The following is a 1,153,433-nucleotide window of genomic DNA, read 5'->3' as shown; positions in this document are numbered from 1 at the left end:
ACCGCTGTGCACTGCCGATAGCAGACCAGAGGCCCTGCTGTGAGCAGAACCAGTGCCAGAGACCATCCCGTGGCAAGAGAACCACAGCCCAAACCTGACCAGATCTGTGACGAGGTCCATTCCCTTCCAAAACTAGGAGTGAGTATCTAGAAGTGTCCAGAACCCATCTCTTAGTTTTAAGTAATCTTATTCAAACCATTTCAACCTGTCCAGAACTGCATACAAATTGTGTGTCCATTCTGTGATTTCAAAGCTGCAAAAGTGTCATCTGTCATTCTGAAATCTTGACTTCATTTCCGAAAATCTACCTCCACAAAAACGTCTGTATCTTTTGAACCGTATGTCCTAGAAGCGAGAGTTAACTGTCATTTGAAAGCTAAAATCCTCAGCTTTTCAACAAACCTAACACGACCATATAGTTTCTCCGTAATCAGAAAAAGTGCCGCGAATTGCAATTTGGCTCAATTTCACCACTTGTACAAATAGCTGCTTCTTGCTTTCCACGGCTGAAATTCGTTTTCACTCTCATAATCATTCATGGATTATTGCTAGTGTTGACCGGAACTAATCCAAAGTAGCTGTCACCTACCCTGAATCTCCTATAGGGAATTAAAATAATTTTTAGCATATTTTTCTCTTCATTGCAATCACATTTTAAAGTATTTGGCCTGTGTTTTAAAATCATCCCTGTTTCTCTAAGCTTGCTGGGGGGAACGGGAACTGTACTGCTTCTGATTGTATTCCTGAAAACCTGTGTGCCCTCATTTCCATCCCTTCATATTGCATAGGGGGGGGTGAGTTGTCACAAGGGAAAAAGTGATCATATTATCGCTTGTTGAATCCATATCAAGTTTTATTTCTGTGCCTGCATTCTTTCCATCTTGCATTTCCTTGAACAGTAAAAGTATTCTCTGCTACTTTATCCTTCCTATTCCTACTCCTTTCTCATTAAAGAGTTGTCGCTATTGTAATATTACCCAATACTGATCACTGTTCGTATTCATAAGTGTGCTATCAAATATTAATTTATTTATAAAAGTGATATATATATATATATATATATATATATATATATATATATATATATATATATATATATATATATTTATATATAGTTACATTTTTCCAATAAACCTTTTAATTTGCAAAACAAACCTACTTCTTGGCTCAGTGAGGTCAGGGGGATTCAAAGAGAGGGGTGTTATATACGGGTTTATCATACAGATTTAAGAACTTGACATAAAAATATATGAATAAGGGCTTCCATTGGGCATCCCAGACTAGGCATTGACATAGTTGGAGTGCTTGATTGAAGTCACTTACATGAGAAACTTCTTCATTGCTTCTGACACAAACTGAACTCCGTTGTCTGAGACACGTTCCATTGGTACTCCTTCACTAAGAAACACTTTCTCTGAGAATTTTATCAACTCTCTAGCTGTGACCTCCTTGACCACTTCCCATTCTACCCATCTCGAATGATAATCAATTAGTACAAACAAAAACCTCAGACCCCCATCCCAAACCCCTTATGGGACCTACAATATCCACTGCCACTTTGGACCAAGGTTGAACAGGGACATGACTGGGAATCATAGGAGTTTCACGCACAACTCTGGTTTTGTCACTCATTTGACAACTCAAGCAGTCTTTCACCCACCTCTCAGCCATCTTGTCAATCTTCGGCCACCAATAATTCTGACAAAGTTTTCTTTTCATAGCTCCTTCCCCCGGGTGACCCTCATGAGCAAGTTCTATTAACTTTGATCTGACTGATTCCAGAGGAACAATACATCCCCTCTCCTAAGCTTGGATTCAAAAATATTCAATTCTTCCTTTATCTCCCACCACACATCAAAATTATTTTCCAAAGCTCTCTTTTCAGGCCATCCTTTCACCGTCCACTCCTTGACAAACTTGAGTCCCTGATCCGCCTCCTCACCTTGTTACCACTTTTCTTGACTGATCGCATCTATGACTTCTGCTACAACAGATTCTTCCTTTCCACTATCACCACCCACAACTTCTGTGTCTTCAATCGGCAACCTGCATAGGCAATCCGCTACCACATTTTTTTTCCAGGTAGAAAAATCATCACAAAATTTCACTGAAAACACCTTGGCACTTCTGAGAGTCGACAGAGTATCTCCAATATTTGGCAAGGGATGTTTGTCAACGATTATGTTGTTATTAACATCTCTCATGTCCACGCAAAGCCTTATATGTCCATTTGGTTTTGTGGCCAGCACTATAGTAGACAACCACTCCGAACTCTCACAATGCACTATGATCCCTTTCTGCAGCAGAGTCTCAATTTCTAATTTCAGTTTCTCTCTCAAATCGTGAGGTATTGGTCTCACTTTGTGCACTTTTGGCACCACTCCCGACCTCAGTCGAATTTCATGTTCAAACACTTTGAGCATTCCTAAATCTTCTCAGAACACAGCCGAAGACTCCTTCTCCCATTTGTCTTTTACTTCTGCATCTGTGACTGGCTCTTCTGCACTTGCTTGAATGCGAATGCCTTGTTTGCGTTGCTCATTCCAACCTAAAAGAGAAGAGCCCTCTTGCGTTACATATATTTCTGATTCACAACTTCTTCCTTTATATTTAATGCTTGCTTGAAACTTTCACAAGACTTCTATCTTCACCTTACCATACGCATATGGTTCAATATTGTGCCGTTTCAGTTCAGTGACATTGCCTTGTAAACATGCCTTGTAGGTTCTTCTAGACACTAGAGTCCATGGTGAGCAACTGTCAACTTTTAATGTAACCACTCTTCGATCAATCAAAAACACATCCATGGGAGAACTTCCTCTATTGGAGACCTCTGCTATCTCCAAGACATGTCTGGTTTGTACTTTCAGGACTGTGTTCGCTCTATCTTCCTGTTCCGGAACACTTGATCCATGTTCTATGTCTTATACTTGACCTACTTCATGACAGACCCTCGCGAAATGCCCCTTCTTCTTGCATTTCAGACAAAAAATATTTCTCGCTGGACAAAATGTGCTTGTTGAAATATGACGATTGCTGCCACATTTATAGCACTTGACTTCTTTATTCATATTCATTCTTCTGAACCCCCTCACGGTTGCCACTTCTCCTTCCTGCTTGTCCCCTTTCATAGTCGACATGTACTTATGTGTTTGTTCCATTCCTCTGGCAGTCTCTACTGCTACTTCTAAGGACACATCTTTAGTCAGCAGTCTTTCTTGAATCTTCATATTGTTAGTACAACATACTAACTGATCACGTATCAAATAGTCTGCTAATTGACCAAATTCGCATGTGTGGCTCAGGGACCTTAATGCAGCTATGAAATTCTCAACAGGTTCACAGGGATCTTGTATTCTCTGAAAAAACTTGTCTCTCTCAAATGTTATATTTTTCTTGGCTTCAAAATGAATTTCTAATTTCTTCTCAGCTAAGGTATACTGGTCAACTCCTTCAAGTGGGGGTAGCAGCAACCCATCATATACGCTTCGACCCTCTGTGCCCAGATTGTGCAGGAGTATTGCTTCTTTTCTTGCCACTGCAAATTTGTCCCTTCCAATCGCCACCAGTTAAGTGTCAAAAAGTTTTTTCCACCTGTCCCACCTTATTGGTGGAACACCTGGTTCCATAATAAAAGGTGGAGGCGGGGCCATACTAGCCACAGCCATCTTTAAGTTGTTCTGGTATTAGCGTCTGTTGTAATGCTCAAATATTAAATTCCACTCCCAGTTAATTTCAATTTAAGATACTATGTGCTCTTTCCTCCTCCTATGGTCTGACTATGCACATAAATCTCAGTCACTTGTGAGAAAAGCTTTCACTCTTGCACAGTTCCTATGCGTGTGCACATCACTTTTGTATGCTCTGGTACACTTCCCTCTCTGTATGTTCTTTCACTGGCACGAATATATCTGGAGACACTGTTTATTTCATATAGTTGTCTCCCTTCGATTGAAAGTCAATTGGGCTTGTATTCCTACACCCAAGGACGTGCTGAGGAAGGCGTGTCCAGCATCAGTGCTCTTCTGCCCATATACTGCTCTTGTGGGGGGAACCGCCCCTTCTTGGCCCCAGCTCCTCCCCACTCCCTTATGCCCCTCCTCACCTGGCGGACGTGTGAGCAAACGGGAAGTGGGCCAGTGTACTTCGGCATTGGAACAAGGAGTCTGCAGTGGGTCTGTGCGGTGCTTCTCCCTGCGCTCACAGCAGCGCCTCACACTGCGCCAGATGGGCAGGAGGGGCCGGAGCACACCGGTGGCCGCGGTTACAGCGTTGCTCAAGCGTCTCACTGCGGGGCTGCCTGCTGCCAGTGGCCCGTGTAAATCCTCGTTGTCAAAATGTAAATATGAGGCCGACAGAGGAAGTTCAAGGTAACTCATCAAGTTTAATACGGCAAGCCCGCCAAGGTACCCCTCATTCCTCTCCGCCACCAACTGTCCTCGCCTCATGCGAGTTCTCTTCCTCGAATCATCAAGAGGCAGAGACTCGCACGGCGGCGCGTGCACACCAGAAATACAATTCTCTACATGAAGCTAGGGTGTTAACACTATTTGCAATTTTAGCACTTGCACACGTATCTTTTCATATTTTGTTGGCGCCAATATGTATTCATTATTGGCTTTCCATCGTTAAAATAAACCTGTTTGTAGAAATGACTTGAAAAGTACATAAATCACTTACAAAACCTACCTGTCCTATATATATATATATATGTGCCAACCAGAGAAGACTTGTATAACAAGCTGCATGTAAGGTTACCTACATGTCGTTATTTTTGGCACAGGCATGCAGATTATTATGCAAATTTGAAGTTCTGAAAAAGTAAATCATTTGTGTGCTTGGCAACCAACATACCTCAATTAAATTAAGTTTAAGCTTTAAAAGTAGGGTCTAATGTGTGGCTACGTTTAACTGTGGTGCACAGCATCTAGTAGGCAACTAGGACTTTGCCTGGGTTTAGTATCAACATGCAAAATTTGCTGTTCTTGTCCCCCAGCATTCACGTTTCTTACTTCTTACTGTGCCCCCAGAGAGGTCCCCACAAGTCATGTTCACGTGTTTTCGGGAGTGCATAACTCATTAGTGCCTCACCACTCCTCTTCCCCCGAAATGTAAACTGACATAACTTTAGACACCATATGCACAGCACACTTTTTCTGTATACTTCGAAACTGTCGTAGCAGAACTGTACTGTGGAGGGCTCGCTCTATGGGCCGCATTCTGACAGCGAAGACAAGCATGTTCTTTATTTATCAAGTACAATGCACTAGTAATTAACCGTTTTAATTTCTAGCAATTTAACTTCATTTTCAGAATAGACTTTCGGAAACAGAAATAGTGTTTCTATCAGTGTGGTGTTCTGTTCACAGTGTCTTGCTCTCTCTTTTGGAACTTCCATTTCCCAGAATGCATCGGTTCAGTTAGTATTATGGCCGCCTTCTCTCACAGGGGCTTCTTTATGCGTTACTACTGTCACTGTTTCCCAGAATGCAGCATGAGGGCTCTTTCTCAATCTCCTTTGCACACTTTCTTACTTGGAATACATTGTCCAGGATGCCTTGCCAGTCTTAAATCATGCGTCATCAGTTAGTTCATGATGTGATCTGTGGTACCTTAAAGAGCAGAGTGTTATTTTTGTTCTTTAAAGTCAAACTTTCAAAACAAATGCACCACTTGCCGCAAGAGCGAGGCCATAACGCAAGATTACACTTAACTAAACGGTGGTATCCTGGGCATTGTAAGGCGTGAAGGGGACCACACATTTTTTACACTCCAGTTTAATATTGATACTTCTATATCATTACGGTAAGTGAGGAGTCTGAAAAAAGAGCAAAGTGAATTTGAGGGGTAGATTCACTTTATTGGGCTTAGGCCAGAAGGAAGAGTAACTACACCACTGGGTGCAGGCAGGCTGAGGTGTTATCAGACATCTTACAGAATTCAGAAGTGCTGCTCACTTCAAAGTGGAAGACTTAACAAGATAATGGCCATTAACAGACATGAGACCTGATGGGGTCGGGGTGGGGAGGTGAGGGAAGCCAAAGCTGTGCGAGCGTGAAAGAGGACGGCATGTGCCGCTGCTGCTCCCTGTGGCCATCAGCCACCACAGCCTCTCCAAGGGTGTCCAGGGTACCTGCTCAGACTCTCCAGGTGTTTCCAGGGTACCTGCTCCCCCGATCCAGGTGTTTCCAGGGTACCCGCTCAGCCTCTCCAGGTGTTTCCCGGGTACCTGCTCCCCCTCTCCAGGTGATTCCAGGGTACCTGCTCAGCCTCTCCAGGTGTTCCCAGGGTACCTGCTCAGCCTCTCCAGGCATTTCCAGGGTACCTTCTCAGACTCTCCAGGTGTGTCCAAGGTACCTGCTATCAGCCTTTCCAGGTGTTTCCAGGGTACCTGCTCCACCTCTCCCGGTGTTTCCAGGGTACCTGCTCAGCCTCTCTAGGTGTTTCCAGGGTACCTTCTCAGACTCTCCAGGTGTGTCCAAGGCACCTGCTATCAGCATCTCCAGGTGTATACAGGGGGCCTGTGCAGCCTCCCCAGGCGTGTCTAGGGTACCTGCTGAGCCTTTCCAGGTCTTTCCAGGGTACCTGCTATCAGAGTCTCCTGGTGTGTCCAGGGTACCTGCTCAGCCTTTCCAGGTGTTTCCACGTTACCTGCTATCAGCATATCCAGGTGTATCCAGGGTGCCTGCTCAGCCTCTCCAGGTGTTTCCACGGTCCCTGCCATTAGCATATCCAGGTGTATCCAGGGTACCTGCTCAGCCTCTCCAGATGTTTCCACGGTACCTGCTATCAGCATATCCAGGTGTATCAAGGGTACCTGCTCAGCCTCCCCAGGCATTTCCAGGGCACCTGCTGAGCCTCTGCAGGTCTTTCCAGGGTATCTGCTATCAGCGTCTCCAGGTGTGTCCAGGGTACCTGCTCAGCCTCTCTAGGTGTTTCCACGGTACCTGCTATCAGCATATCCAGGTGTATCCAGGGTACCTGCTCAGCCTCTCAAGGTGTTTCCAGGGTACCTGCTCAGCCTCTCCAGGTGTTTCCAAGGTACCTGCTCTGCCTCTCCAGGTGTTTCCAGGGTACCTGCTATCCGCATCTCCAGGTGTGTCCGGGGTCCTGCACAGCCTCTCCAGGTGTTTCCAGGGTACCTGCTCAACCTCTCCAGGTGTTTCCAAGGTACCTGCTCCACCTCTCCAGGTGTTTCCAGGGTACCTGCTATCATCGTCTCCAGGTGTATCCAGGGTACCTGCTCAGCCTCTCCAGGTGTTTCCAGGGTACCTGCTCAGCCTCTCCAGGTATGTTCGTGGGATGAATGGGACTGTGAAATTACGTAATCATGGACATCGGATTAGGTTTCTTGTAAGGGCCTACTTGTGTGTTTTATTAGCTGCATTCAAATAAGTCTAAACATCTATTGTCTTCTTTTATGATACATTATTTATATATTTTGCTGCCCATCTCATCTGTCAACACTCCCTTTTTCTCTGCCTCTTTCATCCACTTCCTGCTCTCCCATGTTGCTTCAGTCTCTCCGTGCCCCTCGCTCTCTGTCAAATAGCTCATTGGCTGACCCCCTGTTCTCAAAGCTCACCCTCACTATGGAGCCTTCCTGGTGCCCTCGCTCTCTGTTTGGTGTCCACCTCTTCACCTTCAGAGGTAAGGTGGTACCCTGATGTGTAGATCCTTGATGCACCTGTACATTTACATGTTTCTTTTGCACAGTATCATTAAGTGCCATTGTCTTCTTCTTGCGGGGTGTAGAACCCTTATGCCCTCAAATGCCAGGATGCAGCGCACCCTTCTGATCATTGCACCTTCCTGATCACTGCACCCTTCCTTTCACCATGAATCAGAGAACCATCATTTACATCAGAAACCTCACCTGCCCTCACTCCCCATGAAGAACAAGGACAGGGAGCTCAGACCCCTTGAGGATGCCATCCCATGCAAGACACTGTATGCGGTCCCCTATCTAACAGGGGCCATCCTATCAAAGACAGCGATTTACTAGAAGTGAGGCGTGGCACCTGATCCAGATTTTAAATTTGTCTCCTCCTCAAGGGCATAATTCAATTTTAGCACAGAGAGGACTTGTAGTAGCATTTCCATACAGTAAGGTAGAGGGCACATCTACAACAGGCTGGAATGAGCTGCACCTTGTCTACCAGTCACTGGGACCAGCCCCCAGTAAGATAACTCCGTATTTTCATATAAGCAAGCACCTTTTGCAGACATCTGTTTTAACCTGAAAGCTGTAAGAGAAATGGAAAGACAGAGACCGTGGGAAAGCTAGACGGGGAGAGGAAGCGAAAGGAAACAGTGAGGGGGGATGGTAGGTAAACACAAGGAGGAACGAAAGAGGCAGGGAGAGGGTGAGGGATAGCAATGTAGAGGTTAGAGGATGGAGGGGGGACAAGCCGCCTGGAGAAGAGAAAGAGTTTAGGTAAGTGGATTTGGAAAAAGAAATAAGGAAGAAATACTGAGGAAAGGATGGAGCGAGCAGGGGGATGATAAGAAGGGAGATTGCAGAAGAAGGACTGAAGGACATTGAGGAGTGTGAGCAGGAGACATGGACGGTGGAAAGGGAAGAGGAGTGAAAACGATTGCCATAGCATGAAAAATGAAAACTGTAAACCATACCACAAAACCCTGAACAAGAGCCTGAGAAGTGAATCACATTTAATCATGTCATACGAATAAAAGGTGTGTACCTTTTATTCAACATATTGGCATTATTGAGCTATACAAAACAGCACAAAATAACAGCAAAATAGAAGCAAGAAGAATAGTGTGGCGACCCTCCCATCAGCTGTTGCCTTTCTTTTCCACCCACTCCCCTTTCTTCTTTGAATCCCCCAGACACCTTACATCCACTCCTTATTACCACCATTCTATTTACCAGACTTCCAATACAGTACACACCATCCCACCATGTCATCTTGGCCTGGCTGGGAGAATAATGCATGATGCCTCCTCTCCTCTCTGAGGGCTGACCCCAGCACCTGTTTCATCTCGACTTCAGTCTGCTTCACCAATGGCTTCCATAACACTAGGGGCCTGGCATCTTGTGAAAACAGATCCCTCCTTCTGCCAGAGTACTGCAGGAAGGCATGGGACATTTTGTGGTGAAAGAATGTCATTTTGATGCACAAAAAGTGTATTTTTGCGGTATTTTCGCAGCACATTTTTTATTGAGTTGTGGGCGCTAGGTAGCACTACTATGCAGGAGAGAGACCTGGTTCAATCTCAATTGTAAATGTAACCAATATCTTTAGGGAGACATATACATTTGCCAACAAAATCTGCTACTTTGTTGAATATGAAGGGTCACTATTATTATGTAGTAGTTTATTTAACCATTAGTGTGACTTTTGTTTGGAATAGTATAAACTGCAGGCAGAATCTCTTCTAGCAGCACCTAATATTGGCAGGCAAGGCAAAGGGATATTGAATGATTTGCCCAGGATCACACACTTTGTTTATGCGGTGAAGCTGGAATTTGAGACAAGTCAAAAACTTGACCATGTATCTTCCCAGCTAAAGTTGGTACAAACATGTGTTCATTTTTGGATTTGAAAACCTAAAATAATGCTCCATTGTATACCGATAACTTTAAAATTGTGCAAGTCACATGACACACCTGCTTGACAATGTAAACATCATTGTAGAAACCTGTTGATTAAAGAAGAGTGTGGGGTCATTTGTTTTGAATCCTAAATTGCACAGAGGTGACCACTGCTGTTTGCACTTTTGGGCAAAAGGGCCCTTTGCTTCAGTAGTAATGGTTGCCACCAAATAGTGGAAAAGTAAATAGTAAAACACACGCATTAGGGTTAAGGAGTCAGTATATATGAACTAAAAAATTGCCACCCATGTATTGAAAATCAAAGGTCGGCACCCATTTGAGTAGTGAGAGTATTTTAAATATTGTGCAGAGCTGCAAGACCACATCATCTCTTTGTGCTGATCACCACTACAGAATACCTGAAGATCGGGTGGGAGACGCTGAAAACGTGAGGTTTAAGGAGGTCTCTCAAGTGGCGAAGGTTAGGTACATGCCTAATGATGGGGGCACTTTGATTCCACTTCATAGCACGATATCATTGGTGTATGACTTGACACCTGATGCGTGCACTTGCCCTTGCACCTCCCACCAGCTGGACGCACTTCTTATTATTGTTCTTATTTATTATTTTATTTATTTACTGTTTATCCTATGTACTGCACTTCCCCTCCACCTTCCCACTCGCACTTTTCCCCTTCCCCCTGCCCTGCACCTGCACAATCTCAATGTCACCTGGTCTAGTAAAATCGCTGTCTCTGTCTTCCCTATGTTCCCCTCCCCTGCCTCGTCACGCCTTGAAACACTTGTGTATAGGCGCATTATAAATATCATATCATATCATATTTATGGCGCGCATGCTCAACCCAATGAGGGCGTCTTGGTGCTATAGACAGACACCAGATGGGTACTGCTACACCACTCATTGGTACCATTTCATTGAGCTTGAAATGGCGGCAGGCTGAGTGGAACTTTCACTATGTGCGCCTGTGACCAGGTAGGCAGGCACACACAGATCCCTGCAGCAGATGCGTGTGTAGTTAGAGCCATAGACAGGGGTTAAGAAACAAGCAAATGACAAAACAACAAGGCCAAAAACGCAGAGTTTTTTATTTAAACTTTTTTGTACTTAAGGTTGGGAAAACCCACACAATCTACCCTGTTAGACCGAAGCTGGACAATTAATGCGCTGCTGTATCATCACACATGCCTCTTCTAGCAAAACGTGTACGGCTTGCCAGCCACAAAAAATGCTCACACATGTCCTCAATCAACTGGAAAACATGGACTAGTGTTAGGTAAGAATTGGTGCAGTCACACTGTGTGAGACTACACAAGACGTATCTGCTTGGTATTAGGTAACCCACCGTTTGGTGTAGGTCTGCACTACACAAGTTGGGGGTGTGGCTGAACACCCAGGCCTATCTCAAGAGGGGTAAATGTGAGCAGTAGAGCTGTACAGATCAAATTCATCAATACAAGTAACCAAGTAACACACTTAAGGTTTCAGAAATAAAGATTTATTTATTTAACATCAGTTTTAATAAAGCATTCTTTACAAAGGCAATTATTTGTAACAGTTCAAGTAAACTTTGGCATTACTTTTCAGAATCAATAAAACTGGTGAAAACTCTTTGGAAATGCTTAATACATTTCTCCTACACCCTGACGTGACTTCAATTACAAGGATAGTTTTTGCATTTATATATAACACCAATATACTTTGAAGACTCTCCTCATTCCGAATGCGGCGGTAAGGGGTTAACGGCACCGGTAAGGATGCCGGTGCCGTTAACCCCTTACCGCCGCATTCCGATGTCCTTTAGCGGGTCCCGCTAAGGGCGGCTGGTAAAACCAGCAGGAGCCGCTAAACGACCAGGGAGCTAAAAACGGCCCCGTTATTAACAGGCCCATTATTAGCTCCCTCCCCATTCCCATTGAGCCCTATGGGGGCTCGAATGGGAATGGGTATTTTGAATGAGGAATTACCGGGTCCTCCAAGGTTGGAATGACACAGTAATTCCTCATTCTAGGAATCCGGACCCGGTATGCATATGGGGGTAGCCATGGCACTATTAGCACCATGGCTACCTCCATACTCGTAATAAGGCCCTCTCTGAGTTTCAGAAAGGAAGGTTTAAGGAAAGTAAAAGGTCAGAACAGTTTCTACATAATTATGAGGACAACTGAATCCTCCAATGAAGACTAGGTAACCCTTTCCCAGCAGTAACAGTATTCAACAAGCCACAACCTATGGAGGGACAAGCAATGGCAAAGTGAATGGATTTAGAAGAGTGCCTTTAGGGAGCCAGGACAACCACAGTCATTTGGGCAAAGTCTAGAGTTCTGATGCACTTCTTGGGTAAAGTTTTTCACAAAGTCAGATTGTTAACAGAAAATCACTGAAGACACAAAAGCTGTTAGGCCTGTGCGAAGGGGAGTTGGAATCAACTCAGAAAGTTTACACAAGTGCAAGTCTCAAGTGAGAGAGCACGACTTAAGGCAAGAAGCCAAGTACCCCTAAGCCCAAACAGTACCTCTGGTTAGAAGAACGGTGGTCCAACTGGATTCCGTCTTGCTACAGCTATGCAGACCCTGGTCCCCGAGCCTCAGTCGTGGGGACAAGAGGGAGGACGTCAGGAGGGCTCCTGCAGCAGCACTTGACAGCTATGGGCTCTCTTCAATTCAGCGGCACTTCACGGTTTCAGCACCTCACAAACAGCACTGATGCAGATAGAAATATCTCTTTCCTTGCTCCCTTGGTCCTGGACTCTGGTGAGGGGACTCTTGATTGTGATTTCCTGCTTCTGGAGTGTCCCTAAGAGGCTCCTGAAGCTTTCGGACAGATTTCTTCCGCGGCAGACATTGCACTCGATTTTGGACACTCGACCCCAGGCATTGGGCTTCTGCAGCAATGGAGAGGCACAGCAAGTCGGGGATTGCGCCAAAGTGGAGTTCATCTCAGGGTTAGTTGGTCCCACTAACCCAAGGGGAGAAGTCGTTCCGTCCGGAGCTTCTCTGTCGATGTGATAACAGAGGTCAGCCCAGCAGCAGGGCTTCACCGGGCAATTGAAGGTCCAGGAGGTTGCAGTGACCTTCTCCTCACAGTTTCTTCTACAGATGTTTTTCCCGTGGTCGAATCTGCCTCCAGTGCCTAACCCTTTGTCTTTTAAGCAAGTTTTCCCATTCATGCACAGCCCAGGCTGTCAATCACACAGCAGGGTTGCTGTCCATTCAGGACAGCCAGCTGGCAAATCAGGACTGGTTTCATCAGGCACTCCTAGAGACAAAGGACAAGGGAGTTTTGGTACCCTCCCTCACATCCTGTCCTTCCAGACACACTGGAGCCAGTCGCGGGCTTCAGTACTGAAGCCTGCCAAAGGCAAAACACACAAGGGCTCAAACCTGTCTCAACGCACAGAGTAAAAGCCAAGAAAGGCCTTACAAACAGAAGATGGCAAAAAAAAGAAGACAGGGACCATTTTGAAAAAATTGACAACCATGGGTGCTGTACTGCAGCTGAGGTTTCAGCCTGCAGAAAAAAAAGTAGACTAGTATTAAAAAGTAAACCACTGCCGCCAGCCATTTAAGTAATGATGGAAACAAGAAATGTTACATGAGAAAGTAGGATAAAGGGCTTCTAAGTAACCCCACAGCACGCCACATAAGATGGTGTGTGCTGGACCTACAAAAGGAAAAAGGTACGTAAAATACAGTTCACCTTACTATCTTGGGAACAGTAGTTCACCCAAGCAAAGGTAGTTAAACCTTAAGAGAAATCCAAAGGACTTTGCAGTGACACTGCACTGAGGGTCCTGAGTGTCACTATTAAAAAAAGCAGATGCCTATGGAGTTTGTCAGACTCCAAAACAGTGAAAACATTAAATCCAAATCAGGGAAAAACACACAAGCGAGTGAGAAAAAGGTCCCACTCGCTCAGGAGTTAAAATTATAAAGTCCTAAATCCAGTAAAAGAGCTGGGGGTCTCAAAGGTGGGAGGAATTTACCAATGAAATGAAAATCCTCCCTAACAACTGTGCAAAAGAAGACTTGAGGAAAATGGAATATTGCCTGCGGCCGCCATGACTGAGAGAAAGAGTAATGCTGTTGAAATACAGATAACACTGTAGTTCTTACTTACATACATACCAATGTCTCTATTAAAATTACATTTAAAGATCTGACTGCTGTTTCAATTATGAGATTGGTTTAGGCAAACTGGTTCAGACTGACAAAATAGCTCTAATTTCGGGAAACTGTTACATGGAATTTAAAAGAAGAAATGATTCAATGAGCTGGGACACATTATGGGCTGCCTAGAAGGCCTACTCTGAGATTGGGATACAATTAGTGCAGAAACTCACATTCTCCCCTCTAGTTTTCAACACCACCATTCTGAGGTGGGTGGAAAATCTTGAGGGGAGATGTGGTGCTTTCCAGCTCTAAAAGCTGATACAATATGTATGGGGCCAGCGTGTGCACCCGTTACATTGCGAGCATTTCTAAAAAGTCTGCCACTTTTCTTATTCACAAAAGTGTCCTTGGCCCTTCAGTAAATGAGAAACGTCACGCTGCAGACTGAGAGATCCTTGAATTATTAACGAGAAAGTGTGCAGTAGATGTTAAAGATGCCTCAGAGTTGCCATATTTTAACTTCTTATTTTACCTGCAAAACGAGGGCTTTTGGTAGGAGAAGCCCACACAGTGCCAGCCCTGCATTGCTGATGGTAGCTACCACTACAGTGAAGCCTTATTTCAGGGGAATGCACAATTCAAGGATGTGATGCCAGGCCGCCACATTCTCATTTTGATAAAATATGGTGCTTAAGGAAAGTGTTCTTCCTTCATATAAGAACATGGCCCTCACAGATCTAAAGGTACCAGAGAATCTGCTAACATGCATTTATAACAAGACCTCAAGCACTAAAAGATGCAACCAAACTCAACAATTCTGCATGGAAAAGGAGTTAGGAAAGGATGGATACTGGCACCTATGCCTTTCTGATTGTATCTTAGACTTTAATTAAGTCAAACCGAAAGTGTACAAGATTAGTACTGTATCAGAGATGCAAAGGTAGCGAGTTCCAAAGATTAGGACCGTACACTGAGAACCGTCGATCCCCTTTAGAGGTACAGCATGACCGAGGGACGACAAGCAACCATTTGTCGGCTGATCTTAAAGATTGGTTAGACTGATACCAATTTAGTTTGTTGTCCAGATGGGAAGGTGCAAGGTTGTGCAAACACTTGAAATTAGTCACAGGATCTGAAACGTAACGGCAGATGGTGAGCAGGTGCAAGTGGATCTAGGTCACCTAGCCTAAGCCCCATCCACCCGCTGCCTTCCAGATTGCCGCTCTTTTCCCCACTTAGCAAGCCCAACCCCCTTCTTAGCCCCGACTCTTCCTTCCTGCTCTTAATTCTTAAATCAAGGGCGTCTCTAACCCGGGCGTCCGATCTGAAGGCCTGATGAAGAAAAGGGCAATTCCTGTTTGGACCTGTTCAGACCGGGAGGACCCAAGGCCCGACCCCCTGCTCAGACAGCAGGTAAGCATGCACCAATATGTGTTTACCCCCTCTATCCCTACAGGCCATCCCCACCCTCTCTGGTCCCCCTGTGATGTTTCCTTCCTTGTGCCCCCTCCCTTCTTGCACACATGTGTTGCCTGTTTTGCTTCATTCTTCTACCCTGCTCCCCCTCCAGCCTACTTCTGTAGGAGCCTTTCTGGCATACATTCTGGTTTCACCATCATCGTCTTGTGGTCAATGCTGGATTTTACTTTTATGGACTTCATTGATTCACAGTGGGTCACCCATTCTCAACTCTCATGCTGGACTTCCTTTGCATCTTGTACTCATGGTGGCCCTGAATCATGCTGTTCCCATTTTCATCTTGTATCCTGTCTGCAACATTATGTGTTACTAGTGACTTCTGCAATTGTATTTGCTCACCCCTCTTGCTTTCCGCTATTGTTGACTGCTAACTCTCTATTCTCTCCTCCTCTCTCTTTCTCCCTTTTCCAAACTCCTCCCCCCTCCACTTACTTTCTTCTATGCACTTACTCTATCAGAATTGTCCCTGGACCTAGTATGATAGCAACCTCATCTGTCTCCTCCCCCTCTCCTTAGTTGCCCCCCCAGCACTATCTGAAATGTCATCAGGCCTAGTACAATAGTCGCTTGTTCTGCTCCTCCCCTCCCTTTCTGCACCCCTCTCCCTCACCTTTTGTTTTTCTCCGGCTCTACCAGAAATGTCGTCAGGCCTGGTACGGTAGTCGCCTGTCTGTTTCCATTTCCTTCCCACTCTCCCCCTCCCTTCCTTATCTATGTCTTAGCTCTTACACTATCTGAAATGTCAGCAGGCCTAGTATGGTAGTTGCCTGTCTGTTTCCATTTCCGTCCCACTCTCCCCCTCCCTCCCTTATATATGTTTTAGCTCTTGCACTATCAAAATGTCATCAGGCCGAGCACGATAGTTAATTTCACATCCTTACTTTAAATGGCCTGTAAGAATGTTATTGTATTTTCCCTTGTTCCCTCCCTTGCCTTGAAGCGCTTTGAAACAAATTGTGTATAGGCGCTATACAAATAATCTATCATATCATATCAATTCTATGCAGAACAGGAAGCCAACGCAAGGGGCGTAAATCTGAAATATGTGTTATTTTAAAAGGCTTACAAATGAGCCAAACTGCTGTGTTTTGTGCTCTCTGCAGTCTGGACAAATGTTTTTCTGGACTGCCTTCAAGAAGACTATTGCTGTAGTGCAAATGTGAGTTGACACGAGTACCCGCTATTAGAGTGAGTGGTCATTTGCAAGAATAAAAGGAAGTGCCAGATGAAGAAGACGAAGAGAGTAGAAAAAGGACTGTACTGCCCAGGTTGGTTTGCCAAATGCAGCCCACATTCTTCAATGTGGAGACATAGGTCAAATTCACAAAGAGCTGTGTGTCATCAACATGTGAGTAAAAGTTGAAATGTCTAAAGGTGTCAGATAAAGGCTTTATGTACAGATTGAAGAGAAGTGGAAAACGTGCCGAACTACGATGAACACCACAGCATAATAAAAAGTAATGAGAGATGAATTCACCACACTGGACCTGTTCAAAAGGCTCAGTCAGAAATGAATTAAACCATTAGAAATCTTTATCTGAGACTCCACCAACTGATTTCAGACAGGAGAGTGGAATGTTTTGATCCACGGTGTCAAATGCTGTGGGGAGATCTAGCAGTACCACAAGGGAAAGTTCCCCTTTGTCTGCCCACTCAAGAAGACTGTCCCAGACTGCTAACAGTGCTGTTTCGGTCCCATGCTTAGGGGGAAATCCAGACTGAAAGGTGTCCAGAAGCAAGTGAAGCGCAACATGATCCTGGAGTTGGGTAGTCACGATTTTCTCCAGAATCTTTCCTGGCGATGATCGGCCCGCAACCTGATGATAACTCTGCAGAAATACTGAGGTCCCGATTAAGTTTTTTTAAAAGAGGGGACACTGTAGCTAGTTTAAGATCTGAAGGAACTACTCCCTGGGCAAATAAAGATGAATGAAGTGGTCATAAAGGTTGTCAGCGCCGCAGCAAGATGCCTGGCTGCACAGGCAGGCAGGACGAAGTGATTATCAATGGTGGGTTGTTCTGTTGCTGTTCTGATCTGTATGCTGATGACACATTGATCCTACATGGGAACACAATTAGATGAAAGCAGATTACAAAAGACACATTAGAAAACTTCACTAGCAACAACCTGATACTAAACCTGAGCAAGAGGAAGGTTGTACATTTTGGAAGCTAGCTAAAGAGAGAGCAGTCACTGATATGATTATGACCGTACCAAGCAATCAAGCATAACATTTGTGGCAAATGCTGGTAAGGTCCAAATGTAAAAATCCAAGTAAACAGAATGAAGATTGAAGGCACGTCCCTGAAGGCTCACACAACAGAGGGAATACAACCCGCTAGGGAAGAACGGCCCAAGTCGATCTTGTAAGGATAACATGTTTTAATCTCATACAAAGATGAGCGCAACAGCAAAGTACTCTGCTGCTAAGAGTGTTCTGCCAAAAAGAGGTACAATCAGAAACATGTAAAGGTACACAGTGTCAAATGACGCAACAACATACAGTAAAAACCTGCACGGCTAATTTTATGGGCCCTATAAAGGTGCTGCCTTTATCCATATTGCATGGCAGTTTATTGCTCCCAGTACAGTCTGTCTATCTTCCATCACGTGGTGCTGCGGGGCTCAGCTTCTTCTCACATTAAAAGTCATAAAAACGTGAGGTTCTAACCTTTACCCACACATTTCACCCACTCCCTCCACGCCATCCAGCTCCAAGGTCTCTGCCCTAATTCCAGCAACTCGCAATACAAATCACACGATTGTCGTTTCAACAATATGGCCTTTCCATCCTTTTTGAATATTTCAGGCCTTTTTACTTTGGGGTTGGTGTTCAAAGGGCACTTGGTGTCATGGAATTCAGGGATCTTAGGATTTAATCACTTATATGGGCTATGACATGTGGTCACTCAGGAATGGGCCGGATCATGCTTTGGACAACGTGAGACAACATGCACACTAGGCGACTGTCCCTGATCGTGGTCTTGCAGGGCACATTCCTCGTGGGTGAAATACACATCATTGCAACACTTTCAAGAACAATGAATAGATGGTGTGGTGGGTGAGGGTGTGAACTGTCCTCATGGGAGCTCAGGCATGACTGGAGATTTCTGTGGACTTGTGAATTTGGGCATAATGCATGTAATTCCGTATTCAACATGCACGCCTTCTCTTCTACCTATGATTATTAATAACTACATAAAATAACGATGCCGCCCGTGCCTTGGGTCACACCACATGGTTATACTATAATTGGTTATATTAGCATGGTGTCTTGCTGGATGGGAAGACGACCCTCTCACTGTCCCCTCTGCCCCCTGGCTCATCACAGTGCTTCAAATACATCTCACTTTACTTTAAAGCACTTAGGGGGTGGGGGGCTGCCCCCTTCCCAACATTCCCCCTTTAGTTACTTCTACAGTAACACATTCTGGAATAGTTCTGTGCTCCCGCACCCCAGTTTCTTCATCTACATATGGCTCATTCCCCTTTACTGGCACTCACACTCTGCAATCTGATTGCAAACTCCTACATGCATACTCCTCAGGTAACATCTTCACGATCGTTCCTAGAAACAATGGGGCCCATTTAAAATCCACAGTTAGCCTGTCACTGTCCTGTATTTCTCCCTCCTCCTTCATGCAAACATGCATGCCATCGACGGCTGCAATGATGTGAGATAATAATGTGTTTTCTACGACTTCTGGAGTAATGAATGTACAACAGAATCAACCAATTTTTTGCAAACCCCACCATCCATCTCTGTTAACATGTCCAACACATAGCGATGTTGCATTGTCATAAGTCTCAATGCCAGCAACCCCATCCTTATCACATTGAACCCATTGTCTAAGTCATTTGCGAGCTGGACCAGTTCCCACCTCACGATTTTCAGCCATTTGGCATTGGCTGAAACCTGCACTCCCAGCAACAGTAGAGGCAAGAAAAGATTCTGAACTGAAAAGCCTATATTCTTTTGGTATTTCAGTAAGTAATGCTGAAGTGTCTTTAGATATGTAATACAATCCTTTCATCCTATGTGGTTGCTGGAGCTGTCCCTTTCCTAATCGGATGTTGGGTTCTTGCATGTCCACCAAACTCTTATCTTCATTCTCCACTGCCAGGAAACTTGTTGGCCCCTCTGCAGGCAGTATTCCCTTCTTTAGGTGTTCTTCTGGGATTGCTAATAGAGCTGAATGCAATGTGGCCAGCGAACAAAAGCTCATCCATGACGCTGGAAGGTGCAAGAAAGCTTTCTGTCCACAGATCCAGTAGTAATCCATCAGTGCTGCCATTCATTTCTTCATATCTGTGATCAAGAGAGTTTTATTACAATGTTCATTTGTGCCGACAAAGACTATACCTTTGCAGAAACAGAGTCGATATTCTTCTTGCTTGTGCACTTGCACTGTCTTTTCCATCGCTGCAATCCACGTCAGCTTTGTGATATACTCAGTCGGGATTTGTACACAGAAGTTGACCACTCGTGATATCCTTTCCTTGCTATATGTTACCAGTCCTTCTGCAGAGCAAGGTAGTCTGCTATCCTGCCAGTTATTATTGACATACTTCCGCCCCTTCACCATCAGATAAGGTAACTCCACACACTTGATATCTCTTGGGTCTTTGGTACATTTTACAACATCTGGGCCCACCATTTGCAGTTCCACACTGTGTGCCTGCAATGTTTCCTTTATTCTGCATAGCGCAAGATGAACCGGGAATTGTGCCTCTATAATTGGGACTTTTTGTGGCACTAACACCTTTGGAGCCCCTGACGTGTGTGGAATGAGTGAACACAAATAACAGTTCCCATTCACAGCGTTTCTGCCAACACCACTCATATCATAGTACGATGAATTAGAGAAATCAGGGTGATGAATATCCGAAATCACATCAAAATGCAACCCGTGATACGTATCCTATTTTTGTTGTACTCCTCTCTTCATTCTTCTATACGCATCCTCAAGGATGGCTGCTTTAACAGAACTGTGAGACATTTTCAAAAGTAAGTTCATTCAGATAAAATCCATAAACCACAACACAAGCAATGCAACAGTACATAATACCTATACAGAATATATAAAATCACAATAAAAACATTTCATTATTAGCGACAATAGTATAACATAACAGATTAAAATTGGCCATCCACCAGATATTTCTTCTGTTCCATGCCTTTCTTAAAAAGTCCAAGCACCCCTATGCGACAACAATCAGTTCAGCATGTAGCAGAACAATCAGTGCAGGTCGACATTGATTAAAATTGCCTTTTCTCAGCAATGGGGTAATGGTCTTCTTTCTAATGTCTTCATAGAGTGGGCAGAATAAAATAAAATGCAGCAAATCTTTTTCAGTGTTGCAGCCAGGACAGGCTGTGGACTGCTCGTGGCCCGACCCGTAAGGATGATAAGTGCTGCTTATTGGGGAGGCTTGATGCTCAGCCAGTTTTTTATACTTAATGGCATAGTACAGTACAACAAACAGTCTTAATATGTGGTCCCAAAGAGAAAACATTTTAGCTCAATTCCATGGGCCTCATTACACGGTAGGCGGTGAGCCATGGCGCTATTAGCGCCATGGCTCATGCCGGTAAAATACCAGCACCGCCTTGGCGGAAAGGGGATTTACCGCCCCATTCCAAGGTTGGATGGGCGGTAAATCCCCTTTCCGCCATTGCCCTTCCCCATTCCCATTTCTGCCCCATAGGGCTCTATGGAAATGGGGAAGGCGCTAACTACGCCACCGCAATTTTGCGGTGCCGTAATTAGCTCTGAGGTCCCTTAGCGGGTTGGATTTTAACGCCTGCAAGAAGCAGGCGTTAAATCCTCCAACCCGCAAAGGGACCTCGTAGTACGGCGGTAAGGGTTAACGGTCACCGTTGCCATTAACGGTGACCGTTAACCCTTACCGCCATCCGTGTAATGAGGCCAGGTAAGCACCAACACTGGTGCTAAATGCATTTTCTCCATGTTTGTGCACAAGGGCAAAGTTTAGATAATCTGTCCTGGGAAAGTATTTGTGGGTTAGTAAAAAGGGTTGATGAAGAATACTGTCCTGTGTAGTGACCGCTCAAGTGCCTTCTGTACTCTTTCAGGTGCAGGAATAATGGACAAAGGAGTCAAATGCTTAATTTTTCTTTATTTTTTTCTTTATTATTATTTTATATATAGCGCCTTAATCCAAGGCACTTCACAGTTAACAAGAAAGACATCAAACATGGAACAGTAGAAGCAAACCAGTATACATGAATCAAGTCTTAAAATCAGTATTTAGAACAATTTGGAAGAAGAAAGAAGAGCAGAGGGGCGGTAAGGAGAAAAGAAAAGGAGAGAAAATGAGTGGTATCCGGGAGGGGAGTGAAGAAGTTCTTTCAATGAGGAGCGGAAGGAGGAATAGGTGGGGGATGAGCGGATAGAGAGAGGTAGGGAGTTCCAGTGTAAGGGGGCAAGGAGCTGAAAGAAGCAGAAACGAGAAGAGGCACATGGTGGTGGGGGACAGAAAGAAGAGATTAGCAGAACGAAGGGAGCGAGAGGGGTCGTAGAATGAGAGGAGAGACGAGAGGTAAGGAGGGGCAAGATTATGAAGAGATTTAAAGACAAGACAAAGGAAGTGACATTTAAGTTGGGAGTGGAAAGGAAGCATCCAAGGTAAGAAAGGGAGTTGGAGATAGAGTCATGGGGAGAGAGTATACAGAGTACGGATGGCAGAGTGATAAAGAGATTTGAAGGGGGCCAGATGGGAAGCGGGAAGACCGAGGAAAAGAGAAGAACAATAGAAAAGGCGAGAAACGATGAGGGAGGAAATTCAAAAATTGGTAGCCTGGAAGGTGAGAGAGGGACGGACTTTACCGATGTTAAAGAGATGATAGTAACATGCCCGAGAAGTGAGGGAGATATGATGAGAGAAGGAGAGGGAAGAGTCAAAGTAAATACCTAGATTATGAGGATGGTTGGAAATTGGAAGATTAGAAGGGGGAAAATGGATGGAAAGAGGGGGAGATCCGGAGGGTAGGGAGTTAGAAGGAAAGAACAAGACCTCAGTTTTGTCAGTGTTAAGAGAGAGATAATGAGATGACATCCAGTCTTTAATAGCAGTAAGACAGGGAGAGAGGTTGAGATGTAAGTCAGAGGTGAAGGAGGAAAAATAGAGGAACAGTTGGGTGTAATCAGACAGTGCTGTCAAGTTTGACTTTCAGTTACTGAACTGTGTGGATCCCAGGACTGACTGTGAATTGGTTTGGTAAAGCACATACAAAATGGAAGAAACAAGACATCTGTCCCCCAGTGCAATGCTCATAATCAGCAGATTGTCTCCACTGAAAGCTCTGGCATAATCCTTTCACACATTCATCATATCACGCCTCCAGACACACATGTTGTCAGAAAGATGTTGAAAGAGTCTCAAAAAATACATACACCCTCACCGCAAACCTCAAACTCTAACATGTGCCTTGACTCAGCAAGATATAGTAAAACCTATGGAGAAATAGTGGCTAAGCCCCATTTCTCAGAGCACCCTATATTGGAAATGTTGTCATCCTTATTTCCACCAGTGCCTCTACTTACACGATTCCTCAAGAAACCAATGATGCTCCTCAAATCTCAAGCATTAGGTAGGGCTCACACACGTTCTTCTTGTCTTGGGGTGCAGTGACGCAACAGCGAGTATCGCTCCTCCCTCCTTCCTGGACACATGGGCCGTTCTGGTTCTCTCTACCACTGCTGCACGTATAATGTGATAATAAAGACTGGGGCATCTTTCATTATCTTCTTTACTGTATTGGCTTCTGTTTATTTGCTGGAAAAAGGAGCTTGCTCTTCAGCCACCTAGTAGTGTTGACTGGGAACTCCATTGCACAAATGGCACTTTTGTTCAGCTGGTCTATATCCATGCAATGTCATTTTCTGAACATGAATTGTCTTTTTCTTTCCATTTAGGCAAATACTTCTTTAGAAAAACTACAAGTGTCTCTCTACAGATGGGAGACGACAACCTTACATCTTGGACAGAATTCATCCTGGTCGGGTTCTCTGACATTCCCCAGCTCTGTGTTCCCCTCCTTTTTACAGCTCTGATTATATACCTGGTAACCATTTCAGGTAACCTGCTGGTCATGTCTGTAATTTATTCTGATTCACATCTGCACACGCCCATGTACTTGTTCCTCACCAACCTGTCAACTGTTGACATCTGTTACACTTTTATTATGTTCCCGAAAATGCTGACCAGCTTCTTTATCCTGAACCCGCGGATCACTCTTCAGGAGTGCCTGGTGGAGGTGTTTTTTTTCATGGGAATGATTGCTACAGAATTCTCACTCCTGACCATCATGTCCTTTGATTGCTACGTTGCTATCTGCAATCCCTTTCACTACGTAATGATAATGAACAAGTCTGTGTGCATTCAGTTGTCCGCTGGAGCCTGGATCGGTAGCCTCTTAGTGGCTATATATAGGGGCCGATTCACGGAACAAACATGCGCCGAAAATCCCAGCGCAAGCTGGCGAAAGGTGGCGCAAGCGTGAGAAAGCAAGCGCATGCGCACGCGTGCGTTTCAAGGAAGGCGCTGCAAGTTTTTCCACTGGTTGTGCGCCAAATCCATGCGTGGCGCACACGGGCGCACATGTCATTGCAACAACCTAAACGCTGTGCGCGACGCGCACAGGGACAGCACACAACGTCCGCGGACGCACCAAAAAGGGGCGGGACACGGGGCGTAATGCACGGAATGGGGAACAACGCGTGAAAAAGAAGGCGTAACTGGGGAAGTACTGCAGGCAAACACACAGAACACCCACACGCACGCGAACAACTTGTATTCATGGATTTGAATACGGGAAACAAACGCACGCTAAAAGAGGTGCACAGGCGTCAACACGTCTGCCACAGGAAGGCAGGCGTAAGCGTCCCCGTGCACAGTATAAAAGCGCACACAAACAAACACGTACATACCGCTACAATGAATGCCCCATTTGTCGCAGCACTGATCGTGGGACACCGTAGAGGAGGAGAATAGCCAGGGCCTGCATCTTTTCCCCCCGGACTAGCCTTTTTGGGATGCCTGACAACCAGGTCTACGGCAGGTATAGGTTTCCACCTCGTATCATCCTAGACCTGGTCAGGGAGTGGGAAGATTACCTTACATCCCCCACCCTTTGCTCCCAAGCATTGACCCCCTTGGAGATGGTGCTCAATGTCCTGCATTTTTTGGTCACTGGGTCATTTCAGCAGACTACTGCCATAGTGGGGGGGTCTCACAGGCCACGCAGTCACGCTGCCTTTACCAGGTGTTGGCAATCATGACTGCACGCCCCTCAGTCCGCAGGCACATATGCATGCCCAGAACACCCGCAGAAAGGCAGGCCGTGGGGCCAGGACTTTTACAGGGTGGCACACTTCCCCAAAGTGCTCGGTGCCATAGATTGCACCCATGTGGCCCTACGTCCACCTAGGGCCACTGAGCACATTTACCGAAACCGCAAGCACTGGCATTCCATCAATGTGCAGGTGGTATGCAATGCAAGGGAATCATCACCCCTGTCTATGCAAACTACCCTGGCTCCACCCATGACAGTTTCATATACAGAATGTCCGCCCTGAGCCGGGCCCTGGAAGCTGGGAAGCATGGCGACACATGGCTCCTAGGTGAGTACAAATGCCTGTGCACATGCATGCATGTCACACACAGACAAATACACACACCCCAATAATCACAACCATTATCACCTCTCCAGGGGACAGTGCCTACTGTCTGAGCAATTACATGATGACGCCAATCCGGAACCCCACCGCACCACCCCAGGTAAGATACAATGCTGCCCATATTGCAACCAGGGCCATAGTGGAGCGCAAATTCGGAGTGCTCAAGTTACGCTTACGCTCCCTTGACCGCTCTGGCGGGCAGCTACTCTATGCACCCCCAGTAGTGTGCAGGATCATTGTGGCAGCATGTGTCCTGCACAATGTTGCAACACGGCAGGGCATACCGGTGGACATGGTGGTGCCCCCACATCCCCAACCACAGGCACAGGCGCTGCCCATGGGAGGGGATAGGGCACATGGCGAGGCAGCCCGGACCCAGCGCGTGGCCACATTTTTCACGTAAACTCCAACCCTGCGGAGTGCACACAGGCCTGGTACATACCAGGTGACAATCAATGATGACAAAGAGACAGTCAACTGTCACAACCTTACCACCCTGAGAATGTTGCCATGGAAGTGCCACATTGTGTGCATCCTCCCTCAGCTACTCAAACCTAACCAATCCTGTGTGACCAAAAGGTACACATGCAAGGTGTGTATCACACAGTCCTGCAAAACAGGCCATGGTAATCACTGGTATGTCACACAAAGCCACCAAAACCACAACATGACATGTCAAGCAATAGCAAAACACCAACACAGTAACAATAATGTACACATTGACATGTGAAAAATGCAAAGTGGCGTCAGACAATGATGCCTGACATGTAATCAGATGAAATGACTGACCAACAACCTCCCACACAAAGCAAGTCATACCCAAATGCATAACAACAGTTGTAGCTTGAACATAACAATGAATGCCTGTACACACGCACATTGTGCACGGCAAAATCAACACTGCATAATACGTGTGCTGTGTCCATCTCCTGCAACACACTGCTCAGCACACAGCATAGTGACCAGCCATTGTGTGTGACACACACCCTGAGCATCACATGAAAGCGACAAACTAAATAAAAAAACAAATCATGCATGTAGAGGATCCACAAATGGTGATAGATCATATGTTGCAGGGAACCACAACTATACCCTCACATCTGAAAGGTAAACAGAACCCATGAACAGCCATTGATCAGCTGAATACATCATGTACATACCACAATTACAATGTCAGTGTGCCCATCACACTGTGGGCAAGGCAACTGTCCAACAACAAAATACCCCCCCTCCCTCACATATCACCATGACCCACTGAATAACTGCGCATGGGGTATGTAGCCTTCATCCTTGAAGTTCACCTGGCCACAGGATCACCCTTCCCCTTTGTCTCCATCTTCCACCTTGTATGTAAAAAGTGTACAGCACCCTCAGAGGCCACCTTGACTTGCAAAAACACCAAATCAAAGAGAACTCAAAGCAGGCAAACACAGAAGCCAAGCAAAAAGCCTTCAGGCAGCAAATGACTTGAAGTAGCAGTACGTCACAAAGCCCAAGTACTAGCACAATGATGGAACAACCAAGGTTGCACAGTAAAACAATGTCACAACAGGATGTGTATCATGTGTGGTACATAATATAGAATGATGCACCACAAACTGATGTGTACTGTCACAGCTCCCGTGTACAGACACAGGAGTGGCATGAACCAACCACCCCCACCGTGGTCTGGGTGCCTGCAAGGTCAAACTCACACAGGCCTCCGAGACCCTGGTGGTGAAGGAGGGTCAGGGATATGCAGTCGGGACAGGCATTGGCATACTGGATAACCGGAATGAGGGGCAGGAGAGGGGAGTAGGATTGACACGGGAAAGTAGGGAATGTACAAAAACATAAGAATCACATTAACACATACACAATCAGACCAAACATGTACATCATGCACATAGTACCAAATTTCTCAAATTGAAGTCAAAGAGAAACCTATCTCTGGGGTGAGGCTGGCCTCCTGCCTGCACACTCTCAGGTCCGGTAACATGAGCAGTTCAATGCTGCAAAGAGAGCCAGAGTCACTAATCTGTGCGTGCCCATGACACACACACACACACCACCATGCATGCCCGAAAGTAACAAAATACTGTACAAACAAACTATCTGGTGTGGTGCTTCGTACCCATACTTAAGATTCCTCCCGTGATGGTTCATACACAGTCAATACAGTAAGTCATGCGCCGGTGGGTACGTGGCAAATGGAAGACCAATGTGTCAAGATTCACACAACATCCAATGTTCCCTGGGTAAGCAGCCAGATGCATTTAGCAAGGTATGACTTCAGTACAAGTCGTGTTCCAGCATAACCTAAATAAAGTAGGTAGTGCATGTGGCAATTTCAACCTGAAAATGAAATGCACTGCACACAAGTCTGTCCCTCGCTGTCTGTCCCTGTGAGCTGCTTCTTTCCCTGTCTTGGAATGCTACATGGCTAATACAACTGCCTCAATGGACCATGGTGGACCGGAGGATATGTGCCACTGCCCCTGCATGTGCCCCTGATAACTTTCCCATCAACTAGCCATTAGTCCACCAACGCATTTTAGCTGTACTGTGCGCTTCAACACCTATATCTGTCCAAGCTCACCGTCAGTGGTGCTACTTAGCATGCATGTGCAACTGGCCTAGTGGCCGGTTGGCTGCGGTGTGGCCCTCTTGTGCTGCTCACCTTGCCTGGAGTTCCTTGAAACACGTCAGCTTCTGTAGGATGTATGAGCGCAATCCCTGTGGCTCTGCCTGCGCACACATGTGCATGTCTGCACCACCAAACGTGGCTAGCTTCCAGACGTCCAATGGGCCATGTCTGCTGGGGAAGGTGGTCTGGAGGCTCACCCCCCTGCAGAAAGGGCAGAAAACACATGATTAATGCATGAAATCTCCCTGTGTTTGTCTCCTTAGGCATTTCATGACTGGACCATGTCAGAGACGGACATCAGAAATCACTCCATTAGTGCAATTTTCACAGGCAAAGTGTGTTAGCCACTGTCTACAGCATGAATTGCATCAGGCACATGTACAGCAAAGATAAGAAACATACTACACAATGTATAGCAATTGATGCACACATGAATCATGAAACCACCCATCTAGCAAAGGAAGAACTGTGGTCAATATCACCCCTATCATCCCCACTAGGGGTGTCAACACAAGTAGTACAGCAGCAGACATGCCACAGATATGACAGTCCAAAGCCCTTGAGTAATAGGCTGTAACACCGAACCATCCTTGCGAGCCCATGGATAAGGGAAGCAGGAGTAGCATAAGTGAGTCAGGACCCCAAGCTGCAAACACATACACGAGACAAGCTTGAAGGGACCAGCTGGAACAGACAGTGGATGCTTTCAAAAGCCACAAAGCACCACACTGTCACATGAAAGCACAATAGACAAGCAATTTTAAATTGTATTAACTAATTAGACTAACTATGAAAAACCTACATTACCTAATTAAACTAACTATCAAATTGAAAGTTAACTAACTAAACTAAAATAAAAATAAAAAATGGCCATATATGACCCGGGGGGGTGTGGGGGAAGCACCCAGGTGGGGGAGGTACAGGGTGCAGCTCAACACCCACATGCGATGATGTTGAGGAAAAAAAAAACTCCATGGGCTCAACGGCTGCACAGCCCGACCTATGTGGGAGATACCTCGTCGTCCGAGTCTGGCTCTTCCTGGAAAGGAGGATGTGGCACAGGAGCCTAACCAAGCCTAGCTGCAGCTTGCCCCTCATTGGAAGCAAGTCTGCCAGACGGGTGACCCTGGTTCTGTGTGGCGATGACACATAGGTCTGCATGCAGAACCCCCGTGATACGCGTGCTTCCTCTTGCAAGGTAACACTTGTAACACAGAGTTCTTCCTGCAAGGCCTGGCTGACAACTGATGCACCTCGCGGCAAGCACGTAGCTCAGCTAAGATGGTACACTGAAGCTGCTCAAACCTCTCCTCTGACCGCGCCCTCTGGGACATCAAGAGGACACACAGAGTGGACCTGAGGGACTCATACTCAGCCCTCAGGGCCTCCATGTGTGCCTCTCTGTGAGCTGCAATTGCTTCATGCAGAGACAACATTTCAGCCTGACGTGCCCTGTCTGAGGCCGCCATGCCCAGCCTGGGCGAGCGGCCGTGGACTGTGTTGCCTACTGCTGGAGAAGCACCTGCCCAGCAGGGGGGAGCACGGATTGGGCCACACGCTCCCTGCTCACAGCGATGTTCTCCATTGCTGCCCCCTGGCGTTCAGAATTGGCAGTCATGTCTTGCTCCCACTCAGTATACCGCGGTTGTGCGCGGCCACCGCGTTGCTGGGCTTGACACCTGCGGGACCCAAGGACCGGGTGTCCTTGTTGTGTTGGCACCGCCTGCGGCTGCACGAATACATGCCGTGTCGACCTGATGGACCAGTGACTGGTGTGGAGGGTGACCCTGCGTCCCAATCCATAACAGGCGGAGGTTCTGACCCCTCAGTGCAGGTGTCACGGACAGAGGAGTGCCCACATCAGAATCACTAACCCCTGACATATGGACCTGATGCACATCCAACTCGACATGGACGTCAGAGTGGTCATCAGGGCTGGACTCATTGCCAGCCAAAGACAACATGGACTGTAGCACATGTGGGTTTTCGTGGCCTACCACCCCACGACCCCCACATGTGCCGGATTGCTGTAGTGATAACAACCCTGTGCCTGGCATGACAACACCATCCTCTGGCTCCATTGAGTCATCATCTGAAAAGTAGAGAGAAAAAAGGTCACTACACATGTTAGAAGCACACAACACACACACACACACATACTTAGACATCACACAGACACCAAACACATCAAGCAGACATGTCACACACAAAAGAGAACCTGCCATGCATGCTGGGTCAACTTGACATTGCTTCTGTGATTAGGCATGTATAAGGGTGTTATATCGCTCAGATGTGGGTCGATGCAGTGCAGCAAATTTGTACGTTACTCACTATCTACATGTATAAGTACTTCATGATGTGTATCAGAAAATGTGAAGGCAGTGCAAGGTCAACTTCAGGCATCACGTGCAATGTGTATGCATTGGGTAGCATGGCTACAAGCAAACCACCCCTTCCCCCAAGTGAAAATGCAGGGATGCCTTGCATGGTATCAAAAGGATGACCATAGACCTGTGTATTGACAGACAGTGTTGACTAGCATCAATTGCATCATGTGAGTCAAGTAACAACACAGCAGATGATGATGGGACAGTAAGCAGGACACATGATGAAACTTCTGGAGTACACCCACGTGTGAAGAAGACACTACACCATTTGGACAGGGTCATTGGGCATGAAACAGGCTGAGGCCTGTGACCCACACAGACTGTCACACCCTAAACATGTGTGCGACGCAGGACTGAGCCACAGTGGCCATGGGAAGGCTGATGAAATGCCATGCAATGTAGGTCACCCTGGACACGTATTTTTATTTTACATTTATAAAGCGCTCACACAGCCCGCAGGCATCGAGGCGCTGGTACTACAATGATCATCCAGTTAAGGACACATAGGGGCATGTATGGAATGCACATGGAGCATGAATGGCCACTCATGTCCCTGCAGAGCATCTGACATCTGCACAGTCCAAGTGAGACACCCTGCATCAAGTACAAAGGATGTGCCACACAGCATATGTCTGGCAGGTTGGCTGGTGGAAGTTGGCATGTAGACAGGACGCATGAACAGGCAAGTACTTAACGGCAAAATTGATGCAGACCAGTGCAAAGGTGAAGTTGGGGTGCAGAGGGGGGGTGGAGGGGCAAGGGAGCATGCCTACATGGAGTACCTGCATGCAGGCAGAGGACACATGCATGTCAGTCATGCTATGACATAGTCCCAGGGCTGAGAGTAAGGTCACCCCAGGCTACATGCAGAAGGGCCAGTGAGCTGGAACATGGACCGGAGGGGCATCCTAGTGACCAGCATGTGAATAGGGTGCAATAGTGGTGATGCGGACAGTCCCCGTCTGCTCCACATGTCCACCATCCTGCAGAGCAGCCATGCATCAGTGAAGCATTGCATTACTTGCACATCAGAACCATGTACACATGACATGTAGTGGCAGTCATGCACAAATATCACACAAGTAAAACACACATGTCCTCAACAAACACACAGCAACACTCACTGGACTGGGCATCAAAGTCTGGCATCTCTCCCACTCCTTCGACCGATTCAGGTGGTATGAACTCCGCAACGAGTGACTCGTGCAGAGTGAGGTCTTCCTCCTCAGGTGCAGGCCCACTGCCAGTCACCAGAGTCAAGTTGTAATTTGAGGCACACTTAGCCTTAGCGCTGCATTTGAGGTCATTCCAACGCTTTTTGTACTCTAGCGCCGTGCACACCGCATGGCCGAATGCACTCACATGTTCCGGAACTTGCTTCAAGTGGGTATCACTGTGCGCAGCCCTAGTCTGACAATTAGTCCCACTAGCATGTCACAGCTGTGGTCCCACACGTAGTCCATGAGGAAGTCCAGTTCCTGGTTGCAGAAAGGCTTCTTCCCCGACATGCAGAAGGTCGTGGCTGTGTCTGGTGTCCCAGCCTGTGCTGCAGGTGCAACCTTCCTCCTCTTGGATTGTGGCGCAGACCCTGGCTGGCAAATGCCGCCCTGATCAGTATGGCCAGTGGCACCGGTGGATTGAGATTGAGCCAAGGGAGTGGCAGCTGGAGGGACGACCAAAGGCCTGACTTGCATCAGTGGCAGCTGGGTGCCCTGTAATGGACCCTGCGCAGCAACATCCGCTGTGGCAGGGTCATTGACCGCGACTGTCCTGGTTGGTAGACTCACAACCAGGGTGTTGTTGGCTGCATCTGCCCCTGCACTTGCCAACACCCGGCTGGTCGGGGCAGCAGATGACATTATTGCCCCAGGGACACGTGTCTCGGTCAGGGCAGCCCTGCGTGCACCTACGGTTTGCCTCCTGCCCTGTTGGAAATCTTCCAAGGACTCTTCAAGTGCCAACCCAGTCTGCGCTGTCAGACCCTGAGCCTGGGTGGTAGTGTCCACAGCTGCACCTGCAGCTACCACTTCCCTTGGGCCCGTGGCAGTCGATGAAACGGACTGCCGGGTCACATTGGCGCCAGTGCCAGATGAAGAAGCTGCATCTCCCGGAACCACAGGGGGTGGTGGCATGACTGCACTGACACATGACACAACATTGTGCACAAGTGGTGCAGCCCTGCCTCTTCCCACTCTGCAGCCACCGTGGACACCCTGGAGTCCCCCTACTCCCTGGTCACCCCAGCCACGTCCCTGACCACGCCCGCCGCGAGGAGTACACCCAGTTGAGGCGCCCCTCACCATTTGTGGCCTCCCAACCATGGCACAGATGGAGTAGTGCCGGCACAGATGGAGGAGTGCCAATGGGAGGTGTACACCACAATTGTCCTGGGCAATTGGGGGGAAGGGGGTGGGATGCAAGATGTTAACAGCACCCCTGCACCTGCAAGGCTGTATGTGACCCTGGTGATGAAGTTACGGGCCACGCAATGCTCAGGCACCCCAAAACTGCAGTAAAACTGCATGCAACTCCTGCAGCCTACGTGCGTGGAATTAACCTCCCGCAGTACGCGGTGGCACCCAGGAACACAAAAAAACATGTACGTGTGGGACAAGCAGGCTACTATGACCTCGAAAACAGGTATGCGATACACAGGGGCACCTGCAGTGGGAAAAATAGCATGCGTGACTCACCGTCAGACTAGCGCGATGATGAAAAACACGCGTAGCCAACACCCCCGCCAAAAGAAGAGATACGTCCTTGATCCGCTGTGAAGTTGTGATGGCGCGTGAAACAATATGAAGTAGAAACACAAACGTCGATCTCCACGAAAGGCACGTACAGCGAACTGCTGGCCCCGCTCACCTTTAATCCGTGCTGAGGGAAACACCCACGCGCATCACGTCACTTACACGCTTAGGCCCTTTTATCGAATTACACGCATTCACACACAGACGTGTGGTTTTTTCACGTGCTGATGCACCCGTGTTGAGGGAAACACCTGTGCGCGCTACGTCACAGACGCGCTTATGCGCTAAGAGCCTTTCCTCAAATTGCACACCTACGTGCACTTTTTCACGTGCCAAATCACTCTGTATCAAGCTGGCCACGTGAAAACACACGGAAGACCATGCTCATGCCCAAAAGACCATTTTCCTGCCCCCAAGAGCCCCGAGCACGCTCCCACCTGCCATATGCTTGATGCATGCCTGCTGCCCACGTGTCCTGCTATTTGGTGCCTGCACGTCAGCCATCTGCAGGGGTTCAGTTGCTGTGTCCACCCCTGCTGGAACAGAAGACTCCCGACTGGGATACTATCGATCCACAGCCCAGCCCCAGGACCCAGTTGCCCACCAACGCCTGCTTCGAGGGTCGCCATGTTGGGGCAAACACCATCTGAAACCACTGGCGACCCCCAGCCAGAGAGGCAGAGGGCCAGAAGCTTCAGTGAGAAGGAAGTTGGTGTCCTGGTGGAGCATGTCCTGGGGCATTATGATGCCCTCTTCCCACCATCGCGCGCCAACAAGGAAGGACGGAGGAGGATCTGGACGGACATCGTGGGTGCCATCAATGCGGAGGGGGTGGCAACCCGAGACCTGAAACACGTCCAGAAGCGCTGGGAGGACTACAAGTCCAGGACCCTCAGTAAGGCCCGGTGCCTCTTAGAGGCAGAAGATGCAGTGGGTGCCGGGGGCAGCTTACCAACCAGCAGATGAGGGTCCTGGAGCGCATTCGCCCAGTGCTTTGCCACCAGATCCTCAGGATGCAGGCCCGTCTGGAATCGAGCGGTAAGTGGCCATGCATTGCTGTGTGAAACAGGGCATGTTGCAGTGTGCTGGTAGTCAGCTACTTGCCTGTATGTGTAACATAGGCCATGTATGGATGTGTGTGCGCTGGGACATCATGGTAATGCATGTGAGACCTGTAATGCGTGAACCACGTGGATGGTGCATGTGTTCCAATGAGACATGGGGACCTGCATGCGGAATGCACACATGAATGCATGCCAGTCCCTGTTCTTGGACATCGGTGGGGAGTGAGAGATGGGTGCTGCTCAAATGTATATGTATGATGTGCATGTCTGTGTGTCTGCGAAGTGTGTGTGTGACTTTGAAACGCCATGGATGCATGACACATGTACGTGACGATGTGTAGATTCACTCATGCAGTCTGGTCACCGTTGTATCCACTGTGTCTGTGGTGTACGAGCCATGATGCATGACCCTCCGGTGATGTGTGTGCATGGGATCAGTATGAGCCATGATGCATGTGAGTTTGAAGGCAACATTTATGTCCATGGAGGGCCTTGTACATGGATGCTGATGTTGATTGCATGCGCCGTGCCTGTTTCTGCATGTGTGTTGCATGCTTGACCCATGTGTTCTGGAGGGACAGGATGGAAGTGACGTTTGACAGTGCCACTCATGTGTTATTGCTTCCTGTCTAGGGGACTATTGTACAGTGCCCTGATGCTTGTGTTCTATGTCTCCCTCTACGCAGCGTCAAGTGAAGAAGAGGGTGGAGATGGCGCTGTGGAGCCACGCGGCTGTGATGCCTCCACTGGTGGCGACGCAAGGCCCAGCCACCCTCCCAGGAATTGCCATCATCCGGGAGCGAGGGGACTGGTGCCGTGTCTGCCACTACGGCTGTAGCGGAAGGGCCGGGTGAGCCCCCACAGGGACTTGCAATGGCGGAAGACGGTGCGGAGACATCCAGGTTGGTGGTCTCCACACAGGAGGAGGAGCCCGCTACTGAGCCGCACATGGGGCCTGGTGGGGGTAGTACCACTGGTGCAAGTGGTGCAGTCCAGGGCCAGGGTCAGGAGGCAGCACAGGTCACCGCGGAGGGGCCTGTGCATGTCGCTGTCCCTTACCCTGTGACTGAACCACCATGCACCAGCAAGGATGCCCTGTCCCAGGCCCATCCGCAGGTATGGGGGAGGCCCACATCATCTGGCTCTCCACAAGGGGTCCCATGACCGTATGGGCTCCGTCCTGATTGGTGTTGTGTTGCACATGCGTGACGTGAAGTGCGTGGTTCCTGGGGGGAGCACGCACACCATCACAAAGAGCTGCTTGGCAACGTGGCACTGTTGGGAGGGGCCCTGGTCGGTGGGTTCCTACATGTGTCACGCACTCTGGTGGACCTCTCCTCCTCTGTGAAGACTATGCGCCAGTCGTTCTCCCTGCCGTCTTCCGGCCCAGATTCCACCAGCGCCCCCTGTGGACCTGGCCCAACCAGCACAGCCAGCTTGGTGGAGATCCCATCCCTGCCACAGTCGGGAGTCGGCGGTCCAGCAGAGGTGGATACGCCAACAACTGGAGACCAGCAGATGGAGGATGTGCAGGCATCATCGGACAGGGCACATGGACAGCAGCAGCAGCAGGCTCTAGGTGGGAGCCATGATGGCTTGGGACCATCAACATCAGAGGGGCAGGCATTAGCCAGAGGGCAGGAGAACCCTGGAATGGGAGTGTCTTCCGTGTGCCTGCGGTTGGGCCAGCGTATAGATGCGGAGCGGTGGCGGGCAGAAGAGGCGCGGCTCACCAGGGTCAGGGCGGAGTTCTCCATGCGTCAGGCATTGTGGCGGGCTGAGTGCCTCGAGGCAACTCGCAGGGAGTTGGAACAGGCCATGAGTGCATCCCTGCGAGACCTCGGGGCCAGGACACAGTCCCGCCTCCAGGAGATAGACATGGAGTTCGATGATGCCCTGGCCTGCAACATCACAGACTGAGCCGCAGGACTTGCCCGCCGCCATTGTATATAGTTAGTTAGTGATAGGTTTCCTTTCTTTTAATTTTTATTTTGGGACGCTTGGACAATGCCCCACGTTTTTGTATATAGTTGTAAATTAGGTAGGGTTTTGTATATGGGTTTCATTTCATTTGTTGGGCTCATGGACCCTTGTTGCAATATTTGTACATAGTTGGACAGTGGATTTTTTTTATTACATCATTTACCCTCACCATGGATCAATGGATTTTTTGGATTTTGGTTTCCTTTGGATTTACTTTGGTGGACAAGGATTTCTGACAAACTTTATTTTGGATTCATTTGGATTGTGGCATCATTATTATTTTTTTTGTTTTGGACATGCCTTTTTTCTGGTTTATGATTATTTACATGCTTTGAATCATTTTTATTATTTTTGTGCACAATATATTTTCATTTCTTACTTCCATGTGTGGTATTTGCTCTTTGGTTTACTGCATGTCACAATGTGGGTTTACACAATCACTCGCACCCAGTGTGTGTGTGTGTGACGGACATGTGTTGATGTGCATATTTAACTTTTGGTTAGTGATAAGTAATAGGCCTTTCAGTGTGGGGTGGATGGGAAACTTGATTGTGTCTAAAGATTGGGGTGGCGTGCAGTGGGATTTTGGTGGACATGAGGCCCATGAATGTGCATCTTCATGACATGTTGGATGGGGACATGAGTCGGGGCCTGACCCTCAATGCTGGGTGGGTGGGGGTGCTGGGGAACATGAGTCGGGGCCTGCTGGTAGGTGCCCGTCAATGCTGGGAGGATGGGGGTGCTGGGGGACATGAGTCGGGGCCTGCTGGCTGGTGCCCGTCAATGCTGGGTCGATGGGGTTGGCGCGCACCCCTGTAATACACGTACCCCGCTCACACAGGGCCAATCGCGGGTAAAACTTCCCGCGCACCCCCGAAATACACGTACCCTGCTCGCACAGGGCCAATCATGTGTGATTCTCCCCGCGCACCCCCATAATACACGTACTCGCTAGCACAGGGCCAATCGCGGGTAAAACTTCCCACGCACCCCCAAAATACATGTACCCTGCTCGCACATGGGCAATCACATGTGATTCTCCCTGCGCACCCCCGTAATACACGTACCCCGCTCGCACACGGCCAATCGCATGTGATTCTCGCTGCGCACCCCCGTAATACATGTACCCCGCTCACACAGGGCCAATCATGGGTAAAACTTCCTGCGCACCCCCGAAATACATGTACCCCGCTCGCACACGGCCAATTGCGTGTGATTCTCGCTGCGCACCCCCGAAATACATGTACCCCGCTCGCACATGGCCAATCGCATATGATTCTCCCCGCGCACCCCCGAAATACACATACCCCGCTTGCACAGGGCCAATCGCGGGTAAAGATTCCCGCGCACCCCGGAAATACACGTACCTCGCTCGCACAGGGCCAATCGTGTGTAAAACTGCCCGTGCAACCCCGAAATAGACGTACCCTGCTCGCACAGGGCCAATCACGTGTAAAAAGTCCTGCGCACCCCCGAAATACACGTACCCTGCTCGTACAGGGCCTATTGCGTGTAAAACTTCCCGTGCACCCCCAAAATACATGTACCCCGCTCACACAGGGCCTATCGCGTGTGAAACTTCCCACGCACCCCCGTAATACACGTACCCCACTCGCGCAGGGCCAATCGCTTGTGATTCTCCCCGCGCAGCGGGGTACGTGTATCCGGAGGGGTGCGCGGGGAGTTTTACAGGCGTATTCATGGTTGGGGGGGCTGTATGCTGGTCCATTGGCCTGTGTGCCATATACGGGATTTGTGCGCTGTTCATGGCGCACGGGGAGGGGTTGGGGGCGTAGCTGGCGCTGCTGCAGGTTCGCTGCGCCACTCTGCGCCACGACTGGTTATGGATGTTTAAATCCATAAATACGCTGTGCGCGGAAATGGATTTTGGCGCACGCGGCTTGCACAGACTGCCGCACGCACACACTGTGCGCCAGCCGCGTGTGCCACTTGTGCACTGAATTCTATGAATTACCGAATGTTATCCTATTTTCCAAATTTTCATTCTGTAAGTCTCGTGAAATCAACCACTGCTGAAGCTCTCTTGCACCAGCAGCCGCATCACTGAAATAATCACTATTGTTCTAGAGTCAATAGTTGTAACGTGTTCATGTGTCCAGGTCTTCTCTTCCTATGTCAAAATCATCTCTTCCATCCTCAAAATCCAGACCAGAACTCAGAGAAGTAAGGTGTTTTCCACATGTGCCTCTCACCTCACAGTAGTGGTCCTATTCTATGGCGTTCTCATCTTTGTCTACTTGCGACCAGCTTCGACGTACTCAGTGAGCCAGAGCAAAATATTCTCCTTATTCTACAGCGGGGTGCTCCCGATGTGTAACCCCATCATTTACACTCTTAAAAACAAAGAATTCAAAGGAATTCAAAGGAATTCAATTCAAAGGAATTCAAAGGAGCCTTGCAAAGGATAAAATGTAGGAAATGTTAGAGGCAACATCTACCACACAATGAGTTACAATGTGCAATGATTTTCCTTCTGTAGGTGGTCAATTGTTAAAAGAGAACCATGTGTAACCTTATAACACATTAGTACAGAAGCAACCTAACTATCTGATGACACAGTACTTCCGCAGCCAATTCTATACATGTCATCAATAAAATTGCTTTTTCCAACGCGGCACGCTTTAATTTCTCACAGCAATCTTGTTATCAGCCATTTTGTATACTGTCTGATTCAACAAGGTAATGTCTGCACAAAGGGGTTCAGAATTAATTTTATGTTGCAGCATTTAGTGTTAGCCTGATGTTAAGACTAAATTATATATTATCTACACAAACACTTTCGTGTGTCTGCTCCTAGTACCTTAGGGTCTTGAATAGAAAAAAGGGTGTATGACTGAGTGACCTCAAAGTCATTATCACAAGTACATGGAAGTGGTAGATACTAGTCTACGAGGCATAAAATAGCCATACAAATATATCCCAGGGACTTGTTTCTCAGAGCACTAGGAAGGGTCAACTAAACAAGGACTACAAGCCCAGAATGCCCCTCTTTCACAAAGGAGAAACCTAGAGAGATCTGGGATTCCCTTTTGGGTTAAGACCAGATAAATTGTTCACCACCCTGAAGAGGACAATTATGGAGGACCGGCACATGATATGATATATGATATGATAACGCGCCTGTACACAGGTGTTTCTAGGCGCGACAAGACAATGAAGGGGTACAAAGGGAGGACAAAACAATGATCTTACTAGGCCTTGTGTCAATCAGATTGCGCAAGTGCACGGAAGAGGGAAGGGGAGAAGTGACGGTGGGCGGAGAAGGAAGAAGTTCACTAAACACAGAGGGTGATGCAGACAGGTAGTACTGCCACCTCTAAAAATGAAACAGACTCTCCAAGATGTTAACTATCCTTGCTCAGGCTACAAAGAGCCTTGAGGAAAGAGAAGCTCATGTTTCTCTACAGATTAAATCCAGACAGGAAGACAGTCTTCTACAGCAAATAACTTCATTGAAATGAACAGAAGAAACACCAACACACACTAGCACCCTTGACGGATGCGTCAGCCTATCATGTTGCTCCAAATCCATGTTTAATTTAGCGATGCAAGCCTGGGTTCGGAGCAACCCGAGTGCTCTGTGCAGCCACTCTCCACCTCTGCCTCCGGCCCCATATCCAACCCCTCAACAACCTCCACTCCGCTCTCCTTACCTGCACAGGGCTCCTCCTCCTGGGCTGCACTGCCGGGCTTCCTGTTTATGCTATGTAAATGTAAGAGGGGTTCCGAGCGGAGCCACACCTTCCATTTCCATGGTAGACCTGACTCTGCCTGGCCGCTGCTGTGTATAGAGCAGCACAGAAGTTTTTTGTTTGTTTTTTAAATTGCTATTATCTCCTGGAGGGGTTGCTTTGCTCAGGCCTATAACGTGGGCACTGGGCCGTTACCACCTGCTGAAGGCCACCAAACTCTTTATTATTGCCGTGATAGAGCAGAACGAGTTTTCAGTCTCACAGTTCCAGAAAAAGGGTTTCATAATCCAAAAATTAACCTGCAGAGTTTACAAGACAGCCAGATTGGGCTCCTTGAAGTTAAAGTCCTGCAGCCAGAAGGGTAGAGTCAAAACAGCAGCAGCAATCAAGCTGCCCATAGCACTACAAAACAAACACATCCAAAATGGAAGCTGAACTACTTAAAAGTCAGAATAGCTGGAATCCAAGACTGCAAACTATAGAGCATCCCTGCCTTTAAGCATGCTCGGACTGGACAAGTGTCTTTTCCAGGCACTCAAGAAAAAGTTATTCAGTCCAAGCCAAATACAAGGGACAGCTTGCATGACAGTGTTTTGGAGTACATGCCTTGCACATTGCTTTTACACTTTTCTTTTTGCACCAAATCACCACAATAGAGTATAAGGTTTCCTAGGCTGATCAGTGAAGTGGTGCATCGTCCAGATTTTATTTTCCTGGAAGAAAGTACATGAGTATGGCAATGTCCTGAAAACAGCTAGAGTGTGCAAAACACAGTTTTTATATATTACTGACCCTGCCCTCCAATTATATGTTTGTAAACATTGTATTGCAATATGTTTTTTATACATCGTTAATTTTAGAAAATTACTGGGGCCAACATTATTTCTGCCTGATTGAAAGTTTGAAAACATATCACATTCAATAGTTACATGTGAACAAGATTGGTTTTCTTAAAATGCAACTGTCAACTAGAAATGTGGACGGCTTTCAAACAGTTATATTTGCCCTCTGCTTTCAGGAGTTGTATAACCTTTTAGATAAGGCAGACGTTGCTGATCTGCATACCATAATTCATATTTCTTCAGCAAATGAAGTTTAAAATGATCTTTTATTTTCTTTGAGAATGAACTTTCCTCTGGCCTTTTGTATACCACACATTTCACTCTGCACCATCTGATGAAAACATCTCTGTGTGTAATTTGTCTAATTACAGGCATTAACACTATTGTGTGTGTTTTTAGAACTGTACTACCATGGTGCTGAACTATGCTTTGCACTACAAGTTGTATTGCAAACCTATTGTACATGCTGCATCCAGAGTGGTTCCTATGCTTTAGGAATGCACAGTAGGAAACCTCCATGCCATGCATTAGAATTGTGATTGTTCCTAGTAAGTTTATGTCAGACAAGGAGGATTTGTATCAATGTTACATAGGCAAGTATTGACCCACCTGTACATTCCCAGAATCATTGTTTGTGTCTTATTTGTTTCATGGCCACCTACTTTAGTGGAGCTCAACAGTTCTTCTGAGCTCGGACGGTGGTTCCTTTTTGTATGCCTAGTTTTCTTTCCCAAACTGGTGACTTTGGACAAGGGCAGTGGATCATGAACAAAGACACGTTAATGGAACATGGACTCTTATGGGCAATGGAATTAGGCAGTTGGTGGTTTGCTCAGGATTCAGAACAACAGGAATCTTTGACACAATTTTGTTACATTACAGGATCTTTGGCTAAACACCAACACCAACAAGCACACACCATTTTCTTGTAACACTGGAAACCAAGAACTAGACAGGCTGCACAAAAAAAACCAGACACAATAATATCCACCACATGTTTTCACATTTATGCACTTCGGCGCTTTAATATTCATTCAATCAGAGAGAGAAAGAGTGCATATGTAGTCAATCAAACTATCTCGAATTTGGTAAAGTGTTGAGCATAGAAACATTGGAAATAAACGTTGAATGAATACATGACAAAAAACAGGAATACACTTTGCATTCGTTCAGTACAGCACTTAGAACCACTGGCTAGTACTTGCTATGAAAGTAATGCCGAAAAAGATTTAAAAACGAGTTCCTGTTCAGCTGCAGACTGTACACAGTACATTTATGTAATACTGATATCAACATTCTATGTACATCTTCATGCTGGATTCCTCCTGTGTTTTTATAAAAAGGTGGCACTATTAACCAATTAATGGATACTCAAAGTTTGTCGATGATAGGATGAAGGGTTGAGCTGGCCCAGTCAGGATTTGAATATACCATCCTGCCATCCTGCTCAATCGTCTCCGTGATAACCTGGGTATCACCGGTCAGGCCCTGGCGTGGCTGACTTCTTTCCTCTCTGATCGACCCTCTCTGGTTCAACTTGGGTCCTTCCTCTCCTCTATCTCTATCTCCACCTGTGGTGTTTTCCAGGGGTCTAACCTCTCTCCCTGGGTGTTTAACCAATAACTGGCACTTCTTGCCCACTGCATCGCTCTGCTCCAACTTCCAGTGCTATGCGGATGACATTCAGCTATTTTTCAGGCTACCCTCAGCCACCTCTTCTCCCTCTCTCATCTCTCACTGTCTGTTCACCATCCAGGAGTGGTGTGCCACCAATAATCTCTGCCTTAATGCCAGTAAGACTGAGATTCTCCTCATCGGCACACCTGCTCCCTCCTCTCCTGTCACTCTCTGACGGGCCTCTATTGGCCCTCTTCCTGCACCCACCTGTGAGGCTAAAAACCTCAGGGTCATCTTCGACTCCACACTCTCCTCACCTCCTCACATCTCTGACGTCTCTAAGAAATCACCACTACCATTGTCCACAAGGCCTTCTGGGGCCTGGGGCCTCAATACCTTCAACTCTCCCTTCTTGAGCTCTTCGCTCATCTGCCTCCAACTACCTCAGGGTCAGTCACTTCTCCAAGCAATGAGTTGGTGGTAGATCACTCTCTTCGGCTGGGTCCGCTCTCTGGAACAGCCTTCCTGCCTCACTGAAACTTGAGGAGAATCATCTCCAGTTCCGGAAGCACCTCAAAACCTTTCTCTTTGCTTCTGCTTTTTCTGAATTCCTGGCTGAAACTGCACTGGTTACCTGGCCACCCTCTGATCTCGGGCCCAAGTCCCCTCCACCGCCAGTCGCACACCTGCACTGTCTTCCTGGCAACCCCTGCACTCAGGACTGTCTCTGTATCCTTACAATCCCACTACCAGCACTTGACACCTGATGTCTGCACTTACCCTTGCACTTGGCTGTACCTTACTTATTGTTATTAGTCTATTATCTCATGTACTGCACTTTCCCTCCCCCTCTCCCTTGCACTTTCCCTCTTTCCCCTTCTCATGCACTTGCATGATCTGAACGGTACCTGGCCTAGTAGGATCGCTGTCTGTCTTACCTCTGTTATCCCTCCCTTGCCTCGTTGCGCATTGAAATACTTGTGAATAGGGTGTTATAAATGCCATATCATATCATATAATACCTTCCGAAGGCTAGACTCTTGTGGGAGGCCAGTGCTTAACAAGCTGAGTGTAGTATCTACACAAGTTATGTGGGGTACACAAGAGCAAATGCCCTAACAAAGTTCAACAGACTTGTGGAACAAAAATGAAGAGAAAGAGAGGGGTTCTCCCCCCATTAAATTATGCTACTTAGCTTTCATTTTAAAGACATTAAGAGGCTAATGGTACCACCAGTGTCACCCTGCTGAAGGATTATGGGTTTGAACATTGAAGTGGTTAGAGGAGGTATCACCTCCACTTGCAATGTGGGCAAATTTATTACCTACAGTAATTTCCCCTAACCCCACTTCCAGCACCCACTCACTCAACGCAAAGATGATGTTTTCTGTGTGGGGATTTGACACATAGAAAGTGAGATGCAGCCTACAAGGTGAACTCCAAAAATGCCATTGTGGTTGCTGCTCTCATAGATGAGGCCATATTCGGTGTGGGCATCGTAGCAGACAATGGGCCTCATTACAAGTTTGGCGGAAGCCATGCCGGTTAAACTGGCAGGCTGTTGCCAAACTTGCAATATTTTCCAACACCCGCGAATGGGCAATTACCGGGTCATTACGACCCAGCCGGACCCGGTAATTGCCCATTCGCGGGCTACGGATAAAAGATGCTCTCCTTTCCCATTCTGCCCCATAGGGCCAAATGGGAATGGGGAAGGCTGTTGCACCGGGATAATAACGGTGCCGGTGCAACCGACATGCTGTGCTCGGGGGTGCCGCTCTACCCTGGCGGGCGGAAAGGCACCCGCGATCATAATTTGTAGTTTGCCAGTCCAGGAAGTACGGTACCGGCATGCTTACCGGTACCGTACTTCCCAGACCGGCAAACTTGAAGTCAAGTAGTGGCCAAATGTTACATAACGCATTTAAGTGGGATCAGTACTGTAGGGGAGGACAGGCCTTAAAGGCCCCCCTCTCCTGCATCATTCTCCCCAGGTGAGGACCATGGCTCGCCGAGCGTCCCCCCATGCCACCCGGGCCCAGGTGGAGGAGGGCTTGCCCGCCGATGACATTGCCCCCACATATCCATCATACACTCACACTAACGTTTAGATAGGCCTAGAAGCCTTCTTGCCCAGCAAAGATGGCGTGAGTTCAGCGCGCTGTAGCGCGGCCCCCACCTTTGGAGGGCTTTCCAAGTATCCCTGCCGCCGTAGCCCTGGTAGATCCGCTGCGAGCGCGTTCCCATGAGAAAGTCGGGTATGAGCTAACCCGAGATGCTAACACTGTAACATTTTATCGTTCACAATGTAATATTGCACCCCGCATGACCTGGTCCGCGAGGCCGGGGTGACGGGGAAAAAGCTGAAGCATCACTATCTGAAGAAAGTAGAAAATAATTCAAGTATTGGTATTAACGAACTACCTCTGTTTAAACAGATTCTGTAAACTGTGAATCAACCATAAAGATGTAACGTTATATGATGTCACCCCAGGTCTGGACTAATGCTGCTATAACTACAGAGAAAGATGTCGACAAAACGTATAACCTTTATCTGTATAAGTGTTCTCTCAATTTTATGTAGAAACCTGAACTCGTATATGTTTTCTTAATCACCCCAAGCGGCGAGTATCAATCTCTGTAGGCCATAACCTAGAACTACCTCATGTAACGTCTAATGTACATAAAATAATCAAATACTGTAGTGAATATAATGTTAGGTAACGAAAAGGTACTCAGACTGAATATATTAACGAAATGTTTAATGAACTCGAAGTATATATGTATGGTATAGTAGTTTAAAGAAGACAAATGATATAAAAGTTTTGTATTCAAAATTAGGCAACACACGAGGAAAATACCTTTTGTGAATATATGCAAGGCCATTCTCCCTCCCGCCCTACGAAGCCTGCCAAGTAGAAAAAAGCTAAGGCCTGTGCCGTGCTCCCCCACCTCCCCCGGCCAAGCTGGAACTACTTCAGAGAGTCAGAGGCCCCAACACAGCATCCAAGGCCACCGGCCGCCACCTGCGTTATTTACAGCACGATAATAAACTTACGTTTGAATCCACTGATCTACCAGCACCCTCTCGTAAATCCCACAATCCCCCAGACCACCCCAAGGAGACCCCCGACAATGGGACAAGACACAGAGCCCCCTTCATAGTAGCTTCTAACGTAGTAATAAAACATGTACCACCCGGCACAAGCCCCCCAGAGCCCAGCCCCTCGACCTGAAATACCAGACGTCAGAACACCGGTAAATCCAACAGATGACCACCAGACCCCTCACAAGGTGCATTCCTCCTGTGTTGTATTGATTGAAAGATTTACTGTAGAAGTTAGATATGGGGTTTTAAGTAACTGCAATGTGCATGATCTAGGGCACCCAAGTCAGGGAAGGCATTCATCTTTGTCACAGGCTGCCCCAGCGTACCAACACCGCCCGGATGACCTCGAGCCGGCCTGCCAGGCCCAACCCAACCCACGAGGCTGACCAGTGACGACATCTCACCCGGACCAACCATGCTGCAGCAACACCTATAGTTAGTCGACGCCACCCAATCCCAATTAACTTGTGCCCCCTATAGTGTGTAGGTTCTGATGACGTTTTTTGTATTAGAAATACGCCTGCCTTTGCGATTGTCAGGCAGAGCGCTCTCGGAGGTTGCAGAGTTCTTTGCATGCCATATTCTTTGGATAAACTCCCACTTACGCTCACCCGCACTCTGTCTTGGCCTTATTCCCATTACGGGAGTGTCCATTATTGTCTCCCATTGCGGGGAGGATCGTGCTAACTTGGGGGCGCTTCCACTCAGTGGTGACCCCGACGTGATATTTCCAAATTTATTTTTCCTGAACTCCTTTTAACGACCCCCTTTTGGCACGAGAATCTCCGGTCAGAAAGGGAAACGCACGGTGGGCCGGCTCCGGGAAGCTACCCGCCAACGGCGACCGGCACGCTTAGAAGTGCGCACTCAAACTAGATGGGGTACGGGATCCCGGTTGCAAAATCCCCTTTGAGTACCGCTCGCCGGAGCCGGGGCTGACTGTTGAGCAGAAAGGCAACACCGCCTGGACGGACCCAGTTTCGGAGACTATCGGTTCAAGACGGGCACGTGAGTACCGAGTGCGAGCGATCATAAAGGGGGAGGGAGGGGAACTTGTGAATAGGAGAACGTGGGCAGGTAGGGGAGAGAATTACGGGAGTCTACTAAAGACAGGTCTTAAAACTTTCTTTATCTTTTCTTTGCATATGGCCATTAGGAGTAAGAAGTAAGTGAAGAGGTAGAAGTGACGGAAACCTAGCTCCGAGAGGGGGTGGAAGGCGGCGCCGCATAGTACTATCTAAACTAGTACTGGGAATATATGAAGAAGTAAAAAATAAGTTATTGGTGTCTGGCAAAGGGAGACACTTAGGATACTGTTAGTGATTGCTACTCTTTCTATTTCTTTTTTCCAGTCCACGGGGCAAGGGGTGAACGCGAAAAGGGTATAAGGTAAACATACTTGTAGAAGAACTATAAAATAGGGAGCACTTTTTTAGGAGTGGGATTAAGTAGTGGCACGTACAGACGTGAACACAGTAACCTTAGCAGAAAAACAGGGACAGCTGGCCAGGGAGGAAAGGGAGGAAAAAAGAAGAGGTGTGAGTGGGAAAGTATTGTGAGGGGTGCGCGCACCGTGCGAGTAGTGGAGACGAACGGTTGACCGCGAGGGGGTGCTAGAGAGTGTTGGCCATAACTAGTAGTTGATTGGTTGTAAGTGAAATTACATGAGAGTGTATGGGAATGGGAAGGGGATGAGTTGTGGTGAGTAAGAAAGGATTTGTGCAGTGAATAACTTTGGGTGATATCGTTGAGACGTCCGCTCTTGTCTGTGCCATAAAGATATACATACATATATCTACACCTAACTAAAAGTAAAGGAGGTGGACACGGTCGTTGCTAGTGATTTAGAATATGGGGGCAGAAACTCCCTTGTCGCATATTTGTAATAGCTTACCGGGGTACGCGGAACGAATAAATAAATATCACGACCAATGGGTAACTGAATTGAAAGGGGAGGGATTGCCCCAGATTTGGCCCGAGGGGGGATCTTTTGACAAAAGCGTTCTTGATATGGTGCGAACATGCATTCGCCTCAAGTATAAGGGAAAACAATGGCAAAACAGGAAGGAGATATTAGACCTCTGGAGATTGTTTGAGGAAGTACCCCCACCCAAAGATCCGGCACCAAATGTCGATCTGCCGCCCACAACAGACAACCCACTCATGATTCCAAGAGGGGAAAAGGACCAGTTAAATACAGAACAACCTACGGAGGTGATTAGCTTGTACCCAATATTGAACAAACCAGCCCCCGCAGCAGGATATAGCGACCCTACTTATGTGCCTCCCCCCACAACTGTTACACCACAGAGACCAACAGCCCCCCCGCCATACGAAAGCACTAGAGAGCGCGCCCAGGGAAGCACACAGAGGGTGAATATAGAAAAGCTAACGAGTGACTTAGAGTCGAGGCTTTCTGTGGCAAGGGATGAACTCTCAAGAATAAAAGACATATGTGAGCGCACAGCGTGCGCCCCTACACAATCAGGACGCACGTCTAGAGCGTCAAGCGAAAGTAGACAAATTGAGGAAGGATGGAAAAAGGGGGAAATACTGTTCAGAATTGAGGAAGAGCCGACACGAATAATAGAGGTAGGAGCAGTAGAAGGGAGCATTGGTGATGTATCACGAGAGAGAGGGATCAGAGAGGACTTGTTATGTGATGTCAGAGGAGGGTTGGATGAGAGTGATAGGTTGAGTATGGCAGTAGGAGGGGAAAGCGAGGAGGTGGACGGTGCATGTTCGCTAGGGACTATAGATGATGAATGGATGGGACGATTAAGAAATAGAGTGGGGAAGATGGCGTCATTGGAGTCAGCAGCGACTAAGGTAGGGGAGGGTGCAACTGCAAAAGGGAAGTTACAACTTCCGTTGATACACAGAGGGGGGGGGAGACCAAACTATATACCGTGGGCCCAGATGGACAAGGCTAATTTAATGAAATTATTGCCCCCGTTGTCAGGAGGGGCGAGCAAGTGGATATATGCATTTGAGAAACATACCGCCGGCATACCGTTGGCAGTAGGCGATGTGAAAAGCCTACTAGTATCCGCAGTAGGAGATCAAGCGGACAGAGTATGGGCTAAGGCTGGTTTCCCAGGCGTGGCGTTGAATTGTGATCGCCATGACGGGGCTTCTTTTAATACAGTGCGAGCAAGGGTGTGGGACGCACTGCGGGAGACGTTCCCAGATACCCCTGATTTACAGTCAGTAATGCAATGTACAATGAATGACGGGGAGGATGCTATGGATTACATTCTCCGGGTGCAGGAGATGTGGAGAGCGGAAACGGGCACGCCCTGGCATCAGTCAACGTCTCTGTTTCATGGAGACAGGAGAGAAACATGTGGGTATGGCAGTTGTACGATTAGAGGAAGATGAATACGAGAGACTAGTGCAACACCGCCTCCCATCACACTATTCAGCCCAAGCAGCAGAACTAATAGCGCTAATAGAAGCATTGCATGCCGCCAAGGGGTGCGCAGTGACAATATATACAGACTCAGCATACATGACAACAACAGTACACGGCGGGCTGGCACGGTGGGGGCGGAGAGGGTTTCGACGAGCAGATGGAACACCGGTTCAGCATGCAGAATTATTGAAAGAACTGATTGAGGCCCTGCAAGACCCCACGGCAGTAGCCATCGTAAAATGCCAAGCCCACACCACAAATACAGATTTTATATCTTTGGGGAACGCGGCAGCAGACGCCGCTGCCAAAGAAGCTTCATATTTGCAGAAAGGTGAAGTAGGAGAGTACATATTGCACCACACAACAAGCCAAGAGGTCCCCACAGGATACAACATGATGCCCACACAGGAAATAATAGAGCTGCAAGAGGGAGCTAGTGCAGAAGAAAAATTGCTGTGGACTAAGAGGGGATGCAGCAAATTGCCGACTGATTTATTGTGGCGACAAGAAAGTTCAGGAAAAGCGGTGATGCCAGTTACATTGTTAGAAATAGCGTTTCAACAACTACACTTTCCCGCACATAACGCAAAACAACACATAATGGCGGAGATACAAGAAGATTGGTTTGCACCTTGCCTCCAGGAACACATAACAAGGTTGGCATTGGAATGCACAACATGTCAAATTTATAACTCAGGTATGACATTGCGCACACTAAGAGGTACGATACCAAAACCAAATGGCCCATTCAGAGAGCTCCACATTGATTATGTAGACATGGGAGAAAGATGTAATGGGGCTCGCTACATGATTGTGGTTGTATGTCCATTTTCGAGGTGGGTGGAGGCAGGTCCCTGTGCGCGCCCTGATGCGAAGGGCGCCGCAAAGTTCCTAGTGTGGGAAGTATTCCCGCGCTGGGGAATTTGCGAAGTCATTCGCTCAGACAACGGCACACATTTTGTCAATGAACTATTCAAAGAAGTGACTACGTTATTGGGAATAAAGCACAAATTATGTTCGATTTATCATCCTCAAAGTAATGGCGTAGTGGAAAAGATGAACGGCCTGTTAAAAGGCAGATTGTCAAAATTATGTTTTTCCCTCAAAAAGACCTGGATGTACTGCCTACCTCTGGCCCTGTTCGAATTGCGCAATCAGCCAAGTAAAGACCACCATTTGTCCCCGCATGAGATCGTCACGGGAAGGAGAATGAACACAACACATTCACCTCTCCGTGAACGTTCTGATGCACACAGAAGCGCAGCGGTATTGGGAGAGGAGTTCACAAAGTACTTAAAAAAACTGACACGGGCAGCGCGCATAATAGCGAAGCAACTAGCCCCCCCCTCTACAAGAGAGGAGGGGAATACAACAGAATTAGTAACACTGCCTGACAAACCATTACAGCTAATGCCCGGTGACTTTATATATGTCAGAAGTTTTGTGCGAAGGTGGAATGCGCCACGTTTCCATGGCCCTTATGAGGTAGTGTTTTGCACGCCCACGGCAGTAAAGGTGAAGGGCCTAAAATACTGGGTGCATTTGACAGACGTGCGCAGAGCCTATAGCGCCGTGGAAGGTGAGGCGCAGGACGAGGCACAGGCAACAGCAGACAGTGGAGTTGTGCAGAATGAGTGAAGGTGATTTTCTGTATGTGCAGCGATTGACAATGAATGCAACTGATGACATGGCATTCGTACGAAAAAAAAAAAAAAAAAAAAAGAATATATTTTTGCTCTTTTAATTGAATGTTTTTTTGTTCTCTCATTTTTTGAAATTTCTCTTTCTTTTGAAGAAGTTTTTTCTATATAATATACAATGATCTAAAAGTATTGATTGTAAATACCCGTGTCTGTGGAAACAAACCCTTCCCCCACCCACGTCCATGTTTTATGAAAAAAAAAAAAAAAAAAAGAGCTTCCAACGTTGGAAATGTTTACATGCCTGTACTTAATGCACTTTTGTATCTCAAACAGGAATTACCATGGCATCTAATGGGCAGCCTGCAACTAATAGATTTGTTAGAATTAAAGAAATGTTAATAGATAGACTTACATATTCATATGAATGTGGATTGTCAATTTGTGTTATTGTGTTCTTCCTATCAATGTTTTGCCTGGTAACATATTGGTTTATAGCGTTCATCTCTATCGAGATGACCGAGGGGGGAGGGGGGAGTAACGTCACCCGAGCTCCTGGGAGCAATGCAACCACAAGTGTAAATTTTAAAGAAGGTGATTTTCTGGTGTGGGATGGATCACACTTTGTATGGGGTTATTACACTGAACCACCAACTGTCGCCCTGTCAGATTCAAGAGGTATACAAACAGAAATGGAAAATAACACAATGTCCATACCTGAACTATATAACAGCCCCAACACCCTCCCCACCCCATCAGAAGAAAGTGACTTGTTGTTTATTGAGGAAGATGGGAATATTATAACTATTAAAGAACATAAGGAAACATATCAGAAATTTGACAAGGGGGGTGGGAAGGAGGAAGGGGGGCCCATTTTTTCTTCTATCAAAAACAGCAGACGTAGGAGAAGCAAGGATAGTAGGTGGAGAAGAGAGACAAGCAGGAGGGGGTATAATGAGTACTATGGGTTAGGCTTAAACAAAATGGAAGATCCTCGGCACCCCCACCAAGCAAATAAATGGTATGCTGATATGAGTGCCACAGCCAAACAAACGACAAATGAGAGCTGTTATGTCTGCTCGATCATTCCCCATGCATCAGGCACACCTAAAGTGTTGTTGCCCAGAGAATTGCCCATTGTAGATGCCCAGTGTCTCCTTCATCTCATGCTATGCCGTATAAAAAACACCTTCCAGGCACACGACGTCACTTTCAAGATTATACAGACTGAAAAAACGTGCTACCCAAAAGCAGCTGGAGTGGTATGTCTCAAAGAACCATTTTTTGCGATACAAGGGACACTGTTTTCTGAAAACAAATGGAAAGATGAAGAAGTACTGTGCAAAGCGGAAGCACTGAGAGGTGTCCAACCAGCCAGACTGCGATGGATGGAAGAAACATGCACACCAGTATGGAAGGAGCACATTTCCAAACTGACATGGGTAACAGCAATGGAAAAACCCTTCAAGCTACAAAGTGAGATCAAGAACGAACTATGTTTTAAGGGAGAAGGAAAAGTGGCAATAGGGACGAATAAAAACTGCAACAAAACCCTCACCATCCCAGAGATGAGAAAAGGAACAGCCGCATTGATGGACACATACTGGGTATGTGGGAACCAGGCCTACTTGCACCTTCCCCAGGCATGGAGCGGCAGCTGCTCGATGGCCACTCTGCACTCGGCCCTAATGGTGATTCCAGAAAGCCACGTTGACGAAAATAAAAGGATGCCAGGGAACATGCACCAGGGTGTGGTTCCTCCCACTGCAAAATCACACCTCTATGTCCTGTCCTCCGGAGAGAAGGGAGAAGAGCTATCACGGAACAGACGGGCATCAAATTACATATCTCAAGCTTCGTCTGATTTATTGGCACAGATCCCAGACAGGTACCGGCTGTTCAGCTCTGTAGAAACATTCTTTGCCTCGCTAATTTCAAGTGTCCAAGCAAGGGCAAATGCAAAATGGCTCCAGATAACACGGTGGGAACTGATTCAGTTAGCCAATGACACTGAAGAAGGGTTTAACATAATAAAAGTAGAACTGCGAGCTCTACGCCTGATGACCATGCAGAACAGGTATGTTCTGGACCTACTGACAGCGATTGACGGAGGTGTTTGCCGAAAAATAGGAAGTGCCTGCTGCACTTTCGTACCTTCTGAAGACGCGGAAAATGGTTCCTTATCCCACGTGATCGAAGCAGTACATAATCTGGGAGAGAAGATGAAGATGGAAGGTGGGGCAGAAGCCAGCACGTGGTTCGACAATATCTTCTCCTGGGTTCCCTCTTGGCTTGGAATAACAATGAAATTTCTGGTACCAGCTGTGGTGTTCCTCCTCGTGGCGTTCTGCCTGTGCCAGTTGGGCCTCCGATGTTGTGCAAATGCGGTCCCTAACGGCGCAATGATGGTGGTGACAATGGGCAACTCTGGTGGTACAATGAGGGCAACACAAGAAGTATATGTGCAGACAGGGATAGATAACACCCCCCAGTACCGGTTAGTGCCTATGTACCGTGACAAGGACATAGTAGACAAGCTATGGCATACCACTATCAAGGAGCCCCGAAACGTGGAATTAGAATGGTACACAGAGGTCTGGGTAGATTTGGAGGAAAGTGGTGACTGTATATATTTAACGTGCACACCAGACGAATATGCTAGAAGAGGAGAGAGCTTAAGGGGGGTGTGTAGGGCATGGATGCCCATCAAGGGAACACCTGCATGGGATGACGCGATAGTAGAGGAACAAGAGTGCAGAAGGTTGGAAGACCTGAAGAATTTGTTACTTTAGTAACGAAAGGGGGGAAATGTAGGGGAGGACAGGCCTTAAAGGCCCCCCTCTCCTGCATCATTCTCCCCAGGTGAGGACCATGGCTCGCCGAGCGTCCCCCCATGCCACCCGGGCCCAGGTGGAGGAGGGCTTGCCCGCCGATGACATTGCCCCCACATATCCATCATACACTCACACTAACGTTTAGATAGGCCTAGAAGCCTTCTTGCCCAGCAAAGATGGCGTGAGTTCAGCGCGCTGTAGCGCGGCCCCCACCTTTGGAGGGCTTTCCAAGTATCCCTGCCGCCGTAGCCCTGGTAGATCCGCTGCGAGCGCGTTTCCATGAGAAAGTCGGGTATGAGCTAACCCGAGATGCTAACACTGTAACATTTTATCGTTCACAATGTAATATTGCACCCCGCATGACCTGGTCCGCGAGGCCGGGGTGACGGGGAAAAAGCTGAAGCATCACTATCTGAAGAAAGTAGAAAATAATTCAAGTATTGGTATTAACGAACTACCTCTGTTTAAACAGATTCTGTAAACTGTGAATCAACCATAAAGATGTAACGTTATATGATGTCACCCCAGGTCTGGACTAATGCTGCTATAACTACAGAGAAAGATGTCGACAAAACGTATAACCTTTATCTGTATAAGTGTTCTCTCAATTTTATGTAGAAACCTGAACTCGTATATGTTTTCTTAATCACCCCAACCGGCGAGTATCAATCTCTGTAGGCCATAACCTAGAACTACCTCATGTAACGTCTAATGTACATAAAATAATCAAATACTGTAGTGAATATAATGTTAGGTAACGAAAAGGTACTCAGACTGAATATATTAACGAAATGTTTAATGAACTCGAAGTATATATGTATGGTATAGTAGTTTAAAGAAGACAAATGATATAAAAGTTTTGTATTCAAAATTAGGCAACACACGAGGAAAATACCTTTTGTGAATATATGCAAGGCCATTCTCCCTCCCGCCCTACGAAGCCTGCCAAGTAGAAAAAAGCTAAGGCCTGTGCCGTGCTCCCCCACCTCCCCCGGCCAAGCTGGAACTACTTCAGAGAGTCAGAGGCCCCAACACAGCATCCAAGGCCACCGGCCGCCACCTGCGTTATTTACAGCACGATAATAAACTTACGTTTGAATCCACTGATCTACCAGCACCCTCTCGTAAATCCCACAATCCCCCAGACCACCCCAAGGAGACCCCCGACAATGGGACAAGACACAGAGCCCCCTTCATAGTAGCTTCTAACGTAGTAATAAAACATGTACCACCCGGCACAAGCCCCCCAGAGCCCAGCCCCTCGACCTGAAATACCAGACGTCAGAACACCGGTAAATCCAACAGATGACCACCAGACCCCTCACAAGGTGCATTCCTCCTGTGTTGTATTGATTGAAAGATTTACTGTAGAAGTTAGATATGGGGTTTTAAGTAACTGCAATGTGCATGATCTAGGGCACCTAAGTCAGGGAAGGCATTCATCTTTGTCACAGGCTGCCCCAGCGTACCAACACCGCCCGGATGACCTCGAGCCGGCCTGCCAGGCCCAACCCAACCCATGAGGCTGACCAGTGACGACATCTCACCCGGACCAACCATGCTGCAGCAACACCTATAGTTAGTCGACGCCACCCAATCCCAATTAACTTGTGCCCCCTATAGTGTGTAGGTTCTGATGACGTTTTTTGTATTAGAAATACGCCTGCCTTTGCGATTGTCAGGCAGAGCGCTCTCGGAGGTTGCAGAGTTCTTTGCATGCCATATTCTTTGGATAAACTCCCACTTACGCTCACCCGCACTCTGTCTTGGCCTTATTCCCATTACGGGAGTGTCCATTATTGTCTCCCATTGCGGGGAGGATCGTGCTAACTTGGGGGCGCTTCCACTCAGTACCAAGAGAAGGCCCCAGTTCCTGCCAATTCTCAAATGTTTTGGGACCACGACTCCATAAAAGGGGAAACAGATCTCGAGTTTTCATGACACTGCTGGTAGCATCACTGCTACCACACAATGGGTGAAGGAAGGACAGTATATTACAGGACAAAACAAGCCGGTAAGGGGGTTTGATGGTTTTAGCTACTTTCCCATGGTAATGTCAGACCTCAAACAGATGGGTGAAACTGCCCTACACTGCGTTGCAAATACTCCATATCAGTTGCGTGTCTGTTGGGTAATGACCTCCCTGACCCAGGCTTAGTTGAGGGAGTTACCGAGCCATGATTGTGGAAGCGCTTGAAGACCAAGTCCCTGAAGCACTTCATGCTGGAGTGTGCAAGTAGCCGGTATCACCAGTAACTCCCAGTCCTAACCTGAAGCTCCATGAGGCACCAACCACTCTGGGATTGGGCCATGTGGCCACTGATGTGTTTACGGATGTAGCACAGGATTCAGTGATCTCAGAGTTGCATAATGGCATAGAAAAGGCACCTGAGATAGTGGGCATGGTAGTTTCAGCCCTGAGGGGCCTGCCAGAACTGAGAGAGTTGTCCTGAGCTGGAGGTCAAGGTCAGGTTGACTTTTGCCCGGAACAGTGGACCTGTCCCACTCTGGCAGGCCTGTGGAAGCAGACAGGGAAACAGGTGCCGGATGAGAGCCCTGGCCTATTGCAACAAGAGGAGTAGGAAATGAGCGAGAGCCTTGGCCTATAACAAACCAGGAGCAGTGGCAAGGCAACAGCCCTGACATGTTCGTTGACAGTGGGGCCAAGAATTCTGATGCGGGTTACAGTGAAGCGTTGGTTGTGCACCCAGACCAAAGGAGATTCCAACTGGACATTGATCCTGGTGCACTTGTGGTCACTAATAGGTAACTGGGGCATCTGACAGCGTATTGGAAAATTCCTACACACCTCTGGTGCATTTTTAAATGGGAAAATCAGTGTACTCCTTCCCACCTTATCAAAGTACTGGCAAGAGAGGAGATTAAACCTAAGACCCTGCTAAATCCACTACCTGTGGTTATGATATGATATGATGTGGAATGTATAACGCACATTCAGATCACGCAAGGGCGGGGAAGATGGAAGGGGAAAAGTGCCAGGCGGAGGGGAAGGTAGAAGTGCAGTTAACTCACAAGTGCAGTCAGCGGGTGCCTCATAAGTGCAGAGAGAAGGGACTGTAGGGTTGCAGATAAAGAACCTTAAGTGCTGGAGAGCCCGGAGGCAGTACAAGGGCAACTGGACATGCAGGATCCAGGGCCCGGGTTCAGAGGGTGACCAGTGCGCAGAGCAGTCAGGTGCATAAGCAGGGGAGAGGAAGGCATATGATATGATATGATAGTTTATTTATATAGCGCCTATACACAATGTGTTTCAAAGCGCTTCAAGGCAAGGGAGGGAACAAGGGAAAATACAATGACATTCTTACAGGCCATGAACAGTAAGGATGTGAAATTTACTATCTTACTCGGCCTGACGACATTTCAAATAGTGCAAGAACTAAGACATAGATAAGGAAGGGAGGGGAGTGTGGGAAGGAAATGGAAACAGACAGGCGACTACCGTACTAGGCCTGACAACATTTCTGGTAGAGCTGGAGAAAAACAAAAGGTGAGGGACAGGGGTGCAGAAAGGGAGGGGAGGAACAAAACAAGTGACTATCGTACTAGGCCTGACAACGTTTCAGATAGTGCTGGAGGGAGGGGGGCGGATACAGTAAGGGGATGGGTGAGCGACAGACGAGGTGCTATCATACTAGGTCCAGGGACAATTCTGATAGAGTAAGGCGTAAAAGAAAGTAAGGGGAGGAGATAGGAAAAGGGAGAAATGGAGAGGAGGAGAGAACAGAGAGTAAGCAGTCAAAAAGAGTGGAGAAGCAAGAGGGGAGAGCGAATACAACTGCAGAAGTCAGTAGTAACAAATAATGTTGCAAGCCAGGATACAAGATGAAGATGGGAACAGCATGATTCAGGGTCACCATGAGTACAAGATGCAAAGGAAGTCCAGCATGAGAGTTCAGAAAGGGTAATGCACCGTGAATCAATGAAGTCCATAAAAGTAAAATCCAGCATTGGCCACAAGATGGTGATGGTGAGGCAGGGCTAAGAAGGTGGGTGGTGCTTAGGCCAGGTGACCTAGATCAACTTACACCTGCTCCCCAGCTGCAAATGAAAAGAGGCTGGAGGGCTCCTTAAGTAGGGAAAAGACCGGCAAACAGGAAGGCACCAGGTGGGCGGAGCTTGCTAAGTGGTGAAAAAGAGCGGCAACCAGGAAGGCACCAGGTGGGTGGGGCTTAGGCCAGGTGACCTAGATCCACTTACACCTGCTCCCCAGCTGCAAAGGAAAAGAGGCCAGAGGGCTCCTCAACTAGGGAAAAGAGCGGCAAGCAGGAAGGCAGAAGCGGGGCGGGTCTTGCTAAGTGGTGAAAAAGAGCGGCAACCAGGAAGGCACCAGGTGGGCGGGGCATAGGCCAGGTGACCTAGATCCACTTACACCTGCTCCCCAGCTGCAAAGGAAAAGAGGCCGGAGGGCTCCTTAAGTAGGGAAAAGAGCGGCAAGCAGGAAGGCACAGGTGGGCGGGGCTTTCTAAGTGGTGAAAAAGAGCAGCAACCAGGAAGGCACCAGGTGGGCGGGGCTTAGGCCAGGTGACCTAGATCCACTTACACCTGCTCCCCAGCTGCAAAGAAAAAGAGGCTGGGGCTCCTTAAGTAGGGAAAAGAGTGGCAAGCAGGAAGGCACCAGGTGGGCGGGGCTTGCTAAGTGGTGAAAAAGAGCAGCAACCAGGAAGGCACCAGGTGGGCAGGGCTTAGGCCAGGTTACCTAGATCCACTTACACCTGCTCCCCAGCTGCAAAGGAAAAGAGGCTGGAGGGCTCCTTAAGTAGGGAAAAGAGCGGCAAGCAGGAAGGCACCAGGTGGGCGGGGCTTGCTAAGTGTTGAAAAAGAGCGGCAACCAGGAAGGCACCAGGGGGGCGGGGCTAAGGCCAGGTGACCTAGATCCACTTACACCTGCTCCCCAGCTGCGGGAGAGAAAGAGAGAAAGCCGAAGTGCAATGGAAGGTCTTGAGTTGCTTCCAGAACCAGATGTGGTTCTGCTCAAGTTTGAGGAAAGCAGCGAGGCTGTTCCAGAGGGAGGCCCCAGCCGAGGAGATAGATCTGCCCCCAACTCTCTGCTTAGAGAACCGTCTGAAACGGAGGATGAGCAGAGTGCTTGAGATGGGAAATGTTTTGGAAGAGAAAGTGGGAGGGAGAGTGGTCCCAGGCCCCAGAAAGCCTTCTGGACAATGCAGAGGGTCTTGGACTTGATCCTTGCAGCTGCCAGGATCCAGAGGAGAGATTTCAGGGCTGGAGTGGTATGATCCCTGGGCCTGTGGCCAAGGACAAGTTTCACAATCCTGTTCTGGATTAGTTGTAAAGGGCGAAGAGTAGAGGCAGGCAGATTAAGAATGAGGCTTTTGCAGTAGAGAAGAAATATCATATCAGTCTTTGTCCTGTCCAGCGGCAATCCAGCACCAAAATGCTAGGCCATTCTCCTCTGAACAAGAGTACAAACAGCAACCCCATACACGTGTTTCAGCCTTGTGTGCATCATCAGTGAGATGGAGCTGTGTCTCTCTAAGAACAGTGAGCAAGGGGTCCACGTCTGGATCGCCCTGGTAACTTAGGGTGAGACCCAAAGTTAATTTATGCAAAACAAAGGGGGGTCTGGGAATCTCTCTACCAGCACAAACACAGCCCAATGACCTGTCCTTGGGAGAATAACCCCTGGGAGAGACTCTACCAAGTCTTTAGCTCACTGTCCCTTTCACAGAGAAGACATTTCCCCACATATCAGTCTGTATCCTGCCCAGGGGCAATCCAGCACCGAAATGTTAGGCAATTCTCCTCTGAACAAGAGTTCCAACAGAAACCCCATACACGTGTTTCAGCCTTGTTGGGCATCATTAGTGAGGTGGAGCTGTGTCTCTCTAAGAACAGTGAGCAAGGGGTCCACGTCTGGATCGCCCTGGTAACTTAGCGTGATACTCAAAGTTAATTTATGCAAAACAAAGGGGGGTCTGGGAATCTGTCTACCAGCATGAATACAGTCCAATGACCTGTTCTTGGGTGAATAACCCCTGGGATAGACTCTACCAAGTCTTTAGCTAACTGTCCCTTTCACAGAGAAGAAATTTCCCCGTGTAGCAGTCTTTGTCCTGCCCAGCGGCAATCCAGCACCGAAATGCTAGGCCATTCTCCTCTGAACAATTGTACCAACAGCAACCCCATACAGGTGTTTCAGCCTTGTTGGGCATAATCAGTGAGGTGGAGCTGTTTCTCTCTAAGAACAGTGAGCATGGGGTCCACCTCTGGATCGCCCTGGTAACTTAGGGTGAGACCCAAAGTTCATGTATGCAAAACAAAGGGGGGTCTGGGAATCTCTCTACCAGCACAAACACAGCCCAATTACCTGTTCTTGGGTGAATAACCCCTGGGAGAGACTCTACCAAGTCTTTAGCTCACTGTCCCTTTCACAGAGAAGAAATGTCCCTGCATATCAGTCTTTGTCCTGCCCAGGGGCAGTCCAGCACCGAAATGCTAGGCAATTCTCCTCTGAACAAGCTGATCCCGTTAAACCTGAACGACAAGAGGGATTAATGTGTCCAATAACATTTTACAGAATATGTCACACAATCCAAGCAAAGGAGGGTTCCACCAATGGGTCTGGAACTGGGTAAATGCATGCAACATCAGGGACATCCTAGTAAAATCATTACTAGTACAGAAAGACACAAACGTGGCACCTCCCTGTGCCTGAATTGCCCAAAATATGACAGTGCAAAACATGTGGCACACTGACCCATCCAAGAACCGGACCAGAGATTAAACTATGTGATTATGCAATGCATAGGAGTCCATGTGGGCCTCATTATAAGTTGCCCGGCACACAGTAAACATGCAGGTAATAATGTTTTACTGCACTTTTACCGGACCGGCCAACTACAACTTTGCCGGTAGGGATGGAGAATTGAGCTCCAGCTAAAAGCTAGAGGTTAACCTGACCCCTACCAGCAAAAAACTGCTGGTATTACTGGCACGATAATACCCTTGCCGGTGATACTGGCAAAATCCCCCCGTGGAGTCCTATTGGACTCCATGGAATGGGTATTTACCATTTAAGCCGACACTTGTAATCTGTCGGTAATACCAGCAGTCCAGGTAACGATATCAGCGTTTGCCGGTATCCCGCCGGAATTACTGGTCGGATACTGACACATTAGTAATGAGGGTCAATATGTTGTTTATTTAATCCAATATCTGTGTCCCTCGAATTTTCAGGTGTTACTGCAAGATCACCAGTGAGATGATCATGGAGCTCACATCTGGCATCAGAAGCTCATCAGGTTAATGCTCTGAAACACACTACTGTTCAACTGAAATATATTTTACTCAGACATTGAAATGTCGTTCACTTGGGGGGGAGCAGACATTAAGAGTGACCTTTTTGGATTTGGTCCCTTTGCTTCTTTGAGAGGAGGGGCACTCCCACAGCCAACATGCACAGAGGATTGTGTGGTCAGGATGGAGGGTCCTCATTGGTTGAATTTAAATTGGATGTGCAGGGTTGGCACACTTGAGAGATTGGTTTTGGGGACAAGAGTGGATGCTCTCCCTCAACTATTATCCAACCAGCAAGTGGCATAAGTGGCACTGGGGCCTCATTTGAGTGAAGAACACGTTTTAAGGGTTCCGCATGAGCAAGGCAATGGGAATGAAACATGTTGATGTTTGTCTTGCTTGGCTTTATGTTTTCAGAGACACTTGAAAAAGGGGTGGTCTTGGATGTGGAATTAAACATATCATGATCTGCAGCTCACAAAAATTGAATAAACATTGGAAGCAAGCTGTAAAACAAAATGGATTATTTATTTATTTGTTCATTTTAGTTGTACAATGTACAGTGCTTATGAGACGGGGAATACATCATTGCCAAAGAATGCCATTGATACATTGATTTCACAACTTGAGTCCCTAGCGCATGGTCACTCGAGGAGCACACACAAATGTGTTTTTGAAGTGAAAGTGCAGATGATTTCAATAATAAGCATCAAAGATGGAGAAACACACTTCGGTTAAAAGGCCTTTGCTTTTGGCCCACATATTCAAGTTCAGAGGCTGGAGAACTCTTGCTCAATTTCTGAATGAGCTTCAGGAAAGAGGACTATGGGTGTGAGTTACAATCAATTTCTCATTTAACTTAGTCAAGCATAGAACTAGAAGTTTCTGCGCAACTAGTTAGTAATTGGGGTAGATTAAATATGCTTTGACAAACTGAAAAATTGATCGAATGATTTTGAGACAGTCATAATGTGTAAGGAGTGCTAATTGAGGTATCCTTTGTCAGAAATGTGTAGGACAGAGTGGCTGGTCACATCCAGTAGGCCTGGAGTCAGGCTAAACAGAGACAGACATCCCATTGGTTTATCAGTTTTCCGCTGTAGAGTAGACAGGGAGTCATTTTCCACCTGGACTGCACTGGTCACGATGAACATTATCTGAGAGAGGTGAGGGTGACACTTATGACTCACTCCCATGTCGCAGCCTCAACAGTGTATATTTATTATGATCTCGTACTGATAACCTCGTCACTAGTGTTAACGGCAAATCAGCACACAAACACACATGATCGGCCATGACCTAATTGGCTGCTCTGTACGTTTATTAACATGTGCCTGTGAAAGAAAGCATAATAACATGTGTACATTCACCTGATCCCCAAATGTTAAACGCTTGTGATTTTCGAAGGACTTAACAGGCATGTGTTGAGCATTCAGTAGCCAGCAGAAAGCACTTTACATGCAGAGAGCACTTTACATGCAGAAAGTGATCACCATGGTGAATACACTTGCAAACCTGGTAAATAACTTGGGGAAGATTGTTGCTGGCCTGCTTTAATTCACGAAGCAGGTCTGAGCAGAATAAGAAATCACACTTCATGTTCCACATGTTAAAACACTATGCATCTGCTTGTGGGCCGCCGTAGTATCAACAAAGTAGTTCACCTCATTGATCTTCTCCAGAACCACATAGACTCCAGGCAACATATCTTGTAGTAGACTGTGTTTGCCAGTTTCAATAATCCAGACTATCTGTCCTGGAGAGTAGCTATGGACTTGACTTCTAGTCATGCTAGCATTTCATCAACTCCTGGGCCGGGCTTTCAGATTGTCTTTAGACCTGTCCATGTACTGTGAAAATCTGTATCTTAACCCAAGAACATAATCCACTATATTGTGGGAAAACAAACTGGGTTACACTCCCATTCTTCTTGCACCAGAATTAGGGGATCCCGCACAGGATGGGCAAATAGAAGAACACATACAATAAACTCTACTCTGTTCTGTGGCACTTATCTGTAGGTGACCATCAGGCTGAGTAGGAGAACATCCCATGTTCTCCTCGGGTGCTTTTACAAGTCACCTTTCTTGACTTGGACCGATTGGGGCCAGTCAAAATTAGCAGTCCACCTGCCTTAATCACTCCTAAGTGACCTGCCTAAGGAAAGTCAAAAGCCAAGAATAGGAGAACCCTCCTATGCCACTGGGGAACAACCAATCTCTGGTTGCCTCAGAATCTGTGGGCTCAATATACACAAGACCATTCCCCCAGTTAACCTTGAGCAATACAGGTTACTCATCAAAAGCCTGTTCCCCTGTCTGCTTCCCCAGACCTGCTGCAGCGCGACAGTCTCTCTGTGCCTTGCAAACAGTCAGCCTAACTTGGGGGTTTAGCCGAGGACAACTCACTAAGTTCTGGGAGGTCCACTTTGCCTGATGCTGTCTTGTCCTACATCTCAGGTTGCTTTGCTATGCAACTAGGCAACCCTGAGATCACTGAACCAAATGCTATCACAGAAGGCAGAATAATGGCACTGTCCCATATGAGCAGGTGCCTCAGTGGGATTGGGATCTGGACTAGGCACTACCGGAGTCTCATGCACTCTCCAGAAGGAAGAACCGCTGGGCCCATATTCTCAAGTGCTTCTCCTCTGGCTGTTTCCTTAGTCGTACATCTGGTGACAACTTTGGGATTAGAATGGTCTTTCCTAACAGACAATCCACTGGAATGGAGTCTGTTGCCGCTATGCATTTGTTGGAGGTTTCTCTCCTTCAGCAGGATTCTATCATTGCCAGTGGTCATTGGCTGGGACCATCAAACCCTCTGAGCTTTCAATCTGGGCTGGTGTCATAGAGTGCACCCTACATCCCCTTAAAGCGGCGTGATACCTTTCCCAGTCAGAGTAACAAGGACACATTGAGCCACTTCATGGCCTAGTGGAAATCCACTAGGAAGCCCACATGATGATGGCGTCTTCCATGATGGCAGCTCAGACTATTGCCTGTCTGGCTCTGCCCTTACAGACTGCATTGTCTTTCCTATCGATCATGTCCCCACATGGAAGACAGCCCATGTACACTGAGGGTGTTGATGTCTCAGTCTTAGAAGTACCATCACTCTTCTTTTCTGTGGGTGCTGATGAGCCATGTAGCTAAGATTTCCTATCGTATTTTTTGGGGTTTTTCTTTGAAGAAACCAAATAACCTTTGACCTTTATCAGAAGCTTTTTCTTCTAGTTTGGGTATACTCACATGAGCCTTTTTCTGGATACAAGTACTCTCCTACCTATCAGCTGCCTTTACACTCCCTAGTATCTGTGATATTTGTGTCCACTAGATATTGTTGTGATAATGCCTCACAAATGTCAATCCTTGTGTGCAACCACAATGATACATTCCCTCCAATCTGTCAAATGTGTTACAAGTGATGCACCCACACAGATACTTCAAGGGCAAATTAGTAAATGCTTCACACGTGTGGTTGTGTATTTTGGTGCTGCTTTAAAACTCTTATGTAGTGTACTCTGTTCTTTCAGAATCCTAATGATGGTGGCCTTCATATATTGGCCTCTCCTGAGGGGCTAACTGAATGATGATAACAGTATGCTGTGCCGGTAAGTAACTCATCAGAGCTGTACCCCACAATCCTTCTTCCACATCCTTTAGCTTGAAGGCTAACTCCAGGGCTACAAGCCAATTATAGTTGTTTTTCCCACCTCATCTGGCAGGACTAAGTCCTAGACGATGTGTCACCTAGCTTTTCCATGGGTGACACTGCTTGAAATTCTCCCCTCCCCTCTAGAAGTCTGTTTGCAGGACTCACTCTGGTCCTCAAGTTCTAACTTGTGCAGCATCGCTCAATCCTTCTGTTTCTGCCTCTCAATTATTTTCTTTTGTTGTGATGGGACCAAACTACTTTACTCTAGAAGGAGCCTTCTTGTCACCAGCTCTAGTGAGACTACCCTGGGACCTGGATGAGACATGGTACCTAAATGAAGCTCAGAACTTAACTAAGGCTTTTCATCTTGGGACACCATGCTACCCACAATTTGGGAAGAATGGGCCACATTCTAAGCTTGCTGTTATCCTGGCAGTAGATTCGCCAGGATTCCGGCAAATGTAGTTACCATTGCTGCTCGATTACAGGTGCCGGAGTGATGCTGTAAATCCCCATTCATGTAGTCTCAGAGAACTGCATGAGGGGATTTGCCATCATTACCGGAACCGGCAATACCATTGCTGACAATGAGGGATTTCTTGGCCGGTAGGCCACCTGGCTTACCTAGAGCTGGACCTCTCTGTGACTCCTTGGGCAATTCCTGCCTTTATTCCTGCTTTGAAACAGTTTTTGCTAATTTTATGAGTGCCTAACAAATGACCAATAAATTAAAAATAAAATAAAAAGGGGAGGTGGCAAACCTTTCCCATGGAAGGCAGTCTTTGCTAGGACCAAGCCCAACTGGCTTGCTTTGGTTGGGACTCAGCCCCATGCAGTGAACACACCAGAAGCCATCACCAGGAAGGTCACATGTAACCTGGCTAGTAATAAAACAACATCAATAGGTTTTGGCCACAATAATTTTGAAGTCTTAGAGAGCACCCTGTCATAAGCATACATGGCTTAATTTTATATGTGCCACCTACCAGCAGCTCCTGGGGCCCTCAATTACATAATTCAATTTAGGCTCAGGTTTGTCCATAATTAAAGGAATATCTTAACATGCAGGATGCTTGGTTGCAACAGTTGCTGGAAGGAATGCACATATCACTTTGGGAGCATCATTCTACCAAAACACAAGGCAGCTGCTGAGAGGTGTCAGTAGACACCTCAGCAAGGTCACATGCGTGAATGATGCTTTTCTACTATGGAACAATATGAAAGGAGGGGTCTGATTTGCAGACCTTGCATTCAGAGACAAAAAGCTACCTGTGTCATTTTATTAATACAGGTCAAAGAAGCTCAGGCTAGTCTTCTCTCAATAATGGTATTGAAGATGTCCACAAAGATGATGTGGCAGAGATCAGTATGCCAGAAGGGATCTCCCCTGAGAGGAAGTAGCTGGTGTCTGTTATCTGTGAAATGCAGAAGACTCAAGACGCCAGGTCTGGAGACAGACCAGGAAAAGGTGATCTGCAGATGGTCGACATTCTAACTGCACTTTCAAACTCTGATCAACTTTCTCATCTCAGAATCGTCCTATTCAACCTTCCAAACTTAGCAAATTAATTCACAGTAAGCATGCTGGAGGTAAGATGGGAGTAAATGACCATCCTGAAAAACAAAAATCTCTTTTGGAAGAGTTTGGTTTACATTTACTAAATGGGGAAAAGACATTCCTTATTATCCATGGGATGGACATTAAAGAAAACGAGATCATGGGATCTTTCTTGAAAACCTTCTAGTTCTAAGTATAAATGATTCACTGGTTAGTGCACATATTGAGGCGATCACATCTAAATGCAAACAGAAAACGGACAGAGTTGAACTGTGGGCCTTCATGTCCAAGGTTACCGTTGGACATTGAATTATCTGACAAATCACCTGCGCCAGCAAACTCCAAAAGGCTTTATGCCCATGTCAGTGGGGCGGAATGTGCTCAAACAATTGTGCAATCTAGACATAACTGACCAGTTAGAACCAGAACATGCACTGTTACAGGGACACATGATTGATAAATATGCATTGTTTCCAGGTGACTTCTCTTGCCAGCTTGTCTATCCAAGAAGACGTTTTCATACATGTTATGGACAACTGCATTTATTGAATGTGACTACTCATATTTTCCTGTTGCTGTAAAAGCGTACAATTGATTTTGGATACAAGACACACACTTCTTAAAGACTCACTGTAAGGTGCCTGCCAGATGCACATTTGCCCATTATCAAAGATGCTGAATTCTCAAAGGTTCGAGTCCCAGACTTAGATCATCTGGCAGCTGAAATAGGTGTACTCTTAAGCATCTGGCAGCTGAAATAGACGTTCTTTCAAAACAAGAAGTCTCCAATTAAAGACCAAAGAGTGAAGAGCGTGCCAGAAGCAGAACGCTTCAGGGCCTGAGAAGATGGGACTGTGTCTACACTGTCATCACTGGGCACATTGGGAACCCTTCTGCCTTCCATTCGCAATCTCCCACAATAGTGTGTTCTGAAACGTCAGAGACTGCCACGATTTTCAAATAAGGCCCATGCTCATTACTTTTCCCACTTTAACCCTGCCCATACAAACATTTTCAATGAGCGTTCACCAAGCATGTATTCAATGCAAGTTGAACACCACCATTACTCCCAGTGAAATTGTCAAACACGTTGAGCACTCACAGTTCAGCACTTTCACTAAACCAATGTTCAACAAACCCTCTGATGAGTTACTTACCGGCACAGCATACTGTTATCATCATTCAGTTAGCCCCTCAGGAGAGGCCCATATATGAAGGCCACCATCATTAGGGTTCTGAAAGAACAGAGTACACTACATAAGTGTTAAGTTGAGGACTTGAGCTTAGATTGAGCACTTACAAGGATTGCTTGGAGTTGAGCAATCTAATTTGCATGTGAAAATCTCAACCAGTGCTCAACTTCTGTTCAGTTGAGCAGTAGTTGAAAGCTCCTGGTTGAGTGCTCTATTGATTTTTTGATTGGGGTGGGCAAGGGGTTGTGAGTCAAGCAGTTAGAGTTCCAATATTTCATTTACTGAAATGCATATTAGCCCCACACCCATCTACAGCAATGAACATCTTGCATACATGTTGCTACTTGACACTTCATTTGCTCTCCTACTTCTTTCTTTTCTTTTTTACTTAATCAACACCCTCAGTGAACATCTCTTTCACTTTGAGATACTCCTCTTCAACTTGTATTCATGAACTAGATGCTTCTAGGAAATATTTTATCACAAGAGAGAAATAGACATGATAATCTATTGTACATGTGAGCAGGACATTATTTCCAAGGTAGCAGAACCATGCTCCCATTTGCCTCACAATAAAATGGTCAATTGATGCTTTAAAATATTATTTAAAGGGTCATCGATTCAGGTATATAACTGGCCATGCGACATGTACAATGTTAACGAAACATACAGATATATAGACCCATCTTAGAGGGTGGAACATTGGAAAGGAAAACTTGGGCCGATTGCTGATTTTTTGAGTCTTCACCCCTTTTCACACCCTGAAGAAAGGAAAGATTAAGGGAGTTTCTCGCACAGAGTTACAAAGCGAAGGACTGACGAATAAAAGGGCAATTCATGTTTGGACCTGTTCAGGCCAGGAGGACCCAAGGCCCGAAACCCTGCTCAGACAGCAGGCAATCTTGCACCAACATGTGTTTACACCCTCTGTCCCCACAGGCCATCCCCACCCCCTTTTGTCCCCCTGTGATGTTCCCTTGTGCCCCCTCCCTTCTCACACACAGGTGTTGCCTGTTTTGCTTGATTCTTCTACCCTGCTGGTTTCACCATCACCGTCTTGGGGCCAATGCTGGATTTGACTTTTATGGACTTCATTGATTCATGGTGCGTCGCCCTTTCTCAACTCTCATGCTGGATTTCCTACATCCTGTACTCATGGTGGCCCTGAATCATGCTGTTCCCATCTTCATCTTTGGACTAGGACTCACTGCGATAATACAAAAAGGCTTCTCTCCCCTCTGCAGCGCCGCACACACCGCGCTCATGGACCTCTCTCACTGTGCCTGAAAGCTTTGCAGCTCCATTCTCACGGATGAGCCGGAGGCAATTGAAACAAATACACAAATGTAACATTTTCAGTCTTCCTCTGAGATCACAGTCCCATGTGTGCACCGGCCTGGAACATGACTTTTAGTCCATCCATCTCCACAAACCTGCCGTGCCCTCTTACCCCCGCTGTTGGAAAATGACTGCCACTATAACCCTGTCTCCCGCAAAGTATTCTCTTGATGTACCAGGCATGTGACCCTGCTGTGAAGCCCACCCCAGTGTGCCCCCAACTGTCACAGTATATTGCACCCTATAACTAACAAATGTCAGAATGTCTTGTAGCCTCATTGATGCGCCTGGACCCACCCCACAGCCAATGTTATCTTACTGACCAAGACCCTAAGCTCGGTACTTCATATAAGTCCCAATGAATAATGCTGTGATTATATGGGCACGATTTATAGATTTATGATGATATACTCAAAGGAACTGTAGTGACTATTACTTAGTGCATGTCTAATGGTAGTATCTCACGTTAGCTTAGTTAGGGCCCCCCTACCTCACTGCGACCTTACACTCACCCCGTCATGAACACAGACAGATGGACCTTGTGACGCTCACCTTCCCGCCAACCAAGCAGCCAACCACGGAGGAGCAGCGCCTACATGCAACGATACATTCTGGTCTTGTGTCCAATCATAATGAACTTTTGTAACATTCATATCTGACATCACTGTTGACGTTTTTTACCCTTTTAATCAATTATAAGTGTGTTGTTTGCCAGAGCGCTCTCGGGCAGCAGAGTTCTCTGGATGCAAATTTTACATAAGCAAAACTTAACTCTCGCAGCCTGTTCTCTTAGTCTCATTCCCCATTGGGGTGTGTCACATTTATTGGTATTGCACGTGCAAGTCGGGGATTGGGCCTTTACAAGACCTAGAGGTGAGAGTCAAGGAGCTGGAAAGACAGAACGCTATGCTGGAAATACGTGCTGAGGATGCCGAAGCAGATCACGTAGGAACAACATACGTGTGCTTGGGGTACCAGAGGGAAATGAAGGTCCGGACCCAACCTCTTACGTTAAAAACCTATTACTACAAGAGATTGGCCCAGGTAAAGTGTTCCAGGGTTTTGCAGTTGAACGAGCCAACCGATCCCTCGAAAAAGAGGCAACTCCCTGGATCCCACCCTAGACCAGTGATTGCTAGGATCCTTAACTTCCGAGACAGGTAGGTAATCTTACGACACTCCAAGGAAGGGACAGCTGACAATATGACTGGCCTGCAGGGCATCACTCCAATCTTCCACACCTTGGAAGATGTGGGATACCTTTGTGCAGATGATTGAATCTACACTGAGCATATGCGTTGATCCTTATTGGACAAGAAAGCACGTCTGTAAGTTCCCTTGATTAGTGCTACTGGGTCTTAGACCACATGCCGCTACAAATACCTCTATACAATGGTGGTGAAATCCAGTTGCCCACTGTTGGTCTTACTCACCCGCTCACGAGTTGACACTGGGTACCGGCCTGTTGCTGGTCTGGCTAGCTGGTACAAAACGGCCTCTCCAGGCCCTGTTGGTACCGAAATGCCTGAACAAAGTGTTTTTTTTGGGCAATATTTTAAAGTTCTGTTGTTAATGTTACGTTTTTGTTTACTCCATGCAGTACGGCACACAGGGGTGGATGTCTGGGATAACTGGTGAACGCTGGGGTGGTTGTTTTGTGAAGTCTGGGATAACATTTTACACATTACAAACCATGCTTACAGACTCTTGGCTCTGTGGAGGTCAGGATTGAGTGGAAATTCGTCCTGAACAAGAAGGGGAGCCCCCTAGGACTTGTCGGCGCTCACCGACACATGGCAATACCATGGCTACACTTCACTTTATGGGGAGGTGTCTTTAACTGTGGCGAGATATAACACTCAACAGACCATTTCCCCCCATGACAACCACCCCAGCTACCACAGCGCTAAACTGAATTATGCAGTGCGGAACACATGGGCCTCACAATGTCGGATCAATCTCCCCTCATGGTTGATTGGAAATGTATTAGCTCCAGACCCCCTACATGGCACATGTCTACTCGTGCGTTGACCGACAAGTTTTTCAGGAGAGAGCTACTAACATCCTGGACTAACTTTTTTTATCTTAATGTCGGAAGCGTGGATAGCTAGGGCACCATCTGGGAAACAATGAAAGAAGTAACCAGAGGGGAGGCCATAGCAAGTGCCTGTGACATTCACCAACACTAAAGGAAGAGCTGGGGGCCATTGAGGAGAAGATTAAATTGCTAGAAGCCAAATACCAGAACTGTCAAGCGACAGAGGGTAAACCTGCTGAGATCCGTTCTGAGTGTCATGAGGCATGGGGGAGACTGTCTAAATTCGACTATGCCGCGAAGACGACTCGGGCCCACATGGAAGGATATAAACCTGGGAGACTATTGGCATGGTTCTGTAAACATAACCCCCAACCACGACGATTGTGGGGCTCTGTGGAGATCCCAACAGGTGTTCAATGATATCTTCACTACTTACTATATGCAATTGTACAGCCAGATAACATAGTTCCCCAAGAAGATGTAAGGGAAGCTCTCTCACTGATTTGGCTCCCGAGGCATGCTGCTGACCAGCAATCCTCCCACGATCAGCCCATCACTGTGGAAGAAGTAGGTGAAGCAATCACACCCCTTGCTACCTGTAAGATGCTGGGTAGTGATGGACTCCATCTGGAGTTCTACAAGTCATATGGCCCTACTCTAGCACCAATACTAAAGGTCTTGGAAGAGGCATTCGAGAAGGGCATAATACCGGCTAGCATGAGGGAGACCCTGGTGATACCCATTCCCAAACCTGGGAAACAAATGGACAGGTACGATTCTTATCGCCCTCTTGCGATGTTGAACTATAACGTCAAGATACTCAAAATGGTTCTGGTGGTGCACCTTCGCAAGTTCATTTACTCCCTGATACACATAGACCAAACTGGTTTTGTGCCGGGTCGCAGTACCACCCTAAACCTCTGCAGACTTCGCATATTCTTATGCAAACAAACTCTCGAGAGGAACGTTATGTGGTGGCATCCCTAGATGCCATCAAGGCTTTTGACTCAATAGTCTGGGAATGTTTGCTTGCCTCGCTGAGGAGTTTTTTGCTGGGAGAGAGCTTCATCAGATGGGTAGTGTTGTTGTACACCTCACCAACTGCATGAGTGAAATCTGGCTGCCAGATTTCTGGGGTATGGAACATATGCCGAGGGACCCGTCAGGGTTGCCCACTTTCACCCATGCTAAACATACTAGCTATGGAACCCCCATCAGCATTCTTGCACCAGGAATACGTGGACGCAGACATCATGGTCGATGGGTCCAGACACTTGATATCACTGTATGCAGATGATATTCTGCTCTAGCTATGTGAGCCGCACCACAATCCCCCCATGATCCTAGATGTGCTGGATAGAATTACGGAATTATCCGGGATCTACTACAATAGGCAGAAATCCTGTCTCTTCCATTTGAGCGGACTTGGCTGCCCTGCCTGCCTCGGGCCTCCTCTGAGTGATGTATTCTTTGGGAATACAGATCACCCATACAGTAGAGGACACACATAAACATAATACACTCAAAGTGGTGGGTGACCTCAAGAAATCCATGTCCTTCTGGTCTTGGTTGCCACTGTCGCTCATGGGCAGAATCGCCATAGTCATAGAGGTAGCCTTTTTTCCCCTTTGACACTCTTTGACCAGAGATTTTTTTGTGGGGCTCTGGTCATCACAGACTGTCCCTTGCTACTCTGTGCCTACCCTACAGAGACGGTGGGGCGAAGCTGCCAATGCTTGAGTGATATTATCTAGCTGCCCAATTGAACTTTGTCATGAAATGGCTATCGGATGGCCCTACATCAGAATCAGCACTGATCTGACACTTAGTGGCACCAGTGACTTTCGGAATGTTGCTTGACACTACTGCCTCTACTTGTCAGGCTAGTTAGGCGAGTTTGGTGTAGGACTCTGAAGGTGCTTAAAATGGGCCACCCTTACTTCCCTAATTTACCAATAGTGGATTATGTGTGTGCAAACAGAGAATACCTGTGTGCCTCTAGATGCTGGGAGGAATATGGCATGTACACCTGGGGGGACCTGTATGATAATGGTAGGTTCAAGGACCTGGCGGATTTGAATCTCCAGTTAGGCCTGCCCAAGGGATAGTTTTTAGGTACATGAAGGTGAGGGGGGTATCAACACTTAGATGGAGTGGGTTACCTGAGGAACCAGCAGAATCAACATTCCTGGCCCATGTCTACTCACTGGAAGATGGCTGAAGGCTGTAACGTGGTTATACAGCTGCTTACTGGATGGCTCCAGCATTAGAAACTCAGGTATGAGACTTAGATGGGAGACTGGCACCGCACTCACTGATAAGGAGTGGGAGCGTGTGCTAGGTTGCCCCAAAAACGTATCACGGAATGGTAGGTTCAGGCTGCTGCAGATTAATGTCCTTCACTATATGACCCCTAGCACGGTCACCAAATTCAACAAAAACACTCGGTCTGTCTGCCCCTGGTGCCACCAGGATAACACAGACCGTATACACATGTTCTGGAAATGCATGAAAGTACAGGCTTTATGGTCCCGAATCAAACTGCCTTGCAAAGGGGTGGCGGTGTCTAGAAATAACTGGACCCCGATGGAGTGCCTGTTGGGTAAATATTCCAGACAGGGCACACACAAGCATCTCATCAGATTTATGGACAGATTTATATTTGGAAAGAGGAGAATTGGCTTGTCTTGGAGATCCTCGAGAGGCCCCCAAATCAAATTGTGGTTGTATGACTTTGAAACCTGGTGTGAAGCTGAAACGAGAGCATGGGCCGGGTCATTGCACTCTCATGAGCGTATTCCAGCTGAAGCCTTTGTAGCCTGGAAATCACTAGTTCTCAGTATGTTTCATCCGTCAGATGATAAAGCGCCATGAACACCCCAGTTACCTATCGTCCGCTTGTGTTTGATTTTAAATAATAGTAGCCCCCTTCTCTCCTGACCCTACCCACACCTGGATGTGGGATCCTGTGCCTGATCACTCTATAGCGCCCAAAACACTGCGCTTCTTCTAGACCCCATGTCCCGAACCCGTACCCTATTAGGTGAATGACTCGCACGCCTTGATTACAGGTTCCAACAAACCACACTTCCTGCAAGCGAGGAACAGAACATCACACGTCAATTGCTACTTGGGTGCATTGCACGCGTGAAACTGTAACGCCCACCCGTGGAATTAGGGAGAGATTGTTGCTGAGGATAGCAGACTGTGGGTGCCAGGAGTGGGCACAGCCCTACATTAGATGTCCTCTTAGTCACAATGTTGGAGGTGGCCCGAAGGTGACTAAATACCAGCCTGACTTCCATATGGCAATCCAACGTTTTTTGCACTCTTGTCACCGAGCCATGATTCAGCCAATCAGTGAAGTATACACTATCAGAGGTCCAATCAGGCCCTAGCCAATGAGAAGGCCCACAATGTCTCCATCATTACTCCAATTAAAACCCAGAGGAAGGAGAAAAAAAGACGTGTGAGAAATTGGAGGCGGGTGTAGAGTGGGGGCCAGAAAACAGGAAGCAGTTAGAAAGTGGAAACAGGTAAAGGAACACAATGGAAGATGGTATGAAGAGGAGGAAGGCCCTCAAGGAGAAGTGATGGAAAAGGGTTGGGGGAAGGAATAGGGCTTAGTCGCTGATGGGAAAGCAATAGATGAAGTGGAGGAGAACGGCAGTGGAGGCGTGAGGAGAAGAAGGAAAGCCTAAAGAGGGTAATTTATTGGGAGGGAGTAGTGAAAAACAGATCAGGGGTGTTGCTAAGTACGAATGACTAGACCATGTGTATGGAAAGCCTGGTTAGCCTGTGTCTGGAAGCTGTTGGGATCCATGTTCATTCACCCCTTATCCTCCAGTAATAGACAGAAGGAAATATCTAGTAGCAATCAGGCTGGGCCTAGTGGGGTTGTTAAGACTTCCAGGGAGTCAGGAAGCAAATGTGCGGTGGTAGATAGAGATGTCCCTTGCGGGGGCTCATAATGATAGGCCTTATCAATAGACTCATGCCCAATGGGAATCTTAGGACATTTCTTCACAGACCCAAAATCGCCAGAGCTGGAGCGCTCATCAAGACCAGTGCTTGATGTTTTCATGCTCAGAACATTGATTCTGGCTTCAAGACTTGATTGGAATCTTCTGATCAATATAGCTTGACCTTAGAGAGCCTTTTTTAGAAAGTGACAGCATCTTTGTGAAATGTATCCACACTATTAGTTCTTTGCCCCTCCACACTTTTATCAGATGCATCCAAGCGCAGTTTACCCTTTTGCTCTTTTTCAGCAGATTTATGTGCAAATACATCTTTTTTTACACAATCCATGTGTTTCAAGACTTTTGGTCATATTCCTGGTTACGATTTTCAGGACCAAACTGAACTCTCATGAGCTTGCATATCTCGCAGTGTCATCATATGTGACAACAGATGCAGAACACTGTGTTTGCTGTCCCCCGCGGGCCAGCACCCTAAGCCACTGCACAATTCACCTAGCCAACTTTAACTTTTAATCATGAAGTTCTGGACGCTAAAACTTTTAATCATGGATTAACTCGAGCTGCAGTTAATGAAAACAACTTGTACTCAAGCATGTCCTCGAAATTCTCTCCTTGGCTGAAACTTTTAATAAGGCATGGGCTCCAGGTGCAGGTGATGTCTAAACCCTTTCCCAGGTCTTGGTCTCCTGCTGTTTATGGCTAACATTTGCATCGGGCAAAATCTGCAGGTGTTGGCTGGATGTGTCCTAAACCCCAGAGACGAAGCTCCCTAAATGATGTGTCCGCCGTCTCTATATTACCATGGCCGAAAGAAAGGCGGTCTCATAGAGCAGGACGTGCTCAATTTCATCTGAGCAGCTTCCTTCCTGTGCTGGGATCCTGATGTGAATTCTGATATCTAATATCCACCAATGCTGAGCGCTTTCTTATTAGGAGGTGAAGCTGCTGCTCTACCATCGCATGAGGCTCCTTGTGCTGTAAGTTATAACATGTTCAGACTGACCAATTACTGAGGTGAAGCAAATGTGTATTGTACTGGTTCTCCATCCATGGAGTAGTGGGGTGGGTATAATATGGCCCCCATCATGCATAACTTTGAATAGGAATAGACCCATGAACCCCAAGCCCTACATATCCTACCGACACACCACCCCGTCCCAATCTGGACCCTTGCTGTAAATCTTTCCTTGTATTTACAGGCTACTCACTGTAGGATAAATCTCGCCTTTAGTGAGCCTGTCTCCATCCATCATTGGTGTCTCTCCTCCTATGGTGCACTTCTCGCACTGCAGGTCTTTGTGCTACACCTTTCTTTTTAAGTAAATAGCAGAGGAATGATTTAGTTTTGATCTTTGTAATTCTTTAGCTCTCCTACATATTTCTCTGTTAGTTACAATTTTTCCAGAATGTTCTGTTTGAAGTTACATCTTCCAAGACAATGTGAAAGGCAAGGGGAAGGATTAAGGTTGTGGTGTTGAAAGCTGACACGTAGCTCAGTGGGTTAGCCTCCCTGTTGCTGTGATCAGTAGTAATACATGCCTACTACACTTTTTTCCATGAAACCTGACACAGCGATTCACACCAGTTATTACAACACAAAGGTAAGTTAATTTGCAGATTGGTCGATATTATGCCTTTCATATTTGCATGTGTGTGTTTTACACTTCTGACAGTGCTCTGCATGTTCCAGTTAAACAGCATATGATCTTACATGGTAGACAGAGCCTAATATGACAGAGATCTTATGTAAAACACACACACATCACAGCTCTGCATCCTACAGCTCCAGTCGGCTCAGCTGCTGCAGACACACACATGTAAAAAGGCATGGCCAGATGGCATGACACATGACCACTTAGTCTGTGGCACAGCCTTCCTATCACTCGTGAAGGTGGCAGTTGATGACCATTGTGGCTTTAGGACCTGCCTTTTAGCCAAGTGAGCTGGGTGGAAGTGATGCCGTGATGCCTTTGCAGAGGAAATAGCTCCAAGAAGCCAATTCGCAGGCACTTGACACATGAGTAATAACGTAACAGCTGCTGTACTTAACTGGTCTCTCAGAGCCATTGGTACCCGAATAACTGTAATAAGTAGATGCAAGAGATTCAGACCTGCCAGTGCTGCAGCTTCTACCCATGTGACCCTCCTCCGACACCTTCATTACAAGCCCTGGAGTGAGCGGCTTTGCATGCCTGACATTTTATAAACTGCCTATAAAAACTAAACAAATCACCTGTAGGTATTGAATTGATCTGATGCAGCACCAACATGCTGTGTGGACAGCGACGCTGCAGGAAACTCAGACAATAAAACGTAGCTTGGAGTAGTCACATGTCACTATGTGTAGAACACTGTCGAAGGACATGCCCTTTCACTGTCCTGCAGGCAACAGGGCTGACTTATCTGGGACCACCTGTTCACCAGAAGGTGATCAGGACATCATTATGTTCACATGGTTCTGCAATCACTGTGGCAATAGTTGAAGGCAGCTCATTATTCTGCAAATGAATGAAGTGCCTCGGTATGAGGCACTTAAAGATGAAAGTTAGAGTAGCCCTAAGAGTTCACTCTTCCATTATAACACTGGAAAGTCGGGGAGCCGCTGTAAACAGTGGGTCAGTGCAGGGCCTGGCAGCAGCTGAGCTAGGGATGAGTTGCAAGAATGAGGGTTGACGCTGGAGCTCCAGGGGTATTAGTCAGGGTGGTACAGTCTTGTTTTTAATGGTTGAACTGTTAATAATGGAACAGCAGCTACATAGAGCTATAGCTGGCCAATCAGATGGCTAGGAACGCAGGCTTGAACCGCCAGTACAAGCAGCATTCCAAGACGCCTGACGATCGGATCGCCCGCCGCACTCTTTCCCCCACACTCTGTTCCTTTTTTTTAATCCTTCCCCATTACCCTTTTTGGCGTTAACATACCCGATCCGGCGGGCCAGATCGGCGTTTTCGGCATGGGACCCGAGTTAAAGGCCCTAACCGAGCAAGGGTGTTTAAAGAGGGGCCCGGGATGATAACACCTAATCCGTACAGAGCTCCTCTTCCCTTTCCAATGGTGGCCTTCAAGACGTATGGAGAAGGAGCTGATGTGGTGGCGGTACTCGCCTCTGCTGAAAAAGGGTAATGGGGAAGGATTAAAAAAAAGGAACAGAGTGTGGGGGAAAGATGGCGGCGGGCGATCCGATCATCAGGCGTCTTGGAACATGGCTTGTACTGGCGGTTCAAGCCTGCGTTCCTAGCCATCTGATTGGCTGGGTCCCGCACCTGGGTGATAATGTAGATTCATGTGATGATGCAAGAAGAATCCAACGGGCGCTGCTGTAATTCTAATTCCATTAAGGCCCACTCTAAGGCACCGGACTGTTCACAAAGGTGGGACCTTGTAGAGGCAAAGACATGTGCAGGAATGTTGAGAAATGAGAGTTTAAGAAGAGTGAAAGTTATACTTAAGAGGTTTTCCTTTAAATGTGGTTCCTTTCATAGGGGGGTGAGGTTGTGCTGCTTCAGGGGGATTGGCGGGGGGCACTGTCTTTATCATATGAGCAAAGAGTCTTTCTTGTGGTATTGTGTAACACAACCCGTATCAGTCATCTTTTGTTGCTGGGTGCGGCTCCTTTGCTTCCCTTTGGTTGTGAAATGGTTTATTTCATGGAAGTTGTGGGGGGGAGTAGGGAAGTGTTCTTTCTTTTAATTGTGGTGTCTTTCCCCAAACAATTAAGTAAAAAAAAAACTGCAGACCCGCCAAATAACGGGCGGTGCATCCATAATGGCTGAGGGGGCGCTAACCCACGTAAGAACCATCCTATTATGGACGAGCTGCACGAGCCCAGAACTCCTGGGTTTCGCTTTGAAAGTTTAGTTCCCCGGCGCTTGCTCAGTGAGCGTTGCAATGCCAGGGAGGCGGCATTTTGCTTCACCAGCCTTGAATTCTCCATATGGGATGCCGGCTGGGGAACTGCACGTGTGTATGTATGTGTGATGTGACGCTCCTGCACCTCTCCAAACATAGAAACAGACATGGGTGCCATGTTGTCAGCGCTCCGGCTTCCTGGTTTCTGTTCTTGTGTGCGGGAGCCAGAGGTGCAGGATCTGGAACCGGGCTGAGGAAAATGTAAAATGATATTTTGTATGTGTATGCTTATATGTATGTTTGTGTGTATGCTTGTGTAAATGTAGATGGCTTTAACTGAATTTTAGGGGTTTTGTAGCGTTAACTTCTCACCTTAATGTCCCTGAAACATATGTTTTTTCCTTGAATTTCAAAGGTTTTGTTACAATGTATTTCTCACCTTAACGTCCCTGCAACTAATGTTTTTTCTTTGAATATCAAGTGTTGTGTTATTCCATAGATTTTTTCGGCACATGGCCAGTGGCCAATTCCTACGGCCGTGCCCACTGTAAATTTTAGAACACTACCAGGCCATTAGCCATGGACTTTGGCCATGGCCGGTGGGCACGGTCACTCTATATTTGAAAGTACTTACAACCCATCACTCAAAGACTTTCAACGACCTGTTTTGAAGGTGGTATTGTTATGTATACATTTTTGCTGGCTTTGAGAACTCCCAATGTGTTTAGGCAGTATGCTGTGACATTCAATTCTTTGCCAAGGATCACACTCTTTAGTTAAGCAGCGTGCTCCAAGCCACTTGTTTTATGGCCTGTCTCTTGGTAACTGTTGTGATATATCACATATCCCCAACTAACTGCATTTAAGCAGCACAGAAAAGGGTAACAAATGATTGGCTGCAGGAATAACCTATGCCCAGGTATCTCTGCCCCCTTAGCGAAAAATCAAGATCTGGCACCCATGAATATGCGCACAGTAAGTGAACATATATCTTAAAGTGAAATATACAAATGCAGTTCAATTGACCTTCTCCTTAGAATAAACTTGCAAGATAAAATAGCATTCGACTGTTAAAAACAAATGATGAACACTGGAAAAATAGCCTGAGAAAGGAAATGTTACAATAAATATGCTTGCAAAGTATAAAATGTGCTCACCTTTTTAAACCGACCAATCTGTCCAAAAAAGTTCTCTAGAAAACACAATGCTAATATGAAACAAGTGCTTGTGGTCTTGTGGGTAAGCATCTGCACTGGGCGCATGGCAACCTGAGACGAATCCTGGTAGCCAAATACTTTTTTTTAAAAAACTTTTTAAATTATTTTTAACAACACACCAAACAATACAATAACTAGGACTTCCATATTCAGGTCAAAAAGATATTATTACAGACTATGTTCTTCAGTACCGTTCCCTCCCTCCCCCCCAACTTGAGCCATAATGTCCGTATCATCGGCCTGTGCATCCTCAGGCGGGTCTATTATCCTCCTCTCATCCATATCATCATCACTGTGATCGGGCATGGAAGGGCCCACCATGTCGGCCACCAATTGCCTCCATTCGATTAAGGGTCCTATCTCCTCCTCACCACCCCTGCTGATTGCTTCGAACCAAACAGCCATTTCAGCCTCGGCCCACTTCAGGAGGTCAGCCCATCACAACTCCATCCTGGGCCTGCGAGCTGCCTTCCAGCACATAGCAATCCTCCTTTTGGACAGGATGTATGCCAGGTCCTTCATCTTGCTAATATGCCTCAAATGACGTGGCCTAGGGAAACCTCCTAGCATGCATGCCCAGGCCGACTACACCTCTGGCATAATGCCTTTTTCCGATAGGCGTATCTTTAATTCAGACCAAAATCTGCCCACCTCCGGACAACCTCAGAACATATGTAGCATCCCGGCTTCCTCATCCCCACACCTGGGGCATCTCTGAATCATCTGGCCCCCGAACCTAGCAATCTTACTAGGGGTAAAATATGCCCTGTGTGTGATGTATAATTGGACCTGTTGGAGCCTCGCATTTTGGGACACTTTCTTATGATATATCTGGGCTCTATCCCATCCGACATAGGCTCTCCCACCTCTTCTTCCCAGAGCTGTCTCAAAAGGGACACTTCCTTCCCCACCTTGGACCCCAGTAGCTCGTATATGCGGGATATCTCGTGCCCACCCTCCGAAATGTCATATATCATCTCCATGGTGGCATCCGGTTGTTCCGTGAGCACCACCGCCAGCCATTTTTCCCGCACCCGCTTAACAATCCTGGAGTGGGTTATATGTTGCCCTTTGTGCACCCCGGTGATCTCCACCAATTTCGGGAATTCTACCACCTCTCCTTCTTGCCATATGTCTCCCAGGGTGGCCAGGCACATCGGCTCCCAGTATTTACGGACCCCTTGTATCAATTGGGGATCCGCTCTGCATAGCGCCGCCAACGGCACCTGCATAGAGAACGGGGCCAGGTATCCCACCATCTGACATGCTCTATGCCAAACCTCCCAACCTAGCACCACAGCCGCGCCATCTCCAGTACCTTAGGCTTAGACAGCCACACCACCTCTCTAAGGAAGTAGGGAGACGGTTCCATGCACAACAGCCTGGTTTCCGCTGTTTCTTCCCCAGACAGCCACCTGGCCACATATTGCATTTGTCCCACTAGATAATATAACTCAAAATTTGGCAGGTTTATTCCCCCCAATCACACACATTTTGTAATTTCCAAAGAGCCACCCTGTTCCTAGAATTGTGCCATATAAAGCCCCTGCACAAGCTGTGGAGACCAGCGAAGAAGCACCTAGGGATCACATGCGGGATATTTACGAAGAAATGTAACAGTCTAGGCAGGACTACCATCTTGATTAGAGCCGCCCTCCCCATCATGGCCAGGGGAAGTCTGGACCAGAATCCCATGCTATTTTGGATACCTTCTACTGCCTTCATCGTGTTCTGTTTATGTTCTTTCGCTGTTGTATGGTATATGTCTATTCCGAGATAACGGAACGAGCCGGTCCGCCAGGGTATTGGCAATACCCGCAAACCCTCTGGTGGGACATGTCTGTATCTCCCCAGGGGGAACATGCTAGATCTTTGGGGTTTACCGCTATGCCAGAAAGGGCAGCATAACGATCCATCACCTCCAGGATATATTGTGTATTCTCTTATGGAAAGCGCAGATACAACAGCATGTCGTCAGCATATAATGAAATGAGATGCGGACCGCCCGTGGTGTGTATCCCAATTTCCCCGTATTGTTGTCTGAGACAGACAGCCAATGGCTCTAACGCTAATATGTACAACATGGGGAACCAGGGGCAGCCCTGTCTGGTGCCCTTGCTAAGTTCCCATTTGTCTGAGATCATGGCACCCGTTTTAACACTGGCAACTGGGGAGCTGTATACCATTGTAACCCACCTAAGGTACCCGGGACCCATACCATAGGCCTCCAGCATCGCCAACAGCCAGGGCCACCTCACCGAGTCAAAAGCCTTAACCGCATCTCGCTTCCGCGTCAATCGAGATGATCGCCAGCTCACCCTGGTCCTCCCCAGACTGATCAATAATATGATGCAGTCTCCTGTGGTTATCGGTTATATTCCTACCAGGGACGTAACCTGTCTGGTCTGGGTGTATCAGTTTGCCAACGACACGCTTAAGCCTGTTCGCCATAATTGCTGTAAGGATTTTGCTATCCTGGTTGAGCATCGATAGGGGTCTATATGACCCACAGTCTGTGCTTGGCTTTCCTGGCTTTAAAAGCAGAATGATTACCGCCTCTCGTAGGGACTTTGGCAACCCACCCTGCTCATATGCCTCATTAAACATTGTCAGCAATGGGGAAGTGGCTCTTGTTTGTAGGTTTTGTAGAATTTGCTTGGAAGCCCCTCTGACCCCGGAGCCCTACAGGTGGGCAGATGACGAATCACTAACTCAAGCTCTTTTATTGTGATTGGGGCATCTAGGTCTGCCTGTTCCAGGTCATCTAAGGTAGGCAGGCCTACGTCTCCTAGCGTATCCCGGATTTCGTGGTCTCCAGCTCCGCCTGGGTTCTCATAGAGTCCTTTGTAGTATCCTAGGAACTCATCATTCACTCCCTCCTGGGTGTTCAGGATCCGACCTCCCTCCCCACTAATTTCCCTGATCGCAGGCCTTGGTACCTCGCTCTTATATAGCCAGGCCAGCAACCTTTCAGGTTTGTCTCCTCCCGCATGCTGTCTCTCCACATATTTCTTGTAACTTAATTTACATAACCTGTCCCAATGTTCAACACTAGCTTGTTGGAGCTGTCTGTAACGCTCACCTGACTCCCACGGAGACGCTGACCAGGTCTGGACTGCTGCAGCCTCTTCTAAGGTGATGCGCAGAACTCGGAAGACCGACTGGACAGGACCCCCAAATCTCGCTTGTCTGACTCGCAGGAGAATCCTTCTGCAGATGGAGAAAGGGGATTAACTACCTGCGGAGTAGCGTGTCGGCCTCCCACTTCCCTCTTTCACTCTCCTCAGACTACCTCCGAAATTCCCCGTTAACTCTCACCTTAAGGTTTGAAAGGACGAGCTCTCCATCCTGCTTCTGGTGCAGGGGTGCGATTATATCCAGTTACTTCGCTGGTGTTCGGATTGGTGAGGATCCAAGCTTACTTGACTTTCCTAGCAAGGTGCCGTAAGTATACTGTTGTAAAAGTTCAAGAGTTGGCCTCCTTTTCTATTTGCCTTTATATTCAGTAGTCTGTCTCTTATCCCTTTTATCACAGGTGCTGAGTGAAGATTTTGCGTAGAGGAAACAATTTGCGGAAGGTAAACTCAGGTGAGTTTATGATGGGTGGTTCCTTTAATGTCCTTTTATTCACCCACTAATGCGTGTGTCTTTCTTCCCCATAGGGGCCGGGGTACGGTACTGCCGAAGAAGCGGCGCCAACCCGAGATGAGGAAAGATTCTCCCAACAATAATCAGGTAAGTCTTATGGCAAAAATCTGGCTTTCCTCAATATGTTCCTTTTGCTCACCTTTTGTTCTTCTCTTCCCCCTTAGGCGCAGGTATGCGGCGGATCGTGCAGATGGTCGCTAAGGAGCACGGAGATGCCTCGTGAACAGGTGAGTGGAACGTGGCGCTGCAGCGAGCAACGCGATGCGTCTTTAAAATAAATGTCTTCCCTTAGGATCGCCGGCGTGATGACTCCGGACTCCGGGTAGAAGCAGGTAATGTTCTTCTGTTCACCTTTTCCCTTCTCTTCTTTCCTTTCAGGTTTTCCAGGATGGAGGCGGGCGTGGCTGGAGTCAGGATGCAGGAGCAGACACGGTGAGCGTCCAGCTGCTAGGTGCAGAACAACGCGAAGCGTGAGCTGCTGTCTGGGCGTGGCTTAAATAGCCCCCAAAGTAGTTCCAAGTACGTATTCTTCCCCGGCCACGCCCGAGTGGCAAAATAGTCCCAGAGGTAAAATAGTCCCTTTCAGGCCTCAAAGAGGTCTGGATCTGGCAGGTAAGTTCACATAAACACTCCCTTTATGAGCATGGCGCCTATGGCGCCAGGACTGAGGTTCAAAATGAGCCTGGCGCCAAAGGCGCCAGGACAGTGTCCAAAGGGTCCCTAATAGGGGTTGCTGGCCTTTTCCCCAGGAACATGATGTCTGCTTCCGGGGACGCTGGTCCTGGACTGGTTCTCCGGGAGTAGGCATCATGACAGTGTCTCATCCTGACCCCGTCCTCCCTAGAGGTACCTCCCCAACGCATAATATCTTCCAGCTCTTCCTCCGTTTCCCACAGCTCTCTTTCGTTGCCCCCCTGGAGCCCTCTGGATTTCGACATAGCCGCCCCCGCACCACCACTTTAAATGCCTCTCACACAGTTCCCATGGATCGAACACTGCCAGTATTAATCTCAAAGTACTCTGTGATCTCCTCCCTTAAATCCTCCCTGAATCCCGAATCCTGCAGAGCCTCGGCTCTGAGCTTCCACGTTGGAATCCGCGCTCTAAGGGGTTGGTGTTGCCATTCCAGGACCAAAGGGGAGTGTTCCGAGAGAACCCTGGCCTTATATTCCGCGCCTCTCATCCCACTTACCAGATCTGAAGCGACAAACACATAGTCCAGTCTCGTGTGTAGATCATGTGGTGCCGCATAGTGCGAGTATTGCCTATCTACTGGGTGCAGCTGCCTCCAGACATCCACTAGATCAAAGTCTCTCTGGAGGGCCTTTAACATCTTTGCAGTGGGGTGGGTTTGTCTAGCCTGCTGTCTGATCTGTCCACCCTGGGATCCAGTACACAATTAAAGTCTCCTCCCCATAGGATCCCACCACCCAGTAGGGGGCTGATTTTGCCATATAGGGTCCTAAAGTAGGCTGCTGTATCCTGGTTGGGGGCATATACATTTACAATACTCACTTATCGGTTTTCTAGCATCCCCCTAACAACAATCAATCTGCCTTCTGGGTCTCCTGTGGACTGAAGCAATTGGAATGGTACTTGAGGTGCTATCCAGGTGATGACTCCTCTTGCGTAGGCTGAATATGTGGCACCCGCTACGCTCCCCCTCCACTTCCTCTTGACCACCTCCAACTTCTCCCAGGTAAGGTGGGTCTCTTGCAATAGTGCTATGTCGACCCTCATCCATTTCAGGTACATCATAACGCGCTTCAAGTAACTATTGAGGCCCCTAACGTTCCAGGTGACCACTCAAAGGCACCCCAACACCATAGATGTGATATCCTGCCCCCCTTCTCTGCCCTCCTTCCCGCCTGCTAAGATTCCCATGTTGGCTCGACACCCACCCGCCCCCAACAAACTACCCCCATTCCTATTCCCAACAACAAGCCCCCACACACCACCCTTTCTCTCCCCCCTCCCCACCCAACCCCAACAAATGGCCAGCTCCATCCCTGGATTGCAGGCTACCCCGCTTCTGGTCCTGCCTCGGTATGCCGAGGAGAATCCCAGCAGGGTGTCACCGGACTACCGGTAACCTAACTAAACTACTCTAAATGGGGGTTTGAGCACTAGCTCTGCGAGACTCCCTAACTAGGTTAAAAGTCTCAGTGCGCCTGTATCATGTCCCTTTCCAAACTGATCATGCCAGCCCATAAGCCACCTTTATTGCAAAAGTCAAGTCTCATAGTCTTAGGCTGTGGCACCCGTTAGTGCCCCTTTCATAGGTTACTTATCTCTTTCTTCTCCTTCCACCATCTGGATGCCCGTCTCCTGGGGACAGCTCTGCGTGTCGAGCCACCCCAAGCTTCTTCGGGAGTTTCGAAAAATAAGGTTCTGTTTTTATTATAATATGGCCGCCAGTGAACACGCGACTAAACATGGAGAAAGGACATTCTGTGATATCTGCTACCTTAGCAACAGATATAACAACAGAGAGGACGCATAATGGCGCCCCCTCGAGACTTGTAGCAACTCTGCGATCGTACGCGCTTATTCTGAACAGCAGGTAAGAGAGCATCTGACTTTTCACGTATCCGAAGTTTCATGCGATTTTCGCACACGCGAACGCACGTTTGTTACTTTCATAGACTCACTTGAACGCTTTAATATGTAATTTCGCACACGCGATTGTGCGCCTTCAGTATAGAATACGTGTCAATCCACCACTACGATTTCACGCGAAGATTCATGCATTTCTCGCGCACGCGAATGTGCGTTTCCTACCTGTATAGACTTACTTTAACGCTTTAACATGTAATATCGTGCACCCGATTGTGTGCCTCCAGTATAGAATACGTGTCAATCCACCATTACGATTTCACGCGTTTACACATTCACGCGTTTAGCTAAGATACAACCATTTATTGTCATCTACTAGTCTGTGCATGCGTATGAGCGCTTATTACTTACCGGTTGCTTTAATGTATTAGGATCCCGTCACTGTAATGATCACATATTTTTCGCACGCTTATGTGCGTGTCGTATACGGATCAGACCATCACCTCCATTTATGCGTGTATCTTTTCACGCGAAAGTGCTTTACGAGTATTCGTACGTGTAATACGCTTATCCATGTATAATTTCACACGCGAAAGTGCACCATGAGTTATTAGGAGTGCGAACAACTTTTTTACGTGTAGCTTTCACTTAACAAACTTTGATATTTAAGAATACGTGCTATTTGGAAACCGAATACTAAGAGCATCATTCACTACTTGAGTTTCATATTAGGGTAAGATAAGAGTTTGTTCATGATAAGATTTTTTACCTACAGGGATTTACCCCTTTGACATATGGAAGCTAATTTTTCACATTTTGTGACGGGGGCATCTTACATGACTACAAGGTAACATGCTTCTACATATATTCTGAGACATGAAAAACAATTTTTTGATTTGTAAATGCATCATGTATCAAAACTAACTAAGATTTTGCATCTATCTTTCTCCGAATCTCAACCCTGCTTTCTCCTACCCCTATTCCCCATCCATTTATTGTCTGTTTTTTTATTTCTAACATCCATGTACTTTTGTGTTTAACTTATTTTATCAAAAAAATGTTTTCTTTCAATGCATATTTAATCTTAATATCTACATCATTACTTTATTTTTGGATATATTCACATGTCTACCAATGTGACTATTTGTTTATGTTTCCATTTTTTGTCTTTTTTATGACTATATGATCTTAAGACTAATCAATAGCCCTGATTTGAAAAAGGTCCTTGGAGGACCGAAACACGTGTCATCAACTTTAAGAGCAATTTTTTCTGAGAAATAAAAATATTTTTCAAGAATCAGGCGCAGTCTCTTTCCAGGTCACTTATACTTTACACTGTTTTTATGGAACACCTTCAGCTTTGCCGTGTAAAGCAGCATATGCTTGTAGCCTGCTTCACGCAATCTTCTTTTCATGGCCCCAAAGTTCATGCGGCTACGTTGCACCAACAAGGTGTAATCTGGGTATGCGGTTATATTTGCTGTTCCTCTTTGTAATGTTCCACTCTTCCGGAAGTGTTCAAGGATTCTTTCTCGATCCCGATAGTTTAGGATCTTGGCGATCACCGGCCTAGGGGGATTGCCTGGCGGCGGCCTCCTCATTAGAGCCCTGTATGCCCTCTCCACCGCGAACCCCTGGCACAAAACCCCTCTGGTTACCTGCTGTAGCAGCATAGAATCAATGAACTCTGTAGGGTTAGGTCCCTCGGCCCCCCCCGGCAAGCCAAAAATGCAGATGTTATTCCATCAGGCACGTCCCTCCGCCTCCTCCGCTCTGCATTCTAGGTTACGCACGCGTTGCACTAGGGCGTGCAGGTCTGCTTTATGCATTGTACAGTTCGCTGTGTTTGGGCCCACCTCTTTTTCCAGGTTATCTGCGCGTTCTGCCAGCGACCTGACATCTTGTCGGAGTAGATTCACTTCCTCCTGCACTGCCCCGACTTTCAGCTCCAGTGCTACTTTCAATTCAGTCATAGCTAGACCCAGTTTGGTCTCCCAGGGTATTTTCAGATCTGAGATCGCCGCAAGGACCTCCTGATTGGTGCCCATTGGGGCTGTGTTCCCAGCGGGGGTTTTATCTTTACTCCTGGCTCCTTCCGGGCCTGGCGATGTTCTGGTGTACTCTTCCAGCGTGGCTGCTTACTTTTCGTTCTTGGTGGTTTGCTGGAAATGGGGCCGTGCCAAAGGATTATGGGCAAGCCTTCCCTCTCTCCAGCCCCGAAGGGATGAATCTGCTGTTGGCACCTGGTCCCTGGCGGGCCGCGCAAGGGGCGTCCAAGAGCCAATTGTTAGCCCCTGGCAATTGTGGACTGTGCCCTCCCACGTTACAATGCAGCTTCACTCCAATCTTGGCAGTGCGTGCCTGTACTGTGGGCCAGCTGGACTAGGCTCTGTGTCACACTGGCAGCGGGCTCGAGCAGGTCCACCGGCTCATCACATGTGACCATGTGTAGCTCATCCGCTGGCCATTATACCCGCATCTCCCCCATAGAGTGGGGGGGGTGTATTTTATCGTGGGGTCGCCAGACTTAGCTTGGATGTGGAAATGCTCGCGGTTGACAGATTTACCAGGCCACCTCCATGCCAGCCCCCAGGCCCTAATATGACTGCCAGCTTCGGGCACTGCCAGGCAGTTCTCATTCCAGGCCCAGTGCGGTTAGTATTGTACCGAGGCTCTCCAAGTGTGCCTCATTTCAGGCCGTGGGGGGTGGGGAGGTGGGGGGGCGTCTCAGGCCGCAAGGTTTATTAATGTACTGTATTTACTGTCAGTGTCACAGAGGCTGACCGGGCTCCACTTGTCTTTCTCAGTGTGCAGGCGGGCCTGCACGCTTCTCCACGGCCCCTCGTTGCCCCTCACCGCTGCCCTGTTTTCTCAGCTGGGAGCCTCGCGCGCTGCAAACATTTAAACAATGTATCACCGCTGAGGCTCCGGTACCGCGGCTGCTCTTTGAACTATATATAAATCCTTATAGAACTATGTTAGGCAAAAAGAGTACAATTATGACATTATTCCCCCCATCTTGACTGGGAGACTACAAATACCAGAATGCAGTTCAGCAAAAGACAAACAAATTGGTCTCTTAGTAATTCACAGACTGAAGTAGCACGGTTTAAGAAAAATAATATGGATGCTGTGTGTTTTCTGTGTTTTCAGTGTGTTATGGGATATTTCAAACTAAGAAAACACAAAACATCCGGGACTGTGGACTGTCTCCCATCCATACAGTAACCAGGACCGACCCTTCTTAATTTCCAAGCTAGAAAGTGGCCAGCCCCCTCAGGCCATGTTGCTCTAAGTGGTCTTGTAACTGTAGCTCATTTATTAGGCTACATGGCATGAAGGGGCTGGACCTGGTTAGTGTGTCGTTGGCCATGGCCAATGATTGTTCATGCCCGGCATCACTGTAGCTGTAAATATATCTTTTATTTTAAAAAAAAAAATTCTATAGTTAAACACTCTGCTATCTGTAGCCATAATATAGTAGTGAATATCGGAAAAACAGCCAGGAAAAACAACTCTTTTCCTGCTCCCCACACACCCATGATTATAGAAGCATGATTGAACATTCACTTGAGAGCATGGCCTTCCCTCGGCCCACATCAGCATAAAAGGCAAAGGAGGGATATCTCTTAGCTGTGTCTGCTTAATCTTTATGATTTGAATCAATGTTGGTTTGTAGACGTGTGGGGGCTGAATAGGTGGTGTAGTAACTACTCACCCCTATATTCCAGCAGAGAAGTCATTTTGTTGCACATCTTCACGTAGTATTAACACATAGTAGCAGTAACTCTGCTATTATCGATTGCCACCGGCTCAGCATGAGTGCAGCATTTAGATTTACAGGCTGGCTTTGCACGGAAATTCTGAGTTTGCTCAACATTCAGAATGAGAGTGGAAGAATGTGCGGGATTAACACTGCCAGCTATCAAGCAGATCTCCCCTTCTTGGTGGATCTGGTTTGTAGAACAGGAAAAGCATTTTTGATTTGACTATCGTGGTGCTCAGATACCGTCTGCTCTAGGTTCTTTTCCAGCAAGCTACAATGTACCTTCTGTATGATTCACCTTCCTATTCTTTTTCAAGTTCACGCTATCCAGTTGTTCAAATGTTCATACTCGTTATAATGAAAAATTATATATGCTCAAGAATTCTCCCCCCTCTTTATCTACCTGAATTCTTGTTACCCCATCTCCAGTTCTTCTGATCCTCTTTAATCATCAACCATTGCCCCTTGCTATATTATTTCTTTATCTTTTTCTCCATCGTGTTCCTCCTTTTCTTGTTCTCCTCGTTTTTCTCTTTCCCCTTATTTCCTGGTTCATGTTTCCTGTCTCACCTTCTGACACCTTTGATCATGTCCACAGTGTCTTGCCTGTTTATCTCTCTCGCTTTATCTCCTGTCAAAGAATTCACCCCTATTTCCCTACTGCCCTTTCATTGTGTGGGTATTTGTTCAATTCGTCAGTTACTGCCTGGGTGCTTCTCCTTTGTGATCATGCTTACTAGAGCGAGGTTCGGCATCTTGCCCCTAGCAGCATGTACCTGCAGAAGGAAAGGGGGAGGAAGTCCCCAGTGCCCATGTGGGGCTATAGAGAGCCTGGTTCCCTGTTCTGCCCCATTTATGCAGCACTTATGAAGACCGGGCTGATGGGCACCCATAGGGATAGGGCACTCAGACGCTACAGACCTACCCTTACTTTTCTACTTATGTGTTCTGGGGTGAAAGTTACATTCTCTCTGGGTTCTTATTTACACAGAGTGTGGCCACAAGGAAGGAGGGCTATTGAGATCTTAGAAGAATTATCCTGCTGTGGTATGGTTGAGCAGGGGAGGCTGGAGGAAATGCACTCCTTATGTACCAAATATTGATGCTTCAACGGGCCCTTAGAATTACATGATAGAGTAACCCTTATAAGGGTCAGAACGGTGCTTGGGGACGGACTAATTCACAGTGTGCTTTCTATTGGTAGTGTGTTTCTACTGTTTGAAGTATGGTTCATATTGGATCTGTTGCCAAGGATTCTATGACATTTGTCTTGATAGTTATAGTATGTGGTTTTAGATTAAGAAATTGTTTGTTTGTGTTTGCAAAACCTGTATGGGGTTTCCACCAAAATAAAGACATTGAATTGAATGTTTAGTAAGTCTAACATTCCCCCTGGTTTAAAAAATCAAGCAAATGCTTTTAATGCTAAATTTGCTGTTACATAATCTCTGAACATCTAAAAGCATTTGCACTAGGGCACACATGTAAAGACTGTTTGTGTACTATGTTTGCTGTGTTACATTAAAAGAAATGTGCCTATTGCATGTATAGTACAATAAACAGTCTGAATAATGTGTGAGCAAGTGAACACTTTGTTTGAGATAATTTAGATTGGGGAAAACCTGTGTGCACAATTCCATAAAGCCTAAGCAACAACATGATGGGAAATGCATTTGCTCTATTGTTTTTCCACAAGGTCAAGATTTGCATAACTTGACCCTTGAATGGTGTTGTAGCTCTTCCATTAGGTAGAGTCATGAATATCAATGCAATGCTGTTCAGTGCAGCGACACCTCCCATGATAACTGTAATCTCTCAGGTTCCGTGTGAAAGGAGACAGGCGACAAAGGCCTAATCTCACATTGCTGTAAAGGCTCTCCTTCAGGGACTGAAAAGCAAGGATTCCAAGAGAATCTCTGAAGAGATTTGGTAAAGCAGAGTCAAAAGGTAAGAAATGAGACATCTGTCTCCCAGTGCATGACTTATCATCAGCAGAATGTCTCCTGGGTCATCTCTGGCTTAGTCATTTCACATATGTATCCTCTGGGCACCAATGTTGTCAACAATTGTTTCAAAGAAATTTCCAAACAATCATTACTCTCCCAATATTAGATATTTTGCAAAACCTTTGATATGTTCAGAATCATTTCACTCAAGGCATGCTAGGAACCTGATCTGCAAATACAGTCAAACCCCAAGATTTTACTCGTTCTTGTGCCTTGACCCTGCAAGATATAATGAAACCTAGAGGAACATACTATCTCAGACTCACATCTCCCAGGACCCTACATTGGGTATCCTGGCAGTCTTGTCTCCACCAGTGCCAATCTTTATGCCATTCCACATGAAACCCAAACTGGACCTTTTCAGACAAGCTGATGGATAGTCCTCACACACTATCTTCAAGTCTTGGGGTGCTCAATGCCAAGTGTCTCCTTCCTCCGTCTTTGACACATGGGTCACCATGGATCGCTCTTCCACTGTTACACAATCTGATGTGTAGCAAGGGAACACTGAAGCCTCTTTCATGATCTTTTTTCAGGCATTTGCCTCTTTGCTGGAAAAACAGCCTGTTCTTCAGTTATTGGTTTCAGGCTGGCCACCTCGGGCTCCATGAGTACTAGGGGTTGGCAGATGATGTCATTGTAAGAGAGGGCAGCAAAAGATGATACTTTTATTCAACTGCTATATATTCATGCAAAGGTTTTTTCTGAACAAGAATTGTCTTTCTCTTTCTATTTAGGTAATTGCTGTAGAAAAGCAGAAGTTTCTCTTGGCAGATGGGAGACGACAACCTCACATCTTGGACAGAATTTATCCTGGTAGGGTTCTCTGACATTCCTCAGCTCCGTGTTCCCCTCCTTGTTTCAGCTCTGATTATATACCTGCTTACCATTTCAGGTAACCTTCTGGTCATGTCTGTGATTTACTCTGATTCACATCTGCACACGCCCATGTACTTCTTCCTCACCAACCTGTCAACTGTTGACATCTGTTACACTTCGATTATGTTTCCAAAAATGCTGACCAGCTTCTATACCCTGAACCCGCGGATCACTCTTCAGGAGTGCCTGGTGGAGGTGTTCTTTTTCATGGGAATGATTGCTACAGAATTCTTCCTACTGACCATCATGTCCTTTGATCGCTAAATTGCTATCTGCAATCCCTTTCGCTATGTAATGACAATGAACAAGTCTGTGTGTCTCCAGTTAGCCACGGCAGCCTGGATCAGTGGCCTCTTAGTACCTATATTTAATGTCATCCTATTGTCAAAATTCTCATTCTGTAAGTCTAATGAAATCAATCACTTCTTCTGTGACTTCACAGCCTTGCTGAAGCTCTCCTGCACCAGCACCACCTCCATTGAAATAATCACTATTACTCTCGGTGTAATAGTGGTAATGTGTTCATGTCTCCTGGTCCTCGCATCCTACGTCCAAATAATCTCTTCCATCCTCAAAATTCAGACAACAACTCAGAGAAGTAAGGCGTTTTCCACATGTGCCTCTCACCTCACAGTACTGGTCCTATTCTACGGAGTACTCATGTTTGTCTACTTAAGAACAGCCTCTACATACTCAGTGAGTCAGAGCAAAATATTCTCCTTATTCTACAGCGGGGTGCTCCCGATGTGTAACCCCATAATTTACACTCTTAAAAACAAAGAATTCAAAGGTGCTTTGCAAAGAAGAAAATGTAAGACGTTTTAGAATGAAAACCTACCCTATAATTAATTTCATTGTACAATGATCTTTCTTCTCTATGTTGCCAATTGCATGTATTATAATATGTATCTTTTAACGCAAAGGTGAGTTGTAGGCTATTTGAAAAAAATGTATTCGGCCTCAAGTGTGGGTGTCATATAAAAAGGAATATCCCAAGGAATTTCTGTGAACATCTTTCATGAAGTGTTTCAGGAGCAATCAAGCTAAGTAGAGGAGGCAAAGGAGGGAACAGGACAAACAAACGTACTAGGCCTCAGTAAAATCACGTCATGCAGGTGTACCGACGGAAATGCGGGGCTGGGGGGAAACAAAAAGGCCCACTCCAACAGGGCTCTGGGTTAAGTACAGGGAGGTTACCCCTCTCATGGAAGGTATGCTGAAATGCGGCAGTGCTGAACAATGTGAAGCGGCCCGGAGGCAAGTACAGAGACTGGAAGGGGTGGCCTGGGATGTGTTAGGCTCTGGAGGTGAACCAGGCGACCAGTCTGCAAAAAACTGAACAGAGTTAGGGAAGAGAAGGTGGAGGTAGGCAGGAGAGAAAAGAAAGGAGGTTAATAGGGGAGAGGGAGAGAGAGAGGAAGACAAGAGAAAGGTCTTGAGGAGTTTCTGGAACTTAAGGTGTTCTATCTCAAGACGGAGAGGCAGGGAGGCTGTTCCAGAGGGAGGCACCTGCAGAGGATAAACTCTGTTTGGAAAAACGGCTCACCCGCAAAGAGTTGGGGCAGGACCATAGTAAATCACATGAGGCGGAGTACACATTTTAGTCCTGGAGTTGCATGACGGGATGATTCAAAAACCTTACAGGTAGCCCCAAATAGAAATGTTTTCAGAAAATGCACCACACTTTGGGAATCATAAGCACCTCACTAGAGGCAAATGGGAACTGCCATTTTGGAGAAACAGGGGTGGTGTGAAATGCTCTATGTGTTAACTAAATGTACTTGTTCTGTGGAGTGAAGGCTGAGGGCACCTAATGAAGGGGAAACCTTCCACAATACCAGTCCATTTGAATGTGATCTACCAGATCAGATGATCTGGTCCAGGTTTTATGAAAATCAGCTCTATAACATAATGCGCGCATAGTTACTGATTCTCCAAAAATGTGAATTGCAGTCAGAAGTGTGAGTCGTGGTGACCACAGCTCTCTTCAGCTCCCCAGTAATGTAAGACAGGAAGGTCCTGTGACCCTTGACCCTCAGCAGTCCCTAAGTAAGGCTGCTCTGAACTGGCGTAGTGAGCTCCAGCCCCATCCCAGAGAGCCTGAAGCTCCTTGTTGGCAGAACCACAGTCTTAACATTAAAAAGCAAAGCTCTCCTTTCCCCCAGAGTCAATTTCATGAATGCTGCATTAATAGTGTTCATACTCTGCCTCATTATGAGTATGGTGGTAATTATGCATTTGTTTATGGAATTAGTATCAAATGTGTGTACTTTTACTGCCACTCAGTCCAGTGAATTTACCAGCAGATTGCAAGTGGTGCCGTTGCAGTGTTGATCCCAATTGTCCTTAGAACTCAACTGGAGTTTTTGCAGATTTAAATTTGCTGATTTTTGGATGTGGAGTGCAGGGTCTGAAAATCCCAAATGGAGAACAGTATGAAGCCCAGAGGCACCAGTCAGCGAGTATTGGGGAGCAAGAGGCTGGTATTTGGTGGTGGTGAGAGATGGGCAAGAGATGGAGAGTGCAGAAGCTGGACAGACAGACTAGGTTGTAATGGTGGAAACAGTGGTAAGCAGAAGAAAGTGGTGAGAGCTGAGAGAGTGAAGAAGGAGGTGGTGATACCCAGTGTGCGAAGGAGGTGGCAGCATCAAGAGGAAACTGTGGTTGTCAGGAGGAGGTGGTAAGAACAAGGATATTGGATAATGTGGTATTATCAGGTGGAGGGGAATGAGGTACTGAGGAGGTGAAGGTGCTAGCAGTTAGTGACAGTAATATCGAGGAGGTGGAGGTCGTAGATCAGGTGGCATAGATAGTACAGAGGAGAAGGTGGTAACAGCACTGATGGGATCTCATTCACAGATGAATGAGATAACATCAGGAGGGGAAGAGAGTGCAAGAGAGGAGACGGTTGTGAAGGTGGGGCTGAGGAGGTAAAGGAGAGCATTCCTGTAGTCAGACAGGGATTGTGATTACTCCCAGTGACATATCTGCTTTTGCGACTATGCCCCACCATTGAGTCCTGGTCTATCGGACCGCAGAATGTCAACAGCTAGTAGTTGTGACGAAGGGTTCCGGAAATCCTGAGAGTCTACAATGACAAAGGAACTGAAGGGGGTGTCGAAAGGATGGGAAAGGACATTGGAAGTGCAAGAGAGGTATGTGAGGCTGGCATAACTGGAAAGGACTGTGTGAACTTCTCACAGACAGCAAGGGTCCTTTCAGACAGAGGAGAAGCTCTTCTAACACGTTTTAGTTGTGGGAAAACCCGTTTTATACTCCAAGATGGAGATTTTCCTTTAACCTTTCTATCAAATAAAGGAACTTACCAATACTTCTTGCTCCCAGGAATCTTTGTGACAAGTTTCATTTAATGGTTAGTAGAATGCAGTGAAAAATGTGAATACATACAAAATGCCTATTCTCTTTCGTTAAAGGGAGAGATTCTGCATAGTAGGATTTCTTCCATCATTAGACATATGCAATTTGAAGTATGGGTGGGCCTCGGCTAGTCTTTGAAGAAGATGAGGCAAAGGAGAGCAGATTGACCAGGGGAGCATAGTTGCATAATTTATGAAGGAAGTGATGTTAATAGCCTATGGGATTATAGGATCTACTAAAGGAGAGAGAAATGCAAATGTTGATAACCAACCAGTCAAACGCTGTCCCTGCAAATCTTACCCTGCTTAGAAACATTGCCACTCCCTTCTTGTGCAGCCCCATGTCCCTCACCTGGAAACCAAGCATCTCAGCATGATGCCTGGAGGAAGTGAGCACACCAGACTCCAAGTGTTAGTCAAGACTAACCTAGAGCTGCAAAAAGTGACATATCAATAACTTTACTGAGGCAAGGATGCATTGTTCCTCCTGACATGTCATGCATCATATCATGATTCTGCATCCGCTGAGATCTTTCAAGCTATATAATGTGAGAAAGCTCCTTGAATTTCATAATGTCTATGGAATAGCTGCAGATACATTCACCATAGTAGCAAACACATAAGCTATCACTGAAAGCTAGAAATCTAGCCTGCTTATCCAACTACTCTATGTCCTATGTGTCCTTTGCACAACACATCTTTTGCAAAGACCTATTCACAAGTCCCCATTTGCACAACACACTTCCTCTGTTCTTTTCAGTGGTGTGCACTTTCACTATAATATGATATGATATGATATGATAAAAAAGTTATATTCAAACCTAAGTCCAAATCCCTCAACCTACGGATCACCAATGCCAACTCTAAATCTAAAGAAATGTTCTCCATTTTTAAAGATCTCATCACTCCCTTCTCCAGTCCAGACGAGATCATTAAAGACAACGGTTGGTGCTCCAGCATACAGGCAGCCTTCTTTAACAAAATCAAACCTCTCCAAGACAAAATACAAACACAACGCAAAGCACTACCTAAATCCAAGCCCGACCGTAATGCCATGCCTAAAAACACTCCTCACAATCCTTCCACCCCTCTCTTCTCCTTCAGAGACGTCTCGGAATTGGAAGTCTCCGATCTCCTACAGCATCTTAAACCTTCCACGTGTAAAGGAGACATTTGGCCACCTGCCATCATTAAATACGGCATTCATCAATGTCTCTTCCTCCACAGGAACTGCACCACTTAGCCTATAAGAAGCATTGGTCCGCCCGTTTCTAAAAGAAAAAAACTCCCTGGATCACTTCTGCCCCAACAACTACTGTCCCATGCCACTGTCCTATTCCTCCTTAAAATCTTAGATAAGCACTAGCTGGAATCTAACGCCATCCTAGGTAAAAGGCAATCAGGCAAAACAAATTACGGAGATAATGGACAATGGCAAACCAGCCCTCCTACTACTTCTGGATCTCTCGGCCGCGATTGATCTCGTTGATCACAAGATTATTACCTCCCATCTCTCCAATGGAGCTCACTTCTCCAAACAGGCCTCTGCATGGATAACATCCTTCCTAGAAGGCCGAGCCATGAAGGTTTACTCTGACCAGGCTAACGCAGCCCTTACCACCATCCACTGCGGAGTTCCCCAGGGATCCTGCACTGCGCCCACACTATACAATCTGTTTACAAAGCCACTCTTCGACAAACTCGACTCTCTGCATAGCTTACACTAACTATGCCGATGATACGCAGGTTCTCCTCCCTCTCACCGGATTTTATGACCAAGATGCAGCTGCCTTCCTTCAAATAGAAGCCACCATCCAAGCTTGGATGGTAGCCAACAGACTGTGCCTAAATGGGGACAAAACAGTGATCATCCTCCTAGGCCCTAAAGAAATACTGCCCACGCTCGACCAAAAATACTGCAATTTCACCATCGACAACAGCATCATCCTTGTCTCCTCCTCGGTAAAGACCCTTGGAGTCTTCCTAGACTCCACCTTAGAGATGACTCGACAGGTCAATGCCATTGCCTCCGCCTCCGCCCTACCACCAAACTAATAAAGGCCATAAAACCTTTCCTATCCAGCCAAAACTGCCTCTTCCTCGCCCAAGCCACTATTGGAGCCAAATTGGATTATTGTAATGCTCTCCTTGCAGGCACTTCGGCAAAAATCTAAACAGGCTCTAAATAGTACAAACTAACGTGCTCAGAGCAGCCCTTAGTATCCCCAAAACAGACCATGTCACGCAGGCTAGACGGGCTGCCCACTGGCTCCCGGTAAAGGAGAGGATCACTTTTAAGAAGACCCTCACCTTAACACACAAATGCCTCAGCCTAACTGTCACACCCTATCTATTTGAAACTATCACCAGAGACACCTCCTCTCGTCCCAGGAGAAGTCACAACGCCAACCAACTGCGCATACCTCCCATCAAAAGAGCCGAAGCAGGGGGAATCCGTTTTCAAGATTTAGCTCCCAAACTTTGGAATGCCTTGCCGAACGAACTCAGAGCTGAAAAACCCCCTCACAGCTTTTCTCAAAACCCTCAAGATAACACTCTTAAATTAACTTCTCCCCCGCCTCCCTCTACCTCTTCGCCTACCTTACTCTGCATGTTTTTGTCCCTCTACCATTGTTTCTTATCATACCTCACTGTCATGTAAATAAGTACTTTTCTCCTGTAACCAGCAACAATCTCTGTAACAAAGTATTTTTCTCCTGTAACCAGCAATAATCTCTGTAACACCACCATGATGCTTAAGGGCTGCTGCACGCTATATAAATGTTAATAAATACATAAAAAATGTTATTTATAACACGCTTAATACCCAGGGGTTTCTAAGCGCGGACCGGGATATCGAACCTGTGGTGCTCCGTGTCGTCTTGCTTCCAAGGCGAGCACGTTGCCCCTGAGCTATCCTCCCGAGAAGATCCAAGGAGATTCTTAAAATCCTACTTTTACTACTCCACATGCAGTCAGAGAAGACCCTCAGAACTCTCTTCATCCCCTCAAATGATTCTTCATGAAGCACCCTTGGTGAATATTCCTTGCCTGGCCTTTGTCCATTATTGGGTTCCTCAAATCCCCTTTCCATGCTGCTATCCAGGTAGTCGATCATGGTGTTTCCCCATTTAAGCCAATCTATGCACTTTGCATTCTATGTTGAACTGCTCTGTACTGTGCAGTATTTTTGTAAAGAATTATCACCAATGACAGTCATGCCTGTCCCTTTTTTCGGAATGCTAACCAAGGAAGATGTTCCATTTCTCAAGATGCACCAGGAAAGTCTGGGATTGAGTAAGTGCTTGACTAATCACATTCATCTACTACAGAACAAAGAAACCAGGTTCATTTTCCCATTCAAACTTTGGGAACATTGCTCCAGCCCCAGAAGCCTTATACTAGCAGCCAATTGACTCATAAATTATTATCAAGACAATTGGCCACAAAAAATATGTTCCAAAGTCCTGAAACAGACATGGCAGATGACCATTGGTGATCTATTGACCCTCATTTGCTCTCTTGTAGAATGAGTAATTCTCGGTGTACATGAACAAAGATGGTAGAGCTGTGGGGGTGCATCGGAAGCAGTGCTGCGGAGCAGGGCAAGCTGCTACGGGATTAGCTATCTGTTCTTATTCGTTGCCAGTACACAGTGAGATGGGATCAGATTCTAGGGTCCAGCATGGCTCCTATGAGGTGTGGTTGAGTACAGAAGAGGAATGTCTAGGGGTGTTTCTCAAGTGTGTTGATGCCTTTATGGTGTGTTCTTTCAAATGATTGCCCCTCTTCATCCAGGGCTTTTGATGACTTGATATGTCTGATCAGGCTCAACTTCTCATGCTGAGATGTCCTCATGGGGAAGCTACTAGCAACACAGAGGTGACCTCCATTGTATACAAAGCTACTGGGAGTAGGGGTTTGCTGGTGCATTATAAGGGATTTGGAACCCATTCAGGCAGGCGCTGTTCTGGTGAATCTTTTCTGGCATCTACATATCGATCTGCACATTTTTATAGTTCTGCCCTCTCTGTGTCCCACTCTCTGTTGGATAGGGCACCAGTGGGTTCCAAACCACTGTTTTGGAAGCTGCTTAAAGATAACTGTCTTCTCCACCCTTCTTTACCTAGGTAGGCTGGGCAGATGTCGCCAGAGCAGTTTGAGCCTTTCAGACATTGGATGGTGGTGAGCACCTCTGTCGGTGAGACAGGGGAAAGTGAAATAGTGGGATGGTGAGTATGGTGGTAGAGATGGACTCAAATGAGGCCGACAGCGAGGGCGGGAGGCTGGATTTTCTAGAGTGGTTTTGTCCCTTAGGTTGAGGGTTTTGGTTGCTAGGGCTGATGGAATGAGAGAGCATCAAGCTTTGTTTTTAGGGAAACTGTCAGTGGGGGGTTGGTCTTACAGGATGGATTTTGAAGAGCTCTCTTGTATTGGAGCTTGCTTCAGCAAATCTGACATTATAAATGCTGGCTTTAGTGGGCAGAATGGCTGTTTGTTAGGCACTAGCAGAGTGGTTAAAGGCTGCCTTACTGACGGGGTGTTTTTTTTTCTCCATATATGTTAGCGAGCATGTTTTTGTTTGTGGAGGGAGAATAGTTCATCTGTCCACCAGCTATGGAAGTTCCTTTTTTGCATGTTGTGGTTTTGAGGAGGGCCCAGCTGGTCTCGAGCGTTGAGGAGCGCAGTATTGTAGACAGAGAGGATGACTTCTGGGTTAGTGTTAGAGTGCAATGATTCAAGGGAGGCCAGGATGACGGGTTCCATTACTTCTTTAGTACATTTACGGGTGTGTCTAGCCATAACACGTTGGGGTTACATGTTTTGTGGGAGTCGAAGGGGGCGGTGGCCATGGTGAAGCAGATCAGTGAATGGTTGGTCCATGGTACAGGGTCGATGGAAGAGACTTGTCCAGACATGTTTGTGGAGAGTATCCAGTCAAGGATCCTTCCTTTGTCATGGATGGGGGTGAGGACGGCTTGGGAGAAATTCTTCTCGTCGAGAGCTGAGGTGAGGGCTGTTGCCTTCTGGTCCGCAAGGTCTTTGAAACCTAGGTTGAAGTCATCTAAGAGTAAAATGTTTGTTTTAGGAGAAGGGTGATGAGTAGAGTAACGTCTGCGTCAGGTGTGCCCATGTGGTTGGGTTGGTCGGTAGAGTAATAGAATGTTAATGGTGATCTGGAGGCTGGACTTGATTGTGGCTAGCAGATGTTTGGAGCCCGCCCAGTGTCTGGAAGGGGGAGGCTCTGATGAAGAGGTAGGATTTGGAGATGATGACGACTCTTCCTCCTTGCTTGCCCTCTCTGTCAGCTTGAATGTTTCCGTTATAGCCAATACATCAAGCTTATTATACAAAATGAGGTCATGGATGTCAGTGGCGTGGGCACAGATAGAGCAAGTGTTGGTAAGTGCACATGCAATGTGTTCTGTGCTCTTAATTGTGATGGACATGGGGTGCCAGGTGGGGGCTTGGATGATGACAGTTGCAGTGGGGGGATGGAGGAGTGCTTGGACGTAGCTGAGGTGCATGCAGTTGGTGTGAGGGGTGATGTTTTGGTACTCTCAGTTTGGGCCGGGTGGTAATATCTATTGGGAGGGTTTGGGGGTCAGTCAGACTGGAGCGAAGTCTAGGTAGATGTGCTGTGCCCAGGCAGGGTGCCATGTGGAGCTGTGAGAGGTGGGAAGTGGAGGCTGCAAGGGGGGGGGGGGGTATGAGGTGCATGGTGGTCACAGTACTACGGGTGTGTGGCAGCAATAAAGAGGGAGAGGGGAAGGCTTTCTGGTTGTGGCTGGAACTGCAGGTGGTGGTCTAGGCATAATGGATGGAATAGTTTTGATTGATCAAGATTGACTATGAGGTCTGAGGAGATAGGCGAAGGGGAGGTTTGGCGGTACTTTGGGATGGTTGTTTGACTTCTGTGTTGAGTAGGAGATCTGATCCAGATCAGGGCAGGCAGGAAGGGGGAAGGTGCGGAGAGCACTATGGGTCGAGGGGGCGTTGTGTTTGTAGGGGGTCTGTGAGGCCAGCAACGGGGAGCAGGGTTCTTGATGGCACAAGGAATGGGTGATGTACTGGCATCAGGCAAGGGGGAGGGAGGCAAATCATGGCAGGCCTCATAGAATACAATAGCATTAGGCATGGGGGCCCGAGGTGAAACATTGCAAGCATCCTGATCATGGCATACATTGGAACTGGACATGGAGACAGAGCACATATTATAGCAGGCACCATAGAATACATTTGAAATGGGCAAGGGGTCTGAGGTGAAACATTGCAGGAATTCTGAGCTTAGCATACATTTGAGCTGGGCTTGGGGGCAGAACATGTATCATAACCTACATCATTGAGTACATTTACATTGGGCAAGGGGGCTAGAGATGAAACATTGCAGGCCTTCTGAGTATAGCATGCATTTGAGCTGGGCATGTGTGCAGGACATATATTATAACATGCATTGTTGAGTACTTTTACATAACAGGCACCATAGAATACAACTGCACCGGTCATGGGGGCAGAATCCATGTAATTGCAAGCAGCATTGGCTTCGGTCACAATAGCATCTTGAGAGGTGTTCCTGGCAAGATGTGCGGAGTGAGTGTCAGACAATGGATTCAAAGGTAATAAGGTGTGAGCGCTAAGTGGAGCTGGGTCGGTAGGGCGGGTTTAGTCATTTGGTGTTCAGCGTTGTCTTGGAGAAGGGGCCTGTGGGAATGTATAGACTGGATGGTGTGTTGAGAGCGGTAGCTGACTGCAGATGCAGATGTAGGATAACACTCCTTTGCTTCTGGTGACTGGGAAAAAGTAAAAGCTGCGGGTGCAACCATGAGTTGCGGCCCTGCAGGAGTAGAGGTAAGCTGGCTGGCATAGGTCACGTGTTCTCCTCTCCCGATCGCTTTATTTCTGTCCCAGACTTTTCCCAGCTCTAAGTCTGGAGACGTTTTCTCCATGAAGTTGTGTTAGGTAACCAATGTGATGCCCTCTCATACGGTTGGGTTTTTAAGAATGGGATCATACGGTTTCCAAAAACATCGCTTTGGGGTTGCCAGTCCTATGGTCCTAATTGTGACATGAATGGGTGCGTGATATGACAGTACTCTAATGCCATTGCCTATCTCCATGTAGGGTACTAGGCTAGCTGATAGCAATAACATGTCTATCCGCTAGACACTGCAATGTACACGAAAGAAATGGGTTTAATCCCTTTTCCTTGGGTGAAAAAACCTCAATATTTCAATTCATGGCAAGTCCCTAAGAATCTTGGCCAAAGTACATCTCGGAGGGGCTTGGCAATTTGTCCACTCAGGAATCCGGGGGCATATTTAAATCCACCCCCCCCAAGATCACGTGGCCCTCGATGAATGATGCTCGTGGATGCAGTAGGTCTTGCAAGAAGTGGATCTGTTTCTCATTTGGTGCGTAAATCATCACGTTTCCGAAACCACTTGCCTTTTGCCATATAAATCTTACCCTTTGTCTCTGTGTAACCCAGATAGCTGGAACACTGACTCTTTATGAAAAAATATCGCTAGTTTCTGCTATGGGCCAGGCATTGAAGTGGGAGCGCCCTATCGCGTAGCCTGTGTTCGTCTTGTGTGGCCATATGAGTTTCTTGAAGCATAACTAGTCCTGCTTTTATATCTTGTAGGCGTCTGAAAATAGAAACTCTCTTACATGCCCCATTTAAACCCTGAACATTCCAAGCAAAAATTGATGTATTAATCAGATCCCATGCTCCATACCTCCCTCAATGTAAGGGAGAAAACGGTCACCGCTAGCCGGACTCCTCATCCTCTCTATTGTCCTATTACTGTACCTGCCATAATAATCAACATTTTAACAATAATAACTTTCAGCTTTTCAACTACCCTCCGACTCCCCCCACCATGAATCTCAGAATAACACATTTCTCCCTTCCTTGAATCTGGGAATAGGGTCTTGTTTCCATCTGTCCCCAACCTCCCGGTTCCCTCCACTTCCTCTCACAAATAGTCCCCTAATAGCTGCTTGTACACCGGCCACCAATGTGGCTATTGCTACTATCCCTTCCCCCACTATCCCACCTGCATCCACCAGAAAGTTTCTCTATAAACCGCGGTAACAGAACCTCCCTGTGCCTTTACTCCAAGAGGCCCAGTTCCTCTGCAACAACTTTGCATGCATCCAGCTCATCTGCATCCAAACCTCCAATACCCATATCTCTTGGAACCCTGGCACTTCTAATTGCTGGTTGCGCACATTGTCCTCTGCTTTGCTGATCCTCGGTGCAGCCTCCATGAATCTCGTATCCAGTAGAGATATTTTGGTGAGTAGTTCTGCCATACTATTCTGAATTTATTTAGTATCATCATTCAAAGTTGCTGCAGATCTTTTCTGGCCATTGGCATGTCTAGGTCTGCTTGTTCTCCTGGGTCATGGTGTACTTGTGACACAATTGGGACTTCACCCTTCTTAGACTTCTGCTTTGCCCCCAGCATTGTTAGCACATCTATCCCCCTCACTGGCTTATGCGTTGCTGCCATGATGCACTCCCAAATGGTATGTAACGGCACCTGTGCAACCCTCGCACACCTTGCCTAACAGTGTGTCAGCCGCTCAGTTGCTTAATCTGCTGGTTTAGCCAGAATGATGCCTTAAGCCATTGCCCCTCCATTTATTGCTGGACCACACTATGCCCGCACAGCCACACCACTCATCCCAACCATCCAATCTTACTCGCGCACATGAGGTGCTTGCCCAGTGCATGACTCATCTTTGTGTCTGCCTGGTGCCACGTCCTCTGTTTCACTATCCATGCATGAGATTCCTGTCCTGTCTAAGCAGGGTGACCCTCAGGGGGCATTCAACCTAGATAGGCCGACTCCCTGGGGTGACCGTCGGGTGCTGAAGGGTTTGTGCCATGGGTATCTTCTGGAGTGGAGCTGCTCCTTTCTTGTGCTTCTCATTCTGCGGCCCACTGTGGGGCTCTCCCACTCCTCCTGTGACCCGGCTCACTCCTCACCTCAGCCTGCAGTCACCACAATCAAGCCTCCTCTCTACACTCTTCTGCCGTGTTCATTTGGACTGCGTCCCTGGGAGCTCTATGCTTTTCTAATTTCGAAGTGTGCCACTGTGGTCAGGAAAATGCCATTGCGGCTGTCATCTTGGTACTGGTCTGTGTCCTGTCACACTTCCCCACAGATCTGCATGTGGTTGCTGTCCTATTCTACAGGGCAGAGATATGTGCACACCTCATTTGGAGTTCGGTGTGAGCCCATGTGAGCCCACCACCATGTTGCACCATTTAGGCATCAGTAGAGGGAAGAACGGAGCATCCTCCATTTGGCCATGCCCCACTAGCAGTACATTTCTAGCCGCTCTTCAAGAGTTTGATCCTGAGTTAAAACCTTTGCTGCTATTAGAGGACTGAGCTCTAAAGGAGGAATAGTAATTATAGTTGTGGGAGGGCTGTCTCTTTAAATGATTGTTATGGTAATACATGCACGAGTCTCTTTAGAACCTCGTGCATGTGTATTCCATTTGAGAGTGCCTCGCCAGTTGGTGCCTCCACTGTGACTACCCCGGGGGCCTCGAATAAAGCTCTTACTCACCTCCATTTAAGTGTGCCTCTTTATTACAATGGCGACGAGGCACCGTACCCCGAGGCCCCCGGGAGCGTATCATGCCACCTGACTGCGAGCACACCCCCCCCCCTTCCGCTGCCGCCGACTTCTGCTGACAGCTGACAGGCAGGCCGCTGCGGGCGCTGCCAAGAGAGGCCTCGACATCCTTTCCCCCCACCTTCAGTTCTACACTGTAAAGGGTGCCGCTCCTCCCCGCTGGGAGTTCAGAGCGGCGCACATTGCACTCCTGCCCTACTCCAAAAGTGCTTCAGACAGCAGGAGCTGTCCATCTATCAGGTCAGAGGAGGGGGGAGGACGAAGTAAAACTTACACTTTCCTTTCATTTGGCATTTTTTTGTGTAAAACGGACGAGGTGAAACGTGCGCTTTCCTTTTGGCTGGCATTTTATTTTTTGTTTTGTGTAAAACCCTCACCGCTGCCCTGAGCAGAACCCTGCATCATTTTCAAAAGCTGCTAGCTGTTGCCCAGCAACGCACACACAGCATTAGCAGTCTTCATTCTCTCAATGGCTACCCTGACCTTCCGGGACTGATTACTCACTATCTTGGTCCATTGTGACATCACAACTGAACATTCCATCAGGTCTTCCCCTAACCAGCCAACCTGCGCTCCCAGCCCATTGTGAGGTCACAATCTGTACTAAGGACCATCCATCACTGAAGCCTAAAGACTCTGCAGTACAGATACACCTGGGCATTCTCTGAATGGGGTCCCACCCTGCCATTCAAGCAATTCTATAAAGACTGTATCCCAGCGCCTCCTTGCTAACTGCCAACAGTACTGCAAACCTCTGCCTATCACTACAGCAACGGGTGCTACCCAACGCCATTCCTCACCACTTACAACCTAGAATCAGGCACACCACCATGCAGGGCGTTCCGCCTCCCACCAAGTTTCTTCCATGCCCTGGGAGCCCAACCTGCCCATGGGAACAATGGATCGATGGATTCCACGTCTACCTCAGAGCCATTGGGGGCAGCAAATTCAATGATGACCTCAAGGAGGCGACCCTTTTGAACTGTATAGGGGCAGAAGCACTGAGACTTTTCAGGACCCTTCCCGAACCAGGCAACATGGGAGGAGATGGCAACCGCAAGTTTGACATAGCATTGGCCAAACTCACCAGTCATTTTGGCAACAAGACCAACGTAGTACTAGAAAGATACAGGTTCTTTTCCAGAAAGCAGCTCAAAGGCGAGTCTATTGATTTATACATAGCGTCCCTCAGGGCGCTTATGTCAACCTGCAGTTTCACAGGTGTCTGTGATGAGTATTTGAGAGACCAATTGGTGCTGAATGTGGCTGATCCACGCATCCAACAAAAATTGTGGCAAACCAAAAATCCCACCCTGGACCAAGCCACGGAGATAGCAAGGAGCATGGAATTGGGAGATCGATGCATGAGGGAAAGACGTGACCACACGACCAGTGTGGAGATCAAATGTGTCAGCCCTGAGTCCGAGCCTTACGAGCCTCTAGTAGCAGCAGTAAGAAAGGCTCCGCCATCAAGGGGTTCGAAATTTGGCTCAAACAGAGCGAGACCATACAACTCCCAGAATCCAACACGCTGCCAGAGGTGCGGATGGTACAAGCATGCAAATCCTGATAAAGAATGCCCCGCCATCGCTATGGAGTGTTATAAGTGCAGCCAGATTGGACACTTTGCCAAAGTCTGCAAGAACACACGGGGAAAGACAACCAGATATGGCGATCTCACCAGGCGACCTTTCATCAGACCGTCCTCTGTGAGAGTCATTGAAAGCAACCAAGAGCACAATGACATGTTATCTATCAGTCCAATGCAACAAACGGTACAAATACTCACTGTAACATCCCAACAACAGAGCAACAGTCCCTGGGTCAAAATGCAAATCAACGGCATATCATTACCCGTAATGGTAGACACTGGCTCCCCCTACACCATCGTGGATCTCAAGACCTTTTTGAGTGTACTCTCTGGCAAGATACATGACCTGCAAAGAACTTGTGTAAGAGCTACCGGTTATGGAAAAACACCCATCGAGATAATGGGATATGTGTGGGTGAACCTCAAGTTCCATGACAGAGAAACATATTGCAAACTCTTTGTAGCCAAAGATGGCTCCTCCGTTGTGGGATGGGAAGAACAAGCCGCCCTTCGAGTAAGAATACACCCTGGAGAAGAAATCCCTGTGCTGAGTGTGCTCAACAATGATATGGACATCAAATCTAATCTAGCAAAACAATTCCCCAAGGTGTTCTGCGACAAGATTGGACTCCTAAAAGGTTTCCAACACAGAATAATCCTCAAAAGAGGTGCTGTCCCAGTGGCCCACCGAGTCCGCAGTATTCCCTTTGGAACAAAAGAGGCGTTGGAGAAAGAACTTAAGCGCCTCTGTGATGAAAATATCATACAGCCCATCGAGAGTTCAGAATGGCTTGCCCCTATTGTCTTAGTAAAAAAACCGGACAATTCCATAAGAATGTGCGTCGACTTGAGAGACCTAAACAAAAACATATGGGTTGACAGACACCCACTTCCCAATATATCTGAACTCCTATCGACCATGAAACCTGCAAAATACTTTACAACTCTGGACCTCTCCTCAGCCTATCACCAGATAGCTTTGGAAGAGAGCTCAAAGAACCTAACATCTTTTGTCACACCTCTCGGTGCATTCATGTTTAACAGAATGCCATTTGGACTCGCTTCAGCCGCAGCAGTCTTTCAGAGACTCATGTCAAATCTATTTGGAGGACTTGATGGCATACACTGCTTCCAAGATGATATCCTCATATCAGCCAGTACAGAAGAAGAGCACAACGCAAAACATGTGGGTGTCCTACAGGTCATACAAAAAAGTGGGCTCACACTCAAATTAGAGAAATGCAACATAAAGTGCGACCGAGTTTCATACCTGGGCCATTCCATTGACGCCAACGGCATCAGCCCCAAGAGGAAACTCATGGACACCATAATGAATATCGCTGAGCCTCAAAGTAAAGACCAATTAAGGAGTTTCCTCGGGATGACAGAATACTACTCCAAGTTTATAAACAACTATGCTGATAAGACCAAAAACATGAGGAACATCTTGAAGAAGGCAGCCAAATTCATATGGTCCACTGAATGCAAGAACAAATTCGAAGAAATCAAATTCCAAATTAAGCAAGCTCCAGCCTTAGGAATGTTCGATTGTAAAGCCAAAACCATCATATCCGTAGATGCAAGTAAAACCGGACTGGGTGGTATCCTGGAACAGCAACAAGATAAGAACATCGTGACGATCGCTTTCGCATCGAGAGTACTGAGGGGAGCCGAACTAAACTATTCCACCATTGAGAGAGAAGCTCTGGGTCTGAGGTGGATTCTTCAGCATTTCAGGAACCTAATTTGGGGCTTACCCGTCATACTGAAAACAGACCATAAACCTCTAGTAAATGTCCTTCAGTCCAAAACCCCTCACCTTATATCACCGAGAATAAGACGTTGGTTCCTCGACATCATGCAATACAACCTCCAACTATGCTATACTCCTGGTCCACAAAACCAAGTAGCAGATTGTCTTTCCAGATTATCGACCAACATCGACACTGAGATTGCATCTCCAGATGAAGACATCATAGCTGTCGTAAACCCTGCCATCTCGAGAGATGAATGGAAAATTAATGCCAATACTGATCCAGAACAGCGAGAAATCAGGGAAGCGATAGCTAATGACTGGGTGGAAACGGGAGAGGCTTTAACTACCTTCATTCCCTTCAAGGAAGAATTATCAATGGACGATGAGCATATCTTCAGAGGCGATCGAGTAATTCCACCCACCCAACTCAGAAAAAAAGTACTCCAACTGGCACACGAAGGTCACCTAGGAAGGAGCTTGACGAAAAACAAGTTGAGAAACAACTATTGGTGGCCAGGAATGTGGAAAGAAGCAGAAGAACTGGTCAAAAATTGCTCCACGTGTGCCATGAGTGACAAGTCCAAGATCTTAAGAAAGACCCCCTTACAGCCTATTGAACCTCCTAAACATGTGTGGTCTAAAGTGGCAATCGACATCATGGGTCCATTCGAGAACCTCGAAACAGTCAAAGTATATATCATAGTACTTGTCGATTACACCTCTAAATGGACAGAATGGGGAATAGCTGAGGACAATGTGACCTCAAAGAAGGTCACAGATTTCCTGACAGAGATCTTCAACAGGGAGGGAGACCCCAAGGAAGTGGTTTCGGACAACGGGTCTCAGTTCATGTCTATGGAATTTGGGGAATTCCTCAACAAAAGGTCCATCAGCCACATAACAACATCTTTGTACCATCCAATTTCCAACGGACTTGTGGAACGCATGAACAGGCTCGTGAAGAGCGTAGTTCAACTGGCCACGGCCAACAACCTCCCGTGGAGAGAAACCCTCAAAGAAGCTTTACATGCGTATAGAACAACCCCACATACCACCACAAACATAGAGCCCTTCACCCTCATGCGAGGTAGGGTTGCAACCAACCGATTTAGACCGGCGTGGATGTTCTTATACACGGGAGAAGCAAGGGTGAACATGGATCTACTTCAAAAGACAGTAAGAGAAAAACAAGCAAAATACAAAAGACAATACGACTCCAGACATGGAGTAAAAGAGATGATGGTTCGTGAAGGAGACTGGGTATGTGTCAAAGAACCGAAGAAAACTCTCAAGGGTGAATCCATCTTCAGACCTCCACAGAGAGTTGTGAGTTGTCATGGGAAGTCTGCCATCCTCGATGATGGAAAGAGATGGTCTGGAGATGATCTCATAAAAGTAACAAAAGACATCCAAAAGACCAGCATATCTAAGGACAACAGTCCTGACAGACCATCACAACACACCTCACATTCCCTAAGAGAATCCCTCCGTGAACATGTGGACAATGATAGACCTCACTCCATGCATCAAGGAGTCCCCACTGGAAGAATGTCCAGAAGGAACCGCAAAATCATCCAAAACTTCAACAATGACTATGTCTATTACTAATGTACCCCAGTTTACCCCTCTTCCCTCTGCCTCTCCCACTTGACCCCCCTTTTTTCCCCTTCACTTTCCTGTTCCCCCCCCCCTGTTTTTCTTTTTTCTTTTTGCCTCAAGTGGGGGAGATGTTATGGTAATACATGCACGAGTCTCTTTAGAACCTCGTGCATGTGTATTCCATTTGAGAGTGCCTCGCCAGTTGGTGCCTCCACTGTGACTACCCCGGGGGCCTCAAATAAAGCTCTTACTCACCTCCATTTAAGTGTGCCTCTTTATTACAATGATGTTTATCTTTTTGTGTATGCATCCTCATTAGTCTAGAATTGGATTCAGATTAGATTAGGGGGCTGGGCAAGGATATGTTAGGTTTTGAGTCCTGTTAATTCCAGGCTGTCGCATGTCCATTGTGTGGCCTTGTGTTGGGTCAGGCGGGGACATTAGTCATTTAGGATTCAGGAAAAAGAGTAATAATCTGTACATGTGGGCAGATCAGAATTTATCATGTATATGTGCAGGTCGTGCAGGATAGTCCAAATTATTTAATATATAGACAGGTCGGTAATGGGTGGTGCGCATTGATGGGTATATGGAGAGGTGTGTGCTGGGTGGTCAGCACATGATTGGCATTGGATCTGGAAATGAGGGTAGAGAGCTATTCACAGAGGTTTCTCTATGTGAAACCGCATGGGAAGTTGGTAAATGTGATGTAGCATTTGTTTTATCCTGTTTGGTCCTTATGTCCGTGGATGTGTTTGCATGTATCTAGTGCTTCTTGTCATAGTTAGGTCTTTAAGGTTCACAAATGCTCACAGATGCAGTGGGGTGTTGCATGAGGCTTAGAGGCAAGGTTTGCATTGAGGTCTATATTGGTCGGTTCAGGTGTTGTTTTAGCTTTTCACGGTTGCAGTGGGGTGCTGCAGGAGCCTTATGGCTGGAGCTTATGGCTGAGGTCTACACTGCATTTTTAGGTATGTTGATGGTCACGGTTGTGGTGAGCAGCTGAGACTAGAAATGTGGATTGGTTTACATAGATTGGTTGATATTTTAGTTGCATTTGGGAGCATAGTTTGCGTAGTTATATCTGTGGATGGCACAATATTGTGCCTAGTGGATAAGCGTTGACATGTTACATAGTGGCTTGAGTCTGTTTTGCTTTTGCTTTGTTGCACTCTTGCATGAGATTTGGTTTTATTGGTTTCACCATTCATGTGTTTAGGATTCTGACTGCACGCAATGTTGGTTTGCCTTTGTTAGCTCCTAGTGTCTCTTGGTTCCCTTGCATAGGTTAACATGGAGGCCACCTGTAAGCTTTGGAGGGGAATGTGGTGTGTTTGGTTGAGGGCGTTCATGCTGGTCATATTCCTCCTGGTGGTGTCATTTCTAGTTGTGCTTTGTGGCGTGTTGTTGTTGGTGTGCATTTGCCCTGTCACTGTGGAGATTGTTTATGTTGTAGGCAAATGTGTTGATAGTTTAAAAGAGGAAAAAGTGTTGTGGTTGCATGTCTCTTGAGGATTTCATTGTTGTGATGTCAGAGTGAAATGTATGACAGTGGAATTCTATGCTTGTATCTGAATTAATGTTCTAGGAGTGTCAGTTAGATTTGGGCCTAGTGTAGGGGAGGAATGGCCACGAGGCCCTCCTCACCTACAGCTCCCTCCCCAGGTGAGGACCATGGCTCGGTGGGAGCACCCTCATGCCACCCGGGCCCAGGTGGAGGAGGGTTCACCCGCCGACGACATTGCCCACACGCACCCTGTCCTTGCATTTACCGAAACTTAAGTTAGGCCTAGACGCCATCTTGCACAGCAAACATGGTGTGAGTTCAGCACACTGTAACGAGGCCCCCACCTTTGGAGGGCCTTTCATGCATCTCTGCCGCCTCAGCAGCCCTGGCAGATCCGCTGCGAGCGCGTTCCCATGAGAAAGTCGGAGATGAGCTAAACCCGAGATGCCAACACGGCAACATTATATTAGTAACAATGTGATATTGCACCCCGTATGACCCGGACCGCAAGGCCGGGGCAACGGGGAAAAAAGCTGAAGCATCACTATCTGAAGAAGGTAGAAAATAGTTCAAGTATTGGTATTAATGAACTACCTCTGTTTAAAATGTGAATGAACCATAAAAATGTAACGTTATATGATATCCCTCCAGGTCTGGACTAATGCTGCTATAACCACGGAGAAAGATGTTGACCAAACGTGTAACCTCTATTTGTAAAAGTGTTTTTCAATAGTATGTAGAAACTTGAACTCATATATGTTTTGAATCACCCAAAGCGGCGAGCATCAATCTCTGTAGGCCATAACCTAGATATCCCTCGTATAACGTCTAATGTACATACAATACGCACACAATGTAGTGAACATAATGTTAGGTAATGAAAAGGTACTGGAACCAACTGTATTAAAGAAATGTGTAACGAAAATGAAATATATATATATATATATATGTGTGTCTGAATAACGTTAAAATAAGGCAGAACAGTATAAAACTTCTGCATTCACTGATCAGCAACGCACGAGGAAAATACCTTTGTGAGTATATGCAAGGTCATTCCCTCTCCCACCCCACCAAGCCTGCCAGATGAAAAAGCTAAGACTTGTGCCGCGCTCCCTCACCTCCCCCAACCAAGCTGGCGTTACTTCAGAGAGTCAGAGGCCCCGGCGCCGCAACCAAGGCCACAGCCCGCCACCTGTGTTATTTACAGCACGGTAATAAACCCACGGATGAACCCACTGATCTACCAGCACCCTCTCATAAATCCCACGAACCCCCCAAGAATCCTGACCCCGTGTAAGGACGACCCCCATCATTGGGACAAGACACAGAGACCCATCTATATAATAACTTCTAACGCAGCAGACAGACATGTATCACTCGGCCCAGGTCCCAGAGCCCCGTCCCGTGACCTAAAATACCGGTCAATAAGACACAGGTAAATCTCACCCCAACCGACAACCACCAGACCTCTCACGAGGTGCATTCCTCATGTGTTGTGTTTATTTTATAAGATAAGCTGGTGAAGCGATTTATTAATGAACGTAAATGTCATTTTCTGAATAACTGCAGTGTGCATGGCCTAGGGCAAATGAGACAGGAAAGGTATTCGTCATTGTCACAGGCTGCCCCAGCACATCAACACCGCACGGATGACCTCAAGCCGGCCTGCCAGGCCCAACCCAACCCACGAGGCTGACCAGTGACGTCGTCCCGCCAAGACCAACCCCGCGGCAGCAACACCTATAGTTAGTCGACACCACCCAATCCCAATTGACTTGTGCCCCCTATAGTGTTTAGGTGTTGATGACGTTTTTGTATTAGAAATACGCCTGTCTTTGCTAATGTCAGGCAGAGCGCTCTCGTAGGTTGCAGAGTTCTTTGCATGCCTTATCCTTGGATAAACTCCCACTTACGCTCACCCGCACTCTGTCTTGGTCTTATTCCCACTACGGGAGAGTCCCTTATTGTCTCTCATTGCGGGGAGGATCGTGCTGAATTGGGGGCGCTTCCTTTCAGTGGTGACCCCGATAGCGTGATATCTCCAAACTATTTTTCCTAACTCCTTCTTAAACGACCCCCTTGTGGCACGAGAATCTCCGGTCGAGAAGGGATACGCACGGTGAGCCGTCTCCGGGAGGCCGCCCGCCAACGGCGACCGGCACAATAAGAAGTGCGCACTCAATGAGAAAGGGTACGGGATCCCGATTGGAAAAAAATCCCCTTTGAGTGCCGCTCGCCGGAGCCAGGGGCTGACCGTTGAGTTACCGGTGACGCCGCCTGGACGGACCCAGTTTCGGAGAGTATCGGTTCAAGACGGGCACGTGAGTACCGAGTGCGAGTGATCGTCAAGGGGAAAAGAAAGGGAATTGGGAATAACAGAACGGGGACAGGTAGAGGAGAAGAATATCGGGGGTCTACTACAGACGGGTCTTGAAATTTTCTTTATTCTTTCTTTTGCATATGGCCATTAGGAGTAAGAAATAAGTGACGTGGTAGAAGTGACGGAAACCTAGCTCCGAGAGGGGGTGGAAGGCGGCGCCGCATAGTACTATCTAGACTAGTACTGGGAATATATGAAGAAGTGAGAAATAAGTTATTGGTGTCTAGCAAAAGGAGACACCGGGAATATTTTTAGTGATTGTGCTCTCTCTCTCTATTTCTTCTTTTTCCATTTCCACGGGGTAGGGGGCGAAAATGAGAAGGGTATAAAGAAGTTAGAACATCTTAAAAAGTGGGGACTCAGCAGTGGCACGTACAGACGTGAACACAGTAACCGTAGCAGGAAAACAGGGACAGCTGGCTAGGGAGGAAAGGGAGGAGAAAGACAAAAGAGTGAGTGGAAAGCATTGTGAAGGGTGCGCGCACCGTACGAGTGTGAGAGACGAACGGGTGGCCGCGAGGTGGTGTCAGAGAGTGTGGCCATAACCAGTACTTGATCAATTACAAGTGAGATCACATAAGAGTGCCTGGGAATGGGAAGGAGATGAGATATGGTGAGTGAGAAGAGATTTGTGCAGTGAATAACGGTGGGTGATAATTTTAAGAGGTCCGCTCTTGTCTGTGCCATAAAGGAATACATACGCATATTTACAGCTAATAAAAAGTAACGGAAGCGAACGTGGTAGCGCTAGCGATTTAAAGGATGGGGGCTGAAACTCCCTTGTCACACATTCGCAAGAGCTTGCCGGGATATGCTGAACGCATAAATAAATATCATGATCAATGGTTAACAGAATTGAAAGGGGAGGGGTTGCCCCAGATTTGGCCAGAAGGAGGGTCTTTTGACAAAAGCGTTCTTGATATGGTATGTACATGTATTCGCCTCAAGTATAAGGGAAAACAATGGCAGAACAGGAAGGAGATATTAGATCTTTGGAGATTGTTTGAGGAAGTACCCCCACCCAAAGCTCCAGCTCCAAATATTGATTTACCCTCCACCACAGACAATCCACTAATGATCCCGCGAGAGGAAAAGGAACAGTTAAGTACAGAACAGCCTGCGGAAGTGGTTATGTTGTACCCAATATTACCTAAACCAGCCCCTGCAGCAGGATATAGCGACCCGATTTATGTGCCTCCCCCTTCAACCAGCACGCCACAAAGACCAACTGCACCCCCACCATACGAAAACACCAGAGAGCGCACCCAGGGAGGCACACAGAGAGTGGACATAGAGAAGTTAACGAGTGACTTAGAGTCGAGGCTTACAGTGGCACGAGATGAGCTCTCAAGAATAAAAGACATATGTGAACGCACAGCATGCGCCCCCACACAATCTGGACGCACGTCTAGAGCGTCGAGCGAAAGTAGACAAATTGAGGAAGGATGGAAAAAGGGGGAAATACTGTTCAGAATTGAGGAAGAACCGACCAGGATAATAGAAGTAGGGACAGCAGAAGGAAGCATTGGTGATGTCTCGCGAGAGAGAGGGATCAGAGAGGATTTGTTATGTGATGTCAGAGGAGGGGGGGATGAGAGTGATAGATTGAGCATGGCAGTAGGAGGAGAAGGCGAGGAGCTAGATGGTGCATGTTCACTGGGGACTATAGAAGATGAATGGATGGGACGACTAAGAAATAGGGTGGGGAAGATGGCGTCATTAGAGTCAGCAGTGACTAAGGAAAAGGAAGCTGCAACGGCAAAAGGGAAACTACAACTCCCATTACTCCACAGGGGGGGCGGGAGGCCGAACTATATACCGTGGGCTCAGATGGACAAGGCTAACTTAATGAAATTACTACCACAGCTGTCAGGAGGGGCAAGCAAGTGGATCTATGCATTTGAGAAACATACCGCGGGTATACCGCTGGCGGTAGGAGATGTGAAAAGCCTACTAGTGTCCGCAGTAGGGGATCAGGCAGACAGAGTGTGGGCTAAAGCGGGTTTTCCAGCTGTAACTTTAGAGTGTGATCGCCATGATGGGGCTTCTTTTAACACCGTGCGAGCAAGGGTGTGGGACGCACTGCGGGAAACCTTCCCGGATACCCCTGATTTGCAGTCAGTAATGCAATGTACCATGAATGATGGGGAGGACGCTATGGATTACATTCTCCGGGTGCAGGAGATGTGGAGAGCGGAAACGGGTACGCCCTGGCACCAATCCACGTCTCTATTTTACTTCATCATTAAAAGAGGGCTCCCAAAGGAAGTGCAAAAGGCACTAGATAAAATAGCAGGTGTTGAGGCAAAAGGCTGGCCGGAGATCCAAAGCATAATAGTACACCATTGTAAACGGATCAAAGAAAGAGAGAGGGAAGTAGCACAGAAAAGGTTGGCGGACAAGGCGAAGTTGGTGCAATCAAAATTGGTGAAGGTCGCAGCAGCGGTAGCGGGACTCCCACTCATACGGGAGGGAGAGGAAGGAGAGGAGGGGCAAATAGCAATACAAGGAAGAATAGCAGCGAATTGGGCAGGACAAGGGCAACGACAGTGGACAGAGCAGGAGCAGAACGGAGGTCCAACGTGGCAAGAGTGGGCCCCAAGAGGAGGAAGAGGTGGGTACAGGGGGCGAAGAGGAGGACAAGGGTATGGAGGAATGGGAGGAAATGGGTGGCAGGGTCCCAGAGGGCCACAGGGGAGTTGTTGGAATTGTGGGAGATGGGGGCATTACTCAAGGGAATGTAGGAGCAGACAAAACAACGGTTTCCAAGAGATAGAACAGTACGGACACCCCCATCCAGGAAGCCCCTACGGCCTCCCCATGGGACAATACCAGCAACCAGACAATGTAGTACAAAGGAGTAACGCACAACTACACGGACATCAATACCGAACACAAACCAGCCCACAGAATAATGACAATGTGCACTACACGCCTGGTAATACTTTCGCCACAGGAGCTAATGGGGCACCAGCCCCCGCACCTTACAGTGGAGTGTCAGTAGTTTCGGGGAACATTTTCGATCAAGGGGGGGCAATGAGACACCCCGCATAGGACAGCCCACAGAGAGCACTTGCGTGTCCAGTACTGTCTACGACCCACAATGCATCAGAGGAACCATTGATAGGAGCGCAGATAGGAGACAAGCAATTCATATTCATGGTGGATTCGGGAGCGGAGAAATCATGCATTAGAGAGGGCCGGTTCCCGTTATCTAATAGAACGTTAGAGACGCAGGGGTTCTCTGGGGCTGTAATTGAAGTTCCTTACACAGAGGTATTGGATGTGACAGTGGGGGGTAAAACAGTGAAAGCACCCTTACTGTACTATGAAAACTCTCCCATCAACTTACTGGGGAGAGATCTCTTGAGCAAACTAAACATGACCATATCATTCACAGGGAGCGGCATCGTATGTTCAACGCCAGGTATATGCCCCCTCCGTATATTAGCAGTAATACACGGCCACACAATAATAAAAGAGATCAGAGGGGTACCAAGAAATGAGGAGATGTTTGTTGAAGGCATGAGAACATTGGCTCTCATAGTACCAGAACTAAAAAGGGTGGAGTGGAGAATCCCAGCAGAATTCCTTTTTCGTCCCATAGCAAGCCCTGACACTGCTCTTGGGGAAGTACTATCGTTGGATTTGCATGCAATACATGTATCAGCAAACAGAATATGTGTGATTGGTATTGACATGGAAGGGTGTGAGTGGCGGACAGTATTGTGTACAAATGCAAATATCCCGCTGAGAGAGCTCTCGGACGAGGAGCTATTTTCTGACACTGAGGGAGATGGTGAAGTAGTGATGGAACTGGCAATGCCCTGCGACATTGTAGTTACAGCCAGACAAACTAAAGTTGAACTAATGGCGGTAGTAGGAGCACCGCATACATTTTTTGATGAAGACATGAGTTCAGTACCCGCTAACTTATGGACTAATGGCCCCCACGATGTAGGGTTGCTACATGAAGTCCAGCCTGTGGTGATAAAAGTAAAACAAGGAGCAATACTACCCCGGGTGAAACAATATCCACTGTCGCGAGAAGCAGAAGAAGGGATCAGAGAGACAATCGAAGCACTGCTAGCACAGGGTATAATAGTGCCCTCAAACTCCCCATGCAACACATGCATTTACCCAATCAAAAAAGCGAAGGGGGGTTCATGGAGGATGATACAAGATTTACGCCCATTGAACGATGTGGTAATGAAGGAGTTCCCTTTAGTCCCGAACCCGGCGACAATACTGTGCAACATTCCAAAAATAGCATCACACTTCACAGTAATTGACTTAAAAAATGCATTCTTTTCGATTCCCTTGGCAGAAGAGAGCAGGTACTTGACAGCATTTACATTGGGAGGAAGGAGGTTCGAACACTGCAGACTACCACAAGGATATTGCGAGAGCCCAAGCATATTTAACAGGGTACTACATGAAGATCTGGGGAATTTGTCTGTAGAAAGCACAGTGATTCAGTACGTTGATGATTTATTGGTTTGTGCACAGGCTGAGGAAGAATGCAGACAGGACTCGATAACACTCTTGACATTATTGGCAAATAAGGGGTACAAGGTGGACAAGGGGAAGTTACAATACTGTCTGACGGAGGTCCTATACTTGGGTCAGTTGATATCAAAGGATGGCAAGCGAATTATACCAGACAGGGCACAGGCGATTAGAACAATTGGGGAGCCCAAAACAGTAAAAGAGATGCAGAAATTTCTGGGTATGTGTAACTATTGCCGAGCATGGATATTGGACTATGCGGCGTACACAAGGCCCTTGCTACAGGCACTGAAAGAAGCACAACAAGAACACAAACACATAGAATGGACAGAGGTGATGAACACAGCATTTAACTCACTAAAAGAGCTGATATCAAGCGCTCCAGTACTAGCAAACCCAGATTATGGGCGCGAATTCTTCTTATTTTCACACTGCAAAGGAACATTGATGACAGCAGTACTGACACAGAAAACATCTTTAGGGCACAAACCACTCGCTTACTATAGCGGCACCCTAGACGCAGTAATGCAAGGTCATTTCGCGTGCGAGCAATCCCTAGCTGCAGCCGCGTTCGCAATTGAAAAAAGTGCCACGATAGTGATGGGCTGCCCGGTGACACTGTTTGTGGAACACTCACTTTTTGCAATATTAGAGCGAACAAAGAGCACATTGACAACACAACGCGCCACAGCATATGAGATAATACTGTCCAGCGCTAACATCCATATAGTAAGATGTAAAACAGTGAACCCAGCCACATTCATCACAGAGGAATGCACTGTAGAGGACATGCAAAACCACAACTGCGCCACGTACACAGGTGACGAAAGTAAGGATCCAGTAATTTTTGAAAATGCCCTGACCGAGGGTGAGGTGTATTTTGTGGACGGGTCAGCATCAATAGACATGGAGACAGGAGAAAAACATGTGGGTATGGCAGTGGTACGATTAGAGGAAGATGAATATGAGATACTAGTACAACACCGCCTCCCATCACACTATTCAGCGCAAGCAGCAGAACTAATAGCGCTAATAGAAGCATTGCATGCCGCCAAGGGGTGCGCAGTGACCATATATACAGACTCAGCATACATGACAACAACAGTTCACGGTGGGTTGGCCCGGTGGGGGCGGAGAGGGTTTCGGCGAGCAGACGGAACGCCAGTACAGCATGCAGAATTATTGAAAGAACTGATTGGGGCCCTGCAAGACCCCACGGCAGTGGCCATTGTAAAATGTCAAGCCCATACCACAAATACAGATTTTGTATCTTTGGGGAACGCGGCGGCAGACGCCGCTGCCAAAGCAGCTTCATATCTACAAAAAGGTGAAATAGGAGAGTACATGTTGCACCACACAGCAAGCCAAGAGGTCCCCACAGGATACAACATGATGTCCACACAGGAGATAATAGAGCTGCAAGAGGGAGCTAGTGCAGAGGAAAAATTGCTGTGGACTAAGAGAGGATGCAGCAAATCACCGACTGATTTATTGTGGCGACAAGAGAGTTCAGGAAAAGTGGTAATGCCAATCACGCTGTTAGAAATAGCATTTCAACAACTACACTTTCCTGCACACAACACAAAGAAACACATAATGGCAGAGATACAAGAAGATTGGTTTACACCTTGCCTCCAGGAACACGTCACAAGGTTAGCTCTAGAATGCACGACATGTCAAATTTACAACTCAGGTATGACATTGCGTACACTAAGGGGTACGATACCAAAACCAAGTGGCCCATTCAGAGAGCTCCACATTGATTATGTAGACATGGGAGAAAGGTGTAACGGGGCTCGATACATGATTGTGGTTGTATGTCCATTTTCGAGGTGGGTGGAGGCAGGCCCTTGTGCCCGCCCTGACGCGAAGGGCGCCGCGAAGTTCCTAGTGCGGGAAGTGTTTCCGCGCTGGGGAATTTGCGACGTTATTCGCTCAGATAACGGGACGCATTTTGTTAATGAACTCTTTAAAGAAGTGACTACATTATTGGGAATAAAGCACAAATTATGTTCGATTTATCATCCTCAAAGTAATGGCGTCGTAGAAAAGATAAACGGCCTGTTAAAAAGCAGATTATCAAAACTTTGTTTTTCCCTTAAAAAGACGTGGATGTACTGCCTGCCTTTGGCCTTGTTTGAACTACGAAACCAGCCAAGTAAGGATCACCATTTGTCCCCGCACGAGATCGTCACGGGAAGAAGAATGCACACAGCGCATTCGCCTCTCCGTGAGCGTTCTGATGCACACAGAAGCGCAGCTATATTGGGGGAGGAGTTCACAGAATACCTGCGAAAATTGACACGGGCAGCGCGCGTAATTTCAAAGCAACTAGCCCCCCCCTCGACAAGAGAGGAGGGGAACGCGACTGAACCAAACGGTTTGCCTGAAAAACCACTACAGCTAATGCCTGGTGACCTTATATATGTTAGAAGTTTTGTGCGGAGGTGGAACGCACCACGCTTCCATGGCCCCTATGAGGTAGTGTTTTGCACGCCTACAGCAGTAAAGGTTAAGGGCCTGCGATATTGGGTGCATTTGACAGATGTACGTAAAGCTTACAGCGCTGCGGAGAGTGAGGTGCAGGATGAGGCACAGGCAACAGCGGACGATGAAGTTGTGCGGAATGAATGATTGGAATTTTGTGTGCTTCATGAGATGAACAGTGAACACAATTAGCGCGCAACAAATGTCCTGGACTAAAACATGTACACATGTATATGTAAATTTTCTTTTTTACAATTTTTGAAAGTTTTGCGTGGGGTTCTTTTTTCCCTTCCTGTGCTCTTTAAGATGTTTTTTATTATTGTTGTTTTTAAAATGTCATGTTTTTTATTAGTTATATATATATATAGTAAGGTACGAATAATATTGACTGAAAGCTACCTTGTCTGTCAACAAACCCCCTTCCTCACCCAACCCTATATTTTATCACCGAAACGTTACAATGTGGAAATGCTTACATGTTTGTATTTAATGAACTTTTGTGTCTCAAACAGGATTTATCATGGCATCGAATGGGCAGCCTGCAACTAATAGATATGTTAGATTTAGAGAAATGTTAGTGGCTAGATTAACATATTCATTTGAATGTGGTTTATCAATGTGTGCTATCGTGTTCTTCATCTCAATGTTTTGTCTGGTGTTACACTGGATTATAGCGTTCATCTCTACCGAGATGAACGAGGGGGGAGGGGGGAACAACACCACCCTTGCTCCTGGAACGAAAACAATTCCGACTGTAGGTATCAAAGAAGGTGATTTCTTGATCTGGGATGGATCACACTTTGTGTGGGGATACTATACTACACCACCCACTGCTGTCCTCTCACAATGGAGAACCAAAAATGTAGATAATGACACAATGTCCCAACCTGGAACATACAACAACCACACGATCCCTCCCGCCCCAATGTCAAACAACGATCTCTTATTTATTAAGGAGGATGGAAAAGTGATTATGATGACAGAACACAAGTCCCTATATGAAGAATTAGAAAAGGGGGGTGGGAGGGAGGAAGGGGGGCCTGGTTCTTCACCTCCTATAACGAGAAGGTACAGAAGAAGGGAGAAAAGTAGGCGGAGAAGAGAGACTGGTGGAAAAGGGTATGATGAGTATTATGGGCTAGGGTTAGACAAAATGGAAGACCCACGACACCCTCACCAAGCAAATAAATGGTATGCAGATATGAGCACAACAGCTAAACAAACAACCAATGAGAGCTGTTATGTCTGCTCACTTATCCCCCATGCATCAGGCACACCTAAAGTATTGTTGCCACGAGAATTGCCCATTGTGGATGCCCAATGTCTCCTTCATCTCACGCTGTGTAGAATAAAGAACACTTTCCAAGCACACGATGTCTCTTTCAGAATGGTACAGAACAACAAAACGTGCTATTCGCAAGCGTCTGGAGTGATCTGCCTTAAAGAACCTTTCTTTGCAATACAAGGGACACTGTTTTCCGAGAACAAATGGAAAGACGAAGAAGTGCTGTGCAAGGCAGAAGCACTGAGGGGTGTCCAACCGGAAAAGTTGCGGTGGATGGAAAGAACGTGCTTGCCAATATGGAAAGAACACATCCCTAAATTAACATGGGTAACAGCGATGGAAAAACCCTTTAAGCTACAAAGTGAAATACAAAACGAACTATGTTTCAAGGGAGAAGGAAAAATGGCAATGGGAACGAATAAGAACTGTAACAAAACTCTCACCATCCCAGATATGAAAAAGGGAACAGCAGCACTAATGGACACCTACTGGGTATGCGGAAACAAGGCGTACCTGCACCTTCCCCAATCATGGAGTGGTAGCTGCTCAATGGCCACTTTGCATTCAACACTAATGGTGATTCCCGAAAGCCATATTGACAGAAGTAACATGATGAACGGAGGCCTGAACCAGAATGCAGCGTCTCCAACTACACAAGCGCACCTTTATGTCCTGTCCTCCGGAGGGAAAGGAGAAGAGCTCTCAAGGAACAAGCGAGCCTCGAACTACATATCACAAGCATCATCTGATTTATTGGCACAGATCCCAGACAAGTATCGCCTGTTCAGCTCCGTGGAAACATTCTTTGCTTCGCTAGTATCAAGTGTCCAAGCAAGGGCAAATGCAAAATGGCTCCAGATCACACGGTGGGAACTGATCCAGTTGGCCAATGACACTGAAGAAGGGTTTAACATAATAAAGGTGGAACTACGAGCTCTGCGATTAATGACCATGCAGAACAGGTATGTTCTAGACCTGTTAACAGCAATCGATGGAGGTGTTTGCCGAAAAATAGGAAGTGCATGCTGCACGTTCGTACCTTCCGAAGACGCAGAAAATGGGTCCCTGTCCCACGTTATTGAAGCAGTACATAACCTGGGCGAGAAGATGAAAATGGAAGGTGGAGCTGAGGATAGCTCGTGGTTCGACAATATCTTCTCTTGGGTTCCCTCATGGCTTGGAGTGACAATGAAGTTCCTGATACCAATAGTGGTGGTCGTCCTTGTGATGTTCTGCCTGTGCCAGGTGGGCCTCCGATGTTGTGCTAATGCAGTCCCAAACGGTGCAATGATGATGGTGACAATGGGCAACTCCGGTGGTACAATTAAAGCAACACAAGAAGTACATGTGCAGACAGGAACAGACAACACCCCCAGGTACCAGTTAGTGCCTATGTGCCGTGACAAGTACATAGTAGATAAGCTATGGCACACCACGATTAAAGAACCACGAGACGTAGAACTGGAATGGTATGAGGAGGTCTGGGTAGATCTGGAAGAGACTGGCGACTGTATATATTTGACATGTACACCAGACGAGTATGCTAGGAGAGGTGAGAGCTTAAGGGGGGTGTGCAGAGCATGGATGCCTATAAAAGGAACCCCTGCATGGGATGGTGCAGTGTTAGAGGAACAAGAATGTAGAAGATTAGAAGAGCTAAAGAAATTCGTTACTTTAAGTAACGAAAGGGGGGAAATGTAGGGGAGGAATGGCCACGAGGCCCTCCTCACCTACAGCTCCCTCCCCAGGTGAGGACCATGGCTCGGTGGGAGCACCCTCATGCCACCCGGGCCCAGGTGGAGGAGGGTTCACCCGCCGACGACATTGCCCACACGCACCCTGTCCTTGCATTTACCGAAACTTAAGTTAGGCCTAGACGCCATCTTGCACAGCAAACATGGTGTGAGTTCAGCACACTGTAACGAGGCCCCCACCTTTGGAGGGCCTTTCATGCATCTCTGCCGCCTCAGCAGCCCTGGCAGATCCGCTGCGAGCGCGTTCCCATGAGAAAGTCGGAGATGAGCTAAACCCGAGATGCCAACACGGCAACATTATATTAGTAACAATGTGATATTGCACCCCGTATGACCCGGACCGCAAGGCCGGGGCAACGGGGAAAAAAGCTGAAGCATCACTATCTGAAGAAGGTAGAAAATAGTTCAAGTATTGGTATTAATGAACTACCTCTGTTTAAAATGTGAATGAACCATAAAAATGTAACGTTATATGATATCCCTCCAGGTCTGGACTAATGCTGCTATAACCACGGAGAAAGATGTTGACCAAACGTGTAACCTCTATTTGTAAAAGTGTTTTTCAATAGTATGTAGAAACTTGAACTCATATATGTTTTGAATCACCCAAAGCGGCGAGCATCAATCTCTGTAGGCCATAACCTAGATATCCCTCGTATAACGTCTAATGTACATACAATACGCACACAATGTAGTGAACATAATGTTAGGTAATGAAAAGGTACTGGAACCAACTGTATTAAAGAAATGTGTAACGAAAATGAAATATATATATATATATATATGTGTGTCTGAATAACGTTAAAATAAGGCAGAACAGTATAAAACTTCTGCATTCACTGATCAGCAACGCACGAGGAAAATACCTTTGTGAGTATATGCAAGGTCATTCCCTCTCCCACCCCACCAAGCCTGCCAGATGAAAAAGCTAAGACTTGTGCCGCGCTCCCTCACCTCCCCCAACCAAGCTGGCGTTACTTCAGAGAGTCAGAGGCCCCGGCGCCGCAACCAAGGCCACAGCCCGCCACCTGTGTTATTTACAGCACGGTAATAAACCCACGGATGAACCCACTGATCTACCAGCACCCTCTCATAAATCCCACGAACCCCCCAAGAATCCTGACCCCGTGTAAGGACGACCCCCATCATTGGGACAAGACACAGAGACCCATCTATATAATAACTTCTAACGCAGCAGACAGACATGTATCACTCGGCCCAGGTCCCAGAGCCCCGTCCCGTGACCTAAAATACCGGTCAATAAGACACAGGTAAATCTCACCCCAACCGACAACCACCAGACCTCTCACGAGGTGCATTCCTCATGTGTTGTGTTTATTTTATAAGATAAGCTGGTGAAGCGATTTATTAATGAACGTAAATGTCATTTTCTGAATAACTGCAGTGTGCATGGCCTAGGGCAAATGAGACAGGAAAGGTATTCGTCATTGTCACAGGCTGCCCCAGCACATCAACACCGCACGGATGACCTCAAGCCGGCCTGCCAGGCCCAACCCAACCCACGAGGCTGACCAGTGACGTCGTCCCGCCAAGACCAACCCCGCGGCAGCAACACCTATAGTTAGTCGACACCACCCAATCCCAATTGACTTGTGCCCCCTATAGTGTTTAGGTGTTGATGACGTTTTTGTATTAGAAATACGCCTGTCTTTGCTAATGTCAGGCAGAGCGCTCTCGTAGGTTGCAGAGTTCTTTGCATGCCTTATCCTTGGATAAACTCCCACTTACGCTCACCCGCACTCTGTCTTGGTCTTATTCCCACTACGGGAGAGTCCCTTATTGTCTCTCATTGCGGGGAGGATCGTGCTGAATTGGGGGCGCTTCCTTTCACTAGCTAGAGCATGGATGTCCACCAGTCTGTCTGTATGTCTGTCTGAGTGTCTTTGTCCACTTCCCTGAAACTGTGGGCTTACTTTAAAGTGTATACCTTGAGTATGGTGTACAAATTATATTAAAACCACTTAAACAAGAAGCTTGTCTGGACCTGCGAGCAGAAGCTCACTCTCCCCCAGGCTGCCTCCAAGAACACCACCGAGACCCTCCAGCACAGCAGCCACAACCCCCACGGAGATGTGCAGGAGACTGCACGCTAGTTAAAGATGGCTACAGGCACCACGGCCCCAGAGAACTTGAATGTCAAGTCAGCATCTAACTGCCCCCAGCCCATACCCTGGTCTGTGGGAAACACATAGGTGCCCAGAAACATACACTATGGGTACAAGCTGTACCCCCAGCTATGGGTATCATAGGGGTATCCCATGGGCATTGTCCACAAAAGGAAACATGAATAGCTGCACTGCCAGAGGCCCAGACTGGTCCTCAGAGGCATAAAACATACAGGAAAAACACAGAGAAGTGGTAGGACGAGTTTTGGAGGCCATGTCCCTCCAAGAGGCATCACCAGCATTACAGTATTCATCAGGTTGATGTTCCTGTGAAATCTGTGTTAATGCCGCGCAAAGTCATTATGACGTGTGAAGTGAAGTCAAACAAAAATCCACTGAGCTCCACTCAGAATCACAATCACTGCTCTATGTATTGCTACCATTGCACTGTAACTATGTTTTAAGATTTCTTGTTTCTGTTGCGCCCGTCTACCTTAGGGCTTGGTGCGCATTACCAAACAAATAAATAAACACACAAACAAACAAACAGTCCTATCAGTTAGAGGTCTCTGCCCAGGCCAGAGACCATGTTTATGAAACCATGAATGGTCTTGCAAAAAGGTTTTGATTCGGTTAAAACAAATAAGAGTCTGGCTGATGAGTAGTCTGGTTTTGACAGAGGAGTGGGACCGTGGAGCAGGTTCTTAGCATTCGTTATTGGGCATAGGTGTCCAATTTATCTAGGCTTTATGGATCATGATAATAGTTTAAATTATCGAAATGGTTATCCACTCTAGATTTACCTAAACCATTCATTTCTATATTGGTGGCTCTCCATGAGAATTGAATTTCCAGAGTACATCTTGACCAGTCCGGGAATTAAGATACAGCCTTTACCCTGGGGCAGACAGGAGTGCATGCGTGGGGCAGACAAGAGTGCATGCGTGGGGCGGACTGGAGCGCGTGGGGCGGACTGGAGCGTGCGGGGTGGACTGGAGTGCATGAGTGCGTCGAGCGAACCGGTGTGTGTGGAGATTGAGATTGAGATGCATGGAGTGGATAGGAGTGCATGGAACAGACTGGAGCGCATAGAATTGTGTGACGTCTATAGTATGGTTTGGAATGCAGAGAACGTTTTGAACGAGCACATAACCCATCATATCACACCACCATGCTTACTCTCCACTCTACACCACCACTCAACTAGAACACAGAGATACTATGACACCATTCGGTATAACTGTTCTCATACCAACATCCGCCGCATACTCCACATCATTCTAAGTAAACACTGCTGGTTACACCCCCCCCCCAGCCAGGTGTTCTCCTCAGGCCTAACGCAGCCACACTCGGTCTGGATAAATCCTGCCAGAACGAACACATACTCCTGATCTCTCAACCACCACACTTACCGCTAAGAAGAAGCTATTACACGAATACCGCACCAGCTGCACACATACCCAGTGCTCACACGCACCTTTGACTCTCTCTACTGACCTGAACTTCGGTTCCCAAGGGCGTTCAACCTGCCAGCGCCTTCAGACCATACCAAAGATATATAAGGCGCTATATAAATGCAAAATAACATAACATAACATGAGTCAAGGGGTTAGGCATGGTTATATAATGTTATTTTATGATATGTCATTGGGCATTTGTATAGTGCCTTTTACCCAGTGGTATGATTCCAACGCACTGTGGGTTGTATGCCCTCAGGGACCGTAGTCCAGGTCAGTGGAGAGAGTAGTGTAGTAAATAGTGCTTGGATGCACTTGGTATGTGTGCAGCCTGGGCGGATTAAGTGTTGTATAGCTGCAATCTAGTGCTAGGCATGCAGCAGTGGTTGTGTGAGATCAGTAGGATGTGTGCAGTAAGGCCATTTGGACTTGGATAGCTGCATTCTGGTGGCAGGAGAGTTTGTCAATGGGATACTGTGTTCAGCTTGGCTGATTTTTGTGGGGTCTTTGTTCGAGACTGTTGAAGTGATGATGGAGGTCCATAATTAAGTGTGCAGCTATGCCGAATTGGTCAAGGAGTAAGGCTGTATTCTATTGTTTGTTTGCAGAGGAGAGAGTTAGCATATTGGTGAGTTTCAGTGTCTGTGTGGTTTGGAGGGTGACCATGTTCCTAATTACCTTCCCATGCCCATCAAGGTGACAGTATCTCCCTTTGGGGCAATTATGCTATGGTCATACCTGTGTCTTGTTGTGTCTGTAGTTGCTTATTGGAGTACCTCTGCATCCAGTTTCATTCCATCGGTCCTACTAGTACATCCTAAAAATCATGGCTGGTGCTTGTGAGCGCAGGCCAGCATCAGTGGCTATGGCCATCCCTGTGTCTTGCTGAGTCTGAAGTTGCTTGTTGGTGGAACCTTCTCAGTGTGCGGTTGCATCACGTTCTGTACTAATGGACGTACGAGTACATCCTAGAAATGGTGACTGCTACTCAGGTCTAACATCTGGCCAGGCATTAATTGGCTTTATGAATCATGGCCACTCCACCACCAGGATGGGCTGCCATGCGGTCAACGTGCACCAATACATAGCTGGGTGGCAGGGCTTGCACAATAGAAGGGCCCGATGCCTCACACAACCACGTCTTGGTAAGAAACAAGAAATCAGGTAAATGATGAGAAACTAAGTCATAGCATTCCATAGAATGTGCCACTAGCGAGCAACTATTTAGGTTTAATAAAGCCCATAGGCTGTAGAGTGTTCGGAGGAGTCAGGGACAGCACAGTGCTACGAAACAGAGCAGTACTTTCCACGACATTAAGTCCTAAAAGAGTATCGGGAAGGGTCTGCCCGTCCTGTAACATCCGTGCACGGTCAGGTACAGATGGGCTTGCACTAAGCATGCCTTTGGTGCTCTGACAGCGCGCCCTCTGCGCGGACGAGACTCACAGCACATTTAATGCCGGAAAAGTCTGGGAGTGAGCAGAAGAACGCCCACTATAACAATAGAAAGCGGACTGGCCGCAGCGTTAGTGTCAGGTAAATAAGGCACTTTGCTTAGAAAGTGCAAGTAATAAAAGCGCATATTACAATAAACACATTCATCCCCTCCACGCAGGAAGGGTAGAGGCTTTAAAGTGATTATGCCAGAGGAACAATCTCACCTCCTACTCTGTGTGTAGTTGAGATGCTGATTGACGGTAGGGGTGCGCATATGCAGTGTAGCAGGATGCAGCCAATGTTTACAGGGGTTCAACCGCAGATTTAACCGGGGACTGACTACAGTTGCGAGAAATGGTACGCATATTGTAGAAATTATGTTTTTCATTTAGCATGATTGGCCAGATGACTGCAGACACCCTGTATAATTGAACATTGTCCCTTTTTCCCACAGAACAAGAAGTCAGGGTTATATGTGAAAGCAATGAGGTGAGTCTTTATTTGATATTGCAGTTTGTTGGGGTTTACACAAGCATTGGGAAGCCATAGGATGTACGGGCAGGATTCTTAAAGGGTGCTATATGGTTTCACCTGCAGCATTTTAAAAGTGAACTGTTTCATTGTGACATGTTGATCATTACCATTTACCCCTTCTTCATAATGGGGCCTTCCATATAACGCGAGTTGTCCCCCTACCTTGCACACACATGCTCACCCTTCCTTTCCCCCATCCTGGTCCAGGAACAAACAGCCCACTTTTAAAGGGCCTCATCACGAATGTGGCGGTAACCCTTAAATGCGGCAGAAATGCTATTACCGCCTCATTTAAGGGTATGCCAAATCACAGGCTTAACAGAATAACCCCCAGCCATGAGCTGGGACAAAGCCGCTGTGATTTTGCCGATTTTCGGCACTATTACCACCGGCGGTAACAGCGCCGGCGGTAATAGTGCCGAACATTCCCCATTGGGAACAAAGGGGAATGGGAAATTCCTGAATGGGCCCAATGGGGAATGGGGACTTACTGTTTCGCCAAACCTGTGATCCGGACCTAATAGTGCCAGGGGGGTTTGGCGGTAGTGCTAATAGCCCCAGTGGTAATACCACCAGGTTTAGCGCCCAACTCGTGATGAGGGTCAAATAACTGCAGACTTCTTGAAAGAGTGCAAACTCACTTCAGCTAACAGTTTTTTTGCTGATGACCGACCAATCAGTTCAAGACGCAGGGCGAGGCTGTAGCTACTGGCCCACACCTTCTTTCCAGCACATAGAGCTGGTTCCAGCAAGCGAGGCACTGCTCTTTTGTCAAATTAATTCCTCTCTTTGCCAAAGGCTATGCATCCATTGGCTTCCCAGTAACCCCTTGTGTGCCTCAACAATGGTATTTCGAAGTAACTGCAGATATAAATGTATACCCAAACGTATATTTTCTATTGTATGCAGACCATATTAGTTAATTTTAGTCACTTGATTTCTCCTTTATGACATTTGACAAATCAAACAATTTTCAGCATTTAATTTCTATGCTGCCTGCATCCTCTCTTTTTAATAAATGAGCTCATTTTGTCAGTAGACATTTGCCTGGTGCTGGATGATTTGCATTGCATGATTACATTGAAGGTGCACTTATGGTATGAATGGAGCAGGCATAAGAAAACAAGGAACCGGAAGCATAACCACAGCTCAGAAAATGATGGTCTGGCACTTTGCATCAACCAAATGAGTTCTCACAGACTCTCGGTGCGATGCCATTTAACTTCTGCCTGATCTCAGAAGGTTCAGTAGAAGTGGAACTCAGCACACGATCTCCTGTTGATAGAAAGATTTTGGTGGGATCTGGAGTCCAATGTTGCGGAGGGGAAATGATGACACTGGCATATGCAATCTTGGTTTCCCTTCACGTGATCTCCTTGGTGACTGGACTGATGGGAAACGTGTTCATCCTCACTGTGAATTTCATTGAGAGGCTCCGAAGCAACAGCGATTTCGGCTCTTCTGAACTCATCCTCTGCAGTCTTGCTTTCTCTAACATTGGACATGTGTGTGTTTTCTTTGTACTACAAACCAGTCCGATGTTATTTCAAGCACTCTATTTACTGGACAGAGCTGTGAATGGATTCATTGTTACTCTGCTTTGGCTTCGCTGCTGTAGCGTCTGGTTTGCCACTTCTTTCTGCATATACTGCTGTGTGAAGATCGTGAGCTTCACGCACCCCTTCCTAGCCCGACTGGCGAAGATTTTCATGAATAATGTGTCCTGGCTGCTCCTGGTCTCTGTGTTTGTTTCATTGGCCACGTGCATCCCCATCGCCTTCGATTCTGATCTGCAACCAGCAGTCCAAGGTCTGAATGATATTTCAATAGACAAAAATTTGAATACCTCACTCAATGGTTCCACGACTGGTCCGAGTTTATTTAAAAGTTTTAAGAAAGAGTACACTGGGTATGTCATCAATTTATTGTTAGGGTTTGCAGTATTCATCTTCTCGACTTTGGCAATACTTATCACTCTCTTTAGGCACATGAAGCGGATGGGACAGCATGCACAGAACTTCAGGAACCCAAGCCTGGATGCTCACACGGGAGCAGTCAAAACAGTGGCCTCCCTACTTGCCCTCTATTCTACATTCTGCATAATGAACTGCATCAGATCTTTCCATGATTTCGCACCTAGCAGCTCACTGTACTTAGCGTGTCTCCTCATGTTTTCCTACTTCCCAGCCCTGAACTCCTTGATCTTAATCCTGAGGATCTCCAAACTGAAGAAGACACTAGTCAGGATCCTTCTATGTGCAGCTCGTTACAGAATGGGCACAGCTTGAAGCTCCTACTTCCCTGCCCAGAACTCCTTGATCTTAGACACTGGCTGGGATCTTTCCATGTGCAGCTCGTTGCAGAATGGGCACAGCTTGAAGCTCCTTCTTCCCAGCCCTGAACTCCTTGATTTTAATTCTTAGGATCTCCAAACTGAATAAAGCATTGGCTGGGATCCTTCAATGTGCAGCTCATTGCAGAATGGACACAGCTTGAAGCTCCTACTTCCCAGCCCTGAATCCGTGATGTTAATCCTGGGGATCTCCAAACTGAAGAAGACACTGGCCGGGATCCTTCCATGTGCAGCTCATTGCAGAACGGGGACAGCCTGAACTTCCTTTTCCCAGCCCTGAATCCGTGATCTTAAACCTGCGGATCTCCAAACTGAAGAAGACACTGGCTGGGATCCTTCCATGTGCAGCTCATTGCAGAATGGGGGGCACAATGAAGCTGCTCCTTCCCAGTTCTGAACTCTGTGATCTTAATCCTGAGGATATACAAACTGAAGAAAACACCGGTCAGGATCCTTCCATGTGCTGCTCGTTGCAGCAAGGGGACAGCTTGAAGCCTCTCCTTCCCGGTGCTCAACTCCTTGATCTTAATCCTGAGTATCTCCAAACTGAAGAAGACACTGGCCAGGATCGTTCCATGTGCAGCTCATTGCAGAATGGAGGCGGCTTGAAGCTCCTTTTTCCCAACTCTGAACTCCTTGATTTTAATCCTGAGGATCCCTAATCTCAAGTAGACATGGCCAGTATCATTCCATGTGTAGCTTGTTGCAGGATGAGGCCGCTGGTAGCTCCTACTTTCCAGCCCTGAACTCCTTCATCTTAATCCTGTGGATCTGCAAACTGAAGAAGACATTGTCCAGGTGTGTTCAATGTGCAGCTCATTACAGAATGGGGGTGGCTGGAAGCTCCTACTTCATAGCCCTGAAATCCTTCATGTTAATCCTGAGGATATCTAAACTGAAAAAAGCACTGGCCAGAATTGTTCCAAGTGCAAATCATTGTCGATTGGTGGTGGGGGCTCCATGAAGCTCCCACTTCCCAACTCGGAACTCTGTGACCTTAATCCAGAGGATCTCCAAACTGTAGAAGACACTGGCCAAGATCCTTCCATGTGCAGCTCGTTGCAGAATGGAGGTGGCTTGAAGCCCCTCCTTCCTGGCACTGAACTCCTTGATCTTAATCCTGAGCATCTACAAACTGAAGAAGACACTGGCCAGGATTGTTCCATGTGCAGCTTGCCGCAGAATGGGGGCAATTGGAAGCTCCTACTTCCTAGCTCTGAACTCCTTCATCTTAATCCTGAGGATCTCCAAATTTACGAAGACACTGGCTGGGATCCTTCCATGTGCAGCTCGTTGCACAGCTGTTTTAGGAGTAGGGGGGGGGACTGGTAAACTATTCCAAAATAAACCAGCAAATACTCACAGGAAATAGGTGTGGCTCTGTGGCCCACAATTTTTCACCAGACACGTTTGTGGTCATTGGTCAAGTCTTATTAATGAGTTTGTATTTGGAATGAGTTTTAGTTGGTTGCTAAAGTTAAAAGAACATTACATATTTTGACTCCCAAAAGCACATTAGAGCACTTTGTAGTTTAAAAGACCTATATTATTAAATGTTAAAAACGTATGTAAACCCCCACCTATTTCAGTGTTGGAGTTTTAATTATATTGAATGAAGGGGGATTAATATGTGAATGCTTTCAGTTCTGTTTTTATGTCTGCAGGTATTGTCTTCCTCTCGGGACCAAGGGGACTTGGTATGGCCCGCCAATGGGGGAAATAAAGTGTGCATGGGGTGATTTTGAGTAAAATCCTGTCAGCGGTCCCCTGCCCTGGGGACAGGTGGACAGGACCATGATTAAGATACAGCAGCAGCAAGCCGCCTAGCGAAGGAGAGAACGTTGCCCTGAAGAGCGTGTAGGGCATTGTGGCCCTCTGTGCTGACGAGGTTCCCAGAGCCTTCCTGGCCAGTTTGCACTCTCCCCTCCTCAGGGTAGATGAAGCGCCCGGCGTGGTAGTGTGAAAGCTCAGCTCGGGCTGACAGCTCCTGTGAGAGTGTGCCTCTTTTAGTAGCAGACAGATGGTACCAGATGCATGTCAACCTAACCCCATTTTCCTGAGAAAGGAGGTATGAGTGGAGAAAAAGCCTCCGTAGCTGGCTACTTAGTGCGACTCGTGACAAGTAGAAAAGTATTTTGCCTGGCCTTCACAATCTGTTCGGGCCAGGTTGTGTTTCCTGTCACTGCGATACTTCGGAGCGAAAATAGGGGAATATTCAAGTTAACTGGTTATTTCGTATACTATAGTTAAGTGGCCTGTTAGAGAAGAGGAGAGTTCAAGAGAGAGAGAAGGGGTAAGGTAGAAAACCTCCCAGATAGGGGGTCCTTCGTAGGAGTTTGTCTTACGTTTAAAACGGTACGTTGGGAGAGAAAGTGGTCTGTCAGTTTCTGTCAGAACTCTGAGCTTGCGTCAGGGTCCTCTGTCGGACATTGCATTTTAGTTCTTCTTTCCCCTTCCCTAATTGTTTTTTTTTCCAAAGCGGGGAGGTGGCCAATCGCGAGGGGATCTGTATGGTCGACTGGAGGGGAGTGCACACCTTATAAGAGGGCGTAAATGTTAGCCGGATGTCTTTGCGAAGGGGCACAAACTGTGAAAGTGTATTTATTTGCCTAATGTGTCAACCCACGCTCGTCAATGTACCTCATGACGTGAAAGATGGTTTAATTATCTAATGCGTCAATGCACGTTTGCTAAAGTAACCCAAGAAGTGAATGAGAGTTTACTTATCTAATGTGTCAACCCACGCTCGTCAATGTACCCCATGAAGTGAATGAGGGTGTATGATGATATGATATAATATGGCACTCATAACGCGCGTATATACAAGTGTTTCAAGTTGCGACGAGGCAAGGGAGTGGAAACAGAGGGAAGACAGAGACAGCGATCCTACTATGCCAGGTGACATTGAGATTGCGCAGGGGAAGGAGGAAGGGGAAAAGTGCAGAGGGAAAAGGGGGAGGGGCAGTGCAGTACATAGGATAACAGTAAGATAAATAAGACAATAATTAAAAGTGCAGCCAACAGGTGGCAAGTGCAAGGTCCGGTCAGATAGCACAGTGAGTAGAGCGCCCGCTTTGAGATCAGTGCAGAGCTTGTTGACACAGGTTCGAATCCCGGCAGGGCCAAACTCAGCCTTTCACCTTTCTGAGGTCAATAAATGAGCACAACACACCGTGGGTAATAATAAGCAGTGCTCAGATGCCTGAGGGTTTGTGGCACTATATAAAACCTAAATTATTATGAATTATTATCAAGGGTAAGTGTAGACATCAGGTGTCAAGTGCTAGTCGGGGCTGTAGGGATACAGAACTGTCCCAAGTGCAAGTGTTGTCAGACGGGGCAGTTCAGGTGTGCAACTGGCGGGGAGGAGAAGGTAGCCAGGAAACCAATGCAGTTTCAGTTTCAGCCAGGCATTCAGCAGGGGAGAGGAAGAGAGAAGGCAGAAGTAAAGTGGAAAGTCTTGTGGTGCTTCTGGAACCGGAGATGGTTCTCCCCAAGTTTCAGAGAGGCTCAGGAGGCTGTTCCAGAGGGAGGCCCAGTTTAATTATCTAATGTGTCAACACACGTATGCCAATGTGCTTCATGAAATGAAAGAGGGTTTCCTTACATTATGGGTCACCCCATGTTCGCCAATGTATCTCATGAAGTGAAAGAGGGTTTACTTATTTACGTGTCAACGCATGTTTGCCAATGTGCTTAATGAAGTGAAAGAGGGTTAAATTGTCTAATGTGTAAAACCATATTCACCAATGCCTCCCATGAAGTAAAGAGTGGTTATTCACCTATGTGAAAAGTCTTTCCAGCAAGTATCTCGCAAGTAGACAAAGGGTCTGCCAGGTACCATATGAGAGTAATCCCTCTTACCATTGTAACACTGGTGTGAAAGAGTTGTGGGGTTATCATAAGTGACATATATATAGCTCGCCAAACAGGCTGCTAACTTGTGCATAATTATTACTAGCATATGTTCTTATTGGCTGCACAGCAGTTTGTTACTGACCGTATGTGCTACAGAATGTGCTGGGGTGCTCCCACCTAAGGGAACCAGTTACGTGTTTATTCAAATGAGACTGTAGTTAAGTCATCATTGATCCCACTGTAAACAGTTTGTAGGGGGATCCGATTTTGAAGGGTATTGCTGTCCTCCAGTGTCATACTGGGGTAAATGAGAAGTATAACTCAATCAATCCAGATAATTGGAGCTAGATCTCTCTTGGCCTCAAAACGTAGTGTATACCTTGAGGAGGAATCTGCATGGAGTGTTAGCTCCATTGCTGTTTAACTTATATGTAAACTCATTATTTGCGAACTAAGGTCTGATACTCAAAAAAAAAACAGCAGGAAGGAATACGTGTGCATTGCCATATGTGGATGGTGTGCATTTAACAGTTCGTACTACAAGAGCTTTAAAGCTGTTGGTAATCAGGTTTGTTTAATTTATGGCTGCAAAGGATCCTTGTGCTAATATGAAAATAATCAAACATTATGTGGTTGGATGCTGCAGAGGTAGACTTAGGAGTTTAGGAGGGAGTACTTTGGAGTCAATCCTTCCTACTTATCTAGACAGATCTGTCCTAGTGGCTATCTATGGTGCAGATATGTAGGGCTATACAAGGCATAAAATAAGCAGTGTTTCATAGCAATTTGCTATGCAATTCTGTCAGTTTGCTAATCAAATGGACACATGTGTAGCAAAGACAGCTATTTAAGTTGCCCTCTTGAATGAAAGCACAGCTCGCCCTGCATTCCTCTCTTGCCCTCTGTGCTCTCTGCCCCCCCCACCTTCTCTGTTCACTTCAAAGCTTAATGGAGACAAAATGCAGCAGTAATCATCTCCTCCACGCTTAAGTGCCAAATCACCCCACTTAAAAAGGGCATGGCATCCGCAGGGGAGGCTTATTTAAGGTGCTGGATTGCCTCAAGTACGTCTGTGTCAGAGAACATAGGGAACATGGACCATCGCACCTGAGCAAGGGGAAGCTCAACAAGGGCCATATGGCAAGGTAACTGAGTTATCTACCTGTTTATATCAACCCGGATAGTAGTGATTTTAGTTACAAAAAAAGAGAGAAAGACACAGTGCCTTCTCGTGAGTGGACAAAGAATGAACGAGACTGAGAAGGACCTTAGGTATATTAAGGGCACCTTGGACCTAGTGAGTGAAAAAAAGATTTTTCTACATTTATAACTGCTTTGTGATAGGCAGTAAGAATGTGGCGAAAAGTAGATTTGGCATCAGAGGAGTAAGTGAAACTCCATTTTCTCTCAGCCTGTCAGAGAACCAAGGCTCCGGGGAACGAGTTCTGTGCTTACATAATCTGATGGGAACGAATCAGCAGTCACTTAAAACACAGCATTCAAAGTGGCCAAGGAGCAATCAGCTACCTACCCACAATGTGCTTTCAAGGAAGTAGTTATCTCAGGGTTAGACACCCTGTGCCAACTACGCTTAAGAATGGAGGGCTTTGCCAGGGGCAGAGAAGGTGCCCTGCGAAAAATAGAAAATGGGACCAGGAAGTGATCGGACCATATTACTGGACTAGGCGAGCCAGTGCAGATGCACGCAGCAGAGGAAAATATCAGGTCCAGGACATTACCCTTTTGGTGGGCTGGTTCAACCACCCACTGAGGAAGCCCTAGGTCAAGTATCAAGGCCCTAAAGTTTGCCACCGGCCCAGCAGTGGCAGAGTTTAACGGGAGATTAAAATTGACCACAATAAACAAGTCAGGATGTTTGATATGTAGTCCTAGCACCAGTGCTGGAAATTCTGCATAAAACATACTGTCGGCCCCAGGAGGCCAATAGACCACCAAAATTGTAAGTGTAGAAGTGGGAGCAACAGTAATGCGGGCTAATAAGCTTTCCATTTTAAGAGAATGCTTAGAAACTGTGGATATAACCATGTAATTGGCTTTATGAATCATGGCCACTCCACCACCAGGATGGGCTGTCATGCGGTCAACGTGCACTAGTACATAGTTGGAAGGCAAGGCTTGCACAATAGAAGGGCCCGATGCATCACCCAACCACGTCTCGGTAAGAAACATGAAATCAGGTAAATGATGAGAAACTAAGTCATAGCATTCCATAGAATGCGCCACTAGAGAGTGAGTATTTAGGAGCCCCCACTGCAGGTTAGCAGCCAATTTGTTTTTAAGAGATGTAGCGGGTTTAATAAAACCCATAGGCCATATGGGCCTCATCACGAGTTGGGCTGTAGCCCTTAAATGCGGCGGTAATGTTATTACCACCGCATTTAATGGCTGGCCCTATCATGAGTTGGGTGCTAAATCGGCTGCTTTACCTCCAGCTTTTTTCTGGAGGTGAAAATCCCTTTTTTCGGCAGTATTACAGCCAGCTGTATTAGCCCGCAGTATTAGCACCGAAAATTCTCCATTGGATCCAATGGACCCAATCAGGAATGGGGACTTACAGTTAAGGCCCAACCCGTGATCCGGTGGTAATACCAACGGACTGGTCGGTGCTAGCACTATTACAGTTGGTGGTATTACAGCCGGGAATACAGCCCAAACCGTTATGAGGCCCTATAGTTTTCGGAGGAGCCAGGGATGTTTTTCATTTAGCATGATTGGCCAGATGACTGCAGACACCCTGTATAATTGAACATTGTCCCTTTTTCCCACAGAACAAGAAGTCAGGGTTATATGTGAAAGCAATGGGGTGAGTCTTTATTTGATATTGCAGTTTGTTGGGGTTTACAACAAGCATTGGGAAGCCATAGGATGTACGGGCAGGATTCTTAAAGGGTGCTATATGGTTTCACCTGCAGCATTTTAAAAGTGAACTGTTTCATTGTGACATGTTGATCATTACCATTTCCCCCTTCTTCATAATGGGGCCTTCCATATAACGCGAGTTGTCACCCTACCTTGCACACACATGCTCACCCTTCCTTTCCCCCATCCTGATCCAGGAACAAACAGCCCACTTTTAAAGGGCCTCATCACGAATTTGGCGGTAACCCTTAAATGCGGCAGAAATGCTATTACCGCCTCATTTAAGGGTATGCCAAATCACAGGCTTAACGGAATAACCCTCAGCCATGAGCTGGGACAAAGCCGCTGTGATTTTGCCGATTTTCGGCACTATTACCACCGGCGGTAACAGCGCCGGCGGTAATAGTGCCGAACATTCCCCATTGGGAACAAAGGGGAATGGGAAATTCCTGAATGGGCCCAATGGGGAATGGGGACTTACTGTTTCGCCAAACCTGTGATCCGGACCTAATAGTGCCAGGGGGGTTTGGCGGTAGTCCTAATAGCCCCAGTGGTAATACCACCAGTTTTAGCGCCCAACTCGTGATGAGGGTCAAATAACTGCAGACTTCTTGAAAGAGTGCAAACTCACTTCAGCTAACAGTTTTTTGCTGATGACCGACCAATCAGTTCAAGACGCAGGGCGAGGCTGTAGCTACTGGCCCACACCTTCTTTCCAGCACATAAAGCTGGTCCCAGCAAGCGAGGGACTGCTCGTTTGTCAAATTCTTTCCTTTCATCACCAAAGTCTACGCATCCAGTGGCTTCCCAGTATCCTCTTGTGTGCCTCAACAATGTTATTTCGAAGTAAATGCAGATATAAATGTGTACCCAACGCATGGTTTCTATTGTTTGCAGACCATGTTAGTTCATTTTCAGTCACTCGACTTCTCCTTTATGACATTTGACAAATCAAACTATGACCAGCATTTATTGTCTATGCTTCCTGCATCCTCTCTTTTTAATAAATGAGCTCATTTCATCACTAGACATTTGCTTGGTGCTGGATGATTTGCATCGCATGATTGCATTGAAGGAGCAGACATAAGAAAACAGGGAACCGGATGCATGACCACAGCTCCGCAAGTGATTGTCTGGCACTTTGCATCAGCCAAATGAGTTCTCGCAGTCTCTCGGTGAGAAGGCATTTAACTTCTGCCTTATCTCAGAAAGTTCAGTAGCAGTGGAACTCAACACATGATCTCCTGTGGATAGAAAGATTTTGGTGGGATCTGGAGTCCAATGTTGCGAAGGGGAAATGATGACCCCAGCATATGCAATCCTTATTGCCCTTTACGTGATCTCCTTGTTGACTGGACTGATGGGAAATGCGTTCATCCTCACTGTGAATTTCATTGAAAGGCTCCGAAGCAACAGCAATTTCGGCTCATCTGAACTCATCCTCTGCAGTCTTGCTTTCTCTAACATTGGGCATATGTTTTTTTTCTTTGTACTACAAACCAGTCCGATGTTATTTCAAGCACTGTATTCACTGGACAGAGTTGTGAATGGATTAATTGTTACTCTGCTTTGGCTTCGCTGCTGTAGCGTCTGGTTTTCTACTTCTTTCTGCATATACTGCTGTGTGAAGATCGTGAGCTTCACGCACCCATTCCTAGTCCGAATGGTAAAGATTTTCATGAATAATGTGTCCTGGGTGCTCCTGGTCTCTGTGTTCATTTCATTGGCCACGTGGGTCCCCATCGCCTTCGATTCTGATCTGCAACCAGCAGTCCAAGGTCTGAATGATATTTCAATAGACAAAAATGTGAATGCCTCACTCAATGGTTCCACCACTGGTCTGAGATTATTTAATAGTTTTAAGAAAGATTACACTGGGTATGTCATCAATTTATTGTTAGGGTTTGCAGAATTCATCTTCTCGACTTTGGCAATCCTTATCACTCTCTTCAGGCACATGAAGCGGATGGGTCAGCATGCAGAGCACTTCAGGAACGCAAGCCTGGATGCTCACACAGGAGCAGTCAAAACAGTGGCCTACTTCCTTTCCCTCTACTCTACATTCTGCATAATGAACTGCATCAGATCTTTTCATAATTTTGCAACTAGCAGCCCACTGTACGTAGCGTGTCTTATCATGTTCTCCTACTTCCCAGCCCTGAACTCGTTGATCTTGATCCTGCGGATACCCAAACTGAAGAAAGCACTGGCCGGGATCCTTCCATGTGCAGCTCGTTGCAGAACGGGGACAACTTGCCCCTCCTTTTCCCAGCACTGAATCTGTGATCTTAAACCTGAGGATCTCCAAACTGAAGAAGACACTGGCCGGGATCCTTCCATATGCTGCTCATTGCAGAATGAGTCCGGCTGGTAGCTCCTACTTTAGAGCCCTGAACTCCTTCATCTTAATCCTATGGATCTCCAAACCGAAGAAGACATTGTCCAGGAGTGTTCAATGTGCAGCTCCTTGCAGAATGGGGGTGGCTGGAAGCTCCTACTTCCTAGCCCTGAAATCCTTCATGTTAATTCTGAGGATATCTAAACTGAAAAAAGCACTGGCCAGAATCATTCCATGTGCAGCTCGTTGCAGAATGGTGGTGGGGGCACCATGAAGCTCCTACTTCCCGACTTTGAACTCCGTGATCTTAATCCAGAGGATCTCCAAACTGAAGAAGACACTGGCCGAGATTCTTCTATGTGCAGCTCGTTGCAGGTGAGAGACAGCTTGAAGACCCTTCTTCCTGACACTGAACTCCTCGTATCTTAATCCTAAGGATCTACAAACTGAAGAAGACACTGGCCAGGATTGTTCCATGTGCAGCTTGCCGCAGAATGGGGGCAGTTGGAAGCTCCTACTTCCTAGCTCTGAACTCCTTCATCTTAATCCTGAGGATCCCCAAATTTACGAAGACACTGGCTGGGATCCTTCCATGTGCAGCTCGTTCACAGCTGTAGGTGTGACTCTGTGGCCCACGATTTTTCACTAGATACTTTTGTGGTTTTTGGTCAAGTCTTAAAATGAGTTTGTATTTGCAATGAGTTTTAGTTGGTTACTAAAGTTAAAAGAACATTACATATTTAGACTCCCAAAAGCACATTAGAACACTTTGTAGTTTAAAATACCCATATTATTAAATGTTAAAAACGCATGTAAACCCCCACCCATTTCAGTGTGGGAGGTTTATTTATATTAAATGAAGGGGGATTAATATGTGAATGCTTTCGGTTCTGTTTTTATGTCTGCAGGTATTGTCTTCCTCTTGGGACCCGGGGGACTTGGTACAGCCAGTCCCAGGGAGAACGAAAGTGTGCATGAGGTGATTTTGAGTAAAATCCTGTCACCAGTCCCCTGCCCTGGGGACAGGTGGAGAATACCATGATTAAGATATAGCGGCATCAAGCCACCTAGCGAGGGAGAGAACGTTGCCCTGAAGAGTACGTAGGCATCCTGGCCCTCCGTAGTGATGAGGTTCTCCAGATTCTTCCTGGCCGGTTTGCACTCTCCGCTCCTCACGGTAGATGAAGCGCCCGGCGTGGTTGTGTGACCGCTTAGCTCGGGCTGGCTGCTCTTGTGAGAGTGTGCCTCTTTTGGTAGCAGACAGACGGTACCAGACGCGAGCCAGCCTTTCCCCATTTTTCTGGGACAGGAGGTAGGAGTGGCAAACAAACCTCCAGAGCTGGCAATTTAGTGCGACCCGTGAGAAGTCGAAAAGTATTTTGCCTAGCCTTCACAATCTGTTCAGCCCAAGTTGTGTTTCCTATCACTGTGATACTTTTGAGCAAAAATAGAGGAATATTGAAGTTAAATGGTTATTGCATATACTATAGTTAAGTGGCCTGTTAGAGAAGGGGCGGCGAGAGAGAGAGAGAGAGAGAGAGAGAGAGAGAGAGAGAGAGAGAGAGAGAGAGAGAGAGAGAGAGAAAAGGGGTAAGGTAGAAAACCTCCCAGATAGGGGGTCTTTCGTAGGAGTTTGTCTTACGTTTAAATTGGGAGAGAAAGTGGCCTGTCTGTTTCTGTCAGAACTCTGACCTTGCGTCAGGGTCCTCTGTCGGACATTGCATTTTAGTTCTTCTTTCCTCTTCCCTATTTGTTTATTTTTCCAAAGCGGGGAGGTGGCCAATCGTGAGGGGCTCCGTATGGTCGACTGGAGGGGAGTGCACACCTTATAAGAGGGCGTAAATGTTAGCCGGCCGTCTTTGCGAAGGGGCACACACTGTGAAAGAGTATTTATTTGCCTAATGTGTCAACCCACGGTCGTCAATGTAACTCATGAAGTGAAAGATGGTTTAATTATCTAATGCATCAATGCACGTTAGATACAGTAACCCAAGAAGTGAATGAGAGTTTACTTATCTAATGTGTCAACCCACACTTGTCAGTGTACCCCATGAAGTGAATGAGGGTTTATGATGATATGATATGATATGGCATTCACAACGCACGTATATACAAGTGTTTCAAGTCGCGACGAGAGAAGGGTGTGGAAACAGAGGGAAGACAGAGACAGCGATCCTACTAGGCCAGGTGACATTGAGATTGCGCACGTGCAGGGGAGGTGGGGAAGGGGAAAGGTGCAGAGGGAAAAGGGACAGGGGCAGTGCAGTACATAGGATAACAGTAAGGAAAATAAGAGAATAATTAAAAGGGCGGCCAGCAGGTGCCAAGTGCAAGGGCCAGTCAGGTAGCACAGCGAGTAGAGGGCTCACTTTGAGATCAGTGCAGAGCCTTCTGATGCAGGTTTGAATCCTGGAAGGGCCAAACTCAGCCTTTCATCCTTCCAAGGTTGATAAATGAGCACCACATACTGTGGGTAATAATAAGCAGCGCTCAGATGCCTGAGGGTTTGTGGCACTATATAAAACCTTAATTATTATTAAGGGTAAGTGCAAACATCAGGTGTCAAGTGCTAGTCGGGGCTGTAGGGATAGAGAACAGTCCCCGCATGCAAGGGTTGCCAGGGGGGCAGTGCAGGTGTGGAAATGGTGGGGAGGGGACCTGGGCCTGAGATCAGAGGGTAGCCAGGCAACCAGTGCAGTTTCAGATTCAAACAGCAGATCAGCAGGGGAGAGGGGGAGAGAAAGCAGAAGCAAAGAAGAAGGTATTGAGGTGCTTCCAGACCCGGAGATGGTTCTCCTCAAGTTCCTGAGAGGCCCGAGACTGTTCCAGAGGGAGGTCCCAGTTTAATTATCTAATGTGTCAACGCACGTGTGCCAATGTGCTTCATGAACTGAAAGAGAGTTTACTTACCTTATGGGTCAACCCATGTTCGCCAATGTATCCCATGAAGTGAAGGAGGGTTTACTTATTTACGTGTCAACGCATGTTCGCCAATGTGCTTCATGAAGTGAAGGAGGGTTAAATTGTCTAATGTGTAAAACCATATTCACCAATGCCTCCCATGAAGTAAAGAGTGGTTATTCATCTATGTGAAAAGTCTTTCCAGCAAGTACCTCGCAAGTAGACAAAGGGTCTGCCAGGTACCATATGAGAGTAATCCCTCTTACCATTATAACACTGGTGTGAAAGAGATGTGGGGTTATCATTAGTGACATATATATCGCTCACCAAACAGGCTGCCAGTGAAAGTAAAGTATTCGTTTTCTAACTTGTGCATAATTATTACTAGCATATGTTCTCATTGGCTGCAAAGCAGTTGTTTACTTGCCATATGTGCTACAGAATGCGCCGGGGTGATCCCACCTAAAGGGAACCAGTTATGTGTTTATTCAAATGAGACTGTAGTTAAGTCATTATTGATCCCACTGTAAACAGTTTGAGTGGGACCCTATTTTGAAGGGTATTGCTGTCCTCCAGTGTCATACTGGGGTAAATGAGAAGTATAACTATTGGAGGCAAGTGTAAGAATGTGAAAATAAGAGACTGTTCCGCAATTATACTACAGGAGTTGGTAACTGCCATATATCTTGGGAAACCTGAGTTGCATATATAGTACTTTTAACTTATTATATAAAGAAGGAGTTGTACTCTATCCACATCTTATCAGGCTGTGACTGGTTATTTGACCTGGTGCAACTATGGGGCAGCTGGCCAGTGGTGCTGGACTGCCCATAAGCCAAGTATAGACCAACCCCACTGGGTTCACATTTGCACATGTGTGTGGTAAGGTGTAGTACCCCTCGCCCAGGACTCCTACAGGGAGCTACTCTTGCCACCCACCTCTTTCCTTGGGAGAACCACCTTACACGTAGTATTTACAAAAACGCCATATTCATAATTACATTATTTAAAAATTCAAATTCACAAGCAAATATTTAGAATCCTTTAGCACTTGTCCTACTGTGCACCCATTCTAGCAAAGGACACATTAATTCACGCCTGCTTAATGTCGGTGTTCTTTAGCCGCATTGCCAGTCCCATCGCCTGCAGTCAGGCATTAATCCAATATTAGCGAGTGTGTCCAGCAGGTGCAGTGTTAATACATTGTTTGTAGATGATGATATTCACACCCACAGGTTATATTATTCTATGTTGTGGCAGGTTGATAAGGGATAGTGATTGGCGGTCCTTGTGCATTGCGTTATCTGTTTTACTTGAGATGCACTGACCTTGTGTGTGGTGGTAGCATCCACTATGATGAGTGCTCTGAGTATAATGCAATCCCATTTCCTGCGTGGAAGCCCCAGATGGTGGCTTTCGATGCTAGGCGGTGGTCCACGCAGCGGACACAGGATTCCGTAGTTCTGGTGGTTTGTGTGACATTCTGGTAGGAGTAGTTCTGATGGCTTGCATGACAGGAGGTGGTCCAGTAGCTGGCACAGGGTTCCGGTAGGAGCAGTTCAGTTGGTTTGCATGACAGGAGGTGGTCCAGTAGCTGGCACAGGGTTCCGGTAGGAGCAGTTCAGATGGTTTGCGTGACAGGAGGTGGTCCAGCAGCTGACAAAGGATTCCCATAGGAGCAGTTCAGATGGTTTGCGTGACAGGAGGTGGTCCACGCAGTAGACACGTGGATTCCGGTAGGCGTAGTTTAAGCCAGGGCTTGCATAACCGCCAGCCATAAGTGGCCTTAAAAGAAGCTCTTTTATGTATTTATTTTATTTGGTGCTGCTCATCGCATCACATGTAAATAGGATGATTCAGGGCAATGGGGTTGAGCACAGGGTAAAGGGGGCGAAGATGCAGATTTGGTATGCACAGGTGGATTAAAATCACTGTTATACGTGATGCAGCACAGCCGCTGGAGGAACACCATTTTTATTTGATAATTATCAGAATTTAAGTCTGGAATGTTAAACAATCGTCAAGTCCTTGTCTGGTGGGTCTTAGAGTTGGAAACTTTATAATTTTTTGTTGAGCCTGAGTCAAGACCTTCCATGTGAGATGGGCATTTAAGCCTTGCCTAAAGTTCAAAGTAGTTGAGTTCTGCTCTTAGATGCATAGGACGGGTGTTCCACATTTCCGGGGCCCGGGTGACCAGATCTTTTCCTCCTGTTTTCTTCAGCCAGGTAGGTTGTAGGTTGGAGGAGTCAATTTGCTACACTCAAATGCAAGGTTCAGGATGACTGTATTTCCTGATGAGTTTAGTGATTTAACAGGGGCCCGAAATCAATTGTGGTTTTCATGGCAAATTAAAGCTCTTTAGGTTCAATGCGATATTCGATGGGGAGCCAGTTGAGATTAGGCAGGGTTCCCGAGGGATGGCCAAGTCTATTTAGACCCATGATCATGTGTATTCATGTATTTATATACAGGAGGAACAATAATCTTTTGATCACAAAAGAACTTCCAATAGATAAGAAATCAGATTTGATGGGAAGCAGCAAGTTTCTTATAATCGGGCGAGTTTGATGGACTTTCTGACCAGGTTATGGAGAGCAATAAATGGATCAGTCACCAGGGACAATACAAAAGTGGACATACATAGATGATGGACAATGAACATTGGACATTTCTAAGTGTGGGTAGTCGGTATGGCCAGCTGTGCTTGGGATGTGAGCATAATGGGTGAAATTCTAGAGTGGAGGCAGAGGAAGTGAGGAATAGAGGCAGGTTAGAGGAAAGGGAAAAATGTTACCTAGCAGACAGATGAGAGGTTTGTTAAGAGGGTAACCCAGAGGCGAGTAAGTAGGCATTTAGTTTGTTTTTGAGCAAATCCATGTGGACTGTTTCTCGGATGTCCGGGGGACGGGAATTTCATGCAAGTGGAGTAAAAAGAGAGAAAGAGTGGAAGCAAGAGGAAGCAGAGGGAGGGCATGGAGCCACAAGGGAAGTCGAGGAGGCAGAGCAGATATTATAAGTAGGCTTGTAGAGTTGAACAGAGGAGGACAGATACAGCAGTGCCTTACCTTTATGACATTTGACAAATCAACCATTTTCAGCATTTGTTATAGGTGCACTTAAGGTATGAATGGAGCCGACACAAGAAAACAAGGAACCGGATGCGTGAAAACAGCTCAGAAAGTGATGGGCTGGCACTTTGCATGAGCCAAATGAGTTCTCAGAGACTCTCAGTGCGATGCCTTTATCTTCTGCCTTATTTCAGAAAGTTCAGTAGCAGTGGAACTCAACACACAATCTCCTGTGGATAGAAAGATTTTGGTGGGATCTGGAGTCCAATTTGTGGAGTGGAAATGATGAACCCAGCATATGCAATACTCATTGCCCTTTACGTGATCTCCTTGGTGACTGAACTCATGGGAAATGTGTTCATCCTCACTGTGAATTTCATTGAAGGTCTCAGAAACAACAGTGATTTGGGCTCTTCTGAACTCATCCTCTGCAGTCTTGCTTTCTCTAACATTGGACATGTGTGTGTTTTCCTTGTACTACAAACCAGTCCGATGTTATTTCAAGCACTCTATTCACTGGACAGAGTTGTGAACGGATTCATTGTTACTCTGCTTTGGCTTCGCTGCTGTAGCGTCTGGTTTGCCACTTCTTTCTGCATATACTGCTGTGTGAAGATTACAAGCTTCAAGCACCCCTTCCTCGTCCGAATGGTGAAGACTTTCACGAATAATGTGTCCTTGCTGCTCCTGGTCTCTGCGTTCGTGTCATTGGTCACGTGTATCCCCATTGTCTTCGATTCTGATCTGCAACTAGCAGTCCAAGGTCTGAATGATATGTCAATAAATTTGTGAACCAGGAGAAGATATTTAATCTGGTCCTGTTTTGCATCATCAGACAACCCACCCATTGACGGTCCAAGCAATTAGGTGTGAAGTGGTTGAGTTCAAAGAGGGTTCTGGTAGTCAAGATACTGATCTTGTTGAGAGGACAGAAAGCATAGTTGGGAAGACCAAAGGGGACCCGGTCACAGTAGTCCAGTAGTCCAGTTTAGAGAAGGCAAGAGTGGTTAAGAGATCCTCGTGGTGTTGAAAGGAGCTGCTCTTCCACTTTTGGAGATGAAAGAAGAGAAGGTCTGTGAAGGGTAACAGATCACGTGAGGTTTGTAGCTTCGGAAGAGTAGGGGAGAGTATCAGATTGGAACTTCATAGGCAGAGGAAGAGATGAGAGCTTTTGGGAGGGAAGAAGAGCACCTCTGTTTTGGTAGAATTTAGCATTGGAGAGTGCAAAGCCATCCAATATTTAATGGCAGAGAGACAGTTGGACATTTTGATAGAGAGATCAGAAGAGAGTACAGGAAATGAGAAGAAGATTTTGGTGTTGTCCATGAAAAGTTGGTACGTGAAACTAAAGGAGGAGATTAGTGCCCCAAGAGCACATGTTTAGAGTGTAAAGTGGAGCAGACCCATGTGGTCAACTAAACAAGGCAGTTCGAGAAGCAAAGTAACCGCTGGAATTGTACAGTGCATCCCAGTTAGCTTTGTTATGTAGACATTCCATTGAGGAATGCTGGCAGCATTTTACATAGAACCATAAGATGTTACCTTGAGATAGAAATGTGAATAAAATGAGCTTTTCCCCCAAATTATGATAATTGTTCTTTTATAATGCACTTAATACCAGTGAGTGGTTTCTAAGCATGGGATGGGGATATGAACCTGTGTTGCACTGTGTTGTCTTGCTTCCAAGACAAACACGTTGCCCTTGAGCTATCCTTCCTCGACAAATCACAAATCTTTTTTAGTGTACTTTGTGCTATGCACATATGGCCCAATATGCACATAATTTCATGAATTGGCATTGGTTATTATTATTATTATTATTATTATTATTATTATTATTATTATTACTATTATTATTATTATTCTCTTTTTTTTAAGTGTTTATTGGCTAAACTTCAGTTGAACTTTAACAATACATTAAAAAAGAAGTAAGACACAATATTACGTAGAAAGAAAAATAACAATATACATCGAATTAGCAATCACTAGAAAAAGAAAGAAAATAAAAATGAACACCATTTCCAATATCAACATTTCAATGTAAAGCTCATACATCACCTCATTAAAAAATATAAAAGAACATTTTCCGGTAGCTTTCCAATCAATTGAATTTAAAAAGCCAACTATTGCAATACACAGTTTGTTTGTTTGTTTGTTTGTTTGTTTTATTATTTGTAATGCGCACCTAACCCGGAGGTAGCCGGGCGCAGGAACAGCAAGAGGATTGTATAACTTAAGTTACAAGAGATACTGTGGAGTCCAGCTATGGTTACAGCGCTCGACCCGACGGCAGAATGAGAACAGGTACAATGTCGTAATTACATGAAAAGTATAATATACATAATATACATAATTTACAAATTTGAAGCTGAAGGGTCGGTAGATGCCAATACATTTAGGGGCCGATTCATGGAACAAACGTGCACCGAAAATCTTCGCGCAAGCAGGCGCAAGCAGGCGCAAGCAGAAAAAAACAGGCGCACGCGCACGCTTGCGATTCATGGAAGTCCCTGCGCGTGTACACCTCGGGATGTGCGCCAAACCCGTGCATGGCGCACAAGTCACTGCAACATCCCGAAAGGCGTGCGATACGCGCACAGTGAAAGCGCACAACCTCGGCGCATACAAAGTGGGCGGGACACGGGGCGTAACACGCGGAATAGGGAACAACGCGCGAAAATAAGGGCGTAACTGGGGATGTACTGCAGGGAAGCAGACGGAACGCCCACACGCACTCGAACCACACGTATTCATGGAATCGAATAGGGCAAAGCCACGCACAAACAAAGACACGCACAAGCTGAAACACGTCCGCCACACAAAGGCAGACGGTAGAGTCCCAGCGCATCACAAAAGTGGCAACATACAGCAATTGGGCCTGTGCGAGCGGGGTACGTGTATTTCGGGGGCGCGCGGGAAGTTACACACGCGATTGAGCGGGGTACGTGTATTTCGGGGGTGCGCGGGAAGTTACACACGCGATTGAGCGGGGTACATGTATTTCGGGGGCGCGCGGGAAGTTACACACGCGATTGAGCGGGGTACGTGTATTTCGGGGGCGCGCGGGAAGTTACACACGCGATTGAGCGGGGTACGTGTATTTCGGGGGTGCACGGGAAGTTACACACGCGATTGAGCGGGGTACGTGTATTTCGGGGGCGCGCGGGAAGTCACACACGCGATCTCATCAGGGTACGTGTATTTCGGGGTGCGGGGGAAGTATCCCACGCAACATCAGCAGGGTACGTGTATTCCAGGGGTGCGCGGGAAGTTCCACACGCGATCTCATCAGGGTACGTGTATTACAGGGGTGCGCCGGGAGCAGCACACGTGAATTGCACGTGTGGGTCGTCCCAGGTGTTCCCTCTACACCCTCCACGGCCCCTGCAGGTGGCTCACACCACAGGGGCCTACCCAGCACATGTCCTGCAGGCACCCCATCCACCATGGCCATGCCCACCAGCCAACCCACATGTCAACTTACACTACTGCCCACCAACGCATGTCCCTCTGCACCCCCAGCCACCAGGGGCACCCACCACCAGGCCCCCACCCATGTCTCCCACCACCCCCACCCCCCCCAGTCACCAGGGGCAGTCTCCACCAGGCCCCCACCCATGTCCCCAGCACCCCCACCCCCCAGCCACCAGGGGCAGCCTCCACCAGGCCCCCACCCATGTCTCCCAGCACCCCCACCCCCCAGCAGTGCAGGGGCAGCCTCCACCAGGCCCCCACCCATGTCTCCCAGCACCCCCACCCCCCAGCCACCAGGGACAGCCTCCACCAGGCCCCCACCCATGTCTCCCACCACCCCCACCCCCCAGCAGTGCAGGGGCAGCCTCCACCAGGCCCCCACCCATGTCCAACTCATGTTCCCCACCACCCCCACCCCCCAGCACTGTGGGGCACCTGCCAGCAGGCCCCCATCCATGTCCAACTCATGTTCCCCACCACCCCCACACCCCAGCACTGTGGGGCACCTGCCAGCAGTCCCCCACCCATGTCCAACTCATGTTCCCCACCACCCCCACCCCCCAGCAGTGCAGGGGCACCCACCACCAGGCCCCCACCCATGTCTCCCAGCACCCCCACCCCCCAGCCACCAGGGGCACCCACCAGGGGCAGCCTCCACCAGGCCCCCACCCATGTCTCCCACCACCCCCACCCCTAGTCACCAGGGGCAGCCTCCACCAGGCCCCCACCCATGTCTCCCAGCACCCCCACCCCCCAGCCACCAGGGGCAGCCTCCACCAGACCCCCACCCATGTCTCCCAGCACCCCCACCCCCCAGCCACCAGGGGCAGCCTCCACCAGGCCCCCACCCATGTCTCCCAGCACCCCCACCCCCCAGCAGTGCAGGGGCAGCCTCCACCAGGCCACCACCCATGTCTCCCACCACCCCCACCCCCCAGCCACCAGGGGCAGCCTCCAGCAGGCCCCCACCCATGTCCAACTCATGTCTCCCAGCACCCCCCAGCCACCAGGGGCAGCCTCCACCAGGCCCCCACCCATGTCCAACTCATGTCTCCCACCACCCCCACCCCCCAGCAATGCAGGGGCAGCCTCCACCAGGCCCCCACCCATGTCCAACTCATGTCTCCCAGCACCCCCACCCACCAGCCTCCAGGGGCAGCCTCCACAAGGCCCCCACCCATGTCTCTAAGCACCCCCACCCCCCAGCAGTGCAGGGGCAGCCTCCACCAGGCCCCCACCCATGTCTCCCACCACCCTCACCCCCAGCCACCAGGGGCAGCCTCCAGCAGGCCCCCACCCATGTCCAACTCATGTCTCCCAGCACCCCCCAGCCACCAGGGGCAGCCTCCACCAGGCCCCCACCCATGTCCAACTCATGTCTCCCACCACCCCCACCCCCCAGCAATGCAGGGGCAGCCTCCACCAGGCCCCCACCCATGTCTCCCAGCACCCCCACCCCCCAGCAGTGCAGGGGCAGCCTCCACCAGGCCCCCACCCATGTCCAACTCATGTCTCCCAGCACCCCCACCCCCAGCCACGAGGGGGCAGCCTCCACCAGGCCCCCACCCATGTCCAACTCATGTCTCCCACCACCCCCACCCCCCAGCAGTGCAGGGGCACCCACCACCAGGCCCCCACCCATGTCTCCCAGCACCCCCACCCCCCAGCCACCAGGGGCACCCACCACCAGGCCCCCACCCATGTCTCCCAGCACCCCCACCCCCCAGCCACCAGGGGCAGCCTCCACCAGGCCCCCACCCATGTCTCCCAACACCCCCACCCCCCATTCACCAGGGGCAGCCTCCACCAGGCCCCCACCCATGTCTCCCAGCACCCCCACGCCCCAGCACTGTGGGGCACCCTCCACCAGGCCCCCACCCATGTCTCCCACCACCCCCACCCCCCAGCAGTGCAGGGGCACCCACCACCAGGCACCCACCCATGTCTCCCACCACCCCCACCCCCCAGCCACCAGGGGCAGCCTCCACCAGGCCCCCACCCATGTCCAACTCATGTTCCCCACCACCCCCACCCCCCAGCACTGTGGGGCACCTGCCAGCAGGCCCCCACCCATGTCCAACTCATGTTCCCCACCACCCCCACCCCCCAGCACTGTGGGGCACCTGCCAGCAGGCCCCCACCCATGTCCAACTCATGTTCCCCACCACCCCCACCCCCCAGCAGTGCAGGGGCACCCACCACCAGGCCCCCACCCATGTCTCCCAGCACCCCCACCCCCCAGCCACCAGGGGCACCCACCAGGGGCAGCCTCCACCAGGCCCCCACCCATTTCTCCCACCACCCCCAGCCCCCCAGTCACCAGGGGCAGCCTCCACCAGGCCCCCACCCATTTCTCCCACCACCCCCACCCCCCCAGTCACCAGGGGCAGCCTCCACCAGGCCCCCACCCATGTCTCCCAGCACCCCCACCCCCCAGCCACCAGGGGCAGCCTCCACCAGGCCCCCACCCATGTCTCCCAGCACCCCCACCCCCCAGCCACCAGGGGCAGCCTCCACCAGGCCCCCACCCATGTCTCCCAGCACCCCCACCCCCCAGCAGTGCAGGGGAAGCCTCCACCAGGCCCCCACCCATGTCTCCCACCACCCCCACCCCCCAGCCACCAGGGGCAGCCTCCACCAGGCCCCCACCCATGTCCAACTCATGTCTCCCAGCACCCCCACCCCCCAGCCACCAGGGGCAGCCTCCACCAGGCCCCCACCCATGTCTCCCAGCACCCCCACCCCCCAGCAATGCAGGGGCAGCCTCCACCAGGCCCCACCCATGTCTCCCACCACCCCCACCCCCAGCCACCAGGGGCAGCCTCCAGCAGGCCCCCACCCATGTCCAACTCATGTCTCCCAGCACCCCCACCCCCCAGCCACCAGGGGCAGCCTCCACCAGGCCCCCACCCATGTCCAACTCATGTCTCCCACCACCCCCACCCCCCAGCAATGCAGGGGCAGCCTCCACCAGGCCCCCACCCATGTCTCCCAGCACCCCCACCCCCCAGCAGTGCAGGGGCAGCCTCCACCAGGCCCCCACCCATGTCCAACTCATGTCTCCCAGCACCCCCACCCCCCAGCCACCAGGGGCAGCCTCCACCAGGCCCCCACCCATGTCCAACTCATGTCTCCCACCACCCCCACCCCCCAGCAGTGCAGGGGCACCCACCACCAGGCCCCCACCCATGTCTCCCAGCACCCCCACCCCCCAGCCACCAGGGGCACCCACCACCAGGCCCCCACCCATGTCTCCCAGCACCCCCACCCCCCAGCCACCACGGGCAGCTTCCACCAGGACCCACCCATGTCTCCCAACACCCCCACCCCCCCAGTCACCAGGGGCAGCCTCCACCAGGCCCCCACCCATGTCTCCCAGCACCCCCACCCCCCAGCACTGTGGAGCACCCTCCACCAGGCCCCCACCCATGTCTCCCACCACCCCCACCCCCCAGCAGTGCAGGGGCACCCACCACCAGGCCCCCACCCATGTCTCCCACCACCCCCACCCCCCAGCAGTGCAGGGGCAGCCTCCACCAGGCCCCCACCCATGTCCAACTCATGTCTCCCACCACCCCCACCCCCCAGCACTGTGGGGTACCTGCCAGCAGGCCCCCACCCATGTCCAACTCATGTTCCCCACCACCCCCACCCCCCAGCACTGTGGGGAACCTGCCAGCAGGCCCCCACCCATGTCCAACTCATGTTCCCCACCCCCCCCCACCCCCCAGCACTGTTGGGCACCTGCCAGTAGGCCCCCACCCATGTCCAACTCATGTTCCCCACCTCCCCCACCCCCCAGCACTGTGGGGCACCTGCCAGCAGGCCCCCACCCATGTCCAACTCATGTTTCCCACCACCCCCACCCCCCAGCACTGTGGGGCACCCTCCACCAGGCCCCCACCCATGTCTCCCACCACCCCCACTCCCCAGCAGTGCAGGGGCACCCACCACCAGGCCCCCACCCATGTCTCCCAGCACCCCCACCCCCCAGCAGTGTGGGGCACCTGCCAGCAGGCCCCCACCCATGTCCAACTCATGTTCCCCACCACCCCCACCCCCACCCCCCAGCACTGTGGGGCACCTGGCAGCAGGCCCCCACCCATGTCCAACTCATGTTCCCCACCACCCCCACCCCCCAGCACTGTGGGGCACCTGCCAGCAGGCCCCCACCCATGTCCAACTCATGTCTCCCACCACCCCCACCCCCCAGCACTGTGGGGCACCTGCCAGCAGGCCCCCACCCATGTCCAACTCATGTTCCCCACCACCCCCACCCCCCAGCACGATGGGGCACCTGCCAGCAGGCCCCCACCCATGTCCAACTCCTGTTCCCCACCGCCCCCACCCCCCAGCACTGTGGGGCACCCTCCACCAGGCCCCCACCCATGTCTCCCACCACCCCCACTCCCCAGCAGTGCAGGAGCACCCACCACCAGGCCCCCACCCATGTCTCCCAGCACCCTGGGGCACCTGCCAGCAGGCCCCCACCCATGTCCAACTCATGTTCCCCACCACACCCACCCCCCAGCACTGTGGGGCACCTGCCAGCAGGCCCCCACCCATGTCCAACTCATGTCCCCCACCACCCCCACCCCCCAGCACTGTGGGGCACCTGCCAGCAGGCCCCCACCCATGTCCAACTCATGATCCCCACCACCCCCACCCCCCAGCACTGTGGGGCACCTGCCAACAGGCCCCCACCCATGTCAAACTCATGTTCCCCACCACCCCCACCCCCCAGCACTGTGAGGCACCTGCCAGCAGGACCCCACCCATGTGCAACTCATGTTCCCCAGCCAACATGTCATCACAATCTAGATCCCTGGTCCCTATGGTCAGCCTCCAAATGCAAAACACCCACCCGAATATTGCATCCACACACTCATAATTTGCAATTACATCACAGAACACCAATTGCAAGTTCCGAAACAAACACATTTCCCTCACATACACCCAATGGGTGTCAGTGAATCTCAAAACACATATCATGAAATGCATGAAACCAATGAGATACCACACATTGAAGTTCACCAAAAAAAATATGTATTAAAGGAAACATAAATAGAATAGAAAATGAAGAAACAGAAATGTGAATGTACAAAAACTAAAAGAAGCATGTCTGTGAAAAAAGCAAAACCAAAAATAAAATTCCAAAGTAATGTTGTCCAAAGTCAATGTCCACAAAACAAAATCCAATGGGAAATAAAAAAGAAAGCCATTGCTCCATGGTTAAAAAGTGTAAAAAAAATACAATCCAACTGTGAACTATGTACATGGGAACAAGCCAGGGTCCATTATCCCAACAACATAAAGGAAACCTATCTAACTACACTAACTAATAAAATAAACTATATACAAAAATGTGGCCAATGTCCGAAAGGTCCAAATAAAATCAAAACAAAAATGAAACCTAACACTACCTACATAACTATGTACAAGGGCAGCGGGCTAGTTTCACGGCTCACTTGTGGATGTCCCGGGCCTGGGCATCATCGATCTCCTCCTCAATGTCCCGGAGGCGGTCCTCCTCCATGGCCCGAGGGTCCGCAGGGCCGTCGACGACTCCACCTCCAAACCCCTGCGGATTGCCTCGAGGCACTCAGCCCGCCTCAGGGCCCTCCGCATGGAGTTCTCCGCCCTGACCATTGTGAGCCGTGCCTCTTCCGCCCGCTGCTGCTCCGCATCTATGGCGTGGCCCAACCGCTGCCACACGGAAGACATTCTCTGTCCTGGGTCCTCCTGCCCTCCGGCCGATGCCTTCCCCTCCGATGTTGAAGGCCCCGAGCCTTCATGGCTCCCACCACGTTGCTGCTGCTGCTGTTCCTCTGCCCGTGCACTGCCTCCTGCTGCCTGCACATCCTCCGCCGGCTGGGGTGCAGTCGTAGATGTGGCCACCCCTGCTGGACGTCCGACTCCCGACTGTGGCAGGGATGCCTCCTCCACCAGCCTGGCCGCACCGTCAGAGGCAGCTCCACAGGGCACCCAGGTGACTGATGGGTGGGAAGATGGCACAGAGGACGACTGGCGCGTAGGGGGTCCAGTTGAGGAGGGGGTCGTAGCAAGCCCCATCAGACGGAGGAATCCGGCCTGGGTGACCTGTCCCAGCAGGCTGACGTGGTCAACGAGCCATTCGAGATGACGTGCAGTCTCTTCATGAAAAGACTGCAGGTCACCTCGCATGGCCCGTTGACGCAACGCCACACCAGCCAGGACAGGCTCAACCCGGACCTGGATAGCCACGTCCGCAGGCAGAGGAAGGCCAGTTGACGTGAGCTCATCCCCTGCCTGAAAACGGGTCTGGACGTAGGCATCCCTGCTGGTGCAAGATGATGCAGGGACAGGATCAGGGACAGGATTGCACACAGGCACCTCCGCGGCGGCCTGTGCTGCCTCCTGTCCCTGGTCCTGCACTGCACCACTAGCACCAGTGGGATCCCCACCTCCAGACCCCGTCTCTGGTGCTTGCACGGCCTCCTCCTCCACCAAACCCCCCACCAACCTGGATGACTCTGTGCCATCTTCCCCTGTTGGGCCCTTTGGGGTCCCAGCTGCCCCTTCTGCTGCCGAGGAGTCCAACTCCAACCTCCGCCTCTTGGACATCCCCCCGGCAGCTGCGGCCTGGGACGCGGTACCGGACTCCTCACTCCCCGACGAGATCACAACATGGGAGGGGAGCCGGGCCTTGCGTCTCCGGCTGGCGGTGGGATCCCCGCCGCTGTGCTCCACAGCACCTTCTCCGCCCTCTTCATCAGTTGACGCTGCAGACAGGGAGAAACAAAACACAGGCATCAGGGCACTGTACAATGGACACATACACACATGACAGTTGTACATGAGTGGCATTGGCAAACCTCAGACATGTCATCACAATCCCCAACACACATGTCATTACAACTCGCACACATGAGCCATACCACAGCCATATCGCAACTGCCACCACCATCCATACACATACAACAGCATGAGCAGCCAAAGGTGAGCCTGACATCACATGCAACACAGGAAGTGCACCACACATGTACACACACCACCACACTTGCATGCATGTGTACACCTCTGCCAAGTGTCGCAGTGTTCAGACGGGCATCCATGTCACATCTGCCAATCAGCTTCCACATACCGCTGTCACATGCATCCATGTTGCATCACTGTTGCACCCTTGTCAAATACACACACATGCACATGTACACAGTGCTGATACATGCAGCCAAAAACAACATACATGCGTGACATCACGGACATGTCTACTTACATACACATTCATCCAAACATGTGTGCCCACACAACTGCATTTGGCATGCAAGCCTACACACACAAGCACCATCCATGTCTCACACATTCCAGCCCTCGCATGTGTCAGTTCCACGGCCCTGTACACCCCCACCCATACTCGACCCCATACTAACAGATGTGCAACCTGCACACTACTGAATAATCACCACACGCACTGCTCACAATCAGGATGCATGTACACTCACCGCTCGACTCCAGACGGGTCTGCTTCTCAAGGACCTGGACGTGGAGCGCTGGGGATATGCGTTCCAGGACCCTCATCTGTTCTTCCGACAAGTGGCCCCGGCGCCCCTTGGCATCCGCTGCCTTCAAGAGGCGCCGGGCCTTGTTCAGGGTCCTGGACCTGAAGTCCTCCCAGCGCTTCTTGACATGTTGTAAGTCGCGGACTGCCACCCCCTCCGCGTTGATGGCAGTCACGATGTCAGTCCAGATCCGAGTCCGTCCTTCCTTGTCGGCGCGGGAACTTCCGAAGAGGGCATCATACTGCCCCAGGACTTGCTCCACCAGGACACCAACTTCGGTGGCACTGAAGCTGGTGCCCCTCTGCCTCTCTGGCCGGGGGTTGTCAGTGGTCCCAGATGGTGTTTGTCCCGACATGACAACCCCAGAGGCAGGAGTGGGTGGGCAACTGGGTCCTGGGGCTGGGCTGTGGAGCGATGGAATCCCAGTCGGGAGTCTTCGGTTCCAGCAGGGGTGGTCACAGCAACAGCACCCCTGGCTGATGTGCAGGCAGCAAATGGCAGGGCACGTGGGCAGCAGGCAGTCAGGCAGCAGCAGATGGCAGGTGGGAGCGTGCTCGGGGCTCTGGGGGGCAGTAGTTCAGCCTTCTGGGCAGGAGCGTGGTCTTCCGTGTGCTTACGCGTGGCCAGCTTGATACGGAGTGATTTGGCACGTGAAAAATCTGCACGTCAGCGTGTAATTCGAGGAAAGGCCCTTAGCGCGTATGCACGGCAGCACGCATATGCGATTTCATTGGACCAAAGGCCCTTAGCGCGTGAGCGCGTCTGTGACGTGACGCGCGTGGGTGTTTCCCTCATTGCACGTGATGACAGAACACACGTGGATTTCCACCAATCGCGTGTGAAAGTTCCCGGCACCCCTGAACACACGTACCCAGGCTAATCGCGTGTGGAACTTCCCGCGCACCCCGAAACACACGTACCCAGGCCAATCGCATGTACGCTCACTCCCCTCCGATCACATGCGATGACACTCGGACCTACAGTCTTACCACGTATCCGAATACGGGAAACCCGCGCACGGCAAAAGACGTGCACAGGCTCCAACGCGTTCGCCCACACGAAGGCAGGCGGAGCCGTCCCCGCGCACAGCATAAAAGTGCGCGCAAACAACAAACGCGTATATACAGCTACGATGAATGCCCCGTTTGTCGCTGCACTGATCGTGGGACACCGCAGGAGGAGGAGAATAGCCAGGGCACGCATTTTCGCACCACGGACAAGCCTTTTTGGGATGCCTGACGACCAGGTCTACGGCAGGTATAGGTTTCCACCCCATATCATCCTAGACCTGGTCAGGGAGTGGGAAGATGACCTCACATCCCCCACCCTTTGCTCCCAAGCATTGAGCCCCTTGGAGAAGCTGCTCAATGTCCTGCATTTTTTGGCCACTGGGTCATTTCAGCGGACCACTGCCATAGTGGGGGGGGTCTCACAGGCCACGCAGTCACACTGCCTACACCAGGTACTGGCAATCATGACAGCGCGCCCCTCAGTCCGCAGGCACATATACATGCCCAGAACACCCGCAGAAAGGCAAGCCGTTGTCCTGGATTTTTACAGGGTGGCACACTTCCCCAAAGTGCTCGGTGCCATAAATAGCACCCATGTGGCCCTACGTCCACCTAGGGCCATTGAGCACATCTACCGAAACCGCAAGCACTGGCATTCCATCAATGTACAGGTGGTATGTGATGCAAAGGGAATCATCACCTCTGTCTATGCAAACTACCCTGGCTCCACCCATGACAGTTTCATATACAGAATGTCCGCCCTGAGCCGGGCCCTGGAAGCTGGGCAGCATGGCGACACATGGCTCCTAGGTCAGTACAAATGCCCTTGCACATGCATGCAAGTCACACATAGACAAATATCCAAACCCTAATAATCTCAACTATTATCACCTCCCCAGGGGACAGTGCCTACCCTCTGAGCAACCACATGATGACGCCAATCCGGAACCCCACCACACCACCCCAGGTAAGATACAACGCCGCCCATATTGCAACCAGGGGCATAGTGGAGCGCACATTCGGAGTGCTCAAGTCACGTTTCCGCTCCCTTGACCGCTCTTGTGGGCAACTACTCTATGCACCACCAGTAGTGTGCAGGATCATTGTGGCAGCATGTGTCCTGCACAATGTTGCAACACGGCAGGGCGTCCCGGTGGACATGGTGGTGCCCCCACATCCCCAACCACAGGCACAGGCGCTGCCCATGGGAGGGGACAGGGCACGTGGCGAGGAAGCCCAGACCCAGCTTGTGGCCACATTTTTCACCTAAACTCCCACCCCTACGGAGGGCACACAGGCCTGGCACATACCAGGTGACAATCGATGATGACAAAGAGACAGTCAACTGTCACAACCCTACCACCCTGAGATAGTTGCCATGGAAGTGCCACATCGTCTGCATCCCTAGCTACTTAAACACAAGCTATCCTGTGTGGCCAAAAGGCACACATATGACATATGACATGATATGGGCCATACACAAGTATTCCAAGGCGCAATGAGGCAGGGAGGGGGGAACAAGGGAACACAGAGAACGGTACTACTAGGCCAGGTGTGATTGAGATCGTGCAAGTGCAGGGGTAGGGGGAATGGGAAAAGTGCAAGGGGAAGGGTGGGGGGGAGTCCAGTACAGGGGAAGTAGCCCAAAAAAATAATACATAGGTCGCCTGGTGGCAACTACAAAGGTAAGTGCAGACAAGTGCTGGGAAGGGAGGGCTGTAGGGATAGAGAGACAGTACTGCAGTGCAGGGGTTGCCTGGGAGGGAGTGCAAGTGGAGAGTGGCTGGACCAGGGACCGAGGTCGGTGAGAGTGGCCCAGTTGCAGCTCCTGTGCAGTTCCAGTGAAGAATTCTGCAAGGGAGAGGCAGAGAGTAAGCAGAAGCAAAGAGGAAGGTCTTGAGGTGCTTCCAGAACTGGAGATGGTTCCCCTCAAGTTCAAGTCAGGCCGGAAGTCTGTTCCAGGGGGAGGGCCCTGCTCCGGAGAGAAATCTACCCCCAGGTAGTTGCTCTGAGAAGCGGATGACCCGAACATGCAAGGTGTGCATCACAAACACCTGCAAAACAGGCCATGGCCATCACTGTCATGTCACTCAAACTCTCCCAAACATCAACATGACATGGCAAGCAATACCCATACACCAACGCAGTAACGATAAGGTACACATTGCCATGTCCTAAATGTACAGTGGCATCGGACACTGCTGCCTGACCCGGAATCAGATGAAATGACAGACCAACAAAATCTCCCACCCAAAATAAGTCATTTCCAAATGCATTACAACAGTCGTAGACGTAACATCACAATGAATGCCTGTCTACATGCACATTATGCATTGCAAAATCAACACTGCAGCTCATGTGTGCAGTGTCCTACTCCTGCATCACACTGCTCAGCGCACAGCACAGTGAACAGCCATTGTGTGTGATGCACACCCTGAGCATCACATCTAAGTGACAGACCACGTCAAACATCAAATTAGGCATGTACTGGATCCATGATCGGTCACAGAACATGTGCTGCCGGGACACAGTGGGCACCAGAAGGCAAACAGTGTACACGTGGATATGCAAGGGTGGGAGTACATGTAGTGCATCAGAGTGCAAGTGTGTGGTTCTGCAAGGACATGCACTCCACATATGCATGTGCACTCAAGTGACCATCAGTGTTCCCTACACATCACATGTGAACATCCACCATGTGTACACCCCAGCATGTCAAACCACAACTATCCCCTCGCACCTGAAAGGAAAACACAACACATGAACAGGCATTGATCAGCAGAACACAACATGTACATAGGATACCACCATTACTATGTCAGAGTTCCCATCACACTGCAGGGCAAGGCAACTATCAACAACAACCCCCCCCCCCTCACTCACAAATGACCATGACCCACTGAACAACTGCACCTGGGTCATGGAGCCTCCAAACCTCAATTCCACCTGGCCACAGGATTACCTTTACCCTTCGTCACCATCTCCCACCTTGTGTGTAAAAAGATGCCTGAACCCTCAGAATCCACACTCATTTCCAAAATCACAAAATCCAAGGCATAAAAACGAACCCAAACACCCTCCAGTAGATGACTTGACGTAGCAGTACCTCACAAAGGCCAAGTACTACCACAATGATGCAACAACCAAGGTAGCACAGCAAAACAATGTCACGACAGGATGTGAGACATGTGTGGTACATGACATAGGATGATGCACCATGAATGGATGTGTACTGTCACAGGTCCCCTGTACAGGCGCGGGAGTGTCACGAAACAACCACCCCCACCATGTCCCGGGTGCCTGCAAGGTCAAACTCACACAGGCCCCTGAGACCCTGGTGGGGAATGAGGTTCAGGGATATGCAGTCGGGACAGGTGTTGACACACTGGATGACTGGAATGAGTGGCAGGAGAGGGGAGGAGGAATGACACATGAAACTAGGGAATGCACGAAAATGTACAACCTGCATGAACACATACACAATCCAAACAAACTTGGACATCATTGTCATGGCCTTCTGTAGTCCAGGCTCAGGAGTGGTACGAACCAACCACCCCCTCTAGGGTTTTGGCGCCTGCAAGTTCGGGGCTTACACAGGCATCCGCAACCCCAGTGGGGAAAGAGGGTCAGGGAACGTTGCTTGGATAGGCACGGGAAGCAGGAACACCGGGTAGAGGGTAAAGGTTTCAAAATTGCATAGGATCATGGGTGATTAGGGAGAAAAAAACATACCAAATTGAACCACACATACATCCATGCATCAGTACACTCCCCAGCAAGCCTATGCAGAGCAGTTCATAAGAAAAACAACAAGACACTTAGTTCTGGTTTTGAGTGCTGGCCTCCTGCCTGCGCACTCTCAGGTCCGGTTACAGGAGCACTGCAATGCTGCAAAGAGAGCCACAGTCAACAACCTGTACGTGCCAATTACACAAAAACACAACACCAAACATGCCCCATAGCAACAAACTACTCTACAAACAGACAATCTGTGGTCGATGCTTCGTACCCATATATAACATCACCCCTGTGACGGGTCATACACAGTCAGTGCAGTAAGTCAGCCGCTGGTGGGTGCGTGGCAAATGGAACACCAATGTGTCACAATTCACACAACATGCAATGTTCCCTGGGTAAGCAGACAGACCCATATAGCAAGCCATGACTACAGAGCAAGTTGCGTACCACCATGACTGAAACAAAGTTGGCAGTGCATTTATCATGAAGTACGTGGAAAAGACATGCACTGAACCCTAGTATGTCCCTTGCTGTATGTCCCTGTGAGCTGCCCCTTTCCATGTCTCGGAAGGCTACATGGTTGATACAAGTGCCTCAATGGACCTTGGTGTACCGGAGGGTATGTGCCACTGCCGCTGCATGTGTCCCAGACAACCCTACTATCAACAGCCATCAGTCCACAAACACATCTGAGCTGCATTGTGGGCTTCAACACCAATATTCGTCTAAGCTCACCCTCAGTGCTGTGACTAAGCCTGCATGTGCAACTCGCCTGGTGCAAGCTTTGCTGTGTTGCGGCCCCCCTGTGATGCTCACCTTGCCTGGAGTTCCTTGGAACATGTCAGCAGTTCTAGGATGTGGGTCTGCAATCACTGTGCCTCTGCTTGTGCACACATGTGCATGTGGGCACCAACAAACAGGTCCAGAATTCCGTCGTCCAATGGGCCATGTCTGCTGGCAAAGGTGCTCTGGAGGCTCATCCCCCTGCAGAAAGGGCATGAAACACATGATTAATGCTTCAAAGTCATCTGTGTGTGTCTCATCAGGCATCTCATTACTTGACCATGTCAGAGAGTCACCTCACAAATCACACCATCAGTCCGTCTTTCACCTCCAAAGTGTGGAACACTATCTACAGCATGAATTGCAACAAGCACATGTACAGGAAAGATATGAAACATACTACACAATGCATAGCAATCAATGTCCACATTAATCATGACACACCCCATCTAGCAAAAGCTGAACAGTGGACAATGACACCTAAATCATCCCCACTAGGGGTGTCAACACAAGTCACACAGCACCAGACATGCCACAGATATGACAGTCCAAAGCCCTTGTGTAAAATGCTGTAACACCGAACCATCCTTGCGAGCCCATGGATAAGGGAGGCAGGAGTGGCATATGTGAGTCAAGGACCCCAAGCAGCAAACACATACACAAGACAACCTTGAAGGGCCCAGCTGGAACAGACAGTGGATGCCTTCAAAAGCCACAAAGCACCGCACCGTCACATGAAAGCACAATAGACTAGCAATTTTAAACTAACTCAACTATTAACTAATTACACTAACTATGGAAAACCTACATTACCTATTTAAACTAACTATCAAACAGAAACTTAACTAACTAAACTGAAAGAAAAATCAAAAATGGCCACATACGACCCAGGGGGAGGGGAGGCACCCAGGAGGGGGGAGGTACAGGGTGCTGCTCAACATCCACATGCGATGATGCTGAGCCAAAAAAAAAATCCTCCATGGGCTCAACGCCTGCAGAGCACGACCTATGTGGGAGATAGATGGTCGTCCGAGTCTGGCTCATCCTGGAAAGGAGGACGTGGCACAGTAGCCTGGCCACGCCTAGCCGCAGCTTGCCCCTCGTCGGGAGCAAGTCTGCCGGAATGGGTGAGCCTGGTTCTGTGTGGCGATGTGACGTAGGTCTGCATGCAGAACCTCACGTGATACACGTGCTTCCTCTTGCAAGGTAGCACGTGTAACATGGAGTTCCTCCTGCAAGGCCTGGCTGGACAACCGCTGCACCTCCCGGCAAGCCTGTAGCTCAGCCGAGATGGTACGCTCAAGCTGTGCAAACCTCTCCTCTGCCTGCTGCCTCTGGGACATCATAAGGACACCCAGAGTGGATCTGAGGGAAGCATACTCCTCCCTCAGGACATCCATGTGCGCCTCTGCGTGAGCAGCAATTGCTTGACGCAGAGACGACATTTCAGCCTGGCGTGCCCTGTCTGAGGCCGCCATGCCCAGCCTGAGCAAGCGGGCCGTGGACCGTGCCGCCTGCTGCTGGAGAAGCACCTGCCTAGCAGGGGGGAGCACAGATCGGGCCACACGCTCCATGCTCTCAGCGATGTTCTCCATTGCTGCCCCCTGCCGTTCGGAATTGGCAGTCATGTCTTGCTCCCACTCAGTCTACAGCGGTTGCGCGCGGCGACCGCGTTGCCGGGCTTGACCCCTGCGGGACCCAAGGACCGGGGGTCCTCGCTGTGTTGGCACCGCCTGCGGCTGCACGACTACATGCCCCCGTCGACGTGATGTCCCAGGCACATCAGTGACTGGTGTGGAGGGTGACCCTGCGTCCCGATCCACCACGGGCGGAGGAACCAAGACTGTCTGATCCCTCAGTGCAGGTGTCGCAGACAGAGGAGTGTCCACATCAGAATCACTCACCCCTGACACATGGACTTGATGCTCATCCAACTCAACATGGACGTCAGAGTCGTCATCAAGGCTGGACTCATAGGCAGCCAGAGACAAGATGGACTGCAGCACTTGGGGGTTTTCGTGGCCTACCACCCCACGACCCCCACTAGTGCCGGGTTGATGTGGTGTTACCAACCCTGTGTCTGGCATGACAACACCATCCTCTGCCTCCATTGCGTCATCACCTGAAAAATAGAGAGAAAAAGGTCAATACACATGTCAGAAGCACACGACACACACACACCGACAGCAAAGGCATCCGGCAGACATGTGACACACAACATATGACCTGGCATGCATGCTGGGTCTACTTTGAATAGCTTCTGTGATCAGACCTGTTGAAAGGTGGCAGTTTCCATGGAAGTGGGTCTATGCAGTGCAGAAAATGTGTACGCCACTCACTACCTACATGTACAAGCACTACATGGTGTGTGCCAGGAAATGTGAAGGCAGTGCAATGGCAAATTCAGACATCACGTGCATTGTGCATTCAATGTGTACCATGTCTAGAAGCCAAGCATCCCTCCACCCCAGTACCAAAGCAGGGATGCCTAGCATGGTATCAAAAGGCTGACCATACACCTGTGTATTGACAGGCAGTGTTGACTGGCATCAACAGCTTAATGTGATTCAAATTACAACACTGCAAATGATGCTGGGACAGTGGGCAGGACACATGATGGAAACTCCGGAGGCCGCCCACGTGTGAAGAAGACACAAGAGTTGGACAGAGTCATTGGCCATTGAACAGGCTGAGGCCTGTGAGCCACACAGATTGTCAGGGCCTAAACATGTGTGCAACGCAGGACTGAGCCACAGTTGACATGGGGAGGCCGATGAGATGGCAGGCAATGTATGTAACCAAGGACTCATATTACAGTGATCATCCAGTCAAGGACACATAGGGGCATGCGTGCAATGCACATGGAGCATGAATGGGCACTCATGTCCCTGCGGGACATCTGACCCATGCACAGTACAAGTGAGATACCCTGCATCGAGTACTAAGGCTGTACCACACGGCATATGTCTGGCAGTTTCTACGCTGGAAGTTAGCATCTACACAGGACACATGAACAAGAAACTACACATTGGCAAGATTGGAGCAGACCAGTGCAAAGGTGGAACTGGAGTGCAGAGTGGCGGAGGAGGGGCAAGGGAGCATGCCCACATGGAGTCCCGCATGCAGGCAGAGGAGACATGCATGACGGTAGCATTGCATTACTTACACATCAGAACCATGTACACGTCACATGTAGCAGCAATCATGCACAACACATCCCACAAGTGAAACACACACATCCTCAACAAACACGCATCAACACTCACTGGACTGGGCATCAAAGTCCAGCATCTCTCCCACTCCTTCGACCAATTCAGGTGGTATGAACTCCGCAACGAGAGCCTCATGCGGAGTGAGTTCTTCCTCCTCTGGTGCAGGCCCACCGCCAGTCACCAGAGTCAAGTTGTAATTTGAGGCACGCTTGGCCTTAGTGCTGGCGCTTGATGTCATTCCAATGCTTTTTGCACTCCTGCGCCGTGCGCACCTCATGGCCGAATGAACTGACATGTTCCGCAACATGCTTCCAGTGGGTGTCACGTTGGGCAGCCGTAGTCTGACTATTGGCACCCACTAGCATGTCACGGCTGTGGCCCCGCACGTAGTCCACGAGGAAGTCCAGTTCCTGCTTACAGAAAGGCTTCTTCCTCGACGTGCAGGAGGTCGTGGCTGTGTGTGGGGTCCCAGCCTGTGCTGCAGGTGCAACTTTCCTCCTCTTGGACTGTGGCGCAGACCCTGGCTGGCTAATGCCGCCCTGACCAGTATGGCCAGTGGGTTTGGTGGATTGAGCCAAGGGAGTGGCAGGTGGAGGGATGACCAAAGGCCTGACTTGTGTCAGTGGCAGCTGGGTGCCCACTAATGGACCCTGCGCAGCAACATCAGCTGTGGCAGGGTCATTGACCACAACGGTCCTGGTTGGCAGACTCACAACCGGGGTGCTGTTGGGTGCATCTGCCCCTGCACTTGCCAACACTCGGCTGTTAGGGGCAGCAGATGACATGACTGCCCCAGGGACACGTTTCTTGGTCTGAGCAGCCCGGCCTGCCCCTATGGTTTCCCCCCTGGCCTGTTGGAGATCTACCAAGTGCTCTTCAAGTGCCAACGCAGCCTGCGCTGGCAGACCCTGAGCCTGGGTGGTGGTGTCCACAGCTGCACCTGCAGCTACCACTACCCTTGGGCCTGTGGCAGTCGATGGAACGGACTGCCGGGTCATATGGGTGCCAGTGCCAGATGCAGGAGCTGCATCCCCCGGAACCACAGGGAGTGGTGGCATGGCTGCACCGACACATGGCACAACGTTGTGCTCAAGTGGCGCACCCCTGTCTCTTCCCCCTCTGTGGCTGCCCTGGACACCCTGGAGTCCCCCTACTCCCTGGTCACCACGGCCACGTCCCCGACCACGCCGGCCACGAGGAGTACGCCCAGCTGAGGCGCCCCTCACCTTTGGTGGCCTCCCAACCATGGCACAGATGTAGTAGTGCTGGCACAGATGGAGTGGTGCCAATGGGAGGTGTACACCACAATTGACCTGGGCAATTGGGGTGAAGGGGGTGGGAAGCAAGATGTTAACAGCCCCCCTGCACCTGCAAGGCTGTATGTGACCCCGGTGATGTGGTGAAGGGTCACGCAACGCTCAGGCACCCCAAAACTGCAGTAAAACCGTGCACGCAACCCTGCAGCCTACGTGCGTGGATTCAACCTCTCGCAGTACGCAGTGGCACCCAGTAACACGAATAACGCGTACGCGTGGGACACGCAGGCTACTATGACATCGAAAATGGGTGCGATACACAGGGGCACCCGCAGTGGGAAAAAGAGCGTGTGCGACTCACCGTCTGACTAGCGCGATGCAGAAAAACACGCGTAGTCAATACCCCCGCCAAAAGAAGAGATACGTCCTTGATAGCTGTGAAGTTGTGATGGCGCGCGAAACAACAGGAAGCAGCAACACACGTCGGTCTCCACGAAAGGCACGTACAGCGAACTGCGGGCCTGCTCACCTTTAACCCGTGCTGAGGGAAACACACGCGCGCGTCACGTCACTTACGCGCATGGGCCCTTTCCTCGTATTACACGCGGACGTGCAGTTTTTCACGCGCGCTTACGCGCATGGGCCCTTTTCTCGTATTACACGCGGACGTGCAGTTTTCCACGCGCGCTTACGCGCATGGGCCCTTTCCTCGTATTACACGTGGACGTGCAGTTTTCCACGCGCGCTTACGCGCATAGGCCCTTTCCTCGTATTACACGCGGACGTGCAGTTTTTCACGCGCGCTGAAATGCCCATGCACGTCTGTACGCGTCACGTCACAGGGGCGCTTGCGCTTGAGGGGCCTTCTGTCCAATGAAAATGCGTATGCGTGCAGACGCGCTTATGCGCTAAGGGCCTTTCCTCGAATTACACGCTGACGTGCAGATTTTTCACGTGCCAAATCACTCCGTATCAAGCTGGCCACGCGTAAGCACACGGAAGACCACGCTCCTGCCCAGAAGGCCGAACTACTGCCCCCCAGAGCCCCGAGCATGCTCCCACCTGCCATCTGCTGCTGCCTGACTGCCTGCTGCCCACGTGCCCTGCCATTTGCTGCCTGCACATCAGCCAGGGGTGCTGTTGCTGTGACCACCCCTGCTGGAACCGAAGACTCCCGACTGGGATTCCATCGCTCCACAGCCCAGCCCCAGGACCCAGTTGCCCACCCACTCCTGCCTCTGGGGTTGTCATGTCAGGGCAAACACCATCTGGGACCACTGACAACCCCCGGCCAGAGAGGCAGAGGGGCACCAGCTTCAGTGCCACCGAAGTTGGTGTCCTGGTGGAGCAAGTCCTGGGGCAGTATGATGCCCTCTTCGGAAGTTCCCGCGCCGACAAGGAAGGACGGACTCGGATCTTGACTGACATCGTGACTGACATCAACGCGGAAGGGGTGGCAGTCCGCGACTTACAACATGTCAAGAAGCGCTGGGAGGACTTCAGCTCCAGGACCCTGAACAAGGCCCGGTGCCTCTTGAAGGCAGCGGATGCCAAGGGGCGCCGGTTCCACTTGTCGGAAGAACAAATGAGGGTCCTGGAGCGCATATCCCCAGCGCTCCACGTCCAGGTCCTTGAGAAGCAGACCCGTCTGGAGTCGAGCGGTGAGTGTACATGCATCCTGATTGTGAGCAGTGCGTGTGGTGATTATTCAGTAGTGTGCAGGTTGCACATCTGTTTGTATGAGGTCGAGTATGGGTGGGGTGTACAGGGCCGTGGGGCTGACACATGCGAGGGCTGGAATGTGTGAGACATGGATGGTGCTTGTGTGTGTAGGCTTGCATGCCAAATGCAGTTGTGTGGGCACACATGTTTGGATGAATGTGTATGTAAGTAGACATGTCTGTGATGTCACGCATGTATGTTGTTTTTGGCTGCATGTATCAGCACTGTGTACATGTGCATGTGTGTGTATTTGACAAGGGTGCAACAGTGATGCAACATGGATGCATGTGACAGCGGTATGTGGAAGCCTGATTGGCAGATGTGACATGGATGCCCGTCTGAACACTGCGACACTTGGCAGAGGTGTACACATGCATGCAAGTGTGGTGGTGTGTGTACATGTGTGGTGCACTTCCTGTGTTGCATGTGATGTCTGGCTCACCTTTGGCTGCTCATGCTGTTGTATGTGTATGGATGGTGGTGGCAGTTGCGATATGGCTGTGGTATGGCTCATGTGTGCGAGTTGTAATGACATGTGTGTTGGGGATTGTGATGACATGTCTGAGATTTGCCAATGCCACTCATGTACAACTGTCATGTGTGTATGTGTCCATTGTACAGTGCCCTGATGCCTGTGTTTTGTTTCTCCCTGTCTGCGGCGTCAACTGATGAAGAGGGCGGAGAAGGTGCTGTGGAGCACAGCGGCTGGGATCCCACCGCCAGCCGGAGACGCAAGGCCCGGCTCCCCTCCCATGTTGTGATCTTGTCGGGGAGTGAGGAGTCCGGTGCCGCGTCCCAGGCCGCAGCTGCCGGGGGGAGGTCTAAGAGGCGGAGGTTGGAGTTGGACTCCTCGGCAGCAGAAGGGGCAGCTGGGACCCCACAGGGCCCAACAGGGGAAGATGGCACGGAGTCATCCAGGTTGGTGGGGGGTTTGATGGAGGAGGAGGCCGTGCAAGCACCAGAGACGGGGTCTGGAGGTGGGGATCCCACTGGTGCTAGTGGTGCAGTGCAGGACCAGGGACAGGAGGCAGCACAGGCCGCCGCGGAGGTGCCTGTGTGCAATCCTGTCCCTGATCCTGTCCTTGCATCATCTTGCACCAGCAGGGATGCCTACGTCCAGACCCGTTTTCAGGCAGGGGATGAGCTCACGTCAACTGGCCTTCCTCTGCCTGCGGACGTGGCTATCCAGGTCCGGGTTGAGCCTGTCCTGGCTGGTGTGGCGTTGCGTCAACGGGCCATGAGAGGTGACCTGCAGTCTTTTCATGAAGAGACTGCACGTTATCTCGAATGGCTCGTTGACCACGTCAGCCTGCTGGGACAGGTCACCCAGGCCGGATTCCTCCGTCTGATGGGGCTTGCTACGACCCCCTCCTCAACTGGACCCCCTACACGCCAGTCGTCCTCTGTGCCATCTTCCCACCCATCAGTCACCTGGGTGCCCTGTGGAGCTGCCTCTGACGGTGAGGCCTGGCTGGTGGAGGAGGCATCCCTGCCACAGTCGGGAGTCGGACGTCCAGCAGGGGTGGCCACATCTACGACTGCACCCCAGCCGGCGGAGGATGTGCAGGCAGCAGGAGGCAGTGCACGGGCAGAGGCACAGCAGCAGCAGCAACGTGGTGGGAGCCATGAAGGCTCGGGGCCTTCAACATCGGAGGGGCAGGCATCGGCCGGAGGGCAGGAGGACCCAGGACAGAGAGTGTCTTCCGTGTGGCAGTGGTTGGGCCACACCATAGATGCGGAGCGGCAGCGGGCGGAAGAGGCACGGCTCACAATGGTCAGGGCGGAGAACTCCATGCGGAGGGCCCTGAGGCGGGCCGAGTGCCTCGAGGCAATCCGCAGGGGTTTGGAGGTGGAGACGTAGACGGCCCTGCGGACCCTCAGGGCCATGGAGGAGGACCGCCTCCGGGACATTGAGGAGGAGTTCGATGATGCCCTGGCCCGGGACATCTACAAGTAAGCCGTGAAACTAGCCCGCTGCCCTTGTACATAGTTATGTAGGTAGTGTTAGGTTTCATTTTTGTTTTGATTTTATTTGGACCTTTCGGACATTGGCCACATTTTTGTATATAGTTTATTTTATTAGTTAGTGTAGTTAGATAGGTTTCCTTTATTTTGTTGGGATAATGGACCCTGGCTTGTTCCCATGTACATAGTTCACAGTTGGATTGTATTTTTTTTTCACTTTTTAACCATGGAGCAATGGCTTTCTTTTTTTATTTCCCATTGGATTTTGTTTTGTGGACATTGACTTTGGACAACATTACTTTGGAATTTTATTTTTGGTTTTGCTTTTTTTCACGGACATGCTTCTTTTAGTTTTTGTACATTCACATTTCTGTTTCTTCATTTTTTATTCTATTTATGTTTCCTTTAATACATATTTTTTTTGGTGAACTTCAATGTGTGGTATCTCATTGGTTTCATGCATTTCATGATATGTGTTTTGAGATTCACTGACACCCATTGGGTGTATGTGAGGGAAATGTGTTTGTTTCGGAACTTGCAATTGGTGTTCTGTGATGTAATTGCAAATTATGAGTGGGTGGATGCAATACTCGGGTGGGTGTTTTGCATTTGGAGGCTGACCATAGGGACCAGGGATCTAGATTGTGATGACATGTTGGCTGGGGAACATGAGTTGCACATGGGTCGGGGCCTGCTGGCAGGTGCCCCACAGTGCTGGGGGGTGGGGGTGGTGGGGAACATGAGTTGGACATGGGTGGGGGCCTGCTGGCAGGTGCCCCACAGTGCTGGGGGGTGGGGGTGGTGGGGAACATGAGTTGGACATGGGCGGGGGCCTGCTGGCAGGTGCCCCACAGTGCTGGGGGGTGGGGGTGGTGGGAGACATGAGTTTGACATGGGTGGGGGCCTGCTGGCAGGTGCCCCACAGTGCTGGGGGGTGGGGGTGCTGGGAGACATGGGTGGGGGCCTGGTGGAGGCTGCCCCTGGTGGCTGGGGGGTGGGGGTGGTGGGAGACATGGGTGGGGGCCTGGTGGAGGCTGCCCCTGCACTGCTGGGGGGTGGGGGTGGTGGGAGACATGGGTGGGGGCCTGGTGGTGGGTGCCCCTGCACTGCTGGGGGGTGGGGGTGGTGGGAGACATGGGTGGGGGCCTGGTGGAGGGTGCCCCACAGTGCTGGGGGTGGGGGTGCTGGGAGACATGGGTGGGGGCCTGGTGGAGGCTGCCCCTGGTGACTGGGGGGGTGGGGGGGTGGGAGACATTGGTGGGGGCCTGGTGGAGGCTGCCCCTGGTGGCTGGGGGGTGTGGGTGCTGGGAGACATGGGTGGGGGGCTGTTGGAGGCTGCCCCTGGTGGCTGGGGGGTGGGGGTGCTGGGAGACATGGGTGGGGGCCTGGTGGAGGCTGCCCCTGGTGACTGGGGGGTGGGGGTGGTGGGAGACATGGGTGGGGGCCTGGTGGTGGGTGCCCCTGGTGGGTGCCCCTGGTGGCTGGGGGGTGGGGGTGCTGGGAGACATGGGTGGGGGCCTGGTGGTGGGTGCCCCTGGTGGCTGGGGGGTGGGGGTGCTGGGAGACATGGGTGGGGGCCTGGTGGTGGGTGCCCTGCACTGCTGGGGGGTGGGGGTGCTGGGAGACATGGGTGGGGGCCTGCTGGCAGGTGCCCCACAGTGCTGGGGGGTGGGGGTGCTGGGAGACATGGGTGGGGGCCTGGTGGTGGGTGCCCCTGCACTGCTGGGGAGTGGGGGTGGTGGGAGACATGGGTGGGGGCCTGGTGGAGGGTGCCCCACAGTGCTGGGGGGTGGTGGGGAACATGAGTTGGACATGGGTGGGGGCCTGCTGGCAGGTGCCCCACAGTGCTGGGGGGTGGGGGTGGTGGGGAACATGAGTTGGACATGGGTGGGGGCCTGCTGGCAGTTGCCCCACAGTGCTGGGGGGTGGGGGTGGTGGGGAACATGAGTTGGACATGGGTGGGGGCCTGCTGGCAGGTGCCCCACAGTGCTGGGGGGTGGGGGTGGTGGGGAACATGAGTTGGACATGGGTGGGGGCCTGCTGGCAGGTGCCCCACAGTGCTGGGGGGTGGGGGTGGTGGGGAACATGAGTTGGAAATGGGTGGGGGCCTGCTGGCAGGTGCCCCACAGTGCTGGGGGGTGGGGGTGGCGGGAGACATGAGTTGGACATGGGTGGGGGCCTGGTGGAGGCTGCCCCTACACTGCTGGGGGATGGGGGTGCTGGGAGACATGGGTGGGGGCCTGGTGGTGGGTGCCCCTGGTGACTGGGGGCTGGGGGTGGTGGGAGACATGGGTGGGGGCCTGGCGGTGGGTGCCCATGCACTGCTGGGGGGTGGGGGTGCTGGGAGACATGGGTGGGGGCCTGGTGGAGGGTGCCCCTGGTGACTGGGGGTGCAGGGGGACATGCGTTGGTGGGCAGTAGTGCAAATTGACATGTGGGTTGGCTGGGGGTCATGGCCATGGTGGATGGTGTGCCTGCAGGACATGTGCAGGGTAGGCCCCTGTGGTGTGAGCCACCTGCAGGGGCCGTGGAGGGTGTAGAGGGAACACCTGGGAGGACCCACACGTGCAATTCACGTGTGGTGCTCCCCGCGCACCCCTGTAATACACGTACCCTGATGGAATTGCGTGTGGAACTTCCCGCGCACCCCCTGAAATACACGTACCCTGCTGAAATCGCGTGTGGCACTTCCCGCGCACCCCTGAGATACGCGTACCCTGCTCGCACGGGCCCAATCGTGTGTGGAAATTCCCGCGCACCCCTGAAATACACGTACCCTGCTGAAATCGCGTGTGGCACTTCCCGCGCACCCCTGAGATACGCGTACCCTGCAGAAATCGCGTGTGGAACTTCCCGCGCACCCCTGAAATACGCGTACCCTGCTCGCACGGGGCCAATCGCGTGAGGTACTTCCCGCGCACCCCAGTGATACACGTAGCCCGCTTGCCGTGCTGGTACAGGGTTAGCGCAGCCCTTTGCGCTGGATTGGGTATATTGATGGCTTTTCCCTGCGCGAGAGGCGTAACTGGCGCTGCTGCAGGGTCGCTGCGCCACTGTGCGCCACGGCTGGTTTTGGTGGCTGGAATCCATGAATACGCTGTGCGCGGAAATGGATTTTAGCGCACGCGGCTGGCGCAGGGATTCGCACGCGCACACTCTGCGCCAGCCGCGTGCGCCACTTGTGCGCTGAATTCTATGAATTACCCCCTAAATATCATGTTCCTTAATCCAATGAATAAGATTCGATCTGAATTGTAAGTAAGGCAAGACTTCCCTTAGGGATGGCGGTAGCGAGTTCCACTGTTGTGCTGCTTTGACAGAGAAGCTACTTCCCCCAGTGTTAGTACGTTTGAATCTGGGCACCAGTAGGAGGTTAGAGTTGGCTTTTCTGGAGGGGCGGCAGGATAGTTGTCTGGTGAATCTTGCTATGAGGTATTGAGGGGCAGAGTGGTGGAGACATTTGTGGGTCAAGGAGGCGGATTTAAGGAGGATCTTCTTTCGTAGAAAGCCAGTTAACGGATCTTCTGGTCTCAGAGATATGGGCTTTCTTTGGGAGACTTAAGGCTGCTCTTAATGCATTGTTTTGCAAGATTTGTATCTTGTCTGTAATGTATTTATTGCTACCTACGTATAAAGTGTTGCAATAGTCCAATTTGGACAGGATCAAGGATCTTGCTAGGGAAATACAGTTATTAGGGGAGAGGAAGGGTTTGGCTGATCTGATGAGTTTGCATGTATAGGAGGTAGCGGAAGCCATAGCATTTACTTGTTTTTTGAATGTTAGTGTGGAGTCTAGATAAAAACCCGAAGGTTTTGACCTCCTTAGCCACAGCGATAATATTGTTGTCTATTTCAAACGAGGTGTAGTTGTGGCCAAGTTTATTGAGATTAGCAGTAGTGCCCAGGATGAGGAGTTCCGTTTTGTCATCATTCAGGCATAGACCATGTGAAGCCATCCATGCCTGGATGATGAGGTATACTCCGTTTACAAAGGCCAAATCCTTGTCATAATCCCCCGTCAGCGGGATGAGGATCTGGGTATCATCGGCATAGTTTGTGTAGGTGATACCCAGACCATCAAGATCATCGAAAAGGGGCTTTGTGAAGATATTGTACAGAGTGGGAGAGACACATGAGCCCTGAGGCACCCCGCAGGTAATGGGCATTGGGTCTGCAGCTGCTAATTGGGAGAACACTTGCATTGTTCTGTTATTGAGAAAGGACTGTATCCAGTCAATAGCCTCTTATGAGAAGTGGGCTGCTGATTTTAAGTGATTGCATAGGATCCCATGGTCTACCAGATCGAAAGCGGCTGAAAGGTCGAGGAGCAGCAATAATGCTGTTTTGCCCTCATCTCTCAGCTCATCGATTTGTGCCTTAAGGTCTACAAGAGCAGTCTCAGTACCATGTTGAGGTCTGAAACCTGACTGTCAGATTCCTAGGAGGTGGTTGTGTTCGAGATAGTGTTGGATTTTCAGGTATGCTATTTTATCGAGGATTTTAAGTAGGAAAGGGACTGTGGTAATGGGGTGGTAATTAGTGGGAATGGATGGGTCTAGGTTTTGTTTTTTGAGGAGGGGGAGCACCCAAGATTGTTTAAGGTTATTGGGTATGGTGCCAGACGTGAAGGATGCATTTATAAGTTTAGTGATAAAAGGGAAGAGTTCACGAGCTGCATCTTTTATGAGTTGTGTGGGGCATAGGTCACCATGGCAATTTGAGGGTTTAAGGGTGAGGGGTGGTGAAGGTTTAAGGGTGATCTCTTCGTGCCACTCACACATACCTTCCGAATATATTCAGAGATTAAAAATGTCATTTTGTCTATATGTCACCAAAAACCATAAAAACGTCTGACGTGCAGTGACCAGGTTGTTACAGTGCAGAATCCGTTAATCCATTGTTTCAATGTTCCAATGTTTCAATCAAGTTGACTCATAACAGTGAGCAACACCAGTAAGATTAGAATGCTTCTGTAGTGGAGTCTGCGGTGCAGTGTTTTTTCCTTGTCTACTGCTGAGGGTGTGGCTCCTACCAGGACTGGACTTGCAAGGACATAAAAGCCCCAGTGTAGCCACGGCATGCGGCCTGGCAAAGTGGTGGCTAAGTGGAGTCTTTTGTCTTTGTTGTCTTGGGAGCTGTGGGAGCAGGCCAAACGAATGTTGGAATTTCTCCAGGGCTCTGGTGAGCAATTATCAACAAGGTGACTGCGGGGCTGGGTCCTTTGAGCCTGTTGCTACTTCTCACATAATAGAACTGCGCCGCAATAAATCTACGTTGAACGCAGCTCTGTGTTAATCACGTTTAAGCTAGTAAGTGTGGCTAAGTAGATCAGAACCTTTTCTTTCACTTTGGTTGTTGTGTGTGATTAACAAGTATATTGGGAGGTCCGCCTGTGCTTGCCTTTAGTATAAAAACCTGAGTTTGTCTTTCGTATAAAACCTTAAGGTTTCATGCAAATCCACACTGCGGAGTGCAAAAACCCGATCTACAGGAGAAGTTAACAAATCAACCCCAATCGCTAAAAGCAAGTTCAAATCAGACAAAGGGCCTCATCAGGACTTTGGCGGTAACCCTTAAATACGGCGGTCGCGCTATTACGGCCGGATTTAAGGGTCCGCCAAATCAGGACTTCGGCGGATTTCTCCCCAGCTCTTGGCTGGGGGGAAATCTGCCGAAAATCCGCGCTATTACCGCTGGCGGGATATCCGCCGGCGGTAAGAGCACAAATTTTCCCCATTGAGCCCAATGGGGAATGGGGCATTCCCGAATGGGCTCAATAGGGAATGGGGAATTACATTACCGCCAAACTTGTGATCCAGCGATATTAGCCAAAGTCGTGATCAGGCCCAAAGTAATGACAAATAGCATTATTAATAAAACTCAATCGGCGATTAAAGCATGAAACAAAGGGGCAAAGATGCAGCACTCCTCTGTGTCCTCTACTGATACATTAGGTCAGAAACCTTCTTATACAATCGACAACAACAATTCGCTATTGAAGTTAGCGGTGGGGCTGCAAAGAGCATCCCTTGGTGGAGTACAAAAGTTAACCACTGAAAATTCCTTGAATGATATATTCGATATGAACCTATCCAACTCATTTGGTTGCTCTTGTGTCATCATCGGGTTGCTAATTTCAGAAATTACGATTATGCTGATGGGGCGAAGTTAAACCCACAATCCAGATTTCGCTCAAAGAAGATAATCTGCTTCTTAAGGGAGATATTGAAGCTGCATTAATTGCGGAAGGGTCTAACGATGAGGGTAACACAGCAATTGCAAGAGGTGGTGTTTTGTGGACAGGGAATGGTTAAATTGGGGGGTGATTAGGAATAAATGACACATAATAGCGTAGTGGGAAATGCAATCAGCCAGGATTGTGGATGACTCACTGAGAGATATGGAGACACAAAGATGGCGTCTAAAAAGGGGCAAAGAAAACCAGCCCATGTAAAGGTAGAGGGGGAGGTGGTTGAGGAGCAAGGGGTACTATTGAGAATGTGGGGATCAACATGTAGTACTGTGAAAGGGCTGTTCCTGTATTGGGAAAAAAGCTGCCCATTTATACAGCCTTTATTCTGATTATTTGAAATGGAACCTTTCAGACAATGCTGGTGAAAAAGGCTCAAAATATGTGTGTGTTGTGAAAGACAAAGCATGGAAATAAGGTCTTAGCGGGAAAGTTGCATGTTACATTCACATCCATGGACAGGGGAGCTGAAGACTTTAGTCTATTAAAAAAAAGACAAATCATTAAACAAATTAGACATAAGCTGCATCAATGTCAAATCAGAATTAGCCAAGTTCACTTAGTCATAAAAGTGCAGTGCCTTCAGTGAATATTGAATTTGGTCACAAAATATTCTAGGTTTAAACTTGTGTATTCCACAAGGAAGCAGCTGCCATGAAATTAACTGAACTCTATTCACCAAGACATTTTGCAGTGGCGTAAGTGTACCGTAGCGCCGATCTGCCATTATTGCCTCTGTAAAAAAAGCTCTGGCTTTGAAAAAAAGGTAGCACCATTAGTGGGAGATGCAGATACGAACCCTTTGGTGTTTATGGGTGCAAATCGCAAGTGACCAGTTCCTGAGTGCAAGTCCACTTTTTACGTTTTTGGCGGAGAAACTTGAAAGTGTGTTGTTCTTAGGTAAGACCCACGATCGGATAGGCAGCAGTTGCGAAGGAGGAGTTATATGATGAGGGTGAAGCAGACAGCTTTTGCACAATTAGTAGATTAGACTTGGTAACACCGGCTGTAGAAGTGAGGCATGGATGAGGGGGTTATGATAGGAGGGAAAGATGAAGGAGGTGGTGTTGTGTTATACACCAGCAGTTGGATATTCTGAGATTTCAGATTTCAAGGAGTTAAGCATTGTACAAATTAACGCTGTGCATTCAAGACCAGTAGATGAGGCTACTGGTGACGAAAGAGGGTAGTTCTGCGAGTGAAGGAGGGACCATGATGAAGTATCAATGGCAAAATGAAGATATGTAAAGCCAAAGTAGGAGAGCAGATTGTCAAAGGAAGAGGAGTGCAGTATAAAGAGGAGGGGACCAAGGACCAATTCTTTTGGGCCTCGCAAAGGGAGTGGTGGCAGATATACTAGCTTACTAAGAGAAAGAGAATGTGCAATTGTTTAGGTGGGAAAGAGCCCAGTGAAGAGAGGGATGATGTAGAGTGTCAAAGGCAGCAAAGAGATCAAACAGGAAGGGGATGACAGATATATGACATAGGTGAGCCCTGGTGAGAAGGTTAGAGTCGTGGATAATATGATGGGGACACCACAAACAACCACTCTAACTCCATCTGCCAGTTCAACTGTATTTATGTTATAAGAGACAGACTGGTCGATGGAACTTCAGAATGTTTGAGCCAACCAGAGATTTCGTTTTTTTTGGAGCATGGGCCGTCCTTCTCTCTCTCGATGTCCCCGGCCTGTCTCTCCGTAGTAGGATTCGATAACACCTATCTGTCTTTTTATTGGTTTAGGCTATTGGTGTTTTCCCTGAGTTCATGGCTGCCTAACTCCCTAGAGATCTTCTAACTCTCCTTGACCTAATCCTGCTTAGTCTCCAAAGGGAGTTAGAGATGGTACCTGCTTCCACATGGTTCCACTGACTCATCACCCATGCACAGTTCCACCTGACCCTCTCCTACACTGGTTCCCAACATGTTCTCCTCCCCACAACTCTACTATTCCTCCAATGTCACACTCCGCCTCCTACCTCCACCCCTCCTCCTACTACTCGACTCCTACTAAACTCTCTCCTCACTCCCATGCACAAACACTCCACAGACCCCTCTCTCCAGTAACCTCCACACCGCTTCCTCACTCTTCTCATCTAGTCTCTTGGATGTCCTACTCCACCTTAGGTTGGAGGCCTACTCAAAAGAATCCATAGCATATTAAAAATAAACAGCCTTTTATAGTGCACCACACCCATTGTAGGGGAAGGCGTTCCTTAGCTGGCATGTGCTGTGTTATAAACCGTGACAACACACAACAGGAGGTTAGGAATTCCACAAATGTGGCGAGCAGTATAAAAGGAGCTTTTTGAATAGGGAGGTGGGCTATGTTTGGTAATCTTAAGTCAGCACACATCCTTACTTTATGTCTTCCTTGTAACCAGCTGCTCCTCAGCCAAATACATCTTCTAGGGTATCTTACATTTTAATTTGTATTATTATAGTTGCCTTTTAGCTCCAAAGAACTTTTACAACTGTACATTTATCTTTTTTCATATATTAAATGTAATGCCTGCAGGTCTACATTCTTAGCATTTACAAACATTACAAGGAAACCATATTGTCAGGGACACTATCAGATTCCCTGGAATGGAAATAGGCAATTTCTTTGTCCAATAAGTGCTTGCTGGTTTTTACAGTGGGAACTCGCTGTCCCTTTCCATTGTATAGTGCACTATGCCATTGTTGTGTTTCAGGCGGAAAGCACTGTTCTGTTCCTGGAGGACCTTTGGGCTTCTTTCTTGCGAGTAGTGCTTCCTTGTTTGTTTCTCGGGGCAGACACGGAAGACCACTCCGCCACGGAGAGTCACTGGAACAGCGCCTCGATCAGAAGGCTAGAGCTTCCCCTCATATTATGTTTATTTATTGAATTGTTTTTTTTATAACAGACTTAATACTTGGGCACAGATCCGGGATTCTCTGCGTGGTCGTGCTTCCAAAACCAGCAGTTGCCCCCGTGCTATCTTCCATGGAAATCATAGGAGTAATCTGTGTACAACCCCAGTAGGAACCTGAGTTATTGGTCGTAGGTAAATTCCCTGCCCTGTTCTGGTCACTGATCCTACACAAAGACCTCTACTAGTTTATGCATTCAAGTGCTTGTGGGTAAAGAAAGATTTTGACAAAGACAATTGACGCAGGTTAGGGAAAAACAGTTTAGTATGAAACACAAAATACATATTTGTTTGGTAACATCCAATTTGTCCGATGAAGTTTGGTAAGTATGGTGAGAGAGGTACTTGAGTCATGCTGCAACACGTGATGCAATACCTGGCACAACATGACCAAAGTATTAAAGTCTTTTATTTTTTGTTGGCAAAAAAAAGTTATTGCCCAAGCCAAGTCTGATAAGCAATGAGAGAAAGAGACTTCTTGTATGCTGGAATACACACTAATATACCTAGTACAACATGAGATTACAAAAACGGGACTATGACATAAATGCATGCCAGGAATGAAGTCTGTACTACAGTCAAATAACACCATCATTGAGAGAATAACATATAAGCAAAAGGCTATTTGAAGTTTATTAACCCGTCATTATACACGCTATAGTGCCTGCTGAGAAACAAGGCCAGTTCAAAGTTTAGTACTCCTGCACATGAGAAATGTTGCATTCTGTGACGAGCAGTTAAATATTCAAATCAAAGCGTCATGAACATTGAATGCAAGCCAAGAACAAAAGTCCAATATTTCCAGCCAAGTCTGATAAACACTGATAGAGGGGGAGTTGATGCTCAGATTACTTACTAGTAATCTTCATTACTCCTAGTCCTTCTCTTTCTCGTCCCAGCATTTATCAATGAGATGTCCCACCTCCACACAGGAACCCTCTTTCTATTTTTAATTCCTAAGGCCCGCATAACAGCCCACCTTCCGATAGACCCAACAGAACACTGCCCAATAGGCCCATTCAACACGGGGAAGAGAGAGGCGGGAAACTCGTGCTGGGACGCGGAAGAGAAGGACTAGCAGTAATGAAGGCAAAAGGACTTCAGAGCCTGAGCATGGCTTCCATGTCCACTCTTCCTCATCCCAGCACTTATCAATAAGGCGTGCCAAATCCAGAGAGAATGGGCCGAGCGCAAAGAAAAACACTGAAAGGGAAATGGACAATACAACCCGACCAACACCAATTTATTGAAATACACAAATCCAAACAGTAGCAACAAAGTATTTCACAAGAGCGCCAGTGCCACACTGAACACACCCGCCCCAAAAGCCCACCCGGCGGTGCAGATTCTAATGGTAATGGTTAATGAAAGTGTGTGGATCAGACCCGGTGGCGGCACAGCAAATGTCCGGGATAGGAACACTGCAAGCCTCAGCCCAGGACGCAGCCTTCCCCCTCGCGTACCTGCCCTGCATACGAGATGGAAAGGGAAACCCCACAGAAGAGTAAGCCAAAGTGATATCATCCTGGAGCCAACGGCTGATGGTGGGTACAGACGCCTTCCACCCCAGGACCGTCCCCCCAAAGGTAACAAAGAGACTAGGGGAGGAACGATAAGCCCTAGTGCGGTCCAAATAGAGCTGAACCGCTCACCTCACATCAAGAGCGGCCCAATGAACCTCCTCCGGAGAGGAAGGAGAGGGGAAAAAGGAAGGAAGAACAATCTCCTGGACAAGGTGAAACTTAGAACCCACCTTGGGAAGAAAAGACGGGTGCCACTTAAGAAACAAGGCATTGGGGGAAACCACCATGTAGGGCGCCTCACATTAGAGTGCACCAAGCTCCCCCAACTGCTACGACAAAGTGATATCCACCAGGAAATCCGCCTTCAACGTAAGGGCCCAAAGGGAAACTTCACACAAAGGCTCAAAAGGAGAAGAGAGCAGAGCCCGAAGAACCAGCGAGAGATCCCAGGAGGCAACCAAGGACAGGCAGAGTAAGAGAAAAACTCCAAAGAAGGCGACCCACCAATGAGTGACCACCCATAGCCGGTCCCCCAAAGGCCGAAATCACAGCCCACTGAGCCTTCAGGGTGGAGACAGAGAGACCCACATTAAACCCATCCTGAAAAAACTGGAGCACAGAATCCCCATAACCCAAGGAGGAGGAACTACCAAGACTCTGACACCAGGAAATGAAATGACCCTAGTGCCTTTCAGAGGCCCTCAAGGTAGAAGGACGCTGGCGCCTCGGAATGTGAGAAACCAGATTGTCAGAGAGACCCGCCCAGATACTGGGTGTGCCCTTTCAGTTTCCAAGCCCCCAGACCAATTTCATAGTACCCTCCACCCCTAAACGGTCCACCACTGCATCCAGATTCCCAGCAAGAGGCAACATGGAGGAGACAGCCAAGTCCAGGAGAAGGGGAAACCAGCACTTGCAAGTTCAAAGCGGAGCAACAAAGATCACCACCGTCTGAGAGTCCCAGATGCGCAGCAACACCTTTTGAATGAGAGGGAGGGGCGGGAAGGCATATAGGAGCCCCGAGAGCCACAGGAGGTCAGAGCATCCACCCCCCACAGAGAGGACCCAGGAAAAAAACTGGGGGACCTTCATAGACAGGGGAGAGGCAAACAAGTCCACCCAAAGAGTCCCCAGAACCCTGTAGACCCTCTGAAATACCACCTCCTGCTGAAACCACTCCCCAGAGGGGAACACACGGATGAGGCGATCCGCCACCACATTGTCCCAGCCCCAGATGTGACAAGCAGACAGCGACAGAAGATGAGAATCCGCCCAAGTACAGAGGAGAAGAGCAAGAGACCCCCCAAAGACCAAGACCGACAGCTCCCTTGGCGGTTGATACACGGTACAGTGGCAGTATTGTCTGAGTGGAGGAGACTAGCCACCCCACCAAAATCAGGCAAAAGGACTTCAGAGCCTTGAAGGCCGCCAGGAGCTCCCTCCAGTTGGAGGATGTGGGCGCGTCCTCCGGGACCACTTCTCCTGCAGCTCCCGACCCAGGGCCACCGCTCCACCCCACCAGGCTGGCGTCTGTGGTCACGATGATCGGGGAGGGTGGACAAAGCCAGAATCCCAACAACAGATTGGGCAGGTGGAGCCACCAACAAAGCTGGACTCTGAGCGAGCGACCCACAGGGATAGGAGCCTCGAAGTCCAGAAACAACTCCTTCCAGAACCTGTGGATATGGAGCAACAGGGGACGTAGATTAAGTCTTGCGCAGGGAACAATCAAGACTCACGCCGCCATGTACCCCTGAGCCTGAAGAAAGTCCCTGGACAGGGCTGACTCCCGAGCCAGAAGATGCACTAAGCAATCCTGCAGCATCTGAGCTCTGACAAGGGGAAGAAGAACATGCCTCCCTGAAGTCCAAAACCTTCCTCCAAAAATCTGAAGATCCTGTGAGGGCCGGAGATGGGACTTCTCTCAGTTTATGAGAAATCCCAGCAAGTTCAGCAGAGCACAAGTAGACTCCAGGTGTCACAGGAGAAGAACCCTCAACGTGCTTTCAGGAGACAGTTGTCAAGGTACAGTAATACTTGAATCCCCCAGAAGTGCAGTGCGGTGACAACAAGTCCCAGAACCTTGGTGAAGACCCGGGGAGCTGACCTCAGAACGAAGGGCAAGCTCCGGAACTGAAAATTATCCTTGCCCACCGCAAACCTGAGGAACATCTGATGGGTAGACCAAATAGGAACATGCAAGCTGGTGTCCTGAAGATCCAGGGAAACCAGGAAATCTGAGTCCTACACCAGAGGAGTGACCCGCTGAAGGCACTCCATTTTGAACCGCTGAGTCAGAATGTGCCAGTTCAAGACCTTGAGGTCTAAAATCAGACAGAAGGACCCCAAAGTCTTTGGTACCAGGAAGACAATGGAATAACACCCCAGACTCCTCTCCGATTGAGGCACCTGCCAAAGGACCCTCCTGGAGCGAAGTTCCCAGAGTGTCTGCTGCATCGCCAACCTCTTGACAGGGCACCTGTGAAGAGGCGTCTGGACCACACCAGATGGAACAGGAGAGGAGACCAATTCCAACTTGTACCCACTTTTCACCAGACGATTGACCCAAGCATCCCCCGAGAGCTGGGACCATTGCTTCCAAAAGAATGTCAGGTGGCCCCTGACAGGACTGGCATCAGGACTTCTGATGGTGAGGGGGTGAGTGGGGAGACCAGACCCGAGCGCCACTTCCACCCAGGCACAGGCTGAGGCTGACCCCAAGGGCAGGGGTGAGGCTGCTGGGGAGGGGCCGCTGGCCCCCACAGAGCCCCTGCAAGCCGGGGCAAATTTCATATGTAACTGACCAGCTTGTCTTTTCACCTTGAAGCTCTTATGGACCTTGTCCTCCAGGGAATCCCCAAACATCATCCGTCCATCAAAGGAAATGTCATGGCAGTAGACTTCTGTCGGCCATCCGTCTTTCAATCCCTGGTAAGAACGTGTCGACACCCCCCCCCACGATGAAACCCATGGACATGGCGGCTGCCTTCACACCATCATATGCCAAGTCTGACAAAAACTCCTCCTGAGACTTGACGGCCTACACAAGGGACACAGGATCCAAGCTCTCCCCTGCCACCTTCAGACTTCCAAGGGAAGCTTCTGCCGTGTATGAGGCATACATGGCAGCCCGTAAAGCCAGATGAGACCACCATAAGCCTTCCTCAATGAGGCATCCACCTTACGATCAGTGGGGTCCCAAAGAGAATTGTCCGGGGCCAAGGATGACCTCCCCACCAGACTGGGAATGATGTCATCCACCAGAACCACCTGTAGCAGGTCCGCCTCCTCACCTGCAACAGATACACCTTGGCCAAGAACCTGGGGTCCGCTGACTTGTCCGGATCAACCCGCTCCCTCAAAATCTCTGTCTTCATTTCCGAGAGAAGCAGAAGACACTTCTTAAGAGTGTGTTTAAACTGGGGTAGATGGGAACAAACCCCACCGCCAGAGCAGAAGGGGGCTCAGAGTCCTTTGTCCAGGTACTTGCCCTTGAATTCAGCAGACCTTGGGGAATCATCCAGACTGTAGGAAGAGCCGTCCGAGCATGAGGAAGAGGAAGGGGACACCCCCCTTCCACGATGAGGTTCAATCCCCTCCTCCTGCAGGGCTCTCTGAAAAAAAGCAGGAGCCGGTCCTCAGGCACCCTACACCCCCTCTGCCATTTAGGAGGAGGAGGGGAACAGGGAGAAGATGAATAGGAAGACAAAAGAGAGCGGGGTTCCACATGACACTTCCCCATGGTGCACAGCACCAATAACCAGAGCTGACCTGCAAGCAGATAGGAGCAGCCCCAGAGGAGGAATAAACAGAGCCAGGTGGCGGGAGGTGGAGGGGGCAGGCCTGAGAAATTAAAAAATGAGTTCCTGTGTGGAGGTGGGACACCTCATTGATAAGTGCTGGGACTAGGAAGAGTGACGTGGAGGTAATGCGTGCTTACACACTATCCAATACCTAGCGCAAAGCTCATAACAATTACAAGGAGGGGGCTTGAAAAAAGTGTGATACAATTTGGGAGAGGAGGTTTATTTGAAGTCTATTAGGCATTGAGGGATGAAAGTGTGATACAATCTGGGAACAAAGTCCATAAATTGCACTGATGTCGAAGTCAAATAATCATTTGAGAAACAAACAATGAGCATACTGAGAAAAAGATTATTTTTGAATTCTGATGATCAGGACAAGAGTAATGTTTAATGATTGCAGTAAAAGGAAGCTCATTCATAGTTTAAGCCGAATTGATAAAGCACACTATAGTACATGTTTGGAATCTATGCTTATTGAGGCAGCCAAGTGAATTAATACACAGTAGCAGCAAGACCTGAATGAAGAGTGTGTTCCACCAAATATGGCATTCCCACTATGGGTAGCAGGACACCCCTCAGGTGACAGTAGTAGTAGTTGCATATATAACGTTGGTCTATAGAAGAAAGGGATTACCTGTACTATGATCCCTGGTCCTTGAGAAAACAGCAGAAAAAGATGGGGTGGACCAGTAGATAAGGGATGACAAAACGAACTACCTCAACTAGTTTAGTAAATTATACAAAATGTATTAAATGAATCAATTACAAAAATAATCATACGTTGTATGTTACACCATACCTAATCATAAAAATGACACAATTTTACACAACTAAACGCATGCTCAAATACGGCCTGGAAATTAAAACATCATACTAATTGTCTCACCAAGAACGTTATCTACGTAATTATATGCCCCTGCCAACTTTTGTACATTGGCAAAACAACTAGGGAGACAAGACAACGCATATCCGAACATAGGAGCTGTATACGTAACAATGTTATAGACAAGCCTATGTTGGAGCATTTTACAAAACTCAAGCACAAGGATACAGATCTGAAATGGTTTATCCTCCAATCTGTCAAAACCAATATGAGGGGGGGAGACATGGCAACCATACTCCACTGCGTTGAACAGCGATGGATATATATCCTTGACACAGTACGGCGAGGCCTGAACGTTTCAGTTGAATTTAAGGCTCTGGTGACCAAGAGATAATGAAATTACAGTTGCCTAGAATGGATAATAGAACTACATTTGTCCAGGTTGGATAGTGACACTCTAGTGGGGCACTCACCTGACTAATGCATACTAGGCATTGACTATAGGAGTATACATTCAGATTTTTGTCTGTATTTATCACTGATACCTCCAGACTGATGGTGGATATATAGTGGAATCCATTTCTACACTATGTAGGAGTGTATACCTATATGTATGGGCCTGAAAACGGCTGACCTTGGCAATAGCCGATTATGTTGTGGTGTGTATGAGGGAGTAGATGTAACGGGTGGCGGTATGAGAACAGGAGTTTGGAAAACCTGTTGGTCATCAATACAATGAGTTGGGACATAATCATATCCAATGAGGAATGAGGTGATGTCCCCTGTGTTACGTATATTATACATTATGAGATCAGTGGTGATGATCACTTACATACGTGAAGAGGGGCGAATATGATATTTGGAATATCAAGTTCTATATTATCTCTCATCTGAGTATTTTGTATAATGAGGCAATACTAGAAAAATCTCTGAATACTCTGTCAGTACGTCGCTTAGTCGATGATGTGGGGCATGATGAGAACCACAGGATATTGCGCAGTATGGCACTTAGTTTGGGTTGTACCATTCAAATATGGCGGGCCGTATATCTAGGTCCAATGCCAAATAGGCCAAATGAGTCAATTTTTTATGCCTATAGCCCCAGCAGAAAGGAGGGCTGAATTGATATCTCGTTGATGGTTGTACGGGTGATGTGATGCCACTGTGACCAGTTAGACTGGTAAGTGGGGTCGTAACTTATAATGTATGAGAGCCATAATGCAAATGGAGAGACGTAGCAACTAAGGCGCATGATGGACATTATCGTCCACATAGAGATTAAGTGGGAAATAGATGTATAGATACTTGACCAGACACAAATCATAAATAGCCTGTGTGGCTAAGACTCACCGGGTCTAAACATATGTACCATTTATCCACATTACTTTTTTGTGATGCGGATGGGTTGGTGCATGTGTGTGCTATCATACTATCACAGGGCATTTATGCTGCAGTTTTTCCCTGTTCAAAGTGTTTATAGCAGGACGATTTTGACGAATCACGTTTAGATCCTGATGGCAATTTATTTGTTTTTGTTTTATTTTGAAACAGAGATATAGAATCAATAGGGAGAAGGAACACAAAGTAACCTATTCTATTAGCTAAATACGAGGGAAAGCGGAAACCATTTGGCTTAAGAACTACCCACCCGTGTGTCATCTCTAAGGGGGGGTAAGTCTCCATGTGAAGTGCATTTACTATGAGTTTGCGAGAAAATCCTGTGGCAAGATAATATAAACACAGAAATACATTTGAGTCTTTTATGATCTTAGGATACAGAAGCAGAGGCTGCATATATGTTATAGAAGGTTTCTGGAATACGAGTATCTAGAGAACACAATATTTTGTGACAGATGCACAGATTTTTGCTGTGGATCTATAAGTATACTCTGGAAATGATTAGTAACATAGGCCATAATGGTAAATAGGCCAGAGAATGAACAGGTTTTTTCTCTGTTATTGTGTCTCACAGGACCTGCTTGAACAGGATACTACTAGGTACCAGTGAGGGATTTAGTCCACTACATCTTTCTACATCTGCGAACTTGAAATACAGGGTGAGTAAGATGTTGTTCATTTACTTTGAGACTTGCTTGTGTGACAGTAATAGTTATTATAAAGAAATTGGGATGACATAAGACCATGAGAGGTTTTAGTGATACTATTGTATGTTTTTTATAGAATTGAATTGGCTTAGTCCAGTCCATGGAAGCCAAGACATCTCATCTTCGCTTTACGTCCTGAAGAAGGTCTTGAGAAGAGAGGGACAGGATTGGTTGTCCCATGACCGAAACACGTGTCGACTATATGAACTGTTTGGAAATTATAACAAACTATGAATGACAGCATTATTAAGGATAGGGTCAGAAATACATGTTATATAAGTACATGTTGAATATATGTGTACCTTTAAGCTGTGGTTACACTGTAAGATAGTAAGCTGTTGCTGTTTTATGACTGTATGTATGAATGAGGGACGGAGAGTAGTTGAGCATGAGTTTAGTTGTGTAGAAGTGTGACTATGAGGATTGTCTATGTCATTTTTATGATTAAGTATGTTTTAACATACAATGTATGATTATTTTGTAATTGATTGATTTAATACATTTTTTATAATGTACTAAACTAGTTGAGGTAGTTAGTCTTGTCATCTCTTATCTACTGGTCCACCCCATGTACAACGTCGGTCCAACCCTACATGGGCACCCATGACCTTCCATGTCCATGAAGCACAGGAGACCACTGTCCAGGCAAAGGAAACACATTCCCGAAGGTCAAGAATCACACCAGTAACTCATGATACTGGCTGGCTTTTGAACAACTACCCATGGGGCTTAAGCACCATTGGACCACAGAGCACATAACACGCCCCATGACACCACACCCTAATGCTACAAGAAGGTATCTGGACATGCTGCATGGCCCAGTTATGCAGTACCCATGAAGGGAATTGAGCACCTTTGGGGGCATAGGAAAACTTGCCACGGACATGTCCCCAATTCTGGCCAGTGCAGAGCCTGCAGGAGTCCCAACAACCCAGCCACAATCAACCACTGCACAGGACACAGGCACCCTACCTGCTCACAAAGCAGCATTCTATTTCTATCAGGCACCACACACGCCACCACTCCAGCTGACCCTGTGAGACAGATGTCCTTGGACTAATCCCCCCTGCATCTCGCCCATTCACACCAGTGCCTCCCCCTTGTCGGCTTGCTGTGCTCTTCATTGGCACCATCCTGTTGACTCTGAGTCCCCTCCTTAGGATGTGGAGGCACATGGAGGCCTGGCATCTGGCATAGGGGAAGGCACCACCATCAAGCTTCTGGCCCGATACAACAGTCATTATAGAGTTTCACTTCTTTAAACTTTGAACTACTTTTGGGAGATACCAATGTTCATGCAGATGACATTGTTTAGCTCCACTGCCCAAGTCCATTGTAATACCTACATCGAAAAGTCCCCCTACTTATTCCAGAGCAAATGTCAAATGCTGGGATCCGCAAAAGTCACTCCTAAACAGCATCACACAGAGCACATACAATCTAATCAAATCTGCAGTAAGGCTGACATCTTGTAATCTTTTCCAACATTACCTAAGGTGTCAGAAAGGGCCAATGACATGGACCCAGGATTATCATTCATATTACTGTGAAAACAACCCTTGAAGGTCCAAATTAGATTATCCGTCCTCTAACCTCCATCAGGTGTCCAACCAGGTGCATAGGTAATGTCCTATGCTGTTGAATGAGATGTAACACCCAAGCTGTACATCAGACACCACTAACTCCATAACATACACATCATGTGATAAGAGGGGACTGGTAAAATCATCCACCCACTCCTTTGGCATCCCAGATTTTAATATATAAGACGATCTACCGTCCACAATAAGGTTAGTCTCTGTATAAGCATTCTGAGTGGACCTTAGAGGATTTTTAATTGACTTCACGTCAGACGTCATAATGACTTTGCTCGGCATTAACACAGATTTCACAGGAACATAAACCTGATGAATACTGTAAAGCTGGTAGTGCCTTTTGGAGGGACATGCCTCCTAAACTCGCCCTACCACTTCTCTGTGTTTTTCCTGTATGGTGTATGCCTCTGAGGACCAATCTGGCAGTGCAGCTATTCATTTCTACTTTGGTGAACAACACCCATGGGATACCCCTATGGCACCCATAGGTGGGGATACAACTTGTACCCCTAGTGTATGTTTTTGGGCACCTGTGTATTGCCCACAGACCAGGGTATTGGCTGGTGGCAGCTACATGCTGACCTGACAGTGGCTCTTGGTGTCGTTCATTTGGGACACCCAGGCCCTGCCAGAGGAATCAATGGATTCCTAAAGAAAGACAAGATGGCCACTGTAACCTCTTTGTTTATGTTGCTTTTACATGGCGCTACTCAAACCCAGTTGAGAACTTTTTTGGGCCTCGCTGGGTACTACAGAAACTTCATGGCAGACTATGGTGCCATAGCTGCCCCTCTGACTGCTTTGAACTCACCCAAATAGACTGAGAAGGCTCATTGGAATGAAGGCTGTGGAAATGCATTTGACGGCTTGAAGGAAAGTCTGTGCAGGAAACCTGTATTGTGTGCCCCTGACTATAGAAAACCCTTTATAGTGCAAACTGTTGGCAGTGACAGAGGAAGTGGATCTGTTTTGTCTAAGTTGGATGACAAAGGGAGATAGAGCCCCCTATAATTTTCATCAGTAGGCAACTCAAGGGTAGAGAACATAGGTGGGCCACTGTTAAGAAGGAATGTTTTAGCATATTTTGGGCACTTAGGCGTTGGGTGGAAGGACCATATATGGCTCTGGGGCTGCCTCCTTTCAGACTCATTGCATCCTTCCCAGGGGTTGTGTGATGTCAGTACATCCCTGGGGTTGGACCTGTATGAATGGAGTTTGGAGTCAACTCACATTCTGTGTTATCGATGTCTGGTTTCGGTGTGTGTGCGTGAATGCAGTGTAGTTGGTGCTCACTCCAATCCACATTATGTGTTATGGGTGTCTGGTTGAATAGCCTGGATGCCTGTGAGCCTGATTGGATGATTGCTTGATTGCCTGCATGAATACCCTTGTGGCTGATTGGCTGACTGGGCCTGTCTCAGCATGAGTGAATGGGGGTACAAATGTGTATATGAAGGATCCCCGTAATCACCAAATTGTTCTTGACTGGAAAATGAAGCAGAAGTCAAAACCAGAGCCAGTATCCTGGTTCCAGTTGGAGGAAGAAGTCTATAGCTGCTTCTCTTCATGAAATCCACTGGCAATTGCTCTTGGTAAGAATCGTGGACAGAGTCAAGAGAGGACCTTGATAGGAGACCTCTTCCCGAGCTGCAAGGGATCATTGTGCAACCTGCTGCTCTTCGTCAGAAGTACCCTGGAAGCCAGTCCTGTGTGCTTGCCGTCCAGATAAGGGGTCTTCTTGAGTCCAGAAGAGCAGTGCCTGGACATCTCGTGCTCAAGAAGTCCAGTGGTGTCACCTAGGGTCCAGAGAAGCATTCCTGACTGCTGGAAGCCCGATTGCAGTGTAGCAGCCAGAGGAAGGGGTTACCTGGCATACTGCTGCTTGACACCCGGAGATGCAAATCTTCCAAACTGCTGAAGAATACCTCAAGGGACATCCTTGCCATCACCACTGATCATGTTTTCAAGCCGGAGAAGGTTCAGAGTCTCTGGGTGCAGATGAGTGTCCACCAGCGGGTTTCCCACTACCAGAATCCAACAAAGATGTCCCAAGGAACCAGACTTGGTGATGGTCTGTGGTCCAGTGCAGTGGTTGAGACCAGGGTACCAGAAGTCATCCAGGCATCTGTGCTGGGCTGCAGCACTGAAGATCCAAAAGACGGTGAGCCGGGAATTCCTGAAACCCAACACCTAATTCAGGCACTGCACCTGTCGTCGCTGAAAATCATCCAAGGTCCCAAATGGTCTTGTCTTCACCTGCCAAGCTTTTTCAGAGTCCACAGCAAGTTTTGCCTTTCCACAGTCAGAGAAATCCTTGTCCAATGGAGACCACAGCAAACACTGAAACAGCTGCCTTTCCAGCAGTGTTTGGATCCTTCTTATTTCTTGGCCTCTACATTCCAGTGATGTATTCTTTCAGAGGGGATCCATCCTCGAGTGGTCCCATTGAGTAAAGTCAAACTCTTCCACTTTTCCTGCCCAGGCACCAGAGGTACTCTGATGAGGAAGAGCATCTCAGGTACATTGGGGTGGTAGAACTTTTAAAAAGAAAGCAACGCATTAATGAACATTTTTGGACTGGGCTGTAAAAGATAAGATAATGGGGTCATTACGACCCTGGAGGTAGCCATGCCGCTATTTGCAGCATGGCTACCCCCATTCCGGGTACCGGGTCCGGGTTCCTGGAATTGGGAAATACCGGGCCATTCCGACCTTGGTGGTCCCAGTATTTCCCCATTCCAGGAACCCATCCCCATTCCCCTTCGAGCCCCTAAAGGGCTCAATGGGAATGGGGAGCATGCTAACAACGGGCCTGTTAATGACGGGCCCGTTGTTAGCATGCTGGACCACTCGCAGGACCCGCTAAGGACGCCAGGTAAAACCAGGCGTTCTTAGTGGGTCCCGCGAGCAGAACTCGTAAAGAGGCGGTAGTGAGTTAACGGGGCCGGCAGCTCTACCGGCCCCGTTAACCCCCTACTGCCTTCCTCATAATGAGGCCCAATGTACTCCCTAACGTTTCCACTACAGGTTGCCCAGGTGGGTGGATCCACACACAGAAGGGTCAACCTTTCCTAAAGAAAGCCCTCTGCCACTGTTCAATACTATCATAAAATAGTCCATAGGCGCCCCTCTGCAAGAACGAACACGGTCCATTGACCTGTCCTTTGGGAAGGTACTCACTCGAGAGTCTGCAGCCACACTTTAGCTCACTGTAACTTTCACAGATGGGAAATATCCATTTGCATATCAGTCTTTCTCCTGCCACATGGGCAGTACAGCACCGCAATGCTATGGCAATTCCCTTCTGAACAAGAGTATGAACAGCAACCCCAGACACGTGTTTCAGCCTTCCCTGATCTAGGCTGTTACACCCTTCTTAAGTATACACATGCCTATCTGAAAATGCCAGTAGTTGATGCATTTTTACTGAATTTAAGTGTAGTGTGGTACCACATAGACTACATATATTGTTGCAATTTTTAAATAGTGTTACCCAAGTACAAAGTGCATTATTTATCTGTATATGATTGGATAGCAACCTTATATATTATAAAGAAGCTGTGTCATCACCTAACATAGTGTGTGGACATTCCTTTGCTGGGTCTTTGGAGAAACACTACTGAACCAGCCTGCCTCACCTCTGGAAGTCTCAGCCTTGGGTGCTCGGCCAACATTACCAAATTAAGAGCCTTTTCTGGGGTGTTCTGTGCCTTTGTTCTACCATATGATATCGTATGATATGGCATTTATAACGCGCCTGTACACAAGTACAGGGGGCAGAGGTACAGATACCCCCTCCAGTCTTTGCAAATACATTACATAAATACATAGAGGCACAATGTGCCAATCATCCCAACCGCACCCCCCCGACTGAATTAGATCTTTGATTAAATTAAGGCTATTTTCTTGAAAATGTCATCATGGGTACTTTCTTCCCGTAAATATGTCACCATACCAGTTTGATCTTTCAGTAACACTTTGAAGCAATGTGGGTTCCTAGAGTCACAGAGCATGCTTGATCCAAGCTTATTTATTTTATGTATTTATTTAATTTGTTAAGCGCCCAGACCCGAAGGTATCATGCTGCTGGTACCAGTTACAAGAAAGAATAATCACAGTAGACGTTAGTTGGTGAAACAGAGTACATGTGTACATATTGTGATGATGAGTTCATGACAGAAGATCAGTGATACACACAGTTTCATTTGTAGTTATTGAAGAGCCAGGCTTTTAATAGCTTCCTAAAGGTTCGGTAGGAAGTCTAGTTTCTGATGGGTGGGGGCAGCGAGTTCCAGAGATTGGGGGCTGTGACCATGAAACTCGATCTTCCGGCTCATTATATGTTGATGAAGTTGGGGGTAAGTAGTGATAGGGAAGGGGGGGAATGAAGGTTTTTATGTGGAGGCGAGTGTTGAGGAAGGCAGGTTTTGTTTTGTGAATGCAGCAATGGGGAATTGTGAGGGTCTTGAACTCAATACATGCTTTGATGGGTAGCCAATGCACATCTCTTCTAGCTTGTGTGATGAAGTCTGTGCGCTTTAGACCCCAGGCAGCTCTGAGGGTGTTATTTTTTAGGAGTTGGAGTTTTGTATAGGTTGTTGACTCAAGTACCTGTGAATAGGGTGTTGCAGTAGTGTAATTTACTTCCTATGATCACTCTGGCAAGTGTGAGGCACTTGTCTGTTGGCAGGAATTTTCAGATGAGGTTGATGAGCTTGGTAATGTATGCAGTGGAGAAGGCGCGTGAGTTGATATGTTTGTGCATGCTGAGCTCTGTATCTAGGTAAACCGAGAGGGTTTTACATGACTTCATACCAGGATGGGGTTGCCATTGCTGGTGAAGGAGATGTATATAGCCCTAGTTTTTTCGGGCTGTGAAGGTAGTCAACAATGAGTAACTCAGTTTTGTCATCGTTAAGGCATAGTTGATGGTTGGTCATCCAATTTTGTATGATGCTGTATGTTTGATTGATCAAGATGGAGTCTGAGACTAGTTGCCTGTGAGGTGCAGGAGGATCTGGGAGTCATCAGCAAAGTTAGTTTAGGGGACATTCAATTAGTCTAGATGATCGAATAGGGGTTTGGTCTAAATCTTGTACAGTGTGGGAGAAATGGAGGATCCATGTGGAACACTGTGAGGGCATGGGATAGGATCAGAGGCTTCATCGCCAATGAAGACTCTGGAGGAATGATTGTTTAGGTAGTTTTCGGAGAGAAGTGGAGTTTTGTTCTGAGGTGTTCGCAGAGGATATTGTGGTTGAGGATGTCAAATGTGGCTGAGAGGTTGAGGAGGAAGAGTAGGTAAAGATTGCCTGAATTGCAGGTGCATTGGAGTTGAATTTTAAGGTCTAATAGGGCTGATTCGGTGCTGTGGTGGGGTCTAAAGCCTGAATGATCGGTATCAAGTAGGTTGTGGCGTTAAGGGTAGGATTTGATTTGAGTGTAAGCAGTGTTGTCCAGTATTGTTAGAAGGAATGGGACAGTTGTGATCGGTCGAATACAATATACAGAACACTTTCTGAGAAAAATTGGCTAAAAAGCCAGAGTGTTTGCAATTTTTTTGTAGTGTAACACCAATCCAATACATGCAAGTCACCAACAGTGCACGGGAACATTAATGCTTTGCTATTAAAAATTCAATGCCTCAATGAAAACATGTCCAACTGGCTGCACAATGTAGACCAGTGTAGACACGTAATATCAATACAGTAAAGCATGCCAGGCCACATTTAGACATACCTAGACTGGTTGCACCAAAATGCCAGTCGAAGCAATAACACTCATCAAGAAGAGAACACACATTCACGCTTGCGTCTCTGTGGACTTGTTAGGGAGGATTCTCAAAAAGGTGCTAATTCCCTTCACCTTAGAGACCCCCAGCCACTTTGCTGGATTTTGAGGACTTGATATGTTTTACCTGGAAAGAGTGTGAGCCTTTTTTCCCACTCTTCCCACCCTTTCACATGTTTTGATGTGTATTTTACTCTTGTGCTCTTTGATTGTGGCGTTTTAGATAACTCCATAGGCATCATCTTTTCATGCGTGTCACCAAACACCTTCAGTGCAGTGACACAGGGATGTCTTTTAGACTTCCCAAAGGTTTAAATACCTTCTCTGGGATATACTACTGTTTCCTGCAAGAGGCACGGAAACTGCTCTCCTGAACACCCATGAAGATCTGCTCTCTAACCTTGATTACAGCATTCCTTCTGTCCTCATCCTACTTGATATTTCCCCTGCTTTCGACACGGTCAACCATGCCATCCTGATCAATCGACTCCATGAGAACCTGGGCATCACCGATCAGGCCCTTAAGTGGCTGACCTCCTTCCTCTTGGACTGCCCCTCCCAGGTGCAACTTGGTCCCTTTCTTTCTGCCACGTCTCTCTATACCTGTGGCGTTCCCCACTGGGCTCCATCCTCTCACCATAGTTTTTCAACCTCCCTTTGGCCCCATTGGCCCACCTGATCTCTACCTTCTCTTCTTATGCGGATGACACTCAGCTTTTCTTCAGACTCCCCTCAGACTCCTCTCCTCTCCTCTCTCTCATTCCTGACTGTCTATCTGCAAATCAGGATTGGTGCGCCTCCAACAATCTCTCCCTTAATGCCAGTAGGATGGAGATCCTTCTAATTGGGACCCCTGCACCTACTTTCCCTCTCGCTCTCTGGCCGCCCACCTTGGGCCCTCTTCTTTCGCCTTCCTGCAAGGCAAAAAATGTTGTCATCTTTGACTCCCCTCTCTCTTTCTCTCCTCACATCTCAAACGTCGCCAAGAAGTCCCACTACCAGCTGCTCCTTCTCAAAGGGACTCTTCCCTTTATCACTTTCCCCCAGAAGCTCACTGTCTCCAGAGCACTTGTTCTCTCTAGGCTGGACTACTGCAACAGCCTCTTTCTCAACCTGCCTTCCTCTACTCTCCGCTCTCTGCTACTAATCCAGAACAGGGCCACAAGACTTATCCTTGGCCTCAAACCCAGGGATCATATCTCTCCAGCCCTGAAATCTCTCCATTGGCTCCAGGTTGCTGCAAGAGTCAAGTTCAAGACCCTTTGCATTGTCCGCAAGACTTGCTGGCGCTGGGGCCCACACTACATCCAACACTCTCTTCCAAAATACCTTCCTTCTCAAATCTTTCGCTCAGCTACCTCCAACTCTCTTAGGGTTAGACGTTTCTCCAGGCAGAGAGTGGGGGTTGGGGTAGATCTCTCTCCTCTGCAGGTACCTCCCTCTGGAAAGGCCTACCTGCCCCTCTCACACTTGAGCCGGACCACCTGAAGATCCAGAAGAAGCTCAAAACTTTCCTCTTCTCCTCTGCTTTCTCTCTCTCCCTTCCCTGCTGGCCTACCTGTCTGCTGTGCAGACTGGTTGCTTGGCTACCCTCAGAGTCTCACTGAGTCCAGACTCTTTCTTGATCAGTCACCCCTGCACTGCCTCTGGGCCTACCACGCATTTAGGGGCTGTAACTGTAACCCTACAGTCCCTTGTTCTCCTTGGACTATCCAGAGCTGCGCCGCCCTGGCTGCACTTACTCAGAGCATTGCTGCCCTGTTTTTCCCTCACCTCTCCCTTGCACTTCCCCCCTCCCTTTCCCCTTGCACTTCTCGTTCTCGCACCTGCATGATCTGAATGACACATGGCCTAGTAAGATCTTTTGTCTTGTCCTTCCCTCCCTTGGCTTGACGCGCCTAGAAACACGTGTTTACAGGCGCGTTATAAAGGACTTATATCATATCATGTTATCACATATGCCCAGAAAAATATCCAATGCCGCAGTAAGAAACGGCTAGTCTGGCAGTACCCAAATGCCAGTCTTGCCAGGTAATTACACTTAGCAGGACTGCTTTATCAGAAATGTCCAGTTATTAAAAAAAAGTCATACCAAACTGAGAAATGACTAGACTGGCTGCACCAAAACTAATACCACATATCATGCCTGCTTAGCCTGGACATGGACAACCATTATGATTTGTCGCACAATCCCGCCCCCCCAACACACATCCCCTCTCCCTCCTACCCCCACCCCAGCCTCCAAAATCAGCTCCATGGCCCAGAATTACCTCCACGTCCCTCTTCCTTGTCCTAGAGCTTACGTATGAGGCTCCTTGCCTCAAAGGTAAGTATTGGGGAGTGGAACTAGGAGTAATGAGGATTACAGGTAGCTAAGTCAGGCATTACCTCTATGTACTTCTACCACATCCTAGTACTTGCAGAGTGCCACATACACAAGTACTGGGACAGGGAAGAATAGTGGTAGGAGTAATTAAGATTACCATAAGTAATCAAGGCATTAAACACAAGTAGTGGTGCAACACCATTGAGTTGTCTGGGATTCAGCACCCCCCCCTGAAATGTTGGGCTATGTTGACTCGACCTGGCTGACCTTCAGAGCAGGTGCTGGACAGAACAGGATACAGAAGTTAAACTGCACCTGGGTTTTGCTGTTAACAAGAGCCCAGCATTTACTAACATAAAGCTTTTCACTGTTAATACCTGCATTCAAATGCCAAATTTTTTAGGCAATTGAAATTGTGATGTGGGTTTAGTACTTGCATGCCAGAGGAGTGATTGGAAGGGTAGAGAGGGAACAGGAGACCACTCATTCTTGCAGCAGTCCATAAGTGGGAGCTTTCAAACTTAAAGGAGAGAGTTAACTGCTTGTAACATTGAAGCTGCACTAGAATAGTCTCATTAAAATGCGTAAAGAAATCAGATGCCCGCACAAAAATAAGTTTGCCCCATTTGAAGGGTTAACTCCCACGAAATGTAGGTTTTATTGCACCCCTAAACGCAAGCACACACACCATTTACCATATACACACATGCACACCCAGCCATCCATACATTTAAGCGTGCACCCTTTCACCATACACTCACACACGCACACGTCATGGGGTTGAGGGGAGCCCTATTACTTCAAAAAGAAATTGTTTCTTTTTGAAGTCACTCTGACTTCATAAAGAAATTATTTCCTTAAGGACCGAACCATAACGGAAATAAAGTCTTTATGAATGCAGAATGACTTCAAAAATAAACTTTCTTTTTGAAGTCATAGGGCTACCCCCACCCCATGACATGGAGGCCTCCAGCCTAGGGTCTTCCATGGCATGGGCTGGGGGACTCCATCGCACTTCAAAAATAAAGTTTCATTTTGTATTCACCCTGCCTTCATAAAGAAATTCTTTCTGTTACAGAGTGAAATCAAAAAGAAAAAAAAATATTTTAAAAGATAAAATAATAATATTTGTCTTTTTTTTCCTCCAAGTGGTGCCCCCTCCCAGAACATGTGCTGGTGGTGCCCACTGCATGAGACCAGAGGAGAATGAGGAGTTGACAAAGTCCTCTATGGAAGGGGCAAGTGTTTCTGTGCAGAGTTTAATAGTGTGATCTGGACAGACGTCACCTCTGCAGTTGGTCGGTTTGATAGTTCTGATGATGTTAACTACATCATCTGAGGTGACTGAAAGGAAATGGAAGGCGGTGTTGGTGATGGGGTGGAGAGGGGTAGAGTGGGGTGACAAATGGGGGTGACAGTGACTTTCTTGGTGATGGTTTTCTCTCTTAGTTTCTGAGTTTTGTTAGAGAGAGTCGACTGAATAGAAGTACACCAGGCTTTGTTTTTGGGGAAGTGAGAAATAGGAGGTGCAGAGGTTTTGAGTTCTTTGAGAATTGTTAAATGCTCTCTGGCATTGTAACTGGCATTGATAGTTGTGAGGGCTGATTTGTAGACTTTAACTACCGTTATCGAGACAGCTTTGTTTTCTATGGAGGGTGATTTCTCCACAGGTGTTCGAGAGCCCATTTTTGTCTGCTGAGGGATTGGTGTTCCTCTTTTAAACAGTTGTTGTGGTGTAGTGGCTTACTAGGGTTTGAGGTTTTGTATGGGGCAAGCATATTGAGTGTCGGTAGTAAAGTGGCATTGTAGGTTTCTGCATGTGATTGTGAATTGGCTAGGTTGGTTGGTGGTATGTGATGTTTGGTTATAGTAGGGGCAAGCACAGTGTTGGTGAGTAACCTGGTGTCACATGCTGTAATGGTGACGGGAGTAGAGGTCTGACTGCTGGCTGTGTGGCTGAGAGAGATATTGAGTATGCTTTAATGGTGGTGCTTTTGCTTAGGTGTACGATCCAGTCGAGGGTGGATCCTTTTGCGTGAGTTGGTGAGTTAACCATCTGGCAGAAGTTCGTTTTTAAAAAGGTGGTGATAAGGGCAGTGGATAAGTTATAAATAGGATAATTAAACCTTAGCTTGAAGTCACCTAAGAATAGTATCACAGAACTACTCATGAACATATCTATGATATGATATGATATGGCATTTGTAACGCGCCTATATACAAGTGGTTCAAGGCACCGTGAGGCAAGGAAGGGGTAACAGAGTGAGGTTAGAGACAACAATCTTACTAGGCCAAGTGCAGGGGAGGGGTAGGGGAAAAGTGCCAGGGGAAAGGGCAGTGCTGTACATGAGATCAAATAGTAACAAGAAGTTTGGCCAGCAGGTGGCGGGTGCAAGGGTAAGTGCAGACAGAAGGTGTCCAAAAGTGCAGGTAGGGGGACTGTAGGGTTACAGATACAGATCCAAGTGCAAGGGTTGCTGGGAGGCAGTGCAGGTGTGCAACTGGGCGTACAGGGACCTGGGCCCGAATCAGAAGGTAGCCAGGTGTCCAGTGCAGTATCAGACAGGAAATCAGCAGGGAAGAGTAGAGAGAAGCCAGAAGCAAAGCAGAAGGTCTTGAGATGCTGCCAGAACCAGAGATGTTTCTAATCAGGTTTCAGATCGGCAGGGAGGCTATTCCAGAGGGAGGCCCCCGCCAAACAAAGAGATCTACCACCAACACTTTGCTTGGAGAAGTGACTGACCCTGAGGGAGTTGGAGGTGGAGGAGTGAAGAGCTCGAGTAGGAAGGTATTTGCGAAGAGAGAGTTAGAGGTATTGAGGACCCAGGCCCCAGAAAGAAGGCCTTGTGGACAATGCAGAGGGCTTTGAACTTAATCCTTGCAGCACTGTGAGCCAATGTAGAGATTTCAGTGCTGGAGAGATACAATGCCTGGGCTTGAGGCCAAGGATAAGTCTCGTAGTCCTGTTCTGGATGATTTGCAGAGGGCTGAGAGTAGAAGCAGGCAGATTTAAAAAAGATGCTGTTGCAGTAGTCCAGCCTAGAGAGAACCAGAGCTCTAGAGACAGTGAGCTTCTGGGGGAAGGAGAACAAAGGATGAATACCTCCGAGGAGGTGCAGTTGGTAGTTTGACTACTTAAAACATCAGACGTGTGAGGAGAAAAGGAGCTTGTGGAGTCGAAGATGACCCCAAGGTACTTAACCTTACATGTGGGAGAAGGAAGAGGGACAAGGGAGGCTGGCCAGAGAGTGACAGGAAAGGAGGGTGCAGGTGTGCCGATGAGGCAAATCTCTGTCTTACTGGCATTAAGTCAGAGATCGTTGGTGGCACACCACTCCTGGATAGCGGACAGACAGTCAGAGATGAGATAAAGGGGGAGAGATGGCAGAGTCTCATCTGCATAGCACTGAGAATTGGAGCAGAGATCAGCAATGCGATGGGCGAGAGGTGCCAGGTATTGGTTGAACAGCCAGGGAGAGAGTTTAGACCCTTGTGGAATACCAAAGGTAGAGAGTGAGATAGAGGAAAGGAAGGACCCAAGTTGGACCTGGGAAGGTCGATCAAAGAGGAACAAGGTCAGCCAGGCCAGGGCCGATCGGTGATAACCAGGTTATCATGGAGACGATTGAGCAGGATGGCATGGTTGACTGTGTCAAAGGCAGAATAGAGATCAAGTAAGATGCGAACAGAGGGAAGATTAGAATCAAGGTTAGAGAGGAGGTCTGTGCAGGTCTATGCTGGATACGAGATTTGTGGAGGCTGCAAAGAGGATCAGCAAGGCGAAGGACACTGTGAGTAACCAGCAACTAGAAGTGCTGGAACTCACAGAGGGAGTGGACAAGCTGGCGTTGTAATATGGGTCCATGCAACCCAAGCAGGTTGATTTGGGAAACAGATCCAGGCATAAAAACATCCGGATACAAGGGATTTCCAGGCAAAAGCCTGATGCTGAATTGGGGGACTTTTTGAAAGACCTAATCGGACACATACTGCACGTAACCGACGAGACAGAGATTAACCTGGATAGAACTCACTGCCCATTCTCAGCCATCCAACAACGTAATGATTGGAACCCAGATGTGTTATCCAAAATACATTTCTGCATGCTGAAGGAGAGGATAACAGTAAAGTCCAAACAACAACTAGAGATTTGATTCAAGATGCTCAAATACTGATCTTTCAAGACCTTGCGATGGGCAAACTGATTAAGCAGAATTCCATGCATGAGGTGACCACCTGGTGGCTCTAAGCTAAGAGGGTCCGATACTGATGGGGGTTCCCCTGCTCGCTACAGGTCACATATGAGGGTCTCGCTTGGTCCATCTCTGCTGTGGAGGAGGCAGACCCCCTCATACACAGGGAAGAGCAGAGCGTCCAGGCAAATCGCAAAGCTAAGACAGTGAAACCGTGGTCACACAAAAAGATTCCATCCACAGAAATGAAAAACTTGATGTGCAACAGAGGGCCCATGGAATGACAAGATGGTTATGGAAGGAGATCCAATCACTGGGTACACCAACGTTTGAGAATGCGGGGGCATGGACCTCAGGAACTGTTTGGACATAACAGCAGAGGGGAAGGGTGCAAGATCAAATGTCTGGGGTTCCAAGAGATATGGGTATTGGAGGTTGGGATGCAGATGAGCTGGATACATGGCAAAGTTGTTGCAGAGGAACTGGGCATCTTGGAGTACAAGCGCAGGGGTGTTCTGGTACTGCAGTTCATAGAGAACCTTCCGGTGAATGACATTGGTGGCTCTGGGGACATGCGGCTATTAGTGGACTATTTGCGATCAGGCAGTGGAAGGAAAAGGGAGGTCGGGGACAGGTGGAAACAAGACCCTTTCCTCACAGAGGAGGATGGGAGAAATGTGTTATTCAGAGAATCATTGCGGGGGCAGTGGGAGGGTAGTTGAAAAGTTGAAAGTTATTATTGTTAAAACAGTTGATGATTATGGCAGGCACGGTAATAGGACAATAGAGAGGATGAGGAGTCCGGCTAGCACTGACAGTTTTCTCCCTTACATCGAGGGAGCTATAGAACACAGGATTGGATTACTACATAAATATCCAAGATTAATATATTTGCTTGGAATGTCCAGGAATAAATGTGTCATATACGAGAGTTTCTGTATTCAGACGCCTACGAGATATAAAAGCAAAACTAGTAATGCTTCAAGAAAGACATATGGCCAGACAAGATGAACACAGGCTACGCGATAGAGCGTTCCCACTTCAATACCTGGCCCATAGTGTAAACTAGCTATATTGTTTCATAAAGAGTTGGTGTTCCAGCTATCTGGGTTACACAGTGATAAAGGGAGAAGATTTATAATCGTAAAAGGGAAGTGGTTTCGGAAACATGATGACATTCTGTTTGATTTATGCACCAAATAAGTAACAGATCTACGTCTTGTAAGACCTACTGCATACACCAGCATCATTCATAGAGGGCCACGTGATTTTGGGGGTGGGGACTTCAATATGCTCCCGGATCCCTCAGTGAACAATTTGTCAAGCACCTCCTGGATAGACTTTGGAAACGCATTAGGCTTGGCCAAGATTCTTAGGGGCTTGGCTTTAATTGAAATGTTGAGGTTTTTTCACTGAGCGAAAAGGGGTTACACCCATTTCTCAGGGAAGAGCAGAGCGTCCAGGCAAATCGCAAAGCTAAGACAGTGAAACCGTGGTCACACAAAAAGATTCCATCCACAGAAATGAAAAACTTGATGTGCAACAGAGGGCCCATGGAATGACAAGATGGTTATGGAAGGAGATCCAATCACTGGGTACACCAACGTTTGAGAATGCGGGGGCATGGACCTCAGGAACTGTTTGGACATAACAGCAGAGGGGAAGGGTGCAAGATCAAATGTCTGGGGTTCCAAGAGATATGGGTATTGGAGGTTGGGATGCAGATGAGCTGGATACATGGCAAAGTTGTTGCAGAGGAACTGGGCATCTTGGAGTACAAGCGCAGGGGTGTTCTGGTACTGCAGTTCATAGAGAACCTTCTGGTGAATGACATTGGTGGCTCTGGGGACATGCGGCTATTAGTGGACTATTTGCAATCAGGCAGTGGAAGGAAAAGGGAGGTCGGGGACAGGTGGAAACAAGACCCTTTCCTCACAGAGGAGGATGGGAGAAATGTGTTATTCAGAGAATCATTGCGGGGGCAGTGGGAGGGTAGTTGAAAAGTTGAAAGTTATTATTGTTAAAACAGTTGATGATTATGGCAGGCACGGTAATAGGACAATAGAGAGGATGAGGAGTCCGGCTAGCACTGACAGTTTTCTCCCTTACATCGAGGGAGCTATAGAACACAGGATTGGATTACTACATAAATATCCAAGATTAATATATTTGCTTGGAATGTCCAGGAATAAATGTGGCATATACGAGAGTTTCTGTATTCAGACGCCTATGAGATATAAAAGCAAAACTAGTAATGCTTCAAGAAAGACATATGGCCAGACAAGATGAACACAGGCTACGCGATAGAGCGTTCCCACTTCAATACCTGGCCCATAGTGTAAACTAGCTATATTGTTTCATAAAGAGTTGGTGTTCCAGCTATCTGGGTTACACAGTGATAAAGGGAGAAGATTTATAATCGTAAAAGGGAAGTGGTTTCGGAAACATGATGACATTCTGTTTGATTTATGCACCAAATAAGTAACAGATCTACGTCTTGTAAGACCTACTGCATACACCAGCATCATTCATAGAGGGCCACGTGATTTTGGGGGGTGGGGACTTCAATATGCTCCCGGATCCCTCAGTGAACAATTTGTCAAGCACCTCCTGGATAGACTTTGGAAACGCATTAGGCTTGGCCAAGATTCTTAGGGGCTTGGCTTTAATTGAAATGTTGAGGTTTTTTCACTGAGCGAAAAGGGGTTACACCCATTTCTCTCATGTACATTGCAGTGTCTCTCAGATAGACATGTTGTTGCTATCAGCTAGCTAGTACCCTACATGAAGAAAACAGGGATTGGCAATAGAGTACTGTCAGATCACGCACCCGTTGAGGTCACAATTAGGACAATAGGACTGGCAACCCCAAAGCGATGTTCTTGGAAACTGTATGATCACATTCTTAGAATCCCAACTGTATGAGAGGGCATCACATTGGTTACCTCATGCTACTTAATGGAGAACAAGTTGCCAGACATGGAGCTGGGAAAAGTCTGGGACGGAAATAAAGCGGTCGGGAGAGGAGAACACCCGACCTATTCCATCCAGCTTATCTCTACTACTGTACAGCCAAAACCCATGGTTGCACTCACTCCAGCTGCGGCTTTTACTTCTTCCCAGTGACCAGAAGCATCAGAGTGTTCTCCTATATCTGCAGTCAGCTACCGCTCTCAACACACCATCCAGTCTATACATTCCCACAGGCCGTTTTTCCAAGACAGCGCAGAAAACCAAATGACTAACCCCGCCCTACTGACCCAGCTCCACTAAGCGCTCACACCTTATCACCTTTGACTCCATTGTCTGAGACTCACTTCGTACATCTTGCCAGGAAAACCTCTCATGATGCTATTGTGACCGAAGCCAATGCTGCTTGAAATTACATGGATTCTGCCCCATGCCCGGTGCAGCTGTATTATATGGTGCCTGCCATGATGTTTCCTGCCCCCATGCCCAGCTCCATTGTACGCTATGCTCAGAATGCCTGCAATGTTTCACCTCTGGCCCCCTTGCCCAATGTAAAGGTACTCAACAATGCATCTTATGATATATGTCCTGCCCAGGTGCCCAGCTCAAATGTATACTATGCTCAGGACGCCTGCAACATTTCACCTTGGGCCGCCATGCCCAATGCTCTTGTACTCTATGAGGCCTGTCATGACTTGCCTCCCTCTCCCTTGCCTGATGCCAATACATCACCTATTCCCCCTACCATCAAGAACCCAGCCAACGCTACCTGTTCCTGACCTCACAGGCCCCCTACAAACACAATGCCCCCGGGACTGATAGTGCTCCCCGCACCATCCCGCTTCCTGCCTGCCCTGATCTGGATCAGATCACCTACTCAACACAGAAGTCAAACAACTGTTCCAAAGTACCGCCAAGTTGCCCCTTCACGTATCCCCACAGACCTCATAGTCAATCTTAACTTTCAACCAATCAAAACTATTCCATCCATTATTTCTAGACCACCACCTACAGTTCCAACCACAGCCCAAAAGCCTTCCTGCTCCCTCCATATTGCTGCCACATCCCCCTAGTATTGTAACTACCATGCACCTCATACCCCCACTGCATCCTCCACTTCCCACCTCTCAAAGCTGCACATGGCACCCTGACTGGGCACAGAATGCCCACTTAGACTTTGCTCCAGACTGACTGATCCCTCAACGCCCAGATCTATTACCACCACACCCATACTGACAGTACCAAAACACCAGCCCTCACACAACTACATGCATCTCAGCTACCGCCAAGCACACCTCCATCCTCCCAAAGCCACTGCCCCTGTCCAAGCCCCCACCTGGCACCCCATGTCCATCACAATTAAGAGCACAGAACACATTGCATGTGCACTCATCAACGCTCGCTATATCTGTGCCCACGCCACTGACATACATTACCTCATTTTTGATTAAAAAAAGCTTGACCTATTGGCTGTAACGGAAACCTGGCTCCACGAGGCAGTGCCCACTACCCCTTTCTCTAGCTCTACCCATGGGATACTCCATCGTACAAGCTGACAGAGAGGGCAGCCAAAGAAAAGGAGTGGTCATCATCTCCAAATCCTCCTTGACTGGATACTCTACACTAATATATCTGGCCAAGTCTCTTCCTTCGACCCTCTACCATGGACCGACCATTCGCTTATCTGCTTCACCATGGCCACTGCCCCCTTCAACTCCCAAAAAACAGGTGACCTCCACTTGTTACAGCTAGACACACCCGTAAACATACTAAAGAAGTAATTGAACCCGTCATCCAGGCCTCCCTCGACTCATTGCCCTCTAGCACTAGCCAGGAAGTCATCCTCTCAGCCTATAACACAGCGCTCCTTAACACTCCAGACCAGCTGGTCCCCTCAAAACCACTACATCTAAACAAGTAACTTACATAGCTGGTGCACAGATGAACTATTCTCCCCCTGCAAACAAAAACGAGGTCTCTAACATATATGGAGAAAAAAAAAACACCCCACCAGTCAGGCAGCCTTTAAACACTCTGCTAGGGACTACAAAACAGCCATTCTGACCACTAAAGCCAACATTTATAATGTCAGAATTACTGAAGTAAACGCCAGTACAAGAGAGCTCTTCGAAGTCCATAAAGATCCTGAAACACCAACACCCCGCCCCCACTGACACTGTCTCTAAAAGCAACACTTGAAGCTCTCTCATTCCGTCAGCCTAGCAACCAAAACCCTCAACCTCAGGGATAAAACCACTCTGAAAAAATCCAGCCTCTCGCCCTTGCGCTCAGCCTCCTTGGAATCCATCTCTTCCACCACACTCAACATCCCACTATTTTACTTTTCCCCCATCTCACCGACAGAGGTGCTCGCCACCATTCAACTCAAACTGCGCTGGCGGCAACTGCCCAGCCCACATAGCCAAATGTGTGCTGATCCCTTCACTCCCACCATTGCCAATTGCCATGAAGTCCAATATTGTGCCCAGCTCCATCAAAGAAGCCTTGGTCACACCACTCCTGAAGAAACCTTCCCTCAACCCCAGCCTTTGCACCGACTACCGCCCCATTACGACTGTACCCTTCCTCCTAAAAATGATGGACCGGACCACCTACTCACAGCTCCAATCTCACCTAGAACTCCATAATCTGCTGGGCACCGGCCAATCAGGTTTCAGACCCAGACACAGCACAGAATCCGCCCTTCTTGATGTAGAGATTCACCTCAATCTCATCAATGATGCTGGGGAGCTCACTATCCTCCTCCTCCTAGGCCTCTCGGCGGCTTTCAATCTTGTTGAACACATGATTCTATGCCAGCACCTCACTGCCTCCTTCAATCTCTCCCTCGAAGAGGCAAACTGGATCAAGTCCTTCCTGTCTGAACGATCCTCCAGGTTCTTTGTGGAATTTGGAAGCAGCGGATACCATACCTGTCTCCTACGGTGTCCCTCAAGGATCCTGCCTCTCGCCTACCCTGTATAACATGTATACCAAAACCCTCTTTGACCACCTGGACAGCCTCGGCATCCCATGCACTAACTCTTCTGATGACACACAGGTCATCATCAAACTCACTGGCAATTATGAACTAGACTCAAACAACATCAATCCCATCTACAGCACCATCCAGGCATGGATGGCAACTCACCACCTCTGTCTGAATGATGAGAAAACGCAGCTCCTTATCATGGATTCCTCACACCCCTCAAACACCGCGACTCGCTCTTTGCATCCTTCTGCATTTATGGGAACATGACCCCAGGGTACTCCCACATCAAAACCATTGAAGTCTACCTTGACACTGAACTAAACATGCAGAAACATGTCAAGTCAGTCGCCTCATCCGCCCCCTACTCGACCAAACTTAAATAATAATAACTTAATATTTGTGCTTATAATTCCCAAAGTGTGGTGCTTTTTCTGAAAACATTCCTACTTGGGGCTACCTGTAGGGTTTTTTAATCATCCCTTCACGCAACTCCAGGCCTTAAAAGTGTACCTCCCCTCTTATGTGCTTTACAATGGCCCTCCCCCAACTCTTTGGGGCTGAGCAGTTTTTCCAATCAAAGATTAGGGCTTAGATCTTTATCCTCTGCAGGTGACTCTTTCTGGAACAGCCTCTCTGCCCCTCTCTGTCTTGAGTCAGAGCTCTTTAAGTCCGGAAACTCCTCAAGACCTTTCTCTTCTCTACCCCTTTCTCTCTCCCTCTCCCCTGCTAACCTTCTTTCTTTTCTCTCTGGCCTCCCTCCTCCTTCTCTTCCCTAACTCTGTTCAGCTTTTTGCAGACTGGTCGCCTGGTTCACCTCCAGAGCCGCACAGGTCCCAGGTGCCCCAGCCAGTCTCTGCACTTGCCTCCAGGCCTCTGCCTTTTGTTCAGTACTACCGCACTTCAGCATACGTTCGATGAGAGGGGTAACCTCCCTATATTAAACCCAGAGCCCTTTTAGAGTGGGCATACTTGTTCCCCCTTCCGCCCCTCGCATTTCCATCTGTACACCTGCATGACCTGATTGTACTAAGTAGTTTGTTTATCCTGTTCCCCCTTTGTCTCCCCTCTCTTGCTTGATTGCACCTGAAACACTTCATGCAAGCTGTTGACAGAACTTCCTTGAGATACACCTGTTTATATGAGATCCACATTTGAGGCAGAATACATCTTTTAATTAGCCTACAAGTCCCCTTTGCCTTAAAAGATACATATTATAATAAATGTCTAGTCAAGTTCTTCTTGGAAACACTCCAGTTTCACTGTGACTCAATATAGTGTTGTTTCCAATGCATTTGACAACATACAGAAGACAGATCATTGTACAATGCAATTAATTATATGGTAGGTTTTCATTCAAAAACGTCTTACGTTTTCTTCTTTGCAAAGCACCTTTGAATTCTTTGTTTTTAAGAGTGTAAATTATGGGGTTACACATCGGGAGCACCCCGCTGTAGAATAAGGAGAATATTTTGCTCTGACTCACTGAGTATGTAGAGGCTGGTCTTAATTAGACAAACATGAGTACTCCGTAGAACAGGACCACTACTGTGAGGTGAGAGGCACATGTGGAAAACGCCTTACTTCTCTGAGTTGTTGTCTGACTTTTGAGAATGGAAGAGATGATTTGGACGTAGGATGCGAGGACCAAGAGACATGAACACATTACCACTATTACACCAAGAGTAATAATGATTATTTCAATGGAGGTGGTGCTGGTGCAGGAGAGTTTCAGTAGAGCTGTGAAGTCACAGAAGAAGGGATTGATTTCATGAGACTTACAGAATGAGAATTTTGACAATAGGATGAGGTTAAATATAGGCACTAAGAGGCCACCAATCCAGGCTCCCGTGGCTAACTGGAGACACACAGATTTATTCATTGTCATTACGTAGCGAAAGGGATTGCAGATATCAACGTAGCGATCAAAGGACATGATGGTCAAAAGGAAGAATTCTGTAGCAGCCATTCCCAGGAAAAAGAACACCTCCGCCAGGCACTCCCGAAGAGTGATCCGCGGGTTCAGGGTAAAGAAGCTGCTTAGCATTTTCTGGAACATAATAGAAGTGTAACCGATGTCAACAGTTGACAGGTTGGTGAGGAAGAAAAACGTGGGCGTGTGCAGATGGGAATCAGAGTAAATCACAGACATGACCAGAAGGTTACCTGAAATGGTAACCAGATATATCATCAGAGCTGCAACAAGGAGGGGAACACGGAGCTGGGGAATGTCAGAGAACCCTACCAGGATGAATTCTGTCCAAGATGTGAGGTTGTCGTCTCCCATCTGCCAAGAGAAACTTCTGCTTTTCTACAGCAATTACCTAAATAGAAAGAGAAAGACAATCCTTGTTCTGAAAAGACCTTTGCATCAATATATAGCAGTTGAATGAAAGTGTCATCTTTTGCTGCCCTTTCTTACAATGGCATCATCTTCCAACCACTAGTACTCATGTAGCCCAAGGTGGCCATTACTGAAGAAAGATAATGAAAGAGGCTTCAGTGTTCCCTTGCTACACATAAGATTGTGTAATAGTGGTACAACGATCCATAGTGACTCATGTGCCAGAGAGGGAGGAAGTAGACACTTGCCATTGAGCACCCCAAGACTTGAAGATAGTCTGTGAGGACTATCCATCAGCTTGTCAAAAAAGGTTCATTTTGGATTTCTTGTGGAATGGCAAAGGAATGGCACTGGTGGAGACAATACTGCCAGGATACCCAATGTAGGGTCCTGGTAGATTTGAGTCTGAGGTAGTATTTTTCTCTAGGAACCCTACCAGGGTGAATTCTGTCCAAGATGTGAGGTTGTCGTCTCCCATCTGCCAAGAGAAACTTCTGCTTTTCTACAGCAATTACCTAAATAGAAAGAGAAAGAAAATCCTTGTTCAGAAAAGACCTTTGCATGAATATATAGCAGTTGAATGAAAGTGTCATCTGTTGCTGCCCTATCTTACAATGACATCATCTGCCAACTCCTAGTACTCATGGAGCCCAAGGCTTAGGCTATAAGGAATTGAGCGCACAGGATATCCCCAATCTATATTATCTAAAACAAAGCGTTCACTTGCTCACAAATAATTGAGACTGTTTATTGTACTATACATGCAGTGGACACATTTCACTTAATGTTACACAACAAACATAGTACACAAACAGTCTTATGCATGTGTGCCCTAGTGCACATGCTTTTAGATGTTCAGATGTTATCTAACAGCAAATTCAGTGTTATTTTTTAAACCAGGGTGAATGTTAGACTTAGTAAACATTCAATTCAGTTTCTTTATTTTGGTTGAAACCCCCATAAAGTTTTGCAAACACAAACAAACAACCATAAACATGTCTTAATCTAAAACCACATACTATACATATCAAGACAAATGTCATAAAATCCTTAGAAACAGATGCAATTGGAAGAATACTTCCAGCAGTAGAAGAACACTACCAATAGAAAGCACACTGTGAATTAGTACACCCCAAGCACCGTTCAGACCCTTATAAGGGTTACTCTGTTATATAATTCTAAGGGCCAGTTGAAGCATCAATATTTGGTACATAATGATTGCCTTTCCTCCAGCCTCCCCTGCTCAACCATTACCCAGCAGGATCATTCTTCTAAGGTCTCAATAACCCTCCTTCTATGTGGTCACACTCTGTGTAAATAAGAACCCAGAGTGAATGTAACTTTCACCCCAGAACACATAAGTAGAAAAGTAAGGGCATGTCTGTAGTGTCTGAGTGCCCTCTCCCTATGTGTGCCTATCAGCCCGGTCTTCAGAAGAGCTGCATAAATGGGGCAGAACAGGGAACCAGGCTCTCTATAGCCCCCCCATGGGCACAGGGGACTTCCTCCCCATTTCCTTCTGCAGGTACCTGCTGCTAGGGGCAAGATGCCCAACCTCGCTCTAGTAAGCATGATCACAAAGGGGAAGCACCCAGGCAGTAACTGAGAAATTGAACAAATATCACCACAATGAAAGGGCAGTAGGGAGGTAAGGGTGAATTCTTTGACAGGAGAGAAAGAGAGAGAGATAAACAGGCAAGACACTGTGGACATGATCAAAGGTGTCAGAAGGAGAGACAGGAAACATGAACCAGGAAATAATGGGTAAGAGAGAAAAGAGGAGTGCATTTTCCAGAGAACAAGAAAAGGAGGAACACGATGGAGAACAAGATAAAGAAATAATGTAGCACAGGGGCAATGGTTGATGGACTAGAGATGGTGCAACAAGAATTCAAGTAGATAAAGAGGGGGGAGAATTCTTGAGCACATATCATTTTTCATTATATAGAGAATGAACATTTGGCCAAATGGATAGTGTGAATTTAAAACAGAAAAGGAAAGTGAATCATACAGAAGGTGCATTGTGGCTTCCTGGAAAAGCACTTAGAGCAGAATTTATCTGGGCACCAAGATAGTCAAATAAATGCTTTTCCTGCTCTACAAACCAGATCCACCAAGAAGGGAAGAGTTGTTTGATAGCTGTCAGTGTTAATCCCGCACATTCTTCCACTCTCATTCTGAATGTTGAGCAAACTCAGAATTTCCATGCAAACCCTGCCTGCAAAACTAAATGCTTCTCTCATGCCGAGCAGTGGCAATCCATACAAGTAGAGTTAACGCTTCTATGTGTTAATACTGTGTGCATTTGTGCAACAAAATTTCTATGTATATGGGTGAGTAGTTGCTAAACCACCTTCAGCCACGACACTTCTACACACCAACATTGATTCCAATCATAAAGGTTAAACAGACACAGCTAAGAGATATCCCTCCTTTGCTTTTATGCTGATGTGGGCCGATGGAAGGCCATGCTCTCAAGTGTTACTGTCCAAACTAAAGTGAATGTTCAATCATGCTTCTATAATCATGGGTGTGGGGAGCTGGCACAGAGGTTTTTTTCAGCTGTTTTTCTGATATTCGCTCTTATATTATAACTACAGATAGGGGGTTTAGCGATAGAAAACATTTTTTTTTAAATAAAAGCTTTATTTACAGCTACAGTGACGCCAGTGTGAAAAATCACTGGCCATGGCCAGCGACAGGCGGGTCTCCCATCGATGCAGTAACCAGGAACAGCCCCTTAATGCCATGTTGCCTAATAAACAAGCCCAAGTTAAAAGACCGCTTAGAGCAATGTAGGGGAGGACTGGCCGCGAGGCCCTCCTCACCTGCAGCCTTCTCCCCAGGTGAGGACCATGACTCGGTGGCCGTCCCCTCATGCCACCCGGGCCCAGGTGGAGGAGGGTTCACCCGCCGACGACATTGCCCACACGTATCCGTTCCCTGCAGATACCAAAATTCAGTTAGGCCTAGAAGCCATCTTGTCTAGCAAACATGGCGTGAGTTCAGCACACTGTAACGAGGCCCCCACCTTTGGAGGGCCTTTCATGCATCTCTGCCGCCGCAGTAGCCCTGGTAGATCCGCTGCGAGCGCGTTCCCATGAGAAAGTCGGGTATGAGCTAACCCGAGATGCTAACACTGTAACATTTTATCGTTCACAATGTAATATTGCACCCCGCACGACCTGGTCCGCGAGGCCGGGGTGACGGGAAAAAAGCTGAAGCATCACTATCTGAAGAAAGTAGAACATAATTCAAGTATTGGTATTAACGAACTACCTCTGTTTAAACAGATCCTGTAAACTGTGAATAAGCCATAAGGATGTAACGTTACATGATACCACCCCAGGTCTGGACTAGTGCTGCTATAACCACAGAGAAAGATGTCGACCAAATGTATAGCCTTTATCTGTATAAGTGTTCTTACAATTTTATGTAGAAACCTGAACTCATATATGTTTTCTTAATCACCTAAAGCAGCGAGCATCAATCTCTGTAGGCCATAACCTAGAACTACCTCGTGTAACGTCTAATGTACATAAAATAATCACACCATGTAGTAAATATAATGTTAGGTAATGAAAAGGTACTCGGACCGACTGTATTAAAGAAATGTGTAACGAAATTGAAATATATATGTGTGTTTAAATAACATCAAAATAAGGCGGAACATTATAAAAGTTCTGCATTCAAAAGTTAGCAACGCACGAGGAAAAAACCTTTGTGAATATATGCAAGGCCATTCTCCCTCCCACCCTACCAAGCCTGCCAGATAAAGAAGCTAAGGCATGTGCCGCGCTCCCTCACCTCCCCCAACCAAGCTGGAGCCGCTTCAGAGAGTCAGAGGCCCCGGTACCGCACCCAAGGCCACAGCCCGCCACCTGTGTTATTTACAGCACGGTAATAAACCCACGTTTGAATCTACTGATCTACCAGCACCCTCTCGTAAATCCCACAACCCCCCCTAGACCACCCCAAGAATCATGACCCCGTGCAAAGACGACCCCCATCACTGGGACAAGACACAGAGACCCATTTATATAATAACTTCTAACGCGGCAGACAGACATGTATCATTCGGCTCAGGCCCCAGAGCCCAGCCCCTCGACCTAAAATACCGGTCAATAGGACACAGGTAAATCTCACCCCAACCGACAACCACCGGACCTCTCCCGAGGTGCATTCCTCATGTGTTGCGTTTATTTTATAAGACAAACTGCTGAGCGATTTATTGATGAACTTAGATGTCGTTTCTTGAATAACTGCAGTGTGCATGGCCTAGGGCAAACGAGTCAGGAAAGGTATTCATCTTTGTCACAGGCTGCCCCAGCATACCAACACCGCTCGGATGACCTCAAGCTGGCCTGCCAGGCCCAACCCAACCCACGAGGCTGACCAGTGACGTCCTCACGCCAAGACCAACCACGCTGCAGCAACACCTATAGTTAGTCGACGCCACCCAATCCCAATTAACTTGTGCCCCCTATAGTGTGTAGGTTCTGATGACGTTTTTTGTATTAGAAATACGCCTGTCTTTGCTATTGTCAGACAGAGCGCTCTCGGAGGTTGCAGAGTTCTTTGCATGCCCTATTCTTTGGATAAACTCCCACTTACGCTCACCCGCACTCTGTCTTGGTCTTATTCCCACTACGGGAGAGTCCCTTATTATCTCTCATTGCGGGGAGGATCGTGCTGAAATTGGGGGCGCTTCCTTTCAGTGGTGACCCCGATAGCGTGATATCTCCAAATTATTTTTCCTAACTACTTTTTAACGACCCCCTTGTGGCACGAGAATCTCCGGTCGAGAAGGGATACGCACGGTGAGCCGGCTCCGGGAGGCTGCCCGCCAACGGCGACCGGCACAATAAGAAGTGCGCACTCAATGAGAAAGGGTACGGGATCCCGATTGGAAAAAAATCCCCTTTGAGTGCCGCTCGCCGGAGCCAGGGGCTGACCGTTGAGTCACCGGTGACACTGCCTGGACGGACCCAGTTTCGGAGACTATCGGTTCAAGACGGGCACGTGAGTACTGAGTGCGAGCGATCGTAAAGGGGAAGGGAGGGGAAATTGTGAACAGAAGAACGGGGACAGGTAGAGGAGAAGAATAACGGGGGTCTACTAAAGACGGGTCTTGAAACTTTCTTTATCTTTTCTTTGCATATGGCCATTAGGAGTAAGAAATAAGTGAAGTGGTAGAAGTGACGGAAACCTAGCTCCGAAAGGGGGTGGAAGGCGGCGCCGCATAGTGCTATCTAAACTAGTACTGGGAATATATGAAGAAGTAAGAAATAAGTTATTGGTGTCTGGCAAAGGGAGACACCGGGAATATTTTTTAGTGATTGCTACTCTCTCTATTTCTTTTTTCCATTCCACGGGGCAGGGGGAGAAAGCGAAAAGGGTATAAGGTAAATATACTTGTAGAAGAACTATAAAATAGGGAGCACATTTGTAGGAGTGGGGATTAAGTAGTGGCACGTACAGACGTGAACACAGTAACCTTAGCAGAAAAACAGGGACAGCTGGCCAGGGAGGAAAGGGAGGAAAAAAGACGAGGTGTGAGTGGAAAAGTATTGTGAAGGGTGCGCGCACCGTGTGAGTATTGGAGACGAACGGTTGACCGCGAGGTGGTGCCAGAGAGTGTTGGTCATAACTAGTAATTGATCAGTTGCAAGTGAAATCACATGAGAGTGTATGGGAATGGGAAGGAGATGAGCTATGGTGAGTGAGAAAGGATTTGCGCAGTGAATAAAGTTGGGTGATAATTTTTGAGACGTCCGCTCTTGTCTGTGCCATAAAGGTATACATACACATATCTACACCTAACTAAAAGTAAAAAAGGTGGACACGGCTGTGTTAGTGATTTAGAGTATGGGGGCCGAAACTCCCTTGTCACATATTTGTAAGAGCTTACCGGGATACGCTGAACGAATAAATAAATATCACGATCAATGGGTAACAGAATTGAAAGGGGAGGGTCTGCCCCAGATTTGGCCCGAGGGAGGGTCTTTTGACAAAAGCGTTCTTGATATGGTACGAGCATGCATTAGCCTCAAGTATAAGGGGAAACAATGGCAAAATAGGAAGGAGATATTAGACCTCTGGAGATTGTTTGAGGAAGTACCCCCACCCAAAGCTCCGGCACCAAATATTGATCTACCTTCCACCACAGATAATCCACTGATGATTCCAAGAGAGGAAAAGGAACAGCTAAGTACAGAACAACCTGCGGAGGTGATTAGTTTGTACCCGATATTACCTAAACCAGCCCCCGCAGCAGGATATAGCGACCCTACTTATGTGCCTCCCCCCACAACTGGTACACCACAAAGACCAACAGCCCCCCCGCCATACGAAAGCACCAGAGAGCGCGCCCAGGGAAGCACACAGAGGGTGGATATAGAGAAGCTAACGAGTGACTTAGAGTCGAGGCTTACTGTGGCAAGGGATGAACTCTCAAGAATAAAAGACATATGTGAGCGCACGGCGTGCGCCCCTACACAATCAGGACGCACGTCTAGAGCGTTGAGCGAAAGTAGACAAATTGAGGAAGGATGGAAAAAGGGGGAAATACTGTTCAGGATTGAGGAAGAGCCGACACGAATAATAGAGGTAGGAGCAGTAGAAGGGAGCATTGGTGATGTATCACGAGAGAGAGGGATCAGAGAGGACTTGTTATGTGATGTCAGAGGAGGGTTGGATGAGAGTGATAGGTTGAGTATGGCAGTAGGAGGGGAAAGCGAGGAGGTGGACGGTGCATGTTCGCTAGGGACTATAGACGACGAATGGATGGGACGACTAAGAAATAGGGTGGGGAAGATGGCGTCATTGGAGTCAGCAGCGACTAAGGAAAGGGAGGGTGCAACTGCAAAAGGGAAGTTACAACTTCCATTGATACACAGAGGGGGGGGGAGACCAAACTATATACCATGGGCTCAGATGGATAAGGCTAATTTAATGAAATTATTGCCCCAGCTGTCAGGAGGGGCGAGCAAGTGGATATATGCATTTGAGAAACATACCGCCGGCATACCGTTGGCAGTAGGCGATGAGAAAAGCCTACTAGTAACCGCAGTAGGAGATCAAGCGGACAGAGTATGGGCTAAGGCTGGTTTCCCGGCCGTGACGTTAGACTGTGATCGCCATGATGGGGCTTCCTTTAATACAGTACGAGCAAGGGTGTGGGACGCACTGCGGGAGACATTCCCAGATACCCCTGATTTACAGTCAGTAATGCAATGTACAATGAATGACGGGGAGGATGCTATGGATTACATTCTCCGGGTGCAGGAGATGTGGAGAGCGGAAACGGGCACGCCCTGGCACCAATCCACATCTCTATTTTATTTTATCATTAAGAGAGGGCTCCCAAAAGAGGTGCAGAAGGCACTCGATAAAATAGCGGGCGTTGAGGCAAAGGGGTGGCCAGAGATCCAAAGTATAATAGTGCACCATTGCAAAAGGATCAAAGAGAGAGAGAGGGAAGTAGCACAGAAAAGGTTGGCAGACGAGGCAAAGTTGGTACAATCAAAACTGGTGAAGGTTGCAGCAGCGGTAGCAGGGCTCCCACTCATGAGGGAGGGAGAGGAAGGAGAGGAGGGGCAAATAGCAATACAAGGAAGAATAGCGGCAAATTGGGCAGGACAAGGACAACGACAGTGGACTGAGCAGGAGCAGAACGGAGGTCCAACGTGGCAAGAGTGGGCCCCAAGAGGGGGAAGAGGTGGGTACAGGGGCCGAAGAGGAGGACAAGGGTATGGAGGAATGGGAGGAAATGGGTGGCAGGGTCCCAGAGGTCCACAGGGGAGCTGCTGGAATTGTGGGAGATGGGGGCACTACTCAAGAGAGTGCAGGAGCAGACAAAACAACGGGTTCCAGGAGACAGAGCAGTACGGTCACCCCCACCCAGGAAGCCCCTACGGCCTCCCCATGGGACAATACCAGCAACCAGAAAATGTAGGACAAAGAAGTAACGCACAACTACACGGACATCAGTACAGAACACAAAACCACCCACAGAATAATGACAATATGCAATACACGCCAGGTAACACTTTCGCCACAGTAGCTAATGGAGCGCCTGCCCCCGCACCTTACAGCGGGGTGTCAGTAGTTTCGGGGAACATTTTTGATCAAGGGGGGGCAATGAGACACCCCGCATAGGACAGCCCACAGAGAGCACTTGCGTGTCCAGTACTATCTACGACCCACAATGCATCAGAGGAACCATTGATAGGAGCGCAGATAGGAGACAAGCAGTTCATATTCATGGTGGATTCGGGAGCGGAGAAATCATGCATTAGAGAGGGCCGGTTCCCGTTATCTAATAGAACGTTAGAGACGCAGGGGTTCTCTGGGGCTGTAATTGAAGTTCCTTACACAGAGGCATTGGATGTGACAGTGGGGGGTAAAACAGTGAAAGCACCCTTACTGTACTATGAACACTCTCCCATTAATTTGCTGGGGAGAGATCTCTTAAGCAAACTAAATATGACAATATCATTCACAGGGAGCGGTATCGTATGTTCGACGCCAGGCATATGCCCCCTCCGCATATTAGCAGTAATACACGGCCACACAATCATGCAAGAGATCAGAGGGTTACCAAGAAACGAGGAGATGTTTGTTGAGGGCATGAGAACATTGGCTCTCATAGTACCAGAACTAAAAAGGATGGATTGGAGGATCCCAGCCGAATTCCTTTTCCGCCCCATAGCAAGCCCCGACACTGCTCCCGGGTCAGTGCTATCGTTGGATTTACACGCAGTACACGTGTCAGCAAACAGAATATGTGTGATTGGCGTTGACATGGAAGGATGTGAGTGGCGGACAGTACTGTGTACAAATGCAAATATCCCACTGAGGGAGCTCTCGGACGAGGAGCTATTTTCTGACACTGAGACAGATGGCGAAATAGTGATGGAACTAGCAATGCCGTGCGACATTGTAGTTACAGCCAGAAAAACTCAAGTTGAATTAATGGCAGTAGTAGGAGCACCACATGCATTTTTTGATGACGACATGAGGTTAGTACCCACTAACATATGGACAAATGGCCCCCATGATGTGGGGTTATTACATGGGGTTCAGCCTGTGGTAATAAAACTGAAACAGGGAGCAATTCTACCCCGGGTAAAACAATATCCATTGTCACGCGAAGCAGAAGAAGGGATCAGAGAGACACTAGATGCACTGCTAGCACAAGGAATAATACTGCCCTCAAACTCCCCATGCAACACATGCATTTACCCGATTAAAAAGGCGAAGGGAGGTTCATGGAGGATGATACAAGATTTACGCCCACTCAATGATGTGATTCAGAAGGAGTTCCCTTTAGTCCCGAACCCGGCGACAATACTGTGCAACATTCCGAAAACGGCATCCCACTTCACAGTTATTGACTTGAAAAATGCATTTTTCTCGATTCCCTTAGCAGAAGAGAGCAGGTACTTAACAGCGTTTACACTAGGGGGGAGGAGGTTCGAACACTGCAGACTACCACAAGGATATTGCGAGAGCCCAAGCATATTCAACAGGGTACTACATGAAGATCTGGGGAATTTGTCTGTAGAAAGCACAGTGATTCAGTACGTTGATGATTTATTGGTTTGTGCACAAACTGAGGAAGAGTGTAGAAAGGACTCAATAACACTCCTGACATTATTGGCCAATAAAGGGTACAAGGTGGACAAGGGGAAGTTACAATACTGTCTGACAGAGGTCCTATACTTGGGACAGCTGATATCAAAGGATGGCAAGCGGATCATACCAGACAGGGTACAGGCGATTAGAACAGTTGGGGAGCCCAAAACAGTAAAAGAGATGCAGAAATTTCTGGGTATGTGCAACTATTGCCGAGCATGGATATTGGATTATGCAGCGTACACAAGGCCCTTGTTACAGGCACTAAAAGAAGCACAGCAGGAAAACAAACACATAGAATGGACAGAAGAGATGAACACAGCATTTAACTCACTAAAAGAGCTGATATCAAGCGCTCCAGTACTGGCAAATCCAGATTATGGGCGCGAATTCTTCTTATTTTCACACTGCAAAGGAACACTGATGACAGCAGTACTGACACAAAAGACATCGTTAGGGCACAAACCACTGGCTTACTATAGTGGCACCCTAGACGCAGTAATGCAAGGTCATTTCGCGTGCGAGCAATCCCTAGCTGCAGCCGCGTTCGCGATTGAGAAAAGTGCCACGATAGTGATGGGCTGTCCTGTGACACTGTTTGTGGAACACTCACTCTTTGCAATATTAGAGCGATCAAAGAGCACATTGACGACACAACGCGCCACAGCATATGAAATAATACTGTCCAGCGCAAACATCCATATAGTAAGATGTAAAACAGTGAACCCGGCCACATTCATCACAGAGGCGTGCACCGTAGAGGACATGCAGAACCACAACTGCGCTACATACACAGGTGACGAAGGTCAGGATCAAGTGATTTTTGAGAATGCCCTGAACGAGGGAGAGGTGTATTTCGTGGACGGGTCAGCATCAATAGACATGGAGACAGGAGAGAAACATGTGGGTATGGCAGTTGTACGATTAGAGGAAGATGAATACGAGACACTAGTGCAACACCGCCTCCCATCACACTATTCAGCCCAAGCAGCAGAACTAATAGCGCTAATAGAAGCATTGCATGCCGCCAAGGGGTGCGCAGTGACAATATATACAGACTCAGCATACATGACAACAACAGTACACGGCGGGTTGGCACGGTGGGGGCGGAGAGGGTTTCGACGAGCAGATGGAACACCGGTTCAGCATGCAGAATTATTGAAAGAACTGATTGAGGCCCTGCAAGACCCCACGGCAGTGGCCATCGTAAAATGCCAAGCCCACACTACAAATACAGATTTTATATCTTTGGGGAACGCGGCAGCAGACGCCGCTGCCAAAGAAGCTTCGTATTTACAGAAAGGTGAAGTAGGAGAGTACATGTTGCACCACACAGCAAGCCAAGAGGTCCCCACAGGATACAACATGATGCCCACACAGGAAATAATAGAGCTGCAAGAGGGAGCTAGTGCAGAAGAAAAATTGCTGTGGACTAAGAGGGGATGCAGCAAATCGCCGACTGATTTATTGTGGCGACAAAAAAGTTCAGGAAAAGCGGTAATGCCAGTTACATTGTTAGAAATAGCATTTCAACAACTACACTTTCCCGCACATAACGCAAAGCAACACATAATGGCGGACATACAAGAAGATTGGTTTGCACCTTGCCTCCATGAACACATCACAAGGCTGGCTTTAGAATGCACGACATGTCAGATTTACAACTCAGGTATGACATTGCGCACACTGAGAGGAACGATACCAAAACCAAATGGCCCATTCAGAGAGCTCCACATTGATTATGTAGACATGGGAGAAAGATGTAACGGGGCTCGCTACATGATTGTGGTTGTATGTCCATTTTCGAGGTGGGTGGAGGCAGGCCCCTGTGCGCGCCCTGATGCGAAGGGCGCCGCGAAGTTCCTAGTGCGGGAAGTATTCCCGCGCTGGGGGATTTGCGAAGTTATTCGCTCAGACAACGGCACGCATTTTGTTAATGAACTATTCAAGGAAGTGACTACGCTATTGGGAATAAAGCACAAATTATGTTCGATTTATCATCCTCAAAGTAATGGCGTAGTGGAAAAGATGAACGGTCTGTTAAAAAGCAGATTGTCAAAACTGTGTTTTTCCCTTAAAAAGACCTGGATGTACTGCCTGCCTTTGGCCCTGTTTGAGTTACGAAATCAGCCAAGTAAAGACCACCATTTGTCCCCGCATGAGATCGTCACGGGAAGGAGAATGCACACAGCGCATTCGCCTCTCCGTGAACGTTCTGATGCACACAGAAGTGCAGCGATATTGGGAGAGGAGTTCACAGAGTACTTGAAAAAACTGACACGGGCAGCGCGCGTAATTGCGAAGCAACTAGCCCCCCCCTCTACAAGAGAGGAGGGGAACACAACAGAAACAGAGACACTGCCTGAAAAACCATTACAACTAATGCCTGGTGACCTTATATATGTCAGAAGTTTTGTGCGAAGGTGGAATGCGCCACGTTTCCATGGCCCTTATGAGGTAGTGTTTTGCACACCCACAGCAGTAAAGGTGAAGGGCCTACGATACTGGGTGCATTTGACAGACGTACGCAGAGCCTATAGCGCCGTGGAAGGTGAGGTGCAGGACGAGGCACAGGCAACTGCGGACAATGAAGTTGTGCAGAATGAATGATGGGAATTTTGTGTGCATTAAGTGATGAACATTGAACGCGACTGGCGCACGACAAGTGTACTGAAATAAATATGTATATATATATATATAATTTTTTACAACTTTTGAAGGTTTTTGTGGGTTTTTTTTTTGGTTTTGGAGAAGTTTTTTTCTCTCGACTTTCCTTTTTATATATGAAATAATGAACGGATAGTAATGATTGTAAAGTTACCTTGTCTGTGGACACACCCCCTCCCTCACCCACTCCCATACTTTGTCGAAACAATGTCACAACGTTAGAAATGTTTACATGCTTGTACTTAATGCACTTTTATGTTTCAAACAGGATTTACTATGGCATCGAATGGGCAGCCTGCAACTAATAGATTTGTTAGATTTAGAGAAATGTTAGTAGATAGATTGACATATTCATACGAATGTGGTTTATCAATGTGTGTTATTGTGTTCTTCATCTCAATATTTTGCCTGGTGACATATTGGTTCATAGCGTTCATCTCTATCGAGATGAACGAGGGGGGAGGGGGGAGTAACACCACCCTTGCCCCTGGCACGAATTCAATTACAAGTATGAATATTAGAGAAGGTGATTTTTTGGTCTGGGATGGATCAAACTTTGTATGGGGTTACTATACTGCACCACCCACTGCTACCCTGTCACAATCAAGAAATAAAGATATGGAAAATGACACAATGTCCCTACCTGAAATATATAACAGCCCCACTACCCTTCCCGCCCCGATACAGAACAGCGATTTGTTGTTTATTGAGGAAAATGGAAAAGTAATTACGATGACAGAACACAAGTTCCTATATGAGGAATTGGAAAAGGGGGGTGGGAATGAGAAAGGGGGGCCTATTATTTCACCTATCGAAACTAAAAGGTATAGGAGGGGGGAGAAAAGTAGGCGAAGAAGAGAGACAAGTAGGAGGGGGTATGATGAGTATTATGGGTTAGGATTAGACAAGATGGAAGACCCACGACACCCCCACCAAGCAAATAAATGGTATGCAGATATGAGTACAACAGCTAAACAGACAACCAATGAAAGCTGTTATGTCTGTTCGCTCATCCCCCATGCATCAGGCACACCCAAAGTGTTGTTGCCAAGAGAATTGCCCATTGTGGATGCCCAATGTCTCCTTCATCTCACGCTGTGTAGAATAAAGAACACCTTCCAAGCACACGATGTCTCTTTCAAAATGATACAGGACAACAAAACGTGCTATTCAAAAGCGTCTGGAGTGGTCTGTCTTAAAGAACCTTTCTTTGCAATACAAGGGACACTGTTTTCCGAAAACAAATGGAAAGATGAAGAAGTACTGTGCAAAGCGGAAGCACTGAAAGGTGTCCAACCAGACAAGCTGCGGTGGATGGAAAAAACGTGCTTACCAATATGGAAAGAACACATCTCTAAACTAACATGGGTAACAGCGATGGAGAAACCCTTCAAGCTACAAAGTGAAATACAAAACGAACTATGTTTTAAGGGAGAAGGAAAAGTGGCAATGGGAACGAATAAAAACTGTAACAAAACTCTCACCATCCCAGACATGAAAAAAGGAACAGCAGCACTAATGGACACATACTGGGTATGCGGGAATCAGGCTTACTTGCACCCTCCCCAGGCATGGAGTGGCAGCTGCTCAATGGCCACTTTGCATTCGGCCCTAATGGTGATTCCAGAAAGTCACGTCGACGAAAATAAAAGGACGCAAGGAAACGTGAACCAGGATGTGACTTCTCCCACTGCAAAAGCGCACCTCTATGTCCTGTCCTCCGGAGGGAAAGAAGAGGAGCTATCACGGAACAAGCGAGCATCGAACTACATATCACAAGCATCATCCGATTTATTGGCACAGATCCCAGACAGGTATCGCCTGTTCAGCTCCGTGGAAACATTTTTTGCCTCACTAGTTTCAAGTGTCCAAGCAAGAGCAAATGCAAAATGGCTCCAGATCACACGGTGGGAACTGATTCAGCTGGCCAATGACACTGAAGAAGGGTTCAACATAATAAAGGTGGAACTACGAGCTCTGCGACTAATGACCATGCAGAACAGGTATGTTCTGGACCTGTTAACAGCGATCGATGGAGGTGTTTGCCGAAAAATAGGAAGTGCGTGCTGCACGTTCGTACCTTCTGAAGACGCAGAAAATGGGTCCCTGTCCCACGTCATTGAAGCAGTACATAACCTGGGAGAGAAGATGAAGATGGAAGGTGGGGCTAAAGATAGCTCATGTTTCGACAATATCTTCTCCTGGGTTCCCTCATGGCTTGGAATGGCAATGAAGTTCTTGATACCAGTTGTGGTGGTCCTCCTCGTGGTGTTCTGCCTGTGCCAGGTGGGCCTCCGATGTTGTGCTAACGCAGTCCCTAATGGTGCAATGATGATGGTGACAATGGGCAACTCTGGTGGTACAATTAAGGCGACACAAGAAGTACATGTACAGACAGGAACAGATAACACTCCCAGGTACCAGTTAGTGCCTATGTACCGTGATAAGTACATAGTAGATAAACTATGGCACACCACTATCAAAGAACCACGAGACGTGGAACTGGAATGGTATGAGGAGGTCTGGGTAGACTTGGAAGAAACTGGTGACTGTATATATTTAACATGTACACCAGATGAGTATGCTAGAAGAGGTGAGAGCTTGAGGGGGGTATGCAGAGCCTGGATGCCTAGAAAAGGAACACCTGCATGGGATGACGCAGTGATAGAGGAGCAAGAATGTAGAAGATTAGAAGAGCTAAAGAATTCGTTACTTTAGTAACGAAAGGGGGGAAATGTAGGGGAGGACTGGCCGCGAGGCCCTCCTCACCTGCAGCCTTCTCCCCAGGTGAGGACCATGACTCGGTGGCCGTCCCCTCATGCCACCCGGGCCCAGGTGGAGGAGGGTTCACCCGCCGACGACATTGCCCACACGTATCCGTTCCCTGCAGATACCAAAATTCAGTTAGGCCTAGAAGCCATCTTGTCTAGCAAACATGGCGTGAGTTCAGCACACTGTAACGAGGCCCCCACCTTTGGAGGGCCTTTCATGCATCTCTGCCGCCGCAGTAGCCCTGGTAGATCCACTGCGAGCGCGTTCCCATGAGAAAGTCGGGTATGAGCTAACCCGAGATGCTAACACTGTAACATTTTATCGTTCACAATGTAATATTGCACCCCGCACGACCTGGTCCGCGAGGCCGGGGTGACGGGAAAAAAGCTGAAGCATCACTATCTGAAGAAAGTAGAAAATAATTCAAGTATTGGTATTAACGAACTACCTCTGTTTAAACAGATCCTGTAAACTGTGAATAAGCCATAAGGATGTAACGTTACATGATACCACCCCAGGTCTGGACTAGTGCTGCTATAACCACAGAGAAAGATGTCGACCAAATGTATAGCCTTTATCTGTATAAGTGTTCTTACAATTTTATGTAGAAACCTGAACTCATATATGTTTTCTTAATCACCTAAAGCAGCGAGCATCAATCTCTGTAGGCCATAACCTAGAACTACCTCGTGTAACGTCTAATGTACATAAAATAATCACACCATGTAGTAAATATAATGTTAGGTAATGAAAAGGTACTCGGACCGACTGTATTAAAGAAATGTGTAACGAAATTGAAATATATATGTGTGTTTAAATAACATCAAAATAAGGCGGAACATTATAAAAGTTCTGCATTCAAAAGTTAGCAACGCACGAGGAAAAAACCTTTGTGAATATATGCAAGGCCATTCTCCCTCCCACCCTACCAAGCCTGCCAGATAAAGAAGCTAAGGCATGTGCCGCGCTCCCTCACCTCCCCCAACCAAGCTGGAGCCGCTTCAGAGAGTCAGAGGCCCCGGTACCGCACCCAAGGCCACAGCCCGCCACCTGTGTTATTTACAGCACGGTAATAAACCCACGTTTGAATCTACTGATCTACCAGCACCCTCTCGTAAATCCCACAACCCCCCCTAGACCACCCCAAGAATCATGACCCCGTGCAAAGACGACCCCCATCACTGGGACAAGACACAGAGACCCATTTATATAATAACTTCTAACGCGGCAGACAGACATGTATCATTCGGCTCAGGCCCCAGAGCCCAGCCCCTCGACCTAAAATACCGGTCAATAGGACACAGGTAAATCTCACCCCAACCGACAACCACCGGACCTCTCCCGAGGTGCATTCCTCATGTGTTGCGTTTATTTTATAAGACAAACTGCTGAGCGATTTATTGATGAACTTAGATGTCGTTTCTTGAATAACTGCAGTGTGCATGGCCTAGGGCAAACGAGTCAGGAAAGGTATTCATCTTTGTCACAGGCTGCCCCAGCATACCAACACCGCTCGGATGACCTCAAGCTGGCCTGCCAGGCCCAACCCAACCCACGAGGCTGACCAGTGACGTCCTCACGCCAAGACCAACCACGCTGCAGCAACACCTATAGTTAGTCGACGCCACCCAATCCCAATTAACTTGTGCCCCCTATAGTGTGTAGGTTCTGATGACGTTTTTTGTATTAGAAATACGCCTGTCTTTGCTATTGTCAGACAGAGCGCTCTCGGAGGTTGCAGAGTTCTTTGCATGCCCTATTCTTTGGATAAACTCCCACTTACGCTCACCCGCACTCTGTCTTGGTCTTATTCCCACTACGGGAGAGTCCCTTATTGTCTCTCATTGCGGGGAGGATCGTGCTGAAATTGGGGGCGCTTCCTTTCAGCAACATGGCCTGAGGGGGCTGCCCCTTCCTAGCTTTGAAGCTAAGCAGGGTTGGTCCTGGTTACTGCATGGATGGGAGACATAGCATCTTTTATACTTCTCCAGCATATTTATTGGAACATTTCTTCTCTCGGGCTATTTTTCTGGAGTTCATTATTTGTTTTTAAGCGTCCATTACTATTTTGTCTTGCCAACTTTCTCCTAAGGGGAAGGTCAATTGAACTACATTTGTATATTTCACTTTAAGATTTATGTTCACTTACTGTGCGCATATTCATGGGTGCCAGATCTTGATTTTTCGCTAAGGGGGCAGAGGTACCTGGCCGTAGGTTATTCCTGCAGCCAATCATTTTTTACCCTTTTCTGTGCTGCTTAAATGCAGTTAGTTGGGGATGCGTGATGTATCACAACAGTTACCAAGAGACAGGCCATAACACAAGTGGCTTGTAGCTCGCTGCTTAAACAAAGAGTGTGATCCTTGCCAAATAATTGAATCTCACTGCATACTGCCTAGACACATTGTGAGTTCTCAAAGCCTGCAAACAGAACAATACCACGGTCAAAAGAGGTCAAAATCTGTTTGTGATTGATGAAAGTCTTTGAGTGATGGGTTGCAAGTGTTTTCAAATATAGAGTGAATGTGCCCACCTGCCATGGCCAAAGTCCATGGCTAATGTTCTGGTAGTGTTCTAACATATACAGTGGGCCACTGGCAATGTGCCGAAAAAATCTATGGAATAACAAAACACTTGATATTCAAAGAAAAAACATTTGTTGCAGGGACATTTAGATGAGACCTTAGCGCTACAAAACCCCTAAAATTCTGTTAAAGCCATCTAAACTGCGCGCCCCATAACCACAATGATGACATCAATGATGACAGGGAAAAGGTAGGGAACATAGATGGATGATGGAGGGCTACAGAACAGTACATTTTCCGGGGAATATGTATAGGGTATAAAACAAAGCAGGGTCTGGAAATATCTCTATCAGCACGAACACAGCCCAATGACGTGTTCTTGGGTAAATAACCCCTGGGAGAGACTCTACAGGGGCAGTCCAGCGCCAAAATGCTAGGCAATTCTCCTCTGAACAAGAGTACCAACAGTAACCCCACACACGTGTTTCAGCCTTGTTGGGCATCATCAGTGAGGTGAAACTGTTGCCTCTCTAAGAACAGTGAGCAAGGGGTCCACGTCTGGATTGCCCTGTTATCTTAGGGTGAAACCCAAAGTTAATGTATGCAAAACAAAGGGGGGTCTGGGAATCTCTCTAACAGCACAAATACATCCCAATGACCTGTTCTTGGGTGAATAACCCCTGGGAGAGACTCTACCAAGTCTTTAGCTCATTGTCCATTTCATAGAGAAGAAATGTCCCCGCATATCAGCCTTTGTCCTGCCCAGGGGCAGTCTAGCGCCGAAATGCTAGGCAATTCTCCTCTGAACAAGAGTACCAACAGTAAGCCCATACACGTGTTTCAGCCTTGTTGGGCATCATCAGTGAGACAAAACTATTGCTTCTCTAAGAACAGTGAGCAAGAGGTCCACGTCTGGATCGCCCTGTAAACTTAGGGTGAAACCCAATGTTAATTTATGCAAAACAAAGGGGGGGTCTGGGAATCTCTCTACCAGCACAAACACAGCCCGATGACCTGTTCTTGGGTGAATAACTCCTGGGAGAGACTCTACCAAGTCTTTAGCTCACTGTCCCTTTCACAGAGAAGAAATGTCCCCACATATCAGCCTTTGTCCTGCCCAGGGGCAGTCCAGCGCCGAAATCCGAGTCTTTAGCCAAGTCTGGCACTATATTGATTCTTCTTCACTAAAGACTTCTAAAACATTGTGCAAAGACTTTTCTTACCTGCAAGAAGTGCTTCAGCTACATAGACTTTTGCCTATTGACTTTGGCCTGGCTATTTCCACTGAAAGACTCTTCTCTCCTCTGACATTGGGGAGTGTTGAAAAGTATCTGTCTGCTTAAGAAATATTTGAGATCAGCCTTGTTTGTTCTAATAACCTTTTCTTAGACACATCTCAGTACAATTCTAAATGCTAACAGTAATATGATATGATACGATATGATATTTTATTTATATTGCTCTCATAAACAGGTGCTTCAGAGAGCGACCAGGCAAAGGGAGGGGAACAGGGGAGAGAACAAAAACAACTATCTTACTAGGCCCAGTGACCTTGAGAATCAGTCTATCAATGTCCACAGTGTCTTAACTATTGATGTCACCTGAGGGTGTAGGAAGAGTCTGTATGACATCCCAAATGGGTGTCTGCTGGTTTAGAGACCAAGAGTGTGTATTTTGGAGGTATTTGTGTGTTACTATTACATTGCTCCTTTCTAAACAAGGTGTTAGGCAGAATTATATGCAGTGCCCTTTGGGAACACCACACACAATTAGGACTACAAGTGACAGTACAAATTCACCTTTGGTACAAGCCTTTACTACACAGTAAAGTGGTAGCGATGGCTGAGCAGCCAGACTTATCTCAAGAGTAAAGTGAGCAGTATCAATAGTTACACAAAGGACAGCAATTACTATGATTCAAACAAACCCTGACTCAAGGTTTCTGAGTAAAAGAATATACATTTATGTGCACATGAGTTATTAAACATTTCACTATTATCCAGCAGTTACAAAATCATGTTACTAATACACTACACCGCACCCAATAGATTCTGGACAAGTTAGGCTCAAAATGAAGTGTGAGCAAAATGGCCCTCCAGTAATTTAAAAGGGAGGGAAAGACAAAGTAAGACAGAAAATGAGCAGCACCAACAAGTAAATAAGCAGGGCAATCTAGAAAAAGGAACTACTGTGAGGAAATCAAATTAAAGGGGCCTGACCCCAAGTCAATGGACCAAAGTCTTTGCAGAGGATCACACAGTTCAGAGTAGTTCACGGTTAAGTCTTTGTCAAGAGTTCAGGACGAAGTTGGTCAAACGAAAATATACTTCAAAGAATGGAGAAGGACAAGCCCTCGGATTGGCAAAAGATTTCACACACTTTCACAGCGGCTGGACGAAACAAACAACCGGGTTAGCACAGTACCTTTAAAGCAGAATAATGCTGTAGCTGAGGCAGACGTTCCTGGCAGGTCCTGCAGGCTCATGGTTCCTGAAGTGACGGTCAGACTGACAAGAAGGAGGAAGACTGGAGGGTCCTGCACTGCCCAGGGAAGAAACCATCAGCAGAGCAAAGCGATGAATAAAAGGTGTGTTCCTTAAAACGCAAGCAGGGTCCGTTTCTCCTGGCTATCCGGTTCACTGTAACTCGACCAGAGAAGGGAGGCCTGGCGAGCAGTTTGGAGAACTGGTTATTCCCACCAGCTCAAGAGGAGAAGATTCCTTGCAGATTTTCCCTGTCATCAAAGTTTGAAGATTCAGGCCCGCAGCAGGGCTTCACCGGGAGGTTCAGCCGTGGTAGAGGTCCTCTTCATTCAGCTTCTCGTTGGCTCTCTCGGTCCAGTGGCGACTTTGCCTTACCAGCCCCAGAGACCTGCTTTTTATGCAGTTTTCCTCCATTCACACACCCTGGCTGTCAATCAAACAGCAGGGTGGCTGTCCCGCTGGGAAAGTCACCACAGCCAATCATATCAGAGTGCAACATGGGTCTCCAAGGAGACCCTATGCAGGGAGTCCTAAACCCCTCCCTCACATCCCCCTCAGACAAACAGGCGCCTAAGGTGGGCTTCTGAGCAGAAGCCGGCGAAAGGACGGTGAACAAAGGAACCAAACCTTGTTTGGCGCGCAGAGTAAAACACGAGAAAGACTTTTACAAAAAGAAATGGCGAATAAAACCAGCCAGAACTGTATAACTACGTATATGGTCCATAGGGTTTAAGTTTGAGGCTACCAAGATATCCTAAAACAATACCAGTGCTATTTAAGATAACTGCGGTAGGAAAAATAGGTAGTTACCACTGCCACCAGCCAAGTCTTAATGAAAAGGGAACAAAACAATGTTCCAACAGAAACAGACAAAAAGGGATAAGTATTAACCCTTTCTAGAAGTCTATGTAAAATAGTTTGTACTGGGTCTGTGAGTTTTAAAAGAGACTAATAAAGTCAATGGCAACTTTAGATGCTCTGGGAGACTGTAGTCAGTCCCAGAAAATGGAGTCGGAGTTGGTAAGTCTAAAAAGACAACCCTTTGTCACTGCACTGAAGGTGCTGTGTAACACACAGTAAAAAGATGATGCCTATGGATTAGGTGAGGCTTCACAGTCTATGAACACAAGAAAATGTTAAACACACACAGCAAAACACATGTAAGAGTGGGAAAAAAGGATCACACTCTTACCAGGTGAAACAAATCCATGCTAGAAATCCAGAAAAGCTGCTGAGGGACTCAGTAGGTAAGGGAAATTAGTCATTCTGGAGAATTCTCCCTAACAGAAGGCTTATACAAATGAACGCTAAATAAATAAATAATTGTTTTATTAGGAAACCTTGAGTTTAAGTGTTTATTTGAATACTTGTCACTGTGAATCTTTGTGTAGCCACTCTATTGCTCACATTGACCCCTCTTGAGATAAGCCTGGCTGCTCTACCACACGACTAACCTGTGTAGTTCAGACGTATACCAAAGGTTGGGTCCTATTGCCAGGAGGCTAAGGTTGTTGTCGTGCTCCCTAAGGGCACTATCCCAAATCTTGACCTAACACACACCAATTGCCATTGGTATGGCCTTGAAGTGCTGTGAGGATGAACGCCCCTTTGACGACTGTAATCAGAGTTGAGAGGTAGTGAGAGGTAGTGAGAGGAGTTGTAAAATGCACGTGTGCATTTATAGCCCGATCAAATGTAGGTAGGGAATGGCTGGGTCCCATATTGTCAGGAATAATCTGTATGGAATTTACAATGCACACAACGAGTTGGGAAGGAATGGGATATACCCATGGTGTTAGACATATGTAAGGAGACAGGGGTAGCTGAGCAGCTGGGATTGATATTGGAGCAGGAGAAAGGGGTAGGGCCGGTCTTAGACCAGATTGCACCCTAGTCGTGTTACATCCTTGTCATCTCCATTTAGCTTCTAGCAAATCACCACAGATCACTTCAGCACATCCTCATACACTCTCTCATTACTATACACACTGAAAAGATATGAAAGGCTCATAACCATGGGTAATTGATCGGGGTAACTTGCATTACACCATTGTGACTACCCTGAATAGCGAGGCAAAGTCCCCTTTGATGTGAATTGCAAGCGATCACAGACATGTTTCAGCCATTTTATGCCTCATCTGTGTGGTGCAACTTGGTTCACAAGTCAAGGTAAGAGAGGGTTCTATTCATGGTCAATGCATACCCACAACTCTCCCTTAAAGAGCCATAATTCTGACACCAAAATACCAAAAACAGATGGATAGAAATTTGTGAAATAATGATAACCACTGGAAATTCCATTGTGTTTTAACTTGTATGTGCCGTTACAGAGCAGGACCTTCCATGTGCAAATTGGTCTTGATACTTCCCCCAATAGAAGCCGTCGCACCTCAAACTGCTGGCCCATGTGCTGATTAGAACCTGGATGTGGTTTAGTAGTTTGGGATGGATTGCCTTTTTTAGGGTGGGACCAATACTGATTTCCTTATGTTTTTCCTTCTTTGAAAGGCACAGCAGGCTTGCAACTATTAACTCAAAGTCTCTCCATAACAATTGCCATTGGTTATGATTAATTACAGAGTTTTCCACCCATCACTTGGTTAAGTTGCAAACCTTAGGCGACCCTCACAGAATGCCGTGCATGTCCTCATATTGTCCCAGGCATTCCCTTTTTTAACCTTCACAGCGCTCTCATTTAGCCCTGTGAAATGAGGGTTTTCTAAACCCTCATTTAACTTTTAGTGCAGCCACCTTTGTATAGCTTGTATCCAAACTTTACTTCTTGAGACACCCTCACATAGCCACTAGAAGCCCTTTGTGTGGTCTTTAGCATATCTCCACCCCACCAGCAGATCCTCATTTAGGCCCCAGCAGAATCCCTCCTCGCCCACATAAGTTCTTTCATTCATTTTACTGGTCTAGGGGAGCACTTGAAAACCTTGGAACTGGGAGCTGTATGAACAAACATCAATAGACGCGATTCCTGCCACCAGAGGTGGCCCCGGCACTCCCAGATCCGACATTTCCTGCCGAAGTCCTGCCTAGTCAGACACACAACGAATGTTACTTCAGGGTTTGTAACCCCAGCCTATACAGCTGCCCACCTGCCACTCTTCGTGGCGTTCCTCACTTCTTTATTTTAATGCAGTTTGAAAATGTTTGTCATGGCACATTTGAAAGAGTGCATGTAAAGTGCAGGAATGGACTGCAGTTTTTTTTTTCTATTTTTCTAAACGGTGATAGTGGTTAATGCAACGTTCTGCCCCTGCCAGTCATTTATGAGCAAGCTGCAAACATAGATGCCTCGCACATGCATCATTTCCGGTGCCTGCATCCGGTGATGATGATACGCATCCCATTTACCTGTCACGTACAGTCATATTAAATCTAAAGGTTTTCACCGAAAAGAAGCAACACTTTAAGTTGCCCTATAAATGGGAGAGGAAAGGACTTTTGTGGCTCTGAACGCTGACTTGCAATATTATGAAAATGCTCCATAAAGCACCTCTACAAAAAATCACGTTTTCTTTTCGAATAAACTTCAGGCTTCACTCTGTGCAGTGAGAGAAGCACCCATGGGTGAAGAACAGCTGAACTGAGAGAAATTAGTACCGCCCCGTGGCCCTGCTGAGAGGGGGTCTGACGGAGCAGTACTGGCCGGGGTGGAGTCCCAATGTAGTGGTGTTTCCTGGCTTTGCCAGAGCTGGCAGCGTGTTTTTAAATATCTCTAGCTAAGAGCGCTACCTGCAACTGAAATCATAGGGATAGTGCGAGCAGGGGGGATTCTGAACGCTACCTGCAACTGAAATCATAGGGATAGTGCGAGCAGGGGGGATTCTGAACGCTACCTGCAACTGGAATCATAGGATAGTGCAAGCAGGGGGGCTTGTGAGCGCTACCTGCAACTTTTTTTTTTTTTATTTATTTTGGTTGGCTAATTAATTAACCTTTCAAAACAAAGTTTTTATGTAATAAGACAATAAAACAAAAATACAACAACACATCATTTCTTACTTAACTCAACATATGTGGTCAAGGAAACAATTTAGGAAACAGCAGGTAAAAGACTTAAATAAAATGTGGTCTAGTATCATTGTCCTGGTTCTTTCACTAATCATTTAATTAGTTAGGAGTCAGAACAAGCTTACCGACAGATTTCAACTTTTTTAAAAATATTTTTTAAAAAAAGGAAAGAGAAGAGATTTCATAAGATCAAATATCCAATTCAACAATACGTCAAGTTATTTTCCAGGACACATTGCACACAATACTTTGTTTAGAAATTGCATAGTAGCGATTCTTACTGCGATCTTAGGAGTCGCGAATAGCTCATACCATAATTCATCATTTGAGCGTTTTATATAATGAGACCTTGTTAATTTGCTAATGATATCTTCTCTTTGCATTTTTAGGACAGCACACTCAATTAATAAGTGTTTCTTTGTTTCGTTGATTCTTACATCTTTACAAAATCGACAGTATGCTGATTCAACCCTAATAAGGCCTCTTCTCAACAAGATCTGTTTTGTTGGCCATAGATTTAGGCGAAACCTTATAATCTGATTTCTGAGATTGTATGAGGGGCATTTTAGTAGATAATCAGCAGCGTGATGACATTTTTTATGCCCAAAGAGCGCTATGTCAAAATCTTTAATTTTCAGACAGTTCTGTTGAGTTAAGTGCCAATCCAGGTGGTATAATTTGATTTTGGCTTTAGTTGGATTACTAAGTAAAAGGTCTAGTGAGATGTTTGCCTCAGACATGTCTGAAAGAACAGCCGCTCTCCATTTTGATGGGAATGGATGGTTAGATCGCAATAGATAGTCTGCCAGAACTTTGAGCAGATTATTACTAGCCAGACCCATTACACATTTTCGAAACAAACAGCATCTCTTCCACGATACTTGAACGTGCATTTATAAAGTTCCCAACTCAAAGCGAAGGAGCACAGTCAGGGTAGAGTTTGGGAGAATCAAGACTTTTTTCCAGAACCTTGCTTCAAATGTATTCCAGTAGCAGGCCTCTGAAGGTAACCAAGCTTCTGCCCCATAAGTGATAATGGGGATTACCTTTAGCTGGTAAAAAATGAGAATATGTTTACAAGAAAATTTGCCATACTTATATTGCAAAATCTTGGCCTGTGATATTAAAGTAGTCAGTTTGCCATTTAGACTGTTTTGTTGTGGTATGTTTGTAGGGGAATTACTAAATATGACAACCAGATATTTATATTCATTTACTAGTTTCAACTTTCCCTTTTCCAAAAACCATTCATAATGTATTCTTTGTCTTATTTTGGATCTCCCAAGCTCCATTACTTGTGTCTTCTCCAAGTTTAAAGTTAAATTATTATTCTTAGCAACATACTGATCCAACTTATTAAGCATATTCTGCAGGCCACTCGGCGTCTGCAAAATAAGCACCAGGTCATCTGCATACAGAAGCCATGCAATAGCCTGGTTTCCAAGTTTTGGTGCATCATTTAGTACTTCTAGAAATTCAATGCCCAAATCAAATATAAACAGAGTAAATAGAGTGGAAGCAAGTATGCAGCCTTGTTTCAGGCCGCGTTTGGTGTAGATTACTTCAGATAGCAACCCTTCCAAGTTCATTTTAACCTTCATTGAGGTATTAGAATGAAGCAAGTATATTATTGACACGAGTGAGGGAGGACAGCCAAATCTTATCAGTTATTCAAATAATAAACGATGATCTACAGAGTCAAATGCAACTCGAAAATCAACATAAGCTAAATAAAGGTGTTGGTTCTTCGTTGCGTAGGACTCTTTGATTGCATTAAGGGTCGTTATATTAACACTAGTGCCTAGACCTGCAACAAATCCAGTTTGGAATGGATCACAGCGATTTTCTTCTGACGCCCAGATGTTAAGATCTCTCAAGACAATTCTACTAAAGATCTTGCCAGGGGCATCAAGGAGGGAAATCTTGCAGGGTCCGTGCGATCACCTTTCTTATAAATTGGCACGGTTATGGCCTTGCACCAAGATGGCGGAACTGTTTGTTTAATTTGTATGGCTTGAAAGACTGCATATAGAATAGATGCCCATAACAATGGATTCTGTTTTAAAACAAAATTTGACAAACCGTCTGTAGAGCTGTGGTTTGGAACGTTGCTCACGCGCTGGTCTCGCGGACTCATGTTACGGGGGTAGGAGCCGCGTGACCAGTGTAGAGTGACGGTTGGAGATCGGCCTGAGCAGTGATGTTGGGCTCTGGGGAGCTCCGCTAATAAAGAACCAAACTTACCCACGGTGTCTGAGGATCCTTTCAAATGGCAACGAGGAGCGGGAGCGGAGCTCGCCACGGAGCTGCTGGAGTGGTTCAGTGACACAGACGTCAGTGTCGGAACTGCATTAAAGATAAATCCTGTGACTACGGATGATCGCGTAGCAGAGAGAGGAGTGGGGGAGGCTGCAAGGAAGCGGTCTCAGCAGCAGAGGGTGGCGCTGCGGGGAGACGGTCTCCGCGGCGGCTGCAGAAGGGCTGTCTCAGCAGCGTCATAGGAGCTGCAGTGGAGACGGCCTCTGCAGCGGAGGAGAAGCAGAACTCTTCATCCTAACCACCTCACCAGTAGAAACTGCTTGGTACTGAGGTTCCCAGTCCCCAGAAGACAAGAGGTGAGGAGGAGGAAGGAGGGGGAGAGGGGGCTGGGGACAACAGGAAGAAGAGGAGGCAAATATAAATACAGTGCCACCTGGTGGAACTTTTGAAAAGTGTAAATCAAATAAGCATAAGAAAAAAAAAAGGGACTGATTCTAAGGGAGTCAATTCATAAGGAGACAGTGATATTTGCGGGAATTTTGTCCTTAACAAGGAAGTGAAGTGACGCCCCATGATGGAAGCTGCATAAGAGCTGGTGTCAGGCTCAAGACTGTAAGGTACACAGAGAACACTTGTGGAAGACTTGGATAAGGTACAGAGAGGAGTTACATAATACATAGACAAACAGAAATATATGTAGTGACTATAATTAGTCTGAAGTGAAGAAAATATTGGGGAAATAAGAATACAGCCATTGTGCAACTGCGCATATAGAGCCAGGTGGAATATATTCAAATATAATACACAATTATGGCTGCGGCTAGTATGTCACCGCCACCCCCATTTCTGTCAGACCCCGGAACTCCGCCAATAAGATGGGACAGGTGGAAGAAATTGTTCGACACGTACCTGATTGCAATAGGGGGTGATAAGTTTGCAGCGGCGAGAAAAGAGGCTATCCTGCTCCATAATTTAGGAACAGAGGGCAGGAGTGTTTATGATGGATTGCCTAATCTTGTGCAGCAAGGCCAAGGTGAAATGGACCAATACTCAATGGCTGAGAAAAAGTTAGAACTCCATTTTGAAGCCAAGAAGAACGTAACGTTTGAAAGACATAGGTTCTTTCAGAGGGTACAAGATCCACAGGAACCCGTGGAGAATTTTATTGCGGCACTAAGGTCGTTGAGCCACACATGTGAATTTGGTTTACTCACAGACTCCCTTATAAGAGACCAATTGGTTAGATGCACAAATAATGTGAAAATACAGGAAAGGCTATTATCAAAGGATGCATCACTGGAATCAGCCATTGAAATAGCGAGAAGTATGGAACAAACTCATAAGTATATGTCCACCATGAAGGGAGACAAACGAGAAGGAGAAGTGGCTGCAGTAAAGAATTTCCGTAAGATTGTTACAAACAAGGAAATAAGATGTTACAAGTGTGGAAGTAACCGCCACATTTCCACAAGTATGTTTTGTCCTGCCAAGAATATAACGTGTTTGAAATGCAAGAAGAGAGGCCATTTTGCGAGAGTGTGTCGGGAGTCAGGTGTAGTGCAGAACATTGATGTGGGAGGAAAGGGGCCAGAACAAATAGAAGAACAAGAGTCGGAACTATGCAACCGGACAAAGCATGTGTTAGAAATTTCTGAGGTGTCAAGCCAAGGAGGTGCACCCACAGATGTAATCATGGTCAATGGAAAAGTGGTGACCATGAAGGTGGACAGTTGTTCACCGTGGACATTAATGTCAAGGGCAACTTTTATAAGTTGCATGCAGGGAGATGTGAAATTGTTGAAAGAACATAACATTGAACCTTATGCATATGGAAACGTGAAGATTGATATGGTAGGGATGTTTCAGGCCTTCATAAAGTATAAGGGTAGAAGCTGTGAAGCAGAAGTATATGTGACACAAGAAGGATCAACACTCCTAGGGTGGAGTGAGCAATGGAAATTAGGGATCAGGATCCAAGCGAATGCAGAGAGACCGATTGATGTGGCGGAAGTAAAGGACAAGTGGGAAAAGGAGTATCCCATGGTATTTAAGGATGAGTTGGGTATGTTGAAAGGGTTTGAGCACCAAATTCGGTTGAAGGCGGGCGCAAGTCCAAGGGTGCATAAGGTGAGGCCAGTACCCCATGAATTAAGTGAGAAACTGAAGGTGGAGGTGGAGTCATTGCTTCAAAGAGGAATAATAGAAAGAAGTGAAAGCTTGGAATGGTTGTCACCGGTGGTGGTAGCTGCAAAGGCGAGTGGAGACATCAGACTTTGTGTAGACTTGAGAGATCTTAACAGGAGCATCCTGGTGGATAGACATCCTTTACCGATAATTGGTGATAAGTTATCGGTGTTGAACAATGCCAAAGTATTTTCAGTAATTGATCTTTCTCAGGCGTATCATCAAATTCCATTGACGGAAGAGTGTCAACATTTAACAGCATTTATAACGATATTTGGAAAATATAAGTACTGTAGGATGCCATTTGGACTCGCTTCGGCGGCGGCGGTATTTCAAAGGGTGATGGAGACAGTACTGGATGGAGTGAAAAACATTATTGTGTTCCAAGATGATGTGTTGATATATGCTAGTTCCCCTAAAGAACATGATGAAGTGTTGAAACAGGTGTTGAACAGATTGGGGGAGGCGGGGCTGATGGTGAAAAGGAGTAAATGTAAGATATCAGTGAAAAGTGTGGAGTATCTAGGACATGAAATTGATGAGCAGGGAGTGAGACCAAAGAAGAATCTAGTGGAAGCTTTGAGGGATGCACCGGTGCCAAGGGATAAAGAACAGGCCAAATCGTTTTTAGGGTTGGCCGAGTATTATCACAGATTTGTGAAGGAATTTGCCAAAGTATCAATTCCTCTAAGAGTGTTACTTAAGAAAGGTGTGAGATTTGAGTGGTCAAAAGAATGTGAGGAGGCATTTGAGTGTATTAAGAAAGCAGTGAGTGAAGCACCATCTATAGGAAGATTTGACCCTAAGGATAGAAGTGTGTTGGTGGTGGATGCTAGTATGTTGGGATTGGGGGCAACGTTGGTGCATTATGACAAAGATAATACAGAAAGAGTTATTGCATTTGCGTCTAGGATGCTAAGAGGGGCGGAGTGCAAATATTCTGTCATTGAAAGGGAAACTTTAGCTATGTTCTGGGCGGTAAATCATTTTAGGTATTTCTTGTGGGGAAGAAGATTCGTGGTTAGGTCGGACCACAAACCCATGGTGCAGCTTTTTGAAAGTGGAAGGTGGGCGTTGGGTTCTCCAAGAATAAGCAGGTGGGGCTTAGGATTTCAGAGTTTTAACTTTGATGTGAGCTACTTACCGGGGAAGCGAAATGTGGTGGCGGACTGCCTGTCCAGGTTACCAAGGGAAAGTGACAGGGCAGAAGAGAAAGAGGTAGAAGAGGAGTCGGTGGTGGCGGAAATACAATGTGCGGTCAGTAGAGAAGAGTGGACACGTGAAGAAGAGTCAGATGAGGACCTCAAACGTATAAAGGAATGGACAGTGAAAGGGTGGCCTGAAAAAAAGGTGCTGGAAAATAAATTCAATACATGGTGGGAGGTAAGAGAGGAATTGAATTTGTGTGAAGGCAGGTTGAGGAGGGGTAGGTGTTTGGTTCCCCCTCAAGCCATTAGATTGGTATTGATGAAATTGGCACATCAAGGTCATCCAGGGGAAGCTGCCATGAAAAGGAAGTTGAGGCAAAACTATTGGTGGCCGGGAATTGACAAAAGTGCTGAAAGTTATGTTAAGGATTGTTGGAGTTGTCAAACTAGTGACAAGTGCAGAGTGGTAAGAGAGGCCCCATTAATACCTAATGTGGTACCAGATCAACCTTGGAACAAATTGGCAGTGGACATTATGGGCCCAGTGATGGGCCTGGGAGAAGGATATAAATTTATATTGGTGGTAGTAGACTTCCATTCTAAATGGTTCGAATGGGAAGTAGTGAAGGAGGTGACGACTAAGGAGTTGATTGGTTTCTTGGAAAAAGTATTTCTTAAGGAAGGGGTGCCAGAGGAAATTGTGTCCGATAATGGGGTACAGTTTGTGTCTGCGGCAATGAAGAGCTTTCTGGCGGGTTACAGCATAAAACACACAAGGACTGCACTGTATAATCCCAAGGCGAATGGTCTTGTGGAAAGAATCAATAGGTATCTAAAAGGGGGCCTACAATTGGCAATGAAGTCTAAACAACCATGGAGGGAGGTGTTGAAGATGTTAACATGGAGTTATGTCACTACGCCACACTCAGTAACTGGTGTATCTCCATTTGTGTCAATTAAAGGTAGGGAACCGGGTACGAGACTGTGTCCAGGATGGCTGGGGATGGCCAAGGTGGTCAGTGTGGATCGTGATCAAATAATGAGATTAATTAAATTGAATCAGGAAAGGAACAAGGAACTGTTTGATGACAGGATGAGAGTAAAAGAACAAGAGTGGAAGGTTGGGGAGATGGTGTATGTTAAAAATCCCAGGTTGGTGAATAAGTGTGTAGAAAGTAAGTTTTTAGGTCCTAAAAAGATATGTGCGGTTAAAAGCAATGTGGTGGTCTTGGAGGGAGGTGAAGTTTGGTCAAAAGGAAGGTTGGCAAGAGCAAGGACGGAGAGCGAAGATACAGTGAAGGAAAGTAGAGAGAATGTGGAAAAAAGAGTAAGTGAAGAGGAAGTGAAAGGGAGAATGATGGAAGAGGAAATGGGAAAGAAGGATACAGAGGCAAGAGTGAATGAAGATAGTTTACATAGGCATAGGTCAAAGCCTGTGTGGATGAGAGATTTTGAAACAGAAACTTGATAATTCTACAGAGAAGAAATCTATATTTGAATGTTCTAATTTAGGTTTAGGATTAGGTATGTATGCATATTTCTATAATAAGAAGGTTTTGGTTAAGTGTAAAGTAATAGAATACTTTAGGTTTTAGTAGAATCAGTTATTATTATTATTATTATATATGTTGTGATTATTATTATTATTATTATTATTATGTATGTATAAGGGGAAAGATGTGTAGAGCTGTGGTTTGGAACGTTGCTCACGCGCTGGTCTCGCGGACTCATGTTACGGGGATAGGAGCCGCGTGACCAGTGTAGAGTGACGGTTGGAGATCGGCCTGAGCAGTGATGTTGGGCTCTGGGGAGCTCCGCTAATAAAGAACCAAACTTACCCACAGCGTCTGAGGATCCTTTCACCGTCGTGCCTGGAGCTCTTGAAGAGCTTGCCTTGTTTATATAGAATAACACATCTTCTCGATCAAATTTGATATGAAAGGAAGTATAAGCAAAATCCAAATCAGAATGAGAGATTGTGTTATTTGTGAGGTCATAGATGTTAGTGAAGTAACTAACCCACCTATTTTCCGTCACACCATTAAGTTGAGATGTTAATTGGGAACAGGGTGAGCCATCATTTGTCAACTTCCAGATCTGCGAAGTGTTTTAGTCTTAATTACCTGTAACCATCTTTCGCCATCATTTTGGTACATTGTTGCTCTATGCTCTCGTGTCCAGTTTCTATAGTTTGTCTTCAATTTGCGTAAAGATAGTTCACAACATTGCACCGGTAAGGATAATATCTGCCTTTTTTCTTGCCGATATTGCGTCTTCCTCAATCTGACAGATTGGTCAAATACATGGGTGCAGGGCTTATTGCCTTTCTTAGCACCTGATGTGGAGGAAGATGCAAAAAGGTGCATTCTATCATGATAATCAGATGAGTCAAGACCTTTCATCAAACGTTGATTGTCCCCTGTTAAGCTACACGCAAAAGCTTCCAACGCAACACTTGACCATTGTAATCTGTTCTGTTGGGGATTTATGATCAAATTGTTCAATTGCTGTTGGTGAGATCGAGGTTTATCCTAGAGTGAATCAAGATCTCAACCCTCAGCATCAAATGATCACTTGATGTAGTTGGAATTACCCTAAACTCGGAAATTTTAGCAAATAATCTTCTATCTACATACATACAGTCAATAATAGCTTTTTGGGCTCCACATGTCCAAGTATGGGAAGAAGGGTTATCAGTCTCCACAGCTCCATTTAGCATAATTAGATCCCATGTTTTAACAAACTCAAGCCACAGAGAGACCCGATCGAGGTTCCTTTTTTTGCCGGAGCTAGTAGATGAATATTCAGATCACCGGTTAGTATAACATGTGCAATATCCGAGGTTGTAATAATACCTTCCATAAGTGCATTGAGATCATTAGAAAAGGTGGAAGTTAAGATCGCCATTGGGTTCCAGTATATATTAATAATTATGTATTTTAGTTTTTGGATCATTATTGTGGAACATTGTAAAAAGGAATTCGGATTAGGCCCGTCTGTTACATTGCTTGTTGTGAGGATATTAGAGATAGTTGCCAGGCCAGACATTGGTCTACCTTTTTGACCCTTTATCGCCGGGATTAAATGGACATAATGATTGTCCCACGATAATGAGACGGTTAACCAAGTTTCCTGCAGAAGCACTAGATCACAATCTTTTAAGCAGCAATTGAAATTTTTTAATAGGTGCATGTGACCCCTAGTATTCTAGCTCACAATTACTACTTTGTGAGTCCGGACACAAGGTTCACCGACTCCTAGTTAAGTTTTCCCACAGCAGCATCCCTGGGCTAAGGTGCGATCACCATTATTGGTTTGTTTGGCAGATTGATGAGCAACCTCAACAGGCGAGTTCTCTATTGTGGTTGGAAATATATTGAAACCCAAGTCATACAGAGCAGATCTTGCAGACCAAATAATGTTAAAAATAATACGAGATCCTATCCACAGACAGGAGACAGTTGGATCATTGTCATCAGGAAACTCTACTTTTACAATATCACCAGTAGAAATATCTTCCAAAATTGGAATATTTGAAAATATTTGCATAATGCTCATTCTGTTCATGGTGTACGTTGGAAAGGATTCACCACGACAGCTAAGGAATAATTAGTACAGCTGCGGAGGCTTTGTATTCTTAGAGGTCACTTTTGAAGAGTGGCCTTTTTGCTTACTAGATATTTCTGTGTGCGCACAACAATTCTTTCCCTCCACTGGGGATTTAAACAAAACACTCTTGGAGTTCACTCTTCCATCAAGAGCATTTACAGAGTCAACTTGACCACTAATAATTGATTTCATGGACGATTTGAGAGTCTTCTGTTCTGAGGTTAGAGCTACTAGGCAATCTTTAATTGTACCTAAGATGTTATTTTGCAGATTGACCTGGGAATCAGGAGTCAATGGTATTTCAGGAGATTTATTCTTTATAAGCTTTGCTACTTGTTTGGTTTGAGGTCTCTCAACATTTACATTTCTCTCCTGCTTCGATCCTGGCTATTTCACCATAGCAGTAGACAGCTGTGTTAACGGATGGAGCAAAGTCGGAGGTGAGTGAAATTGACTCATATACTCATCCACTGCTTTCCTGAGTTCCTGTCTGTTAACTGTTAATTCGGGTATATCATTTCCATTCATTTGGTTAGTCCCAGGTGCCGATACAACTTGAATCTGTTCCGGCACATTCCTTGGACCATTCTCAAGCTCCTCCGCAATTTGCACCATCTCATCCAGAGGAGCGTGCTCTAGAACCACTTGAGAGGCGTTCACTCAATTTTTTGCCATTCTTTGTCTTTCTTGTGCTATTTTTTTGAGGTAGCATTTGAGACTACCACTGAACATCTCACTGGTTTTGTCAGGGATTTAAAAAATGGTCTTGTTTGCCCACTCAAAACCACTCCCTTGGGCTTTTGATTTTTGAGTTTACCTTAGACGGATGATTTTGATTTTTTGAGTTTTTTGCGAAAATCGTGTAAGCCTCTTTGTGCGGTAGTGGGTTTCTCGACTTAAGGGACTCAGCAGCAGGGGCAACTACCACCTCTTCAACAGTCAGTGACTGAGAAGGGGAGTGAGCCATTGCTGCCATTTTCAGAGGCGTCTCACATATACAAAAGCCTGAAAACACATAGCCAAAATAAAAAAAAGTCCCAAATACCTACCAGGTCACAGACTATGGGCCTCATTACAAGTGAGGCAGTAAGGGGTTAACGGTGCTGGTAAAGGTGCCATGCTGTTAACCCTGTACCGCCTCATTACGAGGCCCCCTTGCGGGACCCGCTCTGGACGCTTCTTAGACGTATAATATACATTCTACATGTTCATGTTATTCTAATTGCTCTATACGTTAGTCACACATGGTCCTGTCAGGTTCCATATATATCACTGTAATCCCATGGGGTTGTTCACGTTAAGCATCTGGAAGCTTGTTCATGATCTCTTGTGCCCTGCTCTTCTGCATTACTGCATTTGACTAATGAGAACATAATAAAAGCGGGTCAGGACTGCAAATATGCTTCATGCCTAACGCTGCTTCGTTGTGGTTTCACTAGTGACATCAGCATTGTGGCTTCTTGGTGCTTAGTCGAGACTGTCCATGTATGTGTTTCTGTCCAGGATCTCTGTTTCTTCTCCTATACCGGTGAAGACGTGTATTGGATTCGGTCTGTAGGGCTGGCTGAGAGGATTCCTTTCTGTATACTTGTCAATCATTGGTGCACTCGGGATTCGTTGAAATAGGATGGGTGACTGCAAGCGTTTCTGGTTCTTTGTCGTATCATGAATCTGGTGGTGAGGAGGGGCATTCTTGGGACCATCTCTTGGGACCCACTCTCCACACCTATGCATCATCAGTGTTTTACTGAAATGCTATTAAATAGCTATCCCTAAAATGTAGCATATTTCCCTAAATATCAAGCAACCTATTTTATAAGCACTGCTACCAGATTACATGTAGTGCCAAGGTAGTATGCCTGCTCACGCCAAGTTCCACTAACCAGTATTTTAGAAATATTTTGTAATTGCTTCATACTTATTTGTAAAAAAGGTACAAATGGTGGTGCTCATAATTCACTCATGCTAAATAACTTTCAATTAAATGGTGCTAAAAAATACAATTTTGAAAGAACAGCATTCATATTCAACCATTTTCCTTTTTCTGTGCAGGTTATTTTTCAATATAAAATTAGAACCTTTTAAAAAAGGTTCAAACATAGCTTTGGGGAATTATGATATGTCTACAACTGTAAATAATAGTTTTTCATAAAGTATGTTGTCTAATTATATTTTCCTATTACTGTGGCCATGGCTGGGACGATGCAATCATGGCATGTAGTGCATACAATTTTCATCACTGAAACATTGGGTGCAGGTAGAATGGCAGCAGGTGTATATGAGGTACCACAGGGAGAAGATGTGGCTTTGATGTTGGTTGGAGGTGTTGTGATGGTGGATGGAGGTGGTGATGGAGGAGGTGCAGGTACTCTCCGATGTAATGAACGATGGCCATGCATCCTCATGGGTCTTCTTGTATGTATTATTATCATCATTGCAGTGGACACGTAGTAGATGATTGATAAGGACACATGTGCCCAAGCCATGTGATGGAACAGTTCAGGGCCAAGTCATAACAGTGCAAATTGTGACATGATCATTGTGGACATAGTACTGTGGCCATGGGCAGTGATTCTACCTGTGTGCATGTATTGCATCCCACCTTCTCTACCTCTACCTTTTCTCAACATATCCCACCCTCTCCACTGCAGCCACCCACCATACTCCCCCCTGTTTATCTATACCCAGTTTATCTAACCCCGAGTACCCCCACCCACTCATTCTACTGACACGTTTTCTACCCTCATTGTACCCCCTACCGTGTTTTCCCTTATTGATATAACTTTTCCACACCCTCTATACCCCTACCTAGTCTGGACAAGTCTTCATTCCAGGAAGCCTCTTCAATGGGGAATGGTGGTCATTCACATGTAACTCTCATTATCTTGTATGGGTTTTTTCATTACAAACCAATGATTATTATATGTGAAGACAGCAACAGTGTATTAGGCACAAATGTTGTATGAAAGATAGTGCATACAATGTACTACTTATGAGGGTCAAAATATTCAACGTATGTGTGCAACTGTAATTGTATTTCATAAAGTATGTTCTCTAAGTATATTTCCTTTTTTTATACAGACTAAAAAGTGCAAATGATGACTTATTAATGTGGCCATGGCTAGTGTCTCTAGCTCTGTGCATCTACTGTAATCCACCTTCTTTGCATCCACCCAACTCCTCTTACCCTCTTTACTCCAAACACCCGACATACTATATCCCTCTTTATTCTAACCCTTCTTGCCTAACCCTGACTACCCCACATACTCACACGACATACATCCTTTGTACCACCATTGTATCCCCTTGATGTCTTTCTCCATCCATAAACTCTACCTACACCTCCTCTACCGTTACCCTCTTGACCACTAACCACTCACTCTACCGCTTCAGAATCGATGCATGCTACTACACTCTTCTCCCATTATAACTTTTACTGTATATATTTCAAAATGCAACTTACCACGACTACTGATACACACATATATACATATGTAATTATTATTACAATTTAATTTGTAAATAATAGCCACAAGCAAATTGATTTGGTGAATTGCACGCACAGAGATTAATTCTAAACCGTCGAGTCATCACCTCTTGTGTTTTTCTACAGCCTGGGGCATGTCACTGAGACTGTTTGCAGATGCAAATAAAGACCTGGTTTCCTCTGAATTAATAGTTTCTCAGTGTGTAGTGGAGCAACGGCCTACCTGTCCTCTTCTTCTTTGGAAGAACTGGGCAGGATCAAGGGTTGTCTGCCATTAGGGGCAGCAACAGGCGGTGCAATGAATAATTAATGTAAATTGGAGACAAGAGGGCACCCTGAATGGGTGGGTGCCCTCTATGGATTTCAAGCTACGCTGTGGATCAGACGAGCGGCAGTGAACTTTGCAGGTGCATAGGTGCCTGTGTGGAGTCCATGAAAGGCTGCGGCAGACGACATGAGTTATTCCTGCTCTGATTCTTCCAAGAGACTGAAATTAATAGCAAAACAGGTGACCCCTAGCAGTGGCCCAATGTTTCACCCTCCTTCTTGATGTGTAAAGCCAACTCCCTTTGGCCCTTTTCTACATTCTCATTCAAAAGATGCCCAAAGCTCCTCTGGAGGTTGTGAAAAACCAAAGGGTGTCCCAATCGCAAGTCCCTGGGGTCTCTCTCTCAGGTGGCCAGGGCACAGACATCGCCTTTGGACCCAGACCCTGGGGGTGGAACAGTGTGGGAGGATCACCTGGGTGGAGGATCTTCGGGGAATGGGGTTGAGACAACTGATGACGAGACAGAGTATCTCCCCGCTTTTTCCGTGCCCATACCACATCCTATTTTATAGGTTTCTCCAACTCCCCCCTTTCTACTTAAACACTGGGCAGAGGAAGAGGAGGACTCAGAGTTAAGAGGCCAACATTATATATCCTGTTAATAAGCTCAGGCAAAGTCAGGCACTTGACCTTAATCACATACATCTGATACCATTAGCTCCCCCAACCTGGATAAAAGGCGGAAAACATAAAAACACACTCTCAGCAAGATGGGGCACGAGAAGGAGCACATTTTCCGGGATGAAGGTGACCCCAGTGGAGCAAGACGACTGATCGAGGGACAAGGGCAAAGAATAGAGAAAACCTGAATAAACCTGCAGGAGGTTGTTGCCTCTGGGAAACCGCGAAGTGTACACGGTGAAAGCCAAATCTCAGACAAGAAGAAGCCTGCATTGTGTTTCAAGGACACTAGCAACCCTCCAAGATGAATGGCAGAGTTGGGGAGGCGAGGCAAGCCTGTGATATCAACCTTGACTCGTAAATCAAAGACGCAAAGGCAAGAAAGGAATGCACACAACCGGTGAGTTAGCGAAAAACGTGAAAGGATGGTTTGTGTCAAGGAAAGATAGAAGCTGTAACAGTGTATCTCTGATTGAAGGTTGCGTGCGTGCAGATGAGACACAAAAGAAAGTAAACACATAGTGAACTTTAAAGTTTACTGAAAACTGTGAAGCCAGTGATACAGAGTGGTGGAGTTGTCCAGTGAAAGGAAATAGCACACTCAAATGTCTCTGCAAAATGTTTGCTGTCTTCTTGTAAAGCGACAAAGAGAATGAACTATGAAATGTGCAATGTTCAAGATTATTTCTGTCGAAAGGGGAAGTTAAAAAGTGATATGTTTAAGAGAACGATTTCTTTGAACTTTTCCAAGTGTGTTATGGAACAAGTCCAAGAGACACTGGGACAAACAACATAAGGGAAAGCTGAATTGAAAGTCGAAGTGAACCTGCAGAGGTCTATGTAAAAGGCCTTGTACATTTGAAAGTCTTCGACATCAGTTAAAGGTCCGATCCCAACTGAGGGAGACCAGGAACAGGAAATAAGTTAGGGGAAGGGAACCCCTAACAAAGGTGGTTGAAGCTTGGGGAAAGGAACCCCTCCAAGTGATGTGATTGCGAGGTCCGAGCCTGGAGGGAGATCTACGTTGAATCAGGTACTTTATGTCTGGAGAGGTCTGAGCCCGACAGAGGTAGACCTACATAAACTTTTGTTGAACTGTGAAAGAACTTTTGGTGAACTGGAAATAAGTGGCTTTAATGTGGAAAGCCAAGCGGGCCTCGACCCACATTTTGAATTACCTTTCTTTTGATAAGCTGAGCCAAAGTGTGTCATCCTGTAGACGGGGGTCGCCTTACTCCATGCTGTCCAATGTAGTGAATAGAGCTGACTCAGCCACCTTGATCTTTTATGTTATCACATTGACGTTTGCTGCATACACATTCCATTCTACACAATGTTGGTATAAGAGATAGGGCAGGCATTAGGTTTTGTTAGTATAGGCCATTTTGATTTGAGATAGCCTGACTAGGGCTAGACTACTCCCATCATAGCAATAGGGCAAAATAGGAGATTTTCCAAACCCCAAGACTTTAATAAAGGTTTTGAAATGTGTAGCTCTTGTGGCAGTGCCATACTTGTGATTCCATGATTCTCTTACAAGGTGCACGTGCTGCGTCTTGATGCATATTTCATTATAGGTCTTCTGAATCAAGGAATGTGGAAATGGGGGGCAGGCCTGGCGGTGTCGGGCTCTTGTTCAGTTATCTAATGTTCATATTCTGCACTGGATGTCCTCCCCCAATCAGTACTACTAAATATTCTGCACCTGTTGTGCATTTGCTCCATCATTGATGGTTTGTTTTGGCCTTACTCTTTCTAACTTACTAACTTGCATGCCTCCTTCTAGACATTTTCAAGCACAACATTCAGCATTGGTAGCAGAACTTGAGGTGTTTGCACTAAAGAAACCAAACACATAACATGATGAAAAGGGGATAAAGACAGATGGTGTTTTGTCAGGATCTCCAAGATACCCATGAAACGCAGGAGGCTTGTTGGGATGGTGGATGGAAATGAAAGCAAAGTAGGTGGCACTCCTTAAAATGAGTATGACCTGTAAAGTATTGTTTGTTTGTTTATTTATTTATAGTGCGCACCACACCCTAAGGTATCTGGCACATTACAAGGGCATGCAGTTTCTGAGTTACACACAGAATTTACAGTTAACACTACAAGAAAAATACAGTCATTTACAAAAAGTAATTCATATTATTTGCAACAAAGGTTATGTACACGTAAGGTGGACCGAGTCATGTTGTGCAATAGGTATTTACAGTCGGTGTGAGTTGATCGGGTATACTGTACAGGGTTCAGGTTAAGGCGGGCTGACGGGACTAGTAGGGTGCATCGTTGGTGATAGGCCAGTTTTTCATATATTTCCTAAATTTATGGAAAGACTGGTCAAATGTCATTGTTGGAAAAGCAAAATACAAGTTCTGTTCATAAAAATATACGCATATGTTTTCCAATGGCTCTGCATGACCGGTGTGCACATAAAGAAATCCTTGGGTAAAGAAAACATCCATACAGTTCTGAGCCTCATGTCAAACTACTGCATCACTACTCCATCACTCTCAGGTATTTTTATTTTTAAGGAAGGAACTGTACATCCAAAAGCTTTTGCATCAAAAACTTTCAGCTGTATGCCAGGCATGTTTCATCCAGTGTATCTCTCATAGGACTCCATTGAGACTTTAGCAGACCATGGCCTGTACATTACTATGCCCAGGCGTACACCTGCAGTCATGGTGTCACTTGGATAATCTCTCACTTGGTTTTAATTGCAAAAAGGGAACATTTACATTTCAGCAGATATTCAATCATTTCAGAAACTAGCTTGGCTTAGACATGAGAGTATCTGCTCATATGATGCTTCCCATGGTCATAGGTCACTGATTCTACACCAGTCATTGCTCACAGAAGATGTCTGTTCTTGCCTCGATGCATTATCAAAATACAAGGATCAAAGCCACATTTCCCAGGTGAGAAGCTTTGGAGATGTTGCAAATGGTGCTGGTACTCCTGGGTTAAGAGGATGAAACATTAGGACTCCCCCCACATCTGTTTATTGGAACAAGGATGCTGTACATGCATACAGGCCATGCGTTATCTCAGAATGGTGACTTGGAAGCATTGGAGCTTGACAGAGGTTTCTCACAATTCATCTTGGGTTGGCGTCTTTCCTTTCGGGGGGCTACTTTGGTCCATCACTGTATAAGTGTGCAGTCTTAGGTTGCATCGGAATCTTGGGAGCGGAATATCATCTCAGCTTCAATCACAGGCTTGCATCCATTTAACATTTTGGTGGCCACCTAATCACTTGTTGGTTGCCAAATACAAACCTTCCTAGACATTCTGTGCAAAGGTGTTTTCCTTCAAAGCATCTAGATACTCAGAAACAGCCAATTTTCTGGGGCAGTCAGCAAATACAATGATTTTATATGGCAACATATGTGTCACATTCCCTCTCATGGAACACAAAGGGGGTCATTAGTCCAGAAAAAAGTGCCAGTATTTCCGTACACAAGCTCTTTTCCCCACTGGCAGAGTACAATTTTGCTGGTGGGGATGCCTGATTTACCTCCAGCCAACAGCTGGATGTCATTCAGGCCCTCACTGGCAAAAAACAGCTGTAATTTCTAACACTGGTATTACCAGTGCTGGTTATACTGGTAATCCCCTTCATGGAGTCCTATTTGACTCCATGGAATTAAATTTACCACCCTGTCCTCCACCTATAATATCCCAGTAATACCAGAATATCAGGCAGCAGGAGCGGTTATACTGTTTGCTGGTATCATGCTGGAATTTCCAGCGGGATACCAGCGCAGGTGTAATGAACCCCAAAGTAAAATATTTAGACTCACTGTATTCCAGTCTTACTGCCGGCACATCCCTTCACTCCCTACCAGTGGAATCTACCTAACCAACCATGGAAGGATAACAGTGCAGGAAAATGCAGTCCCTTGGAGACACTGCACCCCGATAAGAAAAGGACCTCACAGGAGGCATGTACAGGATTTACATCTCTAGTGAGGCATACATGTACACATAATCAGAGAAAACATGTGTTTAAAAGTCAGGAAAATGGCAGACATTGAGAGACGTCACAGCTGATGTCAAGTTTTGACCTTCAAGCTCACAATGTTCATAGAATATTGCCAAAATTGGAAAGAATGATTCATCTTTCACAAACGTGTAATGACTATCCCAATTAATGAGCTTCAATCCTGGAGAGGTGTATTTTCAACCAATTAATTTACACAAAGTCAAGTAGAACAAAAAGAGGCAAACAATGGAATTTCAGTTCTGAAACATAGTTTATTGTCCCAAATTCAATTACACGGTTCTCCAAAAATATGTATGGGAACAACCAACACACAACATCATAGCCCTTTCTTTTTTTTTCAGGTAGAAAACCACCTATCTGTGGGGCCCAGTACACCATGACTTTCAAGCTGAGCAGCTCAACTTGGGTGGCTGACACCCATCAGACACTGGGTTTCTTATATCAGGGCACAAAAGAGTTTACATTCCTACTCAGCTCCATTCTCAACCAGTCCTTGCGTTCTCCTCCAAGGTTCTGTACACAACCACCTTTTTCTTCTAGTGTCCTGGTCCTTGTGTAACTCTCAATCTCTCGGAGCTTGAAACAAGCTCCCTCACATTCAATGAGGCAACAATGACTCAAGTCTCCTCCCGCCTCTAAGTCCTGCCTATGGCTGGCCTAGTCTACCAGAATGTTCCTGGACTGACAACACAGTCTCACACTCTCAACCAGTTCCTGCAATACTGGGATTCAATGTACCTCCTTCTCCCCCTCTTGGTTGTAGCCCTCCAATCTCCAGTCTTCTACTGTCTCTTCCTCCCTTTCTTCTCTTCCCTACAGACTCTCCTCTTTAACGTATCTCCTCTCACCACCTGCTACAGAATACCTCTCTGCTGCTCCTTTCCAGATAGCATACACTGTCAGCCTGAGCCTCTTGGCTTATATAGAGAATCCCACTCCACCTGGTTGGGACTCTAGGTGAGGATCTGCACCTATGTGAATGTAGGCAGGGCTCAGAATAATTGGTTAATGTGACCTGGGTAATGTGTGCTGGAAAGACTATTGTTGCAACTTTCACCATTCTAGATTCCAATTCTCGCTCTGCAACCATCTCTGATGCAGTCTGTACTGAGCTGGAGTCCCCTGCTTCCCCAGGGTGTGCACTGAAAAACAAGAAAACAGCTTTCTTAACCATGAAATCTCATCTTTTCTTTCTACCAATTATGAATTTGTGGAAATTATTTCCATTAAATGAAAATGTATCTATTTATTTGCTGGTAGTTTTGGGTCTGGTTTTTTGCTACTTTAGCTCTCTTCAGCTGACCTTGTGTCAATCGGTGGGACTTAACGCTGTGTGTCCCCTGCATGCGAGCAGTGATTCATTGAGGGCGGTACACTTGCCCTGGATCCTCCAGCTTTCAGTGGCACCCAGCCCATGTGTCCACAAAGTTAGGCAGATGACCTGCTCACACCACTCACATCAACGAATTCCTGCAACAAAGTAATGCTATTATTTCTGTGAATGTACTGCTGTCCAGCAGAAAGGTTCAGCTACTTTGAACATATGATTGTTGCAGGCCAACATACAACTATCTATTGAAAGTATTTATGCCTTGACGAGAAAATTGAATACTTGACTGCAGTGATAGCATTCTATAGCCAAAATACCACTGGCCATTTTCTAAGCATAGCCTAAACTAACATGTTTGCTGTTATGATCAATTTAGGGCACAGACCATCACCCCTGTGCAGTACACAAATAAAGGGCATAGCTACTACAACCCTTTTTAATTGAGACCAAAGAACATAACTCTTTCCCAAGACAACTCACCCTTGCCAGTGCCATGAAAGTGTTCCCCTACCCAAACATTCATGCTATATTTGGGCTTGGCATCACTGTTCTTCTTTTTTGAACCTACAGCAGATTGGGTTTTCAGCAACGGCATTGCGATCAAACAAATTTCATTGCGATCATTTCAAATTGATAATTTATTCGATTGGAGTCTAGTTCTTTGTTCTAACATTTTACACCATCCTTCTTTTAAAGGCATCCTTGAATTCTTTGTTTTTTATAGTGTAAATGATGGGGTTACTCATCAGGATCACCCCGATAAAGATTAAGGAGGATATTTTGCTCTGACTCACTGAGTACATTGAGGCTGGTCGTACATAAACAAAGATGAAAACTCCATAGAAAAGGATCACCGCTGTGAGGTGTGAGGCACAGGTGGAGAAGGCCTTGCTCCTATGTGTATTCTTCTGGATTTTCAGGATGGCTGAGATGATTTTGACGTATGATGACAGTATTAAAACACATGTTGAAAATACCACTATCACCCCCAGAATAAAGGTCATTCTTTCAATGGTGACGGTGCTGGTGCAGGAGAGCTTAATCAGAGCGGCAATGTCACAGAAGAAGTGGTCAATTTCAAGGGTGTTGCAAAAAGAGAAGGTAGATATTTGGGTGATGTGCAAAATGGGGTCCATGAGGCCAGCAATCCAAGCAACAGCGGCCATTCGGTAACACACATATTTATTCATGATCCTCGTGTAGTGTAAAGGATTGCAGATAGCCATATATCGATCAAAAGACATGATGGTCAGGATAATAAATTCTATTGTAATCATGGCTGTGAAAAAGTACATCTGAATCAGGCATTCTCGCAGAGTAACATGTGGGTTCCATATAAAAAAACTGCCCATCATTTTGGGGAAAATAACAGAGGTACAAGAAATGTCTGCAAAAGACAGGTTGGTGAGGAAGAAGTACATGGGAGTGTGCAGATGAGAGTCGCAGTAAATAACTAACATGACGAGAAGATTTGCTGCAATAGTCACCAGATACATCAGGAGAGATCCAACAAGAATGGGCACCCGCAGGTTCGTGATATCAGAAAAACCCACCAGAATGAATTCTGTCGAATATGTCTGATTCCCTTCTCCCATCTCTCCAGATATACTTGTATTCAAATTGTCTTTGTTTAGCTAAAACAAAAAAAAGACAGTTTTAGCAGAACCAGAGCTCTGAAACAAAAATTGTGTTAATGTGTACATTGTGTAATTGTGTTAATGTGCAGCTCCAGTCCTTGTCTGCCCATGCTAGCTGGGAAGCCTGCCGCAGTCAACCAGAGGCGACTGATAAGGTAAGTGTGGACTGGGTGTGTATTTCCACCACCACTGTACTCCACTAAAAGCCCCACCACTCTTATTACCCACGAGAACAAAGCCCAAATGTGTTAGTCAGTCATATCTCGCATTTAGCCCATCTATGTTAGTCATATCTCGCAATTAGCCCATTTGTGTTAGCCATATCTCGCATTTAGCCCATCTGTGTTATTCAGTCATATCTTGCATTCAGCCCATCTGTGTTAGTTAGTCATATCTTGCATTTTGCCCATCTGTGTTAGTCATATCTTGCATTGAGCCCATCTGTGTTAGTCGGTCATATCACAAATTCAGGGCATCTGTGTTAGGAAGCAATATCTCGCATTTAACCCACTTGTGCCATATTGTCAGGGACCAACTCCCAAGTAGGTTGGAGAGCTACTAGGAGTTTGTAGACTCATACTCTCGGAAGGCCCAACACCTTCCACAAAAGGAATGCAGGCCTAGTCAGACAGAAAGTTCAAACTGCGTTTTATTACAGCCAAACTAACAGGGATCAGTACAAGGATAGAAGAAATCCAAGGACCACTCGCAGGCCAGTTTTGTATCCTAATTGCATCATAGTGACGCCATAACCTGGGATCTACTCCAGAAAAGCTATCGCCATCTGGGATTGGCCGTGAGGAGCCTAATAACCTATTCATTCCCTTATATGAGTTGTTCTACTGGCCCTCGCATTTTAGGTGGCTGGCCTGGTCCACCCCCAAATTACTATCGCTAAACAATGTTGGAGTGTCAGGGTATTAGCATTGTTTCTTGCCCATTGCTATCCACCCCTAGGATACTGAACTGTGGTTGGCTAGAGCTGATGTCCCCAGGCCTGGGACCTTAAATGATTGTCAGCTCTTTGTGTTCCTTCTCAAGGTAATAAGAATGACTATGTGTCTACATTTTAACTTGTATGTACCACTATAGTCTATTAGAGTGACCGCTCAGATTGTGCAACACTTGTCTCTTGTTATAACATCTTTGTTTTAAACTTCTGTCTGGCTTTGTGAGACTGACTCTCTTTCCCAGCGTCTGGTTTCGATTCATCATCTGAGTCAGCCGGGTTATATGTTTGGAGACCACCTTTTGCCGCTTCTGCAGCTCTGAATTATGAGGAATTATTCATATTTATTGCAGCTGGTGTTACTGTCGTTCAGGGAATGGAATGTCACTCGTATCTAGAGGCCTTGGCAGCTGGCCCTCTCTCACACGTTTGCTCTCTGTTCAGTTTGGATGCAGCTCAGCTCTTGCTGAGGGCTTGTGGACTGCTGTAATTTTCCTAAGCCATAATATTGTTTCTATATGTTTATGCTTTTCTATATACACCACATGTTAGTCACAAGTGGTTCTGTCAGGTCCCATAGGTGCTTCTGCAGTTCCATAAGGTTATTTGCATATAAGCATCTGCAAGTTTTGTTCGGGATCTCTTGCTTCTTACGGTTTCTGAGTTGCTGCTTTCCAGCTAATGACAAAATAATAAAGGAAATGACAGTATGTACATGTATCCATCCTCTAACTTATAGAACTGTATGCATGTGTTCTTCATGTATTCGGGTGCGTGCGTGGTTGTCTCCCGATGTGTGGATGGTACGTGGGCTTCCTGTCTAATGCTGCTATGTCGTGGTATCTCTAATGATGTCTGCACATGTTTTCTCTGCAATCTAATCGATACTGTCAATAGAAGTCTCCTTAGTCGCAGCCTGAGGCTCTTCATGCACTCTGGGCAAGGTTTGTACTGCTCCTGTTCTGTAGGGCTGGCTGAGTGGGTACCTCGCGACATACTGATCGACCACCGGAGCACTGGGAATCAGTCCGAAATAGTATGGGCGATCACGGTATCTTGTGTTCTTCTTCTGTGTCATGCACCTTATAGGAGGCGGTGGAGGGTGTGAATTTGCCCATCCTTTTTCAAAAGCCGACACGGACAGACTGTGGGGCACAGGGAACACATGACCCAGAGAAAAACCCGTGGGGATGGTAATTGCTGCACACCAGAATGTACGGGAACAGAAGGGATATGGGCCGCAATTCGTCAGAACAGTGAGGGTAGGAAAGGTACTGCCACTATGTAACTCTACTAGAAACTCACCCTTCTGCATGAACCTCTCAAATTCTGAAATAAACACAAGCATACCTCCACAGCACAACAACTGCACACACTTTCACATCAAATGTGAGTTTGTTTCCAGGATAGCAATTTCAGTAATCATAGACTGTTAGGGAGATTTCTCACACAAGTGCTAATTCCCTCTACCTTAGAGCCCTCCAGCTCTTTTGCTTTTGTGTTCTTTGATTATGGAGTTGAAACAACGCCAGAGGCATCATCTTGTTCTGTGCATCACAAAGCACCTTCAGTGCAGTGGCACAGGGATGTCTTTTAGACTTCTCAAGGAATAAATACCTTCTCTGGGACAGACTACTGTCTACTGTTAAATTGACTTTACTAGTCTCTTTAAATTTGCTGACCCATCACACACTATCTTCCTATAGAGTGCCGGAGCGGTTGCCTAGCATCCTCTGAGTCAAAACACTCATGTAACAATCAATAGTTACCCTTTCCTACTTATAATGGCTGGTGGCAATGGTTTAGATCAAACTACCATGATTTTTCCCAACCGCTAACAACGGTAGCTAAAAATCGGGTCAGCCATCTTTTTCATATGGCGCCCAAGACCTATCTGTAAAAAGAGACTCCAGTCATCTTTTTTCGCCATTTCTTTTAGGAAAGATCCTTCTTGTATTTGTCTCTGCGCGCCAAGCCAGGTTTGGTCCCTTTGTTCGGTGGCCTTTGGCGGGCTTCCGTGCTGAAGCCCTCCTCTGGTGCCTGAGTGTCTGGGATGGACAGGATGTGAGGGAGGTGCCCAAAACTCCCTGTACTTGGTCTCCTAGGACTCTGGCGTGATTGGCCAGCTGGCTGTCCGGCAAGGAAAGCCACCCTGCTGTGTGAGTGACATCCAGGCAGGAATAAATGGATGAAAACTGTTTAAAAGCAGGTCTCTGGGACTTGGAAAGAAGAGTCGACCACTGGAAAGAAAGAACCGAAGACGAGCAGAAGGAAGAGGACTGCTGCAACTCCTGGATGACTGGTGAAGCTCTGCTGCAGGTCCGAATTGCCTGAAACTCCATCGACAGAGAAGCCCTTCAAGGATAACTTCTTTCCTTGAGTTTGGTGGGAACAACCAACTCACAAGCCAACTGGACACCGTTCCCATCTGGTCAAATATTCTTCAGGGTGCTGTTGAAAACCGGATAGCCAGAGGGAAGGAAACCAACTTGTGGACTTTAAGGCACTCACACCTTAAAACAATGTTTTGCCAAGCTTGTGGCCTCATCCCTGGGCAGTGTAGGAACTTCCCGACCTCCTCCTTCTTGTCCCATGACTGAAGCTCAGGAGCAGCGAGATCTGCTCAAACTGCCAGGAACAACTGCCTCAGCTACAGCTCTTCTTCATTTACAAGGTACTGTGCAAACGCAGACTGGAAATCTTTTCGGCCACGGAGAAAGTGTGTGAAACTTTCACGACTTCGAATGCTTGTACTTCCCTAAACATTCGTCAAACCTTTCGCCTAGCCAAATTCTTCTAAAAACCGTGGCAAAGACTTTACCGTTTACCAGCAGAACTGTGCTATCCTATACAAAGACTCTGAACCATTGACTTTGGCCCAGGCCTATGAACTGAATTGCTGGTTGTAGTTTACTGAAACCCTTTGCCCTGCCTATGAAAGTATTTGGGATGTCTATTCTTATAAACTTGTCTTTCTACCCGTTTTTAAAGTATCTGAAGTGCCATTTTGCTCCCACTTCAGGGGAGTTAAACTTGTTCATTTACTTATCGGTTGTGTATTTGTGGTTTATTAGTGTGTGATATTGAGCTGCTCTTGCTAGTGTAATGTTTTCAAACTGGCTGTGTAAATAAATGTATATTCTTTTACCAAGAAACCTTGAGTAAAGTGTTTGAATCACTGAATGGCCTTACCCAAAAAGTCCTCTCCCCCACACATGTTAAAGGCAGAACCCTTGACTGGGTATCTGAACTTAACTGCAACATAGGCATTACTGACATCACCCCTCAAACATGGACCGACCACTATCTAATAAACTTCACTGCCACACTTGACCTCCTTAGCCCTAAAATTATCAAAATGATACCACCACTCCCCACCAGAAGTAAAAAAGACATCACTACAGAAAAACCCATCCCCCTCCTCCTGCCTACCATCAATGGCCTGAAGGACAATACCCACCCAGACACCCTAGTAGACACCTTCAATAAAGCTATGTCTCATGCACTAGATACTATTGCACCTCCAAAACTACGCAAAGCTAAACAAGAAGCCCACCTTAATGCTTGGTTCACCCCCCAGCTTAAGGGCCTCAGAAAGCAGAAACGAAAACTCCAAACTATCTGGCGTAATTCACCTACCGATGACAACAAAGCTAATTTAACCCAATTCACCAAATATTACAAGTCAGAAATTATCAACACAAAAAAATATATATTCAATGACAGAATTACAAATGCCAAATCTAATACCAAGGAACTTTTTTGCCATCCTTCGCGAAATGGAATCTCCTATCCAACCAACTGACACGGTCCCCAAGGACAAGATATGGTGCACTAATATACAGAATGCCCTATTGAATAAAATTTCCACCCTCCAACTTAAAATAACTAATAAAAAGGATGCCGTCTCTCCTACTGATCAACAAGCACCGCTAGTAACTGAACCCAATACTATCCCCCCTTTTAGCTTCAAACCCATCTCCATCATCGACACTGAAAAGGTTATCCTCTCACTGAAGCAGTCCAACTGCAAAGGCGACAGTTGCCCCGCTCAAATAATAAAGGACACAGCCAGAGATTTAGCCCCATTCATCTCGAAGCTCATTAACTCCTCCTTCAAATCTAACACAGTGCCAGCCAACCTAAAAGAATCCTGGGTCCTCCCCCTTCTTAAAAAACAAACCCTCGATCCATCCATTCCGACCAATTATAGGCCTATCACTTCTGTACCTTTCCTACTAAATATTATCGATAGAGTAGCCTATCTCCAAATTCAAGACTACTTAGAAGCTAACCACCTACTAGGCTCATGCCAATCGGGCTTCCGCCCACTCCATAGCACTGAAACAGCCTTGATAGATCTTAAAACTAAAATGGAGGATTTCAAGAATGGTGGGAAAATAGCGCTGCTACTCCTACTGGACTTGACAGCAGCTTTTGATCTGGTGGATCATGCAGTTTTATGCAACCACCTCAAGCTTGCTGCCAACTTCACAGGAGAAGCTATAACATGGTTCCAATCCTTTCTAGCCAACCGGACCATGAGGGTGTTTTCCACCTTCACTTGTGCCGATCCCATCCAAATTACATGTGGAGTCCCACAGGGTTCCTGTGTCTCACCCACCATGTAAAACATTTTCACAAAGCCATTGTTCGACAAGTTGGACAGACTGGGCGTCACCTACACAAATTACGCAGATGACACCCAGATCCTCATACCCCTTTCGGGCAACTATGGAGTGGACCTGGCATTGGTGAATAAAATTTACATCCTCATTCAGGCATGGATGGCCACCCATGGCCTCTGCCTGAACGACGATAAAACTGAAATTCTGCTTCTCGGATCAGACCATAACCTATCTAAACTAACTCCGGACTATGCCACATTTAACATCGATAACAATACTATTAAGGTTATGCGAGAAGTTAAAACCCTAGGTTTTTACCTCGACTCAGCTCTCACCCTTAAAAAGCAAGTGAACTCCCTTGCCTCCACAACCACCTACACGTGTAAACTCATCCGTGCTGCCAGACCCTTCCTGTCCAGTGCCAGCTGCCTCACCTTGGCTAATGCCCTTGTCATGTCCAGACTGGACTACTGTAACACCTTATACTCAGGTGCCAATAAGTCGGTCATTGACAAACTCCAGAGATTACAAAATAACTCTCTTAGAGCAGCTTTGAACATCCCAGGCAGAGAGCATATCTCCAAACACCGGACCGAGGCACACTGGCTAAAGATAAAGGACAGAATCCTTCTCAAAACCATTTCTCTTACATCCAAATGCCTCAACAATCTAGCACCCCCCTACCTAGCTGAAAGAATCAACTGGAGACCCTCTAACCGACTGACGAGATCTGCAAACACCTTCTTAATTGAAGTCCCTATACTTACCACGGTGGGTGGATCTAGCTTCCCAGTTAGAGCTGCACAATCTTGGAACTTACTCCCACCAGACCTTAGACGCCCTCTACCCTACACTAGATTTAGATCTAACGCTCTCAAATGGCTGCACAACAACGATATGTAATGACATTCACCCTTATCTAGCTGATCACGTTATACATTTGTTAAGACAATATTCTTCTGCGCTCACCCATCTTGCTCCCATAAGTACTGTAACACCTGTACCATTTGTTGTAAATTACCACTGTTTTGTAATAGCCTATGCCAGGCACTGTAACTAAGTTTCGAGTCTACTTGTACTGTTGCGCCCATCTGCCTACGGGCTTGGAGCGCACTACCAAATAAATAAACAAACAAACAAAACACTGTATTTGTTGGTCCTATGTGTAACTTGTTCTACTGCTGACTCAACTGTTGAAATAAGTCTGGCTGCTCAGCCATCGCTACCTCGTTACTGTGTAGTACAGGCTTGTACCAAAGGTGAATTTGTACTGACACTTGTAGTCTTAATTGCATGTAATGTTCCCAAAAGGTACTGCATGTGATTCTGCCAAACACAGACAATAATATAGCAAGGAGCTCCAAACATGAGAAAGGTATTTCCTACATGCATATGGCTGTTTAGCTTTGAGTTGTGTGTCAAGATTGTGCCTCAATGTCACTGAAATAAATGTCTTATTGCTGCTAGCATCATCAAACACTTAAAGATTCATCTGGGCGCACGGTGTAATGGCTTAGCAGAAGAGGTGAATACAGTAAAAGCTTGATTATCTGGCATTGTACCAGATCATCAAATATGCCAGATAACATATGTAATTCGATGCCCAACAAATAGAATGCAATAAGGGGAATAACACATGTTACCCAGTTATCTAGCCTCCAAAATGTATTATTATGCATTTCCCCTCTATGAATGGATTTGTTACATTCAATGGGAAGAAATGGTTAATAGAGTGTTCTGTTCAATAAGGTATCAGTTGTCAAAGCTTCAACTATATTTGGTTTCAGGTGGAATGCTATAAACGCTGGAACTGTTTGGGGTACCGTGAGTTGGCTCTATGATGCCACCCCTTCTCGTTCTAGTTTATGTCACTGTATTTTGATTGAATCAAGGTAGAAGGTCCATTGTAAGATTGTGGGCTGAGGACTATTACTTTAGGGGGCATTAATGGGTCTCAGGATGATAGATTCACGAAAAGCCCTGATTGTTTTGTTAATAATATGTGCTTTGGAGAGATTCTTTATTGTAAAACAGTCTGGCTTCAGAGCTGCCAGAAGCACGGAAGCTGCTCTCCTGAACATCCGTGAGGACCTGCTCTCGAACCTTGACTCTAACATTCCATGTGTTCTCATTTTGCTTGATCTCTCTTCTGCCTTTGATAGTGTCAACCATACCATCCTGCTCAACCGTCTCCGTGATAACCTGGGTATCAATGATCAGGCTCTGGCTTGGCTGACCTCTTTCCTCTCAAATCGACCCTGCAAGGTCCAACTGGGGTCTTTCCTGTCTGACATCTTCTTCTCTCCCTGTGGTATCCCCCAGGTTTCTAACCTCTCTCCCTGGCTGCTCAACCAGTATCTGGCACTTCTCGCCCACCGCATCGCTGCTCTCTGCCCCAACTTTCAGTACTATGCGGATGATACCCAGCTCATTTTCAGGCTACCCTCGGCCTCCTCTTCTCCGTCCCTCATCTCTGACTGTCTTTCTGCTATCCAGGAATGGTGTGCCACCAACGACCTCTGCCTTAATGCCAGTAAGACCAAGATTCTACTCATCGGCACACCCACTCCCTCCTTCCCTGCAGCTCTCTGGCCGGCCTCCCTTGGCCCTCTTCCTGCTCCTACCTGCAAGGCAAAAAACCTCGGGGTCATCTTCGACTCCACACTCTCCTTCTCTCCTCACATTTCTGATGTTTCTAAGAGGTCACAGCTGCACCTCCTCAGAGGTATCCTTCCTTTCCTCTCCTTCCCCCAGAAGCTCACTGTCTCCAGAGCCCTGGTTCTCTTGAAGCTGGACTACTGTAACAGCCTCTATCTAAATCTGCCTGCCTCTACTCTCCGCCCTCTGCAACTCATCCAGAACAGGACTGCAAGACTTGTCCTTGGCCTCAAGCCCAGGGACCGTATCTCTCCAGGACTGAAATCGCTACACTGGCTCCCTGTGGCTGCGAGGATTAAGTTCAAAACCCTCTGCATTGTCCACAAGGCCTTCTGGGGACTGGGGCCAAATTACCTTCAACTCTCCCTTCCTAAATATCTTCCTTCTCGAGCACTTCGCTCTTCTGCCTCCAACTCCCTCAGGGTCAGCCGCTTCTCCAAGCAATGAGTTGGGGGGAGATCTCTCTCCGCAGCAGGGTCCTCCCTCTGGAACAGCCTTCCTGCCTCCCTGAAACTTGAGGAGAACCATCTCCAGTTCCGGAGCACCTCAAAACCTTCCTCTTTGCTTCTGCTTTCTCTCTCTGTCTCCCCTGCTAAATCACTGAAACTGTACTGAATCAGCAACTGGGCCACTCACCAATATAGGTCCTTGGCCCAGCCACTCTCCCCTGCACTGCCTTCCTGGCAACCCCTGCACTGCGGGACTGTCTCTGTATCCCTACAGCCCCCCTTCCCAGCACTTGTCTGCACTTATCTTGCACTTGCCACCAGCTGGCCCTTATTATTTATCTTGTTCATTACTAACCCTGTACTGCACTTTCCCCTCTCCCTTTCCACCTTGCACTTTTCCCACCCCCCTTACCCATGCACTTGCGCAATCTGAATGGCACCTGGCCTAGTAGGATCGTTGTCTGTCTCCCCTTGTTCCCCCCTCCCTGCCTCATCGCGCCTTGAAACACTTGTGTATAGGCGCGTTACAAATGCCATATCATATCATATCGGCTTATAAATATGGTGCCATTTGACGAATCTACATAAATGTTTGCAAACCGATTTTAAATTGAGATATACATGTTTTTGTAAAGTTTGGTGGGATGTTCTTATGAGGGGGCCAAATTAGAGGGGGGTGTCAACATTTTTAGATGACTTTTAACTTTGACGAATGTGGACAAAAGTTTTCAGAAAGATTATAGACCCAACCTTGAATGTCTATGCCTGAATGGATCTTGTGAAGTTGGGGGCTAAGTTATATGACTATTGTATGTATTTTGACACTTTTGGAAAAATAAATGTGGTTTGATTTCAAGCAAACTTGTGTAAGAAGCATTGGCAAGGACCTTAAAGCATGGTTTTGCAAATGTGCTCATGTTTTTTTTTTGACAAGTGTCATAATGTATATACAAAACATTGTGATATACATTTGGTCACTGAAGTATAGCCTGTGGCCATGGACAGTGGGCAGATTTTCCGGGTCATGGTATAAGCTCATGACCTGGACAATCTGGCTACTGTCTATGACCGCAAGGGACACATGGGGTTAAAGTTGCCATGTCCACATGGGACCGGCTATGTGGTAAAGTTATTCGAAAGTGGGATAGGTTTGAAAGGGAAAAGAAATGTGCTTGTGATAATATGGTCATAGGGTTCTGTCTTCGTCTTCTGCAGGCTGCCATGGAAAGGGAATGGGGCTCTATACAGAGCCCTGCCTTACCTTTTCATGGTCGCCATCTTTGAAAACGATTTTCCTTCCTACAACGGGACACCCGAAATATCAATTGTTTAGTGCCCCAGGTTCCGGACTGGGGTCCATCACTGTGTAAGTGTGCAGTCTTAGGTTGCATAGGAATCTTGGGAGCGGAATATCATCTCAGCTTCAATCACAGGCTTGCATCCATTTAACATTTTGGTGGCCACCTAATTAATTGTTGGTTGCCAAATACAAACCATACTAGACTTTCTGTGCAAAAGTGTTTTCCTTCAAAGCATCTAGATATTCAGAAACAGCCAATTTTCTGGGGCAGTCAGCAAATACAATGATTTTATATGGCAACATATGTGTCACATTCCCTCTCATGGAACACAAAGGGGGTCATTAGTCCAGAAAAAAGTGCCAGTATTTCCATACACAGGCTCTTTTCCCCACTGGCAGAGTACAATTTTGCTGGTGGGGATGCCTGATTTACCTCCAGCCAACAGCTGGATGTCATTCAGGCCCTCACTGGCAAAAAACAGCTGTAATTTCTAACACTGGTATTACCAGTGCTGGTTATACTGGTAATCCCCTTCATGGAGTCCTATTTGACTCCATGGAATTAAATTTACCACCCTGTCCTCCACCTATAATATCCCAGTAATACCAGAATATCAGGCAGCGGGAGCGGTTATACTGTTTGCTGGTATCATGCTGGAATTTCCAGCGGGATACCAGCGCAGGTGTAATGAACCCCAAGTAAAATATTTAGACTCACTGTATTCCAGTCTTACTGCTGGCACATCCCTTCACTCCCTACCAGTGGAATCTACCTAACCAACCATGGAAGGATAACAGTGCAGGAAAATGCAGTCCCTTGGAGACACTGCACCCCGATAAGAAAAGGACCTCACAGGAGGCATGTACCGGATTTACATCTCTAGTGAGGCATACATGTACACATAATCAGAGAAAACATGTGTTTAAAAGTTAGGAAAATAGCAGACATTGAGAAACGTCACAGCTGATGTCAAGTTTTGACCTTCAAGCTCACAATGTTCATAGAATATTGCCAACATTGGAAAGAATGATTCATCTTTCACAAACGTGTAATGACTATCCCAATTAATGAGCTTCAATCCTGGAGAGGTGTATTTTCAACCAATTAATTTACACAAAGTCAAGTAGAACAAAAAGAGGCAAACAATGGAATTTCAGTTCTGAAACATAGTTTATTGTCCCAAATTCAATTATACGGTTCTCCAAAAATATGTATGGGAACAACCAACACACAACATCATAGCCCTTTCCTTTTTTTTTCAGGTAGAAAACCACCTATCTGTGGGGCCCAGTACACCATGACTTTCAAGCTGAGCAGCTCAACTTGGGTGGCTGACACCCATCAGACACTGGGTTTCTTATATCAGGGCACAAAAGAGTTTACATTCTTACTCAGCTCCATTCTCAACCAGTCCTTGCGTTCTCCTCCAAGGTTCTGTACACAACCACCTTTTTCTTCTAGTGTCCTGGTCCTTGTGTAACTCTCAATCTCTCGGAGCTTGAAACAAGCTCCCTCACATTCAATGAGGCAACAATGACTCAAGTCTCCTCCCGCCTCTAAGTCCTTCCTATGGCTGGCCTAGTCTACCAGAATGTTCCTGTACTGACAACACAGTCTCACACTCTCAACCAGTTCCTGCAATACTGGGATTCAATGTGCCTCCTTCTCCCCCTCTTGGTTGTAGCCCTCCAACCTCCAGTCTTCTACTGTCTCTTCCTCCCTTTCTTCTCTTCCCTACAGACTCTCCTCTTTAACGTATCTCCTCTCACCACCTGCTACAGAATACCTCTCTGCTGCTCCTTTCCAGATAGCATACACTGTCAGCCTGAGCCTCTTGGCTTATATAGCGAATCCCACTCCACCTGGTTGGGACTCTAGGTGAGGATCTGCACCTATGTGAATGTAGGCAGGGCTCAGAATAATTGGTTAATGTGACCTGGGTAATGTGTGCTGGAAAGACTATTGTAGCAACTCTGACCATTCTAGATTCCAATTCTCGCTCTGCAACCATCTCTGATGCAGTCTGTACTGAGCTGGAGTCCCCTGCTTCCCCAGGGTGTGCACTGAAAAACAAGAAAACAGCTTTATTAACCATGAAATCTCATCTTTTCTTTCTACCAATTATGAATTTCTGGAAATGATTTCCATTAAATGAAAATGTATCTATTTATTTGCTGGTAGTTTTGGGTCTGGTTTTTTGCTACTTTAGCTCTCTTCAGCTGACCTTGCGTCAATCGGTGGGACTTAACGCTGTGTGTCTCCTGCATGCGAGCAGTGATTCATTGAGGGCGGTACACTTGCCCTGGATCCTCCAGCTTTCAGTGGCACCCAGCCCATGTGTCCACAAAGTTAGGCAGATGACCTGCTCACACCACTCACATCAACGAATTCCTGCAACAAAGTAATGCTATTATTTCTGTGTATGTACTGCTGTCCAGCAGAAAGGTTCAGCTACTTTGAACATATGATTGTTGCAGGCCAACATACAACTATCTATTGAAAGTATGTATGCCTTGACGAGAAAAACTGTGCATTCCCGACGCATAATATAACCAGTCCTCCAGCAATGTTTTATTCTGTTCTCTCAAACGCTGCTCTGTGGCCGAAGAAATCACACTCTATATTTGAATACTTGACTGCAGTGATAGCATTCTATAGCCAAAATACCACTGGCCATTTTCTAAGCATAGCCTAAAGTAACATGTTTGCTGTTATGATCAATTTAGGGCACAGACCATCACCCCTGTGCAGTACACAATTAAAGGGCATAGCTACTACAACCCTTTTTAATTGAGACCAAAGAACATAACTCTTTCCCAAGACAACTCACCCTTGCCAGTGCCATGAAAGTGTTCCCGTACCCAAACATTCATGCTATATTTGGGCTTGGCATCACTGTTCTTCTTTTTTGAACCTACAGCAGATTGGGTTTTCAGCAACGGCATTGCGATCAAACAAATTTCATTGCGATCATTTCAAATTGATAATTTATTCGATTGGAGTCTAGTTCTTTGTTCTAACATTTTACACCATCCTTCTTTTAAAGGCATCCTTGAATTCTTTGTTTTTTATAGTGTAAATGATGGGGTTACTCATCGGGATCACCCCAATATAGATTAAGGAGGATATTTTGCTCTGACCCACTGAGTACATTGAGGCTGGTCGTACATAAACAAAGATGAAAACTCCATAGAAAAGGATCACCGCTGTGAGGTGTGAGGCACAGGTGGAGAAGGCCTTGCTCCTATGTGTATTCTTCTGTATTTTCAGGATGGCTGAGATGATTTTGACGTATGATGACAGTATTAAAACACATGATGAAAATACCACTATCACACCCACAACAAAGGTCATTCTTTCAATGGTGACGGTGCTGGTGCAGGAAAGCTTAATAAGAGCAGCAATATCACAGAAGAAGTGGTCAATTTCAAGGGTGTTGCAAAAAGAGAAGGTAGATATTTGGATGACGTGGAAAATTGGATCCATGAGGCCAGCAATCCAAGCCAAAGCGGCCATTCGGAAACACACAGATTTATTCATGGTCCTCGTATAGCGTAAAGGATTGCAGATTGCCATATAGCGATCAAAGGACATGATGGCCAGAATGATAAATTCTGTTGCAAGCATGGCTGCAAAAAAGTACATCTGAATCAGGCATTCTCGGAGAGTAACATGCGGGTTCCATATAAAAAAACTGCCCATCATTTTGGGGAAAATAACAGAGGTACAAGAAATGTCTGCAAAAGACAGGTTGGTGAGGAAGAAGTACATGGGAGTGTGCAGATGAGAGTCGCAGTAAATAACTAACATGACGAGAAGATTTGCTGCAATAGTCACCAGATACATCAGGAGAGATCCAACAAGAATGGGCACCCGCAGGTTCGTGATATCAGAAAAACCCACCAGAATGAATTCTGTCGAATATGTCTGATTCCCTTCTCCCATCTCTCCAGATATACTTGTATTCAAATTGTCTTTGTTTAGCTAAAACAAAAAAAAAAGACAGTTTTAGCAGAACCAGAGCTCTGAAACAAAAATTGTGTTAATGTGTACATTGTGTAATTGTGTTAATGTGCAGCTCCAGTCCTTGTCTGCCCATGCTAGCTGGGAAGCCTGCCGCATTCAACCAGAGGCGACTGATAAGGTAAGTGTGGACTGGGTGTGTATTTCCACCACTACTGTACTCCACTAAAAGCCCCACCACTCTTATTACCCACGAGAACAAGCCCAAATGTGTTAGTCAGTCATATCTCGCATTTAGCCCATCTGTGTTAGTCATATCTCGCATTTAGCCCATTTATGTTAACCATATCTCGTATTTAGCCCATCTGTGTTATTCAGTCATATCTCACATTCAGCCCATCTGTGTTAGTTAGTCATATCTTGCATTTTGCTCATCTGTGTTAGTCATATCTTGCATTGAGCCCATCTGTGTTAGTCGGTCATATCACAAATTCAGGGCATCTGTGTTAGGAAGCAATATCTCGCATTTAACCCACGTGTGCCATATTGTCAGGGACCAACTCCCAAGTAGGTTGGAGAGCTACTAGGAGTTTGTAGACTCATACTCTCGGAAGGCCCAACACCTTCCACAAAAAGGAATGCAGGCCTAGTCAGACAGAAAGTTCAAACTGCGTTTTATTACAGCCAAACTAACAAGGATCAGTACAAGGATAGAAGAAATCCAAGGACCACTCAACGTCTCCTGGCTCGCAGGCCAGTTTTGTATCCTAATTGCATCATAGTGACGCCATAACCTTGGATCTACTCCAGAAAAGCTATCGCCATCTGGCATTGGCCGTGAGGAGCCTAATAACCTATACATTCCCTTATATGAGTTGTTCTACTGGCCCTCGCATGTTAGGTGGCTGGCCTGGTCCACCCCCAAATTACTATCGCTAAACAATGTTGGAGTGTCAGGGTATTAGCATTGTTTCTTGCCCATTGCTATCCACCCCTAGGATATTGAACTGTGGTTGGCTAGAGCTGATGTCCCCAGGCCTGGGACCTTAAATGATTGTCAGCTCTTTGTGTTCCTTCTCAAGGTAATAAGAATGACTATGTGTCTGCATTTTAACTTGTATGTACCACTATAGTCTATTAGAGTGACCGCTCAGATTGTGCAACACTTGTCTCTTGTTGTAACATCTTTGTTGTAAACTTCTGTCTGGCGGCGTGAGACTGACTCTCTTTCCCAGCGTCTGGATTCGATTCATCATCTGAGTCTGCCGGGTTACATGTTTGGAGACCACCTTTTGCCGCTTCTGCAGCTCTGAATTATGAGGAAATAATAATATTTATTGCAGCTGGTGTTACTGGCGTTCAGGGAATGGAATGTCACTCGTATCTAGAGGCCTTGGCAGCTGGCCCTCTCTCACACGTTTGCTCTCTGTTCAGTTTGGATGCAGCTCAGCTCTTGCTGAGGGCTTGTGGACTGCTGTAATTTTCCTAAGCCATAATATTGTTTCTATATGTTTATGCTTTTCTATATACACCACATGTTAGTCACACATGGTTCTGTCAGGTCCCATAGGTGCTTCTGCAGTTCCATAAGGTTATTTGCATATAAGCATCTGCAAGTTTTGTTCGGGATCTCTTGCTTCTTACGGTTTCTGAGTTGCTGCTTTCCAGCTAATGACAAAATAATAAAGGAAATGACAGTATGTACATGTATCCATCCTCTAACTTATAGAACTGTATGCATGTGTTCTTCATGTATTCGGGTGCGTGTGTGGTTGTGTCCCGATGTGTGGATGGTACGTGGGCTTCCTGTCTAATGCTGCTATGTCGTGGTATCTCTAATGATGTCTGCACATGTTTTCTCTGCATTTTAATCGATACTGTCAATAGAAGTCTCCTTAGTCGCAGCCTGAGGCTATTCATGCACTCTGGGCAAGGTTTGTACTGCTCCTGTTCTGTAGGACTGGCTGAGTGGGTACCTCGCGACATACTGATCGACCACCGGAGCACTGGGAATCAGTCCGAAATAGTATAGGCGATCACGGTATCTTTTGTTCTTCTTCTGTGTCATGCACCTTATAGGAGGCGTGGAGGGTGTGAATTTGCCCATCCTTTTTCAAAAGCCGACACGGACAGACTGTGGGGCACAGGGAACACATGACCCAGAGAACAACCCGTGGGGATGGTAATTGCTGCACACCAGAATGTACGGGAAGGGAAGGGATATGGGCTGCAATTCGTCAGAACAGTGAGGGTAGGAAAGGTACTGCCACTATGTAACCCTACTAGAAACACACCCTTCTGCATGAACCTCTCAAATTCTGAAATAAACACAACCATACCTCCACAGCACAACAACCGCACACACTTTCACATCAAATGTGAGTTTGTTTCCAGGATAGCAATTTCAGTAATCATAGACTGTTAGGGAGATTTCTCACACAAGTGCTAAATTCCCTCTACCCTAGAGCCCTCCAGCTCTTTTGCTTTTGTGTTCTTTGGTTATGGAGTTGAAACAACGCCAGAGGCATCATCTTTTTCTGTGCATCACAAAGCACCTTCAGTGCAGTGGCACAGGGATGTCTTTTAGACTTCTCAAGGAATAAATACCTTCTCTGGGACTGACTACTGTCTACTGTTAAATTGACTTTACTAGTCTCTTTAAATTTGCAGACCCATCACACACTATCTTCCTAAAGAGTGCCGGAGCGGTTGCCTAGCATCCTCTGAGTCAAAACACTCATGTAACAATCAATAGTTACCCTTTCCTACTTGAAATGGCTGGTGGCAATGGCTTAGATCAAACTACCATGATTTTTCCCAACCGCTAACAACGGTAGCTAAAAATCGGGTCAGCCATCTTTTTCATATGGCGCCCAAGACCTATCTGTAAAAAGAGACTCCAGTCATCTTTTTTCGCCATTTCTTTTAGGAAAGATCCTTCTTGTATTTGACTCTGCGCGCCAAACCAGGTTTGGTCCCTTTGTTCGGTGGCCTTTGGCGGGCTTCCGTGCTGAAGCCCTCCTCTGGTGCCTGAGTGTCTGGGATGGACAGGATGTGAGGGAGGTGCCCAAAACTCCCTGTACTTGGTCTCCTAGGAGACCTGAATGCACTCTGGCGTGATTGGCCGGCTGACTGTCCGGCAAGGAAAGCCACCCTGCTGTGTGAGTGACATCCAGGCAGGAATGAATGGATGAAAACTGTTTAAAAGCAGGTCTCTGGGACTTGGAAAGTAGAGTCGGCCACTGGAAAGAAAGAACCGAAGACGAGCAGAAGGAAGAGGACTTCTGCAACTCCTGGATGACTGGTGAAGCTCTGCTGCAGGTCCGAATTGCCTGAAACTCCATCGACAGAGAAGCCCTTCAAGGATAACCTCTTCCCTTGAGTTTGGTGGGAACAACCAACTCACAACCCAACTGGACACCGTTCCCATCTGGTCGAATATTCTTCAGGGTGCTGTTGAAAACCGGATAGCCAGAGGGAAGGAAACCAACTTGTGGACTTTAAGGCACTCACACCTTAAAACAATTTTTTGCCAAGCTTGTGGCCTCATCCCTGGGCAGTGTAGGAACTTCCCGACCTCCTCCTTCTTGTCCCACGACTGAAGCTCAGGAACAGCGAGATCTGCTCAAACTGCCAGGAACAACTGCCTCAGCTACAGCTCTTCTTCATTTACAAGGTACTGTGCAAACGCAGTCTGGAAATCTTTTCGGCCACGGAGAAAGTGTGTGTAACTTTCACGACTTCGAATGCTTGTACTTCCCTAAACATTCGTCAAACCTTTCGCCTAGCCACATTCTTCTAAAAACCGTGGCAAAGACTTTACCGTTTACTACCAGAACTGTGCTATCCTATACAAAGACACTGAACCATTGACTTTGGCCCAGGCCTATGAACTGAATTGCTGGTTGTAGTTTACTGAAACCCTTTGCCCTGCCTATGAAAGTATTTGGGCTGTCTATTCATATAAACTTGTCTTTCTACCCCTTTTTAAAGTATCTGAAGTGCCATTTTGCTCCCACTTCAGGGGAGCTAAACTTGTTCATTTACTTATCGGTTGTGTATTTGTGGTTTATTAGTGTGTGATATTGAGCTGTTCTTGCTAGTGTAATGTTTTCAAACTGACTGTGTAAATAAATGTATATTCTTTTACCAAGAAACCTTCAGTAAAGTGTTTGTTTGAATCACTGAATGGCCTTACCCAAAAAGTCCTCTCCCCCACACATGTTAAAGGCAGAACCCTTGACTGGGTATCTGAACTTAACTGCAACATAGCCATTACTGACATCACCCCTCAAACATGGACCGACCACTATCTAATAAACTTCACTGCCACACTTGACCTCCTTAGCCCTAAAATTATCAAAATGGTACCACCACTCCCCACCAGAAGTAAAAAAGACATCACGACAGAAAAACTCATCCCCCTCCTCCTGCCTACCATCAATGGCCTGAAGGACAATACCCACCCAGACACCCTAGTAGACACCTTCAATAAAGCTATGTCTCATGCACTAGATACTATTGCACCTCCAAAACTACGCAAAGCTAAACAAGAAGCCCACCTTAATGCTTGGTTCACCCCCAGCTTAAGGGCCTCAGAAAGCAGAAACGAAAACTCCAAACTATCTGGCGTAATTCACCTACCGATGACAAGAAAGCTAATTTAACCCAATTCACCAAATATTACAAGTCAGAAATTATCAATACAAAAAAAAATATATTCAATGACAGAATTACAAATGCCAAATCTAATACCAAGGAACTTTTTGCCATCCTCCGGGAAATGGAATCTCCTATCCAACCAACTGTCACGGTCCCCAAGGACAAGATATGGTGCACTAATATACAGAATGCCCTATTGAATAAAATTTCCACCCTCCAACTTAAAATAACTAATAAAAAGGACGCCCTCTCTCCTACTGATCAACAAGCACCGCTAGTAACTGAACCCAATACTATCCCCCCTTTTAGCTTCAAACCCATCTCCATCATCGACACTGAAAAGGTTATCCTCTCACTGAAGCCGTCCAACTGCAAAGGCGACAGTTGCCCCGCTCAAATAATAAAGGACACAGCCAGAGATTTAGCCCCATTCATCTCGAAGCTCATTAACTCCTCCTTCAAATCTAACACAGTGCCAGCCAACCTAAAAGAATCCTGGGTCCTCCCCCTTCTTAAAAAACAAACCCTCGATCCATCCATTCCGACCAATTATAGGCCTATCACTTCTGTACCTTTCCTACTAAATATTATCGATAGAGTAGCCTATCTCCAAATTCAAGACTACTTAGAAGCTAACCACCTACTAGGCTCATGCCAATCGGGCTTCCGCCCACTCCATAGCACTGAAACAGCCTTGATAGATCTTAAAACTAAAATGGAGGATTTCAAGAATGGTGGGAAAATAGCGCTGCTACTCCTACTGGACTTGACAGCAGCTTTTGATCTGGTGGATCATGCAGTTTTATGCAACCACCTCAAGCTTGCTGCCAACTTCACAGGAGAAGCTATAACATGGTTCCAATCCTTTCTAGCCAACCGGACCATGAGGGTGTTTTCCACCTTCACTTGTGCCGATCCCATCCAAATTACATGTGGAGTCCCACAGGGTTCCTGTGTCTCACCCACCATGTACAACATTTTCACAAAGCCATTGTTCGACAAGTTGGACAGTTGGGCGTCACGTACACAAATTACGCAGATGACACCCAGATCCTCATACCCCTTTCGGGCAACTATGGAGTGGACCTGGCATTGGTGAATAAAATTTACATCCTCATTCAGGCATGGATGGCCACCCATGGCCTCTGCCTGAACGACAATAAAACTGAAATTCTGCTTCTCGGATCAGACCATAACCTATCTAAACTAACTCCGGACTATGCCACATTTAACATCGATAACAATACTATTAAGGTTATGCGAGAGGTTAAAACCCTAGGTTTTTACCTCGACTCAGCTCTCACCCTTAAAAAGCAAGTGAACTCCCTCGCCTCCACAACTACCTACACGTGTAAACTCATCCGTGCTGCCAGACCCTTCCTGTCCAGTGCCAGCTGCCTCACCTTGGCTAATGCCCTTGTCATGTCCAGACTGGACTACTGTAACACCTTATACTCAGGTGCCAATAAGTCGGTCATTGACAAACTCCAGAGATTACAAAATAACGCTCTTAGAACAGCTTTGAACATCCCACGCAGAGAGCATATCTCCAAACACCAGACCGAGGCCCACTGGCTAAAGATAAAGGACAGAATCCTTCTCAAAACCATTTCTCTTACATCCAAATGCCTCAACAATCTAGCACCCCCCTACCTAGCTGAAAGAATCAACTGGAGACCCTCTAACCGACTGACGAGATCTGCAAACACCTTCTTAATTGAAGTCCCTATACTTACCACGGTAGGTGGATCTAGCTTCCCAGTTAGAGCTGCACAATCTTGGAACTTACTCCCACCTGACCTTAGACGCCCTCTACCCTACACTAGATTTAGATCTAACGCTCTCAAATGGCTGCACAACAACGATATGTAATGACATTCACCCTTATCTAGCTGATCACGTTATACATTTGTTAAGACAATATTCTATCTGCGCTCACCCATCTTGCTCCCATAAGTACTGTAACACCTGTACCATTTGTTGTAAATTACCACTGTTTTGTAATAGCCTTTGCCAGGCACTGTAACTAAGTTTCGAGTCTACTTGTACTGTTGCGCCCATCTGCCTACGGGCTTGGAGCGCACTACCAAATAAATAAACAAACAAACAAAACACTGTATTTGTTGGTCCTATGTGTAACTTGTACTACTGCTGACTCAACTGTTGAAATAAGTCTGGCTGCTCAGCCATCGCTACCTCGTTACTGTGTAGTACAGGCTTGTACCAAAGGTGAATTTGTACTGACACTCCCTTGGCCCTCTTCCTGCTCCTACCTGCAAGGCAAAAAACCTCTTGGTCATCTTCGACTCCACACTCTCCTTCTCTCCTCACATTTCTGATGTTTCTAAGAGGTCACAGCTGCACCTCCTCAGAGGTATCCTTCCTTTCCTCTCCTTCCCCCAGAAGCTCACTGTCTCCAGAGCCCTGGTTCTCTTGAAGCTGGACTACTGTTACAGCCTCTATCTAAATCTGCCTGCCTCTACTCTCCGCCCTCTGCAACTCATCCAGAACAGGACTGCAAGACTTGTCCTTGGCCTCAAGCCCAAGGACCGTATCTCTCCAGGACTGAAATCGCTACACTGGCTCCCTGTGGCTGCGAGGATTAAGTTCAAAACCCTCTGCATTGTCCACAAGGACCAAAACCATCTCCAGTTCCGGAGCACCTCAAAACCTTCCTCTTTGCTTCTCCTTTCTCTCTCTGTCTCCCCTGCTAAATCACTGAAACTGTACTGAATCAGCAACTGGGCCACTCACCAATATAGGTCCTTGGCCCAGCCACTCTCCCCTGCACTGCCTTCCTGGCAACCCCTGCACTGCGGGACTGTCTCTGTATCCCTACAGCCCCCCTTCCCAGCACTTGTCTGCACTTATCTTGCACTTGCCACCAGCTGGCCCTTATTATTTAGCTTGTTCATTACTAACCCTGTACTGCACTTTCCCCTCTCCCTTTCCCCCTTGCACTTTTCCCGTCCCCCGTACCCATGCACTTGCGCAATCTGAATGGCACCTGGCCTAGTAGGATCGTTGTCTGTCTCCCCTTGTTCCCCCCTCCCTGCCTCGTCGCGCCTTGAAACACTTGTGTATAGGCGCGTTACAAATGCCATATCATATCATATCGGCTTATAAATATGGTGCCATTTGACGAATCTACATAAAAGTTTGCAAAACGATTTTAAATTGAGATATACATGTTTTTGTAAAGTTTGGTGGGATGTTCTCATGAGGGGGCCAAATTAGAGGGGGGTGTCAACATTTTTAGATGACTTTTAACTTTGACGAATGTGGACAAAAGTTTTCAGAAAGATTATAGACCCAACCTTGAATGTCTATGCCTGAATGGATCTTGTGAAGTTGGGGGCTAAGTTATATGACTATTGTATGTACGTGTATTTTGACACTTTTGGAAAAATAAATGTGGTTTGATTTCAAGCAAACTTGTGTAAGAAGCATTGCCAAGGACCTTAAAGCATGGTTTTGCAAATGTGGCCATGTTTTTTTTTTGACAAGTGTCATAATGTATATACAAAACATTGTGATATACATTTGGTCACTGAAGTACAGCCTGTGGCCATGGACAGTGGGCAGATTTTCCGGGTCATGGTATAAGCTCATGACCTGGACAATCTGGCTACTGTCTATGACCGCAAGGGACAACACATGGGGTTAAAGTTGCCATGTCCACATGGGACCGGCTATGTGGTAAAGTTATTCGAAAGTGGGATAGGTTTGAAAGGGAAAAGAAATGTGCTTGTGATAATATGGTCATAGGGTTCTGTCTTCGTCTTCTGCAGGCTGCCATGGAAAGGGAATGGGGCTCTATACAGAGCCCTGCCTTACCTTTTCATGGTGGCCATCTTTGAAAAGGATTTTCCTTCCTACAACGAGACGCCGGAAATATCAATTGTTTAGTACCCCAGGTTCCGGTTTGGGAACCAGGGGTGCTAATGGCCTTTATCCCCCATCGCAGGGCCTGGAATGGAGGATAATGGTCCGGAACCCTCAGTACTTATTTATTTATTTATTTATTTATTTATTTATTTATTTATCATGAGCCGAAGCTTGCAGGCATTAGGATGCACACTTCACACTTCACTTCGGCTGATAACTTGGGCTGCTGTGCCTTTATTCCCCGGTTCAGTCCCTGGAACGGGGGATGAATGCCATTTTATTCCCATTAGCATAACACAAAATGCTAATGGAAATGTTGGAAAAACATATTGAGTCTATGGGCCTCATTACGACCCTGGCGGTAAGGGGTTAACGCCAGCGTTAGCTGCGCCGACCCCTTACCGCCAACTACGAGGTCCCTTAGCGCCATGGCGCTTTTAACACCTGCTTTTAGCAGGTGTTAAAATCCATGGCGCTAAGGGACCATGGAGTTAATTACGCCACCGTAATTTACGGTGGCGTAATTAACGCCTTCCCCACTCCCATTATGCCCTATGGGGCAAAAATGGGAATGGGGAAGGGTAAATGGGGATTGGGGACTTACCGCCCCGCCGACCTCGGAATGGGGCGGTAAGTCCGCCAACCACCATGGCGTAAACGTAGTTTACGCCATGGTGGTAAAGTCACGGCCCAGGCGGTAACTTACCGCCTGGGTCGTAATGAGGCCCAATGTAGTTTACTAGGAAATGTAAAGTAGATGGAGTCTATAAGATTTTTTTTTAGTTCTATTTTTTAACTGGGAAGGGTGGTCCCTAAAGGAACGTTTCTTTTGCTGTATTAAAAAAACGTGTTTGCAGGCGAAATTAGTACGTAAGGCGGGGAGGGAAATGAGAGAAGAGGCATCAAGCACTAATATGGAGGGGCAGGTGGACAGGGGAAGATGTTGCGTGTGTCTTACTTCTAAGATAGTGGGCAGTGCTTCTCATGCCCCTTGGTTACAGCTTCAAACGTATTTCAAAATTGCTCCCCCTGCAGAGTGGTGTGTTGCAGTATATACAGAGGACTGTTGTTTTATATATATGTATAGGCTGTGTGGTTACAATATTGTTTGAGGAAGATGATGTAGAGGAAGACAAATTGCTACTTGGTAAGAAAAGAACAATCTTTCTGAGTGCATTGAGGTGGTTGGATTTGGTGTGGCGGTGCATGGAGGTGGTCCTGTAGGAGTATTGACCAGGTTGTCCGCGAATGAGTACAACAGTGCACTCTGTGCATTTCACATGTGTAGTTTTAGCCTTTGTTACATTCCCAACAGTGGTAATGAACGGCCACACCCATGATTCTCTCTGGGTGCTAGATGTAGGCACTTCCTCTACCGCATCTGCGTGGTTCTCTTCATTGTCTTTGGAAATAATGCACTTTTTTTGTTGTGTGGGTCCCCCAGCTCTTGGGGAGGAGGGATGGCAATAGGTGATGCCATTTTTAAGATAAATTGCAGTTTTGCCACTATTCTTCCAAGTATGTGCTTTGTACTAGATTGTTAATGGATAATGAGTGAGAATAGGTGTAGGATCTGTGCAAGGGTAAATTTTGAGCTTGAACATTCCTAGATCAGTAGAACATGCAGTTCTGAACTGTCCTCGAAGCAAGGACCCAAACGCGAAGTGCAAACACGATCATGGACACATCAGCATGCCGTGCACGAGCGCATGGTCACTTGGCACTCTCCGGAATGTCTGCAATGACATCAGATGTCCGCGGATGTCAATGGATGCAAAAACAGTGGAAAAAGTTGCAAAAAGTGTATAGAAGTGTTAAAAATGATACAAGAGGTGGCAGAGTTTTAAGGTGAAACTTTGTAAATTGGACAAATATATTGCTATATTGGGGTAAGTATGGTATTAGTAAGTTGTAGGAAAATAACATGCACTAGAAAAAACCTACGAAATCATCAGAAACATTTTTGTTAATTGGACGTTATGGTTAATTGCACCAATAAAAACCTATAAAATTGAATGAAAAAAAAACTTTGTTAAAGGGACGTTATGGTTAAGTTGCGCTAATATACCATCTATCGGCCGCCCACCCCCACCCCTGAGTTCCAAGCCCAGCTCTTGCACCTACTAGGAGACAACCTTAAAACATCCTCCAAACATTGTTACTAGGGGACTCAACCTTGCTTCAATGATCCCAATGATAAAACTGCAGCAGCATTAGACAGATAACTCACAAACATGGGATTCCAACAGAATGTCACTACCCCCACGCACTGCAAGGGCCGCACCCTCGACTGTGTGACGGATCACAACTGCCATACCTCCATTACTTCTATCTCTGCCCTCCCCTGGACGGACCACAATTGCATACAATTCTCCATCCCAGCAACTCAACCAGTTAGAATTCTCACACATGCACCACCATCTCTAGTAAGAAGCTCCAAAAAACTAACCAAGGGAAACCTCCTTCCCTCCCTGCATACCGCTGAACTCAAGCCTCCCTTTTCCAACGACCCAGCCACCCTTGCGAACATTTACGCCCTTACAATGACCAATGCCATTGAAGCAATTGCGCCACCTGAAAATAAGAAACAGAACAAATCAATATACTCTAACACATGCTTCACGGATGACCCAGCCATCTTACGGTCCACCAAGCGTGAAGCTCTGGCCTCGTGGCAATCTAACCCTGATAACACTACTAAAGAAAATTTCAAACAAATATCCTCACAATATAAAAAGGCTATCACTCATGCTAAATCTATCTCATTCAATGCACAAATCTTAAAAGCCAATTCTCAACCAAAGCAACTATTCTCCATCTTTAGAGAACTCATCACTCCAGCCACTAGCCCCAATGAGACTGTCAAAGACGCAGCTTGGTGCTCCAGCATTCAAGCAGCCATGCTTAAGAAAATAGAACTGCACAATCAAAAGACCTGCCCAAGATCAACCCTACCACCCCACATGCCCAAATGCTCAATGAGCCCCACAAACAGCTCTTCTGCTTTCAAGATGTCACAGAACAAGATGTCCTCAATCTCCTTAAACAACTCAAACCATCCATGTGCAAAGGCGACTTCTGCCCCCTAACCTAGTCAAAGACTGCGCCAAGCAACTAGCACCCCTCCTTACAGAATTCATCAATGCCTCATTCACCTCTATGTCCATCCCAGCCAGCCTTAAAGAAGCCTGCGTATGCCCCCTACTAAAAAAACCTTCACTAGACCCATTATCTCCGAACAACTACAGTCCTATCACCACTGTCCCCTTCCTCTTAAAGATTCTGGACAAATCAACTCATAATCACATCCAACTATTTCTTGAGTCCAATCATATCCTCGGTAGAAGACAATCTGGGTTTCGCAAAGGACACGGCATAGAAACTGCCCTCCTTGATTTCAAAAACCAAATCACCTCAATCATCGATAACGGCAGATCTGTCGGCTGCCCTCGATCGCGTAGACCACAAGACCCTCACCTCTCACCTCATCAACACATCCCAATTCTCCAACGAGGCCTCTACATGAATTACCTCTTTTCTAAATGGAAGAGCCATGATAGTATTTTCCAACCAGGCAAACGCAGCTCCCACAACCATACATTGCGGAGTCCCACAGGAATTCTGCACAGCCCCTGCTCTCTATCTATAACGTATTCACTAAACCGCTCTTCGACAAACTGGACTCACTCGGCATAGCCTATACAAACTATGCCGATGATACTCAGGTTCTCCTCCCCCTATCTGATATGATACGATATGAGATGGCATTTGTAATGCGCCTATACACAAGTGTTTCAAGGCGCGAAATCTTATGACCAAGATGCGGCTGCACTCCACCTAATTTACAGCACCATCCAAGCATGCATGGCCACAAATGGGCTGTGCCTTAACGGTGACAAAACAGAGATCATCATAATAGGCCCCAAAAAGATCCTAGCGAAACTTGACCAACAATATTGTAACTTCACCATAGACAACTCAATCATCCCTGTCTCACCATATGTCAAGACACTAGGTGTCTACCTTGACTCTAACCTGTCCATGACACGCCAGGTCAGCATCATTGATTCAGCTTCCACCCACACTACGAAGCTCATCAATGAGGTTAAATCCTACCTGTCCAAACAAAACTGCCTTGCTATCGCCAGAGCCACTATCAGAGCGAAATTAGATTACTGCAACGTCCTCCTTGCAGGAACCTATACTAAAAGTCTAAACCATCTGCAGGTTATCCAGAACAATGCTCTTAGAGCTGCTCTCAACTTACCTAAAAGGGATCGTATCACTCAAGCAAGGCGCGATGCGCACTGGCTCCCTGTGAAAGACTGGATCACGTTCAAGACACTCATGCTCACACACAAGTGTCACACACTCAATTCCCCACACTACCTCTCTGACATCATTGCACGAGATGTGTCCACTCGCCCGAAAAGAATCTGTCATGCTAACAAACTTTGCATCCCAACCATAAAAAGGACCAAAGCAGGATGCCTTGACGTCCCCCATATTGCACCCAAACTCTGGAATGCACTCCCCAACTCACTTAGAGCGTAACCATCCCTCTCAGCATTCAGGCAAGCACTAAAAACCGCCCTATTCAACTAACCTCCAGCTCCTCCTGTCTTATCCCCCTTCCTGGTCTATCTCTCCCTTCTCCACGTCTCTGTAACTAAGTATGTACTGTATGCATTTCCCTAAGTCATGTACTGTGTAACTAAGCTTGAATCTTCTGAAACAGTGCCATGATGCCTAAGGGCTGCTTTGCGCTCTACAAATGTGAATAAAGAAATAAATAATAAATAATAAAAACCTATGACATTCAATGAAAAAACTTTGTTAGAGGGACTTTATGGTTAAGTTGCACAAGTAAAAACCTACAGCAGGCCTCAAAAGATTGAGCAGGAGATGAGCTGAGCTGATCCAGCCTGCTCAGGGAGCCAGGTGTTTGAGACAAGGCCCACAGCCAAAGACAAGAGATACAGAGACATTCCAATCCTTAGTCGACAAAGGGAGCAGCTGAAGAAAAGGGGAATACATCCTCATAATTCAGAGCGACAGAGCTCAATTTTGTGGTCTCTGGCCACGTGATACAGTTGAAACAGACAATGGACAGTGATCAGGGGTGAGAAAGGAGAGCCATTCCCAGGATGCCAGACGCAGGCTGAAACAAATGTGCAACAAAATGTTGCGATGAAGACGGACATAGTCTCATAGGCAAAGGTGGTAAACACAAGTTACAATTCAGACACAGACCCGTTCACAGCACCTTGAAAAGATGCACAATGATCTGAGAACCCTTTCGGGTCCCAAGTCCTGGGGACGTCAGCTCTAGCCAATCACAGTTTAACACTCTAGGAGAGGGTAGCAATGGGTTCTTACCGTTAGCAAAGGTAGGCCCACTGCTCTGCAACAATGTAGCAAGATAAATTTTAGGGAAGGGACAGGCCGGCCACCTGACATGTAAGAGCCAGCAGAATAACATGTATATGTACTTATATAGGTTATTATGCTGCTGCAGGCCAATCCCACGTCACAATAGGTTTTTGGAGAACAGCCCAAGTGATGGCAGAGCAGTGACATGTTTTCTAGACAAAAGCAGCCTGGGCGCGATTTACTGTGTGACATGCAGGAATCTTTCTGAGTTCTTGTATCGATCCCTGTTGGTTTTGGCTGTAATAACTTGCCGTCTGACTGAATTCTCCATTTATTCTGGGGAGGGAGTTAGGCCCTCTGAGTCCGCGGGCCCCCAGCATCACTCTGGCATACTTGGGAGTCCGTCCCTAACTAGTTTGTAGCAGAGTTGATGGTTGGCTGCGCCAGCCCACATGTGGTTGTCTCCCTCACTGCGGAAACTGAGAGGGTGCAGGACCCTCATATATTTCATGAAGACGGGAAACACATACTCAGCGTGGAAAGGCCGCCAGGAGCCAGGTGGAAATAATTCTTCCTGAAGTCAGCTATGAGTCCAGGCAGACCAGAATGAGGAAGTGAGCACCTGGGGTTCACAGCAATCGAGCAGCACCAGTAGACCACAGAGTGTAAGTATTGACCCAGTCGAATGGCAACTGTGGGTGTCAGGGAGTGAATTGAGTATTGATGATTATTGAGGAGTATCGTCGAGCATTACCAAGGTATTGTCTTGCATTGTCAAAGTTAGTAGGGACAGAAGCAGAGGTAGATGTCCCTTTTCTATGTTTAGGGCATATTTGGTTGTAGAGGTAAACGGTTCTGGTGAATAAGCTAGAATATTGACTCAAGGGCATGGATGACAGAAGTTATGTAAATACTGGTTTTCCTGTGGGTTGGGCGTTTTAACTCGGATCGTAGATGATAGTCTCCCCGTAATGGTTAGCGAGGGAAGCTGGCCTAGATTGTGGAAGGTGAGTCGACTGGTTAAGTCTCTGGAGTGAGATGGTTTATACACTATGCGACGCAGCAGGTACAGTTCGATGACAGCAGAATTTTGGTATTCTCACCCTGGAGCCGGGAAGGCAGCTGTGGGGTTTTGTGTGGTTTGGGAGTAACATGATATCACAGTGTGTGTGCAGTATTTGATTTTTCAGCACTACCTTGGTTAACAGATTGGTGACGTCATCCATAGGATTGCACATAGGACATGGAGAGTATGAGATGGTGAGGAGCTAGCATTGGGAAATGGGGATTGGCAGACGAGGTGAACCAGTAGCAATGCACGGAAAGGCACATGCGCAAGATTGTGGGCGTGCCTGAGGAGGCATTGACATCAAGTTTGTAAAGGGTGGTGTGCGGAGCACGCTGGATAAGTTGTGACACCAGAGATGCTCGTAGTAACCTGACAAGTATTGTTATTTCACTGTATCTTCCTTCCAAACTGTGGAGGGTTGAAACTCTTGACTTGAGGTCAGGTAAAAGCACGGAAACATTTTTATCAGGGGAAATGTGTGGGTGACACGCCCCTACAGCACGTGTGTAAGACACTCCCACCTTATAGGGAGAAGATTTGTAAATATAGCATAGAGAGGTCCAAATGTACAGAGGGGAAATTAATTAAACCATGGCTACCGTTTTGAAGTTTCTCCAAAGACGTACAGCAATCACTACTGACACACTTGCAGGGTGCCTATAAGTGGAACAGAACGCATGGCCATATTCGAGTTGTGGTGCATGTTCCAGGAGGGCGAGGAGGATGCAGCGAGGTGTCAGTGGATGCTGAGCCACCAGGAGGTGAAGGAGCCAGGCTCAACCCTCTGCTCAGCCCTCCACTCTTCCCCATGTTCCTCAAGTGTAGCATCTGATGACACAGACGATGAGCAAGGGATGTACCACTGCAAGAGATAAGAGCGTTACGGTAATTGAGAGCAGCAGAGGGGTATTAAAATCCCACATATAAACCACCACCATATACAAAGGAGGAGGGGCCAAGAGGCACGGGGCAGTCGAGTAGAGAATGAGATGTGAGCAGCGAGGCGCAGAGAGTGCAAAGGAGGGGCTCCGTAGCATAGCCACAAAAGAGTGGATAGGGGGATGGAAACTATTGAAACTGGAAGGGAAAACAATCGGGGAGGCGGAAGGGGCAGCTAAGGCAATGCAAGGTCTGAAGGGAAGCAGCAAAGCATCACATTGGGTGGAGATAATGAAGGAGGCAGATAGAAGAGAGAAGGATTGAGAGGATAAAAGTTGGAGAGAGAAGACAGAGAATGAAGAGGAATAGGAGCAGGTGCAGTGGGTTAGAGAAGAGAAGATCGAAAGAGATCGCAAGGGAATGAAACAAGTGGAACAGAGCAGCGGGACAGGAGGACAAGGGAAGTAGAAGAGCTTGAGAGGCAAAGGGAAATAGCAGAGCAGGAAAAACACACGTTGTTTGAGAGGGAACAGAGGAAGCGACAGCTGGACAGACTAGCAAGGGAACGCACATGCATGGAGGAGGATGGGTGAGCAATAAGTGCGGCTAAGACACAAGGAGCAATGGACAGGGGAAACGGCAGACATGAGGAGAACAGGTGAACAGAACCAGATAGCACAAGCTCACGGGGCAGGAGCACAATGGAAGGAGGCAGAACTGGCCTAGAGGCCTGGGGGGAGGAAGCAGATACAACTTGATAGACATTGACCTCAGCTTGAAACCTAATACGGACTTGACATCTAGAAGACTGAGGTTTAGCAGATGACTTTTGCAGTAACATGGGCTCGGGGTCCGACAATGAGGACAGTAACAGCGTGGATGAGAGGGTTGAGCAAAAAAAAAAAAACAATTACACAACTCAATTCCCGTAACAGCGCCTCGATGCCCACGGGCAGTGTGAGTGCTTTAAAAATGCTAAATAAATAAATAAATAAATAATATCGATCCCAATCAACAGGGACATGGGCTGACAAGTGTGTGACATGGGAGTACAGGACGCACACAGAAGAAGAAGGAGGGGCAGCTCAGATGAGCAGGGATGGCTGGCGAATTACCCCACTGCATATGTCAATAGACTTAGAGACCTCCCAGGATGAAGGAAGGGGTAAACAGGTTTAGCCTGCTCAAGGGGAAGCTTAACAAGGAGGTATGTCAACAGTGTCCGTGTACCCATAAAAGAACCAATAGATGTATGCGCTGGCATTGAAAGCGAGTGAGGGGTCCGACAGGTCCGACTCACTAGAAATACGCCTGAGGAGGAGGGATTCACACAGATGCCCTTATTGCAGAGGGGAGGGGTGAAACCTCATTATATACCATGGAAACATGGAGACAAGGAGAATGTGAAGTGTAGGCTGTCATTGTTGAGTGCAGAAGCTGGTCCGTGCATTTATGAGATAGAAAGAATTACTGAAGCAAACAGGTTGGCAATTGGAGACGTAAAAGGACTACTAATGGCGATCCTCGAGAACGCTGCTGATGATGTGTGGAGGGGGCAGGCTTCCCTGTAGTGACAACACAAAACACGTCACACAATGGATTGCCATTTGCAAACTGCAGAGCTGCCATATGGCAAGCATTAAGGACACAATATCCAGACACCTCGGACATAGGGGCAATTATGTCCTAGAAAACGAGGGAGGATGCAGTATATTCAGAAGATTCAAGAGCTTTGGCTCCTTGACACTCGACAACCATGGGACAAAACAGTAGCCATATTCTATCACATACTAGTGCAGGTGCTGCCGAGCCCGCCCAGAAACATCTAAAGAAGTTGGGGGGAATGGAAGCAAGAGGGTGGCCGAAATACAACTCACAATAGTTCACCATTGTAGGATATAGCAGGAGAAGCTGAATAAAAAAGCGGAGGGCAGGAAAATAGATGATGCAAAGCTAGTACAGAAAAAGCTATCAAACTACGCGATGGAAGGGGCGGTATTAACCAGCCCCAACCCACAGGGACTACAGCCGCAGCAACAACCACAGTAGTTTGCACTACCCACGGAGCAGGCTCATGCGGCGGGGGTACAGACAACAATTGTTTCGAGGAGGGGGGCCAATCGAGTGGGTGTGGTTTCAGACTGCAGATGCATCATAACCAAGGGAGCTTTCAACAAGTGTTTTGGGGATATGGACAGCAAGTGCAGAAGGGCCCAGGGGATTTTTCAGGGGGTTTCCAATAGCAAGGGAGGGAGCCACCACAGTGTTGGACATGTGGGCAGTTAGGCCACATTTCAAGAGTATGTAGGAGTAGGGGGACGCAGAAGAATTAGGGACCACAGGGCCAGCAGCCCTATCAAGGGGGCCAGGATGACTATTACTCACAACCAACAACAGCAAGGACATGTACAAGGCCCACACCAGCAGATGCCACAATCACAGTACAAGCATCACAGATGCAAACACAGATACCACAGATACCAGCACCAGTACCACAATATTTACAAGCACCACTTACTCGCAGAAACACGCAGCAATTGTGACAGATACAGAGCAATTATGCAGCGGCACATGTGTAATCCATGGCAACGGTTCCCATTAGATAATTAGGAGGAATTCCCATGGTGGGGAAAAACCCCTTTACAGGGAATGGAATGTCCTTGTACTCTCAATAGGACAGCCCACAGATGAACTTGATGTTTCCCATCCTGTCAATCACACCTAACCTTGCAGAGGAACCTTGCATTGGGGTGGCGATAGGTGACAAAACCTTTTCCTTTCTTGTTAACACAGGGGCGACTAGGACTTGAATTCGGGAAGGAGCATTTAAGTTGTCAGGCATTGCCATGAACACTCAAGGATTCTCTGGGGCTCAGGAAGTGGTTCCTTTCACAGACCACATTTCACTTTCTATAAATGATCACGATCCATCTCTGCCTAAACTTTACTCTCAACAGACATCTGTAAACATATTGGGACACGACATTATGAGCAGACTGACCAGGACTATTTCATTCACAGACAAGGGAATAGTGTGCTCCATGCCAGGAATACACATGCTCAATATAAGGCAGATTGTTCACGCTTATTGTGGACGAAAGGTACAGAGGGTGGTGTCAGTGGACGCAGAAATGTTCCGGTATGAGACTGACATTGCAATTGCATGGCTTTCAAGCATTGCAGGGAAAAAATGGTTGGTTGCCCTAACGAATACTTATTCAGGCCTGATTTACCATTGGACGAGGAAGAGGGAACCATAGTGCCAATACAAATAGAGGCAGTGGTGACGAGAGAGGACTGGATAGCAGTACATGGGTTGGATGACACAGGGCAAGCATGGAGAGCAGTGATCAAATTGGCAGAAGGAGACAGGTTCACCACAGTGACAGACAAAGAGGTATTCAGGGAAGAGAAATTAGAAAAAAAGATGGTGTTCATTATGAGTGTGACATACTGGCTAAGGATACACTACAGGGAGGTACCACAGAGGATGGCAATGGTGCTGTAACCACCATCCCGATTCTGTGAGAAGGATCTGGCCAAGGTAAACAGCACCCTATGGACAAATAGTCCTTATGATTTTGGGCACATAAAGAGCACAGGGGGGCTGTTGATCAAGCAGAAGCCAGGAGCAATCTTACAAAGAGTGAAACACTACCCACTAACCAAAGAGGTGGTTGAAGCCATTTATGAGCCAGTCACAGCATTAATAGAGAGAGGCATGCTGGTACCATCAGAATCCACAGGCAGCACCACAGTGTACACAGTGAGGTTGGCAAAGGCCATTAATGGTGTTTCGTACAGGATTTAAGCCCCTTAACCACATTGTTGAAGCAGAGTATCCTCTAGTAGCAAAGCCAGCAACAATGTTCTGCAGCATTCCGACAGAAGCTGCCTGATTCACGGTCATTGACTTGAAGAATGCATTCTTCATGGTACCACTACACCCAGACTCACAAGACTTGACCAGCTTTATGTATAGAAACTAGAAGGGGAAACATACAAGACTTCCTCAAGGGTACTGCAAATCTCCCTCTATCTTCAACAGAGTGACACAGATGGTATTTTGCAACAACAGATGGAGAAAACAGTTTTACAATACGTAGGCAAAATGTTGATTTACAGACAGAAGATTAGTGTAGACAGGACTCACTGCACGTGTTGACTATACTAGCTGACAAGGGATACAAGGTGGCAAGGCCAAGTTACAAAATTGCAGAAAGAAGTGCTTTACATTGGACAGACAAGCTTACAGCATGGTCGACAGATTACCCCAGAAATAAACAGAGGCAATACTCAAAATACCTACTGCAGATTATGTGTTTTTGACTACAGCACAGATACGAGGCCCCGTCTGAGTGCACTGAAGGAAGCACAGAAGGGACTCAAAACACTGACATGGACCAGAGTGATGACTGATGCATTTGACATGCTGAAAGAAGAAATATGTGCAGCACCAGTGCTAGAGATCCCAGATTATAAAAATAAAATATTTCTTCTCTCACACACTGATGGTGTAGTGATAAAGGCAGTACTGACACAGAAGATGAGCATGGGACACAAACCAATAGCCTACTACAGTGGGAACTTTACCCAGTAATAAGAGGACAATATCAGTGCAAACAAGCTTTGGAAGCTTCCGCATTCACAGTAGAGAAGTCAACAGCAATCACCATGGGATGCACTACCATTCTTTATGTGGAAGGCGCCATCTTTGCTATACTGCAAAAGCCAAAGAGCACACTGACGTCACAAAGCGCATCAGGGTACGAAGTGTTACTATCAAACGCTCCACTGAAGACACTGAGATGCAGAGTTGTCAACCCTGCAATTTTCCTAGTAGATGTCCTACAAGACGGTGACTGTGTGCACGACTGTGCAGAAAACATGCAGGCATTCAGTGACACTTGCAAGGTAGATAAGGATGCATTTGAGGGGGGAGACATGCTGTACATTGATGGATTGTCAACTATTGACCAGACAGATGGGGTCAGACATACGGGAAGTGCAGCAGTGAGGTTGAAAGAAGATGGGCCAAGTGAGGTAGTGGCAAGTGCGTGATTACCATACCATTATTCAACACAAGCAGCAGAACTAGTGGCCCTAATACTAACATTAGAGCACACCAGATATAAGAAAGTGACAGTATATTCCGACTCAGCTTACGTGACATCAACAGTACACGCAGGATTGGCACAGTGGATCAGGAGAAGATTCAGAAGTGCAGACCCCAGTACAGCATGCACTTTTATAGGGTAAACTGATTGAAGTGATTGATTGCCATGCAAGGATAGCCATCGTGAAGTTATAAGCCCACACTAGGGGGGGAAGATCCTATTTCAAGCTGAAAGGAAGCAGTAGACTTTAAAGTGAAATGTGCAGCATATTTTGGAGAGTCATTAGAAATGGAGGCGGATTTTACGCTCACCTGGCTCCCACAGGGGCGTCGGTCGGACCCGGACTGCTGCGGCCTCCACCCACGTGATGCATAGTGCAGCGACGACTGACTGGATCTGCCCTCCTAATCTTGTCTGCTTGGCCCGTAGAAATATTCTCCTACAAGTGGAGAGATGGATTTAGCCACTTGTGGATTCAAGTGATAGCACCCCCACTGTCCTCCCCACTAATCACCTCTGAAGAGCCCTCTCAGCAATCTCACCTTATATTCTTGAAGGATGAGCCCTCCATCCTGCGAAGCACGCAGAGGCGCGTTGATGACCAGTTACTTCACTGGCCTGAAGATATTGGAAGAGTGTAGACAAATCCTGACTTCAAAAGGTCCTGGCGAAGAGCCGTAAGTATATAGTTTGTAAGAGTTCAAAAATGTCTGGAATTCACTCCTGTCCAGTTCCTCTTTTATCTTGCAGCTTTGACCCAATAAAAAGATTGACAGCTGAAAGCGCTCCGGTAAAAGTCTGTGTTACCCAGCATTGTCCAGTAAATAATGCCAAGGGTTAAACTTGCTGCTTTCTCTCTTATCTTACAGGTGCGGCATAAGAAGATGTGGCGTGCTGATGAATTATACCTCCGGCGGTAAAATCAGGTAAGCATATGGCGGCTAAAGAGATTGTCTCTGTCTGTTCTCTCTGCTCACCTTGTTGTTTCTTGTCCCCCTTAGGTGCCGGGATTCGGCGATGTAAAGATGGAGACAGCGCCGGATCGAAGAGATGCTGCGTGGAACGGTGAGTATGGCGCGGCGCTGCTGCTGGCGATGCAACGCGTTTAAAACAAAGTCTTTCCTCTGGTTTGAATATGCGATGAATCCGGAATCAGGTAAGAAATCAGGTAATACTTGTGTTTTAATCTTTGCTTCTTTCCTTCTTTCTAGGTGCTCTAGGTTCGAGGCGGGCGTGTCAGAAGGCTGGATGCTGCTGCTGGCTCGGTGAGTGTTACGCTACTGGATGCAGAATAACTCGAAGCGTGTGCTGCTCTTCGGGCTTGGTTTAAATAGCCTCCAAAGTAGTCCCAGGTAGGTATTCCTCCCCGACCACACCCGAGTAACAAAATAGTCCCTAAGGTAAAGTAGTCCCTTCCAGGCCTCACATGGGCTTGGATCTTCTTGCAGCATGGTCTGCATCAGGTAAAAGTGCACCTATGAGCCTGGCACCATAGGCGCCAGGACTGAACCCAGACAGCCCCTAGCAGGGGTTGCTGGGTTTTCTCAAGGCGACATGATGCCTGCTCCCGGGGCTGATGGACGTGGTCTGGATGCCCGGGGGTATGCATCATGACAGCGGCTTCACACGCTCGAGAGTGCACCAGGAACATGGTACTAAAAGAAGGGTACAATGCACTGCCAGAAGCACAGATTATGGAGCTGCAGGGAACTGCACCTCGGGAGGAAAAGGAATTGTGGGTTAAAAGAGGATGCACAATGTCTCCAACAGATGCCTTATGGCGGCAGAATAACAAAGGGAAAGTGGTCATGCCACTAGCATTATTGAACAATGCACTGACACAAATGCACCATCCACCACACAATGGAAAGATGTCATTGCTGCCTAGATTGGAGAACCATGGTTCTGTCCTAATTTGGTGGAACACATGGCTGAATGTGTCAGTAATTGCTTGTTGTGTAAACAGTTTACAGCAGAGTTGTGAGAGGAGCCATGCCGTGGCCAGTGGCCCATTACAGCATTTACATGGTGAGTACATTGACATGATCCAAGTGTGTCAAGGGTACTTCTACATGAGAGTCATTGTATGCACATTTTCCATTTGGATGGATGCGGGCCATTGTTCACATGCCGATGCTCTTAGAGCAGCCAAGTTTTTTGGTCAGGGAAGTGTTCCCAAGATGGGGCGTTTGTGAGGTCCTTCTGTTTGACAATGGCCCTCACTTTGCAAATGAAATGTTCCAGCACATCACCACGTTGTTGGGCATTCAACGGAAATTTGCCTGTGCGTATCGCCCGCAAGCGAATGGGGTGTGTGAACGCCTGAATGGCCTCCTGATGGAGTTCAAAGCCAAAACACAGCAGAGCACAAGGAAAAATTGGCTGCACTGCCTACCTCTTGCCAGGGACGTCATTTGGGGGTCACCAGAGGTCGCAAGAGTGACCGCTGGCGATTGGCCAGTGACCCCTGTCAATCTCTTGCGACCTCTGGCTGTTGACCAATCAGAGGTGGAGGGGCGTGGCCACAGCGTGCTGCAACGCTTGTCCTCCATTTTCATTATTGCACGTGCACGCCAAAACACGTGCTTCTCCTCTCGTGCTGCTCCTCCAGTTTGTGTCCAGGCAGGCATCCACCACGATCCACCCTCCCACTGAAGAAGGCCAGGCAGGCGCGGCAGGCCAGTGACTACTTCGACGAGGCAGGTGAGTGAGTCGACCGGTAGTCTGTGGTCACCGTCGTCGCCGACGGTCACGGCCGCTGCACCAAATTCATGTTTACTAAAGTTACAAATTTGTGCCGCATACGCAGGCTAATGTTCACAATTCTATCTAAGAGTGGGCATGCTGACATTCAAGTTTCACCTAACTGCGGGCATGCTAACATTTAAAATCCTATCCTGATGCGACGCAGGCCAACGTTCAGAACTCTATCCAGGCGTGGGCATGCCAACATTCACAATCCTATCCAGATGCCATGCAGGCCAATGTTCACAATTCTAAGTGTGGAACATGCTAACATTCAAGTGTCACCTAAGTGCGGGCATTCTAACATTCACAATCTTATCTAGATGCTGCGCAGGCCAGTGTTCACAGTTCTAACCAAGTGTGTGCATGTTAACATTCACAATCCTATCCAGATGCCACGCAGGCCAATGTTCACAATTCTATCTAAGTGTGGGCATGCTAACACTCAAGTTTCACCGAAGTGCGGGCATGCTAACATTTACAATCCTATGTATATGCGACGCAGGCTAATGTTCACAATTCTATCTAGGTGTGGGCATGTTAACATTCAAGTTTCACCTAAGTGCGGGCATGCTAACATTTAGACCTATATAGATGCAACACAGGCTAATGTTTACAATTCTATCTAAGTGTGGGCTGCCACTTGCCTTTGTTAGTGGTTCACCTAAGGCCTGTCCCGGCCAGAGTGCAGGGCTGAGTCACATAGCTGTCAGGTCACTGGATTGGTCTGAGTCCAATCAAAGTAATCATCTACCAGACCACTGTACAGACAGACTAATGTGTTGCAGGCTATGTCCAGCAGCCTACCTTAGAGTCACATAAATTACCTGCCACTGTAAAAAGCAGTAGGATCTGTCACTGAAATCTGTAGGCGGTAGGACTGCTTAAAAAGCAGTAGCTTACTGTCTAACTCTGTAGGGATGGCAAGTATGTTAGTATATGAATTTGGTGCTGGCACGGCAGCGGCTTAACATTAGGGAAAGTAAGCAAGCCGCTGATGCCGGCAGCACCAAATTTGTTTTACTAACGTTACATTTTGTCTTTTATAGATCATGTGGGTGAGGGATTGAAGGCATTTTTATTTCCTGCTGTAAGATAAGTCATCACCGATTCCATGTGCCCCCGACCCCAGCCAGTGTGTCCATGTGCCCCTCGTCACTGTGTCCATGTGCCCCTTGCCCCTCGCCACTGTGCTCATGTGCCCTCCTGAACCCAGCGTACAGCAACAGCTTATGCGAATTAAACTGCTTAAATTAACCACAGGCAGATGAAATCCAAGTCATTTGTGGCCTGCAGCCTATACATTTTGCAATGCATTTAACTAGGATTTTACATTGTGACACGACATTATGTAAACTGCTGCTTGCCTGAGCCATACACTCAGCCTGGCCCTGCTGCGGCCTACAGAGCTAGTTCCTAGAGATCCTAAGGCAATGGTGCATAACATGCGTCCCTCTGAGTCGCAGAAGGTTAATGATGAATCGATGCCGGGCCTGAAGTCAGTCTCTAGGTCTGTCATGTGCAAAGCCTCTGTGGTTCAGTTTGTCTCTGCATGATGCGTGCACCCCAGAACTCTAAAACTCTATTAAAACTAATATGGTCTGGTGTTGCACAAATGAATCTTTCTGATATTTTGTTATTATTTTCAGACCTGCATCTTCGTGTGGGAGTTCCTTCCTTTCTGTGTTCTCAACGCCAGCAAGCAGTACCACCATTGAGCAGCTGACATCCAGCCTTATCTGTGACCGCTGTGAGAGGTAAATGAACGTGAAGCAACATATTGAAAATGTACAGCATATGTTAATGATCTGATCTGTTAGTCCTTATCTATTTATGCATTGCAGCCTTGTCCTAGTTGTTTCAACACAAAAGATGGCTGTTTCTCTTCCATTTAATCAGAGAATACCACAAAATTAACTTCAAACTGTATGACACTGAACGCATGCTTCACTTCAGTTTTTTGGGAACCACGGGTTTCCTTTTTCTTAGGGGCAGAGTTTGAACAGGTTGCAATTGTTAATCTCTCAAATGTAAAGTATTACCCTGACAGATAAATACTTGTGCTTGCTCTCCAGACATTTCACTCCTCGGGGAGAGCACAGGCAGCTCTTGGTTGCAGAGCGTTAACAGTATGCAGATGTGTCTAGCTGAGCAGGGCATTCCAAGAAGATCTTCAGCTCCCAATTTAGATGACAGTGTGGTGACTGATCTGTCACCAAATCCATGCAGTGACCCTGTACAGCCAACACCTCCTACATACCCTGTAACTGGTTCCCGTAGGTTTAACGGAGACTACAAAACATATCCTTGGGTGGAGTATTCTGTTCTGAAAGATAAAGTATACTATTTTGCATGCAGACATTTTGGTTCTAATTCTGGAGGAGGGGGGCGTGCACGTGGCAATGTTCCATTTGTTGACATTGGCTTCGCTAAATGGGAAAAGACACATTGTTCTTTAAAGATGCACTCAGATTCTGATAAGCATAAGTCTTTGGTTGTTGCTTGGGCAGACTTTAAGCGTGTACAACAGACTACAGGCCCTCACCACTCAATTGTTTCAATGCTAGAAAAGGTTGGGGACCAAGAGATTGAAGAGAATTGTCAACATGGGCTGCAGTTACTAAAGGTTGTATGTATTTTGGGTCGTCAAGGACTTGCTTTCCGAGCCACAGACGAATTGAAAGACTCCCACAATAAGGGAAACTTCATAGCAATATTGCGTTTGCTGTCTGATAATAATGAACTTCTTAAAGTAAAAATGGCTAGAAGATATGACCACTACACATCTCCTGAGTATCAAAATGACATGATCTCAGTTGTGGCAAATCTTATACATCAGAATATCGTTAGGAAAGTGACAAAGCACTTTGTAGTGTTGGCTGATGAAACCAAAGACATTTCACATAAAGAACAGATGAGCTTTGAGATCCGGTTTGTAGATCAAGATGGGAACATTCAGGAAAAATCCATGGGATGTTACCACATGGACAAGTTGGATGCCTCCAGTTCAGCTGCAGCCATTGACAAAACTGTACGCAATGTTGGCTTTGACTGGAAGAACTGTGTGGCTCAGTTATGAGTGGCTGTTTAAATGGAGTGCAAGCGAAAATAAAAGAAATTGCTCCACAGGCAGTTTACATTCACTGTCATGCACATCGTCTAAACCTTGCGTTAGTGCAAACTATCACTAACATACAAATAGTGAAATATTTTTTCTCAACTTTGCAGGCTGTATATGTGTTCCTTTCACAAAGTTCTCCTTGACACAAACTCTTTGTAAAAGCTCAAACAGAAAGTGGTCTGGCAGTACAAGAATCAGAAAGACTTTGTGGCACTAGATGGTTTTATTGGTTCGTGTGTGTTAAACAAATACAGGCTCGATTTGAAACCATAATAGTTGTTCTCAGTGTAATAGAATCATCGCAAAAATGTGACAAGCAGGCTTGTTCAGAAGCCAGAGGAGTTCTCTGAAATATGCAGTGCTTTGAGTTTTTGCTAACTTGGTTAAGTATGGAAGCAATTCTGAAAAAGATTTGTGTGTTATCTGATGAACTTCAGAGAAAGAATCTTGATATGCCAGATGTGATTAACCTAATTCAAGTGACAAGAACTGCCCTTCGTCAACCTTTCGACAAGAATGCCATTGGGTGAAAATCGTCAATGACGCAATGGAAATGGCAGAAAAATGTGGTTTTGAAACAGTTGAAGACCACGACTGCAGAACTTTAACAGTAAGGCAGCACCAATTGAGCAGCAAACTCAAAGAATACCTTGTTGGTACTACTGTAGGGAAGAGGCCTGGACATTATGAGCACTCTGAAGATCGAATGCCACAGACTGAACGGATAAAGCAAGAGGTGTTTTTCTCCACCTTGGATAGGTTTGTAAGAGAGTTGGATGCCTGTTTTATAGATAACATGGGGCTTATCAAGGCTGCCGGCATGTTCAATCCAAGGGCTAAACATTTCTTGGAGGACTCATCTGCAGATTTTCTTACTCACCACTACCTAGGGCCCCAAGTAGATTATGCTGCATTGCATTCAGGCCTTGACACTGTAAAGAGCTATTTTTCTGACAAGACTTTAGCAGGTATTCAATCTGCCAGGTACTATATCAATGAATCTCCAAGAGACTTTTCTGAGGTCCTAATCCTGTTGGATCTGGTTCTTGCATTGCCGATTACAACTGCAACAAACGAGAGGTTCTTCTCCTGTTTGAAAAGAGTTAAAAACTATTTGCGAAATAGATGTGGAGACAACAGACTTAGTGATTTGTTGGTAATGGCATGTGAACCTATGGAGGTTGACGAGGTAAATTTGAGTGATGCCATAGACCGATTTGCTGACATGCGACACAGGAGGTATCCTCTGATGAGATGAACCATTATCTTCTTTGACACTGTTAGATTATAGCTCAATTTTCCAGTTAGGTCTTTCTTTTCAAGTGACGCAGACCTAATCAGCACCACATAGTGTTCAAAACCATCTGCTACTCTCCTACACTACCAGCCTCTTCTCCTCATGAAGTCAGCCATGATACAACGCTCACGCACTAGAACCAGTTTGTCTTATCTTCAAAACACTGCATGGTAAGCTGTTGAGTTTTGTCAACATCCTATTTTTTACCAGTGAGCTAAGCAACAATGGATCATTACATCAGAAACATCATGTGTGTCTTTAAAATGGCAGCATCTGCCACACTGCCAGCATCCTACAGATTTTCAGTCTAAGCAAGAGCAAGACATTCAATGAGCATTTTCCTGTGAAGCCAGACAGGCACTACTAGTAGCACAGCCACAAGCAGATGTCAACCACAAGTCTCTTAGATTTTGAGTAGCCTCCATCAGCATCTTCTTGACAAGTCATCCAGAAGCTTCAGCACAGCTGGTGTTTTGTGCCATGAAAACATTTGCTATCCGATTCCCGCCTGGCTCTTCTTCATTTCCAGTCAATGAAGCAATGATGAGCCATTTAAGCAGCAACTTCCTTTAAGCCAATCACCAGCTGCCCCAAAGCTACAGTTCTGTCTTCACAATGCCAGCACAGTGTCCTTGATTTGTAGTCAACCAAGCAATGATGAGACACACCCAGTCAGTGTCCTCTGTTAAAACCAGCCCAGCACCATCGGCATCACAGCCAGTATTCTGTGACCTCAAAACAGCACCTGCCATACTTGCAGCCTCTTCTCTGCCAAACACCTGCCGCTCCACTACCAGAGTTCTGTCTTCTTGATCTGTTGCCATTGAGCACTCACAGACCACTCCTCTGGTTTCCCGTCACCTAAGCAAAAACCTGCCTTCGAGTCAGAATCTTCACCTCACATGCCATTGAAACAGCAGCATCGGCACGTCTGTCAAGCCACTGTTCTGCTCAATCTGGTAAGAAACTACATTTTAAGTTTTATGATCAGAGTGAAGGAAGAGCAACTGTTGGGCATTATCCCAACATCTATATAATAGTACTAATTGTTGGAATGTGTACCATTGTGGAGAGGTGCGGGGTGTGGAGGACAATGAACATGTAGGAACAGAAACCTAGGCATATAAAGAGTGTTGGTGAGTGTGGGAGTAATGCAAAATGCAGGCAGGATTTTTTCCCCCGTAAAATATGGGGACAGGACTGATGAGGCTTTTGGTACTGAAGTTTGTATCACTCAGTAATGCACTGTATGCCTTGAACACATTTTGAACTAATCTTTAACACAAGAAGAAGAATCATTAAAAACTAAGGATGCCATACATGTTGTCTGGTGAAATAATCTCCCTCTCCCCTTTTATCCTCCCCTATCCCCATGCCCGCCTATCCGTCCCTGTCCACCCAGAATGTGATTTTGCTCTGTAGTCCTGTTGAAATAACAGGGCAGATCCACATAAAGAGGGGATTGGGGTTCATACACTTCACGTGGCAACATGGACCTTGACACTGCTACATATGATGATCTATTTTTGTATGAAATGTCACAATACACTGATATCGTAACTATTTTTTTCTTAGTGCACTGAGGGTAATGCTTTATGAGGCCACTTCCTGTGATGTCATGGTGGGGGTGTGGCCAAATGACATCACTTCCTGTGGGGGGTGTGGGCAAATGACATCACTTCCTGTGGGTTGTGGTCTAATGACATCACTTCCTGGGGTGTGTGGTCAAATGACATCACTTCCTGTGATGTCACTCTTGGGGGTGTGGCACTGTGATGTCACTTCCGCTACTCCTGGCATTTTGGTGAAATGACGTCCCTGCCTCTTGCCATATTTGCATTGTGGAATAACCCTGGGTCCGAACACGCACATTGTAAACAGGTAACCGACCGTGCTGTCAAACTAGAGGGTTAGTCAGTCTGGAACCACCTTGCAGACATCAAGCCCTTCAAAGTAGCGGCCTCACCAGGCAACATGATGGACAGGGCCAATTTTCAACAACTGGAAGTGCTACAAGCGGACTTTGAGCGTAAGCGGCAGAGTGGAGGACACACAATGCTTACTTGTTCACAGGCATCAGAGATAGGGACCCAATTTATGGTCAATTTAGAGTGCAGAAACACTGTCTGTTTGTTGTTTTATTCCCTGCACACTTCCATAGAGTAAGCTGATGTAATTGTTGGTCATTGTTCATGTTGCCCGCTGCCCACCACCCAAATACCTTCTCAAACCAATTTGGCCCCTCTGTAAGAAGGCCCACTAGATTCAGAGCACGACCTATCGGAGTATACTGCCTTACCTTTATAGAGTATTTGGCCCAAACATACCCCTATCCTTGACACACTGAGAAACTGTCACACTCAAGACCCAATCCTGCGGTGGTTTCTTCTTTCTGCATTTCTCCGATTTCCGACTGTCCTTGACTTGAACAGGTATGTTCGGTGATCCTCAATATCCAGCGTGAAGCATAGTAGGAGACGGAGGAAGAGTTCAGAATTCCAGGAAACACAGAATGACAACATCCAGGAGTAAGGCGCAGAACCAGGAAGGGAGAAGCTGCTCACGGGTTACACGCGGTCGTGGGCGTGGAGCAAGGTAAGGAACCAGGAAGGAAGAGAGGGCAGTCTGGAATGCGAGAACTGCACAAAGTGTAGGGATGAAGGGAAAAGGGGTACAAGGAATCAGCAATACGAGGAGAATTCACTAGGCACACTAGCTGCGGACTCGTACTGGAGCGTTGAGACGCAGAGCGCCGCGAGGGCGTGCCCTTTTTGTAAGATCCATTATTCCGGCGTAAACGCTGGAACGTAACATGATCGTTGCGGCGGCAATGTTGAAAGGAAGACTGCCCCTGTGGTACGATGCATCATTGACCATGAGGTCCAGAAGGGGCACAAGTGGCGATTCATGACAGAAACTCATCAATAAGAAAGGGAATCCGAGTGATCCGACCGCGGCTGAAGTTGCACCTTTCTCATGCGAACACACGTACCACGCAGTATAGTGAGTGGGGTGTTGCGGGGACACCCACGCAGCCCCCGCAGTCGTTTTTTTCATTATACTCTCCTTCAATGCTACCACCAAACGTGGAAACTTTTGGTATTCAATCCTTTGGTGGTAGCATTTTTAGAACTTTTGGTCATTACGACCATTTGTTTGTGGTAAAATCGACCTAAACATAAGGAAAGTGTGGGACAAAGTGTTTACATTTCCTATCAGTTATAATTTGGTACCTGGGGCTTAGAAGTTGCTTACAATACTAAAATAATAACACATTTCTTCACGCATTTAAGGCAGGCATCTATATCTCCAGGCTAGAGGAGGATCATCAGCACAGGTTCAAATGAGTGAAATAAAATAAAATATTGCTATATTGTTGTTCATGATTATTCATAAAGGTATGTTGTGTTTATATTTTGGAAGATCTCTTTTGTTGCTAGTGCTACTGCTGTATCCTCTACTAACATTCCCCCAACCCTAGCAGGTAGAACTACCATGTCAGTGGACAGGAGAACACTGTTGATACAGTAAGGAGAGGTAAGCACAGTGGTCACACAGACATTAAAGGGATAGACATGTATCTCACTAACACTGCTCTAGTGTTTAATAACATGTATTTAAGGTAAAGGATATTTGTACCGTGCACTATTACCACCGGAGTGGTCCCCTGGCGCTCTGGTGGCTCTGAAAGAGGGAGGGGGATGAGTTAGTGGGAATGAGTTGGAGAAGTGTAAGATAGCAGTGATGTGCTGTTGGCAGCCTCAGCCCGGTGGGTCTGTTGGCTGGGCTTGGGGTGTTTTACGGTCGGTAGCCGTTGTGTGCTGTTGTGCAAGTCTATGTGTGGTTTGTTTTGTTGTTGCAGTGTAGTGAAGTTTGTGCAGATTGCTGTGTTTTAGGTTTGTGGTTGTGTTCGGTAAGAGTTTGAGGGGTGTGTGCAGAGGGATGAAATTGTTAGTGGATTGGTTAGTTGGCATTGCTGTCTTTGCAGTTGTGTCTAGTTGTGATGCTTGCTATAATTCACTATTCCATATGACATATGACAAAGGTAGGTAAGGACACCACCGGGGAGAGCTGCTATGTCTGCTCACTAATCCCCTATGCCATGAGCGCCTCCAGAATGTTCATAGCAACTGAAATACCAGCAGCAAGAGCACAATGCTTGATGTATCTCTCAATGGTGACTACTCAAGAGAGATTCCACAGGAAGACAGCAACATTGAGATGGATGTCCAGAGCCACGTTCCCGTATGAAGAAAGTTACATAAAGAAATTCGACATGATTAACAATTATTGGCATCTAGATGAAGATAGGCAGTACATAACTGATAGGCCTGACAAAGGGGAAAAAAAGACTATCACCCTGAAGGAATTGCTATGTCACTGGATGAGAGTGAAGGAAACCGGAGGAGAGCCTGGGTGCTGGGAGAGACCACAGATACGTGTGTATGGCCAAGTGTACACAGAAGATGGATGCGAGGATGGAGTGGTGGGAAGCAAAGCATTGATGTTAGCAAAATCACCATAAAACAAGGTACAGGAAGAAAATGACAAGTGGCTGAAAGAATGGGAGGCGAGTGCAAAGTTACTGACATGGGTGGAATATGAAGCTGGACCCATGCCAATAATACCCCTGAAGACTCCAGCACTGTGGTATCAGAATAACGGTGAAGTTGAAGTTTGCAATAATGGTGGGTGCAGAAGCATAGGAAAACATGCCGCTATGAAAGCAGGAACAGCAGTACTTATAGACCACTACTGGGCATGTGCATCGAAGGCATACACAAAGCTGCTCAACGGTGCATATCAATATGCCATCATTGGTTGTTCCCCCGAAAAGATGTGAAGCTCGATGAGTTCCCGAAGATGGACAGTAATGAAAGGAAGAAGAGGTCGGTGGAAGGGGTACCAACAGCCAAGAGAGAGGAGCCAGCTGAATTGAGCAGAGTGAAGAGAGGAGGAAATTACTTCTCAAAGTATCAGAGAAGTTCTGGCCAAACACAGACTGTTCAGTTGGACAAAAATGTTCTTTGCAGCAATACTACCATCAGTAGAAGCATACACAAATGCAAAATGGCTACAAATTACCTGTTGGGAGCTGTGGAGACAATAAACTCCACAATTAATGGGTTCAAAGCAATAAAAGAAGAGTTCCAAGCAGTGAGGTTGGTGGCACTCCAGAATACATACGTTCTGGATTTGCTGACATCAATGGAAGGAGAAGTTTGCATACAAATTTGGGAGTTCCTATTGCATGTTCATACCTGCCAATGACGAAGACAGCGGTACGCTGTCAGAAGCAGTATTTCAACTATCCCAGATGAATGCCAAAATGGAGGAAGAAGCAAATGGGACTGGAAAGGACCAGAGCTGGATAGCATAAATATGGTCATTGATGCCATCATGACTGTCAGATGGACTAAAGGTGATAACGGGAGCACTAGTACTGGCAGCAATATCAATGTGCAGGGTACAAATATGCTTGGCAAAGTGCAAGAAGACAGCAGAGGAAGCTATGCAGATGCAATTCCTGATGGATGTGAACATAGGAGGGGCAAAGAACGATATTGTGGCAGAAAGAAACAAGATACGAGAGATAATTGTGACATGCAAATTGTTCTCACTTGAAGCTATGAAGGTGGAAAACCCATTCAATGCAAAGTACTATGAAGGGAAGTGGTTGTGGTGCAAACCCCAAAGGATTTTGCTGTTATATGAACTGGTCCTTCCATGATAATAAGAACGAATATGGATACCTCAGAGGTATAACAAACATGCATATGGCAGCCAAGAGCAAAAGGAGTGTCGTATACATATGTGGTCGATAGGTAAACCAGAGGGGGGAATGAAGAGGGAGTCGGGATATTGCCACAATCCCCCCTCCGATCAAGTTCATGACAAGATTGAAGGCCAGAAAACATCACAATCACCCATTCTATTCAGAAGAATGCCAAATGCACCAATGATTGATATCCTCTCAGTCAGCCATACCGACCTGGTGCAGTACAGATCTATCCATGTGTAAATGAAGAGCTGCAATCCATGGTCAGCGACAACTATGTGGACAGCCTGGACATATTACCAAGAAGTCATGTTGCTGACATTAGAGACACCACGAGACAGCAGTGCTAGACATGAAGCACACGTGCAATCCACACTGTGGGACACAAACACACTTTAATACATGAAGAACACAAGAGTACAGTTCTATAGTTAGAGGACAGATACATACACATATTATCATTGCTTTTATTATTTTTGCCATTAGCCAAATCCAGCAACGCAGAAACCACAAGACACAAGAGATCCTGAGCAAGAGCTTGTAGATTCTTCAATGCAAATCACTCTATTGAACTGCAGGATCAACTATAGGGTCTGACAGTGTGACGTACCTGTGGAGAATATAGCATAGCGTGGACAATGTAGAAACCGCATTATAGGGTTTAGAAAAATGACAGCAGCCCTCAAATTATTGAGCAGGAGATGAGGTGAGAGGATTCAGGCTGTTCAGGGAGCCAGGCGTGTGAGACGAGGCCCACAGCCAAGGGCAAGAGATACAGAGACATTCTAATCTGTAGACAATGGGACCAGCTGCAGAATAAGGGAATACATCCTCATAATTTGGAGCTGCAGAGCTCAATTTGTGGTCTCTGGACACATGATACAGCTGAAGCAGACAATGGACAGTGATCAGGGGTGAGAAAGGAGAGCCGATCCCAGGTCGTCAGACGCAGGCTGCAACAAATGTGCAACAACATGTTGCAACAAAGTGGGACATGGTCTCATAGGCAAAGGTTGAACACACAAGTTACAATTCAGAGACATATTCGCTCACAAGAACTTAAACAGGTGCACAATGAGATGAGAACCCTTTCGGGTCCCAGGCCCGGGGATGTCAGCTCTAGACAATCACAGATTAGCACTCTAGCGGTGGGGAGCAACGGGTAAGAAACAATGGTAGGCTCACTGCTCTGCAATAATGTAGTAAGATAGATTGTGGGGAAAGGACAGGCCGGGCAGAATAATAATATGTATTTTTGCCCATATAGGTTATTATGGTCCTGGTGGCCAATCCGACGCTGCAATAGGTTTTTGGAGAACGGCCCAAGTGATGACGGAACAGTGATATGTTTTCTAGACAAAAGTGGCCTGTGTGCCATTTACTGTGTGACATGCTGGAATCTTTCTGAGTTCTTATATCGATACCTATTGGTTTTGGCTGTAATAAACCGCAGTGTGTACTTACCATCTGACTGAGTTTATTCTGGGGAGGGAGTTAGGCCCTCCGAGTACGCTGACTCCTAGCATCCCTCTGGCATACCTGGGAGTCCGTCCCTAACAATAGCAGTATCTAGTGTATAGGTTCATGGAAAAAGGAAATGCAGCCTTGGGTGGCATGCAGTGGTTATGGTGTAGATCCACAGCATGCCAATGCCTAGTTTGTCTTAAAAGGAAGGTGGAGGGATAGTCATGGAAAGCTGGGAAGTGCCTCATTTTCTAAAGTCACAGGAATGATCTTATTTTCATCACTGAGACGTAAGATCATGGACAACAGTCAAAGTAATTATGCAAAGAATACCGAAGGCATCAAATGTAAAAAGCATGGACAGTGTATGAAGGATTTGAGGAGCCACAGTTATCCTGACCGGTTCCAGTGTAACGCACCAAGACAGAAAATGTGGCAACCATCTCCCAATCTGGGTCCTGATCGAGTCTCGGGTCTGGCCAGCATTCGTGTTTACAGTTTCAGGTTTGGAATGAGAGGATAGGATTTATAAGTATTCAAGGACATTGGGTTTCCTGGTGAGATTCACACAATCTTGCACAGTTGGCGTAGTGAGTTTGTTAAGCAGTAAAACCTTAGTTTGGACCCAAGTGATCTTATAATCAGATATCTTAGTATAGCCCTTGATCAATGACATGATGGGTGGAAGGAGCCAGCAAGGCACAGCTATATGCACAGGAACATTACCAGTGTGCAGATCATTTCAGATGTGTATTATTTACCCTTAACCAGATCCTCTCATAAGTAGGTATTATTTAAAAGCTAAGATAGACACAATAGGGAAGATGGGGCCCGCCTTGCAGGGACCCCATTGCAGGTTGGGGAATTCATTGCAGAGTTGCATTTATTCAGGCTGTATGAAAGGTGCCATTAGAAGTGATGCTATCTTTTATAATGTGTCAGTTGTAAGCCATCTTAGACAGCTTTAGGACCATCCCAACCCATTTGGGGGCAGGCCTTTCGATGCACTATATGTTGATGACACAACTCTGATCGACCTGATTCCCGCGGGGCTACAAGCTGGTCTTGACTATGCGGCTGAGTAGTTTAAGGCTAATAAGTTAACCTTGAATAGGGATAAAACAAAGATTTTAGTTTTTTAGTAATAGAACGAACAAGGTTGATTATTCATGGAATCTCAATGGTGAGAAAAAGAGTTGTGGATTTGTTTTGTTACCTTGGCCTGACCTTTGACTTTAATGGGAAGTGGGGAAGGCATTTGGACTCGGTATGTATAAAGGCCAGGTCCAGGTGAAATGGGTTAATTAGATACCACACAGTCGGTGGGTAAATGCTGGGTAAGGCGATAGAGGTCTATAAGTGCAAGGTGGGGAACATGCTATTGTATGGCAGTGAAATTTGGGGGAGTTCTAACTCTGAGAAGGTGGAGGTCACCCAAAATAATATTATGAAAAGGGTGACATGTCTTTCATTGGGAAGCCCAAATTGCACTCTGCTTTTGGAACTGAGGATCACAAGAATAGCCACACAAGCTAAATTGAGACGAGGCGCCTTCTTTTCAAAGGTTGTGCAGGTTCCCCAGAAAAATGACAACATTTAGTTCCTGTTACCAGAGATGGCAGGCTCGGGTTACTCTTTAAAATGTAGGTATTTTTGGGACAGTTTTAAGACACTGCAGACAGCAGGGATTGAGTCACTGACAGCAGGGATTGACTCTCTGACTGCAGCAAGAGACCTGAGCCTGACAGAACTAAAATCAAGGCTCAAAGAGGGGATACTTAGTAGGGGCTTAATTCAGGAGTGGAATGCGGTTCAGGCCTTAGGCTCTCTGAATCTGTTTCCAGCTCCGAGATTCAATGCCAAGCAGGGTGGCAGTGTGTGTAGTAAACCCTCGGCCAACTGGAGGTGCTTTATTTTATAAGTGCATTTAAATATGTTACCACTAAATGCCTGCACCAATCAGGGACTGGGAGACCCATCGAAAAAAGGTACGTGTTGGACAAAAGTAGGGAGGATCTGAAGCATTTTTTAGCTAATTTGTAGGTGGTATGTAAAGAGATTTGTTAAGGCCCTTATAAGAGACTGTAAAGAGGCACCATATTTTATTTGGAACTGCCCAGACGTTGATTTTATTTTTAACTTGGGTACCTACGTGAGCAAGGCCCTGATAAGACGTTCAGAGAAAGTTTTAAATTGAAACTGACATGGAGAGAATTCCTTTTTAACATTGTGTTTTAAGTGATTTTAAATTCTGTATAATTTTTTTCTTTTACAATGCTGTGTTTAATGATGTATGTTAATGGCGAAATCTGATCAATACCGTTTACTTACTTACTTACTAGTAAATGTGCGACCATAAGGATGCACATGCTGGTTACTAGCATAGAGGGATGTGCTTGAAAGTTTGAGGTCTCAAGTGAAGGTGAAAATAGGGGACATCTTTACCCAGAGGATCATGTCTCTGTCTTAATGACATTTTGGGGGTTGCTTCTCCTCAAGAATGAGGCATCCCTAAGTCCAAGAGGGAGGCAGTGAGGCCAGTGGGGACTAAGGTGGAAGGTTCCAAATGTTGGGCTTACTCCCTGGGTTCTTTCAGCCAATCAGAGCCCTCTTGGGCTGATTTGTCTAGATTGTTCAGACAAATCAGAGCCCCAAGCTACTCCTAGTGGAATTGTATTGCTCTACAATAGGTCCAGAAAACTTCTTGTTCCTTTGGATTTTGCTAGTCTATGAGGGAAGGTGTTATAGAGAGGGCCGATTCACACAAATAGGGGGCCTGGTACATTTGGACAGTTTTGGCTAGATGTTGGGGTATTTGTACAAGCAGTTTCAGATCTTTGCTTTTTATGTTTGCATATATTGCTGTTTTTAGGAGTGTTTTTGTTGTCCACATGTTGTGCCAATTTGTCCCCTTACTGTTTGTTCAGTAGTTTGTTAGTTTCACCGATATGAAAAAAACAACTTTGTACTTTAGACTTAGCTCATTTCAGAGACAAAAATTCAAAGCCAAAGAATCCTTTCCTGTCGATGATCCTAACGACAGAAAATCCAGCCAAAATACCCAGAATATTTGTTTACCCTTTCCTAGTTTCTGTGTTCCAGTTTCTTGTTGTAGCTGCTTTTCTCTCCTTTTGCTGTATGTTATTTATAATGTAGCTTTGTGTTTTATTCATGCTTTTTAACCGCTCATCATGTTCCTAAGAGTATGCTGACGCTGGAATCTTGATTGATGGGGTCAGGCCCCTGATCTCATTGTATGCAGATGCTATGCTGCTCTTTGTCAACCACCCAGAAGTCAACCTGCAGTATAGTTTGAATATAATGAACCGCTTCACATGACTCTCCCTATTACCCATGAAAAGTCATGCTTGTTCCCGTTGGTAGACCTTACAGGTCTGGACTGGGATCGGCTGCCTGACCTGGGACTGCAGTTGAACACAGACACCTTTCAATACCTCGGAGTAAATGTGTGGTGTGAATTCACATCTTTGCATGATAATAACACACAGAGGGACCTAGACTACATAGTAAAATCCATATAATTCTGGAGGAGTCTGCCCCTGTCAATGGTGGGCAGAGCTGGCCTTTTAAATATGGTGCTGCTCCCTCGCTTGCCATACCATTTTATTAATATACCCTGCAACATACCCAAGAGGTTTTTCAGTGAGCTATATTCAGAAGCCAGAGCATTCTTAGGGGCGGGGCGGCGCAGAATTGCACTGAAGACTCTGCATCGGCTCTGCAGTAACGGCGGGATCAGACTGCCCCATGTTGAGATATATTATTTTGCAGGGCAGCTGCAGTTTGACATTAGCTGGCTCGCAAAAGAGATTTTGGTAGACACAATGCTCCTGCAGGTGCTAGGGGTCGGTGACGCCCGACTCCCGCAGCAGCAGAGAATTGCTACACTAGGCAGGGGGCAGTGGCACAAGTTTTAGGAACCTTGGGAACAGGCTGGACGTGATTTAAAAGTTCATGAGGCATTGGGAGAACAATGGAGTCGTGTGGAGATATTTTGCAAGAAATAAAATAAATGGATTTCACAGGATTGACTCTGCCACACATGGCAGCCTGACTTTCAAGAAGGCATTGAGCACAACCCAGTACTTAACACTACTTATGATGTGGCAGAAGGTGGTCACATGGTTACTAGATTTTACAAATATCTTATGAGTAAACTCAGTGAATCAAACTTAGCAGTATGCTCAAAATTGGAGGACGACCTGGCCAGAAGTTTTACAGATCTGGAGAGGAATACAGCCCTGCTATACACTAGGACTCCAGGAACTCTAGATTTAAACTCACACAACTGTACATCACACACAGAGCTTACCAGACCCCCCACAGGATATCACTGTTCCGAGGAGCAAAGGAACGGAATTGTCCCAGATGTGCCCATGACAATGCTGATTTTATTCATATGTTCTGGACTTGCCCAGTGATCAAGTGCACATCACAGACCCTTCTTTGGTTGTGCTTTAGTTCTTGGTACATGTGAACATTTATTTATTTATTTATTTATTTTACGTTTTAGTTCATAGAACCTTTCGTATTTTATTACTAAACGTTATGTTCTACAGTCTGTTGCGATCTAACCATTATTTTATACAAAACGCTGGTAATCCACAGATCGGACATACTATGACATAGACATAAATGCATATCTGAAAGGAGAACAAAACAAAAACATTTCTTCAACATAATTACAAATTACAAATCATCTTCCATTCTTTCATTCTTAGTACATATATTTACATAGAATTCATCAATCTACCCGGAGTCATCCCTAAAATTCATAAAACAAAATTCACAATTCAACTCATCAAATTCATCAAATAATATAATACCATTTCTTAAAAGAAGGAAGTACTACGCCCTCTAAAATCTCATCATCCTTATTACACTAATACTTTACTCAAAATGTGCCTTGATGTTTACCCAAATTTGGTACAGTGCAATGTATATCGGTGTGGAGATTGTATTTAAACAGAAACCCAAAAATCCTTGCTTAGGATAGCCTCATAATCGTGTACCAGATGTCCTGAACTCATCATGTACAGAAGGCCAAGTTTCAGGCATTTGGTAAAAATGTGTCTCACCATTTCAAAATTATTGGAGTTTTTGCATATCCTACAAAAGCGATTTTCGGGGTTCAATTTTAATCGACCACCAAAAGATGACCGTACCGGGAGCTGGTTAATACTGATAAGTAAGGGGAGTCTTCTTACTTTGGGATCGGGGCAGATCAAGAGATAAGGCTGGGGATGCATAAAACGATGGACCACCAGACAACCGTTAGAACTAGGGGCTCGACCTCGGGACGTCCTGACAGCACTTTCATCCTACCCCCAAAAGGAACAAATATTGCAAAAAGCAAGACAAGCAGGCCCACTGCGGATCAATGGCCAGGAAGTCCAACTTTATCAAGACCTAGCGCAATCGATGCTCCTCAAGAGACAGAAAATGGGTCCTGTGGTGCAACACCTGCAGAATAACCGAGTGCGCTACACATGGACCTTCCCGTTTGGACTGATCTTCACATGGGAAGGGAGGCAGCACAGGATTACATCATGTGAAGAAGGGGAACACATCCTAGGTCTCCCTCCAAACGACGGGGAGGAACGAGATCAGACCCAAAGAAGAGCCAATGCTCTCAATGAAGTAGACAGCTGGAAAACAGTCGAGAAGAAATCAAGAGGAAGAAGGAGAAAGTAAACTAAGCTCCCTCCGACAAACTAATTGACAAGTAGAAAGTATGGACGGAAACAAACCAGGACTATGTGGTAGCAGCCCACCCTGAATCATTCAGCGCAGGCCCAGGGGAGTAGGAGGGGCAATGTTGGAAGTTGGAACCAACACTGGGCTTTAGGACCCCCACAAATTGATCCTGAGGAATTTAGCATGTATATGCAATCAGCTCCTCCTCTTGTCAGTGAAAATGGTAGGTAGACTCGATCCTCCGACATTGCAAAAGGGAATTCTGCTCAATGTCCCACAAAACAATTGATCACACTCCCAATGTGAACATGTGTATTCATTGCTGGTCATAGCCAATCATTGATGCTATGTAAACAATGTGAATGCCTTTTGTTTGTTACTGTATGTGAATAAAAACAGTTTAAAAAAAAAAACAATGTAGCATTGTCTCGTTATGTGTTAAATGGGTTGAAGTTAAGATCTGGAACTCAAGCTGAAGGTGCTTTCAGTTAGCAATGTTGTATTGGATTGGGACTATGTAATAAACAAAGTGAAAGTAAACCAGCTCAACTCCCTGAGTATTAAGGAACCATCATGGATTGCTGCTCTGATACCCAGACTCTCAGTTCTATTTTTCTGTTAAGGGTGGAACAGTGACGGGGAAGATCAGCCATTGACCACCCTCTTTGCCTCTTCACCTGTGAGCCTTTGCTTTGGCCTCCCTATCTGCTGCAGCCATGAGTACCCCTAGCAGTGCTGTCTCTCCACTGTGTGATCCTCCTTATATTGATACAACTGTTCTTCCAGGTGCCTCTTGAGGGCATTCATACACACAGTAATCAAACTTGTCACCCACGTGATCATGACACTGGCCACCTTGTCTTTGAAGCAATGGGTGGGGGATGTCACCAACAGTTTTCCCACAGCATCCTTAGCTTTAGTGAAGTGTATAGACACATGCAGTACTCAAGAGCATTGCCAGCTCTGCTCCCTATGACCAACTAGACAAGTCATGATCCTGCACTGTCCAGATCCAGTTTGAGTAACTATGCCTCCGTTAGGAACGCGCTGAGGGCAGGCCCAGCACCTGAATGTATCATCTAGGTGGGCCAGAGGTGTTATTGGTGGGGGGCTAATTTCCAGTTGGTGTTGAGAGTAGCCTAACCCATCCAGGAGATACATTATATAGCCTTCCAAGCCTCTGGCACATACAATACATGGGTTAGATTCTGTTTCCATACAGACACTATGGACAGTTACACAAACTGCATGAGCTAATGAAGATCAGTACTTTATAAACAGACCCAGCCATGTCATCCTCTGGCCGGACAGTCTTCCACACTTGTTTGGTCAGAAACTCTCCAGTAAGTGCGTACGACAGGAAGCACTGAAACACCGCCCATACTCACCATCTTGACCTAAGGGTGTGTGCGTACATGCGAGGGACGTAGGCGCATCCATGTTTTGTGCATCCATGGCATATGGTATGTCCCAACCCAGTAGTACACTAATCTGGTTCTCTCCCTGTTCTCTGCTTTCTTCCTGCCTCCTTCATCCTTCACTTGCTCCCGGTTTACTCTGTTCTACCTCTCCCTGCCACCTTCTTCCTGCCTTTCCTGCAGCATCTGTTGCTTCCTACTTGTCCCTTCCCCTCTGTCCCTGTCTGACTGTTCCTTCTGCTTTTTGATTGCCCATCTCCTCCCATCCTTCTCTTCCGTCACATTCATTTCACTCAGCTCTAACACTCACATCCTGCTTATTCCTTCTGCTTTCTCTGTCTGTGCTGCGCCTCTCCTTCCATCCTTGGCATCCCAGTGCCTATTCGCTCTACTGTACCCCACCCCTCTATGGCTGCTTCTTTCTTCTGTTATCTTCCTGCCCATATTCATCCTTCTCTTCGTAACTGCCACTCTCTCGTTCTTCCCCCTCATCCTTGCCATTGCCTGGCTCATCCTTGTACTCGCACATGTCTCCCCATCATGCCTCCTTCCTGCCCATTCTCTTGGCGGCCTCTTTGAAGATAGGCTGTGACAGCCCTGATGCCCCACAATGCAAGAGCGCTGGAGCTCATGGACCAAGGGGTGAGGGGAGGGAAGGAGTGGGCTTGGGGCACACTGAAGTGTGTTCCTATAATAGAAGAGATACCCCTCTAGGGCCCTTGTATCTTAGGGCCTTATGCCTCTTCTTCAACATTGATTGTGTATTGCATCTGCTGCTAGTGTGACCCCGGGACCCCTGCCCCACCCCTGGGTATGCATGCACCCCCCTACATGAATAATGGGAGAAAGAGGCACAGGCAAGGGGCAAGGGGGGGTGTCATGACAGGATGAACAAGTTTCCAGGGATTGCAGGGATAGCAGGGATAGGAAGAAGGAAGAACAGTGTAGAGGGGCTGGTAAGGCTACAGGAAGAGGTAAAAAACATGGGTACGTGTGGGAGTGAGTAGGGTGAGGCAGGGAGAGACAAGCTGCAGTTGCTAAGTGTACGAAGAGTTTGGGGAAATATCTTCCAGCCAAAAAAGAGACTAAAGGAGAGGCAGGGACGAAAAAGTGAATGAGGCTGGAAGTAAGAGAGGGGTGACTGGGGGAGCTGAGGAGACTGAAAAGGGTGATCATGCGATTATCAAGATGGAGGCCTCCATGGCTCACTCAGTGAGCGAGGGATTAATCAATGTCAGTACAGCTGTGTGACCATTAGCCATGGCGCGTTGACAGTACTTAAAGGTTTCCATGAGCTCAGGACTTTTCCAGCAACCAGCATATATTTTATGATACCGCGCAGAGCGCAGGTGACAGAGTGCAGTTTTCTCTGCGGTTCGCCGTGGGAGAAACGGACAGAAGCTGATAAGCTTCTCTTATATTCACCTACTCAAATCACAGTCATCGGACTTTGAGCCCCAGGCATCCAGAGCCAATGGCCTGAAACTACCCATTATTAGTCTGCATGTCATTTAGAGTGTGCTTTCAATCAAGTAAACTTAGCAACGTGGATAAGCGAAATGCTTCTCTTGCGATGTCACCGATAATCCAAATTCGAATGAGAACACATAAAAACAAAATACTCTTTTCCACTCCTCCAGTGCCATTTGGGAGCAGTGGAAAAAAGTATTTTGTTCTTATGGGTTCTCATTCGAATTTGGATTATCTGTGACATCGGAAGAGAAGCATTTTCTCAATACTCATAGAAGTGCCAGCCAATTAAAAAAAGTAAGCATCAAACTTCCGTCTGACTACCCCGTGGCTAAGGCCGACTGGCCTCTCTCTGCCTCTTCCACCTACCTGCAACTCCTACTCCGACCTCGACCAAGTTCCAAAGTAAAGTGTAGGCACTGCAGCTGGCACGTGACTGCATGCAGTGCAATATTGTGCCAGCATGGGTGTTTAGGCTTGGCCGCACCACTTGGCCCGCGCCTGCGCATAGTGAGGGCATGTGCAGAAACGACAGAATGTCACTGCTCAATCAATGCGCAGACATGGGCTAGGGCTGTGCGATCCAGCAACTTTGCTGTATGTGTTGTTCTGCGTTGTCTTACTTCCATGACAAACGCATTGCACCTGAGCTATCCTATTAGTGCTACTTATTTTTTGGCACATCACAGTGACTGACAAAGTACGGAAGTGCTACCTTAAAGACGTCAGTAAGCCCCAAAATTGTGCATTTCGTCTGCACCCAAAATCTGCTACAATTCTCATTGCAAATGCATACACGTAGCCAACTGAGATTTTCACAAGAAAGACTGCACATTTCAAACAGAGCGCAAGACTCTCTTCAGCTCACCTGTACCCTGCATCACAAGTCTAAGAGCCCTTTTAAATCATGAGCTCGTCTAAAGCAGCCGGGATGTCGCAGTGTTCCCGCAAAACTGTGCATGTGGGTAAAAATAAAATATGGTGACCATGTGCGTGTGGGGCGAAATAAAAATAACTACTGGGTAAGTAACTACGTGGCTGCGTGGTTGTAAAGCACCCAAGGACATTGACAGGCCTGATTACACCAAAAATCGGGCTTGTACTGAGATAGAAGCACTGTAGAGCCTCAATCAACATGGCATTGTGCAAGCTCTGCACCACAAGGTGCCTTGCCAATCAATCGAAAGACAAAAAAAGAAAAGTGATTAGCGAATCCCCTGAGCGATGGAAAGCGGGTCCAAAGCAAAACAAGCACTGACAATACGAACAGTTTGGGCTTTTGTGGAGGCATGGAAAAGCATTTGCCAGGCACTGCTGTAGAGGTATTAACTGGCTATCAGGTTCATTGGTATCTAATAGCACGCCTCTATGCCTCCGAATTAACCCTACACTAAGCTGGCGACCACCGGGCGCGCTCTCTGCAGTGTGTGTACGGTTTTCTTTTTGTTTATTAACGGAACAAAAATAAAACTGTACCCAAGAAACTCTTGGCCAGAGGCCTTTCTAGGGGGTCCAGAGCAGTTTCTTGTGGGGGGCCTGGCCCCCCTGGCCACCCTGCTGGAGCCGGGCCTGGTGACCTTCTTAAATGGATTGTGCCCGGGAACGGACATTGCATAGCAATTAGCACTGAGTTGGTCTAAGACATGCTTCTGCCAATGTCCAGGGGTAAATGTTATGGTAGTCAGTTGCGTTGTTGCTCTGCTCATTCAGATGTGGCATTTACACCGTGGAATCCCATCAAATTGGCACTGCTGTGAGTGACTGAAATCGGAGCAGATTGTTTGTGACTCATGAATCGTGGCGTTAGAAGGCTGGCAATGATTGAGGAATGAGTAGCCACAGGCTGGAGTTCATGGGCAAGCATAGGCATGAATGATTTTGCCTATCATCATTACAGCAGCAATGTTGGACCTGTTGTCATTTTATTCAATGTCCACTTCTATCGAGCAGGGAGTAAAGCCATGGAAAATCTTGTCTACAACCTTCTCCCAGAAGTCAGCTCTGCAGTAGGATTTGCCATCAAACCCCTTCATCTATAGAGCAGCCTAATTGGCTGACATTTGGTAAGGGTGTTCCTTTTCCAGGATCTGAGGCCTCTGATGCAGCGTGCTAGTGTACTGTGATGGTGTTGATAAGTGTGTGTTTTGTTATATGCAGTGACGGATTAGAGGTTGTGTGTTATTATGTCCCAAGGCAAGAATATTTTATCTTTGTGGTGTTGAGTGAACTTTCAACCTGTTTGAGCTCCTCCACGTTTCAGTTCCTTTGCAGTAAGCTAGTATTCCCTACTACAGACATGCATGGCGCTCAGCATGTCATCTGCACATAAGTATAACATGGAAGGAACTGTTCTTGAACCAAGACTTTTAACTACTATGAGGTGCTCTTGACAGCACCCCAATCCATGTTGGGTTAGTTCATCTATGAAAATAAACATGGGGTCTACTATTTTCAAATCAATCTGGACCTTGCTCACAAAGGAGCAATCCAGTATTTAGGCCATGCCCCAATGCCCCTGAAGTGAAGCAATTCCAGGCAGTCCTTATTTTGATTTCAAAATACAGGGAGCAAGATTACACACATTAAATGCACAACACACACAAGCGCACACGGACACACATACCCAAGCATGTGTTTCCTTGAGTCAGCAACGGGTGTTCTGTACTTGATGTCATTACATGATATGATGTGCAGTATATGCTGCTTTTTGTACTGTATTGATGTTGGTTTTTGTATGGTAAGTGCATTAAGGTCTAATAGCTTCTGGGATTCTAGTGATGATGTGGCCCTGATGCCTTGCTATTATCACAATGGGCCTCATTACGACCCTGGCAGAGTGGGTTTACGCCAGCGTTATTCGCGGCGGACCCGTCCGCCCTACTACGAGTTCCCGTAGCGCCATGGAACGTTTTCCGCCTGGTTTTTCCGGGCGGAAAAATCCATGGCGCTACGGGACCTTGTTGTTAATTACGCCACCGTATTTTACGGTGGCGCAATTAACGCCTTCCCCACTCCCATTATACCCTATGGGGCAAAAATGGGAATGGGGAAGGGTAAAATGGGGAATGGGGATTTACCGCCCCGCCAAGGTCGGCATGGGGCGGAAAATCCGCCAACCTCCATGGCGCTATCGGCAGCTTTCCGCCGTGCTCCGCGGTGCATTTAGCACCGCGATTTCCGCCAGGGTCGTAATGAGGCCCAATGCCTCTATATTCGTGAAATGAATGGCCTGCGATTACACCCTATATTGTATTCAAACCCAGGAGCTAATTAAGCCTTGAATAGTCCTATATCCATCAGTTCTTTACCAATATGATCACCATTTGGAATCAGTGGCGTCCATCTTTATTGGGCTTTGGGGAGTTGCTCTAACACCCATTATTATTATTTTATGCCTCTACGGTTACTCATCCCCAATTGTTCTTGTCATGGATTTTGTTTTTTAAATATTTGGGTCGGAAATACTCATTTTATGTTTATTTTTTTATTGGGGGGGGGTTACTCCCCCTAATCCCCCGTTCCCTTTTATTTATTACCTATCCGCCTACTTCCCCTACCACTTATCTGCCCTTATTTTTCAATTCGTTTTTTTTCAGCAAAACATTTTGGGTGAAAAATAAAATAACACGCATTGATTTGAGAAGCATCTGAGCACTTTACAGAGGTACACAACAGAATAGATATACAGTGGGTGGTAGGACATAGAGGGGCACAGAGGAGGGGTACAGCTGTACAAGGTGGCATGGAGGAGAGGGTTGGATGGCGTCTAGGGAGTCAGGTGGCATGGGGCGATGTGATGACCTAGGTGTTGAGGTGGTGGTGAGATGGAAAAAAGTAGAGGGCTCGGCTCAACCGGCTTCAGAGCTCAACTGCTCCGTTACGGATTGAGAAGAGCAGTGCACAGCTCCAGACCCCACCTCTTCCTGAAGGGACATCAGACCTGAAGACTCATATGTGGGGTGGAATGCAAACTCTCCCAGCCACACATCGGAGCTTGCAGGGTCACTGAATGTTCACTCCCAAGATGGCACTGCAGAGTGTAAGGGGGCACAGAAACCGACTCGTAAAAATGATCCAGGAGGCAAAATATCCACTGCACCTCTATGCAAGGGAAAGCAAGGTTTATTACATGCAAAAAGCTCCCAGACGTCCCATAGAACCAAACTGACACAGAGCGCATCTTATCTCAAGTAGTTACAGGTTATATAGTGGAGAAACCACAAACTAACAATACTCTACATACTAATGAGTAAAACATAATGGAATCCTACTACAATGTCGCCCTCATTACTGCGACCTATACGATTACTGAGATAACTGGGTATAACATTTTCCTGACTCCATTTTGACTGCGACTACTGCTGGCATCGTCTTTCAAGCCAAAGCGGTCGGGCTATTTTCACAGCCTGTTCTCTTATTACTATTTAGAAATCACATTTAGAGCTTCTCCATCTGCAACGCTTGTTAAATTATGTACTGCTCTGCCGACATTTTTTACTTGTTAAACGGGTCAGGCTGATTTTCGTTGCCTGTGTTCTGCTTTCCCTGAAGGGTTTACTAGTTTACCACCTGCATCTGCCTCGCCTTTCTATTCATATTGCTGGGCTGACTGCATTGTATTTCAGAGTCACTCCTCTCCCATCCTTCATTATTTATTTATTGTTACTACGTTTATAAAATCCATACCACATATTTCTTTCTTTTATTAATGTGCACGGTTTTTAATCAATTAGCATGGAAAAGAGAATATTTCCTTTTTTTATGTATATAGTCTTACATTTTTTTTTGTTTCCCTCATGATCACACTCCTCTGTAATCCTGCATCTGGTAGAATAACTGTTTAGTTAACTTCTTTCTTTTGAAGGTAACACATTTTTTTCTTTAACTATAAGGATGCCGGTGCCGTTAACCCCTTACCGCCACATTACGAGTTCCCTTAGCGGGTCCCACTAAGGCCGGCTGGTAAAACCAGCCGTCCTTAGCGGGAGCCGAAAAAGGACCAGGGAGCTAATAAGGGGCCCATTATTAAAGGGCCCGTTATTAGCTCCCTCCCCATTCCCACTGTGCCCTATGGGGATGGGTATTTTGAATGGGGATTTACTGAGTCCTCCAAGGTTGGAATGACCCGGTAAGTCCCCATTCAAGGAACCCGGACAGGAGTTTGGAGGCAGCCATGGCGCTAATAGCACCATGGCTAATTCCAAACTCGCAATGACCCCATAGTCTTAAATTTGAGTTTTTTGCCTCACAACCATCCTCCTCTGTAATCCTTCATCTGGTAGAATAGCTGTTTAGTTTAGCTGCTGCTGCAGTAAAGCACCCAAGGGTGCCATTTTTGTCAAAATGACCCCGGTCTTCTTTTTTCGCCATTTCTTTGTGGAAAGGTCCTTCTTGAGATTTACTCTGCGCGCCAAACCAGGTTTATTCTCTTTGTCCGGCAAGGACAGCCACCCTGCTGGGTGACTGACAGCTAGGCTGGAATTAATGGGAGAGAACTGAATAAAAGGTGAGTATTTTGGCTTGGAAGGCAGAGACGACCACTGTACAAAGGAACCGAAGAGGAACGTGTACAGGACGCCTGCTGCAACTCACCGACCATTGGTTTGTCAGGTGAAGCCCTGCTGCAGTGCCAAAACACCAAGTTTGCATCGATCGAGAAGCCACTGCAAGGACGACTTCTCCCCTTGAGTTGATGAGACCAATGAACTCCAAAGTAAGCCACTTGGACATCCATCTCGGAGCTGGTTGAATCTACACAGAGTTGCAGCTGGAAACCGTTTAGCAAGTGAGAGGAACACCTGATTGTGTGCGTTGCTTTTAAGCTGGCCTAGAGCTTCAGGAAGATCCTCCGGACTCCCAGGAAGCAGGACTGACCGAGCCTGAGTATCCTCAACAGAGTGCGGGACCCCAGAAGCAAGGAAAGTCCATCTCGACAGCCATTTGCGGTAAATACGAGGAGCTGAATCACTGAACAGCCACTGATAGTGAAGTTTGCTGGTTGCGAGTTTTGATCGTCCCAGTGCATTGCAGGAGAACCCCGATGACCTCCCCCTTGTCCCCACGACCGAAGCCCAGGAAAAGTGAGACCTGCAGAGCTGCACAGGAACAGAAGTCATCCGCTGCATCTTTTCTTCATTTCTAAAGGTACTGTAAAACGTCTCAGAGAACTTACCTCTTGCTCTAGAGTTGCTTGCATCTTCTACTACTCACACGTCTAATCAGCTTGTGGCCCTACATTTGATTCTTCTTTTCATCAAAAACTCCTAAGAACTTGTGTAAAGACTTTTTCATTTACTTACCTAAGTGCTTCATCCTATACAAGACTTTTGCCCATTTACTTTGGCTTCACCTATTGAACTGAATGACTCTTCTCGGGGGATCCAAAAGTATGTGCCTGCTTAAGAATATTTGTGGTCTCTTGTTGTTCTAATAACATTTAACTTTTGCCAATTAGTAAGAGTATTCTAAATGCCAACAGTAAGATATTAATGTCCCCAGCACCCTAGTTATTAAAGCCACCTGTGGGTGTAGGTTGTGTCTGTGGGCCATCCCAAAAGGGTCTTTACTGATTTAGAAACTCAGAGTGTACAGTATTGGAGTGTGTTTGTGTTTTACTATTATATAGCTCTCTTCTGAAGAAGGCTTATTCTAACTGACTGATGAATACATTAATAATTGTTTATGCAAGAAACCTTGAGTGTAAGAGTTTATTTGAATACTTGTAACTGTGAATCTCTGTGTAACTCCACTACAGCTCACATTGACCACTCTTGAGATAAGCCTGGCTGCTCAACACACTACTAAAGCTGTGTAGTACAAGCTTATACCAAAGGTTGGATTTCCTATACATGTAGTCAGAGTTGTGTGTAGTGTTCCCAGAGGGTACTGCAAACAAACTCTGCCTAACACATGTTCAGACCCTGAAGCTGGATCCAATTAAAGGCTTATATGTGTGCCGTGGGTACCTCTGACCTTGGCTTCTCTCCTGGGGAACGGAAAGGGGATGTGTTTATGGAGCTGAGCTAAAAAGAGCCGCAGCTCCACATCAGGGACTGTGTTTTATTCTGTTCATCGTGTGCTAGGCCTTACCATCCAAAATGGCGACACCTAGGCCATGTTAACACGCTGACCTCGCTTCGACCACAGTACCTTACTGACTCCATCTTCCACCTGTGTCAACTGTTCACACACATCTCACTGCCCATCATACTATTAATACGACAACTAAACACAGTTTAATACTGACCTATCTATGACCTCTGCAACTGCAACAGCAATACATGTGTTTCTCTTTCCATATTGCTATATGTGAGGATCTATAATGTGTTAAAGCTAACTAAAACAACACATGTGCCTTATGTAGGTGCATCCCAACAAGAGATGGGGCCCTAATGAGTCACAGCCCTTTGCACTCAGAGCCCAGCAGTGCTTTTTCAGCTACTTTTAGCATGTCTTATCCTAGGGCTACTATTGGCCACGGAGAAAGCAGGAATCAAAGACAGAGATAGATCAGCTGTATCCTTGTTTTCTGTTTCCATTGGCCTGAAGAGAAAGTACAGAGCTGAGAGGAACATTTGGGATCAGATTGGACCTCTGATAGTAAACAGTTTATTTATACAAAATGGATGTGTGCAGTGTGTGTGTTTATGGTAATGTGCTGTACATTGGCGATGGGGCAATGGGGCATTTTTGTGGGCACCGAGAGATGTATGACCGGCAGCAGGGCAGTGAAGTTTACAGGTATCTGAGCTGGGTGAATGAGATCCCACCGGGGTGGTAATGATGCAGTGAGAAAGACATTTGGCAGACGTATGGAAATTAGATCCTAATGGAAAAGGAATGAGGCAATGACAATTGACATTAGGCAGAACGGAGGCAGTGGGAGCAACATTGGAATTTCCTGTGACTTTGCGAGCCATTGGGACAAATGTGGGGCAGAACAAGGGCTGTGAGAGTCACATTGGTGTCACATGGGAGAAGGACCAATGCAGCGGGAATGGCATGGAGCACAACTGGGGCTGTGAGAATGGCATGACGCTGAAATGGGGCAGGGAAAGCCACACTGGGATACATGATATAGCAGGTGTGGCACTGGGTCAGGGGCAATGCATTCGGAGCCTTATAGGGCAGAGAATTGGCAGGGAAAGCCACACTGGGAGAAATGATATAGCAGGTGTGACACTGGGTCAGGGGCAATGCATTCAGAGGCTTATAGGGGAGAGAATTGGCAGGGAAAGGCACACTGGGAGAAATGATATAGCAGGTGTGACACTGAGTCAGGGGCAATGAATTCAGAGGCTTATATGGGAGAGAATTGGCAGGGAAAGCCACACTGGGAGAAATGATATAGCAGGTGTGACACTGGGTCAGGGGCAATGCATTCAGAGGCTTATAGGGCAGAGAATTGGCAGTGAGAGCCACACTGGGAGAAATGATACACCAGGTGTGACACTGGGTCAGGGGCAATGCATTCAGAGGCTTATAGGGGAGAGAATTGGCAGCGAGAGCCACACTGGGAGGAATTATATAGCAGGTGTGATACTGGGTCAGGGGCAATGCATTCGGAGGCTTATAGGGCAGATAATTGGCAGGGAAAGCCACACTGGGAGAAAGGATATAGCCTGTGTGACACTGGGCCTGGGGCAATGCATGCAGTGGCTTATAGGGCAGAACATTGGCAGCGAGAGCCACACTGGGAGAAATGATACAGCAGCTGTGACACTGGTCCAGGGGCAATGCATTCAGAGGCTTATAGGGCAGAGAATTGGCAGCGAGAGCCACACTGGGAGAAATGATATAGCAGGTGTGACACTGGGTCAGGGGCAATGCATTCAGAGGCTTATAGGGCAGAGAATTGGCAGGGAAAGCCACACTGGGAGAAATGATATAGCAGGTGTGACACTGAGTCAGGGGCAATGCATTCAGAGGCTTATAGGGCAGAGCATTGGCAGTGAGAGCCACACTGGGAGAAATGATACACCAGGTGTGACACTGGGTCAGGGGCAATGCATTCAGAGGCTTATAGGGGAGAGAATTGGCAGCGAGAGCCACACTGGGAGAAATTATATAGCAGGTGTGATACTGGGTCAGGGGCAATGCATTCGGAGGCTTATAGGGCAGATAATTGGCAGGGAAAGCCACACTGGGAGAAAGGATATAGCCTGTGTGATACTGGGCCTGGGGCAATGCATGCAGTGGCTTATAGGGCAGAACATTGGCAGCGAGAGCCACACTGGGAGAAATTATATAGCAGGTGTGACACTGGGTCAGGGGCAATGCATGCAGTGGCTTATAGGGCAGAACATTGGCAGCGAGAGCCACACTGGGAGAAATGATACAGCAGCTGTGACACTGGGTCAGGGGCAATGCATTCAGAGGCTTATAGGGCAAAGAATTGAAGTGAGAGCCACATGGACCAGGACTAGGCCAGGAAGAGCAGCATGGAGCAGATCTGAAGTAGTAAAGGGTAGAAACTATTCCCTTGAATGTATACAGTAACCTCCACCTGCAAATGGATAATTTGGTGACTGTATAAAACATTTCTGTCAATGTTTGCAATGATGCATGGGTTCTTCGGTGCAGTTATGTTTTGGAGGTTAGCGTTAGGGAGATTTCTCCAGAATGGCTAATTTCGCTTACCTGCTGGGTCCCTCAGCAGTTTTTCTGTATTTCTAGGATTTATTTTTTCACCTGGTAGCGTTTTTCCCACTCTTACATGTGTTCTGCTGTGTTTGTTTACATGTTTTGTGTTCTTGGACTGTGGAGCCTCACCTACTGCACAGGCATCATCTTTTTACTGTGTGTTACACAGCACCTTCAGTACAGTGAGACAGGGTTGTCTTTCAGATTTCACACTGACTCCATTTTTCTGGGACTGACTACTGTCTCCCAGAAACATGTAAAGTTGCCATTAACTTTATGTAGTCTCTTTAAACCACAGACCAGTACACCAAATCTTACATGGAGTATTGGAAAGGGTTAATAGTTATCCCTTTTTGTCTGTTTCTCTAGGAGCACTGTTTCGCTCCCATTTCATCAAGACTTGGCTGGTGGCAGTGGTAACTACCCTGTTTTTCCTACCATGGTTATCTCAAATAATCTTGGTATTGTTTTAGGCTATCTTGGTAGCCTCAAACTTAAACGCGCTTAACCATATACATTTTTATACGGTTCAGGCTGGGTTTATTCACGATTTCTTTTTGTAAAAGTCTTTTTCGTGTTAGAACTCTGCGCGCCAAACCAGGTTTGGTCCCTTTGTTCACTGTATTTTCGTGGGCTTCTTCACAGAAGCCCTCGTTAAGGCGCCTGAAAGTCTGGGTAGGCAGGATGTGAGGGAGAGGTTTTAGGATCCCTGCCATGGGTTCCCTTGGTAACCCAAATTGCACTCCTGTTTGATTTGCTAGGTGACTGTCCCCAGGCTGTGTGAATGGGGGAAAACTGCATAAAAAGCAGGTCTCTGGCCACTGGAACAAAAGAACTGATGAGGAGCTGACAGAAGAGGTCCCCTACAGCGACTGAACTGCCCGGTGAAGCCCTGCTGCAGGTCCGAATCTTTAGAATCTGACAACAGAGAAGATCGTCCAGGATTCTTCTTCCGCTGAGCTGGTGGGACCAACCATTTCACCCAAACTGCAAGCCAGGACTTCCTCCTCTGGTCGAATTCGCTGTACAGAGCTACAGTGGCCCGTGGACCCTGCTTGAGTTTTAAGGAGCGCACCTTTTATTGGTTGCTTTGCTCTGCTGCTGGTTTCTTCCCTGGCTAGTGCAGGACCTGCCAGTCTTCCTACTTCGTGTCAGTCCAACAGTCGCTTCAGGAACCGTGAGCCTGCAAAAACTACCTGGAACGTCAGTCGCAGCTACAGCTTCTTCTCCATTTAAAGGTAATGTGCAAATCCGGTTGCTCGTTTAGTTCAGCCGCGGTGAAGGTATCTGAAACCTTTTGCCAATCCGAGGGCTTGTCCTTCTCTTCTCTTTTAACTAACTTTTCTGCCGACCAACTTTGTCCGGAACTCTTGGCAAAGACTTAACCGTGAACCACTCTGAACTGTGTGATCTTGAGCAAAAGACTTTTGTCCAATTGACTTTGGCCCTAAGCCTGTTTGATTTGATTCCATCATTGGAGTTCCTCTTTCTAGATTGCCCTGCTTACTTACCTGTTGGTGCTGCTCAATTTTAGTCTAACTTTGTCTTTCCCTCCCTGTTTAAATTACTGGAGTGCCATTTTGCTCACATTTCATTTTGAGTTTAACTTGTCCAGAATCTTTGGGAGTGGTGTGGTGTATTGGTAACGTGATTTGGCAAATGATTTACATGAGTTAAATATTATACAACTGATGTTTAAATAAATGTCTATTTTTTAACTCAGAAACCTTGAGTCAGTGTTTGTTTGAATCATAGTAATTGTTGTCCTTTGTGTAACTATTTTATACTGCTCACTTACTCTTGAGATAAGTCTGGCTGCTCAGCCATCGCTACCACTTTACTGTGTAGGAAAGGCATGTACCAAAGGTGAATTTGTACTGTCTCTTGTGGTCTTAATTATGTGTGGTGTTCCCAAAGGGTTCTGCATATAATTCTGCCTAACAGTCAGTCAGTAAACCCCATACTCTAGGTGATTTGAGAAAGTCAGTACATGCATTCTTACCTATATCTTGGTAACTAGTTTACTTATTTTGTAGATATTTGATGAATGGCAGATCAGATAAAGATTCATAAAGCATTGTAGCACTTTACAGAGAACATTTAGTGCATTTCAGAAGGTACACCGTCAACAGGAGAAACTGTGTAGTAGCCTGAATTGGGCAGTTTGTCGTCTTGGATTGAGACGTCACAAAAAGCCCAAGCAAAGTTGATAAGTCTGAGTGAGTGAATGAATCACATAGAATGGATGGATGGATGGCTAAATTGGATGTCACTGAGACTGTTTGCAGATGCAAATAAAGACCTGGTTATCCTCTGAATTAATAGTTTCTCAGTGTGTAGTGGAGCAACGGCCTACCTGTCCTCTTCTTCTTTGGAAGAATTGGGCAGGATCAAGGGTTGTCTGCCATTAGGGGCAGCAACAGGAGGTGCAATGAAGAATCAATGTAAATTGGAGACAGGAGGGTGCCCTGAATGCGTGGGGGCCCTCTATGGATTGCAAGCTACGGTGTGGGTCAGACAAGCGGCATTGAACTTTGGAGGTGCATGGGTGCCTTTGTGGAATCCATGAAAAGCTGGGGCAGATGACATGAGTTGTTCCTGCTCTGATTCTTCCAAGAGACTGACATTGATAGCAAAACAGGTGACCGCTAGCAGTGGCCCAATATTTCACCCTCCTTCTTGATGTGTAAAGCCAACTCCCTATGGCCCTTTTCTACATTCTCATTCAAAAGATGCCCAAAGCTCCTCTGGAGGTTGTCAAAAACCAAAGTGTGTCTCACTCACTAGTCCCCAGTTCTATCTCTCAGGGGGCCAGGGCACAGCCATCGCCTTTGGATCAGACCCTGGGGGTGGACCAGTGTGGGAGTATCACCTGGCTGGGGGATCTTCGGGGAGTGGGGATGAGACAACCGATGATGAGACGGGGTATCCTCCCCTTTGCCGTGCCCATATCCCATCCTATTTGATAAGATTCTCCAATGTTTCAGCCCCTCCCCTTTCTACTCAAACACTGGGCTGAGGAAGAGGAGGACTCTGAGTTAAGAGGCCGACATTATATATCCTGTTAATAAGGTCAGGCAAATTCAGGCGCTTGACCTTTATCACATACATCTGATACCCATTAGCTCCCCCCACACAGATAAAAGGCAGAACATAAAGACACACTCTGAGCAAGGTGGGACACGAGAAGGAGCAGATCTTCTGGGATGAAGGCGAACCCAGTGGATCAAGTCTACTGATCGAGGGACAAGAGCGAAGAGTAGGGAATCCCTGAAGATCCCTGCAGGAGGTCGTTCCCTCAGAGAAACCGTGAAGTGTATACGGAGAAAGCCAAATCCCAGATAAGAAGAAGCCTGCATTGTGTATCAAGGATGCTAGCCACCCTCCGGGATGACCGGCATAGTTGGGGAGGCAAGGCCAAGCCTGTGATATCAACCTTGACTTGTGAATCAAAGCTGGAAAGGCAATAATGGAATACACACAACCAGTGAGATAGAGAAAGACAGGAAAGGCCGGTTTGTGTCAGCGAAAGATCGAAGCCTCAACAGTGTTTCTCCGATTAAAGTATGCATGCATGCTGATGAAATGCGAAAGAAAGAAAACAAATAGTGGACTTTAAAGTTTACCGATAACTGTGAAGCCAGTGATACAGAGTAGCGGAGTGGTCCAGCAAAAGGAAATAGCCCACTTGAAAGTCTCAGCAAAATGTTTGATGTCTTCTTGTAAGGCGGCAAAGCAAATGAACTATGAAATGTGCAATGGTCATGATTAATTCTGTCGAAAGGGGAAGTTAAAAGGTGATTGCTATAAGAGAAATATTTCTTTGAACTTTTCTAAGTGTGTTATTCATTTATTTATTTATTTAGTTGGTTTAATCAAATTAATGATTTTTACAAAACATAGTAGAAAACAGAACGAAGTGAAGAAAGGAAGAAAGTATAAAGTGTAGAACCAGAAGCTGTATAATGAACCACAAACTATATAAAAGGGAAGAGAACATCGTATCAGTGCAGTTGTGATTTTAGCGATGATTTAAGTTTCATAAGGATAAGATAAACTTAAGTCTGTGTAGTGGCAATTGTCCAGGTATTTCTTTCTCCGCTCATTAGGCGTGTCCACCACAATTCCTCTTCCTTGGTATATGATGCTGAAAGATGAGGTAACAAGAATTTCTCGCCTATCGCTCTTGTTCCTGGGCAGTTTAGGAGCAAGTGGCGTATAGTTTCTACATTAGTGTCGTTTTTACAAAAACGGCATATGTTTGAATTACTCTGTCCTCTGAGTTTTAAGATCTCATTTGTCGGCAGTAAATTTAAGCGCACTTTCAAAAATAAGTTTCTGGCTGCTTTGTTGGGAAACTTGCTCAAATAATTCGGGACAGTGTTCAATTTACTTTGATAAGGTGGGAGATGGCTGACTGATTTTGCTTTTGTTGCATTGTTCAAAGATTTAATCCAGTCAAGCTCGCTGATTTTCCTTTTTATTTTTGACGGGTTTCGGATAAGATCTTGCTCTGAAGAGTGAATTTCCAATAATTTCGCTTTGCGCGCCGTTTCCCAAGATTTTAAGACAGAACAGCGTGCTGTCAGAATTTCAGCATGTATGATGGCTAACACATGCAGACAATTTGGAAGCGTCGTTTTCCTGTAGAGCATCATGGATTTTATCTCCGTGGTCCCTTCCAGTGAGAGAAGACCTAACTCTCTTCTGATGAGGGGGGCCGATGTTGACTTTGGGAGACCTAGGACCATGCGCCAGATGTAACCCTCTGGCTTCAGCCACAGATGGGCAGGCGTGTGGGGGAGAGCTTCCGCTGCGTAGGTGTGTGTTGGAACCACCTTCATCCTGTAGAATTTGATCAGTGGTAACAAGGAAAAGTGACCAAACTTCTTGTCCATTGCCCGGGCTTGTGCCGCTAGATTTTTTGCTTTGTTCATTAAGCAACTTTGAAGGGTTGTGTTGATGCTAGAACAGTCCAGAGTTACTCCTAGATATTTAATGCTAGAGACTTTTTCCAGTGCAGCCCCATCCAGGTACCAGGATAGTTTTTCTTGTGGTAGTTTGTGTTTTTCCATGATCCAAATCTTAGTTTTGGATGCATTAATAGTTAAGTCGTTTGCTCGAATGTAAGCAACCAAGTTATCGAGCTGACGCTGGAGGCCAATCGGGGTCATATCCATTAGGATTAGATCGTCCATGTACGGGAGCCTTGTGGTTTTCAACTTTCCCATCGATGGCGGAAAGGAGCGGATAGATAGTTCTGAGGCTTTGGAATCGCCCATGTAAGCGATGAAAAGTGCCGGGGCATCCCTGTTTCACTCCTCGGCCGACTTAGATTTCTGATGATAGCAGGCCAGCTTGATTTAATCTCACACGTACCTTTGTGTCCTGGTGTAGTGCTTGGATTGGCTGCAGGAGTTCAACAGGGCATTTCCAAAGGCTCAGTTTTCTCCACAAGCTCGCTCTGTTTACTTGATCAAAGGCTTGCGCCAGATCTATGAACGCAAGGAACACTCTTGGCCCTCCTCCCAGAACCTTGCTTTTGAGCGCGCTAAGAAACATAATATTAGTTGTTGTACCGCTGTTTTTTGTAAATCCCGTTTGAAACGGGTCAGCGAATTCTGCTTCGCTTGCCCATCGCTGACATTTTTGAAGTAATAAGGAGCCGAACACCTTGCCAACCGTGTCCAAGAGCGCAATTGGGCAGTAGTTCTTTGGATCTTCTTTCCGAAGACCATTCTCTTGGGTATTTCTTAAAATCAAGGTTTGTGATTCCGTCTGGGTCGGGCGCTCGCGGTGGTTTGAGTCTTCGAAGGACTTTGAAGATCTCTGCTTCACTACTCAGGTCTATCCATGGTTCTAGTTTTGTACTGAACTCCAGGAAACTGGAGGATGCAGGCGTCTGGAACAGATTTGAATAAAAGTTTATCCAATCTGTTTCACAGACCGGATTTAAAGGCGATTCCTCAAGAGGAGAAAAGGTTGATCTAAGAAGGGCCCAGAATTCCCGAGGATGGTGACCGCAAACCAACTTCAACATGGCTTCCGCATCTTGTTGGTATAAGTTGCTGCGGTATTGCCTGATCCACGATTTGTAAGTTTGCTGTTCCTGATCGAAGATTGCCTGATTTTCTGACAATGGAAAGGCACGCAGTTTTCTTCTTGCTTTCCTCACTAAACGCCGTCTTAGAACCAGTTCTTTGCTATATTCGTGTCTGGCAAGAATTTTACTCTGTCTGGGACCATTGGGTTTAGATCTGAAAGGTACCAGAAGCGGTTGATAGTCTGGTAATTGCGGATCATTCAATTGATCAGGCTCGTTTCCTGTTTTTAGGTACTGGTCCTTTATCTTTGAAATCGAAGTTGCTGATAGTCTTAGGCGGTTTTGTTGGTTGTTAGACTCCACTTGAGCAGGCATGACTACGTTGTAGAGCGCATTTGTCTTCCATTTCAGAACCAACAGATTGTGATCACTCGCTGAGGACCTTTGAACTTCGAACAAAGTAGTAAGAGCTGCCAAGTACCTGCTAATGAAAATGTGATCAATGTCCGCGGAAGAATTTCCTCTTTCCCAAGTAGGAGGCCTCTCTTCACTGGTGAATAAGTCCTCCGCGCAGAGTAAATCACAGGATGACATCAATGACAGCCACGCTGCACCATGTTTGTTTCTAAGGGACGAAAAGTGAAGAAGATGATCAGCTGATTCCTGCGACAACCAGGTAGCGTTTAAATCTCCGCAAGTAATCAGCAGAGCCTCAGGACAATTTACCAGAGCTTCGTGAATAGTCTCTTCCATCAGGGCTATAAAGAATTAATCGGTCATGGCTGCAGGATTCCAATAGACATTAATGATGATTAAAGGTTGTGATTTAAACATTGCCTTTTCCACCTCGGAACTGTTCCAGCTGACTTCCGTGGCCAAGAGATAAGTTGTAGATCTCAGGGTTTTCTTTAAATGTAATCCAGAGCCGCAACGAATTGCGGTTATGAGGCCAGATGAAGGGCGGCCGGAAGTTCCTTTGATGGCTGGGATGCATGCCAAGTCGTAGCCGTCCATAGTGGGACGTTCAATCATCCAGGTTTATTGTAGACAGATGATATCCAGACACCCCAAGTTTAGGTCTCCTTTCTTAGTTAGATGTTGAAATCCACGAGTATTCCATGACCCCAAGGAGAGGTCTGGTTTCCCAGGTGTTTGTTTAATAGCAAGGGGTGCTGAAAAGTGCTCGACAAATTGCTATTTGTTCTTATTTAGCATCAGTGCCTTAGGTAACCATGCCCATAGTTGCGCTAGTGGGGCTTGTTTTTGAGTTTCTTGGGCGCCAATGTCCTTTCCACCCAGGGATTGGTTTATCGTCCGTACAATTTTTGGCGTGGGGCCAAGAGGGCGTCTTCCTATGCCTAAAGGATCTTTGTAGGCAATTTCATTTCTTCTGGTGACAATTGTTGGTTGCTGACTCTGGGCTTCACAACGGGAGCTCGAAGACGCGAGTCGGGGAGAGGAATCCTGTGAAGATTGTTTGCTAATTAGAACAGTTCGTTTCAGGCCTCTCGCCTCCGTAGGTTCTGCAAGCGATTTTGGTTTGTTACTCAAGTTGGCTGGATGTAGGGCTGTAATTGACCCAGCCGTTTCAGATAGTTTCCGTGGAGAGGTAGATGGAACACTCTCTTCGAGTTCGAACAGGTCAAATCCCAACTTTAATAAATGTTCTGCAGCCTCGGAGATCCTAACTTTTGCCCAATTAGTGTGCACATGAAGGTAGGCGCATGCAATTTTCCCCTGATGAAACGGTTCAACCCTGGCTAGGTCTTTTGTTTCAACTTTGCGGAGCGTTGGGACACATTTGAGAAGTTGTAGCAAGAAACTTCTGTTCAATATCACATATTTTTTGTTATTTGGTAATTGTTCAATCTTGAAGTTGCGTTTTGTTATTGAAGCATGTACTGCTGATCTTGATGCTTTCCTTGCGCTAGATTTAGAGTTGTTCCGATTTCGTTCCGATTTTTCGTATCTTTAATATTGGTTTCTGACAGATGTCGCTTTTCTGGTAGCCATTTGTCCCGTGTGGCGTGGACCCATTTGGTTGCTGGGGGGGAACTTTGTCTCGGAGAATAATCGGTTTTTCTAATCCTTTGTTTTGGAGGAGCGTTTTCTGAGTTAAACTCACCCAGTCCGGCTCCTTGGTGGATGGTTTGGTGTAATTCCAGGGTCCTACACTTTGGCGATCGCGACCCCCAGCTGGACTTTTTTTGGAGCTTCTTGCAATGACTTTCTAGGGTAAAGAAAGGAGAGGTCTCCTCGTCCGTGTGGTAGAGATTGTTACTTTCTTCCTGGTCGTCAGATAGTGTATAAACACTAAGGTTTAGTAAATCCTCATCTGCTGCGGGTTTGATCTCCTTGATTGCGGGTACACTTTCTGATGCGGTATTTCCCATCCTCTGACTCGGAAGTTTAAGCTCAACCACAGTTCTTGAAGATTCCTTATGCAAGGATTTCTCGGACCCTCTGTGAGGCTCCCCCTTTTCGGAGGCGTCTCTTTGCTGCTGATCGATTGAGGAGAGAAAAACTTGATTGTCGTTTGCTTTTGAGTCGTGGTGTGACCTTTTGTTGCGGGTACATTCACCTTTGCATTCAGGTCAGGAATAGACTCCTGATCTGTTGTAATTGAAATCGGTGCATCATAAATTGCTCCATTTGTGTTAGCCGTTGCCGGCATTGACTTCGTCTTGGTAGGGCCCTCGCAGGGGGACTCTTTGCCTAACTCTGTTCTAAGCTCCTCAAAAGTGAAGGTCGGCCATGGTTCAAAGGTCTGGGAACTGGAGTCCACCAGGTGGGCTTGCGTCGATTGTGTAGCGTCTGAAGACTTTGCATGCCCCTCGACCGTGTAACCTTTTTCCATTTTGTTGTTAAGGGCGTTGATGTAGCCTTCCAGGAAAATCAGACGGCTATTCATCATTGCTATGATGGAAGTATGATCTCTCATCGAGTCATTTATCGACTCATACAATTTACAAAAGGGAGCCATGGCCAAAGTTACCGTTGACATGATTAGCCTTAGATCAGTCTTTTTGGGCGAAGAGTCTTTTGATGAATTTCCTATTTTCTCACTTGAGCATAGGGGTCTCATTGGACTAGGTAAAGTTTGGGAGCTAACATTCTGAGACCCAACAGAAAGTCTAGGAGTCACAGGGCTCATTTGAGCAACAAAATCAGGTCTCTTTCCTTGCTTTGGATATGCTCTGGAGTCTGGGGCTTGCACTTGCAAGGCTGTAAGGGAATGCTCGGTATTCACCCAAGATTCCCCCCTAGGCTCACCTGAGTTAGAAGTCATTGGTATAAGGTCAATGGTTTCTATTTCATCTGCTTGAAATGAACCAAACGCAAGATCTTCAACACCGCTTAAGTCAATAATGACGTTCTCCGAAAGTCTAAGACAGCCCCGTTTCTGCGATGGAAACTTTGTTGTTGGCAGTATGGCTACCGGATCCGGGGGCCATGCGGCCAGAGCCCCTGAAAGAAGGTCCATTTTTTTTGGGGCTTTAGGGTCCGCCGCAGGAAACTGAGAACATAGTGGATTTAAGGCTCCCTCCAGGTCATTTGTAGTCTTGGTAGAAGGACTTGGAAGGGGGAGTGCACCGGATCGTGGGGAGCCAAAGAAAAACGTGCTGGTTCTAGCGAAAATATTGGTCGCATGTCAGTAGTCTCTCCAGTGGTGTTTGGTCCGTAATGACTCTCAAAATCTCAGCATCAGAGAGTTCTTCGCAGACTGATACTTTCTATTTTAAGAGGTTTTGCGAAAAACCTGTTATTTGCCGACAGCTGGGATATGTCATCCTTCTGATGATGATGCTGATGTCTCGGCAGTGCGCTGGAAAGGCTTTGGCACGTGTCGGCTGGGCTTTAAGTCCAGACCTTTGACGTAGGTGTGCGCATCGTTTCCTGCGTACAGGTCCTCCTTTCTTTTTTGAATGCGTAGCATTTACAGAAACATGAGGGGATTTGATGAAGCTGTCGTTTCGCGGAACTCCCCCAGAGGGGTCAGGCAAAGCCGCTCCGGGGTGTACCACACCAGCTGAGACAATTTGCTGCTCCCCCTCTGGCAACTCGGACCGAGGTGGAACTACCCCTGTCTGCACTGCTCTGACATCCGGGGGAGTATGGTGAAGAATAGGAACCACTATAAGGAAGTTTGGGTCCAGAGTACAGGTCCCCACCAGTGACGGATCGTTTGCCGGCACTGCCCCACCTCTGTCCTCACACCCCACCATCAGAAGGGGTGCGGGGACCAGTGGGTGGGGTGAACACAGACGATCAGAAAACTTGAGCTGGTCACCCATCCCCCCCTCTTCCCCCACCGGTCCCGCCTCACCTGTGCGAGCGGCGTTTCCTCTCCTCCGAGGGGCGACGCTACACCCGCTTCGCGCAGCGGGAGACAGAAGGCGGGAGGGAGAGACTCCTCCATGGTCTGGTGACAAGTAGTAGAAAGAGACTCCAGGGCGTCCGGCTGGCGTGCTCCCGGCTCCAGATCCAGTCCGGAAGCGGATCAAGGTACGATGGTAGCCAGCCTCAGCACGGGAGAAGCCACCTCGTGATTCGAGTGATTCAAAGGGGCCACAAGGGCCATGTTTGTTTTGGCGCTTCGCAGTCGGGGACCCAGAGTCTCAGGTTGAGTGGAAACGGGATGGGTAGAATAGATGGGATCACCAACCGAAGTCCGTTTGGCAGAAGCAGGAGTGTGGGAGGTGCGTTTTTTTCTGCTGGCGCGGGAAAGAGGGTTTTTAAATGAATGTCCCGCCCTCTCACAGTAAACACAGCAGACAGCAGACAGACAGACTCCAAAACACAAGAGTATTCAGGGAGCTCGTAGAAACACTGCAGAGACTGCCACTCTGCAGCCACTCCGCGGCCGCTCCGCGGGAAAGAGGGTTTTAATGAATGTCCCGCCCTCTCACAGTAAACACAGCAGACAGACTCCAAAACACAAGAGTATTCAGGAACCTCGTAGAAACACTGCAGAGACTGCCACTCTGCAGCCACTCTGCGGCCGCTCCGCGGGAAAGAGGGTTTTTAAATGAATGTCCCGCCCTCTCACAGTAAACACAGCAGAGAGACTCCAAAGCACAAGAGTATTCAGGAAGCTCGTAGAAACACTGCAGAGACTGCCACTCTACAGCCACTCCATAAGTGTGTTATGGAACTACCAAGATCAAGAGACATTGTCGCAAACAACACAAGGGAAAGCTGAATTGAAAGTTTGCACATTCGAAGGTCTTCGACATCAGTGAAAGGTCCGAGCCTGACTGAGGGAGATCTACGTTGAATCAGGTACTTTATGTCTGGAGAGGTGCAAGCCCGACAGAGAGAGACCTAAATGAACTTTTGTTGAACTGTGAACAAACTTTTGGTCAACTGGAAATAAGTGACTTTATCGTGGAAGTCCAAGCGCGCTTCCACAAACATTATAAACTACCTTTTTTTGATAACCTGAGCCTGAGTGTGTCATCCTGTCTACCGGGGCCGCCTTACTCCATGCTGTCCAATGTAGTGAATAGAGCTGACTCAGCCACCTTGTTCTTTTATGTTATCACATTGACGTTCATTGCATACACATTCCCCTTTACAGAATTTCGGTATAAGAGATAGTGCAGGCATTAGGTTTTGTTAGTATAGGCCATTTTGATTGTACATAGACTAACTAGGACTCGATTACACCCATCAGCTATAGGGCAAAGTAGGAGTTTTTCCAAACCCCAATGATTGAATAAACATTTACAAATGTTTAGCTCTTGTGTCAGTGTCATACTTGTGATAACATGCCTCCCTTACAAGGTACAAATGCTTCTTCTTCGTGCATATGTATAGTCGCGTTACAAATGCCATATCATATCATATCATATCATATTTCATTATCAGTCTTCTGAATCAAGGAATGTGGAAATGGGGCAGTACTGGAGGTGTTGGGTTCTTGTTCAGTGATGGAATGTTCCTATTTTGCATTGGATATCCTGCCCCACTCAGTTTCTAAGGACTACAGCGCTTTGGATTAAGGCGCTATATAAATAACTCATCATTATCATTATCATTACTGAACATCCTGCACATGTTGTGCATTTCCTCCATCATTGAGGGTCTGTTTTGGCCTCGCTCTTTCTCTCACTCATCGTGGTATCCGGAGACTGACTTGATTGCCTCCTTCTAGACATTTAAGAATACAACATTCAGCATTAGTAGCAGAACCTGAGGTGTTTGCACTAAAGAAGAAAAACACCTAACATGATGAAAAGGGGGTGCAGACAAATGGTGCTGTGTCAGGATCTCCAGGACACCCATGAAAGGCAGGAGGCTTGCTGGGAGGGTGGAAATGGAAGCAGAGTAGGTGGCACTCCTTAAAATGAGTGTGACTTGCCAAGTATTGTCATTGTTGTGTTCATAAGCATCTACTTATATGTTTTCCAATGGCTCTGCATGACCTGTGTGCAAAGAAGAAATCCCTGGGTAAAACATGCATACTGTACTGAGCCTCCATGTAAAACTACTCCATCACTTTTTAAGGAAGGAACTGTACATCCGAAAATGTTTGCATCAAAGTGTTCAGCTGTATGCCTGGCATGCTTCCTCCAGTGTATCTCTTATAGGACTCACTTTAGACATTGAGACTTTAGCAGTCCATGTCCTGTACATTACTATGTCCAGGCTTCCACCTGCAGTCATGGTGTCACTTGGATAATCTCTCACTTGGTTTTGATTGCTAAAAGGAACCTTTTACATTTCAGCAGATATTCAATCATTTCAGAAACTAGCTTTGCTTATTGAGAGTATCTGCTCATATGATGCTTCCCATGGTCACAGGTCACTGATTATACACCAGTCATTGCTCACAGAAGATGTCTGCCCTTGCCTCGATGCATCATCAAAATCCAGGGAGAGAGGCTTTGGATTGCAATGGTGCTGGTCCTCCTAGGTCAAGAGAAGGAAACATTAGGATGCCCCCCACATCTGATCATTAGAACAAGGATGCTGTACATGCATACAGGCCACGCTTTATCTCAGAATGCTGACTTGGACGCATTGCAGCTTGATAGAGGTTTCTCACAATTCATCTGGGTTGGAGTCTTTCCTTTTGGGTAGCTAATTTGATCCATCACTGCATGTGTGCAGCCTTAGGTTACATAGGAATCTTGGGAGCGGAATATCATCTCAGCTTCAATCACAGGCTTGCATCCATTTAACATTTTGGTGGCCACTTAATCACTTGTTGGTTGCCAAATACAAACCTTCCTAGGCTTTCTGTGCAAAAGTGTTTTCCTTCAAAACATCCAGACACTCAGAAACAGCCCATTGTCTGTGGCAGCCAGCAAACACAATTACTTTATATGGCAACATCTGTGTCCCATTTTCTCTCATGGAACACAAAGGGAGTCATTAGTCCAGAAAAAAGTGACAGTATTTCCGTACACAAGCTCTTTTCCCCAACGTCACAGTACAATTTTGCCTCCACTGTCAGAAGACAGCCTGTATTTCTGGCACCGGCATAACCAGTGCTGGTAATATTGGTAATCTCCTTCATGGAGCCCTGTTTGACTTCATGGAATTCACATATACCACCCTGCCCCGCCTGTAATATCCCGGTAACACCGGGATATCAGGCAGCGGGATCGTTTATACTGTTTTCCGGTATCCTGCTGGAATTACCGGCAGGATACCAGCATACGTGTAATGACCCCCAAAGTAAAATGTTTGGACTCACTGTATTGCAGTGTTACTGCGGGCACATACCTTCACTCCCTACCAATGGAATGTACCTAACCTATGATGGAAGGATAACAGTGCAAGGAATGCAGTCCCTTGGAGACACCTCACCCCGATAGGACGAGGACTTCACAGGAGGCATGTACAGGATTCACATCTCTAGGGAGGCATTACATGTACACATAATCAGAAAAAACGTTGGTTTAAAAATGAGGAACATGGCTGACATTGAGAGACATCACAGCTGATGTGAAGTTTATGACCTTCAACCTCACAATGTTCATAGAATATTGCCAATATCGCAAATAATGACACCTCTTTCACAAAGGTGTAATGACTATCCAAATCAATGAGCTACAATCTTGGAGAGGTGTATTTTTTGACCAATTAATTTACACAAAGTCAAGTAGAACAAAAAGAGGCAAACAATGGAATTTCAGTTCTGAAACATAGTTCATTTTCCCCAAATCAATTATACGGTTCTCCAAAAATATCTATAGAAACTACCAGCACACAAAGACTCAGCCCTTTCTTTTTTTTCAGGAGGGCAACCAATCTGTGGGGCCCTGTACATCATGACTACCAGCAACACAAATGTCTGGGCTGGGCTGCACAACCTGGGTCGCTGACACCCTCAGACACTGGGTCTCTTGTATCAGGGCAAAAAACAGTTTACATTCTTACTGAGCCCCATTCTCAACCAGTCCTTGCGTTATCCTCCAAGGTTCTGTACCCAACCACCTTCCTCTTCTAGTGACCTGCTCCCTGTTTAACTCTCAACCTCTCTGAGGTTGAAATAATCTCCCTCCAACCACCAGTCTTCTACTGTTTCTTCCTCCCTTTCTCCTCTTCCCTACAGACTCTCCTCTTTAACATATCTCCTCTCACCATCTGCTACAGAACACTTCTCTGCAGCTCCTTTCCCGATAGCATACACTGTCAGACGGAGCCGCTTGGTTTATATAGAGATTCCCCTCCCCTGGGTTGAGACTCTAGGTGAGGATCTGCACCTATGTGAATTTAGGCTGGGCTCAGAATAATTGGTTAATGTGACCTGAGTAATGTGAGCTGGAAAGAGGCTGGACATTTACTATTGTAGCAACTCTCACCATTCTAGATTCCAATTCTCGCTCTGCAACCATCTCTGATGCAGTCTGTACTGAGCAGGGGTCCCCTGCTTCCCCAGTCTGTGCACTGAAAAACAAAACAACGTTGGTTAAGCATGAGATCCCCTCTTTTCCTTTGAAAAGACACACTGGATGAGAACATTTGAACATTTCATCTTCAGTCTCTTTCGTTCATTGATCAGAGAGCCACAGATATGCAGCATTGCATCAGTGGAGCAGCCGCCGTTTCCCCTGATCTGCAGCATGTGTTTCTATTTGCAGGTGATGACTTTGCTTTGAACATGCAAATGGATATTTCCCCTCTGTGAAGGGTGCAGTGAGCTCAAATGAGCCTGTAGACTCTCCTGAGTGGAATACATTCCATCAAAGGTATTTGCACCACGTTCCTTCTCAGCAGATGGGCTCGCAAAAAGAACTTATGAACGTATCAGCTCCATTGCTACCAATGATGCATTTCTGCAAAATCATTTCCATTGAACGCAAATGTATCTATTTATTTGCTGGTCGTTTTGGGGCTGGCTTTGTGTTACATTGGCTCTATTTAGCTGACCTAGCGACAAGTGGGTGGGACTTAACACTGTGTGTCCCCTACATGCCAACAGTGATTCATTGAGGGCGGTACACTTGCCAGGCATCATCGAGCTTCCAGTGGCACCCAGCCCATGTGTCCACAAAGATAGGCAGATGCCCTGCTCAGACTACTCATATCAATGAATTCCTGCAACAAAGTAATGCTTTTGTTTCTGTTTATGTGATGCTGTCCAGCAGAAAGGTTCAACTACTTTGAACCTATGGTTGTTGCAGGCAAACATACAACTATCTATTGAAAGCATGTATGCCTTGATGAGAAAAACTGTGCATTTCCAGATCAAAGTATAACCAGCCCTTAATCACTGTTCCATTCTATACTCTCAAACCCTGCTTTGTGACAGAAGAAATCATACTCTATTTTTGAATACTCGACTGCAGTGATAGCATTCTAAAGCCAAAAAAACACTGGACATTTTCTAAGCATAACTAAAGTTAAATGTTGTTATGATCAACATAGGGCACAGACCATCACCCCTGTGCAGTACACAATTAAAGGGCATAGCTACTACAACCCTTTTTAATTGAGAACATAGAACATAACTCTTTCCCAAGACAACTCACCCTTGCCAGTGCCATGAAAGTGTTCCTGTACCCACACATTCATGCTATATTTGGGCTTAGCATCACTGTTCTGCTTTTTTGAACCTACAGCAGATTGGGTAAGCAGCGATGGGATTGCGATCAAACAATACATGATTGCATTCATTTCATGCGGAGAGACGCTCTCTGGAAAAGAAGACGAAAGCCCACGTCAAGAGCGAACCCACACATCGGAACGACCGGGCGCCAGCAGTGACCGACAAATACCCTCCAAGATCAACCACACGAAAACAGACAGAGGATCATCAGCAAAGCTCTCAAGAACTCGAAAGAGTTCCTCCGGGGCCCCAAAAGAACTGGAACATGACCATTGAACAAGATACTTCACTAAAAGGAAAGGAGAAGCCAAACTGGGACAAGAAGCAACAAAGTACAAAGGAGGAGGTCAACCACTGGGATTGGCTGCCCAAAGCATTATCAACAAACCATAGATACTAGCAATTAAACAAAAGCCAGTTAAACAAGGAGCGCTCTGGCCAGTCATTGATTACGGAACCAATCACCCACATAACTCTGGGTTCTTGGAATACCCAGTGTTTCTCCCACCTGACGAACTCTTCAGACGTCAACTTAGGATCTTCAGACATCTGGTGCTTCCAAGAAACTTGGATCCAACACAAACCGTCGATAGAAGGCTACGCGATCACCTTCTCACCAGCCCTGAGAGGAGCATCGGGGAGACCAAGAGCGGGATTACTCACAGCAATAAGAATCGGATCCGACCTTCACTTTCTCAAACTCTTAAAGGTCGAGCCGCACATACTGGCAACTCTGATACAAAGAAGCAACAATCAACAAAATGCTAACAAACAAAAAAAACAACATACTTGCTGATTAATCTATACTGGAACCCGGTAGAATGCGTAACAGACACCTTCTTACTGAAAATTGAAAACCTTCTGAAAAACGCCTTATCAAGTGAACTAGTGGAAAGCGTAGTCATCTGTGGGGACTTAAATGTCAGGATCAAGAGGAATGGGCAGGAAAACTGCCAAACAAAATCAAGCATGCTTCAACCTCCGGACAACTCTCAAGACATAGGAACGAAATGGGCTAACTTGATGGACAACTTCGACTTACACAATGCCCACTTCTTGGGAAAAGCATCACACCCGATTCTCCCGACCTGGGAACTAGCCGGAAGGAGCGCCACCTTAGACCATGTCTACTTGTCCAGCAGAAACCTCCTCCAGATGGTCACATGTTTCGACACCATTAGAACACTTAACAGCGACCACAATCTCCTGAAATGACATGGTCAGTCCCCCGCCTCAAAGCGCACGAAAGCGACATAGCGCTGAGAACGACCAACATGGAGACCTACGCAAACTCCACCCGCTTAAGGATGAACACCTCAGCAGTTACGACACTAACTCTCAACTACTGCCAAGCAAAAGCACTGGTAAATTCAAAAGAGGCGGGACATCTCACAGACTATTGACCACTACTTCAACCATACCAGATCAAAAAAACTGGTAACGGAAAGAAAGTAAAAACCAACCATCACAACAACGAAACCCTCAGGCAAAAAAGGCTGGAGATGAGAAGAGCCGTAAGAAAGGCCAGGAGTTTCCAGACACGTATCAACGTTGAAACAGCTTGGAAAGTCACTAAAGCCTATAAGAACTGGCTGAAAGGCTTCAAATTACAACTATACCAAGATGACTCTAAACAAATTCTGCGAGTGCTGGCCGGCAAGCAAACAAAATCATTTTGGTCACTGGTCAACTCCAACAGCTGACTAAGTAAGGACGCTCTAACATCTAGCGTACCAGAAGAAGCCTGGATCAAACATTTCGCTACCCTTTTTGGTCCAGCGAGTAACGAACCAAAACCTGCGACACGTCGAACCAGCCGGTGGGCCACAGAGCCCGACCCATCTAGCATCGAAGACAAAATCAAGAACCTTAAATCATCACGAGCACCAGGTCCTGACGGCCTGTCGAATATGGCCTTAAAATCCAACCCAAAAGCCTGGTCAATCCTAATAGCCGAAATTTTTGAATCTTGTGCGGCCACCACATCCGTTCCGAAGTCTTGGAAAACAGCCAATGTAGTGCCTATCTATAAGTCTGGAGACAGAAGCGATCCAAACAACTATCGCCCGATAGCACTCCTTGACTGTATTGGTAAACTCTTCGGATCCTTCTTACTGGACAACTTCAAAACCTGGGTGGCGTCCTCAGAGGGTTGGGACAACTTTCAAACAGGCTTCCGAAAAAATTTGAACACCATGCCAAACATATTCACTATCAACATCTTGAAAGCCAGAGTCCAGGAAGGGGCTCCTCCCCTATGCATGGCCTTCATCGATCTATCCAAAGCCTTCGACAAGGTAAATAGAGAAAAACTCTGGATAAAACTTAGCAATTGGAATTGCCCACCGTATCTGCTAGATCCAGTACAAGAACTTTATTCAGAAACATCCATGAGAGTCAGACTCAACTGGGTTACTTTCCTCCGTAATAGGAACAGCTATCAGAGTTAAGCAGGGATGCCCTCTGGCACCAGCACTTTACAACGCCTATACCGGTGATTACCAACAAGCCAAAAAGAATGTTAAAGCCTTCCCGCCCTCCTTAGGATCCGAAAAAGTCAGTAGATTACTTTACGCGGATGATATCATCCTCATTGACCAGACAAAGATAGGGTTACAGCAAAAACTAGAAAACTTGAATGAATACCTTCATACTAACGACCTGGAAAGCAACGCAACAAAAACCAAAGTGATGCGACTGACAAAAGCGGCCAAACGCAAAACCTCAGAGGTATGGTTCTTCAACAACACCCATCCGGAAGAGGTGGATGCCTTCAGATACCTGGGCACGATGTTTAATAACAAACGGAATGAGCAATCCATGTTAGACCTCCTGACCAACAAAAACAAAACTTTGTCAAATCAACTGACCATCATGGATAAAAAATGTGGTCGCTTCTCAGTAAAGGCGGCGATGAACTTCTATAAGATGAAAGTGGTACCAGCGCTCACCTACGGCACAGCGGCAATGTTTGGCATCCCTGACTCAACGTGGCCTAAATTGGAGGGCTCACTCTGGAAAAAAGTGCTCCGACTGCCTACTTCGACTCCAATAGCATTGATAAGAAGGGAACTCTTCCTCACTTCTCTTCAAGGAACAGTATCTATTAACACTCTGATGTTCTACAGAGAAGTGAGATCATCTGTGGAGAAAATCTATGCATTGATACGGGAAGAAACTGAGAAAGGTTCAAACAAAACTCTCAAAACTTGGTTAGAAAAAAATCAAACACTTCTGAATTCAATAGGCAGCTCAGAGGAGGTGCTCTTGACAAATCCGAAAAGAACGGCAAAAAAACTGAAAGATTTAGATGGTGCGACACTCAACAAACAGCAGCAAACTACAAATCAGTGGCCCACTTGCCGGCTTTCGCCCAAAAACTAAATGAGCCCATCGGCTACCTACTTCAATTTCCGAATAAGACATTCCGCTCTACCTTTCTAAGAGCGAATTGAACATTTTAAAGACCAACGAGGTACTGAAAATCCGAGGCAAATCTGAATCGGACGGCTGTCGATTCTGTCGGAACTCAGACTTAAAGGAAAGCCTGAGACACTTGATCATCCATTGCCCAGGAACAACTAGCAATAGAAAAATCCACCTGGATCACCTTTATTCAAACTTCTCAAAAATGGACGAGGACTACTGGTGGTCATATCTAATGAACGGGCTACGTCAGTTATCGCAGTGGTAAACTTTCTACACAGTCTGAAGTTGGATGCCATCTGTGAAGGACAAGAAAGTCTCTAAAAGGACTTAGCCCGTTCTTTGATAAGCATCTGGGAAAATGCACTTGGAAATTTCTCTTCTTCCTTTGTAAAAACTGTTAACAACAGTTAAATACAATTAAAAAAAAAAAGAAAATTGGGTGGGACTTAACACTGTGTGTCCCCTACATGCCAACGGTGATTCATTGAGGGCGGTACACTTGCCAGGCATCACCGAGCTTCCAGTGGCACCCAGCCCATGTGTCCACAAAGATAGGCAGATGCCCTGCTCAGACTACTCATATCAATGAATTCCTGCAACAAAGTAATGCTATTGTTTCTGTTTATGTGCTGCTGTCCGCAGAAAGGTTCAACTACTTTGAACCTATGGTTGTTGCAGGCAAACATGCAACTATCTATTGAAAGCATGTATGCCTTGACAAGAAAAACTGTGCATTTCCAGATCAAAGTATAACCAGCCCTTAATCACTGTTCCATTCTATACTCTCAAACTCTGCTTTGTGGCAGAAGAAATCACACTCTATTTTTGAATACTCGACTGCAGTGATAGCATTCTATAGCCAAAACAACACTGGACATTTTCTAAGCATAGACTAAAGTTAAATGTTTGTTGTTATGATCAACATAGGGCACAGACCAGCATAGCTACTACAACCCTTTTTAATTGAGACCAAAGAACATAACTCTTTCCCAAGACAACTCACCCTTGCCAGTGCCATGAAAGTGTTCCTGTACCCACACATTCATGCTATATTTGGGCTTAGCATCACTGTTCTGCTTTTTTGAACCTACAGCAGATTGGGTAAGCAGCGATGGGATTGCGATCAAACAATGCATGTTTGCATTCATTTCAAATTGATAATTAATTCTATTGGAGCCAAGTTCTTTGTACTAACATTTTACACCTTCCTGCTTTTAAAGGCATCCTTGAATTCTTTGTTTTTTATAGTGTAAATTATGGGGTTACTCATCGGGATCACCCCTACATATATTAAGGAGGATATTTTGCTCTGACTCACTGAGTACATTGACGCTGGCCGTGCATAAACAAAGATAACAACTCCAAAGAAAAGGATCACCGCTGTGAGGTGTGAGGCACAGGTGGAGAAGGCCTTGCTCCTATGTGTATTCATCTGTATTTTCAGGATGGCTGAGATGATTTTGACGTATGATGACAGTATTAAAACACATGATGAAAATACCACTATCACAGCCACAATAAAGGTCATTCTTTCAATATCGATGGTGCTGGTGCAGGAAAGCTTAATCAGAGCGGTAATATCACAGAAGAAGTGGTCAATTTCAAGGGTGTTGCAAAAAGAGAAGGTAGATATTTGGATGATGTGGAAAATTGGCACCAGAAGGCCAGCAATCCAAGCTCCAGTAGCCATATATCGATCAAAGGACATGATGGTCAGAATAATAAATTCTGTTGCAAGCATGGCTGTATAAAAGTACACCTGGATCAGACATTCTCGGAGAGTAACATGCAGGTTCCATATAAAAAAACTGCCCATCATTTTGGGGAAAATAACAGAGGTACAAGAAATGTCTGCAAAAGACAGGTTAGTGAGGAAGAAGTACATGGGAGTGTGCAGATGAGAGTCACAGTAGATAACTGACATGACGAGAAGATTTGCTGCAATAGTCACCAGATAAATTAGGAGAGATCCAACAAGAATGGGCATCCGCAGGTTCAGAATATCAGCCAAACCCACCAGAATAAATTCTGTCGAATATGTCTGATTCTCTTCTCTCATCTGTCCAGATATACTTGCCTTAATATTGTATTTGTTTAGCTAAAAGAAAAGAAAAAGACAGTTTTAGCAGATCCAGAGCCTGAAACAAAAATTGTGTTAATGTGTACATTGTATAATTGTGTTAATGTGCAGCTCCAGTCCGTGTCTGCCCATGCTAGCCTGGGAAGTCTGCCACAGTCAACCGGAGGCAACTGATATGGTAAGTGTGGTCTGGGCATGGCTTTACACCATTACTGTACTCCACTAAATGTGTTAGACAGTTATATCTCGCATTTAGCCCATCTGTGTTAGTCAGTCATATCACAAATTCAGGTCATCTGTGTAAGGAAGCAATATCTCACGTGTAACCCACTTGTGCTAGTAGACCATATCCCACACGGACAGAATTCGGGGCAGAGGGAACACATGACCCATGGAGGAACCCATGGGGATGGTAATTGCTGCACACCAGAATGCACAACAGGGGAAGGGATATGGGCCGCAATTAGTCAGAACTGCAAGGGTAGGAAGGTACTACCACTAAATAACCCTACTAAAAACTCACCCTTCTGCCTACACCACTCAAACTCTGAACTAAACACAACCATACCTCCACAGCACAACAACCGCACACACTTTCACATCACATGCGAGTTTGTTTCCAGCATAGCAATTCCAATAATCGCAGAAAATAATATAGCGAGCAGCTCAGAACTTGTGAAAGGTATTTTCTACATGTATATGACTGTTTAGCTTTGAGTTCTATGTCATGTTGACATAATATTGTGCCTTAATGGCACTGAAATAAATGCCTTATTACTACAAGTATCATCAAACACTTAAAAATTCAATCTGGAAGCACGTTGTAACGGCTTAGCAGAAGCGGTGAATACAGTAAAAACTTGATTATCTGGCACCAATGGAGAATACATTGTGCCAGATAATCAAATATGCCAGATAACATATGTAATGCCCAACATGTAGAATGCAAAAGGGGAATAACACAGGTTACTCAGTTATCCAGCCTCCAAACTTTATTATTCAGCATTTCCCCTCTATGAAAGGTGTTGTTACAAGTAATGGGAAGAAGTGGATAATAGAGTGTTCTGTTCAATGTGGCATCAGTTGTCAAAGCATCAACTATATTTGGTTTCAGGTGGCATGGTATAAACGCTGGAACTGTTTGGGGTACAGTGAGTTGGCTCTATGATTCTCCACCTTCTCGTTCTAGTTTATGTTGCCGTATTTTTTGTCGAATCAAGGTAGAAGGTCCATTTTAAGATTGTGGGGTGAGGACTATTACTTTGGGGGGCATCAATGGACCTCAGGATGATAGGTTCCTTTATTTTCAGCAATTTATTTAAGATGCATGTGCTCAAGGTTGCTGGGAGCTGTTTTAGCAGAACATGTGTAGAAGGTCCATGTACATTACCCTTTTCCCAGATCCTTCACTCAGCATTTCCATTATGTGGCATGTAAAGTCAGAGCAACCGGCAATGACTCGGGCTCAGGCTCCGTTATAACAGCCCTCTGCACTGTGAGGACTAAATATCCTTTTCAATAACTGAAGGGCTTTTTTTAAAATTCATTGTGCGTCATTACACGGACGGCGGTAACCATGGTGCTATTAGTGCCATGGTTGCCGCTGGTATTTTACCAAGTCCGCCATGGTGAATGGCGGAATTACCGGCCTATTCCAAGGTGTGTGGGGGCGGTAATTCCCCATTCATCATGGCACTGCCCCATTCCCATTTTTGCCCCCATAAGGCTCAATGGGAATGGGGAAGGCAGTAATTATGGTACCGCAGATTGCGGTACAGTAATTACCTCCCAGGTCCCTTCGCGGGTCCCATCCTTAACGGCTGGTAAAACCAGCCGTTAAGGTAGGGTCCCACAAAGGGACCTCGTAGTAAGGCGGTAAGGGTTTACCGGCACTGGTACCCTTACCGGTACCAGTAAACCCTTACCGCCGTCCGTGTAATGAGGCCCATTGTCATCTAAATTCTAAGCGGATAAGCTTGGAAATAGACATAGGAGTATACGTCGCATGACACTACACATAGGTCCGTGTTACAGCTTCACAGGTCTTCCATGCATTAAATTAGCCAGAAGAAAATACCACTACAACCGGTGATAATCGGGAGTAGTTGGAGACCCAAATACAATGTTTCCATTGCTGCATGATTACTGTAGTTTGTTCCCTTTGATTTCACTGAAGGTAGCACAGAATGTCTAGTTGGTATTTATTAGCCTGGTTTTCCCATCCTTTTCCACCTTCATCTAGTTCTTGAAAAGGCTGCAAGAAAGGGATGGGGAAAGCAGGAGGAAACATGGAGCAGGGATTGGGGTGTGATAATAAGGAGAATTGAGGTAAACAGCAGAAAGCAGGGATGCATTGCAAGACATGCTCCGGCAATATTGGCAAACTAATATGGCTTATCTGTAAAGTTATACTGGGTCCAAGGCCTCACTCGCGATCTACACAATGTAATACTGAAGCAGATGGTGTGGTGCAAGTGGCAGCTACACCTTTCATCATCATACAGAGAGGCAATGGTTAGTTTATGTTCTGGGTCAAGAGGATCATTTTCCACAATGAGACGCAGAGTGAGCCTACATGTTAATTACATAACTAACAGCTCATTGGCTTCCAGTGCAGCGTTAAACAGCCATGAGGGAGCTAAGGGCATCCTTTACATTAACCAGAATTGGGATTGTACTTCTTTGTAGATGTTTGATGCCTTTTCCAGATATGAAACTGTTGCTTAGCTTCAAGGATGCCAGGATAATCTTCTACCATATGTACTGTACATGTCATTTTATATAGAGCTGGGGTTCTCTAAAGTTCTTACACCTTTGATGCACTTTGAAATTCCCCAGAACAGCACAATAACACCTGTAGATTAACTAGACAGTGTGGAAGGGCCCACTGAGGAGTGATGCATTGGTAGCAAATCTAAACTGTAGAAAGAAAGGACGTTTCTATTCGTACTTGAGGGTGTTATATAATTTGATTTTTTGATTGAGTTACTTGGCTAACATGTGGCACGCATTTCTTATTGCAATAAGGCTAGAAAAACAACTCTTGTCCACCTTAAAACATTTGGAGGCATTTATTGTGTCTCCTGGGGATAAACTGTTGTTAGCAAACATAACATTGAAGGCCTGAATGGAGAACTGTGTAACATGGATAGTGAAGAGGGAGTCGGTATCTTGCCACCGCCTCCTGCCATCAAGTTCATGACAAGACGGAAGGCCAGAAAACATTGCAATCACCCATTCTATTTCGAACGAATCCCAAATGCACCAATGATCGATAAATACACTGAGAGGTATCCAAGAAGCCATGTTGCTGACATCACTAGAGACACCACAACATAGCAGCACTAGACATGAAGCGCACGTGCCATCTGCACTGCCGGACACAAACACACACTCGAATACATGAAGAACACGAGTGTACAGTTCTATAGTTAGAGGACAGATACATATACATACTGTCACTGCTTTTATTATTTTTGCCATTAGCCAAATGCAGCAACGCAGAAACTGCAAGACGTAAGAGATCCTGAGCAAAAGCTTGCAGATGCTTACATGCAATGAACTCTATGGAACTACAGGAGCACCTATAGGACCTGACAGAGACAAGCTTGACTACCCTATGGAGAATATAGCATAGAGTGGACAATGTAGAAACCACATTATAGTGTTTAGGAAAATTACAGCAGGCCTTAAATTATTGAGCAGAGAGCAAGATGAGCTGATTCAGGCTTCTCAGGGAGCCAGGCGTGTCAGACGAGGCCCACAGCCAAGGACAAGTGATACAGAGACATTCCAATCCTTATACAACAAGGGGACCAGCTGCAGAAAAAGGGACTACATCCTCATAATTCGGAGCTACAGAGCTCAATTACGTGGTCTCCAAACAATTGATGCAGCTGAAGCAGACAATGGACAGTGATCAGGGGTTAGAAAGGAGAGCCGATCCCAGGACGCCAGATGCAGTCTGCAACAAATGTGCAACAAAATGTTGTGACAAAGCGGGACATGGTCTCATAAACAAAGCTTTTACACACAAGTTACAATTCAGACACATACTCATTCACAGCACTTTAATAAGGTGCACAGTGAGCTGGGAACCCTTTTGGGTCCCAGGCCTGGGGACATCAGATCTAGAAAAAAATCACAGTTTAGGACTCTAGGGGTGGGTAGCAACGGGTAAGAACCAAAGTTAAGCCCACTGCTCCGCAACAATGCACTAAGATACATTTTGGGGAAGGGACAGGCCGGCCACCTGGCATATAAGAGCCAGTAAAATAACATGTATATGCACCCATACAGGTTATTATGCTCCTGATGCCAATCCCACGCCACATCAGGTTTTTGGAGAAAGGTCCAAGTGATGACGGAGCAGTGACGTCTTTTCTAGACAAAAGCGGTCTGTGCGCCATTTACTGTGTGACATGATGGAATCTTTCTGAGTTCTTGTATCAATCCCTGTTGGTTTTGGCTTTTATAAACTGCAGTGTGTACTGTGACTGAGTTTGCCGTTTATTCTGGAGAGAGAGTTAGGCCCTCCGAGTCTGTGGGCCCCCAGCATCATTCTGGCATACCGGGGAGTCTGTCTCTAAAAAGTTTGTAGCAGAGTTGATGGTTGGCCGCGCCAGCCTGGCATGAGGTTGTCTCCCCCGCCACGGAACCTTAGAGGCTGCAGGACCCTCGAATATTTCAAGACGACGGGAAACACGTACCCGTGGAAAGGACATCAGGAGCCAGTTGGAAGCCATCCTGCCCGAATTCAGTGAAGAGTCCAGGCAGACCAGGACGGGGAAATGAGCACCTGGTGGACACGGCAACAGCAGCGCCAGCAGACCACAGAGTGTAAGTATTGACCCAGTCAAATGGCACTGTGGGTGTGAGGGAGGGTATTGAGCATTGTGGAGTATTGTTTAGTATCGTCGAGCATTGTCAAGGTATTGGGCCTCATTACGAGTAGCCCGGTAAAAACGGGATAATTACCGGCATGCAGGTAAGAGCGGGTCCGTGCTCGTATGAACCCGCTAATAGCGGGTGATTACGAGTGCGCGAGCACGCGCGAACCCCCATGCCGGTAATGGTAATACCGGCATGCTGCTAAAGACCCTCCAACCCCCCGATAGCGGCATCACGGGCCCCGCCAATACCGGCACCGCCTCAGAGCAACCCCTAAATACTCGCCCGGTAATACCACCATGCTAATACCGGGGATCGCAAAACCGGACCCGGAAATTACGTCATCGCGCAGCAACGGGAAATGGGCCGGCGGCCATCTTTAAAAACACAATCCATTGCCATCCTCGGTAACCACCAGTCTTTTTGTGTCGTGCTGTGTTGGAAAACCCTGAAGATGTCCAAGGACACCCGGAAGACAACCACCCGGCAGTGGAAGAAGCGTTTTTCATACGCTGGGCTCAATATGCTTGCTGACACTCTGGCTGCACATGCAGCCATAATGAAAAGCAATGATATGCAGCAAGAAGCCCAGATGAGGAGAAAGGAAATCTGGCAGGAGGTTGCCCAGCAGGTGTCGGCCGTAGGGACCACCCATGCACCGTGCGTTATTGCCGCAAGAGGCGGGACGACCTCCGCTTGAGGGTGCGAAACATCCTATCGGGCAACAGGAGGGCGGCCATAGAGACAGGTGGGGGTCCACATTCACCTGCTAAACTGATGCCCTGGGAGGAGACTGCCAGCACTTTTATTGATCCTGAGTCAATAGACGGATTCGGAGAGATGGAGATGTGTGCGGCAGCATCCATAGAAAGAGGTGAGTGACCCTGCACATCCCTGTAGGGGAAAACATGACTTAGCACTAGTGAGGTGGATGTGAGACTAGGCAAGGCAATGCATGTCCCTACACCCACATCAATATATCCAAGTCAAGATTGCGGCCCAAACCCTGCCACACAGAAATTAATGCTGAGTGCCAATCCCATAACCTACACACGGGCAACATATCAGGACTGTGCCCATGTAACCCAACACACAAACCCCATATCAACTGCATGCCACCTGCCATGCAGTGAATGCTAACATGCCCCCTCTGAATACCCTGCGTGACACACCTGTAAGACATGAATGCAAGATCAAATGAATAATGAACAGCACCATCGTATGCCTCTGCCATGTCACACCATCACTGATGCCCTGCATCTCTTCTACCGCCCAGGCACCGATGAGGAAGAAGCAACCCAGGAGACCACCGCAAGGGCATCCACCTCACACCCTAAGAAGAGGGCTACCACCACTACCACCACCTCTGCTGGAGGCAAGCAGGCCACAGCCACTGCCAGTGTGCCTGTGTGAGCTGGGACAGAGCCAGCAACACCTGCTGCCAGTGTGCCTGACACACTACTGACCCAGCAGGCCACACCCACCCCTGTCGAAGGGGAGTCCTTGGAAGCACCCGCCTCCACTGGGGAAGAACTTGATGCCAGTGTGGAGCCTGAGGGAGACACCGAGGTGACATGCCCGGCCACCCCGAGCCCCGTGCCCACCCCCTCGCCCCAACACCTCCAGTCACCCACCTGCAGTGAAGCTGATCTCTGCCTCTGTGACTGTGACCTACCCACCTCTGAGGAGTACAGTCCCGAAAATGCCATCCACGTGACTGCACAACCCACCACTCCAGCCCCCTCCAAAACCGTGGAGACACGATTGTCGATGGTGGAGGCCCGACAGGAGGCCATGTTAGACCTACTCCGCCAGCACACAGCGGACGGGGAGGAAACCAGGCAGCTATTGCCATAGCAATTGCGGGGACCCCAGTGGCCATCGCAGCCATCACAGCCGCTGTTAATCCATCGGCTCGGCTAATGAGGGACTGCTTGGGGGCGGTGACACAGGTGCTGACTTCAATGCTACTCCATATGCAGCGGCCACGGCTTGCAGGAGGTGTGGAACCTGCCAGCGACTCACCTACTACCTCCACACCAGCTTCATCTGTCCCCACCAGCCCAGTGTGCCAGACACGTAGGAGTGCAAGGCACACTGAAATGCCGCCTCCGGACAGGAAGAAGTACCGGAAGTAGTGTGGGCGGACAATGGGAGTGGGACACAAGGTTGGGGGTGAAGGGGTGCATCTTGTGGAGTCTATGAAACGCCTTGAAACACTTGTGTATATCATATCATATCTATTGGGGGTATTGGTGTTGGTTGGGGGGGTTGGAGTTTGTTGGGGGGGTTTTGGGAGTTTGTTGGTGGGGTCTGGGAATTTGTTGGTGGGGTTAGGGAGGGGGGAGTGGGCACATTTTTGCTGTTGTAATTAATACACACGTTGTGACATGAAAAATCCATGGCTGGACCTTATTATTTTCGTGTGCATCCATTTAATGTGTTACGGTGTTCAGTGCCCAACTCCCAACATTCCCTGTGTGCATGTCCATATTGGCCCAGTGTCTGACTGACACATGTCTTTCATAGTCCCTGTGGGTCAGGAGTATTCGTGAATCTGTGAATCGTGAATCTGTGCCTGACATACTGCATGGCCATCCCATGCATCATGTACTAGCAGGGGGGCTACTTCACCTCCGTCTCCATCCTCATCATCCTCACCCGGAGCATGCATGTCAATGTAAGGTGGCAGTGGTACATTTCATACTGTTGTGCAGTATAACACAGGCCATGGTGATCTTTGCCACCTTCTCAGGCCTATATAGGAGTGCCCCACCAGACCTGCTTAGGCAGCGGAAACACGCTTTCAACAGGCCAAAGGTCTGCTCTATCACAACACGGTGCGGGTGTGCACACGAATGTACTCCTCTTCATGGCTGTTCTGCGGGTTCCACACAGGGGTAAGTTGCCACGGCCTCAAGGGATATGCTCTGTAACCTGCAAGCAAATACAAATAGGTGTGTGTCACTCTGAGCTGGCACCTTCAGGAAGCACAGTCATGGCGGCAGCAATTTGGTGTGGACATGCACATGTCCCTGTACGTATGCAAAATTGTCACCTAGATGCATTCTAAATTGTTATTAGGTGAGGTAGTCTGGATGGCGTTCAATAGATGATGCAGGGTGTAATCATGCATGCTGAGGCGGATGTACTGTGTTAGTAGGACAATGTTTAGCCTCCCATTCAAGCAGTTAGTTCTATGCATGGTCACACTAGCCACACATGCCCAGTTGCCATCCTGTACAGTCATGCATTGCTTGCCATCACCATGGTGGCCTGGTTGTGCCTCTTACTTGTTGTCATCGATATGCATTATTTGTTTAATTTGTGCCAGTGATGTGTCATGTTCCGTTTGTTTGGTTCAGGTCTGGAGTGTTTAGCTCTGCATGCATTCTCCAATCACCGACAATTGCCACCCAGGTGGGGTATGCATCAGCCCACCCCTTTCCCAACCAGGTGGAGTATTCATCCCTACACATCAGTACCCCAGAGCACTGCCATGGCCCAGTTGTGCAACTCACCAAGCAGCCAGGCACGTGGTCCAGCATGTAGCTCCATGTGACGGGGTAGGGTGGAGTTGCGCAGTACCATGGCATCATGTGTTGATCCGGGGTATCGGGCGCAGCAATGTGTGATGATCTTGCTGGAGTCACATGCCATCTGCACATTGATGGAGTGGTATTGCTTGTGATTGCAGTACACCGTCTCTATGGCATGGGGGACTACCAATTCAACATGGGTGCAGTCCAGGGCACCAACACAATTGGGCATGCCTGCCAGTGCATGGAAGCCTACTTTGGTGTCGGCCATCTTCTGGCCAGTCCGTGGTAGGGATATGTGGGTGCTTGCGTGGTTCAGGAGGGCATCCAGCACTTGGTTCAACATGCGTGAAAAAAGTGGTTGTGAAATGCCATGCAGCTGCCCCACTGTGTGTTGATAGGTGCCTGTGGCCAGGAAGTGGAGCACGGACACTACCTTTAGTAGCGGGGGGATGGGAGTGCGTATTTCTATGAAGCTGCCTATGTCGATGTGTATCATGTCCACTATGGTGGTGATGGTGTCCCGGTCGAACCTGTACAGGGTGTGGATCTGCTTAGGGGTTAGGTTGAATGGGCTGGGTGTGGTGCGAGGGATTGCTGGCTGCCTACGAGGCACTGCTGGCAGTGATGATGGTATTTGCTGGGCCTGTCTCACCCTCCTTCTCCTCCTGCGTCTCCTATGTACTGCCTGTTGTTGCTGCTGTAGTTGTTGTTGTATTTGGTGTTGTTGCTGTAGTTGTAGCAGTATTGGCATGTCCTATTAGCGTACCGGCATCGTTTTTGCCTTACCTCCAACCTTGTAATGAGGCCCATTGTCTTGCATTGTCAAAGTTAGTGGGGACAGGAGCGCATGTAGATGTCCCTTTTCTATGTTTAGGGCACATTCGGTTGTAGATTTAAACGGTTCTGGTGAATAGCCGAGACAATTTACTTGACATGTAAATAATGTTTTTTTCTCTGGGTTGGGCGTTTTTGCTCAGGTCATAGATGACAGTATCCCCATAAGGGCTAGCGAGGGAAGCCAGCCTAGATTGCAGAAGGTGAGTCGACTGGTTAAGTCTTCTTGAGTGATACATTTTGCACGCTAGTTGACGCAACAGGTACATTTCAATCACAACAGAATATTGGTATTCTCTGACTAAAGGCAGGAAGACAGCTGTGGGTGGGCTTCAACAGTGTGCATGCAGTATTTGATCTTTCAGCACTACCCTGGTTAATAGATTGGTGACGTCACCCATAGGTTTGCAGATAAAACACAGAGAGTATGAGACAGTGAGATGCTAGATTTGGAAAATTGGGATTGGCAGACGAGGTGAACCAGTGGCGGTGCGTGGAAAGGCGCATGTGCAAGATTGTGGGCATGCCTGGGGAGGCAATGATGGCGAGTTTGTAAAAGGGCGGTGCGCGGAGCATGTTGGATAATTTGTGGTACAAGAGAGGATCGTAGTAACCTGAAAAATATTGTTATTACACTGTACTTTCTTTCCAACCAGCAGAGTGTCAAAACCCTCAACTTGAGGTCAGGAACAGGCACAAAAACAAATGTATCATGGGACACGGGGGGGTGACATGCCCCTACAGCACCTGTGTAAGACACTCCCACCTTAAAGGGAGAAGATTTGTAAATATAGCGTAGAATGTTCGAAAAGTACTGAGGGAAAATTAACTAGACCATGGCCACCGTGTGGAAGTTTCTACAAAGACATGCAGCAATCACTACTGACACACATAAAGGGTGCCTATAAGGGGAAGAAGCTAACAAAATGCATGGCCATATTCGAGTTGTGGTGCATGTTTGAGGAGGGCGAGGGGGATGCAGCGAGGAGTCAGTTGATGCTGAGCCAGCAGGAGGTGAAGGAGCCAGAGGCTCACCCCTCTGCCCCTCCCCATATCATGTAGCATCCAACGACACAGAGGATGAGCAAAATATGTACCCATTGCAAGATATAAGAGCCTTATGGGAATTGAGAGCAGCAGAGGGGTATTCAAATCCAACATATAAGCCACCACCATATAGAAAGGAGTAGGGGCCGAGAGGCATAGGACAGCTGAGTAGCGAATGAGAGGCGAGCGGCGAGGCGCAGAGGGCGCAGAGGGTGCGAAGGAGGGGATCAGGAGCATAGCCACTAAAGAGTGGATAGGGGGTCGGATACTATTGAAAATGGAAGGGAAAACTGGCAGGGAGGCGGAATGGGCAGCTACGGCAATGGAAGGTCTGAAGGGAAGCAGATTGGGCGAAGATAATGGAAGAGGCAGATAGGAGAGAGAAGAGAATGAGAGGAGAAACTAGAGAGAAGGCGAGAGAAGACAGAGAACGAAGGAAGGAGGAGAAAAAGGAGCAGGTGCAGAGGGAAAGAGAAGAGTGGATTGAAAGGGATCTTAAGTGAAGGAAACAAGCAGAACGGGAGCAGCGGGACAGGAGGACAAGGGAAGTAGAAGAGCTTGAGAGGCGAAAGGAAATAGCAGGGCAGGAAAAATGCAAGTTGGTTGAGAGGGAACAGAGGAAGTTACAGCTGGACAGACTAGCGAGAGAGTGCGCGTGGGGAGGAGGACGAGCGAGCAGAAAGGGTGGTGAAGACACAAGGAGCAATGGACAGGGGAAACAACAGGACTTGAGGAGGACAGGCACACAGAACCAGATGGCACACGCTCATGGGGCAGGAGCACAATGGAAGGAGGCAGAACTGGCCTAGAGATCTGGGAGGAGGAAGCAGATACGACTTGAGAGACATTGACCTCAGCATGAAACCTAATACGGACTTGACATCTAGAAGACTGAGGTCTCCAGATGATTTTTGCAGTAACATGGGCTTGGGGACCAACAGTAAAGACAGGAATAGCGGGGATAAGAGGAGGGAGCAATATCGATCCATGTCACTGGGGATATGGTCAGACAAGCTGGTGACATGGAAGTACAGGACGCACACAGAAGAAGAAGGAGGGGGCAGCTCAGATGAGCAGGCACAGCTGGTGAACGACTTGCACTCCCGACATGATTCCATTACATATGTCAACAGACTTAGAGACCTCCAAAGATAAAACAGCCCTCGCATGCTCAAGGGGAAGGTTAACAAGGAGGTATGACGACACGGTCGAGGTACCCATACTAGAACCAATAGATGTATGCGCTGGCATTGAAAGTGAGAGAGGGAACAGACAGTTCTGACTCACTAGAAATAAGCCTGGGGAGGAGGGATTCACACAGATGCCCTTATTGGAGAGGGGAGGGATGCAAACCTCAGTATATAACTTGGAAACATGCAGACAAGGAGAATGTGAAGTGTAGGCTGCCATCGTTGAGTGCAGGAGCTGGTAAATGGATTTGTGAGATGGAAAGAATGACCGCAGGAAACAGGTTAGCAGTGGGAGACGTAAAAGGACTACTAGTGGCAATCCTCGGGACGATGCTGATGACGTATGGAAGAAGGCGGGGTCCCTTGGAGTGACAAAACAGAACATGGTGCATAATGGCTCGCTGTTTGCAAACTGCAAGGCGGCCGTATGGCAAACATCAAAGGCACTATACCTAGACACCTCGGACATAGGAGCAATTATGTTCTGGAAAATGAGGGAGGACAAAGACCCTATGCAATATATTCAGGAGATTCAAGAGCTTTGGCGCCTTGAAACTCGAGAACCGTGGGACAAAACAGTAGCCATATTCTATCACATACTAGTGCAGGGCCTGCCAGAGCCCACCCAGAAACATCTAAAGAAGTTTTTAGGAATGGAAGCAAGAGGCTGGCCAGAAATACAATTCATGATAGTTCACCTTTGTAGGCTATGGCAGTAAACTCTCAAGAAAAAGGTGCAGGACAGAAAGATAGACAAAGCAAAGCTAGTACAGAAAAAGCCAATGAAGTACACGATGGAAGGGGCGGTATTAACCAGCCCCAACCCAGAGGGACAACAGCCACAGCAACAACCACAGCAGGTTGCACCGCCCACAGGGGAGGGTTAATGGGGCGGGGTAACACACAACAAGGGTGTTCAAGGATGGGGGGGCAAATTGAGAGGGCGGGGTTTCAGACCACAGATACATCATAACAAAGGGAGCTTTCTCCGAGGTTTTCGGGGATATGGACAGCAGGTGCAGCTTGGCCCAGGGGATTTTTCAGGGGATTTCCAAGGGCAAAGGAGCAAGCCACCACAGTGTTGGACGTGTGGGCAGTTAGGCCACATTTCAAGAGTATGTAGGAGCAGGGGGATGCCGCAGAATTGATGAGCACAGTGTCAGCAGCCCTATCAAGGGGACCAGGATAACTATTTATTTATTTATTTCCACTTATAAAGCACACAGCAGCCCTGAGGCATCGTGGCGCTGTTACAGAATATTCACTTGGTACAATTTCAGACAGGTTGGTAGAAGTGACATAAGTACGTTAACAGTAAGGAATGCCATTGGAAAGTTCCCTGGTTACATTGGAAAAACAATAATATAACCGTTTTAGTTGAATAACTTGGTTTTTAGAGCTTTTCTGAATGTGAGGAGAGAGTTTTCCTTTCTGAGTGTAGGTGGTAGGGCATTCCAAGATTTAGGTGCTAGCACTTGAAAGCTGGTGCCGCCGGCTTTGGCTTTGTTGAAGGTCGGGACTGTGAGTTGGTGTGTGTATTGGTCTCTCTTTGGTCTGATTGTGGGCCTCGGATGAATTCGTACCACTAGATACGTGTGGGCAGATTGAGACAGGCACCTGTGTGTGATGGTTAGGGCTGTGAACAGCATGCATTCTTTAATTGGGAGCCAGTGGGCTTCTTGTCTGGCATGAGAACTGTGCTCTTTCCTAGGGATACTTAGGGCAGCTCTGAGTGCATTATTTTACGTTATTTGCAATTTGTTGAGGTTTTTGGTTGATGTCCCTAGGAGTTACAATAGTCTAACTTTGCGCCAATAGTGGTTCTCGCAAAGTTGAGGCAGTTTTTTGATGATAGATGTGGTTTCACTGCATTAATAATTTTTGTTGTGAGCGCATCTGAGGATGAGATAGCACTGACCTGCCTTTCCATCGACATGGTGGAATCAAGTTATACACCTTGGGTCTTTACTGCCGCAGAGACTGTGATTACCATATTTCTCAATGCTAAAGGCGCTGTATTTACTGTCAAGTTTTGTCGGGAATCTTTTGGGCCTACCAATAGGATTTCAGTTTTTTCCCCAATGAGGCGGAAGCCATTAGCCACCATGCAAGCATGAACACGTGCATATGTCTTCTGGAGGGTGTCTAGATCTTGCTCATAGTCCCGGGTTAGTCGGAGCAGAATTTTTGTATCGTCGGCATAGTCAGTAAAAGCTATGTCAAACTCTTCTTGGTCATTGAACAGGGGTAGCGTGAAGACATTATATAGAGTGTGGGAGGTGCAAGACCCTTTTGAGACTCCACAGTCAATGAAGGATGGAATGGCTGATGCCTGGTCGGAGAAGACCCTCATGGCTCGACCTACCAGGAAGGATGTTATCCAGGTAGTGGCTTCTTGGGAAAAGTGGACGGTTTCAGTAAGCTATCTGCACAGGATTTTGTGGTCGACCAGGTCGAAAGCAGCCGAGAGGTCGAGGTGTAGGAGAAGTGAGACTTTGCACTGGTCCATGGTTTTGTGTAGCTGATTCTTGAGGTCTAGCAAAGCTGACTCTGTGCCGTGGTGAGGGTGAAAGCCGGATTGCCTTCTCCCGAGAGTGTTGTGTGTTTCAAGGTGGGACTGGATCTGGAGATATGCTGCCTTATCCAGAATTTTCAGCAGAAATGGAACGGTTGTGATTGGTCTATAGTTATTGGAAGAATCTGCATTAAGGGTCGGTTTCTTAAGCAGCGGCCGAACCCAGACTTCCTTGAGGGAAGTTGGGACGATACCTGAGGCGAAGGAGGCCTTAATGAGGGATGTGACGAATGGAGCAAGTGCTACTGCGCAGTCTTTGACTAAGCTAGCTGGGCAGATGTCTCCTTTACATAGCAATGGTTTGATATGCCCCATGATATGAAGGACTTCCGGTACAGTTGCATCCTTGACTACTATACACACAGCCAACAATAGCAAGGACAGATACAAGGCACATGCCAGCAGATGTCACAAGCACACGTACAAGCACCACAGATGCAAACGCAGATACCACAGATGCCAGCACCAGTACCACAATATTTACAAGCACCACAGGCTCACAGAAACACACAGCAATTGTCACAGATACAGAGCAATAACGCAGCAGCACACGTGGACTGCATGTAGCAACGTTTCCCATTAGACAACTAGGAGGAGTTATCATGATGGGGAAGAACCCCTTTACAGGGAATTGGATGTCCTTGTACCCTCAATATGACAGCCCACAGACGAACTTGATGTGTCCCATTCTGTCGATTACACCCAACCCTACGGAGGAAACTCGCATAGGGGTGGCAATAGGTGACAACATTTTTCCTTTCTGATTGACACAGAGGGGACTAGGTCCTGCATTTGAGAAGGGGCATTTAAGATGTCAGGCGATGCGCTGAACACTCAAGCATTCTCTGGGGCTAGGGAAGTGGTTCCTTTCACAGACCACATTTCACTTTCTATAGGTTATCATGATCTATCTCTGCCTTTACTTTACTCTCAACAGACACCTGTAAACATACTCGAACGAGACATTATGAGCAGACTGACCAGGACTATTTCATTCACAGACAAGGGAATAGTGTGCTCCATGACAGGAATACACATGCTCAATGTAAGGCAGGTTGTTCAAGCTTATTGTGGACAAATGGTACAGAGGGGGATACCAGTGGACGCAGAAATGTTCTAGTATGGGGCTGACATTGCCATTGCATGGCTTCCAGGCATTGCAGGGAAAATATGGTGGGTTCCAAACGAATACCTGTTCAGGCCTGATTTTCCATTGGACGAGGAAGAGGAAACCATAGTGCTAATACCAATAGAGGCAGTTATGGCGAGAGAGGACTGGGATGGACAACACACGACAAGCCTGGAGAGCAGTGATCACAGTGGCAGAAGGGTGCAGGTTGACCACAGTGACAGATGAGGATTTATTCAGGGAAGAGAGATTAGAAATAGAGTTGGTGTTTGAGATGAGTGTGACATATTGGCAAAGGATACACCACAGGGATGTACCACAGAGGATGACAATGGTGCTCTAAGCGCCACCCCCATTTTGTGTGGATAATCTGGCCAAGGTATGATATGATATCATATGATATAGCATTCATAACGTGCCTATACACAAGAGTTTCAAGGTGCAACGAGGCAAGGGAAGGGGAACAGAGGGAAGAAAGAGACAGCGATCTTACTAGGCCAGGTGTCATTCAGATCGAGCAATTGCAGGGGAAGGGGAAAGGGACAGTGTAGTACATGGGATCAGTAGAAAGAATAGACAATAATAAAGAGTGTGGCCAGCTGGTGGCAAGTGCAAGGGTAAGTGCAGACATCAAGGTGTCAAGTGCTGTTAGGGGACAGTAGGGATACAGAAAACAGTCCCCAAGTGTGAGGGGTTGCCAGGGAGGCAGTGCAGGTGTGCAGCTGGCGGGAGAGGAGCCTGGGCCCGAGAACAGAAGGTGGCCAGGTAACCAGTGCAGTTTCAGTTTCAGCCAGGAGTTCAGCAGGGGAGAGGAGGAGAGAAAGCAGAAGCAAAGAGGAAGGTTTTGAGGTGTTTCCGGAACCGGAGATGGTTCTCCTCAAGTTTCAAGGAGGCAGGGAGGCTGTTCCAGAGGGAGACCTCAGCCGAAGAAAGAGATCTCCCATAAACACGCTGCTTGGAGAAGCGTCTGACCCTGAGGGAGTTGGAAGTGGATGAGCGTAGAGCTCAAGAGTGAAGATACTTAGGAAGAGAGAGTTGAAGGTATAGAGCCCCAGGCCCAGAAGGCCTTGTGGACAATGCAGAGGGTTTTTAACTTAATCCTCGCAGCCACTGGGAGCCACTGCAGAGATTTCAGTCCTGGAGAGATACGATCCCTGTGCTTGAGGCCAAGGACAAGTCCTGCAGTCCTGTTCTGGATGAGTTGCAGAGGCCTGAGAGTAGAAGCAGGCAGATTATGAAAGAGGCTGTTGCAATATTCCAGCCTAGAGAGAACCAGAGCTCTGGAGACAGTGAGCTTCTGGGGGAAGGAGAGGAAGGGCAGAATACCTCTGAGGAGGTGCATCTGTTAGTGTGACTTCTTAGAGACAGCAGTGATGTGAGGAGAGAAGGAGAGTGTGGAGTTGAAGAAGACCCCGAGGTTTTTAGCATCACAGGTGGGAGCAGGAAGAGGGCCAAGAGAGGCCGGCTCAAGAGTGACAGAAAAGGAGGGAGCAGGTGTGCCAATGAGGAGAATCTCAGTCTTACTGGCATTCAAGCAGAGATCATTGGAGGCACACCACTCCTGGATAGCAGACAGACAGTCAGAGATGAGAGAAGGAGAGTAGGTGGCTGAAGGTAGCCTGAAAATGATCTGAGTGTCATCCGCATAGCACTGAAAGTTGGGGCAGAGAGCAGCGATGCGGTATGCAAGAAGTGCCAGGTATTGGTTGAACAGCCAGGGATATCCAGGTTATCACTGAGACAGATGAGCAGGATGGCATGGTTGACCGGGTCAATGGCAGAAGAGAGATCAAGTAAGATGAGGACACAAGGGGTGTTGGAATCAAGGTTGGAGAGCAGGTCTTCACGGATGATTAGCAGAGCATTCCCTGCTTCTGGCAGCTCTGAAGCCCGACTGATGGCCATGAAGACAACAAACAGATTCAGTGTGAAGATTAAGTTGGGAGATGGCCAGCTTTTCTAGGAGTTTGCCAAGGAAAGGAGTGATGGAGATTGGGCGATAGTTGGCAAGGCAGGAGGGGTCGCAGAGGGTTTCTTAAGAAGAGGGTGCACAAGGGAGTGCTTCAGGGGGGCTAGGAAGAATCCACTGGTGAAGGAATGGTTGCAGAAGTCTGCCAGAGAAGGAGCCAGGGAGTCAATGTGGTCCTTGATGGTTTTGGAGGAACAAGGATGAACCTGTTTTGAAGAGACTTTCATAGATCAGACTTCATAGAAACCTTGTCTGGGGAGAAAAGGGGAAAGGTAGAGAAGGAGGGAGGAGAGGTGGCCGAAGAAGGGCCAGGGGAAGAGCAGGGAGTGGAGGGAGGAGGGGGAGACAAAGAGAGAGAGGCCAGGATGTCCTGAGTTTTAGAGATGAAATGAGAAGCCACATCCATTTGGAGAGTCTGGGAGGGGATAGGAGAGGTAGAGACTGCAGCAGGATTGGCCAATTCCTTGCAGATTTTAAAGAGTTTGGCCGAGTTATTGGATGCCGCACAGATGCAGGCTTGGATGTGAGCTCTCTTCTTGATGCGGACAGAGAGCTGGTATTGCCTTTGGAGCAGGCGGTAGGCCAGTTTGTCAGAGGATGTACCAGAAGCACGCCATTTCTTCTAAGCCACCCTACACTTGAGTTTGAGGGTGACGAGGTCTGAGTCGTACCAGGAGTTGCACTTGGCAACAATCTCACAGCATGGTCAACAGATTACCCCAGAGAGAGCAGAGACAATACGCAAACACCTAAACCCACGCCAGGGAGAGAAATGCAGCAATTCTTAGGGTTATGAAACTACTGCAACTACTGCAGAGCATGGGGTTTTGACTACAGCACATATACAAAGCCCATACTGTGCACACTGAAGGAAGCACAGAACGGACACAAAACACTGACATGGACCACAGAGGTGACTGATGTGTTCGACATGCTGAAAGTAGAAATATGTGCAGCGCCAGTGCTAGGGATCCCATATTACAAAAATAAATTCTTCCTGTTCTTACACACTGACGGTGTAGTGATGAATGCAGTACTGACACAGAAGACGAGGATGGGACACAGGCCAATAGCCGGTACGACGTCCTTTCATCACGGGATGTTCATTCGCAGGGTTTTTTACTACGAATATTTTTTTTAAAAAAAACATCACATTTTTTTTAAAATCTGGGGGTTGGGGGGGACCCCCCCAAAAATAAGAATAAAATAATCGATGGATTCTTTGCGAAAAAAAAAAACCAGGCAAAAAAACGCAAAAAAAATCCCTTGATGAAATGACATGGAACCCAATAGCCTACTACAGTGGGAAAATTGACCCAGCAATGAGCGAACACTATCAGTGTGAACAAGCTTTGGCAGTTGCCACATTTGCAGTAGAAGAGTCAGCAGCAATCACCACGGGATGCGCTACCACCCTTTATGTGTAGCACTTCCTCTTTGCTATACTGCAGAAGCCAAAGAGCACACTGGCACCACAAAGAGCATCAGGGTACAAAGTGATACTATCAAACACGTCACTGAACATAGTGAGCTGCAGAGATGTCAACCCAGCAATTTTCCTAGCAGATGACCTACAAGAGGGTGACTATGTACACGACTGAGCAGAAAACATTCAGGCATTCAGTGACACTCAAAAGGTAGATGAGGACGCAATTGAGGGGGGGTGGGACATGCTGTACATTGACGGGTCATCAATTACTGACCAGACAGATGGGCTCAGACGTACAAGAAGTGGAGTAGTGAGATTGAAAGAAGATGGGACGAGTGAGGTCGTGGCAAGTGCGCGATTACCATACCATTACTCAGCACAAGCAACAGATCTAGTGGCCCTAATACTGGCACAGAATTACAGCAGAGACAAGGAAGTGATTTTTCGACTTTTTGAAGATTTTTCGAAGATATTTCGACTCAGCTTACGTGACATCACCAGTACACGCAGGATTGGCACAGTGGATCAGGAAAGGATTCAGAAGTGCAGACAGGACACCAGTACAGCATGCACTTTTATAGGGTAAACTGATGGAAGCGATATGGCACGGATCGCCATAGTGAAGTTCATCCACACTAGGGGGAAGATTCTATCTCAAGGAGAAACAAAGCAGCAGCCTTTGAAGTGAAATGTGCAGTATATCTTGTACAGCCATTAGAAATAGAGGCAGCATCGCATGTTTGAGAGTGCACCAGGAACATGGTACTAAAAGAAGGGTACAATGCACTGCCAGAAGCACAGATTATGGAGCTGCATGCAACTGCACACTGGGAGGAAAAGGAAATGTGGGTTAAAAGGGGATGAACAATGTCTCCAACAGATTCCCATGGTGGCATAATAACACAGGTAATGTGGTCATCCTACTAGTATTGAATACTGCACTGTCACAATTGCACCATCCAACACACACGGGAAAGAGGTCATTGCTGCCCACATTGGAGAAACATGGTTATGTCCTAATTTGGCAGAACACGTGGCTGAAGTTGTCAGTAATTGCTTGATGCATAAACAGTTTACAGAAGGGCATTCCTTGAGAGCTGTGAGAGGAGCCATACCATGGCCAGTGGGCCATTACAGCATTTACATGTTAACTATATTGACATGATCCAAGTGTGTCAAGGGTACTGCTTCATGATAGTGGTTGTTTGCCCATTCTCCAGGTGGATTGAGGCAGGCCCCTGTTCACATGCCGACACTCTCAGAGCAGCCAAGTTCTTGGTCAGGGAAGTGTTTCCAAGATGAGGCGTGTGTGAGGTCCTGCGGTATGACAATGGCCCTCACTACGCCAATGAGATGTTCCAGCAAATCACCACGTTGATGGGCATTCAACACAAATTTTCCTGTGCCTACCACACACAAGTGAATGGGATGTGTGAATGCCTGAATGGCCTCCTGAAGGAGTCCATAGCCAAAACACAGCAGAGCACAAGGAAAAATTGTCTGCACTGCCTGCCTCTTGCCTTGTTTCCATTGCGCAATAAGCATGGGTCCGACCACCATTTAACGCCCCAGGAGGTGGGGACTGGATGGCGCATGCATTTTCCATTGGCTCCTCCCACAAGAGCACTGAAAGACTGTGAGAATAGTGCAGATGTGTTAGGACAGGAAATGCATGAGTACATTACTTGATTGATTGCTAGTTCGTCTTTTATCTCTCGCCAGATACAGCGACACCTTGGGGGCCAGAAGATAGCAGAGAGAGAAACATTGACAACGCCCCTTGAGACTCCAGACTTAAAACCCCAGTGAATGTAGGGGACATTGTCTTTTTAAGAAACTTTATTAGGCACTGGCATCCGCCACGATTCACAGGGCGTCACATTGTCAAACAGGTGGCAGATTGTGCTGTCAAACAAGATGGGAAGTTGGTCTTCAACCACCTTGCCGACAAGAAGCCCTGCAAAGCAGCAGAATCACCTGGCAACATGATCGATAGTGCCAACGTTCAACAACTGGAAGAGCTACAAGCTGACTTTGAGCGTACGCTGCAGAGTGGAGGACACCCAATGCTTACTCGTTCAGCAGAGTTAGGGACCCGATTTCTGGTCGATTTAGAGTGAGGAAACACTGCCTGTTTGTTGTTTTATTCTCTGCATACTTCCAACGAGTAAGCCGATATAATTGTTGGTGATTGTTCATGTTGCCCACTGCCCACCCCCCAGATACCTTCTCAAACCAATTTGTCCACACTTTAAGACAACTCACTAAATTTAAAGCACTATTCCCCGGAGTATACTACCTTGCCTTTATAGAGTATTTGGCCCAAACATAACCACAGCTTGAGCACAGCAATCACCCTGTCCTCACAAGACCGAGAGACTCTTCAGTAAGAAAAGTGTGGGAAGAAGTGTTTGCATTTGGTATAAGTGATTAGATGGTACACAGGGCTTAAAAGTTGCTTACAATACCAACAATAACACATTGATTTGCACATTTCAGGGGGGCAACTATATCTCCATGCTGCAGGCGTATCGGCAGCACAGGTAAAAATGAGTGAAATAATAAAAAATATTGCTATCTTGTTGTTCATGATTGTTCATAGAGGTATTGTTGTGTTTATATTTTGGAGGATCTCTTACGTTGCTAGTGTTACCGCTGTATCCTCTACTAACATTCCCACAACCCTTGCAGGTGGACCTACCATGTCAGGTGGACAGGAGAACACTGCTGATACAGTAAGGAGAGGTAAAAGCAGTGTTGACACAGACATAACAGGGGTAGACATGTATGTCACCAACACTGCTCGAGTGTCTAATAACATGTGGTACAAACATATGACAAAAGTAGATAAGGAAACCACTGGGGAGAGCTGCTATGTCTGCTCACTAATCCGCTATGCCATGAGTGCCTCCAGAACGTTCATAGCAAATGAAATATCAGCAGCAAGAGCACAATGATTGATGTATCTCTCAATGGTGGCTACTCAAGGGAGATTTCACAGGAAGACATCACCATTGAGATGGATGTCCAGAGCCACATTCCCGTATGAAGAAACTTACATAAAGACAATAGGCATGATGAACAATTATTGGCAGCTAGATGAAGCTATACAATACATAACTGATAGGCCTGACAAAGGAAAAACAAAGACTATCACCTTGAAATAATTGCCGTGTCCCAGGACGAGAGTGAAGGAATCAGGAGGAGAGCCTGGGTGTTGGGCGAGACCACCGATATTTGTGTATGCCAACTGTACACAGAGGATGGATGGAAGGATGGAGTGGTGGGAAGCAAAGCGTGCACAATCACCAGTAAACAAGACACAGGAAGAAAATGACAAGTGCCTGAAGGAATGGGAGGCGAGTGCAAAATTACTGACATTGGTGGAGAATTAAGCTGGACAAATGCCAATAATACCCGTGAAGGCACCAGCACAGTGCTATCAGAATAACAGTGAAGTTGAAGTTGGCAAGAATGTTGGAAAAACATGCTGCTGTGAATGCAGGAACAGCAGCACTGATGGTCAGACGAGAAGATGCCACCCGACTGGGGAGGAGTTTTCCCATTGGTACATATAAATATGCCATCATTGGTCATGCCCTGAAAAGATGTGAAGCTCGATGAGTTCTCAAAGATGGAGACTAACAAAAGGAAGAAGAGGTCGGTGGAAGGGGTACCAACAGCCAGGAGAGAGGAGCAAGCTGAATTGAGCAGAGTTAAGAGAGAGGAGGAAATGACTTCTCTGAAGCATCAGAGATGTTCCGGCCGAACACAGACTCTTCAATAGGACACAAATGTTCTTTGCAGCAATAATACGATCTGTACAAGCATACACTCATGCAAAATGGCTACAAATTACCCATTGGGAGCTTATGTGACATCACTCCAAAGTGAATGGGTTGAACGCAATAAAAGAAGAGCTGCGAGCAGTGATGTTGGTGGCACTCCAGAATAGATACGTTCTGGATCGTCAGACAGCAATGGAAGAAGGAGTTTGCACAAGAATTGGGTGTTCTTATTGCAAGTTCCTACGTGCGAATGACGAAGACAATGGTACGCTGTCAGAAGCAGTATTTCAACTATCCCAGATGCATGCCAAAACCGAGGAAGAATCAAAGGGGACTGGAAAGGATCAGAGCTACATAGCATACATATGGCCATGGATGCAATCATGACAGTCAGATGGATTACAGGTGATAATGGGAGCACTAGCACTGGCAGCAATATCAATGTACAGGATAAAAATATGCATGGAGAAGTGCAAGAAGATGGCAGAGGAAGCTATTGGGATGCAGATCCTGATGGATGTGAACATAGGAGGGGCAAAGGATGAGATTGTGGCAGAAAGAAACAAGATAAGAGAGAGAATTGCAACATGCAAAATGTTCCTGCTTGAAGCTATGAATCTGGACAGCCCATTTGATGCAAAGTACTATGAAGGGAAGTGGGTGTGGTGCAAAACCACAGGAGTGTGCTGTTATATGAACTGGTCCTTCGATGATCATACAAACTACTATGGCCACCTCAGAGGAATAACGAAGATATGGCAGCCAAGGGCAAACGGAATGTTGTATAAGGATGTTTTCCACAGGTCAAACAGAGGGTGGAGTGAAGAGGGAGTCAGGATCGTGCCACCACCTCCCTTCCCATCAAGTTCATGACAAGACTGAAGGCCAGAAAACATTGCAATCACCCATTCTATTTCGAACGAATCCCAAATGCACCAATGATCGATAAATACACTGAGAGGTGTCCTCTCAGTCAGCCATACCACCTTGGCTCAGTACAGATCTATCCATGTGAAAATGAAAAGCTGCAAGCCATGGTCAGTGACACCTATATGGACAGCATGGACATAGCACCAAGAAGCCATGTTGCTGACGTCATTAGAGACACTACGAAATAGCAGCGTTACACATGAAGCACACGTGCAATCCACACTGCAGGACACAAACACACTTGAATACATGAAGAACATGAGCATACAGTTCTATAGTTAGAGGACAGGTACATATACATACTGTCATTGCTTTTATTATTTTTGCATTAGCCAAAGGCAGCAATGCAGAAACCGTAAGACACAATAGATCCTGAGCAAAAGCTGGCAGATGCATAAATGTAAATAACTGTATGGAACTGCAGGAGCACCTGTAGAACTTGACAGAGGCACGTGTGACTTACATATGGCGAATATAGCATAGCGTGGACAATGTAGAAACCGCAATAAAGGGTTTAGGAAAATTACAGCAGGCCTCAAATTGTTGAGCAGGAAACAAGCTGAGCTCGTTCAGGCTGCTCATGGAGCCAGGCATGTGAGACGAAGCCCACAGCCAAAGACAAGATGTACAGAGACAATCCAATCCTAAGACGACAATGGGACCAGATGCAGAAAAAGTCAATAAAACCTCATATTTGAGAGCTCCAGAGCTAATTTTTGTGGTCTCTGGACACGTGATACCGCTGAAGCAGACAATGGACCTTGATCAGGTGTGAGAAAGGAGAGCCGATCCCAGGACACCAGTTGGAGACTGCAACAAATGTGCAACAAATTGTTTTGATGAAGCGGGACATGGTCTCATACACAAAGGTTGTACACACAAGTTACAATTCAGACACATACTCGTTCACAGGACCTTGAAAAGGTGCACTGTGAGCTGAGAACCCTTTAGTGTCGCAGGACTGGGGACGTCAACTCTAGCCAATCACAGTTTAGCACTCAACAGGGGTAAGAACCAATGGTAGGCCCACTGTTCTGCAACAATGTAGTAAGATAGATTTTGGGGAAGGGACAGGCCGGGTACCTGACATGTAAGAGCCAGTAGAATAACATGTATATGTACTCATATAGGTTATTATGCTCCTGGCGGCCAATCACACGCCACAATAGGTTTTTGGATAACGGCCCAAGTGATGACGGAGCAATGATGTGTTTTCTAGACAAAAGTGGAATGCATGCCATTTACTGTGTGACATTCTGGCATATTTCGGAGTTCTTGTATCGACCCCTGTTGGTTTTGACTATAATAAACCGCAGTGTGTACTTGCCATCTAACTGAGTTCTCTGTTTATTCTGGGGAGGGAGTTAGGCCCTCTGAGTACGCTGACCCCCAGCATCACTCTAGCATACCTGGGAGTCCGTCCCTAACAATAGCAATATCTAGTGTGTAGTGTGTAGGTTCATGGAAAAGGGAAATGCAGCCTTGGGTACCATGTGGTGGCTATGGTGTAAATCCACAGCATGCCAATGCCTAGATTTGCCTTAAGAGGAAGGTGGAGTGATAGTCATGGAAAGATGGGAAGTGCCTCATTTTCTAGAATCGCAGGTTTGATCTTATTTTGATCACTGTGATGTAAGATCATGGACAACAGTCAAAGTAATTATGCAAAGAATAGCAAGGGCATCAAATGTGAAAAGGGTGGACAGTCTATGGAGGATTTGAGGAGCCACAGTTATCCTGACCGATTCCAGTGTAACGCGCTAAGACTGAAAATGTGGCGACCATCTCCCAATCTGGGTCCTGATCGAGTCTCGGATCTGGCCAGCATTCGTGTTTACAGTCTCTTGTTTGGAATGAGAGGATGGGATTTACAAGTATTCAATGCCATTGGGTTTCCAGGTGAGATTCACTGAATCTTGCAAAGTTGGCGTTGTGAGTTTGTTAAGCAGTAAAATCTCAGTTTGGAACCAAGTGATCTTATAATCAGATATCTTAGTATAACCCTTGATCAGTGACATGATGGATGGAAGGAGCCAGCAAGGCACAGTTATATGCACAGGATCATAACCAGTGTGATGATCATTTCAGATGTGTATCCTTTACCTTTCACCAGATTCTCTCATGAGTAGGTATTTAAAAGCCAAGATAGACAAAATAGGGAAGCTGGGGCAGGCCTTGCAGGTACCCCCTTGCAGGTTGGGGAAGTCATTGGAGAGTTGCAGTTATTCGGCTGTATAAATGGTGCCATTAAAGTGAGGCTATCTTTTATAATGTGTCAGTTGTAAGCCATCTTAGACAGCTCTGGGACCATCCCACCCCATTTAGGGGCAGGTCTTTCGATGCACTGTTATATGCTGGTGACACAGCTCTGATCAACCTGACCCCCGCAGAGCTACAAGCAGGTCTTGACTATGCGGCTGAGTATTTTAAGAAGAATAAGTTAACCTTGAAAAGGGATAAAACAAAGATTTCACTTTTTACTTATAGAAGGAAGAAGGTAGGTTATTAAGTACAAGATGTATGGCAGTGAAATCTGGGTGAGTTCTGACTGTGAGAAGTTGGAGGTCGCCCAACATAAAATTATGAAAAGGGTAATACGTCTCCCAATTGGAACCACAAATTGCGCTCTGCTTTTGGAACTGGGGATCACAAGAATAGCCACACAAGCTAAGGTTGTGCAGGTTCCCCCGAAAAATGACAATATTCAGTTCCTGTTATCAGAGATGGCAGGATCGGATTTCTCTTTAAAATTTAAGTGGTTTGGGAGGGTTTTAACACACAACTGACAGCAGGGATTGAATCTCTGACTGCAGCAAGAGACCTGAGCCTCACAGAACTGAAATCAAGGGTCAAAGAGGGAATACTTAGTAGGGACTTAATTCAGGAGTGCAATGCGGTTCAGGCATTAGGCTCTCGGAATCTGTTTTTGGCTATGAGATTCAATGCCGAGCAGGGGGGCAGTGTGTGTAGTATCCCCTTGCCCAACTGCAGGCACTCTATTTTATTAGTACCACTCAAAACCTCCACCATACAGGGACTCGGAGACCCATCAAAAAAAGGCATGTTTGGGCTAAAAGTAAGGGTGGATTTGAAGCATTTTTTGTTAATTTGTAGGTGGTACTTAGATGTGCAAATGGATTTGATCAATCATAGAAGGGACTGTAAAGCAGCACCGTATTTAATTTGTAACTGCCCGGACCTTGATTTTATTTTTTCCTTGGGTACCTACATGAGCAAGGCCCTGATAAGACGTTCGAAGAAAGTTTTAATTTAAATTGAAACTGAAGTGGGGAGAATTCCTTTTTAACATTGTGTTTTAACTGATTTTAAATTCTATTGAATTCTTTCTTTTACAATGCTGTGTTTAATGATGTATGTTAATGGAGAAATCTGATCAATACCGTTTACTTACTTATTTACTAGTAAATGTGCGACCATAAGGATGCAGATGCTGGTTACTAGCATAGAGGGATCTGTTTGAAAGTTTGAGGTCTCAAGTGAAGGTGAAAATAGGGGACATCTCGACCCAGGGGATCATGTCTCTGTCTTAATGACATTTTGGGGGGTTGCTTCTCCTCAAAAATGAGGCATCCCTAAGTCAAAGAGGGAGGGAGAATGGTCAGTGGGGACTAGGGTGGAAGGTTCCCGCTTGTGCTTAATCAAACATATGAAAAAACATGAATTGGAAATAATATAAACTACTGAACATTTACTTAAGATAGATAATCCACAATTTGATGTGTCTTCTGGGTCTAATAACGTGTTTTACAAATGTTCGACTCTTAGGTATTCTTGTTGTTGACTTTGAAAAGATGCAAGAAAGTGAAGACTTCATCAAGTGATATGAATTTCAACTATTCTGTGCCACATCCATGTAGCCTGGTCAGCTATGTTATAATCTTAATCTAGCGTACTATGAAACTGGACCACTTACCCTTGAAATAATATTAATAAGGAGTGTTTGAAATCAGTGAAATCCATCAGATGTTTAAGCGATCGATGCAAACTTTGTGTCTGGGAATAGTGTAATTATGGAACCTGTATTCAATGCACCTCTACTGCTTCCAGGCACTTCCCCAGGACCACCTGGTTTACATGATCCATTACTATATAATGGCAATGAGAATGGAGTAATGCCACGGCCCCGGCCATCAGATACAATTTGTTGGTGTAGGTTATTTTGGGGAGGATAGGTGGTAAAGTTTCATTTGTTGGAAGAAATACAACATACAGTTTCTTGCTCCTTCGCAGCCGAGGAGGAGTGGCTAATAGGGCCACATGCATTAAATTAAATGCAATGGATTGGGTGGTGGGGAAGAGTTTGCAGGGGTTCATTGCATGTCTTAATGCATATTTGCCTGTGGGGAAAAACAGCAACACACAACAAAGATTCATGTAGACTTTCAGACACCCATGTAGAGGGACATGGATGTTTTGTGCTTTCCAACTTAAAGACAAAACTGAAAAAAGACAAAACATATGTATTTATTTTCAGTCTAGAAGGTATTAGAACTACTTACACTCTGGACAGTCTCCTCCATGGGGAGGTCGGCTGTTCCACTTCAGAAAAAGAGAGTGGTTTCTGCCTCTGAAAGAAGGGAATGGATGTAGTTTTACAGGTGATGGGCAATGATAACATGCAGTCGGTTTGTAGCCCAGAAAGACAGCAGCTAAGATGAAATTAAGCATTGAGTCTCCGTCTTCTCCCGTCCATCTCTAAGCGATCTCTCCCTTCCTCCTGGATGTACTTATACAGAGATAGCATATAGACTGCATCCGTCTCAGCTCTTCAGAGACATGGTCTCTGGAGCTGGAAGTGGCGCACATCCACATTACACGCCAGCGACATAAGAACTTTACTGATTAAAATGTTGTTTATTTATCTCAGTTAACATTTATCATCTAATTCTTTGGAAAGTCCCTTTATGAGTTTTAACGATGAGGCAAACTCAGCACATAATGAAATCCCAACAATCAAATTAGGCCCTGTAGTATCTGGCATGATCCACATTTCCTATGCCTGGTCTTTCGGTAATGATTTGGTAATGATTATAAAGGTGATTAATGGTCAATACGTTGTCATTGTGATTTCATCTAGTTCTGTTCTTAATGCGGTTATTCACTGGTGGACAGCCCATTTAGTTCTGCTTCTCCTCTACGTCATATGCTGCTTTCACTATTACAACGTTAAGACCTGATCCGGCGGGTCTGATCAGGTCTTATTATTCTGGGGCCCAAGTTAAAGGCCCGAGCAAAGCAAATCCCTAGGATGATAAGACTTGATCTGGTCCACCAGAGAGGGCCTTAAGGCTATCAGGAGTGCAGTTTCCAATTCGGAAAACCCTGGGTGTTAATAAAAATGTGTTTCATTCAACTAAAGAGGACGTGTGTGGCATCCCGTTTATTGAACGAAAACACTGGCACAAGATGTCCACCATAGATCTGGAAGGCGGGGATCCTCTTCCATTTCCATGGTGGCCATGGAGCGGCAGCAGAAGCATTGTGGCGGTGCATAGGTGTCATGATGCCTACCCCCGGGGACCCAGACCAAGTCCAGCAACCCCAGAAGCAGGCATCAAGTTACCCCAAGCAAGCCCAACAACCCCCGCTAGGGGCTATTTGGGTGCAGTCCTGGCACCTATGGTGCCAGGCTCCTATGGAGAGTCAGTCCTGGCACCATAGGCGCCAGGCTCATAGATTAAAACTCACCTGATGCAGATCATGCTGCAAGAGCTCCAAGCCAAACGAGGCTTGGAAGGGACTATTTTACCTAGGGACTATTTTTTTACTTGGGTGGGGCTAGGGAGGAATACTTACCTGGGACTACTTTGGAGGATATTTAAACCACGCCCGAAGAGCAGCACACGCTTCGCGTTATTCTGCATCCAGCAGCATAATGCTCACTGTGCCTGCAAGTCTGCATCCAGTCTTCTGCCACGCCCGCCTCGAGTTTGGAGCTCCTAGAAAAAGGGAGAAAGAAGGAGAAAAGGTTAGAACAAGAGCAATATCTTTGATCCTTACCTGAATTCCCGATCCATCGCGCCTTTGAGCTGGAAGAAAGAAGTTATTTTATGCGCGTCGCCTCGCCTGCTGCAGCGCCGCGCTGAACTCACCGGCCTTCGCAGCATCTTCACATTTCACTGCATCCTCCTGCATGTTCCCGCCGCACTCCGGCACCTAAAGAGAAGACACGAACAGCAAGGTGAGCCAAGGGAATACACAGAGGAATACCCCTCATAGAGTTACCTGATTTTACCACCGGGGGTACTATTCTTCTTCACGGGTCAGCGCAGCTTCCACTGCATCGTAGCCGAACCCCGACCCCTGAAGGGAAACAAAAGGACAGCAAGGTGAAACAAGGGACTAACAAGGGGAACCCTCCTCACCACAAAAGACTTACCTGATTTTACCGCAGGAGGCATTAATCCCCGAGACTTCATACTTTCTCTCAGCGCCTGAATAAGGGAGAAAGCAACAGGTTACATATGGACATTATTTTATCGAAATGTGTTGGATAATACATATCCTTACCAGAACATTACCGGTTGCGACGAGGAATTCTTCAGTAGGGTCAAGCTGCAACCTGCAAGGAATCAGACAAGATTGAAAGTCAGGCATTTGAACTCTTACGAACTACATACTTATGGCGTCTTGCCGGGAATATCGGAGTCGATTATGTCCTGGAACTCACCAATTCCTTCGAGCCAGTGAAGCTACTGGTTATCTACGCGCCCCTGCGCTCAATGCAGGATGGAGAGGTCATCTTTTCAAATCATCAGTTGAGACTACAAGAGGGGACATCCAAGGTGATCAGTGGGGAGAACAGCGGGGTGGAGGGATTTACACTCAACTCCACGGGTGTTTAATTCCCTTTCTCCATTTGCAGAAGAATATTCCTACGGGCCAAGCAAATGAAGCTAGGTGGGCCAGTCCAGTCTGTCATCTCGGCCCTACGCGTCACATTGGTGGAGACCGCAGCAGTCCAGTCCAGATCGACGCCTCTGTGGGATCCAGGTGAGTGTAACATAACGCAAAGCCTACCCACAAATTCCCACCCGGGCGTTATGGATACCTCAGAGACTGATCAATTGGCCCAATTACTAGGGGAACTGAGGGCCGAAGTGCATTCCGCCCGTCAAGAAACCAATGCCCTAAGGAGGGAACTGATTTTGTCAAAGGAGCAAACTGATGACCTTGCTAGGCAACTATTGCAAAGCCAGGCTGGACAAGTACACCTACCTGGTTCCGGGGGAAATCCAGCTCCTGTGTTATCGAGTAACCCAGTGCAAATAAACCTACCTGGAAATATTCCATTAGCTCCACCCGAACGCTTTGCTGGAGATCCCAAAAGTTTTGCCGTGTTTATGAACCAATGCCGCTTGCACTTTTTATGCAGACCTGGAGCCTTCCCAAACGGTCAAGCCAAGGTAGCCTTTGTATTGTCATATCTCAGCGGCAGTGCAGCTGATTGGTCACTTCCACTAGTTACTCAGGATGACCCAATTCTTCGGTATGGAAAGACTATTTGCTGGCACTCCCAAGGACAGGCCCTGGATAACGAACTTTTGTCCCTACGACAGGGTAACCAGGACCTTCTATCATACATCGCGACCTTTAATAGGTTGATAGTGGAAACTGGATGGCCTGAGGTAAAACTAATCACGTTATTTCATCGAGGGCTTCGAGGAGAACTCAAGGATGTCTTGGCTCAAGTTGTGAACCCACCTCAAGACTGTGCTGAATATATAGACTTAGTGGTCCAGTTAGATCACAGACTTCAGAACAGAAAGGCTGATCGAGCCAAGTTTGAGAACAGGGTGTTGTTCAAAACCCACGCTAACCCCAAAGGAGCAGAGGCTTCAGAACCCATGCAAATCGGAGGGGTTAAAGGACCCTTAACCCAGAAGGAAAGAGAAAGGAGACGGCAAATGCAATTGTGTCTATATTGTGGAACTTCTGGGCATTTTCTACGGGATTGCCCTGTAAAACCACCCAAGAAGGTGGTAGGAGCTGCTGATAAAAGCCATATGGAGTCAGACTCGGGAAACGACCACGCCCGACAAGCGTAGAGGTCTGATTGCCGAGCTTGAAAAAGGATACTCAGACCTCGCATTTCATCATACCAATGGTCCTCGTAGATCCAGGGCAGCCATCGCGTATGCACGCAGTAAGGGCATACATTGATAGCGGGGCCATAGGAAACTATGGGGACTACGAATTGGCTTCCAGGATGAATCTGCCTCTCTGACGAAAAACCACCTCAGATGTCATCCCAACAGTTGATGGAACTGAAATTGCCTCTGGGCCTGTAACTCATTCCACCGCAGAGATGACATTATTGGATCCGGATGGGCATCGAGAGGCTATTGTGTTTGATCTAATCAAGGCCCCACAGTTCCAAATAATACTGGGGATACCTTGGTTGGAAACACATAATCCTTGTATTGATTGGCGAGAGAAGAAAATAACCTTGCCGGATTGTGCGCAAACCTGTTACCCAAAAAGAAATCTGAGCGCAGGCCTGGCCACAGTAACCACAGCAGTCATGCAACTTCCTTCTGAATACCAAGAATTCTAGGATGTCTTCCAAAAAGAACAGGCAAACACCTTACCTCCTCACAGATAGTACGATTGCCAAATCGATCTCATACCCGGTGCACAACCCCCTTGTAGCAGGATCTATGCCCTTACGGAACCTGAGAACCTTCACCTACGACAATACTTAGACCAGTACCTTGCCAATGGCTTTATTCACCCATCTAAATCCCCTGAATCTTCAGCTTTGTTCTTTGTGCCCAAAAAGGAAGGTGACCTCAGAACATGCATAGACTACCACGCATTGAACCAGATAACTGTTAAGAACCGATACCCATTGCCTCTGATCCCTGAACTACTAGACCAAGTGAAGGACGCTTGCATATACACTAAATTAGATCTCTGCGGGGCATACCATCTGGTAGGTGTAAAAGAGGGCGACAAATGGAAGACTGCTTTCTGCACCAAGTATGGGTTATTTGAATACCAGGTGATGCCTTTCGGGTTGTGCAATGCACCTGCAGCCTTCCAATACTTCATGAACGACGTCCTTCGTGAACTCATTGATGTTTGTATTGTCGTATATATCGATGATATTCTAGTATACTCCTCTTCAGAATCTGACCATGTGAAGCACGTCCGAGCAGTCCTTGAGAAATTGCGCCAGCACGAACTATATGCAAAACTGGAAAAATGCGTTTTTCATGCACAGAAGTTGAATTCCTTGGGTTTATCCTGACCCCAAAGGGAGTCCGAATGGACTCACGAAAGGTGGACGCAATCCTTAAGTGGCCATCACCAAGTTCAGTTAAAGGAGTACAAAGTATGCTCGGCTTTGCCAATTTCTACCGCAGATTCATCCCAGATTTTTCACATTTTGTACATCCCATCACAGCACTCTTGCGAAAAAATAAATGCTTTATGTGGACTGAAGAAGCTGAAAATGCCTTCCAAGAGCTGAAAGCAAAATTCACTTCTGCAACTGTATTAAATCACCCGCGCCCTGAACTTCCATACATAGTGGAAACTGATGCATCCAGTCTAGCCATGGGAGCTGTCCTGTCTCAAAGGGACCCTGAAACTGGCCAGCTTCACCCAGTAGCGTTTTGGTCCAGAAAGTTCTTGGCACCTGAGTTAAACTATGCAGTTACCGATAAGGAGTTATTAGCCATTAAATCCGCCTTCAAGGCTTGGCTGCACTATCTTCTCGGTGCCAGGCATACCATTACTGTGATCACCGCTCACCGGAGCTTACAGTATTTAAAGACAGCCAAGGCCCAATCGTCACGTCAACTCTGATGGGCATTGTTCTTTGCCGAGTTTGATTTCGTGATAACCTATCGACCAGGTTGTAAGAATGGTAAAGCAGACGACTTATCCTGAATAGGGATGGGAGAGGCAGAAGTGAACCCTGAACCAGTACCTATAATTCCCGAACAAAGGATTCTTGGCATGACTACTCTACAGACTCTAGAGGACATTCAGGTAAACATCCAGCAACTCTTTGATTCTACAGCCTTGCAGGACTGGGTAAAGAAAGACCCGGACAACTCTGTCACCAAAGATCTGCCTTATTACCAAGGACGGCTATTTCTGCCACACAAGGAACTACAAGAGCTAGTCATTTCCCGTTATCATGATACCCTAATGGAGGGGCACCCAGGTATTGCAAAAACTGAAGCTAAAATTAAAAGACAATTCTGGTGGCCCACCTGGGGAAAGGATATTAAATCATTTGTGATGTCTTGTGGCATTTGCGCCCAAAACAAAAGTCAAAAGAAAAAACCAGCTGGACTCTTACAAACTTTAGACATTCCACCTACACCATGGCACACCTTATCGTTAGACTTTATTACTGATCTACCCCCATGCAATGGATTTAACACCATTCTAGTTATTGTGGATCTTTTTTCCAAGATGGCCCACTTTATTCCTTTAAAGGGATTACCTTCTGCTTCAAAACTGGCCAAGGAGTTCCTCGAAAACATTGTTCGCATACACGGATTTCCGTCCGTATTGGTCTCTGACCGGGACAGTCAATTCATTTCACATTTTTGGAAAAATGCTGTCAATTGGTGCAAATCGATGTGAGGTTATCGACCAGTCACCACCCCCAGACCGATGGTCAAACGGAGAGGACCAACCAGACTCTCGAACAATACCTGCGTTGTATGTTACATCAGACGGAGAGTAATTGGAAAGACATTCTTTGGATCGCCGAATATGCATACAATAATTCAGTACACTCTGGAACTGGACAAAGTCCCTTTTATACCTTATATGGGCACCATCCTCGAACCTCAGACCTTGACTCACCACAAGACTTAGAAATGCCCGCAGTGGACCATCTGCACGCTACGATTACACAAGCCTTTTAGGAAGCAACTACACATTTAAAACAGGCGAAATAAAAATACAAGAAAGATGCTGATCGGCAGAGAAGTGATTTTCCACAATACCAAATAGGGGACCAAGTATGGCTAGCCACAAAACATATACCTCTAAAGGAAACACGGACCTTTAACCCCAGATATTTGGGACCTTACTCTATTAAGGCCATTATCAACCCGGTGGCTGTCAAGTTGGACTTACCTGCAAATATGCAAATTCATCCCGTCTTTCATGTGTCACTTTTGAAGCCAGTATAACCAGGTAGAAGACTAACCAAGCCACGAGACCCCATCCTTGTAGATGGAGAAACCGAATTTGAAGTTAAGAACATCCTGGACTCCAAGCTGATAAAGTCAAAACTTTTTTATTTAATCGACCGGAAAGGTTATGGACCACAGGATAGGTCATGGGAACCTAGTGACCATGTTCACGCACCCCGATTGGTGAAAATATTCCACCGAAATCTCCCAGACAAACCGAAACCACAGGGAAGAACGACTTTAGGAGGGGCCTTGGGGGGGAGTGCTGTCATGATGCCTACCCCCGGGGACCCAGACCAAGTCCAGTCCCCCGGAAGCAGGTATCAAGTTACCCCAAGCAAGCCCAACAACCCCCGCTAGGGGCTATTTGGGTGCAGTCCTGGCGCCTATGGCGCCAGGCTCATATGGAGAGTCAGTCCTGGCGCCATAGGTGCCAGACTCATAGATTAAAACTCACCTGATGCAGACCATGCTGCAAACTTACCTGATGCAGACCATGCTGCAAGAGCTCCAAGCCAAACGAGGCTTGGAAGGGACTATTTTATCTAGGGACTATTTTTTACTTGGGTGGGGCTGGGGGGGAATACTTACCTGGGACTACTTTGGAGGATATTTAAACCACGCCCGAAGAGCAGCACACGCTTCGCGTTATTCTGCATCCAGCAGCGTAATGCTCACCGTGCCTGCAAGTCTGCATCCAGTCTTCTGCCACGCCCGCCTCGAGTTTGGAGCTCCTAGAAAAAGGGAGAAAGAAGGAGAAAAGGTTAGAACAAGAGCAATACCTTTGATCCTTACCTGAATTCCCGATCCATCGCGCCTTCGAACTGGAAGAAAGAAGTTATTTTATGCGCGTCGCCTCGCCTGCTGCAGCGCTGCACTGAACTCACCGGCCTTCGCAGCATCTTCACATTTCACCGCATCCTCCTGCATGTTCCCGCCGCACTCCGGCACCTAAGGAGAAGACACGAACAGCAAGGTGAGCCAAGGGAATACACAGAGGAATACCCCTCATAGACTTACCTGATTTTACCACCGGGGGTACTATTCTTCTTCAAGGGTCGGCGCAGCTTCCACTGCATCCTGGCTAAACCCCGGCCCCTAAGGGAAAACAAAAGGACAGCAAGGTGAAACAAGGTTCTAACAAGGGCAACCCTCCTCACCACAAAAGACTTACCTGATTTTACCACCGGAGGCATTATTCCGCGAGACTTCATTCTTTCTCTCAGCTCCTGAATAAGGGAGAAAGCAACAGGTTACATATGGACATTATTTTATCGAACTGTGTTGGATAATACAAATCCTTACCAGAACATTACCGGTTGCGACGAGGAACTCTTCAGTAGGGTCAAGCTGCAACCTGCAAGGAATCGGACAAGAGTGAAAGTCAGGCATTTGAACTCTTACAAACTACATACTTACAGCGTTTTGCCGGGAATATCGGAGTCAATATTGTCCTGGAACTCACCAATTTCTTCGAGCCAGTGAAGCAACTGGTTATCTACGCGCCCCTGCGCTCAATGCAGGATGGAGAGCTCATCTTTTCAAATCATCAGGTGAGACTATAAGAGGAGACATCCAAGGTGATCAGTGGGGAGAACAGCGGGGTGGGGGGATTTACGATCAACTCCACGGGTGGTTAATTCCCTTTCTCCATTTGCAGAAGAATATTCCTACGGGCCAAGCAAACGAAGCTAGGTGGGCCAGTCCAGTCCGTCATCTCGGCCCTACGCATCACATTGGTGGAGACCGCAGCAGTCCAGTCCAGATCGATGCCTCTGTGGGAGCCAGGTGAGTGTAACAATAGGGTGCCGCCGCTGATGAAAAAAGTAAGTGGGACGTGCCAGGGGTGGAGGGAACAGTAAGAACAATTATTGGGATGGGGGGAAAGATGGTGGTGCAGGGCAGGGGAAGCAGCCTCCAGGTTCCATGGAATGCAGGATGAGATTAGCCGCTTCAGCCTGCGATCCAAGGAACACGATTGGCTGCTCCCCCTGCCATGGGTGCTAATTACTGGTATGTTGTGTTTGTGATTTACAATGTACTACATTACAGGCTACCAGTTGAAAGTACAAAGGGGGATGACGCGAGGGACATCAAAGGGGGCATCAAACTGATCATGACTCACATGCATGTGTCATTCCATGCTATCTTGCATATCACACAACCTAACAATTTCAAGTGAGCCAGTACTACAAGGCCAGTATAAACAAGATGGGTCTTCTGTGGTTTTGTTCCTGACTGATATGGACAGGGTGTTCCAAAGGTTAATGCAGGTGGTGGGAAAGGTTTTTCCACACCGTCTTTATTCATTGAATTCTGGAATGCATGGCACATGTCTATTGATGGTCTGGGATATCTTGGGGAGGTTTAGTGTTTGAATCTGTTGTACAGGCTCTGTAATCCCATTCAAACCAGAACAGCCATAGCACACACACAGGACTGCCAATGGAACACACTTTGATTAAAGGCACTCAGGAAAGATCCTGAGATCATTGTATACCAGCAATGCCACCCTAATTGATGTTGAAATGGCTCTTAATTCTTATATGCCATCCAAACATGTGTTTGACAACACAAGCAGCTATGGTTCTCCCCAGAACTAAGACCTGCCAAATAAGAAAAAGAAACATATTAGCATGCTAGTGGTGATCTACATTTCTGGACTCGGATAACACTTCCATAATTAGATGCATGCTAAAAAATGCTATGATTAATAGATAGATATTTCATGAGTAAAGTGCTGGCCTTTCGCTTGGAGCAAGCCTGCACTTTGCAAGTTAAATCTAGCAGCAGGGTCAATTCAGCCTTTCCACACATCATTAAATAAGACCCACAGCCCCTCACATCTTTTTGCCGTGAGTCTTCCCATACCTTGAGTGTACAACATGTTCTTTGCATGATCAATGCCTGCATCCAATTAGTGGCGGATTCCCAGGTATCTCAGAAATGTTGGGTTTATTCCCCAAGTTTTTTCAGCCAATCAAAGCCCTCTTGGGCTGATTTGTTTAGTTTGTTCAGGCAAATCTGAGCCCCAAAATACTCCTAGTGGAATTGTGTATCTCTATAAAAGGTCCCGCTAACTTCCTGTTCCTTTGGATTTTGCTAGGTTATGAGGGAAGGTGTTAGAGAGGACAGGCTCACACAACTAGGGTGTCTGATGCATTTGGGCAGTTTTGGGGCAACATTTGGATATTTGCACAAGCAGGTTTAGATCTTTGTTTTTTATTTTTGAATATATTGCTGTTTTAGGAGAGTTTTTTTGTCCACATGTTGTGCCAATGTGTCCCCTTACTGTTTGTTCAGTAGATTGTTAGTTTCACCCAACAACTTTGTACTTTAGTCTTAGCTCATTTCAGAGAGAAAAATTCAAAGCCACAAAATAGTTTCCTGTCGATGGTCCTAACCAAAGAAAATCCTGCCAAACTACCCAGAATATTAGTTTACCGTTTCCTAGTTTCTGTGTTCCAGTTTCTTGTTGTAGCTTCTTTTCTCTCCTTTTGCTGTATGTTATTTATAATGTAGCATTGTGTTTTATTCATGCTCTTTAACCACTCACCGTGTTCCTAAGAGTATGCGGATGCTGGAATCTTGATTGGTGGGTTCAGGCACCTGATCGCATTGTATGCAGATGATATGCTGCTCTACGCCAACCACCCAGAAGTCAACCTGCAGTATATTGTGGATATAATGGCCCGCTTCGCAGAACTCTCCAGCATCCATATTACCCATGACAAGTCTTGCTTGTTGTCGTTGGCAGGCCTTACAGGCCTGAACTGGGATCTGCTGCCTGACCTGGGACTGCAGTGGAACACAGACACCTTTCAATACCTGGGAGTAAATGTGTGGCATGACTTCACATCTTCGTATTATAATAACACACAGAGGGACATAGACTACATAGTAAAATCCATATCATTCTGGAGGAGTCTGCCCCTGTCAATGGTGGGCAGAGCTGGCCTTTTAAATATGGTGGTGCTCCCTTGCTTGCTACACCATTTTATTAATATACCCTACAACATACCCAAGAGGTTTTTCAAAGAGCTAGATTCAGTAGCCAGAGCATTCTTATGGGCGGGGCAGGGGGTCGGGGAGGCAGCATTGCACTGAAGACTGCATCGGCTCTACAGTAACAGCGGGATCAGACTGCCCCATGTTGAGATATATTATTTTCCAGGGCAGCTGCAGTTTGTTATAGCTGTCTAATGAGCAACCATCGATCAAATATTACTTCCTGAAGAAGGTGCTATGGGTCGTGACGCCTGACTCCCGCAGCAGCGCAGGATTCTTACACTAGGCAGGGAACTGTGGCACAGGGAATGGAAAGTTTTAGGAACCTTGCACCCCTACTCCCCAAATATCCCACTGGTGTGGCTTGTTGGGAACAGGCTGGATGCAATTAAAAAGATCAGGAGGCATTTGGATAACAATGTGGTAGTTACGTTGGGAGATATGTTGCAGTAAAGGAAATTAATGGATTTCACTGCATTGACGCTGGCGTACATAGCGACCTGACTTTCAAGAAGGCATTGAGAACGACCCGGTACTTAACACTATGCATGATGTGGCAGAAGCGGGTCACATGGTTTCTAGATTATACAAAGTACTTATGAGTAAACTCAGTGAACCAGACCTAGCAGTACACTCAACATTGGAGGAAGGCCTGGGCAGAACATGTACAGATCTGGAGAGGACTACAGTCCTGCTTTCACTAGGACTCCTGGAACTCTAGATGTAAACTCACGCAAACTATAGATGTAAACTCACACAACTGTACATCACACCCAGAGCTGACCTGACCACCCACAGGATATCACTGTTCCGAGGAGCAGAGGAACGGAAGTGTCCCAGATGTGCCCTTGACAGTGCTGATTTTATTCATATGTTCTGGACTTGCTCGGTGATCAAAAGGTTCTGGCAGGCGATAACAGATAAAGTGGTCAGGGAATGGATACAGATGCACACCTGGCCCCCAGAAGCTTGCTTATTGGGATTATATTAGAGGGGGAAGAAACACACATCACACCTCGCCAGGATGAAGGAACTTCTCTGTGTGTTAGCCAAACATAGAATCGCAATGGTATGAAAGTATGCAGAGGAACTCAGTGGGCAGACTTAGAGCACTGGACAACGGCCGAGACCACAACTTGGCACAGAGCAGTGTATGGTGGGATGAGAGAAGCGAGCACAGAAGTAGCTGCTTGGGACCCACTGACACAGGCAATGTTTTCCCCTCTGACACAAGGCCTGAATGAGCCGCTTGGGAAGTGTCACCTGTTAAGGTATGATGCAGGTCATAGACAACAGGGATGCTGTTGGAATCTATGCAAGCCAGTGCCTGGTGCCTACAGGCTATGCTGAACCGTACCCTGTAACCATAAATGTATGCACATCGCAGATCCTTTTTTGGTTGTGTTTTAGTTCTTGGTACATGTGAACATTTGTATTCATTACGGTTTGTTACCAATCACTGATGCTATGTAAACAGCATGAATGCCTGTTGTCTGTCACTGTATGGGAATAAAAATAGTAAATAAAAAATGAAAAAAAAGAAATGTAGCATTGTGTCTTTTTGTGTTTAATGGGTTGAAGTCAAGATCAGGAACTCAAGCTGAAGGTACTTTCGTTTAGGAATGTTATATTGAAACTCAACTCCCTGGGTAAGGAACCAGCATGGATTTCTGCTCTGATACCCAGACTCTCAGTTTGCTTTTTCTGTTAAGGGCAGAACAGTGATGGATGAAGATCAGCCATTGACAGCCTCTTTGCCTCTTCACCTGTGAGCCTTTGCTTTGGCCTCCCTATATGCTGAAGCCATGAGTGCCCTTACCTTGCTAATTACTGTGATGTCTTTCCACTGTGTGATGCCATTATACTGATACAACTGTTCTTCCAGGTGCCTCCTGAGTGCATTCATACACACAGTAAGCACACTTGACACCCACATGATAATGAAAACTGACCACCTTGTCTTTGAAGCAAGGGGTGGGGAATGTCACCAATAGTTTTCCCACATCATCCTTAGCTATAATAAAGTGTACAGACACATGCAGTACCTGAGAGCATTGCCAGCTGTGCTCCCTATGACCTACTAGACAAGTCGCGTTCCTGCACTGACCAGATCCTGTTTGAGAAACTATGCCACAGTCAGGAACGTGCTGAGGGACACAGTGTTCATGCTAACATGTTGGGTGACCTTCTTAAATGGCTGTGCCCGGGAATGGACATTGCTTCGCAGCTATCACTGAACTGATCTAAGACATGCTCCTTCCAATGTTCATGGGTAACTGTCATGGTAGTCAGTTGCGGTGTTGCTCTGCTCATGCAGATGTGGCATTTACATCGTGGAGTACCACCAAATTGGCACTGCTTTGAGTGCCTTAAATAAGAGCAGATTGTTTGTGACTCATGCATCGTGGTGTCAGAAGGCTTGCAATGCTTGAGTAATGAGTAGCCACAGGCTATGAGCAGGGAGTAAAGCCATTGAAATGCCATGTCTACAACATTCTCTCAGAACTGATTATGGATACGCTGGATGAGATTGGGCTCCACAGAATGCCTATCGAACAAGCCATCGCACTAGATGCAGAAATTACGCCTGAAGACATAACTGAAGCAATTAGGTCCCTGGCCACGTGCAAGGCACCTGGCACTGACGGTCTGCCTTCAGAGTTTTATAAAGCATACGAGCCCTCCCTCATACCCCTGCTACACAAAGTATACCAAGAAGCATATGAGAGGGGGATACTGCCTGAAAGCATGAGAGAAACACTTGTGGTCCCGATCCTGAAGCCAAACAAACCGGCACTATATTAGCCAAGCGGCTGTCTAGAATAATTGGTGACATAATACACACCGATCAGAGCGGCTTTATACCGGGTCACAACACGTCAATGAACCTGCGCAGGCTGCAACACATCATAGCGCAAACTAGTGAAGACGAGGGCTCTTATGCACTACTATCCCTAGATGCCATAAAGGCGTTTGACTCCATCTATTGGGAGTGGCTTGTGGCTGTGCTCGGGGAATTTGGCTTCGGACATTGGTTCTTTAGATGGGCTCAGATACTATTCACCAGACCGAAGAGCAAGAGTGAAGTCAGGGAAGCAATTCTTTGACGCCGGCATAAGGCTAGGGGGGGTAGATCACACTATTTCCCTCTACGTGGATGATGTACTTATATACGTCAGAGACCCACACCTCAATGTGCCAACCATACTAGAAGTCCTGGACAATTATTCCAGAGTATCTGGGATCCAATTCAGCAAGTCAAAATCCTGCATGTTCCCACTAGCGGCCCTGAAGCATGAGGACATAGAAGCACTCCCGGAGGTGGGGATAAGATGGCAGACCACCACATTCCGATACCTAGGAATCCAAATAATGCACACCTCCACACTGATGCACGAACACAACACAAAGGCAGCGCTACCGGCACTGCGCAGGTCCATGAACTTCTGGTCGAGACTCCCCCTGTCGATGATGGGGAGGGCCTCAATAGTTAAAATGATTGTTTTACTGCGATTCCTATATGGGTTCCAGAATGTACATTACTATATCAATAAACCCTTTTTCCGGCTGCTTGAGACGCTAATAAAAGAGTTCATATGGGGGGAAAATAGACACAGGAGAGCGCTGTCGACATTAACTCTACCATACACACGAGGCGGCATTCAGCTCCCAAACCTAGAAAAATACTACCTAGCAGCCCAGCTCAGCTTTGTAACTAAATGGTTATCCGACGAGCCCACAGATGAAATACCCCTGCTGCAGACCATGAGCCTCCCACTCAATTTGAAAGAACTTGTCTGGGTACCCTCGAAACTGCTAGGTGAAGCACCCTTTATAGTCACCTTGGGGAGGGAAATCTGGTGTAGAGCAAGAACACTTACCCACACGCAGAATGCTTACGCACCAGAAATACCATTGATCGCAGACCTATATACAACAGCCACTGACCTGAAACAAATCAGATATGGGAAAGAGAAGGGGTTTACACCTGGGGCGACCTTTACAGAATTTGCCACGCTACGGGACAGAGTAGGCATTCACACGGGTCAGTTCCTCTGGTACCAGAGGGTCCGCTCCACAGCACGATGCAAATGGGAAACATTCTGCACACAGTGCTACCTGCACACAGGTATGATATGGAAGGATCCGTCCTTTGCATAGCACTCGGCATGCTATCTGCACACAGGTATGATATGGAAGGAACCATCCTTTGCATGGGGCTCAGCATGCTATCTGCACACAGGTATGATATGGAAGGAACCGTCCTTTGCATGGGGCTCAGCATGCTATCTGCACACAGGTATGATATGGAAGGATCCGTCCTTTGCATGGTGCTCGGCATGCTATCTGCACACAGGTATATTATGGAAGGATCTGTCCTTTGCATGGCGCTCGGCATGCCATCTGCACACAGGTATGATATGGAAAGAACCGTCCTTTGCATGGGGCTCAGCCTGCTATCTGCACACAGGTATGCTATGGAAGGAACCGTCCTTTGCATGGGGCTCAGCAGCTATCTGCACACAGGTATGATATGGAAGGATCCGTCCTTTGCATGGCGCTCGGCATGCCATCTGCACACAGGTATGATATGGACAGAACCGTCCTTTGCATGGGGCTCAGCATGCCATCTGCCACAGGTATGATATGGAAGGAACCGTCCTTTGCATGCTGCTCGGCATGCCATCTGCCACAGGTATGATATGGAAGAAACCGTCCTTTGCATGCCGCTCGGCATGCCATCTGCACACTGTTATACTATGGAAGGAACCGTCCTTTGCATGGCACTCGGCATGCCATCTCTATGCCATCTGCACACAGGTATAATATGGAAGGATCCATCCTTTGCATGGTGCTCGGTATGCCATCTGGACACAGGTATGATATGGAAGGAACTGTCCTTTGCATGGGGCTCAGCATGCCATGTGTATGCCATATGCACACAGATACAATATCGAAGGAACTGTACTTGATCCAACATTTTGAACTACTACGAGGTCTTCTTGACAGCATCACATTCTGTTTTGTTTTAGGTCATCTATGAAAATAAACGCGGGATCTACTATTTTCAAATCTCTCTCTCTCTCTCTCTTTCTCTCTCTTTCTCTCTTTCTCTCTCTCTTTCTCTCTCTCTCTCTCTCTCTTTCTCTCTTTCTCTCTCTCTCTTTCTCTCTTTCTCTCTCTCTCTCTCTCTCTCTCTCTCTCTCTTTCTCTATCTCTCTCTCTCTATCTCTCTTTCTCTCTCTTTCTGAGCAATACTTAACCACATGTTTCCTTGAGTCAGCCATGGATTCTCTGTACTTGATGTCATTACATGATATGAGGTGCAGTACATGCTGCTTTTTGTACATTGATGTTTGTTCTAGTAGGTTAAGTACATTAAGGTCTAATATCTTCTGTGATTCTAATGATTATGTGGACCTTGGTATTATCACAGTGCCTCTATATTTGTGAAATAAATGGCCTGCAATTACACCCTATAGTGTATTCAAACCCAGGAGCTAATTAAGCCTTGAATAGTGCGATTTCCATTGGTTCCTTAGCCACATCTAATCTACACCTATTCCCCTAGACACATGGTCCCCTACATCGCCACTTGCAAATGCAGGCATGGGATTGGTGGTTTACCCTTATTGATACATTCATAAATTGAGACTGTCATCTGATGTGCACCCCTCCAATCCAGACGCAATCCGAGCACACTGGCGAGGCCAAGTGTGCTTTGATAAAACAATAGGCCTTCTCATTATACCTGATGCCACGGCGCACACAAGCTGCTCCGACCTTGTACTAAATGTATTGGCATCACTCTGCTTCTCCCATCCCAAATTATGCAATGTTGCAGAAACGGCTCCCCTCTTATCTCCTTCCAACCCCAGGTCCCCGGTGAGGACGTGACGATGATACCACTCTTCAGTCTGAATTGCAGAGATGTATTTGTTTTTGGTTATACGTGTGCTTGTAATTCAAATGGGATGACCACTCGTAGGTGAGGGCAGTAGTGCTCTAAATCTCCTGCTTCCCCATTGGCATCACCCAAGCATATGCCCTATTCTCATGAATGTGTCCTTCAAAGGGTGCATCCCTTCCTGCTCTTCCTTCAAATAACATTCCATTCCCACCACGTCCAGACCCTGAAGCTGGATACAATTAAAGACTTATCTGTGTGCCATGGGTGCTGCTGACTGTGGCTTCTCTCCTGGGAAACGGAAAGGGGATGTGTTTATGGAGCTGAGCAAAAAAGAGCTGCAGCTCCACATCAGGGCCTGTGTTTTATTTTGTTCATCGTGTGCTAGGACTTAACATCCAAAATTGTGACACCTCTGCCATGTTAACACTCTGAGCTTGCTTCTACCACAGTACCTTGCTGACTCCATCTTCCACCTGTGTCAACTCTTCCTGCACATCTCACTGCCCTACATAACTATGAATACGACAACTAGACACATGACCTATAACACTGACCTATCTATGACCTCTGCAACTGCAATAGCAATACATGTGTTGCTCTTTCCGTATTGCTATATGTGAGGATGTTAAACCGAACTAAAACAACACATGCGCCTTCTGTAGGGGCATCCCAACAAGAGGCTTGGCCCCAATGAGTCACAGTCCTTAGCACTCAGAGTCCAGCAGTGCTTTTTCAGCTACTTTTAGCAGGGCTTATCTCAAGAGTACTATTGGCTATGGAGAAATCAGGAATCAAACACACAGTTAGATCAGCTGTATCCTTGCTTTCTGTGTCCATTGGCCTGAAGGAGAAAGTGGAGAGCTGAGAGGAACATTTGGGATCAGATTGGACTTCTGATAAGAAAGGTTTTATTTATACAAAATGGATGTGTGCATTTAGTGTGTTTGTGGTAATGTGCTGTACATTGGCGATGGGGGTGCCGAGAGATGCACGACCAGCTGCAGGGCAGCGAAGTCAACAGGTATCTGAGCTGGGTGAATGAGAGCACACTGGGGCAGTAATGATGCATTGAGACAGACATAAGGCAGAAGTATGGAAATTAAAGCCTAATGGAGCAGGAATGAGGCAATGACAAGTGACATTAGGCAGAAAGGAGGCAGTGGGAGCAACATGGGAATTTCCTGCGAGATTGACAGCCTAATATTCCAGTGGGACAAATGTGGGCAGAACAGGGCCTGTAAGAGTCACATTGGTGTCACATTGAAGAAGGACCAATGCAGCGAGAATGGCATGGGGCCTAACTCAGGCTGTGAGAATGACATGAGGCTGAAATTGGGCAGGGAAAGCCACACTGGGAGAAATGATATTAGCAGGTGTGACACTGGGTCAGGGGCAATGCATTCAGAGGCTTATAGGGCAGATAATTGGCAGGGAAAGCCACACTGGGAGAAATGATATTAACAGGTGTGACACTGGGTCAGGGGCAATGCATTCAGAGGCTTATAGGGCAGATAATTGGCAGGGAAAGCCACACTGGGAGAAATAATGTAGCAGGTGTGACACTGGGTCAGGGGCAATGCATTCAGAGGCTTATAGGGCAGATAATTGGCAGGCAAAGCCACACTGGGAGAAATGATACAGCAGGTGTGACACTGGGTCATGGGCAATGCATTCAGAGGCTTATAGGGCAGAGAATTGGCAGGGAAAGCCACATGGACCAGGACTAGGTCAGGAAGAGCAGCATGGAGCAGATCCGAAGTAGTTAAGGGTAGAAACTATTACCTGGAATGTATACAGTAACCTCAACCTGCAAATGGATCATTTGGTGACTGTATAAAACATTTCTGTCAATGTTTGCAATGAATGATGCATGGGTTCTTTGGTGCAGTTATGTTTTGGAGGTCATTCAATAAACCTCATACTCGAGGTGATTTGAGAAAGTCAGTACATGCATTCTTACCTATATCTTGGTAACTACTTTACTCATTTTGTAGATACTTGATGAATGGCAGATCAGATCAAGAGTCATAAAGCATCATAGAACTTTACAGAGAACATTTAGTGCATTTCAGAAGATACACCGTGAACAGGAGAAACTGTGCAGTAACCTGAATGGGGCAGTTTGTTGTCTTGGATTGAGACGTCACAAAAAGTCCCAGCAAAGTTGATAAGTTTGAGTGAGTGAATGAATCATATTGAATGGATGGATGGATGGCTATGTTGAATGTCATTGTGGCTGTTTGCAGATGCAAATAAAGACCTGGTTATCCTCTGAATTAATAGTTTCTCAGTGTGTAGTGGAGAAACAGCCTCCCTGTCTTCTTTTTCTTTTTCTTTGGAAGAATTGGGCAGGATCAAGGGCTGTCTGCCATTTTGGGCAGCAACCACAACAGAAGGTGCAATGAAGAATCAATGTAAATTGGAGACAAGAGGGCGCCCTGAATGGGTGGGGACCCTCTATGGATTGCCAGCTATGGTGTGGATCAGACAAGCAACAGTGAACTTTGTAGGTGCATGAGCAAAACAGGTGACCCCTAGCAGTGGCCCAATATTTCACCCTCCTTCTTGATATGTAAAGCCAACTCCCTTTGGCTCTTTTCTACATTCTAATTCAAAAGATGCCCAAAGCTCCTCTGGAGGTTGTGAAAAACCAAAGGGTGTCCCAATCACAAGTCCCCGGGGTCTCTCTCTCAGGTGGCCAAGGACAGCCATCTCCTTTGGATCCAGACCCTGGGGATGGACCAGTGCAGGAGGATCACCTGGGTGGGGGATCTTGAGGGAGTGGGGGTTAGACAACCGATGGTGAGACGGGGCATCCTCCCCTTTGCCGTGCCTATATCCCATTCTATTTGATAAGATTCTCCAACGTTTAATCCCCTCCCCTTTCTACTCAAACTCTGGGCTGAGGAAGAGGAGGACAGAGAGTAAAGAGTCTAACACTTGCATAGCCCATTGGACATGTCCCGTTAATAAGGTCAGGCAAAGTCAGGCTCCTGATCACATACATCTGATACCCATTAGCTCCCCCCACACAGATTAAAAGGTGGAACATAGAGATACACTCGGAGCAAGGTGGGACACGAGAAGGAGCAGATCTACCGGGCCGAAGGCGAACCCAGTGGAGCAGGACAGATGATCGAGGGACAAGAGTGAAGGGTAGGAAACCCGTAAGATCCCTGCAGGAGGTTGTTGTCTCGGGAAAACCAGGAAAGTGAAGGTGCTCACTCCCCACTGCACCAACAAAAACTCTGAATAAAGGACACATCCCAACAGGGAATGCGACCAGGAGATTGGTATGGAGATTCAGCAAAGGTTTATATAAAATTTAGCATCCAGAGAACTCTGCTGCCTTGAGAGCGCTCTGGCAAAGAATAGAGAAACAATACATTTTAAAGGGTTACAGAGTTATCAGTGACGATTTCTATACAGTCTACAGGTTACATTTTCATTGGTTAGGGAAGGGGTGCGCATATAGCGCTGTAAGGGGCGGATCCACAGGATTGGCTGATGACTTGGCAGGAGGTTGGACATCAAGTGGTTCAGCTGGGTCGGTCCGTGCGGGGTGAAGGTTGGGTCAGGTCCAGAGAGGTGGCTGGTTCTGGCTTACAAATCTACACACTTATCCTAGACACAGAGTAAATAATGATTATTACTACACCTTTTTTAAGTTTTAGGCGAGGCCTATAAATAAAACATATGTTTGCATTATCTCACGTTGTGTCACTAGTGGTGTGCTTAGGTAACCTGTGGGGGATGGGATTTATAGCTGTCAGGTCTGGCACATCAGAGCGGAACGGGGGTGGAGTGACACATGTTAGATTAGGACAGAATATACTGTGGCAGGAGTCTGGTTTTATTGGGGGCACTCTAGGGTGGTCAGCAAGGAAGGTCACCCTTCTGGTACATCGAAAGAATAGCTTAGGAGAGGTACAAGGTTGAACAAGCAGTCATTTTCCAACAGCGTTGGTGAGAGGTGCAGGAGCAGGTTTGTTGAGATAGATGAACTACAGGTCATGGTTCGGCCCGGTCACCCACAGGACAGGGATCTCAGAGGAAGAATGAAATGAATACATTGTTTGTTTGCAACATCTTGTCTCGGAGCATCCAATGGAAAGGGACTTGGGAGGCACAGGTGCGGGAGGAAAAAAGTGGGGGCTCTCAGTGCTCGCTGGGTGTGCGGCGCTGCTGAGGTTTGTGGAGACTTCACAATACTAGGATGCGGCCTAGTCCAAAGATGGAGTCGATTGTACACAAGATGGAGTCCAAGTGTGTCTTGCAATAGCCCCACCTCTGCTTATGCCAGAGCCTTGTCCCCTATGGCCGCAGAAGGGCAAGGAAGGCGTCCCTCCACCAGTGCAAGAGCAAGTGGTCACTTTTGCGTAGAATGTATGGGAGGGGCTCAACCGACCCCTTCCTTCCTTACAAAGGATACATGGATAAAGCCAAATCCCAGACAAGTAGAAGCCTGCATTGTGTTTCAAGGACGCCAGTGCACCTCCCTGGTGAACGACAGAGTTGGGGAGGCGAGGCCAAGCCTGTGAGATCAACCTTCACTCGTGAATCAAAGCTGCAAAAGAAAGAAAGGAATGCACACAACCGGTGAGTTAGCGAAAGAAATGAAAGGCCGGTTTGTGTCAAGGAAAGAGTGAAGCCCCAACAGTGTATCTCCGATTGAAGGTTGCGTGCGTGCTGATGAGAAATGAAAGAAAGCAAACAAATAGTGAACTTTAAAGGTTATAGATAACTGTGAAGCCAGTGATACAGAGAAGCGAATTGTTCCCGTGAAAGGAAACAGCCCACTCAAAAGTCTCAGTGAACTGTTTGATGTCTTGTTGTAAAGCCACAAAGCGAATTAACTATGAAATGGGCAATGGTCAAGATGAATTCTATCGAAAGGGGAAGTTAAAAGGTGATTGCTTTAAGAGAACAATGTCTTTGTACTTTTATAAGTGTGTTACGGGTCTACCAAGTTCAAGAGGCACTGGGGCAAACAACACAAGGGAAATCTGAATTGAAAGTCGAAGTGGTCCTGTGGAGGTCTATGAAAAAGGCCTTGCACATTTGAAAGTCTTTGACAACAGTGACAGGTACGAGTCCGAATGAGGGAGACGGGGAACAGGAAATAAGTTAGGGGAAGGGAACCCCTAGCGAATGGGAATGAAGCTTGGGGAATAGGACCTCTGCAAGTGCTGTGATTGCGAGATCCGAGCCAGGCTTAGGAAGACCTACGTTGAATCAGGCACTTAAAGGCTGAAGAGGTCCAAGCCCAACAGAGGGAGACCTAAATAATCTTTTGTTGAACTGTGAACGAACATTTGGTGCACTGGAAATAAGTGACTTTAACGTGGAAGGCAAAGCATGCCTCGACTCACGTTTTGAACTTCCTCTTTTTGATAACCTGATCCTGAGTGTGTCATCCTGTAGACGGGGGGCGCCTTACTCCATGCTGTCCAACTTAGTGAGGAGCGCTGACTTAGCCACCTTGTTCTTTTATGTTATCACATTGACGTTTGTTGCATACATATTCCCCTTACACAATTTTGGTATAAGAGATAGTGCAGGCATTAGGTTTTGTTAGAATAGGCCATTTTGATTGTACATAGACTAACTAGGACCAGATTACTCCCATCATAGTAATAGGGCAAAATAGGAGTTTTTCAAACACCCCAATACTTTAATAAAGGGTTTGAAACTTGTAGCTCTTGTGTCAGTGTCATACTGGTGATACCATGCCTCTCTTACAAGGTAGAAATGCTGCATCTTCATGCATATTTCATTATACGTCTTCTGAATTAAGGAGCGTGGAAATGGGGGGCAGTACTGGAGGTGTCGGGCTCTTGTTCAGTGATCTAATGTTCTTATTCTGCATTGGATGTCCTCCCTCACTCAGTTTCTAAGGACCACTGAACCTCCAGCACCTGTTGTGCATTTGCTTCATCATTGAGGGTTTGTTTTGGCCTCGCTGTTTCGCTCATTCGTCGTGGTATCCGGAGACTGACTTGCATGCCTCCTTCTAGACATTTAAGAGTACAACATTCAGCATTAGTAGCAGAACCTGAGGTGTTTGCCCTAAAGAAAAAAACAAACACATAACATGATAAAAAGGGGGTGAAGACAAATGGTGCTGTGTCAGGATCTCCAGGATACCCATGAAAGGCAGGAGGCTTGCTAGGAGGGTGGAAATGAAAGCAGAGTAGGTGGCACTCTTTAAAAAGAGTGTGACTTGCAAAGTATTGCCATTGTTGTGTTCATAAGTATCTACGCATATGACCTGTGTGCAAAGAATAAATCCCTGGGTAAAGAAAACATGCATACAGTCATGAGCCTCCATTTAAAACTACTCCATCACTCTCAGGTATTTTTATTTTTAAGGAAGGAACTGTACATCCAAAAACGTTCGGATCAAAACCATTCAGCTGTATGCCAGGCATGTTTCATCCAGTGTATCTCTCGCAGGACTCCATTGAGACTTTAGTAGTCCATGTCCTGAACATTACTATGCCCAGGCGTACACCTGCAGTCATGGTGTCAATTGGATAATCTCACACTTGGTTTTAATTGCTAAAGGGAACCTTTACATTTCAGCAGATATTTAATAATTTCAGAAACTAGCTTCGCTTAGACATGAGAGTAACTGCTCATATGATGCTTCCCATGGTCACCGGCCATTGATTCTACACCAGTCATTGCTCACAGAAGTTGTCTGTCCTTGCCTCAATGTATTTTCAAAATGCAAGGACCAAAGCCACACTTCCCAGGTGAGAGGCTTTGGAGATATTGCAAATGGTGCTGGTCCTCCTGGGTCAAGAGAAGGAAACATTAGGACTCCCCCCACATCTGTTTATTGGAACAAGGATGATGTGCAGGTCGAGCTTTATCTCAGAATGGTGACTTGGAAGCATTGGAGCTTGATATAGGTTTCTCACAATTCCTCTTGGGTTGACGTCTTTCCTTTCGGGCGGCTACTTTGGTCCATCACTGTATAAGTGGGCAGCTTTAGGTTGCATGGGAATCCTGGGAGCAGAATATCAGCTCAGCTTCAATCACAGGCTGGCATCCATTTAACATGTCGGTGGCCACTTAATCACTTGGTGGTGGTTACATACAAACCTTCCTAGGCTTTCTCTGCCAACGTGTATTCCATCAAAGCATCCAGACACAGACAATGTTCTGTGGCAGCCAGAAAATACAATGAGTTTATATGGCAACATCTGTGTCCTATTCCCTCTCATGGAACACAAAGGGGGCCATTAGTCCAGAAAAAAGGCACAATTTTGCTGGTCGGGTGCCTGATTTACCTCCAGCCAAGACCTGGAGGTAAATCAGGCCCCCACTAGCAAAAAACAGCCGGTATTTCTGGCACCGATATTACCAGTGCTGGTTATACCAGTAATCCCCTTCATGGAGCCATGTTTGACTCCATGGAATTCACATATACCACCCAGGCAGCGGGAACAGTTATACTGTTTTCCGGTATCCCGCTGGAATTACCAGTGGTATACCGGCAAACGTGTAATGACCCCCAAAGTAAAATGTTTGGACTCACTGTATTGCAGTGTTACTAATCTACCCAACCTACCATGGAAGGATAACAGTGCAGGGAACAAATTGCTTTGGAGACACCTCACCCCGATAAGACAAGGACTTCACAGGAGGCATGTACAGGATTCACATCTCTAGTGAGGCATTACATGTACACACAACAGAAAAAGCACAGGTTTAAAAGTCAGGGAAATGGCAGACATTGAGAGACGTCACAGGTGATGTGAAGTTTACAACTTTCAACCTCACAACATTCATAGAATATTGCTAACATCAGAATGATTCCTCTTTCACAGACAAGTCATGACTATCGAATCTAATGAGCTTCAGTCTTGGAGAGGTGGCTATTTTGACCAATTAATTTACACAAAGTCAAGTAGAACAAAAATAGACAAACAATGGAATTTCAGTTCTGAAACCTAGTTTATTTTCTGCAAATCAATTATACGGTTCTCCAAAATATGCATAGGAACTACCAATATGCAAAGTCTCAGCCCTTTCTTTTTTTTCAGGATGTAAACCACCTATCTGTCGGGCCCCGTTCACCATGACTATCAAGCAACACAAATGTCTGGGCTGGGCTGCTTAACCTGGGTAGCTGACACCCATCAGACACTGACTCTCTTGTATCAGGGCACAAAAGAGTTTCACTCAGCTCCATTCTCAACCAGTCCTTGCGTTCTCCTCCAAGGTTCTGTACCCTGCCACCTTCCTCTTCTAGTGTCCTGGTCCCTGTTTAACTCTTAACCTCTCTGAGATTGAAATAAGCTCCCTCACATTCAGTGAGGCAACAATGACTCAAGTCCCCCCACCTCTAAGTCCTGCCTATGGCAGACCTGGTCTACCAGAATGATCCTGGACTGACAACATGGTTTTACACTCTCAACCAATTCCCGCAATACTGGGATTCAACGTACCTCCTTCTCATCCTCCTGGTTGTAGGCCTCCAACCTCCAGTCTTCAATTGTCTTTTTCTCCCTTTCTCCTCTTGCCTACAGACTCCTCTTATACGTCTCTCCTCTGGTATTACCAAAATTGACCTTTTACAATTGACATTTTGTCCTAATTGACCTAATAATAGTGGTCCAAATTGACCTTCTCCTTTATTTTAGTTGTTTATATATGTGTGGGGTGGGTTTGGGATAATAAATAATATAAGGGGATTGGGAATATAAAATAAATAAAGAATAATTCTTCCAAAAGAACATGAGTAATTTTCTTTTGGAAGAAGAAGTAAAAAAGCCAAAGCAGGTTTGGCTTTTTTTTGATTGGGTGGGGGGTTACGTGGGTTTTCCCCCTGCATATATGTCCTAATTGACCCTTTAACTTAGATCAATTCTCCCGCGATCAATTCTCCCGCAATCAATTGTCAGATGGTCAATTTGTATACATCATCTCCCCATCTGCCACACAACACCTCTCTGCAGCTCCTTTCCCGATAGCATACACTGTCAGACTGAGCCTCTCGGCTTATATAAAGATTCCCCTCCCCCTGGTTGGGACTCTAGGTGAAGATCTGCACCTATGTGAATCTAGTCTGGGCTCAAAATAATTGTTTAATGTGACCTGAGTAATGTGAGCTGGAAAGAGGTTGGACATTTAATATTGTTGCAACTTTCACCATTCTAGATTCCATTTCTCGCTCTGCAACCATCTCTGATGCAGTCTGTACTGAGCTGGAGTCCCCTGCTTCCCCAGTGTGTGCACTGAAAAACAAGAAAAGCTTTGTTAAGCATGAAATATCTTCTTTTTGTTTAAAAAGACACACTGGATGAGAACATTGAAACATTCGTTCATTGATCAGAGAGCCACGGATCTGCAACATTGTATCTGTTGAGCAGCAACCCCGTCCCCTGTTTTGCAGCATGCGTTTCTATTTGTACAAAATTACTTTACTTTGAACCTGCACATGGATATTTGCCCTCTGTGAAGGGTGCAGTGAGCTAAAATGTACCTGCAGACTCTACTGGGAGGAATACATTCCATCGAAGGTATTTGCACCACGTTCCTTCTCAGTAGAGGGGCTCTCAAAAGGTTTAATATTTAAGCAATATGACCCGAGCGGCGGGGGCTTTACTGACTCAGGCAATGCCCCAGGGCCCAGAGTTATAGGCCAGAGCGAAGCATTATGTGCGTGACTGGGGCACTAAAAGCATTTTCTTCTGTCCAGAAATGCTGCAGTGTTTCGGGACAAAATTAAAAAAAGAAACAACCAAGAAAATGGCCGCCATGGAAAGGGAATACAGAGTCCCTTTTCCCTTTCCAGTGTGGCCATCAGGAGCGGACGCGCTGGGAACACAAGTGTTACCAGCGCGTCCGCTCCCGAACAAGGATCAAAAAGAAGGTAAGTGGGGTTGGGAGGGTGGGAGTGGGGCGAAAAAAAAAAAAGCATACCTGCGCCCCCGGTGAGGGACGAGGGAAGCCTCCAGGGGGGATGGCCCTGCTCCGAGTCTCCACACAGCTGGAGGCTTCCCTTGTCCCTCGCCGGGGAAGCAGGAACAAGAAGGTAAGTGAGGGGGAGGGGGAGGAGGGAGCAAAGGGAATTAAAAAAAAAAAAAAGCCTTACCCGAGTCCCCGGCGGCGGGCGAAGGCAGCCTCTCAGCCGCGGGGAGGCTCGGAGCGTGGATGGCCCCGCTTCCAGCCTCCTCATTGGCTGAGGGGCTGCCACGCCCACCGCCAAAGACAAGGCGGCTGGAATCTGGGCTGAGAATCGAAGGATTCTCGGCCGGGTAAGGACCTGGCGAGAGCCAATCAGAATGCATGTTGCATTCTGCTTGACTCTCGCCGGGCACTAATTTGCTTTGCACTGTGTAGAACTTATGAATGTATCAGCTCCATTGCTACCAATGATGAATTTCTGCAAAATGATTTCCATTGAATGCAAATGTATCTATTTATTTGCTGGTAGTTTTGGGTCTGTTTTTTTGTTACATTGGCTCTCTTTAGCTGACAGATGGGACTTAACGCTGTGTGTCCCCTGCATGCGAGCAGTGATTCATTGAGGGCTGTACACTTGCCGTGCATCCTCCAGCTTCCGGTGGCACCCAGCCCATGTGTCCACAAAGTTAGGCAGATGACCTGATCACACCACTCACATCAACGAATTCCTGAAACCAAGTAATGCTATTATTTCTGTGTATGTACTGTTGTCCAGAAGAAAGGTTCAGCTACTTTGAACGTTTGATTGTTGCAGTCCAACATACAACTATCTGTTGAAAGCATTTATCCCTTAATGAGAAAAACTGTGCATTCACGACGCATAGTATAACCAGCCCTTAAGCACTGTTCCATTCTATACTCTCAAACTCTGCTTTGTGGCAGAATAAATCACACTCTATATTTGAATACTCGACTGCAGTGCTAGCATTCTAAAGTCAAAAAACCACTGGCCATTTGCTAAGCATAGCCTAAACTAACATGTTTGCTGTTATGATCAACATAGGGCACAGACCATCACCCCTGTGCAGAGCACAATTAAAGGGCATAGCTACTACAACCATTTTTTATTGAGACCAAAGAGCATAACTCTTTCCCAAGAAAACTCACCCGTGCCAGTAACATGAGAGTATTCCTGCTCCCAGACATTCATGCTATATTTAGGTTTGGCATCACTGTTGTGCTTTTTTGAACCTACAGCAGATTGGCTTTGCAGCAACGGGATTGCGATCAAACAATGCATGATTTCATTAATTTCAAATTGATCATTAATTCTATTGCCGTCTAGTTCTTTGTTCTAACATTATACGCCATCCTTCTTTTAAAGGCATCCTTGAATTCTTTGTTTTTTACAGTGTAAATTATGGGGTTACTCATCGGAATCACCCCAATATAGATTAAGGATAATATTTTGCTCTGACCCACTGAGTACATTGATGCTGGTCGTACATAAACAAAGATGAAAACTCCATAGAAAAGGATCACTGCTGTGAGGTGTGAGGCACAGGTGGAGAAGGCCTTGCTCCTATGTGTATTCGTCTGGATTTTCAGGATGGCTGAGATGATTTTGACGTATGATGACAGTATTAAAACACATGATGAAAATACCACTATCACACCCACAACAAAGGTCATTCTTTCAATGGTGACGGTGCTGGTGCAGGAAAGCTTAATAAGAGCAGAAATATCACAGAAGAAGTGGTCAATTTCAAGGGTGTTGCAAAAAGAGAAGGTAGATATTTGGATGACGTGGAAAATTGGATCCATGAGGCCAGCAATCCAAGCCACAGCGGCCATTCGGAAACACACAGATTTATTCATGGTCATCGTATAGCGTAAAGGATTGCAGATAGCCATATAGCGATCAAAGGACATTATGGCCAGAATGATAAATTCTGTTGCAAGCATGGCTGTAAAAAAGAACATCTGAATCAGGCATTCTCGGAGAGTAACATGCGGGTTCCATGTAAAAAAACTGGCCATCATTTTGGGGAAAATAACAGAGGTAAAAGAAATTTCTGCAAAAGACAGGTTGGTGAGGAAGAAATACATGGGAGTGTGCAGATGGGAGTCGCAGTAAATAATTAATATGACGAGAATATTTGCTGAAATAGTCACCAGATACATCAGTAGAGATCCAACAAGAATGGGCATCCGCAGGTTCGGAATATCAGAAAAACCCACCAGAATAAATTCTGTCGAATATGTCTGATTCCCTTCTCCCATCTGTTCAGATATACTTGAAATCATATTGTGTTTGTTTAGCTAAAAGAATAGAAAAAGACAATTTTAGCAGATCCAGAGCTCGGAAACATAAATTGTGTTAATGTGTACATTGTGTAATTGTGTTAATGTGCAGCTCCCGTCCGTGTCTGCCCATACTAGCCTGGGAAGCCTGCCGCAGTCAACCATTGCTGTACTCCACTGAAAGCCCCTCCACTCTTATTACCCACTACAACAAAGCCCAGCTGTGATAGTCAGTAATATCTCGCATTTAGCCCAACTGTGTTAGTCAGTCATATCTCACATTTAGCCCATCTGTGTTAGTCATATTGCGAATTCAGGGCATCTGTGTTAGTCAGTCATAGCTTGCATTTTGCCCATCTGTGTTAGTAATATCTTGCATTTAGCCCATCTGTGTTAGTCAGTCATATCTCGCATTTAGCCCATCTGTGTTAGCCAGTCATATCGCAAATTTAGGGCATCTGTGTTAGGAAGCAATATCTTGCATTTAACCCACTTGTGCTAGCGGAACCATATTGTTGGGGACCAACTCCCAAGTAGGTTCTAGGACTACTAGGACTTTGCTCTCGGAAGGCCCAACACCTTCCCCCAAAAAGGAATGCAGGGCCAGTCAGACAGCAACTTCAAACTGCAGTTTATTACAGCCAAACCAACAGGGATCAGTACAAGGATAGAAGAAATCCACTCAACGTTTACACGCGATTGGCCTGCCCTGAGCGGGGTACGTGTATTCCGGGGGAGCACTTGGAGTTTCACACGCGATTGGGCTGGCGCGAGCGGGGTACGTGTATTCCGAGGGGTGCGTGTGAAGTTTTACACGTGATAGGCCTGGCTCGAGCGGGGTACGTGTATTCTGGGGGTGCGCGTGGAGATTTACACGCCATTTGGCAGTGTGTTCCGTCCCAGGTGTGCCACCCTCCCATACCCCTCAGGCAGCCAACACCACAGGGGACCACCCCACACCCCTTGGGATGCCCCGCAGGCAGTCCATCACCCCAGTCCATAGCCCGCAGGCAGCCCATCACCCCTGGGCATGCCCCGCAGGCAGCCCATCTCCCCTGGGCATGCCCCACAGGCACCATGCACTTGGGAGCCCCGACACATGTCCCGCACCCCACCCCCCATTGACGGGAACCTGCCAGCAGGCCCTGACTCATGTGCCCCACCCCACCCCCATTGACAGGCACCTGCCAGCAGGCCCCGACCCATGTCCCCCACGCCACCCCCATTGACAGGCACCTGCCAGCAGGCCCCGACACATGTCCCCCACCCCACCCCCATCGATGGGCACCTGCCAGCAGGCCCTGACTTATGTCCCCCACCCAACACAGCATCACAATCCAGATCCATGGCCCTTATGGCCACCCAAATACCACCCCACACCACCCCAGTCCAAACACCCAACCAATCATTCCATCCCCTCCAAATTGAAATCCCCATGTCATGATAGATCCTAAATAACCAGAATGCGCATGAGTACATGTCTGTCAGACCCACACAAAGGCGACACATGACTGAGAAAACCCACATTGTGACATGCACAAAACCAATGAGAGAAGACCACACAAATGAAATAAAAAATAAAAATGTATTATATACAAAAATTAATGAATGAAACGAAATTACACAAGAATAAAATGATAAATAAAAGGATGTCCGAAATGAAGGAAAAATTATTAATGGTGAATTGAATGAAATGCAAAGAAAAATGCCTCTAGAGTGTCCATCCATAACACCAAATCCAAAGTCAAAATAAAAAGAAAACCATTCCTCCATGGTAAAAAAAATATGTAAAATCAGGTCCATAGCTATATAAAATCAAGGGTCGATGTGCCCAACAATCCAAACGAAACCTAAGAAAAAACCTACCTAATAAATAACTATTTAATAAAAGTCGGGGCATAGTCCATGCACCCCAAAGGAAAAAGTAAATAAAGGAAACCTACAACTACATAACAATTAACAAAGGCGGCGGGCTAGTCCCACGGCTCACTGTTTGATGTTCCGGCCCAGGGCATCATGAACTCCATGTCGATGTTCCGGAGGTGGGCCTGTTCCCCGTGACTCGAGGTCTCACAGGGATGCAGCCATGGAATCCCTAAACTCCCTGCGTGTTTCCTCGAGGCCCTCCGCCCGCCTCAAAGCCCAGTGCATGGAGTTCTCCGCCCTGACCATCCTGAGCCATGCCCTCTCCGACCTCTGCCTCTCCGCATCTATTTGCCGGCCCATCGCTGCCACACGGAAGACACTCCCAGACCGGGGTCGTCCTGCCCCCGGGGTATTGATGGTCTGAGCCACGATGCCTCGCACGCTGAGCCTGCTGCTGCCTCCGATGCAACTGCCTCTGCTACCACGACGGCATCCGGGCTAATGGAATCCCCCGCCGCCATTGTTCACGTGCCCTGCCCGATGATGCCAGCACATCCTCCATCCGCTGGGGTCCAGTTGGTGGGGTGGCCACCCCTGCTGGACCTCCGACTCCTGACTGCGGCAGGGATGGGATCTCCACCTGGCTGGCTGCGTTGGTTGGGGCAGATCCACAGGGGGCCCTGGTGGCATCCAGGCCAGAAGACGGCACAGAGAATGACTGGCATATAGTGTGCACAGAGGAGGAGAGGGCTGCAAGGCTTGCTGACAGATGGAGGAAACCCCCGACCATGGGCCCTCCCAAAAGGGCCATGTTGGCACACAGCTCTTCGTGATGACGTGTGTGGCCCCCCCAGAAAGCACTCACATCATCACGAATGTCACGTGTGCGCAACACAACACCAATCAGGACAGACTCCATCCGGACACGGGTCCCCTCGTCCGCAGGTAGAGGAGTGCCAGATGACGTGGACCTCCCCCCTACCTGCGGACGGGTCTGGGACGAGGCATCCCTGCTGGTGCATGGTGATGCAGTCACAGTGTCAGGGACAGAGACTTGCACAGGCACCTCTGCTGCGACCTGCGCTGCCTCCTGCACCTGCCCAGGACTGCACCACTTGCACCAGTGGTACCACCCCCACCAGGCCCCATGTGCGGCTCTGTAGCGGCCTCCTCCTACTCTATAGACACCACCAACCTGGATGGCTATGCACCGTCTTCCGCCGTTGCAAGCCCGTGTGGGGGCTCATCCGCCCCTTCCGCTGCAGCCATAGTGGCAGACGCGGCACTAGTCCCCTCGCTCCCGGATGATGGAATTTCCTGGGAGGAAGACTGGGCATTGCGTCGCCGGTCGGTGGAGGCATCCCTGCCGCTTTCCTCCACAGCGCTGTCTCCGCCCTCTTCTTCACTCGCGGCTGTGTAAAGGGAGACATTGAACACAAGCATCAGAGTACTGTACAATAGTCCCCTAGACAGCGAGCAATAGTACATGAATGGCACTGTCAAACATCACTTCCATCATGTCTCCCAACACCACTTGGGTCAGTGCAGGCAACACACATGCAGGAACCGGCATGGCACATGCAACAAATATTTGCATCCATGTCCACCGTACCGTAGAAACATCCAATGGTAGTCTGAAACTCAAATGCATCATGCGACATGCTGATCACATGCACACGCATCACTGGAGGGTCATGCGTCTGGCCCTGTATGGATACAAGGATGAGTAGGCTGTATCAGTGAATCAACACATCGTCATGGACATGTGTCATGCATCCATGGTGCACACACTACTCAGACACACAGACATGTACATCATGCATGTCCATGACAGCAGCACACATCTCTCATACCCCAATCATGTCAAAGTACAGACACAGGCATGCATACATGTGTGCATTCTGCATGCTGCTCCGCATGATGCATTGTAACACATACACCATCCATGTGGGTCATGCATGACTGGACTCACATGCAGCACCATCATGTCCCTGCACACACACATCCATACATGATCCATGTCACACATGCAGCCAAGTAGCTAACTACCAGCACACTGCAACATGCACTGTTTTAAATGTGAATGCATGGCCACTAACTGCTCAACTCCAGACGGGCCTGCATCCTGAGGATCTGGTGGTGAAGCACTGGGCGAATGTGCTCCATGACCCTCATCTGCTGGGGGGTAAGCAGATCCCTTCTTGAGGGTCCTGGACTTGTAGTCCTCCCAGCGCTTCTGGACATGTTTGATGTCGCGGGGTGCCACCCCCTGCGCGTGCATGGCACCCACTATGTCCTTTCAGATCATCTTCCATCCTTCATTGTCGGCGCCCAATGGTATGAAGAGGGCATCGTTATGCCCCAGAACTTGCTCCACCAGGATACCAACTTCCTTTTCATTGAAGTTGGTACCCCTCTGCCTCTGTGCTGGGGTGTTGCCACTTGTGCCAGAAGGTGTTGTGTCGGACATGGCAACCCCCGAGGCAGGTGTGTGTGGGCAACTGGGTCCTGGGGCCGGGCTGTGGAGTGATGGAACACCAGTCGTGAGTCTTCTGTTCCAGCATGGGTGGTCACAGCAACTGGACCCTTGCAGATGGCAGATGTGCAGGCACCAAATGTCAGTGCACAGTGGCAGTAGGCAGGCAGGCAGCAGCAGTTGGCTTGTGGGAGGATGTTCAGGGATCTGGGGGACAGTAATTCAGCTTTCTGGGCAGGAGCGTGGTCTTCCGTGTGTTGTTGCGTAGCCAGCTTGATACGGAGTGATTTGACACGTGAAAAACAGCACGTTTTTGTGAATTCCGAGGAAAGGCCCTTGGCGCGTAAGCACGTAGGTGACATAATGTGCACGTGGGCGTTTCCCTGGCATGGGTTGAAGGTCCCATGTGGGTTTCCATCGCTCTGTACGTGGAAAGCGGTGCGTGTGTTTTCCAGGCGTTGGGGTTCACACGCGATTACTTCACAGCGGCTACAGTGCGTACTTCTCCTTTTGGCGTGGGTGTTGGCTACGCGTTCTTCTTCTACACGCAAGGCAGATGTTGAGTCGCACATGCTATTTTTCATAATGCGGGTGTCCCTGTTAGTCGCGTACCCCTTTTTTTCCGGGCATACTAACCTGCGTGTTGATCACGTACGTATTTTTTGTTTTCCTGGCTGCCTCAGCGTACTGTGTGTGTTTTTTTACATGCACGTGGGCTACAGGGGTCGCTTATCTCTTTTTCTTGCTTTTTGCCTGAGCGTTGCGTGACATGTCATTTCTCATAGGGGACCACAGAATGGGACATTATTCGTAGCTGTATATACGTGTTTGTTGTTTGCGCACACACTTTTGTAATGCGCAGGGACGCTACCGCCTGCCTTTGTGTGGCGGATGTGTTTAGGTCTGTGCGTGTCTTTGGCCATGTGCGGGTTTTCCCTATTTGATTCCATGAATACGTGTAGTTCGCGTGCGTGTGGGCGTTCCGTGTACTTCCCAGCAGTACATCCCCAGTTACGCCCTTATTTTCACCCCATCCCCATTCCGCGCATTCCGCCCCGTGTTCTGCCCCCTTTTTGGTGTGTGCGCTAACGTTGTGCGCTTTTCGCTGTGTGCGTTGCGCATGGCGTTCAGGATGTTGCAATGATGTGTACACCCATGTGCGCCACGCACAGATTTGGCGCACATCCCGGGGAAAACATGCGCAGGCCCTTCAATGAATCGCACGCTTGCGCCACGATTTTCAGCGAACATTTGTTCTATGAATCGGCCCCATAGTCATTCACAGCACCTTGAAAAGGTGTACAGTGAGCTGAGAACCCTTTCAGGTCCCAGGCCTGCGGTCATCAGTGTTAAGATGGATTTCTGAACTCTGACCTGGTGGGCAGAGGTTCAGAAGGCCAGCCTAGTTTCTTGGAATAAGGTAACCTCTGGACAAGCCAGACCAATCAAGGTAGCTGTGGCAGGCCTCAGTGAGCACACAAAGCAAGGACACTTACAAATTACTCCCAGACAGGTGTTATATCAAAAATATAGACACATTTATTACAAGGCCTTTGTAACTCTGACCATAGCAAAAGAATCACAGCAATACTAAGTAAATCAACACAACACTATCAATTCAATATATATACAAGACCATTGGGGTCTAAAGGGTTAAATGCATGAAATTTGTCGACAACCTAGATGGAAAGGAAACAGGCAGTGCAGGTAGTCTTTAGGCCCCCTTCGACATCAGCAACACACCAAACTAAGAGGCAGTCCAAGCCCTAAGAAGAGAGGAGCCTTGTGCTCAATACTACATGCAATGCTAGCGCACCCGGTTGTTCCAATGGGCAAATCGGGGTCCCTTCAGGGGTCTCTAGCAGCTCAGAAAGGTGGATGAGGCGATGAAGAATACATTCCCACTCTTCAGGGAGGACCTCCATTTGAAGGCAGAGGCAGTTCCAAAGTGCGGGATGGTGTTACTAGTTCGCATTAGCAGTGGAAAGGAGAGGGACCCTCAGGGGCCACTCGTGCTTAAAAAGGGGCCCTGGCACTAGGGGTCACCGGTTAGTGTTGGAAGTACTCACCGGTCCCAGGCGCTCTCGGATCCAAACTTCACCAGTTCAGTCCACTTCGCTTGCAGGTTCAAACGTGACAAAAAGGATGTCTCTGCCGCTATCAGTTCCTGAGATACAGTGAGGATTCCCAAATGGGACAGTGGTGATTTCTCCGCTCCGGGTGGATGGATTGACCTGGTTTCACTGCAGCAGGCTTCAGGGGCAAGAGAGTCACAAATGCAGCGTACTTGCAAAGGTTGTTGCCGTGGCAGGGCAACACAGTAACTGCATATGCTCCGGTCCTGGTGCACTCGTCTCACTTCAGACCTGGGAATGCCAAGTGTACGAAAATTGGTGTGAGGGTGCCGTGGACACAGAGCTAGCAGTATCGCAAGTTTCAAGGGCTTCCTTGAAACGGTGGCGGTGACAGAGCAAAGCAACTGGGTAAGCTGGTCAGTCCACTGGTTGGCCCAGGGACACTTCAGATAAAGCTTACTTGCAAGTTTTGATGAAGGTGCCTATAATAGTTGGTCCCACTATTCCAATGGGGCGAAGCGTCTTTGCAGACCTTCTAGGACGACCAGATGCAGAGGGTCCCACGGGACGACAGTGGGCTCAGGTTGCCAAACCTTCCTGCAGGTCACCAGCGGTTCCTCGACTCAGCTTTGTAGATTAAGGATACTTGGATCCTATCCTTTGTTCCATGAGAACTCCAGAGATCGACAGGGTGTTTTCAGCCTCCTCTTATCCAAAGTTTCCTTTGCGCCGAAACAGAGAGGACCCAATGGGAGATCTGCTCACAAATACGCACTCCATACGTGGACCAATAATGGACCACAGTGGTCCCAGTCATTCACTACACTCCAGACTCTCTGGCACCCAGGATGTGTATTGGGGACAGACACCCCAGCCCACATCCTGGAGGCACACACACAAGGTATGCAGGAGCCCGCAAAAGCTTGGCGTTTTGCGGGAAACTGCATGTCCAAATAAGGATTGCCCCGGGTCGACTCGACCTGGGGAAGGTGAGGGGGCAAGGTGGCCAAAGGACAGGACAAAGAACAACGTAGCATGGCCATTTTGGAACCAGGCCACCTATTCGTGCCAAATTCGGTTAACAATGTTAACATGGCAGAAAAGGGTTAAAAATAATGCAAAAAGATAGCTGCCACCAGCCCTGACCATGACACATCTGCACATCTCACAAAAAGTCCATCGGTTGTATCTATCTGAAGGCTGTGCTTCTCTGGCAAAGTCAGTCTATGGTGTTGAAACAGCAGCAACACGTTTGGCGGTGTACACATGGAGGGAAAATTACATACAGTTATAAAATCTTTCCTAACACTCGCCCCTCCCAGACTTAGGACATGGGGAACTAATCCACCCCTGGATGATTTTCTTGTTCAGGTCTGTTAAACATTCTGGACAACCCATCAGCATTGCTATTTTGGACACCTGGCTTATGCTCAATAGTGAAGTCAAAGCCTTGTAGACTTATAGACCACCTAAGCAACTTTGGATTCTCTCCCTTCATGTTCATTAGCCAGTTTAAGGGTTTATGATCAGTTTGCACAGTGAAGTGGGTCCCATAAAGGTAGGGCCTCAGCTTCCTTAGGGCCCACACAACAGAGAAACATTCTTTCTCCACTGTGGACCATCTAAGTTCTCTGTCATTAAGCTGGAGACTAATGAAGCCAATAGGGTGTTCCTTACCCTTCTCATCTACTTGTGATAGTACAGCTCCTATACCAATGTCAAAGGCATCTGTCTGCACAAAAAAAGATCTTTGGTAATCAGGGGCCCTGAGGACAGGGGCCTGGCACAAGGAGTCTTTTCAGCCATTGAAGGCCTTCTCACACTCTTCAGACCAAGTTACCTTATTGGGTTTCTTTGGAGTTGCGAGAGCAGTCAGAGAGGCAGCTATGGTGCCATAGTCTGCCATGACATTTCTGTAGTACCCAGTGAGTCCTAAAAAGGCTCTCACTTGGGTCTGAGTAGTGGGGGTAGGCCAGTCTTGTATTGCTTGTACTTTACTGGGTAGAGGCTGTATCCTCCCTCCACCTACTTCATGTCCAAGGTAGGCCACTGATCCTTGTTCAATCTGGCACTTACTGGCCTTTATGGTCAAGTGGGCCTTCTGAAGAGCCTGTAACACAATCCTAAGGCTCTGTAGCTCTGTAGGCTCACTACACAGGAGCCCAACTTCCCAATAAATCCTATGCTTCCCAGGAGGTACACACTCAAGCTGGGAACAGGCCTGTCTGCTTAGGCCTTCCAGAGATGGGCACTCACGTTGGCCTTTACTGAATTCCTCTCTGTCAGGACCACCTTCCACTAATAAGTCTTTTAGTCCAGGATGGTCATTTGGATCAAATACTTCAAGCAATACCTCTACCTCATCAGGTTCTGGTGTTTGACCAACTACCTCCACCTCAGTTGTAGTTGAGTTAGGAGGAATATTCTCTTTCCCTCTTTTGGATTTTCTGACTCTTTTAGCATTGGGTTTCCCCTTTGGCTGGGGGGTTGCAGTGGTCTTGGCCAGTGCGTCCCTTGTTTGAGACCGTGTGCAGGGTCTTTCAGCTGTATCTCCCACAAGCCATAAAGCTCTGAGATCATTTACCAGCAAGACCTTTCCTGGGACTTTCACTTGGATTCTCACTGGAATCCTAACTGCTGTCCCATTCAAAGTAAGAATTACAGGTATTACTGGGAACATGAGAGGAGGGCCATGAGCCAACTTAGTGGGTAACAGAGTAGCTTTGGCAACTTCCTCTGGGTTTCCCAAGGTAGAATTCACTACAGTTCGACTACACCCACTATCCCTAAGAGCTGGAGTATCTACTCCATTGATCAGCACACTGTCCTTAAAGTAGTGATTGGTATTATCTGGAATCCTAGCATAATCCTCTGAGACTTTAGGCTCCCAGGAACCGAGGGAAACTAAAACTATCTCAGAATCTATCCTACTGGGGAAGGATTCTGAGGAGAAGGATGCCCCTGTAAGCTCTTCTTCCTCATAGGAGGATAAGGCCAGATTAGCAGAGTGGACCCCCAAAGTTTTGACCTTACATCTGGCGTCCCCCTTCACATGGTTAGTTGCTCCACAAGCAAAACAAGATCCACTGGGTCTGTTTACATAGGGAGGCTTATTATAACCAGAGTTCTGTTTTGTAGAGACTGACCTCCACTACCCTGTGAGTTCTCTTGTGACTTGCCCTTATTTTTCTTTTTGTGGACCTTCTGGGAGGAAGTTTGATCAGATTCCCCACCCTCCTTATCTTTGGACTTTTCCCCCTCCTCCTGCTTACCAGGATGAGTCTTGTCCTAATGGGACACTCTATGTGACACCCACACATCTGCTGCTATGGCAAATTTCCTAGGCTCTATATCCTTAGAATCTGCCAAATGCTGCTTAAGCTCCTGGGAACAAGATGCAAAAATATGTTCAAGCATGACAAGACATATCATACCTTCAAAAGCAGAGACCTTATAACCTTCAACCCAGCCAGTCAAGTTTTCTAAGGATTCAGTCACATAAGACACCCAAGTACCACCTTCTTTCTTTTTGTACTCTCTGAATCTATATTTCCATAATGGCACTGCAGCCAGAATGGGGCAGTCTGCTAAGTAACCAGGCAATTTTATCAGCATTGTCAACCTGTTGAACTTCACATGCCTACTCAAAAGTATTCAGCCAGTCCATAATGTCATTCTTTTCATCATACAAACTGAGCAGATCTTTAGGAAACCGAGGATGAGAGGAGGACCCAGACCCATGTCCAGGACCGTTAGATCCATTGGAAACTTGAAGCTTGGCCAGTTCCAACTGGTGATCCCTGTCCTTCTGTTTTTCTGCCTGCTTTATCTTCAGCTTGGCCATGTTAAATTCAAGCTCCTTCAGCCTAAACAGCAGTTCTTGCTTCTTGAATTCAAGCATGGCCTCAGCATCAGCACTGGCTGAAGAAACATTGGCCATCACTTCATCTAAATCCTCATGGGTCCCATTGATAAGTGCAGGGGCAGATATGTCAGTTCTGCCAGTGAGAGCAGCCCTGCCACCTTATGCACTCTCCTCAGGAGCTATGGCACTGAGTTTGGACTCTTGCCATTCCATGATTCTTTGACTCATTTCCATTTTTGTGCCTTGAGCAGGTAAACCCCTCTCACCACACATCTTTCTTAATGTTTCAGATTTAGAAGCATTTAAGGTTAACAAGGTACTTGTTTCCATACTGTTAGATAGGTCAATGGCCTTTTTTCAGTTATGCTACAACTATTCACTATGTGTCCTGGGTAGAAATAACTCGAAATGCCTTCACTAGTGTGCAACACTGGATACCTTCAGTCCTATCCCTCTGCTGTATGCCAATTTGGTAAAATGGATTTCTGAACTCTGACCTGGTGGGCAGAGGTTCAGAAGGCCAGCCTAGTTTTTTGGAACAGGGTAACCTCTGGACAAGCCAGACCAATCAAGGTAGCTATGGCAGGCGGTCAAGACTAAGTCTCAGGAGGGGTGAGGGTGACTGAAAGACCTCAATGAGCACACAAAGCAAGGACGCCTACAAATTACTCCCAGACAGGTGTTATATCAAACATATAGACACATCTATTACAAGGCCTTTGTAACTCAGACCATAGCAAAAGAATCACAGCAGTACTAAGTGAATCGACACAACACTATCAATACAATATATATACAAGACCATTGGGGTCTAAAGGGTTAAATGCATGAAATATGTGGACAACCTAAATGGGAAGGAAGCAGGCAGTGCAGGTAGTCTCAGCAACACACCTAACTCAGAGGCAGTCCAAGCCCTAAGAAGAGAGGAGCCTTGTGCTCAATACTACATGCAATGCAAGCACACACGGTTGTTCCAATGGGCAAAACGGGGTCTCTTCAGGGGTCTCTAGCAGCTCAGGAAGGTGGATGAGGCAATGAAGAATAGGTTCCCATTATTCAGGGAGGATTTCCACTTGAAGGCAGAGGCAGTTCCAGAGTGCGGGATGACGTCGCTAGCTCGCACTAGCAGTCGAAAGGCGAGGGACTCTCAGGGGCCACTTCTGCGCAAAAAGGGCCACTAGCACTAGAGGTCACGGTTAGTGTTGGAAGTACTCACCAGTCCCAGGAGCTCTTGGACCCAAACTTCGTCAGTTCAGTCCACTTCGCTTGCAGGTTTGAACGCGACAAAAAGGACGTCTCTGTGGCTTTCAGTTCCTGAGATACAGTGAGGATTCCCAAACGGGACAGTGGTGATTGCTCCGCTCCGGGTGGATGGATCAACCTGGTTACACTGCAGCAGGCTTCTGGGGCAAGAGGGGCACAAATTTAGCATACTTGCAAAGGTTGTTGCCGCGGCAGGGCACCACGGTAACCGCATATACTCTGGTCCTGGCACACTCGTCTCACTTCAGACCTGGGAATGCCAAGTGTATGAAATTTGGTGTGAGGGTGCCGTGGACACAGAGCTAACCGTATCGCAAGTTTCGAAGGCCTCCATGAAACGGTAGCATTGACAGAGCAAAGCAACTGGGTAAGCTGGTCAGTCCACTGGTTGGCCCAGGGATACTTCTGAGAAAGCTTACTTGCAGGTTTTGATGAAGGTGCCGAGAATAGTTGATCTCACTATTCCAATAGGTCACAGTATCTTTGCAGACCTTCTAGGAACACCAGATGCAGAGGGGACCCATGAGACGAAAGGGGGCTCAGGGTGCCAAACCTTCCAGCGGGTCACCAGCGGTTCCTCGACTAGCTTTGTAGTTTCAGGATACTTGGATTCTATCCTTCGTTCCGTGAGAACTCCAGAGATCTACATGGTATGGGTGTTTTCAGCCTCCTCTTATTCAAAGTTCCTTTCACGCCAAAATGGAGAGGACCCAATGGGAGATCTGCTCACAAACACACACTCCATACCTGGACCAATCATGGACCACGGTAATTCCAGTCGTTCACAGCACTTCAGACACTCTGGCACTCAGGATGTCTATTGGGGACAGACACCCCAGCCCACATCCTGGAGGCACACACGCAAGGCATGTAGGAGCCCGCAAAAGCTTGGCGTTTCGCTGGAAACTGCATAATCTGTTAAGGATTTCAATCAGGCAATACACCCGGGTCTCAGCCTAGCATGCAGTGCACAAATGAAATACTTATTTTATTATGTCTATAGGTTCAATATTCTGAGTGATATACCACTCATATCACACCCCTTCTCAAAATACCCCCAGGTCACAATGGACCAGGAATCAGGCTGGTTGGTAAAGGTAATATTTATTTATTTAAGATTAAAATTAAACATATACTTTTTAATAGGGAGCAGCAATCACCAATGTGGTGGCAATAACAGATAATATGGTATCTAAGGCAGTTAAATTCACTTTTAGCAACACAGAATATAAAACACAGAGAAAAGAACAGTTTTGGCTTGTTTGAAAGATAGTTTGAAATTCTAAAAGATGTTTAGTAAGCAGCAGGTAGTCAGGAATAAAGAACAGAGAACAGGATTTGAATACAACCTTCCCTCCCCAAACAAGAGAGAAAAACGGGTTTGCAATCTTACACTTTTTAAAATGACATTCGAAATTGGCTTAGCGAAACAATGAAAAGTGTGCAAAAATCCTTAATGCTGTATAGATTTATATGGGCACAACATTGAAAATATGCTAACAATCATAAGCTATAGTTGAGCAACAGGAAACACTCTGAATCTTAATGGAAGTTTGGAAATAATTGAAAACAAGAATCACACTTTGCATGATTGCGAATTCCCACCTAAATTTCACTAAACGGTTTTTAAGGAAAACAGGTGAAATATACTGATCTTTAGTGTGGATTTTGTGTTGCGATGTAGCTACAGGTCTTATGTATAGGTCAGAGTTGAACTGAAGTCTCTAGCTATTAAACTGAGGAAGATATTCAAGGTTGAATGAGAGGCGTTTTCTAGAAAAATCGGGAAGTGAAAACAGAAAAGAACTCAGTTTGGACAAGAAAATATTGACTATAGTGTTACTCTATGACTAGAGCATTCCAGCTAGAATACCAAGGAAGGACAAAGCAAGCTCTGGAGTTGATTCATGACTTCAACACCAAATCCCCAGTGTCCTCTCCTGGCGGAACCAGTCGGATCACTCGAAGCAGGATGGATGGGTTTAGATTTACACAAGATGAAAATGACTAAAGAGATGGCGCTTAGCAAGATAGAACAAAGACAGGATACCAATAAGGATTCTGACAATGTGAAAAGTTATAAAGGTAAGGATTGGATAGTTAGAGATTGAGGTGGAACAAAACAAGGTATGCTATGATTTTCTATGCTTCCTATTAATACCTACAGTCCACTTTAATTTAAGATTTTGGACTGTCAAGGGTTCTGGTCATCACACGGATCAGTCTAACCAAGGTCAGCAGGGCATATCTGGCGGAACAGGGTCATCTGGGCGGTTCTGGTCACCAGACTGCACACTGGACTGGACTGCACTGGTTACTGGAGACTGTGGATCAGTGGGATGGCGAGTTTGTTGCAGGCAAGCCTTTAGTAGTAGCAAGCCAGCTCGATCAAGATGCTTCCCTGCGGTTTTGGGATTTGTTTCAGAATTTGGGCCTGACTGAAAAAGAAGTTCAGCAATGCTGAGGCCTTGGCTTTGTAATGAAATCAGGAACCAGGAACAAGGATGGAGATTTCAGGAACAGGGTGCCACACAGAAAATCAGGATGAAGTTAGGAATCAGTGTGTCTGTGTGTTGTGAGGTTCCCTTATTTATCATGCCAAATGACATCACTAAATTATATGGCAGGTCAAGCCTTTAGTCCACACCCCTACTGCTATGATTGGGCAAAAGCATACTCTCTGCCTGGCTTTTCGCTGATTGGATTACAGAAAGGGATGTCATGTTTTATGGTGTTCTTTACAATGTCTGCAAACCTCCCATAGCTATGGGACCAAAATCTAACTTTACCACAAATACAGATTTATGTAGTTATGAGCTCTTAGAAAATCAGATGTACGTGTTACATATTTCGTGGGTCACATTTCAATCCAAGTCCCACATCTTTGAGACCTGGTTTTGCCTTTCTGATGCATTTTGGCAATTTTAACCATGAAAGATTTGGCGTAACATTTCCCAATTTTGTACACAGATGCGCAATTACCCGTGGGATATGTGTACACCATGTTAAGTTTGCAACATTAATACTTTTCGCACAATCAGTCATTCTTCACAACTTCGGTTCCTTATGCAGTAGGAAGCTCTACCAAGTTTTCAAATGAATAACATAAATTTAGATTTAGAGTTATGCCCTTTTCACCTTTTCCTCCTTCTTGTGTCAAAGTTTCAAAGTTAAATGTCTTGAAGTTCAATTGCAAAATAGGCATTTTAAAACCAAAAGGAAGTCCATTGTCACTTAAGCAGGTTTTTTTTCTTTCTTTCAACTGTAAGCAAGTGTCAAATCCTTTGAAGCAGGGCCGGGTCATCTTCTTGAGAGTGAAGCTTCCTGCCCCTCCCACTGGAAGGGTGAGTGTCTTAGCCTGCTATTGTCCTGGCCTGAGGCAAAGACAAATGTCTAATGTAACTTGAAAGGCACCATTGTCCTGGGGATTCCAAGCCAGCAATTAGCCTTTTCCTGTTCCAGCAGTTGAAGTGTCATCCTTTCTCAGGGTCAGCACTGACAGGGCAAGTTTTTTTTTTTTGTTTGACATAGTTTGCCATTCAGACTGGGTTGAGCTTTGATTTACAGTTTTACATCTTAACTTTACAAATATAGAATTAAAACAGCTTATAAGTGTGTCTTTACCATTACAAATCCTTTTATATTTCTTAAATAATCAAGCCTCTACACAATTAAATACTTTTAACATAGGCAATTTTGCTCTTCATTCAGGAACAAGCACATTTACTTATTTCTTTTAAATTCGGTTTTCCTCTGCAGAAAATACCCATTCTAGTCAGCTCTAGTCCTTCCCTTAAGTGCTGGAATGGTTTGCAGCATGGAAAACTGTATCAAGCATTTGTTTAGAGTCTTTCTCTGGACAGCTGATTCCTGATACTGTTGTGTTTCCCATGGAAAAATGAAATCACAGTCCCTGGTTTGCTTTTCAAAGGATACTGTTGCCAGGAGCTGTCATTCAATGAGGCCTGGTTCCTCTGAGCCCCAATGGATGATCCTGAGCATTTCAGAACCTTTTTTATCATAGTGGTTTATGAGAATATGCTGCATTTAGCACCAAGCAGCACTTTTTAAGATTAGGAAAATGTCATTTTAAAAGGGAATTTTCAGGTTTTCAACACAATGATGCTGTTTTGTTTCATTCACTTTGCTCTATGTTGATTGTGGCAGAGCCCACTGGCATGCTCCTGCAGTGAGGACTCTGTTTTCACCCCACTTGAACTGTGTGTGGCAGGGTGTGCAGCCTTTTTCTGGTTGTGACACAAACGCAGTTTTTAAAGATTTTGGCGCGCTCATGAGTTAGCGCGGTCATTTTGGGCTGTTTCTTTCACCATTGCAGTAAAGTGATGTAGTGAGGCACATCTGAGTGGGTCAAAATATCCCACAGTCCAAATAAGGGCTGCCCCGGGTCGACTCGACCTGGGGAAGGTGAAGGGGCAAGATGGCTAAAGGACAGGACAAAGAACCTTGTGGCATGGCCATTTTAGAGCCAGGCCACCTATTTGTGCCAAAAGCGGTTAACATGGCAGAAAAGGGTTAAAAATAATGCGGAAAGATAGCTGCCACCAGCGCTGTCCATGACACATCTGCATATCTCACAAAAAGTCCATTGGGAGTATCTAGGGCCTTTGGAAAATGACTACAGACCCAAGTACACTGTACTGGAAGGTACATTGTGTACTTGTTACATGTTGCAGAAAAGCTGCCTTAATGGCATGTCAGTTTCCCCATAAAAAGTGAGCGAAAGCCCAGAGGAGTGCAGCTGAAGGCTGTGCTTCTCTGGCAGTCAGTCTATGGTGTCTAAACAGCAGCAAAAAGTTTGGAGGTATACACATGGAGGGAAATTTACACACAATTATGAAATCTTTCCTAAAAGTCACAGTTTAGCACTCTAGGGGTGGGTAGAACCAATGGTAGGCCCACTGCTCTGCAACAATGTAGTGAGATAGATTTTGGGGAAGGGACAGGCCGGCCACCTGACATGTAAGTGCCAGTAGAATTACATGTATATGTACCCATATAGGTTATTATGCTCCTGCCGGCCAATCCCATGCTGCAATAGGTTTTTGGAGAACGGCCCAAGTGATGATGGAGCAGTGATGTGTTTTCTAGACAAAAGTGGCCTCTATGCCATTTACCGTGTGACATGCAGGAATCTTTCTGTGTTCTTCTATCAATCCCTGTTGGTTTTGGCTGTAATAAACCACAGGGTGTACTAAGCATCTGGCTGAGTTATCCATTCATTCTGGGGAGGGAGTTCAGCCCTCTGAGTCTGTGGACCTTCAGCATCACTCTGGCATACCTGGGAGTCCGCCCCTAACAAGTTGGTAACAGAGTTGATGGTTGAGTGTGCCAGCCTGGCGCAAGATCATCTCCTCCGCCGCAGAACCCGAGAGGCTGCAGGACCCTCGAATATTTTGAGAAGACGGAAAATGCATACCCATGGAAAGGCCGTCAGGAGCCAGTTGGAAATCCCCCTGCTCAAAGTCAGCGAGGAGTCCAGGCAGACCAGGACAGGGAAGTGAGCACCTGGAGGACACTGAAACCGAGCGGCGCCAGCAGACCACAGAGTGTAAGCATTTCCCAGTCGAATGGCAACTGTGGATGTGATGGAGGGTATTGAGTATTGCAGTGTATTGTTTAGTATCATCGAAGATTGTCAAGGTAGATGTCACTTTTCTATGTTTAGGGTACATTTGGTTTTAGGGATAAATGGTTCTGGTGAATAACCTAGACTATTGAATCGAGGGCACGGATGGGAGAAGATATGTAAATAGTGGTTTTCCTGTGGGTTGGGTGTTCTAGCTCGGGTCATAGATGACAGTATCCCTGTAAGGGTTAGCAAGGGAAGCTGGCCTATATTGCGGAAGGTGAGTCGACTGGTTAAGTCTCCTGGAGTGAGATATTTTGCACTCCTGGAGGTGGGAAGACAGCTGTGGGATTTTTGTGTGGTTTTGGAGTAACGGGCTAAAACAGCGTGCATGCAGTAATTTGATTTTTCAGCACTACCTTGGTTAATGGTTTGTTGACATCACCCACATGTTTGCAGATAGGACACAGAGAGTATGAGACAGTGAGGAGCTAGCATTGGAAAATTGGATTGACAGACAAGTTGAACTAGTGGCGGTGCACGGAAAGGCACATGCGCAAGATTTTGGGCATGCCGTAGGAGGCAGTGAGCGCGAGTTTGTAAAAGGGTGGTGCGCCGAGCATGCTGGATAAGTTGTGCAGCCAGAGAGGCTCATACTAACCTGAAAAGTATTGTTATTACACTGTACCTTCCTTTGCAACTAGCGTAGTGTCGAAACTCTCAACTTGAGGTCAGGTAAAGGCACACAAAAGAAATGCATCGGGGGAAATGCGGGGGTGTCACTCCCACCTTACAGGGAGAAGATTTGTAAATATAGCATAGAATGGTCCAAAAGTACAGAGAGAAAATTAATGAAACCATGGCCACCATGTAGAAGTTTCTCCAAAGAGGTGAAGCAATCATTACTGACTCACATACAAGGTGACTCTAAGGGGAAGAAGCTAGCAAAACGCATGGCCATATTCGAGTTCTGGCACATGTTCCGGGAGGGTGAGGAGGATGCAGAGAGGCATCAGTGGATGCAGAGCCACCAGGATGTGAAGGAGCCAGGGGCTCACCCCTCCGCTTCTCCCCATGTCCCTCCGAGTGTAGCATCCGATGACACAGACGATGAGCAAGGGACGTACCCATCGCAAGCGATAAAAGCCTAACTGGAATTGAGAGCAGAAGAGTGGTATTCAAATCCACCATACAAGCCACCATCAAATACAAAGGAGGGGGGGCTGAGAGGCGCAGGGCAGCTGAGTAGCGAACGAGAGGCGAGCAGCAAGGTGCAGAAGCTGCGAAGGAGGGGATCAGGAGCATAGCAACAAAAGAGTGGATAGGGGGACAGATACTATTGAAACTGGAAGGGAAAACAGACAGGGAGGCGGAAGGGGCAGCTAAGGCAATGGAAGGTCTGAAGGGAAGCAGCAAAGCATCAGATTGGGCTGAGATAATGGAAGAGGCAGATATGAGAGAGAAGGTACGAGAGAAGAAACTAGAGACAGAGGACAGGGAAAGGAGAAGAGAAGAGAGGTTGAACAGAGAAGACAGAGAACAAAGGAAGGAGGAGGAAAAGGAGCAGGTGCAGAGGGAAAGAGAAGAGAGGATCAAAAGGGGTCGCAAGGGAAGGAAATGAGCAGAACAGGAGCAGCAGGACAGGAAGACAAGGGAAGTAGAACAACTTGAGTGGCGAAGGGAAATAGCAGAGCAGGAAAAACGCAAGTTGGTTGAGAGGGAACAGAGGAAGTTGCAGCTGGACAGACTAGCGAGGGAACGTGCACACAGGGTACTGCGAATCACCCTCTAACTCCAACAGAGTGATACAGATGGACTTGTGCAACATACAGATGGAGTGCACCGTTTTACAATACGTAGACAACATGTTGATTTGCACCATGGCAGAAGATCAGTGTAGACAGGGCTCAGTTCACATGTTGACTGTACTAGCTGACAAGAGATACAAGGTGGACAAGGCCAATAATGTCAGAAGGAAGTGCTTTACATTCAACAAACAATCTCACAGCATTGTCAACAGATTACCCCACAGAGAGCAGAGGCAATACACAAAACACCTAGGCCCATGACAGTGAAAGAAATGCAGCACTTCTGAGGATTATGTAACTACTGCAGAGTATGGGTTTTTGGCTACAACACATATATGAGGTCCCTACTGGGTACACTGATGGAAGCACAGAAGGGACACAAAACACTAACATGAACCACAGAGATGATCGATTTCTTCGACATGCTGAAAGAAGAAATATGCGCAGCACCCGTGCTAGGGATCCCAGATTACAAAAAGGAATTTTTCCTGTTCTCACACACTGACGGTGTAGTGATGAAGGCAGTACTGACACAGAAGACCATCATGGGACACAAACCAATAGCCTACTACAGTTGAAAACTTGACCCAGTAATGAGAGGAGACAATCAGGGCGAACAAGCTTTGGCAGATGCCACATTTGCAGTAGAGAGGTCAGCAGCCATCGCCATGGAATGCGCTACCACCATTTACGTGGAGCACGCCCTCTTTGATATACTGCAGAAGCCAAAGAGCACACTGACGACACAAATAGCTTTAGGGTACGAAGTGATACTATCAAACGCTACACTGAAGAGAGTGAGATGCAGAGTTGTCAACCCAGCAATTTTCCTAGCAGATGTCCTACAAGAAGGTGACTATGTACACGACTACGCAGAAAACATACAGGCATTCAGTGACACTCGCAAGGTAGACAAGGACGCATGTCAGGGAGGAGCTGTGCTGTACAAAGTCGGGTCATCAACTATTGACCAGACAGATGGGGTAGACATACAGGAAGTGCAGTATCGAGATTGAAATAAGATGCGATGAGTGAGGTAGTGGCAAATGCGTGATAACCATCCCATTACTCAGCACAAGCAGCAGAACTAGTGGCCCTAATACTAGCATTAGAGCACAGCATAGGCAAGGAAGTGACAGTATATTCCGACTCAGTTTACGTGACATCAACAGTACAACAGTACACAACATTCAGAAAGGCAGACGGGACACCATTACAGCACTTTTATTGGGTAAACTGATTGAAGTGATTAATTACCCTGGACGGATAGACATAGTGAAGTGCCAAGCCCACACTATGTGGAAAGAACCTATCTCAAGGGGAAACAAAGCAGCAGACTTTGAAGTGAAATGCGCAGCATATTTTGGAGAGCCAATAGAAATGGAGGCAGCATCACATGCTTGAGAGTGCACCAGGATGATGATACTAAAAGGAGAGTCCAATGCACTGTCAGAAACAGAGAGTATGGAACTACAGGGAACTCCACCCCAGGAGGAAAAGGAATTGTGGTTTAAAGGGGATGCACAATGTCTCCAACAGATGCCCTATGGTGGCAGAATAACACATGGAAAGTGATTATTCCTCTAGCATTATTGAACACTGCACTGACACAATTGCACCATCCAACACACATGGGAAAGAGGTCATTGCTGCCCGCATTGGAGAAACATGGTTCTGTCCTAATTTGGCAGAACACATGGCTGAATTTGTCAGGAAGTGATCTGACAAGTGATGCAGTCAGCAGTACCTGCATCAAAAACTTGGCTCCTTTGCTCTTTTGTTATCCTGATTTGTGATCTTGATTCGAATTTTGGAGTGTTTCTATAGTGGCTGCTGGAATGCCGCAAGCCCTGCCTGCTAAAACTTTCCCCACTTATCGCAAAACTCCTGCGAAGCAGGCCGCAAAGTGATCCGACAAGTAATTGCAGTCAGCAGGCGGCAGGCCGCGGTGAGAACCACAAGGAGCTGGGTGTGATTGTCCATTGCTGTGAAGTAAGAGGGGGAAAAGGAAAAAAAGTATGCTCCATTTGTGGACTCGACCACATTTATGTTTTTTCTTTTAACTGTGTTTGCCAAAGACTGTGCAGACTTTGTCGCTTTGATCTGGCCTATCTCATATACGTGGGCCTACTCGTAGATATAAAGTGTCTATGCTTGGTCTATTCATACGGAGAATACAAAGCATTTTAAAGTTGTGCTCCATCGCTGCTGTATTCAAGCGACCCGAGAAAAGAGATTTAAAGATGGCTGCCCAAGTACTTTCCTCCACCACCGCCCCCAACCTAGTCTCCCACTGTTTCTTAAACCTCTGTCTACTCTCTACCTCTGCTGTAATTAGAATCTTATAAAGTCTTGACAGGGACTCTCTCTCGATGAGGATTCAACAATGATGTTCTCAAGTGCGGTAAGGGGCCGGGCCAGCCCCTCCCTCCACCGGCTATCCATCAAAATCCCCTTCACTCGAATTAACTCAGAAATTGACATGAGAGACTCATCCATGGCCTCCACCAGGCTGGGATATTCAATAAATTTACCCTGCTGGAAGAACTGTGCCGCTTGTTCAAGGCCCGCATCCGACCAACCCTGTGTCCCACGCAGATCTCTTTTGCCCAGGTCGATTGGGGGGACCCACAAGGACGACAGAGGAGAAGGCCAGGAAGAAAGAGCCGAGTTCTCTCTGTTGTCCCTCCAAAGCTCCCACAACACAGACAACGTTGGATGATTCCTAACATTATGCGGGAGGGATTTATAGGGGACCACAACAGATCTCTCACCTTCCTGGGGTGAACTTGTACATCTTCGATGTAAGACCAATAGATTCTCAAATCATCTCTTGAGTGCTCCAGCATCACTCGTAGCTGAGCAGCTTTGTGGTAAAGCCTGAAGTCCGGTAAATCAAAACCCATGTACGCTCTCAGGAGCGTCAAGGACCCATGATTGATCCTTGCTTTTTTCCCCTTCCATAAAATGTGCTGGACCGCTAGATGAAGGGATCTGAAAAAAGACCTTGGTATGGCGATCGGGAGGGAAGAAAACAGGTAAAGAATCCTGGGCAAAATGTTCATCGAGACTGACACCATACGACAAAACCACGAAAGGGTTAAGGGGCCCAGCGACGTAAATCAGACTTTATGTTGGCTAGAATGGGAGGATAATTTACTTCGAAGAGAAGAGATAAGTCACTTGAGAGTAGAACGCCCAGATAGGATGTAGCCTTACGCTTTACTTTAATGCCCCCCGCCCAGGACTCCCTCCCCTCAACTTCCAACTCTACCCATCGGCATCAGACATAACTTCCCCGGGTTGACTTTCAGCCCCGAAAAGCAGCCAAACGCTCGGATAAAATCCATGAGGTTCGGAAGCGAGGACTGAAGGTTGGTCAAGTACGCTAGGACGTCATCTGCAAAGAGGGAGAGCTTAAACTCGAGATCCCCACAGCGGACACCCGTGATCCCTTGATGTTCCCTTATGGCTATCGCCAGTGGCTCCATCGCCAGAGCATAGAGAAGGGGCGAAATCGGACAACCCTGACGGGTCCCCCTGGGCAGCGAGAATAAGGCAGAGACCGTCTCATTCACTGCCACTCTGGCCCCTAGACCCATCCTCTGCAGGACCCTACCCATGTAAACCCACTCAACCCGGTCGAAGGCCTTCTCCGAGTCCAAAGACAAACGATAGGCCTCCTCACCTGTAACCGCCACTTTGTGCATTAGGTCCAATGATTTCCTAATGTTGTCCCCCCCCTGCCTCCCCTGGATAAAGCCCACCTGATTGCCGTGCACCAGAGAAGGGAGAAGTGGGGCCTTGGCGTGTTTATATTTTTTGAGGATCTCTTCTGTTGCTAGTGCTACCACTGTATACTCTAATAACATTCCCCCAACCCTAGCAGGTGGAACGACCATGTCAGGTGGGCAGGAGAACACTGCTGATACGGTAATGAAAGGTAAGCGCAGTGTTGCCACCGACGTGAAAGGGGTAGACATGTATCTCACCAACACTGCTTGAGTGTCTAACAACATGTGGCACAAACATATAACAAAAGTAGGTAGCAAAACTACCAGGGAGAGCTGCTATGTCTGCTCACTAATCCCCTATGCCATGAGTGCCTTCAGAATGTACATAGCAACTGGAATACCAGAAGAAAGATCACAATGCTTGATGTATTTCTCAATGGTGACTACTTAAGGGAGATTCCACAGGAGGATAGCAACATTGAGATGGATGTCCAGAGCCACGTTCCCGTATGAAGATAGTTACATAAAGACATTAGACGTGATGAACAATTATTGTCAGCTAAATGCGCTATACAATACATAACTGATGGGCCCGACAAAGGAGAAACAAAGACTATCATCCTAAAGGAATTGCCATGTTGCCATGTCCCTGGACGAGAGTGAAGGAAAAAGGAGGAGAGCATGCGTGCTGGGAGAGACCACAGGTACTTGTGCATGGCCAAGTGTACACAGAAGATGGATGGAAGGATGGGGTCGTAGGAAGCAAAGCATTGACATTAGCACAATCAGCAGTAAACAAAGTACAGGAAGTAAAACAACAAGTGCCTGAAAGAATGGGAGACGAGTGCAAAGTTACTGACATGGGTGGAGAATGCAGCTGGACCAATGTCAATAATACCCCTGAAGAAACCAGCACTGTGCGATCAGAATAACTGTGAAGTTGAAGTTGGCGAGAATGTTGGATGCAGAAGCATAGAAAAACATGCCACTATGAAAGCAGGAACATCAGTACTGAGGCACCACTGCTGAGCATGTGGATAGAATGCGTACGAGAAACTGCCACCCAACTGAGGAAGAGTTCGCTCATTGGTAGATATCAATATGCCATCATTGGTCGTACCAGGAAAAGATGTGAAGCTCAATGAGTTCCCAAATATGGACACTACCAAAAGGAAGAAGAGGTCGGTGGAAGGGGTACCAATAGCCGAGAGGAGCAAGCTGAATTGAGCAGAGTGAAGAGAGGAGGCAATTACATCTCAGAAGCATCATAGATACCGCTAGATGAAGTTCCGGCTGGACACAGACTGTTCAGTAGGACACAACTGTTCTTTGCAGCAATAATACCATCTGTACAAGCATACACAAATCCAAAATGGCTACAAATTATCCATTGGGAGCTGATGGTGACAATCAACTCCACAGTGAATGGGTTCAATGCAATAAAAGAAGAGCTCCAAGCAGTGAGAATGGTGGCACTCCAGAATAGGTACGTTCTGGATTTGCTGACAGCAATGGAAGGAGGAGTTTGAGAAAAATTGGGAGTTCCTATTGCACGTTCATACCTGCCAATTACGAAGACAACGGTACACTGTCAGAAGCAGTATTTCAACTATCCCAGATGCATGCCAAAATGTAGGAAGAAGCAAAGGGGACTGGAAAGGACCAGGGCTGGATAGCATACATATGGTCATATATGAATGTGCGTGATAAAAATATACACGGCGGAGTGCAAGAAGACGGCGGAGGAAGCTATCGGGATGCAGGTCCTGATGGATGCGGACATAGGAGGGACGAAGGACAAGATTGTGGCAGAAAGAAACAAGATAAGAGAGAGAATTGCGACATGAAAATAGGAAGCTTGACAACCCATTCGATGCAAAGTACTATGAAGGTAAGTGGGTGGGGTGCAAACCTGAAGGAGTGTGCTGTTATATGAACTTGTCCTTCGATTATCATACAAACTACTATGGACACCTCAGAGGAATAACGAAGATATGGCAGCCAAGAGCAAAAGGACTGTCGTATAAGGATGTGGTCGACAGGTAGACCAGAGGGGGGAATGAAGAAGGAGTCTGGATATTGCCACCACCCCCCTCCCATCAAGTTAATGAAAAGACGGAAGGTCATAAAACATAGTAATCACCCATTCTATTTTGGATGAATCCCAAATGCACCAATGATCGATAAATACACTGAGAGGTATCCTCTCAGTCAGCAATACCGCCCTGGCTCAGTACAGATTTATCCATGTGTAAATGAAGAGCTGCAAGCCAGGGTCAGAGACACTTATATGGACAGACTGGAAATAGCACCAAAAAGCCATGTTGCTGACATCATTAGAGATACCACGACATAGCAGTATTAGACAAGAAGCACACATGCAATCCGCACTGCGGGACACAAACACACACTTGAATACATGAAGAACACGAGTGTACAGTTCTATAGTTAGAGGACAGATATATATACACACTGTTATTGCCTTTATTATTTTTGCCATTAGCCAATTGCAGCAACACAGAAAACCGCAAAACACAAGAGATCCTGAGCAAAAGCTTGCAGATGCTTAAACGTGAATAACTCTATGGAACTGCAGGAGCACCTATAGGACCTGACAGAGCCAAATGTGACTAACCTATGGAGAATATAGCATAGCATGGAGAATGTAGAAACTGCATTATAGGGTTTAGGAAAACTATAGTAGGCCTCAAATTATTGAGCAGAAAACGAGCTGAGCTGATTCAGACTGCTCAGGGAGCCAATCGTGTGAGACGAGGCCCACAGCCAAGGACAAGAGATACAGAGACATTTCAATCCTCAGACGACAAGGGGACCAGCTGCAGAAAAAGGGTCATAATTCAGAGCTGCTGAGCTCATTTTCGTGGTCTCTGGACACGTGATGCAGCTGAAGTAGACAATGGACAGTGATCAGGGGTGAGAAAGGAGAGCCGATACCAGGACGCCAGATGCAGGCTGCAACAAATGTGCAACAAATGTTGCGACGAAGCGGGACATGGTCTCGTAGGCAAAGGTGGTACACACAAGTTACAATTCAGACACATATTATTCCCAGCACCTTGAAAAGGTGCACAGTGAGCTGGGAATCCTTTTGGGTCTCAGGACTGGGGACATCAGCTCTAGCCAAATATAGTTTAGAACTCTATGGGTGGATAGCAATGGGTAAGAACCAATGGTAGGCATACTGCTCTGCAACAATGCAGTGAGATAGATTTTGGGGAAGGAACAGGCCGGGAACTTGACATGTAAGAGCCAGTAGAATAACATGTATATGTACCCATATAGGTCATTAGGCTTCTGGCGGCCAATCGCACGCCACAATAGGTTTTTGGAGAACGGCCCAAGTGATGACAGAGCAATGATGTGTTTTCTAGACAAAAGTGGCCTGTGTGCCATTTACTGTGTGACATGCGGGCATATTTATGAGTACTTGTATCCGTCCCTGTTGGTTTTGGCTGTTATAAACCGCAGTGTGTACTTGCTGGCTGACTGAGTTCTCTGTTTATTCTGGGGAGGGAGTTTGGCCCTCTGAGTGCATGGACCGCCAGCATCCCTCTGGCATACCTGGGAGTCTGTCGCTAACATTAGCAATATCTAGTGTGTAGGTTCATGGAAAAGGGAAATGCAGCCTTGGGTGCCATGCAGTGCTTATGGTGTAGACCCACAGCATGCCAAAGCATGGATTGCCATAAGAGGAAGGTAGAGTGAGAGTCATGGAAAGCTGGGAAGTGCCTTTTACTACTTCATTTTCTAGAGTCGCAGGTTGGATCTTATTTTAATCACTGTGACACAAGAACATGGACAGCAATCAAAGTAATTATGCAAAGAATAGCAAGAGCATCAAATGTAAAAAGAGTGGACGTGAATGAAGGATTTGAGGAGCCACAATTATCCTGACTGATTCCAGTGTAACGCACTAAGACAGAAATGTGGCGACAATCTCCCAATCTGGGTCCTGATCGAGTCTCGGGTCTGGCCAGCATTCATGTTTACAGTCTCATGTTTGGAATGAGAGAATGGATTTACAAGTATTCAAGGTCATTAGGTTTCCAGGTGAGATTCACTGAATCTTGCACAGTTGGCGTAGTGAGTTTGTTAATCAGTAAAACCTTAGTTTGGACCCAAGCGATCTTATAATCAGATATCTTAGTATAAACCTTGATCAATGACATGATGGGTTGAAGGAACCAGCAAGGCACAGCTATATGCACAGGAACATTACCAGTGTGCAGATAATTTCAGATGTGTATCCTTTACCTTTAACCAGATTCTCGCATGAGTAGGTATTTAAAAGCCAAGATAGACAAAATAGGGAAGGTGGGGCACGTCTTGCAGGTACCCCATTGCAGGTTGGGGAATTCATTACAGAGTTGCAGTTATTCCGGCTGTTTAAAAGGTGCCATTAAAAGCGAGGTTATCTTTTATAATGTGTCAGTTGTAAGCCATCAGCTCTGGGACCATCCCACCCCATTTAGGGGCAGGTCTTTCGATGCACTGTTATATGCTGGTGACACAGCTCTGAGCGACCTGACCCCTGCGGGGCTACAAGCAGGCCTTGACTATGTATGTTATGGCTAATAAGTTAACCTTGAAAGGGATAAAACTAAGATTTGCATATTTAGTAATAGTAGGAAGAAGGTAGGTTATCCATGGTTTCTCAATGTTTAGAAAATAGAGTTGTGGATTTGTTTTGTTACCTTGGCCTGACCTTTGACTGTAATGGGAAATGGGCAAAGCATTTGGACTCGGTGTGTATAAAGGCCAGTTCCAGGTTAAATGGGTTAATTAGATTCTACCACAAATTTGGTGGGCGCCTGCTGGGTAAGGTGATAGAGGTCTATAGTACAAGGTGGGGCACATGCATTGTACAGCAGTGAAATCTGGGGGAGTTCTAACTGTGAGAAGTTGGAGGTCGCCCAAAAAAATATTATGAAAATGTTGACGAGTCTCCCGATCGGAACCCCAAATTAAGCTCTGTGTTTGGAGCTGGGGATCACAAGGATAACCACACAAGCTAAAATGAGACGAAGCGCCTTCTTTTCAAAGGTTGTGCAGGTTCCTCAGAAAAATGACAATATTCAGTTCCTGTTATCAGCAGGGCTGGACTGCCCCACTGGGACACCAGGACATCCCCCGCTAGGCCTCTGGCCTGTAGGGCCTCTTTTTGAGTGGAAGGATACATGTGTTACACATCGCGTGATTTTCATCGGCTCTGCCTGGGTGGTTTGCCTTGAATTGGCTGCCACCACTGACCGAGGCAGAGGCACCATCATTTTTTTTCTTCCCAGCAGCTGGGTTGTGCCCGCACCTGCGCAGGGCCCCCTGGGCTGGGCACCAGATTGTAACCTCACGTGCACTGCAGAGGCACCGTCATTTTTTTTTTCTTCCCAGCGGCTGGGCCCGCCCTGCGCAGGGCATCCTGGGCTGGGCACCGGATTGGAATCGCACGTGCCCTGCTGCAGCCCAATGGCAGCGCAGGCCAGGCAGGAGAGCAGGGCAGGGTGCAGGCAGCTGGCCCGGGCTGCATGAGGCCTTGGCAAGCCACAGATCGATGTCCATTAACTGTGTCAGGTAAGCAAGACGCTGAACGTCGCAATTGAAGGAACTTTATCTCGAGATTGTGTGATCATTTGCTCGAGTCGTTCCTCGAGTAAATAACTCCCCTGGCCTGTCCCTCTGTTAAGTTCCCGTAGTCACTATATTAATTAGCTCCCATCAGTAGGTGGGTTCACAAACGGGGCCGAGTGACAGCATGCCAGCCTTCATTGTCAGCCTGAATGGGCCTAACTGGCATTCTTAGGGATTTCGTTACTAACGGGAAAAGCATTTGTACTCCTGAACATGGGAAAACGCTGATGTTGGTACAGCAGCACTCATGTTGTGCTGTTTTATTGCGAGACACATTAGGTATGAAAAGGCTACAGTGTGTGGTGGTATGCTCATTCGCCAGTCCCAGAATGCAGCATCACAAGAGAATGGATGAGTGGTCTTGAAGGAAGACATTCAACTCAATGGTTCCCTTCCTCGCAACTCAACCCCACTGCCCACATGCCCTTCTCAATGCTGCGTGCATGTAGGATACCATGCACGCTTGTGGATGCACACACAGCGGGGCCTGCCCATAAGCATATTCAGCGACAACAAATTACAATATTGTTTTTCTAACTCGGGTTCACTAACGCTTGTTTTGTAAATATAATAGTGATAAAGAAAACTACAATTCCAGAATGCGAAGCGTGGTTGCCTGAAATGTGCAGAACTGCCTGATGTGGGGCACTCTCCATTTATATAATCATAGTATTTATAAATGTCATTATACTTCTGTGAGTGCAAGGTACTCACCGCACTGGCCCTAAGGTCTCAATAATTATTTATGTCAGATGTATTGTTTTTTTCTGAGAAGTGTAGGCTCTCGGGCGGCAGGAGGGCTTACAATCTGCACTGTGTGCTCTGCAAATCAAAGATGATTAGCAGAGGAAGCACCCAGACACAGGTTTTGTGCGCACATAGCGTATGTTGGTTGAGCGTTCCTTCAACCTAAGGGTGCTTCGATGCTACAGCATTGCTCATAGCCAGTGGTTTAACCAATCATGTTATGTTACCCCTAGGGGATTTGTAGAGCACCCGTCCTGACTGGTTTTCTGCCTAACGCGCCAGAGAGTGATGGTTGTGAGTGGCACTGTGTGAACATAAGCTGGTGGGAGAGACGTGTGCTGGAACTTGTGCACACGATCTGTAAAGATGCTGGTTTATTTTTAAAAAAGGAGGTGGTTTTGTTTGCAATGTGTGCAGAGCTATACCACAAATACCAAGTGCTTACACCTGAGAGGAACCCATCAGCGGTTTATAATATAGTGCTTCTGAAATTCCTAAAATGAAAGACTCAAGCTATGGGATTTACGGGCAAGGTTTGGGCATAACAGGAAACTCTTTGAGCTTGCTTCGTGGAAACCTTACCATCTAACTTTTCACTCAAAACAAACATTAGCAAAGTCAGCAGTTTTGGTTTGTGAATAAGTATTAGTCATTTGCCTGGCACTGCTGTTAGATGCCCAGGTACTTGCACCATTTTGCACCTGTTACCATCAATTAATACCACCACAGGTGTGCCTGACAAGTGCCCTTGCTGACACAAAAGCCCATACTGTTGGCATTGCCAATGCTTGTTATATATGTCAGAGTTATGCGACCATTTGGTGCAAGTGCGATAAATATCAGCAGCTGCGCCTAAATCACCCTCTCGCCGAATGGGAGGTTCCAAATTGGCTTTCCCTCCACTGTGGCCACCCCGAAAGGGGCTCTGACGTGGACTCTTCCATCCCATACCCGCCCCTTTCCAATCCCCCCTACGCCCCCTCGCTCCGCCCTCGAAATGGAAGAGGGAATCCGCTTGGGACCTTGGCTCCCAAATGCATGGTGGCCTACTTTCCATGTTTTCACATAAACAGGACCCAACGGTTGCAAGCTTGCAGAGTCCCATTTGTTCCATCTATTACTCCACCCGTACCACCCGGGGCGTTTAGCATGTGATGCTAATAACTATAATGCCCTTTTCTTCTGGCCATTACCACTCGGTACAAACATCAGTATGCAGCATTATTACTTAAATAGAACACTCCCCACCTCACTCATTATGTATGCTCTTTCCAAGGTAGTTTGCAGATAATATAGCACTAAGGGTGAAACTCTAGAACATGCCCCATACTGCAAACCCAGCACTACAATCCCAGGCTCAGGCACTTTGGGTAAGTGGTGAAGCCGGGATTTGATCTGAGTCCGCAATTTAGGCACTTAAGCACATCTCTAACCATCTCCAGTGAATACTTATCTGTTTTAAAGCAGTGTCTTCCCAGGCCTAACATTATATATTTCTTTTTACATTTAAAAAATACACAAATCACATAACAGACCAACCTTCTAAAATACATATCATTATAAAAACATGTCAAGCAAAGGAAGTGTGATTGTAGCTTTATTTTCTCCATCATAAAACAAGAAGGGCAGATGGCAGGCAAGACATCTGTCCATGGATGGCTGGTAAAGTCAGGGTTTGGGAACGGGAGCAGGTAGTCCGGTGTACTTGGTGATCTCAGAGGAGTTTCAATCATAATGCTCCTAATGTGGCCTGCCATTGTCTGTCTGGGGCATCACTGCAGCAAGGGGAGGGGGCAGCCTGATGCTGTGAAGCACTGGCCAGGTGGCTCTATGTAGTGTAGGGTACTGTGCCATGAAACCGGACGCCCATGCCCAGTGCCAAGCTGCCAGCGTGGGAAACCACTGTCAGTGTAAAGCAGCACCCATGTACATTTGTGAAAGCACTCCTTTTCCCTGTTTGATACTCATTTTGCCCCCTCTTATATCCAAAAGCAAGGAGCCAGGAAAGTCCATTCACCACCCATGTGCTTGAGGATGCAGATTGCCACCACTTAGCCTCCAGGAGTCCTTCTTTCTCATGAAAAGGAATCCCAGACAGGACACATTCCTGCCTATTCCTTTCAATGGAAGCTGACCTCTGTGCCGATATGCCGTCTCTACACCACAACTTCTAAGCAAGAAATACTCCAGGGGCATTAGCAACGGTGTAAAGAGGGTCTTTCCAGCAACCTTTTAAGGAAGCATTGGCAATGCCAACAGTTTGGCCTTTTGTGTCGGCATGGGAAAGGCCCTTGCCAGGCACCGCTGTAGTGGTATTAACGACCCTTTGTTGGTAGCAGGTGCAAAATGGCTCGAGCACCTGGGCATCTAATAGCAGTGCCTGGCAAAAGCTTCAAACCAGAGTGCTTATAAATCGAGTGGCTGAAGGCAGGCCTGGTAAGACATTTCTATTACACCAGTAGCATGTTTACTGCTCCAATTAAGTCATTCCTCCCTAGCTGTACTCCAATCCAATAGTTTCGACTTATAGGTGGCGCAAGCAACACCCAATTGTCCAAACTACAAATGGAAAAGCCCTCTTAAACTAGTAGCGTAGATAAAGCGCAACACACTTTTCACACCTGACATACTGTTATCGCTCTTAAATCCTATGTTCTTGAGTGTGTGCCATTTAGACCTCCTGTATATTTCTAGTTTTCGACATTATAAATTTGTGCCTACAATGACCAGAATGCATATGATGTTAGCCTAACAGCCAAGACTGGCTGATTATTTCAAACCTCACAAGAAACGTCTTTTAGTCATTGTTTAATACTGCAATCTATCTTGTTTTTTAATATTATTAGTAATTTATGTAACGCTTCTCCTAGCATCTAAGCGCTCAAACCCATGTTGTACAAAATCATCCCTTTCCAAAGGTGAGCGCCTTGCTCCCAAGCGATCTTCCCAGTTAGGCAGGACGTGAATAAAAAGTGCAGTCGTGCAACAAAGGAGAACACGTTGTTTTTATGGCAACCAATCGCACACAGTGCAGACTATTCTATTGATAAGTTTAAACGCAAGTTTTATGCTGTAACGGCCCCTTCCGAGGGAGCTTTAAAGTGCCAGAGAAATGGACTGTTCCCACTCATCATTACACACGTGCACCTGACATGATAACAGTAACGCATTGCTTATATAGCGCTACACACCCATAGCTCTCGGAGCGCTGAAATACCAGAAGACATTATTATCCCACAGAGTGGTACTTAACTTACAGACCTTGGAAGGATGAAAAGCTGAGTTGATCCTGCCGGGATTCGAACCTGCCACAGCAGGATGCACACAAATATCAAGGGTGAGCGCTTGGCTCACTGTGCTATCTGACCAGCTTAAAAGGATGCCAAATAGGTGGCTTAAAAGAAACCGGATGGGAGTGGGGAATTACCTCCAGCCTGCTGGAAGGGGTGGAGTGGCCTATAGGGAACTCTTGAGATTGCCCACTAGGCCTCTGCACCCTGGGCCTCTTCTTTATGGTAATGTATTGGATTTCCACATTTTCTCAAAGGAAAAGGGTTGGGCTAGCTGAAAATGTGTACTATGGGGCCACTTTGAAAATTATTTCCAGGGCCTCTTTTGGTTCCCAGTCCACCCCTGGTTATCAGACATGGCAGGATCAGGTTTCTCTTCAAGGTTTAAGTGGTTTTGGGAGGGTTTTAACACACTGCTGACAGCAGGAATTGAGTCTCTGACCGCAGCAAGATACCTGAGCCTGACAGAACTAAAATCAAGGGTCAAAGAGGGGATAGGGACTTAATTCAGGAGTACAATGCAGTTGAGGCCGTAGGCTCTCTGAATCTGCGTTCGGCTATGAGATTCAATGCCGAGCAGAGGGGCAGTGTGTGTAGTGTCCCCTTGCCCAACTGTAGGTACTCTATTTTATTAGTGCATTTAAATATGTTACCACTAAAAGCCTGCACCAATCAGGGACTGGGAGACCCTTCGAAAAACTGTACGTGTTGGCTAAAAGTAAGGGAGGATCTTAAGCATTTGTTGCTAATTTGTAGTTGGTACTTAGAGCTGTAATAACATTTGTTAAGGCCCCTCTTTTTAGCAGATCATTTAAGGGAATGTAAAGCGTCACCGTATTTTGTTTGTAACTTCCCGGACCTTGATTTTATTTTTAACTTGGGAGCCTACAATTTTATTTTTAACTTGGGAACCTACCCTGCTATGTGAGCGAGGCACTGATAAGAGGTTCCAAGAAAGTTTTAAATTGAAACTGAAGTGGGGAGAATTTCCTTTTTAACATTGTGTTTTAACTGATTTAAAATTTTGCATAATTCATTCTTTTACAATGCTGTGTTTGATGATGTATGTTAATGGACCATCTGATCAGTACCGTTTACTTACTTACTTACTGGAAAATGTGCGACCATAAGGATGCAGATGCTGGTTACTAGCGTAGAGGGATCTATTTGAAAGTTTGAGGTCTCAAGTGAAGGTGAAAACAGGGGACATCTTTACTCAGGGGATCATGTCTCTGTCTTAGTGCCATTTTGGGGGGTTGCTTCTGCTCAAGAATGAGGCATCCCTAAGTCAAAGAGGGAAGGACAAAGGTCAGTGGGGACTAGGGTGGAAGGTTCCCACTTGTGCTCAATCAAACATATTATGAAAAAAACATGAATTGAAAATAATATGAACTATTGAACATTTACTCAAGATAGATCAGCCACAATGTGATGTGTCTTCTCGGTCTAATAACGTGTGTTGCAAATGTTCTTGTTGTAGACTTTCAAAAGATGCAAGAAAATGAAGACTTCATCAACTGATGTGAATTTCAACTATTCCGTGCCGCAGCCATGTAGCCTGGTCAGCTATGTTATAATCTTAATCTAGCGCACTGTGAAACTGGACCACTTACCCTTGAAATAATATGAATAAGGAGGGTTTGAAATCAGTGAAATCCTTCACATGTTTAAGCGATCGATGCAAACTTTGTGTCTGGGAATAGTGTAATGATGGAACCTGTATTCAATGCACCTCTACTGCTTCCAGGCACTTCCCCAGGACCACCTGGTTTACAGGATCCATTGCTATATCAAGGCAATGAGACTGAGTAATGCCACTGCACCAGCCATCAGATACACATTGTTAGTGTAGGTTCTTTTGGCGGTGATAGGTGATAAAGCTTCATTTGTTGGAAGAAATACAACATGCTGCAGAGGAGGAGTGGCTAATAGGGCCACGTGCATTAAATGAAATGCAATGGATTGGGTGGTGGGGAAGATTGTGCAGGGGTTCATTGAATATCTTAATGCATGTTTGCCTGTGTGGAAAACAGAAACACACAACAAAGATGCATGTAGACTTTCAGACACCAATGTAGAGGGACATGGATGTTTTGTGCATTCCAACTTGAAGCCATAAATGAAAAAGGCCAAAACATATTTATTTATTTTCAGTCTAGAAGGTATTAGAACTACTTACACTATGGACAGTCTCCTCCAGGGGGAGGTCGGCTGTTCCACTTCAGAAAAGGAGAGTGGTTTCTGCCTCTGAAAGAAGGGAATGGATGTAGTCTTACAGGTGATGGGCAATGATGACATGCAGTAGATTTGTAGCCCAGAAAGACAGCAGCTAAGATGACATTCAGCATTGAGTCTCCGTCTTCTCCCATCCATCTCTAAGCGATCTCTCCCTTCCTCCTGGATGTGCTTATATAGAGATAGCATATAGACTTGAACTGTCTCAGCCCTTCAGAGACATGGTCCCTGGAGCTGGAAGTGGCGTACATCCACATGACACACCTGCGGCATCAGAACCTTACTGATTAAAATGTTGTTTATTTATCTCAGTTAACATCTATCATCCAATTCTTTGGAAAGTCCCTTTATGAGTTTTAATGATGAGGCAAACTCAGCACATAATGAAATCCCAACAATCAGATGAGGGCATCTAGTGTCTCGCATGAGCCACATTTTCTATGCTTGGTCTTTCGGTAACAATTCGGTAATGATTATAAAGGTCACTAAAGGTCAATAAGTTGCCATTTTGATTTCATCTAGTTCAGTTCTTAATGTGGTTATTCGCTGGTGAACAGCACATTCTGTTCTGCTTCCCCTCTATGTCATATGTTGCTTTCAATACTATAGCATTAAGAACTGATCCGCCGGGCCTGATTGATTCTTATTATCCTGGCGCCCGGCTAAAAGGCCCAAGCAAAGTGAGGGCTTTTTACAAGGGTCCCTGGGCAGATAAGACTTGAACCAGGCCACCGGAGAGGGTCTTAAGGCTAGTAGCACTGCAGTTTCCAATCCGGAAAGCCTGGGTGTTAATATAAATGTGTTTTCATTCAACGAACAGGACGTGTGTGGCGTCCCGCTCATTGAACGAAAATACTGGCACAAGATGGCCACCATGGATCTGGAAGGCGGGGCTTCTCTTTCATTTCCATGGAGGCCGCGGAGCGGCAGCAGAAGCCCGGCAGCTGTGGATAGGGTGCCTCTACCGCCGATGAAAGGAAGTAAGTGGGACGGAGCTGGGGTGGAGGGAACAGTAACAAAAATTATTAGGGATTGTGGGGGAAATATGCCGGTGCAGGGCGGGGAAGCAGCCTCTAGGTTCCATGGAACACAGGATAATATAACCCGTTTCAGCCTGCGATCCAAGGAACCTGATTAGCTGCTCCCCCCGTTGTGGGTATTAATAACTGGTATGTTTTGTTTGTGATTTGCAAAGTACTGCATTGCAGGCAACCAGTTCAATGTACGAAGGGGGATGACGCGAGGGACATCAAAGGGGGCATCAAACTGATCATGACTCATATGCATGTGTCATTCCACACTATCCTGCATATCACACAACTTAACAACAGACAATTACATGTGAGTAAATACTTAAAGTCCAGTAGGAATAAGATGGTTCTTCTGTGGTTTTGTTCGGAACTGATATGGACAGGATGTTCCAAAGAATAAGGCAGGTGATGGAAAAGGTTTTTTCCACCCAGTCTTTATTCCTTGCATCCTGGAATGCATGGAAAATATGTGTTGATGGTCTGGGGTAAGTCAGGTAGTTTTAGTGTTTGAATATGTTCTAGATGCACTGTAATCCCATTCAACCCAGAACAGCCAAAGTGCACACGCATGACTGCCGATAGAAAAAACTTAAATTAGAGGCACTCAGGAAACATCCTGAGATCATTGTCTACCAAAAAGGGCCACCCTAATTGATGTTGCAATGTCTCTTATTTCTTGGATGGCATTTTCCTTTATATGCCATCCAAAAATCTGTTTGACAACGCAAACATCATTGGTTCTCCCCCGAACTAAGACCTGCCAAATAAGAAAAGGAAACATTTTAGCATGCTCGTGGTGATCTACTTATCTGGACTATGATAGCATTTCGGTAATTAGACGCACCCTGAAAAAATCTATGGTTAATAGATAGATAGTTCATGAGTAAAGCGCTGTCCTTTTGCATGGAGCAAGCCTGCACTTTGCAAGTTAAATCTAGCAGCTTAGTCAAAATGTTTGAGTAGGCCTAGACACACGTCATTAAATAAGACCCACAGCCCCTCAAGTCTTTTTGGCGTGAGTCTTCCCATACCTTGAGTGTACAGCATGTCCTTTGCATGGACAATGCCTGCATCCAACTAATGATGGATTCCCAGGCATCTCAGAATAATATAAGGAGCCTTCATTCTCAGGTCAAATGTTGGGCTTACCCCCCAAGGTTTTCTCAGCCAACCAAATCAGAGACCCAAACTACTCCTAGTGGAATTGTGTTACTCTATAAAAGGCCCCGCTAACTTCCTGTTCCTTTGGATTTTGCCAGACTATGAGGGAAGGTGTTAGAGAGGGCAGGATCACACAAATAGGGCGCCTGGCACATTTGGACAGTTTTGGGCGGATGTTTGGGTGTTTGTACAAGCAGTTTTAGATTTTTTTGTTGTAGAGTATATTGCTGTTTTTAGGAGTGTTTTTGTTGTCCACATGTTGTGCCAATTTGTCCCCTTACTGTTTGTTCAGTAATTTGTTAGTTTCACCCATATGAAAAACAAACGTTGTACTTTAGTCTTAGCTCATTTCAGAAAGAAAAATTAAAAGCCAAAAAATTCTTTCCTGTCGATGATCCTAATCACAGAAAATCCAGCCAAACTACCCAAAATATCTGTTTAACCTTTCCTAGTTTCTGTTTACCAGTTTCTTTTCGTAGCTGCTTTTCTATCCTCTTGCTGTATGTTAGTTTGTCATTATTTATAATGTGGCATTGTGTTTTATCCATGCTCTTGAATCACTCACTGTGTTGCTAAGAATATGCTGATGCTGGAACCTTGATTGGTGGGGTCAGGCCCCTGATCTCATTGTATGCAGATGATATGCTGCTCTACGTCAACCACCCAGAAGTCAACCTGCACTATATTTTGAATATAATGGACCAGTTTGCGGAACTCTCCGGCATCCATATTAACCATGACAAGTCTTGCTTGTTCCCATTGGTGGGCCTTACAGGTCTGGACTGGGATTGGCTGCCTGACGTAGGACTGCAGTGGAACCCTGACACCTTCGCATTATAATGACACACAGAGGGAACGAGACTACATAGTAAAATCCATATCATTCTGGAGGAGTCTGCCCCTGTCAATGGTAGGCAGAGCTGCCCTATTAAATATGGTGTTGCTCCGTCGCTTGCTATACCATTTTATTAATATACAATACAACATACCAAGAGGTGTTTCAGTGAGCTAGATTCAGTAGCCAGGGCATTCTTATGGGCGGGGGTGGGCAGAATTGCACTGAACACACTGCATTGGCTCTGCAATAACGGCGGGATCAGAGTCCCCCATGGTATGTTATGTTATGTTATTTTGCATTCATATAGCGCCTTATATACCATTGGTATGGCCTGAAGGTGCTGTTAGGTTGAACGCCCTTGGGAACCGAAGTTCTGGTCAGTAGAGAGAGGAGAGGGAGTCAAAAGGTGCGTGTGAGCACCGGGTATGTGTGCAGCTCGTGCGGTATTCGTGCAATAGCTGCTTCTTAGCGGTAGGTGTGGTGGTTGAGAGATCAGGAGTATGTGTTCGTTCTGGCAGGATTTATCCAGACCGGATGTGGCTGTGTTAGGCCTGAGGAGAACGCCTGACTGGGGGGTGTGTAACCAGCGGTGTTTACTTAGAATGATGTGGAGTGAGCGGCGGATGTTGGTATGAGAACAGTTATACCGAATGGTGTCATAGTATCTCTGTGTTCTAGTTGAGTGGTGATGTAAAGGAGAGAGTAAGCGGGGTGGTGTGATATGATGGGTTATATGCCCTTTCAAACATTCTCTGCATTCCAAAGCATACTATATATGTCACAGAATTCTATGCTCTCCAGTCTGTTCCATGCACTCCTATCCACTCCATGAACCCCAGTCTGCTCCATGCACTCCGGTCTGCTCTACGCACTCATACATTCCAGCCTGCACCGCGCGCACCAGTCTGCCTTGCATGCTCTAGTCTGCCCCGCGTACTCGAGTCCGCCCTGCGTGCTCCAGTCTGCCCCATGCATGTACTCTTGTCTGCCCCACGCATGCACTCTTGTCTGACCCACACATGCACTCTTGTTTGCCCCACGCATGCACTCCTTTCTGCTCCACGCATGCACTCCTGTCTGCCCCATGCTCTATGCATTGAGCAGTTCTACATACTCATCTGTTCTACACACCGGTACTGGATGCAATCTGTGCTCATTCGTTCTACATACTCGTCCTCTCTACGCAACATGTCCGTTCGCTCTGGGCACTCGTTCGCTCCAGGCTCTCATCCGCTTTATGCCCTCACGCGTACTATGCATTCACCTGTTTTACACACTCACCCCCTATACGGACTCATCCCTTCTACGCACTCATCCCTTCTATGCACTCATCCCTCTACTCACTCATACCTCTATGCACTCATCCCTCTACGCACTCATCCCCTCTATGCCCTCATCCCCTCTATGCCCTCATCCCCTCTACGCCCTCATCCCCTCTACGCACTCAACCCCTCTATGTACTCATCCCCTCTACGCACTCATCCCCTCTATGCACTCATCCCCTCTACGCACTCGTCCCCTCTATGCACCCGTCCCCTCTACGCAATCATCCGCTCCCCGCACTCATCCCCTCTACGCACTCATCCGCTCCCCGCACTCATCCGCTAGCCGCACTCATCTGCTCCCCGCACTCATCCGCTTTAAGCACTCGTGCTTTTCACGCATTCAACAGCAATATCCTGTTCTATATAATCATTTCTACACTCATCTGTTCTATACCTTCATCTGCTCTGTACACTCATCATCTCTGTATACTCATCCGCTCCATATACTCAGCCGCTCTATACGCTTATCCGTTCTATACACTCCTCAGCTCTATACACTCATCAGCTCTATACACTCATCAGCTCTATACACTCATCCGCTCTATCCACTCGTCCGCTCAATCCGCTCATCCGCTCTATACACTCATCCGCTCTATACACTCATCCGCTCTGTACACTCATCCGCTCTATACGCTCATCGTTCTATACACTCATCCGTTCTATACATTCGCCCAGTCTGTACATTCATCTGCTCCAGAAATCTACAAGCTCTATACACTCTCTGCACTTCTGTATTCATCCGCTATCCACACTCATGCGCTCTACTTGCTTCTCCTGTGGATACTTGCAGATAAGCCTTGGAGGCGTCACATGCTCTACATACTCATCCGCTCCACATACTCATCTGTTCTACACACTCATCCGGTTTACGCTTATCTGTTCTGCACATTCATCTGTTTTACGCACTCCTGCGTTCTACTCGCTGCTCTGTATTTACGCACTCATCCGCGCTATACGCTCGTCCTTTGTCGCTCTACACACCAAGCCGCTCTACACAATCATCCGCTCAACATGTTCATCCATTCTGTACACTCATCCGATCTACATATTAATTCGATTTCCACACTCATTCGAACTATATAGTTATCTGTTCTTCCACTCATGCATTCTTCCACTCAGCACATTCATCTGTTCCACCTGCTTCATCCATTCTAACTATTTCATCCATGCCATTCACTTCGTTCACTCCTCATGCATTCTGTCCATTTCAGCAGTTTGATTCTCTTTACTGTTTCGGTATAATTTACTCTTATTAACCATTTTACTGCTTTGATCTGCTTTATTCATTTAATTGTGTTTGTCGTTCTAGTTTATATTAGGGGTTATTAGCTGTCAATTTCTCGCATCAGGTAGATTGTTGGATTGGTGTCATTGAGTTGCTGCTAGTCTGTTTGAGTTAGTTTGGTACGGGTTGGTTTTAGGGGAAGAGCCAGGTTTTCAGCAGTTTGCGGAAAGACGTTAAATCCTCAGGCGGATGTGGGGTGGGAGTGAGTTCATCTTCGGTATGACTAGGAGGCTGGCTGAGCTTGATCTTAGGGTGCGTGGGGGGTGATAGGGTTTTAGCTTGTCTTGAAGATATTGAGGTCCGGTTTTATGCAGTGCTCGATGGGAGATGCATAAGGTTTTGAAAGTCACACTTCGGGCTACTGGAAGCCAGTGCAGCGTCTTAAGGGCTGGGGAGATGTGGTCTCTTGGGCCGGGCGCAAGTAGCAGTTTGGCTGCTGCATTCTTTGTGCCCTTTGGAGTTTATTCAGTTGGTACGCGTGGACTCCGAGGTATAGGGGGTTTGCATAGTCCAGTCTTGATTGGACCGCAGAGAGTCTGTTGGGAAAGGAGAGATATGGAAAGATGCGCCTAAGCTTAATAAGGTGGTAGTGGCAGGTCTTTAAGACATTGTTGACTATCCACGACAGCGTTAGGTCAGAGTAAAGGTTGCATCCAAGATTTTCCACTGATTTGGAGGGGGTCGGCGAGTTGCCCATGGAGGATGGCCATGGTAGTGGGTGCGGAAGAAGTTCGGAGTTGCAACATACCATGATTTCGGTTTTGGAGGGGTTTAACAGGAGGTGCCTTTGGGTCATCCAGAGTTCTATGTCAAGGAGGCAGGCGGCCAGGTCAGGTCAGGAGTTGGGTTTTGAGTTCAGGAGTTTTAGAACTAGTTGAGTGTCGTTGGCGTAGTTATAGCACAGGATGTTGTGCGAACAAATTATTGGTGGGAGGGTGATCAAGTAGAGATTGAACAGGAGGGCGGATAAGCATGCTCCTTGTGGGACTCCCGTGTCGACTGGTCGGGCTTGGGAGGTTTGGGTGGAGAGTATCGTTATTTGGTACCTATCTTTGAGGAATGAAGCTATCCATTTAAGAGCAGTTCCACGAATTTCATGGGAGTGGAGGCGGTCCAGGAGGATTGTGTGATTGATCGTATCAAAGGCGGTGGTGTTTGAGATGGGGCGGTAGTTTTTGGGCTCGAGAGGGTCGAGCGAAGGTTTTTTAATTAGAGGTTTGACATGAACCGTTTTGAATGCGTCGGGAAAGATACCAGAGGAAAGGGAGGCATTTATGATGGATCTTGCGTGTTCTTCTGCGCAGGTGGAAGCTAAAATTTCTTTGAGGGTTGTGGCTGGGCAAGGGTCCATCGGTGAGCCAGATGGTTTGCGGGCAAATCGAAGTTTGAGAAATTGCTCTGGTGATATTAAACTAAAGGATTCGAACGTCGGTTGCGTAGTGGTCGCAGCTGGTGGGCTGGTCAGTACGGGCGGAGAATTGCCTGGTGGATGTAAGAGAGCCAGTTTGGTGGCTAGAGTATTTTTTCTTTTGCAAGCTGTGGTATAAAAGTGGAGGGAGAGTGAGTCGCACAGTGATTGTGAGGGGGTCAGGACGGTTGTGGTGCAAGCCGGATTGGTGAATTCGGAGATGATATTGTGGAGTTCTTTGCTTGGGTTTTTGCAGTTTAGGATTCGGGAGTTGTAGTGGGCTTTTTTTGCTTTCCGGATTTTGGCCTTGTACTGATAAAGGTGTCGGGCCAAGGTGGCCCTGCTCTCCTGGGTTTTGTCTTTCTGCCATTTGCATTCTAGGTATTTATATAGTTGTTTAGTTATCTTCAACTCAGGAGTGAACCATCTGGGGAAGAGGCCACAGCGGGTTGATGGTTTGCAAGGGGGTGTGAGCCGCATCAGAGATGCGTTGAGCCATGAGTCAAAGGCGTTAGGGGTTAGTTGTTTGTTGAGATGGCAGGTAGGTGGTGGAGACTGGAGGAGTGCGTCAGCTAGGTCCGGGGTGATTATTAGTTTTTTCCAGCATTTGCATAGATTCAGAGGTTCAGATGTGAGTACGGGAAGGGGGTTGAGTGAGCGAATGGCGAAGGAGAGAATGAAGTGATCGGACCAGATGATAGGGGTGGGGGGCTTTAAATGAATCAGGGTGTTGGAGCTAAAGATGGCATCAAGAGTGTGTCCTTTATAGTGAGTCGGATCATTTATGTGGGGTTGGAGGTTAATTGCGTCTAAACCGTCGACAAGAGAGTGTGTCATAGGGTTGGTGGGGATGTCGAGCCATATGTTGAAGTCTCCAAGAAAGGTGAGGTTGGGATGGTTTAGTTGAAGGGTGGCAATAGAGTTGCAGAGGTTGTTTGTGAATTGTCTATCATGGCCAGGGGGCCTGTAGATTATTGGGAAACTGTGTGAGAGCGACTGGGAGAGGGTTAGTTTAACGAGGAGAGATTTGCAGGAAGGAATGGAAGGTTGGTTGTCGATGATTGAGGCATGGAAGAGAGACTTGAAGATGAATGCTACTCCCCCTCCTCTGGAGGGATGGTTCAGTGGGATGAGGGAGTAGTCGGGGGGAAGGCTTCATTAGCGATTGGGGCGAAGTCGTCAGAGAACCAAGTTTCAGTGATGAAAACTAGGTCTGCTTTGTCAGAGGCGAGGAGGTCAAAGATGCAGTGTCTGTTTTTTGCTACGGATCGGGCATTAAATAGGATGCAGTTCACATCGGCACACAGGTTGGTCACGGACCTGGAGCGGAAGGGGGTGGTGGCGGAGAGAGTGGAGACTGGGGAGAGGGAGGGGTAAGGTGGGTGATGCTCGATGGGAATAGTGGGCAAGCAGAAAAACTGGCGGGCTTCGGGCGGGATTGGGTGGCTGCGTGTGTTAGGATGATCGAGTATGGTTCGGGGGATTTGAAGGTGGGGTGTGGGCGGTTAGGAGTTTCAGTTGCAGTTGATGAGAAATCAAGGGAGATGGGTTTCAGGAAGGGGGCAGCCACTGGGGAAGGAGGTGATTGCGGGAATGAGGTGGAGGGTCGAGACAGGGGAAGCGAGGAGTGCTGAGAGATTGAGGGGGACCAGGAACGTTTCCTCTTTAGTTTCTTTGTTGCGATTGGAGTGTGAGAGAGGGTAGGGGGGTCAGAGGCGGAGAGGGATGCAGCTTTGGTTCTTGCTAGGGCTAGGTGTGCAGTTTTTAGGGAGGGGAAAGGGTGCAGTCGGGGGGAAGGTGGCAGGGGTTTGTGGGCAAGGCAGGGGGTGGATGATTGCAGGGCGGGGTGTGCCTGTTATGATAGTGAGGGGAGCGGGCATGTGTAACATTGGCTGGTCAGTGGTGGGGTTCGGGGGAGGAGTGGTCCTAGGGTGGTTGGCTCGCCATCGTGCCCCTCTGGCTTGGTGTTTGGAGAGGGAAATGGTAGGGAATGCACAGGGGGGTGGGATGATTTGGTCAGGGGGACGGGAGGGAAGGCAGATCTGGGAGTGGGGGCGGTCCACGGTGGTCGTTTCTGACAAACTCTGGTGGAGTGGGTGTGCTCATGCTTCATACAAGCTTTTAGGTGGAATTTAGGAGGGCTTTCTAATTGTAGTTCTAAATTCAGTGGGGGAACGCTTTTAGGCACACTTCCAATTTCAATTTGCACAGAGATGATATTAGACTATTATGTGCACTTCTAGGTTCGACTGTACATAGAGGTGATGTTAGGCTATTAGGTACTATAAGGTACACTTGTAGATTCAACTGTACACAGAGATGATATTAGGTCTACCTCTAGATTCAGTTTTGTATAGAGGGGATATTTAGACTATTAGGTGCAGTTCTAAATTCAACTGTACACAGAAATGATATTAGGTCTACCTCTAGATTCAATGTTGTATAGATATGTTATTGGGTCTATCTCTAGGTTCAGTTTTTGTGTAGAGGGGATATTAGACTATTAGGCACACTTCTCTCAATTCAATTTATACAGGGAGGGTATTAGGCATGATTCTAAAATCAACTTTGTACAGAGAGGTTATTAGGGAGATTAGTCGATTCAACCAGGCACAGTATTAGACTAATAGGATATTGGCACACTTCTAGATTCAACTTCCGCAGAGAGGCTATTGGTCGCCCTTCTACATTTAACTTTCCCTCAGAAGCTATTGGACAGTTAACTTTTCCTCAGAAGCTATTGGGCACTCTTCTAATTTCCACTTTCACAGAGAGTCTATTGGGCACACTTCTAAATTCAATTTTCGCATAGAACCTGTTGGGCACACTTCTAAAATTCAACTTTCACAGAGAGGCTATTGGGCACACTTCTAAGTTCAAGTTTCACAGAGGGGCAATTGGGCCACTTCTAAATTCAACTTCTAAGTGCCCTTCTAAATCCAACTTTCACCTAGAATCTATTGGTACACGTTTAAATTTGAATTCTAATGCACTCCTAAATTCAACTTTTACAGAGAGTCTATTGGGCACACTTTTAGATTCACCTTTCACAGAGAGGCTATTGGGCACACTTTTAAATTCAACTTTCACAGAGAGTCTATTGGGCACACTTCTAAATGCAGCTTTCAAAGGGTGGCTGTTGGGCACATTTCTAAATTCAACTTTGCACAGAGGTGTTAGAGGGCACACTTCTAAATTCACAGAGGGGCTGTTGGGTACTTGGGTGTTGAGATATATTATTTTGCAGGGCAGCTGCAATTTGTCATTAGCTGGCTCGCAAATGAAATTTCATTAGACAGAATTCTCCTGCAACCATCAACCGAACATTACTTCCTGAAGGAGGTGCTATGGGTCAGTGACGCCCGACTCCTGCAGCAGCAGAGCATTGCTACACTAGGCAGGGAGCAATGGGACAGGGCAAGGAACGTTTTAGGAACCTTGGGAACAGGCTGGATGTGATTTAAAAGTTCAGGAGGCATTGGGAGAACAATGAGGTAGTGTGGAGATATGTTGCAAGAAAGGAAATAAATGGATTTCACTGCATTGACTCTGCCACACATGGTGGCCTGACTTTCAAGAAGGCATTGAGAACGACCCGGTACTTAACACTATGCATGATGTGGCAGAAGGGGGTCACATGGTTACTAGATTATACAAATTACTTATGAGTAAACTCAGTGAACCAGACCTAGCAGTACTGTATTGTATTGTATTGTTTATTTGATAATGCGCACACAAACCCAGGGGTAGCTGGGCGCAGCAGGTACAAGGTTACTTAAACTTGGGTTACATACAGAGTATAGGCGAGAAACAACATAACAGTACAGTAAGAACATATCAATACACGCCGTGTGGCAGAAGAAAAAGAAAACTAGCATATTGTAGTTTTGAGGGAGTGTGCAGGTCTGAGAACAGAAGTCATTATGGACAACGGTATCATGGGTGCCTCAGGGGTTAGTTGTCATTTGTCCAGAGCCAGTTTTTTACCTTGCGTCTAAAATTGGAGTAGGGTAAATTGGCTCTTAGTGCAGTGGGTAATGCGTTCCAGGCCTGGGCAGCTTTGACAGGGAAACTTGCTCCGCCCGCTTTGGAGCATCTGAATCTAGGGGTTTCGAGCAGGTAGTGGTTAGTAGCCCTGGTATGGTGCCTAGATGATTTTCTAGTTAGTCTGGCTGAGATGTAGGGGGGAGCAGTGTTTTTGAGCCCTTTATGGGTAAGCGATAGTGTCTTGAGCAGGACTCTGTCGCTGATTTTGAGCCAGTGGTGGTCTTTCCTAACGTTTGAGATATGTGCTTTGCGGGGTATGTCAAGGGCAGCTCTAAGAGCGTTGTTTTGAAGGATTTGCATTTTATTTATGATGGATTTGTTGGCCCCTGCATAGAGGGCATTGCAATAGTCTAGTTTGGACATGACTAACGCATTGGCAAGCATGATGCAGTTGGTTTTAGAGAGGTAAGGTCTGCAGGTCCTGATTAGTTTGCAGGTGTACGCTGTAGAGGATGCCAGGGTGTTGACTTGTTTTTTAAGGGATAGAGTGGAGTCGAGGTAGAAGCCCAAGGTTTTTACCTCGGTAGCCACCTTAATTGTATTGCCATCTATGTTAAAGTTACGATAGTTGGGGCTCAGGTTGGAGTCGGAACCCAGTATTAGTATCTCAGTTTTGTCGTCATTTAGGCAGAGGCCGTGGGAGGCCATCCATGCCTGAATGAGGAGGTAGATTTTGTTTACTAGAGCTGTATCTTCGACAAAGTTGCCTGATAGAGGTATGAGAATCTGCGTATCGTCTGCATAATTCGTGTAGGTTACCCCTAGTTTGTCAAGTTTGTCGAAGAGAGGCTTAGTGAAGATATTGTACATAGTCGGTGAGACACATGAGCCTTGTGGGACACCACAAGTGATTTGGATTGGGTCCGCTGCTGCTACAGGGGAGAACACTCTCATTGAACGGTTGGCTAGGAAGGATTGTACCCATGCTATAGCTTCACTTGAGAAGTGAGCGGCAGACGCTAGATGGTTGCATAATACTGCGTGATCCACCAGGTCAAAGGCTGCTGACAGGTCAAGGAGGAGGAGCATAGCTGTATTACCTTTGTCCTTCAGCTCGTCAATTTGTGTCTTAAGGTCAATGAGGGCTGTTTCAGTGCCGTGCAGTGGTCTGAAGCCAGATTGCCGTGTACCTAATAGTTGGTGCGTCTCCAAGTGGTTTTGGATTTGGAGGTAGGCTACTCTATCAATGATTTTAAGGAGGAATGGGACCGTAGTAATAGGCCTGTAGTTAGTGGGGATAGCTGGGTCAAGTGTCTGTTTTTTGAGGAGGGGGAGAACCCAGGATCCTTTAAGGTTGGTGGGTACAGTGCTCGTGTTAAAGGAGGCATTGATAAGTTTCGAGATGAAGGGTGCTAGATCTCTAGCTGCATCCTTAATGATTTGCGCAGGGCAACTGTCACCTTGGCAATTTGACGGTTTAAGGGACAGAATGACCTTTTCCGTTTCCAGTATAGAGATGTTGGTGAACCTGAAGGGTTTATCATTGTTTTGGGGGGGTGTGCTGGGTGACTCCTTCAATGGGGTGGTGTGGGTACCGTGAGGGTGCAAGGAGGCTTTTTTCTCAGCAATTTTAGATTGAAGGGTTATGATTTTATTTGCAAAAGCATTTTGGATGCTAGTGCACCAGGATTTATCCTTGGGGACATTGTCTGTGGGGGCAATAGGGTTTTCCAATTCACGAAGAATAGTGAAGAGCTCTTTGGAGTTGGAATTGGCTTTGCTGATTCTATGATTGAATGAGTCTTTTTTCGTTTGAATGATTTCCTTTTTGTATTTTTTGGCAAAGTTAGCAAGTGTGGTTCTATTGTCGGCAGAGGGAGTATGCCTCCAGATAGCTTGGAGTTTGCGTTTTTGGATACGCATTTCTTTGAGATGGGGGGTAAACCAAGAGTTGAGGTGAGTTTCCCGTTTACTTTTGTGGAGTTTGGTAGGGGCAATCAAGTTTAGCGCTTTGGTCATGGCGTTGTTAAATGATTCGACTAACTCACTGGGGTTGGAATCATTTGGACTAGCTATGAGAGTTGGTAGGAGGAGCTGTGATTTCTTTTTTACTTCTTGTTGGCATGGGGGGTGCTATTTTATTCTTATTGGGTTTGGGAGGTTCGATGTTGGCTGTGAAGCAAATAAGATGATGGTCAGTCCATATTTGAGGTAGGATACTGGAGATGGTGATGTTGCAGTTGTGGTTGGCTATCCAGTCTAGCGTGCGGCCTTTTATATGTGTAGGAGCTAGGACATTTTGGGTAATGTCGTGATTGGCTAGAATAGTTTGGATTGCTTGTGCTTGTTTGTCTTCAGCGTCATTGAAGCCTAAGTTAAAGTCGCCTAGTAGAAGGAGCTGAGTGGAGTCTTTGATGCTGTCGGTGAGGAGGCTAGATAAGTCTTCCTCAAAATTGCCTAGTGGGCCTGGTGGTCTGTACACAAGAAGTATAGTTAGTGTGCTATTATTTGAGATAGGTATTTTAGCTGAGAGAAGTTTGCATGATGTGAGAGCTGGGTGTGGGGTGAGTCTGGCAGCTAGGTGTGTTTTGGTTATGATGGCTAGGCCACCTCCTCTAGTGTTGGGACGGTCGACTCTAAGGATATTGAAGTTATCTGGTATGGCAGTCGAGAGGGCAGGGCCAGCTGCATCATGGAGCCAGGTTTCAGTGACAGCAAGGATATCTAAATTGTCCGAAGACAGTATATCTGCTATTTCGGTGTTATGTGCTATAATGGACCTAGCATTAATGAGTGCTCCTGATAGTGTTGGATTTATCTTGTTATCTTTGGCAGTTCTGGGATTGGGGTGGTTGTGTCTCCTCTGTTTGTAGTATGGGTAATCAAGTGGTTGAGGACGATTTATCGTCGCAAGGTCTGGGAGGTTAGGATTGATGGTAGTGGGGGTGCGCGTGGATACTGGTGGGTTGGTTCTCTTATTTTTGATGTCATAAAGTCGTGGGAGCCTAGCTCTAAGTCGCAAGTTTCTCTCATGCAAGTTGCAGGGTGTAGAGTTGGTGAGGGCCATTATGATGGTGATGGTTAGGAGAGTCCAGGCTATGGTCCCACGTGGGTGTGAGACGCAGGTAGTAGTGTGCATATTGTGGTAGCGATGAGGTAATGCTTGTATTTGGTGAGTTTGGAGGGGATAGGGGTGCAAATGTACTATCAGTCTAGGTTGGTAGATCCTGTTAGTATCTGTAAGGCGGATATGCTACAGCAAGGGTTCAGGCTTGGGAAGTTCTAATCGTGGCTAAAAATGCCAATATAGTGGGGCATGGCACTTAGAAATTGACAAAGGCATAAGGCACACACAGTTTAGAGTGGTCTGAAAGCGACCATAAGGCACAACACAATTTAAGATTGGTCTGAAAGCGACCATAAGGCACAATTTAAAAGTGGTCTGAAAACGACCATAAGGCACAACACAATTTAAGATTGGTCTGAAGGCATAAGGCACAATTTAAAAGTGGTCTGAAAGCGACCATACGGCACAACACAATTTGAGAGTGGTCTAAAAGCGACCATAAGGCACAACACAATTTGAGAGTGGTCTAAAAGCGACCATAAGGCACAACACAATTTGAGAGTGGTCTAAAAGCGACCATAAGGCACAGTTAAAAAGTGGTCTGAAAGCGACCATAAGGCACAGTTAAAAAGTGGTCCGAAAGCGACCATAAGGCACAGTTAAAAAGTGGTCTGAAAGCGACCATAAGGCACAGTTAAAAAGTGGTCTGAAAGCGACCATAAGGCACAGTTAAAAAGTGGTCCGAAAGTGACCATAAGGCACAGTTAAAAAGTGGTCTGAAAGCGACCATAAGGCACAGTTAAAAAGTGGTCTGAAAGCGACCATAAGGCACAGTTAAAAAGTGGTCCGAAAGCGACCATAAGGCACAGTTAAAAAGTGGTCTGAAAGCGACCATAAGGCACAATACACTGAACATTGGAGGAAGGCCTGGGCAGAACATGTACAGATCTGGAGAGGACTACAGCCCTGCTTACACTAGGACTCCAGGAACTCTAGATGTAAACTCACACAACTGTACATCACACACAGAGCTTACCTGACCCCCCACAGGATATCACTGTTCCAGGGAGCAGAGGAATGGAATTGCCCCAGATGTGCCCTTGACAATGCTGATTTTATTCATATGTTCTGGACTTGCTCAGTGATCAAAAAGTTCTGGCAGGAGATAGCAGATAAAGTGGTCAGGGGATGGATACAGATGCACACCTGGCCCCCAGAAGCTTGCTTATTGGGATTATATTAGAGGGGAAGAAACACACATCACACCTCAAGAGGATGAAGGAACTATTCTGTGTGTTAGCCAAACATAGAATCGTAAAATAGCCTGGAAGTTGGCGGAGGAACCCAGTGGGCAGACTTAGAATGCTGGGCAATGGCCAAGACCACAACTTGGCACAGAGCAGTGTATGGTGGGTTGAGAGAAGTGAGCACAGAAGTAGCTGCTTGGGAGGCACTGACGCAGGCAATGTTTTCCCCCTCTGACACAAGGCTCCTGTGAATGAGCCGCTTGGGAAGTGTCACCTGTTAATATATGATGTGGGTCATAGACAAAGGGGATGCTCTTGGAATCTATGAGAGCCGTTGCCTAGTGCCTATAGACTGTGTTGAACTGTAGCCTGTAACCATACATGTATGCACATCGCAGATGCTTTTTGGTTTGTGTTTTAGTTTTGGGCACATGTACATTTGTATTTATTACAGGTCATTACCAATCACTGAGGCTATGTAAACAACATGAATGCCTGTTGTTTATTGTGCCTTGATGTGTTCAATAGATTGAAGTCAAGATCAGGAACTCAAGCTGAAGTTGCTTTCAGTTAGGAATGTTGTATTGGATTGGGCCCATGTAATTAATAAAGGGAAAGTAAACCAACTCATCTCCCTGAGAATTAAGGAACCATCATGGATGTGTGCTCTGATACCCTGTCTCTCAGTTTTCTTTTTCTGTTAAGGGCAGAACAGTTATGGGTGAAGATCAGCCATTGACCAGTCTCTTTGAGTCTTCACCTGTGAGCCTTTGCTTTGGCCCCCCTATCTGCTGCAGCCATGAGTACCCCTAGCTTGCAAATTACTGTGCTGTGTCTCCACTGAGTGATCCTCCGTATATTGATACAACTGTTCGTCAAAGTGCCTCTTAAGTGCATTCATACACACAGTAAGCACACGTGTCACCTATTTGATAATGAAAACTGACCACCTTGTCTTTGAAGCAAGGGGTGGGAATTTCACCAACAGTTATCCCACTTCATCCTTAGCTTTAGTGAAGTGTATAGGCATGAGAGCATTGCCAGCTGTGCTCCCTATGACCCACTAGACAAGTCATATTCCTGCACTGACCAGATCTAGGTTGAGTAACTATGCCACCGCCAGGAATGTGCTGAGGGGCACAGTGTTCATGCTAACACATTGGGTGACCTTCTTATATGGCTGTGTAGGGTAATGGACATTGCTTAGCAGCTAGCACTGAGTTGGTCTAAGACCTGCTCCTTCCAATGTTTAAGGGTAACTGCTATGGTAGTCAGTTGCGGTGTTGCTCTGCTCATGCAGACGTGGCATTTATAGTGTGGAATTCACCAAATTGGCACTGCTGTTTTTATATTTTTTGTGGCAGGTTTGGCACACCAGCAAATTGTGGAAAGCATTTCTGGCCAACCATGAGTGACTGAAATTGGAGCAGATTGTTTGTCACTCATGAATCGTGATATTAGAAGTCTGGCAATGGTTGAGGAATGAGTAGCCACAGGCTGGAGTTCATGGGCAAGCATAGGCAAGTGCAAAGCCATAGAAAGAGACGAAGATAGGTATACCCCCAGATTTTCTATACCCATCACTGGAATAGGAAAGTCACCAAATGACAAGGGCAAGAAAGAAGAAGTCCATGACTCCGCACAGAATGAGGGAGAAGAAGCACCCACCACCAGAAACTCAGTCTTGTCCCCATTAAGTGTAAGCCAGTCGTGGCCCATCCACTCCTTCACTGCCTCAAGACAGCCTCGCTGTCGGGATGACACTTCAGTTCGGTCAAGATCTAACCTCATCCACATAGGAGTAGCACCTGAAGCCGTGGGAGCAGATTAGTACAATCAGGGGCTGAACATAGATGTTAAACAACATTGTGGGCGGAGCAGTACCCTGAGGGACACCACAGCAGAGAGAAACAGAAGAACAGAAGAAAGGACGCAGTGAAAGAGATAGGCCACTACTCATTAGAAACAAGGTAAACCAGGCCAGGAAGGTTCCAGAGAGGCGGGCAGAAGACAGGCGGGACAGGAGAATGAGATGGTCCACCACGTCAAAAGCCGAGGACATGTCTAACAATATGAAGGCTCCGACACCACCTCCTTCAAGCAGCCTGGCTAAATCATCCACAACCAAAACCAAGACACTCTCGGTCCCTCTCCCTGGCTGGAAACCTGCCTGGAATGGGTGCAACAAAGGGGAGGACTCAATGAAGGAAAACAGAAGAGAAGTAAAAACTTCCAAACGGTTCATAGGGAAAGGAAGAAGAGAAATAGGATGTAAATTAGACAATTCAGTTTCATCCAGTGACAGTTTTTCCAGCAAGGGGATCACAATGGCTTGCTTAAAGGGATGGTCTAGTAAAAAATGTTATTTTAAAAATAGATAGGCAACATAAAAAAAAAAAATACTAGCATTCTCCGTTTTAAAACTTCCTATGTAAAATTTTGAGCTATTCAAGCTCAAAATTCGCAAAAGCAAGCACATGGGCGCATCCATTTTGTAAAATGGAGGCCTTCCTGTGCTGGCTTTTGCTTTTGCGGCACTAATGAAGGAAAAGCCAGCCAGTTGTAGTAAACAAAGGCTACCGCTGGGTGGCTTTCCCTTCATTAGTGCTGTAGGTGGAGGACGGGGACCGGAGACCAGAGCAGGAAAGCTGCAGCTGAATCTCGGTAAGTGCTATTTATTTTTTTTTTAAAAATAAGCACTAGCTGTGTTTTTTTTTCTAAGTTTTCCGGGCTGGAGGAGCCCGGAAAACTTAGAAATAAAACCGCAGCTTTAAAAACGTTGTATTTATGTTTGCGGTCGCTTTTGAAGCGACCGCAAACATAAATACAACGTTATTGTGTTGGAAAACGCTGTGGTTTTTCTTTCCAAGATTCTCAGGCTCCTCCGGCACGGGGAGCCCGAGAGCCCCAAATGATAAAGCAGATTCAGGCAGAAACAACGCGGCATTGCGGAAAACAACCGCGTTGTTTCTGCCTGAATCTGCTTTCCCATTCGGGGTTCTCGGGCTCCCCACGGGGAGCCCGAGAGCCCCGAATGGGAAAGCAGATTTAGGCAGACAACGCAGCATTTAGCATTTCCCATTTGGGTCTCTCAGGCTCCCGACAGGGAGCCTGAGAGCCCCAAATTGGAAATCAGCTGCAGGTAGAAACACTACGCGGCATGTAAACATAACCGCGTGTGTTTCTGCCTGCTGTGGCTTTCACTTTGGGTCTCCGGTGCTCCCCTAGGAGCACCAGAGACCCAAAGTGATAGCCACAGCATGCAGAAACACACGCGGTTGTGTTGGAAAACGCTGCGGTTTTTCTTTCCAAGTTTCTCAGGCTCCTCCAAGCCGGAGGAGCCTGAGAAACTTGGAAAGAAAAACCGCAGCGTTTTCCAACACAATAACGTTGTATTTATGTTTGCGGTCGCTTCAAAAGCGACCGCAAACATAAATACAACGTTTTTAAAGCTGCGGTTTTATGCTTAGAGAAAAAACCGCAGCTAGTGCTTATTTTTTTAATAAAAATAAATAGCACTTACCGAGATTCAGCTGCAGCTTTCCTGCTCTGGTCTCTGGTCCCCGTCCTCCGCCTACAGCACTAATGAAGGGAAAGCCACCCAGCGGTAGCCTTTGTTTACTACAGCTGGCTGGCTTTTCCTTCATTAGTGCCACAAAAGCAAAAGCCAGCACAGGAGGGCCTCCATTTCACAAAATGGATGCGCCCATGTGCTTGCTTTTGCGAATTTTGAGCTTGAATAGCTCAAAATTTTACATAGGAAGTTTTAAAACGGAGAATGCTAGTATTTTTTTGTTGCCTATCTATTTTTTTAATAAAAATTTTTACTAGACCATCCCTTTAAGTACTTCAGGAATAAAACCTGAGTGGCAGGAAACGTTAACAACTGGGGTGACCAAAGATATTATGTCTGGCGGAATGTCTTTAACCCCTTAAGTGTGGAGGATGAGGTATCTCGTCCTCAGCACTACGTTTCCAGTGCAAGGGGTGAGATACCTTGTCCTCCTCACTGCTTAACTATGGGGGGGTGGATTGCCCCCCCTGCTGCAGCAGCGATCCTCCCGACCCCCAAACAGTGAAGCAGAGGACTTCCCCTTCCGTGCATGGGGGTCGAGTGGATGCTGTGATGACATCAGTGGATGCTAGGTGCAGCCTGTCTCCCTTGTTGGTCGACCGTCCCGAAGTTCAGCGCCAGCCCCAGGGAGCCCCGGACGTATCCCCATCCCTCTCTTTAGGGAAAATCTGTAACAGAGGTCAGCCGAACTCCTGGATGGTCAGGGGTGATGTGGCCAGGATTTGGCACCTGTCCCATGCCCTGGCAGGGTCCCTATGCCTTCCCTGAGGGAAATTCTGTAGCGCAGCCCAGCCAGCACTCCAGGATCTTCAGGGGTTATGTCCCTGGCCTTGGGCGGCTGTCTCCCTTTTCCCTGTTTTCCTTGAAGGCTGCAACACCCCAGGCCAAAATTCCAAAAATGTCCAAAAGCTTTTGGGGATAGCAGTGGTTTAGCCTTTCCATTTGTGCCCAGGTAGGTGCAACCACATATGTGAGGTATCGTTTTTGTCGGGACATCTGTGGGAACGTGGGAAGGTAGTACATGGGTTGTTGGCAGCATGTTTTAGTAGTTTCCTTGTGGCAAATGTCTGAACATTGTTTTTTTTTCCCCTACATTATGGACTTTGTTGGGCCTTGTGGGTCATACATTCCTGGGCGATTAACGCAAGTCAGACCTCTTTGGATTCCCGCGGGTGTCTTCTTTTCAGAAATGCATGGGGTTCCCTGTTTTCCTTAGTGGCTGTGACACCACAGGGACAAATCTGTAGGTTGTCCACAAGACCAAAATCATAATAAAGTTCCTCTCCCGAACCCCTTTGGTGATAGCAGTGGTTTAGCCTTTTCCCTTTGCACCCAGGTAGGTGCACCCACACATGTGAGGTACTGTTTTCACTGGGATACCTGTGGGAATGTGGGAAGGTAGGACATGTGTTGTTGGCAGTGTGTTTCAGTGGTTTCCTAGTGACAAATGTCTGAAAATGATTTTATTTTCCCTTAAATTTTAGAATGTGCCGGGCCGTTGTGCATAATACATTCTAGGATCGATTTTTGCAAGTCAGACCTCTTCTTTTCAGAAATGCATGGGGTTCCCCTTTTTCCTTTGTGAACTCAACACCCCAAGCCCAAATCTGTGGGTTGTCCACAAAGCCATATCCAGTCTTCCCAGATTATTTAATGTACCCGGGGTTCAGCCTTCTCCCTTTGTGCCCGGGAAGGTGCACCCACACATGTGAGGTACCATTTTATTTGGGATACCAGTGGAAATGTGGGAAGGCAAGACTTTTTTTGGCTGTGTGTTTTGGTAGTTTCCTGGTGGCAAATGTCTGAAAACTTAGTTTTTCCCCCTAAATCTTGGACTTTGCTGGGCCTTGTAGGTAATACATTCTAGGGCGATTTGCGCATCAGACCTCTGTGGATTTCTATTTGCGTCTTCTTTTCAGAAATGCATGGGTTCCCCGTTTTCCCTGGTGGGTGCGACACCCCAAGGCCAAATCTGTGGGGTGTCCACAAAGCCAAATTCAGTCTTCCCAGGGCATTTTATGAACCAGTAGTTTAGCCTTCTCCCTTTGCGCCCAGGTAGGTGCACACACATGAGAGATATTGTTTTCATCGGGACACCTGTGGGAATGTGTGAAGGTAGGACATTTGTTGTTTTCTGTTGGTTTTGATAACGTTTGCATACATTTTCTACTGCACCTTGTTACACAACCCTTTAATTTCCCAAATGTAACCTACATTTAGTTGCTGCTTTAGGCACTGTACACTTTTTTAACCCGCACAAGTCACCTATCCTTCAAAAGGACTGCATGTGCTCTTTCAAAAAATGTATGCCTGCCTCTCCTCACCACATTTGTTTTCCTTATTTTCACATGCAAAATACATCTGTTTCGGCCGTGAGCAAAACAATCCTGTTTACCATGGCTCTGTTTTTGGCTTGTGGTATTTCTTGTTTTGTGAAACATTGTGAACAATGTGTGATTTCCTAACTAGAAGGATAGGGGAATGTTTGTTTGTTTGTTTATTTATTTGGTAATACGCACCAAACCCTTAGGTAGTTGGGCGTAACAGGAATAGTAAACTTAAAGCTTAGGTACAACAAACATATAGGTACAAGCATGCATGCAGAGATATAATTTGCTACCACTAGCAGGTTACAGTGAGGAAGTGGTGCTGTAGGTCACATATTCCAGTCAAATAGTGCAGTGGGTAACAGATACAGTGAGCGTGGTAGAGCCGTATGCCACGGCTACCATGAGGCAGCAAGATAGGAGGAGCAGAGAAGGGTAACAGGTATCAGGTACAGTCCTTGTGCGGTGGGGTGAGAGTTAAAGGTCATTTGTTTGTAACCAATTTAGAATGTTGCGTCTAAATGTAGGGTAGGGTTGTTCAGTTCTAATGTCTGTAGGGAGTGCATTCCAGGATAAAGCTGCTTTGACCGGGAAGCTGGAGACACCAGCTGTGGTTTGTTTGAATCTAGTGATCTCTAGAAGGTGGGCATTGGCAGATCTGGTTGGGCGTGTTGAGGTTCTCCTATTTATTAGTGCCTAAGTACAAAGCATTACAATAGTCCAGTCTGGACATTATAAGTGCATTAGCCAAGGTGATGCAGCTAATTTTGGAAATAAATGGTTTGCAAGCCCGGATGAGTTTGCAGGTGTAAGCAGTAGAGGACGCTAGTGAGTTAACTTGTTTCTTGAGGGTTAATGTGGAAGCAAGGTATAAACCTAGAGTTATAACTATTGGCGTCACCTTAATGAAGTTACTGTCAATATTGAACGAGGCATAACTGGGGCTGAGTTTTTTTATGTTCGCCTCTGAACCTAGGATCAGTCTCTCAGTTTTGTCGTCATTCAGGCAGAGGCCATGGGATGCCATCCATGCCTGAATGAGGAGGTACATCTTGTTTACCAAGGCCGTGTCCTCGAGAAAGTTGCCCAAAAGGGGAATGAGGATCTGGGTGTCATCTGCATAATTTGTGTCAGTGACACCCAGTCTGTCCAACTTGTCAAACAGGGGCTTTGTAAAGATGTTATACATAGTAGGTGAGACACTCTAAACCGCAGGAGGTTTGTATGGGGTCAGCAGAGGCATACAGGGAAAATACTCTCATTGTACGGCTTGCTAGAAATCATTGAGCCCAAGTTATGGCATCACTTGAGAAATGGGCAGCTGACCTAAGGTGATTGCATAAGACTGCGTGATCCAACAGGTCGAAGGCTTCAGATAGGTCAAGGAGGAGTAGCATAGCTGTTTTCCCATTGTCCTTTAACTCATTGATTTGGGTCTTAAGGTCTATCAAAGCTGGCTCCGTGCCATGTAGAGGGCGGACGCCAGATTGACGTGATCTTAATAGGTGATTAGCTTCGAGGTATTCCTGAATTGGAAGGTGAGCTACTCTGTCAATAATTTTAAGTAAGTTGGTGACAGTTGTCACCGCCTTGGCGGAAAGGGGAATTACCGCCCTACTCCAAGGTTGGTGGGGCGGTAATTCCCCCTTCCACCATTGCCCTTCCCCATTTTTGCCCCATAGGGCATAATGGGAATGGGGAAGGTGCTAATTTTGGTACCGCAAATTTGGGTTTGGTTGGGTTTTAACGCCTGCAAAAAGCAGCTATTAAATTCCCCAACCCGCAAAGGGACCTCGTAGTACGGCGGTAAGGGTTAATGGTCACCACTACCATTAATGGTGACCGTTAACCCTTACCGCCGTCCGTGTATTGAGGCCCCTAGTGTGGCGGAAAAGGTGATAAGATGGTGGTCCGTTCAGGATTGTGGGGCAATGTTAGTAATAGCGATGTTGCAGTTCAGATCGGCCACCCAATCGAGAGTCCTTCCTTTGATATGGGTGGGGGTAAGGACTTTTGTGTAAGCTCATGGTCCGTCAGTATAGCTGCTACTGATTGGGAGTGTTTATTGTCGGGGTCGTTAAAGCCCAACTTAAAGTCCCCCAACAATAAGATTTGTGAGGAGTGTTTTGAGTTATTGGCTAGAATGCTAGTTAAGTCTTCCTCGAAGGTTCCCAGTGGATCCGGAGGTCTGTACACCAGATGGATAGTTAAAGTATGGTTATTGGATAAGGGAAGTTTGGCTGTGAGTCTCTCACATGATTGGCATGGTGGAGGGGTGGCAATTCTAATGGCAAGATTGATTTTAGATATAATACCTAGGCCGCCACCTCTAGCATTGGGTCTGTCAGCTCTAAGTATCTGGTAGCTATCTGGTATGGCTAATATAAGGGCAGGTCATGCTGCCTCATGAAGCCAGGACTCAGTTATTGCAATCAGGTCCAAGTCCCCATTAGTTAGAATGTCTGCAATTTCAGTGGCATTTGCCACAACAGATCTAGCATTAATAAGCGATCCAGATAGGGTTGTGGTGCTGTTGGGTTTGGGGGTGGGGGGATGTTTAATTATGGGTGTGTGGATCCTCGTGGGAGTTTTCAGAGTATGGGCATATGCAGAGTATGGATTGTTGTGCCTGTTCCTCTGCCCCGGCCTGGCCGATAGTTCACAGGCTAGGGTGGCATTACGTTTAGGAAGGCTGTATTGGTTGGGCTTGCTGTTAGTTTTAGGCTCATAGAGACGGGGGCACCCTTGATTTGAGTCTCATGTTTCTGTTCTGAGATGGGCAAGTTGATATAGTAATGGTGGCCATTATTGTGTAAAGGCCAAGTAAGAGCAAGAGTGACTGGTTCCTCTGGGTTTTGCTCATATTCATGGAGTAGGCTAATTACTATTAACACAGATTAGGCTAGTTTCAGTTGTCGCAGAATAGGCTAATTACTAGTATCATAGAATAAGCTTGTTTCAGTTGTCACAGAATAGGCTAGTTTCAGTTGTCCCAGAATAGGCCAATTGCAATCATCACAGAATAGGCTAGTTTCAGTTGTCCCAGAATAGGCTAATTGCAATCATCACAGAATAGGCTACTTTCAGTTGTCACAGAATAGGCTAATTATTAGTATCACAGAATAGGCTAGTTTCAGTTGTCCCAGAATAGGCTAGTTTCAGTTGTCCCAGAATAGGCTAATTGCAATCATCACAGAATAGGCTAGTTTCAGTTGTCCCAGAATAGGCTAATTGCAATCATCACAGAATTGGCTAGTTTCAGTTGCCACAAAATAGGCTAATTACTAGTATCACAGAATAGGCTAGTTTCAGTTGTCACAGAATAGGCTAGTTTCAGTTGTCCCAGAATAGGCTAATTTAAATCATCACAGAATAGGCTAGTTTCAGTTGTCACAGGATAGGCTAATTACTAGTATTACAGAATAGGCTAGTTTCAGTTGTCACAGAATAGGCTAGTTTCAGTTGTCACAGCGTAGGCTAATTACTATATCATGCAGTGGTAGGATCATATTTATTTGATCTGCACAGGGCTAGGTCGGGTTGAACGATGTCTAGATCAAATGGCAGTGGCTAGTACAGTGCAGGTGACACTGGGTTACACTAGACTATATAATGTGATGTTCTAATTAATTCAGCACAATGTTAGGTCACTCCATGCGAAGGTTGATTCCGGTTTAGTACTCACGCTTATAAGACAAGTATATAGACATAGCTATAATTGACTGGGATGTGTCCCACTGGTGGTATGGGATAGCCCCTAGTATGTGTAATAATGTTGATCTAGCAGACATATGGCAATGCAGTGTGTGGATGTGGTTTCTGCAAATCGTATATGAGTGTGCTGAGTTTGGAGGCGGCTGCGGGATAGTAGTACTTACAATTGTTCAGTTCTGGGTGCGCCTTGCAGCTGTATGGTATCAGTTCTCATGTCAGGGTTTAGATAGATTCCTCGCCGCACGGCACCCAACGGCGAACAGGGGCAAACAGGGCTTTTGAATGGCCTTTGCAGATGGCCGGCTCTTCCGCCTGCCGGCCAATGTCGGGGTCTTTGTGTGTACGGTTGCTTAGCAACCTAGAAGCCAAGACTTGCAATGGTGCTCCATTGCGCCCGACATTTTGTTTTCTTGAAATGTCGGCGCGGATGCAGGTGCGCAACCCGGGCTGCTTCTGGGTGAAATTCAAGGATTACTGAAGGAAAATGGGGGTCATGAGCATGGCAGTCAAGTACCAAGGCAAAGCAGGGTACCTCGCAGGAATTGGTGGTGAAGTGCGGCAAATGTGGAAGTTTCCCGTCGCACGTTGCTGCCGAGCAGGTCCTCTGTGTGCGGCTCCTCAGGTGCTGAAGATGGATGGGGGTTCTTGCCCACGCCACCCAGTTGTGGAGACTGATGAGAGTGAGAGGCAAACAGGGCCTTAGAATGGCCTTTGCAGATGGCCGGCTCTTCCTCCTGCCGATGTCGGGGTCTTTGTGTATACGGTTCCTTAGTAACCTAGAAGCCAAGCCTCGCTATGGCGCTGCATCGCGCCTGACATTTTGTAGTGGTGCATTGCTTTTTTCAATATTCACAGAAGTCATTACCTTACAGGTCCAAACATGTCCAGCACATACCTTTCATGTTTCCACTTTTTCCCAAAGTATGTGAATTTTACCTACATAGTTGTTGCCTGACCTGCGCAAATGACACCTTCGTAAACTTGGAATTTTTTTTATTTTTCAGAAATGTGTGCCTTTCTGTCTTGCCATTCAGCTTCCCTACCCTCCTCTTCCATTCCGTCCATGTGTGTCCTATTGGAAACAAAGCGAAAAATCGCCTACCTCTCACAAAACTGATGGTAACCTTATAAAAAAAATGTTTTTGTTTCCACTCAATCTGTTCTTGAAAGCCTGGAAAATGGTGAATTCAGACCAGTAAACCATTTGTCTCTAGCTCTTACAAGGACAAAAACATTGGCTTCTTTGTACATCATTTTATTGGCATGTTCTAAAAAAACACAAAATGTGCTCTTTTTGTTATTTTCTCCAACACAGCAAACTAGGAATCCTAGGTGGCATTTTGACTGCGTACATGTGGTAAGGAAAGGGGCCACATTTGGCAGATATATATCTCTTAACATAAAAGTTACAAGGGATTGAATGCGACATACCAAAATCTCCAAAAAAGGGCTCAGTACTGGGAGGGAAAACCCTCAGCAGTTAAGGGGTTAAGGACAGTGAGTGGGACAGGATCAGATGGAGCAGATGATTTAAGCTGACAGACGGCTAAGAAAACAGCCTCGTCAGAGAAAACATGAAATTTGGACCAACTGGCAATTGACCGTTGACAGAGCAGATCAGCTGACAAAAAAGAACCAGACTGCACCAAGCGTGTTCCATCTCGAATCCCCTCAATCTTAGTTTAGAAAAACCTAGCCATGGCGTCACAGCATGACTGTGAAGGAGCTACTGTCGGTCAAAACCGAGCAGTGGAAGAGAAACATTTCACAAGAGCGAAAAGCTCCTTGAAACAGTTAAGAGGAGTTGTGACCCTCTGAGCAAAGAAATTCTTTAGCCAGAAGAATGGCTGAGTGGTAACTCTTAGAAAGGGCGACAAATGTCATCCTTTCGGTAGAGTCATAGGCCACACCTCATTTGCGTTGCCGCTTGATGAAGCCCTAGACTGGCCAACCTAAATTCATCATAAAACCATGGCTTATGCACACAAGTGCGTTTAATTGGAGCAAGCTGGTTAGCCGCAACCAAAAGTGCTTGGGATAGAGTATTGAAATCCATTGACGCGTCAGTAGGACAATTGGACATAACCAAGGACACCATAAGGGCCAGATTCACAGACCGCCAATTCCTTTCTGGTATAGCCGTGGGGTGTGAAGTGTCTAGACAGGTGGCCCCAGTAACAAGGAAGGTGATGATATAGCGGTCAGACCAGAGAACCTGCTTAGCAGGTAAAACTGAAAGACTTGAATCTGATGATAAAATCAGATCTAGGATACGCCCTAGCTGATGGGTGTGTTCATGAACAAACTGGGAAAGGCCAAACTCGAGTTAAGCCTAAAATAAACTGCTGGAGTGTTGGGGGGTGCAGAATATTAAATCTAATGCTCAAGTGCCCTGCAAATATAAGATACTATACTGAAGTAAAGCAACAAGTTCTAAAAAGGCCTGCAAGAAATTAGTATGGAGTCCTGGAGGACAGTAAACAATAAGATGATCAGCAGAGCAGGAAGCAGAAACCGTGCAAGGATAGCCTCAATAGCTAAATCATGGACTAACGGCAATCGGGAAAAATCCAATACTGATTTAAAAATAACAGCAATACCTCCCCTGGATTAGAAGTTTTGCTATCTTGATGGATAATTCTATAATCCCCAGGAAGGAACTCTGTAAATAACAGGGAAGACGTTTCGCTAAGCCAAGTTACCGTAAGGGAAGCAAAGTCTGGATATTCATTGCTCAGAAGCTCATACACATGTCAACATGGCCTACTACAGAGCGATCGTTAAGTAATAATGCTCTTAGAGTGGAGCTGTTACATGCGACGGAGAGGTTACTCACTGGATAACTAGTAGTAAAACAGGGTGGACACAGTGTGGAATCTGGAGCAAGAGTAAGCAGCCTAAAGCGTGAGAAACAAAATAATTCTACGGCACTGTCCATCTGTAGCCCGGATGGGCCCAGATGCACTTAACTTCAGCGCGACTGACTCTTTCCCTCTGCGCCCGACTGCTGCGCTGAAGAGGCATGGGGAAGCCTACCCCGTCCTCCTCCTCCTACAAAATTCATGATGCAGAAGAAGGCCTGGAAACACTGCAATCACCCATTCTATTTCAGACCGATACCCAGTGGTCCAATGATTGACAAGTATGTCGAGAGATACCCGCTCAGCCAGCCATATGCCCTCAACCAGCCCTAAAGACCAGGTGCGGTACGAATTTACACCAGAATGGATGAGAAGCCCCAGGTCATAAGCAAAGACACTTCAATTGACAGTCTTCAATAAAGCACCAAGAAGCCATGTTGCTGACATCGTTAGAGACACTGCGACATAGCAGTTAGACATGAAGCACATGTGCCATCCGCACGTTTGGACACAAAAAACACACTTGAATACATGAAGAACATGACCGTATAATTCTATTGTTAAAGGACAGACATATACACATACTGGCATTGCTTTTATTATTTGGTCATTAGCCTAACGCAGCCAGGCAGAAACCGCAAGTGACAAGAAATCCTGAGCACAGCTTGCAGGTGCTTACACGCAATTAACCCTATGGACCTGCAGGAGCCCCTACGGGACCTGACAGAGTCATGTGTGACTAACCTATGGAAATGTAGTATATTATGGACACTGTAGAAACCGCATTATAAAGTTTAGGAAAATTACAGCAGGCCTCGAGCCTCAGAACAAGAGACGAGCTGAGCTGATTCAGCCTGGACAAAGAGCAAGACGTGTGATACAGGACCCACAGCCAAGGCCAACAGATACAGATAACATTCCTATCCACAGACGACAAAGGGACCAGCTCCAGAAATGAATATTAAATTCTCATTGAGCTGCACACCACAAATTCATGGTGGCTGTTAGGGAGAATTCTCAGAAATGGTTGATTTCCCTTACCTACTGAGTCCCTCAGCAGCTTTGCTGGATTTCTAAGATTTATTATTTTCACCTGGTAAGAGAGTGAGCCTTTTTTCCCACTCTTGCATGTGTTTTGCTATGTGTGTTTCTACTTTTTGTGTGATCTTGGGAACTGGAGCTTCACCTACACCAGGGCACCATATTTTTCATGTGTGTTACACAGCACCTTCAGTGCAGTGACACAGGGTTGTCTTTTAGACTTCCCAATGACTTCATTTCTGGGGCTGACTACAGTCCCCCAGAAAAGGGTAAAGTTGCCATTAACTTTACCTTAGTCACTTTAAACCACAAACCCAGTACATCCCATCTTCCATGGAGTATTGGAAAGGATTCATTCTTATCCCCTTTTGTCTGTGCCTCTTGGGGCATTGTTTCGCTCCCTTTACATTAAGACTTGGCTGGTGGCAGTGGTATATAGCCTGACATTCCTACCGCGATTATCTGATATAAACGTGGTAATGTTTTAGGCTATTATATTAGCCTCAAACATAAACCCGCTTGACCAAACACATTTTATTTTGGCTCTGGCCGGGTTTATTCGCCATTTATTTTTGTCAAAGTCTTTTTCGTGTTTTACTCTGCGCGCCAAACCAGGTTGCGTCCCTTTGTTCATCGCCCTCCTTTAGGCGCCTGAGATTCTGGGTAGGCAGGATGTGAGGGAGGGGTTTTAGGAACCCTGCCATGGGTTATGATATGATATGATATGGCATTTGTAACGCGCCTATACACATGTGTTTCAAGGCGCGACGAGGCAGGGAGGGGGGAACAGGGGGAGAGGACAGACAACAATCCTACTAGGCCAGGTGTCATTCAGACCACGCAAGTGCAGGGGTAGGGGGAAGGGAAAAGTGCAGTACAAGGTAAGTAGAGTAGAAATAAATAGATAAATAAATAAATAGGGCCAGCTGGTGGCAAGTGCAAGGTAAGTGCAGACAAGTGCTGGGAGGGGGGTGCTGTAGGGATACAGAGACAGTCCCGCAGTGCAGGGGTTGCCAGGGAGGCAGTGCAAGTGGAGAGTGGCTGGGCCCAGGACCGAGGTCGGTGAGAGTGGCCAAGTTTCAGATTCAGTGCAGAATTTAGCGAAGAATTTAGCTGGGGAGAGGGAGAGAGAAAGCAGAAGCAAAGAGGAAGGTTTTGAGGTGCTTCCGGAACCGGAGATGGTTCTCCTCAAGTTTCAGGGAGGCAGGAAGGCTGTTCCAGACGGAGGCTCCTGCCGCGGAGAGAGATCTACCCCCAGCTCCTTGCTTCGAGAAGCGGCTGACCCTGAGGGAGTTGGAGACGGATGAGCGAAGGGCTCGGGAAGGTAACCCAAGTCGCACTCTTGTCTGATTGGCAAAGGGGACTGGCCTCACCAGACCAGCCATCCTGCTGTGTGATTGACAGCCAGGCTGTATGAATGGGGGAAAACTGCATAAAAAACAGGTCTCAGACTGGAAGAGCAGAGTCGTCTCTGAAACGAAAGAACCAACGAGGAACTGGAAGAAGAGGACCCCTACCACGACTGAACCACCCGGTGAAGCCCTGCTGCGGGTCCGAACGCCAGAATCCGACAACAGAGAAGAACCTCCAAGAAACTTCTTCCCTTGAGCTGGTGGGACCAACCAGTTCACCCAAACTGCAAGCCAGGACCCCTCCTCTGGTCGAATTCACTGTACAGAGCTACAGTGGGCCGGATAGCCAGGAAGGTCGGACCCTGCTTGGGTTTTAAGGAGCGCACCGTCTTCCTACTTCGTGTCAGTCCGACAGTCGCTTCAGGAACTGTGAGCCTGCAGGAACCACCAGGAACGTCCGCCTCAGCTACAGCTCCCTCTCCGTCTTAAGGTACTGTGCAAATCCGGTTGTCCGTTTCGGTCAGCTGCGGTGAAAGTGTTTAAAATCTTTCTCCAATCTGAGGGCTTGTCCTTCTCTTCTCTTTGAACTAACTTTTCTACCAACCATCCTCGTCCGGAATCTGTGCCACGAACTTTACAGCGAACTACCCTGAACTGTGTGATCTTGAGCAAAAGACTTTTGACCCATTGGCTATGGCCTTATGCCTTTTCTAGCTGATCTCCTCACTGTAGTCTCTCTTGTTCAATTGCCCTGAGTACTTACCTGTTGGTTTTGCCTAATTTCTAATAACATTGTCTTTCCCTCCCCTTTAAATTGCTGGAGTACCATTTTGCTCTCAATTCATTTTGTGAGCTTAACTTGTCTGGAATTTAAGGAAAGTGGTGTGGTGTATTTATTATTGTGATTTTTGACTTGCTTAGAATAGTGAAATGTTATACAACTGTTGAGTAAATAAATATATATTCTTTTACTTAGAAACCTTGAGTCAGTGTTTGCCTGAATCATAGTAATTGCTGTCCTTTGTGTAACTATCTGTACTGCTCACTTACTCTTGAGATAAGTCTGGCTGCTCCGCCACTGCTACCACTATAACTGTGTAGTACAGGCTTGTACCAAAGGTGAAATTGTACTGTCACTTGTAGTCTTAATTGTGTGTAGTGTTCCCAAAGGGTACTGCATATAATTCTGCCTAACAGTGGCTGAACACGTGACCCGGCCGAAGCAGAAAATGGACAGCAAAAATCGGTGGGTAAGGGAGCCGGCCTCAGGCTATCAGACAGAAGACCACAATAAATATGCCGCAATGTGAGACAAGTGTTGCACCGAGCAGGAGAGCACTCTCATAGACTAAGGTGGTACACACAAGTTACAATGCAGACACATAGTCATTCTTATTACCTTGAAAATGTACACAGAGAGCTGAGAATCTTTGCAGATCTCAGGCCTGGCAAACGTCCGTTCTAGCCAATCACAGTTTAGTACCCTACGGGTTGGTAGCAACAGGCAAGAACCAATGGTAATCCCACCACACTGCAACATTGTTACAGATATTAATTTAGGGATGGATCAGGCAAGCCACCTGACATACGAGAGCCAGTAGAATAACATCGATATAGTCCACTGTAGGTGGTATGATACTCAATACCCAATTGTGTGGCGCGATAGGTTTTCTGGCGAAGGGCCCAGATTGTGACATCATGCTGATGAAATATCGCATTAAAAACGGCCTTCCAGCCATGGAAGAGCGAGACGTGCATGGATTTCCCCTGTTCCTGTGCTGACCCCTGTTGGTTTTGTCTGTAATGAACTGCAGTTTGAACTTGCCATTGGGTGAGTCTTTTGTTTATCCTGCGTAGGAGTCTGCAGACTTCCAATGTCCCTCTGGTATACCTGAGAGTTCTTCCCAGCAACGCTGTCAGGGAAACTGCCTCATAAATACAGACATTCTATTACCAATGCCAATCCCCTTGTGCTGCCAATCAGTAGGGAAGAAAGACTTCCTACCGGCAGTGCATGGAGGTCGAAAATTAAAATAGGACTGCGATTCCAAGCTCCAGCCTCAGAGTCCTAAGTGTCCAGGCACCATCTTTGAACAGTGAGAACACCAATTTACAAGGAAAGGAAATTCACTTAAAACATTAAGAAATTAAAACATTAAAATCGCTAAAAGTTAGCATGAGTGCAACGTGTGTAGTGTTGTGGGTGTATCCACACACATTTGTTGTCTTTCCATAAGGGTGCTGAGTAAGTTTGTTGTGTTTTTATTCTCTCTTTTGAATCAGATGTTGAAATCTCCCAGGACGATAAAGTTATCATGATAGTTGGAAAGGTTGGCGATGCAGTCAGTGAGCTTTGTTGCAAAGTTTGGGTTGTAGGAGGGTGGTCCGTAGATCAGAAGAAACACTACTTTGGCTTGGTCGTTGAGCTTGATGAGGAGAGATTTACAGTCTTCTATGTCAATTGAGGGGAGTGGTGTGGCGCATATGTGGTCTTTGTGCGCCATTGCGATTCTGCCTCTTCTTCGTTTTTCTCTGTTGGTGTGTATTAGTTTGAAATTGTCTGGTATGGCTTTGTGAGTCACAAAAGGCAAATATGAGTAATAGGTGTGGTAAGAATCGACATTTGCAGAGGATGTTTCATGGCATTGCTCCATTAAACATAGGCACAATGTCCACCGCTCCTCAGTGACAAGTAAAGTTGGACTTGACTACTGCAGCCGCAGTTCTCCCACCGGAGCACATCACTGATGCTGCCAAATGTCCTCAGTCTTGAAGAGTTCATTTCACACCAATTAAGCTGGATCTGTCTCAGGACAGTTGTGGTGGGCTGCTAGAGAGTTTAATTTGGTTAAATTGGAAGCGTTTGTACCATAAGTTGCAGTGCGGCTTGACATGCTTATGCTTGTTTGATGGGTCCACTCCTCTAATTGGCATTTGTGTTGCTCCATGCTGTTCCGTCCTTGATCACGGCGGCTGAAAGTTCCTGCTCCGACGGTTGACAGCTGTAATCGCAGCGCTTTGCTGCCAAACGGGCGTGCAGTCTCCCATTTCCTGACATCAAGCTCTTACTGTGGCTAGTATTGCAGCCTGTTCTTGGGGGGGGGGGCTAAGGCTCTGTCTGGAAAAAAACAACTTGCAGGTACGTCTTGCCTGGTTTAGTGGAGCGTTATACTCTGCTACTCTTTTTTTGTGTGCGTTCTCAACCTGCAAAAATGTCTGCACCCAGCACTCCCACGCTACAAAAGCTGTTAAACTCTTTCATTAATGCTTCTCACATTCCAACTCTGCCAAAATATGATACCATGACCTCCAATCTCGTGGCTGTGTTGCCATCCACAAATGGGGATCGTCTTTCCGAAATCCTGGCCTTAAGTTCACGTAGGAGGAAGAGAATCCGCGCCAAGAGAATGGAGATGCCCCTTGATATCAATGGAACCCTGGATAAGGCCACTGATATGCCTAGAATATGTACAGATCTGGCTCAACAAGTAAAAATACCAATAGCCCTGGGGACCACTAAACTTGCAAACCATTCAGAAAGCAGTTGTGAATCTTTAAGTCCGACCTTTATTGTAACATCTCTTCAGGAGGAAGGGGGTACCAAGTCTAACCAAGCTCCTTCCTTATAGTCTCTGTCAGTCTCTGAGAGAAACATCACTCCTGAGTCTTGGAGGCATTCCAAGGCTACAATCATCAAAGAGTTAAATAGATGTGACTCTCTCTATGACTTTGATGCATGGCTGGCTTCTCTAGATTCATTTGTTAAGAGACATCACTCTCACGTTACTGACAAATGCAATCAAATATTCTCTCATGATCCACCTGTGGTACATCCGATCACTGATGAAGCAAATTGTCCCTCTGAAACAGATTTGCCACCTGAGAAAATAGACAATTATTCACAAACTACATGGGATTCACCAGCTGGTCCAAGCCTTGAGTTAAGGTCATCATTGATAGCAGTACCACTGGTTCCAACCTCCGCAAGAATCGAGCGATCACTGAACCATAATTTTGCATCTCCCGCTTCTGTTGATGCTCCTGTTACATCACATCTGGATGGCACCCATGGATCTATGAATCCTAGACCAAAACCGGCCAACCTACAGAGAATACGATTAAGAAAATCTCATATGACAATACCCAAAGACCGATCTATTAGAGATCTGGTATTGGACCACAGGAATTTTATTATCACTAATGTTATGAAACCATCTGAGAGAGAACCAAGAGAAGCACTCCGAAATAAAGTACTTGCATGGCTTCGCGCAAGGTCTAGGCCAGGGGTAGTTCGATTCTCCGACCTAAAGTTCTTGCGTAGAATCGAACTTGACGATTGGTGTGCCCAGATGAACAGGGCCTGCTGCTGGTGGGGTGTGGAACCAGCAACTTGCCCCACTTTTTAAGCTTGTGTAAATACCTGCCCATGGGTTCCTGGAATCTAGGATTAGTAGTCTGACATTCAGTTGCTGTCTGAAAACTTGAAATGATCAACTTAATGGCTTCCCCCCAGACTGTCTTGTTCCGATGTCTGCCCTATCTTATGTGCCCCATGCACCCATCACCCCTGGAAACCTACATTGCCTAGAGGTCCTACTAGGTTACCTTCCTGCAACAAGAACTCTGGGTAATCCACGCCCTGCCTATGCCTCTGACCCTGTGGTGATGGAGCTTTGGCATGGGAGTAGCTTATCTTGCGAGAATGCTTCACCGGGTTCTACCAGACCTTAGAATCCCGGGCAGCAACAGTGTGCATTTCCACCCACCATGCAGGTAGGACAGGTCTCGCAAAGAAGCAGCTCCAGACTAATCGGCTAAAAAGGACTCACCTGCACCTAGGTATTGGACGAGTAACTTCAGGGGGATGATACCTCTTCGCCAAATACTTATGTTGATGCATCCCCTAGGAGACAACAGAGTGTGATAATATGTCATATAACTGTGTGTATTTCTTTGTAGAAACCCTGAGGTGTGAATCAAACTCAACATGAGAGGAAACAGCACAACTAAGCCGTAAGTGGTACATGAGAGCAGTGACGCGCTGCTGGCTCAGTAACAGTGCATGGCAATAATAAAACGTGTGAGACCTGTCTGTGGTGTAGAAATGTGAGTGTGTCTCTTGCCGTCATATCACTAATTCCACTATTCCAATGAGTGCATTTTCAACTAGTGTTACCCAACAAGTACTCCTACCTATCTACAACCACTCCCTAATCAGCTTTCACGTTACCCTAAACTCCCCTATCTTACCAACAACCTCTACCTAACCCCTTTGCCGCCTTGGCGGTGTTGTGGTGACCTGTATGTCAACCCAGCCACCCTGTGACAACCAAGACGTGAGGGCTGTCTGCATGCAGCTCCTACTTTTTTGTTGAGGGTGTGAATAAAACTAACCAACCCTGATGCATGAGGGGTAGCTATGGGGAATGAGGGTTGTTACAAATGTTGTATTAATGGGACTTGGTATGGCCATACTCTGAAAACAGGGCACTGACATATCAAATCACAGGTTGGAGAAGAAGAATGAGTGGGTGACTAACAGCTATTAATGTGCCCTCTGCAATAAGAGACTAGCCCACAACGTGACATTTTGTGTTTGTTTTCTATTCATGGTACGTTTGGAATTTTCATGTAAAATGATTTACTGTGTGCCTCAGAAATCACTTAAAATGCAGGAATTGTGACCTACTACTGTTTGACTTAGGACACAGTTTACTCCATGCATTGAGGGTGATTGGGGACTCTGGCCTACTGCACAACGCTGTATTTTTAGATGTTTAGTCCATTTGAATGGCACATCTGATGTCAACTCACAGGTCTTACATGTATTGCCTCAGAATGAATTTCACAGTAAACACACACATACATTACCAACATTTTGGAACCACTTTACTATAGTTTTAATCAGTGCTATGTTCAGTAGAGGGGGATAGTGTTTTGCCAGTGGGATGCACTCAAAGTTGGTGACGTCTGTCAAGTACCGAGGTGGGTAAGGCAGAGACCTGCCATACTAAAGGGTTGCTGGTGCAGTCGAATGCTTGTGAGGGGAATCTAGTCTACCTTTTCCTTCTAAAGAATGTTTTGCTGCGGACAAAGCACATGTCATGGTCCTCACATCCAGAGGCGGGGATGCACTATTGTCAGACCCACTGAAATGACATTTTCTAAAACATTGCTGATACTGTTCAAACCTCACAAACTGTTTGAACAGAATGGCACCCATCTCGCCTGCAGAGTTCTTGATGTTGCTAACAATGACCTGCTAGTCATCTGAGGTAATGGTTCTCAGTGGGTATGACAGCCCTGCAGGTGTGGGTGTTATGTGGTTACTGTAATGCCCCTATCCAGCATTGCAAATGCTTTCCGACTCGATTTCCTTGGCCTAGAAAACATCCTGCAGCTCCTGCACCTTTGCACCATCATGGAGTTTGGAGCAGGTTGTTGTCAGTCACTGCTCTTCCCCCCTCTCTTAGTGTCATACAGTCATGTTGTCTTCAATGCCTCCTCCAAAATAGTTTCCAATATCGGATACAGAAGTGGTAAGTGCAGGTGAGGCACTGACACTAGAGGAAACCCACATACAGCATGTTGCATTCATGTAGGCATCATATGTAGGAGAATAGGGTGAAGTGACATCCTTTTGCTAAGGATAATTTAAATCACAGACATTGTAGAGCAACATTTCGTTGGGTGGTCTACTGCGAATTTGATTCTGCTGTGAATTCCTTGAAAGTGGGAGTAACTTAATTAAGACTACAAGTGACAATACAAATTCACCTTTGGTACAAGCCTGTACTACACAGTAAAGTGGTAGCGGATGGCTGAGCAGACTTATCCCGTGTGATCTTGAGCAAAAGACTTTTGTCCTATTGACTTTGGCCCTAAGCCTTTTTTGCTTTACTTAAGTGAAAGGTTATACAAATGATGTGTAAATAAATGTATATTCTTTTACTCAGAAACCTTGAGTCAGTGTTTGTTTGAATCGTAGTAATTGCTGTCCTTTGTGTAACTTCTGATACTGCTCACTTACTCTTGAGATAAGTCTGGCTGCTCAGTACACGCTTGTACCAAAGGTGAATTTGTACTGTCACTTGTAGTCTTAATTGTGCGTGGTGTTCCCAAAGGGTACTGCATATAATTCTGCCTAACAAGCACTTACCCCATTCTCCCCTATCCCATTTCCCGCTCTGCACTTGCACATTCTGAATGTTCACAACGCCTAGTAGGTCCGCCTCTGCCTTTGTTCACCATTGTTGTTTTGTCCATTGTTATGTTTTGTTCCCTTGTTCCCTTCCCTTTGCCCTGTGGGCGCTTTGAAACACAAATGCTTGAAGTATAAGCACCTTACAAACGTGCAATAAATAAATAAATAAATACATACCTGTTTACAGAAAATTGAGTTTACCAGCCGTATGGCAAAAATTCAGAAACCTCTGGCCAAGGTGCAGTTCAGGACCCTCAACATCACAGCAGGCATTATATATTTAATAATGTGGACATCAGAGTAGTGCAGTCTTGCACACAGGGGTCAGGCATGTCTCTATTCATAGACTGCCGTCATACAGAGGTTTATTTTTCACCAACCCAATCACATCCCTGCATTCTTGCAAAGAAGTACTGCTACTGTTTCTTTTCAAGTATTGCAGTCCTATGTAGAAGTTCTGGTACTTTTCAAATGTGAGTGTTGCAAGCCGGGTGGCAACTATGCATTGAAGGTGTTGCTCTCCTGCTGGGAATATCGGCTCATTTCCTACTCAAAGTACACTCAGTCCTGCAGAACTGTTCTGCTCACAACACTACAATCTTGAGGATATCCTGGTGCTACTGTATGAATCCGAGCTTGAGGGGGAGGTGTGTGCGCAATTTGTGTGTCTCTGTGTTTGGGTGTGTAGTTGCTTTTGCATTGTGGGTACAATGAACACATCAATTTGAAGCATAGCTTTTTTATTTTAATTTTATTTTTGAGTTTCATGCAGTTTGCACTGTGAGCTAGAGGCTTTAAATGGAAGCGCCAGGAAGTGGGAGGAGGAGAAGGGGCACATTATATCGATCCTGGGTCATTCACAGGTGTCTTTCAAGAACATTAGCATTGATAGCACAATCACTGACTGAGTCTTTGAGTTCAGGCCCCAAACTCAGTGGACACGACTGGTGGATTTACCCTTCACCCAAACTAGTCCACCCCTCTTGAATGTCTGGTGACTGGCGTGCTGTCTCAAGCATAGGGGGATGGGGGTTAGCGCCATGGCGAGTTGATGGTAGGTCTATTGCCTCCGGCGCTGGATTTATTAAATCTATAAGTGCTGATGGGATATTTGCTGATAGATACCAGGGCTCTTCCAGGTAAGTAGATTTACATGGGTCATGCTGCTTCTCCTGGCCTTTGTCAGGTGCATCCTTGTGGGCAAGGCATAGGGTTTTATAAGAGACTCTCATATTGATTCGGCAATTCGAATGTGTCTTAAATTCTCTGCAACTGCTATTTATGTGGCTGTCTTTAGTTTTCATATAGCACCGTGGAACTGGTTTGTCCGGTAATACCATCACTGCTGCTGCGGGGGTCCCTGCTGGCCCCTGTCGAGCCGAGCGGTCACATTTAATCACATGACCGCTATTTCAGGAAGCACTCCGAGGGCATCTGTAGCCCTGGGCATCCCATTCCAAGGGGCGACCCTTCTAAGGGCATTGTTTGCCCCAGTTGGTGCTGACCAGGCGCCGCTCTCTGATGCATTACCTTCAATAGTTCTTTTTCCATGCCTAGCCCTATTCCACCTAGGGTTACCCGGCGTTCTTTTCCTCGCCTGCCATCTGCTCGTACTCATGTCTCCGTTCCATTTTGCTTGATGCTGTACCTGCTTTTTATTTGGGTCTTCTTAATGCTCACTCCGTTGGCAATAAATCTCATCCCTTCTTTCATTTGAACTTACATGAGACTTGGATCACTTCTGACAACTATTCTGTAACTGCTATTTTTCAAGCTTCTTCTGCTCACTTTTCTCATACACCTAGTCCGTCCGTCCAGGCGTGGTGCCCGTGCCGGCGTACTCTTAAACTCTTCCTGGAATCTTTTACCCCCTCCTTTTGGACTTCCGATGTTTGCTTCATTTGAGTATCTTTTTTCTTCTTTTTCTAAACCTTTTCCTGTGGCACTTTTAACTATTTACTCCCCTCCTGGGCACACTGTTGACTTTATTGATCATCTTTTTCACACATTTTTCATCCGTTTTTCTTCATCCTTTTTTCGTTCTGAGAGACTTTGTAGAGGAGCAGTCGAATGCCTGTACAGAAAGCCCTGCCCCCGGATATCTATAGGCTAGCAGCATTGCAGCATGTCTGACACCAGAAGTTGGGACGATTCCGCGTTGAGTATTCAAGAAAAGGTATCCACTAAGAAAACCTTAGCTGATGGATCCTTGGAAAGATGACAATCTCTTGGAAGAGCTCCCTGAAGGAATATGAAAATAAGTTGGTGACGTCACAAGAAGTGAGCGTGACGCACCAAGAAGACTGGCTGAAGAAGAGAATGTATGTACCTTATAGAATCTGATGACAGATTAAAGAATCGAGTAAGCTTTTATGTGTGAAAAGAAGATTGCATGACTGGTTAGCACTGAAGAAAAGGCAAATCACGAAATACTTGTACAGCTGCAGTAATGCAAGTAGACTAAGTAATCATACAAGCTGGCTATACGTAGTGAATAGACTGCAGGTGAAGCTGCCATTATACACATAAGAAGGTGAACATTGGTGTTATAGTTTAGTAAACTCATACGCACAGAGAAAGAAGGATGGGAAAGCGGTGTCACAGCAAAAGATTTGCTGGGAGCTTGGAAGGAGCGAGAAGGGTTGTCTGGCCTGATGACAAGACTGAAGGCAGTCAAGACTGGTTATCTATTCTCAAAGGCCAAGAACGCGAGAAACTGGGTCATTGCTTATTAAGGTGCAAGGAAAGAACACCATGAGTGCCAAGTTCTTTTAATTCAAGACAATTAAATGCTACAAAATGGGCCGAATTGCGGTCTCTTGTCACGTGAGCACAGGATATATATACAGGGAATAGAGTTGGGAACGTGGTTCTGGAAATATGATAGGCGTGTACCCATACTCCCCTTTTATTCCCAGAGAAGAGAATACATTGCAAGGCCAAGTTCAAAGACAATCGTCATGGCAGAAGGCATGGGTGAGGAGAGATGTTGGGCTAATTAGGTGGGGAGGTTAAGTTGAGTTCACACCCTGGTACCTGGGGTATGAGCTTACGTGCTTCTGGTGAACCGAATGTTCCAGACATGGCACGATCATGCCAACCAATTGTATAGGTTGTATAACAAAGGGCCTTATAGTTTGAGAGCCAATGATGTTCCTTGTTTCTAATTACTGTTGAGGATGACTTGCAGTAGGGGTGGGCATGTTTGCCTAACTGTAGAGACCCAATTGCAACCCGATCCCTTATAGAAAGTATGCTTAGATGTTCCCCTTAGTCCTATCACAATTCCCCCTAAGTTTTTGTTATTTGCCACATAGTATGACATCACGTATGACACATTTTTGTTTTATAAATAAACGTTTTTGTATGATGATTCGAGAGCACATTCACACGTCTGCTGATGTCCATTGTACTTCCCTGTTTTAGACAATCGACCATAAAACAGCCATAAAGGACTTTGCCATCATCCTGAGTGGTTTGAATATTGGTGTACAGAGTTATTCTGTTCCCCATCCAACTGCATGACACGCTACCCACCTGGGCCCCAAGTTCAACTTCTTCACTATTATTTCTTGATGATTCATATCATTTGCATTCTCGTTTTTTCTCATCTCCTCATCAATCTGGTTCTTGTCTTGGTCTTATTTTTTCATCCTTACCTTCTCCTAGTCCTACGACTGTTCAACCGCTTTACCTCTCGGTTCATTATTTACTTTCTTTCTCTCTCTCTCTTCCTCTGCCTCTTCCTTCCCCTGCTTTATACCTATTTTACTCATCAGAATCTCTGTTCTGATAATTCATCTTCTTTTCTTTCCTTACTTCTATCATCTCTTCCTTCTTCTTTTTCCTTCTCTTCTCTTCAGCCTGATGCTGCCACTCATAAACGACCTCAACCTTGGCTCACTCCCGTTCTTGCCTACCAATGTTATCCATTCTAACAAAAGAGGGATAAAGATCGCATGAAGTGCCATTCCTGTCGGCATTCCCCTCCTCTAGCAATTAGCCAGGCTTGGGAGTTTCTAATGAAAGACAATGGTAAACACTGAAAGCGCTATCCTCTGCAATAGTACTTCACACTCTTGCAACAGAACCTGGGCCTTTTGAGAAAAAGTCCCTCATTGAGATTTCACACTGAACAGGGGTGGACTGGGAACCAAAAGAGGCCCTGGAAATAATTTTCAAAGTGGGTCCATATCACACATTTTCAACAAGCCCAACCCTTTTCCTATGAGAAAATGTGGAAATAAAATAGATTCTCACACAAAAAAGGCCCAGAGTGCAGAGGCCTACCGGGAAATCTCCAGAGTTCTCTATAGTCCAGTCCACCCCCGCGTGCACCAATCAGTGACAATTCATTGTAATTCCTTCTAAAAAGGGCTCTTTAGAGTGGCTTGCAAAGGAAGGCTACGCCAGCTCGTCTTTGTCCTTGCACTCTGCACAGAGTAAACACGAGTGGTGCAATGATAACGCGTTACACCTAAAATCACCCATATATTTCTCTTCTGGGATGTGATAAAGCGCATTCCGCGTTGGTGTATCTTGCTGAATTGCAGACAGGTCTTGCGTCAGCTGAAGTGACATCAGTCATTGTGTAAGAGATGCATGATTTAGGATCAATTCTCCACATAGGATAGACCAGCGCCTGGCAATCACCCTGGTGTTTTGTTTTACTATGTCTTGATCATTCCAAAAGGTTTTGATCTGCAATTGAGGGCTTGGTGAGAGGGGCAGCTGATCGTGTGTTTGTATGAAAACTTGCTTTTATTTTCAGCACCTGCTCAGAATGAGATGTGAATTCATATGCTCATTAATTGTGAACAATATGCTGTGAAATGAATTTAATTGGAAGTAGGTATGATTTTGACTTGTGTAGTAAACTTAAGAAGTGGTTTATTTTTCCTAATAAAACATATTAAATTACATTTTTAATAGCACATTTATTGAGTCCAAGCTCATTTCTTGCTGAGATGATACATTGAAATGACATTTATTTGGTTAAATGTTGTTTTGTTTAGCTCATGAAATGCACTGCTCAGTAAATGAGGTACCACATTGAAAGTCTTTTCATAGAACTGAAAGTGGGTCTCATTCTAAGTTTGCCTGTCCGGAAACAACAGTGCCGGTAAGTTTATCGGCACCATTGTTTCCGGACTGTCAAACTACTGGTTTGCCTGCCAGAGCCGCTGTGCCAGGCAGGTCTGATCCTGCCAAGCACAGCGTTTACTGCAGGCAAAGCTGTCACAGAAGCACCGGCACCTTTAACAACGTTGCCGGTGCTTCCGTGTGCCCGCTCCCATCGAGTCGTATTGGACTCTATGGGAATGGAGAGTAACGAAATTGCTGGCGCCTGATTTCCTGACCGCCGGACTTGGAATAGACGGGTGGCACCGGGATGTCAGGCGGCTGTCATTTTTTATGGGTCCAGTGGCAACCTGGTGGTAGCACCGGCACGGTTACCGCCAGACCCGTAATGAGGCCCAGTGCTCATACAGGGTTGGATGTTCTTAAGGTGGGATGGAGGGATACAAGGGTCATTCTTACTATGAGTCATATGAGATAACATGCTGACTGGACTCACAAACTCTTGTAAAATAAATTAGTTGAGAGCATAGAAAGGGTTGTGGTTGCGAAAACACCAGGCACGCCATGGCGGTCTGGAGATCCTGCAACATGGGAATCCCACTATTAAGTTGTGACATGATGACATGGACCAGAGTCGTCTGTTTATCTGTTACTACATCTCAGCGGATGACTGGTAGAACGACGCAACCGGTCGCAACACGAGTTGGCTCTATGGGCCTCATTACGACCCTGGCGGTAAGGGGTTTACGCCAGCGTTAGCTGCGCCGACCCCTTACCGCCAATTACGAGGTCCCCTAGCGCCATGGTGCTTTTAACACCTGCTTTTAGCAGGTGTTAAAATCCATGGCGCTAAGGGACCATGGAGTTAATTACGCCACCGTAATTTACGGTGGCGTAATTAACGCCTTCCCCACTCCCATTATGCCCTATGGGGCAAAAATGGGAATGGGGAAGGGTAAATGGGGATTGGGGACTTACCGCCCCGCCAAGGTCGGAATGGGGCGGTAAGTCCGCCAACCACCATGGCGTAAACGTAGTTTACGCCATGGTGGTAAAGTCACGGCCCAGGCGGTAACTTACCGCCTGGGTCGTAATGAGGCCCTATGTCCCTTTTTGATCATTATTTTATGGCAAATCATTAGACTAACAGGCATTTCTACAATCTTAAGACTGTTATGTCAGAATTATTATCATTTTGTACTCCAATGTTCAGTAAAATTACATTGGTATCAAATCAAAAAGATAACTTCTTGATCTGTCCATTCTTTCATTATATAGATGTCATTAAAAGTGTTTGAAGTATACAATATTACGCATGCACATGGACTAGGGTGTAACAAGCATTCTAATAGATATTGGAAATAGGTTTGGGCATAGCCTATGCACACCAGTCCAAGCAGCGATCAAGCATCACCATTACTATTCCGTATATGGGGTTAGGCCAGGTTTGGCCACACTCGTTTTTCACTGAGATGTAGATGTCATCCCACTTCCTTCATCTTAGTCCCTCAAATGCTGAGGTCCTTTTTTTCCTGCTACTACGATTCTGCCTACTCGTTCTCCTTCTTTCCTCTTGTTCCCTCCTTTTTGTCTCCCCTTTTGTGCCTCTGCATGTAACTTGGGTGTAATTGTTGAGCCTTCTCTTTCTTTCTCTCTTCATATTTCTGCTATTTCCTGATCCTGTGGTTTTACTCTTTTCATTATTCGTTGCGCTCAACTTTATCTTTCCTCTGTGCTACTAAGCCTCTTATTTCTTGTTCGATTTGTTCTTGCCTTGACTATTGCTCATCCCTCTGTGCTGGTCTCCCACCATCTCATCTTCTCCCTCTTCCCTCTATCTATAATTCTTTTATCTGTCTCCTTTTTTCTCTTTCTCCTCGCTCACATTTTCTTTACTTTCTATATTACTGCTACCCTTTGAGTCTGGTTTTCTTTTTCACTGCCTCTTAATTGTCTTTAAGTAACTTTAAGTGTGTTCATGGTCTCTCCCCTATCTATATTTATTTGCTTATGTCTCTTTATTCTCCTCCTGTAATCTTTGTTTTCAGATTCAGTTCCTTCTTGCTGTTCCTGAACCTCCATGCGCTTTGTCTAATTTCCATTCTTTTGCCCTCTTTGCTTCTAAGCACTGGAAATCTCAACCTCATGGGTTCTTTTTCTTCTCTTTGCACTTTCCAGACTAATCTTAAACCTTTGTTTTCTTTTCTTTCTAATAACTAAATGTCTGTGTCATTCTTAGTAGTCTTCTCTGATTTTGATTTTGATTTGCATTACTAATATTTATTGTATTGTTTTGTTATAATTCGAATCTGTGCCTTTTGCGAAAGGCACTTTATCAATCCAATAAATGGAAATGAAATTTGTAATAATAAGCATATTTCTCATGCTATCCCTTGCTTTCCTTTCTACTTCTCTCTGCACTCTCCTCTTCTCTCAATTCTCTTCCTATCCCTATAATCTCTTCTTCTCGGCTCTGAACCTCTACCTGCTCCACGACTCTCTCCTTTCACAAAACCAACTCCAACCTCAGCGTCCATTACCCTTCCTATTCTCGCCTACACATCCAGCACCGCTCTATTTCTCAGACTCAAACGTCTTTGTGCTTCTACATCTCACTCTATTTCTTTTGTTCTTTAGAATATGCAGCCTGGCTGTAATAAACCTCCTATACCTCTGACCTCTTCCATCCTCTTTCCCCTTCAGTTTACCTCATTACCCTCACCAAAGCCTGGATCTTGCTCATTCTTCCTCTTTCAAATACACAATCTGCACCATCACTTCTCCATCCAGTCCGGTAGGTCAATTCTCCAACCACCTCTCCTAATTAATTGACCCTCCCTCACAGTCACCACCTCATTGTCATTGGTGACTTTAACCTCCCCTGTCTGTCTGCTTCTCTAGCCACAAATTTGAGATCTCTCCTCCTTAACCACTCACTCTCTTCTGTCCCCTCTCTGCCCACCATGTCAAATGGAAACTCCCTCCACCTTCTTCTCCTCTGCCCTCAACTATCTTCCTCCAATATCTCCACCGCTCCTTCTCTCTCCGATCACGGTACTGGGTTTGCCTCAATGTCCACTCCTGCTTTGCCCTGACTCTCTCATCTAATACTACTGTTACTAAGTTAAAGTTTCCCTCTTCCAAACTCCCTGACTACCTATCTGACCGACACCACTCTCTCTCCTCCTATCCTGGACTCACCTTTCCATAAAAAGCCTTCACTAACTTCTGTTCTCTATCCTCCTTCTCCTCTCTCTACCCTCCTTCCACATCGACTCACAAAATCTCCCTTCCACGGCCCTGGATTACCCCTCTCCTCTGCAAAGTAAAGAAAAAAAGACAATGCAGAAAAAGCTTCTTACTTGGCAATGGTCAAGATGTTTTTGATGAATATTTTTAATACGAATACACATTTACAACAAGAAAGATCAAGATACTCCTCAGATCTCAAACTCTCCTCCCTCACTGTTCTTCAAAACTACACCTCAGCTCTTGACTCTGCCAAACATGACTTATATCTCTCTTTCCTTTCGTCTCAATCCTCCCAACCCAGGTGCCTCCAAAAATCCCTTAACTCAATTCTCTCACCTCTTAAACCCCTGTCCATCTCATCCACTCTGTCTGCAAATGATCTTGCTCTCTACTGTGTTTCTAGAATTTTTAACATTTCCAATACCCTTGCTACTTACCTTCTATCCCCTCTTCCTGCACACTTTTCTCCACTACCTGCACCCTCCTCTCCTCCTTTGCACCCATGAACTCTGATTAGATTATTGCCCTACTCTTCATGGCTAACCCTTCCTGTGCCCTCATTGACCCATTGTACCTGCACATTGGGAAGCATATAGCTCTCAGTGTTGCTCCACATCTTGCTTCCCTCTTTAACTTCTTTCTTGTTAAAGCTACTTTTTCCTCATCCTGTAAGTCATTTACTGTCATCCCTCCCATTAAGAAACCTGGTCCGAATCCTAAATGTCCTGCCAACTTGTATTCAGTCTCTCTTCTCCCACACTATTCCAAAGTCACACAGCGAGCAGTATTACATTGACTCACTCAGGTCCTTGATATTCATAACCTCCAGGACCCTCTTCAAACAGGCTTCTGTTGGGATACACTTACTGTGTCTCAGCCAGGCAAAATGGTTTAGGCTGAGATAAATCTTTTAGCACGTACCACACTGAGATTTGCATGGCAGAAGGCACACGTATCACTTGTAATTTGTTTGTTTGGACACCTATTAAATACCCACATATAGCAACACAGAGGAGCAACACATATATGAAGGTTGCAGTTGCAGAGGTTATAGATAGGGCAGTGTCATAGGCCCAGTGTTTAGTAATTGTATACCAAGTTACGTTCTTGAGTGGGGGGCAAGGAAAGAGCTGAAGTAGGTGGAAGATGGAGTTAGAAAGGTACTGTGGTAGGAGCATGGTCAGCATGTTATTACAGCAGATGTGCCGCCATATGTGTAACTGTGGCTCGGATAAACGTTAATTGTATCCAGCTGCAAGGGCCGAACATGGTGGGAATGGAATGTTAGCTCTCGGGAGGGGAGGGAGGAATGTGCCATTTTAACGGTAAAGAATAGGGCATGAGGTTATGTGATGCCAATAGGCCAAACAAAATTTAGAACACTACTGCCCTCATCCAGGAGCGGTCATCCCATTTGAATGCATAACCAAAGCAAATAAATCACTGGAATTCAGACTCAAGAGTGGTGCCCAGGTCACGTAATCACTGGGCACATGGGCTTAGAAGGAGATAAGGGGGATCCATGCCTGAAATGTTCTGTGATTTGGGATAGGAGGAGCAGAGGTGATGCCAATACATTTAGTACAAGGTTGGGGGTGCAGCCTTTGTGTGATGTGACGTCTGGTATAAAGAGAAGGCCCATTATCTTATCAAAGCAGAGTTGGCCTCACAAGTTTATTTTGAACATGTCTGGATGTGTGTCAATATACTTGTGAGCCAATCCCGTACCTGGATTCAATAGTGGCGATGTAGTGGGCCATGTGATGGGGGAACGGGTTTAGATAAGGTGTGGCCAATCAGTCCAGGGAATATAGGGGATTTTAGCATGTTCTATGGGTGGTAGCCAATGAGGGTGATGGCATAATATTATAACCTATGTATGCAGATTTGCAGTTTTCTGCTATATAACCTGGAATTTCTCTGAGCATGCTGAGATCTGTGGCAGTTTGGTTCCACAGGATCATTTTAGACCGTATTACATGTAATAAAACTTGTTTCCCTTGCAAAATGGAGCAGTGATCATTTGATTTCTTGGATTAATTTTTATCGCAGTTTTTGGGTTACTATTCTCTTTATATTCCGACCTATGCATTCTACTGAGACAGCTCTCCCTATTGTCAGCAACTTCATCTCTTCCGCATGTCATGAGAACCGTTCATCTATTCTTATTCTTCTCGATCTCTCTGCTGCCTCTGATACTGTCAACCATTCTGACCTTCTCTCAACATTATCTCTCCTTGGCTATCAGTGATAAGGCCCTTACTTGGTTTGCTTCACACCTTTCCCCTAGACACTTTCAGTTATCCTGGAACAGCTTTACCTCCGCAAACACCACCCTAACTGTTGGAGTTTCCCAAAAATCTGTCTTTGGTCCACTTCTCATCACTCTCTATACTTCAGCTCTTGGTGCCCTGATCTCCTCTTGTAGCTTCTCCTTTTAGCTCTTCACCGATGACACTCAGATCTTCTTCCCCTTTCCCTCCTTATCCATCGAGTTGTCAAACATTTTAAACTGTCTCTCTGCCATCAAATAATGGATGGTGTCTCACTCGCTCATGCTCAACTCCACTAAGACAGAAGTTCTCTACTTCCAAGCAAAACAGACTATCTCCACCTCTCCCCCTCTTCTTTTCTTCTCTCCTGACTGCATTCCCTACTCTGCTTCCTATCATAGCCTTGATGTCATTGTGTGGGGGCGCACCCTAAAACACTAGCAGGCCCACCACCTGATGAAAGAGTGCACATTTTGTAAGTACAGCAACTTTATTGTAGAATCGTCAGTTAGATGGTGTCTTGGAACCAAACTAGCCCAAGTCTCAAAGAACCACATAAGTTGACATGTTATATCTATTTTCGTAACAGTTAAAACACTCCCAGATACTTTATTACAATCCCCCCCACATGTGATTGGACAAAAGCTTTTAAAAGAAATCCCGTCATTCTCCAATTCCTACATTCCCATTGCTAGCCGTTATCTTGAATACCATCTTCAGCTTATATGTAGAACACACCTCCTTTTAGGACTTGTCCATGGTAGGTCATGACATTATCAACCAGTTAAACATTTGTATCCAAACATAACGTATTACTTGTAATAACTGGCCTATTCCCACATTGGACAGCACATAGTCAGGCGGCCCCTGTAAAGAGGATGACACACTCAGGTTTTCAAAACAAAAGCAGTTCAAAATGTGGATCGAGGCATGTTTGGCCTTCCATGTTAAATTCGCATATTCCAGCTTTCAAAAGTTCTTTCACAGTTGAAAAAAGTTCACGCAGGTCCCTCGGCCGGGCTCGTACCTCTCAAAGCAAAAAGTTCACATAGGTCTCCCTTGGTCGGGCTTGGACCTTTCAACCAAAGAGTATCAGATTCAAGGCAGATCTCCCTAATGCGGGCTTGGACCTCGCAATCACAGCACATTCAGGGGTTCCCTTCCCCGAGCTTTATTCACATTTGTTAAGGGTTCCCTTCCCCTAACTTATCACAGTTTTGCTCTCCCTCAGTCAGGCTCAGACCTTTCACTGATGTTGAAGACTGTCGAATGTGCAAGGCTTTTACTATAGACCTCCACAGGACCACTTTTACTTTCTCTTCAGCTCACACTATTATGTTATTTGCCCCAGTGTCTCTTGGTCTTGGTAGTTTAGTACCATAAGCACAAATGTTCATGGAAATCTTTCTCTTAAAGTAGTTCATTCACTTTGCTGCTTTATAACAAGATATCACATATTTTGTGGAGACTTTTGAGTGGACTAGTTCCTGATGCTGGACCACTTGGCTACTCTGTATCACTGGTTTCACAGTTATCAGTAATTTAAAGTTCACCACAGGTCTGCCTTCCATCACGTCTCATCAGCACTTGCGCAGCCTTCAGTCATGAGATATACTGTTGCAATGTCAATGGGGGTCATTCCGAGGTTGGAGGTAAGGGATTACCGGTGCCGGTAAGGGCACTGATGCCGGTAATCCCTTACCTCTGTATTCCGAGTTCCCGTTGCGGGTCCCTCTTTACCTCCTGCTTTTAGCAGGAGTAAATTACGGGACCCGCAAAGGTACCTCGGAGGTAATTACGGTACCGTAATTTACGGTGCCGTAATTACCTCCTTCCCAATTCCCATTGAGCCCTATGGGGCAGAAATGGGAATGGGGAAGGGAAAAGGTGAATGGGGAATGACCGGTCCCTCCAACCTTGGAATGGGACCGGTAATTACTCCATAAACCATGCCGGATTTCCGGCGAGTTGGGAGGTAACCATGGAGCTATTTACTCCATGGTTACCTCTTAACTCGGAATGAGGCCCATTCTCTCCTTTACACACACCGGCCTTTCGTGTCGTTCACTAACTCACTGGATGTGTGCATTCCTTTCTTGTCTGCATTCACCCGGGAGGGTCGCTGACATCCTTGAAACACAATGCAGTCTTCTTCTCTGACATTTGGCCTTCCCAGGGTATCTTTCAAAGCTCTTCAGAGGCAACAACCTCCTGCAGGGATCTACTGGTTTTCCCTACCATTTTCTCTCGTCCCTCGATTGGTTGTTGTGTCCCAGTGGGTTTGCCTTCGCCCCACAAGATTTGCTCCTTCTTGTGTTCCATCTTGCTCAGAGTGTGTCTCTATATTCCACCTTTTATCCCTGCTAATGAGTATCAGATGATTAAAGTCAAGTGGTTCGCATTGCCTGACCTGATTAGCAGGACATGTCCAATGAGAAATCTAAGGGTTAGCCTCTTAAATCTCACATACTCATCCCCTATGCGATGTAGCCACATCCGTTCTACTAGGAAAACGAAAAAGGATATCCTTGCACCCCTGTTCTTTACCTTTTTGGTGTTCCATGACTTGAGGGTTAGAGTCCTTTCTTTGACCTATCCCTACCAAAGGTGAGTAGTCAGTGATGAGTGTGAAAACTCTCCCCAGAAGGTAATATCTAAGATGGATAATTCAATTACCCATTTGATGGCAGGGGCTTCCTTTTCAAAAACAGAATATTTCTTCTCTCGGGGAAGAGTTTACGACTAGTGAATAGGATGTGGTGTTCAAATCCACATGTATTTGCAATAATACTGCTCCTAACCTTGTAAGGGAGGCATTGATCTGTAATACAAATTCCTTTGAGAAGTCTACTACTTTTCATATTGGATTTTGGCATAAAATTTGTTTCAGTTTATTGTACCAAGCATCGTCCTCATCAGTCTAATGAAATTTCTGTGGTTCCACATTTCTTAGTTTGTCTGTCAGTCTGGCTGTTCTATCTGGAAAATGTGGGATACACCTATGATAATATTCAATCAAACCTAGGAATGTCCTGAGAACTCTCTTGGTCTTGGGTGTGGGAGGATATAGGACGATATTCACTTTTTTTTGCTAGAGCTGTACACTACCATCCCCTACAAAGAAACCCAGGTATTTCACTGCTGACTGAGTCAGTGAAAGACGCCAGGTGACACGGTAAGTGGGCGAAGAATTTGTTTATTTAAGCAAGCCCAAACCGGAGGCAGCACACTTCTCACTGCCCATGCATCCTCAGCAACCGTCTCTGCTGTCAGGCGACACTGATGCTAGAATAATAACAAGGAGTCACATGACAGCATGAGACACAAACTAGAATGCTGATCTCTACACATCTCCCTCTCCAAGGAGCAAAATGAGAAAACCAAAACCATACAACCACAAGTACTATGTAAATGGTAAACTGTAAAAAAATAGACCTAACAGAATACTCATCTATGAGAACAACTCAAAAGAGAGAAATATTATTTATTTATTTATTCTTTAATATGATATAGGTTGAAAATAAATTCAAACTTTACACATGTAAAAATAAGAAACAATACATATATATATATATATATATACATTAGTACATTAAAAACTAAGTCAAGCAAAACCAGAAACAAACCCTAAAAGAATATCACACATAAGGAAATAAAAAACAATCAAATATTTAAATATGCTGTTGATAAAAAATTTCAAATTACATCAGACGAGTGTGTATCTTACCAGTTTTCCCCCAATTCTGTACGCACTTAGAGACCTGCAATAATAGATATAAAAGTTGAAATATTATAAAACAGTAAATACTGTACTTGTAGAATTCAAACCCATACTTAAATTTGTAGAATCAGCCAAACCCCGAAAATTGCATTATGTGTAAGTTCTCTCCATGTACATGTTGTAAATGACATTTCCTAATATACATAGGGCCTCATTACAACCCAGGCGGTAACTTCCCCACTTTACCACCATGGTGTAAACTCTGTTTACACCATGGTGGATGGCAGATTTACCACCTCATTCCAAGGTGAGTGGGGCGGTAAATCCCCATTCCCCATTTACCCTTCCCCATTCCCATTTTTGCCCCATAGGGTATAATGGGAGTGGGGAAGGCGCTAATTACGGCACCGTAAATTATGGTGCCGTAATTAGCACCAAGGCGGGTTAGCGGCTGCTAAAAGCAGGCGTTAAAATGGTAATCAGGCGTTAAGGGTTAACGGCGCCGACGGCGCCGTTAAACCCTTAACGCCTGGGTTGTAATGAGGCCCATAGTCACTCAACCAGGCAGGCTTTGATCTTGTCCTTTGAGTGCCTTCAGCAGAACTATTGTGCCTATTAACAGCATTCCTACTCTTACTGTCCGGTCATAAGCCTTCTTGCACACCATCCTCTTTCATATCCCAAGCCCTAGCAAGTCTTCCTTTTGACCATATTGCTCCTAGTCCAAAATAAACACACTCTTCCTCACCGCACAAATCTTTTTCGGACCCAGAAATTTACTTTCCACACATTTATTTACCGATCTGGGATTTTTGACATAGACCATATTCCCAATCGACCCCTCTCGATCCTTCACTCTTTCTCTAGTGTCAAACAATTCCTTATTTTTCTCCTGACTCATGTCAATATGCCTCATAATCCAGTCCCTATCTACCTGAACAACCTTTGCCATTCTCAGCCACCCTGGGCAAAGTCTCGTCTGATGTTCCCTACCCTTAATAGACACAAAGGGAGAGACACCCGTTACTGAGTGCGGCGTTGTTACATAGTTCCACGTCAACATGTTCAACACATCTCTCCATGGCTGTTTTAACCTCATTGGCATCTGTATCCCCCTTTCAAATACCTGTTCACTCTCTCTATATGACCGTTAGCCCTTGGATGGTACAATGCCGTTCTAATGTGTTTTATACCGTAACTACTCAAAAATGTCCTCATTGTTTCCGATCCAAATTGCACCCCATTATCTGTCACCAATTCAGTGGGTACACCTTCCTTAAGAAAAACTTTCTCCAGAAACATGATTAAATCCTTGGCAGTGAATTCCTTGACCGCGTCCCACTCTATCCATTTCAAATGAAAATCTACCACTACAAATAAAAACTTCAAACCTTCACCTAACCCCGAAATCGGGCCCATGATATCTACTGCTAACTTGGTCCATGGCTGATCAGGAACGACATTTGTGATCAACGGTGTCTCTCTCGTGACCTTGCCCTTGTCACTTGTCTGACACGCCATACAATTCTTAACATACTTTTCCGCCATTTTGTCAATACCTGGCCACCAATAACTTTGCCTTGGATGCCCCTGGTGTGCAAGTTTCACTAACATGGTCCTAATTGTCCCAGCAGGAACCACACAACGTCCCCTCCTTAACCTGTCCTCAAAAATATTCAAATCATCTTTGATCTCCCACCAGACATCAAATTTCCTGTGCAGCGCTTTCCTATCTGGCCAACCTTTTATTGTCCACTCTTTGATCAATTTAGGGTCATTGTCTAAACCTTCTTCATGTAACCACTTTTCCTGACCTACAGCACCATCCACCTCCGCTAATACCGACTCTTCCTCTTCCACACACTTGACCTCTACATCCCCTCCTACTGGTAGCCTGGACAGGCAATCTGCCATCACATTTTTCTTCCCAGGCAAATAACTGACCTCAAAATTATAATTTTGAAGCCCTAAACCCCACCGGCTATTCCTGGGGGACCATAAAGCCCATCTTCCATTTTCAAACAATTGTACCATAGGTTTGTGATCCGACCTGACAACAAACTTTCTGCCCCACAAAAAATGCTTAAAGTGATCAACTGCCCAAGACATTGGTAACGTTATTCGCTCAATCACTGAGTACTTATATTCTGCATCCCTAAGTGCCTTTAAAGCAAACGCTATTACTCTTTCATCGTTGTTCTTATCATATTGTACCAGAGGAGCACCCAAACCCAAACCACTTGCATCCACAACTAGAACATTCTTGTCTTTGGGATCAAATCTTCCAATCGAGGGTGCTTTGCTCACCCCTTCTTTAATGTTCTCAAACGCTTCACCACACTCTGGAGACCACATAAATCTTGAACCCTTTTTAAGTAACATCCCTAGGGGCGCAGACACCATTGCAAAATCTTTAACAAATTTATGATAGTATTCCGCCAATCCTAAAAAAGGCCGCACCTCGTCTTTATCAGTCGGCACTGGCGTACACCTCACAGCCTCCACCAAACACCTTTTAGGCCGCACCTCCTCCTTATCAATCTCATGCCCAAGATACTCCACCCTATCAACCACAATTTTGCATTTTCTCCCTTTTTCAGTCAACCCAGACTCTGCCAAACTGCATAAAACCTGACTCAACACCATATCATGTTCACTCTTGGAGTCAGCATAAACTAACACATCATCCTGAAAAACTACAATATTTTGTACTCCGTCCGTAATAGTCTCCATAATTCTCTGAAACACCGCCGCTGCCGAGGCCAGGCCAAATGGCATCCTACAATATTTGAAAGTTCCAAATGTTGTTATAAACGCGGTCAGATGTTGGCAATCTTCCTTCAACGGGACTTGATGATATGCTTGAGAGAGATCTATTACTGAAAATATCTTGGCATTGTTCAATGTCGATAATTTTTCTCCAATTAAGGGCAGAGGATGTCTGCCTATGAGGATATTCCTGTTGAGGTCTCTTAAGTCTCCGCATAGTCTTATCTCTCCACTCGATTTCACTGAAAACACCACTGGGGACAACCACTCTGAACTCTCAGTTCGTTCTATGATCCCCTTCTGTAACAATGTATCGATTTCTTTTCTTAGTCTATCGCTAAAGTCATGAGGCACTGGCCTCACCTTATGCACCTTTGGGATAGCCCCAGCCGTTAACCGAATCTCATGTTCGAATCCTTTTAGCATTCCCAACTCTTCATGGAATACCATTGGAGACTCCTTGTCCCATTTGTCCCTGACCTCAGCAATCATCACTGGTTCTTCTGCATTCGCTTGGATTCTGATTCCTAATTTGAATTGTTTACCCCATCCTAAGAGAGAAGAACCTTCTTGCGTGACAAAGACATCTGAATCACAGCTCCTGGCCTTGTATTTTATGGATGCTTGAAATTTTCCTAGAACGTGAATTCTCACATTTCCATAGGCACAAGATTCAATTCCATGCTCCAACAACTGATTTACATCACCTTGTAGACACCCTTCAAAAGTTTGCCTCGACATCAGAGTCCACGGTGAACAGCTGTCTACCTTCATAGTGACCACCCTTCCGTTGATCAGAAACACACCTGTTGGCGCATTACCTTTATGCGAGTACTCTGATACCTCCAACACATGTTTAGCTTGACTACCTTGCAAGGTTACAGGACTTTCTTCTTGCTCAGGAACTCTTCCACTGCACTCAATATGTTGTACGTGACCTGATTCCCGGCAGACCCTTGCTAAATGTCCCCTTTGTTTGCACTTCAGGCACGAGACATTCCTCGCGGGACAAAACACACTTGTGGATATGTGACGGTTGCTTCCACATTTGTAGCATTTGACTTCCTTGTTAGCGTTTGTTCTTCTCATTCCTCTCACTGCAGCAACTTCCCCTTCTTGTTTATCACTCCTCATGGTTGACATATACTTACGTGTCTGCTCCACGCTCCTAGCTGTTTCTACAGCCACTTCCAATGATACATCTTTAGACAACAGCCTTTCTTGTATTTTCATGTTATTAGTGCAGCGAACTAGCTGGTCACGTATAAGTGAGTCCATGAGTGCACCAAACGCACACGTATGACTGAGAGATCTCAACGCTGCAATGACATTTTCCACAGGTTCCTGCGACCTTTGAAAAAATGTATGCCTTTCAAAAGTGATATTTTTCTTCACTTCAAAATGAATCTCTAATTTTCTCTCCACCACCGAACATTGGTCCATGTCTCCATGAACTTCTTGTGGAGGTTCTGACAACCCATCATAAACACTACGATCTTCGGTGTCCAGATTGTGCAGTAAAATTGCTTCCTTCCAAATAGGTATCAAACAGCCTCTTACACCTGTCCCATCTTATGGCTGGTGTGCCAGGTTCCGATAAAAAAGGCGGAGGCGGGGACATGCTTGCTGCAGCCATGTCTGTAGTGCTGTCAGGTCCATACCCCCAAACATCAGGTACAGACCACCCTGCCCAAGGCGTTGGGTCCCATGGGGACCTTGAAGGCCCCAAGGAATCTTGCAGGGGCTTCCTGGATTCGTTCCTGGTGCCGTTGGCGCCAGGCTCATACTGCCATCACCAACATGGCACGTTTCAGACTCAGAGAGGCACGTGCAAACCAATATGAGGCAGGGTGAAGGGATTATTTGTCGTGGAACTATTTGCTTGGGTGTGGTTGCTGGAACTACTTTACATGAGAACTACTTTCAGAAGACTATATAAGCCACACCCTTCATACAGAACATGCTTTGCGTTATTCTGAACTCCTGCAGCGTAAGGCTCACCGTGTCTGCAGCTCCAGGCCAGCCATCAACCACGCCCGTCCAGTTGTCTCGAGTTACCTGCAAAGAAGAGTGAGAAAGAAGAGCAGAACAAGATACTTACCAGTCTCTGTATCGCGGCCGCTCAGGAGTCCACGCTTCTTCAGAACTGAAAAGGAAAGAACATCAGACTAGCCTTGCAGACCACACGCTCTTCATCGCACTTCAGCGCCGCACTAATACTTACGTCATCATTCGATCTCCGCTTCATCTTCCGATCGTTGCTCCGGGACTGCCGCATCTGTAAAACAAAAAGAAGACATCAGGTTAGCAGAGCTGTGGGAAGGCCTCATTCTGACTTATAATCCTGCATGAGACAGCTCTCACCTGAAGGCAGCAATCCTCACCGGCTCACAATTCTTCATCACGCAGCCTTGTTCAGGAGATTCCGCACCTGCAGAATGTAAAAGCAGCAGGTTAGTTGTGTAGAAAAACAGCATCGGGTGGAAAGACTTTTGCATAGCACTGGCGCAAATCTTACCTTGGGAAGCCAGCTACCAAGAACCTCGCTCCATCGTATGCACGAAGAGGGAATCTGTAAAGAAAGGTACAGAGTGAACTTTTGCAACTTGAACTCTTAGCTATCCATATCTTTGGAATAAGACTTACCATAGAGTCACAGTTGCCTGGAACTTTCAATAGGATCAGTGAAGTAATTAGATCCTAGAACTATGACGCACCCCTGCGAACAGTGGCAGGACGGAGAGCCTGCTATTCGTAACTCAAAGGTGAGTTATAGTGGGGGCGTGCAAGAGGACACCATGGGAGGCGGGAGTCACCCTCATCCACTTGGTTTGGTTACCTGTGATTTACCTTTCTAGGCAAGCCTGCTTTCGTATCGGAGGGGAGTACAAGACACCACCCACCACCAGATCATCCAGCTCCGTTCGGCACCCCTGTGTAGATCAGGTGAGCGTAACATGCACTTTGTCCTTGGTGCCACTGGGTTGTCACTGGAGAACAGAGAAGGCTCCAACCACAGATATAATTAGTGGCACTGCCCTAATGTCGGGGTGTCTGAATGATTTTATTCTAATTATTTCTAAATTGTGCTTCAACTAGTAAGCCAAGTTTCTTTTTTAAAAACACAATCAGGTCACCAAGTGTGACAAATAAGGCACAAATCCCTCATTCATATAATAGAAATTATTTAGTACAATTTATTGATATGTTCATGTTATTCTTTTTTAACCAAAAGTCATACACAATGATTGACTTTTTTTAAAGGAAAATAGGAGATCAACACAGTATAATAAAACATTATTTCACAATGAATACTCTAGTTGTTCAATGATCACATAATTAGTGAGTTAGTATCATTAAAGTGTGTAAGATACATTGTGCAACAAGTAAAAAAGAGAAGAATATTTACATTTATACCAGGTAGAAAAAATGTAGTGGCCAATTGTCTGGTCCCCATGTTTCAGCAAGGGCTGGTTTATAACCCTGCTTTACTCTGGGTGCCTAGAAGGTTGAGTTTAGCGGGCTACATTGAGTTTAGTCAGGGCAGGACCGAATTTGGTCATTCAAAAAAATGCGTATTGTCAATCAGCACTAAAGAACAGAATGATAATGAGGGAGGAGCCCCGATTTGTCGGTCCACAGGTAAAGCAAGGTACACCAATTGCCTAGCTTTACTTAGAGGGCCGGGAGGATCAAACCGGGGATTAAATTAAATTTCACAAACAGAGGACCAAAAACCATCTCTGACATTACACCCAATATGCCACTCTAATGAGTATTGGGTGAGAGTCCACGTTTGTTTGTGACCTTTATAGCTTATACACCAGTTCTATAGAGCATTCACACTAGTAGTTTGCACTGACAGGGCTTATGTTACGCTGTCTCTTTAACTCCTCTGCACCTTTGCAGGGACTTCTTCTGAACCACTTTGTTTTTCTTTTGTTGCACAGTTCCAGGCCGATTGGCCTTGTATTCCCAAGTTGAAGCTTGGTCCACTGAGGATCTGCACACCACAGTCTAGCAGCCAATGAAAAAACTCTAGGGAGGTTTCACTGACTCCTCCCTCGACCGTGTGTTCCCCTTTAATTGGCTCCTGTCCTGGCTGCCCACTCCCTCCTCCTCCTCACCTCTGTGACTGAATCATCAATTCGATCCTTGGAGGGGCAGGGCACTCTGTTCACCCGAAACTGTTGGGGGCGGAACACAGAGCTGGGGACGTCTCCCCACAGGACTGCTGAGCGTGTCTAAGAGCGCTCCCAGAGCAGCCTTGGCCCATACGAGGTCTGCAGTGGTAACACCGGCTGCTGCTCAGAGAGGGGGGCCCTTGCCGCTACTGTCCTGCGGCCCCTCCTATGGAGCTTCTCACACTGGACGCTCACGCTCTGTTGCGGTCCTTTCCATGCGGCAGGCTCCTTCTCAGATTCACTCATCCTCGTGGCCACTGAAAGACGCCAGGTGACACAGTCGGTGGGCAAAGAATTTGTTTATTTAAGCAAGCCCAACCCGGAGGCAGCACACTGCTCACTGTCCATGCATCCTCAGCAACCGTCACGCGACTCTGAAGCTAGAATAATAACAAGGAGTTGTATGACAGCACGAGACACAAAATAGAATGCTGATCTCTACAGTCAGCTTACATTTTGTTGGGTTGGCAGTTAAGCTGGCTTCTCAGAGGGTTCTCATAATAGTAGAAAAATTGATAATATGGTTTCCCAGGTTTTACTATAAATGCCTATGTTGTCAATATAGGCCCCACAGAAATCGGAATAAGGCTGTAATATACTGTCCATTAGTCATTGAAATATTGCTGGGGCACCATGCAATACAAAATGGAGGAATCTGAATTGGAATAGCCCTATTGGTGTTGAAAAAGCAGTTTTTTCCTTATCAGGTCCATGCACAGGGACCTGCCAAAATCATTTGGGTAAATCTAGGGTTGACAAGAATACAGCATTTCCAAATGTATCTATTAAATCATTAATACATGGCATAGAATAGGCATTGAAGGCAGAGATGGCGTTGAACAGCCTAAAGTCTATGCAAAACCTCCAAGAGTGATCAGGGTTTGTCACCAACACCATAGGGGAGGACCATGTAATCGAAGAGGGCTCAATGATATTTGCCTTTAACTTTTCTTAACCTCGTCTGCTTCTGTGAGTCTGTATGGTTTCAAAAGGACCACTTTCCCCTTTGGAGTTCTGATATAGTGGTAAGTACCATGTACCCTGGTTTCACACAAAATAAATCGAGGTAAGCAGTAATAAGGTTGTTCAAATCATTTTGCTTATCTTTAGAAAGTTCTTGGGGAATAAGTTTGGATTTTTCTATTTCATCGGGGTACCAAACGAGACAATATCGAGGAGGTAGTAGCAGAAGGATTTTCTTTTGGTTGTATACTAATTGACCTTTCCACAATTGACCTCAGGAGAATTGACCTTGGGAGAATTTATCTAATTTAGAAGGTCAATTAGGACATATATGCGGGGGGAAACCCCCTGCAATCCCCCCAAACAATTCAAAACCCCCTGCATCCACCACCCAAACCCCTTATATCATGTATAATCCAAAACCAACCCAATACATATAAAAAATTACTAAAATAATATAAAGGTCAATTGTTATAGAAGGTCAATTAGGACCACTATAATTAGGTCAATTGTGCAAAAGGTCAATTGTAAAAGGTCAATTTGGGTAATACCATTCTTTCCACTCTTTCAGGGAATTTACTTTGTAGAGGTGGGTCATTTGCCTTCTATCAGGTTGGGCTATTTGCCACTTTGAAACAAGTTTATTTTCAGATGTAGGCAGAAGGACTAACGTGTTTTGTCCTATTGAAAATGACCACAGATTTACCTTCTTGTCATAAGTACATTTTTGTTGGGCTTGAGCCTTCTCCATATGAGTGTGGCCTAGATTCCAGATGAGTTCCATGTGCTCTTGTAATCATGTAGCTGTCTGTGAGAGGGGTCTCTTCTCTTACTTCCCAGGTCTACTGGAGCAGATCTAAGACATCTCTTGGTTCTCTACCATAGAGTAGCTCAAAAGGGGAGAAACAGGTGGCTGCCTGAGGGGTCTTTCTCACTGCAAACAGGGCCGACAGTATCAAACGATACCAGTCCTTCCCCTTCCCATCTACTAACTTTCTCAGAATTATTTTTAGGGTCTTATTAAACCTCTCTACCAATCCATCCATTTGGAGATGGTAAACTGAGGTTCTAAAGTTGGTAATTCCTTAACTTCACCCATGATCTTATTCATGAAATTCGATCCCTGATCCGTTAGGATTTCCTTGGGGACACCAACACTAGAATAAAATGGCAACAAGTGCTTTAACATTTTCTAGGTTGTGTTTTTCTGTGCAGGGAAGGCTTCTGGGTACCGGGTAGCATAATCAACAATACAAGATCATATTTATTGCCCAGTTTAGCAGTTTCCAGTGGTCCAATAATATCATCCAGCTTCTAGAGAAAGGCACTTCTATTATCAGTAATGGGTTTAGAGGGGCAGGTAGGGGAATATGTGAGCTTTTTTTTTGGCATATCCCACATGTATGAATGAAGTTCTTTATGTCAGCATAGATATCCAGCCAATAGAATTTCCCACTGATGTGAGCTCAGGTTTTAGATTGTCCCAAATGTCCCCCTGTCAAGTGAGAGTGTGCAATTTCTAACACAATCTTTCAATGAGTTTTGGGCATTACTAATTGAGTCTTACTAAGGCCTTCCCTGGAGGTTTCCATTCTATATAGTAATCCCCGTTTCAGGAGGAAAAAGAGGCTTCACTTTTCTTGTCCTTCTCTCTCGGGAATCACTTGCAAGAAAGCATCTGCGAGCACGTGATCATTTTGATGGGCGAAGGCTACATCGGGAAGGATGGTAGGTTCTTCTGCCCTTTTTGCTTCGGTGGTATGTATCTCATCGGCCTCTACAAAGCATATGTTACCGCTCTCAGTTTCCTCTGGTGCAAATTCTTCCTCAATACAGGGAAACGGAGCTTTCTCAAGAATTCCCTGTGCACTTTTGTTGCCAGGACATATTTCCAACGGGGTCTCGCCATGGTTCTGTAAGAGAACTTTTATGTCCCCAAAAGTCTGGATCTATAACACCTACTGGGACGTCTAGACCAAATTTCCATAGGCAATATTTTGGGGCCCATCTTAAATGATATGATATGATATGATATGATATGATATGGCATTTGTAACGCGCCTATACACAAGTGTTTCAAGGTGCAACGAGGTAAGGGAGGGGGAACGAAGGCAGGACAGACAATGCTCTAGGCCCAGTGTCATTCAGATTGCGCAAGTGCATGGGATGGAGAGGGGGAAGGGAGAGTGCAATACATGGGAATAGAATAATAACAATAAGTAAAGTAACAGCAAGCAAGTGGCAAGTGCAAAGGTAAGTGCAGAAGTCAGTTGTCAAGTGCTGGTAGTGCGACTGTTGGGACACAGAAACAGTCCCCAAGTGTGGGGGTTGCCATGCTGGCAGTGCAGGTATTTGAGACTGGCGGGGGAGGGACCAGGGCCCAAGATCAGAGGGTGACCAGGTAACCGGTGCAGTTTCAGTTCAGCCAGGAGGTCAGCAGGGGAGAGGAGGATAAAAAGCAGAAGCAAAGAGAAGGGTTTTGAGCTGTTCTCCTCAAGTTTCAGGGAGGCAGGGAGGCTGGTCCAGAGGGTGGCACAAGCCAAGGAAAGAGATCTACCACCAACTTGTTGCTTGGAGAAGCAACTGACCCTGAGGGAGTTGGAGGTGGAGGAGCGAAGAGCTCGAGAAGGAAGATATTTAGGAAGAGAGAGTTGAAGGTATTGATGTCCCAGGCCCCAGAAGGCCTTGTGGACAATGCAGAGAGTTTTGCACTAAATCCCCACAGCCACTGGAAGCCAGTGCGGAGATTTCAGTCCTGAAGAGATACGATCCCTGGGCTTAAGGACAAGGACAAGTCTTGCAGTCCTGAACTGGATGAGTTGCAGAGGGCGGAGAGTAGAGGCAGGCAGATTTAAAAAGAGACTGTTGCAATAGTCCAGCCTAGAGGGAACCAGAGCTCTGTAGACAGTGAGCTTCTGGGGGAAGGAGAGGAAAGGAAGAATATTCCTGAGGAGGTGCAGCTGGTAGGGTGACTTCTTAGAGATGTCAGAGATGTGAGGGGAGAAGGAGAGTGATGAGTCAAAGATGACTCTGAGGTTTTCAGCCTCGCAGGTGGGAGCAGGAAGAGGGCCAAGAGAGGCCGGCCAGAGAGTGACAGGAAAGGAGGGAGTGGGTGTGCCGATGAGGAGAATCTCAGTCTTACTGGCATTAAGGCAGAGGTGATTGGCGGCACACTACTCCTGGATAGCAGAAAGACAGTCAGTGATGAGAGACGGAGAAGACGTGGCCGAAGGTAGCCTGAAAAGGAGCTGAGTGTCATCCGCATAGCACTGAAAGTTGGGGCAGAGGGTGGCAATGCGGTGAGCAACAAGTGCCAGGTATTGGTTGAACAGCCAGGGAGAGAGGTTAGACCCCTAGGGGACACCACATGTAGAGAAAAAGATAGCAGAGAGGAACAACCCACAGGGGGCAATAAAACTAAGGCAGTGGGAATCATCCCTCTTTTTCCTGGGAGGGATAAGGGCTTCTCTGCTGCTACAAATGTCAAAGCCTATGGATTGTTTTTGGCAGTAGAGGGGCCTGAGGCTCTCTGACTACGTTTCTGGAATTTTGGGACTGGGACAAGGAGTTGATTTTGGGGGTTGGAGGCAGAGAGTGGGAGGGAAAATGTGAGAAGTGTGCAGCAGTAGAAGGTTTTGATTGTTTGTTTGTTTGTTTGTTCATTCATTTGTTATGTGCACCAGATCCGTAGGTAAAAGGGTGCAGCAGTACGAAGATGCAAAGCTTACATAGTTACAAATATACACCAGGTACAGAACTTACATAAATACAGAATATACAGAATGTGCAAATATATACAGAAGTAAGATGGCCTTTATTGTTACAAGAATAAACCATGAACAGTGTGCAGAAATACGAATTGCATAGTAATACCCTCCGTGTGTCACTAAGGCTCGCAGGTAAGCTGGAATAACGGACATAACCTAAAAGGTCTGAGGCTAAGGGTCTGTAGCGATAATGTGTTTTCTAAAAAAAATTCTGAAGAGTAGGTAGTGTTTTGCAAATAAATAATGGTCATCAATGATTAAAGAAGGCATGATATGCATTTGTGGATAGACTGGAATGTTGGTACAGCCAGTCTAGTCTTTTCTTACTGTGGCATGACATTTTTACTGGGCATCTATAATAAAGTAAGCATGATTAGTGTTATTACCTGTCTGGACTGGCATTTAAGTGCAGCCAGTATTGCCTTTTCTTACTGTGTCATGGCATATGTTTGGGGCATTCATAATGAAGTAAGCATTATAAGTGTCTTTGTGTGGCTAGACTGCATTTTGGTGCGGTTAGTCTAGAAATGTATTTTTGTGGCTTGACATTGTGTACTGGGCATCTCTACTAAGGCAATCGTGATAAGTGTAATCACCTGACTAGACTGGCTTTTGGGTGCAGCCAGTCTAGTATATACTTACTGTGGCATGGTATATTGTTCTGGGCATCTATTATAAAGTAATCATGATAAGTGTCATTAGGTGGTTTGATTTGGCATTTTGGTGCAACCCACTAACGTATGTCTTACTGTGGCATTGAATGTTTTACTGTGCCTCATCAAGGCTACAGCAAACATGATGAGAGTTACTATGTGTCTAACCTACACTGTGCAGCCGGTTCTGACATGATTACTTAGAGTTGCATTGCATTTTTAATAGCACAGCAGTGAGATATCTCAGCAGGTTGAGCACTCGCTGCTGCGATTTATGTGTGATCTGCAGGTTGATCCTGGCAAGGCCATCTCAGCATTTCATTCTTCCACAGTTCATAAAGGCATACCAACTTTGGTTTGAATGTTAATTGCATATTATGATGTGCTATGTATAGTCTTTGGCGAAAGCGCTATATAAATAACAAATCATTATCATGAATCAATGCACTAATGCTTGTGTGCATTGTTGGTGACTTGTATCTATCGAATTTTTTGGATACTGTAATATCGCAACATTTGGCAATGTAATATAATTACAATACTTTACATGCAGCTACAACTGGCATAATATGGAAGTAACTGGCCATGCAATGCTGAAGTAGTGTATCTATGGCAGAGCCGCATCCTTTGGTGATTATATTGTACCTAACCCTATCATATCATGACCCCATCCATGGCATATGATAAAATGTCGATGGTATCTAAAATATTCTTGTCTGCTTTAGTACCTATTTGGTATTTTATAAAGTGTACATGTATGGACTATTTTTATGCCGACAAGCCACTTCTGATGATGTCATCAGGGTGAAAGAGGAACGGATGCCTTCTCGGTCAAATGTCATGTGACATCACTTCCTGTGATGCCAACAGGTGTGTGATATCACTTCCGCTATCACTGGCATTTTGGTGAATCGACGTCCCTGGCACAGAGTCATCTGCTTTCATGGGAAAAAGGATAGAAGCCTGTCCCAGCATAACTCACCATTGTCAATGTTGTAAACGCATTTCTGTTACCACACCTGCATGGCCTAGGTGGGCTTGGCATCATTCTTGTGCATAATTGAATTTACAGAATATTGGGTTTGCAGAACATGTATTGCGATTACCCAGTATATGATTACATTCATTACAAATTGTTCATTAATTTTAATGAGGGCTCTTTACTCATTCCAACATTTAACACATCTCCTTCTTTGCACAGCTTCTTTGAATTCTTTGTTTTTTAGAGTGTAAATTATGGGGTTACACATTGTGATCACCCCGCTGTAGACTAAGTAGAATATTTTGCTCTGATTCACTGAATACATTGAGGCTGGTTGTAAGTAAACAAAGATGAGAACTCCAAAGAAAAGAATGACGACTGTAAGGTATGAGGCATAGGTGGAGAAAGCATTGCTCCTCTGTGTATTGGTCTGGATTTTCAGGATGGCTGAGATGATTTTGACATATGACGACAAGATGAATAGACATGAAGAAAATATGACTAATACAAACATAACAAAGGTCATTCTTTCAATGGTGATTGTGCTGGTACATGAAATCTTCAGCAGGGCTGTGAAATCACAGAAGAAGTGGTTAGTTTCAAGAGTCTTACAAAAAGAGAATTTAGATAATTGCACAGAGTGTAATATTGGCTGCATGAGGCCAACAATCCAAGCCCCAATGGACATTCGTAAAAACACAGATTTATTCATGGTCATTCTGTAGTGTAAGGGATTGCAGATAGCTACATAACAATGAAAGGACATCATGGTCAAGATAATGAATTCTATCGTAATCAGGGCTGCAAAAAAGTATAGCTGCAACAGGCATTCCAGAAGAGTGATCCCCTGCTTCATTAAAACAAAGCTGCCCATCATTTTTGGGACCATAACAGAGGTGTAAAAAATGTCCACCAAAGACAGGTTGGTGAGAAAGAAGTACATGGGAGTGTGCAGATGGGAATCACAGTAAATAACTGACATGACAAGAAGATTTCTTGCAATAGTCAGCGGATAAATCAGCAGACATCCAACAGGAAATGGAATCCGCAAATTAGGAATATCTGCAAACCCCACAAGAATAAATTCAGTCCAAGATGTCAGGTGTCCTTCATCCATCTGACCAAGGCTGCATCTATTTGGGTTGTATGTGATCAGCTACAAGGAAAGAAAAGGTACATCTTGAAAATGTTATCAATTGTAGCAGAATTGTGTGTACGTTTATGCATTTATAACAATATCAACATTTCAACCTACAAATTGACATTTTTAAATAAATGTTAGTGTGGGAACCTAATCATGTTTTAAGGTATTTATTTAACATATTCCACTGTGCAGTGTGCAGTTGTGGTTTGTGTTGGTATCATAATGCGCAATAATATTAATGTGCAACTCAGGATCTCAGAAATTAAGAAGAATGGGGAGAGGCTTCCGGGCCATCATAAAAGACTGCAATTGTCGTATAGTAACAGGCAAAGCAGGAGAGGTGAAAACAGCAAAAACTCAATTATCTGGCAACAATGTGAGTACAATGGTGCCAGATAATCAAATATGCCAGATCACTGAATTTCAGTTCTATGGAAGACAGAGAGCAAAAAGGTGGATTGCAAAGTCTCCTGGCTTTGGCTCTGCTTCCTAGCACTTTGTGATGCAGAACCATCTGTGAGTCGGCCTCCAACATGTGGGGTCCGGAATTGCCTTAACTGGAACCTCTCTAGTACCAGCAATGGGAGAGGGTGGGTTGTAGAGGATTATGTTCAAGGCAGTGTCGGTTAAAAAATCCTCAACTGTGGGACGTTTCTTGCGGAATTGTTTAAAAGGTTGGCACTGCTGGAGATATAGATATGGACAAATCTCGCAGGGGGGTCCCTAAATTGCCACTGTAAACCCACTACTCTCTCTAGCTTGTGTTGCTGTATTCTGGTAAAGCAGGGGAAATGTGTGCTGGTTTTTTGGACTTGTGAAAATGAGCTGTTAGTGGAGGATGTAATTAATAGGCCAATAGCTCATAGATTCAGGCAAACCCTCTATCGCTTAACTACTAATATATGGTTTGCCTTCATTCTGGATTTTAAAGGGTGGGAGTGAACATGGATTCCATGTAGCTGCTCGTATCTGAAAATGTTTTGAAGGGTCATTTCAATGGATCTCTGCCTGGATCCATCAGATCACATATTTCCATTATGTGGCAAGCAACGCAAGAGCAATGCCCAATAACCTATGACCGACTCCTGCTATAAGAGCCGACTGCTCAGTAGTTTGTATGGCTCACTTTTTGTTTCTAAAGGACCATATAGTAGAGGTTTTGTGGAGATCAACTGGGGAACCCCTTTACCGAGAATGAACATGACTCAGGTAACCTGCTATATAGGATGTTTCTCAATCCTGAAGGATGACGACGATGTTTTAGCTAACTGTACTTTCACAGAAGAGTAATATCCATTTGCATATCAGCCTCTTCCCAACCACAAGCACAGTCCAGCACAAACATACAAGATAATTCTCTTCTGAACAAGAGTACCATCAGCAAACCCAGACATGTGTTTCAGCCTATTTGGGCAATATCAGTGAGGAGAAGCAGAGCCTTCCCAAGCATACTGAGCAAGAGGTCCACGTCTGGATTACCTTTACTAACTAAGGGTTAAACGTCAAGTGTTACAACATGTTATAAAATATTGGAACTCCTCTACTGAGAACAAACATGACTCAAATAATCTGTGTTAGGCATTCTTCCAACTCAGGAAGTTCTGCAACCATGTTTTAGCTCTATATGCCTTACACAGATTAGAAATAGCAATTTGCATATCAGTCTGTTCCCGCCACGCTGAGAAGGAAGCAATGCATAGAGAAGGGGATTTACCAATTTTCATTCTTAATTTTGGGGCATCATCATAGGACATGTAGTCATTAAGTGGCACATTTCAGTCGACATTTTGGACACATAGTACCATCAAATGCACTTGGGATACAACTATGTATTGTTTAAAGAATAACTTCATGTATATATGTGGTTACATTTTGAAAAATGTAAGGATTTCAGAGTGTATGTTCCATGTAAGTCATCATAGTATGTAGGGAAGTTAACATGCCTCCTGCATGGCGTATATCAGTCTCCATATCATGAAACATGATATCTGAAGTTGGACACAGTATGGCAGAAATCTTTAATGGAAAATAGCGGACTTGCATCACACTTAGTGGAAATCACAATACATGAATAGACGGACAAAAAATCTACAAATAAATTATGAAAAGCAGATCAACTGCATGACATCATTTTATTATACACAACATTTCTCAAGTTCCCACTTTAGAGGTTGTATAAGAGTGTTTGTGATCATTTGAAGATAGTGATTCTGTAGGCAAATCATTGTTCTTATAATGTACAGAATTGGCTCTTCAACATATCTATTTCCAGTTTAGGAGGTCCACATATCGAAACATTGAAGGCACAGCTATGGGAGCCACAATTGCTCCCTACTCGGCAAACATCTATAAAGAATATTTTGAGGAATCACTCATTTACGTAAATACTAGCCCCAATAAAATAACATGAACACATGGAAATGATACATAGATGACATCACCTGTTTCTGGGGTGGTTCAAAAAAACAATGTGGCTGCTTTTCCTCAGATGGAACAACAACCACATTTCCTTCAATTTAAGGACAAGACTGATACAAATACTAAGATAAATACCATACAATTTCGAGATATTATCATACATCAAAAATATGGCCGGTTAAGAATTAGGCCATCCCATAAAGAAAGTGAATAAAATGCCTTATTACATTTTCAAAATCATTGTGCAAGAGGTGAGAGAGAAAACCTACTATTTGGGCAAATTCGTATAACTGTTTAGAAATAGCAGTACCAGGGAAGCCTACAAAATTGAAGCCAAGATTTTAAGTAATAGATTATAACGAAGGGGATAGACCAAGGAAATTGTCAAGAAGGCAGCAAGAGGAGCATTTAATAACAATACAGAAGTGTTCATACAACCAAGAGAGAAACAACTCACAATGATAGGATTTCCACTAAATGCGATGCTCGACTGCTATTTTTCAAGTAAATGTTTCTTGAGTCCACCTTATGCCATGATATATCCCTGCATGGTAATTAGTGCATCTTCCAATATGGAATCTGATTTGTGGCAGGTAGGAGGAATGTTACATTCTCTACATACTAAGATGACTTACATCATATGTCATTTTTTAGACCTTACTTTTTAAAAATGGAACTGCTTATAAACATTTCACAATTATTTTGAGTAGCACTTTGTTTTCTCGAGTAGGTGTGATGCTACTATGCATTTTTAAAGTGCTCCTCTTCCAATATTTCAACTGAAATGCACCAGGTAATGATAGCATGCACTGCAAAGATGTCCACTTAACTGAATGCATAGCTATTATATATGATGCCTACACACATGGACAATATTACCGCCATTGGCTTCTTTGCTTTGTTGATAAATTCATGTAGACAAAGGTACCAGTCTTAGGTATCTTGAATTGTTTTTTTTATTAATGCACATGTTTAGGTGTGATTTATTTTTAGCAGCTTGACAACAAGCACTGCGGTTGGAGCTACAAATAAAACCTCTACAGGAAAGTTGTTTTTTCACTCTTTACTTCTGTTGATTGGTGTTACTAACAAAAATGATATTAATGTGTAACCAATAGAGATACATTTCTATAATAACTCACTGTACATAGAGTAAGATACCATTTTTTGATGATCCATGTATGTTTTTTAAAATACAAAAGAAATAAAACCCTAAAATAGTGACTTTGTGCCACAGAATGTAGCCAGAAACAGGGATTAAAACGTGTTTGTAATCTATTATTTCTTAGAGACATCCCTTTTGCTAATGACTAACTCAGGCTTAATAATTTATGATGGAGGACTTGGTTAGGATTTTTACATAATATAAAATAATCTAAGAGTTTAAAGAACATTATGATGATAAGGCCAGTTGACAAAGGCAAACACTTTGTAAGCTAAAAGAAAAATGTCATCAACATTTAACTTATGACCAATTCGGGTATATATTTTTTTATATTACCTGGTGCATTCCATTTCTGACCTAATGATAAAAACCCTTATGTGATCATTATTTTTTCACAGACAGGCTTTATCTCTTAACACACATTTTTCAAAAGGGAAATCGCCCTCATGAAACTGGTTTTACTATTTAAAAAAGGTTTGTAGTATAATAACTATACAGCATTCCCCTAAATTTCTCTGGCATTATGTGATATGCAGATGTTGCTGGCTTTAATCTATGCCAATAGAGTGGATTTCCTATTAACGAAGAACATTGAAAATATCTCCTGATGAAAGTTCAAAAGCAAATTCATACAGACACATGTTGAGCATTTGTAAAAATAATGTATATATAAATATATGTTACAGTATTCAATTTATTGTATAGTACACAGCACCTTTTAACTGCAGTATTTTAGGTATTGCTGTGTCCATTGATGGATTTAATGGTGCTAATGTAGTGATTTTCCCACATGAGGATTTACGGTAAAATGACTCCATAGAGGAAGAGTTGTTGAATATTACATCTAATATGAAGTATTCTAAATAATATTGTAACTTTACATTTGTTTAAAAAAACAATTGCATTTGCCATTCAGAAAGATGGTTATCAATGCCTAAGTGTACGAATGGGTATGGGATTGGGTTGAACATTGCATTCAGTCTGTGTTGCACAGACCAGACAGGTGTGTTTAAATTTTGTAAATAAAACTCATACCTTGGATTAACTTAAACCGAGAGTATTAGGGAACAGCCAGCACCTTGTCTCTTCCCACCATTAGCAAATAATACTGTTAGGCCACACAGATGGGCTTCGGGAAGCATTCTCCAAATTCAGACAACTTAACCAACTACTCCACAGTTGGTACTGATCCCTGCTGAAGATGAACAAGACAGATATGCATAAAGATGACACTTGTTGGAAAAGCTGAAACCTAAACGTGGATATCGTGCATTTCATTAGGCCATGCCCGCCCCTGTTCTCCCAAGCATTAGATTACTTGAACATACAATGCCTGAGAGTCATGTTTGTACATATGATTCGTTTTAACAGCTGGAAATGCTCATCTTAGTAAAAATTGCAGGAATTAAAAGTGCTTATTAAGATGGCTACCCCCAGTAGCTCTTCACACTGCCATTTATATGTCAAGATGCAGAAGATTCTTGAGAAATCCCCACTGCTCCCTCCATCTTCTCTTCTCCTTGTTTCATCATGGAGAATCCCCTGCCACATTGCAGCATCGCTAATACCGAAGGTCTGGAGCCACGTCACAACTGGGTGGGTTTGTGACTGTTAGTGGCGGTGGAGGTGGGAGTTTGACAGCGGATAGTGTGAGAAGAGTTTGGGACTTGAGGGAGACTGTAAGGTAGACCTCTGGGCTAAATGACATGGGGTTCTAGCCCCTACCCTAGCCAATGCCAGATGTACGCCTGAGAAAGGCTTTTATTGCCCTGCCCAAGACGGGTCTCGCCCAAGACGGTCTCTGCTAAAGACGGGCCCTTCCCTGACATGCATAATTACCATCTGACCACTGAGCACGGCACCTGAGCATGGTCGAGTGAGCTTTGAGCGATCCCGTAGCCTGCCAATCAGCAGATTAAGCTAAGCAAAATGGGTGACTGCGGACCCAAAATTCAAGTAGTCCTTTCTCTGAACCAAATGTTCTTGCCCCAATAACCCTTAGCTGTTTCTTATGGTAACATACTGGAGTTTACAAACTGACCAACCATTCCCCCTCATCTGCCATCTCACAGATGCTTGTTTTTCTGCACATGGGATACAATGTATCAATGAGAGAGTGAAAGAGAGAGAGAGAGAGATAGAGATAGAGAGAGAGTGAGCAAGGGCAGAGTGAGCTAGTGTAGTGGGACATGCATGCAATAGGCCTGTGGTGGGAATGCAGGGTTGCAGGTGGTTTGACTTGACTACATGTTATTCAGTGTGCACCTGTTCTGCATGTAATGTATAGCAGAACACTCAACTGTAGGCAGTTGCCCCAGCATTGATAGACTATTTATAGTATCCAATCCCTCTCTTGCACCACATCCATAGAATACAGATGTGTCCGACAAAAAATGAATGTGGTCCAGCTGTCACAGTCACTGACATAGCAGTCATTTCTGCACCTGAACACAATGTCCTGCATGATTTTTATAATATTTTAAACTAGTCATCTCTGCTAGTAACTGAAAAGTCACCTAATTATAATTACTATGTGTGTGCAATGTAATGGCCTTTTATTTGCATGTTTGCACAGACTACGGTCTTCCGAAGGACCTTCAACCCAACAGAGCTTCGAAGCCATAACAATGGCAGGAGGCGCTATACAAATATCAAATAACATAACATTTTTCAGCAATATATCTTAATTTAGGACATCTGTAACTCATGATATAATTACTGTTTTTTGTAGTAAAGATTTCACGTGTTATTTTTAGATGCAGCACTCCACAAGTAGCAGTTCCTCCTGTCTCTATTAACATGTTTTACAACTTTCCTTCTCGGAGGTATTGCATAAGCTGACTAGGGGAAAGTCTCCTATAAGCAGAAATAAGCTATGTGGATCGTGTCATCTTTTTTAAAATTAGTTTGAAATATTTTAATTAGAGATGTTATTTTATGTTACTTTGCATTTATATAGCGCTGTGTGTATCATTGGTATGATCTCAAGGTGCTGGTAGGTTGAACACCCTCAGGAACCGCAGTTCAAGTCAGTAGAGAGAGAGAGAGAGAGAGAGAGAGTCATAAGGTGCGTGGGTACACAGATATGTGTGCAGCCAGTGTGGGAGTTGCATGATAGCTGCTTCATAGCGGTAGGTGAGGGTTTGGGGCAGTCAGTTGTATGTGATCAAGTCTGGAGGGTGGACACTGTAGGATTATTTTGCGTGTTTTTGGAGTGCAGCACCACTGCATGAGATCAATGTATTGCTATAATGCGGTACAGCAAGCAATGTGTTGCCGGTGTAACATATGGATGTGTAAATGAAGACAGGCTACTCAGTCAATCATTTTTCACTGTTAGAAACGCACCATTTTTTTTTCTCACCTGAAATGCCTCTGTTGCAGGAGACACATTAGAGGATTAATGAACTAATATAATTAACAGTACTAACATGATTCTAACTTATTAATATCATAATGTGTTCTCCAAGTGCAAAATGAGGCAGGCTGAAACTCATGTTAAACGGACATTCAGAATTTGTTTTTCCTTTCGCTTTCTCTGCGCTTTTCACGGTCCTTGCTAAGGGAACAAAACTCAAATAAGCAGGAAATTAGTGGATACAGTTTCTTACTGAAAGGTGAGCTATTGTTTGAAGAAGGAGGGTATGACATGATAGATTTTTATTGGATGCACGTCACATTAGGGGCTGTAACAGAGGTCTCTTGGTGCATCTCGGGGAGGAAGAAAGGCAGTGGACATTTTGCACAGCTTCGGTGAGGACTTGCCGGGAGTTGCTGTGGGGCTGCCTGATTGAGGGGCGTCGTTCCAGTGTACTGCTGACCTTCACAGGCTGGAGATTCCAGTCAATTGGCACCGGCTTGAGGACCAAAGAGTACAGATTGGAACTGCATGTCCTCGCCGGGTGCTCTAAAAGGAAGCCCCGAGCCATTTAAAGAAAGCGACCTGTCCAGAGAGTTCGCGTGCTAAACTGCTACAATTTTGCTGGTAATTATCTTGCACAAAGCGAGAATGCGGTGTGTGAATTAAATCTATTTCAGTCAGGCAGCGTAGCGATCGCTGCATTCTAATGTTGCCATTCAGAAATGCAAGTCAACTGATGCACTGTTCTTTTTATTGTTGCGAAGAATCTAATGAAATGCCATGTATTTTGCAATTGCTTCTCTTATGTTTATTCTAGAAAAGACTGCCTCGCAAAACTGGTAATGTATGATTTTTTAAATGAAACTGATGTAAATCACAATCCGTGTAAAGGCTTCTATTTGCTTCTGTTTTTTCTCTGGTGCAGTTAGCCCATATCACCTGATAAAAGGGGAGGTTATTAGGTAATATATGCCAAGCATCCCATGTGGAAAAAGTTATGTTATGAGTAGTTATACATAGCTGTGTGCGTGGTTCCACTCAGTGTATATGTGTGTGTGACTTCTAATTGGAACACAATCTGATAGTCTGCTGGACGTACATGAGTCAGCAGAGAGAGAGGCCTCTGGAAATAGTTTCACTAATGTAAATAAATTAGTGATTATACCACATGTTATTGTGAATACTTTATGGAAGCATAGCTCACTGGTGTAGACAAATCAGTGATAACAGCCATAAGTGGCGCTCCATATGAAAATGTGGTGTTCTTGAATAATGTAGAAGTCTGAGGCCTCTAGAGATCACAAGAACAGTCTAAACAAAAGAAAGGGGCTTCATATGTTGGGGTCACAAATAAAGCAAAGAAATTATGCTCATCACTATACCACAACAAAATGCATACCAACTAAATGTATCTGTGTACTGAAATAATGCATAGCCACGATACCACTATAATACCAAACCCAATCTGAATGCAGGGAGTGATTATTGCTAAAATACTTTTATTCTTGGTGGTAAGAAAATACCGCTAGGCCCCAAATCTACACAAAATACCCTACAACACCTGAATTCTGGCTGCATTAGGCCTGAGGAGATGCATAAACTAGCGGTGTGTGCTATCTGTGTTTAATTAGGATGATGTGGAGTATGCGGCCGGTGTTAGTATGAGAACAGCTATACCGAATGTGTCATAGTATCTCTGTGTTCTAATTGAGTGGTGGTGTATAGGAGAGAGTAAGCATGGTAGTGTGATATGGTGGTTTTCAGTAAGGTGCTTGAGATCGAGTGTTCATCTGTACCATCTATTTTATCCGTTTTATTCACTTTGTCCGTTCACTCGGTTTCGTATGTTCATACATTTCGTCTGGTTCATCATTTAGTTTACTTGTTTTTCCATCCATTCGATCAATCAATCGTTCATCTACATATACTACTCCATCCAGTCTGTTAAACCATTTCATCCTTCCCATCTGTTTAGTGTGTTCCATCTGTTCTATCCTTTTTATTTGTTCGAATAATTTCATGTGTTTTACTCGCTTCATCAGTTACATCGACTCGATCCGTTCCATCCACTCCATCTGTTCCATCCACTCCATCTGTTCCATCCAGTCCATCCGCTCCATCCCCTCCATCCACTCCATCCACTCCATTCATTCCATCCACTCGATCCATTCCATCTGTTCCATCCACTCCACGCACTCCATTTACTCCATGCACTCTATCCACTCCATGCACTCCATCCACTCCATGCACTCCATCCACTCCATGCACTCCATCCACTCCATGCATGCACTCCATGCACTCCATCCGTTCCATGCACTCCATTTGTTCCATGCACTCCACCCGTTCCACGCACTCCATGCATGTACTCCATCCATTCCATGCATGCACTCCACCCGCTCCATGCATGCACTCCACCCGCTCCATGCATGCACTCCATACATTCCATCCACTCCATACATTCCATCCACTCCATACGTTCCATTCAATTCTTCCGTTCCATCCACTTGTTCTGTTTCATCCACTTGTTCCGTTCCATCCACTTGTTCTGCTTCTACCGTTTCACCCGCTTCTACTGTTCCATTTGCTTCTTCCGTTCCATTTGTTTCTTCCGTTCCATACACTTCACCCGTTCCATCCACTTCATCCGTTCCATCCGCTTAATCCGTTCAATCCACTTCATCCATTCCATGTGAGAGAAGGAGAGAGTGGAGCCGAAGATTACCAAGGTGTCTTCCTCGCAGGTGGGTGCGGACGCAGGGCCAAGGGAGGCCAGCCAGAGCAAAAGTGGGAAAGTGTGAGCAGGTGTCCCAGTGCAAATGATCTCAGTCTTAATGGCGTTGAGGCAGAGGTTGTTTCCAGCACACCAAGACTGAATATCAGACAGGCAGTCAGATATGAGCGAGGAGGAGGCGGCGGCTGAAGGTAGCATGAAAGATAGTTGAGTCATCCGCATAGCACTGGAAGTTAGAAGTGGAGATTAGATGTACCAGGGCAGCCACATAGACTGAAGAACCAGGGGGATAGGTTAGATCCCTGGGGAACACCAGATGTTGGTTGAGAGAGTGAAAGTTGCGTGAAAGGCTCTGAGTTTCACCAGGGAAGGGGGTCAGAAAGGAAGGAAGTTAACCATGACAGAGCCTGACCTGTGATTCACAGGGTGTCACCGAGACGAGCGATCAGAATGTTGTGGTTAACCAGGTCAAAGGCAGAGAAGAGGTCAAGGAGAATGAGGCTAGAGGGGGTGCTAGTGTCAAGATTTGAGAGCAGATCTTCACGGGTGTTCCACAGAGCAGTTTCTGTGCCTCTGGATGCTCTAAAGCCAGATGGCCGTAGATGGAACCAAAAGAAGCAGTGTGGAGGGTCTGTTACGAGTTAGCCAGTATCTCCAGGAGTTTAAGGTATCCATTCTGGGAAGGTACCTGTGTTATGAGGCCTGGACGCAAAGAGGATTTTGTAGCCATCAGGGAGGAGTGCCTCAAAGCTTGTGATGGGAAGCACATCAAGATCCAGGAGTTTGAGAAGGTTGCACACACCAGACGAGTGTTTTGACGGCAGAGCGGGTGTCGAGGGTGTCAATGAGGAGCAGCTTGCTTGCCCTCTTTGAAGGTCTTCTTCAGAGGGGCACAGTGGTCCCCCCCCAAAGGGTGGCAAGAGGGTGGTGGTTCTTTTGACACCCCCTCGCCATCCCTGCATGGATGGATCCGCTTATGCTGGAGGGGGGAGCCGTCCCCCTTCCCACTTAAGAGTGATCTGCATTATCTCCCTCACATTACTAACAAAAGAATCATGTAATCAAGCCTTATTGAAGCTCAAAGACCCTATTCTTGTAACACACCATATGCCATCCATTACTAGGCCCGAAAATGATCTCTAGAAAGCTCTCCCCCCTGCCCAGTGCCTAACACAAACAGCCCAGGCCACCCCTGCTTCCTGTCAGCTCTACACGAAGTCCAACCATTTATTGTTGCAATAATTCGCATCTCCCAGAAGAAAGATGAGCTCACTGCAGCGTGAGAGACTGGAGGTGGCCCGTACCCTTGTGAACATCCGTCTCCCCTAACCTATATGTGCTCCCTCGACCCCCACAACGCTTTGCCATAACGCACTGGGCCCAGGCTCCTCTGCTGCTCTATGGTACAGATACACATCTGACCCATCACACTGACCAGAGAAGAACACCCGCCATACCCCTAATCCCATACACCAATATTCTTCCTAAATTGAGCAAATGTTTATCTGTATCATGAGGCATCAGGTAGATCAGCCTTCCCCAACCCCCGACGGGCACCTGGGTGAGGGCATTAGTTTTATGGGTGCCATGGTGCAAAGGGTACATGTAGATATACAACATACTCCTATTTGGGATAAACGTATTTGATGGTCATTTGTCTCATGCCGTCAGATTCTGTTTTAGCTTAGCCAGTCATGGAATGTACCACTTTGCCGGCATGGCCTTCACCCCGTGGAGATGGGCCCAGCTGACCCACGCGCTGAGGGAGTGACACCCAAGCAACCGCCAATCCAACCTGGCCAGCACCTAAGGATGCATACTGTACTAATGTGCCTCACCAATTATATTGTAGAATTGTGTACTTATAGTTTGTCATCAGTGACGCGTTTTCATCTTATAATGTGATGCCCGTGTGATGTTTGCCAGAGCGATCTCCGGGCCGCAGAGTTCTATTGGGGGGCCGCCGGGTAGAGGACAGGGGAGCAGACGGGGCCTTGGAAATTGGGAATTTGAGGGGCTGGCTGGGTGAAGACTGCCGGTCCACCATATGCCGGAAAGTAGATTCAGGCCGCCAATCGGCAGTCACGGAGGCAATGCTGGTGACCACAGCGAGTCAGTCAGGACTAGGAAAAGGCAGCAGTCATCTTTAGAGTGCCACAAGGCTACAGAGAAAGGCCTCGATCAAGTAAATTAGAGTCCCGCACGCAGTGCGTATTGGTGCTGCTCTCAGCAAACTATTTTATTGACTTGGTAGAGTTTATTGCGCTGCCGCCCTCCGAACTGTATTCATGTCTTCACTCATTCACAGAGCCTTTGGTGTAATCTCAGTTGGTTTGGCCCATAACCATTTTGTTTGTAGAAGAAGTGCTCCCCAATCCAAAATGGCTGTGATGGTCCAGGAATTCAATAAGAAGAGGACTGAAGCAGATTGGAGGTGTTCTTGGGAATGAAGTGGCATTGCAAGCTGCCTTTCATTGCCCTTCTGCAGCTGGAAGGTCCTCTGTATTTGAGCATACTTGGAGGGGTTTGAACAGAGATCAAGTTTCAATCCTACATGGGAAAAGATAACCAGAGACTGGTGGGAGCGCAGCGCTTGTGGCAAATAAAGAACTAAGAAAAAAACATTCATATTTTTAAATAGGTGAAGTTAAGTGTCTTAACAAGAGCCTAGTATAGGAAATAGCTAAGGTGGTAACAGACAGCCCCCTCAGGGCCTTGGGACTAGCACGTTTAAACACAGCCTCAAATGTTTTCTGCACACTAATCGCATCTGAAATTTAAAAAAACACCCCGTGCGAAGTTCAGCAGTGGACCAACAATTACATATTTTTTATATTAGCATTCATTGTGTAAACTTGTTGCTACTTGGCTTGCCTCAAGCGGTGTGCTCTAATAAACCCAGCTCTCCTGTTTATCAATCCCCAACAGCGAAAAGGACATTTTGGCAGTTTACCACTTTTTAATCAGACAAGCGAATTAAAATGTACTGGGGCGTCCGGTAAAGTGAATTGACATTAGGTGGAAACCCCCAGGCTTCCAGGGAGCAAGGTCAGCTAAACGTTAAAAAAAAATTAGATTGCAGAACCGACACCGCACATACATCTTGTGATTAGGGGAGGAAAGAAACCTGCCAAGGAACAAGTAGGGTGAAGGAATGAAAACAAAGGTGGCTAGATAAAGGACAATAGTTGAGTTTTGAGAACAATGAGACTGAGTGAGGCAACCAGGGGCTACCGCCCGTGTTTCCTTACCTTTTACGATCAGGTGTTGGTCAGCTTCTTGACTACAGTGCCTTTCACAGCAATGCAACATGCTTCTGTCGAATTCCAGTTCAGCACAGAAAAACCAGCTAACAGCAAACTAGAACACTCAGATCCAGCCACGAAAAACGTGGTGGCTTGGCATTCTCTAGCTTGGCCTTAAACTTTGGAACTCCCTCCCCAAAAAAGTAGGAACCATGAAGGCCCATCTAAAAAAAAAAAAAAAAAAACTAAGAACGGGACAGAAACAAATCAACACAACTGAAAAGGACTGGGGAGTAGGCCGAACTGGAGTGAACTGCAGAAAAGTAGAGAGGCAACTGAATGGGAAGGAGAGCCATGTGTACCCATCCCCAAAGCGGGGCAAACCAGAAAAATGGGGAGAGATATGGGTCCAACTTTTGAACCACATACAGAGAGAGGGCCGGAGATGAAAAGGGGGAAAGTTGGGTCTGAATAGGTCATTGGGTGACCCTGGGTGAGGTTGCTGCCACCGAATAGCCCCGGTGAGGACCCACACCTCTACAGAGCACACCAGGACGTATGACGGGGGAAGGGATATGTGCTGCAGGCAGCAGTCAAACGGAGGCAGAAGGATAGGGTACTGCCACTAACCAACCCTCATTCATCTGAATACTGCCCTCAAACTCTGAACCAAACACAACCATAACTCTACAGCACAAGAAACCGCACACTCTTCACCACAACAATGAAACAAATCACACATTATATGCCTTGCCCAACAGCACATGGTAGCCACCAACGGAACAACACCTACGCTCAGGTAACAGTGTAAACCGAACCCCGTTTTACAGATCCACCAGAGCACAAAGAAAACACACAGGTGGCAACAGTCTGCGGTTCAAGAATCAATAACATAACATGATTCTTTATTGAAATTCCCCTTATAATTAGCACAAACGTCTTCAGAAATGGGATTGTGTTTTCATATTGCATCTGCCACAAGTCATTAGTCAGGTGCCAGAAATCTGACGTGCAAACAAGACGATTGATGCACTGGGTGAGCAGTTTTCAGCAACTTGGTTTGATCCAATTTCTGTAATTTTGCTGTAGCTTTCTTTTATCTTCCCTACAACCTAAACCACTTATTCCAATGATAGAAATACTTTCCTTAAGCATTTACTTTGCGCCACACAAAGGGATATATCACCTCCTTGTTAGTGCCCCTTCTCTAGTGAACTTCACACAATCGCCTGCATCAACTTTAGAGTTCCTGAATTATAGTTTCCAAAATTCAAATGTATATCTTCACATGTCCCTCAATTTGATATTGGCTTCTTTACAATGTAAATGTTCCCACCTGAATTTTAAATTAGTATTAGAGACCGTTAGACCAGTTAGGGTGTGTCAATGAGCAGAACTACCACCAATAAGGTGGAAACTAACACCAATTGTGAAAGAGCACTCAATTATTTTTCACAACTTTCATATATGTTGTTGTCATGAAAAGGTTTAGCGTAGTGCTACAAATTGCAGAGAACCCAGCAGGTGCACTAGGAATGGACAAATATGATGCGTGGTTTTGCTGAATTTCAGCCAGGCAAAATTTGTGACCAGCCAACAAGTTCGGGCTCATCACGCATTAATTGCTCGGGGTGCCCCCGCACCCTTGCTCTCTATATTCGGAGCTGGGTGTCCCTGTCCCCTGCAGACACCCGAAAAAAAAAAGTATCCCACGGCGCTGGTTCCCGACCACAGAAGTGAAAGGGAACAGGCATTTCAGAGACATAGGGCCTCATTCCGAGATTGGTGGTAGTCATGGTGCTATTTGCGCCATGACTGCCACCAATAATGGGACAAAGTCCGGTGTGGTGCAAAGGGGGCTTACCGTTCTAGTCCGACCCTGGCGGGACCGGTAAGTCCCCATTGCACCAACCATTCCCCATTCCCATTTGAGCCCCCATAGGGCTCAATGGGAATGGGGAAGGCGCTATTTACGGGCCTGCTAATGGCAGGCCCGAAATTAGCAGACTGGTCCCCTAACGGGACCCGTAAGGGACGTGTGGTCTGACCACATGTCCCTAGCGGTTCCCGTTAGGGCACCTTGGAATCGGGCAGCAAGGGATTACCGGCACCAGTCTCCTTACCGGTGCCTGGTATCCCCTACCGCCCGATTCGTAATGAGGCCCATAGTGAGTCGTTAATGTTCTGGGGAGAAAAGACTGACTGAAGGTCATTCAGAAAAATAATCCTCTGCCATTTCTACCTCAGTCTTTTAACCCTGATTCCTAGGTATATTGACAGCCACATTTCCATTCCCCCCACCCCCAAATAAGATACCATTCTGACATTAACTCATTACATGCAGTGCCCTTCCTTGACTGGTCATTACGTCGTTCCAAAATCAAGGAGCCCAGGCAGTCACAATTAAAGTCACCTGCCACATACTACACATGGATAGGGAGAAGTGGAACATTCCTCTGGCGGGACACAAACCACCCAAAATTATATAAGCCTTTTCTTACCACCAAGACTAAATTTACAACCGCACCCCATCTGCCAAAAATAAAATACACTACACAAACCTACCATGACTTATCGTGGTACATCTTCCAGCAAAAAACAATCTGAAAGCCTGCGACACAGCCTTTAAAGTGGCTTTACACTGTTTTGGCAGCCCTTCGGTCAAAAGGCCCGAAGTTAGGGGGAGGAGATCAGAATAACCCATTCTGTAGACCCAAGAGAGAATGGAGCAATACTTGGCGAGTGTGGTATGTGAGACAAACAGGTTGGTGTGAAGTAAAGTTCTGGTGGTGTTAAGGAGCATAATATGTAGCAACAAGTAAATGCCTTCCATCTCACGGACCCCTTTCCAGAAATCCAAACACAGCTGAAAACCTCTGATCAAAGCACTTGGGAAAGATTGTGGCCCTCTGGGAGATGTTGGTAGAGGTTCATGGGTGTGAGCAAGAGACGCTGTGTTGGTAATTAGCTAGAGTACTTACCAGTCTCTGCTCTTATGCACTCCCCTCCTTGCGCTCCAGGGGTGCTGGACCAAACCAGTGTTACCAACATTGCATCACACAATGGCACCATGTTTGTGGTGAAAGGCACATAAGAAATGACAAAATGAAACAATATTCATGACTACTCAGATCCAGTCTCGCATACCCATCCTTCGATATAAGGGCCACACAAATAAGGCTGCTGCTTAGAACATTCAATGTGAAGCATGTAGTTAGTGAACATGCCCAACGTCACAGCTGATTCAACTAATCTTTGAAAGCAACCAAACTGTATAAACGATTGCCTTAATTCCAAGATTTCTTAACCACATTGCAATTATATGCAAGCAGCATATCTAACTATTTAGCTATTTGTGTACACAGGTACCCATTTAAACGTATGGTGCATATTCGGGAAACTTGTTAACCCAATCTCTCCACTGGCATCCAATTCAAGTCGCTCTGCATCACCCACGAGGCTTTCTGGGGCCTGGGACTACATTGTCTCCAGCTTTCGCTCTATACTCCCCCTGCTAGAGCCCTCCGCTACTCTAATGCCAACTCTCTGCTTGCCAAACAATTCTCCAATTGTTTGAGAGCTGGTAACTCTCGTTGGAACAGCCTCCCCGCCCCTCCCAGACTTGAGCTCGACCCCCTCAAGTTCTGGAAACATTCCAAAACGACTTTTCTCTACCTCTTTCCAGCTAATCAACCCACTGCCACTAGGACCGATTGCCTGCTCTTGAATCTTGCAGCACTACCCCCACACACCCCTAGCGTATATGCATCGCACCCATGGGGTCCGTCCGCCCTAGCACTTGATCCTCCTCTCTTGGCACTTCTGTTCCAGGCCCCCACCAGCACTTGGCCATTGCTTGCTTACCCCCCTATCCCCGGCACTTCTTGTTTGCCAATGTTAGTTCCTCCCCTTGTTCTCTCCTCACTTCCAGGCACCACAAGGCAAACACCATTCTGTTGTATAGGTGCCTAAATAATGCTCAATAAATAAATGCTTTGGAATAGGCAGACATAGGCATGATAGTGGGCACCAATCAATATATACCACACCTGTCTGGGGTTCCTATAGGCTGCTAAAATAACCAAGCTCTCTCACAGGTCAATCATTCAAATATGACGTCCGCCCAAAATAGGATGAAATTCATGACCCAACTGTTGGCACAGGATTCCTCCAAGTCACGGCTTACAATAAGTGTGTGAGCGGGAGATGTTTTTTCCAGCCAATATCACCCCATGGCATTCATTCATGCCCCAGTGGATGAACCCCATAGCGACAGTGGTTTTCGATGCCATGATATCCAGCACTGTAACTCCATCTAGGAACTTGAACTGAAGATGCCAGGAAACATTTAATGCTAAAAATATTTTGCCCTTCATTGAGACATGGACCGGGCGCACATACCTATTTTGATATGGGGATTGGACCCCTTAATCTAGGAGAGCATTCATGCTACACAGAAACCTACACTAACTAATTTAACCATGACTTCCATGTGATGCCATCCTGACTTACCACCCACCAATTACTCTTATAATTTGTTCTTCACGTACCTGGACACACCTTGATAGCGACCGGATAGGTCGAAACACGTGTCGGCTGTTTTCTGAATAATAAATTCTGCATCCAAGCTCATGAATACGTTCTTTAACCTGGACCGTTAAAAAATCTCTGGATCTGCGCATTGGACTTACCTTCATGCTATATTTTCCAGTTTATGTGTCCTGGTGCTTACTAGGGGGCACCAGTGGAAGGGTGCCAACGCAGCTGACCCATATGCTACCAATAAGCAGTGGTACCAATTAGCGCACTGCCTCCTTACGACCCCCAGATCTTCTTATCGCTACATTAAGAATGGGCACACTAGGCGCTGAAGGCAAATTGTTTTCATGTGGTAAAAATAAAACAGGGGATATATAGCCAAAACATATGTTCGAGAAATGTATTGCTTCTCACCAATAGATCATTGAAGATCCCCCTTAGCTCATTCTCGATTTTCTCCCTGTATTCTTTAGCCATGTGTTGCTTTTTTTCACTGCCTTCCGTTTTCTGCTCGATACTAGAAACGACCCTCCAGGATGACCTACGAGCTCCTACCGCATTCTTGTAAGCAACAGAAAGAAGGTTCTGCTCTTGTGTTTATTTTAGATTAATGATATTGTAAGTTGTGTTGTTATAGATCACTGCAAAATGTTCAAGTATTTATATTATGTATAAAATGCTACTAATGCACTTTTTTCTTGTATCTTAAAGAAAGTTTTTTTTTATTTCTATAAAATATTGTAAAGTTGAAATATTTCAGCTAAAACAACAAAAAACTATTAAAAAACAAGCTGACTTTGCAAAGATGGAAGACTTAATTGACCAAATGTCACTTGAAGCGGACGGAGAAGATATCTCTCCAGTTCAATCGGCAGGTTCAGGGCCATCTTAGGCATTTTTGGGGCCCTGGGCACGGACATCTTTGGGGCCCCCTCCACCAAACCAAAGAAATTAAGTGATTCAAAATAATCACTTTTACTCCCAGTCCCCTTACCCTCTTCATTCTGGTTCTGATCAGAATGATAAATGAGTAGCATTTGAAGGCCAACATTAGCAGTCTACGTAAAGGTTACTTCTGTTCTAGTATAGATACTGGAGACTTTTTATCAATAACATCCAGGAAGGTATGCAGCCTGTAGTATTAATGCAGGGCTGTATGTATAAGGTACATGTAACCCAGAATAGAGAACTTGCATTATCTTACTTACAGGATGCCAAAGTGCTCAACCATTGATAGAGGAGACCAATTGGAAGAAAGGAGAAAGCTACACAGACCATAGCACGGATAGTGGATGCAGATTAGAAGCTACGGGGATGGTGTCTGCATCCAGACAGACAGAGATGAGAAGTGGGACATTATTTTAAAATAGAGTTGTCATTAGATATCAAAGAAGCATGTGCCTGTAGTGTGCAATTTATCAATGCGCACTATCATAGTGTAAGCATCACTGTATCCTGTGAAACCATGAGTGCAGCTTTTTTGAAGATCATATCCTGAAAAGGAAATCTCTCTGCAGGGCTCACAACGTTGAAAGGTTTAGGGACTGGCAATTGTGAGAGGTTAGGCAATACAAGATTAAATGAGATGCCCAGGATCACACATTGGTTAAGGGGTGAAGCTGTGATGTGCGCCAACTCTGCAATTTCTGAATTTGAACACTTTCTTTTCCAGTTCTTACCATGAACTATAATAATCTAATTTTATAAAAGTGACTTGGAAAGTACACAAATCACATTACCAAACATGACAATTTGTAAAATATTATAGAAGGGTGTTACTCAAAATGTGAATGATTCTAGCTTCATTCTCTCCATCATCAAGGGAAGCTTATAAGTACCAGCATACCAATTGATGTGATTTAACAGATTTAATCTGGGGTAGTCTTTTGAATTTTAAAGCATTAAATACTTCCAAAACACTGATTTGTGAAATTGTAATGTATACATGTGCAGAAAAATCTTTGACTTTTATAATAAAGGAAACCGTTTTTTGTGTCAAACGAGCATACCTTAAAATATGCTTGCCCGAAGCCTGCAACATCTGGTCCGCTCTCTCCTGTCTACCACTCCTTCCACTCAAATGGCCTACATAAGAAAAAAGATCAACTAATGGCCAGTGGTCGAAGTGAGCAGGAGCGGTTGGGAGCGCTGTTCCTCTATTTTTTTAAATTAAGATTTACTGTTTCTATACTTTTATTTGAAAAAGAAACCATTGTGGAATGGAAGTGAAGGAAAAAGTGGAAGCTTGCACAGCAGTGCACTGAACATTCCCTTAAACAGCAGGTGCATTTGTTTGGGGGACGGGGGAGGTTATTGGCGTGGGACAAAGCTTGGCAATGGGATTTGTAGGATGTGGGGGCAGGCCAGCACCGAACATAGTTCCACTATTTCTTTTCATACACTTTGACCACTGGTAATGGGCTAAAGGATGCCACCAGCATGTGAGAAGGCCAACAGCACAGAAGACAGCACAGTAATGTAAGAAATATTACACAATATGACCAGGATCACTGTATCGTCTGCTGGCAAAGCCAGGCTACAAGCATGAACGCTTTGGTTCCACAGTCTTGAATCTGGATACTTATTTACCACTTGGTCTAAATGTTTATGCTCATCATTGGAGGTGATTGCATAGGCTTTACAACACCCCATCAGAACAAACCAATTTCTAGACCTTCATCATACAGATGACATGTTAGTTTTTATAGCAACTCCTATCTGGTGCAGGTAAATTGCTTACAATAGCACCCGTTATGTTTCAAAACCAAGTACAAATGCAGGCAGGTTTTTAAACCTCAAACATAGGAAAGGCTCAACCAGCCTTGCTGGAATGCGGTATTCTAATCTTGCAAATGGACACATATGTCTGCAATGAGTGCTTAACACACTGAGCTAACTTCTGAGCCAGTGTGGTACTCAGTATATCAATATGCATTTCTACTTTGGCTACTGCACATGATCAGCATAATTCTATAAGGAAGGAACGAATACTACACGAGTTGTGCCATAAGGAACACACATACTATGTATACCACAGTGAACACAAAAAGAGATTGCCAATCGGGCGCAGTGCATGTGAATACAAGATAATCATACATGAAGACATTTAATGCAGGGCTTCAGTACAGTGATATTTCCTGAAGCATGGAAAGGGATATTAGTCTTGGTTAAATAGCCACGTCTTCAGGGATTTCTTGAAGCCTGAGAACGTCTGCTCATTTTTGATGGGGTGGGGAAGAGTGTTCCAATATGTGGGTGCGAGGTATTGGAAACTACTGCCTCCTGCCTTGGTTGTCTTGTAACGGGGAATGGCTAGGAGTAATTGACTGTTAGATCTGAGGGGCCTCTTTGATACTTTTTTGGTGATGGCGTGGTTGAGGTATATGGGGACACAAGAGTGTATGCATTTGAATGTGACGCACAGGGCTTTGAATGTGACCCTGGCTTTGATGGGAAGCCAGTGATGGTTTCTTCTAATATTTGAGATGTGATCTGACTTCCTTAATCCAAGGGCCGCCCGAAGGGCTTTATTTTGAATAAGCTGTAGTTTGTTTAGATTGGCTTTAGAGGTACCCAGGTAGAGTACGTTGCATTACATAATGATTTGTCAAAACAGAAAGGTAATAGGTTTAGAGCCTCAACAGCATGTCATAAAATATCCTGACGTGTGCTATTTAAGTCCGGTGAACAATGGAATCTTACTTCTTTAGATCAGGCAGCCTTGTGGGGCCCCCTCCAAGGTGGGGGCCCTGGGCAAGTGCCCCTTTTGCCCTCCCATAGAAACGTCCCTGGGCAGGTTTATACATTGGAAAGAGATCTCTGTTAAGTCATTCTGTAATATACTTTATTTCCATTTTGCGTTTTTCCAATATACTGTTTCCAGCTCCTTTCGCATGATCATCTTAGTTTAAAGTATTAACTAGTATATCACAACCATGAAAAGCTTCCAGCATGGGGACCTCTCCGTCCAACACGTTTTAAAATGCTTGAAGAATTACACAATAGGTGTACCCCTTCAGCAGAGGTAAAATGAGGTGTGACAAATAGGGCCACAAAATTTAGGGGGGTCTGTGAAGGGGTCTACCTCTTTAATCAGCAAGCCAGTTGGGAGAAACAACAGCCTCATCATGAGTTGGGTGGTATCCTGGCAGTATTACAGCTGGGATACTGCCTGGGCTAATAGCATTACTGCCAACCGGTCCGGCGCTATTAGTGCACGATCAAGAGTTGGGCGGTAAAGGGTATTTCCCATTCCCCATTAATAGGGCATTTTTAGCTCAATTAGTGCGCGCTAACAGCGCTGCGCTAACTGCATCAGAAAATGGGTGTTAAGTTGGCGCATTTACCCAAGAGCTTAGAGCTTGGGTTAAATGCTGGCAGACTTGTGATTGGGCGGACCCTTAAATGCACCGGTAATAGTGTTACTGCAACATTTAAGTGCTACTGCCCAACTCGTGATGAGACCCACAGATCGTTTGGGAGTGTTACCCACGTGGAGTCTCTTTCCTATGTTGCAGCGATGAGTCTGTCTTTGCTGGTGATTCCTGCAGGTGTAGCTAACTCTTCAAAACGTACCCTCAAGACGCAGAGCGTCGCGGAATGTTCAGGAGTGTTTCCCATGTGAAGTCTCTTTCCTCTGTTGCAGTGCTGAGTCTGTCTTTGCTGGTGATTCCTGCAGGTGAATTTAACTCTTCAAAACTTACCCTCCAGACACGGAGCTTGGCGGAGTGTTCGGGAGTGTTTCCCATTTGGAGTCTCTTTCATCTGTTGCAGCGCTGAGTCTGTCTTTGCTGGTGATTCCTGCCGGTTGAGCTAACTCTTCAAAACTTACCCTTTGGAGGCGTAGCATCACAGAGTGTTCCGGAGTGTTTCCCATGAGGAGTCTCTTTCCTCTGTTGCAGTGGTGAGTCTGTCTTTGCTGGTGATTCCTACAGGTTTATTCAAAACATACCCTCTGGACACAGAGCATCACAGAGTGTTCAGGAGTGTTTCCCATGTGGAGTCTCTGGTGATTCCTGCAGGTGTAGCTAACTCTTCAAAACGTACTCTCCAGACGCAGAGCGTCACGAATGTTCGTGAGTGTTCCCTGTGTTCCCCAGGAGGAAGAGGAAGGAGGTGGCCTTCTGGACTGCTGCTAGGGTGCTGTAAGACATGTTTGTTGATGCTGCTGCCCGGCTTTTGACCATGACTATTCGGGGTTCACAGCAGTTAGACACACTCTTCCAGCTTTCTTCCCGTTACAGGGATTATTTCATGAGCGAGGGGAAAATGAACCGGAAAGTAAAATCTTCCTGCCCTAGAACACAGCAGCAAACCCACTCATTGAAAGAAGGGAGGCAAGGATCCAAGAAAATGTATATACACCGTCTACCCTATGCAACCCTTCAAGGCAATGATGCCGTCTTCAGAGTCACACACTCTGGTGCTGCAGACCCCCTCGGAAATTTGTTTGAAGGATGCTGACATATGGGTGGAGGATTGAACAGAGGGTACGGAATGTGCCGGGCTCATATAATTCACCACCAGCATCTCGGGACGTACTACGGGAATTCAGTAAAACCATTTTAGCCCCTCTTATTCAAATAAACAATAAGCTCCAGTCATCGGTTTCAGTTTTTGATTCCTCACGTTTGAAGAAAAGCACCAATGATTTAACTGATGCAGAGATTTTGGAGACAGACTTGTCACAGATTCTGGCCCAGCCCCAACCAATAGCTCGAGCCTTTGAAGTACTCTAAGCCTAACATCAAGCTTCCAACTACTTCTGATGAATTGGCAACCCCTGACACTCAAAGCTCGTGGTCTGCCTTGCTTCCCCTACCACACAAGGAGACCCTGCTAAATTTAGCTACAGCTCAGTTCAACATTCTGGGCAAATGCCCGAGGAAAAATAGGTGCGCCCTTGACTCTTGCTGCTCGTTTGGTCAGAGACATTGCTCGAATTAAAATTTACTTGGACCATAAGGTGAAGACGCGCAATGCAGACTTGATTAATTCATTTTCTAATGAGCTAAATCTACAATGTGAAATTGGTTCATTCAAACTCCTTGAATTCTGCACAGAAGTCTGCTATCAAGCCGTCGTCCAAAGGTGGCAATGCTGGGGAGGTCTCCCAAACTCAAGTACGGGTGATCTCCTCTTCTACTGTCTTACCTCCCCCTGCAGTGAAAAAAAACAACCATCTAGTTCCACTTCTATATCATCGTTGGAAGACAGTTTATTTTCACATAGAATGCTTCATGGTCCTGCTCACTTCCCAAGTTCCATGACTTCCAACATTCAAGGGAATGACATGTCAGCAGTAACTATTGCTTTGACACCATTCATAAAACTGCACAAGACAATAAATGAATCCTTCAAGGACCACGCTACGCTTTTGTCTATGATCCATGTGAAAATTATTAATATTGAATCATTCATTACATCGCTTCAGACAAGGGTGGAAATTGAGGCAGCAACATCGACCTACCTCCAGAAAAAACCTCAAGAAGCACTGCAGTTTCAGCGTGCTGTCAAAGGAAATATACCAGGTACTCTTCTGGAGACTTTGCAAGGAACAAACGGTCCCAAGAATAGAGGTTCTCCTCCTGCCGAACCTAACTGTCAAGAGATGCCTCTAATCCACAAACCACCTAGTGCGACTATGGACATTGGGGCAAAAACGACCAATGATGAACTGGCCTGCACTATAGACTTAACGAGCCACATTGTCCTTTCACAACCGGAAAAAGGGAAATTGGTTTTGCCCCAATATAACACAAATGCCAACACTTCTACATTGGAGACCCAGCAGTCCAAAGCAGGGCCAACAAAAAGGGGAAATGTGCTTGTGGCTCCCACTTCGGAGGGCCCGAGAGAGGGCATTTCTATCCAAGCGACCAATGGCTTGGACTCCCCGTTTCCTATATTTCAAAAAAGGAAGAAAATGAAAATTGGGAACAAGGCCTGCACCGATAAGGCCCCCTGGCAAACGCACCTACCGTCCTTTTTGACCCAACTGCTAGCAGCTGTACCATGGCCCTAAGAACTCTAGTTTAAATACGCCCTAATAACATTGCATTTGGAAATGTTGATGTACTAATTTTGCCTTTAGAAAAATTGCATTTAGATGTACCCCTTTAAATTTCGAGTCTAGATGTGTTGACATGCTCACTTTGGCCTCAAAATATTGCATTGAGACATGTTGATGTGTTCACCTTGGACTAAAATATTGCATTTAGATGTGCTGATGTGCTCACTTTGGAATTAACATATTGCATTTAGACGTGCCTTTTCAAACTTCACTTCTAGATATACTGAACTGCCTACATTGACCTTAATAATCAGACTTAGTCACCATCACAGGCTTTAACCACGGTGCATTGCCACGATATCAAGGCCTGCCTAGAAAACTGGGAATTCAAACTTGGGTTCCATCACCTGTAAACAGCCGTCTCTTCTCCTGTGCGCTTCACCCCCAAGCACCTATGTTCTGTTCTGCAATTCCAAGATGCATCCACAACAACCAGTCCAATGACTTCCAACAGCTCAGACCCAGCTGTTCCAATCCGCTCTAATTTCTATCCATCCAATAACAGCACATGCTATAGCTATCACCTCTGAGCCCCACTCAGCCCCTGCTCCTCGTGCAATTGTGCACCCAACCCACATCGCTGAACCCGCTACTGCCAGACTCCGACAAACTATTGCAACCCCAACAGCTGGTCTCACCTGACAATCACTGTGCAATGCTGCCCTCTACCAAACCCCCACTCACTTGACCCGGCCTTAACCCTGCCTGGCCCCACCATACATGGGAGACCTAAAGCCAACTACCTGTCCTACCAACCACTCACAGCTTGCCACCACCAACTATAAATGAAGACTCACCCTAAAAATGCCCAAAAATCTCCCGGACTCACAAAACATCCCACCATCACTCTCCATGGCCAAAGCATGTGCACTCAACGCCACATCTATCCCACGAGACACAGGATATAAGCCAACTTCAAGCCCTAGGTAACCTCATCCCATTGACAAGACAAGTGTCTCACCTAGCTACATGCTGGCAGTATCTAGAAACAACAACCCTGCCGATCATTTGGTGGAATGCACCTCTGAATTCGAGAGCCTTCACTCCGTCACCCAGAGAACACATCAACAACCCTTCCAGCCACTTACTATAAACACAATGGGGAAACAACACTCTCCCCTGTGCCTAATACCTGCAAGTGTGATGTTGCCTCATGCATTTCTCATGCTACCCTCATGATAGCTTCCCCAACCATCATCCTTACCAATACCAACCTAGACACAGCAGCCACAGTACGGGCCATAGCATCTTCTATAGCTAAAGCCTCTGCTAGCGTAGAACACATACCTAACGAGATCATCTCCATCTCTGACACTAAAGTGAATACCACAACATTCCTCACAGGAGCGCTCATCAATGCCAGATCGATCCTTGCCCACGCCCTCGACATTTCCGACCTCATCACCGCCAACAAGCTAGACTTCCCAGCCATCACAGAAACATGTCTCCATGCAGCTGCTGGTCTGCCCCTCTCCCTAGCCATCCTAAATGGTTACTCTATCTTCAGGAAAGATAGACTTTTATCCAAATGAGGTGGAGCAACCTTTATTGCATAAAACATACTACCCTTTAAAGAAATTCCCAACCAAGGGACTGCGAAAACAGGGGGGAGAATTGCCTACGCAAACTACTCACCTCGGCCTGCTGATCAAAAGTCAGGTGAGGGGCCACTCGGACACCCTCAATGGAGTTATCTGAAGGACTGCTTTGGAATAGGTCAGGAAGAGGTTCAGACTCCTCTTCCTCAACATCTGAAGCCAATAGCAGTGCTGTGATTTCAACTCTTGGGATGAAAGCCTTCAGCCTATTTACATGGAACACTTTTGGAGCATATCCCGGAATTCCAAGGTCCACTAAATAGTTGACCTCACCCAGTGACTCCACCACTGTGTAAGGGCCGGACCATTTATCCTGTAAAGCTCTAGGCCATACTGGATTCATGATCAGGACTTTCTGACCAGGTGTAAAGTTAATGAAGGAAGCCTTCTGGTCACACCAATGTTTCACCAGAGCGTGTCCTGCCTTCAACTTATCACTAGCCAGACCCATAAGGAGTACCATCCTTTTTCTGAGCCCTAACACATAGTCTACTACGTTGGTAGTAATGGGGGGAGTGGGCATCTCCCATCCCTCCTTGACTATGGCTAAGGTTCCCTGGACAGGGTGACCAAACAGAAGTTCAAAGGGGCTGAAGCCAACACCCTCTTGTGGTACCTCTCTGTAGGCAAGCAGTAAGCATGGTAACAGAAGATCCCATTTTCTTCTTTGAGGTTCTTCCAGAGCCCCAATCATACTTTTCAAGGTTCTGTTAAACAGTTACACCAGACCATTGGTCTGGGGGTGGTATGGGGAAGAAAATGTATAAGTGATCCCACATTCCTTACACATAGCCTGCATATACTTTGACATAAAGTTGCTGCCTCTGTCAGACACAACTTCTTTAGGGAAGCCAACCCTAGTAAAGGTGGCAAGTAAAGCTTTTGCAACTGACTTGGCAGTCACAGTTTTCAATGGGATGGCCTCAGGATAGCTGGTGGCATGGTCAAGCAGCACCAGGATAAACCTATTGCCTGAGGATGTTTGGGGGTCAAAGGGACCAACAATGTCAATCCCTACCCTCTCAAATGGTACCCTCACAACTGGGAGTGGTACGAATGGAGCTTGGATTATTGAACCACTCTTACCAGATAACTGGCAGGAGGCACAACTCCTGCAGTGACTTTCTACTTGCACCCCCGGGCCAGTAGAAGTGCATGGATGACCTGTGCTTAGTCCTCTTAATACCAAGGTGACCAGCAAGGGACATTTAATGTGCCAGCTGCAGGAGGAAGGGTCTTACAGCAAGAGGAACCACCAACCTCCTTCCCAATAAATCTGGTGCTTCCCAGGAGGTTCACCCTCAAGCTGGGAGCAGGCCTGTCTCCTTAGGCCTTCCAGAGATGGGCACTCATGTTGGCCTTTACTGAATTCTTCCCTGTCGGGACCACCTTCTACTAACAAATCATTTAGTTCTGGATAGTCATTGGGGTCAAATACTTCAGGCATCACCACCTCCTCATCAGGTCCAGGTGATTGACCAACTACCTCCACCTCAGTGATAGGCGAGTTAGGGGGAATATTCTCTTTCCCTCTTTTTGGTTTTTTGACTCCTTTAGCCTTGAGTTTCCCCTTTGGCTGGGGCGGGGCATTGGTCTTGGCCAGTGCCACCCTCGTTTCAGACCTTGTGCAGGGTCTGTCAGCAGTATCTTCCATAAGCCCTAAAGCTCTGAGATCATTGCCCAACAAGACCTTTCCTGGGACACTCCTCTGAATGCTCACTGGAATCCTGACTGCTGTCCCATTGATAGTAAGATTTACAGGTATTACTGGGAACATGAGAGGTGGGCCGTCAGCCAACTTAGTGGGCATCAGAGTAGCTCTGGCAACTTCCTCTGGGTCTACCAAGGTAGAATCCACAACAGTTCAACTGCACCCACTATCCCTAAGAGCTGGAGTATCAACTCCATTGATCAGCACACTGTCTTTAAAGTAGTGCTTGGTGTTATCTGGAATCCTAGCATAAGCCTCTGCGACTTTAGGCTCCCAGGAACCCAGGGAAACTAAAACTACGTCAGCTTCTATCCCACTGGGGAAGGAGTCTGAGGAGAGGGATGCTCTGGTAATCTCTTCTTCCTCGTAGGAGGAGAAGGCCAAATTAGCATAGTGGACCCCCATGGTTTTGACCTTACATCTGGGATCCCCCTTCACGTGGTCAGTTGCTCCACAAGCAAAACAAGATCTATTGGGTCTGTTCACATAGGGATGCTTCCTCCTGCTTACCAGGATGAGTCTTGTCCTTATGGGACACTAGATGTGACACCCATAAATCTGCTGCAATGGCAAGCTTCTTAGGATCTATCTCCTTGGAATCTGCCAAATGCTGCTTAAACTCAGGGGAAGAAGATGCAAAAATATGTTCCAGCATGACAAGACTCATCATACCTTCTAAGGTAGAAACCTTATAACCTTCGACCCAGCCAGTCAAGTTTTTTAAGGATTCAGTCACATAAGATACCCAAGTACCACCTTCTTTTTTCTTATACTCTCGGAATCTTTTTAAGTATTGGGCAGGAGTCTTTCCAAACTTTAAGATGAGAGTTTGCTTCAACATTGCAAAATCTGCTCTCTCAGCTTTCGACATTTCCATAATGGCACTGCAGCCAGAATGGGGTAGTCTGCTAAGTAACCAGGTAATTTTATCAGCATTGTCAACTTGTTGAACTTCACATGCATACTCAAATATATTCAGCCAGTCAGTAATGTCATTCTTTTCGTCATACACACTGAGCAGATCTTTTGGAAACCTTGGATGAGAAGAGGCCCCAGACCCATGTCCTGGACCCTTGGATCCATTGTCAACTGCGGAGTGCCACAGGGATCCTGTGTCTCGCCAACACTCTATAACATCTTCACCAAGCCACTCTTGGACGATCTCGATAATCTGGATATCACCTATACCAATTACGCAGACGATACCCAGATTCTCCTACAACTTACTGGGGATTATGTTGAAGACCTGGCTCTGGTGAACAGAGTCTATAGCATCGTTCAGGCATGGATGGCCAACCATGGCCTATGCTTGAACGATGACAAAACAGAGCTTATCATCCTGGGCACTGCAGCCCGCATCTCCAAACTCAACCAAAACTACTCAGCCTTCATCATCGATGGCAACACTATCAAGGTCGCCAGAGAAGTAAAAACCTTAGGTTTCTACCTTGATGCAACACTATCCTTAACCAAACAGGTGAACTCACTGGCCTCATCCACGGCCTATACATGTACATTATTACGAGCTGGGAAACATTTCTTATCAGATGACAGTTGTCTTATCCTAGCCAGAGCCCTCATCTTATCAAAATTAGATTATTGTAACGCCCTTTACATAGGGACAACCAAACAAATCGTCAATAGAATTCAAGTGCTCCAAAATAATGCACTTAGAGCGGCCTTAAGCATCCCTAGAAGAGCACATATCTCAGAAATAAGACGTAAACACAAATGGCTTTCTACTCAAGAAAAAATTAACCTTAAATCTGCCTCCATCATCCACAAATGTTTAAACAACAAAGCCCCCAGCTACCTTTCAGAACGCTTCAATAGGAAAAATCCCTCAGACCTACAAGGACAGTCAGCACTAACTGCCTCCTAGTGCCCAGATTTAAACTTACCACTATTGGAGGATCCAGCTTCCCAGTCAAGGCAGCTCAGTTATGGAACGCCCTACCTCTTGCACTTAGATCCGACCAAACGTTCAACAACTTCAGAAAGAATACCATAAAATGGCTCACCGAGAATGCAACATAAATGGCACTCTACCTCTCGCACCTCCACTTGTACTCTACCTGACTTGCTATTTTGTTCGCCATTGATTTGACTGTTTGGTGGCGCTCTATCTGCACTTGTACTTGTCTCACTTGTACAGCCAAAAAACGGTCTACTCGGTAACTTGCTTGTTCTGTAACTTGTAACTTCTGTAACCAAGCTGTAAACTTCCTTGTCTCTTGCGCCCTGCTACCTCAGGGTCCGGTGCGCATAACAAATAAACAAACAATCAAACAAACTTGAAGCTTGTCCAGTTCCAACTGGTGATCCCAGTCTTTTTGTTTTTCTGCCTGCTCTATCTTTAGTTTGGCCATGTTGAACTCAAGCCCCTTCTGCCTAAACAACAGCTCTTGTTTCTTGAATTCAAGTATGGCCTGCCCATCAGCACTGGCAGAGGAAACATTCGACATTTCATCCTCCCTGTCCTCATGGTTGCTGTGGATCAGTAAAGCGGTAAAACCATCAGTTCTACCAGTGAGAGCAGCCCCACCTCCTTCTGCACTGTTTTTGGAAGCTATAGCTCGAAGCTGAGCTTTTTGCCAGTCCATGATTCTCTGGATCATTTCTACTTTTGTGCCTTGAGAGGAAGCACCTCTCTCAGCACACATCTTTCTCAATGTGTCGGATGTCGAAGCATTTAAAGTTAACAAGGTACTTGTTTCCATACTGTTAGATAGGACTATGGCCTTTTAAAAGTTATACTACGACAATTCACTATGTGTCCTGGTAGGAATAACTCGAAATGCCCTTGCTCGTGTGCAACACTGGATTCCTTCAGTCCTATCCCACCGCTGTACACCAATTTGTTAAGATGGGTTTCTGAACTCTGACCTGGAGGGGCAGAGGTTTAGAAGGCCAGTCTAGTTTCTTGGAACAGGGTAACCTCTGGACAAGCCAGACCAATCAGGGTAGCGATGGCGGCGGTCAAGAGCAAGTCTCAAGAGGGGTGAGGGTGACTGAAAGACCTCAATGAGCACACAAAGCAAGGATACCTACAAATTACTCCAGACAGGTGTTATATTAAAAATATAGAGACATTTATTACAAGGCCTTTGTAACATCGACCATAGCAAAGAATAGCAATAATACTGAAGGAAACCAACACATTACAATCAATACAATATATATACAAGACCAAGGGGTCTAATGAGTTAAAAGCACGAAATATGTAAACCACCTAGATGGGGAGGTAAACAGGCAGTGCAATTAATCATTAGACCCAGTTCGACATCAGAAATTCACCTAACTAAGAGGCAGTCCAAGCCCTATGAAGAGAGGAGCCTTATGCTTAATAGTACATGCACGCGCTTGTGCCAATGGACAAAATAGGGTCTCTTCAAGGGTCTCTGACAGTTCAGGAAGGTGGATGAGGCAATGAAGAACAAGTTCCCACTACTCAAGCAAGACCTCCACATGCGGGCAGAGGCAGGGTGAGAGTGCTGGATGGAGCCGCTATTTCGCAACAGTGGTAGAAAAGGGTTCCTGCGCTAGGGGCCACCGGTTGGGGTATTGACTACTCACCGGTCCCTGACGCAGGCAGACCCAGACTTCGCCAGTTCAGTTCACTTTGCGGGCAGATTCGGATGCGACAAGCAGGACGTCTTGACACCTTATAGTTTCTGCAGTAGCAGGTTTCAGGGTCAAGGGGGTCACAAGTGCAGCAAACTTGCACAGGTCATTGCCGCAGCAGGGCAACACGGTAACCGCCTTTACTCTGGTCCGGGCGCACTTGTCTCACTTCAGACCTGGGAATGCCAAGTGTACGAAATTCGGTGTGAGGGTGCCGGGAACAAAGAGCAAGCAGGATACCAAGTTTCGAGGGCCTCCTCAAAACGACAACGGTGACAGAGCAAACGTCCCGTGTAAGCTGGTCAGCCACTGGTTGTCCCAGGGACACTTCCGAAGAGGCTTACTTGCAGGGTTTGATGAAGGTGCCGAGAATAGTTGGTCCCACTATTCCAATGGGTCGAAGCGCCTTCAGACCTTCTAGGATGATCAGATGCAGAGAGGTCTCGCAGGGCAACAGGGGGCTCAGGGTGCCAAACCTTCCAGCAGGTCACCAGCGGTTCCTCGACTCGGCTTCTTGTTGCAGGATACTTGGCTCCTTATCCTTTGTTCGTGTGAACTCGACATGGTAGGGGTGTTTTCGGCCTCCTCTTATCCAAAATTACCTTTGCGCCAAAATGGAGAGGACCCAATGGGAGAACTGCTCACAGACACTCATTCCATACGTGGACCAATCACAGACCACGGTGGTCCATGGCATTCAGGACACTCCCGACTCTCTGGCACCCAGGATGTGTATTGGGAACAGACATCCCAGCCCACACCATGGAGGCACAAACACAAGGCATGCAGAAGCCCACAAAAGCTTTGGGTTTCGTGGGAAAGTGCATGACCAAATAAGGACTGACCTGGGTCGGCTCGACCTGGGGAAGGTGAAGGGGCAAGATGGCCAAAGGACAGAACAAAGAACTGCGTGGCATGGCCATTTTGGAGCCAGGCCACCTATTTGTGCCAAATGCGGTAAGCACGGATAACATGGCAAAAAAGGGTTCAAACATAAGATAAACGTTAGCTGCCACCAGTCATGTCCGTGACATAACTGCACAGTTCATAATAAGTCCAGTGAGAGTTCCTAGGGCCTTTGTAATGACTAGAGACCCAAGGGTGCTGTAAAGTAAGTTGCATTGCACTCTTGTTACATGTTGCACAAAAGCTGCAACATGAGGAAAGGACTAAGGGAAACAAAGTCTCCCAGTACTGACTGTCTTAAGGGCATGTAAGTTTCCCCATAAGAATTGAGCGAAATCCCAGAGGAGTGCAGCTGAGGGCTGTGCTTCTCTGGCAAAGGTTAGATCAGGGTGTAAAACAGCAGCAAAAAGTTTGGGAGTTGGCACATGGAGGGAAAATTACATTCAAATATGAAATCTTTCCTAACAAATACCATCTCTCTAATCTTAATCCTGACTAAATACTAGTTAATATTCTTTAGTATTCCCTCTCTGGCTCCGATCCTGAACTATGTTTGTCTTGTTTTAGTCTTTTGTGTTTTTGTGTGGCTTGAGGCCTATGGGCATGTGGCGCCCTACAAGAATCAAATAATAAAATTAATAATAATAATAATAATAATAATAATAACAATGAAGGCTAGTAAGGAGGACAAATTAAATGCTCTACAAGTTGGGAGATATTCAGTGGATGTCTCAGTGTATTTTGAGTGGAATTGTCACTTTAATGAACTAAACCTCCTTATCTACGTAAGATACAATGCACGTGTCTGACGACATGTCATGAATCAGAAGAAGGTTGAGAATTTAGACTAATGTGCATTCCACTACTGCATTACAGAAAAATAAACTTCCATGGATTTTATATTATTTTGTCGTTAGTACGTAGATAGTAAAAAGCACTAGACCATTCCCTTTTTGAGAGGTCGTAATTTTAGGCAATATCACCCCCTACCACTATTCTTGGTGTCAGACAGAGCTGTTTGCTGGGCTTTACAGTTCTATCTAGCAGCCACATTTTCAATTAGACATAAATATATGATGTTAATATAATGTAGCATGTACTTTATTTTAAATAAGTAATGAATTTCAAACTTTAAAAGTTAAGAGTAAGAAACGTATAGTCTGTGAACATGAGATGCAGTATTTTTGCTCCACTCTAACTGTAACATGGCTGTAATCAATACTGGACATGCCTTAAAGAATATATTTAAATAGAAAAGGATAGGACAATCTACTCTGCAGAACTTACAACACTCTATGTCGACAAAATCTCACATATATCTATGTATTGTCTTTTAGAATGATTGCCTAGATAAACTTTCAAAGACAGGTATTATGAAATAGATATGTTGGCATGTTGGTATTATATACAAATGGTGGTAATTTACCTGGAGATGATATATAAATCATTTTTGTGAGGTCGTTTATGAACTTCCTGTGTTCTGCTTATTGATTTTTGTTATTTTAATAAACATATTTTTGGATAGTTCCAAAAAGCAGTCTGGTTTGCACAGCATCATGCTTTTCAGTTTGCTTCTAATCGGCAGCCTTCGAAGTTTCAGTGACACCGCTCTGTTGAACATGTTCATAGCATGAAGTCTCTGGTAATGGCAATTTTCTTTATTCGGATTGTATCCAGGATGCAGCCATAGATGTGGCAGTCAGTGGTTTCTTCAACTTATGTAGCCCCATATCCCTGGACATCTAACAGCATCCCTCAACCTGTCCTTTGAATAACCATCGTGAGGTCAGCCCTTTATAGCCCTCTGTTACTTGATTTAGAGTTGGTCTAGTCGTTGGATGAGGATGCAGGAGAAGGATTGGGGTTGTTGCTTCTAAGGTCATGTTCTTTCAGGTTCTCAGTGAGGACCCCAGTTTCCTATCTAGCTTAAAATCAGGAGAGATGTATTACACTAACAAGGGAATCCAGACCAAGTCCAACCATTACTGGGCTGGCAGAGTTCTTCCATCACCTTTCAGGAGCACCAAATATTTTCAAAATATCACAAAACACAAATAAATGAAATGGTCTAATAAAGTTATAGTCAGCAAATTCAGCGACTTAATGTGTGTGTGTTGTGGTAGGTCAGACAGAGGAGACAGACACAGAGGCATAGTTTAACACTGCTGTATTAAGTAATGTAAAGAAAAAGCTGTTGTAGTCCCTACCCCAGAGATGAGTTCCCTCACCTATAAAATAACAAAAAGATGGTTGTCAGGATGTCTCACAACTAAAGTCAGTCCTCTGTCCCAAAACTAAGCTAAACTAACACTATTCTTCTCTATGGAAAAGAAGATAGGAAGGATCCTAGGATGTGGCTTAGCTAAGGGTTATTCCACCCCAGGAAGTAGTGTTGGATGGTTTCTGACCTTCAACCACTGAATTTGGAGATTATCTTGCGTCTCAAAATCAAAGTGTGTTTCAAAGTCGCTGTTGTGTTAAACAAACAGTGTACTCATCCAACATTTGGATTGGATCTCTTCTCCAAAGATATGCAGATTTACACCAGGACTCTCAATATCCCAAGTCCAAGAATGTTCGTTCCTGGGTCCTCTTGGCCTCTCACACCTGCGGTTATTGGATAGACACTGGGCTTCCTCAATCCGGTTCTCTGTTTCAGTATCTTTCAGTGTTTTGGTACTTTTCTTTTTTGCCGTGGTTGGGCTCTGGAAGGTTATGGCCTAGTTTGCTGTTCGCTTTCGGTCACCCCATCCTGAGTTATGTTCTCAGTTTGCCCCTTGCGGACTACAGGTTTCTCTGACCCTTCTGCTCTTTTGGTTTTGTTCAACCCGTCCTTGGGTAGGCTTAGGGTTAATCCATTGAGGGATCCAGGCTTCTCTAACCCCTTTGATTGTGCTGTTTGTTTCCTCCCTTCCTGGGTTATGCTCTCAATTGACCGCTCAAGGGTTATGGGCTCCTCTAATCCCTTCACTTGTTTGGCTTTCTTCACCCCCTTCTGTGGTATGCTCTTGGTTGGCCCCTCAAGGGCTTTGGTCACCTCTGGCCCCTTCAATTATTTTGCTTTGGTCACCCTGCCATGTATTGTGTGTTATCTATTAACCCCTTACTGGTTATGGGCATCTCTGCCACGTTTGCAGGTTCGGTTTTTGGTCACCCCATCCTGGGATATGCTCTCAGTTGGCCCCTTCAGTGCCAGTACTCTGAGCAGTCTGAACCTGCTGGGAGTGCTGGAGGCGGTGCTCCAGGGCTGTGGTATCTCTCACCTTCAGTGGTGGTGGTGCTTCCTGCCTCAGCGGCCCCTCAGTGGGTAAAGGTTGTTCGTCAAAGCTACAGCGTTTTCTTTTGCTTCGTACTCGGCTCCTCTTCTGGGAGCTTGTGTTCCACACTCTGCAGTGATTGCTCTCGCTCTCTCTCTCTTTCTCTCCCTCTGCTTGTTTGTCTGTGTTTAAGTTTCTTCCTGGCATCGAAGATGAAACATTCATGGGTAATGGCTTCCACACGAAAGTGATGATGAATACAGGTCAGAAACCAAACCTTCCACATTATAGGGGCCCCTGCACATAATGGCCATGTTCACTTCCCATGTAACCGATACACATATAAGACATGTGGGAAAGAGAAGGTGAGGAGTTATCCATCTTGTAGCATTCCTTGTCCCCAGATGGGTGGTACCGTCCAGTGGGATTCCGCTTTCCCTGTCCGCTAGGGTGGGTGTTGCATAGCAGTTTCACCTCCCTCGTCACAAAGAAGATGGCTCCCCTTGTGGAGAAGGGACACATTCTTTGGATTCATCACAGCAGGAGTGTGTGTTTCCAGGGCACAGAAACTTCATTATTTAAGCATTTAAGCATAACTTCATATGTTCCTGGCCAATTCTGATAATTACCTAATGTGATGCAACCTTCAAATTGTGAAGAGTAGGAAAAGGTTTTAAAGAAAGTTCCCAACATCAATATGTGCTGCACGGCCTGCCGTAGCTGAGCCGTAGCCCCGAGCAGTGAGAGCTGAGAGTGTACGCAGTGTGAGTGACTCTGCACTAGGTCTTCTGGTGGATGTGATCTACATACTTACATTCTGCCCCCTCATCAGCACGCGTGGCAGCAGTGGAAAAGAGGTTCCGGGCAGTTCAGGGATAAGCAGGGCTGGATAGCTCCCCTTCTGTTCTTCTTTTTCCAAATCACTAGAAAAAGCTTAATCCATTTAACAACTCTGCAGTGTCCTCTTGAAAGCGAAGGCATTGCGGCAACTTGCTCTGATAAGACGCTGACATTTCATTGGCGAATTGCAGCATATTCAGATTGAAATACTCGTCCCAAGGAAAAAAAAGATCTGCAAAATTGATGTGTTGAAGTCCTGTATGCTGGCTGCACCGCCTGGTAATTTCTCTGCATGAAAGAAGTACTCAGCAGCGTTTTAGAAAATGAAATATAGCTGAAAACCTATTCCTTTCTAATTAATAGGCTGCTTATTAAACGTCTTAGTGGCATTTCGTTTGGAGAACTTATCAACTTTTCTTTTCTGGCAGTATATCATCATAGAATCTTTTTAGCAGTCTGCATTTTCAAATGTAAGGAAAAGAGTTATCAAATTATAACACTATGCCAAATAGCTCTTCCTCCCTTTTCCGATCACTCAAGGAATGTGTGATGTCACACTCGGCCGAGCAGCGCGGCGAGAGTAGTGGTGAAGCAGAAAAGGTGCAAAGGTGTGCGGAGGACTGGATTACGATCCTACTAAACTTACATCTATATCTCAATTCACTATGCAGTCTCTTGTCTAGCTGAAACTAAACTAAGACACCTACGCAGAAGAGAACTTTGTCTGAGAGGGTTTTATTGAGAGTGATCACATTACATCATCTGCTTGAAAGAAAGAGAGCACTACAAGATGGAGGGCAGGATTCATCACCTGGTGCAACTACTGATTCGAAGACTGTGTATAAACTCGGCCACGTGAACTTATCACCCAATAGATCTCCACCAAAGGTAGGAACAAGCAAGGTGCACAGCTGCCGCCAATGTTTTGAGTTGTCCAGCGACACTGCCTAAACAATGGGACAGGTGGATCAAACTCTTAAACATATATTACAGATACTGTGGTAGCGGCCCTGTAGTTATGGTTAAGTTGCTCAACTCATGAAACTTTGCAAATACCGTATATGGCCCCCTCGGAATGATTATGTGAAGTTTGGTGGGGTTTTGTCTAGGGGGTCAACATTAAAGGGGGGTCCCAAAATGTGTGGAAACCCTCATAGATGCAATGGAAAACAATTTTGCTCACAGCTACAGCCCAAACCTCTGGATGGATTTTCACCAAATGTGTGCCAGGATCCACAGACAGCGACCAATAATCCCTGATGGTGCAGGAGAAACATATTTAAAAAACACTTGTCCAACTAATTAAACAATCTCTGGGGAAGTGAGGCGTGATGAGGATGGGATGGGATATGGCCATAAAGAGCAAAAAAAACTGTTGTTTTCACCTCCGAAGTCTGGGAACATCAAAGATGTTCAGGGACATCCATTCCTATTTCTGAATTACAGGGTTGGTGAAAAGTGTTTTTCTGATGGTTTATAACTTTTGCGCCACTCAATGAAACTACATAAAACATTGCAGTTTCATTCCAGATCTGACCCTGAATGGTTCTACAAAGTCTTCTGATGTTATGGCAAGAAGGAGCAAAATTAGAGGGGGAGGTCCCTAAATATTTGAAAGGCTTATAAATTTGGTGCCATTTGATGAATCTTCACAAATGTTTGCAAACAGATTTTAGACCTAGGTGTCTATGGTTTTGAAATGTTTGGTGGGATTTTGTCAAGAGGCGGCAAAATTAGAGGGGGGTCTCAACATTTGTAGATGGTTTATAGCCGTTTGAAAAATCTGCACACAGGTTTTCAGTAGGATTATAGATTATAGACTCCACCTTGAATGATTGTGCAAAGTCTGAAAGGATTTTGTAAAATCGAGTTTAAGTTATATGACTATATTATGTATGTACATTTAAATTTGCAGCAAACATGTATAAGGAGCATTGTCAAGGCCCTGAAACCGTGGTTTTGCAAATGTGTCCGTGTTTTATTTTTTGAAAAGCGTCATAATGTAGTGATATACCTTTGACTGAGGTATAGCCTGTGGGCATGCCAGTGGACAGATTGTCCGGATCATGACCTTTGACAATCTGGCTACTGTCCATGACCACGAGGAACCAGCAATGGGGTTAAAGTGGACATGGCCACCAGGGGCCGGCTAAGTGATAACTTTTTTTTTCAAAATCGGGATAGGTTTGAATGGGAAAAGAAATTCTGCTCGTGGCTACAGCCCAAAGTGCTGGACAGGATTGCAGCAAACATTTGAGAGGAGCATCGGCAAGGACCTCAAGGTATGGTTGTTTATTTCTTCTAAAGTTTCAAAATGTAAGTATAAAAATAGTGCTATAACTTTGATGCCTGGGCAGTGGGCCTGGCCCTCTACAAGGAAAAATGTATACTCTGATTTGCCTATTGGGGAATGCATCATGGCTGAAGCCCATGCCCAATGGATTGTGGAAACTGCCATGAGCACTGGGCATTGGTAGCATTATGAGTGTATAGTGGACACTGAATAAGGATGCAGGATAGGTGAAGTGGATAACAGGGGTGGTTTTTTGGGGCTGTGTTTATGGTCAAGCTTCATGCCGTAGACAATTCAATGATGATTTGCATCCCCAGCATGTGCTGCTGACATTTGTGATGTCATTGTTGATGTCCTGGGTGTTAGTGTTAGCAGTGCACCCTGGTGGCACGAGTTATAGTTGCTTAGCTTACAATAACTGTTGAATTTCTGAGGGGTTTCGGGTTTACTTGCAACAATAAAGTCACTATAACACAGTTTTTCAATTTATTTCATTGGTTTTTATTAGTGCAATTTAAATATATATATATATATATATATATATATATATATATATATATATATATATATATATATATATATATATATATATATATATATATATTACATGGCCACGGTAGTGGTCATGTAGTTATGGTTAAGTTGCTGTTTCCATAGGAAGAGCACTTTTTGGGTGGCTTATAACTTCGCTCTACCGGGACGGATCCTCACCAAACTTTGCAAAGTTTGGTGAGGATTCGTCCAGGGGGGGCAAAGTTATAGGGGGGGGTCCCAAAACTTTTTTTCCCCATAGACTGAATGTGAAAAAACTTTGCGCACAGCCACAGGCCAAACCGCTCGACGGATTTACACCAAATTTGCGGCAGGAGCGGGGGCTTGGTCCCGAAAGCGTGCTTTTGCAAATTTGGTGTAAATCCGTCCAGTAGTTTTTTATAAAATGACCAAAACGTAAGGCACAAAAATTAGTGATATCTGTGTTTGCTTCGCGGACGGACTTCCCTGTTCGCTCCGCGGACAGCACCCCGATTGGCCCATGGCCTTGCGTCATGTCTGCGAACATGCGACTTGTTCGCTGATTGGACGGCGAGGGGCGTGGAGCGCGTCAGATTTTCTGTGGCGCCAGCCATCTTGTATTCACCGTCGACCCGGTACAGCGCAGTGAAACGTGGATAAAAAATTGTATTTAGTGCCGTGTGTTGGTGTGTAAGAGTGTTTGGGGAGGGTGGGGGAGTATGAGAAAGGTTCAATGTTTTTTTTTTTATGTGCTAGACGTTTTTGTTGCGTTCGATTTGTCCGCGGAGAACACGGCTGTTCTGACATTTTGTAAATAAACTAAATGGCGGGGTGTTTAGAGGACGGAGTATGTGTCATTTTTGTTCGCAAGGAAGGTAAAAATGAGCTATGAACACTGTCAAGACCGGTGGGGGGGTCTGTACTTCCGCTCTCTATATGGTAGAGGAGAGGCACAGAGGACCCCAGCCAAGATTCTCAATTATGGTAGCTATGGACGAGCAATCAAGGCCTAGCTTCTCAGGAGGTGATGCAGGCTGGTTCTTAAGTACAGTGTATCCCCAAGCCCCCACAAAGGAATGTCCACACACTGTATTACTGAAAACACAGTCTTTATATAATTAATATTCAAGGGTTATGTACACTTATCACAACAACGCACTTTGTGCTCAGGAAAACCAATAATGATAAATATCTACAATTCTAAAGTGGTACCACTAATATTAGACCTCATAACAGTGCATTCACAATACTGTAGAAATGGCACGCAGATCAATAAGAAGGAAACCAGCAATAGCGAGAGGAGAGATAACAGATGGTTGAAACAATAGGCAGAAGACTGGCCCTCGCTACTGGACACAGTTCTGTGTGGAGATCCCCCCACCTGGGCAACCTGTAAAATAAAGAGATATAACACAAGCCCAGTCCATATATTGTTCAATAGTCTTCTTCTCTCCTACAATGTTTTTACCCCCCCAATGTACCTGGTGGAGTCGAGTTCTTCGAAGAGGCGTCGACAGATCCTTCTTGAGCGACCCCCTTTAAAGCAGGAGTCACGGATCGTCGAGAGGCGTCGAGAAACGTCGAAGACCTCGGGGTTCGGCGACGGGGAATCGACGGCCCTTCTTGAATGCCTTCCCTTTCAAGCGGGAGGCACGGGGCGTCGAACGTCCGTCGACAAACGAGGTTGAACGATGTCGAAGAGGCGGCAGCTTCGTCTGAGCGGTGCTCGTCGGCGTCGGGGCGTCGGCGTCCTGCAAGGCGGAGGTGTGCGGGGCACCTCGATGACAATAGTTCTGGACCGCAAAGATTGTAGAGACGGAAGCCCAGCAAGGGCGTCAAGTCGCTCGAGTCTTTGGGGTCGTGAGGTGCAGGGAAACCCACCGGCGGATTCTCCTCGGCGCGTTGGTCGTCCTCGACTTTCTCCGGCAGGATAAAGCGGTCGACGGTGCGGACGAGGGAGTCCTTCGATTCGAATGTTCTTAGGCAAAGGAGCGGACGGCTCCGGTCGTCGGCGGCACGGCGTCAAGTGGTTCCCACGGCTGGGAAACACAACTTCGACGGGCCTCCAGCGGTTACACAAACCTGCGAACCCTGGTCGACGGCAATGGACTTCGACGGCGTCGATGTCCGGGTGCTTCACTTCGATCTCCTCGGCGGTCCCGTCTCGGGTCGGCAGCCTTTCGAGGGTCTGACTTCCAGGGCGCTTCGGCGAAGATGTAGCGGTGCTCGATGGTCCCTCGGAGCACGGGAAGAGGGCGCCTTACCAGGTCCTCTCTCGGGTCAGTCCTCGACGAACACGGCAGCCTTTGGATCGGTCGAAGCAAATGCAGCAGCAAGTCTTCTTCTTCCAGCTGGGCGTCGAGGATCAGCAGTTCCAGTTACTCGTAGAGTGGAGACTCAGCTCCAGGATGCTTCTGAACGTGCTTGAACGTTCCTGAACAATTTCCAGTGGTGAGAGGTCCCCAGATATACTATTCTGTCTCTCATCCACACTGCTGGCACACACACAGCAGCCAATCACACAGAAGGGCATTCATGCAGTCAGTCAGCCAATCAGGCACACAGTGCATTCAGGCCACACTCCTCCCTTTCAGACACTCACAACAAGGAATGTGGATTGGGACAAGTACCCAGCCATTCAACACTACACACTGCATTCAGGCCAGTTTCGGGCAGGGCTGTCTCAGTCTTTGTCTCACATGCCAGAAACCAGACAACCACAACAAGGAGTGTATATTGGTCACCCACTCCATTCACCCAGGTCCCACCCACAGGAGGTACCCACAACATACAGTGAATGGGAAGGCTCCAGTCAGTCTAGCCGGGCCTTCACAACAACACCATATATGGAACTTCCACCCAACAGCCAGTCAGGGGGAAGGGACAGAGGCAGGGCTTCCCAGGACTTTGGGAAAACAAGGTAAGAGGCAATAGAAAGCAAGAGGCCACAGGGGCCATCTTGTTTTCCATCAGGAATCAACTGATTCCAATGGCAGGGCCTGGGTATCCCAAAATGGAGGACACCCAGAGCACCTGTCAATTTCAGCATGGAGCTGCCACCAGCCCATACCCTGCTCTGTGGGCTACCCACAGGTGCCCAAAAACATACACTAGGGGCACAGGGTTGTACCCCTACCCATGGGTGCCATAAGGGTATCCCATGGGTCTGTTCACCAAACCAAAAGAGAGCTGCACTGCCAGGAGTCCCACATGGACTCCTGGGCAGAAAACACGACAGAACACACGATAAAAACAGTAAAGGACAAGGATTCAGAGGCCCTGTCCCTCTGATGCATTTCCAGCATCACAAACACTTGCGGTGTACTTAATTGTTCGTAAATACACAAACTGGGGGTGTCCTCAGGACGCTGTCCGTATTGTAATCTCTCTAGTTGAATGTGTTCTAAGTACACTCGCGGTGTCCCGAAATGGTTGCAATTACACAAAATGGGGTTGTTCTGAGAACGTTGTTTGTATTGTTCGTTGTCAGGGTGAAAGTGTTTTAAGACCACTCCTTTTGTCCGCTAATAGTACAATTTCCTATGGGCGTCAACCGACTTTTTGTTCACTAAAGAAACGATAAATCCGGCTGGTGTGCGCCGACATTATGTGATAATCCTATGACTGGCGCTAGTGACCTGGCTGACTTGCTTTTGCGACACTAAATCAGATCTCCCGCCCCTAAGCCTGATATTATCAAAGCATTCATCTTCCCCGCCTCCCTCCGTGACGTTACAGGGTGCGTCATCAAACGCGCACAGTCCTCTGCAGTCCTAAGTGACTTTACACAGAACCCGGAAGACAACACATATTATGTCACAACACATCGCGCCACAATTCAGAATATGAAACAGTGATTTAAAAGCAAACAGCAAGATTGTAAATTTTGTAAAGTACATTTATTTGACATCAAATGTTTAGAGAATATTCAGCAATTTGCATTTGTCTTTGTTGTCGATCCGCAAAAGTTCATGTTGAGGCACGCGATGTTCCTTTGCGGTACAGAGGGTGTTAGATCAGCTTACAACTCAGTGCACCACAATTCGGAATATGAAACTGTGGTTTAAAAGTAAACAGCAGGATTGTACATTTGGTAAAGTACATTTATTTCACATGAAATGTTTAGTGAATATTCAGCGATTTGCTATTGTCTCTGCTGTCGATCAGCAAAAGTTTATTTAGAGCCACGCGTTGTTCCTTTGCTGTTGGTTTATGATAAAAGCAGTAAATGGTTGCTCTGATAATCAGAAGGTTGCTCCAACAACGAGCCATTAGACCACCCTATTGGTTGGTATGTTGTTTGTAGCTACTAGTACTGCGTAAGGGCATATTGGTCCTTGGCGATTGTCCCATAAAATGGTGAGGGTCATGAGTTGCATATTTGGACCTGCACCTGGCAGTTGAAGACCCCATCCGCTGGAGTCTGTAAATCGTGACATAGGCAAAATGGGGCCATGTACCTGTTTTAAAAAACATAAATTAGTCTCACCAGCCGATCTTCATTAAAAATCATCATTTTATTTATTAGGGCGTGAAACTATTTTCTATCAAAGATAGTGCAACGGAGCATATACTAATAATATGTACATTAGAAATTCTTGTGGATCTTCTTGTGAGTTCATAGTGAATCTGACTATTCCAGCACAGTCGTCCAATTGTTGTCTTACTCCATAAACACTGTATGGGTGGTCAGGATTGCTTGTTGCGTTTCTATGCAGCACTAACATTTGCAAACACAATTGGTCTGTGCTGTGCAGGTAAATATTGTTAACAATTGGTGGCAATTGACATAGAATATTAATTGCTACATTTGCATAGCAACTTACCCCACTTTCATTTGTAAATTTGAATGGGCCAACAAGTTCTGTACCTGAGTGCATTTTTCTGTTGCTTCTTTGCTGATGTGCCTGGTTTACATTCCCTAACAGGTACTTCTATGTTTGCGGCAATTGATGAAACTTTAGCTTCTTTTCTTTTTTTTGCGGAATTTCCTGTTGCATTTTGTTGCATTTCTGTTTCATTTACTTTTCTTTTACCACGTTTCACGTTATCTGGAACAGGGTATTGTTTCAGATGAGGGGTGTACAGTGAACGCAATCTATTGTATTCTAGAATGCAAGGAATATCAGCTTTGACTTTACTTGAATCAAAGTTTATTAGCATTAGACTGTCAAGTGTACGTAAGTGTGATAATGCTACGTAGCTCATGCCTTCCTTAAACACTGTCTTTCCTATATATGCATCATTGCTTTCTCTATGGTAAGACCTTGGGATTTATGAATGGTAACTGCATATGCAAGAGATAGAGAAAATATCTCTCTACGTACATACATGTCTTTGAAGAGAAGGAATTGAGCCATTGAGCGCCCTATCCTTTTTACTTCTGAAACTTTATCAAAGCGAATAATGACAAACTGAATGCTGCCATCACGTGGGTATGATTGAAAGCCAACAACTGTGCCCAGTGCTCCATTAACTAGCCCTTTTTCTACTTTAAGGTTACGTTTAAGCAATACTCTACAATTTAATGATAATTTCAATACTTTTTCCAACAAAGCTGTGTTGGAGATTGAATTTTCTAAACTATTTAGACTTGTTATGGCTTGCTCACACACGGGTACTGTCAAACCATGTACATCTAGTTTGTCTGTGGCACTAATTTCTATTATTGCTTGCATTTTCTTCTTTAACATTGTTTCATTGAATTTGAAACAGCTTGCAAGAGTTGGCATTAAGACCATACAATTGACATTTTTGTGTGCTCTTTGTTCAATAACATCAGTTGCACATGCATTATCACCATAAAGTGCATGTATATGCTGCTTTTTCAATACAGCTTGTGCTTCTTGCGATAATACACCAACTCTAATACTTTTCAAGATTTTGGCATAAGTGAGATCTGCAGATTGCCACATGTTCTCAGTGAATTCTCTGTATTGGAAATGTTGCCAAAGGTTAACATTACCTATGCTACCAACAGTTTTCCAGCAGAGTTTGTGGCCTGAGGTTTTAAAAATCGGTTCACCTTTTACTGGTGTCAATTGTAGAAGATCTCTGAAAACGATAATGTGTTTCCCTGCAAAGAGTTCTCCGTTATTACTTTTATGTACTTCTTGCAATCTGAGATGAATCAAAGCCAACATTAGATTGGTGACCATGCTCACTTCATCTATTAGTAGCATTTGCATTTGTTTCAATACTCTACGTAATTCCATTGCAGCTTCTGCAGAAAGTTTGTAGTAGTATAATTTATTTTGATGCTCTACTGAAAGCAGTAGTAATCGGTGTAAAGTCACACTGCCTATGTTGTAGGCAGCTAACCCTGTGGGGGCTGTTACAACAGCTGACAGTTTATTGTTTGTCAATTGTTGAAGGAACTTGCTGATAACTTTGATTACGAATGTTTTCCCTGATCCAGCTTCACCACTGACATACAGCAGTATAGGTTTGTAATTTTGGCAGGTACATTCTATATTTTCGTGTTGTACGCCATGCACAATTTGTTTTGTTACCTCTTCAAAAATGGTGCACTGATCGTTGTTAAGTTTTCCTTGTTGTACAGTTAAGTCCTATGTATCTTCTTGATACTGATAAATGGTGTTTTCTTATTCTGCCATAGCAACTTCAGCCTCATTTGCTATTAGTGGTTGTCCTAATGGTTCTTGACGTCCTCTTACAGAAGGTTGACTACTGTCGGAAGAGTCTTTATCTAGTTGGGCCTGAATTTCTTCTTCCTATTGCTGCTCATTGTGTAACATTGTTTTGTACTGCGTAAAGTTAACATCAGTGATAGTGCTTTCATTTGCTTTGAAAGCATCTTCATAGCACTCATAATTATCTAGTATGTCTTCCTCTTTTCTCCATGGTTTGAAAAGTTGTAACAGAGGCATGTAGTATAGTTCTTTCTATTGAAGAGTTTTTAATGACAATTTCACATGATTAATTAAGCTTTGTTTGTCAACTTTCACTAAGCTCCCTTCACAATCGGTCACTCTATATCGATGTTTGCTTTCATCGGATTTTACATTGTTTTTGTATGCAAAGTTTTGAGCTATGTGGAATAGACACATGCTTTCCAGAGTGGTACTCATGTTCAGATAGTATGTGTCCAGTAAATTGTTTTTTAGAATGTCTTGGCTGTTGGGATCATTTCTGGCAATAGTTTCTATGTCCTCATATGATTTTAGCACTTTTTTCTAGATTTTGCAGGACCAAGACTGAGCCATACTATGTTGTCTGATTTTCCATACAAAGCAGTGCCGGTTAAACGATCTGCTGCTTCATAGGCCCCACATTCTCTATGAGAGAGCATTTTTATGCCTAGGCTGTACAATTTCTGTGATAATGTTTTGTCTGATCCTAGGCCATCCCAGAGGTCTTGAAGCTCTGTTTTTTCTGCATTTGTTAAGTAGGCTGTAACATATTGTGCAACAGCTGTTGAATTGTCTGCAATGTACTGCACAACTATGTTTGCATTCCATAATATGGGAATGATTGCATTGTATTCATTGATATATTTCGATTCTTCCCTTCTTTTATGTAATGCGTGTTTTTAGGTGATTTACCTTTAACACTATGTCGAACTGAAGACATGAAGTTGTTTACTTCACCTGTTTCTGTAACTGGTCTAGGGAAACCAAAGCGGCATCTGGTGTAGTATTTATCTTTGTTTTTGTATTTACGTCGACAATATTTGCCACATTTGTGTCTTTGAAATTGTAAAATCTGCCCATGCAGCTCACTATGTATCTGTTGTGAAGGGATTCCACATGTATTGTAGTAGTTTTGTGTCCTATCGCTTTGCTTACATATATTGTGATACTCCCTAAAGGTAGAGATAGTGAATATTAGGGGTAAATCCTATTTGCCCTTTTTTGATTTACTGGGATTTCACATGTGACATATTTTTGGATAAACTGCAAAACAGTGCTATCACTGTCGTGCCCAAATTTCAGAGCACCTTTGATCCATAACAGCATGTGGTGCTCCTCTCGCTTGATATTCTTTTCTCCAAAAGAAGTGTTGCACTTCTCCAAGGGGAGAAACAGTGCTATTGCAAATAAAGTGTAGCATTGCAATGAAACGATTATGGAAATATCTTGAGGCATTAACTGGATCTAGAGAGCAAAGTTCTCTAGGTGTTAATATATCTATGTTGTTTTTGTTGCTGTTTGCTATGCATAGGACTCATGCAAATCTTCCCATGCATATTCTGCACAACTTAGCGTAACAAACAAAGTTGGTGGTCCAAGGTTTCTGATCATGCAACGCACGTCTCAGTGCCGTCTGAACCAGTATTCCTTTGTACCACGCATGTTTGCCAACACATTTGTTATACTTGATTTTAAAACCTCATCTTTTTCTTGTACTTTTTGTATTAACTGCATAGCTGACATATTTTGAAAGTGCGTTGCAGATTTAAGAATGTGTGCAACTCCATAACATAGTGTTGCTAATTCACTTTCATAGAGTAGGTGGAATATGTATTCCACATTTTGCCTAAATCTGGGATCTTTCGAATACATTCGTAATGTGCGGTATTATGATGTCCCAATCTGAGTGGGTCTATCATCGTATCTCCCACCTTTTGCCCGTTGGAAATAGCAGTGGAAAAGCATGTGGTTCTATACTTTTTTCTTAAATACTCATTGGTGACCCTTTGGTTTGTCGCATTTGGTAAGTTTCTAGTGCATCATCTATGCTTTTATTGGAATGCAATGGATGAATTGTGTAATGGTCCAAAAGAGTGGATACTGTATCTGGATCCAGACATTCGAATTGCCCAGTGTCTGATGGCTCTTGAATTATTTCAGTTGTTTGCCTTAAGCTTTCATCAATATTTATTTCCTTGTAGTATTCATTGTTATCTTTTAGATATTGAACTGCTTGTGTAACTTTGTGTAAGTCTACTAATTGCTGCCATTTTTTTTAATCCTTTGTTGGTACTCCATTTACCAAGACTATTAAAGAATGGTCTATTGAACGTTCCACTCCTAGAGTGTGCACATTTTCCGTTAGATCTAATGGCAAGTAATCTCCTTTTTTCCACAAATTCCTTTCACCAATTCAGAGGAAGGTAAATTTGCTGTTTTTGGATGAAGGCGTATAATTGCTTGAAATGGGTGAACTGTTTCAATTATTATACTCTCATACAAATTGAGCTGTTGCAGGATTTTTGATAATGGAAACAATTCCAAATTATTTGTAATTGCACGAGAAGGAGTGTGGTTGTTGTCTAATTTTGCAGTAGTGTAACTGCAACATATTAGGCGTTCAGTTATTTTATATTTTCTTTCAGCTAAAATATACAAAGCTAATTCAAACCATTTAGAGTCTTCATTGTTTTCTATTCTGTATACTATGTCCACATTTTTTGTGTTCCTTTTGTAAAACATTCTATGGCAACATACACACACATGGTTTGGTACTTCAGCCGATGACCTTTTAAATTTTAGTATTTCTTTTCCATATGTGTGTAATAGAAGGTTGCTATGTGCAGAACTGTCGCTACTATGCTATAAAACTGTTGCATTTTCTATGTGGCTTTCAATTCCAAAATACTTTTTCTGAATATGGTCCATTTCTTCTTGTAAATATTTGGGTGTACCATGCAGAAGAGTGGTATTTAAATTGCCCAATTCTAAAGCTGGACTTTTTGCACAATATATTTCGTACACTAAATTTCTTACTTTGGAATGATGTACTGCTATTCTTTTGATATCATGGAAGGTTTTTTTGCAAATAGGGCCAGAAATGCAGGCTAATGAATGTCCTTTTAGTCCTGTGACTTTCCACACTACACGAATATCCATATTTTGCAGCACTTTCATTTTACTTTTGTCTTTACCTTTTACATATTGATTGAGGAACTGATGTAAAGATTTTAAAGCTTTGTTTGGAATGGCACACAATGTGCACGGCCATTTGTATACTGGACGGTGTGGTTCTGCTGAATCAAGAGGTAATTCGGAGTTTTCAGAAGACAGTTTTGTAAGCAGGTTTTCTTGTTCCATGAAGGTACTATTGATTTGCTCATGCCCTCGTCCACTGCTATGTATGGCAATTGTGTTTGTTTGATTTTGTTTGTATGCTTCTTCATTAAAGTATGGATCCATGCTTGTTGTGTGACACCATTCACCACCAAAAACATGCAAAGAATTATTTGTGCTCACATTCCGTTTATTGTCGAGTTTCATTTGTAGTTTGGTACTTAGTTTTGTTAATGCTTTCATCCTTTTCATCACTAATATGAACAACTTCCTTTTGAAAAGGATGGCACTGTCCACGAGTGCTTGTAGAATTAATTTTCTATGGTACGTTTTAAGGGGCGAGGATGATTTCGGTCCACTTCTTAGTAAATTCGGAAGGACTCTGTGACGAAACATTTTTGCTAAAATACTTTTTTTACTATGGGTTATTCTTACACTATCCGGATTATTAGAAACATTGTCAGCTGTACTGGCAACCGTTTTTTTTACTACATGTCTGTGTTTTGTGACACTTTCTGATGGAGGAGGTACAGTTTCGGTAGTTGAGACTTCTTTTATTATGTTACCCAACTGCATTAGGTAGTTTGTACCAAGATTCTCCACTAACTCTACAACAGGTGGATGTTTACATTGGGCACCTTTATTTTTATTTGCTCTAATTCTGCATCCCTTTCTACGAGCTGCTTTTTTGTAGGCATTCTTTGGTGTCTGTTAAGAAAAAATAGTATACTTTGGTCTGATTTACAATGTATGTGTGCTGTGTGCATTTGTGCATAAGTGTGATGGGGAAGCTCTTTGGCATAGTGTGTCAATGCACAGTGACCTCTAACTATCATTTGGTAAGGCTACTTTACTGTTTGCATACTAGTACAATGTGCTTTAGGTGAGAGCACAAAGTGCCCTGCTTGTAACGAGAACCATTATTAATAACCGAAATGCCAAACACTTTCTACCACAACTTACTTTCACAATCTAACCTTCTAAGGATTCCCTGTTATTTCAGTACCAAACACACAGGGATTTGTCAGCCATTCCACCTGATATTCTTTGTTCAATAAATGGATATTTGTAGGTAGAATGGTTTACAAATGAATGCTTGCTTTGGTGCCCAAAATAAACAAATAACCCACGCAGCCTCTTTAAGGAGTAGTTACAATATGAAGGTTGTACTGTACTTTCTTTTTTGTACAAGATGACCAGGTTTCTTCGGATATGTCATCTGCAGTGTAGATGCTGTGGGCTCTCTGGATAGTAGTCTTCACTGTGAATTAAAAAAACAATATCAATTACTTTGTGTGTTTGCAGCGGTCATGATACTGCAGACTTTACTTGTACTTCTTTTGTCAGAGGATTTAACTTTCATATTTCAACCCAGTCCACATGCACACGTTGGATTTATCCTGTTATATACGCTATTCACTCGATATATCGAGCCATATAATTTTGTCGGCCAATGTGGCATTCTGTACCTTGTTCTTTTCCATTCGTTATATGTCCCAAGTGACGGGAATTATACAGCACTTTGAATTGGATATCACCAGTGATTTGATGATCTGTAGTTTTGTGTGCCTTGAAAACGACCCAAGTGTCGAAACACGTGTCGGCTGTTCTTCAAAATACTAAGATTAAAAACAATGTATTGAGCAAGATTGTTGATTAACTACAGTGTAATAGTGTTTGAGCGCATTCCTACCTCTTTCATTATACTATCACATGCACATTTCACTTCTCTCTATGCAGTCTTCCCATACTACTTTCAATATGTTACTTGAAAGTCCTTCAAAATAACTACATTTTTAAAGGGTTTGGAAATACATTGTTCTTTACATAATATAGTATGCATTGGAGAGAGGTTTGTAAGTGATAGGGCAAAGTACTAGATGGGCAAACATTTTGTACTTGTTAATGAAAAGCACAATGTCCAAAAATCGGGAGACCCTCCGAAGGACATGTGAGCACCACAATCGGGAGCGATTACTATTCTCATACGATCACATTGCAAGTAGAATTACTGTATGCAGTACAGAGTACAGAACTCTGACATTTTCACATACAAAAATTAGGTCTGCCCTAAATTCTACTTCTCAACTCACACGCTTTTGGCGGGTGTTACCCGCCTTGTAAAGGCCAGACTCACCCGCCAAGCCTCCTGCATGCCCATTCAATCCAATGGATGTCTCACCCGCCAAATACAAAATCGACTGATTTCACCTGCCTTTAAGACAAAAATGGTTGAGAGCTATGCCTAAATAGGCATGCTTGCAAAGTATGCACAGGTTATGCAGAGGACAGTAAGCGGTCATGCAATTTGTTAATGACAAATCGGCATTGTTGCACTTTAAAAGGGGGAGCGTTGTTGTGTGTTCCCTATGGAAATGTACTGCTGTTATTTTGTCTATTTTACATCATAAGGGTTCCACATGTACTCTGATTAAAATGTTCATACCTGTACTCTATACTGATGCATGTACACATGCATGGAGCTGTACGTAGAACTTGGCTATCATTGCACAGTCACTTGTGGAGTAGGTGCTTTGCAATGGTATGTGATTTTCATTAAGAATCATCGACAGTCATTTTGAAGTGTGCAATGTTGATGACGGAGTTAAAATTAGCAATGTTCTATGTGATTGGTGGATGATTGTGCGCCCGCTCAGTTGTGTCCAATGAGGGACTCACTTTGGTACCGCTGTAGGAAGGGTGGAAGGACTGGGTAAGAGTATGTGCCGCACGTAGGCAACGCTTGTCCGCTGGTAGGGGGTGTCACATAGAGGTTTCTACAGCAAATCCTGCATGGCAAGACGACTGTAAGCATCAGCCAGTCAGATGTTCACATTAGTCTTTTGTGTCGAAAGACAGTGCGCACACTGAAAATGGCAGAGGAGCAGAGGGTCAGGGTTTTGCCACTTGGATACATTTTTGTGCAAGGCTTACAACACTATGCCGAGAGTAGGCATGTGGCACACCATTTCGATGTGCAAGGAGTGGAGGTGGTGTGGAGCACTGACACTGATGCCAATGCTGCGGCAATTCTGCAAGTTTGCAGAGACATGCGTCGAATGATCAGTCCTCATGTGGTAATTTTGCACTACGGTGTTTGCCAATTGGGATACCTGTCTTCACATACTTTGTTGGCAGATTTGGCACAGTTGGTTGAAGCACTGATGACCATCTTCCCAACATTGACATTTATTTTTTCTGCTTTACTCCCGAGAGTGCAATGGAACAACACTTCTGTTTTCTGTCCAGATCAAAGCATCGGGAGGTGCATCATCAATCGGGGCATGCGTGCATTCATGCTACGAGTTGGTATGTTTTTTGTAGCCAAGATAACATTGCTCCAAGCAATGCACATTACTTTGAAGGAGATGGTGTTGCGCTATCCTCTTTGGGAAATGCAATGTTTTTTGGAACATAAGACTTGCTTTAGAGAAGGTTCTGTAATGTTTGCAGGAGTAAAGCAAGGACAAATAATACAAAAACATTTATAAAATACCACATATCTGTACGATATGTGGCCAAAAATAAAAAAAAAATGTCTCTTTTCAGAGCCTACCTTAAAGGGGAAAAATCGGAATAGTACTTTAATGTACCGTCGTCACGCTCTGATCCTGTACATGTCCGCGAACATGGTGGTAGTTGAAGGGGATTGAAGGGTGGAGCAACATGTAAATGAGAATAAGCGGAGCTAGGAATTGGTCCATAAAGTTCAGTAGGTGTGTTCTGTCTAACGTACTTTAGTAAGACCGTCTTCTCCCTCACAGGACACCACACAGCCATGGCTTTCCATGCTCGAAAACAGATTATCTGGATTGTGGGAGACTCATGGATACATTGGTTGAAGGTGCATGCAGAAAGCTGCAGGTTATCTACAAATCTCGGATTTCCACATGCGGAAGTGCACTGGCATGGCGTGCATGGCATGAGATGGCTGGACTTTTTGTGTTACTTTACAGACAGAGCGTCCTCCAGATATACTCATCATTCATTGTGGAGGAAACAGTTTAGGCCATGTATCTGGCATTTCTTTACAATTTGCCATGAAGGAAGGACTTGCGAAGCTCATGGACATGTTTCCAAATTGTCAAATTATTTTTTCCCGTATTGCCTAAAGACAAAAATGGTTGCGTTCTTTAGCATTTAGTCCACAAATGGAGAAAGCGAGACGCAATGTGAATAAGGCTGTGTGTGCCTTTTTAAGAAATGTTGGCATGTCCTCGCTCCACAATGAAAACATTTTGTTTCGTAGCACTTTCATTTTCCGCAGAGATGGAGCCCACCTCACATATGCTGTTAATCAGATGTTTCTTCACAATTTACAAAATGCATTGGGCCCTCTTTTGCAATCACACTAACCTTTCTGACAATCCGTTTTCCCCAATCCACTGTTTTTCACCCACAAAACACACCACCAAAAGGCTCTTTTCAGAGCCGCCACTTACTCCCAACGTACACTTTATTGCGTTTGCGCTGCTTGCACCCTCCATTTTTCCCTTCTTCGACTGTCTGCAAACTTTTGCTGAACTCCGCAGGGGTCTACGGCCTTCACTTCATAGTTCTATTGTTACACTGAGAAAGGCGGCTCTGAAAAGAGCCTTTTCTGTCATTTTTGTTGTTTTTACGTTCATTAATTAACAACACTCGACTAGGAGAAGAGGCGAAAGGAGGGTAAGGAAGGGACACCAGCCACTGGGATAAGAAAGGGCAACTCAACAGACAAATATTACGGGTGATCTTTATTTAGGTAAGGAGCAAATCTTCTGGTGCTCGGTGACTGCAGCCTCAAATGCACTTCGAAAACTCTCCCCCTGCAGAGTACTGCATCACAATACGTGCACACTACTGTCACCTTTGAAAGGTAAGGGTCCAGAGCATTGCGAATGGCTTGTGAAGCAGCTGGAGGGAGGCGCTCCCCCAAAGGAGTGTCTCTTGTGGTGGGAGGTGCAGATTCCGAGGATGCTGTGGAGGAACTCAAACGACTACACTCTTCACATGGCACCACCTTGCGAATGTCCGCAGTGTGGAACGAAGTGAGGTGTCGCTTCATGGTTGTTGTACCAAAACTTTATGCTCCAAATCTCCCCCAACTCAACACCACATCACACTGGTTACACTTCACCAGGTTCGCAATGCTTTTGGTACGTTCCCATAAACGGAAAACAACCGCCACACCCACGACTCCCGCAGAGTGATCCTAGTGCGTAGTTCCTCCACTTCATTCTTTTCCTCCTCTTCTTCCTCATTCTCTACATCCTCACCCATATATCTCTCTGCAGGCCCTTGGTGAGGTGGTGATGGTGGCGGGTTTGGGGGTGGTGCACAGGCTAATAACCCAACAGCAGCCATGGGAGCCATACCGATTAGTTTCCTTTTCATCACTACAGCAGTAAAGGCAATGCACCTCTATCTATTATAGCTAGAAGAACAATGAAGATGCGCTCGGGGGTGTGGCCTTTTGAAGGGATGCAGGGGTGTGCCTCGCTACCATATTCATCCCTTCAAAGAGGTACACACGTTTTACACAGCAACTCCTGAGGTGGCCTATTGTTTGGGATGTGTGAAATTACATTTTTACACTCCTCAATAGTTTGCTTTGTGTCTACAAGTTCATTTTTAGTGTTGCAGAAGCACACAAACCGCGGAAACTAATCCCCACGAGCAGTGTAGGTGCGGTCACAAGATAACGTCCTCAACACATCCGCCCCCTTAATGAAAGTCCATTGGATAGCAAATGCAAAGAATCAAACATGCGCATGTGTACAAGTGTGATATGGACAGTGTTCGGGTTCTCAAACTACTTCAAAGTGCGACACAAGTGAGACGGAGAGTTAGGAACTGACACAATGTTGGCAATCGTTTCCTTTGTACGGTGCATGTACACGCATGCAATGTTCACTGTACGGACAGTTCCAGTGCCCTTAGAACAACGCCATTTTGTTTGCCTACGAACTTGCTGCCCACCGTGCCTGTTCTACGGACGGCATCATTTTGACTGCGCCCAATATGGACCGCTATAATGTCCTTCACACACTCCCTTTTTACTTATTTACTCCCATTCTGGAAATCTTGTGTGTTCTACGACCATGTATTATCTCGTTTCCAAGCGGTACGCCGAGGTAGTATAACCTTTGGACACCCCTTTTTGTTTATGTACGCACATTTTGAAAAGATGGTGCAGTCACACATCACATCTGTCTTACTTGGCATTAGACAGCACCCACATTCCATTGCTTGCGGATAGGTCGAACAGGCGCGCTGTTCGCGAACATTTTACATCTTTAAAAAAAAAATGTACACACAAACTCTTTCTCTACAACTACTGTACAAAACCATTTACTACACACATACACACACATCACTCTAAAGAAACAGCGGGACAAGCGGACACGGAAACAAATATAGGGGGTTTGGATTTAAAACAGGCTGGTTATGAGGGGAAGATTTGTGAGGTGAAGAAGGGATGGATACTTCATCAAATCGTCTTTTTTCCTCTTGCAGGTTTGGGGATGGGTCACTAGGGAATGGAGAAGCAGGGCAGATGCAGGTGGGGCAATGGTACCAAACTTTTCCTCTCACAACGTCCTCTACAAACTCCCGTAAACTTTGAAAATTGTCTTTCTGCTCTATCCTTTTTATCCTGTCTTCTATCTCGTTTGTTGCGCTTTCCTCTTTTTTTTCCTGGTCTGTTGAAAAAAAAAACACCATAAGTTAAATGCCTATAAAATACTGCTCACTATTCTCCATATGCAGACCATTCTGTATCAATGTTGTCGCTGTCTTCAGACATTTCCCCGTTCAGGAAATACTCCTCCAGCCACTCCAAAGTACTAGCCATTTCTGAGTCAAAACAACAGAAAGAAATTATTATTTCTGCACCACATACAAAAAAAAACACACCCACATAAAAAAAATGGCCTGCACTTCTGATGAAATCTCTCTTCGGCCTACTGCGGCTGTCCACTGTCGTTCCAGGCTGCCCAGTTTCTGTGACGTGTTTACGCTGGAGGCATCCTTTCTTTTTTTTTTGGTACCATCCACTTCATTTTATATGGTTATTAAATGTTTTTTTTCTTTTCACACCTTCAGGTTTCCATATTTACTTATTACGAATTACAATATCTTTATGCCCTTCTTTAACGTTTCACACTTTTTCTGTAAGACAATAGTACATTTTCAGATACCCCCCACCTCTTTGGGTAATGGAGATCCTGTCCGCCCCCGTCCGCAGATAGGCGCTCAGTCCGTCCCTTTCTAAAATCAATAGGGAGGGGGTTCTGTGTGTTCTATGTTAAATGTATGTCAAGTACATAGATTATACTACATATCTCTCAAAATCACAGGATTACAGTGTACATTCTGCTCAACAACTTCATTGCCACAATGTCATGCTTAGGTTCCACCTTCCAAAAACGTGTACAATTCCCTACAAAAAAAAAACTTTGCTAAGGGGACGTTATGGTTGAGTTGCCATCCCAAAAACCAGTGAAATTCACCACAAAAAAACTTTGTTGAGGGGATATTATGGTTAAGTTGCCCTAACAAAAACCTGTTCACTTCACTAAAAAAAACTTTCCACCTCCCCTTTATGGTTCAAATTAAAACCGAAAAAAACCTGAAATTCGCCAGTTACGGTCAACTAAGCCTCCAACCCTGTCACCACCCCTGTTCCCTGCTAACACTGACACCCAGACCATGTTAGATGTCATCTCATATGTCAATGATACTATCAATGACAACATCACTTGTTTAGCCCCTTTCTTTCCCTTCCCTGCCATACATATATATGTACATTTAGTAAAAAGACTTCACTAAAGGAATGTTACACTTCACAGTGCAGCCAAACTCAACTGCAGATTCCCCCTTTACAGTAAGCTAAGCAACCATAACTCACACCCTCTATGTGCATTGCTAAGACTAACACCCAGGACATCAAAGATGACATCACAAATAACATTGATGACATCACTGATGACATCACATGTGAAAATAATATTCCTAAAAAGTCCCTACCTACAAGGGTTTCTTTCTACTATGTTGGTAGCAAGATGTGAGGGGTGATTGTGTAATGTTACACATGTAATAACTAGCTCACAAATCTAGACTTAATACACACTTGTGCTACAACAAACTATACATATGACGACCCAACTCATATAAATGAGCGGTGCATATAGGGAAACTGAAATAAGTTAGAAAGAACTAGTAGCATCCTACAGTTTATCTTCCTGTATACAAATTAATTGTGTGTTTGAGGCCTGCCATTGCCCCATGAATGTGCATCATGAGCTGACACCAGACCCTAAGGAAAGTACTTTAAAAACACACGACAAGGGTATCGTTTTGCTATACAGCACCTTTTCTATTTTCGTATTGTGCTGGTCAGTGATTACAACCACCTAGCCTACACATTGCAATGCACCAAAATAAGTGAGGCAAACATGTGAAGTCATGACATCAATGTTATTTGTGATGTCATCTTTGATGTCCTGGGTGTTAGTCTTAGCAATGCACGTAGATGGTGTGAGTTATGGTTGCTTAGCTTACTGTAAAGGGGGAATGTGCAGTGGAGTTTAGTTGCACTGTGAAGTGTAACATTCCTTTAGTGAAGTCGTTTTACTAAATGTACATATATATTACATATATATGTATGGCAGGGAAGGGAAAGAAAGGGGCTAAACAAGTGATGTTGTCATTGATGGCATCATTGACATGTGAAATTACATCTTACATGGTCTGGGTGTCAGTGTTAGCAGTGCACCGGGGTGGATGCAGGGTTGGGGGCTTAGTTGACCATAACTGGCGAATTTCAGGGGTTTTTTGGTTTTCATTTGAACCATAAAGGCGAGGTGGACATTTTTTTTTTAGTGAAGTGAACAGGTTTTTGTTAGGGCAACTTAACCATAATGTCCCCACAACAAAGTTTTTTTTGTAGTGATATATGTATATATATGATATGTATATATATATATATATATATATATATATATACATATCAATGAAAAAACATTGTTAAAGGGACGGTATCGTTAAGTTGCACTAATAAAAACCTATGATGTTCAATGAAATAACTTTGTTAAAGGGATGTTATGGTTACAAGTAAAACAGACACCCCAGAAATTCACCATTTAAGCAACCATATCTCATGCCATTACTGTGCACTGCTAAGACTAACACCCAGGACATCAAAGATGACATTACAAATGGAGCCTGGCTTTTCTCTTTCTAAAAGCAGAGCAATGAACCGCACTGTGAAGCATTTGGGCCACAAGAAGAATAGAGGAGAAACAGAATACATGACTATGAACTTCATTCATTTGTCCTCCTCTGTGTCCTTCCTCTCTGCCGATCACTCAGGGAGAGTCTGACGTTACACTAGGCATGGCAGCATGGGTGAGAGGAGCACACAGGTTGAGAAGGCACAAAGCCAAGCAGAGTGGAGGTTTGGTGTAAGATCCTGCTAAACGTACATGCTTTTCACCACTGAGGTGTGATGCCTCTTACTGACTTGAAGATAAACTAGAGACTAGTGCAGATGAGAACTCTGTGTGAGAGACTTGTATTGAGAGTGATTCGCTTTGCATCATTTACGTGAACCACAAGGGACACTACACACATGAACAGCAAGATTCCTTCCAATGCCATCTCTATGATGCACACAAATTCAATGTTGCAGAAGGGTGATTTGTCACTTGAATGCGATTCCAAGACACATAATATCACTATGGGCCAAGCACCTTCTCAGACTGCAGTGAAGCATTTTGCACAATATCACACAAACTGGAAGATGGTGGCCTTGTTTAAACACACATGCCAGGGATGGTTTCTTCTGTACTGAAAAGTTGGTGTCTACTTGAGCCATTGCACCTCATTCTACCCCTGATCAATCATTGCAGTCTTTTGTTTTCTCAGCTGCGGGAGGTCGGATGGACTTTGAACCTGATCAATCACTCACTGATAGGACTTGTTAGTCTAGAGAGAGAAATATGGGTGCAGGATGAATGGCACAATCCTAAGTGAATAACATTTGATGCAGGATATACTGGTCCAGTTGGTGAAACTGTTGTGTGACACAAGTTCCCTCTGCAAGATGTTGGGGTGGAGGCACTTCCTTTTTTTTACATTTGGCACTGGACCAAATAGAACAGTGAGTTTGGTATTCCAACAGTATGCACATCGTTGCCGTCCTCTTTGAGGGGCCCGCACTTGTTCTTCAAGGTGCTGGTAAAGTTGTATGATGAAACTCCAGAAGTAAGAGTGTGTGGGGTGGATTTGTACAGGACTACAAAGTCTTTTCATCACTTTGAATTAGGATCACTGAAAAGTACAATACGAATGAAGCATTTCCCTCCAACTACAGAACTATAGAACATCAAGGGATGAGTGTTGTTACAGTCATGCCCAGTGTGTTAGAGCCAGTATAGACAATACAGTACTTTGGTGACTTTACCTTTCTGAAACCCATGTCTTCTGCATAGAAGGAGAGTGTCCATAATCCCAAAATAGGTAACCCTAAAACGCTGCTATTCAAGTGAATGTTGAGGGTGCAAAACGAAATTTCCCATTTGTTTACCTGTATCCCAATACAATGTTCCCAAAGCCCTGCATTTCATGCAAATAAGAAGCCCAAAACGATCTTCCTATTGAGGACCTTTCCTGACTTTGCCTTTCAAATAAAAATATTTTCCTACTGTATTCCCACTCCCTGCACCTTGCCTTCAGATCATAGGAGTCATATCTAATTGATGCCTGGATGGTTGGAGTTGCTGGGAGAAAGGAGTACTGTGCCAAGCTAAGCAATCACTGTGTGTTTTGTATGTTTCCTATTGGTTAATTTTCAAGAAATGGGACATAAATTGGGACTGCCAACTTCAAAGTCTTACCTGTGTCATTTCAAAACAAACTGGAAGTCCTTTAAACCTGTGTTAGTCGATTGGTGGAAGAAATTGGAATTTGTGATATTGTGTAATGCCACAGCATTGGTGGTTGATGTTTTAGTTGCTAGTCCTTGTACTTTTTGGGGTGGTGCAAGATGGGCTGGATGCCTCAATAAAGTTGATCTGTATGAGCGCTTTGGGTGCGCGCCACCTTGCTTGGGGGGGAAAGGAACTCCCTGAGTTGAGAGTGACCGCCTAATATATCATGACACATTTTAGTTCTCTTTGTGTTTTGTGTATGTTGTTCATGTCGGTTGTATGTATACCCTATCTATGTGTTATGGAGCCTCCTCATTCTAGAAGTGTAAACTACCTTGTGCCTTACTTGTGTCATGCACCATCTCCACTCTTATTTGTGGTTATGTGATTCTTAGTGTTTCACTGGCAGTTCACTGAACATTTCTGAATTTGTATTTTCATTCATAATTAGGAGCAGATGAGGGTGGGCCTGGTCTGGTGCAACTCTTGCCTTTCACAAACAGTATAAAAGATCATGGTGTTACAAATGTCACATAAAAAACAATTTATACATATACAAACTTATTTTAAGGTTGTCTATAATCTAATTCAGAAAATTACAAAGTGCTAGAACTAAGGAGATATTGTCCCCCACATAAGGCGATCCCAAAACAAATCAGCCATAAGTTCTCTTCCCACATGTCCCTCAAAATATCAAGTTCTGCGCTCTGTGAAACTGGGGCAAAAAAGTGTGAGATGTTTCAGTGTCGCCACGGAAGAGGCCTGCTTACAAAGTCGGCAGAATTAAGGACCCCATAGGGGAGCCGTTCCCTTTACTAGTACGGTCCAATGCAGACCGTAAATCAAAGCATCTTTCCCTAGGAGATAGAAACAGAGATATGTGTGTGCAACTGTCATCTCTGTTACCACCGAAGCTGTTGGTAAAACAGACACGTCGATGCCAAGTGACCATTTCCAAGACAGTGACAACATCCTGGAGTTCATTTTTCAAATTGTTGCCCTTGGGGGCGTGGCAATCAATAGCAGGGTCAATTCTAAATGTGCTCTTCCTGAACAAGAAGACCCAAAAACAAAATATGAACCAAACGTCAAAGAAAATCTCTTTGCAAAAAAAAAAGTGAGAGTACACAAAAATGCAGGTTGTATGGTAAATGGTTTATCTCATTCTGTTCTCATCGTAAACAAAAGTGTTCCTACGATTGTGATCTTCACTCTAAGACAGAAAGACCAAAGGGCCATTGATATTGATATTGATCTTTTATTTCTATCGCGCTCGTACACAAGTGTTTCAGAGCGCGACAAGGCAAGGGAGGGGAACAGGGGAGAACAAAACAGCGATCTTACTAGGCCCATTGACATTGAGAATGCACAAGTGTATGGGAGAGGGGGAGGGGAAAAGTGCATGGAAGGGGGAGAAGTAGAAATTGCGAAGCAGATGAGAAACAGATAAATAACAATAAATAAATAATAAAGGCAACACACAGTGGTAGCGCAGCCAGCAATTGGCAAGTGCTAGGTTTAAGGCAGCAGACAGGGTAGGTTTGATAAGTGCAGGAAGAAAAAGGGGGGGCTGTATGGGTACATATACAGACCCTAAGGGGTGCCCCAGAGGCAGTGCGGGAGGGTGGCCAGGTGCACGGTGCCACGCGAGAACAGATCAGCAGGGGAGAGGGGGAGCGAAGGCAGAAGAAAAGAGGAAGGTCTTGAGGTGCTTCCGGAACCAGATATGGTTCTCCTCAAGTTTTAGAGTGGCAGGGAGGCTGTTCCAGAGGGAGGCCCCAGCCGAAGACAGAGATCTACTCCCAGCTCTTTCTTTGAAAAACGACTGACCCTGAGGGAGTTAGAGGTAGAGGAGCAAAGAGCTCGAGAGGGGACGTATTTGCGGAGGGAGCGCTTAAGGTATTTTGGACCCAGGCCCCAGAAAGCCTCAACTAAAGTGAACAATGTAATTAGAAAGAAACTAGGTGTATGGTCTCACAGTCTTAGAACATTGTGGGACATCTTCCAAGGATTCATCGAAATTAACTAAGCCCTTAACTACGTCTTCTTCAATGGTAGGTCCCTAGAAGAAAAACATAGATTAGTAACAGGTTGTTAAGACTTGCTTTGTGCCTGAAGGGTCAAAGCAGTAACATTCTTACTATACATGGCAGCACGCAAAACATGCGCAAAAGACCGTTCATCAATTTTAGATGGATTGTATCCTTCTTAACCTTATTTTCTACAACACACGAGACGATTCATATGCATTTTTATTTAAACGAAACAGATTGCACAATTGATTTTATTTAACAACAACTGGAAGATCTCTTACAGTGGATTATGCAAGGTGCTAGGTGTTAGAGGGGAAGACAGTGTGTGGCCAGGTATTATACATAATATAACACCCACTACCATATGCTATAATGATATTGAAAGTCATTTCAGAGTTCTGTGGCCTCATCATTCGGCCTCCTTCCTCTATTTAGGGTCAGAACTCATCATTAGTTACGCTATCCTTATAACGAATAGTAACATTAGGCCCTATAGCGCTAATAAATACTACGGAATTGATATGTGAAGAGGTTTACTCTGACTTCTCCACTTTAGAGAAGCCACATTTTTCGACTTTTGAATGAGATCTCGTCTCTTTGTCTTATTACTACCGCTGACATTATGAAATAAGTATCTCCTGAACAAGCCATCCTTTCTGGGCCCAGATTGTCAAAGAATGATGTGTTTTGTGTTCATACCTGTGCCAGCAGTATCGCTAGTTTTTCAAAGATTAGCGTGTATTTTGTGTATTTTGTGTGTAAAATGACATTTTGTTGCACTTCCCCTGGCAGCACTGTGTGGGCCCTTTTCAGCAAAAAGAAGGCAAACATGCTTATTTTTGAAGACTGTTTACTTAAGAAGGCTGCCACATCATTAGCGTTCCCTCTTTGAACATTCTACATTCCGCACTGTAGCATGGCTGGTTTCCAGAAGACGGATCAAATTAACTTTGGTGAGGATCACAGCAAAGTAAAGAAGGATAACAGTAAAATGCTGACCACATTATTATTATACTTTTATTTCATAAACTTTATGCTCTGGGTGATTCTCGGGGCACACTGAAGTGCAGCACGGCCGTGTTTCAAACAATGCAAACACAACCAGCAAGAAGACTTCCGTTTGCGTGGGGCATCTGACTATTTAGTAGCCGGCGAGGGACTATCAGATTGTTTCAAATGTTCTGATTGGGTCTAAACGGGTCCTTAACAGCCCCACAAAGCACTGGTCGCAGCCACGTCCATCAGTTTTACTTTCGCTAATGGCCACCATGGAAAGGGAGAAGGGACTACATTGAGAATTTGACCAAATGATCATTGCATAGGAGAGTGTGAACGAACATTGTGGACTGAGTCATATTACCTGTTATTTCAATTAAAAAGTGTATAAGAAATACACTGGGGCAGAAATTGACAGATTGTATGAAAGGGAATGAGATGTATATGATAAATGGTAGAGTGATGGGCGATATATCAGGCAATTATTCTATGTTCTCGGGTAAACATTGGTCTACCATTGATTATTCATTTATGAAAGACATGGGGCCCGATTCATGGAATAAATCTGTGCCAAAAAACAGGGTGCATGAGCAGTGGCGTAACACAAAATGTGGGGCCCCCCTGCGAGACCTCCTGATGGGGCCCCCCCAAGCTCCGCCCCAACATAGTTATACCCCGCCCACCAAATTAGACCATGCCTACCACCATATGCCCCACCCATACAAATTTGCTCCACTCTTACATTTAAGCTCCACTCATACTCAAAGCCGTTCATCCCACTCATACTCGACAAGCATCTGCACTCAAGTACAACGTAGTTACTTTTATTTTGTAAACATTGCTACCAATTCAGGTATAATGTATTGTATCTAATGCATAATACGGTCAGAATATAATGCAATACTTATGTTATCCTATGAAACATACACACTGAGCAAACATAAATAAAGAAGTGATAAAGATAACAAGCCAAGTTGCTTAAATTGTCCCCATCCCGATTTCACCATTTAACCAAAGTGTGTGATAGTGGGCAAATCATTTAACCACACTGTGTTTTTTCTGCAACTCTGTGAGTGATTCACTTCACAGTTTATGTTAATATATCATGCTGTTATATAAAAAAAAGACTAGTGACTATAGAGTTGCTCCATGTATAATAATAGTGCAATTTAGGTATTTTGCACCACAAAGTTATTTGCTATGGCTTACTTATGGCAACTTATTCTACAGTCACTTCAATGGTGCCTCTGAGTATCAAAGATGGATGATGCTCCTTGCAATGTCCTTTTCTGGGAAGTCACTTTTGTCGGTGCAATCCTTATGGAAATTTGGAGGTTTGCATTGGAGGTTTGCATGTATTTATCGCCACAGAGACTGCACGGCGGAGCTCTAATAGTTGAGTTTCCTGCATCTGTAATTGTCCTGGATTTGGATTCATCTTTCTGATAGGTATGTGTTAAAATGCCATATGCTACTAATGTTACCAAAAAAGTAGTTAGGGGAGGGGGGTGGGGGGCGAATGAGACTGTATGGATCCTGCAGCGGACTGCATTTGGTGGGAAAGTAGCAGGATTTGTTTTGTGGCTCGCCACCCCACGCTTGCATTGCTCAATACCCCCCTGCCACTAAGCCAAGACAAATACAAAATGATGGCATGAAATGATATCTAGAAAGAGTTCCATAAGTTTTTAACCTGGGTCTGTGGCTCGGTGGACTAATGTATCCAATGCAACTTTAATAGAACATTGTTTGCCTGCTTTTTTTATCTCGAAAATGGGCATACAATATATTGTATATACAAAAAATATATAAGCTACATCAGGCTTCAAACAAGGTATTATTGCATGCAGCCCTCTTAATGATTTGCTATTTATAGAGCTTTCACCAAGGAGGTGTGCATAGAACATCCCAACCAAAGTTGGTACTCATTTATCGACCTCAGAAAGATGAAAGGCTGAGTTGATCTTGCCAGGACTCAAATCTGTGACTGCTGATCACACATAGATCTGCAGCAACGAGCGCTCTACCCATTGAGCTATCTTACCGGTTTAAGAATGTAATGGTGTTGAAACCTAGAGAACCCAATTAATAACAAGTTGATGATTTGTATGCCCACCTACCCTGACTCCCTGCACGCACCATCTATGGTGCTTTCTGTCTCCCCTATATTCTCTTATTGTTATTCTATCGACTATCCCATCCCTCTCACTAAGTCTGGTAGGAAGAAGCTCAAAAGGGACATCCTGGTCTCCAACCCAGGCCTCCCTATCACTGATAACTACACCAGTGCTTCTTCAAGGCAGATCCCACAACATCCTCTTTGTCGTTCCCTCTCCAGGCCAATGGACTCCACATATGGTCTCTGTTCTCTCTCCTCTCCCATAAATGGCGGCACCTGGTGAGAGGCCCTCCTAGCCCCCTTCCACTCCTCCAAGATCATCATAAACGTCTACTTAAATGGCACCGTCTTGGTCCAGGGCCATCAGGCCAATATCCTCCTTTTCGATAGATGCTTCACGCGTCTTATCAACTTCCTTCCCTCTCCTGCTACTCCTACCCACCCCTCTCTGGCCCCTCTGTCACCACCTTCCTCCGCCACCTCTCTGGCACCCGCTGCTGCTTCTCTGGCCCATGTGAGAAACATGAAGGTGTCTCACCCACTAGTCACTGGGGATCTGTCATCCAGGTGGCCAGGAAACGGCCATCGCTTTTGGATCCAGTTCCTGGGTGTGGACCAGTGTAGGACGATCACCTGGGTGAGGGGGCATCGTGGAGTGGGTGTGGAGATGCGGTATCCCCTTCCCTGTAACACCTTTACACCATCCTACCAGGTAGGATACTTAGGAACACAACTCCCCCCCCTTCACAACATGGGCACTTTCTCACAGGCAGCTTGCTATGAGAGAAAACGGACCAACACCCGAGCCGTTTACCGGACATATCCCAATACAATGGTCAGGCAGGGTCAGGCAATTACTGACCATCACGCACAACTGACTTCCATTACTCTTCCCCACATGGTTAAAAGGCGGAGTATGAGATCACACTATGAGCAAGGCAAAGCACACGAGGAAACAGCAGTTCCAAGATGGCAGTTTAACACAAGGAGAAAGAAGGAGAAACAGAAGCGGATTACGCAGAGGGAAGTGCCCTGGACCTTTTGGACAAGGAACTGTTACTTTCACAAAACCTTTAGAATAGGAAGCGTAAGACCAGGAAACCAAGCTGAAGAATCCTGTATCGTGTGTCGGAGGTAACCCGGCCCTCCTGCGTCGATAATCAAGGCAGGGAAAATCACCTGCTGCTGTGGTACTGTCCTTGGCTCCCACAACAAAGCAGCACCAGTGAAATCCACACAGCCGGTGAGTTGGGGAGGCTGGTATCAGACTGGTCTGTGTTGAAGCCAAGGTTGCAAGCAGCAACATTGTATGGTAAGCACTGAAGCAAATAGTATCTAAAACACATGTGATAACCAACGCGAGTAAAACTGAACAACGGATGAGTGATAGAACTTTGAAACAATGTCTAGCACCATGTGCATGCTCATTCGATGGTCTCCAACGTATCCAACTGAACGGAAAAAAGGGGATTCCACAACAAGCTACCCTTTGACTGACATAGCACTATAAGTTGTAGACTTAACATGAACCCAGGCAAGATTTACACAACATCTTAATCAACATATGTTAAAGATGAAATGGTCAGGTATAGCAAAAATATATCAAGATTTAGTTAATACAAAACCAATTTTAAAAAAGAGGACCTCTTGGTCAAATAAACAAATCAAAACAAAAGAACCATAAAAGACAGTTTTTCACCACAAAAACATAGTCTGGTAATTCAGTAGTGGTATCCTTTAGCTATATTAATATGTCCAACTAAACATAAGAAACAGTGATGTTAGTAGTCTATAGGTGACTTATTTCAGAGAATTTATTTTACACGTCTTGAACAAGTTCCCAATTTGTTATGTCGACAGGATGTATCTGTTTCTAGCCTTCTTATTGGACACACGGTGGCCTTTAACACTTTTTCAACAAAAATTTGGTCACACGTGTAAGGCTTTCTTCAGGACAAAAAAAAACCCCAATTAGGGTGTAAGATGTTATGTCTAAAAACATTGTTTCAAGGTGTACCCACGTATCTGCAAGGGCCAATGACACTTCTTCTTCGGTTCACCATCTGTATGATCGGCTTGTTCATTGGAAAATTAATGCTTCTTTACTAATGCAGCGGTCAGGGTCACTGAGAATAGTGCAATCACTGGTTGCTGGCTCTACACTGCTGCACAGAGAAACAGCACTTCAACTATGCACCTTACATCTGGTGAGGTGGCAAAAGTGAAAGAGTGGCAAAGGATTATGAATCGAGGTGGTCCTGCAATGGGGCCAAGCAAAATCCTGTGCACAATCGAAAATCTTCAATGTTGATAAAGTACTGAAAGTTGATGACAAAGCAGATAAAGTTGGTCGGAGCCCGAACGAGGGAGATCAATTGAAAACTTTGGGTTAAAGCTAGTTTGTGTTAAAGTGAATTAAAATTGGTCCAAGCCTGGCGGAGGGAGTTTGATTGAACATTGTTTTGAAACATATGTGAGCCCGGCTGAGGTTGAACCGTGAATCACCTGAGAAATTAAGTATGTGTGAAATCCTAAGAGGAAAGGAACTTATTGTTTGTTTGTCTCATCAGGCCCTCTGAATGAAGAGACTTTGAAAGGCAAAGAGACTTGGGCACAGAAGGCCCTGATGCTAATGTTTGAACAGCACCCTCAAGACCTTCCTTTTCGCTTCCGCTTTCTCTCTCCCTCTCCCTTGCAGATGTCCCTGTCTGCTGTGCATTGTGGTTAGCTGGCCACCCACTGAATCTACGGCTACACTACCATTAGCCCCTTGCACTGCCTCCAGGCCTTCCAACCACATAGGGACTGTACCTGCAACCCTACAGTCCCTTGACCCTCTTCAATTATGAGCCTCCTCCCTGGCAGCAATTATGCATTCCTTTGCAATCTCCCCTCCCTGTCCCCCCTGGCACTTCTCCCCCACTGTCCCCCTCACACATATGTGAGCTGAATGACACAAGGCCTAGTAAGATCATTGCTTTGTCCTCCTGTTGTCTCCCCTTCCTTGTCTTGTCGTGCCTAGACACACTTGTGTACAGGTACGTTATAAATGACATATCATATAGCACTTCATTCTGGATTCTGTCAGCTACTAATCATGGTAATAGCTGGGGATGGGTGTGGCAGGATTGAGGGGCAAAGGGCCAAAGGGCTGAGTCGCATTGACCAGGGGTATTAAATCCATGACACACAGCATTGTTGCAACGGAAAGCTATTGCACAGCCACTTGGGGGATACAGTTTGATGCAGATGCAGGACTACATTTGATACACGCAATGGTCAGTTGTTGCATAAAAGACATTTACTTGCCAACAAGGTAAGAACTGAAAGTGTGAACTATCTTCTTCTACCAGGAGTTGCACTTTAATGCACATGTTTACATTGAGGTGTAGCAAAACATTGACAAATCTACCTTAGAGTTAGAGATTACATTATTTTGTTTTAAATCCTTGAAAGGCCGTAATAGGAAAACATTTGCAGCTGGTGCAATGTGACTCCCAATATACTCATGCGATTTACTGGAGAATTAGCTATTATTCACAGGTGCTGCTATTAATGATCTACTTGATTCACTTTTTCTGCACTTGTTACATTGAACGTTTGAGACGGCCCAGTTTGGATTCTAACCTGTGCTCTGCTGGGTGCACAGAATTCAGCGATGTCTGTTAAACCGACTGAGCTACAATCATAACGTTTGAAGCAGAACCTGATCGAGTCCACTGGGCAGACTGTAAATGACCCACCCCACCCCATTAGTTGTTGAAAAAAGAGTGTTTTTAATATTTCTTAAATGGAAAAGAAAACATGTCTTTAACTGTTTTAAGACATTGTTCAACGTTTTTACTCCCATCCTCCTACCCCATCATTTTGAGACAAGTCCTTAATCAAGATATGCCCTAGCATTGCTGCCCCATTTTACCCCATAAGCCTTTGTATCTAATGCCTACACAGATTGCAAAAACTACAGGGCACTATTCCGTTTTTCAAGAACAAACTAAAGGATACGTGATGTACGTTTTTGTGGGTGTAATGCAGCCTTGCAGTTAGTGCAATATTGAATGTATGCCGTTGTTTTTTGATCACACAGCAAAATTGTTAGAAATTAATAGCAATTACCTCCTGCATTTGGTTTCTCGTGATCCTAGGAGGTCATTCAGGACAGAACTGTAGCAGCAGGACAGAATCTGAAGCACTGTCCTGTCAGGCAAGTAGCGGCAGTCTCGCGCGATCAGTCTTTGCCATCTACTCTAGCTCTGCGGGCTGCTTCATGCGACTTCCCATCCAGACCCAGGTCATCCAGGGGACAACACAGGACTGGGTCAGAAGGGTAGAGGACTTAAAAAAAATGTATTTTACAATAAGCGCGGTGCTCAGTGGCCTTGAGTCGTGCAAACATTGTACCAAATGTTATTGCCATGCCCATGTCAGTTACCACAGTTAATGCCTTTCTCCCAGGCATGCAAATATCTTTATTTGACATCCAAAGAAAACCACAAATACCAGTCAGCCCTTCAAGCTCTGTGCGCCACAATCATCGATGTTGCTCAGGGCGGCCGTGAGCCCCACCCCCGCCTCCCTCAGTACCTTTGCGTAGGGCTGGGCCCCCCGCACCGCAGGGGCTGCGGGGGCCCCAGTTACGCCACTGCGCATGTGTGCAAAATGCGCAAGTGCCCGTTTACCGAGACATGGAACACACTGCGCGTGGCTTACCTGAGACCTGCGTTGAATCCGCACGTGTCCAACACATCACTGCGACTCCACGAACGCCTTGCACAAGATGCCCAGTGAAGGCGCACACCGACCAGCCCACACACGTAAAATGGGGGCAGAACACGTGAAATGGAGAACAACAAGCGTAAATGTGGACGTTACGGGGGAAATACCACAGTAAAATACTTGCAACGCCCACACGCGCGCTAACAACACGTATTCATGGAATTAAACACGGCTCATTGGCGTGCAGGAAAAGACACGCAAACCCAGAAACATGTACGTCATGCGAAAGATGGCTTAAGCGTCCCCGCGCACCAAAACCAATGCACAAAAGTGCACGGGAAAACTAAACACGCGTATACAGCTATGATGAATGTACCATTCCTCGCAGCAGTGACACCACAGGAGGAGGAGGAGGATAGCCAGGCCCTGCATATTCTTCCCCAGGACATGCCTTTTTGGGATGCCTGATGAACAGGTCTATGGCAGGTATAGTTTTCCACCTCACATCATCCTGGCCACTGGGTCATTTCAGCGGACAACTACCATAGTTGGGGGTGTTCACAGCCCATGCAGTCACACTGCCTACTCCAGGTGTTGGCAATCATGACTGCATGCCCCTCAGTCCGCAGGCACATATACATGCCCAGAACACCCGCAGAAAGGCAAGATGTGGTCCAGGACCTTTATGGGGTGGCACACTTCCCCAAAGTGCTTGGTGCCATTCATTGCACCCATACAGCCCTACATCCAGCTAGGGCCACAGAGCTCATCTTTCTCAGTCGCAAGCACTGGCATTCCATCAACGTGCAGGTTGTATGTGATGCCAACTATCCAGGGTCCAGCCATGGTAGTTTCATATTCAGAATGTCACCCCTACACCGGGACCTGGAAGCTGAGAGGCATGGCAACACATGGCTCATTGGTGAGTATAAATGTCTGTGCACATGCATGCATATTAGACACAGACAAAGAGACAAAGCCAACTAATGACAACCATTTTCACCTCACCAGGGGACAGTGCCTACCCTCTGAGCACCTACATGATGACGCCAATACGGAAACCCACCACACCACCCCTGGTAAGATACAACACAGCCCATATCGCAACTAGGGCCATAGTGGAGTGCACATTCAGAGTGCTAAAGTCACACATCCGCTCCCTTGACCATGCCGGTGGACAGCTAATATATGCGCCACCAGTAGTGTGCAGGGTCATTGTGGCAGCATGTGTCGTACCTGAGGACATGGTGGTGGCCCCACATCCCCAACCACATGCACGGCCGCTGTGCATGGGAGGGGAGAGGGCACGTGGCGAGGAAGCCCGTACCCAGCTTGTGGCACAATTTTTCACCTAAAATCCCACCCCTGCTGAGTACACACAGGCCTGCCACATTCCAAGTGACAATTGATGATGACAAAGGGACAATCAACAGTCCCAACCTTACCACCCTCAGAATGTGTCCTTGGAAGTGCTACATTGTGTGCATCCCTAGCTACTTAAAGTAACCCAATCCAGTGTGAACAAAAGGCACACATTGAAGATGCAGTATTCCACTAACCCCATGGAAAACAGAACATCTAAATTCTGGTAGGTCACCAAAACCCTCCCAAACTTCATGTGACCCGGTTGCCACACCATGCCATGGCTCAATATCAAAAGTGACAAATAAATGGCCAACACAGAACACTACTGTCACAAAGTGCACTTTGACAAATGGAACTAGGTCAGAAATAACTCACTCTGACACATCAAAATGAAATTGTACACAGGAACATCCATCTTCCAGCATAACATATCACAAACACAGGACCCAACAGTGACAATGTCAGACAGTGACCAATCACAATAGCACAAGTGCCTCAAAGTGACAAAGCTACCACATATCCTGAGTGTGTCTCTGCTAGCTAAAGGGGGCAGGGTAACGCACACAGCAGGAAGGGCATCAATAATGGAGACGGTCAAGGTACTACATGAAGATGTAACATGAAAAAATGCACGTTTAGCAATGTCCAAACAAAAAGGCATGCTAAACATGCACTGGACAAACAATCATGAATCCCCACTAGGGGTGTATACACAGGATGGACCACAGAAATGATGGAAGCCCAATGCCTCTGTTTAAGTTACTTTCACACGCTGCCCTCCTTGCAAGCCCATGGAAAGGGGAAGCAGGAGTGGCATATGTGACTGGACCCTAAGACACAAACAAGAAGTATACCAACACGAGACAAGTCTGTATGGGTCCATCCGGAACACACAGTGGATGCCTTTGGATGCCACACAAAGCAACACACTGTCACATGAATGCACAATAGACAAAAAATAAAGTAAAACAAAAACAAAAATGTCCATGGTGGACAGGGGGGTGACACAGGAGTGAGGAGGTGCAGGGTGCACCTCAGCACCCACATGTGTGGATGTTGAGAATAAAAATAAAAAAATATATAATCCCTCCATAAGTTCATGGCCTGCATGGCTAGCATAGAGTGGGAGAGCTGTTGTTGCAGTCATCACCCTCTGGTGTAGCATTAGAAGGTGTGCGTGGTAAGGGAGGCTGCCAACGTATAGCCCTGGTCTGATCCTCAATGGCAGAGACCATGCGGGCCTGAAAGGTTTGATTCTGCATCATGATGGTCCGGAGGTCGCATGCAGCACCTCACGTGATGTACAGAGTTCCACCTGCAAGACCTCATGGGATGCACATATCTTCACTTGCAAGACCTCATGGGTTGCACGCAGTTCGACAGAGACGTTGTGAATCAGCTGCTCCATCTGCAGTTCTGCCCGTCTACTGCGGGCCAACTCAAGTGCAGCCTGAGTAGATCTGAGGGAGGTATTCTCTTTCCTCAGGGCAGCCCTGTGTTCTCAGCCTCAGCAGTTATTGCTGTGCTGAGAGCCCCCAGTTCAGCCCGTCGGTCCCTGTTGCTGGCCGACATGTCCAGCCTGTGCGAGCGGCATGTGGACTGCAATGCCTGCTGCTGGAGCTCCATCTGTCTTTCAGGGAGGAGCATGGATTTGGCCACCCCATCCATGCTCTGTGCCAACATCTCACATGAAGCCCCCTGTTGCTGTGCAATAGCATACATGGATTGCTCCCACAGGGTATTTCCGGGTGACACACGGCCACAGCGTTGCCGGACCCCACACCTGCCAGACCCAAAGAAATCTGTCCCTTGCTGCGCTGGCGCTGCCTGTGGCTGCAGGACTCCATTCCTCCCTTGATCAGCTGCCCCATGAACAGGAGCCAATACTTTAACCTGCAACTGTAACCACCACAGACGGACATACCAACACAGACTGATCCCATGAGGGGTCTACTGCCCCTGCAGGTGTTTGGGACAGAACAGCATCCACAGTAGAATCACTCACCTGCGACAACAATGAGATTTCCATGTCTGATTCAGCACCAGAGGCATAGGTTTCCTCAGAGGTGTACTCAGAGACACCCCTGGCCAGGATGGTCTGCAGCACCAATGGATTCTCATGGGCTACCACACCACATCCTCCCCTAGTGCCTGATTGGGGCTCAGAATACATTTCTTCCTCAACCATCTTCTCCTCCTCCACTTCCTCCACTGCATCCAGCGCCTCATCACCTGCACAAATGCCAAAAAAGACATGAATACATATGAATTGCATAGGCCACACACATAGGCATTTCAATGTCATCAGACAACACATGAACCTGCCATGTCACACATGACACAAACTCAGGCATGCACACAGTGTCAATGAAATGGAAGGGGAGCCTGAAAGCAGACATGGATGCGTGTCAAAGGGCAACATAACACATGTACTGCATTGTGCATAGCACCTGCATCACTCACAAGGATTTGACTGGCATAGTCTTTCCACAAACATGACTGACACCAATACACAGATGGCACGTAGCATAGCCATGCCAGAACTGTCAACCACCCTCAGATGGAAGTTGAATACTACTGTTCATGAGCCACGTACAATGCATGTCAGATGACATTTTTCTGGAATTCACTATGATAAAACACACATGCGTCACAGGGTGCAAAGACATTAGGGTGTGGTAATACAGTGAAGGCAGGCACATTAATTCAATATTGCTAGGTCACATTGACATCACACAAGTGAATAGGCATGTTGAAGGGGATAACAAGGTTTAGAATGTGTGGGTGCAGTGCAGTACATGGGTACAGCCTCAACTATGAATAAAAACATAGATCCAGTAATGTCAATGACGTGGCCTGGTGGCAGTGTAAGGGTAAGTGCTGTCATCATGTGTAAAGTGTTGGAAGTGGGTGATAGGGATACAGTAAATCCCACCCCCAAGGGCGGGGGATGGTTGGGAGGCAGTGCATGGGTTAAAATGCTTGCATAGAGGGTTGTGTTGTAGCAGACAGTGTGGGCAGGCATTCTCTCACTCATCTGGGACTACAGCAGGGGAGAGGAGGACAGAAAGCACAACACATGAGGAAGCATCAGAAGTGCCTCCAGACCCGGAGAAGCCACACCTCCAGTTACTTAGAAGCAGGAAGGCTGTACCAGAGGGAGGCCCCAGCTCAACACAGATGAGAACCACAAACACAGTTCCAAGAGGAGCAACTAACCCTGAGGGAGCATCAAAGGGATGATCAAAGATCATGAGAAGGAAGTAAATACTGGAGATGGAATTGAAAGAATTGCAGGCCCAAGGCTCATAGGGACTTGCTGAGAATGCACAGGGTTCAGGAATGAACACTCATAGCCACGGTGAGCCTGTTCCATCATCACAGTCCTAGGCAGAGACCTTGCACCAAGCCTATAGGACTTTTCACACAGTCCAGGTCTGGCAGAGTTGGTGAGGGAAGATTGTAGAATCACAGAAATCTGGTAAAGCCTGTGCAGTAGTCCATCATAGGAATTACCAGTCCTCTGGAGACAGTGAGCTGCTGGGGGATGGAGAGGAAAGGAAGAATGCCTCTGAGGAGGAGCAGCTTGCAGGGGGACCTCACAGAGACGTCAGTCATGTGACGATAGAAGGCAAGTGTTGAGTGGAAGGTCATCACAGGCTATCCACGGCCATAGGTTGGAGCAAGAATAGGGCCGAGAGAGGCTGGACAGAGAGTGTCATGGAAGGAGGGAGCAGGTGTGGTGATAAGGATTGCCTCTGTGTGCAGCACATGGTTTGCAAGCAGTCTGCATGACAACAAGTACGTCCAACATCACATGGATCACACATGGCAGTCATGTCAATGTAGCCTCAACTGGCAGACAATCATAACACATCACTCAAGCAACATACACATGGCATGGACACACACGCATCATCACTCACCGGACATTGGCTCATACATTGCCAGGTCTTCCACACCTTGGACCTGCTCCACTGCAATGAAATCACTAGCAATCTCCTCATGTTCAGTGAGTTCATCATGCTCTGGTGGTGACCCACCACCAGTCACCATAGTAGAGGTGAACTTGGCAGCCAGCTTGTCTTTTGCTCTGCGTCAGAGGTCATTCCAACACTTCGCAACATCACCAGTTGTGCGCCTCTCATGGCCCAAGGCACTAAAACGGTCCACGAGGCACTGCCAGTGGGCCAAACGCTGAGCAGGCGCATGTGTGCTCCCTGCCTGCACCAGCATGTCACAGCTGTGTTCCAACACGTAGCCCATGAGTGTGTCCAGTTCCTCATCACAGAAATTCCTCTTTCTCAACAAGTGGGACTGCTGTACCTTGTCTGGGGTCTCAGCCTGTAGCGCTGGAGCACACTTCTGCCTCTTGCGAGGTGGTGCAGACCCTGAGTGGCTTGTACCGCTCTGGTCAGTAGGGGCTGGAGCAGAGGTGGACTGGCCTATGGAATAAGCCACTAATATAACTACAGAAGGTCAGCTTGCAGGTATCGCTAGGTGGGTGCTGTTGCCAGGACCCTGCGCCCCACGTGTCTTGTCCTTCGGGACATGGAAATCGGGCATTAAGTCACCCTTTGCCTGGGCCAGGACCACTACAGTCCGGGCTAGCTGACCCTGAGTCTGGGTGGTGGTAGCCACAGCTGCCCCTGAAGCTCCCACATGCTGGCTGCTCAGGACAGCAGATGGCACTGCTTGTCCCGGACCACGGATGCTGTGGATGTAAGCAGCAGCTGCATCTCCCTGCCCCGGTTGGGTGGGGGGCATAGCTCTCCCTGTATGCTGTATGGGCCTGGACCTCTTGCCCACGTGGACCACCTTGCCCCCGTGGACCACCATGGCCACCTTGGCCACCCTGGCCACGTCGCCCACCTTGGCCACCTCTGGCCGGTCGCCCAACTTTGCCTCCTTTCCCACTTGTTGCCCTCCCAGTCATGGCAGTGGTTGCAAAAATCAGCAAGGGCTGGAGCGAGGGTGCCAATGTGGTCCTTGAAGGTTTTAGAGGAACAGGGATGAACATGTTTTGACGAGGCTTTCATAGATCGGACTTGTCTAGCGACCTTGTCATGGGAGAAAAGAGGAAAGGACGAGAAGGATGTTGGGGGGGTGGCTTAAGGAGAGTCAGCAAGCACAGATGGAGATGGGAGAGGAGGGGTGGGGATGGGGGTGGAGATGGTTGACAGGATGTCCTGGGTTTTTTAAATGAATTGAGAGGCAAGGGCATTGCAAAGAGCCTGGGAGGCAACAGAAGGGGACTGCAGCAGGGTTGGCCAGCTCCTTGCAGATTTTAAAGAGTTTGGCCAAGTGGTGAGATGCCGCAGAGACACGAGATTGAATGTTGTTAGGGAGAATTCTCTGTTTAGGCTGAATTTCCTAACCTAGTGAGTCCCCCAGCAGCTTTGCTGGATTTCTGGAGTTTTTATTTTCATCCTGCCAAGAGTGAGACTCTTTTTCTCCCACTCTTGGACATGATTTGTGGTATTTCTTTGAATATTCATGTGTTCGATGGGCTATGGTGTCTTTTACTCCATAGGGTCTCATGTGTTTTGCTATGTCTGTTACACAGCACCCTCCGTGCCGTAACACTGGGGTGTCCTAGGTGACCCCCACCATAGACTCCATACCCTGGGACTGACTACTGTCTCCCAGGGCATGTAAAGTCACCATTGGCTTTACTAGACCTAAATTTACTAACAGAACCAGTACAAACCATATTATTGTGGACGTACTGGTAGGGGTAATTCGATTACCCCTGGGTCTGTTGTTCGAGGGGGCACTGTCCCGTCCCCCCTCGTCGAGTTTTGGCTGGTGGCAGTGGATACTACTTTTTATATTCAACCGCGAATATATTCCTATGGGATTTTCCCATTGGTCGAGGCTAATACTTTTTCTATGTAGCCTCGGTCATACCGCCGGTTTATTAAATTAATATTAATTCACCGGTTGGTATTTTCTGCCAGGACTCGGTTTTTAAAATGGCGTATGTGTTCGCCTCTGTAACTCCGAACCAAAGGTTGAGCCCTTTGTTCCACTTTTGGCGGGCTTCTGCACAGAAGCCCTCCAGAGTGGTGCCATTCTGTCTGGGTACCACAAGGGGTGCGGGAGGGGGTTTAGGCACCCTGGACTGAGTTGCCTTGCCAACTCAAGTCACACTCTGGTGTGATTGGCCAAAGTGGTGAGCCGCCCCGCTCACCACTTAGCATGTTTGATTGACAGCTAGGCTGAATGAATGGAGGTTTTCTGCATAATAGCAGGGCTTTTGGGACTGGAATTTCAGAAGTCGCCACAGGACCTAAGAATCCGATGAGGGTAAAGCTGAGCCGACCTGCAACGGTGAGATCTCCGGTGGAGCCCTGCTGAACCGACTCACCACTTCCCAACGACAGAGGAGATCTCCCTGCCTGGAGAGTCTTCTTCCCTTTGACTGGTGGGAACAACCAGTCCCTTGCTTTTTCTTCGCATCCAGGATGTCTAGTGGTCGAATTGCCCGTGCTGAGCACCCCGGAAACCGGATAGCCACTAACCACTGTACCGCGACCAAAAAGTGGTGCCTTATGACTGAGCACGCTGCGGCTGGTCTCTTCCCTAGTGGTGCAACGATCTTCAACTTTCCTCTACGACGAGATCATCTCTTCTTCTGGCAAAGCCCTGACTTGCATCCACCACCAGGAACAACTGCCCCCGCCGGAGCTGTCTCTTCACTCTCAAGGTACTGTGTCCGCCTGGCTTCCCTTGTGACGGTTAGCGTGAGGTGTCTTAAATCCTTACCTTTCCATTGGGTCGCCTCCAGATCTTCTTAACTTTTGTTCTAAAACTGGTCCAACCTTTCTGTGACATTTTGCTACAAAGACTTGAAGTGCATTTCTACTGTGATATTTTTGGGACATACCGCCTTGCCTCTCTCCGAGTGGGCCTGGCCTCTGAACTTTGTAATCTACAGTAGACCCTTCCTTGCTTGCCTTGCATTTGCTTCGTAAAAGTATTGGTACTGAGTTGGTTTCATACCCTGCTTTTTTCTCTCCCTTTCTAACGAATACTAGAGTGCCATCTAGGTTAAGCACTCACCTCTGTCTGCAAATAAGTGGTGTCTTTGAACCAAGACTTGTCGAAATATTGTTATGGGATTGATATATATACTTATAGTAACCGTGATTGAAGTTGTTTGCCATGTTAGTGCCAGTGTGTTTTTCATAGATGTGTTTTTAAATAAATGATTATATATCTTTACACCCAAGCTCTGATCCGTGTCTGCTTGTTCTACTGTGTAAATTGCCCTATCTTGTATACTCCACATACTGCCTAACTCATCTTGAGAGAAGTCTGACTGCTCAGCCACAGCTACCAGGTATATCTGGGTAGTGCAGACTGCTGCCAATTGGGTTTACTGCTAACTCCTGTAGTCTTAAACTTTTTGCAGTGGTCCCAGAGGGAACTGCACAGGTTTCTGCCTAACACTGGTGTACAGCGGTGGGATTTGTATCGAGTATACAGTTTAGAGTGCTTTTTAACACTTTAGGATAACTAACCACAAAGCTTAGCACTAAAAAGCAACTTTCAAAAAACATGTCTACTATGGAAGCTTACAGTTAAGAGTCCTTGTCAGGTAAAAATACTGAGAGTTTGAGAGCTCTCTGTAGACAAGAGACAATTTCTGAAAAAGGCAAGACAATAGAACTGATAGCAAGATTGCTGGAAAACCAAAGTCTGGGTACTGGTTCAGAGGAACCGACTTCTCCAGCAAATGTAGATGACATTAATGGTGTTGATCTAAATCAAAGTTCTGATGATAGTGATGAAGAGGCTGAAGAGGAAGGAGAGGCTAATGAAACTGTCTCCCCTACCCCTCTGTCTGCCTTACCAGCTGTACCTACTGGGCCTATAGCAGGTCCCACACTAAGCCCTCAAGTCCTTGAACTAGAACAAATGAAAATAGACTTGGAATTCAGAAGGATTACTGCTCAAACGGAACAGAAACACCAAGAAATGCAACACATTCTTAGGCTCAGAGAAATGGAGCTCAAGCATGAGTTAGAAATGAAAAGGATGTCTGTTGAAACTGCTTCTGTCTCTGGCTCCTCTAGAAGTTCCAGTCCCAAAAGACCCAGGATGCCTAAGGAATTAATTGGTATGTATGAACCAAAGTTGGATGTGTTAGATTGGCTGCGTGTGTTTGAGTATAATCATGGGCTCCAGAACATCACAGGTAATGAGCTACTTACCTGGTTGTTCTCTAGGCTCCCCCCTGTTGCAACTGATGCGGTAATGGAGTTGGGGGAGGAGGATAGGAGAGAGTATGAAAGTGTGAAACTAGCTCTGATAGCTAGATTTGGGAAGACCCCTTCCCAGTATCTTAAGAGGTTTAGATCCCTCAAAAAGCCTGATGGTACCCCTTGGGCTACCTGGGTGAGTGAAGGGTTGAAAAACTTAGAGGGATGGATTAAGGGTTACAAGGTGAACACTTAAGAGGGTATGAAGAATATTTTTATGTTGGAGTACATTTATGATGCCTGTTCTCCTGAGCTCAGACAACACTTGGCTGATTCAAAGGAATTGGATTCCAGGAAGCTAGCTAATGCTGCTGACTTGTGGGTTGCCAACAGGATTCTGGGGCAAATCAGAAAAAGGATGAGGGAGAACAGCCTAAAAAAGACTCAAAAGAGAATTCTAATAACTCAAATTCCAAAGAGGGCCCCAAACAAAACCATAAGGGTAAGCCACAAGGAAAACCACAGCAGAATAGTGTACCTTCTGGTGCCAAACCAGAGGGAGGCTAGAACAAGCCACCATTCCAGAAAGCATTTGCTAAATGCTTTGTTTGTGGCTCTTCTGACCATGTGAAAGGAGATCCCAGATGCAAGGGTAAACCTTCAGGGGTCCAGCTTGTCTCCTTAGCCTTCACTCCAGGGGAGGAAGTCCAAATGGCAAGTGGAAACTTTCTACTGCTGGCTGATGAACCCATTGGAGTCTCAGCCAGTGTTTCTTTAGTGTCTCTGGGTTTGTGGGAACAACAGAATTTAGATGTCTGTAATTCTATCCCAGATAATACTAAAGAGTGTTATAAGGACAGTGTCCAGGTGAATGGTCAGGAGACTCCTGCCATTATGGACACTGGGGCCAGCATAACTGTGGTGGATACATCTTTTTTTCAGGCTGAGGATGTTGCTAAGGCACCCAAACGCCTCACCAAGTTAGCTGGATGGTCTGTGCAGATGCTTCCCCAATGACCAGTTCTCATCCAGTGTAATGACATGACTGTGAAGATACCTGTCAGCATACAAAGTGAGGTACCAGGACGAGTTCTTTTGGGTAACGATTTAAAAACTCTCAGAGTTGTGTCTCATACCCCCAGACCTCCTAGTAAACGGTTACAGGAGCTAACCAGACCTGCAAGGGAGAGAACCATGACAGGTACTCCCGAGGAGATGATAAAGAAGGATATCACTCCTGCTCCACTGGATTTGTCAGCTGCTGTCTCAAAGAAATCAGAAGCGAAAGTGAAACCTAAAACTTCTAAACAGAAACCAGCAGCCAGCACTTCAGTGCAGCAAACAAGGACTTCCCCTCGGTTGTCCAAAGTTACACCAGTAACTCCCCTCCAGCTGAGGCTGAGAGGGTGGTACAACCCTGTGTGGTAGAATTAGACTCTGAGGAAGAGCTAATGGAAGGCCAGGAACTCATTGGAGATCTCCATCCTGTTGACCATCATGAGCTGCAGTCTTTACTGGCAGAAGGTGGACCCAACAGGCAGACTTCAGTAAGGGACAGAGAGAATGTCCAACTGGAAGGTCTCACAGGCAGAAGCTCAGGCTGAAGGGCAAGAGCCTGGGAAATACAGGTTGCACTGGGAAGATGGCCTCTTCTACAGTGAACCGACAGAGTCTGAATCTGGAGACTACAAACGACTTGTAGTACCCCAAGAGAACAGACAACAGTTCTTGCAGTTAGCCCACGAGATTCCTTTGGCTGGTCACTTGAGTTTCAAGAAGACTAAGGAAAGGCTCTCTCTCTACTTTTATTGGCCAAAGATGGGGGCCGAAGTAGAAAAACAATGCAGGAGCTGCCACACCAGCCAGACCTCTGGTAAGGTTGGCTCCAAGTATGTGGCACCTTTAGTGCCTCTCCCCCATTGTGGGAGTCCCATTTGAGAGAGTAGGGATTGACATTGTTGGTCCCCTTGATCCTCCAACCTCCTCAGGCAACAGGTTTATACTCGTTGTAGTAGACCTTGCTACTAGGTATCCTGAGGCCATTCCTATGAGGACTGTTACGGCTCTGGCTGTGGCTAAGGCCATCCTTGGTATTTTTACCTGGTTTGGGTTTCCTAAGGAAGTAATCTCTGACAGGGGGTCAAACTTTATGTCCCACTACATGAAAGCCATGTGGAAAACCTGTTGAGTTACTTACAAGTTCTCAACATCTTACCACCCACAAACAAATGGATTGGTTGAAAGGTTCAACCGAACCATGAAGAGCATGATAGGTGCTTTAGAGGACCCCCTTAAATGAAAGTGGGATCTTCTACTGCCATGCCTTCTCTTTGCTTATAGAGAAGTCCCTCAGGAGGGAGTAGGTTATTCTCCCTTTGAGCTTCTCTATGGCCATCCCGTCAGAGGTCCATTGGCCCTGATTAAAGAGGGGTTGGAGATTGCTCCTTCCCCCAAGCTAGTCAGAGTGACTGACTACGTGATAGGTCTCCGGAGGAGAATGTCACACATGATGGCAGAAGCAAGTGATAACTTGAAAGCTGGACAAGCATTGGTCAAGCACTGGCATGATCAAAAGGCTAACATGGTTGAGTTCACTCAAGACCAGCTAGTTCTCGTTATGATCCCAACAAGGCAGAGGGCCTTGCAAGACAAATGGATGGGACCCTTCAGAGTTGTGGGTAAACTTGGAGAGGTCAACTATCTGGTGGACTTGGGCAATCCCAAAGAGGCTCCAACAGTCTTCCACACCAACAGACTCAAATCGTATGTCTCAAGACCTGATGTAGGAGTGTTGCTTCTAGCATCATCAGAGGAAGAAGAAGAGAGTGAAGCGCTTCCTGATCTCCTCAGAGGTTTACCTTTAGACGAAAGGATTGAAGGAGTAAATCTCTCTTCAAATCTGACACCTGAGCAACAAGAAGAGTGCAAATCTATGTTGAATCAGTTTGCCTCTCTGTTCTCACTTTCACCAGGCTTGACCCCTTGGGGCCAGCATTACATACTCACTGGTGACTGTCTGCTAGTCAAAAGCAGAGGATACAGAATGTCAGAAAATGTAAGAACCCACATCAAAGGTGAGGTCAGCAAGATGCTTGATCTCGGGGTAATAGAGCCCTCTACTAGTCCATGGTCTAGCCCAGTTGTGTTAGTATCAAAGGCAGGATCTAAAGAACTTAGATTCTGTGTGGACTATAGAGCGCTTAATGCAGTCACCAAGACTGATGCCCACCCTTTGCCAAGAACAGATGAGTTGGTGGATAGACTTGGTTCAGCCAAGTTCCTCAGCACATTTGACTTGACGTTAGGCTATTGGCAAATAGCCCGGACAGATCATGCCAAGGAGAAAACTGCATTTTCTACCCCAGCTGGCCTATACCAGTTTAAGGTAATGCCTTTTGGATTGAAAAATGCACCTGCTACATTTCAACGGATGGTAAACCAGGTTCTGAATGGGATGGAGGACTTCTGCATGGCATACTTGGATGACATAGCAGTGTTCAGCAATTCCTGGGAAGAACATGTAGAGCACCTGAGATATGTTTTGCAGGCTCTTGGATGATCCAATCTGACCATAAAGGCGAGTAAATGCCAAATTGGACAGAGTAAGGTAGTCTATCTTGGACATGAGGTAGGAGGTGGAGAAATAAGGCCTTTGCTCAGTAAGATTGAAGCTGTGCAAAATTGGACAACACCTACTACTCAGATCCAGGTGAGAGCCTTCTTAGGTCTCACCGGGTATTACAGGAATTACATTGAGAAATATGGGACCATAGCTTCTCCTCTGAATGTTATCTCCTCTCAAAAATTCCCTAAGAAGGTTAGATGGAATGAGGAATGCAATCAGGCCTTTGAAAACCTGAAAAATGCTCTTTGCCAAGCCCCAGTACTCAGAACTCCTGATTACCACCAAACTCTCATTGTGCAGACAAATGCTTCAAATGTAGGAATAGGTACAGTACTCAGTCAACTGGATGGGAAAGGTAGGGAGCACCCCGTGTGCTTCATCAGCCGCAAGCTGAAAGACCGTGAAACAAGGTGAGCAACAATCGAAAGAGAGTGCTTTGCTATCGTTTGGGCTTTGAAGAAGTTTAGGCCATACTTGTATGGTTCTACTTTTGTCATTCAGACTGACCACCAACCCTTGAGATGGTTAATGCAAATGAAAGGGGAAAACCCAAAACTACTGAGATGGTCAATCTGCCTGCAAGGGTTTGATTTCACCATTGAGCACAGGTCAGGGTGTCACCACCAAAATGCTGATGGTCTCTCTAGGATGTATGTCATCGACTAGAGGTATGAGATTCATCCAGGAGTGAATTAAATCCTCCTGTCCCTTAGTCTGGGGGGGGCGAGTGTTAGGGAGAATTCTCTGTTTAGGCTGAATTTCCTAACCTAGTGAGTCCCCCAGCAGCTTTGCTGGATTTCTGGAGTTTGTTTTTTTCATCCTGCCAAGAGTGAAACTCTTTTTCTCCCACTCTTGGACATGATTTGTGGTATTTCTTTGAATGTTCATATGTTCGATGGGCTATGGGGTCTTTTACTCCATAGGGTCTCATGTGTTTTGCTATGTGTGTTACACAGCACCCTCCGTGCCGTAACACTGGGGTGTCCTAGGTGACCCCCACCATAGACTCCATACCCTGGGACTGACTACTGTCTCCCAGGGCATGTAAAGTCACCATTGGCTTTACTAGACCTAAATTTACTAGCAGAACCAGTACAAACCATCTTATTGTGGACGTACTGGTAGGGGTAATTCGATTACCCATGGGTCTGTTGTACGAGGGGGCACTGTCCCGTCCCCCCTCGTCGAGTTTTAGCTGGTGGCAGTGAATACTACTTTTTATATTCGACCGCAAATATATTCCTATGGGATTTTCCCATTTGTCGAGGCTAATACTTTTTCTATGTAGCCTCGGTCATACCTCCGGTTTATTAAATTAATATTAATTCACCGGTTGGTATTTTCTGCCAGGACTCGGTTTTTAAAATGGCGTATGTGTTCGCCTCTGTAACTCCGAACCAAAGGTTGAGCCCTTTGTTCCACTTTTGGCGGGCTTCTGCACAGAGGCCCTCAAGAGTGGTGCCATTCTGTCTGGGTACCACAGAGGGTGTGGGAGGGGGTTTAGGCACCCTGGACTGAGTTGCCTGGCCAACTCAAGTCGCACTCTGGTGTGATTGGCCCAAGTGGTGAGCCGCCCCGCTCACCACTTAGCATGTTTGATTGACAGCTAGGCTGAATGAATGGGGGTTTTCTGCATAAAATCAGGGCTTTTGGGACTGGAGCTTCAGAAGTTGCCACAGGACCTAAGAATCTGACAAGGGTAAAGCTGAGCCGACCTGCAACGACGACACCTCCGGTGGAGCCCTGCTGAACCGACTCACCACTTCCCAACGACAGAGGAGATCTCCCTGCCGGAGAGTCTTCTTCCCTTTGACTGGTGGGAACAACCAGTACCTTGCTTTTTCTTTGCATCCAGTACGTCTAGTGGTCGAATTGCCCGTGCTGAGCACCCCGGCAACTGATAGCCACTAACCACTGTACCGGGACCAAAAGGTGGTGCCTTGTGACTGAGCACTCTGTGGCTGGTCTCTTCCCTGGTGGTGCAACGATCTTCAACTTTCCTCTACGACAAGATCATCTCTTCGTCTTGCAAAGCCCTGACTTGCATCCACCACCAGGAACAACTGCCCCCGCCGGAGCTGTCTCTTCTCTCTCAAGGTACTGTGTCCGCCTGGCTTCCCTTGTGACGGTTAGCGTGAGGTGTCTTAAATCCTTACCTTTCCACTGGGTCGCCTCCAGACCTTCTTAACTTTTGTTCTAAAACTGGTCCAACCTTTCTGTGACATTTTGCTACAAAGACTTGAAGTGCATTTCTACTGTGATATTTTTGGGACATACCGCCTTGCCTCTCTCCGAGTGGGCCTGGCCTCTGAATTTTGTGATCTACAGTAGAGCCTGCCTTGCTTGCCTTGCATTTGCTTCGTAAAAGTGTTGGTACTGAGTTGTTTTCATACCCTGCCTTTTTCTCTCCCTTTCTAACGAATACTAGAGTGCCATCTAGGTTAAGCACTCACCTCTGTCTGTAAAATAAGTGGTGTCTTTGAACCTAGACTTGTCGAAATATTGATATGGGATTAATATATACTTATAGTAACTGTGTTGAAGTTATTTGCCATATTAGTGCCAGTGTGTTTTTCACAGATGTGTTTTTAAATAAATAATTATATATCTTTACACCTAAGCTCTGATCTGTGTCTGCTTGTTCTACTGTGTAAATTGCCCTATCTTGTATACTCCACATACTGCCTGACCCATCTTGAGAGAAGTCTGACTGCTCAGCCACAGCTACCAGGTAAGTCTGGGTGGTGCAGACTGCTACCAATTGGGTTTACTGCTAACTCCTGTAGTCTTAAACTTTTTGCAGTGGTCCCAGAGGGAACTGCACAGGTTTCTTTCTGACAAATGTGGACTCTCTTCTGGGTGAGGACAGAAAGTCGGTATTGCCTTTGTAGCAGGCGACAGGCCAGTTTGTCAGAGGATGAACAGGAAGCCCTCCATTTCCTCTCAGCCGCCCTACACTTACGTTTAAGTGTAGCTAGGTCAGAGTAATACCAGGAATTGCACTTGGCTTCGGACTTCAAACGGATCCTCATGACAGGGGCAAGAACATCAAGAGTATCAGCAATTGAAGAGTAGAGCAGAGACAGGGCTGTGTCAGGATGTGAGACAGCCAAAGTTGGAAGGGTGGGGGGAAGTGGCAGCAAAAGCCTCAACTGACACATGCTTCATGGTCCGGATGTCCGAGAAGGTAGGTGACAGTGTTGGGGTAGGCTTGGCTTGGGGTGAAGAGAGGGAGAGATGAAAGGAGAGGAGGGAGTGATCGCTCCAGGAGAGAGGAGTGGTCAGAGGGATGAAGAGGGGGAGGTCAGAGGAGATCAAGACATTGAGTGTGTGCCCTGCAGAGTGAGTCGGGCCAGAGGGGAGGATGGTCAGGGAGAGGGAGTCGCAGAGGTCATTGAAGAGTGCAGAGGAGGAACAAGGAAAGTCTATGGGCCTCATTACGACCCAGGCGGTAAGTTACCGCCTGGGCCGTGACTTTACCACCATGGCGTAAACTACGTTTATGCCATGGTGGTTGGCGGACTTACCGCCCCATTCTGACCTTGGCGGGGCGGTAAGTCCCCAATCCCCATTTACCCTTCCCCATTCCCATTTTTGCCCCATAGGGCATAATGGGAGTGGGGAAGGCGTTAATTACGCCACCGTAAATTACGGTGGTGTAATTAACTCCATGGTCCCTTAGCGCCATGGATTTTAACACCTGCTAAAAGCGCTAAGGGACCTCGTACTCAAGCGGTAAGGGTCGGCGCTGTTTACGGCGCCGTAAACCCCTTACCGCCTGAGTTGTAATGAGGGCCAATATGTATATTGAGGTCACCGAGGAGCAGGAGTTGAGTGGTAGAGGCCAGGAGGGTGGAGGAGAGGTCTGCCCACTCAGAGAGAAATGAAGTGATTTTGACAGGAGGCGGTAGATGGTTGCCACAGTAAGAGAATAGGTAGGCGAGAGAGAAAGCATACAGACAAGGCATTCAAAAGAGGAGTAGGTCTGAGTGGGAATGATAGAGGCAGGAATCCACTCAGGAAGGATGAGGGCTACCTCCCCTTCCCACCGCACCGGGAGGATCTGGGTGCAGAGAGGATCTTGTAGCCATCAGGGAGGAGAGTGTCAAAGCTCGTGACAGAGCTGGCCGTGAACCATGTCTCAGAAAGACCAAGGACATCAAGGTCTAGTTCTTCAAGGAGGTGGCAGATCTCAGATGAGTGTTTGACAGCAGAGCGGGAGTTGAGAGTGGCAATATGAAGAAGGTTGCCAGCCTTAGAGACCTTCCGGGGAGGGGTACAGATCAGACGTATGCCCTGTGGAGGAGAAAGAGCCCTAGGAGGGGCAGAGGAGGAGGAGTAGAGAGAGGGCAAGGTAGCCAAGGGGGGAGAGGAGGGGACAGCAGGAGATGAGAGGAAATTGATGAGGTGAGGGAAGCACCTATCAAAGAGGAGGAGATTGGCCTGAGGACCTTGGACCATGACAATGCCATTTAGGTAGACATTAATGATGACTTTAGAGGAGTCGAAGGAAGCCATGAGAACTTCCCAGCGAGTGCCACCAGTAATGGGAGAGGATGAGATAGGGCAGAGCACATAGATCATATGAGGAGTCCAGAGATCTGGCTAAGGAGCGACAAAGAGGATGTTGGTGAGGGTCTGTCTGGAGGAAGCATTTGAGTTGGTGTTGGCGATAGGAAGACCAGGGTTAGAGGGCAAGATATCCTTTTTGAACTTATTCCTACCCGACTTAGTGAGAAGGGAAGGATAGTCAATGGAGAAGCAGTTGGAAAAGATAAGAGAAACAGAAAAAGCCATGGGGATGGAAGTGAGAAGAGGACGGAGAAACTTGGGGGGGCTGGGACAAAAGAGAGTAGTGAGGTCACTGGGCTGGCAAGCATCATTATACAAGCAAAACACTGTAACGCTCACCTGATTCCCGCAGAGGCGCCGGTCTTGACTGGGTGAATGCCGCATCTTCAAAGGTGATGTGTAACACATGGTTGGCTCTTTGGGCTGGACCTCTGTGCACTGTATGTCTGACTCGAAGAGTAAGATGTCTGCAGATAGAAAATACGGGATTAATGAACTGGGGTTATTGGGTGCCTCTCTCCTCTTCCCTTTCTCTTCTCCTGTAGAACCCCAAAGGTTAACGCCCTCACCTTAGGTAAGTGAACGCCGAGCTCTCCATCTGCCTCGGGGCCGGTGCCGTAACCAGTTTCTTCACTGGATAAGGGTGCAGGCCTCTTGACCTCAGAGGACTGCTGTCCGTCGTTAACTGCACGAACGGTAAGTTCTGGGCACTTCAAATGTCTTAAAAGTCTTTTGTAATGATATCTCTTGTTTTGCAGGGTTCCGGCGATGGCGGATGGCAGGCTGATGAGAGTTGAGGATCGAACCCGCATGAGGAATAGAAGCGCCTGGAAGCACGTAAGTAAGCGCTTGTAGCCTGCTTCACGATGCGCACTAACTGTCCCTTTTATCTTGCAGGTACAAGTTCGGAGCTTTAGAGAAGCTGAAGGGTGCTGGAATACCCACTGGATTCGGCGTGGGAAGGAGTAAGGGCACGTGAGTAATAAAGTTGCCCAATGTCTTTAAACGCACCTTCTTTTGTCTTTCAGATGCGGGATGCAGCGCCGAAGGCCTCCGGAGCGTGCGAAGAGCTGGTAAGCTTTTGTCTTTCAGATGCCGGAATTCAGTGCGAAGACCTCCGGAGCATGCGAAGAGTAGGTAAGCCTTTGTCTTTCAGATGCCGGAATGCAGCGCGAGGCGTTGGTGACAGCCGATGGACCAGGTAAGAGATGCGCTGCCACTGAAGACCGTAGTGCTAACCTGTTCTTTCTTTGTCTTTACAGGTGCTGCTGAAGACTGGATTCCAGGATGGTAAGCCTTTGTTCCATTAGGCCCAGGATTAGAAGCAGAAGACACGATGAGCGTTCTGCTGCAGAGAATGCAGAATAACGCAAAGCAAGATTCATCCATCGGGTGTGGTTTAAATAGCCTCCTGCAGTGCTTAGGTGTCTCCTTCCACAGCCTCGCCTAGGTAAGAAAAGAGTTCCTGCTTTCCAGCAGAGAGTGTTCTGAACCTAGGGAGTGGCTCCTGCCCCACCCAACAGGAAAAGTAGTCCCAAACAGAAGAGGATCAGGGGCTCAACTGGCAGGTAAGTAAGCAGCATGGTCTGCTGCAGGTAAGTCCACCCAAGCATTATGAGCCCGGCGCTTCCAGCGCTGGGACTGGGCATCTTTATCAGCCTGGTGCCACTGGCGCCAGGACAGGGTCCAAAAGGTCCCAATTGGGACTGGCTGGCACTCGGAACCGGGGTTATGGGTCTGCTTCCAAGGGAGTCGGGCAAGTCCTGATCTTTTCGAAGCAGAGATCATGACACACACAGAGAATTCTGCAATGGGCAGCAAGATTTGACTTTTTAGCACAAAGAAAACAAAGCAAAAACAGCAGGATTTGACTTTTAGAACAAAGCAAAAACAGCAAGATTTGACTTTTCAATCTTGGAATCAGATGTTAGCAAAGGGTTTTAGTAAGCACTGCGCATCAGGATGACATCATGGGCGTAAAAAGCAGAAAGAAAAGTGATAGTCAAAGGTGGTAGGATTGAGTCCATAAGGAGGGAACTAACCCATAGTTCTGGAGGAGGCAAAGTCAAGGCAGTCCAGAGTGAGGTAGCAGCATCATTGTCGTTAAGGTGCAGGGTTGACCCCAATTAGCGTTCCAGAAGCAGACAGGGAGCAGGCAGAGGCCTTAGAAGTGGGCCTTTGCTGATTGGGCCGGCTAAAGCCTGCCACTCCCTGATTGAATGGAAGAAAACACTCAGCAACCAATCGGAGTGCTGCACAGGCAGAGGTGGTTCAGCACAGCCTGCCTACGCAATAAAGAAAACCACGGTGGCCATCTTGGAAGGGCCAAATAACAGTCAAATAAGCAGGCAATAGTGGGAAAACTTGTGCTTTCAAAATAGCAAGGCAGCTCCAGGTATTAAAAAGCTCAAAAAATGGCAGCATGATGAAAATGCCAAATAAAACAGTCCTTTCAACAATTTTATGCAATTGTTTTTTCTTCTTTTTTTTCAAACTTCAATTTTTCAGGTTCAATAATTCCCTTGGAGGTGCAGTAATGCACAGAACGTGCACCTACCTAATGAAATGGTCAGCATCCAGGCACAAACTCCACATGTGCAGGAAAACAACAGATGGCCAGGAGGGTGGAAACAGGACCTCAATCTCAGTGAAAAGCAGATGAAAGAACCAGTTCCAGGCAGTGGGCCTTGCTGAGAGGGCTGGCTAAAGTATGCCAGTCCTTGATTGGATGGAAAAAAAACACTTAGCAACCAATGGGAGTGCTGCACAGGGAGAGGTGGTTCAGCACAGCCTGCCTATTAGGTTGCCATTACTGGTGGGGGACATGAGTCGGGGCCTGTCTGCAGGTTGCCATCACTGGTGGGGGTGGGGGACATGAGTTGAGGCCTGTCTGCAGGTTGCCGTCACTGGTGGGGGGTCATGTGACAGGCCCTGCATGCTGGGCAATGTTCACGGGTGATGGTGGTGTGGGCTGCCTGCGGGGTATATTCATGGGTGATGGTGGGGGTCCCATGCAGTGTGGGCTGCCTGCGGGGTATGGTCACGGGTGATGGGGGGCCATGTGGTGTGGGCTGCCTGTGGGGTATGTTCACGGGTGATGGGGGAGCCATGTGGTGTGGGCTGCCTGCAGGGTATCTTCATGGGTAATGGTGGGGGTCCCATGGCCTGTGGGCTGCCTGCGGGGTATTGTCACAGGTGATGGGGTGGCCATGTGGTATGGGCTGCCTGCGGGGTATGGTCACAGGAGATGGGGGCAATGTGGTGTGGGCTGCCTGTGGGGTATGGTCACAGGTGATGGTGGGGGTCCCATGTGGTGTGGGCTGCCTGCGGGGTATGGTCACGGGTGACGGTGGGGTCCCATGTGGTGTGGGCTGCCTGCAGGGTATGGTCACGGGTGATGGGCTGGCCATGTGGTGTGGGCTGCCTGTGGAGTATGGTCACGGGTGATGGGGGGAGCCATGTGGTGTGGGATGATTCGGCGGTTGAGTGACTGGCACCCCTGCAAGTTCCTCTTTATGCTGATTGAGTTTAGGCTACCGTGGACCGCAGTATTACAGAGGGTAGTCTGCCAAATGGTGAACACTTAACCCCTTAACTGCCTGGCTATTATGCAAGTCTATGCACTTAAGCCCACATCCCTGTGCTCAGAGAACATCATTGCATGTGCGCTTTATCTCTGCAGTATTTATCCCTCAGGCTCTCTCTGCTGAAGGCGGAGAATGTTCATCCCTTCCCAATAGATCACGCTTTGTTACCAACGACCCCTTATCATAACATCTTCATTCATTTGTATGCACATGAGGGGGCATGGAATGGGATTGCCATTCAAACCCCCTCCCTGCCATAAAAGCGCGACATGTTAATGCCAGCACAAATGCTTTAATATCCTCCGAAACCCGCATGCTTTGTACACTAGTTAAAAGCAGGCAGGTTCCATAGGAATCTAGTGTTTATGCTGCCCTGATCAGTCAATCGTCCAGGTAGGGGCAGACGTGAATCCCCCCCTCTCCTGAGACTCATTGCCACCACCTCCATCAGATTGGTGAAAACCTGTGGGCCGGAGGTCAGCCCGAAAGGCAGAACTGTTTGTACTATAAAGAACCAACACAAATGCCTACGTCTGATTTCACCTCAATTTACACATTAGTTGTGCGCTATGTAATGCAACACATACCAATTGCACGGAGAGGGCCTGTTTGTGATACGTTCTCTCCATGCAATGTGTCCTTGTTTTTATTGAATAAAAGTAACTCCCATGTGCATGTTTCTGTTTCTCATTTCCTTTAAGTCAACCTAATGATGTTGGTGATCATTTCACACTGACCACCTGCTCGGTTCTTGGTGTCCTCAAGGAAGGCTACAGCAGTGGTACTGCTGGCACCACCAATTACACTGGAAACCACATTTCCTGGTAACAAGTAATATACCAAGTACGAATTCTGATGGACGCACATACCCCCACACAGTCCTCACTGTACTGCGCTACTGTTAAAAGATGCCAGCCCAAATGCCATCTACCCACACTCTGTACAGCGCTCTGCGGCACTCAAGCTAGGTCTGCGCTTTACACTTTAAAATAAAATAAATATAAATTTGATGACTGAGGCCTAGGCCTCTGACAGAAATATGTCTGGTTGCCAGCTTTAATTTCAGTGGCAGGGCTGACACAAGTATTTTTCCGCCTGGGCTAAGAAACTGACCCCAAAGTGGATAATGAAACCAGGAATTTCACTGTCTTGCAAAAGCTATTCATCATTACAATATTCTGCAGATGTTTTTCTTCAATGGAAATGTGAATTTTAGAACAACTCAGGTTTGTGCTACTGTCCCAAGGTACAAATGAAAAGGATAAGCAAGAGAGCGCCAGGAAATGTAAGCAAAGGTGTAAGAACTGGCTTAACTGGCTTAATGTCTCCCGGAGTCAGTGTAGTGTTCCAGTATTGCATGGACGGCGTTGTCTATTGCTGTATTGTAATGCCGGCACAGGAAACACATACTAAATGTTTCTGAGGTAGTCCACGAGTGAAGATTGAATAAAGTAGATGTGTTATGTCCAACTCTGTGTCCGCCTGAATTCTTTGGGAGGGGCATCTTGACAACCGCAAGTTTTCAAGAACCCCGGGGTTAGGAAACAGTACATTGGTGACAAAGCATATGTGAACAAACACACCCACCTGACCCCTTCCCCCACGCAACTTTGGGGGTCCGGTGCATATCAGGCACCGCCCATAATCAGAGTTACTCATGCCATGAGCGGTGGGCCACTGCTCCACGAGAGCAACGGCATACGGCAGCCCCACTCATATGAGAGTGGCACAACGTGTCACATGCACACACACACCTGCTCCAGGTGTACTGTGGAGCCTCGTGCAGTGCTGTGAGAGCAGGCGTGCACAAAAGAACAGTTCAAAGGTGAGAGCTAGCTTAAAAAGCCAATTTCCTTCAGCTGTTGATAGGCCATCACAAATGCTGCATTCAAATGGTCTTCCTGAGCACGTCATAGGCTGCCTAGGAAGCAAGCAAATACTCCAAAGGCAGGTGAGACCACATTCATACCATGTCGTCAGAGGAGCATACAATGTCCACGCCGCCACTTCCTCCGCATATTCGCCCATCATGGCCATCCACCAAGAGCCTCAGCTGGAGAACCTACAGCTGCTGGGGTGCTACCATTTGATATCACAGACACAAGCAGTTTAGGACCAAGATGGACTTGGTGGCTCATGGATTTCTATCTGCACATTGGCGCATTGGGGGTATAGGAGCCAAGACATCATTAATGTCTACCTAAATGGCCTGTCATGGTCCAAGGCCCTCAGGCCAATCTCCTCCTCTTTGATAGGCGCTCCCCTCGCCTCATCAATTTCCTCTCATCTCCCCACTTGGCTACCTTGCCCTCTCTCTCCTCCTCCTCCTCTGCCCCTCCTAGGGCTCTTTCCGCAGGGCATACCTCTGATCTGTACCCCTCCCTGGAAGGTCTTTAAGGCTGGCAACTTTCTTCATATTGCCACTCTCAACTCTCGCTCTGCCGTCAAACACTCCTCTGACATCTGCCACCTCCTTGAAGAACTAGACCTTCATGTCCTTGGTCTTACTGAGACATGGTTCAGGGCCAGCTCTGTTACGAGCTTTGACACTCTCCTCCCTGATGGCTACAAGATCCTCTCAGCACCCAGATCCTCCCGGTCCGGTGGGGGGGTAGCCCTGATCTTTCCTGAGTGGATTCCTGCCTCTATCATTCCCGCTCAGACCTACTTCTCTTTTGAATGCCTTGTCTGTAGGCTTCCTCTCTCGCCTACCCATTCTCTTACTGTGGTTAGCATCTACCGGCCTCCTGGTCAAATCACCTCATTTCTCTCTGAGTGGGCAGACCTTTCCTCCTCCCTCCTGGCCTCTACCACTCAACTCCTCCTCCTCCTCAGTGACCTAAATATACATTTAGACTCTCCTTGCTACTCTGTACTCTTCTGTGACCTCTGCGACTCCCTCTCCCTGTTCATCCTCCCCTCTGGCCCGACTCACTCTGCAGGGCACATACTTGATGTCTTGATCACCTCTGACCTCCCCCTCTCCATCCCTCTCACCACTCCTCACTCCTGGAGCGATCACTCCCTCCTCTCATCTCATCTCTCCCTCTCTTCCCCCTAAGCCAAGCCTACCCCAACACTGCCACATACCTTCTCGGACACCCGGCCCATGAAGAGTGTGTCAGTTGAGGCTTTTGCCGCCACTTTCCCCCCCCCCCCTCCACCTTTGGCTGTCTCTCATCCTGATACAGCCCTGTCTCTGCTCTACTCTTCAATTTCTGATACGCTTGATGTTCTTGCTCCTGTCATGAGGATCCGTTTGTCCAAAGCCAAGTGCAATTCCTGGTATGACTCTGACTTAGCTACACTTAAACCTAAGTGAAGGGCAGCTGAGAGGAAATGGAGGACTTCCTGTTCATCCTCTGACAAACTGGCCCGTCGCCTGCTACAAAGGCAATACCAACTCTCTGTCCTCACCAAGAAGAGAGTCCACATTCAAGCTTGTGTCTCTGCGGCATCTAACAACTCGGCCGAACTCTTTAAAATCTGCAAGGGGCTGGCCAACCCTGCTGCAGTGTCTACCCATCCTGTTGCCTCCCAGGATCTTTGCAATGCCCTTGCCTCTCACTTCATTTAAAAAACCCAGGACATCCTGTCCACCCTCTCCACCCACACTCCTCCTCTTCCCTCTCCATCTGTGCTTGCTGATCCTCCTTTAGCCACCCTCCCACCATCCTTCTCGTCCTTTCCTCTTTTCACCCCTGATGAGGTTGCTAGACAGGTCAGATCTATGAAAGCCTCTTCAAAATAGGTTCATCCCTGTTCTGCTAAAACCATCAAGGGCCACATTGACACCCTCGCTCTGGCCCTTGCTGATTTTTGAAACCACTCCTTTGCCTCTGGATCCTTCCCCTCCCCTCTGAAGCACTCCTTTGTGCATCCTCTTCTCAAGAAACCCACAGCTGATCCTTCTTGTCCAGCTAACTATCGCCCAATTTCCATTACTCCCTTTCTTGGCAAACTCCTGGAAAAGTTGGCCATCTCTCAGCTTAACCTTCATTCCAATTCTGTTGGCTGTCTCCATGACCACCAGTCTGGCTTCAGAGCTGCCAGAAGCACGGAAACTGCTCTCCTAAACATCTGTGAATATCTGCTCACCAACCTTGACTCTAACATTCCCTCTGTCCTCATCCTCCTCGATCTCTCTTCTGCCTTTGACATGGTCAACCATACCATCCTGCTCAACCGTCTCCGTGAAAACCTGGGTATCACTGATCAGGCTCTGGCCTGGCTGACCTCTTTCCTCTCAGATCGACCCTCCCAGGTCCAACTTGGGTCCTTCCTTTCATCTATCTTCCTCTCTACCTGTGGTGTTCCCCAGGGGTCTAACCTCTCGCTCTGGCTTTTCAACCAATACCTGGCAACTCTCGCCCACTACATTGCCATTTTCTGCTCAAATTTCCAGTGCTACGCTGATGATACAACTCATTTTCAGGCTGCCCTCTGCCACCTCCTCTCCCTCTCTCATCTCTGATTGCCTAATTGCCATTCAAGATTGGTGTGCTGCCAATGGTCTTTGTCTGAATGCCAGCAAGACGGAGATCCTCCTCATCGGCACACCTTCACCATCCTTTCACCTCACTCTCTGGCCGGCCTCCTCCTACCCCCACCTGCGATGCCAAGAACCTCGGGGTCATCTTTGACTCCACCCTTTCCTTCTCTGCCCACATCTCTGAGGTCTCTAAAAAGTCAAATTTCTGACTGCACCTCCTCAGAGGTACTCAGCCTTTCCTCTACTTCCCCCAGAAGCTCATGGTATCTCAAGCTCTGGTTCTCTCTAGCTTGGACTATTGTAACAGCCTCTTTCTAAATCTACCTGCCTCTACTCTCTGCCCTCTGCAACTAATCCAGAACAGGACTGTGAGACTTGTCCTTGGCCTCAAGCCCTGAGATCGTAGTTCTCCAGCTCTGAAATCTCTTCACTGGCTCCCAGTGTATGCAAGGATTAAATTGAAAACCCTCTGCATTGTCCACAAGGCTTTCTGGGGCCTGGGTCCAAAATATCTTCAGCTATCCCCCCACAAATACCTCCCCTTCGCTCCTCTACCTCCAACTCACTCAGGGTCAGTCGTTTTTCTAAGAAACAAGCTGGGGTAGATCTCTGTCTTCGGCTGGGGCCTCCCTCTGGAACAGCCTCCCTGCCACTCTAAAACTTGAGGAGAACCATCTCCGGTTCTGGAAGCACCTCAAGACCTTCCTCTTTTCTTCTGCCTTAGCTCCCCCTCTCCCCTGCTGATCTGTTCTCTCTTGGCACCGTGCACCTGGCCACCTTCTGTCTTTTGGGCCCATGTACCTGCTCATCCTGTCACCCTCCCGCACTGCCTCCGGGCCACCCCTTGCACTGGGGTCTGTATCTGTACCCATACAGCCCCCCTTTATCTTCCTACACCTATCGGACCTACCCTGTCTGCTGCCTTAAACCTAGCACTTGCAAATTGCTGGCTGCATTACCACTGTTTGTTGCCTTTATTATTTATTTATTGTTATTTATCTGTTTCTCCTCTGCTTCACACTTTCCACCTCTCCCCCTTCCATGCACTTTTCCGCTCCCCCTCTCCCATGCCCTTGCGCGTTCTCAATGTCACTGGGCCTAGTAAGATCGCTGTTTTTTTCTCCCCCGTTCTCCTCCCTTGCCTTGTCGCGCTCTGAAACACTTGTGTAGGAGCGCGATAGAAATAAAATATCAATATCAAAAGACACCTAAGGGGCATATTAATGCACACATTGGGGCCCGCTGTGCATCACATGGTTTATGAGATGCCAGACCAAACCACAGCCACCTACATTGATGTGACTGACTCTCTCAACGCCTATTTCGCTATTCATAGAAATATTGACTATGAAAGGCATGTTTTTCACACCACTACTCAGGGTGAAGGTGAAACTGTTAGGCAGAAACCTGTGCAGTTCCCTCTGGGACCACTGAAAAAGATTTAAGACTACAGGTGTTTGGCAGTATACCCACTTGGTAGCAGTCTGTACCACACAGATTCACTTTGTAGCTGTGGCTGAGCAGTCAGACTTTCCTCAAGAAGAGTTAGGCAGTATACAGAGTATTCATAATAGGTCTCAAGAAGACAGTAGAACAAGCATACACTGACCAGAGCTTGGTGTAAAAGAGATATAATTATTTATTTAAAACCACATCTAATGAAACACACAGGCACTAAGTTTAAGCAGTTCAAAAACATGGTCACTAAATGATATACACTCCCTTAAAAGAATATTAGACAAGTCTTAAGTACAGCCCCACTTATTTTCAGACAGCGGTGAGCGCTTAACGCAGATGGCACTCTAATAATTCAGTTTAAAAGGGAGAGAAAGGCAGAGCATAAATTGAAACAGATCCCAACACTTCCAAAAGAACACAGCAAGAGAGGAAGGCGGGTCCAACCGTGAAGTTAGAGTTCAGAAAGCCGGATCCACTTTAAGAGGATCAGAACGAAATGTGTCCAAGGTCACACGGTTGAAAAGTGCACAAAAGTCTCGAAAAGGTTCAGAAAGAGTTGGACCAAAAGAAAGGGACCTGTTAGATGGTCAAAGCGGCCAGCCCAGTCCAGAAGGTTAAGGGATTATAATTACCTTGTAGCAATTTTTAGAAAGGGAGGCCTGGCGGACACAGTACCTTAAAGTGGTGAGAATACTCCAGCGGGGGCAGTTGTTCCTGGCAACGGATGCAAGTCGGTGCTTCCTCCGGGGGAAGAGAGGATCTCGTCGGGGAGGAAACATATGTCTGTTGCACTGCCAGGGAAGAAACCTGCCGCAGAGTTCTCAGTTACAAAGGAGTGGTCCTTTTATTCGCGGTACAGTGGTAAGTGGCTATCCGGTTGCCTGGGTGCTTGGCACGGGCAGTTCGACCACAAGATGTCCTGGGATGCGAGGGAAAGAAGGTAAACTGGTTGTGCCCACCAGTCATGGGAAAAGACTCTCCAGCCGGGAGATCTTCTCTGTTGTCGGGAAGTGGTGAGTCGGTTCCGCAGGGCTCCACCGGTGGTGTCATCTTAGCAGGTCAGCTCACCTTCTCCCTCATTGGATTCTCAGGTCCTGTGGCGACTTCTGAAGTTCCAGTCCCAAAAGCCCTGCTTTTATGCAGCACACCCCCATTCACTCAGCCTAGCTGTCAATCAAACATGCTAAGTGGTGAGCCGGCCGGCTCACCACTTGGGCCAATCACACAAGAGTGCGACTTGAGATACCAAGGTAACTCAGTCCAGGGTGCCTAAACCCCCTGTGATTCCCAGACAGAGTGGCACCACTTTTGGAGGCTTCTGTGGAGAAGCCCGCCAAAAAGTGGAACAAAGGGTTCGACTTGGGTTGGAGTCACAGAAAAGAACACAAACGCCATTTTAGAATTGAGTCCTAGCAAAAAATACCAATCGTCGAATTAATATTAAATAAATAAACCAGCGGTATGTTCGAGGCTATGAGAATTAAATAATTAAAGTTGGTAGCCTCGAACAATGGGAAAATCCCATAGAGATATATTCGCAGTCGAATATAAAAAGTAGTATCCACTGCCACCAGCCAAAACTCGATCAGGGGGGACGGAGACGTGCCCCCTCGACTAACAGACCCCAGGGCAATCGAATTGCCCCGACCAGTTTGTCCACAATATGATGGTTTGTACTGGTTTCTGTTCATAATTTGGGACTAGTAAAGCCATTTGTGACTTTACATGCCCTGGGAGACAGTAGCCAGTCCCAGGGTATGGAGTCTATGGTGGGGTGTCACTATGACACCCCTGTGTCACTGCACGGAGGTTGCTGTGTAACACACATAGTAAAAAAACATGAGACCCTATGGAGTAAAGGACCCATAGCCCATAAAACAACATTAATAGTCAAAGGAACTCCATAAATCATGTCCAAGAGTGGGAGAAAAAGAGTCTCACTCTTGGCAGGAGAAAAAAACAAACTCCAGAAATCCAGCAAAGCTGCTGGGGTACTCACTAGGTTAGGAAATTCAGCCTAAACAGAGAATTCTCCCTAACAGAAACTTCGGATCTTTTCATCATGAGGTTGAGAGAAAGGGTGAAATACTCTGACTTTGACAATTATTCCACTGAGGAAGCTTTCAGCTCTCAAGTGATTACTGGCTGTGAATCTGCAGAAAGGAACTACTGCAGAAGAGGAGATAACTCAAGGGCATTGTAATGTTGGCAAGTACTGGCATGGCCATTGACAGGCAAGGTGAGTTCATGGGAAAGATCCACCATTTCTCATGCCATTCGTCCCCAATCTGCCAAATACAGTCCACTGACAAGGCACACAACAAATGATGAAATGTAATAGGTGTGGCTGCGAATTTCCTCATGAAAGGACATGTCCTGCCATGGGCCACTGATGTGATGGATGCCGATACGAAAACCATTTTCTGTCCAAGCTTCAAAATATGGCTCACACAAATCAGAGAGAAGAAGCTCTCTGGGGCATAGATTGGGCAGAGGTTTAAGCACCAGAGGTCTTCACTGCATCTAAGCAGGAAATGTTCTCCAGAACATTATCGCACATCGCCCAGAAGCCCCAGAAGCTCCACTGGACGGCGCTATGAACGTCGTCATACACCCATGCCAAATGATCAAACACAAAGGTCAATGCGACACAAGATGCACTACATTCAGACGTCACCCAGATGTCAGACAGATTCAGACTCCTCATCCAGTGGTGAGAGAAAAAGATGGTACGTACATGCCACAGGTAACAAAATGGCAGTAAAATTCAGCTACTCCTACAGGTCAATGGCAGCACACAAGAATTCCCCATTTATATGGGGTTACTGTAAATGTCATAAGTGAGGAGACCTATGCCAGTTTAAAATGTCCTACCAAACTGAATGCAACAGTCCTCGACATATATGATTTTTGCTCAAGCACCCCACTTCCCTACAAAGGCATGTTCGAGTTGTCATGTTCCTACAAGGACAAAAGTTAGAAGCTACAGATATACGTGGTAAAAGGTGACATACCTGGCGGGAGCATACTAAGCTTCAAGTCTGCCATGAAAGGTGCCTGGCACACATAATGTATCAAATAATGCCTGCCTACACCTCAAGCCCAAAGGACATGGTAGTGCAATTATTCCTGGCATTATTTCAAGGGCTGGGAAAACTAAAAAAACAAGCAAATCAAGACGATAGTCCAGCATTACAGAGGCATTCAACGAAATATTCCGTCCAAGGTGGAGGACGAGCTGGAATCCCTACTTGCACAGGACATCATTGAGCATGTGAAAGGTCCGACTCTGTGAGTTTTGCCAATTATGCCTGTGCCCAAGAGAGAAAACTGCGATAAAATACGTCTCTGCGTAGATATGGGGATGCCGAATTAGTCAATAGAAAGGGAAAGATATCTCTCTCCCAGAATGTCTGACATGATGCACATATTGCATATAGCCAACGTATTCTCAAAGCTGGACCTTAACAAAGGTTATCATCAGCAACACGCCAACAGTCAGTAAATCACCATTTTCACAACCCACACAGGACGATTTCGATAAAAGCATTTACGTTTCGGCGTGTCTTCAGCCGCAGAAATCTTTCAACATGAAATTCACCCGATCACCAAGCACAAACCTCAGTGTTTGAACTATAGTGATGACATTTTAATATTTGGGGCCACACAAGAGGTTCACAATGACATGCTATGAAGGGTCATAGATATATCAGCCAGTCAACTTTAAAGGTTTTCAGCCACATCTTTTCCAGCGATGAACTATAACTGGATCCAGGAAAGGTACACGCACTGGTTGACATTCCCACACCAGCCTCCATCTCTGCAGTGAGATCATTCCTGGCATTTCCAGCTATTGCATGAGATATATTAAGGACTTTGCATTCGTTAGCACATCGCTGAGGCTCCTTACAGGAAAGGATCAGGAGTTCCACTGGTCTCAGGAGTGTGAGGCTGCATTTCAAGAGATACAATCTCACATATCATCAGCCGCGTGCAAGGTATACTGTGGCCCAAACTGGAGACGTAGGTGACAGTCGACGCAAGTCCTGTGTGGTTAAGGGCCATTCTTGTATAATAGAAACGTGGTTCTAACTCACAGAAGTGTATTGTTTCTTATGTCAGTAGAAGCCTTTCCAACCCTAAATGTGCCTAATCCCACCCAGAAAAGGAATTTTGGCTTTGGTGTAGCCTGCGAGCAGTATCATCTGTTCACAAGAATGACGGATCATCAATCCCTCACCACCATCAATGGCAAACCTAATGTGATGAGGTCCCCTCGTATGGCTCGATGGGGCCTACGCCTGCAAGAATATTGTTTTGACATCATCCATAAACCAGCATCAACCTTTTCTTTCTGCAGCCTCAGCTTTGTTATGTGGTGTCCCGCAGGGCTCTGCCCTGTCCCCCACTCTTTTCAACATTTACATTCAGCCTCTGATCGCTCTAATCCGCGCCCAGAGCTTTAGATGCTACTTGTACACTGATGAGACACAGATCTTGGTTAGGCTGGATCTTTTGTATCCAGCCCATGGCACTCAGTTGCGAGATTGTTTAATGGCCGTGGGTTGCTGGATCGCCGAAAAGTGGATTAAACTAAATGGGGACATCACTGAAGTTTTGGTTGTGAGTTCTTCTTCTGCCTCTTCTTCTTGGTCCCCTGCCTTTTGGAGCTCTTCTTTCGGTCCCTTCCCCGCTGCTGCCTCAATGGTGAAGAACTTGGGTATTAAACTCTCCACCTCTCTGTCTATGGCCCCTCAGGTTGGCACGGTCAATAGGGTGATTTTCAATTTATTCCTACCCTTCTCCGAGCTCCTGTGGTCTCTGCGTTAGTCCTCAGCAAGATTGACTACTGCAACTCTCTCTATCTGGCACATCCGGACTATTAGATGCAGTGCCTGCAGGTTCTCCAAAACGCGGCTGCTGGCCTTGCCACTGGCACCCCTTTTTAGGGGCATATTTCCCCAGTTTTGAGATCTCTTCCTTTGCTGCTGGTTGCCAAACGTGTTCATTTTAAATCGCTGTGTATGGTGCATAGGGCTTTCTATGGTATCGGACCTCTAGTTCCAGTAGCAAATATTTCAGCTGTGTGTTCCTGTCTGTGCACTTCGATCTGGGGGCCGCTTTCTCTTGGCTGCCCCCATGGTTAATCGTGCCAGAACTGGAGTATGCACTTTTTTGTTCAGAGCTGCTATTCTTTGGAATGCGCTCCCTGCACCCTTGTGTATGGTCTCTGCGCATCTGCAATTTAGAAAGGCGCTAAAAACCTTATTATTTTAGTCCCCTCTCACTTCCTTTCATGATCCTTGGTTTCAGCTTTAGCGGTAGGTTGCCTTTTTGGTGTTGGTTGCACTACACCCTTGGGTGTGAAAACTTTAACATAACGTAACATAACAAGGAGAACTACTTAGCCGATTTCCTCTCCAGGTGTCCACACCCGGCAGAGGCACAAACCTCAGATGTCGATCAATAATTCAATTACCTTGTCAACAGTGCACTTCTCGCTGCTCTGACGATACAGTAAAAAGTGCAAGAGACATGCAAGAATGCATTTATATCACTAGTAAAAGAGAAGGTACTCATGGGCAGATGGTGTGATAAGGTAGATTGTGAATCAGAGTTGTCTGAAGAGCAGCAGAAGATGATGGAGATGTTTGCTCTTGTGAAAGATAAGTGGTCCAATTCATTGCAAGGCATACTGCGAAAGGAGAAAAGAATTGTGATTCTGCTCTCCCTACAGGAACAGATAATTGACCTGGCACATGTGAGGCATAGGGACATCGTGTTCACGAAACGACAGATGAGAACCAAAGTATGGTTTCCAAAAATGGACGTCAAAATACAAGTGGCATTGGAAGACTGCATCATTTGTAAGTACATGGTGTCATGCACCTTTCCACAACCCCTGAAAATTATGCCATTGAATGCGTAGGATGAGGTGGCTGCTGATTTGTTTGGGCTCTTGGCAAATGGCAAACACGTCATAGTGGCAGTCGACGAGATGTCCCGATATTCAGAAGTGCACCTGATATCATCCACAAGTGCGCACACGTTTCCATCATTGTAAAATTTGACCCTGGTCCCCTTTACAGCAAACAGGACTTTGCCATGTTTGCAGAGCACCTTCAGCATAGAAAGATCACCCTGCCCTGGCTGCACGCCAATGGCACCGTTGAACCTTTCATGGCCGACATCAGTGCACTTTACAAGTATGCACTATCACCAATGGATCATTTATGCAAGCCATTTGTGCTCTCCTAAGGGACTATCAGAACACCCGGCATAGCACCACATGGATCTGTTCCTCTGAACTCATTTTTAATCAGAAGATCTGAAAATGTCAGACCAAGAGGATTTTGTGACACGACAGGCCAGAGAAATGGACGAAATAAACAAATTAAAATGTACAAATTATGCTGACGTGAGGAGGAAAGCTAAATTGCCTGACCTCCAAGTAGGTGACACCGTCCTTGGGCACCAAAAGCAGTATCCGAAGGATCTTCCTCCATTCCATCACATTCAATCACCTGAAACCAATCTTTCTTTTGGAAGATTAGATAGACAATGACTAATATCGTCTTTCCAGAAGGCTCTAGTTCACCCAACAGCTGCTATGAATACATGGATGCTGATGTCGACACTGCAGGCAGTAGTGACAGTGAAGTAGCTGAACCATCCAGAGACCAAAGTCCATCTAAGAGGATCATACGCTGACACATGAAATGAATGGAAGTGATGCAGTAATTCAAGTATGTATTGATTTATGAGGGGGTATATAGTGTCCCAGTGTTCCATGGACGCTGTCCTCTTTTACTGTCCGGTAATCGCGGCAGAGGAAATATGTTTCTGGGGTAGTCCATGAGTAAAGACCGAATAAATAAGACATGTTTGTTATCAGCTCTGTGTCCTACCTGAATTCTTTGGGCCTGGCATCCTGACAGTCCCAGGTTTCCAAAAACCCTTGCGTTAGTGTACAGTGCCATCAGCAGCAGCAAAGCTGCTGAGTGATGCGTAAAAATGATATTAGAGAGTTTTGGTCACTTCTTAATTAGCTGGGTCAGAAAAATTATATGGACAAGCGTAACACAATCAGGGACCATCTGTAGGAAGAATAATTGTCCTAGCTATTGAAAAACTGGAATAGCTAGTTGCTGAGTTGAGCTTTAGTTCCTTCCATACTTGGGAATATTTATTCACCCTAGATGACATTAAGAGCACAATAATTAAGTTGAGCTATAACTACTTGCCCTTATGAATCATCTAACATCGTTCTGAAAAAGGACCCTGTTGGACCACGAGGGGGCCCCTTATATGAAGGACAGACACACCGAGATGTTGAACACGTCTTTTTTTATTCGTATTCTGGAAACAAGTCCCTCAAGGTTCCCTCCCCCTTATGTAATACGTCACGTGCCTTTCCCACGTGACATAATCCCAGTCTCTTAAAGAGACATGATCCGTGTAACACCACCCCCGACCAAATGTCCTTACAGCGTTCTCAACATTCTTCAACTAAGTGAGCTTGATTGATTGATTGATATTTTATTTCTATCGCGCTTGTACACATGTGTTTGTACGAGCTGGCTTCTTCACGGCTCGTTGGGGCGGCTGCTGGTAACTTCTTCTGGATCCTCTACTGGTCTCTCTGTTCTCTTCGTTCCCGGATGAGGTGAAAAGCTTGGAGGCGTCCATAGTGAATCTCGCGGATCCAGTGACATGGGTTCCGGATCTGGGGGTTCTAGTCTCTCATTTCCCTGTGTGGCTGTGAGTTTGAACTGCGAGCAGTTCCGGGTTATCTCTCGTTATTCATTTTCAGCCGTCACCATGGTTCCTTTTATTGCCGTGACTTGTAATGGCTGTGGGGCAAACCTTGAATCAGTCTTCTTGACCATTGCCTGTTGTTCCAATACTTCATCTCCTACTTGAATATCTTTTGGGCGTGCTCCTCTACTTTCATCTATCTGGATGCAGGCTTGTTCTTTCCATCCTGCATCCCTCTCTAGGATTTCTGGATCTATTTCTGGTTTTTTGGTAGGGTGTCATATGATTCGTGTGCGAACTTGGTATTTTACCATAAGTTTGGCCGGGGTCCTGTTCGTGGCTTCATGTGGTGTGTTTCGATAATCTCGAAGCATCCTGCATAGAGCCTGGTGAGGGTCAACATTTTCTAGTCTGGCTCTTTGTAATGTCTTTTTGATCGATGACATGAATCTCTCAGCCATCCCGTTGGCTTGTGGCCATCTGGGTGTTATTTTCTGGTGTTTGAAACCCAAGTGCTTGGCGAAGGTTGCAACGTCATGGCCGCAGAATGGCGGGCCGTTGTCTGACTTGATGACTTCAGGTATGCCCCATTCACTCAAGACTTTGTCGAAGACAGCTGCGATTTGGGTGAAGGCTGTAGATGACGATTTCTTTACGATTGGGAATTGTGAGTGTTCATCAATGAATAAGAGTAGGTATTCCCCTGATTCTAGGGGTCCATAAAAGTCCACTGCTACTCTTTCCCATGGGTGTTCTGGTATCTGAGTTGGCGTTAGGGGTATCGGGGCTTCAGCTCTGGCCGTGCATTGACATGCCATGCAATTTGGTACCCATCGGTCTACTAGAGCGTCAAGGAATGGGAAACATATGTGGCAGCGAAGTTGTCGTTTGGTGTTGTCCGCTCCTCGGTGTCCCTCGTGTGCTGTCTTTATTATGTCCGACCGCAGGGCTGCTGGGATTACTATTCTGCACCCTCTAAGAAGTATGGCTTTATCTTTGATGACTAGTTCCGTGTTAACTTTTGCCAGCCTTTCTAGTTCATCTCGATTTGCATCTGGATGTTCTGCCAGTGACCTCCTGTAGTTAGTCCTTCCACTTGTTGTGCTCAGTGAGGTTGATTGCCAGGGCTATGGGAAAATCAGCTGCTAACGCCAATGCAACGGTTTCTAGCGATATTGCTGGAGGCAGTTTGTTTGTGGTGACGTAGCTTATGTATTCTATGTCACCTTGTCTTGGTGTAGGTCTTCCTGTTGGGTGACTAGATAGGTAGTTGGCTGGGTTGTGTTCACCCTCCAGACGATATATGATTTGGTAGTCATATTCTTGTAGGCGAATGCCCCATCGTTCAATTCTAGGGGGCATTTTCATTTGTGGGTTTCCAAACAGTGAACGTAGGGCTTGATGGTCCATAATTAGGATACATTTTAAAGTTGTGAAAATGTTCACACGCTCAGACTGCCGCTAGGCTCTCTTTTTCCGCTTGAGTGTATGCGGACTCGGGGGGCGCTAAAGCTCTGCTGGCGTAGGCCACTACATGTCTCGGGTGGGTGTCAACTCTGTTGGTTTGGGCGAGAATGGCTCCCAGACCTACTGGGCTTGCGTCAACCACTATTTCAGTGTGCCAGTCTGGATCAAAATAGGCCAGTTTTCTGGCTTCCGCTAGGGATTGCTTGATGGTGTCGAACGCATCTTGGAATTCTGCTGTCCAGGTAAAAAGCCTGTCCTTCTGGAGGAGTTTTGTGAGTGATTCCTTGATTGTGGCATAATGCGGTATATATCTTGCGCAGTACCCTGCCATACCTAGGAATGATCGTACGTCTGCTATCTGCCTTGGTTCTTGTAGGTTGAAGATCGTTGCAACCTTGTTGTGGTCTGGAGTCATTCCGTCCGCAGAAAATCTATGGCCAAAAGATTTCAATTTGGTTTTACTGAGCCGGCATTTGTCAACATTTAAGGTGAGGCCAGCGTCCAGGATGGCTTTGCATGTGGCACGGAGGGCGACATCATCTTCTTCCTTCGACCTTCCATACACAAGAATGTCGTCACTGTAGTTCAGTGCCCCACTAATCGGCTGAATGATCTGTCTGATGGCTTCATGAAAAATTTCTGCAGCTGATGATATGCCGAAATGTAGGCGCTTGTAACGGAATAATCCATCGTGCGTGGCGAAGGTGGTAATGCCTCTGGAGTCTGGATGGAGCACCAACTGGTGGTAGCCTTGATTCAGGTCTAATTTAGAGAAAAGGTGGACTTGTTTATTTGGACAAACTTGTCCTCGATTCTGGGACCTGGGTGTCGTTCTCGCTGAATCGCGTTGTTGGCAATGCGCATGTCCACACAGAGTCTGAGTCGTCCTCCGTCTTTTGGCACAATTACCAATAGGGAGACCCACGGGTCGGGCCTGTCACTGATTCGATTATTCCATCTTCCAGAAGTTGTCCGAGTTCAGCCGACACTGCAGCTTGGAGATGGAAACCAACTCTCCTTGGGTGTTGCGGGTCGGGTCGGACCGTGTGTAATGCTCACCTGGTTCCCACGGAGGCGCTGGTCTGGTCTGGGTTGCTGTGGCCTCTTCAAGCGTGATGCGCAGAATTCGGACCACTGATTGAACAGGACCCCCAAATCTTGCTTGTCTGGCCCGTAGGAATATCCTTCTGCAGATGAGAAATGGGATTAACTGTCTGCTGAATAGTGTGCTAGCTTCCCCCTTTCCCCCCTTTGTTCTTCTCTGACTTCCTCCAAAACCCCCGGTTTAAGCTCACCTTATGGTTTGGAGGGATGAACTCTCCATCCTGCGTCTGGTGCAGGGGCGCGCGTTCGTCCAGTTACTTCACTGGTTTTCAGAAAGGCGCTGGCACATCCACTTGATTTTTCTGAGCGATACGCCGCATGTATGAAGATGCAAAAGTTCAAGTGTGAGCCTCCTTTTATGTTGTTTTTTTCTGTCCTTTATTTCAGGTGCAGAACAAAGGCGATGCGTTGAGGGGTTAAATTGCCGGTGGTAAAGTCAGGTGAGTTAGTGATGAGGGCGACCCCTCTAAATGTCTTTATAATTCCCCAGTAATGTCTTTTGTCCTTTCCCCATAGGGGCCGGGCTGCGGTACCTGCCAAAGATGCGGCGCCGACCCGAGATGTGGAATGGTTCACCAAGAAAAGCTGGTAAGTAATATGGCTGACAATTCGGCTTTCCTCTTGTGTTCCCTTGCTCACCTTTTGTCTCTTCTTCTCTCCCCTAGGTGCAGAGATGTGGCGACCGGTGCTGAGAGCCGCGATGGAGCCTTGCGGCATCTCGGGAACAGGTGAGTGAAGCGCGGCGCTGCAGCGAGCAACGCGGTGCTTTCAAATGGAAGTCTTCCTTCAGGAATGCTGGCGTGAAGATTCAGGAATGCTGGCGTGAAGGTTGAATACGTTGTTGGTTTTCACCTTTCTCTTCTCTTATTCCCTTAAAGGTGTTCCAGGTTCGAGGCGGGCGTGGCTGGAGTCCAGGTGCAGGAGCAGACACGGTGAGCGTTCAGCTGCTGGGATGCAGAACAACGTGAAGCACGTGTGGCTGTCCGGGCGTGGCTTAAATAGCTTTGGAAGAAGTTCCAGGTGAGTATTCTTCCACAGCCCCACCCAAGTAACAAAATAGTTCCATCAGAAAAATAGTCCCTCCTAAGCCTCATTTGGCTTGGTTCTTCATGCAGCATGGTCTGCATCAGGTGAGTGTGCAGCATGGTCTGCTTCAGGTAAGAGCACCAAACACTTCCCCTTATGAGCCTGGTGCCTATGGCGCCAGGACTGATGTCCAACATGAGCCTGGCACCAACGGCGCCATGACAGAGTCCAAAGAGCCCCTATAAAGGGCCGCTGGGCTTTTACCCGGGGGCGTGATGCCTGCTCCCGGGGGTGCTGGGCCTGGCCTGGTGCTCCGGGGGTAGGCATCATGACAGCACTCCCCCCAAAGGCCCCTCCCAAGGTCATTTCCCCAGGAGGTTTCGGTTTGTTCGGGAAATTCCAATGGAACCTTTTTACTAGCCGAGGTGCATGTACGTGGTCGCTGGGTTCCCAAGATCTTTCCTGAGGACCGTACCCCTTCCAATCAATTAGATAGAAAAGTTTTGATTTTGAGATCTTAGAGTCCAAAATGTTCTTCACCTCGAATTCAGGCTCCCCATCTATCTGGATTGGTTCTGGTGGCTTTATTAATCTGGTTCCTGGTTGCACTGGTTTCAAAAGTGACACATGAAAAACGGGGTGAATCCGCATGTTAGCTGGTAGATCTAGCTTGACTGCCACTGGGTTAATTATAGCTTTGATCGAGTAAGGGCCTAAATACCTTGGATTAAAAGTCTGAGGTCCCTTGAGCGATAAGTGTTTGGTAGCCAACCATACTTGAGCCCCTATTTGGTATGGTGGTGCCTCCTTTCGATGCAGATCCGCATTCTTTTTGTATTTCCCTTTCGCATATTGTAAGTGTGCAGTAGCCTCCTTGAAGGCTTGAGTAATCGTAGAATGCAAATGGTCCGCTGCGGGCATTTCGAGGCTTAAAGGTGAGTCCAAGTCTGAAGTACGAGGGTGATGTCCATATAGGGTATGAAAGGGGCTCTGACCAGTTCCAGAGTGTATCGAGTTATTGTATGCATATTCAGCCACCCATAAAATATCCTTCCAATTACCCTCCGATTGGTGCAAGATATTGTTCAAGGGTCTGGTTCGTTCTCTCCATCTGACCATCGGTCTGTGGGTGGTGGCTGGTTGAGAGTCTTACGTCGATTTGTGCCAGTTGACAAAACTTTTTCCAAAAATGAGAAATAAACTGGCTTCCCCGATCGGAGATTAGTATGGACGGGAATCCATGCAGACGGATGATATTTTCGAGGAATTCCTTGGCAAGAACAAAAGCTGAAGGTAATCCTTTCAACGGAATAAAATGGGTCATCTTGGAAAATAAATCCACCACAACCAGAATAGTATTGTATCCATTACAAGAGGGCAGGTCCGTGATAAAATCTAGTGACAAGGTGTGCCAAGGTGCTGGTGGAATGTCTAAGGGTTGAAGGAGACCGGCGTGTTTTGTTTTTTGACCTTTGTTTTCGGCGCAAACTCCACAGGACATCACGAAAGATTTAATATCCTTTCGCCAGGACGGCCACCAGAATTGTCGTTTAATTTTTTCCTCTGTTTTGGCAATGCTAGGATGTCCTTCCATCAGAGTATCGTGATGACGGGAAATAACCAGTTCTTGCAATTCCTTTTCGGGCAAAAATAAACGTCCTTGGAAGTAAGGGAAGCCATCGTTGATTGAAAAGGCAGACCCCCTTTTGATCCAATCCTGCAAGGCTGAAGAGTCCAGGAATAGTTTTACCCGTGCTTGAATGTCTTCAAGGGTTTGTAAAGTGGTTATCCCCAAGATTCTTTGTTCGGGAATTATCGGCACAGGTTCAGAGTTTGTGTCCATTTCTCCCATTCCAATTCGAGATAGCGCGTCCGCTTTGCCATTCTTACAGCCGGGACGGTAGGTGATTACAAAATCGAACTCAGCAAAGAATAAAGCCCATCGGAGCTGTCGTGAAGACTGAGCCTTGGCAGTTTTTAAATATTGTAAATTTCGGTGATCAGTGATCACGTTGATGGTATGCCTGGCGCCAAGAAGATAATGCCGCCAAGCCTTAAAGGCGGACTTAATGGCTAATAATTCCTTATTGGTGATTGCATAATTTATCTCCGGCGGTGAGAACTTTCTGGACCAAAATGCTACGGGGTGCAGTTGGTTGGTTTCGGGGTCTCTCTGAGACAGGACAGCTCCCATGGCTAAGCTGGATGCGTCGGTTTCGACTATATATGGGAGATCAGGACGCGGGTGTTTCAAAATAGGTGCGGACGTAAATTTAGCTTTTAATTCCTGAAAGGCCTGTTCAGCTTCCTCGGTCCATTCAAAACGTTTATTCTTCCGCAAGAGTGCAGTGATGGGTTGCACCACCCATGAAAATTCCGGGATAAACCTGCGATAAAAATTGGCAAAACCAAGCATGCTTTGGAAACCTTTCACCGAACTAGGTGATGGCCATTTGAGGATGGCATCCACTTTCCATTAGTCCATTCGGACCCCTTTAGGTGTCAGGATGAATCCAAGAAACTCAACCTCGGCGGTATGGAAAACGCATTTTTCCAGCTTTGCAAACAGTTTGTGCTAGTGCAATTTCTCAAGGACGGCCCTGACATGTTTCCTGTGATCAGATTCCGAAGAGGAGTACACCAGAATGTCATCGACATAGACGACAACACAGACATCGATGAGTTCCCGAAGGACATCGTTCATGAAGAATTGGAAGGCAGCAGGCGCGTTGCACAACCCGAAAGGCATCACCTGGTATTCGAATAGTCCATATTTTGTACGGAAGGCCGTTTTTCATTCGTCGCCTTCTTTTACTCGTACCAGATGATAAGCCCCCCGGAGACCTAACTTGGTGTATATGCAAGCGTCCTTCACCTGGTCAAGGAGTTCAGGGATCAAAGGCAGAGGGTAACGATTTTTAACAGTTATCTGGTTCAATGCGCGGTAATCGATACAAGTTCTAAGGTCGCCTTCTTTTTTTGGCACGAAGAACAAAGCCGAGGATGCCGGAGACTTTGACGGGCGAATGAAACCATTGGCTAGGTATTGATCTAAATATTGTCTCAAATGCAGATTCTCCGGCTCAGCAAGGGCATAAATCCTGCTACAAGGGGGTTGTGCACCGGGCACCAGATCGATTTGGCAATCGTACGATCTGTGAGGAGGTAACGTGTTGGCCTGTTCCTTTTGGAAGACGTCCTGAAAGTCTTGGTATTCCAGAGGTAGTTGCATGGAGACAGAGGTTGCTGATGCTAGACTGATCTTCAGATTTTCTGGGTAGCAGGTTCGTGCACACTCCGGAAAGGTTATTCTCTTTGCTCGCCAATCAATTCGAGGATTATGTGTCTCTAACCAAGGGATTCCGAGAATAACCTGAAACTGTGGAGCCTTGATTACATCAAACACAACTGCCTCCCGATGGCCGTCCGGACCTACAATTGTCATCTCAGCTGTGGAATGTGTTACCGGTCCCGAGGCAATTTCGGTTCCATCAACTGTGGTGATGACATCTTTGCTGGTTTTAGGACGCAGGGGAAGGTTAATCCTGGAGACCAATTCACGATCCACATAGTTTCCTATAGCCCCACTATCGATGTATGCCTTTATTGCATGCAAGGCTGTTCCGGATCTACAAGGACCATTGGCACAGTGAAATGCGAGGTCTGAGAGTTTGTTTTCAAGCTCGGCAAGCGGACCCCTACGCTTGTTGGGCGGGGTTGTTTCCCGATACAGAGGTTTCATGGATTTTATCAGCGGCTCCTACCACCTTCCTGGGCGGCCTTGCCTGGCAATCTCGTAGAAAGTGTCCAGAGGATCCACAATAAAGACATAAGTGCATCTGCCGTCTTCTTTCACGTTCCTTTTGCATTAAAGGTCCTTTAACTCCTCCGATTTGCATTGGCTCAGAGACTTCAGCCCCCTTGAGGTTAGCGTGGGTCTTGACTAACACCCGGGTCTCAAACTTGGACCGATCTGCTTTTCTGTTTTGCAGTCTGTGATCCAATTGGACCACTAAGTCTATATATTGTGAGCATTCTTGGGGCGGATTTACAACTTGGGCCAGGACATCTTTAAGTTCTCCGCGTAGACCTCGATAAAATAAAGTGATTCTTTTATCCTCTGGCCACCCAGTTTCCACAATTAGTCTATTAAAGGTTGCAATGTAGGAAAGGAGGTCTTGATTGCCCTGTCGCAGAGATAGAAGTTTGTCATCTAAAGCCTGCCCCTGGGAGTGACGAGCAAATAACCTTTCCATGCTTGCTTAAAATCCTTGAAAATCACAAAGAATCGGGTCATCTTGAGTTACCAGTGGAACTGACCAATCGGCAGCAGTGCCGCTGAGATATGACAATACAAAGGCTACCTTGGTCTGGTCATTAGGGAAGGCCCCAGGTCTGCACAGGAAATGCAAACGACACTGATTCATGAATACGGCGAATCGTTTGGGGTCCCCAGCAAAGCGTTCGGGTGGGGCCAGCAGCATGTTTCCAGGTAGATTAATCTGCACCGGGTTACTGGAAAGCACAGGAGCGGGGTTCCCTCCGGAACCGGGTAAAGGAGTTTGTCCAGCTTGACCTTGCAAAAGCTGTCTAGTCAGGTCATCAGCTCTTTCCTTTGTTACAATCACTTCCCTCCTGAGAGCATTAGTCTCTTGACGAGCTGCGTGTACTTCGGCCCGTAATTCCCCCAGTAGTTGGGCCAACTGGTCAGTCTCGGAAGTGTCCATAGCGCCTGGGTGGGAATTTGTAGGATGGCTTCGCGTTCTGTAATGCTCACCTGGCTCCCACGGAGGCGCTGGTCTGGTCTGGGTTGCTGTGGCCTCTTCAAGTGTGATGTGCAGAATTCGGACCACCGATTGAACAGGACCCCCAAATCTTGCTTGTCTGGCCCGTAGGAATATCCTTCTGAAGATGAGAAAGGGGATTAACTGTCTGCTGAATAGTGTGCTAGCTCCCCCCTTCGCCCCCTTCGTTCTTCTCTGACTTCCTCCAAAACCCCCGGTTTAAGCTCACCTTATGGTTTGGAGGGATGAATTCTCCATCCTGCGTCTGGTGCAGGGGCACGCATTCGTCCAGTTACTTCACTGGTTTTCAGAAAGGCGCTGGCACATCCACTTGACTTTTCTGAGCGATACGCCGTAAGTATGAAGATGCAAAAGTTCAAGTGTGAGCCTCCTTTTATGTTGGTTTTTTCTGTCCTTTATTTCAGGTGCAGAAAAAAGGCGATGCGTTGAGGGGTTAAATTGCCGGTGGTAAAGTCAGGTGAGTTAGTGATGAGGGCGACCCCTCTAAATGTCTTTATAATTCCCCAGTAATGTCTTTTGTCCTTTCCCCATAGGGGCCTGGGTGCGGTACCTGCCAAAGATGCGGCGCCGACCCGAGATGTGGAATGGTTCACCAAGAAAAGCCGGTAAGTAATATGGCTGAAAATTCAGCTTCCCTCTTGTGTTCCCTTGCTCACCTTTTGTCTCTTCTTCTCTCCCCTAGGTGCAGAGATGTGGCGACCGGTGCTGAGAGCTGCGATGGAGCCGGGCGGCGTCTCGGGAACAGGTGAGTGAAGCGCGGCGCTGCAGCGAGCAACGCGGTGCTTTCAAATGGAAGTCTTCCTTCAGGAATGCTGGCGTGAAGATTCCGGATGCAGGTAAGAAGGTTGAATAAGTTCTTGGTTTTCACCTTTCTCTTCTCTTATTCCCTTACAGGTGTTCCAGGTTCGAGGCGGAGTCCAGGTGCAGGAGCAGACACAGTGAGCGTTCAGCTGCTGTGATGCAGAACAACGCGAAGCACGTGTGGCTGTCCGGGCGTGGCTTAAATAGCTTTGGAAGAAGTTCCAGGTGAGTATTCTTCCACAGCCCCACCCAAGTAACAAAATAGTTCCTTCAGAAAAATAGTCCCTCCTAAGCCTCATTTGGCTTGGTTCTTCATGCAGCGTGGTCTGCATCAGGTGAGTGTGCAGCATGGTCTGCTTCAGGTAAGTGCACCAAACACTTCCCCTAAGAGCCCCTATAAAGGGCCGCTGGGCTTTTACCCGGGGGCGTGATGCCTGCTCCCGGGGGGTGCTGGGCCTGGCCCGGTGCTCCGGGGTAGGCATCATGACACCGTGGGATCAATGTGCAGTTTTACTGGGGGTCCTTTTTGTTTCCCTGCAGATGTGGGGAATCAATTTCATGATGGTGTCTTTTGACATCATGTCTGTATCCGTGGGTCCAGATCGGACGTTGGACACTCTCTCTCCTGCCTCATGCGTTGGTTCTGTCGAGTAGATTTTGTTGCCTTCTTCGACGTGTATGTCTATGAGTCCTAGGCAGGAGGCAGTCCTATAACTGAGAAGGGATCTTCCTTTGGTCGGACTGCGAATTACGTGGATGTTTGTCGTGGTGGAGTGGTTGCCGTGGATGAGGCGACAAACAAACAAGCCAACTGTTTGCAGGGGGGTAGCAGTGCCCCATTGATATATTTTTGAATCGGACGGCGTCAGGACTGGTTTACTGGGTGGCCCCTAAGTCAACCAGGAAACAGAATTGTTTTCCTCCTATATCCATTGGTATCTTGGGTGCTTCACGTGCTTGTCCTTCGTCCATGATAAGGTTGACATATTCATCATTTGGATAGTGGTCGTATTGATCACTTTCATATTCGAGGTATTGTTGGTCCACCTCGTAGTGTGAGAGAGGCGCTGGGGGCCCATCATATTCATCTTTTATGAGGGATATCTGCCCGTATCCTTCAGTTCCCTGGGTTTCCTCAGATGGGTAGACGTCTTCAACTACTCTGACGTACCTTCTCTGACTTTGCTGATATGGTCGCGTTTGGTAGCCTTGTGTTTGTGGGTTCCTTTTGGGTATTTTGAATTGGGGGGCAACAGGTGGTCTTTGTGTCGGAAATGGTCTGCCCTCCCTGCAAACCGATTGAAAATGCCCCTCTCTCCCACAGTTGCCACATCTCTGGGACAGTGTGGGGCAAGTCCCTGCATGAGGGAAAGCCATACCACAGCGGTAGCAATGGCGTTGAGTTCTTGGCGTCATCGGGTAGTTGAGATTCGGGCATCTCTCCGTTGTTCTGGCAGCATTGGACTGCCTTGCCGCTATTGATTTGTTCTTGTCTTGTTTTGTGGAGGTGGTGCCTGTTATCTGTGTCACTTGCTTTTCGACCCTTTCTAGAATTCTTGCCCTCTGGCTGACATCTTCAATGGTGATGGGTTTTTTAAGAAGTTGTTTCTTTAGGGTCTGGGATACGCATCCTTCAATTACTCTCAATCGTATGGCCTCATCGAGTGAGAAGGCATGGAGCTGGCAGTTCGCTCCTTTTATTCATAGACTGGTGATGAACTGATCAATGGTTTTGTCGATCCTTTGCATGCACTGATAAAAAATGTACCTTTCATAGTCAATATTGGGCTCATTTACTAGCCTTCTATTCAGTGCTGCAATTAGTGCTGGGAAATCAGCTGGTTCCGCTGTTGCAATGGTTTTCAACAGGACTTTGATGTTTCCTGCAAGGTTTAGAAACATGCTGCGTGACTTTTCTTCTCCTGCGGCGTCTATGAAGGTGTTGAAATCCTCCAACCACTCAACCCACCTTGGGCCTTTGTCCGCTTGCGGCATCATGGATAAGAGGGGGCATGCGCCATGCCGTGGTTGCTGTGCCCCCTATGGGAGTAGGGGGAGCCGGAGCTTGCTGATCTTGGGGCAAGCTCATGTTGGTGGTAATGGTTGTGAGTCACTATTGGCCGTCTGTAAATGGGCCTCTTGCCGTAGCGGCAGGTGGAAAGGGCTGGCTGTCGGCGCGGGGTGTCACCCACCTTTCACAGGAGTCTGTTGGTGTCTGCTGGATCTCAGATGTGACCACTGGCGGATTGCTGTGCAGTCAATGTGTGGGGGCACCTTGCGTGCACCCTGGAGGAGATGTCTGCGCTGGTATAGGCGGATGGGCCTGGGATCATGCATGCTGCTGCTCACAGATGGGCCTGGGATCAGGCGTGCCATTGCGTGGGTCTGGGATCAGGCGTGCTGTTGCACAAGTGGTTTACACGTGTCTCAGGGGGAGGAGGAGGAGAACAGCCTTTGAATTGGCAGGCCGCCAGTGGTGCACATGTTATTTTCCGCGAGTGCAGCAAGGAAGGAGAGATGTGCGGATGAGGAGGAGGAGGTGAGCAGGTGTGGGATCACACATGCAGACACTGTGGGGTGGGCCAGGATCGGCTCGTAGGAGGTTGGAGGAGGAGGCGGGCCTGGGATCAGCCGCAGGCGTCCATGGGCTGACATGCCCAAGGTGCGCTTTGGAGCAGGATCGCTGCTGGAGGAATAAAGGAGGAGGAGGACTCAGCGGTCTGGTGAAAACACCCTGTCGCCAGTTGTTGGACCCAGAGGGGGCCCCTTATATGAAGGACAGACACACCAAGATGTTGAACACGTCTTTCTTTATTCGTATTCTGGAAACAAGTCCCTCAACGTTCCCTCCCCCTTACATAATACGTCACGTGCCTTGCCCACGTGACATGATCCCAGTCTCTTAAAGAGACATGATCAGTGTAACAGACCCATACTTCCTGTTTCCTTTGTTATATGAATTGTATGTTACTATAGTAAGAATGGTTGCTCTCCCTCATACATGAACAGAAACTTTCCTGGATCCAATGTTCAGAGTTATGAAGATCTACCACTTACAGCCTTATTATGGCTTTCACCCCCTAGGCGGGGAGCAGGCATGGCTGGTAACTGAACACCAACCCGACCCATGGTAGGCCTGAGCTGTGGTCTTTTACCAGATATGTTTGCACCCCCATCATAGGGGTGAAAAGCATTTGCACCCCGGGATTTAAATGGGGTGCAAATGTTTTTTTTCTTCATGAGGAGTGTGGAAGCCCATCTTCTAAGGAAAAGAAAAAAAAGTAAAATAATATCTGCAGTTTTCAAATGGAAAAGGGACTAGGTCACTTTCTGGTTGATGGCAGTCATACAAAATGGAAAAAATGGCTGCTGCCAGTTGAGAAAAGATATAGGGCCTCATTACGACCGTGGCGGTCCGGAAATAACGGTGGCGGTAAACCCGTCACCACCGTTGTTTCCGGACCGCCTGATCCCAACCCCGGCAGGCGGGAGGTGATGTTCCCGCCAGGTCTGACCTGGCGGGTTTAACACTGCCCGCCTGCAGGCGGACGAGGAAACACCGGCAGCATTACAAGATGCTGCCGGTGTTTCCATGATCCCGATTCCAATTGAGTCCCATAGGACTCAATGGGAATGGGGATTTACACCATTCCGCCTCCGTGATTCCCGGAAAACCGGGGTTGTGATGCCCCGGTAATTCCGGGAATCACGGAGGTGGAATGGTAATACGAGTCCGGCGTTAACCAGGCGGTTTTACCGCCTCGGTTAACGCCGGACTCGTAATGAGGCCCATAGCCTCATTACGAGAATGGAGGTAATGAAAAAAGGAAGGCAGAATGGTAATACCGGCATTGTTAACAGGTCCGGGGCATTACGACCCGACAACCTGCCAATACCGCCACCGCCCAGACCGTGCCCCTTCATACCGGCACGCGCGCATACACGCGCCCCTTCGCAGAGTAAATACCGGGATGCCAGTATAGGAGGACATCACAACTCACGCGGGCATGCAATTACCAGCATACCAAAGGCGGTAATTAGGGCCTGCATGATGGCGGCCATACAGGCATCGCGGACCACCCGTAAACAGCAATCTGCAATCAAGGCAACTGCCACAGGTGCACACAATCACCACAGGTGGAGTCAATAGAGCCTGTCCCAGTATAAAAGGAGTACACCCACACACCACACCCCTTCTTACACCAAAATTATACCACTATCTGTTGCAATCATGGGGCTGGGGGACATGCCTATACTGCTACAACTACAGCAACAACAGCAACTACAACAACAACTACAGCCACAGCAACAGGCAGCACAGAGGAGACGCAGGATAATAAAGAGGTTGAGACAGGGCCAGCAATTACCACCAGTGCAGCCAGTAGTACCTCGTAGGCAGCCACCAATCCCTCGCTTCAGACCTAGTCCATTCAATCTAACCCCTGAGCGGATCCACACCCTGTACCCGTTGGACCGGGACACCATCACCACCATAGTGAACATGATACACAACAACATCGTCAGCGTCATAGAAATACACACTGCCATCCCCCCGCTACTAAAGGTGGTGTCTGTGCTCCACTTCCTAGTGGGCCAGCTGCATGGCATTTCACAACCACTATTTTCACGCATGCTGACCCAAGTGCTGGATGCTCTCCTGAAGCACGCTAGCACCCACATATCCCTATCACGGACTGCACAGGAGATAGCCAACACCAAAGTAGGCTTCCATGCACTGGCATGCATGCCCAATTGTGTTGGTGCCCTCAACTGCACCCATGTAGAATTGGTAGTCCCCCATGCCGTAGAGGCGGTGTACCACAATCGCAAGCAATAACACGCCATCAATGTGCAGATGGTATGTAACTCCAGCAAGATCATCACACATTGCTGCGCCTGATATCCTGGATTGACACATGATGCCATGGTGCTGCGTAACTCCACGCTACCCCATCACATGGAGCGACCTGCTGGACGATGTGCCTGGTTCATTGGTGAGTTGCCTGACTGGCCCATGGCACTGCATCGGGGTTGTGATGTGTTGGGATTCATAGTCCACATGGGTAGGAATGATAGGGGTGATGCATACTCCACCTGGGTGGGAATGGGGGATGGGGATGCATACACCACCTGTTTGGGAATGGCCGGTGAGTGGAGAATGCACGCAGAGCTAAACACTCCTGACCTGAACCTCCCAATCCTAACATGACACATCACTGGCACATATTGGCACATATTGGACCAATGGCGTATATCAATGACAACATGTAAAACGCACAACCTGGCCACCATGGGTATGTCAAACAATGCATGACTAAACATGATTGCAACTGTCCCAATGTGGCTAGTGTGACCATGCACAGTGTAGTATACACAGCAAAAATGTGAGGCAAAACATTGTCCTGCAACCACAGTACATCCGCATCAGCATGCAAGAATTCACCCTGCATCATCTGTACAACGCCATCCAGACTACCACACCATATTGCAGTATAGAATGCATCTAAATAATGTTTGTGCATACGTACAGGGACATGTGCATGTCGACAGCAAATAGCTGCGGCCATGGCTGTGAATCTCTGAAGGTGGCAGCTCAGAGTGACTCACATAGACCGATTTGTATTTGCTTGTGGGTGATGGAGGATATGCCTTGAAGCCGTGGCTACTTACCCCTGGGCGGAACACACGGAACAGCCATGAAGAGGAGTACAATCGGGTTCATACCCGTACCTGTGTTGTGATTGAGCAGACCTTTGGCCTTGTGAAGGAGCGGTTCCGCTGCCTAAGCAGGTCTGGTGGAGCACTCCTTTATAGACCTGAGAAGGTGGCAAAGATCACCATGGCCTGTGTCATGCTGCACAACATGTGCGTCCGGCAAAATGCCCCACTGCCACCTGACATTGACATGCATGCACCGGGTGAGGATGATGAGGATGAAGATGGAGGAGAAGCAGCACCCCAGCCATTTTTCACACACCGGGTGCATTAATATCAACTACAGAAATGTGCTATTACCCCACAACACCAAAGAAATCCTCTTAATACACCCATACACCACCAACACCATCTGACCCACTCCCATTGTTGTCCCACACTATTTCCGTGATTTCTTTTTGTCCGGGGGCAGCATTTCTGAGTGCCTCGCACTCCGTCTTGTTGGACGCACAGGGCTGGAGAGTGCAGAGGAAGTGGGTGCAGAGGAAGCGGGTGTGGATGATGGGGGTTTGGTGGATGGGGTGGAAGCCGTGGTGATTTGCACGGCTGGTGCGGGTTGTGTCTGCTGCATGTGCAGCAGGATAGAGGTGAGGACCTGCATGATGGCCCCCCGACTGTCTCGTATTATCAACGTAGAGGCATTGAGGGCGGCTGTGTTCGCCGCTATGGCATACGCAATCTCATGCCTCGGGTCCTCCCCATCCGCAACATATTGTCGGAGAAGGTCCAACATTGAGTCCTGTCTAGCCTCCACCCTTGCTAGCCGTGCCTCAAGGTTGGTGGTGGGAGCAGCAGTGGTTGAGGGTGCTGCGACCAGGCCTGTATTAGCCGTGCTGTCCTCGGGGAGGGTGCTGATGTCCCAATCGTGTAGTAAAGGATCTGTACTGCTGCTGGTGGGTGAGGGCTGAGTGTGGGGTTGGGGGGTGCACACGGGGGTTGGGGAGTGTGGATATGCCACATGGGTTAGTCCATCCTGGTCCACATCCTCCTCCAATGCAGTTTCTATGTCGCTCAGTGGGGCAGTGGCTGCTGCCTCGCCCACCAAACTTGTTGCTGCCGAAAGTGTGCCACTGGCCTCGCCTTCCACTGGTGTTGCCAGCTCTGTGTTCCCAGTGTCAGGCGTTGATGTGGGCCCTCATGTGCGGCCATGGCCTGGGCACTCACCCTGGTTTCGGTGTGGCCTGCGAGGCTGCCCCGGAGGTGGTCTTGCCTGTGGGAGTAGTCTTGTACCGGGACGTGGATGCCCTTGTGGCTGTTTCCTCACTGGCATCCTCTCCATTGGTGCCTGGGGGGGTAGAAGAGATGCAGGGCATCAGTGATGGTGTTACATGCAGGATGCATTATATGGTGCTGTGGAGAGTTTCATTTACCATGCATTCATATCTTACAGGTGTGTCACACAGGCTAGTATGAAGGGGCATTTTGGCATTTGCCGTGATGTCTCAATGCAGGGATGCTGCATGGCAGGTGGCATGCCGTTGTATTGGGGTTTGTGTGATGTATTGCATGGGCACGGTCCGAGTGTGTTGGATGTGTGTTGGTAATGGGATTGGCACTCAGCATGCATTTCAGTGTGGCAGGGTTTGGGCCTCCATCTGGACATGGATATGTTTTTGTGTGTGTTGGGACATGCATAGCCTTGCCTAGACTCTCTTCCACATCACTTGTGCTATGTCATGGTTTCCCATACTGGGATCTGCAGGGTCACTCTCCTCCATCTCCAGATGTTGCGGCACCCGTCTCCATTTCCCCGAAGCCCTCGATGGACTCCATCTGTATGAAGGTGCTGCACTTCTCCTCCCAGCGTGAAAGTTTTGCGGGACAATGGGGACCCCCACCTGTGGCCATGGCATCCTTCCTATTGCTGGCCAGGATGTTCCGTACCCTGAGGCAAGGTCCTCCCACCTTTTTTTACACTACAGATCTCCTTATTTCGCTGCTGCACCTCCCTTTTCAGGTTCTGCTGGTTGATCTCCTCTGCATGGGAGGCAAGGGTGTCCGCCAGCATGTTCAGTTCGTTGTCCGAAAAGCGCTTTTTGCGCAGACGGGGGGTTGATTTTCAGGTAGCCTTGGACATTTTCAATAGATCCTGGTATCTCCTCTGTAACAGTGGTGGTTTGGGAGGATTGCAATGGATTGTGTTTATAAAGATGGCCACCAGCGCATTTCCCGTTCTGACGCAATGACGTTACTTCCAGGTCCGGTATTACGAGCCCGGTATTAACATGATGTTACTACCGGGTCGGTATTAAGGGGTGCCTCCTAGGCAGAGGCGGTATCGGCGGGTCCCATGATGGCGCTTTCGGGGGTTGGAGGGCCCTTCGCACCATGACGGTATGGCCATTACCGGCATGGGGCACCATTGCGGTATGGCCATTACCGGCAAGGGGGTTCGCGCGTGCTCGTGCACTCGTAATCACCCGGTATTAGCGCCGTCAAACGAGCATGGACCCGCTAGTTCCTCCATGCCGGTAATGACCCCGGTTTTACCGCGCTTCTCCTAATGAGGCCCAATAGTCCCTTTTCTATTTTATGCAGAGGGCATGGGAGGGGATAAGAGAATGGCGTCCAGGAAACACAGATTCTGATTGGATAATCTGTTGTTCCCAGGTGCAAATGTCTTTTAAATACTTCAAACAAATACTTTAAATACTTCAAACAAAATGTTCTCTGTTTTCTTGAGCGTGGAGTTCCTGCGCTAATAGCTTACTTTTTTACCTGCAGCTCGAACAGATCCTTGGCCTCTTATGTCTACTATTCATTGCTACCATCTTCTTACCTTTTTAGATAAGAGTGCACTCAGGTCTGGAAATTCAGGTAGTTTTGAACACTGGGTTTAAGTGCAATTCCTGTAATGACATGATGGAGGAATGTTGGTATCAAGACGGAGACATAAGGTGTGTTTTTAGACCATTTCAGAGAGTTGTTTGGAATGATGGTGGAGTTTCTTGGGTTGGAATAATTTGGGGGAGTGGAAGCCATCTGACACTATTGTATTGGAAAATGACAGATGTGATGGTTATCCTTTTGCCTTGTGATCTGGTTGGGACTAATCTCCTATTTGCGCTGTGATCACTGTGATCATGCTATGCGGCTGTCTTACACGGCGGTGGTTGTTCAGCAATGTTTATGCGGTCAGGATTAGCAGTTTATATTTGTACTTCAGTCAGTTGGTGTGCCTATGAGTCGCATCTGAATTTAGTTATGCGGATGATACGACTAAGAATTAATATGTGGTATTACTGGGTGTTTATGGAGGAGTGCTTGAAGTGCATCTGAATTAAGTTATGTGGGTGATACGACTAAGAATTAATATGTGGTATTACTGGGTGTTTATGGAGGAGTGCTTGAAGTACAACTAATTTGAGATAATGATTTTTATGTTTTTAATTGGTGTTGTAGTCATTGTTTAGAGAATTCTGGTCCAGATGTGTTCATTAAGTGTATGCTTAGTGGATTCCACATTCTGCTTTTTTAATGAACATTGATCCTTGCTCGTGGAACAGAATATGGCGTGTCCAAAGACTTAAGAAATCATTTAAAACATCTGTGTGTGTGAGGGTTTTTTCACCCTTTGTTGTAAGTAGATATACTGCAGTATAAAAAAATAAAAAAACTTGAAGAAAAATCCTTGTCAGAGTTTATGGATGATTAAAAATGATAACTTGTTTATTTGTAAAGCGCGTATACACAAGTGAAGTGCTTCAAAGTGCTTCAAGGCGGGCAGGGAACAAGGGGATATTATCGTCATTCTTAGGCCTTGAAGATTCTGAATGATCTAACAGCAAATAATAGTAAGCCAGGACATTTATACAAGCATATGTGTGTGGCAAAGATTGGGGGGAGAAAAATAAGGGGGGAAGAGGTAGAAAGGAACAAGTAAGCCAAAGGTTGGTCATCTCTGTGCCCATGCATGCAGGAAACAACCAAGCTTGGGAGGGTTGATAGACGAGGACAGGACAGACAAACATGCTAAGCTAAGTACATTCAAGGTTGTGAAGTGCTCAAGACAGAAGTGCATGGGATGAGGTAAGTGTGCCCAGTCCATAAGGGGCCAGGTTTAAGTGCAGAGTGGTTGCCACTCTCATGGAACCTTTTCCAAGTGCAGTAGGGAAGGCAGAGTGTGGTGGCCGGGGAGGTCCGGCACAAGACGAACATACACCCGCTATCATATCAGTACATTGTTCAGATTTCCCACCTAAAGCACAGTGCCCTCCCATTTTCAGCATAACCAGACAGTTGTATCCAACTGTACCAGGAACGTGCACATGAGTTCACTATTTAACACAGGTACCTCCGAAGCATTGCCACTCCCCTTATTGTAATTTGCAGAACACAATGCAAACAAGGATGTTTTAATATTCTGAATAATATGGACATGTTCTCAGTGATTACATAGCCTCATTTTCGCTAACTGTGTTACACAGAGCTTCTTGCCACAATGCTAAAGAGTTTTGTAAGCAATTATCAAGTTGATGCACCAGTCCTTCTTGTATGCCATGTAGCACTAAGGCAGGAGATGCATTTTGCAAATCGTCTAACCTCAGGCATGAACTAAAGCTTAATAGAACTGGATTGCTTGGATGTTCTTACATCAAGTGTCTACTTTACAATGGTAGCATTAGTCTCAATGTCTATGATTTAACAGCTGCAAAGACTGCTGCAAAGGTTCAAGACGGATGTGCTCCAAGACTCAGCTAAACCCAGCTACACCAATTGCACAGAAACCAATTGCAGGCAGGCATATTGTCAAGCATTAGTACCAAACTTGTTTGACATTTTAATGTTGGTCTGAGAAGAGGTTGTGTGTGATTAAATAGCGACTGCATTCCAATTTCATTCTTCGTATTCCAATGGTTCTATTGTGCTTAGCTTCTCAGTATTTGCAATGTTTTTGTGAACTCTTTGTTCTTTAGAGTATAAATAATGGGATTACACATTGGGACCAAACCGCTGTAGACAAAGGATAATATTTTGCTCTGTTTCATTGAATACATTGAGGGTGGTCCTATATAGAGAAATATAAGGACTGCATAGTATAGAATCACGACTGTGAGGTGGGAAGTACATGTGGAGAAGGCTTTAATCCTCCCCGCAGTAGTCTGAATTTTCACGATGGCCGAGATAATTTTTACGTAGGATGTGATGATTAAAAGACAGGAGCATATGACCACTATAAAGCCCAGGATTAATGTCAGTCCTTCAATTACGAGAGTACTTGTGCAGGAAAGCTTCATCAGTGCTGGAAAGTCACAAAAGAAGTGGTCAATTTCATTGGAATTGCAAAAGGATAGTTTTGATATAAGAACTGTGTGAATTATCGGATCTATGAGACCAACAAGCCATGCTCCCGTGGCCATTTCAAAGCAGACCGACTTACTCATGATCATCGGGTAACGTAAAGGATAACAGATAGCAATGTAGCGATCATAGGCCATGATGGTCAGAAGAAAGAGTTCTATCGCAATTAGCGATATGACAAAGTGCATCTGCAGCAGGCATGTTTGGAGACTGATCTGGGTTTTCTCTAAAAAGAAGTTGACCAGCATTTTTGGAACTGTGACTGATGTGTTAAATATATCAGCAAAAGACAGGTTGGAGAGGAAGAAATACATAGGCGTGTGCAGGCGGGTGTCTGAACAAATAGCAATAATCACCAGAAGGTTACCTGAGATGGCCAGCAGGTAAATGAGTAGAAATGCAAGAAAAAGGGGGACCCGAAGGTGCGGAAGATCAGAGAAACCCACAAGAATAAATACTGTCCAGGATGTGGTATTTCCATCTTCCATGTATGCAGAGTGGCTTCCAAGAGTGTATATTACTATCTACAGGAGACAAAAAAAGACAGCATTATTGAATGGTATAAAACTGTTGTACAGTCAAGGGTCTGGAACATAAACCCATTGTGTAATAATGCATTACTAAACCCCCCTATAAATGGCCTTGTGCACGCATATATGAGATCACTGCATTGTAATAAACATGTAAACAAATACACATACAAATCAGGTACCAATTCAAGTGCAGATAACCTTTTCTACATTATTTTATAATGCTTTATAACTAACAGAAAGCATATTTTCAAGTGATTCTATCCGCATATTCCAGAATGGTTAGTTCCAGTTGTAAGTAAGTTTTATTCACACATGTGTCCTTTGCCTGAGATGCAAATGTAAGTATTAACATAAATGCACTAAATGAAGACAACAGTGTTTTGGAAATAATCATTAGGACCAGGAGAAGTACCGGAAAGTACCACTTGGCGGCATTTCTCTGCTCTGTGGACATTATTATAACTGTGTGTGCTGTTATATTTGGATAATAAGAACATAATTAGGTGGCCCCTCCCCCTACTTGCTGCCTCCTATATCTTCAGCTCCCGCGTGCACCAGGACAAGTACCAGAAAGTATTGCTTGGCTGCTTATCCACGCAGCAAGTGGTCTGTGGCTGCCCAGAGTTTCCATGAACTAACATTGCGTTGCTCCTCGTGCAGGTCTGTTTATTTCAGTATCCAAAAAATACTGACTCTATTGTTTTAGTCAATCCTTTCACTTGTATGGCAGTTATATTTTACATGCTGAAATTGATATGCCGTTGATTACGAAATCAACCAAGTCGACTTCTCTTGCTAGCCCCTCCTCTCTCAGACGGGTCTTGAGAAAAGCTAGCTAACTCAGATTCACTGATAATTGCAGGCTATTCCCACACACCTGACTGCACTAACAATACAGCGAGCACCTCTGTGAATAGTTGTCCCAAATTTAGTAATGTTGCATTGCAAAGTCTCTCTCTGGAACAACTAGCTTTAATGATGGCCCCTATGACACAACTCACCAGCCGTCCGAACCATCCAATAGCTTTAGATATGGTTACTCCATGCTCAAAGCAGTCCACAGCTGCCCGTGTGGACGGCAGAGGCCATAAAGACGTCTGCGTGTCGGATATCTCCTTACACGCAAGTCTTGAAGACATTATTCAAAATGTATCCCAGTCACCTATTTTATTTAATCATGGTACAAACCTGCTAATTCTTTATCTTTTATTAGCCGACCCTCGTAGGCCTACACTACAACACAAGAGTGAAATAAATCAGAACATAATGCTACAGATCACCTTATCAGCTATGAATATGACCATAACTAGCTTATTTAAGCTATTTGAATCACTTGATGCAAACATTACACAACAAACACTTCAAATTCAACAAATAGCCGACTGGATAACCTGTGAACAAAATTGTAAGCACTCTGGTAACACCAGAGAAGGAGAAGTAACACAAATGCACACGGGTGGTCAACCAGTTCCTTTGGGATCTCTTAATAATAAAACCCCCGCTAAGTCCGTATTACCAATGTTTCAACAAATCATTCTACCAGTTGGTGAGAATCTTTATGCTCCGTTCGCAACACAAACCAAGGACTCTGTTAACATTGTTGAAGACGATCTAGCATCGATCGACAATGTAGTAGTTCCTCAACCATATGACATATTTGCTCGCAAGAAGATACGAAAAAGAACTTCAAAAGAATATTTAAAAAACGTTTCAACTTCGACCAAGCAACAAAAAAAAAAACATGAAGCTCATTCGATCCACAATGAATTTGAGCTCAAAACACTTCACACGAACCATTACTGCTTCTCAAAAACAAATTGCAAGTATTATCTCACAAGTTGTCTGGAAATATTAAAAAACATGCAAAAAAATAAAAATAACCCTCTCATACAAAGTGGAGACCACTCCTTGTCACATCCTCCTTTGGATGAACTTGTTTCAGCTCTGACAGAACAATCGGGCATCAACATAGCCAGCACCCAGGTGATTGATCCTAAATCAAAACCTGTAGAGAATGATACATCTAATTCTCCCCTGAGTATTGATGTTCAATTGATTGAACAGAGACGTTCAGAAATAAGGAAGGCTGTTGATCTTTATTTAGCGACTCAATTTAAAGAAAACAATATATTGATGTATATAAACAAACAAACTGGACAAATTGGTCTGCATGATAGTGAAAATTCAAAACAACCACACATACACAATGGCCAAGATCCTCATCTTGTTTCCCGGCAAGAATATCGCCATGACAAACAGACCCCACTCACAGGCATCAACAACATCAATTCTGAAGGCAGCTCAAAACAAGTCCAAGTAAATAACAGTTCAATCTCATATAGAGTGTGGACAAGACAAGCACCATAATAATGAAAACCGTGCACATTGTCCACTGTTGTAAGTATACAATAAAACAGTGACAACAGCCTTAGATCTATACCGCGCAAAAGCATTATTAGTAAAACAGATCTACCTTTACATGGTCTTTCTGTCAACAGACACAATCGGCAAGGCGAGATCAGAACACATTCATGACATAATCGCTTAATAATGAAATGTCGTGCTGCTACATATCCTTCTTTGACCTTTGCGGGACTACCATCAAGAACATCTTTGAAGAGGTACAGACACTCCAAGACATAACATCATTTGATATTGACCAAGTGGACATCTTAAATGAAAATGATTATTCATTGTTAGGCTTTGGAATCCCTCAGGCCTTGTCTTATACACCATTTGGCTAGCAAAAATTGATTTGTCCACTTTGGGTTTCATAATTGGCCAACATTTTCATGATAATGTCCGTAAAACTGTGTCTCAATGAAAAACCTAGCGTCAGAATGCTCTAAATGTGCATGCCAAAGTACACAGTCTGTGTAGCAGTGGTCCGAAACTCAGGCATAACAGCCCAAGTTAAACAAAAAATCAAATATAAGTTTAGCCAGCTGCAACACTCATGGTCATGCTCATTAACGGACTCATCAACTAATCAAATAGATAACTTTGACACTGTGATGTTTCAGGAGACATGGCTAACAGACATCCCAGTACGGCAGAAACATAACATTGTACTTCTACCTGTGAAAATGCCACCTAAAGGACATTCCACTCCGGGCCTCCTAGTGGCTGTCAAAACATGTGCTGGCCTGTCTGTCTCTGCCTGGGCGGCACCTAACAACTTCTCACAGCTAGTAAAAATCTCCTGGCAAGATCGAATCATTGCATTGATCAACTTGTACAGGAACTCGGCTGGAATCTCAGATTGTTTTTTTAGTGCCCTGGAAATTCTCTTGAACACTATTGACCGACCCTGATGTTACTAATACCATTGTGGCATCACTGTTATGAAGGGAAAAAACCTTAGAATGACACATGGATTGTTGCCAGGCGATATGCCTCCTTCTAGCACCTGGCGCAGAGACCAGGTGGAAAGTAGATTAGATTATATTTATGTGGGTGAACAACTGTTTATGATAGCTGATAAGTTTGAAATTATTCAACAACAGCACAGTGATCACCACATCCTTTCTTTCCAGTGGTCTTGGGATACATTAAGTTCTCCTGTTGGTACCTCATTAAGTGTTAATAACACTAAAAACCATTTTTGTTAGAAAGCATGCAAATTACATCAGTTGAAAGACATGATTTTACTAAATAAAGTTGAAACTCGAGGGGGGACCTTAGACACCAAGAAACCCTACACAGCCACTTTAAACTTTTTTAAAACATCATCTATGACAACTAGCTTGTCAACTAAAGAACGCTCTAACCAGAGTTCCCTGAGTTGGTCCTTACAAAAAACAGATCTCGAAGTAATAACTCACTACACATATTTGGGCATGATTATAGACAATCAAGCAAAAAACGAAAACCATCTGCTTATGTTAGAAGGCAAATTATCGAATGGGATATCCCAAACCAAAATCTTACTGGCCATATATGGCAAATTCTCAGTCTGTCCAGCCGTGACTTACTATAATCAAAAAGTCACCCCGGTATTGCTCTATGGAATGGAAACACAGGAGGTTTTGCCAGAAATCTTTCTGGAAGGAATGGAGGGAACATTTTGGAGGCAAATATTAACTTTACCACAGTGTACACCCATTGCCTGGCTCAGATATGAACTAGGGTTGATTTCCTTAAATGAGTTATATCGATGGTGCCTGTGCTCTCTATTTAGAAGATGTATCATAACCTCTAGCATGGACACATTACTTTATACTTTGTCTATGTATATAGTTTCCTCCTCGCATACTTTCGTAAATAAATAGAAATCGGCTATTATTCAAATTATGACATGGGACGTCATAACTGTTGATATACATGTGTCCAATCCCAATAGAGCCAAAACCAAATTATATCTGTCTGATTGGTTTGAAACATGAAACGATGCCGATTGCATAAAGATTTCAGAGAAAATCCCTTTGGAGAGAAGCAATTCCGCGTTATTGAAGCATTCCTTGTAACTTATCCATCACCTATGTATAGAGCAGCCATATTGCGCATGAGATTTAATCTATGGCCAATGAGAGAGTTCTTAGCAAAATGCAAGATCATCAGTAAACAAATAAGCTTTTGTCGATTTTGTAATAACATCAGACAACAAGAACGTTTGCAGCATCTTATCACGCAATGCCTCAAGTTGACCGCACAAAGACAAAACAATCGGCCGAACATTTTAACTTTCTTAGAATAAGCAGCCCTCACATCTTATGGCAACTTATTTTTTCTACTTCACGTACCAGTGTCAGAATTGCCACTCTGAATTTTATGAATACGTTAACATTAGACAATTGCTCTGGGCTTAATTCTCGAGTTATTGCTCGCACACATCTTACTTGGTTTAAATTAACAGGATGTGATGAATAGCTCACAAAAAAACCTCATGACAGTATGGATAATTTAATCAATCAATGCATAGAAGCTTAATGATCAGATGAAGTCTCTGGAGTTATTCCATGTTCTATTTAAATGAACAGCATTGTTGTTTCTTTTTGTGTTGCCATTTGTTTACGTCGTGTTGTATTCCTACTTATACATTTCATGATTTAATCAAAACGATGATTGGCTCTGATTTTGATGATGAACTTCATTTGTTTTGATGAGATTTTATAATGTTAATGTTTATAGTCCTTGTATTCATTGTATTATTGGAAAATGTATTATTTTGTCATTTAGAAAGAGAAAATGATGTTTCTTAGTATGAATTAATTGACTTACATGTTCATCGAATTATAGTTTTTGTTTTGTCGTGCTTTCATGAATAAGTAATGTACATCTGTTATGTTTTGATTCACAATTGTTAAGAAATGTTAAACTGTATGCTATGTTATGTTTGTAATTTGTTATTGAAAAGTTGATTTATTCAGCTGTATCAATAAAAAAAAAAAATATTATCGTTAAAAATACCATTACTAATATTCATATACAAACTAAAATTCTGAAGGAATGTTCTGCACACATGTGTATATTAAGAATCATTCTGATCAGTGGTAACCCATGCAATACAGTGAAGATGTAAAGGATTAATAATAAAATGATAATTTTTACAGAAATGAGTTGCATTTAAAAAGTTTGAAACAATAACATTTCTAAAAAGGTATGAATTAATAAATTAACGTGGCACATTTTAAATAACTAACATTAAAAAACAACACATCACTGTAATATGAGTTTGTTGTCCTGCCCTAAAAAACATAGAAAAGTGTAGCACCATGCAGCTTAGTCCTATAGAATCCTAAAACATTACACAGCCTGCGGTAGCGGCTGTGTAGTTATGGTTAAATTGCTAATCCCATAGGAAGAGCAGTTATGGTTAAATTGCTAATCCCATAGGAAGAGCACTTTTTGGGTGGCTTATAACTTCGCTCCCCCTGGACAAATACTCACCAAACTTTGCAGAAAAAGTATATGGCCCACTCTCAGTGAGGTTTGATCCAGGGGAGGCAAGGTTATAGGGTGGGTCCCAAAATGTCTTTTTTTCCCCATAGACATAATGGGAAAAAAACTTTGTGCACGCCTACAGCTCAAACCGCTGGACGGATTTCCACTAAATTTGTGGCAGGAGCAGCGGCTCAGTCCCAAAGGCGTGCTTTTGTTAACTTGGTGTAAATCCGTCCAGTAGTTTTTTTTTAAATGACCAAAAAATAAGGCAAAAAAATGTGCGATATCTATGTCTGCTCCGCGGACACATTTCCCTGTTCGCTCTACGGACAGGACACCAATTGGCTAATCGACTTGCATCATGTCTGCAGACAAGCAACATGTCCGCCGATTGGCGGAGTGAGGCGTGAGGTGCGTCACATTGTTTCGATGAGCCTGTCATTTTGCGCGGCAGTGAACAGAGGCAAAATGCAATTTTGGGGAGTGTGTTGGTGTGCAGGAGTGCTTGGGAGGGTTGTGGATTAAGAGATGGGTCAAATACTGTATTTGTTTAGGTGGCAGGTGTCCCTGATTGTTAGCCATGTCCGCAAACTTTGAAGCTGTCCGCGGACATAATAATGCACTAGTAGCTATTTTACTTTAGTATGATGTTGGTTTAGAGCATTGATTGTAATTAATATCCCCTATTAGAAGCCCACATACCCCAGTCAAAATGTTTGGTGCATAGGTGTGTTATGCTGCAGTGGCCGTGGCCATGGCCTGGAGTCTTGGGTGCATGGCCTACGGCCTTCGGCCATGCACCCATGACTCTAGGCCCTGGCCACAACCACTGCAGCATAACACACACATAGAATCAAACACCCATCAAAAATCCACACCCCAAAAGTTTGTGTACTGTTTTATTTGTAGAGTTTGTATGCAAAGTTTTGGCTAGGCTATGCAGTTAAGATTGTAGAGTTTGTAACAAGGACTGCGTCATAAGATACCCTTGGAAATAGACATTTTGGATTGTGGTGTATGGTTAGATGTTTGCTTGAATGGGTGTGTTATGCAGCAGTGTTTGTGAGTCTGTTTATTTTATACTTACTGGTTGAGTTTTTTGTGGTTCTATGCAGTTTTTTCATGACATGGGTAACTGAACCAGACATACTTTTTCGATCTCTGTGATAAAAGAAAATATCATATGTTAGAGTAGGTAGTTCATAATGAGTTATTGCATTGCATAATAGACATTTCTGTATTTTTTGACCCTCATATTTAGTACTTTACAGGTACTACAGTTCAAATAAGTGTACTGCGCGATTTGCTCAGTTTCTGTGTTTGTTTTCTGAAACATTGGGTCTGTGGGAAAAAAATCCATGCTGGATTAAAAACAACTTCTATGTTGTGGTACAATATATTTCTTTCATTGTTTTACTGTGTATTTCTTGTTTCTCGCTAATCTTCTATCTGTTGGCTTGTTGCAGATTTGTGGGGCAATTAGATACCTGTTGGCGTATTCTAATTATTTATTTCAACTTTTATGCTATTCATCTATCTGTTGGGTTGTTGCAGATTTTTTGGGACAGTTAGATACCTGTTGGCATATTCTAACTGTATATTTCTTGTTTGATTTTAGTGGTATTTATTTATCTGTTTGCTTGTTGTAGAATATTGGGGCAGTTAGATACATGTTGGCGTATTCTAACTGTGCACAGTTTTGAAGTTGAAGTTTTGCTTCAGTTCATACAAATAGTATGTATTACATTTTGGTTTTCAGAATATTAAGTAAGCGTTTAGAAGATTTGCTGGTAATCTCTGCTTTAGAGTAATGGTACTATAATTACATTCGAACCATCCACAATTCTTTTTTATATATGCAGTGTAGTGACCTGCATTGGTTGTGGCTCCTACGTTGCAGATCATACCTATTGTTGTGAAGGTTTTCTTACCAAGTGATACTTGACCATGTGTGAATCCAGTCAGTTTACAGTTGTTATTGGTACCATCTGCATTGTAACGTAAAAGCATTACTATTATGTATTTACTATGTGTCTGTATTTGTAAGGTGCAGCAATTATCTGAATTGCAGGTAGTACATAATCTGCCATGGTTTGCATTTTGTAGAAGTTGCTGAAATGGAATGAATTCACAGTTAGGTATGGATACACGAAGCGTTCATTAGGGACTTGTTCCTGCGCCACATGGCTGCAGAGGGTTTTGCTTATAGGTATGTTTTTGTTTTCCAGTACATGTAGTAAGTACATTATACATTCTTGTGGATCTTCTTGTGAGTTTATAGTGAATTTGACCATTCCAGCACAGTAGTTCAATACTTGTCTTATTCCATGAACACTGTAAGTATTGTCAGGATTGTTGGTTGCATTTCTATGAAGGACTGACATTTGCAAACACAATTGGTCTATACTGTGTAAGTAAATGTTCTCAATAACTGGTGGCAATTGAAATAGAATATTAATTGCTACATTTGCGTAACATTTTACAGCAATTATATTTGAAAGTTTGAATGGACCTGACAGTTCTGTGTCAAAGTCAGTTGTTCAGAGTGTGTGTTGCTTCTTTGAAGAAGTAGTTGAGTTACTTTGACCAGTAGAATATTATTTGGTTGTGGTACGTGATGAAATATTAGTTTCTTTTTATTTGGAGGAATTGCAGTGATATCCTGTATCGTTTCAGTTTGAAGTAGTTTTCTTTTAAAACATATTTCTTTTTGTGGAACATGATAGGTTTTTAGATAGGGGGTGTAGAGTGAACGTAGCCTATTAGAATGTAAGGAATATCTCCATTTACTTTACTTGCATCAAAGTTGATTAGAAATAGCCCGTCAAGTGTACATAAGCGTGATATGATAGTGCTAAATAGCTCATGCCTTTTTTAAAGACTTTGCTACCAATATCTATTAATGCTTTATCTAGAGTAAGATCTTGTGATTTGTGAATGGTAACTGCGTATGCCAGAGTTAGTGAAAATATTTTTCTCTGCGTACATACATGTCTTTGAAAAGAAGGAAGCGAGCTGTTGAGCGTCCTATCCTTTTAACTTCTTACAGTTTGTCAAAGAGAATATTGACAAATTGAATGTTTTTGTCACGTGGGTATGTTTGAAAGCCAACAACTGTACCAAATGCTCCATTAACTAGTCCTTGCTACACATCAAGGTTACGTTTGAGCATTACTCTACAGTTTAAAGATAATTTTAATATTTTCTCCAAACCAGCTGTGTTGGAGATAGAGTTTTCTAAGGTATTTAGACTTGTTGTGGCTTGTTGACACATGGGTAGTGTCATACCATGTACGTCCAGTTTATCGGTGGAGCAAATTTCTATTATTGGTTGCATTTCTTTTTTCAACATTGTTGCATTGAATTTTGAACAGCTTCCAAAAGTTGGCATCAAGAACATACAATTGACATTTTTGTGTGCTAATTGTTCCATGACATCTGTAGCACATGACTTATGGCCATAGAGTGCATGGATGTGGCTGGTTTTTAATATTGATTGTGCTTCTTGAGATAGCACACCAACTCTAATACTTTTTAAAATGTTTGCGTATGTGAGGTTTGCAGACTGACGCATATTTTCAGTTAACTCTCTGTACTGGAAATGTTGCCAAAGGTTGACATTTCCTATGCTGCCAAGAGTTTTACGGCACAGTTTGTGCCCTAAGATTTTAAAAACAGGTACACCTTTCACTGGTGTTAATTGAAGAAGATCTCTGAAAACAATTATGTGTTTTCCTCCAAAGAGTTCTTTGTAGGATGTTTTGAGGACCTCTTTGGTGAGTTAAAGCCAACATTAGGTTGGAGACCATGCTCACCGGATCTATTAGCAGCATTTTGATTTGTTTGAAAACTCTTTGTGGTTCCATTGCACCTTCTGTGGAAAGTTTGTAATAGTCTAATTTGTTTTGGTGTTCTACTGGAAGGAGTAGTAATCGGTGTAAAGTGACACCGCCTATGTTGTAGGCAGCTAAAACTGTGGGGCAGTTAAAACAGCTGACAGTTTCCTGTTTGTAAATTGTTGAAGAAACTTGCAGATGATTTTGATTAAGAATGTTTTGCCTGAAGCAGCTTCACTACTCACGTATAGCAGTATAGGTTTGTAATATTGGCAGGTACAGTTTTTATTTTCATGTTCAATTTGTTTTGTTATTTCTTGGAAAATGCTATGCTGCTCATTGTTCAGTTGTGATTTCAGTACAGCAAAGTCCTCTGTAGCTTGTTCATACTGACACATGGGGGCTCATTACAACTAGTGCGGAATGGGTTTAACGGTACCGGTAATGGTGCCGGAGCCGTTAAACCCACTCCGCACTATTACGAGGTTCCCATCGCGGGACCCGGATCGGACGTCTGGTAAAACCCTATAGGGGCTCAAATGGGAATGGGGAATGGTACCTGCAAGTAGGAATTACCGGGTCCTCCAATGTTGGAATGACCCAGTTATTCCTCATTGCAGGTACCCGGTAAATGAGCCCGGTTTGGTGGCAGCCATGCAGCTAATAGCTCCATGGCTACCGCCAAACTCTTAATGAGACCCATGGTGTTTTCTGCTTCTGCCATGGCTAATTCTGCCTCATTTGCTATTAGTGGCTGTACAAGCGGTTCTTGGCTTCCTGTTACAGAAGGTTGACTACTGTCAGGAGTGTCCACTTATAGTTGGGCCTGGAGTTCTTCTTCGTGTTGCTGTTCATTGTGCAACTTTGTTTGGTACTGTGTACAATTTACATCTGTTATAGTGCTTTCATTTGCTTTGAAAGTGTCTTCATAGGAGTCATATGTATCGAGTAACTCTTGTTCTTTTCTGCATGGTTTAAAAAGTTGTATCAGGGACATGTAATACAGTTCTTTATGTTGAGGAGTTTTTAATGACAATTTGATATGATATTAAGCTGCGTTTGGTACATTTCACTAAACTACCTTCACAATTTACAACTCTGCATCTACCTCTCTTTTCATCTGGTTTGATATTATTTTTGTATGTGAAGTTTTGGGCTACCTGGTAGAGACACATGTTTTCCAAAGTGGTACTTCTGTTTGGGAAGTATGTGCCTAGTAAATTGTTTTTCAAAATGTCTTGGCTGTTGGCATCATTTTTGGCTATTGTTTCTATGTCCTCATATGATCTGAGAACTCTTTTTCTAGATTTAGCAGGATCAAGATATAGCCATACTATACTGTCAGATTTTCCATACAAGGCAGTACCGGTTGAATGGTCTGCAGCTTCATAGTAGCCACATTCTCTCTGAGAGAGCATTTTTATGCCTAAACTGTACAATTTCTGTGATAGTGTTTTGTCAGATCATATGTCATCCCAGAGGTCCTGAAGCTCTGGTTTCTCTGCTTTGGTTAAGTAGGCTGTGACATATCGTGCAGCTGCAGTGGAATTGTCTGCAATGTACTGCACATCTATGTTTGCATTCCATAGGAGGGCACTGATTGCATTTTAATCATTGATGTATTTTGATTTTTCTGTTCTTTTTATGTAATAGGTGTTCTTAGGTGATTTACCTTTGACACAATGTCTGACTTAAGACACAAGGTTGTTTACTTGAACTGTTGCTGAAACTGGTCTAGGGAAACCAAAGCTGCATCTGGTGTAGTATTTCCCTTTTTTTATATTTGCGACAACAATATTTCCCACATTTGTGTCTTTGGAATTGCAATTTGTGCATGAAGGTCACTTTGTGTTGTTTGTGAAGGGATTTCACAAGTGACATATTTTTTGAATGAACTGCAAAACAGTGGTATTACTGTCCTGACCAAATTTAGGAGCATCTTTAATCCATAATAGCATGTGGATGTGTGGTGCTCCTCTGGCTTGTTATTCTTTTCTCCAAAATAAGTGTTGAACTTCTCAGAGGGGAGGAACAGTCTTATTAAAAATAAAGTGTAGCATAGCAAAGAAGCGATGATGGAAATATCTTGATACATTTACCGGATCTAAAGAGCAGAGTTCTACTGGTGTTTTTATAGCTGCGTTTGTTTTGTTTGCTATGCGTAGGAAATCGTGTACATCTTCCCATGCATATTCTGCACAACTTAATGTAACAAACCAAGTGGGTGGGCCAAAGTTTCTTATCATACAGCGTACATCTCCGTGACGTTGGAACCAGTATACTTTTGTACCACGCATGTTTGCTAAAAGATTTGTAATACTTTAGTGTAAAACCTCATCTTTTTCTTGCACTTTTTGTAATAATTGCATCGCTGACATATTTTGAAAATGGGTACCTGATTTTAATGTGTGTGCAACTCCATAGCATAGAGTTGCTAGTTCACTTTCAAAGAGAAGGTGCAATATGTATTACACATTTTGTCTGAATCTGGGGTCATCAGAATACATTTGTAAAGAGCAATATTCTGATGCTGTTATCTGTATGGGTCTATCATCGTACCTTCCTCCTTTTCCAGTAGGAAAGAGTGTAGGAAAGGCCTGTGCTTCTATACTTTTTTCCCATATGCTGATTGGAGATCTTAGTTAAAATTTACCAGTTTTTGCTGACTCATAAATTATTTCAATGGTTTCTCTCAGGTTTTCTTCAATATTAATTTCTTTGTAGTATTCATTGTTGTTTTTTAAGATATTGCAGGGCTTGTCTAACTTTATTTAAGTCCACGAGTTGTAGCCAAATGATTTTGTCTTTTATAGGTACACCATTTACTAAGACAAATAAAGATTGATCTATTGGCCGTTGCACTTCTATAGTGTGTACATTTTCTTTGAGATCTAATGGTAAATAAACTACTTTGCCACAAATGCCTTTCACTAATTCAGAGGGAGGTAATTTTGCTGTTTTTGGTTGAAGGCATATAATTGCTTGAAATGGGTGCACTATTTGAATTATGATGCTCTCATATACATTTAGTTGTTGCAGTGGTTTTGGTAGTGGGAATAATTCAGCGTTATTTGTGATAGCACATTCAGGTGTTTGGTTGTTGTCAAGTTTAGCAGTGCAGTAATTGAAAAGTATTAAGGGGTGAGCAATGTCGTATTTGTTTTCTGCTATAAGTTAGAGAGCTAATTGGAAACATTTGGAATCTTCTTTGCTTTTATTTTGTACATTATGTCTACAAGTTTTGTGCTACTTTTATAAAAAGTCCTGCGGCAACACACACACACACATGGTTTGGTACTTCAGCTGAGGTACTTTTAAACTTTAGTATTTCTTTTTTTGTATGTTTTTAATAGTAGCTATTTGTACAGTAGTTGCTAGTTTGTTGTACAGCTATTGCATTTTGTAAGTGGCTTTCACTTCCAAAATATTTTCTCTGGATTTGCTCTATTTCTTCGAGTAGTTGTTTGGCTGTACGATGTAGAAGATTGTTTTTTTAAATTGGCTAGTGCTAAAGCAGGACCTTTAGCATAGTAGAGTTTATGGACCATATTTCTTATAGTTAAATGATGTGTTGATATAATTTTGCTATGATGGTAAGTGCTTTTGCAAATGAATGTCCTTGTAGTCCTGTGTATTTGCGCACTGGACAGGCATCCATATTTTGTAGTAGTTTCATTTTGATTTTGTCTTTGCTTTTTACATACTGATTGAGGAACTGGCATAAAGATTTTTTGGCAATTTTACACATTGATGTGCACAGCCATTTGTAGACTGGACATTTTGGTTCAGTAGGATACTGAGTTTTCTGGGGATATTTTTGTGAGCAGAGTTTTTTGTTCCATAATGGTGTTATTACGTTTTTCATACCCTCGTACACTGCTATGTATGGCAATTGGGTTTGTTTGCTTTTGTTTATATGCTTCTTCATTAAAATATGGTTCTGTGCTCGTGGTGTGACTCCATTCACCTCCACAGATGTTTAAGAAGCTATTTTTGTTGATATTCCGTTTATTGAGAAGTCTTTTTGTAGTTTAGTAGTTACTTTTATTAGTGGTTTCATTCTGTTTAAAACTAAAATAAATAACTTTCTTTTGAGAAGGATTGCAATGTCTATGAGAGCTTCTAGGATGCATTTTCTACAGTAGGTTTTAAGGGTTGTGCATGATTTCTCTCCTGTTTTTATAAGGTTCTGAAGGACTCTGTGGCAGAACATTTTTTGTAAAATATTTTTGTGGTATGGTTTCTTGCCACTACATCAAGATGTATAGGTGTAACGTTAGAAGTAGTGGTAGCTGAAGTTTGTTAATCATGTTCTGTTTTGTTTTACATTTTGATAGAGGAGGGAAAGTTTCCGTACTGGAAGCTAGTTTTGTTTCGCTTAATGACTGTATTAGCTGTTTTGTTTGAACTTTTTGTACAAAATCTGCTAGAGATGGATGCTTATTTTGGACACTTTTATTTTGATTTGCTCTACTACTGCGTTGCTTTCTACGGAGTTGCTTTTTGGTAGGCATTCTTTGGGGTCTATTGGAGAAAAAAGAAAGTGTGGATTGGGCTGTTGTGCAGTGTATGCGTGCTTTGTGCACGAGTGTCTGAGTATGACGGTAAGGATGATTGTGGAGGTGTGTGATTGTGCAATGGCCAGCTACATCAAGTTGGGAAGGCTATTCTTGTATTTTTGTATTACTGTACTGGGCTTTAGATGACAATATAAAGTATGCAATTGGTAAGGGGAAGCACTAATACTACATCTCATGGTAATGGGTTAATACACTTGTTTCCTCTACAATACTAAAATGCTAGTGTGTTTGAGTAACAGAACATTATGTTAGTATTGTACTTACTTTTTTGTATGGAAAGAGTAGGTTTCTTCTAAGTCCTTGTTTGTACTTCAGACGCTGCTGCTTTTCAGGAGAGTGGTCTTCACTGCAATTGTAAAAGAAAGAAGTTACAGAATATGTGTGTTTATAGCACTTTTGTTAATGTAGACATTGTTTTTGTTTTTGTAGTAGTAGTGTTTTCTTACAACTGAGCATAGAATGCACATGCGCTTTCCTTTGCCTGTGTGCATCCTGTATATTGTATTTAGAATCTGTTATTTGAATATGTTTTACAAATTAGTATAATAGTAAACGTATAGATCACAGTTGTTTTTTTAATGTTATGTTAATGGATGTTAAGAGATAGAAGAAATAATCATATGCATTGTTTGCTATTTTTACATGGTAAATGGCAGAGATTGTACAGAAAAGCATGCAATGTATGCATTTGTGAAGGAGTGGGAAATAAAGTAGAAGGATATCATATAGAGGCAGTGGTGTAGTTTGAGCTGGGAACCTTTCTAATGATATTGTCTGTGTGTGTGCCTGAATGAAGATGCATGTACTCATCCTGGCTGCAGGTAATTTTATAACACACCGGACAGTCTTTTTCAGAATTATTGTGTTATTTCTCCCATCTTATAATATGAAACAATATTTTTTTGGATAGGTGTGTGTGTAAACAAAAATTTGGAGAGCTGAAAGGTTTGCAATTGACACTTCATCATAGCAGATGGGAGAAATGACAGCAAGTTCATTTTACAGTTTATACAGGGTAAGTGGCAGTTACTCTGTTTATATTTTTATTTATTTTACATTTTTAAAGCATTCACACAGCCTGCGGGCATCGGGGCTCTGTTACAGGAATTGTTTATTTTTAGTTGCGTAATTATTTTGTCTTAGTTGCGCATTTATAACGAGCTTCAACATGTTTCTAGCGCAGACCCGGGGATTGAACCTGTGTTGCTTCGTGTCGTTTTGCTTCCAAGGTGCTCACATTGCCGCTGAGCTATGCTCCCGGATGTATTGTATTCCTAGAAGAGCTGTACATGCACTGTGTAGAAAATATTCATACCTGTAGTCTGTGTTCATGCATGTGGATGTGCATGAATCTGCAAGTAGAAATCTTGGGGAGTATTATAGTAGTTGTTGCTGTAGGTCCTTTGCAGTCACAGACGAATCGTACTGAGCGTGATCAATAGTACATCTAAAGTGCTGATCTGTGCTGATAGAGTTAGAAGTAGAGTTCTTGGATGTGATTGGTGGATGATTGTGTGACTGCTTAACAGTAGCCCATGAGGAAACGGTGCGGAGAGTGAAGTGGAAAGAGTAGAAGGGCTGCCCCAGTGTTACGTACTCCGCGGTCACTGCGGTTGTCCACGGACAGGGCATGCCACAACAGGGGTTTCTCAGCAACTCTAGCATGGAAAAGGGACTGTAGGATCAGCTAATCAGATGCTGAGGTTGTGGTTTGTGTTGAAAAAGGCTGTGTGTAGTGAAGATGGCAGAAGTGGAGAAAGTCAGGTGTTGGTGGTTGGAGATATGTTTGTGCATGGTTTGGAGCAGTATGCTAAATGCAGGAATGGGGCAAACAATTTTGATGTTAAAGGAGTGGAGCACTATGCCTGGTTTGAATGTGCAGTGAATTGTACAAGTTTGTGGAGATATGGGCAGGGTGAACAGTCCAAATGTAGTTGTTTTGCACTGTGGTGCTTTGCATTTGGTCTATGTCAGTGCCCCTACTTTGTTGGTAGATCTGGAACACTTGGTTCAGGCAGTAATGAAAATACTTCCAAATGCCAAAGTTATTTTTTCTGGTTTAGTACCTAGGGCAATATGGGAAAACGGTTTTGTTTTTTGTCTTCAGCAAAATATTGCTAGGTGTGCAATCAACCGAGCCATGTTTGCTTTCATTCTGGTAATGTTGTTTATTTTAAAGAAGATGGCATTTCTTTATCTTTTATGGGAAATGCCATGCTGTTTTGGAACATAAGGGTTGCTTCGGAGAAGCTAATGTGAACATTTTTAGAGTAAAATAATAATAAAAACAAAAAAGAAAAACAAAATAAAAGGTGTTTCTGAATCATCTGCAAAAAAACAAAAAAAAGGCTCTTTTCAGAGCCAGCCTCAAAGGGGAAATGGGGCACACTATTTAAATTTTTATTGCCCACGTTCAGATGTTTTGATTTGTCCACGGACACCGTGGTTGTCTGCGGACAACACGTATTACATACAGGGATTTTGGGGTTGAGAGGCATGCAAATGAGACTGAGCAGAGCACGGGATTGGTTAATAAGGTTTACTGGGTATGTTGTGTAAGGCGAGAGTTTGTCAGTAGGTATTTTTCCTGAGAGAAGAGCAGATATCTATGGCTGTGTGTTTCAGAAAGCAGATTGTTTGGATTTTGGGAGATTCATGGATAAATTGGTTGGAGGTGCATGCACATCGCTGTGGAGTGGCTGCACATCTTGGATTCTCTTATGTGGAAGTGCACTGGCATGGAGTGCGTGAAAGGAAGTGGGTGGATTTGGTACCTCTCTGTGCTTCTTTGGTGACACAGCATCATCCAGACATTATTATTATTCATTGTAGAGGGAACAGTTTAGGACATGAATCTCTTTGCAATTTGCAATGAAAGAAGGACTTTTTCATTTGTACCACAAATGTAGAAAGCAAGGTGCAATGTTAACACGGCTGTTTGTGCCTTTTTGAGAGATGTTGGTATGTCCTCTTTTCAGAATAAAAACATTATGTTTTGTACCACAAACATTTTTCGCAGGATGGAGTCCATCTTACTTATGCCGGCAATCAGATTTTTCTGCGAAATATACAAAGTGCATTGCAATCTTTCTTGGAATTACAGCAATCCATTTTGCAGTAGGTTTTGACCATTTGAAGTTTTTGAAACACAAAAAAACACCACAAAAAGGCTCTATACAGAGCCACCACTTACTCCCATATAAAAGTGCAATGGTTCTGATAGGGCATCTTTGATGTCCTGGGTGTTAGTTTTAGCAGTATTTAATTCAATATTCTTTCAATGTAAAAATAGCTGTAAGATCAAGATGTACTCCCTGATTCATTGAAAGAATATTGAATAAAATACTTTATTTCTTTGTGTATTTTACAACAGAAACATTTGGTTCCACTGCATAGCTGTGTGAAACAGAGTATCCATGCAACGGTTCAACGTTGCTACTCGCCAATCAATTGTGTGAGCTCCTCATAAATACTCGAGACCCCCACTACTATAAGTGGTGTATGCTTCAATACATGTATGCGTAAGTTGAACAGCACATCTTAGGGCCACCATACTGTACAGTAGGTAAAGGATCTACTTGTTGTAAAAAATGCTTACTTCTGTGATGTGGCCAGGATATGTTGAGATGGGTCTAGTGTCTGTAAAATATTGGATATACTGTATACCACACACTGAACAGTATGTTTTGCAGCAGTTTATCCTAAAGCAAGTGTGCTGCATTGTTGTAATGGAATTTTTCGCATTGACATTTTAATTCATATTGTAATGCAGACATCAATGCCTCTTTGTCCACATTTCACATCAACAACTACTACACAGCACAAGCACATAAATAAGTGAAATCCAGCTACAAGATGGCCACTGCTTGCGAAGGTTTCGACAGGCGGCATGAAAATCCTTAAGTAATATCCTTCCTACTGCAGATTAGCTGGCGGTGTGCCCAATATTTCAGGACCGGAGTCCTCAGAGCATTGACGAGCACAGTTTTGTGATCCGGAATGGCCTGGGGGCTACTGTACGCTATTGCTTGTGCTGGGCCGTGGACGGCTCCGAGGTGCGGACCGCCAGCGTCAGAACTTGGTGAGTGTGTTCTGTGTGGCGCACCTGGAGAGTGCACTCTGTGATGGTCTACTGGCAGTGGACAAAGTCTGCAGACAATTGCCTGCCTCTGTTTGGGGTGCACCAGTGGTCAAGTGGGCTGGCGACTCAGTCAATCGCGTGTGGTGCTCCTAATCTCCCCAGGCGCAGCGCAACCTCGCAGAGCGGATACGGGTCTCTGGAAGCTGCCTGGATCAGCTGTAAGTCTGCAGCGGCAACGGGATCCTGTGCTTCCATGGAAGACTGAGGAAACCTACCCAACCCACCTAGTGATTACACAGGGTTGATGGGAGAGAGTTACTCTCCCAGGAGGCATGGTTATAACAGCACATGTAATTTCATATATTGAACATTCCCTGCTTTGTGGGTGAGCAGCTGTATGGGATGCTGGGCTGCTTATTCCTCATACAGCTTCTTAGGTGTTGTGTCAGAGCTACTGCGGATTAGCCTGTGGTCTGGGTACCATTTGTGATAGCCCCTTGGAGTGCCCTGGGGAGAGCTGGTGCTCACACGTGTGGCGGATCTTGAGGATCGATGAGCAGCACTGTCATTGACTCAGACTGTGTCACTACAGGAAAGCCACATTCTGGAGGCTGCAGACTCGGCCTCCAGGCTTGTCCTTTGACCATCTACGCTACCAGCATTACTTAAAGTGAGTGTTGGCTGAGCTCTTCCATTGCCGCCTCCACCAATTTTTTCTGAACCTTTCACTGCCCATATGTACTCTGCCTTCCTTGTCTCCGCTAATCTATATCTCCTCTCACTGCATTCGTTCTTGGTGGTGTGTATGTGTACATCTGTGCACCCCTCTTGCTTTACATCTGTGCCTCCATTTTTAAAAATCATTTTTGGTGGTGTTTACCTCTACATCTGTGCAACCCTTTTGCTTTGCATCTGTGCCTCCATTTTTTTAAAATTGTTTTTTGTTTGGTGTACTTTTACATCTGTGCACTCCTCATGCTTTGCATCTGTGCCTCCATTTATTTAAATGTTTTTTCGTGTTGTGTACTTGTACATCTGTGCACACCTATTGGTTTGCACCTGTGCCTCCATTTGTAAAAATCGTTTTGGTTGTGTGTACTTCTACATCTGTGCAACCCTCTTACATTCTATCTGTGCCTCCATTTTTTTTAAATCGTTGTCGGTTCGGTGTACTTTTACACCTGTGCACCTCTTGTCTCTTAAAACTCTATTCCTTTCTGGATTGCATTTATGCCCTCTGACTACTTCTACTAGGCCACCTGGGGAGTCTAGCTGGATCTGTGCTGTGCAGCAACTCTTCTTTCCTTACTCGACTAACCTCTGCCACCCCTATGGCTCTCTCCTTCTCAACCATCTTCTCTAACTATTACACTATCACCTGTCCTCTCGCTCTCACAAAGTCTGATAGGAAAAAGCACAAACAAGGCTTCTTGCGTGCAAACCCTGGACTTCTCATCTCAGACAACTATTTCAGCGCTTCCTCTAGAGAGAGAGGTTTTCACTGATATCCTCTTCTCTGACCCTTTTCCATATCTATGGACCCCACATCTCATCTCACCCTCCACATCCTCTACCATTAACGGTGGACCTAAGTGGGTAGTCCTCTTGGCCAGCTTCTCATGTTCACATTGCTTCGTTAATGTCTATCACATTGGCACTTTCCTGGTTCAGGGTCCACAACCCAACCTCCTACTCTTTGAATGGATCCTGCCTTCTCTCATTAACTTCCTTCCTTGTCCGGCATCTTCCCCTACTACTCATGCTCTCTCTGTGCAGACTTGTGTACCACAACCCTGTACCGCACCTCATAAAAATTTCCACAGCAAAGACCTCCTCCATCTGGCGACTCTTAATGCCCGCTCAGCCAACAAACATTCCACTGACATTTGCCTACTTCTTGAAGACACTGACCTTGACATTCTCACACTTTCCGACACATGGTTCAGTGCCAGCTCAGTCCCTGCCTTTGAATCCCTCCTCCCTGACAGCTTCAAAATCATTTCAAAGCCTCGACCCCACCACAATGGCGGGGGTTGCCTTAATGTTCCTTGAGTGGGTTCCTGCCTCCATCTTACCCACCCATCTCTACTCTTCTTTTGAGAGTCGGGTTTGCAAGTTGGTCATCTCTCTCATCTCCACCTGGCCATTGCTACCATTTACCTGCCTCCTGGCACCACCACCCTGCTCCTCTCTGAATGGGCTGATTTATATTCTTCCTTACTTTCATCCACCTCCAACCTCCTCCTCCTGGGTGATTTCAACATCCAACTGGACTCCCCTGGCTCTGCATCCACTCTCTTCACTGACCTCGGCACCTCTTGTTCCCTCTCCCTTCCCCCTTCTGGGCCAACCCACTCAGATGGAAACACTCTGGACGCACTCATACGCTCTGACTTCTCTCCCCCCCACTAGTCACCCCTCTCTCCTGGTCACAGACAATCTGCTTCTCTCCACCCACCTACGTCCCTTTGACCCTCAGACGGCCCCTCAAATACCCGCCAACCGTGTTCACTAACATCAGCCCGATGAAAGGATTGTCAACTGCTGCCTTCGCTTCCACCTTCATCCTCCCTCACCCCACTTCCTCTGACCCTACCTATGACTCTGCTCTCAGCAACCTCCACCTGTCTATCACCAATAATCTTGACATTCTTGCCCAATCATGAGGATCTGCCTGAAACATGCCTCTAACTGTTACACCTGGTATGACTCTGAACTTGCAACCCTGAAATGAAAATGCAGGGCGGTTGAGCGGAAGTGGCATACCTCAGGATCATCCTCTAACCAACTGTCCTGCTGCCTTCTCTAAAGGCAATACAGACTCTCCATCCGTGCCAAGAAAAGAGCCCACATGCAACTCAGGTTTCCTTTGCATCCAACTACATGGCTGAACTCTCCAAGATCTGCATGGAACTTGCCAACCCTTCCACAGCCTCCTCCCCTTCTCCTTCCCAGGCCCTCTACAAAGCACTGGCCACACACTTCGCCACCAAAACTCAAGAAATCCTGAACACCCTTGCTACCCACCCTACTAACCCACCCAACACCCTCATGCCTCCCTTGGCCCTTCACCCTCCGCCTTCCTCCTTCTCCTTCTACCCTGTCACACCTGAACAAGTTACCAGAGTTGTCCGCTCCATGAAGGTCTCTTGTAAACAGGTATCCCATTGCTCATCCAAGACCATCAAAGATAACATTGGATCTCTTGCCCTCACACTGACTGATTTCTGCAATCAATATTTTCTCACTGGACCCTTCCCCTCCTCCCATAAGCAGTTCCTGGGGAAGCTGCTGGAGAAGATGGCCTCGCCCTAACTCAACTCACACACTTAACTTGTTGGTGGTCTCCATGACCATCAATCAGGATTCAGAGCATCCAGAGGCACGGAAACTGCTCTTCTGAACACCCAAGAAAAACTGATTGTATCTCTGGACTCCAACTTCCCAGCTGTCCTCATCCTTCTAGATATCTCCTCAGCCTTTGATACAGTCAACCATTCCATCCTCATACAAAAGCTCCACAATATCCTTGGAATCTCGTAATGGACACTGGACTGGCTGACATCCTTCCTAACTGACCACTCTTCCAAAATCATCCTGGGCACTTTCTCCTCTCCTACTTCATTCTCCACCTGTGGTGTCCCCCAGGGCTCTATCCTCTCTCCTTGGCTCTTTAACATCAATCTAGCTCTGCTTGCATGCCTCATCTCCTCCATACTCCTCCAACTTTCAGGGTTACGCAGATGACACACAGCTCTTTTTCAAACTTCCTGCGGATCCACTTGCACCCTCCATCATCCCTGACTGCCAATCTGCAATCCAGTCCTGGTGTACCGCCAACAATCTCTGTCTCAATGCCTGTAAAACTGAGATCCTTCCCATTAGGGTGAGGGCTCGGGAATGTGACCCTTTGTCATCCCACATAGACACCCCTGGTTCGGATGGTTCTCTGAGTCACTGTACTTTGCTGTAGAATGAGTCTCACTGTATCTTATCTTTCTTCGAGAATCCTTCAAGTACTCATCGGACAACACTATGTAACGGGAGTGCACCCAGACTCCAAATGAAGATAAAGAACATGCTTGGGATGATGGTGTGTCAAATGATCACCTCAGGGTTTCGCTGCGCTCATTTAGATGCCCCCCCCTTTACACGTTTGCAGAAAAAGATGGCACTTATGAGCATTTTAAAGCACATCTCAAATTCACAATTGGGATGCACTTTAAAATGCCTAAAACTGAGGCTCTTCCACTTGTGCCTGTTCAGGTGCAAATCATAGCTGTGTTTCATGAAATACCAGATTTGCCCCTTCTGGACTGCATGTACGTGCAGAAATCGCCTTGTGGCATCCATGTTTCCTCCAAACATGGCCGCCACTGCTAAGATCGCCACTGCAGTAGTCTAGTCTTCCCTACAGTTGCAGCATCAGTTTATGAGCGCCACTCTAAAACGAGCTGGCACGTCTCAACATTCGGTTGCCTTCAGCCTTTCTCAGCGCTAATTCCTTATTGGCCTTCCCCTTGTAGTTGCTGTACACCCTGCTGCCTTTTTCCCCGATTCCGCCTGTGTCCCTCGCCTTCTTCCCTCGTCTCTCCCTGCTCCTCCTTGCCTTGTCAGTGCTTCGTGTTGGAACTGCCATCAGCCGCCGACCTCCGCCTGTGGATTCTCGGACTGTTTCCCTTCCTGTAATTCTTCGTCCATTCTGGAACCAAACAAACGCTGCTTACACTCGGAACCTGCTACCAAGACCAGTGCTTCCAAGGCAGTGGCCCCGGAGGTCAGCCTGCTCGGCAACAAAGCCGGCGGGGTGGTGTCGGGGGAGACTCGCCCATATCTTTTCGAATCCAGAACCACCAGAAAGAAAGAAAAGGACACCTCTTTCCAAAAATAAGGCTTCTAAGGAAAAACAGGTGAGCCCAGAACCTAAGTCTCATATTCATGACAGTTTGAGATGCCCACGGATTGCAGCCAATATGGATACTTCTATGCTTTACTCCGTGGCATGCAAGAGTTATCCACAGAAGTGCAAAACCTAAAGGCAGAAAACGCAGCCTTGAGGCAGTTGGTTATGTCCAGGGATTCAGCCTTCCAGGAAAGTGCTGCTATAGGCGGCATTGTGGAAAAATACGATGGGGACCAAAAACACTGCGTGCCTTTTTGGATTCTTGCATGGTCCACTTCACCTTCAAGCCTTACTATTTTGCCAATCCACGGGCTAAGGTGGGGTTCATTATTTCCCATCTTGTTGGAAACGCTCTGTCCAGGGCTACCCCCCTGGTATCTGCCAGCGATCCTCTCCTGGATAACTATGAAGAATTCCTTGCAGCCTTTAAAACAATGTTTGACCGTCCTGATCTAGTCTTCTCTGCTCAGGAGAGACTGTCAGAATTCCAACAGGGAATCCAGAACATGTTGACATATGTGACAAGATTCAAACAGCTGGCAAAGGAAGCCGACTGGTTCCCGGAAGCTTGTTTTACCCTGTTTCGTAAGGGATTGAATGAAGAAATCAAAGACAAACTGGCTAGGGTAGCTGCCCTGGCTCCATCCAGGCTCTTCTGGACCTATCATAGCAGATTGACTTTCACCTTTAGGAGAGGAAGGCTGAGAAAAGAAGAGATCAAAACCCTCAACTAAAACCTACACCAGTATACCCATGCTCAAGGGAACCCCCTCAGTTATCAGCTTTGGATACAGAACACATGCAGATCGTAAATTTGCAGGGACGCCTTACATCCCAAGAAAGGACAAGCCGCATATACAGCGGTTTGTGCATGTATTGCACCTCAGACAAACATCTAATTCAAAACTGTCCTATCGCTCCACCATGGCGTAGGGGAAATGCCAGCTCCCGATCCTGTTTCGGGAGTTTGATATACGCTCCACATTTTCGGCCTCCTTGGGACCTGTTCAAATGTCTTCTTTGGTCACTCTCCAGGTCACCTTGATTTCCAACACTGAAGAGCTCCATCCTATCCTGGCCTTAGTGGACTGGGCCCAGCAGCATCAAGTACCCAAATAAGAAAAGGATATGGTTCAAGCAGTAGACGGTATTGATGGACGACCATTGTCATTTGGACCCATAACCCAACAAACAAAGGAAGTCATGTTGACAATAAACAACCCCTAGGAACTTCTGCGTTTTGAAATAATAAAGGCGGCCCATTATCCGGTGGTATTGGGTATGCCCTGGTTAAAACCGCAAAATCCTTACATTAACTGGGCAGCTGGATCATTATTCTTAGAGTCAGAATACTGTCTATCACATTGCCTCTCCGGGAATGCGCCAGTTGTGAAGGTGTTGTGATTAACTTTGCATGCATCTGGTGCAAGTGACTAGAATCTTGAAATGGAGTGCAGGGCTTGGAATGTTTATCTATGAGTGTATTCCAGGTTTATCAGATGCAAGGATGTAAGCCCTGAGAGAGGATGCTGGTGGGTGTCCTATGTCCCCTTTTACTTACCTGACTCTATGAACTGTATTTGATGTACCTGAATTTAAGTTAATAAGTTAACAGTTCACTGGAGTGTCAGAGTCATCTATGGCTGGACCCTGAATCCAACACTGGCGACGAGGATGAAGCTGGCTGTGCTGGGGGGACAGCACCAAAGGGAGACACCCACCGCCCCCCCTAAGAAAAGTCATCCTCTCTCAGGTAAAAGCACTGGATGGCTGTGAGGCTCTGCAGGTGCTGTGAGGGCAAGCGTGGCCCAGACAGATGTGCTACAGAGGCAGAGGTACAAGAAAGGCCCAGACAGAGGTGCAGCAAAGGCAATGGAATCAGAGAACAGCTATGGCTGTCAAGATGTGCTGCAGAGGCAGTGGAGCGCTGTTATTTGCAATGAGGTGCTGCAGAGGCAGTGAGGTGCTGCAACAGGCAGTGAAGAGACGCTGCAGAGGCAGTGAGGTGCTGAATGAGGCAGTGAAGGAGCGCTGCTTGAGGTAGTGAAGAGGTGGTGTGAGGGCAGTGAGGCACTGCAACAGGCAGTGAAGAGGCGATGCAGAGGCAGTTAGGTGCTGCATGAGGCAGTGAAGTGATGCTGCAAGGGCAGTGTGGTGCTGCAAGATGCAGTGAACAATCGCTGCATAAGGGGTGCTGCAGAGGCAGCAAGGAGCTGTATGGCACAGTGAGGTGCAGTGAAGAGGTGCTGTGAGGGCAGTGAGGTGCTGCAACAGGCAGTGAAGAGGCTCTGCAGAGCAAGTGAAGTGCTGCATGAGGCAGTGAAGAGGTGCTGCGAGGGCAGTGAGGTGCTGCATGGGGCAGTGAAGGAGCGCTGCATGAGGCAGTGAAGAGATGCTGCTAGGGAAGTGAGGGGCTGCACCAGGCAGTGAAGAGGTGCTGCAGAGGCAGTGAGGTGCTGTATGAGGCAGTGAACAGGTGCTGGTTGAGGCAGTGAAGTGATGCTGCAAGGGCAGTTAGGCGCTGCAAGATGCAGTGAAGAGTCGCTGCATAAGTGGTGCTGCAGAGGCAGCAAGGCGCTGAATGGCACAATTTTATTTTATGTTTTTATTTTTTGGGATTTGTAAGGCGCACTGCAACCTTCTAGGCAACGAGGCGCTATAAGTATACTTAAGGAGGCTTGCTTGTGGGTTACAATAAGCGGCCCAATGTGTGAAGCTTAACAACATACAGTTACTTATACAGTTAAATTACAGAGTACAATGTTCTACAGTACAGAGTGTGTCAAGTACAGATTATAACAGTGGTAGAAACATTATGTAAAAAGCAGAAAGGCTCTTTAGGCAAAGAGCCTTGTCTTTAGGGCCTTGCGAAAGGCAGCATGGGACTCGATGGATCTAATCTGGTCTGAGAGTTTGTTCCAAAGAGTGGTGGCCATACTTGGGAAGCTAGATCCTCCAGCGTGCACTCTGCGTGAGTGGGGTACTGTGATGCGGTTAGTTCTTGCAGGTCTGGAGGCTGTTTGTCTGGAGATCCTTTGCGTAAGGTAACTGGGGGCGAGGCCGTGAATACATTTGCGGGTAAGGGCTAGTGTTTTGAATACAACCCTTTCCTTAATAGGTAGCCAGTGTGCCTCTCTTCTGATCGTGGAGATGTGTTCCCTGCATGAAAGGCCAGTGGCTGCCCTTAAAGCGTTGTTCTGTGCTATCTGAAGTTTGGCCAGGTTCTTTTGTGATGTGCCAATGAAGAGGGCATTGCAGTAATCAAGTCTAGAGCCGATGAGGGCTCTAGCTATGGTGATACAGTTCTGTTGGGTAAGGAATGGTCTGACAGCGTTAATCAGTTTGGCGTGGTAAGCTGCAGAGGACGCAATGGCGTTGACCTGCCTGTCCATGGTGAGGTTTGGCTCAAGGTATACGCCTAGTGTTTTGATCGTTTGTGATACTGCGATAGGGATATTATCGATTGTGAATGTATGGTATTCTTTGGCAAGTTTATTTAGATCCTATCAGCAGGAGTTCCGTTTTGTCACTGTTTAAACAGAACCAATTGTCTGCCATCCAAGATTGTATGGTGGAGTAGATGAGGTTGAGGGTGTTAGAGTCAGCTAGATAGTCTTCTGTGAGAGGTATGAGCACCTGGGTGTCATCTGCATAATTAGTATATGAGATGCCCAAAGAGTCTAAAATTTTGAATAGGGGTCTGGTAAAAAGGTTATACAGTGTAGGGGCTATGCATGAGCCCTGTGGGACCCCACATTTGATAGGTCTCGGAGTGGCATTGGCCGATTCGGAAAAGACCTTCATTACTCTCTCCTGAAGAGAGCAGCAATGAGGTGCTGCAAATGTGAAGAAGCGCTGCAGATGTGAAGAGGTGTTGCGTTTTGCTGAAGTGAAGAGGCCCTTTAGTAAGGGCAAGTGAGACCCTATGTGATGTGCTGCAGTGTGCAGTGAGGTGCTGCAAGAGGCTGTCAAGCGGTGTTGCAGTGTAAAAGTAATTGGACAGGAGGTCCAAGGGAGCTGCTTAAAAGTGCCAGTGGAAAGTCAAGAGGTCCATTGGTTAGGAATGGCAGAGGCTGGAGTCTCAAGGAAGCACTACAGGCAGCTGTGAGGAGCTGCAGTGGACTGGATCTCAGTGTAGTGCTACAGGCGCTGTGAGGAGCTGAACATTGAAGTGAAAGTTAAAGTTTAAATGAGAGAATGCTGTGTCAGGGAGTCACGTAGATGAACATTGCGGCGGTTGATGGGAGAAAGGTGCAATGGAAGTACCTTTGTCATGTGGCTGGATTACAGAAGGGGCTGGCGGAAGTCCACGGCTATGGGTTGGGTGTGTTCCAGAAAAGTTTGTGGGAGCTGGGAGCTCCGCTCTCATGGGTGTCTCAGCCTAAATGATGACGTCATTCAGAATACAGGGGGTGATGGCAATGACTACAGCACAGAGAAGTCAACAATATTTTCAGCGTTTGCTTCTTTGGAACAGTGAAGTGAGGATCTAAAGGAAAAGAAAAAGGAACGCAGATTACGTGTCGAGTCGTCATGACGTGGCATCTGCATGTGATTACGTTCTGTTCTTTGATGATACGTGCCGAGGCAAAGAGCCTTGCTGGGCCAGATGATGCCGTTTTGTTAGGGCAAAAAGGAGCGGAAGAGAGGAAATGCCGTGGAGCACTAGTGGTTGTGGCTAACAATGCAGAGGAAGCCAGCGAAGGTATTGGGGAAAGTTTAAGTCAGTGACTTGTGTTCCGTATTGGTACTGCATTTCCACAAGAATGACAGTTGGGGCGGTGATCTCCGTTCCTGAAGATTTTTGCTGCAGATGCCAAGGGATACGTTTCATTGAAAGGGGGTGCACAATTTAATGTTGATGGAAATGTTGTCACACTATTGATGTTTGGAGTTAACATCCAATAATGCATATCTGTGATGATGAGGCCTATTACTGTTTTCTTAATTGGTGGTTGGATGTCTGTTTTGGAAACCTCAAGGAACCGACCAGGAGGGTGATGTATGGCTTATCGCCATCTGGTGGAAGGTTCTAGTGTCCATTGTGGTTGGGCCACACTTCAAGTTTGGTGAGTCATGCTATTGCCATATGGGCGAAATTCGCTAAAGAAGTTCAATACATGTGTTTGAGTAACTTAACCATGCATAAAGATTTTACCATTAGGACACTGCAGGCTTAAAGTATGGTATCGTGATGCAATGTTTATTGTTATTGTGAACCATTTTTAATGCTCAATTTTTCATTTTGGTATGTGTGTGGTGTAGAGCATGGTGGGGGACTCATACTTGTGAGTTTTGCTGGGGCTGACATGTACTTTTAAGGTTGGGGACTAGTGGTCCTTAGTTAGTTGTGCTGTGACACAAATTTGGTGGGACGTGGTCCTCTAGTAGCTGGCTGTGGTAGTACACAGTTTTGTGGTGAACTAGGTAGTTCCTGGTTATGTGGTGCCTTTGTATTTGGCATATGTGGTCAGACATGTGTGCGGACATTTGTGTGAGTCTGGCTGGTTTGTTGTTTGATGTGCATGATTCAATGTTCATAGTAGATATGCATAACTATGTATCCTAACCTAACATTTATGTCTACAGGTACACTCCGAGATCAACCGTGCAAGTTTAAACTATGGACTCTTATCTGGCATTTTTGTTTTACCGTTAACCATGTTTATACTAAATTCATTGTTCCGGGTGTTGTGGAGTAGAATTGTGTGTGGGTTCAGTGTGCAAATCTGAGTGGATAGCATAGCATTGTGTTGGATCAAAGGGTGCAATTTATGTTCTCTCTTCATGGTTTAAGTCAAGTTGTTTGACAAGTTGGTGTCAAGGTTGTGTGGTACCAGTGGTGTCAACATGACTGAGACTTAATCTCAGTGGGTGTGTGATAGGGTACAATTGGTGTTCTCTCATGTAGTGAGATCGAGTTGTGTGAGGTAATGGTATCTAGTTTGGTGTGTTATCAGTGGCGCCAATGTGACTAGAACTTATTCTCAGTGTGTGTGTTAGGCTGGGTGCTATAATCGTTATGCAAGTTCATGCAAGTGGATTTTTGGTGTAGTGTTGTGGGTTTGATGTTGGTTGATTTTGGGGTTGACATTGGTTGGGGGCTGGCTCTCTGTTTTGAAGTTTGGTGGTATTGACCTGCCACGTGGAGGTTGCTGGGTTCAGTGTATTCAGTACAATGATTGCCAATGATTGCTGGTAGGAATGTTGTTTCTAACAAGTTTTCTTCCAAAGGTGACTTTACAGTTTAAAAGTGTCGATTTCACGTGGAGATAAAATGTTTTGGCAGCATGCAATTGGCATTTTAGTTACGTTAGATTAAGATAGGAATTAGATGTCATGAGAGGTCTATAGTATCGGAATTTTGAGCATGAGTGCAAGAGGCCGTAGCAGTACGTTTTGAGAATGGAGTGCAAGCTGGCCACAGTTATAATTCGTGGCCTTTGTCAGGGATGCATTTAGCGAAATGGATGTTTGTGAGTTTAACGCAAAAAAACAAAGTTTTGCTGTTCCATGTATGTAGATTAATATGTTCTCTCCACAGGTGGACTTTAAAGCTTAAAAGTTGGTGCACTATTTAGTTTTTGCTATGACACAAAACACGTGTTTTTGGGAACTGGTTCTTTAACACTACATATTTCCACAGGCACATTATCAGTATGGGCCCTGTAGGCTTGAATTTCGGACATTGATGGGGCATTTCTTTTACTTGGTTACCATGTTCAATGCTCAATTGGCCTATATGGTATGTGTGTGGGGAATGGTGGTTGTTGATTCAGGTACAATGTCAACGTTATAGTGTTTAGCTTTTGCAAGAACAGTTTGGTTTTAAATTCAGCTAGAACGATGTGATATATATGGCAATGCGAATGCAAACTACTCACTGGTGATGTAGCAGGAGCAGGGAGTGGTGCTGTGCATGGATTTTTAGATCTAAGTGTATGAGGTGTAGCTTCAGTGGATGTGGTGTGAAGGGAGTGAGTTGAGATATTAGTGTTATGATTGTTGATTATTTCTTCATTAGAGTTATTAAGTTGATAACAGTGTTCATCATTAGCTGCTCCATATAGGTAGATTAATATGTTCTCACCACAGGTCGACTTTTAAGTTTATTCCACAGATGGACATTAATGTTAATAGATTTTTTGAAGTGGTGACAAGGTCTAAACTTTTTGGAGTTGTTTTTGGTTTTTGTGAAATGCTTTCTTTAATCTTTTGTTTTTCAGGTGGGACTTAACTGGACTAAATTGTTGATTAAATATTGATCTTGTCACTCATATTTTACTGCTGTTGTTGTTGTTCCAATAGGGGGAAGATGTGTTGTGATTAACCTTGCATGCATCTGTTGCAAGTGACTAGAATCTTGAGATGGAATACAGGGCTTAGAATGTTTATCTATGAGTGTGTTCCAGGTTTCTCAGTTGCAAGAATGTAACCCCTGAGAGAGGATGCCAGTGGGTGTCCTATGTCCCCTTTTACTTACGTGACTCTAAGAACTGTATTTGATGTACCTGAACTTAAGTAAATAAGTTAACAGTTCACTGGAGTGTCAGAGTCATTTATGGGCGGCCCCTGAATCCAACAGAAGGCTACCAATATGGAACATGAAAAATCCAACCAAGTGACCATTGCAAATATCCACCAGGTACCTGAAGTGTATAACCAGTTCTCTGACGTGTTCTCCCTGGCTATAGTTCAATCTTTACACAGACCCGAGGATTGTGCCATTGAGACTGATAAAGACACAGTTATACCCTTTGGTCAAATGTTTATCCTGTCAGAATCAGAGAAGTAGGCCCTCTGTGAATACCTGGACACCAACCTAGCCAATGGAACCATCTGACCCTCCAAGTCTCGGGCTGGGGCCTCCTTGTTTTTTGTGCCCAAGAAAGACACCCAAGAACTTTGCCCATGTTTGGACTACAGAGGTCTCAATCAGTGCACCCAGAAGGATCGCTATCCCTTGCCCATCATTTCCGACATCCTTGAAGCACTGCGGGGAGCAGTTATATTCACCAAACTGGATTTAAGAGGAGCATACTATTTGATTTGCATAAAGGAAGGTGACGAATGGAAAACCGTATTCCGGACACCCTTTGGTCACTTTGAATACCTGGTTATGACATTTGCTCTCTCAAATGCACCTGCCGTTTTCCAGCGCTTCATGGACAGAGTATTCTCCGACATGCTTTCCTTGTTTGTGATAGTCTATTTGGAGGACATTCTGATCTTCTCGAAAGATTTAGCTTCACATGAGGAACATGTCACACAGGTATTGTACCATCTCGAGAACACCATCTATTCACTAAGCTAGAGAAATGTATCTTCTCATGTGTCTTTGTTAAGCTATCTGGGGTTTATCATAAGCTCCCATGGCATTGCTATGGATCCTTCCAAGATCAAGGCCATTACTTCCTGGCCCACACGCGCCAGTGTTAAGCAGACACAATCCTTCCTAGGACTGGCTAACTTTCATCGCAAATTCATACCTGCCTTCTCCTCTGTGGTTCGGCCCATCATCTCTCTTCTAAAGAAGGATGTACTGTTCAAGTGGGAAGAGGCTCAGGAGGTCGCCAATCAGAGTTCAAAGAGACAATTCACACAAGAACCCATTCTGTGCCAATCCGATGTTACCAAACCCTTCCTGGTGGAGACTGACGCCTCTGAATATGCAATTGGAGCCGTTTTAAAGCAGGTGCACGAAGACCACCACAAACACCCAATTGCATATCTCTCTCGAACACTGAATACTAGTGTAGATCACTAATCGGCTCTTGAAAAAGAGCTTTTGGCCATCCGACACGCCTTTACGGAATGGTGTCATCTTCTCCTAGGGGCCAGGTTTCCTGTACAGGTCCGGATTGATCAAAGAAATGTACAAGTACTCCAGACCATGGAATGAAGAAACAGTCGTCAGGCACGGTGGGCTTATTTCTTCGCTCAATTCCAGTTTCAGATCTGTCATATTCCTGGTCCATCCAATATCATAGCCGATGCCTTGTCCAGGCGCCCGGATTATATGTCAGAAGAGAGTCCACCACTACCAAAGATGTGTCCGGAAAAGGTATTCATAGCTCAAGGTGAAACCTTACTGGACCAGATTAAAGCTGCCACCCCTACGTCCACCTTATGGGAAGACTAAAATAACTCCAACCCTTGGACCTTGCGGTATGAAGACGGATATCTCTTCAAGGACACCGCCCTGGCAATCTCCACAAATGAACTAAGAAGCAAGGTGATTTGCCTGTGTCATGACACCTCTTTTTCCTGTATATCAGGGTATTAAGGCCACTCGGCAAACCATCCAAAGACAGTTTTGGTGGCCAAAAATGCAACAGGACATCTCTGATTATATTCAGGCTTGTGCTATTTGCAATCAGAATAAATATGATAACAAGAAACCTGCTGGCCTTCTAGTGCAGCCAGAATTGCCTATGCGTACCTGGGAGACGATAGCCACTGACTTCATTGGGGAACTTCCTCCTTCAAAGGGGTATACCTGCATCATGTTTACTATTGATACATACTCTCACATGGCTCACTTTACCCCATTACCGAAATTACCATCAGCTAAGGAGATGGCGACCACCTTTATGACAGCGATCTTCAGGCTACACGGTTTGCCTTCCAAGATAATCTCCGACCGGGGGACACAGTACACCTCTCGGTTTTGGACAAACCTGTGTTGCGTGTTAGGCATAGAAAGAGCACTGTCCTCTGGGTTTCATCCCCAGACTAATGGAATCACGGAAAGGGTAAACCAGACTATTGAACAATACTTGCTCTGCTTTTCCTCCCAGGTACAGGATGATTGGTCAGTGCTGCTTTCTGTAGCAGAATGTGCTTACAACAGTTCCTACCATTCCACGACAAAGTTCAGTCCTTTATTGTGCAACTATGGATTCCATCCATCGGTATTATCCACTTGTCTTCCTCATTCCACTCCCGTTCCTTCAGTGGAAGCATGGATAACTGATATAAGCATCTTACATCAGAACGTCAAGAAATACTTATTGGAAGCCAGGGCTGTCGATAAGAGATATGCAGATTCCAGATGCCGTCCCACCCCTGTCTACGTTGTAGGATATAAGGTCTGGTTATCCTCACAATATTTGTCCAGACATCTGAGACCTAACAAACTGGCACCCCTGTTCTATGGGCCATTTACTATTACAAAAGTCATCAACCCGGTGGCCTTCAGAATTCGGCTACCTAAGACTTGGAACAAGATTAATCCAGTTTTTCATTCCTCCCTTCTAAAACCCTACCACCCTTCTACCAGACAGAAGATTCCGCCACCACCTGTTCTTGTTGATGATCAGCTGGAGTATGAGGTCGCCAGGATATGTGATTCCAGATACAAACGGGGGTGTCTACAGTACCTTGTAGAAAGGAAGGAAATCCACCCAGTGAACGGACATGGGAACCAGTATCCAATATTCATGCGCCCGTTTGGTTTCTCAATTTCATCATATACATCTAGGCAAATCCAGGGCAACTGGGTTTCAAAGGGGGCATACTGTCATGAAATACCGGATTCACCCCTTCTGGACTGCATGGACGCGCAGAAATCACCTTTGGGGCATCTATGTTTACTCCCAACATGGCCGCTGCTGCTAAGATCGCTGCTGCAGCGGTCTAGTCTTCCCTACAGTTGCAGCATCAGCTGAATAGCGCCTTAACGCGAGCCGGCGTGTCTCAAAGTTTGGTTTTCCTTCCTGGAATTCTTCATTCCTCCTGGAACCAAACAAATGCTGCTTACTCTGGGAACCTGCTACCAAGACCAGCGCTTCCAGGGCAGTGGGCCCGGAGGTCAGCCTGCTCGGCAACAAAACCAGCGGAGTGGCATCGCAGGAGACTCGCCCACATCTCTTTGAATCCAGAACCACCAGAAAGAAAGAAAAGGACACCTTTTCCAAAAAGAAGGCATCTAAGGAAAAACAGGTGAGCCTAGAACCTAAGTCTCATATTCATGACACTGTGTCACTTCTGACCCTGCCATGATTCGTTTTTGAAGTCGCGGCTTAAACCACAGCTGCCACACTAGCATTTCCAGCCCCCAAACAGGGATGGATTATTTAGTGTTTTTGGTATTTCACGGAGAGGGGTCCTTCAATGGCCCATCCTGGTGCAATGTGCTCCCAGCAACCACATGGTTGCTGGTAGCCTGTCATATATTGGTGTCAGGATCTTGCCCCAACAGTATTGTACGCAAGGGTGCTGGACAGCTTATTGTTGCACTATTGTCCAGCCCCTCCAGAAATGCTTGGCTCACTTTTGTGATAAGGTAACTTAAGCACTTCTAAAAATAGCACAAATGAAACAAGCACGTTCTCTGCGCTCCTTAGATCTGCGCTACATTTTTGTGAATCTGTCCCACTGTATTCAGGGAGGTTAATACATTGACACAATTGGTAATAGTCGAAGGGTTAACGATTTTGATCCAGGGTATTTAGTTTTAACTGGTTGCAAGATGACTCAAAACTAGCCATGCCATCTACAATATGGCTACTTTTTTCTGGGGCAAGAGTTGAGATTAGTTCTGGGAGGAATAAAATGTTGGTATGTCGTGGAACAAAATGATTGTTGATTTGCAAACAAATTGATTTACTAATATGAATGCATACAAATATGGCTACTGTACTTACCATATGCAGTTTAACTGAAATGTCTTCTAAGTAAGGCTTATATTCTTCATATCGTGCGATTTTTTCAGAATAAGGGACTGGTCTGAGGCCCTGCCTTCTCCGCCTCAGCTGCCTGCAAGTTTGCCACTGAAACATTCAATGGCTGGTATCAGAGTTGGAGGTCTTCAGAAGGATGTTTAACATTCTGCAACATCAACTGCATACAATACAATACCATCTTAATATGATGGTGGAGAACACAAGGGGCTTGTAATCACCATACAGTTGCATGTAGTCGCACAGTATCATGGGCATGATGTTGACTGTAACCCTGACCTCACCAGTGAGACCCCATTCATACCTTTGCTTCTCGACAGACCTTGCTGATCACCTTTGCCCACCATGGAAACCATCACTTGTTCCACACCAATCCCCACATTGAGGTCACACACCATCATGCCTCCCTTGATACCCATGTCCTCTAACCCCATATCATGTATGTACTTGAAAGCCCCACTGCCCCATGGGCCCAGATGCATTACTCAATGGTAAAATAGTGTTGGTCCTATTTTGCCAGACTTCCCACTGAACCCCATTGGATAAGCAAGCAATTAGTGCAGATGCTTTAGAAATATTTAGTGACTTTAAAAAAAATGATTTTAATTGCCATTTTCAACATAACAACTTACTCCCTTTAGCTCCCCCCACCCCCATAACTCTCTGTAGTGATTTCTAAGCAGTATCAGCAGTGGTACAAGTGGGCGAACTTGGATGGTACTGATAACAAGTTTTGGTTGCCTCTTTTGCTGAAGATGACTCTCCTCCTGTTTAGAATTACAACATTCAAAGGTGAGGACAGTCATTGCAGCTGTGCAAGAATCTAATCGATGAATTCTACCACGATGAAAGGTGAAATCACTGGCCCCTCTTTGCACACAGCCCCACTGCTACAGCCCTCTAATTGACACACAGCTGCCCCCCCACAACACCCACAACTTTTCCCCTTTAGCCCTAACACCATTATTTAACTCTACCCCAGTAACTCCTGCCTTGAAACCTAACCCCTCCCTCACACCTGTCCCTCCACAAATAGCTCACTTTCCCCCTAAAAGAAACCTCATACCTCTCCCACCTGCACACCACACACATCTCACTCCATGTTTCACTCCTCCCACCAATCAAATTGGCAGCACCAATTCTGAGCCAGGGTGATCTCCCTGGTGAACAGACATGCCAAGCACATCCTAGGCCGTACCCCCAAATAAATCATATTTGGTTTCTCTTTATGTCCTCTGAGCCAACTTAAAATATAAATAATAATTTGCAGTCTACCCTGCTCCTTTCTACCAGACCAACTTTTGTGGGAGGACCCATGAAAGGCCACTGCCAGCCGCGGAGTGGCCACGGAGCTAGTCACAGAGGTAGGAACAGTCTTTGCAGTCCTTGTCAGAACTGGAAGACAGAAATAATGGAAATAATGGAGCCAGAGGATCTTCACTATGTGCCGAGCTCAACACCGAAGAAAACCCAGGAAGGTGAGGATGAGAAAAGACGTTTGCAGAGCTCGCAGGCTGTCCCTCAAAGAAGTGAGCCGCTCTCTGTCCTCTCACAAAACAGAGGCCGTTTGCAGTCAGCCCCAGAATAAGAGAATATATCCCAATAGAACGCCCGGCCCTCGAAAATGCCCTCACCAAGCCGAAGCCCAATTTCGTCAAAGGCTCCAAGTGAACATTTCAACAGCACATCTTGGAGGCTATGCGGTCGGCAACTGTGACTGTGGATACTAGAATCCCGGACCAACCCCTGGTCACACCCTGCCCCCTCATTCCTGCTGAGTGCGTTACTCCTATGCCACCGTTCGGAGGTCAGGCGGGTAGGGGTCGCTCTCAGGAGGAGTCTGAAGGGGGGAGCAAACAGCCCAGATATGCACCAACACTTACCGTTGATATTGATATAGATACGGCAGGGACTGGCAAGTCCGGGAGAAAGCAGGATCCAACGTAGAGAAAGTGAAACCGAAAGCAAACAAAACCCATGTGACTACCGCTGTGCAGATACATGCAACTAGAGATGGTGCATCAAACCAATTCCACTCGGGCGAAGGGGGAGCGGTGCTGAGATACGAGGATGAGACTATTTCATTTGGTCGCGTGCCCGAAGAGCCCCCCCTTAACACTGAGCATAACTTATGTCACACCATCCGGCCTGAAAATGCGAATAAGGTGATGAAGGAGGGGGAAGAACAAGTTACGCCACAGATTCAAGAACAACAACAACAACAAAAAACAGGTCAAACTAAAAAGAATCATGACACAAACAATAAGGTGGGGGCCTATGGAAGAAAAAAAAAGCCACTGATATCCTAAAGAGACACCCAGGATTCAGCACCAACGTCAACTCCCATACCTGAAGAAAACAGTGGAAGACACCCGACGGGTGCAAAAAGCAAAAGAAGCCAGAGACCCACGTTGAAGAAACCCTTTTTAAAAACAGCATACTGCAATTCGCTGAAACATTTCTCAAAAGGCAAGGCAAATGGAAACACAACCTGCTAGAAGAATTATCAGATGGAGAAATACTGGAAGCAACTCAAGACCCCCCTCACCTTCCAGCAATCAAAATTCATAAAACAGGAGGCAATTTAGAGGCAATTTCTCCACAGAAACAACCCAGATTGGAGAACAGCACCCCAACCCCCACTCTAGAATGACAACTTCCCATGCCTCTGAATCGCACGGATGATGAGGAAAAAAAGAAGAGCCCAAACGCTGCTTCTCCTGCAAAAATGAAAGACCTTACTGCTGATGGGTCACCCTTGCTTTTAAGCGCAGAGATCTCTAGACCTTCTTCGGATCGCCCGAATTGCGACCCAGCGACCTCACACCCGGCACAGCTCCTCAAAAACATTGAAGTACACCTTGCCTCTTTTCCAACAAAGCCGAGTTCAAACAAAGTCACAACCCCCAGACTAGACTCCAGATTGGTGCAGCCAAATGGAGGAAGGCCCTTAGTAGCCGCCACCATGCCCACAGAGTCTGAGACGCCAACTAAATCTCCCCACGGGAGACGATTTAACAGAGGCCCATCTATACCTCTCTTGCCTCCACGATTCAAGACAGAAGATTCCATCTTAAATATGCCACAGAGGTCACGGAAATCAAGCAAAGATCGTCCTGCCACCCAAATTGAGACACCTTCTAAGAAACCTTATATGCTGACGATCATGTCAGCAGTCACCATTACGCTAGCACCATTCAGAAAAATATACGAAGCACTGAATGTTACCTTAAAGATCACTCAACCATATCCGCCATGATGCATACAAAACTGATCTATTTAGAAGGTTAGATCACTGCAATGGAAAAAAACCATCAGGTCCAAAAACAAAGTAATAGACCAGTTAGCTAGTAATACCACTATAGCAGACCAGATAAAGACCTTACTTCAATCCAACAGCAAAAACTTAACTTACAAAGTAGAGACACAAACCACAAGAAGGTTGCACACCAAGGGTTCTAAACTCTTTACCGGAAGGTTTCCTTTTTCAGAACAACAAACAATCGAAACCTCCCACTAAACGGGCTGATGTGTCAGTGGCCCACGCTCAAGCACAGACGTAAGATCTCTCATGCATAACAATAGGATCACCGCCCAAAGGAGGCAGGGCCGAAAACAATCTCCTTATGGATGTGGGTGCAAAACCAAAAACACAGGAAAACAAGAGAAAACAAGTGCTACTGAAACTTCAAGACCAGGTTAGCCTAAAAAAGGGCTCTCATTCAGCGACAAATAATCCAGCAATGCTGGAATGCCCAAAGAAGTCGGAACTTGGGAAAGCACCACAATTAACGACTGTGGCAATTGAGTCGCATGCCACTCAGAAGCAGTCATTGGAGATGCAATTGGGCTCCCCAATAACTGTGGAAGACTTTCTGGGTGACAAGAACTGCATAAACATCACACAGCACCTCCAGTCTGACACGGAGGAAAACAAAGAGGCTCACATTAACACAAAGCAACCCGACACAAAACAAAGAAAAGTCCTCAGGGCGAAACCACGGAGACACAAAGGAGAGACGCCTTCATTGTGTCGTACTTCTCGCAGCCCGAGATAGCATCGTGGGAAGCAGAGTAGAAGACACCATTCCTCTCTGCCGTCCAGTTAACCAAGAGGAAGGGATGGCTCGGGAGGAAGAAAAAAATATCATCCCAAGCCTGAAAATCCAACCCGGAAATCAATAAAAAACCATTCCAGATCCATTTCTCCAAAAGTTCTAGTGGCTAGACGTAAGGCTAGAACAAGATTGCTCTCAGGAGGATTTGTTTTCACCCCGAGAGCGAATTACAGAAAGAGGAGAAATCCCACTCCAACGGCAATTTTTAAACTGGAACAAACTTCTCGAAATTGCGAAGACCTTATCCTAAATAGAGGGACGGTAATGAAAATATTCAGAAAAATTGTGTGTTCAAAACCCTGACACCGGACGATTTCATCTTGGTGGAACCATGCCACAAAGCCTCTAAAGCGAAGTCCTACTTACATATAAGATCATCGGCCCTAGGAGAACCACTCAAGTAAGAAGCTGAAGAATTGCTATGATGTGGGTACCATTTGACAGACCTGTCGACCCACAGGCGAGAAGACAAACAGCAGACTGGTTCAAAAACGCAACCACCTCTAAGGCAACATTATACATCCAAAACGGAGGACCTGTACAAAAGCAACAGGATGCCCCGAAACTTGCAAAGCAAAATAGTCAACAAACCGACCAGCAGAGGTCTAACAACCCAAGTAAGTTTCAAAGAAGCCAAAGAAGACGGGAACCATACAAAAACAAGAGAAAACAAACCTAAGACTCCTCCAAACAACAACCAACAGCAGAACACTCCGGAACCCCCGCCTCAAACTAGCTATCAGATACGGCCTGAACATAACCAGGCTCTTCCAAGCCAAAGCAATCACCCCGAGTCTCCACCAAAAAGGACTGTGTTGGCACCAAAGAAGCAATTCTTTGCATGGCTTGCGAATGTCTTATCGTCCAATACCAAGAAATAGCAATTCATGGCCTAGATCAATGGGCCAACCCGAACAGACATGTTAACATCGAACCAAGTGCTCACAACTACAGTAAATATGGGATCCTTGGACACCCGATGATATCACCACCTCATGAAAACTGGGGGCATAGACCTAGGCAACTTCGACATACTCTCCTTGCAAGAGATGTGGCTGAGTGATAAACCACATGTAGACGGCTTTGACATAGTAATTTCTCCAGCATTGAAAAGCCGTCTAGGCCGACCTTCCTCCGGTCTTCTACTAGCTGTGCACTCGGGGAGCGGATTTAGCATTCAGAAAACGCTAGCATCTTCATTAAACCACCTGGTGGTACTGACAACTTGGGCTCATATCAACCCAAAAACAAGGAAAAATGTGAACACCCCAATAGCAATAATTACGGCACATTGGAATCCACAGTCAATCTCGGAGAAAAAGTTTCTGAGAGCCATTGAAAAAGAAATCGATGAGAATTATGCTGAAAAACAAACGGCCCATATCATCATTTATGATGACCTAAAAGCCAAATGCCCGCAAGATCTCCCTCTAACTCAGAAGAAATATCTAAACACCCCGGTGGAAAAGAGGGGTAGGCTCTGGCAAGACCCGATGGACTCTGGAGGGTTTCACAACCTAAACCAGGTGTTCCACAATCTGGACTGTGTCCCAACATGGGAGAGAGACAAAGTCAAGCATTGATTACATCTTTGTCTCAGAAGACATGCTGAAGCTAATAACATCTTTCGAGTCATCCGAACAGCAGCAAGCAATCACAATCTTCTAAGAGCAGCCTTCAAACCAACAATGAGGCTAAACACTGAGTGCAACACTCAAGGTTCCCGGCTAAGGCTACAAGCTGAAAGAATTGAAGAACTAATGCTCAATTATCAAACACAGGGGTCCCTCAATAAAGGCGGATCCAACGAGGAAACAGACTGCAAGCCCCTGCTCAGCCCTTAAAAGATCAGCACTGGAAAAAATGTGTCAGCTCGGCAACCAAGAGCTCATCTATATGACAAGCAGCTGGTCGAAAAACGTGCGCTCATGAGACAACTGAAGAGGAAAGCAGCAAACTCTAATTCACACTTCCTAAAAATCAAACTCCTTGAAGAAACTAAGAAATACAAATCGTGGATAAAAAACCACCACGTAACCCTCTAGCAAAGAGACTCAGAGGAGATGCTGAGGAAAGGTGCAGAAAAAAGTGCAAGAGAATTCTGGGCCCTAATAAAAACCTCAGGTGCCCAGAGGGAACCCTCGATGTCAAATAACGTCAGTGAAGAAAGATGGAAATACTACTTCGAAGACACTTTCCAAGCTCCCTCGCAAGACCTCCTGACCCAAGAGGGCGACCTGGAAATGACCTGGGAAGATCTCTCGAACAGTGAAGACATCGAAACAACTATATGCAAGCTAAAAGCCTCACGAGCACCTGGCCCAGACGGGGTCACTAACATCGACCTCAAGAATTTCCCATCAGAGTGCGCAGCTTTTATCAGCTTGGTCTTCGGCAAATGCTCTGAACTAAGATCAATTCCGAGCTCGTGGACCACGGTGGTGGTGGTTCCGATCTTCAAGAAAGGAGACTGGACCGACCCGCGAAACTACAGGCCAATCACACTCCATGACACCATCGGGAAAATATATGGGATGCTTCTGCTGCAGAGACTCCAAGCTTGGGCAAAAACAACAATCAGTGCTGACCCGTTCCAAGCGGGATTTAGAAAAAACTCAGGGACAACAGTGAACATCATGCTATTCAGCATCGCCAAGAGCAAAAGTTTTGAAAGCTCCACAAGAACTTATTTGGTGTTCCTAGACCTCACTCAACCTTTGACCAAGTGGACAGATCTATGCTGTGGTCATAACTGAGGGCCTGGAATTGCCCAAGCAAAATTCTGGCTCCAAAAAAAGCTCTGCACTTCCTCACAACAATGAGAGTCAAACTCAATAAAAAAAGGTCTCCTTTCAGCAGAAATAGCTATGAGCAGAGTGGTAAAACAGGGCTGTCCCTTAACGCCGGCCCTGTTAATACCCTTTCTGGGAGACTACAAAGACTTGTGTCTGGCCATCAGATCTTTTCCACCATAAATCAGAGGCGTACCGGTACCTCGACTACTGTATACTGATGACATCACATTGCTGGACCAGACTCAGATTGGCCTACAACGGCAATTGGACAACCTGTCCGACTACATAGGCAGGAACAACCTTGAAATTAACAAGAAAAAAACAAAGATTCTGATCCTGGAAAGAAAGGCAAAAAGAGTAAAATCCTTCCATTGGAACCTTGATACGTCCAAATGGAAACAGTCACCGACTTCAAATATCTGGGAGTGATGGTCAACAGCTCTAAATCTGAACTAAGCATGCAAAGGTTCCTTTGGTAAAAACCTGCTAACTAACAACGCAAGCTTGCATGCTGGACAGGACATATTTACGCTTAATTCCAACAATCAAGTTCTACAAGGCAAAGGTTGTTCCCCCATTGGTCTATGGAGCAGAGGCAATGCTCTCAATACCTGAGGAGATATGGCAAAAACTAGAGGGCTATTTCTGGAGATCTGTGATGATCCTACCAAAGTCAACTTCAATTTCAGCAATCAGGAGAGAGTTAGGTTTGACCTCGCTTAAAGCCACACTAAAATTCGGCAGCATGTCATTGTTCAGAAAAATATTACTTCTTGACACCCCTCCTTTGTACAAACTGATCGACAGCGAAGCAAAAGGAGGAAACTGCAAAATGCTGACAACATGGGTAATCCAAAAAAGAAAACAGCTCGAGTCAATCGCCTGCACAGAGGACGACCTAATCTCAAACCCAACAAGAATTAAAAAGAAATTATCAGAGGCAGACTGGATTGACACTATGGATAATGCAAGCAAGAACAAACTCCTTTCTCACCTACCGCTGCACACAATGAAGTTGGATGCAACAATGCAATTTCTTAAGAGATTCCCGAACAAACCATTAAGACATACCTTCTTCAGAGCACGTTTAAACTTATTGCCAACCAACAAAATTCTCTTTGTTCGCGGTCTCTCGAGCACCAAAACCGGCAGGCTTTGCAAAGACAAAGATCAGACCGAGTCGGTCCGACATCTGCTAATGTCATGCCCTTCCATCCAACAGCTCAGACAAGCTTACCTCTCACCAGTGTTAACAACCTATTCTGTGCGAGATGAGGAATCCTGGTGGGGGCGTCTGATGAGCGGGGAAAAAACATCATGGACAATAGCTACTGCCAAAATCCTCCAAGCTGCACTGGTGGAGTGTAACAAGCTGAACACAACAAATAATCCATTGGGAGACTGTGCAGAACCCAACGAGGCAGAACAGTGATCGCTCGACTCCTTCTTGTGCCACTGAAGAACAGGATCAGATAGCAGCAAGATGAAGAGAAAGAAAGAAGTCAAAGAAAAACAAAAGAGAAAAAACAAAAGAAACAAGAGTGAGACATTTTTTTAAAAAAGATACAGCCACAGAATAGCTCTACCGATCACCCTTGTAAAATCAAGCAATCTTGGTATACACAAGTAAAAAAAAAATAAATACAGCATATAATGAATACCACTGATCTACAGGGGTTCGATGAGATTACAGTGAAAACAGGAATTTTAAATGTGTGGGTGTTCCGTTTTCCCAAGCCTCCCATTTCCCTAGGTCCATAACCCCACCTGAACCCCAACCCCATCCGACCCGTTGTATTCCCTTACCCCAACCCCAGATATATTGTAAATACAAAAATCGTAATTTTTCGTTATTTTAGGGTTGTTTAAAAAGTTGTTTGTTCTTCCAAATTCGCTATTATCACTGTATACCCTCTACAGTAACGTCATTGCAGCATGTTTGTTGATGGAGTACGATTTGGAAAATAATGTACCGGTGTCGATTGCTTGTTAGAATGCATCCTTTTTATTAGGGTTAGTAGCAGCAGAACATGACATGAGATGAGAGTACAAGTACATGCACAGGACTCTGTATTCAAACCACAGGGTACATTAACCAAAAAACCTATTCAATGTTCATGTCTGTTGCTCCACTATTTCACTCAAGCATGATGGGGAGGACCTCCTTGATGTCGTCTACATACCAACAAGTTCCAGGTGTCCGTACCTTGAACTGAAAGGTAATGATCCCATCAATCTGTTTTTCCTCACTGGTGGGCTTATGGACATGTTTTAGGTATCCCTTGCATTTGGCTCATACCATCATCATGGGGTTTAGGTCAGGAGATTTGGGCTGGGTTTTTACCCAGCTGAGTGCAGCCAATGAGGAGTTATGACTGTCATTATCCTGGTGGACCTGTAGTTTGCTGGTATCTTTGGGGTAATAGCATCATTGACTAGACATTCCAAAATGCACTGTGTCAATAGCAGAAATGGACAGGTTTTGGAATCTGAGATACTTATGGGATACCTCCATCCTATTAAAGGCAACTTACATAGACACATTCAAGAATGTAAACAACACTCATGTGTGCACTACATCACACTAAAATGTTCCTCTTGACAACCAGGAGAACCAGATGGGGTTGGCCATCCTAGTCCAAAAGACAAACCCTATAGTCACACATTATAAATCCATATGGTGTCTCCATTTCTAGGTGCAGCAGATTTCCTACCAGCGTTTTGACTTCCTAACCACAGAGTCCTCGAAGATTCTTCAACATCTTATGGGGGAATGGGTGTGCCGAGCATTTTCCTCGTTCCTGCCGATGAGTCATACACTTGTCTAGATGGGTGGAGCCAGCACTGGTTTATGTGCCTTAATGTTACACAAATAGATGGGTACATACAGTTTCAATTCTGTCCCTCCAGACTCCAGACCTTCCAGAACTTCATGGATGGACAAGCTCCTCATTGCACTTCTCAAGCCAAAAGATTGCTTCTTAAGGCATTGCATAATGAATGGATGACAAGGTTTTGAATCCTACCTGTAGAGATGGAAAAGATACACATACTTTGGGCCTTGGCAGAAGTTTGGCAGTAACAGGGAAATGTGGTGGTAACCGAATTAGGGCCGCTTTTACTGCACTGCAAATACCAAATAATAGCAAATCTGCAGCAATTGCTCTGGTGCTAATTCTTTCAGAATTCAGTTCACAGCATGAAGAGCATATATTACTTGCAAAAGCACAGCGATTCAGAATTGAGTTTGGGAAATGTTGCAATTGGGAAAATGGGGTGATAATGGCCTGCAACACATTCAACATGGAGCAGGATTAGCAGTACTATTCAGACATTCCTCATTTTAAACCACTCCCAGCCCAAATGTCATGGAGTTAGGTACCTGACAAAAGAAACAGCAAAAGAGTGCACATTCATCGTCTTATGGGGAGATTTTGGTGCCTCCACCGGCACAGTGGGGCACTCATGTACAGACCTGAGGAAGTGGGGAAGATTGTCATGGACACCTCTGTCCCCAGAATCAATGATGGTAGAATGGCCATCCGTAATTTCATCTGGGCTTGCCATGTCGCGGCATAGGTGGTGGGAAGCGCAACAGTATCCATTGTGATCGCTGTACCATAATGCTGGGGATGGACTGCTCAATGGGAGTGGCAGAGATTGAGTGGCTGTGATCTCTTTGAGTGTAATAGCACTCATTTCTGTTTCGTTGTTGCCTGACATGGCCTCTGTCAGCTCTCTCACCCTCCGCCCATATAAGATGATGGTATCATTGCCATCTGCAGTTCTTATGTTCTGCCTCTCCATGGCACCCATCTTGATGCCCCCGCACAATATCCCTTGTAGCCTGAGAATTGCCAATTTGTTCTTCAGCAAATCTTTCCATGTACTCCTGGCCCTGCTCAGTCATGCTCTCGCTCTCCCATATTGTGTTAAGTGTATGTTGGGGTACCCAGTATGGAAGGTTTCCATTCGGGTCCCTCCTGATGCATGTGCAGCATGCACTGCTGTGTTATCATCATCATCGTTAGCGGTGCAGTCGGATTCCTCATGATGTTGACAATGCAGTGCATGGCCAGAGTGGGAAGCGGAGAGATGTCTATTTGGTGAATGTCCATGACTGATGTGCATGGCATGGTCGAGGAAACAAATGCAGACTGAGCAGAACCTGAGGTTGCCGTGGGCACAGTGGTGGTCTGAGTAGCTATCACATGATAAGGTCCAGTGGTGTTATTTTTCTGCAGTGTTTTCTACAACAGTGCCCTTGATGCATGAGGTGTGGATGGTTCTGGTCGTCAGTGAGTCCAAGAATTTTGTAGGCAAAAATGTGATGGTGTGGGCAAAGGGATGGCAGTGACGGGATTGCATGAGGATTTCCTGCGGGTGGTAGATCCGCACGTGGCATGATGTTGCATAGGAATTTGGCCTTTAATGGCTAGGTAGGGTTTTGAACATTTTCACTGGTCATGCTCATTGTCTAAACAACACATGTGGTCACTCGGCAGGCCACATATCAGTTTTGCCAGTGTTGGGCCAGTGAGGTTTGATTTGTTGGTATTTGACATGTTGCGCACCCTTATTATTTAAGCAATAAGCCCTGAGCTGCGAGGGCATTACCGAGTCAGGTAATGCCCTGGGGCCCATACTTATAGGCCCAAGAGAAGTGAGGGCCTTAACGAAGGCCCTGGGACTTACCTGACTCGGTGATGCCCCTGAAGCGAGGGGCTTATTGCTATTAGTACCCGGGCACGCAAGACCGTGGTACTAATAGCATTTTTTCTGTTCCAAAATGCTGAAGAGTTTTGGAACAGAAAAAAAAAGAAAAGTAAAAAAAAAAGGCCCCTCGGAAAGGGAAAACAGAGTCCGTTTTCCCTTTCCATGACAGCTATCTGGAGCGGACGTGCTTGGGAAAGAAGTGTTCCCACCGCGTTTGCTCCGGAAAATGGAGAAAAAAGAAGATAAGTGGGGTTGGCAAGGTGGGGAGGGGATAGTTTGCAGGGGAGGAGGGTGGAAGAAAGAAAATACGCACCTGAATCACCGGCGGGGGACGATGGCAGCCTCCAGCCGTGTGGAGGCTCGAAGCGGGGATTGCCCCATTTCGAGCCTCCTCATTGGCTGAGGGGCTGCCCACCCACCGCCGGAAACAAAGGATAGGAATCCCGGCTAAGTGATTCCCCGTCGGGAAAAGCCCCAGTGAGGGCCAATCAGAATGTTTGTTACATTCTGATTGACCGTCGCCCGGTACTAATGTGCGTTACATCTTGCATTGCCCTTGTAGCAGCTGTATATTGGTACCATTATTCAGTATGTCTAACGGACATTTCTAACAGTCTAACAGACATGTGGCGGTTGTAGGGCGTGAGGTAAGTTGCTCAACATATGGCTGTCTGGCTGACATGTGCTAGTCAGCCAGACAGCCATATGTGGTGATGACCCTAGTGCTACTACCTTGTCCTGCACCTCATTCCAGGTAGGCCTTCATACATGCCAACCCTAAAGATTTAGGCAGTATGCTACTGTTTTTTAAGCAGTCCTACTGCCTACAGATTTGGGTGACAGATCCTACTGCTTTTTACAGTGGCAGGTAATTTATGTGAATCTAAGACAGGCTGCAGGACAAAGCATACAACACATTAATTTGTACATTGGGCTGGTAGTTTATTACTTTGATTGGGCTCAGACCGATCCACTGACCTGACAGCTATGTGACTGTGTCCTGCACTCTTGCCGGTACAACCCTTCAAACTAAGGGGGGTGTCAGTATCCATGTAATTCAGTGTTCAACTTGCACTGCGGGAATACATATGTATTGCCCAGGCTGCTACTACAGAACAGTGGCAAACTTTGCCTACCAGCTCTGTGTGATTACCTTCTGTGTAATTTAATTTGGTGTAAAGCTACCATTCAGAATTATACATTTTTAACATTTGAACATCTCTCCATGTTGTGCTGTTTGATGGGTTGTGTATTTTTTAATGCTTCAATGCTACCAACAATGTATGTTTGGTATTTTCCTGTGATGTCATGGTTATGCAAATTATTATTTTTGAAACTTGAAGAATCCTACATCTTTTTGGTCACAGAATGTTGCCAAGTATGGGCCTTGCTGTCATGTGTGCTTTTCTTGCTCTCAGCGCCAAGGAGTTCTTCAGAAGGGACCACAACCTCCTCTGCCAATACAGTCAGCTCTGCCAACATATAATTTGGCTTCCGTTTACTCATTTCAAGCTCTTTACATTTCTCCTTTCCCCCAGACATGACTGCACCCTCATTTACGCTTGGATGGCAGCAGGAAATTGTTGATTTTCAATGAATTCTTCATTTAGAGATGACAGCCATTCAGCTTTACATTTTTGGTATGATGCTATTAATTTCTGGATAGTGGTAATTCCACCAATTTCTGTGCAGAATCAGTGTTCGGTAAATCCTCCAAACGTGGCTTGCGGTAGTGGTAATTCCTCCAGAAATGGGCAGAATTAGCACTCAGTAGGTGTTTTAGGGGTAATTCCTCCAAATGAGTTACGTTACAGCCAAGCCAATTGGTACCAGGCCATTGGCTTGTAATATGGCAGTAAGTCTGCCAAACATATTGGTGGAAAACGCAATTCTGTTTAGAATAATGACTGCCATAGTTACTACTAGATTTGTAATGAGCCCCTTTGTGTTTGTAAATGGCTGCAGAAAAACAACAGTTCCTTGAAGTCTGAACCAGGATAAATCATTAAATAGTTATAATATTTTCTATGGTCAAAGGTAGTGAAAAGCGGGAAAACCTAATTCCTAGTACATGCAGGAGCCTGAGGTTTTTCTTGTTTTGCTTTAAAACACAGCGAACATATGTTAGGATATCCATTTCATATTGGCTGAGGACAATGCTTGCCTTCAAAAGTCTGGTGATGGTATGTGCAAAAATCAGCATTTTCTGGGACACTTGAGGGGACCAGGTAACTGCCATCTTTGGACCAACCTGGTTGACATTGGACATTACAATAGGCTATTATTTTTGGTTATAAGTGGTTCTGCCATTTTCCCTTCCCTAGGGAAATAAGCACCCATGGTGCCCAGTCAAAATGGAATGATATTGAAACCCCATTTCCACAAAGACTGACAAAGATGAGTCGCTACTTGGTTCAACCAACCTGTCAGGAAAATCTGAAGGTGAAAGCCATGCCAGACTAATGCTCGGCTGATTGCTCCTTGTCCCATCTCCAGGCCCATTAGACCTATGGTGTGATGCCCCACAATCCGATACCATACTAAAGTCCGTGCTGGTAGAGGGTTCAGCTTGGAAGCACTGAAGTTGGCTGGAACAATAAAAAAGTTGCATGAATGATTGGCATCTCTGTTGACCCACGCTGCCATAGCAGGTGCGCAGAGTCTCTACAAACGTTCAGAGACTGAAGGAGTGCTGCTCCAAACTCATTATCTTCCCAAGGAAGGCCTCTGTTCCCATGAATAGAGACAGCTCAGCTGAGGAACTGAAGTTAGCAACACAATTGACTGGACCGTTATGCCCATCACAAACGTGTACAAGAAAGAGAAGGCATGTGTGATCTCGGAGAATGAGAAGAACTTCAAGGCTTTCGCCAGCCTGCGTATGGCTCGTGCTAACCCCCGTCTCTTTGGAATCCGGGCAAAGAGAGCTAAGGATGCTGCAGACGCAGATGTGGAGAAAAATAAATAGAATTGTTCCAGCTAGAACTCTCAATAGGCTATCATACTGCAGTGGAACTTCATAAGTGGACCAATGGCCCGGCAATCCACACTGGAAGTGGAGCTGGATGGAGGTCATCAGGCGAAGCCAGTGGACCAGGAAATAGATGGACACATGACTCTACATGAGTAGTGAAGATAGAATATGGAATAGGCATAGTTGTGAAATGACAAATTGTTCTAAACAGGTACCGGCGAGTGCAATGTGACATGAGCATAGACTATTCCATTAAGGTGGAAAATAGAAGAAGGCCATGACACCACACAGCCAAAAAGAATCCATGATTGTAGCAGTGCCATCGTATAGCGCTGGAATGAAGAATGATTGTATGCAGTTGTAGTTCGACCCCAATGGCATGTTTCCTTTGTCTCTGAAATAGAAGGAAGATCTCCTAAGTCACTCTGCCTTAACAGGTTGCTCATGATGTTGACAGTTTGTTAGTCCTTTAACATTGTAATTCCATATTCTTTTGCAGTTACTATTTGTAGCTTCTACTACATCTTCTGTAAAGCCCACCAGTTGAACACAGCTCACCCCTTTATCCATGTATTCCACCAGAAATGTGCTACTTATATGTGTTTCTGTGGTCTCACTGTGCACTTTATGTATTCTGGCACCTTCTTTTCTGGCCTCTTCTTCCATTGCTACCTTCAGTGTGCCCCTGAAACTGCCCTATCTTGTAAAGAACCAGGTGTGCCAAGCACTGTGCCTTTTGAGTGTGAAACCTCCTTGGGTAATACCAATTGTTTGGCACCAGCAACATGCGGTGGGAGGGCACAAATATAACATGAATCATTATACTGAGCCCTATCGATCTCCTTCATGCTGATGTAACAAACATTGTTAGCTTCTGAGTGATGCTCCTCTACAATGCCACTGAATATGCTTCCCTGAATGGTCACAAGGTCTCTATTAGCGGTTAATACATTTGTTGCATTAGTTTCATTTGTATGCACTTTTTCTACTGTTATGCTCATAAGTTTCTTCAAAGAGAAAGAGAGAGAGAGTTCGAGAGAGAGAGAGTTCGAGAGAGTTCGAGAGAGAGAGAGAGCGAGAGAGAGAGAAATAAACAACAGATCCCTAATAACGGTGTCTCAATCATTTTGCGGATCTGATTTGCTGGTACTGCTAGCTGTGAAGACCCATTAATGCTCCTGCACCTGAAAGTTCACACTGATTTGGAAAGAGTTCCCATGACTTGGGTCGTACTCAGCTAATGGTCTGTGTTTTCCTCAGCATTCTCCTACTGCTGGTGGTTGGGGTTGTTACTGCGATCTCTTCTTACATCATTGAGGTGCACTCATGAGTGATGTCTGTACGTTGACAGTGGTGGGATTTCTGTACATCACTTTGCAGGGGCTTGAGAACTTGGGTTCACTCCACTTCTTATTGAATGTCCTTAAGAAATGTTCTCTACAAGATAGAGCAATTGCTTTGGAAGTGATTCAGGGTCACTTGAATTCGGTGAGGCATGTAGGTGCACTTGTACATGTCATTAAATCCCTCAGGTACCCCCAACTCCTCCGCCAACAATTCTGCACTCTTATGGATGTCTGTGATTGTTCGAGCAGGGGCAACCTGTAACGCTCACCTGATTCCCGCAGAGGCACCGGTCTTGACTGGGCGAATACCGTATCTTCAAAGGTGATGTGTAACACACGGTTGGTTCTTTGGGCTGGACCTCTGTGCACTGTATGTCTGACTCGAAGAGTAAGATGTCTGCAGATAGAAAATATGGGATTAATGAACTGGGGTTATTGGGTGTCTCTCTCTTCTTCCCCTTCTCTTCTCCTGTAGAACCCCAAAGGTTAACGCTCTCACCTTAGGTAAGTGAACGCTGAGCTCTCCATCTGCCTCGGGGCAGGGTGCCGTAACCAGTTTCTTCACTGGATAAGGGTGCAGGCCTCTTGACCTCAGAGGACTGCTGTCTGTCGTTTACTGCACGAACGGTAAGGTCCGAGTATTTCAAATGTATTTAAAAGTCTTTTGTAATGATGTCTCTTGTTTTGCAGGGTTCCGGCGATGTCGGATGACGGGCTGAAGTGAGTTGAGGATGGAACCCATGTGAGGAATAGAAGCGCCTGGAAGCACGTAAGTAAGCGCTTGTTGCCTGCTTCACGATGCGCACTAACTGTCCCTTTATCTTGCAGGGACAAGTTCGGAGCTGCTGAAGGGTGCCGGAATACCCACTGGGTTCGGCGTGGGAAGGAGTAATGGCACGTGAGTAATAAAGTTACCCAATGTCTTTAAACGCACCTTCTTTTGTCTTTCAGATGCGGGATGCAGCGCCGAAGGCCTCCGGAGCGTGCGAAGAGTTGGTAAGCTTTTGTCTTTCAGATGCCGGAATGCAGTGCGAAGACCTCCGGAGCACGCGAAGAGTAGGTAAGCCTTTGTCTTTCAGATGCCGGAATGCAGCGCGAGGCGTTGGTGACAGCCGATGGACCAGGTAAGAGAAGCGCTGTCACTGAAGACCGTAATGCTAACCTGTTCTTTCTTGTCTTTATAGGGGTTGCTGAAGACTGGATTCAGGATGGTAAGCCTTTTTCACTTAGGCCCAGGATCAGATGCAGAAGACACGATGAGCGCTGCTGCAGAGGATGCAGAATAAGGCAAAGCAAGATTCATCCATCGGGTGTGGTTTAAATAGCCTCCTGTAGTGCTTAGGTGTCTCCTTCCACTGCCTCGCCTAGGTAAGAAAAGAGTTCCTGCTTTCCAGAAGAGTTCCAGTGTTCTGAACCTAGGGAGTGGCTCCTGCCCCACCCAACAGGAAAAGTAGTCCCAAACAGAAGAGGATTAGAGGCTCAACTGGCAGGTAAGTAAGCAGCATGGTCTGCTGCAGGTAAGTCCACCCAAGCATTATGAGCCCGGCGCTTCCAGCACTGGGACTGGGCATATTTATGAGCCTGGTGCCACTGGCGCCATGAAAGGGTCCAAAAGGTGGTTGGCACTCGGAACCTGGGTTATGGGTCTGCTTCCAAGGGAGTTGGGTAAGTCCTGACCTTTTGGAAGCAGAGATCATGACAGCACCCCCCCTCAAGGCCCCTCCCAAACCGGGCTTGTCCGGGGGTTTTGGCTTGTCAGGAAATGTTCGATGGAATCTTTTGGTTAGACGAGGAGCGTGGACATATTCTGCAGGTTCCCAGGATCTTTCTTGCGGGCCGTAGCCTTTCCAGTCAATTAGGTAAAATAGTTTAGATTTGGAGATCTTGGAGTGGATCCAACTCCGAGGTTCGAGGGTGACTGCCGTATAGAAGAAAAAACGGGGTTTTCCCAGTTCCCGAGTGGACAGAGTTATTGTAGGCATATTCGGCTATCCAAAGGATATCTTTCCAAGTTTTTTCAGTTTGTTGCAGCATGCAGCGTAAATACTGTTCCAGAGTTTGATTGGTCCTCTCGGTTTGTCCGTCGGTTTGAGGGTGGTGACTGGTCGATAGTCTCACATCAATTTGAGCCGACCGACAGCAACTTCGCCAAAAATGAGAAATGAATTGACTACCTCGATCCGAAATTAGAACTGAAGGAAAACCGTGCAGTCGGACGATATTTTTGAGAAATTCTCGGGCCAGAGTTGTTGCTGTTGGCAAGCCTTTGAGTGGAATGAAAGGCGCCATCTTGGAGAATAAGTCCACGATTACTAGGATCGTATTGTATCCGGAGCATGGAGGTAGATCGGTGATGAAGTCCATAGAAAGCGTATGCCAAGGGCGAGGTGGGATGTCAATAGGGCGTAAGAGGCCGGCTGGTTTTTCCTTTTGACTCTTGTTTTGGGCGCATACTCCACAGGACATTATAAAGTTTCTGATATCTTTTTTCCAAGACGGCCACCAGAAGTAGCGCTTGATCTTCTTTGAGGTTTTGGCCATACCGGGATGTCCTTCCATTAAGGAATCGTGATAACAAGAGATTACCTTTTTCTGTAAATCTGTGCTGGGCAGGTATAATCTTTCTTGTAAATACAATAAGTTGTCCTTCACTGCAAAGTCCTTTCCCTGCAGATGCCAATTCTGTATGTCTGCTGGAGTTACAAGTTGCCTGGCTTTATCCTTAACTTCCTCTATGGATTGTGTGGCGATTACACCCAGAATTCTTTGTTCAGGAATGATAGGTACAGGTTTAGGGTTGATCAAGTGTTCTTCCACTCCCATCCGAGAAAGGGCATCAGCTTTACCGTTTTTTGTACCAGGTCGATAGGTAATTATGAAGTCAAACTCGGCAAAGAATAGTGCCCAACGGAGTTGTCTAGAGGATTGGGCTTTTGCGATTTTCAAATATTGCAGGTTTCGGTGATCCGTAATCACAGTAACGGTGTGTCGGGCTCCCAGAAGATAATGCCGCCAAGCCTTAAAGGCAGACTTGATAGCCAGAAGTTCCTTATCAGTAATAGTGAAATTGATTTCAGGAGGCGAGAATTTGCGGGACCAAAATGCCACAGGATGCAACTGATTGGTTACTGGGTCCTTTTGTGATAGAACTGCCCCCATGGCAAGGCTCGAAGCATCAGTTTCAACGATGTAGGGGAGTTCGGGGCGAGGATGTTTTGAAATTGGTGCAGAGATAAATTTAGTTTTCAAATTCTGGAAAGCTTGCTCCGCCTCGGTAGACCATTCAAAACGTTTGTTTTTCTTTAACAAGGCGGTGATGGGCTGGACTATTCGAGAGAATTCGGGGATACACCTGCGGTAAAAGTTAGCGAAGCCTAACATGCTTTGAACACCTTTTACGGAGGATGGTGATGGCCATTTGAGAACTGCATCGACCTTCTTTGAATCCATACGCACTCCAATAGGTGATAATATGAATCCCAAGAACTCAACTTCAGTCACGTTGAAAACACATTTTTCCAACTTGGCGAAAAGTTTGTGTTGACGCAATCTCTCGAGGACCATTTTCACGTGTTTCCGATGTTCAGATTCCGATGAAGAATAAACGAGGATGTCGTCAATGTAAACAACAACACACACATCTAGAGCTCTCTGAGGACATCGTTCATAAAATATTGAAAGGCGTCCAGGGCATTGCAAAGTCCGAAGGGCATGACAAGATATTCAAATAGCCCATACTTGGTGCGGAAGGCCGTCTTCCATTCATCGCCCTCTTTTACTCGTACCAAGTGGTAGGCTCCTCTAAGATCCAGCTTTGTATATATGCATGCTTTTCTGACTTGGTCCAGGAGTTCAGGGATCAAAGGTAATGGATATCTATTCTTAACGGTGATCTGGTTCAGGGCACGATAATCTATACAAGTTCTAAGGTCCCCTTCTTCTTTTGGAACGAAGAACAAAGCTGAAGAAGCCGGGGACTTGGAAGGACGAATAAACCCATTTGCTAGGTATTGATCCAGGTATTGTCAGAGGTGAAGGTTCTCAGGCTCGGTGAGGGCATACATTCTACTACAAGGAGGAGTAGATCCAGGTATCAGGTCTATCTGGCAGTCATATGACCTATGAGGAGGTAGAGAGTTAGCCTGATCCTTCCGGAAAACATCTTGGAATTCTAGGTATTCGGGAGGTAACTGGGGAGTCTCCGAAGAAATTGAGGCCAGTGCAACACCAGGTGGAGGGTGACAAGTATAGACACATTCTGGAAACTGAACCGTTCTTGCTCGCCAATCGATCTGAGGATTGTGTTTCTCTAACCAAGGTATTCCTAGAATAATCTGGAACTGAGGGGCCTTGATCACATCGAACACGATCTTCTCATGGTGTCCATCTTGACTTACTAGCGTCACTTCTTGAGTGGTATGCGTTACTGGTCCGGAGGCTATCTCCGTACCATCCACCGTAGTAATGACGTCCTTTACAGCCTTGGGACAAAGAGTTAGATTCATCCTCAAAACCATTTCATGATCCACATAATTGCCGATGGCACCGCTGTCGACGTAAGCTTCAATCGCATGTAATCGATCCGGATGATCAGGGCTAATGAGGACCATTGGTATCACGACATGCGTGGTCACGGAACTGGTTTTAACGCCCGGCAAGAGGACCTCTATTCTTGTCGGGCGAGGTCGTTTTCCTGCTCAGAGTTTGTGACCTTGGTAACTGCAGCTCCTACTGCCTTCTTGGCTGGTTTCACCGGACAGTCTCGAAGAAAGTGCCCTGAGTTTCCGCAATAGAGGCATAATTGCAACTGTTTTCTCCTTTCCCGCTCCTTTTGTGTTAGTGGTCCTTTCAGGCCCCCTATTTGCATGGGTTCCCCGGAGTCTACTCCTTTGGAAGGAGTTGGTGGTTTGGAAAATACTCGAGCATCAAACTTGGAACGATCGGCCTTCCTGTTCTGCAGTCTGTGATCTATTTGAACTACTAAGTCTATATAGTCCGAACAGTCTTGCGGGGGATTCACTACTTGGGCTAAGACATCTTTGAGCTCTCCACGTAGACCTCTATAAAACAGCGTAATCCTTTTGTCCTCAGGCCATTTTAGTTTCCACTATCAGTCTGTTGAAAGACGCAATATAAGCCAAAAGGTCTTGATTACCCTGTCGCAACGAAAGAAGCTCATTGTCCAAGGCCTGCCCCTGTGAATGTCTTGCGAACAGTTTTTCCATACTGAGCTGAAAAGCTTGAAAATCATGGAGAACCGGATCATCTTGATTAACTAGAGGGATCGACCAGTCTGCCGCATTGCCACTAAGGTACGAAAGCACGAAAGCTACTTTAGCTTGATCAGTTGGAAAGGCTGCTGGCCGGCATAAGAAATGCAACCGGCACTGATTAATAAATACTGCAAACCTCTTTGGGTCACCAGAAAATTGTTCGGGCGGAGCCAGAGGTACATTCCCAGGTAGGTTGATTTGCACTGGATTCATAGAGGATGTTGAAGAAAGATTTGCCCCTGATGCGGGTAATGGGGTCTGTCCGGCTTGTGACTGTAGCAATTGTCTAGCGAGATTGTCTGTTCGCTCCTTGGAAATAATCAGTTCCCTTCTTAGAGCGTTCGTTTCCTGACGGGCTGCATGCACTTCTGCTCTTAGTTCCCCAAGTAACTGGGCTAGCTGGTCGGTATCCGAGGTTTCCATAGCGCCTGGGCGGGAGTTTTGCGGTAGTCTTTGCGTTCTGTAACGCTCACCTGATTCCCGCAGAGGCGCCGGTCTTGACTGGGCGAATACCGTATCTTCAAAGGTGATGTGTAACACACGGTTGGTTCTTTGGGCTGGACCTCTGTGCACTGTATGTCTGACTCGAAGAGTAAGATGTCTGCAGATAGAAAATATGGGATTAATGAACTGGGGTTATTGGGTGTCTCTCTCTTCTTCCCCTTCTCTTCTCCTGTAGAACCCCAAAGGTTAACGCTCTCACCTTAGGTAAGTGAACGCCGAGCTCTCCATCTGCCTCGGGGCAGGGTGCCGTAACCAGTTTCTTCACTGGATAAGGGTGCAGGCCTCTTGACCTCAGAGGACTGCTGTCCGTCGTTTACTGCACGAACGGTAAGTTCCGAGTATTTCAAATGTCTTTAAAAGTCTTTTGTAATGATGTCTCTTGTTTTGCAGGGTTCCGGCGATGGCGGATGACGGGCTGAAGTGAGTTGAAGATGGAACCCGTGTGAGGAATAGAAGCGCCTGGAAGCGCGTAAGTAAGCGCTTGTTGCCTGCTTCACGATGCGCACTAACTGTCCCTTTATCTTGCAGGTACAAGTTCGGAGCTGCTGAAGGGTGCCGGAATACCCACTGGGTTCGGCGTGGGAAGGAGTAATGGCACGTGAGTAATAAAGTTACCCAATGTCTTTAAACGCACCTTCTTTTGTCTTTCAGATGCGGGATGCAGCGCCGAAGGCCTCCGGAGCGCCGAAGGCCTCCGGAGCGTGCGAAGAGTTGGTAAGCTTTTGTCTTTCAGATGCCGGAATGCAGTGCGAAGACCTCCGGAGCACGCGAAGAGTAGGTAAGCCTTTGTCTTTCAGATGCCGGAATGCAGCGCGAGGCGTTGGTGACAGCCGATGGACCAGGTAAGAGAAGCGCTGTCACTGAAGACCGTAATGCTAACCTGTTCTTTCTTGTCTTTATAGGGGTTGCTGAAGACTGGATTCAGGATGGTAAGCCTTTTTCCCTTAGGCCCAGGATCAGATGCAGAAGACACGATGAGCGTTCTGCTGCAGAGGATGCAGAATAACGCAAAGCAAGATTCATCCATCGGGTGTGGTTTAAATAGCCTCCTGTAGTGCTTAGGTGTCTCCTTCCACAGCCTCGCCTAGGTAAGAAAAGAGTTCCTGCTTTCCAGAAGAGTTCCATTGTTCTGAACCTAGGGAGTGGCTCCTGCCCCACCCAACAGGAAAAGTAGTCCCAAACAGAAGAGGATTAGAGGCTCAACTGGCAGGTAAGTAAGCAGCATGGTCTGCTGCAGGTAAGTCCACCCAAGCATTATGAGCCCGGCGCTTCCAGCGCTGGGACTGGGCATATTTATGAGCCTGGTGCCACTGGCGCCAGGACAGGGTCCAAAAGGTCCCAATTGGGACTGGTTGGCACTCGGAACCTGGGTTATGGGTCTGCTTCCAAGGGAGTTGGGTAAGTCCTGACCTTTTGGAAGCAGAGATCATGACACAACCAACGAGCACATCTGCTGACCTGTAACTACCTCATGTGGTGTCAGGGGGTGGTCTTTTCCAGATGGTTGCGCAAACTGAACAATGCCAGAGGCAAACAGTGTTCCGTAAACAGATCTTTCGCAAAATGAAGCCTAATGTTGGACCTTATTAGATCGCAGATGCCCCACCTTGGGAATAACTCTTTAAACATGAATCTTGCTGCAGATTTTGCATCCGCATGGACGGACGTTCCAGCCTCAATTCATCGAGAGAATGGACAGTCAACAACAATCATGTAATGGAAGTACTGCACCTGTTAATCATATCAGTGAATTTGATATGGATCTTTGTGAAGGGCCCTGGAGGTTGAAGCAATGTTGCTGCTTACAAGGTCTTCAATGTGTGTCTTGTGTTGAACAAATGGTATGTGGAGCAAGTGGCCACAAATGTACTTACCTGTTCTGATGTTGGGGACATACCAGTCCTCGCTGATATCAGTGGCAATGTGCTGCCTGGATGTGATTGGTGTAGTGCAGTTGGTCGAGGGATACGACTAGTAATTTCAGAGGTGTAACTACTTTACCTGTAATGCGTTCTCTCCATATCGGTCTGTGGGTTACTGTGCACATCCCCTTTTGACCCATAGATCCTTTTCCTGCTGTGCAGCTTGTCCTTGTAATTTTATAATGTGTTCCCACGGGGGTGAGGTATAAGCAATTGAGGTTTCCTCCTGTTGCACGGCTATGATAGGGGCTCTACCTCTTTGAAAAGCAGGTAAGCTGTCTGTTTTGTGCCTGCATCAGGAGCCGCATAGCCCTGTGAGAATGGGTCTGTTGCTTCAGGATAGGCAGTGCACTTAACAATAGCCACTTTGGGGGGACACTTAAATGCATCTATCAATATAGATAATAGGGCATCATGTTGAACTGGGGCTCCATCCGACTTCCTGAACCCTCTCCTGCAAAATCTGGACAACCCAGAATGTACTCTGGAGGTGGCATACTCTGAGTCAGAGTAGATGGTAAATTCATCATACTCTGTCATCTCAAAAGCTTCAATGAGTGCTATGAGTTGTTCTGCCTGTGCTGAATAACATGAGGGTAATCTTTTCCCTATCATTATTTGATATTCCTCTTCTTGTCCCTTTGCATATATCACAACTGTTGATCCTGTATGCCTCTGCCCATACTCCTGATCGATTGTCAAAGACTCATCAATGAATGTCAAAAGCATCTTTGCTTACTTTTGTACCGTACTCTGGTGTACCCTCATAGACTGCACAATCATGTACTTTATCTTGTGGATGCACAGGCCTTGCCACAAATGTCACTGGATTGACAACATGATACCTGACAATGTGGACAGTAGGATTGGATAGTGTCACCCCATATCCTCTCTCTGTTGTGGAGTGAGGGATGATTTGGACTTTTTCCAGGATTGCAAAAATGGCATGATATGATATGATAAGATATGGTATTTATAACACACCTATATACAAGTGTTTCATGCCTCACATATAGAGTGACTGAATATCCCATTGTTATTGTGGACGATTCCTGCACTGCAAATACAGCGGCTGTCAGAGCCTGTTCACATGAAAATTGGCCATGCATTACTGGGACTAGGAGCCCGCTGTAATGCCCTACGGTTTAATGCTCCATGGTTGTACATTGAGTGAGGACTGTTGTCATTACCTGGCCATCTGAGTGTGAAAACAAATAGAATGGTGTGTTGTAATGTGGTTTTGCCAATTGAAGGGCATTGGTAATTGCTAGTTGGAGGTCAATAAAGCAGTCTGTCCTTTCACTGTCCATGCAAGGAGTCCTTTGCTTTTCTATGTCTCTTTTGGTGCCTGAGTAGGGGCCTGATGTAGGTTCTGTAATCAAATCTCCATAGGTTTCTACAAATATAAATATTTATACAACCTCAGAAACTACTACATCTCATTCACTGTTGTTGGCTGGGGTGTATTGCAGAATGATGCTGCTCTATCTGGGGTAACTCTCCTCCCTTCAAGAGATAATATTTGTCCCAGGTATACTATCTTCTTCTGACAGTACTGTAGTTTTGCCTTGCCAACCTTGTATCCAGTAATTTCAAAAGCTGTATTGAGTCATTTCTGCACTGTTGTCCTGTTTCACTACACACCAAGAGGTAGTCAACATACTGGATTGCTGTGTTTTGTACCTGCATGTTGCCTAAATCCATTTGGATCACTCTGTTGAATATTCTTGGTGATTCGCAATACCCATGAGGCAAGTGAGTGTGTTGGAATCTCCGACCATGATAAGTGATTGCAGTGAGATATAGGGAATCTGGGTGCAGTGGGATTGAGAAAAATGCATTCTTGAGATCAATCACAGTGAAGTGGGTCGTTTCTGTGGGTATGTTATACAGGATGGTGGTTGAACTGGGTGCTACTGGGAACCCTACCTCAACAATGTTATTTAAAGGGCAGAGCTCTTGTATCATCCACCAAGAAGATCATTTTTGCTTTTTTCACTGGGTTAATAGCTGTTTTACATGGAGATACGGAGGGCATTATAATGCCTTTTTCAAATAATGCAACAATAGTGTCATATATTCCTTACTCAGCCTCACTGGACAGTGGATATTGCTTCACTCGAGGCAGTACTTCTCCTAATTTGAGCCTGATCTGTTCTGCTCCTATGCTCTTTAGTAGTCCTACATCATGAGGGTTGCTATACGACAGGCAGCTGTGCACTTGTGCTATGGCTTCATACAAAAGTGATAGTAGTATTTTGGAAACTTAATACAGTGTGCAACACTTCTCTGTGTTGTATCATTATGTGGCAGGGTATGCAAATTTCAAGGACTATTTTTCCTTCCTCTTCTCTGTCCTGGGACAACCTTTAATCAGACATGTCTATTAGTGGTAATGTGGGATTTATGCAAAGGACAGTGCAAAACTCAACCCCCCCCTAGACTGTTCCTGCTAAGATTACTGCATATTTTCTGGTAATCACTGCTTCTATGTGTACGGTTAAAATGGTGCCTGTTGGCTTTTCCTGTGGGACAGCTGGTCTACACAGGAATTCCAGATGTAGATGAAATATCATGTTCTGGAATCAGGGTAGCCATCTAATCAAGATAGTTACACCATACAGAAACAGCTGCTCATGTATAGGCACTCCTTGCACACTACTTGTGCTACAGTATGCTTGGAGAACTGCAGCTATTCTAATGTATGCCTAATGGTGAGCAGACTATCCCTGTGTCAGAGAATGAGATGGTCATGTTTAACTTGCTTAACAGATCTCTACCCAAAGGATTGACTGGGCTTGCTTTGAAACACATTAAAGATGAGAATACTGTGTGTGCTCCTACAGTGATAGGTAACTTGTCGGTCAATGGAACCAGGACAACATCCCAGTGAATCATTGTTTGTCCATACTTGGGTTAGTCAATGCAAACCCCACATCCCTGATACAGGATTTGGTGGTCCCTCTGTCCACTAGAAAAAGGTGAACATTATGTCTCCTATCTTCACTTCCACCTGGGATCCCTCTTCCATGTTGGAGGTCACAGACAGGACTGGAAATGTCAGCGCTTGCGGTAGGTTGCTCTATCGCCAACATGACCTCTTCCCTGGCAGTTGGAATGGGTTAGCCCCTAGCACACTTAGACCTGTATAGTGGGTTACTGTACCATGCAGTCATGCATTTTGTTCCCATGGGGCCGTGTCAGCTTGAGTAGGTGCCTGCCCCATGGGGTCTGCACTGCATTCGATGTTTGGTATTGCATGGTCAGCTGTTCTGTGTGCACCAGGCCTGTGATTGCGCAGGACCAGGTGCATATGTCGGAGCAATTGCTTGTACTGGAACTGGGGCATAGGGGGTACTGGAGTTGGAATCTGTATCATGCAATGTGGCTTATATGTGTGCTACTGATCAGGTGCTTCACCAGGGTGATACTTCAAGGGAGGCCTACTGCAACAATCTCACCCAAAATGCCCCATTCTTCCACGCTCCAACAGAGTCCTCCCACTCTGGGCCTTAATACTCCAAAGCCTCCCCTTTCCTTACTGAGAACCACTTCTCCCTCCCCGAGAACCCCCTGCATCCCTTCTTCCATCTCCTTGCCCCTTTACCAATCCCTGTAGTTGTTTCCACTCTGGTTGCCCTTCTGCTGTATTAGTGAGTACTGCTTCTTCCATGCTTACTTTTGCAAATGTTTTCAGTATCGGTTTTGTTCTGTTCTCCATGTGCTTGCACTTGTGTCTCTTTTTCCATCTGATTTCTTCTTTTACAAAAAATGACTATATGCGCCTGTATCTCAGCCCATCCCTTCGCCTCTATGTTCACCACTTTATCCAAATCTTTTTAGACTTGTGTGGGAAGCCCCCTGGGCAACATGTGGTAAAATACTGGTATGCTTTTATCCCATGAATCCTCTTGTGCCATATCCCTGAATCAAATTAATGTAAAGCACTGGGTCCTAATCTGGTTCCATCAAACATGCTAGGATCAATCTTATATCTGCTTTGTCTGGGTAGGCGGCCCTCAGCACCCTACCATTTTCTACTCTTGCGTACCCTGCCTTTTCCCAAATCGTATTGGTGTGCTCGCCTAATATTGAAGCAAGAAAGCTCTTCATATCTTCTCTGCTAATTTAACTCCTGCTGTTTGCTTCATTCAGTTGTTCCTTTTCATAAGTGTAGGGCACCTATTGTGCGATCTCTATTCCCTTCAGTAACAGGGGAAACTACCTCCTTGTCTTCTTCTTCTTCTGAGGTGACCCCTCTCCATTCTTCCCCTTTGCTACTGCCATCATCCAGAGTCATGGTCTAAGCCATGTCCCATGGTGTCATTTATCTTTGTTCCTCATCTGTTCCTCATCTGTCTCCCATTCCTCCTCCTTTCCTTCACAGAAGGCAGTATGCTCTGACACATTCCTTCCCTGTGCAGCCTGCTCTCCTGATTTCCCCTTGCAGAAGCCCCCACATTGTAACATCCATAATGACTACACTGTCCATTTTGAGGAGTATCTGTCCCAACCTCCCTGTATGTGTGCCTAGCGCCGGACATTGCCCTTCCCCTGTATTTCCCTGTGTTACTCTATGCTAGTTTCTCCTCTGTCATCTTTAATGATGCTTCAAGATCCCTGCGCACTCTGTTCTCTATCTCCATTGTGAATGGGTCCCTTTTTTGGTTTTTATGATCCCCTGACGCATTTGGTTTGGAGTCTCTTGTGGGCTCATGCTAGAGAAGTGTGTACCCTGCTGCAGGTTGTAGTGGGTATGTTCCAGGTATGGGCAAGGCAGTCGATGGTGCAGGCGTCTGTGCCTTTGCTTGGTTGGGTCTCTTCTCTTGGAGGGATGTGGCAGTAACCTGCACAGGTGCCTCAACCCATTTCTTTCTATTCTTATTGTGTGCTTTCGTCGACCTCATCATGTATTTTCCTCAACTCTAGTATGCTTTGTCTATCCGTTAACTGCTTGCCTTTGTAAGCACACAACAAATGCGTGGACATGTATTCAATTATACGCTTTTTGTACATGTCCTCTATGGGCCACACAGGAAAAATCTTCCTTCTGTTTCCTGTACCCATTAATTGTGGTACTTCAGAATCTTCTCCCTGTACTGCAAGAGCAATTTGCACATGTGCTCAGACGGCATGCTCATTTTTACAGAAACAATAGCACAATGACCAAACAAAATCATTACAACAAAGATTACCACTATCAACAACCTGACTCTCTGCTGTCCTTGCTCCAATGCTACAATAAAGCTCAGTGCATCTTTGCACAAATTCCCAGACCAACCCGTCCCTCAAATCTGCTTTCCCCATCACAAATGTTCCCCTACCACAATTCCTTTCCCCACACACCACACCCACAAACACACCGGACTACCCTCACCCCACTTCAAACATTTATATTATGAAACAAAAAGACCACTAATTTACACATTGGTTTAATTTTCCTCCTCTTACCCCCTCTCCTTAGGGTGGAGGGAATTCAGTCCTCTCCACTACAGGACTCTTTCACTACACAGCACTGCCTTCCCTCTACTTAGAGGGGATTTCCATTTACTTTGTCCCTATATTACTATGTTTGTCATGTCACTACCCCCCCTTGCGGGAGCCATCCTTTCTCTATTGTACTCAAAAAGAAAAAATACACACGACATTGTTCGCTTCACCACACTCTTTTCACTCATATCCCAGCAATCATACCCCGTTCTGGGTGTTCTTCTGTGGTCCTCCGATGCAGTTTCCCCCACAACTGGACGTAGCGCCCAACTCCAGTGATCAGACAGGCCTTCGGTTAACCCAGGTGCCTGATTGCCTCTGCATTGTGTGCACAGGTACTGGTCTCGACAGGCAGGTGCCACAGGCAGGCTATGCGGCAGGGGAGCTCCATGCTCCTCGGGGCGCCTGAAAATCAAATAGCTCATCCTATTCCCATACCATCAGAATGCTTAGCACTCCTTGATGTTTCTCTCCCTTGTAGCTGTACAACTGACAGCTTATATTGCAACTTCTTTTTGGAAACATGTTGCATTTCGAGAGCTTTTCTTACCATGGGAACAAGCCATTTTAAAAACAAAACACCACTCCGACATCACTCAGATGAGTATATGTTCCTGCATTTATGAGCTCTGTTTCCCTTATTGTCTGCAGTAACAATTGAGTGGCCATTCCTTCAGAGGGGGGCAGTAGAGTCACACCCTATGAAGCTACCCCTGGTTGTGCTTCAATATCACTGCATTCTCATCAACCTGTGTCCTTCACCTTCTGAAATGCTGCCTATGGGTTTGAAGCATTACTTGCTATATCAGCCATTATTTGATGCCTGTTGTCTATATTGCCATGCACCTTCAACCAATCACTGTACAGCATTTAACTCCACCTCCAATGACGGTGGCCCTGTCTGTGAACCAGCTCAAACAAACAAGAATGAAACCGAATTCACTGCAGAAAGATCTGAGTACTTTCTGTGGACTAGTCGCCTGCAGTCTCCAACATGACCTGTTCCATGTTAGCACACATCTCAATAGGTTTATACATTCTTTAAGCAATCATACTTCACAATACATGAAAGCTTATCAACTACCAGGGGTGCCTCTTGCACTTCTCTCTACCTGCAAAATTTACATTAGCTCTAATCAATTGCTACTTAGCCGCTCATGATCCCACCTGGCCTGCCCTCTACATATGGTGCATACTACATGTCACCGCCCTACATTTCTGCATTGAATTTTTCTAAAAAATGCATGGCCACCTGACATGGCTAATACGTAGAAGCGTAGCCATGCACAAAGACAAAATTGCTGGCCATATATATGGCCCCCTCTCCTTACTATAGGAACTTCCTTTACCAGTACTTTCTCCCACTGTTGGGGCGTTGGACCCCAACAAAACTTATCTAAACATATGTTTGTAATATAACTGGAAATAATTGAAGAACACTTGATATTTTTATAGGACTATCTTGGGTGATATATTTTATTTTATATTGCATCTTGTGTTTGAATTAAGAGGCATCACGTCAATGTATGTGTTCGATATTTCATACTGTATTGCATTGATATACAGCTGTACTGCTCTACTAAGGAATTTTATACACTCTATTTTTCTGATTGTTGCTGTTTTCTGGTCATCCTGCATCAATTGCCTATTCAATGAAAATTATTAAAGATAAAATAAATATCTCTGTCCTGTGTGCCTCTGTCCCACCCTCAATCATCAGACACCTGCTCACATTCACATACTTCCTGCTCCTCATTGCTTGTGGTCTTGTTTCATTGCCAGCACAAGTATTAAGCGGCATCTGGGCATACCATGTTGGCTTGTTGAACCTGTGTGGTATGTGTGCTCCAATATGAAGCTGGCAACATAAGCAGAAACCTCTTCAAAGCAGTCAAGCACTGTGTCAACCTGTTACCCTGTCATACCACACTAACATAAAATAATCCACTGCTGTCAACACCTTCATTATCGACATATTCAGCACGGTTCACCAGCACATGGACAGCAGCTCTGCATCCACAGTCCCACCTAATGCCCCTCCTTGCAAAATCTCCACACCCTAGAAAACATTAAAGACACGCTCTACAGAGCACCTGGTATAAACCCTGGCACCCCTCAAATCCACACCGAATACATATCGTTACAAAGGGTTTGTTGGAAGTGGCTGTACCTGTGTGCTAGCAGGAAAGCACAGTGCAGTGCGGCTTGACGTTCCCTGTTCAGCTCACTCGGCTCCGGGTTCTTTCCTCTAACTCCGAAGAGTGAATCTGCTACCGGAGGTCTGGTCGGAGGTGCCGCACTAGGACGTGTGTTGTGTTTCTGTGCCATGCTTCGTCTCCCTGTCTCCCTGCTGAGCCCTGCAGTGTCCATGACAGCAACCGGAACTGTGCAGGAGAATACTCAGATGATAAGTGGTAGGCAGGCATAATACATTTACACAAACTGTCCCCTCCAACTCCCACTGTATTTCTGATGCTCTTGGGTGGTGAGTGCAGGGTGCACCCCCACTTTAGCCGAAGTGAGCGCGGTGGAAATGGCCCGACGGGGCATCGCCCTGATAATAGATGCTGGAAGCACTGATAAGCAGGCTTTTAAAAGCTGTGTTTAGAGGGTAAGATTGGCAAGTGCTTTTGCCTCTTTGGATACTGATACTGACTACTTGGCTACTGGTCATTGGCTATTGGAACTTCTCTGTGCTTTTCTGGGCTGTGGTGTGACATCTCAGACTAGGGGGACAGACGGCTTTGTTGGATTGACCCTTACCACTTGGGATAAGATAACTACGAATGCTGTGCCGCAATCTCACTTTTACCTCGCAGGTGCTAAGGCAGGGGAGGTTACTTTTTTTGGCATCACCACATCAATCTGCTTGCAGGCGAGATGACCAAACTAAGAACTACCAATAGAGTACCCAAGAAAACCTCTCTGGACCCAAGGAGGCACTGAACGTTTAGGAGGTACCCTCAATCAGAAAGCCAAATGCAATGAGCTGTTAAGTCAGCTTACAATTAAATGAGCACTGCGAAGCAAAGCGTTGCGCCCCTTGGAAGTGCTAAGGAGTAGACTGCCTCGCCCTCTACGTCTCCATAGTGAGGAGCAAATGGTATCCAACGAGATGAATAATGTCACTGTTTCCACCGCTTCAAGTTTGCTTCCTCCTTCTCCATCCTCAAAGCTTGTGGAAGATGATCGACATATAGAAGTGTCTAAAAATGAAGGCGGTGATGGCAGGATAGTAGCGGGAAAGGGGGATTTTTCCCTCTGGCAAATCCATCTATATCATAGCCCATACCATCTCCCATGTCGGACAAAGCCAGTTTATTTTAGGCATTGGGAGCCTCAGCCGATCGCCATGAATAGAAGTGTATAGACATTCGTGCACCTTGCTAGGGAACCTAGGTGGTAGGAGCACAGCTAGCTCTTCCTCAGGAATCAATTTTGGCTTTGGACCTCCAGTCACCAACTTCAGGTGGCAGCAAGGTTGGCGCAGATGTCCTGGCCTCCACCTCTCTCGAGATCCCTATTTTTTATTTTTTGGTTTCGTATAGGCAAAATAAGTGGCATTTCCCCCAAAAAACGGTGGTTTGGCTGGGGACCACCCCCCAAAAAGAAAAAGAACAAAAAAAACAGCATTTGATATTTCTTTTTTTTTTTAGATCCTTTTGGTTCGAAAGTATTGCATTTGATCCTTTTGTATTGAAACCTTTCACTATAAACCTTGCAGCATTCCAGCCTAGAGTGAACCAGAGCTCTGTAGACAGTGAGCTTCTTGAGGAAGGAGAGGAAAGGATGAATACCTCTGAGCAGGTGCAGCTGGTAGTTTGACTTCTACAGAAAGAATCTGTTCTAAAGTTGGAGAAGTGGGATTGGGTTCAAAATTATGAACATATGGAATAACTGAGAAGGTAAAAAGAATACAGATGTGTAACACATATGCAGAGCAGCCCAAGGGGGCATTCCATGCGGCTGTCCCACTCCTGACCCCAAAAGGGGAAGAAAATAGGGCATGGAGACATATGTGCCCACAGAAAAAAACATTGCCAAGCATGACAGGAGTTGCCTAGAGACTGTTGGGGAGGGGAATTGGGGAGGGATAGTTCGGGAGGGGGACTGGGTAGGGGTAGTTTTGGAGGGGTTGTGGGGAGGGATAGTTGGGGGGTACTATTGCGAGTTAACCTTTGTATATTTTTTCTTAGCACAAATTACAGTTGGTGTTTCAAACAAATCATGACTGGACATTGATTTTTCAGTGTACGTGAGTGATTTTATTAATGTGCAGTACCCAGTGCACTAGCTGGCGTGTGCCGCGTGTGTGACAGGTGATCAGAAGTAGTGATGTATTAGTTCATCTCAGGCGATACGTCCATCGGCACTGTGCAATTGGCAGCTCCTCATCACTGTCCTCCTCCAACTCTGGTGGGTGCATGTACATGTCAGGGGCAGTGGGACTTTGCGCCTGATACACATGTTGTGCAACATGGCACAGGCAAGGACAATCTGTCTAACCTTTACAGGGCTGTACATTAGGGATCCCCCTGATCTGCTCAGCTAGCAGAACCTCGCCTTTAACAGGCCAAATGTCTGTTCAATTGTGCACTGAGTACGTACATGGGCACGGTTGTATGCCTGCTTGTGAATTTTGGGTGGTTGCCTCATGGGGGTCATCAACCATGGCATCAGGGGATAACCAGCATCACCTGCACAGAAGCGACATAATGTTTACAATGTCATACTTCTGCCCATATTATGTTGGTACAGGCTGCACAGTGTTCACTTGAGAAGACAATAATGCACATGCAAAATTCAGTTTAGCTAGAATATGTCCTATTTCGGGTACCAGAAATGCACATCGTGAGAATGTGTGGTGGGTGTGTGGTGTGCAGTGGCTTTGACATGGCCCATTCACAGCCAACATGACACTATGACCTTCCTAGTACAACTAACACAAATGGAACTGGTTTATGTTTCATTATTGTGTTACAATGCCACCAATACCAATATGTCCATGACACAAAATCTGAGATATGTACTAGAAAACATTTAGATTTCAAATCAGATGCATGTGTGATTGTGCACGTCTAACAGACAGAGGACCTGGTTAATTGGTGTGCAGCCCAATGGTATTATGTGAGTGGGCGCATTAGTATACTCTGCCTGTTCATCAGGTGTTGTGGATTTGCTTGACTCTGTTTGTGCTTCTTTTGGTCTCTTTGATGTGGGGCATTCGGGTACATGTTGTTCATTTTGTATTGCTGTACGGAACTGATGTTGTTGTGCATGCACTGCATCATTTTCTTGAACTGAGACATGCCTGTCAAAGTTTTGCACACAGGCATGCTATTAATGTGTTGCACCTTGAAGAAAACCTGGATACTTGTACGTTTAATGCACTCACAACACAAAGCAGGTTTTTCTGCCCTTACCTTTTTAATCCTCACTTGCACTATTGTATCAGTTACTGATCCTTTCTCTTATTCATGGTCTACCTTCCCTTTTAACCACTCTGTCTGGCATATGTGCGCTTTTAGGGTGATTTGCTAATTGTATGAGCACAAAAAAGTTAGGCAAATAATGAATTGATGCAAACAGTGTGCACAGCCACTGCTGATTGGTGTTCTGCAGGGCCATAATCCAACAGTGCACATGCCCTTGTAGTAAGACTCACCCAGCAACCAGGTAAGCTATGGTGTGTTCTGCTCCCCCCCCAATCCAACAGTGCACATGCCCTTGTAATAAGACTCACCCAGCAGCCAGGTAAGCTATGGTGTGTTGTGCTCCCCCCCAATCCAACAGTGCACATGCCCTTTTAGTTAGACTCACCCAGCAGCCAGGTAAACTATGGTGTTTTCTGCTCCCCCCAATTCAACAGTGCACATGCCCTTGTAGTAAGACTCACCCAGTACCCAGGTAAGCTATGGTGTGTTCTGACCCTACCCCAATTCAACAGTGCACATGCCCTTGTAGTAAGACTCACCCAGCATCCAGGTAAACTATGGTGTGTTCTGACCCTACCCCAATTCAAAAGTGCACATGCCCTTGTAGTAAGACTCACCCAGCACCCAGGTAAGCTATGGTGTGTTCTGACCCTACCCCAATTCAACAGTGCACATGCCCTTGTAGTAAGACTCACCCAGCACCCAGGTAAGCTATGGTGTGTTCTGACCCTACCCCAATTCAACAGTGCACATGCCCTTGTAGTAAGACTCACCCAGCACCCAGGTAAGCTATGGCGTTTTCTGCCCCCAACTCCATCAAACAGTGCACATGCCCTTGTAGGTGGACTCACCCAGCAGCCAGGTAAGCTATGATGTGTTTTGCCCCCCCCAATTCAACAGTGCACATGCCCTTGTAGTTAGACTCACCCAGCAGCCAGGTACGCTGTCCACTTTGATGTCCCTTGCACGGAGGCAGCGTGCTGTTGCGCAGGACCATGTAGTCGTGGGTTGAGCCGGGAAATCTGGCGCAGCAATGCATGATGAGGTGTCGGGCATCTATGCATTCAGTGAGTGATACAGTTTTCTGTTGTGGTGCACTGCTCCACAGCAAGCCTGGCCACCAGCTCCACATGTGTGCAGTCAAAAGCACTGATGACGTTTGGCATACATGCAAGGCCATGGAGGCTATTTTTGTGCCAATGACCTGGGGTCAGCAGTCCTGGGTAGGCTGATGTGGTCTCCAGTTTGACACAAGAGTGTATCAATGACCTGGAGCGATATCCATGCAGCTCACCCACACTGTGTTGGTATGTGCCTGTTGCTAGGAAGTGTAGCACAGACACTACCTTGAGCAAGGGGGGAGGGGTGGCTGTGCAGATATTTATCAGGCTGACAGGTCGTCATGGATCGGGTCCACTATTGAAGTGATGGTGTCCCTGTCTAGCCGGTACAGAGTGTGGATCTGACTTTGGTACTAATTGAAAGGTGTGGCCCTTAAGCGTGGAATTGATTGCTGCCTGCGGGCTGCAACCTGCTGGACATTGGGGTTTTGATGGGCCATGATGGACCTCCTTCTCCTCAAGTGCCTCCGCTGCATCCTCTGCCTCCCTGCCTCTTCAAGTAGTAGGCCTGCAGCTCTAGTACTGCTACTGCTACTGCAAGCATGGTAGTGGTCTAAGGGGTGTGGGAATGGTCCTTTTGTGCTGTAGCAGTGCTCATTGGGACCACCTGTGCTGATTTTGGGCACCTATGGCATGTTTGTACACACCTGAGTCTACTTAATGCCTGGCCCAGTATTTCCGGCACCATGTTCACATTACTAACGGCATGTCCATCCCGGTAATTGCATGCGCGTGGAGCTCAGAATGTGCACTTACTAACGTCATGCCGGTATCTCAGGCAAAGCTGACGCGTATCTCTGCAGATTCTGGCAACGGTTTTGCCGGATTCAGTGGGTCACTCGCATTGCCGGTGTTACCTACACGGTCCGGAAAAGGTGCCGTTACGGATCTACCTGCATACTTGTAATGAGGCCCCTTGTCCTTGAAATCGACAAGGCCATCATGGCCAAGGAGGGAAATGGAGGAGGTTGCCCAATTAGTATAAAAATTCCACCCTGTGAGATGTGTACTCAATGCTCTGTGCTTGGATCAGGTGAGATCTACTGTGCCTGTACATGGGAGTGGCAGGCTTGCTAATATGGACATTGCCAAATATGAGGCAAGACCAAAAATAACAAACAGTGAAACTCACATAGAATCCCTTGAACAGTACTGTGCAGAGTTGCTGTTTTACCAGACCCGGCCCTAGGGAATCCCAATACACAGCAGTCAGGAAAAATGTGTGGCCTGCCCCTAAAAAAGCATTATAAAATGTGGAGTGAGACCTAACAAGAACAGCAAAACAAGCAAGAACCAGAAATAACTTGGGCTATTTAACTGTGATCAAAAAGTAATACACAGGCAAATGCACAAAAAGTGCAGAACAAGGGACCACTCCCTGAAAAGAGACTGGACTACAAAATTTAAACAAGAACTGCTGGAAGGATGCCACTTGTCAAAAGTGTGAGCTGGGTGTAGTAAAGACTGTGAGACACTTACATGGTCCACAGACCTTCAGGACACGTATTTCCTAACATTCTTGGAAAATAAGTAAGGCTTTAGTAGGAAAAAAGAAACCTCTACATATTCCTTGCAGAACTGTTAGAATGAGCGGAGAGAGAAGCAACATATTGGTATGCATTTCAGAAAAGCACCCCGCCTACAAAAAGCAACACACACTTTTAAATAATGTGAACACTTGATTATTTAACTGACATCAGCAAACAACCCGTAAGACAATGACAAAGAAAGAAGTTTATTCGGGGCCATTTCTGCAGGAGTATGCTCCACCTCCAAAGTAATATGAACATAACTTGAATCCACATTCAACTCATCAGCAAAGCAAGAAAGCAAAATGGAGTCGCTCAGGTGGGGCTCCACGCGACCTTCATGCAACTGACCAGTACTGTATCACTCCGTACCCATACCACAAGCGTGCCAACTCCCGCTTCCCGCCAACTCACTGTATCACTCCGTACCCATACCACAAGCGTGCCAACTCCTGCTTCTGCCCAACTCACGGGCTAGTCTCTAAAATCTCCACACACACAAGCACCCGTACATGGCGGCCTGACTCTCAACTGGTAACACATCATAATTAAAGAAGATCTGAGAAAAGCTCACTTCTCTAGATCTCCCTCACAACCCCATATCAGGGGCTCTCCTAGCTTTGCAGTGCAGTAATGTATCGCATCTTGGGCTCTCGCACCCAGGTAATCGCATAACCAAGTGTCTCCACCATGCCCATAGAGCCACATAGGCACTAAGGATTCAGGAAGTTATGGCAAGCACCCATCGCCAACTGAGGTTCTGACGTCTCTCCTTCTGTCCTGCTCAGAACCCTTACTGCACCCTAAAAGGCAAACAAAATGGCACAAGAGCACTTTCTATCATATCACGTTTACATCACAGGAGCGTGTTGGCTGGTTAGTAACCCTCGTGTTGCCACTGTCCGTGAAACAATAAACAGTAGTATTGACCGACCAACTTTAATGCCAATAATTCAATGAGCATCTGCCTGTTTCAGATCTCCCATGCCGCCCTTCAAGCACCCATGACCATCTCTAACAACTTCTTGCAAAATCAGAGTTTCAAATCAGATGCTGTACCCGCAATAACAGACGTAATTATTGAAACCTAATCGGTGGAGATCTGAGGGTTTCCGCTGTATGTTTGTGTGTTAATAAGAGTGTATTAGCCATAACATTGACAAATCCCAGACCATCTCTTACAGTGGTTGGCTGAACCATGCCTTGAGTTCAGGAAAGATTGACACTCCACCACTACCATTGGTCAATATAACTCCCGGCCAATCCCAGTGCAGAGTGTTACGTTTGAGGTCTCAGGTTAAATTATTAAACAAAGAAGGGCAATACCTGATCGTACAATTTGTTCTAATCACTTGGTGTTTTTAAATGTGAACGTGAGGGATTGCCTGTGCCTGGTTCAGGGTCTTAACATTGTCATAAATCTCCCCCCGTCTCACCTGTGATCGGGATCTCCCTTGTTCGGCCGCAGGACTCGTCCTGTGGGTGGTTCGGGTCTTGAATAGGCTCGCCCGAGCCTCGTCAGGTTGCAGAGCGCGTTCAGAGTTCCGGGAAGTTCGTGGTTCCAGGGTGTCCAGGATTAGCGATAACAAGCAATGTAGGGGGGAAGTCCAGGAACAGGAAAAAAGGCAAGGAAGGAAGTATGAGGATCAAGGAAGCAAATGTAGAGAGCAAACACACGTCGGGTCACTATCGAAGATAGCGTTCAGACGCGTGGACCGGCAGGGGCGTGACCAATTTATAGTACGTGCTACGATGTGAAAGCTAGTGTGTAGCACGGAGCTTGGTACGGCCTTGTTGGGAGGAACAAGGAGTACAAGCCCTTCGTGACAATGACCATGAGGTCCAGAAGGGGCAATTTCGCCGGGTCATGACAGCCATTGCCATTCACAGCAATTGCACACATCTCATTAAAGCATGCCTCTGTCATCCATATGATGTCCAGTTGCCAGAGCATCATTAGTCGCTACCCAGGGCTCCCTCAGTCTGCATTATAGAACCTGTGCACTGGCACAGTGCAATTCCATTTCTTCACAAACGCAGTGAAGCACTGAAGATGTGTAATGCTGTGTTTTTTGACCTATCAATGCTGTGGTTTGTTCACAAAGCTCTCAGCAAGTTGCTTGATGTTATGTCAACTGTGGGCAGCCCTTAGTGTACCCGGCCAAATTCTTAGGAACACCCTCAAGTCCCTTTCAGGTTCTCAAAACAGTGAAGCAACAACTCCACAACGTAGCCAAAGGGGAACCCATCACACCAACCAACCCTTCCCATATCAGACAATGCTGAGGGTTGGGCCCAAGGCTAAGCTCTTTAGTGGACACAAGGAATCTCGATTCCTGGCTCTGACATCACTATACAGCAATGGCATAATGCCATCTAGTGACATCTGACTGTTAATCCATCCAAGACATGATGCCCCTAAACATGTATCCAGAGCTAGAAATGGTGGGATGTCATTACACAATCTTATCCCAAGCCCGCAAACGTAGTCACTTCCAACTTGTTTCTCCTCTCGGGTCCCCACGCACTTTAAACAGATTGGAAATGCAAGCCTTTAGACACGCCCCTGATGCAATGTGAAGAAAGCGTCATTGCGTGCCAATTGGGTACACAGATATGATTTTGGTGACTTCTGCAGTACGTACACGACAAGTCTGCACCTTTTGAAAACTGTCCTGCTCCACCATGCATAAGTAACCACCCTGGGCTATGAACTAGTTTCATGTAGGGTCATGAAGCCAAATTGTAAAAAGAATGTTTTATGAAAGTATATTACATAACTTATAGTGACTCAATATTGCACAAATCCATGCTTAACCTATACATATGCTACACATTTTCAAAATAATTCCAGGCTCCTTGCAAAGGATTTTTGTTTAAATGTCTGTTACTTCGGAAAATTGTACTGGTTTCATGCGTTTTAGAGGGACTGTCTTCTACAGTGTTTCACAAAAATCTACACCCCTCCCCTGCCACCGTACCCCCGCTACATGCCACTGCTGCAAACGGCTGTATTGGTCGACGCATAGAAATAGCTGAGTGTTCTTTTGCAGCACCACAGTATGCGATTATAAACTGCAGGAGAAAATCAACATTTGCCTACGTTTCACAGGGATGAATAAATATACTGAGAGAAAGTATTGAGAACTGAGCAGTTGAAGCAGAGAAAAGTCTACTCCGTGGGGCTCAGACGATCTTTCTTACTATGGACGGGTCTGTGTGCATGCCCCCGGAGCTGTTTATTTATTTCCTTTATTTCTATAGCACTAAAGACAATACGCCCATGGCCAAAGAAGCGTTGAAAACAGAAGCAAACACACACAGTACATCAATCAGTTATTCAAACTGGATCGGTGCGGCCAGTCTGAGAAAACCGAGTTTAGTCAAATAACATGGTTTTTAGGGGGCATGGCATCCCACAAGCATGGAGCAGCACAGGGGGAGCACTCTTCTGAGACAAGTAACAATTTAGTCTTAGGATTTAGGAGGAGGCAAGAATTGTTGGACATGAGAGTTCTCCTAGTAGGGAGCCAGGACAACCTTCTAGATCGATAGGACGGCCTTTTCCAATAAAGACAGGTGTGGGCAATGCCACATGTGATACGCCTACAAATGGGCAGCCAGTGTAGGGATCGTCTGGCATCAGTAACCTGATCTGATTTCTGCAGCCCCAATACAATGCAAATTACATTATTTTGAACCACTTGAGGTCAGTTAATGTCCTCCTTTGCAGTTCCCTGCAACAGGCTAGAGCAATAGTAAAGGCTGTCTCCGATGATGGCACGGGCTAGGGTAGCACAGTCTAGCTGAGCAAGTAGTTTGATGTAATAAGACCTGCTTGATACTATGCTATTGATAGGAGCCTTCATGCTCATCTCTTGATCAAGTAACACCCCAAGCTTTTTGACTTTCGGGAGGGTAGCCAGAGTGCACTCTGCGATTTGAAAGCACCAGTACGTTGAGTCCAGTTTATGCAGCTCGGGTGCTGTTCTGGTGATCATGATCTCCGTTTTGGCTGTGTTCAGTGCCAGCCCATTGTCAATCTTCCACCTATGAATAGGATTACAGGTGGCATTGATTGTGGGGATATCAAGACTGTGGATGCATGAGAGTGGTAGGAGGCATTGTGTGTCATCGGCATAATTAGCGTACACTATGCCCTCTGCATCCAACGACTCAAATAGCGGGAGAGTGAAGATATTGAATAAAGTGGGAGACACATAAGACCCCTGAGGCACTCCACATGCTATTATGGAACCATCAGCCATAGCATCCTCATAGTGGACTCTGGCTGTTCAATTTGTCAAAAACTTGTGAACCCATCGAGAAGCCTCATTGGAAAAAGAGGCACATTCTTGTAGTATAACTACGACAATGGAGTGGTCTGCAAGTCCAAAACCTGCTGTCAGGTCCAACATTATCAGGAGAGCAGTTTTTACCTTGTCACAATGTTGCATGATGTTAGGTTGAGCTCTGATTGAGTGGGGCATGTGCTCTGATCACATCTAAACGCTGATTGCTTTGAACCTAGGATGTTGTGGTGGCTCAGGAACTCTGGGATCTGTAGATGTGCGGCTTGATCCAGAATCTTTAACAGGAATGGTGCATTGGTAATGGGGTGATTATTGCTACAATGCCTGGATCCAGGGTAGATTTTTTTTTTAAGAGAGAGGATATAGAAGCCTGATTGATATCTAAGGGACATGACTTTCTTGAAAGGAGACGTTATCACATGTTGTTATTAGACATGCAAGAGGTGTGGCACAGGCTTTAATGATGGATACCAGGCAAGCATCAATCCTACAATTAGTAGGTTTGATTTTTCCAAGGATTGCCAGAATTTCAGCTTCAGAAACATCCCTAAATTTGAATAGTGGTTGTGATGCAACCGAACTCACAGACTTCCTAGTAGGGATCGATCCATCTAAGGTGTTTAAACTAGCAGCAATGTTATTCATGATTTTTTCAATTTTGTGTAACATCAAATCCTTGATGGACGTACACCAATTGGAACCTTTAATTATTGAGGAGACTGATTGAGAAGACTGGTGGTTGGGGATCTTCCAGCTCTCTCAACATTTTCAATAACCCCTTGGCATTGAAGGCTGCCTCTTTGATCCTTAAGTCATTAGAGTCTGTTTGTGTTGCATTAGAAATGCCCGTTTTGTGTATCTTAACCGCAGAAGCATAGTTGATGGTATTTTCTATTGATTCATTCTTCTTCCATTGATGTAATGTTCTATTTTTACTATGTTTTAATTTCTGAATTTTAGGTGACTACCAATTTTTTGAAGGTTGACTTTTCACCAGTCTTTTATTACAGAGGTAGGCTATTCAGAGCATGGGACATCACACTGTGGTAGGCCACAACCAGTTCTGCTGCAAAGTCATAGTTTTTGTGGTTGGAGTTGGGGTAAGTTTGTGAATATTGCGACATGTCACTTTTAGTGGTGAACTTTTGGTTTTATTAGATAGGCTTATCCAGGGAGCCTGGAATCAGATAGTACTATGATCCGACCATGGGCATATTTCTACCCCTACATCATCAATTTCAACATTTTATGAAGCCACCCAATCCAAAATGGTACCCTTAATGTGGGTGGCTTGATTGGGGTGCTGGGGAAAACCCAAATCCTCCACGGCAAACTTAACAGTTTGGCCAGGGAGTCAGCAGGATCATTTGGACCTAAATTGATGCCTCCCAGTATAATCATTTTGGTATGGGGTTTAGGAGATGGTGCGGTTAAGTAAAAAAAGTGAGTCCGAAAATCAGGCATACCGCTTGGTGGACAATAGAGCACAATAATATTGATCTATGTGTTGTTCTCCACTGCCATTTTAACTTGAAGTGCTTCAGAATGACTGATGATAAAATCCCAAATGCGTGATTTGGCTGGATTTCGAAATTCCGAACGGCCGAAAAGTTTGATCAAATCATGCCAAGTAAGAAATCTTCATGGGGAGAACAGACTGATTATTATTTTGGTCTTTTATCCCTTCGACAATCTCTGTCACAGTCTTTCAACCCTGATCCCTTCACAATCCGAGATATTTAACTTGATGAATATTAATAGAGGAGTGAAAAATGAATGCCACTTCCCTTCCTTTACTGTGGAGACAATCGGACCTTAGTATGTTGTATCCTGATGGAAGAGCCAAGGTCTGTGCTGGGCCTACTGTGGCATGCATCCAAGACTCTGTAATAGCACAGATATTGATGTTATGATCCATGATATAATCAGCTACCCACTTCATGGTCATCCTTCTTGATCTCTCTGCCACCTTTGATACCATTGATCGCACCATCCTCCTAGACAGGTTACACCCATTTGGAATCAAAGACAAAGCCCTCTCTTGGCTCTCCTCTTTCATCTCTAATCGTTCACAAATCATACTCCTCCACCCGATCACCTCACAACCAGTAACAAAAGGGGCTCCACAAGGAGCATTCCTATCCACCCTGCTCTTCATCATCTATCTAAACTCTCTGCCTGCACTCCTCCTCTCCCACAATCTTACCTGCTACAACTACGCAGATGACACACAGATCATCATTAAAATCCCATAATCATCAGGCTCCAACTGTCCATATCTGTCAACATGCCTCTTGGCTATTGACTACTGGATGATGACCAACTACCTCATTCTCAATCCTGGGAAAACTGAAATCCTAGTCTGCGGGAAATCATTGCTGCTCCCACATCCTATTTCCTGGCCACAATCCCTAGCCCCCACCGGCATCCGGCACCTCAGTGAAAACCCTTGGATCCACACTGGCTACAGAATTATCCCTTTCCCAAAAAGTCAACTCAGTTTCCAGATTTTGTTGGTTCCGCCTACGCATCCCAAGTGTATCTTCCCTTACCTCACCTATCCTCACTGTTTCTCCACCATCAATCCAATCATTCTCTCCCACTTAGACTACGCAAATGGCCTTTAGCTAGATGCACCTGCATTTCAGCTAAGGACACTGCAAAGAATTCAAAATGCTGCAGCCCACCTTCTCATTAATGTACCTACCAGAGAACACATCAACCCTACACTATTGGCCAATGCACTACCTTTAAAGCCATGTGCATCACCCGCCGGGCCATCCAAAACACAGGGCTAGAATTCCTTCAAGACAAAGTCACTGGCTACCAGGACCCACAGATCTCTCAGAGCATCTCTCCTAGTAGTCGCGATTTACAACTCCTCCAGACTTGGAGGGTCCTCTTTCTACATCCAATCAACAAATGCAAAACAATGGAATGGACGAAGCGGGAAGGCAGGCTTGTTGGAAGTACCAATTTATATAATATTGGAGAGTAAAACCACAAAACGTATAAAACCGCCCAATAAAAAAAAAGACATTTAATGTAATTTAAAGCACACATGTTCTGTTGCATGGATGCTTTGTGCAACACTATTTTAATACAAGACAATACGAACACACACCAGAACCTGTTTTCCAACCTGCTTGTTAATTTACACACTTACTTCCTGAATGGCACCCCAAGGTGTAGGTCAACTGCTCCAGTTCAGATAAAGGGATTCAGCCTTTGGGGGACAGGAATACATGTAGTTTTTTTCCCGGTGATGAGATGCCAACACTTGCTGTAAAATTGTGAAGCAGAAACCAAACAGGTACGATGCAATTCAGAAGGAGATATTTTCTCTGCAGTTTCCCTCCCTTCCTCCTGGACATGGTTATATAGGGAAAGCAGACACACTCTGTGTGCAGCAGATCCTGAGAGACATGGTCCCTGGAGCAGGAAGAGGCTCCCATTCTCATGTCCCCCGACACCTGCAGCTGCAGAGCGTTGCTTGTTCATCTCAGCCGGCATTGATTGCCCCTCTCTTAAGAACGTCAATTGAAGCAATTTAATAGAGGAAGATTCAAGAGTCTGCAGTGGGGTACATTTAATAACGAATCTGGGGTATTAGGGAGAGTGTCTCAGCGCCTTGGATTACTGAATTCCTGGGCTGTCCATCGCTGCCGCAAACACCAGGAAGCTATTACCCTCTCCTTCTTAAATAAACCACCTCATTTACAATATATTATAACATGTATAATGACCAATTTTATGTCTGGTTTTAACAAAGGCCAGAGGACGAAACACGCGTTGACCGAACTACTGTATTTTTAGAATAAACGCGTGTGGCGCAACCTATCAAGCACCAAACATCTAATTTCCGGGTACATTTAATAGGTTGGGTTTTTGGGCAGTGCTTGTAAAGATGACATGTGTGTAATTGTTTTGACTGACAGCCTTAGAGGGCATAATATGTCCAATCGTTTCTGGACCACACGTGTATTCCTGCTGCTCATCAACACGCTGTGCTGTTTTTAATCCCTATTCTAGGGGTATGTAACAGTTGGCTCTACATACGTTTTGGAATACGACTCCAATGATCCCTTACCATTAACTAGACTGGCTTAGGCTGACAGGAATTGTAGTCCAAAAGTTATGGAGCGGCAAAGGTTGCAGATTTCTGACCTATTCCATGCCCTGGTCTCATATCATCCTTCTCTCCTTATCCATCCATCTATTTCCTTTCCATACACATGACCCCATCATGAGCTTGGCACCCGGTCGCATCACCACAGATTCTTTCGCCCCTCCATGTCAGTTAGCTGTGCAAACGCATGATTCTGCCTGCCTCTACTCCTGTTACTTTCTCAGACTGCTCTAGATCAGGGTATCTCTGCAGCCTCATCCCTCCTACCTCCTTTTGTTTTATGCTGAGACTGCAGGTCGTGAAGCGTTCCGCCATGTCCCGCTCTGTCACCCCTCCCTAACTCAGTGTTGCTCATCTATCATGTTGTAATCTGGTGGGCAGATGTAGTCCAATCACAGACCAGCTGTGAGCCACTTTACTGTGAAGAACCAGGATAGCTTTATTTACACTAGTACAGTTCAGTAGTTCGAGTTACTCTGCAATTATAAACGTAAGGGACAGACCACGCATCGGCCATTCTCTAGCTCACCAGCTCCGCCCCTGAAATGACACTCTTCGAACTCTCCCCAGCAAACACTCGGCATTCTCCTGCACCGCCAATCACTCCAAGCACTAACCTTCTCCCTGCATCCATAGATGGCCAGCAAGGCTGGACAACATGTGTACATCACAACACACCTCAACTTGCTTTAACACCTGTAGCTCTCGGGTTGCTCATCTCAACCTACCATGAACACATGGAAGAAGGCTGCCCTAAAAGGCCACCAAGAGGCGTTTATTGTTGGTAAAATCTGCTACCAATTGTCTTTCTTTCTATCTGTGTGTTATTGAACAGAAATGTTAAACAACTGCATCCAATAGAAACAAGCCCACATATAGAAGCGTGTGTAACAAGTGAGCACATTGTTAACATATATTTAAATAAGTTAAGAAAAAATAATAAGTACAAATGCAAATTGTGTGGCTAAAGGCAGATCGTTCATAATTATGTGTTTCCTTGTTATCCTAAGAAAAGATGAATCTGCCTTTTAGCTAAACATAAATAATAAATATATACATATATATGTGCGTGTGTATTACATGGCCTGCGGTAGTTATGGTTAAGTTGCTAAACCCATAGGAAGAGCACTTTTTGGGTGGCTTTTAAGTTCGCTCTCCCTGGACGAATCCTCACCAAACTTTGCAAATAAAGTATATGGCCCACTCTGAATTTATTTGAAAAGTCTGGTGAGGTTTGGTCAAGGGGGGGTCAAAATTATAGGGGGGGTCCCAAAATGTTTCCATAGACATAATGGGAAACCATTTCTGTCGTGCCTACAGCCCAAACTGATGGACAGATTTTCACCAAATTTGTAGCAGGTGCTGCAGCTTGGTCTCAAAATCGTGCTTTTGTTAATTTGATGTAAATCCATCTAGTAGTATTTTTTAAACAACCAAAATGTAAGGCAAAAAAATTAGTGATATCTATGTCCGCTCTGTGGACACACTTCCCTGTTCCCTCCGTGGACAGGACACTGATTGGCCAATCGGCTAGCGTCATGTCCGCAGACGCACAACTGTTCTCTGATTGGCTGGGATGAGGCGTAAGGTGCGTTATATTGTTTTGATTCGCCCGCCATATTGGATCCACGGACATGTTCGGACAGCGCTGCGTGGAAGTGAGCTTAAATCCAATTTTGGGGAGTGTGTTGGTGTGTATGAGTGCTTGGAGAGGGTGGGGGAGTAAGAGATGGGTCAAATGCTGTATTTGTTTAGGTGGGAGAATGCTGTGATGTGTTCGCAGTGACATACTAAACACTGGGCACACTAATGGCTATTTTAGTTTAGTATGATGTTGGTTTTGGGTCGTTAGAAGAGCATTGGGTGAAGAGTGTATGTATTGAAGAGTTTTTGCGTTGGTTGTGATTATTTTTTAGAATGTTAATTGAAGTGGATAGGTTTTCAGGTGGATGTAATATGTTTTTGGGTTGTGGTCATTTGGTAGGTGTTTGTTTCTATGGGTGTGTTATGCTGCGGTGGTTGTGGCCAGGGCCTAGAGTCTTGGGTGCATGGCCGAAGTATGCACCCAAGACTCTAGGCCCTGGCCACAACGACTGCAGCATAACACACCTATGTTATCAAAGATTTTAACTGTGGGATGTGGGCTGCTTAGGGGATATTTTTTCAAAAATGTGAGTAATGATTGGTAGTAGTGTAATAGTGTTTATAGGATAGTGAGATGATGTGTGTTAGTTTGTTTGTTGGATTGTGTTCAGAATGTTGGTATTGAAGACTCTATGCATTTTGGGTTGTATTAATTGGTAAGGTGTTTGTTTGCATGGCTGTGTTATGTTGCGTGTTTGTGAGTTTAATTATTATATGCTTACTGTTTCTATTGTTGTGGCTGTATGAAGAGTTTTGGCCAGGCCATGCAGTCAAGATTGAAGTGTTTGGCCACAAGCGGTGCAGCATAAGATACCCATGGAAGCAAACATTTTAGATTGTGGTTTATGGTCAGGTTTTTGCTTGAATGGGTGTGTTATGCTGTGGTGTTTGTGAGTCCAATCATTATATACTTACTTTTTGTGGTTGTATGCAGTTTTTTCATGACATGGGTAGTTGGAGCAGACATTGATTTCAATCACTGCGATAAAAGAAAAAATCAGATGTTAGTGTAGGTAGTTTATAATGACTATTGCATTGCATAGTAGACATTTCTGTATTTTGTGGACCCTCGTAGTTAGTACTTTAGAAGTAGTATAGGTCCTGGTCAGTGTACTGTGCAATTTGCTCAGTTCCTGTGTTTGTTGATTAAATCATTGGGTCTGTGGGAAAAAAATCCATGCTGGATTAAAAAAAAAACATTTGACATTGTGGTACAATATATTTCTTTCATTGAGTTCAGTAGGAGGAATTGAATATGTGTATGTTTTTTGATTTGGAAGTGGTGGTAGTATTGTTACAATTATATAGCAGTGGGTGTATTCTATTTGTTTATTTCTTTTTCCATTTTAGTGGTATTCATCTATCTGTTGCTATGCGTAGGAAATCGTGTAAATCTTCCCATGCATATTCTGTAGAACTTAATGTCACAAACCAAGTGGGTGGGCTAAGGTTTCTTATCATACAGCATACATCTCTGTGATATCAGAACCAGTATTCTTTTGTACCACACATGTTTGCTAAAAGATTTGTAATGCTTGACTGTAAACCTCATATTTTTCTTGCACTTTTTGTGGTAATTGTGTAGCTGACATATTTTGAAAATGGGTACCTGATTTCAATGTTTGTGCAACTCTGTAGCATAGAGTTGCCAGTTCACGTTCAAAGAGAAGGTGGAATATGTATTCCACGTTTTGTCTGATTCTGGGTCTTCAGAATACATTCGTAAAGCGCAGTTTTCTGATGTTGTTATTTGTGTGGGTCTATCATCGTATCTTCCTCCTTTCCCAGTAGGAAAGAGTAGAGGAAAGACATGTGCTTCTATTCTTTCTTCCCATATGCTGATTGGGGCTCCTTTGGCTTGTCGCATTTGGTACGTTTCAAGTGCATCATCTATGGTGTCTTTAGAGTGTAATGGATGAATTGTATAATGGTCTAAAATATTGGATTCTGTTGCAGGATCTAGAAGTTGAAATTGACCAGTTTCAGTGGTTTCCCTCAGGTTTTCTTCAATATTAATTTCTCTGTAGCATTCATTGTTGTCTTTTAGATATTGCAGGGCTTGTTTAACTTTATTTAAGTCTGCGAGTTGTTGCCAAATTCTTTTGTGTTTTGTAGGTACGCCATTTACTAAGATATCTAAAGATTGATCTATCGGATGTTGCACTCCCAGAGTGTGTATAGTTTCTTTGAGATCTAATGGCAAATAAACTACTTTGCCACAAATGCCTTTCACTAATTCAGAGGGAGGTAGTTTTGCCGTTTTTGGTTGAAGGCGTATAATTGCTTGAAATGGGTGCACTGTTTGAATTATGATGCTCTCATATATGTTGAGTTGTTGCAGGGGGTTTGGTAATGGGAATAATTACAAATTATTTGTGATAGCACGTGAGGGTGTTTGGTTGTTCTCAAGTTGTGTAGTGCAGTAACTGCTAAGTATTAAGGGGTCAGTAATCTCGTATTTGTTTGATGCTATAAGATAGAGAGCTAATTGGAACCATTTGGAATCTTCATTGTCTTCTATTGTGTACGTTACGTCTACAGTTTTTGTGCTATTTTTATAAAAACTCCTGCAGCAACACACACACAAATGGTTTGGTACTTTAGCAGATGTACTTTTAAACTTTAGTTTTTTTTTTGTATGTGTGTAATAGAAGGTTGCCATCTGTACAGTTGTTGCAAGTCTGTTGTAAACCTATTGCATTTTGTAAGTGGCTTTCAGTTTGAAAATATTTTCTGTGGATATACTCTATTTCTTTGAGTAGTTGTTTGGCTGTACCATGTAGAAGATTGTTATTTAAATTGGCTAGTGTGAAAGCAGGACTTTTGGCATAGTCCATTTTATGGACCAGATTTCTTATAGTTGAATGATGTGTTGATATCATTTTGATATGGTGGAAGGTGCTTTTGCAAATTGGTCCAGAAATGCAGGATAATGACTGTCCTTGTGGTCTTGTGTAATTGCGCACTGGACAGGGGTCCATATTTTGTAGTCGTCTCATTTTGAATTTGTCTTTGCCTTTCACATACTGATTGAGGAAGTGGCGTAAAGATTTGAAAGATTTTTTGGCAATTTTACATATTGATGTGCATGGCCATTTGTAGACTGGACGTATTGGTTAAGTGGAATGGACACTTGATACTGAGTTTTCTTGGGATATTTTTGTGAGCAGCGTTTCTTGTTCTATAATGATATTATTACGTTTTTAGTACCCTCGTCCACTGCTATGTATGGCAATTGGGTTTATTTGCATTTGTTTGTATACTTCTTCATTGAAACATAGATTTGTGCTGGTGGTGTGAGTCCATTCACCTTCACAGATGTTTGCAAAGCTATCTTTGTTAATATTCCGTTTATTGAGAAGTCTTTTTTGTAGTTTGGTACTTAGTTTTGTTAGTGGTTTCATTCGGTTTAAAACTAAAATAAAAACATTTCTTTTGAGAAGGATTGCACTTTCTATGAGAGCTTGTAGGATTAATTTTCTACGGTAGGTTTTAAGGGTTGTGCGTGATTTCTCTCCTGTTTTTATAAGGTTCTGAAGGACTCTGTGGCAGAATTATTTGTGTAAAATATTTTTTTTGGTATGCTTACTTGCCTCTACCTCAACATTTATAGGTGCAGTGTTGACACTGGTGGTAGCTGCAGTGTTGTTAATCACTTTCTGTTTCTTTTTACATTTTGAAAGAGGAGGCAAAGTGTATGTACTGGAAGCTTGTTTTGTTTCGCTTAATGACTGTATTAGCTGTTCTTTTGAACTTTTTGTACAAATTCTGCTAGAGATGGATGCTTATTTTGGAGAGTTTTAGTTTGATTTCATTTTTGCCTTGCTTTCTATGGAGTTGGTTTTTGCTAGGCATTCCTTGGCGTCTGTTGTAGAAAAAAAAGTGTGGGTTGGGATCTTGTGCAGTGTATGTGTGCTTTGTGCATTAGGGTCTGAGTATGATGGTAAGGATGTATGTAGAGGTCTGTGATTGTGTAATGAGCTGCTACATCAGGTTGGGAAGGCTATTCTTGTATTAGTGTGTTCCTATACTGCTGTTCAGATTACAATACAAAGTATGGAGCTGGTGAGTGGAAGCACGAATACTGAATCTAATGTTGCAGGGTTAATACAATTGTTTGTTCTAGAATACTAGAATTCTACAGTGTTTGAGTAACAGTTAGAACATTATGGCAGTATTGCACTTACTTTTTTGGATGGAAAGAGTAGATTTGTTCTAAGTACTCCTTCGCACCTCAGACGCTGCTGCTTTTCAGGGCAGTGGTCTTCACTGCAATTGTGAAAGAAAGAAGTTAGTAAATATGTGTGTTAATAGCACTGTTGTTAATGTAGACATGGATTTATTTGTTTTTGCATTAGTATTGCTTTGTGAAAACTGTGCATAGCATGTACATGCACTTTCCTTTGCCTATGTGCATTCTGTATATTTCATTTAGAATCTGTTAGTTGAATGTGCTTTACAAATGAGTACAATAGTAAATGCACAGAGCACATGTGTTGTTATTGTATGTTAGGAGATAGAAGAAATAATCATTTGTTTTTTATGTTATTTCTGCAGTGTAAATGGCAGGAACTATACAGAAAAGTATCCAATGTATGCATTTGTGAAGGTGTGGGAAATAAAGCAGAAGGATTTTATGGGGTCAGCAGCTTATTACTCAGTACGTCATTACCAAAGTACTGGGTGATTCTGTGTTGCTTGGAAATGGGAGAGTCTGAAATAAAGTAAGGGTTGCAAGGAAGGATCTGGTGCTTGTGTTGCTGACTGAAGGGAAGGGGGGGCATGTTGTATGTCTTGCTTTACAACACTGTACATAATTATAGATGATGTCCCTGTGCATAGTTGAATGCTGTTGTAAATTCTAGAATGGAATGGGTAACCAGCTGGAATGAGAGAGCTGTCTAGATTGGAAGAAGAGTTGTAGAGGCAGTGGTGTTGTTTCAGCTGGGAGCCTTTCAAATGATATTGCCTATCTGTGTGCATAAATAAAGATGCATGTACTCATCCTGGCCGTGAGTATTTTTATAACACACTAGAAAGCCTTTTTCCAAGATTATACTGTTATTTCTCCCATATTTTAACATGAAATGATACTTTGTTAGCTAGCTGTGTGTGTTGTGTCTGATTACTATTATAATCATTTGTAAATGAAGTGGAAATGATAGAATGTATGTTAAATATGCAGAATGTATAGAAAGGAAATTGTATGTACATCGTATGCACTATAATGCATCAAATGCTATTATGGTTGAAATGTGGATAAATAGATGGCAGTGGTTACACACATGATAGAATGAATGAAGAAAATAACAGTTTGCACATTGCAGTTAATAATATGGGTAAATAAAAATGTGGAGCAGACAACTTTGCAAGTGAAACTTGATCATAGCAGATGAGAGAAATGACAGTAAGCTTGTTTTACAGGTTATGCAGAGTAAGTGGCAGTTACTCTGTTTGTATGCATTTATACAAGAGATGTACATGTACAGTGCGGAAAATATTCATACCTGTAGTTTGAGTTCATGCATGTGGATGTACATGAATCTGCAAGTAGAAATATTGGAGAGTTTAATAGTAGTTTCTGTAGGTGTTTGCAGTCACAGCCCAAATGTACTCAGATTGATCAACAGTACATCTAAAGGGCTGAATTGTGATGATGGAGTTAGATGTAGAGGTCTTGGATGTGATTGCTGGATGGTTGTGTGACTGCTCAATAGTAACCAATGAGGGAATGGTGCAGAGAGTGAAGTGGAAAGGGTAGAAGGGCTGGCCCAGTGTTGCGCACTCCACGGAAACAGTGACTGTTCGCAGAAAGGGCGTGCCACATCCGGGGTTTCTCAGCAAATCCAGCATTGAAAGGGGAGTATAGGGATTAGCCAATCCGGTGTTGAGGTTCTGCTTTGTATTGAGAGAGGCTGTGTGTAGTGAAGATGGCAAAGGTGGAGAAAGTCAGGGTGTTGGTGTTTGGAGATATGTTTGTGAATGGTTTGGAGCAGTATTCAAAATGTAGGACTGTGTGAAAAATGTTGATGTAAAAGGAGTGGAGGTGGTGTGGAGCACTATGCCTGGTTTCAATGTGCAAGCCATGGTAGAAGTTTGTCAAGATATGGATAGGGTTAACAGTCCACATGTGGTTGTCCTGCACTGTGGTGCTTTGCATTTGGGCTATGTCAGTGCCCCTACTTTGTTGGAAGATCTGCTAAACTTGGTTCAGGCAGTAATGAAACTTCTTCCAAATGGCAAGAGAATTTTTTCTGGTTTGAGACCTAGGGCAATATGGGACAATAGTTCTGTTTTTTGTCGTTAGAAAAATGTTGCTAGGTGGTTAATCAACCGAGGCATGTTTGCTTTTATGACAAGAACTGGCATGTTCTTTTGCAACAATGACAACATTGACTCTGGTAATGTTGATTACTTAAAGAAGATGGCATGTCTTTGGGCCTCATTACACGGAATGCGGTAAGGGTTTACCGATACCGGTAAGGGCACCGGTACCGGTAAACCCTTACCGCTTTACTACGAGGTCCCTTTCCCGGACCCGACCTCAACGGCTGGCTTTAGCAGCCATTAAGGAACGGGCCCGCAAAGGGACCTTGGTGCTAATTACGGTACCGCAATTTGCGGTACCGTAATTAGCTCCTTCCCCATTCCCATTGAGCCCTATGGGGGCAAAAATGGGAATGGGGAAATGCCTTGGTGAATGGGGAATTACCGCCCCCGCTCACCTTGGAGTAGGGCGGTAATTCCGCCATCCACTAAGGCGGACACGGTAAAATACCAGTGGCAACCATGGCGCCAATAGAGCCATGGTTACCGCATACTGTGTAATGAGGCCCTTTATCTTTTATGGGAAAAGCCATGTGGTTTTGGAACATAAGGGTTGCTTTGGAGAAGATAATGTGAAGATTTTGGGAGGAAAAGAACAACATACAATAAAAAATACAAAATAAAAGGTGTTTCTGAAGCATCTGCAAAAAAACAAAAAAAAAGGTCTTTTCAGAGCCAATCTCAAAGGGGAAATCGGGCACACTATATAAATTTTAATTTCCCACCCTCAGATTTTACGATTTGCCCACAGACACGCGTATTAAATACAGGGATTTTGAGGCTGAGAGGCATGCAAATGAGACTTATCAGAGCAAGGGATTGGTCAATGGGGTTTACTGGGTGTGATGTGTGAGCAGAAACTTTGTCAGAAAGTCTTTTTCCTGCGAGGAGAGCATATAGTTTATTTATTATAAATTATTATTATTTATTTATTGTCATTTATCTGTTTCTCCTCTGCTTCGCACTTTCCACCTCTCCCCCTTCCATGCACTTTTCCCATCCCCTCTCTCCCATGCACTTGCGTGTTCTCAATGTCACTGGGCCTAGCAAGATCGCTGTTTTGTTCTCCCCTGTTCCCCTCCCTTGCCTTGTCTGGCTCTGAAACACTTGTGTACGAGCAAGATAGAAATAAAATATCAATCAATCAATCATAGCTATGGCTGTGTGTTTCAGAAAGCAGATTGTTTGGATTTTGGAAGATTCATGGATAAATTGTTTGGAGGTGCAGGCAGATCGCTGTGGAGTGGCTGTACATCTTGGATTCCCTCATGTGGAAGTGCTTATGATGGTACTTATGCACAAACTTCGAGCAACAGTTTGCCCTCGCAATCCCAGTATCGACTAAATGTACTCTAGTTGTGATGTCACTTAGCCTACTACAATTTCATGGTTGACTCCTATATTGTCGTAACTTTGATATGTCAATGCCAAACGAATGTACTCTTGCAATTCTATACATCACTCGCAATTTGGGGAAATCATAGTGTTATCCTTATATTTATTTCATGTACAGCCATGAAGAAATATTTCTTTGTGTCCCAAATGTAATGGAATGCATACTCGTTCAATATTGTACAGTGTCTAAGTAACATGTGTACTGGCAACAATGCCATTGAATACTAGATTTGTCATTGTCATCTAAGGTTTAATACACTTATTTTGTTTATTTAAAAACAGTTTGTATCTTTCTCTTTCAAAGGTGGTGCAGGCTGTTGGCCTATCTTTCATTTACATGGTGGCTTCATGGGAGACTTGGACACTGCGTTCGACGAGTAATACCCGCCTTTGTCGTTGGTGCCATTGGAGAAACATTCCCCAGTTACATCGGTCAGTACAGGGGATTTTATAGACAAACGAGTCAACTTATCATTCATCGACCATTATTGCTGGCTTACATTGTACTCGGTTGTTCTTTGTGGCATATTGCAAAGACACGTAAATACAACCTGTGTGTGTACTTGTCTTTGTCCCGGGCACATGGGCAGTCTAGCATCGAGATTCATGTAGTCCAACACTGGGATCCCCCAGGTTCCACAAACGCCTAATTCAACGCTAATATTTATTTAACATTCCGTCTATGTGTTCTTCTTGCACTTAGCTTGCTCATTGATTGTAATGCCAGCCTCCGCATCCCATTTCGAGCTGACCATACTCAATAGCACTAACTTCTGAAGCAAATTGTGGAGTACTTTCCACGTAGATTTCTCTGTGTTCCCATTGTTTCACATCTGTGTTCATCATTAGTTTTAACATGGTGCCAAATTAATGGGTAAAATGATAAATTGTAATAAAGATCGGCTACTGAGACACATTTCTGTTATGTTTATGAAACAGCTACATCCTGCCTTTCTGCGATTGTCATCGATTCCAGATACCAACTGATGGGTTTTTTAACCGGCAGCTGCAGATACACTTGAATGGCTGGATCACAATGACGCTTTTTTGGGACGATCGCCACGGGCCGATATGCCCTTACGCGGTACCTGCGTAAGGAGCAACCTGACATCGTTTACAGTGGCCTAGCGCCAAGCTGATTCAAAAGCCATCCGATTGACGGTGCATCTAATGCTATACCCAAAAGGAACACTGTGTGACTCACGATAAACAATTGTGGATGGAGAACAAAGAAAAAATGTGCCCATTTGCTTGAATATGGCAATTGCCGGATGTTCTCAGAGTGTTAATTGTGAAATAAAAGTACTTTCCAAATTGTACAGTTTTGCTATTTCCTTTAAAAGTATACTTTTATATTCAAAATTGGGATGTGCTGTGTTGTGAGATGATGTGTGTTGATATTCTGGCTACTGCGTCATCTAACGTTAACACGTACGTGATGACTGGGTGCGTTTGGCTTTGCTGCCCAGTAACGTCCTGGAGATAGGCAGAGATTATCACTAGGTTTGGTGATGTCAGCCTCAGGGGCGGAGCATATGAATTAGTGCCGCCAAGGCAGTCCACCTTGGCGATGCAGCAATGAATAAGATTATTACAAGATGGCCACGCCCTTCTGCCTGATTTCGTAAGGTGCATAGGAAATGTTTGTACGATCGATCAATGTATGCTTAAAAACATATGCCCGAACCCTCGGGACAATAATATTTCGGAGAGCACTATTCCTTTAATAGATCAATGTTTTGCTCCATTCGCTGCAGATGATTTTCTAAGGTCTCTGTTTCTTTATTATTTTTGATGTCTTTATGGTCTGTGAAAAAAAAAAATTGGTAAGTACACATTAAGTAATGGGTATTAATTGTTTTATATAGAGAAGTGTAGTGTCTACCATTAGTATCACTGTTTTCATTCATTTCATCCCGAGGAAAATTGTCTTCCAGCCATTCCAAAGTACTACACATTTCTGTGTGAAAAAAACAAGGTTACTTTTAGTGTATCTAATACAGAAAGTTTATAAATATATACAATAACTGTAGTCTACTCATTTGTTTCTTGGCAAGTTTTGCTGTTACTGCTGCGTAGGTGTGCTACTCATGTATAAGCGAGCATGGGTGTAATATGCTGCAGTGGTGGTGGCCAGGGCCTAGAGTCTTGGGTGTATGGCCATACTTCCAAGACTGTAGGCCCTGGCCACAAGCACCACAGCATGTCACACCCATGGATACATCTGTAGTATTGCTAATGGGTTAGATGGTTGTGGAGAGTGTGCACAGATTTGGGTGCATGGCCAAAGACCATGCACCCAAGAACAAACTTGTAAGCATGAGAGTAATACGCTACTGAACACCCATACATTGCAATATCTATGGACATACAGCTAAATGTCTATACTCTCGCCACATCCACTGCTGCATACACACCTATAGACACATCCGTAGTATTGCACATCACTCATGTGGTTGTGGGGAGGCCCTGCATTCTTGGGTGCATGGCCGAAGGCCATGCACCCAACAAAAAAGTTATAACCTCTTAACTTATCAACCAACATGGGTTTTACATACTACGGTGGTTGTGGGCAAGACGTAGACTTTTGGATGTATGGGTGCAGGCTGTATGCCTTACACCCAAGTATGTACACTCTGCCCACAACCACTGCAGCATATCATATTCATACATGACACCCATACAATTGAGTATGTATCTGGTAGGTGTGGCAGGCTGTAGACTCTTGGGTGCATGGCTGTAGGCCATACTTCCAAAGCTTTAAGCCCTGCCCACAACCACCGCAGCATGTCACAGCAATGGGTACACCTGTAGTATTCATTATCGCTCATATGGTTGTGGAGAGTGTGTAGAGTCTTGGCTGCATGGCGGAAGGCCATGCCCCCATTTCTTAAGTTGTAAATACTGGAGCTATAAGCCACTTCATACCCACACATTGAAATATGTATGGACATACACCTAAGACTTTAGGCCCTGGCCACAACCACTGCAGCATATCACAGCTATAGATACACCCGTAGTATTGACCATCACCCAGGTGGCTGTGGGGAGGGCCTGCAGTCATGGGTGTGTGGCCGAAGGTCATGCACCCAACAGCACATTCATACGTAGTGTTGTAGTGTTGTTCAAAGCACAATGGGTATGATATGGTGTGGTAGTTGTGGCCCAGACGTAGAGTCTTTGGTGCATGGCTGAAGGGCATGCAGCCAAGAACAAAGTTATAAGCACTGCAGTTGTAACCCACTATGGACTTTATATACTGCATACCCATACATTGAGAAATCTATGGATTTACAGCCAAGTCTGTAGCCTGTGGCCACAACTACTGCAGCATATCACAGGGATAGGTACACTCATACTATGAAACAGTATTCAGGTGGTTGTGGGGAGGGCGTACCGCTTTGGGAGCATGGCTGAAGGCCTGCTCCCAAAACCAATTTTATACGTACTGAAATTAGATGCCACAATGGTTGCGATATGCTTTGGTGGTTCTTGGCAGCACCCAGAGTCTTAAGTCGAAGTCATAAGCAGTGAGGTTATAAGTGAACATGGGCGTGGTGTGGTGCGGTGGTTGTGTGCATGTTGTAGTGTCTTGGCTGCATGGCTGCAGACCATGCACCGAAAACTTAGAAGTAGTGAAAATAGAAGCACCATAGTTTTCATATGGAGTGATGGTTGTGGGTAGGACCTATAGTCTTGCTTGCTTGGCTGTAGGGTGTAGGTGGTAGGTTGTACATCAAAGATGCTAGGCCCAGCCTACAGGCACTGCACCATATTACTGCCATAGATTAGCCGTGTACATTCGCATATGTACGAAATGACTGTTATTATACTTACTCTTTAATTTGTTCAGAATCCATACATGTGATACATGATTGCAGTACTTGGCGAAAGTAGCCTTTTTAAATTTATGTGATAAAAGAAAAAAGCATGTTTGTGTTTGCATTTTATAAAGATTTTTTACAAAGTATAATACAGTTCAGTTTTTTTTTACCCTCATATTTAGTTCACAAACCAGTGTACTGTGCATTGTGCTCAGTTTCTGTGTTTGTTTTTCTAATCCTTGGGTCTGGGGAAAAAATCCTTGTCGCGTTAAAAAAACCCTTAATTTGCTATGCTACAAACTATTTCTTTGTTTTCTTTGAGTGTTTCCTTGTTCTTTCTGCTTAATGTTATGTTTGTTGCCTTGTTGCCGATTTTTAACAACAGCTAGATACCTGTTGGTGTATTCTAGCTGTGCATTTTTTGTTACGGATCTGTGGTATTCATTTATCTGTGTTGTTGTTATACACTCTTGGGCAGTTAGATACATGATGGCATATTCAAACTGTCTGTAGTCTTCCACTTCATTTTTTGGTAATGTAGAAGTACATATTAGTTATAAAATTTTGCCTTCAAGAAGATTAAATATCATTTGTAAGATTAGCTGGTAATCTCTGCTTTAGAGTAATGGTGCTATCATTACATTCCACCATCCACATTTCTTTTTAAAGTGTACGTAAGCGTGATAGTGCTCCGTAGCTCATGCCTTCTTCAAAGACTGTGTTTCCTATATCTATCAATGCTTTGTCTAGGGTAAGACCTTGGGATTCATGAATGGTGACTGCATATGCAAGAGTTAGAGAAAATTGTTCTCTACGTACATACATGTCTTTGAACAGAAGGAATCGAGCAGTTGAGCGCCCTATCCTTTTCACTTCTGAAAAGTTTGCCAAAGCGAATATTAAGTAACTGAATGTTGGTGTCACGTAGGTATGATTGAAAGCCAACAACTGTACCCAGTGCTCCATTAACTAGCCCTTGACTACGTCAAGGTTACGTTTAAGCATTACTCTACAATTTAAGGATCATTTTAATATTTTTTCCAACCCGGCTGTGTAGCTATGTAGTCTTGTTGTGGCTTGCTGACACATGGGTAGTGTCATACCATGTATGTCTAGTTTGTCTGTGGTGCAAATTTCCATTATTGGTTGTATTTCTTTATTTAACATTGTTTCATTGAATTTGAAACAGCTTGAAAGAGTTGGCATTAAGGCCATACAATTGACATTTATGTGCGCTAATTGTTCCATAACATCAGTAGCACATGCATTATCGCCATAAAGTGCATGAATGTGCCGTTTTTTCAATATTGCTTGTGCTTCTTGAGATAGTACACCAACTGTAATATTTTTTAGGATGTTGACATAAGTGAGATCTGCCGATTGCCGCATGTTTTCTTTTAATTCTTTGTATTGAAATGTTGCCAAAGGTTGGCATTTTCTATGCTGCCAAATGTTTTGCGGCAGAGTTTGTGTCCTAAGGTTTTAAAAACAGGTTCACCTTTCACTGGTGTCAATTGTAGAAGATCTCCAAAAACGATAATGTGTTTCCTGCAAAGTGTTCTTCGTAGTTTGTTTTAAGTACTTCTTGCAATCTGAGGTGAATCAAAGCCAACATTAGGTTGGAGACCATGCTCACTTCATCTATTAGTAGCATTTTCGTTTGCTTTAATAGTCTGCGTAGTTCCATTGCAGCTTCTGCAGAAAGTTTGTAATAGTCTAATTTGTTTTGGTGTTCTACTGGAAGAAGTAGTAATCGGTGTAAAGTGACACCATCTATGTTGTAGGCAGCTAAACCTGTGGGGGCAGTTACAACAGATGACAGTTTGTTGTTTGTCAATTGCTGAAGTAAATTTCTGATGATTTTGATTAAGAATGTTTTTCCTGACCCAGCTTCACCACTGATCTACAGTAGTATTGGTTTGTAATTTTGGCAGGTACATTCTTTATTTTCGTGCTGTACACCATGTGCTATTTGTTTTGTTACGTCTTCAAAAATGGTGGGTTTTGCATGTTGTACAGTTAAGTGTTCTATATTTTCTTGATAGTGACACATGGTGTTTTCCACTTCTGTCATAGCTAATTCTGCCTCATTTTCTATTAGTGGCTGTCCTAGTGGTTCTTGGCTTTCTGTTAGAGAAGGTTGACTACTGTCGGAAGTGTCCTTATCTAGCTGGGCCTGAAGTTCTTTTTTGTGTTGCTGTTCATTGTGCAACATTGTTTTGTACTGCGCAAAGTTCACATCGGTGATAGCGCTTTCATTTGCTTTGAAAGCATCTTCATAGCCGTCATAATTATCTAGTATCTCTTCCTCTTTTCTCCATGGTTTAAAAAGTTGTAGCGGAGACATGTAACATAGTTCTTTCTGTTGAGGAGTTTTTATTCTCAATTTAACATGATTAATTAAGCTGCCTTTGGTAAGTTTCACTAAGCTGCTTTCACAATTTGTGACTCTATATCTGCCTTTGTTTTCATCTTGTTTTATATTATTTTTGTTTGCAAAGTTTTGAGCTATGTGGTATAGACACATGCTTTCCAAAGTCCTACTCCTGTTCGGCTAGTATATGTCCACATTGTTTTTTAAAATGTCTTTGCTGTTGGGATCATTTCTGGCAATTGTTTCTATGTCCTCATATGATTTCAGAACTCTTTTTCTACATTTAGCAGGACCAAGACTTAGCCATACTATGTTCTTTAATTTTCCATACAAAGCAGTACCGGTTAAACGATTGCCGCTTCATAGGCGCCAAATTCTCTATGAGAGAGCATTTTTATGCCTAGGCTGTAGAATTTCTGAGATAGTGTTTTGTCTGATGATAGGTCATCCCAGAGGTCTTGAAGCTCTGTTTTTTCTGCTTTTGTTAAGTAGGTTGCAACATATCATGCAACAGCAGTGGAATTGTCTGCAATGTACTGCACATCTATGTTTGCATTCCATAAGAGGGCAATGATTGCATTGTATTCATTGTTGTATTTTGATTCTCTTTTCTTTTTATGTAATACGTGTTCTTCGGTGATTTACCTTTAACACTATGTCGAACTGAAGACATGAAGTTGTTGACTTCACCTGTTTCTGTAACTGGTCTAGGGAAACCAAAGTGGCATTTGGTGTAGTATTTCCCTTTGTTTTTGTATTTGCAACGACAATATTTGCCACATTTGTGTCTTTGAAATTGTAAAATCTGCCGATGCAGGTCACTATGTGTCCATTGTGAAAGGATTTCACAAGTGACATATTTTGGGATGAACTGCAAAACAGTGGCATCGGTGTTGTGCCCAAATTTTGGTGCACCTTTGATCCATAACAGCATGTGAATATGTGGTGCTCCTCTCGGTTGGTATTCTATTCTCCAAAAGAAGTGTTGCACTTCTACGAGGGAAGGAACAGTTTTATTGCAAATAAAGTGTAGCATAGCAATGAAGCGATGATGGAAAAATCTTGACACATTAACTGGATCTAGATAGCAAAATTCACCAGGTGTTAATAAATGTATGTCGGGTTTGTTGTTGTTTGATATGCGTAGGAACTCATGTAAATCTTCCCATGCATATTCTGCACAACTTCGTGTAACAAACCAAGTAGGTGGTCCAAGGTTTCTGATCATACAACGTACATCTCCGTGCCGTCAGAACCAGTATTCTTTTGTACCACGCATGTTTGCAAACAAATTTGTTATATTTGATTGTAAAACCTCATCTTTTTCTTGTACTTTTTGAATTAATTGCATAGCTGACATATTTTGAAAGTGGGTTCCAGATTTCAAAATGTTTGCAACTCCATAACATATGGTTGCTAGTTCACTTTCAAAGAGTAGGTGGAATATGTATTGTACATTTTGTCTAAACCTGGGATCTTGCGAATACATTCGTAATGAGCGGTATTCTGATGCTGTAATTTGAGTGGGTCTATCATCGTATCTTCCACCTTTGCCCGTAGGAAATAGCAGTGGAAAAGCATATGCTTCTATACTTTTTTCCCATATGCTCATTGGTGAACCTATGTTTTGTCGCATTTTGTGAGTTTCTAGTGCATCATCTATGCTTTCATTGGAATGCAATGGAAGAATTGTGTACTGGTCCAAAGGAGTGGATACTGCAGCAGGATCCAGAAGTTCGAATTGTCCAGTTTCTGTTGACTCTTCAATTATTTCAGTTGTTTCCCTTAAGCTTTCTTCAATATTTATTTCCTTGTAGTATTTGTTATTGTCTTTTAGATGTTGCAAGGCTTCCTAACTTTATGTAAGTCCACCAGTTGTTGCCATTTTTATTTTTATTTTGTTGGTAAACCATCTACCAAGACAAATAAAGAATGCTATATTGAACATTCCACTCCTAGAGTGTGTACATTTTCTGCTAGATCTAATGGCAAGTAAACTACTTTGCCACAAATGCCTTTCACCAATTCAGAGGGAGGTACTTTTGCTGTTTTTGGATGAAGGCCTATAATTGCTTGAACTGGGTGAACTGTTTGAATTATGATGCTCTCATACAAATTGAGTTGTTGCAGGGTTTTTGGTAGTGGGAACAATTCCATATTATTTGTTATAGCACGTGAAGGAGTTTGGTTGTTGTCTAGTTTTGTAGTGCACTAACTGCAACATATTAGTGGTTCACTTATTTGATATTTGTTTTCGGCTAAAAGGTAGAGAGCTAATTCAAACCATTTGGAATCTTCATTGTCTTCTATTTTGAATGCTGCGTCTATATTTTTTCGTGTTCCTTTTGTAAAACCTTCTGCAGCAACACACACACACATGGTTTGGTATTTCAGCTCATGCACTTTTAAATTTTAGTATTTATTTTTTGTATGTGTGTAATAGAAGGTTGCTATGTGCAGAATTGTTGGTTCTACAACTATTGCATTTTGTAAGTGGGTTTGACTTCCAAAATATTTTCTCTGAATACAGTCCATTTCTTCTTGTAGATATTTGGGTGTACCATGCAGAAGAGTGTTATTTAAATTGTCTAATTCTGAAGCTGGACTTTTAGCATAGTATATTTTATACACTAGATTTCATACATTTGCATGATGTATTGATATTCTTTTGATATCATGGAAGGAGCTTTTGCAAATAGGTCCAGAAATGCAGGCTAATGAATGTCCTTGTAGTCCTGTGTATTTGCGCACTAGACAGATATCTATATTTTGCAGCACTTTAATTTTAATTTTGTCTTTACCTTTCACATACTGATTGAGGAACTGATTTGAATAATTTGTTAGGAATGGCACACATTGATGTGCATGGACATTTGTACACTGGATGGTCTGGTTCAGTCGAATCGAGAGGTAATTCTGAGTTTTCAGGGGATACTTTTCTAAGCAGTGTTTCTTGTTCCATGATTCTATTATTGATTTTTTTATACCCTCGTCCACTGCTATGGATGGCAATTGTGTTTGTTTGATTTTGTTTGTATGCTTCTTCTTTAAAATATGGTTCTGTGGTTGTTGTGTGACTCCATTCACCTCCACAAATATGTAAGACGTTATTTTTGTTCACATTCTGTTTATTGATAAGTTTCTTTTGTAGTTTGGTACTTAATTTTGTTAGTGGTTTCATCCTATTTAATACTAATATAAACAACTTTCTTTTCAGAAGGATTGCACTGTCCGCGAGAGTTTGTAAGATTAATTTTCTATGGTAGGTTTTAAGGCTTGAGGATGATTTCGGTCCTCTTCTTATTAGATTCTGAAGGACTCTATGGCGAAACATTTTGGCTAAAATACTTTTTTTACTATAGGTTCTTGTCACTATATCAGGATTAATAGTAGCATTGTTAGGAGTACTGGTAGCCAATTTTTTGTGAAGAGTTTTGCCTTTCGTGCCACATTTTGTTGGAGGAGGTAAAGTTTTGGTAGTTGAAGCTTCCTTTGTTTTGCTAAATGACTGAGTTAGCTGTATTGTTCCAACGTTCTCTACAAACTCTGTTACAGATGGTTGGTTAGGTTGGAAACTTTTATTTTTATTGGCTCTACTTCTGCGTTCCTTTCTACGGACTTGCTTTTTGGTAGGCATTCTTTGGGGTCTGTTGAAAAAAGAAGGCATGGTTTGGCCTGTTGTACAATGTATGTGTGCTATGTGCATGCATGTATGAGTTTGATGGGGAAGCTCTTTGTGGTGGTGTGTGAATGTGCATTGGTCTCTTACAATGATTTGGGGAGGATATTTTTCGGTTTGCATACTACTACAATGTGCTTCAGATGAGTACAAAGAGGCCTAGTGGTGAGGAGACGCATTAATAGTAAACGTAATGGCATTAAATTGAAACATGTATTTGTTTTCTAGTACTAACATTGTAAGGCGTTTGTATGTTATTTGGGTTCCAAACAGATGGGGATTTGTGAGCCATTCTGCCTGTTAATCTTTGTTTAGTAAATGGGGATTTGTGGGTAGAATGGTTCAGAAATCACTATTTGCTTTGGTGAGCAAATTAAATACATAACCCACACACTCTGTTTCAGGAATAGTTAGAATATAATGGTCGCCCTGTACTTATTTTTTTTTGCAGAATGACCAGGTTTCTTCGGATATGTCGTTTGGAATGTAGATGCTGTTGATTTTCAGGACAGTAGTCTTCACTGCGATTGTAAAAAGAAGAAGTTAGTAACTTTGTGTGTTTAAAGTAGTGATGTTACTGTAAAGGTTAATTTTGCATCTGTCGTCAGAGTATTCTCCTTTGATATTTCACACAGTGCATGTGTGTATTTCACTTCACTGTGTGTTGCCTTTGTATGTTACTTTCAATATGTTAGTTGCAAGTGCTTCAGAAACGAGTAACATTTTTAGATTATGATATACAAAAAAATGTTTGTAAGCGATAGCTCATTATAGTTGCTGGGAAACATTTCGGTACTTTCTTATTATAAGTACGATTTCAAAAAATCGGGAGACCCACAGAGAGCCATGTCACCACAGCAATCGGGAGCATTTATTATTTTCATACAATCATATTGGAAGTAGCATTGATGTAGGCGGTATACAGTAAAAAATGGTGCCATTTTCTAATGGAAAATCGACTTTAGCACTAAATTGGGAAGGTTGTAACCTATGTATAGGTTATGCGGGAGACAGTAAGAAGTATGTATTGGCTATGCAGATTTAGTGGCATTCATTTGTTTAAATGAAATCACACTGGTTTTACATGTTCTCTGATTAAAATATGCATACCTGTACTTTATACGTATGCATGTGCACATCGATGGAGCTGTACGTAGAAATCTGTGACACTTTTACAATACTTTTAGAAGTAGGTACTTTGCAATGATATGCGACTTGTACTCAGAGTGATCAATAGTACATTTGAAGTGCGAAACTTTGATGACGGAGTTAGATGTAGGCATGTTGAATCTGATTGGTGGATGGTTTGGTTGTGTGACTTCTTAGCTGTGTCCAATGAGGGAATGGATTTGTGAGTGATGTGGAAAGGGTTGAAGGACTAGTTAACAGATATGTGCTGCACGTACACAATGCTTGTGCGTGGGTAGGGCGTGTCACATACGGGTTTTCTACAGCAAATCTAGCATGGAAAGGGAACTGTAGCCATCAGCCAATCAGATGTTCACATTGCTCGTTTGTGTCGAAAGACGGTGCGTATACTGAAGATGGCAGAGGTGCAGAGGGTGAAGGTTTTGGTCGTTGGAGATATTTTTGTGCATGGCTTACAGCACTATGCCGAAAGTAGGAATGTAGCGCACCATTTCGATGTGAGAGGAGTAGAGGTGGTGTGGAGGGCTGAGTCTGATCGCAATGTGGTGGCAATTCTCTGAGTTTGCACCGAGATGAGTGCGATGACCACTCGTCATGTGGTACTTTTGCACTATGGTGCTTGTCATTTGGGCTACGTGAGTGCACGTACTATGTTGGACGATTTGGAACAGTTGGTGCAAGCAGTCATGAACATATTTCCAACTGCGAAATACATTTTTTCTGGGTAACTCCCTAGAGGAAAATGGGACAACAGTTCTGTTTTCTGTCCTGATCAAGGAATTGGGAGGTGTACCATCAATTTTTCTGCAGCCACGAGAACATTGTTCCCAGTAATGTGGCTTATTTTGAAGCAGATGGTGTTGCGTTATCTTCTTTGGGAACTGCCATGTTCTTTTGGAATGTGAGGCTTGCTTTGGAGAAGGTTCTGTAATGGTTGGAGGAGTATAGTAAGAAAAAAAATATTTTAAAAAATATAAAATAACAGATGTCTGCTTTCAGAGCCCACCTTAAAGGGGAACAGGGGAATAACATTTAAATGTACAGTCCTCACGATCTGATCCTGTATGTGTCCACGAACATGGCAGTAGTTTGAAGGTGGTTCCGATTCTGGGGTGGAGACACATGCAAATGAGAATGTGCGCAGCTAGGGATTGGTCAGTAAAGTTGAGTGGGTGTGTTTTGTATGAATACATTTAGTGAGAACGTCTTTTCCCTGACAGGAGACCAGACATCCATGGCTGTGTGTGCTAGAAAACAGATGATCTGGATTTTGGGAGACTCATGGGTACATTGGTTGAAGGTGCATGCTGAAAGTTGCGGTCTATGTGCAGATCTTGCATTTCCTAATGTAGAAGTGCACTGGCATGGCATGCGTGGAATGAGGTGGCTGGACTTGGTACCTCTCTGTGCAACTTTACAGACAGAGCGTCATCCGGACATACTTATCATTCATTGCGGAGGAAACAGTGTGTCTGGAATTTCTTTGCAATTTGCAATGAAGGAAGGACTTGGGAAGGTCATGGACATGTTTCCAAATTGCCAAATTGTTTTTTCTCGTATTGCACAAAGACAGATATGGTTGCGTTCCTCTGCATTTGGTCCACAAATGGAGAAAGTGAGGCGCAATGTGAATGAGGCTGTTTGTGCCTATCTAAGAGATGTTGGCATGTCCTCATTCCACAATGAAAAAATGTTGTTTCGTAGTTCTTTAATTTTTCATAGAGATGGAGTCCATCTCATATATGCTGGCAATCAGATCTTTCCTCGCAATGTACAAAATACTTTGTGACTTTTTTTGACATCATAGTCACCAATTTGACAATCCGTTTTTTCTTACCTACCAAATTTTTTTAAGGGACACACACCACCACCGAAAGGCTCTTTTCAGAGCCACCACTTACTCCGAGCAAAAAGTCCATTGGTTTTGTTATGCTTACTCTGTGTGTCGTACGACTGTCCGTGGACTTTTCCAAAAATGCACGGGGGCCTACAACGGTCACTTGATAGTTCTATTCTTTAACTGAGAAAGGCAGCTCTGAAAAGAGCCTTTTTATTAATTTTTGTAATTTTCCAGTTTACTACTTTTGATGACACAAGACACTAGGAGAGGAAGGCAAAGGAGGGTAAGGAAGGGACACCAACCACGGGGATAAGAAGGGGCAGGTGGAGCAAGAAAGATATAGGGTGGCCTTTACTTAGGTAGGGAGCAGTTCTTCTGGTGCTCCGTGACCATAGCCTCAAAAGCACTTCGAAGATTCTCCCACTGCAGAGTACTGCGTCACAATACACACACAATATTGTGACCTTCTAAAGGTAAGGGTCAACAGCATTGTGAATGGCTTGTGAGGCAGCTGGAGGGATGCGCTCCTTCACAAAGGAGTGTCTCTTGCGGCGAGAGGATCGGACAAGGGTGATGCTGTGGAGGAACTCAATCTACTACGTTCTTTGCATGGCACCACCTTGCGAATGTCCGCACTGTGGAAAAAAGTTAGATGTCGCTTCATGGTTGTCGTACCAAAGATGTACGCACCAAGTCTCCCGCGACTGAGCACCAACTAGCACCGGTTACACCTGACAAAGTTTGCACATGCTTTCAGTACGTTCCCTAAAACGGAAAACAACCGCCACACCCACGACTCTCGCCGAGTGTTAGTAGTGCAGAGTTCCTCCACCTCATTCTCTTCTTCCTCTTGTTCCTCCATCTCTACATCCTCACCCGTATATCCCTCTGCAGGCACTTGTGGAGGTGGTGGCGGTGGAGGGTTTGGGGGTGGTGCTGAGGCTAATGAAGCAACAGTAGCCATTGATGCCATAAGGATTAGTTACCTAATGGTCGCTACAGCAGTAAAGGCAGCACACCTCTAACAGCTATAGCCAGAAGCACAATGAAGATGAGCTCGGGGGTGTGGCCATTTATAGGGTTGGAGGGGTGCGCCTCGTGACCATATTTATCACTCAAAAGCGCTGCAAAAATTCTAAGCGACACGTTCTCAGGTAGATCTACTGCATGCGACATGTGAAATGGTGATTTTATACTGTAAAATATTTTCTTATGTATATATAACCTCTTTTGCAATGTCGCGGAAGCAGACAAACTGCGCAAATGAGTCCACACGCTCAGCGTGGGTGTGGTCACATGATGACGTCCTGAACACATCCGCTCGGGAAATGCCTACCCGCTGGACAGCAAATGCAGAGTAACAAACGTGCGCATGCACGCCAGTGTTCTACGGACAGTGTTCGGGTCCTGAAACTAATTAAAAGTGTGACACAAGTGAGACGGACAGTTAGGGACAGGCGCAATGTTGTGTACTGCGCATGTGCGTACATGATCTGATGGCTGTACGGACAGGTCCAGGGTCTTTAGGACACCTCCATTTTGTTTGACTACGAACATGCAGGCCACCGCGCCTGTTCTACGGACGGTTCCATTTTGGCTGCGGACGATACGGACAGTTATAGTGTCCTTAGGACACTACCACTTTTCTCTTTTACAGACATTCCCGCCTCCTGGTGTGTTCTAGGAACATGTTTATCTCATTTGTGAGTGGTACGGAGAGGTACAAAGTCCTTAGGACGTCCCATTCTGTTCATCTACGCATAACTTGCACAGATGGTGCATTCTAAGATCAGTTTCATCTTGGGTGGCATTGGTATGGGTAGCTGTATTGGCATTAGAACATCCAAAAAAAAATTCCTCAAACAGTTCGACTACAGTAAACATACAAAACCTTTCTAAAACCACATACACACTTCAATCAACAGAAATACCGGGGGAAGCAGATACTGACATGAATATTGGGGAATTAGGGTTCAACACGGGCTGATTGTCAGGAGATGATTTGTGAGGGGAAGAAGGAATGGATGTTTCATCAAAATGTCTATTTTCTCTTTGAAGGTTTGGGGATGGTTCACTAGGAAATGGAGAAGGGGGGCAGGTACAGGTGAGACAGTGATAACATATTTTTCCTCTCACAAATTCTTCCACAAATTGCCTTAAACTATTAAAATTGTCATTCAGTGTGTCCATTTTCAGTTCTATTCTTTTCAGCCTGTCTTCCTCTGTGTTGTTTGTTGGCCTTTCTGCTTTTTTTTCCTGGTCTGTTAAAAATAAATATATATATATATATGTCCAAACAATATTCACCATTAATTTGCATATGCAGATCACTGTGTACCATTATTATCGCTATCTTCGGACATTTCCCCATGCGGGAAATTCTCCTCGAGCCACTCCAAAGTACTGCACATTTCTGTGTCGAAATAACAAAACTAAATTATTTTTTCTGTCCCTCATAGCAAATAAAATACACACACATATAAGAAGTTCACTTACTATTTTCTTGTAATTCATGTTCGTTGTAGTGCGTGCGTCTACTGTCGGTCCTGGCTGCAGAGTTTCTGTGAGGTAATTACGTTGGAGGCATAATTTATTTTTTATGGTATAATCCATTTCATTCCACGTGGTCATTAAATAAATGTTTTTTGTTTCAGACGTTTATGTTTCCCTATTTATTTACTAGTACTTATAATGTCTTTGTATGTCCTTTTTCTAAGTTGCGCATTTTTGATGTAAGACATTAGTACAATTTCAGATACCCCCTGACTGTTTGGGTACTGTTCGTCTCGTCTGCGCCTGTCTCCAGACAGGCGCTCAGTCCGTGCCTTTCAAATATGAAGAGCAAGGGGGTTCTGTATGTTCTATGTTACATGTATATAAAGTAACCAGATTATACAATATATCTCCCATGATCACCTGATGATAGGGTATATTGAGCAAAAAAACTTTATTATCCCGATGTTATGATTGGGTTCCCCTTCAAAAAACATGTGAAATTCACTAAATAAAAAACCTTGTTAAGGGAACGTTATGGTTAAGTTGCGCTACTAAAAACCTTTGAAATTCCCTTAACAAAACTTTATAAACATCACATTATGGCTCCAAGTAAAACAGAAACACCCCTGAAATTCGCCAGTTATGGTAGCCTAGGCAAACATAACTGCCCACACCACTGTGCACTGCTAACACTAACACCCAGGACATCAAAGATGACATCACAAATGGCATTTGGGGAGGGAAAATTATCGACATAAAAAGTAAAAAATTGGACAGCGTTACAAACATGTGTCTCAGGACATAAGCATGTACAAATAAGCTGTCAGAGTCACCAAATGCTGGAGATCATAGGGGACGAGAACATGAACTGTTTTTAGTAGTCATTTACAAACTACACATACAACATTTTGTACTGATTAATCCCATCTCAGGGAGTGTCTGTATGCAGCATTTCATGATAGTGTACACACATGCATTGGAATTGCAACTTCTGTAGGAGGAAATAGCCTGATTCTACCTTACTGCCACTCTCATTATACCACAGGACCATAACTATGCATCATCAGGCATAGTACTGTACCTTTCATTCATAACGCCCATCTATCTTGGGATGCAAGAACAAAAGACAGGCATGCTCTAGGTACAATAAAGAGCACTAAACACTTTCACAGATAGGCAATCTCATCAGCAAGAAACAGGCAACCCGCTCATGTCACATGCTAAACATGGATACAAGTAAAAAAACAATGGGCTTCATTACGGGTCCAGCGGTAACCCTTCCGGTGATACCGGCAGGTTGCCGCGGACCATAAAAAATTACTGGTGCCTGACTTCCCGGTGCCACCGGGCTATTCCATGTCAGGCAGCCGGTAAATCAGTCGCCGGTAACTCATTAATCCCCATTCCCTTAGAGTCCTATAGGACTCTATAGGAGTTGTGACATGGGAGCAGCAGCACTGTTACCCACTTAATGTTCTAGTCCTGGACATATTCATGCGCCTGCAGCTATGCCTTCACCTTTGTGGCCTAAGCATATCTGACCCACTCTATCTACCCCCATTATTAAGTGTTAATGTCAAATGTTAAAGTACACACTGAAAATACTGCACAAATTCTTCAGCTCATAAATTCTCTAACATTTCCCCCCTTTTCTGCGTACACACTTAAACCTGTGTTCTCTTCTTCTCTGTGGCTATGAACCCATGTGAATTGTTAGGTAATGTTATTGTCAGCGGCACTTACCATATTATGATTGCAACTATCTACACATTTCAATCCCTCCTCTTCCTTCCCATAGACCACCATCTACATGAAACAGTGCTAAACCTCCAAAGTTACCAAAGTATCCTTAGGTACTGTTATAAAGAATACATTGTACTGCAATGACCTGACAGCAAATAACCCATGACTGAGGTATATGACTGTATTGATTACTGCACATGCACTAACTTTTCATGCTTCGGATTACTTATCGATACCACACGTTCCTCTGTAATACTCTGCTCTGCCTGCAACCCACATGGCACATGTGTTGCATCAAGTATGAATAATTTCCCTGGGCATATGTAATTTTGTTCCTTCAACATTACACAAGTACCTCATTTTGCAATGAGGTGCAAACCTGTCTCCACTGTTTGAAATACCACCATTTCGATTGTAACAATGTGTATGTATTCATCATACTGCAAGGCACCTACATTATGAACGATTTTGGTCGGATATATCAGTTCTGGAGTGATATATGGAATACTCAAAGAAACCCAACCTCCATCCGCGCTATATCAATGCACCTCCCCTCTCAGAGGCAATTTCATCTTGAATTGTTTCAATTTCTCTTTGGGTTCTCGATGCCATCATTTGCCGTTTTAGGCTGCTGCAGTGAAGAAAAAAGGTAAGGGCCCTTCTTTCTCCACGTCGATCTCCGGCTGTATTTCTAGTCGGAGATCGAGGCAGGTATCATTGGAAAGGGGAGATACACCCCTTTCCAATGATACGCATTGCTGCCCGCGGATCGGGCACAGGGTGCGCGATCCGTGTGCAGCAATGTCACCGGATTAATAGAGATCCATTTGTGACGTGGGGGGAGGAGGGGCTGATTACTAGGTAAGCGGCCCCCTTCCCCCCGTGGCCCCAAAGCATGGGGCCACAGTGCTTGAGACCCCTGGGGGCAGATGATCACCGCCCCCAGTCCCCAGGGGTGAAAATAAAAAAAATTAAAAAATCGAGGGATAGGAGAGGTGGGGGGGTTAGGGGCCCTGCAGCCCACTAGGCCCCCAGGGATATAGGAAAAAGTGGTGTCCTTGGAAAGGGGAGGTTCTCCCCTTTCCAAGGACACCACGTATATGACACATTGCTGGTCACGGATCAGCGCAGAGCGCTCGATCCGTAACCAGCAACCCACTGGACCACCATGGATTCGTTTGTGACGTGGGGGGAGGGAGGCTGCTTCAAGTAAGCAGCCCTCTCCCCCTCTGGCCCCCAAAGCATGGGGTTCCCTGTTTTCCTTGGTGGCTTGGACACCCAAGGCCCCTATCTGTATGTTGTGCTTGTCTGTAGAAAGTGTCAAATTCAGGTGTAGAAACAGACTTGGGGTTACCTGTGTTTTATGCTTTCCCCTTGGCGCCCAGATAGGTGCACCCACACATGTGAGGCACCGTTTTCATCGGGACACCAGTGGGAACACGGAACGATAGGCCATGTGTTGTTGGCAGCGTGTTTCGATGGGTGAGCCGAGTGAAATGTGTGGAAAATGCGTTTTTTTCCCACATTTTGGAATTTGCGGGGGTGTCTGGGTAAAAAATTCTGGGCCGATTTGTGCAAAGCATACCTCTGCAGATTCCCACGGGTGTCCTGTTTTCAGAAATAAATGGGGTTCCCTGTTTTCCTTGGTTTGGACACCCGAGGCCCATATCTGTATGTTGTGCTTGTCTGGAGAAAGTGTGAAATTCAGGTGTGAAAACAGACTTGGGGTTACTTGTGTTTTAGGCTTTCCCCTTAGCGCCCAGGTAGGTGCACCCACACATGTGAGGTACCGTTTTCATTGGGACACCTGTGGGAACACAGGAAGGTATAACATTTGTTGTGTTTGTGCGGTTTTCATAATGTTTTGACCCATTTGCTGGTGCCCTTTGTCACACAGCCCTTTCATTTCCCAAATGTGACCTACATTTAGTCGCTGCTTTAGACACCATACACTTTTGTAACCTGCACATGTCACCTACACTTGGAAAGGTCTCCCTGTGCTCTTTCAAAAAATGGATGCTTGTCGTTCATCACCACATTGGTTTTCCCGATTTACACGTGCTAAGTGCGTCTGTTCAGGCCATGAGCATAAAACTCCTGTGTACCACGGCTCAGTGTTTGGCTTGTGGTATAGCTTGTTTTATAAAACACTACAAAAAATGTGTGCTTTCCTAACTGCAAGAGTCGGGGGAATGTAGCGGAGAATTGCTTTTCTCAAAATTCATAGAAGCCATTGCCGTACCAAGCCAACCATATCCAACACATACCTTTTTTTTGTTGGTCATTTTCCCGCTTTTCCCCCAGTCTATGGCATTTTCCCCTACCTAGTTGTTGCCTGACCTACGCAAATCACCCCTTCTTAAACTTGGAATTCTGTCTACCTTTCAGAAATATATGCCTTTCTGTCCTCCAATTCGGCTTTCCTACCCTTTTCTTCCATTCCGTCCATGCATGTCCAATTAGCAAAAATGATTTTCTTTTCGTTTCCACTCAACCTGTTCTTGAAAGCTCGGAAAATTGGGGAACTCAGCACAGCAAACCATTTGTTCCTAGCTCTTACAAGGAAAAAAACAAAGGTTTCTTTGTACATCATTTTATTGGCATTTTTTGAAAAAACCCAAAATGTTCACACTTTTTGCTTATTTTCTCTCACCCCCCTACAGCAACCTAGGATTCCTAGGTGATGTTACGACCGACTACATGTGGGAAGAAAAGGAGCCAAATTTGGCCAAGATATATCTTGCAACTAAAAAGTTACAAGGATTTGAATGGCCACATACCGAAATCACCAAAAAAGGCCTTGGCACTGGGGGGAAAAACCCATGGCAGTTAAAGGGTTAATATATCAAATGTTTTCTGAGTACCTCTGTGGGCCCTTGTTTTCACATCATGGACATGATGCAATATTAGCCCTCGAAACATAATAACGCCCACCAACTGAATAGGACCTGAAAGGGATTCACGGACCAACAGCCATCTTGTAGCTGAAACTGATGTTTACTCTTAGTTTATTTTAGTTTGGTTTAGTTTGTTTATTCATAAAGCACGGCAAAACCCTCATGTAGCTGGGTGCATTAATCTTGTGAACAACATGGTTACATAACGTTGCACGAAAAAGGTACATACAATCAGTGGTACATAGACGAATACGGTAGGTGGCATGATGCAGGTACAGTAGATAGTATAGGACCCGGTTACATAGTGGTCCAGTACAATTATAGACTACGTTATCAAGTACTGAGTAGGAGTGTAAAGAAGCATTGTAGATGAGTATACAGGTATCATTTCATTAGACAGAGAGCTAGGATTTCACCATGGCTCTGAATGGCCAGAAGGAAGCTTCAGATCTGATTGATAAAGGGAGTGTGTTCCAACATTTAGCAGCGAGAACAGGGAAGCTAGATCCTCCTGCTGTTTTTAAATTGTATTTGGGAATGTTCAGTTGGTGCAAATACGGTGTTCTGGTAGGTCTGGATTTGCTATGTCTAGAGAATTTGTCAGACAGGTAGCGTGGGGCGGTCAGTGAGAGGCATTTGTGTATGATGACAAGCGTTATTAATTTAATTCTGCCCCGGATGGGGAGCCAGTAGACTTCCTTGCTGGCAGTAGAGATATGGGCCTTGCGTGGGAGGTTGAGTGCGCATTTTAGGGCATTGTTTTGTAAAATCTGGAGTCTGTTCAGATTTTTGGTAGTGGTGCCAAGGAAGAGTGTATTGCAATAGTCTAGTTTGGATAATATGAGAGCTCTGGATAAGGTGAGGCAGCTTGTGGTGGATAAGAATGGCCTACAGGCATTAATATGTTTGTTGGTGTAGGTGGTAAATGATATGGTGGCATTTATTTGTTTTTTGAGTGATAGGGTGGAGTCGAGGTACACACCTACTATTTTGACCTCTTTAGAGACTTTTATGATGTTGCCATCGATGGTGAAAGATTGGTACCTGGTGTCCAATTTATTAAGTCGGGCCTACGATGAGCAGTTCTGTCTTGTCATTGTTAAGGCAAAGACTGTGTGTGGCCATCCAGGCTTGAATTTCTAGGTACATTTCGTTGAGTTTTGCAACATCTTTCTCATAGCACCCAGTGAGTGTGATGATGACCTGGGTGTCGACTGCGTAATTAGATCATCAAGATGGTGAAATAGAAGCTTAGTGAAGATATTGTTAAGCGTGGGTGAAATGCAGGAGCCTTGGGGAACTCCACTTTGGATTGGGACAAGGTCAGCAGCAGCTGAGGGGGGCGACGACGCTGGTCGATCTGTCAGACAAGAATCACTGAATCCAATTCGAGGCATTCTGAGAGAATGCGGCAGCCAAAGAAAGGTGTTGCGTGAGGATATGGTGGTCAACAAGGTCGAAGGCTGTGGATAAATCCAACAGGAGCAATATGGCCAGGTTGCCCTTATCTTTGGCTTCGTCCATTTTGATTTTTAGATCCTGTAGGGCAGTTTCGGTTCCATGTCTAGGTCTAAAGCCGGATTGTCGAAGGCCTAGGAGGTTATTTATCTTCGAAATGTTGTTGTATTTGGAGGTATGGCACTCGGTCTAGTATTTTGAGGAGAAAGGGTACAGATGTGATGGGTCTATAGTTCTTGGGAATGTTGGGGTTTTTTAAGAAGGGGAAGGACCCAAGTTTCTTTGAGGTTGTTGGGAACAACTGAATTCTTGAATGAAGAATTGATCAGTGAGGTGATGAATGGGGCTAGATCTTTGGCTCTGTCCATGATGACTGAGGCAGGGCACAGGTCACCTTTGCAGTTGGAGGGTTTAAGGCTGGCAATTATTTTTACTACTTCATCCTCAGTGACTGGGGAAAAATGGAAAGGAGGGCAGTCGGGAATGGTAAGGCTCTTTTTGCTGCTAAGGTGGTCTTTAGAGGTGAGGTTGGCTTTTTTTTTACTCTATTTTAGCTTGTAGGAGGACAATTTTGTTTGAAAGGGCTAGTTGGATATTATTGCACCATGCTTTGTCCTTGATGCAATCCTCTGTGATTGGCATGATTCATCATCAGCTGAAACTCCTCACTTCCCTTGCAGTTCTCCTCTGTAATGGGATTCTTTTCTGCATCTATCATATGAGTGTAAAACATACCTAGGGTTGGGTGTTCCCTTTGTGTCATAACCAAATCCTGATTAGGTGTGTCGAAGCTCCATTGAACTACTCCTTAGTGGGTAACAGCTCTCCCATTTCTGCCCCAATTTTGGCCAAATGATCAGACTTATAATTCCCTTCCTTTTTTCTCCTGTTATTTTAGAATGACCCCTTATTTTTCTCCAGTGAATTCTCATTCCATTTTCTGAAAGAGGGTGTTGATGGCCTAAATAAGCTTACCTACAATGCTTGAGTTTTTTTTGTTACAAGTGACCATCCCTCTCAGCTTCCAATATGGTAGATATTCCACAATGTTATTCCGGGCAAATTCGGAGTCAGTGACCATCACTATTTCTTTTAATCTGTTTTCTACTGGTGTGGATATTGTCTTGTATATTGCAGCCAACTCTGCTAACTAACTACTCCTGGGACCAATCATCATGCTCAATTATATTTTCACATTCCGAACCCAAACATTTCTGATGTCTGCCACTCATTTTTCAGGGTCATTACTGACATGCACACCCATCCACATATATGATTGGTAGATTTCAACATTTTTCTCCATCAAATACTTTTTGCAGGTAATGTTCAAGTTCAACCAAATCAATTTCCAACTCTGTCTGTGGTTCCTACAAATGCACAATCAAGTAATTCTGCAAGCCTCTGAGCCAGTGAGCTTCTTTTACTCTGCCTGCCGCTCACTTCTACGTTAAGTCCCTGGAATGCCAATGTCCATGATGTAATTTTTGAGTGGGCTACAATCTTTTACTTTGTAAACATTGAAGGAGTTGATGTGCAGTTTCAACAATTACCCTCACTCCTTAAATCATGGAGCAAACACTTGCAATGACCAAACAGTTGTCAATAGTGATTTTCCCATTCATTGAATTTGGTTTCTGCTTGTGAGAAAGCTTTGCTGGCAGATGCAATGGTCTTGTTACCCGAGTCATGCTTTTGATGCAAGATCCCTGACTCGCACAAGTCTGTGGATGCTATTTCTGATTTTTTCATGTAAAAGACAAACATGGTGCCCTTACTGAACAATACTTTGAATTAGCTACTGCCTCACATTGTTATTTCCTCCTTTTCCCAGGCATGCCCTGTTTTAATAGCATAGTCAATGGTTGTGTGATTTCTGCATAGTCTTCAATGAATTTTCTATTTTAACTAGTCTTTGCTAGCAAGCTTTTAACCCCTTCAAATTTGTGGCATCCTTCATCTTTTGAACGGCTTCAACCTTTTTCTCCTGCGGGTTCAATCCCTGGTCCGTGATTTCATAGGAGATTACACCTCTCTGATTGAATCAGGGGAGGAGCACCTGGGAGCAGGGAAACCGAACAATGAGCTTTCCTTGGCTCAGGCAAATGTTAAATTAGGGTGGGTCGTAAATGGCTTCCTCTTGGAAGAAACTGGGAGGTTCCGTGACTATGTGAGCAACCTGAGTTGGAGGAAGTGGACAAACCAGAAATTCCACCATGTGCTTTGGGAAACCACACCCCTCTGGGCCATAGCATAATTTAAAAAAGATGGATAATTCATAGTACGACTTGTCAAAATTATATAATTAATATCATTATTCTTGTGATTTTCCTGTGCACATTTTAAGAGGTGTTAGGACTCAGTGGTATGTTCTGGGGGGTAATAGCAGAAAATAAGGTGTTACTCCGAATGTCTGTATGTTAAAAATCTGACACTTGATCATCTGATGCCCATATTCCTTGTGCATGTTTGTTTACATTCTGGAAAAGTTTAGAGGTTGTGTTCTTGATGAAAAGGGCAGAATTCTGTCATAAGTGGACACAACAACTTACAAAGACAGGGTCGGATGGTTTGGTGCTACAGAAAATATGTTAACTGGACATATACTATTAGAAAAATGGTACATAGATAAGTATGTATTTGGATCAAAATAGATTTGTGTGCAAATTGACAAGGGGAGTGTTCTTTCTGTATGCCATAAAATGGATGCCTGATGACACTCCATTCCTTCCCCCAATCAAGGGAGAGAGGAGAGCTTGGCCAATGATAAATTGTGAGGGGCAGGCTTAGTTATGCCCACGCACACACCCATTTTCAAAAGACATAAAAAGAACACTGAAACCCAGGTAGAGACTTCACTTCCCCTTTCTTGCGAAGCGCTTTGCCGGACCAGACAATATCGGGAAGGACCATCTCCAGAACTTAGAATCCTTGCTTCAGAACTTGTAGCAGAGAGGCCTGAACCACCAGCTGAATCCTTTTTCGGCAGGCCTCAAAATCTTTTGCAAATTATTCAAACAGCCGGGCTGAGCTGTTTGATTCTGGCTAGAACCCTGTGCCAGTACCCAGAAAGCAGTGCTGTATCCAGAATCCACTTGATCCAGACCCGCCGAATCAGAGATCCAGACCGCCGTGCAGTGCCGAGTGCCAGACCAGACCAGCAGAGCAGAGCTGACCCAGAGAGCTGTGACTTCAGAACCAACCGCCAGGAGTCCAGTCCAAACCTGACCAGACCTTGACGGCCTATTTCAAATTTATAGTGTGAGTTCTCAGCCAGAACTGTGCAAACCAATCTCTTAGTTTAAAATAATCTAATTCAAACCATTTCCACCTATCTAGAACTGCATCATAGAATTGTGTGTCCATCCTGTTGATCCAAAAACTTCCACAGCGCATCTGTCATTCTGAAACTTTAATTTCATTTCTGAAAATCTATCTCCACAAAATTGTCCGTATCTTTTGATCCGCATGTGCTAGGAACGAGATTTAACTTTCATTTTAAAGCTAAGTATCCAAGCTTTCCAACAAGCCCTAACTCTCTATAGTTTTTTCCGGAATCGCGCTCAACGCATTCGGAAATATTGCTGCAAATTGAAAAATTAGCTCCTGTCAAAAATAGCCGTCTTTTGCTCGCAACTGCTGAAGTCTGTTTTCCCTCTGATAATCATTCCTGAATCATTGCCAGTGTGACTTGAACTAATCTTAAATAGCTATCACCTACCCTCAACCTCCTACAGGGAACTTAAATCATTTTTAGCATATTTTTCCCTTCTTTGCATACCACATTGAAAAGTACTTTTGCCTGTGTTTAAAACCATCCCTGTGTCTCTAAGCTTGCTAGGGGGGAACTGAAATTCGTATTGTATTGTGTTTGTATCCCTGAAAACTGTGTGCTTTACTTCCATCTTCTTATATTGCATAGGGGGGAGTGAATTGCCACAAGGGGAAAAGTGAACATATTATCTCTTGTGAAACCCTATCAGTTTATTTCTGTACTGCATTTTTATTCATCATTGCGTTTCCTTGAAATCATAAAAGTATTCTCAGCTACCTTATCCTCCCTATACTAACTTCTAAGTAATTAAATCAGTGTGCTAGTGTAACATCACCCATTGTTGATCACTGTCATATGCCTAAGTGTGCTATCAAATATTAATTTATTCATAAAAGTGTGATATATATATATATTGTTTACTTTTTCAATAAACCTTTTAAATTGCAAAACAAACCTACTTATTGGCTCAGTGAGGTCAGGGGGATTCAAAGAGAGGGGCGTTATATAAGGGTTTATTATCCAATTTATAACTTGTCATAAAAATATATAAATATGGGCTTCCCTTGGACGTCCCAGACGAGGCACTGACTTAGTGGGATTGCTGAATTGAAGTCACTTAACAAGGTTAATATCCTCACAATCAACTGCCACCACAGACTCCAAATCCCCAAACCAACAGCTTTTAGATAAAAAGTGGGCGTGAGCTTGTGTACTATGCAAAAGTGATGAAGTTGAACTCCAGTTAAATTTTATATTTTCCCAGAGCTTGCAGGTCACTACTTTCCAAAACGAAAGCAGCGATTAAAGGCCTAGTTCCAATCTGAGAGCTTCCACAGGGACACCACTCGGCATATTTAGAAGGGATCGTAAAATGTTCACCTCAAACCCTGAGCAGAAAAATGTCCACTGCATACAAGATGGTTGGAATTAACGCCACCTTGTAAGCCATTACAAGGGTTTGAATAGATCTGCCCTCAAGTTTGCAAATAACCCTCCAAATGGCTAGCTGCTTGTCTCATGCTCTGATCACTATGCGGTCCGCAAAATGTGCTAGGGCTGAGGAAGCATGCAAGTGTACACCAAGATTCTTGAGCTTTGGACTCGGCCCGTTCGTACATGGTCAAGAAAGCATACAAAGGAGCAATTGGGCATTGATCTCCTGCCACAATACATAACTTTTGTTTTTTTAATGTTGTTTTTAGAGCACGCCTGTAATGCATTTAAGGAGTGCTGTAGTCCAATTGCAGTCTGATCCATAACCACAGTGTCATCGGAGTACATTAGGCATAATGTTTTGTGCTTGCCAAATTGGGGAGGGAAGTTGCATACAAGTTTTAAATCCAAACCCTAGTCTATAACCTATAGGTTATATAACAGCAGAGCCAACCCGCAATGCTGCTTAAGCCCCAAATTGGTTTGATATTCCCCATCAATGCTCCCTCCTGGGAAAGTCTGACCTTAACTCAGATGTCACCATAAAGTAGTTTTATAAAGTAAAGTAAAGAAACATCTATACCCCATATTGTCAACTTATCCCTGAGAGGCGGGGACAAATCACGCTATCGATGGCCATGCTGTAATCCGCAATCGCAGAGGTACAGCAGTGCCCCCGGATATTGGTATGCATCTGGAATAAGTGTCTGAATTATCCAGCTAGAATGAGAGGTGTTGAAGCCCTTGCTGAAGCCCGACTGGTGAGGGCATAGTACCTGGGTTTTCTCTGCCCATGCTGAGACCAGCTGTAAAAGTAATGCAGCAAAAAGCTTAGAGCTGCAATCTAACATGGCGAGTAGCTGATAGAAAGCTGGGTTGGAACGCAGACCCTATTTAAATATGGGCATCAAAATCGATCCCCTCCAAGATTGAGGAATAACCCCTTGCTCGCATATGTACATGAAATATCGGTTCAGCAAAGCAGCCCAAAAGGACGGGTCCATTTTTAGGACTGCATTGCAGAGTCCATCCGGGCCCACCATCCTGGAGGTCTTGATTTTTCTTGCCATCGGTTCCAGGTCCGATGAGGCCTTATGGGACAAGAGTAGTGTATCATACATAGAAAAGGGTGATGACACAGCACTGACCTCCAAGGGTGTCCAGTAATGTTTAGTAATAAAATTACCTGAGTCAGCTTCGGTAACACAATTAGCTTCCCTGGCCTCTGGTTTAGCATGAAACAGACGAAGCATATGCCAAAACTTCTTTGTGTCGTACATTTTAATCCAAACATGAACTAGTTGCCAGTGGACAGATCTATGGCTAACGTTATGGGCCTTAAGCCACTTCTTACACAGATATTTTACTGTCTTTATTGGTGCCAGGATACCTCAGGGATCTTTTGCTATGCTTTGCTTAAGCTGGTGTAGGGTAGCCCCAACTTCCCTCTTTTTGCCTGCAATCACAGCATCATAGGAAGCACCAGGCTTAGATTTAAGTTTCCACTTTGTTGCATGACTCGGCCCCCCAGGCCAGATGACATCCATCAGCTGACCCAGACCCCAATGACACATAGCCAAGACAGATGCTACTGTCCTATCGTCCCTATTCAGAACATGGTTAAAACAATACACATTAGCAGAAGTCCAAAGCAACCTGTTCCCCTGTAAATTTACCTCAGGGTTTACCTTCAGATAATCCACCACTTTCCCATTTTCAGGATTACAAGTCATTCGCGAAGTTTCATGATCACTCATACTAAGATGTACAGTGCTAAACTGTGGGAATAATTTCATAATAGCTACATTTACAAAAATGAAATTGATTTGACTGTTATACGTCCCATTTGACCATGTATGCCCTATTTCCGACGGGTTAACAGAAAGAGGGAACAAATGAAAGGTTGCCAGCAATTTTTGCCATTCCCTTGTGCATTTAATTTATGCATTACCCATCTGGGCCTTGGTCATGGCTGTGTCCTCCACTGTACAGTCAATTTTAAAATCCCCCGTAAGGATAAACCCCCCATCCTTTGATTGCGCCAACCATGCCGCCGTTGTATCATGAACCATGTCCATGAGCTTGTATGTCTCTTTCCCCTTAGGAGGGTCCTACAGAGTTGCCACCAAAGTGCAACTATAGATCCTACATTTTCATTGCCAGAAGATGGTTATCTTGACTGCTACCACAAAGAGGAGAGGGAGAGTACTCACATCTGACGCCAATATAAAACCCACCTTTGGGACGCCCAGAAAGACAAGGGGGCGGGAAGACAGAAGAACACGATATAACCATTGAGAGAGAATTGAGAATTACGTTTCCTGGAGACCGAAAATATGACACAATAGTTCCTCCAGTCCCAAGGAGTTATCCATAAATGAGTTATCCAGGAAAGCAAAGAAAATAATTGCAGTTGTGTTACCACCGAACAATCTAAATTGGCTGTTACCAATGACCAGATACCGGTCACTCTCTTCTAGGATTTAATAGCTCATATGTCAGAGCCCATTTCCTGTTCTACGGGCCAGCCAGAGCCCCTGACCGCAACCTTTACCCAATTCTCCTTGGAAACAGAATCCACTGCAGGTTGCAAAGAAGAGCTAGAGTCAAGATTAGAAAGCAGATCTTCATGGGTGTTAAGGAGAGCAGTTTCCATGCCTCTCGCTGCGCTGAAGCCAACTGATGGCCATGGAGACAACCAACAGATTCAGTGTTCTTCTGTGGGTTCAATACCTGGTCTGTGATTTCATGTTCCAAAATGTTTACCCTCTTTCTGCAGCACTGTGCCCTATGCAATGATACCTTATCCCCAGCTTTTTCAAATTGGCTAAGTACATATCTTATTTCATTGAGTTGGCTCTTTATGTGCTCATTCTTAATCAGGATGTCACCCATATAAACCACAGATCCTCCCTCAAATGCATACGGAAGTGTCTTTTTCATAGAAATTCATAGGAATGTTTGATGTACTGGTAATAGGTCTAATGAATCCTCTGGACAATTGTTTTTTAATTATTTCCTGCAAAGTCTCTAAACAGTCCAAGTGTAGCCTATATTGTCTGACAAAGACAAGTTCCCTACCATAGCCTTCTGGAAATTTAGTGACAGGCAGATCAGTATTCCTCCAGTCAGATGCATCTCTGGTGAAAACATCCGTAAATTCTAAAAACATTTTCCTCAACTGGTCTCTCTCTAACTAATTTGTACATGCATCCACAGCTTGGAATTGTTCCTCTATCAGACGCATCTGGATAGGATCGATTGAAGGATAACATGCCCACGGCCAGAAAAAACGTGAATGCTAACATGTGCCACACCTAGAATTGTGAACACCGGCCTGCGTGGCGCTCAGATGGAGCTGTGAATATTAGCATGCCCACACCGGGACGGGTCCCTAGACACTAGCCTACGCCGCATCTGGATGGGGATGTGAGGGTTGGCATGACCACACCTGGATGGAGTCCTAATCATTGGCCTGCGCCGCGTATAGGTCGGAATATGAGGGCCAACAGGTGTCACACTCAAACAGAACTACGAATGTTAGAATGGTAAAGGTCAGGTAACCCACTAACCAATATAAGCTCAAACTCTGCATACTTATCTCACTCAAAAAACTCACAACCATCTATTGCACATCAAACCGCATGCACTTCACAACACTGCAACAACACATAAACCGGAACAACAGCACACGCCGACTGACTCTGATCCGATAGCCGCACCAAAGCTCAGCATCCGGTGCATACTGAGTTGAAGCTGCCAACAGAACACCACTCCTCTCACTATCCTACTCCCTTCTTCACCTTACTAACCCATCCCACCTTTATCGCTTACAGATCCGCCTGAGCGCCTGGGGACCAATTCCGTTGGTGACGGTGCGCGGTATCAAATACCTTTAACATTTAACATTAAACATTTAACATCATTTTAGAATATTCTGGGAAATCCTGCAGAGGATGAATTTATGTATTTTCCTCTAATTGTGGGGCAGTATCTTTTTGGACAGACAACAACCTTAAGTATGGTGACACCTTAGCCTCCAACTCAATTTGCTGTTATCCTTCTGAGTCATTGCCACCCACCCAAAATAGAATGGAACCATCCTGAAGATGAAAAATCACATATTTTGCCTCATAAGGACACACTGACTGAATTCTGAACACCCCTTTGGGTTCGGAGCCTGAAATCTCAAGACAGCTGACCTTGTGAAGTGACACCGCAATGAGGAATATTGCCAATAATTGGGTTGTTCAAATATGCAGCGTGGTGTGATTTTTGAATGGCCAACTCTAATGGTGCACCTTCTTCCAAGTGAATCTCCTGACATCTGTGTTATCCACTGGTATCCAGATGGGAATGTCCCCAACTTCGACCAATGGTTTGTGTTCCCATTCTATCTCCTGTTGTCTCATGCTTTCGTTGATACACACAAATGTGTCCCTCCATACATCTATGTCCCGGTTAGGCAAGAATTGGTGCAGTCACACTGTGTGAGACTACACAACACTTATCTGCTTGGTATTAGGAAACCTTTTTTGGTATAGGTCTGTACTACACATGTTGGTAGTGTGACTGAGCAGCCAGGCCTATCTCAAGAGGGGTAAATGCGAGCTGTAGAGCTGTGCAGATGAAATCTGTCAATATAAGTAGCCAAGTAACACTTTTACTCAAGGTTTCAGTTATAAATATTTATGTATTTATTTAACATCAGTTTTAAATACGCATTCTTAAAAAAGGCAATTGATTGTAACAATTGAAGTAAACTATGAAATTACTTTTCAGAAGTAGTAAAGCTAGTGGATAATGTGTGGATATGCTTCATACACTTCTCCTACACCCTGAGGTGACTTCAATCACAAGCATAGTATTTGCATCTATATATCACACTAATAATTTGGTAAACTTTGAGTTGCAGGAAGGAAGGGTTAAGTGTAGTAAAACAGGTTAGAAGAGTTTTTCAGAACATGTGAGGACAGCAACATCTAGTTGAGCATTTCCCAGCAGTAACAGTATTCCACAAGCTACAACCTATGAGGGACATGCAATATCAAAGTCAATGGATTTAGCAGAGTTCCTTTACGGAGTCAGGACAGCCAAAGTCTTTTCAACAAAGTCTATAGTTCAGATGCACTTCTTGGATAAAAAGTCTTGCACAAAGTTAGAGAGTTCAGAAAAATCACTGATAGGGACACAAGCTGGTAAGCCTGCAAAGGGAGTTCAAACCAACTCAGAAAGTAAGCAGGTGCCAGTCTCAAGTGAGGCAGCATGACTTAAGGCAAGAAGGTAAGTACCCCCAAACCCGAAAAAGGACGTTTGATTAGCAGAATGGGGCCAACTGGATTTCGTCATGCTACAGCCAAGCAGGCCCACGTTCCTGAGCCTCAGTTGTGGGGACAAGAGGTAGGATGTCTGGAGGGCTCCTGTAGCGGTACTTGGGATGGTTGTCGGCATGTTCTACTTCATGTGTGTGATTAATACCTGGTTGGTGTCCTCTGTGTATACTGAATGCTTTTACCCATAACCAGATTGATTACATATGACAAGTCTAGCATGTATTAAGGATCAATACATCATCTGTCACAGTCATGGTCCACCATCGACTCCAGGGCACCACCAATATTTGAATATTGAGACGTGAAATGTATGTACTTATTTTGACATAGAATAACGCCCACATCCAGATATGTGTGTGATCAATACATGGCTGGTGTTTTGCAATATTACTTTAATCTATCACTAGCCTAGCGTGTAGCTTCTCACCACGACATGTAGTTGCATTATTAGCATACCCATTTTTTTCTCCTTTAACCACTCACAGGGAGACAGAAATAGCACTTTTCTCCCGCACCGATCGGTGATTCACGATCGTTTTATGGTAACCATGGCAACCCCCCCCAACTTTTTGCCACACTACACCACAATTAGGAGGACAGCAAGGTTGTTTACATAAATTATTTTTTTTACTGTTGCTGAGTACACAGGGCCTTTTTATACCTTTTTTTCGGCCCGCGACGATTCAAACCTTTCCAAAATGGCCACCCGTATAAATAGTTTGGGAGCCTGGGAGCGGTGTTAGCAACGCTACGTTTCCAGGCTCCACGCTTTACTTGGACTGACTCAGCAGTCTGAGTTCCAGCTGCTGCATCCCCCTGTGAGCTACGCGCAGCTAAGCGTACGCCGCACACAATCTTTTTCAGAAGGTATGCCACACACTACTAGCAGTTTTTAACTGATCTTAAAGCGATTAAAAAATAGACAATCCAGCGTAGAGCAGCGTATTTACATTAGGCTCTCTTGCAGGATTTACTCTGCACTGCGTGACCGAGCCTAAATTTCAGCTGTGAACGTGTGCATATCATGTTAGGATAACATACTTAGTATGTCCCTTTTGTCTGACACTAGGAGCAATCCGGGACCAGTACCTTTTGAGACGGTCACCCATACATGTGCCTAGGGTCTACCAAACCCCTTAGGTAAGATGTTCCTCCATGATATTTCTTACATAGCGCATTTATTGCATTTAACTCACTTGGCACTCCCCTGACTTTCTCTCCCCTTCCATATCTACAGCACTCCACGCTCATACAGCCCCCGTCCTGATGAAGGTCGTGACAGACAAGTTCTGCGACAAGACCAAGTGTCTTCACGTGCTTTGGAAGCAGGATGGTGGTTCTGTTGATGGGAAAAGAGGAATAGAATGGGTCCAGTATTCTGAGACGATGAGAGGAGCATACAATGAGAAGCTTGGTTTTCTCATCATTAAGGCAAAGGTTGTGGGAGGCCATCCAGTTTTGAATGACACTCAACGTCGATCGTGTTGACATCCTAGGCATAATTTCCTGATATTGGCAGCACAACTTGCACGTCGTCAACTAAGTTGGTTAAGGGATACCAAGGCATCAAGGTGATTAAAGAGAGGATTGGTATAGGAATTGTAAGGGGCCGGGGAGATGCAGGAGCCCTGTGGGACACTGCATGGGATGGGGATGGGATCAGCAGAAAAGTCACCAATGAAGACCCTATAGGTGCGTTCACTCAATAATGATTTGATCCACCGAGCAGCCTAATGTGAGAAGCAGAAGTTAGACAGGTGTTGGCAGATGATGTCGTGATCACTGTTGAGGAGTGGGATGGCTAAGTTGCTCGAGTTGCCATCGCTATCGACTTGAAGGGGTTTTTGCTAATTTTCTGTGGGACGTGGTTCAGTTACAGAGTCACCAGGACAGGTTGTTTTTGTACTGCTGCTTTAATGACACTGTTAGAGGCCTCTAGTAAAAGACAGCTAGACCAACAATCAGTAACCCGAGCTCTATCGAATAAACAAATGTCTATATTAATGTAACACAAGGAACATTTTGTAATGCTTGTTGTGGTGATAAGATAGGAGGGACAATTGTATGTTATTTGTCTAGGATATACCAGCAGGTTAGCTTTCTGCTGGCCAGGTTACTTTGACTGACCTTGACAAAGGCAGGATCCCGAATAAATGTTAACTTTTTTTAGAAGAGAAATGTATGATGAAAAGAGAATTGAAGGGCTGAAAAACTGCGAGAACAAAACAAGCTGATTGCAGGAGAAATATGAGAGATCAAAGAAACACAGGAGGTCTTTTTTAGAGAACAGATCACCAAAGGGTCAGTTGGTGTGCTCCCTCAATTAGAGATACTCTTCTTCAAACACTATTCTTTATGCTTCACTGATAGTTCTGAGAAAGGAATTTCACAAGAGAGAGAGGGACAGGAAAAAAGCTATTGTACATATTAAAATGGAAATCAGTTCCAAGGGAGTGGAAATATGCTACCATTAAATTAGAGTGCCACCTTCCTCACCCAAAAGAACAGAATCTATGGTGTGCTATCTAAAGGGAGGAAGAGGGACATATGGCTGAGTCACCGACAACAAACAGAGGGGCACAGGAGATCCTGGGGGTGGGGGCAACCAACCAATCTGTAATGATTTCCTGAAGGCAGTATATGGTGGACGTCCAAGGCTATGTCCAACTTCCTGTGGCCCCTAAACATTAGACATGGTGAGGATCTGATCAGAACAGAATTCCATGGGTTTGGGCAACTGTCCCACAGGCTGCACTTTCTGTGGAGCAAAGTTCCACAAGCTAAGAGCTTCTTTGTACCAGTGCAAAAGTTAACCTGCACAGTTCACCCATCTGAATAAGGGAGAAACTGATGGCGGAGATAGCAGAACATGGGTCTGGAAGGCCCCATTTTTGAAGTCCTCAGAGGCATGATGTTGGTGTAGGTTTTAGGTCAAATTACTTCTTTCTTTTTTCCGAAAGGATGAAAGACCGATTTAGAAAGACTGAACCATTACCACACAGAGTGGTCTTTCTAAATCAAACTGTCAGCCCTGTGCCGCACACAAGTGTGCGCAGGAACTCACAGGCACGGCGAGATGGAGAGGACGAGCTGTTTGTGTGCGTGTGAGAGTGATTGAGAAAAACGTGTGTGTATGCAGAAAGGGATGGTGGATGGTATGGAGCAGAGTAGGGGTTTGGGAGGGTGAAATCTCCCCAATAAAATTTAAAAAATAGCGAAAGGTCCCTTTCCCGTTTTCTGGGGATCGCACAAATTCGACCAAACAAATATGTTTTTTTGAAATGTCACCTTCAGAAAACGAGAAAATGGCATAGAACCATTGCACTTGGGTCATGGAGCCACGCAGTCCATTGTTTTTTACTCTTGATTCATAGAGCCGCCTAGTCCATTGTTTTTTTTTTTTCACTTGGGTCATGGAGCCACCCAGCCCACTGTTTTTGTACTTGGGTTATAGAGCCGTGGAGTCCATTGGTTTTTTGCACTTGAGTTATAGAGCCGCTGAGTCCATTTATTTTTGCACTTGGGTCATGGAGCCACCCAGTCCATTGTTTTTGCATTTGGGTTGTAGAGCCGCTGAGTCCATTGTTTTTGCACTTGGGTCATGGAGCCACCCAGTCCATTGTTTTTGCATTTGGGTTGTAGAGACGCTGAGTCTATTGTTTTTGCACTTGGGTCATGGAGCCACCCAGCCCATTGTTTTTGCACTTGGGTTATAGAGCCGCTAAGTCCAATGTTTTTGGCACTTCGGTCATGGAGCCACCCAGTCCATTGTTTTTTACACTTGGGTTATAGAGCCGCCTACTCCATTGTTTTTTTTCGCTTGGGTCATGGAGCCCCCCGGTCCACTGTTTTTGTACATGAGTTATAGAGCCGCAAAGTCCATTGTTTTTTTGCACTTGGGTTATAGAGCCGCTGAGTCCATTGGTTTTTTGCACTTGGGTCATGGATCCACCCAGTCCATGGGTTATAGAGCCGCTGAGTTCATTGTTTTTTGCACTTGGGTTGTAGAGCCGCTGAGTCCATTGTTATTGCACTTGGGTCATGGAGTGACCCAGTCCATTGTTTTTGCACTTGGGTTATGGAGCCACCCTGTCACCTGTTCTTTGTACACGGGTCATGGAGCCACCCACTATTGCATGCACTCTCACTGAGCCACAACTCAGCCCATGAGTTAAGCATACACAAGATAACTTGCAGCTTAAATCAGCTGTCTGATTGGGAAATAGCCAACTGAAGGGCCCAATTGTTTCTTCCACACAGGTGGCCACATTTTATCCATCCGTTGCCCCAATTAAGACTCAGAGAGATGGTGTAAAGGAGGGAGGAAAAACAGGGAGGAATGAGAAGTTGGGAGCTGGTGGAGAGTGATGACCTGACAACAGGAGGCAGCGAGAAAGCAGCAGCGGGGACAGTAAGAAGATGAGGAAGGAGCGCATGAGGAAGTGATTGGATTAGAGAGGGAGACGGAATAGGGATATGTGGCTGATGGGCACAAACCGATCAAGAGGAGGAGCGAGAGAAAGGAGAACATGTAGACATGAGGAGGAGTGGTAACGGCTAAAGAGGGATATCTATTAGGAGGAGGAAGGGGAGAACACATCAGAGGGCGTGCCTTGGAGCCAAGGCTGGATGCTTTTACAAGGCCTATGGAAAGTCTGGTAGGAATGTCTCTGCAATCTGCTGGGGTCTAAGATCTTGCACCCATGTACCTCCAATCATAATAATAAAAATACATCAAGAAGCGATCAAACAGACCCAGTGGCATTGGTGAGGCCTCCGGTGAGTGCTACACAAACTTGCACTGCAGTCACAAGGAAAAGAACTGCTGGCACTGTGACTCCCTAGTGTGCCTGAGAGCCAGAGATGCCCCTTAGTGTGAGCCTTGGGGTGGACCATAATAACCAATTCTACCAAGTGTTTGCCATAAGAGATGGCTTATAATGATTTCTCTCATGACTGGGGAATATCTTGGTGGTCATCTGTCATCTCCCAACAGATCCAAACTCCCAAGAGTGGAGAGATGACCAAACTGTGGGTGATTTTTCAAGCTGATAATTTTGGCTTTAGCTTCAAGACCTGATTCAATATTTCTGACCAATATTGCTTGGACTTGGAGAGCCTCTTTTCCAAAGTGGCAAAACCTTGTGAAGTGTCCCCACAGCTATTGTTCTCTACTCTCAACCCTTTTAAGGAGACACATCCAATCTTAGTGTGCACTTTTGCTCCTCCTCGGTTATTTTGCACACAAATACCTCTTATCCCATAAACCTTTTAACTGCCATGGATTTTACCCTCCCAGTGCCAAGGATATTTTTCGTGATTTTGGTATTTCGTCATTCAATGATTTCTAACATTTTCTGTCCCATTAACTCCTTAAGTGCCAAGGACTAGGCATTTCGTCCTTGGCAACAGGGAGGTAATCCCAATGACGAGATACCTCACCCTTGGCACTTAGACTGTGGTTCTGTTTCTTGTTAAAAGTTTCTCGAACTCTTGTTAGCTTGTTTTTCTGGCTTTGCATTTGTGACAAGCCATACACACCCCTCTGTTCCTGTCAGCTGCTGGCCAGCACCCCAAGCAGCAGCCCAGTTCTCCTAGTCCTCTGTTTCTGTGAGCTGCTGGCCAGCACCCCAAGCAGCAGCCCAGTTCTCCTAGTCCTCTGTTTCTGTGAGCTGCTGGCCAGCACCCCAAGCACCCCAAGCAGCAGCCCAGTTCTCCTAGCCCTCTGTTTCTATGAGCTGCTGGCCAGCACCCCAAGCAGCAGCCCAGTTCTCCTAGCCCTCTGTTTCTGTCAGCTGGTGGCCAGCACCCCAAGCAGCAGCCCAGTTCTCCTAGCCCTTTGTTTCTGTCAGCTGCTGGCCAGCACCCCAAGCAGCAGCCCAGATCTCCTGAAGCTCTGTTTCCGTCAGCTGCTGGCCAGCACCGTAAGCAGCAGCCCAGTTCTCCTAGCGCTCTGTTTCTGTCAGCTGCTGGCCAGCACCACAAGCAGCAGCCCAGCTCTCCTGGCACTCTGTTTCTGTCAGCTGCTAGCCAGCACCCCAAGCAGCAGCCCAGTTCTCCTAGCGCTCTGTTTCTGTGAGCTGCTGGCCAGCACCCCAAGCAGCAGCCCAGTTTTCCTAGCGCTGTTTCTGTACGCTGCTGGCCAGCACCGTAAGCAGCAGCCCAGCTCTCCTAGGGCCTGCATCAGCCTTGGTCAGTTTACACTTTTAATCATGAATTGTCTAGAGGCTAAAACTTTTAATAAGGAATCAAAACCAGCTGCAGATAATGAGAATCACTAATGGGCTGAAAGAAAGGGAATTCTTAAAGAGTAGCCATGGCTGAATGTATACTGTGATGTCTAATGTCCTCTGAGGCAATACCCTTTCTCGTTTTTCAAAGCGGAGCACACTTTCTTATTCTGAGTCCAACTTGCTGACCTACCACCTGATGAGACTATTTGCACTGTAAGTTTGTTATAACATGTTTAGACGGATCAATTATTGAGGTGAAGCCTCTCTATTGTTCTGCGTTATCAATCCATGAAAGAGTGGGGTGGGTATGTTAGGGCGCCATCATGCGTAGTTTTGATTAGTAATAAACCCTTGCAACCCAAACCCTATAAATCCTATCGACACATCACCTGTTCTATGCCTGGACCTTTATTGTAACCTTGTGATGTTTTATTGAAGAGCTTCTCACTGTCCTTGATCTCAGCTTTGGGGCATCTGTCTTTATCCTCCTTCTATATGTCGCTTCCAGCACTGCAGGTTACTTTGATAAACATTTCTTTTTAAGCAAAACACAGGTGGGTATTTTTGTTCCAAATTTGGGAAACTCTTAAGTTTTCCTATGTTTTGCCCTGTTACCATTTCTTCAGAGTGTTTCATTTGAAGCCAAATCGTGCATGTACTTGAAAAGGTAAAAGGCAAGGATTAAGGTTGCAGATTTGAAAGCTGATAAAACAGCTCAGCAGGATAAAGTCCTTGCTGCTGTGACCTTTAAGTACCTTATAAGCTCATTGGTCAGAACGCATGAGATGGGATCTGTTTTGATCAACTGTATGATAGAGATATATTTATGTAGTAACTGTTTGCATTTATCTGCATTTATAAATGTGTTGGGCCCCATAAGGTCATTACATTGTGGGTGTTCCCTCTGTTGCTAATGTAACTCTGGTAAAACCATGTACCCAGTGTTCGAGTGAGAAAGAACCTGAAAAAAAGGAACCAGTCGCTGAATAAACAGAAGTGCTTTGAGGCGGCGCCTGAGGATCTGCTTGCCAGAGATCACCTTAGGATCGGTAGGAGGGGAGTTCCAGAGAACTGCTGCTTTAACCGCAAAAGTGGAGCCCATTGCTGTATTGTAAATCAAGGGAGGTCGATGTGACCAGTAGGAAGAGTTATCAGCACTCTGGTCCAGTCCGTGTCCCAGGCCCACTCTGTCCCTAAGACTCTGCCTTGATCTCTGAGCTGAACTCCAGACCCGTGGCCCTTCCCTGTTTTCCGAGTGTCAGGTTTGAGGTGTATTTTTTTATTTTTTCATTAGCCTACACTGTGAGCATGATTAACCTATAGGGCCACCCAGATACGTAACAGGGAGACAGCATGATCTTCCAGGATAACACACAGTATGGTGAATCGCCTCCCTCCAGAATTACTACCGTCTTTTTGACTGCAGAAATCTTCTTCGGCCCCAAATATTTACTTTCTAAACATTTATTTTCCAACCTGGGGTTCTTTACATTCACACTCTCTCACACATTCCACTCGCGTTCTTTCACTTTCTCACGAGCATTGAAAACAGTAGTATTTCTCTTTTGGCTGGCATTGATAAGTTTCATTATTTGTTCTCTGTCCACCTGTACTACTTTGGCCGTCCGTAACCAACCTGGACATAATTTGGTCCCTGGCTCCCTACCCTTCAGGGACACGAAAGGTGAAACTTTTGTCACTGAATGTGGGGTAGTTACATAACTCCAAGTCAACATATTTATAACTTCTCTCCATGGTTGCCCCACTCTCATCGCTAACTCCAACTCTTCTTTCAGCCAACGGTTGACCCTCTCCACAAGACCATTTGCTTTAGGGTGATAGAAGGCAGTCTTTATGAGTTTTATACCATAACTGCTGAGTGTGGGATGTTTCAACCCACGCATCCAAGCTCTAGAACATCGCGGGCAGCAGAAACATTAGAGTGGTCACCGGAAAGCATGATGCTTGCCAGAAATCATCCAAAAATGCACAGTAAAAATCTAAAAAATAGGCTGCCACCCACTTTTGCCATGTCAGTGAACTCAGGAGATCACTGCCTAGAACCACCATTGGGATACCCACACAGTAGCCTGAAACCACTTGGAAATAGCAATACGAATTGCCAAAAGCAACCCAGAGCTGTTTGGGAATTCATTTTCTTGATGTCAAAAATTGCTAAAATCATGGCTCACAAAACAATTAAAAAGATCCCACCTCCTTGCTGGGGGGTCAACATCATTCTCCCGCAATAATCTACATGAATCTGAGGTCCACAGAAGTGCATCAATATTTGAACAAAGTATATTTTGAGGATTGCTTACTGGTAAGGCAGCTGTCAAAAATGGGTGTAATACTGGTGCTTGACACTGACCGGCGCTAGCAATCTAAATTCTGACAGTAGACCTGTATTTCAGGAGCTGAACCGTAACCTGAGTTAGCTGAAACTTCAAAGGCTGGCTGTCCCCGGGAAGCCTTCACACCTAGTCTTCTCAGCAACAGCACAGGAAATCACATGGTCCTGTTGATTAATAGGGAGGAGATTTTCCCTGCAGCCTGGAGAAAGGAACAATAGACTCTTGCAATTGAATAGAATATGCTGAGTTGGGTGTGCTTGAACAACACTGCTCTGGGGGAAGGCAAGACATCTGATCTCGGAGTCAAGCCAAGTTTCTAGGGGCGGGGACAAACCAATGGGTGTACTGAGGTAAAAGCAAATACATGTTTTATGAGAATACTGATAACTAATTATACCAAATGGACAAAAATGTACAATTTGGAGATTCTTAATATGAAAAATTCACTCACAATTTGAGACTAAGCTGGACGCTGTGGGGTGTTCTGAGGCCAAGCCCTGTAATTATTAATATTGCAGACACAGTGTTTATGCTAGGAATATGAAAACTTACTGTAATATGCGCAGAGAGGGGGTGTACCTCCGTGTAAGATTTGTTGCAAAACCAATATGGCAAAACCCACTAAATGCGCAAAATGTTGCCATTTCTGAACCCAAGCTCGTAGAAACTTGTGACTTGAACCGAACTGTACCTTAAGCAATCTGTCATGCAATTTAGGTAATACTAACAAGTTGTGTATATTGTAACTATGTGTTTTATGAAAAAGAAGATATGCTGTACGGACACAAAAGGGAGTGTCCTTTCCTTGAGCCATAACGATGATACCTGATGACTCATTCTGACTCACAACTCTGTTCTCCAGTCAGAGGACAGTAAATCCTTTAACCTATCAGGATTCTCAGAGGGTTGGGCATAGGAAGTCAGCCTCCACACCCCCTTTGAGAACACATACAAAGAGACTGCTGAGACCCAGATGGATACTCATTTTTCCACTACTCATCGATTCCTGCCCAGCACGCTGCCCGACCATATCCAGAGAAAAACTGCAGACTCCTGAGGCTCCAGAACTTAGACTCCAGATAGACTCCAGAACCAAATTCTAGAACTAAACTCTAGAACCTTAGGCAGGGGCCAAACCCAAAAGCTGAACTCTTTTCAGGGGCCCCAGAATCCAGCAACCTAACCAAACTATTCAACAGCCGGGCAAGCTGTTTGATTCTGGCTAGAACCCTGTGCCAGAACCATATCCAGACCCAGAAAGCAGAGCTGTACCCAGAACCCGGCAGACCCAGACCAGACTGCTGTGCAGTGCCGATAGCAGACCAGAGGCCCCGCTGTGAGCAGAACCAGTGCCAGAGACCGTCCTGTGGCGAGAGAACTTCAGCCCAAACCTGACCAGATCTGTGACGAGGTCCATTCCCTTCCAAAGCTAGGAGTGAGTATCTAGAATTGTCCAGAACCCATCTCTTAGTTTTAAGTAATCTTATTCAAACAATTTCAACCTGTCCAGAACTGCATAGACATCGCGTGTCCATTCTGTGATTTCAAAGCTGCAAAAGTGTCATCCGTCATCCTAGAAGCGAGATGTAACTGTCATTTGACAGCTAACATCCTCAGCTTTCCAACAAACCTAAAAACGACCTTGCCGAATGCAAACTAAAACGCGAATTGCAATTTGGCTCAATTTCACCACTTGTAAAAATAGCTGCTTCTTGATTTCCACGGCTGAAATTCGTTTTCACTCTGATAATCATTCATGAATCATTGCTAGTGTTGACCAAAACTAATCCAAATTAGCTGTCACCTACCCTGAATCTCCTATAGGGAATTAAAATCATTTTTAGCATATTTTTCACTTCATTGCAATCACATTTAAAAATATTTGGCCTGTGTTTTAAAATAATCCCTGTTTCTCTAAGCTTGCTGGGGGGAACGGGAACTGAACTGCTTCTGATTATATTCCTGAAAACCTGTGTGCCCTCATTTCCATCTCTTCATATTGCATGGGGGGGAGTGAGTTGTCACAAGGGAAAAAGTGATCATATTATCTCTTCTTGTATCCATATCGAGTTTTACTTCTGTGCCTGCATTCTTTCCATCTGGCGTTTCCTTGAACAGTAAATGTATTCTCTGCTTCTTTATACTTCCTATTCCTACTCCTTTCTGATTAAAGAGTTGTCGCTATTGTAATATTACCCAATACTGATCACTGTTCATATTCATAAGTGTGCTATCAAATATTAATTTATTCATAAAATGGTGACGTATATATGTTGTTTAATTTTTCCAATAAACCTTTTAATTTGCAAAACAAACCTACTTCTTGGCTCAGTGAGGTCAGGGGGATTCAAAGAGAGGGGCGTTATATAAGGGTTTATCATCCAGATTTAAGAACTTGACATAAAAATATATGAATAAGGGCTTCCATTGGGCATCCCAGACTAGGCATTGACTTATTTGGAGTGCTTGATTGAAGTCACTTACAAAGTGGGGGCTCGTAACGGGATGTCTGGATTAGAGATACCACTGGTGCAGCTTAATACAGTGTGTTAACTGACAGGATACATAAATCCTGTTGGATCACCACGCTGTGTTACGCTGTAAAAGCACTCCTCAAAGGAACGTTCTAAGGAAACGGTCTGTTTTGCAAAATAAAATACTAACTTCTATAAGTCAGGAAGGAAATCAATTTCCAGAATGATGACACTGGTAGACATCAAAAGAGTGAGAGAGCACCTTTTATATAAGCTATTTGTGAGAGGTGAGTTGACTCAGCAGGACCAGACGGTGTGGTTGCAGACAATCGCACCCCAGATCACTGCAGCAGAGTCAGATACATGGAGAGATAAGGGTCACTTACATGTGGCCCTGAGTGAGCTATACATTGCCCCTAAGGACAAGGATGAGCACAACAAGATTGCCAGGGTAGCGGCATATTTATATTTATACATGGGAGCCATACAGGACAAATGTGCGGAAGGCCAAGATTTGGCAAGTAGGCAACTGATGGCATTAGAGAAGGCCAAATCTGACCTGGTCTCTTCTGAGCAGAGGCTGCAGAGAAGCCAGGAGTCAGAAAACAAAAGAAGTAGGCAGTATGTCATTAAAATCAAAAAGGACATGCGTATCCTGCAACAGGAAAAGGCAGACCAGGATACCAGAATTCTGGCTTTGCAGAAGGAGTATCAAGAAGGTTTGGACTCCCTACTGCAAAGCCAGAAAAAGCTGGAGCAACAACTAGACTTCAACAGGGCATGCACAGGGCAGGTAGCCACCCTGCAAAGCCACCTAGATAGAGTGAAGGAAGAGAGCAACAAACTGATTTTGAAAGACCTGGATACCCAGGCAGAGTTTGATGAGGAGCGCCAGAGAGCTGGTGCCTTCCAAAGGCAGAGGGATGACCCACTTAAAAAGGAATATGGAAGAAAATCACCTGGCCCTCCAGGGACTGGGTGACCTCCAGAAAGAACATCAAAGCTTGTTGGAGCACACCAGGATGGTGGAAGATACTCTGGCAAGAAAGGAGCAGGCCAGTAGGGACGGGACTCAGGAGGTAGCCCTCCTGCAGCAAAGACTGGCCCAGTACTCCAGGACTAACCAGGAAGCACAGAGAGAGAATGAGGCTCTCTGCCAGCACAATGATAGGCTCCAGCAGCAGGTAGCCATGCAGGAGAGAATGATAGAGTCTAGTAAGGCCTTGATTGAGGAACTGAAAGCACAGGCTCTTGCAGGGCAAAAGGGAGCAGGGGCTGATAGAGATGAGGTTCGCTGGGAAAGGGAAACACCTGAGCATAACCTCAGGAGCCCTAGTACCAGAGGCCTCCACCTCTCCCAGTCCCTGGACTCTGCCACCTCCATGTCCCTGGGGCACATGAGACCAGGCCCACGGAGATGGCAGATTACTATCCAGTCAGAAGTATGGGGCTCATAGGCCAGTACCTCCCAGGAATGGATGGGCAGGCATCCAAGTACAGTGCAATTTAATGGGGAACACCGAGAGAGCAAGCCCTCTAAGGGCATTCTGAAAACCTGCGCCCAATTAGGTCAGTGGGGGGGTACCCATCAAATCCGGGCAGCAAGGAGTAATCTGAAGACTCCTCTGCGCGTCCTAGGACACAACAGATTAGGTCCCCACATTCTGCCGGCCATTCCGAGGCTCGCAGAATCTGGAAAAAACTGGAAGATCAGATGAGCACCTCTGGGAGCAGCACTTCTGAGTCCGAGGATGAATGGACCAGGGTTACCCAAACCAAGAAGGCCAATAAGGCAAAAAGGGCCTTGCTTAAGGACCCCTTAAAACAGATCAAAGCAATAAGGAGCGTCATCACTCCTTATCATAAGAACTCCAAGTATTCTGTTTGGGAACATTTGGAGCTCTTTGAGCAAATGATGGAGACTTTCCATTTGAAAGACAGCAGTAGCTGCATTCAGTACGTAAAATGGACATTCCCAGAATACTCCAGTTTCTTTGCGGGGCTGGGGGACCAGAATCATTCAAGATGGTCCACATATAGGGTGGCCATCTTGAAACACTTTTCTGTTCACCAAAGTCCCCAAGAGGCTCGCAAGGCAGCCTACAATTTGCAATGTGCGGAGGATCAGGCCCCACAAGAATTTGTGCAGGAGTTGAAGCGTGCTTTTGTGCAGACTACCAAAAGGGTGCGCACGGACAGTAAAGAGTTTGTAAATACGTTTTTCAATGGCTTGCCCAAATATATCATGACACAGCTACTGAGAGATTTTCAGGAGAAAAGGTCACTAGACTGGGTCATTGAACAGGCCACCCGAATCTATGAGGTGCAGAAGCCCAAAGAAAATAAAAGTAATGCTCAGAAAAACCCCAAACCGACCAGCACTCCTGCTGGTGCCAAGGTGGCAGAGGTAAAGGTTGCCCCCGTTTTAGATTTGGAGATGGGGGGGCCTAAAAACTTGCCTGCACAGAATAATTCCAAGCCAAGTAGGCCCTCGGGCCAATCACAGACAGGGAGTCAAGGAGGTAGTCCCACAAATGGGATCCATCACTCCCCTGATTATTTAAGTCCCCGCTACAAGGGAAACCGACCCATCCTGGGTTATGTGTGGACTCCTCCAGCCCAAGGGGGGGGGATCCAGCCAAGCGCCTAACCCAGGGAACTTCCCTCCTAACTTCCCACAGGAGGGCAGAAATTCCCCAAATCCTGGGCAGAACTTTTTCCCCAGGTATCCACCCACCTTCCAGCCCCAAAATCATCCCTCCTTCTTTCCCCAATTCCCTGAGCCCAGACAACCTAATCCGGGAGAGGGGAGGCCAAGGGTGGAGGGGTATCCAAATCTTCCCAACCCGGGGTACTACCAGAGAAGGGATAGCTACCCTTCCCGGGATCAGCCCAGGGGAGAAAACCAAACCCTGTATCTGTCATGATGCCTACCCCCGGGGAACCAGACCAGGTCCAGCAACCCCGGAAGCAGGCATCAGGTTATTTTGAGCAAGCCCAAAAACCCCTGCTAGGGGCTGTTTAGGTGTGGTCCTGGTGCCTATGGCGCCAGGCTTATATGGAGAGTGAGTCCTGGTGCAATAGGCGCCAGGCTCATAGAGTAGAACTTACCTGATGCAGACCATGCTGCAAGCTTACCTGATGCAGACCATGCTGCAGAGCTCCAAGCCAAATGAGGCTTGGAAGGGACTATTTTACCTAGGGACTATTTTTTACTTGGGTGGGGCTGGGCAGGAATACTTATCTAGGACTACTTTGGAGGCTATTTAAACCACGCCCGAAGAGCAGCACATGTTTCGCGTTATTCTGCATCCAGCAGCGTAACGCTCACCGTGTCTGCAAGCCTGCATCCAGTCTTCTGCCAGGCCCGCCTCGAGTCTGCAGCTCCTAGAAAAAGGGAGGAACAGAAGGAGAAAAGGTTAGAATAATAGCAAAACCTTTGATCCTTACCTGAATTCCGGATTCACCGCGCCTTCGAGCTGGAAGAAAGAAGCATTTTACGAGCGCCGCCTCGCCTGCTGCAGCGCCGCACTGAACTCACCGGCTTTCGCAGCATTCTCACGATCCACCGCATCCTTCTGCACGTTCCCGCCACACTCTGGCACCTAAGGGGAACACAAGAACAGCAAAGGTGAGCCAAGGGAATAAACAGAGGCAATAGTAACTACTCCCATAGACTTACCTGATTACCGCCGGGGGTACTATTCCTCTTCACAGGTCGGCGCAGTCTCCATTGCATCCTCGCCGTACCCCGGCCCCTAAGGGGAACAAAAGGATAACAAGGTGAGACAAAGGGACAAACAAGGGGAACTCTTCTCACTGCAATAGACTTATCTAATTTTACCGCCGGAGGCATTATTCCCCGAACTTCATATTTTCTCTCCACACCTGATTAAGGGAACAAGCAACAGGTTACATTCTGGCCTTATTTTATTGAACTGTGTAGGATAAGCCAAATCCTTACCTGAAATTTGTCAACTACCACGAGGAACTCTTCGTTGGGGTCAAGCTGCAAACTGATATCCTGAAGACCACCAGAAAGGAATACAATGTCGGAGACTGGGTTTATCTGTACAATTTCCAAAGGAACCAAGCCAAACAGCGGAAATTTCTGCCTACCTGGAAGGGACCTTTTGAAATTGTAGACAAGATCTCACCAGTCGCCTACAAGATCTGCATCCACAAAGGCAGTTGCCGCTCCAGATTAATACATTTTCAACCCTAAAATATTCCACATATAGTGTATGAAATACCATAATAAGAATGCAAATGTCTCCTGATAAAAAAAATGTATATGTTCACCCCACTACATTAATAGTAGTGGGGAAATGTCTATGAATATGTTTCTGCTGCTTTTGCTTTGTCATCCTAGGAGAGATGAAACCATGGAGACTGCCCAAGGAGGACAACCCGGGGACCGGGAGCAAAGATCTGAGGGGCCCGGATTACCGCCCAATACTCCCATCAGGACCGGCGAGGAGAACCGATGGATCCACCCTGATGGAGGAAAAGATGCTGAACTTTGCCATCTGCGGAATCAGAAGAAGATGAGGACATCGCAGTCTTGCAAAGTTCCATCGATGAAAGATCAGAATGGCCATCGCAAGAGGGGGGCTTGTTGGATGTTTCAACCCACGCATCCAAGCCCTACAACATCGCAAGCAGCAGAAACATTAGAGTGGCCACCGGAAAGCATGCTGTTTGCCAGAAATCATCCAAAAAGGCACAGTAAAAATCTGAAAAATAGGCTGCCACCCACTTTTGCCATGTCAGTGAACACAGGAGTTCACTGCCTAGAACCACCATTGGGATACCCACACAGTAGCCTGAAACCACTTGGAAATAGCAATACTAATTGCCAAAAGCAACCCAGAGCTGTTTGGGAAATCATTTTCTTGATGTCAGATATTGCTAAAATCATGGCTCAAAAAACAATTAAAAAGATCCCACCTCGTTGTTGATGGGTCAACATCATTCTCCCGCAAGAATCTACATGAATCTGAGGTCCACAGAAGTGCATCCATATTTGAACAAAGTATATTTTGAGGATTGCTTACTGGTAAGGCAGCTGTCAAAAATGGGTGCAATACCGGTGCTTGACACTGACCGGTGCTAGCGACCTAAATTCAGACAGGAGACCTATATTTTAGGGGCTAAACAGTAACCTGAGTTAGCTGAGACTTCAAAGGCTGGCTGTCCCTGTGAAGCCTTCACACCTAGTCTTCTCAGCAACAGCACAGGAAATCACATGGTCCTGTTGATTAATAGGGAGGAGATTTTCCCTGCAGCCTGGAGAAAGGAACAATAGAATCTTGCAATTGAATAGAATATGTTGATTTGGGTGTGCCTGAAAAACACTGCTCTGGGGGAAGGCAAAATATCTGATCTCTGAGTCAAGCCAAGTTTCTAGGGGCAGGGACAAACCAATGGGTGTACTGAAGTAAAAGCAAATATATGTTTTATGAGAATACTGATAACTAATTATACCAAGCGGACAAAAATGCACAAATTGGAGATTCTTAATATGAAAAATTCACTCACAATTTGAGATAAGCTGGACCCTGTGGGATGTTCTGAGGCCAAGCCCCGTAATTATTAATATTGCAGACACAGGGCCTCATCATGACTTGGGCAGTAACGGTAACGCTATTAGCACGGGCGGTATTGGCCCTACCGCCGAACTCCCCGGCGCTAATAGCGACGGATCACGAGTTCGGCGGTAATGTAAGTCCCCATTCCCCACTGAGCCCATTCGGGAATGCCCCATTCCCCATTGGGCTCAATGGGGAATCTTCGCGCTCATACCGCCGGCAGAGCTGGGGCGAAATCCGCCGAAGCCCTGATTCGGCGGACCCTTAAATCCGGCGGTGATAGTTGTCATGATGCCTACCCCCGGAGCACCAGGCCAGGCCCAGCACCCCCGGAAGCAGGCATCATGCCCTCGGGTAAAAGCCCAGCGGCCCCTTATAGGGGCTCTTTGGACTCAGTCCTGGCGCCTTTGGTGCCAGGCTCATGTTGGACATCAGTCCTGGCGCCATAGGCGCCAGGCTCATAAAGGGAGTTGTTTTGTGCACTTACCTGATGCAGACCATGCTGCACACTTCAGGCCTCCCTGAGACCTGAAAGGGACTATTTTTTCATAGGGACTATTTTCTCACTCGGGCGTGGCCAGGGAAGGATACATACCTAGTTAAGGAAGGATACATACCTGGGACTTCTTTGGAGGCTATTTAAGCCACGCCCAGACAGCAGCTCATGCTTCGCGTTGTTCTGTTTCCTGCAGCTTAACGCTCACCGTGTCTGCTCCTGCTCCTGGACTCCTGGACTCCAGCCACGCCCGCCTCGAACCTGGAAGACCTGCAAGGAAGGAAGAGAAGAGAAAGGTGAAAACCAAGGACTATTTCAAACTTCTTACCTGCATCCGGAATCTTCTCGCCAGCATCCCTGAAGAAAGACTTCCATTTAAAAGCATCCTGTTGCTCGCTGCAGCGCCACGCTTCACTCAACTGTCCTCGAGACATCTCCCGGCTCCATCGCGGCTGTCAGCATCGGACGCCACATCTCTGCACCTAGGGGAGAGAGGAAGAAACAAAAGGTGAGCAGAAGGAACACAGAAGGAAAGCCTGATTAACAGCCATAATACTTACCGGCTTTTCTTCCACATTTCGGGTCGGCGCCGCCCCGTTGGCAGGTACCGTACCCCGGCCCCTATGGGGAAAGGACAAGAGACATTTCTGGGGAATGATAAGGACATTTAGAGGGATCGCCCTCATCACTACTCACCTCGGCAGTTTAACCCCTCGACGCATCGCCTTCATTCTGCACCTGAAATAAAGGACAGATCACAGGTTAGAAAGACAACATAAAGGGGGCCTCACTTGAACTTTGAACTTTCATACTTACGGCGCATCGCTCAGGAAAGTCAAGTGGATTTTGCCAGCGCCATTCTAAAAACCAGTGAAGTAACTGGACGAACGCGCGCCCCTGCACCAGAAGCAGGATGGAGAGTTCATCCTTCCAAACCATAAGGTGAGCTTAAACCGGGGTTTGGAGGAAGTTAGAGAGGAACGAAGGGGGAAAGGTGGGAGCTAGCACACTATTCTGCAGACTGTTAATCCCCTTTCTCATCTGCAGAAGGATATTCCTACGGGCCAGGCAAGCACGATTTGGAGGTCCTGTCCAATCGGTGTTCCGGGTCCTGCGCATCACGCTAGAAGAAGCCACAGCAATCCAGACTAGACCAGCGCCCCCGTGGGAACCAGGTGAGCGTTACAGAACGCGAAGCCTTCCTACAAATTCCCACCCAGGCGCTATGGAAACTTCCGAAACTGACCAGTTGGCCCAATTACTGGGGGAATTACGGGCCGAAGTACTTGCCACTCGTCAAGAGACTAGTGCCCTCAGGAGGGAAGTGATTGTAATAAAGGATAGAGCTGATGACCTGTCTAGACAGATTTTGCAAGGTCAAGCTGGACAAACTCCTTTACCCGGTTCCGGGGGGAACCCCGCTCCTGTGGTCGCCAGTAACCCGGTGCAGATTAATCTACCTGGAAACATGCCGCTGGCCCCACCTGAACGCTTTGCTTGGGACCCCAAACGATTTGCAGTATTCATGAATCAGTGTTGTTTGCACTTCCTGTGCAGACCTGGGGCCTTCCCTAATGATGAGACCAAGGTAGCCTTTGTGTTGTCATATCTCAGCGGCTGTGCTGCCGATTGGTCAGTCCCACTGGTAACTCAAGATGACCCGATTCTTCGTGATTTTCAAGGATTTCAAACAAGCATGGAAAGGTTATTTGCTCGACACTCCCAGGGACAGGCTCTGGATGACGAACTTCTATCTCTGCGACAGGGCAATCAAGACCTTCTATCCTACATTGCAACCTTCAATAGACTAATTGTGGAAACTGGTTGGCCAGAGGATAAAAGAATCACGTTATTCTATCGAGGTCTACGCGGAGAACTTAAAGATGTCCTGGCACAAGTTGTAAATCCGCCCCAAGAATGCACTGAATATATAGACTTAGTGGTCCAATTGGATCACAGGCTGCAAAACAGAAAAGCAGATCGGTCCAAGTTTGAAACCCGGGTGTTGGCCAAGACCCACGCCAACCCCAAGGGGGCTGATGGCTCGGAGCCTATGCAAATCGGAGGGGTTAAAGGACCCGTAACTCAAAAAGAACGTGAAAGAAGACGACAGATGCAATTATGCCTTTATTGTGGGTCCTCTGGACACTTTCTACGAGATTGCCGGTTAAGCCGCCCAAGAAGGTGGTAGGAGCCGCTGATAAAATCCATGGAAACTCTGTATCGGGAAACGACCACGCCCGGCAAGCATAGGGGTCCGCTTGCCGAGCTTGAAAACTAACTCTCAGACCTCGCATTTCATTGTGCCAATGGTCCTCGTAGATCCGGAACAGCCTAAACGGTTGCATGCTATAAAGGCATACATCGATAGCGGGGCTATAGGAAACTATGTGGATCGAGAATTGGTCTCTAGGATAAACCTCCCTCTGCATCCTAAAACCAACAAAGATGTCATCACCACAGTAGATGGAACCGAAATTGCCTCTGGACCGGTAACACATTCCACAGCTGAGGTGACACTTGTAGGTCCGGATGGCCATCGGGAGGCAGTTGTGTTTGATGTAATCAAGGCTCCACAGTTTCAGCTTATTCTTGGAATCCCTTGTTTAGAGACACATAATCCTCAAATTGATTGGCGAGCGAAGAGAATAACCTTCCCAGATTGTGCACAAACCTGCTACCCAGAAAATCCAAAGATTAATCTAGCATCAGTAACCTCTGTCCCCGTGCAACTACCTCCAGAGTACCAAGACTTTCAGGATGTCTTCCAAAAGGAACAGGCCAACACGTTACCTCCCCACAGATCGTACGATTGCCAAATCGATCTGGTGCCCGGTGCACAACCCCCTTGTAGCAGGATTTACGCCCTTACTGAACCAGAGAATCTGCATTTGAGACAATATTTAGATCAATACCTCGCCAATGGTTTCATTCGCCCGTCAAAGTCCCCGGCATCCTCAGCTTTGTTCGTCGTGCCTAAAAAAGAAGGCAACCTTAGAACTTGTATCGATTACCGCGCATTGAACCAGATAACTGTTAAAAATCGTTACCCTCTGCCTCTGATCCCTGAACTCCTTGACCAGGTGAAGGACGCTTGCGTATACACCAAGTTAGATCTCCGGGGGGCTTATCATCTGGTACGAGTAAAAGAAGGCGACGAATGGAAAACGGCCTTCCGTACAAAATATGGACTATTCGAATACCAGGTGATGCCTTTCGGGTTGTGCAACGCGCCTGCAGCCTTCCAATTCTTCATGAACGATGTCCTTCGGGAACTCATCGATGTCTGTGTCGTCGTGTATATCGATGACATTCTTGTGTACTCCTCTTCGGAATCTGATCACAGAAAGCATGTCAGGGCCGTCCTAGAGAAACTGCGCCAGCACAAACTGTTTGCCAAGCTGGAAAAATGTGTTTTCCATACCACCGAGGTTGAGTTTCTCGGATTCATCCTGACACCTAAAGGGGTCCGAATGGATTCACGGAAAGTGGATGCCATCCTCAAATGGCCATCACCTAGTTCGGTGAAAGGTGTCCAAAGCATGCTTGGTTTTGCCAACTTTTATCGCAGGTTTATCCCGGAGTTTTCATGTGTGGTGCAACCCATCACTGCACTCTTGCGAAAAAATAAACGTTTTCAATGCACCGAGGAAGCTGAACAGGCCTTTCAGGAGTTGAAAGCTAAGTTCACGTCCGCACCTATTTTGAAGCACCCGCGTCCCGATCTCCCATATATAGTCGAAACCGACGCATCCAGCTTAGCCATGGGAGCTGTCCTGTCTCAGAGAGACCCTGAAACCAACCAACTGCACCCCGTAGCATTTTGGTCCAGAAAGTTCTCGCCGCCGGAGATAAATTATGCAATCACCGATAAGGAACTATTAGCCATTAAGTCCGTCTTTAAGGCTTGGTGGCATTATCTCCTCGGTGCCCGGCGTACCATCACTGTGATCACCGATCACCGAAATTTACAATATTTAAAAACTGCCAAGGCTCAATCGTCTCGACAGCTCCGATGGGCTTTGTTCTTTGTTGAGTTCGATTTTGTAATCACCTACCGCCCCAGCTATAAGAATGGTAAGACGGACGCTCTATCCCGAATTGGAATGGAAGAAATAGACACAAACTCAGAACCTGTGCCGATAATTCCCGACCAAAGAATTTTGGGGATAACCACTTTACAAACCCTTGAAGACATTCAAGCACGAGTGAAACAATTCCTGGACTCTTCAGCCTTGCAGGATTGGATCAAAAGGGGGTCTAACTTTTCAGTCAAGGATGGCTTACCTTACTTCCAAGGACGCTTATTTTTGCCAGAAAAGGAATTGCAAGAACTGGTTATTTCCCGTCATCTTGATACCCTGATGGAAGGACATCCTGGCATTGCCAAAACAGAGGAAAAGGTTAAACGACAATTCTGGTGGCCTTCCTGGCGAAAGGATATTAAATCTTTCGTGATGTCCTGTGGAGTTTGTGCCCAAAACAAAGGTCAAAAGACAAGACCCGCCAGTCTTCTTCAGCCCTTAGACATTCCACCAGCACCTTGGCACAAACTGTCACTAGAGTTTATCACGGACCTGCCTTCTTGTAATGGTTACAATACTATTCTGGTTGTGGTGGATTTATTTTCCAAAATGGCGCACTTTATTCCGTTGAAATGATTACCTTCAGCCTTTGTTCTTGCCAAGGAATTCCTCGAAAATATCATCCGTTTGCATGGATTCCCGTCCATACTAGTCTCCGATCGGGGAAGCCAGGTTATTTCTCATTTTTGGAAAAAGTGTTGTCAACTGGCACAAAGCGACGTAAGACTCTCGACCAGCCACCACCCACAGACCGATGGTCAGAAAGAGAGAACGAACCAGACCCTTGAACAATATCTACGATGTATGTTGCACCAATCGGAGGGTAATTGGAAGGACATTTTATGGGTGGCTGAATATGCATACAATTACTCGATACAGTCTGGAACTGGTCAGAGCCCCTTTTATACCCTGTATGGACATCACCCTCGTACTTCAGACTTGGACTCACCTTTAAGCCTCGAAATGCCCGCAGCGGACCATTTGCATTCTACGATTATTCAAGCCTTCAAGGATGCTACTGCACACTTACAACATGCGAAAGGGAAATACAAAAAGAATGCGGATCTGCATCGAAGAGAGGCGCCTCCATACCAAATAGGGGATCAAGTATGGTTGGCTACCAAACACCTATCACTCAAGGGGCCTCGAACTTTTAATCCAAGGTATTTAGGCCCTTACTCGATCAAAGCTATAATCAACCCAGTGATAGTCAAGCTCGATCTACCAGCTAACATGCGGATTCACCCCGTTTTTCATGTGTCACTTTTGAAACCAGTGCACCCAGGAACCAGATTAACAAAGCCACCAGAACCGATTCAGATTGATGGGGAGCCTGAATTCGAGGTGAAGAACATTTTGGATTCTAAGATCTCAAAATCAAAACTTTTCTATCTAATTGATTGGAAAGGGTACAGGCCTCAGGAAAGGTCTTGGGAACCCAGTGATCATGTACATGCACCTCGGCTGGTAAAAAGGTTCCATCGGAATTTCCCAAACAAACCGAAACCTCCAGAAGGAACGACCTTGGGAGGGGCCTAGGGGGGGAGTGCTGCATTGATGCCTACCCCCGGAGCACCAGGCCCGGCCCAGCACCCCCGGAAGCAGGCATCATGCCCTCGGGTAAAAGCCCAGCGGCCCCTTATAGGGGCTCTTTGGACTCAGTCCTCCAGGCTCATGTTGGACATCAGTCCTGGCGCCATAGGCGCCAGGCTCATAAAGGGAGTTGTTTTGTGCACTTACCTGATGCAGACCATGCTGCACGCTTCAGGCCTCCCTGAGACCTGAAAGGGACTATTTTTTCATAGGGACTATTTTCTCACTCGGGCGTGGCCAGGGAAGGATACATACCTAGTTGGGGAAGGATACATACCTGGGACTTCTTTGGAGGCTATTTAAGCCACGCCCAGACAGCAGCTCATGCTTCGCGTTGTTCTGCTTCCTGCAGCTTAACGCTCACCGTGTCTGCTCTTGCTCCTGGACTCCAGCCACGCCCGCATCGAACCTGGAAGACCTGCAAGGAAGGAAGAGAAGAGAAAGGTGAAAACCAAGGACTATTTCAAACTTCTTACCTCCATCCGGAATCTTCTCGCCAGCATCCCTTAAGAAAGACTTCCATTTAAAAGCATCCCATTGCTCGCTGCAGCACCACGCTTCACTCAACTGTCCTTGAGACATCTCCCGGCTCCAACCCGGCTGTCAGCATCGGACGCCACATCTCTGCACCTAGGGGAGAGAGGAAGAAACAAAAGGTGAGCAGAAGGAACACAGAAGGAAAGCCTGATTAACAGCCATAATACTTACCGGCTTTTCTTCCACATTTCGGGTCGGCGCCGCCCCGTTGGCAGGTACCGTACCCCGGCCCTTATGGGGAAAGGACAAGAGACATTTCTGGGGAATGATAAGGACATTTAGACGGATCGCCCTCATCACTACTCACCTCGGCAGTTTAACCCCTCGACGCATCACCTTCATTCTGCACCTGAAATAAAAGACAGATCACAGGTTAGAAAGACAACATAAAGGGGGCCTCACTTGAACTTTGAACTTTCATACTTACGGTGCATCGCTCAGGAAAGTCAAGTGGATTTTGCAGCGTCATTCTGAAAACCAGTGAAGTAACTGGACGAACGCGTGCACCTGCACCGAAAGCAGGATGGAGAGTTCATCCTTCCAAACCATAAGGTGAGCTTAAACCGGGGTTTGGAGGAAGTTAGAGAGGAACGAAGGGGGAAAGGGGGGAGCTAGCACACTATTCTGCAGACTGTTAATCCCCTTTCTCATCTGCAGAAGGATATTCCTACGGGCCAGGCAAGCACGATTTGGAGGTCCTGTCCAATCGGTGTTCCGGGACCTGCGCATCACGCTAGAAGAGGCCACAGCAATCCAGACTAGACCAGCGCCCCCGTGGGAACCAGGTGAGCGTTACAATAGTGCTACCGCCGGATTTAAGGGTTACCGCCGAAGTCGTGATGAGGCCCACAGTGTTTATGCTAGGAAAATGAAAACTTACTGTAATATGCGCAGAGAGGGGTTGTACAAAACCAACTTAAAGCGCAACATGTTGTCATTTCTGATCCCAAGCTCGTAGAAACATGTGACTTGAACCAAACTGTACCTTAAGCAATATGTCATGCAATTTAGGTAATATTAACAAGTTGTGTATATTGTAAATATGTGTTTTATGAAAAAGAAGATATGCTGTATCGACACAAAGGGGAGTGTCCTTTCCTTGAGCCATAAAGATGATACCTGATGACTCATTCTGACTCACAACTCCGTTCTCCAGTCAGAGGGCAGTAAATCCTTTAACCTATCAGGATTCTCAGAGGGTTGGGCATAGGAAGTCAGCCTCCACACCCCCTTTGAGAACACATAAAAAGAGTCTGCTGAGACCCAGATGGACACTCATTTTTCCACTACTCATCGATTCCTGCACAGCGCGCTGCCCGACCATATCCATACAAAAACTCCAGACTCTTGAGGCTCCAGAACTTAGACTCCAGATAGACTCCAGAACCAAACTCTTGAACTAAACTCTAGAACCTTAATCAGGGGCCAAACCCAATAGCTGAACTCTTTTGAGGGGCCCCAGAATCCAGCAACCTAACCAAACTATTCAACAGCCGGGCGAGCTGTTTGATTCTGGCTAGAACCCTGTGCCAGAACCATATCCAGACCCAGAAATCAGAGCTGTACTCAGAACCCGGCAGACCAGACCGCTGTGCAGTGCCGATAGCAGACCAGAGGCCCTGCTGTGAGCAGAACCAGTGCCAGAGACTGTCCCGTGGCAAGAGAACCGCAGCCCAAACCTGACCAGATCTGTGACGGGGTCCATTCCCTTCCAAAACTAGGAGTGAGTATGTAGAAGTGTCCAGAACCCATCTCTTAGTTTTAGGTAATCTTATTCAAACCATTTCAACCTGTCCAGAACTGCATACAAATTGTGTGTCCATTCTGTGATTTCAAAGCTGCAAATGTGTCATCTGTCATTCTGAAATCTTGACTTCATTTCCGAAAATCTACCTCCACAAAAACGTCTGTATCTTTTGAACCGTATGTCCTAGAAGCGAGAGTTAACTGTCATTTGAAAGCTAAAATCCTCAGCTTTTCAACAAACCTAACACGACCATATAGTTTCTCTGTAATCAGAAAAAAATCAGAAAAAGTGCTGCGAATTGCAATTTGGCTCAATTTCACCTCTTGTAAAAATAGCTGCTTCTTGCTTTCCACGGCTGAAATTCGTTTTCACTCTCATAATCATTCATGGATTATTGCTAGTGTTGACCGGAACTAATCCAAAGTAGCTGTCACCTACCCTGAATCTCCTATAGGGAATTAAAATCATTTTAGCATATTTTTCTTTTCATTGCAATCACATTTTAAAGTATTTGGCCTGTGTTTTAAAATCATCCCTGTTTCTCTAAGCTTGCTGGGGGGAACAAGAACTGGACTGCTTCTGATTGTATTCCTGAAAACCTGTGTGCCCTCATTTCCATCCCTTCATATTGCATAGGGGGCGGTGAGTTGTCACAAGGGAAAAAGTGATCATATTATCGCTTGTTGAATCCATATCAAGTTTTATTTCTGTGCCTGCATTCTTTCCATCTTGCATTTCCTTGAACAGTAAAAGTATTCTCTGATACTTTATCCTTCCTATTCCTACTCCTTTCTCATTAAAGAGTTGTCGCTATTGTAATATTACCCAATACTGATCACTGTTCGTATTCATAAGTGTGCTATCAAATATTAATTTATTTATAAAAGTGATATATATATATATATATATATAGTTACATTTTTCCAATAAACCTTTTAATTTGCAAAACAAACCTACTTCTTGGCTCAGTGAGGTCAGGGGGATTCAAAGAGAGGGGTGTTATATACGGGTTTATCATACAGATTTAAGAACTTGACATAAAAATATATGAATAAGGGCTTCCATTGGGCATCCCAGACTAGGCATTGACATAGTTGGAGTGCTTGATTGAAGTCACTTACATGAGAAACTTCTTCATTGCTTCTGACACAAACTGAACTCCGTTGTCTGAGACAAGTTCCATTGGTACTCCTTCACTAAGAAACACTTTCTCTGAGAATTTTATCAACTCTCTAGCTGTGACCTCCTTGACCACTTCCCATTCTACCCATCTCGAATGATAATCAATTAGTACAAACAAAAACCTCAGACCCCCTCCCAAACCCCTTATGGGACCTACAATATCCACTGCCACTTTGGACCAAGGTTGAACAGGGACATGACTGGGAATCATAGGAGTTTCACGCACAACTCTGGTTTTGTCACTCATTTGGCAACTCAAGCAGTCTTTCACCCACCTCTCAGCCATCTTGTCAATCTTCGGCCACCAATAATTCTGACAAAGTTTTCTTTTCATAGCCCCTTCCCCCGGGTGACCCTCATGAGCAAGTTCTATTAACTTTGATCTGACTGATTCCGGAGGAACAATACATCCCCTCTCCTAAGCTTAGATTAAAAAATATTCAATTCTTCCTTTATCTCCCACCACACATCAAAATTATTTTCCAAAGCTCTCTTTTGAGGCCATCCTTTCACCGTCCACTCCTTGACAAACTTGAGTCCCTGATCCGCCTCCTCACCTTGTTACCACTTTTCTTGACTGATCGCATCTATGACTTCTGCTACAACAGATTCTTCCTTTCCACTATCACCACCCACAACTTCTGTGTCTTCAATCGGCAACCTGCATAGGCAATCCTCTACCACATTATTTTTCCAGGTAGAAAAATCATCACAAAATTTCACTGAAAACACATTGGCACTTCTGAGAGTCGACAGAGTATCTCCAATATTTGGCAAGGGATGTTTGTCAACGATTATGTTGTTATTAACATCTCTCATGTCCACGCAAAGCCTTATATGTCCATTTGGTTTTGTGGCCAGCACTATAGTAGACAACCACTCCGAACTCTCACAATGCACTCTGATCCCTTTCTGCAGCAGAGTCTCAATTTCTAATTTCAGTTTCTCTCTCAAATCGTGAGGTATTGGTCTCACTTTGTGCACTTTTGGCACCACTCCCGACCTCAGTCGAATTTCATGTTCAAACACTTTGAGCATTCCTAAATCTTCTCGGAACACAGCCGAAGACTCCTTCTCCCATTTGTCTTTTACTTCTGCATCTGTGACTGGCTTGCTTGAATGCGAATGCCTTGTTTGTGTTGCTCATTCCAACCTAAATGAGAAGAGCCCTCTTGCGTTACATATATTTCTGATTCACAACTTCTTCCTTTATATTTAATGCTTGCTTGAAACTTTCACAAGACTTCTATCTTCACCTTACCATACGCATATGGTTCAATATTGTGCTGTTTCAGTTCAGTGACATTGCCTTGTAAACATGTCTTGTAGGTTCTTCTAGACACTAGAGTCCATGGTGAGCAACTGTCAACTTTTAATGTAACCACTCTTCGATCAATCAAAAACACATCAGTGGGAGAACTTCCTCTATTGGAGACCTCTGCTATCTCCAAGACATGTCTGGTTTGTACTTTTAGGACTGTGTTCGCTCTATCTTCCTGTTCCGGAACACTTGATCCATGTTCTATGTCTTATACTTGACCTACTTCACGACAGACCCTCGCGAAATGCCCCTTCTTCTTGCATTTCAGACAAAAAATATTTCTCGCTGGACAAAATGTGCTTGTTGAAATATGACGATTGCTGCCACATTTATAGCACTTGACTTCTTTATTCATATTCATTCTTCTGAACCCCCTCACGGTTGCCACTTCTCCTTCCTGCTTGTCCCCTTTCATAGTCGACATGTACTTATGTGTTTGTTCCATTCCTCTGGCAGTCTCTACTGCTACTTCTAAGGACACATCTTTAGTCAGCAGTCTTTCTTGAATCTTCATATTGTTAGTACAACGTACTAACTAATCACGTATCAAATAGTCTGCTAATTAACCAAATTCGCATGTGTGGCTCAGGGACCTTAATGCAGCTATGAAATTCTCAACAGGTTCACAGGGATCTTGTATTCTCTGAAAAAACTTGTGTCTCTCAAATGTTATATTTTTCTTGGCTTCAAAATGAATTTCTAATTTCCTCTCAGCTAAGGTATACTGGTCAATTTCTTCTTGGCCTTCAAGTGGGGGTTGCAGCAACCCATCATATACGCTTCGACCCTCCGTGCCCAGATTGTGCAGGAGTATTTCTTCTTTTCTTGCCGCTGCAAATTTGTCCCTTCCAATCGCCACCAGTTAAGTGTCAAAAAGTTCTTTCCACCTGTCCCACCTTATTGGTGGAACACCTGGTTCCATAATAAAAGGTGGAGGCGGGGCCATACTAGCCACAGCCATCTTTAAATTGTTCTGGTATTAGCGTCTGTTGTAATGCTCAAATATTAAATTCCACTCCCAGTTAATTTCAATTTAAGATACTATGTGCTCTTTCCTCCTCCTATGGTCTGACTATGCACATAAATCTCAGTCACTTGTGAGAAAAGCTTTCACTCTTGCACAGTTCCTATGCGGGTGCACATCACTTTTGTATGCTCTGGTACACTTCCATCTCTGTATGTTCTTTCACTGGCACGAATATATCTGGAGACACTGTTTATTTCATATAGTTGTCTCCCTTCGATTGAAAGTCAATTGGGCTTGTATTCCTACACCCAAGGACGTGCTGAGGAAGGCGTGTCCAGCATCAGTGCTCTTCTGCCCATATGCTGCTCTTGTGGGGGGATCCGCCCCTTCTTGGCCCCAGCTCCTCCCCACTCCCTTATGCCCCTCCGCACCTGGCGGACGTGTGAGCGAACGGGAAGTGGGCCAGTGTACTTCGGCATTGGAACAAGGAGTCTGCAGTGGGTCTGTGTGGCGCTTCTCCCTGCGCTCACAGCAGCGGCTCACACTGCGCCAGATGGGCAGGAGGGGCCAGAGCACACCGGTGGCCGCGGTTACAGCGTTGCTCAAGCGTCTCACTGCGGGGCTGCCTGCTGCCAGGGGCCCGTGTAAATCCTTGTCGTCAAAATGTAAATATGAGGCTGACACAGGAAGTTCAAGGTAACTCATCAAGTTTAATACGGCAAGCCCGCCGAGGCACCCCTCATTCCTCTCCGCCACCAACTGTCCTCGCCTCATGCAAGCTCTCTTCCTCGAATCATCACAATAGACAGAGACTCGCACGGCGGCGCGTGCACACCAGAAATACAATTCTCTACATGAAGCTAGGGTGTTAACACTATTTGCAATTTTAGCACTTGCACACGTATCTTTTCACATTTTGTTGGCGCCAATATGTATTCATTATTGGCTTTCCATCGTTAAAATAAACCTGTTTGTAGAAATGACTTGAAAAGTACATAAATCACTTACAAAACCTACCTGTCCTATATATATATATATGTGCCAACCAGAGAAGACTTGTATAACAAGCTGCATGTAAGGTTACCTACATGTCGTTATTTTTGGCACAGACATGCAGATTATTATGCAGATTTGAAGTTCTGAAAAAGTAAATCATTTGTGTGCTTGGCAACCAACATACCTCAATTAAATAAAGTTTAAGCTTTAAAAGTAGGGTCTAATGTGTGGCTACGTTTAACTGTGGTGCACAGCATCTAGTAGGCAACTAGAACTTTACCTGGGTTTAGTATCAACATGCAAAATTTGCTGTTCTTGTCCCCCAGCATTCACGTTTCTTACTTCTTACTGTACCCCCAGAGAGGTCCCCACAAGTCATGTTCACGTGTTTTCGGGAGTGCATAACTCATTAGTGCCTCACCACTCCTCTTCCCCCAAAATGTAAACTGACATAACTTTAGACACCATATGCACAGCACACTTTTTCTGTATACTTCGAAACTGTCGTAGAAGAACTGTATTGTGGAGGGCTCGCTCTATGGGCCGCATTCTGACAGCGAAGACAAGCATGTTCTTTATTTATCAAGTACAATGCATTAGTAATTAACCGTTTTAATTTCTAGCAATTTAACTTCATTTTCACAGTGTCTTGCTCTCTCTTTTGGAACTTCCATTTCCCAGAATGCATCGGTTCAGTTAGTATTATGGCCGCCTTCTCTCACAGGGGCTTCTTTATGCGTTACTACTGTCACTGTTTCCCAGAATGCAGCATGAGGGCTCTTTCTCAATCTCCTTTGCACACTTTGTTACTTGGAATACATTGTCCAGGATGCCTTGCCAGTCTTAAATCATGCGTCATCAGTTAGTTCATGATGTGATCTGTGGTACCTTAAAGAGCAGAGTGTTATTTTTGTTCTTTAAAGTCAAACTTTCAAAACAAATGCACCACTTGCCGCAAGAGCGAGGCTATAACGCGAGATTACACTTAACTAAACGGTGGTATCCTGGGCATTGTAAGGCGTGAAGGGGACCACACATTTTTTTACACTCCAGTTTAATATTGATACTTCTATATCATTACGGTAAGTGAGGAGTCTGAAAAAAGAGCAAAGTGAATTTGAGGGGTGGATTCACTTTATTGGGCTTAGGCCAGAAGGAAGAGTAACTACACCACTGGGTGCAGGCAGGCTGAGGTGTTATCAGACATCTTACAGAATTCAGAAGTGCTGCTCACTTCAAAGTGGAAGACTTAACAAGATAATGGCCATCAACAGACATGAGACCTGATGGGGTCGGGGGGGAGGTCAGGGCAGCCAAAGCTGTGCGAGCGTGAAAGAGGACGGCATGTGCCGCTGCTGCTCCCTGTGGCCATCAGCCACCACAGCCTCTCCAGGTGATTCCAGGGTACCTGCTCAGCCTCTCCAGGTGTTTCCAGGGTACCTGCTCAGCCTCTCCAGGCATTTCCAGGGTACCTTCTCAGACTCTCTAGGTGTGTCCAAGGTACCTGCTATCAGCCTTTCCAGGTGTTTCCAGGGTACCTGCTCCACCTCTCCAGGTGTTTCCAGGGTACCTGCTCAGCCTCTCTAGGTGTTTCCAGGGTACCTTCTCAGACTCTCCAGGTATGTCCAAGGTACCTGCTATCAGCGTCTCCAGGTGTATCCAGGGTGCCTGTGCAGCCTCCCCAGGCGTGTCTAGGGTACCTGCTGAGCCTTTCCCGGTCTTTCCAGGGTACCTTCTATCAGCATCTCCAGGTGTGTCCAGGGTACCTGCTCAGCCTTTCCGGGTGTTTCCATGTTACCTGCTATCAGCATATCCAGGTGTATCCAGGGTGCCTGCTCAGCCTCTCCAGGTGTTTCCACGGTACCTGCTATCATCATATCCAGGTGTATCCAGGGTACCTGCTCAGCCTCTCCAGATGTTTCCACGGTACCTGCTATCAGCATATCCAGGTGTATCAGGGTACCTGCTCAGCCTCCCCAGGCATTTCCAGGGTACCTGCTGAGCCTCTCCAGGTCTTTCCAAGGTATCTGCTATCAGCATCTCCAGGTGTGTCCAGGGTACCTGCTCATCCTCTCTAGGTGTTTCCACGGTACCTGCTATCAGCATATCCAGGTGTTTCCAAGGTACCTGCTCTGCTTCTCCAGGTGTTTAAAGGGTACCTGCTATCTGCATCTCCAGGTGTGTCCAGGGTACCTGCAGAGCCTCTCCAGGTGTTTCCAGGGTACCTGCTCAACCTCTCCAGGTGTTTCCAAGGTACCTGCTCCACCTCTCCAGGTGTTTCCAGGGTACCTGCTATCATCGTCTCCAGGTGTATCCAGGGTACCTGCTCAGCCTCTCCAGGTGTTTCCAGGGTACCTGCTCAGCCTCTCCAGGTATGTTCGTGGGATGAATGGGATTGTGAAATTACGTAATCATGGACATCGGATTAGGTTTTCTTGTAAGGGCCTACTTGTGTGTTTTATTAGCTGCATTCAAATAAGTCTAAACATCTATTGTCTTCTTTTATGATACATTATTTATATATTTTGCTGCCCATCTCATCTGTCAACACTCCCTTTTTCTCTGCCTCTTTCACCCACTTCCTGCTCTCCCATGTTGCTTCAGTCTCTCCGTGCCCCTCGCTCTCTGTCAAATAGCTCATTGGCTGACCCCCTGTTCTCAAACCTCACCCTCACTATGGAGCCTTCCTGGTGCCCTCGCTCTCTGTTTGGTGTCCACCTCTTCACCTTCAGAGGTAAGGTGGTACCCTGATGTGTAGATCCTTGATGCACCTGTACATTTACATGTTTCTTTTGCACAGTATCATTAAGTGCCATTGTCTTCTCCTTGCGGGGTGTAGAACCCTTATGCCCTCAAATGCCAGGATGCAGCGCACCCTTCTGATCATTGCACCTTCCTGATCACTGCACCCTTCCTTTCACCATGAATCAGAGAACCATCATTTACATCAGAAACCTCACCTGCCCTCACTCCCCATGAAATACAAGGACAGGGAGCCCAGACCCCTTGAGGATGCCATCCCATGCAAGACACTGTATGCAGTCCCCTATCTAACAGGGACCATCCTATCAAATACAGCGATTTACTAGAGGTGAGGCGTGGCACTTGATCCAGACTTTAAATTTGTCTCCTCCTCAAGGGCAGAATTCAATTTTAGCACAGAGAGGGCTTGTAGTAGCATTTCCATACAGTAAGATAGAGGGCACATCTACAACAGGCTGGAATGAGCTGCACCTTGTCTACCAGTCACTGGGACCAGCCCCCAGTAAGATAACTCCGTATTTTCATATAAGCAAGCACCTTTTGCAGACATCTGTTTTAACCTGAAAGCTGAAAGAGAAATGGAAAGACAGAGACCGTGGGAAAGCTAAACGGGGAGAGGAAGTGAAAGGAAACAGTGAGGGGGTACGGTAGGTAAACACAAGGAGGCAAGAAAGAGGCAGGGAGAGGGTGAGGGATAGCAATGTAGAGGTTAGAGGATGGAGGGGGGACAAGCCGCCTGGAGAAGAGAAAGAGTTTAGGTAAGTGGATTTGGAAAAAGAAATAAGGAAGAAATACTGAGGAAAGGATGGAGCGAGCAGGGGGATGATAAGAAGGGAGATTGCAGAAGAAGGACTGAAGGACATTGAGGAGTGTGAGCAGGAGACATGGACGGTGGAAAGGGAAGAGGAGTGAAAACGATTGCCATAGTATGAAAAATGAAAACTGTAAACCATACCACAAAACCCTGAACAAGAGCCTGAGAAGTGAATCACATTTAATCATGTCATACGAATAAAAGGTGTGTACCTTTTCTTCAACATATTGGCATTATTGAGCTATACAAAACAGCACAAAATAACAGCAAAATAGAAGCAAGAAGAATAGTTTGGCGACCTTCCCATCAGCTGTTGCCTTTCTTTTCCACCCACTTCCCTTTCTTCTTTGAATCCCCCAGACACCTTACATCCACTCCTTATTTACCAGACTTCCAATACAGTACACACCATCCCACCATGTCATCTTGGCCTGGCTGGGAGAATAATGCATGATGCCTCCTCTCCTCTCTGAGGGCTGACCCCAGCACTTGTTTCATCTCGACTTCAGTCTGCTTCACCAATGCCTTCCATAACACTAGGGGCCTGGCATCTTGTGAAAACAGATCCCTCCTTCTGCCAGAGTACTGCAGGAAGGCATGGGACATTTAGTGGTGAAAGAATGTCATTTTGATGCACAAAAAGTGTATTTTTGCGGTATTTTCGCAGCACATTTTTTATTGAGTTGTGGGCGCTAGGTAGCACTACTATGCAGGAGAGAGACCTGGTTCAATCTCAATTGTAAATGTAACCAATATCTTTAGGGAGACATATACATTTGCCAACAAAATCTGCTACTTTGTTGAATATGAAGGGTCAGTATTATTATGTAGTAGTTTATTTAACCATTAGTGTGACTTTTGTTTGGAATAGTATAAACTGCAGGCAGAATCTCTTCTAGCAGCACCTAATATTGGCAGGCAAGGCAAAGGGATATTGAATGATTTGCCCAGGATCACACACTTGGTTTATGTGGTGAAGCTGGAATTTGAGACAAGTCAAAAACTTGACCATGTATCTTCCCAGCTAAAGTTGGTACAAATATGTGTTCATTTTTGGATTTGAAAACCTAAAATAATGCTCCATTGTATACCGATAACTTTAAAATTGTGCAAGTCACATGACACACCTGCTTGACAATGTAAACATCATTGTAGAAACCTGTTGATTAAAGAAGAGTGTGGGGTCATTTGTTTTGAATCCTAAATTGCACAGAGGTGACCACTGCTGTTTGCACTTTTGGGCAAAAGGGCCCTTCGCTTCAGTAGTAATGGTTGCCACCAAATAGTGGAAAAGTAAATAGTAAAACGCACGCATTAGGGTTAAGGAGTCAGTATATATGAAATAAAAAATTGCCACCCATGTATTGAAAATCAAAGGTCGGCACCCATTTGAGTAGTGAGAGTATTTTAAATATTGTGCAGAGCTGCAAGACCACATCACCTCTTTGTGCTGATCACCACTACAGAATACCTGAAGATCGGGTGGGAGACGCTGAAAACGTGAGGTTTAAGGAGGTCTCTCAAGTGGCGAAGGTTAGGTACATGCCTAATGATGGGGGCACTTTGATTCCACTTCATAGCACGATATCAGTGGTGTATGCACTTGCCCTTGCACCTCCCACCTGCTGGACGCACTTCTTATTATTGTTCTTATTTATTATTTTATTTATTTACTGTTTATCCTATGTACTGCACTTCCCCTCCACCTTCCCACTCGCACTTTTCCCCTTCCCCCTGCCCTGCACCTGCACAATCTCAATGTCACCTGGTCTAGTAAAATCGCTGTCTCTGTCTTCCCTATGTTCCCCTCCCCTGCCTCGTCACGCCTTGAAACACTTGTGTATAGGAGCATTATAAATATCATATCATATCATATTTATGGCGCGCATGCTCATCCCAATGAGGGCGTCTTGGTGCTATAGACAGACACCAGATGGGTACTGCTACACCACTCATTGGTACCATTTCATTGAGCTTGAAATGGCGGCAGGCTGAGTGGAACTTTCACTATGTGCGCCTGTGACCAGGTAGGCAGGCACACACAGATCTCTGCAGCAGATGCGTGTGTAGTTAGAGCCATAGACAGGGGTTAAGAAACAAGCAAATGACAAAACAACAAGGCCAAAAACGCAGAGTTTTTTATTTAAACTTTTTTGTACTTAAGGTTGGGAAAACCCACACAATCTACCCTGTTAGACCGAAGCTGGACAGTTAATGCGCTGCTGTATCATCACACATGCCTCTTCTAGCAAAACGTGCACGGCTTGCCAGCCACAAAAAATGCTCACACATGTCCTCAATCAACTGGAAAACATGGACTAGTGTTAGGTAAGAATTGGTGCAGTCACATTGTGTGAGACTACACAAGACGTATCTGCTTGGTATTAGGTAACCCACCGTTTGGTGTAGGTCTGCACTACACAAGTTGGGAGTGTGGCTGAACACCTAGGCCTATCTCAAGAGGGGTAAATGTGAGCAGTAGAGCTGTACAGATCAAATTCATCAATACAAGTAACCAAGTAACACACTTAAGGTTTCAGAAATAAATATTTATTTATTTAACATCAGTTTTAATAAAGCATTCTTTACAAAGGCAATTATTTGTAACAGTTCAAGTAAACTTTGGCATTACTTTTCAGAATCAATAAAACTGGTGAAAACTCTTTGGAAATGCTTAATACGTTTCTCCTACACCCTGACGTGACTTCAATTACAAGGATAGTTTTTGCATTTATATATAACCCCAATATACTTTGAAGACTCTCCTCATTCCGAATACGGCGGTAAGGGGTTAACGGCGCCGGTAAGGATGCCGGTGCCGTTAACCCCTTACCGCCGCATTCCGATGTCCTTTAGCGGGTCCCGCTAAGGGCGGCTGGTAAAACCAGCGGGAGCCGCTAAACGACCAGGGAGCTAAAAACGGCCCCGTTATTAACAGGCCCATTAGTAGCTCCCTCCCCATTCCCATTGAGCCCTATGGGGGCTTGAATGGGAATGGGTATTTTGAATGAGGAATTACCGGGTCCTCCAAGGTTGGAATGACACAGTAATTCCTCATTCTAGGAATCCAGACCCGGTATGCAGTATGGGGGTAGCCATGGCGCTATTAGCACCATGGCTACCTCCATACTCGTAATAAGGCCCTCTCTGAGTTTCAGAAAGGAAGGGTTACGGAAAGTAAAAGGTCAGAACAGTTTCTACAAAATTATGAGGACAACTGAATCCTCCAATGAAGACTAGGTAACCCTTTCCCAGCAGTAACAGTATTCAACAAGCCACAACCTATGGAGGGACAAGCAATGGCAAAGTGAATGGATTTAGAAGAGTGCCTTTAGGGAGCCAGGACAACCACAGTCATTTGGGCAACGTCTAGAGTTCTGATGCACTTCTTGGGTAAAGTTTTTTACAAAGTCAGATTGTTCACAGAAAATCACTGAAGACACAAAAGCTGTTAGGCCTGTGCGAAGGGGAGTTGGAATCAACTCAGAAAGTTTACACAAGTGCAAGTCTCAAGTGAGAGAGCACGACTTAAGGCAAGAAGCCAAGTACCCCTAAGCCCAAACAGTACCTCTGGTTAGAAGAGCGGTGGTCCAGCTGGATTCCGTCTTGCTACAGCTATGCAGACCCTGGTCCCCGAGCCTCAGTCGTGGGGACAAGAGGGAGGACGTCAGGAGGGCTCCTGCAGCAGCACTTGACAGCTATGGGCTCTCTTCTATTCAGTGGCACTTCACGGTTTCAGCACCTCACAAACAGCACTGATGCAGATCGAAATATCTCTTTCCTTGCTCCCTTGGTCCTGGACTCTGGTGAGGGGACTCTTGATTGTGATTTCCTGCTTCTGGAGTGTCCCTAAGAGGCTCCTGAAGCTTTCTGACAGATTTCTTCCGCGGCAGACATTGCATTCGATTTTGGACACTCGACCCCAGGCATTGGGCTTCTGCAGCAATGGAGAGGCACAGCAAGTCGGAGATTGCGCCAAAGTGGAGTTCATCTCAGGGTTAGTTGGTCCCACTAACCCAAGGGGAGAAGTCGTTCCGTCCGGAGCTTCTCTGTCGATGTGATAACAGAGGTCAGCCCAGCAGCAGGGCTTCACCGGGCAATTGAAGGTCCAGGAGGTTGCAGTGACCTTCTCCTCACAGTTTCTTCTACGGATGTTTTTCCCGTGGTCGAATCTGCCTCCAGTGCCTAACCCTCTGTCTTTTAAGCAAGTTTTCCCATTCATGCACAGCCCAGGCTGTCAATCACACAGCAGGGTTGCTGTCCATTCAGGACAGCCAGCTGGCAAACCAGGACTGGTTTCATCAGGCACTCCTAGAGACAAAGGACAAGGGAGTTTTGGTACCCTCCCTCACATCCTGTCCTTCCAGACACACTGGAGCCAGTCGCGGGCTTCAGTACTGAAGCCTGCCAAAGGCAAAACACACAAGGGCTCAAACCTGTCTCAACGCACAGAGTAAAAGCCAAGAAAGGCCTTACAAACAGAAGATGGCAAAAAAAAGAAGACAGGGACCATTTTGAAAAAATTGACAACCATGGGTGCTGTACTGCAGCTGAGGTTTCAGCCTGCAGAAAAAAAAAGTAGACTCGTATTAAAATGTAAACCACTGCCGCCAGCCATTTAAAGTAATGAGGGAAACAAGAAATGTTACATGAGAAAGTAGGATAAAGGGCTACTAAGTAACCCCACAGCACGCCACATAAGATGGTGTGTGCTGGACCTACAAAAGGAAAAAGGTACGTAAAATACAGTTCACCTTACTATCTTGGGAACAGTAGTTCACTCAAGCAAAGGTAGTTAAACCTTAAGAGAAATCCAAAGGACTTTGCAGTGACACTGCACTGAGGGTCCTGGGTGTCACTATTAAAAAAAAGCAGATGCCTATGGAGTTTGTCAGACTCCAAAACAGTGAAAACATTAAATTCAAATCAGGGAAAAACACACAAGCGAGTGAGAAAAAGCTCCCACTCGCTCATGAGTTAAAATTATAAAGTCCTAAATCCAGTAAAAGAGCTGGGGGTCTCAAAGGTGGGAGGAATTTACCAATGAAATGAAAATCCTCCCTAACAACTGTGCAAAAGAAGACTTGAGGAAAATGGAATATTGCCTGTGGCCGCCATGACTGAGAGAAAGAGTAATGCTGTTGAAATACAGATAACACTGAAGTTCTTACTTACATACATACCAATGTCTCTATTAAAATTACATTTAAAGATCTGACTGCTGTTTCAATTATGAGATTGGTTTAGGCAAACTGGTTCAGACTGACAAAATAGCTCTAATTTTGGGAAACTGTTACATGGAATTTAAAAGAAGAAATGATTCAATGAGCTGGGACACATTATGGGCTGCCTAGAAGGCCTACTCTGAGATTGGGATACAATTAGTGCAGAAACCCACATTCTCCCCTCTAGTTTTCAACACCACCATTCCGAGGTGGGTGGAAAATCTTGAGGGGAGATGTGGTGCTTTCCATCTCTAAAAGCTGATACAATATGTACGGGGTCAGCATGTGCACCCGTTACATTGCGAGCATTTCTAAAACGTCTGCCACTTTTCTTATTCACAAAAGTGTCCTTGGCCCTTCAGTAAATGAGAAACGTCACGCTGCAGACTGAGAGATGTTTGAATTTTTAACGAGAAAGTGTGCAGTAGATGTTAAAGATGCCTCAGAGTTGCCATATTTTAACTTCTTATTTTACCTGCAAAACGAGGGCTTTTGGTAGGAGAAGCCCACACAGTGCCAGCCCTGCATTGCTGATGGTAGCTACCACTACAGTGAAGCCTTATTTCAGGGGAATGCACAATTCAAGGATGTGATGACAGGCGGCCACATTCTCATTTTTATAAAATATGGTGCTTTTAAGGAAAGTGTTCTTCTTCATATAAGAACATGGCCCTCACAGATCTAAAGGTACCAGAGAATCTGCTAACATGTATTTATAACAAGACCTCAAGCACTAAAAGATGCAACCAAACTCAACAATTCTGCATGGAAAAGGAGTTAGGAAAGGATGGATACTGGCACCTATGCCTTTCTGATTGTATCTTAGACTTTAATTAAGTCAAACCGAAAGTGTACAAGATGAGTACTGTATCAGAGATGCAAAGGTAGCGAGTTCCAAAGATTAGGTCCGTAGACTGAGAACCGTCGATCCCCTTTAGAGGTACAGCATGACCGAGGGACGACAAGCAACCATTTGTCGGCTGATCTTAAAGATTGGTTAGACTGATACCAATTTAGTTTGTTGTCCGGATGGGAAGGTGCAAGGTTGTGCAAACACTTGAAATTAGTCACAGGATCTGAAACGTAACGGCAGATGGTGGCAAGGTGCAAGTGGATCTAGGTCACCTGGCCTAAGCCCCATCCACCCGCTGCCTTCCAGATTGCCGCTCTCTTCCCCACTTAGCAAGCCCAACCCCCTTCTTAGCCCTGACTCTTCCTTCCTGCTCTTAATTCTTAAATCAAGGGCGTCTCTCACCCGGGCGTCCAATCCGAAGGCCTGATGAAGAAAAGGGCAATTCCTGTTTGGACCTGTTCAGACCGGGAGGACCCAAGGCCCGATATGTGTTTACCCCCTCTATCCCTACAGGCCATCCCCACCCTCTCTGGTCCCCCTGTGATGTTTCCTTCCTTGTGCCCCCTCCCTTCTTGCACACATGTGTTGCCTGTTTTGCTTCATTCTTCTACCCTGCACCCCCTCCAGCCTACTTCTGTAGGAGCCTTTCTGGCATACATTCTGGTTTCACCATCATCGTCTTGTGGTCAATGCTGGATTTTACTTTTATGGACTTCATTGATTCACAGTGGGTCACCCATTCTCAACTCTCATGCTGGACTTCCTTTGCATCTTGTACTCATGGTGGCCCTGAATCATGCTGTTCCCATTTTCATCTTGTATCCTATCTGCAACATTATGTGTTACTAGTGACTTCTGCAATTGTATTTGCTCACCCCTCTTGCTTTTCCACTATTTTTGACTGCTAACTCTCTATTCTCTCCTCCTCTCTCTTTCTCCCTTTTCCAAACTCCTCCCCCCTCCACTTACTTTCTTCTATGCACTTACTCTATCAGAATTGTCCCTGGACCTAGTATGATAGCAACCTTATCTGTCTCCTCCCCCTCCCCTTAGTTGCCCCCCCCAGCACTATCTGAAATGTCATCAGGCCTAGTACAATAGTCGCTTGTTCTGCTCCTCCCCTCCCTTTCCGCACCCCTCTCCCTCACCTTTTGTTTTTCTCCGGCTCTACCAGAAATGTCGTCAGGCCTAGTATGGTAGTCGCCTGTCTGTTTCCATTTCCGTCCCACTCTCCCCCTCCCTCCCTTATATATGTTTTAGCTCTTGCACTATCAAAATGTCATCAGGCCGAGCACGATAGTTAATTTCACATCCTTACTTTAAATGGCCTGTAAGAATGTTATTGTATTTTCCCTTGTTCCCTCCCTTGCCTTGAAGCGATTTGAAACAAATTGTGTATAGGCGCTATACAAATAATCTATCATATCATATCAATTCTATGCAGAACAGGAAGCCAACGCAAGGGGCGTAAATCTGAAATATGTGTTATTTTAAAAGGCTTACAAATGAGCCAAACTGCTGTGTTTTGTGCTCTCTGGAGTCTGGACAAATGTTTTTCTGGACTGCCTTCAAGAAGACTATTGCTGTAGTGCAAATGTGAGTTGACACGAGTACCCACTATTAGAGTGAGTGGTCATTTGCAAGAATAAAAGGAAGTGCCAGATGAAGAAGACGAAGAGAGTAGAAAAAGGACTGTACTGCCCAGGTTAGTTTGCCAAATGCAGCCCACATTCTTCAATGTGGAGACATAGGTCAAATTCACAAAGAGCTGTGTGTCATCAACATGTGAGTAAAAGTTGAAATGTCTAAAGGTGTCAGATAAAGGCTTTATGTACAGATTGAAGAGAAGTGGAAAACGTGCCGAACTACGATGAACACCACAGCATAATAAAAAGTAATGAGAGATGAATTCACCACACTGGACCTGTTCAAAAGGCTCAGTCAGAAATGAATTAAACCATTAGAAATCTTTATCTGAGACTCCACCAACTGATTTCAGACAGGAGAGTGGAATGTTTTGATCCACGGTGTCAAATGCTGTGGGGAGATCTAGCAGTACCACAAGGGAAAGTTCCCCTTTGTCTGCCCACTCAAGAAGACTGTCCCAGACTGCTAACAGTGCTGTTTCGGTCCCATGCTTAGGGAGAAATCCAGACTGAAAGGTGTCCAGAAGCAAGTGAAGCGCAACATGATCCTGGAGTTGGGTAGTCACGATTTTCTCCAGAATCTTTCCTGGCGATGATCGGCCCGCAACCTGATGATAACTCTGCAGAAATACTGAGGTCCCGATTAAGTTTTTTTAAAAGAGGGGACACTGTAGCTAGTTTAAGATCTGAAGGAACTACTCCCTGGGCAAATAAAGATGAATGAAGTGGTCATAAAGGTTGTCAGCGCCGCAGCAAGATGCCTGGCTGCACAGGCAGGCAGGACGAAGTGATTATCAATGGTGGGTTGTTCTGTTGCTGTTCTGATCTGTATGCTGATGACACATTGATCCTACATGGAAACACAATTAGATGAAAGCAGATTACAAAAGACACATTAGAAAACTTCACTAGCAACAACCTAATACTAAACCTGAGCAAGAGGAAGGTTGTACATTTTGGAAGCTAGCTAAAGAGAGAGCAGTCACTGATATGATTATGACCGTACCAAGCAATCAAGCATAACATTTGTGGCAAATGCTGGTAAGGTCCAAATGTAAAAATCCAAGTAAACAGAATGAAGATTGAAGGCACGTCCCTGAAGGCTCACACAACAGAGGGAATACAACCCGCCAGGGAAGAACGGCCCAAGTCGATCTTGTAAGGATAACATGTTTTAATCTCATACAAAGATGAGCGCAACAGCAAAGTACTCTGCTGCTAAGAGTGTTCTGCCAAAAAGAGGTACAATCAGAAACATGTAAAGGTACACAGTGTCAAATGACGCAACAACATACAGTAAAAACCTGCACGGCTAATTTTATGGGCCCTATAAAGGTGCTGCCTTTATCCATATTGCATGGCAGTTTATTGCTCCCAGTACAGTCTGTCTATCTTCCATCACGTGGTGCTGCGGGGCTCAGCTTCTTCTCACATTAAAAGTCATAAAAACGTGAGGTTCTAACCTTTACCCACACATTTCACCCACTCCCTCCACGCCATCCAGCTCCAAGTTCTGTGCCCTATATCCAGCAACTAGCAATACAAATCACACGATTGTCGCTTCAACAATATGGCCTTTCCATCCTTTTTGAATATTTCAGGCCTTTTTTACTTTGGGTTTGGTGTTCAAAGGGCACCTGGTGTCATGGAATTCAGGGATCTTAGGATTTAATCAGTTATATGGGCTATGACATGTGGTCACTCAGGAATGGGCCGGATCATGCTTTGGGCAACGTGAGACAACATGCACACTAGGCGACTGTCCCTGATCGTGGTCTTGCAGGGCACATTCCTCGTGGGTGAAATACACATCATTGCAACACTTTCAAGAACAATGAATAGATGGTGTGGTGGGTGAGGGTGTGAACTGTCCTCATGGGAGCTCAGGCATGACTGGAGATTTCTGTGGACTCGTGAATTTGGGCATAATGCATGTAATTCCGTATTCAACATGCACACCTTCTCTTCTACCTATGATTATTAATAACTACCTAAAATAACGATGCCGCCCGCGCCTTGGGTCACACCACATGGTTATACTATAATTGGTTATATTAGCATGGCGTCTTGCTGGACGGGAAGACAACCCTCTCACTGTCCCCTCTGCCCCCTGGCTCATCACAGTGCTTCAAATACATCTCACTTTACTTTAAAGCACTTAGGGGGTGGGGGGCTGCCGCCTTCCCAACATTCCCCCTTTAGTTACTTCTACAGTAACACATTCTGGAATAGTTCTGTGCTCCCGCACCCCAGTTGTCATGATCACTGCTTCCAAGGAGCCAGGACCAGCCCAAAGTCCTTGGAAGCAGGCCCCTAACCCTAATCCTAGGCACCAGCCGGTCCCCACAGGGACCTTTTGGACCTTGTCCTGGCGCCGGTGGCACCAGGCTCATCAGAATCATCGGTCCCGGCACTGGAAGCGCCGGGCTCATAATATGTATGCAGATGCTTGGGTGGATTTACCTGCAGCAGACCATGCTGCTTACTTACCAGCCTCTTAGAAGTCCTCTGTGAACAGGAACTACTTTCTTACCTGGGTGGGGCAAGCTCCACTTTCTGGATTCAGCACTGGAAAGCTTCTGGAACTGGAACTCTTTTCTTACCTAGGCGGGGCCGTGGAGGAAGACGCCTCATCACTCCAAGGCTATTTAAACCACACCCGATAGACGAAACGTGCTTCGCGTTATTCTGCGTCTGCAGCAGAACGCTCACCGAGTCTGTTCCAGCCTTTCTTCTTACGATCCCGAATCTGCAAGAAGCATACTCACCATTCCTGCATCCTGAATCTGCAAGAAGCATACTCACCATTCCTGCATCCAGCTCACCATTCCTGCATCCAGTCGACAGCAGCACCTGCAGAGACAAGAAACAGCAGGTTAGCAAGGCAGCCTTAACTCGCAGTGCTACTCACCTGATCCATCGGCTGCGGTCATTTTCGGCACGCTGCACCTCCGCCTGCGAAGACAAAAGCATTGTCACTACTTACCGGCACTCCGTGAATTCTGGATTTCTTCACACTGCATCGCCGCCTGCGGAGATAAAAGCATTGTATCTACTTACGGACATTCCGCGGACTCCGGCGCTGCAAACCAACTTCTGAAAGACAAAAGAAGAGACATTAGACAGGTATTTACTTACGCCCATCGCGCTCTTCGCAATAGAACGCCTGCTCTTCAGCACGAACTACGCTGCAAGGAAAAGACAGTTAGAGCGCTTGCATTTACTCACGCATTTCCAGGCGCTTCACTCCATCTTCCTCAAGAGTCCTGCAAGACAAAAGGGAGAAAAGCATTATACAAAGTCCTGTTCAATGTTAACGTGCCTTGCACCTAAAGACTATAAAGACTAAAAAGGTGTCTGGAAACTCACCGCTCGCGCAGTTAACGACGGTAACGGTCTTCTGAGTCCAAGAGGCCTATGTTTCACCAGTGAAGGAACTGGCAACAGCGCCCTGCACCAGACGCAGATGGAGAGCCCAGCATTCACCTATCTAAGGTGAGCACGTTGACCTGGGGGCTCTACAGAGAGGAAGAGGGACATTGAACAACCCAGACCATTAACCCCCATATTCTTTCACCTGCAGAAACCTCACCCTACGAGTTCGACACACAGTGCGAAGAGGTTCGACCCCAGAAGTCCATCGGGTTCTGCACATCACCTTTCGAGTCACAGACACCTTCCTGCCAAGATCAGCGCCTCCGTGGGAATCAGGTGAGCGTTACACCAGTTTCTTCATCTACATATGGCTCATTCCCCTTTACTGGCACTCACACTCTGCAATCTGATTGCAAACTCCTACATGCATACTCCTCAGGTAACATCTTCACGATCGTTCCTAGAAACAATGGGGCCCATTTAAAATCCACAGTTAGCCTGTCACTGTCCTTTATTTCTCCCTCCTCCTTCATGCAAACATGCATGCCATCGACGGCTGCAATGATGTGAGATAATAATGTGTTTTCTACGACTTCTGGAGTAATGAATGTACAACAGAATCAACCAATTTTTTGCAAACCCCACAATCCATCTCTGTTAACATGTCCAGCACATAGCGATGTTGCATTGTCATAAGTCTCAATGCCAGCAACCCCATCTTTATCACATTGAACCCATTGTCTAAGTCATTTGCGAGCTGGACCAGTTCCCACCTCACGATTTTCAGCCATATGGCATTGGCTGAAACTTGCACTACCAGCAACAGTAGAGGCCAGAAAAGATTCTGAACTGAAAAGCCTATATTCTTTTGGTATTTCAGTAAGTAATGCGGAAGTGTCTTTAGATATGTAATACAATCCTTTCATCCTATGTGGTTGCTGGAGCTGTCCTTTTCCTAATCGGATGTTGGGTTCTTGCATGTGCACCAAACTCTTATCTTCATTCTCCACTGCCGGGAAACTTGTTGGCCCCTCTGCAGGCAGTACTCCCTTCTTTAGGTGTTCTTCTGGGATTGCTAATAGAGCTGAATGCAATGTGGCCAGCGAACAAAAGCCCATCCATGACGCTGGAAGGTGCAAGAAAGCTTTCTGTCCACAGATCCAGTAGTAATCCATCAGTGCTGCCATTCATTTCTTCATATCTGTGATCAAGAGAGTTTTATTACAATGTTCATTTGTGCCGGAAAAGACTATACCTTTGCAGGAACAGAGTCGATATTCTTCTTCCTTGTGCACTTGCACTGTCTTTTCCATCGCTGCAATCCATGTCAGCTTTGTGATATGCTCAGTCGGGATTTGTACACAGAAGTTGACCCCTCGTGATATCCTTTCCTTGCTATGTGTTACCAGTCCTTCTGCAGAGCAAGGTAGTCTGCTATACTGCCAGTTATTATTCACATACTTCCGCCCCTTCACCATCAGATAAGGTAACTCCACACACTTGATATCTCTTGGGTCTTTCGTACATTTTACAACATCTGGGCCCACCATTTGCAGTTCCACACTGTGTGCCTGCAATGTTTCTTTTATTCTGCATAGCGCAAGATGAACCGGGAATTGTGCCTCTATAATTGGGACTTTTTGTGGCACTAACACCTTTGGAGCCCCTGCCGTGTGTGGAATGAGTGAACACAAATAATAGTTCCCATTCACAGCGTTTCTGCCAACAACACTCATATCATAGTACGATGAATTAGAGAAATCAGGGTGATGAATATCCAAAATCACATCAAAATGCAACCCGTGATACGTATCCTATTTTTGTTGTACTCCTCTCTTCATTCTTCTATACGCATCCTCAAGGATGGCTGCTTTAACAGAACTGTGAGACATTTTCAAAAGTAAGTTCATTCAGATAAAATCCATAAACCACAACCCAAGCAATGCAACAGTACATAATACCTATACAGAATATATAAAATCACAATAAAAACATTTCATTATTAGCGACAATAGTATAACAGATAACAGATAACAGATAAATTTAATCAGATTTTAATCAAATTTAATCAGATAACAGATTAAAATTGGCCATCCACCAGACATTTCTTCTGTTCCATGCCTTTCTTAAAAAGTCCAAGCACCCCTATGCGACAACAATCAGTTCAGCACGTAGCAGAACAATCAGTGCAGGTCGACATTGATTAAAATTGCCTTCTCTCAGCAATGGGGTAATGGTCTTCTTTCTAATGTCTTCATAGAGTGGGCAGAATAAAATAAAATGCAGCAAATCTTCTTTTTCAGTGTTGCAGCCAGGACAGGCTGTGGACTGCTCGTGGCCCGACCAGTAAGGATGATAAGTGCTGCTTATTGAGGAGGCTTGATACTCAGCCAGTTTTTTATACTTAACGGCATAGTACAGTACAACAAACAGTCTTAATATGTGGTCCCAAAGAGGAAACATTTTAGCTCAATTCCATGGGCCTCATTACACGGTAGGCGGTGAGCCATGGCGCTATTAGCGCCATGGCTCATGTCGGTAAAATACCAGCACCGCCTTGGCGGAAAGGGGATTTACCGCCCCATTCCAAGGTTGGAGGGGCGGTAAATCCCCTTTCCGCCATTGCCCTTCCCCATTCCCATTTCTGCCCCATAGGGCTCTATGGAAATGGGGAAGGCGTAATTAGCTCCGAGGTCCCTTAATTGGTTGGATTTTAACGCCTGCAAGAAGCAGGCGTTAAATCCTCCAACCCGCAAAGGGAGCTCGTAGTACGGTGGTAAGGGTTAACCGTCACCGTTGCCATTAACGGTGACCGTTAACCCTTACCGCCGTCCATGTAATGAGGCCAGGTAAGCACCAACACTGGTGCCAAATGCATTTTCTCCATGTTTGTGCACAAGGGCAAAGTTTAGATAATCTGTCCTGGGAAAGTATTTGTGGGTTAGTAAAAAGGGTTGATGAAGAATACTGTCCTGTGTAGTGACCGCTCAAGTGCCTTCTGTACTCTTTCAGGTGCAGGAATAATGGACAAAGGAGTCAAATGCTTAATTTTTCTTTATTTTTTTATTTATTATTATTTTATATATAGCGCCTTAATCCAAGGCACTTCACAGTTAACAAGAAAGACATCAAACATGGAACAGTAGAAGCAAACCAGTATACATGAATCAATTCTTAAAATCAGTATTTAGAACAATTTGCAAGAAGAAAGAAGAGCAGAGGGGCGGTAAGGAGAAAAGAGAAGTAGAGAAAATGAGTGGTATCCAGGAGGGGAGTGAAGAAGTTCTTTCAATGAGGAGCGGAAGGAGGAATAGGTGGGGGGTGAGCGGATAGAGAGAGGTAGGGAGTTCCAGTGTAAGGGGGCAAGGAGCTGAAAGAAGCAGAAACGAGAAGAGGCACATGGTGGTGGGGGGACAGAAAGAAGAGATTAGCAGAACGAAGGGAGCGAGAGGGGGTGTAGAATGAGAGGAGAGACGAGAGGTAAGGAGGGGAGAGATTACGAAGAGATTTAAAGACAAGACAAAGGAAGTGACATTTAAGTTGGGAGTGGAAAGGAAGCATCCAAGGTAAGAAAGGGAGTTGGAGATAGAGTCATGGGGAGAGAGTATGCAGAGTACGGATGGCAGAGTGATAAAGAGATTTGAAGGGGGCCAGATGGGAAGCGGGAAGCCCGAAGAAAAGAGAAGAACAATAGAAAAGGCGAGAAACGATGAGGGAGGAAATTCAAAAATTGGTAGCCTGGAAGGTGAGAGAGGGACGGACTTTACCGATGTTAAAGAGATGATAGTAACATGCCCGAGAAGTGAGGGAGATATGATGAGAGAAGGAGAGGGAAGAGTCAAAGTAAATACCTAGATTATGAGGATGATTGGAAATTGGAAGATTAGAAGGGGGAAAATGGATGGAAAGAGGGGGAGATCCGGAGGGTAGGGAGTTAGAAAGAAAGAACAAGACCTCAGTTTTGTCAGTGTTAAGAGAGAGATAATGAGATGACATCCAGTCTTTAATAGCAGTAAGACAGGAAGAGAGGTTGAGATGTAAGTCAGAGGTGAAGGAGGAAAAGGAGAGGAACAGTTGGGTGTAATCAGACAGTGCTGTCAAGTTTGACTTTCAGTTACTGAACTGTGTGGATCCCAGGACTGACTCTGAATTGGTTTGGTAAAGCACATACAAAATGGAAGAAACAAGACATCTGTCCCCCAGTGCAATGCTCATAATCAGCAGATTGTCTCCACTGAAAGCTCTGGCATAATCCTTTCACACATTCATCATATCACGCCTCCAGACACACATGTTGTCAGAAAGATGTTGAAAGAGTCTCAAAAAATACATACACCCTCACCGCAAACCTCAAACTCTAACATGTGCCTTGACTCAGCAAGATATAGTAAAACCTATGGAGAAATAGTGGCTAAGCCCCATTTCTCAGAGCACCCTATATTGGAAATTTTGTCATCCTTATTTCCACCAGTGCCTCTACTTACACGATTCCTCAAGAAACCAATGATGCTCCTCAAATCTCAAGCATTAGGTAGGGCTCACACACGTTCTTCTTGTCTTGGGGTGCAGTGACGCAACAGCGAGTATCGCTCCTCCCTCCTTCCTGGACACATGGGCCGTTCTGGGTCTCTCTACCACTGCTGCACGTATAACATGATAATAAAGACTGGGGCATCTTTCATTATCTTCTTTACTGTATTGGCTTCTGTTTATTTGCTGGAAAAAGGAGCTTGCTCTTCAGCCACCTAGTAGTGTTGACTGGGAACTCCATTGCACAAATGGCACTTTTGTTCAGCTGGTCTATATCCATGCAATGTCATTTTCTGAACATGAATTGTCTTTTTCTTTCCATTTAGGCAAATACTTCTTTAGAAAAACTACAAGTGTCTCTCTACAGATGGGAGACGACAACCTTACATCTTGGACAGAATTCATCCTGGTCGGGTTCTCTGACATTCCCCAGCTCTGTGTTCCCCTCCTTGTAACAGCTCTGATTATATACCTGGTAACCATTTCAGGTAACCTTCTGGTCATGTCTGTAATTTATTCTGATTCACATCTGCACACGCCCATGTACTTGTTCCTCACCAACCTGTCAACTGTTGACATCTGTTACACTTCTATTATGTTCCCGAAAATGCTGACCAGCTTCTTTATCCTGAACCCGCGGATCACTCTTCAGGAGTGCCTGGTGGAGGTGTTCTTTTTCATGGGAATGATTGCTACAGAATTCTCACTCCTGACCATCATGTCCTTTGATTGCTACGTTGCTATCTGCAATCCCTTTCACTACGTAATGATAATGAACAAGTCTGTGTGCATTCAGTTGTCCGCTGGAGCCTGGATCGGTAGCCTCTTAGTGGCTATATATAGGGGCCGATTCACGGAACAAACATTCGCCGAAAATCCCAGCGCAAGCTGGCGAAAGGTGGCGCAAGCGTGAGAAAGCAAGCGCATGCGCACGCGTGCGTTTCAAGGAAGGCGCTGCAAGTGTTTTCCACTGGTTGTGCGCCAAATCCATGCGTGGCGCACACGGGCGCACATGTCATTGCAACAACCTAAATGCTGTGCGCGACACGCACAGGGACAGCACACAACGTCCACAGACGCACCAAAAAGGGGCGGGACACGGGGCGTAATGCACGGAATGGGGAACAACGCGTGAAAAAGAAGGCGTAACTGGGGAAGTACTGCAGGCAAACACACAGAACACCCACACGCACGCGAACAACTCGTATTCATGGATTTGAATACGGGAAACAAACGCACGCTAAAAGAGGTGCACAGGCGTCAACACGTCTGCCACAGGAAGGCAGGCGTAAGCGTCCCCGTGCACAGTATAAAAGCGCACACAAACAAACACGTACATACCGCTACAATGAATGCCCCATTTGTCGCAGCACTGATCGTGGGACACCGTAGAGGAGGAGAATAGCCAGGGCCTGCATCTTTTCCCCCCGGACTAGCCTTTTTGGGATGCCTGACAACCAGGTCTACGGCAGGTATAGGTTTCCACCTCGTATCATCCTAGACCTGGTCAGGGAGTGGGAAGATTACCTTACATCCCCCACCCTTTGCTCCAAAGCATTGAACCCCCTTGGAGATGGTGCTCAATGTCCTGCATTTTTTGGCCACTGGGTCATTTCAGCAGACTACTGCCATAGTGGGGGGGTCTCACAGGCCACGCAGTCACGCTGCCTACACCAGGTGTTGGCAATCATGACTGCGCGCCCCTCAGTCCGCAGGCACATATACATGCCCAGAACACCCGCAGAAAGGCAGGCCGTGGGGCCAGGACTTTTACAGGGTGGCACACTTCCCCAAAGTGCTCGGTGCCATAGATTGCACCCATGTGGCCCTACGTCCACCTAGGGCCACTGAGCACATTTACCGAAACCGCAAGCACTGGTGGTATGCAATGCAAGGGAATCATCACCCCTGTCTATGCAAACTACCCTGGCTCCACCCATGACAGTTTCATATACAGAATGTCCGCCCTGAGCCGGGCCCTGGAAGCTGGGAAGCATGGCGACACATGGCTCCTAGGTGAGTACAAATGCCTGTGCACATGCATGTCACACACAGACAAATACACACACCCCAATAATCACAACCATTATCACCTCTCCAGGGGACAGTGCCTACTGTCTGAGCAATCACATGATGACACCAATCCGGAACCCCACCACACCACCCCAGGTAAGATACAACGCTGCCCATATTGCAACCAGGGCCATAGTGGAGCGCACATTCGGAGTGCTCAAGTTACGCTTACGCTCCCTTGACCGCTCTGGCGGGCAGCTACTCTATGCACCCCCAGTAGTGTGCAGGATCATTGTGGCAGCATGTGTCCTGCACAATGTTGCAACACGGCAGGGCGTACCGGTGGACATGGTGGTGCCCCCACATCCCCAGCCACAGGCACAGGCGCTGCCCATGGGAGGGGATAGGGCACGTGGCGAGGCAGCCCGGAGCCAGCGCGTGGCCACATTTTTCACGTAAACTCCAACCCTGTGGAGTGCACACAGGCCTGGTACATACCAGGTGACAATCAATGATGACAAAGAGACAGTCAACTGTCACAACCTTACCACCCTGAGAATGTTGCCATGGAAGTGCCACATTGTGTGCATCCTCCCTCAGCTACTCAAACCTAACCAATCCTGTGTGACCAAAAGGTACACATGCAAGGTGTGTATCACACAGTCCTGCAAAACAGGCCATGGTAATCACTGGTATGTCACACAAAGCCATCAAAACCACAACATGACATGTCAAGCAATAGCAAAACACCAACACAGTAACAATAATGTACACATTGACATGTGAAAAATGCAAAGTGGCGTCAGACAATGATGCCTGACATGTAATCAGATGAAATGACTGACCAACAACCTCCCACACAAAGCAAGTCATACCCAAATGCATAACAAAAGTTGTAGCTTGAACATAACAATGAATGCCTGTACACACGCACATTGTGCACGGCAAAATCAACACTGCATAATACGTGTGCTGTGTCCATCTCCTGCAACACACTGCTCAGCACACAGCATAGTGACCAGCCATTGTGTGTGATGCACACTCTGAGCATCACATGAAAGCGACAAACTAAATAAAAAAAACAAATCATGCATGTAGAGGATCCACAAATGGTGATAGATCATATGTTGCAGGGAACCACAACTATACCCTCACATCTGAAAGGTAAACAGAACCCATGAACAGCCATTGATCAGCTGAATACATCATGCACATACCACAATTACAATGTCAGTGTGCCCATCACACTGTGGGCAAGACAACTGTCCAACAACAAAATACCCCCCCTCCCTCACATATCACCATGACCCACTGAACAACTGCGCATGGGGTATGTAGCCTTCATCCTTGAAGTTCACCTGGCCACAGGATCACCCTTCCCCTTTGTCTCCATCTTCCACCTTGCATGTAAAAAGTGTACAGCACCCTCAGAGGCCACCTTGACTTGCAAAAACACCAAATCAAAGAGAACTCAAAGCAGGCAAACACAGAAGCCAAGCAAAAAGCCTTCAGGCAGCAAAACAAACCAGAAGAGCCTCCAGCAGATGACTTGAAGTAGCAGTACGTCACAAAGCCCAAGTACTAGCACAATGATGGAACAACCAAGGTTGCACAGTAAAACAATGTCACAACAGGATGTGTATCATGTGTGGTACATAATATAGAATGATGCACCACAAACTGATGTGTACTGTCACAGCTCCCGTGTACAGACACAGGAGTGGCATGAACCAACCACCCCCACCGTGGTCTGGGTGCCTGCAAGGTCAAACTCACACATGCCTCCGAGACCCTGGTGGCGAAGGAGGGTCAGGGATATGCAGTCGGGACAGGCATTGGCATACTGGATAAACGGAATGAGGGGCAGGAGAGGGGAGTAGGATTGACACGGGAAAGTAGGGAATGTACAAAAACATAAGAATCACATTAACACATACACAATCAGACCAAACATGTACATCATGCACAAGTACCAAATTTCTCAAATTGAAGTCAAAGAGAAACCTATCTCTGGGGTGAGGCTGGCTTCCTGCACACTCTCAGGTCCGGTAACATGAGCAGTTCAATGCTGCAAAGAGAGCCAGAGTCACTAATCTGTGCATGCCCATGACACACACACACACACCACCATGCATGCCCGAAAGTAACAAAATACTGTACAAACAAACTATCTGGTGTGGTGCTTCGTACCCATACTTAAGATTCCTCCCGTGATGGTTCATACACAGTCAATACAGTAAGTCATGCGCCGGTGGGTACGTGGCAAATGGAAGACCAATGTGTCAAGATTCACACAACATCCAATGTTCCCTGGGTAAGCAGCCAGATGCATTTAGCAAGGTATGACTTCAGTACAAGTCGTGTTCCAGCATAACCTAAATAAAGTAGGTAGTGCATGTGGTAATTTCAACCTGAAAATGAAATGCACTGCACACAAGTCTGTCCCTCGCTGTCTGTCCCTGTGAGCTGCTTCTTTCCCTGTCTTGGAATGCTACATGGCTAATACAACTGCCTCAATGGACCATGGTGGACCGGAGGATATGTGCCACTGCCCCTGCATGTGCCCCTGATAACTTTCCCATCAACTAGCCATTAGTCCACCAACGCATTTTAGCTGTACTGTGCGCTTCAACACCTATATCTGTCCAAGCTCACCGTCAGTGGTGCTACTTAGCATGCATGTGCAACTGGCCCTCTTGTGCTGCTCACCTTGCCTGGAGTTCCTTGAAACACGTCAGCTTCTGTAGGATGTATGAGCGCAATCCCTGTGGCTCTGCCTGCGCACACATGCGCATGTCTGCACCACCAAACGTGGCTAGCTTCCAGACGTCCAATGGGCCATGTCTGCTGGGAAAGGTGGTCTGGAGGCTCACCCCCCCGCAGAAAGGGCAGAAAACACATGATTAATGCATGAAATCTCCCTGTGTTTGTCTCCTTAGGCATTTCATGACTGGACCATGTCAGAGACGGACATCAGAAATCACTCCATTAGTGCAACTTTCACAGGCAAAGTGTGTTAGCCATTGTCTACAGCATGAATTGCATCAGGCACATGTACAGCAAAGATAAGAAACATACTACACAATGTATAGCAATTGATGCACACATGAATCATGAAACCACCCATCTAGCAAAGGAAGAACTGTGGTCAATATCACCCCTATCATCCCCACTAGGGGTGTCAACACAAGTAGTACAGCAGCAGACATGCCACAGATATGACAGTTCAAAGCCCTTGAGTAATAGGCTGTAACACCGAACCATCCTTGCGAGCCCATGGATAAGGGAAGCAGGAGTGGCATAAGTGAGTCAGGACCCCAAGCTGCAAACACATACACGAGACAAGCTTGAAGGGACCAGCTGGAACAGACAGTGGATGCTTTCAAAAGCCACAAAGCACCACACTGTCACATGAAAGCACAATAGACAAGCAATTTTAAATTATATTAACTAATTAGACTAACTATGAAAAACCTACATTACCTAATTAAACTAACTATCAAATTGAAAGTTAACTAACTAAACTAAAATAAAAATAAAAAATGGCCATATATGACCCGGGGGGGTGTGGGGGAAGCACCCAGGTGGGGGAGGTACAGGGTGCAGCTCAACACCCACATGCGATGATGTTGAGGAAAAAAAAAACTCCATGGGCTCAACGGCTGCACAGCCCGACCTATGTGGGAGATACCTCGTCGTCCGAGTCTGGCTCTTCCTGGAAAGGAGGATGTGGCACAGGAGCCTAACCAAGCCTAGCTGCAGCTTGCCCCTCATTGGCAGCAAGTCTGCCAGACGGGTGACCCTGGTTCTGTGTGGCGATGACACATAGGTCTGCATGCAGAACCCCCTTGATACGCGTGCTTCCTCTTGCAAGGTAACACTTGTAACACAGAGTTCTTCCTGCAAGGCCTGCTTGACAACTGATGCACCTCCCGGCAAGCACGTAGCTCAGCTGAGATGGTACACTGAAGCTGCTCAAACCTCTCCTCTGACCGTGCCCTCTGGGACATAAAGAGGACACACAGAGTGGACCTGAGGGACTCATACTCAGCCCTCAGGGCCTCCATGTGTGCCTCTCTGTGAGCTGCAATTGCTTCATGCAGAGACAACATTTCAGCCTGACGTGCCCTGTCTGAGGCCGCCATGCCCAGCCTGGGCGAGCGGCCGTGGACTGTGTTGCCTACTGCTGGAGAAGCACCTGCCCAGCAGGGGGGAGCACGGATTGGGCCACACGCTCCCTGCTCACAGCGATGTTCTCCATTGCTGCCCCCTGGTGTTCAGAATTGGCAGTCATGTCTTGCTCCCACTCAGTATACCGCGGTTGTGCGCGGCCACCGCGTTGCTGGGCTTGACACCTGCGGGACCCAAGGACCGGGTGTCCTTGTTGTGTTGGCACCGCCTGCGGCTGCACGAATACATGCCGTGTTGACCTGATGGACCAGTGACTGGTGTGGAGGGTGACCCTGCGTCCCAATCCACCACAGGCGGAGGTTCTGACCCCTCAGTGCAGGTGTCATGGACAGAGGAGTGCCCACATCAGAATCACTCACCCCTGACATATGGACCTGATGCACATCCAACTCGACATGGGCGTCAGAGTGGTCATCAGGGCTGGACTCATTGCCAGCCAAAGACAACATGGACTGTAGCACATGTGGGTTTTCGTGGCCTACCACCCCACGACCCCCACTTGTGCCGGATTGCTGTAGTGATAACAACCCTGTGCCTGGCATGACAAGACCATCCTCTGGCTCCATTGAGTCATCATCTGAAAAGTAGAGAGAAAAAAGGTCACTACACATGTTAGAAGCACACAACACACACACACACACACATACTTAGACATCACACAGACACCAAACACATCAAGCAGACATGGCACACACAAAAGAGAACCTGCCATGCATGCTGGGTCAACTTGACATTGCTTCTGTGATTAGGCATGTATAAGGGTGTTATATCGCTCAGATGTGGGTCGATGCAGTGCAGCAAATTTGTACGTTACTCACTATCTACATGTACAAGTACTTCATGATGTGTATCAGAAAATGTGAAGGCAGTGCAAGGTCAACTTCAGGCATCACGTGCAATGTGTATGCATTGGATAGCATGGCTACAAGCAAACCACCCCTTCCCCCAAGTGAAAATGCAGGGATGCCTTGCATGGTATCAAAAGGATGACCATAGACCTGTGTATTGACAGACAGTGTTGACTAGCATCAATTGCATCATGTGAGTCAAGTGACAACACAGCAGATGATGATGGGACAGTAAGCAGGACACATGATGAAACTTCTGGAGTACACCCACGTGTGAAGAAGACACTACACCATTTGGACAGGGTCATTGGGCATGAAACAGGCTGAGGCCTGTGACCCACACAGACTGTCACACCCTAAACATGTGTGCGACGCAGGACTGAGCCACACTGGCCATGGGAAGGCTGATGAAATGCCATGCAATGTAGGTCACCCTGGACACGTATTTTTATTTTACATTTATAAAGCGCTCACACAGCCCGCAGGCATCGAGGCGCTGGTACTACAATGATCATCCAGTTAAGGACAGATAGGGGCATGTATGGAATGCACATGGAGCATGAATGGCCACTCATGTCCCTGCAGAGCATCTGACATCTGCACAGTTCAAGTAAGACACCCTGCATCAAGTACAAAGGATGTGCCACACAGCATATGTCTGGCAGGTTGGCTGGTGGAAGTTGGCATGTAAACAGGACGCATGAACAGGCAAGTACTTAACGGCAAAATTGATGCAGACCAGTGCAAAGGTGAAGTTGGGGTGCAGAGTTTTTGTGGAGGGGCAAGAGAGCATGCCTACATGGAGTACCTGCATGCAGGCAGAGGACACATGCATGTCAGTCATGCTATGACATAGTCCCAGGGCTGAGAGTAAGGTCACCCCAGGCTACATGCAGAAGGGCCAGTGAGCTGGAACCTGGACCAGAGGGGCATCCTAGTGACCAGCATGTGAATAGGGTGCAATAGTGGTGATGCGGACAGTCCCCGTCTGCTCCACATGTCCACCATCCTACAGAGCAGCCATGCATCAGTGAAGCATTGCATTACTTGCACATCAGAACCATGTACACATGACATGTAGTGGCAGTCATGCACAAATATCACACAAGTAAAACACACATGTCCTCAACAAACACACAGCAACACTCACTGGACTGGGCATCAAAGTCTGGCATCTCTCCCACTCCTTCGACCGATTCAGGTGGTATGAACTCCGCAACGAGTGACTCGTGCAGAGTGAGGTCTTCCTCCTCAGGTGAAGGCCCACTGCCAGTCACCAGAGTCAAGTTGTAATTTGAGGCACACTTAGCCTTAGCGCTGCGTTTGAGGTCATTCCAACGCTTTTTGTACTCTAGCGCCGTGCACACCGCATGGCCGAATGCACTCACATGTTCCGGAACTTGCTTCAAGTGGGTATCACTGTGCGCAGCCCTAGTCTGACAATTAGGCCCCACTAGCATGTCACAGCTGTGGTCCCACACGTAGTCCATGAGGAAGTCCAGTTCCTGGTTGCAGAAAGGCTTCTTCCCCGACATGCAGAAGGTCGTGGCTGTGTCTGGTGTCCCAGCCTGTGCTGCAGGTGCAACCTTCCTCCTCTTGGATTGTGGCGCAGACCCTGGCTGGCAAATGCCGCCCTGATCAGTATGGCCAGTGGCACCGGTGGATTGAGATTGAGCCAAGGGAGTGGCAGGTGGAGGGACGACCAAAGGCCTGACTTGCATCAGTGGCAGCTGGGTGCCCTGTAATGGACCCTGCTCAGCAACATCCGCTGTGGCAGGGTCATTGACCACGACTGTCCTGGTTGGTAGACTCACAACCGGGGTGTTGTTGGCTGCATCTGCCCCTGCACTTGCCAACACCCGGCTGGTCGGGGCAGCAGATGACATTATTGCCCCAGGGACACGTGTCTCGGTCAGGGCAGCCCTGCGTGCACCTACGGTTTGCCTCCTGCCCTGTTGGAAATCTTCCAAGGACTATTCAAGTGCCAACCCAGTCTGCGCTGTCAGACCCTGAGCCTGGGTGGTAGTGTCCACAGCTGCACCTGCAGCTACCACTTCCCTTGGGCCCGTGGCAGTCGATGAAACGGACTGCCGGGTCACATTGGCGCCAGTGCCAGATGAACAAGCTGCATCTCCCGGAACCACAGGGGGTGGTGGCATGACTGCACTGACACATGGCACAACATTGTGCACAAGTGGTGCAGCCTTGCCTCTTCCCACTCTGCGGCCACCGTGGACACCCTGGAGTCCCCCTACTCCCTGGTCACTCCAGCCACGTCCCTGACCACGCCCGCCGCGAGGAGTACACCCAGTTGAGGCGCCCCTCACCTTTTGTGGCCTCCCAACCATGGCACAGATGGAGTAGTGCCGGCACAGATGGAGGAGTGCCAATGGGAGGTGTACACCACAATTGTCCTGGGCAATTGGGGTGAAGGGGGTGGGATGCAAGATGTTAACAGCACCCCTGCACCTGCAAGGCTGTATGTGACCCTGGTGATGAAGTTACGGGTCACGCAATGCTCAGGCACCCCAAAACTGCAGTAAAACTGCATGCAACTCCTGCAGCCTACGTGCGTGGAATTAACCTCCCGCAGTACGCGGTGGCACCCAGGAACACAAAAAACATGTATGTGTGGGACAAGCAGGCTACTATGACCTCAAAAACAGGTATGCGATACACAGGGGCACCCGCAGTGGGAAAAATAGCATGCGTGACTCACCGTCAGACTAGCGCGATGATGAAAAACACACGTAGCCAACACCCCCGCCAAAAGAAGAGATACGTCCTTGATCCGTTGTGAAGTTGTGATGGCGCGTAAAACAATATGAAGTAGCAACACACACGTCAGTCTCCACGAAAGGCATGTACAGTGAACTGCTGGCCCCCCTCACCTTTAATCCGCGCTGAGGGAAACACCCACGCGCAACACGTCACTTACACGCTTAGGCCCTTTTATCGAATTACACGCATTCACACACAGACGTGTGGTTTTTTCACGTGCTGATGCACCCGTGTTGAGGGAAACGCCTGTGCGCGCTACGTCACAGACGCGTTTATGCGCTAAGAGCCTTTCCTCAAATTGCACACTGACGTGCACTTTTTCACGTGCCAAATCACTCTGTATCAAGCTGGCCACGTGAAAACACACGGAAGACCATGCTCCTGCCCAAAAGACCATTTTCCTGCCCCCAAGAGCCCCGAGCACGCTCCCACCTGCCATATGCTTGATGCATGCCTGCTGCCCACGTGTCCTGCTATTTGGTGCCTGCACATCAGCCATCTGCAGGGGTTCAGTTGCTGTGTCCACCCCTGCTGGAACAGAAGACTCCCGACTGGGATACTATCGATCCACAGCCCAGCCCCAGGACCCAGTTGCCCACCAACGCCTGCTTCGAGGGTCGCCATGTTGGGGCAAACACCATCTGAAACCACTGGCGACCCCCAGCCAGAGAGGCAGAGGGCCACAAGCTTCAGTGAGAAGGAAGTTGGTATCCTTGTGGAGCATGTCCTGGGGCATTATGATGCCCTCTTCCCCCCATTGCGCGCCAACAAGGAAGGACGGAGGAGGATCTGGACGGACATCGTGGGTGCCATCAATGCGGAGGGGGTGGCAACCCGAGACCTGAAACACGTCCAGAAGCGCTGGGAGGACTACAAGTCCAGGACCCTCAGTAAGGCCTGGTGCCTCTTAGAGGCAGAAGATGCAGTGGGGTGCCGGGGGCAGCTTACCAACCAGCAGATGAGGGTCCTGGAGCACATTCGCCCAGTGCTTTGCCACCAGATCCTCAGGATGCAGGCCCGTCTGGAATCGAGCGGTAAGTGGCCATGCATTGCTGTGTGAAACAGGGCATGTTGCAGTGTGCTGGTAGTCAGCTACTTGCCTGTATGTGTAACATAGGCCATTTATGGATGTGTGTGCGCTGGGACATCATGGTAATGCATGTGAGACCTGTAATGCGTGAACCACGTGGATGGTGCATGTGTTCCAATGAGACATGGGGACCTGCATGCGGAATGCACACATGAATGCATGCCAGTCCCTGTTCTTGGACATCGGTGGGGGGTGAGAGATGGGTGCTGCTCAAATGTATATGTATGGTGTGCATGTCTGTGTGTCTGAGAAGTGTGTGTGTGACTTTGAAACGCCATGGATGCATGACACATGTACGTGACGATGTGTAGATTCACTCATGCAGTCTGGTCACCGTTGTATCCACTGTGTCTGTGGTGTACGAGCCATGATGCATGACCCTCCGGTGATGTGTGTGCATGGGATCAGTATGAGCCATGATGCATGTGAGTTTGAAGGCAACATTTATGTCCATGGAGGGCCTTGTACATGGATGCTGATGTTGATTGCATGCGCCGTGCCTGTTTCTGCATGTGTGTTGCATGCTTGACCCATGTGTTCTGGAGGGACAGGATGGAAGTGACGTTTGACAGTGCCACTCATGTGTTATTGCTTCCTGTCTAGGGGACTATTGTACAGTGCCCTGATGCTTGTGTTCTATGTCTCCCTCTACGCAGCGTCAAGTGAAGAAGAGGGTGGAAATGGCGCTGTGGAGCCAAGCGGCTGGGATGCCTCCACTGGTGGCGACGCAAGGCCCAGCCACCCTCCCAGGAATTGCCATCATCCGGGAGCGAGGGGACTGGTGCCGTGTCTGCCACTACGGCTGTAGCGGAAGGGCCGGGTGAGCCCCCACAGGGACTTGCAATGGCGGAAGACGGTGCGGAGACATCCAGGTTGGTGGTCTCCACACAGGAGGAGGAGCCCGCTACTGAGCCGCACATGGGGCCTGGTGGGGGTAGTACCACTGGTGCAAGTGGTGCAGTCCAGGGCTAGGGTCAGGAGGCAGCACAGGTCACCGCGGAGGGCCCTGTGCATGTCGCTGTCCCTTACCCTGTGACTGAACCACCATGCACCAGCAAGGATGCCCTGTCCCAGGCCCATCCGCAGGTATGGGGGAGGCCCACATCATCTGGCTCTCCACAGGGGGTCCCATGACCGTATGGGCTCCGTCCTGATTGGTGTTGTGTTGCACATGCGTGACGTGAAGTGCGTGGTTCCTGGGGGGAGCACGCACACCATCACAAAGAGCTGCTTGGCAACGTGGCACTGTTGGGAGGGGCCCTGGTCGGTGGGTTCCTACATGTGTCACGCACTCTGGTGGACCTCTCCTCCTCTGTGAAGACTATGCGCCAGTCGTTCTCCCTGCCGTCTTCCGGCCCAGATTCCACCAGCGCCCCCTGTGGACCTGGCCCAACCAGCACAGCCAGCTTGGTGGAGATCCCATCCCTGCCACAGTCGGGAGTCGGCGGTCCAGCAGGGGTGGATACGCCAACAACTGGAGACCAGCAGATGGAGGATGTGCAGGCATCATCGGACAGGGCACATGGACAGCAGCAGCAGCAGGCTCTAGGTGGGAGCCATGATGGCTTGGGACCATCAAGATCAGAGGGGCAGGCATTAGCCAGAGGGCAGGAGAACCCTGGAATGGGAGTGTCTTCCGTGTGCCTGCGGTTGGGCCAGCGTATAGATGCGGAGCGGTGGCGGGCAGAAGAGGCGCGGCTCACCAGGGTCAGGGCGGAGTTCTCCATGCGTCAGGCATTGTGGCGGGCTGAGTGCCTCGAGGCAACTCGCAGGGAGTTGGAACAGGCCATGAGTGCATCCCTGCAAGACCTCGGGGCCAGGACACAGTCCCGCCTCCAGGAGATAGACATGGAGTTCGATGATGCCCTGGCCCGCAACATCACAGACTGAGCCGCAGGACTTGCCCGCCGCCATTGTATATAGTTAGTTAGTGATAGGTTTCCTTTCTTTTAATTTTTATTTTGGGACGCCTGGACAATGCCCCACGTTTTTGTATATAGTTGTAATTTAGGTAGGATTTTGTATATGGGTTTCATTTCATTTGTTGGGCTCTTGGACCCTTGTTGCAATATTTGTACATAGTTGGACAGTGGATTTTTTTTATTACATCATTTACCCTCACCATGGATCAATGGATTTTTTGGATTTTGGTTTCCTTTGGATTTACTTTGGTGGACAAGGATTTCTGACAAACTTTATTTTGGATTCATTTGGATTGTGGCATCATTATTATTTTTTTTGTTTTGGACATGCCTTTTTTCTGGTTTATGATTATTTACATGCTTTGAATCATTTTTATTATTTTTGTGCACAATATATTTTCATTTCTTACTTCCATGTGTGGTATTAGCTCTTTGGTTTACTGCATGTCACAATGTGGGTTTACACAATCACTCGCACCCAGTGTGTGTGTGTGTGACGGACATGTGTTGATGTGCATATTTAACTTTTGGTTAGTGATAAGAAATAGGCCTTTCAGTGTGGGGTGGATGGGAAACTTGATTGTGTCTAAAGATTGGGGTGGCGTGCAGTGGGATTTTGGTGGACATGAGGCCCATGAATGTGCATCTTCATGACATGTTGGATGGGGACATGAGTCAGTGCCTGACCCTCAATGCTGGGTGGATGGGGGTGTTGGGGAACATGAGTCGGGGCATGTTGGTAGGTGCCCGTCAATGCTGGGAGGATGGGGGTGCTGGGGGACATGAGTCGGGGCCTGCTGGCTGGTGCCCGTCAATGCTGGGTCGATGGGGTTGGCGCGCACCCCTGCAATACACGTACCCCGCTCACACAGGGCCAATCGCGGGTAAAACTTCCCGCGCACCCCGAAATACACGTACCCTGCTCGCACAGGGCCAATCATGTGTGATTCTCCCCGCGCACCCCCATAATACACGTACCCGCTCGCACAGGGCCAATCGCGGGTAAAACTTCCCACGCACCCCCAAAATACATGTACCCTGCTCGCACATGGGCAATCACATGTGATTCTCCCTGCGCACCCCCGTAATACACGTACCCCGCTCACAAAGGGCCAATCATGGATAAAACTTCCTGCGCACCCCCGAAGTACACGTACCCTGCTCGCACATGGCCAATCGCGTGTGATTCTCGCTGCGCACCCCCGTAATACATGTACCCCGCTCACACAGGGCCAATCATGGGTAAAACTTCCTGCGCAACCCCGAAATACATGTACCCCGCTCGCAAACGGCCAATTGCGTGTGATTCTCGCTGCGCACCCCCGAAATACATGTACCCCGCTCGCACATGGCCAATCGCATATGATTCTCCCTGCGCACCCCCGAAATACACATACCCCGCTTGCACAGGGCCAATCGCGGGTAAAGATTCCCACGCACCCCGGAAATACACGTACCTCGCTCGCACAGGGCCAATCGTGTGTAAAACTGCCCGTGCAACCCCGAAATAGACGTACCCTGCTCGCACAGGGCCAATCGCGTGTAAAACGTCCTGCGCACCCCCGAAATACACGTACCCTGCTCGTACAGGGCCTATTGCGTGTAAAACGTCCCGTGCACCCCCAAAATACATGTACCCCGCTCACACAGGGCCTATCGCGTGTGAAACTTCCCACGCACCCCCGTAATACACGTACCCCACTCGTGCAGGGCCAATCGCTTGTGATTCTCCCCGCGCAGCGGGGTACGTGTATCCGGAGGGGTGCGCGGGGAGTTTTACAGGCGTATTCATGGTTGGGGGGGCTGTATGCTGGTCCATTGGCCTGTGTGCCATGCACGGGATTTGTGCGCTGTTCATGGCGCACGGGGAGGGGTTGGGGGCGTAGCTGGCGCTGCTGCAGGGTCGCTGCGCCACTCTGCGCCACGGCTGGTTATGGATGTTTAAATCCATAAATACGCTGTGCGCAGAAATGGATTTTGGCGCACGCGGCTTGCGCAGACTGCCGCACGCGCACACTGTGCGCCAGCCGCGTGTGCCACTTGTGCACTGAATTCTATGAATTACCCCCTGAATGTTATCCTATTTTCCAAATTTTCATTCTGTAAGTCTCGTGAAATCAACCACTGCTGAAGCTCTCTTGCACCAGCAGCCGCATCACTGAAATAATCACTATTGCTCTAGAGTCAATAGTTGTAACGTGTTCATGTGTCCAGGTCTTCTCTTCCTATGTCAAAATCATCTCTTCCATCCTCAAAATCCAGACCAGAACTCAGAGAAGTAAGGTGTTTTCCACATGTGCCTCTCACCTCACAGTAGTGGTCCTATTCTATGGCGTTCTCATCTTTGTCTACTTGCGACCAGCTTCGACGTACTCAGTGAGCCAGAGCAAAATATTCTCCTTATTCTACAGCGGGCTGCTCCCGATGTGTAACCCCATCATTTACACTCTTAAAAACAAAGAATTCAAAGGAATTCAAAGGAATTCAATTCAAAGGAATTCAAAGGAGCCTTGCAAAGGATAAAATGTAGGAAATGTTAGAGGCAACATCTACCACACAATGAGTTACAATGTGCAATGATTTTCCTTCTGTAGGTGGTCAATTGTTAAAAGAGAACTATGTGTAACCTTATAACACATTAGTACAGAAGCAACCTAACTATCTGATGACACAGTACTTCTGCAGCCAATTCTATACATGTCATCAATAAAATTGCTTTTTCCAATGCGGCACGCTTTAATTTCTCACAACAATCTTGTTATCAGCCATTTTGTATACGGTCTGATTCAACAAGGTAATGTCTGCACAAAGGGGTTCAGAATTAATTTTGTGTTGCAGCATTTAGTGTTAGCCTGATGTTAAGACTAAATTATATATTATCTACACAAACACTTTCGTGTGTCTGCTCCTAGTACCTTAGGGTCTTGAATAGAAAAAAGGGTGTATGACTGAGTGGCCTCAAAGTCATTATCACAAGTACATGGAAGTGGTAGATACTAGTCTACGAGGCATAAAATAGCCATACAAATATATCCCAGGGACTTGTTTCTCAGAGCACTAGGAAGGGTCAACTAAACAAGGACTACAAGCCCAGAATGCCCCTCTTTCACAAAGGAGAAACCTAGAGAGATATGGGATTCCCTTTTGGGTTAAGACCAGAGAAATTGTTCACCACCCTGACGAGGACAATTATGGAGGACCGGCACATGATATGATATATGATATGATAACGCGCCTGTACACAGGTGTTTCTAGGCGCGACAAGACAATGAAGGGGTACAAAGGGAGGACAAAACAATGATCTTACTAGGCCTTGTGTCAATCAGATTGCGCAAGTGCACGGAAGAGGGAAGGGGAGAAGTGACGGTGGGCGGAGAAGGAAGAAGTTCACTAAACACAGAGGGTGATGCAGACAGGTAGTACTGCCACCTCTAAAAATTAAACAGACTCTCCAAGATGTTAACTATCCTTGCTCAGGCTACAAAGAGCCTTGAGGAAAGAGAAGCTCATGTTTCTCTACAGATTAAATCCAGACAGGAAGACAGTCTTCTACAACAAATAACTTAATTGGAATTAACAGAAGAAACACCAACACACACTAGCACCCTTGACGGATGCGTCAGCCTATCATGTTGCTCCAAATCCATGTTTAATTTAGCGATGCAAGCCTGGGTTCGGAGCAACCCGAGTGCTCTGTGCAGCCACTCTCCACCTCTGCCTCCGGCCCCATATCCAACCCCTCAACAACCTCCACTCCGCTCTCCTTACCTGCACAGGGCTCCTCCTCCTGGGCTGCACTGCCGGGCTTCCTGTTTATGCTATGTAAATGTAAGAGGGGTTCCGAGCGGAGCCACACCTTCCATTTCCATGGTAGACCTGACTCTGCCTGGCCGCTGCTGCGTATAGAGCAACACAGAAGTTTTTTGTTTGTTTTTTAAATTGCTATTATCTCCTGGAGGGGTTGCTTTGCTCAGGCCTATAACGTGGGCACTGGGCCGTTACCACCTGCTGAAGGCCACCAAACTCTTTATTATTGCCGTGATAGAGCAGAACGAGTTTTCAGTCTCACAGTTCCAGAAAAAGGGTTTCATAATCCAAAAATTAACCTGCAGAGTTTACGAGACAGCCAGATTGGGCTCCTTGAAGTTAAAGTCCTGCAGCCAGAAGGGTAGAGTCAAAACAGCACTACAAAACAAACACATCCAAAATGGAAGCTGAACTACTTAAAAGTCAGAATAGCTGGAATCCAAGACTGCAAACTATAGAGCATCCCTGCCTTTAAGCATGCTCGGACTGGACAAGTGTCTTTTCCAGGCACTCAAGAAAAAGTTATTCAGTCCAAGCCAAATACAAGGGACAACTTGCATGACAGTGTTTTGGAGTACATGCCTTGCACATTGCTTTTACACTTTTTCTTTGCACCAAATCACCACAACAGAGTATAAGATTTCCTAGGCTGGTCAGTGAAGTGGTGCATCGTCCAGATTTTATTTTCCTGGAAGAAAGTACATGAGTATGGCAATGTCCTGAAAACAGCTGGAGTGTTCAAAACACAGTTTTTATATATTACTGACCCTGCCCTCCAATTATATGTTTGTAAACATTGTATTGCAATATGTTTTTTATACATCGTCAATTTTAGAAAATTACTGGGGCCAACATCATTTCTGCCTGATTGAAAGTTTAAAAACATATCACATTCAATAGTTACATGTGAACAAGATTGGTTTTCTTAAAATGCAACTGTCAACTAGAAATGTGGACGGCTTTCAAACAGTTATATTTGCCCTCTGCTTTCAGGAGTTGTATAACCTTTTAGATAAGGCAGACGTTGCTGATCTGCATACCATAATTCATATTTCTTCAGCAAATGAAGTTTAAAATGATCTTTTATTTTCTTTGAGAATGAACTTTCCTCTGGCCTTTTGTATACCACACATTTCACTCTGCACCATCTGATGAAAACATCTCTGTGTGTAATTTGTCTAATTACAGGCATTAACACTATTGTGTGTGTTTTTAAAACTGTACTACCATGGTGCTGAACTCTGCTTTGCACTACAAATTGTATTGCAAACCTATTGTACATGCTGCATCCAGAGTGGTTCCTATGCTTTAGGAATGCACAGTAGGAAACCTCCATGCCATGCATTAGAATTGTGATTGTTCCTAGTAAGTTTATGTCAGACAAGGAGGATTTGTATCAATGTTACATAGGCGAGTATTGACCCACCTGTACATTCCCAGAATCATTGTTTGTGTCTTATTTGTTTCATGGCCACCTACTTTAGTGGAGCTCAACAGTTCTTCTGAGCTCGGACGGTGGTGCCTTTTTGTATGCCTAGTTTTCTTTCCCAAACTGGTGACTTTGGACAAGGGCAGTGGATCATGAACAAAGACACGTTGATGGAACATGGACTCTTATGGGCAATGGAATTAGGCAGTTGGTGGTTTGCTCAGGATTCAGAACAACAGGAATCTTTGACACCATTTTGTTACATTACAGGATCTTTGGCTAAACACCAACACCAACAAGCACACGCCATTTTCTTGTAACACTGGAAACCAAGAACTAGACAGGCTGCACAAAAAAAAACAGACACAATAATATCCACCACATGTTTTCACATTTATGCACTTCGGCGCTTTAATATTCATTCAATCAGAGAGAGAAAGAGTGCATATGTAGTCAATCAAACTATCTCGAATTTGGTAAAGTGTTGAGCATAGAAACATTGGAAATAAACGTTGAATGAATGCATGACAAAAAACAGGAATACACTTTGCATTCGTTCAGTACAGCACTTAGAACCACTGGCTAGTACTTGCTATGAAAGTAATGCCGAAAAAGATTTAAAAACGAGTTCCTGTTCAGCTGCAGACTGCACACAGTACATTTATGCAATACTGATATCAACATTCTATGTACATCTTCATGCTGGATTCCTCCTGTGTTTTTATAAAAAGGTGGCACTATTAACCAATTAATGGATACTCAAAGTTTGGCGATGATAGGATGAAGGGTTGAGCTGGCCCAGTCAGGATTTGAATATACCATCCTGCCATCCTGCTCAATCGTCTCCGTGATAACCTGGGTATCACCGGTCAGGCCCTGGCGTGGCTGACTTCTTTCCTCTCTGATCGACCCTCTCTGGTTCAACTTGGGTCCTTCCTCTCCTCTCCTCTATCTCCACCTGTGGTGTTTTCCAGGGGTCTAACCTCTCTCCCTGGGTGTTTCTTCTTGCCCACTGCATCGCTGCGCTCTGCTTCAACTTCCAGTGCTATGCGGATGACATTCAGCTATTTTTCAGGCTACCCTCAGCCACCTCTTCTCCCTCTCTCATCTCTCACTGTCTGTTCACCATCCAGGAGTGGTGTGCCACCAATAATCTCTGCCTTAATGCCAGTAAGACTGAGATTCTCCTCATCGGCACACCTGCTCCCTCCTCTCCTGTCACTCTCTGACCGGCCTCTATTGGCCCTCTTCCTGCACCCACCTGTGAGGCTAAAAACCTCAGGGTCATCTTCGACTCCACACTCTCCTCACCTCCTCACATCTCTGACGTCTCTAAGAAATCACACTACCATTGTCCACAAGGCCTTCTGGGGCCTCAATACCTTCAACTCTCCCTTCTTGAGCTCTTCGCTCATCTGCCTCCAACTACCTCAGGGTCAGTCACTTCTCCAAGCAATGAGTTGGTGGTAGATCACTCTCTTCGGCTGGGTCCGCTCTCTGGAACAGCCTTCCTGCCTCACTGAAACTTGAGGAGAATCATCTCCATTTCCGGAAGCAACTCAAAACCTTTCTCTTTGCTTCTGCTTTTTCTGAATTCCTGGCTGAAACTGCACTGTTTACCTGGCCACCCTCTGATCTCGGGCCCAGGTCCCCTCCACCGCCAGTCGCACACCTGCACTGCCTTCCTGGCAACCCCTGCACTCGGGACTGTCTCTGTATCCTTACAATCCCACTACCAGCACTTGACACCTTATGTCTGCACTTACCCTTGCACTTGGCTGTACTTTACTTATTGTTATTAGTCTATTATCTCATGTACTGCACTTTCCCTCCCCCTCTCCCTTGCACTTTCCCTCTTTCCCCTTCTCATGCACTTGCATGATCTGAACGGTACCTGGCCTAGTAGGATCGCTGTCTGTCTTACCTCTGTTATCCCTCCCTTGCCTCGTCGCGCATTGAAATACTTGTGAATAGGGCGTTATAAATGCCATATCATATCATATAATACCTTCCGAAGGCTAGACTCTTGTGGGAGGCCAGTGCTTAACAAGCTGAGTGTAGTATCTACACAAGTTATGTGGGGTACACAAGAGCAAATGCCCTAACAAAGTTCAACAGACTTGTGGAACAAAAATGAAGAGAGAGAGGGGGGCTCTCCCCCCATTAAACTATGCTACTTAGCTTTCGTTTTAAAGACATTAAGAGGCTAATGGTACCACCAGTGTCACCCTGCTGAAGGATTATGGGTTTGAACATTGAAGTGGTTAGAGGAGGTATCACCTCCACTTGCAATGTGGGCAAAATTATTACCTACAGTAATTTCCCCTAACCCCACTTCCAGCACCCACTCACTCAACGCAAAGATGATGTTTTCTGTGTGGGGATTTGACACATAGAAAGTGAGATGCAGCCTACAAGGTGAACTCCAAAAATGCCATTGTGGTTGCTGTTCTCATAGATGAGGCCATATTCGGTGTGGGCATCGTAGCAGACAATGGGCCTCATTACAAGTTTGGCGGAAGCCATGCCGGTTAAACTGGCAGGCTGTTGCCAAACTTGCAATATTTTCCAACACCCGCGAATGGGCAATTACCGGGTCATTACGACCCAGCCGGACCCGGTAATTGCCCATTCGCGGGCTACGGATAAAAGATGCTCTTCTTTCCCATTCTGCCCCATAGGGCCGAATGGGAATGGGGAAGGCTGTTGCACCGGGATAATAACGGTGCCGGTGCAACCGACATGCTGTGCTCGTGGGTGCCGCTCTGTCCTGGCGGGCGGAAAGGCACCCGCGATCATAATTTGTAGTTTGCCGGTCCAGGAAGTACGGTACCGGCATGCTTACCGGTACCGTACTTCCCAGACCGGCAAACTTGAAGTCAAGTAGTGGCCAAATGTTACATAACGCATTTAAGTGGGATCAGTACCAAGGGAAGGCCCCAGTTCCTGCCAATTCTCAAATGTTTTGGGACCACGTCTCCATAAAAGGGGAAACAGATCTCCTGTTTTCATGACACTGCTGGTAGCATCACTGCTACCACACAATGGGTGAAGGAAGGACAGTATATTACAGGACAAAACAAGCCGGTAAGGGGGTTTGATGGTTTTAACTACTTTCCCATGGTAATGTCAGACCTCAAACAGATGGGTGAAACTGCCCTACACTGCTTTGCAAATACTCCATATCAGTTGCGTGTCTGTTGGGTAATGACCTCCCTGACCCAGGCTTAGTTGAGGAAGTTACCGAGCCATGATTGTGGAAGCGCTTGAAGACCAAGTCCCTGAAGCACTTCATGCTGGAGTGTGCAAGTAGCCGGTATCACCAGTAACTCCCAGTCCTAACCTGAAGCTCCATGAGGCACCAACCACTGTGGGATTGGGCCATGTGGCCACTGATGTGTTTACGGATGTAGCACGGGATTCAGTGATCTCAGAGTTGCATAATGGCGTAGAAAAGGCACCTGAGATAGTGGGCATGGTAGTTTCAGCCCTGAGGGGCCTGCCAGAACTGAGCAAGTTGTCCTGAGCTGGAGGTCAAGGTCAGGTTGACTTTTGCCCGGAACAGTGGACCTGTCCCACTCTGGCAGGCCTGTGGAAGCAGACAGGGAAACAGATGCCGGATGAGAGCCCTAGCCTATTGCAACAAGAGGAGTAGGAAATGAGCGAGAGCCTTGGCCTATAACAAACCAGGAGCAGTGGCAAGGCAACAGCCCTGACATGTTCATTGACAGTGGGGCCAAGAATTCTGATGCAGGTTACAGTGAAGCGTTGGTTGTGCACCCAGACCAAAGGAGATTCCTACTGGACATTGCTCCTGATGCACTTGTGGTCACTAATAGGTAACTGGGGCATCTGACAGCGTATCGGAAAATTCCTACACACCTCTGGTGCATTTTTAAATGGGAAAATCAGTGTACTCCTTCCCACCTTATCAAAGTACTGGCAAGAGAGGAGATTAAACCTAAGACCCTGCTAAACCCACTACCTGTGGTTATGATATGATATGATATGATGTGGAATGTATAACGCACATTCAGATCACGCAAGGGCGGGGAAGGGGAAAAGTGCCAGGGGGAGGGGAAGGTGGAAGTGCAGTTAACTCACAAGTGCAGTCAGTGGGTGCCTCATAAGTGCAGAGAGAAGGGACTGTAGGGTTGCAGATACAGAACCTTAAGTGCTGGAGAGCCCGGAGGCAGTGCAAGGGCAACTGGACATGCAGGATCCAGGGCCCGGGTTCAGAGGGTGACCAGTGCGCAGAGCAGTCACGTGCATAAGCAGGGGAGAGGAAGAGATATGATATGATAGTTTATTTATATAGCGCCTATACACAATGTGTTTCAAAGCGCTTCAAGGCAAGGGAGGGAACAAGGGAAAATACAATGACATTCTTACAGGCCATGAACAGTAAGGATGTGAAATTTACTATCTTACTCGGCCTGACGACATTTCAAATAGTGCAAGAACTAAGACATAGAAAAGGAAGGGAGGGGAGTGTGGGAAGGAAATGGAAACAGACAGGCGACTACCGTACTAGGCCTGACAACATTTCTGGTAGAGCTGGAGAAAAACAAAAGGTGAGGGAGAGGGGTGCAGAAAGGGAGGGGAGGAACAAAACAACTGACTATCGTACTAGGCCTGACAACGTTTCAGATAGTGCTGGAGGGAGGGGGGCGGATACAGTAAGGGGATGGGTCAGCGACAGACGAGGTGCTATCATACTAGGTCCAGGGACAATTCTGATAGAGTAAGGCGTAAAAGAAAGTAAGGGGAGGAGATAGGAAAAGGGAGAAATGGAGAGGAGGAGAGAACAGAGAGTAAGCAGTCAAAAAGAGTGGAGAAGCAAGAGGGGAGAGCGAATACAACTGCAGAAGTCAGTAGTAACAAATAATGTTGCAAGCCAGGATACAAGATGAAGATGGGAACAGCATGATTCAGGGCCACCATGAGTACAAGATGCAAAGGAAGTCCAGCATGAGAGTTGAGAAAGGGTAATGCACCGTGAATCAATGAAGTCCATAAAAGTAAAATCCAGCATTGGCCACAAGATGGTGATGGTGAGGCAGGGCTAAGAAGGTGGGTGGTGCTTAGGCCAGGTGACCTAGATCAACTTACACCTGCTCCCCAGCTGCAAATGAAAAGAGGCTGGAGGGCTCCTTAAGTAGGGAAAAGACCGGCAAACAGGAAGGCACCAGGTGGGCGGAGCTTGCTAAGTGGTGAAAAAGAGCGGCAACCAGGAAGGCACCAGGTGGGTGGGGCTTAGGCCAGGTGACCTAGATCCACTTACACCTGCTCCCCAGCTGCAAAGGAAAAGAGGCCAGAGGGCTCCTTAAATAGGGAAAAGAGCGGCAAGCAGGAAGGCAGAAGCGGGGCTGGTCTTGCTAAGTGGTGAAAAAGAGCGGCAACCAGGAAGGCACCAGGTGGGCGGGGCATAGGCCAGGTGACCTAGATCCACTTACACCTGCTCCCCAGCTGCAAAGGACAAGAGGCTGGAGGGCTCCTTAAGTAGGGAAAAGCGCAGCAAGCAGGAAGGCACAGGTGGGTGGGGCTTTCTAAATGGTGAAAAAGAGCAGCAACCAGGAAGGCACCAGGTGGGCGGGGCTTAGGCCAGGTGACCTAGATCCACTTACACCTGCTCCCCAGCTGCAAAGAAAAAGAGGCTGGGGGCTCCTTAAGTAGGGAAAAGAGTGGCAAGCAGGAAGGCACCAGGTGGGCGGGGCTTGCTAAGTGGTGAAAAAGAGCAGCAACCAGGAAGGCACCAGGTGGGCAGGGCTTAGGCCAGGTTACCTAGATCCACTTACACCTGCTCCCCAGCTGCAAAGGAAAAGAGGCTGGAGGGCTCCTTAAGTAGGGAAAAGAGCAGCAAGCAGGAAGGCACCAGGTGGGCGGGGCTTGCTAAGTGTTGAAAAAGAGCGGCAACCAGGAAGGCACCAGGGGGGCGGGGCTAAGGCCAGGTGACCTAGATCCACTTACACCTGCTCCCCAGCTGCGGGAGAGAAAGAGAGAAAGCCGAAGTGCAATGGAAGGTCTTGAGTTGCTTCCAGAACCAGATGTGGTTCTGCTCAAGTTTGAGGAAAGCAGAGAGGCTGTTCCAGAGGGAGGCCCCAGCCGAGGAGATAGATCTGCCCCCAACTCTCTGCTTAGAGAACCGTCTGAACCGGAGGATGAGCAGAGTGCTTGAGATGGGAAATGTTTTGAAAGAGAAAGTGGGAGGGAGAGTGGTCCCAGGCCCCAGAAAGCCTTCTGGACAATGCAGAGGGTCTTGGACTTGATCCTTGCAGCTGCCGGGATCCAGAGGAGAGATTTCAGGGCTGGAGTGGTATGATCCCTGGGCCTGTGGCCAAGGACAAGTTTCACAATCCTGTTCTGGATTAGTTGTAAAGGGCAAAGAGTAGAGGCAGGCAGATTAAGAATGAGGCTTTTGCAGTAGAGAAGAAATATCATATCAGTCTTTGTCCTGTCCAGCGGCAATCCAGCACCAAAATGCTAGGCCATTCTCCTCTGAACAAGAGTACAAACAGCAACCCCATAAACGTGTTTCAGCCTTGTTGTGCATCATCAGTGAGGTGGAGCTGTGTCTCTCTAAGAACAGTGAGCAAGGGGTCCACGTCTGGATCACCCTGGTAACTTAGGGTGAGACCCAAAGTTAATTTATGCAAAACAAAGGAGGGTCTGGGAATCTCTCTACCAGCACAAACACAGCCCAATGACCTGTCCTTGGGAGAATAACCCCTGGGAGAGACTCTACCAAGTCTTTAGCTCACTGTCCCTTTCACAGAGAAGAAATTTCCCCACATATCAGTCTGTATCCTGCCCAGGGGCAATCCAGCACCGAAATGTTAGGCAATTCTCCTCTGAACAAGAGTACCAACAGAAACCCCATACACGTGTTTCAGCCTTGTTGGGCATCATTAGTGAGGTGGAGCTGTGTCTCTCTAAGAACAGTGAGCAAGGGGTCCACTTCTGGATCGCCCTGGTAACTTAGCGTGATACCCAAAGTTAATTTATGCAAAACAAAGGGGGGTCTGGGAATCTGTCTACCAGCATGAATACGGTCCAATGACCTGTTCTTGGGTGAATAACCCCTGGGATAGACTCTACCAAGTCTTTAGCTAACTGTCCCTTTCACAGAGAAGAAATTTCCCCGCGTAGCAGTCTTTGTCCTGCCCAGCGGCAATCCAGCACCGAAATGCTAGGCCATTCTCCTCTGAACAATTGTACCAACAGCAACCCCATACGGGTGTTTCAGCCTAGTTGGGCATCATCAGTGAGGTGACGCTGTTTCTCTCTAAGAACAGTGAGCACGGGGTCCACCTCTGGATCGCCCGGTTAACTTAGGGTGAGACCCAAAGTTCATGTATGCAAAACAAAGGGGGGTCTGGGAATCTCTCTACCAGCACAAACACAGCCCAATTACCTGTTCTTGGGTGAATAACCCCTGGGAGAGACTCTACCAAGTCTTTAGCTCACTGTCCCTTTCACAGAGAAGAAATGTCCCTGCATATCAGTCTTTGTCCTGCCCAGGGGCAGTCCAGCACCGAAATGCTAGGCAATTCTCCTCTGAACAAGAGTACCAACAGTAACCCCATACACGTGTTTCAGCCTCAATGTCTCAATTTCTTACTATTATTAAAAAATAATATTTTTGTTGGCTCAGTTTCTTCCAGAGGCGAGTAAACAGAAAGTCGACTGATCGGAATACATATTTTCAAGTAACTCGGTTTCATCCACTGGCATTGCTCAGTATAATCTGTCGGTAATACCAGCAGACAAGTCCCGGTAACGATATCATCATTTGCCGGTATCCCGCCGGAATTACTGGTCGGATACTGACACATTAGTAATGAGGGTCAATAGGTTGTTTATTTAATCCAATATCTGTGTCCCTCGAATTTGCAGGTGTTACTGCAAGATCACCAGTGAGATGATCATGGAGCTCACATCCGGCATCAGTAGCTCATCAGGTTAATGCTCTGAAACACACTACTGTTCAACTGAAATATATTTTACTCAGACATTGAAATGTCGTTCACTTGGGGGGGAGCAGACATTAAGAGTGACCTTTTTGGATTTGGTACCTTTGCTTCTTTGAGAGGAGGGGCACTCCCACAGCCAACATGCACAGAGGATTGTGTGGTCAGGATGGAGGGTCCTCATTGGTTGAATTTAAATTGGATGTGCAGGGTTGGCACACTTGAGAGATTGGTTTTGGGGACAAGAGTGGATGCTCTCCCTCAACTATTATCCAACCAGCAAGTGGCATAAGTGGCACTGGGGCCTCATTTGAGTGAAGAACACGTTTTAAGGGTTCCGCATGAGCAAGGCAATGGGAATGAAACATGTTGATGTTTGACTTGCTTGGCTTTATGTTTTCAGAGACACTTGAAAAAGGGGTGGTCTTGGATGTGGAATTAAACATATCATGATCTGCAGCTCACAAAAATTGAATAAACATTGGAAGCAAGCTGTAAAACAAAACGGATTATTTATTTATTTGTTCATTTTAGTTGTACAATGTACAGTGCTTATGAGACGGGGAATACATCATTGCCAAAGAATGCCATTGATACATTGATTTCACAACTTGAGTCCCTAGCGCATGGTCACTCGAGGAGCACACGCAAATGTGTTTTTGAAGTGAAAGTGCAGATGATTTCAATAATAAGCATCAAAGATGGAGAAACACACTTCGGTTAGAAGGCCTTTGCTTTTGGCCCACATATTCAAGTTCAGAGGCTGGAGAACTCTTGCTCAATTTCTGAATGAGCTTCAGGAAAGAGGACTATGGGTGTGAGTTACAATCAATTTCTCATTTAACTTAGTCAAGCATAGAACTAGAAGTTTCTGCGCAACTAGTTAGTAATTGGGGTAGATTAAATATGCTTTGACAAACTGAAAAATTGATCGAATGATTTTGAGACAGTCATAATGTGTAAGGAGTGCTAATTGAGGTATCCTTTGTCAGAAATGTGTAGGACAGAGTGGCTGGTCACATCCAGTAGGCCTGGAGTCAGGCTAAACAGAGACAGACATCCCATTGGTTTATCAGTTTTCCGCTGTAGAGTAGACAGGGAGTCATTTTCCACCTGGACTGCACTGGTCACGATGAACATTATCTGAGAGAGGTGAGGGTGACACTTATGACTCACTCCCATGTCGCAGCCTCAACAGTGTATATTTATTATGATCTCGTACTGATAACCTCGTCACTAGTGTTACCGGCAAATCAGCACACAAACACACATGATCGGCCATGACCTAATTGGCTGCTCTGTACGTTTATTAACATGTGCCTGTGAAAGAAAGCATAATAACATGTGTACATTCACCTGATCCCCAAATGTTAAACGCTTGTGATTTTCGAAGGACTCAACAGGCATGTGTCGAGCATTCAGTAGCCAGCAGAAAGCACTTTACATGCAGAGAGCACTTTACATGCATGGTGAATACACTTGCAAACCTGGTACATAACTTGGGGAAGATTGTTGCTGGCCTGCTTTAATTCACCAAGCAGGTCTGAGCAGAATAAGAAATCACACTTCATGTTCCACATGTTAAAACACTATGCATCTGCTTGTGGGCCGCCGTAGTATCAACAAAGTAGTTCACCTCATTGATCTTCTCCAGAACCACATAGACTCCAGACAACATATCTTGTAGTAGCCTGTGTTTGCCAGTTTCAATAATCCAGACTATCTGTCCTGGAGAGTAGCTACGGACTTGACTTCTAGTCATGCTAGCATTTCATCAACTCCTGGGCCGGGCTTTCAGATTGTCTTTAGACCTGTCCATGTACTGTGAAAATCTGTATCTTAACCCAAGAACATAATCCACTATATTGTGGGAAAACAAACTGGGTTACACTCCCATTCTTCTTGCACCAGAATTAGGGGATCCCGCACAGGATGGGCAAACAGAAGAACAAATACAATAAACTCTACTCTGTTCTGTGGCACTTATCTGTAGGTGACCATCAGGCTGAGTAGGAGAACATCCCATGTTCTCCTCGGGTGCTTTTACAAGTCACCTTTCTTGACTTGGACCGATTGGGGCCAGTCAAAATTAGCAGTACACCTGCCTTAATCACTCCTAAGTGACCTGCCTAAGGAAAGTCAAAAGCCAAGAATAGGAGAACCCTCCTGTGCCACTGAGGAACAACCAATCTCTGGTTGCCTCAGAATCTGTGGGCTCAATATACACAAGACCATTCCCCCAGTTAACCTTGAGCAATACAGGTTACTCATCAAAAGCCTGTTCCCCTGTCTGCTTCCCCAGACCTGCTGCAGCGCGACAGTCTCTCTGTGCCTTGCAAACAGTCAGCCTAACTTGGGGGTTTAGCTGAGGACAACTCACTAAGTTCTGGGAGGTCCACTTTGCCTGATGCTGTCTTGTCCTACATCTCAGGTTGCTTTGTTGTGCAACTAGGCAACCCTGCGATCACTGAACCAAATGCTATCACAGAAGGCAGAATAATGGCACTGTCCCATATGAGCAGGTGCCTCAGTGGGATTGGGATCTGGACTAGGCACTACCAGAGTCTCATGCACTCTCCAGAAGGAAGAACCGCTGGGCCCATATTCTCAAGTGCTTCTCCTCTGGCTGTTTCCTTAGTCGTACATCTGGTGACAACTTTGGGATTAGAATGGTCTTTCCTAACAGACAATCCACTGGAATGGAGTCTGTTGCCGCTATGCATTTGTTGGAGGTTTCTCTCCTTCAGCAGGATTCTATCATTGCCAGTGGTCATTGGCTGGGACCATCAAACCCTCTGAGCTTTCAATCTGGGCTGGTGTCATAGAGTGCACCCTACATCCCCTTAAAGCGGCGTGATACCTTTCCCAGTCAGAGTAAAAAGGACACATTGAGCCACTTCCTGGCCTAGTGGAAATCCACTAGGAAGCCCACATGATGATGGCGTATTCCATGATGGCAGCTCAGACTATTGCCTGTCTGGCTCTGCCCTTACAGACTGCATCGTCTTTCCTATCGATCATGTCCCCACATGGAAGACAGCCCATGTACATTGAGGGTGTTGATGTCTCAGTCTTAGAAGTACCATCACTCTTCTTTTCTGTGGGTGCTGATGAGCCATGTAGCTAAGATTTCCTATCGTATTTTTGGGGTTTTTCTTTGAAGAAACCCAATAACATTTGACCTTTATCAGAAGCTTTTTCTTCTAGTTTGGGTATACTCACATGAGCCTTTTTCTGGATACAAGTACTCTCCTACCTATCAGCTGCCTTTACACTCCCTAGTATCTGTGATATTTGTGTCCACTAGATATTGTTGTGATAATGCCTCACAAATGTCAATCCTTGTGTGCAACCACAATGATACATTCCCTCCAATCTGTCAAATGTGTTACAAGTGATGCACCCACACAGATACTTCAAGGGCAAATTAGTAAATGCTTCACACGTGTGGTTGTGTATTTTGGTGCTGCTTTAAAACTCTTATGTAGTGTACTCTGTTCTTTCAGAACCCTAATGATGGTGGCCTTCATATATGGGCCTCTCCTGAGGGGCTAACTGAATGATGATAACAGTATGCTGTGCCGGTAAGTAACTCATCAGAGCTGTACCCCACAATCCTTCTTCCACATCCTTTAGCTTGAAGGCTAACTCCAGGGCTACAAGCCAATTATAGTTGTTTTTCCCACCTCATCTGGCAGGACTAAGTCCTAGACGATGTGTCACCTAGCTTTTCCATGGGTGACACTGCTTGAAATTCTCCCCTCCCCTCTAGAAGTCTGTTTGCAGGACTCACTCTGGTCCTCAAGTTCTAACTTGTGCAGCATCGCTCAATCCTTCTGTTTCTGCCTCTCAATTATTTTCTTTTGTTGTGATGGGACCAAACTACTTTACTCTAGAAGGAGCCTTCTTGTCACCAGCTCTAGTGAGACTACCCTGGGACCTGGATGAGACATAGTACCTAAATGAAGCTCAGAACATAACTAAGGCTTTTCATCTTGGGACACCATGCTACCCACAATTTGGGAAGAATGGGACACATTCTAAGCTTGCTGGTATCCTGGCAGTAGATTCGCCAGGATTCCGGCAAATGTAGTTACCATTGCTGCTCGATTACAGGTGCCGGAGTGATGCTGTAAATCCCCATTCATGTAGTCTCAGAGAACTGCATGAGGGGATTTGCAATCATTACCGGAACCGGCAATACCATTGCTGACAATGAGGGATTTCTTGGCCGGTAGGCCACCTGGCTTACCTACAGCTGGACCTCTCTGTGACTCCTTGGGCAATTCCTGCCTTTATTCCTGCTTTGAAACAGTTTTTGCTAATTGTATAAGCGCCTAACAAATGACCAATAAATTAAAAATAAAATAAAAAGGGGAGGTGGCAAACCTTTCCCATGGAAGGCAGTCTTTGCTAGGACCAAGCCCAACTGGCTTGCTTTGGTTGGGTCTCAGCCCCATGCAGTGAACACACCAGAAGCCCTCACCAGGAAGGTCACACGTAACCTGGCTAGTAATAAAACAACATCAATAGGTTTTGGCCACAATAATTTTGAAGTCCTAGAGAGCACCCTGTCATAAGCATACATGGCTTAATTTTATATGTGCCACCTACCAGCAGCTCCTGGGGCCCTTAATTACATAATTCAATTTAGGCTCAGGTTTGTCCATAATTAAAGGAATATCTTAACATGCAGGATGCTTGGTTGCAACAGTTACTGGAAGGAATGCACATATCACTTTGGGAGCGTCATTCTACCAAAACACAAGGCAGCTGCTGAGAGGTGTCAGTAGACACCTCAGCAAGGTCACATGCGTGAATTATGCTTTTCTACTATGGAACAATACGAAAGGAGGGGTCTGATTAGCAGACCTTGCATTCAGAGACAAAAAGCTACCTGTGTCATTTTATTAATACAGGTCAACGAAGCTCAGGCTAGTTAGTCTTCTCTCAATAATGGTATTGAAGATGTCTACAAAGATGATGTGGCAGAGATCAGTATGCCAGAAGGGGTCTCCTCTGAGAGGAAGTGGCTGGTGGTGTCATGATCTCTGCTTCCAAAAGGTCAGGATTTACCCAACTCCCTTGGAAGCAGACCCATAACCCAGGTTCCGAGTGCCAACCAGTCCCAATTGGGACCTTTTGGACCCTGTCCTGGCGCCAGTGGCACCAGGCTCATAAATATGCCCAGTCCCAGCGCTGGAAGCGCCGGGCTCATAATGCTTGGGTGGACTTACCTGCAGCAGACCATGCTGCTTACTTACCTGCCAGTTGAGCCTCTAATCCTCTTCTGTTTGGGACTACTTTTCCTGTTGGGTGGGGCAGGAGCCACTCCCTAGGTTCAGAACACTGGAACTCTTCTGGAAAGCAGGAACTCTTTTCTTACCTAGGCGTGGCTGTGGAAGGAGACACCTAAGCACCACAGGAGGCTATTTAAACCACACCCGATGGATGAATCTTGCTTTGTGTTATTCTGCATCCTCTGCAGCAGAACGCTCATCGTGTCTTCTGCATCTGATCCTGGGCCTAAGGGAAAAAGGCTTACCATCCTGAATCCAGTCTTCAGCAACACCTATAAAGACAAGAAAGAACAGGTTAGCATTACGGTCTTCAGTGACAGCGCTTCTCTTACCTTGTCCATCGGCTGTCACCAACGCCTCGCGCTGCATTCTGGCATCTGAAAGACAAAGGCTTACCTACTCTTCGCGTGCTCCTGAGGTCTTCGCACTGCATTTCGGCATCTGAAAGACAAAAGCTACCAACTCTTTGCACGCTCCGGAGGCCTTCAGCGCTGCATCCCGCATCTGAAGACAAAAGAAGGTGCGTTTAAAGACATTGGGTAACTTTATTACTCACGTGCCATTACTCCTTCCCACGCCGAACCCAGTGGGTATTCCGGCACCCTTCAGCAGCTCCAAACTTGTACCTGCAAGATAAAAGGACAGTTAGTGCGCATCGTGAAGCAGGCAACAAGCGCTTACTTACGTGCTTCCAGGCGCTTCTATTCCTCACACAGGTTCCATCCTCAACTCACTTCAGCCCGTCATCCGCCATCGCCGGAACCCTGCAAAACAAGAGACATCATTACAAAAGACTTTTAAAGACATTTGAAATACTCGGAACTTACCGTTCGTGCAGTAAACGACGGACAGCAGTCCTCTGAGGTCAAGAGGCCTGCACCCTTATCCAGTGAAGAAACTGGTTACGGCACCCTGCCCCGAGGCAGATGGAGAGCTCGGCGTTCACTTACCTAAGGTGAGAGCGTTAACCTTTGGGGTTCTACAGGAGAAGAGAAGGGGAAGAAGAGAGAGACACCCAATAACCCCAGTTCATTAATCCCATATTTTCTATCTGCAGACATCTTACTCTTCGAGTCAGACATACAGTGCACAGAGGTCCAGCCCAAAGAGCCAATCGTGTGTTACACATCACCTTTGAAGATACGGTATTCGCCCAGTCAAGACCGGCGCCTCTGCGGGAATCAGGTGAGCGTTACAGGTGGCTGTTATCTGTGAAATGCAGAAGACTCAAGACGCCAGGTCTGGAGACAGACCAGGAAAAGGTGATCTGCAGATGGTCGACATTCTGACTGAACTTTCAAACTCTGATCAACTTTCTCATCTCAGAATCATCCTATTCAACCTTCCAAACTTAGCAATTTAATTCACAGTAAGCATGCTGGAGGTAAGATGGGAGTAAATGACAATCCTGAAAAACAAAAATCTCTTTTGGAAGAGTTTGGTTTACATTTACTAAAGTCCTTATTATCCATGGGATGGACATTAAAGAAAACGAGATCATGGGATCTTTCTTGAAAACCTTCTAGTTCTAAGTATATATGATTCACTGGTTAGTGCACATATTGAGGCGATCACATCTAAATTCAAACAGAAAACGGACAGAGTTGAACTGTGGGCCTTCATGTCCAAGGTTACCGTTGGCCATTGAATTATCTGACAAATCACCTGCGCCAGCAAACCCCAAAAGGCTTTATTTTTTTTTTTTTTTTTTTTTTTTTTTTATTGATTTGGTTGAATTTAATCAACCTTTCAAACAGTACAAAAGATAAAATGATTGAAATATATAGCACCTAACATAGTTTTGACTTTCATCATATAAATCTTAAAAAGGACAACATCTAATTTACCTTATTTACCAATTGAAAAAGTTGTAAAAACATCAAGTGCAACATTTGATTAAATTCTCGCTTTGATTAATTGTCTAGTTTAAGACTAACAAGAAAATTAACAGCTGCTATTTGGATTGCAATAATATTTGAACCTAATAGAACCGACCAGCATTCATCCTGTGAAATGTTACCCAAATATTGACAGTGTCTAGCAAAAGCGATTTGTCTAATAGGACTGAGTGGTACACATTCTGTAAATAAATGGGCCAATGTTTCACCCGTAGGTGAGGCTTGACAGAATCTACAGATGTTTTGTTCTGGACTAATTAATTTGCGTTTGGCTCTAACTTCCATGGTGGCCCAGAGGTTAAAGCGGAAACGCATTATTCCTGTTCTGTATTTGAGAGCCGGTGATCGTACTAGGTATGCTGGTAATGTTTTGATTTTTTTTGGAGGGAAGCGTACCGTATCGCTGTCACGATACTTGGTACATGATTCACATGTATTAATCCAATCTGTTTGATGTATTTTAAATTTAGCTTTTTCGGGGTTCAGCAGTAATAATTCAAGTGAGACTTCTGCTTTCGTCATTATTTGGTATACTCTTGTTAGCCAGTCTACAATATATCTAGATTTCTTTGGTGCAAATATGTGGCAAGAAAGCGTGTTTAATAATACGTTTTCATTAGTTGACAACAAGCATTTCCCAAAGAGTGAACATATTCTCCAGTTATAGTGGGCTTCAAGAGAGGACAGACCAAGCTCGTATCTCAACCATGATGTGGGGACGCATTGAGGTAGATGAAGAAGTGCACGCCAATATTTTGCTTCCCACTGGTCGAATTTGAATGCAGAGTCTACAGGAAGAGTCTCCAAACCATATAATAGTATGGGGACAACTTTCTTAGTCCAATAATGCCATGCTGGGAGAATGGAGAATTTGCCAAATCTGTGCATGATAACACGAGCTTGGGAGATGGAAGAAACTAGCTTGGACTCAAGCCTCTCTATCTGCCCATGAGGTTTTGGGTGTCCTTCAACGATCATACCTAGATAGCAGTAGCTTGGAACGATACTTAGTGGGGTGCTACCTATGGACCACACAAATGAGGCTGGGCCTATACGCTTGGGTGAGTATTGCATGATATAAGTTTTGGACGTATTAACTGATAATTCATTAGAACGAACATATTGATGGAACGTAGCAAGAAGTCGCTGTAGCCCCACCTGGGTTCTGGATATAAGGACTAGGTCATCTGCATACATGAGTGATTTGACTTCCCGATTACATAGTCTAGGAGAATCGGAAATAACAGCAGAAAAAGCAAATTTAACATCATGGATAAAGTAATTAAACACTGCTGAAGCTAGAGAGCAACCTTGTTTCAAACCGCGGAAGGTCGGTATACTGTTTGTTAATAAACCATCTAGTGTGATGCGTACTCGGATCGTCGTGTCATGGTGCAATAGATGTATGATATCGTATAGAGTCGTTGGGCAGTTGTCTCGGGCGAGTTTATTTAGTAATAACGGACGACTCACAGAGTCAAAGGCTGCATGTAAGTCGATGAAGGCCAGAAACACCTGTTGTTTTGTTTCTTGACATTGAGCTTTAATCGCATTCAAGGTCATAAGATTTATGTTGGTCCCCATTCCTGCCATAAAACCAGTTTGATTAGAGTCCCTCAGTTTATTGTTGCCTGTCCAGGAGTTAAATTCGGCTAGTACCAGTTTTGTAAAAATCTTCCCAGGGGCATCTAGTAAAGCAATCGGCCGATAGTTGGCAGGTATTGACCGATCGCCTTTTTTAAAAATTGGTATTATGATGGATGACTTCCATGAAATTGGAATCATGCGCTTGCGTATGATGTCGCAGAAGATCTTAAGTAAGATCTTGGACCATATGTCTGGAAGGCTTTTGAACATGTGATTTGACAATCCATCTGGGCCTTCAGCTCTTGATGAGCTCAATTTTTTTATTATGCCATGAATGGCCTCAACTGAGATTTTTAAATTCCAGCTAGATGTCGGTGCCGGCAAATAGTTGTCATGTTTATAACAAGGGTCGTCATATAATGTTGAAAAATGGTTAATCCACATGTGTTCAGAAACCCCATTTAGTTGAGCATCTGCTTGGAGATGACATGATTGGTTATTTAAAAGAGCCCACATGCCAGCTGAGTTTTTGTTCCTCATGGCATGGCCCATAGCTTCGCTATCTTGTTGATATAACAGAGACTTATGGCCACTAAGCCAATTTTTATATTGACTTTTCGCAGATTTCAGTGCTTGCCATTTGTCGGCTTTAGTTGAAAGTAGGATTTTTCTTTTGAGCATTCTATATTCTGTCCTTCGTTTACAGACTACCGGGTCAAATGTATGTGAATGTTTGATCCTATTTGATTGTGGAATGTTTACGGTCTGGACAAAAGCCCCTAGTAGATTGATGTATTCAATGCTGCTGCAATGGTGGGCCCCGGTCATCACAAGATCTTTAAACTGGTTCAAGGAGTTAGCAGTCCATTTGAGACGTGTGCGGGAGTTGTTCACTCCCACAGTACCATGATAATGCGTGTGACTAGTTGGAGTTGTGGAATGCAACATACACTGTAAAGACAGGAGGCAATGGTCGCTTTTGGGATGGTCTATGATGTCAAGGGAGACTACCTGTTGGAAAAGCTTGATGTCAGCATAAATATAATCTATGATGCTATTTGCAGATCCTCTATGCCAAGTGTAGTGTGGGGGGACATCATTGTGGACTGAGCCATTTACCATGTGATAATTGCGCTCGGCCATGATCAGCTCCCATTTGCGAACACCTTGGGTTTGTTCTCCCGCCTTCAAGCAATTGAGGTTCAAATCACCGAGTATGATGGTATACGAGATTGTTTTGTCCAGATGGATTAAGTCAAGCATATCGTTTAAGCCTTCAAAGAACAACTCATCAGGCATACTGAGAGAATTGCGGTAAATATTTAATAAGGCAAAGTTTATATCTTGATTGCAAATTCTCACAAGTTGAATGTGTGCGCCCACCGAAGCCCATGGCGTAATTGAAAAGCCAAATTTAATATTAACAGCCACTAGGAGACCCGAGGATGGTCGACCTCCAGTCAGTACTGCAGGAATTAGGGCAATTTCATAGCAATCCCATAACGGAGATTTAGTGAGCCATACCTCTTGTAGAGCGATGAGATGGTATAGTAATGACATCTCACTAAAAGAGGCATGGAGATGTTTGTGCCCTCTTGTATTCCAACTGGCCACAAAGAGAGCATTTCGAATTTCATCTTTTGGTGGTTAATACCGAGAGTTTTCAGAAGTCCATGATGGTCTGGATTCGCTGCGGGAGCCCTGATATATCTTAGGGACCATAGCAGAAATGTTTGGGGGCAGGTGAACGGAGTCTGGTTCCTCTGCCAGCAAGAACCCCATATTAAATAGAACCATTTTGTTGCGCCATATTAATTGATGTACTATGCCCGATGGAATCCAGAGTCTAACTACTGATAAGGAAGTTTCGGAAATGAATTCAACTCTATCAATATCGTGCGAAGAAATGTTGCATAATTCCTCAGTGTCACCAAAAATATTCAGGACACTTTGTCGGTTTAGATCATATTCTTGATAGTTGCCCTCCCGACATTTGAGGATTAAGGTATGAAATTGGGATTGTCCTGGATTCGATTGCCCAGTTGACCAGCGCTTGTTGTTATTGCGCGGGGGACATTGTGCATTGGGGGGCCTGCTTTGTCCAGGATTTCTTATCACTTCCGATACTACATTCACAGATGATTGATTCGCATTATTTGGGTGTTCTACTGGTCTTATGGGAACGCCTTGAGCCTGTGTGAATACAGAGACCACCTTTGCAGCAAGATATTCGTCTACTTTCTTTTTTAGTTCATTTGTCAAGGACTGGATGCTATTTTCATTAGGTTTGTGTGTATCATTTGGCATGGGTGCAAACGTGACCGTCTTGGACTGGTTTGCAAGAACAGAAGGAGCTTGTACAGGAATAGGGATTTGCTGGGGACAGAGGTTTGCAGGGAACAAGCCAGTACCACTCTTGATAGATGGTTTGAGTGGAGTCTGGCCCTGTGACTGAACTGTATGTGAAATGGTGGAATTTTGAACAGAGATGTTTTTTTCTGGAATCAATGCAGTTATCGGAATTTGCTGTAGCACGCCCAAAACTTGTACTAGTTGTGATAAGGGAGACAGGGGCTCAGGTGGGGTGACCACAGTTGTATCATTAGAGGAGGGGGCTATAAGGGGCCCTGCTACTTCTGTCTCTCTGGCATGTAAGGAAACGGCAGTTTCTGTTTCGCCTAACTCACAGATTTCTGTATCTGATTTCTCTTTACTAGGTGCTTTGAAAAAGGTCGCTAATGTGTTTTTTTGATGTTTAAATCCAATCATATTTTTCGTTTTTTTTATTGGATGAGAGCTTTGTTTTTTGTTATTCTTCTTTATTATTTTTTTTTTTGATTTCTCCACTAGTGAGGGCTGAACATCACTCAAGCTTTGTGTATCTATTGGAATATCACCAGTGGGAGCCGTTAGGCCTGGTGTTTTTGGAGTCAGTTCCTTGCTTTGGTCATGCATTATGGACACTAGGTCCTGGCCAATAATGCCTTGAATTAGAGGCAAGGGACAGGGAGTCAATACATGAGCGGGTGCTTCATTCTCTAAATTATTAGGCAATGTAGCGAGTGACTGATCAAGTTTGTCATTCATGGTCTCCATTTTTGTGAGTTGTTGCATTGAGAGCCACTGTATCAAATCTTCAAAATGAACAGATTGTTGATTTACTTTGGTGTCTAATGCTTCATAAAGTTTACACAGACTGTATACAGCTGTGTTGATAGCAGTTAATGTGGGTTGAATCATGGAGAGGATTTGAACAGGATTGTCAAGCGATTGAGGGTTATGGATGCGTGGTGTTGGAAGGGCAAATGATTTGAGATAGGGAAGTGCATTGTCTGGGCACAAGGCACTAATGTCATCAGGGACACTACTGATGCTCTTGGAATCAATGTTAGCATGGCTTGAGTCGGATATGCTTCCATGGATAGATATAATTTGAGGATCAGATAATAGCGAGGAGAAGACAAGTGGAGGAATGGACATATTCGCATTGTGCGTTGTATGGCAGGATTTGGTAGATTCGAGCATTGTCCGATCAGAAATTGGGCGGGAAGCAGAACGCCTCAAGGGAGTTTGTTGTGGGTTGCTGAATTGGCCGACTGTTATAGGGGAGGGAGTAGAAATCATACTTGTAGAAATGTTGACAGAGGGCTCTAGTTGGGTCATATTTGACTTGCCATTTACTTTGTCAAGCGGGAAGCGACTTTCTTTGCGCAAGTTTGCAGGAGTGACATTAGTGGCTGTAAAAAAAGCTTGGAGGGCCGCTATCGAATTCACTGACTTGGGCGATGAAGATTGGGGCTGTGGCATCATCGCCATGGGAGCAATGGTTGGCATGTTAGAGGTGAGCTTGTATGCTGTATATGAGGTCATGATGGAGGTGAATATACTTAGATTCACAAAGACCTCAGTAGTTGGTCAAGGTATTAAAAATGGTGTATACGAATCAACAAAGTGCCAGAGATGAATAGACACTGGGCACTATACACTTAACAGGTTGCAATAAATATCTTTAAGTTTGGTGCTGTGTTGAGCCAGAACTAAGATTACTTGCACTAGCACACAGTTTCTTTGACAAGAATTACGACAACTATATGTCAACTCAATCTACTAGCCGTTAGCATGAATATTTCGCCACCATTCGCACAACAGCCGCACAACAGTCAGCGGGCTTGACTCCTACGGGCTTAGCGCCGCAAGGGTGGCTCGGGCCTCAATAAATACACGGATAGTGTCACGTGATTGGTCACGTGCCGCGGCCAGATCCCGCCTCCTCCAGGAAGCAGGAAGAGTTGCAGCAAGAGCGCTGGGCTCGCAGTGCTGACGGCTGACACGTGGATTCAGGTAAGCGTTTCAGGAGATGAAAGCAATCCTTTGCTTCTCGAGAACACACGCCGCTCGGGCGGCTCGGGCCTCAATAAATACACGGATAGTGTCACGTGATTGGTCACGTGCCGCGGCCAGATCCCGCCTCCTCCAGGAAGCAGGAAGAGTTGCAGCAAGAGCGCTGGGCTCGCAGTGCTGACGGCTGACACGTGGATTCAGGTAAGCGTTTCAGGAGATGAAAGCAATCCTTTGCTTCTCGAGAACACACCAAAAGGCTTTATGCCCATGTCTGTGCGGCGGAATGTGCTCAAACAATTGTGCAATCTAGACATAACTGACCAGTTAGAACCAGAACATGCACTGTTACAGGGACACATGATTGATCAATATGCATTGTTTCCAGGTGACTTCTCTTACCAGCTAGTCTATCCAAGAAAACGTTTTCATACATGTTATAGACAACTGCATTTATTGAATGTGACTACTCATATTTTCCTGTTGCTGTAAAAGAGTACAATTGATTTTGGATACAAGACACACACTTCTTAAAGACTCATTGTAAGGTGCCTGCCAGATGCACATTTGCCCATTATCAAACATGCTGAATTCTCAAAGGTTCGAGTCCCAGACTTAGATAATCTGGCAGCTGGCCTAGGAGTACTCTTAAGCATCTGGCAGCTGAAATAGGTGTACTCTTAAGCATCTGGGAGCTGAAATAGACGTTCCTTCAAAACAAGAAGTCTCCAATTAAAGACCAAAGAGTGAAGAGCGTGCCAGAAGCAGAACGCTTCAGGGCCTGAGAAGATGGGACCGTGTCTACACTGTCATCACTGGGCACATTGGGAACCCTTCTGCCTTCCATTCGCAATCTCCCACAATAGTGTGTTCTGAAACGTCAGAGACTGCCACGATTTTCAAATAAGGCCCATGCTCATTACTTTTCCCACTTTAACCATGCCCATATAAACATTTTCAATGAGCGTTCCCCAATCAAGTATTCAATGCAAGTTGAACACCACCATTACTCCCAGTGAAATCGTCAAACACGTTGAGCACTCACAGTTGAGCACTTTCACTAAACCAATGTTCAACAAACCCTCAATGTGTTAAGTTGAGGACTTGTTGAGGTGGAGTTGAGCTTAGATTGAGCACTTACAAGGATTGCTTGGAGTTGAGCAATCTAATTTGCATGTGAAAATCTCAACCAGTGCTCAACTTCTGTTCAGTTGAGCAGTAGTTGAAAGCTCCTGGTTGAGTGCTCTATTGATTTTTTGATAGGGGTGGGCAAGGGGTTGTGAGTCAAGCAGTTAGAGTTCCAATATTTCATTTACTGAAATGCATATTAGCCCCACACCCATCTACAGCAATGAACATCTTGCATAATTGTTGCTACTTGACACTTCATTTGCTCTCCTACTTCTTTCTTTTCTTTTTTACTTAATCAACACCCTCAGTGAACATCTCTTTCACTTTGAGATACTCCTCTTCAACTTGTATTCATGAACTAGATGCTTCTAGGGAATATTTTATCACAAGAGAGAAATAGACATGATCATCTATTGTACATGTGAGCAGGACATTATTTCCAAGGTAGCAGAACCATGCTCCTATTTGCCTCACAATAAAATGGTCAATTGATGCTTTAAAATATTATTTAAAGGGTCATTGATTCAGGTATTTAACTGGCCATGCGACATGTACAATGTTAGCAAAACATACAGATATATATACCCATCTTAAAGGGTGGAACATTGGAAAGGAAAACTTGGGTCGATTGCTGATTTTTTGAGTCTTCACCCCTTTTCACACCCTGAAGAAAGGAAAGATTAAGGGAGTTTCTCGCCCGGAGGTACAAAGCGAAGGACTGATGAAGAAAAGGGCAATTCCTGTTTAGACCTGTTCAGACCAGGAGGACCCAGGGCCCGAACCCCTGCTCAGACAGCAGGAAATCTTGCACCAACATGTGTTTACACCCTCTGTCCCCACAGGCCATCCCCACCCCTTTTGTCCCCCTGTGATGTTCCCTTGTGCCCCCTCCCTTCTCACACACAGGTGTGCCCGTTTTGCTTGATTCTTCTACCCTGCTGGTTTCACCATCACCGTCTTGTGGCCAATGCTGGATTTGACTTTTATGGACTTCATTGATTCACGGTGCGCCGCCCTTTCTCAACTCTCATGCTGGACTTCCTTTGCATCTTGTACTCATGGTGGCCCTGAATCATGCTTTTCCTATCTTCATCTTTGGACTAGGCATCACTGCGATAATACAAAAAGGCTTCTCTCCCCTCTGCAGCGGCGCACACACCGCGCTCATGGACCTTTCTCACTGTGCCTGAAAGCTTTGCAGCTCCATTCTAACGGATGAGCCGGAGGCAATTGAAACAAATACACAAATGTAACATTTTCAGTCTTCCTCTGAGATCACTGTCCCGTGTGTGAACCGGCCTGGAACATGACTTTTAGTCCATCCATCTCCACAAACCTGCCGTACCCTCTTACGCCCGCTGTTGGAAAATGACTGCCACTATAACCCTGTATCCCTGCAAGGTATTCTCTTGATGTACCAGGCATGTGACCCTGCTGTGAAGCCCACCCCAGTGTGCCCCCAACTGTCACAGTATATTGCACCCTATAATTAACAAATGTCAGATTGTCTTGTAGCCTCATTGATGCGCTTGAACCCACCCCACAGCCAATGTTATCTTACTGACCAAGACCCTAAGCTCGGTACTTCATATAAGTCCCAATGAATAATGCTGTGATTATATGGGCACGATTTATAGATTAATGAGGATATACTCAAAGGAACTGTAGTGACTATTATTTAGTGCATGTCTAATGGTAGTATCTCACGTTAGCTTAGTTAGGGCGCCCCTACCTCACTGCGACCTTACACTCACCCCGTCATGAACACACACTGATGGACCTTGTGACGCTCACCCTCCCGCCAACCAAGCAGCCAACCACGGAGGAGCAGCGCCTACATGCACCGATACATTCTGGTCTTGTGTCCAATCATAATGAACTTTTGGAACATTTGTATCTGACATCCCTGATGAGGTTTTTTGCCCTTTTAATCAATTCTAAGTGTGTTGTTTGCCAGAGCGCTCTCAGGCAGCAGAGTTCTCTGGATGCAAATTTTACATAAACAAAACTTCCCCATTGGGGTGTGTCACATTTATTGGTATTGCACGTGCAAGTCGGGGATTGGGCCTTTACAAGACCTAGAAGGTGAGAGTCAAGGAGCTGGAAAGACAGAACGCTATGCTGGAAATGCGTGCTGAGGATGCCAAAGCAGATCACGTAGGAACAACATACGTGTGCTTGGGGTACCAGAGGGAAATGAAGGTCCGGACTCGACCTTCTACGTTGAAAATCTATCACTACAAGAGATTGGCCCAGGTAAAGTGTTCCAGGGTTTTGCAGTTGAACGAGCCAACCGATCCCTCGAAAAAGAGGCCACTCCCTGGATCCCACCCTAGACCAGTGATTGCTAGGATCCTTAACTTCCGAGACAGGTAGGTAATCTTACGACACTCCAAGGAAGGGACAGCTGACAATATGACTGGCCTGCAGGGCATCACTCCAATCTTCCACACCTTGGAAGATGTGGGATATCTTTGTGCAGATGATTGAATCTACACTGAGCATATGCGTTGATCCTTATTGGACAGAAAAGCATGTCTGTAAGTTCCCTTGATTAGTGCTCTGGGTCTTAGACCACATGCCGCTACAAATACTTCTATACAATGGTGGTGAAATCCAGTTGCCCACAGTTGGTCTTACTCACCCGCTCACGAGTTGACACTGAGTACCGGCCTGTTGCTGGTCCAGCTAGCTGGTACAATAGGGCCTCTCCAGGCCCTGTTGGCACCGGAATGCCTGAACAAAGTGGTTTTGTTGGGCAATATTTTAAAGTTCTGTTGTTAATGTTACGTTTTTGTTTACTCCATGCAGTACGGCACACAGAGGTGGATGTCTGCGATAACTTGTGAACGCTGGGGTGGCTGTTTTGTGAAGTCTGGGATAACATGTTACGCATTACAAACCATGCTTACACACTATTGGCTCTGTGGGGGTCAGGATTGAGTGGAAATTCGTCCTGAACAAGAAGGGGAGCCCCCTAGGACTTGTCGGCACTCACCGACACATGGCAATACCATGGCTACACTTCACTTTATGGGGAGGTGTCTTTAACTGTGGCGAGATATAACGCTCAACAGACCATTTCCCCCCACAACAACCACCCCAGCTACCACAGCGCTAAACTGAATTATGCAGTGCCGAACACATGGGCCTCACAATGTCAGATCAATCTCCCCTCATGGTTGATTGGAAATGTATTAGCTCCAGACCCCCTACTCGTGCGTTGACCGACAAGTCTTTCAGGAGAGAGCTACTAACATCCTGGACTAACTTTTTTTATCATAATGTCAGAAGCGTGGACAGCTAGGGCACCATCTGGGAAACAATGAAAGAAGTAACCAGAGGGGAGGCCATAGCAAGTGCCTGTGACATTCACCAAAACTAAAGGAAGAGCTGGGGGCCATTGAGGAGAAGATTAAATTGCTAGAAGCCAAATACCAGAACTGTCAAGCGACAGGGGGTAAACTGGCTGAAATCCGTTCTGAGTGTCATGAGGCATGGGGGAGACTGTCTAAATTCGACTATGCCGTGAAGACGGCTCGGGCACACATGGAATGATATAAACCTGGGAGACTATTGGCATGGTTCTGTAAACATAACCCCCAACCACGACGATTGTGGGGCTCTGTGGAGATCCCAACAGGTGTTCAATTATATCTTCACTACTTACTATATGCAATTGTACAGCCAGATAACATAGTTCCCCAAGAAGATCTAAGGGAAGCTCTCTCACTGATTTGGCTCCCGAGACATGCTGCTGACCAGCAAACCTCCCTCGATCAGCCCATCACTGTGGAAGAAGTAGGTGAAGCAATCACACACCTCGCTACCTGTAAAATGCTGGGTAGTGATCGACTCCATCTGGAGTTCTACAAGTCATATGGCCCTACTCAGCACCAATACTAAAGGTCTTTGAAGAGGCATTCGAGAAGGGCATAATACCGGCTAGCATGAGGGAGACCCTGGTGATACCCATTCCCAAACCTGGGAAACCAATGGACAGGTGCGACTCTTATCGCCCTCTTGCGATGTTGAACTATGATGTCAAGATACTCAAAATGGTTCTGGTGGTGCACCTTCGCAAGTTCATTTACTCCCTGATACACATAGACCAAACTGGTTTTGTGCCGGGTTGCAGTACCAGCCTAAACCTCCGCAGACTACGGCATATTCTTAAGCAAACAAACTCTTGAGAGGAATGCTATGTGGTGGCGTCCCTAGATGCCATCAATGCTTTTGACTCAATATTCTGGGAATGGTTGCTTGCCTCGTTGAGGAGTTTTGGGCTGGGAGAGAGCTTCATCAGATGGGTAGTGTTGTTGTACACCTCACCAACTGCATGAGTGAAATCTGTCTGCCAGATTTCTGGGGTATGGAACATATTTCGAGGGACCCGTCAGGGTGGCCCACTTTCACCCATGCTATACATACTAGCTCTGGAAGCCCTTGCAGCATTCTTGCACCAGGAATACGTGGATGCGGACATCATGTGTCGATGGGTCCAGACACTTGATATCACTGTTTGCAGATGATATTCTGCTCTAGCTATGTGAGCCGCACCACAATCTCCCCATGATCCTAGATGTGCAGGATAGAATTACGGAATTATTGCGGCTCTACTACAATAGGCGGAAATCCTATCTCTTCCATTTCAGCGGGCTTGGCTGCCCTGCCTGACTCGGGCCTCCTCTGAGTGATGTATTTTTTGGGAATACAGATCACCCATACACCAGAGGACACACATAAACATAATACACTCAAAGAGGTGGGTGGCCTCACAAAATCCATGTCCTTCTGGTCTCGGTTGCCACTGTCGCTCATGGGCAGAATTGCCATACTCATAGAGGTAGCCTTTTTTCCCCTTTGATACTCTTTCACCAGAGATTTTTTGTGGGGCTCTGGCCATCACAGACTGTCCATTGCTACTCTGTGCCTACCCTACATAGACGGTGGGGCGCAGCTGCCAATGCTTGAGTGATATTATCTAGCTGCCCAATTGAACTTTGTTGTGAAATGGCTATCGGATGGCCCTACATCAGAATCAGCACTGCTCTGACACTTAGTGGCACCAGCAAAGCTTAAAGAGATACTGTGACTTTCAGAATCTTGCATGACATCCCTGCCTCTACTTGTCAGGCTAGGTAGGCGAGTTTGGTCTAGGACTCTGAAGGTGCTTAAGATGGGCCTCCCTTACTTCCCTAATTTACCTATAGTGGCTTATGTGTGTGCAAACAGAGAAGACCTGTGTGCCTCTAGATGCTGGGAGGAATATGACATATACACCTGGGGGGACCTGTATGATAATGGTATGTTCAAGGACCTGACGGATTTGAATCTCCAGTTAGGCCTGCCCAAGGGACACTGTTTTAGGTACATGAAGGTGAGGGGGGTATCAACACTTAGATGGAGTGGGTTACCTGAGGAACCAGCAGAATGAACATTCCTGGCCCTGGTCTACTCACTGAAAGATGGCTGGAGGCCTGTAACGTGGTTATACAGCTGCTTACTGGATGGCTCCAGCATGAGAAACTCAGGTCTGAGACTTAGATGGGAGACTGGCACCGCACTCACTGACAAGGAGTGGGAGCGTGTGCTAGGTTTCCCCAAAAACATATCACGGAATGGTAGGTTCAGGCTGCTGCAGATTAATGTCCTTCACTATATGACCCCTAGCAGGGTCACCAAATTCAACAAAAACACTCGGTCTGTCTGCCCCTGGTGCCACCAGGATAACACAGACCGTATACACATGTTCTGGAAATGCATGAAAGTACAGGCTTTATGGTCCCGAATCGAACTGCCTTGCAAAGGGGTGGCGGTGTCTAGATATAACTGGACCCCGGTGGAGTGCCTGTTGGGCAAATATTCTAGACAGGGCAGACACAAGCATGTCATCAGATTTATGGACAGATTTATATTTGGAAAGAGGAGAATTGGCGTGTCTTGGAGATCCTCGAGAGGCCCCCAAATCAAATTGTGGTTGTATGACTTTGAAACCTGGTGTGAAGCTGAAACAAAAGCATGACTAAATACCAGCCTGACTTCCATATGGCGATCCAACGTTTTTTGCACTCTTGTCATTGAGCCATGATTCAGCCAATCAGTGAAGTATACACTTTCAGGGGTCCAATCAGGCTCTTGCCAATGGGAAGGCCCACAATGTCTCCATCATTACTCCAATTAAAACCTAGAGGAAGGAGAAAAAAGGATGTGTGAGAAATTGGAGGCGGGTGTAGAGTGGAGGTCAGAAAACAGGAAGCAGTTAGAAAGCAGAAACAGGGAAAGGAACACGATGGAAGAAGGTATGAAGAGGAGGAAGGCCCACAAGGAGAAGTGATGGAAAAGGGTCGGGGGAAGGAATAGGGCTTAGTCGCTGATGGGAAAGCAATATATGAAGTGTAGGAGAACGGCAGTGGAGGCATGAGGAGAAGAAGGTAAGCCTAAAGAGGGTAATATATTGGGAGGGAGTAGCGAAAAACAGATCAGGGGTGTTGCCAAGTACGAATGACTAGACCATGTGTGTGGGAAGCCTGGTTAGCCTGTGTCTGGAAGCTGTTGGGATCCATGTTCATTCACCCGTTATCCTCCAGTAATAGATAGAAAGAAATATCTAGTAGCAATCAGGCTGGGCCTAGTGGGGTTGTTAAGACTTCCAGGGAGTCAGGAAGCAAATGTGCGGTGGTAGATAGAGATGTCCCTTGCGGGGGCTCATAATGATAGGCCTTATCAATAGACTCATGACCAATAGGAATCATTGGACATTTCTTCACAGACCCAAACTCGCCAGAGCTGGAGCGCTGATCAAGACCAGTGCTTGATGTTTTCATGCTCAGAACATTGATTCTGGCTTCAAGACTTGATTGGAATCTTCTGATCAATATAGCTTGACCTTAGAGAGCCTTTTTTAGAAAGTGACAGCATCTTTGTGAAATGTATCCACACTATTAGTTCTTTGCCCCTCCACACTTTTATCAGATGCATGCAAGCACAGTTTGCCCTTTTGCTCCTTTTCAGCAGGTTTATGTGCAAATACATCTTTTATTGTACACTATCCCTGTGTTTCAAGACTTTTGTTTATATTCCTGGTTACAATTTTCAGGACCAAACTGAACTCTCATGAGCTTACATATTTTGCATTGTCATATGTGACAACAGATGCAGAACACTGTGTTTGCTGTCCCCCGCGGGCCAGCCCCCTAAGCCACTGCACAATTCACCTAGCCAACTTTAACTTTTAATCATGAAAGTTCTGGACGCTAAAACTTTTAATCATGGATTAACTCGAGCTGCAGTTAATGAAAACAACTTGTACTCAAGCATGTCCTCGAAATACTCTCCTTGGCTAAAACTTTTAATAAGGCATGGGCTCCAGGTGCAGGTGATGTCTAAACCCTTTCCCAGGTCTTGGTCTCCTGTTGTTTATGGCTAACTTTTACATTGGGCAAAATCTGCAGGTGTTGGCTGGATGTGCCCTAAACCCCAGAGACGAAGCTCCCTAAATTATGTGTCCGCCGTCTCTATATTACCATGGCCGAAAGAAAGTGTAGGGGAGGACAGGCCTTGAAGGCCCCCCTCTCCTGCATTATTCTCCCCAGGTGAGGACCATGGCTCGCTGAGCGTCCCCTCATGCCACCCGGGCCCAGGTGGAGGAGGGCTCGCCCGCCGACGACATTGCCCCCACGTATCCATCATACACACACACACTAAAGTTTAGACAGGCCTAGAAGCCATCTTGCCCAGCAAAGATGGCGTGAGTTCAGCGCACTGTAGCGCGGCCCCCACCTTTGGAGGGCTTTCCAAGCATCCCTGCCGCCGTAGCACCATGGTAGATCCGCTGTGAGCGCGTTCCCATGAGAAAGCCGGGTATGAGCTAACCCGAGATGCTAACACTGTAACATTTCGTCGTTCACAATGTAATACTGCACCCCGCATGACCTGGTCCGCGAGGCCGGGGCGACGGGGAAGAAACTGTAGCATCACTATCTGAAGAAAGTACAAAATAATTCAAGTATTGGTATTAATGAACTACCTCTTTTTAAACAGATTCTGTAAACTGTGAATTATCCATAAAGATGTAACGTTTATATGATGTCACCCCATGTCTGGACTAATGCTGCTATAACCACAGAGAAAGATGTCGACGAAACGTATAACCGTTATCTGTATAAGTGTTCTTTCAGTTTTATGTAGAAACCTGAACTCGTATATGTTTTCTTAATCACCCGTAGCGGCGAGTATCAATCTCTGTAGGCCATAACCTAGAACTACCTCATGTAACGTCTAATGTACATAAAATAATCAAACACTGTAGTGAATATAATGTTAGGTAACGAAAAGGTACTCAGACTGAATATATTAACGAAATGTTTAATGAACTCGAAGTATATATGTATGGTACAGTAGTTTAAATAAGACAAATGATATAAAAGTTTTGTATTCAAAATTAGGCAACACACGAGGAAAATACCTTTTGTGAATATATGCAAGGCCATTCTCCCTCCCACCCTACGAAGCCTGCCAAGTAGAAAAAAGCTAAGGCCTGTGCCGTGCTCCCCCACCTCCCCCGACCAAGCTGGAACCGCTTCAGAGAGTCAGAGGCCCCAACACAGCATCCAAGGCCACCGGCCGCCACCTGTGTTATTTACAGCACGGTAATAAACTTACGTTCGAATCCACTGATCTACCAGCACCCTCTCGTAAATCCCACAATCCCCCAGACCACCCCAAGAAGTCTGACCCCGCACAAAGACTACCCCCGACAATGGGACAAGACACAGAGCCCCCTTCATAGTAACCTCTAACGTAGTAGTAAAACATGTATCACCCGGCCCAAGCCCCAGAGCCCAGCCCCTCGACCTAAAATACCAGACGTCAGAACACCGGTAAATCTAATAGATGACCACCAGACCCCTCACAAGGTGCATTCCTCCTGTGTTGTATTTCATTGATTGAAAGATTTACTGTAGAAGTTAGATATTGGGATTTAAGTAACTGCAATGTGCATGATCTAGGGCACCCAAGTCAGGGAAGGTATTCATCTTTGTCACAGGCTGCCCCAGCGTACCAACACCGCCCGGATGACCTCAAGCCGGCCTGCCAGGCCCAACCCAACCCACGAGGCTGACCAGTGACGTCCTCCCACCCGGACCAACCACGCTGCAGCAACACCTATAGTTAGTCGACGCCACCCAATCCCAATTAACTTGTGCCCCCTATAGTGTGTAGGTTCTGATGACGTTTTTTGTATTCGAAATATGCCTGCCTTTGCGATTGTCAGGCAGAGCGCTCTCGGAGGTTGCAGAGTTCTTTGCATGCCATATTCTTTTGATAAACTCCCACTTACGCTCACCCGCACTCTGTCTTGGCCTTATTCCCATTGCGGGAGTGTCCATTATTTTCTCCCATTGCGGGGAGGATCGTGCTAACTTGGGGGTGCTTCCACTCAGTGGTGACCCCGATAGCGTGATATTTCCAAATTATTTTTCCTAAACTCCTTTTAACGACCCCCTTTTGGCACGAGAATCTCCGGTCAAAAAGGGAAACGCACGGTGAGCCGGCTCCGGGAAGCTACCCGCCAACGGCGACCGGTACGCTTAGAAGTGCGCACTCAAACTAGAAGGGGTACGGGATCCCGGTTGCAAAATCCCCTTTGACTACCGCTCGCCGGAGCCGGGGCTGACTGTTGAGCAGAAAGGCAACACCGCCTGGACGGACCCAGTTTCGGAGACTATCGGTTCAAGACGGGCACGTGAGTACCGAGTGCGAGCGATCATAAAGGGAGAGGGAGGGGAACTTGTGAACAGGAGAACGTGGACAGATAGAGGAGGGAATCACGGGTGTCTACTAAAGACAGGTCTTAAAACTTTCTTTATCTTTTCTTTGCATATGGCCATTAGGAGTAAGAAGTAAGTGAAGAAGTAGAAGTGACGGGAACCTAGCTCCGAAAGGGGGTGGAAGGCGGCGCCGCATAGTGCTATCTAAACTAGTACTGGGAATATATGAAGAAGTAAAAAATAAGTTATTGGTGTCTGGCAAAGGGAGACACGGAGAATATTTTTAGTGATTGCTACTCTTTCTATTTCTTTTTTTCATTTCACGGGGCAAGGGTCGAAAGCGAAAGGGGTATAAGATAAATATACTTGTAGAAGAACTATAAAATAGGGAGACCATTTGTAGGAGTGGGGATTAAGTAGTGGCACGTACAGACGTGAACACAGTAACTTTAGCAGAAAAACAGGGACAGCTGGCCAGGGAGGAAAGGGAGGAAAAAAGCGAGGTGTGAGTGGGAAAGCATTGTGAGGGGTGTGCGCATCGTGTGAGTATTGGAGATGAACGGTTGACCGCGAGGGGGTGCCCGAGAGTGTTGGCCATAACTAGTAGTTGATTGGTTGTGAGTGAAACCACATGAGATTGTATGGGAATGGGAAGGAGATAAGTTGTGGTGAGTAAGAAAGAATTTGCGTAGTGAATAAATTTGGGTGATATCGCTGAGACGTCCGCTCTTGTCTGTGCCATAAAGGTATACATACATATATCTACACCTAACTAAAAGTAAAGGAGTTGGACACGGTCGTTGCTAGTGATCTAGAATATGGGGGCAGAAACTCCCTTGTCACATATCTGTAAGAGCCTACCGGGATACGCTGAACGAATCAATAAATATCACGATCAATGGGTAACAGAATTAAAAGGGGAGGGATTGCCCCAGATTTGGCCCGAGGGAGGGTCTTTTGACAAAAGCGTTCTAGATATGGTACGAACATGCATTAGCATCAAGTATAAGGGAAAACAGTGGCAAAACAGGAAGGAGATATTAGATCTCTGGAGACTGTTTGAGGAAGTACCCCCACCCAAAGATCCGGCACCAAATGTCGATCTACCGTCCACAACAGACAACCCACTCATGATTGCAAGAGGGGAAAAGGAACAGTTGAACACAGAACAACCTACGGAGGTGATTAGTTTGTACCCAATATTGAACAAACCAACCCCCGCAGCAGGATATAGTGATCATACTTATGTGCCTCCCCCCACAACTGTTACACCACAAAGACCAACAGCCCCCCCACCATACGAAAGCACTAGAGAGCGTGCCCAGGCAAGCACACAGAGAGTGGATATAGAAAAGCTAACGAGTGACTTAGAATCAAGGCTTTCTGTAGCCAGGGATGAACTTTCGAGAATAAAGGACATATGTGAGCGCACAGCATGCGCTCCTACACGATCAGGACGTACGTCTAGAGCGTCAAGCGAAAGTAGACAAATTGAGGAAGGATGGAAAAAGGGGGAAATACTGTTCAGAATTGAGGAAGAGCCGACACGAATAATAGAGGTGGGAGCAGCAGAGGGGAGCATTGGTGATGTATCGCGGCAGAGAGGGATCAGAGAGGACTTGCTATGTGATGTTAGAGGAGAGATGGATGAGAGTGATAGGTTGAGTATGGCAGTAGGAGGGGAAAGCGAGGAGGTGGACGGTGCATGCTCGCTAGGGACTATAGATGATGAATGGATGGGACGACTAAGAAATAGAGTGGGGAAGATGGCGTCATTGGAGTCAGCAACGACTAAAGTGGGAGAGGGTGCAACCCCAAAAGGGAAGTTACAACTTCCGTTGATACACAGAGGGGGGGGGAGACCAAACTATATACCCTGGGCCCAGATGGACAAGGCTAATTTAATAAAGTTATTGCCCCCGTTGTCAGGAGGGGCGAGCAAGTGGATATATGCATTTGAGAAACATACCGCCGGCATACCGTTGGCAGTAGGCGATGTGAAAAGCCTACTAGTATCAGCAGTAGGAGACCAAGCAGACAGAGTATGGGCTAAGGCTGGTTTCCCGGGCGTGACGTTAGATTGTGATCGCCATGATGGGGCTTCCTTTAATACAGTGCGAGCAAGGGTGTGGGACGCACTGCGGGAGACGTTCCCAGATACCCCAGATTTACAGTCAGTAATGCAATGTACAATGAATGACGGGGAGGATGCTATGGATTACATTCTCCGGGTGCAGGAGATGTGGAGAGCGGAAACGGGCACGCCCTGGCATCAGTCAACGTCACTGTTTTATTTTATCATCAAGAGAGGGCTCCCAAAAGAGGTGCAGAAGGCACTCGACAAAATAGCAGGTGTTGAGGCGAAGGGGTGGCCAGAGATCCAAAGCATAATAGTGCACCATTGCAAAAGAATAAAAGAAAGAGAGAGGGAAGTAGCACAGAAAAGGTTGGCAGACGAAGCGAAGTTGGTACAATCAAAGCTAGTGAAGGTTGCAGCAGCGGTAGCCGGGCTCCCACTCATGAGGGAGGGAGACGAAGGGGAGGAGGGGCAGATAGCAATACAAGGGAGAATAGCAGCTAATTGGGCCGGACAAGGACAGCGACAGTGGAACGAACAAGAGCAGAACGGAGGTCTAGTGTGGCAAGAGTGGGCCCCACGAGGGGGAAGAGGTGGGTACAGGGGCCGAAGAGGTGGACAAGGGTATGGAGGAATGGGAGGAAATGGGTGGCAGGGTCTCAGAGGTCCACAGGGGAGCTGCTGGAATTGTGGGAGATGGGGACATTACTCAAGGGAGTGCCGAAACAGACAAAACACCGGGTTTCAGGAGACAGAGCAGTACGGTCACCCCCACCCAGGAAGCCCATACGGCCTCCCCATGGGACAGTACCAACAACCAGAAAATGCAGGACAAAGAAGTAACGCACAACTACACGGACATCAGTACAGAACACAAAACCACCCACAGAATAATGACAATATACAACACACGCCAGGTAACACTTTCGCCACAGTAGCTAATGGAGCGCCTGCCCCCGCACCCTATAGCGGCGTGTCAGTAGTTTCGGGGAACATTTTTGATCAAGGGGGGGCAATGAGACACCCCGCATAGGACAGCCCACAGAGAACACTTGCGTGTCCAGTACTATCTACGACCCACAATGCATCAGAGGAACCATTGATAGGAGCGCAGATAGGAGACAAGCAATTCATATTCATGGTGGATTCGGGAGCGGAAAAATCATGTATTAAAGAGGGCCGGTTCCCGTTATCTAATAAAACGTTAGAGACGCAGGGGTTCTCTGGGGCTGTAATTGAAGTTCCTTACACAGAAGCATTGGATGTGACAGTGGGGGGTAAAACAGTGAAAGCACCCTTACTGTACTATGAACGCTCTCCCATTAATTTGCTGGGGAGGGATCTCTTAAGCAAACTAAATATGACAATATCATTCACAGAAAGTGGTATAGTATGTTCAACACCTGGCATATGTCCCCTCCGCATAATGGCAGTAATACAGGGCCACACAATCATGCAAGAGATTAGAGGGTTACCAAGAAACGAGGAGATGTTTATTGAGGGCATGAGAACATTGGCTCTCATAGTACCAGAACTAAAAAGGATGGATTGGAGGATCCCAGCCGAATTCCTTTTCCGCCCCATAGTGAGCCCCGACACAGCTCCCGGGTCAGTGCTATCGTTGGATTTACACGCAGTACACGTATCAGCAAACAGAATATGTGTGATTGGCATTGACATGGAAGGATGTGAGTGGCGGACAGTACTGTGTACAAATGCAAATATCCCACTGCGGGAGCTATCGGATGAGGAGCTATTTTCCGACACTGAGACAGATGGCGAAATAGTGATGGAACTTGCAATGCCGTGCGACATTGTAGTTACAGCCAGAGAAACTCAAGTTGAATTAATGGCAGTGGTAGGAGCACCACATACATTTTTTGATGACGACATGAGGGTAGTACCAACTAACATATGGACAAATGGCCCCCACGATGTGGGGTTACTACATGGGGTTCAGCCTGTGGTAATAAAACTGAAACAGGGAGCAATTCTACCCCGGGTAAAACAATATCCATTGTCACGCGAAGCAGAAGAAGGGATCAGAGAGACAATAGATGCACTGCTAGCGCAAGGGATAATAGTGCCTTCAAACTCCCCATGTAACACATGCATTTACCCGATTAAAAAGGCGAAGGGAGGTTCCTGGAGGATGATACAAGATTTACGCCCACTCAATGATGTGATTCAGAAGGAGTTCCCTCTAGTGCCGAACCCGGCGACAATACTATGCAACATTCCGAAAACGGCATCCCACTTCACAGTTATTGACTTGAAAAATGCATTTTTCTCAATTCCCTTAGCAGAAGAGAGCCGGTACTTAACAGCGTTTACACTAGGGGGGAGGAGGTTTGAACATTGCAGATTACCACAAGGATATTGCGAGAGCCCAAGCATATTCAACAGGATACTACATGAAGATCTGGGGAACTTGTCTGTAGAAAGTACGGTGATTCAGTACGTTGACGATTTATTGGTTTGCGCACAAACTGAGGAAGAGTGTAGAAAGGATTCAATAACACTCCTGACATTATTGGCCAATAAAGGGTACAAGGTGGACAAGGGTAAGTTACAATACTGCCTGACAGAGGTCCTATACTTGGGACAGCTGATATCGAAGGATGGCAAGCGGATCATACCAGACAGAGCACAGGCGATTAGAGCAGTTGGGGAGCCCAAAACAGTAAAAGAGATGCAGAAATTCCTGGGTATGTGCAACTACTGCCGAGCATGGATATTAGATTATGCAGCGTACACAAGGCCCTTATTACAGGCACTCAAAGAAGCCCAGCAGGAAAACAAACACATAGAATGGACAGAAGAAATGAACACATCATTTAACTCACTGAAAGAGCTGATATCAAGCGCTCCAGTACTGGCAAATCCAGATTATGGGCGCGAATTCTTCTTATTTTCACACTGCAAAGGAACACCGATGACAGCAGTGCTGACACAAAAGACATCGTTAGGGCACAAGCCACTGGCTTACTATAGTGGCACTTTGGACGCAGTAATGCAAGGACACTTCGCGTGCGAACAATCATTAGCTGCAGCCGCGTTCGCTATTGAAAAAAGTGCCACGATAGTAATGGGCTGTCCCGTGACACTGTTTGTGGAACACTCACTCTTTGCAATATTAGAGCGATCAAAGAGCACATTGACAACACAACGCGCCACAGCATATGAAATAATATTGTCCAGTGCAAACATCCATATAGTAAGATGTAAAACAGTGAACCCAGCCACATTCATCACAGAGGCGTGCACCATAGAAGACATGCAGAACCACAACTGTGCAACGTACACAGGTGACGAAGGTCAGGACCAGGTGGTTTTTGAGAATGCCCTGAACGAGGGAGAGGTGTATTTCGTGGACGGGTCAGCCTCAATAGACATGGAGACAGGAGAGAAACATGTGGGTATGGCAGTGGTACGATTAGAGGAAGGTGAATACGAGACACTAGTGCAATACCGCCTCCCATCACACTATTCAGCCCAAGCAGCAGAACTAATAGCGCTAATAGAAGCATTGCATGCAGCTAAGGGGTGCGCAGTGACAATTTATACAGACTCAGCATACATGACAACAACAGTACACGGAGGGCTGGCACGGTGGGGGCGGAGAGGGTTTCGACGAGCAGATGGAACACCGGTTCAGCATGCAGAATTATTGAAAGAACTGATTGAGGCCCTGCAAGACCCCACGGCAGTGGCCATCGTAAAGTGCCAAGCCCACACTACAAACACAGATCTTATATCTTTGGGGAACGCGGCAGCAGACGCCGCCGCCAAAGAAGCTTCGTATTTTCAGAAAGGTGAGGTAGGAGAGTACATGTTACACCACACAGCAAGCCAAGAGGTCCCCACAGGATACAACATGATGCCTACACAAGAAATAATAGAGCTGCAAGAGGGAGCTAGTGCAGAAGAAAAATTGCTGTGGACTAAGAGGGGATGCAGCAAATCGCCGACAGATTTATTGTGGCGACAAGAAAGTTCAGGAAAAGCCGTGATGCCAGTTACATTGTTAGAAATAGCATTTCAACAACTACACTTCCCCGCACATAATGCAAAACAACACATAATGGCGGAGATACAAGAAGATTGGTTTGCACCTTGCCTCCAGGAACACATCACAAGGCTGACATTGGAATGCACGACATGTCAAATTTACAACTCAGGTATGACATTGCGCACACTGAGAGGTACGATACCAAAACCAAATGGCCCATTCAGAGAGCTCCACATCGATTATGTAGACATGGGAGAAAGATGCAATGGGGCTCGCTACATGATTGTGGTTGTATGTCCCTTTTCGAGGTGGGTGGAGGCAGGTCCCTGTGCGCGCCCTGATGCGAAGAGCGCCGCAAAGTTCCTAGTAAGGGAAGTATTCCCGCGCTGGGGAATTTGCGAAGTCATTCGCTCAGACAACGGTACACATTTTGTTAATGAACTATTCAAAGAAGTGACTACGTTATTGGGAATAAAGCACAAATTATGCTCGATTTATCATCCTCAAAGTAATGGCGTAGTGGAAAAGATGAACGGCCTGTTAAAAAGCAGATTGTCAAAATTATGTTTTTCCCTTAAAAAGACCTGGATGTACTGCCTACCTCTGGCCCTGTTCGAATTGCGCAATCAGCCAAGTAAAGACCACCATTTGTCCCCGCATGAGATCGTCACGGGAAGGAGAATGCACACAGCACATTCACCTCTCCGTGAACGTTCTGATGCACACAGAAGCGCAGCGGTATTGGGAGAGGAGTTCACAGAGTACTTGAAAAAACTGACACGGGCAGCGCGCATAATAGCGAAGCAACTAGCCCCCCCCTCTACAAGAGAGGAGGGGAATACAACAGAAACAGTAACACTGCCTGACAAACAATTACAGCTAATGCCAGGTGACTTTATATATGTCCGAAGTTTTGTGCGAAGGTGGAATGCGCCACGTTTCCATGGCCCTTATGAGGTAGTGTTTTGCACGCCCACGGCAGTAAAGGTGAAGGGCCTAAGATACTGGGTGCATTTGACAGACGTACGCAGAGCCTATAGCGCCGTGGAAGGTGAGGTGCAGGACGAGGCACAGGCAACAGCGGACAGTGGAGTTGTGCAGAATGAGTGAAGGTGATTTTGTGTATGTGCAGCGATTGACAATGAATGCAACTGATGACATGGCATTCGTACGAAAAAAAAAAAAAGAAAAAAATTTGCTTTTTTAATTGAATGTTTTTGTTCTCTCATTTTTTGAAATTTTTCTTTCTTTTGAAGAAGTTTTTTCTATATAATATACAATGATCTAAAAGTATTGATTGTAAATACCCGTGTCTGTGGAAACAAACCCTTCCCCTACCCACGTCCATGCTTTATGAAAAAAAAAAAAAAAAAAAAAAAAGTTAACAACTTTGGAAATGTTTACATGCCTGTACTTAATGCACTTTTGTATCTCAAACAGGAATTACCATGGCATCTAATGGGCAGCCTGCAACTAATAGATTTGTTAGAATTAAAGAAATCTTGATAGATAGACTTACATATTCATACGAATGCGGATTGTCAATTTGTGTTATTGTGTTCTTCCTATCAATATTTTGCCTGGTGACATATTGGTTTATAGCGTTCATCTCTATCGAGATGACCGAGGGGGGAGGGGGGAGTAACATCACCCGAGCTCCTGGGAGCAATGCAACCACAAGTGTAAATATTAAAGAAGGTGATTTTTTAGTATGGGATGGATCACACTTTGTATGGGGTTACTACACTGAACCACCCACTGTCGCCCTGTCAGATTCAAGAGGTATACAAACAGAAATGGAAAACAACACAATGTCCATACCTGAACTATATAGCAGCCCCAACACCCTCCCCACACCATTAGAAGAAAGTGACTTGTTGTTTATTGAGGAAGATGGGAATATTATAACTATGAAAGAACATAAGGAAACATATCAGAAATTTGACAAGGGGGGTGGGAAGGAGGAAGGGGGGCCCATTTTTTCATCTATCAAAAGCAGCAGACGTAGGAGAAGCAAGGATAGTAGGCGGAGAAGAGAGACAAGCAGGAGGGGGTATGATGAGTACTATGGGTTAGGCTTAGACAAAATGGAAGACCCTCGGCACCCCCACCAAGCAAATAAATGGTATGCTGATATGAGTGCCACAGCCAAACAAACGACAAATGAGAGCTGTTATGTCTGCTCGCTCATCCCCCATGCATCAGGCACACCTAAAGTGTTGTTGCCCAGAGAATTGCCCATTGTAGATGCCCAGTGTCTCCTTCATCTCACGCTATGCCGAATAAAAAACACCTTCCAGGCACACGACGTCACTTTCAAGATTATACAGACTGAAAAAACGTGCTACCCAAAAGCAGCTGGAGTGGTATGTCTCAAAGAACCATTTTTTGCAATACAAGGGACACTATTTTCGGAAAACAAATGGAAAGATGAAGAAGTACTGTGCAAAGCGGAAGCATTGAGAGGTGTCCAACCAGCCAGAATGCGATGGATAGAAGAAACGTGCACATCAGTATGGAAGGAGCACATTTCCAAACTAACATGGGTAACAGCAATGGAGAAACCCTTCAAGCTACAAAGTGAGATCAAGAACGAACTATGTTTTAAGGGAGAAGGAAAAGTGGCAATAGGGACGAATAAGAACTGCAACAAAACTCTCACCATCCCAGACATGAGAAAAGGAACAGCCGCATTAATGGACACATACTGGGTATGTGGGAACCAGGCCTACTTGCACCTTCCCCAGGCATGGAGCGGCAGCTGCTCGATGGCCACTCTGCACTCGGCCCTAATGGTGATTCCAGAAAGCCACGTTGATGAAAATAAAAGGACGCCAGGGAACATACACCAGGGTGCGGTTCCTCCCACTGCAAAATCACACCTCTATGTCCTGTCCTCCGGAGGGAAGGGAGAAGAGCTATCACGGAACAGACGGGCATCAAATTACATATCTCAAGCTTCGTCCGATTTATTGACACAGATCCCAGACAGGTACCGACTGTTCAGCTCTGTAGAAACATTCTTTGCCTCGCTGATTTCAAGTGTCCAAGCAAGGGCAAATGCAAAATGGCTCCAGATAACACGGTGGGAACTGATTCAGTTAGCCAATGACACTGAAGAAGGGTTCAACATAATCAAAGTAGAACTGCGAGCTCTACGCCTGATGACCATGCAGAACAGGTATGTTCTGGACCTACTGACAGCGATGGACGGAGGTGTTTGCCGAAAAATAGGAAGTGCCTGCTGCACTTTCGTACCTTCTGAAGACGCGGAAAATGGTTCCCTATCCCACGTGATCGAAGCAGTACACAATCTGGGAGAGAAGATGAAGATGGAAGGTGGAGCAGAAGCCAGCACGTGGTTCGACAATATCTTCTCCTGGGTTCCCTCATGGCTTGGAATGACGATGAAATTTCTGGTACCAGCTGTGGTGTTCCTCCTCGTGGCGTTCTGCCTGTGCCAGGTGGGCCTCCGATGTTGTGCAAATGCGGTCCCTAACGGCGCAATGATGATGGTGACAATGGGCAACTCTGGTGGTACAATCAGGGCAACACAAGAAGTACATGTGCAGACAGGAACAGACAACACCCCCCAGTACCGGTTAGTGCCTATGTACCGTGACAAGTACATAGTAGACAAACTATGGCATACCACTATCCAGGAACCCCGAGATGTGGAATTAGAATGGTATACAGAGGTCTGGGTAGACTTGGAGGAAAGTGGTGACTGTATATATTTAACGTGCACACCAGACGAATATGCTAGAAGAGGGGAGAGCTTAAGGGGGGTGTGCAGGGCATGGATGCCCATCAAGGGAACACCTGCATGGGATGACGCGGTAATAGAGGAACAAGAGTGCAGAAGGTTAGAAGACCTGAAGAATTCGTTACTTTAGTAACGAAAGGGGGGAAATGTAGGGGAGGACAGGCCTTGAAGGCCCCCCTCTCCTGCATTATTCTCCCCAGGTGAGGACCATGGCTCGCTGAGCGTCCCCTCATGCCACCCGGGCCCAGGTGGAGGAGGGCTCGCCCGCCGACGACATTGCCCCCACGTATCCATCATACACACACACACTAAAGTTTAGACAGGCCTAGAAGCCATCTTGCCCAGCAAAGATGGCGTGAGTTCAGCGCACTGTAGCGCGGCCCCCACCCTTGGAGGGCTTTCCAAGCATCCCTGCCGCCGTAGCACCATGGTAGATCCGCTGCGAGCGCGTTCCCATGAGAAAGCCGGGTATGAGCTAACCCGAGATGCTAACACTGTAACATTTCGTCGTTCACAATGTAATACTGCACCCCGCATGACCTGGTCCGCGAGGCCGGGGCGACGGGGAAGAAACTGTAGCATCACTATCTGAAGAAAGTACAAAATAATTCAAGTATTGGTATTAATGAACTACCTCTTTTTAAACAGATTCTGTAAACTGTGAATTATCCATAAAGATGTAACGTTTATATGATGTCACCCCATGTCTGGACTAATGCTGCTATAACCACAGAGAAAGATGTCGACGAAACGTATAACCGTTATCTGTATAAGTGTTCTTTCAGTTTTATGTAGAAACCTGAACTCGTATATGTTTTCTTAATCACCCGTAGCGGCGAGTATCAATCTCTGTAGGCCATAACCTAGAACTACCTCATGTAACGTCTAATGTACATAAAATAATCAAACACTGTAGTGAATATAATGTTAGGTAACGAAAAGGTACTCAGACTGAATATATTAACGAAATGTTTAATGAACTCGAAGTATATATGTATGGTACAGTAGTTTAAATAAGACAAATGATATAAAAGTTTTGTATTCAAAATTAGGCAACACACGAGGAAAATACCTTTTGTGAATATATGCAAGGCCATTCTCCCTCCCACCCTACGAAGCCTGCCAAGTAGAAAAAAGCTAAGGCCTGTGCCGTGCTCCCCCACCTCCCCCGACCAAGCTGGAACCGCTTCAGAGAGTCAGAGGCCCCAACACAGCATCCAAGGCCACCGGCCGCCACCTGTGTTATTTACAGCACGGTAATAAACTTACGTTCGAATCCACTGATCTACCAGCACCCTCTCGTAAATCCCACAATCCCCCAGACCACCCCAAGAAGTCTGACCCCGCACAAAGACTACCCCCGACAATGGGACAAGACACAGAGCCCCCTTCATAGTAACCTCTAACGTAGTAGTAAAACATGTATCACCCGGCCCAAGCCCCAGAGCCCAGCCCCTCGACCTAAAATACCAGACGTCAGAACACCGGTAAATCTAATAGATGACCACCAGACCCCTCACAAGGTGCATTCCTCCTGTGTTGTATTTCATTGATTGAAAGATTTACTGTAGAAGTTAGATATTGGGTTTTAAGTAACTGCAATGTGCATGATCTAGGGCACCCAAGTCAGGGAAGGTATTCATCTTTGTCACAGGCTGCCCCAGCGTACCAACACCGCCCGGATGACCTCAAGCCGGCCTGCCAGGCCCAACCCAACCCACGAGGCTGACCAGTGACGTCCTCCCACCCGGACCAACCACGCTGCAGCAACACCTATAGTTAGTCGACGCCACCCAATCCCAATTAACTTGTGCCCCCTATAGTGTGTAGGTTCTGATGACGTTTTTTGTATTAGAAATACGCCTGCCTTTGCGATTGTCAGGCAGAGCGCTCTCGGAGGTTGCAGAGTTCTTTGCATGCCATATTCTTTTGATAAACTCCCACTTACGCTCACCCGCACTCTGTCTTGGCCTTATTCCCATTGCGGGAGTGTCCATTATTGTCTCCCATTGCGGGGAGGATCGTGCTAACTTGGGGGCGCTTCCACTCAAAAGGCGGTCTCATAGAGCAGGACTTGCTCAATTTCATCTGAGCAGCTTCCTTCCTGTGCTGGGATCCTGATGTGAATTCTGATATCTAATATCCACCAATGCTGAGCGCTTTCTTATTAGGAGGTGAAGCTGCTGCTCTACCATCGCATGAGGCTCCTTGTGCTGTAAGTTATAACATGTTCAGACTGACCAATTACTGAGGTGAAGCAAATGTGTATTGTACTGGTTCTCCATCCATGGAGTAGTGGGGTGGGTATAATATGGCCCCCATCATGCATAACTTTGAATAGGAATAGACCCTTGAACCCCAAGCCCTACATATGCTACCGACACACCACCCCGTCCCAATCTGGCCCCTTACTGTAAATCTTTCCTTGTATTTACAGGCTACTCACTGTAGGATAAATCTCGCCTTTAGTGAGCCTGTCTCCATCCATCATTGGTGTCTCTCCTCCTATGGTGCACTTCTCGCACTGCAGGTCTTTGTGCTACACCTTTCTTTTTAAGTAAATAGCAGAGGAATGATTTAGTTTTGATCTTTGTAATTCTTTAGTTCCCCTACATATTTCTCTGTTAGTTACAATGTTTCCAGAATGTTCTGTTTGAAGTTACATCTTCCAAGACAATGTGAAGGTAAAGGGGAAGGATTAAGGTTGTGGTGTTGAAAGCTGGCACGTAGCTCAGTGGGTTAGCCTCCCTGTTGCTGTGATCAGTAGTAGTACATGCCTACTAGACTTTTTTCCATGAAACCTGACACAGCGATTCACACCAGTTATTACAACACAAAGGTAAGTTAATTTGCAGATTGGTCGATATTATGCCTTTCATATTTGCATGTGTGTGTTTTACACTTCTGACAGTGCTCTGCATGTTCCAGTTAAACAGCATATGATCTTACATGGTAGACAGAGCCTAATATGACAGAGATCTTATGTAAAACACACACACATCACAGCTCTACATCCTACAGCTCCAGTCGGCTCAGCTGCTGCAGACACACACATGTAAAAAGGCATGGCCAGATGGCATGACACATGACCACTTAGTCTGTGGCACAGCCTTCCTATCACTCGTGAAGGTGGCAGTTGATGACCATTGTGGCTTTAGGACCTGCCTTTTAACCAAGTGAGCTGGGTGGAAGTGATGCCGTGATGCCTTTGCAGAGGAAATAGCTCCAAGAAGCCAATTCGCAGGCACTTGACACATGAGTAATAACGTAACAGCTGCTGTACTTAACTGGTCTCTCAGAGCCATTGGTACCCGAATAACTGTAATAAGTAGATGCAAGAGATTCAGACCTGCCAGTGCTGCAGCTTCTACCCATGTGACCCTCCTCCGACACCTTCATTACAAGCCCTGGAGTGAGCGGCTTTGCATGCCTGACATTTTATAAACTGCCTATAAAAACTAAACAAATCACCTGTAGGTATTGAATTGATCTGATGCAGCACCAACATGCTGTGTGGACAGCGACGCTGCAGGAAACTCAGACAATAAAACGTAGCTTGGAGTAATCACATGTCACTATGTGTAGAACACTGTCGAAGGACATGCCCTTTCACTGTCCTGCAGGCAACAGGGCTGACTTATCTGGGACCACCTGTTCACCAGAAGGTGATCAGGACATCATTATGTTCACATGGTTCTGCAATCACTGTGGCAATAGTTGAAGGCAGCTCATTATTCTGCAAATGAATGAAGTGCCTCGGTATGAGGCACTTAAAGATGAAAGTTAGAGTAGCCCTAAGAGTTCACTCTTCCATTATAACACTGGAAAGTCGGGGAGCCGCTTTAAACAGTGGGTCAGTGCAGGGCCTGGCAGCAGCTGAGCTAGGGATGAGTTGCAAGAATGAGGGTTGACGCGGGAGCTCCTGGGGTATTAGTCAGGGTGGTACAGTCTTGTTTTTAATGGTTGAACTGTTAATAATGGAACAGCAGCTACATAGAGCTATAGCTGGCCAATCAGATGGCTAGGAACGCAGGCTTGAGCCGCCAGTACAAGCAGCATTCCAAGACGCCTGATGATCGGATCGCCCGCCGCACTCTTTCCCCCACACTCTGTTCCTTTTTTTTAATCCTTCCCCATTACCCTTTTTGGCGTTAACATACCCGATCCGGCGGGCCAGATCGGCGTTTTTGGCATGGGACCCGAGTTAAAGGCCCTAACCGAGCAAGGGTGTTTAAAGAGGGGCCCGGGATGATAACACCTAATCCGTACAGAGCTCCTCTTCCCTTTCCAATGGTGGCCTTCAAGACGTATGGAGAAGGAGCTGATGTGGAGCTGATGTGGTGGCGGTACTCGCCTCTGCTGAAAAAGGGTAATGGGGAAGGAGCAGCACAGAAAAGGGTAACAAATGATTGGCTGCAGGAATAACCTATGCCCAGGTATCTCTGCCCCCTTAGCGAAAAATCAAGATCTGGCACCCATGAATATGCGCACAATAAGTGAACATATATCTTAAAGTGAAATATACAAATGCAGTTCAATTGACCTTCTCCTTAGAATAAACTTGCAAGATAAAATAGCATTCGACTGTTAAAAACAACACTGGAAAAATAGCCTGAGAAAGGAAATGTTACAATAAATATGCTTGCAAAGTATAAAATGTGCTCACCTTTTTAAACCGACCAATCTGTCCAAAAAAGTTCTCTAGAAAACACAATGCTAATATGAAACAAGTGCTTGTGGTCTTGTGGGTAAGCATCTGCACTGGGCGCATGGCAACCTGAGACGAATCCTGGTAGCCAAATACTTTTTTTTAAAAAACTTTTAAAATTATTTTTAACAACACACCAAACAATACAATAACTAGGACTTCCATATTCAGGTCAAAAAGATATTATTACAGACTATGTTCTTCAGTACCGTTCCCTCCCTCCCCCCCAACTTGAGCCATAATGTCCGTATCATCGGCCTGTGCATCCTCAGGCGGGTCTATTATCCTCCTCTCATCCATATCATCATCACTGTGATCGGGCATGGGAGGGCCCACCATGTCGGCCACCAATTGCCTCCATTCGATTAAGGGTCCTACCTCCTCCTCACCACCCCTGCTGATTGCTTCGAACCAAACAGCCATTTCAGCCTCGGCCCACTTCAGGAGGTCGGCCCATCACAACTCCATCCTGGGCCTGCGAGCTGCCTTCCAGCACATAGCAATCCTCCTTTTGGACAGGATGTATGCCAGGTCCTTCATCTTGCTAATATGCCTCAAATGGCGTGGCCTAGGGAAACCTCCTAGCATGCATGCCCAGGCCGACTACACCTCCGGCATAATGCCTTTTTCCGACAGGCGTATCTTTAATTCAGACCAAAATCTGCCCACCTCCGGACAACCTCAGAACATATGTAGCATCCCGGCTTCCTCATCCCCACACCTGGGGCATCTCTGAATCATCTGGCCCCCGAACCTAGCAATCTTACTAGGGGTAAAATATGCCCTGTGTGTGATGTATAATTGGACCTGTTGGAGCCTCGCATTTTGGGACACTTTCTTATGATATATCTGGGCTCTATCCCATCCGACATAGGCTCTCCCACCTCTTCTTCCCAGAGCTGTCTCAAAAGGGACACTTCCTTCCCCACCTTGGACCCCAGTAGCTCGTATATGCGGGATATCTCGTGCCCACCCTCCGAAATGTCATATATCATCTCCATGGTGGCATCCGGTTGTTCCGTGAGCACCACCGCCAGCCATTTTTCCCGCACCCGCTTAACAATCCTGGAGTGGGTTATATGTTGCCCTTTGTGCACCCCGGTGATCTCCACCAATTTCGGGAATTCTACCACCTCTCCTTCTTGCCATATGTCTCCCAGGGTGGCCAGGCACATCGGCTCCCAGTATTTACGGACCCCTTGTATCAATTGGGGATCCGCTCTGCATAGCACCGCCAACGGCACCTGCATAGAGAACGGGGCCAGGTATCCAACCATCTGACATGCTCTATGCCAAACCTCCCAACCTAGCACCACAGCCGCGCCATCTCCAGTACCTTAGGCTTAGACAGCCACACCACCTCTCTAAGGAAGTAGGGAAACGGTTCCATGCACAACAGCCTGGTTTCCGCTGTTTCTTCCCCAGACAGCCACGTGGCCACATATTGCATTTGTCCCACCCTGTTCCTAGAATTGTGCCATATAAAGCCCCTGCACAAGCTGTGGAGACCAGCGAAGAAGCACCTAGGGATCACATGCGGGATATTTACGAAGAAATGTAACAGTCTAGGCAGGACTACCATCTTGATTAGAGCCGCCCTCCCCATCATGGCCAGGGGAAGTCTGGACCAGAATCCCATGCTATTTTGGATACCTTCTACTGCCTTCACCGTGTTCTGTTTATGTTCTTTCGCTGTTGTATGGTATATGTCTATTCCGAGATAACAGAACGAGCCGGTCCGCCAGGGTATTGGCAATACCCGCAAACCCTCTGGTGGGACATGTCTGTATCTCCCCAGGGGGAACATGCTAGATCTTTGGGGTTTACCGCTATGCCAGAAAGGGCAGCATAACGATCCATCACCTCCAGGATATATTGTGTATTCTCTTATGGAAAGCGCAGATACAACAGCATGTCGTCAGCATATAATGAAATGAGATGCGGACCGCCCGCGGTGTGTATCCCAATTTCCCCGTATTGTTGTCTGAGACAGACAGCCAATGGCTCTAACGCTAATATGTACAACATGGGGAACCAGGGGCAGCCCTGTCTGGTGCCCTTGCTAAGTTCCCATTTGTCTGAGATCATGGCACCCGTTTTAACACTGGCAACTGAGGAGCTGTATACCATTGTAACCCACCTAAGGTACCCGGGACCCATACCATAGGCCTCCAGCATCGCCAACAGCCAGGGCCACCTCACCGAGTCAAAAGCCTTGACCGCATCTCGCTTCCGCGTCAATCGAGCTGATCGCCAGCTCACCCTGGTCCTCCCCAGACTGATCAATAATATGATGCAGTCTCCTGTGGTTATCGGTTATATTCCTACCAGGGACGTAACCTGTCTGGTCTGGGTGTATCAGTTTGCCAACGACACGCTTAAGCCTGTTCGCCATAATTGCTGTAAGGATTTTGCTATCCTGGTTGAGCATCGATAGGGGTCTATATGACCCACAGTCTGTGCTTGGCTTTCCTGGCTTTAAAAGCAGAATGATTTCCGCCTCTCGTAGGGACTTTGGCAACCCACCCTGCTCATATGCCTCATTAAACATTGTCAGCAATGGGGGAAGTGGCTCTTGTTTGTAGGTTTCGTAGAATTTGCTTGGAAGCCCCTCTGACCCCGGAGCCCTACAGGTGGGCAGATGACGAATCACTAACTCAAGCTCTTTTATTGTGATTGGGGCATCTAGGTCTGCCTGTTCCAGGTCATCTAAGGTAGGCAGGCCTACGTCTCCTAGCGTATCCCGGATTTCGTGGTCTCCAGCTCCGCCTGGGTTCTCATAGAGTCCTTTGTAGTATCCTAGGAACTCATCCTTCACTCCCTCCTGGGTGTTCAGGATCCGACCTCCCTCCCCACTAATTTCCCTGATCGCAGGCCTTGGTACCTCGCTCTTATATAGCCAGGCCAGCAACCTTTCAGGTTTGTCTCCTCCCGCATGCTGTCTCTCCACATATTTCTTGTAACTTAATTTACATAACCTGTCCCAATGTTCAACACTAGCTTGTTGGAGCTGTCTGTAACGCTCACCTGACTCCCACGGAGACGCTGACCAGGTCTGGACTGCTGCAGCCTCTTCTAAGGTGATGCGCAGAACTCGGAAGACCGACTGGACAGGACCCCCAAATCTCGCTTGTCTGACTCGCAGGAGAATCCTTCTGCAGATGGAGAAAGGGGATTAACTACCTGCGGAGTAGCGTGTCGGCCTCCCACTTCCCTCTTTCACTCTCCTCAGACCACCTCCGAAATTCCCTGTTAACTCTCACCTTAAGGTTTGAAAGGACGAGCTCTCCATCCTTCTTCTGGTGCAGGGGTGCGATTATATCCAGTTACTTCACTGGTGTTCGGATTGGTGAGGATCCAAGCTTACTTGACTTTCCTGGCAAGGTGCTGTAAGTATACTGTTGTAAAAGTTCAAGAGTTGGCCTCCTTTTCTATTTGCCTTTATATTCAGTAGTCCGTCTCTTATTTTCGCGTAGAGGAAACAATTCGCCAAAGGTAAACTCAGGTGAGTTTATGATGGGTGGTTCCTTTAATGTCCTTATATTCACCCACTAATGCGTGTGTCTTTTTTCCCCATAGGGGCCGGGGTACAGTACTGCCGAAGAAGCGGCGCCGACCCGAGATGAGGAAAGATTCTCCCAACAATAATCAGGTAAGTCTTATGGCGAAAATCTGGCTTTCCTCAATATGTTCCTTTTGCTCACCTTTTGTTCTTCTCTTCCCCCTTAGGCGCAGGTATGCGGCGGATCGTGCAGATGGTCGCTAAGGAGCACGGAGATGCCTCGTGAACAGGTGAGTGGAATGCGGCGCTGCAGCGAGCAACGTGTTGCGTCTTTAAAATAATTGTCTTCCCTTAGGATCGCCGGCGTGATGACTCCGGACTCCGGGTAGAAGCAGGTAATGTTCTTCTGTTCACCTTTTCCCTTCTCTTCTTTCCTTTCAGGTGTTCCAGGATGGAGGCAGGCGTGGCTGGAGTCAGGATGCAGGAGCAGACACAGTGAGCGTCCAGCTGCTAGGTGCAGAACAACGCGAAGCGTGAGCTGCTGTCTGGGCGTGGCTTAAATAGCCTCCAAAGTAGTTCCAGGTACGTATTCTTCCCCGGCCACGCCCGAGTGGAAAAATAGTCCCACAGGTAAAATAGTCCCTTTCAGGCCTCAAAGAGGTCTGGATCTGGCAGCACAGTCTGCATCAGGTAAGTTCACATAAACACTCCCTTTATGAACCTGGCACCTATGGCGCCAGGACTGAGGTCCAAAATGAGCCTGGCGCCAAAGGCGCCAGGACAGTGTCCAAAGGGCCCCTACTAGGGGTTGCTGGCCTTTTCCCCGGGAACATGATGTCTGCTTCCGGGGACGCTGGTCCTGGACTGGTTCTCCGGGAGTAGGCATCGTGACACTGTCTCATCCTGACCCCGTCCTCCCTAGAGGTGCCTCCCCCACGCATAATATCTTCCAGCTTTTCCTCCGTTTCCCACAGCTCTCTTTCGTTGCCCCCCGGAGCCCTCTGGATTTCGACATAGCCGCCCCCGCACCACCACTTTAAATGGCTCCCACACAGTTCCCATGGATCGAACACTGCCAGTATTAATCTCAAAGTACTCTGTGATCTCCTCCCTTAAATCCTCCCGGAATCCCGAATCCTGCAGAGCCTCGGCTCTGAGCTTCCACGTTGGAATCCGCGCTCTAAGGGGTTGGTGTTGCCATTCCAGGACCAAAGGGGAGTGGTCCGAGAGAACCCTGGCCTTATATTCCACACCTCTCATCCCACTTACCAGATCTGCAGCGACAAACACATAGTCCAGTCTCGTGTGTAGATCATGTGGTGCCGCATAGTGCGAGTATTGCCTATCTACTGGGTGCAGCTGCCTCCAGACATCCACTAGATCAAAGTCTCTCTGGAGGGCCTTTAACATCTTTGCAGCGGGGTGGGTTTGTCTAGCCTGCTGTCTGATCTGTCCACCCTGGGATCCAGTACACAATTAAAATCTCCTCCCCATAGGATCCCACCACCCAGTAGGGGGCTGATTTTGCCATATAGGGTCCTAAAGTAGGCTGCTGTATCCTGGTTGGGGCATATACATTTACAATACTCACTTATCGGTTTTCTAGCATCCCCCTAACAACAATCAATCTGCCTTCTGGGTCTCCTGTGGACTGAAGCAATTGGAATGGTACTTGAGGTGCTATCCAGGTGATGACTCCTCTTGCGTAGGCCGAATATGTGGCACCCGCTACGCTCCCCCTCCACTTTCTCTTGACCACCTCCAACTTCTCCCAGGTAAGGTGGGTCTCTTGCAATAGTGCTATGTCGACCCTCATCCATTTCAGGTACATCATAACTTTATTGCGCTTCAAGTAACTATTGAGGCCCCTAACGTTCCAGGTGACCACTCAAAGGCACCCCAACGCCATAGATGCGATATCCTGCCCTCCTTCTCTGCCCTCCTTCCCGCCTGCTAAGATTCCCATGTTGGCTCGACACCCACCCGCCCCCAACAAACTACCCCCCTTCCTATTGCCAACAACAAGCCCCCACACACCACCCTTTCTCCCCCCCCTCCCCACCCAACCCCAACAAATGCCCAGCTCCATCCCTGGATCGCAGGCTACCCCGCTTCTGGTCCTGCCTCGGTATGCCGAGGAGAATCCCAGCAGGGTGTCACCAGACTACCGGTAACCTAACTAAACTACTCTAAATGGGGGTTTGAGCACTAGCTCTGCGAGACTCCCTAACTAGGTTAAAAGTCTCAGTGCGCCTGTATCATGTCCCTTTCCAAACTGATCATGCCAGCCCATAAGCCACCTTTATTGCAAAAGTCAAGTCTCATAGTCTTAGGCTGTGGCACCCGTTAGTGCCCCTTTCATAGGTTACTTATCTCTTTCTTCTCCTTCCACCATCTGGATGCCCGTCTCCTGGGGACAGCTCTGCGTGTCGAGCCACCCCAAGCTTCTTCGGGAGTTTCGAAAAATAAGGTTCTGTTTTTATTATAATATGGCCGCCAGTGAACACGCGACTAAACATGGAGAAAGGACATTCTGTGATATCTGCTACCTTAGCAACAGATATAACAACAGAGAGGACGCATAATGGCGCCCCCTCGAGACTTGTAGCAACTCTGCGATCGTACGCGCTTATTCTGAACAGCAGGTAAGAGAGCATCTGACTTTTCACGTATCCAAAGTTTCATGCGATTTTCGCACACGCGAACGCACGTTTGTTACTTTCATAGACTCACTTGAACGCTTTAATATGTAATTTCGCACACGCGATTGTGCGCCTTCAGTATAGAATACGTGTCAATCCACCACTACGATTTCACGCGAAGATTCATGCATTTCTCGCGCACGCGAATGTGCGTTTCCTACCTGTATAGACTTACTTTAATGCTTTAACATGTAATATCGTGCACCCGATTGTGTGCCTCCAGTATAGAATACGTGTCAATCCACCATTACGATTTCACGCGTTTACACATTCACGCGTTTAGCTAAAATACAACCATTTATTGTCATATACTAGTCTGTGCATGCGTACGAGCGCTTATTACTTACCGGTTGCTTTAATGTATTAGGATCCCGTCACTGTAATGATCACATATTTTTCACACGCTTATGTGCGTGTCGTATACGGATCAGACCATCACCTCCATTTATGCGTGTATCTTTTCACGCGAAAGTGCTTTACGAGTATTCGTACGTGTAATACGCTTATCCATGTATAATTTCACACGCGAAAGTGCACCATGAGTTATTAGGAGTGCGAACAACTTTTTTACGTGTAGCTTTCACTTAACAAACTTTGATATTTAAGAATACGTGCTATTTGGAAACCGAATACTAAGAGCATCATTCACTACTTGAGTTTCATATTAGGGTAAGATAAGAGTTTGTTCATGATAAGATTTTTTACCTACAGGGATTTACCCCTTTGACATATGGAAGCTAATTTTTCACATTTTGTGACGGGGGCATCTTACATGACTACAAGGTAACATGCTTCTACATATATTCTGAGACATGAAAAACAATTTTTTGATTTGTAAATGCATCATGTATCAAAACTAACTAAGATTTTGCATCTATCTTTCTCCGAATCTCAACCCTGCTTTCTCCTACCCCTATTCCCCATCCATTTATTGTCTGTTTTTTTATTTCTAACATCCATGTACTTTTGTGTTTAACTTATTTTATCAAAAAAATGTTTTCTTTCAATGCATATTTAATCTTAATATCTACATCATTACTTTATTTTTGGATATATTCACATGTCTACCAATGTGACTATTTGTTTATGTTTCCATTTTTTGTCTTTTTTATGACTATATGATCTTAAGACTAATCAATAGCCCTGATTTGAAAAAGGTCCTTGGAGGACCGAAACACGTGTCATCAACTTTAAGGGCAATTTTTTCTGAGAAATAAAAATATTTTTCAAGAATCAGGCGCAGTCTCTTTCCAGGTCACTTATACTTTACACTGTTTTTATGGAACACCTTCAGCTTTGCCGTGTAAAGCAGCATATGCTTGTAGCCTGCTTCACGCAATCTTCTTTTCATAGCCCCAAAGTTCATGCGGCTACGTTGCACCAACAAGGTGTAATCTGGGTATGCGGTTATATTTGCTGTTCCTCTTTGTAATGTTCCACTCTTCCGGAAGTGTTCAAGGATTCTTTCTCGATCCCGATAGTTTAGGATCTTGGCGATCACCGGCCTAGGGGGATTGCCTGGCGGCGGCCTCCTCATTAGAGCCCTGTATGCCCTCTCCACCGCGAACCCCTGGCACAAAACCCCTCCGGTTACCTGCTGTAGCAGCATAGAATCAATGAACTCTGTAGGGTTAGGTCCCTCGGCCCCCCCCGGCAAGCCAAAAATGCAGATGTTATTCCATCAGGCACGTCCCTCCGCCTCCTCCGCTCTGCATTCTAGGTTACGCACGCGTTGCACTAGGGCGTGCAGGTCTGCTTTATGCATTGTACAGTTCGCTGTGTTTGGGCCCACCTCTTTTTCCAGGTTATCTGCGCGTTCTGCCAGCGACCTGACATCTTGTCGGAGAAGATTCACTTCCTCCTGCACTGCCCCGACTTTCAGCTCCAGTGCTACTTTCAATTCAGTCATAGCTAGACCCAGTTTGGTCTCCCAGGGTACTTTCAGATCTGAGATCGCCGCAAGGACCTCCTGATTGGTGCCCATTGGGGCTGTGTTCCCAGCGGGGGTTTTATCTTTACTCCTGGCTCCTTCCGGGCCTGGCGGTGTTCTGGTGTACTCTTCCAGCGTGGCTGCTTACTTTTCGTTCTTGGTGGTTTGCTGGAAATGGGGCTGTGCCAAAGGATTATGGGCAAGCCTTCCCTCTCTCCAGCCCCGAAGGGATGAATCTGCTGTTGGCACCTGGTCCCTGGCGGGCCGCGCAAGGGGCGTCCAAGAGCCAATTGTTAGCCCCTGGCAATTGTGGACTGTGCCCTCCCACGTTACAATGCAGCTTCACTCCAATCTTGGCAGTGCGCGCCTGTACTGTGTGCCAGCTGGACTAGGCTCTGTGTCACACTGGCAGCGGGCTCGAGCAGGTCCACCGGCTCATCACATGTGACCATGTGTAGCTCATCCGCTGGCCATTATACCCGCATCTCCCCCATACAGTGGGGGGGGTGTATTTTATCGTGGGGTCGCCAGACTTAGCTTGGATGTGGAAATGCTTGCGGTTGACAGATTTACCAGGCCACCTCCATGCCAGCCCCCAGGCCCTAATATGACTGCCAGCTTCGGGCACTGCCAGGCAGTTCTCATTCCAGGCCCAGTGCGGTTAGTATTGTACCGAGGCTCTCCAAGTGTGCCTCATTTCAGGCCGTGGGGGGTGGGGAGGTGGGGGGGCGTCTCAGGCCGCAAGGTTTATTAATGTACTGTATTTACTGTCAGTGTCACAGAGGCTGACCGGGCTCCACTTGTCTTTCTCAGTGTGCAGGCGGGCCTGCACGCTTCTCCACGGCCCCTCGTTGCCCCTCACCGCTGCCCTGTTTTCTCAGCTGGGAGCCTCGCGCGCTGCAAACATTTAAACAATGTATCACCGCCGAGGCTCCGGTACCGCGGCTGATCTTTGAACTCCGCATCCTTCTGGTGTTTTGCGGCTGGGCTGGCGCGCTCCTCCACAGCCCCCCGCTCCTCCAGCACGGCTCACCCCGATTCCCTCTGTTCCTTGGGGAGCCTTATTCCGGATTGCCACAAATATATCCTAGTATGCAAGATCAACATCGCCCGAGGCCTCAGAGTTAGAGAGTGTTTAAACTCCCGATGTCTCTCTGTCTCCATACTCCCAGCGCAGTTCTGCGCCCCAGCACAGTCCTTTGTTCTCGGTCACTGGGCATCCGCCATCTTGTCATGTACTATCCGAAGTCTCACGTTAGCTTTCTTTCCTCCTTATCTTCCAAATTAGCCCGGCCTTTCACAAAGCAGGAGCAGCAATGCAAGCTCCATGAATTCAGACACCTGCAGATATCTTCTTTTTTGCTTTCTCATTCAGTTGTCATCATGTGCTTCAGAATCGAATCCGGATATATGGGAGCTCACGCGAAGAGCAGCCCTACTCGATGGCTGCCAAGCCACGCCCCCCTGGTAGCCAAATACTTGAGCAAGCTTGCCAACCTCAAAGAAACCCAAAAGGTTGCATCCACAGCTGAAAAAAAGTTCCGCTGTCCACCCACCTGTGTCCTTTACCTGTGCCTGAAAAGCAGCCACAATCAGGGGCAAATAACTGCACCAGTGTCCAGGATTGCAAACTCTATTGTCACATCATGGGCAAATACTCATGACTTACTTGCCTTCTCATCATTTCTGCTCCTCACTCCACGTCTGGCTTTCAACAATACTCTGCTTTATCAAGATAACCTGAAAAGTACATGTACCATAGTGTCCCTCAAATATATAAATCCTTATAGAACTATGTTAGGCAAAAAGAGTACAATTATGACGTTATTCCCCCCATCTTGACTGGGAGACTACAAATACCAGAATGCAGTTCAGCAAAAGACAAACAAATTGGTCTCTTAGTAATTCACGGACTGAAGTATCACGGTTTAAGAAAAATAATATGGATGCTGTGTGTTTTCTGTGTTTTCAGTGTGTTATGGGATATTTCAAACTAAGAAAACACAAAACATCCTGGACTGTGGACTGTCTCCCATCCATACAGTAACCAGGACCGACCCGTCTTAATTTCCAAGCTAGAAAGTGGCCAGCCCCCTCAGGCCATGTTGCTCTAAGTAGTCTTGTAACTGTAGCTCATTTATTAGGCTACATGGCATGAAGGGGCTGGACCTGGTTAGTGTGTCGTTGGCCATGGCCAATGATTGTTCATGCCCGGCATCACAGTAGCTGTAAATATATCTTTTATTTAAAAAAAAAAAATTCTATAGTTAAACACTCTGCTATCTGTAGCCATAATATAGTAGTGAATATCGGAAAAACAGCCAGGAAAAACAACTCTTTTCCTGCTCCCCACACACCCATGATTATAGAAGCATGATTGAACATTCACTTGAGAGCATGGCCTTCCCTCGGCCCACATCAGCATAAAAGGCAAAGGAGGGATATCTCTTAGCTGTGTCTGTTTAACCTTTATGATTGGAATCAATGTTGGTTTGTAGAAGTGTCGGGGCTGAATAGGTGGTGTAGTAACTACTCACCCCTATATTCCAGCAGAGAAGTCATTTTGTCGCACATCTTCACGTAGTATTAACACATAGTAGCAGTAACTCTGCTATTATCGATTGCCACCGGCTCAGCATGAGTGCAGCATTTAGATTTCCAGGCTGGCTTTGCACGGAAAGTCTGAGTTTGCTCAACATTCAGAATGAGAGTGGAAGAATGTGCGGGATTAACACTGCCAGCTATCAAGCAGCTCTCCCCTTCTTGGTGGATCTGGTTTGTAGAACAGGAAAAGCATTGACTATTGTGGTGCTCAGATACCTTCTGCTCTAGGTTCTTTTCCAGCAAGCCACAATGCACCTTCTGTATGATTCACCTTCCTATTCTTTTTCAAGTTCACGCTATCCAGTTGTTCAAATGTTCATACTCGTTATAATGAAAAATTATATATGCTCAAGAATTCTCCCCCCTCTTTATCTACCTGAATTCTTGTTACCCCATCTCCAGTTCTTCTGATCCTCTTTAATCATCAACCATTGCCCCTTGCTATATTATTTCTTTATCTATTTCTCCATCGTATGCCTCCTTTTCTTGTTCTCCTCTTTTTTCTCTTTCCCCTTATTTCCTAGTTCATGTTTCCGGTCTCTCCTTCTGACACCTCTGATCATGTACATGGTGTCTTGCCTGTTTATCTCTCTCGCTTTCTCTCCTGTCAAAGAATTCACCCCTATTTCCCTACTGCCCTTTCATTGTGTGGGTATTTGTTCAATTCGTCAGTTACTGCCTGGGTGCTTCTCCTTTGTGATCATGCTTACTAGAGCGAGGTTGGGCATCTTGCCCCTAGCAGCATGTACCTGCAGAAGGAAAGGGGGAGGAAGTCCCCAATGCCCATGTGGGGCTATAGAGAGCCTGGTTCCCTGTTCTGCCCCATTTATGCAGCTCTTATGAAGACCAGGCTGATGGGCACACATAGGGAGAGGGCACTCAGACACTACAGACCTACCCTTACTTTTCTACTTATGTGTTCTGGGGTGAAAGTTACATTCTCTCTGGGTTCTTATTTACACAGAGTGTGGCCACAAGGAAGGAGGGCTATTGAGATCTTAGAAGAATTATCCTGCTGGGGTATGGTTGAGCAGGGGAGGCTGGAGGAAATGCACTCCTTATGTACCAAATATTGATGCTTCAACGGGCCCTTAGAATTACATGATAGAGTAACCCTTATAAGGGTCAGAACAGTGCTTGGGGACGGACTAATTCACAGTGTGCTTTCTATTGGTAGTGTGTTTCTACTGTTTGAAGTATGGTTCATATTGGATCTGTTGCCAAGGATTCTATGACATTTGTCTTGATAGTTATAGTATGTGGTTTTAGATTAAAGAAATTGTTTGTTTGTGTTTGCAAAACCTGTATGGGGTTTCCACCAAAATAAAGACATTGAATTGAATGTTTAGTAAGTCTAACATTCCCCCTGGTTTAAAAAATCAAGCAAATGCTTTTAATGCTAAATTTGATGTTACATAATCTCTAAACATCTAAAAGCATTTGCACTAGGGCACACATGTAAAGACTGTTTGTGTACTATGTTTGCTGTGTTACATTAAAAGAAATGTGCCTATTGCATGTATAGTACAATAAACAGTCTGAATAATGTGTGAGCAAGTGAACACTGTGTTTGATATAATATAGATTGGGGAAAACCTGTGTGCACAATTCCATAAAGCCTAAGCAACAACATGATGGGAAATGCATTTGCTCTATTGTTTTTCCACAAGGTCAAGATTTGCATAACCTGACCCTTGGATGGTGTTGTAGCTCTTCCATTAGGTAGAGTCATGAATATCAATGCAATGCTGTTCAGTGCAGCGACACCTCCCATGATAACTGTAATCTCTCAGGTTCCGTGTGAAAGGAGACAGGCGACAAAGGCTTGATCTCACATTGCTGTAAAGGCTCTCCTTCAGGGACTGAAAAGCAAGGATTCCAAGAGAATCTCTGAAGAGATTTGGTAAAGCAGAGTCAAAAGGTAGGAAATGAGACATCTGTCTCCCAGTGCATGACTTATCATCAGCAGAATGTCTCCTGGGTCATCTCTGGCTTAGTCATTTCACATATGTATCCTCTGGGCACCAATGTTGTCAACAATTGTTTCAAAGAAATTTCCAAACAATCATTACTCTCCCAATATTAGATATTTTGCAAAACCTTTGATATGTCCAGAATCATTTCACTCAAGGCATGCTAGGAATCTGATCTGCAAATACAGTCAAACCCCAAGATTTTACTCGTTCTTGTGCCTTGACCCTGCAAGATATAATGAAACCTAGAGAAACATACTACCTCAGACTCACATCTCCCAGGACCCTACATTGGGTATCCTGGCAGTCTTGTCTCCACCAGTGCCAATACTTTTGCCATTCCACAAGAAACCCAAACTGGACCTTTTCAGACAAGCTGATGGATAGTCCTCACACACTATCTTCAAGTCTTGGGGTGCTCAATGCCAAGTGTCTCCTTCCTCCCTCTTTGACACATGGGTCACCATGGATCGCTCCTCCACTGTTACACAATCTGATGTTTAGCAAGGGAACACTGAAGCCTCTTTCATGATCTTTTTTCAGGCATTTGCCTCTTTGCTGGAAAAACAGCCTGTTCTTCAGTTATTGGTTTCAGGCTGGCCACCTCGGGCTCCATGAGTACTAGGGGTTGGCAGATGATGTCATTGTAAGAGAGGGCAGCAAAAGATGACACTTTTATTCAACTGCTATATATTCATGCAAAGGTTTTTTCTGAACAAGAATTGTCTTTCTCTTTCTATTTAGGTAATTGCTGTAGAAAAGCAGAAGTTTCTCTTGGCAGATGGGAGACGACAACCTCACATCTTGCACAGAATTCATCCTGGTAGGGTTCTCTGACATTCCCCAGCTCCGTGTTCCCCTCCTTGTTTCAGCTCTGATTATATACCTGGTTACCATTTCAGGTAACCTTCTGGTCATGTCTGTGATTTACTCTGATTCACATCTGCACACGCCCATGTACTTCTTCCTCACCAACCTGTCAACTGTTGACATCTGTTACACTTCGATTATGTTTCCGAAAATGCTGACCAGCTTCTTTACCCTGAACCCGCGCATCACTCTTCAGGAGTGCCTGGCAGAGGTGTTCTTTTTCATGGGAATGATTGCTACAGAATTCTTCATCAAGTCCTTTGATCGCTACGTTGCTATCTGCAATCCCTTTCGCTATGTAATGACAATGAACAAGTCTGTGTGTCTCCAGTTAGCCACGGCAGCCTGGATCAGTGGCCTCTTAGTACCTATATTTAATATCATCCTATTGTCAAAATTCTCATTCTGTAAGTCTAATGAAATCAATCACTTCTTCTGTGACTTCACAGCCTTGCTGAAGCTCTCCTGCACCAGCACCACCTCCATTGAAATAATCACTATTACTCTCGGTGTAATAGTGGTAATGTGTTCATGTCTCCTGGTCCTCGCATCCTACGTCCAAATAATCTCTTCCATCCTCAAAATTCAGACAACAACTCAGAGAAGTAAGGCGTTTTCCACATGTGCCTCTCACCTCACAGTAGTGGTCCTATTCTACGGAGTACTCATGTTTGTCTACTTAAGACCAGCCTCTACATACTCAGTGAGTCAGAGCAAAATATTCTCCTTATTCTACAGCGGGGTGCTCCCGATGTGTAACCCCATAATTTACACTCTTAAAAACAAAGAATTCAAAGGTGCTTTGCAAAGAAGAAAATGTAAGACGTTTTAGAATGAAAACCTACCCTATAATTAATTTCATTGTACAATGATCTTTCTTCTCTATGTTGCCAATTGCATGTATTATAATATGTATCTTTTAACTCAAAGGTGAGTTGTAGGCTATTTGAAAAAAATGTATTCGGCCTCAAGTGTGGGTGTCATATAAAAAGGAATATCCCAAGGAATTTCTGTGAACATCTTTCATGAAGTGTTTCAGGAGCAATCAAGCTAAGTAGAGGAGACAAAGGAGGGAACAGGACAAACAGACGTACTAGGCCTCAGTAAAATCACGTCATGCAGGTGTACCGACGGAAATGCGGGGGTGTGAGGAAACAAAAACGCCCACTCCAACAGGGCTCTGGGTTAAGTACAGGGAGGTTACCCCTCTCATGGAAGGTATGCTGAAATGCGGCAGTGCTGAACAATGTGAAGCAGCCCGGAGGCAAGTGCAGAGACTGGAAGGGTGGCCTGGGATGTGTTAGGCTCTGGAGGTGAACCAGGCGACCAGTCTGCAAAAAACTGAACAGAGTTAGGGAAGAGAAGGTGGAGGTAGGCAGGAGAGAAAAGAAAGGAGGTTAATAGGTGAGAGGGAGAGAGAGAGGAAGACAAGAGAAAGGTCTTGAGGAGTTTCTGGAACTTAAGGTGTTCTATCTCAAGACGGAGAGGCAGGGAGGCTGTTCCAGAGGGAGGCACCTGCAGAGGATAAACTCTGTTTGGAAAAACGGCTCACCCGCAAAGAGTTGGGGCAGGACCATTGTAAATCACATAAGAGGCGGAGTACACATTTTAGTCCTGGAGTCGCATGACGGGATGATTCAAAAACCTTACAGGTAGCCCCAAATAGAAATGTTTTCAGAAAATGCACCACACTTTGGGAATCATAAGCACCTCAATAGAGGCAAATGGGAACTGCCATTTTGGAGAAACAGGGGTGGTGTGAAATGCTCTATGTGTTAACTAAATGTACTTGTTCTGTGGAGTGAAGGCTGAGGGCACCTAATGAAGGGGAAACCTTCCACAATACCAGTCCATTTGAATGTGATCTACCAGATCAGATGATCTGGTCCAGGTTTTATGAAAATCAGCTCTATAACATAATGCGCGCATAGTTACTGATTCTCAAAAAATGTGAATTGCAGTCAGAAGTGTGAGTCGTGGTGACCACAGCTCTCTTCAGCTCCCCAGTAATGTAAGACAGGAAGGTCCTGTGACCCTTGACCCTCAGCAGTCCCTAAGTAAGGCTGCTCTGAACTGGGGTAGTGAGCTCCAGCCCCATCCCAGAGAGCCTGTAGCTCCTTGTCGGCAGAACCAAAGTCTTAACATTAAAAAGCAAAGCTCTCCTTTCCCCCAGAGTCAATTTCATGAATGCTGCATTAATAGTGTTCATACTCTGCCTCATTATGAGTATGGTGGTAATTATGCATTTGTTTATGGAATTAGTATCAAATGTGTGTACTTTTACTGCCACTCAGTCCAGTGAATTTACCAGCAGATTGCAAGTGGTGCCGTTGCAGTGTTGATCCCAATTGTCCTTAGAACTCAACTGGAGTTTTTGCAGATTTAAATTTGCTGATTTTTGGATGTGGAGTGCAGGGTCTGAAAATCCCAAATGGAGAACAGTATGAAGCCCAGAGGCACCAGTCAGCGAGTATTGGGGAGCAAGAGGCTGGAATTTGGTGGTGGTGAGAGATGGGCAAGAGATGGAGAGTGCAGAAGCTGGACAGACAGGCTAGGTTGTAATGGTGGAAACAGTGGTAAGCAGAAGAAAGTGGTGAGAGCTGAGAGAGTGAAGAAGGAGGTGGTGATACCCAGTGTGCGAAGGAGGTGGCAGCATCAAGAGGAAACTGTGGTTGTCAGGAGGAGGTGGTAAGAACAAGGATATTGGATAATGTGGTATTATCAGGTGGAGGGGAATGAGGTACTGAGGAGGTGAAGGTGCTAGCAGTTAGTGACAGTAATATCGAGGAGGTGGAGGTGGTAGATCAGGTGGCATAGATAGTACAGAGGAGAAGGTGGTAACAGCACTGATGGGATCTCATTCACAGATGAATGAGATAACATCAGGAGGGGAAGAGAGTGCAAGAGAGGAGACGGTTGTGAAGGTGGGGCTGAGGAGGTAAAGGAGAGCATTCCTGTAGTCAGACAGGGATTGTGATTACTCCCAGTGACATATCTGCTTTTGCGACTATGCCCCACCATTGAGTCCTGGTCTATCGGACCGCAGAATGTCAACAGCTAGTAGTTGTGACGAAGGGTTCCGGAAATCATGAGAGTCTACAATGACAAAGGAACTGAAGGGGGTGTCAAAAGGATGGGAAAGGACATTAGAAGTGCAAGAGAGGTATGTGAGGCTGGCATAACTGGAAAGGACTGTGTGAACTTCTCACAGACAGCGAGGGTCCTTTCAGACAGAGGAGAAGCTCTTCTAACACGTTTTAGTTGTGGGAAAACCCGTTTTATTCTCCAAGATGGAGATTTTCCTTTAACCTTTCTTCCAAATAAAGGAACTTACCAATACTTCTTGCTCCCAGGAATCTTTGTGACAAGTTTCATTTAATGGTTAGTAGAATGCAGTGAAAAATGTGAATACATACAAAATGCCTATTCTCTTTCGTTAAAGGGAGAGATTCTGCATAGTGGGATTTCTTCCATCATTAGACATATGCAATTTGAAGTATGGGTGGGCCTCGGCTAGTCTTTGAAGAAGATGAGGCAAAGGAGAGCAGATTGACCAGGGGAGCATAGTTGCATAATTTATGAAGGAAGTGATGTTAATAGCCTATGGAATTATAGGATCTACTAAAGGAGAGAGACATGATAACCAACCAGTCAAACGCTGTCCCTGCAAATCTTACCCTGCTTAGATACATTGCCACTCCCTTCTTGTGCAGCCCCATGTCCCTCACCTGGAAACCAAGCATCTCAGCATGATGCCTGGAGGAAGTGAGCACACCAGACTCCAAGTGTTGGTCAAGACTAACCTAGAGCTGCAAAAAGTGACATATCAATAACTTTACTGAGGTAAGGATGCATTGGCCCTCCTGACATGTCATGCATCATATCATGATTCTGTATCCGCTGAGATCTTTCAAGCTATAAAATGTGAGAAAGCTCCTTGAATTTCATAATGTCTATGGAATAGCTGCAGATACATTCACCATAGTAGCAAACACATAAGCTATCACTGAAAGCTAGAAATCTAGCCTGCTTATCCAACTATTCTATGTCCTATGTGTCCTTTGCACAACACATCTTTTGCAAAGACCTATTCACAAGTCCCCATTTGCACAACACGCTTCCTCTGTTCTTTTCAGTGGTGTGCACTTTCACTATAATATGATATGATATGATATGATATGATAAAAAAGTTATATTCAAACCTAAGTCCGAATCCCTCAACCTACGGATCACCAATGCCAACTCTAAATCTAAAGAAATGTTCTCCATTTTTAAAGATCTCATCACTCCCTTCTCCAGGCCAGACGAGATCATTAAAGACAACACTTGGTGCTCCAGCATACAGGCAGCCTTCTTTAACAAAATCAAACCTCTCCAAGACAAAATACAAATACAACGCAAAGCACTACCTAAATCCAAGCCCGACCGGCATGCCATGCCTAAAAACACTCTTCACAATCCTTCCACCCCTCTCTTCTGCTTCAGAGACGTCTCAGAATTGGAAGTCTCCGATCTCCTACAGCATCTTAAACCTTCCACGTGTAAAGGAGACATTTGGCCACCTGCCATCATTAAATACTGCGCTGACGCACTGACTCCGATCCTCACAGCATTCATCAATGCCTCTTCCTCCACAGGAACTGCACAACTTAGCCTATAAGAAACATTGGTCCGCCCGTTTCTAAAAAAAAAAAACTCCCTGGATCACTTCTGCCCCAACAACTACTGTCCCATGCCACTGTCCTATTCCTCCTTAAAATCTTAGATAAACACTAGCTGGAATCTAACGTCATCCTAGGTAAAAGGCAATCAGGCAAAACAAATTACGGAGATAATGGACAATGGCAAACCAGCCCTCCTACTACTTCTGGATCTCTCGGCCACGATTGATCTCGTTGATCACAAGATTATTACCTCCCATCTCTCCAATGGAGCTCACTTCTCCAAACATGCCTCTGCATGGATAACATCCTTCCTAAAAGGCCGAGCCATGAAGGTTTACTCTGACCAGGCTAACGCAGCCCTTACCACCATCCACTGCGGAGTTCCCCAGGGATCCTGCACTGCGCCCACACTATACAATCTGTTTACAAAGCCACTCTTCGACAAACTCGACTCTCTGCATAGCTTACACTAACTATGCCGATGATACGCAGGTACTCCTCCCTTTCACCGGATCTTATGACCAAACTAATACAGGCCATAAAACCTTTCCTATCCAGCCAAAACTGCCTCTTCATCGCCCAAGCCACTATTGGAGCCAAATTGGATTATTGTAATGCTCTCCTTGCAGGCACTTCGGCAAAAATCTAAACAGGCTCTAAATAGTACAAACTAACATGCTCAGAGCAGCCCTTAGTATCCCCAAAACAGACCATGTCACGCAGGCTAGACGGGCTGCCCACTGGCTCCCGGTAAAGGAGAGGATCACTTTTAAGACCCTCACCTTAACACACAAATTCCTCAGCCTAACTGTCACACCCTATCTATTTGAAACTATCACCAGAGACACCTCCTCTCGTCCCAGGAGAAGTCACAACGCCAACCAACTTCTCATACCTCCCATCAAAAGAGCCGAACCAGGGGGAATCCGTTTTCAAGATTTAGCTCCCAAACTTTGGAATGCCTTGCCGAACGAACTCAGAGCTGAAATACCCCCTCACAGCTTTTCTCAAAACCCTCAAGATAACACTCTTAAATTAACTTCTCCCCGCCTCCCTCTACCTCTTCGCCTACCTTACTCTGCATGTTTTTGTCCCTCTACCATTGTTTCTTATCATACCTCACTGTCATGTAAATAAGTACTTTTCTCCTGTAACCAGCAACAATCTCTGTAACAAAGTATTTTTCTCCTGTAACCAGCAATAATCTCTGTAACACCGCCATGATGCTTAAGGGCTGCTGCGCGCTATATAAATGTTAATAAATAAATAAAAAAGGTTATTTATAACGCGCTTAATACCCAGGGGTTTCTAAGCGCGGACCGGGATATCGAACCTGTGGTGCTCCGTGTCGTCTTGCTTCCAAGGCGAGCACGTTGCCCCTGAGCAATCCTCCCGAGAACATCCAAGGAGATTCTTAAAATCCTACTTTTACTACTCCACATGCAGTCAGAGAAGACCCTCAGAACTCTCTTCATCCCCTCAAATGATTCTTCATGAAGCACCCTTGGTGAATATTCCTTGCCTGGCCTTTGTCCATTATTGGGTTCCTCAAATCCCCTTTCCATGCTGCTATCCAGGTAGTCGATCATGGTGTTTCCCCATTTAAGCCAATCTATGCACTTTGCATTCTATGTTGTACTGCTCTGTACTGTGCAGTATTTTTGTAAAGAATTATCACCAATGACAGCCATGCCTGTCCCTTTTTTCGGAATGCTAACCAAGGAAGATGTTCCATTTCTCAAGATGCACCAGGAAAGTCTGGGATTGAGTAAGTGCTTGACTAATCACATTCATCTACTACAGAACAAAGAAACCAGGTTCATTTTCCCATTCAAACTTTGGGAACATTGCTCCAGCCCCAGAAGCCTTATACTAGCAGCCTATTGACTCATAAATTATTATCAAGACAATTGGCCACAAAAAATATGTTCCAAAGTCCTGAAACATACATGGCAGATGACCATTGGTGATCTATTGACCCTCATTTGCTCTCTTGTAGAATGAGTAATTCTCGGTGTACATGAACAAAGATGGTAGAGCAGTGGGGGTGCATCGGAAGCAGTGGTGCAGAGCAGGGCAGGCTGCTACGGGATTAGCTATCTGTTCTTATTCGTTGCCAGTACACAGTGAGATGGGATCAAATTCTAGGGTCCAGCATGGCTCCTATGAGGTGTGGTTGAGTACAGAAGAGGAATGTCTAGGGGTGTTTCTCATGTGTGTTGATGCCTTTATGGTGTGTTCTTTCAAATGATTGCCCCTCTTTATCCAGGGCTTTTGATGACTTGATATGTCTGATCAGGCTCAACTTCTCATGCTGAGATGTCCTCATGGGGAAGCTACTAGCAACACAGAGGTGACCTCCATTGTATACAAAGCTACTGGGAGTAGGGGTTTGCTGGTGCATTATAAGGGATTTGGAACCGATTCAGGTAGGCGCTGTTCAGGTGAATCTTTTCTGGCATCTACATATCGATCTGCACATTTTTATAGTTCTGCCCTCTCTGTGTCCCACTCTCTGTTGGATAGGGCACCAGTGGGTTCCAAACCACTGTTTTGGAAGCTGCTTAAAGATAACTGTCTTCTCCACCTTTCTTTACCTAGGTAGGCTGGGCAGATGTCGCCTGGTGGTGAGCACCTCTGTCGGTGAGACAGGGGAAAGTGAAATAGTGGGATGGTGAGTATGGTGGTAGAGATGGACTCAAATGAGGCCGAAAGCGAGGGCGGGAGGCTGGATTTTCTAGAGTGGTTTTGTCCCTTAGGTTGAGGGTTTTGGTTGCTAGGGCTGATGGAATGAGAGAGCATCAAGCTTTCTTTTTAGGGAAACTGTCAGTGGGGGGTTGGTCTTACAGTATGGATTTTGAAGAGCTCTCTTGTATTGGAGCTTGCTTCAGCAAATCTGACATTATAAATGCTGGCTTTAGTGGGCAGAATGGCTGTTTGTTAGGCACTAGCAGAGTGGTTAAAGGCTGCCTTACTGGCAGGTGTTTTTTTTCTCCATATATGTTAGCGAGCATGTTTTTGTTTGTGGAGGGAGAATAGTTCATCTGTCCACCAGCTATGGAAGTTCCTTTTTTGCATGTTGTGGTTTTGAGGGGGGCCAGCTGGTCTCGAGCGTTGAGGAGCGCAGTGTTGTAGACAGAGAGGATGACTTCTGGGTTAGTGTTAGAGTGCAATGATTCAAGGGAGGCCAGGATGACGGGTTCCATTACTTCTTTAGTACATTTACGGGTGTGTCTAGCCATAACACGTTGGGGTTACATGTTTTGTGGGAGTCGAAGGGGGCGGTGGCCATGGTGAAGCAGATCAATGAATGGTCGGTCCATGGTACAGGGTCGATGGAAGAGACTTGTCCAGATATGTTTGTGGAGAGTATCCAGTCAAGGATCCTTCCTTTGTCATGGGTGGGGGTGAGGACGGCTTGGGAGAAATTCTTCTCGTCGAGAGCTGAGGTGAGGGCTGTTGCCTTCTGGTCCGCAAGGTCTTTGAAACCTAGGTTGAAGTCATCTAAGAGTAACATTTTTGTTTTAGGAGAAGGGTGATGAGTAGAGTAACGTCTGCGTCAGATGTGCCCATGTGGTTGGGTTGGTCGGTAGAGTAATAGAATGTTAATGGTAATGGTGATCTGGGGGCTGGACTTGATTGTGGCTAGCAGATGTTTGGAGCCCGGCAGTGTCTGGAAGGGGGAGGCTCTGATGTGGAGGGAGGATTTGGAGATGATGATTTGGAGATGATGACGACTCCTCCTCCTTGCTTGCCCTCTCTTTCAGCTTGAATGTTTCCGTTATACCCAATACACCAAGCTTATTATACAAAATGAGGTCATGGATGTCAGTGGCGTGGGCACAGATAGAGCAAGTGTTGGTAAGTGCACATGCAATGTGTTCTGTGCTCTTAATTGTGATGGACATGGGGTGCCAGGTGGGGGCTTGGATGATGACAGTTGCAGTGGGGGGATGGAGGAGTGCTTGGACGTAGCTGAGGTGCATGCAGTTGGTGTGAGGGGTGATGTTTTGGTACTCTCAGTTTGGGCCGGGTGGTAATATCTATTGGGAGGGTTTGGGGGTCAGTCAGACTGGAGCGAAGTCTAGGTAGATGTGCTGTGCCCAGGCAGGGTGCCACGTCGAGCTGTGAGAGGTGGGAAGTGGAGGCTGCGAGGGGGGGGTATGAGGTGCATGGTGGTCACAGTACTAAGGGTGTGTGGCAGCAATATAGAGGGAGAGGGGAAGGCTTTCTGGTTGTGGCTGGAACTGCAGGTGGTGGTCTAGGCATAATGGATGGAATAGTTTTGATTGATCAAGATTGACTATGAGGTCTGAGGAGATGGGCGAAGGGGAGGATTGGCGGTACTTTGGGATGGTTGTTTGACTTCTGTGTTGAGTAGGAGATCTGATCCAGATCAGGGCAGGCAGGAAGGGGGAAGGTGCGGAGTGCACTATGGGTCCAGGGGGCGTTGTGTTTGTAGGGGGTCTGTGAGGCCAGGAACGGGGAGCAGGGTTCTTGATGGCACAAGGAATGGGTGATGTACTGGCATCAGGCAAGGGGGAGGGAGGCAAATCATGGCAGGCCTCATAGAATACAATAGCATTAGGCATGGGGGCCCGAGGTGAAACATTGCAAGCATCCTGATCATGGCATACATTGGAACTGGACATGGAGACAGAGCACGTATTATAGCAGGCACCATAGAATACATTTGAATTGGGCAAGGGGTCTGAGGTGAAAATTTGCAGGAATTCTGAGCTTAGCATACATTTGAGCTGGGCTTGGGGGCAGAACATGTATCATAACATACATCATTGAGTACATTTACATTGGGCAAGGGGGCCAGAGATGAAACATTGCAGGCCTTCTGAGTATAGCATGCATTTGAGCTGGACATGTGTGCAGGACATATATTATAACATGCATTGTTGAGTACTTTTACATAACAGGCACCATAGAATACAACTGCACCGGTCATGGGGGCAGAATCCATGTAATTGCAAGCAGCATTGGCTTCGGTCACAATAGCATCATGAGAGGTGTTCCTGGCAAGATGTGCGGAGTGAGTGTCAGACAATGGATTCAAAGGTAATAAGGTGTGAGCGCTAAGTGGAGCTGGGTCGGTAGGGCGGGTTTAGTCATTTGGTGTTCAGCGTTGTCTTGGAGAAGGGGCCTGTGGGAATGTATAGACTGGATGGTGTGTTGAGAGCGGTAGCTGACTGCAGATGCAGATGTAGGATAACACTCCTTTGCTTCTGGTGACTGGGAAAAAATAAAAGCTGCGGGTGCAACCATGAGTTGCGGCCCTGCAGGAGTAGAGGTAAGCTGGCTGGCATAGGTCACGTGTTCTCCTCTCCCGATCGCTTTATTTCTGTCCCAGACTTTTCCCAGCTCCAAGTCTGGAGACGTTTTCTCCATGAAGTTGTGTTAGGTAACCAATGTGATGCCCTCTCATACGGTTGGGTTTCTAAGAATGGGATCATACGGTTTCCAAAAACATCGCTTTGGGGTTGCCAGTCCTATGGTCCTAATTGTGACATGAATGGGTGCGTGATATGACAGTACTCTAATGCCATTGCCTATCTCCATGTAGGGTACTAGGCTAGCTGATAGCAATAACATGTCTATCCGCTAGACACTGCAATGTACACGAAAGAAATGGGTTTAATCCCTTTTCAATGGGTGAAAAAACCTCAATATTTCAATTCATGGCAAGTCCCTAAGAATCTTGGCCAAAGTCCATCTCGGAGGGGCTTGACAATTTGTCCACTCAGGAATCCGGGGGCATATTTAAATCCACCCCCCCAAGATCACGTGGCCCTCGATGAATGATGCTCGTGGATGCAGTAGGTCTTGCAAGAAGTGGATCTGTTTCTCATTTGGTGCGTAAATCATCACGTTTCTGAAACCACTTGCCTTTTGCCATTATAAATCTTACCCTTTGTCTCTGTGTAACCCAGATAGCTGGAACACTGACTCTTTATGAAAAAATATCGCTAGTTTCTGCTATGGGCCAGGCATTGAAGTGGGAGCGCCCTATCGCGTAGCCTGTGTTCGTCTTGTGTGGCCATATGAGTTTCTTGAAGCATAACTAGTCCTGCTTTTATATCTTGTAGGCGTCTGAACATAGAAACTCTCTTACATGCCCCATTTAAACCCTGAACATTCCAAGCAAAAATTGATGTATTAATCAGATCCCATGCTCCATACCTCCCTCAATGTAAGGGAGAAAACGGTCACCGCTAGCCGGACTCCTCATCCTCTCTATTGTCCTATTACTGTACCTGCCATAATAATCAATATTTTAACAATAATAACTTTCAGCTTTTCAACTACCCTCCGACTCCCCCCACCATGAATCTCAGAATAACACATTTCTCCCTTCCTTGAATCTGGGAATAGGGTCTTGTTTCCATCTGTCCCCAACCTCCCGGTTCCCTCCACTTCCTCTCACAAATAGTCCCCTAATAGCTGCTTGTACACCGGCCACCAATGTGGCTATTGCTACTATCCCTTCCCCCACTATCCCACCTGCATCCACCAGAAAGTTTCTCTATGAACCGCGGTACCAGAACCCCCCTGTGCCTTTACTCCAAGAGGCCCAGTTCCTCTGCAACAACTTTGCATGCATCCAGCTCATCTGCATCCAAACCTCCAATACCCATATCTCTTGGAACCCTGGCACTTCTAATTGCTGGTTGCGCACATTGTCCTCTACTTTGCTGATCCTCGGTGCAGCCTCCATGAATCTCGTATCCAGTAGAGATATTTTGGTGAGTAGTTCTGCCATACTATTCTGAATTTATTTAGTATCATCATTCAAAGTTGCTGCAGGTCTTTTCTGGCCATTGGCATGTCTAGGTCTGCTTGTTCTCCTGGGTCATGGTGTACTTGTGACACAATTGGGACTTCACCCTTCTTAGACTTCTGCTTTGCCCCCAGCATTGTTAGCACATCTATCCCCCTCACTGGCTTATGCTTTGCTGCCATGATGCACTCCCGAGTGGTATTTAATGGCTCCTGTGCACCATTCCCACACCTTGCCTCACAGTGTGTAAGCTGCACAGTTGCTTAATCTGCTGAGTTAGTCAGAGTGATGCCTTGGGCCATTGCCCCTCCATTTATTGCTGCACCACACTCGGCACGCACAGCCACACCACTCATCCCAACCATCCAATCTCACTCGCGCACATGAGGTGCTTGCCCAGTGCATGACTCATCTCTGTGTCTGCCTGGTGCCACGTCCTCTGTTTCACTATCCATTCATGAGATTCCTGTCCTGTCTAAGCAGGGTGACCCTCAGGGGGCATTCAACCTAGATTGGCCGACTCCCTGGGGTGACCGTCGGGTGCTGAAGGGTTTGTGCCATGGGTATCTTCTGGGGTGGAGCTGCTCCTTTCTTGTGCTTCTCATTCTTTTGCCCACTGTGGGGCTCACCCACTCCTCCTGTGACCCGGCTCACTCCTCACCTCAGCCTGCAGTCACCACAATCAAGCCTCCTCTCTACACTCTTCTGCCGTGTTCATTTAGACTGCGTCCCTGGGAGCTCTATGCTTTTCTAATTTCGAAGTGTGCCACTGTGGTCAGGAAAATGCCATTGCGGCTGCCATCTTGGTACTGGTCTGTGTCCTGTCACACTTCCCCACAGATCTGCATGTGGTTGCTGTCCTATTCTACACGGCAGAGATATGTGCACACCTCATTTGGAGTTCGGTGTGTGCCCACCACCATGTTGCACCATTTAGGCATCAGTAGAGGGAAGAACGGAGCATCCTCCATTGGCCATGCCCCACTAGCAGTACATTTCTAGCCGCTCTTCAAGAGTTTGATCCTGAGTTAAAACCTTTGCTGCTATTAGAGGATTGAGCTCTAAAGGAGGAATAGTAATTATAGTTGTGGGAGGGCTGTCTCTTTAAATGATGTTTATCTTTTGTGTATGCATCCTCATTAGTCTAGAATTGGATTCAGATTAGATTAGGGGGCTGGGCAAGGATATGGTAGGTTTTGAGTCCTGTTAATTCCAGGCTGTCGCATGTCCATTGTGTGGCCTTGTGTTGGGTCAGGCGGGGACATTAGTCATTTAGGATTCAGGAAAAAGAGTAATAATCTGTACATGTGGGCAGATCAGCATGTATCATGTATATGTGCAGGTCGTGCAGGATAGTCCAAATTATTTAATATATAGACAGGTCGGTGATGGGTGGTGCGCATTGATGGGTATATGGAGAGGTGTGTGCTGGGTGGTCAGAACATAATTGGCATTGGATCTGGAAATGAGAGTAGAGAGCTATTCACAGAGGTTTCTCTATGTGAAACCGCATGGAAAGTTGGTAAATGTGATGTAGCATTTGTTTTATCCTGTTTGGTCCTTATGTCCGTGGATGTGTTTGCATGTATCTAGTGCTTCTTGTCATAGTTAGGTCTTTAAGGTTCACAAATGCTCACAGATGCAGTGGGGTGTTGCATGAGGCTTAGGGGCAAGGTTTGCATTGAGGTCTATATTGGTCGGTTCAGGTGTTGTTTTAGCTTTTCACGGTTGCAGTGGGGTGCTGCAGGAGCCTTATGGCTGGAGCTTATGGCTGAGGTCTACACTGCATTTTTAGGTATGTTGATGGTCACGTTTGTGGTGAGCAGCTGAGACTAGAAATGTGGATCAGTTTACATAGATGGGTTGATATTTTGGTTGCAGTTGGGAGCATAGTTTGCGTAGTTATATCTGTGGATGGCACAATATTGTGCCTAGTGGATAAGCGTTGACATTTTACATAGTGGCTTGAGTCTGTTTTGCTTTTGCTTTGTTGCACTCTTGCATGAGATTTGGTTTTATTGGTTTCACCATTCATGTGTTTAGGATTCTGACTGCACGCAATGTTGGTTTGCCTTTGTTAGTTCCTAGTGTCTCTTGGTTCCCTTGCATAGGTTAACATGGAGGCCACCTGTAAGCTTTGGAGGGGAATGTGGTGTGTTTGGTTGAGGGCGTTCATGCTGGTCATATTCCTCCTGGTGGTGTCATTTCTAGTTGTGCTTTGTGGCGTGTTGTTGTTGGTGTGCATTTGCCCTGTCACTGTGGAGATTGTTTATGTTGTAGGCAAATGTGTTGATAGTTTAAAAGAGGAAAAAGTGTTGTGGTTGCATGTCTCTTGAGGATGTCATTGTTGTGATGTCAGAGTGAAATGTATGACAGTGGAATTCTATGCTTGTATCTGAATTAATGTTCTAGGAGTGTCAGTTAGATTTGGGCCTAGCTAGAGCATGGATGTCCACCAGTCTGTCTGTATGTCTGTCTGAGTGTCTTTGTCCACTTCCCTGAAACTGTGGGCTTACTTTAAAGTGTATACCTTGAGTATGGTGTACAAATTATATTAAAACCACTTAAACAAGAAGCTTGTCTGGACCTGCGAGCAGAAGCTCACTTTCCCCCAGGCTGCCTCCAAGAACACCACCGAGACCCTCCAGCACAGCAGCCACAACCCCCACGGAGATGTGCAGGAGACTGCACGCTATTTAAAGATGGCTACAGGCACCACGGCCCCAGAGAACTTGAATGTCAAGTCAGCATCTAACTGCCCCCAGCCCATACCCTGGTCTGTGGGAAACACATAGGTGCCCAGAAACATACACTACGGGTACACGCAGTACCCCCAGCTATCGGTATCATAGGGGTATCCCATGGGCATTGTCCACAAAAGGAAACATGAATAGCTGCACTGCCAGAGGCCCAGACTGGTCCTCAGAGGCATAAAACATACAGGAAAAACACAGAGAAGTGGTAGGACGAGTTTAGGAGGCCATGTCCCTCCAAGAGGCATCACCAGCATTACAGTATTCATCAGGTTGATGTTCCTGTGAAATCTGTGTTAATGCCGCGCAAAGTCATTATGACGTGTGAAGTGAAGTCAAACAAAAATCCACTGAGCTCCACTCAGAATCACAATCACTGCTCTATGTATTGCTACCTTTGCACTGTAACTATGTTTTAAGATTTCTTGTTTCTGTTGCGCCCGTCTACCTTAGGGCTTGGTGCGCATTACCAAACAAATAAATAAACACACAAACAAACAGTCCTATCAGTTAGAGGTCTCTGCCCAGGCCAGAGACCATGTTTATGAAACCATGAATGGTCTTGCAAAAAGGTTTTGATTCGGTTAAAACAAATAAGAGTCTGGCTGATGAGTAGTCTGGTTTTGACAGAGGAGTGGGACCGTGGAGCAGGTTCTTAGCATTCGTTATTGGGCATAGGTGTCCAATTTATCTAGGCTTTATGGACTTAAGTTCAGCCTTTGATCATGATAATAGTTTAAATTATCGAAATGGTTATCCACTCTAGAGTTACCTAAACCATTCATTTCTATATTGGTGGCTCTCCATGAGAATTGAATTTCCAGAGTACATCTTGACCAGTCCGGGAATTAAGATACAGCCTTTACCATGGGGCAGACAGGAGTGCATGCGTGGGGCAGACAAGAGTGCATGTGTGGGGCGGACTGGAGCGCGTGGGGCGGACTGGAGCGTGCGGGGCGGACTGGAGTGCATGAGTGCGTCGAGCGAACCGGTGTGTGTGGAGATTGAGATGCATGGAGTGGATAGGAGTGCATGGAACAGACTGGAGCGCATAGAATTTTGTGACGTCTATAGTATGGTTTGGAATGCAGAGAACGTTTTGAACGAGCACATAACCCATCATATCACACCACCATGCTTACTCTCCACTCTACACCACCACTCAACTAAAACACAGATATACTATGACACCATTCGGTATAACTGTTCTCATACCAACATCCGCCGCATACTCCACATCATTCTAAGTAAACACTGCTGGTTACAAAAGCCAGGTGTTCTCCTCAGGCCTAACGCAGCCACACTCGGTCTGGATAAATCCTGCCAGAACGAACACATACTCCTGATCTCTCAACCACCACACTTACCGCTAAGAAGAAGCTATTACACGAATACCACACCAGCTGCACACATACCCAGTGCTCACACGCACCTTTGACTCTCTCTACTGACCTGAACTTCGGTTCCCAAGGGCGTTCAACCTACCAGCGCCTTCAGACCATACCAATGGTATATAAGGCGCTATATAAATGCAAAATAACATAACATAACATGAGTCAAGGGGTTAGACATGGTTATATAATGTTATCTTATGATATGTCATTGGGCATTTGTATAGTGCCTTTTACCCAGTGGTATGATTCCAACGCACTGTGGGTTGTACGCCCTCAGGGACCGTAGTCCAGGTCAGTGGAGAGAGTAGTGTAGTAAATAGTGCTTGGATGCACTTGGTATGTGTGCAGCCTGGGCGGATTAAGTGTTGTATAGCTGCAATCTAGTGCTAGGCATGCAGCAGTGGTTGTGTGAGATCAGTAGGATGTGTGCAGTAAGGCCATTTGGACTTGGATAGCTGCATTCTGGTGGCAGGAGAGTTTGTCAATGGGATACTGTGTTCAGCTTGGCTGATTTTTGTGGGGCCTTTGTTCCAGACTGTTGAAGTGATGATGGAGGTCCATAAGTAAGTGTGCAGCTATGCCGAATTGGTCAAGGAGTAAGGCTGTATTCTATTGTTTGTTTGCAGAGGAGAGAGTTAGCATATTGGTGAGTTTCAGTGTCTGTGTGGTATGGAGGGTGACCATGTTCCTAATTACCTTCCCATGCCCATCAAGGTGACAGTATCTCCCTTTGGGGCAATTATGCTATGGTCATACCTGTGTCTTGTTGTGTCTGTAGTTGCTTATTGGAGTACCTCTGCATCCAGTTTCATTCCATCGGTCCTGCCAGTAAATCCTAAAAATCATGGCTGGTGCTTGTGAGCGCAGGCCAGCATCAGTGGCTATGGCCATCCCTGTGTCTTGCTGAGTCTGAAGTTGCTTGTTGGTGGCACCTTCTCAGTGTGCGGTTGCATCACGTTCTGTACTAATGGACGTACGAGTACATCCTAGAAATGGTGACTGCTACTCAGGTCTAACATCTGGCCAGGCATTAATTGGCTTTATGAATCATGGCCACTCCACCACCAGGATGGGCTGCCATGCGGTCAACGTGCACCAATACATAGCTGGGAGGCAGGGCTTGCACAATAGAAGGGCCCGATGCCTCACACAACCACGTCTTGGTAAGAAACAAGAAATCAGGTAAATGATGAGAAACTAAGTCATAGCATTCCATAGAATGTGCCACTAGCGAGCAACTATTTAGGTTTAATAAAGCCCATAGGCTGTAGAGTGTTCGGAGGAGTCAGGGACAGCACAGTGCTACGATCCAGAGCAGTACTTTCCAGGACATTAAGTCCTAAAAGAGTATCGGGAAGGGTCTGCCCGTCCTGTAACATCCGTGCACGGTCAGGTACAGATGGGCTTGCACTAAGCATGCCTTTGGTGCTCTGACGGCATGCCCTCTGCGCGGACGAGACTCACAGCACATTTAATGCCGGAAAAGTCTGGGAGTGAGCAGAAGAACGCCCACTATAACAATAGAAAGCGGACTGGCCGCAGCGTTAGTGTCAGGTAAATAAGGCACTTTGCTTAGAAAGTGCAAGTAATAAAAGCGCAAATTACAATAAACACATTCGTCCCCTCCACGCAGGAAGGGTAGAGGCTTTAAAGTGATTATGCCAGAGGAACAATCTCACCTCCTACTCTGTGTGTAGTTGAGATGCTGATTGACGCTAGGGGTGCGCATATGCAGTGTAGCAGGATGCAGCCAATGTTTACAGGGGTTCAACCGCAGATTTAACCGGGGACTGACTACAGTTGCGAGAAATGGTACGCATATTGTAGAAATGATGTTTTTCATTTAGCATGATTGGCCAGATGACTGCAGACACCCTGTATAATTGAACATTGTCCCTTTTTCCCACAGAACAAGAAGTCAGGGTTATATGTGAAAGCAATGGGGTGAGTCTTTATTTGATATTGCAGTTTGTTGGGGTTTACAAAAAGCATTGGGAAGCCATAGGATGTACGGGCAGGATTCTTAAAGGGTGCTATATGGTTTCACCTGCAGCATTTTAAAAGTGAACTGTTTCATTGTGACATGTTGATCATTACCATTTCCCCCTTCTTCATAATGGGGCCTTCCATATAACACGAGTTGTCCCCCTACCTTGCACACACATGCTCACCCTTCCTTTCACCCATCCTGATCCAGGAACAAACAGCCCACTTTTAAAGGGCCTCATCACGAATTTGGCGGTAACCCTTAAATGCGGCATAAATGCTATTACCGTCTCATTTAAGGGTATGCCAAATCACAGGCTTAACGGAATAACCCCCAGCCATGAGCTGGGACAAAGCCGCTGAGATTTTGCCGATTTTCGGCATTATTACCACCGGCGGTAACAGCGCCGGCGGTAATAGTGCCAAACATTCCCCATTGGGAACAAAGGGGAATGGGAAATTCCTGAATGGGCCCAATGGGGAATGGGGACTTACTGTTTCGCCAAACCTGTGATCCGGACCTAATAGTGCCAGGGGGGTTTGGCGGTAGTGCTAATAGCCCCAGCGGTACTACCACCAGGTTTAGCACCCAACTCGTGATGAGGGTCAAATAACTGCAGACTTCTTGAAAGAGTGCAAACTCACTTCAGCTAACAGTTTTTTGCTGATGACCGACCAATCAGGTCAAGACGCAGGGCGAGGCTGTAGCTACTGGCCCACACCTTCTTTCCAGCACATAGAGCTGGTTCCAGCAAGCGAGGCACTGCTCTTTTGTCAAATTCATTCCTCTCTTTGCCAAAGGCTATGCATCCATTGGCTTCCCAGTAACCCCTTGTGTGCCTCAACAATGGTATTTCGAAGTAACTGCAGATATAAATGTATACCCAAACGTATATTTCCTATTGTATGCAGACCATATTAGTTAATTTTAAGTCACTTGATTTCTCCTTTATGACATTTGACAAATCAAACCATTTTCAGCATTTATTTTCTATGCTGCCTGCATCCTCTCTTTTTAATAAATGAGCTCATTTTGTCAGTAGACATTTGCCTGGTGCTGGATGATTTGCATTGCATGATTACATTGAAGGTGCACTTATGGTATGAATGGAGCAGGCATAAGAAAACAAGGAACCGGATGCATAACCACAGCTCAGAAAGTGATGGTCTGGCACTTTGCATCAACCAAATGAGTTCTCACAGACTCTCGGTGCGATGCCATTTAACTTCTGCCTGATCTCAGAAAGTTCAGTAGAAGTGGAACTCAGCGCACAATCTCCTGTGGATAGAAAGATTTTGGTGGGATCTGGAGTCCAATGTTGCAGAGGGGAAATGATGACACTGGCATATGCAATCTTGGTTTCCCTTCACGTGATCTCCATGGTGACTGGACTGATGGGAAACGTGTTCATCCTCACTGTGAATTTCATTGAGAGGCTCCGAAGCAACAGCGATTTCGGCTCTTCTGAACTCATCCTCTGCAGTCTTGCTTTCTCTAACATTGGACATGTGTGTGTTTTTTTTGTACTACAAACCAGTCCGATGTTATTTCAAGCACTCTATTTACTGGACAGAGTTGTGAATGGATTCATTGTTACTCTGCTTTGGCTTCGCTGCTGTAGCGTCTGGTTTGCCACTTCTTTCTGCATATACTGCTGTGTGAAGATCGTGAGCTTCACGCACCCCTTCCTAGCCCGACTGGCGAAGATTTTCATGAATAATGTGTCCTGGCTGCTCCTGGTCTCTGTGTTTGTTTCATTGGCCACGTGCATCCCCATCGCCTTCGATTCTGATCTGCAACCAGCAGTCCAAGGTCTGAATGATATTTCAATAGACAAAAATTTGAATTCCTCACTCAATGGTTCCACGACTGGTCCGAGTTTATTTAAAAGTTTTAAGAAAGAGTACACTGGGTATGTCATCAATTTATTGTTAGGGTTTGCAGTATTCATCTTCTCGACTTTGGCAATACTTATCACTCTCTTTAGGCACATGAAGCGGATGGGACAGCATGCACAGAACTTCAGGAACCCAAGCCTGGATGCTCACACGGGAGCAGTCAAAACAGTGGCCTCCCTACTTGCCCTCTACTCTACATTCTGCATAATGAACTGCATCAGATCTTTCCACGATTTCGCACCTAGCAGCTCACTGTACTTAGCGTGTCTCCTCATGTTCTCCTACTTCCCAGCCCTGAACTCCTTGATCTTAATCCTGAGGATCTCCAAACTGAAGAAGACACTAGTCAGGATCCTTCTATGTGCAGCTCGTTGCAGAATGGGCACAGCTTGAAGCTCCTACTTCCCTGCCCAGAACTCCTTGATCTTAGACACTGGCTGGGATCTTTTCATGTGCAGCTCGTTGCAGAATGGGCACAGCTTGAAGCTCCTTCTTCCCAGCCCTGAACTCCTTGATCTTAATTCTTAGGATCTCCAAACTGAATAAAGCATTGTCTGGGATCCTTCAATGTGCAGCTCATTGCAGAATGGACACAGCTTGAAGCTCCTACTTCCCAGCCCTGAATCCGTGATGTTAATCCTGGGGATCTCCAAACTGAAGAAGACACTGGCCGGGATCCTTCCATGTGCAGCTCATTGCAGAACGGGGACAGCCTGAACTTCCTTTTCCCAGCCCTGAATCCGTGATCTTAAACCTGCGGATCTCCAAACTGAAGAAGACACTGGCCGGGATCCTTCCATGTGCAGCTCATTGCAGAATGGGGGGCACATTGAAGCTGCTCCTTCCCAGCTCTGAACTCTGTGATCTTAATCCTGAGTATATACAAACTGAAGAAAACACCGGTCAGGATCCTTCCATGTGCTGCTCGTTGCAGCAAGGGGACAGCTTGAAGCCTCTCCTTCCCGGTGCTCAACTCCTTGATCTTAATCCTGAGTATCTCCAAACTGAAGAAGACACTGGCCAGGATCGTTCCATGTGCAGCTCATTGCAGAATGGAGGCGGCTTGAAGCTCCTTTTTCACAACTCTGAACTCCTTGATTTTAATCCTGAGGATCCCTAATCTCAAGTAGACATGGCCAGTATCATTCCATGTGTAGCTTGTTGCAGAATGAGGCCGCTGGTAGCTCCTACTTTCCAGCCCTGAACTCCTTCATCTTAATCCTGTGGATCTGCAAACTGAAGAAGACATTGTCCAGGAGTGTTCAATGTGCAGCTCATTACAGAATGGGGTGGCTGGAAGCTCCTACTTCATAGCCCTGAAATCCTTCATGTTAATCCTGAGGATATCTAAACTGAAAAAAGCACTGGCCAGAATTGTTCCAAGTGCAAATCATTGCAGAATGGTGGTGGGGGCTCCATGAAGCTCCCACTTCCCAACTCGGAACTCTGTGACCTTAATCCAGAGGATCTCCAAACTGTAGAAGACACTGGCCAAGATCCTTCCATGTACAGCTCGTTGCAGAATGGAGGTGGCTTGAAGCCCCTCCTTCCTGGCACTGAACTCCTTGATCTTAATCCTGAGCATCTACAAACTGAAGAAGACACTGGCCAGGATTGTTCCATGTGCAGCTTGCCGCAGAATGGGGGCAATTGGAAGCTCCTACTTCCTAGCTCTGAACTCCTTCATCTTAATCCTGAGGATCTCCAAATTTACGAAGACACTGGCTGGGATCCTTCCATGTGCAGCTCGTTGCACAGTTGTTTTAGGAGTAGGGGGGGGGACTGGTAAACTATTCCAAAATAAACCAGCAAATACTCACAGGAAATAGGTGTGGCTCTCTGGCCCACAATTTTTCACCAGACACGTTTGTGGTCATTGGTCAAGTCTTATTAATGAGTTTGTATTTGGAATGAGTTTTAGTTGGTTGCTAAAGTTAAAAGAACATTATATATTTTGACTCCCAAAAGCACATTAGAGCACTTTGTAGTTTAAAAGACCTATATTATTAAATGTTAAAAACGTATGTAAACCCCCACCTATTTCAGTGTTGGAGTTTTATTTATATTGAATGAAGGGGGATTCATATGTGAATGCTTTCAGTTCTGTTTTTATGTCTGCAGGTCTTGTCTTCCTCTCGGGACCAAGGGGACTTGGTATGGCCCGCCAATGGGGGAAATAAAGTGTGCATGGGGTGATTTTGAGTAAAATCCTGTCAGCTGTCCCCTGCCCTGGGGACAGGTGGACAGGACCATGATTAAGATACAGCAGCGGCAAGCCGCCTAGCGAAGGAGAGAACGTTGCCCTGAAGAGCGTGTAGGGCATTGTGGCCCTCTGTGCTGACGAGGTTCCCAGAGCCTTCCTGGCCAGTTTGCACTCTCCCCTCCTCAGGGTAGATGAAGCGCCCGGCGTGGTAGTGTGAAAGCTCAGCTCGGGCTGACAGCTCCCGTGAGAGTGTGCCTCTTTTAGTAGCAGACAGATGGTACCAGATGCAAGTCAACCTAACCCCATTTTCCTGAGAAAGGAGGTATGAGTGGAGAACAAGCCTCCGTAGCTGGCTACTTAGTGCGACTCGTGAGAAGTAGAAAAGTATTTTGCCTGGCCTTCACAATCTGTTCGGGCCAGGTTGTGTTTCCTGTCACTGCGATACTTCGGAGCGAAAATAGGGGAATATTCAAGTTAACTGGTTATTTCGTATACTATAGTTAAGTGGCCTGTTAGAGAAGAGGAGAGTTCAAGAGAGAGAGAAGGGGTAAGGTAGAAAACCTCCCAGATAGGGGGTCCTTCGTAGGAGTTTGTCTTACGTTTAAAACGGAACGTTGGGAGAGAAAGTGGCCTGCCTGTTTCTGTCAGAACTCTGATCTTGCGTCAGGGTCCTCTGTCGGACATTGCATTTTAGTTCTTCTTTACCCTTCCCTATTTGTTTATTTTTCCAAAGCGGGGAGGTGGCCAATCGTGAGGGGCTCTGTATGGTCGACTGGAGGGGAGTGCACACCTTATAAGAGGGCGTACATGTTAGCCGGCCGTCTTTGCGAAGGGGCACACACTGTGAAAGAGTATTTATTTGCCTAATGTGTCAATCCACGGTCGTCAATGTAACTCATGAAGTGAATGATGGTTTAATTATCTAATGCATCAATGCACGTTCGGTAAAGTAACCCAAGAAGTGAATGAGAGTTTACTTATCTAATGTGCCAACCCACACTCGTCAGTGTACCCCATGAAGTGAATGAGGGTTTATGATGATATGATATGATATGGCATTCACAACGCACGTATATACAAGTGTTTCAAGTCGCGACGAGAGAAGGGTGTGGAAATAGAGGGAAGACAGAGACAGCGATCCTACTAGGCCAGGTGACATTGAGATTGCGCACGTGCAAGGGAGGTGGGGAAGGGGAAAGGTGCAGAGGGAAAAGGGACAGGGGGCAGTGCAGTACATAGGATAACAGTAAGGAAAATAAGAGAATAATTAAAAGGGCGGCCAGCAGGTGCCAAGTGCAAGGGCCAGTCAGGTAGCACAGCGAGTAGAGGGCTCACTTTGAGATCAGTGCAGAGCCTTCTGATGCAGGTTTGAATCCTGGAAGGGCCAAACTCAGCCTTTCATCCTTCCAAGGTTGATAAATAAGCACCACATACTGTGGGTAATAATAAGCAGCGCTCAGATGCCTGAGGGTTTGTGGCACTATATAAAACCTTAATTATTATTAAGGGTAAGTGCAAACATCAGGTGTCAAGTGCTAGTCGGGGCTGTAGGGATAGAGAACAGTCCCCGCATGCAAGGGTTGCCAGGGGGGCAGTGCAGGTGTGGAAATGGTGGGGAGGGGACCTGGGCCTGAGATCAGAGGGTAGCCAGGCAACCAGTGCAGTTTCAGATTCAAACAGCAGATCAGCAGGAGAGAGGGGGAGAGAAAGCAGAAGCAAAGAAGAAGGTCTTGAGGTGCTTCCAGACCCGGAGATGGTTCTCCTCAATTTCCTGAGAGGCCCGAGACTGTTCCAGAGGGAGGTCCCAGTTTAATTATCTAATGTGTCAACGCATGTGTGCCAATGTGCTTCATGAACTGAAAGAGAGTTTACTTACCTTATGGGTCAACCCATGTTCGCCAATGTTTCTCATGAAGTGGAAGAAGGTTTACTTATGTAATATGTCAACCCACGTGTACCAAGGTTCCTCATGAAGTGAAAGAGGGTTTACTTACCTGATGGGTCACCCCATGTTCGCCAATGTATCCCATGAAGTGAAGGAGGGTTTACTTATTTACGTGTCAACGCATGTTCGCCAATGTGCTTCATGAAGTGAAGGAGGGTTAAATTGTCTAATGTGTAAAACCACGCTCACCAATGCCTCCCATGAAGTAAAGAGTGGTTATTCATCTATGTGAAAAGTCTTTCCAGCAGGTACCTCGCAAGTAGACAAAGGGTCTGCCAGTTACCATATGAGAGTAGTCCCTCTTACCATTGTAACACTGGTGTGAAAGAGTTGTGGGGTTATCATAAGTGACATATATATCGCTCACCAAACAGGCTGCCAGTGAAAGTAAAGTATTAGTTTTCTAACTCGTGCATAATTATTACTAGCATATGTTCTCATTGGCTGCAAAGCAGTTGTTTATTTGCCATATGTGCTACAGAATGCGCCGGGGTGATCCCACCTAAAGGGAACCAGTTATGTGTTTATTCAAATGAGACTGTAGTTAAGTCATTATTGATCCCACTGTAAACAGTTTGTAGTGGGACCCTATTTTGAAGGGTATTGGTGTCCTCCAGTGTCATACTGGGGTAAATGAGAAGTATAACTATTGGAGGCAAGTGTAAGAATGTGAAAATAAGAGACTGTTCCGCAATTATACTACAGGAGTTGGTAACTGCCATATATCTTGGGAAACCTGAGTTGCATATATAGTACTTTTAACTTATTATATAAAGGAGTTGTACTCTATCCACATCTTATCAGGCTGTGACTGGTTATTTGACCTGGTGCAACTATGGGGCAGCTGGCCAGTGGTGCTGGACTGCCCATAAGCCAAGTATAGACCAACCCCACTGGGTTCACATTTGCACATGTGTGTGGTAAGGAGTAGTACCCCTCGCCCAGGACTCCTACAGGTAGCTACTCTTGCCACCCACCTCTTTCCTTGGGAGAACCACCTTACACTTAGTATATACAAAAACGCCATATTCATAATTACATTATTTAAAAATTCAAATTCACAAGCAAATATTTAGAATCCTTTAGCACTTGTCCTACTGTGCACCCGTTCTAGCAAAGGACACATTAATTCACGCCTGCTTAATGTCGGTGTTCTTTAGCCGCATTGCCAGTCCCATCACCTGGAGTCAGGCATTATTCCAATATTAGCGAGTGTGACCAGCAGGTTCAGTGTTAATACATTGTTTGTAGATGATGATATTCACACCCACATGATATCATTCTATGTTGTGGCAGGTTGAGAAGGGATAGTGATTGGCGGTCCTTGTGCATTGCGTTATCTGTTTTACTTGAGATGCACTGACCTTGTGTGTGGTGGTAGCATCCTCTATGATGAGTCCTCTGAGTATAATGCAATCCCATTTCCTGCGTGGAAGCCCCAGATGGTGGCTTTCGATGCTAGGCGGTGGTCCACGCAGCGGACACAGGATTCCGTAGTTCTGGTGGTTTGTGTGACATTCTGGTAGGAGTAGTTCTGATGGCTTGCATGACAGGAGGTGGTCCAGTAGCTGGCACAGGGTTCTGGTAGGAGTAGTTCTGATGGCTTTCATAACAGGAGGTGGTCCAGCAGCTGGCACAGGGTTCCGGTAGGAGCAGTTCAGATGGTTTGCATAACAGGAGGTGGTCCAGCAGCTGACAAAGGATTCCCATAGGAGCAGTTCAGATGGTTTGCGTGACAGGAGGTGGTCCACGCAGTAGACACATGGATTCCGGTAGGCGTAGTTTAAGCCAGGGCTTGCATAACCGCCAGCCATAAGTGGCCTTAAAAGAAGCTCTTTTATGTATTTATTTTATTTTGTGCTGCTCATCGCATCACATGTAAATAGGATGATTCAGGGCAATGGGGTTGAGCACAGGGTAAAGGGGGCGTAGATGCAGATTTGGTATGCACAGGTGGATTAAAATCACTGTTATACGTGATGCAGCGCAGCCGCTGGAGGAACACCATTTTTATTTGATAATTATCAGAATTTAAGGCTGGAATGTCAAACAATCGTCAAGTCCTTGTCTGGTGGGTCTTAGAGTTGGAAACTTTATAATGTTTTGTTGAGCCTGAGTCAAGACCTTCCATGTGAGATGGGCATTTAAGCCTTGCCTAAAGTTCAAAGTAGTTGAGTTCTGCTCTTAGATGCATAGGGCGGGTGTTCCACATTTCCGGGGCCCGGGTGACCAGATCTGTTCCTCCTGTTTTCTTCAGCCAGGTAGGTTGTAGGTTGGAGGAGTCAATTTGCTACACTCAAATGCAAGGTTCAGGATGGGCTGTATTTCCTGATGAGTTCAGTGATTTAACAGGGGCCCGAAATCCATGTGGTTTTCATGGCAAATTAAAGCTCTTTAGGTTCAATGCGATATTTGATGGGGAGCCAGTTGAGATTAGGCAGGGTTCCCGAGGGATGGCCAAGTCTATTACACCCATGATCATGTGTATTCATGTATTTATATACAGGAGGAACAATAATCTTTTGATCACAAAAGAACTTCCAATAGATAAGAAATCAGATTTGATGGGAAGCAGCAAGTTTCTTATAATCGGGTGAGTTTGATGGACTTTCTGACCAGGTTATGGAGAGCAATAAATGGATCAGTCACCAGGGACAATACAAAAGTGGACATACATAGATGATGGACAATGAACATTGGACATTTCTAAGTGTGGGTAGTCGGTATGGCCAGCTGTGCTTGGGATGTGAGCATAATGGGTGAAATTCTAGAGTGGAGGCAGAGGAAGTGAGGAATAGAGGCAGGTTAGAGGAAAGGGAAAAATGTTACCTAGCAGACAGATGAGAGGTTTGTTAAGAGGGTAACCCAGAGGCGAGTAAGTAGGCATTTAGTTTGTTTTTGAGCAAATCCATGTGGACTGTTTCTCGGATGTCCGGGGGACGGGAATTTCATGCAAGTGGAGTAAAAAGAGAGAAAGAGTGGAAGCGAGAGGAAGCAGAGGGAGGGCATGGAGCCACAAGGGAAGTCGAGGAGGCAGAACAGATATTATAAGTAGGCTTGTAGAGTTGAACAGAGGAGGACAGATACAGCAGTGCCTTACCTTTATGACATTTGACAAATCAACCATTTTCAGCATTTGTTATAGGTGCACTTAAGGTATGAATGGAGCCGACACAAGAAAACAAGGAACCAGATGCGTGAAAACAGCTCCGAAAGTGATGGGCTGGCACTTTGCATGAGCCAAATGAGTTCTCACAGACTCTCAGTGCGATGCCTTTATCTTCTGCCTTATTTCAGAAAGTTCAGTAGCAGTGGAACTCAACACACAATCTCCTGTGGATAGAAAGATTTTGGTGGGATCTGGAGTCCAATTTGTGGATTGGAAATGATGAACCGAGCATATGCAATACTCATTGCCCTTGACGTGATCTCCTTGGTGACTGAACTCATGGGAAATGTGTTCATCCTCACTGTGAATTTCATTGAAAGTCTCAGAAACAACAGTGATTTGGGCTCTTCTGAACTCATCCTCTGCAGTCTTGCTTTCTCTAACATTGGACATGTGTGTGTTTTCCTTGTACTACAATCCAGTCCGATGTTATTTCAAGCACTCTATTCACTGGACAGAGTTGTGAACGGATTCATTGTTACTCTGCTTTGGCTTCGCTGCTGTAGCGTCTGGTTTGCCACTTCTTTCTGCATATACTGCTGTGTGAAGATTACAAGCTTCAAGCACCCCTTACTCGTCCGAATGGTGAAGACTTTCACGAATAATGTGTCCTGGCTGCTCCTGGTCTCTGCGTTCGTGTCATTGGTCACGTGTATCCCCATTGTCTTCGATTCTGATCTGCAACTAGCAGTCCAAGGTCTGAATGATATGTCAATAAATTTGTGAACCAGGAGAAGATATTTAATCTGGTCCTGTTTTGCATCATCAGACAACCCACCCATTGACGGTCCAAGCAATTAGGTGTGAAGTGGTTGAGTTCAAAGAGGGTTCTGGTAGTCAAGATACTGATCTTGTTGAGAGGACAGAAAGCATAGTTGGGAAGACCAAAGAGGACCCGGTCACAGTAGTCCAGTAGTCCAGTTTAGAGAAGGCAAGAGTGGTTAAGAGATCCTCGTGGTGTTGAAAGGAGCTGCTCTTCCACTTTTGGAGATGAAAGAAGAGAAGGTCTGTGAAGGGTAACAGATCACGTGAGGTGTGTAGCTTCGGAAGAGTAGGGGAGAGTATCAGATTGGAACTTCATAGGCAAAGGAAGAGATGAGAGCTTTTGGGAGGGAAGAAGAGCACCTCTGTTTTGGTAGAATTTAGCATTGGAGAGTGCAAAGCCATCCAATATTTAATGGCAGAGAGACAGTTGGACATTTTGATAGAGAGATCAGAGGAGAGTTCAGGAAATGAGAAGAAGATTTTTGGTGTTGTCCATGAAAAGTTGGTACGTGAAACTAAAGGAGGAGATTAGTGCCCCAAGAGCACATGTTTAGAGTGTAAAGTGGAGCAGACCCATGTGGTCAACTAAACAAGGCAGTTCGAGAAGCAAAGTGAGCCGCTGGAATTGTACAGTGCATCCCAGTTAGCTTTGTTATGTAGACATTCCATTGAGGAATGCTTGCAGCATTTTACATAGAACCATAAGATGTTACCTTGAGATAGAAATGTGAATAAAATGAGCTTTTCCCCCAAATTATGATAATTGTTCTTTTATAATGCACTTAATACCAGTGAGTGGTTTCTAAGCATGGGATGGGGATATGAACCTGTGTTGCACTGTGTTGTCTTGCTTTCAAGACAAACACGTTGCCCTTGAGCTATCCTTCCTCGACAAATCACAAATCTTTTTTAGTGTACTTTGTGCTATGCACATATGGCCCAATATGCACATAATTTCATGAATTGGCATTGGTTATTATTATTATTATTATTATTATTATTATTATTATTATTATTATTACTATTACTATTATTATTATTATTCTCTTTTTTTTAAGTGTTTATTGGCTAAACTTCAGTTGAACTTTAACAATACATTAAAAAAGAAGTAAGACACAACATTACGTGAAAAGAAAAATAACAATATAAATCGAATTAGCAATCACTAGAAAAAGAAAGAAAATAAAAATGAACACCATTTCCAATATCAACATTTCAATGTAAAGCTCATACATCACCTCATTAAAAAATATAAAAGAACATTTTCCAGTAGCTTTCCAATCAATTGAATTTAAAAAGCCAACTATTGCAATACACAGTTTGTTTGTTTGTTTGTTTGTTTTATTATTTGTAATGCACACCTAACCCGGAGGTAGCCGGGCGCAGGAACAGCAAGAGGCTTGTATAACTTAAGTTACAAGAGATAATGTGGAGTCCAGCTATGGTTACAGCGCTCGACCCGACGGCAGAATGTCAACAGGTACAATGTCGTAATTACATGAAAGGTATAATATACATAATATACATAATTTACAAATTTGAAGCTGAAGGGTCGGTAGATGCCAATACATTAAATATCATGTTCCTTAATCCAATGAATAAGATTCAATCTGAATTGTAGGTAAGGCAAGTCTTCCCTTAGGGATGGCGGTAGCGAGTTCCACTGTTGTGCTGCTTTGACAGAGAAGCTACTTCCCCCAGTGGTAGTACGTTTGAATCTGGGCACCAGTAGGAGGTTAGAGTTGGCTTTTCTGGAGGGGCAGCAGGATAGTTGTCTGGTGAATCTTGCTATGAGGTATTGAGGGGCAGAGTGGTGGAGACATTTGTGGGTCAAGGAGGCGGATTTAAGGAGGATCTTTTCTTTCGTAGAAAGCCGGTTAACGGATCTTCTGGTCTCAGAGATATGGGCTTTCTTTGGGAGACTTAAGGCTGCTCTTAATGCATTGTTTTGCAAGATTTGTATCTTGTCTGTAATGTATTTATTGCTACCTACGTATAAAGTGTTGCAATAGTCCAATTTGGACAGGATCAATGCTCTTGCTAGGGAAATACAGTTATTAGGGGAGAGGAAGGGTTTGGCTGCTCTGATGAGTTTGCAGGTATAGGAGGTAGCGGAAGCCATGGCATTTACTTGTTTTTTGAATGTTAGTGTGGAGTCTAGATAAAAAACAAAGGTTTTGACCTCCTTAGCCACAGCGATAATATTGTTGTCTATTTCAAACGAGGTGTAGTTATGGCCAAGTTTATTGAGATTAGCAGTAGTGCCCAGGATGAGGAGTTCCGTTTTGTCATCATTCAGGCATAGACCATGTGAAGCCATCCATCCCTGGATGATGAGGTATACTCTGTTTACAAAGGCCAAATCCTTGTCATAATCCCCCGTCAGCGGGATGAGGATCTGGGTATCATCGGCATAGTTTGTGTAGGTGATACCCAGACCATCAAGATCATCAAAACAGGGCTTTGTGAAGATATTGTACAGAGTGGGAGAGACACATGAGCCTTGAGGCACCCCGCAGGTAATGGGCATTGGGTCTGCAGCTGCTAATTGGGAGAACACTCGCATTGTTCTGTTATTGAGAAAGGACTGTATCCAGTCAATAGCCTCTTATGAGAAGTGGGCTGCTGATTTTAAGTGATTGCATAGGATCCCATGGTCTACCAGATCGAAAGCGGCTGAAAGGTCGAGGAGCAGCAATAATGCTGTTTTGCTCTCATCTCTCAGCTCATCGATTTGTGCCTTAAGGTCTACAAGAGCAGTCTCAGTACCACGTTGAGGTCTGAAACCTGACTGTCGGATTCCTAGGAGGTGGTTGTGTTCGAGGTAGTGTTGGATTTGCAGGAATGCTATTTTATCGAGGATTTTAAGTAGGAAAGGGACTGTGGTAATGGGGTGGTAATTAGTGGGAATGGATGGGTCTAGGTTTTGTTTTTTGAGGAGGGGGAGCACCCAAGATTGTTTAAGGTTATTGGGTATGGTGCCAGACGTGAAGGATGCATTTATAAGTTTAGTGATACAAGGGGAGAGTTCACGAGCTGCATCTTTTATGAGTTGTGCGGGGCATAGGTCACCATGGCAATTCGAGGGTTTAAGGGTGAGGGGTGGTGAAGGTTTAAGGGTGATCTCTTCGTGCCACTCACACATACCTTCCGAATATATTCAGAGATTAAAAATGTAATTTTGTCTATATGTCACCAAAAACCATAAAAACGCCTGACGTGCAGTTCCCAGGTTGTTACAGTGCAGAATCAGTTGATCCATTGATTCAATGTTCCAATGTTTCAATCACGTTGACTCATAACAGTGAGCAACACCAGTAAGATTAGAATGCTTCTGAAGTGGAGTCTGTAGTGCAGTGTTTTTTCCTTGTCTACTGCTGAGGGTGTGGCTCCTACCAGGACTGGACTTGCAAGGACATAAAAGTCCCAGTGTAGCCACAGCATGCGGCGTGGCAAAGTGGTGGCTAAGTGGAGTCTTTTGTCTTTGTTGTCTTGGGAGCTGTGGGAGCTGGCCAAACGAATGTTGGAATTTTTCCAGGGCTCTGGTGAGTAATTATCAACAAGGTGACTGCGGGGCTGGGTCCTTTGAGCCTGTTGCTACTTCTCACATAATAGAACTGCGCAGCAATAAATCTACGTTGAACACAGCTCTGTGTTAATCACGTTTCAGCTAGTAAGTGTGGCTAAGTAGATCAGAACCTTTTCTTTCACTTTGGTTGTTGTGTGTGATTAACAAGTATATTGGGAGGTCCGCCTGTGCTTGCCTTTAGTATAAAAACCTGAGTTTGTCTTTCGTATAAAACCTTAAGGTTTCGTGCAAATCCACACTGCGGAGTGCAAAAACCCGATTTACAGGAGAAGTTAACAAATCAACCCAATCGCTAAAAGCAAGTTCAAATCAGACAAAGGACCTCATCACGACTTTGGCGGCAACCCTTAAATCCGGCGGTCGCACTATTACCGCCGGATTTAAGGGTCCGCCAAATCAGGACTTCACTGGATTTCTCCCCAGCTCTTGGCTGGGGGGAAATCTGCTGAAAATTTGCGCTATTACCGTTGGCAGGAAATCCGCCGGCGGTAAGAGCGCACATTTTCCCCATTGAGCCCAATGAGGAATGGGGCATTCCTGAATGGGCTCAATGGGGAATGGGGAATTACATTACCGCCGAACTCGTGATCCAGCGCTATTAGCCAAAGTCGTGATCAGGCCCAAAGTAATGACAAATAGCATTATTAATAAAACTCAATCAGCGATTACAGGATTTTTTACATCAAAGCATGAAACAAAGGGGCAAAGATGCAGCACTCCTCTGTGTCCTCTACTGATACATTAGATCAGAAACCTTCTTATACTATCGACAACAACAATTCGCTATTGAAGTTAGCGGTGGGACTGCAAAGAGCATCCCTTGGTGGAGTACAAACGTTAACCACTGAAAATTCCTTGAATGATATATTCGATATGAACCTATCCAACTCATTTGGTTGCTCTTGTGTCATCATCGGGTTGCTAATTTCAGAAATTAGGATTATGCTGATGGGGCGAAGTTAAAACCACAATCCAGATTTCGCCCAAGGAAGATAATCTGCTTCTTAAGGGAGATATTGAAGCTGCATTCATTGGGGAAGGGTGTCACGATGAGGGTAACACAGCAATTGCAAGAGGTGGTGGTGTGTGGACAGGGAATGGTTAAATGACACATAATAGCGTAGTGGGAAATGTAATCAGCCAGGAGGGTGGATGACTCACTGAGAGATATGGAGACACAAAGATGGCATCTAAAAAGGGGCAAAGAAAACCAGCCCATGTAAAGGTAGAGGGGGAGGTGGTTGAGGAGCAAGGGGTACTATTGAGAATGTGGGGATCAACATGTAGTACTGTGAAAGGGCTGTTCCTGTATTGGGAAAAAGCCGCCCATTTATACAGCCTTTATTCTGATTATTTGAAATGGAACCTTTCAGACAATGCTGGTGAAAAAGGCTCAAAATATGTGTGTGTTGTGAAAGACAAAGCATGGAAATAAGGTCTTAGCGGGAAAGTTGCATGTTACATTCACATCCATGGACAGGGGAGCTGAAGACTTTAGTCTATTAAAAAAAAGACAAATCATTAAACAAATTAGACATAAGCTGCATCAATGTCAAATCAGAATCAGCCAAGTTCACTTCGTCATAAACGTGCAGTGCCTTCAGTTAATGTTGAATTTGGTGACACAATATTCTAGGTTTAAACTTTTCTATTCCACAAGGAAACAGCTGCCAGGAAATTAACTGAACTCTGTATTCAGCAAGACATTTTGGAGTGGCGTAAGTGAACCGTAGCACCGATCTGCCATTATTGCCTCTGTAAATAAAGCTCTGGCTCTGAAAAAAGGTAGCACCATTAGTGGGAGATGCAGATACGAACCCTTTGGTGTTTATGAGTGCAAATCGCAAGTGACCAGTTCCTGAGTGCAAGTCCACTTTTTACGTTTTTGGCGGAGAAACTTGAAAGTGTGTTGTTCTTAGGTAAGACCCACGATCGGATAGGCAGCAGTTGCGAAGGAGGAGTTATATGATGAGGGTGAAGCAGACAGCTTTTGCACAATTAGTAGATTAGACTTGGTAACACCGGCTGTAGAAGTGAGGCATGGATGAGGGGGTTATGATAGGAGGGAAAGATGAAGGAGGTGGTGTTGTGTTATACACCAGCAGTTGGATATTCTGAGATTTCAGATTTCAAGGAGTTAAGCATTGTACAAATTAATGCTGTGCACTCAAGAACAGTAGATGAGGCTACTGGTGACGAAAGAGGGTAGTTCTGCGAGTGAAGGAGGGACCATGATGAAGTATCAATGGCAAAAAGAAGGTATGTAAAGCCAAAGTAGGAGAGCAGATTGGCAAAGGAAGAGGAGTGCAGTATAAAGAGGAGGGGACCAAGGACCAATTCTTTTGGGCCTCGCAAAGGGAGTGGTGGCAGATATACTAGCTTACTAAGAGAAAGAGAATGTGCAATTGTTTAGGTGGGAAAGAGCCCAGTGAAGAGAGGGATGATGTAGAGTGTCAAAGGCAGCAAAGAGATCAAACAGGAAGAGGATGACAGATATATGACATAGGTGAGCCCTGGTGAGAAGGTTAGAGTCGTGGATAATATGATGGGGACACCAGAAACAACCACTCTAACTCCATCTGCCAGTTCAACTGTATTTATGTTATAAAAGACAGACTGGTCGATGGAACTTCAGAATGTTTGAGCCAACCAGAGATTTCGTTTTTTTTGGCGCATGGGCCGTCCTTCTCTCTCTCGATGTCCCCGGCCTGTCTCTCCGTAGTAGGATTCGATAACACCTATCTGTCTTTTTTATTGGTTTAGGCTATTGGTGTTTTCCCTGAGTTCATGGCTGCCTAACTCCCTAGAGATCTTCTAACTCTCCTTGACCTAATCCTGCTTAGTCTCCAAAGGGAGTTAGAGATGGTACCTGCTTCCACATGGTTCCACTGACTCATCACCCATGCACAGTTTCACCTGACCCTCTCCTACACTGGTTCCCAACATGTTCTCCTCCCCACAACTCTACTATTCCTCCAATGTCACACTCCGCCTCCTACCTCCACCCCTCCTCCTACGACTCTACCCCTACTAAACTCTCTCCTCACTCCCATGCACAAACACTCCACAGACCCCTCTCTCCAGTAACCTCCACGCCGCTTCCTCAATCTTCTCATCTAGTCTCTTGGATGTCCTACTCCACCTTAGGTTGGAGGCCTACTCAAAAGAATCCATAGTATATTAAAAATAAACAGCGTTTTATAGTGCGCCACACCCATTGTAGGGGAAGGCGTTCCTTAGCTGGCATGTGCTGTGTTATAAACCGTGACAACACACAACAGGAGGTTAGGAATTCCACAAATGTGGCGAGCAGTATAAAAGGAGCTTTTTGAATAGGGAGGTGGGCTATGTTTGGTAATCTTAAGTCAGCACGCATCCTTACTTTATGTCTTCCTTGTAACCAGCTGCTCCTCAGCCAAATACATCTTCTAGGGTATCTTACATTTTAATTTGTATTATTATAGTTGCCTTTTAGCTCCAAAGAACTTTTACAACTGTACATTTATCTTTTTTCATATATTAAATGTAATGCCTGCAGGTCTACATTCTTAGCATTTACAAACATTACAAGGAAACCATATTGTCAGGGACACTATCAGATTCCCTGGAATGGAAATAGGCAATTTCTTTGTCCAATAAGTGCTTGCTGGTTTTTACAGCGGGAACTCGCTGTCCCTTTCCATTGTATAGTGCACTATGCCATTGTTGTGTTTCAGGCGGAAAGCACTGTTCTGTTCTAGGAGGACCTTTGGGCTTCTTTCTTGTGAGTAGTGCTTCCTTGTTTGTGGCTCAGGGGCAGACACAGAAGACCACTCCGCCTATGTCGTTCTTCGACCGTTCAGGGAGAGTCACTGGAACAGCGCCTCGATCAGAAGGCTAGAGCTTCCCCTCATATTATGTTTATTTATTGAATTGTTTTTTTATAACAGACTTAATACTTGGGCACAGATCCGGGATTCTCTGCGTGGTCGTGCTTCCAAAACCAGCAGTTGCCCCCGTGCTATCTTCCATGGAAATCATAGGAGTAATCTGTGTACAACCCCAGTAGGAACCTAAGTTATTGGTCGTAGGTAAATTCCCTGCCCTGTTCTGGTCACTGATCCTACACAAAGACCTCTACTAGTTTATGCATTCAAGTGCTTGTGGGTAAAGAAAGATTTTGACAAAGACAATTGACGCATGTTAGGGAAAAACAGTTTAGTATGAAACACAAAATACATATTTGTTTGGTAACATCCAATTTGTCCGATGAAGTTTGGTAAGTATGGTGAGAGAGGTACTTGAGTCATGATGCAACCCGTGATGCAATACCTGGCACAACATGACCAAAGTATTAAAGTCTTTTATTTTTTGTTGGCAAAAAAAAGTTATTGCCCAAGCCAAGTCTGATAAGCAATGAGAGGAAGAGACTTGTTGTATGCTGGAATACACACTAATATACCTAGTACAACATGAGATTACAAAAACGGGACTATGACATAAATGCATGCCGGGGAATGAAGTATGTACTACAGTCAAATAACACCATCATTGAGAGAATAACATATAAGCAAAAGGCTATTTGAAGTTTAATAACCCGTCATTATACACGCTATAGTGCCTGCTGAGAAACAAGGCCAGCTCAAAGTTTAGTACTCCTGCACATGAGACATGTTGCATTCTGTGACGAGCAGTTAAATATTCAAATCAAAGCGTCATGAACATTGAATGCAAGCCAAGAACAAGAGTCCAATATTTCCAGCCAAGTCTGATAAACACTGAAAGAGGGGGAGTTGATGCTCAGATTACTTACTAGTAATCTTCATTACTCCTAGTCCTTCTCTTTCTCGTCCCAGCATTTATCAATGAGATGTCCCACCTCCACACAGGAACCCTCCTTCTATTTTTAATTCCTACGGCCCGCATAAAAGCCCACCTTCCGCAAGACCCAACAGAACACTGCCCAATAGGCCCATACAACACGGGGAAGAGAGAGACGGGAAAATCGTGCTGGGACGCGGAAGAGAAGGACTAGCAGTAATGAAGATTACCGGTAAGTAATCTGAGCATGGCTTCCATGTCCACTCTTCCTCATCCCAACATTTATCAATGAGGCGTGCCAACTCCAGAGAGAATGGGCCGAGCGCAAAGAAAAACACTGAAAGGGAAATGGACAATACAACCCGACCAACACCAATTTACTGAAATACACACATCAAACAGTAGCAACAAGGTATTTCACAAGAGCGCCAGTGCCACACTGAACACACCCGCCCCAAAAGCCCACGCCTCCCGGCGGTGCAGATTCAAATGGTAATGGTTAATGAAAGTGTGTGTATCAGACCCGGTGGCGGCGCAGCAAATGTCCTGGATAGGAACACTGCGAGCCTTGGCCCAGAACGCAGCCTTCCCCCTCGCGTACCTGCCCTGCATACCGGATGGAAAGGGAAACCCCAAAGAAGAGTAAGCCAAAGTGATATCATCCTGGAGCCAACGGCTGATGGTGGGCACAGACGCCTTCCACCCGGGACTGTCCACCCAAAGGTAACAAAGAGACTAGGGGAGGAACGATAAGCCCTTCTGCAGTCCAAATAGAGCTGAACCGCCCGCCTCACATCACGAGCGGTCCATCGAACCTCCTCCGGAGAGGAAGGAGAGGGGAAAAAGGAAGGAAGAACAATCTACTCGGCAAGGTGAAACTTAGAACCCACCTTGGGAAGAAAAGACGGGTGCCACTTAAGAAACAAGGCATTGGGGGAAACCACCATGTAGGGCACCTCACATTAGAGTGCACCAAGCTCCCCCAACTGCTGTGACGAAGTGATAGCCACCAGGAAAACTGCCTTCAATGTAAGGGCCCGAAGGGAAAATTCAGACAAAGGCTCAAAAGGAGAAGAGAGCAGAGCCCGAAGAGCCAGCGAGAGATCCCAGGAGGCAACCCAGAACCAAGGACAGGCAGAGTAAGAGAAAAACTCCAAAGAAGGCGACCCACCAATGAGTGACCACCCACAGCCGGTCCCCCAAAGGCCGAAATCACAGCCCACTGAGCCCTCAGGGTGGAGACAGAGAGACCCACGTTAAACCCATCCTGAAGAAACTGGAGCACTGAAGCCCCAGAACCCAGGGAGGAGGAACCGCCAAGACTCAGACACCAGGACATGAAATGACACTAGTGCCTTTCAGAGGCCCTCAAGGTAGAAGGACGCTGGCCCCTCGGAATGTGAGAAACCAGATTGTCAGAGAGCCGCCCAGATACTGGGTGTGCCCTTTCAGTTTCCAAGCCCCCCAGACCAATTTCATAGTAACCTCCACCCCTAAACCGCCCACCACTGCATCCAGATTCCCAGCAAGAGGCAACATGGGGGAGACAGCCAAGTTCAGGAGAAGGGGAAACCAGCACTTGCAAGTTCAAAGCGGAGCAACAAAGATAACCCCGCCTGAGAGTCACAGATGCGCAACAACACCTTTTGAATGAGAGGGAGGGGCGGGAAGGCATATAGGAGCCCCGAGAGCCACAGGAGGTCAGAGCATCCACCCCCCACAGAGGGGACCCAGGAAAAAAACTGGGGGACCTTCATAGACAGGGGAGAGGCAAACAAGTCCACCCAAGGAGTCCCCAGAACCCTGTAGACCCTCTGAAATACCACCTCCCACTGAAACCACTCCCCAGAGGGGAACACACAGATGAGGCGATCCGCCACCACATTGTCCCAGCCCCAGATGTGACAAGCAGACAGTGACAGAAGATGAGAATCCACCCAAGTACAGAGGAGAAGAGCAAGAGACCCCAAAGACCAAGACCGACAGCTCCCCTGGCGGTTGATACACGGCACAGTGGCAGTATTTTCTGAGTGGAGGAGACTAGCCCACCCCACCAAGATCAGGCAAAAGGACTTCAGAGCCTTGAAAGCCGCCAAGAGCTCCCTCCAGTTGGAGGATGTGGGCGCGTCCTCCGGGACCACTTCTCCTGCAGCTTCCGACCCAGGGCCACTGCTCCACCCCACCAGGCTGGCGTCTGTGGTAACGATGATCGGGGAGGGTGGACAAAGCCGGAATCCCAACAACAGATTGGGCAGGTGGAGCCACCAACAAAGCTGGACTCTGAGCGAGGGACCCACAGGGATAGGAGCCTCGAAGTCCAGAAACAACTCCTTCCAGAACCTGTGGATATGGAGCGACAGGGGACGTAGATTAAGTCTTGCACAGGGAACAAGGAAGACACATGTCACCATGTACCCCTGAGCCTGAAGAAAGTTCCTGGACGGGGCTGACTCCCGAGCCAGAAGATGCACCAGGCAATCCTGCAGCATCTGAGCTCTGACAAGGGGAAGAAGAACATGCCTCCCTGCAGTCCAAAACCTTCCTCCAATAATCTGAAGATCCTGTGAGGGCCAGAGATGGGACTTCTCCCAGTTTATGAGAAATCCCAGCAAGTTCAGCAGAGCACAAGTAGACTCCAGGTGTCGCAGGAGAAGAACCCTTGACGTGCATTCAGTAGACAGTTGTGAAGGTACTGTAATGCCTGAATCCCCCGGAAGTGCAGGGCAGTGACAACCAGTCCCAGAACCTTGGTGAAGACTCGTGGAGCTGACTTCAGAATGAAGGGCAAGCTCCGGAACTGAAAATTATCCTTGCCCACTGCAAACCTGAGGAACTTCTGATGGGCAGACCAAATAGGAACATGCAAGTTGGTGTCCTGAAGATCCAGGGAAACCAGGAAATCTGAGTCCTACATCAGAGGAGTGACCCACTGAAGGCACTCCATTTTGAACCGCTGAGTCAGAATGTGCCAGTTCAAGACCTTGAGGTCTAAAATTAGACGGAAGGACCCCAAAGTCTTTGGTACCAGGAAGACAATGGAATAAAACCCCAGACTCCTCTCCGATTGAGACACCTGCCAAAGGACCCTCTTGGAGCAAAGTTCCCAGAGTGTCTGCTGCATCGCCAACCTCTTGACAGGGCACCTGTGAAGAAGCGTCTGGACCAGACCAGATGGAACAGGAGAGGAGACCAATTCCAACTTGTACCCACTTTTCACCAGACGATTGACCCAGGCATCCCCCGAGAGCCGGGACCATTGCTTCCAAAAGAATGTCAGGTGGCCCCTGACAGGACCAGCATCAGGACTTCTGATGGCGAGGGTGTGAGTGGGGAGACCAGACCCGAGCGCCACTTCCACCCAGGCACAGGCTGGGGCTGACCCCGAGGGCAGGGGCGAGGCTGCTGGGGAGGGGCCGCTGGCCCCCACAGAGCCCCTGCGAGCCGGGGCAGATTTCATACGTAACTGACCAGCTTGTCTTTTCACCTTGAAGCTCTTACGGACCTTGTCCTCCAAGGAATCCCCAAACAGCATCCGTCCTTCAAAGGAAATTTCATGGCAGTAGACTTCTGTCGGACAATCCCTGGTAAGAACGTGTCGACACCCCCCCCACGATCAAACCCATGGACATGGTGGCTGCCTTCACACCACCAAACGCCAAGTCTGACAAAAACCCCTCCTGAGACTTGACGGCCTACACAAGGGGCACAGGATCCAAGCTCTCCCCTGCCACCTTCAGACTTCCAAAGGCAGTTTCTGCCATGTATGAGGCATACATGGCAGCCCGTAAAGCCAGATGAGACCATGATAAGCCTTCCTCAATGAGGCATCCACCTTACGATCAGTGGGGTCCCAAAGAGAATTGTCCGGGGCCAAGGATGACCTCCCCACCTAGACTGGGAATGATGTCATCCACCAGAACCACCTGTAGCAGGTCCGCTTCCTCACCTGCAAGAGATACAGCTTGGCCAGGAACCTGGGGTCCGCTGACTTGTCCGGATAAACACGGATCAACCCGCTCCCTCAAAATCTCAGTCTTCATTTCAGAGAGAAGTGGAAGACCCTTCTTGAGAGAGTGTTTAAACTGGGGTGGATGGGAACAAACCCCACCACCAGAACAGAAGGGGGCTCAGAGTCCCTTGTCCAGGTACTTGCCCTTGAATTCAGCAGACCTCAGGGAATCACCCAGACTGTAGGAAGAGCTGTCCAAGCATGAGGAAGAGGAAGGGGACACCCTCCTTCCACGATGAGCTTCAATCCCCTCCTCCTGCAGGGCTCTCTGAAAAACAAGCAGGAGCCGGTCCTCAGGCACCCTACGCCCCCTCTGCCATTTAGGAGGAGGAGGGGAACAGGGAGAAGATGAATAGGAAGGCAAAGGAGAGCGGGGTTAAACGTGACGCTTCCCCATGGCGGACAGCACCAATAACCACAGCTGACCTACAAGCAGATAGGAGCAGCCCCAGAGGAGGAATAAACAGAGCCAGGTGGTGGGAGGTGGAGGGGGCGGGCCTGAGAAATTAAAAAATGAGTTCCTGTGTGGAGGTAGGACACCTCATTGATAAGTGCTGGGACTAGGACGAGTGACGCGGAGGTAATACATACTGTCCAACACCTAGCGCAAAGCTCATAACAATTGCAAGGAGGGGGCATGAATCATTGCTTGAAAAAAATTGGGAGAGGAGGTTTATTTCAAGTCTATTAGGCATTGAGGGATGAAAGTGTGATGCAATCTGGGAAACAAAGTACATAAATTGCACTGATGTTGAAGTCAAATAATCATTTGAGAAACAAACAATGAGAATACTGAGAAAAAGATTATTTTTGAATTCTGATGATCAGGACAAGAGTAATGTTTAATGATTGCAGTAAAAGGAAGCTCATTCATAGTTTAAGCCGAATTGATAAAGCACACTATAGTACATGTTTGGAATCTATGCTTATTGAGACAGCCAAGTGAATTAATACACAGTAGCAGCAAGACCTGAATGAAGAGTGTGTTCCACCAAATATGGCACTCCCACCTCTATGGCTAGCAGGACACCCCTTAGGTGACAGTAGTAGTAGTTGCATATAAAACGTTGGTCTATAGAAAAAAGGGATTACCTGTACTATGATCCCTGGTCCTTCAGGAGCCGTAATGCAAATGGAGAGACGTAGCAACTAAGGTGCATGATGGAAATTATCGTCCACATAGAGATTAAGCTGGAAATAGACGTATAGATACTTGACCAGACACAAAGCATAAATAGCCTGTGTGGCTAACACTCACCGGGTCTAAACATATGTACCATTTATCCGCATTACTTTTTTGTGATGCGGGTGGGTTGGTTATGTGTGTGCTATTATACTATCACAGGGCATTTATGCTGCAGTTTTTCCCTGTTCGAAGTGTATAAATAGCAGGACGATTTTGACGAATTACGTTTAGATGCTGATGGCAATTTCTTTGTTTTTGTTTTATTTTGAGACAGAGATATAGAACCAATAAGGAGAAGGAACACAAAGTAACCTATTCTATTAGCTAAATATGAGGGAAAGCGGAAACCATTTGTGTCATCTCTAAGGGTGGGTAAGTCTCCATGTGAGGTGTATTTACTTATGAGTTTGAGAGAAAATCCTGTGGCAAGATAATATAAACACAGAAATACATTTGAGTCTTTTATGATTTTAGGATACAGAAGCAGAGGCTGCATATCTGTATAGAAGGTTTCTGGAATACGAGTATCTAGAGAACACAATATTTTTGACAGATGCACAGATTTTTGCTGTGGATCTGTAAGTATACTCTGGAAACGATTAGTAACATAGGCCATAATGGTGAATATGCCAGAGAATTAACTGTTTTTTTATTACAGGTTATTGTGTCTCACAGGACCTGCATGAACAGGATACTACTAGGTACCAGTGAGGGATCTAGTCCACTAGATCTTTCTACATCTCCGAACTTGAAATATGGGGTGAGTAAGATGTACTGCATTTACTTTGAGACTTGCTTGTGTGACAGTAATAGTTATTATAAAGAAATTGGGATGACATAAGACCATGAGAGATGTTAGTGATACTATTGTATGTTTTTATAGAATTGAATTGGCTTAGTCCAGTCCATGGAAGGCGAGACATCTGACATTCGCTTTACGTCCTGAAGAAGGTCTTGAGAAGAGAGGGACAGGATTGGTTGTCCCATGACCGAAACACGTGTCGACTATATGAACTGTTCGGAAATTATAAAAAACTATGAATGACAGCATTATTAAGGATAGGGTCAGAAATACATGTTATATAAGTACATGTTGAATATATGTGTAACATTAAGCTGTGGTTACACTGTAAGATAGTAAGCTGTTGCTGTTTTAAGAATGTATGTATGAATGTATGTATGAATGAGGGACGGAGAGTATTTGAGCATGAGTTTAGTTGTATAGAAGTGTGACTATGAGGATTGTCTTTGTCATTTTTATGATTAGGTATGTTGTAACATACAATGTATGATTATTTTGTAATTGATTGATTTAATACATTTTGTATAATGTACTAAACTAGTTGACGTAGTTAGTCTTGTCATCTCTTATCTACTGGTCAACCCCATGTACAATGTCGAGCCAACCATACATGGGTACCCATTACCTTCCATGTCCATGAAGCACAGGAGACCACTGTCCAGGCAAAGAAAACACATTCCCTAAGGTTAAGAATCACACGAATAACTCATGATACTGGCTGGCTTTTGAACAACTACCCATGGGGCTTAAGCACCATTGGACCACAGAGCACATAACACGCCCCATGACACCACACCCTAATACTACAAGAAGGTATCTGGACATGCTGCATGGCCCAGTTATGCGGTACCCATGAAGGGAATTGAGCACCTATGGGGGCATAGGAAAACTTGCCACGGACATGCCCCCAACTCTGGCCAGTGCAGAGTCTGAAGGAGTCCCAACAACCCAGCCCCATTCAATCACTGCACAGGACACAGGCACCCTACCTGCTCACAAAGCACCATTCTATTTCTATCAGGCACCACACACGCCACCACTCCAGCTGACCCCGTGAGACAGATGTCCTTGGACTAATCCCTCCTGCCTGCATCTCGCCCATTCACACCAGTGCCTTCCCCTTGTCGGCTTGCTGTGCTCTCCATTGACACCATCCTGATGACTCTGAGTCCCCTCCTTAGGATGTGGACGCACATGGAGACCCGGCATCTGGCATAGGGGAAGGCACCACCATCAAGCTTCTGGCCCGATACAACAACGCACCCTCGATACCTTCTGGGAGAGGCTCTCTTAGAAAGAGCAGCACCAGGAGAAGATGGAGAGGATCGCCAAGCAACAACTGGGCAACTCACAGGCAATGCAGTATGCTGTGCAGTGTGCGTCCAGACAGGTGTGCCCTGGACTGCCTGCGTGATTGTGCTTCTGACGGCACAGCAAGCAATACAATAATGAGCCACAGAGTACTGGAGTTGGCTGACAATACATCCACCACCAATGAGAACATTTCCAGAGCCGTAACTCTCACCCTGCAGCATATTCAGAGTGGTGAACCGGCCAGTTCTGTGTCAGCCACCCCACCAGCGAGATCTGTGGTGAGCATGCCACCAATGCGCTTGCAACACCATGCCAGTCATCCACCCTCTCCAACACATGAAGGTGGCAAGAGAGGAAGGTAGTGGACGCATTGTGACTGACTGCAGACCATAAGGGTGTGGAGAGTGTATAGTGTTGGGGATGAGGGTGTTGGGTGGGGATGGTGTTGGGGATCTACTAGAAAGGCTGAGTGATTAAGATCCTCACTTTTCCAATGATCTGAATGGCTGGCAAGCATATCTACAAGTCTAATAACACCATGACCTAAACCGGTACCCTGGAAAGTGTAGCAAAGATTACACATTAAAAAGTAACCAGCTCCGGCCGACTTTAGAGAAACAGCCATACATGTATCAGTAGAATATAACCAGGTACAGTTCTCAAAAAGCCAGTTTTCCCCTCAAATGGCTACGCACCACTTAATAATTCCACTCTGACACTATAAAAACCTAACACATAGAAAACAAATTCTGTGCCACTCCGATGACTGCTTAAACCAGTAATATTACAGTGGACTATTGAAAAGTATTGGCCATAAATGCAACAAGAATATGAAACTTGGATTCAAGTGGATGTCTGGTAGTTATATAAACATGGTCTCTGGCGTGGGCAGAGAGCTCTAACTGATAGGACCTTGTTATTGCTCTCTCCAACATGCCTGGATTCAAATGCATTATGTTGACTACTGCTGCATTAGATGGAGTCTTTATAAAGTTTCACTTTTTTAAACTTTGAGCTACTTTTGGGAGATACCAATGTTCATGCAGATGACATTGTTTAGCTCCACTGCCCAAGTCCATTGTAATGCCTACATCGAAAAGTCCCCCTGCTTATTCCAGAGCAAATGTCCAATGCTGGGTTCCGCAAAAGTCACTCCTAAACAGCATCACAGAGAGCACATACAATCTAATCAAATCTGCAGTAATGGTGACATCTTGTTATCTTTTCCAACATTACCTAAGGTGTCAGAAAGGGCCAATGACATGGACCCAGGATTATCATTCACATTACTTTGACAACAACACTTAAAGGTCCAAATTAGATTATCTTTCCTCAAACCCTCCATCACGTGTCCAACCAGTTGCACATGTAATGTCCTCTGCTGTTGATTTGATGGTGAATGAGATGTAACACCCAAGCTGTAAATCAGACACCACTAACTCCATAACATACACATCATGGGATAAGAGGGGACTGGTAAAATCATCCACCTACTCCTTTGGCTTCCCAGAATTCAATGTATAAAACGATCTACCGTCCACAATAAGGTTAGTTTTTGTAGAAGCTTTCTGAGTGGACCTTAGAGGATTTTTATTTGACTTCACGTCAGACGTCATAATGACTTTGCTCGGCATTAACACAGATTTCACAGGAACATAAACCTGATGAATACTGTAAAGCTGGTAGTGCCTTTTGGAGGGACATGCCTCCTAAACTCGCCCTACCACTTCTCTGTGTTTTTCCTGTATGGTGTATGCCTCTGAGGACCAGTCTGGCAGTGCAGCTATTCATTTCTACTTTTGTGGACGACACCCATGGGATACCTCTATGGCACCCATAGGTGGGGGTACAACTTGTACCCCAAGTGTACGTTTTTTGGGCACCTGTGTGTTGCCCACAGACCATGGTATTGGCTGGTGGCAGCTACAAGATGACCTGACAGTGGCTCTTGGTGTCGTTCATTTTGGGACACCCAGGCCCTGCCAGAGGAACAATGGATTCCTAAAGAAAGACAAGATGGCCACTGTAGACTCTTGGTTTATGTTGCCTTTACCCTTTGTTCCCCAAAGTCCTGGTGAGCCCTGACTCTGTCCCCTTCCCCCTGAGTGGCTGTTGGGTAGAAGGAACATACATGGCTCTACTCAAACACAGTTGAGAACTTTTTTTTGGAATGAAGGCTGTGGAAATGCATTTGACGGCTTGAAGGAAAGTCTGTGCAGGAAACCTGTATTGTGTGCCCCTGACTATAGAAAACCCTTTATAGTGCAAACTGTTGGCAGTGACAGAGGAAGTGGATCTGTTTTGTCTAAGTTGGATGACAAAGGGAGATAAAGCCCCCTATCATTTTCATCAGCAAGCAACTCAAGGGTAGAGAACATAGGTGGGCCACTGTTAAAAAGGAATGTTTTAGCATATTTTGGGTACTTAGGCATTGGGTGGAAGGACCATATATGGCTCTGGAGCTGCCTCCTTTCAGACTCATTGCATCCTTCCCAGGGGCTGTGTGATGTCAGTACATCCCTGGGGTTGGACATGTATGAATGGAGTTTGGAGTCAACTCACATTCTGTGTTATCAATGTCTGGTTTCGGTGTGTGTGCGTGAATGCAGTGTAGTTGGTGCTCACTCCAATCCACATTATGTGTTATGGGTGTCTGGTTGAATAGCCTGGATGCCTGTGAGCCTGATTGGTTGATTGCTTGATTGCCTGCATGAATACCATTGTGGCTGATTGACTGACTGGGCCTGGCTCAGCATGAGTGACTGGGGGTACAAATGTGTATATGAAGGATCCCCGTAATCACCAAATTGTTCTTGACTGGAAAATGAAGCGGAAGTCGAAACCAGAGCCAGTATCCAGGTTCCAGTTGGAGGAAGAAGTCTATAGCTGCTTCTCTTCATGAAATCCACTGGCAATTGCTCTTGGTAAGAATCGTGGACAGAGTCAAGAGAGGACCTTAATAGGAGACCTCTTCCCGAGCTGCAAGGGATCATTGTGCAACCAGCTGCTCTTCGTCAGAAGTACCCTGGAAGCCAGTCCTGTGTGCCTGCCGTCCAGATAAGGAGTCGTGCTCAAGAAGTCCAGTGGTGTCACCTAGGGTCCAGAGAAGTATTCTTGACTGCTGGAAGCCCGATTGCAGTGTAGCACCGAGAGGAAGGGGTAACCTGGCATACTGCTGCTTGACACTCGGAGATGCAAATCTTCCAAACTGCTGAAGAATACCTCAAGGGACATCCTTGCCATCACCACTGATCATGTTTTCAAGCCGGAGAAGGTTCAGAGTCTCTGGGTGCAGATGAGTGTCCACCAGCGGGTTTCCCACTACCAGAATTGAACAACGATGTCCCAAGGAACCAGACTTGGTGATGGTCTGTGGTACAGTGCAGTGGTTGAGACCAGGGTACCAGAAGTCATCCTGGCATCTGTGCTGGGCTGCAGCACTGAAGATCTAAAAGAAGGTGAACCAGGAATTTGTGAAACCCAACACCTAATTCAGGCACTGCACCCTTCGTCGCTGAAAATCATCCAAGGTCCCAAATGGTCTTGTCTTCACCTACCAAGCTTTTTTTCAGCAAGTTTCTCCTTCCTAGGACTTCCACAGTCAGAGAAATCATTGTCCAATGGAGACCACAGCAAACACTGAAACAGCTGCCTTTCCAACAGTGTTTGGATCCTTCTTATTTCTTGGCCTCTACATCCCAGTGATATATTCTTTCAGAGGGGGTCCATCCTCGCTTGGACCCATTGAGTAAAGTCAAACTCTTCCACTTTGCCTGCCCAGGCACCAGAGGTACTCTGATGAGGAAGAGCATCTCAGGTACATTGGGGTGGTAGAACTTTAAAAAAGAAAGCAACGCATTAATGAACGTTTTTGGACTGGGCTGTAAAAGATAAGATAATGGGGGTCATTACGACCCTGGAGGTAGCCATGCCGCTATTTGCAGCATGGCTACCCCCATTCCTGGTACCAGGTCTGGGTTCCTGGAATTGGGAAATACCTGGCCATTCCGACCTTGGAGGGCCCAGTATTTCCCCATTCCAGGAACCCATCCCCATTTCCATTCGAGCCCCCATAGGGCTCAATGGGAATGGGGAGCATGCTAACAATGGGCCCGTTAATGACGGGCCCACTGTTAGCATGCTGGACCACTCGCAGGACCCGCTAAGGATGCCTGGTAAAACCAGGCATCCTCAGCGGGTCCCGCGAGCGGAACTCATAAAGAGGCAGTAGTGAGTTAACGGGGCTGGCAGCTCCACCGGCCCCGTTAACCCCCTACTGGCCTCCTCATAATGTGCCCCAATGTAATCTCTAACGTTTCCACTACAGGTTGCCCAGGTGGGTGGATCCACACACAGGATTGTCTACCTATCCTAAAAAAAGCCCTCTGCCACTGCTCAATACTATCATAAAATAGTCCATAGGCGCCCCTCTGCAAGAACGAAAACGGTCCATTGACCTGTCCTTTGGGAAGGTACCCACTCGAGAGTCTGCAGCCACACTTTAGCTCACTGTAACTTTCACACATGGGAAATATCCATTTGCATATCAGTCTTTGTCCCGCCCACATGGGCAGTACAGCACCGCAATGCTATGGCAATTCCCTTCTGAACAAGAGTATGAACAGCAACCCCAGACACGTGTTTCAGCCTTCCCTGATCTATGCTGTTACACCCTTCTTAAGTATACACATGCCTATTTGAAAATGCCAGCAGTTGATGCATTTTTACTGAATTTAAGTCTAGTGTGGTACCACGTAGACTATATATAATGTTGCAATTTTTAAATAGTGTTACCCAAGTACAAAGTGCACTATTTATCTGTATATGATTGTATAGCAACCTTATTTATTATAAAGAAGCTGTGTTATCACCTAACATAGTGTGTGGACATTCCTTTGCTGGGTCTTTGGAGAAACACTACTGAACCTGCCTGCCTCACCTCCCGAAGTCTCAGCCTTGGGTGCTCGGCCAACATTACCAAATTAAGAGCCTTTTCTGGGGTGTTCTGTGCCTTTGTTCTACCATATGATATTGTATGATATGGCATTTATAACGCACCTGTACACAAGTACAGGGGGCAGAGGTACAGATACCCCCTCCAGTCTTACATAAATACATAGAGGCATAATGTGCCAATCATCCCAACCGCTCCCCCCGACTGAATTAGATCTTTGATTAAATCAAGGCTATTTTCATGAAAATGTCATCATGGGTACTTTCTTCCCGTAAATATGTCACCATACAAGTTTGATCTTTCAGTAACACTTTGAAGCAATGTGGGTTCCTAGAGTCACAGAGCCTGCTTGATCCAAGCTTATTTATTTATTTAATTTGTTATGCGCCCAGACCCGAAGGTATCATGGTGCTGGTATCAGTTACAAGAAAGAAAAATCACAGTCAAAGTTAGTTGGTGAAACAGAGTACATGTGTACATATTGTATTGATGAGTTCATAACAAAAGATCAGTGATACACACAGTTGTATTTGTAGTTCTTGAAGAGCCAGGCTTTTAATAGCTTCCTAAAGGTTCGGTAGGAAGTCTAGTTTCTGATGGGTGGGGGCAGCGAGTTCCAGAGATTGGGGGCTGTGACCATGAAACTCGATCTTCCGGCTCATTATATGTTGATGAAGTTGGGGGTAAGTAGTGATAGGGAAGAGGGGGAATGAAGGTTTTTAAGTGGAGGCGAGTGTTGAGGAAGGTAGGTTTTTTTGTGTGAATGCAGCGATGGGCAATTGTGAGGGTCTTGAACTCAATACATGCTTTGGTGGGTAGCCAATGCACATCTCTTCTCGCTTGTGTAATGTAGTCTGTGCGCTTTAGACCCCAGGCAGCTCTGAAGGTGTTATTTTTTAGGAGTTGGAGTTTTGTATAGGTTGTTGACTCAAGTACCTGTGAGTACGGTGTTGCAGTAGTCTAATTTACTTCCTATGATTACTCTGGCAAGTGTGAGGCACTTGTCTGTTGGCAGGAATTTTCAGATGAGGTTGATGAGCTTGGTAATGTATGCAGTGGAGAAGGCGCGTGAGTTGATATGTTTGTGCATGCTGAGCTCTGTATCTAGGTAAACCGAGAGGGTTTTACATGACTTCATACCAGGATGGGGTTGCCATTGCTGGTGAAGGAGACATATATAGCCCTAGTTTTTTTGGGCTGTGAAGGTAGTCAACAATGAGTAACTCAGTTTTGTCATCGTTAAGGCATAGTTGATGGTTGGTCATCCAATTTTGTATGATGCTGTTTGTTTGATGGATCATGATGGAGTCTTGAGAGTAGTTGCCTGTGAGGTGCAGGAGGATCTGGGAGTCATCAGCAAAGTTAGTTTAGGGGGAATTCAATTTGTCTAGATGATCGAATAGGGGTTTGGTCTAAATCTTGTACTGTGTGGGAGAAATGGAGGATCCTTATGGAACACTGTGTGGGCATGGGATAGGATCAGAGGCTTCATCGCCAATGAAGACTGTGGAGGAATGATCGTTTAGGTAGTTTTCGGAGAGAAGTGGAATTTTGTTCTGAGGTGTTCGTAGAGGATATTGTGGTCGAGGATGTCAAATGCGGCTGAGAGGTTGAGGAGGAAGAGTAGGTGAAGATTGCCTGAATTGCAGGTGGATTGGAGTTGAATTTTAAGGTCTAATAGGGCTGATTCGGTGCTGTGGTGGGGTCTAAATCCTGAAGGATCGGTATCAAGTAGGTTGTGGCGTTAAAGGTAGGATTTAATTTGAGTGTAAGCAGTGTTGTCCAGTATTGTTAGAAGGAATGGGACAGTTGTGATTGGTCGATAGTTGGGAGGGCAGAGTCCAGAGAGGGCTTCTTCAGGAGAGGAGTGAGCCAGGCCTCTTTGATGTTGATGGGTATGATCAGTGGCGTAACACAAAATGTGGGGGCCCCCTGCGAGCCATGCTGAGGGCCCCCGCCCCCAACTCAGCAAGAAATCACGGGTCGCACCACACTCTGGGCCGACCTAGATTAGCACGTTTGCGCAATACGCACAAATGTACTGTTGAAGGGGTATGCCGCACACTGCACTAGGAGAAAGATATAAATATATGTTTTAATACAATATACAGCACACTTTCTGCGAAAAATTGGCTAAAAAGCCAGAGTGTTTGCAATTTGTTTGTAGTGTAACACCAATCCAATACATGCAAGTCACCAACAGTGCACAGCATTAATACTTTGCTATTAAAAATCCCATGCTTCAATGAAAACATGTCCAACTGGCTGCACAATGTAGACCAGTGTAGACATGTAATATCAATACAGTAAAGCATGCCAGGCCATATTTAGACATACCTAGACTGGTTGCACCAAAATGCCAGTCGAAGCAATAACACTCATCAAGAAGAGAACACACATTCACGCTTGCGTCTCTGTTGCCTTGTTAGGGAGAATTCTCAAAATGGTGCTAATTCCCTTCACCTTAGAGACCCCCAGACACTTTGCTGGATTTTGAGGACTTGTTATTTTTTACCTGGAAAGAGTGTGAGCCTTTTTTCCCACTCTTCCCACTCTTTCACATGTGTTGATGTGTATTTTACTCTTGTGTCCTTTGATTATGGAGTTTTAGATAACTCCATAGGCATCATGTTTTCATGCGTGTCACATAGCACCTTCAGTGCAGTGACACAGGGATGTCTTTTAGACTTCCCAAAGGTTTAAATACCTTCTCTGGGATAAACTACTGTTTCCTGCAAGAGGCACAGAAACTGCTCTCCTGAACACCCATGAAGATCTGCTCTCTAACCTTGATTACAGCATTCCTTCTGTCCTCATCCTACTTGATATTTCCCCTGCTTTCGACACGGTCAACCACGCCATCCTGATCAATCTACTCCATGAGAACATGGGCATCACCGATCAGGCCCTTGAGTGGCTATCCTCCATCCTCTTGGACCGCCCCTCCCAGGTGCAACTTGGTCCCTTTCTCTCTGCCACGTCTCTCTATACCAGAGTGCCACATACACTGGGATGGGGAAGAATAGTGCTAGGAGTAATTAAGATTACCATAAGTAATCAAGGCATTAAACACAAGTAGTGGTGCGACACCATTGAGTTGTCTGGGATTCAGCACTCCCCCCCCCCACCTGAAATGTTGGGCTATGTTGAATCGACCTGGCTGACCTTCAGAGCAGTTGCTGGGCAGAACAGAATACAGAAGTTAAACGGCACCTGGGTTTTGCTGTTAACAAGAGCCCAGCATTTACTACCATAAAGCATTTCACTGTTAATACCTGCATTCAAATGCCAAATTTTTTAGGCAATTGAAATTGTGATGTAGCTTTAGTACTTGCATGCCAGAGGAGTGATTGGAAGTGTAGACAGGGAACAGGATACCACTCATTCTTGCAGCAGTCCATAATTGGGAGCTTTCAACCTTTAAGGAGAGAGTTAACTGCTTGTAACATTGAAGCTGCACTAGAATAGTCTCATTAAAATGCGTAAAGAAATCAGATGCCCCCACAAATATAAGTTTGCCCCATTTGAAGGGTTAACTTCCCCGAAATGTAGGTTTTATTGCACCCCTAAACGCAAGCACACACACCATTTACCATATACACACATGCACACCCAGACATCCATACATTTAAGCTTGCACCCTTTCACCATACACTCACACACGCACACATCATGGGGTTCAGGGGAGCCCTATTACTTCACAAATAAATTGTTTCTTTTTGAAGTCACTCTGACTTCATAAAGAAATGATTTTGATAAGGACCGAACCATAACGTAAATAATTTCTTTATGAATGCAGAATGATTCCAAAAATAAACTTTCTTTTTGAAGTCATAGGGCTACCCCAACCCCATGACATGGAGGCCTCCAGCCTAGGGTCTTCCATGGCATGGGCTGGGGGACTCCATCGCACTTCAAAAAGAAAGTTTCTTTTTGTAATCACCCTGCCTTCATAAAGAAATTATTTCTATTACAGAAATCATTTCTTTATGAACGCAGAGTGAAATCAAAAAGAAAAAAATATTTAAAAAAATAAAATAATAATATTTGTCTTTTTTTCCCTCCAAGTGGTGCCCCCTCCCAGGACATGTGCTGGTGGTGCCCCCTGCACTGCAGGGGCTGCAGGGGCCCCATTACGCCAGTGGGTATGAGACCAGAGGAGAATGAGGAGTTGACAAAGTCCTCTATGGAAGGGGCAAGTGTTTCTGTGCAGAGTTTAATAGTGTGATCTGGACAGACGTCACCTCTGCAGTTGGTCGGTTTGATAGTTCTGATGATGTTAACTACATCATCTCAGGTGACTGAAAGGAAATGGAAGGGGGTGTTGGTGATGGGGTGGAGAGGGGTAGAGTGGGGTGACAAATGGGGTGATAGTGACTTTCTTGGTGATGGTTTTCTCTCTTAGTTTCTGAGTTTTGTTAGAGAGAGTCGACTGAATAGAAGTACACCAGGCTTTGTTTTTGGGGAAGTGAGAAATAGGAGGTGCAGAGGTTTTGAGTTCTGTGAGAATTGTTAAATGCTCTCTGGCATTGTAACTGGCATTGATAGTTGTGAGGGCTGATTTGTAGACTTTGCCTACCGTTATCGAGACAGCTTTGTTTTCTATGGAGGGGTGATTGCTCCACAGGTGTTCAAGAGCCCATTTTTGTCTGCTGAGGGATTGGTGTTCCTCTTTTAAACAGTTGTTGTGGTGTAGTGGCTTACTAGGGTTTGAGGTTTTGTATGGGGCAAGCATATTGAGTGTCGGTAGTAAAGTGGCATTGAAGGTTTCTGCATGTGATTGTGAATTGGCTAGGTTGGTTGGTGGTATGTGATGTTTGGTTATAGTAGGGGCAAGCACAGTGTTGGTGAGTAACCTGGTGTCACATGCTGTAATGGTGACGGGAGTAGAGGTCTGACTGCTGGCTGTGTGGCTGAGAGAGATATTGAGTATGCTTTAATGGTGGTGCTTTTGCTTAGGTGTAGGATCCAGTCGAGGGTGGATCCTTTTGCGTGAGTTGGTGAGTTAACCATCTGGCAGAAGTTCGTTTTTAAAAAGGTGGTGATAAGGGCAGTGGATATGTTATAAATAGGATAATTAGACCTTAGCTTGAAGTCACCTAAGAATAGTATCACAGAACTACTCATGAACATATCTATGATATGATATGATATGATATGGCATTTGTAACGCGCCTATATACAAGTGGTTCAAGGCACCGTGAGTCAAGGAAGGGGTAACAGAGTGAGGTTAGAGACAACAATCTTACTAGGCCAAGTGCAGGGGAGGGGTAGGGGAAAAGTGCCAGGGGAAAGGGCAGTGCTGTACATGAGATCAAATAGTAACAAGAAGTTTGGCCAGCAGGTGGCGGGTGCAAGGGTAAGTGCAGGCAGAAGGTGTCCAAAAGTGCAGGTAGGGGGACTGTAGGGTTACAGGAGAACAAAGGAAGAATACCTCCGAGGAGGTGCAGTTGGTAGTTTGACTACTTAAAACATCAGACGTGTGAGGAGAAAAGGAGCTTGTGGAGTCGAAGATGACCCCAAGGTACTTAACCTTACATGTGGGAGAAGGAAGAGGGACAAGGGAGGCTGGCCAGAGAGTGACAGGAAAGGAGGGTGCAGGTGTGCCGATGAGGCAAATCTCTGTCTTACTGGCATTAAGTCAGAGATCGTTGGTGGCACACCACTCCTGGATAGCGGACAGACAGTCAGAGATGAGATAAAGGGGGAGAGATGGCAGAGTCTCATCTGCATAGCACTGAGAATTGGAGCAGAGATCAGCAATGCGATGGGCGAGAGGTGCCAGGTATTGGTTGAACAGCCAGGGAGAGAGTTTAGACCCTTGTGGAATACCAAAGGTAGAGAGTGAGATAGAGGAAAGGAAGGACCCAAGTTGGACCTGGGAAGGTCGATCAAAGAGGAACAAGGTCAGCCAGGCCAGGGCCGATCGGTGATAACCAGGTTATCATGGAGACGATTGAGCAGGATGGCATGGTTGACTGTGTCAAAGGCAGAATAGAGATCAAGTAAGATGCGAACAGAGGGAAGATTAGAATCAAGGTTAGAGAGGAGGTCTGTGCAGGTCTATGCTGGATACGAGATTTGTGGAGGCTGCAAAGAGGATCAGCAAGGCGAAGGACACTGTGAGTAACCAGCAACTAGAAGTGCTGGAACTCACAGAGGGAGTGGACAAGCTGGCGTTGTAATATGGGTCCATGCAACCCAAGCAGGTTGATTTGGGAAACAGATCCAGGCATAAAAATATCCGGATACAAGGGATTTCCAGGCAAAAGCCTGATGCTGAATTGGGGGACTTTTTGAAAGACCTAATCGGACACATACTGCACGTAACCGACGAGACAGAGATTAACCTGGATAGAACCCACTGCCCATTCTCAGCCATCCAACAACGTAATGACTGGAACCCAGATGTGTTATCCAAAATACATTTCTGCATGCTGAAGGAGAGGATAACGGTAAAGTCCAAACAACAACTAGAGATTTGATTCAAGATGCTCAAATACTGATCTTTCAAGACCTTGCGATGGGCAAACTGATTAAGCAGAATTCCATGCATGAGGTGACCACCTGGTGGCTCTAAGCTAAGAGGGTCCGATACTGATGGGGGTTCCCCTGCTCGCTACAGGTCACATATGAGGGTCTCGCTTGGTCCATCTCTGCTGCGGAGGAGGCAGACCCCCTCATACACAGGGAAGAGCAGAGCGTCCAGGCAAATCGCAAAGCTAAGACAGTGAAACCGTGGTCACACAAAAAGATTCCATCCACAGAAATGAAAAACTTGATGTGCAACGGAGGGCCCATGGAATGACAAGATGGTTATGGAAGGAGATCCCATCACTGGGTACACCAACGTTTGAGAATGCGGGGGCATGGACCTCAGGAACTGTTTGGACATAACAGCAGAGGGGAAGGGTGCGAGATCAAATGTCTGGGGTTCCAAGAGATATGGGTATTGGAGGTTGGGATGCAGATGAGCTGGATACATGGCAAAGTTGTTGCAGAGGAACTGGGCATCTTGGAGTACAAGCGCAGGGGTGTTCTGGTACTGCAGTTCATAGAGAACCTTCTGGTGAATGACATTGGTGGCTCTGGGGACATGCGGCTATTAGTGGACTATTTGCGATCAGGCAGTGGAAGGAAAAGGGAGGTCGGGGACAGGTGGAAACAAGACCCTTTCCTCACAGAGGAGGATGGGAGAAATGTGTTATTCAGAGAATCATTGCGGGGGCAGTGGGAGGGTAGTTGAAAAGTTGAAAGTTATTATTGTTAAAACAGTTGATGATTATGGCAGGCACGGTAATAGGACAATAGAGAGGATGAGGAGTCCGGCTAGCAGTGACAGTTTTCTCCCTTACATCGAGGGAGCTATAGAACACAGGATTGGATTACTACATAAATATCCAAGATTAATATATTTGCTTGGAATGTCCAGGAATAAATGTGGCATATACGAGAGTTTCTGTATTCAGACGCCTATGAGATATAAAAGCAAAACTAGTAATGCTTCAAGAAAGACATATGGCCAGACAAGATGAACACAGGCTACGCGATAGAGCGTTCCCACTTCAATACCTGGCCCATAGTGTAAACTAGCTATATTGTTTCATAAAGAGTTGGTGTTCCAGCTATCTGGGTTACACAGTGATAAAGGGAGAAGATTTATAATCGTAAAAGGGAAGTGGTTTCGGAAACATGATGACATTCTGTTTGATTTATGCACCAAATAAGTAACAGATCTACGTCTTGTAAGACCTACTGCATACACCAGCATCATTCATAGAGGGCCACGTGATTTTGGGGGTGGGGACTTCAATATGCTCCCGGATCCCTCAGTGAACAATTTGTCAAGCACCTCCTGGATAGACTTTGGAAACGCATTAGGCTTGGCCAAGATTCTTAGGGGCTTGGCTTTAATTGAAATGTTGAGGTTTTTTCACTGAGCGAAAAGGGGTTACACCCATTTCTCTTATGTACATTGCAGTGTCTCTCAGATAGACATGTTGTTGCTATCAGCTAGCTAGTACCCTACATGAAGAAAACAGGGATTGGCAATAGAGTACTGTCAGATCACGCACCCGTTGAGGTCACAATTAGGACAATAGGACTGGCAACCCCAAAGCGATGTTCTTGGAAACTGTATGATCACATTCTTAGAAACCCAACTGTATGAGAGGGCATCACATTGGTTACCTCATACTACTTAATGGAGAACAAGTTGCCTGACATGGAGCTGGGAAAAGTCTGGGACAGAAATAAAGCGGTCGGGAGAGGAGAACACCCGACCTATTCCATCCAGCTTATCTCTACTACTGTAGAGCCAAAACCCATGGTTGCACTCACTCCAGCTGCGGCTTTTACTTCTTCCCAGTGACCAGAAGCATCAGAGTGTTCTCCTATATCTGCAGTCAGCTACCGCTCTCAACACACCATCCAGTCTATACATTCCCACAGGCCGTTTTTCCAAGACAGCGCAGAAAACCAAATGACTAACCCCGCCCTACTGACCCAGCTCCACTAAGCGCTCACACCTTATCACCTTTGACTCCATTGTCTGAGACTCACTTCGTACATCTTGCCAGGAAAACCTCTCATGATGCTATTGTGACCGAAGCTAATGCTGCTTGAAATTACATGGATTCTGCCCCCATGCCCGGTGCAGCTGTATTATATGGTGCCTGCCATGATGTTTCCTGCCCCCATGCCCAGCTCCATTGTACGCTATGCTCAGAATGCCTGCAATGTTTCACCTCTGGCCCCCTTGCCCAATGTAAAGGTACTCAACAATGCATCTTATGATATATGTCCTGCCCAGGTGCCCAGCTCAAATGTATACTATGCTCAGGACGCCTGCAACATTTCACCTTGGGCCGCCATGCCCAATGCTATTGTACTCTATGAGGCCTGTCATGACTTGCCTCCCTCTCCCTTGCCTGATGCCAATACATCACCTATTCCCCCTACCATCAAGAACCCAGCCAACGCTACCTGTTCCTGACCTCACAGGCCCCCTACAAACACAATGCCCCCGGGACTGATAGTGCTCCCCGCACCATCCCGCTTCCTGCCTGCCCTGATCTGGATCAGATCACCTACTCAACACAGAAGTCAAACAACTGTTCCAAAGTACCGCCAAGTTGCCCCTTCACGTATCCCCACAGACCTCATAGTCAATCTTAACTTTCAACCAATCAAAACTATTCCATCCATTATTCCTAGACCACCACCTACAGTTCCAACCACAGCCCAAAAGCCTTCCTGCTCCCTCCATATTGCTGCCACATCCCCCTAGTATTGTAACTACCATGCACCTCATACCCCCACTGCATCCTCCACTTCCCACCTCTCAAAGCTGCACATGGCACCCTGACTGGGCACAGAATGCCCACTTAGACTTTGCTCCAGACTGACTGATCCCTCAACGCCCAGATCTATTACCACCACACCCATACTGACAGTACCAAAACACCAGCCCTCACACAACTACATGCATCTCAGCTACCGCCAAGCACACCTCCATCCTCCCAAAGCCACTGCCCCTGTCCAAGCCCCCACCTGGCACCCCATGTCCATCACAATTAAGAGCACAGAACACATTGCATGTGCACTCATCAACGCTTGCTATATCTGTGCCCACGCCACTGACATCCATTACCTCATTTTTGATTAAAAAAAGCTTGACCTATTGGCTGTAACGGAAACCTGGCTCCACGAGGCAGTACCCACTACCCCTTTCTCTAGCTCTACCCATGGGATACTCCATCGTACAAGCTGACAGAGAGGGCAGCCAAAGAAAAGGAGTGGTCATCTTCTCCAAATCCTCCTTGACTGGATACTCTACACTAATATATCTGGCCAAGTCTCTTCCTTCGACCCTGTACCATGGACCGACCATTCGCTTATCTGCTTCACCATGGCCACTGCCCCCTTCAACTCCCAAAAAACAGGTGACCTCCACTTGTTACAGCTAGACACACCCGTAAACATACTAAAGAAGTAATTGAACCCGTCATCCAGGCCTCCCTCGACTCATTGCCCTCTAGCACTAGCCAGGAAGTCATCCTCTCAGCCTATAACACAGCGCTCCTTAACACTCCAGACCAGCTGGTCCCCTCAAAACCACTACATCTAAACAAGTAACTTACATAGCTGGTGCACAGATGAACTATTCTCCCCCTGCAAACAAAAACGAGGTCTCTAACATATATGGAGAAAAAAAAACACCCCACCAGTCAGGCAGCCTTTAAACACTATGCTAGGGACTACAAAACAGCCATTCTGACCACTAAAGCCAACATTTATAATGTCAGAATTACTGAAGCAAACGCCAGTACAAGAGAGATCTTCGAAGTACATAAAGATCCTGAAACACCAACACCCTGCCCCCACTAACACTGTCTCTAAAAGCAACACTTGAAGCTCTCTCATTCCGTCAGCCTAGCAACCAAAACCCTCAACCTCAGGGATAAAACCACTCTAAAAAAATCCAGCCTCTCGCCCTTGCGCTCAGCCTCCTTGGAATCCATCTCTTCCACCACACTCAACATCCCACTATTTTACTTTTCCCCCATCTCACCGACAGAGGTGCTCCACACCATTCAACTCAAACTGCGCTGGCGGCAACTGCCCAGCCCACATAGTCAAATGCGTGCTGATCCCTTCACTCCCACCATTGCCAATTGCCATCAAGTCCAATATTGTGCCCAGCTCCATCAAAGAAGCCTTGGTCACACCACTCCTGAAGAAACCTTCCCTCAACCCCAGCCTTTGCACCGACTACCGCCCGATTACGACTGTACCCTTCCTCCTAAAAATGATGGACCGGACCACCTACTCACAGCTCCAATCTCACCTAGAACTCTATAATCTGCTGGGCACCGGCCAATCAGGTTTCAGACCCAGACACAGCACAGAATCCGCCCTTCTTGATTAAGAGATTCACCTCAATCTCATCAATGATGCTGGGGAGCTCACTATCCTCCTCCTCCTAGGCCTCTCGGCGGCTTTCAATCTTGTTGAACACATGATTCTATGCCAGCACCTCACTGCCTCCTTCAATCTCTCCCTCGAAGAGGCAAACTGGATCAAGTCCTTCCTGTCTGAACGATCCTCCAGGTTCTTCGTGGAATTTGGAAGCAGCGGATACCATACCTGTCTCCTACGGTGTCCCTCAAGGATCCTGCCTCTCGCCTACCCTGTATAACATGTATACCAAAACCCTCTTTGACCACCTGGACAGCCTCGGCATCCCATGCACTAACTCTTCTGATGACACACAGGTCATCATCAAACTCACTGGCAATTATGAACTAGACTCAAACAACATCAATCCCATCTACAGCACCATCCAGGCATGGACGGCAACTCACCACCTCTGTCTGAATGATGAGAAAACGCAGCTCCTTATCATGGATTCCTCACACCCCTCAAACACCGCGACTCGCTCTTTGCATCCTTCTGCATTTATGGGAACATGACCCCAGGGTACTCCCACATCAAAACCATTGAAGTCTACCTTGACACTGAACTAAACATGCAGAAACATGTCAAGTCAGTCGCCTCATCCGCCCCCTACTCGACCAAACTTAAATAATAATAACTTAATATTTGTGCTTATAATTCCCAATGTGTGGTGCTTTTTCTGAAAACATTCCTACTTGGGGCTACCTGTAGGGTTTTTTAATCATCCCTTCACGCAACTCCAGGCCTTAAAAGTGTACCTCCCCTCTTATGTGCTTTACAATGGCCCTCCCCCAACTCTTTGGGGCTGAGCAGTTTTTCCAATCAAAGATTAGGGGTTAGATCTTTATCCTCTGCAGGTGACTCTTTCTGGAACAGCCTCTCTGCCCCTCTCTGTCTTGAGTCAGAGCTCTTTAAGTCCGGAAACTCCTCAAGACCTTTCTCTTCTCTACCCCTTTCTCTCTCCCTCTCCCCTGCTAACCTTCTTTCTTTTCTCTATGGCCTCCCTCCTCCTTCTCTTCCCTAACTCTGTTCAGCTTTTTGCAGACTGGTCGCCTGGTTCACCTCCAGAGCCACACAGGTCCCAGGTGCCCCAGCCAGTCTCTGCACTTGCCTCCAGGCCTCTGCCTTTTGTTCAGTACTACCGCACTTCAGCATACGTTCGATGAGAGGGGTAACCTCCCTATATTAAACCCAGAGCCCTGTTAGAGTGGGCATACTTGTTCCCCCTTCCGCCCCTCGCATTTCCATCTGTACACCTGCATGACCTGATTGTACTAAGTAGTTTGTTTATCCTGTTCCCCCTTTGTCTCCCCTCTCTTGCTTGATTGCACCTGAAACACTTCATGCAAGCTGTTGACAGAACTTCCTTGAGATACACCTGTTTATATGAGATCCACACTTGAGGCAGAATACATCTTTTAATTAGCCTACAAGTCCCCTTTGCCTTAAAAGATACATATTATAATAAATGCGTAGTCAAGTTCTTCTTGGAAACACTCCAGTTTCACTGTGACTCAATATAGTGTTGTTTCCAATGCATTTGACAACATACAGAAGACAGATCATTGTACAATGCAATTAATTATAAGGTAGGTTTTCATTCAAAAACGTCTTACGTTTTCTTCTTTGCAAAGCACCTTTGAATTCTTTGTTTTTAAGAGTGTAAATTATGGGGTTACACATCGGGAGCACCCCGCTGTAGAATAAGGAGAATATTTTGCTCTGACTCACTGAGTATGTAGAGGCTGGTCTTAAGTAGACAAACATGAGTACTCCGTAGAACAGGACCACTACTGTGAGGTGAGAGGCACATGTGGAAAACGCCTTACTTCTCTGAGTTGTTGTCTGACTTTTGAGAATGGAAGAGATGATTTGGACGTAGGATGCGAGGACCAAGAGACATGAACACATTACCACTATTACACCGAGAGTAATAATGATTATTTCAATGGAGGTGGTGCTGGTGCAGGAGAGTTTCAGTAGAGCTGTGAAGTCACAGAAGAAGGGATTGATTTCATGAGACTTACAGAATGAGAATTTTGACAATAGGATGAGGTTAAATATAGGCACTAAGAGGCCACCAATCCAGGCTCCCGTGGCTAACTGGAGACACACAGATTTATTCATTGTCATTACGTAGCGAAAGGGATTGCAGATATCAACGTAGCGATCAAAGGACATGATGGTCAAAAGGAAGAATTCTGTAGCAGCCATTCCCAGGAAAAAGAACACCTCCGCCAGGCACTCCCGAAGAGTGATCCGCGGGTTCAGGGTAAAGAAGCTGCTTAGCATTTTCTGGAACATAATAGAAGTGTAACCGATGTCAACAGTTGACAGGTTGGTGAGGAAGAAAAACGTGGGTGTGTGCAGATGGGAATCAGAGTAAATCACAGACATGACCAGAAGGTTACCTGAAATGGTAACCAGATATATCATCAGAGCTGCAACAAGGAGGGGAACACGGAGCTGGGGAATGTCAGAGAACCCTACCAGGATGAATTCTGTCCAAGATGTGAGGTTGTCGTCTCCCATCTGCCAAGAGAAACTTCTGCTTTTCTACAGCAATTACCTAAATAGAAAGAGAAAGACAATCCTTGTTCTGAAGAGACCTTTGCATCAATATATAGCAGTTGAATGAAAGTGTCATCTTTTGCTGCCCTTTCTTACAATGGCATCATCTTCCAACCACTAGTACTCATGTAGCCCAAGGTGGCCATTACTGAAGAAAGATAATGAAAGAGGCTTCAGTGTTCCCTTGCTACACATAAGATTGTGTAACAGTGGTACAACGATCCATAGTGACTCATGTGCCAGAGAGGGAGGAAGTAGACACTTGCCATTGAGCACCCCAAGACTTGAAGATAGTCTGTGAGGACTATCCATCAGCTTGTCAAAAAAGGTTCATTTTGGATTTCTTGTGGAATGGCAAAGGAATGGCACTGGTGGAGACAATACTGCCAGGATACCCAATGTAGGGTCCTGGTAGATTTCAGTCTGAGGTAGTATTATTCTCTAGGAACCCTACCAGGGTGAATTCTGTCCAAGATGTGAGGTTGTCGTCTCCCATCTGCCAAGAGAAACTTCTGCTTTTCTACAGCAATTACCTAAATAGAAAGAGAAAGACAATCCTTGTTCAGAAAAGACCTTTGCATGAATATATAGCAGTTGAATGAAAGTGTCATCTGTTGCTGCCCTATCTTACAATGACATCATCTGCCAACTCCTAGTACTCATGGAGCCCAAGGCTTAGGCTATAAGGAATTGAGCGCACAGGATATCCCCAATCTATATTATCTAAAACAAAGCGTTCACTTGCTCACAAATAATTGAGACTGTTTATTGTACTATACATGCAGTGGACACATTTCACTTAATGTTACACAACAAACATAGTACACAAACAGTCTTATGCATGTGTGCCCTAGTGCACATGCTTTTAGATGTTCAGATGTTATCTAACAGCAAATTCAGTGTTATTTTTTAAACCAGGGTGAATGTTAGACTTAGTAAACATTCAATTCAGTTTCTTTATTTTGGTTGAAACCCCCATAAAGTTTTGCAAACACAAACAAACAACCATAAACATGTCTTAATCTAAAACCACATACTATACATATCAAGACAAATGTCATAAAATCCTTAGAAACAGATGCAATTGGAAGAATACTTCCAGCAGTAGAAGAACACTACCAATAGAAAGCACACTGTGAATTAGTACACCCCAAGCACCGTTCAGACCCTTATAAGGGTTACTCTGTTATGTAATTCTAAGGGCCAGTTGAAGCATCAATATTTGGTACATAATGATTGCCTTTCCTCCAGCCTCCCCTGCTCAACCATTACCCAGCAGGATCATTCTTCTAAGGTCTCAATAACCCTCCTTCTATGTGGCCACACTCTGTGTAAATAAGAACCCAGAGCGAATGTAACTTTCACCCCAGAACACATAAGTAGAAAAGTAAGGGCATGTCTGTAGTGTCTGAGTGCCCTCTCCCTATGTGTGCCTATCAGCCCGGTCTTCAGAAGAGCTGCATAAATGGGGCAGAACAGGGAACCAGGCTCTCTATAGCCCCCCCCCCATGGGCACAGGGGACTTCCTCCCCATTTCCTTCTGCAGGTACCTGCTGCTAGGGGCAAGATGCCCAACCTCGCTCTAGTAAGCATGATCACAAAGGGGAAGCACCCAGGCAGTAACTGAGAAATTGAACAAATACCACCACAATGAAAGGGCAGTAGGGAGGTAAGGGTGAATTCTTTGACAGGAGAGAAAGAGAGAGAGATAAACAGGCAAGACACTGTGGACATGATCAAAGGTGTCAGAAGGAGAGACAGGAAACATGAACCAGGAAATAATGGGGAAGAGAGAAAAGAGGAGTGCATTTTCCAGAGAACAAGAAAAGTAGGAACACGATGGAGAACAAGATAAAGAAATAATGTAGCACAGGGGCAATGGTTGATGGACTAGAGATGGTGCAACAAGAATTCAAGTAGATAAAGAGGGGGGAGAATTCTTGAGCACATATCATTTTTCATTATATAGAGAATGAACATTTGGCCAAATGGATAGCGTGAATTTAAAACAGAAAAGGAAAGTGAATCATACAGAAGGTGCATTGTGGCTTCCTGGAAAAGCACTTAGAGCAGAATTTATCTGGGCACCAAGATAGTCAAATAAATGCTTTTCCTGCTCTACAAACCAGATCCACCAAGAAGGGAAGAGTTGTTTGATAGCTGTCAGTGTTAATCCTGCACATTCTTCCACTCTCATTCTGAATGTTGAGCAAACTCAAAATTTCCATGCAAACCCTGCCTGCAAAAGTAAATGCTTCTCTCATGCCGAGCAGTGGCAATCCGTACAAGTAGAGTTAACGCTTCTATGTGTTAATACTGTGTGCATTTGTGCAACAAAATTAATATATATATGGATGAGTAGTCACTAAACCACTTATTCAGCCCCGACACCTCTACACACCAACATTGATTCCAATCATAAAGGTTAAACAGACACAGCTAAGAGATATCCCTCCTTTGCTTTTATGCTGATGTGGGCCGATGGAAGGCCATGCTCTCAAGTGTTACTGTCCAAACTAAAGTGAATGTTCAATCATGCTTCTATAATCATGGGTGTGGGGAGCTGGCACAGAGGTTTTTTTCAGCTGTTTTTCTGATATTGGCTCTTATATTATAACTACAGATAGGGGGTTTAGCGATAGAAAACATTTTTTTTTAAATAAAAGCTTTATTTACAGCTACAGTGACGCCAGTGTGAAAAATCACTGGCCATGGCCAGCGACAGACGGGTCTCCCATCGATGCAGTAACCAGGAACAGCCCCTTAATGCCATGTTGCCTAATAAACAAGCCCAAGTTAAAAGACCGCTTAGAGCAACATGGCCTGAGGGGGCTGCCCCTTCCTAGCTTTGAAGCTAAGCAGGGTTGGTCCTGGTTACTGCATGGATGGGAGAAATAGCATCTTTTATACTTCTCCAGCATATTTATTGGAACATTTCTTCTCTCGGGCTATTTTTCTGGAGTTCATTATTTGTTTTTAAGCGTCCATTACTACTTTGTCTTGCCAACTTTCTCCTAATGGGAAGGTCAATTGAACTACATTTGTATATTTCACTTTAAGATTTATGTTCACTTACTGTGCGCATATTCATGGGTGCCAGATCTTGATTTTTCGCTAAGGGGGCAGAGGTACCTGGCCGTAGGTTATTCCTGCAGCCAATCATTTTTTACCCTTTTCTGTGCTGCTTAAATGCAGTTAGTTGGGGATGCGTGATGTATCACAACAGTTACCAAGAGACAGGCCATAACACAAGTGGCTTGTAGCTCGCTGCTTAAACAAAGAGTGTGATCCTTGCCAAATAATTGAATCTCACTGCATACTGCCTAGACACATTGTGAGTTCTCAAAGCCTGCAAACAGAACAATACCACGGTCAAAAGAGGTCAAAATCTGTTTGTGATTGATGAAAGTCTTTGAGTGATGGGTTGCAAGTGTTTTCAAATATAGAGTGAATGTGCCCACCTGCCATGGCCAAAGTCCATGGCTAATGTTCTGGTAGTGTTCTAACATATACAGTGGGCCACTGGCAATGTGCCGAAAAAATCTATGGAATAACAAAACACTTGATATTCAAAGAAAAAACATTTGTTGCAGGGACATTTAGATGAGACCTTAGCGCTACAAAACCCCTAAAATTCTGTTAAAGCCATCTAAACTGTGCGCCCCATAACCACAATGATGACATCAATGATGACAGGGAAAAGGTAGGGAACATAGATGGATGATGGAGGGCTACAGAACAGTACATTTTCCGGGGAATATGTATATGGTATAAAACAATGGGGGATTCTGGAAATCTCTCTATCAGCATGAACACAGCCCAATGACGTGTTCTTGGGTAAATAACCCCTGGGAGAGACTCTACAGGGGCAGTCCAGCGCCAAAATGCTAGGCAATTCTCCTCTGAACAAGAGTACCAACAGTAATGAGGTATGCCAGTCCACACGAGTTAAAATAAACAAGGATGTTTATCTATTACAGCCGGCGCCCTGCATGCCGCTCACAGTCTTCTCTCTCTGTCTCAAGCCTCGTTCCGTTTCTCCTCCTTCGAACATAAACATTCCCTAGCCTAACCTCGCGGCATGCAGGGCATCATCAAAGAATACAAGGAATACTACAAGTAACCCCACACACGTGTTTCAGCCTTGTTGGGCATCATCAGTGAGGTGAAACTGTTGCCTCTCTAAGAACAGTGAGCAAGGGGTCCACGTCTGGATTGCCCTGTTATCTTAGGGTGAAACCCAAAGTTAATTTATGCAAAACAAAGGGGGGTCTGGGAATCTCTCTACCAGCACAAATACATCCCAATGACCTGTTCTTGGGTGAATAACCCCTGGGAGAGACTCTACCAAGTCTTTATCTCATTGTCCATTTCAGAGAGAAGAAATGTCCCCGCATATCAGCCTTTGCCTGCCCAGGGGCAGTCTAGCGCCGAAATGCTAGGCAATTCTCCTCTGAACAAGAGTACCAACAGTAAGCCCATACACGTGTTTCAGCCTTGTTGGGCATCATCAGTGAGACAAAACTATTGCCAGACTTATCTCAAGAGTAAAGTGAGCAGTATCAATAGTTACACAAAGGACAGCAATTACTATGATTCAAACAAACCCTGACTCAAGGTTTCTGAGTAAAAGAATATACATTTATGTGCACATGAGTTATTAAACATTTCACTATTATCCAGCAGTTACAAAATCATGTTACTAATACACTACACCGCACCCAATAGATTCTGGACAAGTTAGGCTCAAAATGAAGTGTGAGCAAAATGGCCCTCCAGTAATTTAAAAGGGAGCGAAAGACAAAGTAAGACAGAAAATGAGCAGCACCAACAAGTAAATAAGCAGGGCAATCTAGAAAAAGGAACTACTGTGAGGAAATCAAATTAAAGGGGCCTGACCCCAAGTCAATGGACCAAAGTCTTTGCAGAGGATCACACAGTTCAGAGTAGTTCACGGTTAAGTCTTTGTCAAGAGTTCAGGACGAAGTTGGTCAAACGAAAATATACTTCAAAGAATGGAGAAGGACAAGCCCTCGGATTGGCAAAAGATTTCACACACTTTCACAGCGGCTGGATGAAACAAACAACCGGGTTAGCACAGTACCTTTAAAGCAGAATAATGCTGTAGCTGAGGCAGACGTTCCTGGCAGATCCAGCGGGCTCATGGTTCCTGAAGTGACGGTCAGACTGACAAGAAGGAGGAAGACTGGAGGGTCCTGCACTGCCCAGGGAAGAAACAAGCAGCAGAGCAAAGCGTCAAATAAAAGGTGTGCTCCTTAAAACGCAAGCAGGTTCCGTTACTCCTGGCTATCCGGTTCACTGTAGCTCTGTACAGCAAATTCGACCAGAGAAGGGTGTCCTGGTGAGCAGTTTGGTGAACTGGTTGTTCCCACCAGCTCAAGGGGAGAAGATTCCTTGCAGATCTTCCCTGTTGTCAAAGTTTGAAGATTCGGACCCGCAGCAGGGCTTCACCGGGAGGTAAAGTCGTGGTAGAGGTCCTCTTCTGACAGCTTCTCTTCGGCTCTCTCAATCCAGTGCCTTTCCAGTCCCAGAGACCTGCTTTTTTTATGCAGTTTTCCCCCATTCACACAGTCTCGCTGGGAGACAGTCACCACAGCCAATCATATCAGAGTGCGACAATGGTCTCCAAGGAGACCCTGTGCAGGGAGTTCTAAACCCCTCTCTCACATCCTGTCCCCCTCAGACGTACAGGCAACTAAGGAGGGCTTCTGTGCAGAAGCCCACAAAAGGATGGTGAACAAAGGAACCAAACCTGGTTTGTGTGCGCAAAGTAAAACACGAGAAAGACTTTTACAAAAAGAAATGGCGAATAAACCCAGCTGGAACCGTATAAAGATGTATATGATCCAGCGGGTTTAAGTTCGAGGCTACCAAGACAGCCTAAAACAATAATAGGGCTATTTAAGAACCACAGTAGGAAAAATAGGGTAGTTACCACTGCCAATAGTCAAGTCTTAATGAAAAGGGAATGAAACAATGTTCCAAGAGAAACAGACAAAAAGGGATAAGTATTAACTCTTCCCAGAACTATATGTCAGATAATTTGTACTGGGTCTGTGAGTTTTAAAAGAGACTAATAAAGATATGGCAACTTTACATGCTCTGGGAGACAGTAGTCAGTCCCAGAAAAGGGAATCGGAGTTGGGAAGACTAAAAAGACAACCCTGTGTCACTGCACTGAAGGTGCTGTGTAACACACAGTGAAAAGATGATGCCTTTGCAGTAAGGGAGGCTCCAAAGTCTATGAACACAAGAAAATGTTAAACACACACAGCAAAACACATGTAAGAGTGGGAAAAATGTCTCACACGCTTACCAGGTGAAAAAAATAAATCCTAGAAATCCAGCAAACCTGCTGAGGGACTCAGTAGGTAAGGGAAATTAGCCATTCTGGAGAATTCTCCATAACACTCCCCACCCCAGACTAAGTGACAGGAGGATTTAATCCACTCCTGGATGAATCTCTTCCTCTAGTCGGTTAAAAACATCCTAGGGAGACCATCAGCATTTTGGTGGTGACATCCTGCTCTGTGCTCAATGGAAGAATCAAACCCTTTCAGGCAGATTGACCATCTTAGAGGTTTTGGGTTCTCCCCTTTCATTTGCATTAACCATCTCAAGGGTTGGTGGTCAGTTTGAATCACACAAGTAGATCCATACAAGTATGGTCTAAACTTCTTCAAAGACCACACAATAGCAAAGCATGCATGCTTTGTGGTTGCCCACCTTGTTTCTGGTTCCTTCTGTTTCCTACTGATGGAGCAAATGGGGTGTACCCTACCTTCCTCATCCAGTTGACCAAGGACTGCACCTATACCTGTACTGGATGCATCTGTCTGCACAATGAAGGGTTGGTGATAATCAGGAGCTCTTAGGACTGGAGCTTGACAAAGGGCTTTCTTCAGGCTTTCAAAGGCTTCAGTGCACTCCTCGTTCCATCCAACATTTTTAGGGAAATTTGGAGAGGAGATTACATTCAAGGGAGAAGCTATAGTCCAATAGTTCTCTATGAAATTCCTGTAGTACCCCGTGAGACCTAGGAAGGCTCTCACTTGGGTTTGAGTAGTAGGGGTGGCCCAGTTTTGTACAGCTTGTACTTTGCTAGACAATGGCCTTATTTCACCTCCTCCTACCTCATGACCAAGGTAGACCACTTTGCTCTGACCAATTTGACATTTGCTTGCCTTTATGATTGGATGGGCCTGCTCAAGAGCCTGCAAAACATATCCGAAGTGTGCTTGGCAGAATCCTGTGCAAGGTTTTTGGTTGAAAAGTAAAAGTACATTTATTTCTAAACCATCTGTTTGCAAAACACTTCACTTCTATTAAATTAAAACCACACGTAAAATACACTACACACAACCAATTATCTTTGTGCAGAACAACTCAAGTTAAGTACCTTATGATTTGACAGACCGGCGTTATGAAACAAAAGGAGTTACCGGGAATACATATGCAATCACTTTTTGACAGAAATGACAGTTCAATCTTACTAAAGATACGTGTATACGCGGGAAGAAATGTTACCGCACTTAGCACCTGAGTTAACAAAAGAGAGTTGGGGACAAAAATCATAGGCAAATCTATTGTCAAGGCAGACAGAATCAGAGAACACTTTCTGACGAGAAGTTAAAGTCAATAGGCCTGCGCCAGTGTCAAGTGGAACTGGCTTCCTGTTGTCGAGGATCACACAGTCAGATAGTTCACGATTGAAGATTGCCAGGAGTACTTGGATATTGTCAACAGAGGAAGCAAAAGTTATAAGAGGGAAGGAAGACAAGGGCAAGCCTTGGATGAGGAGAAAGTGGTTAACCCTAGTTCCGCGAAGCTGGACACAGTACCTTATTCTTTGAAGAAGCTGGTGCTATGGCAGTTGATCCTGGTAGTTTCCTGCAGACTCACTGTTCCTGGAGCTTCAGTCGTGGAGACAAGGAGGAGGATGTCTGGAGTGATTTGCACTACCCAGGGATGAGGACAGCAGCAGCGACAGTGAATAAAAGGTGCGCTCCTTAAAAACAGGAGAGGCTCTAAAGGTGGCTATCCAGACCACTACAGCACTGTGCAGCGATTTCGACCACGAAGAGGATCCTCTGGCTGTGGAAGATGAGCTGGTTGATCCCACCAGGCTCAAGTGAAGAAGACTCCGGACTGGATCTTCTCTTTTCGTTGAAGGGTAGATAGCTCTGGACTGCAGCAGTGCTTCACCGGGGCTCGGTAGTTGCAGCAGCCGCCTCCTTCTCCGCTTCTCTTCGGTTCCTTGCAGTTCCAGAAGTGACTCTGACTTCCAGCCCAAGCGTCCTGCCTTTTATGCAAAAATCCCCCATTCACACAGCCTAGCTGTCAATCACACAGCAGGGTGGTTGTCCGGCCCGGACAACCACCTTAGCCAATCATGCCAAAGTGCGCCTTGCATTTCCAAGGATACCCTGTGCAGGGGGTGACTACACCCCTCCCTTACATTCAGCCCAGCTAGACACCCAGGCGCCAAAAGGAGGGCTTCTTGAGAGAAGCCCGCCAAAAGACGGTGAACAAAGAGGGCAAACCTGTTTTGCCGTGCAAAGTAAAACACAAGAAGGACTGTAACAAAAAGAAATGGCAAATAAACCTGACCGTAGCCAAAAGAAAGAGCATTTGGTCAAGCGGGTTTATTTCCGAGGCTACTATGATAGCCTGGAACTGTACCACGTTTATATAATATAATCACGGTAGAAAAGTTAGGGTAGATACCACTGCCAAAATACAAATAGCAAAGGTAGAGAAAAATGTAATCAGCTACACCAAAATGTTATCACAAAATACACATTGTATTAATCATCATTAGAAAACATCATAAAAACACAGAGATGTTAAAAAAGTATTAAAAAATGCATATATAAAGTGTAAGTGACACAAAAACTCAATGGTAACAAATCAGTTGTGACAGTTAAACATCAGTCTTTGGCTAGACTAGAGCACAACTCCTGTGGTACAACCTCATATGACATGTACAGGAGAGGAAAAACGTTATGGTCGATGGAGACCCAGATACACAAACCAGATGTTCTAATAGCTGGTGTAATGCCTCGACATGTTTCAGTTCATTTATTTTCATTCAAACTTTCTTCAGGAGGATTTTTTGTTATTCCATCATTTTTCTTTTTTGCAATCAATAGGGCACTTTAACATATTACAGTGCTCAAACCAAAACCAAAACGGTGCTGCTGAAAAAAGTCTCGATATTCACTACAGCAGAAACAGATTCAATCTGTATAAGCAAGGAAACAGAAAAAATAAATACTTCTATTACCTAGCATCAGAGTGGTAGTGATACAGGATAAGGCTAGAATACATTTTAACTTCAAGCAGTTAATGCATTTTTCATAATTCTCACTATCTGAAAAAAATACGAATAGGTTGAATCAATCAAAAAAACACTACACATGTAGAGCCTCTAAAAAAACATCTGTTCACATGTGCCTTTGCATCCCATCTAGGGCATGTGCCAAAATGTTAAACCTCATCTTGCAAAACAATGAACAAAAACTAGTCAGGATGTTAGTAAAGGGAAAGGAACACCCTCCCAAGGACACAGAGAGTGAAGTCAACATACATTCATCACTAGACACAAAATGTGTAAAGTAAATGTGTCCCCGAACTATCCTGGATCTGAAATAGCTAGACACAAGTGTTATAGGGGGAAGAAGAAACAAAGAGAAAACTCACCAGGAGCCCTGTAAACGAATGACTGCAGCTGCAGATTGTTGACAAAGTTAGCTGGGCGTCATGATGGGGGCATGTGCAATATGCTTTCGAATGGCGTAAGAAGCAGCAGTGCACTAGAAGAAATGTAAGAAGCAACCAGATTAGGAAAAGCAGTGATCACTCCATGTACGGGGTTCACATCAAAGCAAAAAGTGCTTTCAAAGCTGTTTCCTGTGCCGCATTAGAAAAAGAGAAAGAGAAAGAGAGGCACACTCACCCTTGCTCGCACTCGTAAAATAAATCAATCAGACGTCTTGAGCAGGTCAAAAGGGAGGCCAGCATCCCTTGAAGGAGTCGGCCTGCAAAGCAAAAATGCGGGCGTACACAGATACCAATCCCTGCAGAACGACATATTGGTTGTGCTCAGGTTTTTAAAGGGGAAAGAAATCCCAGCAGTCTATGCGAAAGGAAACGCATGGTACCATCCGCCATTAGCAAGTGGTTGTATTGCGAGGCAAGGGGAGGACAAAAGGCCCTTTTTGATGTCAATGCCACAGTCCAAGTCAAAAAGAACACATCCCCTAGTGGTAGACCATGGAATTGCCTAAAGAAAGTAAAACAGTACATACAAGTAGTTTATACAAAAAAGGTTTATACAAAAAAAGCCCTCAGAAGTGGTTCAGCCAATTGAAACTCGCAATGTTACCTCCAAAAATGACCCAAAAGTAATGGGTCAAAGACAACCCCAGGCTAAAGCACATGATACTGGGGCACTTACTTTACTTTGTGTCACTCAATAGCATCATTTAACCCATTGAGGTCAGTACGAGTTCGAAAAATGAGTTGTTGTTCTTTCTGTAGGAGTTTCTGGTTTTGGATACAAAGGGTGTTGGCTTTAACCACCAGGAGTACTGTCCACCTGAAACTCTCAAAATCATGTGCTTTCTCAACAAAATGTTTGACCAAGGGGTCTTGGAGTGTTTTGATTTTGATACAGCTCTTATGTTCATTAATCTGATTTTTTATCTTCCGTTTGGTTTTACCAATGTAATGAAGACCGCAAGGACACGTAACCATGTACACTACATGGTCGGTGTTGCAGTTCGAGAAAGATTTCTGAATCCACATGATGTTACAACCAATATCTACTTCTTGGGATTTAGATGTAGTTTTACAGGCTACACATTGGCCACAAGGATGATGGCCTGTGACTGGGGGAAGCCCCCATAAGCTGGAAATGCTGGTCATCGGTGCCAATTGGCTCTGGAAATTACTTTGACTAACACGATTGCCTACAGAGGCAGATTTCGTGTAGGCAAAAGAGCCACAGAGGGGTCGGACTTGGTTGTTTTTAGCACTTTCCATTGTTTAGAAATGATCTTACGAATAGCTAAACTATGATTTTGTCATGATCTCTGCTTCCAAAAGGTCAGGGTTTTCCCAACTCCCTTGGAAGCAGATCCATAACCCAGGTTCCGAGTGCCAACCAGTCCCAATTGGGACCTTTTGGACCCAGTCCTGGCGCCAGTGGCACCAGGCTCATAAATATGCCCAGTCCCAGCGCTGGAAGCGCCGGGCTCATAATGCTTGGGTGGAATTACCTGCAGCAGACCATGCTGCTTACTTGCCTGCCAGTTGAACCTCTGATCCTCTTCTGTTTGGAACTACTTTTCCTGTTGGGTGGGGCAGGAGCCACTCCCTAGATTCAGAACACTGGAACTCTTCTGGAAAGCAGGAACTCTTTTCTTTCCTAGGCGTGGCTGTGGAAGGAGACACCTAAGCACTACAGGAGGCTATTTAAACCACACCCGATGGATGAATCTTGCTTTGCGTTATTCTGCATCCTCTGCAGCAGAACGCTCATCGTGTCTTCTGCATCTGATCCTGGGCCTAAGGAAAAAGGCTTACCATCCTGAATCCAGTCTTCAGCAACACCTATAAAGACAAGAAAGAACAGGTTATCATTACGGTCTTCAGTGACAGCTCTTCACTTACCTGGTCCATCGGCTGTCACCAACGCCTCGCGCTGCATTCCGGCATCTGAAAGACAAAGGCTTACCTACTCTTCGTGCGCTCCGGAGGTCTTCACACTGCATTCCGGCATCTGAAAGACAAAAGCTTACCAACTCTTCGCACGCTCCGGAGGCCTTCGGCGCTGCATCCCGCATCTGAAAGACAAAACAAGGAGCGTTTAAAGACATTGGGGAACTTTAATACTCACGTGCCATTACTCCTTTCCACATCTAACCCAGTGGGTATTCCGGCACCCTGCAGCCGCTCCGAACTTGTACCTGCAAAATAAAAAGACAGTTAGAGAGCATCGTGAAGCAGGCAACAAGCGCTTACTTACGTGCTTCCAGGCGCTTCTATTCATCACACAGGCTCCATCTTCAACTCACTTCAGCCCGTCATCCGCCATCGCCGGAACCCTGCAAAACAAGAAACATCATTACTAAAGACTTTAAAGACATTAGAATTACTCGAAACTTACCGTTCGTGCAGTAAACGACGGACAGCAGTCCTCTGAAGTCAAGAGGCCTGCTCCCCTTATCCAGTGAAGAAACTGGTTACAGCACCCTGCCCCGAGGCAGATGGAGAGCACAGCGTTCACTTACCTAAGGTGAGAGCGTTAACCTTTGGGGTTCTACAGGAAAAGAGAAAGGGAAGAAGAGAGAGACATTCAATAACCCAGTTCCTTAATCCCATATTTTCTATCTGCAGACATCTTACCCTTCAAGTCAGACATACAGTGCACAGAGGTCCAGCCCAAAGAGCCAGCCGTGTGTTACACATCACCTTTGCAGATACGGTACACGCCCAGTCAAGACCGGCGCCTCTACGGGAATCAGGTGAGCGTTACAGATTTACACACACTATTCGATCCTTTTTTTTTGGTTTGTCTTCAATAAGGGATTGTCTATTATTATTGAAAGCGAGCTTCACCGCCTTTTTCATCAGGCTCTTAGGATAGCCTCTGTTCAGAAGTTTAGCTTTTAAATGTTGGGCTTCTTTTTCATAAGATTCTTTACTAGAGCTATTACGCTTAAGCCTGAGAAATTGCCCGAAGGGCAAATTGTCTCTCAAGTGTTTAATATGATGTGATTGATAATGTAGGAGAGAATTTTTCTCTGTTTCTTTATGGAAAGGTCTAACACTAATGTGCCCATTTTCATGACACAAAGTCAGATCCAGAAAGTTGGTAGCCTCTTGTTCAAAGCTAAGAGTAAACTCAAGGTGTTGATTAAGGCTATTAAGCCATGTTACAAATTCTACTGCTGTTTCATGAGTGCCCTCCAATATCACGAGCACATCGTCAATATAACATGACCAAGCTTTGATGTTATTACTGAAGGGATTACCTGCAAAAACAAACTGTTTCTCAAAAAATTTGACATATAAGTTTGCTAAACTGGGGGCCATCATGGCCCCATCACTGTCCCTCCTATTTGTTGGTAAAAGGTGCCTGCAAATTCAAAATAAATTTCGAGTAAGGGCAAGAATAATACACCACATGATGAAAGATGTGGGGACCGGATCTGCATCTGTTTGAGTCAAAAGTACCTCCTCTCCTTTCTCAATGGTTTACTGTTGAGGTATGTTGGTATATAACGATACTATATCAAGAGTTAACAACAGTTGAGAGTCACGGTTGTATTCTATGCCCTCAAGCTTGTTGATCACATCTTTAGTGTCCTTTAGGTAGGATTTCATAGTGGAGATGTGCCCTTTAAGGTAATGGTCTGCAAAAATGGAAAGGGGTTCCAAGATAGAATTAATGCTGGCAACTATAGGCCTGCCCTGGGGGTTCACAAGGGTTTTGTGAATCCTGGGCAGGCAATAAAAACAGGAGTGCTAGGGTTCTTGTTGATAAGGAAATCGCTCTCTTCGGGACTGAACCATTCGCGCGCTTTGGCGATTGCATTCTTTAACATAGTCAGTACGGTTCAGGACCACTATTCCACCCCCCTTGTCTGCTTTTTTGATGGTAATGGACTCATTATGAGCCAGATTGTTAAGAGCTAAGGTTTCTAATTTAGAAAGATTGTGAAACACTTTTAGTGTTTTGTTGTTCGAGTTTGGCGACTTCTGCCAATACTCGCTTTTCAAAAACCATTGAAAAAGAAGAGGCAGGGGGGTGAAAACGAGAAGGGGGCACAAACCAGTGTGATTCAACATATTGTTGGAACTCAATTCGCCAGGAGAACTGGCGAAGAATTCCTTAATGTGTATCTTGCGCATAAGTTTATGGAAATCGGTGCGAAATTCAAAAGAATTATGAGTCTTAGTCATCACAAAGCCTAAGCCATTCTCTAAAACGGACTGTTCTATTTCCTTTAGGGTATAGTTGGACAGGTTTACTAGAAGCGACTCCTGCTCCGTGTTTGTTTGTGATTGTCGTTCCACGTCCCTCTGGATGGGCCCTGGTATAAAAAAGGTCTTTGTGAATTGTTCCGATTTCCTCGTGTTTGTTTGAAATTGGAATTCCCTCTCCCTCTTTTGGAAGGTGCATTGGAACCTCCTGCAGTTGTATCATCAGGAGCATGTGTACTGCTATCATCACTACTACTATAAGATGTAGCGCGAAAATGGACGCTTCTAGATCGATTATTCTGAACATTTTGTTGAGGAAAAGAGGTTTGGTACCCTTCATTAGCATATGGAAATGCTCTTTCATGGGTACATTTGGCTTGGTCTTTTTTCAGTCAAGAGTTTCGGTTTAGAGTATTCATATCTTTAAACTCTTTCATCTCTTTCTCGGTCTCATCTAATATTTTCTTATATGTGTCTAGGGCGGTGAGCTTCTTAATGTCCTCTTCTATTTTTTTGAGGTCGACTTCGACCGGATAGCCAGGCAGCAATCGAACCGGACCGCGATTAAAAGGAGCGTACCTTTAAACTTCATTTGGCAGCACTGTGGCTGGTTTAATCCCTGGGTAGTGCAGCGACTCGAACCTTCCTCCACGACGAGAGCCTCTCTTACTCTATTGGACCACTCGACCTGCAGGAACTACCAGGAAGAATCGCCACTACAGGAGGCACTTGTTCAAGTTTAAGGTACATTGTTCTGCCAGGCCGCCCTTTTTCTGTGGTAGCCCTAAAGGTGTTTTAAATCCTTTAACTACTTGTGGGGTCGGCCGCCCTCTCTCTTAACATTGGGCCTCATTCCGAGTTGGGTGGTAAGGGAAAAATGATGCCGGTAAAGGAATACCGGCATCGTTTCCCTTCACGGCCCATTCTGACCCACCACACCGTTATTTACGGCATCGTAAAGTACGATGCCGTAAATAGCGGTTTAGTGGCACGCGCACGACACGCCATGCCGTAATTAGCGGCATAGTGTAAACCGGAGCTGATCCCAAGTAAAGCGGACTCTATACTCTATACTATAGGTAAGGGAAATTAGCTATAAGTGAGAATTCTCCCTAACAACATGTGACATTCTCCTCTGGAGACCTATCACATAGTCAGTCACTCTGACTAGCTTGGGGGAAGGAGCACTCTCCAACCCCTCCTTAATAAGGGCCAGTGGACCTCAGACTGGATGGCCATAGAGAAGTTTAAAGGGACTGTAACCAACTCCATCATGAGGGACTTCTCTATAAGCAAAGAGAAGGCATGGCAGTAGAAGGTCCCACTTTCTTTTAAGGGGGTTCCTCTAAAGCACCTATCATGCTCTTCATAGTTCCATTAAAGCTCTCTACCAATCCATTTGTCTGTGGATGGTAGACTGTAGAGAACTTGTAAGTGACACCACAGTTTTTCCACATGGCGTGCATGTAGTGGGACATAAAATTGGATCCCCTGTCGAATATCACTTCCTTAGGAAACCCTACTCTGGTAAAAATACCAAATAGAGCCTTAGCTACATCCTGAGCCAGAACAGTCCTCATAGGTATTGCTTCTGGATATCTTGCAGCAGGATAAACCTGTTCCCTGAAGATGTGGGAGGGTCAAGAAGACGAACAATGTCGATGCCCACCCTCTCAAAAGGAACTCCCACCACTGGGAGAGGCACCAGGGGTGCCAAATTCTTGGCTCCACTCTTGCCAGAGGTTTGGCAAGTGTGACAGCTCCTACATAATTTGTCAACTTCTGAACTCATCTTAGGCCAGTAGAAGTGTAAGGAGAGCCTTTCCTTGGTCTTTTTGAAATTCAAATGACCAGCTAAAGGTATTGCATCGGCCAACTGTAGGAACTGGAGTCTGTTTTCTAGGGGCACTACAATCCTTTTGCAGTCCCCAGGGGTAGACTCAGTCGGTGCACTGTAGAATACGCCATCTTCCCAGCTCAACCTATGCTTTCCAACTTCTCCCATCAAGTTGAGAAGCAGCAGACACTCTCCTTGTCTTCTGCTGAAGTCTTCACTGTTGGGTCCACCTTCTGCCAGTAACTACTTCAGGATGGTCAGCAGGGTTCAACCAAAACAGTGTCTTCCTCCAGATCTGATTCTTCAGAAACTGGATCAACCACACATGGTGGTACCTAACACTCTGCCTCAGCAGGTGGAGGAGTCACAGGTGTGACTTTGGACAATCTTGGGGATGTCTTTGTTGGTAGCACAGGGGTGCTGTCTGTTTTTTTCCTTGAGGTCTTGGGTTTTCCCTTTGCCTCTTTCTTTCCAGAAATAGCAGTGAGCAACTCCTGTGGAGTGGGAGTGATAGTTTACTCTATCAACTCCTCTGGAGAGCCTCTTAAGGTCATCTCTCTTGCAGGCCTAGTGAGCTCCTGTCTCCTTTTACTGGGAGGCCTGGGGATACTTGACACAACTCCAAGAGTTTTCAGGTCATTACCCAACAGGACTCTCACGTGCACTTCACTCTGCACACTAACAGGTATCTTGACAGTCATATCATTACACTGGAGAAACATTTGCACAGGGCCTCCAGCTAACTTGGTGAGGCATTTGGTTGCCTTAGCAACATCCTCCACCTTGAAAAATGATTCATCCACCACAGTTATGCTGGCTCCAGTGTCACTGATGGCAGGAGTCTCCTGGCCATTCACAAGAACACTATCTTTATAATACTCTTTAGTATTATCCGGGATGGAATTATAGACATCTAAATTCTCTTATTCCCACAAGCCCAGGGACACCAAAGAAACACTAGCTGAGACTCTCCTGGGTTCATCAGCCAGTAGGTGAATGTTTCCACTTGCCATATGTACTTCTTCCTCTGGGGAGAAGGCCAAGGAGACAGTGTGGACCCCTGAAGGTTTACCCTCACATCTGGGATCCCCTTTCACATGATCAGTTGACCCACAAACATAACATTTCCCAAATGTCTTGATGAATGGGGGGTTTGTTCTGACCTCCATCTAGTTTAAGTCCAGGTGGTGCCCTAGCTTGATTCGGTTTCCCTTGTGGTTTACCCTTATGTTGCTGTTTGTGGCCCTCTTTTGGATTGGAGGTATTGGAATTCTCCTTGTTATCTTTCTTTGGCTGCATTCCCTCATCCTTCTTCTGAGTTGCCCCAGAATCCTTGTGAGTAGCCCTGTTGGCAACCCACAAGCCAGCAGCCTTAGCTAACTTCTTTGGATCTATCTCCTTAGAATCAGCCAAGCACTGTCTGAGCTCAGGAGAGCAGGCTTCATAAATTGACTCCAACATAACAAGATTTCTCATACCTTCATAAGTGTTCACTCTGTAACCCTTGACTCAGCCATCTTTAATGTTCAAACATTCACATACCCAGGAAGCCCAATGGGTACTATCATGCTTTTTGAGGGTCCTAAAACTCTTAAGGTACTGGGAAGGGGTCTTCCCAAATCGAGCAATTAAAGCTAGCTTCACACACTCATAATCCATCCTATCCACCTCCCCCAACTCCATCACAACATCAGATGCAACAGTGGGTAGCGTAGAGAACAGCCAGGGAACCAACTGATTCCCTGTAATGTCTTGAATCCATTGGTTATATTCAAACATTACCAACCAATCCAAAATATCAAGCTTAGCCTCATACATACCCACAATTTCTTTAGGCATACGGGGTCTCTTTGGACTGGAAGACCTAGAAGACTCTGGGAGAGAAGCATTTTCAATAGACAACTTTTTCCATTTCTAAGGCATGGTTCATCTCCATTTCTCTGAGCTTAAGTTCTTGATGCTTTTGTTCAGTTTGAGCATTTAAATGTTTAAATTCCAATTCAATCCTCATCTTTTCTAGACAAATGAATTCAGGACTGAGTGTGGGACCTGTAGGGGACCCAGTGGACAAAGGTTGAGGTTGTTGAGCTGGTAAGGGAGCAGTGAGGCCTACATTATGAGACACCTCTGCCTCCTCTAGCTCATCAATAATAGACACATTATTATCCTCATTATTTTCCACATTTGCTGAGGGGTCAGGTATTGCAGACCCATCCTCCACACTTTGTTTCTATAACAACCTTTCAATCAGTTCGGACTTTGTGCCTTCAACAGAAAGATTCCTTTCTCTACACAGATATTTCATATAATCCACAGTGTAAGTAAGGAGCGTCTCCTGATGGTAGCTTTCCATATCAGACATGATTAATATTGCTTTTTAGTGATGTTTAGCCTTGTGGATAGTTGATCCAAGGTAATAGTAGCACTCGAAGTGTAATCACTATACTTGATCCTCACTGCTGTACACCAGTGTTAGGCAGAATTATGTGCAGTACCCTTTGGGAACACCACACACAATTAGGACCACAAGTGACAATACAAATTCACCTTTGGTGCAAGCCTGTACTACACAGTAAAGTGGTAGCGATGGCTGAGCAGGCAGACTTATCTCAAGAGTAAAGTGAGCAGTATCAATAGTAACACAAAGGACAGCAATTACTATGGTTCAAATAAACACCGACTCAAGGTTTCTGAGAAAAAGAATATTCATTTATTTACACATGAGTTATTAAACATTTCACTATTATCAAGCAGTTACTAAAACACTACACTGCACCCAATGGATTATGACATGTTAGGCTCAAAATGAAGTGTAAGCAAAATGGCACTCGAGTAATTTCAAAGGGAGCGAAAGACAAAGTTAGACATAAATTGAGCAGCACCAACAAGTATGTAAGCAGGGCAATCTAGAAAAAAGGAACTACATTGAGGGAATCAAATTAAAGGGGCCTGGCCCAAAGTCAATGGACCAAAGTCTTTGCAGAGGATCACACAGTTCAGAGTAGTTTGCGGTTAAGTCTCTGCCAAGAGTTCAGGACGAATTTGGTCGGACAAAAAGTTACTTTAAAGAATGGAGAAGGACAAGCCCTCGGATTGGCGAAAGATTTCACACACTTTCACCGCGGATGGACGAAACGAACAACCGGGTAAGCACAGTACCTTTAAAGCAGAAGAATGCTGTAGCTGAGGCAGACGTTCCTTGCAGGTCCTGCAGGCTCATGGTTCCTGAAGTGACTGTCGGACTGACAAGAAGTAGGAGGACTGGAGGGTCCTGCACTGCCCAGGGAAGAAACCATCAGCAGAGCAAAGCGATGAATAAAAGGTGTGTTCCTTAAAACGCAAGCAGGGTCCGTTTCTCCTGGCTATCCGGTTCACTGTAACTCGACCAGAGAAGGGAGGCCTGGTGAGCAGTTTGGTGTACTGGTTATTCCCACCAGCTCAAGAGGAGAAGATTCCTTGCAGATTTTCCCTGTCATCGAAGTTTGAAGATTCGGGCCCGCAGCAGGGTTTCACCGGGAGGTTCAGCCGTGGTAGAGGTCCTCTTCATTCAGCTTCTCGTCGGCTCTCTCGGTCCAGTGGCGACTTTGCCTTTCCAGCCCCAGAGACCTGCTTTTTATGCAGTTTTCCTCCATTCACACACCCTGGCTGTCAATCAAACAGCAGGGTGGCTGTCCCGCTGGGAAAGTCACCACAGCCAATCATATCAGAGTGCAACATGGGTCTCCAAGGAGATCCTATGCAGGGAGTCCTAAACCCCTCCCTCACATCCCCTCAGACAAACAGGCGCCTAAGGTGGCCTTCTGAGCAAGGTGAACAAAGGAACAAAACCTTGTTTGGCACGCAGAGTAAAACACGAGAAAGACTTTTACAAAAAGAAATGGCGAATAAAACCAGCCAGAACTGTATAACTACGTATATGGTCCATAGGGTTTAAGTTTGAGGCTACCAAGATATCCTAAAACAATACCAGTGCTATTTAAGATAACTGCGGTAGGAAAAATAGGTAGTTACCACTGCCACCAGCCAAGTCTTAATGAAAAGGGAACAAAACAATGTTCCAACAGAAACAGACAAAAAGGGATAAGTATTAACCCTTTCTAGAAGTCTATGTAAAATAGTTTGTACTGGGTCTGTGAGTTTTAAAAGAGACTAATAAAGTCAATGGCAACTTTAGATGCTCTGGGAGACTGTAGTCAGTCCCAGAAAATGGAGTCGGAGTTGGTAAGTCTAAAAAGACAACCCTTTGTCACTGCACTGAAGGTGCTCTGTAACACACAGTAAAAAGATGATGCCTATGGAGTAGGTGAGGCTTCACAGTCTATGAACACAAGAAAATGTTAAACACACACAGCAAAACACATGTAAGAGTGGGAAAAAAGGATCACACTCTTACCAGGTGAAACAAATCAATGCTAGAAATCCAGAAAAGCTGCTGAGGGACTCAGTAGGTAAGGGAAATTAGTCATTCTGGAGAATTCTCCCTAACAGAAGGCTTATACAAATGAACGCTAAATAAATAAATAATTGTTTTATTAGGAAACCTTGAGTTTAAGTGTTTATTTGAATACTTGTCACTGTGAATCTTTGTGTAACCACTCTATTGCTCACATTGACCCCTCTTGAGATAAGCCTGGCTGCTCTACCACATGACTAACCTGTGTAGTTCAGACGTATACCAAAGGTTGGGTCCTATTGCCAGGAGGCTAAGGTTGTTGTCGTGCTCCCTAAGGGCACTATCCCAAATCTTGACCTAACACACACCAATTGCCATTGGTATGGCCTTGAAGTGCTGTGAGGATGAACGCCCCTTTGACGACTGTAATCAGAGTTGAGAGGTAGTGAGAGGAGTTGTAAAATGCACATGTGCATTTATAGCCCGATCAAATGTAGGTAGGGAATGGCTGGGTCCCATATTGTCAGGAATAATCTGTATGGAATTTACAATGCACACAACGAGTTGGGAAGGAATGGGATATACGCATGGTGTTAGACATATGTAAGGAGACAGGGGTAGCTGAGCAGCTGGGATTGGTATTGGAGCAAGGGAAAGGGGCAGGGCCGGTCTTAGACCAGATTGCCCCCTAGGCGTGGTACATCCTTGTCATCTCCATTTAGCTTCTATCAAATCACCGCAGATCACTTCAGCACATCCTCATACACTCTCTCATTACCACACACACTGAAAAGATATGAAAGGCTCATAACCAGGGGTAATTGATCGGGGTAACTTGCATTACACCATTGTGACTACCCTGAACAGCAAGGCAAAGTCCCCTTTGATGTGAATTGCAAGCGATCACAGACATGTTTCAGCCATTTTATGCTTCATCTGTGTGGTGCAACTTGGTTCACAAGTCAAGGTAAGAGAGGGTTCTATTCATGGTAAATGCATACCCACAACTCTCCCTTAAAGAGCCATAATTCTGACACCAAAATACCAAAAACAGATGGATAGAAATTTGTGAAATAATGATAACCACTGGAAATTCCATTGTGTTTTAACTTGTATGTGCCGTTACAGAGCAGGACCTTCCATGTGCAAATTGGTCTTGATACTTCCCCCAATAGAAGCCGTCGCACCTCAAACTGCTGGCCCATGTGCTGATTAGAACCTGGATGTGGTTTAGTAGTTTGGGATGGATTGCCTTTTTTAGGGTGGGACCAATACTGATTTCCTTATGTTTTTCCTTCTTTGAAAGGCACAGCAGGCTGGCAATTATTAACTCAAAGTCTCTCCATAACAATTGCCATTGGTTATGATTAATTACAGAGTTTTCCACCCATCACTTGGTTAAGTTGCAAACCTTAGGCGACCCTCACAGAATGCCATGCATGTCCTCATATTGTCCCAGGCATTCCCTTTTTTAACCTTCACAGCGCTCTAATTTAGCCCTGTGAAATGAGGGTTTTCTAAACCCTCATTTAACTTTTAGTGCAGCCACCTTTGTATAGCTTGTATCCAAACTTTACTTCTTGAGACACCCTCACATAGCCACTAGAAGCCCTTTGTGTGGTCTTTAGCATATCTCCACCCCACCAACAGATCCTCATTTAGGCCCCAGCAGAATCCCTCCTCGCCCACATAAGTTCTTTCATTCATTTTACTGGTCTAGGGGAGCACTTGGAAACCTTGGAACTGGGAGCTGTATGAACAAACATCAATAGAAGCGATTCCTGCCACCAGAGGTGGCCCCGGCACTCCCAGATCCGACATTTCCTGCCGAAGTCCTGCCTAGTCAGACACACAACAAATGTTACTTCAGGGTTTGTAACCCCAGCCTATACAGCTGCCCACCTGCCACTCTTCGTGGCATTCCTCACTTCTTTATTTTAATGCAGTTTGGTCATGTTTGTCATGGCACATTTGAAAGAGTGCATGTAAAGTGCAGGAACGGACTGCAGTTTTTTTTTTCTATTTTTCTAAACAGTGATAGTGGTTAATGCAACGTTCTGCCCCTGCCAGTCATTTATGAGCAAGCTGCAAACATAGATGCCTCGCACATGCATCATTTCCGGTGCCTGCATCCGGTGATGATGATACGCATCACATTTACCTGTCACGTACAGTCATATTAAATCTAAAGGTTTTCACCGAAAAGAAGCAACACTTTAAGTTGCCCTATAAATGGCAGAGGAAAGGACTTTTGTGGCTCTGAACGCTGACTTGCAATATTATGAAAATGCTCCATAAAGCACCTCTACAAAAAATCACGTTTTCTTTTCGAATAAACTTCAGGCTTCACTCTGTGCAGTGAGAGAAGCACCCATGGGTGAAGAACAGCTGAACTGAGAGAAATTAGTACCGCCCAGTGGCCCTGCTGAGAGGGGGTCTGACGGAGCAGTACTGGCCGGGGTGGAGTCCCAATGTAGTGGTGTTTCCTGGCTTTGCCAGAGCTGGCAGCGTGTTTTTAAATATCTCTAGCTAAGAGCGCTACCTGCAACTGAAATCATAGGGATAGTGCGAGCAGGGGGGATTCTGAACGCTACCTGCAACTGAAATCATAGGGATAGTGCGAGCAGGGGGGATTCTGAACGCTACCTGCAACTGGAATCATAGGATAGTGCAAACAGGGGGGCTTGTGAGCGCTACCTGCAACTTTTTTTTTTTTTATTTATTTTGGTTGGCTAATTAATTAACCTTTCAAAACAAAGTTTTTATGTAATAAGACAATAAAACAAAAATACAACAACACATCATTTCTTACTTAACTCAACATATGTGGTCAAGGAAACAATTTAGGAAACAACAGGTAAAAGACTTAAATAAAATGTGGTCTAGTATCATTGTCCTGGTTCTTTCACTAATCATTTAATTAGTTAGGAGTCAGAACAAGCTTACCGACAGATTTCAACTTTTTTAAAAATATTTTTTAAAAAAAGGAAAGAGAAGAGATTTCATAAGATCAAATATCCAATTCAACAATACTTCAAGTTATTTTCCAGGACACATTGCGCACAATACTTTGTTTAGAAATGGCATAGTAGCTATTCTTACTGCGATCTTAGGAGTCGCGAATAGCTCATACCATAATTCATCATTTGAGCGTTTTATATAATGAGACCTTGGTAATTTGCTAATGATATCTTCTCTTTGCATTTTTAGGACAGCACACTCAATTAATAAGTGTTTCTTTGTTTCGTTGATTCTTACATCTTTACAAAATCGACAGTATGCTGATTCAACCCTAATAAGGCCTCTTCTCAACAAGATTTGTTTTGTTGGCCATAGATTTAGGCAAAACCTTATAATATGATTTCTGAGATTGTATGAGGGGCATTTTAGTAGATAATCAGCAGCTTGATGACATTTTTTATGCCCAAAGAGCGCTCTGTCAAAATCTTTAATTTTCAGACAGTTCTGTTGAGTTAAGTGCCAATCCAGGTGGTATAATTTGATTTTGGCTTTAGTTGGATTACTAAGTAAAAGGTCTAGTGAGATGTTTGCCTCAGACATGTCTGAAAGAACAGCCGCTCTCCATTTTGATGGGAATGGATGGTTAGATCGCAATAGATAGTCTGCCAGAACTTTGAGCAGATTATTACTAGCCAGACCCATTACACATTTTCGAAACAAACAGCATCTCTTCCACGATACTTGAACGTGCATTGATAAAGTTCCCAACCCAAAGCGAGGGAGCACAGTCAGGGTAGAGTCTGGGAGAATCAAGACTTTTTTTCCAGAACCTTGCTTCAAATGTATTCCAGTAGCAGGCCTCTGAAGGTAACCAAGCTTCTGCCCCACAAGTGATAATGGGGATTACCTTTAGCTGGTAAAAAATGAGAATATGTTTACAAGAAAATTTGCCATACTTATCTTGCAAAATCTTGGCCTGTGATATTAAAGTAGTCAGTTTGCCATTTAGACTGTTTTGTTGTGGTATGTTTGTAGGGGAATTACTAAATATGACACCCAGATATTTATATTCATTTACTAGTTTCAACTTTCCCTTTTCCAAAAACCATTCATAATGTTTTCTTTGTCTTATTTTGGATCTCCCAAGCTCCATTACTTGTGTCTTCTCCAAGTTTAAAGTTAAATTATTCTTAGCAACATACTGAACCAACTTATTAAGCATATTCTGCAGGCCACTCAGCGTCTGCAAAATAAGCACCAGGTCATCTGCATACAGAAGCCATGCAATAGCCTGGTTTCCAAGTTTTGGCGCTCATTTAGTACTTCTAGAAATTCAATGCCCAAATCAAATATAAACAGATTAAATAGAGTGGAAGCAAGTATGCAGCCTTGTTTCAGGCCGCGTTTGGTGTAGATTACTTCAGATAGCAACCCTTCCAAGTTCATTTTAATCTTCATTGAGGTATTAGAATGAAGCAAGTATATTATTGACACGAGTGAGGGAGGACAGCCAAATCTTATCAGTTATTCAAATAATAGACGACGATCTACAGAGTCAAATGCAACTCGAAAATCAACATAAGCTAAATAAAGGTGTTGGTTCTTCGTTGCGTAGGACTCTTTGATTGCATTAAGTGTCGTTATATTAACATGTCAGGATTAGTCAGGCGAGTACAAAGGCAGTGAATATGGCAAGGGAAATGTGCACTAAATCACACAGTGAATAGCTTCGAATTAAACTACGTGCACACAGGAACAACGACTCATGTATGCTAGAACCCAGGAGTGCAAATAGAGTGTGACAACAAAACCAATATATGAAAAGGGATGTGGGGTAAGCACCTGACCGCGAGGAAAGTCGGCAAGCGCCTTACCCCCAATTGCTGTTACAGGTACTGACAGCGCTAAACCCACGTGGAGGGCAAGCAATGACAGGATCTGTGAACTAACACTCTTGATGGTATTAAATAAGGGAACTAAAGAACTGTACTCACGAGGACGAGATAAACCTCTTGAATGTCAGCTAGCCCACGAATCCTGTTGATGAAACTGGGACCCAGAAAGGCTAGAACAGCAATGGGAGGAAAACTAAATACCTAAGTTGGAATAGTGATTACAAATTAGTGAGGAAAACATAAGCATTCACACAGGAGCTAGCTACAACCGCACACCACACCTAATAATCAAATGGGAAATAAATGCAGAAGTGCAATGGAAAACATGAAATGGATCCCAATAGAAAGTAAGGATCAGGAGCAGGGAAAAACGAAATAACCAATGCAAACTTCTCCCTACCCCTCCAAGGAAAAGACAGGAAGCTAATCTAAGAGGAAGGCTAAGGCATACGGGTTTACAGCAGCAAAGGACAGAGTCAAAGAAATATAGAACACAGACAAACTGGGCTGCATCTAAAAGGGGAAAGCACTGAGAAATGCTGCCTGCAAACAGAGGAAGACAAAAATGGAATCAAGGGAGCAGAAATCAATTAGCGCATGAATCCGAGATTCAGGGCGGAGGAACAAGAAAACAGGAACTAGGAACTAGGTACAAAGGCAAGGAACAAGGAACAAGGGACAAGGGACTAGTCACAACAGGAACACTGCAAACGATGACCAGCGCTGGACTGAAGTAAGACTGAGGCTTTTAAAGCTGCTTAACGAGCACACGCCTCAGGTGTGCTGATTGCTGCACCTGCAGCCACAGCTGTTACCTATCCTCCACCCAACCTTGTCCTGCAAGGGTGGAGGTGGAGCAGTGGGCCAGGCATTCTGGGAAGCATAGTCATTTGGTTAAAGAAGCATGCTGGCTGCCAAAAACCTGGAATGGATCCGGAAGGGAAGTAGCTTGGAAAATAGGGATTTAGCGCTCCCAATTCATCACAGCACTGTAGCATAAGGTTCGGAGGAAAGGTCCAGTAGGGAATAAACCTCAAATCATGCCCCCAAGTGGTGGGAATGGGAGCGAAGGGAGCGAGTCGTGACATAACACTAGTGCCTACACCTGCAACAAATCCAGTTTGGAATGGATCACAGCGATTTTCTTCTGACGCCCAGATATTAAGATCTCTTAAGACAATTCTACTAAAGATCTTGCCAGGGGCATCAAGGAGGGAAATCTTGCAAGGTCTGTGCGATCACCTTTCTTATAAATTGGCACGGTTATGGCCTTGCACCAAGATGGCGGAACTGTTTGTTTAATTTGTATGGCTTGAAAGACTGCATATAGAATAGATGCCCATAACACTGGATTCTGTTTTAAAACAAAATTTGACAAACCGTCCGGCCCTGGAGCTCTTGAAGAGCTTGCCTTGTTTATATAGAATAACACATCTTCTCGATCAAATTTGATATGAAAGGAAGTATAAGCAAAATCCAAATCAGAATGAGAGATTGTGTTATTTGTGAGGTCATAGATGCTAGTGAAGTAACTAACCCACCTATTTTCCGTCACACCATTAAGTTGAGATGTTAATTGGGAACAGGGTGAGCCATCATTTGTCAACTTCCAGATCTGCGAAGTGTTTTTAGTCTTAATTACCTGTAACCATCTTTCGCCATCATTTTGGTACATTGTTGCTCTATGCTCTCGTGTCCAGTTTCTATAGTTTGTCTTCAATTTGCGTAAAGATAGTTCACGACATTGCACCGGTAAGGATAATATCTGCCTTTTTTCTTGCCGATATTGAGTCTTCCTCAATCTGCCAGATTGGTCAAATACATGGGTGCAGGGCTTATTGCCTTTCTTAGCACCTGAGGTGGAGGAAGATGCAAAAAGGTGCATTCTATCATGATAATCAGATGAGTCAAGACCTTTCATCAAACGTTGATTGTCCCCTGTTAAGCTACACACAAAAGCTTCCAACGCAACACTTGACCATTGTAATCTGTTCTGTTGGGGATTTATGATCAAATTGTTCAATTGCTGTTGGTGAGATCGAGGTTTATCCTGAGAGTGAATCAAGATCTCAACCCTCAGCATCAAATGATCACTTGATGTAGTTGGAATTACCCTAAACTCGGAAATTTTAGCAAATAATCTTCTATCTACATACATATAGTCAATAATAGCTTTTTGGGCTCCACATGTCCAAGTATGGGAATGAGGATTATCAGTCTCCACAGCTCCATTTAGCATAATTACATCCCATGTTTTAACAAACTCAAGCCACAGAGAGACCCGATCCGAGTTTCCTTTTTTTGCCGGAGCTAGTAGATGAATATTCAGATCACCGGTTAGTATAACATGTGCAATATCCGAGGTTGTAATAATACCTTCCATAAGTGCATTGAGATCATTAAAAAAGGTGGAAGTTAAGATCGCCATTGGGTTCCAGTATATATTAATAATTATGTATTTTAGTTTTTGGATCATTATTGTGGAACATTGTAAAAAGGAATTCGGATTAGGCCCGTCTGTTACATTGCTTGTTGTGAGGATATTAGAGATAGTTGCCAGGCCAGACATTGGTCTACCTTTTTGACCCTTTATTGCCGGGATTAAATGGACATAATGATTGTCCCACGATAATGGGACTGTTAACCAAGTTTCCTGCAGAAGCACTAGATCACAATCTTTTAAGCAGCAATTGAAATTATTTAATAGGTGCATGTGACCCCTAGTATTCTAGCTCACAATTACTACTTTGTGAGTCCGGACACAAGGTTCACCGACTCCTAGTTAAGTTTTCCCACAGCAGCATCCCTGGGCTAAGGTGCGATCACCATTATTGGTTTGTTTGGCAGATTGATGAGCAACCTCAACAGGCGAGTTCTCTATTGTGGTTGGAAATATATTGAAACCCAAGTCATACAGAGCAGATCTTGCAGACCAAATAATGTTAAAAATAGTACGAGATCCTATCCACAGACAGGAAACAGTTCGATCATTGTCATCAGGAAACTCTACTTTTACAATATCACCAGTAGAAATATCTTCCAAAATTGGAATATTTGAAAATATTTGCATAATGCTCATTCTGTTCATGGTGTACGTTGGAAAGGATTCACCACGACAGCTAAGGAATAATTAGTACAGCTGCGGAGGTTTTGTATTCTTAGAGGTCACTTTTGAAGAGGGGCCTTTTTGCTTACTAGATATTTCTGTGTGCGCACAACAATTCTTTCCCTCCACTGGGGATTTAAACAAAACACTCTTGGAGTTCACTCTTCCATCAAGAGCATTTACAGAGTCAACTTGACCACTAATAATTGATTTCATGGACGATTTGAGAGTCTTTTGTTCTGAGGTTAGAGCTACTAGGCAATCTTTAATTGTACCTAAGATGTTATTTTGCAGATTGACCTGGGAATCAGGAGTCAATGGTATTTCAGGAGATTTATTCTTTATAAGCTTTGCTACTTGTTTGGTTTGAGGTCTCTCAACATTTACATTTCTCTCCTGCTTCGATCCTGGCTATTTCACCATAGCAGTAGACAGCTGTGTTAACGGATGGAGCAAAGTCGGAGGTGAGTGAAATTGACTCATATACTCATCCACTGCTTTCCTGAGTTCCTGTCTGTTAACTGTTAATTCGGGTATATCATTTCCATTCATTTGGTTAGTCCCAGGTGCCGATACAACTTGAATCTGTTCCGGCACATTCCTTGGACCATTCTCAAGCTCCTCCGCAATTTGCACCATCTCATCCAGAGGAGCGTGCTCTAGAACCACTTGAGAGGCGTTCACTCCATTTTTTGCCATTCTTTGTCTTTCTTGTGCTATTTTTTTGAGGTAGCATTTGAGACTACCACTGAACATCTCACTGGTTTTGTCAGGGATTTAAAAAATGGTCTTGTTTGCCCACTCAAAACCACTCCTTTGGGCTTTTGATTTTTGAGTTTACCTTAGACGGATGATTTTGATTTTTTGAGTTTTTTGCGAAAATCGTGTAAGCCTCTTTGTGCGGTAGTGGGTTTCTCGACTTAAGGGACTCAGCAGCAGGGGCAACTACCACCTCTTCAACAGTCAGTGACTGAGAAGGGGAGTGAGCCATTGCTGCCATTTTCAGAGGCGTCTCACATATACAAAAGCCTGAAAACACATAGCCAAAATAAAAAAAAGTCCCAAATACCTACCAGGTCACAGACTATGGGCCTCATTACAAGTGAGGCAGTAAGGGGTTAACGGTGCTGGTAAAGGTGCCGTGCCGTTAACCCTGTACCGCCTCATTACGAGGCCCCCTTGCGGGACCCGCTCTGGACGCGTCTTAGACGTATAATATACATTCTACATGTTCATGTTATTCTAATTGCTCTATACGTTAGTCACACATGGTCCTGTCAGGTTCCATATATATCACTGTAATCCCATGGGGTTGTTCACGTTAAGCATCTGGAAGCTTGTTCATGATCTCTTGTGCCCTGCTCTTCTGCATTACTGCATTTGACTAATGAGAACATAATAAAGCGGGTCAGGACTGCAAATATGCTTCATGCCTAACGCTGCTTCGTTGTGGTTTCACTAGTGACATCAGCATTGTGGCTTCTTGGTGCTTAGTCGAGACTGTCCATGTATGTGTTTCTGTCCAGGATCTCTGTTTCTTCTCCTATACCGGTGAAGACGTGTATTGGATTCGGTCTGTAGGGCTGGCTGAGAGGATTCCTTTCTGTGTACTTGTCAATCATTGGTGCACTCGGGATTCGTTGAAATAGGATGGGTGACTGCAAGCGTTTCTGGTTCTTTGTTGTATCATGAATCTGGTGGTGAGGAGGGGCATTCTTGGGACCATCTCTTGGGACCCACTCTCCACACCTATGCATCATCAGTGTTTTACTGAAATGCTATTAAATAGCTATCCCTAAAATGTAGCATATTTCCCTAAATATCAAGCAACCTATTTTATAAGCACTGCTACCAGATTACATGTAGTGCCAAGGTAGTATGCCTGCTCACACCAAGTTCCACTAACCAGTATTTTAGAAATATTTTGTAATTGCTTCATACTTATTTGTAAAAAAGGTACAAATGGTGGTGCTCATAATTCACTCATGCTAAATAACTTTCAATTAAATGGTGCTAAAAAATACAATTTTGAAAGAACAGCATTCATATTCAACCATTTTCCTTTTTCTGTGCAGGTTATTTTTCAATATAAAATTAGAACCTTTTAAAAAAGGTTCAAACATAGCTTTGGGGAATTATGATATGTCTACAACTGTAAATAATAGTTTTTCATAAAGTATGTTGTCTAATTATATTTTCCTATTACTGTGGACATGGCTGGGACGATGCAATCATGGCATGTAGTGCATACAATTTTCATCACTGAAACATTGGGTGCAGGTAGAATGGCAGCAGGTGTATATGAGGTACCACAGGGAGAAGATGTGGCTTTGATGTTGGTTGGAGGTGTTGTGATGGTGGATGGAGGTGGTGATGGAGGAGGTGCAGGTACTCTCCGATGTAATGAACGATGGCCATGCATCCTCATGGGTCTTCTTGTATGTATTATTATCATCATTGCAGTGGACACGTAGTAGATGATTGATAAGGACACATGTGCCCAAGCCATGTGATGGAACAGTTCAGGGCCAAGTCATAGCAGTGCAAATTGTGACATGATCATTGTGGACATAGTACTGTGGCCATGGGCAGTGATTCTACCTGTGTGCATGTATTGCATCCCACCTTCTCTACCTCTACCTTTTCTCAACATATCCCACCCTCTCCACTGCAGCCACCCACCATACTCCCCCCTGTTTATCTATACCCAGTTTATCTAACCCCGAGTACCCCCACCCACTCATCCTACTGACACATTTTCTACCCTCATTGAAACCCCTACCGTGTTTTCCCTTATTGATATAACTTTTCCACACCCTCTATACCCCTACCTAGTCTGGACAAGTCTTCATTCCAGGAAGCCTCTTCAATGGGGAATGGTGGTCATTCACATGTAACTCTCATTATCTTGTATGGGTTTTTTCATTACAAACCAATGATTATTATATGTGAAGACAGCAACAGTGTACTAGGCACAAATGTTGTATGTGCATACAATGTACTACTTATGAGGGTCAAAATATTCAACGTATGTGTGCAACTGTAATTGTATTTCATAAAGTATGTTCTCTAAGTATATTTCCTTTTTTTATACAGACTAAAAAGTGCAAATGATGACTTATTAATGTGGCCATGGCTAGTGTCTCTAGCTCTGTGCATCTACTGTATTCCACCTTCTTTGCATCCACCCAACCTCCTCTTACCCTCTCTACTCCAACCACCCGACATACTATATCCCTCTTTATTCTAACCCTTCTTGCCTAACCCTGACTACCCCACATACTCACACGACATACATCCTTTGTACCACCATTGTATCCCCTTGATGTCTTTCTCCATCCATAAACTCTACCTACACCTCCTCTACCGTTACCCTCTTGACCACTAACCACTCACTCTACCGCTTCAGAATCGATTCATGCTACTACACTCTTCTCCCATTATAACTTTTACTGTATATATTTCAAAATGCAACTTACCACGACTACTGATACACACATATATACATATGTAATTATTATTACAATTTAATTTGTAAATAATAGCCACAAGCAAATTGATTTGGTGAATTGCACGCACAGAGATTAATTCTAAACCGTCGAGTCATCACCTCTTGTGTTTTTCTACAGCCTGGGGCATGTCACTGAGACTGTTTGCAGATGCAAATAAAGACCTGGTTTCCTCTGAATTAATAGTTTCTCAGTGTGTAGTGGAGCAACGGCCTACCTGTCCTCTTCTTCTTTGGAAGAACTGGGCAGGATCAAGGGTTGTCTGCCATTAGGGGCAGCAACAGGCGGTGCAATGAATAATTAATGTAAATTGGAGACAAGAGGGCACCCTGAATGGGTGGGTGCCCTCTATGGATTGCAAGCTACGGTGTGGATCAGACGAGCGGCAGTGAACTTTGCAGGTGCATAGGTGCCTGTGTGGAGTCCATGAAAGGCTGGGGCAGACGACATGAGTTATTCCTGCTCTGATTCTTCCAAGAGACTGAAATTAATAGCAAAACAGGTGACCCCTAGCAGTGGCCCAATGTTTCACCCTCCTTCTTGATGTGTAAAGCCAACTCCCTTTGGCCCTTTTCTACATTCTCATTCAAAAGATGCCCAAAGCTCCTCTGGAGGTTGTGAAAAACCAAAGGGTGTCCCAATCGCAAGTCCCCGGGGTCTCTCTCTCAGGTGGCCAGGGCACAGACATCGCCTTTGGACCCAGACCCTGGGGGTGGAACAGTGTGGGAGGATCACCTGGGTGGAGGATCTTCGGGGAGTGGGGTTGAGACAACTGATGACGAGACAGAGTATTTCCCCGCTTTTTCCGTGCCCATACCACATCCTATTTTATAGGTTTCTCCAACTCCCCCCCTTTCTACTTAAACACTGGGCAGAGGAAGAGGAGGACTCAGAGTTAAGAGGCCAACATTATATATCCTGTTAATAAGCTCAGGCAAAGTCAGGCACTTGACCTTAATCACATACATCTGATACCATTAGCTCCCCCAACCTGGATAAAAGGCGGAAAACATAAAAACACACTCTCAGCAAGATGGGGCACGAGAAGGAGCACATTTTCCGGGATGAAGGTGACCCCAGTGGAGCAAGACGACTGATCGAGGGACAAGGGCAAAGAATAGAGAAAACCTAAATAAACCTGCAGGAGGTTGTTGCCTCTGGGAAACCGCGAAGTGTACACGGTGAAAGCCAAATCTCAGACAAGAAGAAGCCTGCATTGTGTTTCAAGGACACTAGCAACCCTCCAAGATGAATGGCAGAGTTGGGGAGGCGAGGCAAGCCTGTGATATCAACCTTGACTCGTAAATCAAAGACGCAAAGGCAAGAAAGGGATGCACACAACCGGTGAGTTAGCGAAAAACGTGAAAGGATGGTTTGTGTCAAGGAAAGATAGAAGCTGTAACAGTGTATCTCTGATTGAAGGTTGCGTGTGTGCAGATGAGACACAAAAGAAAGTAAACACATAGTGAACTTTAAAGTTTACTGAAAACTGTGAAGCCAGTGATACAGAGTGGTGGAGTGGTCCAGTGAAAGGAAATAGCATACTCAAATGTCTCTGCAAAATGTTTGCTGTCTTCTTGTAAAGCGACAAAGAGAATGAACTATGAAATGTGCAATGTTCAAGATTATTTCTGTCGAAAGGGGAAGTTAAAAAGTGATATGTTTAAGAGAACGATTTCTTTGAACTTTTCCAAGTGTGTTATGGAACAAGTCCAAGAGACACTGGGACAAACAACATAAGGGAAAGCTGAATTGAAAGTCGAAGTGAACCTGCAGAGGTCTATGTAAAAGGCCTTGCACATTTGAAAGTCTTCGACATCAGTTAAAGGTCCGATCCCAACTGAGGGAGACCAGGAACAGGAAATAAGTTAGGGGAAGGGAACCCCTAACAAAGGTGGTTGAAGCTTGGGGAAAGGAACCCCTCCAAGTGATGTGATTGCGAGGTCCGAGCCTGGAGGGAGATCTACGTTGAATCAGGTACTTTATGTCTGGAGAGGTCTGAGCCCGACAGAGGTAGACCTACATAAACTTTTGTTGAACTGTGAAAGAACTTTTGGTGAACTGGAAATAAGTGGCTTTAATGTGGAAAGCCAAGCGGGCCTCGACCCACATTTTGAATTACCTTTCTTTTGATAAGCTGAGCCAAAGTGTGTCATCCTGTAGACGGGGGTCGACTTACTCCATGCTGTCCAATGTAGTGAATAGAGCTGACTCAGCCACCTTGATCTTTTATGTTATCACATTGACGTTTGCTGCATGCACATTCCATTCTACAAAATGTTGGTATAAGAGATAGGGCAGGCATTAGGTTTTGTTAGTATAGGCCATTTTGATTTGAGATAGCCTGACTAGGGCTAGACTACTCCCATCATAGCAAGAGGGCAAATAGGAGATTTTCCAAACCCCAAGACTTTAATAAAGGTTTTGAAATATGTAGCTCTTGTGGCAGTGCCATACTTGATTTGTGATTCCACAAATCTCTTACAAGGTGCACATGCTGCGTCTTGATGCATATTTCATTATAGGTCTTCTGAATCAAGGAATGTGGAAATGGGGGGCAGGCCTGGCGGTGTCGGGCTCTTGTTCAGTTATCTAATGTTCATATTCTGCACTGGATGTCCTCCCCCAATCAGTACTACTAAATATTCTGCACCTGTTGTGCATTTGCTCCATCATTGATGGTTTGTTTTGGCCTTACTCTTTCTAACTTACTAACTTGCATGCCTCCTTCTAGACATTTTCAAGCACAACATTCAGCATTGGTAGCAGAACTTGAGGTGTTTGCACTAAAGAAACCAAACACATAACATGATGAAAAGGGGATAAAGACAGATGGTGTTTTGTCAGGATCTCCAAGATACCCATGAAACGCAGGAGGCTTGTTGGGATGGTGGATGGAAATGAAAGCAGGTGGCACTCCTTAAAATGAGTATGACTTGTAAAGTATTGTTTGTTTGTTTATTTATTTATAGTGCGCACCACACCCTAAGGTATCTGGCACATTACAAGGGCATGCAGTTTCTGAGTTACACACAGAATTTACAGTTAACACTACAAGAAAAATACAGTCATTTACAAAAAGTAATTCATATTATTTGCAACAAAGGTTATGTACACGTAAGGTGGACCGAGTCATGTTGTGCAATAGGTATTTACAGTCGGTGTGAGTTGATCGGGTATACTGTACAGGGTTCAGGTTAAGGCGGGCTGACGGGACTAGTAGGGTGCATCGTTGGTGATAAGCCAGTTTTTCATATATTTCCTAAATTTATGGAAAGACTGGTCAAATGTCATTGTTGGAAAAGCAAAATACAAGTTCTGTTCAAAAAAATCTACGCATATGTTTTCCAATGGCTCTGCATGACCTGTGTGCACATAAAGAAATCCTTGGGTAAAGAAAACATCCATACAGTTCTGAGCCTCATGTCAAACTACTGCATCACTACTCCATCACTCTCAGGTATTTTTATTTTTAAGGAAGGAACTGTACATCCAAAAGCTTTTGCATCAAAAACTTTCAGCTGTATGCCAGGCATGTTTCATCCAGTGTATCTCTCATAGGACTCCATTGAGACTTTAGCAGACCATGGCCTGTACATTACTATGCCCAGGCGTACACCTGCAGTCATGGTGTCACTTGGATAATCTCTCACTTGGTTTTAATTGCAAAAAGGGAACATTTACATTTCAGCAGATATTCAATCATTTCAGAAACTAGCTTGGCTTAGACATGAGAGTATCTGCTCATATGATGCTTCCCATGGTCACAGGTCACTGATTCTACACCAGTCATTGCTCACAGAAGATGTCTGTTCTTGCCTCGATGCATTATCAAAATACAAGGATCAAAGCCACATTTCCCAGGTGAGAAGCTTTGGAGATGTTGCAAATGGTGCTGGTCCTCCTGGGTTAAGAGGATGAAACATTAGGACTCCCCCCACATCTGTTTATTGGAACAAGGATGCTGTACATGGATACAGGCCATGCGTTATCTCAGAATGGTGACTTGGAAGCATTGGAGCTTGACAGAGGTTTCTCACAATTCATCTTGGGTTGGCGTCTTTACTTTCGGGTGGCTACTTTGGTCCATTACTGTATAAGTGTGCAGTCTTAGGTTGCATCGGAATCTTGGGAGTGGAATATCATCTCAGCTTCAATCACAGGCTTGCATCCATTTAACATTTTGGTGGCCACCTAATCACTTGTTGGTTGCCAAATACAAACCATACTAGACTTTCTGTGCAAAAGTGTTTTCCTTCAAAGCATCTAGATATTCAGAAACAGCCAATTTTCTGGGGCAGTCAGCAAATACAATGATTTTATATGGCAACATATATGTCACATTCCCTCTCATGGAACACAAGGGGGGTCATTAGTCCAGAAAAAAGTGCCAGTATTTCCATACACAGGCTCTTTTCCCCACTGGCAGAGTACAATTTTGCTGGTGGGGATGCCTGATTTACCTCCAGCCAACAGCTGGATGTCATTCAGGCCCTCACTGGCAAAAAACAGCTGTAATTTCTAACACTGGTATTACCAGTGCTGGTTATACTGGTAATCCCCTTCATGGAGTCCTATTTGACTCCATGGAATTAAATTTACCACCCTGTCCTCCACCTATAATATCCCGGTAATACCAGAATATCAGGCAGCGGGAGCGGTTATACTGTTTGCTGGTATCATGCTGGAATTTCCAGCGGGATACCAGCGCAGGTGTAATGAACCCCAAAGTAAAATATTTAGACTCACTGTATTCCAGTCTTACTGCCGGCACATCCCTTCACTCCCTACCAGTGGAATCTACCTAACCAACCATGGAAGGATAACAGTGCAGGAAAATGCAGTCCCTTGGAGACACTGCACCCCGATAAGAAAAGGACCTCACAGGAGGCATGTACAGGATTTACATCTCTCGTGAGGCATACATGTACACATAATCAGAGAAAACATGTGTTTAAAAGTCAGGAAAATGGCAGACATTGAGAGACGTCACAGCTGATGTCAAGTTTTGACCTTCAAGCTCACAATGTTCATAGAATATTGCCAAAATTGGAAAGAATGATTCATCTTTCACAAACGTGTAATGACTATCCCAATTAATGAGCTTCAATCCTGGAGAGGTGTATTTTCAACCAATTAATTTACACAAAGTCAAGTAGAACAAAAAGAGGCAAACAATGGAATTTCAGTTCTGAAACATAGTTTATTGTCCCAAATTCAATTACACGGTTCTCCAAAAATATGTATGGGAACAACCAACACACAACATCATAGCCCTTTCCTTTTTTTTCAGGTAGAAAACCACCTATCTGTGGGGCCCAGTACACCATGACTTTCAAGCTGAGCAGCTCAACTTGGGTGGCTGACACCCATCAGACACTGGGTTTCTTATATCAGGGCACAAAAGAGTTTACATTCCTACTCAGCTCCATTCTCAACCAGTCCTTGCGTTCTCCTCCAAGGTTCTGTACACAACCACCTTTTTCTTCTAGTGTCCTGGTCCTTGTGTAACTCTCAATCTCTCGGAGCTTGAAACAAGCTCCCTCACATTCAATGAGGCAACAATGACTCAAGTCTCCTCCCGCCTCTAAGTCCTGCCTATGGCTGGCCTAGTCTACCAGAATGTTCCTGGACTGACAACACAGTCTCACACTCTCAACCAGTTCCTGCAATACTGGGATTCAATGTACCTCCTTCTCCCCCTCTTGGTTGTAGCCCTCCAACCACCAGTCTTCTACTGTCTCTTCCTCCCTTTCTTCTCTTCCCTACAGACTCTCCTCTTTAATGTATCTCCTCTCACCACCTGCTACAGAATACCTCTCTGCTGCTCCTTTCCAGATAGCATACACTGTCAGCGTGAGCCTCTTGGCTTATATAGAGAATCCCACTCCACCTGGTTGGGACTCTAGGTGAGGATCTGCACCTATGTGAATGTAGACAGGGCTCAGAATAATTGGTTAATGTGACCTGGGTAATGTGTGCTGGAAAGACTATTGTAGCAACTCTGACCATTCTAGATTCCAATTCTCGCTCTGCAACCATCTCTGATGCAGTCTGTACTGAGCTGGAGTCCCCTGCTTCCCCAGGGTGTGCACTGAAAAACAAGAAAACAGCTTTCTTAACCATGAAATCTCATCTTTTCTTTCTACCAATTATGAATTTGTGGAAATGATTTCCATTAAATGAAAATGTATCTATTTATTTGCTGGTAGTTTTGGGTCTGGTTTTTTGCTACTTTAACTCTCTTCAGCTGACCTTGTGTCAATCGGTGGGACTTAACGCTGTGTGTCCCCTGCATGCGAGCAGTGATTCATTGAGGGCCGTACACTTGCCGTGCATCCTCCAGCTTCCGGTGGCACCCAGCCCATGTGTCCACAAAGTTAGGCAGATGACCTGCTCACACCACTCACATCAACGAATTCCTGCAACAAAGTAATGCTATTATTTGTGTGAATGTACTGCTGTCCAGCAGAAAGGTTCAGCTACTTTGAACATATGATTGTTGCAGGCCAACATACAACTATCTATTGAAAGTATTTATGCCTTGACGAGAAAATTGAATACTTGACTGCAGTGATAGCATTCTATAGCCAAAATACCACTGGCCATTTTCTAAGCATAGCCTAAAGTAACATGTTTGCTGTTATGATCAATTTAGGGCACAGACCATCACCCCTGTGCAGTACACAATTAAAGGGCATAGCTACTACAACCCTTTTTAATTGAGACCAAAGAACATAACTCTTTCCCAAGACAACTCACCCTTGCCAGTGCCATGAAAGTGTTCCCGTACCCAAACATTCATGCTATATTTGGGCTTGGCATCACTGTTCTTCTTTTTTGAACCTACAGCAGATTGGGTTTTCAGCAACGGCATTGCGATCAAACAAATTTCATTGCGATCATTTCAAATTGATAATTTATTCGATTGGAGTCTAGTTCTTTGTTCTAACATTTTACACCATCCTTCTTTTAAAGGCATCCTTGAATTCTTTGTTTTTTATAGTGTAAATGATGGGGTTACTCATCGGGATCACCCCGATAAAGATTAAGGAGGATATTTTGCTCTGACTCACTGAGTACATTGAGGCTGGTCGTACATAAACAAAGATGAAAACTCCATAGAAAAGGATCACCGCTGTGAGGTGTGAGGCACAGGTGGAGAAGGCCTTGCTCCTATGTGTATTCTTCTGGATTTTCAGGATGGCTGAGATGATTTTGACGTATGATGACAGTATTAAAACACATGTTGAAAATACCACTATCACACCCAGAATAAAGGTCATTCTTTCAATGGTGACGGTGCTGGTGCAGGAAAGCTTAATCAGAGCGGCAATGTCACAGAAGAAGTGGTCAATTTCAAGGTTGTTGCAAAAAGAGAAGGTAGATATTTGGGTGATGTGCAAAATTGGGTCAATGAGGCCAGCAATCCAAGCAACAGCGGCCATTCGGTAACACACATATTTATTCATGATCCTCGTGTAGTGTAAAGGATTGCAGATAGCCATATATCGATCAAAAGACATGATGGTCAGGATAATAAATTCTATTGTAATCATGGCTGTGAAAAAGTACATCTGAATCAGGCATTCTCGCAGAGTAACATGTGGGTTCCATATAAAAAAACTGCCCATCATTTTGGGGAAAATAACAGAGGTACAAGAAATGTCTGCAAAAGACAGGTTGGTGAGGAAGACGTACATGGGAGTGTGCAGATGAGAGTCACAGTAAATAACTAACATGACGAGAAGATTTGCTGCAATAGTCACCAGATACATCAGGAGAGATCCAACAAGAATGGGCACCCGCAGGTTCGTGATATCAGAAAAACCCACCAGAATGAATTCTGTCGAATATGTCTGATTCCCTTCTCCCATCTCTCCAGATATACTTGTATTCAAATTGTCTTTGTTTAGCTAAAACAAAAAAAAGACAGTTTTAGCAGAACCAGAGCTCTGAAACAAAAATTGTGTTAATGTGTACATTGTGTAATTGTGTTAATGTGCAGCTCCAGTCCTTGTCTGCCCATGCTAGCTGGGAAGCCTGCCACAGTCAACCAGAGGTGACTGATAAGGTAAGTGTGGACTGGGTGTGTATTTCCACCACTACTGTACTCCACTAAAAGCCCCACCACTCTTATTACCCACGAGAACAAAGCCCAAATGTGTTAGTCAGTCATATCTCGCATTTAGCCCATCTGTGTTAGTCATATCTCGCATTTAGCCCATTTGTGTTAGCCATATCTCGCATTTAGCCCATCTGTGTTATTCAGTCATATCTCACATTCAGCCCATCTTTGTTAGTTAGTCATATCTTGCATTTTGCCCATCTCTGTTAGTCATATCTTGCATTGAGCCCATCTGTGTTAGTCGGTCATATCACAAATTCAGGGCATCTGTGTTAGGAAGCAATATCTCGCATTTAACCCACTTGTGCCATTTTGTCAGGGACCAACTCCCAAGTAGGTTGGAGAGCTACTAGGAGTTTGTAGACTCATACTCTCGGAAGGCCCAACACCTTCCACAAAAAGGAATGCAGGCCTAGTCAGACAGAAAGTTCAAACTGTGTTTTATTACAGCCAAACTAACAGGGATCAGTACAAGGATAGAAGAAATCCAAGGACCACTCAACGTCTCCTGGCTCGCATGCCAGTTTTGTATCCTAATTGCATCATAGTGACGCCATAACCTGGGATCTACTCAGAAAAGCTATCACCATCTGGGATTGGCCGTGAGGAGCCTAATAACCTATACATTCCCTTATATGAGTTGTTCTACTGGCCCTCGCATGTTAGGTGGCTGGCCTGGTCCACCCCCAAATTACTATCGCTAAACAATGTTGGAGTGTCAGGGTATTAGCATTGTTTCTTGCCCATTGCTATCCACCCCTAGGATACTGAACTGTGGTTGGCTAGAGCTGATGTCCCCAGGCCTGGGACCTTAAATGATTGTCAGCTCTTTGTGTTCCTTCTCAAGGTAATAAGAATGACTATGTGTCTGCATTTTAACTTGTATGTACCACTATAGTCTATTAGAGTGACCGCTCAGATTGTGCAACACTTGTCTCTTGTTGTAACATTTTTGTTGTAAACTTCTATCTGGCGGCGTGAGACTGACTCTCTTTCCCAGCGTCTGGATTTGATTCATCATCTGAGTCTGCCGGGTTACATGTTTGGAAACCACCTTTTGCTGCTTCTGCAGCTCTGAATTATGAGGAATTATTCATATTTATTGCAGCTGGTGTTACTGTCGTTCAGGGAATGGAATGTCACTCGTATCTAGAGGCCTTGGCAGCTGGCCCTCTCTCACACGTTTGCTCTCTGTTCAGTTTGGATGCAGCTCAGCTCTTGCTGAGGGCTTGTGGACTGCTGTAATTTTCCTAAACCATAATATTGTTTCTATATGTTTATGCTTTTCTATATACACCACATGTTAGTCACACATGGTTCTGTCAGGTCCCATAGGTGCTTCTGCAGTTCCATAAGGTTATTTGCATATAAGCATCTGCATGTTTTGTTCGGGATCTCTTGCGTCTTACGGTTTCTGAGTTGCTGCTTTCCAGCTAATGACAAAATAATAAAGGAAATTACAGTATGTACATGTATCCATCCTCTAACTTATAGAACTGTATGCATGTGTTCTTCATGTATTCGGGTGCGTGCGTGGTTGTGTCCCAATGTGCGGATGGTACGTGGGCTTCCTGTCTAATGCTGCTATGTCGTGGTATCTTTAATGATGTCTGCACATGTTTCCTCTGCACGTTAATCAATACTGTCAATAGAAGTCTCCTTAGTCGCAGCCTGAGGCTCTTCATGCACTCTGGGCAAGGTTTGTACTGCTCCTGTTCTGTAGGGCTGGCTGAGTGGGTACCTCGCGACATACTGATCGACCACCAGAGCACTGGGAATCAGTACGAAATAGTATGGGCGATCACGGTATCTTGTGTTCTTCTTCTGTGTCATGCACCTTATAGGAGGCGGTGGAGGGTGTGAATTTGCCCATCCTTTTTCAAAAGCCGACACGGACAGACTGTGGGGCACAGGGAACACATGACCCAGAGAACAACCCGTGGGGATGGTAATTGCTGCACACCAGAATGTACGGGAAGGGAAGGGATATGGGCCGCAATTTGTCAGAACAGTGAGGGTAGGAAAGGTACTGCCACTATGTAACCCTACTAGAAACTCACCCTTCTGCATGAACCTCTCAAATTCTGAAATAAACACAACCATACCTCCACAGCACAACAACCGCACACACTTTCACATCAAATGTGAGTTTGTTTCCAGGATAGCAATTTCAGTAATCATAGACTGTTAGGGAGATTTCTCACACAAGTGCTAAATTCCCTCTACCTTAGAGCCCTCCAGCTCTTTTGCTTTTGTGTTCTTTGGTTATGGAGTTGAAACAACACCAGAGGCATCATCTTTTTCTGTGCATCACAAAGCACCTTCAGTGCAGTGGCACAGGGATGTCTTTTAGACTTCTCAAGGAATAAATACCTTCTCTGGGACTGACTACTGTCTACTGTTAAATTGACTTTACTAGTCTCTTTAAATTTGCAGACCCATCACACACTATCTTCCTAAAGAGTGCCTAGCATCCTCTGAGTCAAAACACTCATGTAACTATCAATAGTTACCCTTTCCTACTTGAAATGGCTGGTGGCAATGGTTTAGATCAAACTACCATGATTTTTCCCAACCGCTAACAACGGTAGCTAAAAATCGGGTCAGCCATCTTTTTCATATGGCGCCCAAGACCTATCTGTAAAAAGATACTCCAGTCATCTTTTTTCGCCATTTCTTTTAGGAAAGATCCTTCTTGTATTTGTCTCTGCGCGCCAAACCAGGTTTGGTCCCTTTGTTCGGGGGCCTTTGGCGGGCTTCCGTGCTGAAGCCCTCCTCTGGTGCCTGAGTGTCTGGGATGGACAGGATGTGAGGGAGGTGCCCAAAACTCCCTGTACTTGGTCTCCTAGGAGACCTGAATGCACTCTGGCGTGATTGGCCGGCTGGCTGTCCGGCAAGGAAAGCCACCCTGCTGTGTGAGTAACATCCAGGCAGGAATGAATGGATGAAAACTGTTTAAAAGCAGGTCTCTGGGACTTGGAGAGTAGAGTCGGCCACTGGAAAGAAAGAAACGAAGACGAGCAGTAGGAAGAGGACTGCTGCAACTCCTGGATGACTGGTGAAGCTCTGCTGCAGGTCTGAATTGCCTGAAACTCCATCGACAGAGAAGTCCTTCAAGGATAACTTCTTCCCTTGAGTTTGGTGGGAACAACCAACTCACAAGCCAACTGGACACCGTTCCCATCTGGTCGAATATTCTTCAGGGTGCTGTTGAACACCGGATAGCCAGAGGGAAGGAAAACAACTTGTGGACTTTAAGGCACTCACACCTTAAAACAATGTTTTGCCAAGCTTGTGGCCTCATCCCTGGGCAGTGTAGGAACTTCCCGACCTCCTCCTTCTTGTCCCACGACTGAAGCTCAGGAACAGCGAGATCTGCTCAAACTGCCAGGAACAACTGCCTCAGCTACAGCTCTTCTTCATTTACAAGGTACTGTGCAAACGCAGTCTGGAAATCTTTTCGGCCACGGAGAAAGTGTGTGAAACTTTCACGACTTTGAATGCTTGTACTTCCCTAAACATTCGTCAAACCTTTCGCCTAGCCAAATTCTTCTAAAAACCTTGGCAAAGATTTTACCGTTTACTACCAGAACTGTGCTATCCTATACAAAGACTCTGAACCATTGACTTTGCCCCAGGCCTATGAACTGAATTGCTGGTTGTAGTTTACTGAAACCCTCTGCCCTGCCTATGAAAGTATTTGGGCTGTCTATTCTTATAAACTTGTCTTTCTACCCCTTTTTAAAGTATCTGAAGTGCCATTTTGCTCCCACTTCAGGGGAGCTAAACTTGTTCATTTACTTATCGGTTGTGTATTTGTGGTTAATTAGTGTGTGATATTGAGCTGCTCTTGCTAGTGTAATGTTTTCAAACTGACTGTGTAAATAAATGTATATTCTTTTACCAAGAAACCTTGAGTAAAGTGTTTGTTTGAATCACTGAATGGCCTTACCCAAAAAGTCCTCTCCCCTACACATGTTAAAGGCAGAACCCTTGACTGGGTATCTGAACATAACTGCAACATAGGCATTACTGACATCACCCCTCAAACATGGACCGACCACTATCTAATAAACTTCACTGCCACACTTGACCTCCTTAGCCCTAAAACTATCAAAATGGTACCACCACTCCCCACCAGAAGTAAAAAAGACATCACTACAGAAAAACTCATCCCCCTCCTCCTGCCTACCATCAATGGCCTGAAGGACAATACCCACCCAGACACCCTAGTAGACACCTTCAATAAAGCTATGTCTCATGCACTAGATACTATTGCACTTCCAAAACTACGCAAAGCTAAACAAGAAGCCCACCTTAATGCTTGGTTCACCCCCCAGCTTAAGGGCCTCAGAAAGCAGAAACGGAAACTCCAAACTATCTGGCGTAATTCGCCTACCGATGAAACCAAAGCTAATTTAACCCAATTCACCAAATATTACAAGTCAGAAATTATCAATACAAAAAAAAATATATTACAAATGCCAAATCTAATACCAAGGAACTATTTGCCATCCTCCGGGAAAGGGAATCTCCTATCCAACCAACTGACACGGTCCCCAAGGACAAGATATGGTGCACTAATATAAAGAATGCCCTATCGAATAAAATTTCCACCCTCCAACTTAAAATAACTAATAAAAAGGATGCTCTCTCTCCTACTGATCAACAAGCACCGCTAGTAACTGAACCCAATACTATCCCCCCTTTTAGCTTCAAACCCATCTCCATCATCGACACTGAAAAGGTTATCCTCTCACTGAAGCCGTCCAACTGCAAAGGCGACAGTTGCCCCGCTCAAATAATAAAGGACACAGCCAGAGATTTAGCCCCATTCATCTCTAAACTCATTAACTCCTCCTTCAAATCTAACACAGTGCCAGCCAACCTAAAAGAATCCTGGGTCCTCCCCCTTCTTAAAAAACAAACCCTCGATCCATCCATTCTGACCAATTATAGGCCTATCACTTCTGTACCTTTCCTACTAAATATTATCGATAGAGTAGCCTATCTCCAAATTCAAGACTACTTAGAAGCTAACCACCTACTAGGCTCGCGCCAATCGGGCTTCCGCCCGCTCCATAGCACTGAAACAGCCTTGATAGATCTTAAAACTAAAATGGAGGATTTCAAGGGTGGTGGGAAAATAGCGCTGCTACTCCTACTGGACTTGACAGAAGCTTTTGATCTGGTGGATAATGCAGTTTTATGCAACCACCTCAAGCTTGCTGCCAACTTCACAGGAGAAGCTATAGCATGGTTCCAATCCTTTCTAGCCAACCGGACCATGAGAGTGTTTCCACCTTCACTTGTGCCGATCCCATCCAAATTACATGTGGAGTCCCACAGGGTTCCTGTGTCTCACCCACCATGTACAACATTTTCACAAAGCCATTGTTCGACAAGTTGGACAGACTGGGCGTCACCTACACAAATTACGCAGATGACACCCAGATCCTCATACCCCTTTCGGGCAACTATGGAGTGGACCTGGCATTGGTGAATAAAATTTACATCCTCATTCAGGCATGGATGGCCACCCATGGCCTCTGCCTGAACGACAATAAAACTGAAATTCTGCTTCTCGGATCAGACCATAACCTATCTAAACTAACTCCGGACTATGCCACATTTAACATCGATAACAATACTATTAAGGTTATGCGAGAGGTTAAAACCCTAGGTTTTTACCTCGACTCAGCTCTCACCCTTAAAAAGCAAGTGAACTCCCTCGCCTCCACAACCACCTACACGTGTAAACTCATCCATGCTGCCAGACCCTTCCTGTCCTGTGCCAGCTGCCTCACCTTGGCTAATGCCCTTGTCATGCCCAGACTGGACTACTGTAACACCTTATACTCAGGTGCCAATAAGTCGGTCATTGACAAACTCCAGAGATTACAAAATAACGCTCTTAGAGCAGCTTTGAACATCCCACGCAGAGAGCATATCTCCAAACACCGGACCGAGGCCCACTGGCTAAAGATAAAGGACATAATCCTTCTCAAAACCATTTCTCTTACATCCAAATGCCTCAACAATCTAGCACCTCCCTACCTAGCTGAAAGAATCAACTGGAGACCCTCTAACCGACTGACGAGAACGAACTGCAAACACCTTCTTAATTGAAGTCCCTATACTTACCACGGTGGGTGGATCTAGCTTCCCAGTTAGAGCTGCACAATCTTGGAACTTACTCCCACCTGACCTTAGACGTCCTCTACCCTACACTAGATTTAGATCTAACGCTCTCAAATGGCTGCACAACAACGATATGTAATGACATTCACCCTTATCTAGCTGATCACGTTATACATTTGTTAAGACAATATTCTTCTGCGCTCACCCATCTTGCTCCCATAAGTACTATAACACCTGTACCATTTGTTGTAAATTACCACTGTTTTGTAATAGCCTATGCCAGGCACTGTAACTAAGTTTCGAGTCTACTTGTACTGTTGCGTCAATCTGCCTACGGGCTTGGAGCGCACTACCAAATAAATAAACAAACAAACAAAACACTGTTTTTGTTGGTCCTATGTGTAACTTGTTCTACTGCTGACTCAACTGTTGAAATAAGTCTGGCTGCTCAGCCATCGCTACCTCGTTACTGTGTAGTACAGGCTTGTACCAAAGGTGAATTTGTACTGACACTCTCTTGGCCCTCTTCCTGCTCCTACGTGCAAGGCAAAAAACCTCGGGGTCATCTTCGACTCCACACTCTCCTTCTCTCCTCACATTTCTGATGTTTCTAAGAGGTCACAGCTGCACCTCCTCAGAGGTATCCTTCCTTTCCTCTCCTTCCCCCAGAAGCTCACTGTCTCCAGAGCCCTGGTTCTCTTGAAGCTGGACTACTGTAACAGCCTCTATCTAAATCTGCCTGCCTCTACTCTCCGCCCTCTGCAACTCATCCAGAACAGGACTGCAAGACTTGTCCTTGGCCTCAAGCCCAGGGACCGTATCTCTCCAGGACTAAAATCGCTACACTGGCTCCCCGTGGCTGCGAGGATTAAGTTCAAAACCCTCTGCATTGTCCACAAGGCCTTCTGGGGACTGGGGCCAAATTACCTTCAACTCTCCCTTCCTAAATATCTTCCTTCTCGAGCACTTCGCTCTTCCGCCTCCAACTCCCTCAGGGTCAGCCGCTTCGCCAAGCAATGAGTTGGGGGGAGATCTCTCTCCGCAGCAGGGTCTTCCCTCTGGAACAGCCTTCCTGCCTCCCTGAAACTTGAGGAGAACCATCTCCAGTTCCGGAGCACCTCAAAACCTTCCTCTTTGCTTCTGCTTTCTCTCTCCGTCTCCCCTGCTAAATCACTGAAACTGTACTGAATCAGCAACTGGGCCACTCACCAATATAGGTCCTTGGCCCAGCCACTCTCCCCTGCACTGCCTTCCTGGCAACCCCTGCACTGCGGGACTGTCTCTGTATCCCTACAGCCCCCCACCTGTGCCCCACTTGTCTGCACTTATCTTGCACTTGCCACCAGCTGGCCCTTATTATTTATCTTGTTCATTACTAACCCTGTACTGCACTTCCCCTCTCCCTTTCCCCCTTGCACTTTTCCCGTCCCCCCTACCCATGCACTTGCGCAATCTGAATGGCACCTGGCCTAGTAGGATCGTTGTCTGTCTCCCCTTGTTCCCCCCTCCCTGCCTCGTCGCGCCTTGAAACACTTGTGTATAGGCGTGTTACAAATGCCGTATCATATCATATCGGCTTATAAATATGGTGCTATTTGACAAATCTACATAAAAGTTTGCAAAACGATTTCAAATTGAGATATACATGTTTTTGTAAAGTTTGGTGGGATGTTCTCATGAGGGGGCCAAATTAGAGGGGTGTGTCAACATTTTTAGATGACTTTTAACTTTGACGAATGTGGACAAAAGTTTTCAGAAAGATTATAGACCCAACCTTGAATGTCTATGCCTGAATGGATCTTGTGAAGTTGGGGGCTAAGTTATATGACTATTGTATGTACGTGTATTTTGACACTTTTGGAAAAATAAATGTGGTTTGATTTCAAGCAAACTTGTGTAAGAAGCATTGGCAAGGACCTTAAAGCATGGTTTTGCAAATGTGCCCATGTTTTTTTTTTGACAAGTGTCATAATGTATATACAAAACATTGTGATATACATTTGGTCACTGAAGTATAGCCTGTGGCCATGGACAGTGGGCAGATTTTCCGGGTCATAAACTCATGACCTGGACAATCTGGCTACTGTCTATGACCGCAAGGGACAACACATGGGGTTAAAGTTGCCATGTCCACATGGGACCGGCTATGTGGTAAAGTTATTCGAAAGTGGGATAGGTTTGAAAGGGAAAAGAAATGTGCTTGTGATAATATGGTCATAGGGTTCTGTCTTCGTCTTCTGCAGGCTGCCATGGAAAGGGAATGGGGCTCTATACAGAGCCCTGCCTTACCTTTTCATGGTGGCCATCGTTGTTCCTACAACGGGACGCCGGAAATATCAATTGTTTAGTGCCCCAGGTTCCGGTTTGGGAATCAGGGGTGCTAATGGCCTTTATCCCCCATCGCAGGGCCTGGAATGGAGGATAATGGTCCGGAACCCTCAGTACTTATTTATTTATTTATTTATTTATTTATTTATCATGCGCCGAAGCTTGCAGGCATTAGGACGCACACTTCACACTTCACTTCGGCTGATAACTTGGGCTGCTGTGCCGTTATTCCCCGGTTCAGTCCCTGGAACGGGGGATGAATGCCACTTTATTCCCATTAGCATAACACAAAATGCTAATGGAAATGTTGGAAAAACATATTGAGTCTATGTAGTTTACTAGGAAATGTAAAGTAGATGTAGTCTATAAGATTTTTTTTTAGTTCTATTTTTTAACTGAGAAGGGTGGTCCCTAAAGGAACGTTTCTTTTGCTGTATTAAAAAAACGTGTTTGCAGGCGAAGTTAGTACGTAAGGCGGGGAGTGAAATCAGGGAAGACACATCAAGCACTAATATGGAGGGGCAGGTGGACAGGGGAAGATGTTGCGCGTGTCTTACTTCTAAGATAGTGGGCAGTGTTTCTCATGCCCCTTGATTACAGCTTCAACGTATTTCAAAATTGCTCCCCCTGCAGAGTGGTGTGTTGCAGTATATACAGAGGACTGTTGTTTTATATATATGTATAGGCTGTGTGGTTACAATATTGTTTGAGGAAGATGATGTAGATCGCGTAGACCACAAGACCCTCACCTCTCACCTCATCAACACATCCCAATTCTCCAACGAGGCCTCTACATGAATTACCTCTTTTCTAAATGGAAGAGCCATGAAAGTATTTTCCAACCAGGCAAACGCAGCTCCCACAACCATACATTGCGGAGTCCCACAGGAATTCTGCACAGCCCCCGCTCTCTATCTATAATAACGTATTCACTAAACCGCTTTTCGACAAACTGGACTCACTCGGCATAGCCTATACAAACTATGTCGATGATACTCAGGTTCTCCTCCCCCTATCTGATATGATACGATATGAAATGGCATTTGTAATGCGCCTATACACAAGTGTTTCAAGGCGTGAAATATTACGACCAAGATGCGGCTGCACTCCACCTAATTTACAGCACCATCCAAGCATGCATGGCCACAAATGGGCTGTGCCTTAACGGTGACAAAACCGAGATCATCATAATAGGCCCCAAAAAGATCCTAGCGAAACTTGACCAACAATATTGTAACTTCACCATAGACAACTCGATCATCCCTGTCTCACCATATGTCAAGACACTAGGTGTCTACCTTGACTCTAACCTGTCCATGACACGCCAGGTCAGCATCATTGATTCAGCTTCCACCCACACTACGAAGCTCATCAATGAGGTTAAATCCTACCTGTTCAAACAAAACTGCCTTGCTATCGCCAGAGTCACTATCAGAGCGAAATTAGATTACTGCAACGTCCTCCTTGCAGGAACCTATACTAAAAGTCTAAACCATCTGCAGGTTATCCAGAACAATGCTCTTAGAGCTGCTCTCAACTTACCTAAAAGGGATCGTATCACTCAAGCAAGGCGCGACGCGCACTGGCTCGCTGTGAAAGACTGGATCACGTTCAAGACACTCATGCTCACACACAAGTGTCACACACTCAATTCCCCACACTACCTCTCTGACATCATTGCACGAGATGTGTCCACTCGCCCGAAAAGAATCTGTCATGCTAACAAACTCTGCATCCCAACCATAAAAAGGACCTAAGCAGGATGCCTTGGCGCCCCCCATATTGCACCCAAACTCCGGAATGCACTCCCCAACTCACTTAGAGCGGAACCATCCCTCTCAGCATTCAGGCAAGCACTAAAAACCGCCCTATTCAACTAACCTCCAGCTCCTCCTGTCCTATCCCCCTTCCTGGTCTATCTCTCCCTTCTCCACGTCTCTGTAACTAAGTATGTACTGTATGCATTTCCCTAAGTCATGTACTGTGTAACTAAGCTTGAATCTTCTGAAACAGTGCCATGATGCCTAAGGGCTGCTTTGCGCTCTACAAATGTGAATAAAGAAATAAATAATAAATAATAATAACCTATGACATTCAATGAAAAAACTTTGTTAGAGGGACTTTATGGTTAAGTTGCACAAGTAAAAACCTACAGCAGGCCTCAAAAGATTGAGCAGGAGATGAGCTGAGCTGATCCAGCCTGCTCAGGGAGCCAGGCGTTTGAGACAAGGCCCACAGCCAAAGACAAGAGATACAGAGACATTCCAATCCTTAGTCGACAAAGGGAGCAGCTGCAGAAAAGCGGAATACATCCTCATAATTCAGATCGACAGAGCTCAATTTCGTGGTCTCTGGCCACATGATACAGTTGAAACAGACAATGGACAGTGATCAGGGGTGAGAAAGGAGAGCCATTCCCAGGATGCCAGACGCAGGCTGAAACAAATGTGCAACAAAATGTTGCGATGAAGACGGACATAGTCTCATAGGCAAAGGTGGTAAACACAAGTTACAATTCAGACACAGACCCGTCCACAGCACCTTGAAAAGATGCACAATGATCTGAGAACCCTTTCGGGTCCCAAGTCCTGGGGACGTCAGCTCTAGCCAATCACAGTTTAACACTCTAGGAGAGGGTAGCAATGGGTTCTTACCGTTAGCAAAGGTAGACCCACTGCTCTGCAACAATGTAGCAAGATAAATTTTAGGGAAGGGACAGGACGGCCACCTGACATGTAAGAGCCAGCAGAATAACTTGTATATGTACTTATATAGGTTATTATGCTGCTGCAGGCCAATCCCACGTCACAATAGGTTTTTGGGGAACAGCCCAAGTGATGACAGAGCAGTGACATGTTTTCTAGACAAAAGCAGCCTGTGCGTGATTTACTGTGTGACATGCAGGAATCTTTCTGAGTTCTTGTATCGATCCCTGTTGGTTTTGGCTGTAATAACTTGCCGTCTGACTGAATTCTCCATTTATTCTGGGGAGGGAGTTAGGCCCTCTGAGTCTGCGACCACTGTCCCCTTCCTCTTAAAGATTCTGGACAAATCAACTCATAATCACATCCAACTATTTCTTGAGTCCAATCATATCCTCGGTAGAAGACAATCTGGGTTTCGCAAAGGACACGGCATAGAAACTGCCCTCCTTGATTTCAAAAACCAAATCACCTTAATCATCGATAACGGCAGATCTGTCGGCTGCCCTCGATCGCGTAGACCACAAGACCCTCACCTCTCACCTCATCAACACATCCCAATTCTCCAACGAGGCCTCTACATGAATTACCTCTTTTCTAAATGGAAGAGCCATGAAAGTATTTTCCAACCAGGCAAACGCAGCTCCCACAACCATACATTGCGGAGTCCCACAGGAATTCTGCACAGCCCCCGCTCTCTATCTATAACGTATTCACTAAACCGCTCTTCGACAAACTGGACTCACTCGGCATAGCCTATACAAAATATGCCGATGATAGGGGGATGGAAACTATTGAAACTGGAAGGGAAAACAATCGGGGAGGCGGAAGGGGCAGCTAAGGCAATGCAAGGTCTGAAGGGAAGCAGCAAAGCATCACATTGGGTGGAGATAATGAAGGAGGCAGATAGAAGAGAGAAGGATTGAGAGGATAAAAGTTGGAGAGAGAAGACAGAGAATGAAGAGGAATAGGAGCAGGTGCAGTGGGTTAGAGAAGAGAAGATCGAAAGAGATTGCAAGGGAATGAAACAAGTGGAACAGAGCAGCGGGACAGGAGGACAAGGGAATTAGAAGAGCTTGAGAGGCAAAGGGAAATAGCAGAGCAGGAAAAACACACATTGTTTGAGAGGGAACAGAGGAAGCTACAGCTGGACAGACTAGCAAGGGAACGCACATGCATGGAGGAGGATGGGTGAGCAATAAGTGCGGCGAAGACACAAGGAGCAATGGACAGGGGAAACGGCAGACATGAGGAGGACAGGTGAACAGAACCAGATGGCACAAGCTCACGGGGCAGGAGCACAATGGAAGGAGGCAGAACTGGCCTAGAGGCCTGGGGGGAGGAAGCAGATACAACTTGATAGACATTGACCTCAGCTTGAAACCTAATACGGACTTGACATCTAGAAGACTGAGGTTTAGCAGATGACTTTTGCAGTAACATGGGCTCGGGGTCCGACAATGAGGACAGTAACAGCGGGGATGAGAGGGTTGAGCAAAAAAAAAAAAAACAATTACACAACTCAATTCCCGTAACAGCGCCTCGATGCCCACGGGCAGTGTGAGTGCTTTAAAAATGCTAAATAAATAAATAAATAATATCGATCCCAATCAACAGGGACATGGGCTGGCAAGTGGGTGACATGGGAGTACAGGACGCACACAGAAGAAGAAGGAGGGGCAGCTCAGATGAGCAGGGATGGCTGGCGAATTACCCCACTGCATATGTCAATAGACTTAGAGACCTCCCAGGATGAAGGAAGGGGGAAACAGGTTTAGCCTGCTCAAGGGGAAGCTTAACAAGGAGGTATGTCAACAGTGTCCGGGTACCCATAAAAGAACCAATAGATGTATGCGCTGGCATTGAAAGCGAGTGAGGGGACCGACAGGTCCGACTCACTAGAAATACGCCTGAGGAGGAGGGATTCACACAGATGCCCTTATTGAAACCTCATTATATACCATGGAAACATGGAGACAAGGAGAATGTGAAGTGTAGGCTGCCATTGTTGAGTGCAGAAGCTGGTCCATGCATTTATGAGATAGAAAGAATTACTGAAGGAAACAGGTTAGCAATTGGAGACGTAAAAGCACTACTAATGGCGATCCTCGAGAACGCTGCTGATGATGTGTGGAGGGGGCTGGCTTCCCTGTAGTGACAACACAAAACACGTCACACAATGGTTTGCCATTTGCAAACTGCAGAGCTGCCATATGGCAAGCATTAAGGACACAATATCCAGACACCTCGGACATAGGGGCAATTATGTCCTAGAAAACGAGGGAGGATGCAGTATATTCAGAAGATTCAAGAGCTTTGGCTCCTTGACACTCGACAACCATGGGACAAAACAGTAGCCATATTCTATCACATACTAGTGCAGGTGCGGCCGAGCCCGCCCAGAAACATCTTAAGAAGTTGGGGGGAATGGAAGCAAGAGGGTGGCCGAAATACAACTCACAATAGTTCACCATTGTAGGATATAGCAGGAGAAGCTGAAGAAAAAAGCGGAGGGCAGGAAAATAGATGATGCAAAGCTAGTGCAGAAAAAGCTATCAAACTACGCAATGGAAGGGGCGGTATTAACCAGCCCCAACCCACAGGGACTACAGCCGCAGCAACAACCACAGTAGTTTGCACTACCCACGGAGCAGGCTCATGCGGCGGGGGTACAGACAACAATTGTTTCGAGGAGGGGGCCAATCGAGTGGGTGTGGTTTCAGACTGCAGATGCATCATAACCAAGGGAGCTTTCAACAAGTGTTTTGGGGATATGGACAGCAAGTGCAGAAGGGCCCAGGGGATTTTTCAGGGGGTTTCCAATAGCAAGGGAGGGAGCCACCACAGTGTTGGACATGTGGGCAGTTAGGCCACATTTCAAGAGTATGTAGGAGTAGGGGGATGCAGAAGAATTAGGGACCACAGGGCCAGCAGCCCTTCCAACGGGGCCAGGATGACTATTACTCACAACCAACAACAGCAAGGACATTTACAAGGCCCACACCAGCAGATGCCACAAGCACAGTACAAGCATCACAGATGCAAACACAGATACCACAGATACCAGCACCAGTACCACAATATTTACAAGCACCACTTACTCGCAGAAACACGCAGCAATTGTGACAGATACAGAGCAATTATGCAGCGGCACATGTGTAATCCATGGCAACGGTTCCCATTAGATAATTAGGAGGAATTCCCAGGGTGGGGAAAAACCCCTTTACAGGGAATGGAATGTCCTTGTACTTTCAATAGGACAGCCCACAGATGAACTTGATGTTTCCCATCCTGTCAATCACACCTAACCTTGCAGAGGAACCTTGCATTGGGGTGGCGATAGGTGACAAAACCTTTTCCTTTCTTGTTGACACAGGGGCGACTAGGACTTGAATTCGGGAAGGAGCATTTAAGTTGTCAGGCATTGCCATGAACACTCAAGGATTCTCTGGGGCTCAGGAAGTGGTTCCTTTCACAGACCACATTTCACTTTCTATAAATGATCACGATCCATCTCTGCCTAAACTTTACTCTCAACAGACATCTGTAAACATATTGGGACACGACATTATGAGCAGACTGACCAGGACTATTTCATTCACAGACAAGGGAATAGTGTGCTCCATGCCAGGAATACACATGCTCAATATAAGGCAGATTGTTCACGCTTATTGTGGACGAAAGGTACAGAGGGTGGTGTCAGTGGACGCAGAAATGTTCCAGTATGAGACTGACATTGCAATTGCATGGCTTTCAAGCATTGCAGGGAAAAAATGGTTGGTTGCCCTAACGAATACTTATTCAGGCCTGAGTTACCATTGGACGAGGAAGAGGGAACCATAGTGCCAATACAAATAGAGGCAGTGGTGATGAGAGAGGACTGGATAGCAGTACATGGGTTGGATGACACAGGGCAAGCATGGAGAGCAGTGATCAAATTGGCAGAAGGGTACAGGTTCACCACAGTGACAGACAAAGAGGTATTCAGGGAAGAGAGATTAGAAATAGAGATGGTGTTCGATATGAGTGTGACATACTGGCTAAGGATACACTACAGTGAGGTACCACAGAGGATGGCAATGGTGCTGTAACCACCATCCCGATTCTGTGAGAAGGATCTGGCCAAGGTAAACAGCACCCTATGGACAAATAGTCCTTATGATTTTGGGCACATAAAGAGCACAGGGGGACTGTTGATCAAGCAGAAGCCAGGAGCAATCTTACAAAGAGTGAAACACTACCCACTAACCAAAGAGGTGGTTGAAGCCATTTATGAGCCAGTCACAGCATTAATAGAGATTGGCATTCTGGTACTATCAGAATCCACAGGCAGCACCACAGTGTACACAGTGAGGTTGGCAAAGGCCATTCATGGTGTTTCATACAGGATTTAAGGCCCCTTAACCACATTGTTGAAGCAGAGTATCCTCTAGTAGCAAAGCCAGCAACAATGTTCTGCAGCATTCCGACAGAAGCTGCCTGATTCACGGTCATTGACTTGAAGAATGCATTCTTCACGGTACCACTACACCCAGACTCACAAGACTTGACCAGCTTTATGTATAGAAACTAGAAGGGGAAACATACAAGACTTCCTCAAGGGTACTGCAAATCTCCCTCTATCTTCAACAGAGTGACACAGATGGTATTTTGCAACAACAGATGGAGAAAACAGTTTTACAAAACGTAGGCAAAATGTTGATTTACAGACAGAAGATTAGTGTAGACAGGACTCACTGCACGTGTTGACTATACTAGCTGACAAGGGATACAAGGTGGCAAGGCCAAGTTACAAAATTTCAGAAGGAAGTGCTTTACATTGGACAGACAAGCTTACAGCATGGTCAACAGATTACCCCAGAAATAAACAGAGGCAATACTCAAAATACCTACCGTCTGGGTGCACTGAAGGAAGCATAGAAGGGACACAAAACACTGACATGGACCAGAGTGATGACTGATGCATTTGACATGCTGAAAGAAGAAATATGTGCAGCACCAGTGCTAGAGATCCCAGATTATAAAAAAAAATATTTCTTCTCTCACACACTGATGGTGTAGTGATAAAGGCAGTACTGACACAGAAGATGAGCATGGGACACAAACCAATAGCCTACTGCAGTGGGAAACTTTACCCAGTAATAAGAGGACAATATCAGTGCGAACAAGCTTTGGAAGCTGCCGCATTCACAGTAGAGAAGTCAACAGCAATCACCATGGGATGCACTACCATTCTGTATGTGGAACGCGCCATCTTTGCTATACTGCAAAAGCCAAAGAGCACACTGACGTCACAAAGCGCATCAGGGTACGAAGTGTTACTATCAAACGCTCCACTGAAGACAGTGAGATGCAGAGTTGTCAACCCTGCAATTTTCCTAGTAGATGTCCTACAAGACGGTGACTGTGTGCACGACTGTGCAGAAAACATGCAGGCATTCAGTGACACTCGCAAGGTAGATAAGGATGCATTTGAGGGGGGAGACATACTGTACATTGATGGATTGTCAACTATTGACCAGACAGATGGGGTCAGACATACGGGAAGTGCAGTAGTGAGGTTGAAAGAAGATGGGCCAAGTGAGGTAGTGGCAAGTGCGTGATTACCATACCATTATTCAGCACAAGCAGCAGAACTAGTGGCCCTAATACTAACATTAGAGCACACCAGATATAAGAAAGTGACAGTATATTCCGACTCAGCTAACGTGACATTAACAGTACACGCAGGATTGGCACAGTGGATCAGGAGAAGATTCAGAAGTGCAGACACCAGTACAGCATGCACTTTTATAGGGTAAACTGATTGAAGTGATTGATTGCCATGCACGGATAGCCATAGTGAAGTTATAAGGCCACACTAGCGGGGGAAGATCCTATTTCAAGCTGAAAGGAAGCAGTAGACTTTAAAGTGAAATGTGCAGTATATTTTATATTTTGGAGAGCCATTAGAAATGGAGGCGGATGTTACGCTCACCTGGCTCCCAAAGGGGCGTCGGTCGGACCCGGAGTGCTGCGGCCTCCACCCACGTGATGCATAGTGCAGCGACGACTGACTGGATCTGCCCTCCTAATCTTGTCTGCTTGGCCCGTAGAAATATTCTCCTACAAGTGGAGAGATGGATTTAGCCACTTGTGGATTCAAGTGATAGCACCCCCACTGTCCTCCCCACTAATCACCTCTGAAGCGCCCTCTCAGCAATCTCACCTTATATTCTTGAAGGATGAGCCCTCCATCCTGCGAAGCACGCAGGGGCGCGTTGATGACCAGTTACTTCACTGGCCTGAAGATATTGGAAGAGTGTAGACGAATCCTGACTCCAAAAGGTCCTGGCGAAGAGCCGTAAGTATATAGTTTGTAGGAGTTCAAAAATGTCTGGAATTCACTCCTGTCCAATTCCTCTTTTATCTTGCAGCTTTGACCCAATAAAAAGATTGACAGCTGAAAGCGCTCCAGTAAAAGTCTGTGTTACCCAACATTGTCCGGTAAATAATGCCAAGGGTTAAACTTGCTGCTTTCTCTCTTATCTTACAGGTGCGGCATAAGAAGATGTGGCGTGCTGATGAATTATACCTCCGGCGGTAAAATCAGGTAAGCATACGGCGGCTAAAGAGATTGTCTCTGTCTGTTCTCTCTGCTCACCTTGTTGTTTCTTGTCCCCCTTAGGTGCCGGGATTCGGCGATGTAAAGATGGAGACAGCGCCGGATCGAAGAGATGCTGCGTGGAACGGTGAGTATGGCGCGGCGCTGCTGCTGGCGATGCAACGCGTTTAAAACAAAGTCTTTCCTCTGGTTTGAATATGCGATGAATCCGGAATCAGGTAAGAAATCAGGTAATACTTGTGTTTTAATCTTTGCTTCTTTCCTTCTTTCTAGGTGCTCTGGGTTCGAGGCGGGCGTGTCAGAAGGCTGGATGCTGCTGCTGGCTCGGTGAGTGTTACGCTACTGGATGCAGAATAACTCGAAGCGTGTGCTGCTATTCGGCTTGGTTTAAATAGCCTGCAAAGTAGTCCCAGGTAGGTATTCCTCCCCGACCACACCCGAGTAACAAAATAGTCCCTAAGGTAAAGTAGTCCCTTCCAGGCCTCACATGGGCTTGGATCTTCTTGCAGCATGGTCTGCATCAGGTAAAAGTGCACCTAGGAGCCAGGACTGATGTCCCATATGAGCCTGGTGCCATAGGCGCCAGGACTGAACCCAGACAGCCCCTAGCAGGGGTTGCTGGGTTTTCTCAAGGCGACATGATGCCTGCTCCCGGGGCTGATGGACGTGGTCTGGATGCCCGGGGGTATGCATCATGACAGCGGCTTCACATGCTCGAGAGTGCACCAGGAACATGGTACTAAAAGAAGGGTACAATGCACTGCCAGAAGCACAGATTATGGAGCTGCAGGGAACTGCACCTCGGGAGGAAAAGGAATTGTGGGTTAAAAGAGGATGCACAATGTCTCCAACAGATGCCTTATGGCGGCAGAATAACAAAGGGAAAGTGGTCATGCCACTAGCATTATTGAACAATGCACTGACACAAATGCACCATCCACCACAAAATGGAAAGATGTCATTGCTGCCTAGATTGGAGAACCATGGTTCTGTCCTAATTTGGTGGAACACATGGCTGAATGTGTCAGTAATTGCTTGTTGTGTAAACAGTTTACAGCAGAGTTGTGAGAGGAGCCATGCCGTGGCCAGTGGCCCATTACAGCATTTACATGGTGAGTACATTGACATGATCCAAGTGTGTCAAGGGTACTTCTACATGAGAGTCATTGTATGCACATTTTCCATTTGGATGGATGCGGGCCATTGTTCACATGCCGATGCTCTTAGAGCAGCCAAGTTTTTTGGTCAGGGAAGTGTTCCCAAGATGGGGCGTTTGTGAGGTCCTTATGTTTGACAATGGCCCTCACTTTGCAAATGAAATGTTCCAGCACATCACCACGTTGTTGGGCATTCAACAGAAATTTGCCTGTGCGTATCGCCCGTAAGCGAATGGGGTGTGTGAACGCCTGAATGGCCTCCTGATGGAGTTCATAGCCAAAACACAGCAGAGCACAAGGAAAAATTGGCTGCGCTGCCTACCTCTTGCCAGGGACATCATTTGGGGGTCGCCAGAGGTCGCAAGAGTGACCGCTGGCGATTGGCCAGCGACCCCTGTCAATCTCTTGCGACCTCTGGCTGTTGACCAATCAGAGGAGGAGGGGCATGGCCACAGCGTGCTGCAACGCTTGTCCTCCATTTTCATTATTGCACGTGCATGCCGAAACGCGTGCTTCTCCTCTCGTGCTGCTCCTCCAGTTTGTGTGCAGGCAGGCATCCACCACGATCCACCCCCCCACTGAAGAAGGCCAGGCAGGCGCGGCAGGCCAGTAACTACTTCGACGAGGCAGGTGAGTGAGTCGACCGGTAGTCTGTGGTCACCGTCACCGCCGACGGTCACGGCCGCAGCACCAAATTCATGTTTACTAAAGTTACAAATTTGTGCCGCATACGCAGGCTAATGTTCACAATTCTATCTAAGAGTGGGCATGTTGACATTCAAGTTTCACCTAACTGCGGGCATGCTAACATTTAAAATCCTATCCTGATGCGACGCAGGCCAACGTTCAGAACTCTATCCAGGCGTGGGCATGCCAACATTCACAATCCTATCCAGATGCCATGCAGGCCAATGTTAACAATTCTATCTAAGAGTGGGCATGCTAACACTCAAGTTTCACCGAAGTGCGGGCATGCTAACATTTACAATCCTATCTAGATGCGACGCAGGCTAATGTTCACAATTCTATCTAGGTGTGGGCATGTTAACATTCAAGTTTCACCTAAGTGCGGGCATGCTAACATTTAGACCTATATAGATGCAACGCAGGCTAATGTTTACAATTCTAAGTGCGGGCTGCCACTTGCCTTTGTTAGTGGTTCACCTAAGGCCTGTCCCGGCCAGAGTGCAGGGCTGAGTCACATAGCTGTCAGGTCACTGGATTTGTCTGAGTCCAATCAAAGTAATCATCTACCAGCCCACTGTACAGACAGACTAATGTGTTGCAGGCTATGTCCAGCAGCCTGCCTTAGAGTCACATAAATTACCTGCCACTGTAAAAAGCAGTAGGATCTGTCACTGAAATCTGTAGGCGGTAGGACTGCTTAAAAAGCAGTAGCTTACTGTCTAACTCTGTAGGGATGGCAAGTATGTTAGTATATGAATTTGGTGCTGGCACGGCAGCGGCTTAACATTAGGGAAAGTAAGCAAGCCGCTGATGCCGGCAGCACCAAATTCGTTTTTACTAACGTTACATTTTGTCTTTTATAGATCATGTGGGGATTGAAGGCATTTTTATTTCCTGCTGTAAGATAAGTCATCGCTGGTTCCATGTGCCCCCGACCCCAGCCAGTGTGTCCATGTGCCCCTCGTCACTGTGTCCATGTGCCCCTTGCCCCTCGCCACTGTGCTCATGTGCCCTCCTGAACCCAGCGTACAGCAACAGCTTATGCGAATTAAACTGCTTAAATTAACCACAGGCAGATGAAATCCAAGTCATTTGTGGCCTGCAGCCTATACATTTTGCAATGCATTTAACTAGGATTTTACATTGTGATACGACATTATGTAAACTGCTGCTTGCCTGAGCCACACACTCTGCCTGGCCCTGCTGCGGCCTACAGAGCTAGTTCCTAGAGATCCTAAGGCAATGGTGCATAACATGCGTCCCTCTGAGTCACAGAAGGTTAATGATGAATCGATGCCGGGCCTGAAGTCAGTCTCTAGGTCTGTCATGTGCAAAGCCTCTGTGGTCCAGTTTGTCTCTGCATGATGCGTGCACCCCAGAACTCTAAAACTCTATTAAAAATGAATATGGTCTGGTGTTGCACAAATGAATCTTTCTGATATTTTGTTATTATTTTCAGACCTGCATCTTCGTGTGGGAGTTCCTTCCTTTCTGTGTTCTCAACGCCAGCAAGCAGTACCACCATTGAGCAGCTGACATCCAGCCTTATCTGTGACCGCTGTGAGAGGTAAATGAACGTGAAGCAACATATTGAAAATGTACAGCATATGTTAATGATCTGATCTGTTAGTCCTTATCTATTTATGCATTGCAGCCTTGTCCTAGTTGTTTCAACACAAAAGATGGCTGTTTCTCTTCCATTTAATCAGAGAATACCACAAAATTAACTTCAAACTGTATGACACTGAACGCATGCTTCACTTCAGTTTTTTGGGAACCACGGGTTTCCTTTTTCTTAGGGGCAGAGTTTGAACAGGTTGCAACTGTTAATCTCTCAAATGTAAAGTATTACCCTGACAGATAAATACTTGTGCTTGCTCTCCCGACATTTCACTCCTCGGGGAGAGCACAGGCAGCTCTTGGTTGCAGATGACAGTGTGGTGACTGATCTGTCACCAAATCCATGCAGTGACCCTGTACAGCCAAAACCTCCTACATACCCTGTAACTGGTTCCCGTAAGTTTAACGGAGACTACAAAACATATCCTTGGGTGGAGTATTCCGTTCTGAAAGATAAAGTATACTGTTTTGCATGCAGACATTTTGGTTCTAATTCTGGAGGAGGGGGGCGTGCACGTGGCAATGTTCCATTTGTTGACATTGGCTTCGCTAAATGGGAAAAGACACATTGTTCTTTAAAGATGCACTCAGATTCTGATAAGCATAAGTCTTTGGTTGTTGCTTGGGCAGACTTTAAGCGTGTACAACAGACTACAGGCCCTCACCACTCAATTGTTTCAATGCTAGAAAAGGTTGGGGACCAAGAGATTGAAGAGAATTGTCAACATGTGCTGCAGTTACTAAAGGTTGTATGTATTTTGGGTCGTCAAGGACTTGCTTTCCGAGCCACAGACGAATTGAAAGACTCCCACAATAAGGGAAACTTCATAGCAATATTGCGTTTGCTGTCTGATAATAATGAACTTCTTAAAGTAAAAATGGCTAGAAGATATGGGCACTACACATCTCCTGAGTATCAAAATGACATGATCTCAGTTGTGGCAAATCTTATACGTCAGAATATCGTTAGGAAAGTGACAAAGCACTTTGTAGTGTTGGCTGATGAAACCAAAGACATTTCACATAAAGAACAGATGAGCTTTGAGATCCGGTTTGTAGATCAAGATGGGAACATTCAGGAAAAATCCATGGGATGTTACCACATGGACAAGTTGGATGCCTCCAGTTTAGCTGCAGCCATTGACAAAACTGTACGCAATGTTGGCTTTGACTGGAAGAACTGTGTGGCTCAGTTATGAGTGGCTGTTTAAATGGAGTGCAAGCGAAAATAAAAGAAATTGCTCCACAGGCAGTTTACATTCACTGTCATGCACATGGTCTAAACCTTGCGTTAGTGCAAACTATCACTAACATACAAACAGTGAAATATTTTTTCTCAACTTTGCAGGCTGTATATGTGTTCCTTTCACAAAGTTCTCCTTGACACAAACTCTTTGTAAAAGCTGAAACAGAAAGCGTTCTGGCAGTACAAGAATTAGAAAGACTTTGTGGCACTAGATGGTTTTATTGATACGCGTGTGTTAAACAAATACAGGCTCGATTTGAAACCATTATAGTTGCTCTCAGTGTAATAGAATCATCGCAAAAATGTGACAAGCAGGCTTGTTCAGAAGCCAGAGGAGTTCTCCGAAATATGCAGTGCTTTGAGTTTTTGCTAACTTTGTTAAGTATGGAAGCAATTCTGAAAAAGATTTGTGTGTTATCTGATGAACTACAGAGAAAGAATCTTGATATGCCAGATGCAATTAACCTAATTCAAGTGACAAGAACTGCCCTTCGTCAACCTTCGACAAGAATGCCATTGGGTGAAAATCGTCAATGACGCAACGGAAATGGCAGAAAAATGTGGTATTGAAACAGTTGAAGACCACAACTGCAGAACTTTAACAGTAAGGCAGCACCAATTGAGCAGCAAACTCAAAGAATACCTTGTTGGTACTACTGTAGGGAAGAGGCCTGGACATTATGAGCACTCTGAAGATCGAATGCCAAAGACTGAACGGATAAAGCAAGAGGTGTTTTTCTCCACCTTGGATAGGTTTGTACGAGAGTTGGATGCCTGTCTTATAGATAACATGGGGCTCTTCAAGGATGCCGGCATGTTCAATCCAAGGGCTAAACATTTCTTGGAGGACTCATCTGCAGATTTTCTTGCTCGCCACTACCTAGGGCCCCAAGTAGATTTTGCTGCATTGCATTCAGGCCTTGACACTGTAAGGAGCTATTTATCTGACAGGTATTCACTCTGCCAGGTACTATATCAATGAATCTCCAAGAGACTTTTCTGAGGTCCTAAACCTGTTGGATCTGGTTCTTGCATTGCCGATTACAACTGCAACAAACGAGAGGTTCTTCTCCTGTTTGAAAAGAGTTAAAACTATTTGCGAAATAGATGTGGAGACAACAGACTTAGTGATTTGTTGGTAATGGCATGTGAACCTATGGAGGTTGACGAGGTAAATTTGAGTGATGCCATTGACCGATTTGCTGACATGCGACACAGGAGGTATCCTCTGAAAAGATGAACCATCATATTCTTTGACACTGTTAGATTATAGCTCAATTTTCCAGTTAGGTCTTTCTTTTCAAGTCACGCAGACCTAATCAGCACCACATAGTCTTCAAAACCATCTGCTACTCTCCTACACTACCAGCCTCTTCTCCTCATGAAGTCAGCCATGATACAACGCTCACGCACTACAACCAGTTTGTCTTACCTTCAAAACACTGCATGGTATGCTGTTGAGTTTTGTCAACATCCTATTTTTTACCAGTGAGCTAAGCAACAATGGATCATTACATCAGAAACATCATGTGTGTCTTTAAAATGGCAGCATCTGCCACACTGCCGGCATCCTACAGATTTTCAGTCTACGCAAGAGCAAGACATTCAATGAGCATTTTCCTGTGAAGCCAGACAGGCACTACTAGTAGCACAGCCACAAGCAGCTGTCAACCGCCAGTCTCTTAGATTTTGAGTAGCCTCCATCAGCATCTTCTTGACAAGTCAGCCAGAAGCTTCAGCACAGCTGGTGTTTTGTGCCATGAAAACATTTGCTATCCGATTCCCGCCTGGCTCTTCTTCATTTCCAGTCAATGAAGCAATGATGAGCCATTTAAGCAGCAACTTCCTTTAAGCCAATCACCAGCTGCCCCAAAGCTACAGTTCTGTCTTCACAATGCCAGCACAGCGTCCTTGATTTGTAGTCAACCAAGCAATGATGAGACACACCCAGTCAGTGTCCTCTGTTAAAACCAGCCCGGCACCATCGGCATCACAGCCAGTATTCTGTGACCTCAAAACAGCACCTGCCATACTTGCAGCCTCTTCTCTGCCAAACACCTGCCGCTCCACTACCAGAGTTCTGTTTTCTTGATCTGTTGCCATTGAGCACTCACAGACCTCTCCTCTGGTTTCCGGTCACCTAAGCAACAACCTGCCTTCGAGTCAGAATCTTCACCTCACATGCCATTGAAACAGCAGCATCGGCACGTCTGTCAAGCCACTGTTCTGCTCAATCTGGTAAGAAACTACATTTTAAGTTTTATGATCAGAGTGAAGGAAGAGCAACTGTTGGGCATTATCCCAAAATCTATATAATAGTACTAATTGTTGGAATGTGTACCATTGTGGAGAGGTGCGGGGTGTGGAGGACAATGAACATGTAGGAACAGAAACCTAGGCATATAAAGAGTGTTGGTGAGTGTGGGAGTAATGCAAAATGCAGGCAGGATTTTTTCCCCCGTAAAATATGGGGACAGGACTGATGAGGCTTTTGGTACTGAAGTTTGTATCACTCAGTAATGCACTGTATGCCTTGAACACATTTTGAACTAATCTTTTGGCAGCCAAAATAACACAAGAAGAAGAATCATTAAAAACTAAGGATGCCATACATGTTTTCTGGTGAAATAATCTCCCTCTCCCCTTTTATCCTCCCCTATCCCCATGCCCGCCTATCCGTCCCTGTCCCCCCAGAATGTGATTTTGCTCTGTAGTCCTGTTTAAATAACAGGGCAAATCCACATAAAGAGGGGATTGGGGTTCATACACTTCACGTGGCAACATGGACCTTGACACTGCTACATATGATGATCTATTTTTGTATGAAATGTCACAATACACTGATATCGTAACTATTTTTTTCTTAGTGCACTGAGGGTAATGCTTTATGAGGCCACTTCCTGTGATGTCATGGTGGGGGTGTGGCCAAATGTCATCACTTCCTGTGGGGGGTGTGGGCAAATGACATCACTTCATGTGGGTTGTGGTCTTATGACATCACTTCCTGTGGGGTGTGGTCAAATGACATCACTTCCTGTGATGTCACTCTTGGGGGTGTGGCACTGTGATGTCACTTCCGCTACTCCTGGCATTTTGGTGAAATGACGTCCCTGCCTCTTGCCATATTTTCATTGCGGAATAACCCTGGGTCCGAACACGCACATTGTAAACAGGTAACCGACCGTGCTGTCAAACTAGAGGGTTAGTCAGTCTGGAACCACCTTGCAGACATCAAGCCCTTCAAAGTAGCGGCCTCACAAGGCAGCATGATGGACAGGGCCAATTTTCAACAACTGGAAGTGCTACAAGCGGACTTTGAGCGTAAGCGGCAGAGTGGAGGACACCCAATGCTTACTTGTTCACAGGCATCAGAGATAGGGACCCAATTTAGGGTCAATTTAGAGTGCAGAAACACTGTCTGTTTGTTGTTTTATTCCCTACACACTTCCATAGAGTAAGCTGATGTAATTGTTGGTCATTGTTCATGTTGCCCGCTGCCCACCACCCAAATACCTTCTCAAACCAATTTGGCCCCTCTGTAAGAAGGCCCACTAGATTCAGAGCACGATCCATCGGAGTATACTGCCTTACCTTTATAGAGTATTTGGCCCAAACATACCCCTATCCTTGACACACTGAGAAACTGTCACACTCAAGACTCAATCCTGCGGTGGTTTCTTCTTTCTGCATTTCTCCGATTTCCGACTGTCCTTGATTTGAACAGGTATGGTCGGTGATCCTCAATATCCAGCGTGAAGCGTAGTAGGAGAAGGAGGAAGAGTTCAGAATTCCAGGAAACACAGAATGACAACGTCCAGGAGTAAGGCGCAGAACCAGGAAGGGAGAAGCTGCTCACGGGTTACACGCGGTCGTGGGCGTGGAGCAAGGTAAGGAACCAGGAAGGAAGAGAGGGCAGTCCGGAATGCGAGAACTGCACAAAGTCTAGGGATGAAGGGAAAAGGGGTACAAGGAATCAGCAATACGAGGAGAATTCACTAGGCACACTAGCTGCGGACTCATACCGGAGCGTTGAGACGCAGAGCGCCACGAGGGCGTGCCCTTTTTGTAAGATCCATTATTCCGGCGTAAACGCTGGAACATAACATGATTGTTGCGGCGGCAATGTTGAAAGGAACACTGCCCCTGTGGTACGATGCATCATTGACCATGAGGTCCAGAAGGGGCACAAGTGGCGATTCATGACAGAAACTCATCAATAAGAAAGGGAATCCGAGTGATCCGACCGTGGCTGAAGTTGCACCTTTCTCATGCGAACACACGTACCACGCAGTATAGTAAGTTCAATAAATAACATAACACCACGGGGTGAAGAGTTGCATCGGTGCCACCCACGCAGCCCCCGCAGTCGTTTTTTTTATTATACTCTCCTTCAATGCTACCACCAAACGTGCAAACTTTTGGTATTCAATCCTTTGGTGGTAGCATTTTTAGAACTTTTGGTCATTACGACCATTTGTTTGTGGTAAAATCGACCTAAACCTAAGGAAAGTGTGGGACAAAGTGTTTACATTTCCTATCAGTTATAATTTGGTACCTGGGGCTTAGAAGTTGCTTACAATACTAAAATAATAACACATTTCTTCACGCATTTATGGCAGGCATCTATATCTCCAGGCAAGAGGAGGATCATCAGCACAGGTTCAAATGAGTGAAATAAAATAAAATATTGCTATATTGTTTTTCATGATTGTTCATAGAGGTATGTTGTGTTTATATTTTGGAAGATCTCTTTTGTTGCTAGTGCTACCGCTGTATCCTCTACTAACATTCCCCAACCCTAGCAGGTAGAAGTACCATGTCAGTGGACAGGAGAACACTGTTGATACAGTAAGGAGAGGTAAGCACAGTGGTCACACAGACATGAAAGGGATAGACATGTATCTCACTAACACTGCTCTAGTGTTTAATAACATGTATTTAAGGTAAAGGATATTTGTACCGTGCACTATCACCACCGGAGTGGTCCCCTGGCGCTCTGGTGGCTCTGAAAGAGGGAGGGGGATGAGTTAGTGGGAATGAGTTGGAGAAGTGTAAGATAGCAGTGATGTGCTGTTGGCAGCCTCAGCCCGGTGGGTCTGTTGGCTGGGCTTGGGGTGTTTTACGGTTGGTAGCCGTTGTATGCTGTTGTGCAAGTCTATGTGTGGTTTGTTTTGTTATTGCAGTGTAGTGAAGTTTGTGCAGATTGCTGTGTTTTAGGTTTGTGGTTATGTTCGGTTAGAGTTTGAGGGGTGTGTGCAGAGGGATGAAATTGTTAGTGTATTGGTTAGTTGGCATTGCTGTCTTTGCAATTGTGTCTAGTTGTGATGCTTGCTATCATTCACTATTCCATATGACATATGACAAAGGTAGGTAAGGAAACCACCGGGGAGAGCTGCTATGTCTGCTCACTAATCCCCTATGCCATGAGTGCCTTCAGAATGTACATAGCAACTGGAATACCAGCAGCAAGAGCACAATGCTTGATGTATTTCTCAATGGTGACTACTCAAGGGAGATTCCACAGGAAGACAGCAACATTGAGATGGATGTCCTGAGCCACGTTCCCGTATGAAGATAGTTACATAAAGAAATTCGACATGATTAAAATTATTGGCATCTAGATGAAGATAGGCAGTACATAACTGATAGGCCTGACAAAGGGGAAAAAAAGACTATCACCCTGAAGGAATTGCTATGTCACTGGATGAGAGTGAAGGAAACCGGAGGAGAGCCTGGGTGCTGGGAGAGACCACAGATATGTGTGTATGGCCAAGTGTACACAGAAGATGGATGCGAGGATGGAGTGGTGGGAAGCAAAGCATTGACGTTAGCAAAATCACCATAAACAAGGTACAGGAAGAAAATGACAAGTGGCTGAAAGAATGGGAGGCGAGTGCAAAGTTACTGACATGGGTGGAATATGAAGCTGGACCCATGCCAATAATACCCCTGAGGACTCCAGCACTGTGCTATCAGAATAACGGTGAAGTTGAAGTTGGCAATAATGGTGGGTGCAGAAGCATAGGAAAACATGCCGCTATAAAAGCAGGAACAGCAGTACTTATAGACCACTACTGGGCATGTGCATCAAAGGCATACACGAAGCTGCCACGCGACTGGGGAGGAGTTTGCTCAACGGTGCATAACGATATGCCATCATTGGTTGTTCCCCCGAAAAGATGTGAAGCTCGATGAGTTCCCGAAGATGGACACTAATGAAAGGAAGAAGAGGTCGGTGGAAGGGGTACCAACAGCCAAGAGAGAGGAGCCAGCTGAATTGAGCAGAGTGAAGAGAGGAGGAAATTACTTCTCAAAGTATCAGAGAAGTTCTGGCCAAACACAGACTGTTCAGTTGGACAAAAAGGTTCTTCGCAGCAATACGACCATCAGTAGAAGCATACACAAATGCAAAATGGCTACAAATTACCTGTTGGGAGCTGTGGTGACAATAAACTCCACAATTAATGGGTTCAAAGCAATAAAAGAAGAGTTCCAAGCAGTGAGGTTGGTGGCACTCCAGAATACATACGTTCTGGATTTGCTGACATCAATGGAAGGAGAAGTTTGCATACAAATTTGGGAGTTCCTATTGCATGTTCATACCTGCCAATGACGAAGACAGCGGTACGCTGTCAGAAGCAGTATTTCAACTATCCCAGATGAATGCCAAAATGGAGGAAGAAGCAAAGGGGACTGGAAAGGACCAGAGCTGGATAGCATAAATATGGTCATTGATGCCATCATGACTGTCAGATGGACTAAAGGTGATAACGGGAGCACTAGTACTGGCAGCAATATCAATGTGCAGGGTACAAATATGCTTGGCAAAGTGCAAGAAGACAGCAGAGGAAGCTATGCAGATGCAATTCCTGATGGATTTGAACATAGAAGGGGCAAAGAACGATATTGTGGCTAAAAGAAACAAGATACGAGAGAGAATTGTGACATGCAAATTGTTCTCACTTGAAGCTATGAAGATGGAAAACCCATTCAATGCAAAGTACTATGAAGGGAAGTGGTTGTGGTGCAAACCCCAAAGGATTTTGCTGTTATATGAACTGGTCCTTCCATGATAATAAGAATGAATATGGATACCTTAGAGGTATAACAAGCATGCATATGGCAGCCAAGAGCAAAAGGAGTGTCATATACGTATGTGATCGATAGGTAAACCAGAGGGGGGAATGAAGAGGGAGTCGGGATATTGCCACAATCCCCCCTCCGATCAAGTTCATGACAAGATTGAAGGCCAGAAAACATCACAATCACCCATTCTATTCAGAAGAATGCCAAATGCACCAATGATTGATACATACACTGAGAGGTATCCTCTCAGTCAGCCATACCGACCTGGTGCAGTACAGATCTATCCATGTGTAAATGAAGAGCTGCAATCCATGGTCAGAGACAACTATGTGGACAGCCTGGACATATTACCAAGAAGTCATGTTGCTGACATTAGAGACACCACGAGACAGCAGTGCTAGACATGAAGCACACGTGCAATCCACACTGTGGGACACAAACACACTTTAATACATGAAGAACACAAGAGTACAGTTCTATAGTTAGAGGACAGATACATACACATATTATCATTGCTTTTATTATTTTTGCCATTAGCCAAATCCAGCAACGCAGAAACCACAAGACACAAGAGATCCTGAGCAAAATCTTGTAGATTCTTCAATGCAAATCACTCTATTGAACTGCAGGATCAACTATAGGATCTGACAGTGTGACGTACCTGTGGAGAATATAGCATAGCGTGGACAATGTAGAAACCGCGTTATAGGGTTTAGAAAAATGACAGCAGGCCTCAAATTATTGAGCAGGAGATGAGGTGAGAGGATTCAGGCTGTTCAGGGAGCCAGGTGTGTGAGACGAGGCCCACAGCCAAGGACAAGAGATACAGAGACATTCTAATCCGTAGACAATGGGACCAGCTGCAGAAAAAGGGAATAAATCCTCATAATTTGGAGCTGCAGAGCTCAATATGTGGTCTCTGGACACATTATACAGCTGAAGCAGACAATGGACAGTGATCAGGGGTGAGAAAGGAGAGCCGATCCCAGGTCGTCAGACGCAGGCTGCAACAAATGTGCAACAACATGTTGCAACAAAGTGGGACATGGTCTCATAGGCAAAGGTTGAACACACAAGTTACAATTCAGAGACATAATCGCTCACAAGAACTTAAACAGGTGCACAATGAGATGAGAACCCTTTCGGGTCCCAGGCCCGGGGATGTCAGCTCTAGACAATCACAGATTAGCACTCTAGCGGTGGGGAGCAACGGGTAAGAAACAATGGTAGGCTCACTGCTCTGCAATAATGTAGTAAGATAGATTTTGGGGAAAGGACAGGCCGGGCAGAATAATAATATGTATTTGTGCCCATATAGGTTATTATGGTCCTGGCGGCCAATCCGACGCTGCAATAGGTTTTTGGAGAACGGCCCAAGTGATGACGGAACAGTGATATGTTTTCTAGACAAAAGTGGCCTGTGTGCCATTTAATGTGTGACATGCTGGAATCTTTCTGAGTTCTTATATCGATACCTATTGGTTTTGGCTGTAATAAACCGCAGTGTGTACTTACCATCTGACTGAGTTTATTCTGGGGAGGGAGTTAGGCCCTCCGAGTACGCCGACTCCTAGCATCCCTCTGGCATACCTGGGAGTCCGTCCCTAACAATAGCAGTATCTAGTGTATAGGTTCATGGAAAAAGGAAATGCAGCCTTGGGTGGCAAGCAGTGGTTATGGTGTAGATCCACAGCATGCCAATGCCTAGTTTGCCTTAAAAGGAAGGTGGAGGGATAGTCATGGAAAGCTGGGAAGTGCCTCATTTTCTAGAGTCGCAGGAATGATCTTAATCACTGAGACGTAAGATCATGGACAACAGTCAAAGTAATTATGCAAAGAATAGCAAAGGCATCAAATGTAAAAAAGCATGGACAGTGTATGGAGGATTTGAGGAGCCACAGTTATCCTGACCGGTTCCAGTGTAACGCACCAAGACAGAAAATCAGAAAATGTGGCAACCATCTCCCAATCTGGGTCCTGATCGAGTCTCGGGTCTGGCCAGCATTCGTGTTTACAGTTTCAGGTTTGGAATGAGAGAATAGGATTTACAAGTATTCAAGGCCATTGGGTTTCCTGGTGATATTCACACAATCTTGCACAGTTGGCGTAGTGAGTTTGTTAAGCAGTAAAACCTTAGTTTGGACCCAAGTGATCTTATAATCAGATATCTTAGTATAACCCTTGATCAATGACATGATGGGTGGAAGGAGCCAGCAAGGCACAGCTATATGCACAGGAACATTACCAGTGTGCAGATCATTTCAGATGTGTATTATTTACCCTTAACCAGATCCTCTCATAAGTAGGTATTATTTAAAAGCTAAGATAGACACAATAGGGAAGATGGGGCCCACCTTGCAGGGACCCCATTGCAGGTTGGGGAATTCATTGCAGAGTTGCATTTATTCAGGCTGTATGAAAGGTGCCATTAGAAGTGATGATATCTTTTATAATGTGTCAGTTGTAAGCCATCTTAGACAGCTTTAGGACCATCCCAACCCATTTGGGGGGCAGGCCTTTCGATGCACTATATGTTGATGACACAACTCTGATCGACCTGATTCCCGCGGGGCTACAAGCTGGTCTTGACTATGCGGCTGAGTAGTTTAAGGCTAATAAGTTAACCTTGAATAGGGATAAAACAAAGATTTTAGTTTTTTAGTAATAGAACGAACAAGGTTGATTATTCATGGAATCTCAATGGTGAGAAAAAGAGTTGTGGATTTGTTTTGTTACCTTGGCCTGACCTTTGACTTTAATGGGAAGTGGGGAAGGCATTTGGACTCAGTATGTATAAAGGCCAGGTCCAGGTGAAATGGGTTAATTAGATACCACACATTCGGTGGGTAAATGCTGGGTAAGGCGATAGAGGTCTATAAGTGCAAGGTGGGGAACATGCTATTGTATGGCAGTGAAATTTGGGGGAGTTCTAACTCTGAGAAGGTGGAGATCACCCAAAATAATATTATGAAAAGGGTGACATGTCTTTCATTGGGAAGCCCAAATTGCACTCTGCTTTTGGAACTGAGGATCACAAGAATAGCCACACAAGCTAAATTGAGACGAGGCGCCTTCTTTTCAAAGGTTGTGCAGGTTCCCCAGAAAAATGACAACATTTAGTTCCTGTTACCAGAGATGGCAGGCTCGGGTTACTCTTTAAAATGTAGGTATTTTTGGGACAGTTTTAAGACACTGCAGACAGCAGAGATTGAGTCACTGACAGCAGGGATTGACTCTCTGACTGCAGCAAGAGACCTGAGCCTGACAGAACTAAAATCAAGGCTCAAAGAGGGGATACTTAGTAGGGGCTTAATTCAGGAGTGGAATGCGGTTCAGGCCTTAGGCTCTCTGAATCTGTTTCCAGCTCCGAGATTCAATGCCAAGCAGGGTGGCAGTGTGTGTAGTAAACCCTCGGCCAACTGGAGGTGCTTTATTTTATAAGTGCATTTAAATATGTTACCACTAAATGCCTGCACCAATCAGGGACTGGGAGACCCATCGAAAAAAGGTACGTGTTGGACAAAAGTAGGGAGGATCTGAAGCATTTTTTAGCTAATTTGTAGGTGGTATGTAAAGAGATTTGTTAAGGCCCTTATAAGAGACTGTAAAGAGGCACCATATTTTATTTGGAACTGCCCAGACGTTGATTTTATTTTTAGCTTGGGTACCTACGTGAGCAAGGCCCTGATAAGACGTTCAAAGAAAGTTTTAAATTGAAACTGACATGGAGAGAATTCCTTTTTAACATTGTGTTTTAAGTGATTTTAAATTCTGTATAATTTTTTTCTTTTACAATGCTGTGTTTAATGATGTATGTTAATGGCGAAATCTGATCAATACTGTTTACTTACTTACTTACTAGTAAATGTGCGACCATAAGGATGCACATGCTGGTTACTAGCATAGAGGGATGTGCTTGAAAGTTTGAGGTCTCAAGTGAAGGTGAAAATAGGGGACATCTTTACCCAGAGGATCATGTCTCTGTCTTAATGACATTTTGGGGGTTGCTTCTCCTCAAGAATGAGGCATCCCTAAGTCCAAGAGGGAGGCAGTGAGGCCAGTGGGGACTAAGGTGGAAGGTTCCAAATGTTGGGCTTACTCCCCAGGTTCTTTCAGCCAATCAGAGCCCTCTTGGGCTGATTTGTCTAGATTGTTCAGACAAATCAGAGCCCCAAGCTACTCTTAGTGGAATTGCTCTACAATAGGTCCAGAAAACTTCTTGTTCCTTTGGATTTTGCTAGTCTATGAGGGAAGGTGTTATAGAGAGGGCCGATTCACACAAATAGGGGGCCTGGTACATTTGGACAGTTTTGGCTAGATGTTGGGGTATTTGTACAAGCAGTTTTAGATCTTTGCTTTTTATGTTTGCATATATTGCTGTTTTTAGGAGTGTTTTTGTTGTCCACATGTTGTGCCAATTTGTCCCCTTACTGTTTGTTCAGTAGTTTGTTAGTTTCACCGATATGAAAAAAACAACTTTGTACTTTAGACTTAGCTCATTTCAGAGACAAAAATTCAAAGCCAAAGAATCCTTTCCTGTCGATGATCCCAACGACAGAAAATCCAGCCAAAATACCCAGAATATTTGTTTACCCTTTCCTAGTTTCTGTGTTCCAGTTTCTTGTTGTAGCTGCTTTTCTCTCCTTTTGCTGTATGTTATTTATAATGTAGCTTTGTGTTTTATTCATGCTTTTTAACCGCTCATCATGTTCCTAAGAGTATGCTGACGCTGGAATCTTGATTGATGGGGTCAGGCCCCTGATCTCATTGTATGCATGCAGATGCTATGCTGCTCTTTGTCAACCACCCAGAAGTCAACCTGCAGTATAGTTTGAATATAATGAACCGCTTCACATGACTCTCCCTATTACCCATGAAAAGTCATGCTTGTTCCCGTTGGTAGACCTTACAGGTCTGGACTGGGATCGGCTGCCTGACCTGGGACTGCAGTTGAACACAGACACCTTTCAATACCTCAGAGTAAATGTGTGGTGTGAATTCACATCTTTGCATGATAATAACACACAGAGGGACCTAGACTACATAGTAAAATCCATATATTTCTGGAGGAGTCTGCCCCTGTCAATGGTGGGCAGAGCTGGCCTTTTAAATATGGTGCTGCTCCCTCGCTTGCCATACCATTTTATTAATATACCCTGCAACATACCCAAGAGGTTTTTCAGTGAGCTATATTCAGAAGCCAGAGCATTCTTAGGGGCGGGGGGGCGCAGAATTGCACTGAAGACTCTGCATCGGCTCTGCAGTAACGGTGGGATCAGACTGCCCCATGTTGAGATATATTATTTTGCAGGGCAGCTGCAGTTTGTCATTAGCTGGCTCGCAAAAGAGATTTTGGTAGACACAATGCTCCTGCAGGTGCTAGGGGTCGGTGACGCCCGACTCCCGCAGCAGCAGAGAATTGCTACACTAGGCAGGGGGCAGTGGCACAAGTTTTAGGAACCTTGGGAACAGGCTGGACGTGATTTAAAAGTTCATGAGGCATTGGGAGAACAATGGAGTCGTGTGGAGATATTTTGCAAGAAATAAAATAAATGGATTTCACAGCATTGACTCTGCCACACATGGCAGCCTGACTTTCAAGAAGGCATTGAGCACAACCCAGTACTTAACACTACTTATGATGTGGCAGAAGGTGGTCACATGGTTACTAGATTTTACAAATATCTTATGAGTAAACTCAGTGAATCAAACTTAGCAGTATGCTCAAAATTGGAGGACGACCTGGCCAGAAGTTTTACAGATCTGGAGAGGAATACAGCCCTGCTATACACTAGGACTCCAGGAACTCTAGATTTAAACTCACACAACTGTACATCACACACAGAGCTTACCAGACCCCCCACAGGATATCACTGTTCCGAGGAGCAAAGGAACGGAATTGTCCCAGATGTGCCCATGACAATGCTGATTTTATTCATATGTTCTGGACTTGCCCAGTGATCAAGTGCACATCACAAACCCTTCTTTGGTTGTGCTTTAGTTCTTGGTACATGTGAACATTTATTTATTTATTTATTTTACGTTTTAGTTCATAGAACCTTTCGTATTTTATTACTAAACATTATGTTCTACAGTCTGTTGCGATCTAACCATTATTTTATACAAAACGCTGGTAATCCACAGATCGGACATACTATGACATAGACATAAATGCATATCTGAAAGGAGAACAAAACAAAAACATTTCTTCAACATAATTACAAATTACAAATCATCTTCCATTCTTTCATTCTTAGTACATATATTTACATAGAATTCATCAATCTACCCCGATTCATCCCTAAAATTCATAAAACAAAATTCACAATTCAACTCATCAAATTCATCAAATAATATAATACCATTTCTTAAAAGAAGGAAGTACTACGCCATCTAAAATCTCATCATCCTTATTACACTAATACTTTACTCAAAATGTGCCTTGATGTTTACCCAAATTTGGTACAGTGCAATGTATATCGGTGTGGAGATTGTATTTAAACAGAAACCCAAAAATCCTTTCTTAGGATAGCCTCATAATCGTGTACCAGATGTCCTGAACTCATCATGTACAGAAGGCTAAGTTTCAGGCATTTGGTAAAAATGTGTCTCACCATTTCAAAATTATTGGAGTTTTTGCATATCCTACAAAAGCGATTTTCGGGGTTCAATTTTAATCGACCACCAAAAGATGACCGTACCGGGAGCTGGTTAATACTGATAAGTAAGGGAGGTCTTCTTACTTTGGGATCGGGGCAGATCAAGAGATAGGGCTGGGGATGCATAAAACGATGGACCACCAGACAACCGTTAGAACTAGGGGCTCGACCTCGGGACGTCCTGACAGCACTTTCATCCTACCCCCAAAAGGAACAAATATTGCAAAAAGCAAGACAAGCAGGCCCACTGCGGATCAATGGCCAGGAAGTCCAACTTTATCAAGACCTAGCGCAATCGATGCTCCTCAAGAGACAGAAAATGGGTCCTGTGGTGCAACACCTGCAGAATAACCGAGTGCGCTACACATGGACATTCCCTTTTGGACTGATCTTTACATGGGAAGGGAGGCAGCACAGGATTACATCATGTGAAGAAGGGGAACACATCCTAGGTCTCCCTCCAAACGACGGGGAGGAACGAGATCAGACCCAAAGAAGAGCCAATGCTCTCAATGAAGTAGACAGCTGGAAAACAGTCGAGAAGAAATCAAGAGGAAGAAGGAGAAAGTAAACTAAGCTCCCTCCGACAAACTAATTGACAAGTAGAAAGTATGGACGGAAACAAACCAGGACTATGTGGTAGCAGCCCACCCTGAATCATTCAGCGCAGGCCCAGGGGAGTAGGAGGGGCAATGTTGGAAGTTGGAACCAACACTGGGCTTTAGGACCCCCACAAATTGATCCTGAGGAATTTAGCATGTATATGCAATCAGCTCCTCCTCTTGTCAGTGAAAATGGTAGGTAGACTCGATCCTCCGACATTGCAAAAGGGAATTCTGCTCAATGCCCCACAAAACAATTGATCACACTCCCAATGTGAACATGTGTATTCATTGCTGGTCATAGCCAATCATTGATGCTATGTAAACAATGTGAATGCCTTTTGTTTGTTACTGTATGTGAATAAAAACAGTTTAAAAAAAAAACAATGTAGCATTGTCTCGTTATGTGTTAAATGGGTTGAAGTTAAGATCTGGAACTCAAGCTGAAGGTGCTTTCAGTTAGCAATGTTGTATTGGATTGGGACTATGTAATAAACAAAGTGAAAGTAAACCAGCTCAACTCCCTGAGTATTAAGGAACCATCATGGATTGCTGCTCTGATACCCAGACTCTCAGTTCTATTTTTCTGTTAAGGTTGGAACAGTGACGGGGAAGATCAGCCATTGACCACCCTCTTTGCCTCTTCACCTGTGAGCCTTTGCTTTGGCCTCCCTATCTGCTGCAGCCATGAGTACCCCTAGCAGTGCTGTCTCTCCACTGTGTGATCCTCCTTATATTGATACAACTGTTCTTCCAGGTGCCTCTTGAGGGCATTCATACACACAGTAATCAAACTTGTCACCCACGTGATCATGACACTGGCCACCTTGTCTTTGAAGCAATGGGTGGGGGATGTCACCAACAGTTTTCCCACAGCATCCTTAGCTTTAGTGAAGTGTATAGACACATGCAGTACTCAAGAGCATTGCCAGCTCTGCTCCCTATGACCAACTAGACAAATCATGATCCTGCACTGTCCAGATCCAGTTTGAGTAACTATGCCTCCGTTAGGAACGCGCTGAGGGCAGGCCCAGCACCTGAATGTATCATCTAGGTGGGCCAGAGGTGTTATTGGTGGGGGGCTAATTTCCAGTTGGTGTTGAGAGTAGCCTAACCCATCCAGGAGATACATTATATAGCCTTCCAAGCCTCTGGCACATACAATACATGGGTTAGATTCTGTTTCCATACAGACACTATGGACAGTTACACAAACTGCATGAGCTAATGAAGATCAGTACTTTATAAACAGACCCAGCCATGTCATCCTCTGGCCGGGCAGTCTTCCACACTTGTTTGGTCAGAAACTCTCCAGTAAGTGCGTACGACAGGAAGCACTGAAACACCGCCCATACTCACCATCTTGACCTAAGGGTGTGTGCGTACATGCGAGGGACGTAGGCGCATCCATGTTTTGTGCATCCATGGCATATGGTATGTCCCAACCCAGTAGTACACTAATCTGGTTCTCTCCCTGTTCTCTGCTTTCTTCCTGCCTCCTTCATCCTTCACTTGCTCCCGGTTTACTCTGTTCTACCTCTCCCTGCCACCTTCTTCCTGCCTTTCCTGCAGCATCTGTTGCTTCCTACTTGTCCCTTCCCCTCTGTCCCTGTCTGACTGTTCCTTCTGCTTTTTGATTGCCCATCTCCTCCCATCCTTCTCTTCCGTCACATTCATTTCACTCAGCTCTAACACTCACATCCTGCTTATTCCTTCTGCTTTCTCTGTCTGTGCTGCGCCTCTCCTTCCATCCTTGGCATCCCAGTGCCTATTCGCTCTACTGTACCCCACCCCTCTATGGCTGCTTCTTTCTTCTGTTATCTTCCTGCCCATATTCATCCTTCTCTTCGTAACTGCCCCTCTCTCGTTCTTCCCCCTCATCCTTGCCATTGCCTGGCTCATCCTTGTACTCGCACATGTCTCCCCATCATGCCTCCTTCCTGCCCATTCTCTTGGCGGCCTCTTTGAAGATAGGCTGTGACAGCCCTGATGCCCCACAATGCAAGAGCGCTGGAGCTCATGGACCAAGGGGTGAGGGGAGGGAAGGAGTGGGCTTGGGGCACACTGAAGTGTGTTCCTATAATGGAAGAGATACCCCTCTAGGGCCCTTGTATCTTAGGGCCTTATGCCTCTTCTTCAACATTGATTGTGTATTGCATCTGCTGCTAGTGTGACCCCTGGACCCCTGCCCCACCCCTGGGTATGCATGCACCCCCCTACATGAATAATGGGAGAAAGAGGCACAGGCAAGGGGCAAGGGGGGGTGTCATGACAGGATGAACAAGTTTCCAGGGATTGCAGGGATAGCAGGGATAGGAAGAAGGAAGAACAGTGTAGAGGGGCTGGTAAGGCAACAGGAAGAGGTAAAAAACATGGGTACGTGTGGGAGTGAGCAGGGTGAATCAGGGAGAGACAAGCTGCAGTTGCTAAGAGTATGAAGAGTTTGGGGAAATATCTTCCAGCCAAAAAAGAGACTAAAGGAGAGGCAGGGACGAAAAAGTGAATGAGGCTGGAAGTAAGAGAGGGGTGACTGGGGGAGCTGAGGAGACTGAAAAGGGTGATCATGCGATTATCAAGATGAGGCCTCCATGGCTCACTCAGTGAGCGAGGGATTAATCAATGTCAGTACAGCTGTGTGACCATTAGCCATGGCGCGTTGACAGTACTTAAAGGTTTCCATGAGCTCAGGACTTTTCCAGCAACCAGCATATATTTTATGATACCGCGCAGAGCGCAGGTGACAGAGTGCAGTTTTCTCTGCGGTTCGCCGTGGGAGAAACGGACAGAAGCTGATAAGCTTCTTTTATATTCACCTACTCAAATCACAGTCATCGGACTTTGAGCCCCAGGCATCCAGAGCCAATGGCCTGAAACTACCCATTATTAGTCTGCATGTCATTTAGAGTGTGCTTTCAATCAAGTAAACTTAGCAACGTGGATAAGCGAAATGCTTCTCTTGGGATGTCACCGATAATCCAAATTCGAATGAGAACACATAAAAACAAAATACTCTTTTCCACTCCTCCAGTGCCATTTGGGAGCAGTGGAAAAAGGTATTTTGTTCTTATGGGTTCTCATTCGAATTTGGATTATCTGTGACATCGGAAGAGAAGCATTTTCTCAATACTCATAGAAGTGCCAGCCAATTAAAAAAAGTAAGCATCAGACTTCCGTCTGACTACCCCGTGGCTAAGGCCGACTGGCCTCTCTCTGCCTCTTCCACCTACCTGCAACTCCTACTCCGACCTCGACCAAGTTCCAAAGTAAAGTGTAGGCACTGCAGCTGGCACGTGACTGCATGCAGTGCAATATTGTGCCAGCATGGGTGTTTAGGCTTGGCCGCACCACTTGGCCCGCGCCTGCGCATAGTGAGGGCATGTGCAGAAACGACAGAATGTCACTGCTCAATCAATGCACAGACATGGGCTAGGGCTGTGCGATCCAGCAACTTTGCTGTATGTGTTGTTCTGCGTTGTCTTACTTCCATGACAAACGCATTGCACCTGAGCTATCCTATTAGTGCTACTTATTTTTTGGCACATCACAGTGACTGACAAAGTACGGATGTGCTACCTTAAAGACGTCAGTAAGCCCCAAAATTGTGCATTTCGTCTGCACCCAAAATCTGCTACAATTCTCATTGCAAATGCATACACGTAGCCAACTGAGATTTTCACAAGAAAGACTGCACATTTCAAACAGAGCGCAAGACTCTCTTCAGCTCACCTGTACCCTGCATCACAAGTCTAAGAGCCCTTTTAAATCATGAGCTCGTCTAAAGCAGCCGGGATGTCGCAGTGTTCCCGCAAAACTGTGCATGTGGGTAAAAATAAAATATGGTGACCATGTGCGTGTGGGGCGAAATAAAAATAACTACTGGGTAAGTAACTACGTGGCTGCGTGGTTGTAAAGCACCCAAGGACATTGACAGGCCTGATTACACCAAAAATCGGGCTTGTACTGAGATAGAAGCACTGTAGAGCCTCAATCAACATGGCATTGTGCAAGCTCTGCACCACAAGGTGCCTTGCCAATCAATCGAAAGACAAAAAAAGAAAAGTGATTAGCGAATCCCCTGAGCGATGGAAAGCGGGTCCAAAGCAAAACAAGCACTGACAATACGAACAGTTTGGGCTTTTGTGGAGGCATGGAAAAGCATTTGCCAGGCACTGCTGTAGAGGTATTAACTGGCTATCAGGTGCATTGGTATCTAATAGCACGCCTCTATGCCTCCGAATTAACCCTATACTAAGCTGGCGACCACCGGGCGCGCTCTCTGCAGTGTGTGTACGGTTTTCTTTTTGTTTATTAACGGAACAAAAATAAAACTGTACCCAAGAAACTCTTGGCCAGAGGCCTTTCTAGGGGGTCCAGAGCAGTTTCTTGTGGGGGGCCTGGCCCCCCTGGCCACCCTGCTGGAGCCGGGCCTGGTGACCTTCTTAAATGGATTGTGCCCGGGAACGGACATTGCATAGCAATTAGCACTGAGTTGGTCTAAGACATGCTCCTGCCAATGTCCAGGGGTAAATGTTATGGTAGTCAGTTGCGTTGTTGCTCTGCTCATTCAGATGTGGCATTTACACCGTGGAATCCCATCAAATTGGCACTGCTGTGAGTGACTGAAATCGGAGCAGATTGTTTGTGACTCATGAATCGTGGCGTTAGAAGGCTGGCAATGATTGAGGAATGAGTACCCACAGGCTGGAGTTCATGGGCAAGCATAGGCATGAATGATTTTGCCTATCATCATTACAGCAGCAATGTTGGACCTGTTGTCATTTTATTCAATGTCCACTTCTATCGAGCAGGGAGTAAAGCCATGGAAAATCTTGTCTACAACCTTCTCCCAGAAGTCAGCTCTGCAGTAGGATTTGCCATCAAACCCCTTCATCTATAGAGCAGCCTAATTGGCTGACATTTGGTAAGGGTGTTCCTTTTCCAGGATCTGAGGCCTCTGATGCAGCGTGCTAGTGTAATGTGATGGTGTTGATAAGTGTGTGTTTTGTTATATGCAGTGACGGATTAGAGGTTGTGTGTTATTATGTCCCAAGGCAAGAATATTTTATCTTTGTGGTGTTGAGTGAACTTTCAACCTGTTTGAGCTCCTCCACGTTTCAGTTCCTTTGCAGTAAGCTAGTATTCCCTACTACAGACATGCATGGCGCTCAGCATGTCATCTGCACATAAGTATAACATGGAAGGAACTGTTCTTGAACCAAGACTTTTAACTACTATGAGGTGCTCTTGACAGCACCCCAATCCATGTTGGGTTAGTTCATCTATGAAAATAAACATGGGGTCTACTATTTTCAAATCAATCTGGACCTTGCTCACAAAGGAGCAATCCAGTATTTAGGCCATGCCCCAATGCCCCTGAAGTGAAGCAATTCCAGGCAGTCCTTATTTTGATTTCAAAATACAGGGAGCAAGATTACACACATTAAATGCACAACACACACAAGCGCACACGGACACACATACCCAAGCACGTGTTTCCTTGAGTCAGCAACGGGTGTTCTGTACTTGATGTCATTACATGATATGATGTGCAGTACATGCTGCTTTTTGTACTGTATTGATGTTGGTTTTTGTGTGGTAAGTGCATTAAGGTCTAATAGCTTCTGGGATTCTAGTGATGATGTGGCCCTGATGCCTTGCTATTATCACAATGCCTCTATATTCGTGAAATGAATGGCCTGCGATTACACCCTATAGTGTATTCAAACCCAGGAGCTAATTAAGCCTTGAACAGTCCTATATCCATCAGTTCTTTACCAATATGATCACCATTTGGAATCAGTGGCGTCCATCTTTATTGGGCTTTGGGGAGTTGCTCTAACACCCATTATTATTATTTTATGCCTCTATGGTTACTCATCCCCAATTGTTCTTGTCATGGATTTTGTTTTTTAAATATTTGGGTCGGAAATACTCATTTTATGTTTATTTTTTTATTGGGGGGGGTTACTCCCCCTAATCCCCCGTTCCCTTTTATTTATTACCTATCCGCCTACTTCCCCTACCACTTATCTGCCCTTATTTTTCAATTCGTTTTTTTTCAGCAAAACATTTTGGGTGAAAAATAAAATAACACGCATTGATTTGAGAAGCATCTGAGCACTTTACAGAGGTACACAACAGAATAGATATTCAGTGGGTGGTAGGACATAGAGGGGCACAGAGGAGGGGTACAGCTGTACAAGGTGGCATGGAGGAGAGGGTTGGATGGCGTCTAGGGAGTCAGGTGGCATGGGGCGATGTGATGACCTAGGTGTTGAGGTGGTGGTGAGATGGAAAAAAGTAGAGGGCTCGGCTCAACCGGCTTCAGAGCTCAACTGCTCCGTTACGGATTGAGAAGAGCAGTGCACAGCTCCAGACCCCACCTCTTCCTGAAGGGACATCAGACCTGAAGACTCATATGTGGGGTGGAATGCAAACTCTCCCAGCCACACATCGGAGCTTGCAGGGTCACTGAATGTTCACTCCCAAGATGGCACTGCAGAGTGTAAGGGGGCACAGAAACCGACTCGTAAAAATGATCCAGGAGGCAAAATATCCACTGCACCTCTATGCAAGGGAAAGCAAGGTTTATTACATGCAAAAAGCTCCCAGACGTCCCATAGAACCAAACTGACACAGAGCGCATCTTATCTCAAGTAGTTACAGGTTATATAGTGGAGAAACCACAAACTAACAATACTCTACATACTAATGAGTAAAACATAATGGAATCATACTACAATGTCGCCCTCATTACTGCGACCTATACGATTACTGAGATAACTGGGTATAACATTTTCCTGACTCCATTTTGACTGCGACTACTGCTGGCATCGTCTTTCAAGCCAAAGCGGTCGGGCTATTTTCACAGCCTGTTCTCTTATTACTATTTAGAAATCACATTTAGAGCTTCTCCATCTGCAACGCTTGTTAAATTATGTACTGCTCTGCCGACATTTTATTACTTGTTAAACGGGTCAGGCTGATTTTCGTTGCCTGTGTTCTGCTTTCCCTGAAGGGTTTACTAGTTTACCACCTGCATCTGCCTCGCCTTTCTATTCATATTGCTGGGCTGACTGCATTGTATTTCAGAGTCACTCCTCTCCCATCCTTCATTATTTATTTATTGTTACTACGTTTATAAAATCCATACCACATATTTCTTTCTTTTATTAATGTGCACGGTTTTTAATCAATTAGCATGGAAAAGAGAATATTTCCTTTTTTTATGTATATAGTCTTACATTTTTTTTTGTTTCCCTCATGATCACACTCCTCTGTAATCCTGCATCTGGTAGAATAACTGTTTAGTTAACTTCTTTCTTTTGAAGGTAACACATTTTTTTCTTTAACTATAAGGATGCCGGTGCCGTTAACCCCTTACCGCCACATTACGAGGTCCCTTAGCGGGTCCCACTAAGGCCGGCTGGTAAAACCAGCCGTCCTTAGCGGGAGCCGAAAAAGGACCAGGGAGCTAATAAGGGGCCCATTATTAAAGGGCCCGTTATTAGCTCCCTCCCCATTCCCACTGTGCCCTATGGGGATGGGTATTTTGAATGGGGATTTACTGAGTCCTCCAAGGTTGGAATGACCCGGTAAGTCCCCATTCAAGGAACCCGGACAGGAGTTTGGAGGCAGCCATGGCGCTAATAGCACCATGGCTAACTCCAAACTCGCAATGACCCCCATAGTCTTAAATTTGAGTTTTTTGCCTCACAACCATCCTCCTCTGTAATCCTTCATCTGGTAGAATAGCTGTTTAGTTTAGCTGCCGCTGCAGTAAAGCACCCAAGGGTGCCATTTTTGTCAAAATGACCCCGGTCTTCTTTTTTCGCCATTTCTTTGTGGAAAGGTCCTTCTTGAGATTTACTCTGCGCGCCAAACCAGGTTTATTCTCTTTGTCCGGCAAGGACAGCCACCCTGCTGGGTGACTGACAGCTAGGCTGGAATTAATGGGAGAGAACTGAATAAAAGGTGAGTATTTTGGCTTGGAAGGCAGAGACGACCACTGGACAAAGGAACCGAAGAGGAACGTGTACAGGACGCCTGCTGCAACTCACCGACCATTGGTTTGTCAGGTGAAGCCCTGCTGCAGTGCCAAAACACCAAGTTTGCATCGATCGAGAAGCCACTGCAAGGACGACTTCTCCCCTTGAGTTGATGAGACCAATGAACTCCAAAGTAAGCCACTTGGACATCCATCTCGGAGCTGGTTGAATCTACACAGAGTTGCAGCTGGAAACCGTTTAGCAAGGGAGAGGAACACCTGATTGTGTGCGTTGCTTTTAAGCTGGCCTAGAGCTTCAGGAAGATCCTCCGGACTCCCAGGAAGCAGGACTGACCGAGCCTGAGTATCCTCAACAGAGTGCGGGACCCCAGAAGCAAGGAAAGTCCATCTCGACAGCCATTTGCGGTAAATACGAGGAGCTGAATCACTGAACAGCCACTGATAGTGAAGTTTGCTGGTTGCGAGTTTTGATCGTCCCAGTGCATTGCAGGAGAACCCCGATGTCCTCCCCCTTGTCCCCACGACTGAGGCCCAGGAAAAGTGAGACCTGCAGAGCTGCACAGGAACAGAAGTCATCCGCTGCATCTTTTCTTCATTTCCAAAGGTACTGTAAAACGTCTCAGAGAACTTACCTCTTGCTCTAGAGTTGCTTGCATCTTCTACTACTCACACGTCTAATCAGCTTGTGGCCCTACATTTGATTCTTCTTTTCATCAACTCCTAAGAACTTGTGTAAAGACTTTTTCATTTACTTACCTAAGTGCTTCATCCTATACAAGACTTTTGCCCATTTACTTTGGCTTCGCCTATTGAACTGAATGACTCTTCTCGGGGGATCCAAAAGTATGTGCCTGCTTAAGAATATTTGTGGTCTCTTGTTGTTCTAATAACATTTAACTTTTGCCAATTAGTAAGAGTATTCTAAATGCCAACAGTAAGATATTAATGTCCCCAGCACCCTAGTTATTAAAGCCACCTGTGGGTGTAGGTTGTGTCTGTGGGCCATCCCAAAAGGGTCTTTACTGATTTAGAAACTCAGAGTGTACAGTATTGGAGTGTGTTTGTGTTTTACTATTATATAGCTCTCTTCTGAAGAAGGCTTATTCTAACTGACTGATGAATACATTAATAATTGTTTATGCATGAAACCTTGAGTGTAAGAGTTTATTTGAATACTTGTAACTGTGAATCTCTGTGTAACTCCACTACAGCTCACATTGACCACTCTTGAGATAAGCCTGGCTGCTCAACACGCTACTAAAGCTGTGTAGTACAAGCTTATACCAAAGGTTGGATTTCCTATACATGTAGTCAGAGTTGTGTGTAGTGTTCCCAGAGGGTACTGCAAACAAACTCTGCCTAACACATGTTCAGACCCTGAAGCTGGATCCAATTAAAGGCTTATATGTGTGCCGTGGGTACCTCTGACCTTGGCTTCTCTCCTGGGGAACGGAAAGGGGATGTGTTTATGGAGCTGAGCTAAAAAGAGCCGCAGCTCCACATCAGGGACTGTGTTTTATTCTGTTCATCGTGTGCTAGGCCTTACCATCCAAAATGGCGACACCTAGGCCATGTTAACACACTGACCTCGCTTCGACCACAGTACCTTACTGACTCCATCTTCCACCTGTGTCAACTGTTCACACACATCTCACTGCCCATCATACTATTAATACGACAACTAAACACAGTTTAATACTGACCTATCTATGACCTCTGCAACTGCAACAGCAATACATGTGTTTCTCTTTCCGTATTGCTATATGTGAGGATCTATAATGTGTTAAAGCTAACTAAAACAACACATGTGCCTTATGTAGGTGCATCCCAACAAGAGATGGGGCCCTAATGAGTCAAAGCCCTTTGCACTCAGAGCCCAGCAGTGCTTTTTCAGCTACTTTTAGCAGGGCTTATCCTAGGGCTACTATTGGCCACGGAGAAAGCAGGAATCAAAGACAAAGATAGATCAGCTGTATCCTTGCTTTCTGTGTCCATTGGCCTGAAGGAGAAAGTGGAGAGCTGAGAGGAACATTTGGGATCAGATTGGACCTCTGATAGTAAACAGTTTATTTATAAAAAATGGATGTGTGCATTGTGTGTTTATGGTAATGTGCTGTACATTGGCGATGGGGGCAATGGGGCATTTTTGTGGGCACCGAGAGATGTATGACCGGCAGCAGGGCAGTGAAGTTTACAGGTATCTGAGCTGGGTGAATGAGATCCCACCGGGGTGGTAATGATGCAGTGAGAAAGACATTTGGCAGACGTATGGAAATTAGATCCGAATGGAAAAGGAATGAGGCAATGACAATTGACATTAGGTAGAACGGAGGCAGTGGGAGCAACATTGGAATTTCCTGTGACTTTGCGAGCCATTGGGACAAATGTGGGGCAGAACAAGGGCTGTGAGAGTCACATTGGTGTCACATGGGAGAAGGACCAATGCAGCGGGAATGGCATGGAGCACAACTGGGGCTGTGAGAATGGCATGACGCTGAAATGGGGCAGGGAAAGCCACACTGGGATATAGCAGGTGTGACACTGGGTCAGGGGCAATGTATTCAGGGGCTTATAGGGCAGAGAATTGGCAGGGAAAGCCACACTGGGAGAAATGATATAGCAGGTGTGACACTGGGTCAGGGGCAATGCATTCAGGGGCTTATAGGGCAGAGAATTGGCAGCGAGAGCCACACTGGGATACATGATATAGCAGGTGTGACACTGGGTCAGGGGCAATGCATTCAGAGGCTTATAGGGCAAAGAATCGGCAGGGAAAGGCACACTGGGAGAAATGATATAGCAGGTGTGACACTGGGTCAGGGGCAATGCATTCAGAGGCTTATAGGGCAGAGAATTGGCAGTGAGAGCCACACTGGGAGAAATGATATAGCAGGTGTGACACTGGGTCAGGGGCAATGCATTCAGGGGCTTATAGGGCAGAGAATTGGCAGGGAAAGCCACACTGGGAGAAATGATACAGCAGCTGTGACACTGGGTCAGGGGCAATGCATTCAGGGGCTTATAGGGCAGAGAATTGGCAGCGAGAGCCACACTGGGAGAAATGATACACCAGGTGTGACACTGGGTCAGGGGCAATGCATTCAGGGGCTTATAGGGCAGAGAATTGGCAGCGAGAGCCACACTGGGAGAAATGATACAGCAGCTGTGACACTGGGCCTGGGGCAATGCATTCAGGGGCTTATAGGGCAGAGAATTGGCAGCGAGAGCCACACTGGGAGAAATGATATAGCAGGTGTGACAATGGGTCAGGGGCAATGCATTCAGAGGCTTATAGGGGAGAGAATTGGCAGCGAGAGCCACACTGGGAGAAATTATATAGCAGGTGTGACACTGGGTCAGGGGCAATGCATTCAGAGGCTTATAGGGGAGAGAATCGGCAGCGAGAGCCACACTGGGAGAAATTATATAGCAGGTGTGACACTGGGTCAGGGGCAATGCATTCAGAGGCTTATAGGGCAGATAATTGGCAGGGAAAGCCACACTGGGAGAAAGGATATAGCCTGCGTGACACTGGGCCTGGGGCAATGCATGCAGTGGTTTATAGGGCAGAACATTGGCAGCGAGAGCCACACTGGGAGAAATGATACAGCAGCTGTGACACTGGGCCAGGGGCAATGCATGCAGTGGCTTATAGGGCAGAACATTGGCAGCGAGAGCCACACTGGGAGAAATGATACAGCAGGTGTGACACTGGGTCAGGGGCAATGCATTCAGAGGCTTATAGGGCAGAGAATTGGCAGTGAGAGCCACACTGGGAGAAATTATATAGCAGGTGTGACACTGGGTCAGGGGCAATGCATTCAGAGGCTTATAGGGCAGAGAATTGGCAGCGAGAGCCACACTGGGAGAAATGATACAGCAGCTGTGACACTGGGTCAGGGGCAATGCATTCAGAGGCTTATAGGGCAGAGAATTGGCAGCGAGACCCACACTGGGAGAAATGATACAGCAGCTGTGACACTGGGTCAGGGGCAATGCATTCAGAGGCTTATAGGGCAGAGAATTGGCAGTGAGAGCCACACTGGGAGAAATTATATAGCTGGTGTGATACTGGGTCAGGGGCAATGCATTCAGAGGCTTATAGGGCAGATAATTGGCAGGGAAAGCCACATTGGGAGAAAGGATATAGCATGTGTGACACTGGGCCTGGGGCAATGCATTCAGAGGCTTATAGGTCAGAGAATTGCAGTGAGAGCCACATGGACCAGGACTAGGTCAGGAAGAGCAGCATGGAGCAGATCTGAAGTAGTAAAGGGTAGAAACTATTCCCTTGAATGTATACAGTAACCTCCACCTGCAAATGGATAATTTGGTGACTGTATAAAACATTTCTGTCAATGTTTACAATGATGCATGGGTTCTTCGGTGCAGTTATGTTTTGGAGGTTAGCGTTAGGGAGATTTCTCCAGAATGGCTAATTTCGCTTACCTACTGGGCCCCTCAGCAGTTTTTCTGTATTTCTAGGATTTATTTTTTCACCTGGTAAGAGTGTGAGCGTTTTTCCCACTCTTACATGTGTTCTGCTGTGTTTGTTTACATGTTTTGTGTTCTTGGACTGTGGAGCCTCACCTACTGCACAGGCATCATCTTTTTACTGTGTGTTACACAGCATCTTCAGTACAGTGACACAGGGTTGTCTTTCAGATTTCACACTGACTCCATTTTTCTGGGACTGACTACTGTCTCCCAGAAACATGTAAAGTTGCCATTAACTTTATGTAGTCTCTTTAAACCACAGACCAGTACACCAAATCTTACATGGAGTATTGGAAAGGGTTAATAGTTATCCCTTTTTGTCTGTTTCTCTAGGAGCACTGTTTCGCTCCCATTTCATCAAGACTTGGCTGGTGGCAGTGGTAACTACCCTGTTTTTCCTACCATGGTTATCTCAAATAATCTTGGTATTGTTTTAGGCTATCTTGGTAGCATCAAACTTAAACGCGCTTAACCATATACATTTTTATACGGTTCAGGCTGGGTTTATTCACGATTTCTTTTTGTAAAAGTCTTTTTCGTGTTTGAACTCTGCGCGCCAAACCAGGTTTGGTCCCTTTGTTCACTGTATTTTCGCGGGCTTCTGCACAGAAGCCCTCGTTAAGGCGCCTGAAAGTCTGGGTAGGCAGGATGTGAGGGAGAGGTTTTAGGATCCCTGCCATGGGTTCCCTTGGTAACCCAAATTGCACTCCTGTTTGATTGGCTAGGTGACTGTCCCCAGGCTGTGTGAATGGGGGAAAACTGCATAAAAAGCAGGTCTCTGGCCACTGGAACAAAAGAACTGATGAGGAGCTGACAGAAGAGGTCCCCTACAGCGACTGAACCGCCCGGTGAAGCCCTGCTGCAGGTCCGAACCTTTAGAATCTGACAACAGAGAAGATCATCCAGGAATCTTCTTCCGCTGAGCTGGTGGGACCAACCATTTCACCCAAACTGCAAGCCAGGACTTCCTCCTCTGGTCGAATTCGCTGTACAGAGCTACAGTGGCCCATGGACCCTGCTTGAGTTTTAAGGAGCGCACCTTTTATTGGTTGCTTTGCTCTGCTGCTGGTTTCTTCCCTGGGTAGTGCAGGACCCTCCAGTCTTCCTACTTCGTGTCAGTCCAACAGTCGCTTCAGGAACCGTGAGCCTGCAAAAACTACCAGGAACGTCCGTCGCAGCTACAGCTTCTTCTCCATTTAAAGGTAATGTGCAAATCCGGTTGCTCGTTTAGTTCAGCCGCGGTGAAGGTATCTGAAACCTTTTGCCATTACGAGGGCTTGTCCTTCTCTTCTATTTTAACTAACTTTTCTGCCGACCAACTTTGTCCGGAACTCTTGGCAAAGACTTAACCGTGAACCACTCTGAACTGTGTGATCTTGAGCAAAAGACTTTTGTCCAATTGACTTTGGCCCTAAGCCTGTTTGATTTGATTCCATCATTGGAATTCCTCTTTCTAGATTGCCCTGCTTACTTACCTGTTGGTGCTGCTCAATTTTAGTCTAACTTTGTCTTTCCCTCCCTGTTTAAATTACTGGAGTGCCATTTTGCTCACATTTCATTTTGAGTTTAACTTGTCCAGAATCTTTGGGAGTGGTGTGGTGTATTGGTAACGTGATTTGGCAAATGATTTACATGAGTTAAATATTATACAACTGATGTTTAAATAAATGTCTATTTTTTAACTCAGAAACCTTGAGTCAGTGTTTGTTTGAATCATAGTAATTGTTGTCCTTTGTGTAACTATTTTATACTGCTCACTTACTCTTGAGATAAGTCTGGCTGCTCAGCCATCGCTACCACTTTACTCTGTAGGAAAGGCGTGTACCAAAGGTGAATTTGTACTGTCTCTTGTGGTCTTAATTATGTGTGGTGTTCCCAAAGGGTTCTGCATATAATTCTGCCTAACAGTCAGTCAGTAAACCCCATACTCTAGGTGATTTGAGAAAGTCAGTACATGCATTCTTACCTATATCTTGGTATCTAGTTTACTTATTTTGTAGATATTTGATGAATGGCAGATCAGATAAAGATTCATAAAGCATTGTAGCACTTTACAGAGAACATTAGTGCATTTCAGAAGGTACACCGTCAACAGGAGAAACTGCAGTAGCCTGAATTGGGCAGTTTGTTGTCTTGGATTGAGACGTCACAAAAAGCCCAAGCAAAGTTAATAAGTCTGAGTGAGTGAATGAATTATATAGAATGGATGGATGGATGGCTAAGTTGGATGTCACTGAGACTGTTTGCAGATGCAAATAAAGACCTGGTTATCCTCTGAATTAATCGTTTCTCAGTGTGTAGTGGAGCAACGGCCTCCCTGTCTTCTTTTTCTTTTTCTTTGGAAGAATTGGGCAGGATCAAGGGTTGTCTGCCATTAGGGGCAGCAACAGGAGGTGCAATGAAGAATCAATGTTAATTGGAGACAGGAGGGTGCCCTGAATGCGTGGGGGCCCTCTATGGATTGCAAGCTACGGTGTGGGTCAGACAAGTGGCATTGAACTTTGGAGGTGCATGGGTGCCTTTGTGGAATCCATGAAAAGCTGGGGCAGATGACATGAGTTGTTCCTGCTCTGATTCTTCCAAGAGACTGACATTGATAGCAAAACAGGTGACCGCTAGCAGTGGCCCAATATTTCACCCTCCTTCTTGATGTGTAAAGCCAACTCCCTATGGCCCTTTTCTACATTCTCATTCAAAAGATGCCCAAAGCTCCTCTGGAGGTTGTCAAAAACCAAAGTGTGTCTCACTCACTAGTCCCCAGTTCTATCTCTCAGGGGGCCAGGGCACAGCCATCGCCTTTGGATCAGACCCTGGGGGTGGACCAGTGTGGGAGTATCACCTGGCTGGGGGATCTTCGGGGAGTGGGGATGAGACAACCGATGATGAGACGGGGTATCCTCCCCTTTGCCGTGCCCATATCCCATCCTATTTGATAAGATTCTCCAATGTTTCAGCCCCTCCCCTTTCTACTCAAACACTGGGCTGAGGAAGAGGAGGACTCTGAGTTAAGAGGCCGACATTATATATCCTGTCAATAAGGTCAGGCAAATTCAGGCGCTTGACCTTTATCACATACATCTGATACCCATTAGCTCCCCCCACACAGATAAAAGGCAGAACATAAAGACACACTCTGAGCAAGGTGGGACACGAGAAGGAGCAGATCTTCTGGGATGAAGGCGAACCCAGTGGATCAAGTCTACTGATCGAGGGACAAGAGCGAAGAGTAGGGAATCCCTGAAGATCCCTGCAGGAGGTCGTTCCCTCAGAGAAACCGTGAAGTGTATACGGAGAAAGCCAAATCCCAGATAAGAAGAAGCCTGCATTGTGTATCAAGGATGCTAGCCACCCTCCGGGATGACCGGCATAGTTGGGGAGGCAAGGCCAAGCCTGTGATATCAACCTTGACTTGTGAATCAAAGCTGGAAAGGCAATAATGGAATACACACAACCAGTGAGATAGAGAAAGACAGGAAAGGCCGGTTTGTGTCAGCGAAAGATCGAAGCCTCAACAGTGTTTCTCCGATTAAAGTATGCATGCATGCTGATGAAATGCGAAAGAAAGAAAACAAATAGTGGACTTTAAAGTTTACCGATAACTGTGAAGCCAGTGATACAGAGTAGCGGAGTGGTCCAGCAAAAGGAAATAGCCCACTTGAAAGTCTCAGCAAAATGTTTGATGTCTTCTTGTAAGGCGGCAAAGCAAATGAACTATGAAATGTGCAATGGTCATGATTAATTCTGTCGAAAGGGGAAGTTAAAAGGTGATTGCTATAAGAGAAATATTTCTTTGAACTTTTCTAAGTGTGTTATTCATTTATTTATTTATTTAGTTGGTTTAATCAAATTAATGATTTTTACAAAACATAGTAGAAAACAGAACAAAGTGAAGAAAGGAAGAAAGTACAAAGTGTAGAACCAGAAGCTGTATAATGAACCAGAAACTATATAAAAGGGAAGAGAAAATCGTATCAGTGCAGTTGTGATTTTAGCGATGATTAAAGTTTCATAAGGATAAGATAAACTTAAGTATGTGTAGTGGCAATTGTCTAGGTATTTCTTTCTCCGCTCATTAGGCGTGTCCACCACAATTCCTCTTCCCTGGTATATGATGCTGAAAGATGAGGTAACAAGAATTTCTCGCCTATCGCTCTTGTTCCTGGGCATTTTAGGAGCAAGTGGCGTATAGTTTCTACATTAGTGTCGTTTTTACAAAAATGGCATATGTTTGAATTACTCTGTCCTCTGAGTTTTAAGATCTCATTTGTCGGCAGTAAATTTAAGCGCGCTTTCAAAAACAAGTTTCTGGCTGCTTTGTTGGGAAACTTGCTCAAATAATTCGGGACAGTGTTCAATTTACTTTGATAAGGTGGGAGATGGCTGACTGATTTTGCTTTTGTTGCATTGTTCAAAGTTTTAATCCAGTCAAGCTCGCTGATTTTCCTTTTTATTTTTGACGGGTTTCGGATAAGATCTTGCTCTGAAGAGTGAATTTCCAATAATTTCGCTTTGCGCGCCGCTTCCCAAGATTTTAAGACAGAACAGCGTGCTGTCAGAATTTCAGCATGTATGATGGCTAACACATGCAGACAATTTGGAAGCGTTGTTTTCCTGTAGAGCATCATGGATTTTATCTCCGTGGTCCCTTCCAGTGAGAGAAGACCTAACTCTCTTCTGATGAGGGGGGCCGATGTTGACTTTGGGAGACCTAGGACCATGCGCCAGATGTAACCCTCTAGCTTCAGCCACAGATGGGCAGGCGTGTGGGGGAGAGCTTCCGCTGCGTAGGTGTGTGATGGAACCACCTTCATCCTGTAGAATTTGATCAGTGGTAACAAGGAAAAGTGACCAAACTTCTTGTCCATTGCCCGGGCTTGTGCCGCTAGATTTTTTGCTTTGTTCATTAAGCAACTTTGAAGGGTTGCGTTGATGCTAGAACAGTCCAGAGTTACTCCTAAATATTTAATGCTAGAGACTTTTTCCAGTGCAGCCCCATCCAGGTACCAGGATAGTTTTTCTTGTGGTCGTTTGTGTTTTTCCATGATCCAAATCTTAGTTTTGGATGCATTAATAGTTAAGTCGTTTGCTCGAATGTAAGCAACCAAGTTATCGAGCTGACGCTGGAGGCCAATCGGGGTCATATCCATTAGGATTAGATCGTCCATGTACGGTAGCCTTGTGGTTTTCAACTTTCCCATCGATGGCAGAAAGGAGCGGATAGATAGTTCTGAGGCTTTGGAATCGCCCAAGTAAGCGATGAAAAGTGCCGGGGCATCCCTGTTTCACTCCTCGGCCAACTTAGATTTCTGACGATAGCAGGCCAGCTTGATTTAATCTCACACGTACCTTTGTGTCCTGGTGTAGTGCTTGGATTGGCTGCAGGAGTTCAACAGGGTATTTCCAAAGGCTCAGTTTTCTCCACAAGCTCGCTCTGTTTACTTGATCAAAGGCTTGCGCCAGATCTATGAACGCAAGGAACACTCTCGGCCCTCCTCCCAGAACCTTGCTTTTGAGCGCGCTAAGAAACATAATATTAGTTGTCGTACCGCTGTTTTTTGTAAATCCCGTTTGAAACGGGTCAGCGAATTCTGCTTCGCTTGCCCATCGCTGAAATTTTTGAAGTAATAAGGAGCCGAACACCTTGCCAACCGTGTCCAAGAGCGCAATAGGGCAGTAGTTCTTTGGATCTTCTTTCCGAAGACCATTCTCTTGGGTATTTCTTAAGATCAAGGTTTGTGATTCCTTCTGGGTCGGGCGCTCGCGGTGGTTTGAGTCTTCGAAGGACTTTGAAGATCTCTGCTTCACTACTCAGGTCTATCCATGGTTCTAGTTTTGTACTGAACTCCAGGAAACTGGAGGATGCAGGCGTCTGGAACAGATTTGAATAAAAGTTTATCCAATCTGTTTCACAGACCGGATTTAAAGGCGATTCCTCAAGAGGAGAAAAGGTTGATCTAAGAAGGGCCCAGAATTCCCGAGGATGGTGACCGCAAACCAACTTCAACATGGCTTCCGCATCTTGTTGGTATAAGTTGCTGCGGTATTGCCTGATCCACGATTTGTAAGTTTGCTGTTCCTGATCGAAGATTGCCTGATTTTCTGACGATGGAAAGGCACGCAGTTTTCTTCTTGCTTTCCTCACTAAACGCCGTCTTAGAAGCAGTTCTTTGCTATATTCGTGTCTGGCAAGAATTTTACTCTGTCTGGGACCATTGGGTTTAGATCTGAAAGGTACCAGAAGCGGTTGATAGTCTGGTAATTGCGGATCATTCAATTGATCAGGCTCGTTTCCTGTTTTTAGGTACTGGTCCTTTATCTTTGAAATCGAAGTTGCTGATAGTCTTAGGCGGTTTTGTTGGTTGTTAGACTCCACTTGAGCAGGCATGACTACGTTGTAGAGCGCATTTGTCTTCCATTTCAGAACCAACAGATTGTGATCACTCGCTGAGGACCTTTGAACTTCGAACAAAGTAGTAAGAGCTGCCAAGTACCTGCTAATGAAAATGTGATCAATGTCCGCGGAAGAATTTCCTCTTTCCCAAGTAGGAGGCCTCTCTTCACTGGTGAATAAGTCCTCCGCGCAGAGTAAATCACAGGATGACATCAATGACAGCCACGCTGCACCATGTTTGTTTCTAAGGGACGAAAAGAGAAGAAGATGATCAGCTGATTCCTGCGACAACCAGGTAGCGTTTAAATCTCCGCAAGTAATCAGCAGAGCCTCAGGACAATTTACCAGAGCTTCGTCAATAGTCTCTTCCATCAGGGCTATAAAGAATTAATCGGTCATGGCTGCAGGATTCCAATAGACATTAATGATGATTAAAGGTTGTGATTTGAACATTGCCTTTTCCACCTCGGAACTGTTCCAGCTGACTTCCGTGGCCAAGAGATAAGTTGTAGATCTCAGGGTTTTCTTTAAATGTAATCCAGAGCCGCAACGAATTGCGGTTATGAGGCCAGATGAAGGGCGGCCGGAAGTTCCTTTGATGGCTGGGACGCATGCCAAGTCGTAGCCGTCCATAGTGGGACGTTCAATCATCCAGGTTTATTGTAGACAGATGATATCCAGACACCCCAAGTTTAGGTCTCCTTTCTTAGTTAGATGTTGAAATCCACGAGTATTCCATGACCCCAAGGAGAGGTCTGGTTTCCCAGGTGTTTGTTTAATAGCAAGGGGTGCTGAAAAGTGCTCGACAAATTGTTATTTGTTCTTATTTAGCATCAGTGCCTTAGGTAACCATGCCCATAGTTGCGCTAGTGGGGCTTGTTTTTGAGTTTCTTGGGCGCCAATGTCCTTTCCACCCAGGGATTGGTTTATCGTCCGTACAATTTTTGGCGTGGGGCCAAGAGGGCGTCTTCCTATGCCTAAAGGATCTTTGTAGGCAATTTCATTTCTTCTGGTGACAATTGTCGGTTGCCGACTCTGGGCTTCACAACGGGAGCTCGAAGACGCGATTCGGGGAGAGGAATCCTGTGAAGATTGTTTGCTAATTAGAACAGTTCATTTTAGGCCTCTCGCCTCCGTAGGTTCCGCAAGCGATTTTGGTTTGTTACTCAAATTGGCTGGATGTAGGGCTGTAATTGACCCAGCCGTTTCAGATAGTTTCGGTGGAGAGGTAGATGGAACACTCTCTTCGAGTTCGAACAGGTCAAATCCCAACTTTAATAAATGTTCTGCAGCCTCGGAGATCCTAACTTTTGCCCAATTAGTGTGCACATGAAGGTAGGCGCATGCAATTTTCCCCTGATGAAACGGTTCAACCCTGGCTAGGTCTTTTGTTTCAACTTTGCGGAGCGTTGGGACACATTTGAGAAGTTGTAGCAAGAAACTTCTGTTCAATATCACATATTTTTTGTTATTTGGTAATTGTTCAATCTTGAAGTTGCGTTTTGTTATTGAAGCATGTACTGCTGATCTTGATGCTTTCCTTGCGCTAGATTTAGAGTTGTTCCGATTTTTCGTATCTTTAATATTGGTTTCTGACAGATGTCGCTTTTCTGGTAGCCATTTGTCCCGTGTGGCGTGGACCCATTTGGTTGCTGGGGGGGGACTTTGTCTCGGAGAAGAATCGGTTTTTCTAATCCTTTGTTTTGGAGGAGCGTTTTCTGAGTTAAACTCACCCAGTCCGGCTCCTTGGTGGATGGTTTGGTGTAATTCCAGGGTCCTACACATTGGCGATCGGGACCCCCAGCTGGACTTTTTTTGGAGCTTCTTGCAATGACTTTCTAGGGTATAGAAAGGAGAGGTCTCTTCGTCCGTGTGGTAGAGATTGTTACTTTCTTCCTGGTCGTCAGATAGTATATAAACACTAAGGTTTAGTAAATCCTCATCTGCTGCGGGTTTGATCTCCTTGATTGCGGGTATGCTTTCTGATGCGGTATTTCCCATCCTCTGACTCGGAAGTTTAAGCTCAACCACAGTTCTTGAAGATTCCTTATGCAAGGATTTCTCTGACCCTCTGTGAGGCTCCCCCTTTTCTTTCGGAGGCGTCTCTTTGCTGCTGATCGATTGAGGAGAGAAAAACTTGATTGTCGTTTGCTTTTGAGTCGTGGTGTGACCTTTTGTTGCGGGTACATTCACCATTCAGGTCAGGAATAGACTCCTGATCTGTTGTAATTGAAATCGGTGCATCATAAATTGCTCCATTTGTGTTAGCCGTTGCCAGCATTGACTTCGTCTTGGTAGGGCCCTCGCAGGGGGGCTCTTTGCCTAACTCTGTTCTAAGCTCCTCAAAAGTGAAGGTCGTCCATGGTTCAAAGGTCTGGGAACTGGAGTCCACCAGGTGGGCTTGCGTCGATTGTGTAGCGTCTGAAGACTTTGCATGCCCCTCGACCGTGTAACCTTTTTCCATTTTGTTGTTAAGGGCGTTGATGTAGCCTTCCAGGAAAATCAGACGGCTATTCATCATTGCTATGATGGAAGTATGATCTCTCATCGAGTCATTTATCGACTCATACAATTTACAAAAGGGAGCCATGGCCAAAGTTACCGTTGACATGATTAGCCTTAGATCAGTCTTTTTGGGCGAAGAGTCTTTTGATGAATTTCCTATTTTCTCACTTGAGCATAGGGGTCTCATTGGACTAGGTAAAGTTTGGGAGCTAACATTCTGAGACCCAACAGAAAGTCTAGGAGTCACAGGGCTCATTTGAGCAACAAAATCAGGTCTCTTTCCTTGCTTTGGGGCTTGCACTTGCAAGGCTGTAAGGGAATGCTCGGTATTCACCCAAGATTCCCCCCTAGGCTCACCTGAGTTAGAAGTCGTTGGTATAAGGTCAATGGTTTCTATTTCATCTGCCTGAAATGAACCAAACGCAGGATCTTCAACACCGCTTAAGTCAATAATGGCGTTCTCCGAAAGTCTAAGACAGCCCCGTTTCTGCGATGGAAACTTTGTTGTTGGCAGTATGGCTACCGGATCTGGGGGCCACGCGGCCAGAGCCCCTGAAAGAAGGTCCATTTTTTTCGGGGCCTTAGGGTCCGCCGCAGGAAACTGAGAACATAGTGGATTTAAGGCTCCCTCCAGGTCATTTGTAGTCTTGGTAGAAGGACTTGGAAGGGGGAGTGCACCGGATCGTGGGGAGCCAAAGAAAAACGTGCTGGTTCTAGCGAAAATACTGGTCGCATGTCAGTAGTCTCTCCAGTGGTGTTTGCCGGAGGAATTTGGTCCGTAATGACTCTCAAAATCTCAGCATCAGAGAGTTCTTTGCAGACTGATACTTTCTATTTTAAGAGGTTTGCGAAAAACCTGTTATTTGCCGACAGCTGGGATATGTCATCCTTCTGATCATGATGCTGATGTCTCGGCAGTGCGCTGGAAAGGCTTTGGCGCGTGTCGACTGGGCTTTAAGTCCAGACCTTTGACGTAGGTGTGCGCATCGTTTCCTGCGTACAGGTCCTCCTTTCTTTTTTGAATGCGTAGCATTTACAGAAACATGAGGGGATTTGATGAAGCTGTCGTTTCGCGGAACTCCCCCAGAGGGGTCAGGCAAAGCCGCTCCGGGGTGTACCACACCAGCTGAGACAATTTGCTGCTCCCCCTCTGGCAACTCGGACCGAGGTGGAACTACCCCTGTCTGCACTGCTCTGACATCCGGGGGAGTATGGTGAAGAATAGGAACCACTATAAGGAAGTTTGGGTCCAGAGTACAGGTCCCCACCAGTGACAGATCGTTTGCCGGCACTGCCCCACCTCTGTCCTCACACCCCACCATCAGAAGGGGTGCGGGGACCAGTGGGTGGGGTGAACACAGACGATCAGAAAACTTGAGCTGGTCACCCATCCCCCCTCTTCCCCCACCGGTCCCGCCTCACCTGTGCGAGCGGCGTTTCCTCTCCTCCGAGGGGCGACGCTACACCCGCTTCGCGCGGCGGGAGACAGCAGGCGGGAGGGAGAGACTCCTCCATGGTCTGGTGACAAGTAGTAGAAAGAGACTCCAGGGCGTCCAGCTGGCGTGCTCCCGGCTCCAGATCCAGTCCGGAAGCGGATCAAGGTACGATGGTAGCCAGCCTCAGCACGGGAGAAGCCACCTCGTGATTCGAGTGATTCAAAGGGGCCACAAGGGCCATGTTTGTTTTGGCGCTTCGCAGTCGGGGACCCAGAGTCTCAGGTTGAGTGGAAACGGGATGGGTAGAATAGATGGGATCACCAACCGAAGTCCGTTTGGCAGAAGCAGGAGTGTGGGAGGTGCGTTTTTTTCTGCTGGCAAGCCGTACTGCCCTAGCTGCCATAGACTGCAGAGACTGCCACTCTGCAGCCACTCCGCGGCCGCTCCGCGGGAAAGAGGGTTTTTAAATGAATGTCCCACCCTCTCACAGTAAACACAGCAGACAGACTCCAAAACACAAGAGTATTCAGGAAGTTCGTAGAAACACTGCAGAGACTGCCACTCTGCAGCCACTCTGCGGCCGCTCCGCGGGAAAGAGGGTTTTTAAATGAATGTCCCGCCCTCTCACAGTAAACACAGCAGACAGACTCCAAAACACAAGAGTATTCAGGGAGCTCGTAGAAACACTGCAGAGACTGCCACTCTGCAGCCACTCCGCGGCCGCTCCGCGGGAAAGAGGGTTTTAATGAATGTCCCGCCCTCTCACAGTAAACACAGCAGACAGACTCCAAAACACAAGAGTATTCAGGAAGCTCGTAGAAACACTGCAGAGACTGCCACTCTGCAGCCACTCTGCGGCCGCTCCGCGGGAAAGAGGGTTTTTAAATGAATATCCCGCCCTCTCACAGTAAACACAGCAGAGAGACTCCAAAACACAAGAGTATTCAGGAAGCTCGTAGAAACACTGCAGAGACTGCCACTCTACAGCCACTCCATAAGTGTGTTATGGAACTACCAAGATCAAGAGACACTGTGGCAAACAACACAAGGGAAAGCTGAATTGAAAGTTCGCACATTCGAAGGTCTTCGACATCAGTCAAAGGTCCGAGCCTGACTGAGGGAGATCTACGTTGAATCAGGTACTTTATGTCTGGAGAGGTGCAAGCCCGACAGAGAGAGACCTAAATGAACTTTTGTTGAACTGTGAACAAACTTTTGGTCAACTGGAAATAAGTGACTTTATCGTGGAAGTCCAAGCGCGCTTCCACAAACATTATAAACTACCTTTTTTTGATAACCTGAGCCTGAGTGTGTCATCCTGTCTACCGGGGCCGCCTTACTCCATGCTGCCCAACGTTGGGAGGAGAGCTGACTCAGCCACCTTGTTCTTTTATGTTATCACATTGACGTTCATTGCATACACATTCCCCTTTACAGAATTTCGGTATAAGAGATAGTGCAGGCATTAGGTTTTGTTAGTATAGGCCATTTTGATTGTACATAGACTAACTACGACTCGATTACTCCCATCATAGCTATAGGGCAAAGTAGGAGTTTTTCCAAACCCCAATGATTGAATAAACATTTACAAATGTTTAGCTCTTGTGTCAGTGTCATACTTGTGATACCATGCCTCCCTTACAAGGTACAAATGCTTCTTCTTCGTGCATATGTATAGTCGCGTTACAAATGCCATATCATATCATATCATATCATATCATATAACATCATATTTCATTATCAGTCTTCTGAATCAAGGAATGTGGAAATGAGGGCAGTACTGGAGGTGTTGGGTTCTTGTTCAGTGATGGAATGTTCCTATTTTGCATTGGATATCCTGCCCCACTCAGTTTCTAAGGACTACAGCGCTTTGGATTAAGGCGCTATATAAATAACTCATCATTATCATTATCATTACTGAACATCCTGCACATGTTGTGCATTTCCTCCATCATTGAGGGTCTGTATTGGCCTCGCTCTTTCTCTCACTCATCGTGGTATCCGGAGACTGACTTGATTGCCTCCTTCTAGACATTTAAGAATACAACATTCAGCATTAGTAGCAGAACCTGAGGTGTTTGCACTAAAGAAGAAAAACACCTAACATGATGAAAAGGGGGTGCAGACAAATGGTGCTGTTTCAGGATCTCCAGGACACCCATGAAAGGCAGGAGGCTTGCTGGGAGGGTGGAAATGGAAGCAGAGTAGGTGGCACTCCTTAAAATGAGTGTGACTTGCCAAGTATTGTCATTGTTGTGTTCATAAGCATCTACTTATATGTTTTCCAATGGCTCTGCATGACCTGTGTGCAAAGAAGAAATCCCTGGGTAAAACATGCATACAGTACTGAGCCTCCATGTAAAACTACTCCATCACTCTCAGGTATTTTAATTTTTAAGGAAGGAACTGTACATCCGAAAATGTTTGCATCAAAGTGTTCAGCTGTATGCCTGGCATGCTTCCTCCAGTGTATCTCTTATAGGACTCACTTTAGACATTGAGACTTTAGCAGTCCATGTCCTGTACATTACTATGTCCAGGCTTCCACCTGCAGTCATGGTGTCACTTGGATAATCTCTCACTTGGTTTTAATTGCTAAAAGGAACCTTTTACATTTCAGCAGATATTCAATCATTTCACAAACTAGCTTTGCTTATTGAGAGTATCTGCTCATCATATGATGCTTCCCATGATCACAGGTCACTGATTATACACCAGTCATTGCTCACAGATGATGTCTGCCCTTGCCTCGATGCATCATCAAAATCCAGGGAGAAAGGCTTTGGATTGCAATGGTGCTGGTCCTCCTAGGTCAAGAGAAGGAAACATTAGGACTCCCCCCACATCTGATCATTAGAACAAGGATGCTGTACATGCATACAGGCCATGCTTTATCTCAGAATGCTGACTTGGACGCATTGCAGCTTGATAGAGGTTTCTCACAATTCATCTGGGTTGGCGTCTTTCCTTTTGGGTAGCTAATTTGATCCATCACTGCATGTGTGCAGCCTTAGGTTACATAGGAATCTTGGGAGCGGAATATCATCTCAGCTTCAATCACAGGCTTGCATCCATTTAACATTTTGGTGGCCACTTAATCACTTGTTGGTTGCCAAATACAAACCTTCCTAGGCTTTCTGTGCAAAAGTGTTTTCCTTCAAAACATCCAGACACTCAGAAACAGCCCATTGTCTGTGGCAGCCAGCAAACACAATTACTTTATATGGCAACATCTGTGTCCCATTTTCTCTCATAGAACACAAAGGGAGTCATTAGTCCAGAAAAAAGTGACAGTATTTCCGTACACAAGCTCTTTTCCCCAACGTCACAGTACAATTTTGCCTCCACTGTCAGAAGACAGCCTGTATTTCTGGCACCGGCATAACCAGTGCTGGTAATATTGGTAATCTCCTTCATGGAGCCCTGTTTGACTTCATGGAATTCACATATACCACCCTGCCCCGCCTGTAATATCCCGGTAACACCGGGATATCAGGCAGCGGGATCGTTTAACTGTTTTCCGGTATCCTGCTGGAATTACCGGCAGGATACCAGCATACGTGTAATGACCCCCAAAGTAAAATGTTTGGACTCACTGTATTGCAGTGTTACTGCGGGCACATCCCTTCACTCCCTACCAATGGAATCTACCTAACCTATGATGGAAGGATAACAGTGCAAGGAATGCAGTCCCTTGGAGACACCTCACCCCGATAAGACGAGGACTTCACAGGAGGCATGTACAGGATTCACATCTCTAGTGAGGCATTACATGTACACATAATCAGAAAAAACGTTGGTTTAAAAATGAGGAACATGGCTGACATTGAGAGACATCACAGCTGATGTGAAGTTTATGACCTTCAACCTCACAATGTTCATAGAATATTGCCAATATCGCAAATAATGACACCTCTTTCACAAAGGTGTAATGACTATCCAAATCAATGAGCTACAATCTTGGAGAGGTGTATTTTTTGACCAATTAATTTACACAAAGTCAAGTAGAACAAAAAGAGGCAAACAATGGAATTTCAGTTCTGAAACATAGTTCATTTTCCCCAAATCAATTATACGGTTCTCCAAAAATATCTATAGAAAATACCAGCACACAAAGACTCAGCCCTTTCTTTTTTTTCAGGAGGGCAACCAATCTGTGGGGCCCTGTACATCACGACTACCAGCAACACAAATGTCTGGGCTGGGCTGCACAACCTGGGTCGCTGACACCCTCAGACACTGGGTCTCTTGTATCAGGGCAAAAAACAGTTTACATTCTTACTAAGCTCCATTCTCAACCAGTCCTTGCATTATCCTCCAAGGTTCTGTACCCAAACACCTTCCTCTTCTAGTGACCTGCTCCCTGTTTAACTCTCAACCTCTCTGAGGTTGAAATAATCTCCCTCCAACCACCAGTCTTCTACTGTCTCTTCCTCCCTTTCTCCTCTTCCCTACAGACTCTCCTCTTTAACGTATCTCCTCTCACCATCTGCTACAGAACACTTCTCTGCAGCTCCTTTCCCGATAGCATACACTGTCAGACGGAGCCGCTTGGTTTATATAGAGATTCCCCTCCCCCGGGTTGAGACTCTAGGTGAGGATCTACACCTATGTGAATTTAGGCTGGGCTCAGAATAATTGGTTAATGTGACCTGAGTAATGTGAGCTGGAAAGAGGCTGGACATTTACTATTGTAGCAACTCTCATCATTCTAGATTCCAATTCTCGCTCTGCAACCATCTCTGATGCAGTCTGTACTGAGCAGGGGTCCCCTGCTTCCCCAGTGTGTGCACTGAAAAACAAAACAACGTTGGTTAAGCATGAGATCCCCTCTTTTCCTTTGAAAAGACACACTGGATTAGAACATTTGAACATTTCATCTTCAGTCTCTTTCGTTCATTGATCAGAGAGCCACAGATATGCAGCATTGCATCAGTGGAGCAGCCGCCGTTTCCCCTGACCTGCAGCATGTTTTTCTATTTGCAGGAGATGACTTTGCTTTGAACATGCAAATGGATATTTCCCCTCTGTGAAGGGTGCAGTGAGCTCAAATGAGCCTGTAGACTCTCCTGAGTGGAATACATTCCATCAAAGGTATTTGCACCACGTTCCTTTTCAGCAGATGGGCTCGCAAAAAGAACTTATGAATGTATCAGCTCCATTGCTACCAATGATGCATTTCTGCAAAATCATTTCCATTGAACGCAAATGTATCTATTTATTTGCTGGTCGTTTTGGGGCTGGCTTTGTGTTACATTGGCTCTCTTTAGCTGACCTAGCGTCAAGTGGGTGGGACTTAACACTGTGTGTCCCCTACATGCCAACGGTGATTCATTGAGGGCGGTACACTTGCCAGGCATCATCGAGCTTCCAGTGGCACCCAGCCCATGTGTCCACAAAGGTAGGCAGATGCCCTGCTCAGACTACTCATATCAATGAATTCCTGCAACAAAGTAATGCTATTGTTTCTGTTTATGTGATGCTGTCCAGCAGAAAGGTTCAACTACTTTGAACCTACGGTTGTTGCAGGCAAACATACAACTATCTATTGAAAGCATGTATGCCTTGACAAGAAAAACTGTGCATTTCCAGATCAAAGTATAACCAGCCCTTAATCACTTTTCCATTCTATACTCTCAAACCCTGCTTTGTGACAGAAGAAATCATACTCTATTTTTGAATACTCAACTGCAGTGATAGCATTCTAAAGCCAAAAAAACACTGGACATTTTCTAAGCATAACTAAAGTTAAATGTTTGTTGTTATGATCAACATAGGGCACAGACCATCACCCCTGTGCAGTACACAATTAAAGGGCATAGCTACTACAACCCTTTTTAATTGAGAACATAGAACATAACTCTTTCCCAAGACAACTCACCCTTGCCAGTGCCATGAAAGTGTTCCTGTACCCACACATTCATGCTATATTTGGGCTTAGCATCACTGTTCTGCTTTTTTGAAACTACAGCAGATTGGGTAAGCAGCGATGGGATTGCGATCAAACAATACATGATTGCATTCATTTCATGCGGAGAGACGCTCTCTGGAAAAGAAGACGAAAGCCCACGTCAAGAGCGAACCCACACATCGGAACGACCGGGCGCCAGCAGTGACCGACAAATACCCTCCAAGATCAACCACACGAAAACAGACAGAGGATCATCAGCAAAGCTCTCTAGAACTCGAAAGAGTTCCTCCGGGGCCCCAAAAGAACTGGAACATGACCATTGAACAAGATACTTCACTAAAAGGAAAGGAGAAGCCAAACTGGGACAAGAAGCAACAAAGTGCAAAGGAGGAGGTCAACCACTGGGATTGGCTGCCCAAAGCATTATCAACAAACCATAGATACTAGCAATTAATCAAAAGCCAGTTAAACAAGGAGCGCTCTGGCCAGTCATTGATTACGGAACCAATCACCCACATAACTCTGGGTTCTTGGAATACCCAGTGTTTCTCCCACCTGACGAACTCTTCAGACGTCAACTTAGGATCTTCAGACAATTGGTGCTTCCAAGAAACTTGGATCCAACACAAACCGTCGATAGAAGGCTACGCGATCACCTTCTCACCAGCCCCGAGAGGAGCATCGGGGAGACCAAGAGCGGGATTACTCACAGCAATAAGAATCGGATCCGACCTTCACTTTCTCAAACTCTTAAAGGTCGAGCCGCACATACTGCAACTCTGATACAAAGAAGCAACAATCAACAAAATGCTAACAAACAAACTTGCTGATTAATCTATACTGGAACCCGGTAGAATGCGTAACAGACACCTTCTTACTGAAAATTGAAAACCTTCTGAAAAACGCCTTATCAAGTGAACTAGTGGAAAGCGTAGTCATCTGTGGGGACTTAAATGTCAGGATCAAGAGGAATGGGCAGGAAAACTGCCAAACAAAATCAAGCATGCTTCAACCTCCGGACAACTCTCAAGACATAGGAACGAAATGGGCTAACTTGATGGACAACTTCGACTTACACAATGCCCACTTCTTGGGAAAAGCATCACACCCGATTCTCCCGACCTGGGAACTAGGCGGAAGGAGCGCCACCTTAGACCATGTCTACTTGTCCAGCAGAAACCTCCTCCAGATGGTCACATGTTTCGACACCATTAGAACACTTAACAGCGACCACAATCTCCTGAAATGACATGGTCAGTCCCCCGCCTCAAAGCGCACGAAAGCGACATAGCGCTGAGAACGACCAACATGGAGACCTACGCAAACTCCACCCGCTTAAGGATGAACACCTCAGCAGTTACGACACTAACTCTCAACTACTGCCAAGCAAAAGCACTGGTAAATTCAAAAGAGGCGGGACATCTCACGGACTATTGACCACTACTTCAACCATACCAGATCAAAAAAACTGGTAACGGAAAGAAAGTAAAAACCAACAATCACAACAACGAAACCCTCAGGCAAAAAAGGCTGGAGATGAGAAGAGCCGTAAGAAAGGCCAGGAGTTTCCAGACACGTATCAACGTTGAAACAGCTTGGAAAGTCACTAAAGCCTATAAGAACTGGCTGAAAGGCTTCAAATTACAACTATACCAAGATGACTCTAAACAAATGCTGCGAGTGCTGGCCGGCAAGCAAACAAAATCATTTTGGTCACTGGTCAACTCCAACAGCTGACTAAGTAAGGACGCTCTAACATCTAGCGTACCAGAAGAAGTCTGGATCAAACATTTTGCTACCCTTTTCGGTCCAGCGAGTAACGAACCAAAACCTGCGACACGTCGAACCAGCCGGTGGGCCACAGAGCCCGACCCATCTAGCATCGAAGACAAAATCAAGAACCTTAAATCATCACGAGCACCAGGTCCTGACGGCCTGTCGAATATGGCCTTAAAATCCAACCCAAAAGCCTGGTCAATCCTAATAGCCGAAATTTTTGAATCTTGTGCGGCCACCACATCCGTTCCGAAGTCTTGGAAAACAGCCAATGTAGTGCCTATCTATAAGTCTGGAGACAGAAGCGATCCAAACAACTATCGCCCAATAGCACTCCTTGACTGTATTGGTAAACTCTTCGGATCCTTCTTACTGGACAACTTCAAAACCTGGGTGGCGTCCTCAGAGGGTTGGGACAACTTTCAAACAGGCTTCCGAAAAAATGTGAACACTATGGCAAACATATTCACTATCAACATCTTGAAAGCCAGAGTCCAGGAAGGGGCTCCTCCCCTATGCATGGCATTCATCGATCTATCCAAAGCCTTCGACAAGGTAAATAGAGAAAAACTCTGGATAAAACTTAGCAATTGGAATTGCCCACCGTATCTGCTAGATCCAGTACAAGAACTTTATTCAGAAACATCCATGAGAGTCAGACTCAACTGGGTTACTTTCCTCCGTAATAGGAACAGCTATCAGAGTTAAGCAGGGATGCCCTCTGGCACCAGCACTTTACAACGCCTATACCGGTGATTACCAACAAGCCAAAAAGAATGTTAAAGCCTTCCCGCCCTCCTTAGGATCCGAAAAAGTCAGTAGATTACTTTACGCGGATGATATCATCCTCATTGACCAGACAAAGATAGGGTTACAGCAAAAACTAGAAAACTTGAACGAATACCTTCATACTAACGACCTGGAAAGCAACGCAACAAAAACCAAAGTGATGCGACTGACAAAAGCGGCCAAACGCAAAACCTCAGAGGTATGGTTCTTCAACAACACCCATCCGGAAGAGGTGGATGCCTTCAGATACCTGGGCACGATGTTCAATAACAAACGGAATGAGCAATCCATGTTAGATCTCCTGACCAACAAAAACAAAACTTTGTCAAATCAACTGACTATCATGGATAAAAAATGTGGTCGCTTCTCAGTAAAGGCGGCGACGAACTTCTATAAGATGAAAGTGGTCCCAGCGCTCACCTACGGCACAGCGGCAATGTTTGGCATCTCTGACTCAACGTGGCCTAAATTGGAGGGCTCACTCTGGAAAAAAGTGCTCCGACTGCCTACTTCGACTCCAATAGCATTGATAAGAAGGGAACTCGGCCTCACTTCTCTTCAAGGAACAGTATCTATTAACACTCTGATGTTCTACAGAGAAGTGAGATCATCTGTGGAGAAAATCTATGCATTGATACGGGAAGAAACTGAGAAAGGTTCAAACAAAACTCTCAAAACTTGGTTAGAAAAAAATCAAACACTTCTGAATTCAATAGGCAGCTCAGAGGAGGTGCTCTTGACAAATCCGAAAAGAACGGAAAAAAAACTGAAAGATTTAGATTGGTGCGACACTCAACAAACAGCAGCAAACTACAAATCAGTGGCCCACTTGCCGGCTTTCGCCCAAAAACTAAATGAGCCCATCGGCTACCTACTTCAATTTCCGAATAAGACATTCCGCTCTACCTTTCTAAGAGCGAATTGAACATTTTAAAGACCAACGGGGTACTGAAAATCCGAGGCAAATCTGAATCGGATGGCTGTCGATTCTGTCGGAACTCAGACTTAAAGGAAAGCCTGAGACAATTGATCATCCATTGCCCAGGAACAACTAGCAATAGAAAAATCCACCTGGATCACCTTTATTCAAACTTCTCAAAAATGGACGAGGACTACTGGTGGTCATATCTAATGAACGGGCTACGTCAGTTATCGCAGTGGCAAACTTTCTACACAGTCTGAAGTTGGATGCCATCTGTGAAGGACAAGAAAGTCTCTAAAAGGACTTAGCCCGTTCTTTGATAAGCATCTGGGAAAATGCACTTGGAAATTTCTCTTCTTCCTTTGTAAAAACTGCTAACAACAGTTAAACACAATTAAAAAAAAAAAAGAAAATTGGGTGGGACTTAACACTGTGTGTCCCCTACATGCGAACGGTGATTCATTGAGGGCGGTACACTTGCCAGGCATCATCGAGCTTCCAGTGGCACCCAGCCCATGTGTCCACAAAGGTAGGCAGATGCCCTACTCATATCAATGAATTCCTGCAACAAAGTAATGCTATTGTTTCTGTTTATGTGCTGCTGTCCAGCAGAAAGGTTCAACTACTTTGAACCTACGGTTGTTGCAGGCAAACATACAACTATCTATTGAAAGCATGTATGCCTTGACAAGAAAACCGTGCATTTCCGGATCAAAGTATAACCAGCCCTTAATCACTGTTCCATTCTATACTCTCAAACCCTGCTTTGTGGCAGAAGAAATCACACTCTATTTTTGAATACTCGACTGCAGTGATAACATTCTAAAGCCAAAAAAACACTGGACATTTTCTAAGCATAGACTAAAGTTAAATGTGTGTTGTTATGATCAACATAGGGCACAGACCATCACCCCTGTGCAGTACACAATTAAAGGGCATAGCTACTACAACCCTTTTTAATTGAGACCAAAGAACATAACTCTTTCCCAAGACAACTCACCCTTGCCAGTGCCATGAAAGTGTTCCTGTACCCACACATTCATGCTATATTTGGGCTTGGCATCACTGTTCTGCTTTTTTGAACCTACAGCAGATTGGGTAAGCAGCGATGGGATTGCGATCAAACAATGCATGTTTGCATTCATTTCAGATTGATAATTAATTCTATTGGAGCCAAGTTCTTTGTTCTAACATTTTACACCTTCCTTCTTTTAAAGGCATCCTTGAATTCTTTGTTTTTTATAGTGTAAATTATGGGGTTACTCTTCGGGATCACCCCTACATATATTTAGGAGGATATTTTGCTCTGACTCACTGAGTACATTGACGCTGGCCGTGCATAAACAAAGATAACAACTCCATAGAAAAGGATCACCGCTGTGAGGTGTGAGGCACAGGTGGAGAAGGCCTTGCTCCTATGTGTATTCGTCTGTATTTTCAGGATGGCTGAGATGATTTTGACATATGATGACAGTATTAAAACACATGATGAAAATATCACTATCACACCCACAATAAAGGTCATTCTTTCAATATCGATGGTGCTGGTGCAGGAAAGCTTAATCAGAGCGGTAATATCACAGAAGAAGTGGTCAATTTCAAGGGTGTTGCAAAAAGAGAAGGTAGATATTTGGATGATGTGGAAAATTGGCTCCATGAGGCCAACAATCCAAGCTCCAGTAGCCATATATCGATCAAAGGACATGATGGTCAGAATAATAAATTCAGTTGCAAGCATGACTGCAAAAAAGTACACCTGGATCAGACATTCTCGGAGAGTAACATGCAGGTTCCATATAAAAAAACTGCCCATCATTTTGGGGAAAATAACAGAGGTACAAGAAATGTCTGCAAAAGACAGGTTAGTGAGGAAGAAGTACATGGGAGTGTGCAGATGAGAGTCACAGTAGATAACTGACATGACGAGAAGATTTGCTGCAATAGTCACCAGATAAATTAGGAGAGATCCAACAAGAATGGGCATCCGCAGGTTCGGAATATCAGCAAAACCCACCAGAATAAATTCTGTCGAATATGTCTGATTCTCTTCTCCCATCTGTCCAGATATACTTGCCTTAATATTGTGTTTGTTTAGCTAAAAGAAAAGAAAACGACAGTTTTAGCAGATCCAGAGCCCTGAAACAAAAATTGTGTTAATGTGTACATTGTATAATTGTGTTAATGTGCAGCTCCAGTCCGTGTCTGCCCATGCTAGCCTGGGAAGTCTGCCACAGTCAACCGGAGGCGACTGATAAGGTAAGTGTGGTCTGGGCATGGCTTTACACCATTACTGTACTCCACTAAATGCTTCACCACTCTTGCTACCTACTAGAACAAAGCCCAACTGTGTTAGACAGTTATATCTCGCATTTAGCCCATCTGTGTTAGTCAGTCATATCACAAATTCAGGTCATCTGTGTAAGGAAGCAATATCTCACATGTAACCCACTTGTGCTAGTAGACCATATCCCACACGGACAGAATGCGGGGCAGAGGGAACACATGACCCATGGAGGAACCCGTGGGGATGGTAATTGCTGCACACCAGAATGTACAACAGGGGAAGGGATATGGGCTGCAATTAGTCAGAACTGCGAGGGTAGGAAGGTACTATCACTAAATAACCCTACTAAAAACTCACCCTTCTGCCTACACCAGTCAAACTCTGAACTAAACACAACCATACCTCCACAGCACAACAACCGCACACACTTTCACATCACATGCGAGTTTGTTTCCAGCATAGCAATTCCAATAATCGCAGAAAATAATATAGCAAGCAGCTCAGAACTTGTGAAAGGTATTTTCTACATGTATATGACTGTTTAGCTTTGAGTTGTATGTCATGTTGACATAATATTGTGCCTTAATGGCACTGAAATAAATGCCTTATTACTGCAAGTATCATCAAACACTTAAAAATTCAATCTGGAAGCACGTTGTAATGGCTTAGCAGCAGCGGTGAATACAGTAAAGACTTGATTATCTGGCACCAATGGGGAACACATTGTACCATGTAGTCAAATATGCCAGATAACATATGTAATGCCCAGCATATAGAATGCAAAAGGGGAATAACACATGTTACCCAGTTATTTAGCCTCCAAACTTTATTATTCAGCATTTCCCCTCTATGAATGGATTTGTTACACGCAATGGGAAGCAGTGGATAATAGAGTGTTCTGTTCAATGTGGCATCAGTTGTCAAAGCATCAACTATATTTGGTTTCAGGTGGCATGGTATAAACGCTGGAACTGTTTGGGGTACAGTGAGTTGGCTTTATGATTCTCCACCTTCTCGTTCTAGTTTATGTTGCCGTATTTTTTGTCGAATAAAGGTAGAAGGTGCATTTTAAGATTGTGGGGTGAGGACTATTACTTTGGGGGGCATCAATGGACCTCCGGATGATAGGTTCCTTTATTTTCAGCAATTTATTTAAATTGCATGTGCTCAAGGTTACTAGGAGCTGTTTTAGCAGAACATGTGTAGAAGGTCCATGTACATTACCCTTTTCCCAGATCCTTCACTCAGCATTTCCATTATGTGGCATGTAAAGTCAGAGCAACCGGCAATGACTCGGGCTCAGGCTCCGTTATAACAGCCCTCTGCACTGTGAGGACTAAATATCCTTTTCAATAACTGAAGGGCTTTTTTTAAAATTCATTGGGCGTCATTACACGGACGGCGGTAACCATGGTGCTATTAGCGCCATGGTTGCCGCCGGTATTTTACCAAGTCCGCCATGGTGAATGGCGGAATTACCGGCCTATTCCAAGGTGTGTGGGGGCGGTAATTCCCCATTCATCATGGCACTTCCCCATTCCCATTTTTGCCCCCATAAGGCTCAATGGGAATGGGGAAGGCAGTAATTATGGTACCGCAGATTGCGGTACAGTAATTACCTCCAAGGTCCCTTCGCGGGTCCCGTCCTTAACGGCTGGTAAAACCAGCCGTTAAGGTAGGGTCCCACAAAAGGACCTCGTAGTAAGGCGGTAAGGGTTTACCGGGACTGGTACCCTTACCGGCACCAGTAAACCCTGACCGCTGTCCGTGTAATGAGGCCCATTGTCATCTAAATTCTAAGCGGATAAGCTTGGAAATAGACATAGGAGTATACGTCGCATGACACTACACATAGGTCCGTGTTACAGCTTCACAGGTCTTCCATGCATTAAATTAGCCGGAAGAAAATACCACTACAACCGGTGATAATCGGGAGTAGTTGGAGACCCAAATACAATGTTTGCATTGCTGCATGATTACTGTAGTTTGTTCCCTTTGATTTCACTGAAGGTAGTACAGAATGTCTAGTTGGTATTTATTAGCCTGGTTTTCCCATCCTTTTCCACCTTCATCTAGTTCTTGAAAAGGCTGCAAGAAAGGGATGGGGAAAGCAGGAGGAAACATGGAGCAGGGATTAGGGTGTGATAATAAGGAGAATTGAGGTAAACAGCAGAAAGCAGGGATGCATTGCAAGACATGATCCGGCAATATTGGCAAACTAATATGGCTTATGTGTAAAGTTATACTGTGTTCAAGGCCTCACTCCCGATCTACACAATGTAATACTGAAGCAGATGGTGTGGTGCAAGTGGCAGCTACACCTTTCATCATCATACAGAGAGGCAATGGTTAGTTTATGTTCTGGGTCAAAAGGATCATTTTCCACAATGAGACGCAGAGTGAGCCTACATGTTAATTACACAACTAACAGCTCATTGGCTTCCAGTGCAGCGTTAAACAGCCATGAGGGAGCTAAGGGCATCCTTTACATTAACCAGAATTGGGATTGTACTTCTTTGTAGATGTTTGATGCCTTTTCCAGATATGAAACTGTTGCTTAGCTTCAAGGATGCCAGGATAATCTTCTACCATATGTACTGTACATGTCATTTTATATAGAGCTGGGGTTCTCTAAAGTTCTTACACCTTTGATGCACTTTGAAATTCCCCAGAACAGCACAATAACACCTGTAGATTAACTAGACAGTGTGGAAGGGCCCACTGAGGAGTGATGCATTGGTAGCAAATCTAAACTGTAGAAAGGAAGGAAGTTTCTATTCGTACTTGAGGGTGTTATATAATTTGATTTTTTGATTGAGTTACTTGGCTAACATGTGGCATGCCTTTCTTATTGCAATAAGGCTAGAAAAACAACTCTTGTTCACCTTAAAACATTTGGAGGCATTTATTGTGTCTCCTGGGGATAAACTGTTGTTAGCAAACATAACATTGAAGGCCTGAATGGAGAACTGTGTGACATGGATAGTGAAGAGGGAGTCGGTATCTTGCCACCGCCTCCTGCCATCAAGTTCATGACAAGAGGGAAGGCCAGAAAACATTGCAATCACCCATTCTATTTCGAACGAATCCCAAATGCACCAATGATCGATAAATACACTCAGAGGTATCCAAGAAGCCATGTTGCTGACATCACTAGAGACACCACAACATAGCAGCACTAGACATGAAGCGCACGTGCCATCTGCACTGCCGGACACAAACACACACTCGAATACATGAAGAACACGAGTGTACAGTTCTATAGTTAGAGGACAGATACAAATACATACTGTCATTGCTTTTATTATTTTTGCCATTAGCCAAGTGCAGCAACGCAGAAACTGCAAGACATAAGAGATCCTGAGCAAATGCTTGCAGATGCTTACATGCAAAGAACTCTATGGAACTACAGGAGCACCTATAGGACCTGACAGAGACAAGCTTGACTACCCTATGGAGAATATAGCATAGAGTGGACAATGTGGAAACCACATTATAGTGTTTAGGAAAATTACAGCAGGCCTTAAATTATTGAGCAGAGAGCAAGATGAGCTGATTCAGGCTTCTCAGGGAGCCAGGCGTGTCAGACGAGGCCCACAGCCAAGGACAAGTGATACAGAGACATTCCAATCCTTATACAACAAGGGGACCAGCTGCAGAAAAAGGGACTACATCCTCATAATTCGGAGCTACAGAGCTCAATTACGTGGTCTCCAAACAATTGATGCAGCTGAAGCAGACAATGGACAGTGATCAGGGGTTAGAAAGGAGAGCCGATCCCAGGACGCCAGATGCAGGCTGCAACAAATGTGCAACAAAATGTTGTGACAAAGCGGGACATGGTCTCATAAACAAAGCTTTTACACACAAGTTACAATTCAGACACATATACTCATTCACCGCACTTTAATAAGGTGCACAGTGAGCTGAGAACCCTTTTGGGTCCCAGGCCTGGGGACATCAGATCTAGAAAAAAATCACAGTTTAGGACTCTAGGGGTGGGTAGCAACGGGTAAGAACCAAAGTTAAGCCCACTGCTCCGCAACAATGCACTAAGATACATTTTGGGGAAGGGACAGGCCGGCCACCTGGCATATAAGAGCCAGTAAAATAACATGTATATGCACCCATACAGGTTATTATGCTCCTGATGCCAATCCCACGCCATATCAGGTTTTTGGAGAAAAGTCCAAGTGATGACGGAGCAGTGACGTCTTTTCTAGACAAAAGCGGTCTGTGCGCCATTTACTGTGTGACATGATGGAATCTTTCTGAGTTCTTGTATCAATCCCTGTTGGTTTTGGCTGTTATAAACTGCAGTGTGTACTGTGACTGAGTTTGCCGTTTATTCTGGAGAGAGAGTTAGGCCCTCTGAGTCTGTGGGCCCCCAGCATCATTCTGGCATACCGGGGAGTCCGTCTCTAAAAAGTTTGTAGCAGAGTTGATGGTTGGCTGTGCCGCCTGGCATGAGGTTGTCTCCCCCGCCACGGAACCTTAGAGGCTGCAGGACCCTCGAATATTTCAAGACGACGGGAAACACGTACCCGTGGAAAGGCCATCAGGAGCCAGTTGGAAGCCACCCTGCCCGAATTCAGTGAAGAGTCCAGGCAGACCAGGACGGGGAAATGAGCACCTGGTGGACACGGCAACAGCAGCGCCAGCAGACCACAGAATGTAAGTATTGACCCAGTCAAATGGCACTGTGGGTGTGAGGGAGGGTATTGAGCATTGTGGAGTATTGTTTAGTATCGTCGAGCATTGTCAAGGTATTGGGCCTCATTACGAGTAGCCCGGTAAAAACGGGGATAATTACCGGCATGCAGGTAAGAGCGGGTCCGTGCTCGTATGAACCCGCTAATAGCGGGTGATTACGAGTGTGCAAGCACGCGTGAACCCCCATGCCGGTAATGGTAATACCGCATGCTGCTAAAGACCCTCCAACCCCCCGATAGCGGCATCACGGGACCCGCCGATACCGGCATCGCCTCAGAGCAACCCCTAAATACTCGCCCGGTAATACCACCATGCTAATACTGGGGATCGCAAAACCGGACCCGGAAATTACGTCATCGCGCAGTAACGGGAAATGGGCCGGCGGCCATCTTTAAAAACACAATCCATTGCCATCCTCGGTAACCACCAGTCTTTTCGTGTCGTGCTGTGTTGGAAAGCCCTGAGGATGTCCAAGGACACCCGGAAGACAACCACCCGGCAGTGGAAGAAGCGTTTTTCAGACGCTGGGCTCAATATGCTTGCTGACACTCTGGCTGCACATGCAGCCATAATGAAAAGCAATGATATGAAGCGAGAAGCCCAGATGAGGAGAAAGGAAATCTGGCAGGAGGTTGCCCAGCAGGTGTCGGCCGTGGGGACCACCCATGCACCGTGCGTTACTGCCGCAAGAGGTGGGACGACCTCCGCTTGAGGGTGCGAAACATCCTATCGGGCAACAGGAGGGCGGCCATAGAGACAGGTGGGGGTCCACATTCACCTGCTAAACTGATGCCCTGGGAGGAGACTGCCAGCACTTTTATTGATCCTGAGTCAATAGACGGATTCGGAGAGATGGAGATGGGTGCCGCAGCATCCACAGAAAGAGGTGAGTGACCCTGCACATCCCTGTAGGGGAAAACATGACTTAGCACTAGTGAGGTGGATGTGAGACTAGGCAAGGCAATGCATGTCCCTACACCCACATCAATATATCCAAGTCAAGATTGCGGCCCAAACCTTGCCACACAGAAATGAATGCGGAGTGCCAATCCCATAACCTACACACGGGCAACATATCAGGACTGTGCCCATGTAACCCAACACACAAACCCCATATCAACTGCATGCCACCTGCCATGCAGTGAATGCTAACATGCCCCCTCTGAATACCTTGCGTGACACACCTGTAAGACATGAATGCATGATCAAATGAATAATGAACAGCACCATCGTATGCCTCTGCCATGTCACACCATCACTGATGCCCTGCATCTCTTCTACCGCCCAGGCACCGATGAGGAAGAAGCAACCCAGGAGACCACCGCAAGGGCATCCACCTCACACCCTAAGAAGAGGGCTACCACCACTACCACCACCTCTGCTGGAGGCAAGCAGGCCACAGCCACTGCCAGTGTGCCTGTGTGAGCTGGGACAGAGCCAGCAACACCTGCTGCCAGTGTGCCTGACACACTACTGACCCAGCAGGCCACACCCACACCTGTCGAAGGGGAGTCCCTGGAAGCACCCGCCTCCACTGGGGAAGAACTTGATGCCAGTGTGGAGCCTGAGGGAGACACCGAGGTGACATGCCCGGCCACCCCGAGCCCCGTGCCCACCCCCTCGCCCCAACACCTCCAGTCACCCACCTGCAGTGAAGCTGATCCCTGCCTCTGTGACTGTGACCTACCCACCTCTGAGGAGTACAGTCCCGAAAATGCCGTCCACGTGACTGCCCAATCCACCACTCCAGCCCCCTCCAAAACCATGGAGACACGATTGTCGATGGTGGAGGCCCGACAGGAGGCCATGTTAGACCTACTCCGCCAGCACACAGCGGACGGGGAAGAAACCAGGCAGCTATTGCCATAGCAATTGCGGGGACCCCAGCGGCCATCGCATCCATTACAGCCGCTGTTAATCCATCGGCTCGGCTAATGAGGGACTGCTTGGGGGCGGTGACACAGGTGCTGACTTCAATGCTACTCCATATGCAGCGGCCACGGCTTGCAGGAGGTGTGGAACCTGCCAGCGACTCACCTACTACCTCCACACCAGCTTCATCTGTCTCCACCAGCCCAGTGTGCCAGACACGTAGGAGTGCAAGGCACACTGAAATGCTGCCTCTGGACAGGAAGAAGTACCGGAAGTAGTGTGGGCGGACAATGGGAGTGGGACACAAGGTTGAGGGTGAAGGGGTGCATCTTGTGGAGTCTATGAAACACCTTGAAACACTTGTGTATATCATATCATATCTATTGGGGGAATTGGTGTTGGTTGGGGGGGTTGGAGTTTGTTGGGGGGGTTTTGGGAGTTTGTTGGTGGGGTCTGGGAATTTGTTGGTGGGGTTAGGGAGGGGGGAGTGGGCACATTTTTGCTGTTGTAATTAATACACACGTTGTGACATGAATAATCCATGGCTGGACCTTATTATTTTTGTGTGCATCCATTTAATGTGTTAGGGTGTTCAGTGCCCAACTCCCAACATTCCCTGTGTGCATGTCCATATTGGCCCAGTGTCTGACTGACACATGTCTTTCATAGTCCCTGTGGGTCAGGAGTATTCGTGAATCTGTGCCTGACGTGCTGCATGGCCATCCCATGCATCATGTACTAGCAGGGGGGCTACTTCACCTCCGTCTCCATCCTCATCATCCTCACCCGGGGCATGCATGTCAATGTAAGGTGGCAGTGGTACATTTCTCCGGACGCACATGTTATGCAGTATAACACAGGCCATGGTGATCTTTGCCACCTTCTCAGGCCTATATAGGAGTGACCCACCAGACCTGCTTAGGCAGCGGAAACACGCTTTCAACAGGCCAAAGGTCTGCTCTATCACAACATGGGTGCGGGTGTGCACACGAATGTACTCCTCTTCATGGCTGTTCTGCGGGTTCCACACAGGGGTAAGTTGCCACGGCCTCAAGGGATATCCTCTGTAACCTGCAAGCAAATACAAATAGGTGTGTGTCACTCTGAGCTGGCACCTTCAGGAAGCACAGTCATGGTGGCAGCAATTTGGTGTGGACATGCACATGTCCCTGTACGTATGCAAAATTGTCACCTAGATGCATTCTAAATTGTTATTAGGTGAGGTAGTCTGGATGGCGTTCAATAGATGATGCAGGGTGTAATCATGCATGCTGAGGCAGATGTACTGTGTTAGTAGGACAATGTTTAGCCTCCCATTCAAGCAGTTAGTTCTATGCATGGTCACACTAGCCACACTGGCCCAGTTGCCATTCTGTACAGTCATGCATTGCTTGCCATCACCATGGTGGCCTGGTTGTGCCTCTTACTTGTTGTCATCGATATGCATTATTTGTTTAATTTGTGCCAGTGATGTGTCATGTTCCGTTTGTTTGGTTCAGGTCTGGAGTGTTTAGCTCTGCATGCATTCTCCAATCACCGGCAATTGCCACCCAGGTGGGGTATGCATCACCCCACCCCTTTCCCAACCAGGTGGAGTATTCATCCCTACACATCAGTACCCCAGAGCACTGCCCTGGCCCAGTTGTGCAACTCACCAAGCAGCCAGGCACGTGGTCCAGCATGTAGCTCCATGTGACGGGGTAGGGTGGAGTTGCGCAGTACCATGGCATCATGTGTTGATCCGGGGTATCGGGTGCAGCAATGTGTGATGATCTTGCTGGAGTCACATGCCATCTGCACATTGATGGAGTGGTATTGCTTGTGATTGCGGTACACCGCCTCTATGGCATGGGGGACTACCAATTCAACATGGGTGCAGTCCAGGGCACCAACACAATTGGGCATGCCTGCCAGTGCATGGAAGCCTACTTTGGTGTTGGCCATCTTCTGGCCAGTCCGTGGTAGGGATATGTGGGTGCTTGCGTGGTTCAGGAGGGCATCCAGCACTTGGTTCAACATGCGTGAAAAAAGTGGTTGTGAAATGCCATGCAGCTGCCCCACTGTGTGTTGATAGGTGCCTGTGGCCAGGAAGTGGAGCACGGACACAACCTTTAGTAGCGGGGGGATGGGAGTGCGTATTTCTATGAAGCTGCCTATGTCGTTGTGTATCATGTCCACTATGGTGGTGATGGTGTCCCGGTCCAACCTGTACAGGGTGTGGATCTGCTCATGGGTTAGGTTGAATGGGCTGGGTGTGGTGCGAGGGACTGCTGGCTGCCTACGAGGCACTGCTGGCTGTGATGGTGGTATTTGCTGGGCCTGTCTCACCCTCCTTCTCCTCCTGCGTCTCCTCTGTACTGCCTGTTGTTGCTGCTGTAGTTGTTGTATTTGGTGTTGTTGCTGTAGTTGTAGCAGTATTGGCATGTCCTCCAGCGCCATGATGGCAAAAGCTAGTGGTGGCATTTAAGTGTTGGAAGGGGTGTGGTGTGTGGGTGTGCTCATTTTATACTGGCCCAGCCTCCATTGCCTCCACCTGTGGGGACTGTGTGCACCTGTGGCAGTTGGCTTGTTTCCTGATTGCTGTTTTCGGGTGGTGCGCAACGCCTGTAGGGCCGGCATCGTGCAGCTCGTGATTACCGGCTTCGCGATGCCGATATTTGCATGTCTGCGTGGGTTGGGATGTCCCCCTATTACCGGCATGCCGGTATTTGCTCCCCGAAGGGGCGCATGTACGCGCCCATGCCGTTATTAGCGGCGCCATTATTTAGGGTGCCGCTAATAACAGGTTGCCGGGTCAGAATACACCAGAGAGGTAAACGATGCCGGTATTAGCATACCGGCATCGTTTTTGCCTTACCTCCTACCTTGTAATGAGGCCCATTGTCTTGCATTGTCAAAGTTAGTGGGGACAGGAGTGCATGTAGATGTCCCTTTTCTATGTTTAGGGCACATTCGGTTGTAGAGGTAAACGGCTCTGGTGAATAACCGAGACAATTTACTTGACATGTAAATAATGTTTTTTCTCTGGGTTGGGCGTTTTTGCTCAGGTCATAGATGACAGTATCCCCGTAAGGGCTAGCGTGGGAAGCCAGCCTAGATTGCAGAAGGTGAGTCGATGGTTAAGTCTTCTTGAGTGATACGTTTTGCACGCTAGTTGACGCAATGGGTACATTTCAATCACAACAGAATATTGGTATTCTCTGACTAAAGGCAGGAAGACTGCTGTGGGTGGGCTTCAACAGTGTGCATGCAGTATTTGATCTTTCAGCACTACCCTGGTTCATAGATTGGTGACGTCACCCATAGGTTTGCAGATAAAACACAGAGAGTATGAGACAGTGAGATGCTAGATTTGGAAAATTGGGATTGGCAGACGAGGTGAACCAGTGGCGGTGCGCGGAAAGGCGCATGTGCAAGATTGTGGGCATGCCTGGGGAGGCAGTGATGGCGAGTTTGTAAAAGGGCGGTGCGCAGAGCATGTTGGATAATTTGTGGCACAAAAGAGGCTCGTAGTAACCGGAAAAATATTGTTATTAAACTGTACCTTCTTTCCAACCAGCAGAGTGTCGAAACCCTCAACTTGAGGTCAGGTACAGGCATGAAAACAAATGTATCATGGAAAACGGGGGGGTGACATGCCCCTACAGCACCTGTGTAAGACACTCCCACCTTAAAGGGAGAAGATTTGTAAATATAGCATAGAATGTTCGAAAAGTACTGAGGGAAAATTAACTAGACCACGGCCACCGTGTGGAAGTTTCTACAAAGACATGCAGCAATCACTACTGACACACATAAAGGGTGCCTATAAGGGGAAGAAGCTAACAAAATGCATGGCCATATTCGAGTTGTGGTGCATGTTTGAGGAGGGCGAGGGGGATGCAGCGAGGTGTCAGTTGATGCTGAGCCAGCAGGAGGTGAAGGAGCCAGAGGCTCACCCCTCCGCCCCTCCCCATATCATGTAGCATCCAACGACACAGACGATGAGCAAAGGATGTACCCATTGCAAGATATAAGAGCCTTATGGGAATTGAGAGCAGCAGAGGGGTATTCAAATCCAACATATAAGCCACCACCATATAGAAAGGAGTAGGGGCCCAGAGGCATAGGACAGCTGAGTAGTGAATGAGAGGCGAGCGGTGAGGCGCAGAGGGCGCAGAGGGTGCGAAGGAGGGGATCAGGAGCATAGCCACTAAAGAGTGGATAGGGGGTCGGATACTATTGAAAATGGAAGGGAAAACTGGCAGGGAGGCGGAATGGGCAGCTACGGCAATGGAAGGTCTGAAGGGAAGCAGTTTGGGCGGAGATAATGGAAGAGGCAGATAGGAGAGAGAAGAGAATGAGAGGAGAAACTAGAGAGAAGGCGAGAGAAGACAGAGAACGAAGGAAGGAGGAGGAAAAGGAGCAGGTGCAGAGGGAAAGAGAAGAGTGGATTGAAAGGGATCTTAAGTGAAGGAAACAAGCAGAATGGGAGCAGCGGGACAGGAGGACAAGGGAAGTAGAAGAGCTTGAGAGGCGAAAGGAAATAGCAGGGCAGGAAAAATGCAAGTTGGTTGAGAGGGAACAGAGGAAGTTACAGCTGGACAGACTAGCGAGAGAGTGTGCGTGGGGAGGAGGACGAGCGAGCAGAAAGGGTGGTGAAGACACAAGGAGCAATGGACAGGGCAAACAACAGGACTTGAGGAGGACAGGCACACAGAACCAGATGGCGCACGCTCATGGGGCAGGAGCACAATGGAAGGAGGCAGAACTGGCCTAGAGACCTGGGAGGAGGAAGCAGATACGACTTGAGAGACATTGACCTCAGCATGAAACCTAATACGGACTTGACATCTAGAAGACTGAGGTCTCCAGATGATTTTTGCAGTAACATGGGCTTGGGGACCAACAGTGAAGACAGGAATAGCGGGGATAAGAGGAGGAAGCAATATCGATCCATGTCACTGGGGACATGGTCAGACAAGCGGGTGACATGGAAGTACAGGACGCACACAGAAGAAGAAGGAGGGGGCAGCTCAGATGAGCAGGCACAGCTGGTGAACGACTTGCACTCCCGACATGATTCCATTGCATATGTCAACAGACTTAGAGACCTCCAAAGATGAAACAGCCCTAGCATGCTCAAGGGGAAGGTTAACAAGGAGGTATGACGACACGGTCGAGGTACCCATACTAGAACCAATAGATGTATGCGCTGGCATTGAAAGTGAGAGAGGGAACAGACAGTTCTGACTCACTAGAAATAAGCCTGGGGAGGAGGGATTCACACAGATGCCCTTATTGGAGAGGGGAGGGATGCAAACCTCAGTATATAACTTGGAAACATGCAGACAAGGAGAATGTGAAGTGTAGGCTGCCATCGTTGAGTGCAGGAGCTGGTAAATGGATTTGTGAGATGGAAAACATGACCGCAGGAAACAGGTTAGCAGTGGGAGACGTAAAAGGACTACTAGTGGCAATCCTCGGGACGATGCTGATGACGTATGGAAGAGGGCGGGGTTCCTTGGAGTGACAAAACAGAACATGGTGCACAATGGCTCGCTGTTTGCAAACTGCAAGGCGGCCGTATGGCAAACATCAAAGGCACAATACCTAGACACCTCGGACATAGGAGCAATTATGTTCTGGAAAATGAGGGAGGACAAAGACCCTATGCAGTATATTCAGGAGATTCAAGACCTTTGGCGCCTTGAAACTCGAGAACCGTGGACAAAACAGTAGCCATATTCTATCACATACTAGTGCAGGGCCTGCCAGAGCCCACCCAGAAACATCTAAAGAAGTTTTTAGGAATGGAAGCAAGAGGCTGGCCAGAAATACAATTCATGATAGTTCACCTTTGTAGGCTATGGCAGTAAACGCTCAAGAAAAAGGTGCAGGTCAGAAAGATAGACAAAGCAAAGCTAGTACAGAAAAAGCCAATGAAGTACATGATGGAAGGGGCGGTATTAACCAGCCCCAACCCAGAGGGACAACAGCCACAGCAACAACCACAGCAGGTTGCACTGTCCACAGGGGAGGGTTAATGGGGCGGGGTAACACACAACAAGGGTGTTCAAGGATGGGGGGCAAATTGAGAGGGTGGGGTTTCAGACCACAGATACATCATAACAAAGGGAGCTTTCTCTGAGGTTTTCGGGGATATGGACAGCAGGTGCAGCTTGGCCCAGGGGATTTTTCAGGGGATTTCCAAGGGCAAAGGAGCAAGCCACCACAGTGTTGGACGTGTGGGCAGTTAGGCCACATTTCAAGAGTATGTAGGAGCAGGGGGAGCCGCAGAATTGATGAGCACAGTGTCAGCAGCCCTATCAAGGGGACCAGGATAACTATTTATTTATTTATTTCCACTTATAAAGCACACAGCAGCCCTGAGGCATCGTGGCGCTGTTACAGAATATTCACTTGGTACAATTTCAGACAGGTTGGTAGAAGTGACATAAGTACGTTAACAGTAAGGAATGCCATTGGACAGTTCCCTGGTTACATTGGAACAACAATAATATAACCGTCTTAGTTGAATAACTTGGTTTTTAGAGCTTTTCTGAATGTGAGGAGAGAGTTTTCCTTTCTGAGTGTAGGTGGTAGGGCATTCCAAGATTTAGGTGCTAGCACTTGAAAGCTGGTACCGCCGGCTTTGGCTTTGTTGAAGGCCGGGACTGTGAGTTGGTGTGTGTATTGGTCTCTCTTTGGTCTGATTGTGGGCCTCGGATGAATTCGTACCACTAGATACGTGTGGGCAGATTGAGACAGGCACCTGTGTGTGATGGTTAGGGCTGTGAACAGCATGCGTTCTTTAATTGGGAGCCAGTGGGCTTCTTGTCTGGCATGAGAACTGTGCTCTTTCCTAGGGATACTTAGGGCATCTCTGAGTGCATTATTTTACGTTATTTGCAATTTGTTGAGGTTTTTGGTTGATGTCCCTAGGAGTTACAATAGTCTAACTTTGCGCCAATAGTGGTTCTCGCAAAGTTGAGGCAGTTTTTTGATGATAGATGTGGTTTCACTGCATTAATAATTTTTGTTGTGAGCGCATCTGAGGATGAGATAGCACTGACCTGCCTTTCCATCGACATGGTGGAATCAAGTTATACACCTTGGGTCTTTACTGCCGCAGAGACTGTGATTACCATATTTCTCAATGCTAATGGCACTGTATTTACTGTCAAGTTTTGTCGGGAATCTTTTGGGCCTACCAATAGGATTTCAGTTTTTTCCCCAATGAGGCGGAAGCCATTAGCCACCATCCAAGCATGGACACGTGCATATGTCTTCTGGAGGGTGTCTAGATCTTGCTCATAGTCCCCGGTTAGTCGGAGCAGAATTTTTGTATCGTCGGCATAGTCAGTAAAAGCTATGTCAAACTCTTCTAGGTCATTGAACAGGGGTAGCGTGAAGAGATTATATAGAGTGTGGGAGGTGCAAGACCCTTTTGAGACTCCACAGTCAATGAAGGATGGAATGGCTGATGCCTGGTCGGAGAAGACCCTCATGGCTCGACCTACCAGGAAGGATGTTATCCAGGTAGTGGCTTCTTGGGAAAAGTGGACGGTTTCTGTAAGCTATCTGCACAGGATTTTGTGGTTGACCAGGTCGAAAGCAGCCGAGAGGTCGAGGCGTAGGAGAAGTGAGACTTTGCACTGGTCCATGGTTTTGTGTAGCTGATTCTTGAGGTCTAGCAAAGCTGACTCTGTGCCGTGGTGAGGGTGAAAGCCAGATTGCCTTCTCCCGAGAGTGTTGTGTGTTTCAAGGTGGGACTGGATCTGGAGATATGCTGCCTTATCCAGAATTTTCAGCAGAAATGGAACGGTGGTGATTGGTCTATAGTTATTGGAAGAATCTGCATTAAGGGTCGGTTTCTTAAGCAGCGGCCGAACCCAGACTTCCTTGAGGGAAGTTGGGACGATACCTGAGGTGAAGGAGGCCTTAATGAGGGATGTGACGAATGGAGCAAGTGCTACTGCGCAGTCTTTGACTAAGCTAGCTGGGCAGATGTCTCCTTTACATAGCAATGGTTTGATATGCCCCATGATATGAAGGACTTCCGGTACAGTTGCATCCTTGACTACTATACACACAACCAACAATAGCAAGGACAGATACAAGGCACATGCCAGCAGATGTCACAAGCACAAGTACAAGCACCACAGATGCAAACGCAGATACCACAGATGCCAGCACCAGTACCACAATATTTACAAGCACCACAGGCTCACAGAAACACACAGCAATTGTCACAGATACAGAGCAATAACGCAGCAGCACACGTGGACTGCATGTGGCAACGTTTCCCATTAGACAACTAGGAGGAGTTATCATGATGGGGAAGAACCCCTTTACAGGGAATTGGATGTCCTTGTACCCTCAATATGACAGCCCACAGACGAACTTGATGTGTCCCATTCTGTCGATTACACCCAACCCTACGGAGGAAACTCGCATAGGGGTGGCAATAGGTGACAACATTTTTTCCTTTCTGATTGACACAGAGGGGACTAGGTCCTGCATTTGAGAAGGGGCATTTAAGATGTCAGGCGATGCGCTGAACACTCAAGCATTCTCTGGGGCTAGGGAAGTGGTTCCTTTTACAGACCACATTTCACTTTCTATAGGTTATCATGATCTATCTCTGCCTTTACTTTACTCTCAACAGACACCTGTAAACATACTCGAACGAGACATTATGAGCAGACTGACCAGGACTATTTCATTCACAGACAAGGGAATAGTGTGCTCCATGACAGGAATACACATGCTCAATGTAAGGCAGGTTGTTCAAGCTTATTGTGGACAAATGGTACAGAGGGGGATACCAGTGGACGCAGAAATGTTCTAGTATGGGGCTGACATTGCCATTGCATGGCTTCCAGGCATTGCAGGGAAAATATGGTGGGTTCCAAACGAATACCTGTTCAGGCCTGATTTTCCATTGGACGAGGAAGAGGAAACCATAGTGCTAATACCAATAGAGGCAGTTGTGGCGAGAGAGGACTGGGATGGACAACACACGACAAGCCTGGAGAGCAGTGATCACAGTGGCAGAAGGGTGCAGGTTGACCACAGTGACAGATGAGGATTTATTCAGGGAAGAGAGATTAGAAATAGAGTTGGTGTTTGAGATGAGTGTGACATATTAGCAAAGGATACACCACAGGGATGTACCACAGAGGATGACAATGGTGCTCTAAGCGCCACCCCCATTTCGTGTGGATCATCTGGCCAAGGTATGATATGATATCATATGATATAGCATTCATAACGTGCCTATACACAAGAGTTTCAAGGTGCAACGAGGCAAGGGAAGGGGAACAGAGGGAAGAAAGAGACAGCGATCTTACTAGGCCAGGTGTCATTCAGATCGAGCAATTGCAGGGGAAGGGGAAAGGGACAGTGTAGTACATGGGATCAGTAGAAAGAATAGACAATAATAAAGAGTGTGGCCAGCTGGTGGCAAGTGCAAGGGTAAGTGCAGACATCAAGGTGTCAAGTGCTGTTAGGGGACAGTAGGGATACAGAAAACATTCCCCAAGTGTGAGGGGTTGCCAGGGAGGCAGTGCAGGTGTGCAGCTGGCGGGAGAGGAGCCTGTGCCCGAGAACAGAAGGTGGCCAGGTAACCAGTGCAGTTTCAGTTTCAGCCAGGAGTTCAGCAGGGGAGAGGAGGAGAGAAAGCAGAAGCAAAGAGGAAGGTTTTGAGGTGTTTCCGGAACCGGAGATGGTTCTCCTCAAGTTTCAAGGAGGCAGGGAGGCTGTTCCAGAGGGAGACCTCAGCCGAAGAAAGAGATCTCCCATAAACACGCTGCTTGGAGAAGCGTCTGACCCTGAGGGAGTTGGAAGTGGATGAGCGTAGAGCTCAAGAGTGAAGGTACTTAGGAAGAGAGAGTTGAAGGTATAGAGCTCCAGGCCCAGAAGGCCTTGTGGACAATGCAGAGGGTTTTTAACTTAATCCTCGCAGCCACTGGGAGCCACTGCAGAGATTTCAGTCCTGGAGAGATACGATCCCTGTGCTTGAGGCCAAGGACAAGTCCTGCAGTCCTGTTCTGGATGAGTTGCAGAGGCCTGAGGTTAGAAGCAGGCAGATTATGAAAGAGGCTGTTGCAATATTCCAGCCTAGAGAGAACCAGAGCTCTGGAGACAGTGAGCTTCTGGGGGAAGGAGAGGAAGGGCAGAACACCTCTGAGGAGGTGCATCTGTTAGTGTGACTTCTTAGAGACAGCAGTGATGTGAGGAGAGAAGGAGAGTGTGGAGTTGAAGATGACCCCGAGGTTTTTAGCATCACAGGTGGGAGCAGGAAGAGGGCCAAGAGAGGCCGGCTCAAGAGTGACAGAAAAGGAGGGAGCAGGTGTGCCAATGAGGAGAATCTCAGTCTTACTGGCATTCAAGCAGAGATCATTGGAGGCACACCACTCCTGGATAGCAGACAGACAGTCAGAGATGAGAGAAGGAGAGTAGGTGGCTGAAGGTAGCCTGAAAATGATCTGAGTGTCATCCGCATAGCACTGAAAGTTGGGGCAGAGAGCAGCGATGCGGTATGCAAGAAGTGCCAGGTATTGGTTGAACAGCCAGGGATATCCAGGTTATCACTGAGACAGATGAGCAGGATGGCATGGTTGACCGGGTCAATGGCAGAAGAGAGATCAAGTAAGATGAGAACACAAGGGGTGTTGGAATCAAGGTTGGAGAGCAGGTCTTCACGGATGATTAGTAGAGCACTTTCCCTGCTTCTGGCAGCTCTGAAGCCAGACTGATGGCCATGAAGACAACAAACAGATTCAGTGTGAAGATTAAGTTGGGAGATGGCCAGCTTTTCCAGGAGTTTGCCAAGGAAAGGAGTGATGGAGATTGGGCGATAGTTGGCAAGGCAGGAGGGGTCGCAGAGGGTTTCTTAAGAAGAGGGTGCACAAGGGAGTGCTTCAGGGGGGCTAGGAAGAATTCACTGGTGAAGGAATGGTTTCAGAAGTCTGCCAGAGCAGGAGCCAGGGAGTCAATGTGGTCCTTGATGGTTTTGGAGGAACAAGGATGAACCTGTTTTGAAGAGACTTTCATAGATCAGACTTCATAGAAACCTTGTCTGGGGAGAACAGGGGAAAGGTAGAGAAGGAGGGAGGAGAGGTGGCCGAAGAAGGGCCAGGGGAAGAGCAGGGAGTGGAGGGAGGAGGGGGAGACAAAGAGAGAGAGGCCAGGATGTCCTGAGTTTTAGAGATGAAATGAGAAGCCAGATCCATTCGGAGAGTCTGGGAGGGGATAGGAGAGGTAGAGACTGCAGCAGGATTGGCCAATTCCTTGCAGATTTTAAAGAGTTCGGCCGAGTTGTTGGATGCCGCAGAGATGCAGGCTTGGATGTGAGCTCTCTTCTTGATGCGGACAGAGAGCTGGTATTGCCTTTGGAGCAGGCGGTAGGCCAGTTTGTCAGAGGATGTACCAGAAGCACGGCATTTCTTCTAAGCCACCCTACACTTGCGTTTGAGGGTGACGAGGTCTGAGTCGTACCAGGAGTTGCACTTGGCAACAATCTCACAGCATGGTCAACAGATTACCCCCGAGAGAGCAGAGACAATACGCAAACACCTAAACCCACGCCAGGGAGAGAAATGCAGCAATTCTTAGGGTTATGAAACTACTGCAACTACTGCAGAGCATGGGGTTTTGACTACGGCACATATACAAAGCCCCTACTGTGCACACTGAAGGAAGCACAGAACTGACACAAAACACTGACATGGACCACAGAGGTGACTGATGTGTTCGACATGCTGAAAGTAGAAATATGTGCAGCGCCAGTGCTAGGGATCCCATATTACAAAAATAAATTCTTCCTGTTCTTACACACTGACGGTGTAGTGATGAATGCAGTACTGACACAGAAGACGAGGATGGGACACAGACCAATAGCCGGTACGACGTCCTTTCATCACGGGATGTTTTTTCGCAGGGTTTTTTACTGCGAATATTTTTTTTTTAAAAAAACATCACATTTTTTTTTAAATCTGGGGGTTGGGGGGGACCCCCCCAAAAATAAGAATAAAATAATCGATGGATTATTTGCGAAAAAAAAACCCCGGCAAAAAAACGCAAAAAAACATCCCTTGATGAAATGACATGGAACCCAATAGCCTACTACAGTGGGAAAATTGACCCAGCAATGAGCGAACACTATCATGTGAACAAGCTTTGGCAGTTGCCACATTTGCAGTAGAAGAGTCAGCAGCAAACACCACGGGATGCGCTACCACTCTTTATGTGTAGCACGTCCTCTTTGCTATACTGCAGAAGCCAAAGAGCACACTGACACCACAAAGAGCATCAGGGTACAAAGTGATACTATCAAACACGTCACTGAACATAGTGAGCTGCAGAGATGTCAACCCAGCAATTTTCCTAGCAGATGTCCTACAAGAGGGTGACTATGTACACAACTGAGCAGAAAACATTCAGGCATTCAGTGACACTCACAAGGTAGATGATGACGCAATTGAGGGGGGGTGGGACATGCTGTACATTGACGGGTCATCAATTACTGACCAGACAGATGGGCTCAGACGTACAAGAAGTGGAGTAGTGAGATTGAAAGAAGATGGGACGAGTGAGGTAGTGGCAAGTGCGCGATTACCATACCATTACTCAGCACAAGCAACAGATCTAGTGGCCCTAATACTGGCACAGGATTACAGCAGAGACAAGGAAGTGACAGTATTTTTCGATTCAGCTTACGTGACATCACCAGTACACGCAGGATTGGCACAGTGGATCAGGAAAGGATTCAGAAGTGCAGACAGGACACCAGTACAGCATGCACTTTTATAGGGTAAACTGATGGAAGCGATTGATTATCCAGCACGGATCGCCATAGTGAAGTTCATCCACACTAGGGGGGAAGATTCTATCTCAAGGAGAAACAAAGCAGCAGCCTTTGAAGTGAAATGTGCAGTATATCTTGTACAGCCATTAGAAATAGAGGCAGCATCGCATGTTCGAGAGTGCACCAGGAACATGGTACTAAAAGAAGGGTACAATGCACTGCCAGAAGCACAGATTATGGAGCTGCATGCAACTGCACACTGGGAGGAAAAGGAAATGTGGGTTAAAAGGGGATGAACAATGTCTCCAACAGATTCCCATGGTGGCATAATAACACAGGTAATGTGGTCATCCTACTAGTATTGAACACTGCACTGTCACAATTGCACCATCCAACACACACGGGAAAGAGGTCATTGCTGCCCACATTGGAGAAACATGGTTCTGTCCTAATTTGGCAGAACACGTGGCTGAAGTTGTCAGTAATTGCTTGACGCGTAAACAGTTTACAGAAGGGCATTCCTTGAGAGCTGTGAGAGGAGCCATACCATGGCCAAAGGGCCATTACAGCATTTACATGTTAACTATATTGACATGATCCAAGTGTGTCAAGGGTACTGTTTCATGATAGTGGTTGTTTGCCCATTCTCCAGGTGGATTGAGGCAGGCCCCTGTTCACATGCCGACACTCTCAGAGTAGCCAAGTTCTTGGTCAGGGAAGTGTTTCCAAGATGGGGCGTGTGTGAGGTCCTGTGGTATGACAATGGCCCTCACTACGCCAATGAGATGTTCCAGCACATCACCACGTTGATGGGCATTCAACACAAATTTTCCTGTGCCTACCACACACAAGTGAATGGGATGTGTGAACGCCTGAATGGCCTCCTGAAGGAGTCCATAGCCAAAACACAGCAGAGCACAAGGAAAAATTGTCTGCACTGCCTGCCTCTTGCCTTGTTTGCATTGCGCAATAAGCATGGGTCCGACCACCATTTAACGCCCAGGAGGTGGGGACTGGATGGCGCATGCATTTTCCATTGGCTCCTCCCACAAGAGCACTGAAAGACTGTGAGAATAGTGCAGATGTGTTAGGACAGGAAATGCATGAGTACATTACTTGATTGATTGCTAGTGCGTCTTTTATCTCTCGCCAGATACAGTGACACCCTGGGGGCCAGAAGATAGCAGATAGAGAAACATTGACAACGCCCCTTGAGACTCCAGACTTAAAACCCCAGTGAATGTAGGGGACATTGTCTTTTTAAGAAACTTTATTAGGCACTGGCATCTGCCACGATTCACAGGGCGTCACATTGTCAAACAGGTGGCAGATTGTGCTGTCAAACAAGAGGGGAAGTCGGTCTTCAACCACCTTGCCGACAAGAAGCCCTGCAAAGCAGCAGAATCACCTGGCAACGTGATCGATAGTGCCAACGTTCAACAACTGGAAGAGCTACAAGCTGACTTTGAGCGTACGCTGCAGAGTGGAGGACACCCAATGCTTACTCGTTCAGCAGAGTTAGGGACCCGATTTCTGGTCGATTTAGAGTGAGGAAACACTGCCTGTTTGTTGTTTTATTCTCTGCATACTTCCAACGAGTAAGCCGATATAATTGTTGGTGATTGTTCATGTTGCCCACTGCCCACCCCCCAGATACCTTCTCAAACCAATTTGTCCACACTTTAAGACAACCCACTAAATTTAAAGCACTATTCCCCGGAGTATACTACCTTGCCTTTATAGAGTATTTGGCCCAAACATAACCACAGCTTGAGCATGGCAATCACCCTGTCCTCACAAGACCGAGAGACTCTTCAGTAAGAAAAGTGTGGGAAGAAGTGTTTGCATTTGGTATAAGTGATTAGATGGTACACAGGGCTTAAAAGTTGCTTACAATACTAAAACAATAACACATTTCTTTGCACATTTCAGGGGGGCAACTATATATCCATGCTGCAGGCGTATCAGCAGCACAGGTAAAAATGAGTGAAATAATAAAAAATATTGCTATCTTGTTGTTCATGATTGTTCATAGAGGTATTGTTGTGTTTATATTTTGGAGGATCTCTTACGTTGCTAGTGTTACCGCTGTATCCTCTACTAACATTTCCACAACCTTTGCAGGTGGACCTACCATGTCAGGTGGACAGGAGAACACTGCTGATACAGTAAGGAGAGGTAAAAGCAGTGTTGACACAGACATAACAGGGGTAGACATGTATCTCACCAACACTGCTCGAGTGTCTAATAACATGTGGTACAAACATATGACAAAAGTAGATAAGGAAACCACCGGGGAGAGCTGCTATGTCTGCTCACTAATCCGCTATGCCATGAGTGCCTCCAGAACGTTCATAGCAAATGAAATATCAGCAGCAAGAGCACAATGATTGACAAAGGAAAAACAAAGACTATCACCTTGAAATAATTGCCGTGTCCCAGGACGAGAGTGAAGGAATCAGGAGGAGAGCCTGGGTGTTGGGCGAGACCACCGATATTTGTGTATGCCAACTGTACACAGAGGATGGATGGAAGGTTGGAGGATGGAAGGATGGAGTGGTGGGAAGCAAAGCGTGCACAATCACCAGTAAACAAGACACAGGAAGAAAATGACAAGTGCCTGAAGGAATGGGAGGCGAGTGCAAAATTACTGACATTGGTGGAGAATTAAGCTGGACAAATGCCAATAATACCCGTGAAGGCACCAGCACAGTGCTATCAGAATAACAGTGAAGTTGAAGTTGGCAAGAATGTTGGAAAAACATGCTGCTGTGAATGCAGGAACAGCAGCACTGATGGTCAGACGAGAAGATGCCACCCAACTGGGGAGGAGTTTTCCCATTGGTACATATAAATATGCCATCATTGGTCATGCCCTGAAAAGATGTGAAGCTCGATGAGTTCCCAAAGATGGAGACTAACAAAAGGAAGAAGAGGTCGGTGGAAGGGGTACCAACAGCCAGGAGAGAGGAGCAAGCTGAATTGAGCAGAGTTAAGAGAGAGGAGGAAATGACTTCTCTGAAGCATCAGAGATGTTCCGGCCGAACACAGACTCTTCAATAGGACACAAATGTTCTTTGCAGCAATAATACGATCTGTACAAGCATACACTCATGCAAAATGGCTACAAATTACCCATTGGGACCTTATGTGACATCACTCCAAAGTGAATGGGTTGAACGCAATAAAAGAAGAGCTGCGAGCAGTGATGTTGGTGGCACTCCAGAATAGATACGTTCTGGATCGTCAGACAGCAATGGAAGAAGGAGTTTGCACAAGAATTGGGTGTTCTTATTGCAAGTTCCTACGTGCGAATGACGAAGACAATGGTACGCTGTCAGAAGCAGTATTTCAACTATCCCAGATGCATGCCAAAACCGAGGAAGAATCAAAGGGGACTGGAAAGGATCAGAGCTACATAGCATACATATGGCCATGGATGCAATCATGACAGTCAGATGGATTACAGGTGATAATGGGAGCACTAGCACTGGCAGCAATATAAATGTACAGGATAAAAATATGCATGGAGAAGTGCAAGAAGATGGCAGAGGAAGCTATTGGGATGCAGATCCTGATGGATGTGAACATAGGAGGGGCAAAGGATGAGATTGTGGCAGAAAGAAACAAGATAAGAGAGAGAATTGCAACATGCAAAATGTTCCTGCTTGAAGCTATGAATCTGGACAGCCCATTTGATGCAAAGTACTATGAAGGGAAGTGGGTGTGGTGCAAAACCACAGGAGTGTGCTGTTATATGAACTGGTCCTTCGATGATCATACAAACTACTATGGACACCTCAGAGGAATAACGAAGATATGGCAGCCAAGGGCAAACGGAATGTTGTATAAGGATGTTTTCCACAGGTCAAACAGAGGGTGGAGTGAAGAGGGAGTCAGGATCGTGCCACCACCTCCCTTCCCATCAAGTTCATGACAAGACTGAAGGCCAGAAAACATTGCAATCACCCATTCTATTTCGAACGAATCCCAAATGCACCAATGATCGATAAATACACTGAGAGGTGTCCTCTCAGTCAGCCATACCACCTTGGCTCAGTACAGATCTATCCATGTGAAAATGAAAAGCTGCAAGCCATGGTCAGTGACACCTATATGGACAGCATGGACATAGCACCAAGAAGCCATGTTGCTGACGTCATTAGAGACACTACGAAATAGCAGCGTTACACATGAAGCACACGTGCAATCCACACTGCAGGACACAAACACACTTGAATACATGAAGAACATGAGCATACAGTTCTATAGTTAGAGGACAGGTACATATACATACTGTCATTGCTTTTATTATTTTTGCATTAGCCAAAGGCAGCAATGCAGAAACCGTAAGACACAATAGATCCTGAGCAAAAGCTGGCAGATGCATAAATGTAAATAACTGTATGGAACTGCAGGAGCACCTGTAGAACTTGACAGAGGCACGTGTGACTTACATATGGCGAATATAGCATAGCGTGGACAATGTAGAAACCGCAATAAAGGGTTTAGGAAAATTACAGCAGGCCTCAAATTGTTGAGCAGGAAACAAGCTGAGCTCGTTCAGGCTGCTCATGGAGCCAGGCATGTGAGACGAGGCCCACAGCCAAAGACAAGATGTACAGAGACAATCCAATCCTAAGACGACAATGGGACCAGATGCAGAAAAAGTCAATAAAACCTCATATTTGAGAGCTCCAGAGCTAATTTTTGTGGTCTCTGGACACGTGATACCGCTGAAGCAGACAATGGACCTTGATCAGGTGTGAGAAAGGAGAGCCGATCCCAGGACACCAGTTGGAGACTGCAACAAATGTGCAACAAATTGTTTTGATGAAGCGGGACATGGTCTCATACACAAAGGTTGTACACACAAGTTACAATTCAGACACATACTCGTTCACAGGACCTTGAAAAGGTGCACTGTGAGCTGAGAACCCTTTAGTGTCGCAGGACTGGGGACGTCAACTCTAGCCAATCACAGTTTAGCACTCAACAGGGGTAAGAACCAATGGTAGGCCCACTGTTCTGCAACAATGTAGTAAGATAGATTTTGGGGAAGGGACAGGCCGGGTACCTGACATGTAAGAGCCAGTAGAATAACATGTATATGTACTCATATAGGTTATTATGCTCCTGGCGGCCAATCACACGCCACAATAGGTTTTTGGATAACGGCCCAAGTGATGACGGAGCAATGATGTGTTTTCTAGACAAAAGTGCAATGCATGCCATTTACTGTGTGACATTCTGGCATATTTCGGAGTTCTTGTATCGACCCCTGTTGGTTTTGACTATAATAAACCGCAGTGTGTACTTGCCATCTAACTGAGTTCTCTGTTTATTCTGGGGAGGGAGTTAGGCCCTCTGAGTACGCTGACCCCCAGCATCACTCTAGCATACCTGGGAGTCCGTCCCTAACAATAGCAATATCTAGTGTGTAGTGTGTAGGTTCATGGAAAAGGGAAATGCAGCCTTGGGTACCATGTGGTGGCTATGGTGTAAATCCACAGCATGCCAATGCCTAGATTTGCCTTAAGAGGAAGGTGGAGTGATAGTCATGGAAAGATGGGAAGTGCCTCATTTTCTAGAATCGCAGGTTTGATCTTATTTTGATCACTGTGATGTAAGATCATGGACAACAGTCAAAGTAATTATGCAAAGAATAGCAAGGGCATCAAATGTGAAAAGGGTGGACAGTCTATGGAGGATTTGAGGAGCCACAGTTATCCTGACCGATTCCAGTGTAACGCGCTAAGACTGAAAATGTGGCGACCATCTCCCAATCTGGGTCCTGATCGAGTCTCGGATCTGGCCAGCATTCGTGTTTACAGTCTCTTGTTTGGAATGAGAGGATGGGATTTACAAGTATTCAATGCCATTGGGTTTCCAGGTGAGATTCACTGAATCTTGCAAAGTTGGCGTTGTGAGTTTGTTAAGCAGTAAAATCTCAGTTTGGAACCAAGTGATCTTATAATCAGATATCTTAGTATAACCCTTGATCAGTGACATGATGGATGGAAGGAGCCAGCAAGGCACAGTTATATGCACAGGATCATAACCAGTGTGATGATCATTTCAGATGTGTATCCTTTACCTTTCACCAGATTCTCTCATGAGTAGGTATTTAAAAGCCAAGATAGACAAAATAGGGAAGCTGGGGCAGGCCTTGCAGGTACCCCCTTGCAGGTTGGGGAAGTCATTGGAGAGTTGCAGTTATTCGGCTGTATAAATGGTGCCATTAAAGTGAGGCTATCTTTTATAATGTGTCAGTTGTAAGCCATCTTAGACAGCTCTGGGACCATCCCACCCCATTTAGGGGCAGGTCTTTCGATGCACTGTTATATGCTGGTGACACAGCTCTGATCAACCTGACCCCCGCAGAGCTACAAGCAGGTCTTGACTATGCGGCTGAGTATTTTAAGAAGAATAAGTTAACCTTGAAAAGGGATAAAACAAAGATTTCACTTTTTACTTATAGAAGGAAGAAGGTAGGTTATTAAGTACAAGATGTATGGCAGTGAAATCTGGGTGAGTTCTGACTGTGAGAAGTTGGAGGTCGCCCAACATAAAATTATGAAAAGGGTAATACGTCTCCCAATTGGAACCACAAATTGCGCTCTGCTTTTGGAACTGGGGATCACAAGAATAGCCACACAAGCTAAGGTTGTGCAGGTTCCCCCGAAAAATGACAATATTCAGTTCCTGTTATCAGAGATGGCAGGATCGGATTTCTCTTTAAAATTTAAGTGGTTTGGGAGGGTTTTAACACACAACTGACAGCAGGGATTGAATCTCTGACTACAGCAAGAGACCTGAGCCTCACAGAACTGAAATCAAGGGTCAAAGAGGGAATACTTAGTAGGGACTTAATTCAGGAGTGCAATGCGGTTCAGGCATTAGGCTCTCGGAATCTGTTTTTGGCTATGAGATTCAATGCCGAGCAGGGGGGCAGTGTGTGTAGTATCCCCTTGCCCAACTGCAGGCACTCTATTTTATTAGTACCACTCAAAACCTCCACCATACAGGGACTCGGAGACCCATCAAAAAAAGGCATGTTTGGGCTAAAAGTAAGGGTGGATTTGAAGCATTTTTTGTTAATTTGTAGGTGGTACTTAGATGTGCAAATGGATTTGATCAATCATAGAAGGGACTGTAAAGCGGCACCGTATTTAATTTGTAACTGCCCGGACCTTGATTTTATTTTTTCCTTGGGTACCTACATGAGCAAGGCCCTGATAAGACGTTCGAAGAAAGTTTTAATTTAAATTGAAACTGAAGTGGGGAGAATTCCTTTTTAACATTGTGTTTTAACTGATTTTAAATTCTATTGAATTCTTTCTTTTACAATGCTGTGTTTAATGATGTATGTTAATGGAGAAATCTGATCAATACCGTTTACTTACTTATTTACTAGTAAATGTGCGACCATAAGGATGCAGATGCTGGTTACTAGCATAGAGGGATCTGTTTGAAAGTTTGAGGTCTCAAGTGAAGGTGAAAATAGGGGACATCTTTACCCAGGGGATCATGTCTCTGTCTTAATGACATTTTGGGGGGTTGCTTCTCCTCAAAAATGAGGCATCCCTAAGTCAAAGAGGGAGGGAGAATGGTCAGTGGGGACTAGGGTGGAAGGTTCCCGCTTGTGCTTAATCAAACATATGAAAAAACATGAATTGGAAATAATATAAACTACTGAACATTTACTTAAGATAGATAATCCACAATTTGATGTGTCTTCTGGGTCTAATAACGTGTTTTACAAATGTTCGACTCTTAGGTATTCTTGTTGTTGACTTTGAAAAGATGCAAGAAAGTGAAGACTTCATCAAGTGATATGAATTTCAACTATTCTGTGCCACATCCATGTAGCCTGGTCAGCTATGTTATAATCTTAATCTAGCGTACTATGAAACTGGACCACTTACCCTTGAAATAATATTAATAAGGAGTGTTTGAAATCAGTGAAATCCATCAGATGTTTAAGCGATCGATGCAAACTTTGTGTCTGGGAATAGTGTAATTATGGAACCTGTATTCAATGCACCTCTACTGCTTCCAGGCACTTCCCCAGGACCACCTGGTTTACATGATCCATTACTATATAATGGCAATGAGAATGGAGTAATGCCACCGCCCCGGCCATCAGATACAATTTGTTGGTGTAGGTTATTTTGGGGAGGATAGGTGATAAAGTTTCATTTGTTGGAAGAAATACAACATACAGTTTCTTGCTCCTTCGCAGCCGAGGAGGAGTGGCTAATAGGGCCACATGCATTAAATTAAATGCAATGGATTGGGTGGTGGGGAAGAGTTTGCAGGGGTTCATTGCATGTCTTAATGCATATTTGCCTGTGGGGAAAAACAGCAACACACAACAAAGATTCATGTAGACTTTCAGACACCCATGTAGAGGGACATGGATGTTTTGTGCTTTCCAACTTGAAGACAAAACTGAAAAAAGACAAAACATATGTATTTATTTTCAGTCTAGAAGGTATTAGAACTACTTACACTCTGGACAGTCTCCTCCATGGGGAGGTCGGCTGTTCCACTTCAGAAAAAGAGAGTGGTTTCTGCCTCTGAAAGAAGGGAATGGATGTAGTTTTACAGGTGATGGGCAATGATAACATGCAGTCGGTTTGTAGCCCAGAAAGACAGCAGCTAAGATGAAATTAAGCATTGAGTCTCCGTCTTCTCCCGTCCATCTCTAAGCGATCTCTCCCTTCCTCCTGGATGTACTTATACAGAGATAGCATATAGACTGCATCCGTCTCAGCTCTTCAGAGACATGGGCCCTCATTACGACCCTTGCGGAAATCGACTGACCGGAGCGCCACAGCGTAAATAGCGTTTCCGCCATTGCACGAAGGAGCAAAGTGCGGCCTATTCCGACCCATCGGGCACGAGCACCACGGCATGGCGGAAGTGCTAAGTCCGCGATGGCGGAAAAGACCCCAAAACGGCCCACACCGCCGCCGTACGGGGCCCCAGGTGCAATACCGCCACCCCTCCTAGCGGTCACCGCAGTGTGCGCCTACCGGAAAGTACGGTGGCCGGAAATATACGGAAACGGAAGTTAAAACACGGGCCCGGAACGGGAAACATCCCGGCGTACACCTATAAATACACTAAAACCACACAACCACTAAAAACACTACCCTGAGACACACCCCACCCCGTCAACCACCCTAGCGAAACCAAGAAAAATGGGAAAAGCAGCGAAGAAAGCGTGCGACCGCAAGCGGCAGGTCCACTTCTCCCGTGAGGAACTCACCGTGCTAACAGAGACCCTCCAGGAGAATGCTGCCGTGGTCTTCTCCACGCAAATGACCAGGACGGCACTTGCAAACAAGAAGGCCATATGGGCTCTGGTGGCACAGCGGGTAAGTGCGGTGGGGACCGCACCCCGCACCCCACAGCAATGCCGCAAGCGATGGGACGACCTGCGGATACGCGTCCGCAGCATACTCTCTGCCAACCGCAACATTGCCACAGCCACCGGGGGAGGTCCTGAATCACCCATCAAGTTGACCCCCTGGGAAGAAATCTGTGCCTCCACCATCGGAATGGAGAGCATTGAGGGAGTCGGAGGGATGGAGAAAGGAGTGCAGACATCCGAAGATTCAGGTAGGTGGGCCAGACATAACAAGCCACACAGTCCATCCATGTGAAGCACCATGCGTCCACATAGTGCAACAGAAACACATGTCCAGGATAACGTCCACACACATCGGCCTGATAGCGCACGTTAAAACCCACTATAAATACATAAATAATTAAAAACCCCTAATACACGCACTACACGTGCAGCAGGCACACCCAAACTGCAGGCTGCCAAACAACTGCACCCTCACTCCACACACAAATGAAAGCACCTCCAAGGCCCCGACCCAAATCACCCTCAGGTACCACCCCAAAGCATGTGATACAATGCCATTCCAATTCCCACAGACCCATCAATAACCCTCGCCCTCCTTTACTCCACCACAGGGTCCGATCCAAACGACGAGCCACAGGACACCCCTACCAGCACACCTGCAAAGAGGGCCAAGACCAACGGCCAGAGACCCTCCACCTCAGCTGCACGCATCAAGACACGGCAGCAGCACAAATCAGGTGGTAGCACAGAGGAGGGAACATCAACAGGCACCCCAGCAGCCAGCATGGCCACAACACCACCACCACAGGTCCCCCCAATGGATGCCACAGAAGGCACTGCCTCTGGTGGCAGCAGCACCATAGGTGACACCCCATTGATGGCAGCATGCTCGGACACAGAAGACGGGGATGTCGAGGTCAGATCCATCCATGACCTGTCCCAATCCCCCTGTCTGTCCCATCCCGTACAACATGAGGATACCACGCAGGGGCAGCCACAAGACGACGACTGGCCATCCCCCCCAAGCCCTGTGGCAAGGCAACATGAGGACAACAGCCCCTCTGTGACACCCCCGCAAATGGGCATGGCCCAGCAGAGGCAACAGTCCCTCGACAAGTTAATCGTCCAACAGCAGCAAATGGCCACACTCCTCAAGGACCATGCCGATGAATGTGGGGGCACCAAGGCAGACATAGAAACATCAACAGAGACACTTAGGGCAGAAATGGAGAGATGTACAGAGACGCTAAGGGCACAAATTGAGAGTAGCACCGAGAGCCTGAGAGTCCAAATGGAGAGTAGCACCGAGAGCCTGAGAGTCCAAATGGAGAGAAGCACCGAGAGCCTGAGGGGGCAACTGCATGCGACGTCCAAAGACGTATGTGCCGAACTTGCCGCAGTGCGCCGTGTGCTCACTGAGCTCTCGCAAACCCTTAGGGACATGCATGGACGTGAGCAAGCAGACACATCATCCGTTGCAAGTTCCGTCCAGGGCAGCCCCCAACGTAGATCAGGGAGGAACCTGCGCTCCACAGGCAGGGGTGCCCCTGATACCCGCAGAGGGGGCTTGCAATAGCGACAGGCCACTGACAATGAGCATCTTTGGACACTGGTGTTCGGGTGGGAGGTAGGAGGGTGGAGGGGGTGTGTTGGGCTCACTTGGGTGGCGGGTCGATAGGGTGTTCAACATGATATCACATATGCCATAAAAAGTGCACGATCACCCAATGAGATGTGTGGACATTGATCTTTGTGTACTAGGCCATCATAGGCGTACAGTCCATATTGTGCATGTCCCAGACACACGCAGTGCCACGAGTCCCGTGTCCATGTATCAGCCCCCAGGCGTGAGTGCTAGAAGCATACATCAATGAGATGCTGACGGATGTCACGGCCCTCCGGTGCCTCGCAGACTCCTTGAGGTGCTGCCACATCCCCACCCTCATCATGACCATCATCCGGTGCTTGCAGTTCAGCGTCAGGGGGCATGGGCACATTTCTACGTACGCACATGTTGTGGAGCATGACACATGCCATGACCATCTTTGCAACCTTCTCATGGCGGTACAGGAGTGCCCCGCCAGACCTGCTGAGGCAGCGGAAACGAGTCTTCAGTAGGCCGAATGCCTGTTCTATGACTACACGGGTACGTGAGTGGGCATGGTTGTAGTCCTCCTCATGCAGGTCCCGTGGGTTCCGGACTGGTGTGAGGAGCCATCTCTTCAGTGGATATCCAGCATCACCTGTATGTGGACGATAAACGTAGGATGTGGAATGCCATTGATACGTACGCACACCCCCCCCCTTCCTGCCAGTACATTGCCAAATCACATACCCCACATCATCATGCATGCAATGAGACTCACCGAGTAGCCAGGATCTGTACCCTGCGTGTCGCTCCATGTAGCGTGGTATGGTAGAGTTCCTCAAGACCATGGAATCATGGGTTGATCCAGGGAATCGTGCACAACAATGCGTAATGATCCTGTTGGAGTCACACACCATTTGTACATTCAGGGAATGAAATTGTTTTCGGTTGCGGTACTGGGCCTCCATGGCATGTGGGACGACCAATTCAACATGGGTGCAGTCGATGGCACCAATGCAACCCGGTATGCCGGCAAGTGCATGGAATCCCACTTTTGTGTTCGTAATTTCCTGCTCCGAGCGTGGTAGGGAGATGTAGTTGTCTGCGTGCTGCAGGAGGGCATCGAGCACTTGGAATAGTGTCCGTGAAAACAGTGGCTGTGATATGCCATGCAACTGTCCGACTGTGTGCTGGTAGGTGCCTGTGGCCAGGAAGTGGAGTACAGACACCACCTTCAGTAGGGGTGGGATTGCGGTTGGGCTGTCTATCATGCTGACTAGGTCAGCCTGTGTCATGTCCACAATGGCGGCTATGGTGCCCCGGTCCAGACGGTAGAGGGTGTGGATCTGCTCATCAGTGAGGTTGAACGGATGTGCTCGGAGGCGTGGGATTGCGGGCTGCCTGCGTGGTGGTAGTGGCTGTGCTGCTGGGCCTTGCTGGCCCTGCCTTGGCCTCCTCCTCCTCCTGCGTCTCCTCCGTGCGGCTGGTTGTAGTTGTTGTTCGTCTTCTTCTTGGAGTCGGAGCACTTGCAGTGCTATCAGGTCCCCCAGGGCCAACATCGCGAGTCCTGCCGGTAGCATTTCGCTGTGGTTGTGGGAGGAGACTGGCTGTGCAATTTATGTGTTTTCAGGCTGTATGGCCTCCACCTGTGGTGATTGATTCCACCTGTGCAAACGGCTCTCCCCTTTGGCCGAGCACGTCCCGCGCACTACGCTGCAATTCGGGTAATGGTATCTTGCTATTGCAATCATGTATTTGTACCCGATGGGCGTGTAAGATTGGTTGATCTGTTCATTCTGCTGTGGTCCCATTGTTTCCCATACTATCTGTGCAGTCGCGAACAGACTTGTGAAGGGTCAGTGGAACGTAGTACTCGAGTAACGGTGGGCCCTCATGCATCACTGTACCGAGTTGCAACGACGGGCGGGGCGTCCCATTTGTGGGTGAAGGCAGTTGCCATTTTCACACACAGCCGCACTCGATGGAATAATTAGTGATTTCAAACGGCCACAGATGCCTTTTCGAGGTGATGTTGCAAATGAGGAATTCGAAGGGCGGCGCTTTCGGTTTCCAGCTAGCGGCGAGGAGATGCCCACAGGTCTGACTGCAAATGTAACGTTCTATTGTTCTATGTCCTTGAGACAGGGCCCATGGCGAGGGAGCAATGATTGATATGAATAGTTTGGGATGCGCAATAGCTACGTGGGCGATGAGGCCGGCCATTCCCAAATACATGTTACTTCACAACACTGGATTAACGGGCTGGGGCACTGTGGATGTAGCAGGCTGCATTACGCACTGACTCAATGGACGTTTCTAATGTCATGTGAGTAATTATTCTGGCGTTTTGATCCCGGGATGAGGGAATGATGAATGGATGCATGGGCAGGTGATTTGGTGCAGAGTTTGCCATGTACAGGGCTTCTTGGGATCTATCCGCCTCCCCTACGCTATGTGATGCAGGGCTGCCATAGTGGGACCATCGTCTATCTGGCCTTGTTGAGCCCTCCCTGTCTCGACGCGCCCTCAGACACTTGTGTCCATGCACGTTAACATTCCCATCTGATGGATTCTGTTTTGGCAGACGCATGCACAGGTACACTCGTTCGTGATGGTGTTTACACCTAGGTATAGATGGTTATGAGTCGCAAGTGGCTTTGGGGTGTTGATGATCCTTTGGAGTGGGCTGGCATGCATATGGCTGTGGATTTCGTGTGCTCATTGAAGTGAGTTGTTCGAATGTAGTTCTGATGGCCATTCTGTTCTTGTTCTTTTCTTTTGGTTGACAGGTATCTCCTCCCCTTTTGCCACTGCCATCTGTATGCCACTCCTGCAGATGGATTTTACTCCCGACACCTGCTGCTTCGTGTTAATCGGTGGAGCAGCATTACGATCTTATGGGACGATCGCCAGTGGCCCACATGCCCTTACGCAGTACTGGTGGCTCGGAGCAACATTTCGGCCTTTCAGCTGGACTAGTGCCTCCCCATTGGGACGGCCCTGCGGTTGTGTGCGCTTCCTTTTTGCCTTTTCGTACGTGATTGTGGCTCTGTGTACCATGATGGGACAGGGTGTCACACAAGTAGTGGCTGGTCTTTTCTTGCGGATGCAGCCCACAATGGTGAAATGTGTTTTGGAGTTCATGGCCTGATGGCTGTATGGGCTTGGTGATTTTGTTGGGCATTAAATTTCTATTCTGATTTGGGCCGTGTAGCGTTTTTCTTTGCAAGTGATGTGGCATGTCCCTATATGTGGGGCGATGTATTGTGAGGAGATCTGCATTGGGTTCCTGCTTCGGGGTTTAGTTGTGTGGTACTGTGCTGGGCGCGTTTGCCTACTGAGCCCGTGAGGTCAGGGATGGGGGCTGCCTATATGACAGTTTGGATGTTGTCATGCTCAGGGGCGGGGGATTGGGTTTTGTGTGACAGATGGCGGTCAGCCAGGTGGACTGGTGGAATGATGTTATTTTCGGAATGTTGCTGGTCACAAGTGCCTGTGTTTGCGTGCGTTTCGGGGGGGGGGACTGTGGTCATGTCCATTGGGATGGCTTCTGTATTCGTGCCATCTGTGCCCTGCAGCTCCCATTGGCCCCTGTTGTGTTTCTTTTGTTCGTTGGCATGCATGGGTGCTTTGTACATTTCAATGGTTGCATTGTGACTTCATTGCACCTACAGGGAGTTGTACTTTGTGGGCAGGGAGCGGTGTACAGGCACTCAGTGGGGCCGTTTACGGTTGATTCGCGATGCCGTACTTCTCGCCATGGCGGAATGGTCCATTCCGCCATGCCTGATGGCGTTAGGTACATGTCCGCTAGGGTCGGAATTGGCGTACCGTTGCACCATGGTGGTGTTTGCGGTTTGGCATGGCGCGCGCGCGTGCTTAGTGCAGTTAGCGTTGGCGTTCACTACGGTGTCGCTAATGGCTTCGTACTTTGCGGTGACGGGTCATAGTCGCACCGAGCGCTATTCGATGGCGGTATTGCATTTCCGCCATCGTTTTCCCCTTTCCGCCAGGGTCGTAATGAGGGCCATGGTCTCTGGAGCTGGAAGTGGCGCACATCCACATTACACGCCAGCGACATAAGAACTTTACTGATTTAAAATGTTGTTTATTTATCTCAGTTAACATTTATCATGTAATTCTTTGGAAAGTCCCTTTATGAGTTTTAACGATGAGGCAAACTCAGCACATAATGAAATCCCAACAATCAAATTAGGCCCTGTAGTATCTGGCATGATCCACATTTCCTATGCTTGGTCTTTCGGTAATGATTTGGTAATGATTATAAAGGTGATTAATGGTCAATACGTTGTCATTGTGATTTCATCTAGTTCTGTTCTTAATGCGGTTATTCACTGGTGGACAGCCCATTTAGTTCTGCTTCTCCTCTACGTCATATGCTGCTTTCACTATTACAGCGTTAAGACCTGATCCGGCGGGTCCGATCAGGTCTTATTATTCTGGGGCCCAAGTTAAAGGCCTGAGCAAAGCAAAGGCTTTTAACAAGGATCCCTAGGATGATAAGACTTGATCTGGTCCACCAGAGAGGGCCTTAAGGCTATCAGGAGTGCAGTTTCCAATTCGGAAAACCCTGGGTGTTAATAAAAATGTGTTTCATTCAACTAACGGGACGTGTGTGGCATCCCGTTTATTGAACGAAAACACTGGCACAAGATGTCCACCATAGATCTGGAAGGCGGGGGTCCTCTTCCATTTCCATGGTGGCCATGGAGCGGCAGCAGAAGCATTGTGGCGTTGCATAGGTGTCATGATGCCTACCTCTACCCCCGGGGACCCAGACCAAGTCCAGCAACCCCAGAAGCAGGCATCAAGTTACCCCAAGCAAGCCCAACAACCCCCGCTAGGGGCTATTTGGGTGCAGTCCTGGCACCTATGGTGCCAGGCTCCTATGGAGAGTCAGTCCTGGCACCATAGGCGCCAGGCTCATAGATTAAAACTCACCTGATGCAGACCATGCTGCAAGAGCTCCAAGCCAAACGAGGCTTGGAAGGGACTATTTTACCTAGAGACTATTTTTTTACTTGGGTGGGGCTAGGGAGGAATACTTACCTGGGACTACTTTGGAGGATATTTAAACCACGCCCGAAGAGCAGCACACGCTTCGCGTTATTCTGCATCCAGCAGCATAATGCTCACTGTGCCTGCAAGTCTGCATCCAGTCTTCTGCCACGCCCGCCTCGAGTTTGGAGCTCCTAGAAAAAGGGAGAAAGAAGGAGAAAAGGTTAGAACAAGAGCAATATCTTTGATCCTTACCTGAATTCCCGATCCATCGCGCCTTTGAGCTGGAAGAAAGAAGTTATTTTATGCGCGTCGCCTCGCCTGCTGCAGCGCCGCGCTGAACTCACCGGCCTTCGCAGCATCTTCACATTTCACTGCATCCTCCTGCATGTTCCCGCCGCACTCCGGCACCTAAAGAGAAGACACGAACAGCAAGGTGAGCCAAGGGAATACACAGAGGAATACCCCTCATAGAGTTACCTGATTTTACCACCGGGGGTACTATTCTTCTTCACGGGTCAGCGCAGCTTCCACTGCATCGTAGCCGAACCCCGACCCCTGAAGGGAAACAAAAGGACAGCAAGGTGAAACAAGGGACTAACAAGGGGAACCCTCCTCACCACAAAAGACTTACCTGATTTTACCGCAGGAGGCATTAATCCCCGAGACTTCATACTTTCTCTCAGCGCCTGAATAAGGGAGAAAGCAACAGGTTACATATGGACATTATTTTATCGAAATGTGTTGGATAATACATATCCTTACCAGAACATTACCGGTTGCGACGAGGAATTCTTCAGTAGGGTCAAGCTGCAACCTGCAAGGAATCAGACAAGATTGAAAGTCAGGCATTTGAACTCTTACGAACTACATACTTATGGCGTCTTGCCGGGAATATCGGAGTCGATTTTGTCCTGGAACTCACCAATTCCTTCGAGCCAGTGAAGCAACTGGTTATCTACGCGCCCCTGCGCTCAATGCAGGATGGAGAGGTCATCTTTTCAAATCATCAGTTGAGACTACAAGAGGGGACATCCAAGGTGATCAGTGGGGAGAACAGCGGGGTGGAGGGATTTACACTCAACTCCACGGGTGTTTAATTCCCTTTCTCCATTTGCAGAAGAATATTCCTACGGGCCAAGCAAATGAAGCTAGGTGGGCCAGTCCAGTCTGTCATCTCGGCCCTACGCGTCACATTGGTGGAGACCGCAGCAGTCCAGTCCAGATCGACGCCTCTGTGGGATCCAGGTGAGTGTAACATAACGCAAAGCCTACCCACAAATTCCCACCCGGGCGTTATGGATACCTCAGAGACTGATCAATTGGCCCAATTACTAGGGGAACTGAGGGCCGAAGTGCATTCCGCCCGTCAAGAAACCAATGCCCTAAGGAGGGAACTGATTTTGTCAAAGGAGCAAACTGATGACCTTGCTAGGCAACTATTGCAAAGCCAGGCTGGACAAGTACACCTACCTGGTTCCGGGGGAAATCCAGCTCCTGTGTTATCGAGTAACCCAGTGCAAATAAACCTACCTGGAAATATTCCATTAGCTCCACCCGAACGCTTTGCTGGAGATCCCAAAAGTTTTGCCGTGTTTATGAACCAATGCCGCTTGCACTTTTTATGCAGACCTGGAGCCTTCCCAAACGGTCAAGCCAAGGTAGCCTTTGTATTGTCATATCTCAGCGGCAGTGCAGCTGATTGGTCACTTCCACTAGTTACTCAGGATGACCCAATTCTTCGGTATTTCAGGGCTTTCAAACGAGCATGGAAAGACTATTTGCTGGCACTCCCAAGGACAGGCCCTGGATAACCAACTTTTGTCCCTACGACAGGGTAACCAGGACCTTCTATCATACATCGCGACCTTTAATAGGTTGATAGTGGAAACTGGATGGCCTGAGGTAAAACTAATCACGTTATTTCATCGAGGGCTTCGAGGAGAACTCAAGGATGTCTTGGCTCAAGTTGTGAACCCACCTCAAGACTGTGCTGAATATATAGACTTAGTGGTCCAGTTAGATCACAGACTTCAGAACAGAAAGGCTGATCGAGCCAAGTTTGAGAACAGGGTGTTGTTCAAAACCCACGCTAACCCCAAAGGAGCAGAGGCTTCAGAACCCATGCAAATCGGAGGGGTTAAAGGACCCTTAACCCAGAAGGAAAGAGAAAGGAGACGGCAAATGCAATTGTGTCTATATTGTGGAACTTCTGGGCATTTTCTACGGGATTGCCCTGTAAAACCACCCAAGAAGGTGGTAGGAGCTGCTGATAAAAGCCATATGGAGTCAGACTCGGGAAACGACCACGCCCGACAAGCGTAGAGGTCTGATTGCCGAGCTTGAAAAAGGATACTCAGACCTCGCATTTCATCATACCAATGGTCCTCGTAGATCCAGGGCAGCCATCGCGTATGCACGCAGTAAGGGCATACATTGATAGCGGGGCCATAGGAAACTATGTGGACTACGAATTGGCTTCCAGGATGAATCTGCCTCTCTGCCGAAAAACCACCTCAGATGTCATCACAACAGTTGATGGAACTGAAATTGCCTCTGGGCCTGTAACTCATTCCACCGCAGAGATGACATTATTGGGTCCGGATGGGCATCGAGAGGCTATTGTGTTTGATCTAATCAAGGCCCCACAGTTCCAAATAATACTGGGGATACCTTGGTTGGAAACACATAATCCTTGTATTGATTGGCGAGAGAAGAAAATAACCTTGCCGGATTGTGCGCAAACCTGTTACCCAAAAAGAAATCTGAGCGCAGGCCTGGCCACAGTAACCACAGCAGTCATGCAACTTCCTTCTGAATACCAAGAATTCTAGGATGTCTTCCAAAAAGAACAGGCAAACACCTTACCTCCTCACAGATAGTACGATTGCCAAATCGATCTCATACCCGGTGCACAACCCCCTTGTAGCAGGATCTATGCCCTTACGGAACCTGAGAACCTTCACCTACGACAATACTTAGACCAGTACCTTGCCAATGGCTTTAATCACCCATCTAAATCCCCTGAATCTTCAGCTTTGTTCTTTGTGCCCAAAAAGGAAGGTGACCTCAGAACATGCATAGACTACCACGCATTGAACCAGATAACTGTTAAGAACCGATACCCATTGCCTCTGATCCCTGAACTACTAGACCAAGTGAAGGACGCTTGCATTTACACTAAATTAGATCTCTGCGGGGCATACCATCTGGTAGGTGTAAAAGAGGGCGACAAATGGAAGACTGCTTTCTGCACCAAGTATGGGTTATTTGAATACCAGGTGATGCCTTTCGGGTTGTGCAATGCACCTGCAGCCTTCCAATACTTCATGAACGACGTCCTTCGTGAACTCATTGATGTTTGTATTGTCGTATATATCGATGATATTCTAGTATACTCCTCTTCAGAATCTGACCATGTGAAGCACGTCCGAGCAGTCCTTGAGAAATTGCGCCAGCACGAACTATATGCAAAACTGGAAAAATGCGTTTTTCATGCACAGAAGTTGAATTCCTTGGGTTTATCCTGACCCCAAAGGGAGTCCGAATGGACTCACGAAAGGTGGACGCAATCCTTAAGTGGCCATCACCAAGTTCAGTTAAAGGAGTACAAAGTATGCTCGGCTTTGCCAATTTCTACCGCAGATTCATCCCAGATTTTTCACATTTTGTACATCCCATCACAGCACTCTTGCGAAAAAATAAATGCTTTATGTGAACTGAAGAAGCTGAAAATGCCTTCCAAGAGCTGAAAGCAAAATTCACTTCTGCAACTGTATTAAATCACCCGCGCCCTGAACTTCCATACATAGTGGAAACTGATGCATCCAGTCTAGCCATGGGAGCTGTCCTGTCTCAAAGGGACCCTGAAACTGGCCAGCTTCACCCAGTAGCGTTTTGGTCCAGAAAGTTCTTGGCACCTGAGTTAAACTATGCAGTTACCGATAAGGAGTTATTAGCCATTAAATCCGCCTTCAAGGCTTGGCTGCACTATCTTCTCGGTGCCAGGCATACCATTACTGTGATCACCGCTCACCGGAACTTACAGTATTTAAAGACAGCCAAGGCCCAATCGTCACGTCAACTCTGATGGGCATTGTTCTTTGCCGAGTTCGATTTCGTGATAACCTATCGACCAGGTTGTAAGAATGGTAAAGCAGACGACTTATCCTGAATAGGGATGGGAGAGGCAGAAGTGAACCCTGAACCAGTACCTATAATTCCCGAACAAAGGATTCTTGGCATGACTACTCTACAGACTCTAGAGGACATTCAGGTAAACATCCAGCAACTCTTTGATTCTACAGCCTTGCAGGACTGGGTAAAGAAAGACCCGGACAACTCTGTCACCAAAGATCTGCCTTATTACCAAGGACGGCTATTTCTGCCACACAAGGAACTACAAGAGCTAGTCATTTCCCGTTATCATGATACCCTAATGGAGGGGCACCCAGGTATTGCAAAAACTGAAGCTAAAATTAAAAGACAATTCTGGTGGCCCACCTGGGGAAAGGATATTAAATCATTTGTGATGTCTTGTGGCATTTGCGCCCAAAACAAAAGTCAAAAGAAAAAACCAGCTGGACTCTTACAAACTTTAGACATTCCACCTACACCATGGCACACCTTATCGTTAGACTTTATTACTGATCTACCCCCATGCAATGGATTTAACACCATTCTAGTTATTGTGGATCTTTTTTCCAAGATGGCCCACTTTATTCCTTTAAAGGGATTACCTTCTGCTTCAAAACTGGCCAAGGAGTTCCTCGAAAACATTGTTCGCATACACGGATTTCCGTCCGTATTGGTCTCTGACCGGGACAGTCAATTCATTTCACATTTTTGGAAAAATGCTGTCAATTGGTGCAAATCGATGTGAGGTTATCGACCAGTCACCACCCCCAGACCGATGGTCAAACGGAGAGGACCAACCAGACTCTCGAACAATACCTGCGTTGTATGTTACATCAGACGGAGAGTAATTGGAAAGACATTCTTTGGATCGCCGAATATGCATACAATAATTCAGTACACTCTGGAACTGGACAAAGTCCCTTTTATACCTTATATGGGCACCATCCTCGAACCTCAGACCTTGACTCACCACAAGACTTAGAAATGCCCGCAGTGGACCATCTGCACGCTACGATTACACAAGCCTTTTAGGAAGCAACTACACATTTAAAACAGGCGAAATAAAAATACAAGAAAGATGCTGATCGGCAGAGAAGTGATTTTCCACAATACCAAATAGGGGACCAATTATGGCTAGCCACAAAACATATACCTCTAAAGGAAACACGGACCTTTAACCCCAGATATTTGGGACCTTACTCTATTAAGGCCATTATCAACCCGGTGGCTGTCAAGTTGGACTTACCTGCAAATATGCAAATTCATCCCGTCTTTCATGTGTCACTTTTGAAGCCAGTATAACCAGGTAGAAGACTAACCAAGCCACGAGACCCCATCCTTGTAGATGGAGAAACCGAATTTGAAGTTAAGAACATCCTGGACTCCAAGCTGATAAAGTCAAAACTTTTTTATTTAATCGACCGGAAAGGTTATGGACCACAGGATAGGTCATGGGAACCTAGTGAACATGTTCACGCACCCCGATTGGTGAAAATATTCCACCGAAATCTCCCAGACAAACCGAAACCACAGGGAAGAACGACTTTAGGAGGGGCCTTGGGGGGGAGTGCTGTCATGATGCCTACCCCCGGGGACCCAGACCAAGTCCAGTCCCCCGGAAGCAGGTATCAAGTTACCCCAAGCAAGCCCAACAACCCCCGCTAGGGGCTATTTGGGTGCAGTCCTGGCGCCTATGGCGCCAGGCTCATATGGAGAGTCAGTCCTGGCGCCATAGGTGCCAGACTCATAGATTAAAACTCACCTGATGCAGACCATGCTGCAAACTTACCTGATGCAGACCATGCTGCAAGAGCTCCAAGCCAAACGAGGCTTGGAAGGGACTATTTTATCTAGGGACTATTTTTTACTTGGGTGGGGCTGGGGGGGAATACTTACCTGGGACTACTTTGGAGGATATTTAAACCACGCCCGAAGAGCAGCACACGCTTCGCGTTATTCTGCATCCAGCAGCGTAATGCTCACCGTGCCTGCAAGTCTGCATCCAGTCTTCTGCCACGCCTGCCTCGAGTTTGGAGCTCCTAGAAAAAGGGAGAAAGAAGGAGAAAAGGTTAGAACAAGAGCAATACCTTTGATCCTTACCTGAATTCCCGATCCATCGCGCCTTCGAACTGGAAGAAAGAAGTTATTTTATGCGCGTCGCCTCGCCTGCTGCAGCGCTGCACTGAACTCACCGGCCTTCGAAGCATCTTCACATTTCACCGCATCCTCCTGCATGTTCCCGCCGCACTCCGGCACCTAAGGAGAAGACACGAACAGCAAGGTGAGCCAAGGGAATACACAGAGGAATACCCCTCATAGACTTACCTGATTTTACCACCGGGGGTACTATTCTTCTTCAAGGGTCGGCGCAGCTTCCACTGCATCCTGGCTAAACCCCGGCCCCTAAGGGAAAACAAAAGGACAGCAAGGTGAAACAAGGTTCTAACAAGGGCAACCCTCCTCACCACAAAAGACTTACCTGATTTTACCACCGGAGGCATTATTCCGCGAGACTTCATACTTTCTCTCAGCGCCTGAATAAGGGAGAAAGCAACAGGTTACATATGGACATTATTTTATCGAACTGTGTTGGATAATACAAATCCTTACCAGAACATTACCGGTTGCGACGAGGAACTCTTCAGTAGGGTCAAGCTGCAACCTGCAAGGAATCGGACAAGAGTGAAAGTCAGGCATTTGAACTCTTACAAACTACATACTTACAGCGTTTTGCCGGGAATATCGGAGTCAATATTGTCCTGGAACTCACCAATTCCTTCGAGCCAGTGAAGCAACTGGTTATCTACGCGCCCCTGCGCTCAATGCAGGATGGAGAGCTCATCTTTTCAAATCATCAGGTGAGACTATAAGAGGAGACATCCAAGGTGATCAGTGGGGAGAACAGCGGGGTGGGGGGATTTACGATCAACTCCACGGGTGGTTAATTCCCTTTCTCCATTTGCAGAAGAATATTCCTACGGGCCAAGCAAACGAAGCTAGGTGGGCCAGTCCAGTCCGTCATCTCGGCCCTACGCATCACATTGGTGGAGACCGCAGCAGTCCAGTCCAGATCGATGCCTCTGTGGGAGCCAGGTGAGTGTAACAATAGGGTGCCGCCGCTGATGAAAAAAGTAAGTGGGACGTGCCAGGGGTGGAGGGAACAGTAAGAACAATTATTGGGATGGGGGGAAAGATGGTGGTGCAGGGCAGGGGAAGCAGCCTCCAGGTTCCATGGAATGCAGGATGAGATTAGCCGCTTCAGCCTGCGATCCAAGGAACACGATTGGCTGCTCCCCCTGCCATGGGTGCTAATTACTGGTATGTTGTGTTTGTGATTTACAATGTACTACATTACAGGCTACCAGTTGAAAGTACAAAGGGGGATGACGCGAGGGACATCAAAGGGGGCATCAAACTGATCATGACTCACATGCATGTGTCATTCCATGCTATCTTGCATATCACACAACCTAACAATTTCAAGTGAGCCAGTACTACAAGGCCAGTATAAACAAGATGGGTCTTCTGTGGTTTTGTTCCTGACTGATATGGACAGGGTGTTCCAAAGGTTAATGCAGGTGGTGGGAAAGGTTTTTCCACACCGTCTTTATTCATTGAATTCTGGAATGCATGGCACATGTCTATTGATGGTCTGGGATATCTTGGGGAGGTTTAGTGTTTGAATCTGTTGTACAGGCTCTGTAATCCCATTCAAACCAGAACAGCCATAGCACACACACAGGACTGCCAATGGAACACACTTTGATTAAAGGCACTCAGGAAAGATCCTGAGATCATTGTATACCAGCAATGCCACCCTAATTGATGTTGAAATGTCTCTTAATTCTTATATGCCATCCAAACATGTGTTTGACAACACAAGCAGCTATGGTTCTCCCCAGAACTAAGACCTGCCAAATAAGAAAAGGAAACATATTAGCATGCTAGTGGTGATCTACATTTCTGGACTCGGATAACACTTCCATAATTAGATGCATGCTAAAAAATGCTATGATTAATAGATAGATATTTCATGAGTAAAGTGCTGGCCTTTCGCTTGGAGCAAGCCTGCACTTTGCAAGTTAAATCTAGCAGCAGGGTCAATTCAGCCTTTCCACACATCATTAAATAAGACCCACAGCCCCTCACATCTTTTTGCCGTGAGTCTTCCCATACCTTGAGTGTACAACATGTTCTTTGCATGATCAATGCCTGCATCCAATTAGTGGCGGATTCCCAGGTATCTCAGAAATGTTGGTTTTATTCCCCAAGTTTTTTCAGCCAATCAAAGCCCTCTTGGGATGATTTGTTTAGTTTGTTCAGGCAAATCTGAGCCCCAAAATACTCCTAGTGGAATTGTGTATCTCTATAAAAGGTCCCGCTAACTTCCTGTTCCTTTGGATTTTGCTAGGTTATGAGGGAAGGTGTTAGAGAGGACAGGCTCACACAACTAGGGTGTCTGATACATTTGGGCAGTTTTGGGGCAACATTTGGATATTTGCACAAGCAGGTTTAGATCTTTGTTTTTTATTTTTGAATATATTGCTGTTTTAGGAGAGTTTTTTTGTCCACATGTTGTGCCAATGTGTCCCCTTACTGTTTGTTCAGTAGATTGTTAGTTTCACCCAACAACTTTGTACTTTAGTCTTAGCTCATTTCAGAGAGAAAAATTAAAAGCCACAAAATAGTTTCCTGTCGATGGTCCTAACCAAAGAAAATCCTGCCAAACTACCCAGAATATTAGTTTACCGTTTCCTAGTTTCTGTGTTCCAGTTTCTTGTTGTAGCTTCTTTTCTCTCCTTTTGCTGTATGTTATTTATAATGTAGCATTGTGTTTTATTCATGCTCTTTAACCACTCACCGTGTTCCTAAGAGTATGCGGATGCTGGAATCTTGATTGGTGGGTTCAGGCACCTGATCGCATTGTATGCAGATGATATGCTGCTCTACGCCAACCACCCAGAAGTCAACCTGCAGTATATTGTGGATATAATGGCCCGCTTCGCAGAACTCTCCAGCATCCATATTACCCATGACAAGTCTTGCTTGTTGTCGTTGGCAGGCCTTACAGGCCTGAACTGGGATCTGCTGCCTGACCTGGGACTGCAGTGGAACACAGACACCTTTCAATACCTGGGAGTAAATGTGTGGCATGACTTCACATCTTCGTATTATAATAACACACAGAGGGACATAGACTACATAGTAAAATCCATATCATTCTGGAGGAGTCTGCCCCTGTCAATGGTGGGCAGAGCTGGCCTTTTAAATATGGTGGTGCTCCCTTGCTTGCTACACCATTTTATTAATATACCCTACAACATACCCAAGAGGTTTTTCAATGAGCTAGATTCAGTAGCCAGAGCATTCTTATGGGCGGGGCAGGGGGTCGGGGAGGCAGCATTGCACTGAAGACTGCATCGGCTCTACAGTAACAGCGGGATCAGACTGCCCCATGTTGAGATATATTATTTTCCAGGGCAGCTGCAGTTTGTTATAGCTGTCTAATGAGCAACCATCGATCAAATATTACTTCCTGAAGAAGGTGCTATGGGTCGTGACGCCTGACTCCCGCAGCAGCGCAGGATTCTTACACTAGGCAGGGAACTGTGGCACAGGGAATGGAAAGTTTTAGGAACCTTGCACCCCTACTCCCCAAATATCCCACTGGTGTGGCTTGTTGGGAACAGGCTGGATGCAATTAAAAAGATCAGGAGGCATTTGGATAACAATGTGGTAGTTACGTTGGGAGATATGTTGCAGTAAAGGAAATTAATGGATTTCACTGCATTGACGCTGGCGTACATAGCGACCTGACTTTCAAGAAGGCATTGAGAACGACCCGGTACTTAACACTATGCATGATGTGGCAGAAGCGGGTCACATGGTTTCTAGATTATACAAAGTACTTATGAGTAAACTCAGTGAACCAGACCTAGCAGTACACTCAACATTGGAGGAAGGCCTGGGCAGAACATGTACAGATCTGGAGAGGACTACAGTCCTGCTTTCACTAGGACTCCTGGAACTCTAGATGTAAACTCACGCAAACTATAGATGTAAACTCACACAACTGTACATCACACCCAGAGCTGACCTGACCACCCACAGGATATCACTGTTCCGAGGAGCAGAGGAACGGAAGTGTCCCAGATGTGCCCTTGACAGTGCTGATTTTATTCATATGTTCTGGACTTGCTCGGTGATCAAAAGGTTCTGGCAGGCGATAACAGATAAAGTGGTCAGGGAATGGATACAGATGCACACCTGGCCCCCAGAAGCTTGCTTATTGGGATTATATTAGAGGGGGAAGAAACACACATCACACCTCGCCAGGATGAAGGAACTTCTCTGTGTGTTAGCCAAACATAGAATCGCAATGGTATGAAAGTATGCAGAGGAACTCAGTGGGCAGACTTAGAGCACTGGACAACGGCCGAGACCACAACTTGGCACAGAGCAGTGTATGGTGGGATGAGAGAAGCGAGCACAGAAGTAGCTGCTTGGGACCCACTGACACAGGCAATGTTTTCCCCTCTGACACAAGGCCTGAATGAGCCGCTTGGGAAGTGTCACCTGTTAAGGTATGATGCAGGTCATAGACAACAGGGATGCTGTTGGAATCTATGCAAGCCAGTGCCTGGTGCCTACAGGCTATGCTGAACCGTACCCTGTAACCATAAATGTATGCACATCGCAGATCCTTTTTTGGTTGTGTTTTAGTTCTTGGTACATGTGAACATTTGTATTCATTACGGTTTGTTACCAATCACTGATGCTATGTAAACAGCATGAATGCCTGTTGTCTGTCACTGTATGGGAATAAAAATAGTAAATAAAAAATGAAAAAAAAGAAATGTAGCATTGTGTCTTTTTGTGTTTAATGGGTTGAAGTCAAGATCAGGAACTCAAGCTGAAGGTACTTTCGTTTAGGAATGTTATATTGAAACTCAACTCCCTGGGTAAGGAACCAGCATGGATTTCTGCTCTGATACCCAGACTCTCAGTTTGCTTTTTCTGTTAAGGGCAGAACAGTGATGGATGAAGATCAGCCATTGACAGCCTCTTTGCCTCTTCACCTGTGAGCCTTTGCTTTGGCCTCCCTATATGCTGAAGCCATGAGTGCCCTTACCTTGCTAATTACTGTGATGTCTTTCCACTGTGTGATGCCATTATACTGATACAACTGTTCTTCCAGGTGCCTCCTGAGTGCATTCATACACACAGTAAGCACACTTGACACCCACATGATAATGAAAACTGACCACCTTGTCTTTGAAGCAAGGGGTGGGGAATGTCACCAATAGTTTTCCCACATCATCCTTAGCTATAATAAAGTGTACAGACACATGCAGTACCTGAGAGCATTGCCAGCTGTGCTCCCTATGACCTACTAGACAAGTCGCGTTCCTGCACTGACCAGATCCTGTTTGAGAAACTATGCCACAGTCAGGAACGTGCTGAGGGACACAGTGTTCATGCTAACATGTTGGGTGACCTTCTTAAATGGCTGTGCCCGGGAATGGACATTGCTTCGCAGCTATCACTCAACTGATCTAAGACATGCTCCTTCCAATGTTCATGGGTAACTGTCATGGTAGTCAGTTGCGGTGTTGCTCTGCTCATGCAGATGTGGCATTTACATCGTGGAGTACCACCAAATTGGCACTGCTTTGAGTGCCTTAAATAAGAGCAGATTGTTTGTGACTCATGCATCGTGGTGTCAGAAGGCTTGCAATGCTTGAGTAATGAGTAGCCACAGGCTATGAGCAGGGAGTAAAGCCATTGAAATGCCATGTCTACAACATTCTCTCAGAACTGATTATGGATACGCTGGATGAGATTGGGCTCCACAGAATGCCTATCGAACAAGCCATCGCACTAGATGCAGAAATTACGCCTGAAGACATAACTGAAGCAATTAGGTCCCTGGCCACGTGCAAGGCACCTGGCACTGACGGTCTGCCTTCAGAGTTTTATAAAGCATACGAGCCCTCCCTCATACCCCTGCTACACAAAGTATACCAAGAAGCATATGAGAGGGGGATACTGCCTGAAAGCATGAGAGAAACACTTGTGGTCCCGATCCTGAAGCCAAACAAACCGGCACTATATTAGCCAAGCGGCTGTCTAGAATAATTGGTGACATAATACACACCGATCAGAGCGGCTTTATACCGGGTCACAACACGTCAATGAACCTGCGCAGGCTGCAACACATCATAGCGCAAACTAGTGAAGACGAGGGCTCTTATGCACTACTATCCCTAGATGCCATAAAGGCGTTTGACTCCATCTATTGGGAGTGGCTTGTGGCTGTGCTCGGGGAATTTGGCTTCGGACATTGGTTCTTTAGATGGGTTCAGATACTATTCACCAGACCAAGAGCAAGAGTGAAGTCAGGGAAGCAATTCTTTGACGCCGGCATAAGGCTAGGGGGGGTAGATCACACTATTTCCCTCTACGTGGATGATGTACTTATATACGTCAGAGACCCACACCTCAATGTGCCAACCATACTAGAAGTCCTGGACAATTATTCCAGAGTATCTGGGATCCAATTCAGCAAGTCAAAATCCTGCATGTTCCCACTAGCGGCCCTGAAGCATGAGGACATAGAAGCACTCCCGGAGGTGGGGATAAGATGGCAGACCACCACATTCCGATACCTAGGAATCCAAATAATGCACACCTCCACACTGATGCACGAACACAACACAAAGGCAGCGCTACCGGCACTGCGCAGGTCCATGAACTTCTGGTCGAGACTCCCCCTGTCGATGATGGGGAGGGCCTCAATAGTTAAAATGATTGTTTTACTGCGATTCCTATATGGGTTCCAGAATGTACATTACTATATCAATAAACCCTTTTTCCGGCTGCTTGAGACGCTAATAAAAGAGTTCATATGGGGGGAAAATAGACACAGGAGAGCGCTGTCGACATTAACTCTACCATACACACGAGGCGGCATTCAGCTCCCAAACCTAGAAAAATACTACCTAGCAGCCCAGCTCAGCTTTGTAACTAAATGGTTATCCGACGAGCCCACAGATGAAATACCCCTGCTGCAGACCATGAGCCTCCCACTCAATTTGAAAGAACTTGTCTGGGTACCCTCGAAACTGCTAGGAGAAGCACCCTTTATAGTCACCTTGGGGAGGGAAATCTGGTGTAGAGCAAGAACACTTACCCACACGCAGAATGCTTACGCAGCAGAAATACCATTGATCGCAGACCTATATACAACAGCCACTGACCTGAAACAAATCAGATATGGGAAAGAGAAGGGGTTTATACCTGGGGCGACCTTTACAGAATTTGCCACGCTACGGGACAGAGTAGGCATTCACACGGGTCAGTTCCTCTGGTACCAGAGGGTCCGCTCCACAGCACGATGCAAATGGGAAACATTCTGCACACAGTGCTACCTGCACACAGGTATGATATGGAAGGATCCGTCCTTTGCATAGCACTCGGCATGCTATCTGCACACAGGTATGATATGGAAGGAACCATCCTTTGCATGGGGCTCAGCATGCTATCTGCACACAGGTATGATATGGAAGGAACCGTCCTTTGCATGGGGCTCAGCATGCTATCTGCACACAGGTATGATATGGAAGGATCCGTCCTTTGCATGGTGCTCGGCATGCTATCTGCACACAGGTATATTATGGAAGGATCTGTCCTTTGCATGGCGCTCGGCATGCCATCTGCACACAGGTATGATATGGAAAGAACCGTCCTTTGCATGGGGCTCAGCCTGCTATCTGCACACAGGTATGCTATGGAAGGAACCGTCCTTTGCATGGGGCTCAGCAGCTATCTGCACACAGGTATGATATGGAAGGATCCGTCCTTTGCATGGCGCTCGGCATGCCATCTGCACACAGGTATGATATGGACAGAACCGTCCTTTGCATGGGGCTCAGCATGCCATCTGCCACAGGTATGATATGGAAGGAACCATCCTTTGCATGCTGCTCGGCATGCCATCTGCCACAGGTATGATATGGAAGAAACCGTCCTTTGCATGCCGCTCGGCATGCCATCTGCACACTGTTATACTATGGAAGGAACCGTCCTTTGCATGGCACTCGGCATGCCATCTCTATGCCATCTGCACACAGGTATAATATGGAAGGATCCATCCTTTGCATGGTGCTCGGTATGCCATCTGGACACAGGTATGATATGGAAGGAACTGTCCTTTGCATGGGGCTCAGCATGCCATGTGTATGCCATATGCACACAGATACAATATCGAAGGAACTGTACTTGATCCAACATTTTGAACTACTACGAGGTCTTCTTGACAGCATCACATTCTGTTTTGTTTTAGGTCATCTATGAAAATAAACGCGGGATCTACTATTTTCAAATCTCTCTCTCTCTCTCTCTTTCTCTCTCTTTCTCTCTTTCTCTCTCTCTTTCTCTCTCTCTCTCTCTCTCTTTCTCTCTTTCTCTCTCTCTCTTTCTCTCTTTCTCTCTCTCTCTCTCTCTCTCTCTCTCTCTTTCTCTATCTCTCTCTCTCTATCTCTCTTTCTCTCTCTCTCTGAGCAATACTTAACCACATGTTTCCTTGAGTCAGCCATGGATTCTCTGTACTTGATGTCATTACATGATATGAGGTGCAGTACATGCTGCTTTTTGTACATTGATGTTTGTTCTAGTAGGTTAAGTACATTAAGGTCTAATATCTTCTGTGATTCTAATGATTATGTGGACCTTGGTATTATCACAGTGCCTCTATATTTGTGAAATAAATGGCCTGCAATTACACCCTATAGTGTATTCAAACCCAGGAGCTAATTAAGCCTTGAATAGTGCGATTTCCATTGGTTCCTTAGCCACATCTAATCTACACCTATTCCCCTAGACACATGGGGCCTCATTACGACCCTGGCGGTAAGTTACCGCCAGGGCCGTGACTTTACCGCCATGGTGCTAACTACGTTAACGCCATGGCGGTAAGGGGATTTACCGCCCCATTCCGACCTTGGCGGGGCGGTAAATCCCCAATCCCCATTTACCCTTCCCCATTCCCATTTTTGCCCCATAGGGCATAATGGGAGTGGGGAAGGCGTTAATTACGCCACCGTAAATTACGGTGGCGTAATTAACACCAAGTTCCCTTACCGCCATGGTTTTTTACACCCGCTAAAAGCAGGTGTAAAAACCGCCATGGCGGAAAGGGAACTCGTAATTGGCGGTAAGGGGTCGGCGCAGCTAACGCTGGCGCTAACCCCTTACCGCCAGGGTCGTAATGAGGCCCCATGGTCCCCTACATCGCCACTTGCAAATGCAGGCATGGGATTGGTGGTTTACCCTTATTGATACATTCATAAATTGAGACTGTCATCTGATGTGCACCCCTCCAATCCAGACGCAATCCGAGCACACTGGCGAGGCCAAGTGTGCTTTGATAAAACAATAGGCCTTCTCATTATACCTGATGCCACGGCGCACACAAGCTGCTCCGACCTTGTACTAAATGTATTGGCATCACTCTGCTTCTCCCATCCCAAATTATGCAATGTTGCAGAAACGGCTCCCCTCTTATCTCCTTCCAACCCCAGGTCCCCGGTGAGGACGTGACGATGATACCATTCTTCAGTCTGAATTGCAGAGATGTATTTGTTTTTGGTTATACGTGTGCTTGTAATTCAAATGGGATGACCACTCGTAGGTGAGGGCAGTAGTGCTCTAAATCTCCTGCTTCCCCATTGGCATCACCCAAGCATATGCCCTATTCTCATGAATGTGTCCTTCAAAGGGTGCATCCCTTCCTGCTCTTCCTTCAAATAACATTCCATTCCCACCACGTCCAGACCCTGAAGCTGGATACAATTAAAGACTTATCTGTGTGCCATGGGTGCTGCTGACTGTGGCTTCTCTCCTGGGAAACGGAAAGGGGATGTGTTTATGGAGCTGAGCAAAAAAGAGCTGCAGCTCCACATCAGGGCCTGTGTTTTATTTTGTTCATCGTGTGCTAGGACTTAACATCCAAAATTGTGACACCTCTGCCATGTTAACACTCTGAGCTTGCTTCTACCACAGTACCTTGCTGACTCCATCTTCCACCTGTGTCAACTCTTCCCGCACATCTCACTGCCCTACATAACTATGAATACGACAACTAAACACATGACCTATAACACTGACCTATCTATGACCTCTGCAACTGCAATAGCAATACATGTGTTGCTCTTTCCGTATTGCTATATGTGAGGATGTTAAACCGAACTAAAACAACACATGCGCCTTCTGTAGGGGCATCCCAACAAGAGGCTTGGCCCCAATGAGTCACAGTCCTTAGCACTCAGAGTCCAGCAGTGCTTTTTCAGCTACTTTTAGCAGGGCTTATCTCAAGAGTACTATTGGCTATGGAGAAATCAGGAATCAAACACACAGTTAGATCAGCTGTATCCTTGCTTTCTGTGTCCATTGGCCTGAAGGAGAAAGTGGAGAGCTGAGAGGAACATTTGGGATCAGATTGGACTTCTGATAAGAAAGGTTTTATTTATACAAAATGGATGTGTGCATTTAGTGTGTTTGTGGTAATGTGCTGTACATTGGCGATGGGGGTGCCGAGAGATGCACGACCAGCTGCAGGGCAGCGAAGTCAACAGGTATCTGAGCTGGGTGAATGAGAGCACACTGGGGCAGTAATGATGCATTGAGACAGACATAAGGCAGAAGTATGGAAATTAAAGCCTAATGGAGCAGGAATGAGGCAATGACAAGTGACATTAGGCAGAAAGGAGGCAGTGGGAGCAACATGGGAATTTCCTGCGAGATTGACAGCCTAATATTCCAGTGGGACAAATGTGGGCAGAACAGGGCCTGTAAGAGTCACATTGGTGTCACATTGAAGAAGGACCAATGCAGCGAGAATGGCATGGGGCCTAACTCAGGCTGTGAGAATGACATGAGGCTGAAATTGGGCAGGGAAAGCCACACTGGGAGAAATGATATTAGCAGGTGTGACACTGGGTCAGGGGCAATGCATTCAGAGGCTTATAGGGCAGATAATTGGCAGGGAAAGCCACACTGGGAGAAATGATATTAACAGGTGTGACACTGGGTCAGGGGCAATGCATTCAGAGGCTTATAGGGCAGATAATTGGCAGGGAAAGCCACACTGGGAGAAATAATGTAGCAGGTGTGACACTGGGTCGGGGCAATGCATTCAGAGGCTTATAGGGCAGATAATTGGCAGGCAAAGCCACACTGGGAGAAATGATACAGCAGGTGTGACACTGGGTCATGGGCAATGCATTCAGAGGCTTATAGGGCAGAGAATTGGCAGGGAAAGCCACATGGACCAGGACTAGGTCAGGAAGAGCAGCATGGAGCAGATCCGAAGTAGTTAAGGGTAGAAACTATTACCTGGAATGTATACAGTAACCTCAACCTGCAAATGGATCATTTGGTGACTGTATAAAACATTTCTGTCAATGTTTGCAATGAATGATGCATGGGTTCTTTGGTGCAGTTATGTTTTGGAGGTCATTCAATAAACCTCATACTCGAGGTGATTTGAGAAAGTCAGTACATGCATTCTTACCTATATCTTGGTAACTACTTTACTCATTTTGTAGATACTTGATGAATGGCAGATCAGATCAAGAGTCATAAAGCATCATAGAACTTTACAGAGAACATTTAGTGCATTTCAGAAGATACACCGTGAACAGGAGAAACTGTGCAGTAACCTGAATTGGGCAGTTTGTTGTCTTGGATTGAGACGTCACAAAAAGTCCCAGCAAAGTTGATAAGTTTGAGTGAGTGAATGAATCATATTGAATGGATGGATGGATGGCTATGTTGAATGTCATTGTGGCTGTTTGCAGATGCAAATAAAGACCTGGTTATCCTCTGAATTAATAGTTTCTCAGTGTGTAGTGGAGAAACAGCCTCCCTGTCTTCTTTTTCTTTTTCTTTGGAAGAATTGGGCAGGATCAAGGGCTGTCTGCCATTTTGGGCAGCAACCACAACAGAAGGTGCAATGAAGAATCAATGTAAATTGGAGACAAGAGGGCACCCTGAATGGGTGGGGACCCTCTATGGATTGCCAGCTATGGTGTGGATCAGACAAGCAACAGTGAACTTTGTAGGTGCATGAGCAAAACAGGTGACCCCTAGCAGTGGCCCAATATTTCACCCTCCTTCTTGATATGTAAAGCCAACTCCCTTTGGCTCTTTTCTACATTCTAATTCAAAAGATGCCCAAAGCTCCTCTGGAGGTTGTGAAAAACCAAAGGGTGTCCCAATCACAAGTCCCCGGGGTCTCTCTCTCAGGTGGCCAAGGACAGCCATCTCCTTTGGATCCAGACCCTGGGGATGGACCAGTGCAGGAGGATCACCTGGGTGGGGGATCTTGAGGGAGTGGGGGTTAGACAACCGATGGTGAGACGGGGCATCCTCCCCTTTGCCGTGCCTATATCCCATTCTATTTGATAAGATTCTCCAACGTTTAATCCCCTCCCCTTTCTACTCAAACTCTGGGCTGAGGAAGAGGAGGACAGAGAGTAAAGAGTCTAACACTTGCATAGCCCATTGGACATGTCCCGTTAATAAGGTCAGGCAAAGTCAGGCTCCTGATCACATACATCTGATACCCATTAGCTCCCCCCACACAGATTAAAAGGTGGAACATAGAGATACACTCGGAGCAAGGTGGGACACGAGAAGGAGCAGATCTACCGGGCCAAAGGCGAACCCAGTGGAGCAGGACAGATGATCGAGGGACAAGAGTGAAGGGTAGGAAACCCGTAAGATCCCTGCAGGAGGTTGTTGTCTCGGGAAAACCAGGAAAGTGAAGGTGCTCACTCCCCACTGCACCAACAAAAACTCTGAATAAAGGACACATCCCAACAGGGAATGCGACCAGGAGATTGGTATGGAGATTCAGCAAAGGTTTATATAAAATTTAGCATCCAGAGAACTCTGCTGCCTTGAGAGCGCTCTGGCAAAGAATAGAGAAACAATACATTTTAAAGGGTTACAGAGTTATCAGTGACGATTTCTATACAGTCTACAGGTTACATTTTCATTGGTTAGGGAAGGGGTGCGCATATAGCGCTGTAAGGGGCGGATCCACAGGATTGGCTGATGACTTGGCAGGAGGTTGGACATCAAGTGGTTCAGCTGGGTCGGTCCGTGCGGGGTGAAGGTTGGGTCAGGTCCAGAGAGGTGGCTGGTTCTGGCTTACAAATCTACACACTTATCCTAGACACAGAGTAAATAATGATTATTACTACACCTTTTTTAAGTTTTAGGCGAGGCCTATAAATAAAACATATGTTTGCATTATCTCACGTTGTGTCACTAGTGGTGTGCTTAGGTAACCTGTGGGGGATGGGATTTATAGCTGTCAGGTCTGGCACATCAGAGCGGAACGGGGGTGGAGTGACACATGTTAGATTAGGACAGAATATACTGTGGCAGGAGTCTGGTTTTATTGGGGGCACTCTAGGGTGGTCAGCAAGGAAGGTCACCCTTCTGGTACATCGAAAGAATAGCTTAGGAGAGGTACAAGGTTGAACAAGCAGTCATTTTCCAACAGCGTTGGTGAGAGGTGCAGGAGCAGGTTTGTTGAGATAGATGAACTACAGGTCATGGTTCGGCCCGGTCACCCACAGGACAGGGATCTCAGAGGAAGAATGAAATGAATACATTGTTTGTTTGCAACATCTTGTCTCGGAGCATCCAATGGAAAGGGACTTGGGAGGCACAGGTGCGGGAGGAAAAAAGTGGGGGCTCTCAGTGCTCGCTGGGTGTGCGGCGCTGCTGAGGTTTGTGGAGACTTCACAATACTAGGATGCGGCCTAGTCCAAAGATGGAGTCGATTGTACACAAGATGGAGTCCAAGTGTGTCTTGCAATAGCCCCACCTCTGCTTATGCCAGAGCCTTGTCCCCTATGGCCGCAGAAGGGCAAGGAAGGCGTCCCTCCACCAGTGCAAGAGCAAGTGGTCACTTTTGCGTAGAATGTATGGGAGGGGCTCAACCGACCCCTTCCTTCCTTACAAAGGATACATGGATAAAGCCAAATCCCAGACAAGTAGAAGCCTGCATTGTGTTTCAAGGACGCCAGTGCACCTCCCTGGTGAACGACAGAGTTGGGGAGGCGAGGCCAAGCCTGTGAGATCAACCTTCACTCGTGAATCAAAGCTGCAAAAGAAAGAAAGGAATGCACACAACCGGTGAGTTAGCGAAAGAAATGAAAGGCCGGTTTGTGTCAAGGAAAGAGTGAAGCCCCAACAGTGTATCTCCGATTGAAGGTTGCGTGCGTGCTGATGAGAAATGAAAGAAAGCAAACAAATAGTGAACTTTAAAGGTTATAGATAACTGTGAAGCCAGTGATACAGAGAAGCGAATTGTTCCCGTGAAAGGAAACAGCCCACTCAAAAGTCTCAGTGAACTGTTTGATGTCTTGTTGTAAAGCCACAAAGCGAATTAACTATGAAATGGGCAATGGTCAAGATGAATTCTATCGAAAGGGGAAGTTAAAAGGTGATTGCTTTAAGAGAACAATGTCTTTGTACTTTTATAAGTGTGTTACGGGTCTACCAAGTTCAAGAGGCACTGGGGCAAACAACACAAGGGAAATCTGAATTGAAAGTCGAAGTGGTCCTGTGGAGGTCTATGAAAAAGGCCTTGCACATTTGAAAGTCTTTGACAACAGTGACAGGTACGAGTCCGAATGAGGGAGACGGGGAACAGGAAATAAGTTAGGGGAAGGGAACCCCTAGCGAATGGGAATGAAGCTTGGGGAATAGGACCTCTGCAAGTGCTGTGATTGCGAGATCCGAGCCAGGCTTAGGAAGACCTACGTTGAATCAGGCACTTAAAGGCTGAAGAGGTCCAAGCCCAAGAGAGGGAGACCTAAATAATCTTTTGTTGAACTGTGAACGAACATTTGGTGCACTGGAAATAAGTGACTTTAACGTGGAAGGCAAAGCATGCCTCGACTCACGTTTTGAACTTCCTCTTTTTGATAACCTGATCCTGAGTGTGTCATCCTGTAGACGGGGGGCGCCTTACTCCATGCTGTCCAACTTAGTGAGGAGCGCTGACTTAGCCACCTTGTTCTTTTATGTTATCACATTGACGTTTGTTGCATACATATTCCCCTTACACAATTTTGGTATAAGAGATAGTGCAGGCATTAGGTTTTGTTAGAATAGGCCATTTTGATTGTACATAGACTAACTAGGACCAGATTACTCCCATCATAGTAATAGGGCAAAATAGGAGTTTTTCAAACACCCCAATACTTTAATACAGGTTTTGAAACTTGTAGCTCTTGTGTCAGTGTCATACTGGTGATACCATGCCTCTCTTACAAGGTAGAAATGCTGCATCTTCATGCATATTTCATTATACGTCTTCTGAATTAAGGAGCGTGGAAATGGGGGGCAGTACTGGAGGTGTCGGGCTCTTGTTCAGTGATCTAATGTTCTTATTCTGCATTGGATGTCCTCCCTCACTCAGTTTCTAAGGACCACTGAACCTCCAGCACCTGTTGTGCATTTGCTTCATCATTGAGGGTTTGTTTTGGCCTTGCTGTTTCGCTCATTCGTCGTGGTATCCGGAGACTGACTTGCATGCCTCCTTCTAGACATTTAAGAGTACAACATTCAGCATTAGTAGCAGAACCTGAGGTGTTTGCCCTAAAGAAAAAAACAAACACATAACATGATAAAAAGGGGGTGAAGACAAATGGTGCTGTGTCAGGATCTCCAGGATACCCATGAAAGGCAGGAGGCTTGCTAGGAGGGTGGAAATGAAAGCAGAGTAGGTGGCACTCTTTAAAAAGAGTGTGACTTGCAAAGTATTGCCATTGTTGTGTTCATAAGTATCTACGCATATGACCTGTGTGCAAAGAATAAATCCCTGGGTAAAGAAAACATGCATACAGTCATGAGCCTCCATTTAAAACTACTCCATCACTCTCAGGTATTTTTATTTTTAAGGAAGGAACTGTACATCCAAAAACGTTCGGATCAAAACCATTCAGCTGTATGCCAGGCATGTTTCATCCAGTGTATCTCTCGCAGGACTCCATTGAGACTTTAGTAGTCCATGTCCTGAACATTACTATGCCCAGGCGTACACCTGCAGTCATGGTGTCAATTGGATAATCTCACACTTGGTTTTAATTGCTAAAGGGAACCTTTACATTTCAGCAGATATTTAATAATTTCAGAAACTAGCTTCGCTTAGACATGAGAGTAACTGCTCATATGATGCTTCCCATGGTCACCGGCCATTGATTCTACACCAGTCATTGCTCACAGAAGTTGTCTGTCCTTGCCTCAATGTATTTTCAAAATGCAAGGACCAAAGCCACACTTCCCAGGTGAGAGGCTTTGGAGATATTGCAAATGGTGCTGGTCCTCCTGGGTCAAGAGAAGGAAACATTAGGACTCCCCCCACATCTGTTTATTGGAACAAGGATGATGTGCAGGTCGAGCTTTATCTCAGAATGGTGACTTGGAAGCATTGGAGCTTGATATAGGTTTCTCACAATTCCTCTTGGGTTGACGTCTTTCCTTTCGGGCGGCTACTTTGGTCCATCACTGTATAAGTGGGCAGCTTTAGGTTGCATGGGAATCCTGGGAGCAGAATATCAGCTCAGCTTCAATCACAGGCTGGCATCCATTTAACATGTCGGTGGCCACTTAATCACTTGGTGGTGGTTACATACAAACCTTCCTAGGCTTTCTCTGCCAACGTGTATTCCATCAAAGCATCCAGACACAGACAATGTTCTGTGGCAGCCAGAAAATACAATGAGTTTATATGGCAACATCTGTGTCCTATTCCCTCTCATGGAACACAAAGGGGGCCATTAGTCCAGAAAATAGGCACAATTTTTCTGGTCGGGTGCCTGATTTACCTCCAGCCAAGACCTGGAGGTAAATCAGGCCCCCACTAGCAAAAAACAGCCGGTATTTCTGGCACCGATATTACCAGTGCTGGTTATACCAGTAATCCCCTTCATGGAGCCATGTTTGACTCCATGGAATTCACATATACCACCCAGGCAGCGGGAACAGTTATACTGTTTTCCGGTATCCCGCTGGAATTACCAGTGGTATACCGGCAAACGTGTAATGACCCCCAAAGTAAAATGTTTGGACTCACTGTATTGCAGTGTTACTAATCTACCCAACCTACCATGGAAGGATAACAGTGCAGGGAACAAATTGCTTTGGAGACACCTCACCCCGATAAGACAAGGACTTCACAGGAGGCATGTACAGGATTCACATCTCTAGTGAGGCATTACATGTACACACAACAGAAAAAGCACAGGTTTAAAAGTCAGGGAAATGGCAGACATTGAGAGACGTCACAGGTGATGTGAAGTTTACAACTTTCAACCTCACAACATTCATAGAATATTGCTAACATCAGAATGATTCCTCTTTCACAGACAAGTCATGACTATCGAATCTAATGAGCTTCAGTCTTGGAGAGGTGGCTATTTTGACCAATTAATTTACACAAAGTCAAGTAGAACAAAAATAGACAAACAATGGAATTTCAGTTCTGAAACGTAGTTTATTTTCTGCAAATCAATTATACGGTTCTCCAAAATATGCATAGGAACTACCAATATGCAAAGTCTCAGCCCTTTCTTTTTTTTCAGGATGTAAACCACCTATCTGTCGGGCCCCGTTCACCATGACTATCAAGCAACACAAATGTCTGGGCTGGGCTGCTTAACCTGGGTAGCTGACACCCATCAGACACTGACTCTCTTGTATCAGGGCACAAAAGAGTTTCACTCAGCTCCATTCTCAACCAGTCCTTGCGTTCTCCTCCAAGGTTCTGTACCCTGCCACCTTCCTCTTCTAGTGTCCTGGTCCCTGTTTAACTCTTAACCTCTCTGAGATTGAAATAAGCTCCCTCACATTCAGTGAGGCAACAATGACTCAAGTCCCCCCACCTCTAAGTCCTGCCTATGGCAGACCTGGTCTACCAGAATGATCCTGGACTGACAACATGGTTTTACACTCTCAACCAATTCCCGCAATACTGGGATTCAACGTACCTCCTTCTCATCCTCCTGGTTGTAGGCCTCCAACCTCCAGTCTTCAACTGTCTTTTTCTCCCTTTCTCCTCTTGCCTACAGACTCCTCTTATACGTCTCTCCTCTGGTATTACCAAAATTGACCTTTTACAATTGACATTTTGTCCTAATTGACCTAATAATAGTGGTCCAAATTGACCTTCTCCTTTATTTTAGTTGTTTATATATGTGTGGGGTGGGTTTGGGATAATAAATAATATAAGGGGATTGGGAATATAAAATAAATAAAGAATAATTCTTCCAAAAGAACATGAGTAATTTTCTTTTGGAAGAAGAAGTAAAAAAGCCAAAGCAGGTTTGGCTTTTTTTTGATTGGGTGGGGGGTTACGTGGGTTTTCCCCCTGCATATATGTCCTAATTGACCCTTTAACTTAGATCAATTCTCCCGCGATCAATTCTCCCGCAATCAATTGTCAGATGGTCAATTTGTATACATCATCTCCCCATCTGCCACACAACACCTCTCTGCAGCTCCTTTCCCGATAGCATACACTGTCAGACTGAGCCTCTCGGCTTATATAAAGATTCCCCTCCCCCTGGTTGGGACTCTAGGTGAAGATCTGCACCTATGTGAATCTAGTCTGGGCTCAAAATAATTGGTTAATGTGACCTGAGTAATGTGAGCTGGAAAGAGGTTGGACATTTAATATTGTTGCAACTTTCACCATTCTAGATTCCATTTCTCGCTCTGCAACCATCTCTGATGCAGTCTGTACTGAGCTGGAGTCCCCTGCTTCCCCAGTGTGTGCACTGAAAAACAAGAAAAGCTTTGTTAAGCATGAAATATCTTCTTTTTGTTTAAAAAGACACACTGGATGAGAACATTGAAACATGCGTTCATTGATCAGAGAGCCACGGATCTGCAACATTGTATCTGTTGAGCAGCAACCCCGTCCCCTGTTTTGCAGCATGCGTTTCTATTTGTACAAAATTACTTTACTTTGAACCTGCACATGGATATTTGCCCTCTGTGAAGGGTGCAGTGAGCTAAAATGTACCTGCAGACTCTACTGGGAGGAATACATTCCATCGAAGGTATTTGCACCACGTTCCTTCTCAGTAGAGGGGCTCTCAAAAGGTTTAATATTTAAGCAATATGACCCGAGCGGCGGGGGCTTTACTGACTCAGGCAATGCCCCAGGGCCCAGAGTTATAGGCCAGAGCGAAGCATTATGTGCGTGACCGGGGCACTAAAAGCATTTTCTTCTGTCCAGAAATGCTGCAGTGTTTCGGGACAAAATTAAAAAAAGAAACAACCAAGAAAATGGCCACCATGGAAAGGGAATACAGAGTCCCTTTTCCCTTTCCAGTGTGGCCATCAGGAGCGGACGCGCTGGGAACACAAGTGTTACCAGCGCGTCCGCTCCCGAACAAGGATCAAAAAGAAGGTAAGTGGGGTTGGGAGGGTGGGAGTGGGGCGAAAAAAAAAAAAGCATACCTGCGCCCCCGGTGAGGGACGAGGGAAGCCTCCAGGGGGGATGGCCCTGCTCCGAGTCTCCACACAGCTGGAGGCTTCCCTTGTCCCTCGCCGGGGAAGCAGGAACAAGAAGGTAAGTGAGGGGGAGGGGGAGGAGGGAGCAAAGGGAATTAAAAAAAAAAAAGCCTTACCCGAGTCCCCGGCGGCGGGCGAAGGCAGCCTCTCAGCCGCGGGGAGGCTCGGAGCGTGGATGGCCCCGCTTCCAGCCTCCTCATTGGCTGAGGGGCTGCCACGCCCACCGCCAAAGACAAGGCGGCTGGAATCTGGGCTGAGAATCGAAGGATTCTCGGCCGGGTAAGGACCTGGCGAGAGCCAATCAGAATGCATGTTGCATTCTGCTTGACTCTCGCCGGGCACTAATTTGCTTTGCACTGTGTAGAACTTATGAATGTATCAGCTCCATTGCTACCAATGATGAATTTCTGCAAAATGATTTCCATTGAATGCAAATGTATCTATTTATTTGCTGGTAGTTTTGGGTCTGTTTTTTTGTTACATTGGCTCTCTTTAGCTGACAGATGGGACTTAACGCTGTGTGTCCCCTGCATGCGAGCAGTGATTCATTGAGGGCTGTACACTTGCCGTGCATCCTCCAGCTTCCGGTGGCACCCAGCCCATGTGTCCACAAAGTTAGGCAGATGACCTGATCACACCACTCACATCAACGAATTCCTGAAACCAAGTAATGCTATTATTTCTGTGTATGTACTGTTGTCCAGAAGAAAGGTTCAGATACTTTGAACGTTTGATTGTTGCAGTCCAACATACAACTATCTATTGAAAGCATTTATCCCTTAATGAGAAAAACTGTGCATTCACGACGCATAGTATAACCAGCCCTTAAGCACTGTTCCATTCTATACTCTCAAACTCTGCTTTGTGGCAGAAGAAATCACACTCTATATTTGAATACTCGACTGCAGTGCTAGCATTCTAAAGTCAAAAAACCACTGGCCATTTGCTAAGCATAGCCTAAAGTAACATGTGTGTTGTTATGATCAACATAGGGCACAGACCATCACCCCTGTGCAGAGCACAATTAAAGGGCATAGTTACTACAACCATTTTTTATTGAGACCAAAGAGCATAACTCTTTCCCAAGAAAACTCACCCGTGCCAGTAACATGAGAGTATTCCTGCTCCCAGACATTCATGCTATATTTAGGTTTGGCATCACTGTTGTGCTTTTTTGAACCTACAGCAGATTGGCTTTGCAGCAACGGGATTGCAATCAAACAATGCATGATTTGATTAATTTCAAATTGATCATTAATTCTATTGCCGTCTAGTTCTTTGTTCTAACATTATACGCCATCCTTCTTTTAAAGGCATCCTTGAATTCTTTGTTTTTTATAGTGTAAATGATGGGGTTACTCATCGGGATCACCCCTACATATATTAAGGAGGATATTTTGCTCTGACTCACTGAGTACATTGAGGCTGGTCGCACATAAACAAAGATGAAAACTCCATAGAAAAGGATCACCGCTGTGAGGTGTGAGGCACAGGTGGAGAAGGCCTTGCTCCTATGTGTATTCGTCTGGATTTTCAGGATGGCTGAGATGATTTTGACGTATGATGACAGTATTAAAACACATGATGAAAATACCACTATCACACCCACAACAAAGGTCATTCTTTCAATGGTGACGGTGCTGGTGCAGGAAAGCTTAATAAGAGCAGAAATATCACAGAAGAAGTGGTCAATTTCAAGGGTGTTGCAAAAAGAGAAGGTAGATATTTGGATGACGTGGAAAATTGGATCCATGAGGCCAGCAATCCAAGCCACAGCGGCCATTCGGAAACACACAGATTTATTCATGGTCATCGTATAGCGTAAAGGATTGCAGATAGCCATATAGCGATCAAAGGACATTATGGCCAGAATGATAAATTCTGTTGCAAGCATGGCTGTAAAAAAGAACATCTGAATCAGACATTCTCGGAGAGTAACATGCGGGTTCCATGTAAAAAAACTGGCCATCATTTTGGGGAAAATAACAGAGGTAAAAGAAATTTCTGCAAAAGACAGGTTGGTGAGGAAGAAATACATGGGAGTGTGCAGATGGGAGTCGCAGTAAATAATTAATATGACGAGAATATTTGCTGAAATAGTCACCAGATACATCAGTAGAGATCCAACAAGAATGGGCATCCGCAGGTTCGGAATATCAGAAAAACCCACCAGAATAAATTCTGTCGAATATGTCTGATTCCCTTCTCCCATCTGTTCAGATATACTTGAAATCATATTGTGTTTGTTTAGCTAAAAGAAAAGAAAAAGACAATTTTAGCAGATACAGAGCTCGGAAACATAAATTGTGTTAATGTGTACATTGTGTAATTGTGTTAATGTGCAGCTCCCGTCCGTGTCTGCCCATACTAGCCTGGGAAGCCTGCCGCAGTCAACCATTGCTGTACTCCACTGAAAGCCCCACCACTCTTATTACCCACTACAACAAAGCCCAGCTGTGATAGTCAGTAATATCTCGCATTTAGCCCAACTGTGTTAGTCAGTCATATCTCACATTTAGCCCATCTGTGTTAGTCATATTGCGAATTCAGGGCATCTGTGTTAGTCAGTCATAGCTTGCATTTTGCCCATCTGTGTTAGTAATATCTTGCATTTAGCCCATCTGTGTTAGTCAGTCATATCTCGCATTTAGCCCATCTGTGTTAGCCAGTCATATCGCAAATTTAGGGCATCTGTGTTAGGAAGCAATATCTTGCATTTAACCCACTTGTGCTAGCGGAACCATATTGTTGGGGACCAACTCCCAAGTAGGTTCTAGGACTACTAGGACTTTGCTCTCGGAAGGCCCAACACCTTCCCCCAAAAAGGAATGCAGGGCCAGTCAGACAGCAACTTCAAACTGCAGTTTATTACAGCCAAACCAACAGGGATCAGTACAAGGATAGAAGAAATCCACTCAACGTTTACACGCGATTGGCCTGCCCTGAGCGGGGTACGTGTATTCCGGGGGAGCACTTGGAGTTTCACACGCGATTGGGCTGGCGCGAGCGGGGTACGTGTATTCCGAGGGGTGCGTGTGAAGTTTTACACGTGATAGGCCTGGCTCGAGCGGGGTACGTGTATTCTGGGGGTGCGCGTGGAGATTTACACGCCATTTGGCAGTGTGTTCCGTCCCAGGTGTGCCACCCTCCCATACCCCTCAGGCAGCCAACACCACAGGGGACCACCCCACACCCCTTGGGATGCCCCGCAGGCAGTCCATCACCCCAGTCCATAGCCCGCAGGCAGCCCATCACCCCTGGGCATGCCCCGCAGGCAGCCCATCTCCCCTGGGCATGCCCCACAGGCACCATGCACTTGGGAGCCCGACACATGTCCCGCACCCCACCCCCCATTGACGGGAACCTGCCAGCAGGCCCTGACTCATGTGCCCCACCCCACCCCCATTGACAGGCACCTGCCAGCAGGCCCCGACCCATGTCCCCCACGCCACCCCCATTGACAGGCACCTGCCAGCAGGCCCCGACACATGTCCCCCACCCCACCCCCATTGATGGGCACCTGCCAGCAGGCCCTGACTTATGTCCCCCACCCAACACAGCATCACAATCCAGATCCATGGCCCTTATGGCCACCCAAATACCACCCCACACCACCCCAGTCCAAACACCCAACCAATCATTCCATCCCCTCCAAATTGAAATCCCCATGTCATGATAGATCCTAAATAACCAGAATGCGCATGAGTACATGTCTGTCAGACCCACACAAAGGCGACACATGACTGAGAAAACCCACATTGTGACATGCACAAAACCAATGAGAGAAGACCACACAAATGAAGTAAAAAATAAAAATGTATTATATACAAAAATTAATGAATGAAACGAAATTACACAAGAATAAAATGATAAATAAAAGGATGTCCGAAATGAAGGAAAAATTATTAATGGTGAATTGAATGAAATGCAAAGAAAAATGCCTCTAGAGTGTCCATCCATAACACCAAATCCAAAGTCAAAATAAAAAGAAAACCATTCCTCCATGGTAAAAAAAATATGTAAAATCAGGTCCATAACTATATAAAATCAAGGGTCGATGTGCCCAACAATCCAAACGAAACCTAAGAAAAAACCTACCTAATAAATAACTATTTAATAAAAGTCGGGGCATAGTCCATGCACCCCAAAGGAAAAAGTAAATAAAGGAAACCTACAACTACATAACAAGTAACAAAGGCGGCGGCTAGTCCCACGGCTCACTGTTTGATGTTCCGGCCCAGGGCATCATGAACTCCATGTCGATGTTCCGGAGGTGGGCCTGTTCCCCGTGACTCGAGGTCTCACAGGGATGCAGCCATGGAATCCCTAAACTCCCTGCGTGTTTCCTCGAGGCCCTCCGCCCGCCTCAAAGCCCAGTGCATGGAGTTCTCCGCCCTGACCATCCTGAGCCATGCCCTCTCCGACCTCTGCCTCTCCGCATCTATTTGCCGGCCCATCGCTGCCACACGGAAGACACTCCCAGACCGGGGTCGTCCTGCCCCCGGGGTATTGATGGTCTGAGCCACGATGCCTCGCACGCTGAGCCTGCTGCTGTCTCCGATGCAACTGCCTCTGCTACCACGACGGCATCCGGGCTAATGGAATCCCCCGCCGCCATTGTTCACGTGCCCTGCCCGATGATGCCAGCACATCCTCCATCCGCTGGGGTCCAGTTGGTGGGGTGGCCACCCCTGCTGGACCTCCGACTCCTGACTGCGGCAGGGATGGGATCTCCACCTGGCTGGCTGCGTTGGTTGGGGCAGATCCACAGGGGGCCCTGGTGGCATCCAGGCCAGAAGACGGCACAGAGAACGACTGGCATATAGTGTGCACAGAGGAGGAGAGGGCTGCAAGGCTTGCTGACAGATGGAGGAAACCCCCGACCATGGACCCTCCCAAAAGGGCCATGTTGGCACACAGCTCTTCGTGATGACGTGTGTGGCCCCCCCAGAAAGCACTCACATCATCACGAATGTCACGTGTGCGCAACACAACACCAATCAGGACAGACTCCATCCGGTCACGGGTCCCCTCGTCCGCAGGTAGAGGAGTGCCAGATGACGTGGACCTCCCCCCTACCTGCGGATGGGTCTGGGACGAGGCATCCCTGCTGGTGCATGGTGATGCAGTCACAGTGTCAGGGACAGAGACTTGCACAGGCACCTCTGCTGCGACCTGCGCTGCCTCCTGCACCTGCCCAGGACTGCACCACTTGCACCAGTGGTACCACCCCCACCAGGCCCCATGTGCGGCTCTGTAGCGGCCTCCTCCTACTCTATAGACACCACCAACCTGGATGGCTATGCACCGTCTTCCGCCGTTGCAAGCCCGTGTGGGGGCTCATCCGCCCCTTCCGCTGCAGCCATAGTGGCAGACGCGGCACTAGTCCCCTCGCTCCCGGATGATGGAATTTCCTGGGAGGAAGACTGGGCATTGCGTCGCCGGTCGGTGGAGGCATCCCTGCCGCTTTCCTCCACAGCGCTGTCTCCGCCCTCTTCTTCACTCGCGGCTGTGTAAAGGGAGACATTGAACACAAGCATCAGAGTACTGTACAATAGTCCCCTAGACAGCGAGCAATAGTACATGAATGGCACTGTCAAACATCACTTCCATCATGTCTCCCAACACCACTTGGGTCAGTGCAGGCAACACACATGCAGGAACCGGCATGGCACATGCAACAAATATTTGCATCCATGTCCACCGTACCGTAGAAACATCCAATGGTAGTCTGAAACTCAAATGCATCATGCGACATGCTGATCACATGCACACGCATCACTGGAGGGTCATGCATCTGGCCCTGTATGGATACAAGGATGAGTAGGCTGTATCAGTGAATCAACACATCGTCATGGACATGTGTCATGCATCCATGGTGCACACACTACTCAGACACACAGACATGTACATCATGCATGTCCATGACAGCAGCACACATCTCTCACACCCCAATCATGTCAAAGTACAGACACAGGCATGCATACATGTGTGCATTCTGCATGCTGCTCCGCATGATGCATTGTAACACATACACCATCCATGTGGGTCATGCATGACTGGACTCACATGCAGCACCATCATGTCCCTGCACACACACATCCATACATGATCCATGTCACACATGCAGCCAAGTAGCTAACTACCAGCACACTGCAACATGCACTGTTTTAAATGTGAATGCATGGCCACTAACTGCTCAACTCCAGACGGGCCTGCATCCTGAGGATCTGGTGGTGAAGCACTGGGCGAATGTGCTCCATGACCCTCATCTGCTGGGAGGTAAGCAGATCCCTTCTTGAGGGACTGGACTTGTAGTCCTCCCAGCGCTTCTGGACATGTTTGATGTCGCGGGGTGCCACCCCCTGCGCGTGCATGGCACCCACTATGTCCTTTCAGATCATCTTCCATCCTTCATTGTCGGCGCCCAATGGTATGAAGAGGGCATCGTTATGCCCCAGAACTGCTCCACCAGGATACCAACTTCCTTTTCATTGAAGTTGGTACCCCTCTGCCTCTGTGCTGGGGTGTTGCCACTTGTGCCAGAAGGTGTTGTGTCGGACATGGCAACCCCCGAGGCAGGTGTGTGTGGGCAACTGGGTCCTGGGGCCGGGCTGTGGAGTGATGGAACACCAGTCGTGAGTCTTCTGTTCCAGCATGGGTGGTCACAGCAACTGGACCCCTGCAGATGGCAGATGTGCAGGCACCAAATGTCAGTGCACAGTGGCAGTAGGCAGGCAGGCAGCAGCAGTTGGCTTGTGGGAGGATGTTCAGGGATCTGGGGGACAGTAATTCAGCTTTCTGGGCAGGAGCGTGGTCTTCCGTGTGTTGTTGCGTGGCCAGCTTGATACGGAGTGATTTGACACGTGAAAAACAGCACGTTTTTGTGAATTCCGAGGAAAGGCCCTTGGCGCGTAAGCACGTAGGTGACATAATGTGCACGTGGGCGTTTCCCTGGCATGGGTTGAAGGTCCCATGTGGGTTTCCATCGCTCTGTACGTGGAAAGCGGTGCGTGTGTTTTCCAGGCGTTGGGGTTCACACGCGATTACTTCACAGCGGCTACAGTGCGTACTTCTCCTTTTGGCGTGGGTGTTGGCTACGCGTTCTTCTTCTACACGCAAGGCAGATGTTGAGTCGCACATGCTATTTTTCATAATGCGGGTGTCCCTGTTAGTCGCGTACCCCTTTTTTTCCGGGCATACTAACCTGCGTGTTGATCACGTTCGTATTTTTTGTTTTCCTGACTGCCTCAGCGTACTGTGTGTGTTTTTTTACATGCACGTGGGCTACAGGGGTCGCTTATCTCTTTTTCTTGCTTTTTGCCTAAGCGTTGCGTGACATGTCATTTCTCATAGGGGACCACAGAATGGGACATTATTCGTAGCTGTATATACGTGTTTGTTGTTTGCGCACACACTTTTGTAATGCGCAGGGACGCTACCGCCTGCCTTTGTGTGGCGGATGTGTTTAGGTCTGTGCGTGTCTTTGGCCATGTGCGGGTTTTCCCTATTTGATTCCATGAATACGTGTAGTTCGCGTGCGTGTGGGCGTTCCGTGTACTTCCCAGCAGTACATCCCCAGTTACGCCCTTATTTTCACCCCATCCCCATTCCGCGCATTCCGCCCCGTGTTCTGCCCCCTTTTTGGTGTGTGCGCTAACGTTGTGCGCTTTTCGCTGTGTGCGTTGCGCATGGCGTTCAGGATGTTGCAATGATGTGTACACCCATGTGCGCCACGCACAGATTTGGCGCACATCCCGGGGAAAACATGCGCAGGCCCTTCAATGAATCGCACGCTTGCGCCACGATTTTCAGCGAACATTTGTTCTATGAATCGGCCCCATAGTCATTCACAGCACCTTGAAAAGGTGTACAGTGAGCTGAGAACCCTTTCAGGTCCCAGGCCTGCGGTCATCAGTGTTAAGATGGATTTCTGAACTCTGACCTGGTGGGCAGAGGTTCAGAAGGCCAGCCTAGTTTCTTGGAATAAGGTAACCTCTGGACAAGCCAGACCAATCAAGGTAGCTGTGGCAGGCCTCAGTGAGCACACAAAGCAAGGACACTTACAAATTACTCCCAGACAGGTGTTATATCAAAAATATAGACACATTTATTACAAGGCCTTTGTAACTCTGAATCACAGCAATACTAAGTAAATCAACACAACACTATCAATTCAATATATATACAAGACCATTGGGGTCTAAAGGGTTAAATGCATGAAATTTGTCGACAACCTAGATGGAAAGGAAACAGGCAGTGCAGGTAGTCTTTAGGCCCCCTTCGACATCAGCAACACACCAAACTAAGAGGCAGTCCAAGCCCTAAGAAGAGAGGAGCCTTGTGCTCAATACTACATGCAATGCTAGCGCACCCGGTTGTTCCAATGGGCAAATCGGGGTCCCTTCAGGGGTCTCTAGCAGCTCAGAAAGGTGGATGAGGCGATGAAGAATACATTCCCACTCTTCAGGGAGGACCTCCATTTGAAGGCAGAGGCAGTTCCAAAGTGCGGGATGGTGTTACTAGTTCGCATTAGCAGTGGAAAGGAGAGGGACCCTCAGGGGCCACTCGTGCTTAAAAAGGGGCCCTGGCACTAGGGGTCACCGGTTAGTGTTGGAAGTACTCACCGGTCCCAGGCGCTCTCGGATCCAAACTTCACCAGTTCAGTCCACTTCGCTTGCAGGTTCAAACGTGACAAAAAGGATGTCTCTGCCGCTATCAGTTCCTGAGATACAGTGAGGATTCCCAAACGGGACAGTGGTGATTTCTCCGCTCCGGGTGGATGGATTGACCTGGTTTCACTGCAGCAGGCTTCAGGGGCAAGAGAGTCACAAATGCAGCGTACTTGCAAAGGTTGTTGCCGTGGCAGGGCAACACAGTAACTGCATATGCTCCGGTCCTGGTGCACTCGTCTCACTTCAGACCTGGGAATGCCAAGTGTACGAAAATTGGTGTGAGGGTGCCGTGGACACAGAGCTAGCAGTATCGCAAGTTTCAAGGGCTTCCTTGAAACGGTGGCGGTGACAGAGCAAAGCAACTGGGTAAGCTGGTCAGTCCACTGGTTGGCCCAGGGACACTTCAGATAAAGCTTACTTGCAAGTTTTGATGAAGGTGCCTATAATAGTTGGTCCCACTATTCCAATGGGGCGAAGCGTCTTTGCAGACCTTCTAGGACGACCAGATGCAGAGGGTCCCACGGGACGACAGTGGGCTCAGGTTGCCAAACCTTCCTGCAGGTCACCAGCGGTTCCTCGACTCAGCTTCGTAGATTAAGGATACTTGGATCCTATCCTTTGTTCCATGAGAACTCCAGAGATCGACAGGGTGTTTTCAGCCTCCTCTTATCCAAAGTTTCCTTTGCGCCGAAACAGAGAGGACCCAATGGGAGATCTGCTCACAAATACGCACTCCATACGTGGACCAATAATGGACCACAGTGGTCCCAGTCATTCACTACACTCCAGACTCTCTGGCACCCAGGATGTGTATTGGGGACAGACACCCCAGCCCACATCCTGGAGGCACACACACAAGGTATGCAGGAGCCCGCAAAAGCTTGGCGTTTTGCGGGAAACTGCATGTCCAAATAAGGATTGCCCCGGGTCGACTCGACCTGGGGAAGGTGAGGGGGCAAGGTGGCCAAAGGACAGGACAAAGAACAACGTAGCATGGCCATTTTGGAACCAGGCCACCTATTCGTGCCAAATTCGGTTAACAATGTTAACATGGCAGAAAAGGGTTAAAAATAATGCAAAAAGATAGCTGCCACCAGCCCTGACCATGACACATCTGCACATCTCACAAAAAGTCCATCGGTTGTATCTATCTGAAGGCTGTGCTTCTCTGGCAAAGTCAGTCTATGGTGTTGAAACAGCAGCAACACGTTTGGCGGTGTACACATGGAGGGAAAATTACATACAGTTATAAAATCTTTCCTAACACTCGCCCCTCCCAGACTTAGGACATGGGGAACTAATCCACCCCTGGATGATTTTCTTGTTCAGGTCTGTTAAACATTCTGGACAACCCATCAGCATTGCTATTTTGGACACCTGGCTTATGCTCAATAGTGAAGTCAAAGCCTTGTAGACTTATAGACCACCTAAGCAACTTTGGATTCTCTCCCTTCATGTTCATTAGCCAGTTTAAGGGTTTATGATCAGTTTGCACAGTGAAGTGGGTCCCATAGAGGTAGGGCCTCAGCTTCCTTAGGGCCCACACAACAGAGAAACATTCTTTCTCCACTGTGGACCATCCAAGTTCTCTGTCATTAAGCTGGAGACTAATGAAGCCAATAGGGTGTTCCTTACCCTTCTCATCTACTTGTGATAGTACAGCTCCTATACCAATGTCAAAGGCATCTGTCTGCACAATAAAAGATCTTTGGTAATCAGGGGCCCTGAGGACAGGGGCCTGGCACAAGGAGTCTTTTCAGCCATTGAAGGCCTTCTCACACTCTTCAGACCAAGTTACCTTATTGGGTTTCTTTGGAGTTGCGAGAGCAGTCAGAGAGGCAGCTATGGTGCCATAGTCTGCCATGACATTTCTGTAGTACCCAGTGAGTCCTAAAAAGGCTCTCACATGGGTCTGAGTAGTGGGGGTAGGCCAGTCTTGTATTGCTTGTACTTTACTGGGTAGAGGCTGTATCCTCCCTCCACCTACTTCATGTCCAAGGTAGGCCACTGATCCTTGTTCAATCTGGCACTTACTGGCCTTTATGGTCAAGTGGGCCTTCTGAAGAGCCTGTAACACAATCCTAAGGCTCTGTAGCTCTGTAGGCTCACTACACAGGAGCCCAACTTCCCAATAAATCCTATGCTTCCGAGGAGGTACACACTCAAGCTGGGAACAGGCCTGTCTGCTTAGGCCTTCCAGAGATGGGCACTCACGTTGGCCTTTACTGAATTCCTCTCTGTCAGGACCACCTTCCACTAATAAGTCTTTTAGTCCAGGATGGTCATTTGGATCAAATACTTCAAGCAATACCTCTACCTCGTCAGGTTCTGGTGTTTGACCAACTACCTCCACCTCAGTTGTAGTTGAGTTAGGAGGAATATTCTCTTTCCCTCTTTTGGATTTTCTGACTCTTTTAGCATTGGGTTTCCCCTTTGGCTGGGGGGTTGCAGTGGTCTTGGCCAGTGCGTCCCTTGTTTGAGACCGTGTGCAGGGTCTTTCAGCTGTATCTCCCACAAGCCATAAAGCTCTGAGATCATTTACCAGCAAGACCTTTCCTGGGACTTTCACTTGGATTCTCACTGGAATCCTAACTGCTGTCCCATTCAAAGTAAGAATTACAGGTATTACTGGGAACATGAGAGGAGGGCCATGAGCCAACTTAGTGGGTAACAGAGTAGCTTTGGCAACTTCCTCTGGGTTTTCCAAGGTAGAATTCACTACAGTTCGACTACACCCACTATCCCTAAGAGCTGGAGTATCTACTCCATTGATCAGCACACTGTCCTTAAAGTAGTGATTGGTATTATCTGGAATCCTAGCATAATCCTCTGAGACTTTAGGCTCCCAGGAACCGAGGGAAACTAAAACTATCTCAGAATCTATCCTACTGTGGAAGGAATCTGAGGAGAAGGATGCCCCTGTAAGCTCTTCTTCCTCATAGGAGGATAAGGCCAGATTAGCAGAGTGGACCCCCAAAGTTTTGACCATACATCTGGCGTCCCCCTTCACATGGTCAGTTGCTCCACAAGCAAAACAAGATCCACTGGGTCTGTTTACATAGGGAGGCTTATTATAACCAGAGTTCGGTTTTGTAGAGACTGACCTCCACTACCCTGTGAGTTCTCTTGTGACTTGCCCTTATTTTTCTTTTTGTGGACCTTCTGGGAGGAAGTTTGATCAGATTCCCCACCCTCCTTATCTTTGGACTTTTCCCCCTCCTCCTGCTTACCAGGATGAGTCTTGTCCTAATGGGACACTCTATGTGACACCCACACATCTGCTGCTATGGCAAATTTCCTAGGCTCTATATCCTTAGAATCTGCCAAATGCTGCTTAAGCTCCTGGGAACAAGATGCAAAAATATGTTCAAGCATGACAAGACATATCATACCTTCAAAAGCAGAGACCTTATAACCTTCAACCCAGCCAGTCAAGTTTTCTAAGGATTCAGTCACATAAGACACCCAAGTACCACCTTCTTTCTTTTTGTACTCTCTGAATCTATATTTCCATAATGGCACTGCAGCCAGAATGGGGCAGTCTGCTAAGTAACCAGGCAATTTTATCAGCATTGTCAACCTGTTGAACTTCACATGCCTACTCAAAAGTATCCAGCCAGTCCATAATGTCATTCTTTTCATCATACAAACTGAGCAGATCTTTAGGAAACCGAGGATGAGAGGAGGACCCAGACCCATGTCCAGGACCGTTAGATCCATTGGAAACTTGAAGCTTGGCCAGTTCCAACTGGTGATCCCTGTCCTTCTGTTTTTCTGCCTGCTTTATCTTCAGCTTGGCCATGTTAAATTCAAGCTCCTTCAGCCTAAACAGCAGTTCTTGCTTCTTGAATTCAAGCATGGCCTCAGCATCAGCACTGGCTGAAGAAACATTGGCCATCACTTCATCTAAATCCTCATGGGTCCCATTGATAAGTGCAGGGGCAGATATGTCAGTTCTGCCAGTGAGAGCAGCCCTGCCACCTTATGCACTCTCCTCAGGAGCTATGGCACTGAGTTTGGACTCTTGCCATTCCATGATTCTTTGACTCATTTCCATTTTTGTGCCTTGAGCAGGTAAACCCCTCTCACCACACATCTTTCTTAATGTTTCAGATTTAGAAGCATTTAAGGTTAACAAGGTACTTGTTTCCATACTGTTAGATAGGTCAATGGCCTTTTTTCAGTTATGCTACAACTATTCACTATGTGTCCTGGGTAGAAATAACTCGAAATGCCTTCACTAGTGTGCAACACTGGATACCTTCAGTCCTATCCCTCTGCTGTATGCCAATTTGGTAAAATGGATTTCTGAACTCTGACCTGGTGGGCAGAGGTTCAGAAGGCCAGCCTAGTTTTTTGGAACAGGGTAACCTCTGGACAAGCCAGACCAATCAAGGTAGCTATGGCAGGCGGTCAAGACTAAGTCTCAGGAGGGGTGAGGGTGACTGAAAGACCTCAATGAGCACACAAAGCAAGGACGCCTACAAATTACTCCCAGACAGGTGTTATATCAAACATATAGACACATCTATTACAAGGCCTTTGTAACTCAGACCATAGCAAAAGAATCACAGCAGTACTAAGTGAATCGACACAACACTATCAATACAATATATATACAAGACCATTGGGGTCTAAAGGGTTAAATGCATGAAATATGTCGACAACCTAAATGGGAAGGAAGCAGGCAGTGCAGGTAGTCTCAGCAACACACCTAACTCAGAGGCAGTCCAAGCCCTAAGAAGAGAGGAGCCTTGTGCTCAATACTACATGCAATGCAAGCACACACGGTTGTTCCAATGGGCAAAACGGGGTCTCTTCAGGGGTCTCTAGCAGCTCAGGAAGGTGGATGAGGCGATGAAGAATAGGTTCCCATTATTCAGGGAGGATTTCCACTTGAAGGCAGAGGCAGTTCCAGAGTGCGGGATGACGTCGCTAGCTCGCACTAGCAGTCGAAAGGCGAGGGACTCTCAGGGGCCACTTCTGCGCAAAAAGGGTCACTAGCACTAGAGGTCACGGTTAGTGTTGGAAGTACTCACCGGTCCCAGGAGCTCTTGGACCCAAACTTCGTCAGTTCAGTCCACTTCGCTTGCAGGTTTGAACGCGACAAAAAGGACGTCTCTGTGGCTTTCAGTTCCTGAGATACAGTGAGGATTCCCAAATGGGACAGTGGTGATTGCTCTGCTCCGGGTGGATGGATCAACCTGGTTACACTGCAGCAGGCTTCTGGGGCAAGAGGGGCACAAATTTAGCATACTTGCAAAGGTTGTTGCCGCGGCAGGGCACCACGGTAACCGCATATACTCTGGTCCTGGCACACTCGTCTCACTTCAGACCTGGGAATGCCAAGTGTATGAAATTTGGTGTGAGGGTGCCGTGGACACACAGCTAACCGTATCGCAAGTTTCGAAGGCCTCCATGAAACGGTAGCATTGACAGAGCAAAGCAACTGGGTAAGCTGGTCAGTCCACTGGTTGGCCCAGGGATACTTCTGAGAAAGCTTACTTGCAGGTTTTGATGAAGGTGCCGAGAATAGTTGATCTCACTATTCCAATAGGTCACAGTATCTTTGCAGACCTTCTAGGAACACCAGATGCAGAGGGGACCCATGAGACGAAAGGGGGCTCAGGGTGCCAAACCTTCCAGTGGGTCACCAGCGGTTCCTCGACTAGCTTTGTAGTTTCAGGATACTTGGATTCTATCCTTCGTTCCGTGAGAACTCCAGAGATCTACATGGTATGGGTGTTTTCAGCCTCCTCTTATTCAAAGTTCCTTTCACGCCAAAATGGAGAGGACCCAATGGGAGATCTGCTCACAAACACACACTCCATACCTGGACCAATCATGGACCACGGTAATTCCAGTCATTCACAGCACTTCAGACACTCTGGCACTCAGGATGTCTATTGGGGACAGACACCCCAGCCCACATCCTGGAGGCACACACACAAGGCATGTAGGAGCCCGCAAAAGCTTGGCGTTTCGCTGGAAACTGCATAATATGTTAAGGATTTCAATCAGGCAATACACCCGGGTCTCAGCCTAGCATGCAGTGCACAAATGAAATACTTATTTTATTATGTCTATAGGTTCAATATTCTGATTGATATACCACTCATATCACACCCCTTCTCAAAATACCCCCAGGTCACAATGGACCAGGAATCAGGCTGGTTGGTAAAGGTAATATTTATTTATTTAAGATTAAAATTAAACATATACTTTTTAATAGGGAGCAGCAATCACCAATGTGGTGGCAATAACAGATAATATGGTATCTAAGGCAGTTAAATTCACTTTTAGCAACACAGAATATAAAACACAGAGAAAAGAACAGTTTTGGCTTGTTTGAAAGATAGTTTGAAATTCTAAAAGATGTTTAGTAAGCAGCAGGTAGTCAGGAATAAAGAACAGAGAACAGGATTTGAATACAACCTTCCCTCCCCAAACAAGAGAGAAAAACGGGTTTGCAATCTTACACTTTTTAAAATGACATTCGAAATTGGCTTAGCGAAACAATGAAAAGTGTGCAAAAGTCCTTAATGCTGTATAGATTTATATGGGCACAACATTGAAAATATGCTAACAATCATAAGCTATAGTTGAGCAACAGGAAACACTCTGAATCTTAATGGAAGTTTGGGAATAATTGAAAACAAGAATCACACTTTGCATGATTGCGAATTCCCACCTAAATTTCACTAAACGGTTTTTAAGGAAAACGGGTGAAATATACTGATCTTTAGTGTGGATTTTGTGTTGCGATGTAGCTACAGGTCTTATGTATAGGTCAGAGTTGAACTGAAGTCTCTAGCTATTAAACTGAGGAAGATATTCAAGGTTGAATGAGAGGCGTTTTCTAGAAAAATCGGGAAGTGAAAACAGAAAAGAACTCAGTTTGGACAAGAAAATATTGACTATAGTATTAATTTATGACTAGAGCATTCCAGCTAGAATACCAAGGAGGGACAAAGCAAGCTCTGGAGTTGATTCATGACTTCAACACCAAATCCCCAGTGTCCTCTCCTGGCGGAACCAGTCGGATCACTCGAAGCAGGATGGATGGGTTTAGATTTACACAAGATGAAAATGACTAAAGAGATGGCGCTTAGCAAGATAGAACAAAGACAGGATACCAATAAGGATTCTGACAATGTGAAAAGTTATAAAGGTAAGGATTGGATAGTTAGAGATTGAGGTGGAACAAAACAAGGTATGCTATTATTTTCTATGCTTCCTATTAATACCTACAGTCCACTTTAATTTAAGATTTTGGACTGTCAAGGGTTCTGGTCATCACACGGATCAGTCTAACCAAGGTCAGCAGGGCATATCTGGTGGAACAGGGTCATCTGGGCGGTTCTGGTCACCAGACTGCATACTGGACTGGACTGCACTGGTTACTGGAGACTGTGGATCAGTGGGATGGCGAGTTTGTTGCAGGCAAGCCTTTAGTAGTAGCAAGCCAGCTGGATCAAGATGCTTCCCTGGGGTTTTGGGATTTGTTTCAGAATTTGGGCCTAACTGAAAAAGAAGTTCAGCAATGCTGAGGCCTTGGCTTTGTAATGAAATCAGGAACCAGGAACAAGGATGGAGATTTCAGGAACAGGGTGCCACACAGAAAATCAGAATGAAGTTAGGAATCAGTGTGTCTGTGAGTTGTGAGGTTCCCTTATTTATCATGCCAAATGACATCACTAAATTATATGGCAGGGGCAAGCCTTTAGTCCACACCCCTACTGCTATGATTGGGCAAAAGCATACTCTCTGCCTGGCTTTTCGCTGATTGGATTACAGAAAGGGATGTCATGTTTTATGGTGTTCTTTACAATGTCTGCAAACCTCCCATAGCTATGGGACCAAAATCTAACTTTACCACAAATACAGATTTATGTAGTTATGACCTCTTAGAAAATCAGATGTACGTGTTACATATTTCGTGGGTCACATTTCAATCCAAGTCCCACATCTGTGAGACCTGGTTTTGCCTTTCTGATGCATTTTGGCAATTTTAACCATGAAAGATTTGGCGTAACATTTCCCAATTTTGTACACAGATGCGCAATTACCCCTGGGATATGTGTACATCATGTTAAGTTTGCAACATTAATACTTTTCGCACAATCAGTCATTCTTCACCACTTCGGTTCCTTATGCAGTAAGAAGCTCTACCAAGTTTTCAAATGAATAACATAAATTTAGATTTAGAGTTATGCCCTTTTCACCTTTTCCTCCTTCTTGTGTCAAAGTTTCAAAGTTAAATGTCTTGAAGTTCAATTGCAAAATAGGCATTTTAAAACCAAAAGGAAGTCCATTGTCACTTAAGCAGGTTTTTTTTTTCTTTCTTTCAACTGTAAGCAAGTGTCAAATCCTTTGAAGCAGGGCCGGGTCATCTTCCTTGAGAGTGAAGCTTCCTGCCCCTCCCACTGGAAGGGTGAGTGTCTTAGCCTGCTATTGTCCTGGCCTGAGGCAAAGACAAATGTCTAATGTAACTTGAAAGGCACCATTGTCCTGGGGATTACAAGCCAGCAATTAGCCTTTTCCTGTTCCAGCAGTTGAAGTGTCATCCTTTCTCAGGGTCAGCACTGACAGGGCAAGTTTTTTTTTTTGTTTGACATAGTTTGCCATTCAGACTGGGTTGAGCTTTGATTTACAGTTTTACATCTTAACTTTAAAAATATAGAATTAAAACAGCTTATAAGTGTGTCTTTACCATTACAAATCCTTTTATATTTCTTAAATAATCAAGCCTCTACACAATGACATACTTTTAACATAGGCAATTTTGCTCTTCATTCAGGAACAAGCACATTTACTTATTTCTTTTAAATTCGGTTTTCCTCTGCAGAAAATACCCATTCTAGTCAGCTCTAGTCCTTCCCTTAAGTGCTGGAATGGTTTGCAGCATGGAAAACTGTATCAAGCATTTGTTTAGAGTCTTTCTCTGGACAGCTGATTCCTGATACTGTTGTGTTTCCCGTGGAAAAATGAAATCACAGTCCCTGGTTTGCTTTTCAAAGGATACTGTTGCCAGGAGCTGTCATTCAATGAGGCCTGGTTCCTCTGAGCCCCAATGGATGATCCTGAGCATTTCAGAACCTTTTTGATCATAGTGGTTTATGAGAATATGCTGCATTTAGCACCAAGCAGCACTTTTTAAGATTAGGAAAATGTCATTTTAAAAGGGAATTTTCAGGTTTTCAACACAATGATGCTGTTTCATTCAGTTTTCTCTATGTTGATTGTGGCAGAGCCCACTGGCATGTGTCATGCATGCTGGACGCTACGCTCGTAGAACAGCTAGACCGTTCTACTCCAAATGGAGGTTATTCGATACGTTACTGGGAAAACGACGTTTGCACTTTTCACGTCGCTAACTTCACGTGACTTTTGCTTTGTCACGTGAACTACGGTATTACGTATTTAAGCAGCGTAGAAACTTCACTCGCTGCTTCTGATCGTCTCTATTGGCGTTGTGTAGCTGAACCTCTGATCTGCATCCTGGCATATTTCTACAGCTACTTTTGGGCCTTCGATAGCGTGTGTTCCGCCACACGCTGATTCCTGGAGCTATCCCTTCGCGTGATAATTCACACGCGTTCTCTGTCTTCAAGCGTGGCTGGTCCGGACTGCGGGAATCCTGCCCGCGTGTAATTCCACACGCTCACGCTGTCTCTAAACGCGGCTGTTCCGGACTGCGGGAACACCGCCCGCGTGTTATTCCACACGCGCTCTCTGTCTTCAAGCGCGCCTGGCTAAGGCTGCGTAAATCCTGCCCGCGTGTAATATCCACACGCGCTCTTTGTCTTCAAGTGCGGCTGGCCAAGGCTGCGTGAATCCTGCCCGCGTGTAGGCAGAGCGATGGATCACTGGAAAGGGCGTGGGTAAGGTATAGTAATCCAGCCTAGGACAAATTAAAGTATCATGAATAATTGCTCCAACCTGAGTATGATGAATTAGATAATGACAGGAATGTTCACACTGACCTTTAGATTTGGGTAGAATAATCCAGAAGTCTCTTGATGGATTTGAATGAAGAACAAACGACAAGGAAGGGAAAATTAGTAAGGGAGACTTATCCCGAACGGAACGAGGCTCACGCTAGATACGGGTTGAATTCACCACAGGATAGCGTCCAAAGTTCAGTTCAATGTCACTTCCAATAATCCTTGAAAGGCTTCCTTCCCACTATAGGGATAAATCCTTCTGTTAATTCCACAGATGCAGGAGTTAGAAGTACACGCGGTTATAAACAGCCGCGAAGAAAATAACGTTTGAAGACAACGTGCGCGTGTGGATTTACACGCGGGCAGGATTTACGCAGTCCGGGCCAGCCGCGTATGAAGACAGAGAGCGCGTGTGGTTTTTACACGCGGGCAGGATTCACGCAGCCTTAGCCAGCCGCACTTGAAGACAAAGAGCGCGTGTGGATTTTACACGCGGGCAGGATTCACGCAGCCTTGGCCAGCCGCACTTGAAGACAAAGAGCGCGTGTGGATTTACACGCGGGCAGGATTCACGCAGCCTTGGCCAGCCGCACTGGAAGACAAAGAGCGCGTGTGGATTTTACACGCGGGAAGGATTCACGCAGCCTTGGCCAGCCGCACTTGAAGACAAAGAGCGCGTGTGGATTTTACACGCGGGCAGGATTCACGCAGCCTTGGCCAGCCGCACTTGAAGACAAAGAGCGCGTGTGGATATTACACGCGGGCAGGATTTACGCAGCCTTAGCCAGGCGCGCTTGAAGACAGAGAGCGCGTGTGGAATAACACGCGGGCGGTGTTCCCGCAGTCCGGAACAGCCGCGTTTAGAGACAGCGTGAGCGTGTGGAATTACACGCGGGCAGGATTCCCGCAGTCCGGACCAGCCACGCTTGAAGACAGAGAACGCGTGTGAATTATCACGCGAAGGGATAGCTCCAGGAATCAGCGTGTGGCGGAACACACGCTATCGAAGGCCCAAAAGTAGCTGTAGAAATATGCCAGGATGCAGATCAGAGGTTCAGCTACACAACGCCAATAGAGACGATCAGAAGCAGCGAGTGAAGTTTCTACGCTGCTTAAATACGTAATACCGTAGTTCACGTGACAAAGCAAAAGTCACGTGAAGTTAGCGACGTGAAAAGTGCAAACGTCGTTTTCCCAGTAACGTATCGAATAACCTCCATTTGGAGTAGAACGGTCTAGCTGTTCTACGAGCGTAGCGTCCAGCATGCATGACACATGCCAGTGGGCTCTGCCACAATCAACATAGAGAAAACTGAATGAAACAGCATCATTGTGTTGAAAACCTGAAAATTCCCTTTTAAAATGACATTTTCCTAATCTTAAAAAGTGCTGCTTGGTGCTAAATGCAGCATATTCTCATAAACCACTATGATCAAAAAGGTTCTGAAATGCTCAGGATCATCCATTGGGGCTCAGAGGAACCAGGCCTCATTGAATGACAGCTCCTGGCAACAGTATCCTTTGAAAAGCAAACCAGGGACTGTGATTTCATTTTTCCACGGGAAACACAACAGTATCAGGAATCAGCTGTCCAGAGAAAGACTCTAAACAAATGCTTGATACAGTTTTCCATGCTGCAAACCATTCCAGCACTTAAGGGAAGGACTAGAGCTGACTAGAATGGGTATTTTCTGCAGAGGAAAACCGAATTTAAAAGAAATAAGTAAATGTGCTTGTTCCTGAATGAAGAGCAAAATTGCCTATGTTAAAAGTATGTCATTGTGTAGAGGCTTGATTATTTAAGAAATATAAAAGGATTTGTAATGGTAAAGACACACTTATAAGCTGTTTTAATTCTATATTTTTAAAGTTAAGATGTAAAACTGTAAATCAAAGCTCAACCCAGTCTGAATGGCAAACTATGTCAAACAAAAAAAAAAACTTGCCCTGTCAGTGCTGACCCTGAGAAAGGATGACACTTCAACTGCTGGAACAGGAAAAGGCTAATTGCTGGCTTGTAATCCCCAGGACAATGGTGCCTTTCAAGTTACATTAGACATTTGTCTTTGCCTCAGGCCAGGACAATAGCAGGCTAAGACACTCACCCTTCCAGTGGGAGGGGCAGGAAGCTTCACTCTCAAGGAAGATGACCCGGCCCTGCTTCAAAGGATTTGACACTTGCTTACAGTTGAAAGAAAGAAAAAAAAAACCTGCTTAAGTGACAATGGACTTCCTTTTGGTTTTAAAATGCCTATTTTGCAATTGAACTTCAAGACATTTAACTTTGAAACTTTGACACAAGAAGGAGGAAAAGGTGAAAAGGGCATAACTCTAAATCTAAATTTATGTTATTCATTTGAAAACTTGGTAGAGCTTCTTACTGCATAAGGAACCGAAGTGGTGAAGAATGACTGATTGTGCGAAAAGTATTAATGTTGCAAACTTAACATGATGTACACATATCCCAGGGGTAATTGCGCATCTGTGTACAAAATTGGGAAATGTTACGCCAAATCTTTCATGGTTAAAATTGCCAAAATGCATCAGAAAGGCAAAACCAGGTCTCACAGATGTGGGACTTGGATTGAAATGTGACCCACGAAATATGTAACACGTACATCTGATTTTCTAAGAGGTCATAACTACATAAATCTGTATTTGTGGTAAAGTTAGATTTTGGTCCCATAGCTATGGGAGGTTTGCAGACATTGTAAAGAACACCATAAAACATGACATCCCTTTCTGTAATCCAATCAGCGAAAAGCCAGGCAGAGAGTATGCTTTTGCCCAATCATAGCAGTAGGGGTGTGGACTAAAGGCTTGCCCCTGCCATATAATTTAGTGATGTCATTTGGCATGATAAATAAGGGAACCTCACAACTCACAGACACACTGATTCCTAACTTCATTCTGATTTTCTGTGTGGCACCCTGTTCCTGAAATCTCCATCCTTGTTCCTGGTTCCTGATTTCATTACAAAGCCAAGGCCTCAGCATTGCTGAACTTCTTTTTCAGTTAGGCCCAAATTCTGAAACAAATCCCAAAACCCCAGGGAAGCATCTTGATCCAGCTGGCTTGCTACTACTAAAGGCTTGCCTGCAACAAACTCGCCATCCCACTGATCCACAGTCTCCAGTAACCAGTGCAGTCCAGTCCAGTATGGACGCGCTCTTTGTCTTCCAGTGCGGCTGGCCAAGGCTGCGTGAATCCTGCCCGCGTGTAAATCCACACGCGCTCTTTGTCTTCAAGTGCGGCTGGCCAAGGCTGCGTGAATCCTGCCCGCGTGTAAAATCCACACGCGCTCTTTGTCTTCAAGTGCGGCTGGCTAAGGCTGCGTGAATCCTGCCCGCGTGTAAAAACCACACGCGCTCTCTGTCTTCATACGCGGCTGGCCCGGACTGCGTAAATCCTGCCCGCGTGTAAATCCACACGCGCACGTTGTCTTCAAACGTTATTTTCTTCGCGGCTGTTTATAACCGCGTGTACTTCTAACTCCTGCATCTGTGGAATTAACAGAAGGATTTATCCCTATAGTGGGAAGGAAGCCTTTCAAGGATTATTGGAAGTGACATTGAACTGAACTTTGGACGCTATCCTGTGGTGAATTCAACCCGTATCTAGCGTGAGCCTCGTTCCGTTCGGGATAAGTCTCCCTTACTAATTTTCCCTTCCTTGTCGTTTGTTCTTCATTCAAATCCATCAAGAGACTTCTGGATTATTCTACCCAAATCTAAAGGTCAGTGTGAACATTCCTGTCATTATCTAATTCATCATACTCAGGTTGGAGCAATTATTCATGATACTTTAATTTGTCCTAGGCTGGATTACTATACCTTACCCACGCCCTTTCCAGTGATCCATCGCTCTGCCTGTTTTATCAGCCAGAGGGTTGTATCATTTGGAAGGTCTTTTATTGACTTCACGACTATCAAATCGTGTGAACAGGGATCCGGAAGACCCTACCTCCTGTATCCTTTTGAGTATTGTATCCTTTTCAGTTAATACTTTGGTACATTCTGACAGAATCAGAAGCCATGGAGGGTACGGATCCTTTAACTGTTTTGACACAGTTAATCAACGATTTGAGAAATGAAATGGTTACAGCACAGGACATGTTACGGCACCGTATGGACGTCATGCAAGACGCCCTACATGGTAGTCCTCAGGGAGCACAGGCGCCGATGGCTACTGCATCTGGATCTGGGACTACGGCACCCCCACAGGAAACTATTAATGTGGTTATGCCCACTCAGTTTCCCTTGGCTCCTCCGGAAAGGTTCACGGGTGATCCCAAAACCTATAGAACCTTTGTAAATCAGTGCCGGCTCCATTTTCTTTGCCGTCCTACATCTTTTCCTGATCTAACCACAAAAGCAGCCTTCGTGCTTTCCCATTTAGGGGGCACAGCCGCTGCTTGGGCTAACCCTTTGTTGGAAACAAATAGCCCTTTGTTGTACGATTGTGACGATCTCTTGACTGCTATGAGTAAAGTCTTTGACATGCGTTACTCTACTCAAGCCACAGATTTAGAGTTGCTTAACCTACAACAGGGCAGCCAACCCCTTATGTCTTACGTTGCCCGGTTCAATCAACTGACGGCGGAAACCCAATGGCCTGACAGCAAGAAAACGGCTGTTTTCTACAAGGGTCTTTCTGAAGAACTGAAAGATGCCTTATCTACAGTTCCTGTGGTTCCTACGGGTTTCCCAGAGCTGCTCGATTTGGTTCTACAAATCGACGCCCGAAGGAATGCTCGAAAGGGAGAGAAAAAGCCCTTCATGCCAGTCTCGGGGCGGTCAGAGACACCAGCAGTCATCTCTAACGACCCTGAACCCATGCAGATAGGCGCCGTGAGAGGCCGATTGTCCAATGCAGAACGGGAGAACCGAAGAAAAAACCACTTATGTATGTACTGTGGTTCTTACGAGCATTTATTGGCAACATGTCCTAAAAAACCCATCAAGCGTGCGGGAAACGCCAAAACTCGACATTAGCAGGAGTCCCTATGTCGAGTGTTTCATCGGACTCCAGTACCATTCCTAAACATGCGCCTGTAATAGTTCAGGTGACGTTACGTTGTGATGAGCGAGAAGTGGTTTCCAAGGCCATGGTTGATTCTGGAGCCACCAGCAATTACATAGACATCACTTATGCCAAGAACTGTTCCTTACCCCTTGTAAACAAAAAAAAGACCTGAAACGGTGAACACCGTGGACGGATCTGTTTTGATTTCTGGTATGGTAACCCAGGAGACGGTACCTGTTCAGATGACGTTATCGAATAACCATTCAGAAGAAATCATCTTCGATGTTATTGCTGCTCCGCAGTACGAGATCATACTTGGTCTTGCATGGTTAACCCTTCACAATCCTGCTGTTGACTGGGTTTCGGGATCGCTCCAATATCCTTCGACTCATTGCAATGAACATTGCTTTACCAGTCAGGAGGTGTCAAATAAACAACACATATTGGCCTCTATGGTGGAGGATTCTACTATCAGCGTTGTACATCAATGCGACAATATCATACCATGCGAATACGCTGATTATGCTGATGTCTTTGATAAAGGCCAGGCAGAACAATTACCTCCTCATGGACAGTACGACTGTCCTATCGAATTGATTCCTGGTGCCAAAATTCCTACAGGCCGTGTTTATTCATTAACACCTAAAGAAGATGTCGTGTTAAAAGAATACATTGACAAAGCACTAGCAATGGGCTTTATACGGCCCTCACAATCTCCTGCTGCATCTCCTCTATTCTTTGTTCCTAAGAAAGAGGGAGATCTCAGACCATGCATTGATTACAGGGCACTTAATGATATCACCATCAAAAACCAATACCCCTTACCACTAATAAACGTTCTGTTGGATCAGTTAGGCACTTCCAGTTATTTCACCAAATTGGACTTGCGAGGTGCATACAATTTGGTTCGCATTCGTGAAGGCGACGAATGGAAGACCGCTTTTAAGACACGGTATGGTCTTTACGAATATTTGGTGATGCCTTTTGGTCTGTGCAATGCTCCCGCCACATTTCAATTCTTCATGAATGATATATTCAGAGACATAATGGACCAATTTGTGGTTGTCTATCTGGACGACATTTTGATCTACTCATCATCTTTATCGGAACACGTCAGACATGTTTCTACAGTCCTACAAAGACTTAGGGAGAACCATCTTTATGTGAAAGCCGAAAAATGTGTCTTTCATTCACAGGAAGTGGAATTCCTTGGTTACGACATTACCAATCTAGGTGCTCGAATGAGTCGTTCCAAGGTAAAGGCCGTCTTGAATTGGCCGATTCCGCATAACGTCAAGTCACTACAGTCTTTCTTGGGCTTTGCGAATTTTTATCGCAGATTTATCCATTCCTTTTCCAAAACAGTAGCTCCTTTGACGGCTTTAACTAGTTCCAAAGTTCCTTTCTGTTGGAACCAACATGCCCAAGCAGCATTCGAAAAGCTGAAGGAAGCATTTACCACTGCACCCGTGCTTCAACATCCGGATCCTGATCGCCAGTTTGTCGTTGAAGCGGATGCATCCAGTGTCGCTATTGGTGCAGTGCTCTCACAAGTTTGCACAGAAACCAAGGAGGAACACCCAGTGGCTTTCTTCTCTCGCAAACTCACCTCATATGAACGGAACTACACCTTCACTGAGCGGGAACTACTGGCTATCAAAGATGCTTTCCGAGAATGGCGTCATCATCTTCTTGGGGCCAAACAACAGGTGTTGGTGTACTCTGACCATAGAAATCTCCAAGCATTCAAATCCATGAAATGCCTTACGGCCCGTCAGGCCAGATGGCATGTCTTTTTTGCCCAATACGATTTCCAGGTCACCTATCATCCTGCCCGAGAACATGTTAAGTCGGACGCTTTGTCCCGTATGAGTAAAGAGGCGCAGGAAGAAAAACAAGTACAGATTCAGCTGTTGGCAGATCATGTAATTTGTAGTTGTTCGGTTCAACCATCCCTAAAAACCGAAATACAAGAGTGGGTAAAAAATCATCCACAAGTAGTCCAGGAGATGAATCTGGACGTGCATAACGGTTTACCATTCACACAAGGAGTACTTTATCTACCAACTCCTTCAATGCGGAATAAAGCCCTCAAATGGAATCATGATTCCTTGATTGCAGCCCATCCTGGACGGAAGAAAACACTGGATCTGCTCAAAAGGTGGTGCTGGTGGCCATCCATGGCAAAAGATGTTATAACCTATGTATCTTCTTGTTCTGTATGTATCCAATGTAAAAATACTCCTGGTAAACCAGTGGGCTTACTCCAGTCCCTACCTGTCCCTAACAAACCATGGGACATGATATCTATGGACTTTGTGGTAGAACTCCCCCCAAATCAGGGATATGATACCATATGGGTCGTAGTGGATTATTTCACTAAATTGGCTCTATTTATTCCCTGTGTTGGTTTACCAACTGCTACTGTTCTGGCTGAACTATTCATCCAACATATATTTTGTTTCTTTGGTCTACCATCAGTAATCATTACTGACAGGGGCTCGCAGTTTGCGTCGCGCTTTTGGAGAGCTTTAACATCTGCATTACTAATTGATGATAGAATGTCCAGTGCTTATCATCCTCAAACCGACGGACAGACTGAAAGGGTCAATTGTACTATGGAACAATATCTGCGGTGTCTGTGTTTGCAATACCAATCGGATTGGCTCACGGTACTGCCGGCGGCTGAATTCGCCTATAACAACTCTTATCATAGTGCCATAGGCACTTCACCGTTCTATGCTCTCTATGGACAACACCCCCGATCAATACCTCTGGATTCCGGTCTATCCTTGGACATGCCTGCCGCAGGCCGTACTCTTCGTGATCTGAAGAGATTACAAAGAAAGGTGAAGCAGCAATTGGAGCAGGCTAAACGACGTGACAAGTTCTATGCCGATGCTCATAGAGTATCCGCACCTGTCTACAAGGCTGGTATGAAAGTCTGGCTATCCACTAAGAACTTAAGAATTCCAGGCAAAAAGAAATTGTTGCCTAAATACATCGGTCCGTATGTAGTGCTCCGTGTTCTTAATCCTGCTGCTGTACGTCTGGCTTTGCCACAACGATGGCGGGTGCATCCTGTATTCCACGTCTCACTCATTAAGCCATTCTCTGAAGCTACTAGACTGCCTGTACGGCCTGTTGCTATATCTGTGCGGGGGTCTGATGAATACGAGGTACAAGACATACTGGATATGAAACTACGTTCTGGTAGACCATATTATCTGGTGGATTGGAAGGGCTATGGTCCCGAAGATAGGTCCTGGGAACCTCTTTCCAATATTCATGCTCCTGCTTTATTGAAGCGCTTTCACACTAGAAGGGGAGAGGTTGTCCCTTTGGGGGATGGCACTGTCATGCATGCTGGACGCTACGCTCGTAGAACAGCTAGACCGTTCTACTCCAAATGGAGGTTATTCGATACGTTACCGGGAAAACGACGTTTGCACTTTTCACGTCGCTAACTTCACGTGACTTTTGCTTCGTCACGTGAACTACGGTATTACGTATTTAAGCAGCGTAGAAACTTCACTCGCTGCTTCTGATCGTCTCTATTGGCGTTGTGTAGCTGAACCTCTGATCTGCATCCTGGCATATTTCTACTGCTACTTTTGGGCCTTCGATAGCGTGTGTTCCGCCACACGCTGATTCCTGGAGCTATCCCTTCGCGTGATAATTCACACGCGTTCTCTGTCTTCAAGCGTGGCTGGTCCGGACTGCGGGAATCCTGCCCGCGTGTAATTCCACACGCTCACGCTGTCTCTAAACGCGGCTGTTCCGGACTGCGGGAACACCGCCCGCGTGTTATTCCACACGCGCTCTCTGTCTTCAAGCGCGCCTGGCTAAGGCTGCGTAAATCCTGCCCGCGTGTAATATCCACACGCGCTCTTTGTCTTCAAGTGCGGCTGGCCAAGGCTGCGTGAATCCTGCCCGCGTGTAAAATCCACACGCGCTCTTTGTCTTCAAGTGCGGCTGGCCAAGGCTGCGTGAATCCTTCCCGCGTGTAAAATCCACACGCGCTCTTTGTCTTCAAGTGCGGCTGGCCAAGGCTGCGTGAATCCTGCCCGCGTGTAAATCCACACGCGCTCTTTGTCTTCAAGTGCGGCTGGCCAAGGCTGCGTGAATCCTGCCCGCGTGTAAAATCCACACGCGCTCTTTGTCTTCAAGTGCGGCTGGCTAAGGCTGCGTGAATCCTGCCCGCGTGTAAAAACCACACGCGCTCTCTGTCTTCATACGCGGCTGGCCCGGACTGCGTAAATCCTGCCCGCGTGTAAATCCACACGCGCACGTTGTCTTCACACGCGGCTGGCCCAGACTGCGCGAATCCTGCCCGCGTGTAAAATCCACACGCGCACGTTGTCTTCAAACGTTATTTTCTTCGCGGCTGTTTATAACCGCGTGTACTTCTAACTCCTGCATCTGTGGAATTAACAGAAGGATTTATCCCTATAGTGGGAAGGAAGCCTTTCAAGGATTATTGGAAGTGACATTGAACTGAACTTTGGACGCTATCCTGTGGTGAATTCAACCCGTATCTAGCGTGAGCCTCGTTCCGTTCGGGATAAGTCTCCCTTACTAATTTATCCTTCCTTGTCGTTTGTTCTTCATTCAAATCCATCAAGAGACTTCTGGATTATTCTACCCAAATCTAAAGGTCAGTGTGAACATTCCTGTCATTATCTAATTCATCATACTCAGGTTGGAGCAGTTATTCATGATACTTTAATTTGTCCTAGGCTGGATTACTATACCTTACCCACGCCCTTTCCAGTGATCCATCGCTCTGCCTGTTTTATCAGCCAGAGGGTTGTATCATTTGGAAGGTCTTTTATTGACTTCACGACTATCAAATCGTGTGAACAGGGATCCGGAAGACCCTACCTCCTGTATCCTTTTGAGTATTGTATCCTTTTCAGTTAATACTTTGGTACATTCTGACAGCATGCTCCTGCAGTGAAGACTCTGTTTTCACCCCACTTGAACTGTGTGTGGCAGGGTGTGCAGCCTTTTTCTGGTTGTGACACAAACGCAGTTTTTAAAGATTTTGGCGCGCTCATGAGTTAGCGCGGTCATTTTGGGCTGTTTCTTTCACCATTGCAGTAAAGTGATGTAGTGAGGCACATCTGAGTGGGTCAAAATATCCCACAGTCCAAATAAGGGCTGCCCCGGGTCGACTCGACCTGGGGAAGGTGAAGGGGCAAGATGGCTAAAGGACAGGACAAAGAACCTTGTGGCATGGCCATTTTGGAGCCAGGCCACCTATTTGTGCCAAAAGCGGTTAACATGGCAGAAAAGGGTTAAAAATAATGCGGAAAGATAGCTGCCATGACACATCTGCATATCTCACAAAAAGTCCATCGGGAGTATCTAGGGCCTTTGGAAATTGACTACAGACCCAAGTACACTGTACTGGAAGGTACATTGTGTACTTGTTACATGTTGCAGAAAAGCTGCCTTAATGGCATGTCAGTTTCCCCATAAAAAGTGAGCGAAAGCCCAGAGGAGTGCAGCTGAAGGCTGTGCTTCTCTGGCAAAGTCAGTCTATGGTGTCTAAACAGCAGCAAAAAGTTTGGAGGTATACACATGGAGGGAAAATTATACACAATTATGAAATCTTTCCTAAAAGTCACAGTTTAGCACTCTACGGGTGGGTAGAACCAATGGTAGGCCCACTGCTCTGCAACAATGTAGTGAGATAGATTTTGGGGAAGGGACAGGCCGGCCACCTGACATGTAAGTGCCAGTAGAATTACATGTATATGTACCCATATAGGTTATTATGCTCCTGCCGGCCAACCCCATGCTGCAATAGGTTTTTGGAGAACGGCCCAAGTGATGATGGAGCAGTGATGTGTTTTCTAGACAAAAGAGGCCTCTATGCCATTTACTGTGTGACATGCAGGAATCTTTCTGAGTTCTTCTATCAATCCCTGTTGGTTTTGGCTGTAATAAACCACAGGGTGTACTAAGCATCTGGCTGAGTTATCCATTCATTCTGGGGAGGGAGTTCAGCCCTCTGAGTCTGTGGACCTTCAGCATCACTCTGGCATACCTGGGAGTCCGCCCCTAACAAGTTGGTAACAGAGTTGATGGTTGAGTGTGCCAGCCTGGCGCAAGATCGTCTTCCCCGCCGCAGAACCCGAGAGGCTGCAGGACCCTCACATATTTTGAGAAGACGGAAAATGCATACCCATGGAAAGGCCGTCAGGAGCCAGTTGGAAATCCCCCTGCTTAAAATCAGCGAGGAGTCCAGGCAGACCAGGACAGGGAAGTGAGCACCTGGAGGACACTGAAACCGAGCAGCGCCAGCAGACCACAGAGTGTAAGCATTTCCCAGTCGAATGGCAACTGTGGATGTGATGGAGGGTATTGAGTATTGCAGTGTATTGTTTAGTATCATCGAAGATTGTCAAGGTAGATGTCACTTTTCTATGTTTAGGGTACATTTGGTTTTAGGGATAAATGGTTCTGGTGAATAACCTAGACTATTGAATCGAGGGCACGGATGGGAGAAGATATGTAAATAGTGGTTTTCCTGTGGGTTGGGTGTTCTAGCTCGGGTCATAGATGACAGTATCCCCGTAAGGGTTAGCAAGGGAAGCTGGCCTATATTGCGGAAGGTGAATCGACTGGTTAAGTCTCCTGGAGTGAGATATTTTGCACTCCTGGAGGTGGGAAGACAGCTGTGGGATTTTTGTGTGGTTTTGGAGTAACGGGCTAAAACAGCGTGCATGCAGTAATTTGATTTTTCAGCACTACCTTGGTTAATGGTTTGTTGACATCACCCACATGTTTGCAGATAGGACACAGAGAGTATGAGACAGTGAGGAGCTAGCATTGGAAAATTGGATTGACAGACAAGTTGAACTAGTGGCGGTGCACGGAAAGGCACATGCGCAAGATTTTGGGCATGCCGTAGGAGGCAGTGAGCGCGAGTTTGTAAAAGGGTGGTGCGCCGAGCATGCTGGATAAGTTGTGCAGCCAGAGAGGCTCGTACTAACCTGAAAAGTATTGTTATTACACTGTACCTTCCTTTCAACTAGCGTAGTGTCGAAACTCTCAACTTGAGGTCAGGTAAAGGCACACAAAAGAAATGCATCGGGGGAAATGCGGGGGTGTCACTCCCACCTTACAGGGAGAAGATTTGTAAATATAGCATAGAATGGTCCAAAAGTACAGAGAGAAAATTAATGAAACCATGGCCACCATGTAGAAGTTTCTCCAAAGAGGTGAAGCAATCATTACAGACTCACATACAGGGTGACTCTAAGGGGAAGAAGCTAGCAAAACACATGGCCATATTCGAGTTCTGGCACATGTTCCGGGAGGGTGAGGAGGATGCAGAGAGGCATCAGTGGATGCAGAGCCACCAGGATGTGAAGGAGCCAGGGGCTCACCCCTCCGCTTCTCCCCATGTCCCTCCGAGTGTAGCATCCGATGACACAGACGATGAGCAAGGGACGTACCCATTGCAAGCGATAAAAGCCTAACTGGAATTGAGAGCAGAAGAGTGGTATTCAAATCCACCATACAAGCCACCATCAAATACAAAGGAGGGGGGGCCGAGAGGCGCAGGGCAGCTGAGTAGCGAACGAGAGGCGAGCACCAAGGTGCAGAAGCTGCGAAGGAGGGGCTCAGGAGCATAGCAACAAAAGAGTGGATAGGGGGACAGATACTATTGAAACTGGAAGGGAAAACAGACAGGGAGGCGGAAGGGGCAGCTAAGGCAATGGAAGGTCTGAAGGGAAGCAGCAAAGCATCAGATTGGGCTGAGATAATGGAAGAGGCAGATATGAGAGAGAAGGTACGAGAGGAGAAACTAGAGACAGAGGACAGGGAAAGGAGAAGAGAAGAGAAGTTGAACAGAGAAGACAGAGAACAAAGGAAGGAGGAGGAAAAGGAGCAGGTGCAGAGGGAAAGAGAAGAGAGGATCAAAAGGGATCGCAAGGGAAGGAAATGAGCAGAACAGGAGCAGCAGGACAGGAAGACAAGGGAAGTAGAACAACTTGAGTGGCGAAGGGAAATAGCAGAGCAGGAAAAACGCAAGTTGGTTGAGAGGGAACAGAGGAAGTTGCAGCTGGACAGACTAGTGAGGGAACGTGCACACAGGGTGCTGCGAATCACCCTCTAACTCCAACAGAGTGATACAGATGGACTTGTGCAACATACAGATGGAGTGCACCGTTTTACAATACGTAGACAACATTTTGATTTGCACCATGGCAGAAGATCAGTGTAGACAGGGCTCAGTTCACATGTTGACTGTACTAGCTGACAAGGGATACAAGGTGGACAAGGCCAATAATGTCAGAAGGAAGTGCTTTACATTCAACAAACAATCTCACAGCATTGTCAACAGATTACCCCAGAGAGAGCAGAGGCAATACACAAAACACCTAGGCCCATGACAGTGAATGAAATGCAGCACTTCTGAGGATTATGTAACTACTGCAGAGTATGGGTTTTTGGCTACAACACATATATGAGGCCCCTACTGGGTACACTGATGGAAGCACAGAAGGGACACAAAACACTAACATGGACCACAGAGATGATCGATTTCTTCAACATGCTGAAAGAAGAAATATGCGCAGCACCCGTGCTAGGGATCCCAGATTACAAAAAGTAATTCTTCCTGTTCTCACACACTGACGGTGTAGTGATGAAGGCAGTACTGACACAGAAGACCATCATGGGACACAAACCAATAGCCTACTACAGTTGAAAACTTGACCCAGTAATGAGAGGAGACAATCAGTGCGAACAAGCTTTGGCAGCTGCCACATTTGCAGTAGAGAGGTCAGCAGCCATCGCCATGGAATGCGCTACCACCATTTATGTGGAGCACGCCCTCTTTGATATACTGCAGAAGCCAAAGAGCACACTGACGACACAAATAGCTTTAGGGTACGAAGTGATACTATCAAACGCTACACTGAAGAGAGTGAGATGCAGATTTGTCAACCCAGCAATTTTCCTAGCAGATGTCCTACAAGAAGGTGACTATGTACACGACTATGCAGAAAACATAAAGGCATTCAGTGACACTCGCAAGGTAGACAAGGACGCATGTCAGGGAGGAGCTGTGCTGTACAAAGTCGGGTCATGAACTATTGACCAGACAGATGGGGTAGACATACAGGAAGTGCAGTATCGAGGTTGAAATAAGATGCGATGAGTGAGGTAGTGGCAAATGCGTGATTACCATCCCATTACTCAGCACAAGCAGCAGAACTAGTGGCCCTAATACTAGCATTAGAGCACAGCATAGGCAAGGAAGTGACAGTATATTCCGACTCAGTTTACGTGACATCAACAGTACAACAGTACACATCATTCAGAAAGGCAGACGGGACACCATTACAGCACTTTTATTGGGTAAACTGATTGAAGTGATTAATTACCCTGGACGGATAGACATAGTGAAGTGCCAAGCCCACACTATGTGGAAAGAACCTATCTCAAGGGGAAACAAAGCAGCAGACTTTGAAGTGAAATGCGCAGCATATTTTGGAGAGCCATTAGAAATGGAGGCAGCATCACATGCTTGAGAGTGCACCAGGATGATGATACTAAAAGGAGAGTCCAATGCACTGTCAGAAACAGAGAGTATGGAACTACAGGGAACTCCACCCCAGGAGGAAAAGGAATTGTGGTTTAAAGGGGATGCACAATGTCTCCAACAGATGCCCTATGGTGGCAGAATAACACATGGAAAGTGATTATTCCTCTAGCATTATTGAACACTGCACTGACACAATTGCACCATCCAACACACATGGGAAAGAGGTCATTGCTGCCCGCATTGGAGAAACATGGTTCTGTCCTAATTTGGCAGAACACATGGCTGAATTTGTCAGGAAGTGATCCGACAAGTGATGCAGTCAGCAGTACCTGCATCAAAAACTTGGCTCCTTTGCTCTTTTGTTATCCTGATTTGTGATCTTGATTCGAATTTTGGAGTGTTTCTATAGTGGCTGCTGGAATGCCGCAAGCCCTGCCTGCTAAAACTTTCCCCACTTATCACAAAACTCCTGCGAAGCAGGCCGCAAAGTGATCCGACAAGTGATTGCAGTCAGCCGGCGGCAGGCTGCGGTGAGAACCACAAGGAGCTGGGTGTGATTGTCCATTGCTGTGAAGTAAGAGGGGGAAAAGGAAAAAAAGTATGCTCCATTTGTGGGCTCGACCACATGTATGTTTTTTCTTTTAACTGTGTTTGCCAAAGACTGTGCAGACTTTGTCGCTTTGATCTGGCCTATCTCATATACGTGGGCCTACTCGTAGATATAAAGTGTCTATGCTCGGTCTATTCATACGGAGCATACAAAGCATTTTAAAGTTGTGCTCCATCTCTGCCGTATTCAAGCGACCCGAGAAAAGAGATTTAAAGATGGCTGCCCAAGTACTTTCCTCCACCACCGCCCCCAACCTAATCTCCCACTGTTTCTTAAACCTCTGTCTACTCTCTACCTCTGCTGTAATTAGAACCTTATAAAGTCTTGACAGGGACTCTCTCTCGATGAGGATTCAACAATGATGTTCTCAAGTGGGGTAAGGGGCTGGGCCAGCCCCTCCCTCCACCGGCTATCCATCAAAATCCCTTCACTCGAATTAACTCAGAAATTGACATGAGAGACTCATCCATGGCCTCCACCAGGCTGGGATATTCAATAAATTTACCCTGCTGGAAGAACTGTGCCGCTTGTTCAAGGCCCGCATCCGACCAACCCTGTGTCCCACGCAGATCTCTTTTGCCCAGGTCGATTGGGGGGACCCACAAGGACGACAGAGGAGAAGGCCAGGAAGAAAGAGCCGAGTTCTCTCTGTTGTCCCTCCAAAGCTCCCATAACACAGACAACGTTGGATGATTCCTAACATTATGCGGGAGGGATTTATAGGGGACCACAACAGATCTCTCACCTTCCTGGGGTGAACTTGTACATCTTCGATGTAAGACCAATAGGTTCTCAAATCATCTCTTGAGTGCTCCAGCATCACTCGTAGCTGAGCAGCTTTGTGGTAAAGCCTGAAGTCCGGTAAACCAAAACCCATGTACGCTCTCAGGAGCGTCAAGGACCCATGATTGATCCTTGCTTTTTTCCCCTTCCATAAAATGTGCTGGACCGCTAGATGAAGGGATCTGAAAAAAGACCTCGGTATGGCGATCGGGAGGGAAGAAAACAGGTAAAGAATCCTGGGCAAAATGTTCATCGAGACTGACACCATACGACAAAACCACGAAAGGGTCAAGGGGCCCAGCGACGTAAATCAGACTTTATGTTGGCTAGAATGGGAGGATAATTTACTTCGAAGAGAAGAGATAAGTCACTTGAGAGTAGAACGCCCAGATAGGATGTAGCCTTACGCTTGACTTTAATGCCCCCCCCCAGGACTCCCTCCCCTCAACTTCCAACTCGGCACTACCCATCGGCATCAGACATGACTTCCCCGGGTTGACTTTCAGCCCCGAAAAGCAGCCAAACGCTCGGATAAAATCCATGAGGTTCGGAAGCGAGGACTGAAGGTTGGTCAAGTACGCTAGGACGTCATCTGCAAAGAGGGAGAGCTTAAACTCGAGATCCCCACAGCGGACACCCGTGATCCCTTGATGTTCCCTTATGGCTATCGCCAGTGGCTCCATCGCCAGAGCATAGAGAAGGGGCGAAATCGGACAACCCTGACGGGTCCCCCTGGGCAGCGAGAATAAGGCAGAGACCGTCTCATTCACTGCCACTCTGGCCCCTAGACCCATCCTCTGCAGGACCCTACCCATGTAAACCCACTCAACCCGGTCGAAGGCCTTCTCCGAGTCCAAAGACAAACGATAGGCCTCCTCACCTGTAACCGCCACTTTGTGCATTAGGTCCAATGATTTCCTAATGTTGTCCCCCCCCTGCCTCCCCTGGATAAAGCCCACCTGATTGCCGTGCACCAGAGAAGGGAGAAGTGGGGCCTTGGCGTGTTTATATTTTTTGAGGATCTCTTCTGTTGCTAGTGCTACCACTGTATACTCTAATAACATTCCCCCAACCCTAGCAGGTGGAACGACCATGTCAGGTGGGCGGGAGAACACTGCTGATACGGTAATGAAAGGTAAGCGCAGTGTTGCCACCGACGTGAAAGGGGCAGACATGTATCTCACCAACACTGCTTGAGTGTCTAACAACATGTGGCACAAACATATAAAAAAAGTAGGTAGCAAAACTACCAGGGAGAGCTGCTGCTCACTAATCCCCTATGCCATGAGTGCCTTCAGAATGTACATAGCAACTGGAATACCAGAAGAAAGATCACAATGCTTGATGTATTTCTCAATGGTGACTACTCAAGGGAGATTCCACAGGAAGATAGCAACATTGAGATGGATGTCCAGAGCCACGTTCCCGTGTGAAGATAGTTACATAAAGACATTAGACGTGATGAACAATTATTGTCAGCTAAATGCAGCTATACAATACATAACTGATGGGCCTGACAAAGGAGAAACAAAGACTATCATCCTAAAGGAATTGCCATGTTGCCATGTCCCTGGACGAGAGTGAAGGAAAAAGGAGGAGAGCATGCGTGCTGGCAGAGACCACAGATACTTGTGCATGGCCAAGTGTACACAGAAGATGGATGGAAGGATGGGGTCGTAGGAAGCAAAGCATTGACATTAGCACAATCAGCAGTAAACAAAGTACAGGAAGTAAAACAACAAGTGCCTGAAAGAATGGGAGACGAGTGCAAAGTTACTGACATGGGTGGAGAATGCAGCTGGACCAATGTCAATAATACCCCTGAAGAAACCAGCACTGTGCTATCAGAATAACTGTGAAGTTGAAGTTGGCGAGAATGTTGGATGCAGAAGCATAGAAAAACATGCCACTATGAAAGCAGGAACATCAGTACTGAGGCACCACTGCTGAGCATGTGGATAGAATGCGTACGAGAAACTGCCACCCAACTGAGGAAGAGTTCGCTCATTGGTAGATATCAATATGCCATCATTGGTCGTACCAGGAAAAGATGTGAAGCTCAATGAGTTCCCAAATATGGACACTACCAAAAGGAAGAAGAGGTCGGTGGAAGGGGTACCAATAGCCGAGAGGAGCAAGCTGAATTGAGCAGAGTGAAGAGAGGAGGCAATTACATCTCAGAAGCATCATAGATACCGCTAGATGAAGTTCCGGCTGAACACAGACTGTTCAGTAGGACACAACTGTTCTTTGCAGCAATAATACCATCTGTACAAGCATACACAAATCCAAAATGGCTACAAATTATCCATTGGGAGCTGATGGTGACAATCAACTCCACAGTGAATGGGTTCAATGCAATAAAAGAAGAGCTCCAAGCAGTGAGAATGGTGGCACTCCAGAATAGGTACGTTCTGGATTTGCTGACAGCAATGGAAGGAGGAGTTTGAGAAAAATTGGGAGTTCCTATTGCACGTTCATACCTGCCAATTACGAAGACAACGGTACACTGTCAGAAGCAGTATTTCAACTATCCCAGATGCATGCCAAAATGTAGGAAGAAGCAAAGGGGACTGGAAAGGACCAGGGCTGGATAGCATACATATGGTCATATATGAATGTGCGTGATAAAAATATACACGGCGAAGTGCAAGAAGACGGCGGAGGAAGCTATCGGGATGCAGGTCCTGATGGATGCGGACATAGGAGGGACGAAGGACAAGATTGTGGCAGAAAGAAACAAGATAAGAGAGAGAATTGCGACATGAAAATAGGAAGCTTGACAACCCATTCGATGCAAAGTACTATGAAGGTAAGTGGGTGGGGTGCAAACCTGAAGGAGTGTGCTGTTATATGAACTTGTCCTTCGATTATCATACAAACTACTATGGACACCTCAGAGGAATAACGAAGATATGGCAGCCAAGAGCAAAAGGACTGTCGTATAAGGATGTGGTCGACAGGTAGACCAGAGGGGGGAATGAAGAAGGAGTCTGGATATTGCCACCACCCCCCTCCCATCAAGTTAATGAAAAGACGGAAGGTCATAAAACATAGTAATCACCCATTCTATTTTGGATGAATCCCAAATGCACCAATGATCGATAAATACACTGAGAGGTATCCTCTCAGTCAGCAATACCGCCCTGGCTCAGTACAGATTTATCCATGTGTAAATGAAGAGCTGCAAGCCAGGGTCAGAGACACCTATATGGACAGACTGGACATAGCACCAAAAAGCCATGTTGCTGACATCATTAGAGATACCACGACATAGCAGTATTAGACAAGAAGCACACATGCAATCCGCACTGCGGGACACAAACACACACTTGAATACATGAAGAACACGAGTGTACAGTTCTATAGTTAGAGGACAGATATATATACACACTGTTATTGCCTTTATTATTTTTGCCATTAGCCAATTGCAGCAACACAGAAAACCGCAAAACACAAGAGATCCTGAGCAAAAGCTTGCAGATGCTTAAACGTGAATAACTCTATGGAACTGCAGGAGCACCTATAGGACCTGACAGAGCCAAATGTGACTAACCTATGGAGAATATAGCATAGCATGGAGAATGTAGAAACTGCATTATAGGGTTTAGGAAAACTATAGTAGGCCTCAAATTATTGAGCAGAAAACGAGCTGAGCTGATTCAGACTGCTCAGGGAGCCAATCGTGTGAGACGAGGCCCACAGCCAAGGACAAGAGATACAGAGACATTTCAATCCTCAGACGACAAGGGGACCAGCTGCAGAAAAAGGGTCATAATTCAGAGCTGCTGAGCTCATTTTCGTGGTCTCTGGACACGTGATGCAGCTGAAGTAGACAATGGACAGTGATCAGGGGTGAGAAAGGAGAGCCGATACCAGGACGCCAGATGCAGGCTGCAACAAATGTGCAACAAATGTTGCGACGAAGCGGGACATGGTCTCGTAGGCAAAGGTGGTACACACAAGTTACAATTCAGACACATATTATTCCCAGCACCTTGAAAAGGTGCACAGTGAGCTGGGAATCCTTTTGGGTCTCAGGACTGGGGACATCAGCTCTAGCCAAATATAGTTTAGAACTCTATGGGTGGATAGCAATGGGTAAGAACCAATGGTAGGCATACTGCTCTGCAACAATGCAGTGAGATAGATTTTGGGGAAGGAACAGGCCGGGAACTTGACATGTAAGAGCCAGTAGAATAACATGTATATGTACCCATATAGGTCATTAGGCTTCTGGCGGCCAATCGCACGCCACAATAGGTTTTTGGAGAACGGCCCAAGTGATGACAGAGCAATGATGTGTTTTCTAGACAAAAGTGGCCTGTGTGCCATTTACTGTGTGACATGTGGGCATATTTATGAGTACTTGTATCCGTCCCTGTTGGTTTTGGCTGTTATAAACCGCAGTGTGTACTTGCTGGCTGACTGAGTTCTCTGTTTATTCTGGGGAGGGAGTTAGGCCCTCTGAGTGCGTGGACCGCCAGCATCCCTCTGGCATACCTGGGAGTCTGTCGCTAACATTAGCAATATCTAGTGTGTAGGTTCATGGAAAAGGGAAATGCAGCCTTGGGTGCCATGCAGTGCTTATGGTGTAGACCCACAGCATGCCAAAGCATGGATTGCCATAAGAGGAAGGTAGAGTGAGAGTCATGGAAAGCTGGGAAGTGCCTTTTACTACTTCATTTTCTAGAGTCGCAGGTTGGATCTTATTTTAATCACTGTGACATAAGAACATGGACAGCAATCAAAGTAATTATGCAAAGAATAGCAAGAGCATCAAATGTAAAAAGAGTGGACGTGAATGAAGGATTTGAGGAGCCACAATTATCCTGACTGATTCCAGTGTAACGCACTAAGACAGAAAATGTGGCGACAATCTCCCAATCTGGGTCCTGATCGAGTCTCGGGTCTGGCCAGCATTCATGTTTACAGTCTCAGGTTTGGAATGAGAGAATGGATTTACAAGTATTCAAGGCCATTAGGTTTCCAGGTGAGATTCACTGAATCTTGCACAGTTGGCGTAGTGAGTTTGTTAATCAGTAAAACCTTAGTTTGGACCCAAGCGATCTTATAATCAGATATCTTAGTATAAACCTTGATCAATGACATGATGGGTTGAAGGAACCAGCAAGGCACAGCTATATGCACAGGAACATTACCAGTGTGCAGATAATTTCAGATGTGTATCCTTTACCTTTAAACAGATTCTCGCATGAGTAGGTATTTAAAAGCCAAGATAGACAAAATAGGGAAGGTGGGGCACGCCTTGCAGGTACCCCATTGCAGGTTGGGGAATTCATTACAGAGTTGCAGTTATTCCGGCTGTTTAAAAGGTGCCATTAAAAGCGAGGTTATCTTTTATAATGTGTCAGTTGTAAGCCATCAGCTCTGGGACCATCCCACCCCATTTAGGGGCAGGTCTTTCGATGCACTGTTATATGCTGGTGACACAGCTCTGAGCGACCTGACCCCTGCGGGGCTACAAGCAGGCCTTGACTATGTATGTTATGGCTAATAAGTTAACCTTGAAAGGGATAAAACTAAGATTTGCATATTTAGTAATAGTAGGAAGAAGGTAGGTTATCCATGGTTTCTCAATGTTTAGAAAATAGAGTTGTGGATTTGTTTTGTTACCTTGGCCTGACCTTTGACTGTAATGGGAAATGGGCAAAGCATTTGGACTCGGTGTGTATAAAGGCCAGTTCCAGGTTAAATGGGTTAATTAGATTCTACCACAAATTTGGTGGGCGCCTGCTGGGTAAGGTGATAGAGGTCTATAGTACAAGGTGGGGCACATGCATTGTACGGCAGTGAAATCTGGGGGAGTTCTAACTGTGAGAAGTTGGAGGTCGCCCAAAAAAATACTATGAAAATGTTGACGAGTCTCCCGATCGGAACCCCAAATTAAGCTCTGTGTTTGGACCTGGGGATCACAAGGATAACCACACAAGCTAAAATGAGACGAAGCGCCTTCTTTTCAAAGGTTGTGCAGGTTCCTCAGAAAAATGACAATATTCAGTTCCTGTTATCAGCAGGGCTGGACTGCCCCACCGGGACACCAGGACATCCCCCGCTAGGCCTCTGGCCTGTAGGGCCTCTTTTTGAGTGGAAGGATACATGTGTTACACATCGCGTGATTGTCATCGGCTCTGCCTGGGTGGTTTGCCTTGAATTGGCTGCCACCACTGACCGAGGCAGAGGCACCATCATTTTTTTTCTTCCCAGCAGCTGGGTTGTGCCCGCACCTGCGCAGGGCCCCCTGGGCTGGGCACCAGATTGTAACCTCACGTGCACTGCAGAGGCACCGTCATTTTTTTTTTCTTCCCAGTGGCTGGGCCCGCCCTGCGCAGGGCATCCTGGCCTGGGCACCGGATTGGAATCGCACGTGCCCTGCTGCAGCCCATTGGCAGCGCAGGCCAGGCAGGTGAGCAGGGCAGGCTGCAGGCAGCTGGCCCGGGCTGCATGAGGCCTTGGCAAGCCACAGATCGATGTCCATTAACTGTGTCAGGTAAGCAAGACGCTGAACGTCGCAATTGAAGGAACTTTATCTCGAGATTGTGTGATCATTTGCTCGAGTCGTTCCTCGAGTAAATAACTCCCCTGCCCTGTCCCTCTGTTAAGTTCCCGTAGTCACTATATTAATTAGCTCCCATCAGTAGGTGGGTTCACAAACGGGGCCGAGTGACAGCATGCCAGCCTTCATTGTCAGCCTGAATGGGCCTAACTGGCATTCTTAGGGATTTCGTTACTAACGGGAAAAGCATTTGTACTCCTGAACATGGGAAAACGCTGATGTTGGTACAGCAGCACTCATGTTGTGCTGTTTTATTGCGAGACACATTAGGTATGAAAAGGCTACAGTGTGTGGTGGTATGCTCATTCGCCAGTCCCAGAATGCAGCATCACAAGAGAATGGATGAGTGGTCTTGAAGGAAGACATTCAACTCAATGGTTCCCTTCCTCGCAACTCAACCCCACTGCCCACATGCCCTTCTCAATGCTGCGTGCATGTAGGATACCATGCACGCTTGTGGATGCACACACAGCGGGGCCTGCCCATAAGCATATTCAGCGACAACAAATTACAATATTGTTTTTCTAACTCGGGTTCACTAACGCTTGTTTTGTAAATATAATAGTGATAAAGAAAACTACAATTCCAGAATGCGAAGCGTGGTTGCCTGAAATGTGCAGAACTGCCTGATGTGGGGCACTCTCCATTTATATAATCATAGTATTTATAAATGTCATTATACTTCTGTGAGTGCAAGGTACTCACCGCACTGGCCCTAAGGTCTCAATAATTATTTATGTCAGATGTATTGTTTTTTTCTGAGAAGTGTAGGCTCTCGGGCGGCAGGAGGGCTTACAATCTGCACTGTGTGCTCTGCAAATCAAAGATGATTAGCAGAGGAAGCACCCAGACACAGGTTTTGTGCGCACATAGCGTATGTTGGTTGAGCGTTCCTTCAACCTAAGGGTGCTTCGATGCTACAGCATTGCTCATAGCCAGTGGTTTAACCAATCATGTTATGTTACCCCTAGGGGATTTGTAGAGCACCCGTCCTGACTGGTTTTCTGCCTAACGCGCCAGAGAGTGATGGTTGTGAGTGGCACTGTGTGAACATAAGCTGGTGGGAGAGACGTGTGCTGGAACTTGTGCACACGATCTGTAAAGATGCTGGTTTATTTTTAAAAAAGGAGGTGGTTTTGTTTGCAATGTGTGCAGAGCTATACCACAAATACCAAGTGCTTACACCTGAGAGGAACCCATCAGCGGTTTATAATATAGTGCTTCTGAAATTCCTAAAATGAAAGACTCAAGCTATGGGATTTACGGGCAAGGTTTGGGCATAACAGGAAACTCTTTGAGCTTGCTTCGTGGAAACCTTACCATCTAACTTTTCACTCAAAACAAACATTAGCAAAGTCAGCAGTTTTGGTTTGTGAATAAGTATTAGTCATTTGCCTGGCACTGCTGTTAGATGCCCAGGTACTTGCACCATTTTGCACCTGTTACCATCAATTAATACCACCACAGGTGTGCCTGACAA

At 46.0% G+C, this 1,153,433-nt stretch overlaps 1 protein-coding gene and 1 pseudogene across 1 annotated transcript; both read left to right on the top strand.

The window, feature by feature from the left end:
• Nucleotides 1-130,484: 130,484 nt before the first annotated feature.
• LOC138579754 (taste receptor type 2 member 40-like) lies at nt 130,485-131,561 on the top strand. The gene has a single exon (XM_069649987.1). It carries the CDS (start codon nt 130,485-130,487, stop codon nt 131,559-131,561), a length of 1,077 nt encoding a protein of 358 aa, XP_069506088.1.
• A 545,589-nt stretch (nt 131,562-677,150) lies between these two features.
• Nucleotides 677,151-677,780, top strand: LOC138579488 (large ribosomal subunit protein eL13 pseudogene; annotated as a pseudogene).
• Nucleotides 677,781-1,153,433: the final 475,653 nt, after the last annotated feature.

Source organism: Ambystoma mexicanum, chromosome 3p, assembly GCF_040938575.1.
Source record: "Ambystoma mexicanum isolate Mex_15411 chromosome 3p, UKY_AmexF1_1, whole genome shotgun sequence".
Classification (NCBI taxonomy): domain Eukaryota; kingdom Metazoa; phylum Chordata; class Amphibia; order Caudata; family Ambystomatidae; genus Ambystoma; species Ambystoma mexicanum.
This window is presented reverse-complemented; position numbering and strand designations above follow the sequence as displayed.

What these genes read in the sequence shown, in the direction of transcription:
- LOC138579754 (XM_069649987.1), top strand. Translation starts at nt 130,485, where the DNA reads ATGCCATTTAACTTCTGCCTGATCTCAGAAGGTTCAGTAGAAGTGGAA.